Genomic DNA, 1153433 nt, shown 5'->3' with positions numbered 1-1153433 from the left:
AAGGTTCAAAGGAACATCTAAACAAGCCTGATGCACTTTGGAAACAAGTCTGTGGACTGATGAAATTAAAATAGAACTGTTAGGGATACGATTACAGTCCTGTCCAAGACCGAAAGAAGCTGCAGAAGATTGTGAACACGGCACACTGCATCACACAAACCAATCTTCCGTCCGTGGACTCACTTTACACCGTACGCTGTCGGAGCAGTGCTGCCAGGATAATTAAGGACACGACCCACCCAGCCAACACACTTTTCATCCCTCTTCCCTCCGGGAGAAGACTCAGGAGCTTAAAGACTCGTACGGCCAGATTTGGGAACAGCTTCTTTCCAACTGTGATAAGACTGCTGAACGGATCCTGACCTGGATCTGGGCCGTACCCTCCAAATATCCGGACCCGCCTCTCAGTTTTTTTGCACTACCTTACTTTCCATTTTTCTATTTTCTATTAATGATTTATAATTTAAATTTTTAATATTTAATATTTGTAATCCAGGGAGTGGGAAGCGCAGAATCAAATATCGCTGTGATGATTGTACATTCTAGTATTAATTGTTTGGCGACAATAAAGTATAAAGTTTAAAGAGTACTTGCAAACACATGACAAGATAGACCAAAGCCAGCATGGTTTCCTGAAAGGAAAATTCTGCCTGACTAACCTACTGCAATTTTTTGAGGAAATGACAAGCAGAATAGACAAAGGAGATGCAGTAGATGTGCTGTATTTGGAGTTTGAGAAGGCCTTTGACAAGGTGCCATACATGAGGCTGCTTGGCAAGATAAGAGCCCATGGAATTACAGAGGAGTTACTAGCATGGGTGGAGCATTGGCTGATCGGCAGAAAACAGAGAGTGGGAATAAAGGGATCCTATTCTGGCTGGCTGACGGTTACCAGTGGTGTTCCACAGGGGTCAGTGTTGGGACTGCTGCTTTTTACGATGTATATCAATGATTGGGACTACAGTATGGATTTGTGGCTAAATTTGCCAATGATACAAAGGTAGGTGGAGGAGCAGGTAGTGTTGAGGAAACAGAGAACCTGCAGAGAGACTTAGATAGTTTAGGGGAATGGGCAAAGAAGTGGCAAATGAAATACCATGTTGGAAGGTGTATGGTCATGCATTTTGGTGGAAAAAATAAACGGGCAGACTATTATTTAGATGGGGAGAGGATTCAAAATGCAGAGATACAAAGGGACTTGGGAGTCCTTGTGCAGGATAACCTAAAGGTTAACCTCCAGGTTGAGTCAGTGGTGAAGAAGGCGAATGCAATGTTGGCATTCATTTCTAGAGGTATAGAATATAAGATCAGGAATGTGATGTTGAGGCTCAATAAGGCACTTGTGAGACCACACTTGGAGTATTGTGTGTAGTTTTGGGCTCCTTATTTTAGAAAGGATATACTGACATTGGAGAGGGTTCAGAGAAGATTCACGAGAATGATTCCAGGAATGAAAGGGATACTGCTTGAGGAACATCAGGCAGCTCTTAGGCTGTATTGCCTGGAGTTCAGGAGAATGAGGGGGGATCTTATAAAACATTCCGAATGCTAAAAGGCCTGAACAGATTAGATATGGCAAAGTTATTCCCATGTAGGGCAGTGGCGGCGCCAGAGATTTTTTCTTGCTGGTGCTACAGTGGGGCTGAATTATTCAGTGATGGTGCTGAGGGATGTACTGTATGGTAATATGTATTCACAAGGCCAGACGCATGGCGTTCAAATGTCAGTTTCAGGCATTATGTGCCTTCTATAAATGCCTCTGCTGATTCACAAGCAACAGCAATTGATAAGTATAATATAGAAGTGAACTGTGACAGTGTCAACTGCATCGGAGACAACCCGGGCTACACAGAGCATAAACAAACAAACCAACAGAGCATCCGAACCACAGTGCACAATGTGAATCACGCACCAATCCCGCAATCAGCGTCAAATGCGTGCATTTCAACTGAAAAATACAACGCTAACCCACAATGTCCACTGCTATTCTCATTACATAGACAGACAAATGGTTTTGCTGTCATTACATAGACAGCAAAACCAGTAGGCTTAATAGCAGTAAATGTAATATTTTAGGATTTGCAGGAAACATAAGGTCTATGGGGTATCCACCACAAAATGATAATAATAATCAGCATTAGTTTTGGACCAAATTTTTTTTAAAAAAAGCAACTGCACCCACCATTGATGTTTTCATAGAAGCACAGTCTGTCTGTTATTGTGATTGGTGGCGAAAGCACCAATGATTTTCTGGATGTCAAGTGCTTTGGTCCTCCAGCTGTTTATGGCCAACAGGGCCAAGTTGCTGTTATGAGCATCACCGCTGCTATTCCTTAGGTAGGTTTTGAGGCGTCTGAGGCAAGAGAAACTCCATTTGCATGAGGCAGATGTCACAGGTAGAGTCAGTGATATGCAGATTAGTTTGTATAAATCTATAAATGCCTCGTGGTAGGGTCTCATTAGAGCTAGAAATTCCACTGTGTAATTCATTGTCTGTCCTTGCTTTTGTTTTGTTTCCAGCAGACGCCGAACCTGATGTAGCTCTGCAGTCAGGTTCACTTCAGTCATTCCATAGTATTGGGCTATTGGCCAAAGACAATTCTTGTCTAGGAAGAACTTGTGTTTGGGACTCAGTGCTGAGACTCCAGTCAGAACACCCCCAGTCTCAATTAAGAACCGTCTTTTCATTTCAGTCAGAAGTCTGTCTATAACCGGATAGAAACAGTGCTTGTGAAGGTCATCAGAGGATGTGACAGGTGTGCATTCAGTTTAGGCCTCAACAACAAAATCATGTAGGCGGCGGGTTGGCTGGGCCTGTCTCCTTTCATGTGGTCTGCTCTGTATACCGACCTTGACGCACAGGTCCCGAGCTCTTGCATGATTCCTCTCCCCGTTTTGCTGAGAGTGCTTCGATAATAGACTGAGCCAAGTCCACAGCGGATGAAAGCTCCAAACTGGGACATTATAGCTGGTCTGACATGAACTTGGTGACTCGGAATAAATTCTCAAACAGAGTGAGAAGTAAAGGAAACTGCTCGTCAATCAGTCCATTTACAGCTCTGGCCTCCGTTTTCCTCCGTGCATTTGGTTGACCCATAATATCCTGTAGTGTAGCTAGAATGGCAGGGAGTGATTTCCTTATAGCCCACAAAGCTGTATACTGCCATGCCCAGCATGTATCTGAAAATTTCTTCAACTCCACAGGCTGTGCAGTTGATTCCAGTTCTCTCTGTTTCTTCATGAAAAGATCGTGGGCAACAGAGTTTGAAAAGAAGTTGTAAAGCAGCTGCACAGTTTCAAAAAACTCACCCGCCCGCTTGTAGTACATTGCTCACAACATCCACTAAAACAAGGTTAAGTCTGTGAGCATGGCAGTGTATATATAATGCCTGCGGGACCTCTTTCCTGAACCTCTCTTGTACCCCATTATTGCACCCGGAAATCACTGCTGCCCCATCATAACACTGACCTATACATGCGTTCTTATCAATAGCACACTGGGCGAGTGTCTGTTCAATGCTTTTAAGAAGCGACTCTGCGTCCAACCATTCTGCTGGAGTGAAGTACAAGAATCCTTCAAGCACTGTTTCGTTATTGAAATACCACACCACCACTGATATTTGCTCCTTTTAACTCAAGTCTTTACTTTCATCCACCATGATGGCAAAACGTCCAGCCTCCTTGATTTCTGCACTTATTTGACGTCTGACCATATCTGCCATAATACCCATAATTTCATTTTGGATATTGTGATGGGTGTTTTTTTTTGCATTTCCAGGATTGTCCTCTATTTTTTAGCTACAGTTTTATCATACTGTCCAATTACACTGAGCAACTTAACAATGTTTCCCCTATTGCCGGATCCATCATTCTCCCGGTGTCCTCGCTGGACAATGCCTTGGCACGCAGTACAGCGCAGAGACTCAACCAATGCTCTCATATACCCACGATTTTCTTGGACAAACTTTGCATGTTCTTTGTCAAGCATATTTCCCAATCTTGAACCGTCATGTTTTCTCAATCTGAACTCGGCCCATGCCTCCATAGCAAACTTATGAGCTACACTTACACGGTGGGTTTTGAAAGCTGTTGTAGCTTTCCGCCAGTTGCGGTAACCGGTGACAGCGAAGGTAGACTCAGAATGGAACCCATGTCCTCCACACAGGAAATGCCTGCATGCGAAGCAGAACGTAGTATCTTTCGTGATCGAATATTCCAGCCAGGAGTACAGGTCAAAACAGCCACAAATAAAACTCCTTTGCTGATTGCCAAACTGTTGCGAGCAGCGAAGGGTACATTTTCAATGCTGGCCGATGGGGTCCTTCCTCAGGCTGCTGGCTAACATCGCTAACAGTATTCCCACTAGCACTAAGAGCAGCTTCATCCACGTTCTCTTCTGAATCCCGCTCCATTTCTTGTTCCTCTACTTCGTCCTCACACTCCTTCAATGAACTGCTGTCGTCCTCATCCCCACTTATTTCTTTCTGCATGTCACTTTCAATTAAGACAGGTTCAGGCTGAGACACCACTGATTCCTCTGGATGAGGTCGTTTTCTCACTAAAACTCGATCCATTTTTCACGCCGGCCAAAATAATGCATGTGCCAGGCCCACGCTAGCTTGTAAAAGCACTGTGTGTGTGTGTGTGTGTGTGTGTGTGTGTGTGTGTTAGCATCCGTTAGTCTCGCGAGACCATGGATCTGCACCTGGATGTATATTATCCATCTCTCGCGTGAGTGAGAGTGAGTGACATCATCACCTCAAGTGATCTTAGATCAGCTTAACTGATCTGAGGACAGCAACGGCAAGACATTGACAACGAACGAATATGCAGAAGTGTAGAGTGGACAAATTTCAGTTAATTTCTCGGTGGTGCTATGGTGGTGCTATTGTAATTTCTGCTGGTGCTATAGCACCAGCTAGTACCACCTTAGCGCCGCCCCTGTGGGAGGGGAGTCTAGGACAAGAGGGGACGACTTCAGGATTGAAGGACGTCCATTTAGAACAGAGATGTGGAGAAATTACTTTAGCCAGAGGGTGGTAAATCTGTGGAATTTCTTGCCACGAGTGGCTGTGGAGGCCAAGTCATTGGATGCATTTAAGGCAGAGATAGATAGGTTCTTGATTAGCCAGGGCATCAAAGGATATAGGGAGAAGGCAGGGGAGTGGGGATGACTGGAAGAATTGGATCAGCCCATGATTGAATGGTGGAGCAGACTCAATGAGACAAATGGCCTAATTCTGCTCCTATATCTCATGGTCTCTTATGGTCTAAAATAACTGGGCCCAGAACACACACACACTCATGCAACTCAAACATACTTTTTATTTACTTGTGTATAAGAAGAGAAGATTGGGACCCTGTCACCAACATTGTTCTGAATTCTGAACAGAAAACTGCTCTTTTTATACAGAATAGACTTGTCAGATGTGGATATTGATTATTGCAAATTGTATATGTTTGAATTCCTTACTTGCAAGATCAATCCCCATTCATAATAGAGGTGTTGAAGTCAATCGAAACTTCAAGCTGACAGATGATGGTATTTTGGAGTTAGTAAGGACAATAGAGGTGTTAAGACTTTGAGCAAACAGCTAACGATATTTTGAAGTTAGTAAAGATGATAGTGCCTTTGTTGTTGGGTATGTTTTACATCACTCTTGTTATTTCATTCATCTCCCGTGGTCTCACTTCAAAGATCTCACTTGACTACAACTGCCCCAGGCTATCTTTGCCTTACTGCAACTTCCACATCAGCAATCTCCTGCTGGTACTCCTTCCCTTCCCACAATAGACATAGACATACTTTATTGATCCCGAGGGAAATTGAGCTTCATTACAGCTGCACCAACCAAGAATAGAGCATAAATATAGCAATACAAAAACCACAAACAATCAAACAACAATATGCAAACTATGCCAGATAGAAATAAGTCCAGGACCAGCCTCTTGGCTCAGGGTGTCTGACCCTCCACGGGAGGAGCTGCAAAGTTCGATGGCCACAGGCAGGAACAACCTCCCATGACGCCCAGTGTTGTATCTCGGTGGAATATGGCCAGAGTCCAACAGCAAAAAGTTCAATATCCGGGCTACAAACACGTTCCTCGATCGTAGTATGACTAGGATTGCACCATCCGTTGTTAACCAGAACAGCAGGCCCCCAACTCCTTTACGCTTACCACTCTCAGTGCACTTCCGGTCAGCCCGAACGGTCTGGAAGCCCTCCATGGAAAAGTTTTGGTCAGGTATGTCCACGTGCAGCCATGTGGCTGCATGTGGACATACTTATTCGTATTCTGTCTTTTGCCCCCCCTTCTTTTCGAGTCCTGATGAGGAGTTTCAGCCTGCGACGTCAATTGTTTATTCCTCTCCGTAAATTCTGCCTGACTTGCTAATTTCTTCAAGTATTTTGTGTGTTGCTCAAGCTTGGCTTTTGACAATATTGCTGAACTATTTCTATTAGATCCTTTCCATATAAGTTCTAAGTAATTTGGATGTAAAACAACCCAGGGCACTATCTCAAACAAGAGAAGAGCTCTGGTGAAAAATTTTCCCTGAGCTAACATCACTAAAGCAGATTATTTAGTGATTCCACATATATATCAGTGGGAATTTCCACAGCAGAAATTCCCTGATGTTTTTTTCCCTACATTACTGCTGTGTTGTTATTATTATTATTATTATTATTATTATTATATACTTTATTGTCGCCAAACAATTAGTACTAGAATGTACAATCATCACAGTGATATTTGAATCTGCGCTTCACACTCCCTGGATTACAAATATTAAATATTAAAAATATTAAAAATAGTTAAAATTAGTAAATATTAAAAATTTAAATTATAAATCATAAATAGAAAATAGAAAAATGGGAAGTAAGGTAGTGCAAAAAAAACCAAGAGGCAGGTCCGGATATTTGGAGGGTACGGCCCAGATCCGGGTCAGGATCTGTTCAGCAGTCTTATCACAGTTGGAAAGAAGCTGTTCCCAAATCTGGCCATACGAATCTTCAAGCTCCTGAACCTTCTCCCAGAGGGAAGAGGGATGAAAAGTCTGTTGGCTGGGTGGGCCGTGTCCTTAATTATCCTGGCAGCACTTCTCCGACAGCGTGCGGTGTAAAGTGAGTCCAAGGACGGAAGATTGGTTTGTGTGATGTGCTGCGCCATGTTCACGATCTTCTGCAGCTTCTTTCAGTCTTGGACAGGACAACTTCCATACCAGGTTATGATGTACCCTAGAAGAATGCTTTCTACAGTGCATCTATAAAAATTAGTGAGGGTTTTAGGGGACAGGCCAAATTTCTTTAGTTTTCTCAGGAAGTAAAGGCGCTGGTGGGCCTTCTTGGCAGTGGACTCTGCTTGGTTAGACCAAGTCAGGTCACTTGTGATATTGACCCCGAGGAACTTAAAGTTTTTGACCTGTTCCATATGCTTCAAAAGTGCTTTATTAGCTAAAGTGCTCTGTGACATGCAGAGATCGTGAAATCATGATGTAAATACAGAATGTTTTAATCAGAATGCGCTCTCCCAGTACTTTATTCCCATGTTATAACTAATACAGAGTACAGCATGTATATAAATACATCAAAAATGTTTAAGTCTCGACCTGAAACATCGACTCTCTGTTCCTTTCCATAGATGCTGCCTGATCTGATGAGTTCCTCCAAGATTTTGTGTACTCTGGATTTGCAGCATCTGCAGATTTTCTTGTGCTTGTTAAATATTGGGTAAAGTCGATTTAGTAATTAACTTTACAATGGACAACCCTGCACTTAAAAAGCATGATCTTACCATGCAAAAACAAATGTACTAAGTATGAATTAGTAGGCACATCCACACAGAACATTGTCAGAGGAAAGCAGCATCCATCATCAAGGACCCCCACCATCCAGGCCATGCCCGCTTCTCATTGCTGCCGTCAGGAAGAAGGTGCAGGAGCCTCAGGACCCACAACACCAGGTTCAGGAACAGTTATTACCCATCAACTATCGAAAGCAGCATCCATCATCAGGGACCCCCACCATCCAGGCCATGCCCTCTTCTCATTGCTGCCGTCAGGAAGAAGGTGCAGGAGCCTCAGGACCCACAACACCAGGTTCAGGAACAGTTATTACCCATCAACTATCAGGCTCTTGGACCAAAGGGATAACTTTGCTCAACTTCACTTGCCCCATCACTGAACTGTTCCGTCAACCCATGGACTCACTTTTAAGGACTCTTCATCTCATGTCCTTAATAATTATTGCTTATTTATTTGTTATTATCACATTTTTTCTCTTTTGTATTTGCGGTTTGTTGTCTTTTGCACATTGGTTGTTTGTATGTTCAGTGATTCTATTGTGCTCGTTGTATTTACAGTGAATGCCCACAACAAAACAAATCTCGGTGTTGTATATGGTGACATATATGTACTCTGATAATAAAATTATTTTGAACTTTACTCTGAAGCAGTAAAGTATTGCTTAAAGTATAATACTGTGAAGTATTATTCACTGTACATGGCAACAACATTTATCCATGTGGCAATAGACAAAACATTTCATTGCGTAAAAGCCCTTTTAATAATTAAATATTAAATAAAGTTTGCAAAAGCAAATGTTCTGTTTAAAGCAGCTGGGCCTACTCAGTAATACAAAGGAGCCGCAGTGCAGCTAAATTTGAATATTATTCAACTTTTACAGGATGTTTTAGTTTGTAGGATTCTATCAGGTGACTTATCTCAAAACATCACAGGTCATCACTACCAAACTTGATCCAGTACACTGACAGTTTCCTCGTTGTCAAGGCCACCATCACAATCAATGATCATTATCTCATCGACAATTTATCAGCGAATGACATTTAAAGGACTTTCGACCATCTAATGTGCATATGTTGATGTGATCAGCCCCACAAACTAAATTCATTGACCCGAAAGGCAGCGTAGGAAGAAGCCTTTCAGACTACCACCCCTCCACAAACCCTTCAATGACTATTCGGTTAATTCCATACACTATTCTTTTGCTTTGTAACAACTTTAATAAGACCATAAGACACAGGAGCAGAGCTAGGCCACAACCCATTGAATCTACTCTGCCGTTCCAACATGGCTGATTTATTATTCCTCTCAACCCCATTCTCTTGCCTTCTCCCTGTAACCCATGATGATCTTACTAAACAAGAACCTATCAATCTCTACTTTAAATATACCCTGTAACTTGGCCTCCACTGCCATCTGTGGCAATGAATTCCAAGGATTCTTCACCCTCTAACTAAAGAAATTCCTCCTCACCTCTGTTCTAAAAGGATGTCCTTGTATCCTGAGGCTACGCCCTCTGGTCCGAGATGTTCTCCCATGACCATAACGGTTTTCTCCAGGTGCTCTAGCTTCTTCCCACATTCCAGATTAGGATTAGTGAATTATGGGCAGGCTAAAGCTGGCACCAGAGGTATGGAGGCACTTGCAGGCTGCAAGCATCCTTGTTGGTCTGATTTGATGCAAATGATGCGTTTCACGACATGTTTCAATGTGGACAAACGAAGCTAATCTTTCTTTTCTTTCTCTTTCTTAATGTGGCCCAAGTATTTTGAAACCTTGCTTAGTTCCAATTTTCTTGTGATCTTGTACTCAGAAAGGTAGCTTTCCAAGAGGAAATATCAATGGCTGGGAACCAACACTGCCACTGCATCTATAGAAACAATAAAGGGTCAGTGTCACTGTTTGCAAACTTATGATGTAATTGTCTGCAATGCGCACTGTAACTGTTTAAAAAAAGGACAACACAATTATCTATCAAGAGATGATGTACACAGCTACATGATTTTTCCACCTATCGCCCTCCAGCCATTGTCCCTCAAGTCCCCCCTCCCCTTCCTCATCTGGATCCATCTACACATTATCCCTCCCTTATCTTGTTCCACTTATTGACTTTCAGCCTCTTGCTTCTACCTTCCATCCTTTGTACATGTTTATGAAGCAGGTTCCCACCTACAACAAAAGGGCAACAATAATACTGGTGCCCAGGAAGAGCAGGATGAACTGCTTCAATGACCATCCACCAGTTGGTATTCACATCGACAGTAATGAAGAGCTTCAAGTGGTCATTGCAAGGATTACCTCCTGCCTGAGCAAGACTCCGGACTCACTGCGATTCACCTACCGGTCTACATCAGACGCAATCTCACTGGCTGTCCACTCTGCTTTAGAACATCTAGACAACAGCAAAATATACATCAGTTAGCTGTTTATTGACGAGAGCTCGGTGTTCATCATCCCCCAGAATTAGTGACCAAGCCTCTCAGCCTGGGGTTCCGTACCTTCTTCTGTAACTTGATTCTTGACTTTGGGAGACGGCAGTTGGTACAAATAGGTGATAACTGCTCCTTGCCGATAATCAATGCTGGCACACCACAAGGATGCACGCTTAGCCTACTGCTCTCCTCTCTCTATACTCATGACTGTGCGGATGAGCACAGTACAAACACCATTTGTAAATTCACAGGCAACACCACTATTGTTGAGAACGTGGAGGCGTACAATAGTCAGATAGATCAGCTGGCTGAGAGGCGGTGGACCAACATCCTCACACTCATCATCAGCAAGACCAAGGAATTGACTGTGGACTTCAGATTCAAGATTCAAGTGCACTTATTATCAACGAAAGTATAAATTTTAAAAATGATCATAAAAGAGAAAAAAAACACCTCGTGCAAACAATAGAAGCAAATGACGACATCCTGAACCAGATCAAGTGCTTAGATACGCTCCCTGGAGCAACTGGACTAGGCCCAAGACTACTGGTATTAGCCATTTCAGTTCATAATATCAGCGAGGTAAAAACACTGCAAACCTCGCAGAGACGACAGCCACCGGAGATATAGGAATGAATTTCACAGGACAGAGAGTGAAATCAGCCCAGCCCTTACCTCCAGTCCCAGCACTTGGGCTTTCCAGTTTATCAGGGCCGGCGTTTAAATTCTGCAAGCCATGGGTAGTGCCTCACTCTCGGACCTGGGCCCTGGCGCAGTGACATACTTGGGCTGCACAGCCCAAAGCCACTCTCTATCTCATCAGTTTCACTTCTGCTTGCTTCTTCATTGTTTGTGATGATAGTTAACCACAATTTACCTCAGAAGAGGTGTTAGTAATGTTTTTAGTGTTACATCTTGCCATCTGAACTACCAGTGAGCTGTTACACAACTTCAGCAGCGCCATCTTAGACTTCAGGAAGGGGAAGTTGAGAGAACACGCACCAGTCCTCATTGAGGGGACTGCAGTGAAAAGGGTGAGAGCTTTAAGTGCCTGGCTGTCAACATCTCCATGGTTCTATACTGGCCTTAACATATCGGTGCAATTATGAAGAAGGTAAGCCAGTGGCTCTACTTCATTAGGAATTTGAAGAGATTTAGTTTGGTCACCAAAGACTCTAGCAAATTTCTATACATGTACAGTGGAGAGCATTCTGACTGGTTGCATCACTGCCTGGTAAGAAGATTCTAATGCATTGGATTGCAAGAGAGCTATAGACTCAGTGAGGTCCATCACGGGCAAACTACCCACCCTTGAGGACATCTTCAAAAGGCAGTGCCTCCAGAAGGCACCATCCATCATTTAAGACCCTCAGCGTCTGAGAAAGTGACTTTTTCTCATTACTACCATCAGGGAGGAGATGCCAGAGCCTAAAGACCTATGCTCAATGATCTGGGAACAACTTCTTCACCTCACTGATGCTCTTTTTTTGCACAATAAGGTGCAAGACCATGGTGAAGTAGATTGTCAGGTCAAGAGTCCATCTTATCCAACAACAGTTCATTCAATAGTCTTATAACGGTGGGGTAGAAGTTACCTTGAGCTTGGTGGTACCCATATGACGGTGAAGGCTAAGTCACTGGGTGCACTTAAGGCAGAGTTTGAAAGGTTCTTGAATGAGAAAAGGGTTAAGAGTTACAGGGAGAATGGAGTTAAAAAAGAAAAGCAGACATGACTGAATGGCAGAGCAATGGGTCGAATGGCCTAATTCTGCTCCTATATGGTATGGCCAAACTGACAAGGGAAAATGAGCCTGTGTTTCCTCTCCACAACAATTTGCCTGTCCCTTTAGGTGAATACAGGCCTCATCTTGTCTGGTGTGACCATGAATGTAGAATACACCTGTTACTTACTCATGAGATATGCTTTACTATTTTTTCAAAGCACCTTGCAAAGTGCCAGATGACATTTTTGACCCGAACAGCACTTGGTCTCCAACCAAATTAACTGTTGTTCATAGCATGGAACACAAGGCTTGCTTATGTGACTGATCTATCTGGGGCAGCCTGAAGCACAAGTTACAAACGTAAAGTGACAATAACCTGCCAGACAAGTAACATTTTCTTAGATCTCACACAAAGCAAATGGCAGGACGGACAGGGGAAGGGAAAAGTTGCATCACCAGTGGTTGCATGAGAAACTGCCATCAGATGGAGAGTTCGGAGAGGATGGAAGAGAAGAAGGAGCAATCCCTTTGAAATACTGAAAGTGGAATGGAGAGGAATACATTCAACGTTCAAAGTAAATTTATTATCAAAGTATGTATAACAGTGGTCCCCAACCTCCGGGCCACGAAGCATACAGGGGTACAGTGGTAGCCGGAGCGCACCCAGCACATCTTTAAAAAAAAGCTGAAATAAACACTCTAATTAATTAGGTGCTGCCTGGCACGTAAATGTCAGCCCAGATCAGAGGCGACTGCCAATTTCACTTGCTGTACGCGATGTTCACTCCTCTTTCCAGGGCGCTGGAGCCTTTAGCTGTTCCATTGTTTGGTCAATTTAAACGCCAGCCCAGACAGGCTGTAAAGACAGGGCTGTCAGGATCGAGGTGGCATGTTGAATCTACGCAAACTTCTAATAAAGTATAGGCGCTGCCGTGCTTTCTTTGTAATGATGGTTACGTGCTGGTCCCAGGACAGATCCTCTGACACTTTTCAGAGAGAGAAACGTCAATCCTTAATGCCGAAGAATTTAAAGTTATTGACCCTCTCCACCTCAGTTCTTCTAATGAAGACTGGCTTCTGGGTGGGACTTAATTAATTAGCTTGTTTATTTCGGCTTTTTTCTTAAAGATGTGCTGGGTGCGCTCCGGCTATCGCTGCACCCCTGCATGCTTCGCGGCTCGATATCGGTCCATGGCCCGGAGGTTGGGGACCACTGATGTATAACATATACAACCCTCAGAAAACAAAGAATCACAACAAAAGCCATGAGAAAACCACATACAACCAACATCCAATGTGCAAAAAGAGGACAAAAGCAAATGATTAAAAATAGTACACAAATAATACATAGAACGTAAACTGCAGAGCCCCCAGAAGTGACAATTCAGTGATAAGGTAAGTGAAATGAGTCCAGGAGCCCAATGCCTGCAAGGCAACAACTGTTCCCAAACCTGGTGACGTTGGACCCAAGACTCCTGCAGCTCCTGTCCGATGGTAGTAGTGAGAAGTTATGGAGATGAGTCAAACGCAGGCAGACAGGATGGGCTAGTATAGAGTAGTGGGCTGAACACCAGAACTCTGGCCTGAAAGTTTGAATCTGGCTCGCTTCAATGCATGGCTAATGAAGCTGGTGGAAATCCCTTCCCACCATCCAGAGACCTAAACAGTCCTAGGCCAAGCAATGATTTACCTGTCCTTTTTCAACCTAGCTTACTGAATTCAGATTTCACAACGTGGTGTCCTGAATACTGGAGAAACCAAATGCAAATCAGGTAGTCACTTCAAGGGGCAGCCATGCTCAGATCAAAGGAATGAACCTGACCTTCCAATTGTCTGCTACTTCAACTCATATGCTATTCTCCTTCTGACCTTTCTCTCTGTAGCCTCCTCCGCAAGGCTCAACACAAATTTGAGGCACACACACAAACTGCTGGACGAATTCAGCAAGTCGGCCAATACCTATGGAGGAGAATAAACAATTGATGTTTCAAGCCAAGTCCCTTCATCAGGACCTGACGAAGGATCTCAGCTCAAAATGTTGACTGATTATTCCTCTCCATTGATGCTGCCTGATTTGCTGAGTCCCTCCAGCATTCTGTGAGTATTGCTCAAGATTTCCAGCCGCTGCAGAATCTCTTGTGTTCACAAACTTGAGGAGTAACGTCTCATATTCTGTCTGGATGTGCTGCAGCCTGCTGGATTCAAGAGCAAAATTTTCAACTTCGGGCTGCTCACACACTCTGGACTTTTTGTATCAGAAGTGGCCATTTCTGTCTGCCAGATGAAAGACTCAACCCAAAACATCAAACATCAACTGTCTATTTCCCTCTATAGATGCTGGCTGACACGCTGAGCTTCCCCGTTCTTTGTGCGTTGCTCCAGAGTCCTGTATCTGCAGTCCCTTGTGTCTCTGTGAGTAATTTGGTTCTGTTTTTCTTAATCGATTCATGTAGACTAGATTATTGTAGAATGTCTTTCCACTTTACTATCAACAACTGATTTCAGAGACAAAGAAGTACGCTGTGTGTGTAACTGCCCCATTAACTCCTTCCCCTATTTGGTTCTAGTTAACATCTTTCCTGATGGTTCCCATTATCACCTCCTTTGCTTATCTGAATCCAGCTCTGATAATACTGTGTTGCTGCTTATCTCCCTCCAGCAGCTGTCTCCTATCTTCACCTTCACCCCACCTGGCTCCGTCTGCCTCTTGCTATGTCTTCCCCTCTTTTTTGACTGCCTGCATTTATCACTCTCCTGCCGCTTTCTCCCAACTCCAGTCCCACTCCCCTCCCCTGGTGCCACCTGCCTGCCATCTCATACCCCTCCTCGGTCAACCAGTCAGTTTGGACTTCTTTTCACTACTCCCTTTCTCTGTGTGCCCACCATTTTGCCTCTGCACTTATTCCTGATGTCTCCACTGGTAACGTCAGCAATTGCCTCCCATCCAACCCCTGCCCCAACAGATGCTGCTCGATCTACTGAGTTTGTTACTCCAAATTCCAGTATTTGCAGTGACGTGTGTCCCACTAACTCATACTTAGAGACATCCCTTTTGTTCTAACTGTCCATAAGACCATAAGGCACGAGAGCAGAATTAGGTCATTTGGCCCATTGAGTGTGCTCCGCTATTCAATCATGACTGACTTATTTTCCCTCTCAACCCCATTCACCTGCTTTCACCCTGTAACCTTTGACAACCTTACTAATCAAGAACCTATCAACTTCTTTTTTTAAAATATACCCAAAGCCTTAGCCTCCACAGTCTTCTGTGGCAATGAATTGTGTGGCTAGGCACAGCTCAAGTGACATCTATAAATTTGCTGATGACACAACTATTGTTGGCTAAAGAAATTCCTCCTTATTTCTGTTCTAAAAATATATCCTTCTACTCTGAGGTTGTGCCCTCTGGTCCTAGGCTCACCCACCATTGGAAGTATCGTCTCCATATCCACTCTATCACGGCCTTGCACTTTTCAGTAAGTTTTAATGAGATTCTCAACATTCTTCTAAACTTCAGTGAGTACTGGCCAAAAGCCATAAGACCATAAGATACAAGAGCAGAATTAGGCTATTTGGTCCATCGAGTCGACTCTGCTATTTCATCATTGCTGATCCTATTTTCCTCTCTGCCCCAATCTCCTGCTTTCTCCCCATATCTTTTCATTGAACACTCCTCATACATTAACACTTTCATTCCCGGGTTCAATGTCATAAATCTCCTCTGGACCTTGTCCAGTGCCCACACATGCTTTCTTAGACTCTTCCTCATACTCCACAAAATGCTGGAGGAACTTGTCAGGTCAGGCAGCATCCATGGAAATGAAGTTCCTGGGTGTGAACATCTCTGAGGATCTATCCTGGGTCCATCATTTTGATGCAATTACAAAGACAGTGGCTATATTTCATTAGGAGTTTGAGGAGAATTAGTATGCACCAAAGACACTCAAAAATTTTTACAGATGTACTGTGGAGAGCTTCCTAACTAGTTGCATCACCTTCTAGTATGGAGGAGCCATCGCACAGGATTGGCAAAAGCTGCAGAAAATTGTAAACTCAGTCAGCTCCATCATGGGCACGAGTCTTCCCAGCATCCAGGACACCTTCAAAAGGCCATGTTTCAAAAAGGCAGCATCCAACATTCAGGACCCTCAACACCCGGGACATGCCCTCCTCTCATTGCTACCATCAAGGAGGAGGTACAGGAGCCTGAAGACTCACACTCCTCACTAATAAATTCCTCACTAATTGTACCCAGGAGGTCAAACCAGGTAAGTGCGTATCACCCACCAACGCCTGAACACCGATGCCTTGCAAGGGTGTGTACTGAGCCTGCTTCTCTACTCTCTCTTCACCTACGACTGCAATCCCACTCATGCTACAAACTCAATCATCATACTAGCTGATGGTGCGACTGTGGTTGGCCTAATCACAAATATAACAAACCTGCATGTAGAGAGGAGGTGCTGAAACTGTTCGATTGGTGCAGGAACCACAACCTATCACTCAACATCAAGAAGACAAAAGAAATGATGATTAACTTCAAGAAGGCAAGAGTTCCCGAACAAGCCCCTCTATTCATAAATGGTGAAGTAGTGGAAAGGGGATTCAAGTTTCAAGTTTCAAGTTTCAAGTTTTTGGGGATGAACATCACCAAGGAGCTCTCTTGGTCCACCAACATAACCTCGATAGCAGCGAAGGCACAACAGCGACTACACTACCAGAGGAGAACTAATCTGCCTCAAAAATTGCTGGCCTTCTTTTATCATACTGACATTTTGGAATGACAGTCTGGTACTCCAGCTGCAGCAAGACAGATCACAAAGCACTCCAATGGGCAATTACGAGGGCTCTGCACATCACTGGGACACAACGACTGGACCTGGAGAAAATCTACAACTCTTGATGCCTACAGCATGCTTCTGGTGTCATTAAAGACCCATCCCACCCTGGACATTGTTCAATCTCCTGCCATCTAGTAACGGATACAGAAACACTTAGCCAAGACAGTAAGACTGAAAATCAACTTCTTCCCAAGGGCTATTGTGCAGATGAATAATGCTACACCAATGGCCTTTGAATGCTCTGGACAATCGAACACTTGTTGCATATAAATAATGTATTTTTTTAATTAAGCCATACCACATGCTTTGAAATATCTGTTTTGCATGGACTGGAGTAGCACTGCAATCTTGTTGTCTTGAGAAAGACAATAAATTTCCATCCTATTCTATTCAACGTTTCAGGAACAGCTTCTTCCCCTTCGCCATCAGATTTCTCAATGGAGAATGAACCCATGAACCCTTACTCAATATTTTTCACCCTACTTAGTTAATTTATTTTTACATATATTTCTTATTATAATTTATAGCTTTTATTCCTACAAATTGCAATGTACTGAGGCTGTAAAATCAACAAATTTCATGACGTATGTATGCCGGTGATATTAAACATGATTCTGATTCCGAATAAACAGTTAATGTTTTGAGCTGAGACCATTCATCAGAACCAGATCATCAGTGCACTGATAAAGGGACTCAGCCTGAAACGTTGACTGATTATTCCCATCTATAGATGCTGCTGGATATGTTGAGTTCCTCCAGCACTCTCTGTTTGTTGGTCAAGATTTCCCACAACTGCGGAATCTCTCGTGTTCACAAACTTGAAGAGCAACACCTCATATTCTGTCAGGACGTGCTGCAGCCTGCTGGTTTGAATGGCAAATTTTCCAACTTCAGGCTGCACACTCACTCTGACTATTTGTATCAGAAGTGATCATTTCTGTCTATCAGGCAGATGAAAATTCTCACCCCAAAACTTCAACTGTCTATTTCCCTCTATAGATGCTGGTCAACGCATTGAGCTCTTTGCACATTGTTACAGATTCCTGTACCTGCAGTCTCTTGTGTCTCTGTGAGCAATTTTGTTCTGTTTTTCTTAATCAAGTAAGAAATCTCAGGTGGTGACGAGACAGCGTACAGGAGTGAGATATGCCAACTAGTGGACTGATGTCACAGCAACGATCTGGCACTCAGTGTCAGTAAGACAAAAGGGCTGACTGTGGACTTCTGGAAGGATAAGACGAAGGAACACATACCAATCCTCATAGAGGAATCAGAAGTGGAGAGAGTGAGCAGCTTCAAGTTCCTGGGTGTCAAGATCTCTGAGAATCTAACCTGGTCCCAACATACCAATGTAGTTATAAAGAAGGCAAGACAGCAGCTATACTTTATTAGGAATTTGAAGAGATTTAGCATGTCAACAAATACACTCAAAAACTTCTATAGTTGTACTGTGGAGAGCATTCTGACGGGCTGCATCACTGTCTGGTATGGAGGGGCTACTGCACAGGACCAAAACAAGCTGCAGAAGGTTGTAAATCTAGTCAGTTCCACCTTGGGCACTAGCCTACAAAGTACCCAGGATATCTTTAGGGAGCGGTGTCTCAGAAAGGCAGCATCCAGGGCATGCCCTTTTCTCACTGTTACCATCAGGTAGGAGATACAGAAGCCTGAAGGCACACACTCAGTGATTTAGGGAATTCTTCTTCACTCTGCCATCTGATTCCTAAATGGACATTGAAGCTTTGGACACTACCTCACTTTTTCTTTAATATACTGTATTTCTGCTTTTGCACTTTTTAAAATCTATTCAATATATGTAATTGATTTACTTGTTTATTTATTATTATGATGTTTTATTTTTTTTTGCCACTAGATTATGTATTGCATTGAACTGCTGCTAAGTTAACAAATTTCACGCCACATGCCGGTGATAATAAATCTGATTCTGATTCTGACATATGGACTAGAATGCAGGAGCATGTCCTACAACCTCATCTTCAACAACAGATTAGAGAGGAAAAGAAGTCCTGATGAAGTGTCTCAGCCAAAAACTGTTTGACTATCAACTGTTTATTCATTTGCATAATTGTTGTCTGACCTGCTGAGTTCCTCCAGTATTTTTATTTGTGTGTTGCTCTGGATTTCCAGCATCTGTAGAATTTCTTGTGTCCACAATATTCCAAGTGTGGTCTGACCAATGCCTTATATTCCAGTTCTCTTGAAATGAATGCTAACATTGCATTTGCCTTTCTTCTTACCAACTGAACCTGCAAGTTAGCCTGCTAGAGTCATACTTTGCCCCTTCTCCTAATGTGTCCAAGTTCTTCTATAGACACCTTGCTTCCTCAACACTAGTCATGTGATCACTCAAGTCAAGTAAGATGTTCTCCTAAGAGGTTATGTAATGGAGGATCCTCAGGTGGTTGTAGAGTCTGATCCAGGATCTACATACTCTGGTGCAGTGTGGATATGAGTAAGTGGTGGGTGTGGTTAGTGATTGGGTTGTTCAGTAATGTTGAATTTCTTCAGGCTGATTTTGATGATATCTTTTGATATGTTTCATTTGCCCACCAGTGGCTTGCTGACCTTCTTTCAACTGGGAGTGAAGGATCTGTTACGGGAGACATGAGATAGGCACCTGAATGACATAACCTATCCACTAAGTTGGTGTTGCTTTATTGTGCTATTCATGTTGGCATTCTCAAAAATGCTAATGTTAGTGTATCCAGCCCCAGCAGATTCCCCAAAATCTTTTGTAAGATTCTTTGTGGTGTTGTTCCAGGGGCTTTCAGATGTCTGCTGTAGGAGGTCCATGATTCAGCTCCATACTGTAATGTAGGAAGGACAACCACTCCATAGACCAAAGGTTTTCTTTGGACCTGTAGATCACAGACTTCAAAGGCTCTTGTCATTAATCTTGCAGAGGCTCCACTGGTACTACTCAGGCTGTGGTTGATCTCTGATTCAATGCTTGTTTTTGATGAAAGAATGCTGGCAAGGTAGAGGAATTAGCTTATATTTTCAAGGAAAATATTTTATCAATTCTTATAGGCGGCTGTTTAAATAGCTGGTTGTGCGGTGTCAGATATAGCACTTGGGTCATTTTTATATTCAAAGCAAGATCCGGTGTCCTATGTGTCTAGGCAAAGGCATTCAGGATACATCGGAGGTCTTCTTCAGAGTGTGTTGTGATGGCATTGTCATCGCACACTGAAGTTTCACGATAGTGGTATTGCTGACCTTGGTCTTGGGCTTGAATTGATTAAGGTTGAAAAGCCTGTTGTCCATTCTATACACGATCAGGATCTCCTGTGGCAGGTTTTGGCCAATGAGGTGAAGAATGGCAGCAATAAAGAAGACAAATAGGGTAGGTGCAGTGATGCAGCCTGGTTTGACTCCTGACTTGATACTGAAGGTTCTGATTCAGCACCACTATTGCTGAGTACTGTGGCTGACATGCCATCAGTAACCTCAGTTTTCATAAGTGCTTATCAGGGCAGCCAAGTCTTGATAGAATACACTAGAGAGCTTGATGGTCTTCTGTATCAAATGCCTCTGTCAAATCTATGAAAGCCGAGTACATGGGTTGCCTTGGTCCATGGTATTTTCATGCAGTTGTTATGCTGTGAGGATCATGTCTGTTGTACCTCTAGATGGGTGGAAGCCACACTGATATTCGTAGAGTATTTCTTCAGACAGTGGAAGGAGACTGTTGACAAGGATATGTGCCAGCACTTTGCCTGTTGTTGACAGGAGGGAGAGGCCTCTGTAATTGCCATAATGTTCCTTGTCTACTTTCTTGAGTTGGTCACTATTAGAGCATCTCTGAGCTCTGAGGGAAGTTCTTCCTTTTCCCAGACCTTCAGAAACAGGGTATGTATGTGGTACAGGAGAGCTGGTCGCCTTCCTTAAGGATCTCTTCTGGGATCCCATCAGGACCAATAGCATTGTTGCTTTTTAGGCACCTGATGGACCCCTTTCATACTGGGAGCTTCCCCCATGTCTTCTCTCACAGGTCTCTGGAGGATTTGGTTAATGCGTGGTTCAACAGTGCTACCACAGATAAGAGGGTCTTGAAAGTGCTCTCTCCATTGATCGCTGATATCCTTCCGATCTTTTAACAAGTCCTTCCCGTTCTTTGAGCACAGGGTGTTTAATCCACAGTAGCTTAGACCATAGATTGCTTTGGTGGCACTGAAGAAGCCTCTCATGTCAACCTAGTCTGCCAATCCCTGGATTTACAGGACTTCCTCAGTCCACCAAGAGTTCTTTAACTCCTTCACCCTGCGCTGGACATTTACCTTGACTCTGGTGTAAGGTTCTCTTTTGGCCTTGCTGTTGATGTCATTCTGCCATTCACAAAAGGCTTTCCTTTTCTTGGAGACAAGTTGTTCTATCGCCATGTTCCTATCATCAGACCAGTATTGATGTTTTCTGGACTTGTATCCAAAGATGTTTTGCAGGTATCAAGGAAGATGGATTTAAATAGACTCCAGTGTTCTTCGATATCCTCTAGATATTCCTGTTGGAGATTTTCCCCAAACTAGGTCTGAAGGTGCTGTTGGCTAGCAGTGTCAGATAGTCACTAAAGTTTTAGTCCTGACCTGATCTGCTTCTTATGAACCTTCCTCTTTTTCATGAGTCTGATGGACATGGTGGTGTGGATCTGGTGACGATCTGTCCAGCAGATATCAGTGCTAATCATGGCCCTTGTGATATTCACATCATGGCGGTCCCTAGCTCGGTCAATGACGTAGTCATTGAGATGTCTCTGTTTAGATTCAGGGTACTACCAAGGTGCCTTGAATTGTCTTTTTCTGGTGGAAGAGAGTGTTTGTGATGATAAGATTGTGCTCAGTACATATGGTGAGAAGCACTGAGTTGCTGTTGCCAATGCCTTCCTTTCCTGCGGTATTCTTCCAAAAGTTGAAGTCCCAACCGACCCTGGCATTGAAGTCCCCTGAGAGAATTATCTTCTCCTCCTTGGGGATGCTCAGCAGCATCACATCCAGGCAAGCATAGAAGGCCACTTTATCATACTCATGTGAGTCCAGAGCTGGTGCCCGAGCACTCATGACAGTGACCATCTGGTTGTTGGCAAACACCAAATGGATTGTCATGAGACATTCACTGATTACCCGCAGGAAGTTCAGTGAGTTAACAGTCAAGCCAGTTCTTTATTGCAAACCCAACACCATGGATCCTAGGCTCTTCAGCTGTCTTCCCTTTCCAGAAGAAGGTGTAACCACTCTTCTCCTCCTGCCTTTCGTCTGCCAGACAGGTTTCAGAAAGAGCAGCTAAGTCATTCTGGCGTCTCCTCAATTCTCTAGAGATGATCACTGTTTCCCCCTCTGGTCAATCAGAGCGTGCACAGTCCAGGTTCCATAGATTATGCTTCTTTGCACATGGTGATCCCTCTGGACCCGATCATCCAGTCCGGAAGTTTGTAGGGCACCCTTCCCAGACCCATTCTTGAGTGCAGTGAACGGAGTGCTTCCTAAATAGGGCTGCTCAATCACAAGTGCAGCCGCCAAAGTGCTCTTTCCGCCTCAGGCCAAGAGCTCAGCGACCGAAACCCCAGCATACAATGTGCCAGCTCATGATTAGGGGCTTACTGACCTCACAATCCTGCCCTCTTCGTCACTCGCTGTTTGCCATGGGGTTTAATCCAGGATGTTAGGATGGATTCCCTCAATGGAGAATGCCTGTGCGTGACCTTGTTTCATATGTGGAGGCTGATGCACAGGCGGCCACTACACAGATCAGGGTCACGGTACAGTGGTATGGAGTGTCCTACGTCTGGGGACTTTTCATTGAGGCATCCTTCCTCCGCCTTCACTAATACTGTGATGTGTCATCATCTTCTGCCAGCTCCACCACTGAAGTCTTTGCCTGGAACCTTCCCCTTGACCGTACCGCCATGGCTGCCAGACAGCATCACTCTTGGGATCTCAGGAACTCAGAAGCCTCTCCACCACCACAAAGTGGCGATCCTCAGAGAAATCTCCTCTAGACCATCACCGGTGCCACCACATCCTTTCTTAGAGATAGGACCCAAAACTGCCCTCAATACTTCAAACGTGGTCTGGCCAAATATAAAACCTCAGCATTATATGCTCTTGAAATGAATGTTAATATTGCATTTGCCTTCCTTAGTACCAATTCAACCTGCAAGTTAACCTAATGTGTCCAAGTCCTGCTACAGACTCCTTGCTTCCTCAATCTCCATCAGCACAGGTGCATCTCAAGTCTGTGTGCTTAGCTCACTACTCTACTTGCCTTACCTTATGACACTGTAGCTAAGCACAGCTCCAATGCCATATTCAAGTTCGCTGATGTCAGCACTATCATAGGCTGAATCAAAGGTGGTGATGAATCAGCCGATTAGTGACCAAGGGGAGGAAATCAAAGGTCCTTGAGCCAGTCCTCATCAGAGGATCAGAGGTGGAGAGGGTCAGTCACTAAATTCCTCAGCGCTGTCATTTCAGAGGACCTGTCCTGGGCCTAGCACGTAAGTGCAATTGTGAAGAAGCATGACCAGCACATCTTCTTCCTTAGGAGTTTGTGAAGTTTCAGGATGACATCTTAAACTTTGACAAACTTCAGTAGATGTGTTGTGGAGAGTGTATTGACGGGCTGCATCACAACTTGGTATGGAAACACCAACGCTCTTGAACGGAAAATCCTAAAAAAAAAGTAGAGGATACAGCCCAGTCCTTCACGGGTAGAGCGCTCCCCACTATTGAACACGTCTGCAAGGAGTATTGTCATTGGAAAGGGGTGTCCATCATCTAGGACATGCTGACTCCTTGCTGCTGCCATCAAGAAGAAGATTCAGGAGCCTTAGGCCTCACAGCACTGGATTCAGGAACAGTTATTACCCCTCAACCATCTGGCTCTTGAACCACCTCATTCAACTTCACGTGCTCCATCAGTGAAATGTTCCCACAACCTATGGACTCAGTTTCAAGAATTCTTGATCTCATGTTCTCAATATTTATTGTTTATTTATTTATTAATTATTCTTTCTTTATTTTTGTATTTGCACAGTATGTTGGCTTTTGCACATGGTTGTACTCCCAGTTGATGCAGTTTTTCACTGGTTCTATTATGGTAACTGGATTTATGGAGTATGCACACAATAAAATGAATCTCAGGGTTGTAAATGGTGACATATATGTACTTCGATAATACACTTACTCTGAACTTTGCTCACTACCTGCCCCTTCACCTATCTTTGTATCATTCACAAAATTGGCCACAAAGCCATCAATGCCGTCATCCAATACAATTCTGTTATCCATCACCCATCACCTCTCCTATTGAAATAAAAAGCTTTGGTTTTCTCTTGCTGCCAGTTTTGTTGAATGACCCAAAACCTAAAATATTAGTTGTTTCTCTTTCCACAGACGCTGCCTAAGCTGCTGAGAATTTCCAGCAGGTTCTGGTTTTATTTCAGATTACCAACATCTGCAGATTTTTAAAAAAATTACAAAATCTTATTTAATCAGTTGTAAATGTAAGAGAAAAGAAAATATTTGTCACCAAATAGAAGTGTCATTAGAGAAACAAGTTATTCAGTCCAAAGGTCTATATCAGAAGCAACCGCAGACTTCATTTCCTCTCATCTGACGACATAACCATCCTCTCTTTGCTGCCTTGCATGCACTTGAGTTTCCTGTTAAACATATCTAAACTCTTTGCCTCAACCACTAACTGTTTAGTTAACTGCAACAACCCAAGTTTGATTCTGAACTCTGATGCTGCCTATATGAATTTTGCCTGTGAACAAGTGGGTTTTCTCAAGGTGCTCCAGTTCTGCCCACAAAATGCAGATTTGTAGGTTAACAGCCCTCTGTAAGGTGCCCTTAGTGTGTATTGAAATGGTAGAAACTTGTGGGTGGGAGGAGGGGAAGGAGGAGTCAATGGGAATGGGGTAGGATAAAATACACTTAGATGGAATGAGTGTAAAAATATGGCTTGGTAGTCAGCGTCAATCTGAAGGCCCAAGGGATCCATCACTATTCCTTTTCTCCATAAGACTTTATGTCTCTAAGATCCAAGGTGTGAATCTCCACCAGCCTCAGAGGTATGAGCATTTCTAATCCTGGTCAAAGACATAGGCAATATGACTACTTAAAGCACAGGTGGTATATCAAACAGCCTACCTGTGATTGTGCTAATCTAGTCATACACCAGCACTCCTGCCCCCGATACAAATTCAGTAGAGATATTGCTATCTCTCATTCTGAAAAGACAATGGAGCAGATTAAAAATATTAAATTAAATTTACAGAAGCCACAAGAAAGAAAGGGAAGACGCTTCAACAACAATATGTTGCAATAAGTTCCACATGCTCTGCCTGAGCTTGTTGATTAGAACTGAGGGTATGATTGTGCTGAATGCTGAGCAGTAGTCAATAATCAGCAGCCTGGTGCAGGTATTACTACTGTCCAGGTGACCCAAGATCGAGTGGAGAGCCAGTGAGATTGTATCCACTATAGACCTTGTTTAGGTAGGAATTGACTGTAGCCATGAGCAACCTCTCAAAGCACTTCATCACAGTCGACACGAGAGCTACTTGCTCACATTGCTTTTCTAAAGTTCAAAGTAAAATTTTATTATCCGAGTACATACATGTCACTGCATACAACCCTGAGACTCATTTTCTGCAGGCATACTTACCAACTCTATAGAGCAATAACTGTAAACAGGATCAATGAACAACAAACTATGCAAATGCAGATATAAATAAATAGCATTAAATAACGAGTATGAAATAATAAGATAAAGAATCCTTAAATCAGTGTATTTATACACTTTTGCTTAAGAGCATGATGGCTGATGGGTAATAACTGTTCTTGAACCTGGTGGTGTGAGTCCTGAGGCTCTTGTACCTTCTACCTGATGGCAGCAGCAAGAAAAGAGTATGGCCTGGGTGGTGAGGATCTTTGATGATAGATGCTGCTTTCCTACATCATCATTTCATGTAGATGTGCTCAATGGTTGGGAGGATTTTACCCGTGATGTACTGGGCCAAATCCTTTACCTTTAGTCGGATTTTCTGCTCAAAGGCATTGGTGTTCCTATACCAGGCTATAAGGCCAGCAGTCAGCTTACTTTCCACCACACATCCAAAGAAGATTGCCAAGGTTGTGGATGAAATGGCTGAATTTCCACAGACTCTTGAGGAAGTAGAGGCATTGTCATGTTTTCTTTGTGATTATATTTACATGACGCTCTTCTTGGGCACTGGTGTGATTGTCGCACTTTTGAAGCAGGTGGAATCCTCTGACTGAGGAGTCGGAGATAGAAGATGTCTTCGGACACTCCTGCCAGTTGTTTGGCACAGGTTTTCAGAGCCCTTACAGGTACATCATCAGGCCCAGACTCTTTGCAAGGGTTTATCCTCCTGAAAGATGCTCTGTGAGATGAAGAATTCCAAGAAGGGAAGATTGTGGTGGGTGATGGCGATTCAGTGCCGTGAGTAAAGCAATACACTCAGAAATGAGCTCCAATGTTTATGTGCATATTTAGACTGATTTAACTGTAATGGGCCCTTTTATTTTTCTTTTCTTTTCCTGTTAATAATTTGATAAAATTAAATAATTGGTAAATATACTTCCTTTATAATTTTATGCTAGTGTACAATCTGTCATTTCTTCCCGACCAATAATTGTACAGTATATAGACAGCATAAGACCATAAGACCATAAGATACAGGAGCGGAAAGCCTTTGATAAGGTGTCACACATGAGGCTGCTTAACAAGCTATGAGCCCATGGCATTACAGGAGAGATTCTTGCATGGATAAAGCTGTGGCTGATTGGCAGGAGGCAAAGAGTGGGAATAAAGGGAGGCTTTTCTGACTGGCTGCCGGTGACTAGTGGTGTTCCATAGGGGTCAGTGTTGGGACTGATTCTTTTTACATTGTATATCAATGAGTTGGATGATGGAATTGATGGTTTTGTTGCAAAGTTTGCAGATGATATGAAGACAGGTGAAGGGGCAGGTAGTTTTGAGGAAGTAGAGAGGCTACAGAAGGTGAATAATCTTTATTAGGAGAACGGGCAAAGGAATAGCAGGTGGAATACAGTGTCAGGAAGTGTATAGTCATGCACTTTGGTAGAAGAAATGAAAGGGTTGACTATTTTCTAAATGGAGAGAAAATACAAAAAAAACTGGACATAACGGGACTTGGGAGTGCTTGTGCAGGGTTCCCTAAAGGTTTATTTGCAGGTGAGCCTGTGGTGAGGAAGGCAAATGCAATATTAGCATTTATTTCAAGAGGGCTAGAATATAAAAGCAAGGATGTAACGTTGAAACTTTATAAAGCACTGGTGAGGCCTCGCTTGGAGTATTGTGAGCAAGTTTGCGCCTTTTATCTTAGAAAGGATGTGCTGAAACTGGAGAGGGTTCAAGAAAGTTCACAAAAATGATTCCAGGATTGAATGGCATTTCATATGAAGAGCATTTCATGGCCCTAGGCCTGTATTCACAGAATTCATAAGAATGAGGGGGTGACCTCATTCAAACCTATTGGATGGTGAAAGGCCTTAGTAGAGTGGATGTGATGTTTCCTATGGTGGGAGAATCTAAGACCAGAAGACACAGCCTCAGAATAGAGGGGCGTCCTTCTAGAACAGAGATGAGGAGGAATTTCTTTAGCCAGAGAATGGTAAATCTGTGGAATTCTTTGCCACAGGCAGCTGTGGAGGCCAAGTCTTTTTGTATATTTAAGGCAAAATTGATAGATTCTTGATTGGTCAGGGAGTGAAGGGATATGGGGAGAAGGCAGGAAAATGGGACTGAGAGGAAAATTGGATCAGCCATGACGAAATGGCAGAGCAGGCTCGATGGGCCAAATAAGCTAATTCCGCTCCTATATCTTATGATCTTATGGTCTTATGGTTTCTTCTTCTATCACCATCTGTGAGTAGGCCTTAATTAAGTTCACTTTGCTGAAGTGTTTTCCTCCAGAAAGATTTGCAAAGATATCCTCTATTCTGGGCAGAGGGTATTGATCTATTTTTGGTACTGGGTTGATGGTGACCTTAGATCACCACAGATCCTGACAAGCCCATTCTTCTTGGCTACTGGGATCACTGGTGTTGCCCATGGGCTCCATTCAACCTTGAAAAGAATTCCTTCTGCCTCCATGCGATCGAGCTCTCTGGCTACTTTATCACAGATGGTATAAGGAACCAGATGGGCTGGCTTTGCAAAACTTGAGTATGGCATTTTCATTTAACACAATTTTACCCTTGATATATTTGAGTTTTGCTATGCTATCCCTGAACACTGCCTTGGCACCATCCAGCACCTTTCTTAATTTGCTTTCAGTTGACTCTTTTGCAGGAGATGTGGCAAGCAAATCGTGGATGGATCTCCAAATGAAGTTGTAGACAATCACATCCCCACAATGCTGATCCTCCTGTTTTTACCACATACAAGCCGTGTGGCTTGTTGCTTGTTGTATTTCACTGTTATGAATGTCATTCCCACAGGAGTTATTTTTTCTCTAGTATAAGTTTTTAATTGGAAATCTGCAGGCTTCAGTTTAATATCCTTGAAATGGCTTTCAAACACACTTTGTGGAATGATTAAAATAGCTGATCCAGTGTCCAATTTCATTTTAGTTGATTTGCCATTCAGTTTTGGTGTAAGCCATATTGCTTGTCCCCTGTTAGTTTTCACATGTAAATCTTAAGGCTACTCAGTCCTGTGTCACTCTCATCACTATCAGATTTTCCATCAACAGCATGCAGATTAGTGCTCTTCCTGAAACTGCAACATTACATTTTATCATTTTCTCTACCCTGTGTACTCCATTTATTTCTGTCTGCCCAAAATGCTCTTTGTATATGTCCTACTTTGTGGCATTTTCTGCAAGTTACCCATTTAAATCTGCATTTGCCTGGTATATCTGAGACCCTGCCACAATTGTAACACAAGTTCTTCAGCCAGGCAGGTCTCCATCAAGATGTTGCAATTTTATGCATGCTCACTTTCATTCCTGACTGCAACTCAATTGCGTATGTTTGCCGTTTCCATTGATACAGCTATTTCAACTGTTTTTTAAAATGTAAGGTGAACTTCAGTTAGCAGCCTTTACAACAAACAACAAGCCACATTGGGCTTGTGTGTGGTAAAAACGGGAGGACCAGCATTGTGGGGATGTGATTGGCTACTACAGGGTTGGGAGATCCAGCCATCATTTGCATGCCATATCTTCTGCAAAGGAGTTAATTTCTTCAATTCAGCCACATAAGCTGAAATGGACTCCTCTTCATTTTAATTCCACTTATGAAACATAAAGCTTTCTGCAATCAACAATGGATTCCATTTTAAAAGTTGCTGCATTACTTTCACAATATTAGCAAAGCTCATTTTGGCTGGTTTGGTTGGTTGGAGCAGCCAGACTTCTATGCAATCTGTTTGCCTTTAAATCCAATGCACTCAGTAAAGTTGGTGCTCACTTTTCATTGGCAAAATCATTTGTTTCAAAATACTGCTTAATTCATTCTATATTCTGCTATATAATCAAACGCCTCAATCTTTCACCCATTTTAATTATAATTCCCATTCCTATTCTAACATGTCAGTCCATGGCCTCCTGTACTGCTGTAATGGGGCCAGACTCAGTTTGGAGGAGCAGCACGTTATATTCTGTCTGGATAGCCTCCAACCTGATGTCATGAACATCGATTTCTCGAATTTCCGGTAATAGCCCCCCGCCCCCAACCCTCCCCTTCATCATTCCCCATTCCCATTTTCCTCTTTCACTTTATTTCCTTTCCTGTCCATCACCTCCCTCTTCCCTTTCTTCCATGGACTTCTGAACTCTCCTATCAGATGCCCCCTTCTCCAACTCTTTAGCTCTTTCACCAATCGACTTCCCAGCTCTTTACTTCACCCCTCCCTCTCTCTGATTTCACCTATCACCTACCACTTTAAACTTCTTCCTCCACTTCCCCCCACCTTCTTACTCTGACTTCTCCTCTCTTTTCTCCAGTCCTGATGAAGGTCTCGGCTTGAAACGTCAACTGTCTACTCTTTTCCATTGATGCTGCCTGGCTTGAAGAAATCCCCCTGTAATATTATCTGTGAGTTTTAAAAGATGCCTGCCTAGGTGACCTGAATTCAGTTCTATATCTACCCGCTCATATTTCTTGATATTAGCTAATTCATGGAGTCATAGAGCCAGAAAGAGACCCTTCAGCCCATCATGTCTTTGCCAATCATCATGTACACGGAGAAATGAATCCCATTTACCAGCACTTAGTCCATAGGCTACTATGGGGTAAGTTCTCATCATATACTGCACTTGGTAAATGCTGGGAAAGTATCTGCCTCTAGCACAAATTAGGGTAGTGCATTCCAGATTGTGACACCCTCCTCTAGGTGAAAACATCCTAAACCTCTTACTCCTCACCTTACACCTTACTATCTACCAAAATTCACCAATGACACCAGTTGTGAGCACTACCTCAATATTCCTCGTTTGCAGTATTTGTTATTTTATGTCTTGTTGTAACTTAGAATAATTTTTTAATGTCTTTCACTATGCTGTTGCCACAAAATAACACTTATTATGACATATGTTGGTGATAATAAACCTGATTTTGATTCATAGCCTTCAGTTGTCAAGGAGAACAAACACAGTCTCTCCTCATAACTGAAGCATTCTGTCCCAGACCACAAAAGGAGAGCAAATAGTGAGGTAGGTGATCATGGATCATTGTCCGTTCAGAAATCCGATTGCAGACAGGAAGAAATTGTTCCTGTTTTCCTGAAACGCTACTACGAGAAAACAGAATGGCTGAAATTACACTACCTTTGATAAATAAACACATTTTCCATTCACAATGATATATGTACATCAGGCTGATGGCGTAGTGGCATCAGCATCGGACTTTGAGGCGAATGGTCCTGAGTTCGAACCGGCTGGCTCCTTGCCTGCTATCCATCCGTGATGGGTTCAGCATCGAGCTAGCAACTTGGCCTCGTGAAAAAAAGTCAAAATGCTACGGAAATGGCAAAAATGCTGCCCAGTGTGCCACAAGACGCGGAAAATTACAACAACTAGATATGTGTTCCTTCTGCCTAGCATGTGCTGACAAGCAGATCTGACCTGTACACGTAAGAAATACTTCCTGTACGTTTGACACCACAGAGAAATATATTGATCAGATTTCCATATTGACAGCATAAATATTTCAGTCTCATTTATTCATAAGTGGTGCATGGCGTTAAGGCATTGGACTAGCGATCTGAAGGTCATGAATTCGAGCCCCAGCCGAGGCCGTGTGTTGTGTCCTTGAGCAAGGCACTTAACCAGTCCACCCAGCTGAAAATGGGTACCGGCAAGAATGCTGGGGGTTAACCTCGCGATAGACTGGCGTTCTATCCAGGGAGGAAGTCTCATACTCTCAGTCGCTTCACACCACGGAAGCCAGCATACAGCAAATAGTATACAGTATATAGGCCTGATAAACCTATAAAGCTCAGGACAGACTTTAACTTCAACTTTAACATTTATTCATAAATTCAATCATTGACACGTAGACACTTGAAATGAGACCAAGGTCCAGTAAAATTATAGAGCTAACAAAAGTCTCCTAGTTATTCAACCTTTTGGCTTGTGCCCACTTTATTAGGTACATCTGCACAGCTGTTTGTTAATGCAAATATCTAATCAGCCAATCATGTGGCAGCAACTCAATGCATAAAAGCATGAAGACATGGTGAAGAGGTCCATTTGTTGTTCAGACCAAACATCTGAATGGAAAAGAATTATGATGTAAGTGACTTTGACTGTGGAATGATTTTGGTGCCAGATGAGGTGGTTTGAGTATCTCAGAAACGGAGATTTCCGTGCACAACAGTCTCTAGAGTTTACACAGAATGGTGCAAGAAACAAATAAAAACATCCAGTGATCAGCAGTTCTGCTGGTGAAAACACCATGCCAATGACAGAGGGCAGAGGAGAATGGCCAGACTGATTCAAGCTGACAGGAAAGTGACAGTGACTCAAATAGCCAGCCATTGCAGCGGTGGTGTGTAAAAGAGCATCTCTGATTGCACAACATATTCAGCCTTGAAGTGGATGGTGTGCAGCAGCGGAAGACCACACACATACAGAAATACACTGAATGGCACTTTATTAGATACCTCCTGTACCCAATAAAGTAACCACTAAGTGTATCATTTAATAAACATCTTATAAGTGGTTACAATAATTGGAAAGTCGCTTAAAGCTGTTAAATTGCTGCCTTAAAATTATCAATTCTATTTTTTTTGGCTAATTTATCAATGATTGGTGCCCTTGATACGTTGCTGTATTTGACTAATTTACATTTTGTGTTCAAGTCTGAAGCATTTATTCCAATCAAATGCAGTCTCTTTTGGTACTGAAGTTGAATTATGATATAACAGCTTAGAGTTTTGAACACCAACGATGTTCATATTGAATGCATATCTGAAGCACCCAAACAGCTACTTGGTGAGATCTAAACTCACCAAAATCAAGAACTTAATAAGCTTTAATATCACGTGGCGCTTCAAGATTCTGTGCCTGTGTGATAGGGTTAGTATGAAGCCTCAATATTTATACCCATTATAGGAAACCAAGATGGCACTTTAAAGATCACATTGTTTGAGCTTACATGAAATGGGCATTACACACCTACGTCTCTTCAGCCGGTACCTGCTCCTTTGGGAGATTTATGTGTAAAGCAATCAGTCAAACAACCTTGCATATTTTAGATTTGCATGGCACTATTCTTATCAACCTAACAAAATCTTGAAAGCTAGAATGGAATGTAACTCTGGTTTGTATCTCAACATCAAAACCTTCCAAGACAGGAAACTATATTTTGCCCAGCATTCTCTCTGTCCCACATTCTCCTGCCCCTCCCCCAGTCTGCTTCAAAGTATTTGAGTAGAACTAAACTAAAATCAAACAAGATTTTTTAATGCATCCCGTGCCTACTAGGAGCTGACCAGAGACCACCCCAGCTGATTACACACATATGTATATATATAACATATCAGTAGTCTTTTAGCACAGATCTGAAGCCCAGACAAGATGACAAATCCAGATGCTCCTGATGAAGGGTCTCAGTCCAAACTGTCAACTCTTTATTCACTTCTATGGATGCTGCCTCACCTGCTCAGTTCCTCCTGTACTTTGTGTGTGTTGCTCTGCTTTTCCAGCATCAGCAGAATCTCTGGTGTTCATGAAGCATGAGCAGTCAATTTTCTTCTGCAGATCCTGCCTGACCGGCTGAGAACTTCAAGCAGCTTGTTTTTTTCATTTTTTTGTTTTTTTATTCCTCCACATTCCAGAATGTGCATTCTCTTGTGTCTCTCTAACCTGGACTTGAACTCTGCCCCCATTGTGAATATCACTGAGCTCTAAAGTTGACGCTGTCAGCAGTGTCAATATTATAATTTCCATATGCTAATCGCTGGCAAGTGCTATCTATAAGCCACTCACAGAGATAGAGTCATAGATGGATAGCTGCCAGACGAGGTGGTAAATGCAGGTTCATTTTTAACATTTAAGAATACATTGGACAGATACATGGATGGGAGGTGTATGGAGGGATATGGTCTGTGTGCAGGTCAGTAGGACTAGGCAGAAAATGGTTTGGCATAGCCAAGAAGGGCCAAAAGGCCTGTTTCTGTGCTGTAGTTTTTCTATGGTTTCTAAATACAACACAGAAACAAGCCCTTTGCCCAAATAGTCCATGCTGAATGATTCAAGTGTCTACTCCTGTTGACCTGCACTGGAACCGGAGCCTTCCATACTCCTACCATCCATATTCATATCCAAACTTCTCTTAAACATTGAAATGGAGCTCACAAGCACCACATGCCCTGTCAGCTCATTCCACATTTTCATGACCCACTGAGTGAAAAAGTTTCCCCTCACGGTCCCCTTAAACTTTTCACCTTTCACCCTTAACCCATGATCTCTGGTGTAGACCCACCCAGCCTCAGTGGAAGAAGCCTCCTTACATTTACCCTATCTATATCCCTCATAATTTTGTATACCTGCCAAACCTCCTCTCAATCTTTTATGTTCCAAGGAATAAAGTCCTATCCTATTCAATCTTTCCTTATAAGACAGCCTCTCCAGACCTGGCAATATCTGTGTAAATTTTCTCCGTATTCTTTCAAACTTACTTACATCTTTCCTGTGGATAGATGACACAAAACTGTTCACAATACTCCAAATTAGGCCTCACCAATGTCTTATACAACTCCAACATAACATCTCATCTCTTGTACTCAATAATTTGATTTATACCAAGTACATTATATTTGAGTCACACTTGCAATCTCATTACCCTATATTCATGTAAATTAAATTAAATTGTATTATTGAAATGTGATAATTTTATTATTTAAAAAAATAATCTAAACCCACTACCAAGATCGAAGCTGTTTGGTAAAGAAAGAAAAAAAGGGGAAAAAATCCTTATCATAAAGTGAAATATGTTATTAGCCACCATCTGTACTTTAACAGCAAATCAAAGGTTTTGAAAATAGTTCAAAACTGGTCCCCACAATGTTTGAAAGCCTTGGCTAGATTCAGAAATTGAACCACGGATCTTCTCTAAATTTAAACATGACATAACATCATGTAACCATTGAGCGTGAGTAGGCAGAACGACATCCTTCCATTTAAACAAGATTGCCCTCCTAGCGATAAGAGAAATAGAAGCCAAAATGTGCAAACCATATGTCTGCAAAATAATATCTTTTCCTCCAACAATACCGAGTAGGGCCATCAAAGGGTTGTTGGAGTCGATTGTCAAGGGTGAGGTTACAGAGTACCTGGAGGCATATGACAAGATAGGCAGAACTCAGCATGGATTCCTAAAAGGAAAATCCTGCCTGACAAGCCTATTACAATTTTTTGAGGAAATTACAAGTAGGCTAGACAAGGGAGATGCAGTGGATGTTGTATATTCGGATTTTCAGAAGGCCTTTGACAAGGTGCCACACATGAGGCTGCTTAACAAGATAGGAGCCCATGGAATTACGGGAAAGTTACATACGTGGATAGGGTGTTGGCTGATTGGCAGGAAACAGAGAGTGGGAATAAAGGGATCCTATTCTGGTTGGCTGCCGGTTACCAGTGGTGTTCCACAGGGATCAGTGTTGGGGCCACTTCTTTATACATTGTACATCAACGATTTGGATTATGGAATAGATGGCTTTGTGGCTAAGTTTGCTGATGATACGAAGATAGGTGGAGGGGCCGATAGTGCTGAGGAAACAGAGAGAATTGGATAGATTGGAAGAATGGGCAAAGAAGTGGCAAATGAAATACAATGTTGGAAAGTGTATGGTTATGCACTTTGGCAGAAGACATAAACGGGCAGACTATTATTTAAATGGGGAGAGAATTCAAAGGTCTGAGATGCAACGGGACTTGGGAGTCCTCGTACAAGATACCCTTAAGGTTAACCTGCAGGTTGAGTCAATGGTGAAGAAGGCGAATGCAATGTTGGCATTCATTTCTAGAGGAATAGAGTATAGGAGTAGAGATGTGATGTTGAGGCTCTATACGGTGCTGGTGAGACCTCACTTGGAGTATTGTGGGCAGTTTTGGTCTCCTTATTTAAGAAAGGATGTGCTGACGTTGGAGAGGGTACAGAGAAGATTCACTAGAATGATTCCGGGAATGAGAGGGTTAACATATGAGGAACGTTTGTCCGCTCTTGGACAGTATACCTTGGAGGTTAGAAGAATGAGGGGAGACCTCATAGAAACATTTCGGATGTTGAAAGGCATGGACAGAGTGGATGTGGCAAAGTTGTTTCCCATGATGGGGGAGTCTAGTACGAGAGGGCATGACTTAAGGATCGAAGGGCACCCATTCAGAACAGAGATGCGAATAAATTTTTTTAGCCAGAGGGTAGTGAATCTATGGAATTTGTTGCCACGGGCGGCAGTGGAGGTCAAGTCATTGGGTGTGTTTAAGGCAGAGATTGATAGGTATCTGAGTAGCCAGGGTATCAAAGGTTATGGTGAGAAGGTGGGGGAGTAGGACTAAATGGGAGAATGGATCAGCTCATGATAAAATGGCGGAGCAGACTCGATGGGCCGAATGGCCGACTTCTGCTCCTTTGTGTTGTCTTATGTCTTATGGTTAGGCTTAAAATTTACTTTGAAAAGTACAGAGAAAGTTTGAAATACTTCCTTCCAGTATTTTTCAAGACTCGGACATGTCCAAAACATATGAATTAGTGAAGCTTCTCCATTGTTACATCTATCACAATAGGGAGATATGTCTGAATAAAAATAAGATAGCTTATCCTTAGTCATGTGGGCCCCATGGACCACTTTAAATTTGATTTATGAAGGCCAATGTGCCAAATGCTTTCTTTGCAACCCTATATACCTGTGACACCACTTGCAATGAATTATGGACCTATATTCCCAGATCTCTTTGTTCTACCACACTCCTCTGTGCCCTATCGTTCACTGTGAAAGACCTACCCTGCTTCATCCTACTGGAATGCAATTCCCTGCACTTGTCTCCATTAAATTCCATCCGCCACTTTTCAGCCCTTTTTTACCAGCTGGTCCAGATCTCACTGAAAGCAATGTTATTCTTCCTTGCTGTCCACTACACGCCCAATCTTGGTTTATCTGCAAATTTGCTGATTCAGTTAACCACATTATCATCCAGATCATTGGTATAGATGACAAACAACAACGGACCAGCACCAATCCTTGTGGCACTTCACCAAAGATAGGCCTCCAGTCAGAGAGGCAACTATCTACTACCAGTTTCTGGATTCACCCGCAAAGCCAATGTCTAACCCAATTTTCTACTTCGTCTTGAACGCCAAGCGGCTGAACTTTCTTGACCAACTTCCCATGTGGGACCTTGTCAAATGTCTTGCTAAAGTCCATGTAGACAACATCCACTGCCTTGCCTTCATCAACTTACCTGGTAACCTCCTCAGAAAAGATTATAAGATTGGTTAGGTATGACCTACCACACATGAGGCCATGCTGACTATCCCTAATCGATGTCTATCCAAATAATCATATATCCGGTCCTCTAGAATACCTTCCAGTAACCTTTGCACTACTAATATCAGGCTCAGACTACAAACATAATTCAAAGTTGCTGGTGAACGCAGCAGACCAGGCAGCATCTATAGGAAGAAGTACAGTCGACATTTCAGGCCGAGACCCTTCGTCAGGACTAACTGAAAGAAGAGCTAGTAAGAGATTTGAAAGTGGGAGAAGGAGGGGGAGATCCAAAATGATAGGAGAAGACAGGAGGGGGAGGGATGGAGCCAAGAGCTGGACAGGTGATAGGCAAAAGGGATATGAGAGGATCATGGGACAGGAGGCCTAGGGAGAAAGAAAAGGGTGGGGGGGGAAAAACCCAGAGGATGGGCAAGGGGTATAGTGAGAGGGTCAGAGGGAGAAAAAGGAGAGAGAGAGAGAAAGAATGTGTGTATATAAATAAATAACGGATGGGGTACGAGGGGGAGGTGGGGCATTAGCGGAAGTTTGAGAAGTCAGTGTTCATGCCATCAGGTTGGAGGCTACCCAGACGAAATATAAGGTGTTGTTCCTCCAACCTGAGTGTGGCGAGCTGGGACCATTTCTTTTTATGTGGTATAGCAATGATTTAGATGATGGAATAGATGGCTTTGTTGCCAGGTTGCAGATGACATGAAGGTTGGTGGAGGGACAGGTAGTGTTGTGGCTGCAGAAATATTTAGACAGATTAGGAGAATGGGCAAGAGAGTGGCCAGTGAAATACAATGTTGGAAAATGCATGGTCATGCACTTTGGCAGTAGAAATAAATGTGCAGACTATTTTCTAAATGGGGAGAAAATCCAAAAATCTGAGATGCAGAGGAGCTTGGGAGCCCTTGTGCAGAACAACCTATAGGTTAACTTGCAGGGTGAGTTGGTGGTGAGGAAGGCAAATGTAGTGTTAGCATTCATTTCAAGAGGTCTAGAATACAAGAGCAGGGATGTGATGCTGAGGTTTTATAAGGCACTGGTGAGGCCTCACCTTGAGTATTGTGCACAATTTTGGGTTCTTCATCTTAGAAAAGATGTGCTGGCGTTGGAGAGGGCTCAGAGGAGGTTCACTAGGATGATTCTGGGAATGAAAGGGTTATCTTATAAAGAATGTTTGATGGCTCTGGGTCTGTACTCACTGGAATTTAGAAGGATGGGAGGAGGGGATCTCATTGAACCCTGTCAAATGTTGAAAGGCCTAGACAGATTAGACATAGAAAGGATATTGGCCTTGGTGGAGGAGTCTAGGACAAGAGGGAACAGCCTCAGGATAGAGGGGCATCCATTTAAAACAGAGATGCGGGGTAATTACTTTAGCCTGAGGGCGGTGAATTTGCGGAATTTATTACCACAGTCAGCTGTGGAGACCAGGTCGTTGGGTGTACTTATGGCAGAGCTTAAAAGCTTCTTGATTGGACATGCCATCAAAGGTTACAGGGAGAAGGCTAGGGAGTGGGGCTAATGGGGGGAAAAGCATCAGCCATGATTGAATGGCAGAACAGACTCGATGGGCCAAATGGCCTAATTCTACTCCTATGTCTCATGCTTTTATGGTCTTATATTTGTTGGCCCATGTCATTCCACCTATTTTTTGGTGTAGAATCCATGAAGAACTCTGAAACTTTCTGCATCAGTTAACATACAGTTGTGGAGAAGTTGGCCATTTTGAAAAAGAATTTTTAAAAGATTATTTTTCACATGCTCAGAGGAAAAGAAGAAAGAGATTTGCTAGTTATGTATCATCCACGAGAGAACCAAGCCTGAGATCTTATCTGCAGATAAAGGGATCATTGAGCAAAGCGACAATAGAAAATTACTTCTGGAATTATTAACAAATCTTCTATTACCATACATTGAGCAAAGCATTTGTTTAACTTAGTGTACTTTCACATTATGCAACAGTGTTTGTTTTGACCAAGTCTAGCTCTCATTAAGCTGGATATTAGCCATATGTAAGACATGAAGAATTGGCATGACCAGTGATCACGTAGACCCACTCCAAACAGGAAGCAGTTAAAGGAAAGCCTGGAGCATCTAGTACAGAGCACCAGTAAAAAAGAAGATGATGCTATCAATACAAATGGATTAAATTAGCGATTGTAGCCACGCAACCACAATACAAAACTTCATTATGTAGCGCCCCCTCATATTACCAGTTTATCCCTATCTCCTCTTGCAGCCATTGAAATGCCTATTCATTTGTTTTGGAACTTCGAAATGCTCAGACTACTAGAATGCAAGTGGTCCCTTTTTGCCAACATTTAGATTCTTGGCCTCCACTCTCATTAATATTGTAAGTGGATTCCTCTCTTCAAACTGTATTCCTGTTTCAAAACTCTGTCATCACTCACCACCCAACTTCATAAAATCTTGCAATACACATATTGTTTGATTAAGCATTCTTTGTTGTTTACATAATTCATTACAGGTTGTATGTCGCCTAGTATGGAAACACCAATGCTCTTGAATGGAAAGTCCTCGATATGTAGTGGATATGGCCCAGTCTATCACAGGTAAAACCCTCCTCACCATTAAGCATGTCTGCATGGAGTGTTGTCTCAGGAAAGCAGCATGCATCATCAGGGACCCATACAACCCAGGTCATGCTCTCTTCTCGTTGCTGCCATCAGTAAGAAGGTACAGGAGCCTCAGAACACACACCACCAGGTTCAGGAACAGTTACTATCCCTCAGCCATCTGGCTCTTGAACCAAAGGGAATAATGTCACTCAACTTCATTTGCCCCATTATTGGACTGTTCCCAGAACCTATAGACTCACATTCGGGGTCCCTCTTCATCTCATGTTCTCAGTGTTTATTGTTTATTTATTTATTGTTGTATTTGCAAAGTTTGTTGTCTTTTGTTTGCACACCAGTTGAATGCCCATTGGTTCAGTCTTTCATTGATTCTATTGCGGTTTTTATTCTAGTATGGATTTATTGAGTATGCCCGCAAGAAAATGAATCTCAGGGTAAGAAATTGATAAGAAATTTACTAATTTCATGATTACATCATTACGCCACTACGCCATAAGGGTGCGCCTCACTAAAGTGAAAACAAATCAAAAAACTACATGTGTTATTCCCGGTCTGCCGTGTTCTTCTTCCGATTAGTTTTGGAGTTACAAAACATAACAGGTAACACCACATTTCTGGGTTTATCCAATGTCATTGATAAGTGAAAGCAATGTAGAAAATAGACAGAGAAGTTAACCGAGAAGTGCAAATACTGTAGCGAAGCTATAACTGAAACATCCATTTTCTTAAACAGGAAACGAATAATGTTAGCAGCAAAGAACATGAAGAGTATCTAAAATATATCCAGGATAACCTTCTAGAGTGGGCGGCATGGTAGCAGTTAGCATAACGCTATGACAGTGCCACCAACCCGGGCTCAATGCCACCACTGTCTATAAGGAGTTTGTACGTTCCCCACATGAGCATGTGGGTTTCCTCCAGGTGCTCTGGTTTCCTCCCACATTTCAAAGACGTATGGATTAGTAGGTTAATGGCTCTTATTGGGCTGTATGGGGTTGTCAAGCTGGAAGAGCCTATTACTATCCTGTATCTCCTAGTTCGATGAGGAACTGATTTGCTGGATCTGATTTTGGTGAATGAGATGGACTGAGTGCATTAAGTTTTGGCCGGGGAATTTTAGGAGATAATAATCATAACCTCATATGATTGGAGATTAACAATGGAAAAGGGGAAAGAGTAATATAAAGTCAAAGTATTTCATTGGAGCAAGGCCAGTTTTAATGGTATGAGAGCAGACCTGGCAGAGATTAATTGGAACCAAATTTTGGCAGGCAAAACTCTAATAAGATAATGAACTGCCTTTAAAGAAGAGATTGTTCAAGTACTTTTGAGGCAAATTCCATTTTTTTGCCTCAAAAACCAGAAGTCAGGGGCAAAGGTAGAATATATGAAGTCTGAGCTCAGAACAACAGAAGGCGGTGGTAACATTTCAGTGACAGGGCATGTGAAGTTATCCCCTTTGGTTCAAGAATAATTAGGTAGAGGTCATGTGCTCATGGCCATACAGAAACCTCTTGGCTGAGCGGAATAAGCTGCCTCTGCGTTGTTCAATGTGAGTATTCAAGCTGCTGTACATCCTCCCTGACGGCAGTTATGCAAAGAGGGCAGATTCCGGATGGCAAGGGTCTTAAGTGACGGATGCCACTTTCTTGAAGCGTTCCTTTTTGAAGATGTCCTTAATGGTGGGGAGGTCTGTGCCTATGATAGAGCTGCCAGAATCTATATCCTTCTGCAGCTTCTTTCAATGCTACACGTTGGAACCTCCAAACCAGGCTGATCAGAATGCTCTCCAAGGTACATCTGTCGAAGTTTATAAGAGTCTTCCTTGGTATACCAAATCTCCTCAAACTTCTCGCAAAGTAGAGCCAGTGGTGAGCCTTCTTCATGATTGCATCAATGTGTTGAGCCCAGCATCGACCCTATGAGATGTTGACACCCAGACATTTGGAGCTTTCATGTTTTTCTCCACTGACCCCTCAATGATGATTGGTGTGTCTCCTCCCGACTTACCCTTCCTGAAGTTCACAATCAACTCCTTGGTCTTGCGACGGTGCAAAGGTTGTTATTGTAACACCACTCAACCAGCTGATCTATCTCACTCCCGTATGCCTCCTTATCACCATCTGAAATTCTACCAACAACAGTGCTGCCATCCGTGAACTTATAGAACATATAGAACATTGTTGTGCCGACCCTCAGACCCTGCCTCCCATATAACCCCCCACCTTAAATTCTTCCATATACCTGTCTAGTAGTCTCTTAAATTTCACCAGTGTATCTGCCTCCACCACTGACTCAGGCAGTGCATTCCACGCACCAACCACTCTCTGAGTAAAAAACCTTCCTCTAATATCCCCCTTGAACTTCCTACCCCTTACCTTAAAGCCATGTCCCCTTGTATTGAGCAGTGGTGCCCTGGGGAAGAGGCGCTGGCTATCCACTCTATCTATTCCTCTTAATATCTTGTATACCTCTATCATGTCCCCTCTCATCCTCCTTCTCTCCAAAGAGTAAAGCCCTAGCTCCCTTAATCTCTGATCATAATCCATATTCTCTAAACCAGGCAGTATCCTGGTAAATCTCCTCTGTACCCTTTCCAATGCTCCCACATTCTTCCTATAGTGAGGCAACCAGAACTGGACACAGTATTCCAAGTGTGGCCTAAACAGAGTTTTATAGAGCTGCATCATTACCTTGCGACTCTTAAACTCTATCCCTCGATTTATGAAAGCTTACACCCCATAAGTTTTCTTAATTACCCTATCTACCTGTGAGGCAACTTTCAGGTATCTGTGGACATGTACCCCCAGATCCCTCTGCTCCTCCACACTACCAAGTATCCTGCCATGTATTTTGCACTCTGCCTTGGAGTTTGTCCTTCCAAAGTGTACCACCTCACACTTCTCCGGGTTGAACTCCATCTGCCACTTCTCAGCCCACTTCTGCAACCTATCAATGTCTCTCTGCAATCTTCGACAATCCTCTACATTATCCACAACACCACCAGATTGTCTTTGTACTATGTTTGCAGAGAGTAGAGTCGTGGACTAAGTATGCATCCTTAATGTGTACCTGTGTTGATTGTCAGCAAGAGGTTAATATCGATCTGTACTGACTGCAGTCTGCTGAAGAGGAAGTCAAGGATTCAATTGCATGGGGAGGTAGAGAGTCGCAGGTTTTGAATCTTGTTGATTAGTACAGAGGGCATGACAGTATTGAACACTGAGCTGTAATCAATAAACAGCGGCCTGATGTATAGGTGTTCCAGTGCAGAGTGGAGAGCCAGTGCAACTGCACCTATTGCAGCAGTCAGATCCTTGCTCAGGCAAGAGCTAATTCTATCCATAACAGCCTCTCATTACGGTAGATGTGAGTGCAGCCAGGCAATTAGCATTGAGGCAACTCACACTTCTCTTGATTGATGCTCTTTTGAAGAAGATGGGAACCCTAGACTGCAGCAGAGAGAGGTTGAAGGTTTCCTTCAACACTCCAGGTAGTTGGTCAGCGCAGGTTTTCAGTACACAGCCACTGGCAGGGCCTGATGCTTTGTGAGGCTTCACCCTCTTGAAGGATGTTCTCTCACCAGCTTTTAAGACAACAGGGTCTCCCTGCGGATTCGCGCAGGTGTGGTGTTATTCTCCATTTCAAATTGAGCATAAAAGGCATAGAGCCCATCAAAGAATGAAGCATCACAGCCATTTAAGCTGTTAGGTTATACCTTAACAGCATGCAAACCCCACCATAAGCTGCCATGCATCCTAATGGGTCTCAAGCTTCAGTCAGTGTTTTCTTTACAGTACTGAGGGAAGTACAGGATGAAATGGTAAGGGGATTGACAATGATTTTTCTACATGGTGCCAGAGGACAGGATGGTAGCAATTATTATTCGAGGTTCAATAAAAAGAGGAATGTTAAGCCCAACAAATTTAAGACAATCAGTTTAACCTCAGTGATGGGAAAGCTTTCAGAAACATTGATCTGTCATGATTAGTAGTCACTTGAGGTAAGGTATATTAATTAAGATGAGCTGGCACAGATTTGTTCATGGGAAACATCATATTTAACCATCAGACAGAATGTTTTGATCGCGTAACAAGAAAAAGGAAATGTAGTCGAAATGATATACATGGACTTCCATAAGGTTTTTAATATTTGCATGTAACAGGTTATAGCAAAGTTAGAATACACGGCATAAAAGGGACATATATAGAGAATACAAGTTTGGCCAAGTAACTGACAACATATATTGTGGTGAATGCTTTTTGTCAGACTGGAGGAAAATAAGCAGTAGGATTCCCAGGCCAAGAACTATTGCTTTTATTTTGATTTATATTATTCACTTGACTTTGGGGTGCTGACCACAATTTCCTAATTTGCAGATGACATAAACTTGATGTTATTATCAATTGCAAAGAGAATGGTGATAGATCGCATCAGGATATAAACAGGCTAGCAGAAAGTTCAGATGAGGTTTTATCTGGAGAAATGTGACGTAATGCATTTTGGTCAGAAGAATGAAGAGAAGTAATATACTGCAGAATAAAGGATCCCATTCTGAAAAGGATGATGAAGCAGAGGGACATGGGTACATGAACACCTGGTGAGACTGGGGTAATTACTTCACCCTGAGTGCAACACACCTAGTCAGACTTGTTAAACTCCCTTCACCTTTGAACAGGTTCATCCACATATCTCCCCTCTGGCAGGACAGGTTGAGACAGGAACTTAAAAAAAAGCCCACAAAATTCTTGGCTTTGTGATTATGAAGACACACAGTCCTCTTTTATTGTCATTTAGTAATGCATGCATTAAGAAATGATACAATATTTCCTCGGGTGTGATATCACAAAACACAGGACAGACCAAGACTGAAAAAAACTAATAAAACCACATAATTATAATATATAGTTACAACAGAGCAACAGTACCATAACTTGATGAAGAAGTCCCTGAGCACAGTAAAGTTCAAAGTCTCTCAAATGTCCCACATCTCACGCGGACGGGAGAAGGAAGAAAAACTCTCCCTGCCATGCCGACCACAATCCGACTCAGCGTCATCGGAAAACTTCGAGCTCTGATCAGCTCTCCGACACTGAGTACTGAGCGCCAACTCTGTCCAAACGATTCGATCTCCTTCTCAGTCACCAAAAGCAGGCAAGACCGGGGATTTTGAGGCCTACCCTCCGAAAGATTCCTGACCACACAGTAATGACAGCAGCGAACAGGCATTTCAGAAATTTCTCCAGATATTCCTCTGTGCTTTCACATCCATTCTCCATCAAATCAGAATTGTCCACAGCCCCTATTTAACGGATACGATATCATTTTTCACCAGAGGGCTGCGCACACACAGGCGCGCCGCCGTCTTATTGATATAATGCTAAAGCAGGGAAGTTATGTGGAAACTTTCTAAAACAGTAATGCAGCCCTAGTTAGAATATTGTGTTCAATTCTGGTCGCCAGTTTTTAAGAAAGATTTGAAGGCAATTGAGATGATCCAGAAAAGATTTATGAGGCTGGTTTCTGTAATGAAGCTCTACTATTACAAGGATAGATCAGAGAAACCGTAATTCTTTTCTTCAAAGAACAGAATGCTGAGGGGAGTTTTTATTAAAGCCAATAAAATAATGTGTGGTATGACCAGAATGGATAAGATAAGGTAAGACAAGATTAGTTTTAATTGTCTCATGTGCATCGAAACATACAGTGAAATGCATCATGTCTGCATCAGCAACCAGCACGGTCTGAGGACCGTGTTAGGCAGGGCAACCCACAAGTGTTGTGACACATCCAGCGCCAACATAGCATGCTCACAACTCACTAACCATAACTGAGTGTTTTTTAAATGTGGCAGGAAACCAGAGCACTGAAAAGAAACCAGGGAGAATACATAAACTCCCTGCAGACAGTGGCAGGAATTGAATCCCTATCGATGATCGCTGATGCTGTGAAGCGATTGGCCTAACAGTGCTGCCCCTAATGGCAGGCTGTTCTCTTTGCTGGATGGTTCCAGGACTAGAGGTACAAGGTATAAATAAAGTACAAGCAAAATAGAAGCGACTTGAGTGAAGAAAGCTGGAACGCACAAAACTTAGCAATGCTATCAACTGCAAAGACAATGGTGATAGATTACAAGGCTGTTGTCACAAATGGCTGAACTTTGTATATGGTATCTTACCAAAAGACTTTTGGAAATCCATGTTCATGAATTCCACTGCATTATCCTCAACTACTTAGTATACAATATGCAGTTGGAATCTGAAGTGGAGGAAGGTTCTGTAATGGCCTTCGAAAAGGCATCGGATGCATAAGCGGTAGAGAAAATTTTATAATGCCAGTGGAGAAAGAGCTGGTTCCTTGAAGGAGAAGATTTTTCTGGTAAAGAGCTACCACAGGCATGATGGGCCAAATAGTCTTCTTTCAGGCAATAAACTTTCTATGATTCTTTGATTTAATTGAATTTAAACAGAAAAATGGAGATGAATGAATAGATGAAGTTCTATTAACATGAGGAAATAAAAAGGAACAAAATTAAAGTAAGTAATGATATTTTTAAGGCTCAGAATGTGTTGGGACTGTTTGGAGTGCTAAGGATGAACTCTTGAACTCTCAAGCGACACACACAAAATATTGGAGGAACTCAGCAGTCCAGGCAGCATCCGAGGAAAAGAGTAAACGGTTGACGTTTCATGCCGAGACCCTTCATCAGCATGACCCTTCATCCCATTGAGACCCATTGTCTGTATTTCATTGTCCTGATGAAGGGTCTCAGCCCCAATCGTTGACTGTTTACTCTTTTCCATGGATGTTGCCTGACCTGCAGAGTTCCTCCAGTATTTTGTGTGTGTTTCTTTTGATTTCCAGCATCTGCAGATGTTCTCTTGTTCTTGATTTCTTAAGCGACATTAGCATGCTCCTTGCACTTGATTTGTCTACTTGCACTGCACGTTCTCTTCAACTCGAACACTACATTCTGTATTCGGTTGTTTTCTCCTTTTGCACTATCTCAACGTACTTATTCATGGAGGATCTGTCTGGGTGGCATGCAATCAAAAGCTTTTCACAGTGTCTCAGTACATGTGACTATAATAAACCAATTGCTAATTTAATGCAGTCCCTTGAACTGAAGGAAGTGGCAAAATAGAGCAGGATCAGAGACCAGGCAGTCTCAAGAGAATTTCGTTTGATGGTGTTTCAATGCCAAACACTGACTCATCTTTCCTCGGACTCAGCACCTCAGATCTACCTTCCTCTTTATAGTCACATCTATTCACAGTCTCATGAATGGTTTAAACACTAGGCTTTTCCTTTTACCTTTCTTTCATGTTTTGATTTGGTTCCTGGCATTCAATCATTTCTTGTCTTTTTGAAATATTTTCTATTTTGTTTCTGCGTGTGTGTGTGTGTGTGTGTGTGTGTGTGTGAGAGAGAGAGAGAGAAAGAGAGAAGGGGGAGAGAGAGTAAGTATGCGCGAGTGTTTATACGTGCATGTATGTGAGTTTGTGTGTGAGAGAGAAAGAGAAAGGGAGGAGAGAGAGTGTGTGTGTGAATATGCATTTGCACACGTGTGTGTGTAGCAACGCACATCAAAGTTGCTGGTGAACGCAGCTAGCTCCTCCTTCAGTTAGTTCTGACGAAGGGTCTCGGCCTGAAACGTTGACTGTACCTCTTCCTAGAGATGCTGCGTTCACCAGCAACTTTGATGTGTGTTGCTTGAATTTCCAGCATCTGCAGAATTCCTCATGTGTGTGTATAGCTTTAGTTTTAATCCCACCTATATCTAGGCACGAGGTTGTTGAGTGACTGAAGTCCAAGGAGCTCACTTACCTAACTATCAGGCCAACCACATGCTTTCCTCAACAAATTGAGAGGTTGATAGGATTTTGGGAATGACTCTCTGAAAGATTGGTGGATGCAGAATAACTCAAAACGCAAAAACCTGCAGGGCCATAGACCAAGTATGGAGAATGAGATTAAACTGTTTTTCTCCTTGGTTCAGCCTCAGGAGATTGCTTTAAATCATATAATTACTAAGTCACTCAAACCGCTATGTTCTGTCTCATTTATGAGTCTATTTTGCTGTGAGATGGATAATTCATAAATCTTACAAATTGTAAATTGTCTATGACTACATTAGAGGCCTGAACAACACGGTTGAAGATTTGTGTACATCTCCAATAAATTACTTCGTTTTCCGAAGTTTTAATTTCTTCATTTAAAGCAGTTAAATATTTTTAAGGACATAGGAACTTAAAGCTTGAAAGAACCTTTCAGCCCCTTTTGCCTGCTGAATATCGTAGCTGACCTTTAGCCTTTTTCCTGCACTGACCCTATATCTCTTGATAGCCTTAATATCTAAAAATCTTACCATTTCAGCTTTAAATATACCATGTGAATCGTTCCCTGGAAAACCTCTAGGATTTAGATTTCCAAAGACTCTCCGCCCTTTGGGAGAAGAAATGTCTTCTCACCTCTGCCCTGATTTGCTGACACCAGAACAGGTGAGGGGAGAAAGTGAGTTTGGAGGGAGTAGAAGAGCAGGAACTAGGAAAGAGAGAGGGAAAGATGGAGAGTGGGGAATGTGTCAATTAGAGGTTCAGTGGAGGAAAAAAGGAGAATGAAGGGAGCAGAGGGAGGTGTAAGAGTTGGAGTTGGGGCAGGAAAGGGACAGAAGATGAGAGGGGAACTGAAAGGAAGGACGAAGGGCTTAGGAGATGGACCTGTGAAAATAAGGCATTTTGCTAAAAGGATAACTTAAGAAAAGACCAAAATTGTACCCAACTCTGCCCAACTATGTGTTTGTCTGTAGTCAGAAAGTGTCAGTACAGGATGTGGGTAGAGATGTGTGTAGACCTTTAAGGACTAGATGTATTATGTGATATGACTTCTACCAACCACTACTGTTAGTTGTGTGTTGATTAAGATCAATAAAGAATCAAAAATCAAACCACTGGAGGAATTCAGTGAGTAAAGCAGCATCAAAGGAAGGAAATGGACTGTCAATGGTCCAGGCCTGAAGAAGGGTCTCAGCCCAAAATGTCAACTGTTTATTCTCTTCCGTAGATGCTGCCTGACCTGCTAAGTTCCTTCAGAATTTTTTATGTGTTGCTTTGGATTTCCAGCATCTGCAGAATTCCTCATGTTTATTATTAAGTCAAGGTCAAGACCCTTCATCTGAACTGAAGGAATGGAGGGAAGATATCTAGCATCTTGTGTCGACAACCAAGGATGTTTATTTGGTAGCCTTGTTACTTGGTGTGTTGGACAGCAACGCAAAAGAAAATACTAACTCTGAATACGCATATGCCTCTTTCGTGTTATCAGATCTTTCTTCACTTAAGTTTTGGTTTACTCCATCACAGTTTCATTTTCATAGTGCAGAAACTCTCTGCCCTTTCCATGCCCAACCACAATGCCTGCAGGTCTTGATGTTGACAGGTTTGGATCTATTCTGGGCCCAACTCCTTGATGAAATTATGAAGAAGGCACAACAGTGGCTATACTTCATGAAGGGTTTGAGGAAATTTGGTATGTCAAGAAGGTGGAGTTATAAGGACCCTCACCGTTGAAGACGTTTTCTCATCACTTCCATCAAGGACCATATACAAGAGCCTGAAGACTCAAGCTCAATCTTTTAGGAACAGCTTCTTCCCCTCTGCCATCAGATTTCTGAATGGCATATGAACCCATGAACACTACTTCATTATTCCTTATTTGCATTATTTATTTATTTTTGTAACTTAATGTCTTATGTCTTGCTCTGTACTACTACCACAAAACAACAAATTTCACATCATATGTCAGAGATAATAAACCCGATTCAGATTCAGATTTTGATTCCGAATTGATTGATTGATTTTGATTCCGAATTGCGTGCTTAAAATGACTCAATTTTTTAATTAATCAAATTGTAGGTGCAATTAATGATAATTATGTCAGTTGGTCGCAGGGTACAGAATGGGTAATTCCCTTACAGTCAAATATAACATGTCATTCCTTTTGAGTTCTGTCATAGAACATTTTAAGAATTCCAGATGGATGTATGCAAAGAGTAAAAGACTTGATTGTATTTTTCCTGTTCTTTTAATGTTTGCTGATGTTAATTTAGGGTTCTTTTGCCATTGATCCTAAGGAAGTGAGTCATAATCCCTAATCATGGGCAGGTGAGGGTTGGTTAAAGTACTAAATATCCGAATCCTGATACAAATCCGAAGCAATGGGGTTAACAACCAACCCTCTCCAATGAGACCGGTTAGAAATGTTAACATTATAATGAAATTTCATGTCTCAGAGTTAACCAATATTCATCATATGGAATGTAGAAATTCAATAAGGTGCTTCACCTCCACCAACTGCAAAACATTCAGGGAGATGCAATAAATGCTCACTCTGCCAGTGATTCCAGAAGTTTCGAGAGCCTCGGGAATTCACACAGCCAATGGGAAACAAGTTCCGGAGTATGTCCCTCACCCTAGGAAATACCCTCAGGGTTAAGGATGACTTACCTCCACTCCAATTCTGAGGAATGCACCACAAGTCCGGTAGCACTCACAACTACGGCTCTTCATGGGGCCTTGAATCACTGGGTCAGGGTGCTGTTTATTGACTACAACTTAGCATTTAACACAATCATCCCTACAGTTCTGATTGAAAAGCTCCTGTACCTGGGCCTCTCTACCTCCCTCTGCAAATAGATCCTCGACTTCCTAAATGGAAGATTACAATCTGTGTGGATCAGAAATAACATCTCCACCTCACTGACACACCTCAGGGATACGTACATAGCCCACTACTCTACTCTCTCTACACCCATGACTGTGTGGCTAGACATAGCTCAAATGCCAGTTATAAGTTTGCTGACAATACTGTTGACAGAATCTCAAATGGTGACAAGAGGACATACAGGAGCAAGATAGATCAGCCAGCTGAGTGCTGACGCAGCAACTACCTTGCACTCAACATCAGTAAGACCAAAGATCTGATTGTGGACTTCAGAAAGGGTGAGATGAGGGAACAGACACCAGTCCTCATAGAGGGATCAGAAGTGTAAAGAGTGAGCAATTTCAAGTTCCTGGGTTTTAATATCTCCGAGGATCTATTCTGGACCCAACATATCAATACAACTACAAGGAAGGCATGACCGTGGCTATATTGCATTAGGAGTTTGAGGAGATTTGGTATGCCACCAAAGGCACTCGCAAATTTGTACAGATGTACCGCGGAGAGCATTTTAACTGGTTGTATCCCCGTCTGGTATGGGGTGGGGGAGTAACTACTGCACAGAGACTACACTGCAGAGAGTTATAAACTTAGTCAGCTCCATCAAAGGCAATAGCCTTCGTAATATCCAGGACATCTTCAAGGATCGATACCTCAGAAAGGTGGCATCCATCATTAAAGACCCACATCACCCAGGTCATGCCTTGTTCTCATTTCTACCACCAGGAAGGAAGTACAGAAGCCCAAAGACACATACTCAATGATTCAGGAACAGCTTTTTCCCTTCTGCCATTAGATTTCCGAATAGACATTGAACCCATGAACTGTAATCCACAGCTTTTTTCGATTGTTATGTATTGCAGTGTACTGCTGCTGCAAAGTTAATATATTTCATGACACGTGCAGTGAAATATTAAAGCTGATTCTGATTCTGAAAACAGGAGCAGGAGTAGACTGCCCTGCCATTCAATGTAGTCATAGCTGGACTTTACTGGCCTCAACTCCTCTACTGTGCAGTTCGCCACAGCTCCCAGATGCCTGTGGGCAGAAGACGGCAGCTGGTAAATTCTTTGAATGTGGGAGAGGTCATTGCACACCAGTTACCACATGGGGTTGACAGAATGAGGTCTTAGTCCAATGGCAAGGAGATCCAAGACAACAGAGGGTTAGGCTTTGCTGCAAAAACTTAATGCACACACAGACCCGGTTCTTCCGTTCCCGCACTTTCCCCAGAGCCTAGACCTTCACAGCTCTCCCCCATCTGCATGCTCACTCGCTAAGACTGAGTCAGCCTTCTGATTGTATCTCAGTGCCTGTCCATTGACCCACTGGTTTAATCTATCAACCAGCCCTCCTCTATCCCTACTGCAGTTCACCTACCTTCTCAGCTCCAGATTTAACAGCTCCTGTCTCCCAGCCTCCATCTTCAAGGAACTTTAATAAAGATAATAGGAGGCATAGATCGAGTGGACCTTTTCCCAGGGCAGAAATGCCTAATACCAGGTGGCATAATTTGAATGTGATTGGAGGAAAGTATAGGGAGGATGTCAGAGGTAAGATTTTTACACAGAGTGGTGGGTGGAATCAGGTGATGGTAGAGGCATATACATTGGGGACATTTAAGAACTCATAGATAGGCATGTGGATGATAGAGAAATGAGGAGCTATGTAGGATGGAATGGTTAGATTGACTTTAGTGTAGGTAAAGGGTTGGCACAACATCATGTGCTGAAGGGCCTGGATTATGTTGTACTGTTCTGTGTTCTATGATCTCAAGTACAACTCAACCAAAACTCTCTTCCACACAGCCTTTTGCTATTATCCCATTCACCGATCCTTACGTTCCTTGCTGATCTCTGCTGGCTTCTAGCTGATGAAAGGTTGAAACTCTTTAGGCTGTGAGTTAGAAACACTTCATTGCCTCGCATCAACTACCCCATTCATTTCTCCACTCAGGCCTATAACCTAGACCAGTCCTACAAATAAACTTTATTACCTTGAATGAACATCAAATTTTATGGCTAACAGCTGCAAGTTTAAAGCAATTTAGGAGCAACAACAAGTTCTATTTATATGTAGTAAAAATATGCCCCTGGAATTTTACGGGGATTTAATGGAACAGAATATTTACAGTGGGCTATGGAGGAGAAGCAGGAGGCTTTTGGAACAAGTTAAAGAAGGAAAACACTCTAACTGGTTGCTTCTCCGTCTGATATGAGAGGGGGCACGACTGCACAGGGTCGAAAGAAGCTGCAGAAAGTTGTGCTCAACGAACTCCGTCATGGGCACTAGCCTTCTTAGCATCCAGGACATCTTTAAGGAGTAGTGCCTCAAAAATGTGGAATCCATCACTAAGGACTCCATCACCAGAACATGGCTTCTCCTCATTGCAATCGTCAGGAAGCGGTTACAGGAGTCTGAAGACACACACACAGTGGTTCAGGAACAGCTTCTTCCCTTCGGCCATTTTATTTTTGCACTACATATTTAATTTAACTATTTTATACACAGTGTATATACAGTGTGTATATTCATGCAGACTATGGGTCTGTCTAGTGTGTGAGTAAGAGATTCACCCCTGAACATCCAGTTTTAGAAGAGACGAGCTTCAAAGGTTATGTGCACATTGGACTAGTTTAACTGTAATCGACCCTTTTCTTTTTCCTTGTAACTGTTTGATAAAGCTGAATTTAGTAAATATCCTTTCTCTATAGCTTTATGTGGTGTACATAGAACACAGAAGTCTACAGCACATTACAGGCCCTTCAGCCCACATTGTTGTGACGACCATGTAACCTACTCTAGAAACTGCCTAGAATTTCCCTAACACATAGCCCTCTATTTTACTAAGCTCAATGTATCTTCTAAGAGTCTCTTAAAAGATGCTATTGCATCCGTCTCCACCACCATCGCCAGCATTTCACGCACCCACCACTCTCTGTGTGAAAAACTTACCCCTGACATCCCCCCTGCACCTACTTCTAAGTACCTTAAAACTGTGTCCCCTCATGTTATCCATTTCAGCCCTGGGAAAAAGCCTTGGGCTATCCACATGATCAATGCCCCTCATCATCTTGTACACCTCTATCAGGTCACCTCTCATCCTCCGTCACTCCAAGAAGAAAAGGCCAAGTTCACTCAACCTATTCTCATAATGCATGCTCGCCAATCCAGGCAACATCCTTGTAAATCTCCTCTGCACTCTCTCTATAGTATCCACATCCTTCCTGCAGTGAAGTGACCAACACAGTACTCCAAGTTGGGTCTGAGCAAGGTTTTATATAGCTGTAATATTATCTCACGGCTCTTGAACTCAATGCCATGGCTGATGAATGCCAAAACACCATATGCCTTCTCAACAACACTGTCAACCTGCGCAGCAGCTTTGAGTGTCCTATTGATATGGACCCCACGATCTTTCTAATCCTCTACACTGCCAAGAGTTTTACCATTAATACTATATTCTGTCTTCAAATTTGTCCTCCCAAAATGAACCACTTTACACTTATCTGGGTTGAAGTCCATCTGCCACTTCTCAAGTCCATCTGCCACTTCTCAGCTCAGTTCTACATCCCATCGATGTCCAGCTGTAACCTCTGACAACCCTCCAGACTATCCAGAACATCCCCAACCTTTGTGTCATCAGCAAACCCACCCTTCTACTTCTTCCTCCAGGTCATTTTTTAAAAATCACAAAGAGGAGGGGTCCTAGAACAGATCCCTGAGGAATACCACTGGTCACCAACCTCCATGGAGAATACAAACCATCTACAACCACCCTTCGGCTTCTGTGGGCAAGCCAGTTCTGGATCCACAAAGCACGGTCTCCTTGGATCCTATGCCTCATTACTTTCTGAATGAGCCTCACATAGGGAACCTTATCAAATGCCTTACGGAAATCCATATACACTACATCCATTGCTCTACCTTCATTGATATGATTTGTTACATCCTCAAGGTATTCAATCAGGCTTGTAAGGCACGACCTGCCCTTGACAAAGCCATGCTGACTATCCCTAAGCAGATTATGTCTCCCTCCCTAAGCAGATTATGCCTCTCCAAATGCTCGTAAATCCTGCCTCTCAGGACGTACTCCAACCACTTGCCCACCATTGAAGTAAGACTTACTGGTCTATAATTTCCTGGGTTATCTCTACTCCCTTTCTTGAACAATGGAACAATATTTGCAACCCTCCAATCCTCCGGTATTTCTCCTGCCCCTACTGATGATACAAAGATCATCACTAGAGGCTCAGCAACCTCCTTCCTTGCTTCCCACAGTAGTCTGGGCTATATCTCATCCAGTCCCAGCAACTTATCTAACTTAATGCTTTATAACATCTCCAGCACATCTTCTTTCTCAATATATATATCCTCAAGAGTTTCAGTCCGCTGTAAGTCATCCCCACAATTGCCAAGGTCTTTTCCCCTGGTGAATACTGAAGCAAAGTATTCATTAAGTACCTCCGCCACCTCCTCCACTCCATGCACACACTTCCACTATCACACCTGATTGGTCCTTTTCTCACACGGCTCATCCTCTTGCTCTTCACATACTTGTAGAATGCCTTGGGGTTTTCCTTAATCCTGCTCACCAGGGCCTTCTCATGGCCCCTTCCGACTCTCTTAATTTTATTCTTAAGCTCCTTCCTGGCAACCCTGTAATTTTCTAGAACAATATCAGTACCTAGTTTCTTGAACCTTTCGTAAGCTTTTCTTTTCTTCCGAACTAGATTTTCCACATGATTCTTTTACCTTACCATCCTTTCCCTGTCTCAATGGAACATGTTTATGCAGAACACCGTTTCCTGAACATTTGCACATTTCTGCCATGCACTTCCCTGAGAATATTTGCTCCCAAGCTCCTGCCTAATAGCATTGTATTTCCCCCACCCCAACTAAATGTTTCCCAAATTGTCTGCTCCTATCCCTCTCCGGCGCTAGGAGATAGAGTTGTGATCACAACCTCCAAAGTGCTCTCCCACTGAGAGATCTGACACCTGACCAGGTTCATTTCCCAATACCAGATCAGGTACGGCCTCTCCTTTACTTGGCTTAACTACATATTGTATCAGGAAACATTCCTGAACACACCTAACAAAGTCCACCCCATCTAAACCCATGCTCTAAGGAGATGCCAGTCAATACTAAGAAAGCTATCATCACAACTCTATTATTATTGCACCAGTCCAGAATCTGCCTCCCTATCTGCTCCTCAATGTCTGTGTTATTATTGGAGGATCTATAAAAACACCCAGTAGAGTTATTGTTCTCTTCCTCTTTCTGACTTCTGCCCACACTGACTCAGAAGATAATTCCTCCATAACTTCCTCCTTTCCTGCAGCCGTGACACTATCCTTGATTAGCAATGTCATGCCCCCACCTCTTTTGCCTCCCTCCCTGTCCTTTTTGAAAGTCTAGCATACTCAGCAGCCATTCCTGCCCCTGAGGCAAACAAGTCTCTGTAAAGGCCACACCATCATAGATCCACATATTAATCCACACTTTAAGTTCATCTGCCTTGTTTATGATACTCCTTGCAGTAAAACAGACACATCTCAAACCAACAGGCTGAGTGCATCTTTGCTCTATTATCTGCCTATCTTTCCTCACAAACTCCCTACAAGCTGTCCCTTCTTGTGCGGCAATCACCCCATCGTCTGCCTCTTCACTTCAGTTCCCACCCACTGCAAACCTAGTTTAAACCCTTCCCAATAGTATTAGCAAATCTCCCTGCCAAGATATTGGTCCCCCTTGGATTTAAGTGCAACCTGTCCTTTTTGTACAGGTCACTCCTGCCCTGGAAGAGGTCCCAAGGATCCAAATATCTGAACCCCTTCCCCCTGCTCCAAACCTTCAGCCACACATATCTGTCACCTCATTCTATTCCTATCCTCACTGCCGTGTGGTACAGGCAACAATCCCAAGATTACTACCCTTGAAGATCTGCTTCTCGGCTTCCTTCCTAACTCCCTGTATTCTGCTTTCAGCACCCCATCTCTTTTTCTACCTATGTCGTTGTTACCGATATGTGCCACCACCCTCCCTTTTCAGGATACTGTGGACATGTTCAGAAACATCATGGACCCTGGCACCTGGGAGGCAAATTACTATCCATGTTTCTTTTTTGCACCCACAGAATCGCCTATCTGTCTCCCTAATTATAGAGTCCCCATTACTGCTGCCATCCTCTTCCATTCCCTACCCTTCTGGGCCAGACAGAATGCCAAAAGCATGGCCACTCTTGCTTCCCTCAGGTAAGTCTGTTCCCCCCCCCCCACAGTACTCAAAATGGAGTACATTGTTAAGGGGGATGGCCACAGGGGTGCTCTCCACTACCTGATGCTCTCCCTTCCCTCGACCTGCCAATAACTCCTATCGATCATCTCCTCATTTTCCCTGACAAGCCGAAGGTGATTGAGCTGCAGCTCCAGTTCCCCATCTCCGTCTCTAAGGAGCTGTAACTCAATTCTCCTGGACAGGGAGGCTGGAAGTCTCCTGGATATCCCACATCAGACACCCAGAGCAGAAAACTGGCCTTGCAGTCATACCCAATATTCTTAAGTTAGAGGGAAAAAGAGATATGAAAGTAACTTCTTTTCTCGCCTAGGCCCATCCTTACCGAAGCCCTGATGAGTCAAAGCCCTACCACCCTGACTCACGCTACTCCGACGACCAGTCCTTTGATGACAGCTTCGGTAGGCAGTGTCGCCCTTTCATTCCAGAACCTTCTCAGCAGCCTTGCGTGATGATGAGCTACTGCATCTGCACACTTCTTCCACTTCTCCGCTAATGAGTGGAGGGAGGAGAAGATGGCACGCGTGGCCATTCTGAATGATATCGTATGTGTTAACTAGGGGGCCATGCACAATCCTGATTTGATGGAGACAGCTGTGAGAAGCACAGAGGAACACCTGGAGAAACTTCTCAAATGCCCGCTTCTGCTGTGCAATCAAGAATCTCCGGAGGGGAAGGCCCCAAATCCTTGGCTTTGCCTGTTGCCTGTTGCTGGGGCCAGGGTCGAAGCGCTCGGCAGAGATAGTGCTCGGTGCTCGGTGTTGGAGAGCTGGTAGGAGGCTCGGAGTTTTCGGACGGACTCGAAGTCGGATTGTGGTCGGATGCTTCCAGGATGCTGCATTGGTAAGTTTGCAGCGCTGGAGGTTTACCGCCTGCGTGAGATAATGGGACTTTGAGAGACTCTGAGACTTTTTACCGTGCACATGGTCTGTTCTTATCAAATTACGGTATTGCTTTGCACTGTTGTAACTATATGATATAATTATGTGGTTTTTGTCAGTTTTTCAGTCGGTCTGTCATGTGATTCTGTGATATCATTCTGGAAAAACATTGTATCATTTCTTAATGCATGCATTACTAAATGACAGTAAAAGAGGACTGCATGTCCTCATAATCTAATCTAATCAAATCTTTTGTTCCTTCTCGACCAATAATTGTGTATGGGCAGTATTTACACAGCATTAGCTCAGATCAAGGTTTCTTTAATCAGGACATCATGACATTCCTGTTGAACCTCAAACCATACCAACTCCAAACGTATATTGTTTATGAAAGGTGGCCTTTTCACCTCTGAGTCTTGTGGTCGTTAGCAGAGTTAGCTAACGAGCCATGTTTGCATACGAGCTCCATGAGGGGGCTACATTTTGTGGGAGCTTCATCCGGAGATTTCAGATGCTGTTTGAATGTTTTTTTAGAATTGATGTGTTTAAGCCTGTGTTTAATCTAGTGTCAGGGAAAGGTACTTTATTATGGACACCGCAGGGATTAAGGTTTGGTGCAATTCAAAGAGGTTATCCACAAATAATGCTTGTGTTCTGAGTGGGGTGGATATCTGAAGCCCTGATGACCTGCAAATTAGAGTGATGAGTTCTGTAAAAGTGTTGAAATCTGTAAAAGAATATGAGACTTGGGCTGAGCAGGCATCTCAGTTACAGGATGAGTGGCAGTGCTCAGATAATACGAAAAAACAGAGACTAGTAGAGAGTTTAAAGTGTCTAGCGGTTGATATAGTGAGGTTCCTGAAGGCAGAAAATCTATTAGTCACAGCAGCTAATTACTTGCAAGCTCTGGAAGATGCTTTTGGCACCTCTGAAAGTGCAGCCAATTTTAGGATGAAGTTTAGACATACATTCCAGGAGGAAGAAGAGCCTGCCTGCCTTTTCAGGTCAGAGAAACTGCTGCATTGGTTGTGTCACAAAAGGAGCATTCAGCTGTCTGAGAGAAACTGCTTGAGGATAGAGCAAGTTGTGAAGGGTGCACTGTCACATGACGTGATGGCTCTACCTATTCGAATGACCCGCAAGATACTTCCTCCTCCATCTTTTACCGAGTTACCCAGAGGGGTTAGAGAGGAGGAAAACGTGAGAAGTGGAACTTTTCAAGAAGCAGAGTAGTGTCTTCAATGGTAGCCTTTGCTCTTTGCTGCTGAAGTGACCCCTGATGCCATGAAGATAGAGCTTTTGGGGGATGATGTGGAAACTCTTCGAGCTGAGCTGATTCGATGGATGTCTGCTCATGTTTCAGCTAAATGAGGCATGTCTGTTGGGAAACCCAACCCACCTGTAGGGCTTACAACAGGGCAGACTACTGCTGAAAAGGGTCTCTTGACTAGAGAGACTACTGGTTTTCTGTTACAACTGTGGAGAAAATGGACACTTCAAGCGAGATGGTGAGGGGCAGGAAAAATTTCAAGAAGTAAATCAGTGGTTAATCAGAGAAGAAGAGAGACAAAACTTTTGAGAGACCCAGTTAACGAACAGGCTGGTGTCTCGGAGAGGATACGTTCCAATCAGTGTATCAAGGGAAATACTGAAGTGCGAAACACTATTCCTGAAGGTTTAGTGGGACTAAGCTCTGATGTATCCAGATGGATTGAAAGTGTTTATGCTGGAGCCATACTTGACACAGGTTCTCAAGTTACTTTGCTTTATGGATCCTTTTACAATCTGTATTTGATGAATTTAGCATTGATGCCACCCAGCGCCCTTGAGATGTGAGGGCTTAGTACTGATGAGAACCCAGAGAATGGCTACTCGTCATTCAAACCGGAGTTTTCAGTGCAGATGTTGGAGTAACGGAGATTATTGACACACCACTGTTGGTCTGCCCAGATCCAGTTGAAAAGAGTGGAGCTTCCATTCTTGTGGGAACAAATACTACGGTTGTGAGAAGGCTTAAGGGAGAATGCAAGGAAAGAAATGGAGAGAACTTTCTGAAAACCTTGTTCATTCACCCTGTGTTCAGAACTGCTTTTGAGAAGGTTCAAATTCCTTCTAAGCAGGATGATGAGCAGAAACGAGCAACTGTGTAGTACACCCAGTCTAAAACTGTCATGTTACATACTGGAGGAGTAGCTTAAGTGATGGGAACCCCCGAATTCACTAGAATGCCCAATGCCTCGGCCATCCAGGTGGATGATCCTGATGATCATGAAGAAGAGTCATGCTTACCTGCAGGAGGGCTGGTGAGACCTGAAGCTGCAGAAATCTTCAGCTGTCTCCGCAAACAGCATGATAGTAATTGTCAGGAACACCTCAGGAAGAGAAGTACCCTCAAACGTAGAATGCCGATTGCCCATCTTTTTCCTGTGATGGTAGTGTCTAGTTTTCCGGGGAAAATGGAAGAGAAGCAGTTTCCTGGATCGAGGAAGTTGACATTGAAGTCATTCAACTTGGAGATTCACCGATAGCTGAGGAATAGAAAAGGAGATTAACTGAGAAGATGTTGGAATGTGAAGGTGTCTTTCCTTTAGACAAGTTTGATGTTCGTTGCTCCAAGGGTACTTGCTACACTATTAGAGTGACAGAAAACATACCCTTCTGAGAGAGGTCTCACGGGTTAGCACCAGCGGAGGTTACATAGAACATAGAACATAGAACATAGAATAGTACAGCATAGTACAGGCCCTTCGGCCCACAATGTTGTGCCGACCCTCAAACCCTGCCTCCCATCTAACCCACTACCTTAAATTCCTCCATATACCTGTCTAGTAGTCTCTTAAACTTCACTAGTGTATCTGCCTCCACCACTGACGCAGGCAGTGCATTCCACGCACCAACCACTCTCTGAGTGAAAAACCTTCCTCTAATAACACTCTTGAACTTCCCACCCCTTACTTTAAAGCCATGTCCTCTTGAATTGAGCAGTGGTGCCCTGGGGAAGAGGCGCTGGCTATCCACTCTATCTATTCCTCTTATTATCTTGTACACCCCTATCATGTCTCCTCTCATCCTCCTTCTCTCCAAAGAGTAAAGCCCTAGCTCCCTTAATCTCTAATCATAACCCATACTCCCTAAACCAGGCAGCATCCTGGTAAATCTCCTCTGTACCCTTTCCAAAGCTTCCACATCCTTCCTATAGTGAGGCAACCAGAAATGGACACAGTACTCCAAGTGTGGCCTAACCAGAGTTTTATAGAGCTGCATCATTACATCGCGACTCTTAAACTCTATCCCTCGACTTATGAAAGCTAACACTCCATAAGCTTTCTTAACTACCCTATCTACCTGTGAGGCAACTTTCAGGGATCTGTGGACATATACCCCCAGATCCTTCTGCTCCTCCACACTACCAAGTATCCTGCCATTTACTTTGTACTCTGCCTTGGAGTTTGTCCTTCCAAAGTGTACCACCTCACACTTCTCCGGGTTGAACTCCATCTGCCACTTCTCAGCCCACTTCTGCATCCTATCAATGTCTCTCTGCAATCTTCGACAATCCTCTACACTATCTGCAAAACCACCAACCTTTGTGTCATCTGCAAACTTGCCAACCCACCCTTCTAACCACACCTCCAGGTCGTTAATAAAAATCACAAAAAGTAGAGGTCCCAGAACAGATCCTTGTCGGACACGTGGCCAAACTTCCCTGGATCCCATGCCTTCTGACTTTCTGAATAAGCCTACTGTGTGGAACTTTTTCAAGTGCCTTACTAAAATCCATATAGATCACATCCACTGCACTACCCTCATCTATATGCCTGGTCACCTCCTCAAGAACTCTATCAGGCTTGTTAGACACGATCTACCCTTCACAAAGTCATGCTGACTGTCCCTGATCAGGCCATGATTCTCTAAATGCCCATAGATCCTATCTCTAAGAATCTTTTCCAACAGCTTTCCCACCACAGACGTAAGGCTCACTGGTCTATAATTACCCAGACTATCCCTACTACCTTTTTTGAACAAGGGGACAACATTTGCCTCCCTCCAATCCTCCGGTACCGTTCCCGTGGACAACGAGGACACAATGATCCTAGCCAGAGGCTCAGCAATCTCTTCCCTCGCCTCGTGGAGCAGCCTGGGGAATATTCCTTCAGGCCCTGGGGACTTAGCCGTCCTAATGTATTTTAACAACTCCAACACCTCCTCTCCCTTAATTTCAACATGCTCCAGAACATCAACCTCACTCATATTGTCCTCATCATCATCAAGTTCCCTCTTATTGCTGAATACCGGAGAAGTATTCATTGAGGACCTCGCTCACTTCCACCGCCTCCATGCACATCTTCCCACCTTTATCTCTAATCGGTCCTACCTTCACTCCTGTCATCCTTTTTTTCTTCACATAATTGAAGAATGCCTTGGGGTTTTCCTTTACCTTTTTCTTTTCCTTTACCCTACTCACCACGGCCTTCTCATGATATGTATCTCCTTCTTGCTCTTCTCAGCCCCTTCTTAAACTCGTTTCTTGCTTCCCTATATTCCTCAATAGACCCTTCTGATCCTTGCTTCCTAAACCTCATGTATGCTGCCTTGTTCCACCTGACTAGATTTTCCACCCCACTTGTCACCCATGGTTCCTTCACCCTACCATTCTTTATCTTCCTCACTGGGACAAATTTATCCCTAACAGCTTGCAAGAGATCTCTAAACATCGACCACATGTCCATAGTACATTTCCCTGCAAAAACATCATCCCAATTCACACCCGCAAGTTCTAGCCTTATAGCCTCATAATTTGCCCTTCCCCAATTAAAAATTTTCCTGTCCGCTTTGATTCTATCCTTTTCCATGATAATGCTAAAGGCCAGGGAGCGGTGGTCACTGTCCCCCAGATGCTCACCCACTGAGAGATCTGTGACCTGACTCGGTTCATTACCTAGTACTAGATCTAGTATGGCATTCCCCCTGGTCGGCCTGTCCACATACTGTGACAGGAATCCGTCCTGGACACACTTAACAAACTCTGCCCCATCTAAACCCTTGGAACTAATCAGGTGCCAATCAATATTAGGGAAGTTAAAGTCACCCATGATAACAACCCTGTTATTTTTGCACCTTTCCAAAATCTGCCTCCCAATCTGCTCCTCGGTATCTCTGCTGCTACCAGGGGGCCTACAGAATACCCCCAGTAGAGTAACTGCTCCCTTCCTGTTCCTGACTTCCACCCATACTGACTCAAAAGAGGATCCTGCTACATTATCCACCCTTTTTGTAGCTGTAATAGTATCCCTGACCAGTAATGCCACCCCTCCTCCCCTTTTCCCCCCTTTCTATCCCTTTTAAAGTACTGAAATCCAGGAATATTGAGAATCCATTCCTGCCCTGGTGCCAGCCAAGTCTCTGTAATGGCCACTACTAGGTTGAAGATGTTTATCAACATCTGCTTAATCGGAAGGGAACTAAGTTCAGTCATGGAGCGAGGGGCCTGAGCTGTCAGAAGGTGCGAGTGACAGGTGGGGGAGACATCCTCTAGTAGACAGGAAAGGTCACCATGAGTGGTTGAAACTGGAGAAGCTGAAGGTGAGAAGTGGAGCTCTCAGAGAGTCAGGAAGCCCCTTGCCGGGCTGTCCGTGGATGCACCCGAGTAAAAGAGTGTTACCTCCATTCCTGTGGTGAGATTTACAAATGGATTGGGAGTCCTAAAGTCAAAATGCATTTCAACCCTGTGTCATTAATAATGGTTTAATAATTTCCACAGTCACGAGGACATAACTATTTTTGCGGGGGCGGGGGAATGTGGTGTCAATACCTCCAGTTGAACTCTGTCTTTTTGTGTATTTCCCCCAGCTGTCAGTCTGTGGTTTTGTATTGCCATGTGCTCCTGTCCCTGCTCCTGCTCTACTCTAGTCCCTGTATTACTGAGTGCTCCGTCTCTCATCTGTTTCTCATTATTACCTGTATTGCTGCTACCTGTGTCTCATTGTGCTCCACCTATCACCTGCCTCTCTGTTTATTGCTCGGTGTAGTTCAGTCCTATGTTTTCAACTGTTTGTTGCCAGATTGTGGCAATGAATTTTCCTGAGCCTTTCCAGTATTTGTATCTGTATTCTGTCTGTTTCCTGATTCTGGTTTTTGGACTTCTCTGGATGTTTTGATTTCTGCCTGAATTTTGATGCTGACTTTGTTGCCACCACCCCCACCCCCACCCCTGGATTTGCTACTCAGTAAATATCACAGTGTGCACAGTACTTGGTCTGTGATTGGGTTCCCGCTTCAGTGTCCTGATGTGGGGAGGGGGAAAAGAGTGTAATGCCCTGGTTTAGAATCTGCTGCTATACTGTAGATATTTCATTTTAGCAGTGTGTTCTGCTGCTAAAATGTTTTGGTTTTGACTAAAGAATTCCTAGTTCATCTTAGGAATGTGGTGTCAGCCAAACAGGATGGTGGGAGCTGGAGGAAGTTCTAGAGTTTTGTGACAGACAGCAGTCTGGTTTGGGGTCTTTTGTCAGGAGCTGTGAAGTGTGACAGGAGGGAAGATGCTGCAGAATGTCATTGGAAGGAGAGTCTCCATTGGGAGAAGTGCTTTGTGCTGATGAATAACTCTGAGGAGGAAGGGCAATACTCCTCAGATAGATAGTTTGCTTGAAATGGTCTTTGAGGGGAGTATGAAAATGTTGCTGGTGTTTTCACCCAGACTGTGGATCCAGTGCATGAGTAAGAGAAACAACCCCCCCCCCCGCCCGCCGAAATACCCAGTTTTAGAAGAGATGAGCTCCAATGGTTATGTGCACATGGACTGGTTTAACTGGGCCCTTTTTTTCCCCCTTTTTTTTTCTTATAACTGTTTGATAAAGCTGAATTTAGGAAATATACTTTCTTTATAATTTTAAGCGGTGTACAATCTGTCATTTCTTGCGGACCAATAATTGTGTGTGGGCAGTATTTACACAGCATTCACTCAAATCGAGGTTTCTTTAATCACAACATCACCATGTTCCTATTTGGTTGAACCCTGAATCATTCATATATCATTCATATATATAAAAATATGATTTTTATATATATATAAATAAAAGTATGATTTGGGGTTCAACCAAATTTTATACTTGCAGTAATTCAGAGAGGAGAAGAGAAGCAGCGCCCACATGTGCGCAGCCCTCCGATGAAAAATGATATTGTATCTGTTAAATAGGGGCTGTGGGCAATTCTGATTTGATGAAGATGGACATGAAAGTACAGGAAAAATTTCTGAAATGCTCATTTGCTGCTGGTGTTACTGCGCAGTCAGAAATCTTTTGGCGGGTAGGCCTCAAAATCCCCGGCTTTGTCTGCTGTTGGGAACCGAGAAGGAGGTCGAATCATTCGGATAGTGATGGCGCTCAGTACTCGGTGTCAGAGAGCTGATCGGAGGCTCGAAGTTTTCAGATGACTCAGTCGGACCGTGGTCGGGTATGGCAGGGAGAGTTTTTCTTCCTTCTCTCTGTCTGTGTAAGATGTGGGACATTTGAGAGACTTTGAACTTTTACTATGCTTGTGGACTTCTTCATCAAGTTGTGGTATTGTTGCACTGTTGTAACTATGTTATAAATATGTGGTTTTGTTAGTTTTTTTCAGTCTTGGTCTGTCCTGTGTTTTGTGATATCACACTGGAGGAAATATTGTATCATTTCTTAATGCATGCATTACTAAATGACAATAAGAGGACTGCGTGTCTTCATAATCTAATCTAAAAAAAATTGTTTTATTACTATATATGGCAATGTACAGCTGCCACAAAAACAATAAATTTCATAACATGTGCTGGTGATATTAAACTTGATTCTGAGAGAGGTGGATAGCAACGTGTAGATGGAGATAGAGAAATGACAAGGATCTGAAGGCACAAGTACCAATGGTTGCACAATTGAAGTTATAGTGATACCATGATTAAATGAAAACAAATATTTTGGAGAATTATGCAATTGGAGAAGATTGTAGAAGTAAAGAGCAGCAAGACCATGGAGTGCTGTTAAGGCAAGGAATCAAATATTGAGTCATTATGTAGCATTCCCAGTAGTGTGGGCAGCACAGTGAGGCAAATGGTAGTTACTGTGTCTCAACTTTAATGTCCCAGCTTCAAACTGGACCTCAGCTGCTGTCAGTGTGCAGTTGCACATTCTCCCTCTGAAGACATCAGTTTCCTCCAAGTGCTCCTACCTTCCAAAGACACACTAGTTGGTGGATTAAGTAGTCACTGTTATTTGAGAGCAGTGTGTTGGTGGGAGGTAGTTAATAGGAAGGAGGAGAGAAGGTGGGGTATAGATAGGGTGAATGCTTTTTCCACTAAGGTTAGGTGAGACTGGAACGAGAGGTCATGGGTTAAGGGTGACATGTTTAAGGGGAAGATGAGGGAGAACTTTTCTCAGGAATGAGCTGCCAGCAGAAGTAGTGGATGCAGGTCTGATTTTAATATTTAAGAGAAGCTTGGATAAGTACATGGATGGGAGGGGTGCAGGTCAATGGAACTAGGCAGATTAATAGCTCAGAATGGATTGGATAGGCCAAAGACCCTGTTACTGTGATGTAGTGGTCTATGACTCTATTACCAATAAACTGGGATTAGTGTTGAATTAATGCAAATGAATTTTGATGGTCAGTACGGTACAGACTTGATGGACTGAATGGCCTTTTTCCTCTTTGAACAGCCTATGACTCTGGTAACAGAAACAATGTCCTCAAACACAGAATGGGTCATCTGGATCTTGTGTGAATTGAACACAGGCAGTTTGGAACGGTCTCATGTTTACTAATAATCAAACAGGAAAGGCCAGCCACGATATCATTGGAATAGTCATAGTTGTACTTTATTAATCCTGGGGGAAATTGGTTTTTGTTACAGTTGCTCCATAATAATTAGTAATAGAACCATAAATAGTTAAATAGTAATATGTAAATTATGCCAGTAAATTATGAATTAAGTCCAGGACCAGCCTATTGGCTCAGGATGTCTGATCCTCCAAGGGAGGAGTTGTAAAGTTTGATGGCCACAGGCAGGAATGACTTCCTATGACGCTCTGTGTTGCATCCCGGTGGAATGAGTCTCTGGCTGAATGTGCTCCTGTGCCCACCCAGTACATTATGTAGTGGATGGGAGACATTGACCAAGATGGCATGCAACTTAGACAGCATCCTCTTTTCAGACACCACCGCCAGAGAGTCCAGTTCGATCCTCAGACATCAACTTCAAAGTGAGGGTTTCTGTTCAAAATGATTTGAGAAGGGTGATGCTAGACCATCATACAGAAGTGGAAAAGACTTTCTTTATAATGGTGTACTGTAAGGTCTGAATTAAATTCGTAGTTCAAACATGATACCAAGGATCATAGAGTTGCCAGAAAGGGAAATGAAGTAGGCTCAAATTTCAAAGCTCAAAGTAAATTTATTATCAAAGTATGTATATGTCACATTTGTATTACCCTGAAATTCATTTTCTTGTGGGCATACACAGTAGATAAATGAAAAACTACACACAAAGTCTGGAGGATCTGAGTTGTTAGAAAAGATTTAATAGGTTAGGACGTTATTCCTTGGAACATAGAAGATTGGGAGGAAATTTGATAAAGGTATACAAAATAGAGGGGTATAGACCAGGTAAAAACAAACAGGCTTTTTCCACTAAGGTTGTGTGGACTACAACTAGAGGTCATGGGTTAAAGTTGAAAAGTTTAGGGGGAACATGAGGGGATAATTGCTTTTCTCTAAGGGTCATGAGAGTGTAGAACAAGCTGACAGTGCAAGTGGTGCAGCTGAGCTCTATTTCAATGTTTAAAAGAAGTTTGGATAGGTACATGGGTGATAGAGATAGAGGGCTATGGTCCTGGCCCAGGTTGATGGGAGAAGGCAGTTTAAATGGTTCAGCACAGACTAGATGGGACAAAGGGTCTGTTTCTGTGCTGTAATTTTCTTTGGCTCTCTGACTCTGTAAGACGGACAAGCAATGTGCAATAGAAGACAAATTAGTGCGCATGTGCCGGTCGTGCATGCAGCCTGTTACAGCCGTTCCGACCCGTATTCTTACTTTTTAACTTGCGTTATTTTTTTTGTTTTTTTTTTCATGGTAACACGTTGAAGCTGCACCCTCTCTAACATGCTGGTAGAGAGTTTTATTTGGGTTTTTAGCACTGGAAATAGTTACATTCCGACGCATCTCATTAGCGGGACAGAAGCATGGTCGCATTGTTTATTCCAGGGACCAGCTGATTGCTCTTATGCCGGCCGGTTTAGCGAACAGAGCGGCGGACAGCCCTGCTGAAATATGGAGGAAAACACACAGAGGATGCAGAGGGGGATCACAAAGGTGAGGAAAGAGGACCGGGTCGAGACAACAGACTTGTGGAGAAGAGGAGTTTGGTGGGTAATAAAATGGACGCGTTCACGGCGCTAGCCAGGCGTCAGAGAACATTTCGGGAGTGCAGTGTTATGCGATTCACTGGAATGGGGCTGCACGAGGACATACCCGATCAAAACTTTTCCATGGATGGCTTCCAGACCGTTCGGGCTGACTGGAAGTACACTGATAGCGGTATGTGTAAAGGAGTTGGGTGCTTACTGTTCTGGTTAACAACAGATGGTGCAATCCGGGTCATATTACGATCGAGGAATTTGTTTGTAGACTGGATATTGAACTTCTTGCTGTTGGACTCTGGCCATATTCCACCGAGATACAACACTGGGCGGCATGGGAGGTTGTTCCTGCCTGTGGCCATCGAACTTTGCAGCTCCTCCCGTGGAGGGTCGGACACCCGAGCCAATAGGCTGGTCCTGGACTTATTTTCCATCTGGCATAGTTTGCATTTTGTTGTTTGATTGTTCGTGGTTTTTGTATTACTATATTTATGCTCTATCCTTGGTTGGTGCGGCTGTAACGAAACCCAATTTCCCTCGGGATCATAAAGTATATCTATCTATCTAGCAAATTGTGCAAACAAATAATTTGCAAATAAATACACGCATATATACATAAGTATTGAGAACATGAGTTGTAGAGTCCTGAAAGAGTCCATAGGTTATGGAATCAGTTCAGAGTTGAGGTGAGTAAAGTTATCCACGCCGGTGAGAACCAAGAACGTCTGGACAAGGGAAGCACAGGAGCGCCGACAGGATTGCTTTGAATCGGTGGATTGGACTGTATTCAGGGATTCATTTTCGAAGCTGGATGAGTATGCTGCAGTTGTTACTGACTTCATTAAAACCTGTGTGGATGAGTGTGTGCCTACAAAGACTTACTGTACATTCCCAAACCAAAAGCCATGGATGAACCAGGAGGTACATTGTCTGCTGAAGGCTAGATCTGTGGCATTCAAGTCTGGCAACCCAGGTCTGTATGACGAAACCAGCTATGACTTGCGGAGGGCTATTTCAGGGGCAAAGAGACAATTTCAAATGAGGTTGAAGGCAACATCGAATGTACGACAACTCTGGCAGGGTTTACAAGACATTACTTCCTACAAAGCAAAACCCAATAGCATGAATGGCAGCAACGTTTCACTACCAGATGAGTTCAATGCCTTCTATGTCTGCTTTGAAATGGAGAATATAACTGCTGCTATGAAGATCCCTACTGCACCTGGTGACCTCTGTCTCAGAGGCTGATGTTAGGCTGTCCTTAAAGAGGGTGAACCTCACAAGGCGGAAAGCCCCAACAGAGTACCTGGTAAGGCTCTGAAAACTTGGGCCAACCGACTGGCAGGAGTATTCAAGGACATTTTCAACCTCTCACTGCTAAGGGCGGAACTTCCCACTTGCTTCAAAAAGACAACAATTATACCAGTGCCTAAGAAGAGCTGCCTTAATGACTATCGCTCAGCAGCACACACATCTACAGTGATGAAGTGCTTTGAGAGGTTGGTCATGACTAGACCGAAATCCTGCATCAGCAAAGGCCTGGACCCACTGCGATTTGCCTATCGCCACAATAGGTCAATAGCCGACACAATCTCAATGGTTCTTCACACAGCCTTAGACCACATGGACAATACAAACACCTTTGTCAGGATGCTATTCATGGATAATAACTTGGCATTTAATACCATCATTTCCACAATTCTGATTGATAAGTTACAGAACCTGGGCCTCTAACCCCCTCTGCAATTGGATCCTCAACTTCCTAGCCAGAAGACCACAATCTGTGCGGACTGGTGATAACATATCCTCCTCACTGATGGTCAACACTGGTGCACCTCGGGTGTGTACTTCACAAGATCAAAAGAAGCTGCAGAGAGTCATAAATTTAGCCGGCTCCATCTTGGGTACTAGCCTACACGTGCTCAGGATTATCATCAAGAAGCGGTGTCTCAGAAAGGCATCGTCCATTATTAAGGACCTCCAGCACCCATGGAATGTCCTTTTCTTGTTGTTACTATCAGATAGGAGGTACAGAAGCTTGAAGGCACCCACTCAGCGATTCAGGAACAGCATCTTCCCCTCTGCCATCCAATTCCTAAATGGACTTTGAACGTATGAACACTACCTCACTTTTTAAATATATTATTCCTGTTTTTGCATGATTTTTAATCTATCCAATATATTCATTTTCCTTCTATATTATGTATTGCATTGAGCAGCTGTTGCTGCTAAGTTAACAAATTTCATGACACATGCCAGTGATAATAAATCTGATTCTGGTTCACAAGTCTGATGGTTGAAGGGTAATAACTGTTGCTGAACCAGGTGGTGTGGGACCTGACACTCCTATACCTCCTTCCCAATGGCAGCAGCGAGAAGGGAACATGGCCTGGATGGTGGGGCTCCTTGACGATGGATAATACTTTCAGCAGATGGAATTCCAGCAAGTGGAGTGCAAATGGAGTTTGTGATATAGAGTGGAAACAAAGACGGCTGTCTTCCCAATATTTAAATAACTATTTAAATAAAATATTTTTTTTTTCCTGGACATCCGCCTAGCATTCAAAAATTTGAGATAATGGTCCAGAGGAAGTAGTCACCATAAACCTCTAAATTTTATTCATGTTCCTCTTAAACATTTCACCTTTCACCCTTAACCCATGACCTCTAGTTGTAGTCTTACCTTATCCAATCTCAGTGGAAAAAGTCTGTTTGCATTTACCCTATATCCCTCTCATAACTTTTTTTAAAACTCTATTAATTTTCCCCTCAGTCTTTTATGTCCTAGGGAATAAAGTTCTTATCTTTCAAACTTTCCTTATTAACTCAGGTCCTCCAGACCTGGCAAAATCCTTTTCTCTGTACTCTTTCAATCTTATTTACATATATCCTGTAGCTAGGTGACCAAAATTGCACATGATACTCCAAATTAGGCCTCACCAATGTCTCATACAACTTCAACATAACATCCTTTCTTTTTAAATCTTTTTATTGAATTAGTACACAAAAGGTAAACCATATAGGCACTGATACATTGTTGCAATATAACTTTACAAGAGATATTAATACACAAAAAGTAATTAGTACAAACAGTGCAGTTTAGATATAAAATAACAAGGTAATATAATAGTATTGTGGCAACCCACTTTCTGGCACCCACGAACTGGCTCACAACAGTGCGCGCAGGCAGAGGGCCGGCCCCAAAAAGGGCGCCAGGCCATCTTCACCAGCAGGGGGAAAATCCTGCGCGCGGAAAGGGTCTGGGAATATGCATTCCTCACAGCAATCCCGCCCTAGGGAGGGTGGGAACGGGAAGGCTTTAAAGCAGGCCGCGAAGTTTGAATAAATCTCTTTCATCGCAACTCTAACTCACCGACTCCGTGTGGTTATTCTAGCGCTGTGTGTAGCACACCGCTACAGTATACTAATTTTCAAACATGTCAATAAGGAAAAGGAAAAAAAAACCCAAAAAAACCTACCGTGCAACTAATCTAAAAAGCAAAGCAAAGCAATGGGCTAACTAGGTATCAAGTAGAGTTAACAACAGGAATTCTGCAGATGCTGGAAATTCAAGCAACACACACCAAAGTTGCTGGTGAATGCAGCAGGCCAGGCAGCATCTCTAGGAAGAGGCGCAGTCGACGTTTCAGGCCGAGACCCTTCGTCAGGACTCGACGAAGGGTCTCGGCCTGAAACGTCGACTGCACCTCTTCCTAGAGATGCTGCCTGGCCTGCTGCGTTCACCAGCAACTTTGATGTGTGTTGATCAAGTAGAGTTAAACAACTTAAAACAATCACGTCCTCAAACCTGACCTCCATTAAAAACAGTTAAAAAGCAAGAAGGGAATGTAGATATGGACAGAGAAAGAAAAAAGTTACATTAAATGAAAATGTTGAATAAAAGATCTCCAAGTCTGTTCAAATTTAACTGAAGAGTCATAAAGATTACTTCTAATTCTCTCCAAATTTAAACATAGTATCGTCTGGGAAAACAAAAAGAATGGTTTTTGGATTTATTTTTAGATGGTTCCCTTATGTCTTTTGAACAATTATCTAACAAATATAACTTACCAAGAATATATTTTTTTAGATATCTCTAAGTTAGAAATTTCCTAAGTACTTTACTCTCTTCCTTTCCGATGCTACCCCCTACATATATTTTAGATACTATAATTAACCTTAATCCATGTCAGAAAGGAGTAACGGCTATTATTTATAATACTATTATGAAACTTAGGAAAGCTCCATTTGATAAGATTAGGTCAGATTGGGAAAAGGAATTGGGCTTTATTATTCCGGCGGATGACTGGGCGCATATTTTACAACTAGTCAATACTTCCTCTATCTGTGCTAAACATTCCCTAATTCAATTTAAAGCTGTCCATAGAGCACATATGTCTAAAGATAAATTAGCTTGTTTTTATTCTCATATTAACCCTCTTTGTGACAGATGTCATGGGGAGATAGCTTCCTTATCTCATATGTTTTGGGCCTGTCCTACTTTGGAATCTTTTTGGAAAGACACTTTTAATATTATTTCAAAGGTATTGAATATAGATATTTCTCCCCATCCTATTACTGCTATCTTTGGATTACCTAAAATTTCCAGTAATCTCTCCCCTTCAGCCCTTAGATTGATTGCATTTCTTACTTTAATGGTGAAAAGATGTATTTTATAACATTGGAAGGAGATTAATGCTCCAACTACATTCTTTTGGTTTTCCCAGACGATACTATGTTCAACATAACATCCCAACTCCTGTACTCAATACTTCGATCTAGGAAGGCCAATGTGCTTAAAAACTTTTTTTTATGATTCTGTTTACCTGTGACACAACTTTAAATGAATTATGTAACTGTATTCCCAGATCCCTCTCTTCAGTGCCCTACCACTCACTGTGCAAGACCTACCCTGGTTGGTCCCACCGAGCTACAAAACCTCACACTTGTCTGCATAAAATTCCATCTCCCATTTTTCCAACTATTCTAGATCTGGCTGCAAGCTTTGATAGTCCTCCTCACAGTCTACCACACTCCCAATCATGGTGTCATCCACATATTTGCTGATCTAGTTAACTACGTTATTGTCCGGATCATTGATATTGGTGACAAACAACAATGGACCCAGCACCATTCCCTGTGGCACTCCACTATTTGCAGGTCTCCAGTCAGAGAGGCAAACATCTATTACCTCCCTCTGGCTTCTCCCACAAAGCCAATGTCTAATCCAATTTACTACCTCATCTTGAATGCCAAGTGACTAAACCTTCTTGACCAAACTCCCATGTGGGACCTTGTCAAATACCTTGCTGAGGTCCATGTGGACAATATCCACTGCCTTGCTTTCAGCAGCTTTCCTGGTAACTTCCTCCAAAAGCTCTATAAGATTGGTTATACACAAACTACCATGCACAAAGCCATGCTGCCTATCCCTAATCCGTCCCTGTCCTTCCAATAACTTTCCCCCTACTTATGTCAAGCTCATTGGCCTGTAATTTCCTAGTTTATTCTTACAGCCTTTCTTAAACAATGGAACAACATTATCTATCCTCCAATCATCCAGCACCACACCTGTTGCAAAGAATGACTTACATGTCTCTGCTAGATCTCCTGCAATTTCTGCACTTGCCTCCCACGGGGTCTGAGAGAACACCTTGTCAAGCCCTAGAGATCTGCCTCAAGACGGCAACCATCTGTTTCTCTGTAATCAGTAGAGAGACCATGACCTCTGCTGCTTTGCCTTGCTTCTATAGATTCTGTGTCCATCTCACAAATAAATAGAGATGCAAAAAAACCATTTAAGATCTTCCCCATTTCTTCTAGCTCCAAGCATAGACTACAATACAGATCTTCCAGAGGACCAATTTTGTTTCTGGCAATCCTTAGGATTCTCCTTCACTTTGTCTACTAGAGCAACCTCATGGCTTCTTTTTGCCCTCCTGTTTCCTTCCTTACATGTTCTCTTGCATTTCTTATACGCTTCAAGTACCTCATTTGCCTCTACCTGCTATGCACCTCCTTTGGTTTCTTAACCAGGGCCTTAATATCTCTCAAAAACTAAGTGTCCCTAAACCTGTTATCCCTGCCTTTTATTCTGACAGGCACATACAATCTTTGTACTCTCAAAATTTCATTTCTGAAGGCCAAGTACACATTTACCAAGTACACATTTGCCAGATAACACCTTTCCTAATCCAAACTTGCCAGACACTTTCTGATATGATCAGAATTGTCCTTTCAGACAGGAAGCAAAGAGTGGGAATAAATGGGACCTTTTCAGAATGGCAGGCGGTGACTAGTGGGGTACCGCAAGGCTCAGTGCTGGGACCCCAGTTGTTTACAATATATATTAATGACTTGGATGAGGGAATTAAATGCAGCATCTCCAAGTTTGCGGATGACACAAAGCTGGGTGGCAGTGTTAGCAGTGAGGAGGATGCTAAGAGGATGCAGGGTGACTTGGATAGGTTGGGTGAGTGGGCAAACTCATGGCAGATGCAATTTAATGTGGATAAATGTGAAGTTATCCACTTTGGTGGCAAAAATAGGAAAACAGATTATTATCTGAATGGTGGCCGATTAGGAAAAGGGGAGGTGCAACGAGACCTGGGTGTCATTATACACCAGTCATTGAAAGTGGGCATGCAGGTACAGCAGGCGGTGAAAAAGGCGAACGGTATGCTGGCATTTATAGCGAGAGGATTCGAGTACAGGAGCAGGGAGGTACTACTGCAGTTGTACAAGGCCTTGGTGAGACCACACCTGGAGTATTGTGTGCAGTTTTGGTCCCCTAATCTGAGGAAAGACATCTTTGCCATAGAGGGAGTACAAAGAAGGTTCACCAGATTGATTCCTGGGATGGCAGGTCTTTCATATGAAGAAAGACTGGATGAACTGGGCTTGTACTCGTTGGAATTTAGAAGATTGAGGGGGGATCTGATTGAAACGTATAAGATCCTAAAGGGATTGGACAGGCTAGATGCGGGAAGATTGTTCCCGATGTTGGGGAGGTCTAGAACGAGGGGTCACAGTTTGAGGATAGAGGGGAAGCCTTTTAGGACCGAGGTTAGGAAAAACTTCTTCACACAGAGAGTGGTGAATCTGTGGAATTCTCTGCCACAGCAAACTGTTGAGGCCAGTTCATTAGCTATGTTTAAAAGGAAGTTAGATATGGCCCTTGTGGCTACAGGGGTCAGGGGGTATGGAGGGAAGGCTGGGTTCTGAGTTGGATGATCAGCCATGATCATAATAAATGGCGGTGCAGGCTCGAAGGGTCGAATGGCCTACTCCTGCACCTATTTTCTATGTTTCTATGTTTCTATGTTTCTCCAATTTAGAATCTCAACCTGCAGTCCAATCCTATCCTTCTCCATAATTACATTGAAACTAATGGCATTATGATTACTGGATGCAAAGTCTTCCCCTACACAAACTTCTGTCACTTGCCCTGTCTCAGGAGATCAAGTATTGCACACTCTCTCATTGGGACTTCTATGTACTGTACTGATCAAGGAAACTTTCCTGAACACATATGACAAGTTCTATCCCATCTAGTCCTTTTACGGTATGGGACTCCCACTCAAGATGTGGAAAGTTATAATCACCTATGTTGGACAACCATATATTTCTTGCAAAAGTCTGCCATCTCTCTACAAATCTGTTCCTCATTAACATGGGGCTATATATATATTCTTATTCCTTATTTCCACCCATAAAGCCTCACTGGAATGATTTATCCAGTCTTCTTATTCCTTATTTCTACCCATAAAGCCCCACTAGAATTATTTATCCAGTCTGTCCTGACTGAGGTGTCAACTATCCCGAGAATGAAACAGAAATTTAACAGAGGTCAGACAAAATTAAATGACAAACTTGATGATGATTGTAAAAGGGTGGCAATGGGTCAAATAAAGGAGCAAAATTGGTCTGGAGATGTGTCAATGGAGGAAGCAGAATGTTAAAAATAAAAACATTTAGATTATCAGAGTATTTGTTGGCAATATTGTGCCAGTCAGTATGTAAGAGCAATGGTAGAGTGTGGAACTGATCAAATTTGTCTATTATACAACAAACAAAACCAATATCCTAAGAAAGCAGAGTACATTTAAGGATCAGAGGAAACCAAACTTTTACAACTTCTGCCAATAAAAGCCAAGTATCTTTTTTATCTAGAGAATGTAGTAAGTGGAGTACATTTAGTTATATAAAAATTATACTCAAAATCTCAGTCTCTTTCTGCGAAGTGGGCATTATAACTGATTGGGCAATTCATCCTCACTTTTGTCCAGTAATAGCATTGTCACTGTTTGCATCCTTAGTCAATTCTGTTAATGATTCTGTTTCTGAACTTCACTTTGTAATATAGAAATTATATGACATTTAATTTAACATGTGTCTCCCAGACTGGATCTCCAAGGCCTATTTGCATAGCCCAACCTTAGCTGATGAAATTAGGTGCAAGACATAGCAAAGACCCCGAAAGGGAATACTCTATGTCATCCTGATGAAATAAAAATTGATATATTGCTAGCAGAATAGAAAGGCAGCTCAAAATATCTATGGCAAAGGCAGAAAAAATATATTTATATGATTTATAATGTTTTTCTATGTATGGAAACTGTACTCTTCGTTATCTCTCATATTGATGCTTATAAAGCACAGCTCTGCTAACACCTTGCTGTCCTTTTCACGCCCTACTGCTTCAGATGACACTCCTACCTTGGCAAGAAATACAGTTTCTGCGCATATTAACATATAAAATACAGAGCAGATTGCGGCTCCCACTGCTGAAAATCAAACATTTTTTGAGAAGTGTATGTATATAGAGCCACATAGTAAGTCACCAGGGATTCAGCAACAAAAACTAAGTGCTTTGTGGAGCTATTATTAATTTCCATGTGATGAATTGTTGCAGGAGTTTCTTTATAAATCCAATCCTTGATGTCACTAATACGGTGCTGAAATTTAATTTGTGTTGCCTGGAAAATAAACAGATGCCGACTGGCTTTATACCCAGCGTAATTTTAGCATTTCAAGCACTAAGCACTAGGCTTCCATTTTTGTACCAGTGCCATACCTTCTACCAAAGAAGGAAATAACTTGAAAACAACATTGATAAATGAAATTCTTTGGATGTGTTCTTATGCTTCTTACATGTTAGTAATAAAGAAATTCCCTGTTGAAATTTTCAAAGCTGATTCAATAATTAAAGGTCACATTCTAACAAGCTTCAAGAAAGAAATACTGCTTCCCTCTGTATTTACTGCTAGTACTATACTGTAGTTGTATGTGGTTTCCCAATGGAGCTCAGTCATTCCAAGGCACAAGTTCTCAAGATTTTTCTTAACCATAGTTAAGTCTTTTTGCCTCTGTGGGGAATGAAAGACCAATTAGAAATGTGTCTGTACGTTTACACCAATCTATATCTTTTTATATTTCCAAATAAACTTCATTAATAATTTTTTAAATATTTGCAAGAATAAATCATGCAATGTATTTTCACTCTTACAATACTTTAAGTAGTACTCAATTACATTTCGTTAAGCCAATAGCACTGTTCCATTCATGTAGACCCCTTGGATGGTACACTACCGCAAGAATTGAGTGGCTTCCTTACCTAACCAGGCCCCTCTCTGTTCATTACACCATTGGTTAGCTGCATTGGAGATTTGCAATTCAGTAAATTTGCCACTGTTCTACAACTCTGCATCTGGAGTCCAGGATTTGGAAATCTACTCCCTTGGTTTATTAACCCTGTTCCAAAAATAAATCCCTCAGAATTCACTGATAAGAATCTGACTCTTGATTTGTACATTGTTGCTCGGCAAAAGAAAACTCTATAGATAATCCGTATTGATATTGGAATTGTTTCTCTTTCTAAAGATGCTGCCTGACCCAAAAAATACTGTAAGGTCAGCATTTGCTAATTTATTTTTGTATTCCTAGCTTTGAACTAATGGTTATGACCATGATGCAAGGAAGTACAGCAGTAATGTCCTGCAAACAGTGAATAGGTATGAAACCAAAAAATCTGGTTTTAGTTATCTCAATTAAGAATTAAATGCTGGCTAACACCTATTTTTCAAAGACACAGGAGAGTCAGCATATGCTGGAAATCTTAAGCAAAACACATAAAAATTGCTAGGGGAACTCACTAGGTAAAGCAGCATCCATGGATGGAAATGAACAGTTGACGTTTTGGTCTGAGGTATTTCATCAGGATCAGGATCAGTATGGATCTAGATTGTGTGCCTAAATCTTCAGAAGGGGATTGGAAACTACAACTTTCCGAACTGGAAACCAGTTTTCAAGCACTGTCACTAAAAAGTACATTTCGTTAATCATTTTCAAATAGGTTATGGTGGTTGTCCATCGTATCCGACAGTGACAGGAAACCAGTGCGGGAGGGTTTTTAAAGTGAAAAGGCCGTTGCACAGAGGTTGTTCCAATCTCCCAACCTCAGAAGTCCGGGCCCAGTGATACATACAAGTGTCACAAACTGGTGTGTTCCTTGACTGTACTGGATAACCGTGACTTCTCCTCTGCCTTGTCATACGCTTCGCTCTCCACGGAGTGTTGCAGTACCGCCTACCTAGTTGTTGGATCTCACTATAGGTCCCATGCGCCCAGTATGCCAGAGCTGACTTCACATGCTAGGATTGGCATATCCCTATCTCACCAGGGTATGAGGCTGCCAGCTATCCTCACCTGGTTTAGCCTGCCGGTTGAACCGGTGTACCAAGATGTGGCCGCTGTCACATGCCAACAGCCATGGTTCAGAGCTGAGCGTCCGGTGAGGACCAAAGGTGAGTGAGCTGTCCCAGAATGGACATGACAAACCTCTTCACCAGAGGTGCTACCCCTCCATGGACACCCCACATAAAGGTTAACGCATTTTTTAAAAATATCTTAGTAAAAAGCTTCATATGTATGTCTGTGGCTTACTACATTTAGCATCATAGAAACATACAGCACAAAATCTGTCAACTCACCTCATCCTTGATGAACAGAATGCCTCACTAATTTTTATAGATGCACCATAGAAAGCATTCTTCTAGGGTGCATCACAACCTGGTATGGAAGTTGTCCTGTCCAAGACCGGAAGAAGCTGCAGAAGATCGTGAACACGGCGCGGCACATCACACAAACCAATCTTCCGTCCTTGGAGTCACTTTACACCGCATGCTGTCGGAGCAGTGCTGCCAGGATAATCAAGGACACGACCCACCCAGCCAACACACTTTTCGTCCCTCTTCCCTCCGGGAGAAGGTTCAGGAGCTTGAAGACTTGTACGGCCAGATTTGGGAACAGCTTCTTTCCAACTGCGATAAGACTGCTGAACGGATCCTGACTCGAATCTGGACCGTACCCTCCAAATATCCGGTTTTTTTGCACTACCTTATTTTCCATTTTTCAATTTTCTTTTTATGATTTATAATTTAAATTTTTAATATTTACTATCGATTTGTAATCCAGAGAGCGGGAAGCGCAGACTCAAATATCGCTATGAAGATTGTGCGTTCCAGTATCAATTGTTTGGCGACAATAAAGTATAAAGTATATCAATGCTGATCCATTTGCCAATATGAGACCTGCAACTGCCCAAATGTCTTTTAAATGTTGTAATGGTACCTGTTTCCAATACCCCCTCTGGTATCGCACTCCAGACACTCCACATCCCCTGTGTGGAAAAACTTATCCCTCGGATCTCTTTTGTCCATCTAGTTGCCTCACGGCCTGGTATGACAACTGCTCTGTATGTGACCTGAGAAACTGCAGATAGTTGTGCATGCACTCCGCACCTCGTGGAAATCAGCCTCCCCTCCATGAACTCTTTCTATACTTCTCGCCGCTTCGATAATGCAGCCAGCGTAATCATAGACCCCATCCACCCCACACGTTCTCTCTTCTCCTCACCCCTCACCCCCACTTGCATCAGGCAGAAAACGTGAAGGACCAAAAGTATGTCCTATTAGGTTCAAGAACAGATTGTACCCTGCTGTTCTAAATAGTTTCCTAGCATGATAAGTCGGACTCTTGACCTCAGACTCTACCTCTTTATGATCTTGCAGCTTATTGTTTACCTGCTCTACACCTTCTCAGTAGCTGTTACACTTTATTTTGCATTGTTGTCGCTTTACCTTGTTCTACCTCAATGCACTGTGTGAAATGGAATGTTATTTTAATTGGCAGAGATGATGTTACCCATCATGAATATGTACATTATTGTTCATTTGGCTTTGTTGTAAAGCCCTGACTCACAGTAACAGATGTAAATCGATTTCACAATTCACTTGGACTTACTGTAACTGACCTAACAATGGTTATAATATTATTCCAGTGATTATGAAGAACAGGAAAACTATTACTGCAGGCAAATTAGTTCAACATAAAGTATAAAATGCTGTTTATCAGAACTAAAATCTAATTATATGCAATGTCAATCTACTCCTGGGACCTGGTAAACAAATTAACCATCTGCCTGTCTTATCATTACAGCATCTTATACACCTGGAGACAGTGAACATCCAGGGACAAAATTAAAATACTAATTTAATGTATGTTTTTGTGGCATATACCAATATAGGAAGCTGATCCTACTTCTCAGCTACAAATAATGGGTAGGGCTTTCCAGTTCAGAAGTTATTTTGCGGTACCAATCATAGGGGATGTGCCACTGCTTTTTGGTTGTTTAAATTTTACCAGATTTTGAGCCAGTCTGAGATTAGACCAGACAGATCAAAATACAATCGGAGCTCTTTCCACAAAGAGAGCAATAAATTAGAAATAAGAAGGGATGGGGAACCCAGAAATAAAATGGAGATCGGTGTTCAAGATGGAGCATTTTAAATTATAGTGTCATACATCTTCATACTGTGGCCAATAGACTTGAAAATTAACAGGTGCTGACAGCTGTTCATAATGTGAACACTAACTTTCATGCTTAATGCCAAGCAAACAAAAAAAAACACTTAAGTTGATAACATGTGCTTTCTAAAAGAAGATTAAAAAAAGTTAAAACCCATGTAAAGAGCTGTAGTCCACATCAATGTCAGGAAGCCCTGAACTCATATCATTGACTTTTCCATGCTTCTATACTATTTCAATGTTAGGCTTTGCCCAGATAAGATGTAAATTGAAAAATGTGCCATTAATTTGTTATTTCCTTCCATCAAAGTTAGAGAATTTATTGCTTCTGTGTGTCCACTTTATGGGTTACAATTCACCAAGAAAAGAAAGACCTGGATTCTGAATATCCAGGATGTTTGGCCTGCAGTCCTTTGCATTTCTTTTTCTTCTATGACTTATCTAGCAGACAGATGATGTGAGGAACTTTCTGCTTGAAAAGATCAAAGAATTCAAGTCAAGTTTATTGTCATTTCACAATATACATGTGCACCATCAAACGAGACGTTTCTCCAGACCAGGGTGTAAAGCACAGTAGTACACATAGTGAAAACTACAAATGAATTACACATAACTTAACAAAGTAAAGTGCATAAATTAAATATTGTAGGGTACAGAACAAATTACCCGGAGAACCTTCGAATGTGGTGCAGCAGGGAGTTCAGAAGCCTAATGGCCTGAGGGAAGAAACTGTTTCTCATCCTGACCCCTCTTGTTTTTATGCATCGGAATCTCCTACCTGATGGTAGGAAGTGAAAGAGGATGCTGGATGGATGGATGGGTGGGATCCTTGATAATAATAAGGACCCTGTGTATGCAGCGCTCCTGGTAAGTGTCCCCAATGGATCGTAGGGACCCCTATGATCCTTTCAGTTGTTCTCACAGTCCTTTGGTATGGTCTGGTATGCTCCCAACCCAGATGGAAATGCAGTTTGTCAGGACGCTCTGAATGGCACTGCTGCAAAATTCAGTTAAGATCAGGGTTGAGGGGTGGTGGGTGGAGAGCCTTGCTTCCCTCGACCTCCTGAAGAAGTCAGACACTGCTGTGCCTTCTTGTTCAGGGAGGTCATCCATGATATGAACTCCCAGGAACTTGTGCACTGTTCTCTGTATGGAGGAGCCTTGTATGCGCAGAGAGGGTCGGCTCATCTGCACCTTCCTAAAGTCCATAATCATTTCCTTACTCTTCTCCACGTTCAGAGTTAGATCGTTGTTCTCGTGCCAGTCCACCAGCCGCTCCACTTCCCCTCTGCACTCTGACTCATCATCGTTGCTGATGAGGCCAACCGCAGTTGTGTCATCCGCAAAACCTGATGACACGTTTTGAGCTGAATCCTGCGACACAATCATGCGTCAGCAGTGTGAACAGCAGCGGGCTGATCGCAGAGCCACGGGGAGCGCCAGTGCTCAGCGTAATGGGACTAAAGACATTGCTGCCCATGGGAAGTGCCAGTGCTCAGCGCCAAAATTAAGTATATAAACAGCAGTCTCGCATAATAGGCGCCATTTTTCAGCTGGAACAGGACAGAGTGGAGAATAAAGGCTATTGCATCATCAGTGGATCGATTTGAGCAATAAGTAAACTGGAAAGGGTCCAATGTAGCCTGGAAAAAAGCTTTAAAGCTCTCCATGAGCAGCTGCTCAAAGCATTTCATAATGGTTGATGTTAATGCCACCAGATGATATTCATTTAGACAGGTTACTGTCACCTTCTTTGGCACTGGAATGATGGTTGGCTCCTTTAAAACCAAGGTGACAATGGACTGTCCCAGGGAGATGTTGAATATTTCTGTCAGCACCTCAGTTAGTTGGGCTGCATAGTCTTTCAGAACCCAACCAACATTCTCTTATTCACGTGAAACAAGATGCAGTGGCCCTGACAGTTACTCTGAACTTCAGAGATACCAGAATCTTACTTCTGCATTCATTGATTCCCTCAGAGAGCTGTTTTATCCCATTGTCATTTGTCCACAGCACAGAATTCAGTGACAGTAGTGACAGAAGATTGTTGGATTGGCGGCACCATCCTGCACAAGATGCCCTTCAAGGAATGTCTGAAAGCAGTGACCTCCCTCACTACATCCCTCCATCTGTGCTCCCCCATCAGACTGGCAACTCATGCAAAGGACAGTTAGAATGTTCTCTTCTACCGCCAGGGCTTACCTACCAAATCTGCAGAAGGAAAACACGATGGCAAATATAGCACATCCTTAATTGAAACTGCTAGAATTTTCTTCCATTAAATTTAGAGACAGGAAAATCAGATGCCATTGTACATGGGCAGAATGAAATTATACTGTATACAACTCTTTTTGCCGATATTTTATTGAAATAGAGTTTCCAAAGTGAAGAACTAAAATGTACCAGTTTCACTTTCTCAACTTTTTAAAACTCTTTCAAAGTTTCAATCATATACTCAGTTCTGCTCCAGGTTCCACCCCCCCCCCCCCACCCCCCGGCCCCTAGATCGTGCTTTCCCTCTATTCTGAAAATCAAGCTAAGATGTCTTTCTGCACATTAGGAGCATAAGGCAAGGACATTTGATGTTTAATCCAACTGGACAAATCTAAAGTAAAAATGCTAATGTTGATTCTTGTTAAAAGTGGTACATTTAAGTCTTCTGGATAAAAGCAAGGAATATAAACCTTCAGCTATGACTGCAGACAATGCAAGTTGGTTACATCTCTTCTCCAACTTTTCATAAAGATACTGCAAGAGAATAGTTGTGGGAAAAATGTAAGACTTTATTTTCACCAAGTACTATTCTACCCCTGCACGTTCATCTATTTTATTTTCTCCATTTACTGGAATAAGCAGAAATTGCTGCTGGAATCACAGCTGCCATCAGGAAGATGGTACAGGAGCCTCAGGACTCACACCACCAAGTTCAGGAACAGTTATTATCCCTCAATCATCAGGCTCTTGAATGAAAGTGGATATTCAGAGGCTTTATCCCAGGGCTGAAATGGTTGCCACAAGAGGACACAGGTTTAAGGTGCTGGGGAGTAGGTACAGAGGAGATGTCAGGGCTAAGTTTTTTACTCAGAGGGTGGTGAGTGCATGGAATGGGCTGCCGGCAACGGTGGTGGAGGCGGATACGATAGGGTCTTTTAAGAGACTTTTAGATAGGTACATGGAGCTTAGAAAAATAGGGGGCAATGGGGAAGTCTAGTAATTTCTAAGGTAGGGACATGTTCGGCACAACTTTGTGGGCTGAAGGACCTGTATTGTGCTGTAGGTTTTCTATGTTTCTATGAAAGGGGATAACTTCACTCAACTTCACTTGCTCTCACAACCTCTGGACTTACTTTTGACGTTCTTGATATTTATTGCTTATTATTATTATTATTATTATTACCATTTATTTCTTTTCATATTTGCACAGTTTATTGTCTTTTGCACACTGGTTGAATGCCCAAGTTTTTCATTGATTCTATTGTAGATTTATTGAGTATGCCCACAAGAAAATTAATCTCACGGTTGTTTTTGGTGACATATATGTACTTTGATAATACATTTACTTTGAACTTGGGCAGCACAGTAGTGTAGTGGTTAGCACAGCACTTTAAAATATAGGTGACTGGGATTTAATTCCCACTGCTGCCTGTAAGGAGTTTGTACTGTGTCTACGTGGGTTACCTTCGGGTGCTCCGGTTTCCTCCCAAGGTCAAAAGATGTACCAGTCATAAATTGGTCATTGTAAATTGTCCCAGGACTAGGCTAGGATTAAATTGGGGAATGCCGGGCAGCACAGATCAAAGGGCCAGAAGGGCCTATTCTGCACTATCTCAATAAATAAATAGACTTTGAAATGTCATATGCTGATGTATATCGAAACACCCAGCTCAGCAGCCCACCCCCAACACACACAACCGGCCTCCTGTTGTCTTAACACTCCTTTGCTGAAACACCCTGTCACAACTTTCTCACTGTCTGCAACTCCACAATTATCACTTCACACATTGGTTGTGCTGAACTTATTTACAGCGTGCCGGGGGTAAAGCTGGAAGCACGTTGGCCTCACTTATTGCACAGTTTGATCATGTGTCCGAAAGCTCACGTCGGGCCTGGCTGGAAGGAAGCAGTCAGTCACCTTTTGAATGTGGTCTCCCCCGAGGAAAGCTGCACCTGTTTGTCTCCACCTGATGACAGCAGCTATTAACAGGAGCAGTTAGAAATCGCAAAGCAAGAACAGGACTCTCATGTCAAGTACAGCCATCATTATATGCTTTTAGCACGTCAGCCATGGAGAGAATGCTAAAAGGAGTTAGAGTTACAGTGCTGACTTAATTTCAAACTAACAACCTGCAAAACTCACTTCGAAATGTTTTCAAAGACTTAATTCTATGAGGAAAATGAGGTGAAGTTCTGAATTTGCATTTTCAAATGAAGACCAGCAATCCTCATTGCAAATTCTGGAGTTATTTACAAAATTTTTGCCCCTGTTTCCTGCCTTTTTGGAGATGTTATCATTTCAAAGCCACCATCTATCCTTCAGTAATATGTAAATGTCATTATTATTCATATCTACCACTTTATTAGGTACATCTGTACATCAGCTTGATAATGCAAATATCTAATCAGCCTATCGTATGACAGCAACTCAAAGCATGAAAACATGCAAATATGGTCAAGAGGTTCAGTTGTTCAGACTGAACATTAGAATGAGGAATAAGTGACTTTGACTGCAGAAAATCATAAATACGAGAAAGTCTTCAGATGCTGGAAATCCAAAGAAACACATACAAAAGGCTGGAGGAACTCAGCAGATCAGGTAGCTTCTATGGCAATGAATAAACAGTCGGCGTTTCAGCCAGAGACCCTTCTTCAGGACTGAAAAGGAAGGGGGAGGAGAAGGATGCTAACTAGAAGGTGATAGGTGAAGTCAGGTGGGTGGGAAAGGAAGGAGAGGAAGGGCTGGAGAGGATGGAATCTGATAGGAGAGGAGAGTAGACCATTGGAGAGAGGGAAGAAAGAGAGGACCCTAGGGATGTGTAGGCGGGTAAGAAGAGGTAAAGGGTCAGAGTAGGGAATAGAAGACAAAGGGAGGGGGAGGGATTTTTTTAATAACTAGGAGAAATCAATATTCATGCCATCAGGTTGGAGGCTACCCAGATGGAATATAAGGTCAATCACGCTGGAAGCTCATGCAGAATGATTGTTGGTGGTTTGAGAATCACAGAAACTGCTGATCTCCTGGGATTTTCAAACACCCCAGTCTCTAGAGTTTACAGAGAATGGTGCAAAAGAAAAACATCTAGTGCGTGGCAGTTCTGTGGGCAAAAATGCCTTGTTAATGAGAGAAGTCATAGGAGAATAGCCAGACTTTTTCAAGCTGACAAGAAGGAGGTAGAAATTCAAATAACCACACATTACAACACTGGGTGTACAGAAGAACAACTCTCAATGAACAACACATTGAACGTTGATGCGGATGTGCTACAGCAGCAAAAAACCACGAACATAAACTCAGTGGCCACTTTATTAGGTACAGGAGGTGACTAATAAAGTGACTAATGAGTGTAAGTGAGAGTTAGCAAGTAATTTGACTCTGTAAAGTGTCACAAATGACCTTGCACAAAATTGTCACATGCATTCTTTCCAGTTTTGAACATTACTCCGGATCTATGACTTTACGACATAAAGCGTAGAACTGTGCAAAACAGGAAGAGGGCCTTTGGCCCATGATGCCTGTGATAAATTGAACTAAATCTCTTCAGCCTACATGTGATCCATGTCCTTCCATTCCCTGCACTTTCACGTGTTTAACGGCCTCTTATATGCTACTCTCAGGTCTGGTTCTATCATTACCCTGTCAGCATAGCTTCTGGTAGTTGACACCTCTACTCTATCTATACTTCTCATAATCTTAGAAGTTTCTATCAGGTCTCCCTTCTAGACTCTGATACTCCCAGAGAAGACAACTCAAATTTGTTCAACCTCTTCTTATAGTTCATACCTTCTAATCCAAGCAGCATCCTGGTAAACATCTGCACTCTTCCGAAAACTTTCTACATCCTTCCTGTAATGGAATGTTTAGGATAGCACATACTACTCCAAGTGCAGTCTAACCAAAGTTTCACAGAACTGCAACATGACTGTCTTATTCTAATGCGCAGTGCCCAACATTTTCTTCACCCTATTTATGTATATGGCCAGTTTTAGAGAGCTATGCACTTGGACCCCAATATCCGTCCCATCACCATTGTTGTTAAAGGCCCTAGAATTACAGTAACTGTATACTTACTCCTTAAATTTGACTTCCTAAAGTTCCACCGCACTTTTCTCTGTAACTGATCTATATCCTGCTGTATCTATTCACAACCCTCTACACTGTTCACAGCTCTACCAATCATTCTGTCATCCACAAACTTACCAAACCACCAATCTACATTTTGAACTTAGTCATTCATATAGATCACAAACAATAAAGACCCCAGCACTGATCCATATGGAATATCACTCATCATGGTCCACCCTTCTCCCATTACTCGCTGTCTTCTATGGGCAAGACAATTCTGAATCCAAGTCACCATGGATCCCATGCACCTCAATCTGCTGAATCAGTTTACCATGAAGGACTGTCAATTGGCTTACTAAAGTCCAGGTAGACCACATCCGCTGCTCTACTCTTGTCAATCATCTTCATTACTTTGCAAAAGATACGTGTTAATAAGGATTGACCAATCCCCACACAAACCAAGCTGACCTTTTCTAACCAGGCAACACACATAAAAGTTGCTGGTGGACGCAGCAGGCCCGGCAGCATCTCTAGGAAGAGGTACAGTCGACGTTTCGGAAGGGTCTTGGCCCGAAACATTGACTGTACCTCTTCCTAGAGATGCTGCCTGGCCTGCTGCGTTCACCAGCAACTTTTATGTGTGTTGCTTGAAATTCCAGCATCTGCAGATTTCCTTGTGTTTGCATTCTCTAATCAGGCCACGTTTTTCCAGATGCACATAAATCCTATCCCTAAGAATCCTCTCCAGTAGCTTTCCTACCATTGATTTGAGGCTCATCAGCCTATCATTTCTTGGATTAGCTCTATAACCTTTCTTCAACGTTGAGCTACTCCCCAATGCTCTGGGACCTTGCCTGAGGTTAGTGAGGATACAAAAATCATCATCAAGTGTCCAGGAATCTTCGCTCTTACCTCTTTTAATAACCCCTTTGCCTGTTTTATCGCTTCTCAAACCTAGAATCCCAGAGGACGACCTTCTGGTCCCTGCAACCTCTGACTGCATTCCGGTTCTGCACAGATTGGAGACCAAACCTGGAACCGAATCATTGATTTATATGAGATGAAGTTTGTTGTTTCCAGCAGCAGCATAATGCAAAAGCATAAAATTACTATAAATTCAACAAATAGTATCAACAAAAGGGTTGGTGTGGTATTGTTGCTAGGTTCATGGACCTTTCAGAATTCTTGCGGTGCAGGGAAAGATATTGTTTCTGAATCATAGTGTGTGGGTCTTCAGGCTCCTGTACCTCCTCTCTGATGGTCGTAACAAAAAGTGTGCATGTCTCAGATGGTGAAAATCCTCAGAAATAGAAGTACCCTTCTTGAGGTGCCACCTCTTGAAGATCTCCTCAACGGTGGGAAGGGTTGTGCCTGTGATGAAGCTGGCTGAGTCAATGCCGCTCTACCATCTCTTATGATCCCGTGCATTGGTGCCTCCATACAAGCTCAGAAGACTTTCCACTGCACATCCATAGAAAGTTGTAAAAATCTCTGGTGGCATACTGAAATATCCCAAACTCTTAATAAAGTAGAGCCACTGGTGTGCCTTCTTTGTGCCTGCATCAATGTGTTGGACCTAGGGTAGATCCTCTGAGATGCTGACGCTCAGGAACTTTAAGCTGCTCACCTTTACCATCATTAACCTTTCAATGAGGACGAGTAGGTATTTTCCCAACTTCCCCTTCCTGAAGTCTACCATCAATTCTTTAATCTTGCTGATATTGAGTACAAAGTTGTTGTGACCCCACTCCTGTTACCATCTGAGATTCTACCAAAATCAGTGGGGTCATAAGCAAATTTACGTTTTATGAGTGCAGCCATTTAGTCATGAGTGTAGAGACAGTAGAGCAGTGGGCTAACCGTACATCCTTGGGGTACATCTGTATTAATTGTTAATGAGGAGGAGATTCTTCACCTTCAACATGGCTTGCTTCAATATTAGGCAAAGGAGACAACACTCAATCACCAAATCCACATTAATAAGTCAACATAGTATTGTTTAAGAAGCCTCCTCTTATAAGCTCCTAAAATCTATGATGTGTTATAAGTATCTGCGTTACAAGTTCAAGCTTAAGGAGATATTTATCTGCTTTGCTGCCCATAATGGATTCTCTTCTATTAGAAGGCATCTGGCACATCACCTGGAGGGTCTGGGAAATGATTGGCTATCCACAGAGTGAGAAAAACAACAGAGAGGTCATCTCCCAATCTTATATTACTGAGAATCCATTTAAATAAAATGATATGTTTCTTTAGGGAGGTGCACCTGATCTGATCAAGCTGGGCAAGGCTTGAAGGATGCCAGAATAATTTTTTAAAATTAATTTGATCTTTTTATCTATAAGTTATTAGGCTGATAATTGAAAAAAAAACAGAAAATTAATCACTGGGGGTGGAGAGGCATCCATCTATAATTGTGCAAAGTTTAGAGAGCTGTCAAAAGGCAAATGGGATTTTATGGTTTAAATATAGATGGAATTGAGAAACAAAGAGGTTATTTAGGACCTTGATGTATACTGGAATGATGGATCCATTTCTGCACTCTAGGAAGGATGTAAAGGCCTTAAAAAGATCACAGAAAACATTTACTGGAGTGATCCTATGGAAGGGAAACTGCAATTATTTTGATAGAGATAAGAATCTGGAGTTTTTATTTTTCTTGTAACAGAGACAATTGAGATCTTATTTAATGGAAAATCATAACAGTTTGGACAAAGTGAATAAAAAACACTCATTTCATTTGGCAGGATGGTTGATAACCAAAGAACTCAAATTTAAAAGAATTAAGGGTGGAATAAGTAAAACCTTTTTCACGCAATGAATAGCGATGATCTGGAATTCATTGCCTGAAGCATTGGTGGAAGCAAATTCAAAATACTTGAAGGAAAGGAATTTGCAGGGCTACATGGAGAGAGTTGGAGAATAGATTGTTAACCGGGTTATTTTTATAAAGAGTTGTACAGACTCAATAGTCCAATTAGCCTTCCTTTTACTGTAACAGTATTATGATTCTACAGTAATTGTGACAATTTTACAATGTTAAGAAAAGGCAAATAATTTTTTCTCCCGATTGTGATAGGAATGTCTTCTGGGAACCTGAAAGAAGAGTGTGCTTCTTTTCTAGTACTTTCTCTGTTTTCAGGAAGTGGAGGAAAAAAAATGGAAACAACAAAGAATTTTCAAAGGCAAAATAGAACCAAAGACCTTGGGACTAAAGAAATCAAAGGTGACATGAGGGATATCTTTTACATACACTGATTAGTTATGATCTGGAATTCGCTGCCCTGAGGGATGGCGAAAGCAGATTCAGTCAAAGAATAACAGGCCTACACAAAGCAACATAATTACAATGGTTAAGAGACTGCATATTTCAAATGGTAAATCAGTAGCAAAGAAACAAAGTTCAAAACATGTGATGTTGTATTGTCAGTGGGGAGGTCTGTAAACAACTTGGGCTTCTTCCAAAATTATAGAAAACAATTTTAAAAAAATAGCAGAAAGAAATATGGTGCCCCGCAAATATTAAACACGAGCTCATAAATATATCCCATTCCTGAAAGCAGAGAGAATATTAGAGCAAGAGCATTACACCATTTCAAGCACCACTATCATTTTTGGGTTACCACACCCATAGAGAATAAAGTTTATTTTCGTTTTTTCAGCATTTTACATTTGTCCCTATTATTATGGAATCATATCATTATTTTTATTTGCTCCCATCCTCAACCCCTTTTCCAACCACTTGCCAGTGTCCAGTCCCTATCCCTCCTCCAATTTGTTTCCCCATCTTCTCCTGCAGCCTTCAGTTCCTTCACTTACTTTTCCCCACCCCATTCAATCTCCCCACCTGCTCTTCCAGCAAATATTTATTTAATTTCCTTTTGAAATTTATTATTGAAATATCATTGCACATTAAAAGATCAACAATGCTCAATATTTGTTATTCCCTCCAAACTTACAACACAAGATTCTGAATATCCAATTGCCCATAAAATAATTTGATATACACCCTAGCTACAGCAATAAGAATGCCAAGGCAGTTAATGGATGTGTTTAAGAAATTAAACTGCAGATTGATATAGAGAAGTAAGAAAGGTGGGAACAGGGTTGATGGAATTTCTCCCTTGGAACCAGCAAGGAAATAATGAAACAAATAGCCTCCTTCTGAGAAATACAAGTAAGCTTGTATTGTAGAGATTTGATTAGAATTGAGGATTGGAAAACAGAATTACAACATAGGACATAGAACAGTATAGCACAGGAAAAGGCCCTTCGGCCCGCAATGTTGTACTAAGCCAATTAAATGTATAATAATGTAGTAATTTTATTTATAGAACACTTTTCATACGGGCAATGTAGTTCAAAGTGCTTTACTACGGGATAAAACTAGAAACATGAAAATAAAATATAAAAAATAAAAATAAATATGGAAATAAAAGGCAAAAAGATGTTAAAGGATAGGTGAAATAAATAGGTTTTGAGCTGGTGTTTAAAAGTGTCAATTGAGTCCGCATCCCTTACAGTTTTAGGCATTGAATTCCACAGTTTAGGAGTGTAGTTCAAAAAGCTGACCGTCAATTATCTTTTGAGGGAGATTGTTTAAATTTTACAGACTGGTGGAAGAAGACCTGAGCGCTCCAGCAGGGTTATAAAATGACAGTGACTCCCTGATGTACTCTGATTCCAGATCATTAAAAGCTTTACAAACAAGCACGAGAACTTTAAAATCAATTCTGAAAGATATGCAAGACAATACAGAGTAGCTAGGACAGGGGTGATATGTTCCCTCATCCTGGTTTTGGTTAAAAGTCTAGCAGCAGTGTTCTAAGTGAGTTAAAGTTTGTCAATAGTTTGCTTTGCAGGGCCGGTAAAAAGTCCATTGCAGTAATCTAGTCTATTCATTATAAAAGCGTGAATTCATTTTTTAGCATCATTATTCGACAGAAATGAACATACATTTAGTACTCTTTTCTCTATGTGGAATTTAAAATTAAAATCTGAATTGAGGATAACATCCAGGGTTGTTCCTTCTGATTTTACAAAGGGGAGACATGTTCGCAATTTTATCAAGGAGTTTTTCTATGTATCTCTTTTGGTTTTAGAATCAACCGAAAGGATTTCACTTTTATCTTCATTTACTGTTAGGAAATTATTGCTCACCCAATTTGTTTATTGTAGTCATCCCAGAAGTCAGAGAAGATGGGGTGTTATCATCATCAAGGTCTAACAAGATATACAATTGTGTGTCATCTGCATAACCTTGGAAATCAAGTTTATACTCTCTAAAAGATGTCTCCTAAGGGAAACATGTATAAGGAGAGCAATAGGTGACCAAGACAGCTTCCCTGAGCAACACCAAAAAGTAGACAACATCCTTTGCCTTGCCTTCATCAACTTTCCTGGTAACTTCTTCGAAAAACTCTAAACATTTGACCTACCAAGGTATAACACTTCATATTTGGCTGTGCTAAATGCCATCTGTCATTTCTCTGCCTATATCTGCAAATGCTGTATTATTTGCAAATTCTTTGTAATCTACATTATCCACTACAACACCAATCTTCTTATCATTGCAATCTTACAAACCCACTCATCTTCATTTTAATCCAGGTCATTTATATGCACCACGAATAGCAGAGGTCCCAGTTCCAGATCCCTGCAGAATACCACTAATCAAAGGCCTCCAGCTAGAATAGGACCTTTCAACCACTACCCTCTGTCTACTATGAGTAAGCCAGTTCAGAATCAGAATCAGGTTTAATATCACTGGCATATGTCATGAAATTTGTTAACTTAGCAGCAGCAGTACAATACATGATAATATAGAAAGAAATACGAATGAATAAATAACCAAGTAAATCAATTACAGTATGTATATTGAATAGATTAAAAATAGTTCAAAAACAGAACTAATATATAAAAAAAGTTCATGGGTTCATTGTCCATTTAGAAATCAGACAGCAGAGGGGAAGAAATTGTTCCTGATTCGCTGAGTGTGTGCTTTCAGGCTTCTGTACTTCCTTCATCCTGCAACCTGGTCATCTCTGAGGCTGAGGTACGTAGATGTTTCCAACGAGTGGACAGTCGCAAGGCTGCGGGACCGGACAGCAACCCAGGGCGAGTACTCGGGATGTGCGCAGCACAACAGACAGGTGTGTTTACTGGTATTTTTAATCTCTCCCTCTCCCAGTGTAGAGTGTCCTCCTGCTTCAAATTATCCACCATTGTCCCTGTACCAAAAAAGACCAAGGCAACATGTCTGAACGACTGGCATCCAGTCGCACTCACCTCAGTAATAAGCAAGGCTTATTGAGAAAGTAAGGAGGCGTGGGATCCGAGGGGACATTGCTTTGTGGATCCAGAATTGACTTGCCCACAGAAGTCAAAGAGTGGTTGTGGACAGGTCATATTCTGCATGGAGGTCAGTGACCAGTGGTGTGCCTCAGGGATCTGTTCTGGGACCCCTACTCTTCATGATTTTTATAAATGACCTGGATGAAGAAGTGGAGGGATGGGATAGTAAATTTGCTGATGAGTCAAAGGTTGGGGGTGTTGTGGATAGTGTGGAGGGGTGTCAGAGGTTACAACGGGACATTGATAGGATGCAAAACTGGGCTGAGGAGTGGCAGATGGAGTTCAACCCAGATAAGTGTGAGGTGGTTCATTTTGGTAGGTCAAATATGATGGCAGAATATAGTATTAATGGTAAGACTCTTGGCAGTGTGGAGGATCAGAGGGATCTTGGGATTCAAGTCCATAGGATACTCAAAGCTGCTGCACAAGTTGACTCTGTGGTTAAGAAGGCATACGGTACATTGGCCTTCATCAATTGTGGGATTGAGTTTAAGAGCTGGGAGGTAATGTTGCAGCTATATAGGACCCTGGTCAGACCCCACTTGGAGTACTGTGCTCAGTTCTGGTCGCCTCACTACGGGAAGGATGTGGAAACTATAAGGGTGCGGAGGAGATTTACAAGGATGTTGCCTGGATTAGGGAGTATGCCTTATGAGAATAGGTTGAGCGAACTTGGCCTTTTCTCCTTGGAGCGACGGAGGATGAGAGGTGACCTGTTGAGGTGTTTAAGACGATGAGAAGCATTGATTGTGTGGATAGTCAGAGGCTTTTATCCCAGGGCTGAAATGGCTAGCACGAGAGGGCACAGTTTTAAGGTGCTGGGAAGTAGGTACAGAGAAGCTGTCAGGGGTAAGTTTTTTACGCAGAGAGTGATGAGAGTGTGGAATGGGGTGCCGACAGCAGTGGTGGAGGCAGATACAATAGGGTCTTTGAAGAGACTTCTGGATAGGTACATGCTTAGAAAAATAGAGGGCTATGGGTAACCCTAGGTAATTTCTCAGGTAAGGACATGTTCGGCACAGCTTTGTGGGCTGAAGGGCCTGTATTGTGCTGTAGGTTTTCTATGTTTCTATGTTTCAAATGCTTTGAGAGGCCGGTCAAGGATTACACCTGCAGCTTGCTACCACCCAAAATGGACCCCCTACCATTCACCTACCAACACAACCCATCGATAGATGATGCAATAGCCACTGCTCTACATACGATCCTTACACATCTGGAGAAGAAGGATGTTTATGTAAGAATGCTGTTCTTGGACTATAGTCCAGCATTCAACACCATAGTTCCATCCAGGCTTGACAGGAAGCTCAGAGACCTCGGCCTTGACCCTGCCTTGTGCAGCTGGATCCTGGATTTCCTGTCAGATTGCCGGCAAGTTGTAAGAGTGGGCTCCCTCACCTCCACCTCTCTGACTCTCAATACAGGAGCCCCTCAGGACTGCGTAGAGTCTCCTCCTTTACTCCCTGTATACCCATGACTGTGTCGCCACCCACAGCTCCAATCTGCTAATTAAATTTGCTGATGACACTACCTTGATTGGCCTTATCTCAAACAATAACCAGGTGGCCTACAGGGAAGAAATCATCTCTCTGACACAGTGGCGTTAAGAAAACCACCTCTCCCCCAATGTCAGAAAAACAAAGGAGCTGGTTGTGGATTACAGGAGGAATGGAGATGGGCTAACCCCTGTTGACATCAATGGATCTGGGGTTGAGAGGGTAAAGAACTTCAAGTTCCTTGGTATCCACATCACCGAGGACCTCACGTGGTCTGTACACACCAGCTGTGTGGTGAAAAAGGCACAACAGTGCCTCTGTCACCTCGGACAGTTGAGGAAGTTTGGTATGGGCCCCAAATCCAAATAACTTTCTACAGGGGCACAATTGAGAGCATCCTGACTGGCTGCATCACTGCCTGGTATGGGAACTGTACCTCCACTAATCGCAGGACTCTGCACAGAGTGGTGCAGACAGCCCAGCGCATCTGTAGTTGTGAACTTCCCACTATTCAGGACATTTACAAGGACAGGTGTGTAAAAAGGGCCCGTAGGATCATTGGGGACCCAAGTCATCCCAACTCCAATCTATTCTATTCTATCTGCGACCATCTGGGAAGCGGTACTGCAGCATAAAAGCCAGGATCAACAGGCTCTGGGACAGCTTCTTCCACCAGGCCATCAGGCTGATGAACTCACGCTGATTTGAGTGTACTCTATATTACACCGACTGTTCTATATTTTATAAATTACTATGATTGCACATTGCACATTTAGATGGAGACGTAACATAAAGATTTTTACTTTTCATGTATGTGAAGGATGTAAGAAATAAAGTCAATTCAATTCAATTCCTGATGGTAGCAATGAGAAGAGGGTATGTCCTGGGTGGAGTCCTTAATAATCGATGCCGCCTTTCCGAGGCCATGCTCCTTGAAGATGTCTTGGATCTTTTAATATGTCCATCTATGGCCTCCTCCACTGTCATGATGAGGCCACACTTGATTTGAAGGAACAACACCTTATATCTGGGTACTCGCTAAGCTGATGGCATGAACATCGATTTCTTAAACTTCTGGCAATGACCCCCAACCCCCCTCTTTTCCATTTCCCATGCCCTTTTCCCCCTCTCACCTCACCTCTCCAATCAACTTCCCACACCAATCAATCTTCCACCCTTGGACTCACTTTACACCGCAGGCTGTCGGAGCAGTGCTGCCAGGATAATCAAGGCCACGACCCACCCGGCCCACACACTTTTCGTCCCTCTTCCCTCTGGGAGAAGGCTCAGGAGCTTGAAGACTCGCACGGTGAGATTTGGGAACAGCTTCTTTCCAACTGTGATAAGACTGCTGAACGGATCCTGACCCGGATCTGGGCCGTACCCTCCAAATATCCGGACCTGCCGCTCGTTTTTTTTTGCACTACCTTACTTTCCATTTTTCTATTTTCTATTTATGATTTATAATTTAAATTTTTAATATTTACTATCGATTTGTAATCCAGGGAGCAGGAAGCGCAGAATCAAATATTGCTGTGATGATTGTACGTTCTAGTATCAATTGTTTGGCGACAATGAAGTATACAGTATAAAGCTCTTTACTTCAACCACCCCCCTCCATGTTTCACCTATCACCTGGTGGTTCTCTCTCCCCTCCCCCCACCTTTTAAATCTACTCCTCAGCTTTTTCTCTCCAGTCCTTCGGAAGGGTTTCAGCCCGAAACGTCGACTGTACCTTTTTCCCCATAGATGCTGCATGGCCTACTGAGTTCCTCCAGCACTTTGTGAGTGTTGCTCGGATTTCCAGTATCCGCGGATTTTCTATTGTTTGGATACTACAGAGGCTAGTACCCATGATCTAGTAGTTTGTTTGTTGCTGAAAGCACAGCACATTACAAACCCAAATGTATTGAATAGGAGTGATCTAATTAGACCAATTCCGAATTGAAGGGATCAAAGTCAGGAGTAGATTGTAGGAATTTCGAACTGGAGTGATTGGATTGGAGGAAGGTTTCGATTGGAGGAAGAGTTACTTAGATTGGAAGAGGGATCGGGTTAGAGTGATCAGATTGGACGTCCTTTCGATTGGAGGAGGGATCAGATTAGAGTGATATGATTGGCGGAGTGCCTGGATTGGAGGGAAGGATTGGATTTGGAGGAATGTTTGGATTAGAGGGGTCATCGAATTAGAGGAAGGAATAAAGCGGAGGAGGGAGCGGATTGGAGGAGAGGTTCGGAGTTGCGCCATCGGATTGGAGGGATGTCGGATTGGAGGAGGATCGGTTGGTAGGCAGGGAGGTTGCTGAGCGGGGACGTGGCCTGCGGAGGGCGCCGGTTGCCGCTGAGCCGTGCCTTCGGTGTTTATGTGGAAGGTAGGCCGAGCCCGAGGGAGAGTCGGCGAAGGCGGAACGGAGCAAGGAGCCGCGGACTGACTCCTGCAGCCCCTTCCCTGCAATAGGAAGCTTGGCGGATCCCACAGCCTGGCGTCGCCGGTGGATGGGTGGCGGATCGCGGCCGGAGCAGGAGTGGCGAAGGTGAGTGCGGCGGGTGGAGCGGGGGGCCCGGGTCGCTCACTCGGTGCGGGAACATGGCGGCTGAGCCCAGTAGCTTGGAGCCTCGCCTCTTGGGTCACCGTCGAGCCGGGGTAGGGGTGGGGGCCATCAGAGGGAAGCACCCAGCCCAGTTGTCGGTGACTAGGCCTTCCTCCCTCTTTGTCTTATTTATTTCACTTTACTGCGGTGGATTTTTCTTTTTGCATCATTTCCACTCCTCCCAGACTCTCGGCGAGGAGTCTTAAGTTGACGGGAAATTGATCGTGGGGAGGGCGGTTGTCGCCGTCCGCTGGCCGCTTCTGGAGGAGTAGGGGAGAGTCAGAGTGAACAGGGGCAGGGAGTAGAGCGGGGCATCGGACGAGCAATCCACTGTACCCTGATGATAGAGTTTGAAGCCCAAAATCAATAGCTTCAGCCAGCCTGTGCAAGCGGGGGAGGTGGGCACAGAGATTATAATTTATAATGTTGGTCGCACGAGTTCTGCTACTTTTTCGAGGGGTGTCAACCAATAAATTATCTTCGCATTTTGGAAGACAGAATGGAGATCAAGGTGTTTTCACATATAGGCACGCTACTGCTTTAAGTTCAGTGAGCATCTGGGTTCCTCCCCCCCCCCCCGGAGGGTCGGGTAAATCTTTAATGTGTGTTTGGAAAAACTTTTACGTGTGCTGCATTTACAACGGCATTTAATGCTGTCAGGCATGTATTCTAGGATTGAAATACACCCTTCGGTTCCTGCTGCGTGTAGTAGTCCCATAAATTAAGTGAACAATGTCATGCCTACTTTAGCTTTGAAGCTTTGGCTACTGTTTTACTTGTTGCTAATAGTTATCCTATCATGCTTATTTTAGTTTCCTGTACCTTAAATTACTTCGGGCTTGCACAGTTTGTCTGCTCTTGTGTCTGTCATTGACCCTCTTTGATAGTCTGCATATTATATCACTTTTTCAAAAACTGTTAGTAAAGGGTATGTGTAGATGACACCCAACTCTTGATCTCCTTCACAGTTCGTTGTAATTAGATTGGAGTGAGCAATCTCTTGACACCTTCTTCCTCCTTCCTGCCAGCTCTGCATTGTCAAGCTGTCAGTGTAGATGAGTTGCAATTCACCTAAACATCGGAGAGATCTAGGATGATTCAATTGCCACAAACTATTTTTCTTCTTGTTGATTCCATCTGCTTCCCTGATTACTCTTTTGCTAAACAAGACTCTTTGTGCCTGTTGAGCTTCCCAAACCACAGTATGTTTCTACTTTATGTTCTGTTCCTGTCTTGGCCTCTTTATCTGTGCCTTTGTTATCTTGTTGAAGTGACAATTTTAAGTTGAGCATCTCACTTGTCACCTAAAACTGGCCCATGGCCTAACAGTATTTCAATTTACCTCATCCTGTGTTGTTTTGCTGTTCACCAATTTCTTGTACTTGAGTTTAATGTCCTTCAGGATTTTGAATCTTTGCATTATTACACTTTTCAGCTCTGCAGGCTTTCAGAAATCCTGTATCTCCAACTCTATTCCTTCAATTATGTTGCTTCACCCTACTAGTGACAGCTATATTTTCAGATCTCTAGGGCTTTAATATCTTAAGTTTTTGTACTTGACCTGTCAGTCCTTTTTTTTCAGTTCATGGCTTGGCTGAGCCACTGACCAGCTTCTAATTATTTAACCTGTCTCCTTTTTGTGGCTTGACATCAGTGTTCATATGATTACAATGCAGTGAAATACTTTGTTGTTGGAATTTAGATTCTGTATTAACCAGGTACAATGTCATCTACTCAGGTGGTTCCTTGCTGTTAGAATTTCATGTATATTATATATTTGCAGTTTATCAAAGTTTGTTTTACCAGTTGAAACTACCATCATGGGCTGTATAGTCATGTGGAATTTTCTCACTAGAATTTAGTAAAAATATCAATGCTGACATGTTTGTATAATCCTTTGGTGTGAGGCATCTCTCTCTCTCTCTACTCAAAAGTTTAACATAGTATTTCCCAGTCTGGGGTGTGTGACTTCTTTGATTTGGATAGAAACAACAAAAATCACAGTGGCTTAATGAACTTGGAAAAATAATCAAAAATTTGCTAAAGTGTGCATAAAAGCAAAAATCGAGTGTGGGAGTGAATTTAGAGAGTGTGAACAAGTTGTTGCCTTGTTGATTATGTCAACATTCAAAATGTTGGGAACTGCTGGTCTGGTATAATGGATTGTGTTTGTCTTGAGCTTGGTGCAATTTAGGATCATATTTAGTCATTAGATGGAGAAAAGATATTTTCTACATTACACCTGTGCCTTCTCTTGCAAGTGCCTATCCATCAACCTCCAGTGCTTTTGCTGTAGCTTCATGTTTTGTCTGCTTCAGGTATATAATCCAATTCCTTTTAGAGATTTGCTGTTACTTCAGTAGTGAGAAGTACATATTTTTAAGAATCGGATTTAATATCACTGGCATACGTCGTGAAATTTGTTAACTTATGTATTGCATTGTACTGCTAAATCTAGAGGAAAAGCAATAAGTAAATCAATTGCAGTATGAATGTTAAATAGTTAAATTAAAAACTTACAAAAACAGAAGTATTATAAAGTGAGGTAGTGTCCATGGGTTCGATAGCCATTTAAGAATCACATGGCAGAGGGAAGAAGCTTGGAGTTTCACTCAAAATGGATAGGAGGTCAGAGGTATTTGATGGGGGATGGAAAGACAAGCTCGTTCACATTATTATCACCCTTGTAGTAACAATACATGAAAATAATAACTTGACTAAACAGCGATTGGTCTTTATCAATTAGTTTGCAACAGGCCTAGACATAAAACCCAGAGGGAAAAGAAAGTAAGAATAATCTCAAAGTCTCCTGTTCCCTGTTGTGCTTGTGTCGTGTCTCAAATTATTTTGAGTATAATGTTTCTGGTATGTTGTCCCTCACGGTGCAGCATATTTTTATTGAAGAATTATATAGATCTTACTAAAAGAAACAAAGCCAAAAAATCATTTTGCTCTTTGCCCCAGCTATACATTGTCAGAGAATCACACCATTACCAAGATCAAAACACATTAGTTTTTATTCACAGTACAATCACAAGCCAGACTTTTTTTTTAAACAAGCTCGTGCCACTTAACTTCACAGGTCTATGTATATGTAAATATATATCAAAGCGATTGTTGATGGGAGTAGGCATAATAGTGCAGCATAGACTAGATGGGCCAAAAGGCCTGTTTTTGTGCTATAGGTCTCTATGACTAATAATTCTCTTTGAGCAATTAGTGTAACGTACCAGCATTCAAAGATTGAGATGGTACCCATGGTAGTAAGCAAGCATTGTTGCTTTAATTACTTTATTTTGAATTTTGAAGCCCTTGCTTGGACTATTCCAAGTTTGGCAATGTTTCAAGATTTTGTCAAAATATCCCATGAGTTTGTTGATGCAAATTATGCAGTTAATCTGGGCATCAGAGTAAGAAACAGTTTTTTTTTTCCTTTGGCGTTTTGCAATCAATGTCTGCTATGTTGAACCTAGTGTCTGATCCAGTAGTGAAGTGTGCTTGAGGTCAAATGTGTGCATATTGCCTGGAAATATCAGACTTCTGGTTTGACCCATTTGAGTGCATTTGGAATATTTTCTTGTGGAAACATTTTATCAGTATCTGGATGTAATTTTAAGTTAATGGCCAGAGGTGAGGATATTGAGTAGGAACCTTAAAACTACTGCCATTTGCACAACAGGAATATCAAATTTATTCTTAAAAATTAACCACGTGTAAGTAGATAGAGCTGATTAATTGTAGGTGAGTGATCCAACTGGGTGTATGGCAGGGAAGTAAGTGGCCATGTATTTTCAGTATTTCCATCAGTAGTGCAAGTTGTGGACTTTGGGACTATCATTAGTGTTTAAACACTGAATTTTTTTTTGTAAGTTTACTGCTACTCCTAGAAATGGAGTTTCAGTTTGAATGCACTTTCAAAGGTAGGCAGCTGAAATTGAGAATAAATCTAAGGATAAGCTAATTGGTATATATAGTTGAATTCTTTCAAAAAGAATGGGCGAGTCTTTTAAAGTCTATCTTGACTGAGCCTCTCCCTTCCAATTAGTAACCTCACCTCTTCCGTAGTTACCTTTTCCTTTCTTGTGATTCATTCAAGCTCAGTAGGTTATGATCTCAGCATTTATATAGTACTTTAATGTAATTGAACATGCTAAGTTAAAAGTCCAAATGTGAAACAGAAATAACTGAGTACTGTATGTGCCAACTGGAAACAGATGTGAATAGCAATGCTTCTCCTGATCTCTTTTGGTTATGGTGTTTCTTTTTTCCTTTCATGAACCATCTATTAAGTATTTCACAAGGCACTGCTTTGCTATCTTTTCAGTTTTGTGCCAGCTGGACTGCCATTGGAATGGAATGCTGTTGGTAAAGATTTAAAAAGTTGAATCAAAGCACATCAGCACCTCCACTTCAGAAGGCTAAGGAAATTTGAAATGTCCCTGATGATTCCTACTAATTTTACCAGATGTCCTGTAGGAAGAATCCTATTTGAATGCATCATAGTTGGGCTGGGCTTGGCATAGCATGACACCTGTGCCCAAGACTGCAAGTATTTGCAGTGTTGTAAACACAGCCCAGACTCCCATCCATTGAATGAAAACCAGTCTCCCATCCATTAATCCATCTACATCTCTCACTGCCTCTGAAAGCATCCAATGTAATTAGGGATCCTTCCCACCTAGGTCATTCTCTCCTCCCCTCCTCTGTTGGGCAGGAGATGTAGAAGCTTTAGAGTATGTACCATCAGACTCGGACAGCTGCTTCCTGCTGCTATCAGACTCTGAATAACCCTTGATTTTTCTAAAAGATGAACTCCAGATCTTCCTGTCTTCTTCATTGTGGTTCTTGCACTTGTCTACCTGCATTACACTTCCTCAGAAACTATAATATTATAATTCTGCATTGTTTTCCTTTTCTGTTCCCTCAAATGACTTGTGAATGGAATTTATCTAGATGGGACATACAAGCCTTTCACTGTATCTTGGTACATGTGACAATAATATAGCAATACTAATAAGGATACAGGAGTTGGTTCTTATCACTACTATGCCTTCTCATACTCTGAAAGCAGCATTCTTCATTGCCTACTTCTGTTACTGAAGATTTACTATCAACTTGTATGTTCCATTGAGTGCTCCTCTGCCTTTTGTGTTTGCAAACCTGGGTCAATTTTGGCCCTAATGCTTGTACATTGACAAAACTTATCATTATTAAATCCACTAGTTCATATTTCATTTGTCATTTTATAATTCTGTTTAACCAACTGGTGTTTCTTCTGTGCAAAAAGCAAGAGTCTAAAACTGGTTATATTGCATTTGAAGTATTGTTCCACACCTGCTGGAGGAATTCAGTGGGCCAGGCTACATCTTAAGTCAGAGAACAACAGGAATTCTGCAGATGCTGGAAATTCAAGCAACACACATCAAAGTTGCTGGTGAACGCAGCAGGCCAGGCAGCATCTATAGGAAGAAGTGCAGTCGACGTTTCAGGCCGAGACCCTTCGTCAGGACTAACTGAAGGAAGAGTGAGTAAGGGATTTGAAAGCTGGAGGGGGAGGGGGAGATGCAAAATGATAGGAGAAGACAGGAGGGGGAGGGATGGAGCCGAGAGCTGGACAGGTGATAGGCAGAAGGGGATACGAGAGGATCATGGGACTCCCTCCAACCTGATGGCATGAACATTGACTTCTCTAACTTCCGCTAGGCCCCACCTCCCCCTCGTACCCCATCTGTTACTCTTTTTTATGCACACATTCTTTCTCTCACTCTCCTTTTTCTCCCTCTGTCCCTCTGAATATACCTCTTGCCCATCCTCTGGGTCACCCCCCCCCCCCGTCTTTCTTCCCGGACCTCCTGTCCCATGATCCTCTCGTATCCCCTTCTGACTATCACCTGTCCAGCTCTCGGCTCCATCCCTCCCCCTCCTGTCTTCTCCTATCATTTTGCATCTCCCCCTCCCCCTCCAGCTTTCAAATCCCTTACTCACTCTTCCTTCAGTTAGTCCTGACGAAGGGTCTCGGCCTGAAACGTCGACTGCACCTCTTAAGTCAGAGAGCCTGTTTCTATGCTGTAGTACTCTTTAGCCACTCTAGTTCATACCACATCTATGAAGGGAAATGAGTAGCTGAAGTTTTGTTCTGATGAAGGGTCTCAGCCCAACTGCTCAATTTCCTCAATAGCCTGACCCACTGAGTTCTTCCAGTATTTTGTATACTGATCCAGATTTCCACTATCTGGAGTCTCTTGTGTGTCTGTTTTTAAGTATGGTGTACAGTGGCCTCTGTACTTCTGGAACAATGTACCAGTAGAATGCAGAAGAGATTCAGCAGAATGTTGCCTGGAATTGAAGGATTTAATTATAAGAGGAAACTGGTTAAGCTGGGATTGTATTCACTTCAACACAGGAGACTGAAGGGTGAATTTGTGGAGATTTAGAAAATTGAGGGATACAAATTGAGTTATATGGTTCCAAGGGTTGGGAGTAGGACAGGTTTAAGGTAAGAGGGTAAAGATTTAAAGGCGATCTGATGGCCATTTTTTTTCCACACTGGGAATGCTGTCAGAAATGTTAATCGAGGGGGGTGTATAATAAAATATTTAAGAATCACTTGGATAGGAATGGAATAGAAGTTAGGCTGAAGAGCTTGCTTCCATGCAGTATGACTGTATAAAATTTCATTCTTATTTGAGCATACACTGTGTGACTACATACTATACTTGAGCCTGGAGAACTTGACTTGCTCTTGCAATAGTGAATCTTTATTTAGCTGGTATCAATTAATAGCTTGATTTTTACCTGGAGAAACTGCATCTTTAGTGTCGTTGTAAGCATTGCTACTAGAATTACGATGGCTTTCTGATTGCCAATATTACATCACAAATTTGTTTGTCAAATTTTATAAACTGTGTGGTCCGGTTCTGTGGAGTTTCCTGTTCACCTCTATTTCAGATTTAATTTTTAAGAGGGTATTCATCGCTGGGCTATGACCCATATTCTACTGTTTACTTGTGTATTTTTTTACTGGCTAGACCATAAGACATAGGAGCAGAATTAGGCCACTTGGCCCATCGAGTGTGGTCTACTATTCAATCATAGCTAATGTTATCTCTCTCAACCCCATTCTCTTGTCTTCTCCCTGTAACCTCTGACAGTGACTAATCAAGAACCTGTCAAACTTTGCTTTAAATATACTCAGTGACTTGACCTCCACAGCTGTAGTAATAATGAATTCCACAGATGCACCACCTCTGGCTGAAGTAATTCCTTCTCATCTCTGTTCTGAATGGATGCCCCTCTATTTTGAGGCTATGCTCTACTTATCCACTAGAAGAAACATCCACTCCATCTAAATCTTTCAATATTCAATAGGATTCAATGAACTCTTCCTTTTTCTTCCCCACCCACCCCCCCCCCATACTTTTGAATGCCAGTGGGTACAGGCCCAGAGCCATCAAATCCTTTCATTCCTGGATTAATTCTGGTGAATCTTCTCTGGACCCTCTCCAATGCTAGCACATCTTTTCTTCGATAAGGGGCCTAAAACTGCTCACAATACTCCTAAGTACAGTCTGACCAATGCCTTTTAAAGTCTCAGCATCACATCCTGATCTTGTATTCTAGTCCGCTCAAAATTATTGATGACTTTGCATTTGCATTCCTTGCCACTGGCTTAACCTGCAAGTTAACCTTTAGGGAATCCAAATCCCTTTGCATCTCAGATTTTTTGAATTTTCTCCCCGTTGAGAAAGTAGTCTACACCTTTATTCCTTCTATCAAAGTCTATCGCCATACATTTCCTTAATTATATTCCATCTGCCACGTTGCCCATTCTCCTAATTTGTCCAAGTCCATCTGCAGACTCCCTGCTTCCTCAACAATACCTGCCTCTCTGCCTATCCTTCTACTGTCTGTAGACTTGGCCAGGAAGCCGCTAATTCCATTGTCCAAATCATTGACATATAATGTGACAAGAAGCGATCCCAATACTGACTGCTATGGAACGACACTTGTCATCAGAGCTGACCCTTTCTTCTTGCTCTTTGCCTCCTGCCAGTGAGCCAATCTTCTGTCTATGCTAGTAGCTTTCCAGTAATGTCACAAGCTCTGAAGCAGCCTCATGTGTAGCATCTTGTCAAAGGCTTCCTGGAAATACAAGTACACAACATCCATGAACTCTCCTTTGCCTATCCTGCCTGTTAATTCCTCAAAGAATTCCAACAGATTTGTCAGGCAAGATTTGCTGCATTTGGCCTACTTTATCATGAGCTTCCAAACACCCTGAAACTTCATCTGTAATTAGACTCTCAGCATCTGCCCAACCACTGAAATAAAGCTAACTGGCCTACAATTTCCTTTGTTCTGCCTCCCTCCCTTGAAGAGTGGAGTGACATTTGCAGTTTTCCAGAGCCATTCCAGAATCTAATGATTCTTGAAAGATCATTAGTGCCTTCACAATCTCTTCAGCTATCATTTCCAGAACCCTGGGGTGTGGCCCATCTGGTCCAGGTGACGTCTACTTTCAGACTTTTCAGCTTGCTAAACACCTTCTCCTTAGCATCAGCAACTACACTCACTTCTGCCCCCTGACACTCACATTTCTGGTATACTACTAGTGTCTTCTACAATGAAGACTGACATGAAATGTTTGTCTGCCATTTCTTTGTCTCTCATTACTACCTCTCCAGCGTCACTTTCCAATGATCTAATATCCACTCGCGTCTTTTACCATTCCAGTCAATGTTGGACAGCTCCTCTGTTATGTGTCTGTAATTTCCTTTACTCCACTGTAATACTGTTACATCTGACTTTATTTCCTCCCTCTCAAATTGCAGGGATCATTCTATCATATTCTGATCATTGCCTTCTCTGGGTACCTTTAATCACATCAAGTTCATTACACAACCCCTATTCCAGAATTGCCTTTTCCCCCAGTGGGCTCAACCACAAGCTGCTCTAAAAACCCATCTCATATGCATTCTATAAATTTCCTTTCTTGGGATCTAGCACCAAGCTGATTTTTTTTTTCCCCAATCTACCTGCATATTGAAATCCCCATTACTATAATAACATTGCCCTCTATTATATGTCTTTTCTATTTCCCATTGAAATTTGTATCCCACATCCTGGCTACTGTTAGGTGACTGTATATAACTCCCATCAGGGTCTTTTTACTCCTGTAGTTTCTTAACTCTGTCCATAAAGACTTTACATCTTCTGATCCAATGTCATCTCTTTCTAAAGATTTGATTTCATTTTATACCAACAGAACCATCCCACCTCCTCTACCTACTTGCCTGTCCTTTTTTTTTTGAAACAAAGTGTATCCTTGAATGTTAAGCTCCCAGCTATGACTGATGTCCACAATGTCATACCTGCCACAGTCTAACTGTGCTACATGATCACTGCCTTATTTCATATACTGCATGAATTCAAGTATAACACCTTCAGTCCTGAATTTATCACTGCTTTTGATTTTGCTCCCACGTTACACTTCTCACCCCACTGACTGCAGTTTTCACCTATCACCTGCCTGTTCTTCCTCACAGTCGCACTACACAATGCATTGACTCGTATACCAACTGTTCCATGCTCAGTGCTAACACTGTAGTTTCCAAACCCCTGCCAATTTAATTTAAACCCTCCCTAACAGCTCTAGCAAACTTGCCCACAAGGATCCCCTTGGGTTTGGAAATAACCTGTCCTTCTTGTACAGGTCATACCTGACCCCTACATCACTTCCTCAGTATCATTTCATCTGTACCATCCATCCTGTTCCTACCCTGACTAGCATGTGGCACTGGGAATAATCCAAAGATTACTACCTTGGTCCTGTCCTTCAGCCTTTTCCCTAACTCCCCATACGTGCTGCGCAAAACCTTTTTTGTTTCCCTTTTCTACCCGTGTCATTAGTTCCAATGTGCATTACAATCTTCGGCTGCTCACCTTCCCTCTTGAGAATCTTATGCAGCCGCTCTGAGACGTCCTGGACCCTAGTATCTGTGAGGCAACACATCATCCTGGCTTCGTTTTCACAGCTACAGGATTGGCTGTCCTTCCCCTTTATCTATTGAGTCTCCTATCACTATCGCTCTGCTTGACTACCCTTCCCTGCTGAGCCACGGAGTGCCACTGGCCTAGCAGCCGCTGCCGTGTCCTGATAGGTCATTCTTGTTTCTCTGCCACCCCAGCTGTATCCAAAGTGGTATACTTGTGGCTGAAGTGAATGGCTACAAGGGAGCCCTGCCCTGACTGCTTACTCCCCTTACCTGCCTGTCATCTGAAGCCTGCACTCTGGGTGTGACCACATCAGTAAAACTCTCATCTAAGAAGTCCTGAGTACATTCAGCTCCAGCTCCAATTCCTTGACCTTGTTAGTCAGGAGCTGAAGTTGGCTGCACTTGCTGCAGATGCCATCACCAGGGAAACCGTTGGGCACACTGAAATCCCCCAACTCACAGGTGGAGCATTCCACTTCCTGAATTACCAAGCCTGTTATACCTCTAACTTAAATTTAAGTTCAGGCCTGTGCCATTTCAGTCAAAGCCTGACTACTCTTAACACCATCCAGTCACATAATGACCCCTGTGTTCAAACCCCACTTAATTTTTATTGACCCTTGCTTATTAACCCTAGTTACTAATAACCCAGGCAATCTCCCGCTATACAGATAAATCCTGATAGGCCCATCTCATTTTTTAAAAACTGGTGTATAAAGTCGTTAAAGAAAAGGCTCCAGTTCTCTCCACGCATTCCCGCTCTGCAGACACTCACTTTTCCTTACCTTGTAGCTTTTTGAATGTTTATGCTTACAGTAATTTATAATTTTGACATCTGCACCTGTCCAATTTCAGAATCAGTCCTACATAGTCGGTTTGGATTGGGCTAACATTTTGCTAAAAAAAATTTTATATACTTAGCTGCTTTGGTTGTGCTTTGCCAGCCTTTCAAGCAACAGATTATAATGTGCTTCTAATTTAGGGTGCCTGATGTTGACTTCAGGTGACTGTCTTTTCCCTGTGTTGTCTTGGCTTTTTCTGTAATAGTACAGTTTCCTCTAGGGAAGTGTCCAGGCTAACCTTCTGACCTAGTTAAAATCACTACACTTGCATTATGGCAGTCTCTAGCCTGCATAACTTGACAACCCCATCCTGTTTACTTGAGACCATTAAGTTGAGTTTGCAGTCAATGACCTCCTCTGTGCTGGATGCTGGGTATCACTTGTAGCTTGTGAGATTTAATAACTGTACTCTTTCTACGTTGGCTGCTTCTGCTCTTCACCACCCCTTCCCACTCCGGCATCTATCATTCTATCATTTTCTTCGTCTATGTGAAGAATGGAAAATTAGTTCATGGTTGATGTGATTTTCTGACTTTTTTTTTAAACTAGAAGGAATTGTCTTGCTAAAAATGTGCTTTTGAAATTTATCCTGAATGTATTTTTCTGGTTTCTTTGTGTCATTTATTCCTTTGCACTGTCGTGGGTTATGTTTTTCTCCCCCTATGCCCTTGACACTGGGGTCTGACACATCTAAGGTAGAGCCTTCTCTTCAACGTGTGACTTTCAGAGGAGAAAGTCTGATAAACTGCAGCTTCTGCTACTGTGTAGAAGAGACTTTTAACTCGTGAAATGTCAGCTGGAGGGAAAAGGCTATCTACTTAGTCAAAAATCAGTGTTGACAAGCGAGAGTGGGAGAATACATACGATAAGTTGTAATGATTCTAGTCGAGTCAGATAAGATTAACTGCCATGAGAGACCATGGAACAAAAGTAAGATTTATTTAATTCAGCGTTGAAGCTTGGATTGCATGCGCATAATTAATAGGAGGCCCTTAAATAGGTACTGATTTACAACACAGCAGGGAGTGGAACACTGGCTCCCAGTTCCTAAGGACAACAGTGGTTTTACACTAGAGATTTTATTACCCTCTGTGTTCACTCTGGAATAAAGTTTCCACTGTAAACAGTTGCCAAAGTGCGAAAAAGTTGGGAATGTATTTCAGCTAAGTTGAACTGAGCTGAAATTGTGCATCAATTATGTTTAAATAAAAATAACTTTGAAGGTATTTCGGGGTGAAGTATACAGAATTTATTGTTGATTCTGTTCTGAATTTTAAACAAGAATGTTGTCAAAAACACCAGCCTGATTTGAATTTAAGGAATTTGAATTGGATTCACCTGTGGTAAGTCTGTCCTAAAAAGCCAATGTTATGTTTTCGTGAGCTGTATCTCTTAATAAAATGATTAATTCTTGAGTGTGGCAGGATTGCTAAAGATATTAAGGTAAACGTTGCCAATAGAATACAAGTGTCCTTAAGCAAAGCTATTTAATGTGTCAGTGATCATGCCTTTGTCATACCTTTATGGCTTAATTGAAATTACTCAAAACCAAGTACTCCCTGATAGGAAAGCTACAAATATAATGGCTTTTAATAGGGTTTTAATGGATGGACTAACAAAGTATAGGCTGGAGTTCAGTACAGTATCTCTTTCCATTTAGACTCCTGATTGTAGTCATGCATAGGTTGGTATCGCCTACCAACAGGTCTGACTGAACTCAGCTTGATATTAAGGCGGATGCTGGTATTCATGCAACTTATCCAAAGACTGTCTTTTTCTACCTTTTAGACATTGCCCAGGTGTGTGTGTGTGTGTGTGTGTGTCCGTCTCCATCTCCGGGCGGGTACTCCTATTGTCACACCTCTCTATCGCGTGTGGGTAAGCGCGTTCACCAGTTGGGGGGAAACGAACGGTAAGCTGCAACAGCACGTTAGTGCAAGGGGTTTTATTTGGTGCCAGGTGGAAAAAAAGTTCAAAAGCTGCCCAAAAAGTATTATTTACAAATAGACAAATGAAAACAAATATATGTATAAAAATCTACAAATATACAGAGGCTTTCTCCACAACACACTTTGTCTTTAGCTTTCAATAAAATAGAATTGAAACATGCTTAAACAGACCTGAAACGTCGACTGCGCCTCTTCCTATAGATGCTGCCTGGCCTGCTGCGTTCACCAGCAACTTTGATGTGTGTTGCCTGACATCCTACAGTTTTATTCCACAACAAATGCCTTAGTTAAACCCGTAGATCAGTGCCTGCGTGCTCAGTTGAATATAAAAGAATGTCTCCCCACCTGTGGTGTTGCCTGCGTAAGGTGTAATGCGCCTGCTCTCACTAACCCAGGCATTATTTTAAGACACCCCAAAATGTCCCTTGAGTCTTTTGGGGCCATTCTGCTGTCTACAAACTGATGTAACAATGTGAGTGAAAATAAATGAAACTATATGGAATGTATTTAGAATCCTTATTTTTGAGTTATAAATCAGTAGAGCACGCTAACTGAAGGGATTGTTTTGATTAGCCAAGCTAGCGATTTTATTTTTTTCCCTTTTGTTTTACTGTTGGGATGAGTAAATGTTGAACTCCCAAGAACTGCTGAATGGGAGTTCAGTGTGTGAACTACTGGGGGAAACTAGACCAGGGACGGAATGCGGAGGAGTGACTAACCAGACAAACGGCTAAGGTTAGTAGGTGAATTGGTATTGCCAACCTGTTCTGTCACCTCTTATCCTCTCTTCCATAAACTTGATTTAATCATTTTTTTTTAGCCTGCATGACTGCCATTCAAAGACTTTATTTTCCCCATTGGTATAACAAAAAAAACTTCTATGATCTCCATCTGTTTCATTGCTTGCTCGGTGTTGAAGTAGTTGCAACTGCATTGTTTCCATTTATTGCAATGGAATAATGACTAGGTTAATTCTTTGGATGTCAGTCGATTTAATAGTGACTGGGACATGGGCAGATTTAGCTGTATTTTTGGGAAATTATATCATGGCATATGTGTACTTATGACCATGTGATAATTTTTTAAACAGCTCATTGAAATGATAGCATTGCTTATTGTACATTGCAGTGATAAAGTAAATTTTGCCTTCACTTAATCAGCCTAGTGTTGCTATTTTTAACTAGCCTCAAAAGACAGCATGTATTGTATCACTTAGGTGTCTAGTCATTGGAGTTGAATGTGAATGGCAACCTGAAATCAAAATGCCTGGCATATTTAGATCATACAGCATCAATGGCAACAAAAACACTTCCTGATTTTTTTAAATTTCCAATTGCTAACATCTGCAGTATACTACTGAAAAGCCATCTCCTTCTGCAGAGACAAATGAGATTGAGCAGTCATTGGTGATGTTTGTCATTGTGTGGCTATTGGCAGTTGTACCAGAATGGATATGTTTATTCTGTTCGAAGTGAGTGCACAGAGTAAGGGACTTTCTTATTTGGCAAAGTTTGGGGATGTATCTGAATCTGCACCACAAGGCGGTATATTTAGCCCATTGCTCTATTCACTACAGTATATACTTAAGACTGAGGCTAAGCACAGCTCTAATGCCATATTTAAGTTTGCTGATGACACAACTGTCGATGGCTGAATCAAAGGTGGTGATGAGTTGGTATTTGGAGGGAGATTGAAAATTTGGTTGAGTGGTACCACACAACAACCTCTCTACTCAATGTCAGCAAGATAAAGGAGCTAATCATTAACTTCAGGAGGAGGGACCCAGAGGTCCTCATTGGGGGGATCATAGGTGGAGAGGTTCAGCAAATTTAAATTCATCTGTTTTAAAAGAGGATCTCTCCTGGGTCTAGCGTGTAAATGCCATTACAAAGAAAACCTCTACTTTCTTAGAAATTTGAAGATTCAGCACGTTTCCTAAAACTTTGACAACTTTATAGATGTGGAGACAATATTGGTTGCATCACGCCCTGGTATAGAAACTCGTATGGAAATTCCAGTGGATATGGCCCACTCCATCAGAGATGAAGCCCTTCCCACCATTGAAGATGTCAACACTGAGTGTTGTTGCAGGAAAGCAGCACGTGTCATCAAGGTCACCCTCCATTCAGGCCGTGCTCTCTTCTTGTTGCTGTGTCAGGCAGAAGCTACAGTAGCCTCAGGACCCACACCAGGCTCTTGAACCAAAGTGGATTAACTTCACTCAACTTCATTTGCCTCCATCACTGAATTGTTCCCATAACCTGTGGACCCAGTTTCAATGACTTTTCATCTCATTTTCTCAATATTTATTGCTTATTTATCATTTTTCTCCCCTTTTGTTTTTGCACATTGGTCGTTGTCAGTCCTGTTGGATGTGGTCTTTCATTAATTCTTATTCTGTGTCTTATATTTATTATGTTTGCAAGCAAGTGAATCTCATTTATATATGGTGACATATGTACTTTGATAAATTTACTTTGAACTGTTTGGAACTTTGAACTTTGTCCATACAGCCAAAGTTGTGCTGAAATTTTCCTGCCAGTCTCATTGAACTGCAAAAGAAGAGACACAAGTCATTGTATCGAATTGGGATTTGAGAGTGGTGTTGAATTCACATCAAGTACAAAAATTAAAATTTCAAGTTTTCCGTGCCCATTAAACACATTATTAACCTGTGATCAGACAAATCTTTGGATGTTAATGTGATTGAACTTGTGCCACAGAATCATACTTAAAGAAGTAACACAGCCCTCACCAGGGATAATTTTATTTTTTTTTGTTTAAAGCAAAAAAACATCAGAAAACGACTGTTTCCTGCTGTGTTTGAAAATCTGTTTGTGATTTTAGGAGCGCTGAGCAGCTGGAATTGCAGTAAATTCAGTCAGTAGGTGGTTGTATTGATTGAACACTTTCCAGTTATTAGCAAAATTCAACTTATTGACCAAAATACTTTAATACTTTAATAATTGGCCTATATTCATTCCCATGTCTCTTGGTGCAGAAATGGAGGACATTTGGGGATTTCCCACTAATTGTATGTTTAGAATTAAGATTTTATAGAAGTGCAGATATCTTGTACCATTAAACCTTTGTAAAATACAACTGAGAAAAGTGAGTGTTTCATTAATTTCATAATCACTTATTAGCCCTTTTTCCTGCCTTTTGGTGGACAGTTTGCAACTTGTATGTATCGATCCATGACTTTTCAGGTGGAAACAAAATACTATTGATGCTGTCATACCTGTTAAGCATCTTCTTGAGAAAAGTACAGGAGCATTGTGTCCCACATCTTCAGGTTCAGGAACAAATGTTACCCCTTAACCTTCAGGCTCCTGAACCAACATGTGTAACTTCACTCACCGCAACACTGAACTGATCATTGAACACAACCTATGGACTCAATTTCAAGGATCCTGCAACTCGTGTTTTCAGTATTTATTTACTTTATTATTTGTATTTGCAGAGTTTGTTTTTTGCACATTGGTTGCTTGTCAGTCTTTGTAGTTTTTCATTTATTCTATTGTTTTTCTTTGTTATATTGTGAATGCCTAAAAAAATAACTTGCAGTTTGAATCAGTGGAAAGGAAGGCAAATGCAATGTCAGCATTTGTTGTGTTCTTTACACATACTGTGGGTTACTAAGAACAAACCATATTCTGGAAGAATTAAAACTAGAATGTTTATTTACAACAGCAAGCACATCTTTAACATACAGTTTCTAGATCATTCTGTCATTTCTGCGCATGCTCCCGATTCTGTCCAATCACAGTCTTACACATGATATCACCACATCTTCCTTTCCTTAAAAAAAACAATTAGCAACGTTAATCAAAACAAATGCATAATTTAATATATCTCTATCAGTCTACGAACACGAGTAGACCTTCTAAGTGGTTCACACAGTTCTTGTGTTTCGTTGTTATTTCCTTTTTTTTCGTCTGGTCTGCATCAGTTAACTGAAACTCTGCAGTTGGCTCTTTCTTAAAGATCTTTGAGAAGAAACTGCAATTCATTCATTAACTGTGTAATTTTTTTTATGCTGAGACTTCATTTCAATAAAACTTCCAATTCCTTCACTTGTGCTTTCTCTTCTTCAGTTGGATCCTGATTCTTGTCTCTCTAGCTTCAGATCCGTATTGTACTGTACCGGCAAGTTTGGCCTCTGTCCACTGTATCACTGTCCAGAACTAAGACTCTTTTTACCAAATTCAGTCTCTCACAGGCAGATAAACCCAGTATTGACTGTACATTTTTTGGCACCATCACAAATGAAAGCTTGTGCACCATATTTTTGTGTGATACTTTTGCCACACATGCTCCTTTAACTGGAATGTCTGCATCTGAATACCCAGTCACTTTTATATTTGTCTGATGTAACTTTGGTCTAGGCTTTAATGCATTAAACACAGATTCTGCAAGAACATTTACTTGTGCTCCAGTATCAAGTTTAAACAGAATATAGTTTTGGTTCACTTGCAGTGGCATAGTCCAGTCATTCTTACTTTGTTTTCACAAAGCACATCTATATAAAACTCCGTTCGTTTTTAAGCACTGCATTTACATGTTTTATTTCCTTTCTACTCTGCAACAGTGTGAAAAATAATTACTCTTACCACAGTTGTTGCACATTTTCCAATATGCTGGACACTTTTTAGGTCGGTGCTCCCGCCTAGAGCGATCACAAAGTATTTTTTTCTTTCAGATGACGTCTTGTTCTCTGTCAGTTCTGTTGTCGCTGCATTATTTTTTTCTGATATGTTCGCGCTTTACAGCGTCTATGCAGCCACTCTCAATAAAAAGCTCTTTAGCCTGTGACATTATGGTCCAGAAGCTTTGCAGAGTGCCACAGCTTTTTCCAAATTCAAATCTTGTTCTAACAGTCTTTCTCTCAAATCATTATCCAGAATGCCGGAAACAATTCTGCCTTTAATGAGATAGTCTGTAAGCTCTGCAAACTCACATCTTTTACTGTGGTTTCTCAACTCCGTAACAAATCGATCAATCTTTTGACCAGGTCTCTGCCGACATATGAGAAGTTTTAAAGTGCTGATATGTTGCATTACACTTTGGTATTCAAAATGCGTCAAATTTGTCAAATATCGCTTTTAGATTCAAATTATCTCCATTTTCAAAAGTAAAATGGTTATGTACCTCAATTGCGTCATCCTCTATTACGTGGAGTAGGATCGCTGCTTTCGTATTTTCCGTTTTATTTTCTGCTCCAATCACTGATAAATAAATTTCAAAACGCTGTTTAAATCTTTTCCAGTTTTCAGCTATGTTTCCAGTCAGCTGAAGCATTGATGGGGGTTGCAAAACTTCCATTGTTAAAGCTGTTAGCAATCAACGAAAAAGTTCATGCTCTTTTTTTGGTTATCTTCGCTTCTCCCGTGTTAGCAAAACGAATTATTCTTCCAAACCGACTTCTGACACCATGTTGTGTTCTTTACACGTACCATGGGTTACTGAGAACAAACCATATTCTGGAAGAATTAAAACTAGAACGTTTATTTACAACAACAAACTGGAAGCACATCTTTAACATGCAGTTTCTGGATCATTCTGTCATTTCTGCGCATGCTCCCGACTCTGTCCAGTCACGTTCTTACACGTGACATGTGATATCACCACAGCATTCATTTGGAGAGGACTAGAATACAAAATTAAAGATGCAATGCTGATGCTTTATAAGGCATTAGTCAGACTGCACTTGGAGTATTCTGATCTGTATTTGGGCCCTTTTTCTAAGAAAGGACGTGCTGACATTGGAGAGATCCAGAGGAGGTTGTTGACAATGATCCCAGGAATATAAGGTTTAACATATGAGGAGTGTTTGATGGCTCTGGGCCTGTATTTGCTGGAATTTAGAAGAATTGGGGGCAGGGGGATGTTCCCATTGAAACCTATTGAATATTTGGAGTCTGAATAGAGAGGATGTGGAAGGGTGGTTTCCTATAGTGGGTGAATCTAGGACCAGACAACAAGATTACAGGCATGTCTATTTAGAATGCAGATTAGGAAAAATGATTTTAGCCAGAGGGTGGTTAATCTATAGAATTCATTGCCACAGATGGCTGTGCAGGTCAAGTCATTGGGTATATTTAAACCAATTTACCAGTAATAAACCAATTTGCCTCCTGTCTGGCAATTCAAGTTAGAAGTCAGGTGTTTTTTTTTCAGTTTTAATGTAAGGTCAGTGATCTGAAACATTAACTGACTTCTTCCACAGTTGCAAACTGAGCATCGTGTCCTTGTTTGAATTCTAACATCTGCAGTTTCTTCCTTTTTCATTAATTGTGGACACCAACCTCCTTGTGGTATTTGAAAGCTTTGTTGCTGGATAGTTGTTTTAAGTACCTGTTTAAATGGCAACTCGTGCAAACTTTTTTGTTGGAGAGTTATCAAAAATAATATACTAATTCCAAGCTGAGATTTGGAATTAAAAGCTATTTGCATGCAGTAAAAGTTGAAATTGATGGAAGGAATTAATTTAGCTGGGCATTTGTTCACTAATATGGCACATCACTGTAAGCTGTAAAAACCTGTTCCTATGCTGTACGGTTCCTTGTCTTTGAGCATTTGAGCATCTATGTATATATAAAAAAAAAATTGGTTCTCTTGCTATGTAAAGGCCATTAAAATCTAACAAATGCTTTTGGGTGATAAATAATATATATTTCTTTAAGTAAAATGTCAACTAGGGTCCACTGCTAGTTATTGCAACTGACAAGCAAAATATATAGAATCTGAAGAAAACAATTTTATCTTGAGTTCATAATGTCAGCAAGCCAGCAGGAAACTATTACAAGACAAGAGCTATAGTTGCAAATGACCTTGTGATAGACAGCTTTACTACTTTTATTTTCTACTGTCTGTGAAAGTCATAAGGTCATTGAGTAGTGGAAATTAACCAAGGCAACAGATGTGAACAAATCTACAGTTAATAATTAAACCTAATGATAAGATCACCTTATCAACAGCATGGTGATTTGCCAGTGAAGTAACAAGACCCAATTGGTTTTTGTCCTGTTTTAAATCGATAATAATTGAAATAGAAGGAAATTTGTGACCTTGGGTATAGTCGTGTTATTTTATCTGTTGTCATAAATGATATACCTTCAGAATATCGGTTTTCAACATGAACACTCCAAATTTGATTTCTCAGGTTTGTAAGTAACTCTCAGTCAACGGAGACTTAAACTCATGCTTAAAATTAATGGAGCCAGTGCCACTGAAATATTGGAATTGGCAAGCAGTGCCTAAGGCACAATGTTGTGCTGAAGACAGCTGTAAAGCTGCTTTGCCAATGAGTCCAGTGAGGTGCAGCTCTTTACGTAGCGTGTTACTGCTCTAACTCACTGTTGCTGACAAGGTACCTATTGTGCCCAAATGTTACCAAGATTCAACTCTGCATTGAACTCCTCAGGGTGACGCTAATAAATTTTACCCCCTATACGCTTTGTATTTTTTTTTGCCTCACTGGCAGTTCACACAACTGAACACTGAGTGAAATTGCACAGCATTGTGAACCTTTGATTAGTGGCACTAATCTAATCAAAACAATCTAAACCACATTGCAGTCAAGGCTGCACTGTTTGGTATTTTGGCATAAAGTAGCAGGTAGTTGCGCTGCTGTTCATGGGAACTTGCTATACCTAGATTGGCTGCTTCCTTTATAATAACTGTGACTATACTATAACAGTACTTAAATTGTTATAGTGTTTTGGTGCTCTTTTGAGGTCATCAGAATATTTATAGTGCCAGTTTTCTCTGCCTTGTTTTTATAGGCATTATCTTCATTTGGGTACCATTGTTGGTGGAAATAGTGATCCCCTGTGGTTTCTGCATAAATTTATGCAGAGTAGACTTGCTAAACAAGTTTCAATTAAGGGGTTCTCCATTGTGACCTGACTTTTCTCAGCAATTAAAAGGTGCATTGTTCATTTTATATGGGTATCCTAATTTAATACATTCCTAAATTCATACCAAGTACAATGTTTCTCATTCCTAGCTACCCCTGTGCCTAAATTTGAGGTGAATTTTTTAAGGAGAGGGGTTATTCTTATGAATTGCTAAAGAAATCTGATTTGTATTCTTCGGCGTTTAGGTGATCCTATTGAAATATGTCCATAACAGAGCAAGGTTTTTCCACCGGTGGGGCGGGGGAGGTGGTTGTGAACAGTGGTTCATATATATGTATATATGTGTGTGTATATATATGTGTGTGTGTATGTATATGTGTGTATATGTATATATATGTGTAAAACTGAAGTATATGCAATTTCTTTTTGCAGAGAGCACACTTTGGAATTCTCTAAGCCGGGTAGTGGAGATGAGATTCTTGGATGAATTTTGGGGGGGGGGGGTGGGGATCAAGGAATTCCTGCTATGGTGTGCTGACACAGAAAGAGGTGCTGCAGTTTGAGGCAGATAAACCATTACTATATTGAGCTGAGGAGAAAAGCCCCTTAAGCCTATGTTAAACTTCAAATGTGAAATTTGCTTATTGAGTATCTGCAGCTTTGATTTTTCGATTCGGGCTTTTGGTCAATTCCCTCATCGCCATGTGATTTTTGTTGTTGTTGCTACTTTAAATTTTAACATGTTAAAATTTTTATAACAAATTGTTAGCAAGTTGTATTCTGACCTTATGTGCAACAAGCTATCTGTTGTCCAATAGCCAATTTCTATTTCATGTAATTCCCACTTTACCTTGCTAATTTACTTTATCCTTTGTTGAAGCGTACAAAAAGTAGAAAAGGAAAGAGAAATTGAAAGAAAGATTGGAGAAGGGGTTGTAAAAAATAGGAAATTGCATGGGACATTGAATGGCTCCATATTTGACTGGGATTGGTTGCAGCTGTGGAGAGTACTTGCATCCAACTGACAAAGCTTTCACTAAGAAATCTTTTTTGTCAGCTTCAATCCTGTCAAGAGTAACAGTGCTGAGTGTCTGTCTCTTTGCAGTTGCATAAACTGTACCTGTAGCTATGAGAGCTATGTTGATGTACTACTGTTGCCTCTAGTTCTGAGGTTAAAGGAGCTGGCTTCTGTCCTGTTTGCCCTTTTCTCTACATAATTTTAAAGCTGTTTAATGTATTTTTGTTGACCCAGATAAAATGCTACTTTAAAAAATGATTGTACGAGCATAATATTTTAAAATTGACACCTTTTTCCAATACTGCATATAATGGCACCTAAGATGCAACCAAAATTGTAATGAGATTTTTCACTTTCTACCATATACACAGTTGAACTGATAAGATAAATTCCCATGTACCTAACTGAGACTGAAAATTGCCTGTATCAGTTTGCTAAAATTACATAGTTCCTTGGTGTGGTTTGCACAGATGCATGCTATGTGCCAAACTAAATCGGCAATCTGATTTGTAACTCTTGAACATTTGTACTTGGCTAGGCTTTTACCCAGAGAAATATGGAAGAATGTGAGAAACTTGCTCAAATTTATTTGAGATACAGTGCAGAATAGGCTCTTCCAGCCCTTTGAGCAGCTCCTGATTTAACCCTAGCCTAGTTATGGGTCAGTTTACAATGACCACTTAACCTACCAGCCGGCGTGTCTTCTGACTGTGGGAGGAAACGCACGGTCATGGGGGGGGAGGTGTACAAACTCCTTACAGACAGCGGCAGGAATTGAGCCCAGTTTGCTGGTATTGTAAAGCATTGTGCTAACCACTGCGCTACAGTGCTTAACGGGGTAGATCTGACGAGGTTGTATTCTGTTGTGGGAGTATCTAGAATTGGTCACAGATTAAAAAGAAACCGCCAATTTTAGAAATGCTATCATTCTTGAGTGGTGCAAGTCTTTTTGTTAATTTGCAACAGGAGATGTATATTGACATGTCAGAATAGGGCTTCTGAGCTTCACAAGGCAATATTAAAGTGACACGAGAGACTAGGTAAATTGTCCTGTTCTCTCTGGAGCAGATAAAGAAATTTTGTAGATTTTTAAAAAATATATTGATTGTTTATGTTTTAATTTTCCAGTTTCGAGTACCTTAAGGTAGAATGACCAGATCATAGAACAGTATAGCACAGGAACAGGTCCTTTGGCCAACAATGTTGTACTGAACCAAATAAATTAGTTATGAAATGGGCAAGTAATCTAATCCTCTCTGCCTATGTAATGTCCATATCCTTGGATTTTCCTCATATGCGCCTATCTAAACATTTCAAGCCTCATTTTAAAGTGTAGATTATCTGTACTGATTGTAGACACATAACATTGGGTTTCATTATTAGAGGGGGAGGATCTAATTGCTATAATACTTGAACCAATAGGTCTAAGGTTTTGTGTAATCGGTATGAGGAACAAGTCATTTTAAAAAAGCAAATCTCAGTAATTGGCAAAAGGTGCATACACTTGACGTATGTGGCTCAAAAATTTGTGCAGCAAAAATGAGTTTGCATGGTACTGGGGGGGAAATGGAAGCTGTGCCATTAGGATGATTGGTTCATAAGCCGTGTTAGTGTTCTAGGGAAGAGTGAGGAAGTAGTGACAATATTGGTAACAACTGTAGGTCTAAGAGAACTAAATGGGAAATGATGACTCGTGTCACAAGGAATAGAAGTCTTTCTTTCTTTTTAAATCTTTTTATTGAGTAAGTATACAAAAAAGGTAAGCCATATAAACATTAATACAATGTTAAAGTACAATAAAATTCCAAAAGATAACAATACCAAAAAGAAAATACTACAAACAATGTAATTTAAGCATAAGAAACCAAGATAACATAATAGTATACTAGATTTTATATATATCAATGGAAAAAAAAGAAAAAAAAAACCCCCAAAAAAAAACCCACCGTGCAACTACCTAAAAGCAAAGCAAAGCAATGGGCTAACTTGAAACCAAACAGAGTTAAACTTAAAATCACGTCCTCAATCCCGACCTCCATTAAAACAGTGAAAAAAAAACAAGAAGGGTAAATATTACATTAAATGAAAATATCGAATAAAAGGTCCCCAAATCTGTTCAAATTTAAATGAAGAATCATAAAGGTTACTTCTAATTTTCTCCAGATTCAAACATAAAATCGTCTGAGAAAACCAAAAAAAGGTAGTTGGAGCATTAAGCTCTTTCCAATGTTGTAAAATACATCTTTTCGCCATTAAAGTAAGAAATGCAATCATTCTACGGGCTGAAGGGGAAAGATTACTAGAAATTTTAGGTAGTCCAAAGATAGCAGTAATAGGGTGAGGAGAGATATCTATATTTAATACCTTAGAAATAATATTGAAAATATCTCTCCAAAAAGTTTCCAAAGTAGGGCAAGACCAAAACATATGAGTTAAAGAGGCTATCTGCCCCGAACATCTATCACAGAAAGGATTAATATGCGAGTAAAAACGCGCTAACTTATCTTTGGACATATGTGCTCTATGAACCACTTTAAATTGAATTAGGGAATGTTTAGCACAAATAGAGGAAGTATTAACTAATTGTAAAATCTGCCCCCAATCATCCACAGAAATGGTAAGCCCCAATTCCTGTTCCCAATCTACCCTAATCTTATCAAATGGAGCTTTCCTAAGTTTCATAATAATATTATAAATCATAGCCGATGCACCTTTCTGACATGGATTAAGGTTAATTATCGAATCTAAAATATATATAGGAGGAAGCATTGGAAAGGAAGAAAGTATAGTACTTAGGAAATTTCTAACTTGTAAATATCTAAAAAAATGTATTCTTGATAAGTTATATTTATTAGATAATTGTTCAAAAGACATAAGGGAACCATCTAAAAATAAATCCAAAAACCGTAAAATACCCTTAGTCTTCCAAGTTTGAAAAGCGCGATCCGTAAAAGAGGGAGGAAAAAATATGTTGCCTAAAATAGGAATCGCTAACCCGAATTGATTAAGATCAAAAAATTTTCTGAATTGAAACCAAATGCGCAAAGCATATTTAACTATCGGGTTAGAGACCTGCTTAAGGCGTTTCGAATCAAAAGGAAGAGAGGAACCTAAAATAGAACCAAGTGTATAACCCTGAACAGATTGTAATTCCAATGCTACCCATTTAGGAATAGATAGTATGTCCCGGTCAAGTAACCAAAATTTCATATGTCGAATATTAATAGCCCAATAATAAAATCTAAAGTTAGGTAATGCTAAACCTCCATCTCTCTTAGCTTTCTGTAAATGTATTTTACCCAGTCTCGGATTCTTATTCTGCCAAATAAATGAAGAAATTTTAGAGTCAACTTTATCAAAAAAAGATTTAGGAACGAAAATTGGTAATGCCTGAAACACATATAAAAATTTTGGCAAAAAAAACATCTTAACTGCATTAATACGACCAATCAAAGTTAAATATAAGGGAAACCATTTAGATGAAAGTTGAGTAATATGGTCTATTAATGGTAAAAAGTTAGTCTTAAATAAATCTTTATGTTTACAAGTAATTTTAATCCCAAGATATGAAAAGTAATTATTAATCAATTTAAATGGAAATTTATAATATAAGGGAAGATGTTTATTAATCGGAAAAAGTTCACTCTTACTAAGATTTAATTTATAACCTGAGAAAAGACCAAATTGTGCTAATAACTCTAAAACAGCAGGAATGGATCTCTCAGGATTAGAAATATATAAAAGTAAATCATCAGCATAGAGTGATAATTTATGGGACTTTAATCCCCGAGTTATCCCAGTAATATTTGAAGATTCTCGAATAGCAATTGCAAGAGGTTCTAATGCAATATCAAATAATAGGGGACTAAGAGGACAGCCTTGTCGAGTACCACGAAAGAGAGGAAAAAAAGGTGAGTTTAAGGAGTTAGTACGAACCGAGGCTACAGGGGAGTGATATAACAGTTTAATCCAGGATATAAATTTCAAGCTAAAATTAAACATTTCAAGCACCTTAAATAAATAAGGCCATTCTACTCTATCAAAAGCTTTCTCGGCATCTAAAGAAATAACACACTCAGGAACATTTTGTGAGGGAGTATAAACGATATTTAACAATGTACGAATATTATAAAAAGAGTAACGACCTTTAATAAAACCCGTTTGGTCTTCCGAAATAATAGAAGGAAGTACTTTTTCTAGTCTATTTGCTAATAACTTAGAAAAAACTTTAGAATCAACATTTAATAAAGATATTGGTCTATAAGATGCACATTGAGCAGGGTCTTTATCCTTCTTTAGTATTAAAGAAATTGATGCTCTATTAAAAGATTCCGGAAGTTTACCAAGTTTCAAAGAAGCCTCAAAAACCTTATAGAGCCAAGGAATCAATAAAGAAGCAAAACATTTATAAAATTCAACGGTAAACCCATCAGGGCCAGGAGCTTTCCCCAGATTCATAGAAAAAATAACATTCTTAATCTCATCCATTGTAATGGAAGTATCTAATAAAGAAGACATATCCTGTGAAATCTGAGGGAAGTCTAACTTATCTAAAAAATCATTCATATATTTAGAATCTCGAGGAGACTCTGATTGATATAAAGAAGAATAAAAATCACAAAAGGTTTGATTAATCCCCACATGATCCAATATCAATCGATCATTTTGGTTATAAATCTGATTGATTTGAGATTTAACATAATTAGATTTCAATTGATTAGCCAGCAGCTTGCCAATTTTATCACTGTGAACATAAAAATCACTTCTTGTTTTCTTTAATTGGTTTACAATCGAGGACGAGAGTAGTAAACTGTGTTCCATTTGAAGTTCAGTTCTTTGTTTGTATAGCTCCTCAGAAGGAGCCATAACATATTTCTTATCAATTTCTTTAATCTTGTCCACAATTGCCATCTCCTCCTGCTTCTGTTTCTTCCTCAAAGCAACGGAATACGAAATAATCTGACCCCGAATATAGGCTTTAAAAGTGTCCCAAAGAGTGTTAACCGAAATATCTTCTGTATGGTTAATTGTAAAAAAAAGCTCAATCTGTTCATTCATAAAATTAACAAAGTCCGAGTCCTGAAGCAACAGCGAATTAAAACGCCATTGTCTATTGTTTGGTATATTGGCCATAATTTTAATAGAAAGCTTAAGTGGAGCATGATCCGAAATGGTTATAGAATCATAATCACATTTAATCACTGAAGGAATGAGACGAGAATCAATGAAAAAATAATCAATTCTTGAATAGGAATGATGAACATGTGAAAAGAAGGAAAAATCTTTTTCCTGAGGATGCAGAAAACGCCAAATGTCCGTCGACCCAGAATCAGAAAGGAAAAAATTAATCAAATTTGCAGATTTATTAGGTAAAGTCCGTAAAGGAGCCGAACGGTCCAAAGCTGGAGATAAACAGGTATTAAGATCTCCGCCCCAAATCAATGAAAACTTGTTCAAATTCGGAAACTGATCAAACAATGATTTATAAAATTCCGGACAATCCATATTAGGAGCATAAACATTAACCAAAACTACTTTTTTATTAAATAGTAAACCACTAACCAGTAAAAATCTACCATTCGGATCAGAGATAATATCCTGTTGTATAAAAGTAACTGAGAAGTCTATAAAAATAGAGACGCCTCGAATCTTAGCATTGGAGTTCGAATGAAATTGTTGTCCCTTCCAGAATTTGAAAAAACGTAGTCTGTCCCCCCTCCGTACATGGGTCTCTTGTAAAAATAAAATTTGTGCTTTAAGTCTCCGGAACACTTTAAAAACTTTTTTCCTTTTAATAGGATGATTAAGACCATTAGTATTCCAGGAGACAAAATTAATAATAGACTCCATAAATCCTAAAGTCAACCCATAACAAGGAGGATTGACAATAGGCGCGACCCACAAACCCGGAGAGGAAACAGAACATACAAAAGATACCGGGGAAAAGGACGCAACCAATACTTCAATAATGTATATAGCCCAAAGAGAAACAAACTAAAACGTGAAGCCCCTCCCACCACCCCCCACCCCAAGACCCCAAGGCGAAATCTAAAGCAGACCCGCCAGAAAGAAGCAAGCGCTAAAACTACCCCCATGACTTCCGGTATACGCTCCCTAAAAAAAAGGTATAAATATGAAAAGGGTCAGCTAATTGTAAAACAGTAAAAAAATAAGTAAAAAAAAGTTAGCTCAATTAAAATACACACAGAACAGAACAAAAGCCGGAAAGTATATATTAAAAAAAAACCACAATAAACCTCAAACTCATGAATAGACACAGCAACAAAAAAAAAATAGGATTATTAACATAAAATGATTATAAAAAGCAAAACAGAATAAAATTTAAAAAAAACTACAAAATTTAAGGCCGCACAGGAAATACGTAAGATGACAAAAGGGAAGTAACCACTCAGAATCCCCTGGGAAAAGAAAGAAATGACGCAGTTAAAAAGAAAGTTTAGCAGCCATATTAAGAAATCGAAAGTAAACTTTTCTGCCCAAATAGGGCACAGAAAAGTTAAAACCAACCAATTCACAGCCTCCGATCAACGGAGAAAATTTAAAAAAAGGCAATTAAGATGTTGAAGATGAAAGTTGATCCAGATAACTCTGGGCATCCGATGGAGAATCAAAAAAACGAAGGGCTCCATCTAACATGCGAATCCTTAGACGTGCAGGGTACAGCAGCGCTGGTCTTAAATCCATCTTATAGAATTCCGACATCACGGATCTGTAACGGACCCGTTGGTCCCAGATTGGTTTACTGAAATCTTCCACGAATCGGAACTTAAGATCCGAAAAATCAATGAAACCTTTAGATCGAGCGAATCGAAACAGTCTCTCCTTGTCTTGAAAGTAATGAAAACGTAAGATAACATGCCTCGGTCTATCTGACCTAGACGAGTATGATGGGATTCTGTGAACACGATCCAGTAGCGGTGGTTGGTCAGGAAATACAGTAGGGAATGCATCTTTTAAAAGTTGGGAGAAATATTTCATAGGGTTGTTAGCTTCCACGGCTTCCCTGACGCCAATCATTCGTAAATTCTGCCGTCGCATTCTAGATTCCAAGTCAGAGTTTTTAAAAGTCAAAAAGTCAAGTTTCTTCTTCATTACATTAATTGTTTCTTCGACTTTCCCCATCTTAAGCTCACTTTGTTGCGCGGATTTTTGAAGATCAGATATAGCCGACTGATGTTCCGCAATACATGTTTGCATCTTATCAATTAAATCGGCAATTTTCTGGAACTTAGTTGAGATTTCCGTATGAATCAGGTCTTTAACAAAGCCCATAATTTCTGTACGAATCATCTCCCTAACAGAGGTTGAAATTTCCCTCTGAATTAACTCCGATATCGCTTTCAAAGTCACCGGTGATTCAGTCGGAGGGAGATCCGTAGCTTTCGGTTTAACCGGAGGTTTACCATCCTTGCCGTCTTTCCCGTTCTTAGACATAGCCGATCTCAGTATCATCCAATTGTCAGAGAATTCAGTTTAATTCAAAGTATTGTAAAAATTGATGCCTTAATAGTTAATTAAAGTATAGCTGACCATAGAGAGAAAAAACTCAGAGGTAATGGAGCGAGTCAAGAACGCGACTTCACTCCATGAGGAATAGAAGTCTTAAAGGCAGCGGATAAGATCCAATGACTTAAAGTTCAAAGTAAATTTATTATCAAAGTACATCTGTCACCATATACAACCCCAAGGTTCATTGTCTTGCGGGCATACTCAACAAATTTATAAAATAGCCATAACAGAATCATGGAAGACCACACCAACATGGGTATTTAACCAGTGTGCAGAAGACAACAATCTGCAATTATAAAAAAAAGAAATAGTAATAATAAATGAGCAGTAAATATCGAACATGAGACGGAGAGTCCTTGAAAGTGAGTCTATAGGTTGTGGGAACATTTCAATGATGGGCAAATGAAATTATCTCCTTGGTTTCATGAGCTTAATGGTTGAGGGGTAATAACTGCCTGAACCTGGTGGTATGAGTCCTGAGGATCTTGTACCACCTTCCTGATGGCAGCAGTGAGAAGAGAGCATGTGGTGGGGGTGATCCCTGATGATGGATGCTGCTTTCCAGGGACAGCGTTTCATGTTGATGTGCTCTGTACCCATGATGAGCTGGCTGTATCCATTACTTTTTGTATAAGTTTACATTTAAAAGCATTAGTGTTTCCATACCAGGCTGTGATGCAACCAGTCAATATTCTTTCCATTGCACATCTATAGAAATTTGTGTAAGTTTTAGATGTCATGCTGAATTTTTTGCAAACTCCTAAGAAGTAGAGGTGCTGCTATGATTTATTCATAATTGCATTTGCATGCTGCAGCCCAGGATAAGTCCTCCAAAATAATAGATTATGAGAACACTCAGTCCTCTTTTATTGTCATTTAGAAATGCATACATGCATTACGAAATGATACAATGTTTCTCCGGAGTGATATCACAGAAAACAGGACAAACCAACGACTAACACTGACAGAACCACGTGATTATAACATATAGTTACAGCAGTGCAAAGCAATACCATAATTTGAAGAACAAACCATGGGCACGGTAAAAAGAAAGTCTCAAAGTCCCCGAGTCGATCGACTCCTGAGGCCCCGATAGCAGCAGCAAAAGGGAGAAACTCCCTGCCATAAACCTCCAGGCACCGTTGACTTGCTGATGCCTTGGAAGCAGCCGACCACAGCCCACACTGAGTTCATCCGTCCGAAAACTGAGACTCCGACCGGCCCTCCGATACAGCCTTCGACCTCGCCCCGGCCACTGAAATACGCAAAGCCGAGGATTTCGGGGCCTTCTGCTCCGGAGATTCCGGTTACTACACAGTAGCAGCAGCAGCGAAGCGGGCATTTCAGAAGTTTTCCAGATGTTCCTCTGTGCTCTCACATCTGTCTCCATCAAATCAGGATTGTGGACGGTTCCCTACTTGACAGATAACAGATATTCATCACCGGAAAGGCCGCGTGCGCTGCCGTCGGGTCGCCATCTTCTTCTGTAGTAATACACTAGGATTTTAAAGTTGCTGACCCTTTCCACCTCTGATCCCAGACAATTACTGGCTCGTAGACATCAGGTTTTCTTGTCCTGAAAGTCAGTAATCATCTCCTTGGTCTTACTAACATTGAGTAAAATGTTGCTGTGCCACCACTCAGCCAGATTTTTAATCTCCCTCCTAAGTGCTGATTCATCCCCAACTTTTGATATGGCCTACAACAGTGGTGTTGTCAGCAAGCTTGAATATGACGTTGGAGCTGTACTTAACCACTCAGTCGAGGGCTAAGCACAGCCTCATGGTACATCCGTGCTGATGGAGATTGTGGGGGAAATGTTGCGGATTCAAACTGACTGGGATCTGCAAGTGAGGAAATCGGGGATCCAAATGCACAAGATGGTTTTGACACCAAGGTCTTTCTTGGAATTCATTGATTAGGTTTGAGAGGATGATGGCACTGAATGCTAAGCTGTAGTTGATAAGAATATCCTGCTGTATGTATCTTTGCTGTCTAGATATTCCATGGTTGAGTGAGAGCTGTTGCTCCAGTAGACAAATTGGAACAGATCCAAGTCATGTCTCGGTCAGGAGTTGATATGTTTCGTAACCAGCCTCTCAAAGTACTTCAAATTGTATAAGATGATGAGAGGCATTGATCGTGTGGATAGTCAGAGGCTTTTCCCCAGGGCTGAAGTGGCTAGCACGAGAGGGCACCGTTTTAAGGTGCTTGGAAGTAGGTACAGAGGAGATATCAGCGGTGTTTTTTACGTAGAGAGTGGTGAGTGCATGAAATGGGCTGCCAGCAATGGTAGTGGAGGTGGATGCGATAGGTTCTTTTAAGAGACTCCTAGACAGGTACATGGAGCTCAGAAAAATAGAGGGCTATGGGTAACCCTAGGTAATTTCTCAGGTAAGGTCATGTTCGGTACAGCTTTGTGGGCCAAAGGGCCTGTGTTGTCCTGTAGGTTTTCTATGTTTCTGTCACTCTGGATGCAAGTCTACTGGATGATAATCATTGAGACAGGTCACCACATTCTTCTTGGGCACTGGTATAATTGAAGCCTGCTTGAAACAGGTGGATACCTCAGAATGCCAAATTGAGAGGGTAAAGATCTTGGTGAATTCCAGCCAGCACAGGTATTTAGTACTTGTCCAGGTACCCCATCTGGGCCAGATGTTTTTTCCATGGGTTCATCCTCCTGAAGACTGTTTTCACATTGGCCTTATCCTGAAATCATAGCATCATCAGGGACTGTAGGAGTTTGCAGTGGTTCCTCCAAGTTTTTATGGTGAAGGTGAGCATAGTAGGAATAGAGCTGATTTGGAAATGATGCCCTGCTGTTGCCCATGTTGCTTGATTTAACTGTATAAGAGGTGATGATATTTAAGCCCTGCTATCACTGTCAAGCATCCAATGTACTTGGCATTTACCAAATAGAACTATGCTGTAGGTTGATCTACATTGGATGTTAAAGGATAAACTTAGAAATATGGAAGTTAGGAAAAAGTGAAAGAATGGCTTTGTAAATTAAAGATGGCATTATCTCAGTAAAAAGATTATCTAAATTCAGGAAATCATGATAATCGTGTGGAGATGAGAAGTAAAAGCAATAATTTGTTAATGGAGTGCTGCATGGACCCCAACAGTTACCACAAAGGAAGATGTAGTTTCAATGAAAAGAAAGGTTGCTGGAAAGATAGTGATAATTGATGGTTTTAATTGACATTTAGGTGGGAAGAATTGGATGGCACAGGTACTTAAATGAGTTAATGTTTGGGGAACAGTGTGTACCACAGTCAAGCCGTGCATGCGCATACTGTCCCACTTATATTATTAATGATCTCGTAGTGAAAGTGCCTCTGGTAGAAACAATCAAAATACACTTGAATTTTATTTTAAATTTGAAAGAAAGGGGAGTGGGTCTAAAATATTTAAACTAAATAAGGGCAATTATGAGGGCATGACGAGCAAGCTAAAATAAACTCGTAAAATTGGCTAAGGGATCAAGATGCGTTGCAAGAAGGATAATTCTAAGGAAAGAACCAACCACCTGTGGTTAACCAAAAGGTTAAAGATAAATGTATAATTGTGCAACGAAGGAGACCAGGTCAGTAGATTGAACAGAATTTAAAGCAGCAAATAGGCTAAAAGATTGTTGGGGGGGAGGTGGAACTGAGGTAAATCAGGGCAGGAATACAAGATGAAAATTTTAAAAATGTTAAGTTTAACTATTGGTGTTGGAGTGAATGTAGGAAATTAATATTGAGAAATAGAGGTGATTGAGTTAAGTGGGTCTTCGCTTTTGTAGATGCAAGTAACAACCCAACAATAGCTGTACGTTGGGAATTGGATGGAAGGAACAACTAGCAGGGAAATTATTCATCAGGGCAGTGGCATCAAGAAAGTTGTTATGAACCCTAAGCACAAGAGATGCAGAACAATGCAAAATTCTGAAGGTACTCGGTAGATCAATCAGCTTCCGTGGCAAACTGTCAACTATTTATTCCCCTCCCCTGGAAGCTCTTAACTTGCTGAGTTCCTCTAGCATCTTGTGTGTGTTGCTCAAGATTTCTAACATCTGCAGAATCTCTTGTGTTTAGCCTTTACCGATAATACAATAGAATGCAAATGCTAGCTATCCACCTTCTCCTCCTCCAGTTCAGGTGAAGGGTCTCCACCTGAAACAAAGACTGTCTATTTCCTTAAACAGATACTGCTTCGCCTGCGAGTAACAGCTTATAATCTAAAATGGTGAAAGATTGCAGAGCTCAGATGTGAATGGATCTGGGATTCCTTGTGTATCATTCATTATCAGGGAGTGTGAAGGTAATTGAAGCTAATAGAATGTATCAATTATTGATAGGGGAATTGATTATATTCTGATTATTTAAGAGATGTCATTAATGTGTTTTAAATAGTTTGGAGACTCACTTGACTGCAACCTAAAATGAGCAGGTTGTCTTGAGGGGAAATGCCAGTTAATTTAGACTTTCATCTATAAAGCTTTTAAAGCTTTCAGCATCTTGTAAACATCCTAAAGTGTACAAGATTTTGAAGGCTATTAACTCATGGGAAGTATCTAACACTCCTATAAGAATTTTGAGGTATGGTTATTGTTTTAAAATGGGGTACTCGCATTTTTTTCTCAATGTTGACTCTTGGAATCCCTCTCAAAAGCGGAGTTTTAATTAAGGCTGACAAATGTGGCTAGACTGCCACGTTTAGTGGGTGTTTACGTATGACTCCCCCTTCTCCCCCTTCTCCCCCTTCTCCCCCTTCTCCCCCTTCTCCCCCTTCCCCCTCTCCCCCTTCTCCCCCTTCTCCCCCTTCTCCCCCTTCTCCCCCTTCTCCCCCTTCTCCCCCTTCTCCCCCTTCTCCCCCTTCTCCCCCTTCTCCCCCTTCTCCCCCCCTTCTCCCCCTTCTCCCCCTTCTCCCCCTTCTCCCCCTTCTCCCCCTTCTCCCCCTTCTCCCCCTTCTCCCCCTTCTCCCCCTTCTCCCCCTTCTCCCCCTTCTCCCCCTTCTCCCCCTCCGTTGTTGTCAGAGGATAGTGCTGGAGTGATGGGTCTTGGGCAAGGTTTAATTGACGAGGGTTGTGGATTTGACTTTGTCATTCATGTTATGATGTGCTTCTGATCGCTCCTTGTTGCTATTTTGATGAAGGCGGCCTGCAGGTGAACTGAGTATGCCTGAATTCTTTCAATTTTATACTTTATTGTCACCAAACAATTGATACTAGAGCATACAATCATCACAGCGATATTTGATTCTACCCTTCTACAAATTTCGTGTTTTATGTTCTGCGTTTTTTGTTTTTGTTGTGTTTGCGCAATTTGTGTTTTGTGGATGGAGGGGTTGATGGTTTTTCTTTAAACAGGGTCCATGGTTTTCTTTATTTTGTTGCTGCCTGCAGGAAGATGTCAGGGTTGTATACGGCACAGATACTTTGATGTATTTTGAATCTGAAGGAATATAAAGGATTACTGCAATCAGTGGGAATGTGGAGTTTTGATTAGTCAAATCAGCTGTGATTTTATTGCAAATTTGACTAGCCTACTCCTAATCCATAAATTGTACTTCGTTTAAAGAAATTTGCTTCTCTCCAGTTTGCTTTGTGCAATGATAGTTGTTCTAAGCATCCCATACTGTTAGACAATGCTCCTAATCGATCTGTGGTGTACTCTTCAACTACTGTCCCTCTGGGATCAGATTTGATTTGAGGCTTAATTAGCATTAGTTATTTTAATTGTTGCTACTTTACAAAGTGAGTATTTTTTGGGGGAATGCAGTTCTGTAAGTTAATGGATGGGACTTAAACCCATAACCTTCTGAAGTGAGAATGCTACTATCGAAAGGATCAATGAAGATTGATTTGCTAGGGTTGTGCATGGTTCAAAAATTCATTATACTATTGCTGAAATGGAGAATTAAGAATCTGAAAGGTTTTGCAAAGGTAGAATCATCAAAAGTAGTTTCCAGTGATGGGTGAATTATTAAAATCCAGGTGAACAGTAGACTTGAGGTACATACTAGAAGAACAAAATGAAAGGGAAAATAAAACATGGAAAATTTTACCGCAAGCACCATTTGAGAGACTTAAATATTTATAAATATACAACAATGATAAAAGTAAATAAGATGAGAGTGGGGAGTTGTAATTGAAATCATAGCTATACAATACAGATGCTGCCCCTTTAATCTAATGACAACTTTACACATTTTTACTAAAACTAATAGTAAAGAGTTATGTGAATTTGTCCATAATGGATCCAACTGTCCAGCTCGGCTCCATCCCTCCCCCTCCTGTCTTCTCCTATCATTTCAGATCTCCCCCGTCCCCTCCCACTTTCAAATCTCTTACTAGCTTTTCTTTCAGTTAGTCCTGACGAAGGGTCTCGTCCCAAAACGTCAACTGTACCTCTTCCTAGAGATGCTGCCTGACCTGCTGCGTTCACCAGCAACTTTGATGTGTGTTGCTTGAAATTCCAGCATCTGCAGATTTCATCGTGTTTGCATAGTTGGTTATTTTTGTAATAGATGTAGCAGTTTTTTTGCTCAACAGTGAGATATTAGTCTGAAAGTTTGTTTTGGGTAACAGTGGATATTTGTTATCTGGATTAATATACAACACAAGAATTGAATCATTGCATAAACTTTGAAGTATTTTTCAGTACTGAGAGAAGACCATTTCTCATCGGGGGGGCACTGGAACTTTTATACAAATTAAGAAGTTTAAAAATAGGTTTGGTCAGATAATTTGGTAGTTTAATTGACTACTTTTCCCTTAATATAATGGGTGGCAAAATTTGGAGTGGGTTGGGTGGGGGGAATAGAATGGGATGAGTATAGAGTCAGTATCTGATGAGGTGAATGATATCCTTTGCCATCTCTATCTTTGCTTATTGGACCCAGGCATTAATTATAGTTGATCTAATAGATTTTTAGATAAATTGCGGCTGATTTTATAAGTTCATAGAATTATTCTTGATTATTGGTTTTCTAATTGTCAGAATTTGAGATCTTTTGGATGATTTAGAGGGCTGAAACTGGCAGATTAATTTCCACCTTTTCTTTTACGTTTCTAAAATGGTAGTTGGGCTTGTTCCAATAATAGCCAGTTCTCAGAAGACTTTTTGAGTGTTCTCTACCATATTAATTTAAACCTTTAGTTGAAAGCAGTGCTATGTTCCATGCGGTCTTCCATCTGTTCTAAACAAGCACAGCCATGGGTTGAGTAGAAAAACACTTGTGGGTTCAAATAACATTCTTGTCTGTTGTGCATAGAATCAAGGTGGTCATTCCGTACAGTACTGTGTCTTGCTTTATTAGTGATGTACTGTAGGATGAGTTGTTAAGCAGAGATTGTCCCCTTGATAACATGCATAACTAATTTGAAAAGAGTAGGGCAGCTTTGATGGTTTCTTTTGTGCCTCAAGCCATATCAAAAATGCAGCTTATTTGGCCATTCTCACTTTTGTATGTGGAGCTCACTACGCATGACATTGTTCCCCATGTTTTCATTGCAGTAGTGACTGATTCAAAGAAAATATTAATTGGCAATAAAGCATTAGGACATTTGAGGTTGTGAAAGGAATTATAAAAATATGCCACACATCAGTCCTGCCAACACTCTGCTCCCTCCCCACATGCTGACCAGTCACTAATTTTAGCTACCAGATTACAAGCAAATAAGTAATATTTAATTGAGAAGATTAAGCTGATTTGCTTTGAAATTGTATGATAGTTGCAAAGGAGAATATGCAAAGGTACACATGACAAAGTAGATGTGATTTTAAAAATGAATGTTACACTTGGATATTGAAATCTAAAAGTTTTTAAATAAAAGGCAAGCAGCTTGTAGAAGATAATGGATCAGGAAGCAATTGTACAGATGAATGAAGCTATTTGTATTCAGAACTGGTTTGCATGTAGACGACAGGGTAATGGTTGAAGGGACTTCTTTGAACTGGAGGTCTGTAATTGTTGGACTTCCACTGGGATCTGTGCTGGGACCTCTGCCGTTTTGTAATGCATATAACTGACCTGGATGAAAATAAAGATGGGTGGGTTACTTAATTTACCTATGATACTGAGATTATTTGAAGGTGTGGACTGAAGGAATGGCAAATGGAGTTGAATCCAGATAAATGTGAGGTGTTGCACCTCGGTAGGGCAAATGCAAAGAAATGGATGGTGAGAGCTTATCCCCACTACAAGCCCTAGCTATAACAACCTTAAGGTTGTGCATTGTAATAGATGCAACTTACTCTTTTACGATAAATATTGCTATCCTATTTACTAAGCTTTTATGCTTTTGGTTGTTGCATGTGCCCACCTTTTCACTGACTTGGCTCTCAAAATTCCCAACACATGCCAATCTGGTTTAAAACTTCCCTGGTTGCAAAATTTCCCTGCTAGGGTTTTTGATTCCCCTCTGGTTCAGTTGCACCCCATCCTTGCATGGGCTACCTTGACACCAGAAGAGATCCTAATGATCCAGAAATCTGAATCTCTGTCTCCTACAGTCACAAATCCATCTGGCTTATCTTGCTACTCCTGGACCCACATGTTATTGAAACCAGGAATTATTTGGAGAACAGTATCCTCAAGCTCCTGCATTTTAATCTCTTATTTGACCCCCCCTCCCATACTCGTTCTACAGTATCTCATCCATTGCTCTACCAATGTCAGTGAAGTACAGTTAGAGTGAGATGGCAGATGGATGTAGGAAGGAAACAAAGGAGTGGATGGTGGCGAGGTGGGGGGGACGATAGGGTACCGGTGCAAATGGGTTGGAAAGAGCTGCAAAATTGGGATGACTGGAGAAGCAGGAGGAAGTAGAAAAATAAGGGGATGTATTTTAGATGGTGCCCCTTGCCTTTGGGTTGCACATTACCCAGAGGGACTTTAAACTGTTGCTCAAATTTATGCTAAGGCTTTATCCTGGTAATAGAGAGGGTGGATGAGTCAGTGTAGGAAAGGGAACATTAGCAATTTCTTTCCCTCCACAGGTGCTGCGTGAGCCACTGAGTTCCTCCAGCACATTGTTCTCTGGATTCCAGCAACTGGAGCTTCTTTTGACTTTGTCCGTCACCCACATGCTGCTGCCACTGGGTCCTCTGGTGCTTTCCCCCTACCCCTACTGTCGCCATTTGCCCATGCTGCCTCTCTTATTGGTTCCGTGATCTACAGAGCCTATAAAAATTATTCACCCCCACCCCTCCCAGGAAGTTTTCATCTTCTGTTGTTTTATAACATTGAATCACAGTGGATTTAATTTAGCTTTTTCTGACACAGTCAACAGTAAAAGATTCATGTCAAAGTGAAAACAGATCTCTACAAAGTGATCTAAATTAAACAAATGTAAAACACAAAATAATTGATTGCATTTAAGTATTCACCCCCTTCAAGTCGGTATTTAATAGATGCATCTTTGGCTGCAATTACAGCCTTGAGTCCGTGGATAGGTCTTTTATTAGCCCAGGATACTGACTTACCAGCAGTTGAACCTTCCAGATACAAGGGAATTTTTACTTTATACTTTATTGTCGCCAAACAATTGATACTAGAGCGTACAATCATCACAGCGATATTTGATTCTGCTCTTCGTGCTCCCTGGAGTACAATAGTAAATATTAAAAATTTTAATTATAAATCATAAATAGAAAATAGAAACGGGAAAGTAAGGTAGTGCAAAAAAAGAGAGGCAGGTCCGGATATTTGGGGGGTATGGCCCAGATCTGGGTCAGGATCCGTTCAGCAGTCTTTTCACAGTTGGAAAGAAGCTGTTCCCAAATCTGGCCATACGAGTCTTCAAGCTCCTGAGCCTTCTCCCGGAGGGAAGAGGAATGAAAAGTGTGTTGGCTGGGTGGATCGTGTCCTTGATCATCCTGGCAGCACTGCTCCGACAGCGTGCGGTGTAAAGTGAGTCCAAGGATGGAAGATTGGTTTGTGTGATGTGCTAGGCTGTGTTCATGATCTTCTGCAGCTTCTTCTGGTCTTGGATAGGACAACTTCCATACCAGGTTGTGATGCACCCCAGAAGAATGCTTTCTACGGTGCATCTATAAAAATTAGTGAGGGTTTTAGGGGACAGGCCAAATTTCCTTAGCTTCCTTAGGAAGTAAAGGCACTGGTGGGCCGCCTTGGCAGTGGACTCTGCTTGGTTGGACCAAGTCAGTTCAATTGAAACATTTTGACTGCACACAGGTCTCCAAAAACAGATCTCCATTTAACTAATTATGTGACTTCTGAAACCAATTGGCTGTACCAGTGATGATTTGTTCTGTCATTTTAAGGGCGGGGGGAGTGGTAAATACTTATGCAATCAATTATTTTGTGTATTATATTTGTAATTAAGTTCACTTTGTAAAAGGACTGTTTTCACGGATGCAAAAGAGTCTTTTTCTGTTGATCAGTGTCAAAAAGCCAAACTAAATCCACTGTGATTCAATGTTGTAAAACTTCAATGTAAAGCATGAACTTCCAAGGGGGGTGGGTTGAATTCTTTTCATAAGCACTGTATCACTCACTCACATCTATAGTCATGTCCTTCTACAGATGCATAGTGCAGAGCATCCCAACAGGCTGAAATACTGCATGGTACAGAAACTGCTCTGTGGCAGGCAGGAGGGCTTTACAATGGGTATTCAGAACTGTCCAGTGCATCACAGGCACCAGTAACACCATGAAGGATTGAACCCGCTCTGCTCACATACTGGTTCTCCCACTCCCATTAAGGGAGGAGGCTACATAGCATCCACATCAGGATCACCAGTTTCAGAAACAGTTACTTTCCCAAAGCCATCAAGCAGATTAACATTTCAACCCAGTAACCCACCCTTCCATAACCCTGCCCACCCCCCCCCCACTACACTACGTTATCACTTCCTATCAGCACCTTGGTACAGACAGTCCCTTACCTAGTGTCACTTCATGAATATAAATCAGTCTATGTATATAAGCTATCTTGTGTATTTATGTTTTTTTTACTTCAAAAGAAATCCATACAAATTGTAAATAAGACAAGTTATTATGAGCCAACCAATCCACAATTTATTCAATTAAACGCTTTAAAATTCAGAGATTTTGTAGATTTTAAAATACAAATTATGTATAAAGTAAAAAATAGACAGTTACCACAAAGTATCCAAAGGTGGTTTAAAATGAGAGAAAGTCAACATGTTCCCCTCAAATCATGTATATTTCAAAAACAAAGGATAAGAACAAATGTAAAAAAAGTCATTGTATTTCAGTCAGAGGGGTGAATCTATGGAACAGTTGTAGTGAGAATTTAAAAACATGCACCACACTTAACAAGTTTAAAAAAATTATTTAAAAATAATTTAATGAACAAATATAAAATGATTTAAAATGGGAGTAATGTAAGTAAATGATACTTGGAATTGGAATTTTGTGTTAAGATTGTGAAATATTTTGTTTTGATGTGAAGATTGACGCCCTAATGCGACGCCAAATATGTTTTTTGTATAAGTAAGAGGGGTAGGCGTAATAAGCTGTAGCTTCAGCCTACACCCTTTTGGCCTGTTTTAAAGAATATCTATGTTTTTGTTTTATGAAATCATCGTTGAGAATGATGTTTTGTTATGTTTGTACTGACCAAAATAAAATTTTATTCATTCATTCAATTTCATTGTGTTCTTTAACTTGTGGGTTATTTTGCTACATCGGATTTGAAGTAGTAATTATTTCATTTATGACATTAAACAATCTTGAATTTTTTCGTCTCAAACCGAAACTTTCTATTTCCACGGATACTACCTGACCTGAGTTCCTGCAAGTTTTATTTGCTCTAGATATAGGTGAACGAAATATTTGTACTGAAACTTCAGTAACTGTACAGGTTTGGCCCAAAACATCAATTATTTATTCCTTTCCGTAGATGTTGTTACTGAGTTCCTCCAATATTTTGCATTTTCCTAGATTTCCAGCAACTGTAGAATCTCTTCTGTTGATCATTTTGCATTGTCTTTGATATGTACCAAAATGCCTTGTAGGTGTTGTTCCATGTCTTTTAGGTTTGAGGAACTGTAAATGTATAAGGAACATGAAACACAAAATCGGCTTGGGGAGGTGTAACTGGGAGTTCAGAAGAATCGTTAACTGACCTGGAATCGCTCTCTTTGTCATCTAGTTGTTAGTGGGAAGTTTTGCAGAATGACTCATTTCAAGATGTCTGAAAAACCTTGAACCTTTTGTAAAATCAGTACTGTAGCTTCTGTCTCGCCAATCAACAAAGTGCAAGATTCCACAACTTTCAATGGACTAATAATGATTTATATTGTAATTAAAGATCTGATATTACTTTTGATATTCTAAGCCTTTGGAGACACTGACTGTGGTTTTACACTTGAAGAAAAGTTCTGTTTAATTAGTCTGCACTAAAACTTTGCTTTTTCAACACATCAGTTCTGTGTGATGTTATCTTGCTACTGATTACACATGACTGGTGTGTTGGAAACAAGTTGAACCTCAATTAGTCTTAAAGATTTGAATCCCTGTGAGGAATGTTTTTTGTATTTGCAGAGGCAATGTACTGTTAGCAGAAGAAGAAAATTGGGTGTTGCTGCTACTTGAAATCTTTTCAGTTATTTGGTGGAACTCTGAGCAGATGTAGTCCAGCCCATCTGATGAATTCAGCTTCATGGGTGCTTGGTTATTTAGTTATCAGAAGTAATTGGGGCATTAAATTTAGTGTGCATTTTAGATTAACAGGTATTGACGTTTGCTTCACAATATTTGAGACCGGTTCACATTTGCCTGGCATGCTGTTGTAAATGGTGAAAGGAGCCTTGGTTTGTAATTGGTGTTTCTTGCTGTCAACAATTTAGCATTTTCATTTCACGTCTAAGCACTTCAAAAATGTTTTTTTTTGCAGTTATTAGCCAGTTATCAGGTCTTGAGTACATTATAAAACTTTGTTGAACTTAGTACTGCATTAGATAATTCTTGGAAGCTGCAAGTCATTTGAAACAGAGGGATGTGTAAAGTTTCATAAAGATCAGTTGCTGTTTTATCACGCTGCTAGATTAGATCTTTGTTAGGGCACATTGATTCTTGAGAATGGACAGTTTTCTGGTTAGAGACAGAAGAAGGAAACACTGTAGTCTGTGCTGGATTAGGCAACATGAAAAAGAATAAAGCAAACAATAACTTCTAAATGCATCCTATGTATTAAAATGAAATGTGTGCACCTTTGTCCCCTTTTTTTTATTTGCAGTGGATTTTGAGCTGCAGGGTGGTAGGTTTGTCTACTTTGACTTTAGTAAGGCATTTCAAAGATTCAGTATGATAGAAAATTAGACTACAGGAGATCCAGAGTGAATCTGATACGATGTTGGATTTGCACTCTTTCAACCTTATTTACATCTTTCCTGTAGGTAGGTGACCAAAACTGCACATAATACTCCAAATTGGGCCTCGCCAATGCCTTATACAATTTCAAAAGAACATCCTACCTCCTGTTCTCAATTCATTCATCAAGGCCAATGTGGCAAAAGCTTTCTTTACAACTCCATTTACCCGTGATGTCACTTTCTCAAGGAATTATGGATCTGTATTCCCAGATCCCTCTGTTCTACTGCACTCCTAAGTAGCCTCACTGTAAGGCCTATGCTGGTTGGTCCTCCCAAGGTCTAACACCTCATGCTTACAACAAATTCCATCTGCCATATTTCAGCCCATTTTTTCTAGCTGGTCCAGATCCCACTGCAAGCTTTGGTCTTCCTTAGTGTCCCCTACACCCCCAATCTGCAAATTTGATGATACAGTTTGCCACATTATTTTCCAGATCATTGATATAGATGACAGACAATAGTGGAGCCAGCAATGATCCCTATGGCACACCACTAGTCACAGGCCTCCAGTCAGAGAGAGAAACCGATCACTCTCTGGCTTCTTCCATGAAGCCAATTTCTAATCCAATTTATGGCCTTATCTTGAATGCCAGCGACTTAGCCGCCATGATCAACCTCCCATGCGGGATCTTGTCAGAGGCCTTGCTAAAGTCTAGACAGACAACATCCAATGACTAGCCTTCACCTTTCTGATAACTTCCTTGAGAAACTCTAAACGATGGGTTAGAATGACTTGCTATGCACAAAGCCACATTGACCATCCCAAATCAGTCCCTGTCTATCCAAATATTTGTGTAACTGCTCCCTTAGAGTACCTGGCCATAACTTTCCCACTACTGATTGTAGGCTCACCAGTCTATAATTTCCTGGCTTATCCTTAGTCTTTCTTAAGCAATGGTACAAAATTAACTATCCTGTAATCCTCCGACACTTCACCCGTAGCTAAGGATGTTTTAAGTTTCTCTGCTAAGGCCCCTGAAATTTCTGCACTTGGCTCCCACAGGGTCAGAGGGAAAACCTTGTCAGGCAGCAAATGCCACCACTTCAGGAAGGGTAAGATGAAGGAACACATACTAGGTCTCATAGAGGGATCAGAAGTGGAGAGAGTGAGCAGCTTCAAGTTCCTGGGTGTCAATATCTCTGAGGATCTAAACTGGTCCCAACATATCAATGTAGTTATAAAGAAGGCAAGACAGCGGCTATAATACTTTATTAGGAGATTGAAGCGATTTGGCATGTCAACAAATGCACTCAAAAACTTCTATAGTTGTATTGTGGAGAGCATTCTGACAGGCTGCATCACTGTGTGGTAGGGAGGGGCTACTGCACAGAACGGAAAGAAGGTTGTAAATCTAGTTAGCTCCATCTTGGGCAATAGCCTACAAAGTACCCAGGACATCTTTATCAAGCGGTGTCTCAGAAAGGCATCCATTATTAAGGACCTCCAGCATCCAAGGCATGCCTGTTTCTCACTGTTACCATCAGGTAGGAGATACAGAAGCCTGAAGGCACACACTCAGTGATTCAGGAACAGCTTCCTCCCCTCTGCCATCCAATTCCTGAATGGACTTTGAAGCTTTGGACACTACCTCACTTTTTTAATTTTATAGTATTTTATAGAAAACATAGAAAACCTACAGCACAATACAGGCCCTTCGGCCCACAAAGTTGTGCCGAACATGTCCCTACCTTAGAAATTACTAGGGTTACCCATAGCCCTCTATTTTTCTAAGCTCCATGTACCTATCCAAAAGTCTCCTAAAAGACCCTATCATATCCGTCTCCACCACCGTTGCCGGCAGCCCATTCCACGGACTCACCACTCTGTGCATGTTTTTAAAAAAAAAATTACTCCAGACGTCTCCTCTCTCACGCTCACCTACTCTCAAGCACCTTAAACCTGTGCCCTCTTGTGGCAGCCATTTCAGCCCTGGGAAAAAGCTTCTGACTATCCACAAGATCAAAGCCTCTCATCATCTTATACACCTCTATCAGGTCACCTCTCATCCTCCGTCGCTCCAAGGAGGAAAGGCGAAGTTCACTCAACCTGTTTTCATAAGGTATGCTCCCCAATCCAGGCAACATCCCTGTAAATCTCCTCTGCACCCTTTCTATGGTTTCCACATTCTTCCTGTAGTGTGGTGACCAGAACTAAGCACAGTACTCCAAGTGGGGGTCTGACCAGGGTCCTATATAGCTGCAACATTACCTCTCGGCTCCTAAATTCAATTCCATGATTTATGAAGGCCAATACACCGTATGCCTTCTTAACCACAGAGTCGACCTGCGCAGCTTCTTTTGAGTGTCCTAGGGACTCGGACCCCAAGATCCCTCTGATCCTCCACACTGCCAAGAGTCTTACCATTAATACTATATTCTGCTATCATATTTGACCTACCAAAATGAACCACCTCACACTTATCTGGGTTGAACTCCATCTGCCATATGCATTGCATTGAACTGCTGCTAAGTTAACAAATTTCACGTCATATGCCGTTGATAATAAACCTGATTCAGATTCTTCTGTAATCTGTGTAGGCTCCATGACTTCCTTGATGCATTGTCTCTCTTCTATAGACTCTGTCCATTTCCTGAGTAAATCAAATGCAAAAAAAAAATTAATTTTAAGATCTTCCCCCATCTCTTTTGGTTTCATGCATTGATTTTCACTCTGATCTGCCCGAGGTCCAATTTTGTTCCCTGCTACCTTTTTGCTCTTAGTATCTATAGGAGCCCTTTGGGATCTTCCTTCACCTTGTCTGCTGGAGCAATCTCATGGTGACTTTTAGCTTCTCTGATTTCTTTTGTGTTCTCTTGCATTTCTTGTCCTCCTGAAATACCTGCCTGTATCTGCTATGCACTTTTTTTTCCAAACCAGAAATTCAATATCTCTCTGAAACCAAGGTTCCCTAAATTTGTCATCCTTGCCTTTTTTATTCTGTCAGAAACTCACAAACTCTGTACTCTCAAAATTTCACTTTTGAAGACCTCCTGCTTGTACTTATTTTTCCCCAATTTACTGTATGTAAATGTTGCTGAGTGATTTTTGTACCTTAAAATGAAGCTTGGAGAATGAAGTATATTCGAGACAGTGTTGTATAGTATGGAAACGGGTCCTTTGGCTCAACTATTTCATGTAGACATAGGTGTCTACTTGAACAAGTCCTATCTCCCTGCATTAGTCCCACATGCCTCAAAACTTTTCTTGTCCAGATACCTGTCCAAATATCTTTAAACACTGTATTTAGCTCAGCGGCTTCCCTAGCAGCTCATCACCATTCTCGGGTCCCCTTTAAGCCCTCCCTTGCTCACCTTAAATCTTTTAGTTTTGGACTTCCCTACCCTAGAAAAAATTGACTATTTTCCTTACCTATGCTCCTCGTGATTTTACATGCCTCTTCAAGGTCATCCCTCAGCAACCCAAATTCCATAAGAAAAACACCAGTGTCTCTTTATAACTCAAGTCCTTTAGTCCAGTATCATCCTTGTGAATCTTCATCAGGCATGACACAGAGTACAACAGTTGAGATATCAACTTGTTAGTGAAACAATACTTGGAGTAATGTGTGCAGTTCTGGTTACACAGCCATAGGAAGAACATAGGAAAGGGTGCGGACTACCTGTGTCACCACTTTCAGGGAACTACGTACCTGTACACCTAGGTCTGTTCTAAAGGATTCTTCGGTGTCCTGGTCTATTTTCCAAAAGTGAAATACCTCATGCTTAGAGTTAAATGCCTTCTGCCATTCTCTTGCCCACTTCCCCATTTGATTTGGATGCCATTGTAATCCTCTTCTAGGATGAGTTGGCATATGTTGCGCCCCATAGTTCCCAAGGAGACATTGAATTGCATAGATGGAGAGAGAGTTTAAAAGAAGTGAGCATGGGTAGTCTTGAAACTTGATCTATAGTTTCAATAATTGAATAGCTTGTGTGAAGTTGAGCTAGTTCTAAAGTGTTTGATTTTCTAGTTTTTGCTGTATCTAGTACTCTTGGCCACTTCATAAAATTAAGGAGTGAAAAGGCTGTTTTCAGTGATGTTGGTGGTATCAGAAGGAAAATGTGATAATTCCTGGCACTCCTGATGAATGTTGTCAAAGCCTGATGTGCTGAAACTGGAGAAAGTTCAAAGGAAATTCACAAAAATGATTGCAGGTTTGAGCGGCTTGTCATATGAAGAGCATTTGATAGCTCTGGGCCTGTATTCACTGCAATTCAGAAGAATGAGGGGTGACCTCACTGAAAGCTATTGAATGGTGAAAGGCCTTGGTAGAGTGGATGTGGAGAGGAAGTTTCCTATGGTGGTAGATTCTAAGATCTGAGGACACAGCCTCGGAATACAGAAGTATCCTTTTAGAATGGAGCTGAGGAATTTATTTAGCCAGAGTAGTGAGTCTGTCATAGTCATACTTTATTGATCCCGGGGGAAATTGGTTTTCGTTACAGTTGCACCATAAATAATAGTAATAGAACCTTAAATAGTAATATGTAAATTATGCCAGTAAATTATGAAGTAAGTCCAGGACCAGCCTATTGGTTCAGGGTGTCTGACCCTCCAAGGGAGGAGTTGTAAAGTTTGATGGCCACAGGCAGGAATGACTTCCTATGATGCTCTGTGTTGCATCTCGCTGGAAGGAGTCTCTGGCTGAATGTACTCCTGTGCCCAACCAGTCCATTATGTAGTGGATAGGAGACATTGTCCAAGATGGCATGCAACTTAGACAGCATCCTCTTTTCAGACACCACCGCGAGAGCGTCCAGTTCCATCCCCACAACATCACTGGCCTTACGAATGTGTTTGTTGAATCTGTTGTTGTCTGCTACCCTCAGCCTGCTGCCCCAGCACACAACAGCAAACATGATAGCACTGGCCACCACAGACTCGTAGAACATCCTCAGCATCGTCTGGCAGATGTTAAAGGACCTCAGTCTCCTCAGGAAATAATGACGGCTCTGACCCTTCTTGTAGGCAGCCTCAGTGTTCTTTGACCAGTCCAGTTTATTGTCAATACATACCCCCAGGTATTTGTAATCCTCCACCATGTCCACACTGACCCCCTGCATGGAAATAGGGGTCACCGGTACCTTGGCTCTCCTCAGGTCTACCACCAGCTCCTTAGTCGTTTTCACATTAAGCTGCAGATAATTCTGCTCACACCATGTGACAAAGTTTCCTACTGTAGCCCTGTACTCGACCTCATCTCCCTTGCTGATGCATCCAGCCATGGCAGAGTCATCAGAAAACTTCTGAAGATGACAAGACTCTGTGCAGTAGTTGAAGTCCGAGGTGTAAATGGTGAAGAGAAAGGGAGACAAGCCAGTCCCATGTGGAATTCATTTTCATAGGCAACTGTGGAGGCCAAATCTGTATGTATATTTAAGGCAGAGGCTGATAGATTCTTGATTGGTCAGGACATGAAAGGATAAGGGGAGAAGGCAGGAGATTGGGATTGAGGGAAAAAATGGATCAGCCATGATGAAATGGCAGAGCAGACTTGATGGGCCAAGTGGTCTAATTCTGCTCCTACGTCTTATGGTCTTGTATCAACCAAATAACAATGTACAGGGAACACTTGGGACAGGCGGCAGCGGTGGAAAGAGCTAGTTTCAGGTCTAGATCTTTCAGGCCTGTCTGATCTGCCTGATAGTATTCAGTGGTATTGTAATTGACTCATTTTGCTGGTGATCCAGCAGTTAAAATAGCATAACTTTGCCTGAAATTGTGGGTCACCAGTATTTGCCAGTTAATCAGATAGTTGGTTTTACACATTTCAGTAAGGCATGGCTTTGCAGTTAAGTTGAGCTAATCTAGTCTGTACCTGATTAACCCTCACACTCTGCAGTACTATGTCCTATTGACTCTCAATGGACTAGGAATTAAACCTGGAATATTGAACTATTACTGAATCTCACAGTCTAATTGGCTTTCCTCATTTGGTTTTCCCCTTGTTTAGGAAATATTAGCAAGTAAACCAGGGTGTCATGTCTGGCTACTGTTACGCTGCACCTGTTCGAAATTTCTGAAAGTTAAACTTGCCTTTCTGCCTATTGGATTTGCAAACCCATAGAAGTTCTTTGGTATGGGGGGCTTTTTTTCATGCTGTGGATGAGCTTTTCCTGGATAGAATAACTTGCATAAAAACTGTCCCTTTTGGATCATTGTCAATGCTTGCTGAACTAGGTACCTACCTAAGCTAGCCTCAATCGCCCATGTTTGGCTCATCACTTCCTTTCCCCCCAGTGTGCTTATCTAGATGTCTTGAGTGACATTTGCACCTGCCTCAACTACTTCCTAAGGTAGCTTGGTCCATATGTGTACACACTAAAGAAGTTGCCCCTTGGGTCTCCTTTCTCCTTAATCTCTGCCTCGGTCCTTAAATCTCTAGTGTTTTTTTTTGTTCCTATTCCCAGAGAAAAATATTACATTCATCCTATATATGCCTGTTTTTTTGATTTTGTACACCTCCCTGAGGTCACTGGCAATCTTGGACACTCTAATGAATAATTCCTTGCTTGTCCACTCCCTATAAATCAGGCCCTGGAGTCCTGCCAACATTCTCAAATATTCTTCGCACTATTTGCAGTTTAGTAGTCCTTCTTGTGTCAGGATAACCAATCTGTACCTAGTACTACAAATGCAGCCTCACGAGCATCTTGTACAATTGCTCATATCCCAACTCGTATACCCCAGCTGAAGGCCAGCATCCCATACACTGCCTTCACCTCTACCTGTGATTATGAACAAACCGAACTTGTGCTTTTAGGTCCTTCTGTTCTACAACATTCCCCAGCATCCTCCCATTTCACTAAGTTCTACCCTAGTTTGACATCCCAAAATACAATGTCTCAAATCATCTAAATTAAAAGCCATTTACTAATCCTTGGCTTATTTTCTAGCTGATCAAGAGCTTCCTTCACTTTAGTATAATCTGAAAACTTCCTAATCATGTACATTTTAAGACCATAAGACATGGGACATAAGACATTTGGCCTATCGAGTCTGCTTTGCCATTTCGTCATGCCTGATCCAATTTTCCTCTCAGTCCCAATCTCCTGCCTTTCCCCATATCCCTTCATTCCTTGATCATCAAAAATCTGTCAATCTCTGCCTTAAATACGCATGAAGACTTGGCCTCCACAGCTTCCTGTGGTAATGAATTACACATTCACCACTCTCTGGCTAAAGAAGTTCTTCCTCATCGCCGTTCTAAACGCACAGATTCAATTGTGAGGCTTTGTGCTCTGGTCTTCGGCACTCCCACTGTAGTAAACATTCTCTCTACATCCACTCTCAAAACCTTGCCATTCAGTAGGTTTCAATGAGGTTACCCCTCATTCTTCTGATTTCTAGTGAATACAGGCTCAGAGTCATCAAACACTCTTTATATGACAAGCAATTTAATCCTGGACTTGTATTTGTGAACCTCCTTTGAGCCCTCTCTAGTTTCAGTACATCTTTTCTAAGATGAGGGGCACAATACTCCAAGTGAGGCCTCACCATGCTTTATAAAGTTTCAACATTACATCCTTGCTTTTATACTCTTGTCCTCTTGAAATGAATGCTAACATCGCATTTGCCTTCCTTGCCACAGACTGAACCTGTAAGTTAACCTTTAGGCAATCTTGCATAAGGACTCCCAAGTCCCTTTGCACCTCCATTATTTGTATTCTCTCCATTTGGAAAACCTTCTTCCTGACACTATTACATCTGACACTTCTTTGCCTATTCTCCTAATCTATCTGTTCTTCTGTAGCCTCTCTGCTTCCTCAAAACTACCTGCCCCAATACCTGTCTTCATATTGTCTGCAAACTTTGTAGCAAAGCCGTCAATTCCATCATCCAAATCATTGACATATAATGTAAAAAATATATCCCAATATGGATACCTGTGGAACATCACTAGTCACCGCAGCCAGTCAGAAAAGGCTCCCTTTATTCTCACACTTTGCCTCCTGCTAATCAGCCACTGCTTTATCCATGTTCAACTTTCCTGTCATACCATGGGCTTGTAGCTTGTTACGGAGCCTCGTGTGGCACCTAGTCAAAGGCCTTCTGAAAATCCTAGTACACAACATCAACAGTCACTAGCAGAACATCAACCAAACATTGGTCACCCACCTGTCTTCTGGAATCATTGATACTATTGCTTCTTCATCACAAGATCACAAGTCAAAGGAGCAGAAGTAGGCCATTTGGCCCATTGAGTCTGCTCCGCAGCTCCCCCATGAGCTAAACTATTCACCCATCTAGTTCATTTGTTCCATTTGTGAGAGTTTTTGAAATTCAAGGACATTACTTGAGAAATTGCCATTCTAGCCGCTATGAACCTCATTCTGGTCTTGCCTTTATTTTTGTTGATTTAAAAACCTAATCATTGTTTTAAAAATAGTAGCCACAGGCGTGCTTAGCATAACGTAAAGTCAAATGCAACAGCAGTGAAAAGAAGCTTGTTCTTTTGCTGCTGTTGCAATAAATGCAAGTAGTGCGTTTCTGTACCCATTAGTGTGAACTAACCACAAAGTTTTATCATTTCCAACTTCCTATTTACATGATGCTATATATTGCATTTTTTGCATTTCTAAAAGCTACACAAGCAGATAAATGCATTTAATACCTCATACTTTTTTTTTTAATCAGGAAAACTAAATTTCATGTATGACAAACATGCATGCGTGGCTGCTCACCACCCTTCTACTTCCGGTGACCTTTCTTAAATGTTTGAAGTATGAAGATAGTTATAGCAGGCTGTAGATTGCTTTTTCTTAAAGCCACATGTAAGATGCAGTGCTACACTTGAAAGATTCTAAAAGCTGTATAAATGTTGAGCTGTTGTGTTGCCTCCATGTCCTTATTGGATATTAAATTTGTCTTTGGATCTGATAAGTGGTGTTGCCAGGCGGTTTGTGAAAGTCTGGTAAGAATATTGTGAAATAATTCTGATTGATTTAAAAGTTGTGAAACTCCTAAGTTAAAATATTGCTGCCAGTTATCTGCTTGATGCATTGATTAATGAAAATATTTACAGCCTATGCTAAAAATCTGAGATATGAACAAATTATTAGAAACACTTGACTCATCGGGCAGTGTCTGTGGGGAAAGAATTTGAATCGTTAACATTTTAGAACCTCTTCAGCTGCTGGCTGACCTGTGTTAAGAGGGGTTAGTGCTAATAGTGTTTTTTTTTTAATTCAAGCTATCATTATATCCAGTTTGGCTAACTTTAAGGCCGTAGCAGACTTGTTTACAAAAATGGGCTGTAAAACTAGTTTGACCATGCGGACCTGCAGAATTTGTATCTTGATCTTGTTTTTGGAAATGAGCACTTCCATAGTGGTGGAGAGTGGGTTTGTGACCAGATTTTCTTGGATTATGGTCTACTATCCACCATAGATGGAGCACTGTCATCTTATTGGATCCGGTAAGATGGCAGTGTGCTCATTCACGAAAGCTTCTACAGTGCTATCCAAAGGTTTTATTATTTTTTGTAAATGTATTTTTTTATGATTGCAAGACCCTGCTGGACATTAAGAAATTAAAATGCTACAGGTCTACACCCATCAGCTATTTGCTCAGCGGGAGATCTGAAGGAGACGGACGATGCAGATCATGCTGCTGCTGCATCAGAGAGGCGTTGGAGGAGTCTGTGCTTGACAGCGAGTGTTCGTCTCTGTTGCTTCTCTTGTGATCGCAAGATCCTGTTGGGCTTCGTTAATGTGGAATGCTGCAAGTTCGAATCACTGATTTGATGGCGGGGGTAGCTGCATGGCCTCAGTCATAGCGAGGACTAGGCCTCAAGCCACAGTGTCGCCTGTTCACAGCCACCCAGGAGAGAGCCATTGAAGTCAGTGTGCACCACTGAAGTGCCAGGGGCAGTCTAGCATGGCTTCCAAGCTGGAATCATTACTGCCCACCCCCAGCGTTCACTCGGAAGACAAACCTTATTGTATTCAACTGCAGGTTGCTGTAACATTCATGGACTCAAGGTCTTGGACTATATTTTTCAGGATGACTCTTATGTACTTGCTATCTTGTATGTGTATGACTGTTAATATTGTATTTTGCACCTTGCCCTTAGAGTAATGCTGTTTCATTTGGCTGTATTCATGTATAATTCAATGACAATTAAACTTGACCTTTAAGTCAACCTTAAAAATGCAGCAATGGTCACAGTGATGGATATTCCATGGTAGTCTTCTGGGTAAAGTGTTCCAGGGTATTGTTTTGACAATGCTGAAAGAATGATACTGCTTAACTTGAGCAAGCTTTGGTGCAAAACTGCAAGATGATACCATATTTATGACATTGCTATTTTATCCTTCCTAACTAAATACTGTGTTGGAAGTCGCTGCTGTTGAAGTATCCTAGATGAGTTGTATTAGTGTTTTAGGAAGTCTACATATGCCCCAGCTATGCCGTTTTGTTGATAGAGTAGGTTGAATCTGAACTTGGTAACAAGACACAAATTAATCAGACTGGATGGTGTTAAGTGTATCACTTTTTTTTCCTTTGCATTGGCGCTCATTTGAGTCAGTATTTAACCACACTGGTGGTTTGCACCTTGTAGATAGTGGAAGCATTTAAAGGTGAGTGATTGCAGTTATTCACTTTGCACTCAGCTCTTGTAACCATCACTTGGTTTGCTGCTTGTACTGTCTCCAGCTTTTGTATTCTGACTGTGTACAGCTTTCGCCATCATTTGACCTTGAGTTTGTAATCCTATTTTCCTTTTAGTGACTTGCCCAGTAGTGTCATCTACCTTCACCTTATTTCATCCTATTTCTATCTAAGCCTAGGTGTGCTTTTGCCTTCTCCAAATTTAACTAATCCAGTATTCTCTTGGCTGGCTTTTCACTCAGTGTTAAACTTTGACAACCCAGTTAATCTATGAGATGTTGCTTCAGACGTGTTTGACACCTCAGATCACAGAGATCTTAAGGAGAAGAAAGGCCGCATTCACTTTAAGGTGCTGCACAAGTAGACAAAACCCAAGATAATAGTGTTTCTGTTGAATTTTATCATGAAATATTGATAACTGGTAAGAGTATATAATTTTAAGTTCTTACACACAAAGAATGGTTATGTGAAAAATCAGTATTTAGAGATAGAGGCCCAACAAGCCATGCTGACCAGCAACCCACCTATTTAATCCTAGCCTAATCACTGGACAATTTACAGTGACCAATTAACCTACTAACCAGCATGTCTTTGAAATGTGGGAAGAAACCCATGCGCTCACGGTAAGAACATAAAATTTCTTACAGACTGCATCAGAATTGAACTCTTGACCTCAGTCCTGAGCTGTAATAGCGTCATGCCAACCGCTACGCTACCACAGCTACCTTGATGCAACGATGAATATGCGTGGGTAGGTAATTGTTGAGGGAACAGTCACTCTCTCTTTTATGAGAAATGGCATATTAACAACCGAAGCCCCTTAGAGTACATTACTAAGAATGAGTTGGTTATTGAAATGGGAGGAAAATGTCCAGAAGGATGAGTCAGGGTGATTAGTTTTGGATTGGCTTGGCATTGGGCATGATGAGTTAAGTGGCCTCATACAAGTTTAATTTCCTTATCTTTGGAATGGAAGGAAAATTGCCCCATTACAGTTGTGTCATCTTTTCAAACTCTTGTTTGGAGTGACAAAATTAGGGGGAAGGTAATTGCTAACAATGTATGGGATAGAAGGACTGAAAGCTGAAGGGATGAACAATAATTGTGCTGCCAGGATCTAATGAAAAATATTGATCTTGAATCAATTAAACAGTGGAATTGCTACTGATTAAATGTAATTTCTCTGTAGCAAAAAAATGTGAGGGTTGTGATAGCACTTGCATTCTGGAATAAGCATAGGGGAGCAATGTACACTCAATGGCCACTTTAGGTACACTGTACACTTCGTTAAAGCAGATACCTAATCAGCCAATCATATGGCAGCAATTGCATAAAAGCATTGAGACGTGGTGAAGAGGTTCAGGTCGAGGACGCAGGAACTAGGAATGGTCGAGCGTGGTCGTCAGAAGACCTGGTGGGAATGTGATTGAGTGTTTGGCCAGATTGAAGGTTGAGGGGAAGGGAGAGATGCAGTTAATGAAAGAGATCCTGTTGGCTGGTTTGAAGTGGTCACCAGGGAGGGAGTGGAGGAGAGGACATTCTGGTCATTGCTGCTGTTCTTGGCTGGCAAGGAAATGCAGGACATCCTCTTGGTTCAGTGCTACTTCAAAGTGCGAGAAGTTCTTGGAGTACTTAATGACACCTGGATTCAGTTTTATGTTTGGAAGATGATATTAGGAAAACACAATCTAGTTGGTGACGGTAATGCACCCTTTAAGTTGGACTGCCAACCACCTTTAAAAGACATGAGAAGAAGCAAACACGAGGAAATCTGCAGATGCTGGAAATTCAAGCAACACACATTAAAAAAAAATGTTGGTGAATGCAGCAGGCCAGGCAGCATCTATAGGGACCCTCCTGATGAAGGGTCTCGGCCCAAAACGTCAACTGTACCTCTTCCTATAGATGCTGCGTGGCCTGCTGTGTTCACCAACACTTTTTGTGTGTGTTGCTTGAATTTCCAACATCCGCAGATTTCCTCGTGTTTGCATTTTTAAATAACTCAAATAACCATGCTTTAGAACAGTGGTGTGCAGAAAAACATGAACTTACACTCAGTGGCCACTTTATTAGGTAAGGAGGTACCTAGTGAAGGGGCCACTGAATGTATTTTCCTTTCTTGGCTTTGAGACAATCTTTGATCTATTGGTGTGAATTAAAACTAGCCACTATTGTTTACTGTATGATATATTGGGCACACAGTTCCAAATGTATATACTTTTTTGATTTGCTATATTACTGGACACTATGAAGGAACTAACAGATCTACCTCTGCGAGATGTCATTGACGCTGCGGGGGATTGTTTGATGTGGAGAGCCATGATCACCCAAGTGTGTAACGTGCAAGGCACATGAAGACGATATTAATTAGTCCAATTTTTCTTAGTTCAGGGGTAATATGTTCTTTTTGAGTGTTTTTTATTGCTTTGAAATTTGCTCTTTTATTTTGAGTGATTTTTATTGCTTTGAAATTTGCCTTTTTAGCTTCTGATATTGGAAAATGATTAAAGAAAGATTTAATCCTTTTTTGCACTGATTCCCTTGCTTGACTGTATTTAAAAATGTTATGAAAAAGTTGATTATTGATGTGGAAATGGTGCACTTAAAAATTTGCATTAGGCAGAATCAACACTTGTGAGAGGAAAATCACTGACAAAATTGTTAGAGCGTTTGAAGATGTAATTGGTGGGGTAGATAGAGGAGGATTAAATATATTGGATTTTCAGTAGAATTTTGATAGTGTCACAAGTGAATATTGAACAAGATTAGGACTGTAGCAGTTGAGTAATGCGTTAGTGAGTATTGGTAATGAACAAGAAGCAGTGGGTGTGAATTGGCGTTTTTCGGATTGGAAAGCGATAGCTCATGAAGTGGTACACTGGGTTGAGTGCTACCACAGTGTTGAGACTCAGCTGTTTTATGAACCAATCATAAAAATGCAAGCGTAAAATGCTGCAGATGTTGGAAAACTAAGATAAAAGAATGCTGGAGAAGCACAGGCAGCATCTATGGAGAAGAACAATTAATTTTTAGGGTGCTTGATCTTGTATCGGAAAGTGTTTCAGAATATAAACCAAGAGGGGAAGTGGGTTGTGAAGAGAATGAAATTAAGGCTACTATTCCTGCAGTGGATGGTGTGGATTTGTACAAAAATACACATTGGCAGGAAGAACGAATAACCCTTTCTTTAAGTAAATGGATTTTGTTTTAAAGAAGGATTTGAGAGGTACAGAAATGTGTTGGCTCATGGCATCCATGTTGACAATCTACCCTGATCCCATTTGCTACAATTGGGACTGAATCCCTTGATACCTCACTATTTAAGCATCTCTCTAAATACCTTTGCCATCACATTCCAGATATCTATCAAAGAATCTTTCCCCCTCATTCCTTTCAACACTCCTACCACTTGCCTTAAACCTGACTTTGGGAAGGCAAGTGCTTTTTGCAATGAAGAAATTGAAAGCATGTCTTAAAAGCATGCAAGCCCTTAGTGAGGCTGTACCTGCAAATGGATGGTGTTTATTTTCACACTTGTGACATGAAATTTGTTTTGTGGTGGCAATAGTGTTAAGACAATATAATTGCATTAAATTACAAAACTAGTGCAAAATAAAGGAATGTTAATATGGTGTTCATAGACCATTCTGTAGGCAGAGGGGAAGAAACAATTTCTGAATCTGAGTATGGGTCTTCAGGCTCCTGTACCACCTCTCTGACTTATGAGAAGAGGACTTCTTTTGTATGGTGGTGGATGCCGTCTTCCTGAGGATGTCCTCAATGGTGAGGTGTGTTGTGCCCATGATGAAGCTGAGTCTACAAATCCCTAGCTTCACGTACTGTGCTTTAGAGCTTCCATGCATGGCTGGGATGCTCTCCACTGCTTATTGATAGATGTGCAAGAACCTCCTCGGGCTCCTAATGAACTAGAGCCACTGGCAAGTTATCTTCGTGATTGTGCCAATGTGTTGGGCGCAGGACGGGTCCTCCAAGATGTTGATACCCCTGAATTTAAAGCTGCTCACTCTTTCCGCTGCTGAACCCTCCATAAGGACTGCTGTGTGCTCTCCTGACTTGCCCTTCCTGAAGTCCATATTCGTTTCTTTGACTTAGCTGACGTTGAGTGCGAGATTGTTGTTGCCGTACCACTCAACCAGCTAATCTGTCTCACTCCAGTGTGCCACTTTGTTACCATCTGAGGTTTTATAAACGCCATTTAACCTGTGTTTAGTCACAAATGTATAGAGTTTAGAGCATTGGGCTAAGCATGCATCCTTGTGGTGTGCCTATGTTGTCAGGAGGAGATGTTATCACTGAGGATCCAGTTATAGAGGGAGGTATGGAGGCCCAGATTTTGAAGCTTGTTAATTGGGTTGGTATTGAATGCTTAGTTGTAGTAGATAAACAGCAACCTGATGTAATCTTGATGATTGCATAGGTCAGTGGTCCACAACCTCCGGGCTGTGGACCGATACTGATCCGCGAAGCATGCAGGGGTATAGCGGTAGCCAGAACGCACTCAGCACATCTTTAAGAAAAAAGCCGAAATAAACAAGTTAGTTAATTAGATGCCGCCCGGCACGTAAATGTCGGCCCAGATCAGAGGCGATTGCCGATTGCGTCGCCTCTGATCTGGGCCGACATTTACATGGCAGGCGGCATCTAATTAATTAGCTTGTTTATTTTGGCTTTTTTCTTAAAGATGTGCTGGGTGTGTTCCAACTACTGCTGCATTCTTCACGGCCCGGTATCGGTCTGCGGTCCGCGGTCCAGAGGTTGGGGACCACTGGCATAGGTGCTCCAAAGAATGAGATACAGTGAGATTGTCCACTGTAGACTTGTGATGATGGGTGATTTGCGGGAGGTATAGGTCCTTGCATAAGCAAGAGTTAATCCTAGCCATGACCTCTCTCTCAAAGGGCTTCATAATAACTGGGAACCACAAAGCAGTAGTGAGATTAAAAATGTCCTTGAACACTCAGCTAGTTGGTAGGCATAGGCTTTCAATACCCAGTCAGGTACACCATCAGGGACTGACTTTTGTATCCTCTTTTGTAACCCCTCCAATCTCTATTTTCTTTGAACCCTACCTCCTTTTCCCTCCTCCCCCATCATAAAGTTGTATTGCACAGAATTTTGTATGTGTGTGTGTTTTCTCTATTCTTTTCATGAGTTTGTAAACCTCCCACGTCACCCCTTTGGTCTCCTCTGGTCTAGCAGGGAATGTCCAGCCCTTCCTTGTAACTCAAACACTCCAGTTCCAGTAACATCCTCAAGATTTTTGCACCCTTCTGAAGACGGTGACTAGAACTGTATGTAGTTCTGTAAATGCGGCCTTATGCAACCGTAGCAAGACACGCCATGTGCTGTATTCAGTATTCTGACCGATAAAGACAAGCCTTGCTTCGTACCACTTCCAATTAGTGGCTAATTTTATGGAATGATGCCTGTACCTCTCTTGGAGCAATTTTGATGTCTTCAGTAACCCCAATGTTAATTCCTCTATCACTAGTGATTCACATCAAAGTTGCTGGTGAACGCAGCAGGCCAGGCAGCATCTCTAGGAAGAGGTACAGTCGACGTTTCAGGCCGAGACCCTTTGCCAGTCCTGACGAAGGTCTTGGCCTGAAACGTCGACTGTACCTCTTCCTAGAGATGCTGCCTGGCCTGCTGCGTTCACCAGCAACTTTGATGTGTGTTGCTTGAATTTCCAGCATCTGCAGAATTCCCCTTGATCACTAGTGATTGTTCTTTCACTTCCATTGACTGAGCTTTAGAATTACCACTTCTCTAACTCTATTCACCTTTATGGCTTACCCTTAAACTTGATCAGAGGTAGGTTTTGGACACCTGCCCTAACCGTATGGTGTTTAATATTGCAACACTTGGAGAACTGTGGAATATTTTGTTTCATTTCAGATACTGTTTCTTGTTAGCTGGGTTTTCCTGTAGGCCAGAAATGTAAGAGTACAGGCTGTCCTCGGGTAATGAATTTTTACAGGGATCCATGTGGATTTTGGCCAAGAGTCTAGAAATATACTAACATCACTCTCAGTCATAGTGTTGTAATGAATAGCATTAAATGCACACAAGACTGATTTTTTTTTAAAAGACTAACTAAAAGAGAGAAGAACCCTTTTCTGCCATTTGTAGGAATGAATGTTTGTATGTCAGACTTTTGAATTTGTTATGATAGATCCTTTGTATGGAGGCGTGTCTATAAGTTGGGCGTTCGTAACTCGGGGCTGGCATGGGAATAGTGAAATGGAAAAATTGGTAGTGTTCCAGTAGCAACCAGTTATTCTGAAGGTAACCCAATAGCCATGTTATGAGCAATATTTTTCCATACAAGTTGCAGTTATAAATTATGTGCAGGAATTAAATTTGCCAGCTTTTGTGAAGTCTGTATAAAAGCCCTTAATGTTATGGGGCAATATCTTCATGCATGTCCAAACTTTGGATTATGCTTTCCTTTCAAATTACTTGCCATGACTTCCACAATTTTTGAGGTGTAATGATTTTGATTCCAAATTTTTTTTTTGGTATTTTGCACCATAAAAAGAAAAGCCATCCACAATCATAATCTTCACTTTATTAGCCTTCTGCAATTGAATAAATGAGCAGGGTTTTAGCTCAGTGCCACTACTCTTGACTAACCCTGTTGTTTTTATTCTTTTGATGCAGCTCACTGACTAGATAAGACCATGGCTCGTCTAACAAAACGGAGGCTGTCAGACTCTCAAGTGGTCCAGCGGCTCTGGAATGCTATTGAAGTCATCCGAAATCAGAAACAAATTGCAAATTTGGACAGGATAACAAAGTATGTCTTTATTTTTTTTTGTTTAAAAATAGTTCCTGGAAAGTTTGAACTACAAAAAGAAGGGTGACAAGACTGAAATCTTTAATGCTCTCTCCACTGCCCTTTATTTGCTGCATTCTAACTGCTGAATTCAGCAAGATCATGGCATCTACCTATGTCAACCCACTTTCAGATACTGAATTAATAATGCTTCTGCTCTCTTGGAAACCTTTTTAATGAGCTTTCCTAACTTGTTGCTGCAGTCACCATATTGACTTCATTACTAAGGTGGTTTGCCTCTTAAGTCTCCACCCTTTGTACTATGTGTACCTGTTCTCTTGGACTCATTTCCTAACCTGTCAGTCTTGACCTTGACACCTCATCTAGGAATGGTGCCTTACCTCAGACTTTTTTTTACTGCGTCATTGATTCTATGCATTTAAATGTAGATGAATTTACAGAGCATTTTCCAGTGAGAACTCTCCAAATGCTGGAGAGTTCAGAGGTCTGAGTTGTAGGCAACTATAGTAAACTAGGGTAGGGTAAATGGGTAGTTCTCACCAAGTTGGGCAGTTGATTTGAAAGGTCAATATAAAAAAACTACATAAAGCATACGACCATTGATGTCCAAAGTCAAGAAACATACAGAGAAGAATCCAAAATGTTTGCAATTTCTGACCTGCAATTTTGGTCTTGAATAGTGAAATAGTTCTATACTGAAAACACCAGTTGAATGCAAATACGGGGAATCCTTAATCCAACAGCATTAAAACAATTTGGAAACTATTTTGCCAGGACTGATATTTCATGACCAATGGTCGGTTAATTTTCATTTCTCCGATAGCTTGCACTGTATAGATTACTTCGGAAAACGTAGTTGTACACCTACAAAACTCCACAGTTGATCTTCTTTTGCCCAAAGCCTAAAAAAACTAATGAATGTGCAATGTCACAAAATAATGGAACAGGAATTACTTCAGCCTGCTGTTATCAACATCAAAAACAAGGCTATAATTTATTACTACAAAATTCTGGTCCGTCTTGCATCATGTGTTTTCTTTTAAATCCTTTGCTGACCAGGAGTTCAAATCCATATTGAATAACATATATAAATGACATATTTGTATCTCTAGCTTCAGAAACTTAGTACAGGCAGTCCCCGGGTTACGAACGAATTTGTACGTAAATCGGATCAGGTAATCCGGTATTAGTGCGTGCGTTCGTTACTACGAACCATTGTATTAAACTTGAATTTTCAATATAATAGGTTTTGTGGCAGGCCGTTTGTAAGAATGAGTTGAGGCTGATTTATACTTGTGTGTCAAATGTACACTGTAGGTACCGCGTATCCTACGCCGAACCCTATGTTGTAGGGTGATGTGCACCTCCCTAAAAATGTAACTCGCGCATCGCGGCAGCGCAAACCGCAGCAACTGTGATTGGTCCGCTTGATAGCATCGCATTTCTGGTTACTTTTCTCCGCCATGCCTATACACTGATGTGAAATAAATGGTTAGAGACGATGAACCAATGCCGACATCCAAAAATATTTGAAATGCATTTCCTCGTCCAGTCTCTCACGAAGAAACTCAACACAGTGGCATAGAAACCCCACCGCCAACTAGTGTTTTGGCGGTGAATTGCAGAGTGACGCAGACACATCTACGCATGCTTGCTACAGCGTAGGGCTATGCAAAAGTATACATCAGGCCTATGGCATAGCCCATACGCACAAGTATAAATCAGCCTTTATTGGTAAGTCGGTCGTTCATAACTCAGGGAACTGCCTGTATCTTTCAGTTTCAAAGACTTACTCACTTGCTGGACTCAATACCTCATCACCTCTTAGATATTTAATTCATAGTATGCATTTCACCATGCCCAAAGAATGGCAAAGACAGCATTTTGCTGGATCCATTTACTAATTAAGTTGTATTGCAACAAAATCTTGAAGTACTGGAATGAAGGTGATATTTGGTGGGGGAGGGGTGTTGGAGGTACAAGTTGGTAGGAGGAAATAATTTGTTTTTGTGTGGTGCTTTCTGCACCCCTGCACATCCCACAAATGCCCTTTAATCAGTGGGAAACTGTGTCATTCCCATTATATAGGAAATGTAGTGACAAATCCACCTATAGCAAGTCCTCTATTTTAAGGGTTGGTGGGCGGGGAGGGGGGGGTGTAGATAATAGTAAGGATATAACTTTACAAAATAACTGTATTTACACCTGGCTGGTGGCGTAGTGGCATCAGCGCCGGACTTCGGGGCAAAGGATCCTAAGTTCGAATCCAGACAGCTCCCTTGCACGCTTTCCATCCGTGCTGGGTTGAGCGTCGAGCTAGCAACTCGGCCTGCTAAAAAAAAAGCGCTGTCATGACGGCGTCCCGATGACTCCACTCGGAGTTAGGTGCTTTCTTCTATATTTACACCCATCTAGAGAGCTTAGTTTAAAAGTCCAGGAAAACAACACCTCCATTATGTAACATCCCCTGAATACAGCATTGGTTAATTAAGTTTAAATTGAAATCTACAGTTTTCTGAATTCCAAGGTGGATATTCCCTCATAATAAGCAAATCTTTTACACTCTCAAAAACTTCGATATTTTTGCTTTGTTATACATACATTTATGAAATTAAGCACTCCATATGCTTTAAACAGCTTTCAATCTATATTACCACCTTAAGTTCTATGTAAGTACAGCTCAGAGTTTCCCTCTAAATTCTATATTGCCCTTTCTCATTTGATATTGTATTTTAGACGAGATCACCACACATACAACTTGCAGAGAAGGCCTTCTGTGCTAATCTAATCATGGTACATGTTGCAATTTCCTTTCCTGTATCTCACTTTGTTGGGGGAGAAAATCAATAAGCTCAATCTATTTTTACAAGCTAGCAAATATAAATAGTAGTAAGAAATACAAATGCCTTTTTACAGTAGGGTGGAGACGACAGGAAGGGAGTGCAAAAGGCTGCATTTCTAGTCTTTAAAATACAAAAATAATACACAAGTAGAGTTGACATAAGGAGCATCCATAAAATTGTCACGCATAATGGGGCTGGCATTTAATGTATTGTAATACATTACAATACATTGTCAGTTACTTGTTTTAAGTATCTGTAAAACTAAAAAAAGTTTAGAAATTGTTCAAGGCAAGCTAGAGTTTAGATAATTTGGATCCAGCAATAGGATAAGTGGGCAAGTACAGGATATTTTGGTTTTTTGTTTTAATTATAATAAACGACTGATTCAGCCTTTGGGCCATTTCTACTTTCCAGTAAGCTAGAAGGCATTCAGAGAACACACATCAAAGTTGCTGGTGAACGCAGCAGGCCAGGCAGCATCTCTAGGAAGAGGTACAGTCAACATTTCAGGCAGAGACCCCTCCTTTGGAAGGGTCTCGGCCTGAAACGTCGACTATACCTCTTCCTAGAGATGCTGCCTGGCCTGCTGCATTCACCAGCAACTTTGATGTGTGTTGCTTGAATTTCCAGCATCTGCAGAATTCCTCTTGTAAGCATTCAGAGAACTGGGTTATGTACTACATAAAAATGCAGTCATGAAGTTTAAGAAAAATAGCTGTACTCAGAAGTAAGGAGTAGTTCACAGAACAGGTCAATGTTATTAGTAATAGATCTAATATAGTCAGATCTCATTTTAAGATTTATTTAGATACAGCACGGAACAATCCTTTCTGGCCCACTGAGCCCAGCAACCCACCAGTTTTTAACCCTAGTATAGTCACAGGACAATTTACCAACTAACCGGTATGTCTTTGGACTGTGGAGGAAATCGGAACACCTGGAGGAAACGTGTGCGTACATGGAAAGAACATATAAGCCTTCCTACAGAGGGCATCGGAGTTGAAGTCAGAAGCCTTGAGCTATAATAGAGTTGCACTAACCACTGTTCTATCATGGTGATTAAACTGTTTAACTTGAATTTCTGTACTGAGATCAACCTGAGCAATCAGTGAATGAGGAATAGTGCAATTTTTAGGAGGAGGTATGTTAGATTGCCTCTGATTTGCTAGTGTGTGTCTTGAAGTACAACAAATGTGAATTTGGGCTAATGATGGGGGAAGGAAAGCCCAGATGTCTCAGGAATGAAAAGCTAGAGATGGAAAAGATGTCATTTTAAACTGAGATTTTTTGTTGACAAACTTAAATTGCTATGTCATATATTGGGAGCATTCAACAAATGTTCCATATAAACAGTTCATAGCATTTTTTGTCATACTGCAAGTTTAAATAAGCATAATTTGGGTGCATCAATTGATATGCCAATTAGAATATCTATTTCCAGCTTCTGGTGCCATTTCATTTGAGTAGAAGGACAGTTTGGTAAGTAGTGCCTCGAAGGAACCAGCATCTCAATGTACCATATTATTTTTTGCTTTATGCTATTGCTGACCTGTGGTAAGGTGCCCAATTTTGGAAACAATTCTTTATTTCCACTACTGACAAAAAATTGTGTTAATATTAATACTTTCCTCTAGTTACTATCTTTATTTGATGCACTTTGTCCTGTGTTGAAAATTGTTAATTACTACTTCAGATATTTGACAGTGACTTTAGTTCAATTTTATTGTCATTCAACCATGTACATGTATACTGACAAATGAAACAACATTCCTCTGGACTAAGGTGCACAGCACAGTACATGTAGCTCACACACACCACATTTAATATTGTGCTCTTACTGCATGGCAGAGTAGAAAATTTTAAGCATATTTGCATAGACCTATTGAGTCCAAGGCAAAGTATAGTCCAGATATGTGCCTGTTCCTACTGAAGCATTCCTCTTATTTTCCCAGAGCCCTTATTTTTTCTTATGTGTATGCAGTTCCCCTTTAATTCTGTTTCCAGCATTCTTGCATATAAATTCAAAACAAGTTGTAATGTTTTCCTTGCATCACTTGTTTCTCTAGCAGGATTTGTTTTTAATCTGTGCTCCTGGGCTTTGAGCCTTCTGCTGATGTGGATTAGCTGATAAACTGTATATCTATCTATTCGAAACCAAGTATCCTTTCAATCTCACAGAGAACGTCCCCAGCTTCATTAGCGTAAACATAAAGCTGGCCTCTCTTATTCCTGCAGCCATTTCAGCAAGTATTTTCTGTTTCTCCTTCAGAATCTTTTCATCCATAAGTATTGTGATCAGAATTATTTGCAATATTCCAGTTGCAAGCTGACTGGTGCATTCTGCAGGCTCTGTGGTATAACCTATAACAGCATGAATCCCAGGATCTTGCATTCAACCTGCATTTTCAATATCCCCACCACTTGTAAAGAATAGTACATGTAGGGATATCTGTTCCTGCATGCCCTGTAGATCTGTATTTGTTAGCCTTTGTCTTGCATTCTTTTGACAAATTGTCCTATTAAATTTGATCTGTCATTTGTCGTCCATTTAGCAAGCTTGCCGATGTCTACTTGAAGTTTTCCTTTACCATGCTGTGTCATCTAAATTTGGAAATTTTACCCTGCACATCCAGATCCAAGTCATCAGAAATATATCAAAATAGCAGCACTAGCAACTCAGACACTGATACCAATGATTCTGTAGTCTGAGTCAACATATAGTGGTACTATTGCTCTGCTTCCTGCCATTAAGCTAATTTCCTATTTCCGTTACTGCTGACTGCATAATTCTATGGGTCTCAGTTTTATGAAACAGCCTTTTTTTTTAGTGGGACTTATCAAATCCCACCTGAAAAATCATATTAATACAGCATAAAATTAAACCATTCAGCCCCCTGAGCCCATGCTGACCATCAGCAATCCCATTTTATTTTCCCAGTATTCTCCTCATCGTCCCAGATTCTACCACTCACCTGCCACACAATGCACAATGTATAATGGTCAGTTTACTTAGCAACCCACACATCTTTTAGATTGTGAGGAAGCTGGAGCCTGTCATTACTTTTGTCATCCAGACAGACTGATGTAAACAATTCCATGTTAAACTGTTAGACACAAGATGGCATTAGTTTGCAAAACAATTCAACTCTTAATTACTGTGATATTTGCATTCTAGGCACTCTGGTATCTTAAATACCAATATAGGCATATTAACATTATTTAAGTCTTGCGTATTTCCTACAAAAATATCCAAATTTGCATTCTATATATTTGACAGCCATTTTAAAGCTGCAGGGGATTGGAGGGGTATGGACAAAAAGTGGAGGCGAAATGTTAAAATCAAGATTGGATCAGTTGTGATCTTATTAAATGGTACCGCAGACTCGAGGGTCCAATTGGCATTGTCCTGCTCCTGTTTCTTAAGAACTTATTGTAATTCAGGTTTACAAATTAAATCATTACATTACTCACAGCGAACTCTGTATTGCTGGGTGATGTCCATCCGACTGGGGTCCATCCTTCAGTGTTACCAGATTCTTGGTGGCTTGCCTTTAATATTTTATTGAAATTTAGTGTAAAATGAGAAGATTGTCATGCTGTGCTTTATTTTTATGTATGATAACATCTCAAAGCACTTCAGCCTTTGAATTATCGCTCACATTCAGTTGGAGTTATGTATATAACTGCCAGGTGTTTTTTTGAATCAATGCACTTCAAAAAGCAAGTGAGTGTATAAACAGTTATTTTTGGTAATGATAGTTGAAGGAGCAATATTGGTCAGTGACCAATTCTCAAAGTTTCTGTTAAATACCTTCGAATCCTCTATTTATTTCGTCTAGCATTTCTGGCTGTTCCTCAAACTACTAACATGCGATCATAAATAAGGAGAATCAAGGGGTATGGCGATTAGTGCTGGAAAATGGTGCTTGAGATACTAAATGATAAAATAGACTTGGTGCCAAATGGCCTACTTCTCATTTGAGTTCCTTTTGTTCTTAGCAGCTCAAAGTATTCCATAGGAATGTAGATGAAAAGATAGTGTGCAAATTATAGCAGAAAATTAGCTGTGGATGAGCAGGTCATTTATTTTTTTTTCTATTTATAAGTATGTATTCTGATGCCGCAAAACTTATAACTTTGCAACAAACTTATTTTGTCTCTGTCTTTGAGACCCTTTCACAACAAGCTGGGGTCTGATCAGCCCCGGCTGGGTCACCTGGAGGAGGTTGTATGATGTTGAAAGATCCTAAACACCCGATGATTCCAGGAACATCACTGAAGATCTGTCCAGAAGCATCAATAGATGTATGTACACAGCTTACACCCTGAGTTAATCAGTGACAACTAGGAAAGACTGGGTGACAACCGCGAAAAGAGTGGTGAAGACTGGAGAGTCAGTGACAGCCCGGAGAGACGGCAACCAGGGCAGAACGGCTGGCAACCCAATCTGCGTCCTCTGAGAGGAGGACCCCCACAAAAGCTACAAAGAATCTAAGGAAAAGATACCCCCAGGGGTGCCCAAGAGTGGGGGAGGATGAGCACCCCAGTCGGATGGACATCAGACCCAGGCAATGAACAAACGACGATGAGGAAGCAGTGTTCATGTGGCAAAATCTGCAAGAACGATCGCGGCTTGAAGATCCACCAAGCGAGGATGAAGTGTTTGGCGGGAGCAGGAGCAGCACGACGTGCAGGTGTCCAACCTGGTGAGACGAAGGAGGGATCAGGCCCGGAGTCACCCCATAGTGCCCGGAACCTCCAAGTGTTGTAAACTAATCCCTCTAACCTGAAGTCTAACAGGAGGTGGATCAAATGGCCTGCAGATAACATGACTTCACTGTGGAAGCAGTTTGATGAAGATATTAACCAAAGTCTGGAGGCAACGGCGAAGGAAGGGGTTGATAGGAAGCTGCAAGCCATGATTCGTAGCCCATTCTTTAGTTAGAGCCTTCAGCATTTTGGGCATCGAGGGAGAGAGGAAGAGGAGAGCCATCCACAGTACCACTGATGCAGCAGAGAGGGCTTCAAGATGGCTGTGGCTCAAAAGAGGGGAGCCATGGAGTCATAAGTAGCTAGCCATCTGGACACAAGCTGGGGTCTGATCAGCCCCGGCTGGGTCACATGGAGGAGGTTGTATGATGTTGAAAGACCCGAGACACCCGATGATTCCAGGAACATCACTGAAGATGTGTCCAGAAGCATCAATAGGTGTATATACACAGCTGACTACTTCAGCAACTTCACCTTCCATTGTCCCTATAAGATGTAACATGGAGAAGTATAGTGATGAATCTTCATAGGAAAAATAAACACCATTAATTTAATTTATAACATTTCAGAGAGTTTGCATCAGACAGACCTGAGATGTGCAGTTCTTTGAAGTAACTGTAATTGTTTTTAGTAGGCCACTGGCTATAATAAAACCAAATGTGCTGATTTGGATTCAATGCCAGCTGATGTCCTTGTAAGCTTAGTATTGATGACTAAAGGTAGATGTCTCGGGACAGTGACCTGAGAATAAGGTGATCCACAAGGAGAATACTTTTTTTTCTCCTTGTGCCTAAGGTGCTTGAGTTGCAATGTTCCATGTCATAGCTTCTAGGTACACCTAGTGGCAGTGATCTGGAACATAGTGCCTGAAGGAATGGTCAACAGTGGCTAAATATGAAAGGAAATTTTTTTTTCAGGGCAGTAAGTGAGTAGGTATTGATGGGATGAAGTGTGAGAAGTAATATATTGTAATTCATTGCATTGCTGCCTTTAAGACCAAAAGACATGATGCGGTATTCATCATTGATGTATATTTTAAGTATGGCAAAAGTGCATGATACTGATCCATGGAAGACTTGGCTTACTGCAGAAACCTGAAATCTGAAATAAGCAAATTCTAGGAATTTTCTGCCCAGTTAGAGATAACATAATGCTCCAATTATTAGCCACCCATCAGTTAGTCCTCTTCATGTAGCAAGTTTTAATCTGTTTCCTGTTCTATTGAAGATGGTTCGCTTGAGAATTTCAAACACATGGCCTGCATGCTTCGCAGTCCTTGAACTTTTGCTTATGTGATTAAAACAACTGGAAAATTGTTCAGATAAGGCAATCAAATGAGGCAATGTGAATAGTACACCTGCAACCATTACCGGAGACTTGTTGAAGTTTTGAATTTGTTACTGATGGAATCTATGATGCATTGCCAGTTTGAAATGATTTCCATCTTGTTGCCTTTACAAATAAACACTTAAAAATTATTTGTTAACAATTGCACTATTTAAAGTGAATGCAATGCACACATTAGGTGAACTTCACTCATTATTAAATGAATTTTATTGTATGTCCTAGAATATTGCATGGACTCCTAAATGCCTTTTGTGTTTCAAGAGTAGTTGATGCTTCAATGTTGTATGCTATTTTTGGATTAGATTTCTGCATTTCTCCTCTCATATTTGTGCAAGTGTTATCAATGACTTGTTGTATTGAATTGTCTCCTATTTCATAAGAAAATGCAACTTTTTTGAGTTGTGTACAATACTGACAAATTCTGGTCCTCTATCTGTATTTGTTCTTTTAACATCGTTGTATTCTGACTTTGGAAGTTGACAGCTGAATGTACAGTGTTGCCAGAAACTTTTTGTGAACCCTTTAGTATTTTCTCTTATTTCTGCTTAAATATGACCTAAAATGTGATCAGATCGTCACATGCCCTAAAACTAGCTAGAGATCCCAATTAAATAACACAAAAACATATTTATTGAGAAAAATTATCTAATATTACATGTATTTGTTGGAAAAAGTGTGTGAACCTTTGCTTTCAGTAACTGGTGTGACCCCCTTGTACAGCAGTAACTTCAACCAAACATTTCAGTAACTGATGTCCTGTGCATCAGCTTGCAGGAATTTTAAGCCATTCCTCCTTACAAAACTGCTTCAACTCTGGGATGTTGGTGGGCACCCTTGTATGAACTGCTTGCTCCAGGTCCTTCCACAACAGTTCTATAGGATTAAGGTCAGGACTTTAACTCTTTTGTTCCAAAATGTGAGATTTCTCATGCTTTGGTAGATTGACTTGTATGTTTGGGGTTGTTTGTCTTGTTGCATGACCAACTTTCTCTTGAGCTTCAGTTTATGGATTGATGCCCTGACAATTTCCTGTAGAATTTGCTGGTACAATTCAGAATTCATCGTTCCATCAATGATGGCAAGCCATCCCAGTCCCAAGGCAGCAAAGCAGCCCGAACCATGACAATGCCACCACCACATTTCACAGATGGGTTGAGGTTCTTGTGCTGTGTTTGCTTTTCACAAAAATAACACTTCTCATTTAAGCCATAAAGTTCTATTTTGGATTCATCAGTTCACAGAACATATTTCCAATAGCCTTCTGGCTTATTCACCTGGTCTTTAGCAAACTTTAGACTGGCAGCAATGTTCTTCTGTACAATATTGTTGTTCTTAGAAATTGCTATAATGATTTCTTCAAATAGAACTGCTGTTTCCGGATATTCTAAGTATTAAATGCAAGTTCAACCTCCAGTTTTCTCCATATATCCATTCATCCTCAAGTCTGGAATGGCGATAACTGCAGGTGTTTGGGCAGTTTCCATCATTTTGATTAGATGGTGGGTCATGATGTGATGAGTTGGGAATCTAAGTTACATATGTTCTCAATTTCCTTTTAGTACTTTTTCCCTTAGGAGGCTAAAAGTGCTTTCAGAGCCTATTGAGCTGAACAGTAATCCCTCTGAACTGGCTTTTATTGTGCCCGTATTCTTGTATCCATAATCGTTTACCCTTATTTTTTCCATAACCAAAAAATGGCTCTATTTTGAGTGAGACAGAAAATTCTTGACTTTCTGTATGTATTCCCAAGAATGAATTCTACTTTTCTTGTATTGTCAGATGATTTGTGTTCTGTAGCTTCCCATTACTTTTAAGCAATCTAGTTCTCAAGTTTTTGTGCAATCATTTCTGTTGTTTTCATTACAATCAATTCTTCAAAGGGCAATTTCTCGCTTTACCCTAATTTTATTTAGACAACCAAAAATGTTTCCTTAAATATGAGAAAGTAAAAATGTAAAAGTGGGTAGGAAAGCAAGTTGTGCAGAGAACTGTGCGGTTTTATTTATTGATTGAGATACAATGTGGAATAGACCCTTGCTGCCCTTCAAGCCATGCTGCCCAGCAACCCCCAATTTAATCCTAGCCTAATGACGGAACAATTTACAATGACAAATTAACCTACCAAATTAATCTCTGGACTATGGGAAGAAACCCACACAGGATGTTGCAAGAGTAATTGGACTGTGATTTGGTAAATAGAATATAATGTGTGAATTATATTGCTATCAAGTGGCAATTGCTTAACAACTGTTCGTTACACTCTTAGTCCAAATGTGAGCAATAGAAATGAAATCCAGATGTGAAATGCAAGTAGTCATCATTGACATCAAGGTGGTGTTGGATTAAGTACGATATCAAAGAGTCCTAGCTCAACTGATGAAGATGGGAATTTGGGGAAGGGGTTGGTGGGGTTTGAAATCTAATAAGGAGTTGGTGCGGGAGGGAGGACTTCATGTTTCTGGACAATTGGGCCTTGTTCCAGGGAAGGTGGGACCTATTCCGACGGGGCAGGTTGCACCTGAACTGGAGGGGGACTAACATCCTTGTGGGAAGGTTTGCCAGTGCTGCTCTGGAGAGTTTATACTAGATTTGCAGGGGGAGGGGAACCAGAGTGTTAATGCAGATAGTGAGGTGGAGGAGGATAAAGGTCATGCGAGAACAGGTATAGTGCATGGAGTAAAGCCAGATCTAAAATATAAAGAGGTTTTGATGAAAGAGAAACAGAATAAAGGGTGTAAAGGTAGTCAGGTAGAAGGGCTAAAGTGTGTGTACTTCAATGCAAGAAGCATCAGGAACAAAGGTGATGAACTGAGAACTTGGATACATACATGGAATTATGATGTAGTGGCCATTACAGAGACTTGGCTGGCACCAGGGCAGGAATGGATTCTCAATATTCCTGGATTTCAGTGCTTTAAAAGGGATAGAGAGGGGGGAGAAAGGGGAGGAGGGGTGGCATTACTGGTCAGGGATACTATTACAGCTACAGAAAGGATGGGTAATGTAGCAGGATCCTCCTTTGAGTCAGTATGGGTGGAAGTCAGGAACAGGAAGGGAGCAGTTACTCTATTGGGAGTAATTCTATAGGCCCGCTGGTTGCAGCAGAGATACCGAGGAGCAGATTGGGAGGCAGATTTTGGAAAGGTGCAAAAATAACAGGGTTGTTATCCTGGGTGACTTTAACTTCCCTAATATTGATTGGCACCTGATTAGTTCCAAGCGTTTAGATGGGGCAGAGTTTGTTAAGTGTGTCCAGGATGGATTCCTGTCACAGTATGTTGACAGGCCGACTTAGGGTAATGCCATACTAGATCTAGTATTAGGTAGTGAACTGGGTCAGGTCACAGATCTCTCAGTGGGTGAGCATCTGGGGGACAGTGACCACTGCTCTCTGGCCTTTAACATTATCATGGAAAAGGGTAGAATCAGAGAGGATAGGAAAATTTTTAATTGGGGGAGGGCAAATTATGAGGCTATAAGGCTAGAACTTGCGGATGTGAATGGGGATGAAATTTTTGCAGGGAAATGTACTATGGACATGTGGTCGATGTTTAGAGATCTCTTGCAGGATGTTAGAGATAAATTTGTCCCGGTGAGGAAGATAAAGAATGGCAGGGTGAAGGAACCATGGGTGACAAGTGAGGTGGAGAATCTAGTTAGGTGGAAGAAGGCAGCATACATGAGGTTTAGGGAGCAAGGATCAGATAGGTCTATTGAGAAATATAGGGTAGCAAGAAAGGAGCTTAAGAAGGGGCTGAAGAGAGCAAGAAAGGGACATGAGAAGGCTTTGGCAAGTCGGGTAAAGGAAAACCCCAAGGCATTCTTCAATTATGTGAAGAGCAAAAGAATGACAGGAGTGAAGATAGGACCAATTAGAGATAAAGGTGGGAAGATGTGCCTGGAGGCTGTGGAAATGAGCGAGGTCCTCAATGAATACTTCTCTTTGGTATTCACCAGTGAGAGGGAACTTGATGACGGTGAGGACAATGTGAGTGAGGTTGATGTTCTGGAGCATGTTAATATTAAGAGAGGAGGTAAAAACATAGAAAATAGGTGCAGGAGTAGGCCATTCGGCCCTTCGAGCCTACACTGCCATTCAGTATGATCATGGCTGATCATCCAACTCAGAACCCTGTATTGGATGTTGGAGGTATTGGAGATGTTAAAATACATTAAGACAGATAAGTCCCAGGGGCCTGATGGAATATTCCCCAGGCTGCTCCACAAGGCAAGGGAAGAGATTGCTGAGCCTCTGGCTAGGATCTTTATGTCCTGGTTGTCCATGGGAATGGTACCGGAGGATTGGAGGGAGGTGAATATTGTCCCCTTGTTCAAAAAAGGTAGTAGGGATAGTCCGGGTAATCATAGACCAGTGAACCTTACGTCTGTGGTGGGAAAGCTGTTGGAAAAGATCTTAGAGATGGGATCTATGGGCATTTAGAGAATCATGGTCCCATCAGGGACAGTCAGCATGGCTTTGTGAAGGGCAGATCGTGTCTAACAAGCCTGATAGAGTTCTTTGAGGAGGTGACCAGGCATATAGATGAGGGTAGTGCAGTGGATTTGATCTACATGGATTTTAGTAAGGCGTTTGACAAGGTTCCACACGGTAGGCTTATTCAGAAAGTCAGAAGGCATGGGATCCAGGGAAGTTTGGCCAGGTGGATTCAGAATTGGCTTGCCTGCAGAAGACAGAGGGTCGTGATGGTGGGAGTACATTCGGATTGGAAGGTGTGACTAGTGGTGTCTCACAAGGATCGGTTCTGGGACCTCTACTTTTCATAATTTTGAGGTTGGCAAGTTTGCAGAGGACACAAAGTTGGTGGTGTTGTGGATAGTGTAGAGGATTGTTGCAGATTGCAGAGAGACATTGATAAGATGCAGAAGTGGGCTGAGAAGTGGCAGATGGAGTTCAACCCAGAAAAGTGTGAGGTGGTACACTTTGGAAGGACAAACTCCAAGGCAGAGTACAAAGTAAATGGCAGGATACTTGGTAATGTGGAGGAGCAGAGGGATCTGGGGATACATGTACACAGATCCCTGAAAGTTGCCTCCACAGGTAGATAGGGTAATAAAGAAAGCTTATGGAGTGTTAGCTTTCATAAGTCGAGGGATAGAGTTTGAGTCGCGGGGTAATGATGCAGCTCTATAAAACTCTGGTTAGGCCACACTTGGAGTACTGTGTCCAGTTCTGGTCACCTCACTATAGGAAGGATGTGGAAGCATTGGAAAGGGTACAGAGGATGCTGCCTGGTTTAGAGAGTACTTCTCTGATAATAAAGCAGTGAACATCCCAATTCTGCCAGGCCTGGGCTGATAGATTGTGGTGCCACGCAATGACAACATCCAACAAGGGAAAATCCAGTTATCACTGTATGACTTAAATGGCATTAACTTTGTTAAATCCTCCACTATCGACATCCTTGAGGTTACTAATTACCAGAAATTGAACTGACTAGCCATAAACACAATGTGGCTACAACAACAGATCAGAGGCTAGGAATCTTACAATGAGTAATTCATTTAAAAACTCTCAAGACTATCCACCATCTAAAAGTCTTAATTCAGGAATTTGATGCCGTGAAGTTGCACTCGTGGAATATTGTCCACATCTACAATGCTCGAGAACCTCAGCACTATACAGGACATAGAAGTGTACTTGATAGACACCCCTTCCACCATTTACTCAACTACTGGTGCCCCGTAGCAGCAGTTTGTACCATATGCAGAATGCACTCATTAGACAGCACCACCTTAAACCCATGACCTTTACTAGCTAGGAGGACAAGAGTTGCAAGAGCAGAGGAACATCATGGTCTGAAAGTTGTATGCCATCCTGACTTGGAAAATCTATTGCTGTTCCTTTACTGTTGCTGGGCCAGAATCCTTGTCCTCTCCATAACCGCATTGTGGGTAAGAAAATGCTTTGAGAGATTGGTCATGACTAGAATTAACTCCTGCCCAAGTTAGGCCCTGGATCTGCTGCAATTCACCTGCTGCCACAATAGGTTTACTCAAACCTAATCTCTCTGGCTCACCACTCTGTTTCTGAGCACCTAGACAAAAGCAAAACATATGTCAAGCTGCTGTTTATCAATTTCAGCTTGACATGCAACAATATCATCCTCTCAATATTAATCTTTGGCCTTGTAATCCTGGGCCTCCATACCTCCCTTGGCAACTAGATCCTTGATTACTTCATTGGTCACCACAGTCGGTGGGAATTGGTGATGTCACTAAAGACCTACAAATTTCTATAGATCTCTGGTGGAGAGCATTCTAATTGGTTGTTTCATAGCCTGGTATGTGGGCTCCAGTGCACAGGATTGTAAGAGGCTGCAAAGGGTTGTAAACTCGGTCAACTCCATGAGCTCAACCCACTCCACAACTAAAGACCTCTTCAAAATGCAGTACCTCAGAGGTGGTGTCCATCAATGAGGACCTTCACCATCTGGGATATGCCGCCTTTTTGGTATTACCAGGGAGGAGGTACAAGAGCTTGAAAACCTACAACCAGAGTTTCAGAAATAACCTCTCCCCTCTACCATCTGACTTATGAATGATCCATGAACACTACCTCTATTATCCCTTTTTTTCATGCCCTATTGGACTGGAGTGGTTCAAGATGGCAGCTTACCATTGCCTGCTGGAATACCATGGTGTTCATGTTCAGGAATACCATGGGGTTGAGGGATGATGTAAGATGCAGAAGCTCACTATTTTAAAAAGAATGCAGAGCTGTGAGATGTTGAGGAATGTGAATATTCCTACATGATTTGATGATGAATATGCAAGCAAAGTAATTTGGAAAAACTAACAGAAATTGAGAATAACTAAATATACAAAATTATGAAGGTCATCTTTCATTTACAAAGAGCATTGTTGAGAACACATCTGGAGCACAGTGTAGAATATTAATCATCTTTTTAACAGTTCAGTGTTCATTAAAAACCTATTGTCTTATTAAGAAAGTTGGGCTGACTACCCTTTTATCCACAGGAGTTTAGAAGATTGGGAGGAGACTGGGTTGAAACAAGAATGTGAAGACATTCCTGTACCTAGTATCACTTTATGTACATACAATCAATGTATATAAGCTATCTTATATTTGTTGTTTTTTTATTATTCTGTTCTTAATGTGCTGCATTGCATCTGAAGTAACAATTATATTGTTCTTACGTACTGGAAACAACATTAAGCAATCTTGAATCTTCTCTACATGGTGAATATGGAGAGGTTATTTTCTCATGAAAAATCTAGTTCTAGGGGTCATGTTTCAAACAAGGGGCAACTTAAAGTAGTTGAGGCAATTTTTTCCCCTCTAATTTTAAGTCAAATTTTTAAGGTAGAGGAAGTTGGGTGTGAAAGATTGCTGCAGGTAAGAGGGAATGTGCAATTGGAACCATGTTCTTATGAAATTATGGAAGATGTCAGGGATTGAGTGTCTTAAGGGAATGTGCTACCACAAGGCACATGGTTGTAATGAATTCATCTGTATGAATGGTATACCAGATAAGTTTTTCACTGTCCTTTGGTATGTGATAAAATTATTTATTTGTTTTTGTTACTAGGAACATAGAAAACCTACAGCACAATACAGGCCCTTTGGCCCGCAAAGTTGTGCCAAACATGTCCCTACCTTAGAAATTACTAGACTTCCCCATAGCCCTCTATTTTCCTAACCTCCATGTACCTATCTAAAAGTCTCTTAAAAAGACCCTATCGTATGCACCTCCATCACCGTTGCCGGCAGCCCATTCCACACACTCACCACTCTCTGAGTGAAAAAAATTACCCCTGACATCTCCTCTGTACCTACTCCCCAGCACCTTAAACCTGTGTCCTCTTGTGGCAACCATTTCAGCCCTGGGAAAAAGCCTCTTTTGACTATCCACACGATCAATACCTCTCATCTTGTACACCTCTATCAGGTCACCTCTCATCCTCCATCGCTCCAAGGAGAAAAGGCTGAGTTCACTCAACCTGTTTCATAAGGCATGCTCCCCAATACAGGCAACATCCTTGTAAATCTCCTCTTTCTATGGCTTCCACATCCTTCCTGTAGTGAGGTGACCAGAACTGAGCACAGTACTCCAAGTGTGGTCTGACCGGGATCCTATATAGCTGCAACATTACCTCTCAGCTCCTAAATTCAATTCCACGATTAATGAAGGCCAATACACCGTACGCCGCCTTAACCACAGCGTCAACCTGTGCAGCTTCCTTGAGCATCCTATGGACTTAGACCCCAAGATCCCTCTGATCCTCCACACTGCCAAGAGTCTACCATTAATACTATATATTCTGCCATCATATTTGACCTACCGAAATGAACCACTTCACACTTATCTGGGTTGAACTCCATCTGTCACTTCTCAGCCCAGTTTTGCATCCTATCAATGTCCCGCTGTAACCTCTGACAGCCCTCCACACTATCCACAACACCTCCAACCTTTGTGTCATCAGCAAACTTACTAACCCATTCCTCCACTTTCTCATCCAGGTCATTTATAAAAATCACGAAGAGTAGGGGTCCCAGAACAGATCCCTGAGGCACACCACTGGTCACTGGCCTCCATGCAGAATATGACCCATCCTCAACCACTGTTTGCCTTCTGTGGGCAAGCCAGTTCTGGATCCACAAAGCAATGTCCCCTTGGATCCCATGCCTCCTTACTTTCTCAATAATCCTTGAATAGAGTACTTTATCAAATGCCTTGCTGAAATCCATATTCTTGTATTGACATGCTTTTATATTGACTTTATATTAATACACCCTATTGACTTTCACTTAAATTTTCACCAAATAATCTATTAATAAGGTTCGCAGGGAAGTACCATCAGTCCTTCCACTTCACACTATTAAAAAGAAGCTTCTTTATGTAATACTTTGGAATCCCAAAGTATGTTTATGACAAAGATGTACTTTGAAGTTATTTGTACATAGAAGGAAACAGTGGCTAACTTGAGAGAAGCACCATAAATCTTGGTGATATTGGTGGAAATTGGTATTTATCACCGTGATATGTAAGAAGGCAATCCTTAAGTTTGAATTGAGAGTGCTTACATCAATGTAGTGTTATTTTTAATGCCCCAGTGCCAATATTTTGCTCAAGTCAATGTAGAGGGCCTGGATGCTATGATCTTTTTATTCAAAATAGACTGAGTAAAATTTTAGCAAAAAAAATAAGCATTCTGTATAAGTTTAAAAGCTGAAATGGTTTACTTGATGTAATACTGATGTTCAGTTATATAAGTACCACATGCTGCACATTTAAGTAGTGTATGCCAGTTACTGTTGCTATTGCAAGAAGCTCCAATAATCCTGGTCCAGCATCTGATTCAATCATTAGTCAGGAATGTTAACCAGGGGTTCAGACTGCAAGCAGGATGTGCAGCAGTGATCTGGGGGCCAGTCTGTGCTGGGGTGCAGCCAGAACCTGGGGACCGGTATGTGCTGGGTGTGTGCAGAAAGGTAGATAGGTTACAGCTGGAGCCAGGACCGGGAGCGCTTGTATACTTACCACTCCCTTTAAACTCAGCGGTCCACAGGTAAATTTAGTTACTTTAAATGTTACTTCTATTAATATTCAAAGTCATCATTAAATGAAATAGGTGTGCTTGAATATTAAAGTCTGGAAAATCTCTGCTAATAAATTTTCAATTCAAAGCAACTGCAGTAAAACAGTCTAGCACAAAGTCTCATGAGTGCTGAATTGAAGTCTTACTGTAGGTGGTTCAAATTTTCATCTTTATATAAGCCCACCAACTCTTGAGAAATGTATTCCAAGTTCAAGCGACTGATTCTATGATTAATTGTTGCGGCAGTATTATGACAGTACTAATTACAGTCATTGAGGGGAAAATAGAAGCAATTAATTATATTGTTTAATATTGAAATTTGTAAATCAACTAAACTATAATTAGAGCTCTGGAAATCTTTCTTTGGTATGCAGTTTGCTGATGTATATATTTGCTATGCTGCGACTTCAAGAAAAAGACAGAAAACTGAAAAATTACAATCAGAAAAAGCTGATTTCTTTAAGAGCGCTGTTCCCTCTAAGCTGCATGGATATGCGGTTGCACAGTAGCTGAAATGCTGCCATGCAGCTGGAATAAAAACAGACAAGAAAACATTTGCAAAATGTGAAAGATTTGCTTGTATTGTATTTCATTATACCCTTCAATTAATAAACTGAAAAGTTTTTTCAGTTTTCATTTTAAATATTTATGGTATGCCTATGACAAAATTAAAGTCCCTGTGGGGGGGGGGTGTTGTGTGTGTGTGTGTCTCTCTAAATTTTTCTTTCTGGGCAACACTCCACTTTGATTTAACAGTGATTGATTATGGTGGTCTTTGTGGTTTCTCCAATAGGTTTATGTCCCGCCTTCACAGTATGCATCCAAAGGACGCCAATCGACAGTTAGGTCTCGCGGTAAAAGATGGCCTGATTGTTGAAACATTGACTGTGGGCTGTAAGGGTTCAAAGGCAGGCATCGAACAGGAAGGATATTGGCTACCTGGAGATGAGATTGTAAGCATTATTGTTATCTGGCATTGGCCACTTCTGTTCAGAGTGCCTTCGTAGAAGCTGAAAAGAATTATCTAACAAGAAAAAGAACACAGTTGCCTGCAAGGATGTAAAATCATTGTTAAAGAAAGTAAAGCTGCATTATATTACAGTATAATCGTGATTTTTAACAATCCTCTTGGAGGAACATGATTTAAGAAACAGTGATCTGATGTAAAATGAACAAGAACAATAACACGGAGAAATGGTTCTGAATGTTTACTTAGACTGTGCCTACTCTCTTTAGGTCATCTGAAGTGCATCATCCTGTGCAGTCGTATGTGATTTTACAACCCAAGTAAGCCTGCAAGATTGGTCACTAGTGCTGTAGGCACATCCTTGTAAACTCGCTGTTTTCAGTGTTCAAGACAACTTCTATAATACTTCTATAATCATGCAATCAATGACTATTTAGGAAAATTGGGCTAAATTTATTTAATCAAATAAAAGAATTTGTGTTTTATAAATACCTTTAATGGTGTTTTTAAAAATACATTTTTGCAGAAACATTTCTTGTAGTATACTGCAGCTTTCAGTATTATGTAACTGCTGTTCATTTGTTTCCAAATAAGTAGTTGTTTGGCGCTCTTAAGGCCTAAAAATTGCAAGTCATATATCAATGTCTTTCCAAGTAAGTTTTGTTGGCTTTCAGCTTTAAAACAAAATAATATGGAAAAGACCATAAAGTCCATGATAATAATGTTTATTGCCATTAGTTACAGAGAGCTGATGATAATCAATTTTCCATAATGGGTAACTCCTGCCAGACAAATTTAGCTACAGAGCTTTTAAAGAAACTGCAAGCCAAGTTGATGCAGTTCAGACTAGCCGTCAATACTAATCGTTTAATTATTAAAGGTGAAACCAAATAGAATTTTTCTTTTGCATAGTGTTTTCTAAAACTAACATTGTGTTAAATATTGAGAGATAAGTTTGGAATGAATAATTACAAATTACTATATGAGCTACTAACAAATAGTTTCTGGCACTGGCTATAAATATCTGCTTAGTATATGGCTTTAAGTTTAAAATTAACTTTCTTCCAGCACTCAAGCTTTAAAAATTCATGTAAATCAGTGTCTTTCACAAGAATCAAAGGGTAGGCAAATGTCTTGAATGCAAGTTGCTTTGTGGATAAGACTGATTGTGCTGAGGGTGATGGACTTGATCGTAAATATTTTTAACCAGTTTTAGTCTGTTGATGTGTTTTGCATTCTAGCAAAATAAAATTTTAAATTGTAGAATACTAATTACTATATTAGATAAGAAATGTTCTTTCCTCTTAATGTTTGCTCAGTTGAAGCTTGGATTTTGAGGTCCTTAGAGTCATAGAGTTGTGTAGCACAGAAACAGAACTTTCAACTCAATTTGTTCAGGCCGACCAGGTTACCTACCTGAGCTAATCTAAGCTACTTGCATTTGTGTGTGCTTGGTCCATAACTGTCTAAGCCTTTCCATGTACCCTCAGGTGTTTTTAAACAGTGCGATTGTACTAATTTCTGCCACTTCCTCTGGCAGCTCATGCTGGAGAGCTATCACCCTCTGGGGGAAGATAAATTGCCCCTTAGGAACTCTCGAGTCAATAAATTAACCATCATTTTATAAACTTCCGTTCAATTACCCTTCAGCCTCCTTTGCTCCAGTGGAAACAGTCCAAGCTTATCAAATCTCATTCTAGAAGCATCTTTGTGAATAATTTTTTACACCCTTATTCAAATTACTTCTGCAGCATAGCAATCAGCCTCGCTAACATCTTGAAAAACTGTAACAAGATTGCTCAGCTTTTGTATATGCCCTGACCAATGAAGGCAGGTGTACCATATGCCACCTTCTAAGTCAGTCGACAATTTCAGGAATTATGTACTTATGGAAAAGAGAGACCAGGAGGTACAATATTCCCCTGGGCCTTGCCATTCACTGTGTATGGCCGGCCCTCGTTTAACTTTCCAGAATGCATCATTTTGCACTTATCTGCTTCCTTTGCTCACTTTCTCAGTTGAGCTAGATCCAGTTGTAACCTTAGCTTCCTTCACTGTCCACTAAAGCATCAATTTTGGTAGCCTCAGCAAACTGATAATTATGTCACCTGCATTCTTATCTAATTCTCAACCCTGTGACACAGCTGGGGGGGAAAAAAAACCCTCCATTACTACTTGAGACTACTTCCACCAAGCCCATTTTGTATTAAGTTGTCTAGATTGCCCTGGATTCCATGTGATCTAACTCTCCAACCCAGCCAATCATGTGGCATGTTGCCCCCCTCTTTCTCCCCCCCCCAATTTCTTCAACTGTACACCTAAATAATTGCCTGTAATTTGTGCTTTTTTCTGACTGAAGCCTAGTCAGTCAGGGGTCCCTAATCTCCCTAATCCTACCAACCTTGCCCTTCACTCCAATAGGAACATGTTGGCCTTGAACTCTTCCCTGTCTTTAAAAGCCTCATACTTGGCTGATGCCACTTTACCTGTTGACAGCCTCGCTCAATTAGCCCTTTGTTATTCCTTTTGAACATTGTTTTTGCCAAGTGTTTACAGAGATTGATCTGACTGTGCTCTAATCACAAGTGATACGAACCAGCTTCGTGAAATAGTTGTATGCTGCTACAATTTTGCACTACAACTATGGCTTGGATTCATTGGCAGAGTTATAACATTGAAGAACACTGTTGGATCCACTTAGTCCATAAGAGCTAAAATTGAGCTATTTAGATTAGAACATGGCCCTTTTGGTTCTGGTACTTCAAATTCTTACCCAGCCATTAGTTGAGGGATTCTACCCCAACTCTTTCAGGCAGCAAGCTCAAGGCCCAAACTACTTTGTCTCGGTCCCCATTGTTTTATACATCTGTTAAATTTTCCTTTTGGAATCCTTTATTTTAAATTAACTAACTTTATCTTGGCCATCTCTGTAATTCTACATCCCTGAAACATTCTTGAGAATCTTCTCTGCTTCTCCTGTGGTGCCATATCTTTCTGTAGTGGGGGGACCAGAGATCTGTTACTGTAGCTGGGGCTTACCTAATGCTCTGTATAGTTTAGGAATTGGTTCCTATTCTCTGTTCACTGCCTATTATAATCACTAGTATTTAGCAAACATCTGATATGCTGCTCTCATTGGCTACTTCCCTTTCCTGCTGCATCCAGGGACCTGTGGGAGATGTGTTCCAGTATTTCTGCTTCCTGGATTAAAAATCCTTCCATGTGTGATATTTGTCAAAATGCTTCATTAATATCAGAACAGACTACAGAAATATAAAATTGTGCCTTCATTAAACTAGCCACCTTAAAATTATCTTTGTTTGCCATGAACCTTTTGGGAACATGTAAAATTAAAACTGGCTGTACAGCTGTTCAGATCGATGTCATTTGGAAGCCAGTGAGCAAATTTTACACTGGTTAACAGAGGAAAATGACTGATGCGTACTGTTGACATTTTTCTCATTTTAAAAAGCTAAAAAAAAACCTGCTGATTCTAAATTTTGAAATGAAAGCAAACCATGCAAGAATTCCTAACCGGATCAAGCAGCTTTTTCTTGGCTATTTGTGGCCTAGATATACAAGTGGATTTTAACATGGGTGTCTCCTTGATAAAGGTTTAATCTATCTGCCAATTAATTTTTGCTGCATTTAGGAAAAAACATGAGAGAAATTAGAACTCTTAATACATAATCATGCTAGTTTGCCTATCATATCTGTAATAATGGCCCAAGTAAAGTTTAAGTGGTTAAGTATACTCCACACTGAGGAATTGAATTGTCATTTTAGAGTTAAAGTAATTTTGGAAACAGTTTACAAAATAACTTGAATTCCATTGTTGCAAATGTTACAAATCTTCACAACTAGTATTCATAATTTTTTAATCCCCCTCTGACTTCCTTCCTTCCTTCCTTCTCCCCATGTGTCTCTGCTCACTTAGAAGTTTATTTGTATTGGATGTGCTTTAGTTTGCTCTAAAGTAAATGACCTTTCCATTGCAGGACTGGAATGCAGAAAATCATGATTGGTATTGTATGGAGTGTCACATGGCAGGAGAGGTCCTGACTTGTGATTCCTGCTTCCGTGTATATCACCCAAAATGTCTACCTGATGAATTCCGGCCACAGGATAGCAGTTCACATTGGCAGTGCCAAGTGTGTAGGGTGAGTACAGCAGTTTATAATCTAGGAAGCTTTTATTTTGAGAAGAAGAAAAGAAAGCCCTTAACTCCAAGTGGAGTAATCGGGACACTGTCATGATGGGCTTTTTTTTTCAGCAGGGTTTCTTAATTTTACGAGGTTGAGTTGCTAGCTCGATGCTCAATCCAGCACGGATGGAAAGCGTGCAAGGGAGCCGGCTGGATTCAAACTCGGGAGCCTTCGCTCCGAAGTCCGGCGCTGATGCCACTACGCCATCAGATGGGCTTATTATATAGAGAGCTGGAATGATAATTGTGTGAATTTCTTGAATGCCTATTGTAATTTTGAAAATGGGTGTAATTTATCTCAACAAGAAATTTTATTTCAGCGCTTCATACATTTGAGTTAGTTGCCATTGTCTTCCATTGGTGCCAGCATTATTGGTTTGATAACTGAACTGCAAAGAACATCCTCAATGAAAGATTTGTGAATGCTATAGGGGAAGTTTAAGCTAAACTAGCAGAGGTTAGGCATAGGAAGGTAACATTGATTTGGGACCGGTGCAGTGGATAGCTACAAAAAAGGTTGGCTGAGGTTTCTTATGCCAAAAAAGGAAGTCTGGGGTCTATGGTCATTTACAACGCAGGTATATGGATTCACAAAGCAAGGCTGATGACCTTCAGGGTGTTATTAATCTCATGGAATTTCAATATTGTGAATATTGACAATAACAGAGACCTGTTTATATTCTTAAAAGTCAAGAAAAGTGTTAAATATTTCTGGATACAAAGTAGTCAGGAAATCCATGGTGATTGGAGGGGTGTGGGGAAGAAGCTGCAGTAATGGTGTAAACTAAAGGAAACATTACAGTGCAGAAGAGGCAATGTCTTGGAGTAATCAAGGATATATTCTTAGTTTAGAGTTTAAAACCAGTAGGCATTGTTAATCCACAGATTAGTTTATAGGTTACCAACTGGTGGGAACATTTTTTTCAGGAAATTACAAAATTATGCAAAAATCCATAGTGATATGGAAAGGCTTTAACCATCCAAATGTAGAATAAAATAGCAGAAATTAGAGGAGCAAATTTGAGGATATTGCAGATAGCTGTTGGATCAATAGGATTATAATAAGAAGGGAGTTTTAACTTCCCTAGTATTGACAGGATTAACCATAGTACTAAGGATTAGATAGGGCAGAATCTAGGTGTGTCCAGGAAAGTTTTCTGATGCAGCATGTAGATGGCCCTGGTGGAGAAGGCATTACACTTGACCTTAGGAAATGAGGCAGGGCAAGTATCTGATGTCAGTGGGACAGCACTTTGGCGCCAGTGACTATAATTCTATCAGTTTTAAAATGGTGATGAAGTCAGGTAAAATTACAATTCTTAAAAAATTCTTGGACAGCTACTTTGCTAAGAAAGTTTTGGATGAATATGGGACAAATGCTGGCAGTTGTGACATCTTGGTTGGCATGGTCGAGTTGGGCCAAAAGGTCTACTTCTGCATTGTATGAATCATTGAATTTCTACCCTAAGAGGAGAAGAAATGGGAGAACATCAGTACATTTCTGGCTCAATGGGAAATGTGACATTGCTGAATTGCCTTTGTGAAATGCGTTGGGAAGAACAGCAAATAATATTGGGGCAATAGCAACACAATATCAAATTCGGAACAGCTAAGGTAAAGGGTATAAACCACTGGGTTTTTTTTTGGAAGAAGAGCCAATTGCAATAGGATGAGAATAAATTGGAGTTGAAGCTTGGCAGGCAAGTCATTGAATACTGGGAGGCCTCCGAAGTGGTTGTGCTTCAGCTGCAGATTTGAGTACATTTCCATGAGTAAAAACAGGTGGGAAAATGATGGCCAGAGCTCCATGGAAGACTAATTGGATTAATTCAATTAATTCAGGAAGGGTGGCATTACTGGTCAGGGATACTATTACAGCTACAGAAAGGGTGGGTAATGTAGCAGGATCCTCTTTTGAGTCAGTATGGGTGGAAGTCAGGAGCAGGAAGGGAGCAGTTACTCTATTGGGAGTAATTCTATAGGCCCCCGGTTGCAGCAGAGATACCGAGGAGCAGATTGGGAGGCAGATTTTGGAAAGGTGCAAAAATAACAAGGTTGTTATCATGGGTGACTTTAACTTCCCTAATATTGATTGGCACCTGATTAGTTCCAAGGGTTTAGATGGGGCAGAGTTTGTTAAGTGTGTCCAGGCCGAATTCCTGTCACAGTATGTTGACAGGCCGACTGGGGGGAATGCCATACTAGATCTAGTATTAGGTAACGAACTGGGTCAGGTTACAGATGTCTCAGTGGGCGAGCATCTGGGGGACAGTGACCACAGCTCCCTGACCTTCAGCATTATCATGGAAAAGGATAGAATCAGAGAGGAGAGGAAAATTTTTAATTGGGGAAGGGCAAATTATGAGGCTATAAGGCTAGAACTTGCAGGTGTGAATTGGGATGATGTTTTTGCAGGGAAATGTACTATGGACATGTGGTCAATGTTTAGGAATCTCTTGCAGGATGTTAGGGATAAATTTGTCCCGGTGAGGAAGATAAAGAATGGTAGGGTGAAGGAACCATGGGTGACAAGTAGGGTGGAAAATCTAGTCAGGTGGAAGAAGGCAGCATACATGTGGTTTAGCAAGCAAGGATCAGAAGGTGTATTGAGGAATGTAGGGTAGCAAGAAAGGGGCTTAAGAAGGGGGCATGAGAAGGCCTTGGCGTGTAGGGTAAAGGAAAACCCCAAGGCATTTTTCAATTATGTGAAGAACAAAAGGATGACAGGAGTGAAGGTAGGACCGATTAGAGATAAGGGTGGGAAGATGTGCCTGGAGGCTGTGGAAGTGAGCAAGGTCCTCAATGAATACTTCTCTTCGGTAGTCACCAATGAGAGGGAACTTGATGACGGTGAGGATAATATGAGTGAGGTTGATGTTCTGGAGCATGTTGATATTAAGGGAGAGGAGGTGTTGGAGTTGTTAAAATACATTAGGATGGATCAGTCCCCGGGGCCTGATGGCATATTCCCCAGGCTGCTCCACGAGGCGAGGGAAAAGATTGCTAAGCCTCTGGCTAGGATCTTTATGTCCTCGTTGTCCACGGGGATGGTACCGGAGGATTGGAGGGAGGCGAATGTTGTCCCCTTGTTCAAAAAAAGTAGTAGGGATAGTCCAGTGAGCCCTACGTCTGTGGTGGGAAAGCTGTTGGAAAAGATTCTTAGAGATAGGATCTATAGGCATTTAGAGAATCATGGTCTGATCAGGGACAGTCAGCATGGGTTTGTGAAGGGCAGATCGTGTCTAACAAGACTGATAGAGTTCTTTGAGGAGGTGACCAGGCATATAGATGAGTGTAGTGCAGCAAATGTGATCTACATGGATTTTAGTAAGGCATTTGACAAGGTTCCACACGGTAGGCTTCTTCAGAGAGTCAGAAGGCACGGGATCCAGGGAAGTATGGCCAGGTGGATTCAGAATTGGCTTGCCTGCAGAATGCAGAGGGTGGTAGTGGAGGGAGTACATTCAGATTGGAGGGTCGTGACTAGTGGTGTCCCACAAGGATCGGTTCTGGGACCTCTACTTTTTGTGATTTTTATTAATGACCTGGATGTGGGAGTAGAAGGGTGGGTTGGCAAGTTTGCAGACGACACAAAGGTTGGTGGTGTTGTGGATAGTGTAGAGGATTGACAAAGATTGCAGAGAGACATTGATAGGATGCAGGAGTGGGCTGAGAAGTGGCAGATGGAGTTCAACCCGGAGAATTGTGAGGTGGTACACTTTGGAAGGACAAACTCCAAGGCAGAGTACAAAGTAAATGGCAGGATACTTGGTAGTGTGGAGGAGCATAGGGATCTGGGAGTACTTGTCCACAGATACCTGAAAGTTGCCTCAGAGGTAGATAGGGTAGTTAAGAAAGCTTATGGGGTGTTAGCTTTCAGAAGTTAAGGGATAGATTCTAAGAGCCGCGAAGTAATGGTGCAGCTCTATAAAACTGGTTAGGCCACATTTGGAGTACTGTGTCCAGCTCTGGTCGCCTCACTGTAGGAAGGATGTGGAAGCATTGGAAAGGGCATAGAGGAGATTCACCAGGTTGCTGCCTGGTTTAGAGAGTATGCATTATGATCAGAGATTAAGGGAGCTAGGGCTTTACCCTTTGGAGAGAAGGATGATGAGAGGAGACGTGATAGAGTTGTACAAGATATTAATTGGAATAGAGTGGATAGCTAGAGCCTCTTCCCCAGGGCACCACTGCTCAATACAAGAGGACATGGCTTTAAGGTAAGGGGTGGGAAGTTCAAGGGGGATATTAGAGGAAGGTATTTCACTCAGAGTGGTTGGTGCATGGAATGTACTGCCTGAGTCAGTGGTGGAGGCAGATACACTAGTGAAATTTATGAGACTACTATACAGGTATATGGAGGAATTTAAGCTGGGGGCTTATATGGGAGGCAGGGTTTAAGGGTCGGCACAACATTGTGGGCTGAAGGGGCTGTACTGTGCTGTACTATGTTCTAATTCCACATGAAATCATAAAACTGAAAATGCAGGTAAGACTCTGTGGGTCAGGCAGCATCTGTGGGCAGAGAAACAGTTAATTATTTCAAGTCTGTCCCTTCATCTGAACTGAAGGGACCTTTACCAACATTAGAGAGCAATGTGTGGAACAAAGGGAAATGATGTGGTTACAAGTAGTTAAGCTTCAATCTGTAAAGTGTAAAATCTGAACTACTGGAACATTACCAACATTCCAGAGTATACAAATAAAAGGAAAGTGGGGCGGGGGGGGGTGATGATGGCAGGCAAAAAATCCAATCTTGATGCAAACAGTACAATTAAACAAATAGTTTGGATGTTGGAAATCTAAAACCCGAAGAATTTGGGAAATACTCAGCAGGTTAGGTTACTTATGTGGTTTAAAAATGTGACCCAGCATTTCAGGTTCGAGAGCTCTGATAAGAATGGAAATAGAAGCAGAAGAGGCTGATAAAAGGGGATGGAGAACAGATGTCTCTGATAAGTTTACACTGGAATGAGCAAGATGATAAATATATAAACTAGGTGAATGGGAGCATTTAGAGGGTAAGAACACAAGCAAAAGAATCTGGAAATTGCAAAATGCAGAGTGGAAGGAACCTGCCTAGCAGGTCATGCTGGACATGTCCTCTGTTCTCAGAGAGAACAAAAAATAAAGTTAATATTACTATGTTCCTTGAGCTTGCATTGGGTCCTGTTATGGTATTTGCAGGAGGCCTCAGAAAGAGGCCAGTGCAACAGAGCGCAGGTACTCCACAAAGCAGTCACCCAGACTCTAGTTTGTTTCTCCACTGTGGCAGTGGCCATACTGTGAACACCAAATGACTAGGCCTTTTGACATTGATAAAGGTAGCGGTGGACGAACAGGTAATAGCAACTCGTTGCACGGGAAATTGGCACCCTGCAGGGTAAGTGAAGTGAAGTCAGAACAGAGCAGGCAGTGATTCTTTTTAAAATGCTGAAGTGGGGGAAAGAATGTACATACTTCTGAAATCTTGTTAGACCTGACAGAAATTATGAAGGACGATCTGTTGAAAGCAGAGGTGAGTGGGAATTAGTTTAATGTTTTAACATTGAAGCAAATGTAACAATGGAAGAACTGAGAGAATAGAATGGAGACCTTAACAAGAGTAAGATAGGATATTAACAAAAGTTCTTCCCTTTTTACAGCTACATTAATTCACCCTATCAGAGAAATGCTTTGCTCCACCTATTGCCTGCTCCACCTAGCTCCACCTTCTTGACTATCTAGACGATCTTGTTTTCAGTCTTGATTCTGATGAATTGTTCCTAACCTAAAATGACTTCATTTTCTTTTCATAGATGTTGCTCACCTTGAGTTTCTGGAATTTTCTGTAAACACACCAGTAAATAATGTCTGCAATGTTTTTTGATTTGCTATATCAAAATGCCACCAAAAGCCAATGGATACAAAGGCGGTGGAACTCAATGTCTGTAGACATTGTCTTGGCTCTAGAACCCAGGAGTTTCATTCACCAGTGCCCCATTTGGATTGTAAGGCCATGGGCTTCCGATCTCACCCAGCCATGGTCCATTGTAGACCAAAAAGCTGAATTCCAGAAGTAAGAAAAGTGACTGTTCTTGATATCAAGGCACCACTTGATAGAATGTGGCATGAAGAACTCCTGGTGAGCATCAAGTGGAAAGCAGAGAGATGGATGACTGTGGTTGTGGGTTGAAAGCATGAACAGCAAGTTAAAGTATGGGTCAGAACTGTTATTTAGTCCCCCAGAATGTGACCTCTTAATAGAGTGCAGCATAAATGGGAATTATCCAGGGCAAGTTTGAGGCCAACTGTACTTGCCATGGAGATTTTAATCTATATTTTGATTGGACACACCAAGCTGACTAGGGTATCATACAAGAAGAGTTTGTAGAATGCATCAGAGATCAATTCAGGAACAAGCTATTTTTAGATTTGGCCAGTAATAATGGGAAGGATTAATGACAGATTTTGTGATTTATTTTTTATTTTTTATTTTTTTTTGTAAATGTCCTTGGAAGGTAGAACCACAATATGATAGGTCCAAAAACAGCTTGAGGATTTTATTTAGATTATTTAGTGATACAGAATAGGCCCTTACAGCCCTTCATGCCACGCTATCCCAGCAGCCCTGATTCAACACTACAAAGGGTAATTTACAATAATCAATTTGCCTACTAATCGGTGCGCCTTTGGACTGCTGGAGGAAACCTACAGGACCAGAGCCAGTGCTGGAAATAATCTAGAGGACTGGGAAGTTACAGAATCCAACAGTGAGATGCTATTCAAAAAAAATAATAATTTGAGAGAGAATTTTCATCTAATCATACAAACAGTTGATATGCATTTGAAAATTGGAAGGAGAATTGAAAGATAGGTGTGGAGCGCCTAGAATGAGGCTAGTGAATAACAAGAAAAACAGAAATGCTAAATCAAATTGCATCATTGTTCACTACCAATATCCTAAGATAATAAATGAGTTAATTTTAAATAACAGGGAGGAATTTGAAAAATATCAATAAGGAATAAAGGATTATATAAACTCTAATTTAAAAGCGACCAGATTGCTGGGACCCAATGGCCTGTATCCAAGCGTTTCAAAGGAAGTGGTTTGTAGGAATAGTAGATCAAGAGAGTCTGAGAGGTCACTTTTGGGGGCTGTTGCTGTGAAATCTGAAGCAAAAAAATGGATGTATTGGTTGAAATTTTTCAAAACTTGTAAATTAAAGGAGGGTATCAGAAGACTGGGGAAAAAGATTCATGTAAATACCTTTTTCAAAAAGGAAGATGGGGGGAGGCAGGACCAGGATTTAGATTGGTTAGATTTAATCTGTTGTTGGCAAGATGCTAGCTCAGATAATAAAGTATGAAATAACTATTCATTTTAAGGAAACAGAATACAGTCAAATTTAGTAAGCATGATTATGAGAAAGGCAACTCAATCAACATTTGCTTGAATTGTTTTATGGATGTGACAGAAGAGCATGTATGTATAATAGTGTACTAGATTTCCAAAAGACATTTGAGGCGTCAGTTAGAGGGCTGGTACACAAATTGGAGTCCAAAGCATTGGAGGAAGAACATTAGCATGGATTGAAAACTAGCTGTCACATAGAAAAGAATTGGGATAAATGGTCCTTTACATGCTAGAGGGAAGTAAGTAGTGGAGAACCACAGGGATTGGTTCTTGACCCTCACTTGATTGCAGTTTACATTAATGACCTAGCGGAAGGGGTAGAATGAAAGATTTCTAAGTTTGCTGAAGTGGAAGAGGTGGAATGACATGTTCTGATGAGGACATTGTGATATTACAAAGGGATATTGAGTGATTGGGTGATAAACTCTACTTTCCAGGTTAATGTACAGAAGTGCAAGGTTGTGCACTTAGTAAGAGATCAAAAGGGTGGATATTACCCAAAAAAGAGACTGTAAATAGAAACTAGAATGCAATTGCAAACGAGAAATCTGCAGATGCTGGATATCCGAGCAACACACAAAATACTGGAGGAACTCAGAAGGCCAGACAGCATCTATGGAAAAAAGTACAGTCGACATTTTGGGCTGAAACCCTTCAGCAGGTCTCTTCCAGTGTACTCTTTTCCATAGATGCTGCCTGGCCTGCTGAGTTCCTCCAGCATTTTGTGTGTGTTGCTAGGATCTAGGGTGCATGAGATGCAAAGTTAGCAGACAGGTTCAACAAGTGGTTCAGAGGGCAAATGGAATATCGGCCTTTTTGCAGGGAAGCTGGAGTTCAGGAATAAGGTTTTGTTACAGTTGTACAGAATGTTTGGCCATCACCTGGAATGATGTGCACAAATGTGTACCCGTTACCTATAAAGGAATAGAAGTGTTGGAGAGAGTCCTTTTGGGGGGTGGGGGTGGGGGGGGGAAATGGGTGCAGATGGAATTGAAGAGGAAGTGGTAGATCGTTCTCCTAAGATGGGTTTTTTTATTAGGAAGGCAGTGATAGTAGTTATCAAATTAAGAATGGTAGTGCTTAAGAAAGCACTGGCTATAAAATCACTCAGCATTGGTACCAAGAAGGAGGATGTTTGTCAGAAATGGGTTAGGATTGGTACAGTTTAGAGGGATGAGAAGAGCTTGAATGAAATTACATGCACAATCTAAGACTTGAGATGAGAATGGCAAAGACTGGAGAAATAATTTACAGTAATTATCAGGCAGGGGTTCCCAGCTTAAGCCCCATTGAAGTCAGTAAGCAGTTTATGCACTCCTTGTTCGTGGAGGAGAGTAGGAAGAGAACTTAAACAACAGAAAATACAGTAAATACTCAAAAGGTCAGGCACAGGAAATTCATGAAGGTCACCAATCTGATACATTAATTTGACTTATCTATATAATACAAACTCTCATGCTCTGTCTGTGACCTCCAATTAGCGCAAACGGTGCATTACAGCGGCACTTTTTTTGGCTAAATCGAATTAAAATGCAGTAACTTACAGAATGCAGGCAGAGTTCAGGGTTATGTATTGGTATAAAATTGCTCATTCGCAAAAATCAACAGGCTCTCTTTTAACCCGAGAGTCGATCCGCCGCCATAGAAATTGGGGCATGACAGCCTGACGCATGCGCACGGCCAGCCTCAGCAGCGACACCTACCGGAGCAAACGGACAGGGCAGCTCTATTTCATGGAGTCACATTCTACTAATCACCGTCAGCATGTGCAGGATTGGGACAGATCTAACTGCCACCCATCAATAAGAGATAATTAAATCTTATTGTAATGACGTACTTCGAGACACCCATAAAACCCTTTGCTGCAGTCAAACGACAGCGGTGACTATATCACGTCCATTCAGGAGAGCACCAACCACATCATCAACAATAATCAGCATCCTTTGGTGTTACTGCTTCGTATCTTCTATCCAGCTTTAGGGTAAAAAAAAATGGTCAGCCTAATTATGCCGTGTGGTCAAGAGATGACGCCAAACGTCGTTGGGAAGCGGCAAGGAGAGGGAGAGAACGAGAATTGCATGAGGCCAGGGCCGCACGACTCCAGGATCAAAGAGTCAGGACAAAAAAAAGATGAGATAAGAAGAGACAGAGGAGGAGAGGCATGCACGTCTCCAGAATCAGAGACAAACAACAAACAGCAGAAGAGATGAAGAGACGGGGGATGAAAGGACTGCACGTCTCCAGAATGACAATGAGATGCACAAGGGTGGCAGATCAACCAGAAATGATGCCATCAAAAGTGTCCTTCGTTAAATGAGGAGGAGCTATATTTGCTTTGCTGCGCGTCATTCTTCTTTAATAAACTGAGGTTTTCTACTTCAGTTTCCAAAGCAGAGCAATACCAATAGCATTCAGGAAAATTTAATTTTCATTCTGGTCACATCAGACTGCACTACCCTTCTCTCAAAGGGTGCCCCAACGGGTCACCCTGTTGTCTAGTATTTTTATAGATGTTGCCTGGCCAGCTGAGTATTTCCAGCATTTCCTGTCTTTTATATTTTTATTGAGATCAAAGTACAAAATTGGAAGTAAATTTATTATCAATGCACCTATATGTTATCACTTGGTACCTTGTTATTCATTTTCTTGCAGGCATTTACAGGGAAAAATACTACTTTTATGGTAAACTAGATGTAAAGACTGAAACAATCAATGTGCAAGTAAAGGTGCATTGCAAATGAAATAATACTCAAAACAGTAGTAAAGAGTCTAGCATTTTTTTTTGCTTAAACTCTTAGGAAGTAGTTTTTAATTGAGAAAAGGAAGTTGAGGTTCTGCTTTCATTTATGAATGATTGCAGAAGTTTTAGCAGAATGCAGTAAGACCCAGAAGCTTATTATAATTGAGCTGCATCCGGAGTTTGTTAGGTGATGCCTATGATCAAGTTTACATTCTTTGGACTCGACAAAACATGATCTGCCTCATAATGGTTAAGATGGGAGACAGTAGCAGATGTGGCTGATGACAAGTCTGCCATTGGTGGAATTGGAGTGTTTGTTATAACGGAGATATCAATCTCTGGGTTTGTGCATAAATTGGAAGACTGTGAGGTTGAAAGTGGGTGAAAGAATGCAAGTGATGTTGAACGCAGGAAATTTGAAATTGACAACATTAAACATAACAGCTACAGACCCTTTAGGCCATAATGTCTATGCCAGTATTGATAGTAATCCAAACTAAGATGATCTGATAGCTATCCCTCTATTCCCAGCCTATTTGTGTCTGCTTAAATGACTCTTAAAAGTTGCTATTGTATCTGCTTTATCATCTTCCCTGGCAGTGCAATCCAGATACCTACCACTCTTGTTTTTTTTTTTAGAAAAAAAACAACAAACACTTACCTCACAAATCTTATTGCTCAAGATTTCCGCTATTTACGTTATCTCTTGCATTAAGGACAGTTTCTGTTCACTGTTCCAAGACTGCTATATGGTTCTGTAATATGATGAGATGAACTCTTGACCTCACAATGGCAATAATATTCTAGTTCCTTGTAGAGCACATCTTCAGCCAGATAAACACCCCGTTTACTACCATTGATCTACAGCAGTATGGCATTGAAATAGGGCTGTATCTATCCAGGCATTATACCTATTTGTATTAATCCCACTGTCTTCCATCTCTAAGCTTTGCTCATTCAAGTACCTGTCCAGATGGCTCCAAAGTTACCTCTGGCAGCTCATTCTAGATACCATCTACTCTTTGTATGAAATATCTGCCCCAGACCCCCTTTAAACCACCTCCCTCTCACCTTAAACCTACGCCTTCTAGATTAGGCCTCTGCTACACTGGGGGGAAAAAGACTGACAAATCACCTTACTTTACAAAGAAAAATTATAAAGTTGCCCATCAATAACCTTCGCTTCAGGGAAACAATCCCAGCCTATAGTCGCTCCTTTTAATTAAAGCCGTCCAGTCCCAGCAACTTTGTTGTGAATCTGTTCTGCACCCTCTTTAGTTTAATGACACCTCCCTGTGGTATTAGAGATTCAGCATTCTGGGCCAATGAGCCTGTGCTCATTGCACCCACATGAATAATTAACCTACTAGCCTGTATGCCTTTTGGAATGTGGGAAGAAACTGGAGCAGCTGGAGAAAACCTGTATGGTCACAGGGAGAAGATGGAGACAGTGGCAGGAATCAAACCCTGATCAATGATGCTGTAAAGTGGTTGCTCTAATCACTATCCTACTGTACCGACTACAAAATTGAGCATTTACTTCAAAGCTCCTCATGATTTTGTATGCTAAACTCTAAGCTCACCCCTCAGCCACCTATGCTCCAGGAAGTGTCTCCTTGTAACTGGAGCCCTTCAGTTCCAGCAATATCCTTGTGAATCTTGTCTGTACCTTTTGCAGCCTAACAGCATCTTTCCTCTGCTTTTTTTTTTAGTATGGTTTTAAATATGGGTAAGCACATTGATGCAGCAGATTTGTGCTTATGCCTCTGAGGTCTGGTGATCTAGGTATAGTTCTGAACTCAATTGCTATCTTTGTGGAGTTTGCCCCTTCTCCCTGCAGCCTTGTGCTTCAGTTTCCCCAACACAAGACAATCTGCAGATCCTGAAGATCCAAAGCAACACAAAAAATGCTGGAGGCACTCAGCAGGCCAGGCAGCATCTATGGAAAAGAGTAAACAGTCAATGTTTCAGGCCAAGACCCTTCATCAGGACTGGAAAGGAAGGGGAGAAGTCAGTAAAAATGTGGGGTGGGGGAGAAGGGAGGAAGTAGTAAAAGGTGGAGGTTATAGGTGAAACTTGGGGAGGGGTGAAGTAAAGAGCTGGAAAGTTGGTGAAAGGGATAAAGGGCTAGAGGAGGGGGAATCTGATTTTTTTTTAAAAGAGAAGACCATGGAAGAAAGGGAAGGTGGAGGAGCACCAGAAGGAGGTGATAGGCAAGTTATGAGATTAGGTGAGAGGGAAACAGGAATGGTGAAGGGGAGAGGGGGGAAAATTACCACAAGTTTGAGAAATCAATGTTCATGCCATCAGGTTGGAGACTACCCAGGTGGAGTATAAGGTGCTGCTCCTTCAACCTGACTGTGGCCTCATTGTAGCAGTAGAGGAGTGTCAGAATGTGAATGGAAAGTGGAATTGAAATGAGTGGCTACAGGGAAATCCTACTTTTTCTGGTGGACAGAGCCTAGGTGCATGGCAAAGTGGAACAAGTGCTACACCTCCCTTACTACCATTCGGTGATCCAAACAGTCCTTCCACGTGTGGCGACACTTCACCTGTGAGTCTGTTGGGGTCACTACTGTACCCAGTGTGGCCTTCTGTATTTCAGTGAGACCTGGCGTAGATTGGGAGACAGATTCGCCGAATATCTATGCTCTACCAAAGAAAAGGCGGGATCTCCCTGTAGCCATCCATTTCGCTTCTACTTTCCATTCCAGCATGTCAGTCCATGGCCTCCTCTACTGCCATAATGAGGCCACACTTGGGTTGGAGGCGCAACACCTTGTATTCCATCTGGGTAGCCTCCAAACTGATGGCATGAACATTCATTTCTCCAATTTCTGGTAATTGCACCCTCCCCCATTCCTGTTCCCTCTCTCAATCTATCTCCTTACCTGCCCATCACCTCCCTCTGGTGCTTCTCCCTTTCCCATTCTTCTCTGGTCTCCTCTCCTATCAGATTCCCTTCCTCCAGCCCTTTATCTCTTTCATCGATCATCTTCGCAGCTCTTGACTTCACCTTTTCCCCCACCTCCTTACTCTAACTACGTACTTTTCTTTCCAATGCTGAAGAAGGGTCTCACCCTGAAAAGTTGACTGTTTACTCTTTCCATAGATGCTGCCTAGCCTGCTGAGTTCCTTCAGCATTTTGAGTGTTGCGTTGCTTCCATTTCCTCCCACACCCAATCAAACAAGGTTACTGTAACCAGTCACTGTTGTAGGTTGATACTTGGGGAAGCTTGGGTAGTGTTGAGGGACAAGTCAACCTTTTTCTCTTACAGGGAAATGTGAGGCTTTGGGGTTAATGGAATTACTTTGAGATCCAATGAAGACTCAGTGACCCTAATGGTCTTTATCATGGCAAAATGTGAGGTAAAAGTTCAAATTTGAAAAATATGGAGCGAGAGAGACTTTCGGAAGGCTGATCTAGTGTGTGGAGCTCAGCTGTTTGATGACAAGACTGTTCGTGATAGCAACTGAAATATATGCAGAGTGGAACTGGAGGTCCTGGGTTCTGGATACTTGAGATTAGTGAAGGTTGTGGGTCCTCATTATATAAAACTTGTATGAGATTCAGTAGGCATTGGAATTATGGATAACTTTCTGTCACCAGCAAAACTCACTGATATATTTTTAGAACATTTCAAAGCTAAGGAGTGCTTATACAAATTAATAAAATAAGTCGCGGCTCTTGTTATGGATGGCTCTCTACATGCAATAAACCAGAAGGATCTTGGTTCTGATGTCAAGTATACAACTACTTGAGCACATGGTGCTGAAGGAACTTGGGACAGGCAGCATCTATGGAAAGGAATAGAGTTGAAGTTTTAGGCTGGGACCCTTCATTAGGTCCTGCTGAGTTCCTCTCGTATTTTGTGTGTTACTTTGAACTTTGAGATGCTGGAAATCCAAAGTAAATTTATTATTAAAGTACATGTGTCACCATATACAACCCTAAGATTCATTTTCTTTTGTGCATACTCATTGAGTCCAATAACCGGTTTAAGATGGTGCTTGTAAAGCTCAGTGACTGTTTGTTGGTGGCAAATAAAACAAAGAAAAGAACTAAATACTTCATTAATCACACTTTTCTGCTAAGCAATCACTGCAAACAATGGACTAACTTCCCTGTTGGAGTTCAGCTTTTGAACCACCTGTACGACTTGGCATTTCTGCAGTGGGAGCTGAAGTCTCAAAAGTGCAGGATAGTTGTGGCACGGTGAGCACTGACTGAATCGAGGCAGCAGGGACCGGGCTGGTGTGTAGGGAATGTGCTAATATTTGGCTTGTGCAGACTTGGAGGCAATGTGGTTCAGCTGAACCGAGGTGCAGAGAGCAGAGGCAATACAGAGTCATGGCAGTGGGGTCCGGACCGCGCCTGAGACTGAGGAAAGGCCCGAGGTTTGATCGATTTAAAGGCCGAGCCTAATTGGAAAAGTTGAGTACGGGTCAAATTGAGGTGGCACAGCACCGGCCCGAATGCGTATGGAAATGTCAAGATCCTGGTCCAAGAGCTACAGCAGGTCTGGACGATTTAAGTACCGGACTAGATTGAAAAGGGCAGGATGTCGAGACTATCTCAGATCACTGCCCAGTGAGTTTTACTCGACTCTGCACTGAACTTCAGTTTGTTGCTCCATGAGGTTTACTCCTCTCTGCACCAAACTGTGCCTGTAGCTGGCAACTATCACAGTGTGGGCTCACTTTTGTGAACTTCAGTTCTGAATGCTATTTGCTTACTTTTATTGTTTGCATGTTTTTTTTTCTCTCTTTGCAAGTTGGGTGTTTGACCATCTTTTTTATTTTAATTGGTTTCTTTCTTGTGTAGCTGCCTGTAAGAAGACGAATCTCAAGGTTGTATAAAATATACATACATTGATAATAAATGTACTTTGAGAACTACAATAATCAGTGAAAGACCACACCAGCTGGTGGTTCTTGCTATGTTCTCAGGCACTGGAATAATTGAAGCCGCGTACCTCACTGCCGAACCAAGAGGCTAAAGATCTCTGAAGACTTCAGTTAGCTGATCGGCACAGGCCTTAATATTTAGCCAGGTAGCTCTTCTGAGCTGGATGCTTTTCGTGTGTTCAGCCTCTGAGATTGAAATCACAAGGTCATCAGGGGCTGTGGGAGTTTGTGATAGTTCCGCCATGTTTTGACAGTCAAAGCAAGCAGAGGCATTGAGCTCATCTGGAAGTGAAACCCTACTGTTGCCTATGTCACATGATTTTACTTTATAGGAGGTGATAGCATTCAAGCCCTGCCATCGCTGTCGAACATCCTTTGTTGATTCAAGTTTAGTCCGGAATTGCCACTTCGCCAATGGAACTGCAGATCCTCTTGTGCTTATGATCAGATACCTGCACTGCTTGGTTTCAGATTCATTTAAATAGACTTTTTGGTATAGATTTGTTTTCTAAATCTTGAATGTGATATTGTAACATTGTGTGTAACATTTGCTGTATTTGCATTTTGAGTGACAAACTCATTCAGATCAGAGAAACTTAGTTTCTGGTTATTGTTATTCAATAGATGAGTTAGTGATTGATTCTTCACTAATGTTACTTCTCCATCACAATAGAGCACGAAAAAGAAGAACACAACCAAGCAAGCTATGGGCCGATATTTGGGTTACATTGTTTCTCGCATGAAGGAGCGGGTGAGTAATCGTCTCTAGTGAGGATTCTGTGGTGTTACACCCATGTTTAACGAGTTGAATATGATTTTGTTCTACAGCTGTTTTCTATTGATCATGATTAAATTACAAGTTGCATTAAAGTTGCATACTTAAAGTTGCATAGTTGCATACAAGTTGTATTATAAGAATATTAGTAAGTGGCATTCCACATTGCATTAAAAGACGTTATTTCAATAATGTAGAGAAGTGTGTGAGACCAAACGGCTATATATCCCAGAGTTTTGAAAGAGGTTACAGTAGAGTTATTGGATGCATTGGTTATCATCTTCTAAAGTTCTATCAATTATGCAATTGTTCCTGTGTATTGGAAGGTAACAAATGAATGAGCTGGCACATGGAATTTTGGGTATTGTATGGCATGGGATTGAGAAATGATTAACAGGTAAAGCAAAGGGTGGAAATAAACATTTTTTTTTCTGAAGCTGTTTGGAATACCCCAGGAATTGGGGTTTGGAATCCATTTGGTCGCCATTTATATCAATGATTTGATTCAAGCATCGTTTTTCAAGTTTGATGAATGACATAAAACTATGTGGGATTGTGCGTAGGGAAGCTTTGGAGCTATTGACAATCTGAGTAAGTGAAACATGGATTATAATGTAGCAAACTGCAGTTATTAATTTTGAACAAAAGCAGATTATTTTTGCATAATGGCAAGTTGTGAAATGTTATTTATAAGATTCTGGCTGCCTTTGAATAAACATGATTGAAAATCAACATGTAGTTATAGCAAGTGATTAGGAAAACGGTATGTATGGTGTTACTTTTTTTAAACTAAGAATGGTAAACACCTGGGATTCTGTACCCTGGAGAGTTGTAACTTATTGAGTTCATTCAAAGCTAAGGTTTTGACAGATTTGTGGGAACAAGGAGATTGAGAGGCTGTGATAGTATGTGAAAGTGGAACTGGATTGAAAGTTCATCCATGATCTGCTAAATGGCAGAGCCGACTCAAAGGCCTGAAGGTGCCATTTGGCTTGATTCTGTTTGTAATTATGTTCTTAATCACAAAAAAAATGTGGTTAGATTAGGGTAAAGGCCATATAACTAAAAAGAAACTTAATTGTCTTGTTCCCAAGCAACCAGCAGTACTTTGAATAAGAATATAAGGCCATAAAACATTAGAGCAGAATTAGGCCATTGAGTCTGCTCTGCTATTCCATCATTGCTGATTTATTATCCCTCGCAACCCCATTCTTCTGCCTTCTCCCCGTAACCTTTGATGCTCTGACTAATTAAGAACCTATCAACCTACGCTTTAAATGTACCCAATGATTTGGCCTCCACAGCTGTGTGTGGCATTGAATTCCACAGATTCACTCTCCTCTGTCTAAAGAAATTCCTCTTCATCTGTTCTGAAAGGACATCCCTCTGTTCTGAGGCTGTGCCCTGTGGTCCTGGACTCCCCCACTACAGGAAACATCTCTCCATTTCAGCTTTATCTAGGCCTTACAATATTTAGATATGTCTCAATGTGATTTCCCACTCATTCTTCTAAATTTCAGCAGGTACAGGCCCAGTGTTATCAAATGCTTTTCATGTTAACCCTTTCATTCCCAGAATTCTTGTGAACTTCCTCTGGTCTCAGTTCAATGTCACCACATCTTTTCTTGGTGTATTGTGTGCTCCTTATGCAAATGCAGTCTGTCCAAGCCTCAGCATTATATCATTGCTTTTATATTCTAGTCCTCTCGAAATGAATGCTAACATTGCATTTGCCTTCCTTACCACCAACTCGAGTCTGCAAATTAACCTTTGGGGAATCCTGGACAAGGACTTCCAAGTTGCTTTGCACCTCTGATTTTTGAATTTTCTCCCCATTTATAAAATAGCTGTACCTTTATTCCTTCTGTCAAAGTGTATGACCATACATTTCCCTACACTATATTCTATCTGCCACTCCTTTGCCATTCTCCTGATCTATCGTTAAGTTTTTCTGCAGAATCCCTGCTTCCTCAGCACTGCTTGCCCCTCCATATATCTTTGTATCGGCCACAAAGCCATCAATTCCGTCATCCAAATCATTGACATGTAACATGAAAAGAAACGATCCCAAGGCCAACCCCTACAGGACACCACTAGTCACTGGCAGCACCATTTATTCCGGGAGGACTGCCTCCTCTCAGTCAGCAAAACTTCATTTCATGTTAGTATCTTTCCTGTAATGTCGTGGGCTCTTGTCAAACAGACTTGTGTGAAGTGGCTGTATTTGAGAATGTATAACTGGGGAGCTCAGCAAGTTCGGCAACATCAATGGAAGTAAATCGGTTATTAGTCACCCAAGAATACTAATATTCTTAATTCTAACCACATCGTTATTTTAAAATGATTCACTGGTTTTTCAAATGTTTTAATTTCACCTTTAATTTTAATTTGGTAGAGTATAATCAGTTTGATATGGAAAGCTTTTTGGGATATGATATAACGAATTCTTAATTGGAAAATATCCCGCTTCTTAAGCATTCTTAAAACAAAAGTAATAGAAATTGAACTGTCAATTGTTTTATTTGCTCAGGTTACAGGAATTGATTGTTTTTTTGATATAATTTTTATTGAATTTTCAAAAAGAATACATGAAAAGATAAAATCTACCCACCCCCCCCCCCATATATGTAGTCCACCTAAAAGAAAGAAACAGAAAAAAAAAAGAAGAGCCGCCTGGGTATCGGAAGGTTTCCACATGCTCCATGGGATTCAAAATAAATTTGGTATAATTATTCGTTATTCTCCCCAAGTAACCAAATTCTTTGTCGGAGCACTTAAATATGACATCCTATCTTTTGTAAATAAGGGCGCCAAATATTCAAGAATGTTAGATAATTATCTCTTAAAATATAAGGAATTTTTTCAAGTGGAATAGAACTAGCCATTTCATTATTCCAACGATCCATACTTAAATACGAATCAGATTTCCAAGTAACTGCTATAGTCTTCTTAGCTACTGCCAATGCAATTTTTATAAATTCTTTCTGATATTTATTCAATTTAAGTTTTGGTTTTATCCCTTCAATATCACCTAATAGAAATAATACAGGGTTATGTGGAAGTTGAATTCCAGTAATTTGTTCCAATAAGACTCTTAAATTTATCCAAAAGGGTTGAATTTTAAAACAAGACCAAGTAGAATGTAAAAAAGTACCAATTTCTTGATTACACCGAAAACATTTATCAGATAGATTTGAATTTAATCTATTTATTTTTTGTGGTGTAATATATAATTGGTGTAAAAAATTATATTGTACTAATCTAAGTCGAACATTTATTGTATTTGTCATACTGTCCAGACAAAGTCTTGACCAATTTATTTCATCAATATTAATATTCAGATCTGTTTCCCATTTTTGCTTTGACTTATGGGTTCCTTGTTTAATTGTCTGTTCTTGAATCAAATTATACGTACAAGAAATAAATTTTTTAATTTTCCCTTTTTGAATTAAAATTTCAATTTCATTAGCTTTTGGCAAAAACATTGTTTGACCCAGATTACCTATTAAGTAAGCCCTTAACTGAAAGTAGCAAAAGAAAGTATTATTAGATATTTTATATTTATCCTTTAATTGTTCAAATGACATCAATATACCTCGCTCAAAACAATCTCCTATAAATTTAATCCCTTTTTGGTACCAATTATATAAAAGTTGATTGTCCATTGTAAAAGGAATAAGTCTGTTTTGAAACAAAGGTCTCCTTGCTAATAGAGATTTCTGTGTTTCCTTATCAACATTTATCTTATTCCATAGATCAATCAAGTGTGTTAATATAGGAGATTCTTTCTTTTCCCGTATCCATTTAGATTCCCATTTATATATAAAATCTTCAGGTTTATTTTCTCCTATCTTGTCTAGTTCTATTTTAATCCATGCTGGTTTTTGATCATCGAAAAAAGATGCAATAAATCTAAGTTGATTTGCTTTATAGTAATTTTTAAAGTTTGGAAGTTGTAACCCTCCTAACCTAAATTTACATGTCAGTTTTTCCAATGATATTCTTGACATTTTACCTTTCCAAAGAAATTTTCTCACAGATTTATTTAACTCTTGAAAAAATTTCTGTGGCAATTGTATTGGTAATGTTTGAAATAAATACTGTAATCTCAGAAATATATTCATTTTTACAACATTGACTCTACCTACTAATGTTATTGGTAGTATCATCCATTTGTCAAGATCTTCTTGAATTTTTTTCAATAGTGGTAAATAATTAAATTTATATAAATTCTTTACATCACTATCAAGTCTTATACCTAAATACTTTATACCATTTACCGGCCATCTAAATTGGGTTACTAATCGACATTGACTATAGTCTCCTTTAGTAAGAGACAAAATTTCACTTTTATCCCAGTTTATTTTGTAACCTGATACCTTCCCATATTCATCCAATCTAGAAGATAATTTATGTAACGAATGTTGTGGGTTTGTTAAATAGATCAAAACATCATCGGCAAAACGATTAATTTTATATTCCTCTTGGTTAACTCTAAAACCCATAATATCTGGATCCAATCTAATTAGTTCTGCTAATGGCTCTATCGCCAATACAAATAGAGCAGGTGATAGTGGACAACCTTGTCTAGTTGACCTTTTTAGCTGAAATGGTGTTGAAATTTGAGAGTTTGTCACTACTTTAGCTTTAGGGTTAGAATTTAAAGTTTTAATCCAATTTATAAAAGATGTTCCTAACCCATATTTTTCTAAAACTTTAAATAAAAAATCCCATTCTAATCTATCAAATGCTTTTTCTGCATCCAAAGCTACTACTATACTCTTCTCATCCCTTTTTTGTGCCAAATGAATTATACTGAGTAGCCGAGTTACATTATCTGCCAGTTGTCTATGTTTAATAAATCCTGTTTGATCCATATGTATTAATTTTGGTAAATATTTAGATAATCTATTCGATAAAATTTTTGCTATTATTTTATAATCCGTATTCAATAAAGAAATAGGCCTGTATGATGTTGGTTTCATAGGATCTCTGTCCTTTTTTGGCAATACTATTACAATTGCTGTTGAAAAAGAATCTGGAAGTTTATGTATTTTTTCTGCTTGACGTATTAGTTCCATAAAAAGAGGAAATAATAAATCTTTAAATTTTTTGTAAAATTCAGGTGGAAAACCATATTCTCCTGGAGATTTATTACTTTGAAGTGATCCTAAAGCTTCTTCAACTTCTTTTAATGTAAAAGGCATATCAAATCTCCTCTGTTCTTCCAAATTCAATTTTGGAAGAGAAACTTGTGATAAAAACCTTTCTATCTCATTAACATCGTTTTGGGATTCTGATTGATATAATTCAGAATAAAAATTTTTAAAGGTTTCATTTATTTCAAGAGGTTTATAAGATATTTTATCTGCCCTTATTCTAATTGCATTTATTGTTTTGGAAGCTTGTTCTGTTTTCAACTGCCAGGCAAGAATTTTATGTGCTCTCTCACCTAACTCATAATACCTTTGTTTAGATCTTATAATTGCTTTTTCCGTTCTATATGTCTGAAGTGTATTATATTGTAACTTCTTATTGACAAGTTGTCTTCGTTTTTCTTCTGACATATATCTTTGTGATTCTTTTTCTATTCTTGTAATCTCTTTTTCCAATAGATCTAGTTCTGCCATATATTCTTTCTTAATTTTAGACGTATAACTTATTATCTGTCCCCTAAGATATGCTTTCATCGCATCCCATAATATAAATTTATCCTCCACTGAATGAAAATTTGTATCCAAAAAAAATTGAATCTGCTTTTTCATAAAATCACAAAAATCTTGACGTTTTAATAATATTGAATTAAATCTCCATCTATAAGCCACTTCTTCCTTATCAGCCATTATTATTGTCATTAATAAAGGAGAATGATCTGATAATATTCTTGCTTTATATTCCATATTTTTCACTCTGTGTTGAATATGCATTGATAATAGAAAAAAATCTATCCTTGAATAAGTTTTATGTCTGTGGGAATAGAACGAATAGTCTCTTTCTTTAGGATTGATTCTTCTCCATATATCAATCAAATTTAAATCTTTCATCAATGATAAAGTTAGATTTACTACCTTCGATTTTATAACAGCCTTGGTTGATCTATCTAAGACTGGGTCTAAGCAAAAATTGAAGTCGCCTCCAATTAATATTTTTTCATGTGCATCCGCCAAATTCAAAAAAGTTTCTTGTATGAATTTTGCATCATTTTCATTTGGTGCATAAATATTCATAAAAGTCCATAGTTCGGAAAAAAGTTGACAATGTATAATCACATATCTCCCCGCAGAATCAGTTATTACATTTTGTATCCTAATTGGTAACGTTTTATTGATCAAAATTGCTACTCCCCTCGCTTTTGAATTAAATGAGGCCGCAACAACATTACCCACCCAATCTCTCTTTAGTTTCTGATGTTCTGTTTCTGTTAGGTGCGTTTCCTGTAAAAAAGCTAAATCTATCTTCATTTTTTTAATATATGTTAAGATTCTTTTTCTTTTCACTGGTCCATTAAGCCCATTAACATTAAAACTCAAAAAATTCAATAAATTAGTCATTATTCTTAACAAAGTTACTCCAATCTAAAACATTACTTATCTTCTCAACTCTCATAGTTCCTTGGGGAATCACTTTAAACTTCACCATGATGCTATGCGTTCCCCCCCCCCCCCAACCTTCCAGGCAAAAAGAGAAAAAAAAGATAGAAAAAAAAGAAAAAACAAAATACCCCCCCCACTAATGTTGTGAATGAAAAGATACACAACACTACCCCCCCTCCATTGTACGGGTTGCGGCAAAAGCCACGCTTGCACACATGATTAACGTAGCAATCGATCAGTGCTTCTTCCAGCTCCCCCGCAACAAAAAAAAAGATAGATAGATATATATATATATATATATAAACAAAATTAGTATTATTATTCCCAGCTAATTTCCTCCAGTATTAACCTTTTCTTATCCCCCTCATATAATTAATACTATATTTATACATTCATCCAGCTTCAAAAATCCAACAAATCCATTCTTAAACCCAATCTTCATCTTCAATCTATCTCCCTCTCCTGAGGTTGTTCTTGTATCTGGTGAATATTCAGAGAATCTTGCACAAACTGCTCTGCTTTCTGGTAGTCATCAAAAAATCTTTTTTCTCCACCAGACATAAAAATCTTCAAAGTTGCAGGATAACGCAGTATAAATTGATAACCATGCTCCCATAGGGTTTTTTTCACTAGATTAAACTTCTTCCTTTTCTTCAAAAGTTCGTAACTTATATCAGGGTAGAAAAAAACTCTTTTCCCTTTAATTATCAATGGCCCTTTTCTATCTTTGGCAGCTCGAACAGCCGCCTGTAGAATCCTTTCCTTGTCTTGAAATCTTAATAATTTTATTAAAATCGATCGTGGATATTGGTCATCTTTTGGTTTTGGTCTTAAAGCTCTATGTGCCCGCTCGATTTCAATTGATCGAGCCTCCTCTCCCATTTGCAAAACCTCCGGGATCCATCTTTGAAAAAAGTCTATTGGCTTATCTCCTTCCATACCTTCTGCAAGACCAACAATTTTTATATTATTACGTCTACTGAAATTTTCCAACATGTCCACTTTCTCCAAGAGTCGGTTTCTTTCCGAGTTCCAGACAAGCAAATCATTTTCTGTTTTTTCCACTCTATCATTCATAAAGCCCCATTTCTCTTTCCATCTTCTGAAGCTTCTTTTCCATTTTGTCCTGTCTTTCCATAACTTTATTATAGCATCTCTTCGTATCTCTAAGCTCTTCTCTTACTTTCCTTAATTCAGCCGTTGATCGCAATACAGCCTCTCTTATGTCTCTATCATCTCCTTTACTTCCACTCGCTTCCAATTCTTCCTCCTCTTCATCTGTGTTCTCTGCAGAATCCAGTTCTGACTCTGAGTCATTTTCAATTGCAGTGGGTGTCGGTTCTTGTAGTTTGCGTTGTGTCGATTTGCGCATGCGCTCTTCTTTGCGCATGCGCAATTCCGTTGTCTTCTTCGGAGCAACCTCTGCCACCGCCATTGCTCCCTGTTCTACCGAAGGAGATCCAACCTGAGTCCGAGGCTCCATCGTTGCAGTAGGTCCTTTTTTCTTCCCGTCTAGCGGCTGCTTCGCAACAGCAGACTTCTTTTGTTGCGGTTTAGGAGGCATACCGTAAAGTAGTCTTACAAAGTTTATAAATAGTTTTCAAAAAATATTTACCAACTTTGTTTTATTTAAACGGTACTTTACTGATTTGTTGCGGGAGAGCTGAATTTACACGTCTCAATCCCACGTCATCACGTGACGCCCCCCCAGGAATTGATTGTTTCATATAAATTTAATACCAGTCTCTGTTTTGTAGTCAGTGATAAAGTCATCATGCTACTTGCTGATCAAGAGAAAATTGACCACGTGTTTTGGTGACAAATAGGCCGAAAGACGACTTCCAGGCTTCAGATTGGAAAGTGATAAGCATGCAGTATAATCTTTGTAGTATTTTGTTCCCTAGACTGATCAAAGGTGAAAGAAATATCAATAATCATTTTAAAAATTAAATTGAAGAAATGATAGCACATACATTTAAAAGAATTGCTTTGGGGATGATAATTTAGAACTAAACTTCAACAGCCAAGGTTTTTTTTCCTTTATCTAAATGATAGTTTATATAGTACTGTCTTAGGCATGTGTGTTTTTTTTTTAAAAAAATCCTATCAAAGATGCTTTCAAAAATAAAGTTTCTAAATATCAAAAAAATTACTATAAAGAACAGCAAACTGTAAAGAGCTCTCCAGGCAATGGACAAACTGTTTCCTGTTTGAGCCAAAAAGTTCCAAATTTTGACTAGTCGGTTCAGAGTACCTGCTGCCATTGTTCAACACCCCAGTACTTGTGTTTTTGTGCATAGGCGAGTCTCTTGGCTTTGTTTCCACTTTTGAAGAATTACTTTTTGCAGCCACTCTTCCCTGACGACCACTTCTGACAAGACTTTTCCAAAGTCCAGAGGGGTATACTTGGGTTCCAGTGGTTTTTGTGAGTTTAGAGCTGAGAGTTTGATTTCTTCTACATCAGTTATCAGTTTAGTTCATTCAACCCATTGTCATTGATCATTAGCACCTGTTTGTTATCTTTGTTTAATCATGCACTGGGCTCTATGCCTACAAAGTAATTAAGTTTTAATGTCATAGGTGTGCGCCACTTAACGTCCATTTGGACAACATCCAATCGCATATACGTCGTAGTCCCGATCGGAGAACATGATGTAGCGAACGTAACCAATCTCGTGTATCGCGTGTCTCTTGAATGTAGTAGCGTTATCTTTCTGTTTAATTTTCTTTTGAAAATATTACCGTAAAGTGCATCATGACTTCCAAGCGCAGCAAAACCACTCCTAGTGATAGCAGCAGCCAGAGGCAAAGGAAAAGTATTGATTTGGAAGTGAAACAAAAGGTCATTAAACAATATGAAAGTGGAAAACCAATGAATGCTATTGCTTAGGATTTAGGCATGTCACAACAATCACGATGATCCTGAAAAACAAAGAAAAAGTTCTCGAAGCTGTTAAAGGATCAGCTTCACTGAAAACTACAAGGCTCACGAAAATGCGAGGGACCTATAGCGGATATGGAGAAATCGCTAATGACATGGATTTAGTCAATACACAGTACTCCATATAGGTTTGCTAAGTATATAATACGGTGTTCGCACAATGTCCAAATCACATAACGTCCGATTTCATAGAACGTATCATGGATGTTAAGTGACGCATACCTGTAGATCAAATTTTAGAAAACCAAACATTCATTTTCCAAAAAAATTAAATATTTGCTCTTTTCTACTGACACACTAATACAAAAGGCAAAAAAAATCTGAAGCAAAGTTTATATGCAGATGTCCCCCGCTTTACAAAAGTTCGCTTTTACGAAAGACCTACATTAGCACCTGTTTTCGCTAACCGAAAGAATCCAAAGAGGATTTTTGCTTTTACGAAAAAAGGCGCCTGCTTTAAACTTGTGTTTACCCCGAGGGAAGATTACCGTGACTGTGAAGCCTTGCGCAGGCAGGTGTATGCACATGCGTGTACGTGCCGATTTTTTTTTTTCTTTCCACAAATCTGTTTTAACTAACTAAATCTTCCCAATTCTAATAGTGAAACTACACTGTACATACATTATTTCTACTTTAAGCTGTGTATTTAACATACCATTCCTGCTTTTACTATATGTTAGTGTTATTTTAGGTTTTATGTGCTATTTGGTATGATTTGGTAGGTTTTTTTTGGGTCTGGGAACGCTCAAAAATTTTTCCCATATAACGTAGAATATAGAATAGTACAGCACAGTACAGGCCCTTCGGCCCACAATGTTGTGCCGACCCTCAAACCCTGCATCCCATATAACCCCCCACCTTAAATTCCTCCATATACCTGTCTAGTAGTCTCTTAAACTTCATGAGTGTATCTGCCTCCACCACTGACTCAGGCAGTGCATTCCACCCACCAACCACTCTCTGAGTAAAAAACCTTCCTCTAATATCCCCCTTGACCTTCCCACCCCTTACCTTAAAGCCATGTCCCTTTGTATTGAGCAATGGTGCCCTGGGGAAGAGGCGCTGGCTATCCACTCTATCTATTCCTCTTATTATCTTGTACACCTCTATCATGTCTCCTCTCATCCTCCTCCTCTCCAAAGAGTAAAGCCCTAGCTCCCTTAATTGCTGATCATAATGCATACTCACTAAACCAGGCAGCGTCCTGGTAAATCTCCTCTGTACCCTTTCCAATGCTTCCACATCCTTCCTATAGTGAGGCGACCAGAACTGGACACAGTACTCCCAAGTGTGGCCTAACCAGAGTTTTATAGAGCTGCATCATTACATAGCGACTCTTAAACTCTGTCCCTCGACTTATGAAATGTAACACCCCATAAGCTTTCTTAACTACCCTATCTACCTGTGAGGCAACTTTCAGGGATCTGTGGACATGTACCCCCAGATCCCTCTGCTCCTCCAAACTACCAAGTATCCTACCATTTACTTTGTACTCCGCCTTGGAGTTTGTCCTTCCAAAGTGTACCACCTCACACTTCTCCGGGTTGAACCCCATCTGCCACTTCTCAGCCCACTTCTGCATCCTATCAATGTCTCTCTGCAATCTTCAACAATCCTCTACACTATCTACAACACCACCAACCTTTGTGTCATCTGCAAACTTGCCAACCCACCCTTCTACTCCCACATCCAGGTCGTTAATACAAATCACGATTAATGGTGATGGTAATTGAATTTATGATAAATTTATCACAATTTATGACTGAAGTAACAAATCTCTTTACTGAAAGGATGGTAAATCTGAGATTCTGTACCCTGGAGGGTTGTGGCTATTGTTACTGAGTTCATTCCAGATCAAGATTGATAATTACTGGTAATTGCTTCTTCGCTTTATGCCATTTCGGCTTACGAAAGATTTCATAGCAAAGCTCTACTTTCGGATACAGTATCGGGGGAAACCTGTGTGTGTGTGTGTGTGTGTATATATATGTGTGTGTGTGTGTATATATATATACATACACACACAAAAAAAACAGTATTGTGCAAAAGCCTTTGGCACCCTGATTTTATATATATATATATATATATATATATAAAATTATATTAAAAAATCAGGGTGCCAAAGGCTTTTGCACAATACTGTTTTTTTTAAAGTTAGTTCCTGTTGAACCATTAATATTACAAGTCCTCCCCAGCTTATAAATGCCTAACATGTGTACAGCCTGAACCTACAGCTGAGCATCTGGGAGTGACTGGACCTGGTGGTTTGGCTACTGCAGCCACCTTCTGCCACCCGGGAACTTGGTTCATGGCAGCATTTCTGACTTGTAAGCTATTAAGAGTATAAACAGTTTATGGGAGCTGGATATTCTGTAACCTGGTGGCGGGGGTTGTGTGTGTGTTGTACACGTGTGCTGCCAGTGTCTTTACTGCCGCAGATCCAGGCCACTGTTTTAGTACTAGTGCATCTCTAATGAAGTTCGAAGCTGCTGGCTCTCCTTATGAATGATCTATATGACATTAACAATGATAAGGCAGTATATGATATTAACAGAGTTGAAGCTTAGGTGGAGAATAAAATTTCCAATTTGATTGGGTCCAGAACTAGAACCATTGGCTTTTCAGTACTTGTATTTTACATGATCACCTTAACATCACTTTTGCAACATGGTTAATTATGTGAATGTTGTACTTGTTCTGTGGTGATCAAGCGATTTATGAAACTAACTTGCAGGTACAGAAAGTGGTGTGGAAGATGAATTGTAGGTTGGCCTTTTATTACAAAACATTTAATGAGGAAGTAACAATGTCTTGCTACAATTATATGGGACCTTAGTGAGATCAGAACCTGAAGTATTGTTACTGTTTTGGTCTCCTTGACTAAGAAAAGGATATGCTTGCCTTGGAAGGATTCTTTAGATTGGTTCCTTGGTTAATGGATTTATAGTGTCGGCAAGTGTATTAGGCCTGTATTTTCCACATTTTAGAAGGATGAATGAAAATCTCACTGAAATATATAAAATTCTTGCAGGGACATGGGGAGATCATTTTACCAGGCTGAGTTTGGATGCAGGGGTCCAGTGACTCTGAAAAAGTGGTCACAATTTATGACTGAAGTAACAAATCTCTTCACTTGAAAGGATGGTAAATCTGAGATTCTGTGTACTGGAGGGTTGTGGCTACTGTTACTGAGTTCATTCCAGATCAAGATTGACAGATTGCAGGAAAATGGAACTAGGGCTTAAAGGGCTTAAGGTGCCAGGTGGCTTGCTTCTGTACGTTTATACTCTTGTGTTAAGATCACAAAGAATAGCCGACAGATTAAAGGCTATTTAAGTGAAAGAACCTTGTGTGTCTTGTTGCCAAGCAGCCAACAATACTTTGAATGCTTCAAATATCCTTAATTCCAAGCTCCTATTAATAGATCAGTTTCACATTTTTTCTCAATGTTTGGATTTTACTTAATTTTGGTACAGTATAAAAAGGTTTATATCAAAAGGTGGGAAGGTTTTTAGGGCATTATGTACTGATTTCTTTATTGGCAAAAATCTTGTTGCTCTGGCATTCCTAATGTAAAAGTTGCAGAAATGGAATTCTCAATAGTTCTGTTTCTTCAAGACCCAATGTCCTTTTTATTCAAAAGCAAAAGGTAGGAATTAATTTTCTTCCACTTGTGTTTGATATTGGCTGGTGTTTTTGCAGTTGGTGGCAGAGATTACACTTAGTGATTAGGAGTAAATTGTCCTCGCATTTTTAGGGGTAAAAGATAGTTAATTCAAGATTCCTGATTGTTTAACGTCACTTCTAGTACACAAGTGCAAAGGAGAATGAAATGATCTACTCCATGTCCAATGTAATACAAAAAAAATTAGGATGAAGAATGCAATAATTTTTAAAAAAACACATAATATGAATTCCCATGAAAACTTAGGTACTTTGTACATTGGTATAAGTTTGATGGGAGAAATTACAGATAGCTTTTCCTATTTGACTATTCCAACCAAGGTACTTCCCTGAGCAGTATCCAATTTGCCTGCTATTGGCCTACATCTCTCTAAACCTTTCCTTTCCAAGACCTAAACCTTTCCTTTCCAAGACCTGTTCAAATGTCTTTTAAGAGTTGTAATTCTACCCATCTCTAACTGTCGTTTTTTGGCAGCTCGTTCCATTTCCCCACTGTCCTTGATGTGGGAAAACTGCTACCCAGATCTCTTTTAAGTCTTAACCCTCTCACCTTTAAACCTGTGCTTTCTAGATTTGGACTGCTTTCCCCTGCAAAAATTATTTTGACCACCCAACTTATCAATACTCCAGATTTTTATACAGCTCTGAGCTGTATAGCCATCAGCTTCCTGTGCTCAAGGGGAAAGAAGTCCCAGAGCACACATTCTCTTTTAGCTCAAGCCCTCCAGTCCTGGCAACATCATTATGTATCTTCTCTGCATCCTCTGGCATAATTAATATCTTTCTATAGTATGGTGATAGGTGTACCTGGTATTCCAGGAGCTAGCTCACCGATGTCTTGTACATCTGTAACATGACTTTCCAACTCCTGTGCCCTGTCCAGTGATGGCAAACATGTCATATGCCTCCTTCATCACCTTGTCTACTTGTGTTGCCACTTCCAAGGAACTATATACTTCCCTTAAGTTTCTGTGTTCTGCAGTATCCCCTAAGCTCGATCACGAGACATAGGAGCAGATTTAGGCCATTTGGCCTGTCAAGTCTGCTCCACCATTCCATCATGGCTGATTTACTATATCTCTCAGCTCTTATTAATCAATTAACCTATCAATCTCCACTTTAAATATACTCAATGACTTGACCTCCCACGGCTACCTCTGGTGATGAGTTCAATTAATTCGCCACCCTTTTGCTAAAGAAATTCCTCCTCATCTCTATTCTTAAGGGATGTCCTTCTATTCTGAGACTATGCCCTATGGTCCTAGACTTCCTCCTCCATAGGAAACATTCTCACTACATTCACTCAATCTAGGTCTTTCAATACTTAATAGATTTTAATGAAATCCCCCCCCCCCATTCTCCAGTGAGTACAGGCCCAGAGCCACCAAACACTCCTCAATGTTAACTCTTCCATTCCTAGGATCATTCTTGTGAACCTCTCCAACGCCAGCAAATCTTTTCTTGGATAAGAGGCTCAAAGCTGCTCACAATACTCCAAATGAGGTCTGACCAATGCCTTATAAAGCTCCAACTTTACAACTTTGTTTTTATATTCTAGTCCTGTTAAAATGAATGCTAACTTTGCAATTATACTTGACACTAATTTAACCTTTGGGAAATCCTGCACAGGGGCTCTCAAGTCCCTTAGCACATCTGAATTTTTTTCTCCATTTAGAAAATGGTCTACACCTTTTCCTTCTACTAAAGTGCATAATCACACATGTCCCTACACCATTTTCCATCTGCCACTTTGTCCATTCTCCCAGTCTAAGTCCTTCTGCAGACTCCTTGCTTCCTCAGCACCACCTACCCCTCCAGTGATCTTCGTATTATCTACAAACTTGACAACAAAACCAATTCTGTCATCCAAATCATTGACGTACAAGCTGAGAAGTGGTCGCAACACCAACCCCAATGGAACACCTCAGTCAGTGGCAGCCAACCAGAAAAGACATCTTTACTCCCACTGTGTGTCTCCTGCTAGTCAGCCAGTCTTCTCCCCATGCTTGTTTCTTTCCATGGGCTCTGATAAGCAGCCTCATGAGAAGCACCTTTCAAGGACCTTCTGAAAATCAAAATAAACCACATCCACAGACTCTGTATATTCTGCTTGTTATTTCCTCAAAGAATTCCAACAGATTTGTAAGGCTAGATTTCCCCTTTATGAAACCATGCTGACTTTGGCCTACTTTATTATGTGTCTCTAAGTACCCTAAATCCCTAACCTTAATAATGGACTCTAACATCTTCCCAGTCACTGGTGTCAGGTTAACTAGCCTATAATTTCCTTTCTTCTACCTCTCTCCCTTTAGAGTGGAGTGACACTTGCAATTTCCCAGTCCTTCAAAACCATTCCAGAAATGCCTCCACAAGCTCTCAGCTTCCCTGGAAGTCCCTGCTCCCTGGTCAGAAGCTTACTTACTTTCAGACTTTTCAGCTTCCAATGCACCTTCTTAGTAAGAGCAACTACATTCACTTTTGCCCCTGATGTTCTCTAATTTCTGGTGTGCAGCTAGTGGCTTCCACAGTGAAGCCTAATACAAAATACTTAAGTTGTGTGCCTTTTCTTTGTCTCCCATTGCTACCTCTCCAGCATAATTTTCCAGTGCCCCAATATTTGCTCTCTCATATGTGTATGTATCTAAAAAAATCTTTTGGTATCCTTTATTTTTTATTATTGTCTAGCTTGCCTTCCTAGCTATCACACTAGGTCTCCTATTAGGAATGAGTCAGGGCAGGTGCCAGAAGTTTGCGTAAGGGAACACTTTGCTTCGAGTGACTATAATGCCATTAGTTTCAAGGTAATTATGGAAAAGGGTAGGTCTGGTCCTTGGGTTGAGATTCTAAATTGGAGAAGGGCCATTTTTGATGGTATCAGAAAGGATTTGTCAAAAGTTGATAGGGGTAGGCTTTTTCTGGCAAAAGTGTACTTGGTTAAGTGGGAGGCCTTCAAAAGTGAAATTCTTGAGTTTGTATGTTACTGTCAGAATAAAAGGCAAGGGTTAACAGGTTTATGGAACCTTCTCTTTTTGAGAGATATTAATACCCTGGTTGAGAAAAAACAGAAGCATAACAGGTATAAGCAGGAACAAATGAGGTACTTGAGTGTAAGAAATGCAAGAGAAATCGGGAGGGCTGAAAGAAGACATGAGGTTGCTGCAGTAAACAAGGTGAAGGGGGAATCCTAAGGGCATCTACAGAAACATTAACAGTAAAAGGATAGTAACAGACTAAGTTGGTCCTCTGGTAGATCAGAGTGGTAATCTATGTGTGGAGCTGAAAGAGAGGGAGATTGTACATGGAATTTTTTGCATCTGTATTTACTCGGCAGATGGACACAGTCTAGATATGAGGAAATGCTGCAGTGAGGTAATGGATCCAGGAGAAGTGTTTGCTGTCTTGAAGCAAATTTAGGGTGGATAAATCCCCAGAGCCTGACGAGGTGCTCCTTCGGACCCTGTGGGAGGCTAGTGCAGAAATTGCAGGGATCCTAACAGAGATATTTAAAACATCCTTAGCCACAGGTGAGGTACCAGAGGATTGGAGGGATAACTAATGTTTCTTTTTTTTAAGAAAAGCTCTAAGACTAAGCCAGGAAATTATAGACTGAGCCTGACATCAGTAGTAGGAAAGTTATTAGAAGGTATTCGAAGATGCTGGATAGACAGGAACACACACATGCACCCACCCCTGCAGCACACCACTAGTTGCAGGCCTCCAAACTGGAAAAAAAAATCTAAACACTGGATATCTAGTTTCTCAGAATCCCCTCAATAAATTTTCTATCATTGATGTTGGTCTTACTGGTCTGTAGTTCCCTGGCTTGCTTCATAGTAAATCCAAAATGGTATTTTTTTTTTTACTGAGGGGAATGGCCACAGATGAAACCTACACTCCTTGTCTGGTCCTTCTACTGTTCCTAGTGGTCACTTCACTAAAACTCCCATCAACTCATGAAGCACTGATGTACATGAGTGAATCTGGCTCCCAAGTCCATCGCTCGATGCAGGCAATCAGTATCTAGAGCTGGACACACTGCGCATATATATAGTCACCAGGAACACTGGAAATGCTTATGGTTTCTTGTGAATTACAAATTCTGACTGTGTTTCAAGAATAGTGAATCTCCTATGAGGTTACTGGCCTAGAGGTGAATGTTCAAAAACTGCTGGCTTCACTTGCTGCAAGTAAACTACATGAGGGTTTACTGTGATTGTAATGGAAACTTTATTTCCCAGGCCATGCATGCAGAAGATACCAAAGTTATAATGCTGTGTATTGTATTGAAGATTGAACAGAGAATAGAATTACTGGTTTGGTTCCCAAAATGAAACCATCTTTTTGTTGTTCTTTTCAGTTTGTAGGTGAACTCATTAGCATGTGGTTAGTCCTATGAATGTTGCACTTGTGTGGTGACAGAGAGAGGGGGTGAAAAACATCATTTACACATTTCATTAAGCAAAAATGAGTAGGAACCAGTCTTTTTAAGCTGCAGCCAGAAGATCATTGGATTCTTATAGTCATTGCAGTCCATCTCTCCAAATCTAATTCAAATCTAATTAACAAGCAATAGATTCTGAAGGTGCATTCCTGTTACCAAAAATATTATCAAAGTTTTAGAAATTAGACTAAACATTTTGAGACTGTCTCATTAACTGGAATATTGTTTATGGAACAAGTCGTCATGCTTTGAGGATGACTGTTAGATATCATTATGTCGACATATGGCAACTATAATAAATTTCAAAAATGTCATCGTGCTTAATGATTAGGGTTCATCTGGTAGAACATGGTATTCTTGGTTGTGGATTGCCTGAGCATTGCACTAAAGGGACATTTTAATAATCATTATTTTGTCTGACTGCTGACTGAGTTGTGATTGCAGGGGGAAACCTGGGTCTTGTATCATGAAAGCCTTGTTGTTTTATTAAAAAGTAAGCATGGTCACCTTTTTTGTAACTTGCTGTTACAATCAATATGGTAACGTAGATGTTAAGATTAGTAAATTGTTCAATGAAACTTCATAAAGGTTTTTTCTGAACATCATTCCTTGGATTCAAAGTTCTTGTTTTGGGAATTGATAACCTCTGAATTACAATGAAACTTTGAACTGTCAGCAATTCAAAAACCAGGGAAAATTTAGGAATCACAGCCTCCCTGGGTGGAGCAGTAGCAAATGAAATTTAATTCAGATAAATATGAGTTAATGCACTTTGAGGGGTCAAATTCTGGTAACACATAAAATAAATCAGGGACCTAAGAAGCATTGATGTGACCTTGGGGTGCAAGTTCATATCTCCCTGGTAGTAGTGGTGCATCTGATAGGGCAGTGAAAAATGCATTTGGTACATTCATTCATTCATGGCTTGGCTTCGCGAACAAAGATTTAGGAAGGGGGCTGCCCATGTCTGCTGCAGGCTCGCAGATGGCTGACGAGGCCAATATGGGATAGGCAGGTAACGTGGGCATGTCCTTTGGCCTGCGCAATGGTATTTTAGGTGGAGTGGAGTGCAGTGTGTGCGGTACTGGCCCCACCCTTTACACCCGGGGCTCATCTGCCATAGCCTAGCAAGCTGGGACGGTGACGGCGAGGTCCTCGGGTTGTAGGAGTTACGTCGGAGTGTCCTTCTCCTCGGTGGATGGCCTGACGAGGCTAACGAGCCCCACCTGCCCGGGTTTGGAGTCAGAGTTGCCCTTCTCTTAGGCTGGCTGCCAACCAAGGCTAATAAGCCCAGCCTACCCATCCAGTTATAACGCCAGACACTCGGTCGCGCCATGACGTAGCAAGCTTAGTGGAAACGGCGGGGGGGCACCGATGGGAAGGTGTTGCTACGGATGCAGTAATGTAGGAGAGGCCATTTGCAGTGGCCTGCTGCCTAGCAAGCCAGACAGTGACCATGCGGCGATCACTATACCAGGAAAGGAGAGGTGATGTATTGCGCGTACACTTTCCCTGGGTGAGCAGGACATCAGGCCCAGACCTCACCGCCCCCCCCATTTGGTACATACGCTTGCCTTTATAGGCTGAGGCATTGTGTTGAGACATCATGTTCCCACTGTACAAAACATTGCTTAGCCTGTGCTCAGCACAGTGTACAATTCTAGTTGCTACACTACAGGAAGGATGTGGTAGCAACAACGAGTGCAGAACAGATTCAAATGGATGTTGTCTAGAATGGAGTGCTGAAATTCTAAGGAGATTGAATAGATAGGATGTTTTCTTGTCAGAATATAGGTGAGAGGTTATACAACATAGCTTCTAGAGATGTATAAAATCATGAAGATCCCAGTTGTGATATAGTCAAAATCATTTCCCCGGGAGCAGAAGTATCTCTAACCATGGGGTACATGCTGAAGATGAAAGGGGGGAAATGGAGATCTGTGGAACCAGTTTTTCCACACCTGGAGGTGAATACCTGGAGTTGCCAGAGGTCCTGTGGAGGCAGATATATTTACAACTTTTAAAAGACATTTGGATTGCTATTTGGCGTGGGGAAAAAAGCATAGAAGGATATGGGTCTAATGCCGGCAAATGGCATTAGCATAAATAAACATCTTGATTGACATGGACATGTTGGAGAGAAAGGGCCCATTTCTGGTCTGGAGTCATAATTATTGAAATTTGCAAGAATATTATAGAGTTACTGCAAGTCGCTCAATTTGCTAGAATTTATTAATATTAGAAGTCCTGATTAGTGTATTTGATTAAGGTCATATCTTATTTTGTATTTCACAATGTCACTTCTCCAGATCATGTAATGTAAGGCTTCTAAATTCACAGTAAACTCTATGATGCTTTTCTTTCTTTTTAAATCTTTTTATTGAATAAGTATACAAAAAGGTAAGCCATATAGACACTAATACACTGTTAGAATATAACAAAATTACAGAAGATATTAATACAAAAAAAATACTATAAACAATGTAATTTAAACATAACATACCAAGGTAACATAATAGTATACTAATTTTATATATATATCAATAGAGAAAAGGAAACCCCCCCCCCAAAAAAAAAACCCACCGTGCAACTAACTAAAAGCAAAGCAAAGCAATGGGCTAACTTGAAACCAAACAGAGTTAAACTTAAAATCACGTCCTCAATCCCGACCTCCATTAAAAACAGTAGAAAAAACAAGAAGGGTATATATTACATTAAATGAAAATATTGAATAAAAGATCTCCAAGTCTGTTCAAATTTAAATGAGTAATAAAGATTGCTTCTAATTTTCTCCAGATTCAAGCATAATATCGTCTGAGAAAACCAAAAAAAGGTAGTTGGAGCATTAAGCTCTTTCCAATGTTGTAAGATGCATCTTTTCGCATTAAAGTAAGAAATGCAATCATTCTACGGGCTGAAGGGGAAAGATTACTGGAAATTTTAGGTAGTCCAAAGATAGCAGTAATAGGGTGAGGAGAGATATCTATGTTCAATACCTTGGAGATAATATTAAAAATGTCTCTCCAAAACGTTTCCAAAGTAGGGCAAGACCAAAACATATGAGTTAAAGAGGCTATCTGCCTGGACATCTATCACAAAAAGGATTAATATGAGAATAAAAGCGCGCTAACTTATCTTTGGACATATGTGCTCTATGAACAACTTTAAATTGAATTAGGGAATGTTTAGCACAGATAGAGGAAGTATTGACTAATTGTAAAATCTGCCCCCAGTCATCCACGGAAATGGTAAACCCCAATTCCTGTTCCCAATCTACCTTAATCTTATCAAATGGAGCTTTCCTAAGTTTCATAATAATATTATAAATCATAGCCGATGCACCTTTCTGACATGGATTAAGGTTGATTATAGTATCTAAAATGTATGTAGGAGGAAGCATTGGAAAGGAAGAAAGTATAGTACTTAGGAAATTTCTAACTTGTAGATATCTAAAAAAATATATTCTTGATAAGTTATATTTATTAGATAATTGTTCAAAAGACATAAGGGAACCATCTAAAAATAAATCCAAAAACCGTGAAATACCCTTAGTCTTCCAAATTTGAAAAGCACGATCCGTAAAAGAGGGAGGAAAAAATATGTTACCTAAAATAGGAATCGCTAACCCAAATTGATTAAGATCAAAAAATTTTCTGAATTGAAACCAAATACGTAAGGTATATTTAACTATCGGGTTAGACACCTGTTTAAGGCGTTTCAAATCAAAAGGAAGAGAGGAACCTAAAATAGAGCCAAGTGTAAAACCCTGAACAGATTGTAATTCCAATGCTACCCAGTTAGGAATGGATAGTATATCCTGGTCCAGTAACCAGAATTTCATATGTCGAATATTAATTGCCCAATAATAAAATCTAAAGTTAGGTAATGCTAAACCTCCATCTCTCTTAGCTTTCTGTAAATGTATTTTACCCAGTCTCGGGTTTTTATTCTGCCAAATAAATGAAGAAATTTTAGAGTCAACTTTGTCAAAAAAAGATTTTGGAACAAAGATTGGTAATGCCTGAAATATATATAAAAATTTTGGCAAAAAAACATCTTAACTGCATTAATACGACCAAAGTTAAATATAAAGGAAACCATTTAGATGAAAGTTGAATAATATGGTCTATTAATGGTAAAAAGTTAGTCTTAAATAAATCTTTGTATTTACAAGTAATTTTAATCCCAAGATATGAAAAATAATTATTAATCAATTTAAATGGAAATTTATAATATAAGGGAAGTTGTTTATTAATCGGAAAGAGTTCACTCTTACTAAGATTTAATTTATAACCTGAAAAAAGACCAAATTGTGCTAATAGCTCTAAAACAGCCGGGATGGACTTTTGAGGATTAGAAATATATAAAAGTAAATCATCAGCATAGAGTGATAATTTATGGGACTTTAAGCCCCGAGTTATCCCAGTAATATTTGGAGATTCTCGAATGGCAATTGCAAGAGGTTCTAATGCAATATCAAATAATAAGGGACTAAGAGGACAACCTTGTCGAGTACCTCGAAAAAGAGGGAAAAAAGGTGAACTTAAAGAGTATGATGCTTTTATGGAATTAGATTCCATGCCAGTGTTTGCTTTAGGTAGAAAAAAATTGCACCTAGTTATAAAGTCACACAGGGCTGCAATTTTTCTTTTAAGAGGTGAAAAGTTGCATACCATATGGAACTGTTGGTATCCTATTCCTAATATTTCAACATGCTTCTCATTTGTGAAGATCAAAATTGTTTTTTGTTGATCTTGTATGTATTCACTGTAAATGGCAATTTGTATTATGTAGAACATAAATTGGTACTTAGAGTATATTATACATTTCCAATAGCTGAATAGCAAATTTTCTGTGCTTTGGAACTTGAAGGGCTGTGTTTTGAGTTTTTATCTTGTTGTTATTTTTGCAGGCTACAGAACTGGGTAAAAAGGGAAAAGAAAATAAGCATCCAATGTACAGAAGATTGGTACACACACCTATAGACGTTGCCAGCATACAGGAGGTGGGTAGAAAATGATTAGTTGAAAGCATTGTATCTTTGGAAGTTCTTGAATAATAGAGCTAGAATCAAAGGCCTTGTTAGGATGGACAGATTACAGAAATTGGGTTTGTATTTAAGTGGAGAAGATTGAAAGGAAATTTGGTACTGCAAATTATGAAGGTTTTGATAAATGGAGAAAAACTGATTCCAGTGGCAGAGCTCAAAGTTCAGACGACAGATTTGTCTTACTTGTCAAAAAAAAGACCATAGGAACAGAATTAGGCCATTTAGCCCATCAGGCCTGCTCTGCCATTCAATGATGGCTGATCCTTTTTTCCCCCTTCCTCAACCCCATTCCCCGGTTCTCTCCCCGTAACCTTTGATGCTATCTGGACAACACAAACACCTACGTCAGGATGCTGATAATCAACTATAGCTCAGCATTTAATACCATCATTCCCACAATCCTGATTTGAGAAGTTGCAGAACCTGGACCTCTGTACCACCTCCTGCAATTGGATCCTTGACTTCGTAAGTGGAAGACCACAAACTCTGTGAATTGATGATAACATATCCTCCTCGCTGATGATAACACTGGCACACCTCAGGGGTGTATACTTTGCCCACTGCTCTACTCTTTCTATACATATGACTGTGTGGCTAGGCATAGCTCAAATACCATCTATAAATTTGCTGGCGATTGTTGGTAGAATCTCAGGTGGTGACGAGAGGGCATACAGGAGTGCGATGCCAACTGGTGGAGTGGTGCTGCAGCAACAACCTGGCACTCAACGCCGGTAAGATAAAAGAGCTGATTGTAGACTTCAGGAAGGGTAAGGTGAAGGAACACATACCAATCCTCAGAGGGATCAGAAGTGGTGAGAGCGAGCAGCTTCAAGTTCCTGGGTGTCAAGATCTCTGAGGATCTAACCTGGTCCCAACATATTGATGCAGTTATGTTGAAGGCAAGACAGCGGCTGTACTTTGAAGATATTTGGTATATTAACAAATACACTTAAAAATTTCTATAGTTGTACCATGAAGAGCGTTCTGACAGGCTGCATCACTCTGATATGGAGGGGCTACTGCACAGAACCGAAAGAAGCTGCAGAAGGTTGTAAATGTAGTCAGCTCCATCTCGGGTACTAGCCTACAAAGTACCCAGGACATCTTTAGGGAGCGGTGTCTCAGAAAGGCAGTGTCCATTATTAAGGACCTCCAGCACCCAGGGCATGCCCTTTTCTCACTGTTACCATCAGGTAGGAGGTACAGAAGCCTGAAGACACACACTCAGCGATTCAGGAACAGCTTCTTTCCCTCTGCCATCTGATTCCTAAATGGACATTGAATCTTTGGACACTACCTCACTTATTTTTAATATACTGTATTTGTTTTTGCATATTTTAAAAATCTTTTCAATATATGTAATTGATTTACTGATTATTATTTTTTTTATTTTTCTCAACTTGATTATGTATTGCATTGGACTGCTTCTGCTAAGTTAACAAATTTCATGTCACATAATAAACCTGATTCTGATTCTCCCACAGTGAAGACTGATGCAAAATACACATGTCGTACCACCTGCCACATCCTTGTCCCCCGTTATTATTTCTCGAGCCTCACTTTCTGGTGTCCTATATCCACTCACATTTCTCTTTTATTTTTTATGTACTTGGAAAGGCTTGTTCTAGCCACCCTGATGTTGCTTGCTAGCTTGCTTTCATATTTCATCTTTTCTCTCCTAATGATTCTTTTTAGTTGTTCTCTATAGGTTTTTAAAAGCCTCCCAATCCTCCATCTTTCAGCTAATTTTTGCTTTGTTGTATGTCCTCTTTTGCTTTTACATTAGCTTTGATGTCCCTTGTCAGCCACAATTGTACTATTTTTGCCATTTGAGTATTTCTTCATTTTTGGAATACATCTGTCCTGCATCTTCCTCATTTTTCCCAGAAACTCAAGCCATTGCTGCTCTGCTGTCATCCTTGCCAGCATCTCCTTTCAACGTACACTAGCCAACTCCTCTCTCATACCAATGTAATTTCCTTTACTCCACTGAAATACAGCTACGTCAGACCCTTTCCCTATCAAATTTCAAGTTGAACTCAATCATATTCTGCACACTGCTTCCTAAGAGTTTCCTTACCTTAAGCTCCTGAATCGCCTCTAGTTCATTATATAACGCCTAATCCAGTGTAGCCGATTCCCCCAGTATGCTCACAACAAACTGCTCTAAAAAGCCATCTTGTAGGCAGTCAACAAACTTGCTCTCTTGAGATCCATTACCAACCTGATTTTCCCAATTAACTTGCATGTTGAAATCTCCCATGACTATTATAATATCAAATATATATTTGACACGCCTTTTCTATTTCCTGTTGTAATCTGTGGTGCACATTCCCAGCTACTGTTGGGAGGCCAGTATATAACTGCCATCAGGGTCCTTTTATCGTTGCACTTTCTTAACACACAAGGATTCAACATCTTCTGATCCTGTGTCACATCTTTCTATTGATTTGATGCCATTCTTTACCGGCAGAGCCATGCCACCTTCTCTGCCTATTTTCCAATCCCTCTGATACAGTGTGTAACCTTGGACATTCAGCTTCCAACTAGAACCAACCATCAGCCACAATTCACTGATGGCTACAACATCATACCTGACAACCTGTAAATTTGCAACAAGATCATCCCCCTTATTTCTTATACTCTGTGCGTTGAGATATAACACTTTGAGTGCTGCATTTGCTACCCTTTTTGATTCTGCATCCCGAATGCACTGATGCTCAACTTGCTGGCTGTAATTTTCTCCTATCATCTGCCTGCCCTTCTTGACAGTCTGACTACACGCTACATTTTTCTGTTGTTTACTGTCTGTCCTATTATGAGTCCCTTCACTCCGGTTCCCATCCACCTGCCAAATTAGCTTAACCCCTCCCCAGCAGCTCTAACAAAACTGCCCGTAAGAAAATTGGTCCCCCTCGGGTTCAGGTGCAACCTGTCACTTTTGTACAGGTCATATCTCTCCAAGAACCTGAAGTCCTGCCCCCTGCACCAGCTTCTCAGCCACGCATTTATCTGCCAAATCATCCCGTTTCTACCCTCACTGGCATGTGGCACAGGTAGCAATGTGGAAATTACTATCCTGGAGGTCCTGCTTCTCAGCTTTGTGCCTAGCTCTCTAAATTCTGACTTCAGGACCTTCTTTGCTTTTCCTTCCTATGTCATTGGTACCAATATGTACCAAGACATCTGGCTGCTCTCCCTCCACAAAATATTATGGACACAATCCGAGGTGTCCCTTATCCTGGCACCTGGGAGGCAACGTACCATTGGGGTGTCCCATTCACATCCACAGAATCTCTTGCCTGTTCGCCTGACTGTTGAGTCCCTTGTCACTATTGCTTCCTTCTTTCCCTTTGCACCATGGACCCATGCTCATTGCCAGTAAACTGGGTCTCCGTGGTATTCCTTTGGGAGGTCATTTCACTCCTGGCCCGCTTTCTCCCCCCCCCCCCCCCAACAACAGTGTTCAAAAAGGTGTACTTATTATTAAAGAGAATGGCCACAGGGGTGCTCTGTGCTAACTGCCTATCCACCTTCCCATTCCTTCTACCCAGCTACCTGCCTCCTGCAGCTTGGGGGTAATTACTTCCCTGTTACTACAATCGATGAGCTCCTCACTCCTGTAGAAGCTGAGGGTCATCCAGCTGCTGCTCCAGATCCCTAACACGATCTTCAGGGAGCTGCAGCTGGATGCACTTCACATGATTTAGTTCCCTGAGAGTCTCTGGGTCTCCCGGGACTCCAACATCCAGCATGAAGAGCATGCAACGACCATTTAAACTACACTAAGTACCCCTGACACAGTAAGAAAAAAGGGAAACTTAACAGAAACTGACCCGGACAGCTTGCCCAGATGTCAGCGGTAGCATGAAAAAAGGAAGATTTTGTGTACATTGCACAATTTTAAGAGATGGAGGAAAAAGATGTACTTAAAATTTGGAGGAAAAAAAAATGTAGTTACTGGATATCTTAAAATAAAAACAAAATTCTCAGCAGGTCAGGCCTCTCTTCTGTTGGAAGAGAAATCAATTGATTTGAATTTTGACAAAAAGTCTCTGATTTTTCAGTTGAGCTCTGAGCAGTGATCAATCTAGACATCAGAAGTTTGAGAGGTGGGGGGGATTTCACCCAGGTCCACTGACCTGATCATGACAGCATAATTGAGCACTGACTAGCAACCAGTCGGCGTTTGGGGCTGATTAGTAAGAGCAATCTAAAGGAAGGCAGGCAGCAAATGCTGTAGCCATATCGCAGAGGCTATCATTGGAGTGGGCAGTTAGATTGGTCATCTTGAGGCTTCTGTAAGGAGAGGCTTCAGTCATAGAGAAAGCAAAAAAAAAGCTCTAGGTAATTTTTTTTTTACACTTCCCTTCTTCATATCTGCTCAATTAGGACAGTAGAAATGCCAGGCAGGATAGTTGAGTACTCCTCTTGCAGGATGTGGGAAGGCAGGGAGACCTCCAGTGTCCCTGGCAACTGCAAGAAGTGCATCCAGCTGCAGCTTCTAACCAACTGTGTTAAGGACTGGGAGCTGGAACTGGATGGACACCAGATCATTCGGGAGGCTGAAGGGGTGATAGGTAGGACATGTAGAGGGGTAGTTACACCCAAAATGCAGGAAACTGACTGACAGTCAGGAAGGAGAAAGGGGTTGAGCTGGTGCATAGTACCCCTGTGGCCATCCCCCTCAACACCAGGTATACGACTTTGGATACTGTTGGGGAGGGACGACCTAACAGGAAAGTCACAGTGGTCGAATCTCTGGCACTGAGTCTGCCTGTGTAACTCGGAAGGGGAGAGAAGAGGCACACTGTGGTGATAGGGAATTCGTTAGGAGAATGGACAGGAGGTTCTGTGGGCGAGAATGAGATTCCCAGGTGGTGTGTTGCCTCCCAGATGCCAGGGTCCAGAACATCTTGAATTGAGTCCTTGGCGTTCTCAAGCGAGAGGGTGAACAGCTAAAGATCATGGTCCATGTAGGTACCAATGACATGGGTAGGATGAGTGCCGAGGTTCTGCATAGGGAGTTCAGTGAGTTGGGTGCTAAGTTAAAGAGCCCATGCTAATGGGGCTATACTACAGACCACCCACCTGTCCTAAGAATTTAGAGGAACAAACTTGTAAGGAGATTGTGCACTGTTGCGAGAAACATAAGGTTGTTATAGTAGGTGATTTTAACTTGTCCTTTACTGGGAATTACATACTATAAAAGGACTGGATGGGGTAGACTTTGTCAAATGTGTTTGGGAAAGTTTCCTTCATCGGTATGTAGAAGTCCCAGTGAGAGCATGTGTTGCTGGATCTGCTATTACAGAATGAGACAGGACAGGTGACAAAAGTTTGTGTAGGGGAACACTTTGTATCTCGTGACCACAGTGCCATTAGTTTTGAAATGAGCAAAAAGATGGGTCTGGTCTGCGAGTTGAGATTCTAAATTGGAGAAAGGCCAATTTTGATGGTATCGGAAAGGATCTGGCAAGTATGGATTGGGACAGGCTGTTTTCTGGCAAAGGTGTACTTGGAAAGTGGAAGGCCTTCAAAAACAAACTTTTGAAAGTACAAGACTCATATGTGCCTATCAGAATTAAAGGTAAAGTATAGGGAACCTTGGTTTTCAAGAGATACTGAGAAAAAAGGTGCATAGCAGGTATAGACAAGTAGGAACAAATGAGGTGCTTATGGAGTATAAGAAATGCAAGGAAACACTTAAGAAATCAGCAGGGTTAAAAGAAGGCATGATGTTGCACTAGCAGACAAGGTGAAGGAGAATCCTAAGGAATTCTGCAGATATGTTGAGAGCAAAAGGATTGTAAGGGACAGAACTGGTCCTCTGGAAGGCCAGAATATAATCTGTATGTGGAGCCAAAACAGATGGGGGAGATTTTAAATGAATTCTTTGCATTTGTATTTACTCTGGAGACAGGCACAGTCTATAGAAGTGAGGCAAACTGGCATCATCTTCATGATCCTGTACAGATTAAAGAGGAGGATGTGTTTGCTACCCTGAGGCATATCAGGGTGGATAAATCTCCAGGTCCTGACGAGGAGTTCTGTCAGACCCTACAGGAGGCAAGTGCAGAACTTGCCTGGGCCCTAGCAGAGATATTTAAAGCATCCTTTGCATCAGGAGAGGTACCAGATGATTGGAGGATAGCCAAGGTTGTTTTTGCTGTTTTTTTTTAAAAAAAGGCTGTAAACATAAACCAGGAAAATACAGGCCGGTGAGTCTCCCATGAATTGTGGGAAAGTTATTGGAGGATATTCTAAGGGACTGGATAGACATGGACTGATTAAGGATAGTTAACATGGTCTTGTTTGTGGTAGGTGATGTCTAACCAATCTTATAATATTTTTTGTGGAAGTTTCCAGGAAAGTGGATGAAGGCAAGGCCGTGGCTGTTGTCTACATTGACCTTAGTAAGGCATTTGACAAGGTGCCGCTTGGGAGGCAGCTCAAGAAGGGTCAGTTGCTTAGTATTCAGGATGAGGTAGTAAATTGGATTAGACATTGGCTTTGGGAGAGAAGCAGGAGAGAGGTAGTAGAGGGTTGCCTCTCTGACTGGAGGCCTGTGACGAGTGGTGTGCCACCGCGAGTGGTGCTGGGTTGTTTGTTGTTTGTCATCTATATCAATGATCTGGATGATGTGGTTAACTGGATCAGCAAATTTGCAGATGACGCCAAGATTAGGTGTGCTGTTGACAGTGGGGAAGACTATCATGACTTGCAGAGGGATCTGCATCAGCTGGAAAAATGGACTGAAAATGGCAGATGGAATTTAATGCAGACAAGTGCAAGGTTTTGCACTTCAGTAGGACCAACCAGGGCAGATCTTACACAGTCAACAGTAGGGCACTGGGGAGTGTGGTAGAACAAAGGGACTTGGGAATACAGGTCCATAATTCGTTGAAAGTGGTGTCACAGGTAGATAGGATCGTAAAAAGAAAAAAGCTTTTGGCACATTGGTCTTCATAAATTAATGTAGTGAGTACAGGAGATGGGATGTTATGTTGAAGTTGTATAAGATGTGGTGAGGCTTAATTTGGAGTTAATGTGTAGTTTTGGTCACCTGCCTACAGGAAAGAAGTAAACAAGCTTGAACCAGTCCAGAGAAAATTTACAAGAATGTTACAAGTCTGGAGGACCTGAATTATAAAGAAAGATTAAGTAGGTTAGGACTGTATTTTTAGAGCATAGAAGATTAAGAGGAGATTTGAAAGGGGTGTACAAATTATGAGGTGTATAAATGGGGTAACTGCAAGCAGCTTTTTCCACTGAGGTTGGGTAGGACTACAACCAGAGGTCAAGGCTTAAGAATGAAAGGTGAAAAGTTTAAGGGGAACATAAGGGGAAACTTCTTCACTCAAATTGTTGTGAGAGTGTGAAATGAGCTGCCAGCATACAAGCTCAATTTCAACATTGAGGAGAAGTTGGGATAAGTACATGGATAGTGGGGTTTGGAAGACTGTGGTCCCGCTGCAGGTCAATGGGAGTAGGCAGCTTAAATAGTTTTGCCATGGACTAGATGGGCCAAAGATTTCTGTGCTGTACTTGACTATGACTCCAAGTGTTAACTCTGTTTTGCTTCCCACAGATATGACTTAACGTGCTGAGTGTTTCTAGCATTTTCTGTTTTTACTTTCCAAATAAATTTCTGATACAAGTGGGGGAAAGAATATAAGGTTAAATAGATGAGTTTTTCCTCTTTTTGGAGCAGTTTGTGGTAAAGCCCCCTAGAGAACAGGCAACTTTAGATTTGATGTTTTGTAATGAGGCAGGCTAGATTAGGGAATTTAAGGTGATGGAACACTTCAGACCCTGTGAGTCTAACCTGAGAGAATTCATCCTAATCTTTGGCAAGAAGAAGCTGAAGTTGGATATAATTGTATTACAGTTGAGTAAAAGTAACTGCAGAGATATGAAGAGGATCTGTCCAAACTTGATTAGAAGGGAATTGTAGCTGGGAAGACAGTGGGGCAGCAATAGCAGGATTTTCTAGGAGCGGTGATTTTAGGGGAGACAGCAGAATTTCGTCCCAGGGAAGAAGAAACATACTTAGAGAAGGGACAAGCAACTTAGGCTGACAGAGGAAGTCTGAGACAGCATGAATCCTAAAGAAGAGACGTGCAATATGTCAAAGGTTAGTGGGAAACCAAAAAAACAAAGGCAACTAAGAAAGCAGTGACGCACAAACTCCATCTTTTTTTCTTCAGTCCTGCTGAAGGGTCTAAGCCCAAAACATCGACTGCAGCTTTCATTTATACATTAATGAGCAGGATGAAGGAACTGATGGCATTGTGGCCAAGTTTGCAGAGAATTTACAGATAGACAGAGACATAGATCGTATTGCAGAGGCTAAGAGTCTGCACAAGTACCTGGGACAGGCTGGGAGAATGGGCAAAGGGGCGGCAGATGGAATGCAGTTCGGGAGAGTGTGGGGTTATGTGCTTTGGTATGAAGAATACGTAGATGGCACAACATTGTGGGCTGAAGGACCTGTAATGAGCTGTAGATTTCTAAGTTTAGACTATTATAAATGGGGAGAGAATTCTGAAATCAGAGGTGTAAAGGGACTTGGGAGTCTTAAGCTTAGCTTGTAGTTTGAGTTGGTGATAAGGAAGTCAAATACAATGTTAGCATTCATTTAGAGAGGATTAGAATTTAAGCACAATAATGTCTTGCTGAGGCTTTATAAGGTGTTGGTTAGACCACATTCAGAATGTTATAAGCAACCTTTGACCCCAAATCCAAAGGAAGGATGTGCTGACCCAAGAATGATCCCAGGAATCAAAAGCTTAACGAGCATTTGATGGGTTTGGGCCTGTGCTCAATGGAGTTTAGAAGATTGAGAATGGGAATCTCATTGAATCCTTACAGGTACTGAAATATCTGGATAGAGTGGACTAGGATAGGGGTCCCCAACCCTTTTCGCACTGCGGACCAGTTTCATATTGACAATATTCTTGCAGACCGGCCGACCCGGGGGGGTGGGTGGTAGGGTTGCCAACGAACAAGAATAGCAGTCAAATATGTTGGGTTTACCCCAAGAAAGACTACAATGACCATGAAGCCTTGCACGGGCACCAGTGCGCATGCGTGATTTACGCATGCGTGTATGTGCCGATTTTTTTTTTTCTACAAATCGTTTTTGGTGATTCTGTTCGGGGGCGGGGTGTTAATCACGAATGCAATATAGGTGATAAGTGGCTAATACACTCAATTTCGTTTCTAAAAGGGTTTATCTAACGAATTTAATATTAAACGCACAGCGCATATTTTCCTCGCACGAATATAGCGATAAGTCAATTATCAGGGGAGCTTGAAGTAAGTGTTGAACGAACTTCCAGTAGAAATGGTAGAGGCAGGTTCAGTATTATCATTTAAAGAAAAATTGGATAGGTATATAGACAGGAAAGGAATGGAGGGTTATAGGCTGAGTGCAGGTCGGTGGGACTAGGTGAGAGTAGTGTTCGGCATGGACTAGAAGGGCAGAGATTGCCTGTTTCTGTGCTGTAATTGTTATATGGTTATATAAGTCAATAGCATCATAACATTTTAAGTAATGTTTGGATATTAAACACACAGCACATATTTTCCCCGTATGAACATATAAAATCATTGCAACACACCAATATCGCTGAATCAGTGGGAGCCCTGGGCTTGTTTTCCTGCAACAAGACGGTCCTATTGAGGGGTGATGGGAGACAGCGATACTCGAAGGAAGTTCCTTATGTCCAGTCTATTCCGCAATTTAGTTTTCATTGCATTCATTGCAGAGATATGTTGGAAATGGAAGCAACGTTTTCAGTGCTTTCGTGGCTATCTCAGGATATTTAGCCTTGACTTTGATCCAGAATGCCGGCAGAAATGTTATGTCAAATATGCTTTTCAGCCCGTTGTCATTTGCAAGCTCGAGGAGTTGATCTCCTTCCCGCGCTGACATGGATGACATGTGCGTATTGACCTTGCGTGCATTCAAGCTTAACAGTGGGCGTGACAGGGAATGAGGAAGGGTGCAGCTGACTCCTATCGCCAAATCATATCATTTCCTCGCGGCCTGGTAGCGCATGCTTTGCAACCCAGCACCGGTCGGCGGCCCGGTGGTTGGGGACCGCTGGACTAGGAGAGTCTAGGATCATTAGGGCACAGCCTCAGAATAAAGAGACATCCCTTTAGAACTGAAGTGAATTACTTCTGCCAGAGGGGGGTGAATCGATGGAATTCCTTTCCACGGATGTCCATTGAAATCAACTCATTGGATGTATTTAAGGCAGAGGATGATGGGTTCTTGATTTGTAAGGGGTTGAAAGGTTGCAGGAGAATGGGGTTGAGAGAAGAAAAAATCAGCCCTGTTTAAATGACGGAGCATGCTCGATGGGCCAAATGACCTAATTCTACTGCTTAAAGTTGTTCTCTGGACTAAGTGGATAAGTTTTGAAGGACAAGCACAGGAACAATGTACAGATTACAGCCTATTGTATTGAGTAATTTGATCTTGAGCAGCTGTCACCAGAATTCTGGATTTGATGTTGCTCGGCTATACAGTCTACCATCATAAAGTAAAATAAAGTTCTAAAATTGGAGTAGGCAAAGCTCAATGCTTATTGCTTTAAAGTTGAAATTTAGGATGGAATATGTTTCCCTCAATATCAATACAGAAAATTTTGTAATCCCTTTGTATAAAACAGGTTTTGGTTTACTTAGTCATGCTAAACCAATAATGCTTTAGTGCTCAAATGATGTCTTTAAAATTGTTTTAATTTCTTTTCTAGAAATTGAACGAAAACAAATACAAAAGTTTTGACGAGTTTAAAGCCGATGCCCAATTGCTTCTTCACAATACCATACTTTTCTATGGAGGTGAGATTATTTTTATATGCACTTAATTACTAATTGATTATTTATTCTGCTTATTTGCAATGCAGTAGGTAGTTAATATTAATGGAATTAACCTACAATTCAATTCAAATTAGATGAACAGCATTCTAGTCCATCTGAATCTATGCCAAAGTGATTTTTCTTTCGTGCTTGCTCTCTATTATCAGGGAAGGAATGAAGCTAGTTTTGGAAGGTGGGTGTCATCTTTAGCCTCTAATGTGTTCCAGCTGCTGTTCTGATGGTCGTGCCAGGTTAGCTTTTGGGCCATCATTTGACAGCAATCCACTTTTTTTTTTGAATATTTTTAGTGCATCATCTTCCTTCATCATGATTTTCAGTTGGGCGCCAGACACTTGGAAAGATTTGGCGGGGGCCATGGTCGAGTGGTCGGCGACTTGGGCCAGCTCCCCTACCGGAATTAGTCTGGTGAGAAGGGGGTGAGGACACCCAGCAGGACTTTAAAAAAAAAACAAGACCTGACAAAGGGCGGATGAGCTCCTTGTGAGCCAACGCCATCTTCCGTAGAAGAGATTAAAGCCTCACCACGAATCTACGAATCGTATGCTATGCACCTAGTTAGAAGAGACGTAATGAACTTGGGCACTGCACCGTGTGCCTGGACCTGCCCAAGGCCTCCGCGTAAGGAAGGGCAGAGCTCGAAGAAGCGGCCACGGCTGGAGGCCGACACGGCCTTGGGCTCGAGTTTGGCGGGGGCAGCGGCAGGCGGTGCCAAGGTGGCCAGCGAGAACAAACTGGAGGAGATGCTGTACTCTGTGCTGTAGCAAGATCAAAGAAGATGGAGGTGCATAGCCACCAACCCCAGATTTGGGACGGCACCCACTGACAGACTGACTTCCTTCGTCTCAGGAGGAATCTGAATTACGTGAAAATTTTATTTTGATTTTAGATATGTCATGGTGGAAAATGATTTGTACTTTTTGTATTTTTCCACTTATTTTCAACTGTTCTATTTCTTTGTCAAATGGGAGTTACATTTTCATGAAGAATAAAAAATGACTCATTTGTACAATGGTGTAGAGCATTTAATTTTGAAAGGAGAATTGATTCATATTTTGGGGCAAGTATCCCAGGATGCAAGTGTTGAAAATTTTTTTAAAAACTGCTCCAGCATCCGTGGAATCAAAGGCATTGTTGACATTTTGGGTCAAGTCACAGCGTCAGGACCCAACCCAAACATTGACCATCTCTTTGCCTCTGCAGATGTTCCTAAAACAGTTTGTGTTTTTTTTTTGGCTCCAGGTTCCAGTATCTGTAATTTGTTTTCCTAGTCATAGAGCACTGCAGCACAGAAAAGGGCCTTTCAGCTACTATTCTATCAAATCTCCCTCTGATTCTCCTATGCTCCAGGGAATAAAATCCTAACCTATTTAACCTTTCCCTATAACTCGCGTCCTTAAATCCTGGCAACATCCTTGATAATTTTCCCTTATCGCCCTACAACTCATGTCCTAAATACTTCGATTTATGAAGGCCAATGTGCCAAAACTTTCTTTACAACCTTATTACTTGTGGCACCACTTTCAAGGAAAAATAGATTTGTGTTACCAGATCCCTCTGTTCTACCACCCTCCTCAGTGACCTACCATTCACTGTGTAGGTCCTACCCTGGCTTGTCTTCCCAAAATGTGACCCCCCTCGCCCCCCGCGACACTTGTCTGCATTAAATTCCATCTACCATTTTCCGGCCCATTTTTCCAGTTGGTCCAGATCCCGCTGCAAGCTTTGATAGTCTACCTCGCTGTCCCTTACACCTCCAGTCCTGGTGTCACTCGCAAATGTCCTGATCTAGTGTGCTGAAACTTGCTGCTTTCTGTTTGTTTTGTAAATTTAGCATTGTGAATGAAAGCTTTAGCATTGTGGCTTCATTTGTAGCTGGCAACTCATCAGTTTCCTTTCTTTTATTTTGGTGCTCTGTGTATTCACATTATTATAACTGATAACTTGCTATTTCAAACAAGATTCTCTTCAGGCTATGGTGATATCTCTAATGAAGGCTTCCTTATTTCCTTCATGTTTTCCTGTTTCATTCCAGATGTGTCTTAAATGGTGACTGTAGTCCATATGAAGCCCCAGACTCATTTATTACTGTTTTAAAATCCACTAGTTTTTTTAATTATAGAAAGTAATTTTGGTTCCTCAGTTTTTTTTTGTTCCTTTTCCTCTTGATATGCTTGCATTCTAATTTGGATTCCCTCCTTTTTAAATGCTAATTTAAAGGAAGGAAAAGTTTTTCACAGCATTTTAATGTATAGTTACTGTTATAATGTTCGGAGCTATGATAACCAAATTGCTTGGTATTGCTCCTAAAGTAGAAAAGTTAGACAGGACACCAGGTGAGCTTCTCAACAAATGGGTTGTTTCATGTACACTAAAATAGGCAAGGATACAAATGACATAACATTTCAGTTCCAAAATTAATGTTGGCCTAAACTTTGTGTTTGAATCTCTGGCCTGTAGTTTGCCTCTTGAGGCAAGAATGCCTCATTGGTCAGTTCTCTTTTTCTAATTTCTTCCAGTCATTTGGCTAACTTTTCCATTGTGAGAAATACTGTATCGTGTTACTATAAGTAGTATAATTTTTGAATTACCTCTCTTTTGGCAGCTGATAGTGACCAGGCAGAAGTAGCCAGGGCTCTGTTCAAAGACACTTGCCATGAGGTAAGCTGTAAAATATGAAGCAATTTAATAAAACAATACATTACTTGCCAAACTCAGTAGCTACACTTGGACCAATTTCTGTCAGGACAGTTATGGTACACAGCCAGAAATCCAAGAATCCATTGGTGCTTATGCTAATGTAAAAACTGTATTTGAACTCATTTTTGCCAACATTCTCATCCACAGTTCATTATCCATCTGCATGCAGTCAGAGGCATGGTTTTAATTATTCGGAGACATTTTAACTTGTATGGAGCACACATTGGATTTGGATGAGTGGCTATCTAGAGCTTCTCTAATTCTCATTTCTGTACTTTAACTGGCTTGTCTTTAAAACTGTTGTGAGATCAGGCACTTGGAATCCAACTGAGTCTTGCAGGGCTCATGGTAGAAATTAGAATGATACCATTTAATGTTCTGATTACCATTGTACTGTAGATTGGGGTCATTTGTAGCTGAAGTCCAAGATGCTGTTTCATATTTTAACAGATCTCAATGTATAATTTGAAGCTTGTGTTAGTCAATCAGTATGCAAGTTAACATGGCAGTAGTGGTTGAATCTCATCTACCCATTTATTCCTGAGGTTCAAGGCTGAGTAATGATTTTAAAAAAAGTCATAAAGATTGACCAACTTGCTGTAAGAATACCATGCCCTGAATTATTTCATAATATAATGTTTTTATACCTGACAGTTTTGTATAATCACCAGGCCTAAGCCTGTGGAAAATAAAATTGAACCAATCATTTTAGGATTTTTAAGTGGGACGAGTTATTTTTTTTAACAAATTTTCCTCTTAATAATACTGAATTATCACAAAGCTATAAGACATGGGTGAAGAATTAGGCCATTCAGCCATAGAGTCCACTCTGCCATTTCATCATGTTATACAATCTTGAGATTCATCTCCTAACAGGCACCCAATGTGCTGAGAACTTAAAAAAAATGTGTCCATAAGAAACCAAAAAAAAGAAATAACCCATAAAAAGACTGTCAAACACCCAATGTGTAATGAAAAAAAACACATAATGCAAACAGTAGCAGCAAGCAAATAGTGTTTCTGATCTGATGAAAGAATAGTTCTCACATTGACTCTTGAATTGCATTGTTAAAGAATGTTCAAAGTTCTCAGATCAGGCAGTGTCTCTGGGGAGTGAAAAATAACTCAGAAATATAGATCTGCTTCCCTCTCCATGGAGACTATTGCCCACTGAATTTTTTAAAAATTATCTTAACAAGATTGCAGCTGTTGGGCTTTACAATTATAGTGTTAACTAGACTTAATTATTAGTATTACCTGGCTTAATTTTATGTTCAATGATAACTTATTTCAAATCATCTTACATTTTCTGCCTCCCCTTTCCAAGGTGGATATCATTGTGCCTTGGTTAATTTGAGTTGTGAAGTATTGAAATAAGATCATAAGATATAGGAGCAGAAGTAGGCCATTCGGCCCATCAAGTCTGCTCCACCATTTGGTCATGGGTTGATCCAATTCTTCCAGTCATCTCCACTCCCCTGCTTTCACCCCATACCTTTTGATGCCCTGGCTAATCTATCTCTGCCTTAAATACACCCAATGACTTGGCCTCTACAGCCACTCGTGGCAGCAGATTCCACAGATTTGCCACCCTCTGACTAAAATCATTTCTCCGCATCTCAGTTCTAAAAGGACGTCCTTCAATCCTGAAGCCGTGCCCTCTTGTCCTAGAATGCCCTACCATGGGAAATAACTTTGCCATATCTAATGTGTTCAAGCCTTTTAGCATTTGGAATGTTTCTATGAGACCCACCCTCATTTTCCTGAACTCCAGGGAATACAGCCCAAGAGCTGCCAGACGTTCCTCATATGGTAACCCTTTCATTCCCGGAATCATACTCGTGAATCTTCTCTGAACCCTTTCCGATGTCAGTATATCCTTTCCTAAAATAAGGAGCCTAAAACTGCACACAATACTCCAAGTGTGGTCTCACGAGTGCCTTGTAGAGCCTCAACATCACATCCCTGCTCCTATATTCTGTACCTCTAGAAATGAATGCCAACGTTGCATCTGCCTTCTTCACAACCAAGTCAACCTGGAAGTTAACCTTTAGGGTATCTTGCACAAGGACTCCCAAGTCCCTTTGCATTTCTGTATTTTGAATTCTCTCCCCGTTGAAATAATAGTCTGCCCATTTATTTCTTCCACTATTTTAATACAATTTATTATGCACTGGTATTGGTTTATTAGAGTCACATGTACTAAGCTATAGTGAAAAGCTTGTCTTACATACTGTTTATTCAGATCAAATCATAATGTAGTGCATTGACTAGAATAAGATAAAACAAGTTTTCACACATTTAAAGGTTAGCAAAGTTCTATCAAGGATTTTCATCATAATTAACTTCTTGAAATTAAAGTAATATTTTCTTAAACACGAGATTCTGCTGATGCTGGAAATCCAGAGCATCTCACACACACACAATGCTGTAGGAACTCAGAAGGTCAGGCAGCATCTATGGAAAAGTATAAAATACCGAAATAAGAATGTGTGGGGAGGGGAAGGAATACAAACTAAAAGATGATGGGTGGGGGAGGGAGGCTGAAGTAAGAAACTGGGAGGTGGTAGGTGGAAAAGATAGGGGGTTGCCAAAGAAGAAATTTGATGGGACAGGAGAATGAAACGTGGAAGAAAGGGGAGGAGGGGCACTGGGGGAGGTTGTAGGCAGGTGAAGAGAAGATAAGAGACTAGATCTAGGGAATTGAAGAGGACAGGAGGAAAATTACCAGAAGTCAGAGAAACTAATATTCATGCCATCGGGTTGGAGGCTACTTTATTTTCTTTTCTAACATTTTCAATAAAATGGTGTATAATATATAATTAAGGCAAAATAGCATTTTAATAATTTTGAAGATTAGCACAGGATAAGTATCTTAAGGAAGAGAAGGTTATTTACATAAAATAATTATAAACGACTAGGGTTTTCCTGCATCTTGTGTTTGAGTCTCATCTTGTATGTTTTGATGCAAAAATAATTATTGAAAAAATACTTGACATAATTAAAAGTGCAGGAAGTACTCAGTGGGCAATAAAATCTATGGAGAGGGAAGCAGATCTATATTTGTTTTCTCACTCTCCAAAAATGCTTCCTGACCACCAAATTTTGAACATTCTTTAAAATTTACAGTAGATGTAATTTCTACATTTCAGTAACTTAATTATAACTGGTATTTTAATCAATTCAATTTATTAATCTAAAATGTGATCAGGGATTTGAAGTGATTCCAAGTTTTTTATTTTATTCATTAATTCCTTTCATTTTCCAGTTAGCAGAACTTCAGCTCTGCAAGAATTGTTTCTACTTATCCAATGCACGACCAGAGAATTGGTTCTGCTATCCTTGTGTAAGTTGATTAATTGCTGCTTTTAAATTTAATTATTCACTCAATGTACTATTGGCATTGAAGACTGGATAATTTTGTAATGTTGAACATGTGGGGATAGTAGATACAATTTTATGTGAAGTTTATTCCATGCTGACTTGTATCCAAAGATGGTAAAAGCTGCTTCATTAGTATGGGGTCTTCAATTACTTTTGCATATCATCCACATGACTACTTTGAGTGTATACCATTTCTTTAAAATTTTTGTTTCATGTTGTCAGTGTATATTTAGCATTAATAGACTGGAAGCATTGAAAATGGTGATCTAGGGACATAACATACTGCAAGAGTTGTCTTTTTTGAAATCTGGACTCCAAGTCACTTGGTTACACTGACAATGCTAATATATTGTATCACTGCATTAAAGTTTGAGAATTAAAATGTCAAAGCTGTCTACGCTTGCATGCGATACCTTGGTGTTTTTGTGAGAGCATCAGGTATTTATAATTTTGTTCAGAGCATAAGAACCCACTGAAAAATTGCTCACAACTTTCAATAGGTACATTTAATGTCAGAACTGTATACAATATACATCCTGAGATTCTTTTTCTTCGCAACATCCACAAAAACAGAGGTGCCCCAAAGAATGGATGAGTTAAAACATTAGAACCCCAAAGTTCCCCCCCCAGCTCCCCCAACCACATACAAGCAGCAGCAATGCAATGACCCCCCCACCCCACCACCAGCTAAAGAACATCAGCACCCTCCACTGAACACTCAAGCATGCAGCAAAGCATCAATAAATACACAGACTTGCAGTACCCCAAAAACTACTCATTCACCCGGTCATTCAACATACCACAGGCTCTCTCCCTCCCTAATGAGGGGGAAAAGAGGTGTCCCCGTTTCACAGCGAGAGGGGAGACCTAACAAACAACTCACTGATTTACAAAGTTTAAAAATCTGTATACTTGGGGTGAGAACACTTTCATCTTTAGACCAACTGTGCGCCATCTGGAAAGATTTTTTTAACCTACTGATATTATTTACAGTTATCAATAAAAATTTAAAAGTAATCTAAAATAAATCATACACTTATTACCAAATGTGCTGCTTACAAGTAGCTGCGCTTAATAAGATGTGTATCCTTTGAATTTTTAACAAAATAAACAATGTAGCAATATTCCTAATATTCTTGCAGCTGTCTTAAAGTGAATTTTGTTCATTGATTTGTATGTCATAAAACCATAGAGAATTTACACCACTGAAGGACCTAAATTCAACCTCTGCCTTTCCTGGCCAAAAAGAACTGTGTAGCTGAATTTCACCTTCCATAGCACTCGGGTCACTGTTTTTCAAGGTCATGTCCAAATAACATTTTAAATGTGCTGAGGTTTGTTTTGCTCTACCATCTTTTCAGAGTTCCTGAGTGGCACCAATTTATTGGTGGGGGTGGGGGGGTGATTAAGGTTTCCTTCATTTCTTTCTCTCCATTTTCTTCCCCTACTGTCCCCGTTGCCTCCCACCACATACAACTGTTTTATCAAGTACTCTAAATCTGATTATATTCAGATCAGTTGTCTTCCCTTGGCCACCTTTTCCAAGGAGATCAACCCAGACTCGTATAATCTTCCTTTGTGGCTGCAATTTCCAGTACTAACAGTGTCTTTATAAATCTCATCTGCACTCTTTCTAGTGAAATTATATGTTTCCTTTAATGTGGTGGTCAGAACTACATGCAGTACTCAGTGCTGCATCCTGTCTAGCGTTATATTCATTTCTAGCCCAGAGCCAGTTTGACAGCTGTCATATTCTTGGTTAATAAAGGACAGCTTTTTCTATGGCTTTTTAACTGCCATATTGACCTACCTTTAAGACTACTCTAATTTTTCTGTCTTTCACCCCACTCAATATCCTCCCATTTACCCGTGGTAAAATCTGGGAGGAGTGAGTTAGTAAGAATAAGGGAGAATGAAAATTGGAATTAATGAATGATTGGTGTGAATGGATGGTTGGTTGTACTGTAGATCCTGTTTCAGTATCTACATAACTCTCCATGATTAAATGTAATATCTCATGGTTCCTAATTTAAATTCTGTTTGCTGTACAGTCACATGGCACTACACTGTAAGCCAGAGGAGTTAAAGAAAAAGAGGAATGTGAGCCTCAATAATTTCTTCCCTTCATCCCTCCTTGTTTTGCCTTCTGTGGCCTAGAACCTGTTTTATCTGGGCATGGTAACTAATCTAATTTAAATAATAAGTGCAATTTTTCATGATTGTGTAACTGATCCGCAATCTCTCAGCTTTATTCCAAGCTTTCATTTCCCTAACCAACATGTGGAATCCATGTTCCTTCTACAAGTTGCAGAGAAATACAGTATTAGGCTGGTGTATTGCAAGTTACTTGCTCTATTCAGATTTTTTTATTTGTAGGAATGATTTAACTTTTCCTCCTACCATAGGAAGCCTTTTAGGCCATTGAGTCTATGCCAGCTTAAAGGAATAAGTGTTACCCCTTTGTTTCCCTGTAAACTACTCCCCTTCAAATCTGGTGATTGAGAATTTGATTCTCACAGACATTCAAGCTGTCACTTTAATTTCTGCATCCCTTCTCATTTTACTTGTGAGGTGGAGACTCGGCTATTTCCCATTTTACTCACTGAGAACTGAGCGGTTAATTTTAAGACCTTGTGGGCTGTAACCCTTTCAGTTTATTCAGTGCAGATTGTATCCCTTATTTTTATCTTTTGAATGCTGGTTAAAAGCTGGTTCACAACTCCTGGCAAAAATGGATTTTGCAAAGAATTGGGCTGTTCAGTTGTTTGTATAAGGTGGCAATTTTGTTTTTTAATTTAGGTTCCCAATCATGAGTTGGTTTGGGCACGGATGAAGGGGTTTGGTTTTTGGCCTGCCAAAGTCATGCAACGTCAAGACAATCAGGTAGACGTGCGCTTCTTTGGACATCACCATCAGAGGTACAATATTTTCACTCCTGTTTTAGTTTGGGTTACTACTTTATTTTGTTTTTAATCAAAGCTAAGCAAAATTAATTCATCTTGTTCTACTTGTTTGACCTAAGCTCAAGGCAGTTTATTTCCTAAGTTTTTTTTTTAATTTACCCCGGATCTTCATGCAGTACACTTTCAGCTTTCCACAGGTCTATTCTTGTAGCTGAATTTAAGTCCCTACTTTCCAGAAGTTGTCCAGTAATTTGTTCACCCATATTAATGTGAGAAGTTTTAAACTGCAGATGCTGGGCACCTAAAATAAAACCAGAAAATGGTGGTAACCTAAAGCCTAGCTCCGTTTCTCTTCCTGCAGGTGCAGCCTGATCCATTGAGTATTCACAACACTCCATAAGCAGCTCTTTGGCCCATATCCCTCAACCTTTCCTATCCATATAACTGTCCAAATATCTTTTAAATGGTATATTTGTACCTGCCTCTGCCACTTCCTCAGGCAGCTTATTCCATATACCCAACACTGTGTGGGGTCAAAAAAACTGCCTGTCAATTCCTGTAAGTCTTTCCCACCTCAATTTAAACCTGTGCTCTCTCGTGCAAGACTCCCTTATGCTTGGTAAAGGACTGACAGACCATCTTATACCCCTCGTGATTTTATAAATCTCTAAAATCACCCCTGAGCCTCTTTTGTTCCAGGGAAAACAGACCGAGCCTGTCCACTTTCTTTGTTAATGTAAGCCCTCCAGTCCTGGCAGAACCTTTCTGCACGCTATAGCTTAATCACATCCTTCCTATAGAATGGTGACCAGAACTGCACATAGTATTCTGGGTGCAGACTTACTAATGTCTTGTATAGCTGTAATACCTCATCCCAGCTCTTGTACTTGGTGCCCCATTCAATGAAAGCAGTGTGACATTTGCAGTCCTCACCACCTTGTCCGGCTGTTTTCATTCTGCATATTGGTACCTCTAGATTCTTTGTTCTACAATACTGCAGGACTCTACCATTAACCATTTTCTGACTGGATTTAACTTCCCTAAATGCATCACTTCCAACTTGTCCAAGTTAATCTCCATCTTCCATTCCTTAGCCCACTTTTGGTTTTTAACCTATATTAATATATTTCTTACGTTGTCCCCTGAATTTGAGGATGACTTCTCTGGTTTTCAGGTGGCTGAATGATCATCTATGAGATCTGTGGACTAGGTGGTAGGTGTTGGGTCAAGTGGGTAATTAGCAGTATTATACGACTCCCTTTTCATAGCAGATGACCTCTATCTATTCCCGTAGACCCTTGAGATCTGACTCTTTCCAGGTGCTGCTGCTCAGTTTTGTGTGGTAACGTTTTGCAATGGCAAGTGTTAGTAAATTTGTCATCTAAGTTTTGTTTATAAAAAGTGTGAGCAAAATTGTTGCACCCTACTCATTAAGTTTTGTGGAAAACAAGAATAAGAGTGGATGTTAGTCTTACTGATTTATTGCCTGATTCATAGTTCTAACATCCAAAGTTATGATAGAAGCAAGAAGTTCACTCGTCTACACTTATAGCAATTCATTGCTAGTTTACTGTAGAGTCTGGCGTCCCCATCTGTTTCAGAATTATCATTTTGGAGTAATGTAATCTGTTTCTTTTCAAATCCTTTGAAGAAACAATAGATACAAACAAAATTTTAAAAAGATGGTCTTCAAAGAGAATATACGGAACTTGAATTTAAGCAGATTGATTTATTCGCTTGGAGCTGATGAATCTGTGATAAGCATGTTGGCTGACTATGGCATAACCTATTTCAGGAACACTGGATGTAATAACATTGCATATTATGGCTCTACTACATTTGCTTGTCAGGTCAGAACTTGCTTGGCATGCCATCTGTTACCATTTAAATCGGTTAGAGCCTGTTATATCATTGTATTGTCAGTGGCTGAACTGGGAAGTCCATCTACGCTGGTTTAGGTGAGACGAAAGAGCAAGTATTCAGTAAATTTCACAAATGACCCATAAAAGGACAAATAAGCATCAGAGGTATTGAGAAAAGTTGGGTACACCCTGGTCACTGACTGAAGAATTGCCTATTATGTAATCTGACTGAATTGATCATAATCCAGATAAGGTAACTAAGAACAGTGATCAGAATACCCATCCATCAGAGCCCCAGCTGCTAATGTTAGGCTCACTGGCCTGTATTTTCCTGAATTATGCCCACTGTCCTCCTAGAACAAGGGAACATCTGCTCTTGTTCAGTCTTCTAATTTGTTGTATAAGGCTAATAAAGATGCAAACATCTGTTAGAGCCCCAGCAGTCTCTTCCCTTGCTTCCCACAGCTTCCGAGGATATATCCTGTCAGGCTAGAAAGACTTACTTAACTCAGTTTGTCCCAGTGTGTCTTAATTCTTTCCCTCTACTGCCATGATGAGGCCAAACTCAGGCTGGAGAAGCAACATTAATTCCATCTGAGTAGCCTCCAACCTGAAGGCATGAACATTAATTTCTATAGCGTCTGTAACTCCCCTCCCCTCCCCCCACCACCCCGCCCCGCCTTCCTCATCCTCTACCTTACTGCTTCCTATTCTGGTTACCCTCACTTGTGCATCACCACCTTCTGGTTCCTCTCCTCCTTTCTTCCAAGGTCTATTGTCCTCTACTAGATTCCTTCTCAGCCCTTTATCTCTTCCACCTCCCGGCTCCTTAATTCATTCCTCCTCCTCCTCCTCCTCCCCCCCCCCACCCACATTCCCCCTCACTGAGTCTTGCCTATCACCTGCCATCTAGTCCTCCTTCCCCTCCCATCACCGTATTCTGACTTTTACCCCTTTCCTTTCCAGTTCTGATGACAGATCTCAGCCCGAGGTGTTGGCTGTTTACTTCCCACCATAAATGCTGCCTGGTTTTCTGAGTTCCTCCAGCATTTTGTGTGTGTTGTTCCAGAAGTAATGCTGGAACAACTCACACAAAAGGAGCATAGAACTGATGAGGTCACATTTGTAGTGGGAGGGTGCTTTTTTTTTTAAAAAAAAAGAAAACTAATGAAAGACAGGAAAGTAATTTATTTTATTGTTAATTGGCTTTGGACTTTTTAAAAGGGCTTTTTATTTTTAAATTGTGTTGTGGGAGGTGGTGGTAGAGGGAATTAAAGAGCCCCAATTTTACATTAACCTGGAGGCAATTGAGACTGAGAAATTAAAAGAAAAGCACTAATTATTTGATTTGAACCATTGAATATTGACATAACTGCAGAACGTAACATCTTAAACTGTTTCCTTACATTAAAATACAGAAAGATGTGTTAGAATATTGAACTTGATGGTGATCTTATTCTAATAATAGAAGGTTTACGTTTGTCATTGTAAGCATATACTTATGGCCTGTCTCCACACTTGGGAACAACGCACATCTTCATGTATATTTGGACTGAAAATGGACATTTATGATGCAAACTAAATATACTTTTTTAAATATGCCTGTTTTTACCATGGAACACTGGCTGATAGGAATGTTATAAATATTGACTCAATTCAGCTACTCAAATTATTTAATCAAATCAACTTTGACAAAAGATTCAAAGCTCTAACTGCATAGATAAGTGCTGAATAGCTAGCTGATTGGCTGGCTTCCCCAGTTGGCTCTGTCCACTTCTGACTCATTCCTTCCCTTATTTTGCAAAACCCTTTTACTGCATTGTTTGGCATGCATCTAGAGTCTTATAAAGCATAGTCTTCATTTACATGGCCTTGTCTGTGGGAAATAGTTGGTGCTATTGTCATTGAGGTGCGTAGGATTGCCCCCAAGTTATTTCTAATAACTAAGAATGACATGACGAAGAGGCAAATTTTAGTTGTGGGATTCCATTGATTAAACTCCCCTCAATTTAATTAATTCTGCATGTGAAATCAGTTTGGTCCCACCAAATGCAGTCAGGAGTGTTAGATCTGAATTTGGTGCCTGTGTCATGACAATATGGTGCAGTACCATTTTATTAATTTGGGATCAAGACTTTATTTAGTCTGAGATTTTCTTGACAATTAGATTTTTTTTTAAACGAGTACTCCAACACCTTTAAATTACTTTTTTTGAATGAGACGTGGTGCAGATTTTCCAGGAAATCTGTAGTACAAAAGCACCACGGAAACTCTGCCCTGGTGTGTTTGAGGGACAGTAAGAGCTGGGGCCCAACGAACATATGCCAAACCATCATGATTTCCCTGCAGTCTGTTAGCAAAATATCTTTAATTTTCCTGTACGTTTTAACTTGCGTTTTACAAATGCTGGAGTCAAATCTAAATGACAAGGATCTCTGCAGACCCAGGGGCTTGTTTACATGATGTGCACAATCTATAGCTAAGTCAACTGTCAAGCTGGAATATTGTGGAATTCAGAAGTATCAAAAACGAGCAGAACTAATTAATTAATGAAATATTATTTTTGTCTTTTGAGACATCTTAAAGACTTTAATGGTTCAGTGCTTATCTAGGATTTTTCCTAGTAGCATAGCACTGTACAGTGGCAGCTGTAAAAGTGGGATTTGATTTCCGCTGATATCCATAAGGAGTTTGTACATGGCTGCCTGGGTTTCCTCTGAGTGCTCCGGTGTCATTCCAAAGATGTACAGTTAATGTTGGTGATTTGTGGGCAAGCTAGTGGTGACACTTGCAGACTGTCCAGCACGATCCTCGCTCTTTGATTTGATACAAACAGCACATTTCACAGTTTGTGTACAAATAATGCTAATCTTTCTAACTGTTGTTCTTCATTGAAATAGTTGGTTTAACAGTTTGTGCCAGGGCTGACTTGTTGCAGATTCAGCAGGCAAATTGCCCAGTGTTTCTGCTGGGAAGTTATAGCAAATTCGCACATAGCCAGTGAACATCTGAATAAAATTGGGAAAATCAATGAAGTTTAGGTAGTAGCACCAAAGCTTAAGTTTATACAGGAATCCTAAACTGTTAATGGACCATCATTTATCTGTATTAACTACATCATTACATTAACAACTCTGTGCCGACAGACATACCTATCTGGTAGAGTTCCATTTACCTGTTTGGCCCTTATCCCTCCTAAACCTCTCCCATCCATGTACCTGTCTAAGTATTTCTTAAACATTGTGATTGTACTATTTCCTCTCCCGGTTCATTCTGTGTACCCACCATCCGCTGTGAGAAAAATTTGGTCCTTGCATCCCCTTTGAGTCTTTCCCCTCACATCCTAAACCTGTATTCTCTAGTTTTATACTCCCTTACCCCAGGAAAGTACTGACTGTTCAGCTTATTTATGCTTCTCGTGATTTTATAAACTTTTTAAAAGTTTGTATCAGATTTTTCCTTTTTAAATTCTGGTTTTCAGCCTTCACATTTTTTTAAAATTTCACATGTTAATTTTGATACCTCCATCCCTCCACATCGTCTGCATCTTAAAATGTTTAATTTCTAACATTTCTTCCTTCTGATAAAAGGTAATCTATCTGAAGCATTTTGATTTCTTTTGCTTCCTGCAGATGAATGTTCCAACATTTAGGTATTTATACCTTTTGAGTAGAATGTACCTGTATTTTTAAAGCCAAATCAGTTGTCCCCTTATTTAATCACAGATTTTAATGAAAAATTCTGACCATTTTGTTTCTTCAGTTAATGTAAGTAAAGACTAACTCATCCTCTTGGCTTCCTCTGTCCAAAATTGATCATTTGTGCTGAATTATCTTTTTGAGGCACATCTTCTCTCTGGGTGGAAACTTGTTACCCAGTCTCTTTTTTTAAAAAAAAAGCAAATTGCTGTTGTCCTGAAGCGCTTCAGAGTTGTTGCTGTTGGCTGAGTTCACAAGTTAAGCAAAGTTGAAATTGTGATTTGAGTTTGAATATTTTTGCAGATATGTTTTGTCAAAATACTTCCAAATAAAATAAGAGGAATAAATGGGGAAATTTATTTTTTAAATCAAATCAAGCTTCTGGACATTTTTAAGTTTTTTCCTGCATCCATTAATCAACTGTTAATTCTAAAAAGTACTGATGCAGCAATGCTTGCATTCTATATTATACATCAACTGGTTGAAGATGTCCTTACCTTTTTAACTGTCCACTGAAAATACTGTGGTGCAACTGTGGGTGAATTTTGATTCCTTTCCTCTTATTTCCTGTGGAGTAACTAATATGATGTAGGAGAGCTTAAGATCAAGATACTTGCCATTTAACAAGCCATTGGCACAGATTTTGCATTGTGGTTTTGAGTTATACTGGAAAGGTTCCTTCACTATATATTTTTAAAAAACTGTGGCAATAAAAAGTTCATTAAGCTGTTCGTGTTAAATTGTTAGCCTTGTCGATTAATTAAGAGATGGACTTTTTGGCTACAGGGCATGGATTCCGTCAGAGAATATCCAGGATATTTGTGTTAATGTTCATCAGCTGGCAGTAAAAAGGAGTCTTGGTTGGAAGAAAGCCTGTGATGAGCTTGAATTGCACCAGCGCTTTGTCCGTGAAGGGAGATTCTGGAAGAATAAAGCGGAGGATAAAATGGATGAAGAAGCAGAGTCCAGCATCTCTTCCACAAGTAATGAGCAGGTATGCTTAGTGTTTCTAATATGGACAGTTTTACTTAGGAGCATTCTGAAAGGAACAAGTTCCCCTTTAAACATATTTAATGTTTTATTTTGTCGGGGCAGATAAATAGTGACTTGGAACCAAACTTAAAAATATGTTTGAATCGATAAGGATGCTTTCTTGAAATGGTTTGGTTCACCAATACTGTTAATGTGCTTTCTGTTAAGGGAAGGGAAACTTAGAATAGACTGTTTCATATCACGATGAGTAGACATGAGTAGGATATTGGGAACTACTTAGAAGTATAGTGAGAACTACTCTTCTGAGGGTGACAAATGTTAATTGGAAGTGGTAGATTTGAAGTTTTGGCAGGAACTTGAGATGATAGATTCTTAATGTTGTCAGTGCAGGTTGTGAACTAAATAATATTTTGTTTGGAATTAGAAAAAAAGGGCCAAAATACTTAACAGGTTTATTGAAATATCTGGGTCACTAATGTCCTTCAGGCATTTGCTGGCTACTTATTCCTATTCCAGTTCAACTCGTTGCTGGCCATCTCATCTTGGACAAAATGCAACTTTCTCCAGTTCAATTTTGCTTATATTAAACCTGTTATTCTCCTTCCCATTACAAACACTTACTGTACCAGTTTTACCCTCTTTGCCAGTTGCTGCTTTGGGATGAGCAAGTATTTTCACAACTCAGATTTCATTCCCTTTACCAATTTTCATCCTGTTGCAATGTTCCCATGTCCATATCTGACATTTCCTTTTGACATTTCTATCTTGGGGAATAAGTTTTATGATCAGTCTCCATTATAAATACTCAGACAACTACACCACCTTAAACCTTTTAAGGAGCATTCAATTCTGCCAGTTTCTATGAATTAAGATTTCCCACATCAGTACTTTTCAGAGGTCTTTCATTTCCCTTAACTGGTGTCCATCTCTTTTACTTGTTCCCTTCCCATTGTCTAGGAACCTAGATGAGTCTTCCAGGTTATAGCACTTGCTCCGGATGGAAAGGCATAACCCTTGGATTTGAATTGAACTAGTTTATGATTTGCGTAGTAGATTTTCAGTCTTAATGCTGACTTAAACCAGTCACAGCCATGATAATGCCATACTTGTGTACTCTAGTCTTTACTGGCAGAACTCTCAATATTCAGTACATTAGTACAACTGACATCACTAGCTGATTGCTCTACATTTAGAAGTGGGTAAATCAGTAATGCTGTCATAAAGCTTACGCTTACAGCATAAATATAAAAAACAGTAAATCTACTTGTATTACTGGTAGCAGAGGAATGCAGAATATTTAAACTAAAATGGTCGACTGCATCACAAAGTGCTGAATCCAAAACTCACTTGAAGCTGCTCAGATTTCTAAGAGTAATTTTCATATGGTACATGTGATGACTTTATGCTGCAAATGATGTTTCTTTAAATACACATCATCACTAATGCCACATTTGGCAAAAGATCATAAACATATGTTTTACTTCACGTAATGAGTATGTTTCTGTCACAAGAAATTAACTGACTAATGATAAAACTTTATTTGGAATGTTTCACTGCGATTACAGTTAGGTTAAAGTATTGCCGATCTAGTATAATGGAAACTGATTACAGATTACCTTGGTTCAGAATCTACAAATGTGAAATAATAATTATTGTACTTGTAGCAGAAGAACACACAAGAACCCAAGAGCAAGAAGTCCAGACGGAGTCAGCACTCAGATGCCAAAGATGAAGTAAGCTTAACCAAAACTATGATGGTCTGGGAAGCTGCAACTGTTTGTATTCTGATCTAGGATTTTCTTGGAATTGTATGTTAGGAAGTGTAACTGTCTTACCAGCATAATGCAAAAACTTAAAAGAAATGGAGAAAATCAGTCACATAGAATTGCATGGAAATTGCAACTTGGACTATTCAGCTAAAGTGATCACTGTTGGTTGCGATCTTTAAGGCAATCAATGGTGTTGGCCTTGTGTTTTCCCATTTCCCACAGGAGAGGTTGGACAAACTTGGATTATTTTCTCTGGGATGTCAGAAGCTGAATGGAGACCTGATCAAAGGGTATAAAATTGGGAAGTATAGACAGAGTAGATTTTTTTACTTTAATTTTATTTAGAAATACATCGCAGAGTTGGCCCTTCGAGTGCATCATCAGCAACCTACTGATTTTAACCCTAACCTAATCACAGGACAACTTATAATGATCAATTAACTTACTAACCAGTACATCTTTGTACTGTGGAGGAAACTGGAGAACCTGGAGGAAATCCATGCATTCCACGGGGAGGACATATAAACTTCTTACAGAGGACGCCGGGTTAGACCATAAGACATAGGAGCAGAATTAGGCCAATCAGCTCATCGAGTCTGCTCCGCCATTCTGTCATGGCTGATCGCTGATCCCAGATTCCAGTCAACCCCATACAGTTGCCTTCTCGCCATATCTTTTGATGCCCCGACCAAATAGGAAACTATCAACTTCCACCTTAAATATACCCACTGTCTTGGACTCTCCTCCAGTCTGTGGCAGAGCATTTCACAGATTCACTACTCTCTGGCTAAAAAATAATTCTTCCTTACCTCTGTTCTAAAAGGTTGTCGCTCAGTTTTGAGGGAGTGCCCTGTAGTTCTGGACACACCCACCAGAGGAAGCGTCCTCTCCACACCCACCCTATCTAGTCCTTTGTCCTTTCAACATTCGGTAGGTTTCATTGAGTTCTTCTCTCCTCCCCCCCCCCCCCAACCAACCTTCTTTTAAATTCCAGTGAGTACAGGCCCAAAGCTGCCAAACACTCAGATATTAACCCCTTCATTCCCAGAATCATCCTCGTGAACCTCCTCTGGATTCTGTCCAATGACAACACAGGGTTGAACTCTGAGCTCCACCCTGAGCTGCAAAAGTATCATGCTTACTGCTCTGCTACCTTGGCGCTCCTTTTTCCCATGGGAGAAATGTCAAATACTTTGGATACAGCTTTAACAAAAGGAGGAAAGTTCAAAGGTGATTTATATGGCAAGAGTTTTCTCCAGCTGCGGTGGGTTCCCCTAATATGCTGACGGGGGAGGTGGAAGAAGCCGGTATGTTCACAATGTTTAAGAAGCATCTAGATGTACACATGAACAGGCAGGGAATTGAGGGATATAGATCACGTGCAAGCAGATATGCAGTTTAAACTAACATTGTGGCTTGCACAGATATGATGCCACAAATGACCTGTTCTGTGCTGTACTGTTCTATATTCTGTTTAAATCACCCCTGTAGCTGTTTGTCTTCCACAGATTTTATTTCTCTAACCCCTGTAATATCAATATGTTCTCTGCTTCGGCGAGTAACTATAGGGTTGGCATTCCACAACCTTCTAAGTAGTAATTTCTTTTCCTGTCCTAAGTATCTCTCATTTAATCATGTATCTCTGTAGCCTTGTTTAGATTTTTTGAATCACTGGAAATGATCTGTTCTATCTTAAGACTTGTCCCTAACGTGCCAACAATTTGCTCCTACTTTCCTCAGTTCTAAAACTATAGCCACAATTTCAATTTTTGTTTTAAACATTATGGCACATATGGCCATGCCCCAGTGAATTGCCCTGTGTCTGTTTTATTTCCTCAATATTGTTTCAGAGAGTCTGAAACTGTCTATAGTTCTCCAATTGTGCATTTGTATATGAAGATCTTGTGCATTTTCCCCATTATATCATGGCTTTCATTTCCTATTTAAGCTCTGCTATTTCATTTTCATCCCCTCAAAATAATCAATAAGCTTCAAGATCTTGGCCTCAATAACTCCTTGTGCAAGTGGATCATCAGTTTCCGCACTTGCAGACCACAGTTAGTTTGGATTGACAATAATTTCTCCAATATTGAGGCAGTGTGTTTAGCCCCCTGCTCTAGTCGCTTTATACTTGTGACTTTGTGGCTAAGCTCAGCTCCAATGCCATGTTCAAGCTTGCTGACGACACCGCTGTCTTAGGCTGAATCGAAGGTAGGGTGATGAATCAGCATATGGGAGGGACAATGAAAATCTGGCTGAGTGGTGCCATAACAACCTCTTACTCAATGTCAGCTAGACTAAGGAGCTGATTATTGACTTAAGGAGGAGGAAATCAGAGGTCCATGAGCCAGCCCTCAGAGGTTGAGGGGATCAGCAACTTTAAATTCCTCAGTGTTATTATTTCAGAGGACCTGTCCTGGGCCCAGCACAAAAGTGCAATTACAAAGAGGAAACAGCAGCACCTCTGCTTTAGGAGTTTATGAAGATTTGGCATGACATCTAAAACTTTTGACAAACCTCTACAGATTTGTAGTGAAGAGTATATTGATTGACTGCGTCACAGCCTGGTATGGAAAAGCCAATCCCCTTGAAATGGAAAATCCTACAGTAGTGGATACAGCCCAGTCCATCATGGTAAAACCCTACCCACCCTTGAGAATAGCTACCCCAAAGTACTATCACAGGAAAGCCAGCATCCATCATCAGAGACATTCCCCCTCCCCACCACAACCACCACCACCATCCAGGACATGCTCTCTTCTTTCTGGGTTAGCAGAGGTGCCTACTGTTCTTAATGGCTAATGAGATATTTTCTGCCACTGTCTTCAGCATCTGGTCATGGCAGCAACAGCCTTCACCCAGGGCTTTTGGACAGCTGCTGAGGATCTGTTCCAAAGTCCATCTGAGGAGATATTTTCTGCCACTGCCTTCAACACCTGGTCATGGTGCCCGTTATATGTCCTTGTCCCAGGGCTTTTGGACAGCTGCTGAGGATCTCTCTGCCAGCATTGTATATGGAGACATATATGTACCTTGATGATATATTTATTTCGAACTTTGAGCTTTTTAAAGTGTTTAACTCTGGGCTTGTGTTAACAGCCATGCACAACTGCAATTTTGTAGGTGAGACTGTACCGGGAATATTATACAAGAACAGATTTTACTTGTGACAGTCAGTGCAACAAATGGTCATGATATTTATTACTAGGATGTAATTATCTCCAAGGGATTGAACCAGTGTTTCCCCAACCTTTTTTTTTTAACCAACACCCCGCTAAAGAACTCTCATGCTTGCCAACACTCTTAGACACAATATATTTTCTGGCACACCCCCATAGTGTTAAAAAAACATGTCTATCAGAATGGGGTTTATTATCACCGGCATGTAATGTGAAATGTGTTAACTTAGCAGCAGCAGTTCAATGCAACAATGTAATCTAGCAGAGTGGAAAAAATAATAATAAAAAATAAAATAAAACATAATAACAATATACCAGTAAATCAGTTACCTATATTCAATAGATTTTAAAAAACATGCAAAAACAGAAATACTGTTTTTTTTTTAAAGTGAGATAGTGTCCAAAGCTTCAATGCCCATTTAGGAATCAGATGACAGAGGGGAAGAAGCTGTTCCTGAATTGCTGAGTGTGCGCCTTCAGGCTTCTGTACCTCCTACCTGCTGGTAACAATGAGAAAAGGGCATGCCCTGGGTGCTGGAGGTCCTTAATAATGGACGCTGCCTTTCTGAGACACCGCTCACTGAAGATGTCCTGGGTACTTTGTAGGCTAGTGCCCAAGATGAAACTGACTAGATTTATAACCTTTTGCAGCTTCTTTCGGTCCTGTGCAGTAGCCCATTCCACACCAGACAGTGATGCAGCCTGTCAGAATGCTCTCCACGGTACAACTATAGAAGTTTTTGAGTGTATTTGTTGACATGCCAAATCTCTTCAAACTCCTAATAAAGTATAGCCGCTGTCTTGCCTTCTTTATGACTACATCAATATGTTGGGACCAGGTTAGATCCTTGGAGAACTTGACACCCAGGAAGTTGAAACTGCTCACTCTCTCCACTTCTGATCCCTCTGAGGATTGGTATGTGTTCCTTCGTCTTACCCCTCCTGAAGTCCACAATCAGCTCTTTCATCTTACTGACGTTGAGTTCCAGGTCGTTGCTGTGGCACCATTCCACTAGTTGGCATATCTCACTCCTGTACGCCGTCTCATCACCACCTGAGATTCTACCAACGTTGGTTATATCATCTGCAAATTTATAGATGGTATTTGAGCTATGCCTAGCCACACAGTCATGTGTATACAGAGTAGAGCAGTTGGCTAAGCACACATCCTTGAGGTGCGCCAGTGTTAATCATCAGCAAGGAGGATACGTTATCACCAATCCATACAGACTGTGGTCTTCTGGTTAGGAAGTCGAGGATCCAATTGTAGAAGGAGGTACAGAGGCTATATATTAACATGAGAAAAAAGATACTACTTTAAATTTTTATTTGTCTTTAAACCTAGCTTACACAGTACCTGTGTGCTGTGCAGCAGCTTCAATATCAATGTGATCCTTGAGCTTGATGATTTTTAGCAAGTTAAAATATCTGGTTTAATTTGTGACAGTAAAAGCCTAAGTCCCCACGCATAACAATGTCCAAGTGGTTTCTGTTTTTTTGAGCATGTGGTTCACTGCACTGAAGCCTCTTTCAACAAGGTAGGAGGATGGAAATGCAATGAAGAGCAGTTTGGCTCTTCAAAAATTAGGAAACTTCGTATGGTAATGTAGCCACAACCCACAAAAGCTGACATTTTTGAAAAGCATTTTTGCTGCTTCATCATTCTGAATTTCAATAGTGTCTTCTTGAAAGTTCTCTTTCTGTTCTTCCACTTTGCAAAGAAATAGGTTAATTACCCAGTCAGGAATTTCCAGATCATTCCAATCCTTGAATCAATTCAGAAAATCCTCCTTCAGTGACTGCAGGTGTAAAGCAGTACCTTTGCAAATCACTGTCTGTGAAAGAGAGTGCCATACTTCCCATGCAGGAAGACTGTGAGAACATTTTTCTCCCAATGTTTTGCTTATACATTTCCTATTTTCCCATAAAAGTGGACACAGCACTTTTTGCCTGACTTAAATTGAAGTTCTCACCCTGCAATTTCATATTTAGAATGTTTATTTGTCATACAGATTGGCTAGGTTTGCCACATTTCCACAAAGAAGTTCTATTGTGTTCCCCAAGCTTGTTGAGTTTGAGCAAAAATTCAACTGCCGTATCAACAAGATCAAAGAAACATTTTAAGCAGCGACCTTTTGATAGCCAATGCACTTCATTGTGAAGAAGCAAACGTTTAAACTCTTCATTATCTTGGCATAACTGGCAAAATATTCTGTTATTTAATGGAAGAGCTTAATTTTGTTGATGGAAATTACAAGAGTTGCGAGTGAAAAAAGTCGCTAGCTATGGTTTTTGGCTACAAGATGTTAAAGATGGATTACAAACAAACTTGGAATTTCTTTTTTCAGAAATGCCACTAAACCAGCATGGTGACCTGTCATGTATGGTGCTCCATTTATTGCACAAGAAATCATGTTCCTAATTGGAGTACTTTTATCCTCAATATACATTTTGAGCTCATTGATTCTCTGATATTTGTTTTTTACTTTTTACAAAAGAGAATCTCCTTGAACTCTTCCATTTTTGATAAACTGTACATATGCCATTAGCAAAGCCTTATCTCGCACAGTTGACTCATCCAGTTCTATCCCAAATTCTGTTTTTATTTTTGTAGCTCTCTGCATAGTTGATGCTCAATGTCTTCATTTGTTTCGTCAATGCAACGAGCTACAGAGTTAATATTCAGAGGAATTGGTTTTAAAATACTGGTATCCATTTTGAGAACAGTGGTGAGCACTTCTGATACAGCAAACATTATTAATCCTTCAATTGTATGAGATTTTCCACACTTTGCTTTCATTTTAGAAATGTTATCAGAAGCAATGTGACCACTATCAAGGTCATTTTTAGCTTTGCAAATGACTTGAGTGTGCACCGCTTTTCAAATGCTTCTTTCGTCTTCTGGAACAGAGTAATACCATAAGTAGAGTTTTTAGTGTGTGCTTTACAGAAGTGTTTCTGAAATCTTGATGGTTTCATGGCTTCACTAGACAGTACAGTATTCCAAATAAAACACATGGGGCATTCTGATCTGACAGGATGATTGAGAAGAAAATTCTCCATCTATCATCTTGGGATTCTCCAGTACAGGTATCCTGTCTGAAATCCCATTTGGCTGCTTCACTGTTGTTTTTGTGACTGGAAAACTGTCATCAGCGGAGATCCACAGGGCTTGGCTTTGCGTCAGGATAAAGAAGTTTGCGGAGTACGCAAAAGTTGGCCTTGAGTATCAACCCATCTTGTATATTTTATCTTCTCACCTGTTCTATTGGGCAGAAGATACAAAAGACTGAAAGTACATACCACCCGGTTGAAGAATAGCTTCTACTCCACTGTTATTAGACTCTTGAACAGATCTCTTGTATGATGAAATGGACTCGACCTCACAATCTGTTTGTTATGATCTTTCACTTTCTCTGTAACTGTTACACTTTATTCTGCAATGTTATTGTTCTACCTTGTTCTACCTCAGTGCATTATGTAACGATTTAATCTATATGAACAGTATACAAGACAAGCTTTTCACTGTATCTTGGTATATATGACAGTCATAAACCAATACAAATAATGTGTTAAAATTTAGGCAAATTATATTTATTAGATAATTGTACAAAGGACATAGAACAATTATCCAAAAATAAATCATGAAATCATACTATACCTTTGATTTTTCCAATCTAAATAAACTTGATCCATAGTGGAAGGTTGAAAAAAGAAATAAGATATAATAGGACTTGCTAAAATAAATTGGATCAACCCAAAAAATTTTCGAAATTGAAACCATATATGTAAAGTATGTTTAACTATTGGGTTATTCATTTGTTTATATAATTTAGAAAGAATAAAAGGAAGCAAAGTCCCTAAAATAGAACCCAATGAAAACCCTTGTAAGGAATTACATTCAAGATTCACCCAATGTGGACTAGTCCCTTAACCAAAATTTTAAGTGTCGAATGTTAATTGCCCAGTAGTAAAATCTGAAATTTGGGAGCGCTAACCCTCCCTCTTTTTTAGATTTCTGTAAGTGCCTTTTACCTAACCTAGGATTTTTGTTCTGCCATATACATGAGGAAATTTTTGAATCAACATTATCAAAAAAGGATTTTGGAATAAAAATTGGTACCGTTTGAAATACGTATAAAAATTTAGGCAAAATAATTATCTTGATAGCATTGATCCAACCGATCAGTACCAAAGACATTGGTGACCATTTAGTAAACAGAAGTTTAATCTGATCAATTAAAGGTAAAAAATTAGCTTTATATAAATCTTTATGCTTTTTTGTGAATTTTAACCCCTAAATATATAAAGGAGTCAGTAACCAATTTAAATGGTAGACATCCATAAATAGGAACCTGCTTATTTAGGGGAAACAGTTCACTCTTATTAAGGTTCAATTTATAACCAGAAAAGTTACTAAATTGAGCCAACAAAGATAAAATAACAGGAATTGATTTCTCTGGATTAGAGATATATAATAGCAAATCATCTTCATATAATAATTTATGTATTTCATTTCCATGGGTAATACCAAAAATATTAGGTGAATCTCAGACAGCAATTACCAAAGGTTCAATGGCAATATTAAATAATAATGGACTAAGAGGGCATCCTTGCCTGGTACCCCGAGATAGACAAAAAAAAAGATCTTTGATTATTAGTACAATATGTTAAGATCTAACAATTTATCTTGAGTTTCATCATCCAGAAGGCAAAGATTTAGAATTCCCTATCCAAGTGGGTTTGGAGGTTCAATTGATGAACATTTTCAAGATGGTTGTATAGATTTTTGGATATTAATGAGGTTAGCACAGGAATGTGGCATTGAGATTGGGATATCTGGATCTCTGGATTCCAGGTCCAGTTATTTAACTATTGAGCTAGAACAAAATAAAAGTTTCTCCCAGTGCCCTATATACACACTAAGAATTTGTTCTATAATAATAGAAATGGGTATGGGAAGGCATCATTCTAATGCTATTAATAATTTTTTTTTCTCTGTTTTAGGAACCAGAACCTGAAATTGAGGCTGTTAGTTCCAGCCAAGAAATACCTACAGTGCCACCCCAACCAGAGAAAGTTTCAATTGCAACACAAACAAAGAAGACAAGTGCCTCCTCACCAAGAATGTTACATCGGAGCACCCAGACTAATGACATCCCCTGTCAAAACATGTGTCATGAAAAGTACACCAAAATATTTAATGAATTTAAAGACCGTGTGAAAGCAGAGCACAAAAGAGAGACGGAGCGAGTTGTGAGAGAAGCATTAGAAAAGGTATGGGTTAATTTTGTCTCAAACCATCTATTTGAACATTGAAATAACAGTTGGAAACGTTTCTAACATTTTGTGTGACAAACTAAAATCCTCAGACTTTTGAAACTTGGAGCATCAAATGTGCCATTAGTTGTATTAATTATACAAGTATACTTATTTATAACTATATAAATATATAATTGAAGTTCAAGTGTCAGTGGGGGAGGGGGATAGGTAGGGAGAGAAAATAAATCTTTTTTGCATCTATGGGCACCACCCATCTTCAGTGTCCCGAAGCAACAAAAGTTTGAATGTATTTGGCTTCGCTTGGAAAGCAGAGTGAGTTTTGCTATATCTTTTCCCTACCTTTGTACGTTCTAAACCATTTATAGAATGCACTATCTCTGCAGTCAAAAACATAATAAATGGCTTTGGTCCAAGTATAAATGTTTCATTACAGGAGACCAAGATCTGGTTTAAGAGTTTTATTTACAGATTAGCAGGTCACATTGAAATTTAGTAGTTGGATACTTCTTGTATGTGTACCATTTACAGAGTTATGGTCATGAAATTATGGCCTTCGGGGACTGATTGTCTACTCTTGTGATTGCCTGTTTTTGAAGCTTATAGTAAAAATCAAGCATTGCTGGAAATACACAAGTCTGTCTGTCTGAGATTGGGAAACAGTACCATAATTAATTGACCCTACAAAATAACTGCTTTCAGGCATCTTCAAAGGCAAGCTTGTCAATTCTTGGCCAGCATGAAGCATTTTGTTCACAGCTTATTGGCTGCCCTGAATTTTGCCACAAGTAGCATCTGCAAAGTGACTCCCAGCTTCTGCAGGAAGAAGTACCAGGGCTGGTTTGATAAGAATGATCAGGAAATTGAGCAAGCAGTTAATGAAAACCTAAGCTATCCCTAGTTTGGTAGCTCCAGTAGGGTCATAGAAAAGTATAGCACAGAAACTGGCCCTTTGGCCCATCTAGTTCATGCTGAACCATTTAAACTGTCTTCTTCCATTGAACTTCTCACTTTACACCCTTAACCCATCCAACCTCAGTGGAAAAAGCATTTACCCTATCTATATGCCTCATAATTTTGTATAGCTCTATTAAATCTCCCCTTAATCCTCTACATTCCAAAAAATGAAAGTCCTAACATATTCAAACTTTCCTTGTAATTCGGGTCCTCCAGTCCCGGAAACACCATTGTAAATTTTTTCTGTATTCTTTCAATCTTATTTGCATCTTTTCTGTAGATAGTTGGCCAGATCTGCATATAGTACCCCAAATTAGGCCTCACCAACGTCTTGTACAACTTCAACATAACATCCCATCTCCTGTACTCAATACTTTGATTTATGAAGGCCAATGTGCCGAAAGCTTTCTTTACGACGCTATCTACCTGTGCCGCCACTTTCAATGAATTATGGACCTGTATTCCCAGATCCCTTTGTTTTACAGTTCTCCTTGCTGCCCTACCATTCATTCTGTACGACCTACCCTGGTGGGTCCTACCAAAATCCAACACCTCACACTTGCCTGCATTAAATTCTATCTGCCATTTTTCAGCCCATTTTTACAGCTGGTCCAGATCCTTCTGCAAGCTCTGATAATCTTCCTCACTGTTCACTCACTACACCTCCAATTTTGGTGTCATCAGCAAATTTGCTGAACCAGTTAATCACTAGTCTTCAAGCAAAAGTAACAGCTCTACAGGTGCCTAAATGCAGAAATCCTGCAGAAGACTTATGAGCTATAAAAGCTATCAACAATTGATAAATGCAAAGCCCGACTCACTGACAACCAAGAACTGAGGAGCAAATTCGTTAGAGACAAACAGATAGCTGGATGGAATTTGCTGTAGGAACACTTCGTAGATCCCCTCAACTTCAACTTTGTCCTTGTGTGAGAGCCCTTTGAATTTTTCCAGCTTTGCTGCCATTTCTGAGCGACAAAATGTCAACAATGCTGTATTCCAGTTTAAAATAAAAACAAAAAACCTTTGCGACGAATGGAATTGCCTAATGAATTTCAAAGCTTGTTTGAAGAACTTCGGTAACAAATCTGCAATCTTACCATGCGTAGTTGGGAAGAAGGGAGACGCGTTTGCTATATTGCAATCATTTTGTTTTAATGAGTGTTCTCCCAACTGTTATTGTATAGAAATTAATTGACTGGGTCCAGCTCAACAACTAGCTTCCAGTGGATTCTGTCCTTGTAGAGGTGCAGTAGACAGTCTTCAGTTTATAATAACTTAAGCAAAAAGCAGGGAGCAGTCCTAACCACAATTTCAACTGTGGAAAAATCCTGAAATGACCTTGATCTTTGTCTCGGAGGCTGACTCCAAAACATCTTTTAAGAGGGTGAACCCTCGTAAGTGATGGTGTACCTGGTAGGGACATGATAATCTGTGCCAACCAACTGATGGGGTGTTCAAAGACGTGTTCAATCTCTCACTGCTGCAGTTGGAGTTTTCCACCTGCTTCAAAAGGTTGATAATCATACCAGTGCTCAAGAAGAACAGGGTGAGCTGTCTCAATGATTATCACCCAGTTGCACTCTCATCTGCTCTGATGAAGTGCTTTGAGAGGCTGTTCGTGGCCAGAATCAACTCCTGCCTATACAAGGACCTGGACCCACTGCAATTTGCCTAGTGCCATGATAGGTCAATGGCGGATTCAATCTCACTGGATTTCTGCTCGGCCTGTACAATAGCAATACCTACTTCAGGCTGCTGTTTATTGATCACAGCTCATGTTCTGGGTTCTAATCAACAAGCTCCAAAACCTGGACCCCTGTAACTCTCTCTGAAACTAGATCCTTGACTTCCACCGGGTGATTACAGTCAGTGCGGATCAGAAATACGTAACATCTTCTCTATGACAATCAATCCTGGTGCACCTCAAGGATATGTGCTTTGTCTACACCCACAACTGTGTGGCTAGGCACAGCTCAAATGCCATCTATAAATTTGCCAATGATACAACTGTCGGCAGAATTTCAGATGACGACCAGGAAGTGTACAGGAGAGAGATCAGCAACCTTGCACTCAGTAAGACCGAGGAATTGATAGTGGGCGATAGAAAGGGAAGTCGAGGGAACACACACCAGTCCTCATCGAGGGATCAGCAGTGGAAAGGGTGAGCAGTTTCGACTTTCTGGGTATCAACCCTCTGAAGGTCTACTGTACCTTGAGCCCAACATATTGATGCAATCACAAAGAAGGCGTCACAGTGGCAATATTTCGTTTGAGTTTGAGGAGAATTGGTATGTTATGACTCTCCGCAGATTTCTAAAGGTGTACCGTGGAGAGCGTTCTAACCGGTTGCATCACCATCTGGTATGGAGGGTCCACTGCACAGGATCGGAAAAAGCTGCAGAAAATTGTAAACTCAATCAGCAACATTATGGCCACTGTCCTTCCTAGTGTAGAGGAAACCTTCAAAAGGCAATGCCTCATAAAGGTGGTGTTTCTTTATTAAGGGCCCCCATCACCCAGAATGTGCTCTCTTTGCGTTGTTACTATCAAGGAGGTATATAGGAGCCTGAAGACACACTCAACATCTGTTCTTTTCCTCTGCCATCAGATTTCTGAATAGACAATGAACTCATGAATGTGACCTCTTTTTTTTTTTGCTCTTTTTGCACCAATTTACTGTGCAATTTGTAGGTTTTTAAAATTATTATGTATTGCAATGTACTGCTGCCGATAAACAAATATCATAGCATATGCCAGTGGTATTAAATCTGATTCTGATCATTTTGTATTTGCTCTCTGGCATGCCAACCACCTTGCAAGCTAACAGGTTTGTGACAGAGCCAATTTCAGTGAAGACTGGCTATGTAATTGTGCCAGAAGATTATGCGATGAACAGGCAAATCTCTTGATGTCTAGTGAGGTGCTCCATAGTTGAACACCTTTTAAAAAGATTAATGTGATTGAACTTGAATGAGTTTTGTTTCTTAAAATGTCTGTCTGTAGCTGCGCAGTGAGATGGAGGAGGAGAAGCGTCAGGCGGTGAACAAAGCTGTTGTCAACATGCAGGCCGAAATGGACAGAAAATGCAAACAAGTGAAGGAAAAGTGCAAAGAGGAATTCATGGAAGAGATCAAAAAATTGGCCACGCAGCACAAGCAGTTCATCTCGCAGACCAAAAAGAAGCAGTGGGTAAGTACAAAAAATTTAAACTGGTGTCAATGCAGCATCTTTTATGACATTAAAGTATCAGAAATACAACTGCCAATTTGAATATAGCAAGTTCTTATCATGTGCAACTATTCCACTTCTTGATATATGGTGGAGAGTGAGTACTAACCATGACTTTTTCTAATTGCATACAGTATTCTTTGGACCTTGCCCTTCACGATGTATGTCCTAGCCTCATTAGTACTCCCAAAATTCAACACATCACACTTATCAGGATTGAACTACATTTTTCAACCTTGTAGCCTAACGGCACCTTCCACACTTGTCAACAACTCCACCGGTCTTGGTCATCTACAGACTTGCTGATCATCCTTCCAGTTTGCACTGATCAATCCCTATCTGTCCAAATATTTGTTAATCCCATCCCTAAATTTTTCTGACAACTTGATTGTCGGCTTGCAGATCTATAATTGCCAGGCAGTTACCAAACTGCCTTTCTGACTGTCATATTTTTTTCATACGTGGCTAAGTGTTTTTTGTGATACTGGTAATTTATTTTACTAAACTTAGAGCAAAAATTCAGTTTCATTAACTTTCAAAATAAGTTAATGCTGAAGAGATCTGCTTGAAGAATGGTTGTATTGAAAATTGACTATTAATAACACTTCATTACCCAAAGGGTTGGCGATGAAGTGTTTTTCTCATTCAGCGCTGTAAATATTGTAATCAAACCATGCATAGTCAGGAAAGCAGATGTCCATTAAACAGCATGCGAAAGTCAGTTTACCACAACTTTCAATAAGAAACCAGGTAACAAATGACTGTAAAGTGCAGTAAATGAGGGATGTTACTTGAAAAGATGTGCATAATATCAGCCTCAGTCACATGCAGTGCTGCTGACAGGGCTAGACTACATGAAGCATTAGTCAATCATCTGTTGGCCATGCTAGCATACTTTCCTTCAGTTGACTTGTAGCTTGTGCATCGGGGCCCTCTAGGGGTAATATTGTGGCTTGCAACTTCAGTTTTCAGCAGGTAAACAGAAGCATTTTATATTCGATCACAGAAGAAATCCAGATGTACAGTGTGCTCTTGTCTTATTTTTCAGTTTAATTTTTGAAGGACAATTCTGATCAATACATGGCCTATCAGAACAGGAAGATAAATTGCAGTTCTTGAAAATGGTGCTAACTACTTGGCACCACGAGTACTTTGCACTTTATAGAAGAGATGTTGGATGAGTTTGGTCATTTCTTGCAACTGAAATGGCACTGTAAATTCACCAAGCATTATAAGTAATGTTGTCCTTTCCTTCTCTTTTAAGTGCTACAACTGTGAGGAAGAAGCCATGTACCACTGCTGCTGGAACACCTCTTACTGCTCAATCAAATGTCAGCAGGAGCACTGGCATGCAGAGCACAAACGAACCTGTCGTCGGAAAAGATGAAAGTTTTCTCCTTCTCGAGAGCCATACTAAGAAACAGTTTCCTTTTCACAGACAGTGCTGGTTTTATTTCAGAACCATGTTTCTGTGAATCTTGCTTTCCATTTGCACCAGCATTTTAATCTACAAGCTTAGTTTCCCCCCACCCCACCCACTTTAATCAGAGAGCCGAACTAAGATGGCCTGTTTTAATTGTAACCAGATACCTTTTCGTGTGTTTTTAAATTCTTTTACATCAGTGGTCATGTGATCAGTACTTCGGGACAGGGTTGACTTAGCAGGTAATAAACCTGCTTTAAAAAAAATAACTGTTAATATTTCCCAACTCTGCTTTTTTATATTTTTCTTACGTATGCTACTTTTATTAATAAAAAATTGAATGTTGATCATGTATTAAAGCAGGGAAATGGGATTTCTAATGAGCTGGACCTTAGAGATGGAATGAACATTTAGTTCTGTTTTTGTAATTTGCACATTTCTTTTATTTCCTAACCCAAATGAGTCCACACGCATGTAAAATTGCCAAATACTACCTTTATGTACCAGTAGATATGAACAGAAAAATTACAGTAAATTTTGCTTTCTGCACCAGTGTTCACTGAATATCTGTGCGATTGTCTGTCTTGCAGTTGAATTGTATAAAATAAAATGAAGCACTTAGTTTTCTCAGCAGCTATTAGATTTTTGGATTGTATTTAGCTATTGCTGCCTGTTTGCTTACAGTCCTTGTCACCTTAGACAGAATTACGTAACTGCATGTCAATCCATTTATAAAAGACATTGTGATTGTGGTGGGTCTGTACCTTGCTGAGTGTCTGGTACAAAACATATACCAGTAAATGTTTTGTGATATTGCAGAAAATGGAAAATAATTTAAATATAGAATCATTCCAAAGGCTGTTTTAAACCTTTTACTAGTAGCTGCATGAAAGTAAGACACGTGTAACTTTGACTGTTCTGTTTTCATGTCTTGGTGACACCATAGCACCTTCAAATTATGCAGTATAAACACTCTGTTAAACATGACTGTGGCCTGATTTTGTTTTAAATGATCACTAAATTGACCTGCTCTTGGATTGTTTTAGATGCGTTAAAATCAATTCATTGCGAAATATAGTTGCCATTTGTAACTCCATCATGTAAGGTTTAGCCACTCTGCACATTTATTCATTTTAGTGTGGCATCACATGGCAGTTCAATTAGGACATGGCAAATTCTGGGCTTTTTTGTAAGTTTTTCTTACTGGCAATATATTAAATCATCTGTGTTTACATTGGGCAATAAATGTATTTCAGAGATGTACTTTGAATGTTTAACTTTTGGTGTTTATTTATATATAAATATATAAAATAAAAATAATTGGCAAGGACTGATGCAATGTCGTCTTCCCATCAGGAGAGGTGGGTCTACTTCAGTTGATTATTTAGATGTAAGTCCATACAAAAAGCAATATTGTCCCAGAAACCTTTCAATGTAGAGTGTGAACGTTTGACCATCAAGACTTTTAATTTGCTTCATGAATTTTTTTTTGGTTAAATCAGATTTTTGTTGTGGCCATTTCAAAGCAGTTTATCAGCACGTTAGAGACATGAGAGACCATAGTTGGAAATCAGAAGCAACGCATACCAAATGCAGGAGTAGCCCAGTAGATTGGACAGTATCTAATGGAGGGAAGTAAACAGTTAATATTTTGGGCCAAGATCAATTACTGTTGGACAGAAATCTCAATTTAGTTTCTCTCCATAGATGCCGCCTGACCTGAGTTCCTCCAGTGTTTTGTATGAAATATAGACTCTCTCTCCCTTGTTCCTCCACTCTGCTTGAATTGTTGAGTTCCTCCCGCAGTTGGTTTTTGCTTCAGGTTCCAGCATCTGCAGTTTCCTGTGTCTTCAAACTGCTGCTTATACTTCAATTTTGTCAACAAAATTGAGAGAGTACTGAGAAGATTTACTAGAATGTTACCTGGGTTTCATCTCCTAAGTTGCAGAGAAAGGTTGAACAAGTTGGGTCTTTATTCTTTGGAGCGTAGAAGGTTGAGGGGGGACTTGATGGAGATATTTAAAATTATGAGGGGGATAGATAGAGTTGATGTGGGTAGTCTTTTTCCATTGAGAGTGGGGGAGATTCAAACAAGAGGACATCAGTTGAGAGTTAACATAGAAAATAGGTGCAGGAGTAGGCCATTCGGCCCTTCGAGCCTGCGCCGCCATTCAGTACGATCATGGCTGATCATCCAATTCAGAACCCTGTACCAGCCTTCCCTCCATACCACCTGATCCCTTTAGCCACAAGGGCTTTATCTAACTCCCTCTTAAATATAGCCAATGAACTGGCCTCAACTGTTTCCTGTGGCAGAGAATTCCACAGATTCACCACTCTCTGTGTGAAGAAGTTTTTCCTCATCTCGGTCCTAAAAGGCTTCCCCTCTATCCTCAAACTGTGGCCCCTCGTTCTGGACTTCCCCAACATCGGGAACAATCTTCCTGCATCTAGCCTGTCCAATCCCTTTAGGATTTTATACGTTTCAATCAGATCCCCCCTCAATCTTCTAAATTCCAGAGAGTATAAGCCTAGTTGATCCAGTCTTTCATCATATGAAAGTCCTGCCATCCCAGGAATCAATCTGGTGAACCTTCTTTGTACCCCCTCTATGGCAAGAATGTCTTTCCTCAGATTAGGGGACCAAAACTGCACACAATACTCCAGGTGTGGTCTCACCAAGGTCTTGTACAACTGCAGTAGTACCTCCCTGCTCCTGTACTCGAATCCTCTTGCTATGAATGCCAGCATACCATTCGTCTTTTTCACCGCCTGCTGTACCTGCATGCCCACTTTCAATGACTGGTGTACAATGACACAGGTCTCGTTGCACCTCCCCTTTTCCTAATCAGCCACCATTCAGATAATAATCTGTTTTCCTGTTTTTACCACCAAAGTGGATAACCTCACATTTATCCACATTAAATTGCATCTGCCATGAATTTGCCCACTCACCTAACCTATCCAAGTCATCCTGCATCCTCCTCACAGTTAACACTGCCGCCCAGCTTTGTGTCATCCGCATACTTGGAGGTGCTGCATTTAATTCCCTCATCTAAGTCATTAATATATATTGTAAACAACTGGGGTTCCAGCACTGAGCCTTGCGGTACCCGACTAGTCACTGCCTGCCATTCTGAAAAGGTCCCGTTTATTCCCACTCTTTGCTTCCTGTCTGCCAACCAATTCTCTATCCGCATCAATACCATACCCCCAATACCGTGTGCTTTAAGTTTGCACACTAATCTCCTGTGTGGGACCTTGTCAAAAGCCTTTTGAAATCCAAATATATCACATCCACTGGTTCTCCCCGATCCACTCTACTAGTTACATCCTCAAAAAATTCTATGAGATTCGTCAGACATGATTTTCCTTTCGCAAATCCATGCTGACTTTGTCCGATGATTTCACCGCTTTCCAAATGTGCTGTTATCACATCTTTGATAACTGACTCTAGCATTTTCCCCACCACCGATGTCAGGCTTACCGGTCTATAATTCCCTGGTTTCTCTCCCTCCTTTTTTAAAAAGCGGGGTTACATTAGCCACTCTCCAATCCTCAGGAACTAATCCAGAATCTAAAGAGTTTTGAAAGATTATCACTAATGCATCCACTATTTCTTGGGCTACTTCCTTAAGCACTCTGGGATGCAGACCATCTGGCCCTGGGGATTTATCTGCCTTCAATCCCTTCAATTTACCTAACACCACTTCCCTACTAACTTGTATTTCCCTCAGTTCCTCCATCTCACTAGACCCTTGATCCCCTACTATTTCCGGAAGATTATTTATGTCCTCCTTAGTGAAGACAGAACCAAGTAGTTCTTCAATTGGTCTGCCATGTCCTTGTTCCCCATGATCAATTCACCTGTTTCTGGACTGTAAGGGACCTACATTTGTCCTAAAGGGCAAAAGTTTATGCGTAACATGAGGGGAATCTTTTTTACTCGGAGAGTGGTAGCTGTGTGAAACGAGCTTCCAGCAGAAGTGGTTGAGGCAGGTTCGATGTTGTCGTTTAAAGTTAAATTGGACAGCTATATGGACAGGAAAGGAATGGAGGGTTATGGGCTGAGTACAGGTTGGTGGGACTAGAAGGGCCAAAGTGCTGTAATTGTTATATGGTTATAGCTGAAGCACACTTAATAAAATTTGGGCAGAGTAAATAAGAATTATTCAAAACAAAGAATTGGAGGAGCAGCACCTCGTGTTCCATCTGGATAGCCTGCAACCTGATGGCATGAACATTGATTCCCAACTTCCAGTAGTTTTTTTTCCCCCCTCACTCTTTCATCTTCTACCATTCCCCTCCTACTGCTTCTCTTCTCTCCTTCCCCTGTTGCCCCCCTCTTTCCCTTTCTCCCACGGTCCACTCTCCTAGCCAATTAATTCTTTAGCTCTTTACCCTTTTCGCCTATCACTTCCCAGCTTCTCTCTACATCCCCCCACCTCTCCGTCTCACCTATGCCCCCTCATCTGGTTTCACCTATCACCTTCCAGCTCATACTCTTTCCCCTCCATCCGCCTTATTATTCTGGTTTCTTCTTTCTTCCTCCTTCCCTTCCAGCTCTGATGAAACTTCTCAGCCCAAAACATCAACTCTTTTTTTTTCTTTCCAAGATGCTGCCTGACCTGGTGAGCTCCAGCATTTTGTATTTCTTGATTTGAAATATTAACACTTGCTGTCTCCACAGATCCTAACTAACTTTCTAAGTATTCTCACTTTTTAAATTTAGCTTTATTTAAACCTAATGTGTTGAATGTTTGTTAATACTTAGTCAGAATTTGAAAGAAAAAACTAATGCATTCTTGCAGTAAAGGTTTCTATCAGCGAGGTTTTAAAGTTTACAAGCACCAAGGTTAGCAGTCAGTGTAAGTTATTACTTAAATGTATTGACTTGAATCTTGCAAAGAAGTATGTATTAATATACACCTTTTGAAATTGTGCTGTTTTAAAATTTTTTGCAACATTTCTACAAAATGTGTAATTCTACAATTGTACATAAATGTTAATGCTAAGGTCTGTTGCTGGTAATTTGTTCTTCAGTGAACCACTCTGAATTCATTCCAAGGTATGACATAACGTAGGATTTTGTGTTCACATTCCTCTTCAACCAGTCTTGCTTCATCTTCATCGTTTTTCTTAACAAACCGTCTAGTTTTGTTTGCTATGGCCTTCTCTGCCGCTTCCAGTCTCTGTGTTACTGCCTCACTGGATTTGTTGCACCATTTGGAGTCCACTGGAAATACTTTCTGATACTTGGTATTCCACGAAGCATCAACTGATCTATTGTAGTCTTTGTTGTTTTGTATATATATTTGGAAGGGTGGGTTAGTCAGTTTGCAGATGACGTGAATGTTGATGGTGCTGATTGTAACCTATGATAACCTTCTACACAAAGGGACATTGATGAGATGCAGAGCTGCAAAGTGGCAGATGGAGTTCAATCTGGAAAATCTGCAGTGATGCACTTTGGAAGGTTGAACTTGAAGGCAGAGTATAAGGTTAATGCAACACAAAATGCTGGAGGAACTCAGCAGGTCAGGGAGCTCTGGAAATGGTGGTCGGCATTTTGGGCTGAAACCCTTCAGGACTATAAGGTTAATAGCAGGATTCTTAGTGTGGATGAACAGGGGGATCTTGGTGTCCACATCCATAGAAGCCTCAAAGTTGTCTCACAAGCTGATAGGATGGTTAAAGAGGTATATGGTTTGTTTGCCTTTATTAGTTAGGCAATTGAGTTCAAGAACTGCAAGGTTGCAGCTCTGTAAAACTCTGCTTACTCCACACTTGGAGTATTGTGTTCATTTCTGGTCACCTCATTATAGGAAGGATGTGGAAGTTTTAGAGAAGGTGCAGAGAATTACTGGGATACCTGAATTAGTGAACCCGTCTTCTGAGGAAAGGTTGAGGTGTGCTAAGGTTTTCTTTTCTGCATGAAGGAGGATGAGAGGTAGCTTGATAGTGGTGTATAAGATAAGAAGTTTACATGGAGTTTTCAGCTAGGGCCGTTTCCCAGAGTGAAAATGGCTAATATGAGAGGGCATAATTTTAAGGTGACTGGAGGTAAGTACAAGGGGATGTCAGAGGTAGGTATTTTTGCAGTGGTGAGTGAATGGAACGTTCTGCTGGGGTGGTGACAGATAGATGAAGGAGATTTAAGTGACTCTTGGATGAAAGAAAACTGGAGAGCTAAGTGGGAGGGAAACGGACTGATTGTGAAGAAGGTTAAAATGTTGGCACAATGTAGTGGGCTGAAGGGCCTGTATTGTTCTAAGAGTTTGGGAGCTCTATGCTTCAAAGTACCCACTCTCCTTAAGGTGCTTATTCCCAGGCGCTGCTCCAGAAACTGTTTGCCTAGACTAGGCAGCTCCAAATATTGCACTTCCCTTGTCTCTTCTGAGTTTGAATGCTATACCTATCATGTCTGGTATGTGTCATTAACAATATTTGTTCCCCAAGTACTCCCTAGTTGTTATTCATTCCTCCCTGCCCATCTGCCAACCACTGCTCTCCTCTCTCTCCCCCTCCCCAAAGAACTGGCTGCAGCTGAGTGGCACTAAGAGCCAACAGCAATAACTAGCTCAGCTCATGCAAGCTGATGCAGACAATCCGATCCTTTCCATGTATAAGTTAAGTGCAGCAAATTTTCTGACTACTGCAGGTAGAATTCCATTTTACCAGATTTAGTGACTCAACTTGTAATTCTGCCGTTTCAAGCCAGCCTCTGACTTACAGCCACTGCAATATTCTGTTCCCACTATCTCTGTGCCTTCATGCAGTTTATAGGCCCATATAAAAACAATGATGTGGGAGTTCAACACAAGATTAATACATCTGGTCCTTCAAGACTGCTGTGCAATTCTTCAAAGTGGTTGGAGGTTGGAGGATAAGCCCATTTATAAGATGAAACTAAATAAAATACAATAAATCAGTATTTGACTTATCCTACAATCCCTTTTAGAGCTTTCTTGCTGCTTAAACATTAACAGCACAAGAACAGGTCCCCTGGCAAACCATGTCTGTACTGACCATGGTGCCTGTCCAATATCTCCTAAGTGCCCCTATTGTGTCCCCTTGTTTTGGCAACACCTTGTTGTCTTTTTTTTTAATACTGCGCACACCTTTAAACTTTCCCCTCTCACCTTTAAGCTTTGTCCTCTTGTTTTTAACATTTCTGTGGGGTGAGGGGATAGGGAATATTGACCATCTATCTCTTATCACTCAAAAACCTGTCAGGTCTCCCCTCAGCCTCTGCTCCAGCAATCACAATCCAAGTTCCAACCAATACCGTGAGTGCCTTTAAGACTGAGGATGACTTGCTCTGGATTTGTGTGTTCAGGGGAAGTTAATGTGGGAATGGCAGACTTGCATTTGGTGCAGAAATGATTGAGTGGCCAGGTAGTTTGAGATTGTGGTCTGCTTCTTGTGCCACTTGTGCAAGGCCTTGTGGCTCTTAAAACTGTTCCAAGAGGTTAAAGTGGGCTTTGCATTTCTTCAAGGAAGTTATGAGCATTTTCTTGATTTTTTTTTTAAACAATTATCTCTGTGGTGATCCCTTTCATCAATGGAGCTTCAAGCATGGTTTATTTCAGGTGGCTGGTGTTTGCAATTTATTTAGTTCATGACTCAAGCTGTACCTCAGCTTTATTTTCCTGCAGTATCCTCATGTTTCTCAATTCCTATAATATCCAGAAATGTATTGGCTGCTAGGGTCAGGGCACTACAGCATAGAGACAAGCAGGTTATTTGGCCCATCTAGTCTGTGCTAAACCATTATTTTGCATAATCCCATTAACCCCTACCTGGAGCATAGCCCTCTGTAACTCCTCCCATCCATGTACCCAACTTCTCTGAAATGTTGCAAATGAAACGCCATCCACCACTTCTGTTGACAGCTCATTCCACACTCTCGCCACCCTCTGACTGAAAAGATACCCCCTCAGGTTCCCCTAAATATTTCACATTTCACCCTTAACCTATGACCTCTAATTCACCCAACCTCAGTTGACTGTGTGCATTTACCCTACCTATACCTCTCAAAACTTTTGCATACCTCTATCAAATCTCCCCTGATTCTCCTATGCTCCAATGAATGAAGTCAAGTCAATTTTTCCCTATAATGCAGGTCTTCAAGTCCTGGCAACTTAATTGTAAATTTTCTCTGCATTCTTTCTATCCTATTGATATATTTTCTGCTACTTTGAATGAACCCTGGAAATGATCTCTCATCTCTCAGATAGAGAATTCTGAAGTCTTGCCACATGAATAAAGAAGTTTGTCTTTCCATTAGTTTTAAATGGCTTACCCCTTGCTCAAGAACCTCTAGTTCTTGGCTCAGCCAGTGGAAACAACTTTCCTGCATCTACACTGTGGAGCTCTTTCACAACTTGTGTATTTCAATAAAGGCTTTTTATTCTAAGCATGAGCTTCTGCAGATGCTGGAATCCACAGCAGCTTACAGAATGCTGGGGAGCTTGACAGGTTAGACAGCACTATGGAAATGAGGCCACTTGGGTTGGAGCAACACCTCATATTCCTTGGTAACCTCCAACCTGATAACACGAACATCGATTTCTCCTGGTAATTTTTTCCCTTTTCCCCTTTCTCCTTATTCTATTTCCCACTCAGGCAGGTGAGGGGAAGAGGCAAGAGGCCAGTCACCTCCCCATCGTGCCCCTCTCCTTGCCTCTTCCACCTATCGCCTCCCAGCTTCTCTTTATCCCCAGCCACCTAGCTTCATCTATCACCCTCTAGCTTGTCCTACTTCCCCTGCCCCCACCTTTTTATTCTGCCATCTTCCCCCTTCCTCTCCAACCTCATGAAAAGTCACAACCCAAAACGCTGACTGTTTACTCATTTCTAACGGTGCTGTCTGATCTGCTGAGTTCTTCCAGTATTCTGTGTGTGTTGCTCTTTTATTCTAAATTCTAGAGTATGGTGGCCTAAACCACTCATGTCACCTTGTAGGAAGGCCGTACCATTACATACAAAATTAAACAGTACAACACAACAACAGATACACAATGTCTAGGCCAAGCATGATGCCAAATGAATCTAATCCCCTATACCTGCACATAACCCTTATTCCTCCATTCCCGGCATATTCATGTGCCTACCTAGAAACCTGTTGAATGCCTGCAGCCGATCTACTCTCTCTACTACTCTTGACAGCACATTCCAGGTACCTCCTTCCATAACAAGAGGTGGGTATCCGCTGTAGCTGATGACCTGTGTGGGGGGTGTTTTAAAAGTGGAAAAGCCGCTGAGCTGTTCCACTCTTGACTTTGGAAGTCCGGGCCCAGTGGTCCGAGTAGTCATCACTGCTGGGGTCTACCTTGGTTGCAATGACTGCTTCTGTGCCTCATCACGCCCCTAGCTCACCACGGAGCATTACAGCACTGCCTTCCTGGCCATTGGATCTCAGAGTTAATCTTATGCCGGAGCTGACTTTGCATGCTAAAACAGGATGTCCCTATCTCAGTGCACTATAAGGCCTGCCAGCCGCCCTCTGCTGGTTTAGCCAGCCTGTCAAAGCGGAGTACCGGGGAGTGGCCGCTGTCTCACGCAAGCAGCTACTTGGAGCCACAGGTGAGAGCTGAGTGTCTGGCAGGAACTAAAAGTGAGTGAGCTGTCCCAGATTGGACACTACAAGCCTCTTCACCAGAGGTGCTGCCCCTTGCTGGACACTCTGTATCAAGTATATCCTTAGGACCAGAGCTTAAAACTATACACATTAATCCAGGTGAGGTCTCACCAATGACTACTTAGTTACAGTTGATTATGTTTTAGTCAAGGCCTTTCGGAATAAAAACCAACATACTTTCTAAACTCCTTGCTGCACCCATATAGATTAAGAGGACATTGTGGTCCATTTGAACGTTTCTCAGTCTCTTGTCAATTTGCAAATGCTCTGCTTTTATCTTATTCTAGTAGTTCATAGTTGTGTAAGGGGGTTTCGTCTTTTATGTTACTGTGTAGGCTAATTAAAATGGCTTCTTTGTTATGTTATACTTGGGAATGCTTCTTTGTTATGTTAAACGCTAAGAAAGTCCTTCCCGCTTGCAGTTTGTGGAATCACGTTACTGATAAGAAGCTGTTATGAACCAATTTCAATAGTTGTTATGTTTTCGGTGTATCTGTAAGATATTGTATGTGCGGGGTTTGGGGGCAGAAGGCGGGAGAGAGAGACAGAGGATGGACCAGGTGCTGTGAGTCCACTAACGGGGTCGGACCCCGAGCAGGGCGTTCGGTGAGGAGAGGAGACAGAGACGGACGTGTGTGGAGCATCTGGTCGACCACCATTGTTGGTCCCAGGCGGCCGGTCGAGGTGGTCCGAGGGGTCGCAGGGTGAAGAAGAAGAGCCTTGAGCTCCAACTGTTTTGTTCATGAAGAGATTGAACTTTGATAAGTGTGGTGCCTTTTATTTTCCTTTTATATTTTATTCTCTGTTAATTATATAGTTCCAGTAATATCTATAACTGTAAATCATTTAATCGTATCTGGTGTATTGTCTGTTATTTGGGCGAGGTGGGGTACATCACACAGCATCCACACAAACTAATTACCCAGTTTGCGGGGCCGAGGGCTGTTTCCCTAGACAACAGCGAGCCAAGTGACCCTGAGGGTGGCCAGGGGGGCTACAGTTGGCTAAATAACGTATCCTCTTACAGGTTTTTCTTGAACATTGATCTGAATGGAGCAATTGTCATCTTTGGAAACAAAAGCCCGAGTGCTCAAAGAAACCACACAAATAAAAAGCTTAGCGAAAGATCAGGTACAGTGAAACTGTTACTAACCCCAATTTTTTATTCTGTCATCTTCCTCCCCCGCCCCCCCGCCCTTTTTACTTTCCAGTTCTGAAGAAGGGTCTTGGCCTGAAACGTCGACTGTTTATTCATCTCCAAAGATGCAACCTGACCTGCTGAGTTTCTCCTGTATGTTGCGTGTGTTACTTTGGATTTCCAGCATCTGCAGACTTTGTTTATAATTTGAAACTGTGTTGTCATTGCAATCTACTGTTCAGCCAAAAATGCAAAGCTAGATTTAATGTGATGGAATATACTTAATGGTTCTGGTAAAGTTGAAAAATAGCAGCACAACTGAATATATGTCAAGGCAAGATGTTTTATTTTCTAAAGCTGATCTTCCAGCTGTCTGGGAATGAGACATGACCTGACAGTAGAGGGCAGTAGCGATCTAGCCAACCACCTCAGCGTCAAACTAGTGTTTCAGTTTACTGGAGGTAAATCTGCGACATGTCACTGCAGACCATTACACAGGGATACTGTCACCTGTGAAGAAACTGAGGGCAACTGTATTGCAAGCGTTACTCTCAAAGAAGCAAAATATTTTCAATTATGAGGTGAAATGTAATAAAACAGCAGAAAAGCATTGCAACAGTGTGATCATATCTGTCTGTCTGTCTAGGTACCGTATCCAATGCAGATGTCCGGTGACCATGGTTTTCCATATAGATCTCTCCCTCGTTCTTTGGATGACTTCCATTTCCTCGATGTGTAGCCACCTGGCTAGGTTTTCGACGTACATAAGCCGAGGTCTTCCTCTAGGTTTGCTCCCCTTGATCCTTCCTGAGAGTATGAGTTTTTCTAGTTCATCTTTCCGCGTGATGTGTCCTAGGAATCTGAGTTGTCTTTCTCTTATTATTGGTATGAGTGTGATCATACTTCAGCAATTTTGAGTCTCATTGCCTGAGGAATTTCACTCTCATTCCAAATACTGAACCAAGAAAGCAAAATGAATTTGGATCAGTTCCTGTATGATGGACAGGGTGCTCATATCTGAGGCCTTCTGACTCAGGGGAATGAGGTGGAGTTAAGTAGACCAATATATAATGCAACAGAGTAGACAAATATAGAGTTACAATATTGTTGCTGTTGTGTGGAGACAGTGTGTACTGAATGAGCCATAGAAAAACTGGAACTTGTAGTTCTTTATTCAACATAAGCCAATATTCTGGTGGGAAGGTTTAATAGAGCTGTTAGGGAGGGTTTAAACTAATTTGGCAGGGGAATGGGAACCGGAATGATAGAGCGAAGGAGGGGGAAAACAGAAATAAATCTAAGATAGTGAGCAGTAAAGATGTCAGGAAGGACAGGCAGGTGATGGGGCAAATTTGCAGCCATTGGGATGAGTTGCAGTGCAATCAAAGCAAAAAGTACCAAATACTGGACTAAAGGTATTATACTTAAATGCACGCAGCATAAGGGGTAAATTAGATGATCTTGTCGTACAGCTACAGATTGGCAGGTATGATATTGTGGCCATCACTGAGACGTGGCTAAAGGATGCATATCTCTGGGAGCTGAACATCCAAGGATACACGGTGTATCAGAAGGATAGGCAGGTAGGCAGAGGGGGAGACATGGCTTTATTAGTAAGAAATGATATTAAATCATTAGAAAGAGGTGACATAGGATCGGAAGGTGAAGAATCTTTATGGGTTGAGCTAAGAAATCGCAGGGGTAAAAGGATAGGAGTTATATACAGGCCTCCAAACAGCTGCAGTGATGTGGACTACAAATTACAACAAGAAATAGGAAAAGCTTGTCAGAAGGGCAGTGCTATGTTAATTGTGGGGGATTTTAACATGCGAGTGGATTGGGAAAATCAGGTCGACACTGGATCTCGAGAGAGAATTTGTAGAATGTCTACAAGATGGCTTTTTAGAACAGCTTGTTGTTGAGCCCACTAGGGGATCGGCTGTACTGGATTGGGTATTGTGTAATGAACCGGAGGTGATTAGAGAGATTGAGGTGAAGGAACCCTTAGGAGGCAGTGATCATAACATGATTGAGTTCACTGTGAAATTTGAGAAAGAGAAGCCGAAATCCGATGTGTCAGTATTTCAGTGGAGTAAAGGAAATTACAGTGGCATGAGAGAGGAACTGGCCAAAGTTGACTGGAAAGGGACACTAGCGGGAAAGACACCAGAGCAGCAGTGGCTGCAGTTTATGCGAGAAGTGAGGAAGGTGCAAGACATATATATTCCAAAAAAGAAGAAATTTTCGAATGGAAAATGGATGCAACCACGGCTGACAAGAGAAGTCAAAGCCAAAGTTAAAGCAAAGGAGAGGGCATACAAGCAAGCAAAAATTAATGGGAAGACAGAGGATTGGGAAATTTTTAAAAGCTTACAAAAGGAAACTAAGAAGGTCATTAAGAGGGAAAAGATGAACATGAAAGGAAGCTAGCAAATAATATCAAAGAGGATAATAAAAGCTTTTGCAAGTATATAAAGAGTAAAAGACAGGTGAGAGTAGATATAGGACCGATAGAAAATGATGCTGGAGAAATTGTAATGGGAGATGAGGAGATGGCAGAGGAACTGAATGAATATTTTGCATCAGTCTTCACTGAGGACGACATCAGCAGTATACCGGACACTCAAGGGTGGCAGGGAAGAGAAGTGTGCGCAGTCACAATTACAACAGAGAAAGCACTCAGGAAGCTGAATAGTCTAAAGGTATAAATCTCCCGGACCAGATGGAATGCACCCTCATGTTCTTAAGGAAGTAGCTGTGGAGACTGTGGTGGCATTAGCAATGATCTTTCAAAAGTCAATAGATTCTGGCATGGTTCTGGAGGACTGGAAGATTGCAAATGTCACTTCGCTATTTAAGAAGGGGGCAAGGAAGCAAAAAGGAAATTATAGACCTGTTAGCTTGATATCGGTGGTTGGGAAGTTGTTGGAGTCGATTGTCAAGGATGAGGTTACGGAGTACCTGGAGACATATGACAAGATAGGCAGAACTCAGCATGGTTTCCTTAAAGGAAAATCCTGCCTGACAAACCTAATGGAGTTTTTTGAGGAAATTACAAGTAGGCTAGGCAAGGGAGATGCAGTGGATGTTGTGTATTTGGATTTTCAGAAGGCCTTTGACAAGGTGCCACACATGAGGCTGCTAAACAAGATAAGAGCCCATGGAATTACAGGAAAGTTACATACGTGGATAGAGCGTTGGCTGATTGGCAGGAAACAGAGAGTGGGAATAAAGTGATCCTATTCTGGTTGGCTGCCGGTTACCAGTGGTGTTCCACAGGGGTCCGTGTTGGGGCCACTTCTTTTTACGTTGTACATCAACGATTTGGATTATGGAATAGATGGCTTTGTGGCTAAGTTTGCGGATGATACAAAGGTAGGTGAAGGGGCCGGTAGTGCTGAGGAAACAGAGTCTGCAGAGAGACTTGGATAGATGGGGAGAATGGGCAAAGAAGTGGCAAATGAAATAGAATGTTGGAAAGTGTATGGTTATGCACTTTAGCAGAAGAAATAAATGGGCAGACTATTATTTAAATGGGGAGAAAATTCAAAGCTCTGAGATGCAACGGGACTTGGGAGTCCTCGTGCAGGATACCCTTAAGGTTAACCACCAGGTTGAGTTGGCGGTGAAGAAGGTGAATGCAATGTTGGCATTCATTTCTAGAGGAATAGAGTATAGGAGTAGAGATGTGATGTTGAGGCTCTATAAGGGGCTGGTGAGACCTCATTTGGAGTACTGTGTGCAGTTTTGGTCTCCTTATTTAAGAAAGGATGTGCTGACGTTGGAGAGGGTACAGAGAAGATTCACTAGAATGATTCCGGGAATAAGAGGGTTAACATATGAGGAACGTTTGATTGCTCTTGGACTGTACTCCTTGGAGTTTAGAAGAATGTGGGGGGACCTCATAGAAACATTTTGAATGTTGAAAGGCATGGACAGAGTGGATGTGGCAAAATTGTTTCCCATGGTGGGGGAGTCTAGTACAAGAGGGCATGATCTAAGGATTGAAGGGCGTCCATTCAGAACAGAGATGCAAAGAAATTTTTTTAGCCAGAGGGTGGTGAATCTGTGGAATTTGTTGCCACGGGCGGCAGTGGAGGCCAAGTCATTGGGTGTATTTAAGGCAGAGATTGATAGGTATCTGAGTAGCCAGGGCATCAAAGGTTATGGTGAGAAGGTGGGGGAGTGGGACTAAATGGGAGAATGGATCAGCTCATGATAAAATGACGGAGCAGACTCGATGGGCCAAATGGCCGACTTCTGCTCCTTTGTCTTATGGTCTTATAAGCCGACATTCAGATGGAGACACTCTGATGGAACAGCTTGGGAGTATCCCAGTAGAATCTGTGAGAAATCAAAGTACTTTGAAACAGCAGGTGACTGAATATATTTTTTCTTGTTACAATTGCATGGCTGAATATTTGTGTACCTACAGAAGTTTCCATATGCTTACGCGGGGAACATATCCTAACTAACAAGGCCATAAAATACCTTTGTTGAAATAACGTCATTTGCATGTATTGTCTAAAACTTTTTGAGGACTGAAAACTCTCAAAACTATTAGAATCAGTTTTAGTACCACCAGCATATGTCATGAAATTTGTTGTTTCTGAGACAGCAGTCTGACGCAATATATTATTTTTCAAAACTGAATTACGGACCTCCTAGCTCAAATAAGTCCCTTCAACTGCTACCCTTTGTCTTCTATGCGCGAGCTAGTTCTGAATCCAAACAGCTAATTCACTGTGGGCCCCATGCGTCTTAAATTTTCTGGTTGAGCCTCCCATGAGGGACTTCGTCAAACGCCTTACTAAAATCCATGTAGACAACATCCACGGCCCCACATTCATCAGTGTCTCTCGTCACCTTGTCAAAAAAGTCATTGAAGTTGGTAAGATACAACCTGCCCTGCACAAAGTCTTGGTGGCTCTCCCTAATTAAGCCATAGGTTTCCAAATACTCATAGATCCTAACCCTAAGAACTTTCTCTGACAATTTATCTTTAAATGGATCTACCCCCTTGCTCTTGATGTACGTATAGAATTTTTTGGGATTTACCTTAATCCTACTTGCCAAGAACTTTTCGTGGACACCCCACCCCAACCCCTGGCTTTCCTAATTCCCTTCTTTAGTTCTTTTCTGGCTTCTTTATATTCCTCATGTGCTCTGTTTGATCCCAACTTCTGAAGCTTTACATATTTTTCCTTTTTCTTCTTGACTAAATTCATCACCTCTCAGGCCATCCAAGGCTCTCTTGTCTTTCCATCCCTGTCCTTCCTTCTAACAGGAGCATACTTTTTCTGTACTCTGTGCTATTGGTCTTTAAACACCCTTCACGCATCTGATATGGACTTGCCAGAAAAAAAGGTTTTCCCAATAAACTCTTCTTAGCTTTTGCCTAATTCTCATTTAAAACTCTGCCCCACAAGGACCATACCTATTTTATCTATAGCTATCCTGAAAGTTAAGGAGCTGTGGTCACTGTTCACTCACTGAAAGGTCAGTCATCTGGCCAGGCTCATCCAGCACCAGGTCCCTCCTTGTGTTGGACTATCCACAGATTTAATAAACCTTCCTGGATACACTTCACAAATTCTGCCCCATCTAAGCCCCTTGCACTAGGAAGGTTCCAGTTTGTATTAGAAAAGTTGAAATCCGCTATGACAACAACCTTATTATTTTCACACATTTCCTTAATCTGTTTACATATCTGTTCCTCAATGTCCCGGTGGTTATTGGGGGTGGGGGGGTGAAGGTTGGTCTGTAGTACAATCCCATCAGTGTGATTGCACCCTTCCTACTCCTGAGTTCCACCCAAATGGACTCAGAGTCTGACCCCTCCATTATGTCCCCCCGCCAGAGTGCAGCTATGATATTGTGTCTGATCAGTAGTTCAACTCTTTCTCCCCCCCCCCCCCGATCTTTTACCTTCTCTATCTTTTCTAATACATTGAAAATCTCATACATTAATCACCCATTCCCACCCCTCTCTCATCCGAATTTCAGTAGTGGCCACAACATCGTAGTTCCATGTACTGAGACATGCTCTAAGTTTATCACCTTAACCTATAATACTCCTAGCATTAAAATAGACACACATCAAACTATCTGACCCATCATAACTGTTATTTTGATTCAATACTTTCCCTGACACCTGTCCGATCCTTCACTGACTGGCCTGGTGCTCCGCTTCCCAGCCCCCTGCAAAACTAGTTTAAAGCCTCCTGAGTAGCATTAGTAAGCCTCCTGGCCAGGAAATTGGTTCCACTCCAGCTCAAACACAACCCATCCTTCTTGTACATGTCACCCCTACCCCAGAAGGTGTCCAAGAACTTGAAACCATGCCCCCCGCACCATCTCCTCAGCCACTCATTCATCCATGCTATTGTCCCATTCCTACCTGCACTAGCCCATGGTGCTCCTCTTCAGCCTCTTTCCTAACTCTATGTACTTGCTGTGTAGGACTTTTCCCTTTTCTGCCTGTCTTTGGAGTCGATATGCACCACGACCTCTGGCAGTTCACCCTCCCCCTTGAGAATATCCTGCAGCAACTCCAATGCATCTTGGACCCTAGCAACTGGGAGGCAAAAAACCCATCCTGGTGTCTCATTTGCAGCCACAGAACTGTCTTCTATCTGTCCCTCAAACTATCAGGTCCCATTATCACTACCACACCGCCCGACTTTACCCTTCCCCGATGAGCGTCAGAGTGGCCACAGTGCCACTAGCCTGGCTGCTGCCGTCGTACCATCATGGGTCATCTTCACCCCACTGCCAGCAGTGTCCAAAGAGCTATTCTTGTTGCTGAGGGGAATGGCCACAGGGGAACCCTGCACTGATTTCTTAATCCCCTTACCTGTCCTGGAGGTCTCCCATCTACTGTCCAAGGCCTGGACTCTGGGCGTGACCACCTCTTCAAAAGTCTCATCAATAATGTCTTCAGCCTCCTGAATAAGTACATCCAACTCCTTGACCCAGTCAGTCAGAAGATAAAGTTGGGTTCACTTCCTGTGATGTAGTCATGAGGGAAACTATCAGGTAGCCTAATTTGGCTCTTTTACCTTAAACTCCCTAATTCCCTTCAGTTCATTACATTCAATCCAGTATAGCTGATCCACAAGTAGGGTCAATGACAAACTACTCTAAAAAGCCATCTCATAGGCATTCAACAAACTCACTGTCTTGAAATCCATTATCAACCTAATTTTTCCAATCAACCTGCATGTTAAAATCTCCCATGACTATCATAACATTGCCCTTTTGACACGCCTGTGTAATTTGTGGTTCACATGCCAGTTACTGTTGGGAGGCCTGTATTTAACTGCCATCAGGGTCTTTGTACCCTTGCAGTTTCTTAACTCAACCCACAAGGATTCAACATCTTCTGATCCTATGTCACATCTTTCTACTGATTTGATGTTCGAAGTCCACGTATTATGTCTATGTAAGCCCAAATGTACTGGCCAGATTTATTTATCTCTAGATCTATTTTTTAGAAACAAAATTATCTGCTTTTCTTCTGTTACAATGTAATTCTATTATACTTATAATTACAACTTTTAAATGACTGAATTTATACTATCAAAATATTGGAAATAAAGTGGTTATTATCACCATCATTTCCTAAAAGAAAATCTACCTTCAGGAAATGTACTTCAATTTTGTTTTAAACTTGAACATAAAATCATTATTTTACATCGAATCTTTTTCCTAGTGTTTTACAATATTTGCTGACATTCTTTGGTAAAATTGTGAACGGGATTGGTGTCAGTATCTGGATTTCTGGTGTAGATTAGAGACAAAAGATCCTTGAGCATGAACTGTAGTCTCTTTCCCCTTCACTTCTCCAACACTGACGACAACTTAATCTGGGCATCTTCCATGTGAAACGTTTTCCAAAACATGTTGAAAGATTGAATAAACAGCTCCTGATTCTAAGCTGCAATACAGAAAGGTGCTGGGAAAGGGCCAGTAATATCATGAAGAATCCCACCCACCTTGCTCATGAATTGTTTGTCACATTCCCAGCAGGGAGGAAGCTGTGTAGCATCCACACCAAGACCACCGGACTCCATAACAGTTACTTACCCCAAGCAGTAAAGCTGATTGACACCTCCACCCACAAACTCCATCACTACCTTATTATTTCCCATCAGTCATCAGTATAGCCTAGCGTCAGTTTATGGACACACAATCAATTCATGTTCTTTACGAAGAGAGTGGTGTGCACATGGAATGTCCTTCCAGTGTTGGAGGTACAGGCAGATACATTTAAGAAACTCTAAGGAAGGCAAATGGATCATAGAAAAACGGAGGGTTATGTAGAAAGCAATGATCTTAGAGTAGGTTAAAAGGTCAGCAAGACATCATCTGCTGAAGGACATGGAAAAACTTCTTCACACAGAGAGTGGTGAATCTGTGGAATTCTCTGCCACAGGAAACAGTTGAGGCCAATTCATTGGCTATATTTAAGAGGGAGTTAGATATGGCCCTTGTGGCTACGGGGGTCAGGGGGTATGGAGGGAAGGCTGGGGCGGGGTTCTGAGTTGGATGATCAGCCATGATCATAATAAATGGCGGTGCAGGCTCGAAGGGCCGAATGGCCTACTCCTGCACCTATTTTCTATGTTTCTATGTACTTTGGTGCAGCCTTCTGTGATCCTTATAATCTATGAATGACACTGGAATGAAGTTTGAAAAAGAAGTTAAATTGCAATCCGACAAGCCAAACATGTGCATACATGCACACACAAAGAGAAGGACATTTTGCTTAATCAGACAGTTCAATGCCACAGCTTAATTGCAGCCTTTGTCCATCTTTTGAACAAATCAATCGGGTTAATTTATACAAAGAAAACAAAACCAGGTTAAGAAATTCCATGACTCTTGGTAGTAAAACTCAACTCCATCAGTATTCACTGTTAAGGCATCATCACTTTTGTCACTGACAGCAAAAACCCAAGAATAGTTTCTGGAACATCACTCCTTTCCAGGCATGCAGTTTGATCGGAAGACATGCAAGTGACACAACAGACTGCTGCAATCCGGAGCAAAAAGCAAAATGTTGGAGAAATAAAATTTAATAGCAAACAGCGCCTATAGTGTGTACAATTAGCCATTGTGATTATTCACATCCACAAGCCCCAACATTTGCATTAAAAAAATTAAAAATGCAGATGCTGCAATTTTGAAAAATAGGGACTATAATAATTCTCTTAAATAGTAATGCTGCTAATGTTTTAAGTTGATGACTGATATAGAGACTATGCTTGATCTGTAATTTTGTCAAGTTTTTACTAGTACTGAGTTACATGCAATGAAATTAGACTATCAGCCAATGAATTGAAAGTGGACTAACATTAAGGAATCTTCTGTACAGCAAAATCAGCTTAGTCTGTCAATTTAAGGAATGGAGATGGCCTACCACCAGAAGCTTCACACTACTGGAGGAGGATAATTCTGGCAATAAGTGCATAGAAATTAGTATCATTTTTGTTTGCTTAGGATTATTGACAAATACAGCATTAATTATCCATCCTTAAATTCCCCCAGAAAGTTGATGATCCACTGTGCTGTTGAGCAAGACAAGGACTTTAGACAGAGTAACAAGGAACAATGTCATATCCCAGTTAGTGTTCTTCATGATTTAGGTTGGTTGGGGAAAGGAACCATGCAGATCGTTATATTCCCTCATTCCTGTTGCCTTGGTTGTCCTAGGTGGAGGAGACTACGGATCTGAGAGCTACTGTTGGAAAGTCTTTGGTGAGTTGCTTTGATCTGGTGGAATATACAGTATTTTGGAGATGGTGCATTTACCTTGGACTTGTAAAAAAAATGCTGAAGATGTATGGGATGTCTGCTTTATTCTGGATTATAATGAACTTCTCAAGTGTAGTTGGAGCTACTTGTCTGGACACATATGGAGCATATGCCTTCAAAGCCTTGATTTGAATGCTGTAGATGGTGGAAAATATTTGGTAGTCAGAACTTGGGCTCAGTTTATAATTACTGCATTTCTAATGTACGTACGATTAAGTTTCTGCTCATTAATGAACCCTGCACATCCCTTCACTTCCTACCACTCCACTTTATTCCTGGGCATTCAGGTAATGCTGTTGAATGTCTGTTGAGAAGTAGCTAAGCTGGGTGGGTTGCTTGCTGGGTTGGTCATGCTTTGGTACTACCCCAGTGTAAATGCCACTTGTCATTTATCAGCCTGAGCTTCAATGATGCCAATCGTTGTGAGTGCTGAGAAGCACTGCTTCGCTGTCTGAGGAGTTATCAATGGAATTAAGCACTTTGTTATCAGTGAATGTACTCGCGCTGATCACATGGGGTTTATCGAGGGATTCGAAGAGAAGGATCAGTTTTAACTTCGGTGTTTGGAGATGGAGGAAGAATGGCAGTTGGCAGGAAAGCAGAAGATGGTTGGTTGGGATCATAAACACAAGAGATTCTGCAAATGCTGGAAATCCAGAGTAACACACACAAAATGCTGCAGGTTCTTTGTGGTCAGGCAGCATCTATGTAGAGAAATAAACAGTCGCTGTTTCGAGCCAAGACCCTTCATCAAGACTGGAAAGGAAAGGGGAAGAAGGCAGAATCAGAAATTTAGTGGGGGCGTGTTGGGGAAAGGAGCACAAGCTGGTGGGTGATGAGTAAAACCAGGTAAGGCAGGTTGGGGGTGGGGGGAGATGTACGTTATAAGTGAGTCATCAGTGGAAGTAGGAATCTGATAGGAGGGGACAGTAGATGATGGCAGGGTGAAGGGGAAGGAGGCAGGGCACCAGAGGGAGGTGATGGAACTAGTGTCACCTGTCACTTGCCAGACCCTATGGCAGCTTGAAGATTGACACAGGATCAAGAAAAATAATGCGGGGGATGAATCAGCTTTCTCTCAAAAATCACGTGGAAGGAACCCTGTGATTTAAACCTACAAGGGACTGAAGGAAGTCAAAGGACTAAGCCTGGGGAATTCTGGAGTTGGTCACGATTGTTGAGAAGGAATGAAGTGGGAGCTGTATCTACAGGGTAGGTGGAAATTGCACATTGAGTGGAGGCCTGATTGGTGACATTGTGGATAGTCTATAGCAATTGATCAGTGGTAAATATGAGCAGAGAAATGTCAGATGGAGTTTCATTCAGCTGAATGTGAGGTGTTGCACTTTGGGAGATCAAATGTAAAGAGAAAGTATCCAGTTAATAATAGGATCCTTAACAGTGTGGACATACAGAGGTATCTAGGGGTTCAGGTCCTTGAAAGTGACTGCAGAGGCCGATGGGGTTGTAGGGGTGCCATTTGGCTTGCTGGATTTTATTCATTGAGACACTTGCGTTCAATAATCAGGAAGTTATGCTGCAGCTTTATAAGACTCTAGTTAGGCCCAGCTGGAGCCTAACCTGAATTGGGCTGCATTTTTATGATACTCTGGTATCATTCATTTCTGATCGCCCAATATAGGAAGGATGTGGAGGCTCTGGAGAAGGTGCAGTGGAGGTTTGCCAGGATGCCAACTGGATCAGAGGGCATGTGCGCCAAGGAGAGCTTGGACAAATGTGGTTGGTTTTCTCTGGGGTGGTGGAGGCTGAGGAAAGGCCTGATAAAATTTGTAAGAAAAGAACAGATAGAGTAGAGAACTGGTATATTTTTCTTCGGTGGAAGTGTCTAATACTAGATGGCATAGATCTAAGACAAGAAAGGCTAAGTTCAAAGATGTGCAGGGTACGTGTTATTCTACGCAGTGTTGGATACCGAGAAAATGCCGCCCTGGATAGATGTGGAGGCAGATATGATAAAGGCGTTTCAGAAGTTCTTCGATAGGCACATGAATGTGGAAGGATATGGACATTGTGTGAGCAGAAAGCATTATTTAGTTAAGAATTGAATTACTAGTTTAGTTAATTCAGTATAACTTTGTAAGGGTTGCGGGGTGGAGATATATCTCTACCAAACGAGGGGTAAGGCACTCCTTACCTCCACTAGCCTGCAGGTCACCCTTGGGCAAGGTGTAGCACCTGGTTAGTCCCCCCACCCCCAATCAGGGTCATGTGAAGCCATGGGAGGAGGTGGTGGATGGTCATATGATCAGCTGGTGCGTATCACAAGTTCTGGTTATGTGACCACTGACACCAGGCAGACAATCTCTGAAGAGTATTGACAATGGCTGGGGTCACCCATCTTGTAAAGACACTGGCCAGAAGAAGACAGTGGCAAACACTTCTGTAGGAAAATTGGCCAAGAACCATCATGGTCATGGAAAGACCATGATCTCACCCATTATAGGACATGGCACATAATGAACGAACGAATAACATTGTGGGGTGAAGGGCTGTTCCAGTGTTCTACTGTTCTGTGTTCTAAGTCCATCAAGTACAGCTTGAGGTACAAAAGGCTGTATACTAAGGTCACAAAACGACAGTATGTCATTCCCAATTTGTCTTGTAGCTTTGTAGCATCTGAGTTTGGAGCCTGGAGATACTGACATGTTTAAAGTAAAGAAAATGCTTAAAGGGGAGTCAGAGAATGAAGAAGTCAGTGGGTGGATGGGTCAAGAATGAATTCTGGAGAGCAGAGCAGCACTGATTCTGAAAGAAACTGGACTGGTACTTGAGAAAGCAAGACCATGCCAGTGATGAGTTGATAACAGTAACAAGAAAGTTGGGCAAGGTTTAGAAGATAAAGGCGTACAAAGTTTTAATGTGTAGCAACAAAACTTTTATTCATAAAAAGACACAAATGTAATCCAAATACTGTACAATTCCAATTCTGAAAATATAGTTTACAAAGGCAAAATAAACTAACTTCACTTGTGTGTCGCTCATACCGAAACAACACTGCAGAGTTTATGATATTGGACCAGTATCCAGCGGTTGGCTGTTAAACGAATGACAGGTTGTGAAGAAAAACACAAAAAATTGACTGTGAGTTTGCTGGCGAAAATGATAATTGCAAACTGCTTTTTAAAATCAAAATCAAACTGGTTCATTCCCCTCCAGGAAGGGGATCTGCCACCTTCACCCAGTTTGCTCCAATGTAATTAACTTATTTCTTTCTAGTGTATGTAATATTGCCAGTTTCTCACAGCAACAAATACACCTCTGTGTCAGAAATAGAGAATCAAAACCTATCCAGTGACTGTGAAGATTTAACACCAATAGCAATGAGTTTTTTTAGCCTTAAACTTCTAGTTAAAGCAATTTACTGGTTGTAGATGTTTTGATTAATATTCCATTTTTTATTTTATAATTCTCCTAACCAGTTTCTTAAAATCTGAAAATATCAAAAGTGAAGAAAACATTGAAAGAAATGTCGTGTTTCTTTAACTACAGCTGCAGGCTGCAGGCAAAAATGAGGATGTTAGTGTATTTATAGATCTTAAAAGCAAAGTGGTAAATTATTGAAGGAATCACAAATATACTAACACACGACTGTGTGCTCAGATGATTATCAAATCAATCTCCCCAGCACTTTGAACAGAGGAAGTATTGAAATAGAAATCTCAGATTTGACAGAGAGTGATAGGAAATTAAAAGGCAAACAGGGCACTTTAAATGTAGAAGCAGACTTCACGAAAGTTCAGTAAAATCAACCAATCAGTCCTTGATCAGAAGTGAAACATTACAAAACAGAACTGGTGCCCAAGGTTCCGATGGCACACAACCCTACATCTAACCTTAACAAAAGGCTGTAGGAGTAATGCTGGAAACAACAGGCCAGGTTCTGTCTGGGAATAAAAATGTCCTGAACTGGAAGGAAGGTTCACTGTGACTGAAGCCATCGGTGTGCCGAAGATGGGACTGTTGTTACTTGCAGTGCAAACACAACTTTCAGATGTTTCTTTCTACACCTCAGACCAGATCTACAGAAGGAAGTTTAAGGAAGATTTTAACCTTGCTGTATCTCATTAAAGAGAATCCAGAAAGGTGGGAGGGTGACAAGCATGTGCACTGAATGAAACAGATGCATGGCATTGAGATCAGAGGCTGGGAACAAAACCAAAAGGACAACACAGGAGAAAGAACTGAAGGTTTTGTTGGATCATTTATTGAAACCAACACCTCAACTCTGAAGACTGTATATAGTTTACTGTATATAATAGTCTTTTTTATGCAGCATCCCAATTAAATAAAATTTGATAACAGTACACAAATTACCCTGATAAATGTTCAATCCCCTTAATGTCTAGAACCAGAAAACAGAAACAACCTTACAGAAGGAAGGTGTACAGGCCATTCAAATTTAATTGCATTACATATAAATCAACTTTTATTAAGACAAAGTGTGATTGAAAAATTAATTATGGTTTGGATATATATTCAGAGGACTGGTCAATTTAACTACTAGCTTTTAGAACCAATTTGATATTATCTGTTGTACCAGACTATATGTATGTTTTGCCATCTCTGATTTTATGGTGCCTATTTCCTAAAATAAATGTCATTCTGCAGATCTTGCATTCAGGCAGAGCAATAACCATCAGGACTCTGCTGCCAAAGGTTCTTGTCTAATCTCAAGAAAGCAAATTGAAGAGTACAAGAGTATAAGCTAATTAAGCCCATTATGAGGAAATTTAGAGTGTTGAATGAAGACAGATGAATTGTTTTCAGAGCAACAAAAATAAAAGCTTTTATTTGTTCATTTGAATATAAAACAGGCGTTATCACAGATGTACAAAGCGTACTGGTGGTTTAACATACAAGAAAGATTGCTGTCCTTTGCACAGTAAAATCCATTCTGATTGGTTGAGTACATGACATTCTCTACCAGTCACTAGACCTTATGACTGAACGCTGCCAACATTCAACTGATAAAGGGACAGTCCTCCCTTGGGTAAAGTGTCAAGCAGGATAATAATAACAAGCACCGTGAGGAATCTGATCCTATTTCTGATATTGTATGATCTTCATGTACCTTCCATTTTTGTGCATGTGCATCGTTTGATTACATGGTTTTCTTTTACTTCAAAGCACTAGATCACAAGACAAACAGTTTTTTTTATACATTCTAATGCATGGTTTATCTACAATAAGTTTTCTAATACGGGACAAGCCTTCTTTATTGCTGAGTCTGCTGGGACTCTGGATGGTTGCTTCTTCCACTCTCACAACAGAACAAGAAACCTACTTTACTACAAATAGTAAATGTTAGACTCTCTTTACAAATGGCAGGTAGCAGAGGATACAACAAACCTGGCATCAAAAATAAATGTAGCTAAGGTGATATTACCTAATGTGCTGGATTTGGTTCTGTGGGACTGGGACTAGTATATAATTCACTTTAGGTTGTTCCCCAGTAACGGCAAACACCGTTTTCAAACACTGGACGATATTCAACATGCAAGGGTTCAGTCACTCATTAAGGCAGTAATCGGAGCTTCATACCCAACTGGGCAGCTCCAGGCAGCCTACCACTCTAGACATGCAAATCTTCTATCAAGCTTCCACAATGCTGCTGTCAGAACACAATTCAGCATTTGAATGAATTTTTTAAATGTTGTCAACTTGTCCCTGCTTATCCAGCACTTCTTACCAGTTAATTGCAAGCCCAGCAATACTTCCAAGAGCGCAAAGAAACCGACTGTCGACCAGATTCGTTCTCTTAACCTGAAGCATGCAGGAGAACATTTGGCTTGACACATGGCAAATGACCTTTAATAAAACATAGGGTTATGACAAAATGGAGTAACAGCAAAGGTGCCAGCCACCATTTTGTGTGCATGCTGCATCTTATTAGACAGATAAAAATTAAGTTTCTGACATTTTATTGCAAATATTTTTGTTTTAAAAGTTTTACATTGTTGTAAAGATTTTAACTGTAAAAAAAAATTAACACCATTTCTTGTGCATAAGTTTCTATAATTAAAAAGATTTACTTGAAAAATGGCTCTTTTGCAGTTATTTAATTTCTTAACTTTTTTCTTAATATCCCGTAACAGGTTAAGAAAAAGTCTAATTATAAACATGATTAGCAGCAGTAGAAAGTTTGAAACTATCATAAATAGCTTGGACTCTGAAACACACAGGATAGAACATGCACATCCTGACAACCACACAATCTACTCTGTGTAACCTGCCACGTGTGGAGAGTCTAACAAATGTCAGTGTATGTGTGCACATGCGAACACAAAGTTATTAATGAACACCAGCCAATCTGGCACAATACAATTTTTTTATTGATTTTTTAAAATATTTTAGTGCACTTTAAACTTCAGTTAATTCACAAGCATAAAGATGTCCACAGATCTTTTCACAAACTCTTATCTTCCGATGGAAGGTGCTTGCGTGACGCCACGTCATGTGCTGAGATTATTGCACCTCTGAGGTGGACCGAGTGAATAACACAACCTTATGTTCATTTAAAAACTGGGACACCATGCAAGTCAGAATTACTGCTTTTCTCAATATTTCTTCAATTGGTAAAACCATAGATCTGATGAGTTACCTCGAATATAGTGTGCAGATGTGCAGCTATCCACATAAAATAATGCAACACTTTGCCTCTTAATAGCAAACATTTAAAAGAGTAAAACATTCTCAAATGTCTCTCTCTTAATATACTTCTAAAGAACAAAATAAATTAAAACTGTTTTGTACATAATTACACGATATGAAGTTACTCGGTAGTTTTCTCCTTTTTTTTGTAGTACAATGATAATCATCACCATGAAAACGTATTCGAACCCTTTTATTGGATACATCTGCAATCTACACCCCTGTTGTTAGGTAGCAGACTCCTCCTGATTGCCCTTGCACGGTTTCCTCGAGCCCCGGTTTAAGAGGGACTCATGACTTGGTTGCAACTTTTAAGGTGCCGATAGGGTAGATTTTACTCTCGTACCTCTTAATATCAAATACCAGACATACAAGAAAAAAAGGAGGAATAAAATATCTTCAGTCAGTCATCCCTAGGTAGAAGGTTCCTTGTTTACAACTTTTTTTTTCCGACAATTTTTGACCAAATCTCAAGAATCAACAACCTAAAATACTTGCTTTTGCCACAGTATGTGAATACATAAAAAGCACCCCCTTAGAGGGCAGATTAAAAAACGTAAGCAACTTCAGCTGATATAACTTAAAAATACAGAGCGCAGATAGTACACTTACTTTAAAAGCAGTTAATCAACCAACAAGCAAAAAACAGTTCCATGACGGGATTTTGACCTTCAAAGGGCTGTGTACTAATCATTGTCTTTGTGGTACAAAGGAAAGTTTCACATCTTTGTGACGAGTCACTAGTGCTTGCGTGTGCAGAAAGGCCCCTCTGGAGTGGCTACTTGTCTTTTGGTTTCTGCACATTTTGTGGTGAACACCAAGAATTCTTTTTACATATGTACACACACACATAGTTAAAGGAAGCCTTAAGCAAGAGGCTACATGTTGTAGGCCACATAGATAGGATCGAGTTGGTCTGCCAAAAACCCATCCCTTAGATGCATGCGTTGCTTTTCTCCACGAGAGTTTATTGGGATCACTCCGACATCAACCACAACTACAACTCCTACAATAAGGTAATGTTCCTCCAGAACAACATTAGTGACCAGAGGAACAAGGTCCAAAGCCTCTTGCTCCGATCCATCCAGTTCCACAACGACCACCAAAAGATTTGTCCAGGTAAACACCGCACTGGAAGAGAGCCAAAAGAGAGAAATAAGGAAGTAGCATTGGTGCTTTATTTAGAAATAGTAATTTGGGTTAAATGAATATTTTCAGCAGTTATCTGTCTTATATTCACTGTCCAGTTTTTCCAGAAGTAAAAACACTTGTTCTATGCGGGAAACTGCCTTTCCTCTTGTATCCTGCTGCGACCTACCAACACGTCCCGAGGCTTGACCTAACCCTAATAATCAGGACCCGGTTTGCCGAGGTTACCCCACCTGATCGTTATCCAATATGCTTGCCAATTTAATTTCTATTGCAGGATTTCACTTCAGTATGTCTTGTTATGAAAACACTAATGCCCCAGAATAGAAAAGTCCACAGAAAGTGGAGGATATAGCCCAGTCTATCACAGGCAAAGGCAAAGTCTTTCCCACATTGAGTACACCTATGTGGAGCACTGTCACAGGAAAGCAGCATCCATTAAGATTCCCACCAGCCAGGCTATGCCCCCTCCTTGCTTCTAACAGTGGGCAGGAGGTACACACCATCAGCATCAGGCTCCTGAACCGGCCACGATAACTCACTCACCACTATTTTGAACTGATTCTACAATCTACAGAGTCACTTTCAAGGACTCTTTACAACTCATATTCTTAGTATTATTTTTTATTTGCACTTCGTTTCCTTTTCGTGTTTTGTTAGTCCCTGTCTGTTTACCTATAGTTTTTTTTGTAAATTATATTGTATTTATTTTTTTTAATCTGTAAATGCCTGCAAGAAAATGAATCTCAATGTAATATATAGCAACATATAGATTCTTTGATAATAAATTTACCTTGAACTTTGAACTCTCCTTTTTTGACTAATTAAATTTTTAAGCAGCTCCATTGTTATCACCAGGTTTCCAGTGCTCATAATAGGATGAACTGTTCCAAGCCACAGGAAAGCCCTGATCTCTGTGCATGCACCAATCACAGAACTTCACTATCACCCTGCAAGGATTGGTGCTATCTGCAAACTTTAAAATCTGGCAACTATAAAGAAGGAAATCGCCACACAGTTTATAATACTGCAAATGTACAGAGGATAAAATAAGTTATACCCTCATTATTTCAGAGTCACTCTCAAGCATTCATGCTCTGTGCCAACTCCTGACTAGAACCATCCTAGCCTTTCCCCTTAACAATGTATCCTCATCAGCTTCAATTACGTATCCTTCCCACAACAGACAGAATACACTGCCTCAACGATATGACGGAAATTTCCCCAATCTGGGTCCACATTCATATCAACACACACAAAATGCTGGAGGAACTGAGCAGGCCAGGCAGCATCTATGGAAAAGAGTAAACAGTCAACGTATAGGACTGAGACCCTTCATCAGGACACTTGTATGCTAATTTTAAATTGACAATTTTACTCACGTTAATAATTTGGATTCAAGTAGAAATTCACTTTCCAATTTCACCAGAAGCAAACACTTGTTCCATGCAGGAAACAAATTAACTACATTTCCTCTTGTACCCCATTATGACCTACACTACAACATATCCCTAACCTTAACCTAATACTGATTCTGGCAAAGAAAACAACCTTTTCCTATTCCTGTTTTTAAGTCTTTGTCATTGACTTCTGTGGCAGCATGAATCCCTCTTCCCAGAGATAATTTCCCAATTCTGGCCATTATCCTGTGAATTCTGGGAATCTGCACTGTACCTTGCAGAGAACAAGTGGCCACTTTATTAGGTACAGGAGGTACCTAATAGTCACTGAATGCATGTTCATGGTCTTCTGCTGCTGTAGCCCATCCACTTAAAGGTTCGATGTGTTGTGTGTTCACAGATGCTCTTTTCCACACCACTGTTGTCGCCTCCCTGTCAGCTTGAACCAGTCTGGGCATTCTCCTCTGACTTCTCTCATTAACAAGGCGTTTTTGGCGAGAGAACTGCTACTCACTGGATGCTTTTTTTGGTTTTCCAATCATTCTCTGTAAACTCTGGAGACTTGTGCGTGAAAATTCCTGGAGATCAGCAGTTTTTGAGATAGTCAGACCATCCCATGGGGCACCAGCAATCATTCCATGTCAAAATCACTGAGATCACATTTCTTTCCCATTTGAACATTTGGTCTGAACAGCAACTGAATCTCTTGACCATGTCTGCATGCTTTTATTCATTGAGTTCCTGCACATGATTGGTTGCTTAGATAGTGGCATTAACGAGTACCTGTACTTAATAAAGTGGCCACTGAGTGTATATCGTGACCTTGTTCATCTTCAGCAGTCACTCAGATGTGCTGTGACCATATCTCCTGCCACAGTGCAAGTAGATATCTATTAAATTATTTATGCTAAAAGGCACTTGTTCCTATCTATTTCCCTTCTGCCTGAGTGCTTACTCAATCATTGCATTCCTTGACTTTTTTTGTGACTTGGCATTTATTTTCCACACATTTCTTTTTAAAAAGCATATTAAATCTCTACAGCCGTGAGTATCATTTCCTGCAAAGGGGAGGCCAGAACACTATGAAACACAGTATGGTTCTCTTCAACCAAACGTGCATACCATACATACTGTCAAAACCATGTTGGTCAAAACTCTGTTCTGGCAGCAGCTGAGAAAAATAAACAGCTGATATTTTAAATGAAGGTTCCAGTCCAAAACATCAACTGCTCATTTCCTTCCACAGATGCTGTCTGACATGATGAGTTCCTCTATACCCTTTGTATGTTCCTTGGAAAACATTTGTATCCTTTGAGGAACAGGTTTACATCTATGACTAACAGAATGAAGCCACAACGGAGAAATGCACTGAATTCTCAATTGTTAGGTCACTTTTTGAGGGAGGATAAAGATCACCAGAATTTAAGGTAAGTTCATTCTGTTAGCCATTAGACAATGATATGACCAGAGAAAATAAGTTCCTTAACTATATTTTAAGTTAACATCATTACAGAACAGAGTTAGCTCATGAACAAGCCAACTTCCTGACTTGCAGGAATGGGTCAAAGTGCATGAAAGGCAATATATATACGTATGAGCATTGCATGGAAACTGCTCACCAGGCTGAGAGAGACCTACCACTCAGTGATGCTTTTGTGAGCACGAATCACAGACGTTTCGATATCAATGGGGTGATACCTCATTCCTCGCAACTCCATTGCTTCATCCAACGCACCCACAACATATAATGCATCATGGCGTTCTAACAAAACACAAATCATTGATTCTTATCGAACTCAGCTTGAAACTTATTTTGCGCACAGACAAAAATATATACACAGTTGCTCAAAACAACTATACAGCAAGAGCGATAAGAAATCAGCAAAAACATTCACTGGATGTTCCAAATGTTGATCAGTATAGGAATACTGATTTATTCTTGTTACATATACTGAGATATGACGAAAAGCTTCTGTTTTGCCTGCCCTCCAGAGAATGTCATACATAATTACACTGAGGTAGAAATAAGAAAACAGAATGAAGAGTATAGTTTTGAAATTACAGAGAAACTGCAAAGCAGTTAAAAATGAAGGTGCAAGGACTATAATGATGTAGACTGGGAGATTAAGGGTTCACCTTTTGACGTATGGAAGATCTGTTCAGGAATCTGATAACATGGGATAGAAGCTGTCCTTGAGATTGGCGGTTCATATTCTCAGGCTTTGCATCTCCTGACTGACGGGAGAGGGGAGAAGAGGGAATGACAGTGTGGGAAGGGTCATTGATTATGTTAACTGCTTTCCAGAAGCAGCAGGGAATGTGGTGGTCTTGGGCAGAGTCATTACCCTCAAGCTTCTTAGGCTGCTGCAGTCGCTTTGGTGGAGGTACTCATTTGGTGGTGTTTGGGAAGGCAATCCCAGCAGTAGCAAAAGAACAGCGATCTACCACAAACAAGAGGAAAATCTGCAGCTGCTGGAAATCCAAGCAACACACACAAAATGCTGGAGGGAACTCAGCAGGCCAGGCAGCATCTATGGAAATGAGTACAGTACCTGCTGAAAGATCTCGGCCTGAAACATCGACTGTTTACTCTTTTCCTAGATGCTGCCTGAGTTCCTCCAGCATTTTGTGTGTGCTGTTTACATATATCAGAATGATTTAGCCTCCACAGCTGTCTGCGGCAATGAATTCCACAGATTCAGCACCCCCTGGTTAAAAGGATTCCTCCTTATCTCTGGTCGAAAGGGACATCCTTGTATCTGTGATGGATATTTGCTTTCTTTCTTGGTTTGCTCGGCTGCCTTTCTAAACACAGCATCAGCCACTTGTAAGATCAAATCTGTTAGTTGCAAGTAAACTTCTAACTAACGGTTCGTTTAGTTCCTTGTCGTAAAACAAGAGTTAGTTTTCAGTTCTTAAAATGTAAAGAAAAGGCTTGAATTAGTTTGAAGTTAAAACAAGTATTGTCTATAGAACAGCTTTGCAGACGCTCTGTCTTTGAGAAAGCAAATGCTAGTCAGTCCTCCTGCTCACTTAAGTGTAATAAAAGAGAATGGGTGGCTTAACTTGGGTTGTTTCAAACAGACAAGCTGACTCCTAAGTTGCTTTGTTCAAGGCAACTTGTAGACTAGACAAAAATAATACCATTTAGCACATCAAATACCTTATGTGTTTATACTTTTATGTATTCAGAGTTAGCTTTAGAGCATTAATAGTAACCAACTAAGATCTATGTCTCCAAAAGAAGCTTTTAGACTGTTTGTATTAAAAGGGTGTCTGAGGAAATATCATATACGCGTGAAGTCACTCAAGTGGGAGGAAAACGGTATACATGTAGAGACCAGTTTAGGCTCTTTAGGAATGGGATAAAGGAACATCAAGAAATCTGGAAGAAAATGGATGAATTAAAATCCATTCCTCCAAGTTCAGTTTCTGCAACGGACAACTTGTTTGCCTGCATTGCGGTATGTCTTTTAATTTTATAGGAATTATACTTGTGTTTTGAAAATTCTTTATTCGTTGGGCTTTGTGCTTTGTCCTTACTGCTCTATGTTGTAGAAAGGCCTTGTGTTTCAGAGATGGTTTGTAATTTGGAAATGTTTAAGATATAAATCCTCTGTGAGTTTTAAATGTGTTTTAAGGGTGTTATTTGGATTTAAATGTGTATCACTGTAAATAAATGAACTGCGTTTTAAACTACTTTGTTAGCTGGAATCCTTGGTAGGAAGAGGGGATCCACCACTCAAATAGTGTGTATTGGCAGCTGAATGCTGGTTGAAGAAATTCATAGAAACATAGAAACATAGAAAATAGGTGCAGGAGTAGGCCATTCAGCCCTTCGAGCCTGCACCGCCATTTATTATGATCATGGCTGATCATCCAACTCAGAACCCAGCCTTCCCTCCATACCCCCTGACCCCTGTAGCCACAAGGGCCATATCTAACTTCCTTTTAAACATAGCTAATGAACTGGCCTCAACAGTTTGCTGTGGCAGAGAATTCCACAGATTCACCACTCTCTGTGTGAAGAAATTTTTCCTAACCTCGGTCCTAAAAGGCTTCCCCTCTATCCTCAAACTGTGACCCCTCGTTCTAGACCTCCCCAATATCGGGAACAATCTTCCCGCATCTAGCCTGTCCAATCTCTTTAGGATCTTATACGTTTCAATCAGATCCCCCCTCAATCTTCTAAATTCCAACGAGTACAAGCCCAGTTCATCCAGTCTTTCTTCATATGAAAGACCTGCCATCCCAGGAATCAATCTGGTGAACCTTCTTTGTACTCCCTCTATGGCAAAGATGTCTTTCCTCAGATTAGGGGACCAAAACTGCACACAATACTCCAGGTGTGGTCTCACCAAGGCCTTGTACAACTGCAGTAGTACCTCCCTGCTCCTGTACTCGAATTCATCCTCATCTCTTTATTTTGAGGCTGTGCCCTCCTACTAATGGCAACATCCTCTTTGGTTTCAATGCATTTCCTCTCCTCCCTCTCATCCTACTGAACTCTCTCAGGTACAGGTCCAGAGACATTGAACATTCCTGATACGTGAAGGGTTTCTTTCCCAGGATCATTCTCATGAACGGCCTCTGGACCCTCTCCAAGGCTAGCACATCTTTTTAGCTACAGGGCCTTAATACTCAAAATATGAATGGACCAATGCCTTTCAATGCAGTAATGGTGCACAGGTTTGGACACAGTGAAGATCTAAGATGATTGTTGGAGTGCTGTGCCTATTTCCTGAGTATTATTGGAGATGCTGGCACGCAGCTACACACTACTAAATTGTGGCCACATACAGCGGTGCTAGAAAGCTTGTGAAACCTGTAAAATTTTCTCTATTTCTGCATAAATATGACCTAAAATGTGATCAGATCTTCATGTAAGACCTAAAGCTCTAGAGAACCCAAATAAATAAATACCACAAAAAATTAATACTTTTTCATTTATTTATTGAGAAAAATGATCTGGTATTACCTGTATTTGTTGGAAAGAATATGTGAACCTTTGCTTTCAGTACAGCAATAACTTCAGCTGAACATTTTTGCTAACTGTTGATCAGTCCTGCACATCAGCTTGGAGGAATTTTAGACCATTCCTCCTTACAAAACTGTTTCAACTCTAGGGTGTTGGTGAGCATCCTTGTATGAACTGCTTGCTTCAGGTTCTTCCACAACATTTCTATAGCGTTAAGGTCAGGACTTTGACTCGGCCTTTCCAATACATGAATTGTCTTCTTTTTAAACCATTCTGTTGATTTACTCATCTTGTTGCATTATCCAACTTCTATTAAGCTTTCCTGATATTCTCCTGTAAAATGTCTTGATACAATTTTGAATTTATTGTTCCTCAATGACTGCAAGCTGTCCAACCCCTGAAGCAGCAAAGCAGCCCCAAACCATGATGCTCCTTCCACCATATTTTACAGTTGGGATGAGGTTTTGGTGTTGGTGTGCAGTGCCCTTTTTCCTCCAAACATTACAATGTGCATTTCTGCCAAGAAGTTCAACTACGGTCTCATCTGTCCACAGAACATTGTCCCACAAGCATTGTAGAACATCCGGGTGGTGTTTTGCAAACTTGAGACATGCAACAAAGTTTTTTTTTGGAGAGCAGTGGTTTCCTCCGTGGTGTCCTTCTATGAACACCATTCTTGTTCAGTGTTTTTTTATATAGTGGACACATGAACAGAGACTTTAGCAAGTTCTAGAGATTTCTGCTGGTCTTTTGCTGTTACCCTTGGGTTCTTTCTCACCTCCTTCAGCATTGAACATTGTGCTCTTGTTGTGATCTTTGCAGGAAGCCCACTCCTAGGGAGAGCAGCAACCTACTGAGTTTCCTCCATTTGTAGACAATTTCTCTTATTGTGGACTGATGAACACTCAGGTCTTCAGAAATGCTTTCGCAGCCTTTTCCAGCTTCATACATCTCTACGAGTCATTTTTCAAGATCCTCTGAAAGTTGTTTTGATGAAGGAATGGTGTACATAAACAGATCTTTCTTGAGAAGAGCAGGCTCTGTCAGTAACCTGCTTCGTGTGTATTTTTTTATATAGGGCAGGGCACCTCAACAACCCACACCTCTCATTGAACGGGACACCTGACTCCAAACAACTTTTGTAGAAGGCATTACCCCAGAGGTTCACATACTTTTCCAGCGAATACATGTGATATTGGATCATTTTTCTTAATAAATAAATGAACAAGTATAATGCTTTGTGATGCTTATTTAATTGGGTTTGCTTTATATAGTTTTAGGACCTGTGTGAAGATCTGATCACATTTATGCAGAAACAGAAGATTCTACAGGTTGTAGCACCACTGTAGGCGACGGGAAGTCAAGAGGTCAGTCACCGCCAGTTACTTCTGATCTATTCTTAGAGCTAGCTTGTTGTGCGGCTGCTTCATTTATTTATTTAGAGATACAGCACAGGCACTTCCAGACCAATCAGTTAAGTCCTCAATGTATCAGGAGCAGCTTCTTCTCCTCCGCCATCAGATTTCTGGATGTATGCTGAACCCATGAACACCACCCCCACTATGTTTTTTTGCATTACTTATTTAATTTAATTATACATTGTAATTTTTATACATGCACCGTAGAAAGCATTCTTCTAGGGTGCATCACAACCTGGTATGGAAGTTGTCCTGTCCAAGACTGAAAGAAGCTGCAGAAGATCATGAACACGGCGCAGCTCATCACACAAACCAATCTTCCGTCCGTGGACTCACTTTACACCGCACGCTGTCGGAGCAGTGCTGCCAGGATAATCAAGGACACGACCCACCCAGCCAACACACTTTTCGTCCCTCTTCCCTCCGGGAGAAGGCTCAGGAGCTTGAAGACTCGTATGGCCAGATTTGGGAACAGCTTCTTTCCAATCTTGATAAGACTGCTGAACGGATGCTGACCCGGATCTGGGAATTACACTCCAAATATCCGGACCTGACTCTCGGTTTTTTTGCACTACCTTACTTTCCATTTTTCAATTTTCTATTTATGATTTATAATTTAAATTTTTAGTATTTACTATCGATTTGTAATCCAGGGAGCGGAAAGCGTAGAATCAAATATCGCTGTGATGATTGTACGTTCTAGTATCAATTGTTTGGCGACGATAAAGTATAAAATACTACTGCTGCAAAACAACAAATTTCACCGTGTATGCCAGTGCTATTAAACCCAATTCTGATACTGAGCGCGTGCTATCCAGCTACACCCATGTGACCAATTAATCCACCACCTGTATGTCTTTGAGACATGGCTGGAAACCCATGCAGTCATGGGGAGAGGGTATAAACTCCTTATAGTCTTGAATTGAACCCAGATCGCTGGTGCTGTAATAGTGTTGTAGTAACCAGTACACTACTGTGCTGCCAACAGTTACACTGAGGGTCATTAGCAATGCACAGGGTATTGATGATGAGTTTCTGGAACTACTGCTGAATGTCAAGGTGAACGAGCTAAGTGTCCTCTTACCGGAGAGGGTCAGTGCCTGGCGATTTTGGTGATGTGAAAGTTGCAGGGCAGCTCTTGGCCTATATCTGAAAGTTAACCATTTGTGCTGTTAGAGAAACCGTCCATGAAGAGGCCATACTCACCAAGAAGGATGTGAGTAGAGGAAAGGGTATGCAGATGGTCTGAGGTATGCCAGTATTCAGAAGGGGGAGTTTCAGATGCTTTGGAAAACGTAAGGGTTGATAAACCCCTAGGGCAGATGAGGTCATTCCTATATTGCTATGGGAAACAAGGGAGGAGATAGATGGGGCCCTGGCAGAGATTTGTGCATCTTCTTGGCCTCAGGTGAGGTACTGGAGGACAGTGAATGTTGCCCCTTTATTTAAGAATAAAGCAGGGAAAAGCCAGCTTACTACTAGTCAGTGGTATTCAAGGGATAGGACGGGAGTACACTTGGAAAAGCGGCAGCTGATTTGGAATAGACAACATGGCTTTGCGCACAGCAAATGCTGTCTCATCAATTTCACTGGAGTTTTCTGAGGATGGAACGAAGAAGATAGATGAAGGCAGGCAGTGGACATTAGTAAGGCACTTGACAAGGTAGGCTGGTGCAGAAGGTTAAGACAAATGGGCTCCAAGGTGAGCCCGCTGCCAGTCTAAGACGCAAACTGGCAGTGAGAGTGGCAGAGGGCACATTTCTGATTAGATGCCTGTGACCATTGGTGTACTGCAGGGATCAGTATTGGGACCTTTGCTGGTTGTGACACCTACAGTGGATTCCAGTTACTTGGGCCATCGGTTAATCAGGACAGCTATTTATTTGGGACAACTCTTAAAGAACAAAACTGAATCAAGAAAATAGCTGCAATTCCCTCCATTTATTTGGGACGATATGCCAATTAATTGGGGCACAGGCTGTTGACAAACAGTTTGTAACTAGCGTCAGTCACGTGCACTTGTATGTCCATTAGACACTACACTGTACTTACAGCAATCAGTTTTTAAATAGCTGCAGTTGCCTGTACTTGTGTTCAAAAAGCAGTGATTTTTGGCGAGAAATAAGCAGTAAGACAATTCCGAAATATTTTGATCACTGTGGTTTCAAGCATTCAGACTTGCATACTCCAGAAATAGTTGGGAATGAAAATTAAATGATTTCAGTGCTTCAACAAGGTAGGAATTACTAAAGTATTAACAATTATCTGGAATGTTACAATGAACATGACAAAGGTAATTCGAGGACGTGATCATCTAAAGTATTGCATTAAGGCAGTCCGTTATGTACACTAGGTGTCTGCACTGATTTTGTTCACTCACAGTTAATCAGAAGAACATTGCAGATGAATTCCTCTTTCGATAACTATTAGGAACTAATATACTTTTTATTCTCCGTAACTTCCGCCACCTCCAACGGGATCTCACCACTAAGCACATCTTTCCCTCCCCCCCCCCTGCATTCCGCAGGGATCGCTCCCTACACAACTCCCTTGTCCATTCGTCCCCCCCATCCCTCCCCACTGATCTCCCTCCTGGCACTTATCCGTGTAAGCGGAACAAGTGCTACACATGCCCTTACACTTCCTCCCTTACCACCATTCAGGGCCCCAAACAGTCCTTCCAGGTGAGGCTTCACTTCACCTGTGAGTCGACTGGGGTGATATACTGTGTCCGGTGCTCCCGATGTGGCCTTTTATATATTGGCGAGACCCGACGCAGACTGGGAGACCGCTTTGCTGAAAACCTACGCTCTGTCTGCCAGAGAAAGCAGGATCTCCCAGTGGCCACACATTTTAATTCCACATCCCATTCCCATTCTGACATGTCTGTCCATGGCCTCCTCTACTGTGGAGATGAAGCCACACTCAGGTTGGAGGAACAACACCTTATATTCCGTCTGGGTAGCCTCCAACCTGATGGCATGAACATCGACTTCTCTAACTTCCGCTAAGGCCCCACCTCCCCCTCGTACCCCATCTGTTACTCATTTTTATGCACACATTCTTTCTCTCACTCTCCTTTTTCTCCCTCTGTCCCTCTGAATATACCTCTTGCCCATCCTCTGGGTTCCCCGCCCCTTGTCTTTCTCCCCGGACCTCCTGTCCCATGATCCTCTCGTATCCCCTTTTGCCTATCACCTGTCCAGCTCTCGGCTCTATCCCTCCCCTCCTGTCTTCTCCTATCATTTTGGATCTCCCCCTCCTCCTCCAACTTTCAAATCCTTTACTCACTCTTCCTTCAGTTAGTCCTGACGAAGGGTCTCGGCCTGAAACGTCGACTGCACCTCTTCCTATAGATGCTGCTTGGCCTGCTGCGTTCACCAGCAACTTTGATGTATGTTGCATACATTTTTATAGTAGTTTAGAGGTATTGGTAGTGTTCTAATTTATTCATTTAAATACATAAATTATTACTCAGTCAAAAGGTTGTTTGTCTTTGTTATGCAATTTAACAATTCACATGAAACCTTGGTTAATTGGGGCAGCCGCTTAATTGGGCCAAAAAGTATTGGTCCTGATGTGTCCCAGTTAACTTGAATCCACTGCATTAACAACCTGAATGTAAATGTTGGTGGTATGATTAGTAAGTTTGCTAATGACATGAAAATTGGCATTGTGGAGAGCAGGAAAGTTATCTAAGGTTACAGCAGGATATATGTAGCTCAGATGGAAAAATAGGTAGAGCATTGGTACATAGAATTTAATTCCAACAGGTACAAGCTGATGCATTTTGGGAAGTCAAGTAGCAGGGCATAGAACATAGAACAGTACAGTATATAGTGCCAACCCTTTTTACTTACCCCAGAGCAATCTCCCACATACTGTAGCCCTCCAGTTTTCTTTTAACCATGTGCCTCTTAAATATCCCTAATGTATCTAACTCCACCCCTGGCAGTGGATTTGATACACCTACCACTTTCTGGGTAAAAAGCCTACCTGCTATCCCCACATACTTTTCTCCAAACACCTTAATGTTTAGCCATTTCCACCCTGGGAAAAAGTCTCTGGCTGTCCATTTGATTCTTGCCTCTTATTATCTTGTAAACCTCTGTTGAGCCACCTCTCATCCTTCTTCACTCCAAGCTCACACAAACTCTCCGAGCTCAATCCTCATAAGACATGGACTGTATGCATCTACCACTTACCCTGGTACCTACCACTCTCTGTAAAAAAAAACAACTAGCCTCACACATTTTTAAACATTCCTTTAGACTTTTCTACTCAATGAAGGCAAGCATGGCATATGGCTTCTTTCCCACCCTTTCCACTTGTGTTATCATCTTCAGGGAGCTATGGACTTGCACCCCAACATCCACTGTGCATCTGCTCCTAAAGACCTTGACATTCACTGTACACTTTGCCCTTACGTTTCATCTACAGCATGTGCAGAAGTCCTTGGCACCTACATGTATCTAGGGAGCCTAAGAAATGACACAGTATAGTATTTTATTCGTCGATGTGGAATGCAGAGCGGGTTTGTATATCTGGCAGAAGCAAAGGGTGCTGGGAATGGTGAGGGTGGAACACTGCGGGAAGGAGTGCCTGCTGCGGGGGGTGGCACGGGTGTAGGCACACCCAGCCCTGAGGCACCAGGCAAGGTCATCTGATTCCAAACAAATTGTTTACTGATCATTACAGAATGTCTCTCTGGTTCTTCCAGCTCCCTCCCCTCTTCCCAACCATGATTCCTATCCCCCTGTCCCTATCACACTCTTAGTCCACAATAGAAACCCATATCTCATTACTCACATGCAGTATGTCATGAAATCTGGGTTCTTTTGTGGCAGCAGTACAGTGCAATACATAAATTACTACTGTACAGTGCAAAAGTCTCAGGCACCCTAGCTGTATGTATGTGCCCAAGACTTTCGCACAATAGTGTAAAGCTCCCAAAATGCAACACCTCACACTTGGCTAGATTAAAGAGTATCTGTCCTTTCTCCACTCATATATCCTGCTGTATCCTTTCACAAACTAGGAATATAGGGTATAGATATCAAATGGTAGGGTGCTAAGGACTGATGATTTACAGAAACACTTGGAGTTCAGATCCACAGATCCCTGAATGTGGCAGCCTAGGGTGTAAAGAATGCATAGGGCAGGTTTGCCTTCTTTGGTCAATGCACAGAATATAAAAGTTAGAACAGTTTGTTGCTAGTTAACAAAGTGCTGATTAGGCGGCACTTGGAGTACTGTGTGTTGTTCTGATCACACCGCACCACGGGAGGGATTTGGTTGCACTGGAGAGAGGACGGGGAAGATTCACTAGGGTGTTGCCTGGATCGGAGGACTTTACCACTGAGAGAGATGGGATGGGCTGGCTTGTTCTCCCTCCAATGAAAGAAGCTGAGGGGTGACCCAACAGAACTTTGTAAAGTTATAAGAGGCAGAGATAGGGTAGACCCAGGAGACTGCAAATTCTGGCATCTGGAGCAGCAAACAATCTACTAGAGGACCTCAATGTGTCAAGCTGCAGCTGCGGGAGGAATGGAATCATTGATGTTTCCAGTTGATATCGGTGCAACAGGTCTGAGGGTGCAGAGTGGAGATGGCCCAGTGGTTTAGATGGGGTAGACAGTCAGTATGTTTTTCTATGGTAGAGCATCAAAAACAAGAGAGCATAGGTTAAAGGTGAAGGAAAGAGTTTCAAAGGGAGTTTGTGGGGAAAGGCTTTTTTTTGGAAAACAAGTATTTGATATCATGAACTCACTGCCAAAGCAGTTAGTGGAGTTTGATACAATCATTACTTTTAAGAGACATTTGGACACTTGAATAGGCAAAGAAGAGACTTAATGCGGGTAAATGGGACTAAAATAGATGGAGATAAATATTGGCATGAACATTGTGGGCCAAAGGGTCTTTTTCTGTGCTGTACAACTCCACGGCTTTGAACAAAACATAATGAAAATGTGATATCTGGTTGTGCTTGCCAGCCCTTACCTCCGTTGGCATCAGTAAGATCCGTCCGTCTGAGAAATCCCAAGTAACCTGTCCGAGCCCAGACTGTTTGCGTATCTCCAAAGCTGAGGCGGGAGTTGAAATGATCTGACTGAAGAGATTCATCTCCATAAATGGTGAAATATCCACTCGCATTATGAGCACTGTGAACCCAAATCTGTTCATTTGGGAAAAAGATGTGAATCGTTGTTTTTGTCTCAGTCCAGCAAAATACCGTTCTTGCAATCTGTTGCAAATCTCCACAATGCCTTCAATATCATAAATAACAAACCCCTTAATGTTCACAAAAGTACAGTAGGAGCGAGTGGAAAGATCCAGAGAGGAAAATTTAAACACTAATTTAAGGATGAAAAAAATTAAAAAGACACACTGGAGATAAATAGTGATAGTTAGAAGAGAATTTCCTCAGTCTTCAAATTAAATTGGTGCTCGCATAGCAACATTAATATCCAATAAGAGGAAGGAAATATCCCCAGCTCAGTGGTTCTAGGAGAATGAGGGGTGACCTTACAGAGAAGAAATTATAAAGTAGATGTAATGGGTCTATTCCCCAGGGCAGGGAAGTCCAAACCTAGGGGGCATAGGTTTAGAGGGGAAAGATTTGAAAAGGAACCCGAGGGGCAACTTTTTAAAATGTATTTTTATGTATTGACATACAACATGGAATAGACCCTTCTGGCCCTTTGAGCCACGCTGCTAGCAATCTGCCGATTTTAACCCCAGCCTGATCACGGGATATTTTACAATGATGACCAATTAACCTACTAACGGGCACGTCTTTGGACTGTGGGTGTAAACTGGAGCACCCGGTGGAAGCCCATCTATTCACAGGGAGAACGTACAGACTCCTTACGGATCGCATCAGAACCGGACTGCAAATTCAAACGCAGTGAGCTGTAATACTGTTGCGCTAACCATTCGTGGAGAGAGCAGTGAGCATATAGAATGAGCTGCCCGAGGAAGTGGTCGAGGTGGGGATAATAGTATCATTTAAGAAATTCTTGGATAGGTACATGGAGAAGAGGGTCCTGGAGGCATTTGAGCCGAATGCAGGAAATCGGGACTAGCTAGATGAAAAGCACAATATGGCCAAAGGGCCTGTGTCTGTGCAGTATTGCTACGGATGATTCACAATCACACAAATCCATGTCATTCTATAATCTTAATTCACAAAACTAAGTTAAAACCCCGCTTTGCAGGGATGTCCCAGTACTTTAAGAAGAGAGACAGCTCAATGAACCATAAAAGACATAAGGAAAATAAATTGGCCCAGCTGGAAGAAAGCCAGAGATATTCCAAGAGGCGGATGCAAGTGTAAAGTTAGTTTTTTCCCTATAGAGACTCAGAATCTAATTTAATCAACATCATCTTCAGTTTAATTGGGGGCACTCTTGCTTCTTGTTCAAATCCTGCTCCAGAGTCTTCAGCTCTGGTGGACAGTGTAGGAAGGAGAGAGGATGCTCTCTTTGTATGAGATAATAGACCACACCATTTGCTGCATATACCCAAGCAAAATACCCGCAATGCTTCTGGAAAGAATAGCAAAGGAGTTAGCTGAGATTTCCAAGACAATAGAGCAAAATAGCACTGACAGAATATGTGGTCCTCTCACATTATACCTAGTGGGAACTAGCTGTGCACAATGTCTTTGCCATGTGACCTATGTTACAACAGGGATCTCCAGCTCTAAACTTCTTGTTAAGGGGGCTTTACAAGTGAAGTCTTCCTTTCATTCACTTCAAGATAATTACAATAACAGAAGTCATTTGAGGACCTGGCAGGCGAGGGGTGAGGGAGGAGGATGTCAAGGTGACACTGCTTGAGGATGATGGAGTTTAGTGAGTGCAACCTGACGAGCCCCACTTGGCCCTGCGACATTTGCTGTGGACTTGTAGATAGTGCAATCAGGAAATCTAACTCAGTCATGACAATTTAAATGATCAGCAATTGAGGAAACATCTATAACCTAAAAGTTAAGGTTAAGTGAGAGAGATAGGTCCGAAAGACCCTCAATCAGAAAGCAAGGCTAAATGCAAATCAGCGGCTTAGATGAACAAACTCTAAGAAACAAATGGGTTGTTCCAATGCCTGATGTTGGTCTGGCCTGAGGCAGTGAGTGCTGAGAAGTACTAGAAAGCATGTGGAAAGCCAGCTAGAGAAAGAGAATGATATCACGCCTGTGAAATCCTCCAAAACACGGCTAATCCCGCACAGCTGCAGACCCAACTTTCTCAGAACTCCACTGACTAGCTCGTGTGCGTTAACCCATTCAAAGTGGGTGCACATTGTGACAGCAATAAACTTTCATAGCTCAATGAACAATTAAATAGACCACTCATAACATAAGTTGAATTGCATCACAAAGAGATTGGTTTGAAATAGAGAAAGAAATTACAGACAATTCACCTCTCCAAGGTGGGAGTCCCCCAGCGGCCCTTTTGTTTCAGGGTTGGCAATGATTATTCTGACTCCAGGCAGGATCTATAAGACAGTTCACAAAACATAACATCAGTCATGACAAAGAAGTCATCAGGAAAAATCATTGCGGATGCGACCCGCCTGCAAGTTGCATTTTCTAAAAGCTCCCTTCTGGAAAGCACTATAGGGTTATTAGGACAAAAACTTCATGCCATCTCCAGATAGTTAATCTGATCAACCATTCTAGTAACGCCCCCCTCCATTACCACTGTCACTGCACCAGACTGTAAACACTAAACCATTTTTTCTAAAGCTATTTACATAGTGAATAGTTGAACATGTACTTACTTTAGAAACTACCTAGGGTTACCCATAGCCCTCTATTTTTCTAAACTCCATTTACCTATCCAGGAATCTCTTAAAAGACCCTATTGTATTCGACTCCACCACTATTGCCAGCAGCCTATTCCACACACTCACTACTCTCTGCACAAAAAATTTACCCATGACATCTCCTCTGTACCTACTTCCAAGCACCTTAAAACTATGCCCTCTCATGTTAGCCATTTCAGCCCTGGGAAAAAGCCTCTGACTATCCACACGATCAATGCCTCTCATCATCTTATACACCTCTATCAGGTCACTTCTCATCCTCCATCGCTCCAAGGAGAAAAGGACAAGTTCACTCAACCCATTCTCATAAGGCATGCTCCCCAATCCAGGCAATCTCCTTGTAAATCTCCTCTGCAGCCTTTCTATAGTTTCCACATCCTTCCTGTAGTGAGGCGACCAGAACTGAGCACAGTATTCCAGGTGGGGTCTGACCAGGGTCTGATATAGCTGTAACATTACCTCTCAGCTCCTAAACTCAATCCCACGATTGATTAAGGCCAATGCACCATATGCCTTCTTCACCACAGACTCAACCTGCACAGCTGCTTTGAGGATTCTATGGACTTGGACCCCAAGATCCCTCTGATCCTCCACAATGCCAAGAGTCTTACCATTAATACTATATTCTGCCATCATATTTGACTTACCAGAATGAACCACCTCACACTGATCTGGGTTGAACTCCATCTGCCACTTCTCAGCCCAGTTTTGCATCCTATCAATGTCCTGCTGTAACCTCTGACAGCCCTCCACACTATCCACAACACCCCCAACCTTTGTGTCATCAGCAAATTTACTAACCCATCCCTCCACTTCCTCATCCAGGTCATTTATAAAAATCACAAAGAGTAGGGGTCCCAGAACAGATCCCTGAGGCACACCACTGGTGACCGACCTCCATTCAGAATATGGCCCATCAACAATCACTCTTTGCCTTCTATGGGCAAGCTAATTCTGGATCCACAAAGCAATGTCCCCTTGGATCCCATGCCTCCTTACTCTCTCAATAAGCCTTGCATGGGGTACCTTATCAAATGCCTTGCTGAAATCCATATACACTACATCTACTGCTCTATCTTCATCAATGTGTTTAGTCACATCCTCAAAAAATTCAATCAGGCTCGTAAGGCACGACCTGCCTTTGACAAAGCCATGCTGACTATTCCTAGTCATGTTATGCCTCTCCAAATGTTCATAAATCCTGCCTTTCAGGATCTTCTCCATCAACTTATCAACCACTGAAGTAAGACTCACTGGTCTATAATTTCCTGGCCTAACTCTACTCCCTTTCTTGAATAAGGGAACAACATCTGCAACCCTCCAATCCTCTGGACTCTCTCCTGTTCCCACTAATGATGCAAAAATCATTGCCAGAGGCTCAGCAATCTCCTCCCTCATCTCCCACAGTAGCCTGGGGTACATCTCGTCCAGTCCCGGAGACTTATCCAACTTGATACTTTCCAAAAGCTCCAGCACATCCTCTTTCTTAATGTCTATATGCTCAAGCTTTTCAGTCTGCTGTAAGTCATCCCTACAATCGCCAAGATCCTTTTGCATAGTGAATGCTGAAGCAAAGTACTCATTAAGTACCTCTACTATCTCCTCCAGTTCCATACACACTTTTCCACTGTCACACTTGATTGGTCCTGTTCTCTCACGTCTTATCCTCTTGCTCTTCACATACTTGTAGAATGCCGTGGGGTTTTCTTGAATCCTGCTCGCCAAGGTCTTCTCACGGCCCTGTCTGGTTCTCCTAATTTCATTTTTAAGCTCCTTCCTGCTAGCCTTATAATTATCTAGATCTCTATCATTACCTAGTTTTTTGAACCCTTCGTAAGCTTTTCTTTTCTTCTTGACTAGATTTTCAACAGCCTTTGTACACCATGGTTCCTGTACCCTACCATCCTTTCCCTGTCTCCTTGAAACATACCTATGCAAAACGTCACGCGAATATCCCCCAAACATTTGCCACATTTCTGCCATACATTTCCCTGAGAACAGCTGTTCCTAATTTATGCTTCCAAGTTCCTGCCTGATAGCTTCATATATTCCCTTACTCCAATTAAAAATTTTCCTAACTTGTCTGTTCCTATCCCTCTCCAATGCTATGGTAAAGGAGATAGAATTGTGATCACTATCTCCAAAATGCTCTCCCACTGAGAGACCCGACTCCTGACCAGGTTCATTTCCCAATACCAGATCAAGTACAGCCTCTCCTCTCGAAGGCTTATCTACATATTGTGTCAGGAAACCTTCCTGAACACACCTAACAAACTCCACCCCATCTAAACCCGTTGCTCTAGGGAGATGCCAATCGATATTTGGGAAATTTTAATCTCCCACCACGACAACCCTGTTATTATTACACCTTTGCAGCATCTGTCTCCCTATCTGCTCCTCAATGTCCGTTACTATTGAGTGGTCTATAAAAAACACCTATTAAGAGTTATTGACCCCATTCTGTTCCTAACTTCCACCCACAGAGACTCAGTAGACAATCCTTTCTTGACTTCCTCCTTTTCTGCAGCTGTGACACTATCCCTGATCAACAGTGCCATGCCCCCACCTCTTTTGACTCCGTCCCTGTCCTTTCTGAAACATCTAAAGCCTGGCACTCTAAGTAACCAATACTGCCCCTGAGCCATCCAAGTCTCTGTAATGACCACAACATCATAGCTCCAAGCACTGATCCAGTCCCTAAGCTCATCCGCTTTGTTCATGATGTTTCTTGCATTAAAATATAAACACATTGGCAAATGACACTTAAAGGATTGACGGTGGATATGCAATGGCAAGCATTTAAAGGTTGCATGGATGAACTACAACAATTGTTCATCCCAGTTTGGCAAAAGAATAAATCAAGGAAGGTAGTGCACCCGTGGCTGACAAGAGAAATTAGGGATAGTATCAATTCCAAAGAAGAAGCATACAAATTAGCCAGAGAAAGTGGCTCACCTGAGGACTGGGAGAAATTCAGAGTTCAGCAGAGGAGGACAAAGGACTTAATTAGGAAGGGGAAAAAAGATTATGAGAGAAATCTGGCGGGGAACATAAAAACGGACTGTAAAAGCTTTTATAGATATGTAAAAAGGAAAAGACTGGTAAAGACAAATGTAGGTCCCCTGCAGACAGAAACAGGTGAATTGATTATGGGGAGCAAGGACATGGCAGACCAATTGAATAATTACTTTGGTTCTGTCTTCACTAAGGAGGACATAAATAATCTTCCAGAAATAGTAAGGGACAGAGGGTCCAGTGAGATGGAGGAACTGAGTGAAATACATGTTAGTAGGGAAGTGGTGTTAGGTAAATTGAAGGGATTGAAGGCAGATAAATCCCCAGGGCCAGATGGTCTGCATCCTAGAGTGCTTAAGGAAGTAGCCCAAGAAATAGTGGATGCATTAGTGATAATTTTTCAAAACTCGTTAGATTCTGGACTAGTTCCTGAGGATTGGAGGGTGGCTAATGTAACCCCACTTTTTAAAAAAAGGAGGGAGAGAGAAACCGGGGAATTATAGACCGGTTAGCCTAACGTCGGTGGTGGGGAAACTGCTGGAGTCAGTTATCAAGGATGTGATAACAGCACATTTGGAAAGCGGTGAAATGATCGGACAAAGTCAGCATGGATTTGTGAAAGGAAAATCATGTCTGACGAATCTCATAGAATTTTTTGAGGGTGTAACTAGTAGAGTGGATAGGGGAGAACCAGTGGATGTGGTATATTTGGATTTTCAAAAGGCTTTTGACAAGGTCCCACACAGGAGATTAGTGTGCAAACTTAAAGCACACGGTATTGGGGGTAAGGTATTGGTGTGGGTGGAGAATTGGTTAGCAGACAGGAAGCAAAGAGTGGGAATAAACGGGACCTTTTCAGAATGGCAGACGGTGACTAGTGGGGTACCGCAAGGCTCAGTGCTGGGACCCCAGTTGTTTACAATATATATTAATGACTTGGATGAGGGAATTAAATGTAGCATCTCCAAGTTTGCGGATGACACGAAGCTGGGTGGCAGTGTTAGCAGTGAGGAAGATGCTAAGAGGATGCAGGGTGACTTGGATAGGTTGGGTGAGTGGGCAAACTCATGGCAGATGCAATTTAATGTGGATAAATGTGAAGTTAGCCATTTTGGTGGCAAAAATAGGAAAACAGATTATTATCTGAATGGTGGCCGATTAGGAAAAGGGGAGGTGCAACGAGACCTGGGTGTCATTATACACCAGTCATTGAAAGTGGGCATGCAGGTACAGCAGGCGGTGAAAAAGGCAAATGGTATGCTGGCATTTATAGCAAGAGGATTCGAGTACAGGAGCAGGGAGGTACTACTGCAGTTGTACAAGGCCTTGGTGAGACCACACCTGGAGTATTGTGTGCAGTTTTGGTCCCCTAATCTGAGGAAAGACATCTTTGCCATAGAGGGAATACAAAGAAGGTTCACCAGATTGATTCCTGGGATGGCAGGACTTTCATATGAAGAAAGACTGGATGAACTGGGCTTGTACTCGTTGGAATTTAGAAGATTGAGGGGGGATCTGATTGAAACGTATAAGATCCTAAAGGGATTGGACAGGCTAGATGCAGGAAGATTGTTCCCGATGTTGGGGAAGTCCAGAACGAGGGGTCACAGTTTGAGGATAGAGGGGAAGCCTTTTAGGACCGAGATTAGGAAAAACTTCTTCACACAGAGAGTGGTGAATCTGTGGAATTCTCTGCCACAGGAAACTGTTGAGGCCAGTTCATTGGCTATGTTTAAGAGGGAGTTAGATATGGCCCTTGTGGCTACAGGGGTCAGGGGGTATGGAGGGAAGGCTGGGGCGGGGTTCTGAGTTGGATGATCAGCCATGATCATAATAAATGGCGGTGCAGGATCGAAGGGCCGAATGGCCTACTCCTGCACCTATTTTCTATGTTTCTATGTTTCTATGTATTTATGCAGATTTTAATCCACGGCTGTACTTTAGCTTCAATCTTTACTTTTTATATAATTCTTTATTCTTTATAATTGTTTAATGTTACTGTTTTTTTTGCAAGTCACGCCAACACACCACAGCCAATTCCTAATACATGCGAATGTATATGGCGAACAAAGTTGATCCCTTCTGTTTTAGTAAACACAAGTTCACACTGGGCACCATCGTACATTTTGACATGCTGAATTATCAGCAGAGTTTCCTAAACCAAACTTGCACAACTAACCATTAGCATTACTGAGAATTCTTAAAACATAATTTTCAAAACATGACTGCCAATAACAATGTAATTTCATCATTAGTGATCACAACCATAACGGTTCAGTTTAGATCTTTCAACTTCCTGACTTCAAATGAAAATAAAAATCCTTATTCTCAATAATCTGTTTTCATAGCTGCAACCATAATCCTTCATTCTTCATCTGTTAGTACACAGTTAGTGCAGCGAGAATGGCTCCAGGGGCTGCGTTGTATTCTTTGTGCGAGATGTGGGGATTCTGGGAGACCTCCACACTCCTGGATTGACACATCTGCACCATGTGTCAGCCCCTCGGAGAACATATTAAAGAACCAGAGCTGCAGTTCAGTTTCCTCTGGCTCATATGGGAAACTGAGGTGGTGATAGATAGGAGCTACAAGGAGGTAGTCACCCCTAAGTTACAGGAGGCAGGTACCCGGGTGTCTGTCAGGAATGGAGGGCTATGGTCCCGGAGACATCGATGGGAACAGATAAGGTAAACATCCGTAATCTTTTTCCTTGTGTAGAGGAGTCTAAAACTAGAGGATACAAGTTTAAAGCAAGGGGGGAGAGATTTGAAAGGGATCTGAGGGGCAACTTTTCCCCCACACAGAAAGTAGTGTGTATATGGAATGAGCTGCCATAGGAAGGGAGAGAAACTGGAATAATTAGCAAGTCTGAGCACCATGGCAACGTAGCAGTTAGCACGACGCCATTACAGATGAGGGTGTCGGAGTTGGGAGTTCAATTCTGGTGTCCTCAGTAAACAAATTTGTACATTCCCTCCTGTGTGCGCATGGGTTTCCTCCGGGTGCTCTGGTTTCCTCCCACAGTCCAAAGACATACCAGTTAGTAGGTTAATTGGTCATTGTAAATTATCACATGATTCGGCTAGGGTTAAAATCAGTGGGCTGCCGGCAGCACGGCTCAAAGGACCAGAAGGGCCTACTGAGCACTGTCTCTCCAAAATGAGTAAATAATGACAATTTGAAGCTGTTTGTACAGGTAGACCAATAGGAAAGATTGAGGGATATGGGCCAAATGCAGGCAAATGTGACTAGCTCAGTCAGGCAAATTGGTCAACATGGATGAGTTGGGCTGAAGGTCCGTTTTCAGTATTGAATAACCTTCCGACTCTTTTCTGTCCCTTTGCAATCAGCACACTGCCCCATCGTTGGATTACGGCAGACGTGAATTTCAGTACAGGACAACACCACTTCCACTCTCAGGGATGAAATTCCTATGAAGGCAGCTAATCTTCCACATAAATAAACAACAAGGATGTTTTCATTAAACATTGAGCGCAGAACTGCCAAAACACACTCCCTTCCACTCTGGCTGAACCCAACCAAGCTCTGCCAACTCCAGAACACTCACATGACGTTAGTTTTTAACTAGTTTCAAATTAGCTCCTCATGGAGAAGAACAAACTTCACAAGAGAAACTCAACTGTAATCTCAAGCACAAAGCTGGCCAGCATTCAGAATGATACAATAATGCAACACTGTGTGCCCACCCGAAGATTACCCACTTTCGTTTCAGCTTTTCCTTTCTAATACATTGGAAACTTTCAAAACATACATCCTTCACCTGGCTAAGCATAAAATCCACCATAAGTTTCTGGAAAATATCAAAACACACTTAATTGCAAACACATGAATATTTGCTTCTTGTTTTTAAATCCATTTTTCAAAGTCAAATTTGTTACTCACTTTTCCGGATTCCATTAGTGGCAGGCTGTGAGGAGATCCTCGTTCCACTAAGCGGACCCTGTAAGCAAAAAAGGGGATGTCGTGTAGGCTTCTGCTAATAGTCACGCCCGTGTTGTGCAAGTTAAAAATTCCACAGATTTATTCAATAGCAGTCTTTTAAGATTTTTTCCAATGTCTGTTTTCACAATCTGCTGCTATATTAAAAGCAAAAAAAGGCAAACAATGATAGGAAAAGCAAACTGTGCTGTTATTTATCAAACCCTGGGTCTCCCCTTTTTACATTGGGTTCAACCTTATAATATTTTTGACCATAGTCACAGTAACTTACATGCTTGTTAAGTAGTTTTAGAATCAATAACTCTTTATGCAATCTGCTGACCCATAGTCGGCAATTTCTCTATCTCATATACCGATAATAATGGAAACAAGATCTCATAAACTTCATTTATCAACTTTGAGTTACTTGTAAGTCCTCCCCAATTAAGATTTGTTTGCCCATTATCTGAAATGACATCTGGCGGGAGGAGAGAGAGCAGTGCGCCGTGCGTGCGCAGCCCTCCGGTGAAAAGTGATATCGTATCTGTTAAATAGGGGCCGTGCACAATTCTGATTTGATGGAGACGGACGTGAAAGCACAGAGCAACATCTGGAGAAATTTCTGAAACACCCGTTCGCTGCTGTCGTTACTGTGTGGTCGGGAATCTTCCGGAGGGAAGGCCTCAAAATCCCCGGCTTTGCCTGCTGCTGGCGACCGAGATTGAGGTCGAATTGTTCGGACAGAGATGGCGCTCAGTACTCAGTGTCAAAGAGCTGAATCGGAGGATCAAAGTTTTCGGATGACTCAGAGTCGGACTATGGTCGGCATGGCAGGGAGAGTTTTTCTTCCTTCTCCCGTCTGCGTGAGATGTGGGGCATTTGAGAGACTTTGAACTTTTTACTGTGCTCATGGACTTCTTCATCAAGTTATGGTATTGTTGCACTGTTGTAACTATACGTTATAATCATGTGGTTTTGTTAGTTTTTTCAGTCTTGGTCTGTCCTGTGTTTTGTGATATCACACCGGAGGAAATATTGTATCATTTCCTAATGCATGCATTACTAAATGACAATAAAAGAGGACTGCGTGTCTTCATAATCTAAATAATCTCTCACCACCACAGACTTATACATTCAATTAGAACTCAGATTTGTGCTATACATGTTTAAAATTTAAATACAGTTCCCAATAGATTTTTACAATAAATTTTGAAGCATGCTTTTTGTTATTTGTTAAATGTACCATGGAATCGTAGGCCCTCAATAAGCATTAAACTAATCAATAGACATACAATTCCAATAGATATACTTCAATCAGACTCAATCCATTTGCACACATCAATAACTATGCTTTGTGTTCCAGTGATCTGTGCAATTTGAACAGCAGTACTCATTCAAAACCCTGTCTCCCACATTTTAGTTAATTGATTTGTTCCACCAGGACAAGACTTTTCCAACAGTTTGTCTGAGAGTTTTTTTGTTGGCATTGCTGTCTGCAGTGCAAACTATAGTTCGGTTAATTTTCATCACAAGTTCAAAGTTCAAAGTTCAAAGTAAACTTATTATCAAAGCATGTGTATCTCAACATATACGGCAGATTCCATCTAATTGGGACACATCAGTTACTGTATATTTTGGCCCAATTAAGCGGCTGCCCCAATTAGCTGAAGTTTCATGGAAATAGTGAAAAAGGAAAACTGAGTAACAGGTTGTATGCCAGTCCTATAAAACCATGTATTAGTTCCTAATAGTTATCGACAGAGGAATTCGTCCAGTGTATGCAATGAACAAAATCAGCACACACACCAAGTACAGATACTGGACTGCTTTCGTACGATGCTATCAATGATTGCATCCTCCAGATCTTCACTTTCATTGTAACATTCAAGGTAATTGTTGATAGCTTCAAAGCCTCTGTAGTTCCTGTTATGTTTTTTTTTTAACTCCAAAACATAAAACTAATCAAAGGAAAAACACAGAGCCATGGATAATGTGTCCTTAGTTTGTTTTATTTAGTGAGACGCGCACTTATATCATGGTGGCATAATGATGCATGCCACTCACGTACTCTTACATATAACCCGTAATCAATTATGCAAACAAAGAATGCTCAATCAAGTATATTTATAATATTACCCAAATATTAAGGTTCATCCATCGTCATCGATGAAGACCTCAACACCATTGGTACTTTTTACGAGGTCGGGTTGCCAGCTCAACGCTCAATCCAGCACGGATGGACAGCGTGCAAGGGAGCCGGCCAGTTTCGAACTTGGGACCTCTCACCCCGAAGTCCAGCACTGATGCCACTACACCACCAACCAGCATGTTGATGATGATGGTGTCGAGACTTAGGCTTGATTTCGATTTAAGTGAGGGAGAGTTGCGCAGCGTCAGCCTCACTCTCTCTTCCTATCTGGATCTAGTGGCAAGACAAGAGTCGAGATGGCTGGAGATGGGACTAGGCGCAGTGGATGATCAGGATGTCTTGTGTCTTGTCATGCTCTACACAATCCACGACGCTTGCCGAGACCACTTTCTTGACCATTGGATCTTCCATTGGTCTTGTCTGCTCAATCCACCGGAGTCTGTCTTCACATGCTGGGATAGACATCTCCCTATCTCACCCAAATATTATTGAAATATTAAATACACAACTCTCCTCCCTGCTTAGCTATAAATTCCAACTCAGTATAGAATGCATCTCATGTAATAGTGAACAACTTCTGCAGATTCCAGCCATCTTGGGTGGCCACGCGGACTTGAGACAGTGTGGGGTCTTATTTGGATTCCCTTTGTATTATCTCTGCTGTAAGAAGGAGATTTTTGATTTGCATTAGGGAGAATACATCAAGAGGAGGGTCCTCTTTTGTAAATTTCCCAGGCATTTCCTTTTCTAAGGGTAAATGGGACAATCCATCAGCATTTCCATACTTAGTCATCCTCTTGAATTCAATTCTGTAATTCTGTCCTCCAAGAAAAAGAGCCCACCTCTGTATTCATGCTGCTGTTGTTAGTGGAATACCCTTCTGTGGACTGAAAATGGACATTAGTGGTTGACGATCAGTAATGTTCATGCTCACTTTCATTCTTGACTGCAGTTCACTTGTGTCTCTGGGTGCTGTTTCCATTGATACAGCAATTTCAGCTGCTCTTTTAAATGTGAGTTGTACTTCAGTTAGGAGCCATTTTTGAAAACATTCTTGTAAGATTCCAGAAACTACACAATCTCTCAGTGTGTCATTATGTGTGTTACTGATCTGACAATGCTCAGACAATTTCTTCAATTCAGCCATGTCAGCTGCAATGGAATCCCTTGCCTCTTGATTCCACTTATGAAACCCGAAGTTTTCTGCAATCAACAATGGTTTTGGTTCTAAATGTTCCTGCATTACTTTCACAATTCAGCAAAACTCATTTTGGCTGGTTTGGCTGCAGCAGTGAAACTTCTGAACAAACCGTATGCCTTTTCACCTGTTTCGCTCAGCAAAACTAGCACTTGTTTTTCACTGGTTATTTCATTTGCTTCAAAATACTGCTCAATTCATTCAGGATACATCAAGCAGTTATCTGTTATCCAATGGAACGCGTCTATCTTTTCGATATATCCAGTTATTAAAATTTTATTTTTATTATCACCAGGTAATCACTGTTTATGAACATGTTAATTTCATCCATTTTTTGCCTTTTTTTAACTCAAACATCTAAAGAAAAAACATGCAGTGCTCGTTTTCAAAAACTCAAACTTCTCTCACTCTCTCCCCCCTTGAGAAGAAAAACATGTTGTTCTTCATCTGCTCTGTAGTTCGTTTTAAAACTGTTAGGTTTTGTAACTTCAAAGCATAAAACTAATCAAAAGAAAAACACAGAACTGGGGATAACATGCCTTTAGTTTGTTTTACTAGTGCAAGGCGTGCACTTATGACATGGTGGCATAATGATGTATGCCATTCATGTACTTTTACATACAAATTTAAACAACAAAGCATGTTTAATAAAATAATACATTCACAATATTACTCAAAATTTACTGAAATATTAAATACACAACACTTGTTTAAGTAGTGAAATCATTGCATTTTCAGTCCCAGCTATTTCTGGCATCTCCAAGCTGGAGTTTTTGAAACTGCCGGGAGCAAAACAGTTCAGAATTGACTTACTGCTTATTTCTCACCAACTATAAGTGACAAAAATCACTGCTTTTTGAATACAAACACATGCAACTGATGCTATTTTAAAAGTTTTTGCTCTAAGCATGGTGCAGTGTCTAATGGCAACTGATGCCAACTATAACCTGCTCGGCAACAGTTTCCTGCCCAAGTTAAGTGACATGGTGTGCCAAATAAACAAAGAGTCAATTTTCTCGATTGGTTTTTGTTTTTTTAAGAGTTGTCCCAAATGGACAACTGCCCTCATTAACCGATGGCCCAACTACCCTGAGATTCATTTACTTGTGGGCATTCAGAGTAGAGACAAAGAAATACAGCACAGTCAATGAAAAACTACACACAAAGATAGACAAACACCAATGTATAAAAGAAGACGAGCTGCTATGCAAATACAAACACAATAATAACTTTTAAAAATAAATAAATAATAAATAATATTGAGAACATGCATTGCAGAGTCCTTGAATGTAAGGACATAGGTTGTGGAATGAGTTCAGTATTGAGATGAGTCAAGTTGTCTACACTGGTCCAAGAGCCTGATAGTTAAAGGGTAATAACTGTTCCTGAACCTGGCGCTGTGGGGCCTCTACCTCCTTTCCGACGGCAGCAGAGAGAGCAGAGCATGGCTTCGATGGTGGGTCCTTGATTAGGGTTGCTGCTTTCTTGTGGCAGTACTCCTTGTGCTCAATGGTAGGGAGGGCTTTTCCTGTGATGCAATGGGTTGCATCCACTACATTTTGTGGGCTTTTCCATTCTACAGAACTAAAGATTACAGTTCAAGACTAGAGCTAATTCTCAGTTGATGCTGTGGGCCAAATGCCTTCCCAAGAAGCCCACTGTTTATTCCCCTCTGTTGATTCTGCCTGGCTTGTTGAGTTCCTCCAGCATTTTGTATGTTGCTCAAGATTTCCAGGAACTGCAGAATCTCTTGTGATCATAGTCAATTCTCTTTCACCTTTTGAGAAAGTGGCCATACCACACCAAGCAACATTGGGACTACCTGCTTCTCTCTAAATCTTTCAATGCCGTTCACTGCATGACATCCATGTTTCCTGCTTCCCAAGAGCTGGTCTCTAAATATTTCCTTCAGATAACTTGACCGGTAGCATCCTTCGGAATTTCTGTCAATGCCACCACTATCAGCATCCCAACAGGCCTGTTATCTTTTCCCTTTGTATCTCCACCCATTTGCGTCACTTCTCAAGGGAATTTCCCATGCAAATAAGTAAAAAAAAACACGTGCCCTTTTTCCTTTTCCCTTCCCATTATCAAGCAGTCCTTCCATGTGAAGTGACAATTGGCTTGCGCCTCCTCCAGTTCAGCCTACAACATTCATTACCCACAGTGTTGCTCCTACAATGGGAGATAGCTTTGCAGAACACCTCCATCCTAGCTATTAAACAACTCTTAGACAAGCCAGTATACCAAATTCTGCAAAATCTTTGGTTCAAATTATTAATCTTGAGTGACTCCTGGCACCTTCTGAAAGTCTAAATACAGCATACTTATCCAACACAGGGTCTTGGACTTCAAACATTAATTTTGAGTCTCTCTCCTCAGATGTTGCCTGACCTGCTGAGTGTTTCCAGCATTTTGTGTTGTTATTTCACCTTACCAGCACATGCAGATTGTATTGATTTTCACCTTACTTACAGATTTATTACCTTGAAAACAAACATTTGTCAAACATGATTGCCATTTCACAGGCCTGTGCTGATCCCTGCCCAATCTAATTATTATTTTTCAAATGCCTTGTTATCACTTCCTTCATAATCATTTCCAGCCTCTATTGACGTTAGATTAATTGCTCCATAATTCTTGCATGATGCTCTATAATTCTCTGGTCTCTCTCACCCCCTCTCAGAAATAGGAAGGTCACATTAGATGCAGATACGATGTGCCTTCTCGGGAGGACACAACACTCACCAATGGTGATATTTGACGAAGAGCTGGGGAGCTATCAGTGCTTCACTGGCAAAAACTACGCCTCAAAGACACCACTGAAAGGTTTTATCAGATTATTATTCCACTGGCTGTGGGAGTCTGCTCATATAAATAAGTGACTGCCATTCCTGCATCCTTCATGATTTCACCTCACCCACAACCAGATCCCCCCTGATTCAGCTCACCCACAACTGGATCCCTCCTGATTCAGCTCACCCAAGTCCCTCCTAATTCACTTCATCCACTGATTGTGTCCTTTATGATTCACTGCCCAGGCACCCTTGTACCACAGAGGCTGTGTTATGCAGCACAGAACTGATCCATTTTAGAGCACAAGACCAAAAGACATAGGAGTAGAATTAGGCCACCTGGCCCATCGAGTCTGCTCCACCATTCAATCATGGCTGATCCTTTTTTCTTCTCCTCCTCAACTCCAGTTCCCCGCCTTCTCCCTGTAAACTTTGATGCCATGTCTAATCAAGAACCTATCAATCCCTGCCTTAAATACACACAATGACCTGGACTTCACAGCTGCATGTGGCAACAAATTCCACAAATTCAACACCCTTTGGCTAAAGAAATTTCTCCACATCACTGTTTTGAAAGGGTGCCCCTCTAACCTGAGGCTGTGCCCTCTTGTCTTGGACTCCCACTATGGGAAACATCCTTTCCACATCTACTCTGTCTAGGCCTCTCAACATTCAAAAGATTTTAATGAGATCCCCCCCTCATCCTTCTGAATTCCAGTGAGTACAGACCCAGAGCCATCAAACGTTCCTCGTATGACAACCCTTTCATTCCTGGAATCATCCTTGCTAACCTTCTCTAGATCCTCTTCATTGCCAGCACATCTTTTCTAAGATGAGGGGCTTAAAACTGTTCACAATACTCAAGGTGAGGCCTCACCAGTGCCTTACAAAGCCTCAGCAACACACCCCTGCTCTTGTATTCTCGACCTCTTGAAATAAATGCTAATGTGGCATTTGCTTTCTTCACCACCGACTCAACCTGCAAGTTAACCTTCAGGGTGTTTTGCACAAGGACTCCCAAGTGCCTTCGCATCTCAGATTTTTGGATTTTCTCCCCATTTAGAAAATAGTCCACACATTTACTTCTACTACCAAAGTGCATGACCATGCATTTTCCAACACAGTATTTCATTTGCCACTTTCTTGCCCATTCTCCTAATCTGTCTAAGTCCTTTGCATCCTACCTGTTTCCTTAACACTACCTGTCTCTCCATTTTGTCCACAGCACCCATGTGGATCTTGATCATAATTCACTGAGTCTACTGACTGTGTCTTTCATGATTTACCTCACTCCAACACCATGTTTTATTTTTAATCAGCAGTACACTGACTCACCTCTCTCCTCCTCACTGTGATCCTGGGCAGTTCATTGGTTTTATTCTCACTTATTCTCATTTCACAAGGTTATTTGGAATTTGAAGCTTCTTATAGGGGTTTGCTCCACATTGATTCATTATTAATTCATGGACCCATTCAAGTTCTGCAACTGAACTATGGTAAATCCTCCACTCTGCACCAGGCCTCTTTCACCTTGCTCGGTGCCAGGTTTGCTTCCTTGGCCTTGGATCTTATCTCACAGGTCTGTAGCGTTGCTTTGCGTGCAGGTTCAGCAGGCAGTGTGATCTGCTGGCCCTCATCTCTCCTCCTGGTATGGACGACCAGCACAGTAGCAAGGGCATCCGTCCTGTGGTGGATTCAACATCCCTTATGAAGCGACCGAGGGCTTCTTTCTTTGGAGCGGAGGAGGAGGGTAGGAATAGGATGCTCTGGAGGAGGAACAAGTGGCTGAGGAACTGGTGTAGGGGGCAGGGTTTCAGATTTCAGGATCATTGGGACCTCTTCTGGGGCAGGTGGGACCTGTACAAGAGAGACGGGTTACACTTGAACCACAGGGGGACCAATATCCTTTCAGGGAGGTTTGTTAGTGCTATTGGGGAGGCTTTAAACTAGATTTGCAGGGGGATGGGAACCAGAGTGCCAGAGCTGACAGTGTGGCTGGGGTGAAAATAAATGATGTTGAAAGTTTAAGCTAACCCGCAGATAGAAAGGATGTGAGTGGTGGTAAAAATTTTCTGAGGTGTATATATTTCAATGCTAGGAGTATTGCGGGGAAGGAGGATGAGTTGAGGGCGTGGATTGACACGTGGAATTATGATGTTGTAGCAATTAGTGAAACATGGCTACAGGAGGGGCAGGACTGGCAGCTTAATATTCCAGGGTTCCGATTTTCAGATGTGATCGAGGCAGAGGAATGAAAGGTGGGGGAGTAGCATTGCTTGTTAGGAAAAATATTACAGCGGTGCTCAGGCAGGACAGATTAGAGGGCTTGTCTACTGAGTCCTTATGGGTGGAGCTGAGAAACAGGAAAGGTATGGCCACATTAGTGGGATTGTATTACAGACCACCCCAATAGCCAACGAGACTGTGAAGAGCAAATCTGCAGAGAGATAGCAGACAACTGCAGGAAACATAAAGTTGTGGTGGTAGGGGATTTTAATTTTCCATACATTGATTGGGACTCCCATACTGTTAGGGGTCTAGATGGTTTAGAGTTTGTAAAATGTGTTCAGGAGAGTTTTCTAAATCAGTATATAGAGGGACCAACTAGAGGGGATGCAATATTGGATCTCCTGTTAGGAAATGAATTAGGGCAAGTGACGAAAGTCTGTGTAGGGGAGCACTTTGGTTCCAGTGATCATAACGCCATTAGTTTCAATTTGATCATGGACAAGGATAGATCTGGTCCTAGGGTTGAGGTTCTGAACTGGAAGAAGGCCAAATTTGAAGAAATGAGAAAGGATCTAAAAAGCGTGGATTGGGACAGGTTATTCTCTGGCAAAGATATGATTGGTAGGTGGGAAGCCTTCAAAGGGGAAATTTTGAGAGTGCAGAGTTTGTATGTTCCTGTCAGGATTAAAGGCAAATTGAATAGGAATAAGGAACCTTGGGATATTGCAACTCTGATAAAGAAGAAGAGGGAGTTGTATGAAATGTATAGGAAACAGGGGGTAAACCAGGTGCTTGAGGAGTATAAGAAGTGCAAGAAAATACTTAAGAAAGAAATCAGGAGGGCAAAAAGAAGACATGAGGTTGCCTTGGCAGTCAAAGTGAAGGATAATCCAAAGAGCTTTTACAAGTATATTAAGAGCAAAAGGATTGTAAGGGATAAAATTGGTCCTCTTGAAGATCAGAGTGGTCGGCTTTGTGCGGAACCAAAGGAAATGGGGGAGATCTTAAATAGGTTTTTTGCGTCTGTATTTACTAAGGAAGCTGGCATGAAATCTATGGAATTGAGGGAATCAAGTAGTGAGACCATGGCAACTGTACAGATTGAAAAGGAGGAGGTGCTTGCTGTCTTGAGGAAAATTAAAGTGGATAAATCCCCGGGACCTGACAGGGTGTTCCCTCGGACCTTGAAGGAGACTAGTGTTGAAATTGCGGGGGCCCTGGCAGAAATATTTAAAATGTCGCTGTCTATGGGTGAAATGCCGGAGGATTGGAGAGTGGCTCATGTTGTTCCATTGTTTAAAAAAGGATCGAAAATTAATACGGGAAATTATAGGCCGGTGAGTTTAACGTCAGTAGTAGGTAAGTTATTGGAGGGAGTACTAAGAGACAAATCTACAAGCATTTGGATAGACAGGGGCTTATTAGGGAGAGTCAACATGGCTTTGTGCGTGGTAGGTCATGTTTGACCAATCTGTTGGAGTTTTTCGAGGAGGTTACCAGGAAAGTGGATGAAGGGAAGGCAGTGGATATTGTCTACATGGACTTCAGTAAGGCCTTTGACAAGGTCCCGCATGGGAGGTTAGTTAGGAAGATTCAGTCGCTAGGTATACAGTATAGATTCAGTCGCTAGGTATAGTGGTGTGCCACAGGGATCAGTGCTGGGTCCATTGTTATTTGTCATCTATATCAATGATCTGGATGATAATGTGGTAAATTGGATCAGCAAATTTGCTGATGATACAAAGATTGGAGGTGTAGTAGACAGTGAGGAAGGTTTTCAGAGTCTGCAGAGGGACTTGCACCATCTGGAAAAATGGGCTGAAAAATGGCAGATGGAGTTTAATACTGACAAGTGTGAGGTATTGCACGTTGGAAGGACAAACCAACGTAGAACATACAGGGTTAATGGTAAGACACTGAGGAGTGCAGTGGAACAGAGGGATCTGGGAATACAGATACAAAATTCCCTAAAAGTGGTGTCACAGGTAGATAGGGTCGTAAAGAGAGCTTTTGGTACATTGGCCTTTATTAATCAAAGTATTGAGTATAAGAGCTGGAATGTTATGATGAGGTTGTATAAGGCATTGGTGAGGCCGAATCTGGAGTATTGTGTTCAGTTTTGGTCACCAAGTTACAGGAAGGATATAAATAAGGTTGAAAGAGTGCAGAGAAGGTTTACAAGGATGTTGCCGGGACTTGAGAAACTCAGTTACAGAGAAAGGTTGAATAGGTTAGGACTTTATTCCCTGGAGCGTAGAAGAATGAGGGGAGATTTGATAGAGGTATATAAAATTATGATGGGTATAGATAGAGTGAATGCAAGCAGGCTTTTTTCACTGAGGCAAGGGGAGAAAAAAACCAGAGGACATGGGTTAAGGGTGAGGGGGGAAAAGTTTAAAGGGAACATTAGGGGCGGCTTCTTCACACACAGAGTGGTGGGAGTATGGAATGAGCTGCCAGACGAGGTGGTAAATGCGGGTTCTTTTTTAACATTTAAGAATAAATTGGACAGATACATGGATGGGAGGTGTATGGAGGGATATGGTCCATGTGCAGGTCAGTGGGACTAGGCAGAAAATGGTTCGGCACAGCCAAGAAGGGCCAAAGGGCCTGTTTCTGTGCTGTAGTTTCTATGGTTTCTATGGAGGATGAGAGGTGACTTGTTGGCGATGTACAAGATGATAAGAGGCACTCAGAGAATGGATAGCCAGAGACATTTATCCAGGACGGAAATGGCTAATATAAGGGAGCACAATTTTAAGGAGGAACGTATACAGGGATGTCAGAAGTAAGTTCTTTACACAGAGAGTGGTGGGTGCACGGATGCCCTGTCAGGAGTGTTGATAGAGGCAGATATATTAAAGGCATTTAAGCAACTCTTAGGTAAGCAGATAGATGATGGAAAAATGGAGGGTTATGTGGGAGGGAAAGTTAGATTGATCTTTGGTTAGAAGGTTGGCATGACGTCATGGGTCAAAGGGCCAATACTATGCTATAATGTTCTATAAGCCCAAATGAGCACCAACATGTTCTTTTTCTTCCCCCGGTGCAATCCAGGTTGATGTGTCAGCTTAGTGACTACCAACTGGGTTACATGGCACAGATTTCATGGAGACCATGGTTTCAGATAAGGAGAAACTTTGCTACTGTATAAACTTAATAACCCATGCACAGAGACTGTAGAAATATTTTTGTAACTTAAACAGCAAAATATGCCAGTGAACCAAAAAGTATATAAAATGTCAGTGAAGAGCACATTCCACAAGACCCAACCCAGACTGTCACGCAAACCTGATTGAAGAAAGATGTGGAAAGAAAGATATTTATAAAGGACAGGCAGTAGCGGAAAAGGTCAAGGAACAACTACATAAATAAAAACTTCAGAATAAACAGCAATTCAACTCCACTCCTTTCAGATTGCCTTATCCACTGCACGTCCAGGGTTGAACAGTAAGTTTGCTCTTCACCAGTTCTGAACACCAATGCATTGTACATATGAGAGCTTCTGCAGGTGCTGGAAATCCAAAGCAATACCCACACAAAATGCTGGAGGAACTCAGCAAGTCAGGCAGCATCTATGGAAAATAATAAACAGTCGATATTTCTGGCTGAGACCCTTCTTCAGGACTTGTTGGCTCCTTCCTCATAAAATTATGGAGGGCTTTGGTTGAAAAACCTGTCACCCACCTCTCCCACCCCCAGGGAGGGGTTTAAGATCAGAGGTCAGGGCTTAAAGGGGGACATCGGGGGCAGCTTCCTCATGCAAAGGCAGATACAGATGTGGAGCAAGCTGGCAGAAATCGTGATTGAAGTGGGCACATTAACAACATTTCGAAGCCGGCTGGGGAAGAACATAGGTGGGAGAGGTCTAGGCAGCCATGAGCCAAATGCAGACAGATGGAGTAAGCTCGTTGGGCAACAGAGTTGGCATGGATGAGTTGCACCGAAGAGCCTGTTTCCATGCTGTGTGACTGTCTTATACTGACATGCTTATTTCAGATTAGTACAGCCAGCCGGTGCTGAGAGAAGATTAACAAATAAGATCATTAGAGACACCTGACGTTGCTGGGACGGCCAAACATCTGACAAGCGTACATGACTTCTGGAATGTACAATAAGCGTACAAGGCAGCTCTAGGAGCAGTGTTACATTCAATCCGACCAATGGCAGAATTAAAGATCAAATAAAAGGCTACATCTGATGCTGATTACAGTGAAATCAAACCAGTTGTAAAAAGTGCCTGTTTGGAAATTTACTGTAATGAATTAGCTACTGTGTGCTATTAAATGTCGGTCAGTCATAAGGATCGTATATTAAGAAAATTATATACATGAGCGATAATTTCTGTCAATCACTGGCACATTGCCAGGAACTGCTTTTCACAAAGAGATTCACTTTAATATGGTTGAACAATTTCAAATTCAGAGCTTTCCGGTTAATTGGGCTATCAGTTAATCGTGACAAGCCACCTATATAGGACAACCCTTACAGAACAAAACTAATTGAGAAAATAGACGGAATTCCTTTAATTTATTTGGGACACTATGCCACTTAATTGGGACAGGAGATTGTTGCCGAACAGTTTCTAAGCAGTGTCAGTTGCGTGCACTTTGGCGAACACTTCACTGTGCTTAGAGCAACTGTGTTCAAATAGTGTCAGTTGCATATGCTTGTGATAATCATTTGGGTCGACAGGCGCTGAATTAAAAGGCAGTGATTGTTGACACTACTCATACAGGAAAGCAATGACAGCATCTTATAATCTGCACTAGGGGCCTGCGCTGATTTTGTTCACTTACAGTCAATCAAAAGAACATGCAGTATATGAATTCATCCTTTGATAATTATGTGGAAGTAATACAGTTTCATAGTGCTCTAGTATTATTGGTGGTGTTCTAATTTGTTCTGTATTATATTTCAATACTTAATTTATTACTCAGTTAAACCATAGTTTGTCTTTTTTAAACCATTTCCATGAAACCTCAGCTAGTTGGGGCAGCCTCTTAACTAGGCCAAAATGTACGGGTCCTGATGTGTCCCAATTAACTAGAGTCCATATCCCAAAACTCGCAGCAAAAGGTAAATCACGTTGCAGCAAACACAAGACTTCTGCTGAGAGAACTAAGACTTAAATTTATTTCTGTATAGTACCACAAAGTGTCCTGAAAAATCCAAAAGAACTGTCACTATCAAGTTTTACATTAGCTGAAGACCAAATGTGAAAAATTAAAACCTCAATCTTATCAGGTCGTAATTACAAGGTAAAAATAAGAATATACATGCATTAGGGTAAGAATTGAGTGATGTTGGTATTTGCGTAATAATCATCTGGAAAATATATGGTGCATGCTCTCTGAGGTCAGTGAGTTCCCCAAGGAGGCCAAAATTGTTTGATGTCTGTTAGATGTGGTCTAACTAGGGCTTTGATTAGCTCCATCCCTTTGTTAATCCACAGAATACAGCATTTTTCTGTATTTGTCTCGAACATTTTGTACACGCGTATTCTACGTCCCTTCCTTTTCATAAATTAGAGTATTTTGCCTGATCCTTTTTAAGTTCCAAGTGGATGGTAACAAATTTGCTTATATTGTAATTCAATATCATAGTTCTGTTCAACTGCTTAAATATAGTCATATATTTCTATCTCATCTACCTACAATGCAACCATCTTTGTGAAGTGTATTGAATTCTTTTTCACTTCAAGGATCTTCCGAATTATCTATCCCAGTTGAGTTTCTGTGCAAACTCCATCATGCGTTCCTAATATATATTATTCATAATTTGCAACCGGATAATATTCACTTCAGTAAATCATTTCTGCTTAGGCTTGTTCCATGGAACGTCTCCTCTAATCAATACTATGCAAGTTACATTACCACAAACTAAATCCCTCATCACTGGGATTAAACAAGAAAAACTTCAATTGCTGGAAAACTGAAAGGAAAAAAAAAACTAATTTGTTCCAATGAAGGATCATCAAATTCTAATGAAGTATCACCAAGTTGGAAATATTAACACACACAAAATGCTAGAGAAACTCAGCAGGCCAGGCAGTATCCACTGAAAAAAGTACAGTCCACATTTTGGGTCGAAACCCTTCAGCAGGACTGGAGAAAAATAGGCGACTGTACTTTTCTTCCATAGATGCTGCCTGGCCTGCTGAGTTCCTCCAGCATTTTGTGTGTGTTGCTCGGATTTCCAGCAATAAACACAAAATATTAACAATATTTCTTTTTCTACATATTCTGTCTGATACAATGAGTATTCCCAGCATTTTTTATTTTAATTCCTACTAAGACAGTAAATAAATTGTTATTTAAGTTAATACATTATTGAATTTCCCTGCCATATATGTTGAAATCCTCAATTTTAAACAAATTCTAACTGAGTGCTCTACCTCATTTCATCCATCCTTTCCTAACAGTTCATTTGTTGCTAAATCAATCTAACACATGACAATATCAATGCTGATCTAATCAGTGGGCCATTTTCTGTACAGTAGCTATTTCTTCCAAACATCTCTCTTTACATTAATCACCTTCCACAATCAATTACGCAAACAAGAACAAAGATGTTAAATTCAATGTGAGGGTATCGGCTATGGTTTATAATGACAGAAGCATCCAACCATCCCGTAGCGGGTAATGCTTTTGGCAGACCTTTCCAATCAAAACCACTTATTAAAAATAGACATCACCAGTGACAGCCTCTTAAGGTGACCCTTTGAATATAACTGGAGTTGTCAATGCTGGCACAAGCAGAGATCCAGCGACAAAGCACACTACTTTCCTGATTAGTGGCTTTATGGTTCAAACTGTTACTCAAAATTGTTATATGAGAAGCAAGGACATCTGTGAACTAGTAGCAACCACACAGTCATGTGAGCTATAAAATACCCCTTAATGTATCAAGGAGTGGTAACCTGATACATTTTCATAAATAACACTTCAAACCTCACCCCTAATAAGGATCTTAATCGTAGTATCTGGTCTACAACCTGTGACTAACCTGATTTTCCATAATAGGAAGTGGCTTTCAAAGAATCAGGAAGATGCCTGGTGTCATTGGTCTCAACCAAAAGTTATAATTCATTAATTTATAAAATTTTAAACATGATCAATAGCTAATTTTACGACCCTTCCTGCAGGCAGGAACATGGGCACAAATAGGGGCAACTCCATGCTGAGCAATTTGATCTGGGGGTTCCCAGTGTTATGGGAAAAGGTGGTTTTCAGTTCAAGTGTTTGTGTTTCAAGTTCTGCAAACTACAGTGGCTGAAATGAATTTGGATGAATTTCACTTGATGCACAGAAGAAAGTAAGGAACATAAGTAGGAGATGACCATTTGGACACTTGTTAATGCCCCACCATTAATAAGATCATCTCTGTTCTACCATGTCGCTACCTAATTTCTCTCTCCAATGCTATTGTAGAGGAGACAGAATTATGATCACTATCTCCAAAATGCTCTCCCACTGAGAGATCTGACACCTGACCAGGTTCATTTCCCAATACCAAATCAAGTACAGCCTCTCCTCTTGTAGGCTTATCTACATATGTGTCAAGAAACCTTCCTAAACACACCTAACAAACTCCACCCCATCTAAGCCCCTTGCTCTAGGGAGATGCCAATTGATACTTGGGAAATTAAAATCTCCCATCACGACAACTCTGTTATTATTACACCTTTCCAGGATCTGCTTCCCTATCTGCTCCTCAATACCCCTGTTACTATTGGGCGGCCTATAAAAAACACCCAGTAAAGTTATTGACCCCTTCCTGTTCCTAACCTCCACCGACAGAGACTCCGTAGACAATCCCTCCATGGCGTCCACCTTTTCTGCAGCTGTGACACTATCTCTGATCAACAGTGCCACACCCCCACCTCTTTTGCTGCTTGCCTTCCTGTCCTTTCTGAAACATCTAAAACCCAGCACTTGAAGTAACCATTCCTGTCTCTGAGCTATCCAAGCCTCTGTAATGGCCACTACATCATACCTACAAGTACTGATTGACGTTCTAAGCTCATTCGCTTTGTTCACAACACTCCTTGCGTTAAAATAGACACATCTCAAACATGCGGTCTGAGCGCATCCCTTCTCTATCACCAACCCATCCTCCCTCTTGCACTGTCTACAAGCTTTCTCTATTTGTGAGCCAACCTCCTCTTTCCCAGTCTCTTCAGTTCAGTTCCCACCCCGCAACAATTCTAGTTTAAATTCTCTCCAGTAGCCTTGGCAAACCTCCCCACCAGGATATTGGTCCCCCTGGGATTCAAGTGCAACCTGTCCTTTTTGTACAGGTCACACCTGCCCCAAAAGAGGTCCCAATGATCCAGAAATCTGAATCCCTGCTCCCCGCTCCAATCCCTCAGCCACGCATTTATCCTCCACCTCACTCTATTCCTATCCTCACTGTCGCGTGGCACAGGCAGTAATCCTGAGGTTACTACCTTCAGTCGCAAACAGTCAATCTTTTATTTTGAGCTTGAACTAGGAGAAACACCAGCTCCACATCTATCCTGGCAGACTTCATAAGACTAGGTTTCAATGAGATCACCAATTTAATGTCCCCTGATAGGACAACAATCCAACCTCCTTCCAGGAACAATCTGACAAACGTTCATCACCCTCCCACTAAGACAAACATTTCTTTCATTAAGTAAGAGATGAAGAGAAGAAGCAAGCCCTTAACTCCGAGTGGAGTCATCGGCACACTGTCATTACGGCTTTTTTTTAAGCAGGCTTTCTTATTTTTACGAGGCCCAGCTGCTAGCTCGACGCTCAACCCAGCATGGATGGAAAGCGTGTAAGGGAGCTGGCTGGATTCAAACCCAGGAGCCTTTGCTCCGAAGTCCGACGCTGATGCCACTGCGCCGCCCGCCAGCCAGCTAAAGTAAGAGATGAGATCCTGTAAAATTTTCCAGGTGCAGTCTCAATCACAGTTTTAAGTAATTGTAATGAGATGTCTTCACTCATACTCAAATCTTCTTGCAGTGTAGACTGACTAACTACTTATTTTCCTAATTGCTTGTTTCCCCTCATGTTAACTTTCAGACAAGGCCACTCAGATTTCTTTGAGCATCAATATCTTTAAATCTATTGCCATATAAAAAATATTAAATTTGTAATCATTTGAATCCTGATGAAGGGTCTTGGCCCAAAATATTGCCCTCTCCATAGATGCTACCTGACCTGCTGAATTCCACCACCATTTTGTGCATATTGTTCTGGATTTCCAGCATCTGCAAAATTTCTTATTTATATTTAGTTTTGTATTTTTTTCTACAAAGGGGATGATCTCACCCTTTTCCTCATTCTATTCCACCTGCCACATCCTCACCAAATCGCGCATTCAGTCTACATTCCTTTGAAGCTTCTCTGCATCCTCTTCACAACACTCATTTGCAATAAGCTTTGTACCATCATCCACCTGGATATATTACACTTGGCTTTCTCATCCAGATCACTGATACAGATTGTGAACAGCTCATGGCCGTGCATCAATCCTTGCAGCACCCCAATCCCAACATAAACAAGACACATTTATTTCTATTCTGATCTGTTAATCAATCCTCAAATCATATTAGACCAAATTATATGGGATATTTTAAAAATAATTTCTACATGACAGCTTATCAAAGTCCAAATACACCAGATCTACTTGTTGCTCCCTTTTCTACTCCGTTGGTCATAATCCAAAAAAGCTGAGATTGTAATCTTTCTTTCATAAATCCATGTCGACGTTTGCCAGATCCTATTATTATTTCCAAGTGCCATGTCACCACTTCCTTAAAATAATAGACACGAGCCCCACCAATGATATTGGATAAAATGTTAAGTAGTTTCTCGTTTTCTCTCTCCCTCTTTCATTAAATAGTGGGGATGCACTTGCTACTTTCCAATCTGTAGAAATGATATTATAATCCATGGAATTCTGGAAAAGACGAGGTGTCAATGTGTCAAGTTGATAGGGTAGTTAGGAATATGTATGTTATATTAATAGCAAATGGATAGTGAGGGATAAGATTGGTCCCTTAGAGAATCAGAGTGGACTGCCAAAAGAAATGTGGAGCCAAAAGAAATAGGGGAGATTTTAAACAATTTCTTTTCTTCGGTATTCACTAAGGAGAAGGATATTGAATTGTGTGTAAGGTAAGGGAAACAGATAGGGAAGTTATGGAAACTATGATGATTAAAGAAGAGCAAGTACTGGCACTTTTAAGGAATATAAAAGTGGATAAGTCTCCGGGTCCTGACAGGATAGTCCCTAGGATCTTGAGGGAAGTCAGTGTGGAAATAGCAGGGGTTCTGACAGAAATATTTCAAATGTCATTAGAAATGGGATGGTGCCGGAGGATTGGCGTATTGCTCACGTTGTTCCATTGCTTAAAAAGTGTTCTAAGAGTAAACCTAGCAATTATCGGCCTGTGAGTTTGATGTCAGTGGTGGGTAAATTGATGGAAAGTATTCTTAGAGATGGTACATATAATTATCTGGATAGACAGGGTCAGATTGGAGGCCAATGACTAGTGATGTGCCTCAGGGATCTGTACTGGGTCCAATGCTGTTTGTCATATACATTAATGATCTGGATGATGGGGTGGAAAATTGGATTAGTAAGTATGCAGATGATACTAAGATAGGTGGAGTTGTGGATAATGAAGTAGGTTTTCAAAGCTTGCTGAGAGATTTAAGCCAGTTAGAAGAGTGGGCTGAAAGATGGCAGATGGAGTTTAATGCTGATAAATGTGAGTTGCTACATTTTCGTAGGACTAATCAAAATAGGACATACACGGTAAATGGTAGGGCACTGAAGAATGCAGTAGAACGGAAGGAAGTAGGAATAATGGTGCAAAGTTCCCTGACGGTGGAATCTCATGTGGATAGGGTGGTGAAGAAAGCTTTTGGTATGCTGGCCTTTATTAATCAGAGCGTTGAGTATAGGAGTTGAGATGTAATGTTAAAATTGTACAAGGCATTGGTAAGGCCAAATTTGGAGTATTGTGTACAGTTCTGGTCACCGAATTATAGGAAAGATGTCAACAAAATAGAGAGAGTACAGAGAAGATTTACTAGAATGTTACCTGGGTTTCATCACCTAAGTTATAGAGAAAGGTTGAACAAGTTAAGTCTTTATTCTTTGGAGCGTAGAAGGTTGAGGGGGGACTTGATAGAGGTATTTAAAATTATGAGGGGAATAGGTAGAGTTGACGTGGATAGGCTTTTTCCATTGAGAGTAAGGGAGATTCAAACAAGAGGACATGAGTTGAGAGTTAAAGGGCAAAAGTTTAGGGGTAACATGAGGGGGAACTTCTTTACTCAGAGAGTGGTAGCTGTGTGGAATGAGCTTCCAGTAGAAGTGGTTGAGGCAGGTTCGATGTTGTCATTTAAAGTTAAATTGGATAGATATATGGACGGGAAAGGAATGGAAAGTTATGGGCTGAGTGCAGGTCGGTGGGACTAGGTGAGAGTAAGCGTTCAGCACGGACTAGAAGGGCCGAGATGGCCTGTTTCTGTGCTGTGATTGATATATAGTTATATGGTTATACAGTATGATGTGTTGGCCTTTATTAGTTGGGGAGTATTGAGTTCAAGAACTGTGAGGTAATGTTGCAGCTCTAATAAACTCTGGTTAGACCACACTTGGAATATTGTGTTCAGTTCTAGTCACCTGATTGTAGAAATGATGTAGAAGATTCAGAGAGGGTACCGAGGAGATTTATTAGGATGCTGACTGGATTATGATGGTAAATTGAGTGAGCTAAGGCTTTTCTCTTTAGAATGAAGGAAAGTGAGAGGTGATTTGATAGAGATGAAGAAGATGATGAGACACATCGATCAGGTGGATACCAGAGGCATTTTTCAGGGTGGAAATGCATAATACTGGGGGCATAAGTTTAAGGCAATTGGAAGAAAGTATAGAGCAGATGTCAGGGGTAGGGTGTTTCACAAACAGAGTGGTGAGCATGTGGAATGCTCTGCCAGGGTTGGTGCCAGGGGCATTTAAAACACCAGGATGATAAAAAAAAATGAAGATTATTTAGAATGGAAGTGTTAGATTAACCTTAAAATGTCAGCACAACAACACAGCCAAAGTGCATGCACTGGCTATAGTGTCTTATGTTCTATGTTTGGCATATCTAGTCCATGCCAGACTATTACTCTGCCTAGTCTCATGGACCATAGCCCTCCATACCTCTCCCTTCCATGTACCCATGGAAATTTCTTTTGATATTGAAATCAAACGTACATCCACCAGTCCGCAGGCAGCTCATTCTACTCTCTCGCTACCCTCTGAACGAAGAAGTTCCCCCACTCATGCTCTCCTTAAATGTTCCATCTCTCTCCCTTAATCCATGACCTTTAGTACTAATCTCACTCAACCTCGCTGGAAAAATCCTGCTTGCATTTACCCTATCTATACCCCTCATAATTTTGGATACCTCCATCAAATCTCCCCTCATTCTCTTCAACCCTGCAGAATAAATTCCCAACTTAATCAACCTTTTCCTAAAATGTAACTCTTCAAGTCCCAGCAACATCCTTGCAATTTTTTTTTTGGCAACGGTCTATCCATTATCTTGATAGAAACCCTTTCCAAAATCTTGGGATGCAGGTAAACAAGTCTTAGGGATTTATTGGTCTTAGACCTATTAATTTCTCCAGTATTTTTTAAGCACATAGATTGGTACAACACAGGAGCAACCCCTGGCCCACAATGTCTGCAGTGAATATGATGCCAAATTAAACTAACCTCTTCAGCCTGTACATGGTCCATATCCCTTCATTCTCTACACATTCAGGTGTCTGACAGCCTTGCAAATGTCACTATTGTATCTGTTTGCACCACTCTCCCTGACAGCCAGTTTCAGGCATCTACCATTCCCTGTGCAAAATACTTCCTTTGCGCATCTTTTTAACTTTCCTCCTCTCACCTTAAATAAATATTGTCTAGTATTGGGCATTTCTGCCCTGGAGAAAAAAAAGATTCTGATTGTCTAGCCTATCTTTTTCTCTTATAGTTTTAATAAAACTCTTTCATGCTCCCCTCAACCTCCACTTTTCTACAGAAAACAACCCAACTTTGACTAACCTCTCATAGCTCACACCCTCCAATGCAGGCAGCACTCTGGTAAACCTCTTCTGTATACCTTGTAAAGAAATATATCAGAGGCATTGAAGAGGCTCTTAGCTGGGCACATCATGGGCTGAAGTTCCTCATCATTTGCCCTGCTCCAATTTAAAACTATTATTTAAACCCTATTATTTTCACACATTTTCTCAATGTGATTACATCAGAGGGACAACAGTGGAAAATGTGAGCAGCTTCAAACTTCTGGGGGTGCACATCTCACTCAAGCCATCATGGTTCCAGAAGACATCCTGCACAATCAGGAAAGCTTAGGAAGAGCTCTACTTTCTGAGGAGACTGAAGAGAGCAGGACTATATACATCCATACTCACATCATTTTACATACATGCAGTAAGAAGCATCCTAACAGGCTACATCACTGCATGGTACAGAAATTGCACTGCGGAGACAGGTAGATTTTATAAAGGGTAGTCAAAACTACCTAACGCATCAATGGCAACGGCCTACCCACCATCAAGGACACACATACAGAAAAGTACTGGAAAAGGCCTAGTAACATCATGAAGGATCCCACCCACCCTGCTCATGGACTGTTTATCCCACTCCCATCAAGGAGGAGACTACATAGCATCCACACCAAGACCACCAGACACAAAATCAGTTACTTTCCACAAATAGTAAGGCTGATCAACACCTCCAACACACTAACCCATCCCTCCACACCCCCCACCATCACTACTTTATCATTTCCTGTCAGTTACTTGATGGACAGACACTCCTATACCCAGTGTCACTTTATGGACACACAATCAGTCTACATATCGAAGCTATCTTTTGTGTTTATATTAATTGTGTTTTTAATTATTATTATTATTATGTTCTTTATCTTTTTTGTGCTACATTGGATCCGGAATAACAATTATTTAGTTTTCCTTCACACTTGTATACAAGAAATGACATTAAACAATCTTGATCCTTAAGCCCATTATGTCCCTGTTAGCCAAAAAAGTGGCTAACCACACTCAAATCCACACTTAAATCTATCTGAAATCAGCAGAATTTACAGTTACATTACATACATGGAAGATGGAACAATACAGCAGAGGAACGGAACCTTTGGCCTACCATGAATGTGTCAACCATGAAGCTGATTTAAACTAATGCCGTCTGCCTAAACATACATCCCTCCATTCCCTGCATGTTCATATGCCTGTCTGCAGGCCTCTTTCACCAGTTTCACTGGCAGCACATTCCAAGTACCTACCAAAATCAGAAGAATCTGAATTAGGGTTATTATCACTAACATATGTTGAGAAACTTAGTTTTTTTTTGTGGTAGCAAAAACTACCACTCTCAATGTAAAGAGAAACTGCCTCGCTAGTTTTCTTTAAATCTTACCCCTTTTCACCTTAAATGTATGAATTTTTATATTTGACATTTCCAAGCTGGGGGAGAAAATGAGTCTGGTTATCTTCCTATTTATGCCTTTCCTACTTTTATATGTCTTCCGGTTTGGTCGCCGGCCACTCAATCATGGTTTTTGGTCAAGCACCGGACGCTTGGAGAGATTTGGTGGGGGGCGGGCACCCGGCGCTCGGCCGGGGGCCGTGGTCAGGTGGTCGGCAACCTGGACCGGCTCCCCCACCAGACATAGTCTGGTGAGGAGGGTGTGGGGGCACGAAGCAGGACTAAAAAACAAGACCTGACGAAGGGCGGATGAGCTCCTTGTGAGCCAACGGCCATCTTCCGTGGAGGAGATTAAAGCCTCACCACGTATCTACGAATCGTATGCTATGCACCTAGTTAGAAGGGACACGATGAACTTGGGCGCTGCACCCTGTGTCTGGACCTGCCAAGGGCCTCCACCTAAGGAAGGGCCAAGCTCGAAGAAGTGGCCGCGGCTGGAGGCCCACACAGCCTCGGGCGCGAGTTTGGCGGGGTGACGGCATGCGGTGGCAAGGCAGCCAGCAAGAACAAACTGGAGAAGAGGCTGTACTTGGTGCTGTCACAAGATCGAAAAAGACGGAGGTGCATAGTGCCAACCCCGGATTCGGGACGGCACCCACTGACTGACTGACTGACTTTTATATTCTTTGATCAGGTTGCCACGCAACCTCAAATGCTCCAGATAAAACAACTGAAGTTTGCCCAATGTCTCCTTATACCTAATAGTCTCTAATCCAAGCAGCAGCCTAGACAACTTCTTCCTCTCCAAAGCCTCCATATTTCCTATAGTATGGCAACCAGAACTGCACACAACACTCCTACCTGAAATTTTAGACAGCTGTTACATGACTTGCCAAATTTTTTTTACCGAAAGCCTTGACAAACATGCTATGCACCTGATGCCACTTACAGGGAGCACCCCAAATGCCCACTCTACAATCATGTCTTAAGGGTACTGCTATCTCCTCTATATTTTCCTCTTACACTTGACCTTCTATCTCACACATCTGGATGAAACTTCATCTGCCATTTCTCCACCTCTATGTCCAAATGACCTATATCCTGCTGTATCTTTTGACAACCTTCCTCACTATTCACAGCTCCTGCAGATTTTGTGCTGTCTGCAAACTTACGGTTCGGCCCACTTACATTTTTGTCCAAATCATTTACATACTTCACAAACAACAGAGGTCTCAGCGCTGATCGATGTGGAACACCACTAGAATCAGAATTAGCTTTACTATCATTGGCATAGGTCATGAAATTTGTTGTTTTGAGTTAGTAGTACATTACAATACATAATAAAGTATAAATTGCTATATATATATAGTTCAAAAAGAGAGCAAAAAAAAAAGAAACAAATATAGTGAGGTGGTGTATATTCAGAAATCTGATTCAGAACTGACAACATTCATCAGGGACCCACTGCACCCAGGCCACGGGCCACGCTCTCTCCTCACTGCTACAATCAGGAAGGTGGTACAGAAGCCCCAGAACCCACACTACCAGGTTCAAGAACCATTATTCACCCACTAGGTTCTTGAACCAAAGGGGATAACTTCACTCAGCTTCACTTGCCCCATCATTGAAATGCTCCCACAACCTATGGACTCACTTTCAAGGACTCTTCATCTTATGTTCTCAATATTTATTGCTTATTTATTATTATTTTTTATTTTTGTACCTGTACAGATTGTTGCCTTTGCACACTGGTCGAACACCCAATTTTGAGAGCTCTTTCATTGATTCTATTATGGTTATTATCCTATAATGGATTTATTGAGTATGCACATAAGAAAACAATCTCAGGGTTGTACATGGCGACGTGAATGTACTTTAGTAATAAATTTACTTTGAACTTTTTTGTGTGCGATAGAGAATGTACCCATCCTTTCAGAATCTGTCAGAAGAGGTGATAGAGCCAGGTACATCAGAGACATGCCAGAAGTATGTTGACAGGTATACAGATGACAAGAGTTTGTAAGGACATGGGTCAAGGGCTAGGAAACAGAATTAGCTCGAATATGGATATGAATGAGCTGAAGGGCCTTTTCCTATGCTGTACAACTCTCTGACTACCCATTCCCTAAAATTTGTCAGTAATCAAATGTGCTGAAGAAAGAAAGTACTAGGAGACTCATTTATTCAAAGTCCATTGCAAGCTATGTATAAAGATGTGGATGGGAATGATTCCACTCCAGGTTAAGTCATTTTGCATTGCTGCAGGCTATCAGGTGTTTATATCATATTCAAATTGCCCTAGCACGCCCATATAACTTTGTTCTGGCAGCCAGCTGTGAGTATACATGCAGCAGGAGTTTTCAAATCTATTGATTACCTGTGGGAAAATGTTAACACCACATTCAAAATAGCTGGTTATGATTGCCTTAATTACCTGTCATGCCGTAGAGCTCTCATATCCACGTAAACGGTCGTGGGATCTGGTCCCGACGTACCCTGCAATCAACAGCATGAAGTGATTAGGAAATGAGCGCTGTAAAAGAGCACTGTCTTTCTTCACAATTAAGTTCGCTTGAAATAAACTTTTAGCTGAAGCCATCATATGAAAATATTATCAATAAAGGCCGTTTTTTTTTTACAAATATATATATGCCAGTCTTATAAAGACACAACTTCCATAATTTGGTTTTACGGGCTGAAATATACATTCAGTATTTTAAAGTGGGCTGGCTGGTGGTGTAGTGGTATCAGCACTGGACTTCAAGGCAGATGGTCCTGAATTCAGACTCAGCCAGATCCCAACCTGGGCAGCAGCAGTATCCATGCGGAAGAAAGGCCTGGCAATCTCCTTCTGTATCTTGCCATGAAAACCCTATGATCCATGAGGTCTCGAAGAGCCAGACCCGACTTAGTGACTGAACAACAACAACAAATTTTAAAGTACCCGCACTGAAAATACAGGTGGTTGATTCATTCAGTTTTAGTTCCACTCAGGTTGGTGAGACTGGAACATGGTCATGGGCTAAGGGCGAAAGGTGAAACGCTTAAGGGGATCTTCTTCACACAGAGGGTAGTAAGCGTGTGGAACGAGATGCCAGAGGAAGTGGTAGAGGCAAGTTCAATTTCAACATTGAAGAGACATTTGGATTGGTACATACATGGATGGAAGGGTATTTGGTGGCTACAATCTCAGGTACGGGTTAACGGGGCTAGGCTGCCTAATAGTTCGGCATGGACTAGATGGGCCAAAGGGCCTGTTTCTGTGCTGTAGAGTTCTACAGCTCTTTGTGTACACTAAGGCTTTCATTTCTTACTTGGCCACAAAACTTGTAAACACAAACTATGCAAACAATGACAAAATTGCATGTTGACAAAAAGCAATTAGATAAATTCATGCAGGAAAAAGATGCGATAAACATTAACACAGGTGAACAAATGCATCAGAACAAGGAGTAGTTTTCACCCTTAAGATAGTCAATTGAGAAGACATACTTAATGTGGCGAATGAAAAGCACCAGAAGTTCAGTTTGCAATTGCAACCAAACAGTGCAAGGAAATGATACGGGATAAACATTCCATACTTAAGGCAAACTAATATCATTAACAGAATAAAAGTAAGTTCCTTCACAATCGGGTCTTTGCTAATCTATTTGCAAATAGATTCTGTTTGAGAGTTCAAAAATGTTTTCTTACGTTTTACAAGCCATTCATAACAAAATGCAAGGAACAATCCTTCATAAACTATTTATTGAACGTGTTAATAATGCCGAGTGAATAGCAAGATTTCTTATAAAATTTGCCCCAAGCCAGATGCCATCAACATCTGGTTCATTCATGAAACCAAAAAAGAAATTAAAATGATTAACAGAGCAAAAAACTTGACTGTTGCCAAATCTTGTATGTTTGTGAGTAAGAATTATAAGAGGAGTGCAGACAATACACACACCTGCCCTCATGGATGCGATAGAATCATTTCCCCAGGGCATGTAATTAAAGGTGAGAGGAGGAATGTTCAAAGGAGATTTGTGGGGCAAGTGCTGGAATGTGCTGCCAGAGTTGATGCTCAAGGCAATTACGAAAGAGGAGTTTCTTGGGTAGGCACATGAATACACAGAGACTGGGGGGATATGGACAAGGTGAAGACAGAAGGGGTTAGGTGTCATTAGTTTAATTAATCCAGCACAAACTTGTAGCTCAAAGGGCTTCTTCCTTTGCTGCACCATTCAATATTTTGTGAAATAAGTATTTGCTCATTACGTTATTGGGAGTAACTTCAGAAAGGGCAGAATTAAATTATAAATTCATAAGTTCCACCTTAACAGTCACAGATGGTTTAGTTCGAACTCCAAAGTAAATTTTCCAATGCCTACCAATGTTGTAGTAGCTCTCTTAATAGCTAGAAATTTTGATACCTGCCATCTGTGGGGCCTTCACTCACTTCCACAGCCTTTCCTACTGAGTGGAGGCTAAAGTATTTATTATCTGAAACCTTCTCAGCATCAACATGAGCAGGCAGCAGGATATTCACATTTTACCTTCCATTGTGATAAGTATTGCAGAGAAAAAGGTCAGGGTTATTTGTCATGTGTACATTGAAACATAAAGTGAAATGTGCTGCCTGTGTAAAATCAAATCAGTAAGGATTGTGCTGGGCAGCCCACAAGTCTCGCCACACTTCCTGCACCAACATAGCATGCCCACATCTCACTAACCCTAATCGTACGCCTTTGGAATGTGGGAGGAAACTGGAGCACTTGGAGGAAACCTGAGCGGTCACAGGAGAACGAACCAGCTCCTTATGGACAGCGCTGGGAACTGAACCTCAAACACTGGCTCTGTAAAGCATTACACTCGCCATTATGCTACTATGCTGCCCTTTTAAACCACATGAGAAACAGTCCAGAGCACAAACAGAAAGATCTGGAGACATTATCGGTAACCACCAAACTGCCAGAATGGCTTAAAAACCTATCTGCTTCACTAATACCCAAAGAGGAAGATATATGCCAGCTTCAACAATCTGACCCATACAGGACTCCAGAACCTAAGTAAAAGGCACTCATAATTTGAGGGAAACAATGGGCTTCTGGAAGGACCAACATCCAGCAAACCAAATAAAAAAGAAACAACACAGTACAATACATAAATAATAACAAGTCTCAAACTTGTGGTGATCTGCACAACATCTTATTTGCTCTTAAATTAAGAACAAAGAGCTGCAAAGTACAAAATGTAATACACAAAGTTTTAAAATGCTTCATCACATTTCTACAAAATGAACATGCCAATAGTTCTATAATTATTTTTAATGAATTTGTTCAAAGCAACAGTTTGTCACAGGACATATCAAGAGTACCAGTAGGATGGTGTCATAGTTAGCACACTTGCACCTCACAAAAAGCACCTCAAGTATGGTCCAGTCTAGCAATAATAGAAACTCTGTTTTCTACACATTTGTATGTGAATAAATTTCATATGGTTTCAATCCTCCTTGTGAGGGGCACAAAAATTGCTCCAACTTTAGCACCATTTGACAATCTTATTCTGAATAGCTAAGAAGAAAACCCTAGTATAGATATGGGAAAATTCACAAGCAGAACAAGCCACCTCTTGTTTTAGGGTCAATTCAGACATGCATTTACTTCAGAGCTAGTTTCAGTCTACCTGTGTTGGAAATACTCAACACAATCTTTGCTGCTGAATGCCAACTTATGTCCTTAAATGTCAACAAGTCCAAGACTCCTACCCGTGGGTAAACAAGCACTCAAGTCCTGAATTCAATTACTGACTGCTGTGCTCTTCTGCTGCACTCCTGTGCAGTCCAGAGGCACAGTTTAATCAAGTCCAGGATTTATTCTGGGCACAGGGGAAAAACTGCTGGAGATCTATTGATTTCATGGGTGTGGGGTAGGGGTTGCATTGTTGGTGTTAGGAAAAGAAAAGTGTTCATTTTTAGAAAAATAAATTGTGCTTTGTTCAATTGAGCCCTCGTCTGTGATGTTCTTAATCATCAGCAACACCCTCCGGGTCCGGATTAAGAAAGTTGAAGAGTTCTAATCCCTGCAGCAAAACCTTTCCTGCAAAAAGTGCCAAAGCAGGAACATAAACCAGCGTGCTGCACTGTATTTGGTTCAAATCCTGTGCTTGAATGGAATTCAAAACTGGAAATCTCTCATCCAGTTTACATAAATTCTACTTCCCTCCTGGGGCATTGAAAGAGCCTCTAACTACATAAGTAAACACTCTCTGCACATCTAAGACCAAGAATTTGTGGGAGAAAAAGAGAGAAAATATTACCAAAAATAACAACGTCTCATTTAAATAAATAACGTAATAAGATTCTAGGAAAATTTCTTCACACCATTTACTGTTTTTGGTTTTTTAATGGCAGGATGTAGCAGAAATAATGCAATGGTGATCAAATTTACCAGGATCCCGTCCAACCAGATTCACCCCTTACGGTGAACACCCTTTACCATAAATGGCCTAATACCTGATCACTGCATCATCCTGCTATTAAATCCCAGCAAAGACTCGAACATGCAGGCTAGTCCCTAACAGAGGCTCAGGTGTAGATGATAGAGAATGTACCATCCTTTCCAAAATTAGTTGGTCTTTTCCCCCATTTAACCTTTGTAAAGAATTCAGCAGCAAACTGACTGGAGCTGAGCAGGGAGATTATCCATTTCAGTTTCTTCCAAAGTCATCAACCAAGTTAGAAAATTAACAGGAATGCATCCTCAACAAAAAAGAAACTGTAAACATGACATGCTACCATAAAGAGTACATCAAAGAACAATTTAAGGAGACGATTAATCTTCAAACACAGAGTTAAAAATGAAGCAAACTCCAGGAAGAAAATTTTAGATTTAAAAGCTTACAAACAATGTGATATCTGTGAGGAGGAGAAGATGGCAACATGACACAGCGCACGCGGCCACTCCGGTGGTGATGTCTGTTATTTGTCAAGTAGGGTACCATATACAATTCTGATTTGATGGAAACAGACATGAGAGTACGGAGGAACATCTGGAGAAACTTCTGAAATGCCCACTTCGCTGCTGTTGCTACTGTGTGGCCCGGAATCTCTGGAGGAGAAGGCCCCAAATCCTCAGCTTTGCTTGTTTTGGCGGCCGGGGCGAGGTCAAAGGCGCTTGGCAGAGGATGGCACTCGGGAGGCTGTATCGGAGGGGCTCATTGGAGGCTCGAAGTTTTCGGACAGACAGACTCAGTGTCGGCTGTGGTCGGGTGCTTCCAATACATTGGCAGTTGTCGGTGCCTGGAGGTTTATGGCAGGGAGTTTCTCCCCTTTGCCGCCTGCTATCGGGGACTCGGGAGCTGATTGGGACTTTGAGACTTTTTTTTTTACCGTGCCCATGGTCTGCTCTTTATCAAATTATGGTATTACTTTGCACTGCTGTAACTATATGTTATAATTATGTGGTTCTGTCAGTTTTAGTCTTGGTTTGTCCTGTTTTTTTGTGATATCACACTGTCATTTCTTACTGCATGCATTTCTAAATGATAATAAACGAGGACTGAGTGTTCTCATAATCTAATCTAATATCTTTTATTGGAAATGCAAACAACCAGGCTTTAATCCTTTAATTTAGAAAGTAGACCTAATAACGAGGCAAGATATTTATTGGCCGTCTATTTCCCTTCACAGATGCTGCCTGACGCACAGAGTTCCTCCAGCAGTTCAATATTTTTGTCTGTATTTGTGGATGTTCCTGTGTTTAGAGGGCTTGGTGATTCAGCTTGTGAACTTGCCCCAGAGGCACTCTGCCTCAGCTCAGGTTTAAATTGTTACCTCAAACCCCCCAGCACGAGAACTTCACAGCACACTCCTGCTTTGAGGACAACCACCAGTCAAATTCAGTTACATTCCAGCAGAGTATGGTTTGTTCCTAAACTATTTCAGCCATTTGTTTAACAACCTCGTAAATATTTAGATGGCCCTTACAGTGTAATAAATTGCATAGTTTTTCAACTAGTCTAGTTCCTCAAATGCTTAATTTTAGAAGTGAGTAGATAACTGACAGAAAGTTGATATCATTCAATCAATTAACAATTAATTAATTTTGCTCTTATGCTAGTTATTATGATTTTATGGAAAACTTAAGACATTATTCTAACAATGTCATGAAAACTCTAAGTCGCACTCACCTCAATCATGAGCAAATGCTACAAGGACTACATCTGCTGCATGCTACCACCCACACTGGACCCCCTCAAATTTGCTTACCGACACAATCGATCAACAGACAATGCCATAGCCACAGCACTACACACCGTCCTATTGACATCAACGGGACTGTAGATGAAAGGGTGAGTAGTTTCAAGTTCCTCGGCATACACCAGCGAGGATCTCCTTCGGACTGTACATACCAGCTACGTGGTGAAAAGGCACAACAGAGCCTCTTTCACCGCAGACAGCTGAAGAAGTTTGGCATGAGTCCCCGAATCCTAAGAACTTTCTACAGGGGCACCATCGAAAGCACTGTGACTGGCTGCATCACTGCCTGGTATGGAAACTGTACTTCCCTCAATCACAGGACTCTGCAGAGAGTGGTGCGGACCGCCCAGCACATCTGTAGATGTGAACTTTCCTCTGTTCAGGATATTTACAGCAGCAGGTGATTAAAAAAGGCCCGGAGGATCATCAGGGACTCCAGCCACCCCAACCACAAACTGCTTCAGCTGCTTCTGTCTGGCAAATACCACCACAGCATTAAGGCAGGGACCAACTGGCTGCGGGACAGCTTCTTTCACCGGCCATCAGATTTAACTGTACACATTGATCTGATTGCGTATCTGACTGTATATACATGTATACAAAACAATTATGTATACAATCTCAATATTCTCCATTTCCCTTCCTTAGAGGACAGAAGAAGATGGCAGCACGACGCAGAGCGCAGCGGCCACTCCGGTGATGAATATCTGTTATCTGTCAAGTAGGGTGCCGTGCACAATCCTGATTTGATGGAGGCAGACGTGAGAGTACGGAGGAACATCTGGTGAAGCTTCTGAAATGCCTGTTTCGCTGCTGCTGCTACTGTGTGATCCAGAATTTCCGGAGGGGAAGGCCCTGAATCCTCAGCTTTGCCTGTTGCTCGGCGGCCGGGGCGGGGTCGAAGCGCTCGGCAGAGATGGTGCTCGGTGCTCAGTGTCAGAGGGCGGGTCAGAGGCTCGAAGTTTTCGGACAGACTCAGAGTCGGCTGTGGTCGGATACTTCCAGGGTGCTGCATTGGTAAGTTTGCGGCACTAGAGGTTCATGGCAGGGAGCATTTCTTCCTTCTACCATCTGTGTGAGATGATGGGCTATCGGGACTTCGAGACTTTTTTTTTTACCGTGCCCATGGTCTGCTCTTTATCAACTTACGATATTGCTTTGCACTGTTGTAACTATATGTTATATTTACGTGGTTTTTTCCAGTTTTAGTCTTGGTCTGTCCTGTGTTTCTGTGATATCATTCTGGAGGAACATTGTATCATTTCTTAAAGCATGTATTTCTAAATGACAATAAGTGAGGACTGAGTATCCTCATAATCTAAATCTAATCTAAATCTATTGCTTGTACCTAGTGACAGAAATGCAACATAAACATTTTTACTCTCTCATGTTGTGAGATGGATGTAAGAAACAAAACTTCTAATTCTAATATCATTCTGAAGGAAAACCAGTCATCTCACTTAATCCACCATGTTTACGATCAGCGAAAGGATGATGCAACCTTTTCAATAATTTCAGCAAATAAAACTAACAATGTATGCCCATACAGTGGTGAACAGATAGTTCATGTGGATGCCCCCGAGGTAACTCAGTAATGTTAGTGAACTGAAAGGGATAATTTACACTCGGTGCTCAGTTTATGAGATACACCTGTGTACCTGTACACCTGCTTGTTAATGGAAATATCTAATCAGCCAATCATCTCGCAGCAACTCAATCCACAAAAGCATGCAGATGTTATCAAGAGGTTCAGTTGTTGCTCAGACCAAACATCAGAAGGGGTAAGAAATGTGACCTAAGTGAGTTCGACCATGGAATGATTGTTGATGCCAGATGAGGTGTTTTGAGTATCTCAGAACTTGGGATTTTCACACACAACAGTCTCCGGAGATTACAGAGAATCAGTGACATCAGATGGGAATCCCTTTCGTTAGCTGAAGGATATCTTTGGCAAATACCCTTTTTCTCAGAGATATTCAAGTTGCTTCCCTTAGTAAAATTAGAGCCGACGTGGAGGCTAGTTAACAGAGCGAACAAACCAGGACATCCTCAACATCAAGACAGCTTCCTAATTAAGATAATTTGGTGGATTGCTTCAATTGTAACTAATTGATATATTCACATAAAGGAAATGTTTGAAGATGTTTCTCGGGAGTTATATTGAGCACTCATTCAAAGGAAGTAGTGCAGATGGCCACAAGCTTGGTCAGAGAAGCAGGTTAACCTCTCTCAAACTTGCTGAAGGGAAAAGAGGTTGAGAGGTCTAGGAGAAAATTCCAGAGTCAGAGGCCTTGACAGTTGAAGACATGTACCACTGGTGAAGCTGTTAAATTTGGGGATGCTCAAGAGGTCAGTACTGATGTTGTTCGGATATCTCAGAGTGCTGTAGCCATAGATCAGAGGTCCCCAACCACCGGGCCGCGGACCGATACCGGGCTGCAAAGCATGTGCTACCGGGCCGCGAGGAAACAATATGATTTGGTGATATGAAACAATATGAGTCAGCTGCACTTTTCCTCATTCCCTGTCACACACTGTTGAACTTGAAATAACCTACCAAATCATACCAAATAACACATAAAACCTAAAATAACACTAACATATAGTAAAAGCAGGAATGATATGATAAATACACAGCCTATATAAAGTAGAAATAATGTATGTACAGTGTATTTTCACTTAACAGAATCGGGAAGATTAAGCAAAATCCGATTTGTAGAAAAAAATCGGCACGTCATGCATGCGCACACAGGTGCCCATGCAAGGCTTCATGGTCATGGTAGTCTTTCTCGGGATAAACACAAGTGTCCCGTATTTGACCACTACTTTTGTCCCTTATTTGGGAGTGAGAAAGTTGGCAACCCTACTTGAACACTCCCCCTCCCCCCCAGTCCACAAGAATATTGTCAATATTATACCGGTCCACGGTGTAAAAAAGGTTGGGGACCCCTGCTATAGATGACATTGCAGATAGGGACACACAAGCCCACAAGGTACTTTGGAAATAAGAATAAGATTTTTAAAACTGAAGCCAATGAATGTCAGCAAATAGATAAACTAGAAAGTAACAATCAGATTAGCTAAGAACATAAGGATCTCTATGGACAAATATTGGAAAATGAAGACATTCTTGAATTAGACCATAAGACCATAAGACAAAGGAGCTAAGACAAAGTAGGCTATTCGGCCCATCGAGTCTGCTCTGCCATTTTATCATGAGCTGATCCATTTTATCCTATTTAGTCCCACTGCCCCGCCTTCTCACCATAACCTTTGATCCCCTGGCTACTCAGATACCTATCAATCTCTGCCTTAAATACACCCAATGACTTGGCCTCCACTGCTGCCCGTGGCAACAAATTCCATAGATTCACCACCCTCTGACTAAAAAAATTTTTTCGCATTTCTGTTCTGAAAGGGCGCCCTGAAGTCATGCCCTCTCGTACTAGACTCCCCAATCATGGGAAACAACTTTGCCACATCCACTCTGTCCATGCCTTTCAACATTCGAAATGTTTCTATGAGGTCTCCCCTCATTCTTCTAAACTCCAAGGAATACAGTCCAAGAGCAGACAAACGTTCCTCATATGTTAACCCTCTCATTCCCGGAATCATTCTAGTGAACCTTCTCTGTACCCTCTCCAACGTCAGCACATCCTTTCTTAAATAAGACAAAAACTGCCCACAGTACTCCGTGAGGTCTCACCAGTGCCTTATAGAGCCTCAACATCACATCCCTGCTCCTACACTCTATTCCTCTAGAAATGAATGCCAACATTGCATTCGCCTTCTTCACTACTGACTCAACCTGGAGGTTAACTTTAAGGGAATCCTGTACGAGGACTCCCAAGTCCCGTTGCATCTCAGAACTTTGAATTCTTTCCCCATTTAAATAATAGTCTGCCCGTTTATTTTTTCTGCCAAAGTGCATAACCATACACTTTCCAACATTGTACTTCATTTGCCACTTCTCTTCCCATCCTTCCAATCTATCCAAGTCTCTCTGCAGACTCTCCGTTTCCTCAGCACTATCGGCCCCTCCACCTATCTTCGTATCATCAGCAAACTTAGCCACAAAGCCATCTATTCCATAATCCAAATCGTTGATGTACAATGTAAAAAGAAGCGGCCCCAACACTGATCCCTGTGGAAAACCACTGGTAACCGGCAGCCAACCAGAATAGGATCCCTTTATTCCCACTCTCTGTTTCCTGCCAATCAGCCAACGCTCTATCCACGTATGTAACTTTCCTGTAATTCCATGGGCTCCTATCTTGTTAAGCAGCCTCATGTGTGGCACCTTGTCAAAGGCCTTCTGAAAATCCAAATATACAACATCCACTACATCTCCCTTGTCTAGCCTACTGGTAATTTCCTCAAAAAATTGTAATAGGTTTGTCAGGCAGGATTTTCCTTTAAGGAAACCATGCTGAGTTCTGCCCATCTTGTCATATGCCTCCAGGTACTCTGTAACCTCATCCTTGACAATCGACTCCAACAACTTCCCAACCACCGACGTCAAGCTAACAGGTCTATAATTTCCTTTTTGCTTAGTTGCCCCCTTCTTAAATAGCGGAATGACATTTGCAATCTTCCAGTCTTCCGGAACCATGCCAGAATCTATCGACTTTTGAAAGATCATCGCTAATGCCTCCGCAATCTCCACAGCTACTTCCTTCAGAACACAAGGGTGCATTCCATCTGGTCCAGGAGATTTATCGACCTTTAGCCTATTTAGCTTCCTGAGTACTTTCTCTGTCGTAATTGTGACTGCGCACACTTCTCTTCCCTGCCACCCTTGAGTGTCCGATATCCTGCTGTCTTCCTCAGTGAAGACTGATGTAAAATACTTGTTCAGTTCCTCTGCCATCCCCTCATCTCCCATTTCAATTTCTCCAGTATCATTTTCTATCGGTCCTATATCTACTCTCACTTGTCTTTTACTCTTTATATACTTGAAAAAGCTTTTAGTATCCTCTTTGATATTATTTGCTAGTTTCCTTTCATAGTTAATCTTTTCTCTCTTAATGACCTTCTTGGTTTCCTTTTGTAAGGTTTTAAAGACTTCCCAATCCTCTGTCTTCCCACTAATTTATGCTTCCTTGTATGCCCTCTCCTTAGCTTTGACTTCTCGTCAACCACGGTTGCATCCTTTTTCCACTCGATAATTTCTTCTTTTTTGGAATATACCTGTCTTGCACGTTCCTCATTTCTCGCATAAACTCCAGCCACTGCTGCTCTGCCGTCTTTCCCGCCAGTGTCTCTTTCCAGTCAACTTTGGCCAGTTCCTCTCTCATGCCGCTGTAGTTTCCTTTACTCCACTGAAACACCGACACATCAGATTTCGGCTTCTCTTTTTCTAATTTCACAGTGAACTCAATCATGTTATGATCACTGCCTCCTAAAGGTTCAATTTCATTACTCCTATACACCTGTAATGTATCTTGAAAAGTACTATATGTAATTCAGTATGCAGGGAGTGTGCTTCATTGAAATCCTATCACGTTCTTGCATAATAAAATGGTAGGTCTCTGGAGAGTGATGAAGAAGACAGAGACCTAGGGGCACAGGGTAATTAAGATGATGAAGAAGGGGCTTGGTATTCATCAGGACACTGGGCTCTCAGATGAGGGGACTGAGTATTGTGCAGGAACACAGATTTGTATCGTACAGAAATGGGCCTTTAAAATTGATGACCCCGAAGTACTAAACAGATTTTTAAAAAATAATAAAGAGGAATGTGGGATGCTTTCTTTTATTTGCCAGGACGCAGCACAGAACACAAGGAGGTAATGCTGGCACTGTACACAACACTAATAATACTCCATGGGCAGTTTGCCCAGGCCTACTCATCAAGTACGAGGGGGTGAAGTGGAGATGATGTTGACTGGAAAATTACAGCATGAGGTAAAAGCTGGAATGTTGTTTGGAACAGAGGAGTCTTTATTGAGGTGAATAATCAGAGCCTTTGGTAGAATAAATGGGAAGAATGCATCTCCCTTCACAGAGGGATAAAGACTCAGAGTCACAAAGTAAATGGAAGGAATAAAGAAGATAAACTCTTTCACTCTGAAGGTGGGAGTAGTTTGGAGCTTACTGACTGAAAGATTGGTAGGAGTATAAAGCATCGTTACATTGAAAGTGTACTTGGAAGTGTCTTGAAGAACTGTGACCTCTATGGTTGTGGGTCAAGTGTTGGAAGTTTGGAGAGCTCCTTTTCAACAATGATTTCATGAAATTCATCCCTTTCCCAATTACCTATCTCTCACCCTTATCTTCAAATATCCCTGCCTCCAATTATGTATATAATATCTTGTTCTGCTACTCTCAACCAAGTTGCCCGCAGGAAATATGTAAGAAGATATGCAACTTGGTTGGACACTTGTACACCTGATCTCTTCATAAGGAAATCCATCCCCACCCCCATTTTCTTCACGGTCCAAAATTAACATACGGCCCCCTGGCATGCAATAGCACAGAGAATCAACTGAGTGAAATTTCTATTTCTCCAGGAAGCAGGCTCAAAGCAGGTCACAACATAGGTCCTCAATGACTTGCATTCTGATGAAAGGCCACTACCTGAAGTGTTAGGCGTTTCTCTCTCTACACATGCTGAGCATTTCCAGTACCTTTTGCCTCTATGTTAAGTGGAAGAAATGAATTTGATAAGCTGAATAGTCATTATCACTTTTCATGTTTTCTTGTAGCTTGAAGAGAGGCAGCCTCGGCACAAGCTGAGGTGCCATCATCTGCAAACACCTCACTTCGTTGCTTGGGAAATGGAAAGTAACTGTTGTCTGTTGCTTTTATTTGATTTCTGCAGGGACTGAATGGCATTTGTCAAACTTATATGGCTGCAGTATAACTCAAAAGATTTGATGAGATTCAACATGTTTTAAGAAAAATATACAATCCCAATAAATGATAGGCCCGCAGCAGATAAAATATGTGCAGCTGAACATCACAGACTCTTGACAACCTCTCATTTCAAACAAATCTGGCCGAGTGGTGCCACAACAACAACCTCTTACTCAATGCCAGTTAGACCAAGGGACTGATTATTGATTCTTAGGAGGAAACCAGAGGTCCATCAGCCCATTCTCACCGGGGGATCAGAGGTGGAGAGAGTCAGCAACTTTAAATTCCTCAGCGTTATCATTTCAGAGGATCATCCTGGGCCCAGCACGTAATTGCAATTATGAAGAAAGCAGGGCAGCACCTCTACTTCCTTAGAAGTTTGGAAAGATTCAGCATGACATCTAAAACTTTGACAAACTTCCATAGATGTGTGGTGGAGATATATGGACTGGTGTTTCACGGCCTGGTATGGAAACACCAATGCTCCTTGAGTGGAAAATCTTACAACAAGTAGTAGATACAGCCCAGTCCATTGCGGGTAGAGCCCTCCCCACAGTTGAACACATCTACACAGAGTGCCATTGCAGGAAAGCAGCACCCATCATTGGAGACCCCCATCACCCAGGTCATGCTCTCTTCTCACCCAGGACCGAGGTACAGCAGCCTCATGATTCACCACCAGGTTCAGGGATAGTTATTGCCCCGTCAACCATCAGGCTCTTGAATGAAAGGGATAACTTCATTTGCCCCATCACTCAACTGTTCCCACTGCCTAGGGACTCACTTTCAAGGACACTTCATCTCATGTTCTTGATATTTATTAATTAGCTATTTATTATTATTACTTTATTTTTTATATTTACAAAGTTTGTTTTCTTTTACAACTGGTTGTTTGTCCACTCTATTGTGTTCTATTGATTCTATTATGGTTCTTGGATCTACTGTGAATGCCCACAAGAAAACAAATCTCAGGGTTGTATAAGGTAACATTATGTACTTTGATAATAAGTTTACTTCGAGCTTTGAATCCCTGTTTTGTGGGGTGCATGGCTTATTCTGCCTATTGAAAGTCTCTTCCGTTGTGAGTGGTTAGTTTAGAAACTGCAGCTGCTTACCCCATTGGTCAGTTGCCTGGTGTCCAGTTTCAAATGTCTCAGGTATAAAGTTGCACATAGAAGGGGCTTTCTCTCTCCTCTTTTGTTTAAGGCAAGCGGTGCACATAGCCATTAGGAAGGTATGCCCTGTGTGCGCTTTTAACTAAATGTTCGTTGAATATTCAGCTTTGTAGTTTCTGTAACTTGGGGAACATGAATGTTTGATTAAACTTTTACTGTTTGTAAATAAATGATTAATATACTTATTTGCAGTCAGTGTTTTCTGTCTCACTCGCCAAACCCGCGAAACTGATTCAATGTTACAATCCCAATTGAAGGAAATATAAATGATTAAACAATAGACAATTGGTGCAGGAGTAGGCCATTCGGCCCTTCGAGCCAGCACCGCCATTCACTGTGATCATGTCTGATCATCCACAATCAGTATCCAGTTCCTGCCTTATCCCCATAACCTTTGATTCCGCTATCTTTAAGAGCTCTATCCATCTCTTTCTTGAAAGCATCCAGAGACTTAGCCTCCACAGCCTTCTGGGGCAGAGCATTCCATATATCCACCACTCGCAGGGTGAAAAAGTTTTTCCTCAACTCCGTTCTAAATGGCCTACCCCTTATTCTTAAACTGTGGCCTCTGGTTCTGGACTCACCCATCAAAGGGAACATACCTCCTACCTCCAGCATGTCCAATCCCTTAATAATCTTATATGTTTCAGTAAGATCCCCTCTCAGCCTTCTAAATTCCAGAGTATACAAGCCCAGTCGCTCCAATCTTTCGACATATGACAGTCCCGCCATCCCGGGAATTAACCTTGTGAACCAACGCTGCTCTCCCTCAATAGCAAGAATGTCCTTCCTCAAATTTGGAGACCAAAACTGCACACAGTACTCCAGGTGTGGTCTCACCAGGACCCTGTACAGCTGCAGAAGGACTTCTTTACTCTTATACTCAATTCCCCTTGTTATGAAGGTCAGCATGCCATTAGCTTTCTTCACTGCCTGCTGTACTTGCATGCTTGCTTTCAGTGACTGATGTGCAAGAACATCTAGATCTCGTTGTACTTCCCCTTTTCCCAACTTGACTCCATTTAGATAATAATCTGCCTTCCTGTTCTTACCACCAAAGCGGATAACCTCACAGTTATCCACATTAAACTGCATCTGCCATGCATCTGCCCACTCACCCAGCCTGTCCAAGTCACCTGCATTCTCATAACATCCTCCTCATATTTCAAACTGCCACCCAGCTTTGTGTCATCGGCAAATTTGCTAATGTTACTTTTAATTCCCTCATCTAAATCATTAATATATATTGTAAACAGCTGCGGTCCCAGCACTGAACCCTACGGTACCCCACCGGTCACCGCCTGCCATTCCGAAAGGGACCCATTAATCACTACTGAGTCCTGACGAAGGGTCTCGGCCTGAAACGTCGACTGCGCCTCTTCCTATAGATGCTGCTTGGCCTGCTGTGTTCACCAGCAACTTTGATGTGTGTTGCATTAATCACTACTCTTTGTTTTCTGTCAGCCAGCCAATTTTCAATCCATGTCAGTACTCTGCCCCCAATACCAAACTAGGAGTGTTTTGCTTAGAGCAAGAAAGGTTGAGTGGAGTTTTGATAGGGATGGGAAGAGCTGCTGTAAATAGAGAGAAAAACATAGCTTGAATTCTGGGGGAGCAATTTCTAAATGACAAGCAAAATTCAAAGGCGGATGAGAAGATAAAAGCTTTTTGTATATAGTGGTTGGTTATGATCCAGATTTCACAGCTTGTTAGATCATTTTAACAGTGTCAGTCAAGGCTTCCAAAGGTGGATTGGGAATGGATGAGGGAGAATGAGGGCAGAGGGAGTAAGAAAAGAGTTCGAGTTGGCACAGTTTGGTGGATTGGTGTCTCTTTGTGATGTAGCAACTCTGCTTGTAATTTTACATTGTGGACAGGAAACAGCAATTGAAAAGCTTTTCTGTCATTTGTAAGAGCAGCCATAAAACCACTACTTTGCAGTTAACAGTAAAATCTTTGATATTTTTTATACTACCCAGCACTGCAGGAGTTTTTCTGAATAGTGGCCTTTGACCAAGCCATCTTTGTTTGACTTATCGGAAAACTCAGAAAATGTCTGCAGCAAGACCTGGGACAATATTCAGGCAAGAGTAATATTAGTGTCACAGAAGCAGCAGGCAATGACCATCTCCAACAAGGGAGTCGAGCCATCTTCTGTTAAATCCCATGGCATTATTCTTTCCAACTATCGACATCCTGGAAGTTACTGTTGACCAAAACTTCAGCTGGAATAGCCATATAAATATGTCGGGTGCAACAGTAGGTCAAAGGCTGGTTATCCTAAAGTAAGTAACTCTAGCCACCAAGCTTAATGTTCATTATCTTCACCACCAAGAAACCATGACTGCAATTACACGCCTGGACTATTCCAACCAAAACAAGCATCCTTTACTACCAAGGCAGTTAAGGACAGGAGTTACATGCCCTCCAGTTCACAAAATATAAAGTTTTTCCTCTGCTGAAGTTAGATCAAAATGCTGAAAATGCAGTCAAAAACCTTCATCAGAAACATCACAGTACTTCAGGAGGCTCATCTCTACCTTCTGGAGGGTAAATAGAGATGGACAACTGATCATACCTCGTGATCAATGTCCACATTTCCCCAAAGCCACAAAAAAAAAGAACAGATCTCTGCACAAGTTCCCTTCCCTCCTTGTGTGTATCTGGCCCACCATTTTGTATCTTTCACATCAAAGCACCTATGCTTTGTTCAGATAAGCTAACCGCCATGATCCATTAGACAGTTGTACAAAGTAGTGGTTAAGAGTGCAAATTTGAAAATGGTAAAACATGATCACAGGGAAAATGTCCCTTTGAGGTAAGTCTTGGTCAAGATTCAAGATTGTTTAATGACATTTCCTGTACACAAGTGTAAAGGAGAATGAAATAATGGTTACTCCAGGTCTGATGCAGCACAATAAAACAAACAAAAAAGTTCAAAGTACATTTACTATATACACCCTTGGAGGGGTGGATTAGTGGGTGGAGGTGTTGATCAGCCTTAGGCTTGGGGAAAGTAATGGTTTTTGAGTCTGGTGGTCCTGGTATGGATGCGACATCGCCTCCTCCCAAATGGGAGTGGGACAAACAGTCCATGAGCAGGGTGTGTGGGATCCTTCATGTTACTGTCCATTTTCCAGTACCTTTCTGTATATATGTCCTTGATGGTGGGTAGACTGTTGCCAGTGATTCATTGGGTATTTTCAACGACGAGTTGTAGAGTCTTCCTATCTGCCGCAGAGTAGTTTCCATACCAGGCAGTGGTACAGCTTGTACTGCAGCAGTCAAGAGTATTATGTTAAGCAATATTCCTCCACAAACTGTAAATATTAAGGATTCCTAAGAATTATTTTACAGTATTGCATCCTGCAGCTTGAATTACTCCTATGAATAAATACAAGGTATTCTGCAGAGGCTAGAAGTCTTGAGCAACGATGTAAAATGCTGGAGGAACTCAGCAGTCTGACAACATCTATGGAGGGGATGAAGGATCTCAGTATGAAACGGGAACTGTCTATTCCCCTCAGTGCACTCAGTGTTAGGTACACCTGCCAATTAATGCAAATGTCTAATCAGCCAATCATGTGGCAGCAACTCAATGATAAAAACATGCAGACATGGCCAAGAGGTCCAGTTGGTGTTCAGACCAAACATCAGGATGGGGAGGAAATGTGATCTAAGCAACCCTAACAATGGAATTGACATTGGTGACAGACAGGGCGGTTTGAGTATCTCAGAAACTGCTGATCTCCTAGGATTTTCACTACAACAGTCTCCAGAGTTTACAGAGAAGGGTGTAAGAAATTAAAAAAAGCATCCAGTGAGAGGCAGTTCTGTGGGTGAACATACCTGGTTAGTGGGGGAGGTCAGTGGAGAATGACCGGGTTAGTCCAAAATGCCAGGAGCGTGATAGTAACTCAGACAATCAATCTTTACAACAGTGGTGTGCAGAAGAGTATCACTGAATGCACATGTCGAACCTCGAAGTGGGTGGACTGCAGCAGCAGAAGACCATGAACATACACTTAATGGCCACTATTTCAGGTACAGGAGGTACTGTACCTAATACAGTGATCACTGAGTGTAGATGTTGACTAACTTGCTGAGTCCTCCAATATTTAGAGTGTGTTGCTTCCATACATATCTGTGATCTGGCCTCCTTTTCTATTGCAAGTTCCCATCTCTACACTGGGCATCAGCAAGAAGCAGACTCACGATGAGGTGCAACTATCGCAAGAAGAAACTAATTCAACTAATTACTCATTGGGAGCACAATGTAGAAAGAGAGCATAGAAATGTATTGCTAAGCAACAGAAGCAATTTTTATACACAGAGGAAGATGCTAATTGGTTGTGTTATTAAGTGCTTTTACAATATTAATTTGTGATTGGCAGAGCAACATCCTGTGAGTCACTGGAATGAATAGACAGCCCAAGAAAGAGCTCATATTGCTTTATATTAATCCCAACTACAATTGCTGTCCTAGAAATAAAGCAAAGGGGAAAGTGCATTGAACTGTAACAATAAAGCACATACAAGGCAGCAGCATGGACTTGGGAAGCCACAGGGTTGTGAAAATACACAGAGCTATGGCAATTTTTCATTAAAAAAAAAATCGCTGCCACTCATTGACTTGAACCTGCACAGTCGTTTTTCAAATGTGAAAAGCTGAACCCATAGAGCTCTGTAAGGCACATGACGCTGACAGTTCCTTCAGAAGCATTCACCACAGGTAACAGATACACAAAAGTTTCCCATGCTGACATCCAAATAAAGTACACTGACAAAAAAGTTTAAGAAACATTTTAAATTAAAATCAATGGCATATTCAGTGCCTTTCAGTTTCGAGTTCCTAGGTGTCAACATATCTGAAGATCTACGCTGGGCCCAACATATTGATGCAATTACAAAGAAGCTACGACAGAGGCTATATTTCATTAGGAGTTTAAAACGATTTGGTATGTCATCAAAGACGAGCAAATTTCTCCAGATGTACTGTGGAGAGCATTCTAACTGATTGCATCACCGTCTGGGATGGAGGGGTCGCCACACAGGATCAGAATTATAAATAAATAAATAAATAAATAAATAAATGTAATTTACTGTGTTTTTATTATGTATTGCACTTTACTGCTACTAGAAAATGACAAATTCATGACATGGCAGTGATATTAAACCTGATTCTGATTCATGCATGCAGTGAAATACAGGGATTACAGTTTGTGACAATGAAATACACATATTCACCACCTTCTGGCTCCATAAATTCCTCATCTCTGTTTCAAAGGGACATCCTTCTATTCCACAACTGTGCCTCCTGATCCTAGATTCCTCCACTATAGGAGACATCCTCTCCACGCCCACACTGTCTAGGCCTTTCAATATTTGATAGGGTTCAATGTGATCCCCCATCATTCTTCTAAACTCCAGAGAGTAAAAGCCCAGAGCCATCAAATGCTCCTCATACATTAACCCTTTCACTCCCGGAATCATTCCCATGAAACTCCTCTGGCCCCTCTGCAATGCAGATGCAACCATTCCTAGATAAGGGGCCCAAAACTGCTCACAATACTCCACTTGCAGTCTCACCAAAGCCTCATAAAGTCTCAGCATCACATCCTTGTTGTAAAAGTAAAGAAGGATAAAAGTCAGGAGATCGTGCTCTATACAAAACTTTGGTTCGGCACATTTGCAGTATTTTTGTAAAGTTCTGGTCACCATATTACAGGAAGGATGTAGATGGTTCAGAGTATGTGCATAGGAAGTGCACCGGGACAGGACCTTGCCTCGATTAGAGAGTATGATCGATAAAGAGAGGCTGGACAAATTCGGATTAATTCTCTGGAGCATTGGAGGCTGAGAGACAACCCGATGAAATGAGAGGCATAGATAGGGTAGGCTTACAGAGTCTTTTTCCCAGGATGGAAATGCTAAAATACTAGCAGGCATAGATTTAAGGTGAGTAGAGGGAAATTTAAAGGAGTTTAAAAAGGCAATTATTTTCCTTTACAAAGGCTGCATCACTGTCTGATATGGGGGAGGGGGGAGAGGGACTGGGCGGAAGGAAGCTACAGAAAGTTAGAAAATTTATCAACTGCATTTTACTAGCTCCATCCTGCTAGCCTCGGTAGTATCTAAGACATCTTCAAGGAGTGGTGCCACAAAAATGCACGATCTTTAATAATGACCCCGGTCACCCAGGACATGCCCATTTCTCACTGTTACCATCAGGTAGGAGGTACAGAAGCCTGAAGGCACACACTCAGTGATTCAGGAACAGCTTCTTCCCCTCTGCCATCCGATTCCTAAATGGACATTGAACTCATGAACACTACCTCACTTTATTTATAAGGCAGATGGAATTAATTTAAACTGGTGTCATGGGCAACACAGCCATGGTAAGCCAAAGAGCCTGTTCTGAGTTGTACTGTTCTACTTCTTACAATTAAAACATGCCCAACAGGAGCCAGCAAACATGATGAAAAGCAGACGAACCATCTTGCCATATAATATATCCTTACATCTCTCCAACTTCCAAAGTTCTTGAGATACGTTGGAGTGTAACATGAAATGTCAATGTTACTGTGTAACACGCCTGGTGACATGTTGTGGCCAATCCTTTGCACTAGGCTGCATTACAAGAGCAGCTATTGTCCACGCACATTGAACCTCAATGAATGAGGTGCAGCTGAGTTCCTTAACGTTGTCATAATCAGCAGCAGTAGTGGAGATTAGCTCCCACTACCCATTACATAGTCCCAAAGATGTATGTACATCTCAAGTTGCCACTGACAACCAAGTCCAGCTCCTGGCCTTCATGTGTGGCTTACCTACCAAGCCTGGCCATTTCTGCTAACAGTAGAACCGACAAAGATAGGTTAGTGGTGCCTCAGAACCAGTTGCTTTGGGCAGATGGGGCTTGTCAGCTGTAGTTGGCAGCTCACCCAAGAGAAAGGAAACTCTGATCTCAAACCTGTGCTGCCTAGCAGCTATGGCCACCCATGGGGAAAGCTTCGGGAGTAAACCTTGAGGAAACATCCAGTGCAGGGGTCCCAGATGCAGTCCTATGTTGAGTTCAACGCTGACTGGCAACTCCTGTGACACTGCTGGTGCCAAATTATATGCAGACTGCCATTCTTTTGGATTCATCAGCTGTGTGGAGAGAGAGAGGGCCTGCTGCACATTCAACAGCTTGCTCTCCATATCGTACTGCTCTGGATTGTATAGACAGCCAGGACGCAACACGGTCGATCCGATCAATGGAGAGTCTACCACTATACCTATTCATCATCATCAATCAATAACTCTGAGCTTCATTTTCTCAGAACAATCAATCCAGCAACGCATTTCTTTAAGAAAACCATTTTGTAAATATTATGTTTACCCATGTATTATAAGATGGACTATGTCCCAATGTTTATTTCATTTTGTCTAATATATTCCATAACAAGAGTTATTGGTTCCTCAGTCAATTTTATGTCAGCACTCTGCTGGATGCCACAGATCCACTACAGTTCCTGCCTGTTGCCAATGGAGTCAGGGAAAAAAATGGAAATTGGACCAAGAAGCTCAATTTGTGGGCTGCTTTCTTTATCACAGACAGAAAAATCTTGCCCATAATACCACATGCAGAGTGGTATTAAGCAGGTACTTCAACACAGAAACAAACTGCCTTCTCAACTGCGTTAATGCTCCATACAAACACCCTTGCATCTTCCTTCACTTGTTTCTCGTTCATTAGCAAACGATAACACAAGACAGGAAATGGGATATCCAAATTATAACTTCCAGTTCTTCTGTACACACGTTGCATTTTGAGTCACATTAACCTAAAGCTCTTCAGCTGCCAATTACATTCCCAAAATGCACCAATATTAAAACTTCATTCATTTCTGTATTTAAATTTCATATCCTCATTTAAACATTGCTGTACATCTTCAATTACAGAAGATTTGATTTCATAATGTCATTGATATAAATCTGTCGTACACATCTTGTACTTTTTATATTTAAGACCATAAGACATAAGAGCACAAATAGGCGATTCAGCCAATCGAGTTATCTCCATTATTCCATCACGTTTGATTTCTTATCCATCTCAACTCCACTCTCCTGCCTTAGAGTCATAGAGTTATAAAAGACTAGTAACATAGAAACAGTCCCTTAAACCACTTAAACTGTCCAGTCCCATTGACCTGCAACAGGACCAAAGCCCTCTATACCCAAACTTCTATACATCTGTGGAAACAAATAGGAGATGAAAAATGATAATCAAACCACCTCAAAGATTGATTGAAAGTTGATGAGTGATGAGTCTGTATTCACTAAGGAAACTAGCATGAAGTCTATGGAATTAAGGGAATCAAGTAGTGAGATCATGGAAACTGTACAGATTGAAAAGGAGGAGGTGCTTGCTGTCTTGAGGAAAATTAATGTGGATAAATCCCTGGGACCTGACAGGGTGTTCCCTCGGACCTTGAAGGAGACTAGTGTTGAAATTGCGGGAGCCCTGGCAGAAATATTTGAAATGTCGCTGTCTACGGGTGAGGTGCCGGAGGATTGGAGAGTGGCTCATGTTGTTCCGTTGTTTAAAAAAGGATCGAAAAGTAATCCGGGAAATTATAGGCCGGTAAGTTTAACGTCGGTAGTAGGTAAGTTATCGGAGGGAGTACTAAGAGACAGAATCTACAGGCATTTGGACAGACAGGGGCTTATTAGGGAGAGTCAACATGGCTTTGTGCGTGGTAGGTCATGTTTGACCAATCTATTGGAGTTTTTCGAGGAGGTTACCAGGAAAGTGGATGAAGGGAAGGCAGTGGATATTGTCTACATGGACTTCAGTAAGGCCTTTGACAAGGTCCCGCATGGGAGGTTAGTTAGGAAGATTCAGTCGCTAGGTATAGTGGTGTGCCACAGGGATCAGTGCTGGGTCCATTGTTATTTGTCATCTATATCAATGATCTGGATGATAATGTGGTAAATTGGATCAGCAAATTTGCTGATGATACAAAGATTGGAGGTGTAGTAGACAGTGAGGAAGGTTTTCAGAGCCTGCAGAGGGACTTGGACCAACTGGAAAAATGGGCTGAAAAATGGCAGATGGAGTTTAATACAGACAAGTGTGAGGTATTGCACGTTGGAAGGACAAACCAACGTAGAACATACAGGGTTAATGGTAAGGCACTGAGGAGTGCAGTAGAACAGAGGGATCTGGGAACACAGATACAAAATTCCCTAAAAGTGGTGTCACAGGTAGATAGGGTCGTAAAGAGAGCTTTTGGTACATTGGCCTTTATTAATCAAAGTATTGAGTACAAGAGCTGGAAGGCTATGATGAGGTTGTTTAAGGCATTGGTGAGGCCGAATCTGGAGTATTGTGTTCAGTTTTGGTCACCAAATTACAGGAAGGATATAAATAAGGTTGAAAGAGTGCAGAGAAGGTTTACAAGGATGCTGCCAGGATTTGAAAAACTCAGTTACAGAGAAAGGTTGAATAGGTTAGGACTTTATTCCCTGGAGTGTAGAAGAATGAGGGGAGATTTGATAGAGGTATATAAAATTATGATGGGTATAGATAGAGTGAATGCAAGCAGGCTTTTACCACCGAGGCAAGGGGAGAAAAAAACCAGAGGACATGGGTTAAGGGTGAGGGGGGAAAAGTTTAAAGGGAACATTAAGGTGGGCTTCTTCACACAGAGAGTGGTGGGAGTATGGAATGAGCTGCCAGACGAGGTGGTAAATGCGGGTTCTTTTTTAACATTTAAGAATAAATTGGACAGATACATGGATGGGAGGTGTATGGAGGGATATGGTCCGTGTGCAGGTCAGTGGGACTAGGCAGAAAATGGTTCGGCACAGCCAAGAAGGGCCAAAGGGCCTGTTTCTGTGCTGTAGTTTCTATGGTTTCTATGGTAAGGTACTGTATATAAAAACATAAAAAAATAGAAAACCAACAGTACAATGCAGGCCCTTCGGCTCACAAAGCTCTGCTGAACATGTCCTTACCTTAGAAATTACCTAAGGTTACCCATAGCCCTCTATTTTTCTAAGCTCCATGTACCTAACTAGGTGTCTCTTAAAAGAACGTATTGTATCTGCCTCCACCACCGTCGCCCGCAGCCCATTCCATGCACTCACCACTCTCTGGGTAAAAAACTTACCCCGACATCTCCTCTGTATCTGCTTCCAAGCACCTTAAAACTGTGCCCTCTCATGCTAGCCACTTCAGCTCTGGGAAAAAGCCTCTGACTATCCACATGATCAATGCCTCTCAACATCTTGTACACCTCTACCAGGTCACATCTCATCCTCCGATATATGCTCATTATAATTGAACAATGTCAACACCTTTGTTGGAAAGGATTATTGTTCCCTGCAGGTTGATAAGGACATCTTATTGTATTCGTTTTTCTTCAAAGGGGGAAGCTATGTTATTAGATGTGTACTGTACATAGACAGAACTTCAGTTCCCAGTGGACAAAGCAGTCAGTTCACCCAGAACTGCAAGTTACAATGGTGAGCTGGTCACACGTGCTGTGTTGAACAGTGTTAAGAATAAAATGTGCCTGTACTTATTCATGCCAGGATTGACTTTATATTTAAAGCAAACATAACCTATCCAAACTTCTCTTAAATGGTGAAATCGAAGTTGCATCCACTACTTCCACTAATGGTTCATTCAACCTCAAAGTGAAGCAGTTTCCCCTAATGTTTCCCTTAAACATTTCACCTTTCACCCTTAACCCATGACCTCAGTGGAAGAAGCCTGCTTGCATTTACCCTATCTCTACCCCTCATAATTTTGTATACCTCTTTCTCCCTGTGATGCCACTTTCAATGAATTATGGACTGTATTCCCAGATCCCTTTGTTCTACTGCACTCCTCAGTGTCCTAACACTCACTTTGTAAGCCCCAGCCTGGTTGGTCCTCCCAAAGTGCAAAACCTCACACTTGTCTGCATTAAATTCCACCTGCCATATTTCAGCCCACTTTTCTAGCTGGCCCAGATCCCGCTGCAAGCTTTGATAGTCTTCCTTGCTGTCTACTACACCTCCAATCTTGGTGTCATCCGCAGATTTGCTGATCCAGTTAACCACAACATCATCATCCAGATCGTTGATATAGTCGACAAACAACAACAGACTCAGCACTCCTCACTTACTAGCTCCAGTCAGAGAGGCAAACACCTACTTCTTCCGCAAAGACAATGCCTAATCCAATTTACTACCCCATCCTGAATGTCAAGTGACTGCATCTTCACGACCAACCTCCAATGAAGGACCTTGGCAAATGCCATGCTGAAGTCCATGTAGGCGATATCCACTGCCTACCCATCAACCTCCACTTTAAATATAACCAATGTCTTGGCCTCCACCAGCAGTCTGTAGGAATGAATTCCATATTCACCACCTATGGCGAAAGAAATCCCTCCTCATCTCTGTCCCAAAATGGTGTCTTGCTATTCTGAGTCTGTGATCTCTAGTTTCAGGCTCCCCTGCTATGGGAAACATCTTCTCCACGTCAACTCTCTGTAGGCCTCTTAGTATTCGTTAGATTTCAGTGAGAACCCCCTCATTCTTCTAAACTCCAGTGAGTATAAGACCAGCCATCAAACCTTTTCATTTCCGAGATCATTCTTGTGAACCTCCTCTGGACTGTCTCCAATACCAGCACATCTTTTCTCAGATAAGGAGCTCAAAACTGCTCACAATACTCCAAGCATGGTCTGACCAATGCCTTATAAAGATTCAGCATTACACCCTGTTTTCAGATACCTTGTATAACAGCACGAAGGCACAGAAGTAAACACAGTCTTTCCCGCTATGAATTCAATCACATTGCAGTGCTTTAGTGCTGTGCCTTGGTCACGATATGAGGGAATAGGGTTACACTAGTAAAATATCAAACACAAATATTATTCTTACGTGTCTTAATAATTTCTTACAGTTACTCAAGCTGAGGATACAAGTACAGCTATCATGGTTAAATGAAGACATATTGTTTTTCCACAAAATTAATAAACTTTTAATTATTTTCCTCAGCATAAACAAATTTACCCAATATTTTCACTTTGCTGATTCAGAGGAAGTGTTATTACAGCGCAACTTGAGAATCATAATTCCCTTGTACTTTGCTTTCCTGCCCATCACTCATAAAGGTAAAAGCCAAAGTAAATACTTCATCCCTCTCCTCCAGGGCCCTCCTGTTAACAAGATGACTGTTAATTTTCCATTGTATGCCCTAAATGGAAAGAGATAGCGTCACTGAGAGTAATTTGAGTCGAATACACTTTTGAGTGCAATAAAGCTTTAGAGCATTGGGATTGAAAACACTATGTATTCTTTGTATTAACCATGTGTCCATAAGATCTCCACAGAAAATTTCAGCTGCAAAATCCTCGAGGTGAAACGGAAACGTCAGATTCTCACAATGTTCCTGAATTTAAAACTTAAAACATTTCATTAATAATTTTTCTAATCATAGAAAGAATTCTAAGATCAATGACTGTTTTGTTGGTTAATCTTGGATTAAAACATTGAATTGTACAGATCTACGACCCAACATTTGTGATGAAAATGACAATGAAGATATAAATCCCTTGCCTATAGCAGATAATAGGGAGGAGAAGATGGCAGCGCAACGCAGCGCGCACAGCTCTCCAGTGAAATGATATCGTATCTGTTAAATAGGGGCCGTGGACAATTCTGATTTGATGAAGACAGACGTGAGAAGCAGAGGAACATCTGGAGAAATTTCTGAAATGCCTGGTTCGCTGCTGTTGTTACTGTGCGATCGAGAATCTCCGGAGGGTAGGCCCCAAAATCCCCAGCTTTGCCTGTTGCTGGCGACCGAGGCTGAGGTCGAAGCGTTCGGATAGAGATGGTGCTCGGTACTCGGTGTCGGAGGGCTGATCAGAGCTCGAAGTTTTCGGACGACTCAGAGTCGGACTGTGGTCTGGCACGGCAGGGAGAGTTTTCTTCCCTCTCCCGTCTGCGTGAGATGTGGGACTTTCGAGAAACTTTGAACTTTTTTACTGTGCCATGGACTGTTCTTCATCAAGTTATGGTATTGTTGCACTGTTGAAACTATATGTTATAATTACGTGGTTCTGTTAGTTTTTCAGTCTTGGTCTGTCCTGTGTTTTTGTGATATCACACCGGAGGAATATTGTATCATTTCTTAATGCATGCATTACTAAATTACAGTAAAAGAGGACTGCGTGTCCTCATAATCTAATCTAATCTGACGGCATTTTTTTGAGTGCACACATACTGTACATGCTGAATGTGGAATTCCAGAAGTCACTGCCAGTGATTTAGCACACTGCCATGGAATATGAAAGGATTTTAGCTTTTGTAGGAGAGATTGAGTAAACTGGTACTGCACTTATCAAGGAGAAGGAGGTGGATGGTGGTGAGATTAAAGAGAGGCATGTTGAAATTCGAGGGCATATCAATATTAAGAAGCAAGAGGTTAAGGATGTCTCAAAAAACATTAAGCTGGATAAGACTGATGAGATCTATCCCCAGGATACTGTAGGACACAAGGTAGGAGATTGCTGGGGCCTTTGCATCCTCTTAAAACATAGGGAGAGTGCGAATGGACTGGAGAATAGCCAATGGTGTCCAAAGACAAACCATGAAACTAAGGGCCAGTGAGTCTTATATCAGTGATAAAGAAATTACTGTAAAAGATTCTTAGGAATAGGATTTAGCCACATCTGGAAATGTGTGGGCATGCGGGATAATCACCATGGCTTTGTGCAGGGGTGTCCTATCTCTCAAATTTGGTTGCCTTTTTTTCAGGAAGTGACAAAGATGATTGATGAGGGCAGATCAGTAGATATTGTCTACATGAAGTAAGAAACGAACTGCTGGAGGAACTTGGTGGTTTGGGAATGCTGTCAGCCCTCGACCCACAATATTGGCCATCGCTTGGCCTCCAAAGATGATGGTCAACCTGCTGAGTTCCTCCAGCAGTCCGTTTCTTGTTCTAGATTCCAGCATCTGCAGAATCTTGTGTCTCTCTCAATGTGGACTTTAGTAAAACATTTGACAAGGTTCTTCATGGCATGACTTAATCCAGGAGATTAAGTTATGAGGGATGCACAGCAACTTGATAGATTGGATCCAACACTGGCTTGGTCCAGAGGACAAAAGGGAGCAGTAGAGGGCTGTTCTGACTGGAACAGAGGTGTTCAGCAAGAACAAGTGCTGCCACCTCTGTTGTTAGCTAATTATTAATTAAACATCACCTTCCCCTCATTACTAATCACCAAGCTTCAAAACCTGGATCTATGTACCTCCCTCTACAACCAGATCTTTGACTTCCTTATCAGGTGACCACAGTCTGTCCGGATCAGTGAAAATGTCTCCTCTTCACAGACAATCGACGTAAGTGCACCTCAATGATGTGTGCTTAGCCTACTACTCCACTGTCTATAAAGGTTTTCTTTAAGTTCACTAATGACACCACTGTGGGAAGAATCTCAGATGGTGGCGAGGGAGTTTACAGGACTGAGAAAGATGGACTGGTTGAATGATTTTGCAGCAACATCCTTGCATTCATTGGCAGCAAGACCAAGGAACTGAATTTGGACCGGGGAAGGAAGTCAGGAGAACGCACAACAGTCCACGTTGAAGGGTCAGCAGTGCAAAAGGCCTCAAGTTCCTGGATGTCAACGAGACCATGCTGGGACTAAAAGATTAATACAATCATGAAGAATGCACGTCACTGTGAGAGGTTTGAAGAGATTCGGTATATCACCAAAGACATTTCTATGGATATAGTGTGGCATTCTGACAGGTGGAGGTGGCATCAAACCTGGTATGGAGGCTCCAAAGCACAGGTTTGCATCAGGGTGCAGTGGGTTGGAGGTTTGGGCAGCTCCATTGCAGGCACAACCCTCCCCACCATCGAGAACACCTTCAAGATGTGGTGCCCCAAAAAGGCAGCATCCACCACCACGGACGCTCACTACATTCTGCTCATTACTACAACTTGGGAGCAAGTACAGCAGCCCAAAGACCCCATTCAATGATTCAGGAATAGCCACCTCCCCTCCACCACCAGATTTCCAAATGGTCCATGAACCCTTGAACCCTACGGCATTATCCCTTTTTTTTTTGGCTCCTTTTGTTTTTGTAATTTATAGTAATTTTATGCCTTTGCATTGTACTGCTGCTTCAAAACAACAAATTTAATGTTATATAGGTCAGCGATAATACATCTGATTCTAATCCTGATTCAAAGTTCTGGATGGTGAAAGTGGTTGTTAAAGTATACAGTAGCTGAAAATTTGGGCAGAAAAATGACAGATTCACTTTAATCCAAACAAGTATACAGTGATGCATTTTCATAGATCAAGTACTAGAAGAAAGTATATAGTAAATAACAAACCTATAAGAGCACTGATGTACTGAGGGATCTTGGGGTCAAAGTCCATAGCTCCCTGAAAGTAGATAGGCTTTTAAAAATCTTTGAGAACAAGATTTACAGACCTCAGTTTCTGAAGAAACTTGGAATGAGATTTTTAAATTAGTTAATACTTCATCGTTATATGCTCGTCATTCCCTCCTACAATTTAAAGTGGTTCATAGGGCTTATATGAACAAGGATAAGTTATCTCGTTTTTATATGGATATATCTCCCTACTGTGATAGGTGTAACAATGGAGAAGCTTCATTTATTCATATGTTTTGGACGTGCCCAAGTCTTGGAAAATATTGGAAGCAAGTATTTGAAACTTTTTCTGTACTCTTTAAAGTAAATTTTAAGCCTAATCCTTTGACTGCCCTATTTGGCAATGTTGGAAGGAAAGATATCATTTTGAAGACATCTGATCTGCACATTCTGGCTTTCTTCTCTCTTAAGGCTAGGAGGGCGTTTTTGTTTAAATGAAAGGATGCTGTTCCGCCTAACCATGCTCAGTGGTTATGGGATGTTATGGCATGCCTAAATTTAGAAAAAATTCATTGTTCAATTTCTGAATCTAACCAAGGTTTTCAAAATTTGTGCGGGCCGTTTTTAAATTATTTTCATAATCTTTGACTTCTTGTTGAAGTACAGAGGTTGGTTAATAGCATATTTTATTATCTGATAAGTTTTTTTCTTTCTTTCCCCCCAAACAGCTTTGACTCTGGTAGTGGGTGTAGATCTTTTTTTTAATAAAATTGTTTATATTCTGATATACCAATTAATCTAATCTATATGAATATAGAGTAAGGAGTTCGTTAAAGTGATTCAATATACTGTATCTGGTATTACTATATTTTTTCTTTTGTTTTATAATATGTATTCTCTTGGACTCTGTATTCTTCTATATAGAAATCAATAAAAAAATATTGGAAAAGAAAGGAAGTAGAGTCTGGTAAAAAAGGCATACTGCATGCTTCCTTTCATGAGTATTAAGACTGGGGAGCCAGATTATAGCTACATAAATCTTAGGTTGGGCAATTAGAGTTATTTTGTATAGTTTTCTTTCTGGTCGCTATACCAGAGCAAAGAAAAACAACCTATGGAGAGGGTGCGTATGAGGTTACATAGACTCAGGTCTATTATCTACAAGGAGAGGTTGGACAAACTTAGGTTTGTTTTCTCTGGGGTGTCAGAAGCCAAGGGGTATCTGAATACAAGTTATTAAAATTATGAGAATCACAGCTAGGGTAGGTAGTCGAAGGTTCCACCCAACCCCCAGAGTGGAAAGGACAAATAGTATAATAGACATAGGTTTAAGATGAGAGGAGGAAAGTTTCAAGGAGACATAGAGGTGAATCTTTTTGCACAGAGCACATTCAGTTTCTGAAACAAACTATCGAAGAGATATGAAAAGCATTGTTTAAGAGAAATGCAGACAGGCACAAGAAGAGGCAGAGGATGGGGATGGGGGTGAATGAGGGTACGAGTAATGTGCAGGCAGATTGGATTAATTTAGATTGGCATCATGGGCCAGTGCCAATATGGTGGGCAGAGTGTCCTATCCCAACGCTGTCCAATGTCCAATAGGGCTTAGTTCCAAACAAAATTCTCCAAGGCTTTGACGGGCTAGTTGCAGGAAAATATCCTTCCTGATCGTAGAGTCTAGAATCAGGTGCATAGTTCAAAATAAAGGGTAGGAGAGATTTCTTCACTCAGAGGGAAATGACCCTTCAGAGGTCTCTACCACAGAGGGCTGTGGAGATGCCATCACTGCAGATTCAAAGCAGAGGCTGTTGGCTTACCGAATGTTATAGGAATCGTGGGATTTGGAATACTGCTGGAAGAGCACACAGAGGTGGAGGATCAGCATTGATCTTAATTATTGGTGGAGCAAGCTTGAAAAACCACCTCCTCTTTCTTAATTTCTCTTCAGCAGAAATCAGTGAATTGACAAATATACCATCTGACTTTTTAAACTAACAACTCCGACTGTAAAAAAAAACAGATTATCTTGTAGAATGATTTATAACTTAATCTATAAGTGCTCACTAAGCTAAAACTATTCTTCATTAACCTTAATATCCTTAAAATGCTTATTGTGTATTGGTGGAGACTAAGATACCCTAAGATAATTACTCCAAAGTTCTTTAGTTTTTAAAAATATATTATTTACATTATTTTAGTCATTTATGGTCTTAGCTTCTAGGTCCATGCTTCAATTTTTATCCTACAGTTTGCAAAAAGTCAAATTTAAATACCAGTTTTGTTCCAGAATAAAAACACAGACATATGATTGGCTGCTGAGCCTGCATGATGACATCACTGAGTTGGGTAGTGACAACTGTCTTGCAGTGAGATCAGGGTAGAAGCTGCTCAGATCACAAAGCAGGCGTCTTGAGATCAGCCTAGAGTGCCAACGTCTTGCCACTGACCTCAAAATCCAAGCCGTTGTGACCAAAGATGCCACAGATCCAGGGACAAGTTATTGCTGGAGAGGATACAAATACACAGATTGCCAAACAGTACACTAATTTGTTATTTCAATTACTTCATTCAGTTATCTCTCAATATGACCAAGCCACAGCCTCTCCAACTGAGAATTTTACTTGATCAGCTGCCTTCATAAGCTTGGGAGATCATAGAAAATTCCTGAGATGTGCAAATAGAAACAGTCCTAAGTATTCCTCGGCAACAAAACAGAAAAGAATTTGATGGCTGCCCTCTGAGTAAAGGCACATTAACATCTGATATGCAGATGCAATGTGCTAATTTGTTTGTCTTCAATACATTGAAAGCAATCTCTACCATCTTCTCACAAATGCATACAAACTATTGTCCATTCTCTATGAAAACCCCCGAGACAGACTCGGCAGTACTATGAAATCATGAATGCAGAAGTCTGTAAATGACATACATTTTAAAAGCTGAACTTCCACACACGGAAGCATAAAATAATGCAATTACTGGATGTCACCGAGAGAGAAATAAACACAGAGCAGGTGCAAACAAACCTAAAGTTCTGAGAAGTAGTAATAAATATTAAAGAGTCTGTCATTTTTATTCATAAGTAAAAAGATTTTGTAATGATAAACGTTTTCATAACTATAATACACAAATGCATACCTGAAGGCATATTGCAAGATTCACTCTGCAGCCAAATGATGTGCTAACTGCTCTTGGGTTGAGGTTCAGGTCTTTAAATAACTTGGAGAACGATTGAGTAAGCGCTATTCGAGGGCGCTCTTCTGCAACGACGACACATGTCCGCACACGAGACAGATCCAATCCTCTGGTCTAAACCCAGAAAAACACAAGGAATCAAAAGGAATAATAAGTAAAAGATATCTAACCAAAATCATAGTGCAAATTCTGCCATTTAAACTCTAGCATCTATTGAGTGGAAATTTTGAACTCAAACAAAATTGTGTTAAGATTTATTGAGGAGGCTGAGGTACAGTAGGTAAAATGATGAGTGTGCCAGGCAGCGTAATTAGGATGGGCCCTATTTCCTTCCACCAAGGATCAAAACTAATGAGTAAGGATTTTTCGTTGAAGGATCAGTAGGTGACAGGAGACCCTTCTGACTGCCTGAAAGGGTGGGAGAGGCATTTAAATGGCACTTGGATCTGTACTTGCAGAGCTGTACACTTTGTGCTGGGAGGATCAGTAGCTCTTTTTTGACCAATACAGAGACAAATAGCCCCCTTCTGTGCCATAAATTTCCTGTGATCAATCTTTTGGTTCTAGAATCCACAGTAATTCTCACCATCTCTTTGTGCATCTTAACCTGAGCTTTCCTGAAGGTAGATGGCCATTTGGTAAATGAAAATGACAGCTTGTGATCATTCTGCTTCAAGCACAGAAAGTTAGCCTCAATTCTTAGAAACATAGAAAACCTACAGCATAATACAGGCTCTTCGGCCCATAAAGCTGAGCCGAACATGTCCTTACCTTAGAACTACCTAGGCTTACCCGTAGCCCTCTATTTTTCTAAGCTCCATGTACCTATCTTAAAAGACCCTATCATTTCCCCCTCCACCACCACCACCGGCAGCCCATTCCACACACTCACCACTCTCTGCATAAAAAACTTACCCCTGACATCCCCTCTGTACCTACTTCCAAGCACCTTAAAACTGTGCCCTCTCGTGCTCGCCATTTCAACCCTGGGAAAAAGCCTCTGACTATCCACACGATCAATGCCTTGTACATCTCTATCAGGTCACCTCTCATCCTCCGTCACTCCAAGGAGAAAAGGCCAAGTTCACTCAACCTATTCTCACAGGGCATGCTCCCAAATCCAGGCAACATACTTATAAATCACCTTTGCACCCTTTCTATGGTTTCCACGTCCTTCCTGTAGTGAGGCAACCAGAATTGAGCACAGTACTCCAAGTGGGGTCTGACCAGGGTTCTATATAGCTGCAACATTACCTCTCAGAATAATTTTAAAAAATATAATATGTCTATACTTTGCAGTAACTTAAACAAAAAGCCCACCCACCCAGACGTTTTCCTTTTGGCCCCTCCCATCAGGCAGAAGATAGAAAACGTTGAAAGGACATGCCATCAGGCTCAAGGAGAGCTTCTATTCTGCTATTATAAGACAACTGAACAGCACCTTTGAATGATAAGATGGACTCTCGACCTCACAAGCTGCCTCATCATGGCCTTGCACCTTTTTGTCAGCCCGCACTTTCTCTGTAACAGTATTCTGCATTCTGATGCGGTGTCTCCCTTGTACTACCTCAATGGACTTATGTGAGAAAATGATCTAAATGGATGGCATGCAAAGTTTTTCACTGTACTTTGTTTATTAATGTCACATGTACCAAGTACAGTGGAAACAACAGAGTGGGGCCAATCCAATTTACTCATTTACACTGTATATTTATATACACCGTTTAAGTGGGTTTAAAACTGTCTATCCCTGATGAAGGGTCTCAACCCAAATCGTTGACAGTTCATTCAATTCCACAGATGCTGCCTAACCTGCTGAGTTCCTCCAGCATTTTGTGTGTCTTGCCCTGGATTTCCAGCATCTGCAGAATTTCCCTTGTCTGTGCATTTGTAACATAATATTCAGCAACTTGGTATGTTTTTTTTTTTAGCTCTTTTTTAGAAATTCTTCAAAAAGGCAGGTGGAGAAGATAAAAAGCCCAACACCAAAAGAAACTTACAAGAAAAGAAACAGGTTAGCTCCCCTTTTTCAGTTTTCTTGCAATGTTTAATCCAATAATTCCTCAAGACCTATTCTCATCATTGTCATTGCCCGTATTAGTTGAAGAGTATTCCTCATTCAAGCAAGTGGATCCGAAAATACTAAATTTAAGTCTAATAAAAGAAACATAATGGTGAACTATCATCTCAATAAAATGATGATGTCACCAGAGATTCCGCAGTGCAGTCAAACAAAGAGAGAGAATAAGTTGCACGAGTACTGGGAATTAAATTAAATTGAATGGATTGTGAGTCTGCATGGACCCAATAGATTGAATGGCCTCCTACTTTGCTGTAATAAATGGAAACAAGTGGAATATTAACAATGATCCAAGGGGCAGAAATTGGGTCTGGGCTTTAACAGTAAGTGTGAGAGTCTGCCTGCTGGTTGTACTTGCCACAATGCACTTGCTTCTAATCACAGCAATTCTGTGGTGAATATTTGTGCATTACTGGCAGAGGCAATGGCGTTTGTGCCTCAAAGATTTCAACAGGAGTTTAGCTCTATATTATTAGCAACATTTCTCCACTGGTGCTGGAGTGGTGGCATGTAAACTTTCTTATGGAGGGTGTGAGCATCCCTGCAGTTGCCACCATTTATTCTCCATCCCCAACTGGTCCTGTCTTGAAGAGGTAGTTAAAAGTCAAGTAGGTGCTGAGTTAGAGAAAGATAATTTCCTTCCTTGAAGTATATTAGTAAACAAGATGCAATTTTTAACATAAAGTTGGCAGCTATCAAATAAACTCTTATTTATTTAGTCAGTTGAATTTACATTTGCCAACTGCCATAGTGAAATTTAAATTCAGCACTGGTAGCCAATCCAGCAACTGTCATCTTAAGTTACCCTTCCATAACTAATCCCCTGCCACCGCTTTTATCCTCTGTCCTTAGAGAGACTCAGGATCGAAGAAGACCTGCTTCCCCTCTTGTTCTGAGTAGAAGGGACCTGTGCATAAATTATTTTAGAGGTGATCCTTTGTTAAACTCTTGGTGTTCACATTAGTTGCTACAAGCATATATATAATTGAAGTTCTTGCTCTTTGTGTCATTTTCTTAAGACTACAGAATTGCTAATTTGTATAAATTATAACCTTCTATAAAACAGTTAGAAAATAGATGGCACTTTAGAGGTGTCATTGCTCCCAATGAAATGCTTATAGAAGAAATGGTTTCTGCCATTTTTTCATCTTACTTAGTTTCAAGACTTCGATGATTTTTTTTGCATTCATTTCCCCATGGTTTCCAATTATAAAGGTAACTCTGCAAGATTTGAATTCACTTCCACAAAGTTTCCGGGCACGTCTCATTTAATCCAGATCACCCCACGATGACACAGTGGTAGAAAGCAGGCCTACAATATTCAAATATAGCTGCAGAAAAAATTCTAAATTGAAGATTAGCTGTTCCAGAATTTTTAAAAAAAATCATTAACCTTGAGCGATTCCGTTTGCGAGCCAAGCCCCTTTGTGCACAGTTCCATGACAGAGTAGGAGCAGAAAGTGTCTCGGACTTTGTACTGACTGACAGCAAGGAGCCATAGCGAAGGGTTTATCTCCAACTCCGATGGTGGAATTAGGATGGACTGATGCCCTGAGTAGACACTGGAAAGAAAAGTTGTCACAATAAATGATAAAGTTTAAATAATGTTTAATAATGCCATCTCTCATGGCGGTTGCTCCTAACATTTCAAAACTGAATGCTTCAAATGGCAATTTTATTGGGGTGTGGGCATCTGGAGGCATGTAGAGATGCAAGTCCTTATTTTATGCTTACTCCTGTTTTATTAATATAAGTTAATTTATCATTTCTGAAGTCAGAGTGTATGAGGGAATTTTATAATGTCGTACACTCAGTTCTCATTATCTGAAAGGTATAGCAGCAAAGATGGCCCACCGACGATAAAAATGTGGAAACAACTCTGGCTCTCTTCTATGTAAAGCATTAACAAAAATGGCCTCCCTCCCCCAATCACAGTTCTAGAAGCATTACATTTACTTTGATGATAGTAGTGGGACCGAGGTCCCTTGATGAGATTCTCCATCAACTCCACACCAACCTTCATCCCAGTGAGCAACACACACACAAAATGTGGTACATCTGATAATAATAAACCAAACAGACCTAAGCAAAGCACTCAAAATGTGTGAGAAACTCAACAGGTCAGGCAGCATCCATGGAGGAATTAAACCGTTGACATTTCAGGCCAAGATCCTTCATCGGGACTGGGAAGGAAGGGGTGGAACCAGAATAAGAAGGTGGGCTGGGAGAGGAAGCAGGACAAGCTGGCAAGTGATAGATGAGACCAGGTGAGGGGAAGGGTGTTGAAGTGAGAAGCTGGGAGGTGACAAATGGATGAGGTAAGGGGCTGAAGAAGAAGGAACCTAATAGGAAAGGACAGTGGACCATGGAAGAAAGGAAAGAAAGCAGAGAACCAGAATGGGGAATGAAAAACAGAAAAGGAGGTGGGTGGGGGGGGGGGGATTTACTCAGAGGGTGGTGAAAGTGTGGAACGAGCTGCCAGAGGAAGTGGTGGATACAGGTTTGATTTCAACATTTAAGTGAAATTTGAATATGTACATGAATGGATGGAGTACAGGGGACTATGGTCTGGGAGCAGGTTGATGGGACTAGGCAGATTAATAGTTTGGCGCAGACTAGATGGGCTGAAGGGCCTTTCTCTGTTCTGTAGTGTTCTATGACTCTAATTACTGGAGGTCAGCGAAATCAATGCCCATGCCACCAGTTTGGTGGGTACCCAGATGGAATATGAGGACGTCCTCCTCCAACCTGGGTGTGCAGCAGAGGGGGCCATGGACAAACATGTTGGAATGGGAATGGGAAGTCAAATTGAAACAGGTGGCCATTCTGCATCTTGCAGTAGATGGAGCGCAGTTGCTAGGCGAAGCAGACCCCATCCTTACGTCCTCTGTACATTGCAGGCCCTTCAAATCCCACAGGCCTGACTCAAACCAGTGACAAAAAGTAGCACTCCTTTTTTCACCTTTGGAGTTGTGTCAATGATTTGTCCGAAGCTGGTGATACTGGGAGAATTTCTATGCATTGCACTGTTTATCAGAGCTCAGTCCAGCTCCCTATCCACACAACTACTGTATCCTAATTCGGGAGAGGCTGGACTTGCAGACCTATTTCCCAGAATGCCTTATGCAGAAAATGCCCTAACAGGCAGACACCAGAGCAGGGGGTTTGGGAGAACCTTGCACTGTTTACTGATACTCCCGGTGATACAATGCCAACCTAAAGTGCATTGTGGACAGCAGATAACTGGATAATGAACACTATGTGTATTGTCCTCTCAACTTCTGCCACTCCAGAGAAACAATCCAAGTTTGTCCATCCTTTCACTAATACCCTCTAATCCAGGCAGCATCCTGGTAAACCTCTTCTACACCCTCTCCAAAACATCGACATCCTTCCCATAATGGAGTGAACAGAACTGCGTGCAATGCAATGAATGATATAGCCCATGGAACTGGAGAGAGGAAGCTGAGGGTAAGAATTAATTAATAGTTTTTCTAACTGATAAATAAGGGAAGTGGTCCACTTTAAGAATGTACTCTGGTGCCTCCTTGTAAATGAAAGGGGGATGAACAATACAGCTTACAAAAGTATCTGCAGAAGATCTTGCAGTAGAATAATTAAATATGAGATTGGCAGGAAGGGATCAACAGTGCAGATAAGTAGATTTTTAAGAAACAAGAGAAAATGATTTAGAATTACATATAGGTTTCAGTGATGCTTAACTTATACCAAACATTTGGAGCATATACACAATTCTGAGCATTGCCATTTATTAATGTTCAGGAATATATTCAGACAATAATTACCAAATTTATGCCAGGAATTAATAATCACCGTCAAGAGGAAAATTTGTAAAGCTGGGACCTTCCTGACAAAATCTAATGAAACCTTCGAGCTACGAGAATCTTTGGGAGCTGTAGGAGTGAAGGCTGCTCCCAAATATAAAAGAATCAGTAAGACGGGAGGGAGGGAAAGTAAACAGTTTCCTACTCAGAAAGGATTTATACAAGGGAGCAATTTATTTATTAAAAACACATACTTGGCAGTCTTCAGTATTGCCAGTAGATAATGTTTGTTTGCATTTGAAACTGGGGAAAATCTAAAACACTACCCCGAGATTAACCAGAATATGAGTCAGGAAAACATTATTCATTAGCTTCTTGGCTTTGCGTGTGTACTAGACACTGAGAAGTTCTATAATGAGAAAAATCCATATCTATAAAAGGAACTGATGCCGCAGGCCAAACGACCGAAAAGGATTATATATAAAGACAGCAGACAGTAAGAATATTATATGATTTTTAAAAAATCCAATAAGCAGATCAATCAATGTCACATAAATTATGCTGGGCAGTATTGAAACATCAAAGCTACACACTGTACAACTTGTTCTTGTGCATCACTGGTGGTCAGTGGCTTGATCAATAGAACATAACAAGTCTCTCAATAGCTTTGGGGTGGTTTGGACATGAATTGTTTGACTAAAACTAAATTACAATGGGCTTTGCTTTCCTAATGCAACTTGGCCATCTGTTACTTTACATGCATTTTCAATCTGTCTGGGAAAGTCAGTAAATGACAGTCTTAGGAGGTTAATGCTTTATTAAATATAGCATTCCTTTGGGTCTGACCTTTCGATCCGCTGAATTTTAAAAGTCATTGAAAAAATAATTAAGACAGACAGTTTTTTTCCAGCTATTCCAATGGTTCCAATTTAGTACCTAATTAGGCCAAACAACATAGTACAGAAATTACTCGTGGGTTTGCACAAGTTAAAAGAGGCAAAACATTTCACTTGCTGTGCTGAAGAACCTCAGGGTGTGGAAAGCAAACATTTCAAAACCACAAGAGTTGCATCTCTACTTTTGGGGGAAAGTCAGTTTAATAGTTCAGATAATCAAGAATGCACAATTTAAAAGTGCTAAGTTGTATTATGTGGAGAAATCTGGTTTGCTGCTTTATGGGCAGGAACTGGGGACTCTGAACATTACTTGTCTGAAGGCAAATGCATTCCCTGCTGATAATGAGATAAATGTCTTTACATGGCATCTTTGTTTGCTGGAGTTGGGTGAGGAAGGTATGTTAGTTTGAGAGATTTGTGTTCATTTAAAATCACAGAGTTATACAGCACAGGAAGGGGCGCTTTGGCTCAACTGGTCTGTGCTGACAAAGATGCCCATCTACATGTCCTACTTGCTGGTGTTTGGCCCAGAGCCTTCTAAACCTTCCCTATCCATGTACCTGTCCAAGTGCCCTTTAAATGTTGTTAATGTACCTGTTTCAACCTTTCCTCTGGCAGCTCATTCCAGATGCTGACCACCCTCTGGGTGAAAAGTTGCCCCTCAGGCTCCTATTAAATCTCTCCGCTCTCACCTTTACCCTTTGCCTTCTTGTTCTCGATACCCAACCCTGGGAAAATGAATATGTACATCCCCTATAAACAACACTAATGATTTCAAATGCCCCTATAATATCATGAATAAAGTCCTATTCCACTCAGCCTTTCTCTTTAACACAGAGTCGTGTGTCCTGGCAAGGTCTTCATTGCATTCTTTCTAGCTTAATGTCATCTTTCCTGTAGGAATGTGATCAAAACTGAACACAGTATTCTAAATGCAGCCTCACCAGCAGCTTGTACAACTACAACATAACATTCAATGTCCTTACTGATGAGGACATCTGGTTAAAAACTTCCTTTGTGTAATCTGATAAGATCACGGCATCTCTTACATGGGAACAAGTAAATGGGGCTTTGGCGTCTGGTCTCGTGTAGACCTGTTGCTTCCTGAGTGCCATACCGCAGTGTCTGTCTGCATTATTTCATCAGGTTCTAGGAGGACTATTGAACATACTGACTTCTGATTCAGGGGCAAGACTGTTTTCAATTGCCTCAGCTTGTCAGTAAACCAACGATTCCACAAACCTACAGACCTCAAGAAGAAATTGAGTGATTGAGAAATTGGCTGAACAGATTGAGAGAATTAGAATCAGATTTAAAATCACTGGCACGTCGTGAAATTTGCTGACTTTTCAGCAGCAGTACAATGCAATACATAATAATATTTAATAGTTAAATTAAATAAATAGTGCAACAATTGAAATTTTAAAAAGTAGTGAGGTACTGTTCGTGGGTGCAATGTCCATTCAGAAATCGGATGGCAGTGGTGAAGAGGCTATTCTTGAATTATTGAGTGTGTGTCTTCAGGCTTCTGTACCTCCTCGCTGATGGTAGCAATGAGAACAAGGCATGACCTGGGTGATGGGGGTCCTTAATGATGGACGCCCCCTTTTTGAGGCATCGCTCCTTGAAGATGTCCTGGATGCCTCGGGAGCTGATGCCCGTGATGGAGCTGGCTAAGTTTACAACTCTCTGCAGCTTACTTCGATCCAGCACAGCAGCCCTCCCATACCAGACGGTGAGGCAGCCAGGTAGAATGCTCTCCACGGTACGTATGGAATCATACGTACACATGGAAACATATGGAATCCTGAGCTTCATCAGTAAAGGGAGAAGAAACACAAAAGTGAAGACGTTAAATTGAAATAAGGTAGTACAGTGGCCTATCGGTTAGCGGAACCACTTTACAGCAATCATCAATCAGGTTCGATTCCCACTGTTGTCTGTAAGGAGTTTGTTGGTTCTCCCCATGACTGCGTGGGTTTCCTCCATGTGCTCCAGTCTCTACCCACATTCCAAAGACTTACACGTACGTGAGGATTAGTAAATTATGGATGTGCTACACTGGTGCTGGAAACATGGCAACAGTTGTGGGCTGCCCGCAGGAACAATCCTCGCTGATTTGATTTGACACGATTGGTGCACTTCCCCTTATATTTCGTTTTACGCGTGAGAAATAAATCTGACCTTTAACCCTTGTCACACCACAAATAGAGTCCTACACCCGGCCCTGGGCCACTTCATTTAGAAAAGATGCAAAGGTCATTGGATGTCTGTGGGAAAGGTTTATCAGAACAATTCAATGGATGGCTTGTTTCATTTCAAAAAGCAGATTAGAGAATCTGGTTTACTTCTCCTTGGAGCAAAGAAGATTCAGACAGGATTTGATTCAGTAATGAAAGAATTGACAGGTTTAGATCAGATAAATGGAGAAAAACTACTCCCATTAGAATGGGAACCAAGAAGGAAAGGAGATTAATGATTTTTAAAAACTGCAGGTTACACCACACAACATATTGTTATTTACACTGGAGGTAGTTATAAGCTAGAATGCAATGCCTAAGAATGTGATGGACACAGTTTCAACTGCAGCTTTCAAACAGCATTTGGATAAATCTTTAAAAGAGAAGAACTGCAACACTCTGGGGAACGGTATTAATTACATGGTTTTGCACAGAACTGAGGGGCTGAGCGGCCTCCACCTGCCCTCTATTGATTTTGAAATTCAGTGACTTGCCATTGGAACCATGAATTGATTGCTCTCAACCAACACGGGTAGGATTAAACACAAAGCTGATGACTCCCCCCCCAAAAGTCAGGGGTTCATACGAGTCCGAAAGTCCAGGCCTGAAGGTCAAACCCATAAATGGCAAGCCCTGGGGTGAAGTCTGAGGTTGGAGGCCTAATGTCTGTGTATCTGAGAATCCAGGAACAAGAACTGGAGGTCCAGAGGTGGCCCTGGTGTTGGAGACCTGTCTGGGTGGGTGCGAGGGATGGGAAAGCGGCTAGTTTTGCTGTTGTTGTTGTCGTTGCCTGCGTTGTTCTGTGGAAGTTTGTAGCCACGCTATACTGACAGCAGGATGTTGTGGCAACCCTTGTGGGCTGCCCCTAGCACAACTTTAGGTCTGCTGATTGTTAACCCAAATGATGCATTTTACTGTGTGTTTAGATATACATGCGATAAATAAATCTGAACCTCATTGGAACATAGAGCAAAGGTATGAACTTTACATCCTGAAAGGGTCCAGTGAGGGAGGCTCTGTCAAGGATCATTATTTCCTCACAGCGTTAGATGAAGATTATGGACATGCGAGTCAACTAACAAAGACCAACATTTATTAACGAACCTGTAAGGATGCCAGTTACATGTTAAGTCACCTGAAGTTTGTGCTGAGAAATCTAACTGAGATTGGTCAAATATACCGTACTGTGCAAAAGTCTTCGGAACATACAGTACATAGACTCTTGCACAGTACTGTAATGATTTTATGTATTGCACTCTATTGCTGTCGCAAAAAAAAGAACAAATTTCATGACATATGTGAGTGATGATAAACCTGATTCTGATATGGGTCTCTTTTGTGGACTGAGAGTGGGAAGGGGGCAGGGAGAGGGGAAGCATGGGTTGGGAAAAGGTGAAGGGAGAGGGGAGGAAGTGCGAAGCACCAAAGAGACATTCTGTAATGATCAATAAACTGATTGTTTGGAATCAAATGTCTTTGCCTGATGTCTCAGGGCTGGGTGAGCCTGCACCTGCGCCACTCCCTGACCCTGGTACTCCTTCTTTGCCAGTTGGCACTCCTGCGGTGCTCCACGCTGTTCCCAACATCCTCAGTTCCTGTCAGATTTACAAACCCTGTTAGAGAATTTAGTACCGATCCAACACAAAGTCGGCAAAGACCTCAAAACCAGTTACGTTCTTCATTTTGTGATATCACAGGGAGCCGTTTCTCACAATGTCTCCCCCAATGCAAGGTTACAATTCAAATTTATACAGTAAACCTAATCACACTAGGTCAGCCAGTCTCCAGACATCGTTTCCACAATTTACACAACAGTAGCACCTTTACAAATTGGTTCCTCATTCATCAGAGTACCAAACAGGCCATTAATCATGTTGCCTCTCAGATGATTACACATATACAATTGGTTCCTCATTGACGACATGATCTATCGTTAATACAAGGAAGATATGCCCACTCTGTTGTTGTCCCTCTCTCCAGGATTCTGTGAACCCACAGACCTCGAGCTTAATTTTTCTCAGGTGTATATACAAACGTTTGTACATCTAAGACTTCTGCACAGCACTATATATCAATGTGGATTCCAGTGGATGTCAGAAAGAGTGAAAAAAAAAACAGGACAGACCTTCTATTCCTTGAGGTCGCTGGCCACAGCCAATGCAACAAACGGGTGGTGGGCCTGGTGCAGTTTTTGCTGGCAGGCTGGCTCTCCACAATTTATGCCGGCAGGGAGCAATTTAGGAGCTGCCTGAGGGCAAGGATTTGACTGCTATCCCGCTGTTATCAGACTCTTGTACAGACTGACCTCTTGTACATTAAAGGTGATGTCTTGATCTCTCAGTCTACTTCGTCATCGCCCTCGCAGTTGTACCACTTGTACTGCATTTTCTCTGTAAGTGTACCAGTAAATTCTGCAGTGAGAGAGTGCACCTTGATGGGAAAATCAAGACTGCTTTTCCCTTCATGATGCACTTTTTCAATTACATCTCAGCATAGGTGACAACAATAAACCAAATACCCTCACCTCACCAAAGCAAAACACCACCAGATGATGGGAGTAGGCAGAAAACAGATCAGCATGGACTAGATGGGCTGAAGGACCTGTTTCTGTGCTGTAGTGATCTTTGACTGTATGACCCATTTAAAGAAAACGTTTAGTTTATTAAAGATCATACACCTCAGATTATGACATAAAACTTACATCAAAACTTTCTCCAGCAGTCGAAGTCTCCTGTTCATTTTGATGGGCCATTTCCCTTGCACTCAGTTTAACCAACCTCAGTCTCAACAGGCAGATCTCCCAGCCTGACAGCTGGCTGGAGTCCAGAGGAAACTGGTTTGAAAGATGCTGCAGCAGTTTCCCGCCCACATTGGTGCTGGCCTTCAGGATTTCTTCTGTATCCCCCAGCAGCAAGCAGGTCTGCCCCGGGCAGATGTTCAACACGGGATGACCAGGGAGTAGAAGCAAATGCAAGTACTCCAAGTGGGAAGCAGCTGCACCGGGTTTCGCTCTGTCACTGTTAATCACAAATCTATGGCACAGAAAGTGAAACTGCCCCATTCCCTACTCTTAGACGGAACAACTCAAGTTATTTTTAAATGTAATGATGATTTCCATTCCCAGCCAAGCTCCCAGCAAAAGATTACACTCAGGGCCATTTTGGAAGAAAGTGTTTGCAAACCTTCTAAACTTTCTATCAATTAACTTAAACCGTATAACTGCAGTGATTGCCTTTCCACCAAGGGAAAAGCTCCATCGTGGGCAAAACCATTCCCACGAGAAAAGACATCTCCAAAGACTGTGGCTCAAGATGGCGGCATCCATCTTGAAGGACCCTCACCATGCAGGACTTGCCCTCTACTCATTACTACCATCAGGCAGGAGGTACAGGAGTCTGAAGATGCATGCTCAATGTTAAAGATTAGCTTTATTTACCTATCATTTGTGTCAAATCAAATCAGCGAAGGTTGTGATGACCAACCTGCAAATGTTGCCATGGTTTTAGAGACAACCCAGCATACCCACAACTCACGAGCCCTAACTATACATCTTTGGAATGTGGGAGGAAACCAAAGCACCCAGAGGAAACCTATGCATTCACAGAGAGAACGCCTTACAGACAGCAGTGGGAATTGAACTCAGATCTTTACAGCTGATGCTAAGCAACCATGCCACTCTATGATTTAGGATAGCCTCTTCCCCTCTGCCATCACATTTCAGAACAGTCCATGAGCACTACCTTGTTATATTCTTTTGAACTATTAACTAATTTTTATTGTAATTTACTGTAGTTTTTATGCCTTGCATCGTACCGTTGCCACAAGACAACAAATTTCACGATATATGTCAGTGATAGTAAACCTGATTCTCTTCATCGTTTTGTCTAGGCCTCTCATGATTTTGTATACAAATGGTGACAATCCAATGGGTTTATCATATCCTCGACTATTCATCTTATACTACTGTGAGTAATTGAATAGAATAAAGGTGCTTATTAACATCTGCTTCTCACCTGCAGAGGCACCAAAGAACAAATCCAAGTCCGCAATATGGGTCCAAGCAGATTGCTACTTCTCGGGATGGATAGAGCTCACACTGCAGCTTAATTGATCGACACAAGGCACTGGTTGCTGCATGGGACATCTGCCAAGCAAAGGAAGGGTCTCATTAGAAATCCCAACATCTTCATAGAAGTCCCTCCTCTACAACTGACAATTACCCCTCATCTTGCATTGGTGTAAGATAGAAACTGTACTGTCATGGAGTAATTTCAAATAATTTCAGAAATAGTGCATGTAGATATTTTTAAACAATCATTGTTTTAGTTCTCTTATAAAACTGTAGTTTCTCCTTCAGGACTAACCAATTTACAAGTTACACATTTATAGATAAAAAGATTGAGATTCAGAAACCGTGTAATGTGTGCTCTAAAAAAAAACTTTATTTCCCTACAACACATTGTCATAGTTATTTAAAAAATTACTGAATTGTGTCACATGATTGAGCATGCACGCTAAGTGGCTTGAATTGCCAAACATTCCCACAGCTGACTGGCATCATCCACTGTTGAGTCAGTTCCCCAGTTTGGATGGCAACTTTAGCTAGGGATCACGCTCAGATTTTGGACACGCATTCATGGAAAAAGAATTCTAACCAGTGGAACTTTTAAATCTCCTTTTGTAATTTAAACCATCTATTAAAATTTGAATCGACATGCCATTTCCCTTAAGCATGCAATTTATAGATTACACTACAAAATATATATCTGCAATTGTCATGAGAGAAACTTCTAACTTGTACAACTATAGGTGTGCACCTCGCAAAATGAACCAGCTTCAAAATGCGTATAGGAAGGAAATTTAGCTACACATGATATCTAACAATCACAATCTGTGCAGAATCAAATTGCACTTTGATAGGTCATAATGGAAAATATTCATTTTAGAAACCTCTGATATAATGAAATGAAGACCATGAGCTTAAAGATTGATGTCTTAATTTTATATTTTTGAGTTTTCAGTTATATGAAATATTTTAATACTTTAAGATCTATAATTTGTACTGTAATATCTGGAAAGAACAATCAGCTACAGATATTTGAAAATATCTAAACCAGTTTATAAATTAGTTTGAAGCATAACACCACTCTCAATTATTTTAATGTTAACAATAGAAAATACATTAAATTCACAAAATTCAAATAATATGAAATCATAGATCACACATAAACAACTTTAGGGGCTCAAACAGGTCTTTGAAGGCTTGACTAACATTCATATAGCAGGAGAGATGGCTTTCATGAATAAAAATAGCAATAGTCTATCAAAGGACTCACATTATGAGTGAACTGATTGATGGAAATAGAGGGCAAGGCTTGTGTATATATGCCAGGTGCTCCTGTGTAAGAGTCTTCAACCTCCCAGCAGTAGTTTTTCTACATTTAATTCAAACTAAGAATTCTTAGTAGTCTGCACATAAGAAAGCCATTACATTTTACACAATGGAACTATTACAGCTGCAAATGCAAAAGGTTAAGAATCTCAAGTGGGCCGACCCAATCTCAATCCCAGATTTCTTTGTCAACATTCATACTTCGGTCTTCCCCTAGGAGAGAAAGAATTGTTAAGTACAGTGAAGTCATCTTACTTTGATTGAGAGGAGTAGTTTTCCCACACTTCTCATGTGTGTCTCCATGTAAAGTGACCAATACTGAAATTGTCTATGGTAATCTACACATGCCTAGTTATTTCATCCTCTTGTTTGAGGACAGGCTGTCTCTTTAAATAAAATGAGGACAAGGGAATTGTCGATGCAAACAAAAATACTGCGATCTTTCTCCAGTAGTGTCTTGATGTGAATTAATTTGGCGGAGAGCTTGGGGAATGATAGGGGAAAAAAATCCTGCCTCAAAGATCTTGAGGATTGTTATGATTAAATTAAAATAAATTTTTAGAATGTTACCTGGGTTTCAGCACCTAAGTTACAGAGAAAGGTTGATCAAGTTGGGTCTTCATTCTTCGGAGCGTAGAAGGTTGAGGGGGGACTTGATAGAGATATTTAAAATTATGAGGGGGATAGATAGGGTTGACATGGATAGGCTTTTTCCATTGAGAGTGGGGGAGATTCAAACAAGAGGACATGAGTTGAGAGTTAGGGGGTAAAAGTTTAGGGGTAACATGAGGGCGAACTTCTTTACTCAGAGAGTGGTAGCTGTGTGGAATGAGCTTCCAGCAGAAGTGGTAGAGGCAGGTTTGATATTGTCAGTTAAAGTTAAATTGGACAGCTATATGGACAGGAAAGGAATGGAGGGTTATGGGCTGAGTGCAGGTCGGTGGGACTAGGTGAGAGTAAGAGTTCGGCACGGACTAGAAGGGCCGAGATGGCCTGTTTCCATGCTGTAATTGTTATATGGTTATATGGTTATAAACACACTTCTAATTATTAATCATGCCAGGACCCATGCTTGAAATATAAAACAACAGTCAAAAACAAAATCTCTTAATTCTCTAACCTTGATCATGAATCCAGCCCAGTGATGAGTAATGAAAGTCACATGTTCATGGCAATGACAAAGTCACCTGAGAATTCACATCTAATCTACAGAGTGCAATAAGTAAGTGTCTTTGGCTAAAGTGGACCTGGTGCCGTTACAGTGATGAATAGAACTGTCATGTCTCTGTCACTGCCTGCTCTCACGCTCCAGGGTACATTTCAAGGGCTGTGATAAACATTATTAAGCAGAGCCACAGGGGTCGGTGTTGGGACTGCTTCTTTCCATGACCTGGATGATGGAATTGATGGCTTTGTGGCCAGATTTGTGGATGATGCAAAGAAAGGTGGAGAAGCAGTTAGTGTTGAGAAAGCAGCGAGTCTGCCAAATGACTTAGACAGACTAGGAGAATGGGCAAAGAAGTGGCAGATGGAATAGAGTGTAGGGAAGTGTATGGTCATGCACATTGTAGAAGGAAATGGGGAGAAAATTCGGAAATCAGAGGTACAAAGGGACTTGAGTCATTGTGGAGGATTAACTTGCAGGTTGAGTCAGTGGTAAGGAAGGCAAATGCAATGTTAGCATTCATTTCAAGAGGACTTAAATTTAAGAGCAATGATGTAATGTTGAGGCTTCATTAGGCATTGGTCAGACTGCACTTGGGCCCTATATTTAAGAAAACGTATGTTGGCATTGGAGAGGGTCCAGAGGAGGTTCAGGAAAATGAACCTAGGAATGAAAGGGTTAATGTTTGAGGAGCATTTAATGGTTCTGGGTCTGTACTCACTGGATTGGGCGGGGGGGGGGAGGTCTCATTAAAATCTATCAAATATTGAAAGGCTTAAGAGTGCTTGTGGAGAGGACGTTTCTTATAGTAGGGGAGTCCAGGACCAGAGGAAATAGCCTCAGAATAGAAGGATGTCCCTTTAGAACAGAGATGAAAAGGACTTTTTTTTTTAAAGCCAGAGGGTGGCAAATCTGTGGAATTCATTGCCACAGACAGCTGTCAAAGCCAAGTTATTGGGTATATTTAAAGTGGAGGTTGATAGGTTCTTGATTAGTAAGGGCATCAAAGTTTATGGGCAAAAGGCAGGAGAATGGGTTTGAGAAAGATAATAGATCAGCCATGATGGAATGGCAGAGCAGACTTAATGGACCAAGTGGCCAATTTCTGCACCTATGGCATATGATCCTATTGGCTAATGGCTCCTGCTATCACTCTACACACAATTTCTTGGAGTAGCAGGGTACTTAATGCAAAATGATAATAATTTGGTGTGTTTGTGAAGTATAAAATTAAGGAGATGCTTATGCCTTGGTGCTCAAAGATCAATATGCCCAAGACTAAAGTTAATTTAAAAAGATTCTGTCAGATAAAGGACTTAAAAGTAGCAAATTCAGGTATGTTCACTGTTCAAATTTTCACACAGCTATACCCAAAAGCCTTAAATCTTTTTGCATTAAAACAATGTAACTCAAGAAAATGCCACTGTCCAGCTAATGAGTGTAGAAAACAACACAAATTTCAAAAAAATGGCAATTTTTATGAATTACATAAAAATTAAGGTCTCAAAAGACCACAAGATATAGGAACAGAATTGGACCATTTGGCCCATCAAGTCTGCTCCATCATTCCATCATTATCCCTTTCAACCTTTCTTGCCTTTTCCCCATAACAGTGATGCCTTTTCTCAGGAAAGTTTATTTTGCAAATAGTGCCTAAAAAGCTCAAAATTAATTGCAATGTTTAAATATGCAATGTTTTGCATTTTTATAAATTAAAAGAATCATCTAATTTGTCATCATCTGTGTCTTAGCTATTGTCTGGGAAAAAGTCACGGACACAAGCTTCCACCCAGTGATCATAGTCCTACAGATTATACACGTTAAGGTAATTTTACGTGCTCAAGTATTCTGTGCTAGAATTAAATGAAGGATCTTTCCTCATGAGCATTCAGAGATAGTGGCAACTATTTGTGTTTGGTTAATATCTTCTATAAGTGGTATACACTGGCTCAAACCCAAGGACACACTGTGATATTAAACCGCCCCTTAATCTGACTGTTCTGTATCTAACTCACAGCAGAATGCCAAATTAGCACCAAATGATGATGACAGCCATGCTCACTCAAAACTAGAATGGTTTTACCAAAATATATTATAAGCAAGTCAGCAGTGACTTTCAGTTCACCAGTCTGGCCTGGATTGGGTGCAAAATCACAGATATGAAAGGCTACTTGCTCATCAACTGGAACATTTAGCAGACAGCAAAGAATTTACATGTACAAACTAATAAAAAGGATTTTGTATATATGTGATAACATATTATAATTTTTTGTAGTTGTACTACTTTCCTTGACATTCAAGAATGTTTGCAAACTGTTCCATTACAGACTAAAAAAAACCCACTGACATAAATATAAGAACATAGCTTTTGCAGTTAAAAATTTGAAATTGCCCAAACTCCAAAGTAGCAATGAACGTTAATTCATAGCTATATAAAGAATGCAAAAAATATATAGATTTTTTTCCACAGTATCTTGATGCAAGAACAATGTCACGATCCAACCATTTAGCTGATCTGGGGAAATTACAATGTGTTTTTAATGACACTTCCTGCAGACATTCCAAATGACATAAGATGCTTTGCTGTTATTTTTTTAAGCTCGTTTGATTAATGGAGTCTGTGACATTATTCCATCTTCATGTGATCACATTCTGTAGGCTGTTGTAACAGTTTGCTCAAAAATATATTTCTCCCGCAAACCCCGCTCTTACCAAAGGAGACAGCTGACGCTTGCCACGGTATAAATACATCATCATAGATAGTCTTTAAAATGAGCATTGAATGTAAATATGTACAGGGCTATTCAACTACCGTTGCATCCCAACTGATCCGCATCTTAGGTTCACCTGTGTAAACCACAAACTTTACAGCAGAAGTCACTGGTTAGATATCAGGACCAGGAACCACAATTACAATTCTTCAAAACTGAGGGATGCAGAGGGCAACTTTTACGGATGAAAACAGCTCAGCACAGAACAAGGATGAACACTGAGACGTTCCTGGGCTGTGTGTGGTTTCAATCCACACCAGGTGACAAATTGATCAACCAAACAGTTGGAGCAACATTGCATTTCGTGACATCTGAAATAAGCATTCATACCGTTTTAAAAATAGAGGAAAACAGTTATATGTTACAGATGCACTAACGAGTACCTTTGCACAAACAGCACAACAGAACATCAAGGAAATACAGTGTTTACAATGTTATCAGCAAGGCTTCTACACAGACCTGTGTGCTTGACATACAAATCCTACTTTTGCCTATATGAAAAGATTAGTTTGAAACAAAACAATAATTGCTTGTGAACTTTTAAGCCTACAATAATTATTGACAAGTTTTTAGGATTGGTACACTTCATTAAAAATTGCTTTGGCAACTTTATCAAATAAGATAACTTTATCAATTTGATATCTTAAATAATTCAAAAATAATTTATATTTCCTATATGCGTCTTATGTGTACTGCCATCTTAAACAAAGTTTACAGTAATGACTGTGTTATGGATTAGCATGGCAATGCTGTAACATAGCAGGAGTTGACTATTCAGTCCCTCAACCCTACTTTGCCATTCAATATGATCGTGGCTGATCCTGTATCTCAATACTATACTTCAGCTCTCTTCCCATATCCCTTGATAGCTAGCAAGGGAAAATTCACCACATGATATAATATTTTATTCAGCAGATTATCAAGGTCACAGTCTCAATGTCTGGGTCAGTAATAGTCTTATTAGTACTTAATAGCCCAAATCAAACATCTCCTGAGGCAAATTTTTTTTATTACAGAGTGCTTGGACTATTAACAAATTGTTAGGATTTCCCTCTGCCCCAGTTGGTCTGAATAATAATTTGGAGAGATATATTTAAAAATTATAACTGAATTTATAACTTAAGTCTTATAATCTATTAAAAATATGCTTGGACTCTTCCAATTTTGTGTTTTATATTTTTCGCTCTTTTTTGTTCTTTGTACGATGCGGCTTTTTTGCGCATGGGGGAGAGGAGGTCTTTGAACGTGTCCCATGATTTTCTTTGTTTCGTGGCTATCTACGGGGAAGACAAATCTCAGGGTTGTATACTATGTACATATTCATATAATAAATGTACTTTGAATCCTTGATTTTTTAAATATGGATTAATTTTACTCTCTATTTTTAACTTTTACTTCATTAACTTTAAAGGTGTCTATGTGGACAAAACAATCAGAAATCCGGGCACAATCTCATCTCCTGTGTAGCTTGTGACCTGTCTGATTTTGGTTTGATCGTGACAATCCCAAAAATATCTTCCACAGAATCATGGTGAATACAAATAAGGACATCATTCCAACTGGACTCATTTCTTAATAAATGCTACTTCTAGTATAAGAAAGCAAACAACCACAATAAAAGGCAGTGGAAATAACATCATCTGATGATAAATGGCAATGAAAGTACCTCAAAATGTGATTTTAATTCAAGTGGCTCATCAAACCACAAGTAAACAAAAAATAAATCACAATGATGTGAAAAAAGCAAATCCCATTTAGTTATACTTCAAAGAGGCTGATGAATGATACAAAATGGTACACAGTAATTCATGTAAACACAATTTAAAACATGCTGAATATATTTTACTTAGCTACTCAAATCCATGTCAGGGCATTTAATCTGGGAATAAAGTACAGGAGATAGGATACATAAATATTTTCTGTCCTTCCATTTCATCCAGCATCATTTGCTCCCAAACCAGGTTTGGGATAATGATCTTATGGATTATCTTTATTTGTCACACATACATCGAATGTGTTTTTTTTTTGTGTCAAATCAAATCAGTGAGGATTGTGCTGGGAAGCCTGCAAATAGTAAAACCCAATCATATATTAAGGCTGCAGCAACTTCCCTGTGGAAAATAATCCTGAGAGACTGTGTGAGGAGACACACCGACTTGGCAAGCCGAGGCCAGGCAGACAACTTATTAATTAGTTCCATGCCACGTTCTACTGCTCTACTGTGGAAAAGATCCAGGCCAAATATGCTCAGCCACCTATTCGCTCCAGATAATTGCCCTTGAATGGACAGAAGTACCAAAGTTACCCAGCTTCAGTATTTATTGTTTACTCAGCTCATTTCAAACGTCATTCTTAATTTGAGATGGGAATGAGATGTGCAATATAAAAGCAGGTGAGTTTTCATTTAGACAAAGACTCATGAGACAGGAGACAAAAGCTTCTCTTTTATCTTACCTTCACCCCTGCCAGCATTCCTGTTGTAGATACACTAAAATCAAGGTAGGCCAAAGTGTCGGGGTTTGAGGGTTTGTAAATTTGGGAAGGCCGTCTCTTTGGCAAATCATCTGAAAGGAAATTAATGCATTTAAGGATACAAATGAACCTTTACTTAGATGCAGACTATGGGTAAACTTATCACCAAGCTTTTGAACATTTGAAAATGCCAAATTTATGTTAATTTTTTTTGAGCATTATGAAAATCATGCTCTCCGAAACACAATAGACTGCCTTGTTAATCCTGTACATGGTAACGTGTACATCTTGAGTCACGTCACCAAAGCCAATCGAGAGAAAGCTGCTAGCATCAGGCGGGAGCCACGCAGCCTGAACAGCCACACGGCCCGTTTCTACAACAGCTTCTAACCTGAAAACACTTAACATTACCTCGGACTCCGTTCCTGCTTCTTTCCCTCAACTAGCAGTAACGCCATTATATTGTGTTTATTTTGTCGAGTTAAGTCATGTATAATTGAAGCTTGTCACGTTTGCAGCATACTGTGATCCTGCTACAAAAAGCTCATTTCCATGGCATGCACACCCTGTGTAAACATGCACACGACAATGAACTTGAATTCATCTGTGGCATTAATAGAAACACAAAAACATTACTGAAGTAACAGAAGTAGGCCATTCAACACAAATATGGCTAATTCTCTAATATCAACACTATATTGTGACTACCATAAGAGGATTAAAATCAGGCCATTTGGCCCATCATGTCTGCTGTGCCATTTAATCAAGGCTGATCAATTCTCCCTCTCAGCCCCAATCTTTTGCCTTCTCCCTGTATCTTTTCATGCCCTGACTAATCTGCTTTAAGTGTACCCAATAATTTGTTCTCTACTGCCTCCATGGCAACGAATTCCACCAACTACCCTCCATGACCAACTGCTGACTCTTGCATCCAAAACCTATCTACCTCCTTCTTAAATATATTCACTAGGATGGCCTCCTCCATCTTCTGGGGCAAGGAATTCTACAGGTTTAACATCATCTCAGTGAGGAAATTTCACCTCATCTCATTCCTAAATGACTCATCCATAAAACCGTGACTCTTCATTCTAAACACACATCCTGCAGAAATAGTCTCCTTGCATCGAGTCTGTTTAACCCTGTCAGGATGACATATTTGTCAAAGAAATCTTCTCTCAACCTTCTAACCTATTCAAAGACTAGTCGACTGATTGTTTCTCATGTAATAGTCCTGCATCCTCCAGGAGTCATTCAGTTGAATCTTTGCTATGAGAACTATATCTTTTCTTCACCAAGGGAACCAAAATTGCTCATGATATTCCAGTGTGGTCTCACCGAGGCCATATATATCTGCAGCATGACTCCCCTATATCAAAACCTCGTGCAATATAGACCAAACCTATCATTTGCCTTCTTAACTTTTTGTTGCAGTTCAAACTTGCATAGGGAAGTTCAAACTCAGAGGCATTTTTAAAAGTACACAATGACAAGTAGTTTTACGTTAGCAGGAAGATCAGTTGCCAGAAAATAAAATTTAACGTAGTTATTAAAAGAGCCAGAAGGGGAATAAGTCACTACATTAAAAAAAAAGTACAGTTTGAAAGGGTTGCAGAAGCAGATTAGAAAGGTGGCCTTCAAATGAGATATGGCATAGCTGAGCTGTGATTACGAGACTAATATTCTAAGGTCTGGACCACTGATCTGTGAATACAACTTCAAATCTGGCTGGGGGAGCTTCAAATTCATTCAACACATTCAAATAATTAAAATTCAAGGATTTGTAAAGGTGACCACAAAACTATCATTGGGTCAATGTGCTTCACCACTTCTCTTCAGGGAAGGAAGTCTGTTGGACAAACCTCGATAAAAACATGATAAGGAAATATTTGAAGGGACAGTGGAGTGAAACTAATGGGATAAACATTTCACAGAAGTCATAGAGTTAGATCTTGGAAACAGTCCCCTCAGACTAAATCACTCATACTAACCAAGGTGCCTACCAGAGCTAGCCTCATGTCCCGAAGTTGGGCCCATACACCTCTAAACATTTCCTATCCATCCAAATGTCTTTTGAATGTTATCATTGCACTTGCCTCTACCACTATCTCAGGCAGCGTTCTGCATAAACCCACCACTCACTATCTGAACACATGCCCCTCGGGTCCTCTTTCAATCTTCCCTCTCCGACCTTAAACCTACCTCTTCAGTCTTAGGCTTGCCTACTTTGAGAAATTGACCCTGACAGTCCACCCTACCTATGTCCCTCATTTTATTGACCTCCGTAAGGTCACCCCTCAGCCCCATTTGCTCTTGGAGAATAGTCCCAGCCAACATAGTCTCTCCTTACAGCGCAAGCCTTCCAGCTTCAGAAACACCCTGTAACATTTCTTTCCTTAGCTCAGTCACATCTTTTCTACAGCATGGCGACCAGAACTGCACACAATACTCCAAGTAAGGTCTGAATGTATTGTGTAGAGGTAACACGAAGTCATAACTCTTTTGTTCACCCCCACAATTGCTTTGGGCAAGCTTGCCCAAAGCCTTTTTCACCACCCTATCTACCTGTTTTACCACTTTCAGAGAACTATGTACTTGTAACCCTTGACAACACTCCCCAAGGCCCTACCAATTACAATGTGTATCCCATAATGCTTTGCTTCACCATTATGAGTTAAATTCCATTTGCCATTCCTTTGCCCAGTTATCCAGGTGTTGTAAATCCTGTTGTAACCGTAGACAACCTTCACCACCGTTCACTAAAGCATCAAGTTTGGTGACATCCTTAAACTTATTAATCATGCCACCTACATTCTCATCCAAGTGGTTAATGGATATGACCCATGAAGCACTGATCCCTGCAGCGCTTTACTGGTCGCAGGCCTTCAGTCTGAAAAATTACCCTCTACTACTATCTTCTGACCTCTACAGCAAGACAACCGATGATTTAAAAGTATTTTTTATTTTAGAGATACACTGCAGAACAGGCCCTTCTGGCCAGCTGAGCGGCACCACCCGGCAGTCCACCAATTTCAGCCCAGCCGAACCACCGGACAATTCACAACAGCCAATTAACCTACTAACCGGAATGTCTTTGGACATGGGAGGAAGCTGGAGCACCCAGAGGAAACCCAAGCACACACAGGAAGAACGCACAAACTTACTTACTTTGTCACCTTTTCACAAACAATCTGACAAAGGGTCTCGGCCTGAAACGTCGACTGTACCTCTTCCTATAGATGCTGCCTGGCCTGCTGTGTTCCACCAGCATTTTGTGTGTGTTGACATTTGTCACACAGAAGGCTGGACTGTTTATTCCCCTCCATAAATACTGCCTGGCCTGCTGAGTTCCTCCAGCGTTTAGTGTGTATTTCTCTGCATTTCCAGCATCTGCAGAATCTCTTTCGTTCATCACATTTGACAGACATGATTTCCGATACACAAAACCATGCTGACTCTCCCTAATCAGCCCTCACCTTTTCAAATTCAAGGAAACCATGTCTCTTGCAGTTACTGGAGTTCTTTCCAGTAACTTCAAAATCAGAATCAGGTTTATTATCACCAGCATTTGACATGAAATTTAACTTAGCAGCAGCAGTTCAAAGCAATGCATAATCTAGCAGTGAGAAAAAAATAATTATAAATAAAATTTACAAAACAGTAATAATAAATGAACAAGTAAATCAATTACGTATATTGAATAGATTTAAAAAAACATGCAAAAACAGAAATACAGTATATTTTAAAAAAAGTGAGGTAGTGTCCAAAGATTCAATGTCCATTTAAGAATCAGATGGCAGAGGGGAAGAAGCTGTTCCTGAATCACTGAATGTGTGCCTTCAGGCTTCTGTATCGCCTTCCTGATGGTAACAGTGAGAAAAGTGCATGCCCTGGGTGCTGGAGGTCCTTAATAATAAATGCTGTCTTTCTGAGACACAACACCCTGAAGATGTCCTGGGTACTTTGTAGGCAAGTACCCAAGATGCAGCTGACTAGATTTACAACCTTCTGCAGCTTCTTTCGGTCCTGTGCAGTAGCCCCTCCACACCAGACAGTGACGCAGCCTGTCAGAATGTTCTCCACGGCACAACTATAGAAATTTCTGAGTGTATTTGTTGACATGCCAAATCCCTAATAAAGTATAGCCGCTGTCTTGCCTTCTTTATAACTACTTCGATATGTTGGGACCAGGTTAGATCCTCAGAGATCTGGACACCCAGGAACTTAAAGCTGCTCACTCTCTCCACTTCTGATCCCTCTATGAGGATTGGTATGTGTTCCTTCGTCTTACCCTTCCTGAAGTCCACAATCAGCTCTTTCATCTTACTGACGTTGAGTGCCAGGTTATTACTGCGGCACCACTCCACAGGTTGGCTTATCTCACTCCTGTACACCCACTTGTCACCACCTGCGATTCTACCAATAATGGTTGTATCGTCAGCAAATTTATAGATAGTATTTGAGCTATGCCTAGCCACACAGTCATGTGTATACAGAGAGTAGAGCATTGGGCTAAGCACAAACCCCTGAGGTGCGCCAGTGTTGATAGTCAGCAAGGAGGACGTGTTATCACCAATCTGCACAGATTGTAGTTAGGAAGTTGAGGATCCAATTGCAGAAGGAGGTACAGAGGCCCAGGTTCTGCAAATTATCAATCAGGATTGTGGGAATGATGGTATTAAATGCTGAGCTATAGTCGATGAACAGCATCCTGACATTGGTGTTTGTGTTCTCCAGGTGGTCTAAAAACATGTAACGAGCCATTGAGATTGCGCCTGCCGTTGACCTACTGTGGCATTAGGCAAATTGCAATGGGTACAGTTCCTTGCTGAGGCAGGAGTTCGATCTAGTCATGACCGAAACATTTCATCACTGTCCAGATAGAGAAGCTTTGCTGCCATTCATGCTATGGGGTTTCGCTTTGCAGGAGAAATGTCTTAGTTGCCGTGCATCTGATGCCGCCTCCAACCTCGTTTGAAATTCTCTCTTCGCCCTTGAAATAGCCCTCCGCAAATCCTACCTGGTTATCTGGTACAGGCCTGGAGTGCCAGACTCGAATGCCACAGATCCAGCCTTCAGCAGACGATGCACCTCCTGGTTCATCCACATCTTTTGGTTTGGGAACGTACAGCAAGTCTTTGTGGGCACACACTCATTTACATAGGTCAGTAACAACTGCAGCATACTTGTCCAGGTTCAAAGATGAATCCCTGAATACAGTCCAGTCCACCGATTCAAAGCAGTCCTGTAGGCACTCCTGTGCTTCCCTTGTCCATACCTTCTTGGTCCTCACTGCTGGTGCTGCAGTCTTCAGTCTCTGCCTATACTCAGGTAGTGGATGTACAGCCAGGTGATCAGAATTCCTTAAGTGAGGGCATGGAATAGCACGGTAGGCATTCTTGATGGTGGTCAGTGTGTTGTTTCCTCTGGTATTGCAAGTAATCTGTTGATGGTAGTTGCTTAGTGATTTTTTCAGGCTGGCCTGGTTAAACTATCCCAAAACGATGGTAAAGGCGTTAGGGTGTGCTATTTTGTGCATGTTGATCCCATTGCTCAGATCATCTAAAGCCTGATTGACATTGGCCTGAGGTGGAATGTATACTGCTACCAAAATGACCCCGGAGAATTCGCATGGTAGGTAAAAAGGATGGCACTTAACTGCTAGATATTCCAGGTCTGGTGAGCAGAATTGGGACAGCATTGATATATTTGTGCACCAAGAAGAGTTGATCATAAGGCATACTCCTCCATCTCTGCTTCTGAGAGACTCTATAGATCTATCATGACGGTGTGGAGTAAACCCGTCGATCTGATTCGCTGCATCCAGTATGGAAGGGGTTAACCAGGATTCCATGAAACAAAGGACACACGTGGTCCTAATGTCCCTCTGATTCAGCACTCTAGCTCGGAGATTATCAATCTTATTCACCAGAGACTGCACGTTCACCAGCAAGATAGTCGGTACAGGGAGTTTAAAACGCTGTTTCCTTAAATGCACTTGTAATCCTGATCTACACCCGCGCTTCCTCCGAGGTGCCCTACGTGGGCACTTCCTACCATAATTGGTGTTCTCTCCGTCGGTTTTGAGCGGCGATAGTTGTTTAAGCGCATTAAGACATCTTTGTTGAGGTGTACTGACCTTGCAAGCAGTTGTGCTTTTCAGCCAAAAAGGGAATATTTAATCATATCCATTGAGAGTATTGCTGCTGCTCGAGTCGCGCCTAGGCCCCCCAGAATTTCCCCACCACTGGTGAAATAAAAAGTTGTATGATGTTGTGAACTGGAAACCAGTTTCACATCAGCATACTTACACCTAATATTAAATAAACTGGGTGTCGGGGTGGAGAGACATCCCTACCAATGGAGGTGTAAGGTGCTCTTTCCTCCTGCTAGCCTGCAAGTCACCCTTGGGCAAGGTGCAGCACCTGCTTAGCCTCCCCCCCACCCCCCCACCCGATCAGGATCACGTGAAGACATGGAAGCAGGTGGTGGAGGGTCGTACGAGCAGCTGGCGCATATCACAAATCCTGGTTATGCGACCACTCTGGAAGAATTCATAACGGCTGGGGCCACCCGTTTTGTAAAGACACTGTGCAGAAGAAGGCAATGGCACACCACTTCTGTGGAAAAATTTGCCTAGAAAATCCCTGATCACGTAAAGATGATACGATATGGCACATAACAAAGAATGATTAAATTAATGACTAATTAACATAAAATGACTATGTCTCCTATGGATTGGCTATGGGGTGGCACAGTAGCGCAGTGGTTAGCCCAAACAACAGGAATTCTGCAGATGCTGGAAATTCAAGCAACACACATCAAAGTTGCTGGTGAACGCAGCAGGCCAAGCAGCATCTGTAGGAAGAGGTGCAGTCGACGTTTCAGGCCGAGACCCTTCGTCAGGACTAACTGAAGGAAGAGTGAGTAAGGGATTTGAAAGCTGGAGGGGGAGGGGGAGATGCAAAATGATAGGAGAAGACAGGAGGGGGAAGGATAGAGCCGAGAGCTGGACAGGTGATAGGCAAAAGGGGATACGAGAGGATCATGGGACAGGAGGTCCGGGAAGAAAGACAGTGGGGGGGGGGGTGACCCAGAGGATGGGCAAGAGGTATATTCAGAGGGACAGAGGGAGAAAAAGGAGAGTGAGAGAAAGAATGTGTGCATAAAAATGAGTAACAGATGGGGTACGAGGGGGAGGTGGGGCCTTAGCGGAAGTTAGAGAAGTCGATGTTCATGCCATCAGGTTGGAGGCTACCCAGACGGAATATAAGGTGTTGTTCCTCCAACCTGAGTGTGGCTTCATCTTTACAGTAGAGGAGGCCGTGGATAGACAAGTCAGAATGGGAATGAGATGTGGAATTAAAATGTGTGGCCACTGGGAGATCCTGCTTTCTCTGACGGACAGAGCGTAGATGTTCAGCAAAGCAGTCTCCCAGTCTGCGTCGGGTCTCACCAATATATAAAAGGCCACATCGGGAGCACCGGACGCAGTATATCAGACCAGTCAACTCACAGGTGAAGTGATGCCTCACCTGGAAGGACTGTTTGGGGCCCTGAATGGTGGTAAGGGAGGAAGTGTAAGGGCATGTGTAGCACTTGTTCCGCTTACACGGATAAGTGCCAGGAGGGAGATCAGTGGGGAGGGATGGGGGGGACGAATGGATGAGGGAGTTGTGTAGGGAGTGATCCCTGCGGAATGCAGAGAGAGGGGGGGAGGGAAAGATGTGCTTAGTGGTGGGATCCCGTTGGAGGTGGCGGAAGTGGTTAGCCCAATGCTTTTCAGTACCGGTGACCCGGGTTCAATTCCCGCTGCAGTCTGTAAGGAGCATGTACCTTCTCCCCGTGACTGTATGGGTTTCCTCTGGGTGCTCCGGTTTCCTCTTCAGACCCTGGATGCACTGTTTGGTCAGTTAACTGGTCATTGTAAATATTGTCCTGTGATTAGGCTGGGATTAAATTGGGGGATTGCTGGGCAGCACGTCTCAAAGAACCAGAAGGGCCTATTCCGTGCTGTATCTCAATAAATAAATTAGGAAAAATGTAACTCCTTGTGATGCTTGCCTAACAGGTTAGTCAGCTTTGAAATTTCTCTTGCACGTAAGTAAACTCTGACCCGTTGTTATTTTATTACCTTAATTCAGGGGTTCCCAGCCTTGTTTTTATGCCATGGACCCCTATCATTAAGGGAGGGGACCGTGGACACTAGGTTGGGAACCCCAGCCTTAATTGAAACAAGTGAGAATAATTTCAAAATTAAAACTTTGCTGTACAATTATGAAAACACCATCCCAGTGTGGTGCTGAGTGTACCAGAATGGTACTGTTTTAACCCTGTTTTGCAGTTTCTTTCCCTTGCTGATATACAAAGAGCTAAAAGAGATTTATTTCTTGTTATTGGCGATGTCAGGATCCAAATGTTATAAATATAAACAAGCTATTGCTATTCATCCACTCCTAGTACCATGCCTTTAAAGTCTTTACATAATGAACCATGAGAAAACATCTTCAGACTGTTGAAGAGTCTCAATCCTCTTTTAAAGTCAACAGATAATGGGAACGTTCAGTATCAGTGAGGATGGTGCACTATTAAGCTGCAAGGAACCATCATAAGCAATTTCTGTTAAAGCTGATAAAGTAGGGCAATTGTCAACTTGCACTGTTTGTTGAAAGAAAATACACAAAGCCGTGATGTACAAATCTGGAATCTGTACAATAAGCCACTGACTGTCCAATTTGTTTAAGGAATAGGACAGACTTACTTGTTTTGCTTTTTCTCCCCTCAAGAAAAATGATCTTTTTGATTGACACCACATCAACGCTGGCAGTAAACAGTGCATTTAGTTCAAACACAATCTTTACACTCTGCATTGGATAATCACCGAGTACAACCAACCTAGTTCATCTGATTGTCTTCACCAATAAACCATAGTTTGAAAGCTAAAGAACCGGAAAGGGGCAAGGTGCACATTTCACTGATGTCCCAGTACGCTGCCTTGCTGAGCACACAAGGACATACAGGTAATAAACAGGTTGAGTAGACCGCGTAATAACTAAAACATGACCCAATCCACCATCCAGGATTATGGAACTCCATAGTTCCCCCATCCTTCCCCTGCAGTTTGGGAGCCATACTTTCCCGTATTCAGCCTGGAACTTGGAGTAACTTGGCCTTACTTTCCCAGACTCCAATGGTAGAGTGAGTTGATCTTCCTCACCCTAGAGGCCATCCGTAATTGGTCAGACTCTGAGCTGCTTCTCCAGCTACTGCAGGGGCCCTGTTCCCAAAATATTCCATTGCACTGCGGGTTTTAGGCTTTGGGGTGACCAACAGAAACATATAAAAAGCTTTGAAATGTGTAGAAGTTCAATAATTGGGGCCGGTATCCCTGATGAAATCCCCATCCTCAGCTCACTGGTGAAGAGCGGTGAGTCCAGCTGTAGAGTGAGTGGATCCGATAGGCGAGGTACCTTCAGCCTGCTGTGATTGTTCGTCTGAACACAGGGGTCTGAGTTGTGCCCAGGCCCACATAGCCAATTCCTGTAAACATTCAGTATGTGCTGAAATTATATATCTTTTTTCTTCCGTACAGTACAGGAGACCATTCAGCCCATTGAGTCCATGACAACCCTTGGGGAATTTCTATCAATCCCACTCCCCCACTATTCCCTTTAACATATTCTCCCCACAATCCCATCAACATCCACCACCTACACTGGGGGTAATTCACAATGGCCAACTAATCTAAAAACACATCCTTGGGACATGGGAGGAAACTGGAGTACTCCGGGGGAAACCCATACAGTCATGGGCAGATCATGCAAACTCCGCGCAGACAGCACTGCAGTGAGTCTGGGTCGCTGAAGCTGGGAGGCAACAGTTCTAGTAGCTGCTCCGCTGTATATACCTCCACCAATGTCAGAATTAACAGTACACCAGAAACTGTTTAAACATTGAACAGCTTAAACAAACCTAAATTTCCCTGAAAAACATGCAATCGAAGAATTATTTTTAAAGGTATTGAAAATAAATCCTCAGACTCTGAATTTATAGTCAAATATACAGTATTTAATGAAATGTTGAGCTTATCTTAATGCTCAGAATAATATGAGGGTTCACTGACCAAGGCCTTGTTTAATTACAATTTAAACACTGCATTTACCTAGAACTGCTTAAAATGCATCACTGAACACTCATGCAATATTAATTGGACTTCCCATCATAGAAACCCATAACAACCAGGTTAATAAGTTGAAAGTGACCTACCAAACGCGGAACAGAGTGCATTTTTCTCATTTGCACTTAGTTTCTGAAGTCACATTTCCTACCTGTGTCTAGAACAGGAGGCCACGTTCTTACATCAACAGCTGCCCCTGCTTCTCTCGATCTTAGAAGTTTGACAATCAATTGTGACGTCATAATGCATGCTGACCGGCTGACCTGTAAAACAATGGCACTCTTCAGTAAGTGATAGACAGAGAATACCAAGCCTAATCAGCTCGGTCTTTTGAGGGTGCTTTAACTTAGAAAGTATCCAAACATAAAACCCTTGATCATTGCAATAAAATGTGATTGATATTACTTTAATGCATTGTTTGAAGAGATTGAGCCTCAGGACGTAAGCATTCTTAAAAGCATAACAGTTTTGCATCTCCCGGGTGCTTCAACCTTGACGTAACTGATAAGTCACGGGCAATCTATGACTCAGCAACATCTGTGTTGAGAAGCAGTAGCAGAAACACATAAGCTAGACTAGAGCGCGTTTCCTTCTCTAAAACACATTGTCAGTCTCTTCTTAAAAACAAATATAGTCAGACACATACCATAGATGTATTCCAAAAACAAAAATACTCAAAAGGCAAATTAGTATAACGGTGGCTGACAAGGGAAGTCAAAGCTAATACAAAAGCAAAAGAGAGGGCGTACAACAAGGCAAAAATCAGCGGGAAGACAGAGGATTGGGAAGCTTTTAAAAACCTACTGTGAACAACTAAAAGGATCATTAGGAGGGAAAAGATTAAATTTGAAAGCAAGCTAGCAAACAATATCAAAGTGGATAGTAAAAGTTTTTTCAAGTATGTTAAAAAAATAAAAGAGAGATGAGAGTGGATGTAGACATGCTAGAAAATGAGGCTGGAGAAATAATAATGAGGGAGAAAGAGATGGTAGATGAACTAAACGAGTATTTTGCATCAGTCTTCACTGTAGAAGACACCAGCAGTGTGCCAGATGTTGAAGGTTTGAGGAAGGGAAGTGAGTGCAAATACTATTACAAGGGAGAAGGTGCTCAGAAAGACCTAAAAGTGCTCAAACCACCCCATCTGCCACCAACAATCATTCCACAGTCAAAGTCACATTTCTTCCCCATTCTGATGTTTGGCATGATCACCAATGAACCTTCTGACCATGCCTGCATGCTTTTATGCATTGAGTTGCAGCCACATCATTGGCCAATAAGACATTTGCATTAACGAGCAGGTGTACCTAATAAAGTGGCCACTGAGTGTACAGAACACCAACTTCAGGAGCTTCACTATGATTGTATAATCATTAAAATACATGTTAAGATCCCTACTGGACATTTTCTCTTCTCCCCTCTCCCATCGGGAATAAGATACGAAAGCGTGAAAGCACCTGCCACCAAGTTCAAGCACCGCTCTTATCAGTCTCTTGAATGGCCCTATTATATGATAAGATGGACTCTTCAAATTAAATTTATTAACAGAAGTACATATATTTCACCATATACAACCCTGAGATTAGTTTTCTTGCGGGCATACACAGTAAATCCAATAATCATAATGAAATCAATGAAAGACCACACCAAATGGGCATACAACCAGTGTGCAAAAGACAACAAACTGCAAATACAGAAAGAAAGAAGAACTAATAATAATAAACAACGAAGTGAGGAATAAATATTGAGAAGATGAGATGAAGAGTCCTGGAAAATGAGTCAATAGGTTGTGGGAACATTTCAGTGATAGGGCAGTGAAGTTGAGTGAAGTTATCCCCTTTGGTTCAAGATGCTCTCTTGACCTCACCATCTACCTTGTTACGATCTTTCACTTTGTTTAACTGCACTTTCACTGCATATGTTATTCTTTATTCTCTGTTGTTGTTGTTGTACCTTGTTATATCTCAATGCACTGTGCAATGATTTGATCTGTTTCAACACTATGCAAGACAAGCTTTTCATGTATCTCAGTCTATCTGACAAAAATAAATCAATACCAATTTCAATACCTGGGTTGCTAAATATGTAATGGGTAACTTTAACCTAACCTCTTCGGTTGAGTAGGAAACTAATGTCAGGTGGGAATTAACAATGGACTGAAAAATTAGGTGGATACCTAGTTGGTTCATTAGGATAAAGTTTTCTTGATGTTGCAATAGAGAAAGTTGGTTGAGATCTGATACAGATTTAAATATTAGGAAGAGTCGTGATGGAGAGAAATTGATTCTATCAGAGGGGTTAAGAACCCTCCTCCTAGTATTGTATTCTAGGCACCCATCACAATAATTTTTATTATGTAAAATAATGTGCATCTCCTTTAAGCTTTCCCCCTCTCACTTTAAACCTATGCACTCTAGTATTTAAACACAAGAGATTCTGCAGGTGCTGGAGATCTTGAGAAACACACAGAAAATGCTGGAAACTTCAGCAAATCAGGCAGCATCTATGGAGGAGAGTAAACAGTCAACATTTCGGGCCAGGACCCTTCATCAGGACAGGACTGTGTGTGTTGTGGTATTTTCACCCTGGGAAACAGACAGACTATCTGTCCTGTCTACATCTGTCATAATTTTAAATGCTTCTATCAGGTCTCTCCTTAGCTTCTGACTGTCTCAACCCAATTTGTCTAACCTCTCGCTGTAGCTAATACTCTCTAATCCAGGCAACTTCCTAATGACCCTCTTCTGCACCTACACTGAAGCTTCTATACCCTTCTTACAATGTGGTGACCAGGACTGCACACAATATTCCTTGACTCAATAGTAAATATCGCCCACGTACTGTGAGACTGGGATCTCCTAATTTCAGAGTAACATGTTCTTCCACATAAAATTGGGATGTGAAGAAATACCTTCTCTAGAAGGGTTGGAAATTTTACCCAGACAGATGTGGAAGTAGTATCATTGAACCTATTTGAGGCTGAGATTAGTTTAGATTTTTGAACTACAGGTAAGTTAAGTTATAGGAATGAGAAGGAAAAGACTTAAAAAGGAGTGGAGGGCAAACACTATCACAATCTTTGATGCCCTTACTAATCAAGAATCTGTCAATCTCTGCTTTAATATACCCAATGACTTGTCTTCAACAGCTGTCTGTGGCAATGAAATCCACAGCCATCATCCCCACCCCGCAACCCTGGCTAAGGAAATCCCTCCTCATCTCTGTTCTGAGCGTTCATCCATCTATTCTGAGGCTGTGCCCTTTGCTCCTAGACTCACCCACCACAGAAAACATCCACCCCAAATCCACTCTATCTAGGCCTTTCAATATTTGATAGGTTTCAATAGATACGTGTTCATTCTTCTAAATTCCAGTGTGTGCAGGCCCAGAGCCTTCAAACACTCTCATACGTTAATGCTTTCATTCTTGGGATCATTTTTGTGAACCTCCTCTGGACCCTCTCCAATGCCAGCACATCTTTTCTTAGGTAAGCTGCCCAAAGTTGCTCACAATACTCCAAGTGCGGTCTGACCAATGTCTTATAAAGACTCAGTATAACATCCTTGCTTTTACATTCTAGTCCTCTCGAAATAATGCTAACATTGTATTTGCCTTCTTTATTACCGACTCAACCTACAAGTTAACCTTTAGGGAATCCTGCACGAGGACTCCCAAGTCCCTTAGTAGCTCAGCTTTCTGCATTCTTTCCACATTTAGAATTCAGTCTACACTTACTGGAGATGGAACAAGCTACAAACTTTAAAAGACATATAGACAGGTACATAAATAGAAAAAGATTTAGAAGGTGAATGGAACTAGCTGGTCAACACAGACAAGTTGGGCAGAAAGACCAGTTTCTTTGCTGTATAACTTGATGGGGCTCAGGACGAGATCAAATAATCTTATTGAGTGCCAGGGGAGGCTTCAGAGCAGGATTCTTCTATTTTTGAAGGGTTCTAAGTGAAGAGTTACATCCCGTTAAAGATCTTAATAAGTCATATCGTGCAATGACATTACATTTCAATAATTAATCTGAGAATGAGTCATTTGTTTTGAGCCTTTTTTCTGCCTGTGTGTAAGCAAGCACAAACATAATCCTCAGCAACCTCATCAAACAAGCTTCCACCCTGGACTTATGCAACGGGATATCAAGACTGCCCACCTATTTGAGAGGGAGTATTTTGATGCTTATTTAAGTTTTTTTTAATCTATATAAACAGATCAGAGGGAAATTGCAGTTATGATGAATGATGGCTTACATTCGCCATTCTGATTCATAACACCATCATTTCCAGGCCCCAGTAAATTCAAAAGGCTTGGTAATAACTGTGTGTCTTTGTGCACGATGTCACAACAGGCAGGGCTGCTGCAGTGCAATTCCAGTGACTCAAACTTGATTCTAACTCTCTCACACCACCATGCTCTCTCTACTCCCTGAAACACACACAAAACGCTTGTGGGTTCTCAGGACTGATGAAAGGTCTCGGCCTGAAATGTCGACTGTTTAGTTTCCCTCCATAGATGCTGCCTGACCAGCTGACTTCCTCCAGAATCTTGTGTGCGTTGCACAAGATTTTCGGCAGAATCCTTCTGCTCCCGTTAACTCGGCTTCCTCACACGTCCCAAAGAAACGCCCACGCATTAGATTCGATTAGATTAGATTCAACTTTATTGTCATTGTGCTGAGTACAGATACAAAGCCAAGAAATGCAGTTAGCATCTGACCAGAAATGCAAAGAATAGTGTTATTTACAAAATAACTGCGAATAAAAAGTAAGTGTTACAGCACACAAATATAAAAAGTACTGAGACAGTACAATATGGGTGCAATACTGCTTAGCACTGTGATGTGAGGTTCAGCAGGGTCACAGCCTCAGGGAAGAAGCTCTTCCTGTGCCTGCTGGTGCAGGAGCGGAGGTTCCTGTAGCGCCTACCGGATGGGAAGAGAGTAAAAAGTCCATAGTTAGGGTGAGATGCATCCTTGATAATGCTTTTTGCCTTGCCCAGGCAGCGTTTATGGTAGATGTTCTCAATGGTGAGCAATTGGGTGCCGATAATCCGCTGGACAGTTTTCACCACACGCTGGAGGGCCCTGCGGTCCGATATGGGACTATTGCCATACCACACTGAGATGTAGTTACTGTAAATTAACCCTGAAAGAGGGCAATCAGGATGACATTAATAAGCATGCAAGAAGGAGTAGGTTACAGTGGGATCTGTGGGAGCAGGGATTTGAAGAGATTTCTCTGAGAGTCAGTGTTTCAGTTCCCCTTGACAGGAGTTGGTCAATCAGCAACAGAAAAGCACCGGCTGGTTTATATTCACAGTGCCTCACCTCACACCTGCGCTGACTGTAATGCAGTTTTTCCCCATCCCAAACTGATAAATCTGACATTGCAAAATTACAATATGGAATGGTGCATTAATAAGATTGTTGTGAGAGTTATGGATCAGCAAAGGCATTCTGAAGGTTGTGGATTGGAATCCTACTCAAGTGATGAGATGACAAAATTTAGGCTGATACTCCAACACAGTCTGAGGGGAAGGCTGCTCGTTCGAGGAGTCACCTTCTGGGTCAGGTTCTGTTGCGCTTTCTAAAGCCTGAGTTAAGGACCTAATGTCACTATTTCAAACACTGGCTGAGCAGAATTATTGGTAAATATTTGCAGTTATACCAGATATTTATTCCATAAGAAAATTAAACATAGGAACAGAGTTGGGCTAATCGGCCCATTGAGCCCGCTCCACCATTTGATCATTCATGATTATCCCGCTCAAGCCCATTTTTCTCCCTTCTTTACATAACCTCGTACACCCTTACTAATCAAATTATTATCAACCTCTGCTTTAAGTATACCGAGTGGCTTGGCAAAGAATTCCACAGATTCACCACCCTCTGATGAAAGAAACTCCTTCTTATCTCTGTTCACCCTGGGATAGACCAAGGCAAAGGAACTGATTGTAGACTTCAGGAAAGGGAGACCAGAGGTTCACGAGCCAGTACTCATTGGAGGATCAGAGGAGGAGAGGGTCAGTAACTTTAAATTCCTGGGTGTCACTATCTCAGAGGACCTGTCCTGGACCCATCGTATAAATATAATCGCAAAGTATGACAGCGCCTTTACTTCCTCTGGAGTCTGTGGAGATTTGGCACCTCATTGAAAACCTTGATAAACTTCTATAGATGTGAATTGAATTGAATTTATTTCTTACATCCTTCACATGCATGAGGAGTAAAAATCTTTACGTTTCCATCTAAATGTGCCACGTGTAATCACAGTAATTTATAATAAATAGAACAGACGGTGTAATATAGAGTACACTCAAATCAGCATCAGTTCATCAGTCTGATGGCCTGGTGGAAGAAGCTGTCCCGGAGCCTGTTGGTCCTGACTTTTATGCTGCGGTACTGTTTCCTGGATGGTAGCAGCTGGAACAGATTGTGGTTGGGATGGCTTGGGTCCCCAGTGATCCTACACACCTGTCCTTGTAAATTTCCTGAATCATGGGAAGTTCACAACTGCAGATGTGCTGGGCTGTCCGCACCACTCTCTGCAGAGTCCTGCGATTAAGGGAGGTACAGTCCCCATAGCAGCCAGTCAGGATGCTCCCAATTGTGCCCCTGGAGAAAGATCTTAGGATCTGTGGGCCCATACCAAACTTCCTCAACCGTCTGCTGTGAGAGTGTGGTGTACTTACTGGCAGCATTCTGGCCTGGTATGGGAACGCCAATGCCTTTAAGCAGAAAGTAGTAGATTCAGCCCAGTACATCGCTGGTAAAACCATTGAGCACATTTACATGAAACATTGCAGTAGAAAAGCAGCATCCATCAAAGATCCTCACCATCCATGCCATTCTCTTCTCTCGCTGCTGCCATTGAGCAGAAGGTACAAGTGTCTCAGGACTAGTGGCACCAGGCTCAAGCACAGTTACTACCCCACAACCATCAGGCTCTCGAACAAAAGGGGATAACTACACTCACTTACAGACTGTTTGGTCTTGTTATTTCATGCTCATTATTTATTGCTATTTATTTCTATCTGCATTTGCTCAGTTTGTTATCCATTGATACTGCTTACAGTTATTGTTCTATAGGTTTGGTCTCAGAGTTGTGTGTGGTGACATGCACGTACTCTGATAATCACTTTTACTTCGAACCTCGCACTCCTAAAGGAGTGTACTTCTATTCTGGTCATACATTCGCCCACTATCGACATCTTCATGCCCACTCTGTCAAGTGTCAAGACCATACAGTAGGTTTGAATGAGAATCCACGCCCTCCACCTCCCCCCCCCCCAACAAACATGTTCTTCTAAACTCCAGGGAGTACAGGCATTAGAGGTAACTAATGTTCCTTATACACTAACTCATTTCATTCCCAGGATAATTCTTGCAAACCTGCTCTGGATTGTCTCCAATGGCAGCACACCCTTCCTTAAATATCAGGTCCAAGTCTGCTCAATACTCCAAATTCTTTTATATTTGATTCCTTTTGAAATGAATGCTAACATTGTATTTGTCTTCTTAACTGTCATCTTAACCTGCAAGTTAATCTTCAGGAAATTCTGCACTAGAACTCCCAAGTCACTTTGCACCTCTGATTTTTGAATTTTCTCTCTGTTTAGGAAATAGTCTTTGCCTTTATTCCTTCAACCAAATGCATAACTTCTCTGTGCTACAGTATATCCCATCTGCCACCTCTTTGCCCATCCTCCTAATCTATCTAAGCCCTTCTGCAGACTCCCTGCTTCCTCAGCACTACATGCCCCCCCTTCTTTATATTGTCTGCAAACCTGACAATAAAGCTATCAATTCCATCATCCAAATCACCGACATATAACATGATAAGAAATGGCCCCAATACCAACCCTGTGGAACACCACTAGACACCAGCAGCCAAGCAACAAAGGCCCCCTTTATTTCCATTCTTTGCTTCCGGCCAATCAGCCAATATTCTATCCATGCTAGTATCTTTCTTGTAATACTATGGGCTCTTTATTACCTTCCACTGGATTTTAAAAGGTTCCTAATCGTCTAGCTCCCCACAGGTTTTTGTTGTACTGTATGCTCTCGTTTTTGCTTTTATGCTGTCTTTTTCTTCCCTTGTCTGCCATGATTGCTTCATCCTTACTTTAGAATACTTACTCTTTGGCATGAACTAATCCTGCATCTTCCAAATTATTCCCAGAAACTCCAGCCATTGCTACTCAGTCGTCATTACCTGTTAGTTTCCTCCTCCAATCAACTTTGATAAAAAATATTAATTTTGGCCAACTCCTCTCTCATGCCTCTGTGGTCACCTTTACCTCTCAAACTGCAGGGTGAATTCTATCAGATTATAATCACTGCCTCCTAAGGGTTCCTTTACCTCAAACTCCCACCAGAGTCTGTGGTGGCCAGTGCGATCATGTTTGCTGTTGTGTGCTGGGGCAGCAGGCTGAGGGTAGCAGACACCAACAGAATCAACAAACTCGTTCGTAAGGCCAGTGATGTTGTGGGGATGGAACTGGACTCTCTGACGGTGTTGTCTGAAAAGAGGATGCTGTCCAAGTTGCTTGCCATCTTGGTCAATGTCTCCCATCCACTACATTATGTACTGGTTGGGCACAGGAGTACATTCAGCCAGAGACTCATTCCACCGAGATGCAACACAGAGCGTCATAGGAAGTCATTCCTGCCTGTGGCCATCAAACTTTACAACTCCTCCCTTGGAGGGTCAGACACCTTGAGCCAATAGGCTGGCACTGGACTTATTTCCTGGCATAATTTACATATTACTATTTAACTATTTATGGTTTTACTACTATTTAATTATTTATGGTGCAACTGTAATGAAAACCAATTTCCCCCGGGATCAATAAAGTATGACTATGACTAATGCCTCAGCCAATATCTTCTACACAAAGAAATAGTTCTGTTCATATATTGTCTTCAATATTACAAGTTGTCTCAACAAGTCTCTTGGGAGATTATTCAACAAAATTTGTGAAATGACCATACTGAGAAGTATGACAATTCAGTTTGAAGGGGCATCGAGTAAAGGTGGATCATATGGAGTCAGGCATAACCTCATTAAGATGGAGGAGAAGTCTCAAGAGGCAAACTACCCTCCCTTATTCGTACTTGCTATGCACAAATTAGCCTTCACTCTTTCTATAGTATGGCAGTGACTACATTTTGTGGGTGTTTAATTAATGACGAAGTCCTTGAAGATATCTCAAAGTAATGAAAGGTTCAGTATAGCAGCAGACAGCGCACTCACTGTGGAGCCAATGTTCCACTCAGATACATTTGAAAACTGCTTTTTGCAATGTCCCTCTACTACTCCAGAACCAGCAGCATGACTTCCTTTCCATTAGAGGGGAGAATGAAAGTTATCATTGATGGCATTGCTGAGGTGTAAATGAACCATAAAGCAAGGCCTTGAAACACTGGAAGGATACTCCACTGTCTGAATGTCTGCTCATAATAAAACAGAGTGTTTGATGGACAAAAATTAATATAACCCCATAACCTGAAGGTCAGAGATAAATAATGAGAAATTTTCACAAATTATATATATCGCTATGGTCAATTAAGCAGAAGATTTCTAGTTACTACACTTATGAACGCTGAACAAACCATGATCATTATTATTCATTTAAATCACTGGATTCATTTCTCAGTAATTAAAATTGTCATCCACTGGCTCATTGGGACGTGCATTTTAAAAGGACACACAGACCTACCGGCTTTCAGATATTTACAGAACTGATCTAACCAGAAGGCATACCAGTGACACCAACAACTAATTCAAGCCTAGGTATCAAAGTTCAAAGTATGTATACCTTACACAACATTGAGATTTGTCTCCTTATTGGTAGCCACCAAAAAAGAAACCCGATAAACAAAAGACTTTCAAACACCCAGTCCACTAATTGCAGGCCACAGTTTCAGTCCAGTACAGAGGCGAGCAAGGTATCAGTTTGATCATGGCGATCACGTTTTACAATATTTTACCTTCAGGATTCCTAGCACCTATGAACTAAAACAGTTAGCAAGAGAACATTAAGTGAATGTTTATGATCACCTGACAGTTGTTTATTTAGAGATACATTGTGGGACAGGCCCTTCCAGCCCAATGAGTCGCACTGCCCAGCAACCCCAGGATCAACAGCTTGTTCTTCATATCGTCCTGCCCTGACTTGCGTATCACTGAAACAGACACCCCTGGCCAACCCTGACCAGCAGAGGGCCTCAATCACAGGACAATTTACAATGACCAATTAACCTACTAACCGGTACATCTTTGGATTGTGGGAGGAAACTGGAGCACCTGAGGAAACCTCGTGGTATTTTGTTAGTGATCCAGAGGCACAAGGCTAAATCCCAGCATTGTAAATTGTGAAAGCAATTTCATTAAATTTGATCAATTACAAATTAAACTCATAAGGTAAAATGATCCTGAGAGGTCTATTGACAGGGTAGAGGTTCCATGGCCTGGGAACTTGATATGCATGCAAAATGTTTGATTCTAATTTACGTTAAATAAACTTCGCTTGTGGAGTTTGTATTCTGATATCAAGTCAAAAAACTAATTGCTGAAGTAATTTGCAATATATTTTTAAAAGAGCAGCACAAACAAACACACAGAAGTTGTTATTGAGAATGGAATTATTTGAGAATGTAAGCACATGAAAAGGCATGCCAGTGTAACCAACAAATTAACAAACAGATGCCAGAAACCTGAATTAAAACTGGAAACTGCTGGAAATAATGTGCCTGTTTTGTTTGCTTTTGTTTGTGTGTGTGGGGGGGAGGGATTTGGGGGGGGGGTCGATGTCCCTGTTCTGTTTTTGTTTGGTTTTTTTTGTGCAGGAGGGGGGGATTTGGGGGTTGATGTCCCTGTTCCATTTTGTTTGTTTTTGTGCAGGAGGGGGGATTTGGGGATCAATGTCCCTGTTCTGTTTTTGTTTGTTTTTGTGCAGGAGGGGGGGATTTGGGGATCGATGTCCCTGTTCTGTTTTTGTTTGTTTTTGTGCAGGAAGGGGGATTTGGGGATCGATGTCTCAGTTCCATTTTGTTTGTTTTTGTGCAGGAGGGGGGATTTGGGGGTCGTTGTCCCTGTTCCATTTTGTTTGTTTTTGTGCAGGAGGGGGGATTTGGGGGTTGACGGTTGTGCTGCCTTTCATTTCTTTCTTGGTTTCCTGCCTACCCGGGAAAGAAGAATTTCAAGCTGTATACTTTGGTAACAAATGAACCTTTGAACCTTCAGCAGTTTGGAAGCGTCTGTGGAGAGATCTGAGGCAATACTCAAGAAGGGGGCATCCATCATTAATGTCAAGGGCATGCTGGCTTCTCTTTGCTACCCTCAGGAAGGAGGTACAGGAGCCAGAAGGGACAAGCTCAATGTTTTAACAACAGCTTCTTCCCCTCCACCATCAATTTCTGAACCCATCAGCACTACCTCATTATTTTGCTCCCTTTTTGCATGATATTTTTTTATGCTCCTCTTTGAGACCTATAGTAATATTTCACACTGTGCAGCACTGTACTGCTGTGTAAGATGATAAATTTCACAGCATAGATCAGTGATAATAAAACTGATTCTGAGAGAAACAGTTGATCAGGGCATGGATTCTCTTTCCTGAAAAAAACCTCAATACATTTGTTGGGTTTATTCTTATTTTCTGAGTTTAACTCACAAATGACCAAATTGAATGAAATCAGTTTCACAATTAACAACACTGGAACTTATCTCATACCCTTGGATCATTAGTGTAGTACCATCAACTTCTGGTGCCCATAAACATTCACAGACATTTACCTACCAGTAGTTTCTTAGCAACCTGATGGTAAAGAGTGTACATATCTGCAGCACCGTCACCATTATCTAGCTCATACTGTATCCAGCCTGGAGGAATATGTTTTACAAGCAGCTGGAAGCCTGTGGATCTGAACTTGTCTGTTCAGAATGATAGAATGGAAGGCAATGGTAGTTGCTTAAAAATGGGCGCAATGGTTTGAAAGAATGATGATCATTGGTTTGGAATAGCATGAGCTCTCTCTCCCCAGATGCCGCCTTCCTGTCAAGTAATCAGTTCTGAGAAACAATGCTGACATGACTTACTTCTCAACAGAGTTCCAGAGCACAAGAGCATTCACTGGAGAATTTTTGGACAAACTTGAGTGCGGTGGTATTCCTGAGTCTCCACCCGCATGATTGCCAGTAGTGAAAACCGAGAGGAAGCTACTGACATGATGAATAAAGCCCTGAACACCACCAGAGGTGGGGGACATTCATTGCTGCCCATTACACAGTAAGTAAGTAAGAATGTCTTTAAACGCAAACAACAGGAATTCTGCAGATGCTGGAAATTCAAGCAACACACATCAAAGTTGCTGGTAAACGCAGCAGGCCAGGCAGCATCTATAGGAAGAGGCGCAGTCGACGTTTCAGGCCGAGACCCTTCGTCAGGACTAACTGAAGGAAGAGTGAGTAAGGGATTTGAAAGCTGGAGGGGGAGGGGGAGATGCAAAATGATAGGAGAAGACAGGAGGGGGAGGGATGGAGCCGAGAGCTGGACAGGTGATAGGCAGAAGGGGATACGAGAGGATCATGGGACAGGAGGTCCGGGAAGAAAGACGGGGGGGGGGGTGACCCAGACGATGGGCAAGAGGTATATTCAGAGGGACAGAGGGAGAAAAAGGAGAGTGAGAGAAAGAATGTGTGCATAAAAAAGAGTAACAGATGGGGTACGAGGGGGAGGTGGGGCCTAGCGGAAGTTAGAGAAGTCAATATTCATGCCATCAGGTTGGAGGCTACCCATACGGAATATAAGGTGTTGTTCCTCCAACCTGAGTGTGGCTTCATCTTTACAGTAGAGGAGGCCGTGGATAGACATGTCAGAATGGGAATGGGATGTGGAATTAAAATGTGTGGCCACTGGGAGATCCTGCTTTCTCTGGCGGACAGAGCGTAGATGTTCAGCAAAGCGGTCTCCCAGCCTGCGTCGGGTCTCACCAATATATAAAAGGCCACATCGGGAGCACCGGACGCAGTATATCACCCCAGTCGATTCACAGGTGAAGTGATGCCTCACCTGGAAGGACTGTTTGGGGCCCTGAATGGTGGTAAGGGAGGAAGTGTAAGGGCATGTGTAGCACTTGTTCCGCTTACACGGATAAGTGCCAGGAGGGAGATCAGTGGGGAGGGATGGGGGGGACGAATGGACAAGGGTGTTGTGTAGGGAGCGATCCCTGCGGAATGCAGAGAGAGGCAGGGAGGGAAAGATATGCTTAGTGGTGGGATCCCGTTGGAGGTGGCGGAAGTTACGGAGAATAATATGTTGGACCCGGAGGCTGGTGGGGTGGTAGGTGAGGACCAGGGGAACCCTATTCCTAGTGGGGTGGTGGGAGGATGGAGTGAGAGCAGATGTACGTGAAATGGGGGAGATGCGTTTAAGAGCAGAGTTCCCACACCCCGCACTTCCCGTTTCTATCTCCTACCCAAGATCCACAAACCTGCCTGTCCTGGCCGACCTATTGTCTCAGCTTGCTCCTGCCCCACCGAACTCGTTTCTGCATACCTCGACACTGTTTTATCACCCCTTGTTCAATCCCTTCCGACCTATGTTCGTGACACTTCTCACGCTCTTAAACTTTTCGATGATTTTAAGTTCCCTGGCCCCCACCGCTTTATTTTCACCATGGATGTCCAGTCCCTATATACTTCCATCCCCCATCAGGAAGGTCTCAAAGCTCTACGCTTCTTTTTGGATTCCAGACCTAATCAGTTCCCCTCTACCACCACTCTGCTCCGTCTAGCAGAATTAGTCCTTACTCTTAATAATTTCTCCTTTTGCTCCTCCCATTTCCTCCAAACTAAAGGTGTAGCTATGGGCACCCATATGGGTCCTAGCTATGCCTGCCTTTTTGTTGGGTTTGTGGAACAATCTATGTTCCGTGCCTATTCTGGTATCTGTCCCCCACTTTTCCTTCGCTACATCGACGACTGCATTGGCGCTGCTTCCTGCACGCATGCAGAACTCGTTGACTTTATTAACTTTGCCTCCAACTTTCACCCTGCCCTCAAGTTTACCTGGTCCATTTCTGACACCTCCCTCCCCTTTCTAGATCTTTCTGTCTCTGTCTCTGGAGACAGCTTATCCACTGATGTCTACTATAAGCCTACTGACTCTCACAGCTATCTGGACTATTCCTCTTCTCACCCTGTCTCTTGCAAAAACGCCATCCCCTTCTCGCAATTCCTCCGTCTCCGCCGCATCTGCTCTCAGGATGAGGCTTTTCATTCTAGGACGAGGGAGATGTCTTCATTTTTTAAAAAAAGGGGCTTCCCTTCCTCCACTATCAACTCTGCTCTTAAACGCATCTCCCCCATTTCACGTACATCTGCTCTCACTCCATCCTCCCACCACCCCACTAGGAATAGGGTTCCCCTGGTCCTCACCTACCACCCCACCAGCCTCCGGGTCCAACATATTATTCTCCGTAACTTCCGCCACCTCCAACGGGATCCCACCACTAAGCATATCTTTCCCTCCCCCCCTCTCTCTGCATTCCGCAGGGATCGCTCCCTACACAACTCCCTTGTCCATTCGTCCCCCCCATCCCTCCCCACTGATCTCCCTCCTGGCACTTATCCGTGTAAGCGGAACAAGTGCTACACATGCCCTTACACTTCCTCCCTTACCACCATTCAGGGCCCCAAACAGTCCTTCCAGGTGAGGCATCACTTCACCTGTGAGTCGACTGGGGTGATATACTGCGTCCGGTGCTCCCGATGTGGCCTTTTATATATTGGTGAGACCCGACGCAGGCTGGGAGACCGCTTTGCTGAACATCTACGCTCTGTCCGCCAGAGAAAGCAGGATCTCCCAGTGGCCACACATTTTAATTCCACATCCCATTCCCATTCTGACATGTCTATCCACGGCCTCCTCTACTGTAAAGATGAAGCCACACTCAGGTTGGAGGAACAACACCTTATATTCCATATGGGTAGCCTCCAACCTGATGGCATGAACATTGACTTCTCTAATTTCCGCTAGGCCCCACCTCCCCCTCGTACCCCATCTGTTACTCTTTTTTATGCACACATTCTTTCTCTCACTCTCCTTTTTCTCCCTCTGTCCCTCTGAATATACCTCTTGCCCATCGTCTGGGTCACCCCCCCCCCCGTCTTTCTTCCCGGACCTCCTGTCCCATGATCCTCTCGTATCCCCTTCTGCCTATCACCTGTCCAGCTCTCGGCTCCATCCCTCCCCCTCCTGTCTTCTCCTATCATTTTGCATCTCCCCCTCCCCCTCCAGCTTTCAAATCCCTTACTCACTCTTCCTTCAGTTAGTCCTGACGAAGGGTCTCGGCCTGAAACGTCGACTGCGCCTCTTCCTATAGATGCTGCCTGGCCTGCTGCGTTCACCAGCAACTTTGAAGTAAGAATGTCTGTTACTTGAGTCAGAACTACCTCAGCCTCAGTAATTGTAGTGGGAAGAGTTGGCTGAAAATTCAAACACAGAACATACTAGGAATGTTAATACTAGGAATCTTCACCTACCTCCACTATCATCTTCACTGTGGGTAACGTGGTCGCAATATTCTGTGGATGTGGAGGTCGAACAGTTATTGGCACACAACCTGCATACAGGCATCCATAAAATGCTGCAATTAAGTCTATCCCTGCATGAAGGACAAAATATTTTTCAACTCAGTATCTGCATTTTAAATTCCAAAGCCCCACGTTAGCACAGCCTAGACTTCAGATCAAACTAAGTTGTAAGGCTGTCTCTAAAAGCCACCTGAACGATGTTAAAAAGTGATTGATTAAGTGGATTTTCCTGTATTTCATCAGCTGAACATAAAATTATTTTTTTTTAAAAACCATTAGATTTGCCATGAGAAGAGAAGGACATAGTAAAGGTCTTGAACAAAAATTATAATCCGACTCTACCTGGCGGATATACCAAAGCCACATGATCTCCGTCCTGTAAGTGTCCTCTCTCCATCAGCATAACTGCTATTTTCTCTGCTCGTTTATGCAGCTGAAGGCATGTTAAAGAATTGGCTATTGTCCCCTGTGAAACAAAAATAAAAGGTGATTTGTGATTACTTCATTCACAGTTCAATGATCATCTTAATTGCTCAAGAATTACGAACAATATTCACACTCGTCATCAGTACCCACCTTGGATATTCACTTCTGAAAATTAGTTCATCAAGCAGAATCTGCTTCTCTTTTATATTCTGAACAAAAGATCATGATTACATTTATAGAAATAGCATTTAATTTAGAATTAATATTTTCTGCCCAGAAACAGGACTTAGGTCCAATAGATCTGTATTATGTTCTACATGAACTTCCTCCCAAGCCTCTAAATCTATTTCTTTCTCCCTCATGGGCATTTCCACCTCCCAATATACAGTAACTGGCCACTTTATTATGTACACCTGCTCGTTAATGCAAATATCTAATCGGCCAATCACGTGGCAGCAACTCAATGCATAAAAACATGCAGACATGGTCAAGTTGCTGTTCAGACCAAACATCAGAATAGGAAAGAAATGTGATGTAAGTGACTGACTGTGGAATGATTGTTGGTGCCAGACGGGGTGGTTTGAGTATCAGATACTGTTGATCTCCTGAGACATTCACACACCATATTCTCTAGAGTTTACAGGGAATGGTGTAAAAAAAACATCCAGTGGGTGGCAGTTCTATGGATAAAAACACCTTGTTAATGAGACAGGGGAATGGACAGACTGGTTCAAGCTGACAGGACAGTGACAGTAACTCAAATAACCAAATGTTACAACAGTGCCGTGCAGAAGGACATCTCTGAACGCACATGTTGAAGCTTGAAATAGACGGGTTTCAGCAGCAAAAGACCACACTGTGTTCCACTCCTGCATCTAATAAAGTGGTCGCTAAGTGTATATCCAGGCTTTTTACCTCAGCGCCTTGCTGTAGGGAGTTCCACGTGCACTTACTGGAGAACTTCCTACAGTATTGTTCTTCTATCTGATACTGTTGACCTCTTTTGGTCTCACGCATTTTAAATAACTTAACTAAATCTACCTATTCGAATGTATTCATAATCTTGAAAGCTTTGATCAATCACTGCTAGTCTTCACCAGTCGGAACAAAGGGTCTCGGCCTGAAACTCTGACTGTTTTCCCTGACTTGCCTCTAGCACTTTGTGCATTTTCCGCATCTGTAGAATGTCTTGTGCTTGTGATTTGCTGCTCCACTGTGAAGTCCCTCTGAGGTACGTAGTTTCTCTCACTGCTTCCCCTCTGCGATTTCTGCTGCTCTCTGACTCTTCACCAGTTCTGATGAAGGGTCCTGGCCCGATATATTGTCTGTTTTCATAACTTGTCTCCAATATCTTGTGTTTGTTCGATCTGCACAGATTTTTACTACCACTTCTTTACATTCTCATGTGAATCTATGACCCTTCCATTACACCTGGACAAAGACTATTCACAATATATTGGTTAGTCTAAGCCACATTTCTGCCAGTTTAATATTTTACCTCTACTTTTCAATTCGTCACAAAATAAATGAAATATGTTGTTTGTTTTTTTTATTGTCAGGAGACTCTTTAACCTATTCAGAGATAATCAGGGAATGGATAACTTCGTTTATTCAACAATGAAACTATACAAAACTTACCCTAGAGTTCAGTAGTGTGAAAAGCACATGGTCAGGAGTAGTTTGTGCACGCCATTGTAGAACTTCAGCCAGAAACATAAACTATAAGAAGAACATAGCAATAACAGGCTTAAAAATGGTCACTCTGAGAATATGGATAAGATGTTATGTTGAAATTGATATATCTACTCAATTCAGAATTAATTGGATGAATCAAGGTCACATGCTTTGTGGGGTAACGTCCCTTTAAACCTAACTGCTGGGAATCAGATTCAAATGGTCATGGAAAACAAAAGTCAATATCATAACCATTGTCATAGCTGTAGAAGAAGAAATACAGGTGTGGGGCTATCTTAAACAAATGTAGCTGGAGTGATAGCAAATGCCAGAGAAACTAAAAAAAAATTAGAAACACCACGCTTCAGAGCTTTACACAAAATGCTTTAGTCTTTGAATCTGCTTTTGGTTAATGGATATAAAATGGCTGATACAGTTTATTTAATTCAAATCAGGTATTACTGGAAATCTATAAAACAAATCTCAGCTCAGAACTTTTCTACATGACCAACTCTCAGTGCACTCACACGAGCAAACAATGGTCCACAACGATGTTGTCTTTGGGCAATTCAGACACTCGTTCAATCAGCTAGTTTCATTCAGGCTATTCTAATGTACTTGCTGAAACCCTCACGACTGATAGACGTTAATTAAAGATTATAATGAAAGAACTGGAGGTTAGAAATAGCCCAGCTATTCCTCTGAATAAAACTGAGCAAAAAACATACATTGAACCAAGAGATTGTAAATGGGTGGGGGGCATAGTAATAAAAACAAGAGATAGAATCTTTTCACATGGTAACCTTATTAAGTCATTCTATTCTGACCATTTGTCGTACCTGATCTTTACATCCTAATATAATTGTCCACGTGCACCTTATAGCTCCCTCTCCTCTGGACAAGTACATTTGTAGTATTAACACTTACTGAAAATTGGAATACATGTTTATTTTGTTTGTATGCTCGTCACATTGAAATTCATCTCTGTTTAAATGCTCTGTAATTAATGTTCTTTAAGGAAAAACATCTGGTAAAAATTTAGTTTTAAAACAGCATTGGATGTTAAAACAGTACATCTGGTCAGTTTAATTATCAGATTGTCAGACTTAATTTAAAGTCACTTTCTAATCGCATAGTAATTGCTATTGAAATTTGGTTGATCAACAAGCCTTATTAAAGGAATAACCATGCAGAACGGTGTAATACTGCATCCTAAGAACCAGGGCTGGTGATTTCCAACACTGATCAACTGGGATTGTTATCTTGTTATAATACTAGAAGGATGCGACCCATCAGTTCAAATGTCAATGTTCAAAATAAATTTATCATCAAAGTACAAGGATTGGAGAGAATGCCTTATGAGAATAGGTTGAGTGAACTTGGCCTTCTCTCCCTGGGGCGACGCAGGATGAGAGGTGATCTGAAAGACGTGTGTGACGAGAATACACATAAATTAAGATGTTAGCTGTCCTGTGCTGGCACCAGTGGGATCAGCAGTTGGTCTGCCGCCTGTCTTCAGGAGAGAGAGAGATAAGGAAAACAATGGAGCAGCATTTGGAGATGTTAATGAAGGGACGGGAGAGAGTAACGGAAGGAGAGCTGTCAAGATCGGCTCCCCCTTTGAACCCTGAACTGTTTGAAGTGATGGACAGGCGATACCCCAGAAGGGGGATAAAAAGGGACAGGTTCGCTAAGGCAAGACACACACGACACCCGAGGTAACGAGACCCTGGAAGCGGTGCGTCTCCCACAAGTCGGTGGGAAATTTTGGAAGGCCGGATGCGGGACCAGGCCATAGACGCACAGGGTGGAAATGCACGATCGGCAGGAACCTGGTGTGTGTCCACCCTTGCCTGGGTGCCGGGTTCACCGCAGAGAAACGATCGTATCTGGAAACGGAGGGGTCACGGTCGGTGACCTCAGCTGACATCACAAAGGGCTCGCCCGAAAGCTGACTGCGAAGGTCTGTGTGGAAGCCGTTTGAATATTCATTCGTTTTGCTCTCTCTCTCCTTCCCCCCACTGTCCATCGCCACGGCAGCGATTACTGCAAACTGAACTGAACTAAATTGAACTGAATTTTGCGTCACTTTGAAACTGGTCATTTACCCCTAGACAACGATAGAGCTTGATTGATCCTGTTATCTTAATTCTGTGTACATGTATGTTTATCATTGCTGAACTGTTGCATTTATTATCCTTTTGATTAGAGTACTGTGTTGCTTGTTTCTTTAATAAAACTTTCTTAGTTCTAGTAATCCAGACTCCAACTGAGTGATCCACTTCTGCTGGTTTGGCAACCCAGTTACGGGGTACGTAACAGGTGTATAAGATGATGAGAGGCATTGATCATGTGGATAGCCAGAGACATTTTCCTAGGGCTGAAAAGGCTAACATGAGGAGGCATATTTTTAAGGTGCTTGGAAGTAGGAACAAAGGGGATGTCAGAGGTAAATTCTTCCACACGGAGGATGGTAGGTGTGTGGAAATGCACTGCCAGTGAAGGTGGTAGAGACGGATACAATAGGGTTTTTTAAGACCGTGGTCCCCAACCTCCGGGCCGCGAAGCATGCAGCGGTGCAGCGGTAGCCAGGACGCACCCAGCACATCTTTAAGAAAAAAGCCGAAATAAACAAGCTAATTAATTAGGTGCCACCCGGCACGTAAATGTCGGCCTAGATCAGAGGCGATTGCCAATTTCACTTGCTCTACACAATCGGCAATCGCTTCTGATCTGGGCCATCTATATGTGCCGGGCGGCACCTAATTAATTAGCTTGTTTATTTCGGCTTTTTTCTTAAAGATGTGCTGGGTGCATCCCAGCTACCGCTGCACCCCTGCATGCTTCGCGGCCTGATATTGGTCAGCAGCCCGGAGGTTGGGGACCACAGTTTTAAGAGATTCTTAGATAGGTACACAGAGCTTAGAAAAATAGAGGGCTATGCGGTAGGGACATTCTAGGCAGCTTCTAGAGCAAGTTACGTGGTCAGCAGAACATTTTGGGCTGAAGGGCCTGTAATGTGCTGTAGATTTTCTATATTCTATGTTCTAAAGTACATATATATTACTGTATACTACCTTGAGATTTTTTCGCAGGCACTTACAGGGAACAAAATGGAATGCAATGGAATTTTATGAAAAACTATATATAAGCAAAAACCTGGAAGTCATCAGTGTGCAAAAGAAGACAAACTGTGGGAATAGTGAGAACATGAGTTGCAATAAAGGTCCTTGGAAGTGAGTGTGTAGATCATAGAATCAATTTACAATAGTGGTGAGTGAAGTTATCCATGCCCAGTTCAGGAGCCTGATGGCTTTAGGGTAAGAACTGTTGCTGAACCCGCTGTTGTGGGACCTAAGACTTCTACACCTCCTGCCTAATGGTAATAGCAAGAACAAGGCAGGGCCTGGATACGAGGAGTCTTTGATGGTACAGGCCTCTTTCTTGTCGTAGTGCTCCAAGTAAATGTGCTCAATGGGAAAGGCTTTGCCTATGAAGGACAGGGCTGTATCCACTACACTCTGTAATCTTTTCTGTTTTTGGACAATGGTGCTTTCATACCCAGCTCTGACGCAACCCAGGTAGGAAACTCTCCACTAGACGTCCCTTCACCTAATCCACATCACTCACCGTTCACCATGATGTTAGCGAAGATTTTTCTCAGAAACAACTCTGAGAGAACTGACTACATTACTTTACTCTAGAGTTGCACAGCATAATCAAGACAAATTGTTGAGCAGCCTTCATCAAAATTAATTTGATTCCAGAGAAAAATCTTGCACTTGATTTTACTGCATGTAACATAGCAGCAATCTACAGCAAGAGCTGCAAATTTTTTGACCTTTATCCGATATTATAATCCATAATTTTGTCAATTTCATTTTTACATGAATTGGAAGTCAAGACTGTTCAGAAGATGTCTCATTTGGAGTGTGCTGAAATACAGTTCTACTCACCTTTCTACCTTGGTCATTGTCTTCAATCTGCCCCAAATCCCTTCCACTGGCCTGGGCGATTCTCTTTCCTGATACCAGATTTCCCACCATTACCGAAGCAGGGCCGATCTCTGCAGTGGGCGTAAAATCCCAGAGAAACCTTGTTAGCAAACAGTATCCACCAAAAAGCATAACCAGCAGTAAGTCTGCAGCCATATTGTCCATACAAGATGGTATACTTATTCAAACTACTTGGTGCACAACCAGACCAAGAAATGCAAATGTTAACAATATTTCATATATTTTAATTTAGTGCTTCAGTCACAATATAATAAACAAAAGAATATTCTACCCATTGTTACACACAAATTACTGATTATCCATTTAATTATTTTTCATGGATGCAGTTTGACATTGAGTTTATGGAAGCAAAGATCTTTACCTGGTTGTTTCTGCCTTGGTTTGGGCAGATTTGTTACGCACGTGTGTGGACACATTAACACATTGCAAGGATGGAGAGAACCTTCTAAAAAGCACTGTTTGGTTTCAGAGAGGTGTATACCACCCAGAGGAGTTTTTGGAAGAGTATTAGCTGGTACCAGAGCCAAGCAGTAAACCCCTACTTGATGAATACCGTCGATTGCCTTTAAAAAATCATTAATGAAAATTAATACACAACTCTCTTCAATCATTTTCCTCACTGCCAAGTCAAAAAATAAACTACAAGCATCACCAACACATCTGAATGAAATCTGAAGAGGGACAGCATATTTGGCTTACTTTCATATAAATTCATTGCTGTTGCTGTTTCTATCATTAAGGGTTTATTTGCATGAGTTTTCTTTGAATAAAGTTTGCTATCTTAAAGTTATGATTAAGGAACTCTGTTGCCTAACACACAAGGCTTCTATATCAGCTCCAAAGAAAGCATTATAACGGAATAATAACACTGTTGAGTAACCTCAAGGATGGTGGTCATTAGAAACTTGATCAATATATACAGTAAAAGGCATGTTTTCAAAGATAACCACTGGCTAATCTAAGCCAATAAAATAAGTGACTCCAATATAAAAAAAGGTTAACTTGTTGTTTATTAAACATTTGCCAGTATAGGTGTAAGGAGAAAATATCTTTCTGAAATCAGTGCTAATGTAAATGAAGGAAAATTGTAATGATCAACAATGTCTAAGTCTCGGCAGCATATCTTCAAAGGATTCCATTCAACACTAGATCCAACATAAATAACATTGGCAAAATTGTAACTGTGCAAAAAGGAAGTGTTTATGTGAAAGCATTTCTTCTTGCATTTAGCTTTCTTCAATTATCTAAAAACTATGTATAATTCCAAGAGCTTTCACATTGCCGATGCAGCTTGAGTATGCACTCTGATCTCAGATCATGCAGCTTATTATCCCCATCAGGGATAGGGTTCCCCTTGTCCTCGCCTACCACCCCACCAGCATCTGCATCCAGCACATAATTCTCCATAACTTCCGCCATCTCCAATGGGATCCCACCAGCAAGCACCCCCACTTTCTGCAGGGACCACTCCGTACACAACTCTTTTCTCCATCTGTCCTTCCCCACTGATCTCCCTCCTAGGACTTATTCTTGCAAGCAGAACATGTGCCATACCTGCCCCTACACCTCCTCCCTCATCACCAGTCAGGGCCCCAAACAGTCCTTCCAGGTGAGGCGACACTTCACCTGTGGTTCTGTTGGGATCATCTACCATATCCAGTGCTCCCAGTGTGGCCTCCTGCATAGCAGTAAGACCCAACGATTGGGAGACCACTTCGGCGAGCACCTACACACTGTCTGCCAGAAGAAGTGAGTTTTCCTGGTGGCCACCCACTTTAATTCTACTTCGCATTCCCATTCTGAGATGTCAGTCTATGGCCTCCTCTACTGTCGTGATGAGGCCACGCCCAGGTTGAAGCAGCACTGCCTAATACTCTATCTGGGTAGCCTCCAACCTGATGGCATGAACACTGATTTCTCGAACCTCCGGTAATTGCCTCCCCCTTTCCCATTCCCGCTTCTTTCCTTCACCTCATCTCCTTACCTGCCGGTCATCTCCTTCTGGTGCTCTTCCCCCTTCCATTTTCTTCCATGGTCTTCTACCCTCCCCTATCAGATTCCCCCTTGTCCAAACCTTTATCTCGTTCACCTATCAGAATCCCAGCTCTTTACCTCTCCACCTCTCCCAGTTTCACCTATCACCTTCATCCTCTCCTCCTCCCACCTTCTTGCTCTAACTTCTTTCCAGTCTGGATGAAGGGTCTTGGCCCAAAACATTGACTATTTCCCATAGATGCTGCCTGGCCTGCTGTGTTCCTCTAGCAATGTGTGTGTGTGTGTGTTGCATTTTATTATTCGATCTCATTGCACAACTTATTGATAGCAACATCACTGGTAAGCTCAATCCTATCCTCATCCAAGTTTCCACAGTTAATGAAATGATCACCGGACACAATAATGGGAGCCTTTTTAAACCATATGTATGATCTCCAATCAAATGACTGGAGTCTCAGTTGGTTGTCAAAACGTCAGAGACTTATCAGAGATCAAAGTAAATTCAAGATCAAAGTGCATATATGTCACCATATACTACCCTGAGATTCCTATCTGCCAAACTTGAGTCAAATGTAGTTTTGGTGATCATCTTTACCTGAAGGACTCTACTCATCCACTGAAAGCTATCCTCCTCAGTAGAATCTGGTCTCTGCTCAGCAATGATTACGATCCTCTCATCATGCAAAACATTTATAGAAAACACAGCTATTCTGTTAACAAACAAAGATGAATCAAATTAAATGACTGTCATGTGTAATCTAACAACAATTATTGTTCTTATTCATTTGTGCTACTGTGACCTTCCCTTTATTTTTGGTCATCGTTTAGCCCTTCATCTGGATTTAACTCAGAGTCAAATGGATCAATATGCAAACTTGTCGCTTTTCAAAAGGCTTAATGTCCCACCATAAACTCTGATATCTAACCTAACTAACTGTTTCACAGTTATTTATAACTATTGTTCCTTTAGATTCGGGTAGTATGACTACAATTTTACTTCTCAGTGAATTTTTTGAAGTTAATATATAATTTTTAACCTTTTAAATGTCAAAACATCTCCAATTGTATGTTATACCCATTTCCTCAATAACTATCATGATGATTAAAAGTCAATGAAAATTTTGGTTAAAATTCTATAAGATTTAATTTTATCATACATGAGTTTCTTCTTTCAGTTAATGTGAAAGGAACATTTTGACCAAATTAGTTAGTTTTTGGGGAGGTGATCAAAAGGATTGACAATGGCAAGACGCTGGACCTTGTCAACAAGACCTTTGACAAGAATTTACATGGTCGGCTGGCTCAGAAGGTTAGAGTACATGGGAACTTGGGTGAGTTAGCAAATCCATTACAAAATTGGCTTGGTGTTAGGAGACAGAGTGGTTGCCTTTTAGGTTTTTGACCTGTAACCAGTGGTGTGCCACATGGATCAATGCTTGGTTCTTTATTGTTTGTTAATGAATTGGAAGAAAATGTAAATAACTTGATTAATAGGAATGCAAAGCTGGTGGCTGAGTGGGCAGTGAAGAAGATTGTCTAATGTTATAATTTAATAATAGGGAGGGTGGACAAGGAAACGACAGGTGGAATCGAAATCAAACAAATGACAAGGTGACGCTTTATGATACATGAAATCAGACCACGGCATACAGAGTAAATAGCAGAGTCCTGGAGAACAACCAGGTACCTAAAGGTGGCAACACAGGTAGGCAGATTGGTGAAGAACGCATATGAAAAGCTTCATTGGTTAAGGATTTGAGTTAGAATTTGGGACACAATGCTACACTTGTTACTGAGTTTTGAAGCACTTGATTTTTCTCAGTCAAAATTTTTAGAGATAATCGAACTTACGAACTGTAACAGTTAAATGTAAAACCATCACCTTCCATCAAAAAACAATCAACAATATATTTACTTTGAGCAATTTGAATTGTGCAATTAATGCTAGCACACAGAATTTGGCCCCAGAGCAAAACGGTTTGCAGGATCAGCTCTCAGGCTTTACGTTCTACAAGCCAGCACAGACACAGACCTTCCTCTGTAGACAAACTTCATTGGTTCCACTGCAAGTGCCGTTGCCACAATGTCATCTGCATTGTGTCGCCGCCCACTGACAACCATCAGACCGTCCATTTTTCCCACCACAAACACCATTCCACCAGGGCCAACGAAGCCCAAGAGTCCAGTTCGGACGAAAGGATATTCACTGACCGGAGCTCCTGAGCTCATCATGGGAAACATCTGGAACAGGAAATAACGGTGATGGGGAGAAGAATCAATGAACAGATGAACATTAAAATTCGTCACACAACAAGGAAGTTGCACAATGGGTATTTATACAGTATGAAGAGAAAGGGCACTAAGAATTGAAGTAATATTTATAAGAGATCAAATCCCTTTTATAAATCCAATTTAAAGTATTGGTGGGCAGTCTGCAAAGGTAGCAGAAAGCAGCTTGTGGAAGGCGGTAGTGGCTGCTCTGGAAGACAGTAAGAGGTCATCAGATGAAGGGTCTCAGCCCGAAACGTCAACTATAAATTTTCCTCCACAGATGCTGCCTGACCTGCTGAGTTCCTCCTGCTTTTTCTGTAGTGGCCACTGCCTAGCGTGCACTCAAACACCAGGCAGATGCTTGAGAAAATTTCTCAGTACCATTGAGATGATGTGTCCCTTCCTAAAAGAACCGACGTAAAAACGTCAACTATGAAGTGCTTTTTTGCTCCCCAGAGAAATCTGTTTTTGTTTCAGATTTCCAGCATCTGCAGCATTTTGAATTAAGAAAGATGTTCCTCGAAAACAAGGCAGCAGACCCCATCTTGCTATGTTTAGAGATGAAGTTTTAGTTCATACACATGGGAAGAGATGTTATGAAGTTGCCTGTTGTCCCAGGTTAGGAGCAGTCATGTAGCAATGAGCTGGAGGCCCAGTGTCAGGGGCCTGATTGCATTTCCAGAGGTTGACGGCCCAAGTCCTGTGAATCTGCTTGGTAGTTTGAGGTCTGGAGACAGCCTGTCCTGGGGTTGGAGCCCTGTTGGTACGTGTGAATGGGTGGTGGGTGAGAGGGAGGAAAGTGGCTTGTTTTGCTGCTGTTATTGTTTGTGTTGTTCTGCTGACCGTGTGGGCATGCTACGTTGGTGCTGGAATGCGTGACGACACTTGTGGCTGTCCCCAGCACATCATGGGAGCATGACACATTTCACTGTATGTTTCGATGTACATGTGATAAATAAATGAATCTGAATCGGAATCTGTGAAATAGAGATTATGGATGTTTGCCTACCCAGGATCTCTTAGGTCAGTAAGTGATAGGGTTGCCAACTGTCCCGTATTAGTCGGGACATCCTGTATATTGGGCTAAATTGGTTTGTCCCATACGGGACCGCCCTTGTCCCGTATTTCCCCCGCTATGGTAGAGCGTTCCTATGAAACTTCTCGTGCTGAAATGGCGTAAAGCGAAGAAGCAATTACCAGTAATTTAGATGGGAAAAATTTTTGAACATTCCCAGACCCAATAAATAACCTACCAAATAATACATAAAACCTAAAATAACACTAACATATAGTAAAAGCAGGAATGATATGATAAATACACAGCCTATATAGGAAGTAGAAATAATGTATGTACAGTGTAGTTTCACTGAACAGGATCACCAAAACTTATTTTAGAAAAAAAATCGGCACGTACACGCATGCGCATACAGGTGCCCGCGCAAGGCTTCATGGTCATGGTAGTCTTTCTCGGGGTAAACACAAGTGTCCTGTATTTGACTGATACTTTTGTCCCTTATTTGGGAGTGAGAAAGTTGGCAACCCTAGTAAGTGGCCTATCGCTGTAACCACGTAAGAATTCTTCCTTCTGAGAATCTCGGAGTGCCATTGGAACATTATGACGAAGCCCTGTTTGTTTCAACAAGTCACTTGGCAACTTGGAGTGAGACAGTGGTGATAAAAAGAAAAATGAATAATAACCCTGCAATTGGAGAAAAAGGGACTCAAGTGCCAGAAGAGAAATGACTGTGTCAACTAAAATGAAAATAACATGATGAATCAGAGTCAGAACCATGTTTAATATCACCGGAATATGTTGTGAAATTTGTTGTTTTGCAGCAGCAGTACAGTGCAATTTTAAAAACTATAAATTACAATAAGAATTACATATAAAGAATAAATTAAATAATTAGCACAAAAAGAGAGCGAACATTTTGAAATAAAAGCGAGGTGGTATATGTGGGTTCATTGGTCATCCAGAAATCTGATGGCAGAGGGGAAGAAGCTGGTTCTAAAATATTGAGTGTGTCTTCAATGATCATGTCTTCTGTAATCAATGAGAAGAGGACATGGCCTGGGTGATCATATAACAAAAACCAAAACTATCTGAGGTTTAGGTTGAACTCGGCTTTTTCCACTGCTATGCCCTTAGAGTGTGAAAAATAGCTGGATTTTAAATTGCTTTTGGACAATAATTTTGCTACTTTGAAATAAACTGCAGACTCCAGATTGAATTAACTACTGTTGTTAGTTCTATCAATTCTGCTTGTTTGTGGTTTTGAACAGACTTTGAATATAATTTTTTTTTAAACAGACAAGTCTACCGATAGACAACTTGACTATTAAGTTTTCCTACATTATTAGAAAATGGATACAGTCCACCAATGTATAAATTAGGTTCTGTATTATTTTAAAATAATGTTTAGGTATTTAAAATTATGTCCCACAGAGATAGTGGACCGATGAAAAATTTCTTGGAAAACAAATCATTTTCAATTGTATTCATCAAACTGAAGAGGGATGCCATCCTCAAATAGCGCAAGGAGTTTTCTCTAAAAAGATTTCTCTCCAAAAATAGAAATTGAATTTCAAGCCATTTTTGAGTTGTTAAACACTTTCTGCACAAAGTCCGAACTTTGGAACAAATGTGCAAATTTGTCCAAAGTATGTGAAAAGTAAATACACTACGGGATGGTACAAAAGCTGAGTGATTCCCATCCGAATCTCTTTGCAGAGCCCCTGACCATCTCATCAGTACTGCACTGACTGCTGGGAAGTGGGTCACTACTTCAGGTACCTGCAAGGCAGTCACAGTACAGGAAAGGGTAACCGTGGAAGTGAGCCAAACTACAGGACAGGAGCAGGGAGGGGAAAACAATGTTCTGCTGTTCTTCTGGGCCTGCCACATAAGACAAACTGGACTGACTGGCTACCATTCCGTAAGTGGGCCCAAGAGGCTTGATACGTCTGGAAGCAGATCCACAAATGAAATGTACACCTGGTACCAGTGCAAGCAGGGAGTAAGTGATTGGTATTGGCATATTATTGTCACATATACCAGAAAACCAGGTATGATTTGCGGAGGGTTATTTCAAGGGCGAAGAGACAATTTCAAATGAAGTTGAAGGCGACATCGGATGCACGACAAGTCTGGCAGGGTTTGCAAGACATTACTTCCTGCAAAGTGAAACCCAATAGCATGAATGGCAGCGATGCTTCACTGCAGAATGAACTCAATGCCTTCTATGCCCACTTTGAAAGGGAGAACACAACTAGAGCTGTGAAGATCCCTGCTGCACCTGATGACCCTGTGATCTCTGTCTCAGAGGCTGATGTTAGACTGTCTTTAAAGAGAGTGAACCCACGCAAGGCAGAAGGTCCCGATGGAGTACCTGGTAAGGCTCTGAAAACCTGTGCCAACCAACTAGCGGGAGTATTCAAGGACATTTTCAACCTCTCACTGCTATAGGCAGAAGCTCTCAATTGCTTCAAAAAGGCAACCATTATACCAGTGCCTAAGAAGAATAATGGGAGCTGTCTTAATGGCCATCACCCAGTAGCACTTGCATCGACAGTGATAAAATACTTTGGCAGGTTGGTCATGACTAGAATGAACTCCTGCCTCAGCAGGGACCTGGCTCCATTGCAATTTGCCTATAGCCACAACAGGTCAATGGCAGATGCAATCTCAATGGCTCTCCACACGGCTTTAGACCACGTAGACAACACAAACAACTATGTCAGGATGCTGTTCATCGACTATAGTTCAGCATTTAATACCATCATTCCCACAATCCTGATTGAGAAGTTGCAGAACCTGGGCCTCTGTACCTCCATCTTCAATTGGATCCTCGACTTCCTAACCGGAAGACCACAATCGGTGCAGATTGGTGATAACATCTCCTCCTCGCTGACGATCGACACTGACGCACCTCGGGGGCGTGTGCTTAGCCCACTGTTCTACTCTCTCTATACCCATGACTGTGTGGCTAGGCATAGCTCAAATACCATCTATAAATTTGCTGACAATACAACCATTGCTGGTAGAATTTCCGGTGGTGATGACAGGGTGTACAGGAGTGAGATATGCCAACTAGTGGACTGGTGTCACAGCAACAACACTGCACTCAACGTCAGTAAGATGAAAGAGCTGATTGTGGACTTCAGGAAGGGTAAGACGAAGGAACACATACCAATCCTCATAGAGGGATCAGAAGTGGAGAGAGTGAGCAGCTTCAAGCTTCAGGGTGTCAAGATCTCTGTGGACCTAACCTGGTCCCAACATATCGATGTAGTTATAAAAAAGGCAAGACAGAGTCTGAAGAGATTTGGCATGTCAACAAATACACTCAAAAACTTCTATAGATGTACCGTGGAGAGCATTCTGACAGGCTGCATCACTGTCTGGTACGGGGGGGGGTGTGGTGGGAAGAGGGGGACTACTGCACAGGATCGAAAGAAGCTGCAGAAGGTTGTAAATCTAGTCAGCTCCATCTTGGGAACTAGCCTACAAAGTACCCAGGACATCTTTAAGGAGCGGTGACTCAGAAAGACAGCGTTCATTATTAAGGACCTTCAGCACCCAGGGCATGCCCTTTTCTCACTTTTACCATCAGGTAGGAGGTACAGAAGCCTGAAGGCACACGCTCAGTGATTCAGGAACAGCTTCTTCCCCTCTGCCATCCAATTCCTAAATGGACGTTGAACCTTGGACTAGTCACTTGTTAATATATGGTATTTTTCTGGGTTTTGCACAATTTTTAATCTATTGAATATATGTATACTGTAATCGATCTATTTATTTATTATTTTCTTTTGTTTTTTTAAAATATATTACGCATTGCATTGTACTGCTGTGCTAAGTTAACAAATTTCACATCACATGCCAGTGATAATAAACCTGATTCTGATGTATCAACCCAAAAGTTTTGCTTGCATGCCATCCATAAAGATCATTTCAAAATTCAGGTAGTGCAAAGAAAAAGCAGAATATAGTTTGACGAAGGGTCTAGGCCTAAAACGTCGAATGCACCTCTTCCTAGAGATGCTGCCTGGCCTGCTGTGTTCACCAGCAACTTTTATGTGTGTTGCAGAATATAGTGTTAGAGTTATAGAGAAAATGTACTGCAAACATTGACAAAAAAGTGCAAGGGGCACAATGAGGTAGATTAGGAGATCAAGAGCTCGCCTTTAACGTGCAAGAGGTCCATTTAATGCCTACTATTCAGTGCAAACTATATATGGTCTCAGATTTGAATTCTGTTTCATGAAGCAAGAGAAAAATGTGAAGAAAACTGTAATCAGGTTCATTTGCAGACTGATTTTTGTCCAATGCTTAACCTCCCTGGCCATTAATGCAAGACCAACATAGTTATTGCACTAAAGCCCAGACTCCAACCTACTTCCCGCATTTTTTAAAAAATATATTTGTTTTTACACAGACAGTGTTGAGTACATGGAATGCGCTACTGGGAATGTAGAGACAGATACATAAGAGACTCATATATAGGCGAGCAGATGACTGAAAAATGGGGGCTATGTAGGAGGGAAGAGTTAGGTTGACCCTAGAGTAGGTTAAAAGATCAGCACAACATCGTGCGTACCTCCATTTTATATCGTCCATGTGCGTCTCTATGAGTCCCTTAAACGTCCCTACTATATCTACCACAACCAGCACCCCTAGCAGGGTGTTCCATGCACCCACCACTCTGTGTAAAAAAATTAATAAATATATAGGCAGGAACCAGGTTCCTGACCATTGGGCTGAAGTCACCCTTGGCCTACTGTGCTAATGTCCCCTCCAACCTACCGGGCCACTGACCTCTTAACTTTGCACCCTCGCCTCACCCCACAGCTAAACGGGCCCACACCCTCCTGCTCCACTGGGCCCACTGTATTTGCACAAATGGGAAGCAAAAACTATGAGAATCTTTGAGACTGTCCAACAGCACGATCGCCAGAGCAATGCCAATTTTCTTTCTGCAGTATAATCCCCCAGGGTTGTAAAGAAAGACACAGACCGTACCTCAAAGGTGTTCTTTGTCATCCCTGATAGACCGTAGTAGGACATGCCCGCAGCGATGGAACAGACACAGAGCTCCCCAATTTCATCAGTTCTACAGAGCAACGGGATTCCTTCCGGTCTGACAACACACATCACAGCTGCAGAGAGGCACAAGTGTCGGGAAGATTAACTCAGCAAAACTTACAAAGATTTAAAGTTACAGAGCTAATATGCTATAGAGGGATGGTGTTCCCATTAGTCAATTGGCCAAAGGTCTGAGAACAGAATTAACATTTCAGGTTGAAAGATTTTTATCGGATGCCAGGTTATTAATTCTTTCTCTATCTCTGAGTGCATCCTTGATAGCTGAATGTACATCCGGCGTTTCCTGTTTTAGTTCAGTTTTCCAGCATCTGCAATCAATCCATTCTGCACCCCCTGCACCTGCTCACCATCACCTTGGTAGCTCTCAGAACCCTCTGGCAGCTATCACGGAAAAATAAATATACTCTGATGTATACACAGGGATACTCAGCATACTCTCAGGACTATGTGATACAGGAAACAGTTGTAAACTATAGAGTTATGAGGTGGTCGATGTACAAGCACGAAATGCATATGGGAATATTTTACAGGGCTATCTCATCAATTGCACCAGGTTACAAGAAATGAATACCCCCATGGCTTCAGTGCGATACAGGCCCAGTCTTCTGGAGTCCTTTCAGAAATTGATTCAAGTAGCAGACCAAAGCCATCTGATTTTCAGAATGCATTCAGAAGGAATGCCCACTTGATAATGTGAAACAGGGTTCATACAAAATTAACAACAAACATATAAACAGATAAATAATTAATTAAAAGTAGATATAGATTTGTCTGAGGAAGGCAGTGACTAACAATCAGTGACATGCCTCAAATACCAAATAAGACAGCAAACTACATAACTGTGTAACTGGACCTTCTGGACTTGAAAGGAGCAAGAAGTTAAGCAAATAAGCTACAGGGATGATTTCAGGTAGAGACAAGTGTGAGATAATAAACACTGATATATTAGCAACCAAGGACAAGGAAACAGGAACTGAAAGTGATTACCGTTCTGCTGCTATTAGTGAAAATGAGGTTCATTAAGTACTCCTCTGCAATCTGAAACCTTTTCATACTAATTTCAAAACCGTTATATTAACCCTGCAAATCATCGCTAGAACAGAGACAGAAAATTGAGAACTATATGAAGCATCGTACATTTAAAAGGATACTAATGAACTGGCAGACACACAAAGAATTGTATCGATTAAGATGCCAAGATATATGTTTGGGTTGAGTTGTTCTCTGATCTTAAGTTTACATAAATAGGATTGAGGTCTGCACGTCTGCTTACAGAATTGTTTGCAGAAAACCACCCTCCTAGGAATTGTCTTGCATGGCCTGTGTTTGCTTATGCCATGAGTTTCAGTCGAATTTGTGCCCCTCTCAATCTTTATGGGTAAAGACTAGGGAGAGTTGATCATACCACTTTACAGTTCCATGGATCCTCCTGACATTATAACTAATGACGACCAGTCAACTGATTGGTAAGTATATGAAGACCAAGAATTTGGAAGACAGAATACAGTTGTCATCACACTGATGAGATCTCCTCGTATAGTGATGAATCATTTGCAAGCAAATCACCAAGATTGGAGAACAACTCTACCCAACTATCAACCATCTGAGCCACGCATTTTCCGAATTATCTCCAAGATATACTGTATACAGTAGGTCCATGTTTAAGCCTTATTTAGGAACCTGGGCATGAGCTGGTACAATATCAAAGGGAAAGTGCAAAAAGTGCAGTTGGCCTCTTCTGAATCTGTCACTATACAAAGGGCATCTTTCTTGCCAAGGGTGGAAGTACGTGATCATGCAGTATTTTAAGAGCAAAACACAAGAGGAAGGGTCCTGATGAAGGGTTTCTGCTTGAAGCATTGACTCTTCATTCCTCTCCATTCATGCTGTCAGACCTACTGAGTTCCTCCAGCATTTTGCTTCTCTGGATTTCCAGCATCTGCAGAATTTGGTGGTTTTGGTTTTAAGAGCAGATATTGCTGGGGTTTAATTGGGAACAGATCTCAAAGGACCACCTGATGTTCATTCTCTTCTAATACTGGAGTGAGGATAATATATTCAATAAAGGCACCAGAAATGATCAAGGTAAGGAGGCAGGAAGGCAGTGCCTTTTGTGGCACTTGGATAACATGTGGGTCATGTGGAAAGAATAGCTCATAGCTGAGTAGCACAGTCTATTGAGCATCCTGAATTGTTCAATTACAAAAACAATTGAAATGCAATAACGTGTTTGTGCATAGCACCAGGACTCCTATTAGTACAAACCTCCGGTGAATGAATCATTGATTGAGATGGAAAGAATGGAGAGGCCATGAGAGACTGCAGGTTTGCTTTTAATGAAAAATAACCCCCATTGTGCACAAGGCAAAGTCATCAGTGGCTTAAATAGTGAGAACAATTTCCCCATAATTGGTCTGTCTCTAGCCAAAGAGCATAGGTTTAAAGTGAGGGATAAGAGAGCTGGAGGAGAATCTGAGGAAAAATGATTTTGGTCATTGGGGGGTAGAAGCCTGGTCAGTATGACCTGTGGGAGTGCTGGAGGGAGGTACTCCCACAACACAATAGATATTTAGATGAAACATGGCATCAAAGGCCTCTGGCTAAGTGCTGGAATATGGATTATGTACAGTACTTAACCTTCATTGGGTCTATTTCTACACTTCGTAAGTCTAGTAAGGACAACTTAATGTTGTCTTCTCTACCCCTGATATCAAGTGGAATATTGCTACTATAATTTCATTCCTTGTAGGGATATGCAAAAATAATTATATTTTGTATAATTAAATTTAAATAACATCTGCACTTTTTATTGCTTAAAGTGCTCACTAAAGACAATTGTAAAATAATGAATGAAGAAATGTTATTTCTTCAGTTTTAAAGTCTGTTAATAACAATCAAACACTTGCACATCACCAACAACTTAGCATCACACGAGCATAACATAATAATTAATACACTTATTCATTTAAACTGCTTCGCTATTCATCATCCAACTATTAGGCACAATTAACATGGAAATGTATTCTACAGACTTCATCTGCCTAAACACTATTGATACATTTGATGCTTGCACACTCGAGATTTTACAAAGCACAGTGTGCATTAGCTGATTAGCTTAATCTCCATGTTGAGTTGAGAAAGCAGCACTGAAAATGTGCTCCAATGTGCCATACCTCCAGGCATCACCATTCCAACATCTTGCACAGTCAGAACAGACAGCTTTTCTTCAGAGTCCACTCTTATCACCCCATAGCTCAAACCATGCATGGAGAGAACGCCTCGACCAGGAGGCTGGTTGGTATCATCGGTCGGCCTAAAATATAGAGAGGTGGAGTTATATAGTAGGGAAACAAGCCCTTTGCCCCAGCCCATCAATGCCAAACAAGCTGTCTACTTCGGCCAGTCCCACTTGCCCACACAAAACAGCACAGCATTGGGTAGATCACTTGGCCCACGATGTCATTTGGATCATCATGCCAATTTACATTAAATGTCTTCTTCTTGTGCATCGGAGTCAAAGAGCACTACAACATAGAAACAGGCCCTTTGGCCCATCTAGTCTGAACTATTAATCTGCCTAGTCCCATTGACCTGCACCTGGAGCATAGGCCTCCATAAACCCTCTTATCCACATACCTATCCAGTTACTCTTCAATGTTGAAATAAAACCCCCAGCCACCACTTTCGCTGGCAGCTTGTTCCACACTCTCACTACCTTCTGAGTGAAAAAGTCCCCCCTCAGATTTCCCCTTAAATATTTCATATTTCACCCTTAATCTATGACCTCTAGTCTCACCTAACCTCATTGGAAAAAGACTCCTTGCATTTCCCTATTTACACCCCTCTATCAAATCTCCCCTCCAGGGAATAAGTTCTAAATCTATTCAACCTTTCCCTATAACGTTGGTCCTTAAATCCCAGAAACATTGTTGTAAATGGATTATTAATTGAAGCATATCCTAGTTTACATATCCGAGTATTATCAATATCCCTCACTTTCAGGTATCACTTCCACTACTTTCCCTGTAACTAATTGCAGGCATCTACCACTCTCTGTGTGAAAACCTTGACCCCCATGACATTTTCAAACTGCCCCCAACCTGAAAAGCATACCCCCCTCTGGTGTTTGACGTTTTTACTCTTGGGTAAAGATTCTGACTGTCTGTCCTGTCTATGCTTCTGATAATTTTATAAACTTCTACTGGGTCTTCCATCAGCCCCCTGTATTCTAGGGAGAACAACCCAAAGTTGTCCAAGCTTTTCTTATTGCTCATCCCCTCTACTCCAGGCACAATCTCTATAATGGGGCACCTAGAATGACACACAATATTCCAAGTGCAAACTGACCAAAGCTTTACACAAGCTGCAGCGTAACTTCCTTACTCTTATCTGCAACACCCCTATCAATGAAGGCAAGCATGCCATATGCCTCCTTTACCACTTTATCAGCTTGGAAGCTATGTTCAGTGAACCCCAAGATCTCTTGGCCCATATCCTTCTATACCTTTCCTTCTCACGTACCTGCATGCTGAATGTTGTAACTATCACTTCTGGCAGCTTGCTCTGCATATCCACCACTCCCTTTGTGAAAAAGTTGCGACTTGGGTCCGTTTTCTTACCTCTCCTAATAAATATTCACACACTAAATATTTAATGGAAAATATCCTACATTTTTTTTTCTAAAGAAGATTTATATATGGGATGGTGTGAAGACTGATGTTGGATCAACAGTAAAAGATCGTTTAAGTGTGTTATATTTCTCTACAAAGTAGTGTAGAGAAGTGTATGGCCATGCACTTTGGGAGAAGGATTAAAGGCTTAGATTGTTATCTAAAAGGGAAGAAAATCCAGAAGTCAAAGATGCAAAGGGTCTTGCGAGTCCTCATTCAAAAGTTTAAAGAAAACTTATCAAAATACATACATATATGTCATCATATACAACCCTGAGATTTGTTTTCTTGCGTGCAAACTCAATCCAAGATTGCACCAACAGGACGGACAAACAACTAATGAACAAAGACAACGAACTGTGCAAATACAACAGAAGAAAAAACATGACAGAACTGTTCCCACAACCTATGGACTTTTAAGGACTTTTCATCTCATGATCTTGATTTTTTAATTATTTTTCCTTTTGGCCTTTCTATATTTGCACAGTTGGCTGTGTCTTGCACATTGATTGTTTGTCTGTCCTGTTGGGGGCAGTCTTTCATTGAATCTATTGATTGTATTTTTGAACTTACTGTGAATTCCCACAAGAAAATGAATCTCGGGGTCGTACATAGTGATGTATATGAACTTTGATAATAAATTTACTTTGGACTTTGAACACCACACTGATTTTTCCTCAGTTAAAGCTGGAAAGTGTGATGTATACCTTCCTCTGCTGAGTATTTAATAGAGGAGACTACAGGCTCTGAACCCAACTGCTGTGCATCTGTGTAGCCATAAAGACTATGACAGGCAAACCAGGAGCATGGTAGATACCAACATCAACAACACATGTTCATATCTGAATTGCTTGATCAATAGAAAGCTGCAGTTTTAACAGGCAAAGGCCAGTCACAAGAACAACATTCAAGATGCAAAACCTTTCCCCTTCTTCTTAAACTTTCAAACAAGTCGATGACATACCTGCGGATAGCTACAGTAAGAGCTTCAGGGGAACTGGCACAAGGACATATTACTTCAGGGCGCAATCCTTTGCTTTGGAAGACATTCAGGAATGCATCACAGGAAGAAATAGACCCTAAGGAGCAAAACGTTTACAAAATATTAGAACAATTTTAACAATCAGGTACTAATCTAAATTTCACTATGCAAGCACTATTGCATTTTTCTTACTGCTAAATTGAAATTAAATGCAGGGCAACAGCCTGCAACTTACACTTACAATGAGAGCACAGAACACAGAACAGTACAGCACAGTAAAGGTCCTTCAGCTCACTAGCGGGGCACTGTTTACGCCACCCCGAGCTACCTGCCAGCCTAGTCATCATATGGGAGCCCAAGCATGGGAGGATGAACCCTGGGCGCCCTCCCAAGACTATGGTCAACACGCTCCTAGAAGACAGCGGCACGGCTAATGTAGATGAACTGAACACACTGAAGAGGGAGACGGAGAAGTGGAGAGTCCGTCATCATGCCCGACGCCGGCCCCCTAGGCCTGAGTCCACGTAGTAGTAGTAGCCCACAATCTGACCCTACATAGCTCATGCAAGAAGGACAATCCTAAGAAGTCTGGACCAATTCTGTGGTTAACAAAAACAAAAACACTAATTCAACACACACAAAACGCCAGAGGAACTCAGCAGATCAGGCATCATCAATGGAAAAGAACAAAGTGTCAATGTTTTGGGCCAAGAACCCTCTTCTGGACTGCTCAGGACCCGGCCCAAGTTGTTGAACAAAAGGACGACAAGAATAAAAGCAGTAACAGGCCATCTTACTCCACTATTCAATGAGGTCATGTGAGATCCTTTACCTCAGTGTCACTCCCTACGCTAATTCTATATCCCTCACTCGATTCATTGACTATTCAAATATCTGTTAACTTTTATCCAGTAAGTGACAGAGGTTCCCGAGTAGAGAATTCCAAAGATCCACTACCCTCCAATTTTCTGTTCATCTCAGTCCTGGCACCCTAGTCAGAGTAGGCATCGTCCCTGTATTTAACCCTTCAATGCCTTGGAAGAATTATGAATATTTGAATTGTGAACAGTTCTGATTACCATAAACTCCTGGTCTATTTAATCTGTCCTCATATGAGAATTCACCCATCCCAGCAATCAGATCAATGGACCTTTGCTGCATTGACTTCCAGTGTGGTCCTTAGGGAGGAAGATCAGATCAGGACACAATATACCTGGTGCAATCTCCCTTTACAATTGAAAGATTTATTATCAAGATATGTATGCAGTATACAAACTTGAGACTCTTCTTCCCATGAATGCAATAAGATGCATTTATTTTTGTATTCAAATTCCCTTACAATAAAGGCCAACATACCACCTGCCTTGTTATTGTTTACTGTACTGGTAACTTTCAGTGTTTCATGCACAGCACACACAGGTCCCTCCAAACACCAGCTCGCTCCAATCTCTCAGAATTTGAAGAATACTTGTCATTTTATTCTACCTCACATTTTTCCACATTATATTGCAGATCACATTCGCACAGACTATTTTCATCTCTGCGAAGCCTCTCGGCACCTTCCTCATTACCGGCACAGTCCCCCAGCTTGGTTTCATCAGCAGACTTGCAAGCATCACACCTGCGTCTTCAACCAAACCACTGCTGTTGTATATGAATGACTGGGATCTGCAGCAACCCTCGAGTCACAGCCTCCCAACACAAAACTGACCCAACTACTTCTACTCTCTGCCTTCCTCAGGATATTAATGTCAATCCCATGTGTTTGATTTTTTAATATCTTCTTATTTAGCACCTTATCAAAGACATTTTAAAAATTCCAGAAACCCCAGATCCACTGGTTCCCCTTATTCTGCTAGTCACAACTTCAAAAAACAAAACGGATTTGTCACATGTGAATCATTTGATTTTGTGGCTTAATTTTTATCTGCTACAATGCAAGCCAGGATCTGAACCAAGATTCCCCAGACTCCCAACCCCTTCAACAAGGCTGCATCATCACTTCAATCCCCTCCTCTGTGGCAATGAACTTGATTTTGTATTTGACTTTGACTGAATCTTCTTTGTTATTACCAGTGTTTTACCCACAAAAGGTCCCCCAGGATGGAACTTCGTCATCTCCCTCCCAGAACTAAACATCACCCAACCTCACTTATCGAAATACAGTGCACAAACTATACTTGTGCATATTCAGAGACCACAACCTTGACTCCTACATTGAAACATATGAAACAAGAGTCCTCACATTAAACACCTGGAAGGCAGTGGTTCTCAACCTGACTAGCCCCGTTATATAACACTGTTCTCCAACAATCAAGTTCCACAACGAGACACTGGATAAATAACAGTTAACTATCAAAACCAACACAAGAGATTCTGCAAATGTTGGGAATCTTGAGCAACACACACACAAAATGCTGCAGGAACTCAGCAAATCAGGCAGAATCTATGAAGGGGAATAAACCGTCATCATCCTGATGAAGGGCCTCGGTTCAAAGTGTCGACTGCTTATTCCCCTCCATAGATGCTGCCCGACCTGTTGAGTTCCTCCAACATTTTGTGTGTGTTGTCCAATGATAAATATCAAGGGTGCTTCCTCGTAGCAAGAGAAATCCACAGCAGCCTCCAGGTGACCGGTTGAACGCGATAAAGATGGCCTAAAAAATCAAAGCTTCAAACCTTCCTCACTGCCCACTGAACAACAGCGATCCCTACCCTCCTGGATGCAGCAGAGACAAGGCCAACCTTCAACAAGCAACCTAAAACACCGGGGAGGTACTACTAACGCAGCCCCTGAAAATAAATTTAGAGGTGATCATTGTTCACTTTCAGATCAATGTTTTAAGGTGAGGAAATCCTGTGTCCAAAATTGGGCATTTCAGATTCAGATTCATTTATTTATCACATGTACCTTGAAATGCATCGTTTACATTAGAAACCAACACAACCTAAGAATGTACTGGGGGCATTATTCTTTGCATTATGCTGCAAAGCCAAAAATTGCATTTGAAACCTTGACAGCTACATTACCAAACCACGTACAATGCATTTTTGCTTTAAATCAGCAGGTGTTTGTAAGAAAGGAAGCTACTTACAAGGGTTGGCTCCATCTGCTACAATAAGCATCCGCAGTGAGGTGAGGTTGATATCTCGTTGGTCTCTGTGTGCTACCAAAGCCCAGTGCATATCCCTGGACTTCACACAAGCTACTTTGGCTGAAATTACAGGGAATGAAATGCATCATTCTCTCTCTAAACTCACTCTTCTTTTCAAAGTAAAATTCAAGTAAAAATCTGCTCAGGTTTTTATTATGTTAATCAAAACTTTCATAGAATGTGCTTTCAATGTGAAATCAGGAATAATATTCAATATTTAAATAATTCCTTCTGCACAACTATCATTAAACAATCCCACTGCACTTACCCTTATATGCATAGACTTTCTGTATCCATGATAGGGGATTCACCTTCATTAATGAATATGGGATACTGATTACATGCATCATGTTCATAACACTCTGAGGAGCACAGTAAAACATAGTGAGAAAACAAAACACTCAGAAATAGCATTTCACTTCAAGGCTAAGCATTTCAGAACTAATTAACATTCTTTCAGAACTAAACCACACTCATACACAGAAATAATAAGAACTTGGAAGTTTCAGCAGTACCAGAATGTTTAAGCAGAACAATACAGTTGTAAGTTGTGGTAGAACTTCACCTCTTTTATTGAGAACCATATCATACATTTTCCAAATAAGATAGCTTGCAGAAATATTTCATAATAAGCTTCCAGATCAGAAGACTGAATCAACAAAACATCCTTCATACTTCCTAGTTTATTGCATGGTGAGATCCAAATATTTCAACCCCCTTCTATTGGAAACTGAAGTATCCACTAATATCCCTTGGTTCTCCTTACTGAAGTACCCATGACTATGACTACCAGCTCTGGAATTGACAGTTGCCAGATTCTCTGCCAACTCCCCAGGCTCTGAATTCTCATGATCCTCTTAAACTGCCTGGTTCTGTTCCCAATGCTCCCTTTAAATCTAACAAATAGTAACAAAGAACAAAAAGTGATTTAGAATTGTGTCCCAATTTTAATAAACTAAAATTCATTAGTTCAGAATGTCTGTTGGTCCAGCATCACCAACGTCTCAGGAAGGTGGGATTAACAAAGGCTTAGAATAAATTCCGTGGGACAAGAGTAGGGAGAAACAGTCCTGTTTTTTCTTTCTTGGATTGAGGTAGAAGTTGTGGTGCTGGATTGGAGGACTGTGGAGACAATGAGAGGGAAGTTCTTTTCAGTAAGGCCAGTGCCTCTAGAAATAATGGCCATATATTCTGTGGTGGTTTCTTGGTCCAAGCACTTTGAGATGGAAGTCAGTTCACCAAAGAACAATTGTGCTGCCTTCCGCATTTCATGACAATGTTGGTCGTACTTACTCTCTTTCTCTCTACCTACAGATGTTGCCAGTTGTACCATTTATTTTTTTCTCTTTTTCACACATCTTGTCCAGGTTCAAATTTGGATATAAATCTGAACACATCACAAATGGATTCACTTAAGGTAAGTCTCTTCCTTAGTTCTCCACTACCATTGTCGCTTGTTTCAAAAAGAGAACCTACTCTATATAATGTGCAATACTCATGTTACTATTTAATCATGATGTTTCGTATATAATGTGCAATACTCATATAATACTTATATAATACTATATAATGTGCAATACTCATGTTACTATTTAATCATGATGTTTCGTATCTTGAATCTGCTAAATCCTACTTCCCTCACATGCAGACTTATCACACATGGAAGCCTCCTTGTAGGAACCACCCACTCAAAGTTCTACTTTGTTCTTTGTCCATTCACGTCACTTAGAATTTCTCCTGCCTACAATGCAACTCAAATTTGAATTATTGAATTAAGGATGAAATCAAACACAATCTAATACTGATGATTATGACAGTTAAAACATAGCAGGGTTGTTTAAAACATAAATTAGTACTGTTGAACTTGTTTACAAACAAAATTAAAATGTGATTGGTATTGTCTTACACTGATTAAGTCAAAGCAATCATTATTCAAGACTACTGAAATATAACTGCACAAAAGGAGGAAATTTGGTCTACCAAACCAACCTTGCTATTCTTATTGATGAAAATTAATCATATACTTATAAAGGAGAATAAGATGATGAGAGGCATTGATCTTGTGGATAGTCAGAGGCTTTATCCCAGGGCCGGAATGGTTGCCACAAGAGGACACAGGTTTAAGGTGCTGGGGAGTAGGTACAGAGGAGATGTCAAGGGTAAGTTTTTTACTCAGAGAGTGGTGAGTGCGTGGAATGGGCTGCCGGCAACGGTGGTGGAGGCAGATACGATAGGGTCTTTTAAGAGACTTTTAGATAGGTACATGGAGCTTAGAAAAATAGAGGGCTATGGGGAAGTCTAGTAATTTCTAAGGTAGGGACATGTTCGGCACAACTTTGTGGGCCAAAGGGCCTGTAATGTGTTGTAGGTTTTCTATGTTTTTATGAGAAATTAAAATTTCAGTACTTCTTATTTGCAGGAGCAAAATCATATTTTATATGTTTTTTGGGGGCAACTGACAAGTTGAGAGAAGATGGCAGAGGTGAAGATGTGTGAAGGTGATCTAATGGGAAGAGCTTTAACATGTCAGCAGCATCACTCACAAATCCAAAGAGACCAACCCTCATTCTAAAACTTTACTCATGTGTTTCTTAAGAAGTGAAATAGATAGTGGGAAAGACAGCTAAGCTATGTTGGGAGAAAAAAATCTCAGGTTGGTTGGACCATATAACCTCCTCCTGCCCTAGGAAACCCTGATGTAAAATGATCAGTTAGATGAAACCCACAATCTTCAACAGAAAGAAAACATGAATTTCTGATGTGCCGTATCTATATGCATGGATTTAATAAAATAAACTTACCGTAAGAATACCATGCCACAAACCAACATCTTTCTTAAAATCCAATACATTCACAATGGTTTCCGCTGTTTAAGAAAGATAAGACTATCTCAGCTGAAGTAAAGTTTTTGAAGAGAATTTTAAAAAAAGAATACATTTCACTTCAATCCAAGTGTCACAATGTATTTATTTCTCCCTCCAATTTTCTCCACATGTCCATTCTTTCCTAAAGGGAGGTATCATTTAGACACACAGAGCTATTTATTACTCATCACATTATGTAGTGGGACACTGCATGCTTGGGGTGTTATGACTCAGCGCTAGTTCTTTTCAACAAAATGTACCTCAGTTCTTGTTCCACTGGCAGATATGTAAGAATGAACACTTACAAATATCAGCATATTTACAAACACAAGGGACTCTACACACAGCAACACACACAAAATGATGGAGGAACTCAGCAGAACAGGCAGATGCTATGGAGGGGATTAAGCAATCGATGTTTCAGGCTGAGACCCTTCATCAAGACTCAACAGTACAATTAAATATGTTTTTACCTTATTTTTACTGGAATGGAAGGCCCTTCAGCCTCATCAACAGCAGACATCGACTTCAACCTCAATACAAGAATGAACTGGGTCTATTCGGTATACTTATCAATCAGTTTCTCTGTATTTTGGCTCATGATACTTTGGAACCCAAGTTTTAATACAAATTTTATTATTTTAGAATTTTCCCCTTCCTAGATAAAGTTTAAGAATTTATTTATTAAAAAGATTCTGGATACATCTACTAAGCATATTAAATATTTTGTATTTCCTTCTATAATTTTCCATATTTCAGTTTGATTCAGATCAAGTATTGTTAATAATTAAGGGTCATTTGTATTTGTTTTAGAGGGTAAAGAATTTACAGAAAAAAAATAACAAGCTCCAGCTAATTATTAATTCAACTTCTTGTTTTCCCTGAATTACTGCACTGCTTTTATTTGAACAAAACTCATGCATGCACTCTTGGATTGATCACCAATTATTGATAAATAACAGTCTGGGTTTTATTAGATGTGGTGTCTTGAAGGTGTCACAAATTGCAAAAAAAATCAAGTGGTCATTTACAGGAATATAAACTACCAAAACAAATTTCAAATACGCCAGCTATATTGCTAATCCAATTATTCAGCATTTTATTGACACATCTTCTTGAAAACACTATGGCTCCGGATTACTGTAAATATTTTATCACGTTTTACAATAAGGACTTAGAAAAAAAAACACTACTGGGGGCAGCACAGTATTGCAGAAAGCAGCACTGCTGTTGTCTGGCCTCAGCAAACCACATTCAAACCTAACCCTGATGCTGCGTGGAGTTCACATGCTCTTCCTGGGACCATCTAGGCTTCCTCCAAGTGCTCCGATTTCCTCCCACAACCCAAAGACATGCTGCTTGATAGGTTAGTTAGCTGCTGTACATTGGTAAATTACAACAGATCTGAGGCTGGGGTGGGGGGCGGGCACGAGAATAAGGGGCACATGAGAAAGAACGGGTGATAGAGAAATGTGCAGGAATGTGACTTGTGAGACTCAGCACAGACATGATGGGTCTCAACGCCTCCTTCTCTGTCACAAACATGAGAAATGAGAATCAGAAACCCCAAAACCCAGTGCCAGTGAATTCTTTGACAGAGAACACATTGAGAATTTTTCAAGTAAATCGATCTCTAAATCCTAATCATCCAAATCGATGGGCGTAGGGATTGGGCTCACAGTTGTGAACACATGGTGTAAGTAATGTCAGCATTCCAAACACATTACTTTCAAAACTGCAGGAAACTATACAACTGCCATTGTCCTTAACATTAACATCTTAAAATTATCAGCGCACGTTAAGGAATGCCAATAGTAGAATTTTTTAAATCGCATTAAAATAGATAATGCTATTATTTTAGCAATTTCTTCAGATTCGTTCACTCAGAGAATAGATAAGAGGCTGATGATGATAATCAATGCGTTTGTTAATAGCTTGCAGTTTACTCAGTTCTAGATCTGCTACCGAGTGTAGGTTTCACTTGGAGATTCATTCACATGCCACACAAGCTCTCGCTTTCTAAATAGGCACCAGCTTATGTTGATACACAGGACATTTCATTGTAAGATATTAGCGTCTCTCCACTTACAGAACTAAGTTACACAGCTGCTTTGGTCTTACTTGCTTTAAGTAATAGGAAAAAGGAAAGGAAGCCTTACCTTCTGTGTATGCACAAGCCTGAGTCAGAGCCTGACAATGGGTCAGGAGTGCAATTCTGGTCACAGTGACGCCTAACACGCTGCCATCCTTACAGGTCTTGTACTAATAATGAAAAACAGGCCAAGGATGTTGATGCAGTTGGGAGCACTCAGTGCAATTTACTTTGCAATTCTGCAACCAGACAACTTTCCCCCCACATATAACAGCCTTACGAACAGTTAGGATAAACCTTCTGTATTTCTCCAATAGGTCCACTGAAGCAATCCAATCCACCCTGCCATTATTTTACACTTTCTAGATGCATTCATCCAAACATTCATTATTGATACTGTACCTTCCTTAAAGACAGAAGGATTTAGCATATAAGTACTTTTGTTATAGAAATCTCACTCACTTTTTAAAATTACTCCATCCGGGAAATGGTACCACAGCATTAAAGCCAGGACTAATAGACTCCAGGACAGCTTCTTTCACCAAGCCATCAGACTGATTAATTCACGCTGACACAATTGTATTTCTAAGCCATATTGACTGTTCTGTTGTATACCTTACTGTACATACTATTTATTACAAATTACTATAATTGGCACATTGCACATTTAGACGGAGACATAACGTAAAGATTTTTACTTCTCACGTAAGTGAAGGATGTAAGAAATAAAATCAATTCAATTCAAGAGCATTGAATACAATTGCCCTTAACATCACAAAGTGAACTCAACTAAAATACTTATTTCTGTGCTGTTACATATTTATAATATGTTATCAGTCATATCTATACAAAAACAGATAACTGAAGAAGCAGTCTCCTAATCCATGCCACAACTTTCCCAGAAGCTGGGAAAAAGATTTTCCAAATTACATATTATATCTGAAGACTATAGTTAAACATAACCAAAGCAAATTGTCGTAAATTTAAAAACTCAACACAAATAATCTACTCTACCTTGATTCCAAACAGGTTTCTGCATCCAAAGATGCAGTAATTCAAAAGAAAATGTCTAGCATATGTTTGCTACTTACCTCTAAATAAAATTATAAGTTACTGCCTTTGAGATTTAAATTAACCTCAACAGGTGTCTGTGACCATGAATTACATTTCATGTTCTTTCCACAGTGATACCAGAACTAGACTCTATGTAGCTGATACAATTTCACTTTCCTGATCACAAAGCTACTTCTGATCTTGAAATATGTAAACCAATTATTCCACATGATGTTTATATAATACATGAAAATTTGAGCAGGTATGCCTGTTAGACCCTTCAAGCCTGCCTCACTGTTTAATATTGTCATGTCTGATCCACGCTGACCTCAAATCCTCTTCTATGTCATTTCTCCATTCCTCTCTAACCCTTGATTTATCAAATATTTATCCACCTCCACTTTAACTACTTCCAACTTCCACCACCTGCCAGGGCAGAGATTCACTGTCTTACGCTGGAAGAAGTTTTAAATGACCAGCCCCTTGACTTGTAATTGTGTTACCTTGTTTGTGACTCCCCTGTTAGTGAATGTATTCCATTATCTAACCTGTCAAGGATCTTATACAGTGGCGCTGGAAAGTTTGTGAAGCCTGTAGAATTTTCTCCATTTCTGCATAAATATGACCTAAAACATGATCAGATCTTCACCCAAGTCCAACATGTAATACTGGATCATTTTTCTCAATAAATAAATGAACAAGCATAATTTTTTGTGTTATTTATTTAATTGAGTTTTCTTTATCTAGTTTTAGAACGCATGAAGATCTGATCACATTTTAGGTCATATTTATGCAGAAATAGAATTCTACAGGGTTCACAAACCTTCTAGCACCACTGTATGTTTGAATAAGGTTAACCCTCATTTTTATAGAGACCCGAACTATTTAGTCTCTCTTGATAGCTTTACCCTTTCAACCTTGGAATCAGCTTGTACTGCCTCAGCGTCACCCTGTACAATTGCAACAGAACATCCCAAGTTTTAAATTCTACTCCTTTTGCAATGAAAGCCAAAATGTCATTGGCCTTCTGAACTACTAGCTGCTTGCTAGCTTTTTGCAATTTATGCACTAGAACACCTAAATCCCTCTGTATGACACTCACTTGTATTCCATCTTCATTTTGTTGATAATCTGCCTTTTGATTTCTTTATCTGAAGTGAATGGCCTCACACAGGGTACAATGAACTCCATTTGCCAGAATTTCGCCCACTCACTCAATCTTATCTTTCTCTTTTTGCAGAATCACAATATAACCCTTCCACCATTTTCGTATCATCAGCAGACATGAAACTAGCTCTGCATACTAATCCTTCCTCCAGGTCACTAATGTAAATAATGAGCAATTGTGTGCAAAGAACAGAGCGCTGAGATACTGCACCAGTAACCTCCTTATCCAGTCTGAAAAGGTCCCATTTATCTAACTCCTTGTTTACTGTGAGACAGTCAGTTTTTAATCGGTTCTAATCCGCTTCCTTTATTATGGGCTTTTAATTTATGCATCAGCCTAATATTTGACACTTTGTCAAAAGGTCTTTGGAAATCTAAAAACACAGGTTCTCTTTATTAATTCTCCCTGTTACATCTCAACAAATTTGAGCAAATTTTGGCAAATCTGACTTATCTTTATGAATCCATGTTGACTAGCTTTAATTAAATTCATCTTTCCTAAATGATTAACTCTTTCCACTTTGATGACTGACTCTAGTGTCGTACTGATAATAGTTATTAAAGTAACCAGCCTCTAGTTCTCTGCCTTGGCCTTTCTTTTTTTGAACAAAGAGTCACATTAACCCATTTAAAACCTTAGGGATATGATATCCGATTATATTAAACAGGTTAATGTGTTAATACCAGTCCATGGTGAAGACTTAAGCAAGAAGTGTATTCAATATATTCAACTCCTTTGTTTTTGGTTGTATAAGGACTGCGCTCTGTTTTTTTTAAAAAAAAGAAAAATGCATCTGAAATCTCCACATCCACCTTTTTCAAACCAACACGTTTCTGACCAGACAAAAGTCAAGAATGAAAGTCCAGCCTGTAAACATGTTCTTAATGTTCATCAATGCCACTGCTTAGTTGTCATAGCAGGAACGTTCAGTTTCCTGCCTTTACTTCCACTCCAACTTAAAGCTGAGAGTGAAAAAACAACATTTTGGGGTTCGCAGGTTATGGAGACCTGATTTATAAAAATCCAATTTAAGACAATTTGAAAAGAAATTCAAGATAGATAAGTTTATAACAGAGAGGCAAATTTCTTTTGGAGTGATGACATAGCAAACAGTTTTTAAAATAAAATGTTGTTTACATTCAAGCTCGTCACAGTAAGCAATTGATAGAATTGCTTGTAAGATTAACCTGGCAGTCCTCAGCAGGTGGCTACTAAAGATGTTTGCTTTGGAAACTGACAAATTACTTGTAAAATACTTTATCAAACAAAGGAACATCCATTGAAACTAACCATGGTACTGTATGTGAAAAATTCTCTTAGTCTATAACAATGTAGCCACACAGAGGAGAGCAATTGATAAGATGTTCTTGTTAATCGATCCTCTTTGAAATACTTCGTTTCTGACTTGCAGAAAGATTGGTTTTAGGATAGTTGTCAGGAATGGAATCCTTATATAAACTGGGGACTGCCTGAATGAATCTGAATACCCAGCAAATCTCAGGCAGGGTGAGGCTTCTCAGGCGTTTTCCTGGCAGAAATCTCCTGTTGTGCTCCGCTGAGGTCATGGAAGCAGAATACAAGAATCCCTGAGGAATTTCTCATGTGCAGATTCCTCATACAGAATACAGATGCCCTCATGGCATTATACTGATGTATGAGCTAATGAATAACTTCACCATGGACGGTCCCAATCTGGGCTGAGAAAGGAGAAGGTTTGGGCATGGGTCTAGCAACCCCATTCCATAAAATGCCAGAGCTACCCAAACACCAGGAGAAGCTCCAAACATCTCATCCCTGGGAGAGGAAGGATCTTTGAGGATAGGGCCTGAACAGTAGGGGTAATGGGCTTAAAAAGAAGATGATCTAATGAATGCTCTATATTCCTTTTGAAAATGTGTGCTTTGTTTAATGACCAAAGCTTTTGCCCAGCCTAAGGGGAGCACAATAAGAAATTAGCGGTAACGGAATGTTCACCTCTCCCTTTTGTCATCATATCTGTAAACTTGCCAAAAGTTAACAGAAATAATTGACTTAAATTCTAACTGACAATGTTAAGTTACATCTGTGAGTAGTTTAGACGGTGTGGCTACAATATTAGCTTACCAACCAACTTTAAGTGTGCACATTTATAAATGTACCCTAAACATCACAGGGATGAATTCTAAAATCAGTTAGACATCACTAGCAATGGAGAAAATGTAATTGCTTTTCAATTTTTATAGGCAAATTTTAAGTGCCTTGAAGATCACATTCCTTACAAGTTGGAAGATAGTTATGACATTGATTGATCAATTGGATGGAAAACACTTTGCTTAGAACTTCAGTTCATCTCACCTCAATGTATGCAGTGTCATTGTTTGCATCCTTGATATGAGGGAACCAGTCCCGTGGAGGCTTAGACAGGTGCTTAGATTCTGTTACAAACCACAGCAACCGTGGCCAACCTAAAACAAAATGAGAAAAGGCAAAATCATCCTAACCTTCAAAACTCCAATACATTTAGGTGCATATATTTCCGATCAATTAAGTCATATTTTAATTAATAATTTTATGATTGTTATAAAACAAATTAAAAATACAGTAGATTCCAGTTAATTGGACCATTGGTTAATTGGGACAGCTCTTCAAGAACAAAAAGTAATCATGAAAATGGCTAGGCTTCCCTTTATTTCTTTGGGACATTGTCCCTTAATTGGGGCCGGAGACTGTTGCTAACCAGCATCGGTTTCGTCCATTTGTGTGGCCAGTAAACACTACACTGTACTTACTGCAAATAGATTTTAAATAGCGTCAGTTGTGTGTGTTTGTGCTTAAAAAGCAGCGATTTTTGTCACTGATAGTTGGCAAGGAATAAGCAGTCAGAAAATTCAGAAATGTTTTGCTCACTGCAGTGCCAAGCATTGAGGCTTGGAGATGCTAGAAGTGGCCAGGAATGAAAAGGAAATCATTTCACTAGTTCAACAAGTTAGGAACTAGGAAGAATTTAAAGGTACAGTAATGACAATCATCTTGAACATTACAATGGTAATGATCTGAAGGATGCACTTGTCGAAAGCATTGCACAAAGGCAGTAAGGAGGTGTCGGTGCTGACTTTGTTCATTTACAGTCAATCAAAAGAACATGGCTGCATATACTGGATGAGTTCCTCCATTGCTAACTATTAGGAACAGTTTTGGTAACGTTTCATTTTGTTCTGTATTTTATTTAAATACATAATTTGTTACTAAGTTAAATGGTAGTTTGTCTTTTTTACACCTTTTTAACTATTTCCATGAAATTTTGACTAATTTGGGTAACTGGTTAACTGGGCCAAAATGCACAGGTCCCAATGTGTCCCAATTAACCGGAATCCACTGTATACATATTCTAGCTAAAGTACAATTGGTGGAAAATATTATAATAGCTTATTCACAAGAACAATGACATAGTAAATGAACCATAGTAAACTTACTGTATTTGATTTTTTGTTGGTTCTTTACATTAGAATTAGAAATACAAAGATATATATTTTACACAAACATGCACATAGAAGAGGAATGACAAAACAATTAAGCATCTGAACCCAGGGTTATCATGATTTATTTGAAGAGTAGAGCTTTCTTTAAGCTCTCTCAATGAGCATTATATCCAAATGCACAACTCTACAATGCACGTGAAATTCTAATGTACCACATTAGCTAATCCTCTCTGCTTCTGAATAAGGTTGCCAATTACTATCAAATTATAGACTCTGCTGGGTTTTGAAATGTGCCCAGTAAACATCTGGAACTGAAAATGCCAATGTTAACTTTGTTGAAAGTTCTTGCAGCCCAAGAAGAAATGTTACATCCTATTAGGTTAGAATAGATTTGCAATTTGTCTCCAGAAGTGAATGGATTAAGTTCAATTCCATTCCTCTATCACATTTTACACTTCTCGGTTTGGAAACTGAATATTATCTTCCAAATAATGTGCTTAGGTACCTGAAATATCAGCATTAGAATGTTTGTTTTAAATATTAATGCTCAGACAATACCACATAAACAAATTCTTGACTTCTTTTTGTCTGTATGTAAGATGGACCGTCGGTTTTTAAATTATAAATCAACTTATAATTTTTCATTGGTGTTGTTATTGAACCACCATGTAAAGAAAAAGAATGTTATGTTATATTGTGAAGAAATTGCAACAAAGAGAACAAACCTCACAATTCATGGAGCTGCACGTGTTAGAGAATTTAGCTTTGTCTGAGAAGTTAAATGACAACAAAATGCAACTAATGTGGAAAGAGTAAACGAAGTGAAACAAAATTACCTTTAAACTGGAGAATCTCGCCTGTTGGACTTTTAGGCAAACCTTTATGGCAAGCATCACTGGTCAGTGCTACAGTAACCCCACAACTTCCCAAAAGAAAACCAATTTGTTGGCTTCCAGCATCCTGATGGGAAATGAATAAAAACAATTCTGTCCTGTGATGTATTTCAAATTTTAAATTTGAAAATGTTAAAAAAAAAATCTTCGTGCTGATACGGGAGAGGAAAGATGGACATTTATAATAAAAACAAAATCACTATAACTTAACTTATTACAATTATTGAATGTACAGAATTATGATACAAACAAATTTAAAGACATGCACTTTTCAATAGTCTGCAACTTAATAAATATATATGTGATAAATATGTATTGAATAATGACATCCTTGGGCTGAATTCCATGCCTGTATGAGAATACTATCATGGCAAATCCACATTTAACCCTTTGAAAGTTTCACATTGGCCCTTGTTTTCAATACAGAGTAAATCTGGAGAAGCAACATTGCCTCTGGTACATTTACGGCCACTCTGCAGATTTACAGGTTGTTACCTGGAAGCATTAGGGTTGCTCCATTGACTATCGGTTAGATGGAATGGTCTATTGAAAGGCAAAGAACTTGTGCGATTTATGGAACTCTGGAATGCAATGCACCACAGAGAAATGCTCCCATAAACTAATAAATATGACTAAGAGAAGTCAGCTTATTTCACTTTGAACTTTGGAGTTTGAGGTAACACAGAGAGACGTGTGCAGGGGATGCCCTGCCAGGGAGTGGTAGAGGCAACTACTTTAGAAGATTATAGAAACTTTTAGATAGGCACATGGATGTTAGAAGAATGGAGAGCTATGTTGGAGGGAAGAGTTATATTGATCTTAAGAGTAGGTTACAAGATCATGGGCTGAAGACCCTGTACTGTATTGTACTGTAGTATTCTATGTTAAATGCACACCCTCTGCCATTCAAAAGTTCAGGTCTTGAATTACTTTTCTTCACAGCATCAGGAGTCGGAGAAACTCACCCCTGTATAGAAATCCTTTGCAGGTACTCTATTCAAGTACTGTCTTCTGTTTTTTAATGCCATGCCTATTATTGCTGGTCTTCAACAACTCCTGACTCCAAGAGCCAAACCAGTCCTCATCTAATTACAGTGGGCTCCAGTTACTTGGGCTGTCAGTTAATTAGGGCAGCCACTTATGTGGGGCAACTCTTAAAGAACAAAAACTAATCAAGAAAGTAGCTGGGATTTCCTTCATTTATTTGGGATACTATGTCACTTATTGTAGCAGGACACCTTTGCCGAACAGTTTCTAACTAGTGTCAGTCGGCTGCACTTGGGTGGCTGTTAGATTCTACACTGTGCTTATAATGAGAGTTTTTAAATAGCGTTAATTGTGTGCATTTGTGTTCAAAAAGCAGTGATTTGTGTCACCGGTAGTTGGTGAGAAACTAACAGTAAGACAATTCCAAACTATTTTGCTCTCTGCGGTTTCAAACATTCAGGCTTGGAGATGCCAGAAATGGCTGGGATTGAAAATGAAACAATTTCACTACTTCAGCAAGTTAGGAAACCATGAAGAATTTGAAAGTAGACAATCTTATTGAATGTTGTAACAAAAATGAAGATCGGAAGATTGAACAGCTTTTGACTAGTGTCCATCGCTTGCACTTGTGTGGCCGTTCCACACTACACGTGCCTAGAGCCAACAGTCTTTAAATAGCGTTAAGTTGTGTGTGTGTTTGTGTTGTGTTATGTTATTCATTTGGAATGACCAACACTGCTTCATGCAGGAAGGCAATGAAGGCAATCCATTACCTGCACTAGGAGTCTGCGCTGATTTTGTTCATTTAGTCAATCAAAACAACACGGCAGTGTTCAATGGATGAATTTTTCTGCCAATAACTACTAAGAACTAATACGCAGTTTCACAGCACTGTAGTAATATTGGTAGTGTTTTAATTCATTCTGTATTTCATTTAAATACATGATTTGTTACTTAATTAAACAGTATTTTACCTTTTGTTAAACCACTTCGATGAAAGTTCGGCTCATTGGGGCAGCTGCTTCATTGGGCCAATATGTACTGGTCACAATGTGTTCCAATTAACCGGAACCCGCTGTATATCTTTAAATCTTGCTCCAGGAAAAAGGCTGTCCCAAAACCCGCTGAATAAACTCATTTAGGATTCACTCACACAAAATTCCTAGCGTACATAAGCCAGCCACCATGGTCAATGAGCAATCCCACTATTATGTTGCCACATCCTGTATTTTGACTACAGTGGCTGGTCCAACAGCTACAGAATGAAAAGATATTCAGAGTTTCTAGTCTGCAAATTATAATTTGATTTACTGTTGTCACGTGTACATTGAAAACCTATCTGTCCATACAGAACAATTCATGACACTAGTGGAATCAAACTCTCACTGACCCAGGTTTCCTGATTGACCTTTGGGCTTTGATCTTCGGTATAGATTCCAAGATTCGCCAATGATGTCGAATGAGGACTCGGGATGAGGGCCCCGAAATCCAGACTCGCCTTTGACGGAAGACTGAAAACTAAGCCTATAGAACTCCAGTCTCACCGATCCGTGTACCTGTTGAGGTCACCAGCCCTTGTGCCTCCAGTCTGCAGGGAAATCTGATCAGGAACCCACCAATAACTGACTGACCTGGGGATGGGGTGGTGATCAGCCCTTCTCTTCTCTGGTCTGCCAGCCCGATATCCGATTATGGATATCCTTCATCTCATGTCCACATCACTGGCCTTCAAACTCAGAGGCTTAGAATCCAGCCTGATCTCCAACTCCCCCACATCCCTATACCTAAACCGTAACCTGACCCCCTAACTCTCCTCTCTGTCCCCAAATCCATTCCTACCAACTTAAAAAACAAGTAAGCCTGAGCCACAAACTCGATGGAGACCACAGCTCGGCAGCAATGTGACCAGAATTTTTATATGGAGGATCAATATTCTTTTAGCAGTAGAGAGCAAGTCTAACTGGCTAAAGCAAAGAAAGTAATAATACAGGAAGGCTTGGTTTACTGTCTGCTCCTTCTCAGATTAAAGAAAAACTAATGTTTTTATCAAACATCTAAAAATGCTGCAACTCCAAGTACTGACTCTATTTTCTTTTGAGGAATGCAATGATCTTCCTGGGTGACTTTCTAGCTTAAAACAGTACATTTGCATTCCACATTTCTCATAATCCAAGGAAAACATCTGCTCCAGTGGAAGTAATGATGGTCTTGAACTGGTACTCATCTCTGCAATCATCTTGTAGAGTCTCCAATTACCTGTCTCGACAGCTTCTATGTTCTTTTGTAAAAAATGGCCTGGAGTTTGTAACAATACTTGAAACAATGGTTTGCACAAATACAGTATATCACTACTTTAAAACAAAATGGGCTGAACCACCAAAGGGATATTGATGAAAAGCTAAGAGCTTTGGGAAGGGCTCCAGGGGTCCCCAACCTGGGGCCTACATACCCTTCAGTTACTGGTGGGGCGCATGGCATAAAAAAGGTTGGTAACCTCTGGTTTCAACTGACAAGATATTTAAAGCAGCACATCAATATATACAGACTGAGTTCTTCCAGCAGGTTGTTTATAACACTGAATGCATAAGCCCATGAATTCAAACTATTGCACTGTCAGACATAAGCATGAAAATGTAATTATGAATCCACGCATAGACTAAGATTGAAGCATTTTGTGCAGCTATAGTCTTACGACAGGGTATACAAGAGTGAAGCAGGTGTTGCTTCGCAGTTTGAGAATGGTTGCCCTCTATAAAGAACCTTCTGATATCAGTTCTGTTTTTTTTCAGAGTGAAAATGCCCAACTAGGGCGTTCAACCTGATAACTTGGAGGTAAAGATAGTATGTTACTATCAAGGACTTTGCAACTAATTTTGTCCATATTATTTACTATTTGCATAATTTGTCATCGATCATCAGGGACCCCCACCACCCAGGACATGGTCTCTTCTTGCTGCTGCTGTCAGGAAGGTGGTACAAGAGCCTCAGGACTCACACCACCAGGTTATTACCCCTCAACCATCAAGCTCTTGAACTAGAGGGTCAACTTCACTTGCCCCATCACTGAAATCCACAACCTATGGATTCACTTTCACTGACTCTTTATCTCATTTTCTTGATATTTATTAATTATTATTGTTTCTTCTTTGGTATTTGCAGAGTTTAATGTCGTCTGCACTCTGGTTGAACACCCTAGTTAGGTGGTCTTTCATTGATTCTGTTATAGTTATTATTCTATAGATTTGTTAAGTCCACAAGAAAATGAATCTCAAGGCAGTATATGCTGACAAACATAGAAACATAGAAAACCTACAGCACAATACACGCCCTTCAACCCACAGAGTTGTGCCGAACATGTCCCGACCTTGAACATGTCCCTACCTTAGAAATTACTAGGCCTACCTATTGTCCTGTATTTTACTAAGCTCCATGTACCTATCCAGGAGTCTCTTAAAAGGCCCTATCATATCCGCCTCCACCACCGTTGCCGGCAGCCCATTCCATGCACTCACCACTCTCTGTATAAAAACTTACCCCTGACATCTCCTCTGTACCTACTCCCCAGCACCTTAAACCTGTGCCCTCTTGTGGCAACCATTTCAGCCCTGGGAAAAAGCCTCTGACTATCCACATGATCAATGCCTCTCATCATCTTATACACCTCTGTCAGGTCACTTCCCATCCTCCGTCGCTCCAAGGAGAAAAGGCCGAGTTCACTCAACCTATTCTCATAAGGCATGCTCCCCAATCCAGGCAACATCCTTGGAAATCTCCTCTGCACCCTTTCTATGGCTTCCACATCCTTCCTGTAGTGAGGCAACCAGAACTGAACACAGTACTTCAAGTGTGGTCTGACAAGGGTCCTATATAGCTGCAACATTACCTCTCGGCTCCTAAATTCAATTCCATGACTGATGAAGGCCAATAAACCGTATGCCTTCTTAACCACAGAGTCAACCTATGCAGCTGCTTTGAGTGTCCTATGGACTCGGACCCCAAGATCCCTCTGATCCTCCACACTGCCAAGAGTCTTACCATTAATACTATATTGCCATCATATTTGACCTACCAGAATGAACCACCTGACACTTATCTGGGTTGAAATCCAACTGCCACTTCTCAGTCCAGTTTTGCATCCTATCAATGTCCCGTTGTAACCTCTGACAGCCCTCCACACTATCCACAACTCAAACCTTTGTGTCATCAGCAAATTTACTAACCCATCCCTCCATTTCCTCATCCAGCTCATTTATAAAAATCACGAAGATGAAGGGTCCCAGAACAGATCCCTGAGGTACACCACTGGTGACCGACCTCCATGCAGAATATGACCCGTCTACAACCACTCTTTGCAGTTTGTGGGCAAGCCTGTTCTGGATCCACAAAGCAATGTCCCCTTGGATCCCATGCCTCCTTACTTTCTCAATAAGCCTTGCATGGGGTACCTTATCAATTGCCTTGCTGAAATCCATATACACCTCATCTACTGCTCTTCCTGCATCAATGTGTTTAGTCACATCCTCAAAAAATTCAATCAGGCTCGTAAGATACGACCTGCCTTTGACAAAGCCATGCTGACTACTCCTAATCATATTATGCCTCTCTAAATGTTCATAAATCCTGCCTCTCAGAATCTTCTCCATCAACTTACCAACCACTGAGGTAAGACTCACTGGTCTATAATCTCCTGGGCAAATATGTACATTGCTAATAAATTTACTTTGAACTTTTAACATTAGCTTGTGAGTCAGCTGTTCAATTGACTCCAAGTAGGAGCATGAGTGGTGAGAAGGGCAGGAGGGAGATGCGTGAGGTACATCATGAGTCGAAGCAGGCTCAGCCTTATGCCCTGGATCTGCACCAAGTGAAAACCTTGGTTAAGGTGGATCAACTCACGGAGGTTCTAAGGAATGACACAGAACAGAGGGACACAACGATAAACAATGATAAGCAAGGATAAGACACTGAGCTAGTCAGGGACATCAGTGGGAAAGCAGTAGGTTGGGTGCGTACTGAGGGTGGGTAATTTACGGATCATCTGGATGGAAGGAAGTGATAAATTAGCCTGCCATGGATATTGATTCAGGATGCTTTGACTATAAGGTGAGGCATTAATTGTGTGGATAGCCAGAAGCTTTTTCCCAGGGCTGAAGTGGCTAACACAAGGGGGCATAGTTTTAAAGTGCTTGGAAGTAGGTACAAGGGAGGTAGTTTTTCACACAGAGAGTGGTGGGTGCATGGAATACACTGCCAGTGAAGGTGGTAGAGGCAGATACATTACGATATTTTAAGAGACTCTTAGCTAGGTACATGAAGCTTAGAAAAACAGGAGGCTATGCAGTAGAGAAATTCTAGGCAGATTCTAGAGTAGGTTTGGCACAACATTGTGGGCCAAAGGGCCTGTAATGTGCTGTAGATTTCTATGTTTCTATGCTCTGCTGTTACAACGGCCATAAAAAGACCTTCATGAAGCCGACAGCCCTACGTGCTTCGGAAGGAGGGAGGCTGGTCTACTGAACAAACAAGCTGTGAATGTGCATATATTATGGAATCAGGAGACAGAGACAGGAATACTCGGTGATATTCATTGCAGACCTAAAGAGAATGATTCCTGTACAATCACAATGCCATTCAGTGTATAATCATAAATATGAAAGTAGATACTGTAGCAGAGTTGTTCTGTGTTCAAATGAGGCACATAGTTGTAGTAGTTTTGCCTCTTCCTACTGATGAACCCAAGACGGTGTTCTGACACTCTTGAGATGCACTGTTGAAGGTCTGGAAGGGAAAACTGGATCCAGTTACCTGCCATAGCTTCAGACGGTGTCTGTGCACTTGTGATCCTTGGGCAGGTATGAATTGATCATTCAGAACTCTGTTTTGAAATTAACATGTACTTCAGGATTGAGGGGGATCTAAAAACCAATCACAAGAAGACTACTGATTGGTAACCAGGGACAGGGGTGGTGGGGGTTGGAAGGTACCAAGGGGGCTATACCTGGCAGATGGGATCTACAGCCTGCTGCAAAAGCCCATACCAACCAGTTACTTCAGTGAAAGTATCTATGGAAGAAAAAAAATGATTGTGTTTTTGCAAGCAGCATTTCACCTAGTGTAAAGAGCAGTTTGGGATATAGTACTGACAGCTACTAAGAATCCTGCAGCTTTTCCCAGTTAGTGCTGTACATGCTCATGTCTATCCTCTACTATGTGAAAGCAGAAAATGAGCCTTTGAATCTTGTTGTGATGTTTGTGCTATTTATAAGAGTGAGCCACCCCTTACACTTCCTCAATGGCTATATAATTGTCTTCTCAAGATCAGATTCAATTTGTCTCTGAAATATTCTACTTATTTCCATGCACTGTTTTAATATACCTCTTTTGCTGTTTAGCTTAAATCGTTGACCTTGAGTCACTCTTGCCAGTGAACAGATAATCACTTCATTTATTCTATGAAAACTTTTGAACACCTCTTGAAATTTCCTCTTCACCTTTTCTGCCCCAAAGAAAACAATCCCAATTTTTTTAGTCTCCCCATGTAACTGGAGTTTCTCATTAATAACCTGCAGAATTTTACACAAGTAACATTAGATTCACTGCACTATGTTCAATTTAGTCCCTCCTCAGAAAAGAGAAGATATTAAACTGGCATCTCTTCAGTCCCCACACATAAGTTGTACACTGCCCTCCTGAAGGACATCTTTGACATAGCTGGTCCCAGCATCCTCTCTATTATCAATAGCTCCCTGGCCACTGGGACCTTCCAACCTGCTTCAAGTGTGCCGTGGTCCAGCCCCTCCTGAAAAAACCCAACTTAAACCCTACCTTACCTATTAACTACAGACCTATTTCTAAACTTCCATTCCTGTCAAAGGTTCTCGAAAAGGTTATTCTTAGTCAATTGCTGCCCTACCTACACCAAAACAACACCTTGGAAAGATTTCAGTCAGGTTTTAAGGCTTGTCATAGCACAGAGTCTGCCCTGTTGAAAGTGTACAATGATCTCCTCCTCTCTACCGACTCAGGTGACTCTGCCGTCCTAATTCTTCTTGACCTCAGCACAGCATTCGATACTGTGGATCATGCCATTTTAATAGACCATCTCCAGTACGGGGTTGGTGTTGATGGCACTGCCTTGAACTGATTCACATCCTACCTCAAAAATAGAAGCTTCTCCATCAACATTGGCAAATTTTCCTCTTCTCCAGCTAGTTTCTCCTGCGGGGTCCCACAAGGTTCCATCCTAGGTCCCATTCTTTTCTCTATATACATGCTTCCCCTCGGCCAAATCATTCAAAAACACGACATTCCCTTCCATTGTTATGCAGACAACACACAGCTTTATCTCCCCTTGAAACTAAACGACCAGTCAAATCTAGTCAGCCTCATGAACTGCCTTGAGGACCTAAAGTGTTGGATGGCACAAAACTTCTTACAGCTGAATGAAGGCAAGTCTGAAGTTGTCCTATTTGGCCCCCCTGACTCCATCAAAGTGATTACCGACAGTCTTGGAAACTTGTCCACTCTTGTCAAACCCCATGTCAAAAAACCTTGGTGTGATATTTGATTCCGCCTTTAAGTTTGACAAGCAAGTTAATGCAGTAGTAAAAGCCAGTTTTTTCCAGCTTCGTACTATTGGCAAAACCAAGCCGTTTCTCTCTTTCAACGAACTCAAGAAAGTCATCCACGCCCTTATATCCTCCCGCTTGGACTATTGAAATTTGTGATTTTAGCTACCTCTTATGGTTTGTACAGCACTTTGGTCAACATGGGTTATTTTTAAATGTGCTTTATAAATAAATTTGATTTGACTTGACTTGACCTGAGAATCAACCAAAACTTGCTCTGAATCAATGCCATCTTCTTCCTGTATGACTTCTTCATCCATTAAGTTTGAGTTCTGCGATTCTGCCTGAGAGCTACACTCAATGGCCACTTTATTAAGTAACTCTGCTGCTGTAGCAGATGTTACAAATGCCTGAGGCTAGAACTAAGGGGCCAACAGTACAAGACAGAAGAACAACCTTGGAGGAAATTCTCCACCTGGTGTATGTGGAACTCCCTACAACAAGGTGCTGAGGTAAAAAGCCCAGATATACCCTCAGTGACCAATTTATTTGGTACAGGAGTGGAATCTGCCATGGTCTACTGTTGTAACCCATCCACTACAAGGTTTGATGTGTTGTACGCACAGAGATGTTCTTCTCCACACCACTGTTGTAACGTGTGGTTATTTGAATTACTGTCACCTTGAACCAGTCTGGCCATTCTCCTCTGATCTCTCTCATTAATGAGGCATTTTCACCTACAGAGCTTCCGCTCACGGGATAATTTTTGTTTCTCGCACTATTCTCTGTAAACTGCGGTCCGTAAAAATCCCAGGAGATCAGCAGTTTCTGAGACACTGAAACCACCCCCATCTGGACCCAACGATCATTCCACGGTCCATCGCATTTCTTCCCCATTCTGTTGCTTGGTCTGAACAATAACTGAACCTCTTGACCATGTCTGCAAGCTTTGAGGCATTGAGTTGCTGCCACGTGATTGGCTGATTAGATATCTGTATTAACGAGCAGGCGTACAGGTGTACCTAATAAAGTGGCCACTGACGAGAATAGAATCTCCAGTCCACTGGGCATTAATACTCTGGCAAGGACAGTAGGGTCGGTGTCAGAGCTTCATTTGTTCTTCAATTTTAAAATGTGAACACATGATGATACAGCTTTTCACTATAAGAGATATTCTACTTTCCAAGCAGCTTCTGCTGGCAAGATACTTCCTTCCACCAGAAACGGACAAAAAAAACGACTAAAAATACAATATATGAAGCCTCAATCTGCTGAGAGAACTCAGTGAGCTAAATAGCATCTGCAGGAGGAAAGGGATTGGTTATGTTTTGGGACAGGACGTCTCGGCAGATTGCTTGTTGCTGGAGATTCCAGCACCTGCAGTCTCTTGTGCCTTTATTGGTCTTGTTTCAGGACCCTGACCTGACACATCGACAATTCTCTTTCCCCAACAGATGACGCTCGACCTCCACTGTGTTCCTTCACCATATTGTTCATTGCTCCCGATTCCAGCATCTGCAGTTTCTTGCAGGCTGGGTGCTTAACCCCCTGCTCTATTCACTTTATACTGTGTGACTAAGCACAGCTCCAACGCCATTTTCAAGTTTGCTGATGACATCACTGTTGTAGCTGAATCTAAGGTGGTGAAAAATCAGCAGATAGGAAGGAGGTTGAAAATCTGGCTGAGTGGTGCCATAACAGCCACCTCTAACTCAATATCAGCAAGACCGAAGAGCTGATTATTGACGTCAGGAGGAGGAAACCAGAGGTCCACGAGCCAGTCCTCATTGGAGGATCTGAGGAGGAGAGGGTCAGCAACTTTAAATTCCTCGGTGTTATCATTTGCAAGGATTTGTCCTCGGTCCACACAAAACAATAAAGGTCAAGCCTTAGAGGCCCCAGAACTGAGTCTACAGTCACGGGCCGCTGAGTAAAGTCAGTCAAGAAGCCAATGGCCACTGGTCAGTTTGGTGCTGTGTCGATGGTTGTGGTCACTGAGTCAGTCAGTTCGGTGTTGTGTCAATGGTGAATGGTCACTCAGTCAGTCAGTTCGGTGCTGTGTCGATGGTGAATGGTCAGTCAGTCAGTCAGTTCGGTGCTGTGTCGATGGTTACGGTCACTGAGTCAGTCAGTTCGGTGCTGTGTCGATGGTTGTGGTCACCGAGTCAGTCAGTTTGGTGCTGTGTCGATAGTTACGGTCACTGAGTCAGTCAGTTCGGTGCTGTGTCGATGGTTACGGTCACCGAGTCAGTCAGTTCGGTGCTGTGTCGATGGTGAATGGTCAGTCAGTCAGTTCGGTGCTGTGTCGATGGTTACGGTCACTGAGTCAGTCAGTTCAGTGTTGTGTCGATGGTGAATGGTCAGTCAGTCAGTCAGTTTGGTGCTGTGTCGATGGTTACGGTCACTGAGTCAGTCAGTTTGGTGCTGTGTCGATGGTTACGGTCACTGAGTCAGTCAGTTCAGTGCTGTGTCGATGGTTACGGTCACTAAGTCAGTCAGTTTGGTGCTGTGTCGATGGTTATGGTCACCGAGTCAGACAGTTTGGTGCTGTGTCGATGGTGAATGGTCAGTCAGTCAGTCAGTTCGGTGCTGTGTCGATGGTTACTGTCACTGAGTCAGTCAGTTCAGTGTTGTGTCGATGGTGAATGGTCAGTCAGTCAGTCAGTTCGGTGCTGTGTCGATGGTTGTGGTCACCGAGTCAGTCAGTTTGGTGCTGTATCAATGGTTATGGTCACCGAGTCAGACAGTTTGGTGCTGTGTCGATGGTTACGGTCACTGAGTCAGTCAGTTCAGTGCTGTGTCGATGGTGAATAGTCAGTCAGTCAGTTTGGTGCTGTGTCGATGGTTACGGTCACTGAGTCAGTCAGTTTGGTGCTGTGTCGATGGTTACTGTCACTGAGTCAGTCAGTTCAGTGCTGTGTCGATGGTGAATGGTCAGTCAGTTCGGTGCTGTGTCGATGGTTACGGTCACTGAGTCAGTCAGTTTGGTGCTGTGTCGATGGCCGCAGACCTCGTTCAAATTGCAAAAATAGTAACTGTGTTCAGCACTGAGGATATTAAACGTCAAACTGCAGCCGAAAGTGAGTCCACAGCCATGAGCCTCCGAGGCGATTGATCCTTGCAGTGTGATTAAGATTGAAGACTAGCTTTATCTGTCGCACGTACATTGAAACATCAAAACACAGAAACATACAGTGAAATGCGTCAATGATAAACAGAACCTGCGGATGAGCTGACGGCAGTCCGCTGGTGTCACGGTGCTTCTGGCACCAACATGGCGTGCCCACAACTTACTAACTCTAACCCATTCATCTTATATGTGGGACGAAACCCACCCTCACATGTAGAGGATTCCTTACACAGTGGAGGCAATTAAACTCTGACTTTACAGCTGGTGCTGAGATACGTTACGCTAACCACCACACAGTACGATGCTGCTCACTGACTCACTGACCGAATATGTCGATCTGTGGTTTTGAGCCCAGTGTTCTAGTATTCATGTCCCTTGGATCAAATTCTGTAAGTGACTGTCTGTTGAGCCCCATTGCGTATTTATGGACATTTACCCCTCATCAATCTGCTGCAGGAACTCAGTGAGTTAAGCACCCTCTGTGGGAGGCTGAGGGGTATAGGTACTGTGAGTGTTTTGAGTCAAAATCAGGAACAGAGTGGAGCGGCAGATGGCCATTGTGAACTGAGCACCGGCGTTCTGCAAAAAGGTCGCTGAGTCTGCGTTTGGTATCCTCGATCTAGCGCAGCTATATCAGAAGCAGCAAGTAGACTAGAAGAGGTTGAAGGAGATGGATGTGAACCTTTGTCCCATCTAGAAGGTCTGTTTAGCTCCTTGCATGGTGATGAAGGAGGTGTAAGGATTGGAAGGGCAGGGGAAAGTGCCAGAGGTCAGGAAGCGAAGGGTGCAGAGGAATGAACCGACCAGGGTCTCGTGTGGAGACTGGTCCCTGCAGAAGGCGCAAAGGAGTGAGAAGGAGGAAGGAGAAGATGTGGCTCACGCAGGGATCGGAATGCAGCTGGCGGAATAACGGCGGAAGATATACTGGACGCGGAGGCTCATGGGGTGAAAGGTGAGAACTTTGGAAAATCTAACACTGTTCTGTGAGGGAGGAAGTGGAGTGAGAGCAGAACTACAAGAAACAGAGGAGAAGACCGTGGGGCTAGGCAGGGGAAGTACACAGAATGCATTCAAGTATGTTTCATTATCAAAAGTAAGCAGCATTGAAAAAGCACGAAGATGACAGATCTTCAATAACAGTCCGTAAACATACACAGCAATTAAATATGGTTCCTGCCAAGGAGTAACACTTACCACATGTGACAGCTAAAAGGGTTCTATGTTACACTTAAAAATAAATTCTTGAAACCATCTTACATTAAATTAGTTAATAATGCATTTGTAACATCACCATGCCTGTGGGACATCAGCAATATGTGGATAACAGATGGTGTGTAGTTGTGGGTCCAATCTTTTATAGATCAGTTACTTAGCAAGTGGGAGATTCATTACTTTCACAAAATAACAATGGAATGCAGTAATAATATTGCAAAACAAAAGACCAACAGCACAATAGGCATTATCTTTCTCTGCTTGCGCAGCAAGGGACTTTCTGTTGTCATTCCCCTTAAATAAACTCCATAAATTCAAGTAAACTAATGCCTGCCACAAATGAGAAAAAATGCTCAGGGAACACACAAAATGCTGGAGGAACTCAGCAGGTCAGGCAGCATCGATGGAAATGAATAAACAGTCGACGTTTCGAGCCGAGACCCTTCCTCAGGACTGGAAAGGAAGGAGGAAGGCACTAGGGAATGAAGGCGCTGATTTTGATTGCTTCAACTTGGAACTAAGACAACGTACAAAAGTAAAGCCTGTGGACCCTCAGAATCTATGTTTCATTATCTCCGGAGTCAATATTGTGATTCATACCACTTCACTTGCAAGGTGTTATTTTCTTTCCAGCATTAATCAGTCATGGAAAAATCTTGACAAGTCTTCTTGATCACCTCTAACGCTCTCCCATTATCTGTCAACGTTGCATAATTCACAGGCTAATGTCCTTGGCCACCCTGAAACGCCCACTCCTTTCAGTTAATTAGGGTGTCAGACAGTCAAGATCGTGATGAGCACAGAAAAAAAAGTTCTCTTTAGCTAAAATGATGCACAAAAATAAAAGAGGTTCTCCGCACACTCACTTCACTCCTTGGCCCATAACAGGAGTATGTATTCATGTAATTAATTACTCTGTAACTTTTGTTTGAAGGTGCATTGGAATAGATGAATTCATTGTTATATACAACAAGATACAATGGAATTCCTTGCTTGGCAAGCTGGCCTTCATAACAAGGGGAATTGAGTATAGGAGCAAAGAGGTCCTTCTGCAGCTGTACTGGGCCCTGGTGAGACCACACCTGCAGTACTGTGTGCAGTTTTGGTCTCCAAATTTGAGGAAGGACATTCTTGCTATTGAGGGAGTGCAGCGTAGGTTCACAAGGTTAATTCCCGGGATGGCGGGACTGTCACATGTTGAAAGATTGGACTGACTGGGGTTGTATACATTGGAATTTAGAAGGGTGAGAGGGGATCTGATTGAAACATATAAGATTATTAAGGGATCGGACACGCTGGAGGCAGGAAGCATGTTCCCGCTGATGGGTGAGTCCAGAACCAGAGGCCACAGTTTAAGAATAAGGGGTAGGCCATTTAGTTGAGGAAAAACTTTTTCACCCAGAGAGTGGTGGATATGTGGAATGCTCTGGCCCAGAAGGCAGTGGAGGCCAAGTCTCTGGATGCTTTCAAGAAAGAGATGGACAGGGCTCTTAAAGATAGCAGAATCACAGGTTATGGGGATAAGGCAGGAACTGGATACTGATTGTGGATGATCAGCCATGATCACAGTGAATGGCGGTGCTGGCTCGAAGGGCCGAATGGCCTACTCCTGCACCTATTGTCTATTGTCTATTGTGTGAAGCTCACGATGTCAGAGGAGAATGGCCAGACTGGTTCAAGCTGACAGGAAGCAACTCAAGTAACCACATTTACCGCAGTGGGGTATAGTTGAGCATCTCTGAACACGCAACACGTCAAACCTTGAAGTGGATGGGCTACAACAGCAGACCACACCAGCTCCCACTCTCATGGCCACTTTATCAGGCATGCTCCTACACCTAACAAAGAGACCACTGTGTTTAGCTCTATGGTAAATAAACAGGACTATCCACAAATACTTTGGATGTCATTTCATATGGGGTAGTGGAGGTACAATTTGTCCATCTGTGCTGATCACCCCATCCTTGACTAAGCTGTTCCACCGTGAACATGATCTGTTATGAGTCAACATGATGCTTTCAGATCAGGTCATGCATAGCACATACCTCCACCGCTGGGGTACAGGGGCTAGCGACCCTTGTGCCTGTTCTATGTCTATCGCTGGGCAGCAGTGAACCATCTGATTGGCCTGTCAGAGTTCTCTTTGGGAACTAGTTGACTTGATCAGCATTTCTGATCTGGCTAGTGTTCACAATTGCACTTAATAATAAAAAAAACAGGTGTCAAGCCTTCATTTCTTCTTCTCTCCCTTTAGCACAGTTTTAAGTTCACTTTGTGCCGATGACACCAAGATTGGGTTGCAGTGGACAGTGAGGAAGACTATCAAAGCTTCTAGCGGGATCCAAACAAGCTGAAAAAACGGGTTGCAAAATGTCAGATGGAATTTAATGCAGATAGTGTGAGGTGTTGCACTTTGGGAGAACCAGCCAGGGCAGGTCTTGCACAGTGAGTGGTAGGGCACTTAGGTGTGCGGTAGAACAAAGGGATCTGGGAATCCAGGTCCATAATCCATTGAAAGTGGCATCACAGGTAGCTGGGATCATAAAGAAGGCTTTTGGCACCTTGGCCTTCATAAATCAAAGTATTGAATACAGGACACGAGGAAATCTGCAGATGCTGGAAATTCAAGCAACAAAACACAAAAAGTGCTGGTGGAATGCAGCAGGACAGGCAGCGTCTATAGGAAGAGGTAGAGTCAACGTTTCGGGCCGGGATCCAGTTAGTCCTGACGAAGGGTCCCGGCCCGAAACACCGACTGTACCTCTTCCTTTTCTTTCTTTTTAAATCTTTTTATTGAATAAGTATACAAAAAGGTAAGCCATATAGACACTAATACACTGTTAGAATATAATAAAATTACAGAAGATATTAATGCAAAAAAAAATACTACAATGTAATTTAAACATAACATACCAAGATAACATAATAGTATACTAATTTTATATATATATCAATAGAGAAAAGGAAACCCACCCCCCAAAAAAACCCCACCGTGCAACTAACTAAAAGCAAAGCAAAGCAATGGGCTAACTAGAAACCAAACAGAGTTAAACTTAAAATCACGTCCTCAATCCCGACCTCCATTAAAAACAGTAAAAAAAACAAGAAGGATATATATTACATTAAATGAAAATATTGAATAAAAGATCTCCAAGTCTGTTCAAATTTAACTGAGGAGTCATAAAGATTGCTTCTAATTTTCTCCAGATTCAAGCATAATATCGTCTGAGAAAACCGAAAAAAGGTAGTTGGAGCATTAAGCTCTTTCCAATGTTGTAAGATACATCTTTTCGCCATTAAAGTAAGAAATGCAATCATTCTACAGGCTGAAGGGGAGAGATTACTGGAAATTTTAGGTAGTCCAAAAATAGCAGTAATAGGGTGAGGAGAGATATCTATATTCAATACCTTGGAGATAATATTAAAAATGTCTCTCCAAAAAGTTTCCAAAGTAGGGCAAGACCAAAACATGAGTTAAAGAGGCTATCTGCCCTGGACACCTATCACAAAAAGGATTAATATGAGAATAAAAGCGCGCTAACTTATCTTTGGACATATGAGCTCTATGAACAACTTTAAACTGAATTAGGGAATGTTTAGTACAGATAGAGGAAGTATTGACTAATTGTAAAATCTGCCCCAGTCATCCACGGAAATGGTAAACCCCAATTCCTGTTCCCAATCTACCCTAATCTTATCAAATGGAGCTTTCCTAAGTTTCATAATAATATTATAAATCATAGCCGATGCACCTTTCTGACATGGATTAAGGTTGATTATAGTATCTAAAATGTATGTAGGAGGAAGCATTGGAAAGGAAGAAAGTATAGTACTTAAGAAATTTCTAACTTGTTGATATCTAAAAAAATGTATTCTTGATAAGTTATATTTATTAGATAATTGTTCAAAAGACATAAGGGAACCATCTAAAAATAAATCCAAAAACCGTGAAATACCCTTAGTCTTCCAAATTTGAAAAGCACAATCCGTAAAGGAGGGAGGAAAAAATGTTACCTAAAATAGGAATCGCTAACCCAAATTGATTAAGATCAAAAAATTTTCTGAATTGAAACCAAATACGTAAGGTATATTTAACTATCGGGTTAGACACAGTACCTCTTCCTATAGATGCTGCCTGGCCTGCTGCGTTCCACCAGCATTTTTTTGTGTGTGTTTATTGAATACAGGAGTTGGGATGTTATATTGAAGTTGTACAAGATGTCGGTGAGGCCCAAAACTTGAAGTATTGTGTGCAGATTTTGTCACCTACTTACAGGAAAAATGTAAATAAGGTTGAAAGAGTACAGAGAAAATTTACAAGGATATTGTTGGACCTGGAGGACCTTAGTTACAAGGAAAGATTGAATGGGTTAGGACTTTATTCTCTAGAAAGTAGAAAACTGAGGAAAAGATTTGATAGAGGTATACAAAATTATAAGAAGCATAGATAGGGTCTATGCATGGGGCTTTTCCCACTGCGGTTGGGTGGGACTACAACCAAAGGCCATGGGTCAAGGGTGAAAAGTCAAATGTCTAAGGGGAAACTTCCTCACTCAGAGAGTGTCGAGAGTGTGGAAAGAGCTGCAAGTGATGGATGTAAGTTCAATTTCAACGTTCAAGAGAAGTTTGGATGGTTACATGGGGTATGGAGGGCTATTGTCCAGGTGCAGGTCGGTAGGACTAGGCAATTTAAATGGTTCGGCATGGACTGGATGGGTAAAGAGCCTGTCTCTGTGCTGCAGTTTCCTATACTATGATACTAAAGATACTAATTTAATGCAACACAACCGTAGTCATATTTCAAGCCAATAAACTGACAGCACACACTACATCAGTATTTTTTCATCTTGTACACAATTCAAATTTATCCAAGACAGTGTTCTTTCCATTAAAATTGACTGATCTGTGTTTCATGATTTTTACATTTTTGCTTTCGATTTCCAGCAGCTACAGATTCTTTTATTGAAAATTTTATCAAGCTGGGTTACTCTTAGGCACGGCACTGGGACAAATTCATTCCATGTATTTTAACTGGAGGGGAAGAAAAACAACCTCAGAATAAAGAAAAATAACTTTTGGGACGGATGATAAACTTGTCTGGTCTGAACTGGTCTGAACTCAGCATGTTGGCCCTTTCTTGTTTCAACTTGTGGAAAGCTGTAACTTTTTCGCTTATTTTTCGCATTTGTATTCCACACTTTAACAATTTCTCCTTCCCTGCCATCATCCTGATTTCACGCCTTGCTGATTTTCATACATCTTCCATCAACTGTCATTACTTCTAGGCTTTCAGCAGAATCTCTAAGGGTACACTCTGATGAATCATCTATTCCTCCTTTCCTCTCAGCTCCCCAACTACCACCCCCATCTCTTTGTTCAATTTAATAGATGTGTCATTTTTCAACTCTTAACTCTGACAACAGGCCACACTCAAAATATTAAGCAGACTCTCCATTTGCAGATATTCTTTTTACTGTTCACATTAGTAAAACTTACATATTTACTTAGAAAACATAAAAAAAGACAATGATGATGGTAAAAAAGTGTCTTTAGGCCAGATTTGTTCCCGAGGTTAATTCCCGGGATGGCGGGGCTGTCAAATGTTGAAATTGGAGCGACTGGGCTTGTATACACTGGAATTTAGAAGGATGAGAGGGGATCTGATTGAAACATATAAGATTAATAAGGGATTGAACACGCTAGAGGCAGGAAACATGTTCCCGATGTTGGGGGAGTCCAGAACCAGAGGCCACAGTTTAAGAATAAGGGGTAGACCATTTATAACGGAGTTTAGGAAAAACTTTTTCACACAGAGGGTAAACACGAGGAATTCTGCAGATGCTGGAAATTCAAGCAACACACATCAAAGTTGCTGGTGAACGTAGCAGGCCAGGCAGCATCTCTAGGAAGAGGTATGGTTGACGTATCGGGCCGAGACCCTTCGTCAGGACTACACCCAGTCCTGACGAAGGGTCTCGGCCCGAAAGGTCGACTGTACCTCTTCCTAGAGATGCTGCCTGACCTGCTGTGTTCACCAGCAACTTTGATATGTGTCACACAGGGGGTTGTGGTTCTGTGGAATGCTCTGCCTCAGAAGGCAGTGGAGGCCAATTCTCTGGATTCTTTCAAGAAAGAGTTAGATAGAGCTCTTAATGATAGCGGAGTGATGGTATATGGGGAGAAGGCAGGAAAAGGGTACTGATTGTGGATGATCAGCCATGATCACAGTGAATGGCGGTGCTGGCTCGAAGGGCTGAATGGCCTACTCCTGCACCTATTGTCTATTGTCTATTAGCTGGCTATGACCTGAGACACAGAGACACAGGGACAATTTAAGGTAATCTCAACCTGTGCTACTGTTATTAAGATTGAAGAATTCATCTTACCTTTCTTGTCAGGGGCACTTCAATTGGAACAGGAACTACCTCTGCCAATAGGCAGCCATAGAAAGCAACCATAAAGGCAGCAGGATCGTTGTTCGGAAAAACAAGGGCTACCTAAAAGCAAACAATAAAGGCAGCTTTAAAGTATTGCAGAAGAGAAAAGACCATAATGCAGAAATCTAAACCCTGGCCTGAAATTATCAAGTGGAATTATCAGTTTTCCCATATAATCTACACATGCATGAATAGGATAAGAATAAGATAATAATAAGATAAGAATAAGATAATAAGAATAAGATAAGAATAAGATAGAATAAGATAAAAAAATATATTAGAGAACATTTGTAAGGTAGAGTCATAGAGTTATACAGCATGGTAACAGGCCCTTTGGAGCAACTTGACCAAGCTAACCAATATGTCCTCTAAGCCAGTAACAATGAATTCTACAAACTATGGACTCAATTTCAAGGACTCTACAAGTCATGTTCTCAGTATTATTTATTTACTTTTTTAAAAATTTGCATTTGTCTTCTTTTTCATGTGGTTTGTCAGTCTTTGTGTGCAGTTTTCTATTGATTCTAATGAATTTCTTTGTTTTCCTGTGAATGCCAGCAATAAAATGAATCTCAGGGTAGTAATTGGCGATATATATGTACTTTGATAATAAATTTACTTTGAACTTTGTTTGGTCCACCTTGAGTGAACATCCCTCTAATCCTTTCCTATCTAATTAACTCTCACATCCTCGAGATATTCAAAAATAGCACAGCTGAAATTAAATTCTTCTGAGTTATTCTGCAGAGCTTAAGGGATATAATCAACGCCTAGATGGCTATTTTTTTAAAGTGCACTGACTGGTCAAAGATATCATGTCCGACATAGGAAAGTAACTCTCAGCTTAGTGCCCAACATTGACCTTTGAATAGAAATGTCCTGATGGGGCAGCAGCTGTGGCCTGTACAAGAGTTGCTCCACAGTAGCTTTCTCGAACTGAAGCAGCCCATGTACTGGAGAAACTCCTATGAGCCAAAGAAATAAAGGATGACTTTAAAGGGACATAGTGTCTATCAGCATGACGTGCAACTTGGGAATGTTGGCAGGTATGTGCTACCCTTCTTCCAGGTGAGGCACATTCAAGGTGCATGTTGAAATTATGCAATGCATCCTGTGGACAGCATCTTCACATCGAGAGTACGGATGAACTGAATGTTTTAGGTGTGGTTGTTCTGTGCTGAATGGCGAAAACTTCGAGTGTTGTTGGAGTTGCAGGCATTAAAGCATTCCTTAGAGGTTCTGAGAGGGCTTTGAAGAGGCAAAGAGTAAGAGGGTCACTCATCACACTGAACAATCAACCTAAACATCTAGATTTTGCTACGGGATTTTGACTACAGAAACCTGTTGAAATTCTGGTCGATATTGACTCCATGATGTTAATTTTTTAAAAATTTATTTTAGCGAAATAGCACAGAATAGGCCCTTCCAGCCCTTTGAGCCGTGATGTAGCAACAACTCCAAGTTAACCCTAACCTAATCATTGGACAGTATACAATGACCAATTAACCTATGGATTGCGGAATGAATCTGGAGTGCCTGCGGAAAACCAAGCTATTCCATGGGGAAGATGTACAGACTCCTTACAGGTGATACCAGAACTGAACTCCGAATTTCGACACCCTATAGCTATAACAGTGTTGTGCTAACCGCTACACTACCATGGCGCCCTAACCATGTGCACTGCCCGGGATTGTAAAGGGCTTCAGAGGAGTAATTGCCCTCCTGTAGTGGAAACAGTCATTGAGTGGAATGTGTACCACAACTTTTCACGTGTCAGGTCAAACTTGGATATTGTCTAGATCTTGGTGCATATGTGTATGGGCTATCTCATTAGCTGAGAAACTGCAAGTGGTAATCACCAGCAACCCTCCCTATTTTGACTTTACGCTGGAAAGATAGTTGCGGGTAAAATGTCAGGAATTCCAAGGGTTGAGATTTCAGAATAACAGGCACCAGTCAGAATAATCACAGCTCTGAATATTCAGTAAATTGTATGAAAATATATGAATGTAACAACCTTTGATGTCTGAGAATTAGATTCATAATTATCAAATGAAGTGACTTTAAATTAGAAGGATCTGGTAAATATTACAAATTTTATTTCCTTTCATTGACCTTTCTTTGCCAGATGCTGATACAATCAAACCCTGTCACTTCCTTTACAGTCTTCCCTATTTCATCACCATCTGGGTGAAACAACTAAATCTTTCATCTCATCCTCCAATCTCTGTTTGTCTTTGTTGCATGAATATAGTGATGTTATTCTATGAACATGATTAGACCATAAAATATAGGAGCGGTATTAGTTCATTTGTCTATTAAGTCTGCTCTGCCATTCAATTGTGGCTGATTTTTTAACCCCATTCTCTTACCTTCTCCCTATTACCCTTAACACTGTTACCAATCAATCTCTGCCCTAAATACACCCCTTGAAATTTAGCCGCATGTTCCTTTGCTGGGTTCAGAACTATGAAATCACAGAGCAACTGAAGTTAGGAAGTGACTGAGTGAACCTTGAAACAGTGCTTGCAAATCAGAGCTACACTAGAGCAGAATTCTCACCCGATCTCCAGGCCTGACCATTGGTTCCTGCTTGGTGCCCAGTTTATGCAGGATGTTGTAGGCCACTTTCATACTTCTTGTCCACAGCTTCCCTGATGACAAGATGCAATGTTAAATGATTACTAACAAGCAAAGCCACAGTAGGTATTATGCTTATTTCCTTGATCATAAAAGATCCAATTCATGCCACACTATGTAGAAAACAGGAGGATGGCTTTATAGTTCACATCAACACTGAACAAGCATGAACACTTGACAGATCATGCAAAAAGAGAAAAGAGAAAAGATTTCCCTACCTACATCAAAATATTATGCAAGTGAATAAGCAGATTTAATAAGCACACAAGAAGGTGGGAATAGGGGTAGACCAGCAGGCCTTTCAAGCCTGGTCTGACTGTGATTGATCTACATTGGCCTCAACTCCTCTTCTGTGCCAATTCCCCATAACCTTTAATCCCTCAGTCTTTCAAACATTTATCCAATTCTGCCTGAGAGAAGAAATTTCCATATACAAACAAGAAAATCTGCAGATGCTAGAAATCCAAGCAACACACACAAAATGCTGGAAAAACTCAGCAGGCCAGGCAGCATCTATGGAAAAAAGTACATTCAACGTTTTGGGCCGAGACCTTTTGGTACAGCACCTCAGTTTTAAATGTTTGGTCCTTTACTTTGTAACTACTTCCTCCTGTTCACGTTTCTCCCACAAGTGAAAATTTCTCAACATCTGCCCTGCTAAGTCCCTTAGGACCTTATGTTTTAAGAAGCCAATCTTTATTCTTCTCAATACCAGGGAACACACACGGGAGCCGCACAGCTTCTCTTCACTCATCTTCGGATTCAGCTGGTGAATCTCCTTTGGACTGTTTACACATTCCAGCATAGCCCCACCCAACTGCTAAAGTGGATGAAAATACCTTGGTCTGTCAACGTACTTCTATAGCTTTCAAAGCATATTTCTAGAGTTAAGTCAATGCATTTAGCTCAGGCAAGCAGGTGTTACAGAATACAAGCAAACAACTGTGTAGGGGTTACCTTTCCAACTGGAGCTTATATACTAACTTATCATTCACAGAAACTCAAGTTGAAATAGCAGTGCGTAATAGGAAAATAAGACCATACACATCACTCCTGGCACAATACCAATGCATTCGATGACCCATTCCTTGATCTTGAAATTTCTTAGAAGATGGCAGTAAAGAAACCTTGCAGAGAATCAACTGAGCTTCTCTACAGCATGCAAGCTACGTGTCCTTGTAGTTGCAAGAGAAGTCATCCACTCTACATGTCTTCTTCACAAGAAGCAATAAAGAAGAAAAGGAGAATGAGGCATATCCTTTGTTATTCTCTGCCAAAACAACTGCTCGGATGGTGGTTTAGAGGTTCTGAGCTGAGCTAAGTTCACCAATCACCTGGCCTAGGGACATACTCTTGTGTGGAAGGTGATCAGCGAGGACCGCAAGGTGCAGGCTCCCCAAGAGCAAGTGCCAACCCTGGATTATTTTGGCACCTGGCCCCAGGCTTTCCAGAGGTCAAAATTCTGGCTGAGACTTTTAAACTCAAGAGCTTCTTTAGATGCTGGAAATAGAGCAACACACATAAAATGGTGGAGGAGCTCAGCAGGTCAGGCAGCATCTATGGAGAGGAATAAACAGTTGCTGTTTCAGGCTGAGATCCTTCATCAGGACTGGAAAGCTTCCATCCCCTTCATTCTTATTCTGGCTTCTTACCCCTTCCTTTCCCGTCCCAATGAAGGGTTTCAGCCTGAAATGTCGACTGAGACTTTTAAAAACATTGAAAAATATTCAACAAAATTTTTTTTCAAAAACACACTGAAACATAATTGAAAATAAGTAAATAAATTTGGGTCACTTCAACTAAATGAATTAAAAGGGAACTTATCCTTCTGTCTGCAGTTATTTCTACCACGCAAGTCAACAGGCCTGTTGGAATTGTTCATTCGGTACCAGCCGATGTGCTGAGAACTCTGTGCAAGTTTGCTCTGCTGCCTTGGGATCCTGGGACTCTGAACAGCAGCCAAGATGCCTCAGAACTGGCAACATCCAGGGAGAAAAGTGGGTGACAACCAGGAGGTAGGAACAGAACAATCTGTTCTAAGTGGAAGATGTGACCTAACGATCAATTTTTGCTATTTCCGAATGTTTGCAGTTAATGTTCGTTTGCAGGTTTTGGAGTAAAAGCTAATAAATAATTTGCCAAGCAGTCTTATTTGCAATTCAAATAAAACAAAGTGAACAAATCAATTATCTTGGTCAATAATACACGAGCCTGAAAATGGATAGAAGTGACCTTTCAAAGCAATAATATTTTACCATCATCTGCACTTCATTCAAAATTGATGCAATTTCATGACAATTATCAAATTTCACCTAAGCAATCAGACTGGTAGCAAAATAGGAGTTAAGTGTTTGGTGAAACAGATTAGCCTAGAAATTCAATCATTCACCATTCTTATTTATGCAATGTGCAATTGAATTGAAGTGTAAAATCCATTGTGGGCACTTCCAAGTGTACGTACTTCTCTACGTGAAATTGAACTGCTTGCTTCCATGTACTGGATTATGATCCAAATCAAAATATTTCAGGACAATTTACCCCTCATTTCCACAGGGTTATTGAAGTAAACCTTTCGTTATACTTGCCAATACTGGATTCTCCCAGCAAGACTGGGAAAATAACCGTATCCAGATGGTTCAGGTGCTTTACTCTCTAGGTCTTTCCTATCACAGAAGGACTCTGACAAAAGTGAGGTTTGCAATTTGAAATACTACAAGTCGATAGTATCTGTGTTAGTCCTTGGAAAAATTCCTTGAAAAAAATCCCTGCTCTTTCTTCAAATTCCAACTATTTCTTTTTGCCCCTCAAATATTTACCTTTAATTTTGTTTAGTTTAATGATGGAAACTATCAACTTTGCTTTACCCATCATCTCAGGCATCCAGATCATAATAACCTACTGCAGTAGAAACTGTATTTCCTGTCAGCACCATATCATACGGTAAGTTGAACGTCGGGTTAGAGAAACGAGTTGCAGTTAATAGCCAACTGCACATGAAAAGCTAATTTAGCCAGCAAGCAAGGTTTGCTTGAATTATGATGGAAGCAAAAATTATACCAATTTCTCCCAACAAAAATATATGATTTCTCCAAAAATGGCAATGAACCAATCATGGTTGCATGAATTAATTGAATAAAATTTCTCTCATTAATACACTTGATAGACAGGGGAATAATCATCTCTACTTCACATTGCTAAGAGTTACTACTCTAAAATAGTGAAACTGCCTTCCTCTTGATCTTTAGATAGTTACACTACATTATATCTGCATCCCTAGTTCACTGAACTACTTGCCAACGGAAAACATTAATTATTTCAAACAACTCTGCCACATTCTTCCTTCAATCTTACTGCTGCTTGAATGAAAGTCCAATTAAAGACCATGAGATCATAAGACATAGGAGCAATCCCATCGAGTCAGCTCACCATTGTATCGTGGCTGATTTAATATCCCTCTCAACCCCATTCTCCTGCCTTCTCTCTGAAACTTTTGATGTCCTTACTAATCAAGAGCCTATCAGCCTCTGCTTTAAACATGCCCAATAACTTGGCCTTTTGTGTGGTGTCTCCTTATAACTTGAAGTCCCATGTAAAACTGGCATCCCTTGTAGAGCATTGTGCTTCAAATTACACAATACTTCAACAAGAGGATTTCAAAAGGTGCAGTAAAGATCCACTTTATCTAACTACATGCTGCTGAACATACCATAACAAAGCAAATAATAGTGTCAGACTATGAACTGTAATAAATATGATCTTTATCCTTTCATTCTGGAACAAGGTCTCCCATCTTGGGTCCACAGCCCCTTGCTTAATAGAAGTCCACAGCATAAGAGAGGTTGGGAACCTCTGTTTTAGAGACACCTTGCATTCCACATAAACTCTCAGTTCAGTTCATCTTTTTCCCCACCCTGAAGCGAGCTGCTCAACACTGTAATGAATACATGTCTGAAAATGCCACCCTTTGTCATTGGAAGGCAGGCCAATGTAATTTTACAAGAAACCTGGCCAGATTCCAAAGCAGATTCCTAATCTTTGCCTTCTTTGCGTATTTGTCACTGAAGGACATTTGTTATTTGCAAGGTTATAAGAGATCATAATGAATCTCATTGTATACAACATATTACACTAAATCCTTAAAATGGAGGTAAATTACTACATGCCATTTAATGACATTAACAGGCTAATGTTGTACAATTAGCTCCTTCTGCTGATTCACAAAAACTATTTTTGAGCATATTTTTCTTCAGCATTCAGCCTTGCAAAGAGACGTGATCAATGAGGCAAAGCCTGACATCTCTACAAGGAGATGCAAAATAAACACGTATTTTACTTTCTTTCACCAAATACCAAATGCCTACTTACATAATGATGAAACAAATTTGGATTTTCCTCCAAAATGGAACTCAATACCTGCCTACATATGTGAATATAATCACTAAAAAACTCGAAAGACTTAAATTAAAGCCACTAAATTTCATGCACTGTCAGTGGAAAAACCTTGCACTGATGAATAGGCTACAGAAATTTTGATTTAATGACTTTTGGCATAACAAATAGATACATTTTCAATAAACTATTCCGGAAGAAGATTTAAGAAAGAAAAAAATATCACTCAGGAAATCAATGTCAAAAAAAAGAGGATCATGACTAATTTAAAACTCAATTTCATATCAGCTCTGCACACTCCTGTGACATTCTCTTACCATGACATAGTGATTGCTTCATCCGTAGGCAAGTCTAGAAATAGCTGTAAACAATTTGATGTCAATTGTACACCAAAGAAGACGTCAAATTTACCCACATCCTACAGAAACAGAACTAAAGATTGAAAAGAAAAGTTTTCATGGATACCTAAAGCCAGTCCTCTAATCTGTTGTTAAATAAATGTAATAATTTCTAGGATTAAACGGCTGGTAAAAGTGGTTGGTCTGCAAAATCTCATCTTTAAACAAAAGTCACACCACTGCAAAATGGAGATAGATTTAATAATGTGATTAGGATAGTTTAATGGCATCAAAAATAATCAGGATTCTTATTTCATAATTAATTTAAATGTCATTGGAAAGTGATGAATAGCAATATACTTAATCAAACCAACAATCAAATTTACATTTCTGGAAACGGCTGTGTTGCTATGGTGTCAGAGTTATAAAAGTATTGTAAGCCTGCAGCAAGCTCATGTCTGATTTATATTTGTAACTGTTAGTATCAGGCTTAGAAAGAGATGATGCTGATTTTTTTTTCCCTAATTGAAATGTTTTCTACTCACCCTGACTTCCACCCCCTTCTTGGATTAAAGACTGACAGCTCACAGGATTTACTTACAAACTGCTATCGAACTTACAGCTTGCAAGGACCTGCAGCAGTGATAAACTAAACATCCTCTCTGCCCACCCAAAATGTAATGTAATCTCTCAATTTCGTACAGGGTTCCATTAAAAGAAGTACTGTAGTGAGGTCACATATGCGTGTAGCCAACTAATGAATGAACTCCAGCCTCCAATGGAACACTCACCCACACTTCACTGGAGATCAGAGCTCACTGTTTCTTTACTGCGCTACATTACTGGCACTGTATACACCCAAGGACAACAAAACTGAGGCAATTTATCTTATCAACAGGCTGAAAAATACCAGCCATCAGTCTGACTGTAGAATCATTATTATTTCATATCTTATCAACTAAATTCTGCTGCTTCCTGTGCAAATCAATAGACTTGATTCTGAGAAAGCATAGGACAACTGGAACTCACAAATTTGTTATGTTATGGCTCATGAAACCAATCCTTGGATAATCATTAAAAAAATTATACAGCAGCAAACCATGGCCATGAGGTTCTGATACTTAATGTAGCTACTGTCTCTTACAACTAAATCAACAGAATGGAAGAATAAGCCATGTAATATTGATCTTGAATAACAGCTCAGATGATCGAGCATGTGTTTGTAAAATAAGCTGGTAGAATTCTCACAAAGAATCTTAAAAATAAGCAGATTCCTATCCGTGTCAATCTTGAATGGAACTTGACTGGTCTGCAAAGCTTGATACAATACATCAAAAATAATATGACTAATACATGGCTTCTCCTTGTTACCAATAATTCATCACAATTATAGGCCTCACCATATATGTAAAGTCAAGTTATTGAATAATCATCTGACATAAACGAAAGGGAAAATTTACACACTAGGTGCCAGTCAGCTTGCCAAAGCAGTGTCAGAAATCTTATAATAACATTCCTAGATGGGTGAACGATTCAACACTATTACACTCCCAGAGAGTTGGACTGAACAAACCGATCACTGCCCCTTAGAAGAGAAAGCGTTCTTTGGCAGATTTTTGTTGTGATCATATTATTTTAGATAATGAAACATATAATTAAAAAAAACAGAACATGCAGAAATTACTCAGCAGATCAGGCTTCATCTGTGTGAAGAGAAAGATTAACTCAATTTCTCTTCCCACACAAGTTGCCTAACCAGCCAAGTATTTCCAGCATTTTCTGATTTTCATTTGAAATTTTCTGCTGTTTTTTCATGCAAAAAGAAAAGATCTGGCTAGAAATATCCACGTACCGTATGTAAGAATGTAAAGAGGTTTTCCATTTGTGTCCATGGTTGTCAGGCAAGGTGCTTTTGGAGAGATGGTACCCCAGCGCTGAAGAGCTGCTTCAAGAGAGGGTGGCCAATTAGTTACCACACCAAGCTGCTCTCCCCGAATGGCCAACATCTGTGCTCCCTCTGGTCTCGGCTGGTTAGGGTCTGGCTGTTGAACTACAAGAGAATTTAGAGATTATAATTTAGTTCTTCATCCAAACCCCTGAACTTCTGTAAAATTGATTTCCACAACCAGTGCACTATCCTTCCAGGTACGCCCTGACGGTGCAGCCCGGTGGTAGAGTAGGAACATCTGCAATCTCCTCCTGGTTATGTGGGAAACTTGCCCATGAAATTCGGTTCAAGTCCAACACTCCCAGTTACTTTACAACAGCCAAAATAGAGCTGTAAGTTACAACTAAGTTGCATAATTTTGAATTAATGAGTTAATTCAAGAACATTGTGTTTTTTGTTTTCTAGTTTAAAAAGTCAGAGTCATAGAAAAATACAGCAGAGAAACAGGCCCTTCGGCCCATCTAGCTGATGACAAACCATTTGAACTGCCTGCTCTCATCGACCTCCCATTCTTTTTTGCAATAATTTTACATTTAAACATTTTTGATTGTTCAATATTCTTAAATTCTTGGACAATTATAGTGGGGTGAGTGGTTTAGTGTCTATCATAGGTCATTTGGATAGGAGGGCTTTAAGGGGATTAGGCCAAACATGGGCAAATGAGATGAGCTTGCTGGGTACCATGATTGGCCTGAATGAGTTAGGCTGGAGGGGCTGTCTCCACGCTGTATTTCTCCATGACTCTTTCTGTGTGATTGGCAGTGGATGAGACCCTACGTTGCTCAGAGCCTCAGCACAGCCAGCACCCTTGAGGAAGACCTCCCTGCGGAACTCACTCAAAGTGAAAATATTTCTACACTTCTCACAGCCTCGGTAAAGCAACCAACATAATCAAAGACCCTTCCCAGGAAAACATCTACCTCCTCTCCCCGTCCCATTGGACAGTGGATGCAAAAGCCTGAAAGATTGTAACACCAGGCTCAGTGTTAGCTCCTTTACACTGTTAAAAGACAACTGTATGGTCCCTGGGTGGACCCTTGATCTCATGATCCACCTTGTCATGGTTTTGTACCTTATTGTCTGTCTGCGGTTCATTTTCTTTGTAACTGTAACATTGTATTCACCATTCTGTTATTGATTTTCCTGATCTGTCTGGACAGCATGCAAATTAAGGTTTTTTTCTCTATACTTCTGTGTATTTGATAATATCAAACCAATTTGCCAGTTCACCTTGACCAAGTTCTTGCGGTGCAGGTGAAGCCCAGAACCCACAGCTTTTTGGGCACACGTGTATTCCCAACAATTCCAGAAGTAAAAACCAATAACTAAACAGATTGCACTTACCTTCCAATAGTTCTTCAAAATCGTCAACAAAGAATTCTCGTAACGGCGGGCGCTTTGGCCGTTTCAAAGTGTTCACAAGTTGCTGGATCTTTGCAGAGACTCGGCTGCTGACTGGTACTCCTAGACAAGAGCATTCAGTGCATTGATTGAGTTATTGAGGATAAGGTAGTCTGTTGTCAGAACATGGGCAGTTTTGCAGAGCTGGTATCACTTCATTAGAAAATACAGGAAATTCAACACAATCAGTACACCTCTTCCCTGACATTCACTGTGTCATCATGGTTCTTCTCGAAGCAGAAGGAATCCAAGCTAGGCCTTTCCCTACAGAGGCTTTCCGTTGGCTGCAACCTTCAGCATGTCCTCCTGCAGCCTTCAATGTGCCAGTCCCTTACCACTGAGCAGAATTTTAAAACATTAAGACAAATTGTACGCCGGCTGGTGGCGAAGTGGCATCAGTGCCGGACTTCGGAGCGAAGGCTCCAGAGTTCGAATCCAGCCGGCTCCCTTGCACGCTTTCCATCCGTGCTGGGTTGAGCGTCGAGCTAGCAACTCGACCTCGTAAAAAAGAAATTGCCTGCTATAGAAACATCAACAGCAGAAAGTTGATGGCCTATGCTCTCTCGTGAGTTTAAAAGGCAATTTCCTTTTCCTTTAAGACAAATTGTGCTCTTCACTGGTAATTATACTGAATAGTTCTAACTTTGAAAGGTGCTCCGTTCAGAACAAGTGACTTGACTGGCTGTAGTGCTACTGAAGAGCACATACCATTGTGAACCCGAAGTGTTACCAACATACTGTATGTTGATAGCAAGTAACTGGAAAATCATCATTGCTGTCTTTTCCTTCTATTTACTTCCAGTAAAATCAGGATCAATAGAAATTAGCATTATAATCTGACTACCTCAACAATACATATTAAACTACGATGATGAACATTAGACCTAGCAGTTATTTACATGTTGAAAGACCATGTTCCCACAGCACTTAATGAACAAATCATAAGTATTGTGAAGGTAGTGGTCATTCTCTTTCTGGAATCAGTGTGAAGCTTGTATTGTACAGTTAGGTTGGGTGTTCCAGTATTTTATTCCAGCGGGAGGCTCTGGGTTTGTATAGTGGTGGTGGTGGTGGTGGTGGTGGACATCAGTTCATTTATTTCTGGCTGCATTATTCCCGGTATCTAACCCGCTCTTGTAGCCTCCTCTTTAATGTGATGATGTCTTTGAGAGATCCCAGAGCAAGTTAACAGAATCAAACGTACCCTCCTATCTCATCTGGCAACGGGTTTCATACTAAACTGTGGCCAACTCTTTACCTAAGTGTCGTATCGCAGCTGAACTAAATCCATTGTCAAATATTTATACAAACAGAAATGTCCTTCTTGCAACAGTCATAGAATAGCAATCTTGGACAAGGGTCTTGGCCAATCTCTCTTTGTGTCTTGCCATTGTAGTTGTACTGTCAAAATCATAGATTAGTAATCTGCAAATTAAAACTAGATTTGCTTGGTCTGTAGAGCTGAAAAAAATCACTTTAGAAATTTCCTTAGCTAAAAGGGAAGATAAAAATTGTAAGTTTTCTTACTTTAATCTTCACTCCCTCTCTTTACCAGCCTACTTCATGACAACAAAAAAGGGAAATAGTTTTGACATCTTTAATTTTCAATAATTGTTATTTAATAGACTCATAGACTCTAGAACAATACAGCACAGAAGCAGGTTGTTTGGCCGATCTAGTCTGTCCCGAACGATTTAATCTGCCTAGTCCCATCGAGCTGCACCTGGACCATAACATTTCATACCTCTCCCATACAAACCCCTCTGTTAAAATTGAAACCAATTCCTCTACTTGTGCCGGCAGCTTGTTCCGCATTCTCACCACCCTCTGAGTGAAGAAGATCCCCCTTCATGTTCTCATTAAACATTTCACCTTCCACCCTTAACCCATGACGTCTAGTTCTGTTCTCGCCAAATTCAGTGGAAAAAGCCTGCTTACATTTACCCTATCTATACCCCTCAGGATTTTCTATACCTCAATCAAATCTTCTCTACCCTCATTCTAATGCCAACAATTACTGATTCCAGCCCCCATCTGGAGTTCGAGCACAATCTTGGATAATTATATGAGTTTTAATGGAATAATAGAATTTATCCTTCTCATAGATGCTAAGCCAAGTGCACATTGACCTCATTCAGGTCAAAGTGCAACATTCATTGTTACTATTTTGAACATGCATGCCAATATTGCTTCCTCAAAATAACCTCACTTATTAAATCATCAATTTCCGAAACCTTGCGTTCCAGATAATCATTGATCAGCCATCTAGCCACTACCCTTGTTTGCTGTGGTGGTTTTTCCTGTATTTCTTTGAACCCCAGTTCACTAGCTGTCCAATGAGAAGGATGGACCATGAAGTGTGAACCAGGCCTCGAGTAGAAGCACATCCCACACCACCTGGGAGCTGACTGCCATTAAAAATGTCTTGGACCAGGGACACGCCAAAGCTGTTCAAACATTCAAATTATATTAAAATATTTTAAAAATAACATATACTTAAAATATGTTCAAATGTGAGAAATTAATTAATATCACAATCGTGTAAACAGAAACAAACCACATGTAAGAATTTAACTTTTCATTTAAGGAATGGCATCCCTGGTGAAAAGCAAATGGGAAAATCTGAAGGTTGTCCATGACCTCAGTTCATAGTCATACATCACGAATCATGCCACTCTCCTCTCTATCAAGGCCATGTCAATATTAATATCATTTTCAAGCACTGAGACTTCTGTGCCTTTTTTTCCAGAGCTCATCCAAACACATCTTAAGTGTTGTGAATTTACCTGTTTCCAACATCTTCTCAGGCACTGTGTGTCAGAATTCAACCACCCTTTGGGCGAAAAATGTTCCGATAACATCCTCCTCTAGTCTGAAACTTATGACTTGTGGTTATTACATCGCCAATCAATGGGAATGTATTTTGGCTGAAGGTCTGACTCGTGGTGTTCCACAGGGATCTGCACTTTGACCTCTGTTGCTTGTAATATATGTAAGTGGTTTTGTTGAATACATGGATAGGTGGGGTCGTAAGTTCACAGACAATACAAAGGTTGGTGGCATGGTGGATCATGTAGAAGTCTGGCAAAAGATACAGTGGGATATAGATCACTTGCAGACTTGGGCAGAGAAATCGCAGATGGAGTTTAAAATGGATAATGTGAGGTATTACACATTGGGAGACCAAATGTAAAGGGATGGTACACTGTTAGTAGTAGGACCATTAACAGTATTGATGTGCACATGGATTCAGGAGTGCCACTTGCTGTTCCCTGAAAGTGCTTGCACAGATTCATAGGGTGGTAAAGAAGGTGTATCCCATGCTTGCCTTTATTAGTTGAGACAGTGAGTTAAAGAGTCAGTAAGTTATGTTACCGTTTATAAACCCCTGATTAGCCACATCTGGAATATTGTATTGAAATTTCAAAGGAGATATGCAGAACAAGTTTTTGTTTATACAGATAGTGCTGTGTGCCTGGGATGTACTGCCAGGGCTGGTGATGGAGGCAAATAGTATAGAACATTTCTTGAGAAGCTCTTTCACAGACACGTAAACAAACATGCAGAGAATGAGGTGATATGAACATTGTCTTAGCTGTTAGGCATTTACTTACCAGTTTTTTTGGCAAGATGGCGCCGATGAACCACGGTGACATTATGCAGGCTACGTACAATACTTCTAAATACACCTCTTCTGAATTACTCTTAGTGCAACCTGCAGCATGTAATTTCCCTTTTAGCAATGTATTTTTGAACCAGCCTAATGAACACAATCTCATAAAGGACTCAGTGAACTTAACCCTTAAGCAAGCAGCTACGGAACCTTTAAGCGGACGAAAGATCATACTCATGGCCGGAAGGAAGGCTTGAGAGGGGGCATCCATTCCAGGCTCAAACGTAGAGGGATAAGGGCCCCTCTACCCAGCATTCTGATGGTAAACGTGCAGTCGCTGGAGAACAAAACTGAGGACCTAAGGGCAAGATTGATGTATTGTAGGGAAATGAGAAATGGTTGTGTTCTGTGTTTTACAGAGACATGGCTTACTTAGACTATGCCAGATACACAGGATGATCTGAACTTCATAAAAGGCAAAAAGGTGGGGGGGGGGTGCTTCATGATAAACTCTCTGTTGTGTTCCAATGTGGCCGTTTTGTCATACTTGTGTTCCCACAACCTTGAACACCTAACGATCAAATGCTGACTGTACTATTAATCAAGAGGTCCATGATCCTGACCGCAGTTTATACTTACCAGCAGCCAACTAGAATCAAGTGCTGGAGGCACTACATGATGCTCTCACCAAACAACAACAGTCCACTCCGGCACATTTCAAATCACAGTCAGGGATTTCAATCAGGCTTGTTTGCAGACATCCCTGCCCAATTATCATCAGCATATGACCTGTAGCACCACAAATCCCAACACACTGCTAAGGAGTGCCTACCTTTCCATGCTGAGAGCACATTTCAAGGGATCTGATCACTTGGCTGTCCTTCTCCTCCCTGCACATTGACAGAGGCTAAAGAGCAATGCTTTAGAGATTAGGACAACAAAAAGGAGGTTGCAGGAGACGGAGGAGCAGCTATGGGATTGCTTTGAGTTGGTGGACTGAGCAATGTTCATGGACTCATCTGTGGATCTGAATGAATACACCACGGTTGTCACAGACAATTGTAGATGAGTGTGTACAACAAAATCATTTAGCGTCTTCCCAACAAGAAGCCCTAAATGAACCATGAGATCTGCAATCAGCTCCAGGCTAGGTCAGAGGCATTCAAGTCTGGCGACCAGGTAAATTACAAGAAGTCCAGGTATGATGTCTGGAACGCCATATGGCAAAGTGGCAATTCTGGACTAAACTTGAATCAATGAAGGATGGTTGACAGTTGTGGCAGGGCTTGAACACTATCACCTCTTACAAAGTGAAATCAAGAGACACAGGTGGCAACAGGACTTCACCTCCAGATGATCTCAATGCCTTCTATCACCTTGACCATAAAAACATGGAGGAACCAACACAAACACCTACAGCCCCCAGTGTCACTGTAACTTCAGTGCCAGAGACCAACGTGAGAGCATCCTTCAGGAGGAAAGTATCCAGCCCAGATGGGGTACCTTGCTGAAAACTAAAGATCTGTGTTGATCAACTGTCTGCCGTGTTCACTGAGATATTTAACTTCTTGTTTCAGCAGTCTGAGGTACCCACCTGCTTCAAGCAGACTTCAATTATACCAGTACTTAAGAAGATCATGGTAACCTGCTTCAATGACTCTCGTTCAGTTGCACATACATCCACACTGTGATGAAGTGCTTTGAGAGGTTGGTGATGAAACATATCAACTCAAGCCTGAGAAGTGGTTTGGATCTGCTCCAATTTGTCTACCAGCACAACAGGTCCACAGCGGATTTAATTTCAATAACTCTTCACTCATCCTGCAAACATCTCGACAGCAAAGATGCATACATAGCAATGATCTTTATTGACTCCAGCTTGCCATTCAATACTATCATCCCCTCAAAACTAATAAAAATTCAAGACCATAAGACATAGGAGCAGAATTAGGCTATTCAGCCCATCGAATCCACTCCGCCATTCCATTATGGCTGTTCCCGGATCCAATTCAACCGCATACACCCTCTCACCATATCCCTTGTTACCGCGACCAATCAGGAATCTACCAACTTCCGCTTTAAATATACCCATGAACTTAGCCTCCACTCAGTCCACGGCAGAGCATTCCACAGATTCACCACCCTTTGGCTAAAAAAATTCCTCCTTACTTCTGTTCTAAAAGGTCACCTCTCAATTTGGAGGCTGTGCCCTCTAGTTCTGGATAGCCCCACCAGAGGAAACATCCTCTCCACATCCACCATATCTAGTCGTTTCAACATTTAGTAGGTTTCAATGAAATCCGCATCTTCTAAATTCCAGTGAGTACAGACCCAACGCTGCCAAATGCTCCTCATATGTTAACCCTTTCATTCCCGGAATCATCCTTGCAAACCTTGGCCTCAATAGCCTCATATACAATTGGATCCTCAATTTCCTCATTTGCAGATCCATGCCAGTTTGGATTGGCAAAAACATCTCCTTTACAACCTCCATCAACACAGATGCACCTCAAGGCTGTGTGCTTAGCCCCCTGCTCTACTCACTTTACCCTTATGACTGTGTGGCTAAGCACAGCTCCAATGCCATATTCAAGTTTATTGATGACACCACTGTCATTGGCTGAATCAAAGGTGGTGATGAATCAGCATATACGAGGGAGACTGAAAATCTGGTGAGTGCTACCACAAAAAACCTCTTCGTAAATGGCAGCAAGACCAAGGAGCTGATTATTGACTTCAGAAGGAGGAAACCAGGGATCCATGAGCCAGTTATCATTGGGGCATCAGAGGTGGAGAGGGTAATCAACTTTAAATTCCTTGCTGCTATAATGTCAGAGGACCTGCCTGCCTCGAGCTCAGCACACAAGTGTAATTACAAAGAAACCACTGCAGCGCCTCTATTACTTCAGATGGTTGCAAAGATTCAGCATGATGTCTAAAATTTTGGCAAACTTCTATAGTGGAGAGTATTTTGACTGGTTGTATCACAGCTTGGAATGGAAACACCAATGCCCTTGAAAGGAAAATCCTACAAAACGTAATGGATACAACCCAGTCCATCACGGGTAAAGCCCTCTCCACCATTGAGTACATCTACAGAGAGCGTGGTCACAGGAAGGCACCATCCATCATCAGGGATCCCCATCACTCAGCTCATGCTCTCTTCTTGCTGCTGCCATCAGGAAGAAGGTGCAGGAGCCTCAGGACTCAGCACCAGGTTCGGAAACAGTTACTACCCCTCAACCATCAGGCTCTTGAACCAGTGGGGATAACTTCACTTGCCCCATCATGGAAATGATTCCACAACCTATGGGCTCACTTTCAAGGACTCCTAATCTCAAGTTCTCAATAATTATTGCACATTTACTTATTATTTTTCTTTCCTTTGCTATCCACAGTTTATTGCCTTTTATACACTGGTCCTCCACCCTGTGGCCACGCTCTTTCATCGATTCCATTATAGTTATTGAAAACATATATGTACTTTGATAACAAGTTTACTCTGAACTTTGAACTTATTTGGCACAACATCATGGGCCAAGGGGCCTATTCCTTTGTTGTAACTGTTCTATGTTCAAAGTTATGAGAAGTTCCTTGATACCTAATTTATGTCTCCTCACAATTGTGTTCAGTTTAAACAAGACCCTCTCTGATTTCTCCACTCCAATGAAAATCTTTTCACACTCCATTATCTGTATTCTGCTCTCTAATTGCACTTATCTTATTGCTTTTGTTCCTTTAATTCCCCCAGGAATCTACAACTTATTCCCACAGTAATACTGGCCTCATTCCTATACCACCAGGAGTTCTCCTGCAACTTTAAACTTAATGGTAGTATAATAAACGGCAAAGTGAAATTGTTTCCTACATCAATAACCAAAGGAAGTAGAATGGAAATGATTGAAAAAAAATTCAGTCAAAACCTATTTCCACAAGTGGTTTGGATTTTGACAAACTTTATGATTTGATGCTGGATATGAAATCAGTAGTCGCCTTCTAAAGAGGTTTGGATAAAATCCTGAAAGAGATGCAGGGAAATAGCAATGAAGTGGGTAAATCAGAAATATTCTTCAATAAAGCTGGCACAGACTTAAGAAAGACTTTCTGTTCAGACTCAAAGAATGTCCTAATGCCTACATGATTTATGATTCTTAGTACATAACTGTATTTGGGGAGCATTGGTGCTGAATGTCAGCCTATGTTTCTGGATGTTATTTATTCAGAGAGGCAACTGCTGTATAAATCAACAACTCTTCGGTTTCTGACACTTAAGCCTGTATTTTGATAGGACTATCTGTATATGTCTGGCCGCCTGGCTGTATGAGAGGTGGGAAAATGATTTCCATACATCCCCAAAAAACCTCAGGAGTATCTAAACCCATTCAATACCAAGGAGCAACAGGATTTATCATTCCAACCTGCTGAATATGCCTATTTCAGAACTTGTGCAACATCAGCTTCTTCTCTACAGTAAATTACTGTACAAGGCATTTAGTCACAAATTCATACATCATAGAATCAGGCCCTCTTTAGCCCAAATGGAGCCTCCTAACAAAGATGCCCGTTCAAGATAGTCCTATTTGAAACCTTTCTGCTCCATGTATTTGTCTGGTTGCTATTGGATCTGCCCAAACCAGATCCTCTGGCAGGAAGATTTCTTAAGGGCAGAAATGAACTGCTGAATGCTTGTACTTAAATAGTACTTAAACATTGGTTCTGCTCAATAATAAAAATCAGCATCTAATCAATTTTACAAATATTTCTTTAAAAGAACTTGATAACCTGGCAAAGTGGGCCCACAACTTTCTTATAAAGTCTGCTTTAAGTTAAACTGAAGAAGGAGTATCTTAAAATTCTCCCAACTATTTCCTCATGTAAAGGCATATTTGAAAATTCTTGATATTGAAAGCAGTGCAATGAAGCCAAACATTAATTCCTTTCGCAGTTTCAAAAATAAAAAGGATCATTGCTGGTTAATCACAACAAAATATTGCCTGTGAGGCACTGGCTGTAGTAATATTATACTCAAATTAAACACACCTGGCGATTGTCAACTTCAGTTAGACAAATGTAAAAACTTAGTGTTTCTGAATGACTCATTTGGAAGTGGACATCTTCAACACAAATGCCAGTTGAATTCCACAGCTGAACATTTTCTTGTGATCTTACTGTTCTTTGTGCATACCAATTGGAATATAATGCAGTGTTCTCGCCAACTTTCTTTTATTTGGGGAAACAATGAGAACATCACTTCCCTGAGCTTTTAACCAAACTAGTGACTTCCATCATTGCTGCTTCTCCTGATCCATCAGGATTTGCTGCCTTAATGAAACAGATCGTGGTGAATCCCTACCATTGTACCTGTTGCAAGAATTTCTTTAAACTATAGGTTGTTTCCTGAAGACACCATTCATTAACTATTGTGAACAGTTGTTACTGCTTGTGGTGTATTTGAACAGTCAGCGAGCCCTATAGAGAATTACTACAGGGGTCAGCAAACTTTTTGGCTCTGTGGGCCGGATCGCGTATTAATGAGTGGACGGTGGGCCAGACAAGTGCCATAAAAAACTTGAAATATGGGAGTTATCCATTTAAATACATCTAGTTATGTTTTGTCTCAAATTAATGAATAATGCATGCTAGAAAATCATTTGTGCATAAGGTTGCCTACCCCTGATCTATAATAATCTCTCTTGTATGTGGCAGCTTCAAATACAGGAGTGGATACTTTACTGCAGTCTAACAACTCAAGACTGATGGCTTCATTGTGTATATCAAGTCAGATCAAGTCAAACCAAGTTTATTGTCATTTAACCATATACATGTATACCGTCAAATGAGATGTTTTTCCAAACCAGGATGTAAATCACCATAGCACACTGAACAGACAATAACTTATGAAAGTAAGAATAAAATCTACAGATGAGTCACACATAAATAAACAAACTAAAGTGCATAAATTAAATACTATAATATATAGAACAGATTAACCAGTGACACTTCGAATGCGATGCGGCAGAGAGTTCAGAAGCCTAATGGCCTGAGGGAAGAAGCCGTTTTGTCTTGTTTTTAATGCTTTGGAGTCTCTTGCCTGATGGTAAAAAGTCAAAATGAATGCTGGATGGATGGGTGGGATCCTTAGTAATACTAAGGATACTGTGCAGGCAGCACTCCTGATAAATGTCCCCAGTGGTCGGTAGGGAGACCCCTATGATCCCCTCATTTGCAGTTGCAAGAAAAAGTTTGTGAACCCTTTGCAATTACCTGGTTTTCTGCATTAATTATTCATAAAACGTGGTCTGATCTTTATCTAGGTCACAATAATAGATGAACGCAATCTGCCTAAACTAATAACACACAAATAATTGTACTTCTTCTCGTCAATACTGAGTACACCATTTAAACAATCACAGTCTAGACTCAAAAAGTATGTGACACTCTGGGGTAATGCCTTCTAGATTAGATTAGATTAGATTCAACTTTATTGTCATAGTGCCGAGTACAGATACAAAGCCAATGAAATGCAATTAGCATCCAACCGCATTCTACAAAAGCTATTTGGAGTCAGCTGTTCCAATCAATGAGATGAGATTGGAGGAGTGCCCTGCCCTTTTTAAAAAAGACAAGAGTCAGGTTACTGACAGTGACTGTGTTTCTCAAGAAAGATCTCTTTACGTGCACTGTGCCTCAATCAAAACAACTTTCGGAGGACCTGAGAAGAATAATTGTGGAAATGCCTGAAGCTGGAAAAGGCCACAAAAGCATTTCTAAAGACTTGAGTGTTCATCAGTCCACAGTAGGAGAAATTGCCTCCAAATGGAGGAAATTCAGTACTGTTTCAGTACTGGCTCTAGGAGTGGGCATCCTGCAAATAGCACACCGAGAGAACAATGTACAATGCTGTAGGATGTGAAAAAGAACAATAGGATAACAGCATAAGACCTGCAGAAATCTCTAGAATGAAGTCTCTGTTCATGTGCACACTATAAGAAAATCACTGAGCAAGGAAACCATTGCTCTCTAAAAAAAACATTGCTGCACGACTCAAGTTTGCAAAGACCACCTGAATGTTCCACAACACTTCTGGGACAATATTCTGTGGACAGCTGAGTCAAAAGTTGAACTATTATTGAAGAAATGCACACAGCTATGTTTGGAGGAAAAAGGGCACTGCACACCAATACCAAAACCTCAAACCAGCTGTGAAGCATGGTGGAAGGAGCATCATGGTTTGGGGCTGCTTTGCTGCCTCAGGGCCTGGACAGCTTGTAATCATTGAGGGAGCAATGAATTCAAAATTGTATCAAGACATTTTATAGCAGAGTGACAGGGCAGTGGTTCGTCACCTCAAGCTCAGTAGAAGTTAGATGATGCAACAAGACAATGATCCAAAACACAAAAGTAAATCAACAACAGAAAGGTTTAAAAAGAAGAAAATTTGTGTCTTGAAATGGCCAAGTCAGAGTCCAGACCCTAACCGAATTGAAATGCTGTGCCAGACCTGAAGAGGGCTGTTCATGCAAGGTTTCCCAGAAATATTGATGAACTGAAACAGTTTTGTATGGAGGAATGGTCTAAAATTCCTCCAAGCTGATGTGCAGGACTGATCAACAGTTAACAGAAACATTAGGTTGAAGCTATTGCTATTAAAGGGGATCACAGTTACTGAAAGCAAAGGTTCACATACTTTTTCCAACAAATACAGGTAATATTGGATTATTTTTCTCCATAAAGAAATGAACAAGTATAATGTTTTCAAGTTATTTATTTAATTGGATTCTCTTTATCTAGTTTTAGGACTTACATAAATATCAGATCATATTTTAGGTCATATTTACACAGAAATTATGGCCTCATAAGAACATAAGAAATAGGAGCAGGAGTCAGCCATCCGGCTCATCGAGCCTGCCCCGCCATTCAATAAGATCATGGCTAATCTGTCCGTAAATTCAGCTCCATCTACCTGCCTTTTCCCCATAACCCTTAATTCCCTTACCATGTAAAAACCTATCTGTTTCTTAAATATATTTAGTGAAGAAGCCTCAACTGCTTCCCCAGGCGGACAATTCCACAGATTCACCACTCTCTGGGAAAAACAGTTTCTCCTCATCTCTGTCCTTTAAATCTTCTCCCCTGAATCTTGAGGCAATGTCCCCTAGTTCTAGTCTCACCTACCAATGGAAACACTTTTCCTACTTCTACCTTCTCTCTTCTATCCTACCTCGGGTGTGTGCTTAGCCCGCTGCTCTACTCTCTATATACACATGACTGTGTGGCTAGGCATAGCTCAAATACCATCTATAAATTTGCTGACGATACAACCATTGTTGGTTGATACTCAGGTGGTGACGCGAGGGCGTACAGGAGTGAGATATGCCAACTAATGGAGTGGTGCTGCAGCAACAACCTGGCACTCAACGTCAGTAAGATGAAAGAGCTGATTGTGGACTTCAGGAAGGGTAAGATGAAGGAGCACATACCAATCCTCATAGAGGGATCAGAAGTGGAGAGAGTGAGCAGCTTCAAGTTCCTGGGTGTCCAGATCTCTGAGGATCTAACCTGGTCCCAACATATCGATGTAGTTATAAAGAAGGCAAGACAGCAGCTATACTTCATTAGGAGTTTGAAGAGATTTGGCATGTCAACAAATACACTCAAAAACTTCTATAGTTGTACCATGGAGAGCATTCTGATAGGCTGCATCACTGTCTGGTATGGAGGGGCTACTGCACAGGACCGAAAGAAGCTGCAGAAGGTTGTAAATCTAGCCAGCTCCATCTTGGGCACTAGCCTACAAAGTACCCAGGACATCTTTAGGGAGCAGTGTCTCAGAAAGGCAGCGTTCATTATTAAGGACCTCCAGCACCCAGGGCATGCCCTTTTCTCACTGTTACCATCAGGTAGGAGGTACAGAAGCCTGAAGGCACACACTCAGAGATTCAGGAACAGCTTCTTCCCCTCTGCCATCTGATTCCTAATTGACATTGAAGCTTTGGACACTACCTCACTTTTCTTTAATATACGGTATTTCTTTTCTTGCACTTTTTAAAAATCTATTCAATATACATAATTGATTTTCTTCTTTATTTATTATATTTTATTTATTATTATTATTTTCTCTCTGCTAGATTATGCATTGCATTGAACTACTGCTGCTAAATTAACAAATTTCACGTCGTATGTCAGTGATAAGAAACCTGATTCTGATTTTGAAATAGAGAAAATTCTACAGGGTTCACAAACATTCAAGCTCATACCACTCTAGTACATACCACCAGACTGAAGGACAGCTTCTATCGCACTGTTACAAGTATCTTGAATGACCTTCTAATTCTGCATTCTGTTTTTGTTTTGGCTTTTGTACTACCTCACTGTACTTATGCTTGAAATGATCTTTCTGGATGGCATGCAGCACAGACTTCTTTCACTGAATCCTGGAACAATAAAAATAAATTATCAATTAAATACAGAGATACCACATGCATGGGGAGACTAGGAGGAAAATGCTGACTGGGCTGTTTATTTTTCCTGATCTACAACATTTGTGTTGCCTACTCTGACAAATATTCTGTACTTTCCCTGGACATTTCTAACATTACTGTGAACAATTATTTGAACTCTATTCTCCAAAGTGTGGGAACATATCATCTTCCTCCTAGGTTCCCATTGATTGCTCAAAACAACCAACGAGTTGCAGATGGTTGAAACACTGGAAACATAAATAGTCTTCCTATCTTTGCAGGCTATGGCCATCTTATAGAACAGGGGAGAAAAGAATAAGGAAAGGAATTCTACAGCTCAATTGTGCTCCACCATTCAATGAGATCATAGCTCATTAGCGGCACTATTTCATTTATCAATCTTGGCTTCTACTGTTTTTTGAGTACAAATCTTTTATTTATATTTTTACTTTATTTCTTCCTTTAAAAAAGCAACAGCTGTATTTACCTCTCCCTTGTAGAAATGGCAAACTGGAAGCAGGACGACAACTCTTTCTGAGTTACTGATCATTTATGCTGTAATGGTTTGTTCAATAATCACTCTCTAGTTGAATTCAAGTAATACTAAACAGCGAGCTGCACAACCACACAGCTTTTGGCAGCTGTAAGCTCTCAATATTGCAGTCTGTTTGCAGGTCACATTTCTATCCTTATTGATTTCAGTCTAATTCAGAGAAGTAGTGACAGTTCTATTAGGTTCTCAAGAGATCGAATTGAAGTCTGCTACCGTTAAGGTAAATCGGCATTTCCCACTGCACATACATACAAACTGAATCAAGTATTAGCCAAACTTGACATTTTAGACACTCAACCACTCCAAGATGGTGCCCTTAAGTGCTAATCAGCAGTTTTATTTCTATTCTGAACTGGGGTTTATAGACTATACAATTCCTCTTCACAGGTACCTTCCATTTAACTTGCCGCTGCTGTGATATAATTCCCATCCTCATTCCCTCTTCCCAGTCATTCCCTCTTCTCCCCTGTCCATCATGCTGAAGACACAGAAGTTTGAAAGCATGAACAAACTCAAGAACAGCATCTGTTCCTGCTGTTATCTGGCTCTTGAATGAACCACCAATGTCACCCATCACTTGCCCGCGTATGCTCCTTAACCCCTCCGCTCACTCCTTTTCTGGCTCTTCTCTCTTCCTTTCCAGTCCTGATGAAGGGTCTCGGCTGCAAAATATCGACTGGTCATTCCTCTCCATAAATGCTGCTTGACCTGTTGACTTCCTCCAGCATTTTGTCTTTGTTCCTCTTCATGTTCCAATTTACCTTTTTTATGCTTTTGCACGTTGTTTGCTTATCTGCACTTCTCTGTAGCTGCAGCACTAAACCCATGCTTTCTGTTTGCTACCTTGATGCACTTACGCACAGCTATGAGACAGCAGGGTAGTGCAGTGGCTGGCACTACGTTTTACGGTGCAGGCAACCTAGGCTCAATTCCCGCCATTGCCCGTAAGAAGTTTGCACATTCTCTCTGTAACTGCTTGTGTTTTTTCTAGGTTCTCTGGTTTCCTCCCACAGTCCAAAGACGTACTGGTTGGTGGGTTCATTGGTCATTGTAAATTGTCCTGTGATTGGCTGGGATTAAATTGGGGGACTGCTGGGTGGCATGGCTCCAAGGGCCCGAAAGGCCTGTTCTGCACTGTATCTCAATAAGTAAAAAAAATCTGACTCTATGACACACAAACAAAGGCTTTTTTAAACCAATTCCAATACCACAAGTGACCCTGTTGATTTGTCAGGTTTGTCCAGGTCTTTCCTCAAAAACACTGTAACAATTAAGTAGACAGAATAATAGACATTGGGATTCTGACCCAGGTTTCCAATCTCCCTCCTCGAAAGATGCTGTGAGGATGTTTCTCCTAGAGGTGGATGTAGAACCAGGAATGCAGGAGGCAGGGCGGGAATGGGTTGCATTTTGTCAGGTTATAGGGTCAACCACTTAAGTTCACTACAGAAGAAATTTCTTCCCTTGAATGGATGGAATTCTCCGTCTCACAGAGCTGTGGATGCAGTCATTAGAGACGTTCATGCCAGAGATTTGGGGCCACAAGGGACTCTGGGATTATAGGGATCAGGCAGGAAAGTGCAAGGCAAAATTTCAGATCAACCTTGATCTTACATAATGGCAGAAACAAACTCAAGGCAGTGTGCGGTCAAATACTTCTCCAGTTTCTTACATTTTCAAAGTGAAGTGCTGAGATTTGAATTGAAGCAGTGAGCAGTATAGATTTGGGGGTTGTTGTAGAGGGATTTAACAGTACACATGTTCCTGAAAGGGACTTCACAGGAAGACAGAGTGCTGAATTTGTTTAGTAGGACACAGAATAAACAGTCGATGTTTCAGACTAAGACTCCTCATCAGGACTGTGGTAGCATAGTGGTTAGCATGATGCTGTTACAGTTCGGGGTATCGGGGTTTGGAATTCATTTCTGACGTTCTCTGTAATGAGTCTCTGTACTTTACTCCGTGGAACGCACGGGTTTTCTGCAGATGCTCCAGTTTCAACCCACAGTCCAAAGACATACAGGGTAGGTTAACTGGTATTTGTAAACTGTCCTGTGATGAGGTGAGGGTAAATCAGGGCTCAAAGGGCCAGAAGTGCCTACTCCACTCTGTATTGCTAAATAAATAAAAGTATTTTCGCATGCTGACCTTCGTCAGTCAGAGCGCTGAGCGTAGGAGATGGGAATGTCATGGTGCAGCTGTGCAAGATGTTGGTGAGGCTGAACTTGGGAATGCAGTGTTCACTTTCTGTCACCCTGCCTTTGGAAAGGTGTCATTAAACTGGGAAAGGGTTCAAAATGATTTACAAGATGTGCCAGGACTCAAGGGAACAGATTAGAGGTGAGGTTAGGTAGGCTAGGATTTTATTCCTTGGGGTGTAGGAATCTGACAGGGATCCTCTACAGATGTATACACTCTACAGTTAGGGTGAATGCATGCAGTCTGCTTTCCAAGGTCGGAAATCAAAAGCTGGATGGCATATGGACTGAGCTATCAGAAGATGTCATAGAGTCATGGGAAAGTACACCACAGAAGCAGGTCTGTCTTGAACCATTTAAACTGCCCAGTCCCATCGACCTGCATTGGGGCCATAGCCCTCCATATGTCACTGTCCGGTCCGTTGACTCCTCATTTTTTTTTAATTCCCTTTTTCCCGTGTTCTACCAGGCTCCTTGATCAAGGCACCTGATTCTCATTCGAACCGGCAGCATAAAAACTCCAGCTTACACGTACTCGGGGTTGGACCATCACCTCAGCCGGTGTGGCAATGCACGTTCCAGGCCGCCGAGAATGGTGGATTCTAAGTTGCTTCGGTAATTCTGTCTCTTCGTGTCCAGCTAAGTGATTATCGGCTGTTTGCTGCTTCATGTGCTACTCCATGTCAAGAAACGAATTGTCTGTCGTTGTTTGGTTTTGCCATCTCATGTCCAGCTGAGTATTGTCGGCCGTTTGCCGCTACTCCGAGTCAAGATACGAACTGTCTGTCGTTGTTTGGTTTTGTCATCTCATGTCCAGCCGAGTGTCGCCGGCCGTTTGCTGCTACTCCGTGTCAAGGTACGAATTGTCTGTCGTTGTTTGGTTTTGTCATCTCATGTCCAGCCGAGTATCGCCGGCCGTTTGCCACTACTCCGAGTCAAGATACGAATTGTCTGCCGTTGTTTGGTTTTGTCGTTTTGTGTCCAGCTGAGTATTGCCGGCTGTTTGCCTCTTCAGGTGCTACTTCATGTCAAGATAAGAATTGCCTGCTGTTTGTGCTAGTCTGTGTCGAGATAAGGATCGTCAGCCATTTACCTTTCCAGTTAATACTCCATGGCAGGAGGAGTGTTGCCTGCCGCCTCTCTCCAGTTAGAAGTCCAGCTTGAGGAGCTTGGCCTGCCTACCGCTCCTCTGTCCACCCACGCTGTTTGCCTGTGTTTACGCTGTCTCTCAGCCGCTGAGTGCTCTATATTCTAAGTTCCGTTCCCGCGTCGGTTGCCTGTGTTAATCCTCCCCCCCCACCGCCCCGTGTTAATAGGAGCAGGGCATTCCACCCTCACCCTCTGTTCCTTCCCAGTCACGCTTATCCCCTGGTCCACATCCCTGCTCTGCCCAAGTCCCGCCACTAAACGCCAGAGTCTTGCAGTAGTGACCCGGGCTCGATCCCCGGTCCAGCTTTGCTCACTCCTTGGCTCCTCTCAGCTTAATCCTCGCTCCCCGGCCTTCTTTGCAACTATCAATAAACATACTTCTGTTAATGCTACCTACGTGTCGACGTCCTGCATTTGGGTTCACTTCCAATGCCCTTGTAACACCATTCCACTACCAATTATGTACTTACCCAAACTTCTCTTAAATGTTGAAACCGCACTGCTGCTGGCAGCTCGTTCCATACTGTCACGACCCTCTAAGTAAACGTTTACTCCCCCTTAACTCCTCCCGTTATGTCCCCCTTAAGCTTTACACCTTTCACTTTTATATATATTTAAGGCAGAGGCTGAGAGATTCTTGATTGGTCAGGGCGTGAAGGGGAGAAGGCAGGAGACTGGGGCTGAGAGGAAAATTGGACTTGATGGTCCAAAAGGCCTAATTCTGCTCCTATATCATATGGTTTTAACCAATGACCTCTGGTTGTAGTCCCACCCAACCTCAGTGGGAAAAAGCATGCTTGCATTTACCAAATCGATACCCCTCAAATCCTCTATCAAATCTCCTCTCAATCTTCCACGTGCTAAGGAATAAAGTCCTAACCTATTCAAACTTTCCTTATAACTCAGTTTCTCCAGACCGGGCAGCTTCCTTGTAAGTTTTCTCTGTACTAGTTCAAATTTATTATAATAGAGCTGAGTATAATAACGACATTGGTCAGGTCTATGGATAGGAAAGGTTCAGAACTGGGAATCCCAGCTTGGGGTCTATGGTAAAGGCACAAAAAGGGTTGGGAACCCCCAGTTTAGAGGGATTTTGGGCTGAATGCAGCAAATGGGCTTAGCTTAGTTGGGCCAAAGGGCCTTCTTCTCTCCTGTATGACTCTATGAACTTAATCATCACTGCTCAGTAGTCCTGTCTGAATAACTGCTGCCTCTTGGACTTGAACAAGTTCTTCTGACATAGAATCAAATATCAAAAATCTGAGAAACAGGAGATCCATATCTAATAGCCTAGCTTGCACAAACTTGAATTGATTGATTAAAATTTCAACCTTTCTTGTCCTCTCTCCCCTCAGCAACATCAATGAAACTTCCATACAAAGTATGGCAGAGCACATGAAAGACCAGAGAAATCAAGAGTTGTTTGATTCCCGTGATATGGAGAGGAGCAAGGTTTTAAAGCATCAATCTTAATGCAAGCTGCCAATTTTTAAACGCACAGGGCTGATTATATCAATGTAACCTGGAGCAAGGGAAATTGCTTAGTGATAAGCCAGCATCTGAGGTCGGAGCAGATCATCTGGAATCAAGGAGCTCGCAGAGCCGATACCATGGCGAGGAGTTCAAGTGCACCTGCACCCACAGACTTTGTAATCAGGACTGCGAGGAAATTACAAGATAAAAGGAACAGGACTCAGGTGCAAGATTATATGTAATTATCCTGCACTTGAATTCCCTAGGTCATTTCAATAAAAACAGGTCTGTACGTGATGCCAGAGAGAAGTGAATCAGATTGTGAGGGGGCAAAGATAAAGTGATGGAACCCCTTGCCCAAAACATTGACTGTTTATATCTCTCCACAAGGTGCTGCCTGACTTGGCGAGTTTCTGTAGCATTTAATGTGTGCTGCTCCAAGGTGAATAGTCTTTTTCCGCCAAAGAATAAGACATAGGAACAGAATTGGGCCATTCAGGCCATCGAGTCTGCTCTACCATTTCAACATGGCTGATCCATTTCCCTCTCAAACCTATTCTCCGACCTTCTCCTCATAACCTTTTACACCCTGACTAATCAAGAACTTATTAACTTATGCCTTAAATGCATCCAGTGGCCTCGTCTCCACAGCCACCTGTGTCAATGAATTCCACAGATTCATCATCCTATCACCCTTTGGCCAAAGAAATTCCTCTTCATCTCTGTTGTAAATGGATGTCCCTCTATTTTGAGGCTGTGCCCTCTGTTCTTAGACTCCCCCACCAAGGGAAACATCTCCTTCACATCGACTTTATCTGAATCTTTCAACTTTCATTACGTTTCTATCAGATCTCCTCTCAGTCTTCTAGATTCCAGTGAGTACAGGCCCAGAGCATTCAATAACTGCTCCTATGATAACCCTTTCACTCCTGGAATCATTTTTCATGTACCTTCTCTGAACTCTCTCCAACGTTTGCACATCCTTTCTTAATCAAGGGGGCCAAAGCTGCTCACAGTACTCTAGTGAGGCCTCACCAGTGCCTTTTACAGCCTCAGCATTACATCCTTGCTTTTATATTAGAGTCCCCTTGAAATATATTTTCAAGAATTGGGGGGGATGGTGGAAGAGGGGTAGAAGATGTGTTTCGTGGTAGGATCCTGATGAAGATAGTGGAAGCTGCAGAGAACGTTGAGGTGGATATGAAGGCTTGTGGGTGGTAGATAAGGATTAAAAAGGGAACCAGCTCTGTTACGGCGATGGGAAGGTGGGTAAGGCAGATGTTCAGGAACTTGTTGAGATACGGTTGAGGGTATCAGGGCTCCTTGATGTCAAGTCTGCCAAATGCTGTTGTCATATCCAAGGGCAGTCTCTCGAGAACTTGGTTATCGGTATCTCATAGGACGAAGCCATTGCAGACTGAATTTACTGTTCATACTTGATTTGTAGTAAGTGGTAATCTAGGCCTTATGAGAGAGGCTCAGATTAATAGCTTTAAAATGCAAACAGAGGGCTTATGCGCATGTGAGAGAGAATAAACTGCATAGCTGAAGGAGAAAAGGGAAGGGGAATAGACTTTGATATAAGGACAGCATTTGACAGACTGTGACATCAAGGAGCCCTGATAAATTGGATGTCAGTTAGCATCAGGGGAAAATATCTCATACTAAGGGCAATGGTTATTGTCAAACAACCCAATCCAATGACTTGGCTGCAGGAGTTCCTCATGGGATTTTTCCAGGCCTAATATTCTTCAGCTGCTTCAACAATACCCTTTCTTCCATCACACAGTGTACACTCCATTGTACACTGCTGGATGCACAATGTAAAATTCCATTCACAACCCTTCAGTAATTCAGGGAGTTCACAGCAAAGTTTAGCCAAATTTCAGGCATGGACTGATGAGCGACAAGTCCCAAACCTCCTCAAAAATGACATGCAATCAGCAATCCCCTTTAACCACTGTGCCACGGTAGTGGAGCAGTTAGCACAACGTTACTGCAGCTCTGGGCATCCTGCGGTTCAGAGTTCAATTCCAGTGCCGCTCTGTAAGGAGTCTATATCCCCGCCCCACGAAGCGTGTCGGTTTTCTCCAGGTCCTCTGGTTTCCTCCCACAGTCCAAAGACGTACCAGGAGCTGTAGGTTAGCTGGTCGTTGTAAGTTGTCCCGTGATTAGGTTAGGGTTTGATTAGGGTTGCCAGGAGGTGCTGGAGTGCCACGGCTCAAAGGTGCTGGAGTGGCACCCCTCGAAGGTGCTGGAGTGGCACGGCTCGGAGGTGCTGGAGTGGCACCCCTCGGAGGTGCTGGAGTGGCACGGCTCGGAGGTGCTGGAGTGGCACCCCTCGGAGGTGCTGGAGTGGCACGGCTCAAAGGTGCTGGAGTGGCACGGCTCGGAGGTGCTGGAGTGGCACCCCTCGGAGGTGCTGGAGTGGCACAGCTCGGAGGTGCTGGAGTGCCACGGCTCAAAGGTGCTGGAGTGGCGCCCCTCGAAGGTGCTGGAGTGGCACCCCTCGGAGGTGCTGGAGTGGCACGGCTCAAAGGTGCTGGAGTGGCACGGCTCGGAGGTGCTGGAGTGCCACGGCTCAAAGGTGCTGGAGTGGCACCCCTCGGAGGTGCTGGAGTGGCACGGCTCGGAGGTGCTGGAGTGCCACGGCTCAGAGGTGCTGGAGTGGCACGGCTCGGAGGTGCTGGAGTGGCACGGCTCGAAGGTGCCGGAAGGGCACGGCTCGGAGGTGCTGGAGTGGCACGGCTCGAAGGTGCTGGAGTGGCACGGCTCGGAGGTGCTGGAGTGGCACGGCTCGGAGGTGCTGGAGTGGCACGGCTCGGAGGTGCTGGAGTGGCACGGCTCGGAGGTGCTGGAGTGGCACGGCTCGGAGGTGCTGGAGTGGCACGGCTCGAAGGTGCTGGAGTGGCACCCCTCGAAGGTGCCGGAAGGGCACGGCTCGGAGGTGCTGGAAGGGCACGGCTCGGAGGTGCTGGAGTGGCACGGCTCGAAGGTGCCGGAAGGGCACGGCTCGGAGGTGCTGGAGTGGCACGGCTCGGAGGTGCTGGAGTGGCACGGCTCGAAGTTGCCGGAAGGGCACGGCTCGGAGGTGCTGGAGTGGCACGGCTCGAAGGTGCTGGAGTGGCACGGCTCGGAGGTGCCGGAAGGGCACGGCTCGGAGGTGCTGGAGTGGCACGGCTCGGAGGTGCCGGAAGGGCACGGCTCGGAGGTGCTGGAGTGGCACGGCTCGGAGGTGCTGGAGTGCCACGGCTCGGAGGTGCTGGAGTGGCACGGCTCGGAGGTGCCGGAAGGGCACGGCTCGGAGGTGCCGGAAGGGCACGGCTCGGAGGTGCTGGAGTGGCACGGCTCGGAGGTGCTGGAGTGCCACGGCTCGGAGGTGCTGGAGTGGCACGGCTCGAAGGTGCTGGAGTGGCACCCCTCGAAGGTGCTGGAGTGGCACGGCTCAAAGGTGCTGGAGTGGCACGGCTCGGAGGTGCTGGAGTGGCACGGCTCGGAGGTGCTGGAGTGCCACGGCTCGGAGGTGCTGGAGTGGCACGGCTCGAAGGTGCTGGAGTGGCACCCCTCGAAGGTGCTGGAGTGGCACGGCTCGAAGGTGCTGGAGTGGCACGGCTCGGAGGTGCTGGAGTGGCACGGCTCAAAGGTGCTGGAGTGGCACCCCTCGAAGGTGCTGGAGTGGCACGGCTCGAAGGTGCTGGAGTGGCACGGCTCGAAGGTGCTGGAGTGGCACCCCTCGAAGGTGCTGGAGTGGCACGGCTCGGAGGTGCTGGAGTGGCACGGCTCGAAGGTGCTGGAGTGGCACGGCTCAAAGGTGCTGGAGTGGCACCCCTCGAAGGTGCCGGAAGGGCACGGCTCGGAGGTGCTGGAGTGGCACGGCTCGAAGGTGCCGGAAGGGCACGGCTCGGAGGTGCTGGAGTGGCACGGCTCGGAGGTGCTGGAGTGGCACGGCTCGAAGGTGCTGGAAGGGCACGGCTCGGAGGTGCTGGAGTGGCACGGCTCGGAGGTGCTGGAGTGGCACGGCTCGGAGGTGCCGGAAGGGCACGGCTCGAAGGTGCTGGAAGGGCACGGCTCGGAGGTGCCGGAAGGGTACGGCTCGAAGGTGCTGGAAGGGCCTACTCTGAGCAGTATTTCTGAAACAAATATAAACTAAAAGATATTATAATAACCTACGCTTCAATTACCTTTCGTAAGCATCCTGGCAACATACTGGGATCATCACAGACCAGAAACTAAACTGAACACAAAAAAAAAGGCCATTTAAGCCTGCCCCACCACTTAATGATACTAGCCTGATCTACAGTGGCCTCAAATCCTCTTCTGTGTTTTTCCCCACTACTTCTCCATCTATCAAATATTTATCCACCTTCACGTCAAATATTTCTAATTGTAAATAAATAGTGTAAAAAGAAAGCAAACTAGTGAGGTGGTGTTCATGGGTGCCTCGCTCTGTGAGGTGAGCCACTCTCTGTGAGGATACAGTTCTATGTACCTCAGTTTCAAATGACCAACCCCTTATATTGCAGTTAGGTCCCACTGTTAGAGATTCTCCCTCGAGAGAAAACGACACAATATCTACCCTGTCAAGCCCTCTCATTCTTCTAAAAGAGACTAAATAGTTTGGGCCTGTAAATACAGGCCCAAACTATTTAGTCTTTCTTTGAGTGGTAGGCCAACCCACTCTTCCCAAGAATTAACCTGATGAATCTCCTTTGTACTGTCTCCAATGTTATGGTATTTTCTTCTGGAAAGGGGACCAAACCTGTACACAGTGTTCCAGGTAAGGCCTCATCAACACTCTGTACAATTGCAACAAATTCCTTCGCAGTGAAAATTTTGTTTATCCTCTTAATTACTTGTTGGACTCTCCGGCTCATTTTCCTTGGTTCGCGAACCTATCATATAAATACTGTGGCTAAAAAAAACCGATTAGAGTTTGGTAACACTGCAGTGAGTAACCTCCCATAGTCTTTCAAACATTTACAGGGCACAAACCAAGAATGTGAAGGAACATTTTGAATGTTCGCCGAGCCTCCAGAATTGCTTTACAAATGTAAAAGGTTACCTGACTAAATATTCCTAAACAGGCTGGACGATGGGTTAAATGGTCTGAAGTTTCCATTTTCATTCTTGAAATGTACTTATAGTCTCTTCAGGGACCGATTCATCAGATCCATTTTGATGCTGTGGCTGTGTCTGGGAGATTGTTCTCAAACCAAATGGTACTACACTGATCAATATAGATTAACAACACCAGACCACTTAACACGTTAAGTGTCTTTTCTCCTTGTAAAAAATGTGCATATTTTATGTTTAACTTTCGTACTTCTTAGCAATACTACTTATGATGCAATGTGCCTGTGATGCTGCAGTAAGTACATTTTTCACTGCATCCGTACAAATGACAATAATGCAAGGTGTCAATTGAATTTAGCAAAATCGTACATCAACCTTCTTTAAACCCCCAGAGGAAACTCCAACACGAACAGCTAATTAATAAATACAACCTTAATTACTAATAAATACAAGTTAAAAAGATTGAGATACATATTGCTTTCAGAGCTCAAGGGAGGAGGCACATTAAACGCATTTTCAATTTTCAGCTTGTCTCCGAATTACACTTCACTGATTTCTGCCTTGGTGTAAGGTCTTGCCCTTTTAGTGACTGGAAAAGACTCACCAATGGCAGGCGTAAAGGTGGCCCATTAGTGACCCTCTCAGGCCAATGATGACAGCCCATAACCCACAATAAAGTTAAAAAAACACAACAATTTCTCATGTTTAACATTAATAAAAACTGTTCAACTCTTCATTCCTTTTTTACTCTTTGTCACCATGCACCACGGACATCCACAGAAAGAGCTCTTAATGAACTCATCAAAACTATTCCAAAATTGGCCACCGAGACATACGTGAACATCTTCATAATTTCCAAACAGCAATCAGCAATTCAGGTCAACAGGAATTAGTTGTGTAAATGTCTATTCCACAACTATTGTGCCAAGAACCAGTCACTACAGGCCAATCACACCATCTCTAAATCAATCTGGATTCATTGCCATTCATTTTTTGACGTAAGCATTCTTCCAGAACTCCACTTTTTCCACGTAGAATAAAAAATTCCAACTTAGTAGGGAAATCAATTATTAAGACTGTCCGTATCTAGCTTATAAATAAATCAGTCATTAACATTAATGGACGCTTGAAGTTACAACAGCTATTTATACTGGTTGATCATATCCACATCATTCACTTGAAATTCAGAATCATTCATGCCAATTAAATGATGGAATTCAGAAACATTATTACCAGTTAAATGATGAGTTATAAACCGAGCATGGAATAAAACAAGTCATCAGGCTCAAACCTACCATCTCCAGTTTCCATTAGCTCAGCATTGCCGTATTTTGGGACTGCTCGAGGTGTTGATGCTTGTGGCCGTTCAACTTGTATTGAGTGCTCTGTGGTGTAAGTGGTGATGTCTGGAGGTGCAGAATGGTTTTCTAGTGGAAGTAAAGGTACAAGTCAAACAAAAATAAACATTTTAACTAACTGGTTTAAAGGCAAAAATTTAATGCCTTCTCGAAACCCATTTGGTTAACCATATATACATCTGATATGTAAATAAACCTAAAATTTGCTTAGGAAGGTTAAATAACCAATGCTCAGGTTAACTTGCCCACTTCTTGATCTTACTCATTCTCCAGATTGATGACCAACAATTAAGAAAACAAATCTAACTCATTCTTTAGGTGCAGATGCACAATATATTGTTATGATACCTTCTCTCTTTGTAAAACTTTCTTGGGCATTTCATTGCACAGTACAAACGCCACCAAAATGCAAAAATGAGCAATATTTGGTGGATTTTGAACATTCAGTTTGTTCAAACTCTGTGTTTTAATTCTGCAGTTGATAAGCACATCCTCTATATGTCACTTCAAACTCACTTGCAATTTGGTTAACAGCAACGTAGTGCCTTTATCATGAATAAATAATTTTGTTCTATGTCCTGGTTAGTATTATTTCCACATTGTGTTCTTTCTTGTAAAAATTGTGGCACATACCCCTAGGCTTAAGGACAGCTTCTATCTCACCGTTATAAGACTATTGAACGATGATAAAACGATGACCTGCTAATCTACATCATTAAATATTACACTTCATTGTCTACCTATACTGCACTTTCTCTGAAACTCATATTGTTTTACCTTGCACTACCTCAATGCACTGTTGCAATGAATTGATCTGTAAGGATAAAACACAAGACTCATTTTTCACTGTACCTCGGTACACGTGACAATAGTGAACCCATTTACAAAGTTTATGTTTAATTATTTTTATTTATAACGGTGAGATAGAAACTGTCCTTAAGCCTAGGGGTATGTGCCACAATCTTTACAAAAAAGAACACAATGTGAAAATAATACTAGACAGGACACAGTTAGAACAAAATCATCTATCAACTTTCCAGCTCTTAGCTCCATCCCTCCCCCTCCTGTCTTCTCCTAACCATTTTGGATCTCCCCCTCCCCCTCCCACTTTCAAATCTCTTACTATCTCTTCTTTCAGTTAGTCCTGACAAAGGGTCTCGGCCCGAAACGTCATCTCTTCCTAGAGATGCTGCCTGGCCTGCTGCGTTCACCAGCAACTTTTATGTGTGTTGCTTGCTCTTCATGTTAAATGCCTACATTGTTGTTGAGCAAATTGCGGGTGAGTTTGAAATGACATATAAAAGGCAAGTATTATGCTCCAGAATCATTTACCTGAATAAAAGCCAGTTTAAATACTAATTTTAGATGTACGTTTGGGTGGTGGGGTGGAGGTGCATCTCTACCAAAGGTGTTCCTTTCTCCCGCAGGTTACCCTTGGGCAAGGTGTAGCACCGGCTTAGCCCCCCTCCACCACCCGCCCCCCCGCCCCCCCGGATCAGGGTAATGTGACGCCATGTAAGCAGGTGGTGGATGGTCGTATGAGTAGCTGGTGCATATCACAAGTCCTGATTATACGACCACCGACAGGCAGACAATCTCTGAAGAGTGAAAACTGCTTATATGATGCCATATGTCTAATGCCGCTACATGCGAGGTTCTCATTGCACCTGTGCACATGACAATGATCTTGACTTTAACTTTGAGTAAATATCCCCAAGTGCCTCATAATATCTTTACCCATCAAAATATGAAACCAAGCTACATAAGGATTTATCAAGAGAGTGGTAAGCATTAAGAGCATCTCCAAAATGGATGGAAGCAGGTTTGCTCATTGAAGGAATTCCAGATGTCATTTACTCGAAGTTCTTGTTTTTAAAAAAACTCAGTTTCAGCTTGTTCTGTTTCCTTGTGAATTACTCCTGAACTCTTCCAACAAATTCCTTCTAACTTGCCCATCTCGAAAATCAATACACAGTATATCTATTATTCTGTTTAAATAATCAATTGTAATGTTACACACTTATCACATAAGATCACAAGACATGGGAACAGAATTAGGCCACTTGGCCTATAGATATCTCTCCGCCATTCCACCATGGCTGGTTTGTTATCCCTCTCAATCCCATTCTCCTATCTTCTCCCCATAACCTTTGACATCCTTACTAAACAAAGCTATCAACCTCTGTTTTAAATATATCTAATGACATGGCCTGCACAGCTGTTTGTGGCAATGAATACCACAGATTTATCACCCTCTGGATAAGAAAATTCCTCCTCATCTCTGTTCTAAAGGGACGTCCTGTGCCCCATTGTTGCAGACACCCCCTCCAAAGGAAACATTTGCTCCATCCACTGAAAAGGAAACTTTTCAATTTTTGATAGCTCTTAATGAATCAGAATCAGAATTGGAATCAGGTTTAATATCACCAGCATATGTCATGAAATTTGTTAACCTTGTGGCAGCTGTACAATGCAATACATAATAATATAGAGAAAAATATACTGTGAATTACAGTAAGTATAAATTTATAATAAATAGTTAAACTAAATAAGTAGTGCCAAAAAACAGAAATAAAAAATAGTGAGGTAGTGTTCATGGGTTCAATGTCCATTCAGAAATCGGACGGCAGAGGGGAAGAAGCCATTTCTGAATTGTTGAGTGTGTGCCTTCAGGCTTCTGTACCTCCTTCCTGATGGTAGCAATGAGAAGGCGGCATGAGTTCGCACCCCATTCCTCTACATGTGCTAGCTTGTAGGTGACGTTCTGCTATGTCCCTAATACTCAGCTGTTTTGTGTTAATTGTTTATTGGTTTACTCTCATGAATGACTTTAATCTGCATGGGAATCAAATAACAACTGCCGATGCTAGAAATCTGAAGCAGTTTGGTATAAAGCAAGAACAGGCATTCAAGAGATTTTGCAGATACTGAACATTATGAGCAAGGCACACAATTTTGCTGGAGGAACTGAGCACGTCAGGCAGCTTCTATAGAAATGAATAAAAAGGTTGACATTTCAGGCCGAGACCCTTCACCAGGAGGGGGAAGACAGCAAAATAAAATGGTGGGGGAGAAAGGAGGGAGGGAAAGCTAGAAGGTGACAGGTGAAGCCAGGTGGGTCAGAAAGGTAGAGGGCTGGAGAAGGAGGAATTTGTTTGGAGAGTGGAGCATAGAAGGAAGGGAAGAAGGAGGGGCACCGGGGGAGGTGATAGGCAGATCAGAGGAAGAGGTAAGAGGACACACTGGGGAAAAGAAAAAGAGGGAAGGGAAAGTGGATAAGATAAAATAAAATAAAATTTACTGGCTGGAGAGATCAATGTTTATGCCAACTGATTGGAGGCTATCTAGATGGAATATGATGTGTTTGCTCCTCCACCCTGAGAGTGGCCTCATTGTGGCAAAAGAGGAGGCCATGGACCGACATGTCTGAGTGGGAATGAGGATAGGAATTAAAATGGTTGGCCACCAGGAAATCCCACTTTTGGCGGATAGAGTGAAAGTGGTCGACAACACAATCTCCCAAATTACATCGGGTCTCACCAATGTATAGGAGGCTGCATCAGGAGCACCAGTTACAATAAACGACCCCCACAGATCCGCAGATGAAGTGTTGCCTCACCTACAGCCCGAAATGTCAACTGTCCATTTCCCTCCATAGATGCTGCCTGACCTGCTGAGTTCCTCCGGCATTTCATGTGTGTTGCTCAAAAGCAGAAATTATCTGGTTTTGACGTAAAGGCAAACCAAAAACATTGGGCTAGATTGCATCAGACACAGCCTGACCACCACTGCGTGACACCTCTCCAGCCATACTAACCTTACATGGCCATTTGGTTTACACTGACCTTGGACCTTTGCTGGCCAGCCACCAGGCCTAGGCAGAAAAATACAGCCCTGCCCCCTAAACATCTGATGTCCTCCTGACACCTTGTGCTGGCAGATTTTCCTCACTGTATCTAAATGTCTCTACAGATCGGAGAAATTTAAGTTTAAGTGAAAAACGTTAAAATAATCTTAAAAACATAAAAACTTACAAAAGCAATCACATGCTGTTAATTAATTGCCACCAATTAAAGTAGATAAAAATAATGAACATTCGAGTACTATTGAACGGGGCTGCATTATCTATGACTGACATAGGGCTGAGGGTCCAAATACAACCAGTCAATTACGAAAAATAATGGGTTCAGTAATAAGTCTATAGTCAGAGCATCTTACCTCTAGTGTATTGCATAATTCAATTATCTGGTCTGCAGATCCAGACAGCACTGACACAAGCAGAGCAGTGAGATAGAGACTTTCAGTGGACCCGTTAGCTATGCATCTGTGCAATCCAACCTGCTAACTCCACTGCACGGTCTGCTTTGTATTCCCAGTTTCTTTACAGCTTCTTTAGAGCTTGAATCTACTCGGGAAGTGGTGGAACAACTCATCTTTTTCTCCTTTCCTGTGATGCTATTAACTCTCTAAGTGCATGTAATTTAATAACTGTGGTCAGATCCTGCGCAAGCCCCTCTATCTCTAGATATCTTTCTAAACCCGAAGTATCTATTATCAGGTCGTTGTGGTGTGCTCACTGAGTGTTCTGCTCAGAGACACCACGAATGTCCTCATTCTCACCTCATCTATATTTAATCAATATCTCCAGATAAATGCAAACAGTGTAATGAAGTCTCATTTTGTGTGTTAGCTCCTGAAAAAGCAAAGGTGACAATACATTTTCAGGAAGCAATTTGAGAGTGATTTGATTGAGACAATCACAATAAATTTAGATAGTCACAAACATGAGAAAACTTAAACAGTGTAAATTGAGAGATGTCCTCAGTAGTGTGAGAGCCAGGAAATGCAGATTAAAATTGAAGGGTATAGATGCAAGAGTAGGGCAGTTTAGTGATCTGAAGAGATTTTCACCTTCCCTAGATGTAGTTACAGTCAAGAACCGGGTGCTTGGAAGATCAGTGGAAACTGGCTTAATCCGGACTTTCAAAAGAAATTGCATAATACCAGAGAGATAATTTCCAGGGCTACGGGAAAGAGCAGGGGTAAGGGACGGACTGAATCACTGTACAGACTCCTATGCTGACTCTACTATACAATTAAATTTACCAAAACTCTCATGAAATCAACTTCTAAAATTAAATGAACGGATGGGAATCAGGGTGGTAACTGTTTTATTTCTCTCTCTCTCCCCGAATCCAGCCCGCTACATGTTTATGAATTGATTTGTTGAGATACTGCAAGGAATAAACACTTCAAGCCGTGCAACACCGCAACCCGCGATTTAACCCCAATTTACAATAACCGGTCCGAAACATTGACTATACTCTTTTCCATAGTATGCTTTTTCCCGTAGATGCAGCCTGGCCTGCTGAGTTCCCCCATCATTTTGTGTGTGTTGTTTGGATTTCCAACATCTGCAGAATTTCTCTCGTTTGTGATTGAACCTATTAACCAGTGCGTCTTTGGACTGTGGGGAGGAACTGGAGCACCCGGAGAAAACCCACACATTGCACAGGGAGGACGTACAGACTCCTTACAGATGACATTGGAATTGAACTCTGAACCCCAGCGCCCCAAGCTGTAATAGCATTGTGCGAACTGCTACGCTACCGTGGTACCCCACATGGTGCGTTCTGTCACTAGTGAATGAATTAACCAAGATCTTTCCCTAGTTCTTAAAAAACAAATGTAAAGCAAACTTTAAGAAGATGGATATATCAACTACATCAGTTAAATATACTACTCAGGGACAAGAGGAAACCTGTAAAAGCTGCAAATCAAAGCACACACACAAAATGCTGGAGGAACTCAGCAGGCCAGGCAACATCTATGGAAAAGAGTAGACAGTCGACGGTTTGGGCCCAGACCCTTCTCATCTTTTTTTCCAGTCCTGATGAAGGGTCTCGGCCTGAAACATCAACTGTACTCTTTTCTATAGATGATGCCTGGCCTGATGAGTTCCTCCAGCATTTTGTGTGTGATACTACTCAGGGCATTAACAAGTTCAACTTGACAAGAAGTTAGTGCCAATTACCTTTTAATATTGCATGACATCACTGTTGTTTTTAGAGACTCAGCAAGTCAGGCACCATCTACGGAGAGGAAAAAACAGTCAGCGTTTCGGGCTCAACTGTTCATTCCTCTCCGTAGATACTGCCTGAGCTGCTAAGCCCTCCAAGCATTTTGTCCGCTTTACACTTGATATCCAGCATCTGTGGAATCTCTTGCATTTGTGTTTAGAACGCAAGCTAAAAATTTCACATAAGCCAGCAAGTGTATCTACCCGTTCAAAGGAATGTTATGTTCAGGAAGCAAAATAAAACAATTGCCATCTGTTCATTTTCCTTCATTCAGGAGTTCCAGATCTTGTTTGAAGTTGCCAATAACTGAAACAGATCATCTCCATGACCTTTTCACTCAATTGTACTTACTGTGTTATTTCAACGTGGAACATATTAAATCTATTTTATCAAAATGGCAGCAGAGTATTCAAATCATGCATTTCTGGCCTCCTACTGGGATAATAACACAGCCTTTGCAAACACTTTTTGTAAGTACATCCAGCACCAATAGCTGGTTATCTATGGCTGACATCTTTAATCGTATCATTGGGTAAAGGCTTTGTACCAATAGATTGCCCCTGCAGCCTCAACTCATCCAATTTCCTGAACCTGATGCCAACAGCTCAGCACATTCATACGTTAAAGGCTGGTTCTGGTTTTTATTTTCCAGTCAGCAATAACTCATTTAACGAATCAAGTTCCATCAAACAAATAATATAGCTACAGCCAACAGTGATCTCCAAAAGTACCATTTTGTACTTTGCACTCACTGTAAGTCAAATTTCATCCTCTAACAAAATATTCAAATTATTTTGTTGCATTTTCAAGATGTATTTTCCTTTTTGAATATACTCACCCGTGCACCTGTACACCTATTCATTAATGCAAGTATCTAATCAGCTAATCATGTGGCGGTTACTGAAAGCATAAAAGCACGCAGACATGGTCAAGAGGTTCAATTGTTGTTCAGACCAAACATCAGAATGGGGAAGAAACGTGATCTAAACCAGGTGGGATGGTTTGAGAAACGGCTGCCTGGGATTTTCACACACAAGTCTCTAGAGCTTAAAGGGAATGGTGCAAAAAAACCCAAAAAACATCCAGTGATGAGGCATTTCTGTGGGGGAGAAAATGCCTTGTTAATGAGAGAGGTCAAGAGATTGGCTAGGCTGGTTCAAGTTGAGGGGAAGGGACAGTAACTCAAACAGCCACAGTGGTGTGCAGAAGAGCATCTCTCAGTGCACAACATGTCAAACCTTGAAGTGGATGGGCTACAGCAGCAGACCACGAACATACTCTGTGGACACTTTCTTAGGTACCGGAGGAATTTAATGAAGTAGCCACTGAATGTGCATGTTTTCCATTTTTTTTTACTTTAAATGTTTCCGTTGGAAAGTTACAGATTGGCTGCATTGCTATTTTATCTTTTCATACCCTCGAAGCAAAATTATAGAAGAACTGTAACTTCCTTTTAATATGGTAAAGTGTATTAAGGTGTTTCCCAGAATGTTATCAACACACACGCACACAAAGATGCTGGAGGAACGCAGCAGGCCAGACAGCATTTATGGAAAGGAACAGTCGACCTCTTGGGCCAAGACCCTTCATCAGCCCTGTTTATTTCTTTCCATAGACGCCGTCTGGCCTGCAGAGTTCCTCCAGTATTTTGAGTGTGTTGCATTGGATTTCCAGCATCTGCAGATTTTCTCTCGTTTGTGTGATCAACATGCCTTTTTCTCATTGCTGCCATCAGGGAGGAAGCACAGGAGCCTTAACACTCCACATGTTAGGTACAGCTTCTTCCCCACCATCGCCCCACCCCCACTGCTATCAGATTTCTGCATGCACAGTTAACACTATCTCACATTTCTTGGTCTCTTTTTGCAATACTTATTTAATTTAATTTTTACATATACAGATATTTCTTTTTGTAAACTATACCTTTTATATGTAAGGCACTGCTTGCAACTGCAGAACAACAAACTTTACAATATATGCCAGCGGTATTAAACGTGATCCTGATTCCAGTCAGGAAAGGTATTGATGTATCTCATTATAGCCACATACTCAACAAAAGCCACTACTGCAGCATCCTGAAATGCTTTGGATATGTTACATTTCAAAAGCAGTGGAAGTTCACTTTAGATATAACTTTTCCATTCCCTGGAGCCATTTATGTAACACCACTTGCTTGAGAAGGCCAGGTTTTTTTTTTACAAACTTTCCTCATAACTCAAAAACTGTTCTTACCTCTGTATTTCCCTGCGCAGTGTATAAAATACATCACGCTTCACAAATTTGTTACAAAATAAAAACAAAAGATGCTGGAAATACTTTTTAGCTCAGTACACAGCTGCAGGAACAGAAACAGAGTTAATGCTTCAGGTCACAGACTCATTCGATCTGGGAAGGAGACAAAAGAGGCTCATTAAGGTGAGGGAGAGGAATGTCTCTGATAGGGTAAAACTGGGGTGAGCGTGGAGATAAACGTGAGCAAATTGATTCGCCTGGTGAGTGAATGGGAGCAGTTAAGAGATGAAGAATACAGACAAAAGAATATAGGAGTTGTGAAATGCCACACAGGAAGGTACGTTTCGATGGTCAGGGCGGGAAAGGTTCAGCACTCCCAGAAAGAGGAAACAAACAAGTAGATGAACAACCACAAATACAGACAGAAAAATCAAGTCACCTCAACTTGTAAAATTCATTGTTGTGTCTATGCTTATTTCCCATCTGGGAACGTTGAAGCTTTCTAGACACAATATTGAATTCAACAAAGCCAGGTAATTAGATTTCTCTATGTGAGTCGTCTATCCGTGACACAGGCATAGCTGGTTTGCTCTTTACCTCTCTGGAAGCAGAGGACACAGCCTCAAGATTCAGGGGAATAGATTTACCTTTTCCATTCTCTAACATCATCTGCTTTTTCTTTGAATAGGCCAGACTGATAAGGAGGGACTGCTTTTCCCAGAGATCAGTGAATCCCAAGGGAGCAGTAGAGACTAGCTCATTGTGGCCCTCCATTGGTCGAGCTCGAACTGCCTATGTTATTGATACAGTGCCGTCTGCGGCTGACGAGACCAATGCGAGAGTGGCAGTCACTGTTGCAGAGGTCGCATCTATAAGTGGCCTCAGCTCTGCTGGGGATGCGGCATTGCTCTCAATGGGCCTGTTTGTCTTCTGCTGCTTTCAGGAATTTTTCCTTGCCTGATTTAAGGCGTCGCTTCAGGGTGCTTCTCCATCTGGTGTGATCGCCAGCAAATTCCTCCCAGGACCGAGGACTGATGTCCAGCGCCTTCATGTCCCACTTGCGCACATTGTGGGTGGCCAGCGGTTCTCTTGCCCGAAGCCAGCTCACTAGAAAGGATGTCTTTTGGGATTCAGAAGCCATGGCTCAACAAGCGCGGCCTACGCTACCCGAGCAGGGTATACACATTAGGGAGGCTGGCACGAGAGAGGGCCTCAGTACTGGGTACGCTATATCCAGGCGATGCACAACGTGTGACAAAAGCATCTTAAATAGAAGACTTTGAGCCTTCCCTTCTGCCTCACGTATGTTATTGAAGTCTTGCTGCTGTGCAGCAGTGTACTGGTGAAACAGGCACTGCACAATACCATCTTTGTTTTGACTGATAGTCTGGAGTTCTCCAGACTCATGTGGTGATGTGGACAAGAGTTGTTCAGCCTTCCCAATGCACTTGTCAAGTTCTGCATCCAAGGAGAGGTTGTCACTGTTGACAGACCCCAGGTCTCTGAACTGAGAAACAACATCTGGTTTGAAGATATCAATGGTAATGACTGGTGGAGCCTCCACATCTTGTCCCAAGAATTTTGTCTTTTTCAGGCTGAGAGTCAGACTAAATTCCTTACAGGCCTGGGAGAAGCGATCCATCAAGCTCTGGAGCGTAGGTTGCGACTGCTGCATCATCAGCAAACGGCACGTCTCTGATCATAGTCTCATGCACTTTGGCCTTAGCTCTCAGGTGGGCGAGGTTAAAAAGCCTGCCATCTGATCTAGTATGGAGGTAGACCCCCTCTGTTGCAGTACCCAATACGTGCCTCAGCAGACAGGCAAAGAAGATCCCGATTTATACACACTTAGATAGGTTTTTGCATAGCACAAGGGTTATGAAGGGTTGATGGGTTATGGAGAAGAGTTACCATCAGATCAGGCATTTTCTAATTGAATGGTGGAGCAAGTTCAATGGGCTAGATGGCTTACTCCTGCTCCTCTTTCTTCTGTTCTTAGGAGATGCCTAGCCTGGCCTGTTGGACAGGTCCTCCTACTCTGTGTTTCGCAACTCCTAGATTCATTCATCTATGTTCTCACTACTACTGCTGCCATTCACTCATTAAGCTCAATCATGTTTTCTCCCATCAGAGATATACCCCCCCACTCCCCATGAATCACCTCCCCCATTGTGCACACACCCTGTATCTTTATAAACTTCTTTTGCCTCCTGTTTTGATTAAGTTTTTCTGTCTGAGATGATGACTCTGTTTCTCTTCCCATAGATGCAGCCTGACCTGCTGAGCATCTGCAGCATTTGCTGTTTTTATTTCAGATTTCCAGCATCTGCAGCATTTTTCCTTTTTTTAAACACTTATTATATACTTGTATAAATTTTTGAAAGTCTAATAAAAATCAGAATCCAAAGAATAAACAACATTATTGGTATGAAACATTCATATAATATTCATCGTTGAGGCATGGGTGAGATAGCAAAAGACTGGCTACTTCAGTAGCCCATGAGTTTGGGCTAAGTGCAGGTAAATAACACTTGCTTGGTGAGCACCGTGGTTGGAATGGAAGAGCTAGGCCGAAGGGCTTGTTTCCTTACACTAGGGTGGTTCCTGCTGTGCCTTTACTTAAGAAGGGCAGCAAGGGAAAGCCAGGGAGGTTTAACATTGGATCTGGGAAACTTTTTGGAAGGGATTCCGTGAGACAGCATTTGGAGAGGCAAGAACTGATCGGTACGGCAATCAGTGACATCACAATTGGTGGTATAGTGGACAGTGAATAAACTTGTCTCTCAAATCACAACAGGGTACAAATCACCTGAGAAAGTGAGCAAATGAATGTCAGATAGAATTTAAATAAGACAGTTGCAAAGCGATTCATTTTTGGGGAAATTAAACCAGGCCAGGACATATACAAAATGAACAAAAGGACCCTGGCTGAGAAGCATCGTGATACAGCAAGAACTTGGGGAACAAGTACATAGTTCCACGGAAGTTGCAACACAGGTGGCCGGTGGTGAAGAAAGCAGATGGCATGCCTGCCTTCATTGACCAAAGCAACGATTACAAGAGTTGGGACGTTATGTTACAACTATACAAAACACTGAATAGGCTGCACTCGGGCATTGTGCACAGTTTTGGCTGCGACGTCGCAGTAAAGATGTGATTAGGCTGCAGAAAAGATTGGCTGGATTGGAAGCCTTGAGTTACATACAGATTGGATATGCTGGGTGTTTTTACCCCGGAGCGAATGAGGCTGGGAGGTGACAAGATTTATAAAATTATGAGAGGCATAAACAGGACAGCTAGCCATGGTCTATCCCCTATGGCAGGGTATCTCAAACAGTTAACATTGTTTTAAGGTGAGAGAGAGAGAGAGAGAGAAGACTTAAACAGGAGTTTAGGGTAACTTTTTCCACACAGAGTAGTTGATATCTGGAATGAGCTGCCAGATCAGGTAAGGCAGGAGGAATACTAGCTTTTAGGAGCCACCTGGACAGGTACTTCAAGGAGCTGGGCACAGAGGGACATGGAATTAATGTGAACAAGAGGGATTAGTGCAGATAGGCATGAAACAATGGCACAGTGGGTAGAAGTGCCTGTGTCTATGATGTAAGAGATAGACTTTAGAAAGCTTAGAATAGAAACAAAATCGCACAGGCTGCGAGTTACCCAAGTTGATTTTTAAAAAGCCAAGGTGTAGATGATTCTGCTTTAAATGAAGGAGCAAATACCTACGGCGATGTATAAACAGGGACAGATATTGTACCAACCGATGCGCGTTTGTGTCATGACATCAGCCAACGCGTTAGCAGCACTACTTCCGCCACTCTGCGTGGAAGAGGAGGAGTTGGTGGATGATGTTGTGGAGCCATGAATTGCTCGACTTATCCAGTGTTCCATATTCAGGCTGCCTTGGCTGGAGGAAGGGGTTCCCTGGGAGTCACCCTGCCCTGATCCCTCATCCTCGGACCCAGAAGAGGTATCTAGAAGAAGTTAAAAGAAACACCAAAACATTAGGTTACGGTATGTAGACGAAAGGGAATGCAAATGCTGGAATCCGGAAAAAAAGAAAACAGAACACTTGGAGAACCCAGAATCATAGTCATAGTCATACTTTATTAATCCTGGGGGAAATTGATTTTCGTTACAGTTGCACCATAAATAATTAAATAGTAATAAAACCATAAATAGTTAAATAGTAATATGTAAATTATGCCAGGAAATAAGTCCAGGACCAGTCTATTGGCTCAGGGTGTCTGACCCTCCAAGGAAGGAGTTGTAAAGTTTGATGGTCACAGGCAGGAATGACTTCCTATGACGCTCTGTGTTGCATCTCGGTGGAATGAGTCTCTGGCTGAATGTACTCCTGTGCACACCCAGTACATTATGTAGTGGATGGGAGACATTGACCAAGATGGCATGCAACTTAGACAGCATCCTCTTTTCAGACACCACTGTGAGAGAGTCTAGTTCCATCCTCACAACATCACTGGCTTTACGAATGAGTTTGTTGATTCTGTTGGTGTCTGCTACCCTCAGCCTGCTGCCCCAGCACACAACAGCAAACGTGATAGCACTGGCCACCACAGACTCGTGGAACATCCTCAGCATCGTCTGGCAGATGTTAAAGGACCTCAGTCTCCTCAGGAAATAGAGACGGCTCTGATCTTTCTTGTAGACAGCCTCAGTGTTCTTTGACCAGTCCAGTTTATTGTCAATTCGTATCCCCAGGTATTTGTAATCCCCCACCATGTCCACACTGACCCCCTGGATGGAAACAGGGGTCACCGGTGCCTTAGCTCTCCTCAGGTCTACCACCAGCTCCTTAGTCTTTTTCACATTAAGCTGCAGATAATTCTGCTCACACCATGTGACAAAGTTTCCTACCGTAGCCCTGTACTCAGCCTCATCTCCCTTGCTGATGCATCCAAGTATGGCAGAGTCATCAGAAAACTTCTGAAGATGACAAGACTCTGTGCAGTAGTTGAAGTAAGTCTCTGTGCAGTAGGTTTAATATCACTGTCAAATGTTGTGAAATTTGTTGTTTGGCAGTACAGTGCAATACATTTAAAATACTATAAATTACAAAATATATGTATATAATGAAATTAAATACGTAGTGCAAAAAGAAAGCGAAAAAATAGTGAGATAATGTTTCTTGATTGGTTCACTATCCATTCAGGATTCTGATGGTGAAGAGAAAAACACTGTTCTTAAACCATTGGGTATACTTCGGGCTCCTGTACCTCCTCCCTGGTGGTAGGAGTAAGAACAGCAACTGTGTAAATTTATTATTGATGTACTGTATATGTCACTATGTACACTGCTGTGCTCTCTGTACACCCATGATTGAGTAGCCAAGTTTCCATCGAACTCAATATATAAGTTTGCTGATGACACAACAATTGTAGGCCATATCTCGGGTAATGATGAGTTTGAGTACAGAGAGGAAATTAAGAACCTGGTGGTATGGTGCGAAGACAATAACCTATCCCTCAACGTCAGCAAGACGAAGGAATTGGTTGTTGACTTCAGAAGGAGCAGCGGACTGCACGACCCTATTTACATCAGTGGTGCGCAAGTGGAACAGGTCAAAAGCTTTAAGTTCCTCGGGGTCAATATCACAAATGTCCTGATTTGGTCCAACCAAGCAGAGTTCACTGCCAAGAAGGCCCACCAGCGCCTTTACTTCCTGAGAAAACTAAAAAAATTTGGCCTGTCCCCTAAAACCCTCACTAATTTTTATAGATGCACTGTAGAAAGCATTCTTCTAGGGTGCATCACAACCTGGTATGGAAGTTGTCCTGTCCAAGACCGGAAGAAGCTGCATAAGATCGTGAACATGGTGCAGCACATCACACAAACCAATCTTCCGTCCTTGGACTCACTTTACACCGCACGCTGTCGGAGCAGTGCTACCAGGATAATCAAGGACCCACCCAGCCAACACACTTTTCGTCCCTCTTCCCTCCGGGAGAAGGCTCAGGAGCGTGAAGACTCGTATGGCCAGATTTGGGAACAGCTTCTTTCCAACTGTGATAAGATTGCTGAACGGATCCTGACCCAGATCTGGGCCGTACCCTCCAAATATCCGGACCGGCCTCTCGGTTTTTTTGCACTACCTTACTTTCCATTTTTCTATTTTCTATTTATGATTTATAATTTAAATTTTTAATATTTACTATCAATTTGTAATCCAGGGAGCAGGAAGTGCAGAATCAAATATCGATGTGATGATTGTACGTTCTAGTATCAATTGATTGGCGACAATAAAGTATAAAGTATAAAGTACATTATTAATTTTTGCAGGCATTCGCAGTAAAACAAAGGAATGCATTAGAATAAATGAAAAACTACACACGAGGACGGATAAACAACCGATGTGCAAATGTTTGGGGGGAAAAAGTGCATATTGATGTCTGGGGTGAGACTCTGCATCATCTGGGCTGAAGGAAAGGGGAAGGATTGCCAGTATGCAGCATTTCAAGGTAGGAGTTTATAAAATCACGAGGAGCTCAAATAAGTCTTCTTTCCCTGGATAAGGGAGTCTAAAACTAGAGGCCATAGGTTTGAAGTGAGAGGGGAAAACTTGCCTCCATTGCCCCCGTCCAAAGGTGAAAAAATCTGAATATGTACTCTTTAGAAGGAGGAAATCTTGATGAAGCATAGAGAAACTTCAGAATAGGGGTAAAGAAGGGTAATGGAAAAAGAGAGAAGGGAGAAGGGGTTCTGGCTCCCCTCTTATCCCTTCTCCTCACCTGCCTATCATCTCATTGCAGTATGTCTTCTTCCCTTTCTCCTGTGATCCACTCTCCTCTCCTATCAGATTTCTTGTCCTTCAGCCTTTTCCACCTATTACCTCCCAGCTTCTCACTTCACCCCCTTCCTCCTCCCCCTTCCCCTCCCCCTTAGTTGACTTCACCTATCATCTGCCAGCCTATACTCCTCTCCTCCCCCCATTTTCTTATTCTGGCTTCTTCCCCCTTCCTTTTCAGTCCCGAAGAAGGTCTCAACCCAAAAACGATGACTGTTTATTTCCCTCCATAACTGCTGCCTCACCTGCTGAGTTCCTCCAAGCATTTTGTGTGTGTAGCTCTGGACTACCAGCATCTGCAGGATCTCTTGTGTTTACGAATGGTAAATGCAGTCTCGCAGGGTAAGGCAGTTTAATACTTTTTTTTTCTGCCCTTGTTTTCATGCACAAATTGTGAAACTCCTGCTCTCCTGTATGTTGGTAGAAATAGTAAATAAGCTGCTGTTTCAATCCATTTTGTACCTTGGCCCTGCACCAACCGTTGGCACGCACCACTGATCGTTACCTCACCGGGTTTTCAGTAAATTTCGACATAAATGTGCCACGGGAGCTTCAGCACAAAGCAGCGCAACTTCTGGCTTTGTCGCCAATTCCGACAAATGTTTGGCCATCACTACCATGTGAAAATTAGAGATCTCAGCTGGCATTGGTCACAGTCAGTTAGATACTTGGCTTTATTCATGACTGAGAAAACTTCTACATAATTTTAAGATTAAACTGTGCCTATCACACCAGAATTCTAATTGTTGTAATGTTCCTGCTTCAGGCTACTGTTCAAACTTTAATTTTAACAGCTAATAATGAGTAATCTTAGCTACTACATGTATTAATTGCCTTTGTTTCTTTATTTTTTCACATTTTTGGAGTGTGATGTATGTTCTCCGAATGATTTAATTATGAAATCTCTTCAATGCCACAGTGCTATAAGGATTATTACAATGTAGTATTTGAATTACTGTTCTGCTATTACTTTGGAGATACATAAGACCATAAGATATACAAGCAGAATCAGGCCATTTGGCCCATCGAGTGTGATCTCCCATTCCTTCATGGCTGATCCAATTTTCCTTCTCAGCCCCAACGTCCTGCCTTCTCCCCGTATTCCTTCATGCACTGGCCAATCAGGAATCTATCAACCTCTGCCTTAAATACACGTAAAGACTTGGCCTCCACAGCTGCCTGTGACAACAAGATTCACCACTCTGTGGCTAAAGAAATTCCTCCTCAGCTCCTTTCTGAAAGGATGCTCCTCTCTTCTGAGGCTCTGTCCTCTGGTCCTAAATTCTCCCACCATAGGAAACATCCTCTCCATACTCCAGTGAATACAGGCCCAGAGCCATCAAACTCTCTTCATATGACAAGCCATTGAATCCTGCAATCATTTTCGTGAACATCTTTTGAACTCTCTCCAGAGAGTTATTCGCAACACTCCAAGTGAGGCCTCAACCATGCTTTATAAAGCCTCAATGTTATACCCTTGCTTTTACATTCCAGTTCTCTTGAAATAAATGCTAACATTGCATTTGCCTTCACAATCTAACATACCACCCAGCTGTCTCTATCACACCCTCAGAACCTCATCTCTCTTCCTCTGACTAAGGAATATCCTTTCACAGACATCCCACCTCTCCCGGAAGGTCCAGCAGTCTCCCGCAAATTAATAGTGGCTCCCTGATGCCCGCAAATTATACACAATGTCCCGGAAACTGATTTTTTTTGAGAGCGAGCGTGAGAGAGCGAGCGCAAGAGCGAGAAAGCGAGCGCGAGTGAGAATGACCACGAGCGAGAGAGTGCAAGAGAGAGAAAGCAAGCGCGAATCAGAGCGACCACGAGCGAGAGAGCGTGCGCGCGATAGAGAGCGAGAGTTCCAAAAAAAAGTCAGAGTGGCAGAGTGTTCCAAAAAAAGAAAATACAAAACGTACGTCACCCCAGACTACACTGAAGTGTACCCCTGCCTAATAGGGGCCAAAAATGACAGTGTTGCTCGCTGCACTGTTTGCAACTGTGACTTTTCTATTGCCCATGGTGGGTTAAAATGTAAAAGACATGTTGAGGTGAGTTTAACAGGTGTCGCTCGTTTATTAGCATAGCTAACGTTATTTAAACTAGCTGGCTGGCTGCTAAGGAGCTACTCTATTGCAGACATCCCACCTCTCCTGGAAGTCTCCCGCAAATTGATGGTGCTACCTCCCTGAAATGAGTTTTTGCAGGGTGGGATGTCTGCTGTCAACGCATTATCCTCTTCATCTCTCTGCTCTTCTGAGCCACAGCACCAGACCCAATGCCAGAGATCTGGTCACTGTGACTTCTCCCTGGTAGGTCATCCCCCTCAACAGTATCTAGAGTTATTACATACTTATTACTAAGGGGAATGGCCACAGGTTTACACTGCACTGGCTGTGCATTTCCTTTTCTTCTCCTGACAGTCACCCAGTTACCTGTCTCCTGCAACCTAGGGGTGACTACCTCCCTGTAGCTCCTATCTGTCATCTCCTCATTCTCCTGTACAAGTTGCAGCTCAGAGTACCTGGTACAGATGTGTTTATCCGGGAGATTGCACATCTCTCAGACCTCCCCCATCCCACAAGCAGTGCAGACCACTGCCCCTGGAGCCATTCTCAATGAACTACTATGCCCTAATGAATGAAGAATGAGCAATTAAGAATAGAAAGAGAAACATCAAATACCTTCCCCCGCCCAAGCCTGATCTTGCATTAGAGCGATGACCCAAAGCCACTCTAAACACTGGCACACTCAGAAGAATGGCCACTGTGCTTGCACTTGTGCTTTTTAAAATTCGCCCTTCCTAATGAATTCCTGTCGGTGATTGTCCGCAGTCCAACTCCGACAAACTGCCGCGAAGCTCTACTTACATCGTGGCTCCACTTAGGAACACAGAATTCAAAGACGAGGAAGGGCCACAATTCAGCTCAAATCATAATTATTATTACTGACTTATGATGTGATATGTTTTACTTTGCAGCAGCAGTGCAGTGCAAAGAAATAAAAATCTATAAACTACAAAAATAAATAAATAATGAAAAACAACGAATAATAAGGTAGTGAACTCATGGACCGTTCAGAAATCTGATGGTAGAGAGGAAGAACAGCTTCAGGCTCTTTTACCTACTCTCCGATGACAGTAATGAGAAGACTCTTCCCAAATTGCTAAGAGTCCTTAATGATGGATCCTGCCTTCTTGGAGATATCCTTAGTGGTGGGGAGGGTTGTGACTGTGGGTGGCTGAGTCTGTAACTCTTTGAAGCCTCTTACAAACCTATGCATTGCAGCCTCCACGAGGCTTAGAGGCAATTTTGCAAGAGTCTTTGGTGAAATACTGAATCGTTTCATCTCCTAATGAAGTACAGCCACTGGTGTGCCTTCTTTGTCCACGCATTGACGTGTTGAGTCCAGGGTACATTGTCCACAACGTTGACACCCAGGAAATTGAAGCTGCTCACCCTTTCCACCAGAGAGTGCTCAATAAGAATGAGTGTCTGTCCTCCCAGTTTCCTTTTCCTGAAATCTACAATCATTTCCTTGGTCTTGCTAATGTTGAGTGCGAGGTTGTTGTTGAGTGGTGAGACACCGCTCAATCTATCTCACTCGTGTATGTCTCCTGCGATTCTGCCAACAACAGTGGCACCATTGCTGAGCTGCGCTTACCCACACAGTCATGAGTGAAGAGAGAGTAGCGCAATGGACTAAGCATGCCTACTTGAGGTACACCTGTGCTTATAGTCAGCATTTTTATCTCCCCCGTTGAAATCCTCTTTATCTTGTTTGCTCCATTACCTTCATTAGCTTTGGAGTAAATGTAGGTTTAGCCACTGTGATTGATATTCTGGGTTCCATATTATTTATTAGAGATACATAATAAACATGACATCCATCTTGTAAAGACACGACCCAGAAGAAGGTACTGGCAAACCTCTTCTGTAGAAAAATGGAAAGATCATTTGGTCATACAACACAGCACATAACAAATGAATAAGTAAACAAAAGGGACTGCTGAGAATCCTCTTGAGTCACTAATAACATTCACTCGGACTGCTGACATTCCAAGTACTACTTAAATCAGATTCTGGTAACGAATTATATATTAACTGTAAATGGATTCTTGACTTGTTAATCGGAACACCACAATCTGTGTGCATTGGAAATAGCATCTTCACCTCAGTGACAATCAACTCTGGTGCACCTCAGGGATGTTTGCTTAGCCCACTGTTCTACTCTCTGCAGCCATGATTATGTGGCTAGGAATAGCTCAAATGCCATCTATAAATTTACTGATGATATAGCCCTTGCTGGCAGAATCTCAGATGGTGACGAGAGGGCGCACAGGAGCAAGATAGATCAGCCGGTTGAGTGGTGTCGCAGCTACAACCTTGCACTCAGCATCATTAAGACCAAAGAACTAATTGTGGACTTGAGAAAGGGTAAGACAAGGGAACACACACCAGTCCTCGTAGATGGATCAGAAGTAGAAAGAGTGAGCAATTTCAATTTCCTGGGTGTCCATATCTCTGAGGATTTAACCTGGACCCAACGTAGCAATGCAGCTACAAAGAAGGTACAGCAGCAGCTATATTTCATTGGGAGTTTGAGAAGATTTCATAAGTCACCCAGAACACTCACAAATTTCTACAGATGTACCGTGGAGAGCATTGTAAACTTAGAAACTTAGCCAGGTCTATCACGGGACTAGCCGCCATAGTATCCAAGACATCTTCAAGGAGCGAAGCCTTAAAAAGACAGCATCCATTATTAAGGACCCCCATCAGCAGGCCGTGCCCTCTTCTCATTGCTACCATCGGGAAGGAGGTACAGAAGCCAGAAGGCACACATTCAGTGATTCAGGTACAGCTTCTTCCATCCGATTTCTGAATGGATATTGACATCATGAACACTACCTCTGTATTTTTTATTTCTATATTTGTTACTACTTATTGAACTATTTAATGTATATATACTTACTGTAATTCACAGTTTTTTCCTCTAACATTATGTATTGCTGCCACAAAGTTAACAAATTTCATGATGTATACGGTGATATTAAGCCTGATACTGATGCTGGCGGCGATGTGACACGGTGTCCAGGCTAGAGTTGGTGCTGTCCCCCCAGTGTTCACTTGGTGGGAGGTGGGCTTTATTGTGTTCGGCTGTGGATTGATGGCATGGGTTTTGGGATTCTTTTATTGTGTGATCGTAATACCCATTATGTGTGGTTTGTGCCGTGTGTGACTGTTGGTACAGTGTCTTGCATCTTGACCCTGGAGTAATGCTGATTAGTTTGGCTGTATTCATGAGTGTTCATATATGGCTGAATGACAATTAAACTTGAATTGAATTTTGATTCTGAAAGAAGTAATTCTATTGATTCACACTGATTTTATCAGTGGAAGATGTACTGTAGTCTCAGAAATGCATATGATACACTTCACTGAAATTATATCTTCTGCCTTGCTTCTAACAAGCTCCTAAGAAAAGCAAAAACTTATACTTGCAAGATCTCCCCTTCATGAAGTCGCTTGTGCAATCTTTTACGACTTAATTTCCAACCAAATTCTCCATGATCTTACCTTTAAGACCATGTTTCCGTTAACTTTTGCCACAATGAACTCTGATTTTCTGGATCTTTGTTGCCCTTTCACAGAGGAATAATCATTACCCTTCCGTTCCTCGGGCACTCCTTTCGTTGTCAGCAATTTCTTGGAGATCATTTTACTAACTTTGCTACAGGGAGGGAGAATGCAAACTTGACTGGTGACTCAATAGATTACGAATGCTTTGATTTACCTGGAGGTGTGTAAGCATCCATTGATGTTTGTACCACCAGTGAGCGTCGTTTCGATGGCATGGGAACAGCCATCTTTCTCTCTTTGTGTTTGGCAAGAGCGGCTTGCACTGCCTCTGTGTGCACGTCTGAAAAAAAATAGAAAGCAAGGATTAAAATTGAAAAACATTAAATCCACATAAGATCTACATTCGAACTTAAATCACATGAAAAAATACACGTGTCAAGGGCTCACCACTAATTTACAGATAATTAATGAGGACTAATGCTGAAGAGTCTTCATAAGGTCAGATCCTAATACACACATGGGGTTTAATCAGCTGCATTACTAAAAACTACCTAAGTCACATTTATTCCCCTAACAAGATGCGAATACTCTGCTGATACTACTAAAAAGGTGAAATACACCAAAGACGAGGTTCTGCAGATGCTAGAAATCCAGAGTAACACATACATAAAGTGCTGGCGGATCTCATTAGGGCAGTCAGCATCTATGGAGAGGAATAGATGGTTGACATTTTGGGCAGAGACCCTTCATCAGGACTGGAAAGAAAGGGGGAGGAAGTCAAAGCCTAACAAACCTTCTCTTTCATTGCTTCATTAAAACTAATTATTCCTCCACTTTGCTGAACTAAATATACCAGAGAGTATATACTTGTATTTGGAAAAGCAAGGACTAATTAGGGATAGTCAACATGGCTTTCCACGTGGGAAATCTTGTCTCATGATTTCAATAGTTTTTTTTTTGAAGAGGCAACTGAGAAAACAATGAGGATAGCATGGTAGACATTATCTACACGGGCTTTAGCAAGGCAAGATACTGCATGGCCAGGCTGGTCTGGAAGTTAGATCACACGGAATTCAAGGCGAGCTAGCCAAACAGATACAAAATTCACTTGACAGTAAGTGACAGAAGGGTGGTAGAAGATTTTTTTCGTGACTGGAAAAACCACAGAAAATATCCAGCTCAGACGGGGTATCTGGCCAAGTGCTAAAGGCCTGTGCTGATCAACTGGCTGGCATGTTCACTAATACTTTTAACCTCTCACTTCCGCAGTCACAGCCTGCTTCAAGCAGGCTTCAATTGTACCGGTGCCCAAGAAGAACGTGCTAACCTGCCTCCATGGCTATCGTCCAGTAGTATTCACATCCACTGTGATTAAGTGCTTTGAGAGGTTGATGATGAAATATATCAGCTCCTGCTTGAGAAGGGATTTGGATCTGTTCCAATTTGCCTAACACCATAACAGGCCCACGGCTCTCTAGTCTCAACCCTGGAACATCTGGATAGCGAAGACGTGGCCAGCAGGATGCTCTCCATTGCCTACAGCTCAGCATTCAATACTATCATCCCCTAAAAATTAATCCATAAATTCCAAGACTTCCTTGTGCAAAAGGATCCTCGATTTCCTCACTTGCAGATCCCAATCGGTTTGGACTGGCAACACCTCCTCCAGAATCTCCATCAGCACAGGTGCACCCCACTAGGCTGTGTGCTTAGCCCCGTTCTGCTCGCTTTACACTTATGAATGTGAAGCTGTGTACAGCTCCAATGCCATATTCCAGTTGGCTGATGACACCACCATCATTGCCTTCACGCAATTTGCACAGCTTGTTGTCTTTTGTAAATTGATTATTTGTCCGTCTTGTCACGCACGGTCTTTCATTGATTTGACTGTGTTTCTTTGTATTTGCTGTCAATGCCCGCAATAGAATGAATCACAGGGTTGTATACAGTGACATATATTTACTTTGATAATAAATTTACTTTGAACTTTGAACTTCGGAGGACTGTGAGTAGCAATGTTCCACAGGGGTCAATGCTGATCCGCTGTTGTTCATGATTTATATTAATGCTTTGGATGATAATATTGGTGACAAGGCTATTAAGCTTGTAGACGATACCAAAATTACTTGTAGGGTGGATGGTGAAGAAGATTACCTAAGATTATAATGGGGCCTTGATCAACTGGACCGGTAAGCCAAGGGGCAACATTTTCAAGCAGAAGGTGGTAGGTAAGTAGAAATAATAGAGATGGGTACAAATGAGCCATTTTAAAGACATTTGTACAGGTACATTAATGGGAATTATTTTGAAGGATATGGACCAAAATCAGGCAAATGGGATTTGCTCAGTTAGGCAACTTGGTTGTCCTCGAAGAGTTGGGCTGAAAGGCCTTTTCCCACGCTACACAGCTCTGTAACTGATCATGTTGGGAAGTGGCACAATAACGATGACAGTAGGATGGACAGATGTAGTGTTACTGTAGAACTGATATGATGCCTTGGTTGTGATCTTCAGCTCCAAATGGTTTTCCCGGTTGAGATGTAATTTTGCACCCAATGTCATTAGCAACTTCACCCCTCCTCTTCCAACAATCTAAAGCAAGACGGGGGCTGAGTGGCAAGGTGCATTCATTAACCAAAAGCCCATCAACCCAGAGCCAGCTAATGAAACAACACTGGCTTATAATTACCAAAGGAATTAAACAAAATAAGGGAAGCTCTCGAGTGTAGTAATTCTGACATTTTGGCCTGATTTACAAAACCATCTTTGGAACAACTCAATGATATTAATCTAACACAGTGTACTACATTTTTCAATTCTGGCAAATTGCTTTCATCCCAATTGCTTCCAAGAGGGTTTTGCTTTCTCAGCTTAGAGCAGGGGAGAGATTCCCAAATCAAAGCTGTGAGTACAATCCCCAGTACTGTACTGAAGATCTGACAGTGCTGTTCGGATGGATGTGAATGATCCCATAGGGCGTGTTTGCCAGAGGAGAATATGGTTAGGATTAGCAATTCAAACAATGACAACATTTGAACACTAATTCACCATCTCTACTAACCTAAGGGAAGGAAATTCTCCACAGAAATCCACATTCTTTCCCTCCACTCAAATATTTCCAGACTTTATACTATTTATTTTGGTTTTCCTTTCATAATCTACATTCTTTGAGATGCTGCTTGACCAGAATCTCTTTTGTTTCAGATTCCCAGCAGTTGTGCCGTATATCTTGCAGTTGCAACAGCTCCTCTCCCCACCCCTTCTTTCCTCTGTTCCCATTCATCTCTTTCCACTTGCATCCTTCTCCAGACAGACAAGTCATTATTAACCACCAACATTGTGTCATTCCATCCCTTTTGATCTCTATTCTATCTATCAGTAATTTTCTTTGTTCTCTCTACTCTCCCCTCTCTGCAACTTAAATCATTGATTTCTAACCTTTCCTGCTTCAAATGAAAGTCTTTGATCTGAAACACCGATTCCTGCTGAGTAATACCAACATTATTTTCTTTAATGCCACTTTTCCAATGTTGTCTTGCTGGACAAAGTTGTGATATGGTGGCTTTCCAGTGCTGGATAGGTCATTCAAAGATCCGATCTATTAATCAAGGATACAATTCAAATCCCATCAAGGCATCTGGAGAAGTTAAATTGGATTCAAATTACAAAGCTGGAATCAGATTGTGGTTGTAGCTTCCCTGGTTCCTTTACGTACCATAGAAACAGCAAACTGCCATTCTTACCTGCACTGTCCTATATGTTACCCTCATCCCTCACCACCTACCCCTCCCCACATAAACGGCATTGTGGTTGACTCTCATGAAAGGTCAAAGATGATCTAGAAAACTGTTCATTTCAAATGCATGTAAAAAAGGCTAATGTATGTAAAGATGCATATAAAAACGTTCAGCATTTCAGCTCTGGCCCCTTTAAAGCTTGGTAATGCAACTTGTGTCCCTTATGTTAATTATGGTGAGCATCAAAATTAACTTATTCTATTCATACTTTGAAGAGGAAAGAATATTTCCATCCTTGCCTCCTCTCCATAATCTTAAAACAAATTTGACTTTTCCTGTCTCATGAACTTGAGATATAATCGATGTTTCCATCACCACAGACACTGCTTGAATCAATGAATATTTCCGATACTGTCTCCTTGTAAATAACCGAACTATTTGGATTGATTCATGACTCACATTATCTCTCTTTATGGCACACAGAAATAGTGATATGAGGACTAATGATTTTGTTTTTGCAGCAAGTTTCGGGCCATTATTTGCTAGCATGTTTAAGTCAGTTAGTCATCAGAAGCAGTGTAGTTTCAAACCTCATTCAGTGTGTATCCCCACAGATGCATCTCTATATGTGGACTTCCGACCAAAATATGCATACAGAAGTTGAGAAGGTTAGAATGGTTCACATCATGAACATCCCGCACACTCTCTTTAGCTCGAGTTCTGGTCAAGATGGCGGCAGCAAACAATGATTCCTCGGGCAACATCTTCCAGAGAGCAAATCTATTCAATCATTTCACTTTCCCTGCGCCTTTTGCATGCTCTTTTCGTCCTGTTTGTGTTACGGAAACTGTTGGAGCCTGTAACCTGCAGTTTGGAACTCGATCGAATGATCTAGCGTTCTGCTGTGTCCAGAGAGCTGCCTCGTGGAGATCAGAGACGGTTACCCAAGAAGGACCGAGAACACAAGCTGACTCATAGAAAGGACCAGAGATGGCTCCATCTCAAAGCGGTGAGGAAGAATGAGACATCAAGATAAAAATGGGGGGGGGGGGAGGATGGTCAGTAATCACTGTTAACGGAGACCACCAGGGCAATGACGGTCAGCAGCCGGATCGGTGGCGTTTGGACCGGTCGGCAATCACTCTTCATGGAAGGACTGAGTTCAGGTGGCCACTCTCCTCATATGCTGATGAAAAGATGTTTTCGACATTCTGAGATTTATGTGATTATTAGATGTACTTTCTGTTGGTCTCCTTCAGTTTTTCAGTGTTGTTTCTCTTGTGGCAAATTGGCAGGTGGGGGGTGTTGGGGAATTTGATGCTATTATCACTTTTTTTCCTGTGAGTGAGAGGGTCAGGGATTATTACTATCGCAATTTTGTTCTGCAGGGGAGAGTTGCGGGATTTATGCTATTGTCGTTTTTTCCTGCAAGGAGGGGGTGGGATATTTTGGGGTTTGCAAGTTTTGTTCCTTTTCCCGGGGGGGGGGGAGTCGATGTCCTTTCTTTCTAAGTATTTTAAGGCTATCTAGAGAAGACAAATATCAGAGTTGTATTGCATACTTTGACAATAAAATTAATCTTTGAACCTTTGAGTGGTGAATCTGTGGAATTCAGTGCCTTGGCAGCTGTGGAGGCCAAGTCATTGGGTTTATTTAAGGCAGAGGTTGATAGATTCTTGATTAGTCAGGGCATGAGGGGATACGGGGAGCAGGCAGGAGATTGGGGCTGAGAGGAAAAAGGATCTGCCATGATGAAATGGGGAAGATTCAATGAGCCAAATGGCCTAATTCTGCTCCTACATCTTATGGTCTAAAATGCAGCTTCTTTGGAATGCTTTTTCTGATTTTGAAAATCAAACAACTGCAGACACTGAAAACCTGAAATAAGTTCAAGAATTTTGTCATACAACAGTAGACAAGAAAACTGCCAAACGAGACAACATTCCTTTGGACCATGGTGCACATCACAGTACATATATGTCATAACTCACACACATAACAAATAAAGTTATATTACCACAAATAAATTAACAAATAACAAAGTACGATGCAAGTTAAAAAGTAAACAGTATAATGCTACTGGTGCTTCATAGATGATGAGACCTGAGTGGTGACAGGGAGTTCAGTAGTCAGCTAGTCAGGCCACTACAGTAGAAAGACAAGCAGAACTAACATTTCAGGTCAAAGCCCCTCATCAGAGTGTTTCCAGCATTTTTGTTTTTATTTTACAGACTCTGATTTATTTTTATTTAAAAAGTCTTTCACTGTGGCAGTTAGTCCTGGGAACTGCAAACCAGACCTCTCAGATATAGAGAAACATAGAAAACTTACAGCACAATACAAGCCATTTGGCCCACAAAGCTGTGCTGAACATGTCCTTACCTGAGGAATTACCTGGAGTTACCCATAGCTCTCTATTTTTTTGAGCTCTCTCTTAAAAGACCCTATCGTTTCCACCTCCACCACCACCGCCGGCAGCCCATTCCATGCACTCACCACTCTCTGCGTAAAAAATTTACCCGACATCTCCTCTGTACCTACTTCCAAGCACCTTAAAACTGTGCCCTCTCGTGCTAGCCATCAGCCCTGGGAAAAAGCCTCTGACTATCCACACGATCAATGCCTCTCATTATCTTGTACACTTCTATATTCCAACAGATTAAGTAGCTTCCAAACATTGCTGCAACTATCTCCCATTTACAATTCTCCAAAATGTTCTAATTTCTGTAATTATTTTTGTACTGCAAGTAGTCACTTCAATTCCCAAAACCCTTCTTGTAAACATCGACTTCTAGAGAAAAAAAGCTCCTGTGGATCAGTCTTTCCTGCATGTGGAGTACACAATTTGAATGGATGGTTTCAGAACTCCTGGAATCCATTATATCTTATTGTATTCCATGAATGTCAACATTTTTCATAACATCCCATGCACAGTTGAACAAATCTTTCATTTCCAGCATTTCAATTCTATTCTTTCAGGAAAACATTGCTGAAATGTGTTTACTTTTTCCATGGTCTGGATAACTATGTTGATTTGTTGTTGTGTGCTCTCTCATTTTCAAAAGATTATGCATCCTCTTGCCCCTGCCAAAAGCTACACCCTCATTTCTCTCATTTGAGGTTAATTTGCCAATGGTATGCCATCCTGAGGTTTGTTGACATATTGTTTCTGGCACCAGCGAACAACGCGACCGATGGTGACATCCAGTAGACAGTTCATAAAGCTACTTTATTTTTTCTTCTTTCAAATATGACTCTACCACTAAGCTATGTGCGATTGGAGCCTGTGATTTACATTTTGATGGTGTGCTTTTGGGCCGATGGAGCGATCTGGTGCTTTACTGTCTCCGAGGGAGCAGGTTTGGAGCAGAATTTGCGGTCTGGAGGCTAGGAAGCCTGGAGATGGGGTACAAGCCCACGATCGACTCCACTGCTTTTCTCCAATTGAAGCACCAAGGGTGCAAGCCCACAATCGACTCCGTTGTTTCTGTCTGATTGAGGCGCAGGGCGAGGCTGAAGTCGACGAGGGTGACAGCGGAGGACGGGCAGGTGTTCGAAACCGACTGCCTGCATTCGACTGATCTTCCTCTCCCTCTCACGAGCTGCTGTCAGATGCAGGTGCAGGAGTCTTGGGATCCATGTTGCAAGGACTGATCAGCGAGGCTGTGGACTCTGCCTGGAGGACTTTGATGTTTATGGTGCATGTGTTCCTGGATTCTGGTTACTCTTTTTTTTGCTATTTTTGGGCGGATTGAACAGGGCGATCAATGTGGACTGGAGTGCTTTGGTGAAGAATGGCCCTGCGACCAGCAGCGTACTAGCCGTGCAGCACTGAACTGAACTCAACTGAATACTCCTGGACCCCTGGTTCGATGTTCGATATTCTGTGCGTTGTTCGCTCGCTTTTTGCTGTTAGCGCAATTTGTTCTTTTTCTGCGCATTGGATGTTTTCTTGAACAGGTTTTGTGGCTGTCTGCAGGAGGACAGATCTCAAGAGTTGTATTCAGTATACATACTTCAATAATAAACGTACTTTGAGTCTTTGAATCTCAATCTTTGTTTCTCAGATGACCATGTCATGGTTATAAATCCCAGTTTATTAGTGTTGCTTCAGATTACTAACTGTATTATTCAAGTAAAAATAAAAAAGGATGTGTTGATCCCAGTAACCGTGAGTTTTTCCAAAGATTTTTAATTCCCTAATGATTCAATAGAGTGAATACAGAAATACATTTACTTATTTAGATGTTGAAAGCTTGAAGAAATGTGGGCTGTTTGAACAAGTCTGGCTGTTCTTGTACTCAAACCACAAGAAACTTATATGCAAGTGTAACAGACATGCGGGAAGCAAGTGGTATGTTGGTCTTTCCCGCAAGAAGATTTCAGTACAAGTGTATGGATGCCATACCACAATTATACAGGACCTCACAGAGACTACACATGGAGCATTGCGCATGATTACTGTGTACAATTTTGGTTTCCTTATCTAAACTATTTACTTGCCATTGAGGGAGTTCAATGAAGATTGGATCATGAGCAGAGATTGAATAGGTCTAGGTCTGGATTTTTTGAGTTTAGCTTAGAGGAGTAACAAGTGATCTCACTGAAAACACACAAAGTTTTTACTAGACTCAACAAGGCGGACCACTGTTCCCACTAAGCTGTGCAGGTGCACGGTCGCGCAATAGCTGAAATGCTTCCCCACACATAGCCTTCGTTGTCATGCAGCTAGGATTTTCTTTCATACAATGTTAATATAATTTTGGTCTATGTTAATATAATTTAGAAATGCCCTTTATTAATTATGTGTTAATGAATATAATCCATAAAGTTTATAAATAATTAACGTGCCACAACCTGGCATCTCCTTGTAAATTCCTTCAGAAAAGTTGTTTGAATACAATTGAAGCAATACTGTATGCAAAAGCAAAAATTAACAAATTATGGTCACAGTAGCTTGGCGATACCATTTATTATTCAATTCATTCAACATGGATAATAGATTTCCTGACAATGAGTCAAGAGAGTAACAAGCTTTTGACCCTGTAGCTACTGCAAATGCAACCAATTTTGAATTTGGAAAAGAGAATATACTACGACTGACAAAAAATATACTCAGTTACTATTACAAACCATGATGAAAGCATTGCTTCAAAAATATTGCAACAATATGTGATTTCAAATTTGTAGCTTCTAAGAAAGTTAAGACTGGTTGACTTAAGGCTTTCACTAATACATTGAACTACGTGCTTAGAAACGAAGAATTTGAAGAACTGGCATCTTTGGAACATTTCAAGCTTCTAGTGCTGACTGCGAACATGGATTCAGACTTAGGAACTCAATCAAATGTAAATCCAGAAACAGATATGAAGTGGAACATTTGGATATCTGATGAGGATTAAGACGTATCTTTCGTCTGGGTGCAAAATTAATCAGGACAGTGTTTATAGATAATGGATTTGTAGCAAAGACAGACAAGAAAAAGTTACGAAATGTTAAAGATTTTCTTTGTTGTACTGTATTTCATTTTACCCTTCAAAAAATAAATAAAATCAAAAGTATGTCATTTTTCAATTTTCACTCTAAATACTCCTAGTACACATATTACAAAAAGACATTTAAAGTGCTGTGCAGTTTTCAGACCATTTAAAAATTTTCTGCTCACAGCAATGATTGGTCTGCACAACTGTAAAAAAATTGAGGGAACTTTGGAATGGACTTGGGTGGATGTTTAGGATGCTGAGGCGCACTGAATCAGAAAAAGGAGTCGGCTCACTTTGGACTGGGACGAGAAAAACTTATTCACTCTTTGGTATCTTTGGAACTTGCTAAGCTAGTAGGCTGAGGAGGTTCAGTTCGCTGCATTCAAATGGACCACTCTTTCTTTTATTTCTTGCTGTCTTTTTCTTGCTTATTTGTCCCATAATGCAAGTTTGGTTATTATGTCAGGAACTAAGTTTGACTATTTGATTAATTACCCACCCCAAAGCATGAAGTGGGAAAAAAAATACTATTATAATACAGGCAACCCAGGTTCAGTTCCCGCTGCTGCCTATAATGAGTTTGTACGCTTTCCCCATGACCAAATGGGTTTCCTCCGGGTGCTGCGGTTTCCTCCCACAGTTGAAAGACGTAGGTTAATTGGTCACTGTAAATTGTTCCAATGATTAGGCCAGGATTAAATCAGGGGATAGCTGGGCGGTGTGACTCGAAAGGCCAGAGGGCCTATTCTGTGCTGTATCTCGATAAGTATATAAAACACATAGTTAGCAGAAAATATAACACAATTTAAATAAGATTTAAAGTGCTAATTAAAGAGGAATCATGATGGTCAGATTTGTCGAGCTCAGATCTCAACTCTGGATATGGCCTTAGCTTTACTTGATTTTCAATAACATTTTAAAATGAATTATACATTAGAATGTTTTCCTTTCTCATGGGACAGCCAAATGGAAAACATAATTTCGTCAAGTGCTCTACAGTTTGTGTGGAGCACTAATTATTACAAGTGTGCAATCATCATAAAATTGTTTCTAAATCGCAATTATGAAGCCTGCATAAGGTATCCTTTGTTTCAGGGTTTCTGTGAAGCCATCATTCATTATCAGCCACATTTAGCCGGGGTTAATTACAATATTAGTGATATATTAAATTATGAAACAGTAAACTGTGAAAGTGGTCCAACCTACAGGAAGGAGAAGGAAAATCTAATGGATGATGTCACCCAAGGCAGAATAGCACAGGGATGAGACCTGGACTAATAATCATAAGGAAAATATTGAAAGGGCTTTAATGTTTCAGTTCTGGTGTGGACCGAGTGCTGACTGGGAGATCACTGATGTGGTGATGCAGCAAAGGGAGACTTGAGGAACTTCAAGGCACACGTAAGGAAACATTGTTGATGAACCCTACCATAAAATGCAACTGCAGTATAATAAACTGTATACAGATGATTCTGTTGCAATGTCTTGCTTTAGTTTTTGTTCTGAAACTTGAATTGGACCTTTTGTTTTAACAATCAAATAATTTTAGAAAGTTTAGTGAGATGCATGGCTGTAATATCATTAAAAAAAAGCGCTGGATGAAAAATGTGTATTTCAAAGTGGTTATATTTTAGTCTGGTTTAAGAGGATGACAGCATTACTTCTAAATGTTTAATGACATCATTACAGCCCTGATAAATTGGGTCGATTCTACAACTGTAAAGGAAATACTCATTCAGAAATACAAAACAGGTCACTAGTGTAGGAAGGGAAACAACTGGGATCATTGCTGACCTGATCGGTACCGCTCATCTCGTGATCCTGACGACCGACGTCTATGATACCTGGAGGAGGAGGATGGCGTGACGGGTGTTCGCCGCTCTTGTGGCAAGGGCGGTTCCACTCCTGTAATGACAGAAAGTCAACAGTCACCACAGTCGGTACACACAAGTCATTCTGCAGATCCTGGAAATCCAGAGCAACACACACAAATCGCCGGAGGAGCTCAGCAGGCCAGGCGGCATCCATGGAAAGGAATAAACCACCAACATTTCAGGCCAAGACCCTTCACGAGCTTCCTCTGGCCTTCCTTCCTTCATGGTCCTTCCTCCAGCTTTTTATATGTGCTTGCCACTACAACTCTCTTTTTACCTCGCTACAATCTGACGTCTGCTGATGAAGATTGTGATCCCCGCAAAATTTAATGGATGAATCCTATGTCAATATCTAAACTCGAGCAGGATCTTGCTCTGACTGACAGAAACAGTACACACTGCACCCCAGACTAGTAATGAAGTAGGGTGAACCTGATGTTAACACTTCAGCATGTCTGAGCATCTTCCTGTAGGGGTAAAGTTAAAGAATTCAAAGGTAGCCCTGAGATACAACTGGAGTTTCGCTGACTCTGTTTACTATTTCCATTACAGATGCAAGATTGTTCGTTCCAACTGGGACAGCATGGTAGCACAGCGGTCAACAAACACTTCACAGCATCAGGAACCTGGGTTCAGTTTCCACCACTGCTTCAAGGAGTTTGTACGTTCTCCCCATTACTGGCTGGGTTTCCTCCGGGTGCTCTGATTCCCTCCCACATTCCGAAGATGTGCGGGTTAGTAGGTTAATGGGTCACGTGAGTGTAATTGGAAGCTCAGGCTCATGGGCTGGAATGGCCTGTGACAGCGCTGTACCTCTAAATAAATAAACAAGCAAACAAACAAACAAACAAATAAATAAATAAATAAACTGGAGACATCAGGGACTGCAGATTCAGGAATCCGGCACAACAAACTACTTACTGAAGGAATTCAGTGGGTGGCGCAGAATCGGTGAGAAGAGTAGAACTGTCGATGTTTTGGGTCGAAACTTTCCGTCAGGACAATACTGAAGGATCTTAACCCAAATTGTCAACAGTTCCTCGCTGATGCTGCTCGACTCATTGTTCCTCCAGCAAATTCTTACTCATTGCTCCAAACGTCAGTTAGACCACACAGTATTATCGTGCACAGTTCTAGTCACCACTCTTCAGGTATCAGGAAAGATTTATTGAGATGTTGTCTGGAATGGAGGGCTGGAGTTATAGGCTGTGTTTACTCCCACTGGGATTTAGCAGACTGAAAGACCTTACAGAGGCTTACGAAATTATGAGGGGCACATAAAGGATAGAAAGTCAGAGCGTTTATCCCAAGGCAATGGAACGGAAAACTAGAGACCACAGGTTTTAAGATAAGAGGGAAGAAATTTGAACGAGGGTAGTAAAGTTTTGGAATGACTTGTCATTGGAAATAGAGAAGGCAGACACTACTACAATACTTAAAAGGGATTTAGACAGGTACTTGGATAGGATAGGAATATAGCCCGAATACAGGCAAATACATTTAGTGGCTACTTTATAGGTACAGGAAGTACCTAATAAAGTGGCCACTGAGCGTATTTGTGTATATTTGTGGTCTCCTGCTGCTGTAGTCCATCCACTACAAGGTTCAATGCATTGTGCATTCAGCAATGCTCTTTTGCACACCATTGTAGTTATCTGAGTTATTGTCAGCTTGAACCAGTCTGGCCATTCTCCTCTGACGTCTCTCATTAACAAGGCATTTTCACCCACAGGACTACCACTCACTGGATGTTTTTTTTGTTTTTCGGACCATCCTCTGTTAGCTCCAGAGAAAATCCCCGGAGTTCAGCAGTTTCTGAGGTAGTCAATCTATTCCTTCTGGCGCCAACAATCATTCCACGGTCAGCATCACTTAAATCATATTTCTTCCCCATTTTGATGTTTGCTCTGAAACTCTCAACCATGTCTGGATACTTTTATGCATTGAGTTGCATCCAGATGATTGGCTGATTAGATATTTGCATTGACGAGCAGATGTACAGGAGCAATTAACAAAGGGGCGGCTGAGGGTAGAATTACTGTAGATAGGCATCACAGCTAGCATGGCTAAAATGGGCCTGAAGGGTCTGTACATTTCCATGTACAAGAGTGATGACATCACTGTCTTCTAATCTCACATCTTATTTAACATAACAATATACAAATACATCACTGAGGAAAACATGCATAAACACTTTTTGAAGTTATACTGAATCATTGCAGATTTAGTCTATCAACTGGGTTCCTTTGCCACTTTAATCTCAGTTGTGTCTTGCTTCTGACGTATCCCTTGCCGGAACTGTGGAACTCACCACTTTTTGACTCATTGCTGCTTACTGATTCTTAACTCTGTGCTGATGCCACAGCTGGACCTACCATACATTTAATTCAGCATCTGCAAGGATGACTCTTACTGTAATTGTTTGGTCTACATGGACATTTCGGACATAATTCTGCATTCAAACTCAATTCCGTTCAACACTACTTCACTAAGCACTCATCACTGAATCTCACTTCCCCTTATGGCCAGCACCGAGCTGAACATGTTTTTCTGTACCCCTGCTTCAGCTGATGCCCCTTTGCTCTCCTCTCTAAGTTCGGCTGCACACAGCTCAATGCCTGCAAAGATATTGAAAAATGAACATCTCTTCCAGGCTGACACCAGTAGTGGAGGAGGGAGCCAAGTGGTACATAAACAAGAGGCTAGCGGCCCATTGATGGCCTTCTGTTCCACAAGCACAGATCTTTCCTTAAATTCAGTCATACATCACGTGATCCTTAGGCTACGTCCACACTAGACCGGATAATTTTGAAAACGGCGGTTTCGAGCAAAAACGACGGGCGTCCACACCAAGCGTTTTTCAAAATATTTACGTCCACATTAGAACAGATATTTGGGTGAATTTCCTCCTACTGGACGTGCGCAGGACACAGAAAACAAGGCAAGAGGAAGCGGTATACTTGGTGCACATTTGTCCAGTTACAGACTAGAAAAGCTTTAAAGGATTGTTGTTGGCTCTCGCGCAGGAGTACTTAAAACTAAAAAACAACAAATACTGGAGCGTATGGAGGTAACCGATACATGGACAGTATGACCCAGCTGACAATGAACAGTGAAAAACTGACTAACTCTGTTGCATTAATAAAGCACCATGTTTAATGTATAAAACATGTCTGCATCAGTGTTATCTTGTATTTCCATATAACATTAGATTAGGCCGTTACACATCTATTGTCAGAGAAGTACTTGCATAAATAGGTAAACCACCTTCATACAAGCAAGGACAGAAAACAGGGCAAGTTTATTCAGGAAGCTATGGGTCAAAGTATTTGGTGAGTACATTTCTAACTCTTCTGGCTTCAGTCTCGTTGCCGTCTGTTCTGAAATTGTCAGGTTATGTGGGGGGTTGCGTTCAAGGAAACAGCGAAATGCCGCGCTGCGGCCATCTGTTCCAGCACATCATGACAGCGTTTTTAAATAGTCAAAAAGCTCACTTTACAATTTAACTCTCACGCCGTTCACACCGACTGCGCATTATAACAGCCGTCCGGCAGTGCTTGCGCAGTACCAAGCAGAAGCAGAAAAAGCATTGCTGTTGTGGTGCAGTCATGACAGCGTTTTTAAATCTCTCCATTTACCCCATCTACACTACAACACACAACAACTGTTTTCAAATTTACACACTCTAGAGAGTGTTTTAGAAAAGCTCCGTTTTCGGGGGATGAAAACGCTGTTTCAATGTGGACAGAGGGTCAAAACGAAGAGAAAAAGCTTCGTTTTCAAAATTATCTGGTGTAGTGTGGACATAGCCTTCGTCAATTTGCAATTCTGCCCATGTAGCAGACAGCAAAAATTCATCTCAACTTGTTGATGGTACTTTCCACTGACCTTACAAAGAGCGATGTGTCAGACTTCAATCCAGTTTGAGTATGTGTTGATGAGGAGGAGGAAATGTTTAATGCAACTGATCCCTTTGTGGCAAAAATTTCATCAAGGATTTGTTGGAAAGGCCAGTGCAGCCATTTCCATGGTTGAGATGGTATGTTAGGTAGAATTATAGTCATAGAAAAGTATAGCATATAAACAGGACCTTCAGCCCATCTAGTTCATGCCAAACCATTTAAACCGCCTACTCCCATCAATGCACTGGCGCCATAGCTCTCCAAACCCTTACCATCCATGTCCCTATCCAAATTTAAACATTTAAATTGAGCTCACATGCACCACATGCACTGGCAGCTCATACCACACTCTCATGACCCACTGAGTGAAGAAGTTTCCCCACATGTTCCCCTTAAACTTTTCACCTTTCACCCTTAACCCATGACCTCTAGCTGTAGTCTCAACCAACCTCAGTGGACTTTGAGCATTGACCTTATGAACTTTGGAAAAAGCGTGCTTTCACTTACTCTACCTATATCCCTCATAATTTTGTATACCTCTATCAAGTCTCCTCTCAATTGTCTACAAGAAATAAAGTCCTAACCTATTCAATCTTTCAATATACTCAGGGTCTCCAGACCCAGCAAATTTTCTCTGTACTCTTTCAACCTTATTTACACCTATCCTGTAGGTAGGCGACCAAAACTACACACAATGCCCCAAACTAGGCCTCACCATTGTCGTATACAACCTCAACGTAAAATCCCATCTCCTGTAGTCAATACTTTGATTTTTGAAGGCCAAAGTGCCAAAAGTTTTCTTTACAACCTTGTCTACCTGTGACACCACTTACAACGAATTATGGAAGTGTATTCCCAGATCCCTTTGTTCTACTATCCTCCTCAGTGTCCTTCCGTTCACTGAGTAAGACCTACTCTGTTTGGTCCTACCAAAGTGCAAAACCTCACAACTGTCTGCATTAAATTTCATCTGTCATTTTTCAGCGCATTTTTCCAGCTGGTCCAGAACCCGCTGCAAGCTACGATAGTCTTCCTTGCTGTCCACTCCATCCTTGTGCATTGCTCTGTATTTTCATAGATGGATATCACTCAGTCACCCCTTGACCAATGTAAGAATATGGATCCCATATCTACTGTATATTAGTACCATTTGCCTACACTAGAACAGCATGGTACTATGCCTTATATATATTGTGCCCATCCACTTGTCTCTTAAATGTAGTGTATAGAACAGTACAGCATCGAGAATGGCCCCTAGGCACATAATGTCTGTGCCATCGATGATGCCAATTTAAACTAATGCAACCTGCCTGCACACGGTCTACATCTCTACATCCTATGTATGCTCATCTGCCTCTCTCAACGCCTCTTAGATTTTGTTAAAGTATCTTACTCCACCACCTTCCCTACATCATGTTCAGAGCGCCGACCACACTATGTGTAAAATAAACTTCTTCCTAATCTCCTTTAAAGATTTATCTGATCCCCATACCTCTGACAGTATATTCCAAATATTGACCAGGTTATAGAAACAGACACAGCAGCTTCCTTTTCTTTTACCTTAAATCTACGACCTTTTTTTCTTCCCATGGTAGGCTCATCAAAACTATGATTCTTTACCACATCTAAGCCTCTCATGATTTTATATACAGTATATCTATCAGGTCACTTCTCAACCTCCTTCACTCCAGAGAAAACAGAACTATAGCCAATCTAGTCTACAGTCCTAAATCAAGGCAACAACTGGTGAATCTTCCCTGCATTCTCTCCAGCATAATCACACCCCTTCTAGAGTGTGCTAACCAGAACTGCACACGTTAGTCTACTGCAGTCTAAACAGTGTATGAAATAAGGGATACCATATGCTTTCTCCACTAGCCAAATCACCAGTGACACTTATGGGGAACTGTGTTCTGCCTAGATCACTCTGTTTATAAACATTCCTAAGTCTCCTACCATTTATAATATCAGGAAATATGAATACATGACACTCAGAGTCTCCATCTAAATCATAACAATTACAAGCAATTGAGCTCTAGCATTCATCCCCCAAGAAACTCAACAAGTTACATAACTTTTGTTTGTTGACAATCAATCCTCCGTCTTCGGTAATACATTATTCTTGATCCCATGAGCTCTTATTCTGTGTAGTAAACGTTATGTGGCACCTTATCTTTTTTTTTTAATTCTGAAGCAGAAACTTTAAGTAAAGAGAAATGCCTTTCCAAGTCAGTGCAGCTTTGGATGTGGAAAATTGATTGCACCTAAACTGAGAACTCTAGACCCCTGTACCAATTATGAGAGTCCAATTTAAAGGAAATTCATCTACGGCATCAGATTAGCACAGCACATTACCTTCTTTATTTTGTTTAGAGATACAGCACAGTAATAGGCCATTTCGGCCCAATGAGCCCACACCGCCCAATTATACCCATGTGACCAACTAACCTCCTAACCCGTTCGCCTTTGAAACTTGGGAGGAAACTGGATTACCCTGAGGTAACTGTAGGGTGAAGGTAAAAACTCCACATTGTAGGAACATCTTCTTCCCCTCCGCCATCAGATTTCTGAATGGACAATGAACCTATGAACACTACCTCACTATTTTTGCTCTCTTTTTGCACTACTTAATTTCTTTAATACTCATTGGCCAATTTATTTAGTACAGGAGTGGAATCTGGTGTGGTCTTTTGCTGCTGTAGCCCTTTCATTTCAAGGTTTGACGTGTGCATTCAGAGCTGCTTGTCGGCACACCCCTGTGTGATTATTTTAGTTACTATCACCTTCCTATCAACTTGGACCAGCCCAGCCATTCTCCTCCGACCTCCCCCATTAACATGACGTTTTTGCCCACAGCACTGCAGCTCACTAGATGATTCTTTGTTTTTTTGCACCATTCTCTGTAAACTCTAGGGAGTGACGTACATGAAAGTCCCAAGAGATCAGCAGTTTCTGAGATACTCAAACCACCCCATCTGGCACCAACAAACATTCCACTGTCAAAGTCACTTAGATCACATTTCTTCCCTATTTTGATGTCCGTTCTGAATGACAAACAAACCCCTTGACCATGTCTGTGCTTTTATGCATTGAGTTGCTGCCACATTATTGGCTGATTAGATATTTGCATTAACGAGCAAGTGTACAGGTGTACAATACCTAATAAAATGGCCACTGATTGTATTTCTTATTATAAATTATAGCATGTTTATGGATTGCACTGTACTGCTGCTGCAAAGCAACAAATTTCACGATATACATCAGTGATAATAAACCTGATTATGACTCCGTACAGACACAGGCAGAATTGAACCTGGGCTGCTGGTGCTGTAATAATAGTATAATAACCACTACTCTACCGTTCAAATTGGGTACTCAATCCCATCTCCCCAACCAGTTTGTTCAAGAAATAAATCGTGACAAAATAATATTGTACTCTGTTTATGTTGTCCTTGGTTATCAGCTAAAGAAATCGATGTACAATTGTGTTTGAAATACACATAATCATAAAATAAAATTCCTCTTATAGGGCCACAGGAATAATATTCAATATGAACTGACAATTAGATTGTATGTGCAAGACTGAGTTACTATGGCAAATTCAAACTGTTGCCTTCGAATATTGCTGCAAAATATTGATTAAACTCAACAATTCATATTAACAACATAACTTTTGACCAACATACTAAGCTACTGGACGACTTAAGTGTAGCTAAAATCTTTGTAATGTAGCTTTGGAAACGCGACAAATAGCCTGCCAAAGCCAAGGTGTCTTCAAGTGAGATTTCAAGCAAGGGAATAAATTGTCAGTAAATCTTGGTATTATAATGATTATCCATTTTATTCTTTTCAATTGTCGTGTCCCTTAGAAAAAGCAGTTTAAATCATCCCAGTCTAAAGCATGCAGGCCAGGCAGCATCTCTAGGAGGAGGTACAGTCGACGTTTCAGGCCGAGACCTTTCGTCAGGACTAACTGAAGGAAGAGCTAGTAAGAGATTTGAAAGTGGGTGGGGGAGGGGGAGATCCAAAATGATAGGAGAAGACAGGAGGGGGAGTGGTGGAGCCAAGAGCTGGACAGGAGATTGGCAAAAGGGATATGAGAGGAACATGGGACAGGAGGCCCAGGGAGAAAGAAAAGGGGGAGGGGGGAAACCCTGAGGATGGGCAAGGGGTATAGTCAGAGGGACAGAGGGAGAAAAAGGAGAGTGAGAGAAAGAATGTGTGCATATAAATAAAGGATGGGGTACAAGGGGGAGGTGGGGCATTAGTGGAAGTTGGAGAAGTATCAGCACTTCTCCAGCTTCCGCTAATGCCCCACCTCCCCCTCGTACCCCATCTGTTATTTATATACACACATTCTTTCTCTCACTCTCCTTTTTCTCCCTCTGTCCCTCTGACTATACCCCTTGCCCATCCTCTGGGTTTTCCCCCCCTCCCCCTTTTCCTTCTCCCTGGGCCTCCTGTCCCATGATCCTCTCATATCCCTTTTGCCAATCTCCTGTCCAGCTCTTGGCTCCATCCCTCCCCCTCCTGTCTTCTCCTATCATTTTGGATCTTCTCCTCCCCCTCCCACTTTCAAATCTCTTACTAGCTCTTCTTTCAGTTAGTCCTGACGAAGGGTCTCGGCCTGAAATGTCGACAGTGCCTCCTCCTAGAGATGCTGCCTGGCCTGCTGCGCTCACCAGCAACTTTGATGTGTGTTGCTTGAATTTCCAGCATATGCAGAATTCCTCGTGTTTGCCAGTCTAAATCATCCCAGTCTAAAGCAGCCAGTCTAAATCATCCCAGTCTAAAGCAGCCAGTCTGAAGCAGCCCAGGCTAAATCATCAGCCAATGTAAAATGCACTGCTTAGTACATAGAAATACTTTTCTAGCCAATAGCATTAAACTCATGCAACACACATCAAAGTTGCTGGTGAACACAGCAGGCCGGGCAGCATCTCTAGGAAGAGGTACAGTTGACGTTTCAGGCCAAGACCCTTCGTCAGGAACCCACTATCTTGTGACATTGGAGCAGAGTACTCAGCAACTTAGTCATCCTGTTGACTTCAGTGGAGGCAGAGTTGATGGTGATGATCTCAGTAAGTACCGATTTCCATGTTGCCTACTGGGGATAAATATTTAATTTTTGTCGAAACATTCCAACCTGATTGAGACCCAGTAAAGTTGATGGTGGTTTTCTTTCAGATGATCTAATTATCCAGAAACTGAGAATGGTCACATTCAGACCAAATAATTTTATCCGGTCCATATATTAGCTGCTCCTGTTATCCCACCATCTGCCCTTAGCCCTGGAGCCTCGATGGTCCGAATGGTCTAATTCCGCTCTTATGGCTTACTGTCTTATATCTCTTCAGCAACTTCTTTAAATCTTTTCTCCAATGCACACCATATCCTAGCAGTGCTGAATAGTTTTTGTAAAGATTCTTCATGAAATCCTTGCTCCATTTTCAATTTGGTCTTTCAACTTGGAGTACTTCAACAACGTTCAACAGTAGTAAATTCGATTGTGAATGGTTTTCACTGACTATTGTCTGCCTTAAATGATTTTTCAGATTGAGCCAACATCAGATGTCTTGTCAACACTAATGCTGTGTGGTTTGAATGCCTACGCTCAGTGGCCACTTTATTAGGTACACCTGCTTGTTAATGCAAATATCTAATCAGCCAATCACATGGCAGCAACTCAATGCATAAAAACACGCAGACATGGTCAAGAGGTTCAGTTGTTGTTCAGACCAAATATCAGAATGGGGAAGAAATGTGATCTACGTGACTTTAACCATGGAATGATTGTTGGTGCCAGACAGGATGGCTTGAGTATCTCAGAAACTGCTGATCTGGGATCTTCACACACAACAATCTCGCGATCTCACAGAGGATGGTGCGAAAAACAAAAAGCATGTAGTAAGTAGAAGTTCTGCATTGTTAATGAGAGAGGTCAGAGGAGAATGGCCAGACTGTTTCAAGCTGGCAGTAACTAACGCAACCACATGTTACAACAGTGGTGTGCAGAAGAGCATCTCTGAATGCACAACACGTCAAACCTTGAAGTGGATGGACCACCACAGCAATCACATTGGGTTCCACTCCTGTACCTAACAAATTGGCCATTGATTGTAAATCTGGGAATTATAGCTTCGACATCAGAAATCTTTTTTTAAAAAATAGTTGCTGCTGCCTCTGAAAGTTAGGAGAATAAGATAAAAGGCAAGTGTTTAATATTTTTCACCATAAGGTGAACTCTGAAGCAAAACAGAAGTAAAATAAGAAAAGTGACAGATGTGAAGAATTTCAGCATCTGCAGATTTCCTCATGTCTGCGTTTTTAGATGTGAAGATTTGATGGCTTGTAGCCTATAACAGGATGTAAGATGAAAATTTTGAAATGAAACTTAAGGAGATCAGGTTAATAGTCTGGGCCAAGTGTACAAATGGAAGATATTATTTTAGAACAATTTACTCTATTTTGGACTATTAGAACTTAGAATTGGTAAAAAAAAATCCCCCAGATAACGATGAATCTCAAGAATTTTCCAACATTATTTGCAGGCAATTGCCTGTAATCTGAAATTCAAACATCAAATTTAGATATTATCATTTTCTGTAGGAAGAACTCAGCAATAATCATTAAAAATAATTAGTTCTATTGGGTGTGGCACGATAGGGTAGCAGTTAGCATAATGGTATGACAGTAGGTGAATTGGTCACATGGCTCTTTGGGCTGTGACAGCTTGATACTATGTTGTATCCTTAAATAAATAATATTGATAGTTGAACTAACTGTGCCCATTTATTCTCAAATATTAATCAAAAGAGAACAAAATATTTCTGTTCATTATTTGTAGCACTTGATCTTCTTGCCCTCAAAACAATGCCACCACCTCCCACCTGTCGACAGTCACTAATCCCAAATGTGAAAGGTAAAGGTGAGCTGTGTCAGATGCATTTCTCACATTGTGAGATCCATCACTGCCGAATTCAGCATCCTCAAAATCCAATAAAATCCAGAAAGAATTGTATTCATCGTTAAATGATTGAAGCTGACGCATGCACGGAAAATCAATAGGAATGTTTGGAACGTGGAGCTCGCTTCCGTGTAGAATAGCTGAGGCAAACATTATTGATGGATTTAAGAGGAGGCAGAACAACTACTTCAGACAGCAAAGAAGTAGTTTACGAGAATGGGGTTAGATGAAAGAAAGTGAGACGAGGAACATGAGCACCACACCAAATTCATTTCGGATGGCTGCTCACTTCCACGTTGAATCTCACAAATAATACTGATGGTGAGAGGTAAGTATTGCAGTATTACACCGCTGATACTTTTCATTTTTCATGCACGGAAGATCGCAGTACAAACAAGGGTATGAACTAACATACATCAAAGTTGCTGGTGAACGCAGCAGGCCAAGCAGCATCTATAGGAAGAGGCGCAGTCGACGTTTCAGGTCGAGACCCTGATGAAACGTCGACTGCGCCTCTTCCTATAGATGCTGCTTGGCCTGCTGCGTTCACCAGCAACTTTGATGTATGTTGCTTGAATTTCCAGCATCTGCAGAATTCCTGTTGTTTAAGGGTATGAACTATAATGCTTTTCCTTAAAGGTGGATCATCTCTACAAAAAAAAAGAGAGAAAAAGATTTGAAAGTCCATGAAGTTTATTCATCAACATACATCCACGAAAGCCCTAATTATGGGAAGGTGTTTGTTCTGCCCATCATTGGCCCAGCAAGAATGGAGGTTGTAAGCCTTCCCCTTGAAATGCAATGGTTTTTGTTGTGATGAGATCTTTGCAAATTAGTCTCTGGAAATAATTGTGCGACTTCTCTCATCCCCTTGGCAACTGAAGTGAACAGGGAGGATACTGCTCTTAAGCTAACCTATAGTAAAGTCCACCAACAGAGCCACTATATCATGGAAGCAACTGCATCTTGGATGGTGCCCATCTCAATGCAAACTGCACTTAACCAGATTGGTTGTGAGTATTCTACATGTACAGTACGTTACACAGGGTTTAAGCATTCAGATGGAAAGACGTTTGAATAAGACCCAAACTTACATTTGGTGGTTGTAGCAAGCTGACTGGCCAACTTTGGTTTAGGAAATTGAAGTACAGGCACAGATAATGGAGGGTTTGACAATGAGAATGTCCTTGAATGCCTTGGGGAGGTAGCTCATGCTGCTTGCTTGTAACATTGAGTCATAGAAAAGTACAGAACAGACACAGGCCCCACAGCCTATATAGTCTGTGCTGAGCCATGTAAACTGCCTTCTCTCATCAACCTGCACTGGGACCATAGCCCTCCATACCCCTACCATCCACGTACCTATCCAAAGTTCTCTTAAATGGTGAAAATGAGCATGCATGCACCACTTGTGCCGCAACTCATTCCACACTCTCTCAACCCCATGAGTGAAGTTTCCCCTCATGTTTTCCTTAAACTTTTCACCTTTAACCCTTAACCTATGGCCCATTGTAGTCCCACCCAACCTCAGTTGGAAAAGCCTATTTGCAAAGAGTATCTAATCCAATTTACTACCTCACCTTGAATGCCAAGCGACTGAACCTTCTTGACCAAGTTCCCATGTGATACCTTGTCAAATGCTTGTCCATGTAGACAACATCCACCACTTTGCCTTCATCAACTTTCCTGGTAACTTCCTTGGAAAAACTCTGTAAGATTGGTTAGACACGACCTGCTACACACAAAGCCATGCTGACTATCCTTAAGTCAGTCCATGCCTATCCAAGTATTCATATATTCCATCCCTTCCAATAACATGCCAAATACCGATGTTAGGCTCATTAGCCTGTAATTTCCTGGTTTATTTTTAGAGCCCTTCTTAAACAGTGGAACAATATTGGCTATCCTCCAATCCTCTGACTCCTCACCTGTCACTAAGGACGATCTAAATCTCTCTGCTAGAGCCCTGGCAATTTCTGCACTTGCCTCCCGCAGGGTCCAAGGGAGCAACTTGTCAGGCCCTGGGGATTTATCCACCCTAATTTGCTCAAGACAGCAAACACCTCCTCCTCTGTAATCTGTATAGGGTCCATGGAGCTGATGCCACTTTGCCTCACTTCTGTCAACCCTGTGTCCATCTCCTGAGTAAATACAGATGCAAAAAGATTATGTAAGATCTCCTATATCTCTTTTGGCTCATCTTTTGCCTTTACTATGATTTGGTCATATGGCATTTAAGTTCCAAGATGCTCTTGGATTTTTAAACATAAAAAGAATGCAGGTTAGTGCAGGAAAGGTGCACTCAGGTAGAAGTTCAGCCACAACTATATTCAATGGCAGAACCACTGAAATAGATGATATTGTCAACAATGGAGGTGGTTATCAAAAATCTTATGGGAAGCTCTTGATCATCTGGTTAAGTGGGTAGAGGAATGGCAAATGCAGTCAATCTAAATAAGTGTGAGGTGTTGCATTTTGGGAAATCAAACCTGGGTAGAAGTTTCACAGTGACTAAGAGAGCCCTGGGCAGTGTTGTCGAACAGAGGGACCTTGGACTACAAGAATATAGTTCCTGGGTGGTAAAGAAGGCACTTGGCACATGATCCCTCAGTCAAGGCACTGTGTATGGGGAGCTGGGATGTCCCATTGTCGTCGCACAAGACATTGGCGAGGCTGCACCTGGAGGATTGTATACAGCTTTGGTCACCATTTTTGGAAAGTCATCATCAAGACAAAAAAAGTGAAAAGAAGATTTACAAGAATGTTATCAGGTTTTGACAGCCTGAGTTACAGAAGCTTGTTGGGCAAGAACGTTATTCACCGGAGCATAGACCACTGAAGGGTCATTATACCGAGGTGTATAAGGTCATGACTGGCATTCATAGAGTGAATGCAGTCTTTTCCCAAGGAAAGGGAATAAAAAGACATAGGCTGAATGTTAGAAGCTTACATCAGGATGCTCTTTGCTGACTACAGCTCAGCACTCAATACCATTATCACCTCAAACCTAATCAATAAATTCCAAGACCTTGGCCTCAATATCTCCTTGAGCAATTGGATCATCAATTTCCTCACCTGCACCAGTCAGTTTGGATTGGCAACAACATCTCCTCCACAATCTCCATCAGCACAGGTGCACCACAAGACTGTGCGACTGAACAGCTCCAAGTTTGCTAACAACACCACGGTCGCTGGCCAAATCAAAGGTGGTGATGAATCAGCATATAGGAGGGAGATTGAAAATCTGATTGAGAGGTGCCACAACAACAACCTCTTACTGAATGCCAGCAAGACCAAGCAGCTCACTTCAGGAGAAGGAATCCAGAGGTCCATGAGCCAGTGCTATTATTTCAGAGGACATGTCCTGGGTCCAGTACTTAAGTGCAATTATGATGAAAGCAAGGCAGTGCCTCTACTTCCTTAGGAGTTGAGAAGATTGGGCATGACATCCAGAACTTTGACAAACTTCTGTAGATGTGCAGTGGAGAGTATATTGACTGGCTGTATTACAGCCTAGTATGGAATTACCAATGCCCTTGAATGGAAAATCCTACAAAAAGTAGCGGATATAGCCCAGCCTATCACAGGTAAAGCCTTTCCAACCATTGAGCTCACATCTAATTGAAACGTTTTCATAGCAAAGCAGCATCCATCATCAGGGACCTCCACCATCCAGGTCATGCTCTCCTCTCGCTGCTGCCATCAGGAAGAAGGTACAGGAGCCTAAGGACTCACACCACCAGGTGCAGGAACAGTTATTTTAAGGCATCCATTAGTCTTGCAAGACCATGGATCTACACCTGGAGAGTCTTCACTCTCCAGGGCACAGGCCTGGGCAAGGTTGTATGGAAGACTGGCAGTTGCCCATGCTGCAAGTCTCCCCTCTCCACACCACCGATGTTGTCCAAGGGAGGGACAAGGGCCGATACAGCTTGGCACCAGTGTCGTTGCAGAGCAATGTGTGATTAAGTGCCTTGCTCAAGGACACAACACGCTGCCTCAGCTGGGGCTTGAACTCAAGACCTTGAGATTGCTAGTCGAACGCTTTAACCACTTGGCCACGTGCCCAAACAGTTATTACCCCTCAGACATCAGGCTCTTGAACCAGTGGAGATAACTTTACTCAACTTCACTTACCCCATCACTGAAATGTTCCCACAACCTATGGACTCACTTTCAAGGAATCTTCATCTCATGTTCTCAATATTTTCTTTCTTACTTATTTATTTATTTATTTATTTATTTATTTATTTATTTTCTTTCATTTTGTATTTGTACCGTTTGTTGTCTTTTGCACACTGGTTGAATGCCCAAGTTGGTGCAGTCTTTCATTGATTCTGTTATGATTATTATTCTACGGATTTATTGACAAAAAAAGACACATACGTCCGAATGCTGTTCATAGACTTCAGTTCAGCATTCAACACAATCATTCCTCAGAAACTGATTGGAAAGCTGAAACTTCTGGGCCTGAACACCTCCCTCTGCAATTGGATCCTAGACTTCCTGACTGGGAGACCTCAGTCAGTCCGGATTGGAAGCAGCATCTCCAACACCATCACACTGAGCACGGGGCCCCCCCAGGGCTGTGTGCTCGGTCCACTGCTGTTCACTCTGCTGACCCACGACTGTGCTGCAACACACAGCTCGAACCACATCATCAAGTTCGCCGATGACACGACTGTGGTGGGTCTCATCAGCAAGAACGATGAGTCAGCATACAGAGAGGAGGTGCAGTAACTAACGGACTGGTGCAGAGCCAACAACCTGGTTCTGAATGTGAACAAAACAAAAGAGATGGTGTTGACTTCAGGAGAGCATGGAGTGACCACTCTCCCCTGAACATTGACGGCTCCTCCTCTGAGATCATTAAGAGCACCAAATTTCTTGGTGTTCGCCTGGCAGAGAATCTCACCTGGTCCCTCAACACCAGCTCCATAGCCAAGAAAGCCCAGCAGCATCTCTACTTTCTGCGAAGGCTGAGAAAAGTCCATCTCCCACCCCCCATCCTCACCACATTCTACAGAGGTTGTATCGAGAGCATCCTGAGCATCTGCATCACTGCCTGGTACAGGAATTGCACCGTCTCGAATCGCAAGACCCTGCAGCGGATAGTGAGGTCAGCTGAAAAGATCATCAGGGTCTCTCCTCCCACTATTACAGACATTTACACCAGACGCTGCACCCGCAAAGCTAACAGTATTGTGAAGGACCCCACGCACCCCTCATACAAACTCTTCTGGCAAAAGGTACCGAAGCATTCGGGCTCTCACGACCAGACTGTGCAATAGTTTCTTCCCCCAAGCCGTCAGACTCCTCAATACTCAAGAGTCTAGACTGACATCTACAGCATTTATTATTATATTGTAATTTGTCCTCTACTGTGCCTATTGTCTTGTTTATTAATTATTGTACTGCCCTGCACTGTTTTGTGCACTTTATGTAGTCCTGTGCAGGTCTGTAGTCTAGTGCAGTTTTTATGTTGTCTTACGTAGTCTAGTGTAACCTTGTGCTGTCTCACATACTTTAGTGTAGTTTTGTGTTGTTTCATGCAGCATCAGGGTCCTGGAGGAATGTTGTTTCGTTTTTACTGTGTACTGTACCAGCAGTTTCTGGTCGAAATGACAATAATCTTGACTTGACTTGATTATGCCTGCAAGAGAATGAATTTCAGTGCTGTATATGGTGACATATACACAAACACATACATATACAGGTGTCCCTCACTTTTCGAATGTTCACTTTACGAAACCTCACTGTTATGAAAGACCTATATTAATTACCTGTTTTCGCTAACAGAAGGTGTTTTCACTGTTACGAAGAAAGGCAGCGCGCGAAAAAAATCAGCGCATGATAAAAGGCAGCATGCGCCCCGAGCAGCCGCTCTCCACCAGATTCGGAACGGTATTCTCGCCGGCATTGCTTAAACACATGCCTGTGAGCATCCATTTGCAAGGTGAGTTCTAAGGTATCAGAAAAGCCTGAAAGAGCTCGTAAGGGTGTTACACTTAGCGTAAAACCAGACAAAATTAAGTGTTTCGATCGTGGTGAACAAAGTAAGGGCAAAGTGAGTTTGGCTTGTGGAAGCTAACAAACATGATGTTGAAGAGGTTTTGGCATCCCATGACCAAGAACTGATAGATGAAGAGCTGATGCAATTGGAAGAGGAAAGGATAACAATCGAAACCGAATTCAGTAGCGAAAGTGAAGTCGTCCAGGAACTGAACGTGAAGCAACTGCGTGAGATTTTCGCTGCAATAATAAAGTACGACTTTAATTTTGAAAGGGTACGTCGGTTTAGGGCATACAATATTTGCAAGATGGTTTGAGTGCTTACAAAGAACTATATGATAGAAAAATGCGCGAGGCTCAGCAGTCAAGGAAGCCTTCCACATCAGCCACAGCAGACGATGAATCTCGACCTTCGACATCAAGGCAGGCAGTCATAGGAGAAGGTGAGCTGCCTGCCCTAATGGAAATAGACGACGATGAGATGACACCTCAGTGTCCCACCACCCCAACCCCCAGGCCGCGGACAGATACTGATTCGCGGAGAATGCAGTGGTAGCCGGGAGGCACACAGCACATCTTTAAGAAAAAAGCTGAAATAAACAAGCTAATTAATTAGGTGCCGCCCGGCACATAATTGTCGGCCCAGATCAGAGGCGATTGCCGAATGCATTGCCTCTGATCTGGGCCGACATTTACGTGCCAGGCAGCACCTAATTAATTAGCTTGTTTATTTCGGCTTTTTTCTTAAAGATGTGCTGTGTGCCTCCCGGCTACTGCTGTACCCCTGCATGCTTCGCCGATCCGTATCGGTCGGTGGCCCAGAGGGTGGGGCCACTGCACCACCCAAACTCCGACGACTCAGTCTAACACACCATCATCAGTGTGCTCGGCAAGCTGACTTCCCGATTCCCGTAAGTGATAACACACTGTACATACATTATTTCTACTTTATATCGGCTGTGTATTTTTATGTGTTATTTGGTATGATTTGGCAGCTTCATAGCTTAAAGAGTGCTTTTGCCAACAGCGCTTGCGTGAGATTTTCTGCCGAGAGCGCTTGCGTGAGATTTTCGCTACGGTGGATCGTGCTGCAATGATTGTGGAAAAGTATTTAAAGTATTTCTACTTTATATAGGCTGTGTATTTATCATATCATTCCTGCTTTTACTATATGTGACTGTTATTTTAGGTTTTATGTGTTATTTGGCATGATTTGGTAGGTTATTTTTGGGTCTGCGAACGCTCACAAAATTTTCCCATATAAATAAATGGTAATTGCTGCACAACATTCCGGCTTACGAACCGTTTCATAGGAATGCTCTACCTTCGGATGGCGGGGGAAACCTGTATACACATATACAAGGAGAAGACAGGCAGTTGGGGCTGAGAGGAGAATTGGATCAGCCATCGTGACATGGGGAAGCAGACTCAAAGGGCCAAATGCTCTAATTCTGCTCCTATATCTTATGGTCTTACATATGTACAGTAATTTGATAATAAATGTAATTTGAATTTTGAAGGGAAAGACTTAAAAGGGACTTCCTCATATAGAGAGTAGTTTATAATGAGTTGCCAGGGAAAGTGGTTGAGGCATTTACAATAAAAACATTTAAAAGACATCTGGACAGGTACATGGATAGAGAGAGATGGGCCATGCACAGGAGTAGCTTGAATGGGCTAAAGATAAGGGACAAACATTGTCAAGCAGGACTGGCTGAGACGGGCTAATGGTAGGCATGGATGCGTTAAGCCCAAGGGACTGTCTCCATGCCTTATCACATGATGGCTTTATAACAAGGATGATGGGTCAAATGGTATACTGCTGTTCCTTTTCCTCACACTGTGCTCGATCGCTCAAATAACAAATGGCTTGGCCTTTGCTGTAGTCTGCTCATGACTAAACATTGCCTATCAATACACAATGCTCAATATATTTAATGCCCAAGGAGTACCAATGTAAATAACTATCTCAAGTAGTTAAAATTCTTTTAAAAATTTAAACAAGCTGAAAACCTGATTTTAAAATTACAGCATACAACATTTAGCAGCTTGAACTGAGAGATTCTCAAGTTCCAGAAAACCACACGACATAGGAAAAGGATTAGGTTATTCTGTCCATTCAGTCATAGCTGATTATTTTCCATCTCAACAACATTCCTCTGTCTTCACCCCATAACCTTTGGCACCCTTAGTAAGTAAGTAGTTATCAAACTCCCCTTTAATTATACCCAATGACTTGGACTCCACAGCTGTTTGTCGCAACAAATTCCACAGAGTCATCAATCTCTAGTTAAAGAAATTGCTCCTCATCTCTGTTCTGAAGGAATTTCCTCCTATTCTGAGTCTGTGCTCTCTGGTCCTGGATCTCCCACTATTCAAATTGTGATAGTTAATGAAGTTAAGTCTTTATTTCACACTTCATTTTGGTTTGCCGTTTAAGTAGCTTACCTGGAGGTTGTGGCAGGTAAGCCCCCAGCAATTTGGATTTCTTCTTTTCATAGCCTTTCTGTGTGATGTCTCCTGTAAATGAAAGAATAAGCCATTATTAAGTGAGAGTTTGCAGAATAAATTTCTGTACCAAGGCTGGACACATTGCCAACACAACAGCTGCTCTGGCACATTGCATCAAATCAGGGCATGCTGGGTCACAGACTTCTGAAATCCACAGTCACGTACAGTAAGTGATCCTTTTGCTGGATAAAAACCTGGTGCAATTTGTTTCAGTGGGACTGGTCGAGGATTCACAGCTTAAATCCTTGCTGGCTGGACACCAGCAGAATAACACAGGCACTTTCATCAAAGCAATCAACAATGAATTATGCATTGCCTATGGGCTTGTAATTGCTGTCAGAATGAATTATCTACCAAGTCCAATCATATCAATTTAATAAAGATGGAAGCTCTATAAATAGAAAGCATTTCCATCAGCATCAGAAAAGGAAGAAGAAAAATAGTTAGTTCATTGTGAGTAAAGCTGCCCTTTTTTAAACTGACCAGATCTCACAAAGAAATTCTGCTCAAAATGTTGTTATTTTTTCATATTACCATCAATATGGGATTCCAATATTTTGCTTTGATTTCAGTTTGCAACAATTAATTGTCATACAAAAATTGGGCAAATATACTACTGCAGCATAATTACAAGCGTGTCAGCAAAACTATTTACAATTTGACAGGTTGAGTGATGTAAAAATAGAGATCACACCAAGTGATTGCAAGCTCGTTCAACGTTAAAAACCAACTAGTAAACAATCTGGCCCATTTCCTGCTCTCATCCCGCTTATTTTTAGTACAGTCACACTTAATATTTATGATTCTCTGAGGTTAGTTCAATAAAATAATATAGTAACCCACAGACGTAAGAAATGTGTTAATTTAATGATTAACTGTGGCAATTTGAAATGAAAGCAAAACACTGGAAGCACATAGTAGATCTGTTAGTGGCTGTAGAATAGGCAGGTTAACAGTTTGAACAGAGTTCCTATTTATTTATTGAGATTCAGCGCAGAGTAGGCCCTTCTGAGCCTTCAAGCCAAGACACCTTGCAACTCCCGATTTAACCCCAGCCGAGGCACAGGACAATTTACAGTGACCAATTAACCTACCAACCAGTAGGTCTTTGGAACGCTGGAGGAAACTGGGCACCCTGACGAAACCCACATGGCCACGGGGAGAATGTACAACTCCTTGCAGGCAGTGGCAGGAATTGAACCCAGGTCGTTAGTACTGTAAAGCGTCGTGCTAATCACTACACTACTGTTCTTCTGTGAAGCCTGGAGAATACATCTGTCTAACAAAATAGAGTGAGCTGCAAATGAAGATTAGGCCTCAGGTCACAGAATGCTTCTATAAAAATCTCTTTAGTCTAAAGCTTTCAAAATTTTAAATCAGAAATAAAACTGGTGAATCACAGGCATTTGTTTCTTATCAATTTAAAAGTTTAAAAGACAGTAACCTTTTTAAGATATAAGAACTAGACAAGGAAAGATACAATTTGCATTATAGCTATTCATGAAAATCACAATGGTTCAATTAAAAAGATATTTAACATCGTATTTGTAAGGGTATTACTCTTGTTGTAACTCCAACATCGTCACCAGTGTTAGTGCACGAACAGGAGGGAATATAGTAGAGCAGTGGTTAAGTTACCACATTGGTATCTGGTGGCCTGGTTCTCTAATAAGTTCCTGGACCAAGACCCACAGCACTGCGATTGATTCTTAAGGAACTGACCAATTCAGGGCAAATAGTTATGGGTATTAAGTGATAGCTTAACCAATAGCACCCAATGTGCTTTGAACAAATAAGTGGAACCACTTCCTTGTCACTAGAACTGGGTGCAGAGCAGCAGGCACTACTTCTTGTGTATGTTGCTCGGATTTCCAGCATCTGCAGATTCTCTCTTGTTTGTGATTCGATTACTCCACTGCAAAGTCTCTTCCAGAGATGCCTACCCAGAAGTTGTTTAAATCGTCCCTTTGACAAGGGTTCAGTAAACACTCTCTCTCACTGCTCCTCCTCTGTGATCTCTGCTGCTCTCTGACTCTTTGACCACGCATCGATCGACTTCCTAGCTCTTTACTTCATCCCTCCCCCTCCCGGTTTCACCTATCATCTCTCTCAGACACCCCACCCTGCAAAAACCCATTTCAGGGAGGTAGCACCATCAATTTGTGGGAGACTCCCGGAACTTCCGGGAAAGGTAGGATGTCTGCTCCCTCCCCTTCCCCACCTTTTGAATCTACTCCTCATCTTTTTTTCTCCAGTCCTGCAGAAGGGTTTCTGCCCGAAATGTTGACTGTACTTTTTTCCATAGATGTTGCCTGGCCTGCTGAGTTCCCCCAGCAGTGTTGTGTGCATTGCCAATATCAGTCCATTGCACATTCACTTGACCTGAACTTTAGAACTCACTCTCCTTAACCATTAAAAAGACAAAAATATGAATTGCTGTATTTTTAAATAGTATAGAAGGACTTAAGCATTTTACATCAACCAAAATGCTTATCTGAAACAGTTCCGAAAAGTCAACACTTTTGATTCAGATTGAAATGGTTCTGCCTGAATTATAGATTTTCAAAACCCTGAAAGTTGACCATAAAATGAAAATCTTTGTTTTGTCTCTTGGGAAGGAGGAGAAAAACATCCATGTAGATTTTAAAAAGCTGTGCATTTTTATTTGAACAGTTTATTTCTTGTTGTGTCACATCAAATGCAAGGAGGGGCCTTTTCAGTACACAGTGCTAGAGCAGGGGCTGCTCGTCTAAACTACTGTTCTCCATTTCTGTGCTTAAATCAGGTTCAATAACATCTGTAATCATTAATCTCACTTTCAAATAGCAGCTTGAAGAAAAGCACATTTTGTGACATTTCTAATTTGTGTAAGCAGTTAAAAGGAAAATATTCCTCTGAGGAGGGTCCAGAGGAATGGTCCTGGAAATGAAAGGGTTAATGTATGCGGAGCGTTTGATGGCTCTGGGCCTGTAATCATTGGAGTTTGGAAGAATGAGTGGCGGGGGTGGAGGATCTGATGGAAATCTATAGAATATTGAAAGGCCAAGATTTATTTATGTATGTATGTATTTATTAAGATACAGTGCAGAACATGCTCTACCAGCCTTCGAGTTGCACTGCCCAATTTAACCCTGGCCTAATCATTAGAGAACTTACAGTGACAAATTAACCTTTCAACCAATACATCTTTGGACTGTGGGAGGAAACTGGAGCACCCGGAGGAAACCCACACGGTCACGGGGAGAACATGCACACCGACAGCAGCTGAAATTGGACCCAGATCCCTTGTAGTGTAAAGTGTTGTGCTAACTGCTACACTACCGTACCGCCCCCTATGAAACAATGGATGTGGAGAGAATGTTTTCTATAGTGGGGGAGTTTAGAACCAAAGAGCACAGCCTCTGAATAGAAGAACGTCCCTTTAGAACAGAGATGAGGAGGAATTTCCTTGGCCAGAGGGTGGTGAATCTGTGGAATTCATTGCCACAGATGGATGTGAAGGCCACGTCATTGGGTATATATAAATCAGAGGTTGATAGGTTCTTGATTAGTAAGGGCATCAAAGCTTACATGGAGAAGGCAGGAGAATGGGGTTGAAAGGGATAATAAATCAGCCATGATGGAATGGCTCGATGGGCCAAATGGCCTAATTCTACTCCTATGTTTTATGGTCTTATTTGTTGAGCTATACTCTACAGAATAGGATGAACGTGGACAGCTCTTCCATTGAGCTGATATGGTCTCAGTGAGCCAAATGGCCTTACTCCAGAGGGGAATCAGTATAAAGGTCTGATGAGAACTGCCATGTTCATTGCCAGTGAAGGATCAATTACCTGTACTCCTCTAGTTCCATGCTGAGATGCTCAGTATCATCCTTCACAAAGGCCCTCCACCACTCTCAGAACCAGACAAATCACATCAATTGCGGACGGAAACACAGGAGATTCTGCAGACGCTAGAAATGCTGAGCAACAGACACAGAAACCTGAAGCAGACAGATTTCCACCCTTCAAATTAACCAAAAAGGGCATTTATTACACAAATACTTTTAAAATCTGATGAACAAAAGTAACTGCATAAATTTAGTTTTTAGCCTGGTTTGGCATTTTCACAATTTTGACTGTCAACATCAAGCAACTGATATCTTACATCTTGTGCTAAATACACCATTCTGTTTTTCTTGATACGCAACTAATCGGCTACCTTGGATGCTTTTCAAAGCATTGCAACTCAGACAGAAATTTATATTTAGCATATTCCCTTGAGTGCCAACTCCACCATTGTTAGCTAGACCAATGTGAGAGCAGACAAGCAAGCGCAGGCAATCCAATCACTGCTCTGCTGACTTAAGTTAGCCTCAGCTTCAGTCTCCCAGCAGCACTACACTTTTGAATGTCTGAAACAATAAGCAAACCATCTTCTGAAAAAAAGAACACTCTGCAAGCTTTATGAGGAAAGAAATTTTGCTAGTGGAAGATTGGGAGATTTAACCAAAAATGACAGGGATCATTTACGGTAGTACTTCAAATTATAGAAGGATGGAGGGTCTAGAATACAGATAAAAGTCAAAAGAGAGATTTTGGATTTACTGTACTCAATAAGACTAGTGCTTAACCAGTAGTTTCTCATCCATCATTATTACATCTTCAACTACTCAGAACCATTTTGCACAGACACAAGAATACAAGAAATTAGGGGTAGGAATAGTCTATCAGGCTTCTCAAGCCTGCCACACTATCAATATGATTATGGCTGTTCTAACCAATACCACAATTCCTTCCTGCTTGAACCCCCATGACCCTCCATTACCCTAACATTCAAAAATTTATCTAGCTTCACCTCAAACACCAAGCCTCCACAGTTCTCTGAGCAGGGAATTCCAGAGATGTCCTCATCTCTGTGAGAAGAAATTTCAAAGTAACTCAGGTTTAAATGACTGGCCCCTTATTGTGAAATTATCCCCTCATACTAAAATTCTCCCATGAGTGAAAATATCTTTATATTATATTGTCAGACTGACTTCAGACCTTGTATCTTTCAACAGGATTGCTGTTCATTCTTGTAAATTCAAAAGAATACAGACCCAACCTGCCTAACCTCAGTTCTCTCCTCTCAGGAATCCGCCAGGTGAATCTCTTTTGGACTATCTCCAATGTCACCACTTTCAGAGCTGTTCCTAAAAGTGCACTATTCATTTTTCAACATTCTCAGCTCACGTTTGTGTCCTTCCTCTCCCCAACCTTTAAGGCAATGTGGTACTTTTTTCTCCCTCTCTGTCAATCTCACTTTTTTAAAAGCTCTTTACAAATTAAAACACTCATAGATTTTCCTATCCATTAACTTCATAATTACTTCAAAGAAACTAATTCTCTTTATAAGGCACATTAGTCATATCGAATCCATTTAGCCAAGATTTTACATATGCACCGTTTAAGATTTCCCCAAATATACTTAATTTTACTGATCTCAAACTCCTGCGTCAATAGTTTTCTGATTTGATTGCCACCTATCCTAAAACATTTCAAGAGCCTACAGAGGTTGAGTAAAAGACTGGAAACTCAGTCAAGGGGTTACAAAATAGTGTGCTCTATTGTCTTGAGTAAACTTCACCCTAGGGCCTAAGACAAAGAAGTTTATAATAATAAAGACCAGGAAGTCTGCAGATGCTGGAAATCCAAAGCAACACACACAAATGCTGGAGGAACTCAGCAGGTCAGGCAGCATCTATGGATCGGAATAAACAGTCACCTTTTTGGGATAAGACCTGAAACGGTGACTGCTTATTTATTTCTATAGATGCTGTCTGTCCTGCTGTGTACCTCCAGCATTTTGTGTGTGAAGTTTATAGTAGTTCAGGTGATGGAAGTAGAGGGAAAATTCCCTTTAACAGATGATTCATGGAGTAGGGGAAATGGACTTAACGTTTTAGATAAGAAATACAACAATGTGAGTAAAATGCTTTACTCAGACAGAAACTATGATTTTGTTACTCATTGTCTCCACAAGCATAGCGGTTAGCTTAATGCTAAATAGCGCCAGTGATCAACATCCGGGGTTCAATTCCTGCCGTTGTCTGTACATTCTCCCCATTCCTCCCACATTCCCAGGTAAGGGCTAGTGAGTTGTGAGCATGCTATGTTGGTGTCGGAAGCCAGCATTTCCTCGGACTGCGTTGGTCGATGGCAAAAATGATGCATTTCACTGTATGTTCTTCTTTGTGACAAATAAAGCTTAAAAGAGTCAGAGATTTCAAAGTGGAGCTGGAAAGGCAGTACAGAGAGTAATTTGTAGGACCGTTGCAAAACTGTTGGGGGCATGGACCTATGCAATTGCACAACCAGGGGGCAGAATCAACTCACAGTGCTAAATGACCTTCAACGGTACAGTATGACACTATATCCTTCAGCCACAATATGCATTCTACTAGTGGTTTTCAGCACTTCAGTTTACGAAGAATACCAACCACAATTCACTAGAACAGTTCAAAGAAGAGGCTATTGCCTGATGAAATCACAAATATTAGGGGCTACTTTCCTGAAAAAGAAGTTTAAGTCTGCTTTAAAGATTGGCCTTTTTACTAGGTACATCTGTGCACTTGCTGGTTAATGCAAATCACATATTAGCAACTCAACACATAAAAAGCATGCAGACATGGTCAAGAGGTTCAGACCAAACATCAGAAAGGGGAAGAAATGAAATCTAAGTGACCTTGACTGTGAAATGATTGTCGATGCCAGATGAGGTGGTATTCAAAAACTGCTGATTTCCTAGGATTTTCGCACACAATGGTCTCTAGAGTTTACAGAGAATGGTGTGAAAAGCAAAAATGCCTTGTTAATGAGAGAGGTCAGAGGAGAATGGCCAGACTGGTTCCCACTGACAGGAAAGTAACAGTAACAGAAATAACCAGGTGTTACAATAGTAGTGTGCAGAAGAGCATCTCTGAACTGTGAAGTGGTTGGGCTTCAGCAACAGAAGACCACAAACATACAGAAATACACTAAGAGGTCACATTATTAGGTTATCTCCTAAACCTCATGATTTGGGTGGTGAAGTGGAGATACGTCTCCACCTAAGGAGGTGTAAGGTGCTCCTTCCCTCCGCTAGCCTGCAGGTCACCCTTGGGCAAGGTGCTTATCCCCATGATCAGGGTCACAAGAAGCCTTGGGAGCAGGTGATGGATGGTCATATGAGCAGCTGGTGCATATCCCAAATCCTGGTTATGCGACCACTGACACCAGGCAGACAATCTCTGAAGGTCATTGACAATGGCTGGGGTCACCTATCTTGTAAAGACAGTGCTTAGAAGGCGGCAATAGCAAACCATTTCTGTAGGAAGAAATTGCCCAGAACAATCAGGGTCATCATATGACAAGGCACATGATGATGATGATGATGTCTGTACCTAATAAAGGGGTTACTGAGTGTAGATGTGACATTACAAAAGATTTTCAATCAGTAAACAAACAGCTTCGATTACAAAAGACCAAAGATTAACAATTAACAGCAAGAAAAAATAATTTTAGTTGCAGAATTGGATTACTGTAATTTTTTAATACATTAATTTATTATTTTTGGAATGCATTTGGCAAGGCCAACATCCATCCCTATTCTTAAATCTTGCATCAACTTCTAAATGGAAAGAGATAAATAATTGAGAGGGAAGGATAGCAATATACTGGGAAAAAGGCAAGGAAATGAGATTATGGTAGATAGGTTCAGATGAAGAGCAACAGGGAAAAAACCACACAAGGGTCAAAAGATCCCCTTTCTTGGGATTCAAAATGGCATTTTAAGTACACTGCCTTCAGTGCAGATGCACTGACATCCTGTTAAAGACCAGACCGTCAAACCATCAGAAACAAATGACATTTTTCAAAGAGAAAGGTCACACTCTAGCAAGTTTCTACAGATATACTGTGGAGAGCCGTCTGACCGACTGCACCACTGCCTGGTCTGAAGGCTCCAATGTACAAGATCAAAAGAGGCTGCAGAGGGTTGTGGAGGCAGCTGGCTCCACCATGGGCTCAAACCTCCCAACAGCCAAGGACACCTTCAAAAACTGGTACGTCGAAAAGGCAGCATCTATCATCACCATCCAGGACATGCCATCTTCTCATTACCACCATCAGGGCACAGGAGCCTGAAGACACACACTCAATGCTTTAGGAACAGCTTCTTCCCCTCCACCACCATATACTGAATGGTCCATGACCCCTTTGCTCTCTTTCTGCCCTATTTGTTTATATTTCTTACAAATTTCCTCTTGCAAGTTGCAATAACTTTTACGTACTGCGCCGTACTGCTGCTGCAAAACAACAAATTTCATGATATATGTCGGTGATAATAAACTTGATTGTGATTCTGATTTCTCGTTCACTGGGTGTCAGTGTTCTTACCTGCTTCTTTCTCTGCTCATACTCTCATGTGTTGCTTGTCATCATTTGCTGACAGAGTATCCACAGCGATCAGGCCTTTGCCTCTGATTCTGTGCAACCTGATGTCTGTAGCATCAACATCACGTTGACATCTCTCCGCAGAAACCCACAAGACCAAAATAGAACAGGATATTTTTTCTCCAAGATTGTTTTTTATGTTAATTTATTCACAGGGATGTCAATATCCTGGGCAGGGACAACAATTAACTCTGGTCTTTAATTGCCCTTAGGCTGACTGGCAAGCCCGGCCATTTCAGGGAACAACTACATTACTGTGAGTCATTAACAGGTGAGACTGGGTAGCACCACAGATTTGTTTTACTGTAGAACATGATCACCGTGGCTGATAGTGACATTCATTCCAAATATACATAACCACAGGTTGCAAATGCCCAACTACACAGCCTGTACCACAAACGAGACTGGCAGGCATCACCAGCCAGCTGGAAAATCAGTTTACGGCCACTTTTCCAATGTGGGCTGCTCAGGTTGCAAACTGTTCACAGGACCGGAACCCTGCCACAACCCACGGAGGGCATCTACTTGAACTTAAACTTCATTGCTACTTGCAAAACTCATGCTTGTGGCGCAGGACAACATGCGTCATTTACTAGTCCAGCAATTCAACTGCTACATTTCCAGGGGCTGTAATGGTTATATGGTTATATGGTTATGATCTTACTTGATTAAAAAAATGTTAATGATCCAAAATAGGATCTAGAGTGGCGTGATGCAGGTCTTTGTGCATAAATTAGTGATAATCTTCTAAACAATTTCTCTCATGTGCCAAAGAGCAGAGATTGTCAGAAATTAATGAAGTAGTAACAAAAATGGACATTTAAACCATAAAACATAGAAGCAGAGTTAGGCCATTCGGCCAATCGAGTCTGCTCCACCATTCCATCATAGCTGCTTTATTACCCCTCTCATCTCCATTCTCATGCCTTCTCCCGGTAACCTTTGACATCCTAACTACAAGAATCTATCAAGATCTGCTTGAAATACACCCAATAACTTGGCCTCCACCGTCGTCTGTGTGGCAATGAAGTCCACAGATTCACCACCCTGTGGCTAAAGAAAATACCCCTCACTTAAGAAAAAAAGGATGTCTTGTTGCTTATTTATGGGCATTAATTGTTAAATTATTATTACAATTATAACAGAGATTGATTGAAATAAATCATGCTTTAGAAAACCTGTCCAAATATTAATAATATTTGTTAATAAATTTATATTTTTTAAAATTGAAAAATAACATTAATTACAGGTGGGTGAAGAGTTATTGGGCCAATGAAGGAGAGTGGGTTACAGAGAAATAAGGTGAGGAAGGGATTATTGGGATTCCTGTGATAGACAGCAGAGATACGATGGCCCAAATGGTTGACTTCAATGTTCTAAGGAAATAGGGTATTTGAATGAGAATCAGATTTATCATCACTGACTTATATGACTAAAATTTGGTACTTTGTGGCAGCAGTTCTGCACAAATATATAAAATTACTGTAAATTATAAAATTAAATAAATAGTGCAATAAAATAAATAACAATCTGATCTCAATGGGTTCATGGACCATCCAGAAATCTGACGGGAGAGAGGATGAAGCTGTTCCTGAATTGTTGAGTGTGAGTCTGTGATCTGCTTGGACAAGTCCTTTCAAGTCACATGGAAGTCAGCTCATGGGTGAGGTGGAAGCTGCCTTCTGTATGAATAGCCACATGTGCACCACTGAAAGCTACAGGAATGCCCAATGTGCATAAACTTCCCAAATTTCAATTTCTTTCTGAAGACAAAGGAGACTGAAGATAATGGTAAAAGGTCTCGGCATGAAATATCAAAGTTCAAAGCAAAATTATTATCCAAGAACGCTGAGGTTCATTTTCTTGCGGGCATTCACAGAAGAACAAAGAAATACAATAGAATCAATGCTAAACTAGACACAGCTTGTACCTTTTGCCTCTACAAATGCTGTCTGACCCAAAGTTCTGTCAGCATTCTGCTTGCATTTTGTTTCAATTATTCTTAAATCACATTGAACTAGGATTGGTTAGAGCACAAGTCTTTGTTGGCAGTGGAATGTAGAGATTTGATGGGAATTGAATGGAGAAGTTTCAGTAAATTGAAATTTAAAAAAATGTTTATTCTCATTCTATTTCCTATTTTGCAATGCTTCCTAAAGTTTTGGTAAATATTTCATTTTTGTTTAAACAAATTCAAGAGCTAAATGTAGGCCAGCAATAACGTGATTAATTCGTTCAGACAGCAAACTATAACGACCTCGTGACATGTTACTTCTGGCTTCTTTGTAAAATTAACAGAGAGCCTTTCTCGACTGCAACTCCTTTATCAATCTGCTTTCATTCCAGGGGGTCCCTCACTCACCACAAAAGGCCACTCTTTGCTTCCAATCATCTCCGAAAGATTATTGTTCCCTCATCTCAGGGACCAAATTCAGTATCACTTGGCTGACAGATGACTTAGAGAGAATAAAACCCCTTCAGTAAAATAGCATGATGCAGTCTTTTCCAGATACAGTACTCTGATAAAGTCACAAAGATTTTGCATGCTGTTTACTGTATTGCTAATATTTTTGGCAGTGCCCTGCAGGAACATTTTTCATCAGATCCCATGTGGTTCTTGGTTCACTAGACCATTCACAACCCTGTCTTGGCAAATGAAATGCAGAAAAGACACCTGTTTGACAATGCTGGCGGAGACAGCAGGTTCAGTAAAGCTCTCTCAGCCTGCTGGCTCGATAGCCTATCACACACAATCTCCCAGACAAAGCAGGGCCTGTCCTTCACCACAACCAAATCATTACAATATTTACGAGAAGTAATATTTTGTCTAGAAATGCTCTCCTAATCTCCATTTCAGGCCTGGTTAATATGTATTGACCTTGGGCTCAACTGAACAGAAAATGCAAATTTGCTTTAGGCTCAAATAAGGTATCCCTGTTTACCAGCCAGATTTGATAGGATGTGTGAAAACATAGCTTTAGTCATTGTGTTTTGTAAAAGGGAACACATATTCTGTAAAATCACCATATACATAGGCTTTACCCTTTCAAAGCTGAAACTACAGCTTCTTGTAAATATGTGGATGACACTTCCATAATTTCCAATAGCATACGTACATCTGGCTGTTCATTCGGAAGCAGGCCATTGGGCAAGTATCATCACGACATTAACTAACTTCCTGCAACAAAGACTAGATATTCTTCCACATGGATTAAGGGGTATTACGCCAAGAGCTGTATGCCAGTACTACCTAGGATTCATCTGCAGCCTCAGAGATCCATCATGCAAGAAATCCAAGATATGGTGTGGTTTGAACAGACCCCCCTCACGGTAGGAAGCTTGCAGAATGACCTTTCCTCTATCAGCTCTGGAATGGCTCAGTTAGCAGACAGATTGGTCAGAGGGGTGCACAGCCAACCTTAGCTGGAGTCTGGGGACGGTGCAGTGTCTATACAACTGGGGGAAGTGCAAGGTGAGGTGGGGTAGTGGTGGGCAGGAGGATAGAGGTATTGAATTGGACACATGTTTGAGCTGGGAATTGGACAGAGGGGTAGTTTTAAGGAGGGGGTGGAGTTAGTCCTCTCACTCAACCAGTCCCTAGTGAAAACCAAGAGGAGGGATGGCAGTACACAGCAGGGAAACTGAGGATAAAGTAAATTACTTAATGAAAAGCCTCCGGCATTGTAACAAGGGAGCCTGACCATAGCAACCGAAAATACACAATTTATTAAAAGGCTTGTCATAATAGATGTTCATTGGATTTCTCTCCAGCATAGAGGTCTATAACCCTTTCTCCTGCCAAAGCGTCATAGTCACAAAACAAGTGGTAGGTACTGAAGTGAAGAAACCTCTTATTGCAGACTTGAATGGTGAATCTTTGGATTTCTCTGTCCCTTAAGGATGTGAAGTCTTGATCATTAAGTTTGTTCATAGCTGATATCAATAGATTTCTGAATATGACTGAGGGACATAGAGTGAAGAAAATAGTGCTGATCCTGCTGATCGGGCAGATAGGACGTAAACTCTCAACTTATTTATGGGAGCACAGACTGGCGGTACAGAGAAGAGATCTACTGCCATTGATCTCGGTACATGAAGATCGAGAAGATTACTACTTTAACTGGAACACCGTGGACGTTCTGGCGCAGGCAGACACGAAACGGCATGAGAATTTTTAGAAGTGTTGTCCTCTTCTGATAATTCTGTAGCCAAACATATCAAAATAGATGCCAATTAACCCTTAAGAGGCCAATGCAACGCAGGCCATCAGAATTCGAAGGTCAACTGACGGGGTAACCAATCAAGATTAAGGAAAGCGAACAGAGGCCAGTATAAACGTGAGCACTCCCAGAGAGAAACACCAACAACTGTGCACTCAGGATGTCACCTCAACTGGTGATGAAACGTTTGCAAGCTAATTTCCAAGCTCGGAGAACACCGCAATATCAAACGCCTCAACCCGAGCTACCAATATTCACCACCATCCTAAATCTTGCTGAATGTCAGTTCAGGCTTAAAAGAGCCAAACCCTGCTCCAAATTCTTCTACTCGTTTGTGTTGTGCGGGCAGCTGTACTCTGGTACATTAAGGTAAAATGCTACATTCATTGGATTAGCAGTTGAGTGGCCTTCCATTATGCTCCCCAATCAATCACAAGAGAACATTGAGTACCACAGGCACCTAATCAGTCTTGGGATCCAGAAATTTAAAAGCATTCCCATTAGGCCAACAATAATGCATAGAGTCTATATGCCATTATTTAGTTATAATTCCTTCAGGGTTGGTGAACTGCTTCCTACCTCTCTAAAATTGAATGGTCTTTATTTAATGGGCCAGACAATCCTATGTCACACTAAATGCAAAGCAGAAAATTATAGCAATTGGGAGAAACAGAGCAGCAGTAAAATAACAGTTCTTACACCTTCAGATTAATCAGTATTCCCCCTGGAGCTATCACTTACCACCAGAACAAAACTGTACTATGTGCCACCACATTACCGAAAAGAAAACAACGTCAGCTTTTTTCTCATATCCTGAATACAAATAATTCTCTAAGCATTTTTTTTTAAATAAAGGCACAACAGTTTGTCTATCCCGAGCGATCAAACAAGAATTAATAGTTAATTTACAGACCCTGAAATGGTGTATGTGTTCTCATAATCCATGGACCCATTTGCAGTATTTTTTAGTTATTATTTATATGAACCCTCAAGTGAAACCACTAACTTTCTGTACACTTTGATTGCTGATATGTACATACCATAACCAATGCAAAGCTGTACTTGTTTTCTTCTCCCCAAATATATTCAGTCAATGCGCCAAGAAAGAAGTTACGAAATAATTTTGTGGTGCTCTATTCAAATGTATTATGTCTAAAGTATGACATGGGGTACATGAACTAAATGATAAAGGGTAAATTTAAACTTAATTTTAAAATGCGTAAAAATACAAAAAAGAACTCACGAAAACTTCTACAGATGTACGGTGGAAAGCATTCCGACAGGCTGTGTCGCTGTCCAGTATGGGAGGGGGGAGCGGGCTACTGCACAGGATCAAAGTAAACTGCAGAGTTAATAAAATTAGTCAGCTCCAGCATGGGTACTAGGCTCCTTGGTGTCCAAGGCATCTTCAAGGAGCAGTGCCTCAGAAAAGCGGCTTCCATCATCAAGGACCCCCACCACATGTTCTCTTGTCAATGTTACGATCAGGATGGAGGTACAGAAGCCTGAAGGCACACACTCAACAATTTCTTAAGGGACATTGAACTTATGAATACTACCTCACTACTTTTTTTTAAATCTCTGTTTTTGCACTACTTATTTTAATTAAACTATTTAATGTAATTTAATATGTGTTGGCACGTGGCCAAGTGGTTAAGGTGTTCATCTAGTGATTTGAAGGTTGCTAGTTCGAGCCTTGGCTGAGGCAACGTGTGTGTCCTTGAGCAAGGTACTTAACCACACATTGCTCTGCGATCACACCGGTGCTAAGCTGTATGGGTCCTAATGCCCTTCCCTTGGACAATATCGGTGGCATGGAGAGGGGAGACCTGCAGCATGGGCAACTGCTGGTCTTCCATACAACCTTGCACAGGCCTGCACCCTGGAAACCTTCCAAGGCGCAAATCCATGGTCTCATGAGACTAACGGATGCCTAAAATAAAAAATTAATACATATACTTACTGTAATTCAGTTTTTTTTTCTATATTGCACTGTACTGCTGCCTTAAAGTTAACACATTTCACCAAATATGCTGGTGATAGTAAACCTGATTTGGATTCAGATTCTGCCTTTATGGATGTTTGCATATTCTCATTGAATGAGGCTGGAACCTATGGATATGGGGGTGCAGTAACAATTCTTCTGTATTCTGTGCTAACAGCTGTTTCTCTAGCCATTGATCTTTATGAATTAAATTCTAACTTTTTAATCACATAACCTGCAACATGCACACACAAAGGCCTTCATTAGCATAATTACCCAAAATGGAATAGACTCCACTATTTTCTGGGTTTTGCACAGCAAAAAAAAACAATTCAGTGCTCAATTCTGTGTAGTTATCTATGATTAAAAGGAAAAACAAAAGAGCAGTCCAAAAGTTAACATTGGAACTATTCTCTTGATTATAAAGATGATCCCACTACGATGTTTTCTGCTTTCTTTTCAGACTTACAACATTTGCAGTTTGTTAAATTAGTCTGTTCCCTGGAACCTGCCCTGCCATGTTGAAGAGAGATGTAGTTGTAATTTTCATATTAAGAGCAATTGATGGGGCGGATGTAAGGAAATGAATTCTTCTGGCTGAAGAATAACAAAACCTTCATCTAATTCATTGCAAACTTAAAATAGCATTATTCAGGTGGTAAGATTAAGTTAAGAAGCAGAACATTTGCTGAATAATATTAATTTGCAAAAGTGCCTGAGGATGAAAATGGAAAATCATTTCTTTGGTTATGATGAAAATCCCAGGCCCAGTGAACTGTGCATCAGGAATCTGGGTTTTAATTAAGATCCACATGCACAAAGCAGTTTACATGTAAAAAGAAAATATGATGAGGTAACTGTCACTGCTGAAAGCCAATTAGGAATCTTCCTCTTCAAGGTGGGAGAGTTGCAAAGATTAAAGAAAAGATTCCAACTGACCCCTCCATAGATATTATTCTTCACCAAATGTTTATATTAAAGGTATGAAATGAGAGGCTAATGGGAAGAGGATGATAAAGAGACCACAGCAAAATTCTGGGAGTTACTTCAAAATCCCGATATAGTTCTCTCCATTTACCCCATTAGTTCCTCTGAATAAAGTTTCAATAAATTCTCCGATTAGTTTTACACACTAACTTTTAACTTTAAGAACACCAAATTGAGGAATTGAAGATGATACAACTCTGAAAAAGAAGCAGAAAACCTGGATGGGACATTTAATTAAGGTCACTGCCTGTAAGGAGTTTCTACATTCTCCCTGTGACTGTGTGGGTTTCCTCCCACAGTCCAAAGACGAACTGGTTGGTAGGTTAATTGGTCATTGTATATCATCCCACGATTAGGCTTGGATTAAACCAGGGAGTTGCTAGATGGCATGGCTTGAAGGGTCAGAAGGGTCCATTCTGTGCTGTATCTCAATAAATACATTTGCACCAGCAGGAAAAGTGTTTCAGAATTGACTTCTATCTTCTAGTTTAATCTTTGCCACCTAATTTCTAGTTTAGTTCTTTAGTTTCGTGAACTAAAATTGTCAATGTTTTTTCTGCGGTGTGAAACTAAGGCAAACACTTGAGTCGATTCCAATTAGATAATTACAGTAATGAAGACTTGTGTGTGTGTTATATACATCTTCATTTGCACATGAAGAAAACTCAATAAGGTCTTCAATCAGCACCTCACATATTGGAACACTCGCGGGAGTGACAACATCACGCACAATATCTCGCAACGATTTAAAACAGGTAGGTGAGATTTCTTGAGAGCAGTTGGCATGTCAGAAATACATCTATTTAGCCAGTGTGAATGAGAAAGAGAAATTCCACCAAAAAATATCCATCTTTAGTAGGTGTGTTCCTTTCCTTTTTACAGAAGAAGACCCATATATAAATCTGACTTTTGCCTTCACTGGATTCAGGTATTTTATGGCGTCATGCAATCATTCAGGACAGAACCATCCCGTACAGTGCAGTGGCTAGCGCAACGCTATTACAGCTCACAACATGCCAGAGTTCGCAGTTCAATTCCAGCACCCTCTGTAATTCGATGCTCTGGTTTTCTCCTACAGTCCAAAGACGTACCAGTTAGAAGGTTAATTGGTCATTGTAAATTGTCCTGTCGTTAGACTCGGGTTAAATAAGCGGGTTGCTGGGCAGTGCAGCTCACTGGGCTGGAAGGGGCACTGTATCGCTAAATAAGACAAAACAAATAAATACTGATCTTTGTTAATCCCATTCTCAGTACTGGCCTGCAGCCTTCTATGTAATATTGTTTCCACTGCTCATTTAAAACCTTATGTTATATCATGATTGAGGGGAAAATAAACATCACACACCATCTGCACTGCAGCAGCTGACCATAATATCTGCAGTCACAGTGATTCCAAATTATATCTGACTCCGTGCAATAACAACAAGATGCCAACGGAAACTGGAAGAACACCTTACCTTCAGACAAGGCACATTGCAATCTCCTGGATTCAGCACTAACTTCAATAACTGGCACTAGGAAAATGCTCATTTTAAATTTCTAGCATTTACAGCATTATGCCATGGTAATGTTTCCGTTCTCTCCAATTGCACCAACCTTTTCTCTACATATTCCATTATTGCTTTCTGGACATTGGAGTAATTACACTGCAGTTTGGAGGTGGGACAGTTGCACCTTGAACAGTCAATCCACTTTTAGACCTATACCAAGCTTGGACATTTATCACCTTGTGGGTCAGGCACTTTGTATCTGCACCCTCTTCCCGCCTGGTTTAGCTCTTATTGAAAAGGTGCGGGGTTTGGGAGAAGCCCTTTGACAGTAAAATCTGTCAAAAGACCATCAACTTGGTTGAGGCTGTTACGAGAATACACATAAAATTAAGATGTTTGCTGGCCTGGGCTAGCATCAGTGGCATCAGCAGTTGGTCTGCCACCTGCCCTCAGGGGAAGGAGAGATAAGGAACAATGGAGCAGCGTCTGGAGATGTGTAATGAAGGGATGTGGGAGGAAGAGCTGTCTGGAGCGGCTCCCCCCTTTGAACCCTGAACTGTTTGAAGTGATGGACAGGCGATACCCCAGCAGGGGGATAAAAAGGGACAGGTTCGCTAAGACAGACACGCCACCCGAGGTAACGAGACCCTGGAAGCGGTGCGCCTCTCACGAGTGGGTGAGAAGTGCCAGACAACGACAAGGGTGGAAAGGTACGATCAGCGGGAACCCGGTGTGTGTCCGCCCTTGCCTGGGTGCCGGGTTCACTGCAGAGGATCGACCGCATCTGGAGGAGGGGTCACAGTCGGTGACCTCAGGTGACATCACCAAGGACCCGCCCAAAAGCTGTTTGTGAGCCATCTCGCTGGTCTGTGAGTGAAGCCGTTCTGAATGATCAGTTGTTCCTATTCTATGTCTCTCTTCCCCCACGTTGTCCACCGCCATGGCAACGATTACTGCGAACTGAACTACTAACTGGACTGAACTTTGAGTCATCTTGAAATTGGTCATTTACCCCTAGACAACGATAGAGCTTGATTGATGCTGTTATCTTAATGCTGTGCACATGTGTGTTTATCATCACTGAACTGTTGCATTTATTATCCTTTCGATTACTGTGTTGCTTGTTTCTTTAATAAAACTTTCTTAGTTCTAGTACTCCAGACTCCAACTGAGTGATCCATTTCTGCTGGTTTGGCAACCCAGTTATGGGGTACGTAACAAGGCTTAGTCTCTCCGATCAATGGTCTATTCACCAGAGATGCTGCTAATGCATTAAGATACACAGGGCCACAGAAGAGTAACAGTGGTGTTACTGCAGACAGTGCTAATACAGAGAACAGTAATACATTTTATTACCTGTAATTATCTGGGCAGAAAACATTCACTCCCAGGCACTTGATATTAAAGATGCACTTAAAATGCAAGGACATTATGACTCCATTAGCCTGTGTATCTCCCCAGAAGAAACATTCAATGTCAAACTTAATAACTCATGACAGTCTCCATTCGAGCAGAAGCAAAATTTGCTGTGAAGACTGAAGAAGCAAATGCAATGTCACCAGGTGAAGTTGGAGAACAGCTAAGGATACATACCAGCCTACAAGTCTAACAGACACCAAAGAAACTAACCACAAGATTTTTATTGCCACACAAGCTAACAGCTAATGTCAAGGAGGCTATTGGCACTGCTTCATAGGGACTAACTGGAGGGGGCATCATATCAAGACTGATCTTGGGCACAGCTAAATATGAAGCTCAGAAGTAATGGTGGCAGCAGTCTAGCAAGGCACCAGAAACCAGATGTCATAGTCATAGTCATACTTTATTGATCCCGGGGGAAATTGGTTTTCGTTACAGTTGCACCATAAATAATAAATAGTAATAAAACCATAAATAGTTAAATAATAATATGTAAATTATGCCAGGAAATAAGTCCAGGACCAGCCTATTGGCTCAGGGTGTCTGACCCTCCAAGGGAGGAGTTGTAAGGTTTGATGGCACAGGCAGGAATGACTTGGATCAAAGTAAAAATAGGCAGAAAAGACATTGGTGCAGAAAACTGAAGACTGAAAAAGCAAAGGAATAGAGGCAACCTGATGAATGTGTGAGGGGAGAGGGTAAGAGTTATGGTTAGGGTTAGGTTAAGAAGAAACAACAGCAGAAAGCTCCAGAAAGATGAGAGAACATGAGAAGGAGCACTTAATCCAGAAATGAGATTCCAGTTCTCCAAAACACTGTTGATATTGTGGTCAGTTGAATAGTTCTCCTCAATATGTGCTGAGTAAGTTGAATATTTGGGGCAGGAGACTGTTGATACTGCGGTCTGTTGAATGGTTCGCCACATTACATGGCGAGTAAGTTGAATATTTGTTAAAGCAGCCAAAATCAAAACATAGTGAATCAAAAATTAACTCATCCATGGAGATGTTCCTGTGGATGGAATTCTAAATGGAGGTTGCCAAGACTTTTTTTTAGTAATGTAGTTACTAGAAATTTGAATTAAAAACAGAAAATACTAAAAATGTCAGACAGAATGCACAGAGAAATGGAATTCATCCAACCCTTCATCAGTCCTATTCAGCAAGCTCCACTGGTGAACATGGCAGCGATTACAGACAACAATAAATAACATTGGTCAAAGGCCTGAGGAAAATGGATTTTGGTTTCAGAATCATCCACCGGAAAGCAATTAGACCCCTTCTTCATCATGACCTGTAACCAAATACATTGTAATAGTGCAGTAGTTGAAATTTGATTTTAATAGTTCTTTACAATTTTTGAATTGCTGGCCGAATTAATGAGCAACAAATCATCTGAAACTGGAAGGACTTCAAGAGCAGTTACTACTCCCGCATCACACATCAAAAGGTAAAGAGGATTTATTCTCAAGAGAAGGACAGGCCATATAAACATGAGAATGCTGGAGTATTCCCATGAAAATCTTTACTGGAACCTAGCAGATGCCATCGATTGAGTTCCACGAGGAATACTGCTAGGGCATCAACATTTCACAATTTATGTAAATGACTTGGATGAAAGCATTGAAGACATAAACGTTAATTTTACTAATGAAACCAATGATAGGCAAGAAGGAAAGATGTGCAGAGGAGGCTGCAAAAGGATATAAGCCCATTCAGAGAGTAGGCAATGACCCTCATCAGTGTGACACATTTTGGACAGGCCATACACCAGAGTTCAGAAGAACTGGAGATGATTTGACTGAAACAAACAATTCTGAAGGGTGTCAACATAGTGGACTGGAGATGATGTTTCCTCCCACGTGAGATTCCAGAACAAGGGGTCATAATTTAGAATCAGAATTAGCTTTAATATCAGTGGTATATGTCCGGAAATATTTTAACTTTGCAGTAGCAGTACAATTCAATACATGATAATGTAGAAAAAATTGCAAATTACAGTAAGTATATTGTATATACTTTAAATTGTTAAATTAAATAAGTAGAGCAGAAACAGAAATAAAAACTGAGTGAGGTAGTGCTCCTGGGTTCAATGTCCATTCGGAGATCAGATGACAGAAGGGAAGAAGCTGTTCCTGAATCATTGAGTGTGTGAATAAAGATTCAAGATTCAATTACTGTCTGTTGCTATTCTTTAGTACATAAGTGTAAAGGAGAACAAAATGATTGTTACTCTGGATCCAATCCAGCAAAAAAAGGACATAATAAATATAAACACTTAAGATTAGCTTTTTATATATATACACACACACACACACACAGACAGAGACAGAATGCATATACGTAAAGTGACGCAAGGTGCTGGAATATTTGTACATAAAAGAGATGTAAGAAAGAGATAAGGTTCCAGATAAAGTGTTTCAGCCCGAAATGTCGACTGTTTATTCTTTTCCATAGATACTGCTTGGCCTGTTGAGCTCCTCCAGCACTCTGTGTGTTGCTTTGGATTTCCAGCACCCGCAGATTTTCTTGTATTGGTGTTTCCACAGCAGGCTGTGATGCAGCCAGTCAATATACTCTCCACTACACATATATATAAGTTTATCAACGTTTTAGATGTCACGCCGAATCTTCGCAACTCCTTAGAAAGTAGAGGCACTGCCGTGCTTCCTTCATAATCGCATTTACATGTTGGGCCCAAGACAGGCCCCTGAAATAATAACACTGAGGAATTCAGAGTTTCTGACCCTCTCTACCTCTGATCTTCCAATGAGGACTGTCTCATGGACCTCTGGTTTTCTCCTCTTGAAGTCAATAGTCAGCTCCTTGGCCGTCAGCAAACTTGAATATGTTTAGAGATTGCATGCAAAAAGTACACTCTCCAGGCCACTCAAATGGAACTAATCTTTGATACCTTTTTCTGGCATAACATTTAACAAAGGCAAAGTGTGAACTAGCAGTGGAGAACAAAAGAGCCATCCTAGTTTGCACATCAACACCTGTTACCAGCTGTCCACAGATGGACACAAGAGAAGCTAACAAATATCAGAGACTGCTTGCCAGCCCCCTCAGATGGAGTGTTTCAGGGTGATAAAAATACTTTGAAACATGTGTTGAAAACATGCATTGGGTAGTTAATGACAGATATGGCTCAATTCAAAGTCAGAAGGAAATAGAACAAAGATAATTTGCTCTATTTTTTGTTCTTTTTTTCTCAAGGTTATTTTTTCAAGATAATTCAAAGGTTTTGTTTTCATTTTTAAATGCATTAAAATACAATTTATTGCTGATTGGATGTTTGACGGCCTTTTTTAATGGGTTCTACTGGTTTTTTTGGCTTTATGGCTGCCTGGAAGGAGATGAATCTCAAGGTCATATATAGTATACATACTTTGATAGTAAGTGTACTTTGAACACAAATATTCGTTTAAATAAAAAGATGTGATGGCTTTTCTGACTGAGTGTCAGACTCACATCATCCAACCTACTGAAGTCAATGAGGATATTTGTTAAAAATCAACACTAAAAGCATTCTACGATGAACACATATAGATTTCTTAAAGCACTATTGCAGATTTGTGTATCATGACTTTCACATCTGCCACTTGTTCTGGGCAATTTCACAGGGGTTTGAATGAAATAAACGCATACTAAGTTAATTACTCTATCTGCGTTTCTAGGTTTACTACTGGCCCAAAGAGAGTAATCCTATCACCCAACACATAAATAGGACGACTTGTGGTTTTCAGTTCACTGCTTCCATCTCTCCTAATCATCATTTATTCTGAAGAACAAAAAAATATAAACTTTAGGTGCCATTTACAAGCAGTTATATTCCTGCTCTAATATTGGAGATGATCCAAAAATGGAGAAACAGATTTGAAAGATCAGCCTGTCATTTACTTTCTCCACCCACCCCACCCCTCACCATATACGTGCTGCAGGCATTATTGACAAGGCCAAAATTTATTAACCATCACTAATTGCCCTTGGGTGATTTGGTGTAATTGAATGGTCTGATAGACATTCCATGGGCTGGTTAAGAGTTAACCTCATTGCTGAAGCAGAGGGAACATGAAGTCACTTATAGGCATGAATGGCTTAAGAATGGCTGCATCCCTGGAGGGCATTGATGTTCCATATGTGGTTTTATGATAATTCAAAGGTTTTGTTTTCATTAGAATAGATATTTCAGTCCCAGATTTTTTTTTTCTGATTTCATTAACTGCATTTATATTTCCCAGGTGCCATAGTGATATTTGAATTTATGTCTCAAGATCATTACTCAGAATAATTCATGCGTTATGCTACCATAAATGTTAAAACTTAATTACAATAGATATACAAGAAACACTTCATTTGCCGAAGATGATTTAGCCACTCCTGACTTATAATGGGAGCAAATTAACTCCGGAGAAGTAACCTGTGGGGACATTTCAACACTTTCGTAGCCAGCTTATGTAGAAAAAAGCAGGAACACGCTTTACACTATAACAGAAAAGTTTTAGATAGAATTCATTATATATTTTGTTTCCATTTTTAACTATGCCACAGAGATCATGCATTGAAGGGAGCTGTGTCTCTACATTAAGAGAAGCTCAACTTCTTTCCACCTTGTCTTGTTGGCTATTGGCTGCAATGGACTTAGAAAAACTGAGCTGGATAAACTGGCTCTTTAGTCTGATGGATATGAAGAGAAAGGAAAGAAGAAGAGTTGATTAACAAACACAAATTGCTGGAGGAACTCAGCAATTCAGGCAGCATTTAAGGAGCAAAATAAACAGTTGACATTTCAGGTCAAAACCCTTTATCAGGACTGGAAAGGAAAAGAAGCCAGAATTGTTCATTATATAGCTGGCTCCTTCTCTGCAGTTTACCAGGGATCTGTCACATCTTTGAGTCAGATATCTGTTCCAGGTTAGACCGCACTTGGAATATTGTGTTCATTTCTCGTCATTTCATTGCAGGAAGGGTGGGGAAGTTTTAGAGAGGTTGCAAATGAGATTTGCCAGGATGTGGCCGGGACTGAATAATAGCTTTTCTGTTTGGAGAGGAGGAGGATGAGAGGTGACCTGCTGGAGGTGTACAAGATGATAAGAGGCACAGTGGATAGGCAGGGATTTCTCCCAGGTCTGAAATGACTAATACAAGGAGGCATTATTTTAAAGTGACAGGAGGAAAGAATAGGGAGGGCATCATAAGAACCATAAGACAAAGAAGCAGAAGTTGGCCATTCGGCCCATCAAGTCTGCTCCGAAATTTTATCAAGAGCTGATCCATTCCCCCATTTAGTCCCAATCCCCCGCCTTCTCACCATGACCTTTGATGCCCTGGCTACTCAGATGCCTATCAATCTCTGCCTTAAATACACCCAATGACTTGGTCTCCACTGCCGCCCATGGCATCAGAAACAATTTTTTCACACGGAGAGAGTTGAGTGCATGTAATGCCCTACCAGGGTGGTAATAGAGGCAGATACATCAGGGACATTTTAGAAACTCTTTATTAGGCACATGGACAGTAGAAAAACTGAGGGCTATGTAGAAGGGAAGAGATAGGTGGATCTTAGAGTAGCTTAAAAGGCTGGCACAACATCGTGGGCCAAAAGGCCAGTACTGTGCTTTAATGTTCTATGTTCTTTCAGCAAATCCACACTGGATGCCAAATAATTAGGCTGTGAGGTAATAAAAGGGAATGAAATTCCATTTCATTAGAGAATGTGTCTAAACAATGTACCAGTCCAAGTTCATTGTCAACAAAAGGCAAATTCCAGATGTAAAGGTGATGAGGATGTGACATGTTAAGATAGCGACCTGAGCCTGTTTACCTCTTCACCTGGAAATTGTAAGCACCCCTGACACATTAAGAAGAAAATTATACTTTGAAACATTTACAACATTTTTCCAGTTACATTTTTCAATGCTACATTCAATGTGTTAAATTAGTTAACCTGGAAATAGCTCCATCATTTTTGAACATCTCTACGTAGAGGTGACTAATTCAATTTCTTTAGGATTATTCATTTCAAGACTAAAGTTCCACTTATACTCTCTGCTTATTCTTAAAGCACGAATCCATTGCAATTTGCCATTGCTATGACACTTGATCAGCAGCATCTAAGTCAAATTGTCTAACACAAAAGTTTACTTCAATATGTTTCAAAACCAATGATACAACCTATAATTGCTATCAGCTTTCTAATTAATCTTATTCTGAAACTGTGTTGTAATATGAAAAGGCTGTTTTACAGATATGCACATGCCTTGCCTATTTTTAACCATTTGTGTTCTAAACCATCTCTTAGTTTCCAAAGAATGTTCATAATGTACAAAAGACAAATACCTCACCAGAGAGACAACCAAACTGAAATGTAGATTAAAGTTAATTATTATGGCAGCCCTACAAGAAGGTTTGTTCTTGGTTTGCAAATACAGGAGCTAATCATGTTCCACATATTTTAGCCAAATATTCCAAGCTAATTTTTAATAGATAGCATGTAATTGTAAGATAAATTCTCTTTCTGTATAAAGTCCTCTGCATGAACAGATGATATTCCAGATACAATTGCCAGGTGTTTTACAGTTGACCTTCATTAAACTGAAATCCTAACCTATACAGATCCTATCTCAAACATGAAGATGGCGGTGCAACGCAGCTCCCAGCGGCCACTCCGGTGGTGATGTCTGTTATCTGTCAAGTAGGGTGCTGTGCACAAACCTGATTTGATGGAGGCATACGTGAGAGCACGGAGAAACTTCTGAAATGCCTGCTTCGCTGCTGCCGCTACTGTGTGATCCAGAATCTCCGGAGAAGGCCCCAAGTTCTTGGCTTTGCTTGTTGCTTAGCGGCCGGGGTGGGGTCGAAGCGCTCGGCAGAGGATGGTGCTCGGAGAGGCTGTGTCAGAGTGGCTGGTCAGAGGCTCAAAGTTCTCAGATGGACTCAGAGTCTGCTGCGGTCGGGTGCTTCCAGGGTGCTGCATCGGCAAGTTGGCGGCACTTGGAGGTTCATGGCAGGGGGAGTTTCTCCCTTCTGCCGCCTGCGTGAGATGATGAGTCTATCGGGACTTTGAGACTTTTTTTTACCGTGCCCATGATCTGCTCTTTATCAAATTATGGTATTGCTTTGCACTGTTGTAACTATATGTTATAATTATGTGGTTTTGTCAGTTTTCGTCTTGGTTTGTCCTGTTTTCTTGTGATATCATTCTGGAGGAACATTGTATCATTTTTTAATGCATGCATTTCTAAATGACAATAAACGAGGACTGAATGTCCTCATAATCTAATCTAATCTAAAAAATAAAAGTTAGCAAGGGTTTACCAATTGTTATGAATCAGCTGCTTGGGATTTAAACTAAAATCTTCTTTCAGCCAACTCAGAACTTCCAATCATTATCTAGGAACTGGACATTTTGTACTCCATTTATGCCCAATGGACTCAGTTTCTCTTTATAATTCAGCTCTAGCATCCCAGGAGTCAATCTAGCTGACCCACAACTTTCTTTTACCACCAAAGGAGTACACCAAAATTGCAATCATTATTGTAACATGAGGGAAGCCAATTTGCCAGCAGGCTCATCCCACAAACAACAATCTGATAAATCAAATTTACTACTTTAGCAATAAATATCGGTCACAACTTCAGGGAGAACAAACCCACAGCCACCTGAAGGTCACAAGGGACATGGGTTGATTGTCGCATCCCAAAGCCCACATTGCAGTAAGCCTTCAGTTCTGCATGGAAACATCAGTCTACAGTTCGTCCTCAAATTGTTGGAGTGAAGCTTGAGCCCATAATGCTATTATTATTTAAAAAAAAGTATTTATTGATTGATTGATTGATTGATTGAGATACAGCACGAAATTGGCCCTTCCAGCCCGCTGTCCAGCAATACCCCGATGTAATCTGAGCCTAATCACAGGACACTTTATAATGACTAATTAACCTACTAACCAGAACGTCTTTGGACTGTGGGAGGAAACTGAAGCACCCAGAGGAAATCCGTGCGGTCATGGGAGAACGTACAAATATGTTACAGGCAGCGGCGGGAATTGAACCTGGGTCACCTCTACTGTAAAGCATTATGCTAACCACTATGCTACAGTGATAGAGTTTAGTTGCAGGCATTACAGTGCCTGCTGTTAACCACCAACAAGGGATCACCATTGATAAGTAACTCAACTCGGCCAGCTATGTAAATACTGTGGCTACAAGACAAGGCCAGAAGCTGGGTATCTGGGTATCCTGCAGTGACTGACTCAGGCCACACAGATGCCTTTGCACTATCTGCTGGGCCCAAGTAAAGAAGATGGTGGAATATGTTCCACTTGCCTGGACGAATGCAGTTCCAACAATACTCAAGAAGCTCGACACATTCCTAGACAAAGCAATTAGTAACCCAACCACCAACTGAAATGTTCATTCCTTCCAACACTGGCACACCATGGCTACTGTGAACCACCACAGCACCTCTGCTTCCTTAGAATTTGGTGTTTCATCTAAAATTTTGACAAACTTCTATAGTGGAGTGTATCCTGACTGGTTGCACCACGGCCTGGTATGGAAACACCAATACACCCGAATGGAAAAGCTGACAAAAAGTGGTGGATACAACCCGGAGAAAAAGCCCTCCCCACCATTGAGCACATCTACGAAAAATGCTGCCACAAAAAAGCAGCATCCATCATCATGGACCCCTAACATCCAGACAATGCTCCCTTCTTACTGCTAACATCGGTAAGGAGGTAGAGGAGCTTTAAGTCCCACACCACCAGGTTCAAGAGCAGTTGTTACCTTTCAACCACCAGGCTCCGGAACCAGTGAGGATAACTTCACTCACCTAAACACAGGACTGATTCCATAACCTATGAACTCACTTTCAAGGCACTACAACTCATGTTTTCATTATTATTTATTTATTAATATTACATTATTTTGTATTTGCACAGATTGTCTTCTTTTGCACATTGTTATTTTGATTGAGTGTAGTTTTTCTTTGATTCTGCTGGGTTTTTTTGTTCTACTGTGAATGTCACCAAGAAAATGAACCTCAGGGTCGTAAATGGTGACTTTGATAATAAATTTACTTGAAGTTCGATCTACAAGATGCTCTGTAGTTATTCAATGAGGCCATTCTGGCAGCATTTCCTAACCTACTAACCACTTTCATCAAGAAGGACAAGAGCACAGAAAAGCCAATAATATCCAGTTCCCTTTCGCTGTCGCACACGATCCCTTCTTAGAAATACTTGCCATTCCTTCATCATTGCTGGCCAAGATCCGAGAACTCCTGACCCAACAGCAATGTGGGACTACAACAATTCAAGAAAGTGTCACATTACCATCTCCTCAAGGCCATTAGCTTTGGACAACAATAAGTGCTGGTTTTGCCAACAATGCTTGAAGAGCAGGTAGTGGTGAGGAAACAGAGAGCCTGTAGAGAGACTTGGATAGTTTAGGGGAATGGGCAAAGAAGTGACAAATGAAATACAATGTTGGAAAGTGTTTGGTCATGCACTTAGGTGCAAGGAATAAACGGGCAGACTATTATTTAGATGGGGAGAGAATTCAAAATGTAGAAATACAAACGGACTTGGGAGTCCTTGTGCAAGATACCCTACAGGTTAACCTGCAGGTTGAGTCGGTTGTGAAGAAGGCGAATGCAATGTTGGCATTCATTCAGAGGTATAGAATATAAGAGCCAGGATGTGATGTTGAGGCTTTATAAGGCACTCCTGAGACAACACTTGGAATATTGTGTGTAGTTTTGGGCTCCTTATTTTAGAAAGGATATTCTGACATTGGAGAGGGTTCAGAGAAGATTCACAAGAATGATTTCAGGAATGAGAAGGTTACCGTATGAGGAACATCTGGCAGCTCTTGGGCTGTATTTTCTGGAGTTCAGGAGAATGAGGAGGGATCTATTAGAAACATTCCAAATGTTAAAAGGCCAGAACAGATTAGATATGGCAAAGTTATTTCCCATGGTAGGGGATTCTAGGATAAGAGGACACGACTTCAGGGTTGAAGGATGTCCATTTAGAACAGAGATGCGGAGAAATTACTTCAGTCAGAGAGTGGTAAATCTGTGGAATTTGTTGCCACAAGCAGCTGTGGAGGCCAAGTCATTGGGTGTATTTAAGGCAGAGATAGATAGGTTCTTGATTAGTCAAGGCATCAAAGGGTGTGGGATGAAAGCAGGGGAGTGGGGATGACTGGATGAAGCCCATGATTGAATGGCAGAGCAGACTCGATGGGCCGAATGGCCTATTTCTGCTCCTAAATCTTATGGTTTTATGATCCCATCTGAAAAAAAAAGGTGTTGATAACAAACACAGAAGCCAAATAGAGAAACGTTACATTTGAATGGAAAAAATGCATGGCGTTAACAAACTCCAAAACATTCAAGAACTGACTGCTAAGAGCAGGAATTCCCTAAAGTTGAAACACTGTCTAGCATTCACTTAGCACCTCTCTACATTTCTCAGTCTCGACTTTTAATTTAATTTAAATGTACTAATATATACTCTTTTCGAAATAAATCTTTTATTATTTTCCACTACTTACTATTGATCTGAGACTAACCATCAGCTCTCAGGCAATTAGGGATTGCCCTGTAATTGCTGGCCACACTAATGAGGTCCACAATGCTTACAAGAACAATATCCCAAAAGAATCAGAATTATACTGCTCACCTTGTCCATGCCAAATGCGAGCCTCTCTACGCTAATCACATTAGCCTCTATTAAGCCCTTATCACTCCATACATTTCAATCCAAGTATGTGTCAAAATGCCTTTTAAACATTGTAATTTTATCTGTCTCTGTCACTTCCTCAGACGGCTCATTCCAGATAACCAAAACCCTGCCCCTCAGATCTCCTTCAAATTTCTCCCCTCTCAACTTTAACTTATATCCTGAAGTTCTAGATTCCTCTGCCCTGGGAGAAAGACTGATTATCTATCCTATCTTCACCCTTGTATAATGGCACTCTGGTTCCTTAAGGTTGTTATAGCAGGGAATGGTAATGGGGACAAGCTCTAACTACCTATTAATGCTCCCAATGACGTGCAACTCAACCAAGTCCAGCTCTTGGCCTTCACGTGTGGCTTAGCTACTAAGCCTAGCGGAACCGTTTCTACTGACACGAGAAGGGGCAAAGATGCCTTAAAACCAGTCACTTCGGGCAGATGGGGCTCTTCAACCGTGATCGGCAGCTCATCCAGGAGAAGGACAATTCTGATCTCAAATCTCCACTGCCTTGGGAGTATACCCACTCATGGGAAAGGTTTCAGGAGTAAACTCCAAGGGAAAAATCCAGTGCTGGAGTCCATAAGGCAGTTCTACATTGAGTTCAACGCTAATCGGTAACTCCTGCGACGCTGCTGGTACCAAACTGTATCAGTTTCTGCCGTTCCTTTGGGTTCATCAGATGCACGGAGAAGGGAAGTTTGGTACATAGGCAACAGCTTGGTCTCCATATTGCACAGCCCAGGCTTCTGTATCTAGACAGCTAGGACACAATAGCCATGGTCGACCCTAACCATCTCATCAATACTACTACTACTACGTCGACTCAGGCCTAGGGGGCCGGCCTTGGGCACGATGACAGACTCTCCACTTCTCCCTCTCCCTCATCGGTGTGTTCAGTTCATCTACATTAGCCGTTCCACTGTCTTCTAGGAGATTGTTGACCATAGTCTTGGGATGGTGCCCAGGGTTCATCCTCCCATGCTTGGGCTCCCATACAATGACTAGGCTGGCAGGTAGCTCAGGATGGCCCCACTAGTTGCAGTCTTCTCGCCTCGATTTTAGTGGTGAGCATCGGTAGGTTGAAATAGAGCTCGATGTTCGTCATGTGCTTTTGCCACCTCATGCCAAGAGCCACCCAGAGCATTCGTGTATAGCAACCATCTAGAGACTTTCGCATCGTCTTGGTGAGTGTCCACGTCTTGCATCCATACGTGAGAATGGACTCTATGACTGCTATGAAAATCCTCTTTTTAAGCCCTCTGGTCAGGTTCGACTTCCAGATTTACATCATGTCATTCATAGCCCTCCACGCCAGCACCTTCTGTATCTTTACGTCCTTCTCCGAACTCATCATTCTTGACCCGAGGTACTTGTAGTCAAAGACTTTCTTAATGGTATCATTCTTTACGGTCTTGAAAGTACCTTCGTCACAGTTAAATGCCATGTACTCTGTCTTTTTAGCGTTTAGGTGAGGTCCAACTTTATTGCACTCAATTTCCACTATTGTCAGTAGCTGCTGTGCTTCCTCCATCTGGTCAGAGAGCAGGACTATGTCATCTGCAAAATCGAGATCTGTGAGCGTAACTGGTCTGACCCTTTTGGTTCGTCCTGGTTTTATGGTAAAACCAAGCTCGTCATGATCTTTGGTAGCTTGACGCAGAGCATAATCAGGACGATTATAAAGATGTAGGGTGCCAGAGTGTCTCCTTGCAGCACACCAGCTAGGAGCTCGAACACCGCTGTTACTCCGTCTGGTGATACAACTTTCGCCATGGTTTTGGTAGAGCTGGACTCTATTGCTGTCAGTAGATGGTCTGGCACTCTGTAAGCCTTCAGGATCTTCAGCATTTTATCTCATCAATCGTACTCTGTCAGCCTCCTACATACCGGTTAGAAAAAAACTCAGCTTAGACAATCCTTCCTTACAACTTCAGACCTCCATTCCAAGCAACATCCTGGCGAATCATTATCAATTCTCCCCAAAGACAGAAATAACACATTGTCAATAAGTAAAATAATTCACAGAAAATCTGAAGCCACAGTGACTAAATGAGCCAGTTTAGAGATCCAGAATCCCTCAGTACAATTTAGTCTAGTTTTTCTTTCACTCATTTAATTATCTTGACTGACCTTTTTCTAAATACCAATGAATTTGCTTGGTTCCTTAATTTATTTCGCAATTAAGAGCTTCAAGTTTATTCCTGGAAAGGCAATTTTTGCTCCTTGAGGTAATGAGTCATACTTGCCTTGTAGGACTATGACTAGTAGTTATACGTCATGCATGAGTTGGACAATGGGCTTCAGTAGTTTGTTTGTGTGAACCATTAAAGCAGGTATTGATCCCATGCTTACTATCCTTAACTAATGACAATATTTTCAACTGGACAGTTAACTAATTCATCCTCGCAGTGTAGTGTGACCCTTGCCGGTAAGCATCAGCTAAGTCAAAACACAGCAGGCCAAACACCATCTAGAACAGAACATTACAGCACAGTACTGGCCCTTTGGCCCACAGTGTTGTGCTGAACTTTTACCCCAACTCTAAGATCAATCTAAACCCTCCCTCTTACTTTGCCTTCCATTTTTCTATTATCCATTTGCCCACCAAAGAGGTTATTAAATGCCCCTAATGTGTCTGCCTCTACCGCCACACCAGTCCCCACCTCAGACCCACCATTCGCTGTGTAAAGAACTTACCTCCCATACTTTTCAAACACCATAAGGTCAACATAGCCCCCCTTCCTCTATTCCACACTCTGGCCTCTTACCTCTTCTTACCTGCCTATCACCTCCCCTCCAGGTCCCCTCCTCCCCTTTCTCCTATGGCCCATTCTCCTCAGGTTCTTTCCTCTCCGGCCCTTGACCTTTGCCACCCACCTGGCTTGGCTTCAGCTATCACTTTCCAGTTAGCCTCCTTGCCCTGCCCCTTTTTATTCTCACATCTGCTCCCTTCCTTCTCAGTCCTGAAGAAGGGTCTTGGCCCGAAACGTCAACTCTTTTTTTCATTTCCACAGATGCTGCCTGACCTGCTGAGTTCCTCCTGCATTTTGAGTGTGTTACTTTGGACCTGCAGACTTTCACATGCTTACCACAAAATAATAACCCCTTTGTGATAGCCACCCATTCAAGGAGGAACCGTTAACATTTTAAGGCCAAAGTCTTTTCATCAGAGTGCTTGCTTTTCATCATCAGCTAAATAGTCATTGAAACCACTCAGCATCAAGAGATAATTTTAAATCTCTCTGAACTTTCTTTTAAAGATTTCACAGACAAATACAAATGACCTGAGTAGCTACACCATTGGATATATATTTAGTTATAATTTGCCTGGCAACTTCCCTGCGAAGAATTTTAAAGCATTTTCACAGCAAGAAATGAGCTATAATAATTAAAAATGCTGTTGTTCCCCTGATGTGAATAACATTTGAAAGGATGAATTTATTAATCCTTCTGAACAAAAAAAAAACAAAATAGGAATAAGCAGATAATTTTCAGGTTTGGAGGTGCCACAGGAATTAACACTGGGTCTCCAACTGTGCACAACCTACAAATCTACATTCAGTAGCCAATTAATTAAGTACACCTGTACACCTGCTTGTTAATGCAAATATATAATCAGCCAATTACGTGGTAGCAACTCAGTGCCTAATAGCACGCAGACACGGTCAAGAGGTTCAGTTTGTGGTTAATTATTCGTTATATCTTGTTGGAAAATATCATTCTGGGGTGTGTGGGTTTGGTCATCATTATGAAACAGTTGAACACATTCATTTACAATGTGAAGCATATAAGGTTGAAAGAAAGCAAATGCAGGCCGCACTACTCTCTTTGGGGGTTGATAGTTTTCATTTAAAAACTTTACTAAAGTTATGGAGGTGACTTAAATTTAATTTCAAATATTGTCTTTCATTATTTACAATCTATAGGACTTTTTGGGGTAATTTAGATTTCGTTTGATAAAGAACTAGTATGGGTTTTATTTCCCAACTCTCGACACCACACTCCTGTCCAGTTGGTTGTGGTCATGCTCCTTTAAGTTAGACTGCCAAACGCTACTAAAAGTCAGAGGAAGAAGAGGAAGAGGAGGAGATTCAGTTGTTGTTCAGGCCATGCATCAGAATGGGGAAGAAATGTGGCCTAAGTGACTTTGACTGTGGTATGATTGATGGTGCCAGATGGGGTGGTTTGAGTATCTCAGAAACTGCTGATCTGGGATTTTCACACACAACAGTCTCTAGAGTATACAGAGAATGGTGTGAAAAACAAAACAAAAAAATCCAGAGAGTAACAGTTCTGTTGGCAAAAATGCTTTGTTAATGAGAGATCAGAGGAGATTGGCCAGACTGGTTCAAGCTGACAGGAAGGCAACAGTAACTCAAACAGTCACGCGTTACAGCAATGGTGTGCAGAAAAGCATCAATGAACACACAGCATGTTCAACCTTGAAGTGGATGGGCTACAGCAGCAGCAGATCACCGACACTTGGTGGCCACTTTACAGGGGGAACCTAATAAAATAGCCAATGAGTTTATATCAGCGCTTTATGCAAGGGGACCACATGTACAAATTTCTGGACAATACTCACAAACAAACTGCTGGAGGAAATCAGACCGACAAACAGCATCTGTGGGAGGAAAGGAATTGGTGACTTTTCAGATCAAGCCTTTATCAGACTCCGAGTCCTGATTTTATTTTGGCAATTTCTTTTCCCCAACAGATGCTGCTCAACCCATTGAACTCTTTCCAAAGAGAATCTTGTTGAAGGCCTTACCAAAACCTACGTGGACTTCATTTCCCTCATCAACGTTTTGTTACTTCTTAAAAAAGAAACTCTGACAAATTAGTCAGTCAGGATTTCCTATCAAAACATTTATGCTGACGCCTTTTGATCAACCACCAATTTTCCATTGGATTAATCCTGTCCCTGTTACCTACATTTTGTTTTATCTTGTCAGAGGCAAATAAGGATGTTGTCCCTGAAATATATGTTTGAATGTCTTGGAAAAGCAAAACTCCATATTTTTATCAAATCTATTCACTGAAGCATTTGACTATGGGCTTTTTACTTCAGGAAGCCCGTAGAAAAGCAATGCACAATGCCATTAGAATGCTAATATATCAATCCAACATGCTGATTTTAACCTCACAGAATGCATATAAATAATAAATGCCTGTCAGTTTTCTGGACATAAACTTGCTCAATGCTCAAATACCATTTGACTCTGGAACTGATATTTGCCCTTGTTTTTCTTGTGTGAGTGATGCGAACACCGTATGTCTTTCCCGCTGCTGTCCGTTCTCCCCATGGCTGGGTGGGGTTTCCTCCAGGTGCTCCAGTTTCCTCCCACAGTCCAAAGACATACTGGTTGGTAGGTTAATTGGTCATTGTAAATTGTCCTGTGATTGGGCTAGGATTAAATTCAGGGGATTGCTTAGTGGCACAGCATAAAGGGCCTACTCCGTGCTGTATCACTAAATAGAAAAATACTATATACTGTACTTAGTAAATTTAATTCTCTTGAAGGCATGGGACCAAATGTTGGAATTGCTAAATTGGATCTAAAAATGGATTAGGAAAAGGAGGAAGGCGATGCTGGAGGGTTGTTTTTATGATTGAAAGCAATTGACAAGTGATGTACCACAGGGATCAGATTCTTGCTTTCGATCGGCATGTGAATGTCGATGGTATAACAAGTAAGTTTGCAGACAACACAAAAAAATGGTATTGTTGTTGACGATGAAGGGATGTCCACATAGTTCTTTTAACATGGCAGGAGAGGCAGGTAAGAGGGTGAAGAAGGCAAGGCTTCATTAAGAGATAAGGCCTGGGAGATCATTGAACAACTTTTTAACACTTTGGCTTGGACTGGAGTACTGTGTGACAGAAAGGATATGACTACTAGAAAGGGTGCAGAGGAGATTTACTTGCTGTTTGGGATGAAAAATTTCAGGTACAGTATACGGACAGAGTGGTTAGACTAGGTTTATCTTCCTCAGAGCTGAGGACACAAGAGGGGATCTGATGGAATTATACAAAATTATGAGGACATCGATGGGGGTGGAGAACTATCTTCACCCAAGGTCTGATTAGGAGGAGCTGGTACTCTCACAACACTTTAAAAAGAATCTGGCTGAGCACTTGAATTGTCACAGCATAGAAGGTAATGGACCGAGAACTGGTAAGTGGAATTATTATAAATTAGTCATTTACGGTTGACATAGACATTCTCCAAAGGGTCTTTTTCTGTGATGTGTGATGTTATCAAAGTTCAAGAGTTCAAAGTAAATTTATTATCAAAGTACATATATGTCACCATATACAGGTTGAGTACCCCTTACACGAAAACCTCCAAAATCCGAAATCTTTTGAGCACTGAGATGGCACCACAAATGGAAAATTCCGCAAAGCACTGGGAAAGTTCCCAGGCAATATGCAAGCCTCCGAGCACCACAGACAGTTCGGAGAAGTGACCCCACATACCCTGAGTGGGGCCCTGTTGGCACCAATTTGATTTCAGAGGTCATCATAGCCAGAGCTTCGTGCATTACTTACAGTGATTACCTTGTATTTTGTGCTTATCCTCTGCTCTGTGATGTGAAGGTATTGTTGAAAATACTAGATAAAACTACATTCAGGGTATATACAAAAGCTGTATATGTAATATAAATGGATTTTGTGTTTAGACTTGGGTCCCATCCCCAAGCTATCTCATTATACAGAGGCAAATATTAATATAATCCTCACTATAGGAAGGATGTGGAAGCATTGGAAAGGGTACAGAGGAGATTTACCAGGATACTGCCCGGTTTAGAGAGTATGCATTATGATCTTTACTCTTTGGAGAGAAGGAGGATGAGAGGAGACATGATAGAGGTGTACAGGATAATGAGAGGAATAGATAGAGTGGATAGCCAGTGCCTCTTCCCCAGGGCACCACTGCTCAGTACAAGAGGACATGGCTTTAAGGTAAGGGGTGGGAAGTTCAAGGGGGATATGAGAGGAAGGTTTTTTACTCAGAGAGTGGTTGGTGCGTGGAATGCACTGCCTGAGTCAGTGGTGGAGGCAGATACACTAGTGAAGTTTAAGAGACTACTAGACAAGTATATGGAGGAATTTAAGGTGGGGGCTTATATGGGAGGCAGGGTTTGAGGGTTGGCACAATGTTGTGGGCCGAAGGGCCTGTACTGTGTTGTACTATTCTATGTTCTATATTACAAAATCCCAAAAAATTTGATATCCGAAACACTTCTATCCCCAAGCCTTTTGGATAATGGGTAGACAACCTGCATTACCTTGAAGATTCATTTTCCTGCAGGCATTCACAGTAAAACAATACTATAGAATCAATGCAAAAAAAACCACACACAAACTAAGACTGACAACCAATCAGTGTGCAAAAGACAAACAGTGGAAATATTAAAAAGTAAATAAATAATACTGAGATCATGAGTTGTAGAGTCCTTGAAAGTGACTCCGTCAGTTTGGAATCAGTTCAGAGTTGAAGTGAGTGAATTTATGCTCATTGGTTCAGGAGCCTGATGGTTGAAGGGTATTAACTATTCCTGAACCTGGTGGTATGAATCCTAAGGCTCCTGTACTTCCTTCTGGATAGCAGCAGTGAGAAGAGGCCTTTTTGGTGGGGGTCCTTGACAATGGATGCTGCTTTCTTGTGGCATCACTTCTTGCAAATGTGCTCAATGTTGGGGAGGGTTTTGCCTGCGATGGCCATCACTCTAAAAATTACTTTCATTGCCAGCCTTTAAACCCCTTCCTCGAAAACAAAGTTAAGAAAAACACTTCTGTTTTATCCATGGAAAAGCATGCATATAATTAAGGCAACACACACAAAATTGCTGCCCAGGCAGTGAAGAGCTGGGAAGTTGATTAGTGAAAGAGATGAAGAGCTGGAGAAGGGAGAATCTGATAGGAAAGGACTGAAGACCCTACTCTGCCTTCCCTTTCTTCCATGGTCTTCTGTCCTCTCCTATACTTCACCCCTCCCCCCTCCAGGTTTCACCTATCACCTGCCATATTGTTCTTCTTCCTCCCCTCCCTCCACCTTCTTAATCTGACTTCTCCCCTTCTTTCCCAGTCCCGAAGAATGGTCTCGGACTGAAACATTAACCATTTATGTACTCCTTTCCATAGATAGCGGAGTTCCTCCAGCATTTTGTGTGTGTTGCTTTGCATTTCCAGCATCTGCAGGTTTTCTTCTGTTTATGCATATAATTAATTCCAGTTGACAATGGGTTTCAGAAAACCAAGCCTATTTGTTACTTATTATCCGGTGAAATATTTAGTACAGAGGCTGAGCACGGCTGGAGTTAGATTGCTTTCCAATGCCAGAGGGATCCAACAATAAATAAATTATTCTTTCGAACATATTGCGTACATTGCAAAATATAATTCAAAAGTTTCGATAAAAGCACTTTTGCAATTCAAAGCTATAGTATGAGTCACACTATCATTAAATGCCCATGAGCTTTTGATATTCCAGTTTTATTGTAGCTGCTGTTGTCATTGAAACATAACAGGCAATTAGTCTTGTGTTTGCTATAAAAGGCAATAATATGCAGTCAAGGATTCAAGCAAGCATGCAGTCCGTCTGCTTGCTGCCCTTGTATTTGAAGCATTTAAGTAATGTGATCTCACTCACACGGGGAGCACGTAGTGGAAGTGAATGCCTGTGCCCTTTCCACTCTGGAGCTCAACTGAAATGCATCCTCCTTTCATCCAAATTTCAGTTCCACAACTTGTATCCATTGGCAAAATAATGCTTCAAAAATAATTAACCAACATTCCCTCATGCATCAACCTTCATTTTAATTTTTATTGAGATACAGCATGGTATCAGGGTCTTCCAGCCCCGCCCAGTTACACCCGAGACCAGTTAACCTACTAACACCCAGACGTCTTCAGAATGGGGGAGGATACCGGAGCGCCTGGAACAGGGGTTCACCGACCCTCTCAGTTCATGGTGAGGATCTATGGCATTAAAAAAGGTTGGGAACCCCTGACCTAGAGGAAACCTACACAGTCATGGGAAGAATATACAATCTTTTTACAGACAGTTGTGGGAATTGGACCCAGGTCGCCTGGCACTGTAAATCACTGCACTAACCACTACATTACAACAACCATGCACAACGATGTGTGAGGTAAACAAACATTTCTATAGGTCTCTATTTTGTGTTTATAATCCATTTGGCTAAGTTTCATATTGGCTTCCTATAGATAACTCCATCAAATGTAAATCTAGCCACTATTGAGCACATTTACAGGGAACTGTGCCACAAGAAAGTAGTATCCATTGTCAAGGACCCCTACTATCCAGACCATGCTCTCTTTTCATTTCTACCATCAGAATCAGAATCACAATCCTTTATTATCACCAACTATGTGGACACATACAGGGAATTTGATGCCGATTTCCCTGAGCTCTCGCCGTACAGAATCAAAAAGCAAAGAAAAGTGCAAATAATTGTGAACTATATACAATGAGGTATACCTGTGTATGTACAGGTGGACTTGGTTTACAATAGACTAAAATTCAAGTGTTCATAAGACTGATGGCGTACGGAAAGAAACTGTTCTTGTACCTATTTGTCCTGGCATACAGTGATCTAAAGCACCTACCAGAAGGAAGGAGTTGGAACAGGTGATGTCCAGGGTGTGATGGGTCTACAATGATGCTGCTTGATCGCTTCCTGACTCTAGATGCATACAAGTCCTGGATCGAGGGCAGCTTCACAACAATAATCCTTTCCGCAGCCCTGACGGTTCTTTGGAGTCTATTCTTGTCTTGTTTGGTAGCTGATCCAAACCAGACAGTGATGGACGAACAAAGAACAGACTGGATTATTCCTGAACAGAATTGAATCAGCATCTCCTGAGGCAGGGTGTACTTCCTGAGTTGACGTAGGAAATACAACCTCTGCTGAGCCTTTTTGATAAGAGTGTCCACGTTGGGTGTCCACTTCAGGTCCTGGGAGATTGTGACACCCAGAAACCTGAAGGTCACCACAGCAGACACAATACTGTTGAGTATAATCAGGCAGGAGGTACAAAAGCCTTAGGAACCACACCACCAAGTTCAAGAACACTACAACCATCTACCTCCTGAACCAGTGTGGATAATTTCACTTACCTCCTCACTGAACTGACTCCACAACCAACGGATCCAATTTCATGAACTCTACGGCTCATGTTCTCAGCATTATTTAATTATTGTACTTTTTCTATTATTTGCACGATTTGTATTCTTTTGCACATTGTAGGTTTGTCGGACTTTGTTATAAATCCTATTGTATTTCTTTATTTTCCTGTCAATGCCTGCAAGAAAATGAATCTCAAGGTTGTATATGGTGACATATACATACTTTGATAATAAATTTACATTGAGTTTATGTTACTGCAAAACTAATCCCGTCGAGTACACCCATAGGGCAAGAAAATCGCAGACTAGCACGTTCCACTGAGACAACCACAAAATAACTAATTTACACCGGATCTGCTTTACATTTAATGAGGATTTTTTGGTCTGAAAAAGACAATGCTGTGCATGCATGCCTAATGACCTAATGACAGCACTGAATATCTGCCAGTATTCAAGACTGCTGTGACACTTTGTGAAGATAGCCAGCTTATAGGGGCATGAATTATGATCACATTGAACATGTGCATCTCCATGAAGTAGTGTGTTTCTACTGTGAAACGTGCTGCACAGCACTCTTGCATATGCTGCAGTTGCCAGCTCCCAATCTTTGGTAATTTACTTGATGGACTTTTAAAGAACTCATCAGAAATTATTTTTTCAGAAAGCTAATGAAGCAAAAAACATTAATGAGGAACAACTGGGCTGCAAATCCAAGAGACTCAATATGCCCGGACATCTCTGGGCCTCTGGAGAACCATAGTCGTAAGTCTGGTAACCTTTTACAAAGAGTGTATTGAATGCAGCCATCAATATAAATTTAGCAGTGCTGATTGACCTTGGGTCATTCTGGGTTGAACTAAACAGCAAAGGCCAGACTATATTAATCATGTTCTGTCAGTATATAACAAACATCTGATCAAAATTGCTTTGCCAAATTTTTATTTGAATATACAAGTTTCTTGAAAAAAAATGTATTTAAGAATCAACATTTGACCAGGCACAATCTATTCAGTGTGTGCATTGAATAATTTCACAGGTGTGTAGTGATATGGAACAGGACCCTGCCAATCGCAACCCAGTCAAATAGCCCTGCTTAAAGCTAATTAAATCTGAGCTCAAGCCTTACTTGCTCAGCACTTTGTGGTATGACGGGAAGGATTTTTACCAAATAGGCCATTAGAGGAACTTGCTGAAGCAGGTTTTATGTACATGTTCTATCCAATTGCAGAGTCTATGAGTGTTTAACAAGTTTGAACTTTATCAACCATCTACCATATATTCCAAATTCTCACAGGTAAAGATTTCTAACTTTGTGAATGTTATTGCAAACGATTCCAATCTAATCATTTATCACAGTCAAGCTTGGATGACTTGGAATGAATTGTTAGAATAAAATCCTGTGAATATGCAGCTTACAAAATATCCTTAATGTTTATACTAAATTGCCTGTTGCAGTCTAGCAAACTAATTATTACTTTCTGGTTAGTGTTTGATTGTATGTTGATATGAATTGACAATTCAAAACTGGCTGCCTTACATGGTACTTTTTTAAAAATAAAATTATCTGCCTCATTATAAAACTCAACGTTCTCCAGTCAACCCTGAAAGATTTAGAAAGTCAATCATGCATGCATAAAGCCATTCTGTGGACATGCTGAATATTCTGCTGCTCAGATAAACAACAGACTTCTGTTTTAATCTTTTGACTTTGGGTGCAAATTTATTTATTTATTACTGAGATACAGCGTAGAGTAGGTCATTCCTGCCCTTCCAGACATGCCGCCCATCAATCCCCAATGTACTCCTCGCCTAATCACTGGAGAATTTACACTGACCATTCAGCCGACCAACCGGTACATCTTTGGAATGTGGGAGGAACCCGGAGCACCTGGAGGAAACCCACGTAGTCACATGGAGAACATACAAACCCCTTACAGGCAGTGGCAGGGTATAAAAATAAAATCTAGATTATAAATACAGTTGCTGGTTACATTAGTTACTTCTTACCATTTAATTCCCCAGTACAGTAACAGAATGTATTGCTATTACAGTGCCAGTAATCATCATATGACCACAGTGGTTAGCACAACGCTTTACAGTAATGATGACCCAGGTTTAATTCCCGCCGTTGTCTGTAAGGAGTTTAAATCCATGAACACTACCTCATCATTCCTTCTCTTTGCACCATATATATACAAACCCCATTTCCAGAAAAGTTGGGATATTTTCCAAAATGCAACAAAAACAAAAATCTGTGATATGTTAATTCACATGAACGTTTATTTAACTGACAAAAGTACAAAGAAAAGATTTTCAATAGTTTTACGGACCAACTTAATTGTATTTTGTAAATATACACAAATTTGATGGCTGCACCCACTCAACAAAAGTTGGGACAGACTTAAAATAAGATTGAAAAGTGCACAGAAAAGTCATGCTACTGTTGCAATTATAGCCACCTAGGCTCGGGAGTACTTCGAAAAAGTAGAACAGCAATGGCAAGTGTTTCTGGGAATATTGCAGAAGTTGCAGGATCAGTTCGTTCCAAAGAGGAAGAAAGATCCTAAGGGGAGTAAGGGGAGGCCGTGGCTGACAAGGGAAGTAATGAACAGTATAAAAATAAAAGAGAAGAAGTATAACATAGCAAAGATGGGTGGGAAGCTGGAGGATTGGGAAACTTTTAAGGAGCAACAGAAGGTAACTAAAAAGGCAATACGCGGAGAAAAAATGAGGTACAAAGGTAAACTAGCCAAGAATATAAAGGAGGATAGTAAAAGCTTCTTTAGGGATGTGAAAAGGAAAAAAATAGTTAAGACCAAAATTGGGCCCTTGAAGATAGAAGCCGGTGAATTTATTATGGGGAGCAAGGAAATGGCAGACGAGTTGAACAGGTACTTTGAATCTGTCTTCACTAGGGAAGACACAAACAATCTCCCAGATGTAATAGTGGCCAAAAGACCTAGGGTAATGGATGAATTGAAGGAAATTTATATTAGGCAGGAATTGGTGTTGGATAGGCTGTTGGGTCTGAAGGCTGGTAAGTCCCCGGGACCTGATGGTCTGCATCCCAGGGTACCTAAGGAGGTGGCTTTAGAAATCGTGGACGCATTGGTAATCATTTTCCAATGTTCTATAGATTCAGGATCAGTTCCTGTGGATTGGAGGGCGGCTAATGTTGTCCCTCTCTTCAAGAAGGGAGGAAGAGAGAAAACAGGGAATTATAGACCGGTTAGCCTGATGTCGGTGGTGGGAAAGATGCTGGAGTCAATTATAAAAGATGAAATTATGACATATCTGGATTGTAGTAACAGGACTGGTCCGAGTCAGCATGGATTTACAAAGGGGAAATCGTGCTTGACTGATCTTCTGGAATTTTTTGAGGATGTAACTATGAAAATGGACAAGGGAGAGCCAGTGGATGTAGTGTACCTGGACTTTCAGAAAGCCTTTGATAAAGTCCCACATAGGAGATTAGTGGGCAAAATTAGGGCACATGGTATTGGGGGTAGAGTACTGACATGGATTGAAAATTGGCTGGCTGACAGAAAACAAAGAATAGCGATTAATGGGTCCCTTTCGGAATGGCAGGCGGTGACCAGTGGGGTACCGCAGGGTTCAGTGCTGGGACCGCAGCTGTTTACAATATATATTAATGATTTAGATGAGGGAATTAAAAGTAACATTAGCAAATTTGCCGATGACACAAAACTGGGAGGCAGTGTGAAATGTGAGGAGGATGTTATGAGAATGCAGGGTGACTTGGACAGGCTGGGTGAGTGGGCAGATGCATGGCAGATGCAGTTTAATGTGGATAAATGTGAGGTTATCCACTTTGGTGGTAAGAACGGGAAGGCAGATTATTATCTAAATGGAGTCAAGTTAGGAAAAGGGGAAGCACAACGAGATCTAGGTGTTCTTATACCTCAGTCACTGAAAGCAAGCATGCAAGTACAGCAGGCAGTGAAAAAAGCTAATGGCATGCTGGCCTTCATAACAAGGGGAATTGAGTATAAGAGCAAAGAGGTCATTCTGTAGCTGTACAGGGCCCTGGTGAGACCGCACCTGGAGTACTGTGTGCAGTTTTGGTCTCCAAATTTGAGGAAGGACATTCTTACTATTGAGGGAGTGCAGCGTAGGTTCACAAGGTTAATTCCCGGGATGGCGGGACTGTCATATGTCGAAAGATTGGAGCGACTGGGCTTGTATACTCTGGAATTTAGAAGGCTGAGAGGGGATCTTATTGAAACATATAAGATTATTAAGGGATTGGACACGCTGGAGGCAGGAAGCATGTTCCCGCTGATAGGTGAGTCCAGAACCAGAGGCCACAGTTTAAGAATAAGGGGTAGGCCATTTAGAACGGAGTTGAGGAAAAACTTTTTCACCCAGAGAGTGGTGGATATATGGAATGCTCTGCCCCAGAAGGCTGTGGAGGCCAAGTCTCTGCATGCTTTCAAAAAAGAGATGGATAGAGCTCTTAAAGATAGTGGAATCAAAGGTTATGGGGATAAGGCAGGAAGTGGATACTGATAGTGGATGATCAGCCATGATCACAGTGAATGGCGGTGCTGGCTCAAAGGGCCAAATGGCCTACTCCTGCACCTATTGTCTACTGTCTATTGAAAAATCATTGTCACTCAACACAGTCCATCGCTGCATCCAGAAATGCAACTTGAAACTGTATTACACAAGGAGGAAGCCATACATCAACTCTATGCAGAAACACCGGCGAGAGGCAAGGAAGATGCATTTCAGTTAAGCTCCAGAGTAATGAAGGAAGAGCACAGACATTCACTTCCACTCCATGCTCCCCGTGTAAGTGAGTTCACTGGGCCCGAGCTCATCTCAGATGGACCGAAAGACTGTGGAACCGTGTGCTGTGGTCAGATGAGTCCACATTTCAGCTAGTTTTCGGGGAAAAACGGGCGTCGAGTTCTCCGTGCCAAAGACGAAAATGACCATCCAGATTGAAATCAGCGAAGGGTGCAAAAGCCAGCATCTGTGATGGTATGGGGGTGCATCAGTGTCCACGGCATGGGTGAATTGCATGTATGTGAAGGTACCATTGACTCTGAGGCATATATTAGGATTTTAGAGAGACATACGTTGCCATCAAGGCGACGTCTCTTCCCGGGACGTCCGTGCTTATTTCAGCAGGGCAATGCCAGACCACATTCTGCACGGGCTACAACAGCGTGGCTTTGTAGACACAGAGTGCCTGTGCTTGACTGGCCTGCTGCCAGTCCAGATCTATCTCCTATTGAAAATGTATGGCCCATCATGAAGAGGAGAATCAGACAACAGAGACCACGGACTGTTGAGCAGCTGAAGCAAGAATGGACAAAATTTCCAATTGCAAATCTACTACAATTAGTATCCTCAGTCCCAAGATGATTAAAAAGTATTATTAAAAGGAAAGGTGATGTAACACAATGGTAAACATGCCTCTGTCCCAACTTTTGCTGAGTGTGTTGCAGCCATCAAATTCTGAATTTGTGTATGTTTACAAAATACAATTAAGTTGGTCAGTAAAACTATTGAAAATCTTTTCCTTGTACTTTTGTCAGTTAAATAAAGGTTCACGTGAATTAACATATCACAGATTTTTGTTTTTTATTGCATTTTGGAAAATATCCCAACTTTTCTGGAAATAGGGTTTGTATATTTTTTCGTTATTTATGGTAATCTTTCTGTCTGTAGACTGTACTGCTGCCACAAAACAGCAAACTTTATGTCACTTAAGTCAATGATAACGAACCCGATCCTGATTCTGAGAATGAAGAACACAGTCCCTTTCATCCCTTCTACAAGACATAGGAGCAGAATTAGGTTGTTTGGAGCATCAGGACTGCTTCACTATTCCATCATGGCTGATTTATTAATCCTCTCAACCCCATTCTCCTGCCTTCTCCCCGTAACCTTTGATGCCCTTACTAATCAAGAATTTGTCAACCTCCGCTTTAAATATACCCAATGACCTGGCCTACACAGTCATCTGTGGCAATAAATTCCACAGATTCACCACTCCCTAGCTAAAGAAATTCCTCCTCAGCTCTGTTCTAAAGGATGTCCTTCTATTCTGAGGCTGTGCCCTCTGTCCTAGACTCACTCACAGTGATTTCAGTTCACCACTGATTACAATTAACCTTTATCTCAGGACTACTTTTTTGCTTTCTATGACCCAGAGTTCATGTGGGTAGAGAATTTCAAAGACTCACTACCCTCTGGGTGTTGAAATTTCTGCTCAGCTCTGACTAGAGCTGCCATTCTCTTATTTTAAGATACTGATCCCTGGTTCTAGATGTACCAGCGAATAGAAACGACAACCCTGCACTTTTGAACATGATGCGGACAGCCCAGCGCATCTGTAGTTGTGAACTTCCCTTGATTCAGGACACTTACAAGGACGGGTGTGTAAAAAGGGCCCATAGGATCATTGGGGACCCAAGCCATCCCAACCGCAATCTATTCCAGCCGCTCCCATCCAGGAAGTGGTGCCGCAGCATAAAAGCCAGGACCAACAGGCTCTGGGACAGCTTCTTCCATCAGGTCATTGGACTGATGAACTGACGCTGATTTGAGTGTACTCTACATTACACCGACTGTTCTATTTATTATAAATTACCGTGATGGCACATGGCACATTTAGATGGAGACCTAACATAAAGATTTTTACTCCTCATGTATGTGAAGGATATAAGAAATAAAGTCAATTAATTCATTCATATTTCTGTAAACTCTGGAAGTGGGAATCTATTAGACAGGCATGATGGCCAGTATATTCACAGTGGGCCAAAGGGTCTGCTTCTGTGCTGTCCAACTCTGTGACTTTATTTTCCTGCTCTCTTACCTTCCCATCAGCTCCTCCCTGATACTCCAGCCAAGCCACCTGCACTGGGGATCAATTAACCAACCAATGTGTCATTGTTATCTGGGAGTCTGTATAATGTGTAGACTCCATACAAGTAGCATTAAAGGTTGAATTGGAGCCCAGTTCACTGGAGCAGCAGCACCACTACAAACCCAGGAGATTCCACAGACGCCGGAAATCCAGAGCAACACACACAGAATGCCGGAGGGACGCAGCAGGTCAGGCAGCATCTATGGAAGTGAATAAACAGTCGACGTTTCAGGCGGAGACCCTCCATCAGGACCACGAGCTGTGCTGCCATTGTGTCACAAGGTGCGGTCCTCTCTAATCCACATTGACTCTGCGCAACGACACGTCATTTTTACAAAGCGTTCCCTACTGCAGACACCAAGTTAATTGGTCTGTAGCTCTTACTTACTCTCTCACCCCTTTACTAAACAGTACAGTCACATTTACAACTATCCAACATGATGGAACCATCCCAGAAATGCATGGAACTTCAATGGACCCACTGAGTTCCACGAGCATCCCTTTAAATTTGAAGGACCCAGAGAGTGTAACGGTCTTACAGAAAAGATAATCTGAAACTTTCTCTGAAGTACCAGTCCTGCATTTGTCAGGGAAGAAGTAGCAGGCTGACCCCGGTATGTCTTCAGGTGTGTTGGTTGTTAATGCAAGTGGCACATGTTTCCCTATATGTTATCAGAAGAGAACCACGCTTCTAAAGTTTCTCATGCCTGCTTCGAGTTTGCCTGCGCCAGAACCTCCACAGTGTCCCGATTGAAGTGGTGTCCTTTGTCTTCATGTACAGAGGTGTGAGAGTTTTCGTCTTGTCTACCTAACATCACAGGTTAATGGGGTCAGAAAGAAAGCTTTTGGCACATTGGCCTTGCTACATGTTTCCCTGTATGCTTCCATGTACTTGTAACAACTAAGTCTGAAATCATTTGCTAGGACTTAAGAGCTAGGATGTAAAGCTCTGCTGGAAAGTGGCGTCAGAGTTTGAAACTCTACATGATTTCTGTGGGCTGGTTGCCTGCTGAGCGTTTCCAGCTCATTTCCAAATTTGTTCACGTAATATGCCCACAAAAATTGAGAGCTAAATGTTGATTTAAAGCATCCCAAATGCTTTGATCTATTCTTCAGCCAGACCACTGAAAAAGATATGACATGACAACATTTATTTAGTAAACTAATGTTTGGTTAAAGTCTTGCTTGGCTCTAATTCACATTCAACAATGCACACAGTAATAAAAATAACTACAGTACACCAGATACAGTATTTCTGAGAAATTCAGCTCGACAATGGGGCAGGTAAAAATGTGCATTAACAGTTTACAAATCTATAAAAGGATTCAATTTTAACATGGTGTCCTAGAACACTACAGCACAGAAACAGGCCCTTTGGCCCATCTAGTCTTTGCCAGACTATTAGTCTGCCTCATCCCACTGACCTGCACATGGATATCAGCCCTCCATACATCTTCCATCCACGTACCTATCCAAATTTCTCTTAAATGCTGAAATCAAACCCACACCCACCACTTCCACTGGCATCTTGCTACGTACCCTCACCACCTTCTGAGTGAAGAAGTTCTCCTTGAACATTTCAGCTTTCGCCCTTAACCCATTACCTCCAGTTGTAGTCTCACCCAACCACAGTGGAAAAAGCCTGCTTGTATTCACCCTATCTAAACCCTTCATAATTTTTTACACCTCTATCAAATCTCCCATTCTTCTACTTGCTATGGAATAAAGTCCTAACCTCAAGACCTGGTAATATCCTGGTCAATTTTCTCTGCACTCTTTCAATCTTATTGACAGCCTTCCTGTAGGTAGGTGACAAAAATTGCAAGCAATACTCCAAATTAGGCCTCACCAACATCTTATACCACTTCAACATAACATCCAAACTCCTGAACTCAATACTTTGATTTATGAAGGCCAATGTGCCAAAAGCTCTCTTTATGACCCCATTAACCTGTGATGGTAAACAAAACGTAAACTCTCAAATCTCAGCACATGAAGACCAAGGACACCACTTCAATCGGGACACTGTGAAGGTTCTGGAAACACGAAGCAGGCATGAGAAACTTTAGAAGCTTGGTTCTCTTCTGATAAATCTGTAAACAAATATATCAAAAATAGACGCCATCTACAAACCCTGACAGTCAAAAAAATAGAATTCAAAGGTCAACTGAAGGGGTGGCCAATCAGGACCGAGACAAGCAGACAGGGGCCTAGATAAACGCGAGCACTCCTAGCGAGAAGCAACAACTGCGCACTGAGGATGTCACCTTGACTGCTGATGAAACGTCTGCAAGCTAATTTCCAAGCTCGGAGAACACCGCAGCATCAAACACCTCAACCTGAGCTACCATCCTAAATAATGTCAATATATTTTAAACAAATAAAACCTTACAAAAACGTTTCAAATCATTAAAACATCCTCATGTGGGAAAAATAATTTCCCAGCAACAATCTTGCACAATAGGTGTCTGCTTTTTGTGCAAACCACACATTTGTGTACAGACGGCTGAATGTTTACCTCATGATAAGATCACATATATGTTATATCAGGACTGCCATTCAGCCCTTTGTAAATAATCCAGTTAGTCCCATTCCCCTGCTGTTAACCTGTAGCCCTGCATATTATCTTCCATCAAATGCCACCCAGAGCCTGTGATTGACTCTTCCTACGCCACACTGGCAGGCAGCAAATTCCAGCTGGAAACTGTGCCTACCTCGTTGCAGCTTTTTCTATCACTCTCTATCTACATCCCTTAGTCACTGAACCACTTACTAATGGGAACAGCTTCTCTATTTACGCTGTCTTAACCCATTTTGACTTTACACTGCTTTTTCAAATCACCTCTCAATTTCCCTTTTCCGTGGAGAACAATGCCAGCTTCTCTCTCCAGCTGTGCCGTTGAAATCTTCCATCCCTGGAATCATTCCAAGATCTTTTCTCAAGCTTTTAGAGCCTTCACATGCTCCCCAAAGTGAGTCGACCAAAACGTAATACTCCAGTTGATGTGATAACATCAATATAACCTCCCTTATTTGTACGCTATGCCTTGATGCATCCCAGGATTCCAAGTGCTTCACTATCTACTCTGTCATCATATCTTGCTGCCTTCTGAGATTTATAAATAAATACAGAGGACTGATTTCCAACTGATAGGTCAGTCAGCCTTCTCCTGCTCTATCAAAGCTAGCATTTATTACGTCACGAGGCAGCGACCATTTCTGATTTTGCTTCATCCAGTTCGGAGCAAGAGTAAAGAAGCTAAGTGGGGCAGTGTGGCGGTTAGCGCAATGCTTTACAGTATCAGTGACCACGGATTCAGATTCAATTCACGTGTAAGGAGTTTGTATGTTCTCTCCGTGACCGCATGTGCTAACCCTGGTTTCCTCTCATCTCCCAAGACGTACAACTATAGCGAGTGAGTTGTGGGCATGTTATGTTGGTGCCGGAAGCGCGGCAACATTTGCAGGCTGCCCCCCAGCACATCCTTGCTGATTTGATTTGATGCGTACGATGCATCTCACCTGGATGTTTCACTGTTTTGATGTATAGGTGACAAATAAAGCTAATCTTTGAAATAACATATTCCTTCATGGATACCTTCACAATATGGCAGAATGTCATTAGCAATCTGTTTTCGATTCAGACCTCCATTTGTTTTTTATATTTTTAGTATTGTTAAATTGAGTGTATATTTGAAATTGTTATTGCGTAAATTCTGTCAGGATTTATATCCTAATGCAAATTCCTTACCCAGGAGATACATATATCATACATTTATTAACTGTTTATTACACCATGATTCACATTATTAAAATCTTGTTCCAAGCAACAGCTGCTTGCTTGATATTTCTTTTAACAGCAAGACGTGCTGACCTTTCCATTGCAGTTACTGCTTTCCTGCCCAGATGTGGTTCTTGACTTGAAAGTGACACCACCCTTAGAAATCAGGTTTGTAAAATGTTTAACACGCCATTTCATGGGAAGCATTCAATTCCAACATGACTTTTAGCATAAAATCAAATCCATAACCCACAAAGTAATATACACACAGTGGCCACTTTATTAGGTACAGAAGTTTCAGGGTAATAATGTTCATGGTCTTCTGCTGCTGTAGCCCATCCGCTTCAAGGTTCAATGTGTTACATATTCAAAAACACTCTTCTGCACACTATTATAGTAGTGCATTGTTACGTGAGTTACTATTGCCTTCCTGTCAGCTTGAACCATTCTGGCCATTCCCCTCTGATCTCTCAACAAGACGATAAGGCATTTTTGCCCACAGATCTGCCACTCACTGCATGTTTTTTTTTAAATTTATCACACCATTCTCTGTAAACTCAAGAGACTGCTGTGCATGAAAATCGCAGGAGATCGGCAGTTTCTGAGATACTCAAACCACCCCATCTGGCACCAATAATCATGCCACGGTCAAAGTCACTTGGATCACATTTCTTCCCCATTCTGGTGCATGACCCGAACAACAACTGAATCTCTTGACCATGTCTACATGTTTTTATGCATTGAGTTGCTGCCACATGATTGGCTGATTAGATATTTGCATTAATGAGCAGTTGTACAGGTGAACTTAATAATATAGGGGTATAATCTGCATTTTATTAGAAACTCTAGGTAACAGTCAAGTAATTTCAAATAAAATGTTTTTTCAATGATACTCAGCAAATATGTACCTGTTATCAAGGCTACCCTCATATCACTGTTTTCAGCAAAATTGCCATGGCAATCAAATGTTCATTCTAAAAGTGTGAAATGCCAAAGATGCATTAAATGTACTTGATTTCATTCAGTAGTCCTTGCAAACTCAGTGTGCGGTTGCATTTAACTGCAATAAGGTACACTGTTAATAAAGAGACAGCTGACTTATCTGTTTACTTATAACTGATAGACCAACAGCTGTTCTTCAGCATTGTATATGGGTAAGTTAGAATTTGCATTATTTTTTTTAAGAAACGCATGCTTAAGATATGTTACCACTGGGAAAACCACCATTTACTGAGTCTTAATGAAAGGTCTTGGCCCGAAACATCAACTGTTCACTCTTTTCCATAGATACTGCCTGACCTGCCGAGTTTCTCCAGCATTTTGAGTGTGTTGCTTTGGACTCCAGCATCCGCAGATTTTATTCCGTCCATCCCACTGCGCCTTCATGAAAGTGGAACTCAGTTGCCCTCCAACTTTGGTGAAAATACTCAAACCATGTTGCTGGATGGGGATTACCACGATTATGACAATGTTGCAGCAGTTAAATATGTACAAGTGGAAGTGTGTGGTGTTTTTGTGCGGGAGAAGTAACTTGGAGGTCGATCTACCTGTTCTGTTTTTCACAAACGATAGAAAATCTGCAGACGCTGGAAATCCAAGCAACACACACAAATAATGCTGGAGAAACTCAGAAGGGCAGGCAGCATCTATGAAAAAGAGTACAGTCGGCGTTTTGGGCCGAGACCCTTCTTTCTGCTTTAGTTTGCTGGGAGGGAGGATTTGGGGTTGATAATCGTGCTGCCTTTCTTTACTTTCTTGGTTTCATGGCTACCTGGAGAAGAAGAATTTCGAGTTGTAAACTTTGGTAATAAATGAACCTTTGATCCTTGATATAAACTGGGAAGTGAATTTGGGTGATGCCATTTTCCTGAGCGGTGGGAGCCGCAGATCAGGGAGGTGGCACTGAAGAAATCCTGGGGACTGTGAGTAATGCACCATCCAACCACAGCAGGATGACAGCTCAGTCACTGGATGGTTAAGGCAGCTGTTAGGTACCAATCAAACGGGCAGCCTTTATTCTGAAGGGTGCCAGGTTTCTTGAGTGTTGGCTTAGCTGCACTCATCGGGGAAATACTCCAGAACAGAATTTACATCTGAAAAACTGTGACCAACAAGCTGAATGTCATCTTAACGAACTGGTGGGGTTCCTTCTATCTTAAATTCAAAGCTGATTTACTTCAATTATCTCTGCCTTCCCTGCAATTAAAGGGAATAAACCTGATGCCATAGAAACGCTGCCACTTCAAACCATTACAGCCTGAATATAAATCATCGCTTCGCCAGTGATCAGGAGAGAGTGTTGGATTACCATGCTGCATTGTGGGAGCACCATAGTTAACGTAGGTTAACTGAGCAACATAAAATTGCTCTATGATTTGGCTAGGGTTAAATAGGTGAAGTGCCGGGCGGTGCAAATGATTCATTGGGCCTTAGGGGCCCGTTCCACACTGTAAATAAATAAACAAAATAAAATAAACCGATGTTCTTGCCATCAGGTTGGAGGCTACCCAGACAAAATGTGAAGGGTTGCTCCTTCAACTTTATCACGAGATCTGCAGCAGCTCAAAGATATCTGACCACTTCTTCCAAGCAATCCTTGCTGTCATCACCCATGTTAAAAGTACATTTTTCTTCATATGAAGTATTATAGCATACTGCATTCATTTTATTTGTTTTTTCATTTAGAGATACAGCACAGCAACAGGCCCTCCCAGCCCAACGAGCCTGTGACGCCCAGTTACACCCACGTGACCAATTAACTTACTAAGCTGTACGTCCTTGCAAATGTGGGAAGAAACCAGAGCACCCGGAGGAAACCCACGCAGTCACGGTGAGAATGTACAAACTCCTTACAGACAGTGGCAGAATTGGACCCAGGTTACCAGCGCTGTAATAGCATTATGCTATCTGCTACTCATTGCATAGTGCCCATGCCCTGTAAAAATAACTAATTCCTGAATAGCGAATTCTCAGAATGCTTGGAATACAGTCTTGTCATAACCAACACACTGTTCTATCAGATACAAGTACAAGATCTCATGGCAACAACACTGGCCCTATCACTGCCATTTCTTTAACACAAGAGATGCCGCACATGCTGGGATTCTTGAGCAGCACACAAAGCATGCTGGAGGAACTCAGCAAATCAGGCAGCATCTATGGAGGGGAATAAACAGCTCTGGGCCGAGACCCTTCATCAGGACAGGAAAGGAAGTGGGCAGAAGCTGGAATATGAAGGAGGGGAGGCAGGGAGTGGAGTACAAGTTGGGAGGTGATAGGTGAAACCTGGTGAGGGGGAAGGTGGGATGAAGTAAGAAGCTGCGTGGGGATAGGTGGAAGAGATAAGGGACTGAAGAAGGAGGAAACTGATAGGAGAGGACAGTGGACCATGGAAGAAAGGGAAGGAGGAGGAGAAGTAGAGGGAGGTGATTGGCAGGTGAGGAGAAGGGGTGAGAGGGGACCAGAATGGGGAATAGAAAAAGAGAGGGCATTAAGCTAACTGCTATGCTACCATGTAGCCTATACTGCTTCCCTGGGCAGTGAATTTTGGATTAATAATTATATAAAATACGTGATAGGTTGCTTTTTTCAAAACCAGCATGGACCTGATAAGCTAAATGCCTTCCTTCTACATCAGAATAACTAAATCCTAGGTTTTAATCTTTTCAGCATTATAACATCTGAGTCAAAAGGATACTGCTGCCATATGAATTAAGGCGTATCAGTAAACAAGGGGGAAAGTTCTGTTCTCACCAAGAGTAATAATATGACAGTCTGGGGGCTGCGTGGCGTTAGTGACATCAGCTGAGGAAGTGTTAGTCACCATCTCCAGAGAAAACAATTAATGAGCCGACTTAAGGATCACCGCTTTGAGTTATGACTCACACTGAACTCATCAGCAAGTTCAGGCTCCAACGGAAATGCAGTCTAACATCTCCACAAGGACCTGTCAATAGCAAAATGCTGCAGGTCATCTTAACTTTTTATACTTCAGAAGAACATTTAGAAGGGGGAGGGGGTTGGTGGGGAATTAAAAACAGGCAATATGAAGCTAAGAGACAGTAGTGAGAAGGTTTTAAGAGCTACAGTTCTATTACATCCTTACCACAAAATGTTACTCTCAGCACTCAGAGATGAAACAAATAAAACATAGATGGTGGCCAGGGTAGTAAATACTCCGAATGAAAGTTTCATCATTTCTGAATTTCTGAAGGGGCATGGTATTGTTGAATAACTGTGCTGCACCATAATATTTAAACCGTAAATAATTATAAAAATGTACCTGCTGGGCAGAAGTTAAACATAAAATCAGTCCCTACACGCTGAAAGCAAGCGATTAGAGAATTGTTAAATTACCCATCATTGCAGAGCGAAGAGAGTGATGGATAACTGCAGGAACATTTCAGAGGTATTCAAGAGATATTAATGTGAGGCATTTGGAAGGGCACTTGAGCGGGCGGGGAATGAAAAGCAGATGCTGGAATTTACAGCAACTCACCAGAAGTTGGAGGAGTTCAGTGGGTAAGGCAACATCTATGGAAAGAAATGAATAGTCAACTTTCAGGCCACGACCCTTCCTCAGGATTGTTCTCTTCCTTCCATAGCTGCTGCCTGTCCTGCCGAGCTCCTCCAGAATTTTGGGTGTGTTGCTCAAGATTTTCTGTACTTTTAAGTCTCTTTGGGTCATCACACAGGACATGCCATCTTCTCATTGCTACCATCAGGGAGGAGGTACAGGAGCCTGAAGACACTCAATCAATGATCCAGGAAGAGCTTCTCCCCCTCTGCCATCAGATTTCTGAATGGACACTGAATCTATGAACACTACCTCACTACTTTTGTTTCTCTCATTTTCTCTAATTTAATTAAAATTTTAAATATATATAAATATTATTATTTTACAATTTTTTATAATTATTATTTACAGACATCCCACCCTGCAAAAACTAATTTCAGGGAGGTAGCACCACCTTTTCAGGGAGGTAGCAGCCCCACCCCACTGCAACCCCATATCCCACCCCCCTCCCCGGTCGACCTCCAAGGGTGTATGTAATACTTTGTTTAGTGATTTTGTCTAATCTGTAAACCAAGTTGGGTATATGCAGAAAATGTGACATTAAAATATGTACTTATATTATAAGGAATCCATTAGCCTTGCGAGACCATGGATCCGTGCCTGGAAAGTCTTCACTCTCCAGGGCACAGGCCTGGGCAAGGTTGTATGGAAGACCGGCAGTTGCCCATGCTGCAAGTCTCCCCTCTCCACGACACCAATGTTGTCCAAGGGAAGGGCACTAGGACCGATACAGCTCGGCACCAGTGTCGTCACAGAGCAATGTGTGATTAAGTGCCTTGCTCAAGGACACAACACGTTCCCTCGGCTGGTGCTCGAACTCACGACCTTCAGATCACTAGTTGAATGCCTTAACCACTTGGCCATGTGCCCACTACATATATTATATTATATTATCATGTTTATTCTATTACAACTTTAAGCAAGTCTACAGGGAGTTTGGCCTCATCACGTAGGACATTAATAGGGTAGCTCCTTAGCAGCCAGCCAGCTAGTTTAAATAACGTTAGCTACGCTAATGAACGAATGTCACCTGTTAAGCTCACCTCAACATGTCTTTTACATTTTAACCCACCATGGGCAATAGAAAGGTCACTGTTGCAAACAGTGCAGCGAGCAACACTGTCATTATTTTTGAGGTCGACTGTAAAGCCCGCCCACAAAGAAAACTGATAGGTCTACTTAGCACAAAGAGAGACCAATCAGGATGCTCGCTCTCCCTCTCAAAAAAATCGATTTGCGGGATATTGCATATAATTTCCGGGCATCAGGGACACCCCCAGAACTTCCAGGAGAGGTGGGATGTCTGTATTTATTGCAATAGACTGCTGTCAAACAGAACAAATTTCACAACATACAGTATTCCGGTGATAATAAACCTGATTTTGATCTGGAATGGAGTGACACAGACTATGTGCTGGCAGATGCGATTAGTTTAAATTGGCGCCATGTTAACACAGAAGAGATGGGCCAAAGGGCCTGTTCTGTGCCATACTGTTTTCTGTTCTATGCAAAAACAACACAATAGCTCACGATCATATTATTCTTAACTACTCACAACTAGTCTTAGGAATGTTGGCAGCAAAATTGCCAAATTATCATAAAAACTGCTTACTTATGTCCTTCAGGCAAGGACACCTTCCATCCTTCATTGGTCTAACCTGTAGTATAGAATCATAGAAATCTACAGCACATTACAGGCCCTTCAGCCCACAATGTTGTGCTGACCATGTAACCTACTCTAGAAGCTGCCTAGAATTTCCCTACTGCATAGCCCTCTATTTTTCTAAGTTCCATGTACCCAGCTAAGAGCCTTTTAAAAGAGCCTCTTGTATCTGCCTTTATCACTGTCGCTGGCAGTGCATTCCACACACCCACCTCTCTCCATGTAAAAAAACTTACCTCTGACATCCCCTTTGTACCTACTTCCAAGCACCTGAAAACTGTACCCCCTCGTGTTAGCCATTTCAGCCCTCTGGCTATCCAATAATCAATGTCTCTCATCATTTTATACACTTCTTATCAGGTCATCTCTCATCCTCCTTCACTCCAAAGAGAAAAGGCCAAGTGCACTCAACCTATTCTCATAAAGTACACCCTCCAATCCAGGCAACATCCTTGTAAATCTCCTCTGCACTTTCTCTTTAGTGTCCACATCCTTCCTGTAGTGAGGTGACCAGAAATGAACATAGTAGTCCAAGTGGGGTCTAACTAAGGTCTTATATTGCTGTAATATTACCACAGGGCTCTTAAGCTCAATCCCATGTTTGATGAAGGCTTCTTAACAACACTGTCAACCTCCACAGCAGCTTTGAGTGTCCTGTTGATATGGACCCCAAGATCTCACTGATCCTCCACACTGCCAGGAGTCTTACCGTTAATATTACATTCTGTCTTCAAATTGGACCCACCGAAATGAACCACTTCACACTTATCTGGATTGAACTCCATCTGCCACTTCTCAGTCCAGTTCTACATCCTATCGATGTCCCTCTGTAACCTCTGATAACCTTCCACACTATCCACAACACCCCCAACCTTTGTGTCATCACCAAACTTATTAACCCACTCTTTTACTTCCTCATCCAGGTCATTTATAAAAACCATAAAGAGGATGGTTCCCAGAACAGATCCCCACGGAACACCACAGGTCACCAACCTCCATGCAGATTATGACCCGTCTACAATCACCGATCCACTGCCTCATTACTTTTGAATGAGCCTTGCATGGGGTACCTTATCAAATGCCTTAATGAAATCCATATACACTACATCCACTGCTCTACCTTCATCAACATGTTTTGTTACCTCCTCAAAGAATTCAATTAGGTTGAAAGGCACGACCTGCCCTTGACAAAGTCATGCCGACTATCCCTAATCAAATTATGTCTCTCCAAATGTTCAAAAATCCTGCCTCTCAGGATCTTCTCCAACAACTTGCCCACCATTGAAGTAAGACTCACTGATCTATAATTTCCTTGGTTATCTCCACTCCCATTCTTGAACAAGGGAACAACATTTGCAACTTTCTAATCCTCTGGTACTTCTCCTGTCTCCATTGATGATGCAAAGATCATCGCCAGTGGCTCAGCAATCTCCTCCCTTGCTCCCCACAGTAGCCTGAGGTATATCTCACCCAGTCCTGGCGACTTATCTAACTTAATACCTTTCAACAGCTCCAGCACATCCTCTTTCTTAATGTCTGTACACTCAAGAGTTTCAGACTGCTGCAAGTCATCCCCAGAATTGCCAAGGTCCTTTTCACTGGTGAATTCTGAAGCAAAGTGTTAAGTACCTCCACTACCTCCTCCGGCTCCATGCACATCTTTCCACTATTGCACCTCACATGGCCCTTCATTGAAAAGACCCAGGCAGTCTATCAGTTTCAGAGCAAATTGGGACAGGCAATAGATGCTGGTCTTACCAATGATATCTATATGCTGAAACAAATGAATTATAAAGAAATTGCATCAGAGGCAATAAAAACATAAATAAGCTGTCAAGCATCTGGAGATCTATTTGACTAAGCCTACACCATCCCAAAACATGGTTCAGAAGTAAAAACATTCACTGCTCCAAAACTTCAAATCATCTTGATTTATTTGAAGATACTGCTCCATCTTCTACCTCAGGGCTTTCTTCCTACATGGAGATTTACACAGTGCTGCTCAAATAGATGACCAGGCTCCAAGAATCCACACCGTAATTCCAAACAGTGATAAAACCATTAAGTTCTTTAGAGACCTAGTCTCAGGTAACCATTTGACCACAAAGGTTTCCAAACTTTGCAATTCAGAAGCATAACATCTAGAATGTGTAGGGAAGTACATGGTCATGTACTTTGGCAGAAGGAATAAAAATATAGACTATTTTTCTAAAAAGGGAATGAATACAGAAATTGGAGATGCAAAAGGAGTTGGGTGTCCTAGTGCAGGATTCCCTAAAGTTTAACTTGCAGGTTGAGTCAGTAGCAAGGAAAGAAAATGCAATGTCAGCAGTTACTTTGAAGGACTAGAATATAAAAACAAAGATGTAAGGCTGATGCCAGTTTTGGTTCCCATATCCTTTTGGTTCCCCACAATTTAGAAGTTGTGCTGGCATTTGAGAGGGTCAAGAGGAGGTTCACAAGAATGATTCCAGAAATGAAAGGGTTAATGTATGATGATAGCTCTGGTCCTGTACTCGCTGGAGTTTAGAGGAATGAGGGGAGATCTCATTGAAATCTATCCAATATTAAAAGGCTTAGATAGAGTGGACGCGGAGAGGAAGTTTTCAATCGTGGAAAAGTCTAAGACCGGTGTTCAGCTCACTGCTCGGCAAGGTTGACTAGCCTCTGCACTAAACTGAGGCTGCAGCCTGCTACTAACAGGCTCCCGAGTTGACTGAGTCTGGCTTCGTGACCATGGACTCACTTCTATCAACTTCAGATTGTAATGCTATTTGCTTACTTTTATTGTTTGCATAATTTGTCTTATTTTCCGCACATTGCGTGTTTGACAGTCTTCAATTAGGTTTCCTTGTTTTGTGGCTGCCAGTAAGGAGACAAATCTCAAGGCTTCATATCATATACATACTTCGATAATAAATGTACTTTGAACTTTGAGCTTTGATGAGCTTTCCCATATTACCTGCAATGTATACTTCCTACTCTACTTCCAGCCTAGTTAATGTTTTATATTATAAACAGACACTGAAATACATGAAACAAACAACACAGTCTGAGAATGTGCTGGGGGCAGACTATAAATGCCGCCATTCATTCCAGCATCGACGTAGCATGCCGACAATGTTCCATCGACCAACATACAAGCAACAACCACAAAACAAACCCCTTTCTCAAACCCCACTCACCCAGCCACACAGCTATCCTTCACTGCTGAACATTGACATGTGCATTCCATTTTTTTTAACCCTCTCTAAATGTATTACCTCAAACATTTCTGGAATGTTAACCATTGGCGACATTTTTGTTCGGACAACTAGCCTGCCAATCTTCCTGCAGGTTGAACTCTTTTTCCTGTCAACCACACCACTCTCCCCTCCTGTCAGATTCCTTCCTCTCCAGCCCTTTACCTTTTCCACCCACCTGGTTTCACCTATCGTTCCAGCTAGCCTCCTTCCCCTCCCCTCACCTTCTAATACTGGCATCTTCCCCCTTTCCATCTCAGTCTGAAGAAGGATCTCGGCCCGAAACGTTTACTCTTTGCCATTGATATTGCCCGACCTGGTGAGTTCCTCCAGCATTCTGTGTCTGTGTGTCACTAATGCTGCCATCACCTAGAAATTCCTTAATTATATTCAATTCCAAAGCACTGATATATTCTTGTGAAGTTAATTTTAAATAGTACCTGAGCAAATGTCAATTTTTTTTTAGGTGCATAGCATTTTATGACCTTAAAAGGAATTGAAAGTCATCGCCATGATTTTTCTTTCAGGAAAACAGCCAAGTTAAACATCAACTTGAACAATTTTATATTTAAAATCCTTTTCCTCAGATTTAAGAATACAATCATTTTTGCAACAATGTATTCCAACAAGATGCACATAGAACTGGAGATTCTCAAACAAGCAGTCTTAAGAGATGCTGCCCATGCGCCACATTAAAATACTTAAGGCTGCAAATCCAAGAACTAACATCATAGATCATGCTGACAGAATTGGAAAAACATTATTCAATGGATTAAAGAAAAGGTAAATAAGTTTCAAGGTTCAGAGAATTTTGGGTACCTTTTTTAGCCAGCGAGTGATGAATCTGTGGAATTCATTGGCTCAGTTGGCTGTGGAGGCCAAATCATTGGGTATATTTAAGGCAGAGTTTGATAGATTCTTGATTAGTCAGGACATGAAGGGATACGGGGAGAAGGTGGGAGACTGGTACTGAGAGAGAAATGGGATCAGCCATGATAACATGGCAGAGCAGATTCAAGGGGACAAATGGCCTAATTCTGTTCCTATATCTTATGGTACAGGTAGGGTAGATGCCAGCAGGTTTATTCCACTGAGGTTGGGTGGGGGTCAAGGGTGAAAGTTGAAGCATTTAAGGGGAACATGAGGGGAAACTTATTCAGAGGGCAGTGAGTGTGTGGAATACGTTTCCAGTTCAATTTCAATGTTTGAGAGAAGATGGGACAGGTACATGGACAGCAGGGGAATGGAGGTCAATGGTTTGGGTGCAGGTTGATGGGACTAGGCAGTTTAAATAGTTTGGCATGGACTAGATGGGCCGAAGGGGTTCTTTCTCTGTTGTGACTTCTCTATGATTCTATGACTCTATGCACTGAAACAGAGATCGTGGGAATAATAAGTCCCCCCCCCACCCCGGTTAGTTTGTGCAGGATTTCAATGAGGCAGATCTTCTGCTGACCTCGAGGTCAAGTCAGGAGAACATAGACCATATTGTCTTTCAGTACAGTCCATCACTGCATTGTTTTATTGAGAAGGGTCGAGCACACAATAGGGCCTTACGATAACAAATTAAAGTACAAAGTCACCACCACAATTTTCAGCTGAAAGGCAAAAGATTTGAAAGGGGTCTGAGGGGCAACTTCTTGATGTAGAGTGGTGTGTATATGAAATAAGCTGCCAAAGGAAACGGCTGAGGTTGGTACTGTAACATTTAAAAGACATTTGATTAAGTACATGGATAAGAAATGTTTAGAGCGATTTGGGTCAAATGCTGCCAGATAGGGCTAGCTTACATGGGCACTTCGGTCAGCATGGACAAGATGGTTTCCATGCTGTAGTATTCTGTTCCTGCTGTGGTATTTATTATCACTGCGGATCTTTCAAGCACTAATCCCATATGCCTTGAATATTCTTAGTAATTGAATCTCCATAGTGCTCCAGAACGGAGATTTCCAAGAATGCACTATCATTGGAATGCACGAATCTCTTCTTGCCAAGAGGCCTAAACTGTTGGTTAAGATAGCCCCCTGGGAGGAAATTCCATCTCCTCATCTAGCAAGTTAATCCCCTGAAGAAGGTAGTCACCTGTTTCAGTGAGATCACTGAAACATCCCGTCGCTACCCATGAGGAGTTTGTTCGTGGGTTTCCTCCCACAGTCCAAAACCGTACTGGTTGGTAGGTTAATCGGTCATTGTAAATTGTCCCGTGACTGGGATTAAACCTGGAGATTGCTGGGTGGTGTGGTTCAAAGGGCTGGAAGGATTTATTCTGTGCTCTATCTCAGTAAGTAAAAAAATCACTGCTCCAGAGATTATAGGCTTAATCTCTTCTCACAATCTACAAAGGCTTGTACTACGTGTGCTCTGTTCTATGGAAAAAACAGCAGAGACCATTGGAGCAATACACAAGATGCTGGAGTAACTCAGCAGGTCAGGCAGCACCTACAGTCAACACTTCAGGTTCAGATACCCTTCAGATTCAGCAGAGACATAAAGCCTTGAAACTAAATTCTATATTTAAAATCAATTTCTTTAATAGTCATAGTCATACTTTATTGATCCCTGGGGAAATTGGTTTTCATTACAGTTGCACCATAAATAATAAATAGTAATAAAATCATAAATTGTTAAATAGTAATATGTAAATTATGCTAGTAAATTATGAAATAAGTCCAGGACCAGCCTATCGGCTCAGGGTGTCTGACCCTCCAAGGGAGGAGTTGTAAAGTTTGATGGCCACAGGCAGGAATGACTTCCTATGACGCTCTGTGCTGCATTTCAGTGGAATGAGTGTCTGGCTGAATGTACTCCCGTGCCCACCCAGTACATTATGTAGTGGATGGGAGACATTGTCTAAGATAACATTCAACTTGGACAGCAACCTCTTTTCAGACACCACCGTCAGAGAGTCCAGTTCCATCCCCACAACATCACTGGCCTTACGAATGAGTTGGTTGATTCTGTTGTTGTCTGCTACCCTCAACCTGCTGCCCCAGCATACAATAACAAACATGATCGCACTGGCCACCACAGACTCGTAGAACATCCTCAGCATCGTCTGGCAGATGTTAAAGGACCTCAGTCTCCTCAGGAAATAGAGATGGCTCTGACCCTTCTTGTAGACAGCCTCAGTGTTCTTTGACCAGTCCAGTTTATTGTCAATTCGTTTCCTCAGGTATTCGTAATCCTCCACCATGTCCACACTGACCCCCTGGATGGAAACAGGGGTCACCGGTACCCTAGCTCTCCTCAGGTCTGCCATCAGCTCCTTAGTGTTTTTCACATTAAGCTGCGGATAATTCTGCTCACACCATGTGACAAAGTTTCCTACCGTAGCCCTGTACTCAGCCTCAACTCCCTTGCTGATGCATCCAACTATGGCAGAGTCATCCGAAAACTTCTGAAGATGACAAGACTCTGTGTGGTAGTTGAAGTCCGAGGTGTAAATGGTGAAGAGAAAGGGAGACAAGACAGTCCCCTGTGGAGCCCCAGTGCTGCTAATCACTCTGTCGGACACACAGTGTTGCAAGCACACGTACTGTGGTCTGCCGGTCAGGTAATCAAGAATCCATGATGACAGGGATCTGACTTAACTGATTTTGAAACACAAACTCTCTATGGGATCAGCCAAATAACACACACAAAATGCTGGAGGAACTCAGCAGGCCAAGGCAGCATCTGGGAAAACAGTACAGTCGACATTTCGGGCCGACACCCTTTGTCAGGGGTCCTGTATCTGCAAATTTTTTTCTTGTTTGTGATGGGATTGGCCAGTCCAGCAGAGAGGAACTAAACTTTCTCCCCCGCCAAGCCCACTCTTCATAATTTTAGTTGTCAGTCTTAAGGCTGATTTATACTTGTGCATCAACTTGACGCCATAGTTACGGCGTCGCCACGAACCCTACACAGAGCCTACGCGGATCCCTATGCCATAGCCTGATGCGCACCTCTCCCAAAACGTAACTATGCGTCACAGCAACGCAGACCGCAAAACTGTGATTGGTCCGCCTGGTAGCATCGCATTTCCTCCTACGCTGCAATAGCTCCCCATTGGGCGACTGAAGGGCAGGGAAGGAACTCTGGCTGCAATGCTTTCCACAAAGCTTTACAGACCTCCAAAATTATGGAGGACACATTTTACTTTTACGAAAAAAGACGCTCGCTTTAAACTTGTTTACCCCGAGAAAGACTACCATGACCATGAAGCCTTGCACGGGCAGGTGTGTGTACGCATGCGCGACGTGCGCGAATTGCAGAGCGACGCAGACACACCAACACATGTTTAAATGCTCACAACGCGCATAGGCCACTTGCGTAGGTTATGGCGTCGAGTTGACGTACAAGTATAAATCAGCCTTTAGAGTCATAGATTGAAATGTTGCAGATTTTCTCAGTGCCAAAGGTTTCAAATTGATCTGATTAAAAAAAGGTAAAGAAATACTCACAGGCGTGAGAAAATCACACCTCCTTTACAGCCTGTCAAACTAACAAAGGTGGAAAGAGGAACAAAAAAGCGGGGGAAGTAGGAAGACCTATTCAAACTAAAGCTAAAATGCACAAAAACAATGAAACTGACAGCATGTCACAGAACATGAACGTTCACCTTTTTGAAAGGAAATAAATTTAACATAAAGTGTACTTTGCAGAAGTTCACTTAAGACACACAACAGCTGAACAATATAGCATTAAGCAAAATGGATTCCCGAACTAGTCATTGGACGGCATTGAGCAAGTGAGAATGCTTCTATACACAAACATTATTCACTCATTATACACTTGAATGATGTGCCAACACAACCCAAAGGGAAGAAATGAAACACACGGTAGAATTCATCAATAATAGAGAAAGGAAAATCATGCTTCCACAATTTATGCTTTCAAAGATTTATATCAGACTGCAAATCACTTCCGTAATAGGAAAGTTGAGCTGAGACACACGGGGGCCAGAGAAACTTACTGCAAATTATTAAACTGGAGAAATATAAACCCTTTGGACAATTTTGCTCAACAAAATTTGTGCTGGATTTTAAGATACTCCTAGTTTTTTATAGCACAAAATTTGTCAAATAAATCAAACGACTCTATTTTCTGAAGATTTTTCCGATTGCGAGGACTGCTGAGAAGATCATCAGGATATCTCTTCCACCCATCGAAGATATTCATCAGGAGCACTGTGTACATAGGGCCCTTTGATTTGTCAAGGATCATTCCCATCCATCTCACAGTTTCACTGATCCCCTACCATCAGGCAGGAAGTACCGTAGCATTAGGACAAGAACTCTTCGAATGGGAAACAGCTTCTTCTCCCAGGACGTGAGGCTACTGAACTCCCTGCCACCAACTAGGTCTCATCATGTATGAAGTGCCAGTAGCTTTATACTGTTTACTTTTTAACTTGTGTTGCATATGCACCTTATGCTGAATGTCAATCTTCTGGAATATATTTAATTATCTGTTAATTTATTTGGGATCATATTACTTTATGTGTTGTGTGTGAGTTACGTGTACTGTGTTGTGCAACTTGGTCTGGAAGAACATTTGTTTCGTTTCGCAGTAAACATTATGGTTGAATAACGACAAACTTGAACATGATTTGGTTGGGAATGAAATCTGCCATTAGCATAACTGGTGCAATAAACCATCATATGCTTCCACAAATCTGATGCAAAAAAGAGGCGAGGTGAAGTGCCAGTTTTATCCTAAATCCAATCTCACACGTTCAACGTTCACGACAGCTGATGGTACACAAGTATTTTCACAACAGGAGAGCTATTCTGGGTCGTACAGAACAGCAGAAGCCACACCGAGATGCAAGAACAGACTCAGTGAGTGCCACAGGGACAGCTGGCAGCCACACTGGGCCAAAGACAGAGCAACACATGGAACTCAGCAGCTCGGGCAGCATCTGCAAAGGGAGAGTCGACGTTCCAGGTCAAGGCCCTTCATCTGAACTGACAGAAAGAGGGGCCTTATTCCTCTACTTCTGAAAGAGGTTGGAGGGCAGGGTAAAGGAGGGGAGAGGGAGTCCCAAAGAGGCAGTAAACTGTCCCTTGGAATTCGCTGGATTTTATATTGATTATTGTCACGTGTAGATCGCAACATCAAAGTGTAAAGTGAAATGCATTGACTGTGTCAATGACCAACACAATTTAAAGATGTGTTGGGTGCTTCCAGCTTCGATATATCACACCCACAAGTTACTAACCCTTACCTATATGCCTTTGGAATGTTGGAGGAAACCAGAGCACCCGGAGGAAACCTATGCAGTCACGGGAAGAATGTATAAACTCTTTGCAAACACGATGGGAATTGAACCCCGATCACTGTGCTGCAAAGTATTTGCTACATCTGTAATTATTTAGAAAAATAACAGATGCTGGGATTTTGCCCAAGTAGAGATTTCTCCTGCTTTCACTTCTCTTTGCCTCTTCTTCTTAGAAAAACTTAAAGGGGCCATAAAAAGATTCAGATTGTTCTTGATGGTGTTAACTTCAACCTCTGAGTTAAAAGGTGACCGGTTTAATTCCTAATCCAGTGACAAAACACGAGGTTTATACTACAGTGCAGTACTGAAGGACAGCCACCATTGTTGAAAATTTTTCCTCAGATGATGCCATAATGTAAGGTCCTTTCAGGTGAAAGAAACATATCTTGGCCAATTTTTCCTCAGTTGATGCCTCAGTGCAAGGTCCTTTCAGGTGAAAGAAGCTTGTCTTGGCCAATAGCTAACACCTAAAAATATAACAGGGAAACATTGGCACAACAGCCAACTCCACACAGGCAGCATGTGAGGTCAGGTTTGAACTGGGTTACTGGAGCTCTGAGGCAGCAAGCTCTACTAGCCCATTTCATTGAAATGGACAGCTTGGGAAAGATCCATTCACCTCATCCTATAAAAGTTATACAAGCGAGCAAATGGGACTTGCTTAGATAGGTCTTGGTCAGCATGAGATTGGCCTGTTTCCATGCTAAGTCTCAATGATATCAGACTGCACCTGTGAGGAGAAGTAAACAGAGGGTTTTCAACCTGCAGTGTTGAATCTGTTTCTCTTTTAATGGATGCTGCCAGACCTGAGTGTTTCCAATATTTTTGTTCTTATTTCAGATATCTAGCATACGCATTTTTGAAACTTAACTGAAAGTAGTTTGATCACAGTATTTTAAACACACCAGCCATTACTTACTGGGGTTCCTAAGCAAGCCTATAACAAAGGGGAGAAGATTTTACAAGTATTGCCTTTCAAATATTTGCCAGTCCTGGAAAGATTTGTGTTTAGTAGATTGTACACATATTGAAGAATGAAGGTACATCAAAATGGGCTGAATCAAGCCAAAAACACGGTTTAAAAAAAAACCCATTGTGATCATTTGAGCCAGGCCAGGTCCTAGTTAGTTTATTTGGATTGGCATGATTGCATATGTGCTCACCTTCATTCACTGAGTTGATTCACAAACGTGTGAATGGAGGAGCACGTATCCTACGCAAAGCACTGGCAACCAAAGATTGGCTTAGAGCAGGATTTATTTAGTAAGAGCACAGAGACCAGTGGCTTCAATGAAAGATGGGGAGGAAGTAAATTGCATTAAATGCTCATTTATTCATTTAATTAGATAGAGGTACCATGTGGAACAGGCCCTTCTGATCCCAAAATAAAACAGCAGCCCACCTATGAAACACTAGCCACATTACAGGACAATTTACAATAACCAATTAACCTACTAACCGGTATGTCTTTGGACTGTGGGAGGAAACCTGAGCACCCGGAGGAAACCCATGCAGTCATGGGGAGAACATAGAAACTTCTTACTGACAGTGCTAGAATTGAACTCTGAAATCCGACGCCCTGAGCTGAAATAGTGTTACGCTGACCATTACACTACAGTGGCACCCCAAATGTGTAAAATAACAGCATTTCTGCTATTTACTAGCCTTATCTACTCCTAATGTACTTTGCTCCAAATATACCATGTAATCTGGCTAAAAGAGGCAAAATAAATGTTCTTTGAAGATAGAGATATGCAACATTGAGTTGGGTTGAGATTGATTTAGAAGTTTACAGGTGAATTACAAGGTTCTGGCTTCTTCCCCCTTCCTTTCCAGTCCTTAGCCAAGGTTTGACTGCTTATTCCTCTTCATAGATGCCATCTGGCCTGCTGAGTTCCTCCAGCATTTTGTGCATGTCGCTCTGGAGTTTCAGTACCTGCAGAATTACCTGTGTGTAAGCGAGTTCTAACCATGAGAGAGGTAAAGTCTCAATGTGGGTCTGCTCGCAGATTGACCAGAGACAGCTAATGAAATTGCAATGCCCCGGCTAACAAAATCAGAAGCACCCATTCAGCACTGGCATCTAAAGCTGCTCCAGTTGCAATCTACCTTGACGGTGAAATGGCCATCTTTCAATAATTACTTTTTTGGAAAGGAAGGGCAGAAAATTACATTTGCAATTTGAGGTGTGGTAGTGGAAGAATGGTGTGAGAGATGCAGGCTAGCAAGAACACCGAATGCAATACGACATATGGAACCAATTTAATATTACATAATTGAAACTAGGTATCAGTGCTAACGCTGTGTGACTAATGTGGATTCTAATTAACCCAGAACAGCAAATTTACTCTTGGCCTTATCTACATTACACATATAAGTCTCTAAGTATTGCAAGAGAATTTCTGATCAGGATTTCATTTATCAAATTAATCTCAAGCCAAGATGCCGCAGAATAATTAGTTTTCTGAATGAAAAGATGGTCTATTATTTATAAAGCTAACTTGTTTCTGTTGCAAAAGCAGATTCTTTTTTTGAACATGGAATCAGAATAAATATTGAAAAAACATCATTTCTTTGATCAGTTTACTATGATTAATTAATAAAATGGGAACTACTCGTAATTAACCCAAAAGAAATTCTAACAAGTGGTTTTAATTAATGCATCTTCAGAATTCTTAAGCAGTTATTTCTGAAGCTGCTGTTCTGTTCTGTACTATCGAACTGTAGATAGCTGTCCTATCATAAACCATGTGTTTCTGGAAAGGTTTTCAATCATTTCCACAAATAACTTGGGATCCACCAGCAAAACTTTCCCATTATATCCACACGACCAGGTTATGCAATCTAGGGAATTACAAACCATTTGAGAACTTCGACTACAAATACATTTGACAAAAAAAGACCACAATACATAGGAGCCTAATGAGGACTTGCAGCCCATCAAGTCTGCTTTGCCATTCAATCATGGCTGATTTATTATCCCTCTCAACCCCATTCTCTTGCCTTCTCCCTGTAACCTTATTCATCAAGAACCTATCAACCTCTGCTTTAAATATACCCAATTTACTCGGCCTCCACAGTTGTCTGTGGCGATGAATTTCACAGATTCATCACCCTCCAGCTGAAGAAATTACTCTTCACTTCTATTCTAAAGGGATGTCCCTATGTTCTGAGGCTGTGTCCTCTGATCCTAGACTCTCCTACAACTCTGAAATTCTTCAATTCTCAGAGTAGAAACTGAGAAAGAAAGGCAGCATGATCATTAACTGCCAAATCCCACCTCCCCCAAAAGAAACAGAAAAGGCACATCGACCCCCAAATGCCTCCTCCCGCACAAATACTGAACAAAACTCATCAGGCACAACGACCCCCAAAACCCCCTACCTGCAGAAAAACAAAACAAAAGTGGATCAGGCACATCGATCCCCAAATGCCTCTACCCAAACAAAAAACAAAAGTGGATCAGGCACATCGATCCCCAAATGCCTCTACCCAAACAAAAAACAAAAGTGGATCAGGCACATCGATCCCCAAATGCCCCTCCCTGCACAAAAACAACAAGAAGATCGTCAAAAAACACAGAATATAAAAAAACTAACCGAGAGTCTATAGTCCAAGTCCACTACCAAAACTCTGAAAAAACCTGGGCAATACTCTCTGGGCACAGTGGCAGGCTCTCCCCTCTCTAGTACATAGCAACCGATTTAAAGGCAGGTAGCCGGCACTCACGCCCAGCACTGGCTTCGACGTTTCAATCTCCCTTGCGCTTTAATTGCCGAACAATGGAAGCTTTAATAGGTGAAATGGTGCCAAACATCAGCTTGCACTTCGTCCTGCAGCCACAAGGTTCACTCACGCTGCCTCTGTCTCCTGGAATCCTCTCAGAGATAGCAGTGCGCTGAAGCACTCAAATGATCTCCAAACTTCTGCATTCGCCTTGTTGCTTCAATTGCCTTTATTGCTTTAATCAGCGAACAACGGAAGCGATAATCAGTGAAATGGGGTCTAACATCAGCTTGCACTTCGTCCCGCAGCCTTCCCGCCACTGCCTCTGCCTCCCAGAATCTTCTCGGAGACTGCAGAGCGCTGGAACACCCAAATGATCTCCAAACAGTAAAACATGGGCTCCAACAGTTCCAGAATCCCATCCAAGTCGAGAAACAAATGTAAAAGACATAAAAAAAGACATGTCCACTCTATCTCGGCCTTTCAGTAATCAGTAGGTTTCAATGACATCCCCCCACCACCTATTCTTCTAAAGTCCAGTGAGGACAGACCCAGAGCTATCAAATGTTCCTCATATGTTAACTCTTTCATACCCAGGATAACTCTTGTAAATCTCCTCTGGACCCTCTCCAATGTCAGCACATTCCTTCTTAACTATGAGGCCCATAACTGGTTACAGTACTCCAATTGTGGTGAGAATAATCTTCCTTCAGGAAACTTTTCACAATACTTCTATTACATCGTCAGTGAATTCATGCTCTGGCGGCCAGGTAATCATCGTTCATCTGTAAGTGTCAAAGTCCCTCTCGTCAAAAGCGAACAATGTATATCTATATCTACCAACAAGAAAAACACACCAAAGCAGCTGGAGGAACTCAGCAGGTCAGGCAGCATCTATGGAGAGATTTTGGGCTGAGACCCGTCATCAGGACTTGCCTGACTGTTCATTTCCCTTCATGTATGCTGCCTGACCTGCTGAGTTCCCCTAACTGCTCTTTGTGTGTTGCTCTAGATTTCCAGCAGCTTTTGTCTCTGCACAAGAATTGTTTTACCTTTTTTAATAGGGGAAAGAAATGGGGTTCCTCCAAGATCTCACACCAGCATGAAATTCACGTGTGTTCCAGCAAAGTTTAGAAGCATGGTCACCGATCTTGAGAAGATGATAAAGAATTTCTACTCTGCAAAGGCAGTGAATCTCTGGAACCCTCCACCCCCGAGAGCAATGAAGGAAGAAACATTGGATATATTCAAGACTGAGAGAGATAGATGTTTAGCCTTGGGCGTTAAAGTTTAACGGGGAACATGCAACAAAAAGTGGGGCCAAAGCCAAGGTCAGATCAGTAATGATCTTACTGAATGGAAGAGCCAGCTCAAGTTCCATTTGACCTACGCCTACTCCTCTCTCTTGTGTTCTTAAGGATACAGATAAGTGGAACAAAGAAACTTCAGACTGAAACAAGAGATTCTGCAGATGCTGGAAATCTTGAGTAACACACAGAGAATGCTGGAAAAACTCAGTAAATCAAGCGGCATCTACGGAAGGAAATAAACAGTCCTGGCTCAAAACATCAATTGTTTACTTCTCTCTGTAGATGCTGCCTGACTTGCTGAGTTGCTCCAGCATTTGGTGTGTGTAAATTCAGCTTAATCTTTCTCTGGGTTGAAATAGATGATGTCAGGCTCAGCAGTTAAGTTGTGTCATAGACATTGTGGTGCGTGGGAGGAAAGGGGGGATGGGGACCAAGTGAAACACTGGGACTGATATTTCTGACTGTCCTTGGCTGATATATCCAGCAGTGTGAAATACACACAATCAGGAAGTGTGCAAGTACAATTAAGGTGCATTTCTCTGCAACTGGATCCTGGACTTCCTCATCGGGAGAGCATAGCCAGTCCAGATGAGAAATAACACTTCCTCCTCGCTGACAACCAATACTGGTGCACCTCACATTACTACCATCAGAGAGGAGACACGGGAGCCTGAATGGTAGCACAGCAGATAGCATGACGCCATTACATCTTGGGGTGTTGGAGTTCAGAGTTGAATTCCAGTGTCCTCTGCAAGTAGTCTACACGTCCTCCCCATGGAACATATTTTGTCTTCTCCAGGTGCTCCAGTTTCTCCAACAGTCCAAAGACGACTGGTTAGTAGGTTAATTGGTTATTGTAAATTGTCCCATGATTTGGCAAGGGTTAAGTCGGGGTTTTGCTGGGCGGCATGGCTCAAAGGGCAAGAAGGGCCTATTTCCCACTGTATCTCAATAAATACATAAATACACACACTCAGTATTTTAGGAACAGATTCCTCCTCTCAGTCATCGGTTTTCTGAATGGACAATGATCATTGAACTACCTCACTATTTTTGCTCACTTTTTGCACCATATATGTTTTTTCATACCCCTTTTGGGTGATGTGTATGTGTGTTTTTCCCTCAGTCTCGGGTCTTCTCCCAGAGGTCTGCCAGCTTGAGGGTTCAGTGCAGTACTCTTGCTGTTCCCAGTAGTGCCCTCTTACGGACCAAGACCCTAGGTGTTGTTCCCGGGATTTGTTGGAGCCACTCTCCCAGTCCGGGTGTCACAGCTCCAAGTGCTCCTTTCACTGCCGGGATTACTCTGGCTTTAACCTTCCACATCCTTTCCATCTGCTCTTTCAAGCACTGGTATTTCTCCAGCTTCTCATATTGTTTCTTCCTGACGTTACTGTCATTCGGGATTGCTATTGCTTTCTTCTGTTCCTTGTCCAGTAATACTATGTCTGGTTGGTTGTCCAGTATTACTATGTCTGGTTGGTTGTCCAGTATTACTATGTCTGGTTGGTTGTCCAGTACCTGTTTATCAGTCTGTATTTGGACCTTTTGAGAGGATCTGATGACGCACCTGAACTCTGAGAACATGTGCCAAGCAACTGGCGGGAGTGTTCAAGGACATAAAAAATAAGGTTCAAAGGTTCAGTTATTATCAAAGTATGTAACTCTGAAATTCTTCTTCTCCAGATAGCCACGAAACCAAGAAAGAAAACAACAGCAGCACAATCATCAACCACGAAATCTCTCCTACCTGCACAAAAAAGTGAACAAAAATGGAATAGGCACATCAACCCCCAAATCCCCCACCTCCGCACACAAAAGAACCAGAAAGATCGGGGGGAAACACAGAATATAAAAACTGTAAGATTAGAAAATAGTCTATGGTCCAAGTCCATATCCAGAATGCAGAAAACCTGAGTAACATTCTCTGGGCATATCAGTAGGCCTTTCCCTCTCTAGCAGTGAGAGATCTCACCAGCGATCCAAAAGCAATCTCCTCTCTCCGGCAGAAGAGTGATCCCTCAGCAGGATGTGAAAGGCAGGCAGCCGACGCTCTCCTTCCACACTCGCCTCTATGATTCAATCTCCCTCGTCACCTTAATTGGTGAACAATAGAAGCTTAAATTGGTGAAATGGAGTCGAACACCAGCTGACACCCTGCCCCACAGCTTTCTCGCCATGAGGTTCCCGCACCTTGGCCTCTCAGAATCCCCTCAGAGGTTGCAAAGTGCTGAAACACCCAAACAATCTCCAAACTGCAAATCACAGGCTCCAACAGTTCCAGAACCACATTCAAGGTGAAAAACAGACGTAAAAGACATAAGAGAAGTGAAATATATTGTTTCATGACCTATCCAGAAGATGGTGACCAAAGGAACGTTGTACGCAGGTGCCATCTTGACTGGGAGTTCGTCAATTATCCTCCGTCTCTCACTGCTGCAGTCTGAGGCTCCCACCTACTTCAAAAGGGCGACAATCATACCAGTGCCCAGGAAGAGCACGGTGGGCTGCCTTAACAACTATTACCCAGTCGCACTCACATCAACTCTGATAAAGTGCTTTAAGAGGTTGGTCATGGCTAGAGTCAACTCCTGCCTGAGCAAGGATCTGGACCCACTGTCACCACAGTAAGTCCACAATGGATGCAATCTTACTGGCTTGCCGCTCAGCCTCGGATCACCTGGACATTAGTAATACAGGTTGAGTACCCCTTATCTGAAATTCCAAAATCTGTAAGACTCCAAAATCTGAACTATTTTTGAGCACTGGCATGACCTCACAAATGGAAAATTCCACAAGGTGCTAGGAAGGTTCCCAGGTGCTGCACAGGTCTTTGAGTGTCAGAGATAGTTCTGAGAAGTAACCTCACATACTGTTTGTAATTAGCAGAAGTTAAGGAAAAATAGAAAAACCACATAAAGAGAAAAATGAAGATCTTAACATGTATTGAAAGAGCGGATCCGTCAGTGTTGGAGTGAACATATGCCGCTTAATGGTATGCTGATCACAAAACAAGCAAAAATCTATCACGACAAACTGAAAATTGAAGGCAATTGTGAATATTCAGCAAGCTGGTTGCAGAAATTTCAGAAAAGGCACGGCATTAAATTTTTAAAGATTTACAAACTTTTAAAGATAAAGCTTCTGCTGATCACGAAGCGGCAGGGAAATTCATTGATAACTTTGCAAAGATTGTCGCTGATGAAAATCTAACACCAGAACATGTCGTTTTATACTTTTCATAAAAGGTAAAACACAAATACGGTGTTCTGTAAACTTTTAATCAAAACACAGCATTGAAAGTGGAGACTGAAAGCCTGCTGTAGTTTGTTGTTGATTCAGGTATTCTCCCCATGCTGTCGTGCTGCTTTTGTTACTCTGCACACATTCTAATTTCATTATATTAATGATGTGATAAATTTTACTGTTAAGTACATATGTGTGATAAACAAGTGTACAACAAAGATTGCTTACTGGTAGAACTTAAGTTCAGAGTTGAAGATGATGGCAATCCCAACCTATCTCATTACATTAGAATTAGAATTAATTTAAATCTTACATCCAGCCCACAACATGAGGGAGTAAAAACCTTCACATTATGACTCTGTTGCAATGTACAGACATGTGAATTTAAAAGTCTAATGGCTTGTAGAAAGAGGCTGTCCTGTAGCCTATCGGTCCTGGCTTTAATGCTGCAGTAGAGTTGGCCAGACGGAAGCAGCTGAACCACAGTTTATGGTTGGGGTGAATGTTGTCCCGATGATCTTCCAGGCCTTCTTTCTGCACCTGCCACTATAAATGTCCTCAACGTAGGGAAGGTCATATCCACAGATGCGCTGGGCTGTCCGTACCACTCTCCGCAGTGCCCAGTTAACAAGGTTGGTGCAGTTGCCCTACCAGGTGGGTAATACAGCCAATCAGGATGCTCTCAATGGTGCCCCTGGAGAAGGTCTTGAGGATCTGGGGCTCATGCCAAACCTCTTCAGTTGCCTGAGAGGGAAGAGATGCTGTTGTGCTTTTTTTTTTAACCACACAGCTGGTGTGTACAGTCCAGGTGAGAACACTGGTGATGTGTATACCGAGGAACTTGAAACTACTCATCCTCTCAAATGCAGACCCATTGATGTTGATCGGACCGAGCCTGTCTCTGTTCATCCTGTAATCCACAATCAGCTCTTTTGTTTTTTGGACATTGAGGGAGAAGTTGTTACCCTGGCACTACTGTGTCAGGGTGTCAATCTCTTCTCTGTCGGCTGTCTCATTACAGCGAGAAGCAAGACCGATCAAAGTCGCATCAACTGTGAATTTGATCAGCAGATTGGAGCTGTGTGTGGCAGTACAGTCGTGGGTGTAAAGGGAGTAGAGAAGGGGACACAGAATGCAACCCTGAGGTCAATTCCAATTTCTGCAAATGGATCCTTGACAAAAAAGTCCAAAACCTGGGCCTCTGTACCTCCCTCTGCAAATGGATCCTTGACATGGTCACCAGGAGACCCACAGTCTGTGGAGATTGGAAATAACATCTCCTCCTCACTGACAGTCAACACTGGTGCACCTCAAGGATGTGTGTTTTGCCCGCTGCTCTACTCTCTCTTACCCAGACTTTGAACGTACAGCACAGAAAGCCAGAGCTTTAACTCCTCCACATACCTGTCCTTAAACCATAAACTGACCTATAACGGCCTGACATCCATGTCCCTAAGCCTTAACATGACCCATTACTCCCCTCCCTGTCCCCAAAACTATCCTTATGAACTTAGAAGCGATCAAGTCTGAGTCATACTGCCAAATGAAATTATAATTAGTGTAATTGTTTTTTCTAAAATGGTTAAATGTTAAGAATGAGGTTGTCAATTATTTTTGATGTATTCTCATTGGAAAAGTAGACCCCCAAAGATGAGAATGAATGCAAGTTTATAGAAAGTATATTCAAGATAACGATTAACAAATATTTGCACTATAGTGGAATCAAGGGGTATAGAGAGAATGTGGAAAAGCGATGGAGACCCAGACTGAATCAGCCAGGGCTTTTCTGAATAGCAAGGCAGAGGCAAGGGGCCAATGGGCCTATTGCTCCTGGCAACATCCTGGAGGGACTCAGCATTTATGGAGAGAAAAACAACAGGCAATAAAGCAGGGTAAAACAATGAGTCCTGATACAGGGTTTCAACCCAAAACTCCACAATTCCCATACAGACACTGCTCATCCCAGTGATGTCCCAGTAGATTAGTTGTTTCACCATGTTCCAGCATCTACAGTATCTTTTTGTCTTATGTTCTCATACTTGAATTTTCAGAATTACATCCCTATGCATGGAAATGAATGATAGAAATTGAAAATGTATTTCTCACAGTTTGCTGTTTATGGCAAGGGCATTAAATGCAGACTTCATAATCAAAGATTCAATTTGAGAAATATTAGATACTGAAAACATTATGCATGTGGATGTATTATGCCCTGTGGCATGAACAGAATGAGGATTATATCATCCGCGGATTCAGTACAATTCTTCCCCTTTGCTTTCTGATCTTGCTTAGAAAACATGGATAAATATTAGCAGCTATTATGCATTTCTTATTCCTCCAGAACCAAGGAGGCAGTTGACAGCCACCCTCAAACTGCTTTAGTCATGGATTGGCCAAAGCGAGCAAAGACAGCAGGTTTAGAATATGTAAACGAAAAGCTCCAAGCTATTTGGCCCTTCAAGCCTGTTCTTCCATTCAACTTGATCTGAGCTTCCAACTTCCATACCTTGTGCAGGCTTTTACCCCCATATCCCTCAAGGATATCTCCAAAGGATATGTCCCCCAAAGGCCATATGCAAATCAGATGGGGTTTAGGCAACAATCTAGTAATTTCAATAATACTGTTCTTGGAACAAAATCAAAAATAGATGAGATGGGTATAAAGGAACCAAAGTAACAATTTGAAAATGTAACTTTTTCTAACCTTCTTTAGTCAAGTTTCCTGCACATGGAGCCAAATATCCTACTCCAGCTTCCATCTCTTACAATTTTATTTAGTTAAAGATAGATTTACATTTTCTGACCTACCGCTGGGAGCGAAAGGCTTACATTGCTGTGGAGACTACCCTCCAAAGGTACTGTACTTAAATAACAATCAAGCATTTTCTAACAAATGATAATATATATTTGTTGAGCGTTGGGTATTTTCTTGAACGAGTTCCATGGTGTTTCTTTGTTTCGTGGCTATGGGAGTTGTATTCTGTATACATACTTCGATAATAAATGTATTCTGAATCGTTTTAAAGGGTAATATAAATGCAAATTCTCTCATTTACTAAAAGGCAAAAAGAAAACAATGTATTGCAACCCATTGAAGGATCCTGGTAGCAAGTGCTAACCTGAAAGTAACTGTTAAATAGAATAAGAACTGGCTTCTTTAACGTCAATACCAAATGAGTATTTATTGTATTTCTGAAGCTCTGGCCAACAGTAATGATTTTAAGATCATATTTTTCCACTAATGCTGATGCTTTTAAATATCTCTTCCTTAGTAAGCTGCAAAATGTCAGGCCTGAGAGGCTGAGAAGACTGTGCCATGTGAAAAAAACTTAATTACTTAATCACTTAATTAACAACTTGAAAACATGTTTGGACAAAACAAACATGTAAAATATAACCAGTTCTAAAAACATTCTTTTTTTTTAAAGACAAAATATACTAGCTGTCTTGTCAAACTTCAATTTTTAAATTCAGGTTGTTAGAGGATCAAAGATGTCGTTACAATGTGGAACCAGTGATAAACTAAAGCACCAGGGTAAACCTTACACCGAACAAAAAAAAACCCAAATCAGCTTCATCCCTAACATATATATACAAATCCTCATCTTCCATATCATGCTAGTTGCTGAAGCTGTAAATAATCTCCAAATAAATAACCAGATTTCCATAAAAAGCTGGATACTCCTGGCAGAGCAGACTGCAGCAGTAGAGGTCTTCACTTCAGATTTATAGCATCAGCAGTGATTCACTCCTGCTTTTTATACCAGAAAATGATCCACTACCCGATGCATCAATTAACCAGCAAATCCCTGCATTGCTGCAGCCATTGTCGCTGTGGCCCAGAAAGGACTGCACAGTCAGTAAGCCAGCAGAGGTCAAGATGGAACTCCGGGTTAGAGATTACCTTTGAAGAAACAGGAGCTACATCAGAGGCCATTGAGAGTTTAACAGTGGGAGGGAACTATAAGAAACCTCTAGTGTCCTTTCTTTTCCTCCTTGATTATATACTGACACAGAGGGCAACCATGAGGCCATCACACCCTGGTTGGTCCCCAGTAGGACAATCTCGTTCACCTAGAACACAGAACAGGCCTGTGGTAAACCATGTATATATGTTGTAACTCGGTTACCTGTCTGGACACACCCCTCTGCTGACTGCCCCTGTGGCTCCTCCCACAGAGTCCTGTATAAAGGTGTTCGCCTTGCCCCTCCCCCTCAGTCCGGGGGCAGACACTCACTGTGGAGGTTGTATTGTACAGCGAATAAAAGCCTTTCAGTATTTTTACCAAACCTCAGTCTTTTGGAGTAATTGAAGGTGCTTCAGGGCCCTTTAGTCCACAATGTTGTACCAAGTTAATTAAGCTCATGACACCAAATCTCTTCTCCCTTCACGTGGTCAGAATCCCATTCATATTAAGTGTTGGTCCAGCTCTCATCCAGGTACACCACACTCCTGACCTGTACCTTACTGATGGTGGAGAGGGTCTGGGGTGTCAGGGTGTGTCGTGGTACAATGTGCCCCATCTGCAAAAGGCACTACAGTTAAAACTCTGAAACAAAAAAGACAAGGGAATTAGGCACTTGGGGAACACAACCAACTCAGGATCCCATCCAAGTCTCATCTCACTAGTCCTTTGTCATCACTGAGTCTCAATCCTAGAACCACTGCCCCAAATGCACTTAGGGATCATCTACACCAAATGGACTGCAGAAGTTCAAAGTGCCAGCTCACCAGTACGTCGTCAAGGAAAAGTAAGAATAGCCAAGAGATGCTGACTTTGCCAGCAAAGTCCCAATCCTGAAACCTGAATTAAAAAGAAACTCCACTGGGTCAGGCAACAGAGATATTATTCAAAATGTTCTTTTTGACCCTGATCCTAAAATGACTGAGTGCAGCTACAAAGGCATAAAGCTTTTAGAGCCAATTCTCCTGAAAGAATACTGACAATGAATCATCAGGGACGAAAATATGGTCAGCCTGGTGGAAAGGTCCACCATCTTGGACTCAGCCTCATGGTACTGACTTTTGAGTTATTAACTTAGGATCATGGGCCTTTGAACATTCGTTTCTTCTTCAAAAAAGCTGGAGGATGAGGTAGAAGGAACATTGGAAATGAGGCATTACTACTGGTTCTGGTCCCCCATTGACAGAAATAAATTAATCTTTAACTAACTTTCACAAGCGCTTGCTACGTGGAAAGATCAGCGAGGTTTGGCTCAGAGTAAGCTCTCATTCACTGGCAAAGGAAAGTAGTCAGCCAATACTTACTGTCTAGACATACTAATGATGAATTATCTCCTGGGCAAGGCATCAAAATCTGCCAGGATTCCATAAAACTATACTCTGATAGTACCTTCCGAAGTGGAGGAAGGGTTACAAAGACAAAGGGTGACAGGTATGGAGAGAATGCTGTCTGGTTAACAAATATTCTTTCGGTCATTTCATACAGTCAAGTAGAATATACAGCACAGATTCCACACTAAACCAGATTTAGTACAGAATTAGCAGTGAAAAATCCAAAGGCTGGCAGAAGAAACCACAAAAGTGGAAGAGATGATTGGGTCTGACTAGAAAGGAGGTATCAGTAAGGACCCAGTTCTCAGCATTACACAGGTCAATCCCTTCCATTGCTCTCAGCAGAATTAGCCCCCTGCCTGAAGCATCTTCATCATTTCCTGGCCACATACACACAAATTTGCAATGGTTTTACCCATATTCCAGCAAAAGATAGCAAAGGAATACCATAAAGAAATATAATTACCCAAGTTTAATGAAGATGAATAAATAATTTGCACAATCTAGATGCTGAAATTTCCACCTAACTCTCCATGTACCATACAAATCACTGGAAGAACTCAGCAGGTCAGGCAGCACCTAAGGAAGGAAATGGTCAGTCAATGCTTTGGGTCGAGACCCTTCATCTGACTAGATGAAGTGCTAATCAAGTGGGTTGCCACCACAAGAACATGGCGTCAAACTTCTTGTGAGTTGTTGTTACTGTGCAACTAGAGAGTACTCCATCACACTCCTAATTTGTACTTGGTAGATGGTGTGTCACAATCTCGGTCACTCATCACTGGATACCCAGCTTCTGTACAACTCTTGTAGAATGGTATCTATGAGGCTGATCCAATTTAGTGTCTGATCATAGGGACGCAAAAGTGTTGATGGAGAGGGACTCAGAGATGGTAATGTTAATGAATGTCAAGAGTAGGCAGTTGGACTTCTGGTTGGAGGTGATTATTGCGTCACACTTTTCACTCGCAGTCTATCAGCTCGTGCCTGAAGAAGGTTCATTCTTATGAAAAACAAGAAAATCAAGCAATCCATGACAAGTTTGCTGTTAATTGTACATTTAAGAAATATTTTAACGCTTGCATCCTAACATTGAAGCGTAAAGCTACAATTTTCAAGTGAGATGGCTCAGAGGCCAAATGTTGGGCAGGAACATATCTTCATATCTTGTAACCAAACACTCATGTGAAAGTCAGACGTACAACAAGGTGCTGTTCTGAACAGCCTCTGTAACACCGGCAGCTCTTAAGCTTTCACATCGAAAGATTGGATAATAAAACACAACCTCAATTAAGAAAACAACAGGAATTCTGCAGATGCTGGAAATTCAAGCAACACACATCAAAGTTGCTGGTGAACGCAGCAGGCCAGGCAACATCTATAGGATCTACAGGTCCTGACGAAGGGTCTCGGCCTGAAACGTCGACTGCGCCTCTTCCTATAGATGCTGCCTGGCCTGCTGCGTTCACCAGCAACTTTGATGTGTGTTGCCTCAATTAAGAAGCTACTTAGATACTTTAAACACTATTGCACCAAGGAATTCTCCAAGCTGCTGTCGACTTAAAATAAAATTTGTTTCGGTATTATTTTATGACAAACATTTTTTCCCTACACTATTTTTTTGAAGTTTCTTCACACTGAATATTCTTGAATCCCTTCAGCTTTGCTCAGTTGCTGATTGGCTATCAACAAATGGCTAACCACTTGCTGATTGGCTATCATCAAATGGCTAACCACTTGCTGATTGGCTATCATCAAGTGGCTAACCAATTGCTGATTCGCTATCACCAAGTGGCTAACCACTTGGCTTTCCCTTTCTTCCATGATCAAACACACCACAAGCCATCCACTCTAAAGGTGTGTGTGTGTGTGTGTAAAACACTTGTGCACGTTTATATGTGTGTACACGTGTGCATACATGTAAATGACAACTATTTCATTCCCTTTTTGCAAGGAGGATTAGACGACCAATCCAAAATACCACCAATAACTACAAACGTTTGTATTTACCCACGGCCAGAACTCTTGAACTTTCTCGAAGGTCCGAGCTCACGGAAACACCACTATCTGCAAATCCCCTCCAGTCGCACACCATGCTGACTTAGAAATACATCACCATCCCTACGTTCCTGCTATCCAGCTGTTCCACAGGGAGTTCAGAGGCAGTGTGCCAGCTTCCCAGCAGTCACCTAATACCACAACTTCATTGACCCCATTCCCTTCCAGGGACCGAGAGAAAGAGACGTTTCAACTGGTTATGGTTTCAAACAAAATTGAGTTGACCTAAAAAGTATTTATTTTCTTTATGCACTTAAAAAGAATTTCAATAGTATGATTAAAGTTTAGTCAAACTCTTTCCAATGTTTTTCTATTTTGGTGACATTTGGCAAAATTCCAGCTCCTTGGCAGTTGTGCCAGCCAGTAGCAAAGATGAATACTGCAGACGCAGGAAATCTGAAATAAAATCTGAAGGTGCCAGAAATACTCAGCAGATCAGGTTGCAGAAATCTGTTCCTTTTTAAAATTATTTTAAGAAAGTATTTAGGAAACATTGCATCTTTAATGGTTCGACTACACTAATGTCTGCTTTTGTACTGTTTTCTCCTCACTGTCTAGCCTAATTCATCAGTAATTTATATTGTGTGGGTTGCCTGTACTGTACCTATGTGCCTGTGATGCTGCTGCAACCAGGTTTTCATTGTACCCCGTTCCTCTCCGTATATGACAATGCACCCAATTTGACTTAACCAAAGGTCCTGTCTGTACCAGAGATTCCAGTTTTCTTGGCTCCACTCAGCCAAAATCCTCCTGACATTATTGGTCCAACTGCACCAAAGCTAGAACTGAATTACTTAAAAGCAGGGCTCTTGCCAAAAACAGGAGATTCTAAATCCCAGGGACGTGTTGAGAGGCTTCATCAGTGGATGAACAGAAGAGAGGAAGATGGTGGGAGGAAGTCAAGTCGTTTATTGTCATTTAACTATATACATGTATATAACATATATAACCATATAATGTATATAGAAACAAGACAATGTTTCTCCGAACCAGGGTGTAAAGCACAATAGTACACATAACACAGATGGAAGTACTCTGACACTACTACACATTTCCAATCAGAATTCCCTCAGTATAGCACTCAGACCTTGACCTTGATTAAATGCTCGGGTCCCTGGAGCTACACTTGAATTTACAGCCTTCGGATTCAGATGAAGGAACACTGACCACAGCTGACAAAAGCCAAACTCAACGTTTTGTCAAAATGCCAAATGTACTTAATTTAGATTCTTGTACTAACTAATTAGCTGTAATTGGTAGTTCTTGTGTTGACGAATACAAAATACAAAAAAGGTATTGCTTTCTGGAATATTTCAATTCCCAGCTGGCAATCTATGTAAAGCACAAACTACAAATAAAAAAGAATGCCCATTATTGACAAATTTCACATTCTTAACTGGTTGAGGAACAAAAAATAGCTTTTAAGCAACATTGTTGGCTTTTCTGATTATGCCATTTAGCTGATATAAAAGCTGGGAAAATGTGTGGAAAGCTAATCTGCATGACTTTTGCAACAATTTATATTTAAAATTAGATTATTTTATTATTTATTTGTGGTAATATTACTTTATATGTTACGTGAGTGAGCTGTATGTGCTGTATTGTGCACATTGGTCAGAAAGAACATTGTTTCATTTGGCCGTATACATGTATAAACTCAAACTTGAACTTGAGTTTATAATTAATATATCTGACCTTCCAGAGTACATAACCAGTTCAGAATCAGGCAGTACTCCTGGGTCACAAAAGACTGGAAATATTGGAATATAGAGCAAAATAAAAACAAAATATGGGCGTTCTCAGCAGGTCAGGCAGCATCTGTGGAGGCAAAGAGGCAGTTGAAGTTATGTGTCAAGACCCTGCATCTGGACTGAGAGCTTAAAGGGAAGATAGCCAATATAAAATGGGGTGAGATGGGGCAGGTAGGTGGCAACAGATGAGATGGGGAGGGTGTGTTGATGGGCAGATAGGGCCAAATAGAGAAGGGGATGTTATAAACAAGAGAAAATCTGCAGATACTGGAAATCTGAACTAAAGGGTTTTGGCCCAAAATGTTGACTGTACTTTTTTTCCCCCCATCGATGCTGCCTGGCCTGTTGAGTTCCTCCAGCATTTTGTGTGTGTTGAAGGGGATGTTATACTTGCTTCCTCACAAGACAAACTAGTCATAATAATAAAACCGGATGGGGACAAGAGAACCTATAAAGGACAGCAAAGTACAGCAGAGGAATTAAGCAATTACTTTGCATCTGTCTTCACAGAAGGACAAACACAAACACCGCTGGATATATTAGGGAGTCAAGGGTGTAGCAAGAATGAAGAACAGAAGGAAATATTGTATCCATTGGGCAAAAAAGATACCGGTGAAGATAGCAAGTTTGAAAGCTGGTAAGTCCCAAACACTTGATGATGTCCTTCACAAAGTTTTGAAGGAGGTAGTTTTACGGGTTCTGAACGCTCTGGTTGACACCTTCTGAAGTTCCAGTAAACTCCGAACCTACTCATGTCAATTGGAGAATGATGAATGTGGCACCGTTATTTAACAAAGGAGGCTGAGAGAGCACAAGAAACCTGTTAGCTTAGTCTCAGAGGCAGAGAAGATATTGGAATCTACAAAGAAGGGATTAATAACAGAACTGCTTGAAAGGAACAATAAGATTGAATAGAATCAACATTGAATGAATAAAAGAAAATCATATTTGGCTAATCTGCTGGAGTTCCTTGAGAATAAGACTAATAAAGTTGGTAAGGGAGAACTAGTGAATGTGTAGTCTTTGGATTTGATAAGATCGCATGCACGAGTTTGATCAAAAAGTTTAGAGCATGTGCAATTAAAAGATATAGAAGCAGAATTAACCACTTGGCACATGGTATCTGTTCCACTATTAATTTATTTATTGAGATAGAGCGTGGAGTAGGCCCTTCGAGCCTTCGGGCCGCGCCGCCCAGCAATTCTCCAATTTAATCCTAGCCTAACAATTTACAATGACCTACCAACCGGCACGTCTTTAGACTGTGGGAGGAAACCGGAGCACCCGGACAAAACCCACATGGTCACAGGGAGAATGTACAACCTCCTTACGGGAGTTTGATTGATTTGGAATTTAGAATAATGGTTGATTTTGATTTCAATTATAGAGGGAGGGGGGAGGTGGGGGGACTTTGGGGTTCTCATGGTTAACTGTTGTTCATTCTTTGGGGCACTTCTCTGTTTTCGTGGATGTTTGTGAAGAAAAAGCATTTCAGGATGTATATTGTATACAATTTCTCTGACATTAAATTTGACCTTTGAACCTTTGATTCATCAACTCATCGATTGAGAAAGGTTATTTGACAGAAATCAGGGAGTGGGAATAGACAGATTGTTGTCAGGCTTGCAAGCTATGCCAAGTGCAGTACAATACAGATCAGTGCTTTGACCATAGCCACAGACAGTCCACAGATTATGCAGGGATTCCATTCCTGAGAACTGCCCACAAGCCAATTTCTCTGCAAGTTAGATTTCTACAGTACACCTATCCATATTGCATTCCTCTACATACACATGAAAGAGTCATAGAGAAGTACAGCCCAGAAACAGGCCATTTGGCCCATCCAATCCATGCTGAAATCATTTAATCTGCCTACTCCCATCGACTTGCACCAGGACCATAGCCCTCTGTACCCTTACCATCTATGTACATACCCCCAGATATAATGTTCTCATTTTATTGAATAATAACTAGCCATAATTCAACTTATGGAGTATATATATTGCAGTTAATGAATACAATAAAACATTTTATTGTTATTAGTAGCTCAAAAAATGCTTGTAAAAGTGTATGGGAGAACTTTCATAAAGTCATTTTTCCATAATTCAAGTCATTCTTAACCTGGGAGCCTCTGTATTCACAATCTGTAATTGATTCAAGTGAATCAAATGAATCAGAACCAAATCTTTTGAAGTTTGCAGTAGATGAGATTGAGGATTCAGAGGAGGAAGTAAAGAGGTTCCAATGGGATATGGACAGATTGATACAGAGTACAGCAGGTGAAATACATTGCAGACAAATGCAAGGTTCTCCATGTTGTGAGCATAACACAAAAGCAGGTTCTGCAAGTGCTGGAAATCTTGAGCAACATAGACATAATGCTGGAGGATCTTAGCGAGTCAGGCAGCATCTACGGGGGCAAACAAACAATCAACATTTTGGGCAAGACGCTTCATCAGGACTGGAAAGGAAGGGGGCAGAAGCAAGAGGAGCAGAGGTGTACAAGGTGGCAGGTGATGGTTGAGATCAAGTGAGGGATAAGGTAGGTGACTGGGGGAGGGATGGCTTCCTCTACTGTCATAATGAGGCCTAACTCAGGGTGTAGGGACACCATCTCATATTCCGTCTGGATAGCCACCAACCTAATTGTATAAGCATTGATTTCACCAGCTTCTGCTAATTTTTGCTCCGTCCCTCTTTCTTTTTTTTGTCATTCCCCATGGTTCCTCTCCTCCTTCCCATTCTTCCATTCGTCATTGTCCTCTCCAATTAGATTACTACTTCTTCAGCCCTTTACCTCATCCACCAATCCCCTCCCAGCTTCTTACTTCATCACCTCCCCTGATATATGGTCTGTCCCTGCTCCTGTTTCTTTTACTCTCATAATGAACTTATGAACAGGATCCAGCAGCACAAAACTAGTTTTCAAATATACAGTACGTACAAAGGTTATGCATTAGAGCAGAGCATGAGTATTATTCATGGTCAAGGATACTCTGAGTTTGCACACAGGATGACATATCTGCTCCAGATCAACTCTGTTCAGCTACAATTAAGCACTCCTTAGAAACAGAAATGATAAAGAAAAACCAAGGCACTCTGCTTATCTGCGGAACTCTCTCTTATGCAAAGCTAGGCTTTGTCCTTTAAAAATAAAACTCCCTTCACTTTCTGAGCCAACGGTGCTGCAGAAAAACTGTCACACATCCTTGATGATGGATGCTGCTTTCCTGCAACAGCGCTCCTTGTAGATGTTCTCAACAGTGGGGAGGGCTTTTTACTTGTGATGGATTAGACTGTAATCACTAACTTTTGTAGGCTTTTCCATTCAAGGGTGTTAGTGAACCCATATCTGGCCATGATGCAACCAGTCAGTATTCTCTCCACCGTGCATCTATAGAAGTTTGTTAACGTTTTGGATGACATGCCGAATCTTTGTAAACTCCGATGGAAGCCAAGCCACGTTCTTTGTAATCGCACATACGTGCTGGGCCCAGGACAGATCCTCTGAAATGATAACGCCAAGGAATTTGAAGTTGCTGACCCTCTCATTCCTCCCCTAATGAGGACTGGCTCATGGACCTCCAGTTTCTTCCTCCTGTAGTCAATAATCTGCTCCTTGGGCTTACTGACATCGAGTGAGAGGTTGTCGCTGTGGCACCACTCAGCGAGATTTTCAATCTCCCTCCTATATGCTGATTCATCACCACCTTTCACTAAGCTAATAAGTATGGCATTGGAGCTGTGCTTAGCCATGCAGTCATAAGTGTAAACTGAATAGAGCAGGGAGCTGATCACACAGTCTTGTGATGCACCTGTGCTGATGGAGATTGCGGAGACGTTTTCGCCAATCCGAACTGACTGGGGTCTGCAAGTGAGGAAATCCAGGATCCAGTTGCACAAGGAGGCATTGAGGCACAGGTCTTGGATCTTATTGATTAGTGTTGAGGGGATGATCATACCGAATGCCGAGCTGTAGTTAATCAAGCGCATCCTGATGTATGCATCTTCACTGCCCAGATGTTCCAGGATAATTGAGGAGCCAATGAAATGGCATCTACTGTTGATCTGTTGCGGTGAAAGGCAAATTGGAACAGATCCAAGTCTTGCTCAGGCAGGAATTGATATGCTCCATCTGAGGCTCGACCATGGATGCTGCATCCTAGATTCTCAAACCAGTACGCAGGCCAAGGCAGTACAATATGGAGACCAAGCCCTTGCCCATGCAGCAGGCTCCCCTCTCCACACAGCTGATGAATCCAAAGGAACGGCAGAGGCCGCCGGTTTGACACCAGCAGTGTTGCGGGATTCCATGTAGAACTGCCTTAAGGTCTCAAACTCTGGATGTCTCCTCAGAATTTACTTCAGGTTTACGATCAGAGTTCTCCTTCTCCTAGATAAGCTGCCAACATGCTTCATCACCAGCCTCTCAAAGCACTTCAACACAGTGGATGTAAGTGCGACTGGACGATAGTCACTTGCCGTGTTGCTCCAGATTCCAGCATTTACAGTCTCTTTTAAAGTGTAAGTGGTGAGAATTTAGGGACAAAAGAGACTATTGATTTCCACTTGATTTTGTCTTGTATACACATTACTGTTCCCAGTCTACCTTTGCTTGGTCCTATTTTATGGTTTCAAAATTGGCCTTCCACCAATTGTTTAGTTCACATGATCTTCAGATCTATCTACAGACACTCAATAGTATCCTACGCTGTCAGAATCAGAATCAGATTTATTATCACTGGAACATGTTGTGAAACTTTTAACTTTGCAGCAGCAGTACAACGCAAAACATGATAAACGGTGACAGTAAATTAATTAATGACATTTAAAAGGAACAGAGCCTCATACAGCGGGCAGCGTAGTTTGCGGGCGGCGGAGTGAGCCGGGAGCAGAGTGAAGACTAAAGGGCTTCGGCTCAACAGGCTTAGGCGGAAACGGGCGAGGCGAGGAAGGTTTGATATTCATTTTCTGTTGTTATTTGAGGAGAGGGGCAGTATGAGTGTGAGGGCAGTTTGTTGTTCTCGGTGTCAGATGTGGGAGGCCCTGGAGTCTCCAAGCCTCCCGGACGTCTACATCTGCGCCAAGTGTATCGAGATGCAGCTCCTAAGGGACCGCGTTACGGAACTGGAGCTGCAGCTCAATGACCTTCGTCTGGTCAGGGAGAGTGAGGAGTTGATAGAGAGGAGTTGCAGGCAGGTGGTCACGCCGGGGCCACGGGAGGCAGATAAGTGGGTCACAGTTAGGAGGAAGGGGAAGAGTCAGGTAATAGGGAGTACCCCGGTGGCCGTGCCCCTTAACAATAGGTACTCCTGTTTGAGTACTGTTGGGGGGGACAGCTTACCCGGGGGAAGCGACAGTGGCTGTGCCTCTGGCACAGAGTCCGGCACTGTAGCTCAGAAGGGTAGGGCAAGGAAGAGGAGGGTAGTTGTGATAGGGGACTCGATAGTAAGGGGGTCAGATAGGTAATTCTGTGGACGCAGTCCGGAGACCCGGATGGTAGTTTGCCTCCCTGGTGCCAGGGTCCGGGATATTTCTGATCGTGTTCAAGATATCCTGAAGTGGGAGGGTGAGGAGCCAGAGGTCGTGGTACATATAGGTACCAATGACATAGGTAGGAAAAGGGAAGAGATCCTGAAAGGAGAATATAGGGAGCTAGGAAGGGAGTTGAGAAAAAGGACCGCAAAGGTAGTAATCTCGGGATTACTGCCTGTGCCACGCAACAGTGAGGGTAGGAATGCGATGAGGTGGAGGATAAATGCGTGGCTGAGGGATTGGAGCAGGAGGCAGGGATTCAAGTTTTTGGATCATTAGGACCTCTTTTGGCGCAGGTGTGACCTGTACAAAAAGGACGGGTTACACTTGAATCCTAGGGGAACCAATATCCTGGCAGGGAGATTAGCGAGGGCTACTGAGGTGACTTTAAACTAGAATGGTTGTGGGGTGGGAATCAATTTAAGAGGCTAGGCGAGAGGAGGTTAGTTCACAACAGGGGGATGGGAACCAGTGCAGAGAGACAGAGGGGTGTAAAGTGAGGGTAGAAGCAAAAAGTAGTAAGGAGAAAAGTAAAAGTGGCAGGCCGACAAATCCAGGGCAAGCATCAAAAAGGGCCACTTTTCAACATAATTGTATAAGGGCTAAGAGAGTTGTAAAAGAGCGCCTGAAGGCTTTGTGTGTCAATGCAAGGAGCATTCGTAACAAGGTGGATGAATTGAAAGTGCAGATTGTTATTAATGATTATGATATAGTTGGGATCACAGAGACATGGCTCCAGGGTGACCAAGGATGGGAGCTCAACGTTCAGGGATATTCAATATTCAGGAGGGATAGACATGAAAGAAAAGGAGGTGGGGTGGCGTTGCTGGTTAAAGAAGAGATTAACGCAATAGAAAGGAAGGACATAAGCCGGGAAGATGTGGAATCGATATGGGTAGAGCTGCATAACACTAAGGGGCAGAAAACACTGGTGGGAGTTGTGTACAGGCCACCTAACAGTAGTAGTGAGGTTGGGGATGGTATTAAACAGGAAATTAGAAATGTGTGCAATAAAGGAACAGCAGTTATAATGGGTGACTTCAATCTACATGTAGATTCGGTGAACCAAATTGGTAAAGGTACTGAGGAAGAGGACTTCTTGGACTGTATGCGGGATAGTTTTTTGAACCAACATGTCGAGGAACCAACGAGAGAGCAGGCTATTCTAGACTGGGTTTTGAGCAATGAGGAAGGGTTAATTAGCAATCTTGTCGTGAAAGGCCCCTTGGGTAAGAGTGACCATAATATGGTGGAATTCTTCATTAAGATGGAGAGTGACATAGTTAATTCAGAAACAAAGGTTCTGAACTTAATGAGGGGTAACTTTGAAGGTATGAGACGTGAATTAGCTAAGATAGACTGGCAAATGACACTTAAAGGATTGACGGTGGATATGCAATGGCAAGCATTTAAAGATTGCGTGGATGAACTACAACAATTGTTCATCCCAGTTTGGCAAAAGAATAAATCAAGGAAGGCAGTGCACCCGTGGCTGACAAGAGAAATTAGGGATAGTATCAATTCCAAAGAAGAAGCATACAAATTAGCCAGAAAAAGTGGCTCACCTGAGGACTGGGAGAAATTCAGAGTTCAGCAGAGGAGGACAAAGGGCTTAATTAGGAAGGGGAAAAAAGATTATGAGAGAAAACTGGCGGGGAACATAAAAACGGACTGTAAAAGCTTTTATAGATATGTAAAAAGGAAAAGACTGGTAAAGACAAATGTAGGTCCCCTGCAGACAGAAACAGGTGAATTGATTATGGGGAGCAAGGACATGGCAGACCAATTGAATAATTACTTTGGTTCTGTCTTCACTAAGGAGGACATAAATAATCTTCCAGAAATAGTAAGGGACAGAGGGTCCAGTGAGATGGAGGAACTGAGTGAAATACATGTTATTAGGGAAGTGGTGATAGGTAAATTGAAGGGATTAAAGGCAGATAAATCCCCAGGGCCAGATGGTCTGCATCCCAGAGTGCCTAAGGAAGTAGCCCAAGAAATAGTGGATGCATTAGTGATAATTTTTCAAAACTCGTTAGATTCTGGACTAGTTCCTGAGGATTGGAGGGTGGCTAATGTAACCCCGCTTTTTAAAAAAGGAGGGAGAGAGAAACCGGGGAATTATAGACCGGTTAGCCTTACGTCGGTGGTGGGGAAACTGCTGGAGTCAGTTATCAAAGATGTGATAACAGCACGTTTGGAAAGCGGTGAAATCATCGGTCAAAGTCAGCATGGATTTGTGAAAGGAAAATCATGTCTGACGAATCTCATAGGATTTTTTGAGGATGTAACTGGTAGAGTGGATAGGGGAGAACCAGTGGATGTGGTATATTTGGACTTTCAAAAGGCTTTTGACAAGGTCCCACACAGGAGATTAGTGTGCAAACTTAAAGCACACGGTATTGGGGGTAAGGTATTGATGTGGATGGAGAATTGGTTAGCAGACAGGAAGCAAAGAGTGGGAATAAACGGGACCTTTTCAGAATGGCAGGCAGTGACTAGTGGGGTACCGCAAGGCTCAGTGCTGGGACCCCAGTTGTTTACAATATATATTAATGACTTGGATGAGGGAATTAAATGCAGCATCTCCAAGTTTGCGGATGACACGAAGCTGGGTGGCAGTGTTAGCTGTGAGGAGGATGCTAAGAGGATGCAGGGTGACTTGGATAGGTTGGGTGAGTGGGCAAATTCATGGCAGATGCAATTTAATGTGGATAAATGTGAAGTTATCCACTTTGGTGGCAAAAATAGGAAAACAGATTATTATCTGAATGGTGGCCGATTAGGAAAAGGGGAGGTGCAACGAGACCTGGGTGTCATTATACACCAGTCATTGAAAGTGGGCATGCAGGTACAGCAGGCGGTGAAAAAGGCAAATGGTATGCTGGCATTTATAGCAAGAGGATTCGAGTACAGGAGCAGGGAGGTACTACTGCAGTTGTACAAGGCCTTGGTGAGACCACACCTGGAGTATTGTGTGCAGTCTTGGTCCCCTAATCTGAGGAAAGACATCCTTGCCATAGAGGGAGTACAAAGAAGGTTCACCAGATTGATTCCTGGGATGGCAGGACTTTCATATGAAGAAAGACTGGATGAACTGGGCTTGTACTCGTTGGAATTTAGAAGATTGAGGGGGGATCTGATTGAAACGTATAAAATCCTAAAGGGATTGGACAGGCTAGATGCAGGAAGATTGTTCCCGATGTTGGGGAAGTCCAGAACGAGAGGTCACAGTTTGAGGATAAAGGGGAAGCCTTTTAGGACCAAGATTAGGAAAAACTTCTTCACACAGAGAGTGGTGAATCTGTGGAATTCTCTGCCACAGGAAACAGTTGAGGCCAGTTCATTGGCTATATTTAAGAGGGAGTTAGATATGGCCCTTGTGGCTACGGGGATCAGAGGGTATGGAGGGAAGGCTGGTGCAGGGTTCTGAGTTGGATGATCAGCCATGATCATGATAAATGGCAGTGCAGGCTCGAAGGGCCGAATGGCCTACTCCTGCACCTATTTTCTATGTTTCTATGTTTCTATTTATATAGTTAAATTAAAACTAGTAGTGCAAAAACAGAAACAATAAAAAAGTGAGGTAGTGTTCATGGGTTCAATGCCCATTCAGAAATCAGGTGACAGAGAGGAAGAAGTTGTTCCTGAATCACTGAGTGTGTGCCTTCAAGGCTTCTGTACCTCCTTCCTGATGGTAACAATAAGAAGAGGGCATGTCCTGGGTGATGGGGGTTCTTCATAATGGACGCCACCTTTCTGAGACACCGCTCCTTGAAGGTGTCTTGGATACTACAGAGGCTAGTGCCCATGATGGAGCTGACTAATTTTACAACTTTCTGTAGCTTATTTCGATCCAATGTAGTAGCTCCACCCTCCCCCCCCCCATACCAGACAGCGATGCAGCCTGTCAGAATGCTCTCCACAGCACATCTGTAGAAGTTTTTGAGTGTTTTACATAGAAACATAGAAAAACTACAGCACAATACCGGCCCTTCAGCCCACAAAGCTGTGTCGAACATGTCCTTACCTTAGAACTACCTAGGCTTACCCATAGCCCTCTATTTTTCTAAGCTCCATGTATTCATCTAGGAGTCTCTTAAAAGACCCTATCATATCCGCCTCCACCACGGCCGCCAGCAGCCCATTTAATTGACAAACCAAATCTCCTCAAACTCCTAATGAAATATAGCCACTGTTTTGCCTTCTTTATAGCTCCATTGATATGTTGGGACCAGGTTAGATCCTCAGAAATCTTGATATCCAGGAACTTGAAATTGCTCACTCTCTCCAATTCTGATCCCTCTATGAGGACTGGTCATGTTTCCCCAACTTACCCTTTCTCAAGTCCACAACCAGCTCCTTGATCTTACTGTTGTTGAGTGCAACACCACTCAGCTAGTTGGTATACCTTGCTCCTGTACACCTCCTCGTCTCCATCTGGGATTTTGCCAACAATGGTTGTATCATCAGTAAATTTATAGATGGCATTTGAGCTACGCCTAGCCACACAGTCATGGGTATATAGAGAGAGTAGAGCAGTGGGCTAAGCACACACCTGTGAAGTGTGCAAGTGTTGATTGTCAGCGAGAAGAAATTACTATTCACTGCATTCTAGAGATTACATCCTTAGTGGTCCTCCTCTCTGTTCTTATACCTATGCAGCTCCTTAACTTCGTGTTGTTGGGTCCCACCACTCTCTGTAGTCAATGTTGTCACGTCAATATGATCCATGACCTCTGTCTAGTTAGCCTTCTCCCCCTTTAGAAAGCTCTCCTACAGTTTTGTGACATCTTTGACCCTAGCACCAGGGAGGTAACATGCATTTTGAAAAATGTACAGTACAGGGTGCAAATTGTAGAGTACAGCACTCGTGTGTGAGATTTATCACCAACTAAATATTATTTACACAGGCTGGTGATAGGAAACATCACTGAACCTCTGTGTGAATTATTACAAAGGAGTGCAACATTCCACATAACTTCTTCACAGTGTCTTATCCTGTACGTGTAACAGAAACAGTACTTCAAAACTAGTCACTATGGTCAAAGAAATACTGCAATTTACTTAGATTTACTAGAAAACAACTGTGACATCTTGTTTCTATTTTCCCTTTATACTAAGCAGAAAGTTGTAATGGATTATATATTTATTTCGCGAATGAAAATGAAATATTAACTTTAGATGTTAATTTTGAATAATGCCAACAGAAAACAAATTTATACTGCATTTGAACGTACGAACTGAGGGAAGGAATAAGCCACTTCATAAACAGAAGAGATTCTGCAGATGCTGGACATTTTAGAGAAAGACACACAAAATGCTGCAGGCGCTGAGCAGGTCAGGCAGTGTCTGTGGAGGGGAATAAGCAATTAACGTTTTGGGCCAAGACCCCTCATCAAAACTGCTTACCACTTCAAGCCTGCTCTGCCATTTAATAAGAGCTTGGTTAACATGCTCCTGTCTGTCTCAGTAACCATTCATCCCCTTTCTTAGCAAGTGTTTACCTCAAAGTTCAAAATAAATTTATTATCAACATACGTAGACTATATATAGCCTTGAGATTCATCTTGTTGGAAGCAGCCACAAAGCAAAGGAACATGAAAAGCCCCACACAACGAAGACCGACAAACATCCAATGTGCGATAAAAAGAACAAGTTGTGCAAACAATAAACGAGTAAACAAATAACACACAGAACATGAACTGTGGAGTCCCTGAAAGTGAGTCCACAGCCGTGGAGCCAGGTCAGCACTGGGAGGAATGAACGGGCAGCCCGGTAGCTGTGGAGTCCAGTCCAGGAGTCCACCGGTTCGTCCTTCACCCTCAGCCTCAACACCATAACCTCTTACTCAGTGCTTAAATCAGCTAAACATTGGTTCGTTTATCATTGTTGGGCCCAGGCCCCAATGCTTCGAGCCAGCCGAAGTCCGCCCCAGCAATGGTGTGACATAGTGTTACCTGCATTCTCGAGAGTCCAGTTCGCTGAACTCTTTTGGTGATCACAGAAACGTCAGCCCAGCGCATCTGTAGATATGAACTACAGATTCAGGACTTTTACAAAGACAGGTGTGTAAAAAAGGCCGAAAGGATCTTTGGGGACCCGAGCCTCCCCCACAAACTGTTCCCGCTGCTACCATCGGGGAAACAGTACCGCAGCATAAAAGCCAGGACCAACAGGCTCCGGGACAGCTTCTTCCACCAGGCCATCAGACTGATTAATTCATGCTGACATAATTGTATTTCTATGCTATATTGTTGTACATACTATTTATTATAAATTACTATAAATTGCACATTGCACGTTTAGACGGAGACATAACATAAAGATTTTTAGTCCTCAACAGTATATAAAGGATATAAGTAATAAAGTTACAATTCAAATCAGATCATTCAGACAGTTGAAAAGTATACCTCCCAAATTAAACTCCAGACTGTGGATTACATTTATCGTAGTCTAGAAGTATTTAGTAGAATAGCTAGCAGTTTTGTGAGCTTCCCACAAAATGTCATTGTGTATCTCCAGCACCATCTTGACATGACTACCTCAACCTTAAAGAATTATTTAAAGACCATATCCACCACCCTTGAGGAAGAATGTTCCATAACATCAGGACGTTCAGTGAAATATTTTCAACTCATTTTAATTTGCAACAACATATTTTTGAACAGTGATCTCTACTCCTAGATTCTCCTAAAAGAAGAGACAATCTCTTCACATTCACGTGTCGGGACACATCAGGACAGAAGGAGATGCAGATGCTGGACACCTGGAGCAACACAGGAAGGAACTGGGGTAACTCAGCAGGTCAGGCAGCATCTGTGGAGGGAATGAGCAGCCGGCATTCTTGGGTCAAGATCCTCGACACGCAGCTGCCATCAGGCAGAGGTACACACAAAATACTCGGCAGGTGCTGGGCTCAAAGCAACACTCACAACACGCAGGATGAATTCGGCAGGTCGGGCAGCATCCGTGGAAACGATCAGTCAACGTTTCCAGCCGGAACCCTTCCTCAGGACTGTAGAGGGAAGGGGCAGAGGCCATATAAAGAAGGTGGGAAGGAGAAGTCTGGTAGGACCCAGGTGAAGAACCAGTAAGGGGAAAGATAAAAGAGTGGGGGAGGGGAAGCAGAGAGGTGATAGGCAGGAAAGGTGAAGAAGGAATGGGAGAAAGCACAATGGGGTAGTAGAAGGAGGTGGAACCAAGAGGGAGGAGGTAGGCATCTGGGGGAGGGGGCAGAGTGACATAGGGATAGAGGAAGGGAGGGGGAGGGAATTACCGGAAGTTGGTGAATTCTATGTTCATACCAAGGGGCTGGAGACTACCTAGACGGTATATGAGGTGTTGCTCCTCCAACCTGAGTTTAGCCTCATCATGGCAGTAGAGGAGGCCATGTATGGACATATCTGAATGGGAGTGGGAAGCAGAGTTGAAGCAGGTGGCAACTGGGAGATCCTGTCTGTTGTGGCGGACGGAGCAGAGGTGCTCGACGAAGCGGTCCCCCAATCTGCATTGGGTTTCACCGATGTACAGGAGGCCGCACTGGGAGCACCGGAAGCAATAGATGACCCCAACGGACTCACAAGTGAAGTGTTGCCTCACCTGGAAGGACTGTTTGGGGCCCTGAATGGTGGCAAGAGAGGAGGTGTAGGGACAAGTGTAGCACTTACGCTTACAGGGATAAGTGCCCAGTGGAAGATCCGTGGGGAGGGACGTGTGGACCAGGGAGTAACGGAGGGAACGATCCCTGCAGAAAGCGGAGAGGGAAAGATGTGCTTGGGGTCCTGTTGAAGGCGGCGGAAGTTGCGGAGGATAATTTGCTGGATCCGGAGGCTGGTGGGGTGGTAGGTGAGGACAAGGGGAACTCTGACCCTGTTATGGTGGCGGGAGGATGGGATGAGGGCTGAAGTGCGGGAAATGGAGGAGATGCGAGTGAGGGCATCATTGATGACAGCAGAAGGGAAACCACGATCCTTAAAGAAAGAGGACATTTGAGATGTCCTGGAATGGAAAGTCTCATCCTGGGAGCAGATGCGGCGGAGACGGAGGAACTGGGAATAGGGAATTGCATTTTTGCATGTGGCAGGGTGGGAAGAGGTATAGTCGAGGAAGTTATGAGGTACAGTCAGCTGAAATCTCACACCACCAAGCTCAGGGACAGCTATCCCCTTTCAAACCGTTTGGTTTTTCATCCAACTAACAAAACCCTAATCACTACCGTTTTGCAACACCATAATTACTTTAACCACTTTGTGCTACAATGGCCTTTGTGTTTTTTCTCCTAATTATATTTTCTTGTAAAAATTGTGTATAATTTATGTGCAGTTATGTGTATGTGGCTACGTGCCTGTGATGCTGCAAGTAAATTTTTCATTACACATGTCCTTGTGCATCTGACAACAAACTTGACTTTGACTTTGAGGTACGGAAGGAACTGTAATCTATAGAAAGTTCACAAGCTCAGCTATGGTACCCAAGGAACTGACAACCTCAGACGTACAAAACCTTTACAGAAAGGGGTATAACTACAGAACTATCAGCTCATCCTCAGCAGTGAGAAAACATTTCAGAAATAATTACCATGAATAAAACCAGTAGTCACCTGGACAATGATGAATTGGTTAAAGAAAGCCAGCATGGATTTATTAAAGGCAAAGTATATCTTACTAATAATAAGAGTTTTGGAATAAAGTAATGAAGAGACAGAGAGAGAGAAACCTAGGTGATATGACAAATACAATCCTGCAAAATGTGTTTGATAAGGAGCCACATAATAACTCATCATGAAGGTCAAAACTCATCGAACGAAAGGAATCGTGGCAGCATGGATAGAAAATCGGTTCAGGGATGGGTTGCAGAGAAAGAGTAGATAACTACTATTGTTCCTTGGGTGAGGTAAGTTTCAGCTAAGTTTCTTTTTCTTCGTTCTTGATTAGTCAGGGCATGAATGGTTACGGGGAGAAGGCAGGAGAATAGGGTTGAGAGGGAAAGTGGATCAGCCATGATGAAATGGGAGAGCAGACTGTATGGGCCGAATGGCCTGAATCTGCTCCTATCTCTTGTGATGTTATGGTCTACTGAAGGGAAATGTGGAGTGGGGTTCCCCAGCAGTCAGTATGAGGATCACAGCTTTTTGAAGTTATATAATTGACCTAGATTTTTGCAGAGAATACTATTTCTATATAATGCAAAACTTGGGAGGCATGGTGAACTGCAGATAGTAATTGCCTTCCAGGGGATACTGGATGGGTGGATTAGTACCAGATGAAATTTAATATTGAGAAAGATGTGCTAATTCATTTTCGTGAGTAGAATGAAGAGCAGAAGTAATATAAACTGCAGGTCACAAATGGGGAAAAAAAAAGGTACCTAAGTATATTTGATATGTCACCCAAGGCTCCAGCAAATTTCTACAGAAGTACCATGGATAGCATTGTAACTGGTCGCATGACCGTCTGGTATTGAGGGGCTGCAGCACAGGATGAGAAAAAGCTGCAGAGGGCTGTTAACTCAGCCAGCTCCAGCATGGGTACTAGCCTCGCGTCGTCAAGGGCGTTGTCTACAGGCGATGTCTCAGAAAGGCAGCATTCGTCACTGAGAACCCCAGCCCCCCATCACCTAAGACATGCTCTCTTCTTATTAATTCCATCAGAAAGTAGGTACAGGAGCCAGAAGGCACACATTCAACATTTTAGGTACAACTTCTTCCCCTTATTATCAGATTTCTGACTGGACAATGAACCAACCATGAACATTACCTCCCTGATTTTTGCTTTTCTTTTTGAACTACTTATTTAATTTAATTTTAATGTATACCTGTATTTTTATGGACCCCCAAAGGAATTGATCCCAAAGAAAATTACAGTGTCACAGTGGCATTTCAAGTGCATAGATATAAATATTATTGGACAAGAATAAAAAATAAATTACCTCAAACAATCTAAGGGGGGGGGGAGAGGGGAAGTCATCACTTCCCCAGCTATAGGTTGACTAATGGCCGTGGGTAAGAACGACCTCATGTAGAACTCATTGGAGCACTGCAGTTGTCTCGGTCTAATACTAAAAGTGTTCCTCTGTTCAGCCAAGGTGGCATGCAGGGGGTGAGAAACATTGTCCAGAATGACCAGGATTTTCTGTAGGGTCCTTTGTTCTACCACGGCCTCTAGTGTGTCCGGTTTGACTGCTACAACAAAGCCAGCCTTTCTAATCAGTTTACTGAGCCTGTTGGCATCACCTGTGTTGATGCCATTGCCCCAGCACACCACTGCATGGAGATAGTACTGGCAACAACAGACTGGTAGGAGATGTGAAGAAGAGGCCTGCATACCCCAGAGGACCTCAGTCTGCTCAGGAAGCTCTTACGCAGAGTCTCTGTGTTGGTGCTCCACTCAAGTCAGTCATCCAGGTGCACCCTCCAGCTCGGTGTAGGTCCTCACCACGTCCATGTCCTCACCGTTAATTGTAACAGAGAACAGTACAGGCTTAGTCCAGTTCTGGTCGCCTCACTATAGGAAGGATGTGGAAGCATTGGAAAGGGTACAGAGAAGATTTACCAGGATGCTGCCTGGTTTAGAGAATATGCATTATGATCAGAGATTAAGGGAGCTAGGGCTTTATTCTTTGGAGAGAAGGAGGATGAGAGGAGACATGATAGAGGTGTACAAGATAATAAGAGGAATAGATAGAGTGGATAGCCAGCGCCTCTTCCCCAGGGCACCACTGCTCAAGACAAGAGGACATGGCTTTAAGGTAAGGGGTGGGAAGTTCAAGGGGGATATTAGAAGAAGGTTTTTTGCTCAGAGAGTGGTTGGTGCGTGGAATGCACTGCCTGAGTCAGTGGTGGAGGCAGATAAACTAGTGAGGTTTAAGAGACTACTAGACAGGTATATGGAGGAATTTAAGGTGGGGGCTTATATGGAAGGAAGGGTTTATCCTCAAACCGTGACCACTCATTCTGGACTTCCCCAACATCGGGAACAATCTTCCTGCATCTAGCCTGTCCAATCCCTTTAGGATTTTATACGTTTCAATCAGATCACCCCTCAATCTTCTAAATTCCAACGAGTACAAGCCTAGTTCATCCAGTCTTTCTTCATATGAAAGTCCTGCCATCCCAGGAATCAATCTGGTGAACCTTCTTTGTACTCCCTCTATGGCAGGGATGTCTTTCCTCAGATTAGGGGACCAAAACTGCACACAATACTCCAGGTGTGGTCTCACCAAGGCTTTGTACAACTGCAGTAGTACCTCCCTGCTCCTGTACTCGAATCCTCTTGCTATAAATGCCAGCATACCATTTGCCTTTTTCACCGCCTGCTGTACCTGCATGCCCACTTTCAATGACTGGTGTATAATGACACCCAGGTCTCGTTGCACCTCCCCTTTTCCTAATCGGCCACCATTCAGATAATAATCTGTTTTCCTATTTTTGCCACCAAAGTGGATAACTTCACATTTATCCACATTAAATTGCATCTGCCATGAATTTGCCCACTCACCCAACCTATCCAAGTCACCCAGCATCCTCTTAGCATCCTCCTCACAGCTAACACTGCCACCCAGCTTCGTGTCATCCGCAAACTTGGAGATGCTGCATTTAATTCCCTCATCCAAGTCATTAATATATATTGTAAACAACTGGGGTCCCAGCACTGAGCCTTGCGGTACCCCACTAGTCACTGCCTGCCATTCTGAAAAGGTCCCGTTTATTCCCACTCTTTGCTTCCTGTCTGCTAACCAATTCTCTATCCACATCAATACCTTACCCCCAATACCATGTGCTTTAAGTTTGCACACTAATCTCCTGTGTGGGACCTTGTCAAAAGCCTTTTGAAAATCCAAATATACCACATCCACTGGTTCTCCCCTATCCACTCTACTAGTTACATCCTCAAAAAATTCTATGAGATTCGTCAGACATGATTTTCCTTTCACAAATCCATGCTGACTTTGTCCGATGATTTCACCGCTTTCCAAATGTGCTGTTATCACATCTTTGATAACTGACTCTAGCAGTTTCCCCACCACCGACGTAAGGCTAACCGGTCTATAATTCCCCGGTTTCTCTCTCCCTCCTTTTTTAAAAAGCGGGGTTACATTAGCCACCCTCCAATCCTCAGGAACTAGTCCAGAGTCTAATGAGTTTTGAAAAATTATCACTAATGTATCCACTATTTCTTGGGCTACTTCTTTAAGCACTCTGGGATGCAGACCATCTGGCCCTGGGGATTTATCTGCCTTTAATCCCTTCAATTTACCTAACACCACTTCCCTACTAACATGTATTTCGCTCAGTTCCTCCATCTCACTGGACCCTCTGTCCCCTACTATTTCTGGAAGATTATTTATGTCCTCCTTAGTGAAGACAGAACCAAAGTAATTATTCAATTGGTCTGCCATGTCCTTGCTCCCCATAATCAATTCACCTGTTTCTGATTGTAGGGGACCTACATTTGTCTTTACCAGTTTTTTCCTTTTTACATATCTATAAAAGCTTTTACAGTCAGTTTTTATGTTCCCTGCCAGTTTTCTCTCATAATCTTTTTTCCCCTTCCTAATTAAGCCCTTTGTCCTCCTCTGCTGAACTCTGAATTTCTCCCAGTCCTCAGGTGAGCCACTTTTTCTGACTAATTTGTATGCTTCTTCTTTGGAATTGATACTATCCCTAATTTCTCTTGTCAGCCACGGGTGCACTACCTTCCTTGATTTATTCTTTTGCCAAACTGGGATGAACAATTGTTGTAGTTCATCCATGCAACCTTTAAATGCTTGCCATTGCATATCCACTGTCAATCCTTTAAGTGTCATTTGCCAGTCTATCTTAGCTAATTCACATCTCATACCTTCAAAGTTACCCCTCTTTAAGTTCAGAACCTTTGTTTCTGAATTAACTATGTCACTCTCCATCTTAATGAAGAATTCCACCATATTATGGTCACTCTTACCCAAGGGGCCTCTCACGACAAGATTGCTAATTAACCCTTCCTCATTGCTCAAAACCCAGTCTAGAATAGCCTGCTCTCTAGTTGATTCCTCGACATGTTGGTTCAAAAAACCATCCCGCATACATTCTAAGAAATCCTCTTCCTCAGCACCTTTACCAATTTGGTTCATCCAATCTACATGTAGATTGAAGTCACCCATTATAACTGCTGTTCCTTTATTGCACACATTTCTAATTTCCTGTTTACTACCATCCCCGACCTTACTACTACTGTTAGGTGGCCTGTACACAACCTCCACCAGCGTTTTCTGCCCCTTAGTGTTATGTTGTATTTAAAGTCCGAGGTATACAGGGTAAATGTAACTTGCTGTATTTTTTCTGTCTTGTACTGTACTGCTACTGCTGCAAAACAACACAATTCACAGTATATGTCAGTGATATAAAACTCCATTCTGATTCTCAGAGGTGTTTGGTGTCTATATGTGCAGAGGTCATTGAAAATGACAGGGCAGAATGACAGTGCCGTTAAAGTAATGACAGTACCATGTCCTGAGCGTTAAAGTGGGAGCACAGCACTAGAGCAGGACATCGTCACAAACTTCTATATAACATTGGTTTGGTCACAGCTGGAGAATGGCGCACAGCTGCAGGCATATATTTCAGAAAATGTAATGACTTTGAAGGTGGTGCTGGAGAGATTTACAGAAATTATTTCGGGAATGAGGAGCTTTGTTTTCTGAATGGCAATGAACCCATAAGCACTACCTCACCATCTTTGCTCCCCGTGAATTGCACTGTACTGTGTTGCAAAACAATGCATTTCATGGCATGTGTCAGTGATAATAATTTAGTGATTTTGATTCTGATTCTGTTTATGTAGACAGACATGAAAAGTTGGTATTGTTCTCTTTGGAACAGAGGGATCTGAAAGAAGCAGTTAAATACCTAGACAAGATAGACAGACAGAGATGGGAGAGAGATACATTGTTTTTATTCACATGAAGGTAAAGAATGAGGGTTCACAGAACAAAAGCAATTGGCGACTAACCAAAAGCAAAGAGAATGTATTTTTTTTCAGAAACATGGCAGATGGTAAATTGCAAAGGGCACGAGTAGATGCAGATTTTACTGTGGTGTTCATAACAGAGCTGGATAAATCACTGAAAGAATTCGCAGGGATATGGGATGAGGGCAAGGAATTGAGACTAGTTAAATTACTCCGGCACAGAGCTACTACAGACTCAGTGGGGTGATAGGTTTCTGTGCTGTGACAAAGTACACCAAGGGCCTAAAGACTGTAATTTCCCTTGCCAATTTTTCATATACCTGTAATGCAAATAAAGGTTTCCAGCTTTTCAAATTCTCACTGCAACTTGCACTTTGTAGAATGAACTTAAATAGCTCTGCCATTAGATTTCTGAATGGTCCATGGACCAATAAACTCTATCTCACTATCTTGCTCTTTTTTCAATATTTATATTTCTAATATATTTTATAGTAACATATATTATCTTTTTACATATTGCACTGTAATGCTGCGGCAAATCAAGTTTTACTGCATACATCAGGGATATAAACCTGATTCTGACAGGGAGTATCAAAAGAAAAATTGTAGACAGAGCCCATTCAAAATTGCACTCTCCTTCTGTTCTATCGCTCCCTTCCTGAGCTCCATTCCTGACTCTACATGTTTGCTCTCAATGAGCGTTCCCCTGAACTTCTTGCATCCTCCCCTCTTTTCCTCTTCTATGAAGCAAAGTCTTCCAAACACTCCCCTTTAATTTCTTATGTCTCAGCTTCCCTCCCATTACCCACCTGCAGTCTATGCTAGCTTGGCACAGTTAAAAGCACTCTTAACCACGCATTATTCCCAGAGTGGACACATGGTAAATTCTGACAATTCAACCCAGAACTGAAAGAATGTGGTGCTGTTGCTGTCTTTTAAAGCATTCCCTGAATGAAGCCTCTGTATCATTGCTCAAATGGCTGCAAAATTCTAAGGGCATTATTCCAAGACAAGCAGGGAGTCCTTTCAGCTTTAGCCAATATTTTCCCTCAGACAACCTGACCAAACTCAGTTATTGTTTCTCAGCCCTTGCTGTATTGAAATTAACCGCCATGTTTGCCCAAAAAAGCATTCACGTAAAAGCCAATTTGCATTAAGGGTGTGCAGTCTTAATCTAAATTATAATGAGACCAAGTCCAAAGCACAAAACTGCCCCTTAATTTGGCATTAATTGGAATTAAACTGGAAATCAGCTTGAAGAAATTAGGGTGAAGAGTATTAGAAATGGAACAATCTCACAGCAGTGCCTCTTTGATAGGGAGACAGGGATACATAGTGAAGACAGTTAACTGACAATATGCATTTAGCTTGTGATTTGAGTTGTGCTACCTCTTGCTGACTGGGTGTGTTCAGGTCCGTGACATTCTGTTCTACTGATGAATATAATATTTGTTCACAAAACCTCCCTGAAAACACTAAGGTAGAGACTTAACATGCAGTGAAACCTTTTAAGAATATAGGAGAATGCTTTTCCCATCGGACTTTACAACACACATGCTCTGGTGCTTTTCTATATTCTTGATTAGGGTGATTCTATTAAAAACCTACCTCATAAAATTACAATATACTCAATTGTTAGTGCTTAAATATTAAACAGCTACAACACAAGGGCTTTAACAGTAGATCTTTCAGAGTCTGGAGGTAGTATATACTTTTGCTTGCCTCTCTAGTGCACTAATAAGGCAGAGCCCTGCTAATGGAAGTCTCACCTTTCGGACAATATGTTCAGCAGATGACTTCTCCCTCAGATAGATATAATTGAAAAGGGAGATGTGATCTCTAATGTCCTGGTCAATATCAAACCTTTCATGAACAAAGACTGTTTGCTTGCTGATGTGAGAGTCTGCAGAATTCAAAATGGTACAGTATTGGAAATTTTTAATTTGCTGTAACATGCTCTGGGGTTTACTGTGCTGAAGTGAGGCAGTATTTATATAAAATCTTCTTTTTTTCCTCTTAAACATTTTGAAAAATACGACAAGCAAAAATGAAAGTAGGATGTCCCAAGCAATGCGCTGACATAGTTTATTTATATAGGCATCCGTTAGTCTCATGAGACCATGGATTTGCGCCTTGGAAGGTTTCCAGGGTGCAGGCCTGGGCAAGGTTGTATGGACGACCAGCAGTTGCCCATGCTGCAAGTCTCCCCTCTACACGTCACCAATGTTGTCCAAGGGAAGGGCATTAGGACCCATACAGCTTGGCACCGGTGTCGTCGCAGAGCAATGTGTGGTTAAGTGCCTTGCTCAAGGACACACATGCTGCCTCAGCCAAGGCTCAAACTAGCGACCTTTGAATCACTAGACGAACGCCTTAACCACTTGGCCACGCGCCAACACCGACATAGTTAAAGTGAAAAATAATTAAATATATTTAAATCTATTTCCTACTCCACTTAACTGCATGGTCTGTTTATGGATCTGCACATAAATGGCATAAACAAAAGAGATGTTGGAAATCCAGAGTAAAACATACAAAAGGCTGGAAGAACTCAGCAGATTAGGCAGCATCTATGGAGAGGACTAAAGAGCTGACGTTTCAGGCTAAGACCCATCATCAATTGACTCTTTATTCCACTCCACAGATGCAGCCTGACCTGCTGAGTTCCTCAGCATATTGAGTGTGTTACTATAAATGGCAAAATATCAAAGAAATTATATCATTGTATAGTATAAATTATGCTTTATACCATTGGAGGGAGCTCTTACATTTACAACTTCTCAGATCCTATTTTGTCTTAGTAACAGAATCAACCCTGGAGCCAATGATCACAGGGCCTACATGTTTTCATTCAGAAGCTCAGCATTTTATCAAGTCTGGAAACCAGACATGTATTGTTTTTTTTTAAAAAGCTTCCATTGCCAACTTTTAATTTTATATCATAAATGATTAGGTCAAAGGAGGAAGCCATTCAGCACTGTGTACGCTAGTTCTCTGCCACACCCTTGCTCACTGCCCGCAGCTCTGCAATTTATTTTTCCTTCCAGTATCAACCCTCTATCCTTTTTCCATTCTGTAATCGGGAGGATGGGCCATTTTCTGAGGCCTACCACTATCAGTGGTCCCAAGAAGTGTGGGTAAATAGCACGGTGATGCTTCTCTTACCCAGTCAGTTCACAGAAGAGAGCAGATTTTTTGGGAAGAGAGAGTTGTGGAAATTTGATCAGTTGGTGAGCAGAGGGCTGAAGTTGAAGGAAAACTTCCATATCTATTCAAGGAATCTATTACCTAGCCAAAACCTGATTAAATAGTTACCCAACGTTGTCCTTCATTTTTGTAACCACACTTCTCACAGCCCACCTTTAGGATCATAGCTGCATAATGTGTGTAAAATAACCCCATGGCATCCCATAAGTGTGAAAGATTATTTACTTAGTGACTAAACTGAACTATTATTCTGTTTCGGTATGTTGGCACATAAGTGCAGAAATTCAACCCACAATATAATCGTGTGTTGTAGACAGTTTCCAAAATTTATTTCAATTAACTTCAATGAACTTATTTTGTGTGTTTTGCAGGAGCAACTGAGGACAAACTTTGAAATGCTTCAAGTCATGCACATGCTAGTTTATAGTTTGTTTTTATGAACATTTTATGCACCATTTAATTATTTTGTTTTGATATTGGGAGATATATTTAGCCTTTGGCAAGAAAGCCACAAACACTTCTCTTAGCCACATTATTAAAAAAGATAGAACAACTATCCATTATGGTTGTAGATTAAGAATGTGCAGTGAAGTGTTGCTAAATTTGAAAAGCAAGAAACTGAAGATGCTGGAAATCTGAAACCAAAAGAAAATACTGGAAATGTTCAGCAGGCCAGATGGCATCAGTAGAAAGAGAAACAGTAGGAACATGTCGGATCCTGAAAATTTATACGACTGAATCATTAACATTGCTTCTTCCTCATCAATACTGCCTAACCTGAGTATTTCCACATTTATGTTTTTCTTTACGTAAAACATCAGTCTCCTTTTAATGCAATGGAAGGTGGAATTAATTAGTGTGGAAAATGAATCTCTACATGGTTTACAAAACAGCAAATAATAGATCTTCACTTCGATAACCCAGATAGTGAGCAGAAAAATTTTTTAAAACCATGAGAAACACTGAGGCAAGTCTTCCCATGTCTGAATTATAACATGACAAGTGAAGATCAACCAATAACAGTAAAACAAAAGTTCAAAGTAAATTCATTACCAAAGTATATATTCAACCCTGAAATTCATTTTAGTGTGGGCATACTCAATAAATCCATAATAGAACCAATGAAAGATATTCAACCAGAGTGCAGAAGACAACAAATTGTGTAAACACGAAAAAAAGAAATAAGAATTATATATATACACACACACATATATATGGAACGTGAGATAAAGACTCCTTGAATCTGAATCCATAGGTTGTGGGAACAGTTGGTGGGAACAGGGACTGGACATGCTACAGGCAGGAAACATGTTCTTGATGTTGGGGCAGTCCAGAACCAGAGGCCACAATTTGAGAATAAGGGGTAGGCCATTTAGAACGGAGTTGAGGAAAAACTTTTTCACCCAGAGAGTTGTGGATCTGTGGAATGCTCTGCCTCAAAAGGCAGTGGAGGCCAATTCCCTCTATGCTTTCAAGAAAGAGTTAAATAGATCTCTTAATGATAGCGGAGTCAAGGGATATGGGGAGAAGGCAGGAACGGGGTACTGATTGTGGATGATCAGCCATGATCACAGTGAATGGCGGTGCTGGCTCAAAGGGCCGAATGGCCTACTTCTGCCCCTATTGTATATTGTCTATTGTTGGGGTGAGTGAAGTTATCCCCTTTGGTTCAAGAGCCTGATGGTTGAGGGGTAATAACTGTTCCTGAACTTGGTGGTGTGAAACCTATGGCTCTTGTACCTTCTTCCTGATGGCAGCAGTGAGAAGAGAGCATGACCTGCGTTGTGGGGGACTCTGATGATGGATGCTGCTTTCCTGCAACAACACTTCATGTAGATGTGTTCCATGGTGGGCAGGGCTTTACCCATGATGGACTGGGCCATATCCGCTACTTCTGTATGATCTCCCAGTCAAGGGCACCAGTGTTTCCAAAATCATGGAACTGAACAAATTTTGTGGTTCATTATATTAACAAAATATTCTGACTACATTACAGGCATGAAAGACTTTTTAATGGATCAAATGTAATCCTCCTTAGTGACCAATAATTGAAAAGCTCAGTAGCATTCAGCCCTACTCCTCAGCAAAGATATTGGATTCAAACCAAATAGATGCCATAAATACAACACCACAAACAGCTCATTGAGAAAGACTGGCTCATTTTAACGTATACTGCTGCACGATAGAAACTTCTAACATTATGAAGATGGGATATGGGATGATTGATTGATAGAGCAGTCAATGGGTCGCCATCCCAGTGCAATAGATAAAAGATTTAAAGGAAAGTATGCTGAAACCGATGGCTGGATAATACTTTTTAAACTACTCATGGAGTTGTGAGGAAGAGGAGAATAAGGGTCAAAGCAGAAACGACATACTCACTCCAGATTAGGTTGGGTGGGTGAACAGAAGGAGCTGAAGGGATATGAGAACATTGTGGGTGAAAGAGAATAGATCAAGGACTGATTAATTAGCATTAATAATATGATTATTTATATGTTAACCTGTTAATTGCATATACTCAAGTCAAAATGCTGCATAAAAGAACAAGCTGATGAACCTCACACACAGAATGCCACAGGAACTCAGCAAGTCAGGCAGCATATCTGGCGGGGAATAAGCAGTCGACATTTTAAAGCTCAAAGCTCAAGGTACATTTACAATCAAGGTACTGCATGTATACATTATACAACCTGGAGATGTGTCACCTTACAGGCAGCCACAAAACATAGAAACCTCAAAAGAATCCTTTAGAAAAAAAAAGACTGTCAAGCACCCAATGCGCAGAGAGTGAGAGAGCGAGAAATAAATTGTGCAAACAATACAAGTAAGAAAATAGCATTCAGAACTAGAGCAGAGTTTCCAGCATCTGCAGAATCTTTTGTTAGGAAGTGAACCTCAATTTGCCAGATGAGTTGTATGAGAGGGGCAGTGACAGAGGCACAGTAAAAGAGAGCTACAGCACAGCAGAAGTGAAGTTATCACTCCTGAGAAGCGGAAAAATCCTGAAAACGTTGCTCAAAGTTCACTGCAGCCCCGCTAGCCCCCTCACAGCTGAAAATCGACACCAAACCCCAACACTGTCCACAGAAAATAAAAAGTACAATACTAAATAATAACAAAAATAGCCCCAATCACAATCAATGGTTAGTGTTAGTAGTTCAGCACCTTCAAAACCTTATATATAAAATAATATTTTACCAGGCTGGCACGTAAATGATATTTAATTCATTATCTGAATTTATATCCAAACCAAGAAAAAACTCACATATCCCAACTAGGTACCATGGATCATACCTTTCAACATTCCATAACTTTATAAGAAATGTGAATGGCGTGATTTTGTAAAGGAGTTCAGATGAATGACGAGCAATGGGAACTGAAGCAATGAAAGGAGAAAATTACAGTGCATTAACTACTAGGCGAGGGAAGTAGCACCAGAACATGAAACAGGAAGTCTCAGATGGGGCCTCACTGAGAGTGGGGACCGCACTGAGAGTGGGGCCTCACTGAGAGTGGGGAGCGCACTGAGAGTGGGACCGCACTGAGAGTGGGGAGCGCACTGAGAGTGGGGCCTCACTGAGAGTGGGGACCGCACTGAGGGTGGGACCGCACTGAGAGTGGGGCCTCACTGAGAGTGGGGAGCGCACTGAGAGTGGGGACCTCACTGCGAGTGGGAACCTCACTGCGAGTGGGGACCTCACTGCGAGTGGGACCGCACTGAGAGTGGGGAGCGCACTGAGAGTGGGACCGCACTGAGAGTGGGGACCGCACTGAGAGTGAGGTCTCACTGAGAGTGGGGACCACACTGACAGTGGGGACCACACTGACAGTGGGGACTGTACTGAGAACAGGCAAAAGAAGGCTGCTTGGTAATGTAGCATTAGCACAATTGCTTTACACTCTCAGTGGTCGCTGACTGAGGTTCAATTCCTGCTGCTGCTGTCTGAAAGGAGTTTGCATGTTCTCCCCATGACCACGTGTGTTTTTCTGGGTGCTCTGGTTTTCTCCCACATCACAAAGACCTACAGTTCGGGTTAGTGAGTTGAGGACATCCTGTTTATTTACTGAGATACGGTGCAGAATAGACCCTTCCAGCCCAGCAATCCAGCCCAATCATGGAACAATTTACAATGACCAATTAACTTAATAACTGGTATGTCTTTGGACTGTGGGAGGAAATGGTGGAAAGTGAGAATCAGTGGAAAGTGATTAAGGGAAGAGCTAACGTGTAATGTATGAATCTATTTCTTTTAGAGCAATAACCCCCCCCCACCTTAGAACTACGTATTGATCTGTTGACTGTGCATGCGCTGTTGTCTACGCAAGTGCATTGCTCTCCTTCGTTGCAATGTGAATACACTTCTCTCAGTTAGTCCTGACGAAGGGTCTCGGCCTGAAACATCGACTGTACCTCTTCCTGGAGATGCTGCTTGGCCTGCTGCGTTCACCAGCAACTCTGATGTGCGTTGCTTGAATTTCCAGCATCTGCAGATTTCCTCGTGCTTAAGTTAACACCATCTCCTGTATGCGTGCTTTTACTTAATTGATATGTAGGTGTGCACAAACAGACAACGTAATGGATGCACTGAAAATTCTGAGCCATAAAGGAGAAAGTGAGTTCCAGCAAGAGGACTGAAATCCAGAGAACTTTGCCTCACCAAAACTTCAGAGGAGAGATTAAAAATCATTGTTTAAAAAAAAAACAAATTATTATCTTGCTATGATAATATACTGCATTAAATGCATAGCAAATTGGGAATGTACTACATTAAAAATATCTAAGCATATCTAATGGTAAGTTTTGACAGGGAATTTGATATGTACCTAAAAATAAAAGATTTACGGTGGGGGCCAAGGGAAAGAATTTGGGAATGTAAGAGCTTGTGTCAAAGATCTAGCACAGCACAGAAGTGGCTGCCTTTGTATCTATATTTTATATTGTATATCATAAACACGAGAAAGTCTGCTGATGCTGGAACTCCGAAGCAACACCCACACGCAAAGTGCTGGAGGAACTCAGCAGGCCAGGCAGCATCTGCAGAAAGGAGTAATCAATTGACATTTCGAGCCGAGACCTTTCATCAGGACTGGAAAGGAAGGGGAAAGACACCGGAATGATAAGGTGAGAGGAGAGGAATTAAGATAGCTAAAAGGTGATAGGTGAAACCAGGAAGGTTGTGAAGATAAATGGGTGGAGGAGGAGGAATCTGATAGTAGAGGAGAGTGGACCAAAGGAGAAAAGGAAGGAGGAGGGGACGCAGGGGTGTAATGTACTGTATATTGTTATCCATTTCTGCCTGTTGTGTCTACAGGTCAGTACCAGTTCATCAACACCCCTTCTCTCCCAGTCTTGTCTCACTCCATTAAATCATAAACCAGGCATATTACATAACATTACAGCAGTGAAACAAACAAAGCTGCTGTAAATAAAGATGGAGAAATAGCATTGTCACAAATGGATACGCATCACATGCCGGAAACTGGATTTATACGTGTACCTTCACATCATTTATAAATCCATTAAGCTTAACGTAGTGGCAGCCAATTCATTATCCACCTATAATCATTTTACTTCACATAAAAAGCAACTAAAATGGATTCTTAAAATTCTCTGTCATGTGTCATTCAGTGCTCACTAATCCTTGTCTTTCCATCTTGCTACACCAGGATTCCTCAGCTTTCTAGAGAAGCGTATCTCCGAAGACAAGGTCTGGCAGGTAAAATTACAGATCCACAAAAGGAAGCAGTCTTCTTCTAAACATTCAACATGACAACAATGGATGCAGCAAGCCTGGTTCCTCGAACTTTACCAATGCAAAGAAAGAACTAGCACTAAATGGTAACGCAAGTTACCATAAATAGAGAGAAGGTCCTTGGGAAACTGAATGGTCTGAAGGTAGATAAGTCACCTGGACCAGATGGTGTACATGCCAGAGTTCTGAAAGAGATCGTAGAGGCATTAGTAATGATCTTTCAAGAAACACTAGATTCTGGAATGGTTCTGGAAGGCTGGAAAATTGCAAATGTCACTCTACTCTTCAAGAGTGGAGAGAGGCAGAAGAAAGGAAACTATAGGCCAGTCAGTCTGACCTCAGTGGTTGGGAAGATGTTGAAGTCGATTATTAAGGATGAGGTCTTAGGATACCTGGAGGCACATGATTAAAATAGGCCATAGTCAGCATGGTTTCTTCAAGGGAAAATCTTGCCCTACAAATCTGCCGGAATTCTGTGAAGAAGCAGGATAGACGAAGGAGAATCCGTGGATATTATGTACTAGGATTTTCAGAAGGTCCTTGACAAGGTACCACACATGAGGCTGCTTAACAAGCTATGAGCCCATGGTATTGCAGGAAAGATTCTAGCATGGATAAAGCAGTGGCTGATTGGCAAGAGGCAAAGAGTGGGAATAAAGGGAGCCTTTTTTGGCTGGCTGCCAGTGATTAGTGATGTTCCACAGGGGTCTGATTGGGACCGATTCTTTTTATGTTATATGTCAATGATTTGGATGATGGAATTGATGGCTTTGTTGCAAAGCTTGCAGAGGATATGAAGATCAGTGGAGGGGGAAGGTCATTTTGAGGAAGTAGAGAAGCTACAGAAGAACTTAGACAGATTAGGAGAATGGGCAAAGAAATGGCAGATGAAATACAATGTTGGGAAGTGTATGGTCATGAAAGGGTAGACAATTTTCTAAATGGAGAGAAAGTACAGAAAACTGAGGTGCAAAGGGACTTGGGAGTCCTTGTGCACGGTACTCCAAAGGTTAATTTGTAGGTTGAGTCTGTGGTGAGGAAGACAAATGTAATGTTAGCATTCACCTCAAGAAGACTAGAATATAAAAGCAAGGATATAATGTTGAGACTTTATAAAGCACTGCTAAGACATCACTTGGAGTATTGTGAGCAGGTTTGGGCCCATTATCTTAGACAGGATGTGCTGAAACTGGAGAGGGTTCAAAGGAGATCACGAAAATGATTCCAGGGTTGAATGGCTTATCATATGAAGAGTGTTTGATAGCTCTGGGCCTGTATTCACTAGAATTCAGAAGAATGAGGGGTGACCTCATTGAAACCTATCGAATGGTGAAAGGCCTTGATAGAGTGGATGTTTCCTATGGTGGGAGAGTCAAAGACCAGAGGACACAGCCTCAGAGTGTGTTTTTAGAACTGAGATGAGGAGTAGTTTCTTCCGCCAGAGAGTGGTGGATCTGTGGAATTCTTTGCCACAGGCAGCTGTGGAGCCCAAGTCTTTATGTGTGTTTAGGGCAGAAGTTGATAGATTCTTAATTGGTCAGGGCATGAAGGGATACAGGGAGTAGGCAGGAGATTGGAGCTGAGAGGAAAATTGGATCAGCCATGATGAAATGGTGGAGCAGACTCAGTGGGCTAAATGGCTTAATTCTGCTCCTATATCTCATGGTCTTAAAATCATAATATGCTAAAAGACTGCTGACACTGTAACTTCAACCAAGCCAATTACTTTTCAAACCATACAAAGAGGTTCCTTCATTCATTCCTACAGCATTGCACTGCTCATGAGTTGGCTTCTCCATGGACTGTCACCTTGTTGTGGTGGAGAGGGTTGCAAGTTCTTGAGATCCCTAGAGTAATGGCTTCTTGAGTTTAGCTTGTGGTAGGTTTCCCTATGGAGGTAAGGTCAAGAGATGATCCAACCCTTAATTGTGGAGCTGGCGGAAGATGATGATATATCACAACAGCAGTGAAGATGGAGGAAGGCTACAGCAGTGAAATGTCTCCAGTCATCTTGCAGTCCACGTCACTGAACACTGTCCCCGATCTGCCAAGGACCACGTGGTGGCTGCTCACACATCAGCTTCCCCACGTTAAACAAGTCACACACGCATCCCCCATTAAGGGAAACGACCCTAACATCTCAGTTTTGTGTAGACAACCTCTTTCGAGGCCATCATACTCAACTTGATTGATTGCACTATGTGAGTCCCTGCATTTGTAAAAAGTTTTAGTCTGAAAGAATGTTTTGCACCACAACACACAAAATGAATTATCTAACGAATGCATCCCTTTTTGCATAATTTACCTAATTTTTTTTTTTCTGAACACACCAGCTGTTATCTTTCATTCACTACCCCACCCCGCAAGTTAGATAGCATCCAGTCTGGAAATAAAATATTTAAAATTACTTGGGTGTATCACATCAATTCAACTGAACTGTCAACCGTCTGCAGCAGTGCCATAAATAGTCCAGGCTATCTAGTCAATAAGTGACATCTAAAACTTTGACAAACTTCTATCAATGTGTGATGGAGAGTATGTTGACTGGTTGCATCACAGCCTAGTGTGGAAACATCAATGAGGAGAAAATACTACAAAGAGTAGTGGATACGGCCCAGTCCATTGCTGGTAAAGCTCTCCCCACCATCGAGTACATTTACACAGAGCACTGTCACGGGAAAGCAGCACCCATCATCTCGGACCTCCATCATCCAGGCCTTACTCTCTTCTCGCTGCTGCCATCAGGAAGAAGGTACAGGAGCCTCAGGACTCACATCACCGGGTTCAGGGACAGTTATTGCCCCTCAAACATCAGGCTCTTGAACCAGAGGGACTAACTTCACTCAACTTCACTTGTCTCATCATTGAAATGCTCCTACAACCTATGGACACATTTTCAAGGACTTCATCTCATATTCTCCACGTTTATTGATTTTTTATTATTTTGTATTTACACAGTTTGTTGTCTGTTGTACACTGGTTGTCTATTCTGCTGGGTGCAGTCTTTCATTGATTCTATAGTGTTCTTAGGTTTTCTGTGCATGCCTGTAAGAAAATGCATCTCGGGGTTGTATATGGTAACATACATGTACGTCAATGATAAATTTACCTTGAACTTTGAAGTGAAGGAATAGAAATTCCTTGTGACAATTTCTTTGCATTGACAGGTTACACTCTTGGTCATGCCTCCACTTTGGCATTAACGGAACTCTGTAGGAGCAGCATCTATGACAGAGCCCTGGAGAGCAGAAACCGGGCCTTTCGGCCCATTGAGTCCCTACTATCACTCTCATTCTCACACATTGTAACCATAGTATGCTCCGTAGAGCTCAATGTCAGAATGAGGACTGTTGGAGCAGTGTTCCATGTTCCAAGTTAATGCTTCTAGACTGTCTCAATTTTAAACTACAGAGCTCCACAATTATTTGTCTATGATCGACTCACCCTAATGTAGTTTCACAACTGTGGGGAAGTACATCTTCCAGTTTGCATGTATAAATTGTATTCTACTTTCTCCTTAAGGTAACTGCTGTCTGACATTCCGTACTTTTAGGTTCCTGAATTTGCGTCTTCTTCCTTTCAAGCCTCCATTGGTAACATGCTGCTTGTCACAGTCAATGTCTAACACCAGATGATATGCACTGAGGTGAGAGGGGGTAGGTTCAAGCGGGATGCGAGGGGCAAGTTTTTTTACTCAGAGAGTGGTGGATGCCTGGAATGCACTGCCTGCTATGGTGGTAGAGGCAAATACATTAGAGACTTTTAAGAGACGTTTGGATAGGCATATGGATGTAAGGAAGATGGAGGGATACAGACATGGTGAGGTAGGAGGGATCTGTGTTTGGGCGTTTTTGATTTGCTTTTTAGCTGGTTCAGCACAACACTATGGGCCAAATGGCCTGATCCTCTGCTGGACTCTTCTATGTTCTATGCTCTCTATCTCTACTCCACTTCGAGGTCTCTGTCAATTTCAGAACAGAGAAAACCCCAGATGAAAAGAGAAGACAGGTAAACGTGAAATACCAAGGCCCTCAACTTTATCACATGGATTAATTCCTGCAGGGGTTTTGAGGAAGCGTTTCCCTCAGGTAAAAATGATTACACATCATTCATGTACATCTTCCAAGAAATTTAACTTCACCCCCTTGTTAATCTGCTAAGTAGGAGCTTAATTCACCCTAGTCCTACCTGTGGAACCTGTGAGAGAAACAGCAAATTAGTAACAAACATTCTGGGCCAGAGGAACAGCAAACTGGTAACTGGGTTGTCATGGGCCTGCTGGCCCAGAGAAATAGCAAATTGGTAACTGGGTTGTCATGGACATCTTGGACCAGAGAAACAGCAAACTGGTAACTGGGTTGTCATGGGCCTGCTGGCCCAGAGGAACAGCAAACTGGTAACTGGGTTGTCATAGGCAAGCTGGCCCAGAGGACGTTTCTATGCTGCAAGGCTTCGTGGTAAAATAGATTTTAAAATCATTAGGGTGGTTTGCAGTCTTTCTCCTTCATTAACAATGATGCTGGCATAATTCCCTATGGCCGCAGAACGTAAATCTGGCAGCTGCAGCTTCATCCCAACAATGATTACTGGGAAGTGACTCAGTGCCTTAAACCACTCGCTCCATGGTAACCACTGGAGAGTGCCACAGAGCAGAGGGGAAACCGGGAAGGGGCTGGGGGTGGCAGTCGGGGTGGGGAAATCATTCATCCTTGGTGCCTGTGTGGGCACGCTCTCCTCTGTCCATCACCAATACTGATAGCATCCCATGCCTCCTGTAGTCTCACATGCCAAGGATCCCAGCGTGTTGGCTGTCACAGTCGTATTCATTGCACCCTTACAGACCCAGCAATGACGATAGTAACGGAGAGGGAGTCGCAGTCAAGCACAAACAGCGATTAATACATCAATGTCGGGTTACTGGTTCACGTCTGCTTAATGACTTGCTGTGGGAGAATCATCCTGGTATGATCAGATTTTTTTTTTAAGTCCTGATTTTAGTTAAATAAAAAATTGAATTAATGCACGCGTCATTCTGCTTTAATCTGCCAAGACAAACTGTGAAATTCCCTCCCTAAACCACTGTTATCCATCTTTGGTCTCTTAAGACAGCATTTAATACCTACCTTGCCAGCTAATGTTTGACTAAATCAGAACCAAGTTTTATTTTTTTATCACTGAGACACATCATGAAATGTGTTGTTTTATGTCTTGCACTGTACTGCTGCCACAAATTTAAGATAGGTCATAGTCATAGAACAGTACAGCAAAGAAACAGGCACTTTGGCCCATCTACTCTGTGCTGAACTAGGTAGGTAATAAGTGCTACCTTCAGGGACGAAATATAGTTTACACCGATGGATTAGAGTTGGAATTCCATAGTTTGTCTGGGATGATGAAGGCAGGTTGGAGTACGCAATAATTTAATTTTTATTTAACTAAAATCAGGAATACTCAGTCAGGGAGGGTAAAATCAAAGTACTAGTGAAATTTTTAGTGAGGAAAAACAGGGATGTCCAGGCCATGTACAGACTTTACGGCTGAGAAACCACACCAGTACCTCTACTTCCAAAGAAGCGTAAGGGAATTCAGCATGCCTCTGCTAATCTTCGCAAATTTTTATCAATGCACCATGGAAGGCACCCAGCATGGATATATTACAACTTGGGATGATAACTGTTCTATCCAACACTGCATGAAATTGCAGAGAGGTATGGACACAGCTCAGCCTATCATGAAAACCAGCCTCCCCTCCCCTCCCCCCGTCTACGCTTCTCGCTGCCTCAGAAAAGCAGCAACATATGCCACAGTAGCACAGCAATTAGTGTGACGTGATACATCTTGGGGCATTCTGTAGTTTGGAGTTCAATTCCAGTTCCTTGTATGTTCTCTGCATGAATTGCACAGGTTTCCTCCAGGTGCTCCAGTTTCCTCCCACACCCCAAAGACTGCACAGACTATTTTCTAAACAGGGAGAAAAATCCAAAAATCTGCAAAGTTGAGGGACTTGGGAGACCTTGTGCAGAACACCCTGAATGTTAACTTGCAGGTAGAGTCGGTGGTGAGGAAGGCAAATGCAACGTTAGCATTCATTTCATGAGACCTGGAATACAAGAGCAGGGATGTGATGCTGAGGCTTTATAAGGCACTGGTGAGTATTGTGAACAGTTTTGGGCTCTTTATATAAGAAAAGATGTTCTGGCGTTGGAGAGGGTTCAGAGGAGGTTCACAAGGATGATTCTGCGAATGAAAGGGTTATCATATGAGGAAAATTTGATGGTTCTGGGTCTGTACTTGCTGGAATTTAGAAGGATGAGGAGGGATCTCACTGAAACCTTTCCAAGTTTGAAAAGTCTCGATAGAGAAGATGTGGAGAGGATGTTTCCCACGGTGGACAAGAGGGCACAGCCTCAAGATAGAAAGACATCCATTTAAAACAGAGATATGGAGAAATTTCTTTTGCCAGTGAGTGGTGAGTTTGTGGAATTTCAGGCCAGGTCATTGGGTGTATTTAAGGCAGAGCTTGATAGGCTGTTCAGTGGACACAGCATCACAGGTTACAGGGAGAAGGCTGGGAAGTGGGGCTGTGAAGGTGGAAAATGATCAGTCATGATTGATAATGGGTCATATGGCCTAATTCTACTCCTAAATGGTCACTGTAAGTTGCCGTGTGATTAGGGTTAAATTGGTGTTTTGCTGGGTGGTGTGGCTCAAGGGCCTGTTCCACGTTGCATCTCCAAATAAATAAACGTAATCAGAGACTCCTCCCAGCACAAGCATTCTTTCTCTCCCATCTCCAACAGGCAGAAGATACACGTTTGAAAACATACACCTCTAGGCTTCTGTTCCATTGTTCTAAGGCTACTGAATAGAGCCCTTCTATGACAAAGATGGATTATTGACCTCACAGTCCAACTCACCAATCCACTTTTACCTTATAATCTACCAGCACTGCACTTTCTCTGCAACGAAAACTTAACACCATATTCTGCATTCTACTGTTATCTTGTACTACCTCAATGAGTTTATGATAATAATAACATTAATAATAACCTACTTATCGAACATTTTTTCATACAATGGAGTTCGAAGTGCTTTACAATGGGATAAAGTGTGAACATGAAAATAAAAAATAAAAATAAACATGAAAATAAAAGACAAAAAAAAATGTTAGCAAGGTTAGATAAATAGGTTTTGAGCTGGAATTTAAAAGTGTCAACTGAGTCTGCATCCCTTATAGTTTTAAGTAATGAATTCCACAGGTTAGGAGCATGGTTCAGAAAAGATGACTGTCAATTATATTTTAGGGAGATTGTTTCAATCCCAGAGACCGGCGGAAGGCAACCCGAGCGCTTGAGCAGGATTATGAAGTGAAAGTGATTCTGTGATGTACTCCATCCCAGACCATTGAAAGCTTTAAAAACAAGTAAGAGAACTTTAAAATTGATTCTAAAAGATACAGAAAGCCAATGCTGAGTAATTAGGATGGGAGTGATATGGTCCCTCATCCTGGTTTTGGCTAAAAGTCTAGCAATGGCATTCTGAGTGAGTTGAAGTTTGTCAATAGTTTGCTTTGGAAAACCAGTAAAAAGTGCATTACAGTAATTTAGTCTATTCAATATAAAGGTGTAAATTAGATTTTCAGTACATTACAAAAAAGAACGTACCCCTGCAATATTTCTTTAGTGTAGAAATGCTGCTCTGGTCACTTCTTTATGTGGGATTTAAAATTCAAATCTGAATCAAGAATAACACTCAAGTTTGTTACTTCTGATTTTACAAGAGGAGCCAAGTTTCCAAGTTTATCAAGAAGTTATTTATCTCTTTTGGTTTTAGGACCAACCAAAAGTTTCATCTATATTTTGATATTTTCATTTACAGTATGTTGTGTAATAATCTGTACGGATGGCATGCAAAGCAACATTTTTTGAGTATATCAATAGATCTGACAAGTATTGAGTACAGGATGTTATGCTGAAGTTGTACAAGACATTGGTGAGGCAGAATTTGGAGTATTGAGAGTTGTTTTGGTCACCCACCTGCAGGAAAGAAATAAAGAAGCTGAAAGATTCAGAGAAAATTTACAAGAATGTTGATGGGTCTAAAGGACCTGAGTTGTATGGAAAGATTAAATAGGTTAGGACTTTATTCCTTGGAATGTAAAAGACTGAGAGGAGATTTGATAGAGGTATACAAAATTATGAGGGTATAGATAGGGTAAATGCAAGCAGGCATTTGGATGGGACTGGAGGTCATGGGTTAAGGGTGAAAGGTGAAAGGTTTAAGGGCAACACGAGGGGAAACTTCTTCATTCAGAGGATCTTGAGAGTAGGGAATGAGCTGCCAGTGCAAGTGGTGCATGCAAGCTCAACTTCAATGTTTGAGAGAAGTTTAGATAGGCATATGGATGGTAGCGATATGGTCCTGGTGCAGGTAAATGGTATTAGGTAGTTTAAATGGATTGGCTTGGACTAGATGGGCTGAAGGACCTGTTTCTGTGCTATACTTTTCTATGACTAGAATACCTAATACAAGATGATAATTAAGTACAGACTTAAGTGCATGCTACATTGTCAAAGGTGACACTTTTTTTCCCAATAAGGTTCATTGTGTTTTCTTTTAAAAAAAAGTGTCCTGGTGGATGTCAAAGATTTTATGGCGCAGTTTGATCATCAAAAGAGCTCTCCAGGAGCCGAGGGATTCTCCCAGTGATGGCTATATCTCCATGCATCTAAAGAACAGTAGCTAGACACACACACACTAAATAATCCATTGTTTATAAAGGGCTTCGGGTGGCACATGATACATGAAAGCAAATTTGTTTTATCTTTAAATTCATTGCCAATTCTCCTTGGAGTACTTGTCCTAGGAACAACATAGAACAATGGAGTACTCACTGAGTTCATCTGTTACTGAGCCATGAGATTAATCTTATGGGTATTTTTTAACCATCATTATGGAAAATTAAGAAGCATTTCCAGAGCTCATCTCAAGTAGGATGTGCATGAAGGCACATTTTGACTGGTTTGGAGTATAATATTCTTTGAGGTGAACTGTGGAAATGTATGGATGCTTATCACTTTCAATAAATTATATAGCAGGCATTATAAATAAAACTTCATTATTACAGCAAGTGTACAACTGAAAGATAATGTTTTAAGTGATGAGCAGTTCAAGATATTCACTTCAACACTTCGAACATAAACAGGAAATACTCCAGTTCTCCTGCTGAACAGCAGCCAAAGTTTCTTTAGTGTTGAGGAGTATTGCTGAACTATAAATTAGAAAATGTAATCAGGAAACAATTACTGAGTGAACAGAACATTTCTGCAACTTCTGTGAATACAGCTTTCCAACAAGATCCAAGGTACTTCACCAAGAGAAAATATGATTGCAGAAGCCACGTTAGGAAAGACAAGAAGTGATCTGCCCATGACATAAAAATGACAATTCTGAGGGAAGTTTACCCAGACATTTTATCCTCAAAGTGCAATTGCACATTTAAGGATTGCAACAACTATTGAAAACACCATATTTAATATGATTATGAAGACATGTAGTCCTCTTTTATTGTCATTTAGTAATGCATGCATTAAGAAATGATATATTATTTTCTCCGGTGTGATATCACAAAACACAGGACAAACCAAGACTGAAAAAACTGACAAAACCACATAATTGTAACATATAGTTACAAACAGTGCAACAATACCATAACTTGATGAAGAAATCCATAAGCACAGTAAAGTTCAAGGTTTCTCAAATGTCCCACATCTCACGCAGACGGGAGAAGGAAGAAAAACTCTCCCTGCCAGGCCGACCACAATCCGACTCTGAGTCATCCGAAAACTTCGAGCTCCGATCAGCTCTCTGACACCAAGTACTGAGCGCCATCTCTGTCCAAATGATTCGACCTCCTTCTCGGTCGCCAAAAGCAGGCAAGGCCGGGGATTTTGAGGCCTACCCTCCGAAAGATTCCTGACCACACAGTAGCGACAGCAGCAGACGGGCGTTTCAGAAATTTCTCCAGATGTTCCTCTGTGCTTTCACGTCCATTCTCCATCAAATCACAATTTTTCAGTATTTTAGTAGTATTTGTAATACTGTAAATATATTGTTCGAGGAAGCATTCTTGATCTTTAAATAATTCATTACAGGTTATATGTATAAATACATGACTTGCTTACATCATCACACCACCAGGTAACATGTGCACACCCTGCTTAAATTAAAACACAAAGTTAAACTCACATTTCGGACTCACATGTCTTCCTTTGAACTAACGTAATGTTTTGAAGTTACAAAATATAACATTGGTGATGAGAATAGGTTTGAAAAACTCAAGCGTATCAAGGGTAAAATAGTGTTAAATGAAAATGCCGCAGCCAAGTTTTGCAAAGCTCATCTGGTTCCTTATACCATCTGTGATAAAGTAACGTATAAGCTAGATCACACGGAGGCTGAAGGAATTCTCTCCAAAGTTGAGTGGAGCCCGTCGACAACACCAGTACTCCCGGAAGCCAAGAAGAACAGGTCTGTTAGAATCTGTGGTGATTTTATGGTCACCATCAACCCAGTGTTGAATACCCTTTGCCCAGGATAGAAGATATCTTTGCAAACCTTTCTGGAAGAAAATACTTCAGCAAAGTGGACTGAGCTGAGGACTACTTACAAAAGTCCTAAGTGTTTCTCACCATGAACACTCACAAAGGGCTTCATTACTACAACGAGCTTATTTTTGGAGTAGCACCTGAACCTGCACCCTGGCAGAAAGCTACAGAATAGCTGTTGCAAGGTTGTCCAGGTACATAGTGCTACCTGGATGACATCATCCTTACTGCTAAGGGTGACAAAACCTCAAGACAGTGTTAAAAAGATTAGAAAAAGATGGGCTCAGAGCACAACATCACAAGTGTGAATTCCTTAAAACAAGCAGCACATACTATGGTCACACTACTGATACAGAAGGATCACACAGGTGTGCAGAGAAAATTCAAGCAATGGTGGATGCTCCAAGGCCAAAGAGTGTCTCACAATTGCAGCCCTTTTCAGGATTTTGTTTATCACTATAGCAGGTTCCTGCCAAACCTCTCTACTGTGCTCCAACCCTACAGATCGGGAAGAAGTGGCAATGGACAAAGCAGTATGATGTGGCTTTCAGAAAGGTAAAGGAAGCGGTGATAGCAGACACTGTACTCAGCCATTATGATCCTTATTGTCCAGTGAAGCCTGTCTGTGACACCTCGCCTTATGGTATAGGTGTAGTCATGTCACATGTTTGAGTGATGGATGTGAACACCCATAGCCTTTGCATAATGTTCCCTTACCGCTGCAGAGAGAAATTACGCACAGATTGACAGAGAGGCCGTGAGTCTGGTTTGGGGATGCAGATGAGAGAGAGCTGGGAATTCACTTGGTCGAAGAGATAAAGGGCTGGAGAAGGGGGAATCTGAGAGGAAAGGGCAGAAGGCTATGGAAGAAAGGGAAGGGGGAAAAGTACCAGAGGGAGGTAATGAGCAGGTAAGGAGATAAGGTGAGAGAGGGAAATGGTAAAGGAGAGGGAGCGAGCAATTACCAGAAGTTTGAGAAATTGATATTCATGCCATGAGGTTGGAGGTTACCCATACAGAATATAAGGTGTTGCTCCTCCAGTCTGAGTGTGGTCTCATCATGGCAAAAGAGGAGGCCGTGGACTGACATGTCGGAATGGGAATGGGAAGCAGAATTGAGATGGGTGGACTCCGGGAGATCCTGCTTTTCCTGGTAGTTGTTTGGTGAAGTGGTCTCCCAATCTACGTCGGTTCTCACCGTTACATAGGAGGCCACACCAGGAGCATCGGACCCAGTAGATGACCCCAACAGGCTCACAGATGGAGTATTGCTTCACCTGGAAGGACTGTTTGGGGCCCTGAATGGTAGTGAGGGAGGAGGTGCAGGGGCAGGTGTCCACTTGCAAGGATAAGCACCAGGAGGGAGATCAGTCGGGAGGAGTGAATGGACAAGGGAGTCACATAGGGAGCGATCCCTGTGGAAAGCGGACAGTTGGGGGCGGGGATAAGGGAAAGATACACTTTAGCCACTAGAGTCCATTTTCAGTCCACGGAAGGGTGGTCCACTAACTGTAGCAGCACAAACGCAGAGACGGGCTCTGTTTCCTTGAGGAGACAATTACAAGATTGAATTCAGAGGATGACTAATCATGGAAATGCTGATGGGTTTCCCCATTTGCCCTTGGAAAAAGAAATAACTGGAAAATTTACAAAAGGACACTCTCTTGACTTATTCTCCCCAATGCAAATTGAAAGTCTTGCTATTACGGTAGAGATGATCCAAAGGAAAACCAGAAAAGACCCCACCCACACTGTCTTAGGTCCACATAGCTACCCAAGATGGCTGGAATGTGCAGCAGAATCTACAAAGTACCTACAAAGGGCACCAACCTACAAAGTACCCAGCACATCTTTAGGAAGCGGTGTCTCAGAAAGGCAGCTTCCATTATGAAGGATGTCAGCACCCAGGGCATGCCCCTTTCTCACTGTTACCATCAGGTAGGAGGTACAGAAGCCTGAAGGCATACAGTCAGCGCTTCAGAAACAGCTTCCTCCCCTCTGCCATCTGATTCCTAAAAGGACATTGAAGCTTTGGACACTACCTCACTTTTTAAAAAATATTCAGTATTTCTGTATTTGCACATTTAAAAAAATCTATTCCATACACGTAATTGATTTACTTGTTTATTTATGTTTTTATTTATTATTATTATTATTTTTTCTCTCTGCTAGATTATGCATTGAACTGCTGCTGCAAAGTTAACAAATTTCACATCACATGCCAGTGATAATAAACCTGATTCTGATTCTGAGAATCTCCAGTTCCATCACTTTCACTAGTGCCTAGATGAACTTGCTGTTGCTGGGGGTTGCCTTACGTGGGGACGAGAGTTGCTGTACCATCCGAGCTGAGAGCTGAAGTGTTGGAGGAGCTACCTGCCGGTCGTCCAGGCATGGTTAGAATGAAAGCATTAGCTCGGAGCTTTGTCTGCTGGCCTGGGATAAATCAGCAGATCAAGCAGCATGCCATGCACTCTTCAGGATGCCAACGTGTCCAGATGATGCCAAGGGCAATGCCTCGCCATCCCTGGAATGGCCTGCATTGCCCTGGCAGAGGATTCATGTGGATTTGCTGGACCGTTCATGGGCACAAGTTTCTTGGTGGTGGTGGATGCAGCTACAAAGTGGCCAGGAGTGTTCCCGATAGCTTCTGCCAAAGCCTCACACACTGTCGGTGTACTGAGAAGCCTCTTTTGCAAGGACCGTTGTTCCAGAACACATAGGCAGTGACAATCGACCACAGTTTATGGGGGAACAGTTTCAGTCATTCCTAAAAAATGAATGGATTAAGACATCGTATCACCTAGCTACAAATGGCTTGGTGGAAAGGGTGGTTCAGTATCTAAAGAACACACTGTGAGCAATGCCAGCAGGACACACCACCATAACACTGAACCAGAAGCTCGCCATTTTCCTCCTTGCAGATCGTAATGCAGCACACTCCACAACCGACAACTCACCAGCCATGCTTGGGTTGTACCTTGTGCTCACACTCGATCCCCTCAAACACAAACTCCGGAGGAGGATGATGGACAAACAGCTGAGACAAACCGAGGGCTCCTCAAACGAGGAGCTTCGATGTTTCACTCCTGGACAAGCAGTCCTAGCAAAGGACCACAGTGCTGGTCGAAAGTGGGTACTCGGAAAGTTTGAGGACAAATAAAACTGGACCACTCTCCTACGCAGTGGAGATTGAGCCTGATATCATCTGGAGACGACACATCGATCAGTTGAGGAGAGCAGAGTCAATTGTTACAAAAGAAAAGTTTCTACCGCGGTCAGAACCACTTCCTATAGTCTCAGAGTCAACTCCTACAACCACCACGGAGAAGGCCCCAGAGCCTGAGATGGTTTCACAGTCGCAAGTCTCACCTCTCAAGCAGAGTGACCCCCCCCTCCCCCACCTCGTTAGGAAAGACATTATCCCACAAGAGTTAGAAATCCTCCACAGCAATTCAACCTTTAGGCCTGAATGGGACAATTTAAAACAATACTATGCTGTGGATGTCTGTATATAACCATATAACAATTACAGCACGGAAACAGGCCATCTCGGCCCCTCTAGTCCGTGCCCAACGCTTAACTCTCACCTAGTCCCATCTACCTGCACTCAGCCCATAACCCTCCATTCCTTTCCTGTCCATATACCTATCCAATTTTTTTTTTTAATGACAAAATCGAGCCTGCCTCTACCACTTCTACTGGAAGCTCGTTCCACACAGCTACCACTCTCTGAGTAAAGAAGATCCCCCTCATGTTACCCCTAAACTTTTGCCCCTTAACTCTCAACTCATGTCCTCTTGTTTGAATCTCCCCTACTCTCAATGGAAAAAGCCTATCCACGTCAACTCTGTCTATCCCCCTCATAATTTTAAATACCTCTATCAAGTCCCCCCTCAACCTTCTACGCTCCAAAGAATAAAGACCCAACTTGTTCAACCTTTCTCTGTAACTTAGGAGAAGAAACCCAGGTAACATTCTAGTAAATCTTCTCTGTACTCTCTCAATTTTGTTGACATCTTTCCTATAATTCGGTGACCAGAACTGTACACAATACTCCAAATTTGGCCTTACCAATGCCTTGTACAATTTCAACATTGCATCCCAACTCCTATACTCAATGCTCTGAGTTATAAAGGCCAGCTTACCAAGAGCTTTCATCACCACCCTATCCACATGAGATTCCACCTTCAGGGAACTATGCACCATTATTCCTAGATCCCTCTGTTCTACTGCATTCTTCAATGCCCTACCATTTACCATGTATGTCCCATTTTGATTAGTCCTACCAAAATGTAGCACCTTACATTTATCAGCATTAAGCTCCATCTGCCATCTTTCAGCCCACTCTTCTAACTGGCCTAAGTATTTGTATATAGTAATTGTATTATGTCCTATACTGTGTATATAGTTGACAAGCATTCTCTCTTGAGTTGGAGTTTATAGCTAAGCATGGAGGAGTGTTGTGTATTTAATATTTCAGTAGTATTTGAGTAATATTGTAAACATACTGCTTGATTAAGCATGCTTGTTCTTTTAAATAATTCATTACTGATTGTATGTATATTATGTGAATTGCATACGTCGTCACGCTACCATGTGATATGTGTGTATATCACTTAAAGTAAAACTCGAAGTTAGACTCATATTTCGGACCCCTGTCTCTTCCTTTGAATTAGTTTAATGTTTTGAAGTTACAAAATATAACACCAAAGTATGATTAAAATGAAAAATTAGCTTTGTTTGTTGCACGTACATCGAAACATCAAAACATGCATTAGTGGCATTTGAGAAACTCTTAAGTAGGGCCTGTAGATGATAGAAAGCTTGAAGGCTATGTAGAAAGGAAGGGTGGGATTTATCTTAAGAGTATGTTAAAAGGTTGGCACAACACTGTGGACCAAAGGGCCTGTACTGTGCTGTAATGTTCTATGTTCTTAAAGCATACAGGGAAATGCAGCCTTTTGCATCAGCAACCAACATAGTCCATGGATTCAGCTGGGGGCAGCCCACAAGTGTTGCCACGCATGCAGCGCCAACATAGTATGCCCACAACACAGTAACCCTTTCTGTCCCTCCTTACAATGTGGGAGGAAGCCAGAACATGCAGAGGAAACACACACGATCAAGGGGAGAGTATACAAACTCCCTGTAGACAGCGTCGTATCGAACCCCGAAAGCAATTACACCGCGCGGCCTTGAATCAGTCCAGCTGCCCGCCACTCATAATTGGAAATGTCATGGAGAACCAACCGCAATCACATGAAAATAATATTCATTTTGAAGGGTCAGATAGAAAAGGCTTCATCAGCACCTGAGCTAAGCTGGAGAGAATTGAGTAATTTGAGTGTAAGTTGTGTTCATTACCAAGGCTATCAAAAGACTGGTGTATAGGAGGGGTGATTGATAAGTTTGTGGCCTAAGGTAGAAGAAGTCAATTTTAGAAAACCCAGCACATTTATTTTTCAACATAGTCCCCTCCTACATTTACACACCTAGTCCAGTGGTTATGGAGCATACGGATCTTGGACCTCCAGAAAGTGTCCACAGTAGGGGTGATTAATAAGTTCATGGCCTACAGTAGAAGGAGATGCGTTATACAGCTCTCATTACATGCACATGCAGTTCAACTCTTTGAGTGCTTATGGAGAAAGTTTGAAGTTAATAACTCATCTCCATCTACCTTAGGCCACGAACTTATCAATCACCCCTCGTATATTCAATAGAATGCCAGTGAGCAGTTGGTCAAGGAATGACGCCCACTTCCAAGCTGGTGAATGGAGAAAGCACCATTGCTGAAGAACTTGAAGATTGTGGTCCTGAACCATTACTTTCACAAACTCCCAAAGCTGAGCTAAGTGGCCTTACATTTGTGCGAGAAGAGTTTTCCCACCAATTTCAGTTTCACCCGGGCTCTCTGGGGACACGGACAGGCCAGGAGTAAAAGTTCTGACTTGGGCCAAGGTTGATTTTCCCTGTCGAGTCATGACTTAGCAAATGGGGACTGAGAGAAGTTTGTTGACAGTAATTCGAGCTGGAGGATGTATTCAGGGAGGAAATAGTGAAGGTTCAGAACAAACAAGTATTCACTGAGTGCAAACAGAGAGTTGCCAAATCTAGGCCCCCAGGACGAATGTACTTAAACAGGATAGAGCAAAAAGAAAGGAAGCTTATGGCACATACTAAGAGTTCAGCACTAGCGGTAACTCTGGAAGACAATAGAAAGTTAGGAAGGCAAGAGAGTGCAAAGGATACTAATATGTAAAACCAATGCAAAAATCATGATGAAACGAGATAACTCCTAAATGTGAAGTGAAAAACAGTAAAATGGACAAGGTACATGGATGGAAAGGGTATGGAGGGCTATGGTCTGGGTGCAGGTCGATAGGACTAGGCAGTTTAATAGTTTGGTATTGACTAGACAGACTGAAGGTCCCGTTTAGGTGCTGTAGTTTTCTATGAGGGCTATAGGTAGGGTAAATGCAAGCAGGCTTTTTGCACTGAGGTTGGGTGGGACTGCGACTCAAGGTCATGGGTTAAGGGTGAAAGTTGAAAAGTTTAAGGGGAGCAGGACAGTTGTGAGAGTGTGGACAAGCTGCCATTGCAAGTGGTACATGCATGCTCAATTTCAACATTTAAGCGAAGTTTGGACAAGTACAGGGGTGGTAGGGGTATGGAGGGCTATGGTCCTGGTGCAGGTCATTGGGAGTAGGCAGTTTAAATCCTCAATCCTCATAGAGGGATCAGAAGTGGGGAGAGCAAGCAGTTTCAAGTTCCTGCGTGTCAAGATCTCTGAGGACCTAACTTGGTCCCAACATATCGATGCAGCTATAAAGAAGGTAGGACAACGGCTATACTTCATTAGGACTTTGAAGAGAGTTGGTACATCATCAAAAACACTCAAAAATTTCTATAGATGTACCATGGAGAGCATTCTGACAGGCCACATCACTGTCTGGTATGGGGGTGGGGGGGCTACTGCACAGGACCAAAAGAAGCTGCAGAGGGCTGTAAATCTAGTCAGCTCCATCTTGGGTACTAGCCTACAAAGTACTCAGAACATCTTCAAGGAACGGTGTCTCAGAAAGGCAGCGTCAATTATTAAGGACCCCTAGCACCCAGGGCATGCCCTTTTCCCATTGTTACCATCAGGGAAGAGGTACAGAAGCCTGAAGGCTCACACCAACGATTCAGGAACAGCTTCTTCCCCTCTGCCATCCGATTCCCAAATGGACATTGAACCCATGAACACTAAAAGGGTCTATTTCTGTGCTGTACATTTCTATGACTCTATGACTTACGACTAAGATGGGCAAGAACTGTGCTAACAGAAGACCAAAATGTGAAGTTGCAGATGAATACTATGTATCCTTCTTTGCAGAACTGGGGAATGATATACACTCAGTGGTCACTTTATTAGGTACACTTGTACACCTGCTCATTAATGCAAATATCTAATCACGTGGCAGCAACTCAATGCATAAATGCATTCAGACATGGTCAAGAGGTTCAGTTGTTCAGACCAAACATCAGAATGGGAAAGAGATGTGATCTAAATGACTTTGATTGTGGAATGTTTGTTGGTGCCAGATGGGATGGTTCGAGTACCTCAGAAATTGCTGATCTACAGAGGATGATGTGAAAAACAATTTTAAAAAAGCATCCAGTGAGCGGTTGCTCTGTAGGAAAAAACACCTTGAATATGAGAGAGGCCAGAGGAGAAACGCCAAATTGGTTCAAGCTGACAGGATGGTAATACTATCTCAAATAATCACGCAATACAATAGTGTACAGAAGAGCATCTCTGAACATGCAACACATTGCAGTCTACAGCAGCAGAAGACCATGAGCGTACAGGAAGTATGTAATAATGTGGCCACTGCATGTAGATATTAATATTGAAGAGGAAGAATGCAAATTAAGAAGTAGCGAACAGTGAAAGAGTGAAACATTAGGAACATCTTTAAAGCGTACAAAAAAAATCATTGGCCCTCATAAAAATACACCCCAAGCCCTTACATGGATATAAGGAGGAACTAGCAGACATTGTGACAAAAGTTTTTGCCAACGGTCCTTGGTTACAGCTGTAGAGAAGTAATTCAAGAATGTTGCCAAGACGAGAGAATTACTGTTACGAGGACAGACTATTCAGTCTGGGCCTTCTTTCTTTCAAACAAAGGAATTTGAGGGAAGATTTAATTGGGATGTATAAAATTATGAGAGGCCTTTGGAAGGTAAACAATAGAAGCTTGCTTCAGAGACAGCACTAACTTGGGGCACATTGATTTAAGTTCATTGAAAGGTGCAGGATTATTTGGGATAGTTTATTCTAATAGTGCTGGGGTCCAGAATTTATAACCTGAGATGGTGTCAAAGGTAGAAACTTTCATCACACTTAAGAGAACTTGGATAAACATTTGAAGATCTATAAACTGCAAGCTAATAGATCGAGCATTCAACTGATGACAAGGCTAAGCCAAGTGGAGTCTTTCTGTAGCAAAAAAACAAAGTCCTGAGGGAACTCAGCAGGCCAAACAGCACCTGTTTTGACATGGTACGCATTAACGATATTAGCATTGTATGTACTGATATTGGGCCTGGTGTTTATCCCTTTTTAAAGAGAAGTTCCCAAGGCAGCACCTTCCAGCCCATGACCACTACCATCTGGAAGGATGAGAACAGCAGATACCTGGGAACACCATCACTTGGAAATCCCCCTGCGAGTCACTCGCCATCCTGACCTGGAAACATATCGCTGTTCCTTCATTGTCGTTGGGTCAAAATTATGGAATTCCCTCCCTAACAGCACTGTGGGTGTACCTACACCTCAGGGACTGCAGTGGTTCAAGAAAGCAGCTCTTCACCACCTTCTCAAGGGCAGCTAGGGATGGGCTATAAATGCTGGTTTAGCTGGCGACGCCCTATCCTGTAAATGAATAAATAATAGAGGAGGTACAGGAGCCTGAAGGCATACACTCAGTGTTTTAGGAACAGCTTCTTCCCCTCTACCATCAGATTTCTAACAGTCCATGAATGTTACCTCACTATTACTTTTTTGCATTACTTATTTTTTATTATAACCAAAAGTAATTTTTTTTATGTCTTTCACTGTACCTGCTGCCAGAACAAACAAACAGATTTCATGACATATATCAGTGATAGTAAACCTGATTCTGACTTCCTCTTTCTTTGCTCTCTCTCACTGAACACATTATGTGTGTTACTCTCTCCTTGGCTGCTGCCTGACCTGCTGAGTACCTCCAGAAGTTTGTGCTTTTATTTCAGATTTCCAGCATCAGTTTTTGGCTTTGAATCCTTCAGCTAAAGTGATAGAATTTGAATCCATACTTCTGGAACAGTACTCCAGGCCTCTGGATTACTAAATCTAAGTTGGTGTTGCTGGGTGTCTGTCCAGAATAATAATAAAATAAATTAAATAAAAATTAACAGCTTAAACAGCAGTCTAATGAAACGATTCTGGAGGGCACAAACTACTTTTCAAAATCAATTCCAACTCTGTAGATACACTATTGCCACTGGGCAGCAGGGGATTAAAACGCAAGGTTTTAAAATTCTTTCTGGATTCTATTAGTTTGGTCAAAGCTGCTAGAGACAAATACAGATAAGGTCACAGTTATGGGTTTCTTTGTTTCATAGCTGCCCGCAGTACAATTCTTAGAGATGTATTCTGTATACATACTTTGATAATATATGCACTTTGAATCTCTGATAGAACATTCAACTCCGTTGGGAACTCAGTCATGTAATTATCTGTAAATATACATCACTGTTTTTTTTGCAGAAAGGCAATGTGGAAATGAGTATAGGCTCGTGGTTATTGTTTTACTTTGTACTGCCTCAGTGCACTATTCAAATGAATTGATCTGTATGAACAGTATGCAAGGCAAGTTTTTCACTGCACATTGGTACATATGACAATAATAAATCCATTTACCAATTTAGCTCATTAGAAACAAAATACAGAAGATGTACTTGATCAGAGCCTGTTTTATTTTAAAATAAAAACAAGTATATCTTAAATAAATAATCATTTAAATTGCTAGAGTTATTCCATGAGGGTAAAAATTGATGCTCTCCATACTTAGTACTCATTTCCTCTCATTCTGGTCATCTATAAAGAGTTGTTACTATGTTATTGCGTTGGGAATTGTGTGGCAACAAGGTTCATGGGAAGACCCAGTTTAAAATTCCACTCTGGAATGACCACAGGGGAGGAATTTCACAGCACCATATATATTAAAAAAAATCACACACATTTAAGTTCCAAAATGTGCTGTTGATGATGCAATGGAATGGAATCACAGCATGCAATAGTTTTGGAAGCTGATCCTGAAACAATATTCCTTTAGATCAGAGGTTTACAACACTTTCCGTGCGGAAGGGCTCCTATGAATACGCACACACACACAAACACACACCCCGGGACCACCTGCAGAGTTCTGTCACACTCGTGAGACCATATATTCCTACTTCCAAACAGCACTCCGCTGCGTCATGATTTCCACAGCCACATTATTACAATAATCAGCAAATACCAAAATATTAAAGATATGGCACTGCAAAACAAAAATAGCAAACAGTAAACATTTAATCAAGCTACAGAAAATAAAATCCTCCTACTAATTTCAGTGACGAGTTCTGAAATGAAACCCATTGAAATTGTCTCAGGGAATCATAGAGTTATACAGCAGGAATTCAGGTGCTTGGGCCCAATGAGTCCATGCAGAGCACATTGTCCCCCTCGATGAGGGGTTCTCAACCTTTTTTATGTCTAGGACACCTACCATTAACTGAGAGGTCCAGAGGCCCTAGGTTGGGCTGAGATAGACCCAGTTTCTGGCATTCTGGCCATATCCCTCCATGTACTTATCCTAGTACTTGTTACATTGCAAATGCAATGTTAGCATTCATTTCCAAAGGTCTGGAATAAACGAGCAGGGTTGTGATGCTGGGGCTTTACAAGGCACTGGTGAGGCCTTACTTTGAGTACTGTGAACAGTTTTGGGCTCCTCATCTAAGAAAAGATGTGCTGGCATTGGAGAGGGTTCAGAGGAGGTTCACAAGGATGATTCCAGGAATGAAAGGGTTATCATATGAGGAACGTTGGACAGCACTGGGTCTGTACTCACTGGAATTCAGAAGGATTGGGGCGGAGGGAACCTCATTGAAACCTTTCCAATGTTGAAGGGCCTAGACAGAGTAGATGTGGAAAGGATGCTTCCCATGGTGGGGGTGTCAAGGACAAGAGGGCACAGCCTCAAGATCGAGGGGTATCCATTTAAAACAGAGAAATTTCTTCAGCCGAAGGGTGGAGGATTTGTGGAGCTTATTACCGCAGGCAGTTGTGGAGGCCAGGTCATTGGGTACAATTAAGGCAGGGATTGATAGGTAACACACATCAAAGTTGCTGGTGAACGCAGCAGGCCAAGCAGCATCTATAGGAAGAGGCGCAGTCGACGTTTCAGGCCGAGACCCTTCGTCAGGACTAACTGAAGGAAGAGTGAGTAAGGGATTTGAAAGCTGGAGGGATTGATAGGTTCTTGTTTGGACATGACATCAAAGGTTATGGGGAGAAGGCTGGGGAGTGGGACTGAGGGGGAAAAACGATCAGCCATGATTGAATGGAGGAGCAGACTCGATGGGACAAATGTCCTAATTCTGCTCCTATGTCTTATGGTCTTACATGATACTACTACTACTCTCAACCACTTCCTCTGTTAGCTCATTCCATAAACTTGTCAATTTCTGTGTTAAAAGTTGCCCCTCAGGTCCCTCTTAAATCTTCTCCCTCTCATCCTTAATCTATGCCCACTAAGCTTTGGACTCCCCTGCCCTGGGATAAAGACTGCTCTTGCCCACCTTACCTAAGCCATAGAATCCTTTAATTGAGAACTGACATACTGTTATTCCCAGGAATAACTGACTGTTTCACAAATAAACAGTTATATTTCCAATATATTTATTTATTTTCCATTCCTTTATTCATTTATGGGACCTTGGGAATCACTGGTAATGCATTTATTCTCTACCCCTCCTTGTCACTGAAAGGAAGAGTCAGTTAAGGGTCAATCACACAGCTAGGTCTGGAATCTCATCTGTCTCAGATATGCAAGGATGGCAGAGTTTCTTCCCTGAGGGACATTAGTGAATCAGAAAGGCTTTTGGATCAATCCAGTTGTGGCATAATCACAGCTGCTAATATTCATATCTCTCAACCAAAGTGTTATTTTGCAGAAATTGCCAATTTCACAATATATCGCGTGTTTTGACATAGCACTTCAACAGTGAAAACTGCCCTGCTCACTGACCTGTACACACACAATCTGTACAACCAGTGCAAACAGAGCAGTAGAGAGAAGGTGTGTGTGTGTGTGTGTGTGTGTGAGAGAGAGAGAGAGAGAGAGAGAGAGAGAGGTGAGTGAGAGAGAGAGGAGTGAGAGAGAGAGAGAGAGAGAGAGGAGTGAGAGAGAGAGACAGAGAGAGAGAGAGAGACAGAGTGAGAGAGAGACAGAGTGAGAGAGAGACAGAGTGAGAGAGAGACAGAGTGAGAGAGAGACAGAGTGAGGAGTGAGAGAGAGGAGTGAGAGAGAGGAGGAGTGAATGAGAGAGAGAGGGAGTAGAGAGAGGAAGGTAGAGAGAAGGAGGGGGCAGGAGGGAGAATGGGGAGAGAGAAATAGAGAGGCAGAGAGAGAGAGAGAGAGAGGTGGAGGTGAAGAAAGAAGTGGTGGAGACAGTGAGAGGTGGAGGTAGAGAGAGAGAGAGAGAGAGAAAGAGCGAACGAGAGAAAGATAGAGAGTGTGAGAGAGAGAAAAAGAGAAAGAAGAACCTCAGCTTTGCAAACTTGGACAATTAATTGTCTTATCCCTGGGGTCTAAACATTGGTGAGTTCCTGTGTAGGGCTTTAACTAGGTACGTATGCCAATTGGTAGCTAGCATTGCCAGGAATCTTGGGGCTATAAATCACTTGGATTTTAATTTAGCAAAAGCATAACTGAAGGGCATTATGTGGGTGTTTTTCCACACATTTCAGTTAAAGTGCAGATTCCTCCTTTCTAATTATGCGACCAGGAAAGATGACAGGACTCTGGATACTGACAACATTCCCCAGGATTCATGCTCTGCTGCGAGAATAATTCATGACTCCCATCCTCTATAATATAATAACCTCAAAATTCTCAGTCCTTTCCCCTTTGCTCACATGTAGAGTCTCAGCATAGAAGCAGGCGCTTCAGCTCAAGTATTCCAATGCTATTTGTCGACATTCCACTCAGTCAGTATTTCCATTGTCAACTGCAAAGATTTCATGGGCGTCTCTGTCCAGAGGTTCCTGACCAAGTGGGCAAGCTGCTTCAATTGCCACCCAGCTGTCATCTCTGACCTCTTCACTCCCTTCTTTCACTCATCTTAGTCTTGCCTTCTAAATACTGGCTATTGTTCGTCCGTCAGCTCACCTTTTCTCATTGACATCACAGACCATTGGAGGCAAAATATTTCCCAGACAGTGCCCAGTCAGTACTAAAAGTGACACCACAGTAAGTGCTTTAACAACTAAGAAATGAATGACGTAGCGTCAAAACACACAGAAAGATAAAAGACTGAACCAAAGACAGAAAGGCGTAATTGAAGGTTAAAACAAAAGACCAGGCATGATAAAGATCAGATCATTGAAATGTCATAGAATTTTCAAACTTTTCTCAGTATCAAGCCAAATTTGTCCTTTTATTTTGATCTTGAAACATCTTAAATAAATTACTTGTTTTATTAAGGATCAAGAATCAACTTTATTCGCCATATAGTGTACACTTATTCACATGTATTAGGACTGTGCTGTGACGTGCTGGCGCAGCGAAAAACACCATTCAACAGTAATAAAGAATAAATAATATCAAAATGTTAGCAGTACAGATACGGAATAAAATGTGCATTAATACATAAATACCAGCATGTATTTACAATGTAAACAGCATTATAAAAAGTGGCTTAAAGTGTTTACAGTGAAGTGAATGGAACCTTTCCTAATTCTCTTTGCAGCATCTACGTTTTCAAATGGAGTCCATACAACGATGATTGACATTCAACCTCTGGCCCTGAATTACAGCATAGCTGGTAGGTATATGTCTCTCAGTCTACTCATCATTACTTTACAATGCAAAATAATTCCCCACCAGCTCATTTCATCCACAACTCTGCTACAAATACTTATTCAGTCTTTCTCTAATATTGCATTCAATACACCAGCAACAATTTCACCAAATTTTCCTCCACCTTCCTTTGCACTTGGACCCTTGGACACTACCTCACATTTTTAAAAATATATAGTATTTCTGTTTTTTGCACAATTTTTAATCTATTCTATATACACATACTGTATAAAGTATACTAAATAAGATTTAGTTATTTATTTTTCTTCTATATTATGTACTGCATTGAACTGCTGCTACTAAGTTAACAAATTTCACGTCACATGCCGGTGATAATAAACCTGATTCTGATTTCGAGTTGCCACATTTCCATATACGTGTCAGTGAGGCTCATACAGAACTAAAAGTATGCATTTTCTCGATAGTATCCACATCCTTCCTGTTGTGAGGTGCCCAGAACTGAACACAGTACTCCAAGTGGGGTCTAACTAAGGTCTTATATAGCTTATATATAATTTTTAATATACTATACATTTATTGTAACTTATTTTTTATGTACTGTATTGCAATTTACTGCTGCAGCAAACAACAAATTTCACAACTATGTCAGTGATATTAAACCTGATTCTGATTCACTACCATTTGATTTCTTGTCTCATTACCAACATTCTGTCCAAGCTCCTGGTGATGCAGAGAAGTATCATTTTTAGGAGATCCATATAAATGCATTGAAGTGCTGTGTAATGAATGATACAATTAAACACTACTTCTGCCAATAAATTATGGAAAAGTAATCCGTTGTTATGAGAAACCATGAATTTAAGTTTCACGGCAGCCGATTAGCTCATTAATTCCTGAGGCAAATTTTCAGAATTATTTGTTTGACAAGAATTGTCACAGGAGAAGGAACATGACAGATGTTCAACAAAGCATTACGCTGTTTATAGCTGAGCTAATCTCTAGTTTATATACAGTGGCAGAAAATATGCTCCATATAAATCAACTTTTAACAATGACTTTACAAATGTCTCCGCGTTATGAAGCTTGATTTGACAGAGCTTAAATACTCACACCTCATGCCAGATTCTTGTAGTGAGCCTCAGAAAATACTTCAAGTTGACTCTGTTATCTCTACATCTTAAATCTCTAAAAACAAAAGTTGCCAGCAGAATTTTGCATGCACCCAGAGTCAATAGTAATATAAATGTTGTAAACTCACTGCTAAACTCAGAACAGAGCCAAGAGGAAACGTTGAGCTGCTTATGTTCTTAGACCATTAAAGCAGCCCAAGTTAGAGAAGTCAAGGTTTATTAGTTGTGAATCCATGACCAAAAGAGACCTTAAAATCACAGCTGAATTCCAAAACCCCAAAGATAAAGGATGCCCTTACTTGGCCTCATACAATACCTGGATTAGAGGGCATGAGAGGTTGGACAAGCTTGGAGCACCGGAGGCTGAGGGGAGATCTTAGAAACATAGAAAACCTACAGCAGCGATCGCCAACCACCGGGCCGCGGACCGGTGCCAGGCCGCAAAGCATGCGCTACCGGGCTGCGAGGAAACGACATGATTTGGCGATAGGAATCAGCTGCACCTTTCCTCATTCCCTGTCACGCCCACTGTTGAGCTTGAATGCACGCGAGGTCATTACGCACGCGTCATCCATGTCAGGGCAGGAAGAAGATCAACTCCTCGAGCTTGCAAAATGACGGTGGGCTGAAGAGTATGTTTGATATAATATCTCTGCCGGCATTCCGGATCAAAGTCAAGACTAAATATCCTGAGATAGCCACGAAAGCACTGAAAATGTTGCTTCCATTTCCAACATACCTCTGCAATGAATGCAACGAAAACTAAATTGAGGAATAGACTGGACATAAGGAACCCCCTTCGAGTATCGCTGTCTCCCGTCACCCCTCGATAGGACTGTGTTGTTGCAGGGAAACAAGCCCAGGGCTCCCACTGGTTCTGCGATATTGGTGTGTTGCAATGATTTTATATGTTCATACAGAGAAAATATGTGCTGTGTGTTTAATATCCAAACATTACTTAAAATGTTATGATGTTATTGACTTATATAACCATATAACAATTACAGCACGGAATCTCTCTGCCCTTCTAGTCCGTGCCAAACGCTACTCTCACCTAGTCCCACCGACCTGCACTCAGCCCACAACTCTCCATTCCTTTCCTGTCCATATACCTATCCAATTTCTCTTTAAATGATAATACCGAACCTGCCTCTACCACTTCTACTGGAAGTTCATTCAACACTTACTTCAAGCTCCCCTGATAATTGACTTATCGCTATACTCATGCGAAGAATATATGCGCTGTGTGTTTAATATTAAATTCGTTAGGTAAACCCTTTTAGAAACGAAATTGAGTGTATTAGCCACTTATCACCTATATTGCGTTCGTGATTAACACCCCCTGAACAGAATCGCCAAGAACGATTTGTAGGAAAAATGGGCACGTACACGCATGCGCATTGGTGCTTCATGGCCATTGTAGTCTTTCTTGGGGGGGTAAACCCAACGTATTTGACTGCTACTCTTGTTCGTTGGCAACCCTACCCCTCCCCCCGGTCGGCCGGTCCGCAAGAATATTGTCAATATGAAACCGGTCCGCAGTGCAAAAAAGGTTGGGGACCCCTGACCTACAGCACCATACAGGCCCTTCGGCCCACAATGTTGTGCCGAACATGTCCCTACCTTAGAAATTACCTGGGGTTGTCCATAGCCCCCTATTTTTCTGAGCTCCATGTACCTGTCCAGGAGTCTCTTAAAAGACCCTATTGTATCTGCCTCCACCACCATCACCGGCAGCCCATTCCACGCACTTACCACTCTCTGCATAAAAAATTTAACCCTGACATCTCCTCTGTACCTACTTCCAAGCACCTTAAAACTGGGCCCTCTCTTTTTAAATCTTTTTATTGAATAAGTATACAAAAAGGTAAGCCATATAGGCACTAATACACTATTAGAATATAATAAAATTACAGGAGATATTAATACAGAAAAAAAGTGATACAAACAATGTAATTTAAACATAACATACTAAGGTAACATAATAGTATACTAATTTTTATATATATATCTCAATAGAGAAAAGGAAACCCCCCCCCCCCAAAAAAACCCACCGTGCAACTAAACTAAAAGCAAAGCAAAGCAATGGGCTAACTTGGAACCAAGTAGAGTTAAAGAACTTAAAATCACGTCCTCAAACCCGACCTCCATTAAAAACAGTAAAAAAAACAAGAAAGGTATATAAATATGGAGCAAAAAAGAGAAGAAAAAAAAGTTACATTAAATGAAAATATTGAATAAAAGATCTCCAGGTCTGTTCAAATTTAAGTGAGGAATCATAAAGATTGCTTCTAATTTTCTCCAAATTCAAGCATAATATCGTCTGAGAAAACCAAAAAAAGGTGGTTGGAGCATTAAGTTCTTTCCAATGTTGTAAGATACATCTTTTTGCCATTAAAGTAAGAAATGCAATCATTCTACGGGCTGAAGGAGAAAGATTACTGGAAATTTTAGGTAGTCCAAAGCTAGTAGTAATAGGATGAGGAGAGATATCTATATTCAATACCTTTGAGATAATATTAAAAATGTCTCTCCAAAAAGTTTCCAGAGTAGGACAAGACCAAAACATATGAGTTAAGAAGGCTATCTGGCCCGGACATCTATCACAAAAAGGATTAATATGAGAATAAAAGCGAGCTAATTTATCTTTGGACATATGTGCACTATGAACAACTTTAAATTGAATTAGGGAATGTTTAGCATAGATAGAGGAAGTATTGACTAATTGTAAAATCTGCCCCCAGTCATCCACGGAAATGATAGAGCCCAATTCCTGTTCCCAATCTACCCTAATCTTATCAAATGGAGCTTTCAAGTTTCATAATAATATTATAAATCATAGCCGATGCACCTTTCTGACATGGATTAAGGTTAATTATAGTATCTAAAATGTATGCAGGAGGAAGCATTGGAAAAGAGGAAATTTCTAACTTGTAGATATCTAAAAAAATGTATTCTTGATAAATTATATTTATTAGATAATTGTTCAAAAGACATAAGGGAACCATCTAAAAATAAATCCAAAAACCGTGAAATACCCTTAGTCTTCCAAATTTGAAAAGCACGATCCATGAAAGAGGGAGGAAAAAATATGTTACCTAAAATAGGAATCGCTAGCCCAAATTGGTTAAGATCAAAAATTTTCTGAATTGAAACCAAATACGTAAGGTATATTTAACTATCGGGTTAGATACCTGTTTGAGGCGTTTCAAATCAAAAGGAAGAGAGGAACCTAAAATAGAGCCAAGTGTATAGCCCTGAACAGATTGTAATTCCAATGCTACCCATTTAGGAATGGATAGTATATCCTGGTCAAGTAACCAAAATTTCATATGTCGAATATTAATTGCCCAATAATAGAATCTAAAGTTAGGTAATGCTAATCCTCCATCTCTCTTAGCTTTCTGTAAACGTATTTTACCCAGTCTCGGGTTTTTATTTTGCCAAATAAATGAAGAAATTTTTGAGTCAACTTTATCAAAAAAAGATTTTGGAACAAAAATCGGTAATGCCTGAAATATATATAGAAATTTTGGCAGTAGAAACATCTTAACTGCATTAATACGACCAATCAAAGTTAAATATAAAGGAAACCATTTAGATGAAAGTTGAATAATATGGTCTATTAAGGGTAAAAAGATAATCTTAAATAAATCTTTGTATTTACAAGTAATTTTAATCCCAAGATATGAAAAATAATTATTAATCAATTTAAACGGAAAGTTAAGATATAAGGGAAGTTGTTTATTAATCGGGAAAAGTTCACTCTTACTAAGATTTAATTTATAACCTGAAAAGAGACTAACTTGTGCTAATAACTCTAAAACAGCAGGGATGGATTTTTGAGGATTAGAAATATATAAAAGTAAGTCATCAGCATAGAGTGATATTTTATGGGACTTTAAGCCCCGAGTTATCCCAGTAATATTTGGAGATTCTCGAATGGCAATTGCAAGAGGTTCTAATGCAATATCAAATAATAAAGGACTAAGAGGACAACCTTGTCGAGTACCTCGAAAAAGAGGGAAAAAAGGTGAGCTTGGAGAGTTAGTACGGACCGAGGCCACAGGAGAATGATATAACAGTTTGATCCAGGATATAAATTTCGAGCTAAAATTAAACATTTCAAGCACCTTAAATAAGTAAGGCCATTCTACTCTATCAAAAGCTTTCTCAGCATCTAAAGAGATAACACACTCAGGAACATTTTGTGAGGGGGTATAAACAATATTTAACAGTGTGAGAATGTTATAAAAAGAGTAACAACCTTTAATAAAACCCGTTTGGTCTTCCAAAATAATAAAAGGAAGTACTTTTTCTAATCTGTTTGCTAATAACTTAGAAAAAATTTTAGAATCAACATTTAATAAAGATATTGGTCTATAAGATGCACATTGAGCAGGATCTTTATCCTTCTTTAATATTAGAGAGATTGATGCTCTATTGAAAGATTCCGGAAGTTTACAAGTTTTAATGAAACCTCGAAAACCCTACAGAACCAAGGGATTAATGAAGGTGCAAAACATTTATAAAATTCTACGGTAAACCCATCAGGGCCAGGAGCTTCCCCCAAGTTCATAGAAGAAATAACATTCTTAATCTCACCAGTGGTAATGGGAGTATCTAGCATAGAAGACATATCCTGTGAAATCTCAGGGAAGTCTAGGTTATCTAAAAAAATCATTCATATATTTAGAGTCTCGAGGAGACTCTGATTGATATAAGGAAGAATAAAAATCAAAGAAGGTTTGATTAATCCCCGCATGATCAAGTATCAGTCGGTCATTTTGATTATAAATCTGATTAATTTGAGATTTAGCATAATTAGACTTCAATTGGTTAGCCAACAGTTTGCCAATTTTGTCACTGTGTACATAAAATTCACTTCTTGTTTTCTTTAATTGGTTTACAATCGAGGACGAAAGTAATAAACTGTGGTCCATTTGAAGTTCAGTTCTTTGTTTATATAACTCCTCAGAGGGAGCTGTAACATATTTCTTATCAATTTCCTTAATCTTGTCCACAATTACCAACTCCTCCTGCTTCAGCTTCTTCCTCAAAGCAGCAGAATACGAGATAATCTGACCACGAATATAAGCTTTAAAAGTATCCCAAAGAATGTTCACAGAAATATCCTCTGTATAGTTGATTGTAAAAAAAAGATCAATCTGTTCATTCATAAATTTAACAAAATCCGAGTCCTGAAGCAACAGCGAATTAAAACGCCATTGTCTATTATTTTGTGTATTGGCCTGAATTTTAATAGAAAGCTTAAGTGGAGCATGATCCGAAATGGTTACAGAGTCATAATCACATTTAATCACTGAAGAAATAAGACGAGAGTCAATAAAGAAATAATCGATTCCTGAATAGGAATGGTGAACATGTGAAAAAAAAGAAAAATCTTTTTCCTGAGGATGCAAAAAACGCCAAATGTCCGTCAACCCAGAATCAGAGAGGAATGAATTAATCAAAGTTGCAGATTTATTAGGTAAGGTCTGTAGAGGAGCCGAACGGTCCAAAGCTGGAGATAAACAGGTATTAAGATCTCCGCCCCAGATCAATGAAAACTCATTCAAATTCGGGAACTGATTGAATAATGATTTATAAAATTCCAGACAGTCCATATTGGGAGCATAAACATTAACCAAAACTACCTTTTTATTAAATAGTAGACCACTAACCAGTAGAAATCTACCATTCGGATCAGAGATAATATCATGTTGCATAAAAGTAACTGAGGAGTCTATAAAAATAGAGACGCCTCGAATCTTAGCGTTAGAGTTCGAATGAAACTGTTGTTCCTTCCAGAATTTAAAAAAAACGTAGTCTGTCCCCCCTCCGCACATGGGTCTCTTGTAAAAATAAAATTTGTGCTTTAAGTCTCTGGAACACTTTAAAAACTTTTTTCCTTTTAATAGGATGGTTAAGACCATTAGTATTCCAGGAGACAAAATTAATAATAGACTCCATAGACCCTAAAGTCAACCCGCAACAAGGAGGATTGACGATAGGCTCGACCCACGACGGAAAGGGAATAGAACAAATAAGAGATACCGGGAAGGAGAACGCAACCAATAGTTCAATAGTGTACATAGCCCAAGAAGAAAAAAACTAAAATGTGAAGCCCCTCCCACCACCCACCACCCCATGATCCCAAGGCTAAATCTAACACAGACCAGCCAGAAAGAAGCAAGCACTAAAACTACCCCCATGACTTCCGATCGATGCTCCCTAAAAAAAAGTGTAAATATAAAAAAGATCAGCTAGTTATAAAACAGTAAAAGAATAAAAAAGTAAATCAATTAAAACAAACACTTAATATAACAGAGAAAAAGCCAGAAAATATAAAAAAAAACCACAACAAACCACAGACCCTATGAATAAACAAAAAAAAATAAAATTATTAACATAAACTAGTTATGAAAACCTACAAAAAAAAGATTTAAAAACTACAAAATTTAAGGCCTCAAAGGAAATAAGTAGAATGACGCTGAAGGAATAACCACCCAGAATCCCCTGGGAAAAAGAAAGGAATGACGCAGATAGAAAGTTTAGCAACCATATTAAATAATCAAAAATAAACTTTTCTGCCCATATAAGGCAGAAAAAAATTAAGGCCGACAAATTCACAACCTCCGATCAAACGGAGATAGCTAAAAATTACGATTAAGATGTTGAAGGTGAAAATTGATCCAGATAACTCTGGGCATCCGATGGAGATTCAAAAAAACGAAGGGCTCCATCCGACGTACGAATCCTTAGACGTGCTGGGTAAAGCAGCGCTGGTTTTAAATCCATCTTGTAGAGTTCCGACATCACAGATCTGTAACGAACCCGTTGATCCCGAATTGGTTCACTGAAATCCTCCACGAATCGGAACTTAAGATCCAAAAAATCAATGTAACCTTTAGATCGAACGAAACGAAACAGTTTCTCCTTGTCTTGAAAGTAATGAAAATGTAAGATGACATGTCGAAGTTTATCTGACTTAGACGAGTATGATGGAACTCTATGAACACGATCCAGTAACGATGGTTGGTCAGGAAATACAGTAGGAAATGCATCTTTTAAAAGTTGAGAAAAATACTTCATAGGGTTATCAGATTCAACAGCTTCACGCACCCCAATCATTCGAAGATTCTGCCGTCGTATTCTGGATTCTAAGTCAGAGTTTTTAAAGGTCAGAAAGTCAAGTTTCTTCTTCATTACATTAATTGTTTCTTCGATTTTCTCCATCTTGAGTTCATTTTGTTGCGTGGATTTTTGAGGATCAGATATAGCCGACTGATGTTCCATAATAGATGTTTGTATCTATCGATTGAATCGGCAATTTTCTGGAAATTAATTGAAATTTCCGCACGAATCAGCTCCGTAATAGAGGTTGAAATTTCCCTTTGAATTAGATCCAATATAGCTTTCAAAGTCACCGGTGGTTCAGTCGGAGGAAAATCGGTACCTTTCGGTCTACCCGGAGGTTTGCTGTCCTTCCCGTTTTTTCCATTCTTAGACATAGCAGACCTTAAAAGCATCCGATTATCAAAGAGACCAATTTATTTCAAAATATTGTAAAAGTCGATGCCTTAATGGTTAATTAAAATATAGCTGATCATAAGAAGAAAAACTCAGAGGTAATGGAGTGAGTCAAGAACACGACTTCACTCCATGAGCTCTACCAGAAGTCCGCCAAAACTAGGCCCTCTCATGCTAGCCATTTTAGCCCTGGGAAAAAGCATCTGACTATCCACATGATCAATGCCTCTCATCATCTTATACACACTAGCAGGTCACCTCTCATCCTCCGACGCTCCAAGGGAAAAAGGCACAGTTCACTCAACCTATTCTCATAAGGCATGCTCCCCAATCAGGCAATCTCCTCATAAATCTCCTCTGCACCCTTTCTATGGTTTCCACATCCTTCCTACAGTGAGGCAACCAGAACTGACCACAGTACTCCAAGTGGGGTCTGACCAGGGTCCTGTATAGCTGTAACATTTTCTCTCAGCTCCTAAACTCAATCCCATGATTGAAGGCCAATGCACCATATGCCTTCTTAACCACAGAGTCAACCTGCGCAGCTGATTTGAATATCCTATGGACATGGACCCCAAGATTCCTCTGATCCTCCACATTGTCAAGTGTCTTGCCATTAATGCTATATTCCGCCATCATATTTGACCTACCAAAATAAACCACCTCACACTGATCTGGGTTGAACTCCATCTGCCACTTCTCAGCCCAGTTTTGCATCCTACCAATGTCCCATTAGAACCTCTGACAGCCCTCCACACTATCCACAACACCTCCAACCTTTGTGTCATCAGCAAATTTACTAACCCATCCCTCCTCTTCCTCATCCAGGTCATTTATAAAAATCACGAAGAGCAGGGGTCCCAGAACAGATCCCTGAGGCACACCACTGATCACCGGCCTCCATTGAGAATATGATCTGTCTACAGCCACTCTTTGCCTTCTGTTGGCAAGCCATTTCTGGATCTAGAAAGCAATGTCCCCTTGGATCCCATGTCTCCTTACTTTCTCAATAAGCCTTGCATGGGGTACCTTGTCAAATGCCTTGATGAAATCAATATACACTACATCTACAGCTCTACCTTCATCAAAATGTTTAGTCACATTCTCAAAAAATTCAATCAGGCTCGTAAGGCACGATCTGCCTTTGACAAAGCCATGCTGACTATTCCTAATCATATTATACCTCTCCAAATGTTCATAAATCTTGCCTCTCAGGACCTTCTCCATCAACTTACCAACCACTGAAGTAAGAATCACTGGTCTATAATTTCCTGGGCTATCTCTACTCCCTTTCTTGAAAAATGGAACAACATCCGCAACCCTCCAATCCTCTGGAACCTCTCCCATCCCCATTGATGATACAAAGATCATCACCAGAGGCTCAGCAATCTCCACCCTCACTTCTCACAGTAGCCTAGGGTACATCTCGACTGGTCCTGGTGACTTATCCAACTTGATGCTCTCCAAAAGCTCCAGTACATCCTCTTTCTTAATATCTATATGCTTAAGTTTTTCAGTCCACTGTAAGTCATCCCTACAATCACCAAGATCCTTTTCCTTACTGAATACTGAAGCAAAAGTACTCATTAAGTACCTCTGCATCTCCTCCAGTTCCATACACACTTTTCCACTGTCACACCTTTTTGGTCCTATCCTCTCATATCTTATCCTCTTACTCTTCACATACTTGTAGAAAGCTTTGGAGTTTTCCTTATTCCTCTCTGCCAAGGCCTTCTCATGGCCCCTTCTGGCACTCCTAATTTCTTTCTTAAGCTCCTTCTTGCTAGCCTTATAACCTTCTAGATCTCTATCATTACCTAGTTTTTTGAACCTTTCGTAAGCTCTTCTTTTCTTCTTGATTAGATTTACGACAGCCTTTGTACACCATAGTTCCTGTAACCTACCATCCTTTCCCTGTCTCATTGGAATGTACCTATGCAGAACCCCATGCAAATATCCCCTAAACATTTGCCACATTTCTTCCATATGTTTCCCTGAGAACAGCTGTTCCCAATTTATGCTTGCAAGTTCCGGCCTGATAGCCTTATATTTCCCCTTATTCCAACTAAACGCTTTCCTAACTTGTCTGTCCCTATCCCTCTCCAATGTTACGGTAAAGGAGATAGAATTGTGATCACTATCTCCAAAATGCTCTCCCACTGAGAGATCTGACATCAGACCAGGTTCCTTTCCCAATACCAGATCAAGTACAGCCTCTCCTTATAGAGTTTATGACAGGCACAGAAAGAGTAGACATGCATTTCAGGTGAGAGGGGTAATTTCAAAGGAGATGTGAGGGGCAAGTTTTTTTTTTACACACAGAGAGTGGTGGGTGCCTGGAACGCGCTGCCTGGAGTAGTGGTAGAGGCAGAAACATTAAGGACTTTTAAGAGACATTTCGCTGTCTGGGCAGGGCGAAAAGCATTATCAAGGATGCATCTCACCCTAACCATGGACTTTTTACTCTCCTCCCATCCGGTAGGCGCTACAGGAGCCTCTGCTCCCACACCAGCAGGCACAGGAAGAGCTTCTTCCCTGAGGCTGTGACCCTGCTGAACCTCACATCACAGTGCTAAGCAGTATTGCACCCATATTGTACTGTCTCAGTACTTCTAAATTGTGTGCTGTAGCACCTACTCTTTATTCACCGTTATTTTGTAAATAACACAATTCTTTGCATTTCTGGTCAGGTGCTAACTACATTTCATTGCCTTTGTATCTGTACTCGGCACAACGACAATAAAGTTGAATCTAATCTAATCTAATAGGCACATGAAGGTGAGGAAAATGGAAGAAGATGGATATGTTGTAGGCAAAATAGTTTAGACAGCCATTTCATTACAAATTTATTTGGTTCGGCTCAACTTTGTGGGCCAAAGGGCCTGTTCTTGTGTTGTACTGTTCTGTGATCTAAAATCAATTTTACCGACATTGTTCTAACCAGACTAGTTTTAATTAGAAACGTGTATTATTTTTCACATTCTTCCTGTAAGAGGATGCAATTTTTGATCTAGACAAATGTCCACTATTTCTTACCATTCATAATACGGTCATTGTTGTGAAAACAGATACGTTGTATTATTGGAACAATATATAAATACATCAAAAATTCAAATTGCAATTGTAGAATGTTTCACCTAGTGGACAAAAATCAAGGAATAGAAATACAGAGTTTAAAACTAAGCTATTAATACTTTTGGGTGAATAACTGAACCAATGATTTACTTCTGAAGACTGAGTTATTCATATTCTCCAGACTTTATTATGAAATGATCCATAACAATGAATACATTAATATTCAAGCCTGCTGAGATTTTATTTTAAAACTTAATCTAAATTACACTTTTACCATATTAATTTTGTGCTCACATATTGAACGCAAATTATTTTTAAACAAATTCCCAATCTTACATTCATAATTTCATCTTTCAAAGCAAATCTAATATTTGCCTGTGATGCAAAGTACCAAACAGAAAGCTCATTATTATTTTATTCCTGAATAACTTATCGAGAGTTAGGTCTCAAAAGAGACTGCATCCATTTACACTAATGCTGACTAATACCATTTCTCAGTCCTGAAGAAGGGTCTCAGTCTGGAATTTCAACTGTTTATTAATTTCATAGATTTTATAGATGCTGCCTGACATAATGAGCTCCACCGGCATTTTGTGTATGTTGTTTTGGATTTCCACTCTTTCTATGGATGCTGCCTGGCCTGCTGAATTCTTCCAGTACTTTGTGTGTGTTGCTTTGGACTTCTTGCACCTTCTTATAATCCCAATTTATTCCCGCCACATTCCTCGATATTCACCCTCCCACCCAATATTCAAACATTTAGCTACATACTAACTCAAAGCTATAGATGCCAATTCAATCAACTTGCATATCTTTAAGATATGGGAGAAAGCCCATGGGATCACAGGTAGAATGCAGAAACTCCTCCCACACGGCACCAGATGTCAGTATTAAATCTGGGTCACTGGACCCATGAGGAACAGCACCATCAACTGCACCACTCCGCCACCCTACCATTCTCCATCTTCACCAGGAGTATGGTGAGCAGCTTTGGGCCCCTTATCTAAGAAAGGATGTGTTGGCATTGGACAGGGTGCAGAGAAGGTTCCCATGAGAACGAATCGAAGGCCTAGATAGAGAGGATGTTTCCTATAAGTACTTAGCAGGTCAGACAGTGTGTGTGGAGAAGGAAACATTTTTAATCTTTAAAGTTGCTGACCCATCATCAGAACAAGAATACAGAGATAACAAACACATTTTAAGATGCAGGGATGGGTCTGGATTAAGAGAATAAAGAGAATGATACACACAAAATGGCACACACACAGGCTCTGCGTCTGTACTTGCTGGAGATTAGAAGAATTGAAACCTATTGAATATTGAAAGGCCTAGACAGACTGGATATGGAGAGGCTGTTTCCTGTAGTGGGGGAGTCTAGGAACAGAGGGAACCATCTCAGAATAGATGAGTAGAAATTTCTTTCGCCAGATGGTGGTGAATCTGTGGAATTCACTGCCACAGATGGTTATGGAGGCCAAGTCATTGAGTATATTTAAAGCAGAGGTTGACAGGTTCTTGAGTAGTAGGGTGTCTAAGATTACGGGAAGAAGGCAGGAGAAATTAGTGTTGAGGGGGTAACAAATCAACCAAGATTGATGGGCCAAATGGCCTAAATCTGTTTCTATGTCTTATGGCTTATCTAGTCTACGGATATTAGACATTAATACTAAAGCACAGAACAACAGGATTTATTGATGGCAAATGCAGAAACATAATCCAAGGAGTTTGTGAAATTTAACTGCAAATTCTACTGCGACTCATTGAGCGTAAGTGCGAAAGGAGAACTTCCCAACAGCTTTGTGCTGTCTGTGTTGGCTAATTTCAGTGCAAACAAATATTTTGCCTTTGCCTCACATCTCAAGTTTACTAAATAAAGTGCTCAATTTAATTTTATGTCATTGAACTCTGAAGCCTCTCAAAGTGTTGAACTAATTGCAGACTGGTGTGCATTTAAGATTGCCCCATGCCAGGAATGCAAATTCCAGAATCTTAAATCAACATCAAGTTAAACCCAAGACTAAATGAAGTGTTGGTGCTGTGAAATGTCTTGACTGCAGTTGGCATTATCAGACTAAAAGCAAGTTATAGCCAAAGTTACAATGCTGGCATTGTACATGTCACTGCTCATTCATTTATCTGATCTACTGGGCAACAGTACAATTCACATTGGTTAACCAGCCTTTGTAAACTCTCATTTAAGTTTGATTTAAAACACTCTGGAAGTGCGGCATGCAGAAACGGAAATTGCTCAGTATTACTGCCCTAGGTTGCTTCCTCACTCTCTGCACTGGATGCAGAGCAAGGATGCCTTCAGCCGGGACCTGGGGAATGGCGTATCAGTGTCAACAGAGTGAACAGCCTTTGATATGAGGTAAAGCTGGGGCACGGTTTAACTCCTGCCAATATCCAGAAGGCTTATGTTCTCTGAATTATTTTTGACTGTGCCTGATATTCAGGAGGCATTTAAAAACTATTATACATCCAAAACCTCCAAGAGCACCACAGCCCTGTTGTGGTTTGAAGGCTTGCATGCCTCAATGATCTGGAGAGCTATGCTGGCTGGAGTCAAGGCTCTATGCTTTGGCTCTTGGTGGGGGTCACTCATTCCCAAACAGGTCAAAGGGTAAAGGGTAACAGGTCAAAGGACCAGACCAGACTGCTCCACTAGTCCTTCTGGTTCAGGGCTAACAACCCTGACTGGTCAAACAAAAATGTTATGGAAACAGCAATGAAGAATCCTTCTCCATCTGAGTGCGATGGTGTTCCTGAGTCTCCGACCATGACTTGCATGACTGACAGTAGTGAAAACTGAGAAGAAGCTACAGGTATGATGAAGGACGCCCTGAACATCGCCAGTGATGGAGGACATTCATTACTGCCTGAAACACCAGCAGCATAACAGACAGTAAGTATACATCTAAGAATTATTGGTTTAAAAATGTTTTTAATTATTTGCAATTAGAAGAAAGCAAACAAAAAGAATCTGCAGATGCTAGAAATCTGAAATAAAAACTGTCAATGCTGAAAATACAAAGCAGTTTAAGCAACATCCATGTAAGGACAAATATGTGTTAGTATTTATAGTCAATGGCCCTTCATCCAAAGCAGATTAACCACCAATCACAGACATTCTCTTTATTACAAACACAAGAGATTCTGCAGATGAGCCCCGATGAAAGGTTTTGGCCCGAAACATCAACTCTTTGTTCTTCTGACCAAAGAACAAATAAATGTTGCCTGATGTTGAGTTCCTCCAGCTTTTACGACATAAGATCTAGGAGCAGAATTAGACCATTTGGCCCTCCAACTCTGTTCTGCCATTCCATCATGGCTGGTTTATTATCCCGCTCAACCCCATTGTTTGGTCTTCTCCCCATAGCCTTTGACACCCTTACTAATCAAGAACCTATCAACCTCCACTTTAAATATGCTCAATGACTTGGCCTCCACAGCCATCTGTGACACTGAATTTCACAGATTCACCACCCTCAAGTTAAAGAAATTCCTCCTCATCTCTGTTCTAAATGGATGTCCCTCTATTCTGAGGCTGTGCCATTTGATTATTGTGGAGATTGTGGAGACATTAGTAATGATCTTCCAGGTATCACTAGATTCTGGAATGGTTCCAGAAAACTAGAAAATTGCAAATGTCAGTCCCCTGCCCCCATCTGCAGTGGAAGAATCCCCACTGCACCGAATGGGGCTTCTGAATTCAGGTTCAAGTTTGTTTAATGTCATTTCCAGAGCACAAGTATAAAGTAGAACAAGATCATTGTTACTCTGGATCCGATGCAGCACAAAAATTGCAACAGGTAAAGAACACAATTACAAAAACACAATGAGTATAAATACATAAGATAGCATATATACGTAAATGCACAGGAGTGTCTGTACATGCAGTGACTCTGACAGGAAATGATAAAGTAGTGGTGGTGAGAGGTGTGAACTGATGAGTTTGTGGGTGGAGGCTCAACCTACACCAGGTTGACTAGCGCACGATCAGAGAGATTATTCTCCACAATAAAACTGTGGAACCCCATCAGAACAGGGCAGAGCCACCTGAGTCCACAGAATGAGCAGGATGGCGGACTCAGAAATTGAGCACATCCTCGTCTGACAGCAAGTCAGTGCAAGTCCAGGAATTAGTTATAAGCCATGGAGAAACCGTCAAACCCTCACCCCGGGTAGGGATTGTGGATTGGGGTCCTCTTCCTGAGAGTGTTGGCCGCAATTCTGCTTACTGCTTTAGAACAGCAACCACTTGACCCAGTGCACTAGTTTTTAAAGAGAAAGCTGCTAACCACAGCTACACCTTTCAGTTTCAGATGTATGGAGTTCAGCCACACAGTTGGAGAACTATTTCTTTCTATCTGGTACAGGAGGCAAAATTGAATGAAACAGCAGTCACTGCAGAGTCTGACAACTTTATTTTACAACTGACATCGGGAAAGTAAAGCTGAATTCTCCAAAGGAGTACAACATGCTGAAATGTGCAAACTGCTCTTCGCACAGTGATTTGTTTTTATAAGCACCGTAACAAAATGTTCAAAGCTAAATCATTTGACAAGCTAACAATAGAACTTAAGGAGATTTTGGTGCATCTACTTACTGCACAGTGAGGAGATCACTTCAAAACCCTACAGTATTTACATTTACAGTTACATCACAGTGGGAAATTTTTGCACAGATACGTGTTTCCTTCCTGTAGATAAACTACATTGCAAGCGGTAAACACCATTTTACGTAATGGAATCGGGCTCAAATAGAATAATGGGCCACACAATCAATAATAAGGAAAAGTACAGAGTATATTATCAGTGTTAAAAGACAGTACATTTATTTATCTTCGGAAAAAACATCCTTGCCTTTCAGAATTCTCTACAGGATTGAGTAGGCAGTGTAATTTTCGGTATGACATCTAAAGCGTTGAGAAAACTTCTATAGATGTGGGGTGGAGAGTATACTGACTGGTTGCATCACAGCCTGGTATGGAAATACCAAAGCCCTTGAACAGAAAATCTCCCAAAAGGTAGTGCTTACGGCCCAGTCCCTCCCAGGTGAAGCCCTCCCAGCTACTGAGCACATCTCTATGCAACATTGTCGCAGGAAAGCAGCGTCCATCGTCAGGGATGTCCACCACCCAGATCATGTTCTCTTCTCACTGGGAAAAGGTACAAGAGCCTAGGGAATCATAACACTAGATTCAGGGACAGTTACTACCCCTCAACCATCAGGCTCTTAAACAAAAGGGGATAACTCACTCAACTTCACAACCAATTGTTCCCAAAACCAATGGACTCACTTTCAAGGACTCTTCATCTCTTGTTCTCTTCATTTATTGTTATATATTTATACTTGCATTTGCACAGCTTGTTGTCTTCTGCACTCTCGTTGAACACCCTTGTCTGGCAGCCGTTCATTGATTCTGTTATATTTTCTAATCTATAGAGTTGTTGAGTATGCCCACAAGAAATTGAATGTCCCGGTTGTATATGGTGACATATATGCACTTTGATAATAAAATTTACTTTGATCTGTGATTCCTAGCTATACACATTGGCCACTTTATTAGGTAAAAGAGGTACCTAATAAAGTGGCCACTAAGTGTACGTCTGTGGTCTTCTGCTGCTGCACTCCATCCACTTTAAGGTACAACATGTTGTGCATTCAGAGATTCACCACTGTTGGACTGTGTGCTTATTTGAGTTACTGTCAATTTCCCGTCAGCTTGAACCAGTTGGGCCATTCTCCCCCTGACCTCTCTCATTAACAAGGCATTTTCATCCACAGAACAGCAATTCATTGGATGTTTTAGAAAACCTACAGCACAATACAGGCCCTTCAGCCCACAATGCTGTGCTGAACATGTACTTACTTTAGAAATTACCTAGGGTTACCCATAGCCCTCTATTTTTCTAAGCTCCATGTACCTATCCAGGAGTCTCTTAAAAGACCCTATCGTATCCACCTCCACCACCATCACCATTCCTTGCACTCACCACTCTCTGCGTGAAAAAACTTACCCCTGACATCTCCTCTGTACCTACTTCCAAGCATCTTAAAACTGTGCCTTCTCATGTTAGCCATTTCAGCCCTGGGAAAAAGCCTCTGACTATCTACACGATCCATGCTTCTCATCATCTTAAACACCTCTATAAGGTCACCTCTCATCCTTTGTCGTTCCAAGGAGAAAAGGCCAAGTTCACTCAACCTATTCTCATAAGGCATGCTCCCCAATCCAGGCAACTTCCTTTTAAACAAACAACACACATCAAAGGAAGGGTCTCGGCCTGAAACGTCGACTGCACCTCTTCCTACAGATACTGCTTGGCCTGCTGCGTTCACCAGCAACTTTGATGCGTGTTGCTTGAATTTCCAGCATCTGCAGAATTCCTGTTGTTTGCGTTTAAACTTCCTTTCAAATCTCCTCTGCACCCTTTCTATGGTTTCCACATCCTTCCTGTAGTGAGGTGACCAGAACTGAGCACGTGGGGTTTGACCAGGATCCTATATAGCTGTAACATTACCTCTCGGCTTTTGAACTCAGTCCCACGGTTGAGGAAAGCCAATGCTCCGAATGCTTTCTTAACCACACAGTCAACTGAGATCAACAGCTTCTGACATACTCAAACCACCCCATCAAGCACCAACAATCATTCCACCATAAAAGACACTTAGACCACATTTCCTCCACATTCTGATGTTTGGTCTGAACAACAACTGAATCCCTTCACGATGTTTTTATGTATTAAGTTGCTGCCACATGATTGGCTGATTAGATACAAGTAATAACAGGGTGTTCTAGCGTACCTAATAAAGTGACCAATGAGTGCAGAATAGTGGGCCAGACAGTCAATAATAAGGAAAATTCAGCATATATTATCTACATTGATCACTTCAGAAGAAAAATACTTCCACGCCTTTCAGGTTCCTCCACAGGGTTCAGTAGGCAGTCTACTTTTCTGATTTCCATCTCTACTTACTCTGTCAAATTGTCATTAAAGTGCATTGCATCCTCTTTTTTTCCCTTCTTAGCCAGGAAAGCTGCCTTCATTTGGCACCACATCAGCAAACAGTACTTCATATGTTCATAAATTATGGATAAAATGCATCATGTTTAATGCAAGACACTCATACAGTCACTTAATTTCCCTTTAGGATGGCTCTTTACCTCACTGACCCCACATTATTTGGCCAAATTCTCTCAGATCTATAGCTCTGCTGATTATTCTTCTGAGAAAAGATTCACAATCAAATTAGCGAAGTTCGATAATAAAAAGGAAAGCTCTACGTTGTGACGAAATTGACTGATCTGAAATCCTTCAAATGTGTTTCTCACTGGAAAGCCTATCATTTAATGCCATTTCCTAACTTCCCTTGGGCTGTGACCCACCCTCTTGAACCACTGCTGTCTACATAACAAGAGTCTCCGGTCTATTATACCTGAGCTGAGTGGCTTGCAGGACCATTTGAAGGGTTGGTTAGGGCAGAAAGCCTGTTACTTTGATCTCAGATTTCATGTTAATTGAGCCATGTAAGAGGTGCAGATTCCTTCCCCGATGAACACAAGTGAATCAGCTATATTTTTGTAATAACCCAGCAGTGTCACGGTCTCCAGACCAAATTTAACTTTCCAAGTGACTGCCACATGATTTGAAATCAGTGATATTCACCAAGACTCCTTGCAGTAGAAATTTGGGCTACAGGCAGGCAAAACCACATCTTTGCTGCTTAAGAATGCGTCGTCACTAGAAATTTTCTGATTCGTGGAAATCCTGCGCGATGCAGCGTGTAGTCCTCTGTGTAGCTCATTACTGATTTCAACAATTTTTCACCTTAATTATAATTGCCTAGTCAATATAAACTGCTACAATGGCAGGGAAATTGAATGCTACTGCTGCCACATGAAATATTATAGAATTGACTTATTGAAAATTAGTCCTTGCTCACCATGTGATAACCTTCTGAGTGACTTTTTGATTTTGATAAATTTCTCAGCCTGCATTTCAGCTTAATTGCTTTTATTTTAAATAACCCTCAATAGTAATTTGCATTCATACACCGCAGGCATAGCTGATCACCAATCACCCCTCAAAATGTAATATATTAATTAATACATAGGCAGCCTTCTGCAGAGGAGAATTTCAGGTGATTATCACTCTCTCAGTGATGGAATTTCTCATCTCAGCCCCAAGTATCTTTTCCCATTTACAGGTGTCCCCCACTTTACGAAAGTTTGCTTTACGCCACTTCGCTTTTACGAAAGACCTACATTAGTACCTGTTTTCGCAAACCGAAAGAAATCCGAAGAAGATTTTCACTTTTATGAGAAAAGGCACCCGCTTAAAACTTGTGTTTGCCCTGAGAAAGACTACCATGACTGTGAAGCCTTGCGCGGGCAGGTGGGTGTGCATGCGTGTACGTGCCATTTTCAGGTTTTATGTGCTACTTGGTATGATTTGGTAGGTTATTTTTTGGGTCTGGGAACGCTTGAAAATTTTTCCCATATAAATTAATGGTAATTGCTTCTTTGCTTTACGCCATTTCGGCTTACGAAAGGTTTCATAGGAACCCTCTACTTTCAGATAGCGGGGGAAACCTGTACTTAGATTGTGGTATTTTATTTTAGACATTACAACCAAGAGAAATATCATCCTTGCATTCGGTCTGTCTCATCATCTCTGAATATTGTAACTTTCAATGAAATCCCTTCTCATTCTTCTATATTAGAGACAGTGCAAACTCAGTCATCCTAATCTCTCCTCGCAAGCCACTCCTGCCATTGCAAGAGTCAATCTGATGAACCTTTGTTGCACTCCATCTAAGGCAAATATAACCTTCCTTCGATCAAAGAATCAAAACTGCCACCTACTTTAACTTTGCAACCACATCTACATAAATAAGGGTTTTATTTATACATAGAAAGAAAGCTCATAGGCACTGGAAGATAGAGAATTAAAGTAGTTAAATATGGAGCTGAGGGAGGCAAGAATCCTAATTTTTTATTGATCAGGGAATTTAATTTTCTCTGACACAAATGTAGTCTATCTTTCAATTCATGCCATACACAATAACTCTATATCTCATTCCATGATCTAGCTCTCTTGTTTTTTCCCCCATTATTTCCCCAGAATTAGCATATGTGCATTTATTTGACTTGCCAGCCAGTGGTGTCGTGGCTTCAGCACCGGCCTTCAGGCGAATGGTTCCAAGTTCGAATCCGGCCAGCCCCAAGCACGCTTTTCATCTGTGCTAGGTTGAGCGTTGAGCTAGCAACTCACACTCATTTAAAAAAAATCAGAAAAATTGCTGAAGAAGCTGCAAGGTTGCCACCCAACGCGCCACAAGGTACAGAGAGGAATAATAACAGATTTATTTGCCTAAAGATGTTTTACTGGAGACTTTAAGCGAATAGACTGTAATTATCATCCACCATTTGCAATAGGATCATCAGCCCTCAAAATCCACAGGCATGACTCAAGTTCCCCACAAGACTTTACATACAGCAACAGTATACTTCCTTAGACCTAGGAAAGATCCAGTGGAGGCAGACATAAATGAAAATGGCAGGGTAAATCATAGGTTTCATGCACTCCTCTAGAATAAGGAAACACAATTCAGCAGGAGATTTTCTGCGATAATTTTAACATTTGCATTTAATTCAATTAACTTCAGTGCACTAAATAATAGGAAATCAGAAGAGTATTGCTTATTCACAACAGTTTAAAAATCCTGTAGCTCAAAGGAACAAAGAAACTGTAGGCAGTAAAATAAATTCAAAAGATAAATTCGATGCTCCTTCTAGTACAAGTGGTGGTGGAGACTAAGCAGGAACAAAGAGCCAAGGACGCAGTGAGATTGGAGTTGGTATCTGAGTTAATGAAATTTCCCTACCACATGGGATATTCAAGGTTTAATTTCAGAACACTTTTATCTATTTAACAATGAAACATAACAGGACTGATGGCGTATTATAACAGAATAAACAGAAACTTCAAATCCTTAATATACTTCAGGTTAAATATAGTTAGCTTAAGTTCAAGAAATAGCATGCTATGAATTCACCAAGTTGGCACAGCACTACTTAACAAATCTGTTAATCATACAAGGGTCTAAATAGTTTATTTACAATCATTGTTCGAAATCAATTGATTTCCTCCAGCCAGGAACATTGGCTGATATGCATCACTTTCATAACATCACTTAAAATTGCATCACACTGTTTGAAGACTTATTACATTACTTCAATAACAAACGACAAAACAAAACACATTTTCTTCCCTAAAAACCAACACGCAAACTGTTGTTCGCAGTTATAAAACACTTCCAACAATTAACTAGAATACTGCAAACAATTAAGACAACTCCGGTTGGGAACAATTGCAGGATGATACTCAGATTTAAAAGGTCTGTTGCATTCGAAGCACACTTGTTTCATCAATAGGTTTCCACTGTTCAACTCCTAATCATTTAACCAGGATGGGTGAAGAGACATTTGTGTAAAACAAGTCTCTGCAATAATGAATAAATATTCCTCGTTACGAAAAGTACAATGAAAGTAGATCTGCAAACTCAAGCAAACATCTACAGAAAGCCACATAGATTTGTAGACCAATAATTTGATATTAACCTGTTTAAAGGTCTCTATTTGGGTTCTGTTAGAACTACCCAATTCCAGACAGTGTCATAGCCTAATCAATTCAAAAGCACAACAGAGGTGAATTCCAGAGTTGAGGTGAGTGACTGCTCTTAACACAGCAGCATCGGTTCCAATGGGATCAAGAGCCCATCATAACTAAAGTTAAAGTGGAACCTGGGTATAACTCTCCACCGCATGAAATTTTCCTTCACAAAGCAAGTTGTCTCTTTGATGCCCATCAGCTCAGCTTTGAGAGACCATTGTTGGAGTTGCTCCATGACTCAACAGGCTTCAGCTACCTGTTGCGTTATTCATGGAGTCAGAGGTGGGAGTAGTCACACAAGAAAACAGAAGGACTCGGCCTGCAGCACCACCTCTCACAAGCCTGTCGAGCAACACACATCAAAGTTGCTGGTGAACGCAGCAGGCCAGGCAGCATCTCTATGAGGAGGTACAGTCGATGTTTCAGGCCGAGACCCTTCGTCAGGACTAACTGAAGGAAGAGTGAGTAAGGAATTTGAAAGCTGGAGGGGGAGGGGGAGATGCAAAATGATAGGAGAAGACAGGAGGGGGAGGGATAGAGCCGAGAGCTGGACAGGTGATAGGCAAAAGGGGATATGAGAGGATCATGGGACAGGAGGCATAGGGAGAAGGAAACCCAGAGGATGGGCAAGGGGTACAGTCAGAGGGACAGAGGGAGAAAAAGGAAAGAGAGAGAAAGAATGTGTGTATATAAATAATGGATGGGGTACGAGGGGGAGGTGGGGCATTAGCGGAAGTTAGAAAAGTCAATGTTCATGCCATCAGGTTGGAGGCTACCCAGATGGAATATAAGGTGTTGTTCCTCCAACCTGAGTGTGGCTTCATCTTTACAGTAGAGGAGGCCGTGGATAGACATGTCAGAATGGGAATGGGATGTGGAATTAAAATGTGCGGCCACTGGGAGATCCTGCTTTCTCTGGCGGACAGAGCATAGGTGTTCAGCAAAGCGGTTTCCCAGTCTGTGTCGAGTCTCGCCAATATATAGAAGGCCACATCAGGAGCACCGGACGCAGTATATCACTCCAGCCGACTCACAGGTGAAGTGTCGCCTCACCTGGAAGGACTGTCTGGGGCCCTGAATGGTGGTAAGGGAGGAAGTATAAGGGCATGTGTAGCACTTGTTCCGCTTACAAGGATAAGTGCCAGGAGGGAGATCAGTGGGGAGGGATGGGGGGGACGAATGGACAAGGGAGTCGCATAGGGAGTGATCCCTGCGGAATGCAGAGGGTGGGGGGAGGGAAAGATGTGCTTGGTGGTGGGATCCCAATGGAGGTGGCGGAAGATATGGAGAATAATATGTTGGACCTGGAGGCTGGTGGGGTGGTAGGTGAGGACAAGGGGAACCCCATTCCTAGTGGGGTGGCGGAAAGATGGAGTGAGAGCAGATGTGGGTGAAATGGGGGAGATGCGTTTGAGAGCAGAGTTGATGGTGGAGTAAGGGAAGGCCCTCTCTTTAAAAAAGGAGGACATCTCCCTCGTCCTGGAATGAAAAGCCTCATCCTGAGAGCAGATGCGGCGGAGACGGAGGAATTGAAAGAAGGGGATGGCATTTTTGCAAGAGACAGGGTGGGAAGAGGAATAGTCCAGATAGCTGTGAGAGTCAGTAGACTTATAGTAGACATCAGTAGATAAGCTGTCTCCAGAGATAGAGACAGAAAGATCTAGAAAGGCGGGGGGAGGTGTCGGAAATGGACCAGGTAAACTTGAGGGCAGGGTGAAAGTTGGAGGCAAAGTTAATAAAGTCAATGAGCTCAGCATGCGTGCAGGAAGCAGCGCCAATGCAGTCGTCGATGTAGCGAAGGAAAAGTGGGGGACAGATACCAGAATAGGTTCGGAACACAGATTGTTCCACAAAGCCAACAAAAAGGCCTACCATTCGATCTGAGCAAGGCTGATGGACCCTGCATCTGAACCCATCGTCTGCACCACATCGCCGTAGCCTCAATGCCCCTTATGTTTGGGGTTAGTTAAACTGGTAACATGGTTGGCACAAATGTGCTGGGCTAAATGGCCAGTTCCCGTTCTATGTAAGTTTGAACAACCTTTCACTATTCCAGTGAAATGAAAGCCAATGCATTAATCTAACTTTTGAAACACTTTCTATTTTAAAATTCCAAGGTCTTTGGCATGCACATTGCAAAACTAACCTAATGCTGATCTATTTGGTTTAAGGCAAATAGACTTCCACAATAAACTGACAGTCAAGTCAAAAACCGATTGGCTTTATTTGTCACATGCACATCAAAATACACAGTGAAATGTGCCATTTGTATCAACCACCAACACAGTCAGAGGATGTGCTGGAGGAGACCCACAAGCTGTCTCCATGCTTCTAATGCCAACAGATCACTCCACAACTGACTAACCCATACATCTTTGGAAAGTGGGAGAACACTGGAGCAACCACAGAGAACCCACATGGTCATGGGGAGAACGCACAAACTCCTGACAGACGGCGGCAGAAGTCGAACCCTGATCACTGGGGCTGTGAAGGGTTACTCCAACCACTACGATACCGTGCCAATACAGAAGCAAACTCCATTTTTTCCTTCTCTCACCAAGTCCTCTGAAAGCTCGACTAGAAAAATATTTCTTAAATCCCTAAATAACAAAATGTAAATGTCTTTTTCACAAAGCTATCATCAAAATTGAAAAGATCTCCTCAATAATGCACACATGTATGCTGATCCAAATGGACAAGGGCACCATGTGATTAACAAAATTCAGAAATCAAAGACATAGCTTAATGATTTGAAAAATATGGTTATGGAGCATTGAAGCTGCTCAGTGGTGAGGGCATCTAGGAGGGTTTTTTCATGCCAAAGGTGCTACTTCTGGAAACTGGAAAGAAGAATTTACAAGGCAGAAAATCAATAGGTTTCTGTATCTACAGCAGAAAAGATGACTTAATGTTTTCTTCACGGATTCTTTATCAGATCAAATTCTGACATAATCTCTATTCCTGAAATGTTAACAAATGTGTTGTGAATTTCCTACTTTTGTTATTTTTTTCTTGCAGAAGAGTAGCTTGGGAATAGCTCCACTTCCGATTAACCTTCTCTTCCTGTGAGGAAGCTTCAGGCCTTGTAAAAGGTATACTTTCTCCACAGTACGAGCCTCGCGGGAGAACGTAGACCTACGCCCCAGCTATACTGAGAGCAGGAGTGCAAGTCAGTCTCCACAAGCCAGAATTTAGACCAAACTGAAGTCCATCTAGCTCAATAAGACAAAAATGATATTTTGTACAGTCTTCTGAGAAAGATCCTCTCTCAAAAAAAAACTGCTGCCTTGCCAACAAAACTGAAGAGAAAGTTTACTTTTTGATTGGCAAAAGCAGATCATTGTAAATGACTAACTACTCCAGCACTACAGAGAAAACAGCCGGCATTCCTGTTTTCATCGATGTTGCTTCAACGGGAAGAGGTAAGTTTCTAGTTAATGATGTGTATGAGGAAACCTTAAAATTACTTACACTTCAGGTAAAGTGAATAATACTTACATGGCATTTTTAATCATTTTCTCAAAAAAAAATTTTCATAGAGATCATTTCTGAATGCAGGATTCAATTACAGTTGTTCGTGGGCTAGAAATCCCATAAGTTTCAAGGTTTATGGTTTATGGCTTTAGGCTTCAAGGTTTATGGCTCAAGGTTTATGCAAAGTACCAGATATAATAAGTTCCATCAACCGGATCAGTTCCACAAAAACAACTGCATGAAGGTGTGGTGAAAGGAGGGTTTTAGCACAATTGCCCTCATCAGTCAGAGCACTCAGTATATGAGATGTTACAAGGCATTGGTGAGACCATATATGGTGTGCTACAGGAGTTATCAAGTAGGAAAAGGGTGGAGAAAAGATTCACACAGTTACTGAGCAAAAGGGCTTGAGTTATTTGGACAAGCTGGGACTTTTCTTTCTCAGAATGTAGGAGTATGGGGCGGGGGGGGTAAACTTCTAGAGATCTATATAACCATGAATGGAGTAAATGAGGTGAGTGATCTTAGCCTTGTTACCAGGACAGAGTCTAAACCTGGAAGGGTTTAAGGTGACAGGGAAAACATTTAAAAGGGACCTGAGAGGGCAACATTTTCACACAAAGAATGGTGCGTATATGGAACATGCTGCCAGAAGCAGCTGTAGATGCATGTTTAAAATTCATTTTTACAGGTATGTGCATAGGAAGGATCGAAAGGGACACAAGTGAAAATGGGACCAACAGATAGATATCTTGGTGGCAAGGACAAGTTGACTCAAAGGGCCTTTTTCTGTGTTGTGTAACAGAATGACTTGTTCATGACAGGAGAATGAAAGCACAATTTTGATTCAGATACAAAAATGAACTATAATCAGGATTCAGTTCTCAAAATTATGACTTTTTAAATAACATTTTGCTATTGCTGAAATGACTTTGGTTGCTGGAGATCAAAGTTCAAAGTACATTTATTAACAAGGCACACATATCTCACCATAAATAACCCTGAGATTCATTTTCTTGTGAGCACACTCACTGTATCCATAATAGAATAATAACCAGAATAGAATCAACGAAAGACCTTGCCAACTTGGGCGTTCAACCAAAGTGCAAAAGACAACAAACTGTGCAAATAGAAAAATAAATAAATAATAATAATAAATAAATAGGCAATAAACCAGCAGCAGCAACAACTATGTCGGCAAGAAAAGTATTTACTTTTGAAGTATGTCAATAAACATGAAGGATGCCAAAGAAACACTGGCTTGTTGCCTTGCTCTGCCAGATTACCAGTCTATTTCTCAATGCCCCTGGGATCGACACTGGATAATGGCAGCTACACCCTTGCTCACCATTCGCACTGTCCATTTTTTAAAGAGCAAGAGGGAATGGGCTAATTACTTTGCCTTGCGCCAATGAAATACATTAGCTAGGATTCACAACAACTGCTTCAGGCAGTCACCCACATAGGCTTTGTCAGGGAAAGAATAAAGTGATAGGACATGCAACCGTTGTTCACAGCACACAGGACTTCATCATAATGAGATGTTTTTAAAGACAGGGCCAAGTGATTTAGAACATAGAATAGTACAGCACAGTACAGGCCCTTCGGCCCACAATATTGTGCCGACCCTCAAACCCTGCCTCACATACAACACCCATCTTAAATTCCTCCATATACCTGTCTAGTAGTCTCTTAAATTTCACTGGTGTATCTGCCTCCACCACTGACTCAGGCAGTGTATTCCACGCACCAACCACTCTCTGAATAAAAAATCTTCCTCTAATATCCCCCTTGAACTTCCCACCCCTTACCTTAAAGCCATATCCTCTTGTATTGAGCAGTGGTGCCCTGGGGAAGAGGCGCTGGCTATCCACTCTATCTATTCCTCTTATTATCTTGTACACCTCTATCATATCTCCTCTCATCCTCCTTCTCTCCAAAGAGTAAAGCCCTAGCTCCCTTAATCTCTGATCATAATGCATACTCTCTAAACCAGGCAGCATCCTGGTAAATCTTCTCTGTACCCTTTCCAATGCTTCCACATCCTTCCTATAGTGAGGCGACCAGAACTGGACACAGTACTCTAAGTGTGGCCTAACCAGAGTTTTATAGAGCTGCATCATTATTTCATACCCTCAGAGTCGCTGAGCTGTGGAGCTATAAGCCAAAGGAAAAAAAACACTTCACCAAACAGAAAATAACTATGAGGTTTTCCACTGAGGTTGGGTGGGACTTCAACTACAGGTCATGGGTTAAAGGTGAAAGGTGAAAATTTTAAGAGGAACATGAGGGGAAACTTCTTCACTCAGGGGACCGCGAGTGTGTAGAATGAGCTGTCAGCACTAGAGGTGCATGCGAGCTTGATTTCTACATTTAACAGAAGTTTGGATAGGTATATGGATAGTAGGGATATGGCACCAGTGCAGACTGATGGGGGTAGGCAGTTTAAAAGGTTTCGGCATGGAGTAGATGGGCTGAAGGGCCTGTTTCTGCGCTGTACTTCTCTATGACCAAGCACAAAATGCAGGTGCCGGATATCAGAAAGAAAATAAAATCAGGAAGGGCACAAAATGCTCAGCAGGTCAGCGGCACAACCAGTCTCACCAATTTATGTACTATGGGGTCACCGTCGCTCGGGCCTCCTGCCCACACGGATCTCTGATACTAGAACCGGCTGACGACTCGCTGACCTGGGGGGAGGGGATGGGAGATGGTCCAGTGTCTTTGGGATGTTGGAGAGAACTGAAGTGCTGGGTGAAAAACAAAAGCAGGCAAAGTGAGTACCTCAAATTCACCAGCACCCAAAGTCAGGATCAAACCCAGGTCCTGTGAGCTGTGAGGTAGCTGCACGAACTGCACACAGCTGCCTCAGCACTCACAATGCTGAACTAAAAACAGAATTTTACTATTGACAGGCTCTGTGTTCATTCATTGTTTGATAGAATTCCAAGCAATTTAACAATTAGAATTACTCGAATAAATTTCAATTCCACAAATATTCTACAAACCATTGATTCTAAAATTCTAACTGCTAAATATAATCCATTGAGAAACTCTTTTTATTTCACTAACTCAAAGCCTGTGATTCTGAAAGTTAAACCATTTCATTCATTATATCACCCCTGTGAAATAAAATCTATTCGTATTGATTTTAATACCATGGAAATCAAAGGCTTTATCTTTCACAGGAAACTTTGAGGCAAAGACATCAGTGAGGTTCTTCTCTCAACTATTGCCATGTTTCTCAACTACTTCAGCTTCATCTACACTTGCTTCTCATGAGGGTCATCTATTTAAATATTTATTTTCTTTTTGGACCTATACAACATAGGACATAGAATATTACAGCACAGTATAGTGTTGTGCTGACCTTTTAACCTGCTCTAAAATTAATCTGATCCTTCCCTCCGATACAGACCTCCATTTTTCTATCATCCATGTGCCTATCTAAGAATTTCTTAAGTGTCCCAAATGTATCTGCCTCTACCACCGGCCCTGGCAGAGCGTTCCACACACCCACCACTCTCTTGTATGAAACTTACTCCCGACATTTTCATCATAAGAGAAGATAGTTAAAGTAGTAAAAAAAAAAGGTATTCTTGAACTATAAAATGTGCAGCGTACCTCCCGAGCACAGTGCTACTGTTCACAGAACACCGTACTGCACTATAGAGTGACAGAACGTATGATTTCCACCACAGTAAGTTCTCACAACCAAATGGGCTCCATCAGAGCAAACTAAAAGAGATGTCATACTAGGCAGTAATGCATTTCCTACTTCATTAAATGCAAAACTTATCACCATGAGCTGCTGACGAGCAGAAGAGCTGGACTTGGTACGGACCATTTTGCTGCCTGCTACAAGAAGACATCATAGGCATTGGGGTTGGTGCGCGAAGCAGCGTGCAGTGTAATCGTGGGTGATTGTCATGGGTGCTTCTCTTGTGATCGCAAGTCCCTGTTGGACATCGATAATGTAAGATGCTGCAAGCCTGTTTCCCTTGTTTGGTGGTGTGACAGACAGAGGGGGAGCTGCGTGGCCTCAGCTGTAGTGAGAACTAGGCCTCAAGCCACAGGCATGCCTGCTGCTGCCGTCCAGGATAGAAAATGCCAGAGGTGGTGTACCATGGCATCCTTGCTCGACTGGGGTGGGGAGGGCTGGCATCTCCCATTGATGCTTCCCAGTGACCGATCAGTGGAATGACAAGCTGGATTGCGTGAGTGTGCTCGTCGGCGGACTCCTGGGAACCGCACTATCAATTTGAGGGTCATGTCACTTAGGGGCTGGGGCTATATTTTTTTTTGCATGATTGTATGTGTGTTCGCTATCTTGAACGTGATGGTGTATGTTTTGCAGCTTGACCCCAGAGGAATACTGTTTTGTTCGGTTGTATGGTTACATGATAATTAAACTTGAATTTTATATGAATTTGACTCTGATTATCACTGTAATAAAGTGTTCAGTCCAGAAACTAGGACTCATACATATTCATGAAGGGTATCGGCCCAAATCCTTGCCATAGAGGCTGCCTGACCTGCTGAGCCCTCCAGCATTTTGAGTCTGTTACTCTGGATTTCCAACATCTGCAGAATCACCAGTCTCGATGCACACTCAGTTTGGTTATCCATTTTAGTGACTTTCTTGAATTCTACACCCTCCACAAAGTCCAGCCTTTTGTATCTGCCTGATTTTCAACCTCTACCACTGGGCATCCCTTCCGTCAGTTGTCAAACCCTGGACATCTGCCTTACACCTTCTCGTCTCTCTTCTGGGACATTTCTCAAAGTGCAGTGTTTTGATCCTGCAAAAATCCAATTACTATTGTACCTTGCTACACTGCCCAGGACATACGGCACTGTATCTATATCTTCGTAGAATCTTTTTTAATCCCATCTCAACCAACATCTAAAATGAAAGCAGAATCTCTCAACAGGATCTGTCTTCAAACTGACTGCATTTCAGACGAGGCTCCATCTACCCTCTCAAGTGGACAACACTGTCCTAGATCCTGGTCAATATTGTACCCTCACTTTGTTTGTTTGTCAGTTTTTTGCTGTTCTCACATTTTGGCAGTATTTTGCAACAAGTCTAAAAACTGCTATGCAAGCTGTCTATAAATATATTGTCAAGGTTTATAATCACCATCATAGTCAGATGCGAAATATGAAGTATTTCAAATAAATGGGTACTCCTCCGAAAATATCTCCTTTTTGAAGTTGCTTCAGAAAGGGCAGATTTAGACATGAGCTACTCTCTATATATAACCAACTTCTACTTGTGACATACGAGGTGAAATATTTGGATTCAATGAAAAGAATTCATTTTTTCCTCCTTTATGCAATTACCATAAGCTTGGAAATAAGAAGAGTCTTTTGTGAGCATGCTCTGGTTCAAAGGGTGCCAAATCATATGACACAAAGAAGTGACCTACTTAGGTCAAAGTCAAAAGTCTGCCTTAACATCACTCACTGAAACCCAAATCCTTTCTGATGTTGTGCAGAGTAAAATGGTAAGTTGTAGTACTAATTCTCAGGATAGGTATAATTCAATATGTGGAAGCATAAAAAGTATTGCTCATGATGCAATGATTATCAAATTATTTTAAAGATAGCCGATTGTTCAGTCATTCGAAAATATGAATGTTATCAACTTAAAAAATAATAGCCATTAAAAATTAAACCGATTTCTTCTGGCATCAGCTATCTTACAGACTATATTGGCAGCAACTGACTTGTCAAGTTGCATGAGTAGCCATATGTTCAGCGCTGTGAAGCAAAATAAAAGCTTTTCCTTATTCTGTATCTTCATGAATTTAAAGAACGAACAGCAATCTAATCTGACAAGTAGAGACATACACTCAGTGGCCATTTTATTAGGGACTTCCTGCTCTGAACAAAGTAGCCACTGAGTATATTTTCATGTCTTCTGCTGCCGTAGTCCATCAACTTCAAGGCTTGCTGTACTGTGCATTCAGAGATGCTTTTCTGCACACCACTGTTGGTTTTATGAGTTACTGTCACCTCCAACCAGTCAGGCAGTTCTCCTTTGATCCTCCCATTAACAAGCATTTTCGTCCACAGAATTGCCACTCACTGTTCTTGTTTTTCACACCATTCTCTGTAAACTCGAGACTGTTGTGTGTGAAAATCCTAGGAATCAGCTGTTTCTGGGATAGTCACACCCCGTCTGTCACCAACAATCATTCCACGATCAACATCACTTAGATCACATTTCTTCCCCATTCTGATGTTTGGTCTGAACCTCTTGGACAGGTCTGCATCCTTTTATCCACTTGATTGGTTGTCTAGATATTTGCATTGACAAGGTGTACAGCTGTATCTAATAAAAGTCCTCAGATGTATATTGTGATACAAACCCAGCACTGATAGAACATTTTTCCTAGCAGAAAATGAAGTGCAATCGCAGACTTGCCCAAGAATGCAAATTACATTTAATGATGATTGAGAGTTTTGGGATAAATTTTGCAAATTTATTGACACTTTTGGGAAACCCGTAGTTATAACAACACTAAGAAGTAAGCGGGTAATCAGGAGCGGATGAGTAATGAGAAAATTACTGCTGATAAAAGTTTTATTTGAATAATTCAGCAGAATCCCGAGGGAAGAGAAAAGCTAAAAAGCAGAGACCCCATCTGATGGACAAAAAACACTATTCAGCAGTAATCAGCACTTGACCCTACATAACCTTTAGTAGATATTATGAGATATAGTCATAACAACATACAGCATAGAAACAGACCCAAACAGTCATGCATGAGTAGCCATCTGTTCAGAGCCATGAAGCAAAAAATAAAAGCTTTTCCTCATTGTATTTCTTCATGAATTTAAAGAATGAATAACAACCTAATCTGACAAATGGAGACACATTACAATTACCTCTTGACCATCTCTGCACCGAGTTGCTGATTAGATACTTGCATTAATGAACTTTAAAGGTGTACCTAATAAAGTGGCCACTGAGCGTATAGCGTTTCAAATCCAGTACTGATAGACAATTTCTCCTCACAGAAAATGAAGTACAATTGCAGACTTGCCCAGGAATGTAAACTACATTTAATGATGACTATGAGCTTTGGGATCCTTATTGACACATTTGGGTAACTACAGTAATAAAAACAATTAGGAAAAGGTGGGTAATCAGGAGGATGAGTAATGGGACATAAAGTCTAGAGAAATTTAGCCACTCATCAGGACTGATGAAGAGTTTTGGCCAGAAACGTTGACTGGTTATTCCCATCCATGGATGCTGCCTGATCTGCTGAGCTCCTCCAGCACTTTGTGTGTACTGCTCTAGATTTCCAGCATCTGTAGTACCTCGTGTCTATGGGAGAATTACTGCTGATAAAAGTTGCATTATTGCAGAATCCTGAGGGAAATAAAAATCTAAAAAGCAGAGACCCAACCTGTTGGACAGCAGATATTATTCAGCGATGATCAGTATTTGTCCCTACATGGCCTTTGGTAAGCATTATAAATACTCATAACAACATACCGATCACAAAGTCAACAGCTTTACATTAAACAACAGGAATTCTGCAGATGCTGAAAATTCAAGCAACACACATCAAAGTTGCTGGTGAACGCAGCAGGCCAAGCAGCATCTATAGGAAGAGGCGCAGTCGACGTTTCAGGCCGAGATCCTTCGTCCTGACGAAGGGTCTCGGCCTGAAACGTCGACTGCGCCTCTTCCTATAGATGCTGCTTGGCCTGCTGCGTTCACCAGCAACTTTGATGTGTGTAGCTTTACATTAATCCTACATCAATTTCATTTTTAACTCTCCTCACATTCCCACCGAATATCCCCAGACGCTACCACTCACCCAGGGGCAATAAACAGTCTCACTTCCTTTACTCCAGGGTCCAGTTCTAGTAGTCCTGTGTGCTCATGGTTGCATCTCTCCAGCAGCGGTCTCCAATCTTCACACACGCCTTCCCCACCTCACTCCATCTGCTCTCCATATTATTTTCTCTCTCTTTGTCCGCCTCTATCATTCACCTTCTGTTGGCCCCATTCGTGCTCCTCTCTCCTACCTGCCATCTTACCTTTCTTCAATCCACTCCTTTCCCACAACACTCCCCTTCCTACTGCCCGTCTCAGCTCAACACTCTCAGTCCTGATGCAGGGTTTCAGCCCGAAACGCTGACAATTCCTTTCTTCCCACAGACGCCGCCCGACTCGCTGACTTCCTCCAGCAGTGTCGCTGAGGCTATGAAGACTGTCCCGGCTGCTGCGCTCCATGTCTGCTAATATGATGAACTGCTAAGTGAGGCTTCGGGCCTACTGCGGGCTGCGCTGGGGTTTGGATCCGAGAACCCAATTTTTGGTTTGGATGGTTGTCGTTCACTTCAATTGTTTGTATGATTCGTATTTTTTTTCTCTTGCATATTGGGTGTTGGTCTTTTGTTTTTATTTTATATTTTTTTCTTTAATTTGGCTCTTTTTGTTTCTTGCTTTGTGGCTACCTGAGCACAAACAAATCTCAAGGCTGTATAATTTATATATTATTTAATAATAAAGGTACTTCAAATCTTTTTAACTCTTTGAACCTTTGTTGTTCCAGATTTCAGCCTCTAAAGTCTCCTGTGTCTCCAACTTATCAACCCCCAAGTGCTTTGGATAAGAGGGGAAACCAGAGCACCTGGAGGAAGCCTGCACGGTCACAGGAAGAACGGGCAAACTCTACACAGACAGTAGCAGGTCAGGATTGAGCATTGCCCTCTGGTGCTGGAGGCAGTAGTTCTTCCAGCTGCATTACTCCGCACCCTGAATATTTCTTTTGAAGACTTACAATTTTTTTTAAAGCAAGCTTAGTTGAATTGGGTAAATGCCAATTAACTGAAGAGACAACCGAAGGCAAATGCTTGAATCTGGAGAAGAAACAGGGATGGTATGGTAGGTAGTGATTAGTCTAGCGCCATTACAAGGCCAGCAACCAGGTTCCTTCCTGCTGCTGTCCATAAGGAGTTTGTATGTTCTCCCCGTGACCACATGGGTTCCCTCCAGGTGCTTCAGCTCCCTTCCAAAGACATATGGGTTAGTAGGCTAATTGGTCACATGGGTGTAATTGGGTCGTGCAGGCTCACTGGAACCGTCTTCCTGGTTGCGGATTCTAGTGGCCTGGCAGTATTTATTGCCCATTTCAAACTGACCGCAGTCCTGCCCGCGACTGTGCTCCCACAGCGCTCCAGGGTACGGTGTTCCAGGATTCAGACCAGTGAGGGTGAGGGAGCGGCAATATATTCCCAAATCAAGGTGCAATTATGCATGAAGGGAAAACCACAGGCAGTGTATTTCCATGTGCCTGTTGTCCTTGATGTCTGTGGCATAATCTGTTACTTAAGGAGGTGATTACGGGGCAGGGAGAAGATAATACTGGATGCGACAGAATCAGTGTGGGTGCATGGAAGTGAAACAATGGTCAACAGTTATGTGAAGAGGTTTAAAGCTGTATGTAACGTTGATTTAAAGAGGCAAATATAACAGAGGAACTCAGCAGGTCAAGCAGCATCTATAGAGAGGAACAAACAGCCAATGTTTTGGGCCGAGAACTTTTATCAGGACTCCTGATGTTTCGTGACCTGCTGAGATCCTCCAGCTTTTTCCGGCATCTACAGAACCCATTGAATTTAAAATGCAATAGAGGCATTTAGAAGGCTCTTAGGTATGTGAATGTGCAGAGAATGGAGGGGTATTGATGACGTGCAAACTGAAGGGATTAGTCTAGTTACACATTTAATTAATGGCGACATGATGGCAGCGCGCGCGGCCTCTCCGGTGATGAATATCTGTAATCTGTCAAGTAGGGGACTGTGCACAATTCAGATTTGATGGAGACAGACATGAGAGTACGGAGGAACATCTAGAAAACTTCTGAAATGCCCGCTTCGCTGCTGCTGCTACTGTGTGATAATCGGAATCGCCGGAGCAGAAGGCCCCAAAATCCTCGGCTTTGCTTGTTTCAGCAGCCAGGGCGAGGTTGAAGGCACTTGGCAGAGGATGGCGCTCGGGAGGCTGTATTGGAGGGGCTGGTCGGAGGCTCGAAGTTTTTGGACAGATGGACTTAGTGTCGGCTGCTTCCAAGGCATCGGCAAGTTGACGGTGCCTGAAGGTTTATGGCAGGGAGTTTCTCCCTTTTGCCGCCTGCTATCGGGGACTCGGGAGTCGATCGACTCAGGACTTTGAGACTTTTTTTTACCGTACCCACGGTTTGTTCTTCATCAAATTATGGTATTGCTTTGCACTGCTGTAACTATATGTTATAATTAGATTAGATTATGAAGACACGTAGTCCTCTTTCATTGTCATTTGGTAATGCATGCATTAAGAAATGATACATTATGTGGTTTTGTCAGTGTTAGTCTTGTTTGTCCTGTTTTCTGTGATATCACTCCGGGGAAACATTGTATCATTTCTTAATGCATGTATGCATTTCTAAATGACAATAAAAGAGGACTGAGTGTTCTCATAATCTAAATTAGTTCAATATAGATATTGTGGACCAAAGGGCCAGTTCCTATACTGTTCTTTATTCTATGTTAACCAGCTAGTAAACCAGTCAAATCAGTCTGCATGTCGTTAGTTCAGTTGCAGAGCTTGTAAAATAAACAAAGTTGTAAGAAAATGTGAGCAGCAGACCAAGAGAAGCAGCAGGTGGGTGTTATGGTTGTTGCATATTTAATATTTCAGTAATGATTCAGTAATATTGTAAATACATTGTTTGATTAAGCATTCTCATTTGTTAAATAATTCACTGCGGGTTATATGTAAAACTAAGTGAACTGCATACATCATGATGCCACTACGTCATGCGTGGGTGCCTCGCTTAAAGTAAAAACAAAGTACACAGGTTTATCTTCCAGTTCATCTCGTTTTCAATTAGTTGTAATGTTTCGGTTAAGAAACACAACAGCGGTGTGCTTCAGCAGCAGAATCACCACTCTGAATGCTGGAGAGGTTCAGAAAATAGAAGCCTAGCTTGAGAGAAAAATGCAAATTAAAAGCAGTTTAAAACTTTCTAGTCAAACAGGTTCTCGGCAGCAAGGTTTTGTAACATCCAATCCCAGTATCTCAGGAATTCAGCAGTAGAGGAACCCAAACCTGAAGACATTTACTGTTGTTGAAGGGAATAGTCTAAGTAAAGAATATGATGGATTGAGGAGTGGACAACAGTTCTGTGTGCGCAGCAACAAATTTGCATTTGAACTTATAAATAAATTTAAACGCAGCCATATCAAAGCCACAGGATGAAAGGATCTGATACCTGAAACAGCTAGGGAAACTGATGATTAACTAGCTAACAGGTATACAGAGCCATCACCCAGGCATGCCCTCTTTTCATTGCTACCATCAGGGAGAAGGTACAGGAGCCTTAAAGCACACACTCAACGATTCAGGAATAGCTTCTTCCTATCTACCATCCAATTTCTGAATGGATATTGAACCCATGAGAACTACCTCACTATTCTTTTTTTTCCGCTTTGTGTACTGTTTATTCAATTTAACTTTTTGAGTATATATATTTACTGTAATTTACAGTTTTTGTTATTATGTATTGTAATGTCCTGCTGTTGCATAACAACAAATTTAACTTCATATGAAACCTGATTCAGATTACTGGAGTAAAGGGGTGTTTGAATTCTGGGAAGAAGTATCCCTTTACCTCATTCTCTCAGGGTGAATAGCAATTGCTGGACAGTGGGGTAGGAAAGGCAGCTTGGGTAAATGTAGTGAAGGTGTATGAACACTTGTGGGTCTCTAAGTCTTGGCTCTACCATCATTACTTAAATTATCTGGCTTCTTGTCCAAGTATGTCCCTGGAAGAAAAACAGCAAGGTTGATTTTATGTTTCCACTGTCCGAAACTGAAACACAGACAGAAACTGAAATACAATCAGCAGCTCAGGGAGCACTTTGTGAAAGAGAAACAGCGCTTCAGGTTGCCAGAATGTAAACATTTTAAAATTACTCAAGAAGAATTACTTCTGAAAATAGTGCCTACACCACAGCCAACTTACCAAAATACATTAATGTTTCTTACATATTGTAACTTCAAAAAATTAACCTAATTCTAAGGAACACACAGGAGACTGAAATGCAGGTCTAGCTTCATCATTAAGTAAGGTGCATATGTATTACGCGGTAGTGTGATGACTTATGCATTTAACGTACTTTACATATAACCTGTAATTAGTTATTTAAACAAACAAGAATGCTTAATCAACAACATATTTACAAGACTACTGAAATATTATTGAAATATTAAATACACAACAATATTCATTGTTCCCTCTAAGCTGCATGGGTGCACGGCCACGCAGTAACTGAAATGCTCTCATGCACATAGCCTTTGTTGCACACAGCTGGAATTTTCTTTTCTAAAATGTTAATATAAAGTGGCATTCAGTTTTCAGGCCATGTAAAAATTTCCTGGTCAGAGCAATGGCTGGTCCATGCAGCTGTAAAATATATTGCTCTGAGGAGGAAATTTTAATTCTGGCAATTTTAAATTTATGTAGAGTACAACCAACAATTCCCCCCAGAATCTTTCCTTAAAGCCAAAATGGAAATTCAGCCTACAAAGCCATCCATCCACCTCCATGAAAGGCAATCTCAAATGACATCCTCTGCACTTCTGCTGAGTACTATATCATTTTCCACTACAAATATGTAGTTTATATTTAAATCCGAGTGTCTATATACCACAGTGAAGTGTGCAGTGTTGTATCGTTCCTTTGTATAAAGAGAGATGCATAATAAATGTAACACTACAGTCAACCTTGGCAAAATAATGGGACCGGAACTTGCTTGGAATTGCCAGCCAAACGTCTGGCACTTACACCTATTAGCATCAACAAATTCAGGACACTGACAGAAGTCTGGAAATCCCTCACTTGCTAGACAAGTTTCAAAAGCAGTTTCCCAGCTGCATTCCTACACTGGACTTGTTTATTTATTTTTATTTAGAGATACACCATGGCAACAAGCCCTACTGGCCCATTGAGTCCACACTGCCAACTTACACCCTGCGACCAATTAACCTACTAACCTGGTACATCTTTGGAATGTGGGAGGAAAGCGGAGCACCTAAAGAAACCCACGCGATCATGTGGAGAATGCACACAGTCCATACAGACAGCGACAGGAAATAAGCTAAGGTTGTCGGCCCTGTAATACATTAGGCTAACTGCTACACTAGTTTGGTAGCAGAACAGAAACCTCCTAAATCCTTGGCATCTATACTGAGGGATTTGCTCACAGAATCTGCCCCAATAGGTCATTGATTTGGTGATACTAAATTTCCTCTAGATTTCCAGCATCTGCAGTACCTCTTGCATATATAACTGTCAGCTGATCAATATTCAAGTAAATTTAACATTTCTTAATCATGACCAGAATAAGCAAATTAATTATTCCACATAAATATCAATGTACCAAGACACCTTTTCAATGGCTGTGGCTAAACGAATCAAATACAAAATCAACTCTTCTCTCTCCAGAGAATAAGACCATAAGACATAGGAGCAGAATTAGGCCACTCAGCCCATTGAGTCTACTCCACTGTTCCATCATAGCTGATTTATTATCCCTCTCAACCCCATTCTCCTGCCTTCTTCTTGTAATTTTTGACTCCCTTACAAACCAAGAACCTATCAACCTCCACTTTAAGTATTCTCAATGACCTGGCCTCCACAGTTGTCTGTGGCAATGAATTCCACAGACTCACCACCCTTTGGCGAAATAATGTGTTTTACAACGGTCACCTGGGACGAGTTAGTATCTAAAAACTAGCAGATTATTTTTCATATTAGCAAAATAATAGATCAAACAGTATACTTACACAGAAAGGTTGAACAAATTGTGTTGAAACAGCTCCATGTCAGTTGTACTTCTGACCCATGAAAACAATATAATGTAGATGCTTTTCACTTATAGATACTAAATGCGTTTTTGTATTTTGCTGCCTCAAATCCAGAAACTCATCTGTACCATTAAGCTGCAGAACACAATCATTCAGCACATTAGAACTGAGATTCACTTTCTCATTCCACGTCCCTGGTTATTAGATACATGGAGCAATACAGAATGGAAAAAGGTCTTTCAGCCCAAATCATCAGTGCTGACCAAAGTGCCCACCCACAGCTAGTCCCATTTGTCCATAAATGCAGCAGAACCATCACTGAAATGACAAAATGTGAAGGCTTTTTGATCTAATCTTGGCCCATCTCTCTCTAAACCTTCCCTACCCAAGCACTTATCCAAATGTCATTAAGCGTCATTATTCTATTTGCCTGAATGACACTCCCCACACCTATTTTCAAGTAATCATCCAATTCTGCGAGAAATTATTTCAGTTACACCGTTCCGCAAAGCCTTTTGTAGCCAAATTCTGATGAACCACCTCGTGGCAAAGCACTGTACTTTAAAACATACAGCCATACTCTCGGCCTGAAACGTCGACTGCACCTCTTCCTACAGATGCTGCCTGGCCTGCTGCGTTCACCAGCAACTTTGATGTGTGTAGCCATACTTAATGCTCTGTTTGTAATGGGCTCAGCACCTTAAAAGATGGCAATTTTCTTGATGTAGAAAGATAGCTCTAAAAGCCCTCTTCACATTTCCTCACTTCAGTGATAGTTCTGCTACATTTGTGGCTTCTTGCATCTCTGATGATTTCTGTTGCTCAACTCTTAATAGGCTCGCATTGGAGAATGAGGTTCAGAGGGAAAAATAAATCAGCCGCCATCAAATCCTACATCAGACTCGATGGCCATTTCCTCTTCGAGTCTTATGGACTAAAACCAAGCTGACTGCTCCTGATAAGGCCTTAACTATCCAATTGATGTGTCTCATAATTCCCTCCAGTAACTTACCTGCTGCTGAAATCAGGCTCACTGGCCAGACCTTGCTACCCTTCTTGAACAATAGAACAACATTGGCCTCCCTCCAGTCGTCAGGAATTCACCAGCAGCTGATGACAAAACAAATATCTCTTCAAGGGGCTCCGCATGTGACAATACTAAACCAATTACAATGTTTGTGTGGACACTGTTCATCTGTATTCGTACAAACTCAGATTTCTCTTGAACACAGCTCACCAGGAGAGATCAGAGAAACTTTCCTTTACCTCAACAAGCCTCCTCTGCCCGACAATCACCACCTCACCCTTGTAACAACAGGTGACATTAGATTTACTTCCTGACACAAAGAACTCAGCTATAAACTTTCCACAATTGTAAGGCAGCTACTTACAAAGTTGTCTCATTTATGGATCTTGGCATGAAGTGCACCCTTGTGGTGAGGGGCTATTTTCTAAAATGGAAGAACATGCTAGCGTAGCCATTAGCATAACACTATTACAGAACCAGTAGCCCGGGTTCAAATCCGCCCCTGTGTATACGGAGCTTATACTTTCTCCCCATGGCCCGTGGGTTTCCCTTGGGTGCTCTGGTTTGTTTGAACCGTGTTCCAAAGACGTATGGGTTAGTAGGTTAATTGGTCACATGGATGTGAATGGGTGGCGCAGGCTCATTGGGCCAGAAGGGCCTGTTACTCTGTTATATCACTGAATAATAAATAAACAAACAAACAGGCAAACAAGCAGGGAAGTAGAAAATCTGAAGGGAGTATTCAATTACTTTGTATCATCAACTGTGGTTATAAAGGATCTAGTGCTCTTCCGGTGTATATGACACACAAGATCTTCTTGGGCTTCCAGCCAGGTCCAGGCGTCGATTTTAACTACCCGGACCCAGCTGGATGCCCAAGAAGAGTTAATGCATCAACTGTGGTTATGGAGCAGTTTCATACATGCTCCAAGATAACTGCATATGTAGTACAAATGTGTCATTGCACTGACGGAATACAAATTGGAATGTTTTAAAAATTATTGAATGTCACCTTCCTCAGCAAATATCAGCAGCTTTAATTACAACTCGGCCTGGCCCTGGTGTTTGCCCATTAGGATTTGAATTGCAAAACACCATACAAATATTAGATTTCTGGGAATTATTTGCTAAAATGCATATGCTTCAAATTAATAAGGACATTATTAAACAGGACATAGGATAAATTTGAATGAAAAACTTGTGTTAACTAAAGCTAAGATCCTACAAAGGCTAAGGCCTTTTCTCATTGAATGGCATGGACACTGATAGGGGCAGGAAATCAACCCATTTCTCCTTGAATCCGTTCCACCATTAAATTAATTCATGGATGACCTTTGACATCACTTCCTAAGAATTCCCATTTCTCTTCATGCATTACGTCAACAAAAACCTAACAATCGGAAACTGAAAGTTAACAATTGGCTCAGCATCAAATGCAAAGTCCAAACCTGGGCCACACTAGGTTTGTAAAGATGCTTTGCAAAATGACGGTGGTAGGGAGAAATGGAGCTTTGATTTGTTCTGTGGGGATGCAAGGGTTAGAGCAGCAAGAAAACAGCATGCACTGTGGGGAGAGGAGATGGTAAACGCAAAACACTAACAGACCAACCACAATCTAGCCCGCGTTCTCCAGCCGCAGATACAAGTTGAGGGAGCAGAATTCTGTCTCAATGCATTGTCATGATGACTGAAAATCACTCGTGTAAGATCAATGTGTGTCTATCGGTGTACTCCATCAGCTTGAATCTTTTGCGCTTTAGAAAATCCATACAGAAATCCACTTATCCGGAAGCAGCAAATGATTGTTCAGTTTCTAGTGTCCATGAGGGAATGAAATGTAGACCTTAAGTAGAACAGAAAATGAGCCAGTGGCTGTTTTCAGGGGTAGACCTGTCTATCACCAGATATTCACAATGCAAAACAAATCCAAATCCGTCCCTTTGCAGCTGCTGAGCTACTGAACTGCAAAATGAGCTTTGCCACAAAACAAAGGTGTTACAATTATGTAATAAATATCATATCCTCGCGGCATTTCAAAGCTTTTCACAAGCACTTAAGTGTAATAACTAGTATGATGTGGACAAGGAATGGCACCAATGGATGTTAGAAACATTAAACAGGTAAATGGCCAGTGTCTACTCCAGCTACTTCCTCTTCTTTGTTTCATGTAGCAACTCCATTCTATTCTCTCAGTTTAACCATCCCTGTCGTATCTACTCTCATGACAAAATTTACACATCAGTGCCTTTTAGATTCCTTCTTTCTTCCTTAACCTTGGCTTCCACTTTCGCATTGTAGAGGGAGCACTCAACCAGTCTCCTCTCTTTCCCACACCTTTTCCTCCCATCCATAACAAGGATGGGTCCCCTGTCCTCACTTTCTAACATATCAGTGCACACATTCAACACAAAACCATAAGAACCCAAGAAGATAGGAGCAGGAGTCGGTCATAAGCTATTCAATAGGATCATGGCCCATCTATGCTGCCCTAAATTCCTCTTCTCCAAACCCTTCCTCTTCCTCAATCCATTACTTATCCATTTCCACTTTGAATACATCGAATGATTTTCTACCACCCACTGCGTCAGAGAATTCCAGAGATTCACCAACCTGTGAGAAGAAACGTCTAGTATCTCAGTTTTAAATGACAGCCCCTCATTTTGCAGTTACAGTGCCTGTAAAAAGTATTCACCCCGCTTAAAAGTTTTCAAGTTTTATGGTTTTGCAACATTGAATCACAGTCGATTTAATTTGGCTTTTTCGACACCAATCAAAGGAAAAGACGCTTTGTGTTAAAGTAAAAACAAATTTCTGCTAATTGATCTAAATTTATTACAATTATTAAACACAAATTAATTGATTGCATAATTACTCACCACCCCCTTCAAGTCAGTATTTAGTAGAAGCACCTTTGGCAGCAATTACAGCCTCGAGTTTGTGTGGATAGGTCTCTATCAGCTGTGCACATCTGGACACTGCAATTTTTCCCCATTCTTCTTTTACAAAACTGCTCAAGCTCTGTCAGATTGCATGGGGATCATGAGTGAACAGCCCTTTTCAAGGTCAGCCACAAATTCTGGGTTGGATTGAGGTCTGGACTCTGAATTGGCCACTCCAGGACATTAACTTTGTTGTTTTTAAGCCATTTCTGTGTAGCTTTGGCTTTATGCCTGGGGTCATTGTCTTCCTGGTAAAACAAATCTTCTCCCAAGTCGAGTTCTCTTGCAGATGGCATCAGGTTTTCCTCCAGGATTTCCCTGTGTTTTGCTGCATTCATTTTGCCCTCTAACCTCACAAGCCTTCCACAGCCTGCTGCAGTGAAGCATCCCCACAGCATGATGCAGCCAACACCACGCCTCACAGTAGGGATGGTGTGTTTTTGATCATAGTGTTTAGTCATATGGCCAAAAGGCTCAATTTTGGTTTCATCACACCATAAAACCTTCTTCCAGCTGACTTCAGAGTCTCCCACGTGCCTTCTGGCAAACTCTAGCCGAGATTTCCTGTGAAACTTTCCGACAGTGGCTTTCTCTTTGCCACTCTCCCATAAAGCTGCCACTGGTGAAGCACCCAGAGAGTAGTTGTTGTATGCAGGGTCTCTCCCATCTTAGCCACTGAAGCTAGATTTTAATCCATTCAATATATGTATACTGTAATTAATTTACTAATTTATTATTATATTTTTTTCTTTCTATATTATGCATTGCATTGAACTGCTGCTGCTGCTAAGTTAACAAATTTCACGAGACATGCCTGTGACAATAAACCTGATTCTGATTCTGATTTGTAACTCCTCCAGAGCTGTCTTAGGTCTCTCGGTGGCCTCCCTCACTAGTCGCCTTCCTGCACAGTCACTTTAAGGGATATTGAGTGAATTGGAAAATTTCTTGTGTCCATCTCCTGACTTGTACTCTTCAATAATCTTTTGTGGAGTTGATTGGAGTGTACTTTTGTCTTCATGGCATAGCTCCCCCCTCCCCAGGAGACTGACTTACCAGCAGGTTGACCTTCTAGATACAGGTGTATTTTTACTACAATCAATTGAAACACCTTGACCGCACACAGGTGATCTCCATTTAACTATAAGACCAGAAGATATAGGGACAGAATTAGGCCATTTGGCTCATTGAGTCTTCTCTCCCATTTCATCCTGGCTGATCCAATTTTCCTCTCAGCCCCAATCTCCTGCCTTCTCCCCATATCCCTTCATACCATGGCCAATCAAGAATCTATCAACCTCTGCCTTAAATACACATAAAGACCTGGCTTCTTGTGTGACTTCTAAAACTAATTGGCTGCAGCAGTGATGATTTAGTGTGTCATTTAGGTGGTGAATACTTATGTGATCAATTATTTTGTGTTCTATATTTGTAATTATTTTAGATCACTTTGTAGAGGACTTTTTTTTACTTAGACATGAATCTTTTTCTGTTGAACAGTGCCAAAAAAAGCCAAATTAAGTCTACTGTGATTCAATGTTGTAAAACAATGAAACACAAAAGCTTCCAAAGAGATTGAATACATTTTATAGGCACAGTATGCCCCTTTTTTTTGAGACACATCCACTCATGAATACACCTCAATATCTACCCTGTTATTCCCCATTAGGATCTCACAATACTGTGCAAAAATCTTAGGCACACATATATAGCTAGGGTGCCTAAGACATTTGCTCAATACTGAATTAATTTTATGCATTGCACTGTACAGCTGCCACAAAAGAAAACAAATTTCATGACATATGTGAGTGATGATAAACCTGATTCTGATATCGGTTCTAATATGGATTGAGAGTGGGAAGGGGGTAGGGAGAGGGCAATCATGGTTGGGAAAATGGGAAGGGAAAGGGGAGGGAGCATGAAGCACCTTAAAGACATTCTGTAATGATCAATAAACCAGTTGTTTGGAATCAAATGACCTTGTCTGGTGTCCCAGGGCTGGTGTGTCTGCACCCACACCACCCCCTGCCCTGGCACTCCTATGCCACCTGCCCACGTCCCTCCAGTGGTGCTCCACCCTCACCATTCCCAACGTCTTTCGCTCCCACCAAATTTATAAACTCACTCTCTGCTCCACGTTGTCAAGTACAGTACTGTGCAAACGTCTTAGGCACCCTAACTATATATGTGTGCCCAAGACCTTTGTGCTGTTTACCTTTGAATAAGGTCATATCTCTTGGTAGGACAACTGTCTCATCCCAGGATTAAGCCTGGTGAGTTTCCTTTGCAATTCCTCCAATGTTAGTGAAATTTTACAAGAGGGAAAATGGGCCAACACCCTGAACAAATACAACAAAACCTCACCGTTTTTCATTCCAATACCTCTGTAATGAGTACAGTATTGTCCTCTATAAATTCTGCCCCACTCAATAGGAATCAATCACCAGACACATCCTCCCTCACCACAGCAGCACAGCGGTTAGTGTGATGCTATTACATGTTGGGTGGGATGGGGGGAGATCAGAGTTTGGAGTTCTATTCCATGTCACCTGTAAGGGATCAGTACGCCCTCCCTGAGGAGTGCAGGGGCTTTCTCCAGGGGCACCGGCTTCCTCCCACAATCCAGAGATGTACCAGTTAATGGGTTAATCGGTCTTTGTAAACTGTCCTGTGATTAGACTGGGGTTAAATCAAGGGTTGCTGGGTGGTGCGTCTCACAGGACTGGGAGGGCCTATTCCACCCTGTATCTCAATAAATAAGCAAATCTGCCCCTCCCTCCATAACCCTTTTGCTGGTTCCTCCGCTTACACCTTTCCTCAGCACCTTCTAAATCAACCTGAGGTAACACTACACCTGCCATTTTACCTCTTCCCTTCCCACCTTCCAGGTGAAGTAGATACCACATTCAATGTGTTGCATTTGGTGCTCAGAACGTAGCCTGTGTTGTGGTTTGGACTGCGACTTTGTGAAATGTCTTCCTTCCTGCACTATTCTAGAAATGTGAAGAACCTAAAACAGTTCGGCAGAAGAATTAGCCCTTTGGCCCAAAATGTCTAATTAAATTAATCCCTTCTGCCTGCATACAATCCATATCCATCCATCCCCCATATATTCATGTGCCCCTCTAAAAGCCTCTGAAACAGCAACAGCATATCTCCTTCACTACCATTCCTGGCAGCCTGTTCCAGGTACCTACTAGGAAATAAATTTGACCTGTATGTAAGACCATAAGACATAGGAGCAGAATCAGGCCATTCGGCCTAATGAGTCTGCTCTGTCACTCCATCATAATTGATTTATTATCCCTCTCAACCCCATTCTTCCTTCCTTCTCCCCGTAACCTTTCATGCCCTCACTAATCAAGAACCTACAGTATCAACTTCTGTTTTAATGACATGTCCTCCACAGCCACCCGTGGCAATTAATTCCACAGAGTCAATACCCGCTGGATAAAGAAATTCTTCCTCATCTCTGTTATAAGTGGACATCCCTCTAGGCTGAGGCTGTGCCCTCTGGTCCTAGACTCACCCTCTCCACATCCACTCTATCCAGATCTTTCAATACTCAATAGGATTCAATGAGATCCCAATGAATCCCCTGTGAGGACAGACCCAGAGCCATCAAACACTCCTCATGCGTTAACCCTTTCATTCCTGAATCATGCCCGTGAACCTCCTCTGTACCATTGCCAATGTGAGCACATCTTTCCTCAGAGAAGGGGTCCAAAATTGCTCACAATACTCCGTGCAGTCTGACCAGACTTACAAAACCTCAGCGTTACATCCTTGCTAATATACTCTAATCCTCTTGAAATAAGTTCTAACATTGCATTTGCCTTCCCTGCTACCGAGTCAGCCTGCCAAGACTTCCAAGACCCATTGCACCTCTGATTTCTGAATTTTCTCCCCATTTAGAAAAGTCTGTGCCCTTATTTCTTCCACCAAAGTGCATGACTACACACTTCCCTACACTATATTCCATCTGCCATTTCTTTGCCCATTCTCCCAATCTACTGTATCTAATTCCTTCTGCAGACTCCCTGCTTCCTCAACACTACTTGCCCCTCGATCTACCTTTGTATCGGCCACAAACCTGGTCACACCATCCATATCACTGACTTATAACACGAAAAGAAGCCGTCCCACACCGATCCCCGTGGACAACCTCTAGTCACTGGCAGCCAACCAGAAAAGGCCTCCTTTATTCCAACTCTTTGCCTCCTGCCAGTCAGCCATTCTTCTATCCATGCTTGTATCTTACCTGTAATACAATGGATTGTTATCTTGTTAAGCGGCCTCATGTGCGGCACCTTGTTAAAGGCCTTCTGAAAATCCAAGTTAGCAACATCTACTGACTGTTCTTTGTCTATCTTGCTTGTTATTTCCTCAAAGAATTCCAACTGATTTGTCAGGCAAGATTTCCCCTCAGGTAAACCACGTTGACTTTGGCCCATTTTATCATGAGCCTCCAAATACCCCGAAACCACATCCTTAATAAGAGACTGCAGCATTTTCCCATCCACTGAAGTCAGGCTAACTGGCCTACAATTTCCTTTCTTCTGCCTCCCTCCCTTCTTAAAGAGTGAAGTGATGTTTGCAATTTTCCAGTCCTCCGAAACCATTCCAGAATTTAGTGATTCTTGAAAGATCATTATTATTGCCTGCCCCTGCACCCCCCCCAATCTCTTCCACTACCTTTTTCAGAGCCCTGGGGATCAATCCATCTGGTCCAGGTGATTTATCTCCTTTCAGACCTTTCAACTTCTTAAGCATCTTATCCTTAGTAATAGCAATAACTCTCACTTCTGCCTAGTGACATTCTTGAATTTTTGACATACTAATCATGTTTTCCACAGTGAAGACTGATATAAAATACTTATTAAGTTCCTCTGCTATTTTTTAATCACTACATACACTCCTGCACATTTTCCAGCAGTCCAATATCCACTCTCGCCTCTCTTTACTCTTTATATATTTGAAAAGACTTTTGGTATGTATTTTTTATATTTCTGGCTTGCTTCCCTTGATATTTCACTTTTTCTCTCCTTATGGCTTTTATATTTGCCTTCTGCTGGCTTTTAAAAGCTTCCCAGTCATCTAACTTCCCACTCATTTTTTGCGATATTGTATCCCCTCTTTTGCTTTAATGCTGTCTTTGTCAGCCACTGTTGCCTCATCCTCCCTTTAGAGTACTTCTTCATCTTTAGGATGTATCTATTCTGCACCTTCTGAATTGCCCACAGAGACTCCAGCCATTGCGGTTTTGCTGTCATCCCTGCTAGTGTTCCCTTCCAATCAACTTTGGCCAGCTCTTCTTTCATGTCTCTGTAACTCCTTTTACTCCATTGTTAGACTGACACATCTGACTTTAGCTTCTCCCTCTCAAACTGCAGGGAGAGTTCTATCATATTATGATCACTGCTTCCTAAGGGCTCCTGTACATTAAGCTCCTTAAATAAATTTGGTACATTTCACAACACCCAATCCAGAATTGCCTTCCACTTAATGGATTCAACCATGTTACTCTAAAAAGCCATTCCAAAAGCATTCAAAAAAATCCCTCTCTTGGGATCTAGCACCATCCCAATTTTCCCCAATCTACCTGCATATTGAAATCCCCCATGACTATCATAACATTGCCCTTTTCATTTCCTCTCACTTGTTGTAATTAGCAGCCCACATCCTGGCTACTATTTGGAGGCCTGTAAATAACCCCCAGCAGGATCTTTTCACCCTTGCAGTTTCGTATTTCTTCCCAGAAGGATTCTACATCTTCCAATCCCAAGTCACCTCCTTCTAACGATTTTTTTTTAATCAGCAGAGTCAACCCTCTGCTTATCTGCCTGTCCTTTTGATACAATGTTTTCCTTGGATGCTAAGCTCCCAGTTATGATCTTACTTCAGCCATGACTCAGTGATACCTGCAACATCACAGCTACCAATCTCTAATTGCACTACAAGATCATCTGCTTTATTCTGCATACTGCGTGCATTGAAATATAACACCTTCAGCTCAGTATTCATCACCCCTTTTGAATTTGCCCCCATGCTACACCTCATCTTATCCCATTGAGTGCAGTTTTGTCCTAGCATCTGCCTGCCCTCCCCCACAGTCTCACTGCACACTGTATGCCAACTGCCCTATCCTCAGCCCTATCAAACTGATTCCCATCACCCTGACAAACTAGTTTAAGCCCTCCCCAACAGCTCTAGAAAACTTACCCACAGGGATATTCACTCCCCCTTGAGTTCAGCTGTAATTAGCCCCTTTTGTACAGGTCATATTTTACACAGCAGAGATCCCAGTGATCCAAACATCTGAGACCCTACTCCCTGCGCCAATTCCTCAGCCACACATTCATCTGCCAAATCCTAATCTTACCCTCGCTTAAGTGTGGCACAGGCAGTAATGTAGAGATCACCACCCTGGAGGCCCTGCTTTTCAGCTTTCTTCCTAACTGCCTATATTCTCTCTTCAGGACTTCCTCCCTTTTCCTACCTATGTTGTTGGTACCAATATGTGCCATGACTTCTGGCTGCTCACCTTCCCCCTTCAGAGTGCTGTGGACCCGATCTAAGGTGTCCTTGACTGTTGCACCTGGGAGGCAAAATATCATCCGGATGGCTTTTTCACGTCTATGGAATCTCCTGTCTGTTCCCCTATGGAACTCCGCCCCCCCATCACTACCACCCTCCTCTTCTCCTCCCCTTCTCTTCTGAGCCACAGAGCCAGATTCAGTGCCTGAGACCTGCTCACTGTGGCTTCTCCCTGGTAGGTCCCCTGTTCCCCCGCCCCCATTCCACCCAAGAGTATCCAAAGTGATATACTGTACTCTTATTTGAGGGGAACAGCCACAGGGATACTCTGCACTAGTTGCCTATTTCCTTTCCCTCTCCTGACATTCACCCAGGTACCTGCCTCCTGTAACTTCCGAGTGACTACCTCCCCGCGGCTCCAATCTTTCACCTCCTCATTCTTCCATATAAACCAAAGGTCATCGAGCTGCAGATCCGATTCATTAACATGGCCACTGAGGAGCTGCGGCTTGGTGAACTTCTTACAGATGGAGTTATCACAGAGACTGCAGATCTCCCAAAGTCAAATCTCCTTTAAACATTTCCACTTCCACCTTAAAACCTACATCTGTGTTTAACATTTCTACCCTGGAAAAAATACAGTGGAGATCTACCATAACTGGGACTCCCATAATTTTATGAATTCTGTCATTTCCCCTCGACCTCCAACATCCCAAAGAAAACAAAGCAAGTCAGCCAATCCTCTCTGTATAAACTCAAGAAAGAGCACATCAGCTTTTATCTGGGTATGTTGCAGCCCTGGAGAACTCATCTGATTATGTAAAATACTTTTTGTTCTCTTTCCAAATATAGTCTCAGTTTGTTCCTTTGTATCTTTTCTTCCCTTTGTCTAACAGAGTACCCCTGTATCTCTCTTCATGGACATTACCTGACCTGCTGACCACTTACAGTTCGATTTCTACTACAGCATCTATAACCCATTTGCACCCAGCCTCAATCACCACAACCCTCCGGTGACTGCTCTTCCAGTCTGCAAATCAACCGCACCATTAAATCAAGCCCAAAGCCCTTCGCGCCATACACACCCACAGCTCCAATACCCCAGGCTCGCGAGTCACCCATATTTAGCTACAAAACTTCAGACAGCACAACCTCACAGTGGCACAAGGCTGGGTACAATCCCAACCTGGGGCTCTCTTCGTGGAGTTTGCTTGTTTACCCTGCGATTGTGCAAGCTTGGTCCGGCTGCTTGGGTTTCCTCCAATTTTCCAAAGACGTGCATGCTGATTGGTAAATTAGCCATTATAAATTGTCTCTGGAAGTGTAGGTAGATGGCAGAATTTGGGGGAAGCTGATGAGTATGTGGGGAGAATGAAAAAAAAGGGGATTACTGTATGGTTATTATTGTGATGGATAGTTATTGGTCAGTACAGACTTGATGGGCTGAAGGGCCTTTCTCCATGCGGTATCTCTCTGTCCAAGTCCACTTGCTTTGCTGCTGATCCACTCTCTTTAAAAAAACCCTCCATAATTCACTTTGCAAATTCAGTAGAATGCATACTGTGCAACTCGTTTGATAGCTTTTAATGTGTTTTACAGCATTCAGTATTATCCTTTCCTCCAAGAGGACCACAAATTTGTCATGGGATTTGGAGACATGCATGCCTCAATGACCCAGAGAGCTATGTTGGCTGGAGTCAGGGCCTTGTGCTTTGGCTCTTGGTAGGGTCACCCATGCCAAACAGGTCAAAGGGTAGAAGCCAGACCTAGAGTGGTCCACCGGTCCTCCAGGTTCAGGGATTCAGCTCAGGCTTGACCAGAAACAGCAGTGAAGATTCTTTCTATACAGACAGAGATGGAGGACCTTCACTGCTGCCCTAAACACCAGCTGCATAATGGACGGTAAGTATATTATCCTTTGACTCTCCTTTCTTGTGTATTATCTGTGGAGTTGCTACCTCCAGTCCCTCAGACGAATGTATGCACATGGTGTGAGCAGAATTATCTGCAGCTTAATGTGAAAAAGACTAAGGAGCTGGTGGTAGACCTGAGGAGAGCTAAGGTACTGGTGACCCCTGTTTCCATCCGGGGGTCAGTGTGGACATGGTGGAGGATTACAAATACCTGGGGATACGAATTGACAATAACAGGACTGGTCAAAGAACACTGAGGCTGTCTACAAGAGGGGTCAGAGCCGTCTCTATTTCCTGAGGAGACTGAGGTCCTTTAACATCTGCCGGACGATGCTGAGGATGTTCTACAAGTCTGTGGTGGCCAGTGCTATCATGTTTGCTGTTGTGTACTGGGGCAGCAGGCTGAGGGTAGCAGACACCAACAGAATCAGCAAACTCATTCGGAAGGCCGGTGAAGTTGTGGGGATGGAACTGGACTCTCTGACGGTGGTGTCTGAAAAGAGGATGCTGTCCAAGTTGCATGCCATCTTGGACAATGTCTCCCATCCACTACATAATGTACTGGTTGGGCACAGGAGTACATTCAGCCAGAGACTCATTCCACCAAGATGCAACACAGAGCGTCATAGGAAGTCATTCCTGCCTGTGGCCATCAAACTTTACAACTCCTCCCTTGGAGGGTCAGACACCCTGAGCAAATAGGCTGGTCCTGGACTTATTTCCTGGCATAATTTACATATTACTATTTAACTATTCATGGTTTTATTACTATTTATTATTTATGGTGCAACTGTAACAAAAACCAATTTCCCCCGGGATCAATAAAGTATGACTATGACTATGAATAGGAGACAATCATATGTTCACCTTTCTCATCAAAGACCGAGCAATGGTGTCACGTTCCCGTCCATTTAGTCATTAAAATTTGAATACCGTCTTGGGACTGGCACCTCCTTTGATATTTTTACATGGAATGGGGATCATACAGCAGTGGGCAATTAGAAACCCCAGTCTACAATGTACCACAACATAAACTAGAAAGTAAGCAACCTTTCACAATGCACTGTTCTAGTAATTAGCATTTCAGTGATTGCCAGGAAAGGTCCAGGCTCTTCCCTCCATTCAAAGCAGATTACAAGTGTCACAGAGCTGCCAGGAGTTTTGCAGGGACACACACTGGCTGCAGTTCCAACCTGCCAGCTGGATCAGAGGAATGGCGATGACTGTAATTATCGTTTAATAATTACACACAAGTTAGTTTTGTGATCGGCAATAATTGTTGTCTATACCTTAAGAAGAATTTTTTAGAAAAATCGGATGTGGGACAGAATACTGAGATGGCAGCTGTAAATGCAATTTATCCTTAATGACCTGAGGGAAAAAATACACATCCACTCACAGAAAAGTATATTTTAAAATATGTAATCCAGTTTCTTATACCCATAAACTGTTATGTCAACAATAAATGAGTGTTGTGAATTATCAATCAAAATAACTGATTTCTACTTCCAATATTGCAGCTTAGAAACTCTTTTATTATTATGCAGAATGTGGATGCTGTGGGCAAGGCTAATATTTATTCCCCATTTTTAATTGTCTCCTGAGTGTAAACCATTCCTGAAGGTGGTTAAGAGACAACCAATTTGGTGCAAGGCTGCAGCCTGCGCAAGGATGCGAGATTACGTTCCCGGAAAGACCTTCATGAACCAGATGTGTTTTAAAACCCACATTTTAAGAGCTAATGGCCTTCTTTGTCTAAATGCTACTTAAGTTTAAATCCCTTGATGCAGTATTCTACATTCTCTACCAGGAACTTTACTGTGCTACTATACTGTGAATGGCACTTCATAACACACCAATACCATTACATTTGGAAAGTGAAAATAAGATAATCCTGTAATTCCACAATGTGAGATTAATTTAGGGTTCGGATTAGCTACGTGTCAGTTATAAGAAGTGAGTGAGAAATGAGTAGCTAGACTGCAGTGTCACTTCACTGTTGCCTGTCACTCCAACACCACATTTAGGATTTCTGATACTTCTCCCTTTTCAGCAGCTGATTGATGGAACATATAACAGAACAGAAGACTTTTATCCAAGACAAGATGAGAAAACACGACACCTCTTCCACCCTGAAGCTGGTAATGGAATGACTCTTATAATCATTGGAGATGAAGTGGAAACTCCAACTTGAAGGACAGAGAGTATCTCACCAAGGAGCAAAGGGGAAAACACTCCCTCCTGCAACTCAAAGAAACTGAGAATCACTAATGTTTTTATTTATCCTTTTCAACCACAAAACGTCACAGTGGAAACACAAATCCTGATGTCCTTTTGAGTCTGCAACAGCACACTTGAACAGCCATGACTCTGTTAACTTACCACACACTTTTGAAAAATGCAACATGCAAAATACTCGAGTTAGCTTTATTCATCTTATGTGATCTGGGTGAAGGTGGTGGCAGACCTCTTCTTGGACCACTGCAGTACTTCTGGTAAAAAACAGTTCCATGCATGGCATAGTAGTGTAGCAGTTAGCGTAACACTATTACATCACCCGCTGTAAGATTGAGGTTCAATTCCTGCCACTGTCTGTAAGAACGCTGTACATTGTCCCCGTGCCCTTGTGTTTCCTCCATGTGCTCCATTTTCCTCCCACTTTCCAAAGACGTACAGTTAGGGTTAGCGAGTTGTCCAGATGCCACATTGGTGCCAGAAGCTTGGTTACACTTGCAGGCTGCCCAGCACAATCCTCGCTGATTTGATTTGACACAAAGCAGTGCACTACACTCTAAGTTTCGATGCACATGCTACAAATAAAACACCTTTTTCCACAGGATGTTAGGGAGGGAGTTCCAGGTTTTTGGCTCGGTGAGTTCATTTAACTCAAGTATGTGCGTCTTAAAATGAAACTAGCAGATGATGGTGTTCCACTGCCTCTGTCCACCTTAGTAGTAGAGATCACAGGTTTGGGAGGTGCTGCCAAATGAGGAGTTCACCTACAATATATCTGGTAGATAACACACAAAAGCATCACACCAACACACCGTGGCTGCAATGTACTGGATGGGGTCAATCTTCGTGAGTAGAATTTGGCAACCTTCCACATTGGATTTGTCACTGTATTGGATCAGCCCAGATAAAGGGTCTCGGCCCGAAATGTAGACTATTTATTTGTTTCCATAGATGCTGCCTGACCTGATGTGCTCCAACAGCATTTTGTGTGTTGCTTTGGATTTCCAGTGTCTATAGGTTTTCTCACATTTGGATCAGCTTGGCTGGAGGCAAGCCTCATTCAGCAGAGCAACTATGTGTGGATATTGTCGGAGACACAGCCTTTACTGCGGTCACTGTTATCCATGACTTATTGCTTCCACATAGAGTGCATCAAAGCTGGCTGAAGACTGTTCCTTCCAGCCAAACATCTATAAATGTTTCAGCCTTTTCTTTGCCACACTATTACTCAAAGTATTCTCTGCCCATGAGGTATTTGACTGTCCATCACCATTCACAAGAGAATTTTGGTCTGATCTGTCGGCTGTGAGGTAGATTTGCCGTGTCTATTGCTTGTGTTTTCTGCTCTTTATTACACGTAGTCCTAAACTGCAGCTTCACCATGACGACATCTCACCCTCAGGGGCCTGCTTTCAGTAAGTCCTACTGTATTCTTCGCTGAACGAATGTTGTTCCTTTATCTTCAGGGCAATAGATAAGTGGTAGGCCATGAGGTTAAAGGATGTCATTGCTCAGTTTTCACTTGGGAGATCTGTGGTAAGTCCATTCCATTTAGTGCAACAGAGCCACACAATATCGTGAAGTGTCTCTGAAAGAAGTGCAGGGTGCTCACTCCCACAAATACGGTGACACAAAACAGCTGAATTACTGGTCAACAGTAACAGAGACTTGGTAACTCCAACTACTGTCTTCGCAGCGGGTCTAGGATTTAATTATATTTTACCAACATATACATCACAACAAATACAGAGCATGCTTTTTGGAGATGAGGTACACGAGACAATGGAGACCATGGAGATGCTTCCTCAATTATGGTTTTTAATGCAAGAGCCATACAGAGACTGTACGATGGAAACAACAAAGCTATTTGGTGTGGTACATTTCAAGCAAATGCTAACGAACCACAAAAACCAAACAGAAATCAAATGAAGAACACAAGCATGTACTGAAGGACAATTCTACCCTACTTAGAACTGTGGATGGGGTGAAGGCTTACTCACCATTATAGTTAGGTTTTGTATCTAGGTGAAGAAAAGTGTTGTCAGTGATTACGTGCAGCTCACTTGGATGTTTGGGTACTAGGGCGATGCCATTGTTTCTTTCTTCATCGCAGCCATGCCTAGGAAATTCCATTGCATCACTTCCTGTAGTGGACACAAAGTTCTGTTGCAACCATTTCTTTGATTATTGCTTTAATAGTAAACGTAGTCAATCACATATGAACAGAGAACAACAATTTCAATTGCTTTGTTAAAAGCCATTTGATTTGCCAGTCCATCCTGCCCTGCATCAAACCCCCCCCCCACCCAAAATAGTAAGTGATGCATAGGAACTTCCTGAACACAGTTCTCAAGACAAATTCCATAAAGCTATCACCTTAGAATCTAGATAAAACCACTTGCAGCTTTGGACAGTGGCAATATTACAGAGTTGTACAAAATCTGCATAAATTAAGCAACATTTTGCCATATTCATAGTTATTAATTAGATCAGGAGTTCCCAACGTTTTTTTATGCCACAGACTCCCACCATTAACCGAGGGGTCTGTAGACTCAAGGTTGGAAATCCCTAATTTCAAGAGAACTGTCCTTTCCAAAGATAAACCTGTTATTAATTTTTAAGGGCATAAGCTCATAACTTTAATATTAAACTAAGAAAGATACATCATCATTTCTGAATTGCTACCAGTGCAATAAATGCTGAGCTGTAGACTATGTCAACAATACCATGTAATCATTAGGGAAACAAAGTACAGTATAAGCACATTCAAATCTGAAGACCTCTTCTTACAAGAAAGCTCTAAAATTCTTTGTCATTTTTTTTAAGTTATGATCGGAGAATGTCATACATAGGGGTAACAAAACTTATGCTAACTTATACACTTCTTATCCATCATTTTCAGTTTAAAAGTTCCACAGAGCTCAATAAATTCAAAGCTAAACCATATTAAAAGTGGTGTGTACTTTCTCACTACAGAGCATCCCAATGAAACTGAATAAGTCCACTACTAGACCATAAGAGCACAATAGGCCATTCAGCCCATCGAGTCTGCTCCACCTTTCAATCTTGGCTGATTTATTATCCCTCTCAACCCCATTCTCCTGCTTTTTCCCCATAACCTTTGATGCCCTGACTAATTAAGGAACTATCAAACTCCACTTTAAATATATCCAATGACTTGGCCTCCACAGCCAACTGTGGCAACGCATTCCACAGGTTCATCAACTGCTAGGTAAAGATATTCCTCCTCATCTCTGTTCCAAAGGAGCGCCCTTCTATTCTGAGGCTGTGTCCTCCAGTCCTAGACACCCTCACTATTGGAAACATCATCTGCAAGTCCATTCTATCTACGTCTTTCAATATTCGATAGCTATCAATGAGATCCCCCCCCCCCTTCATTTTTCCAAACTCCTGCGAGTACAAGCCCAGAGTCATCAAACTCTCCTCACAATGCATTAAACCTATCATTCTTGGGTTATTCTTGAAATCCTCCACTGGACCCTCTCCAATGCCAGCACATCCTTTCTTAGATAAGGGACCTAAATCTGCTCACAATCCTCCAAGTGCAGCCTGACCAGTGCCTTATACAGCCTCAGCATTACATCCTTGTTCTTAAATTCTGGTCCTCTCGAATGAGTGCTAACATTTCATTTACTTTTCTTACTACTGACTCAAAGTACATAATATCAAAATATGTATACATTATGCAACCTTGGGATTAGGCTGTCTGTAAGGAGATAAACCTCAACGTCGTATAATGTATACATACTTTGATAATAAATATACCTTGAACTTTTGAACTTTGAAACTGTAAGTAAATCCTTAGGCAATCCTGCACTAGAACGTCCAAGTCCCTTTGAACTCCTGAATTCTGAATTTGCTCCCTATTTAGAAAATAGACATTTGTACTGGTTCCAATATACAGGGCTGTGTCTGGTGCTCTAAATGTGGTGCCAACATGATGGAGAGGCAAAGAGCAGACTGAGTGACCACTTTCCAGATTTACTCCCTTTTCATCTGCAAGGGTAACCCTGTGTTTCCAGGTGTCTGCCACTTAATTCCCCATCCACTTTGACCTCTTACGTCGTTCCATCATAACCTCATGTAAGCTCACAGGCAAGCATCTCATCTTCCTACTAGAGAAGTCAGCTTCATCAGGAAACAATACTGAAGTCAATAATTTTAGTTCCGATGCAATCTCATCAACCTGCAATGTTAACTTCTTTTACCTCTCTCCTGATGCTGTCTGATCTCTTGAGTATCACAAGCAATTTTATTTATTTCAGATTTTGAAACCATCTCCAATTCCATAAGTACTTCCTGATTTCCTTGTATTACTTTAACAAACTGCAGCTGTGAACTGTCAACTAATGGAACTCTCCACAACAATCCACTTAAAATCTATTTATAATTGCAATAAGCAAATCTATAACAAACAGCACTTAAAACATTTTTACGAGAAACAGGATCTTACTGATCTGCTATTTCATCAAGTTATTTTCAGTCAATGGGAACAAACCCTTACATTGCAAAGTCAACTTCAAAGCCATTCAAAGCAAGAGAAGTTCCCTTGGACTAATCTTCCCACAGGGTCCATTGTACAACAGAAATGCCAAGGAACAGAGCTCCCAAACACAAGAACGTCTTGGAAATCCAAAGCAACACATACAAAATGCAGGAGGAACTCAGCAAGTCAGGCAGTCCTGAAGAAGAGTCAACTGTTTATTCATTTCCATAGATACTGCCTGATCTGCTAAGTTCCTCCAGCATTTTGGGCGTGTTGCCAAGGAACAGAGCAGATGGACAGTGGAGACCTTCCATCAGCTGTACTTCATGAGAAAATTCAGTATGTACCCAGAAGACTGGGCAGCATCCACAGGGAGAAAAAACATGTCAGCAAATCAAGATTCAGCTTGAACTTCCATCAACACTGCTTCTCACTCTACAGATGTTGACTGAGCTGCTGTGTTATTCCAGTATTTTCCTTTTTTTAAGCCATCCAGCACATTCCATATTTCACTTTATCACTTACATGCATGGCTTGCTATTCATCAGTAAAATGCTGCAGCTCACCTTTTGTTTCCATACATGTTACTTCAGATTCCCACAGTCATTTCAAACATATTTAATTCCACTTTTGGGGCTTTATGCATTGAGCTGATGTATAACTGAGAACATCTGCCAAGTAAGTAAATTTGAAAATATCTTGAATCACATAGAGCTGAAAACCTATTTGGAATATTAAAATCATTCCAAATGTTCCTCGGGCCTAACCTGATCACAAAATCTTTCTATTTCGAACACGAGAAAGTCTGTAGATGCTGGAGGTCCAAAGCAACACACACAAAATGCTGGAGGAACTCGGCAGGCCAGGCAGTATCTATGGAAAGGAGTAAACTGTCGCCGTTTCACGCTAAGACCGTTCTTGGGGACTGAGAAGGGGTGGGAGGGTGTTAGGGAGGGAAGACGCCAGAAGAAAAAGGTGGGGGGGGCGGGTAGGGGAAAGAAAGAAGCTAGCTGGAAGGTGATAGGTGAAACCAAGTGGGTGGGAAAAGTCAAGGTTAAGGTCACCATTCTGCATGTGCTGCTTAATCTTTCTAGTTGCTGATCATAAAACACAAGGTGCATACTGGCTCTTGATGACGATGTAGAATTCTCCTGGTACTATAGCAGGTGATCAACTTTAATTAGGTGAGCAAGCTTCCAGACAGATACCTGGGCCATCAGTTCGAGCTCAGCAGGCACCCATGAGGTTCAAAAATAAAAGCCAGAAGTATGTAACAGTGAGCCATAAAGACGATTTTAGTACCATCAGTGTAGAAATGTGAGTAATTGCTGCAAAACCTGCAATTATCCAAAAGAGGAAGGCACTTTCAGTGCAAATGTGGAATCACGTAGGGCAGATGCAGATGATGAATTGAAGCACCAGCAGTTGAATTGTTTAATGTACCTTCACTGTCAGTCCATGATAATTTTAAAACAAAGATGTTGATATGATATTTGGAGGGGAAGAGCAACTATGCACTTAAAATTTCACCGATCCTTATGACAAGGTTTATTAAGAATAATCACAAATATATGATTAAAGTTCGAAACTCTGAACCACGCAGAAATATAAGTACATCAGCATTTTCTGATCACATGATGACAGATTAGTCACAATTTATGATGTTACTATGATTAAAATATTTACTTATTACGGGGCTTGGAACGAGTAATTAAGAATCCTGATGCATTTCTTCACTGAAGTGAAAAATTTGGCGTAGTTGGCAAAATTTCCATCTTTATAGTGAACACTAGAACAAGTATCACCCTGGGCACAGGGTGTGGTGGATACAGCCCAGTCCATCATTCCCCGCCATTGAATACACTTATATGGATCACTGCCACAAGAACACAGTGTCCAACATCAAAGCCTGCCACCATCCAGGCCATGTCCTCTTCAAGCTACCAAAGTTGGGTAGAAGGTACAGAATCCTTAAGTCCCATGCCACCAGGTTCAAGAACCATCATTACACTTCCACCATGAGGCTCCTGAGCCAGAATAGTTAACATCATGCACCAATACCCTGAACTGATTCTATGATCTACTGGCTCACTTTCAAGGTCTCTTTACAACTTATGTTCTGAGGCATTTATGTGCAGTTTGTCTTCTTTTGCACATTGGCCAGTTTTGGAGTCATAGAAAACTACAGTACAGAAACAGGCCCTTCGGCCCATCGAGTCCATGCCGAACCACTTAAAATCCCTAGTCCCACTGACCTGCACTGGGACCACAGCCCTCCATACCCACCACCACCCCCCCCCCATCCACGTACCTATCCAAACTTCTCAAATGTTGAAATCAAAACTGCATCCACCACTTGCGCCTGCAGCTCGTTCCACACTCTCACCATCCTCTGAGTGAAGAAATTTCCCCTAATGTTCCCCTTAAACATTTCACCTTTCACCCTTAACCCATGACCTCCTGTTGTAATCTCACCCAACCTCTAAATAGAAAATGCAGCTTGCATTTACCCTACCCATACCCCTCATAATTTTGTATACCTCTATCAAATCTCCTCTCAATTTTCTATGCTCCAGAAGATAAATTTCTAACCTATTTAATCTTTCCCTATAACTCAGGTCATCCTGTCTTGGCAACAATCTTGTAAATTTCATCTGTACTCTTTCAATCTTATTTACATCTTTTCTGCAGGAAAGTGGCCAAAACTGCACACAATATTCCAAATTAGGCCTCACCAATGTCCTATACAACCTCAATATTACATCCCAACTGCTGAACTGAAAACTTTGATTTATGAAGGCCAATGTGCCAAAAGCTTTCTTTATGACCCTAGCTACCTGTGACACCACTTTCAATGAATTATGGACCTGTATTCCCTGATTTCCTACTTCTACCACACTCCTCAGTGCCCTTCCGCTCACAGTGTGAGGCCTACCCTGGTTGGTCCTCTCGAAGTGTAACACCTCACACTTGTCTTCATTAAATTCTATCCCACATTTTTCAGCCCATTTTCCCATCTGGTCCCAATCCCACTATATGCTTTGATAGTCTTTCTCACTGTCCACTACACCCCCAATCTTGGTGTTATCCACAAATTTGCTGGTTCAGATAATCAGATTATCATCCAGATCATTGATATAGATGACAAACTATTACAGACCCAGCACTGATCCCTGCGGCACTCCACTAGTCACAGGCCACCAGTCAGAGAGGCAACCATCTGCGATCACTCTCGGGCTTCACCCGCAAAGCCAATGTCTCATCTTGAAAGCTGAGCGACTGACCGTTCTTCACCAACCTTCCATGCAGGTCCCTGTCAAATGCCTTGCTGAAATCCATGTAGGCAACAGCCACTGCCTTGCCTTCATCAACCTTCCTGGTAACTTCCTGGAAAAACTCTATAAGATTGGTTAAACACAACCTACAACGCACAAAGGCCTGTGACTATCCCTAATCAATCCCTGTCTACCCAAATACTGATATATCTGGTCTCTCAGAATACCTTTGAATAACTTTCCCCCACTGATGTCTGGCTCACAAGCTATGTTCCCTCTATGCTGTGCGAGTGTGTGCGCGCACACGTTTTTCGACCAGCACACAATGGAAATTAAAGTGCGCACAAAAGGTTAGTTAACCAAAGTAACGTAATAATTAATAATTGTATTTATTGAAAATAATCATTTAGCTAAATACTTCTGTTAACTAGTTGGTCGGTTTTTCAAATACCACAATGCACGTCACTAATTTATGTCACCTCACCTTTCCTGTTCCAGTTTGTACAGCTGCATCACGGCGGCAGCCATCTTTGGCGGACAGTGTTCATATCATAAAGTTTACAAAGATCTATTTCAAATCCTGTAGATAGCTTACTAAGTTTTCATTGAAAAAGATCAGTCAAATGACCCTGTGGTTAAATACTGTCACAAGAAATTGATAAACATCACATACAAAGTAGCTTTACAGGTTTTAAGTGATGTCTTCGATGAACTGGCTGCACTGTGCAAGATTCTGCAAAAGAGGGGCCTGACACCGATTGGTTCACTTCATTTTGCGCAAGGTAAAGTTAACAAGATAAGAAAGCTGTATCTGGGAGACAATGTTTAGTGGAGTGACAAAGTTAAGTTTTGCTAAGCCAACAACGTGAAGAAAACGTCACAGTAGATAAAAGTTCACTGTTGGCTTTTATAAATAGTCTTTGTGTTCATTTAGAAGAAAGGTTTCCTGAAGATGAGGTACAAGAATTGTCAGCTTTTGATTTCTCCACAATTGCAGATTGTGACTTCACATTTGGTGATGAACAAGTTAATGCCTTATGTCTAAAGTATCATGATTTTCTAGCTGAAAATACTGTAATAGTTAGACAGTTTAATGATTTCAAATTTTCCATGCAACTTTGCTCAAATGGTGGCATTTGTACTTCAAAATGAACAGTTTTGCAACCTTGCACTGTTGATGGACATTGGGGGAACCTTTCTTGCGTCTAGTGCAGACTGTGAGCGAGGTTTTAGCCTAAAGAATCAACTCAAAAACAAGCTGAGAAACCATTTGAATGTCATTTGGATATGTTAATGAGAATCAAAAGCTATCAATTAGATGGAAGTTCTATTAGTCTAGCTAGAGTTTACAAAGAATAGGTAAATGCTAAAGACAGGAGAGAGAAAAAATAACTGAGTGACTTCAACATATATGTTATTTTGTTGTTATTCTGTGCAGTTTTATGTCAAATATTTTATAAACCTACATAAACTGTGCCATGTGTACATTCAGTGCGCACATACTTCTGTCACAGGAAAAAATTTGCACAACATAAGATTTTTGCGCACACTGACCACTAAAAATTAGATGGAACATTGCTCACAAGCCTATAATTTCTTGGCTTATTCTTTCTTAAACAGTGGAACAACATTAGCTATCCTCTAATTCTCCGGGACCTCACCTGTCGCTAAGGATGTTTTGTAAAATTTTACTGTATTTCCTTTTTTCCTGTAAATAACTGCAAGAAAATGAATCTCTGGGTGGTATACAAGACCATAAGACAAAGGAGCAGAATTAGGCCATTTGGCCCATTGAGTCTGCTCCGCCACTCAATCATGGCTGATCCTTTTTTTTCCCTCCTACTCCCCGGCCTTCTCCCTGTAACCTTTCTTTGCCGTGGCCAATTAAGAACCTATGGTGACATATACATACCATAATGGTAAATTTACTTTGAATTGGTACATCGGGAGAACTCTTTATCAACAGTCAGTACACAGAGGAGATTTAACCAACGCACAGCCTGTTCACTCAAGTGGCATTAATGGATCACGTAGCACTTATCTCACTAGGCAACAGTGACTTCCTGAGGTAAACCTTACAATGGATCATCTGGCAATTTCTCTCATTGCTTTATGTGGAAACTTGCTATGCACAAATTAACCTGAATGGTTCCCCACATCACAAGAAGTGAGAGCACTTTAAACTGTACTTTAGTGGTTAAGTGCTCTATTATGCGTTGCTGTCTGGAAATAACAAAAAATGGGAGTGCTTTGTTCAACACATGGTTGTGCTGGAAATGGAGAACAGGGACAAACAAGAAGATGACAGACTGATTAATAAAAAGGGGATGGGGACAGGTGCTAACTTGTTGTTCTGAGCAATAGTCTGAGAGCCGGTGTCAGATTTAGAAGAGGAAAGTAGAAGCATTCATGTCAATCACTGAAAATTAATGTCTGTTACGGGCTAGAGAGGAAAATAACCACCCAGTCTAGCTTAAACTGCAGTGTGGGAGAGCTCCAGTACTTTACTGGATCGTAAATTAAAATTTTACAACTAACTTGTGGGCCCATTAATGCAATCAGTAAGTAATTGAAGACAAAATGGCTGGTCAAGTAATGAAGCTCGCTCAGTTTAAGTGATAAAGCCTGTAAAGTTTGAAGCACTTTCTAGTGCATTGAGAGAGAATGATGAAGAAAACATGAGAAATTAATAAAACCCATTTGACCCACACCATTCTACTCAGCCACCAATCCCAAGGGAATGTATTTGATTAGTAGAAATTCTTTTAAGGTTGTTGAAGTAGAACACCACATTGTTTGTTGAAAATAGGTTTAATCCCCCCAGTGTGATAAATTTCCAATCTCAGTAATATTACCACAGGAGAAGTAAATGGAAGAAAAGTATATGGTTTATATCAGGCTTATAATATTGGTTCCTTAAGGTTATTATAGCTGGGGGCTGGTACTGGGGAAAAGCTCCCACAACCTATTAAATGCCAATTATAAGTCCTGACGAAGGGTCTCGGCCCGAAATGTCAACTGTACTTCTTCCTATAGATGCTGCCTGGCCTGCTGTGTTCACCAGCATTTTGTGTGTGTTGCTTGAACTTACAGCATCTCCAGATTGTCTCGTAAATGCTCCCAATGGCGCATGTCTCAGATTGCCTCTGACAACCAAGTCCTTCATGTGGTTTAGCTACTAAGCCCAGCGGAACCATTTCTACTGACAGGAGAAAGGGTAAAGTTGGGTTACTGGCACCTTAAAGCCAGTCATTTCGGGCAGATGGGGCTTGTCAGCCGTGGATGGCAGCTCGCTTAGAAGAAAAGCATTGATGTCACACCTTGCTGTCTTGCAGCTATTCCCAAAGTTTACTTCTGCAGTAAACAGAGAGCAAACATAGGACATAGAATAGTACAGCACATTACAGGCCATTCGGCCCACAATGTCATGCTGACCCCTCAGACCCCGCCTCCCATATAACCCCCCGCCTTAAATTCCTCCAGATACCTGTCTAGTAGTCTCTTAAACTTTACTAGTGTATCTGCCTCCACCACTAACTCAGGCAGTGCATTCCACGCACCAACCACTCTCTGAGTAAAAAACCTTCTTCTAATATCCCCCTTGAACTTCCCACCCCTTACCTTAAAGCCATGTCCTCTTGTATTGAGCAGTGGTGCCCTGGGGAAGAGGCGCTGGCTATCCACTCTATCTATTCCTCTTAATATCTTGTACACCTCTATCATGTCTCCTCTCATCCTCCTTCTCTCCAAAGAGTAAAGCCCTAGCTCCCTTAATCTCTGATCATAATGCATACTCTCTAAACCAGGCAGCATCCTGGTAAATCTCCTCTGTACCCTTTCCAATGCTTCCACATCCTTCCTATAGTGAGGATATAACTCCAGAGCTGGAGTTCCTAAGGATATCCTACATTGAGTTCAGTGCTGACTACCAAACTGTATCAGCTTCTGCTGTTCCTTTGGACTTATCAGCTGCATGAAGGGGTGGAGCTTGCTACATGGACAACAGCTTGATCTCCATAGTCTACTGGCCAGGCTTGCATACTGGCTTGCTTATCACATAGACTGCTGGGCCACAACATCCATGGTTGACCTCAACTAACGGAGGACCTCACCATATCAGACATAAAATCAGAGGGAAAGGGGAAACTAGATGCACTGTGGTTTTATCCTGACTAAAGAGTTGGTATAAAACTGAAATGAGACACAAAGCTGTCAGGAATGGTTTCTATCAAAAAAGGGAAACGGTGAGGTGCACTCTTCTCTAGAGACAGGGTGGCTTTGAATTTAGTGTTGTTACAATATAAGTAGAAGGAACAACAAAAATACAATGAATTGGGAAGGTTACAGAAGCAGTGCGTTGTGAAAGCCACTTCCAGTTTGTCCACATTATTCACACTGGCGAGTAGGAACCACTGATTTTCACTGGAGACCCTTCAGACCAAACATTTCCACATTCAAATCCTTACAAGATAAACACCTTGCTCTGGGCTTCTTACTGGGTCCTCAATTTCCTATACTGTACAGCAACCATTATTTCTACACTGTATTGTTTCCTTTATAAAAAGTGACCATTAGGCAAGGACCCTACACAGCTCTACCCCCTCCCCACCCCATCAAATTACTTCTTGTTTTGAGAGACCAATCACCACATCAATTGGGGACAGCCTGGTAGCGTGGGGGTTATTACGACACCAACAACCTGGGTTCAATTCCCACCACTGTCTGCAAGGCGTCGATATTTCGGCCTGAGACCCTGCTTTAGGACTCATGTTACTATATTTATTTACTACACTATTCACAGAACTTAGAACAGCACAGCGCAGGAACAGACCCTTCAGCTCACAATGTTGTGCTAAACCAGCCATTAATATTGATTCCAATAATTATTGAGTATTGATTACAATAGCAATTTCACTAAAAATCATGCAGAGATGGCAAAAAGAATGGAAGGAAGATGGTTAAGAGAAAACAATTCAAGAGACAAATAATTAAATGATATGAAACTTTACACTTATTAAGGACTAGAAAGGCTATCATATTAAAAAGAAATATTACCTAAACTGAAAAACACATTTTTGGCAAGATAACCAGTTAATTGGTGGCTAACTACATGAATTCAAGTATCTCTGTGCATTTTGATTGCCAAGTCTGTTGGCAGGATACCAGCCAAGGAACAAGGCAAAAGCTACAGCCGGTTTTAGACTACATTAACTGCACATTGGTCTATTCCCAAACATGCTGATTTATTCCATAAAGATGAACTTTGTGAGTCTTCAAACAAGTGTTATAGATAGACACTTAAAAGCATTTATTCAGATACAGGAGTTCATATAAAATAATCCAAACCACAGTGATTGTATGTATATTAATATACTAAATATTAGCAATACATCACTACATGAAGCAATACATTCTACGACACAGTCGCAGTCCACCTACTCCACAAAGGGCGGTATTACATATTTGAACTCAACTGTTGAGAGTATCAGTCTCCATAAAAATAACCCAAAGATGAGCAGCTCTGAAATAAAGAGACTGGAGCTGTAATTTCTGATTTTCTATATGCTGATTCCGCTATTGATTTGCATTCATATCTACTTTAAAAGTCCAAAACTGAAATGGCAAAAATACTTTTTCTTTCCTCATCAGCGAAGAGAAAGTAAAGCCGTACGGTAAACAACTTTGCTCATAGGATTTACACTTGAAAATAAACTCAGAACACGGGTTATCCCCTCCTAAACGAAAGGGGATAACTTCACTCCTCCAGCACTGTTAGGCAAAAACTGTCAGGATTTTGTTAAGCAAATAAAAAGAGGCAACAAATTGATGTACTAGCTAAAATGGTGTTTGGCTTGGAGCTGATGCATCTGACCTCTTGCCATTTTTGCTGATGGCACTCACAGTACCAGAGAATCTTTCATGTGCTGCTGTTTGCATTGTAAAAGACCAGACTAGCGGTTGGAGGAAGTGTGCTGGATTTGCAGACTTCGGTTTGAAATAATTTCGCTCCTCACCCATTCTGATTTCCTGGTGTGAAGCCCAAAATGAGGATTAGACAACTGAGAAAGGAATTGGCTGAAAACTTTCATGAAGGCTTGGGTTTCACTTAACACTGCTCAAAGGGTTTCCAACTGCAGATGAAAGCGTACATCTAGTTAGCAGTGGTTTACAAACACTCCTATAGCTGTTATAGATGGAGTTTAAATAGAATTCCCGATCATTGAATGAATATAACACCTGCCTTTAAAAGCACTACAGTTGGCAGTGATGTTACTTGTTCACCAAAATGACAAAAGCAAATAATGGTTGCTTTGATCACTTGTGCTTCCAAAGACATTCTACAACCTGAAACATTGCATTATTTATAGAATTCTGGGCCAAGCAACAATACCGGAGTGTGCACCAGCTTTGACAAGACGTACCCAATCAAGTAGTTCAGTTCAAAATCAGAACCAGCTTGATTATCACTGACAAACGGTATGTGATGAAATCTGTTGTTTTGCAGCAGCAGTGGAAAATATTAAACTTTAATTAACCTAATCAAAGTCAAACTAAAGTTAAATTGTAAGATATTGTATTCTATCCTCCTGTCAAATCTGAGTCAAAAAAGCAGCTTCAAATACTTAACAAATCTCCTCACTGACATTCAATCAGGAGTCAATGCTGAAAAGCTTTTTTACAATAATTCAAGTATGTTCCTGTCAGCTCTACACCATGTAGCAAAATAGGAAGCTAGAAAACACGATGTACGAGGCGACACTAGGCTTTTTATTTTTTCAAACTGGTCAGCTGATGATAAAGCATTGTCCTTTGTCTGTAACAATGTTAATCAGTGTTTGAAAGACACAATGGGTAGAAGACACTAGATCTTTCCCCAGCATTTGATCAAGCAGCAACCCCATCTGCTAGCTTGCATCCTTTGACACCGGCCTGATGGAAACCCTGAAATTAAAATATCCTTTGTGCAGTTGTGGCACGACCCACGCCATACACCAACTGGCAGAAATAACTTCCAAAGGAGATCGCTGGCCAAAATCCAAGTTAAATATTCCAGTGCACTGACCTTGCTAAAATGTCAATCAAATATGCATATTCCTGTTCTACAACATTTCCTCCGTGAATGTTTGTCACATTTTTTAGTAAAGATTATCCTACAGTCTATATCACAAATGACTTGAAAAGTGCTGAATCCGTCACCTTGTGATACTAATTATTTAAACAAGACTACAAGGCTCCTTTTCACATTATATGATTGTAATTTGGATGATGAAATTGATGGCTTTGTGGCCAAGTTTGCAATAGGGGCAGGTAGAGTTGAGGAAGAAGGGAGTCTGTTAAAGACTTGGACTTGCAGATTATGAGAATGGCCAAAGAAGTGGCAGATGGAATACTGTGTAGGGAAGTGTATGGTCATGCGCTTTGGTAGAAGGAATAAAAGTGTAGACTATTCTCTAAACAGGGAGTGAATCAGAAATCAGGGGTTCAGAGGGTCTTACCAATGTAGAGGAATGCTGCATCGGGAGCATCGGACACAACAGTCGACCCCAGCAGATTCGTAGGTGAAGTGTTGCCTCACCTGGAAAGGCTGCTTGGGGCCCTGACTGGATGTGAGGGAGGAGGTGTATGGGCAAGTGTAGCACTTAGGCCACTTGCAGGAAGAAGTGCCAGGAGGGCGATCAGGTGAGGGGGGGGGTTAGGGAAACAAATAGACGAGGGAATCATGGAGGGGGTGATCTCCGTGGAAATTTGGAGGAGGTGGGAGGTAAAGATATGTTTAGTGGTAGATCCCTTTGGAAGTTACAGAGGATAATATGTTGCATGGAGATGCTGATATGCAAGGACAAGAGGAACTTTCTCCCTGTTAAGATGGCAGGAAGATGGGGTGAGTGCAGATGTGCGGGAAATAGAGGAGATGGGGTGAGGACAGCAGCAATGGTGGAGGAAGGAAAACCCTGTTCCTTGAAGAAGGAGGACATCTCTGACATCGTGGAAAGGAAAGTCTCATCCTGGAGACGAAGGAACTGAGAAAAGGGAATAGCATTTTTACAGGAGATAGGGTGGGAAGAGGTAAAGTCAAGACAACCACGGGAATTGGTAGGTTCATAAAAGATGTTGGTAGACAGCTTGTAGCTAGAGACAGAGACAGAGAAATTGAGAAAGGGGCCAGAGGTGTCAGAAAAGGATCAAGTGAATTTGGCAGGGCTCACATGCCTTGTCACATCTATAACTTCTTTTCCACAGAATTACAAGATACAAATCTTATTCTATGTTCGTGTTTTTGTTACAGCGATGAAGTGCTTTAACTGTGATTATCTGGTTGATAGAGCAATAAACTGCACAGGAGTGGTTACAGTTTCTGAAGATGTGGTCCTTTACTGCGCATATCAGCTTGGAATGAAAAATAGCTTTGTTACAGAAATAAAACATCAGATTGCCCCAGAGACTAAATCCATACCCACTGTGGATTTATATAACAAGCAGAAATGGGAAAAGGGGCACAATGCTTCATTTTTTGTTAGATTGTAATACATCTCTGCCACAGAGGGCTGTCGGCATTCAGGAAAAATCTTCAGACAGAGATCGACAGACTTCTCAACTCCAGACTAATCTAGACATGGGGGACAGGGACAGGAGAGTGTAGCCAAACTGACAATTAACTTGTAATCTTAGCGAACGGGACAGCAGATTCAACATGCTGCTTGTTGTTCCAATTTCTAAAGTTTGTGTGTTTTTTCCCCCTATTATGCCCTGGTAATGGCTGCATTCAACTTACTGCATACCAAACCCATTCTCTTAGATATCACTGCTTTCTGCAAATGCAGTGTTCACTTTTCACAGACATTACCGGACTTGTAAATTCTCAGGATGATGCCTGGATTGGAGCATTTACAATGGGGGAATAGATAGAATGGGCTTGCTTTCTTTCAACGAAGAAGTCAGAGGGAGGCAGACAAAACTATAAGAGGTACAAATGGGGTAGATAGTGAAAATCCCTTTTCCCTTTGTGGAGGAGGCTAAAAGAAGAGGCATAGGTTTCAGCTGAGAAGGAGATGGGTTGGAGGGATGAGGAGCTTCAAGCTTCTGGGCATCAGCATCTCAGAGGACCTGCCTGGGACCAGCATAATGATGCGATCATGATGAAGGCGGGCCAGCAGCTACACCTCATTAAATGCTTGAGGAAACTTGTTTACACCACCAAAGACTTGAGCAAATTTCTACAGATGTACCATGGGAAGCACTTTGACTGTATGCATCACCATCTGGCATGGAGGCTCCGACACACAGGATCAAAGCTGCAGATGCTTCAAATTTCAGAGTTCAAAGTAAATTTATTATCAAAGTACATACATGTCACCATCGGCAACCCCGTGATTTGTTTTCCTGCAGGCACACACAATAGAATCATTGAAAGACCACACCCAGCAGAACAGAAAAATAACCAACGTGCAGAAGGCAATAAACTGTGCAAACACAAAAGAAAAACAATAATAAATAAATAAGCAATAAATATCAAGAATATGAGATGAAGCATCCTTGGAAGCCAGACCATAGGTTGTGGAAACAGTTCAGTGATGGGGAGAGTGAAGTTATTCCCTCTGGTTCAAAAGCCTGATGGCTGAAAGATAATAACTGGTCCTGAACCTGGTGCTGAGAGTCCTGAGGTTGCTGCACCTCTTTCCTGATGGCAGCAGCGAGAAGAGAGCATGGCCTAGGTGGCGTGGGTCCTTGATGATGGATGCTGCTTTGCTGAAACAGTGTAAGTGTGCTCAATGGCTGTAGACTTGGCCAACTGCATCACGGGCACTAGCCTCCCCACCGTCAAGGACATCGACAAGCAGCCGTCCCTGAAGAAGGCAAGTCCATTATTAATGGCCCTCACCTTGTGGGACACACCCTCTTCTCATTACTGTCATCAGAGAGAAGGCATAGGAACCTTCAGTTTCACACCCCACACTTTAGGAACGGCTTCTCCCCTGCGCCATCAGATCTCAGAGCGGTCCGTAAACTACCTCACTGTTTTGCTCCCTTTTTACACGATTTACTTATTGTTGTTTTAATACTTCTTATCGTAACTTACGGCATTTTTATGTATTGCACTGTGCTGCCAGTCACAGGAACAATGACTTCTATGACATATATCAGTGATAGTAAACCTGGTTCTGTGGGGAAAGCTTTTTCACAGAGCATGGTTAATACCCGGAACACGCTGCCAGACAACATGGTGGCAGCAGATGCAATCATACACTCTGGAATTGACAAGGCACGGAACCTAACACTACGTCCACACTAGACCGGATAATTTTGAAAACGCTGGTTTTGCGTAAAAACGACAGGCGTCCACACTCGGTGTTTTTAAAAATACCTCTGTCCACATTAAAACGGATATTTGGGCGAATCTCCTCCTACTGGGCATGTGTAGGACACACAGAAAACAAGTGAAGAGGAAACAGTATACTTGGTGCGCGTTTGTCCGGTACAGACTAGAAAAACTTAAAAGGAAATTGCCAAACGAAAGACTTGGTGCGCGTTTGTCCAGAAACATTCCCTACAGCCATTGTCTCTTCACCGATGAAAGGGAGGACAGCTACAACTAAATGCAATAAGGCTCGTTACTGGGCAAAAGTGAAATTTGCTGTTACCTTATTTGTTTGCCTTTAATTTTGTCGTCTTTGTGTATTATTTTGCTGTATTTAACATGTGCAATAAAACGAGTTGCTGGGCAAAAGTGACAATTGCATCTATTGAATGTTTGCACAAGCACAAAGCACAAAGCACCTTGTTAAATGTATAAAACATGTCTGCATCAGTGTTATCTTGTATTTCTATACAGTGTTACATTAGGCTGTTACACATCTATTGTCAGATATTGTTGTGGTGTTGGAGGCTGCGTTCAAGAAAACAATGAAATGCCGTACTGCCGCCACCATTTGTTCCGGCACGTCATGACAGCGGTTTTAAAAATAGCCGATTACCCCGTACACACTACACCGGATATTAGGCGTTTTCAGATTAATTCACTCTGGAGAGCATTTCTGAAAATCTTCATTTTCGGGGGAGGAAAGCACCGTTTTAGTGTGGACGGAGGGTCAAAACGAAGAGAAAAAGCTTTGGTTACGGATTTATTCGGCCTAGTGTGGACGTACCCTCAGGATGTAATGGGATTGATACGGATAGGTACAACACATATGGAAGCAGTGATTCAAAGGGCCCATTTCTGTGTTGTACAACTCCAAGAATACGACTGCTAATTATCAAATATTAAATAGGCTGCTGCCATAGTCATTTGAGTTTAGAAAAATGGGAAGTTACCTTATTGAAACAAATCTATATCCTGAGGGGAACTGGCAGGGTGAATGCAGAGATGTTGGCTCTTGTGTGAATACTGAAAAGTGTAGGCCATGTTCAGATTCAAGATCACTTAATACCATTTCCCGTACACAAGTGTAAGGAGAAGAAAATAATTGTTACTCCAGATACAACATAATACAAAAAAACACAGATAAATAAAAATAATAAAAATATAAGATAGCTTATATACGAGATTGATCGTATATCCATAAAGTAATGCATAAGGTGAATAATGGGAAATAATAAAGTAGTCTTGGAGTTAGTGGGTGGAGGTGTTGATCAGCCCTACTGCTTGGGGAAAGTAGCTGTTTTAGAGTCTGGTGGTCCTGGCATGGATGCTACGTAGCCTCCTGCCTGATGGAAGCAGGACAAACAGTCCATGAGCGGGGTGTTTAGGATCCTCCATGACCAATTTCCCCCGGGATCAATAAAGCATGACTATGACTATGACTATACTATGTTACTGGCCCTTTACCAGCACATTACTGCATATATATCCTTGGTGGCAGGTAGTCTGGTGCCAGCGGTGCGTTGGGCAGTTGTGACTGCCTGTCGTGAAGCCTTCCTGTCTGCCTCAGTGCAGTTTTTGTATCAAACAGTGATGTGGCTTGTTGGGATGCTCTCTACTGCACATCTGTAGAATGATATGAGTAGGAATGTGCCCCCTTCACCTCCTCAGAAAGTAGAGGCTTTGGTGAGCAGTCTTGACCATGTAGGATGTGCTCTGGGATGATGAGAAGTTCTGTGCGATATGCCAATGGTGAGTGGTGGAAGTTCTCCTGAAGCTGACAACCTTCTCCTTTGTCTGGCTAACACTAAGGAAGAGGTTATTTTCCTGGCACCAGGCCTCTTGCTCTTCCACCTCCTCTCTGTAGGCCATCTCATCATTGTTGTTGGTGTGTGCCACCACTGTGGTGTCACCTGCGAACTTGACCATGTGATTGCTCGGGTGTTTGGCCATCATGTGTGAGCATAGTGTACAGCCAATGCTCACAACAAAGCATTATGTTCACAATAAATTGTTTTCCTGTTAAATGGAGATGTATTTTCTTTAATGTGCTCTGCCCCAGAGAGCTCTGGAAGCAAGTTCACTAACTAAAGGCAGAGACTGACAGACATTTGAAGTACAGGGGAAATCAAAAGCAGTCTTGAGGCACGGATTGACTCAGCTATGATCATACTGAATGGTGAAGGTGTTCCAAGGTGCTGAAAGGGTGGTAAAGGCAGATACCCCCATCATTGCTATTACCTACAGGAATCTGGCACAGCTTTGGAAAAAGGGTACTAATCTACAGTAGTACACACGAGGAATTCAAGCAACACACATCAAAGTTGCTGGTGAACGCAGCAGGCCAGGCAGCATCTATAGGAAGAGATACAGTCGACGTTTCGGGCCGAGACCCTTCGTCAGGACTAACTGAAGGAAGAGTGAGTAAGGGATTTGAAAGTGGGAGGGGGAGGGGGAGATCCAAAATGATAGGAGAAGACAGGAGGGGGAGGGATGGAGCCAAGAGCTGGGCAGGTGATAGGCAAAAGGGATATGAGAGGATCATGGGACAGGAGGCCCAGGGAGAAGGAAAAGGGGGAGGGGGGGAAAACCCAGAGGGTGGGCAAGGGGTATAGTCAGAGGGACAGAGGGAGAAAAAGGAGAGGGAGAAAAAGGAGAGAGAGAGAGACAGAGACAGAGACAGAGAGAGAGAGAGAGAGAGAATGTGAGTATATAAATAAATAACGGATGGGGTACGAGGGGGAGGTGGGGCATTAGCAGAAGTTAGAGAAGTCAATGTTCATGCCATCAGGTTGCCATCATGCCACCTAGAGTAGATCTGTTTCAACCAACATTGCCTCAATGAGCTAAACAGTCATTGAATTCTGCATGAGAAATTTTGTATGATGCTATTTTCTGTCACTCCATCATCATGGGTTACTATGTAAAGTTTTAGAAAGTTGAGTAAAAAGTTAGTTTATTTTCCAGGGAATGGTGGATAGTGAAAGAGACTGATTGATGGCTCATAGGGTCAACAGGAATTTGGCAGATTTGCTTTCCCCAAATTAGCCCCTGTTTTTAACCTGGCTTCTCCCTCCTCTTGCTCATCCTTCTCCCTAACAAGGAGAATGTATGGTCTTTTGGGTTGGAGCACACGTATAGTGCCTATAAAAAGTATTCAACCCCCTTAGAAGTTTGCATGCTTTATTGTTTTACAACATTGAATCACAGTGGATTTAGTGTGGCTTTTTTTTGACACTGATCAACAGGAAAAGACTCTTTTGTGTCAAGCTGAAAACAGATCTCTACAAAGTAATCTATATGAATTACAAATACAAAACACAAAATAATTGATTGCACAAGTACTTGCCCCCAAATTATCACTGCTGCACCTTGGCTCACAATACCTTTGGAAGTGTATGTAGTCTCACTACTCTGGTTAAGGTTAGGGGGTTGCTAGGATAGACTGTTAGGGAGAGGGAACACTGTTCTTTGGCAGCCTCATTTTGACCAATCACTGCTGTGTTTGCAGACATCTGCAGACATGAGGTTTGATAAAGATAAATGAAAACTTGAATAATGAAGGTATTGCAATACATCACTATTGTTTGGGACAGATCGGATCTATCTCTGGGCTCTTTCCAATACAGCTTCCATAAAATTCCATGAAATACTCTGATTCTGCTTGACAAGTGTTACTAATGGTCTTATTTTTTTAATTAATTTACTTTGTAAATGTCAGCAGGATTTATTATCTGCAAAGGACTCACTGACCAAACAGTCAAGGTTGAGAAGGGAATTTACAAATTGAGTATCAAATAATCCCTTCGTACGCCTCCAGAAGGAGACAAAATTTCAACAATTTCTAAATTGAAGTTTTAAGCTATTTAAGATATATCCAAGTTTCAACTGTTTGCATGAACAAAATTTTGATCAAATGATCTTATTCGAAGCAAACTCTGGAAAAATCACAAAGTACAGGCACAGAAATATGCCACACATGAAAACCAACTTGGTAGGTTAATTGTAAACTGTTCCATGATTCGGCCAGGATTAAATCGTGGTATTGCTGAGAGGCGAGAATCGAAGGGCCAGAAACGCCTATTTCGTGCTGTATCTCAATGAAATAATTTTTTTTAAAAAACCTTACAATCACTGCCAATCAGCATAAAATCCCATCCCAAACCTCAGTCTTTTAAGGGAAGGGGCAGTATTCCAACATGAAGCTGGACCTAATGTATAATAATTTGTAGATCATAAGGCTTTGGTTATATTTACAATGATCCAAATAAAGAAACTGTTCATGTCAAGCAAAGATCCTTTCTTCTTCCATGTTGTTTCTTCAGGTTTTGGTGACACCACTCTTAAGAGTATTGTATGCAGTTTTGGTCACTCTATTATTGGATGGCGGGGTGGAGATATGTCCCTACCAGAGGAGGTGTAAAGCGCTCCTTCTCTCCACTAGCCTGCTTAGCATCCCCCCCCCCCCAACGATCAGGGACACGTGAAGGTATGGGAGCAGGTATGGTCCTATGGGCAGATGATGCATATCCCAAGTCCTGATTATGTGACCACTAATGCCAGGCTGACAACCTCTGGAGAATATTGGTAATGGCCGGGGTCCCCCATTTGGTAAAGGCACTGCCCAGCAGGAGGCAATGGCAAACCACTTCTGTAGAAAAATCTGTCAAGAACAAACATGGCCACAGAAAGACCATAATCACCCACAGCACATAATGAACAAATTATTATAGAAAAGATGCTTTTATAGGTGGGGATACTGCCCCACCACTACTGTATACACATCAGCCACGCCTTCACTGTGCGTCACTTTATGTACATACAGTCAGCCTATATATATAAAAGCTGATCATATGTATATACAGCCACACTCAAACAGTGCATTTTATAGGATTGCATCATAATGCATCATAACCTGGTATGGAAGTTGTCCTGTCCAAGACCGAAAGAAGCTGCAGAAGATCGTGAACATGGTGCAGCACATCACTCAAACCAATCTTCCGTCCGTGGACTCACTTTACATCGCACGCTGTCGGTGCAGTGCTGCCAGGATAATCAAGGACACGACCCACCCAGCCAACACACTTTTCCTCTCTCTTCCCCCGGGAGAAGGTTCAGGAGCTTGAAGACTCGTACGGCCAGATTTGGGAACAGCTTCTTTCCGACTGTGATAAGACTGCTGAACAGATCCGGACCCGGATCTTGGCCGTACCCTCCAAATATCCGGACCTACCTCTCAGTTTTCTTGCACTACCTTACTTACCATTTTTCTATTTTCTATTTATGATTTATAATTTAAATTTTTCATAATTACTAATTTTAACTATTTTAAATATCTTTAATATTTAATATTTTAATCCAGGGTGTGTGAAGCGCAGAATCAAATATCGCTGTGATGATTGTACGTTCTAGTACCAATTGTTTGGCAACAATAAAGTATAAAGTATATAAAGTATATTTATATTTATTGTGGTTTTTTTTGTTTTTTCATTGTGTTAATTATGCTTATTGTGTTTTTTTAATGCTGCATCAGAACCGGGTAACAATCATTTTGTTCTCCTTTATAATCATGTATTAAAGAATGACAATAACCGATCTTGAATATTGAATTAAGATGAAAGTAGTGCAAAGAACACTTATGGGAATGTTGCTAAGATTCAATGCCGAGTTATAGGGAGAGGTTGGGCAGACTAGGGCTTTGTTTATTGAATTGTAGGAGGAGGAGGGGTGACCTTATAAGATGTGCATAAAATCAGGTGGTGAATGCACAAAGCCCTTTTTACAGAGAAAGGGAACCACAATCTCATAAATTTAAGGTGAGAGGGAAAAGATTTTAAACAGGACCTGAGGGGCATCTTCTTCACATAGAGGGTGGTGCATATATGGAACAAGCTGCCAAAGAAAGTAGTTGAGACAGGCACAGTAATGATATTTAAGAGATGTTTGGATGAGTACATGAATCGGAAGGTTTCAAAGAATAAGGGCCCAACATGGACAAATGAGGCTAGCTTGATGGGGCACCCTAGCTGGCATTGATAAGTTGGGCTGAAGGTTTTTTCCATGCTGACTCTAATCTCAGACATGCGCACTATTTTACAAAGCACAGATGGGTAGGACCCGTGCCAAACATTAGGAAGCATGTCAGGGTTTAGGAGGAGATTTGCTAAAAGGCTCAGTTCTCTGCTGTGGTTGCTCTTTCTGCGAAGCAGGTTAAGGTGAAGTTTGATAGAGATGTTGAGATTCACGAGTGTTTCGATAGAGTGAATAAGAAACTTTTTCAGCAGCAGAAGGATTAGAAACCAGAGATTACTGGTAAGAAATGAAGGACTCATGAAAAATCCTTGCTTTGGCACAGATGGTTCTTGTGATCTATAACACACTGCCTGAGGGGATGTGCAATCAGATAACATTAAACAAAACGGAGAAATATATGAAGGGAAAACATTTACTGGTTCACAGGCAGAGAGTTAAGACTAACCGGACAGTTCTACAAAATATGCAGTACAATCCTTTCAGCAGAAGATTGGCCTCTTTCAGTGCTGTACCACTACACAGTCCAACAGACTGTAGTCCTACTGTGACCTGAGAATGAGATATCCAAGAAACCAGGCAGAACAATTAGGTGATATCAAAGACCATAAGACATAGAAGACATGCCATTCGGCCCATCAAGTCTGCTCTGCCATTCGACCATGGCTGTTTTATTATTCCTCTCGAACCCATTCTCTTGCCTTTGCTCTGTAACCTTTGATGGCCTGACTGATCGAGAAACAATCCACCCCCATTTTAAATATACCCAATGATGTGGCCTCCACAACCATCTGTGACAATGAATTCCACAGATTCATCACCCTTTGGTTAAAGAGATTCCTGCTCATCTCTGTTCTAACTTCTGAGGCTGTGCCCTCTGGTCCTAGACTCTCCCACTATAGGAAACATCCTCTCCACATCCACTCTATCTTGGCTTTTCAATATTCGATAGTTTCAATGGGATCCCCCACTCATTCTTCTGAATTCCAGTGAGTACAAACCCAGAGCCATCTCCTCAAATGTTAAACAAGAGAAAATCTGCAGATGCTGGAAATCCAAGAAACACACACACAAAATGTTGAAGAAACGCAGCAGGCCAGGCAGCAATTATGGAAAAAAGCATAGTCGACGTTTCAGGCCAAGACCCTTCAGCGGCCTAAACTGTCGATTATATTCTTCTCCATAGGTGCTGCCTGGCCTGCTGAGTTCTTCCAGCATCTTGTGTGTGTTCCTCAAATGTTAACCCTTTTTGCGTTATAACCATGTAACTCAAGAAAATGCTATTGTCCAGCTAATGAGGGCAGAAAATACCAAAAACCTCAAAGACCATGGCACATCTAATAAATTACATAAAAATTGAGGTCTCATAAAACCATAAGACATAAAAGCAGAATTAGGCCATTCGGTCCATCAAGTCCACTCTACCAATCAATCATGGCTCATTTATTACCCCTCTCAACCCCTTTCTTCTGTCTTTGACTCTAAACAAGAATCTATAATCTCTGCTTTAAATATACCCATAACTTGGGTTCCGTAGCCGTCTGTAGCAATGAATTCTACAGATTCACCATTCTCTGCCTAAAGAAATTCCCCTCATTCGTTAATCCTTCAGAAGAAATAGGCTTCCCTCTTCCTTTCAAAACACTGAGAAACAGCAGGAAGCACATAACTCAGCAACGTTATATATCAGAATATTCTCTCTATGTCAACTTTTAAGAAGAACAAGCGATATTCACAAATCCCAGGATGTAATTATACACGCAGCCATGATTTCAGATTTGTTGGAGGTTCCTTTTAACATATGTAGTTGTGAGTCTTCTTAGCTTTCTTATAGCAAGGCAAGACATTGAATTACGACCATGAGTCCTTAGAGACAAACCTGTTAGCTATACTGATGCAGTCTGCCCCAAAATTATAATTATAGCATTCGTCTAGGAATTAGTACCTTAGCAACCATCATTTTTGAACATAGAATGCTGCAGCTACTAATAATATACTTCTCTCTGAAGTTAAATGGCAGTACTGTAATTGTTTTTGTCAGAACCTTTGTTTCAGATTTGGATTCCATTAATTTCCCCACAAAAAACTGACAAAATCCACACTGTTTTACAATGACAGCAACATCACTCTGTTTCAAGGCAGTTTGCTTGCCAAATCCGAAGACACATTTGACTTGTAACAGCAAGTGTTTTTCTGCTAAAAGCTTGCATGGTTTCTCCAGTACAAACGTTCAAAAAACACATTTACATTAATCTAATACATATCTTCCTCCTCAATTTCTTTCATCTGTAATTTTAACAAAGTGCACACAGTATAGTCAAGCAAAAGCATATACTAGCATCTAAATAACAATTAGAAGAATTTATTTTGGAATCTGAAGTTTTGTTGGCATGGCCTCACTTACATAAGGTCAACAAGTGCAAACAATGAATAGATAAACTGCAGCTTTGGCTTCCCCACTGTTAAGCAATTCACCCTATCAATTGTGGAATTAAGCTGATAATTAAGAAAGGTGCCAAGTTCATCACTGATTATGTGACAGTTACCACTCCTGGTTAAATTACAAGAATTGGAACTGGAATTGGAATATTATTGTCACATGCACCATGGTACAGTGAAAACCTTGTCTTGCATACTGTTCATACAGATCAGTTCAATAACATAATGCTTTGAGGTAGAACATGGTAATGTGCCAGCCAGTGGTGTAGTGGCATCCACACTGGACTTGGAAGACAGTGGTCCTAGGTTCGAACCCGGCCGGCTCCTTGCACAATTTATCTCTGTGCTAGCAAATTGGCCTTGTAAAAAACAAAGAAAAATGCCAAAGACATGGCTAGGTTGCCACCCGATGTGCCACAAGGGGCAGTAAGGAACAACAACAATGGTAAAACAATAACAGAATGCAGAATTAAGTGTAACAGCCAGAGAAAGTGCAGTGCAGCTAGACAATAAGGTGCAAGATCACAATGAGGTAGACTCAAGAGTCAAGACTCTATCTAGTAGTACTAGGGGACAACTTAATAGTCTTACAGCATTGTGGTATAAGCTGCCCTTGAGCATGGTGGGATGTGCTTTTAAGCTTTTATATCTTCTCCCCAGTGGGAGAAAAGTGAAGATATAATGTCTGGGGTGGGTGGGTTCTTTGATTATGCCAGCCGCTTTACTGAGGCAGCAAGAAGTATAGAGAAAGCCAACGGCTGAGCTGTGTCCACAACTCTCTGCGGTTACTCGCAGTCACAGGCAGGGCAGTTCAGTTCAGAATCAGATTCAATATCACTGGTATATGTTGTGAAATTTGTTGTTTTGCAGCACCAGTACATTGCAATACATAATAATAAAAACAATAACTATCAATAAGAAATATGTATCAAAAATTACATAAGTAGTGGGTGCAAAAAGAGAGGAAAAAATAGTAATGTAGCATACATGGGATCATTATCTACTCAGAGATCTGCAGGAGTTGTTCCTAAAATGTTGTGTGTGTCGTCAGGCTCCTCTACCTCCTCCACCTCCTCCCTTTATGGTAGCAATGAGAAGGGGTGTGTCCTAGGGTGGTGGGGGACCTTAATGATAGATGCCGCCTTTTTGAGGCAAGGCCTTTTGAAAATGTCCTCAGTGCTGGGGAGGCTAGTGTCCAAGACAGAACTGAATGAGTTTACAGTTTTCTGCAGCTTTTCCGATTGTGCAGTGGCCCTTCCGTACCATACAGTGATGCAGCCAGTTAAAAAGCTCTTCACCATACATCTGTAGAAATTTTACGAAAGTCTTTGATGACATACCAAGTCTCCTCAAATTCCTAATGAAATATAACCGCTGTCATGCCTTCTCTGTAATTGCTTCAATATGTTGGGCTCAGAATAGATCTTCAGAGATGTTGACACCCAGGAATTTGAAACTTCTCACCCTTTACACTTCTGATCCCTTAATGAGGACTGGTGTGCGTTCCCTCGATTTCCCCTTCCTGAAGTCCACAATCAATTCCTTAGTCTTACTGACGTTGAGTGCAAGAATATAGTTGCAACACCACTCAAACAGCTGATCTATCTCACTCCTCATCACCATCTGAAATTCTGCCAACAACAGTTGTGTCATCGGCAAACTTATAGATGCCCTTTGAGCTGCGCCTCGCCGCACAGATGTGGGTGTAGAGAGAGTAGAGCAGTGGCTAACCACACATCTTTGAGGAGCGCCAGTGTTGATTGTCAGCAGCGAGATGTTATTTCTGATCCACGCTGACTGTGGTCACCCGTTAAAGAAGTCAAGGATTCAGCTGCAGAGGGAGGCAATGAGACCCAGGCTTTGAAGCTTGTTGATTAGTACTGAAGGGCTGATGGTGTTGAAGGCTGAGCTGTAATCAGTAAACAGCAGTCTGGTGTAGGTATTACTATTGTCCAGGTGATCCAGGGCTGAGTGGAGAGCCAGTGAGATTGCATCTGCTGTAGACCTATTGTGGCAAAAGGCAAATTGCAGTGGGTCCAGGTCCTTGCTTAGGCAGGAGTTGATTCTGACTATGATCAACCTTTCAAAGTACTTCATCACAGCAGCCATACCAATCTGTGATGCATCTAGATAGGACACTTCCAATAAAACCATCAATAAAAAGTCGGTAAGTGTCAAACTAAAACTTGTCTAATTTCTTTCCTCCACTGTGGAAATGGAGGTGTTGGTGACCTCACTTGGCCATGATGTCTATGACAGGCTATCGGTGATGTTTATTCCTAAGAACTTGAAACTCTCAGTACCCTGTAAACAGGAGCATGTGCATCACCCTCTTCCTGAAGTCAATGACCAGCTCTTTTGTTTTTTGCCGACATTGAGGGAAAGTTCATTGTCACAACACCTCTTTATCTTTATCTCTTTACCTTCTTCGTATACTCCAAATCATCATTATTTGAGATATGGCTCGCAACGGTGGTATCATCTGCAAACTTGTAAATGGAGTTAGATGGCCACGCAGTTATCAGTGTACAGGGGGAAGAGTAGGGCTCAGGACATAATGACGCGGAGCACCAGAGTTTAAGAGGTGTTGCTGCCTGTCCTGACTGACTGTGATCTGTTGGTCAGCAAGTTGCAGAGGGAGGTGTTGACCAGAGAGCCACCTCCTAATAAGTTGGAAAAGTTAAATTACTGGACAGTGATTTATTTCTTCCTGGGAAAAGATTTTCCTATGAAAAGATTTTCCTATGAAAAGATAGATGAAAATTGCCTGCTATTTATCAGGGTTTAGAAGAATGAGGTGTGATCTGACTAAGTGTATAAAACTTTGAGCGGGATTGTCACATTAGATGCCGAGAGGCAGTTTCCTGTACTGGTGAGTTTTGAACAAAGAAGCATGGTCTAAAGTTAAATGATCTCCATTTATAAAAAAATACTACAGGTGCTAAAGCAACAAAACAAAAACAGAACACTAGAAGAATTCAAGCTTGACCCAATGGGTTTCTTCCAGCATTCTGTTGTTGATATTCAGTTAGGACTAAGATGTGAAAAAAAATCTTTTTACACCATGCAAACTTTCTCAGAGAGTTATAGGTAATTAATTGTGGTACAGGGTCAGGAGAGCACTTCAGCCACTTCTGTTTCTATTTCTTAATGCTGGGCTGTGGTATGATGTTCCCCTTTATTGCCACTGACCATTCAGATTTGTGTGTGAACAGCAGTACACAGCATGCAAGGTTCAACCATTACAGCAAATTATGACCGATTTTTGGTCTAAGGAGCTGGTAAGACTAGAAAGGGATATACTCATTAAATACTGGAACACATGGACCAGCTGCAGTGTGGAACTTTCTGTGTCGCTGTGGCCTGCAGACACTGAACCCCTGGACGAGCTGCTGTGTTGAACTGGCTCAGTGGCTGCAGACTTACTTTCAGTGTGTTAATTGTTTATTTTTCTGCTATTTGCTCAGTTTGTTCTGTTTTCTCACATTGGGGATTTGATGGTTTTTGTTGTGTGGGTTATTTTTAATGGGTTCTATTGAGTTTTTTTCTTTGGGCTGCCTGCAAGAAGACGAATCTCAAGGTTGTGCATGGTATACATACTTTGAAAGGGAAAAAAAGATTTTAAAAAAATTGACCCAAGCAGCAAAGACAAAATGTCTAATATTTTGTGTTTCTTCCATAAATTTGTAAGCATTTTTCCCTCAAAATGCACATGGCTCCTACTTGCAACTTGCCCACATTACTCTACAATTAACTTTCCAATCTCACTAGCGAAGATCCGACAAGTGTCTTACATCTAGTGTTGCTATGGCAATATACTTCCTGAAGCGCAGGAGAAAATAGCCACTTTTAGCTGAGGATGCTTTCAGGCTAATGGCTTCAGCCCTAACCATAATAAAGTCAAATAATATTGCATCAGAGGAATAAGTCATTCAGCCAGTTGCACTTACGCGTCAATTTGTTCCCTCTGATGCAATTAATACAATCACACTCTCCTATTTCCTTTGTCCTTTAAAGTTCCTTCCTCAATCAGCTATTCAAAATATGAAAGGATTTGTGGACAGGACCTCAGCAATGCTTTACAAAGATGTCCGCACTCTGCCTGAATGGCTGTTTAAAATTTTGTCAAGGCTTTCTCTAATCACTTAAATCTTTTGTTCTTTTGATGACCATCTCACAAGGAAACAATTCATCACGGCATGACCTTCAGAACTGTGAAGACCTCACAAGATCTGTCAAGTGGTCTGAGTCATTGCAGAGGTGAACATCTGATGGCAATGAAAACTCGTGCAAGGGAAAGGGGAGGTTCTGCTTTTAATCTTCAGCTCTGTAAGGCACTTGGGTATAGCCAGTAAATATTTAAAACCTTCTCTCATGTGTAAGTGCAAATCAATGTAAAAAACTGCAACAGATTAAAATGAGGGTATAAATAATATATGCAGCAGAACAGCCTGCACATCTGGATGCAACATATTTAAGATTGTGGATGCAAAGAATTTATCTGTGGTAGATGGTTCGAACTTAAACTATCTTTGGTACATAGCGCTTAGAAAAATAGAGGGCTATGCGCCAGGGAAATCCTAGGCAGTCTCTAGAGTAGATTACATGGTCGGCACGAGATTGTAGACTGAAGGGCCTGTATGTGCTGTAGATTTCTATGTTCTATGTTCTCTTCAGCTCATTCGAATAAAAAAGGAAGATGTTAAGGCATGTTAGAGAGTGTTTTTGTTAATCCAACAAGTTGTCCAATACCTTGGTATCACCTCAAGAATAGAACAGGAGTAGGCCCTTTGGCCTTCAGGGTTTATGCCAAACCTAATGACAAATTAAACTAAATTTCTTCTGCTGGTACATGATCCATATCGCTCCATTTCCCGCATCTCCACGTGTCTAGTAGCCTGTCCCCATGTTCAATTAATCACCTCAACATATGAACAAACCCTCACTTCTCAACTGGAGGTAGAAACCAGACATCATTAACGTCACCATTCCTCGGAACAAAAAGCAGAAGACTTTTAACAAATGAAAGTGTTATAATTATTTCCCAGTATAATACTGCGTCAATTAGGTCTGGAAATTATGAAGTTAAATATTGAAGCACAAAAGGAAGTCAAAGATATCTGTGGGCAGAACAAAAATGTACTAAATTTTTTGTATATTAATCTTTGTGTAACAAGGAATCAATAATTTAAGATTTAGAAAGAAAAATGTATGAGGAAATTAGATGGATATTATGGTTTAGATCAATCAGAACTAACATGTTTACTTAGTGAAATGGCATTCCACCATTCCTAAATATTCATAGTACTTTTAGCGTTACATTAATTTACATAGCATTACCAGAATCACACTTATCTTTCCTTTAACTTCTCTTTTGACATTCTCATGGGAATATTCCCATCGAGATACCTTTATCCACTTTCCCATCACACGATGCTTGCAGCAGTTTCCACATTCAAGCGTGGACACATTTTACTTTCTCCTTTCCACTGTTTCAGGCCCAGGAGTTCCTTCCAGCGAGTACAACAATTTATCTGGACTTTTCCAAACCGACAAGTTCATGTAAACCTCTTCCAAAGCAATTATCTCTATACTGGGGGGGGGGGGGCAACCTAGTCTGGTACGCAGTTCACCGAACATGACTGTTCAATTCTGCAAATGGTCTCAGCTTCCCACCTGCAGACCAGCTGGTTCCATAACCTCTTTCACTAAGGGCAAGACTAGCAGGTGCATACAGACACAGCCACCTACAAGCTCCCTTGTAACACACCATTCTAACTAGGAATGTCTCATAAGAATGTTGGGGGGAGAAAAAAAGAGCAGGAGCCAGTCTTCCAGGTTTCTTAGCCATTCATTACGATCATGGCTGATCTTCTAACCGAACACCAAGTTGATGCTCTGCGTCCACATCGATATGCTCTACGCACCTGTCCCAAAGTTCTCTTAAACTGTGACATTTAAGAGAAGTTTGGATAGGTACATGAATAGAGGTGTATGGAGAGCTGTGGTGCTGGTGCAGGTAGATGGGATTAGGCAGATGATCAGGCCAGCATGGACTAGATGGGCCAGAAGGCCCGTTTCTGCGATGTAGTGCTCTATGACTCTCTGGTTCTATCATCTGATTCCCTTAATGTCCAGAAATCAATCCATCTGTGTTTTAAATGATGGAACGCCCACAGCCCTCCAAATGAAGAATTTCTCCTCATCTCAGTCTTAAATTGCCTACACTTTATTCTGAAACTAAGCTCCCTGGTCCAAGACTCAGCCAGAGGGAGCATCGATCCTGCATCCCCCTATCATCAGCATGGGCACCAGGCCTAGGTGCTTCCCCCTCTTTCTCAACAGAAGAAATACAGTAACACAACGTGACATTATGACTGTATGCAAACAAGAGAAAATCTGCAGTTACGGCCTCCTCCATCGTTGCGATGAGACCACACTCAGACTGGAGGAGCAACAACTTATATTCCGTTTGGGTAGCCTCCAAACTGATGGCATGAACATCGATTTCTCGAACTACCCCTACCCCCTTCATCATTCCCCATCCCCTTATTTCCTTCCTCTGGTGCTCCTCCCACTTTTCTTTCTTCCATGGCCTTCCTACTAGACTCCCCGTTCTCCAGCCAGGTATCTCTTTTTACCAATCTACTTTCCAACTCTTTCAACTCTTTACTTCACCTCTCCCCCCCCCCGCCCGCCCCCCCGCCACTCCCAGTGTCACCAGTCACCTTCTGTTCCTCCCTCCCCACCCCCATTTCTTATCCTGACTTCTCCCCTTCCTTTCCAGTCCTGGTGAAAGGACTCAGCCTGAAACGTTGACTGTACTCTTTTCAATAGCTGCAGTCCTGGCCTGCTGAGCTCCTCCAGCATTTTGTGTGTGCTGCTTGACAATTTGAAGCCTGCAACAGTTGCTTAGACTAAGAATGGATGATTGGGCAGGTTAAATCAAGCTGTGATTCAATGCTTTCAAATGGGGACAGGGTGATAATTTATGGTTTATTCAATACAGTTCAATACCATGGTTGCTCTGGTTGCAAATCATTAACAGAAGATAGAACATAACAGCAGAGTACGACGTTGTGCTGACCTTTTAACCTACTCTAAGAACGTGCTTCCAGTGGAAGTGGATGCAGGTTTGATTTCAACATGCAAGACTTACTTGGATAAGTTACTGGATGGGAGAGGTACAGGTGTAGGTCGATGGGACTAGACAAGGTTAATAGTTCAGCACAGCTCAGATGAGCTGAAGGGACTGTTTTGGAGCGACAGTATTCTATGACTCGATGATTCTAAGATCAATCTAACCTTTCTCTATTATAGCACTGTGCAAAACCTTAGGCATATTTATACAGCTCAGGTGCCTAAGACTTTTGCACAGTATTGTATTTGTCAATGTGGAGCAGAAAGCGAGTTTGTAAACCTGGCTGGGGCAAAGGATGTTGGGAATGGTGGAGAGCTGTGGGAGGGGTGTGGGACAGGTGGCAGAGGAGGGATGCCAATGGCGATAGGGAGAGGCACGGGTGCAGACACACCCAGCATTGAGTCACCAGGGAAGATCATTTGATTCCTAACAATTGGCTTATTGATTATTACAGAATGTCCCTCCGGTGCTTCCCGCTCCCTCCCCTCTCCCTTCCCCTTTTGCCAACCATAATTGCCCTCTCCCTACCCCCTTCCCACTCTCAATCCACAATAGAGACCCATATCAAAATCAGGTTTATCATCACTCACATAGCTCATGAAATATGTTTTTTTTTGCGGCAGCAGTACAGAACAATCATAAAATTACTACAGTACAGTGCAAAAGTCTTAGGCACTCTAGCTATATATACGTGTCTAAGATTTTTGCACAATACTGTACATAGCCCTCTATTTTACTATCATCCATGTGCCTATCTAAGAGTCTATTAAATGTCTGTAATGTACTTGCCTCAATATTCCTGGTTTTCTATGCAACTATCATTTTCCCTGTGTACCTCTGACTTCCCCCCATGCATTCCTCCAATCACCTAGAAATTACACTTGATAAAAAGGTAAACTCTTGCCAAGAATCTACAGCACAATAGCTTACAACCACAAATGTAGCTTTTCACAGTTTCCAATTCTTATCTGGGAGCAAAGCAAGACAAATCATATAAAGTCAATTGCTTTTAAAGGAATCTACTAAAGCTTTTAAGAAGTTGATAACAATAATTTTTAAAACCATTATACAAAATTTGTTCCAATTTTCCAAGCTAATGCTATCGTTAATTCTTCTTGTATCAACAGATCCATTACTGAAGATACCGTACGCAATAGTGCACACTCATCAATTTAATCTTCCCTGCTCTGCAAATTTAAACCTTTCGAATTAATTTAACTTGTTGAGAATCCAATCATGCAAAATTAGATTAGTGCACAAAATATCATCCAGACATGGGATGAGATGCATCGCAGCTAGTTGTGAATATTACGATCACTCAACTCAGACAAAGCAGATTTATTATTCAATAATTCAAAAAGATGCTAGAGTTAATTTTACAAGAAATATCAATACAAACAAAAAAAGCAGATCAACTAGTTAATGAAAAATAATTGGTTCAAACAGATTTATGCTTATGGTTGAATCTGAGATATGCATAAAATGCCAAGGCAAATAAAAGCTCTTCACACAAAATGATGGAGGAACTCAGCAGGTCAGGTTGCATCTATGAAGAAGAAAAAAGTCAACCCTCTGACTAAAGAAATTCCTCCTAATCTCTGTTTTAAAGGGATGTCCCTCTATTCTGCGGGTATGCCTTCTGATCCTAGACTCCCCCACTATAGAAATCTTCTTCACCTTCATTCTTCCAAACTGCAGTGAGTACAGGCCAAGAGTCATCAAACACTCATCATATGTTAACCCTTTCATAGTCAAAGAGTCATAGAACACTACAGCATAGAAACGGGTCTTAAAGCCTATCTGGCCCATGCTGAACTATTAATCTGCTTAGGACCATTGACCTGCTCATGGATCATACCCCTCCCATCCATGTACCGATCCAAATTTCTCTTAAATGTTGAAATCAAACCTCAATCCTTCCCTTCCACTGGCAGCTCGACCAACACGCTCACCAACCTCTGAGTGAATAAGTTCCCGCTCTTGTTCCCCTTAAACAGTTCATTCCTTGGAATCATTTTCTGTGAACTTCCTTTGGACCCTCTCCAATGCCAACAAATCTTTTAAGACCATAAGACCTTAAGGTATAGGAACAGAATTAGGCAAATTGACCCAGCAAGTCTGCTCCACCAGTTCATCATGGCAGATCAAATTTTCCTCTCAGCCTCAATCTCCTGCCTTCTCCTCGTATTCCTTCATACCCTGATCAATCAAGAATCTACTAATCTCTGCCTTAAATATACCCAATGACTTGGCCTCCACAGCCACCTGTGGGAACAAATTCCACAGTTTCACCACTCTCGAAAGAAATTCCTCCTCATCTCTGTTCATTCAGGTGAGCACTCGTGGAGATAACACACTTGACCACTGCTACACTCCCTTCCACAACGCTTACAAAGGTCTCCTTCACCCAGCTTTTGGAAAATCAGATCACTTTTCAATTCTGCTTTTGCCGACGTACAGGCAGAACCTAAAACAAGAGGTGGCCATAGTTAAAACCATCCACTGTTGTCCAACCAATCAGCCTCCATGCTGCAGGACTGCTTCGATGACGTCAAATGGAATGTCTTCCATGACGAGGATATCTCCAAGGTCACTGATAGAGTCACGTGCTTCATCCGGAAGTTCATCGACGATGTTTTAACCCAGAACTCGGTCAAACTCTTCCCGAACAAGAAACCCTGGATCAATAGTTCCATGCGAGCAGCACTTACAGTGCAGCATCAAGCTCATATCAAAGGCGATCAACTAGAGTTCAAGAAAAGTAGCTATGATCTGCGCAAAGTTATCACGGCTGCAAAACAGCAATATAGGGAGAAGATTGAGTCAAGGTTCACAACGAATAGCACACGTGACTTGTGGCAAGGGTTGCATGCCACTTCAAAGCCAAACATTGTGGTGCCGCCAACATCGCGACCTCTCTCCCAGATGAGCTCAATCGCTTTTATGCTCGGTTCGATGTCGCTAACTCTGAGCCTCCGAGGAAAGCCACTGCTACAACCTGCAACCTGGTCATCTCTGAGGCTGAGGTACGCAGATGTTTCCGATGAGTGGACAGTCGCAAGACAGTGGGACCAGACGGCATCCCAGGTTGAGGACTCAGAACGTGCACAGCACAACCGGCAGGTGTGTTTATAGACATTTTTAATCTCTCCCTCTCCCAGTGTAGCGTCCTCCTGCTTCAGATTATCCACCATTGTCCATGTACCAAAAAAGACCAAGGTAACATGTCTGAATGATTGGCATCCTGACACACTCAGCTCAATAATAAGCAAATGCTTTGACAGGCTGTCAAGGATTACATCTGCAGCTTGCTACCACCCAAACTGGACCCCCTACAATTCGCCTACAGACACAACCCATTGCAACAACCACTGCTCTTCATACCGTCCTTACACAACTGGCGAAGAAGGATGCTTATGTGAGAATGCTGTTCTTGGACTACAGTTCAGCATTCAACACCATAGTAACATCCTGGCCTGACAAGAAGCTCAGCGACCTCGGCCTTGACCCTGCCTTGTGCAGCTGGATCCTGGACTTCCTGTCAGATCGCCAACAGGTTGTAAGAGTGGACTCCCTCAACTCTGCCCCTCTGACTCTTAATACAGGAGCCCCTCAAGGCTGTGTACTAAGTCCCCTCCTTTACACCCTGTATACCCCTGACTGTAACACCACCCACAGCTCCAATCTGCTAGTTAAATTTGCCGACAAAACTACATTGATTGGCCTTATCTCAAACAATAACGAGGTGGCCTACAGGGAAGAAGTCATCTCTCTGACACAGTGGTGTTAAGAAAACAACTTCTCCCTCAATGTTGCAAAAACAAAGGAGCTGGTTGTGGATTACAGGAGAAATGGAGATGGGCTAACGCCTACTGACATCAATGGATCTGGGGTTGAGAGGGTAAACAGCTTTAAGTTCCTCGGCATCCACATCACTGAGGACCTCACGTGGCCTGTACACACCAGCTGTTTGGTGAAAAACTCACAACGGTGCCTCTTTCACCTCAGACGGTTGAGGAAGTTTGGTATGGGTCCCCAAATCCGAAGAACTTTCTACAGGGGTACAACTGAGAGCATTCTGACTGGCTGCATCACTGCCTGGTATGGGAACTGTACCTCCCTCAATCAGAGGATTCTGCACAGAGTGGTGCAGATAGCCCAGCGCATCTGTAGTTGTGAACATAGAATAGTACAGCACATTACAGGCCCTTCGGCTCACAATGTTGTGCTGACCCTCAAACCCCCCAACCTTAAATTCCTCCATATACCTGTCTAGTAGTCTCTTAAACTTCACTAGTGTATCTGCCTCCACCACTGACTCAGGCAACGCATTCCACTCACCAACCACTCTCTGAGTAAAAAACCTTCCTCTAATATCTCCCTTGAACTTCCCACCCCTTACCTTAAAGCCATGTCCTCTTGTATTGAGCAGTGGTGCCCTGGGGAAGAAGTTCCCATGATTCAGGACATTTGCAAGGACAGGTGTGTAAAAAGGGTGTAAGATCACTGTGGACCCAAGTCATCCCAACCACAATCTATTCCAGCTGCTACCATCCGGGAGGTGGTACCGCAGCATAAAAGCCAGGACCAACAGGCTCCGGGACAGCTTCTTCCACCAGGCCATCAGACTGATGAACTCATGCTGATTTGAGTGTACTCTACATTACGTTAACTGTTCTGTTTATTATAAATTATCATAAATTACTATGATTGCACATGGCACATTTAGATGGAGAAGTAACAAAGATTTTTACTCCTCATGTACGTGAAGGAATAAGAAATAAAGTCAATTCAATTCTAAAAGTTCACTGAGGCTGTGTCCTCTGGTCTCAGGGATGAGGCTCTTCATCGGGACTGGAAAGGAAGGGGGAAGAAGCCAGAATAAGAAGGTGGGGGGAGGGGAAGAAGTACAAGCTGAAAGGTGATAGGTGAAGCCATGTGAGGAGGAAGGTAGGAGGGTGAAGGATTGAGGATAAAGTGAGAAATTGGAGGGGGAAGGATGGAAAAGGTAAAGGACTGAAGAAGGAAATACAAGTGAACCATTAGCTTTGCATTTGAAAATAAACGGAGTCATTATATCTCTGCATACTTCAGATCTTAAACATATCACCCAGAATGGAATGGAATGACATACATTCCCATGCTCAATCCTGATGTTTATTGCGCTAGCTCATCTTGGCTTTGCAATAAGTTCGCTACATTTCAACCAAGTGCCCTGGGCATTGAAAGCAATAGAAAAATAAGCCAGAGGTGCCAATATAATAGCCAAGCACTCAGCACTAACACATGTAAAACTGGACTCCACCCATTCTACATATAACAAGCTAACTCGCCTTGAATACATGGGTGGAACTATCAAATTTCCCTGAGCCAGCCTCCCGCAATATTGTCCCAGAGTCTCCAGGTACCGACCACCACCCACCCCACCCCCCGAGAAAATTTCAAGAAACACTTTACAAAATATTTATTTTCATAGTAAGCTCACGTTTGTTCTAAAAGCACTAGAAATGAGAGAGGTGGTGGACTGTCTACCAAGAGACATCCAGTCAGCTAATGAAGCTACACACTGATGGATATAATACAGGGAGGATAGATGTATGAGGTAAACACTCAATGGGCCGAATGGAATCAGGATGACATACAGTATGGTGAATAATTCCACTTGAGTTGATCACCCTACACAGGAGGATTTATCTTGGCCTCAGCATCATCACGTTCAGAGCAAATGGAGGATGTTGATGAAGACAAGCTAAAGCTCAGATGTAATGTCCACCTTCCATCAAATATTCCATAGCAACGACCACCCTTGGAAAACTAATGTATTGATATGGTGCAGAAGACCAAACAGTGCCCGTGGAAGAACTTCAGAGGAAGGAGTCAATAGCTGCAAGGAAGTGAGAGGCAGTAAAACAAAGAGAAAATAATCTTGGAAGATAATTCTTATATATATAAAAAAAAGGGACCAGAGTGAGCTACTCAGTTATAAATCACTGCCTTGAGGTAGATCAAACTGCGATAAAAACTGAAGAGGGCTGATGGCTTGGAAGAAAACAATTATTAAATGGCAACTTACAATCATGCAGGACGTGTCAGCATTTGCTACAGGCTACAAAGCTCTACATCACTCCTCATCGCCCTTTCTCCATTTGTTTACAGATTGTAAAGAATGAAGACGTAGAAGGTTTAAAATAAATCATCTTTCAGGATGTCAGAGGGCTGATCGTGACTCAGGTATGCTAATAGGGAAAACGACAAAGTTAAAATGAGCAATGCACACAAAGTGCTGGAGGAACTCAGCAAGTCAGGCAGCATCTATGGAAATGAAGTCAATGTTCCCAGCTGAGAACCTTCATCGGGACTGGAAAGGAAAGGGGAAGAAGCCAGAATAAGAGGGAAGAGTATAAGCTGGGAAATGATGGGTGAAGCCTGGTGGATGGGGGAAGAGAGGATGAAGTAAGAATGAAGTTTGCTGGCACTTCCAAGGCTTTTTTCCTTTCCTATCTGGCTGTTTAAGGCTTTCAAAGAATCAAAGTACATTCATTATCAAAGTATGTACACAGAATACAACTCTAAGATTCATGCTCCCACAGGCAGCCACGAAACAGCGAAACACTATTATTAAAAATTAACTGACTACAAGTCATACCATTTTGATGGTGACATCTCTTAAATGTTGCATACGTTCTTGGTTGGCACTTTGTGCGTGTCAAGTGTTGACAGGCCAGAAGATGTGGTTGCATCACTTATTTATGATTTCATTCGGGACTGCTTTTCTTGGCTACATCTGCCTGGCTCCTGGGCATGAACAGCAGGATGTTAAATACATTGCACTAAGTCAGTGCATTACGACGGGTTTTTTTTAAACCAGACTTTAGCTGGGTTGCAGTTTTGCACAAGCATATAAATTCTAAAAGTGATGAAAATAGTGCAGTATTTCTTAAAAGCTTCTTCTTTTTGGCATTTGGAATGTGGGCAATGCTGCCAAGTCTGCATTTAAAGACCACCACTAGCTTCCACAAACAACTAATTTAGTGTCTCTCAATTCTGTTAACCAACAATAATGCTTAAACAACAAAGCAATGCTCGAACAATGCAAGTTATAATTGTTTCCAGCACAATACAGTTCTTACTCTTCTTTGAACACAAAGAGTGGCATCATCAAAATAACACTGGTGAGTTGATGCAGCAAATGCTTCAGGTTGAATTTATTCCAAGCAAAGTTTGCTGGTGATAAAGTGATACTGAATCCAGGGACAGGCATGTCAATCAAGCACACAGCTCTGGCAGATGAACAACTAAAGTTCAAGGTAAATTTATTATCAAGGTATGTATATGTCACCATAGATTCATTTTCTTGCAGGCATTCACAGTAGAACAAAACAAAATAGAATCAATGAAAGACTGACAAACAATCATCGTGTGAAAGAAGACAAAATATATAAATTCAAAAAAGAAACAAAAGATGATGGATGGATGGATAGATGGATAGGTGAATAGATCAATAAATACAGAGAACACAAGTTGTAGAGTCCTTGAAAATGAGTCTATAGGTTGTGAGATCAGTTCAGAGTTGAGGTGAGTGAAGTTATCAATGCTGGTTCAGGAGCCTGATGGTTGAAGGGTAATAACTGTTCCTGAACCTGGTAGATCATTGCAAGTACTCTGGCTTGGCTTAATTTGAGACCTGTTCAGTCCAGAATGGATCATCACCACCAGTGGTTTCTCTTTTGTCCAAGGCATGTGAGTCTCTCAAGAACAATACATTCTTGGCTCATTCCTCTTTACCTGTGCAGTTCCTTCTCACTATACCGTGATGTTGCACAGAAATTCCTCTACATTGCCAATGGCCAGTTACCTACCAACAGCAAATTTGAGATGAGAGGAATTTCCTTAGTTAGAGGGTGGCATATCTGTGGAATTCTTTGCCACCGACAGCTGTGGAGGCCAAGTCATCGGGTATATTTAAAGCAGAGGTTTATAGGTTCTTAATTTGAAAAGGCATCAAAGGTTACAGGAAGAAGGCAGAAAAGTGGGGTTGAGATGGAAAATAAATCAGCCATGAATGAATGGCGGAGCAGACTCGATGGGTCTAATTCTCCTCCTTATGGTCTTGCTCATCTTAGCAACACCAAAGTGCACTGTAATTGATTAAATCAATCATTCCAGTGTCCCTATTGTGAGACTGTGAGATATATATCTGATGTTCAAATGCAGATGATCCCTAATTTCTTGCAGTTGAACAGTCCATCTTTGCTCCAGTTCATCAATTTGTATTTGTAAGGCACTCTTAGCCAACTATTACAGCCAATGATGAAACACGGGTTAAAGAAAATGATTTTAAGGAGCACCACTAAAAGAGGACGGGTAGCGATAATTCCCAAGGTTCAGGACACTGCTGCCAATGGTCTATTGATTAGGACAGAGAATATTTAGAGAGTAGTTATCTCAGATAGCCATAGGGCTGAAATATTCAAGAAAGGCCATTTCACGCAAATGGAAGGAGATCATTGAGGACAACTTTTCCACACAGAGGGTTGTGGTTCTGTGGAATGCTCTGCCTCAGAAGGCAGTGGAGGCCAGTTCTCTGGATTCTTTCAAAAAAGAGTTAGATAGAGCTCTTAAAGATAGCGGAGTGAAGGGATATGGGGAGAAGGCAGGAAAAGGGTACTGATTGTGGATGATCAGCCATGATCACAGTGAATGGTGGTGCTGGCTCGAAGGGCTGAATGGCCTACTCCTGCACCTATTGTCTATTGACAAGGTTTGATGTGGAGGTAAGACTTGTCAGTTATAAAGAACCTGACAGGCCAAGTTTAATTTATCAATCCAAAACATTAGATTTGCCTCAACAGCAAATAACATCCATAATAATCAACTGGCATCATATGTCTAGGATCACTTTTGTCAAAATTGCAAGAAAAGGTCTTCACAATCTTCACCAAAAAAAGCCCCTTTCACAAACATTTCCAAAACAAATCTTTGCTCTTCTAACATACAGAAGGTGTTTATTTCTATGAATTCAACCTTTGAAGGCCATGGGGCTGGAAACATATAGTTCAAGCACGACTGGTTTCATTCCCTCTGCAAGAAATAACTGAATGCATCAGTTCTGGTGACATTTAATGCACTGTAAATTGCTAAACGTGATAACCTACTGGATGCAGAATATAATTGTTATTGCCCAGAGACAGCCTCACAGACATGCACGATGAATTGCTTTCATAAATGTGTATTTGCAACTCTGAAGAGGTCAAGTTCACATCAAGTACATTTTGCACTTGGATTACACAGTGACATATAATCACCAATGTCATTTAAACGCCAGGCCAGATGGGTTGAAAAGGCAGGGTGTCAGGACCAGAGGTGAGGGTCGGACTAGTTCAACTTGCTGCTCCATGATGTCTACTCTGCTGCCTGCTGCCTACTGCACTGAGGCGAAGGGTGTGGCCTGCTCCGGGCTCCGTGTCTGAGGTCTCACTTTTGTTCTAAATTCCATTTGCTTACTTTTATTGTTTGCACAATCTGTTTTTTTTACGTCTCTCTTGGGTGTTTGTCGGTCTTTTTTTAAAATGGGTTCTTTCGAGTTTCTTTGTCTTGTGGCTGCCTGTAAGGAGGACAAGCTCAAGGTTGTATAATATATGCACACTTTGATAATAAATCTACTTTGAACTTTGATCTGGGACACCAGCAAACCCAGGGAACACAGAGTTTCTAGTGAACAGCGAAGGAGGGAACATGGCAAGCAAATTAAAATTACGAACATAAAGCTATGACAACAATGCTGCATGAAAGGGCAGCACAGCAGCATGGCGATTAGCACAAAACGCTTTACTAATCAGGGTTTGATTCCCACTGCTGTCCATAAGGGAGTTGCTGTGCTCTCCTCCTGACCGTGAGTTTTGTCTGGGTGCTCCAGTTTCCTTCCACATTCCAAAGACTCAGGAGTTCATCAGTTGTGGGTATGCCATGTTGGCGCCAGAAGGATGGGAACACTTGTGGGATGCTCCAGCACATCCTTGGACTTTTTCGATGTACAGGAAGCAAAGAAAGCTAATCTTAGCTATGTATCAAATAGCTTTATCTTAATAAAGCTAATCTCAGTGACATTAGCAAGAAAAGCAAAGAGGAAGCAGAAGCTAAGTGACAGAGTAATCGTGTACCCTGAAAATTAACAAGTAAGGTGCTTCCTGGCTTCCCTTCTTGGTATGCATTTTACCGCATTGGTAACTATTGATGGAGGATGAACTTCATCATTTCAGGCAGCTTGGCTCTCCAGTATAAACAGGAGGAGATCTGCTGATGCCGGAAATCCAAAGCAACACACACACAAAATGCTGGAGGAACTCAGGCAGGTCAGACAGCATCTGTGGAAAAAAGTAAACAGTCAACCTTTCGGGCCAAGACCTTTCATCGGGACCTTAACTAAACTAATCCCTTCTGCCTTCACAATGTCCATATCTCTCTATTTGCTGCACATTCACGTGCCTACATCAGATCCTTTTTAAACCCTCTATTGTACTTGCCGACGTTTTGGGCTGAGACCCGTCTTCAGGACCTGCTGAGTTCCTCCAGCATTTTGTGTGTGCGTTGCTTTGGACCTCCATTCACAGAAGCTGATCTCTCAGGAGACTGCCTTTGGGCTCAGATGTCCACACCTTGCAGACCTCAGTCTTGTCATTTGCCAAACTTTTCAATTCTGTTTATTCTTCGAAATCAACCACTCTGAACCAGAAAGTTATAAGCTCCTGCTCCACTGTTAATATTTTCAACATTCTCAATTCATGTACTTTATGCCTCTACTTGGTTTTATTCTATAAATATAAAATTTGTTAACTTGTTCCATTCCAATATCAAGACACTTAAGTGAACAAATGCAAAATGATCCATTGATAGAACTGAATTCTACTGTACCCACTACCTGGGGATCTGTGAATAATATAAATAACCATGTGACAGGGTATTTTACATTTCTCAGAGTATCAACCCTGAGATCAGATAGTACCCAAGAAGAACGAGCAAAATAGACCCAAAATTGACCGAAAGGTACGAAACAAAGGGTGATGGTGGAAGAATGTTTCTCAGACAGGATGTATGCTACCAGTGGTGCGCCTGAGGGCCCATTTTCATATGTCATCTATATAAATAATCTAGATGAGAATATATGAGGAAAAGTCATTAAGTTTGCAGAAGATACTAAAATAGGCATCTGCAGAATTCCTCGTGTTTGCGATTCTAAAATAAACAGTGAAGAGGAGTATCCAGAACTGCAGTGGGATCTTGATCAGCTGCACTGAGGAATAGCAAACAACATTTAATTCAGAAAGGACGAAGCGTAATATTTTCAAAGTGAAAATTAAAGTAGGACTTTTGCATTGAATGGAAGGGCCTTGGGTATTGATTCAGAACAAAAGGTATATTGGAGTACAGGTACATGGTTCCTTCAAGTGGAGTCACAGAGTGACAAGGCAGCGAAAATAGCTTTTGAAATGTTGCATTCATCTGTTGGTATACTGAATACAGACATCCCACCCTGCAAAAACTCATTTCAGGGAGGTAGCACCATCAATTTGTGACTTCCGGGAGAGGTGAGATGTCTGCAATAGAGTAGCTCGTTAGCAGCTGGTCAGCTAGTTTAAATAACGTTAGCTATGCTAATGAATGAGCGACACCTGTTAAACTCACCTCAACACGTCTTTTACACTCTTAACCCACCATGGGCAATAGAAAAGTCACTGTTGCAAACAGTGCAGCGAGCAACACTGTCATTATTTTGACCCCTATTAGGCAGGGGTACACTTTAGTGTAGTCTGGGGTGACATACATTTTATATTTTTTTGGAACATTCTGCCATGGCGCGCTCTCGCTCCCGCTCTCTCTCTCTCTCGTGGTTGCTCGCGCGCACTCAAGCACTCTCTCTCGCTTGCTTGCTCTCGAGCTATCTCGCGGTCACTCTCACACTCTCTCTTGCGTTCTCTCGCTCGCTGTCAAAAAAAATTGATTTCCGTGATATTGTATATAATTTGCGGGCATCAGGGAGCCACTATTAATATGCGGGAGACTCCCGGAACTTCCGGGAGAGGTGGGATGTCTGTGAATATTGAAGTTGGGAACTTACGTTGCAATTCTACAAGACGCTGTGAGGCCGTACATGGAGTGTTGTGTTCAGTTTTGGTCACCCTGTCACAGGAAGGATGCCACTAAATTAGAAAGAATGCACAAAGATTTACAAGGATGTTGAGAGGACTTAGGAGGAGACTGAGTTAATGAGAGAAGTTAGACAGGCTGAGACTTCATTCCTTGTAGCATAGGAGCCTGAGGAGTAAGCTCATAGAGGGTATAAAATTATGAGGGGCATTGATGGGTGTAGTCCTTTTTCCTGGGCTGGGGAATCAAAAACTAGAGGATGTAGTTTTATAGTCAGGGGTGACAGGTATAGTAAGAACTTTACGGGCAACTTTTCTTTATAGGCAAACTAGAGGACATAGTTTTATAGTCAGGGGTGAGAGGTATAGTAAGAACTTTACAGGCAACTTTTTTTATACGCAGCAGGTTGTAGATATATGACACCAGCTGCCAGAGAAGTGGTTGAGGTAGCTGTTTTAGAAACAGTTAAAGAATATGTGGACAGGTATAGACATGACAAGTGTTTAGATAGGCCCCTTGTTTAATGGTAGGGGGACATGGCATAAAAGGTTTGGGAATCCCTGGTTTAGAGGAGTAATCACTGGGAAAGGAGATTAGCATAAAGATACATCTTAGTCAGCATTGACATGAGCAGGCTGAAGAGCCTTTTCCCATACTGGACAACTCTATGATTCTGATCCAGATAGGGATCTTGTGCCTTACTCCCAAAGATTTCCCACTTTTCATGGTCTTGAATTTGCTGAACAGTGTGGCAGTATCAGTCATCATCTGAGAGTAACTTACTCAGCAGTTTCCCTATCAGACTGCCAACACAAGGAGATCTGTGTGTTAGGAATTCGCTCCTAATGAATACAGCAGCAAGATGCACAACACTGATAATGTGGAAATGGTAAATTTTTTTTTTGAAAAAGGCATCACAAAAAGGCAAAAGGCTGCGAAGCCAATAAAACGCCATTGCAGATTTATCACAGGACGCTCACTGTAAGAGAATAGCCTCAGGTCATCAAGTGTGAGGAATAACTCAGCAATTTTGCTCAGAAACATTGAACAAGAAATCCCCGATGTCATTGTTGCAAAATCTTATGTTTAAGCTGGTCTTGGATTCAGACAAGATTTTGACAATGATATTCTCAGTGTCCACCCACTTTATTATTAACACCGGTACAACTGCTTATTAATGCAAATTCCTAATCAGCCAATCATGTAATTCAATGCATGAAAACATGCGTACATGGTCAAGAGGTTCATTTGTTGTTCAGACCAACAATCCGACTGGGGAAGAAATGTGATCTAAGTGTCTTTGACCATGGAAGGTGGCAGACGGAGTGGTTTGAAAAACTGCTGATCTCCTGCGATTTTCATGCACAACATTCTCTAGAGTTTACAGAAGATGATGAGAAAAACAAAAAGAGAATCCAATGAGAGGCAATTCTGTGGGCTAAAATGCTTTGTTGATGAGAAAGCTCAAGGAGAATGGCCAGACTGGTTCTAGCTGACAGGAAGGCCACAACAACTGCAAGAACCATATGTTACAACGGTGGTGTGCAGAAGAGCATCTCTGTTCACACAACACATCAAACTTTGAAGCGGATGGGCTACAGCAGCAGAAGACCACAAACGTACACTTGGTGGCCACTTTATTAAGTACCTCCTGCATCTAATAAAGTGGCCACTGAGTGTATTTTGCAATCTTTGGAAATATTTTGGTTCATGCCATACCTCTAATCACAGACACATTACTGGAATTATTCAATTCTCAGCAATAGTAACAATCAATCCAACATTTTTTCACTGCAGTATTTTTAATTACCCTAGGGGTACTTGAACAATTCACAAATTCTGGAAAGACACACCATTTAAGTTTGAAATAAGTGAGGCCAGACCAGGACAGGCTGCAATCTGAATTATTTGACAGGTGAAGAATCACTAAAGCTAAACCAACAGGAATCTTTTGGAACCACAGACTCAAATGACATATTCCGCTAGTTATGACCCATCATCTCATAACCATGTGGAATCCAATATATAGCTGTATTTATTATGAGCTCTCAAATGGTTTGAATTTACATAAGAAACTAATAACATCCATCTGCATGGTGCAGTCCACACTGCCAGGAACAAGCAAACTGATGACAGGCTAAATCCAATTAAGCTTTTCAGGCATTTCATAGCTGTGCAATTCTCTTAATGGGACCAAAATTATTTGGTCCAAAACACAGAATGGAAGTTGTAAGGACATCACAAATATACAGTATTGTGCAAAAGTCAAAGGCACAGTTTATAAAAAAAAATCCGTAAAGCAAACATGCTTTCAAAAACACCGAAATGAAGTTTCAAAATATCAAAGAAATTACTATAAAGAACAGAAAACAGTAAGAAGCTAACTGAAACCAATATTTAGTGTGACTACCCTTGGCCTTTAACATTGCATCAATTCTCTTTGTTACACTGCCATACAGTTTTATAAGTTGGCTGGTAACTTGTTCCAAGCACCTTGGAGAACTTGCCATAGTTCTTCGGCAGATTTTGGCCTCTGTCTCTCCAGGTAATCCCAGAAAGCCTCGATGATGTTGAGATCTGGGCTCTTTGGTAGCCATGACACCTGAAACCATACAAAATATCTGGAGTGCCTAAGACTTTTGCACAGAAATGTATGTGGTAACAAATATTCAATGTGTTAGACAAAAACACATTATGATGTGTAAAAGGGCATGATTTAGAATGACATTACTTGACTTGTGATAAATTAGTTTACTTTAGCCAAGGCCGAAATGTTCTTTACATTACAAAGTGCTGAACTAAAGGAAAGGAGGCCATTTTCTTTCTATGAATACTAAACACTTATTGAGGAAACAATTAGATAGTTATGATGCATTCAACAGCGCAACAACCCAACATCCCAATTAGAAAAGTCAATCCTTGTTTATACTTGAAGAATGTCACTTGAAGGAGGTCATTCATTTTTACCTGAGCTTATTGTTTCTGTAACATAATTCTCTAATAATAATCTTCAAAAGTAGAGGAGACATATTAAAAATTAAAACAACCCTGTAAAGATATACTTCACATAGTAGTCTTTGGAGTCAATGTTTCAGAGGGTGAAAATCATTATCATGATTGTAAAATCAGCACACGATTAACAGTCACAAAATGCTGGAGGAATTCAGCAAGCCAGGCAGCACCTATGGAAAGGAATAAACATTCAACGTTTTGGGCCGAGGCCCTCCATCAGGATTTCCAGCATAAGCAGATTTTCTCTTGGTTATACATTATTAATATTCATTGATTCTAATGAGAACAACTGGCTATTTCTCACATGATATTCTCATAAGCCTTATTATTACCATCAGGTAGGAGGTACAGAAGCCTAAAAGCGATTCAGGAACAGCTTCTTCCTCACTGCCATCCGATTCCTAAATGGACATTGAACCCATGAACACTACCTCACTATTTTGATATATATTATTTCTGGGTTTTTTTTGCACGATTTTTAATCTATTCAATATACGTATGCTGTAATGATTTATTTATTTATTTCCCTCTTCTTCTATATCATGCATTGCATTGAGCCGCTGCTGCTAAGAACAAATTTCACGACACATGCCAGTGATAATAAACCCGATTCTGATTATTCGAATTTACTTAAACAATCAAAAGCAAAAAACTGCCGAGAAAAACTGATTAGAGCGACACTATTACAACTTGTAGTTCAATTCTGAAGCCATCTGTAAGAAGTTTGAACGTCTTTCCCACGAGCACCTTCGGGTGCTCTGGTTTCCTCCTCCATTCCGAAGACATACCGGTTAGTAGGTTAATTGGTCATTGTAAATTGTCCTGTCATTAGACTAGGGCTTAAGTAGGTGGGTTGCTGGACGACGCAGGTCACTGCGCTGGAGGGGCCTGTTCCACACTGCATCTCTAAATAAACAAAAATATAATAATGACTTTTTGAGCAAATCCGCTTTTATGACATGATCTGAATTAGCCTCAGCTCTGCTTTCTGATTTGATCTCCAGGCCTCTTGACTCCATAAACTTTAAAAACTTATCCATCTCAGCCACATTTAATTGAACTGCAAGTTGTGATAGTGTCGCTCTAACCACTGCATTACCATGGAACCCTGTTTATTCTGCTCTTCTACACTTTGTTCTGCTTACATTTGTTGTAGTAACAGCAACAAGTCTGTGATGTGCTTAAACTAACTCCAGTTTCCATGATTTACTAGTTTAATGTGCAAGTCCCCAAATAACTAAGCTTGGTTCAGGCCTCCTCCCCAGGCTTCACTGCTTCCAACCTTTCCTGTGGAATTCAGGGGAACAATCAATTTCAGTTTATTTTAATGAACTGTCTCGGTTGAAAAATACTCTGAGATTATGCCGCAAGATCTGAGTATTCAATGGCATGTCGAGCCAACTATGCAGTCCTCAAAAAAAATAATAGAAGAACTGATACCTGTGAGTCCATGGGTCCAGAGGAGGCTGAAGGCCTGGAGGTGGACTACCATGTGGTTGAAGGCCTGTCTGTGTGTGTGAGTGGGTAGAGGGGAGGAAAGGGACTTCTTTTGCTGTGTGGTTTGTTGCTGTTATCGCTTGTGTTGTCCCGCTGAACATTGTGGGTATGCTATGTTGGCAGCTGAATGTGTGGCAAATCTTGCAGCCTGCCCCCAGCACATCTTTAGGTTCCTTTGGTTGTTAAAGAAAACAACCCAATTTAATGCATGTTTCAACGTACATGTGATAAATAAGCAAATCTGAATCCGAGAATAGATTTTCAAAATAGCTTTATTTATAGCATTTTAGCTTCTATCTTAATCATAGGTGTATGATTCAATCTTTACTTAGCATTTTGCATAACATTTAGAAAATGAATGCTTCCTGGCATTCATTCACTGAATGATTGATCAGTCAGCTTATACAATATCTGCTGGACTCTGGGATTCCTAGTAAATAAACATCTTAAACAAAAACAGAAATGTTAAATTCTTGCCAGCTCTTCACGGGATTCATTCTTCAAGGTCAGGATAAGCACTGATGCTTTCCGAAGCAAATTCTGGTCTATGTTTCCCTTATTTATTAAGGTCAAATTCCTGACAAAATTACAAATTTCAAAGGAAGCAGAAAGGCAATAGCAGAACAAGTACTTATATTAATCTTGAAACTTGCATCCATTCCATTTTATTAACTTCCTGTTTTTCTCCTTCCCCAACCAAATAACACATAAAATGTCGATATGAATATCTTAATTATGATGCAAGATACAACTAGGGCACCAAAGATATTACTGTATTGTCTTGGGCATTAAAAGAAAAGTTGTTGTCCCAGCAGAGCTTCCAACATACCAGAATAATCCCGGACTCCAATGCAAGCAACTAATCATTGAGTCATAGGAATATTTTGAAAAATTCTTCCAAATCCAACGGATGATTAAATAGCTCAATCACTTCAAACAAAATAAATTGATCTAAAATAGTTCCTAAATTAACACATTCAGTTAAAGCACATTAATTAATGAAGAGTGTGTCATCACGATAAGTGCTCGTTCTCAAAACCAATTTCAATTTAATACTTCCCTCCCTGTACTAATTCTTTTGGAATAGATACTGAGAATCAACTGTGAGGTGAGAGTTACTAAATTGTGGAGCTGAGTTATTAGCTGAGACATTGCCACTAATGTGGCACTTGAGTTGTAGAATTTAATTTCCATATATTTATTTTGTTTTCATTCACACTCCAGCAAAGCTGGTTCCTCAGATGGAGTAACAAGCATCTTAACGTCAACAGTCAGTTTAAAAAAAGACTGCTGCAGAGTTTTTTTTTTGTGAAAAGAACACTCTTTTTCCCCCAGTGTTTAATTAACAAATGGAAGTCTAATGACACAACAGGATGGATCTTATTGAATGGTGGAACAGGTTTCAGGGGCAGAATGGCACGCATCAGTTCCTATTTTTAGAATCTTTAGGCCATTTTGGTAAGGTACAATCCTATCCACTTTAATCCACATTCAAACACACATGTCCTTTCTCAACAGGATTTCAAATAGTTTAATGTTTAAAACTTCCTTTCTTCCCACACAAACGCAAGCAACCGGACCAGCAGCAGATCACAGGACCACGGACCAGACCTCACATTCATCTAAATTGTGGGTGAACTTCCACCCACTTTCCCACCTTTACGCCACACCCTTTTATTCCCTCTGAGTATTGCTATAATTACTTATTGTGTTGCTGCAACAAATCACAATTTGGTACTTACTTTGCACTCATTTCCACGTCTACATTAGAAAGTTAAGACCCGAAATATCCAATAACCCTGGGTTTGATTCAAAGTACACTTATTATCAAAGTATGTATAAATTATACAACCATGAGATTTGCCTGCTTACAGGCAGTCGCAAAGCAAAAAACCCGAAATAACCCAATTTAAAAAAATATAAAGACTAACACCCAATGTGCGGAGAAAGAGAAAAAACACAAATCATGCAAACAATAGAAGCGAGCAAGCGCATTCTGTACCAACTTGAGTCCTTAGATCCAAGTCCTCAAAGTAGCCCAATGTAGGCCCAAAGCCTTGGTCTCAGTTCATCATATTACTGGGGCAAATAGCCGCAAAGCTCCCAGACACAAAGCACAGCAGCTAGGGTAGTCTCACAGCTTCAGTGTGAAATCAGTCCGACACTCCTCTCCAGTCCTGACACCCTGCCTTTCCAGTCTATCTGGACTGGCGTTTAAATTGATGTGTGCCAGCACATTCTAGGATGTATCACAACATCAAATGACTTATCTTGTAATATTCAAAAAAAAGAACGTGAGGGTATTGGTTTCCTCTCCCTTAATGACTGTTTATTATATGGTGAATTAGGCAGTATGTTGAGGTCGTGACCTCAATCATCTCATGCAGAGAACCATCGTAACTGTCAAATTTATTCACACCCAATGATTGATAATACTGCACAAAATTTGTTTAAAAAAAAACAAATGAGTATTTTAACTCACTGATTACCCATAATCAGTACAGTAGCGTAGTGGTTAGCACAACGGTTTACAGTACCAGTGGCCTGGGTTCAATTCCCACCACTGCTTGTAAGGAGTTTGTACATTCTCACCATGACCACGGGGGATTCCTCCGAGTGCTCTGGCTTCCTCCCACAGTCTAAAGATGTACCAGTAGGTAGGTTAATTGGTCATTGTAAATTGTCTTGTGATTAGTCTGGGGGCTGGGGTTAAATTGTGGAATTGCTGGGCGGCAGGCTCAAAATGCCAGAATGGCCTACTCCACACTGAATCTCAATAAGTAAGTAAGTAAATAAATAAATAAACAAACAAACAAGCAAGCAAGCAATGAACACAAATGCCTTTCACCTATCTAATCGTTATATCTTTGTGGTTGGGGCTAGTGAAGTCTAGTTTGAATTTTAAACCTTGTTTTTTTTTCTGTATTTTCTTTTAAGTAAACCAGAACTGGGAGAACTGCTCAGGCAGCGATTGGAGACAAGCATCCTATCCAGAATGTCACCAAAAAAAGTCAGAAATAAGTCTACCCATTTACGATTTTTGTCACAAGGATCATTAACTCATTTCACCCTAACTTTCACATTAATACAAACACTAAGAGACTACAATTAAGGTATAAATGTGCAGAGCTGGTGTGTGATGGACAAAGTAGGTTACAGAAGTGATGGTGTTTTGTAAGAACAACAACGACACAACAACAAACATGAGAAATGAAAATGGTTTCACTTGCTTGTGTTCCAAAAATATTAAAAGTAAAGAGCATCTCAGCAAGTATCATTTTAAATGCTTTTACATAGAACACAGATATCTACAGCACATTACAGGCCCTTTGACCTACAATGTTGTGCTGACCATGTAAGCTACTCTACAAAATGCCTAGAATTTCCCTAGTACATAACCCTCTATTTTTCTAAGCTCCATGCACCTATCTAAGAGTCTCTTAAAAGACCCTGTTGTATCCGCTTCCACCGCCGCCGCCGGCAGTGCATTCCACACACCCACCACTCTCTGTGTGGAAAAACTTAGCCCTGACATCCCCTCAGTACCTATTTCCAAGCACCTTAAAACTTGTGTTAGCCATTTCAGCCCTGGGAAAAAGCCTATGGCTATCCACACGATCAATGCCCCTCATCATTTTATACACCTCTATCAGGTCACCTCTCATCCTCTGTCACTCCAAGGAGAAAAGACCAAGTTCACTCAAGCTATTCTCATAAGACACACTCTCCAATCCAGGCAAAATCCTTGTAAATCTCCTCTGCACTTTCACGATGGTATCCACATCCTTCCTGTAGTGAGGTGACCAAAACTGAACACAGTACTCCAAGTGGGGTCTAACTAAGGTCTTATACAGCTGTAACATTACCTCAAGGCTGTTGAACTCAATCCTATGGCTGATGAAGCCAACACACCACATGCCTTCTCAATAATACTGTCAACCTGTGCAGCAGCTTCGAGTGTCCTATGGGCACAGACCCCAAGATCTCTATGATCCTCCACATTGCCAAGAGTCTTACCACTAATACTATACTCTGTCTTCAGATTTAACCTACAAAAATGAAGCACTTCACACTTACCTTGGTTGAACCCCATCTGCCACTTCTCAGCTCAGTTCTGCATCCTATCGATGTAGGGCTATAACCTCATACAACCCACCAGACTATCAACAACACCTCCAACTTTTGTGTCATCAGCAAACTTACTAACAGACCCTTCTAATTCCTCATCCAGGTCATTTCTAAAAAAAAAATCACAAAGAGGAGGGATCCCAGAACAGATCCCTGCGGAATACCACTAGTCACTGACCTCCATGCAGAGTATGAATCATCCACAAACACCCTTTGCCTTCTGTGAGCAAGCCAATTCTGGATCCACAAAGCAAACTCTCCTTGGATCCCATGCCTCCTTACTTTCTGAATGAGCCTTGCATTTTGGAACAAAATAGCTCACAAAAATTGGTAACTTATCTCAATGAGCCAGCTCTTTGGTCGAATATCAACCTAACCTTTCCATGGTATGAGCAGTTGTGTCTTGAGCCAACTTTCTTGCTAGTGCAGCCAACCAGTCTTTTGACTCTGCACAACTTATCTCCTCATTTGTGACCCAAGCATCTGCTCCATCCCAAACTGATGGCAGTGATGGAGATGATAATTGATGATGGTAATGATGATGATGTTGAAGATGATAATTGATGATGGTGATGATGATAATGATGACGATGATGATAAGAAGATTGAATGAGTGTTGTCAAGCTTGGACTTTGGAGGTGTGAGGGACAGAAAGCTAGAAACCAGAAAAGTGGCCTATGACAACAATATCTTATCACTCAAAAGGTGGGTGGTAAAGGTACTCACAGAAAACATCAGCCTTCTCTCCTCAGCACCACAATAGCAGCAGGTGTGGTTGGAAACATCAAAAGATTACATGTGCTCCTTAAAACATCCAACACCCATTCTGAGAATTGTATCATTCCAAGCATTTAACCAGACTGACTCCCACAATTCACTTCAAGTCTTGAAAACAATTCTTTATTTACTCGTTTTCAAAAAGCAGAAGCTAAACTTTTCTCTTACTGAAAGTGCTTCATTACCGCAAATACCACTAAGTGCCACTCCATGTTTGGTATCATTGCTGGTTAACAGTTCGCCATTAAGTGTTCTGCACTGTATAACAATACTTACCGTAAACCCACTGCAACATTAACACATGGAAAATAGGAGCAGCAGCCATTGGCCCTTCAGTCGGCTTCACCACTCAAAACAATCATGGATAATCATCCACTTCAATACCAATTTCCTGTTTCTCTGATATCCCTTGATCCCTGTAGCATTAAGAAACATCTGTTTCCTTCTTAAAGATATTTAATGACTTGCCTGCTTCCACTGTTTTTCTGCGATAGGGAATTCCACAAGCACAGGGCGAAGGCATTTCCGACATCAATTCGAAACAGCATAGCTTGTATCTTCGAACTGCTGGCGAATACTCTGGACTCTCCATCCTTCAGAAGCATCTTCCCTGCATCTATTACTGCCTTGATAGCCACCAGCTCTCACTAGCCCTGATAAAAGGTCTTGGCCCGAACTGGCAACTCTTTATTCTCTCCATAAATACTGCCTGACTTGCTGAGTTCCTCCAACATTTTGTGTGTGTTCCTCGTTATTTTTGTTTCCTTGTATCTAGCCAGCCTTGTCCTATTCTAATTTTATGGGTCTCCATGAAACCCTCCTCTCATTCCTTTATACTCTGGTCTAACTGAACCAACTTGTCTCATACATCAGTACAACCAACCCAGGGAATTTAGTATAGTGAGCTTCGTTGCACTCCCAATAACACCCATCCACCGATAAAGAGACCAAAACCACTCACAGAACTCCAAGTAGAGTCTCAGCAAGGCACTCTACAGAAGCAGAATGATATCTTATATTCAAATCCAATTGCACAAAACCAAACAGACTGCAGATGCTGAAAATCTGAAATTAAAAAAAAAACAAAAGAAAACAGGAAATAGAGGAAATACTCAGCAAGTCAGGCAGCATCTGCGGAAAGAGAAACAGTTAACATTTCATTTCAGGGACTATTTTTCAAGGATGTTGATTTAAAACACAACATATCTAAGGCCACACACATCAAAGTTGCTGGTGAACGCAGCAGGCCAAGCAGCATCTGTAGGAAGAGGTGCAGTCGACGTTTCAGGCCCAGACCCTTCATCAGGACTAACTGAAGGAAGAGTGAGTAAGGGATTTGAAAGTTGGAGGGGGAGGGGGAGATCCAAAATGATAGGAGAAGACAGGAGGGGGAGGGATAGAACCAAGAGCTGGACAGGTGATAGGCAAAAGGGGATACGAGAGGATCATGGGACAGGAGGTCCGGGAAGAAAGACAAGGGGGGGGGGACCCAGAGGATGGGCAAGAGGTATATTCAGAGGGACAGAGGGAGAAAAAGGAGAGTGAGAGAAAGAATGTGTGCATAAAAATAAGTAACAGATGGGATACGAGGGGGAGGTGGGGTCTTAGCGGAAGTTAGAGAAGTCGATGTTCATGCCATCAGGTTGGAGGCTACCCAGACGGAATATAAGGTGTTGTTCCTCCAACCTGAGTGTGGCTTCATCTTTACAGTAGAGGAGGCCGTGGATAGACATGTCAGAATGGGAATGGGATGTGGAATTAAAATGTGTGCCCACTGGGAGATCCTGCTTTCTCTGGCGGACAGAGTGTAGATGTGCAGCAAAGCGGTCTCCCAGTCTGCGTCGGGTCTCGCCAATATATAAAAGGCCACATCGGGAGCACCGGACGCAGTATATCACCCCAGTCGATTCACAGGAGTGTTGCCTCACCTGGAAGGACTGTTTGGGGCCCTGAATGGTGGTAAGGGAGGAAGTGTAAGGGCATGTGTAGCATTTGTTCCGCTTACACAGATAAGTGCCAGGAGGGAGATCAGTGGGGAGGGATGGGGGGGACGAATGGACAAGGGAGTTGCGTAGGGAGCGATCCCTGCGGAATGCAGGGGGGGGGGAGGGAAAGATGTGCTTAATGGTGGGATCCCGTTGGAGGTGGCGGAAGTTACGGAGAATAATATGTTGGACCTGGAAGCTGGTGGGGTGGTAGGTGAGGACCAGGGGAGCCCTGTTCCTAGTGGGGTGGCGGGAGGATGGAGTGAGAGCAGATGTATGTGAAATGGGGGAGATGCGTTTAAGAGCAGAGTTGATAGTGGAGGAAGGGAAGCCCCTTTCTTTAAAAAAGGAAGACATCTCCCTCGCCCTAGAATGAAAAGCCTCATCCTGAGAGCAGATGCGGCGGAGACGGAGGAATTGCGAGAAGGGGATGGCGTTTTTGCAAGAGACAGGGTGAGAAGAGGAATAGTCCAGATAGCTGTGAGAGTCAGTAGGCTTATAGTAGACATCAGTGGATAAGCTGTCTTCAGAGACAGAGACAGAAAGATCTAGAAAGGGGAGGGAGGTGTCGGAAATGGACCAGGTAAACTTGAAGGCAGGGTGAAAGTTGGAGGCAAAGTTAATAAAGTCAACGAATTCTGCATGCGTGCAGGAAGCAGCGCCAATGCAGTCGTCGATGTAGCGAAGGAAAAGTGGGGGACAGATACCAGAATAGGCACGGAACATAGATTGTTCCACAAACCCAACAAAAAGGCAGGCATAGCTAGGACCCATACGGGTGCCCATAGCTACACCTTTAGTTTGGAGGAAGTGGGAGGAGCCAAAGGAGAAATTATTAAGAGTAAGGACTAATTCCGCCAGATGGAGCAGAGTGGTGGTAGAGGGGAACTGATTAGGTCTGGAATCCAAAAAGAAGCGTAGAGCTTTGAGACCTTCCTGATGGGGGATGGAAGTATATAAGGACTGGACATCCATGGTGAAAATGAAAATAAAGCGGTGGGGGCCAGGGAACTTAAAATCATCGAAAAGTTTAAGAGCGTGAGAAGTGTCACAAACATAGGTTGGAAGGGATTGAACAAGGGGTGATAAAACAGTGTCGAGGTATGCAAAAATGAGTTCGGTGGGGCAGGAGCAAGCTGAGACAATAGGTCGGCCAGGACAGGCAGGTTTGTGGATCTTGGGTAGGAGGTAGAAAGGGGAAGTGTGGGGTGTGGGAACTATAAGGTTGGTAGCAGTGGATGGGAGATCCCCTGAGCGGATAAAGTCGGTGATGGTGTGGGAGACAATGGCCTGGTGGACACCTCCAACGGGATCCCACCACTAAGCACATTTTTCCCTCCCCCCCCCCGGCATTCAGCAGGGATCGCTCCCTACACAACTCCCTTGTCCATTCGTCCCGAGACCCGACGCAGACTGGGAGACCGCTTTGCTGAACATCTACGCTCTGTCCGCCAGAGAAAGCAGGATCTCCCAGTGGCCACACATTTTAATTCCACATCCCATTCCCATTCTGACATGTCTATCCACGGCCTCCCCTACTGTAAAGATGAAGCCACACTCAGGTTGGAGGAACAACACCTTATATTCCGTCTGGGTAGCCTCCAACCTGATGGCATGAACATCGACTTCTCTAACTTCCGCTAAGTCCCCACCTCCCCCTCGTACCTCATCTGTTACTTATTTTTATGCACACTTTCTTTCTCTCACTCTCCTTTTTCTCCCTCTGTCCCTCTGAATATACCTCTTGCCCATCCTCTGGGTCCCCCCCCCGCCCGTCTTTTTTCCCAGACCTCCTGTCCCATGATCCTCTCGTATCCCTTTTTGCCTATCACCTGTCCAGCTCTTGGCTCTATCCCTCCCCCTCCTGTCTTCTCCTATCATTTTGGATCTCCCCCTCCCCCTCCAACTTTCAAATCCCTTACTCACTCTTCCTTCAGTTAGTCCTGACGAAGGGTCTCGGCCTGAAACGTCGACTGCACCTCTTCCTACAGATGCTGCTTGGCCTGCTGCGTTCACCAGCAACTTTGATGTGTGTTGCTTGAATTTCTAGCATCTGCAGAATTCCTGTTGTTTATATCTAAGGCCATCTAAGGTCAACAAAGACTAAATGACATGGGCAACAGAAGCTTACATTCAATGAAAAGTGGGCAAGTAGCTGGCAAAGTAAATCAGCAAATTTCCTGTTAACAAAAATAACCTTAATTAACCTCAGCATGGTGCCTTGTTATTTGAGTACTCTTTCAACATTCTTAAATTTGCTTCTCATTATTATTCTCCGAGGAAGTGTGGGTGTCACTGCAAGGACAACAGTCAATTCTCATCCCTAATTAGCTTTCAGAAAGTGTTGATGATCCAGCTTCATGACCTACCCCTGCCTGGTCCAATATGACTGGGTCATTTTGTTATCTCTTATTTTGTGGATGGGTCTGGACCAGACAGGGTAGCAATGGCAAATTTACAACAATCTGGTAGGCTTGTGATCATAATTAAAGATTAAAGTCTGTCATAACTGATATATATTAAATAATTAACTTAAATTTAATCCGGCCGCAGTGGTCGCAATTAAACTCATCTCTCAACCTTTAGTCCAATTACTTTCACAATAACTGTTGGGGGGGGTAAGTCCTAAAGAAGGGTCTCAGCCCAAAATTTTGACTGTTCATTCAAATCCATGGATGCTGCCTGAGTTGCTGAGTTCCTCCAGCATTTTTGCGTGTGTAACTGTGGAGGGAGGCTAGGTTGTGTGATGGAGTGGGCTGCAATGACAACTCTACAGTTCCTCGTGGCCTTGGATAGAGTAATTGTTATACCAAGCTGTAATGCTTCCAGGCAGCATGCTTTCTATAACATGAGAAATCTAAAGCAACACACACAAAAATGCTGGAGGAACTCAGTAGGTCAGGCAGCACCTATGGAAAAAAGCAGACAGTTGACGTTTCAGACCGAGACCCTTCTTCTCAGCTCAAAACGTTGACTGTTTACTCTTTTCCGTAGATGCTGCCTGACCTGCTGAGTTCACTTTTTTTGCTTCCTATGTTACATCTGAAAAAATTGGTGGGAATCATCAGGGATATGAGCAACTTCAAAGGGAACTTGCAAGTGGTAACCTTCCACCAGTTTCTATGTGGTAAGGTGGTCAGTGGGAAGTACATCTGAAAAACGTTGGCATAGTGCAGAAGTAATTATATCAATATGACACAGAGGTTTCACCAGAGAAGTGAACCAATTGCCCGATTCTCAAATTAACAAAATAACCTCACTCATATAGAACACAACTACAGCTGTGAAGATCCCTGCTGCACCTGATGACCCTGTGATCTCTGTCTCAGAGGCTGATGTTAGGCTGTCTTTAAAGGGAGTGAACCCTTGCAAGGAGGAAGGTCCCGATGGAGTACCTGGTCAGGCTCTGAAAACCTGTGCCAACCTACTAGCAGGAGTATTCAATGACATTTTCAACTTCTCCCTGCTATGGGCGGAAGTTCCCATTTGCTTCAAAAAGGCAACAATTGTACCAGTACCTGAGAAGAATAATATGAGCTGCCTAAATGACTATTGCCCAGTAGCACTCACATCGACAGTGATGAAATGCTTTGAGAGGTTGGTTATGACTAGACTGAACTCCTGCCTCAGCAAGGTCCTGGACCCATTGCAATTTGCCTATCGTCACAATAGGTCAACGGCAGACACAACCTCAATGGCTCTCCACACGGCTTTAATCCACCTGGACAACACAAACACCTATGTCAGGATGCTCTTCATCGACTATAGCTCAGCATTTAATACCATCATTCCCACAATCCTGATTGAGAAGTTGCAGAATCTGGGCCTCTGTACCTCCCTCTGCAATTGGATCCTTGACCTCTTAATTGGAAGAGCACAATCTATCCGATTGGTGGTAACATATCCTCCTAGCTGACGATCAACACTGGCGCACCTCAGGTGTGTGTGCTTAGCCCACTGCTCTACTCTCTATACACAGACCTGTGTGGCTAGGCACAACTCAGATACCATCTATAAATTTACTGGTGACATAACCATTGTTGGTAGAATCTCAGGTGGTAACGAGAGGGCATACAGGAGTGAGATATGCCAACTAGTGGAGTGGTGCCGCAGCAACAACCTGGCACTCAACGTCAGTAAGATGAAAGAGCTGATTGTGGACTTCAGGAAGGGTAAGACGAAGGAACACATACCAATCCTCATAGAGGGATCAGAAGTGGAGAGAGTGAGCAGCTTCAAGTTCCTGGGTGTCAAGATCTCTGAGAATCTAACCTGGTCCCAACATATCAATGTAGTTATAAAGAAAGCAAGACAGTGGCTATACTTTATTAGGAGTTTGAAGAGATTTGGCATGTCAACAAATACACTCAAAAACTTCTATAGTTGTACCATGGAGAGCATTCTGACAGGCTGCATCACTGTCTGGTATGGAGGGGCTACTGCACAGGACCGAAAGAAGCTGCAGAAGGTTGTAAATCTAGTCAGCTCCATCTTGGGCACCAGCCTACAAAGTACCCAGGGCATCTTCAGGGAGCGGAGTCTCAGAAAGGCAGCGTTCATTATTAAGGACCTCCAGCACCCAGGGCATGCCCTTTTCTCACTGTTACCATCAGGTAGGAGGTACAGAAGCCTGAAGGCACACACTCAGCGATTCAGGAACAGCTTCTTCCCCTCTGCCATCCGATTCTTAAATGGACATTGAATCCTTGGACACTACCTCACTTTTTAAAAAAATATACAGTATTTCTGATTTTTGCACACTTTTTAATCCATTCAATATATGTATACAGAAATTGATCTATTTATTTATTATTATTTTATTAATTTTTCTCTTCTATATTTTATATTGCATTGAACTGCTGCTGCTAAGTTAACAAATTTCACGTCATATGGCAGTGATAATAAACCTGATTCTGATATCACATTTGTTTTTAAATATAAATGTAGCTGTAATTACAGCCCACACTTTTAGCATGGACAGTTCTCTCATAAGACACTAAGTATTTCTGTAGTAAAACAAGCACTTATAATGTATTAAGTGTACAGATGATTATGTTCCTCGCATTAGGTGTTTCCCCTGTAACAAAGGCTCTGCCAATTTCCGCCAAAGTCAAGGCCCTGAGCCGTTCCAATCAATTGCTCACACCTTGTTAAATTGCAATGAGCTTACTAATTGAGATACAGCTAATTATTAAGGGAGGTAATTACTAAATGGGGAATTCCTTTTTTAATCTGCTGATAAACATACCGTTTTGTTTATTTTTATAACATCAACTGTACATTGTAGATAAATCTAGTGAATAAGCAATTCTTCATTAATTTCTCAGGCTGCCAGTATTTATTGCCCATCCCTCATTCCCCTTAAACAGAGCCGTAATTTCAAAGGATATTTTAAAGAGTTAATCGCATTGACATGTCACATATAGACCAGATCAGGCAAGTTCAAAGTAAATTTATTAACAGAGTATATAGTAAGGAAGGTAAATGCAGTGTTATTATATTCTAGTCCTCTTTCATTTCAAGAGGACTAGAATATAAAAAGCAAGGATGTAACACTGAGGCTTTATAAGGCACAGGTCAGGCTGCACCTGGAATATGGTGAGCAGTTTTGGGCCCCTTTTCTAAGAAAGGATGTGCTGGCATTGGAGAGGGTCCAGAGGAGGTTCATAACAATTATCCTGGGAATGAAAGGGTTAACGTATGAGGAGCATTTGATGGCTCTGGGCCTGTACTCACTAAAGTTTAGAAGAATAAGAGGGACCTCATTGAAACCTACTGAATATCGAAAGGCCTAGATAGAGTGGATGTGAAGAGCATGCTTCCTATAGTGAACCAGAGTGCAACAGTCTCAAAATACAAGGGCATCCCTTCAGAGGAGGGAGGAGGAGGAATTTCTTCAGCCAGAGAGCGGTGAATCTATAGAATTCATTGCCCCAGACGGCTGTGGAGGCCAAATCATTGGGTATATTTAAAGCAGAGGTCGACAGGTTCATGATTAGTAAGGGCATCAAAGGTTACTGGGAGAAGGCAGGAGAATGGGGTAGAGAGGGATAATAAATCAGCCATGATGGAATGGCAGAACAGACTTGATGGGCCAAATGGCCCAATTCTGCTCCTATTTCTCAAGGTCTGAACAACAATGGCATGTTACATATAAACCAGATCATGTAAGTTCAAAGTAAATTTATTATCATATACTACCATCTATTACCATATACTACCCTGAGATTCACTTGTTGCAGCCATTTATAGGAAAAAAAATACAATAGAATTTTATGAAAACCTGCACAGAAGCTGGTAAAGGCTTACAAGCAACCAACATGCAGAAGACAAACTGTACAAAACTAATAATACTGAGAACATGAGTTGTAAAGGATCGCACATTTTCCTCCCTGAAGGCATTAGCTGCAGGGTTGTTGATTAGGGTTCATCTGAACGATGAGTAGCTTTTTAGTTTTAACTACCAATTTCCTCAGGAGATTTGAAATCGGGTCTATTAGAAATCCATTGGCTGGTTGTTTAGGCAGATGTACACTGGTATGTTTACAAAGAACAGTACTCTTACTGTGACCCTGCAAGGCCAGCAACAAACGTCCCAGTTCTGGGCCACCAGAAGTCAAAGGCCCAGGAGATGAATTGCACAGTTCTCCATGTGACCTGGTTCCAGCACCTGATGGCGCACAAGTTAATTAGCCAGTGTCAATTGCCCCACTTATAGTTAAGTGGGAAGAGAATACAGAGGGGTTTAATGTATGTATGTATGATTATTAATTGGTCACAGGGAGGTTGGGCAGGAATGGGATTAAGGAGATCAATCGGAGCTGGCACAGACCCAGTGGAATGAACAGCCTGCTTTCGTGTTGTAAGGAAAAATCGGCACATGGCTGAAAGAGAAATGGAGGGCTATGTGAGAGGGAAGGGTTAGGTTCATCTTGGAGTAGGTTAAAAGGTCAGAACAATATCGTGGGCTGAACTACCAGTACTATTCTATGTTCTATAACGTGAACAGATAGGATTATTATAGACAGCCAAAAGTGGATAACGTGGAAGGACTCCTTCCTGTGGAACAGGACACTTATGATTCTCGATACTAACATCATCTTCATATTATTTATTTAATTTTCTGTTCACAAAACATTGCATTCAAAGTAGCTGCCACATTTAACTCAGCACAAAAAAAAATTATTGGCATAATACTACTTTGGAGAGACAATATGAAAGCTGATATATAATGGCACTGCCCTTCTTTTATAGAGAATACACCCATTTAGAAATTACTTTTTAAATGATCTTACTTAAGAAGCTTTATAGCTGATGGATAAGCACAATTAAGTGTTGCTAATTTCCAGAAAATTTATGGGCAAGTCTGAGAGTCTTTGAGTTGGGGATTTCTGAGTACATACATCATCACACTGTCGCAACTCTTCATACCCAGAGAAAATACTGCAGGTTGCACGCTGACTTTTCATTAGGAACACTGCAAGGGAATGAGCGACTTTAATGCTTAGATGCTCAGTGGTGATGTGGTAGACAGATTGACAAGTGCAATGTGAAGTTTAAACACAACATGGAGAATTTTAATTAGCATTCACTTATACGGAAGCAAGCGTGCTCGCAGGATCAATAATTTTGTAAACTGCTGATCCAAAAAGAAAACAACTTTTCTTTTGCACAATTTGAATCTTCAAGAAGGTTTAACTGTAAAATAAAATTCACTTTTCCTGATACATAAAACCTTGCAAGCAATACTATGTGTTGCATAATAATGATAATTATGGATACTTGGGAATTAATCTATCATCCTGCACTTTGTGACAAGTCATAACACTAGGTACTGCTCAGAATTATTGTTAATATATCATTTTAATCATGCTGGGGCTCAATTTTTATTTTACATTCATGGCTCAACAAACCCTCTAGCAGCTTTCTTGCATCTGGCACAGAAGGCTGTGAGTTTAACTCACAAACTCTCTATGTGCATTGTAAACTAATGTGACAGTGTAAAGGAACATAGAGTGCCGAACAACGGGAGAGGCCATTGGTGCTTTTGTGAGCCAAAAGTGTTCCACAAGTTAAGAACTATGCTTCTGACACTAACGTAGTATGCTCACAACTTACTAACTCATAAGTCTTTGGAATGTGGGGGGCACAAAATTTGCTGTTTATGATTGTTTTATTAAGTATTACCAGAGCAAAGTAGACAAACGGAGAAGCATGACCAGAGTCAAAGAAGAAAGAGAGAAGCAGACAAAGGGAAGAGCAGGGGAAATGAGAAAGACACAAAGTAGTGTGGTCTTATTCCAGACTACTGATAACAGAAATTCCATTGACAATATTAAGCAATCAGATAGCCAGATTCAAGTAATGTGGCACCTGCCACAGAAACTAAGAAGTTTCCAGAAAAACACAGAGGCAACTTTAACCACTGAAAAACTCACTGACCTATTGCATGTTTATTGGTGATTATATAAAAATGCAAACAAGCATAAGAAGATTAAATGGTAAGGAAAATGACAATTCCACAGCCCAATCCAACACCATAGTTTGAACAATACATCCAACCAATACCTATTCAACGCCAGTTCAGATGTGATGAAAGATAATGAAAATATGTGACTCCTTCTAGAGTGTTGGCCAATGTTCTTTGCTCAACCAATATAATGACTGGCAAAAGAAACTGCTCATACCCTTGCACAGGGCACTACTACCACAGAATGGCAAGTAGATTTTACTTATTCTGCATTCGTGTAAAATGCATAAGATGTCACCATGTGGATAATCTTGAACTTCTACAGATGCACCATATCCAGATGGGTTGCATCTGACCTTGGTACTCTGCTCTGGATCATCAGAAGCTGTAGAGATTGGTAAACACTACCCAGTCCATTACAGGCACATCACTTCCTTCCATCCAGTCCACTTTCACGGTGTACTGCTTCAGGAAGGCTAACGGTACCCTGGCCATTTCCCGTTCTCCCTTCTACCTTCCAAAAGAAGATGCAGGAGCTTGAACACCTGAAGGACCAAACTCAAGAACAGCCTCTTCCCCCATTTCAATCAGATTCCTGAAGCGATCACCTCTCCCATATCCCCTTTCACTGGTGCTGACACATTCTTAAACCCTTAATTCTACCTCTTCTGTTGTGTCACTTCAGCACTTTTTGAACTGCCGCAGTAGCATTCCCAGAGTTAGCACCATACCAATGTTTTGTGCTCTCCTTGTATTTCCGCCATTTATTACCACCACCATGTACACAGAAGCAAGCAATTTCATTTCACTCTAGTTTATGTGACAAAAAATGCGGCTGAACTGGAATCTAGATAGCACATCATTTAAAAATGCTTAGTTTAAGACTTCGATATCTACAGTTTTCATAATGCAGAAAAAGTTAACTCAAGATCTGCTACCCTGCTTACTTTGAATCTTTAACTCATGCTCACATTTCAATAGACAACAGGTGCAGGAGTCGGCCATTCGGCCCTTCGAGCTAGCACCGCCATTCACTGTGATCATGGCTGATCATCCACAATCAGTATCCAGTTCCTGCCTTATCCCTATAACCTTTGATTCCACTATCTTTAAGAGCTCTATCCATCTCTTTCTTGAAAGCATCCAGAGACTTGGCCTCCACTGCCTTCTGGGGCAGAGCATTCCACAGACCCACAACTCTCTGGGTGAAAAGAAAAGAAATTTCCACAGGCTTTAAGACTATAAAGATATGGAGATTAAGTATTAGTTTTATTTGTCACGTGTACATCGAATCATATAGTGAAATGCAGCATTTGCATCAACAACCAGCAGTCCGACGATATGCTGGGAGCAACCCACAAGGGTTGGCCTGTTTCTGGCACACTCCCAACTTACTAACCTGTCCTCTTTAAAATGTGGGAGGAAACCAGAGTGCCCTGAGAAAACCCACGCGATCACGGGGAGAACGTACAAATGTCTTACCAACAGCGGCAGGGATCGAACCCGGATTGCCAGCACTGTAAAGTGTCAGGCTAACTGCTACGCTACCGTATATGACAGATGTGAAAAGGTGGCATATGCGATTAGCATTTTTCGTGAAAAGTAAGTCAATATACAACATTTGGTTCAATTAATGCATCCAATCTAGTTGATTTTCAGTTGTACTTATTACATAACAATTGCTTTTCCAAGAATTATAAAACTCATAAATGGATCTAATCCTTCACGAGTACATGAGTAAACCATTAGCTTAATAAAATGTCCAAACGATTAATCATCCTGTTTAAATAGAAACGAAATCAGGCAAGCTATTTTCTCTTGTATTTATTGAGCTGAAAAACTAGTACGTATTTTCAACATACTTTGCTTTCCTCTTCATCACCTATCCTCCAAAGAACAGCTCTCCAGATTTCTCCGGGATCATGCAGCAGCTTCAGGGAGGGCAGCAACAAAATACCGTGGAGAAAGTTGGAAGGCTATGGTCCCGGTGCAGGTCAATTGAACTAGGCGGAGTATTAGTACAGCACAGTCTAGATGGGTCAAAGGGCCTACTGTTCTATGACTCTATGATTTTAAGACTATGGCTGAGTTTTCCATTTGTTCACCAACACATGGTGCTCTGCACATTTACTCTGAACTAAATAGATGAAGAATCCCAGACTGGGAATCCAAAGATACTAGTCCAAGCTAAGTTATTGATGTAATGAAAACCTTTTCAGATTTGTGCAACCATCTGAATAAACACAACAGTTTCACTGACCAAATATTTCAAAAATACAAGAGGTTCTGCAGATGGAAATCTGGAGTAACACACACAAATTGCTGGAAGAACTCAGCAGGTCAGGTAGCATCTATGAAGAGGAATAAATAGTCAGTCCGAGTCTCTTCATTAGGACTAAATATTTCATCCATGAGAATTTTAATTTCGCAGTGAAATTAAATTGTGTAAATTAATCCAATTGATAAACTTCTCGGGCTTCCAGTTGGGTAAGGGTATCAATTATAACAGACGTTTCAATGACGAGCTCTGCCATCTTCATCAGGGATGATGCCTGGTCATGTCTAGTCCAGTGATATTTATAGCCCCGTAGTCCATCCCTCCTGATTGGTTAGTCCTCATCCTATTACGTTTCCCCTCTCCCACCTTGTTTACAATTGAATTCCAGTTCTTACTTGGCGCAAGACCTTTGACTTTGTTAAAATCCTTTTCCTCTAGTTTTATTTCAATGGCTTCCTTGACCAGGCAGTCCCATTGTCACAGCACAGTAGTTTTGTGCCATTGAAGTCAATCCTAAGTCAAAGACGAAGGTTTCATTCTGAGTAAGGTCTGTAATTCGATTGTAAACAAGGTGGGAGAGCAGAAACCTGGTTGGATGAGGACTAACCAATCAGGAGGGACAGACTATGGGGGTATAAATACCACTAGACTAGACATGCCCAGGCATCATCTGATGAAGATGGCAGAGTCTGTCATCAAAGCGTTGGATATAATCAATACCCATACCTGGCTGGAAGCCCGAGAAGAGTTTATTCATCATATACACCAGGAAAGCACTCAATCCTTTTTGTATCCAATTGATGTTCTGAAAATCAAACAGCCTGTCGTGTTGACGGAGCTTTCCAAGTACAGTCAATTTCTAAACTGGTTTAACAACCACTTAAAGTTCAAAGTACGTTTATTATCAAAGCATACAGTACATAGTAAATACAACCTTGAGAGTCGTCTCCTTACAGGCAGCCACAGAACAAAGAAACCCAATAGAACCCATTTAAAAAAAGACCATCACGCACCCAATGTGCAGGGGAAAAAAGACAAATCATGCAAACAATAAAAGTGGGCAAATAAAATTCAGAACTGAAGTTCACAGAAGTGAGTCCACAGCCATAAAGCCAGTCACAGCCGATCCAGGAACATGTTAGTTGCAGGCCTCAGACTCAGTTCAGCACAGGGATGAGATCTTCATATAAAATAACTCCATATAAATCTAAGTTCAGAGATTTAGATTTATATAGCATCTTTGGAGTAGAGGGGGAGAAAATCATTCCGAGGCATGTTGCAGCAATGTTCTCAAATATGGATGAAAGAAATATGGAGGCTCGGGAAAAATGAAGGGAAGAGATAAATTGGCCTTAGTGTAGGTTAAGGGGTCAACACAATACTGTGAACTGGAAAGCCTGTAATATGTCTGACATTCTATGATCAATATTCAAACTCAAATCACACAAGGAGATATTCAAGACAAGGTGGTATGGAACATGAATTTAAAATCACCATAAAGCCACGATTGTTCTTGGCAAATGTTTTCTACAGAAGTGGTTTGCCATTGCTGTCTTCTGGGCAGTGTCCTTTTTACAAGACAGATGACCCCAGCTATTATCAATACTCTTCAGAGATTGTCTGCCTGACATCAGTGGTCACATAACCAAGACTTGTGGTATGTACCAGCTGCTCATATGCCCCTCCACCATCTGCTCCCATGCCATAATCTAATACCAAAAACAAAAAATTTAGTCAGGGTTATACTCCTGGTTTTACCAGCTTGTTGTACACCTTGTTTCACACATTACAGCCAAAGTAATGTGTCATGGAACACCTTTACATTGTGAAGGATGCCTAGAAGTTTTTCTTTCATCCTCTTCTTCCTTTGTGTGCTTTCTTAAAGGATAATTACTCTCAGACATGTATGAAAGGGGATAGATACACATTGTCTGCTGGCTGGTCTCTGACTAAATTACAGCCATAAATAACAAAACTTTTAAAACATATCAGACCAATGAGGTGGATAAGTTTAGTGCCTTTCAGTGCAGCATTGAGGCTGGACAAATCTTTGCCTCGTAATCTAGACACCTTTTTGTTCTGAATCTCGCTTGGCTGACGATGCAAGGTATAATTACAAAGCAGCGTTATTGTTCATCTGAAAGCCAGTAACCTGCACTGAAAGCACGGGTGCACAAGTGCTTCCTAAGTTAAAATTGCATCATATTTGGCTGCAAATTATATGTCTCTCCACCACACCCACGCCCTATGTATCAGGTTCACATCAAGCCACAGAATGGGTACCTCTACATAGCACTAATGGAAGTAAAGGTTCCATTACAAGAGGAATTTTTAAAACAAAATATCAGAATACATTTGAGCAGAAAAGGCCCCTTTTTATTCAGTATATATTTATGTCAATACACAAAAATATAGCACAGTTAAATTTGTTTATGAATCACTTAGGCCACACAAAATTCTAGAAAATAACCATGTTTTATGGTGGTTTTTAATTCATGTTACCCTACCACCTTGGAGCAAACAGTATATTGTTAGCGTGGATGATGAAATAATGTGATAAAGCTCGTGTTCCAACAGTTCTAGAGTAGATGCCAAAAAGGTCTGCAATTGTGTTATCTCTCGAAGCCAACGATTCAAAACTGTGGGCTGCTGGAGCCAATATGTAATCAGAGGTTGTGGGTAAAATTATTTCCTTCACTGAATTCCTTCTGCGGTGTTACTGTGCCAAACCAGACCAAATAAAGCATTTATCGACATCCAGGTCTGCCAAATAGCGATTTTCTTAAATAATTGTGTTTATTCGCTTAACAATGAATAGAGAGAGCTAGAAGCACTTTTAACCTGAGTTGTTGATAGCAAACAGAGCCAGCAACTTGTGTTTCTGTTTTACTATTGGAGATTCCAAGCTTTTAAGCAGTGTTCTAGGGATCTCATTCAACAATATTAGCATTTTTTCCATGAAACTTGAAAAATCTGAGTTTCTGGACAAGTGATCCTGAACATCTGGCAGGCATATTTAATGCCAAAAGATGCATATTTCCTCAGCTAGTTACAGCGTGTGAACGTCCCTTCAGATGAAGTAGTGCTGCAAGTTTTCACCGTTCTATCACATATATTTGTCCTTGGACTCTATTACAGTAAACCCTCTGTGGAATTCACTCTACCAATAGCCCACTGCAAAGTGGTTATTGCTGCCCTTCAAACTGCAGACTAATTGGGCCTCATACAATCATTTAATGTGATTGGGTTGCAAAGCCGACTGATTGGTAGAGCAGGCTTGAGGGGTTGAACTCCTTAATCTATAGAAACTCAAGAAATTCTGCAGATGCTGGAAATTCAAAGTAACACACACACACACACACAAAATGCTGGAGGAATTCAACAAGACAGGCAGCATCTATGGAAATGAACGAACAGTCGATGTTTCAGGCTGAGACCCTCCTTCGGGACTGGGAAGGAAGAGGGAAGACGCCTGAATAAAAAATGGTGGGAGGGGAAGAAGGATAACGAGAAGGTGATAGTTGAAGCCAGGTAGGGATGAGCTCTTCATCCCAACTTGTCCATACCAATCAGGGTGCCCTTCCAAAGCAGCTTCCATTTGCCAGTGGTTATCCCATATTCCTCTGAGCCTTCCCTCTGCATGTACTTATCCAAATGTCTTTAAAATGTTATTTAGTTTGACTGCATAAACTTAATGTACACAACACTATCCCAACCTGAAGATTTGTTGGTCCCAGAGACACCAGTAAATTAATACATCTACTCTCCTGTCAGATTCCCTCATCTCCAGCCCTTTACCTTTCCCACCCACCTGGCTTCACCTATCACCTTCTAGTTATCCTTCTTTCCCGCCTTTTTATTCTGCGGTCTCCCCCTTTCCATTCCAGTCCTGAAGAACGGTCTCAGCCCGAAATCTCGATTAATAAACCAATTTATCAGTAAGATCATGGTGGACTACCACCTCAACTCTGCATTCTTATCCACGGCTGATAATCTTCCATCTCCTCCTTTCCTAGAAATGCATCTATCTAAGACAAGTAAGGGGCTGGTTGGAGGGGTGGGGAGCATGGGGGAGAGGAGAGAGGGGTGTGCGGAGGCCACTGGTTTCCCCCAAACGAGGGAGTTACTAAAAATAAAGTGTTCAGGTTCAGCTCAGGACTTCATGAATAATTGTATGACTTTATCTTTAAATTCACTGCTATAATGTTTACATTAAGAAAGTCTTTTTAAAGTAATTGAATCATGCAGCTAACAGGCCCTTCAGCCCAACTCATCTATGCTGACCAAGCTGTCTACTTGATCTGAACGTATTTCCTTATGCATGGTCCATATCACTCTAAACCTTTCCCATCCATGCACCTATGTAAATGTTTCTACATCTTACAATTGTACCTACATCTATCACCAATTGTGGCAGCTCATTACATATACCCACCATCTTTTATGTGGAAAATGTCCCTCAGCTTCCTTTTAGATCTTTCCCCTCTCACCTCAAACATACACCCACTAGTTTAGGGAAAGGACCATGCTCATCCACCCATTCTAAATGCTAAGTGAAATGTGCAGACACTTAAGGAATGGTTTGGTGTCGAGTATTAGAGTTTAAGAAAAGGAGGTGTAGGCAATTTGTGCCCTTGCCCCTAATTCGCCACTCATTATGGTCACAGCTGACCTTGTACATCAGCCCCCACCTTTCCACATTGGCCCCATATCTGGGCCAGGCTGAGGCACACACCTGCTTCAAGCAGGCTTCAGTTATACCTGAGAAAAACATGGAAGCCTGCCTCAGTGACCATCGTTCCGTTGCACTTACATCCACTGCGATGAAGTGCTTTGAGAGGGTGGAGATGAAACATATCAACCCCTCCCTGAGAAGAGACTTGGATCTGCTCCAATTTGTCTACCATCATAACTAGTCAACAGTTGATGCCATTTCATTGGCTCTTCACTCAACCCAGGAGTATCTGGACAGCAAAGATGCAGACATCAGGATGCTCTTCATTGACAACAACTCGACATTCAATACTATCAAAACCAATCAATAAACTCCAACACCTTTGTGCAACCGAATCCTCAATTTCCTCACTTGAGTCCCCAGTCAGTTCGGATTGACAACAACATCTCCTCCACAATCTCATCAGCACAGGTGCATCACAAGACTCTGTGCTTATCCCCCTGTTCTACTCTCTTTATATTTATGACCGAGAGTCTAAACACGGCTCCAATGCCATATTCAAGTTTTCCGTCTTTTGGCCGAATTAAAGGTGGAGATGAATCAGCACATAGGAGGGCGATTGAAAATCTGGCTGAGTGGTGCCACAATAACAACCTTGCACTCAATATCAACAAGACCAAGGAGGTAATTATTGACTTCAGGAGGTGGAAACTAGAGGTCCATGAGCCAGGATCAGAGGTGGAGAATGTAAGCAACTTTAAATTCCTTGCTGTTATCATTTCTGGGTCCTGCATATAAGTGCCATTATGGAGAAAGCACAGTAGTGCCTCTACTTCCTTAGAATTTTGTGAAGATTCACTTGCTTTCTTAAACTTTAACAAACTTCTATAGTTGTGTGGTGAAGAGTATATTGACGAGTTGTAGCATGGCCTGGTATGGAAACACCAATGCCTTTGAATGGAAAATCATACAAAAGGTAGTGGATATGGCCCAGTCCATCTCGAGTAAAGACCTCCGCACCACTGAGCACATCTACACAGAGTGCTGTTGCAGACAGCAGCTTCCGTCATCAAGGACCACCACCATCCAAGACATGCTCTTTCCTCACTCTGCCATCAGGAAGCTGGTACAGGAGCCCCAGGACCCACACCACCAGGTTCAGGAACAGTCATTACCCCTCAGGCTCTTGAACTTCACTCAACCCATCACTGAACTGCTCCTACAACCTATGGATTCACTTTCAAAGACTCTTCATCTTATTTTCTTTATATTTATTGCTTACTTATTTTTTTTCCTTTTTGTATTTGCACAGCTTGTTGTCTTTTGCATGTTGATTGTTTGACCGTCCTGTTGGGGTACCGTCTTCCATTGATTCTATTGTGTTTCTTGTATTGACTGTGAATGCCCACAAAAGAATGAAACTCAGGGTCGTATTTCATGACATATATGTTTAAATTTACTTTGAACTTTACTCGAATGAAGTACTTTAATTACCTAGAAAATGAAAACACCTGTTGTGTATTTAATATTTCAGGAATATTAGAGTAATATTGTAAATATATTGCTTGATTAAGCATTCTTCATTTGAATAATTCATTATGATTGTATGTACAAAGTGCATGACTGACATATGTCATCACGCCATTGCCTCATATGTATGCGCATCGCTTAAAGTAAAAGCAAACCAAGACTTGCACCTCTGAGCTCCCTTGTTTTCCTTCCAAATAGTTTAATGTTTTAGAGTTACAAGACACAACACCAATGATTACAGCGCCAGAAGAGAATCCACTTGCGTACTAATCGCAACAGATAAAATGAAAAACGTTGCCCACCCATGCCTCAGGTAAAGATTTAAGACATCATCACTTCTTGAGAAATTAAATATGGTGATCTTATTTAAAATTCCAACCAAGAACAGAATTGTTCAGTACTGGTTAATGCATGGGCACCCTTTCCAGGAGTAAATTTTAACCTGGAATGCAATTATCTATTCCTGTAACTATGCCGAGCAGTTTACAGCTGTTGGAGCAACAAACCGAATTCTTTTGTACAGTAAATACTATTTCACTTGGCCAGAAGCGCGATATGTCAGCAATGCAATTGGCATGAAGAGTCATACAAAACAGCTGAATTTATATATAGCCGTGCATGCAGACATGAAACAAGTGTATTCAGGCCCAAACCCTTTGTGACACGACTGAAATATGTACTGGGCAGGGGTGAACCAACCAAATTACAGCTCTGTAGAAACACTGCACATGCTGCAGTTTCAGAAATTATTTTAACCATGGTTGTAATTTATTTGGGACACATTTCAGCATACCGCATTAAATCAGATAATGCTGGAACTACACATAATAAAAGCATGTTAATATCTGATAGGAAGAAAGTTGGAAAGAATACTTTATCTGAACACTGGTCCCACCTGAAACATCACAGATTCAACATTCTGTGAGAGAAAAATGGGAAACAATGGCACCATGTGGTGGAACCCAACCAATAATATTTTGCCTCAAGTCAGACCAATGATACTTCAAGTATTTAAGACTTTAAGAGATGGTCCACGTGATGCCCTTTTCCATCATTTGAGAAAAGGCAGCATAACTATTCGCAGAGCTTTTCGGCAGCAAATACCTCCCAGACCCATACAAAAACCCAGAGTCCGAATCAGCTTTAACATCACTGGTATACGTTGTGAATTTGCTGTTTTGTGGCAGCAGAACATTGTGATACATAATAATAGCTATAAATAAGTGGGAAGCACCAGGGAGACGTTCTCTTATGATCAATAAACCAATTGTTTGGAATCAATTGACATGCCTGGTATCTCAGGGCTGGGTGTATCTGCACCCATACCACTCCTACCCCCGCCCCTGACACTCCTTCTCTGCCACCTGTCCCACATCCCTCCTGCAACTCTCCACCCTTGCCATTCCCAACATCCTTTGCTCCCACCAGATTTATAAACTCTCTCTCCGTTCCACATTAACAAACACAGTACAATGCAATGTATTAGGCACCCTAGCTAAATACATGTGCCTAAGACTTATGCACAGTACTGCATGTATAAAACTTAAATTAAATTAATAGTGCAAAAAGAGAGAGGAAAAAAATTGTAAGGTAGTGCTCACGAGGGTTCATTGTCCATTCATAAATCTGATGACGCCAGAGGAAAAGAAATGGGCTTTCTGCAGCTCTTACCCAATCCTGTGCTATGCTCTCTTCACACCAGACAGTGATGCAACCAGATACAACGCTCTCCACGGTGCATTTGTAGAAATCTTCAAGAGTCTTTGGTGACATACCAATTCTCTTCAAATTCCTAATGAAATACAGCCGCTGCCAAGCCCTCTATGTAATTGCATCAATATGTTGGGCCCAAGATAGATCTTGAGAGATGTTGACACCCAGGAATTTGAAAATTCTCACCCTTTACACTTCTGATCCCTTGATGAGGAATGGTGCATGTTCCCCTAACTTCCCCTTCCTGAAGTCTACAATCAATTCCTTCGTCTTACTGATGTTGACCGCAAGTTTGTTGTTGTGACGCCACTCAACCAGCTGATCTGTCTTGCTCCTGTCTGTATCCCCATCACTATATGAAATTCTGCCAACAATAGTTGTGTTGTTGGCATTTGAGCTGGTGCCTAGCCACACAATTGTGGGTGTAGAGAGACTAAGCAGTGGGCTAATCACACATCCTGGAGGTGCACCAGTGTTGATTTTCATTGAGGAGAAAGTGTTATTTCTGATCCTCACGGACTGTGGTCTCCCGGTGAGGAAGTCAAGGATCCAGTTGCACAGGAAGTTACAGAGGCCCAGATTTTGGAGCTTGTGGCTAAAACCAAGAGTATGATTGTGTTGAACACTGAGCTGTAATCAATAAACAACAGCCTGACATAGGTATTCTGACTGTCCAGGTGATTGTAGGTTGTGTGGAGGGCCGGAGAGATTGCATATTGCAGTGATCAGCAAATTGTAGCCACTCCAGGTCCTTGCTTAGGAAGGAGTTGATTCTGACCATGACCAACCTCTCAAAGCACTTCATCACTCGAGATGTGAATGCCACTGGGCAATAGTCATTGAGGCAGCTCACCTGCTCCTCTTGAGCACTGGTACAATTGTCAGTCTTTTGAAGAAGGAGGGAATATCTGACTGCAGCGGTGAGAGATTGAAGATGTCCTTGAACACTCCCACAAGTTGGTTGGCACAGGTTTTCAGAGCCCTCCCAAGTACACTATTAGGGCCTGATGCCCTGCAAGGGTTCACCCTCTTGAAAGTCTGATATCAGCCTCCAAGATAAAGATCACAGGGTCACCAGATGCTACAGGGACTTGCATAGGTGTTGTTTTATTCGCCCTTTCAAAGAGCACATAAAAGATGTTGAGTTCATCTGGGAGTGAAGCACCATAGCCATTCCTGATGTTGGGTTTCACTTTGTAGCAAGTAATGGCCGGCAAACCCTGCCAGAACTGATGTGCATCTGATTCTGTCTCTAACCTCAATCGGAATTGTTTTCTCATCCTTAAAGTACCTATTTGTACATCGTACCTGGACTTCTCGTCTAGTTCTGAATCGCCAGTCCTGAATGCCACAGATCTAACCAACAGCAGACTACGAATCTCCTAGTTCATCCATACCTTTTGGTTTGGGTATGTTCAGTATTTTTCTCGAAGGTACATACTCAACCACACAGGTCTTGACGAAGTCGGTGACAACTGTGACATACTCATTCACACCCGCAGATGAATCCCTGGATATTGTCCAGTCCTCCAACTCAAATCAGTCCTGTTAGCATTCCTCCACCTCCCTTGACTATATCTTCTTGGTCCTCACCACTGGTGCTATGCTCTGTAGTCTCTGCCTCTATGCTGTGTACAGGAGTACAGCCAGCTGATCAGACTTTCCAAAATGTGGGTGCGGGATGGCACGGTAAGCGTTCTTGATGATGGTATAATAGTGGTCAAGTGTGTTGGCTCCTCTAGTTTCAGAGGTGGTACGTTGGTGGCAGTTGTTCCAAGACTTCTTTAAGCTGGCCTGGTTGAAATCTCCCACAATGATGGAGAAGATATCAAGGTGCAGAGTTTCATGCTTGCTGATTATATTGCTCAGCTCCTCCACTGTTTGCCTGACATTGGCCTGAAGCAGAAGGCACACTGCTACCGGGGTGATGGCAGAAAATTCCCTCAGCAAATAAAATAGACAACATTTGATCGCGAGATGTTCTAGGTTGGGTGAGCAGGACTGAGACAGAACTACCTCATTTGTGCACCACAATAAGTTAATCATAAAGAATACTCCTTGTCCTCCTCCTCTCCCTTGAGCAGTCCTCTGTTTATGGAGAGTGGTGAAACCATTGGCTACAGCATTGTATCCAAAATCACTGGTATGAGCCATGTTTCTGTAAAGCAAAGTACACAGCAGTTCCTCAGGTACTGCAAACTTGCTCTGAGGTCTTCGATTTTATTTTCCAGAGACTGTACCCAATACACACATCTCTTAGCTAATATACCCAAAGATTATTGTTTGACCACAGTTTTGGAAGTGCACACATCCAATGTCAGAGTGCTATTTGCTGACAATATGCATATATTCTTACAGACATTTCAACGTAGAAAATATATTCAGACATTTTTTTTATATGCAGCACACTGTTAACTACTTCATGCTGCATAGATTTATGATTAGGATCATAATCACTCAGAGACATTGTAATTAACAAAATGTGGGCCTTGGAATATTTAGTTGGACCTTTAAGAATGGCCAACTCAATTTTTTTTTCATCTAATGTTAAACATTACCTGTGGGGAATTCATTATTTTCTATTATAGATTAGATTAGATTAGATTATGAGGACACGCAGTCCTCTTTTATTGTCATTTAGTAATGCATGCATTAAGAAATGATACAATATTCCTCCGGTGTAATATCACAGAAACACAGGACAGACCAAGAGTGAAAAACTAACAAAAACCACATAATTATCAATTAAACACAGCCATTGTAATAAATGCTGACTTGGGAAGGGACAGAATCCTTTAGCATCAAGGTTGCTTCAACTCTATTCCTGGGCATTCTGAGGTGGCTGATGATAAATAGGTCCCGCAGAGTCTGCCCCAGGACGCACAGGAGTTGCCCGAAAAGGCAGGCAAGCAGACATTAGGGAGCTGCAGCATCCTTTCACCATTTACTCTGGGCTTCTCTGTATTCCTGATGAAAGGACTTTACATTCCCAACACCTTATTTATTTGTTTGTTTGTTTATTTAGAGATACAGCATAATAAGAGTCCCTCCTAGCCCAATTAGCCTGCGTCACCCAATTCACCCATGTGACCAAATCACCTGCCTACCCTGTATGTCTTTGGAATGTAGGAGGAAATCCGAGCACCCAGAGGAAATCCACGCAGTCTTGGAGGGAACATACAAACTCCTCACAGTGACACAATTGAACCTGGGTCACTGGTGCTATAAAAGCATTACGCTAACCGCCATGATATTTTAAATACTTCTTCTCCACTTTAAGTTGTCTTAGGCCAGGGATTTCCACTAGTTGGTGAGGAATTTTACCCTGCCAATAGATTTGAAGGATTTTGCAGAGAACATTGATGGTATCCTTCTGCTGTAGGTAATCCAGGTCTCAGAAACGGCAGCCACTGCTGTCTGGTTGACCACATGCCAGATTTGAGGTGCTGATCTTCAGATTCTTTGCTCTCAGACGGCTTAACAGAATGATTCGTGACTCACTCACTCCACGGTAAACATGTTCAATTGTTGCTCTGAGCATCCAGATTATGCGCAAGTTAGTAAGAGATCAAAAGGGACGTGTGTAAATTAAATCTCTCAATAAAAGACGTTTCAGTCAACTGACTCAATCAATTTAGGCTGCATGAGAATAACGCATTTCTTTAATCAGCTCATTGAATCCTGATGTCATCAAAACTAGCACAGGTCATTCTTGGACAATGAATATGGGTGTTGTTTTTACAAATTTATGACTCGATTTTGTCTACAAGTCAGAAAATACACAAAAAACACTTGATATGGTAACCATATCACATTGGCATCAAAAGTACAATAGACGGTTAAGAAAGAACAATTACTAAAAGTGGACTGAGAGCGGAGGAAAATCCTAGTCCTGCCATTCCTAGGCACGCGTGTTACCTCATGATTTTTAATAATATTATGGAAGTTCGTCATACGTAGAGGTGTCCCTGTCGGGCTTTCTTAACCCAGGATGGCTTATAACATAGCTTCAACAAAAGATCTCAAGTCTTTTGTCTTTTAAGTGAACCTAGAGCATTAAAACACATTCTAAGGATGTACAATGTTTGCACCATGGTAGCGTAGCAACGAGTGTGATGCCTTACAGTGCCAGAAATCAGGATTCAATTCCCGCCACCGTCTGAAAAGAGTTTGTACGTTCTCCCCGTGGCTGCACAGGCTTCTTCTGGGCACTCCAGTTTCCTCTCAAAATCAAAGCTGTAAGGGTTAGTCACCTGTAGGAATGATATGTAGTCGTCGGAAGCACAGTGTCCCTTGCGGGCTGCTCCCAGCAAATTTTTGCGGTGTTGGTCATTGACACAAACGATGCATTTCACTGTACGTTGTGATGTACAAATAAAAAAATAAAGACTTTTTTATTAATCTTTCACAATGATATCAAAGGAAGCACACCAGATTAGTTTGAACTCGCTGACATGTCACTATTTATAAACCCGAAAGGCAGCACTTCCAATACTGAACATTTTTAACTTTTCTATTTAACATTTACAGTGTGCAATCAAAATGTGTCAGGATAAATCATAAACACAAAATATTCTGCAGATGCTGGGGTCAAAGCAACACTCACAACAAACTGGAGGAACTCACCAGGTCGGGCAGCATCCGTGGAAACTATCAGTCAACGTTTCGGTCCTGACGAAGGGTTCCGGCCCGAAACGTTGACTGATCATTTCCACGGATGCTGCCCGACCTGCTGAGTTCCTCCAGCTTGTTGTGAGGATAAATCATGAACAGTTGAAAATAATGTAAGAAGTTAAACCACCTGATACCCTCCATGTACTTATGTATGACCGTTCTGGATGGAGCACAAACAAAAGATTTTCACTGTATCTCAGTACAGGTGACAGTAATAAACCAAAGACAATGCATGTTATAATAGCAACAAAGACAATGAAGACACATCAAATAGTCTGACATGAACAATACTGCATTGAAGGAATCACCCAGTATATACCATGATCCCTACTCTGGTTGGCATTGTTCACAGAGCCACACAAGGATAATTACATGACTGGCACTGTTTGTATTGATAGCTTTATATAAGTCATACTTTTCACAGCAGAAAATAAAATAGAGCAAGATGGTAAAGCAGAAAGCAAAAAATTGTTTTTGCCAGGAGTAATTGTTATCTGAACAACTCGAGAACAGGAATATGAGACAAACAACTCTAGAGTATTGTATTAGTGAAAGTATGTTCCCTAATTAGTAGATTTGTAGAGTAGATTCCAAGAAACAATTTCTAAAAAAGGGAAAGAAGTGAAGCTGGTTGAATCCCTTATATTGTTATATTCCAAGAATTGGCACCAGCTCAGTCTGTTAGGCAATGAGGTAGCAATATAACACAAAACCCACAAGGTCAGAGTGGGGTAAGAACACTCAGATGTGGGAGTTTGTGGTGCTACACAATCAGTTTCCCAAAAAGAAAGATGCAATAGTCCAGTGGTTGTTTTGCAGGGAAGTTAAAGCCACCAGATGTGAAATTGGGGCAAGACTCAATACGTCCATTCAGTGATTCCAATTCTATTTTAGATGTTTACATCTTTGTGTCTTCAGGGCAAACAATTGTTACCTTACCACTGTCACGAACATCCCCAGAAAATAGATCAGAATATGTCATGAAATTTGTTAACATTGCAGCAGCAGTACAATACCATACATGATACTATAAGAGGAAAAAACAGTGAACTGCTTTTAAAATAGTTAAATTAAATAAGTAGGGCAAAATTTTAAAAAGACAAAAATAAAAATAAAGTAATACAATAAAAATAGATGTTTGAAAACTTCTGTTTTCCGCCTATATCTTAAAACTCAGGTCTCCAAAGAGAGAAGGCACCTCAGCCAAAACATTTCTGGCCAAACACTAACAGAGATTAAGTGTAGTCGGACTGGAATTCCCAAACACACTAATTTTTTTTTTATAAAGAAAGTGGTGCGTGACTTGGCCAAGATAGCATTGATTGGTGCCAGTAAACTTTTAAATTAGTTCCTGATTTTGATTAACTGGATTGGCTTGTGATGTCAGTGGGTCATTAATCTCCCTACATTGTCCTTTATCTCAGGGAGACTGTGCGAATGAACTCCTGCATTAATCCGTGGTCACCTGTAAGTCGCTGGAGATGGAGTGTCTGATGAGTTCCTACTGAGAATAGATTATAACAAGTGTCACAATTTTCCACCCTTGCTCTCCCCATCTCGACGTAATTATTAAAAATTTAATTTTACGCAGGTCATCCGAACAAGCAGGTAGCTGTGCGCAGGGGGATATTAAATAATTATTCGAAAGTACATTAAGTAGTGTGCTTTCAGGCAAAGTTTCAAGGGTGCATTGAGTACAATGGCTCTCAATAGGAATCCCAGCCTGCCAAATGCTGTTTCCTTTTAATCCATTTGCACTTTCTGCTCGTCTTGTATGTGATCATCTGAGCAGTTTATAATGAACACAGACACGGGCCCTTGGCCATTGTGTCCGCACAGTCATGCTCCACACCCGTGGGAACCCTTTTGCAACTCCACCAATTCCGCTATACACCAGGGGCAACTTACAGCAGCCAACTAACTCACTAACCAGCACACTTTTGGGATGTGTGAAGAAAATGCAGCATCCTGAGAAAACCCAATTTTGGTTTCAGGGAGAATATACAAAATCTTTACAAGCAGCACTGGAGATCAGGATCACAGCTGGATCATTGGCACTGTACATAGACTATGAGAAGTATAATTTTAACAAGAGCCGATCAGAAAGGCAAGGAAGGTTGAGAGACCAGCCTGCTGATGAGATGGAGGTAATTTGCAGTGATCTGGTGACACAAGATGGAGAGGGAAACATGCCCTTTATCCCAATTGATCCAGGCTGACCAAGATGACCATCAAAGCTAGTCCCATTTGTCTGCAATTTGCCAAAGCCCTCTACACTTTTCCTATTAATGTACCCATCTGACTGTCTTTTGAAAATTGGATTCACTGAATCTACTGCATAAATTTTGCACCTGGTCTTAAGACAGCCTGAGACCCGAAGTGTTTGAGACCTTAAAACAGAACTGCAAATGCTGGATATCAGAAGCTAAAAAATAGAAAAAAGCTGGGAACATTCAACAGAGCAGTATTGGTCAAGCGAGAGACCGAGTTAACATTGCAAATTGAAAACACTCTGTCAGAACTGGGGAAGAGAGAAAATGGGTGATTTTCCAAATTGAAAACATTGGCTGGTGTGATGAGACATGGTGAACGTGCAAAATGCAATGTAATGTAGAAAAATGAAAAACCATCCTCTTTGGTAAAAAGATTTACTACCTCTCAACCATCAGACCCTTGAAACTAAGGGAGTAACTTCACTTGCCCCATCATTGAAATGTTCCCACAACCTTTGGACTCACTTTCATGGACTTCATCTCACGTTCTCGATATTTATTGCTTATTTATGTATAATTATTGTTTCTTCTTTCTGCATTTGCACACGTTATTGTCTTCTACACTTACTTTGAACTTTTGAACTTTGAAAGAAAGTGAAACTGATCCTGCATGCACAACTGATGTAATTTCATTTCATGGGTGAATTATGTGAAAATACTTCTCTGCTGCGCCCTTTTTATCTCGGGTAGTTTGCTTCTCACTCTCCACCACAATAAATACACTACTAGCTGCAATTACGCACTTCAGATCTAAGGTCCCTCATATTTCAATCGCTGTTGTGACATATGTAGCGGGCCCTTGCTAGTGCGCATATTCAGAGGCCAAGAGCCAAGTCATTGAATGTTCAACTGGTGAAGAATAGGGCTAAATGGGCCTGGCACTGAACAAATGCAAAAAAAGGTCACCCAGGTATCGACTGATTATTAATGCAAATGAGGCATTTCGTTGTGTTTTTCCATGTACATGTGATTCTGAATCACTGTGCAACATTGACCTGTGGAAATAGCAATCCATGACAAACCCTGGACTACTCCCCATATCTCAGGCAGAAGCTAATGGTAAAATTCACCATTACCTATAGTGCAGGAGCACAGCCTTTGGCCAACTCAGTAAAAGGTCAAGACTTCAAACTTGACACAATGCTCATGGTCAACTGGGCAGTTGCTCCCCTGTATTCTTCTGAAACATGGAAAGCCACTTCCCTGCTCTGGCGTAGTACCACCAACACTGCCCCAGCTAAGTTCTGCAAATCCAGAACCACAGGCAGATTAAATACCAATATTCAATATAAATACCAATATTGCAGCAGTGTGTGCTATCTACAAGATGCACTGCAACAGCACACCAAAGTTCCTAAGGCAGCACCTTCCAGACCCACGACCAGTACCATCTAGAAGGACCAGAACAGCAGATACCTGGGAACACCACCACTTGGAAATCCTAATCCAAGTCACTCAGCATCCTGACTTGGAAACATATCGCTGTTCCTTCATTGTCGCTGGGTCAAAATCATGGAATTTCCTCCCTAACAGCACTGTAGCTGTGCCTACACCTCACTGACTGCAGTGGTTCAAGAAGGCAGCTCATCACCACCTTCTCAAGGGCAACTAGGGATGGGCAATAAATTCTGGCTTAGCTGGCGATGGCCACATCCTGTAAATGAATAATAAATTTTTTTTAAATTCCTGGTGCTGGGGCCCCAGTTACATTTGGTCATTTCTGCTGGACAAGCCATTTCTTCACATAGTCGACATCCAAGCATCAAAATGAACATCCTACTTCCAAGGTTTGTTATGGCAGGACATTATCAGTCTAACACACCCACTAGCTCATGGGAATCACAGGCCAATCAGAATAGTGAAGCAACATTCAACTTGGCTTTAAGAATTTCAACCCTACTCATCAGAAGTGCACAGAAGTCCAACGTAGATTACCAAAGGTCGTGCCCATCTTCCCAACCACCCACTTGGTGTCCCTTACAAGCACTACTTGTTCCATCCGCAGGTCCCAGAGTGCCCTATCAGCCACCCCAGAATCCACAGAACTAGACAAGAAGTAAGTCATCCTCGATCCCAAGGAACTCACTAAGAATAACAAGAACATCTAGTTCTGGTCTTTAAGAAAGACTTGAAGTCCCTTGAAGGCAGATGAACTTAACCAGAATGTCTCAAGCAAGGAGGAATTTTAGCTATGGAGATCGGCTGGAGACATTAAGACCATAAGACCATGAAACATAGTAGCAGAATTATGGCATTCATTCAGCCTATCGAGTCTGCTCCATAGATTCTTTTCTCCAAGTATCAAAGGAAACAGGGATTGAATGTGGCGTAGAGAGATTATGACAACATCTTTACTAAATTACCTTGGTTTCATATGGGAAGGATGGAAGCAGAACCTACACTTGTAGGTCTGTTACCGTCGCCCATCCACTTCAACGTTTGATACATTGTGCATCTGGAGATGCCCTTCTGCACACCACTATTGTAACGCATGGTTACTTGAGTTACTGTTGCCTTCCTCTCAGCTTGAACCAGTCTGGCCATTCTCCTCCGAGCTCTCTCATTCACAAGGTGCTTTTGCCAACAGACCTGCCACTCACTGGATTTTTTTTTGTTTTTGTTTTTAACACCATTCTCTGTGAACTCCCGAGCAGGGTTCCCAACCTGGGATTTACGGACGCCTTGTTTCATGGTAGGAGTCCATGGCATAAAAAAGATTGGGAACGTCTGCTCTAGAGGCTGCAGTGCATAACAATCCCAAAGGATCAGCAGTTTCTGAGATATTCCAACCACCTGTCTGACACCAACAATCAATCCACAGTCAAAGTCATTAGATCACATTTCTTCCCCATACAGATGTTTGCTCTGAAGAACAATTGAACCTCGGTAAATCATGTCTGGATGCTTTTATGCATTGAGTTGCTGCCAAATGATTGGCTCATTAGATATTTGCATTTGTGAGGTGTACAGGTGTAACTAATAAAGTGGGCACTGAGTGTATTTCTATAGGTATTCAGATAAGCATGGAAGGAAAATTAATTTTCGGGACTGTGGGGAAAGGGCAGGGGAATGGACTGACTGGATTACTTGATAGAAGACAGCACGGACAGCTCTGTGAGCTCAGCAGCTGGAATAACCGCGTCTCCTGTTTCAAACTGACCGCATTCAGTTTTTGCATGAGTTGATAGGGGATACTCCCAAATGAATTTAATGGTCATTTGTTTTATTTAGTTCAACAGTTTCAAAATCGCACAGCGAGAGGCAGCAGTAAGTGCAGAGCAGATCTGCAATTTAAATCTCTGGCTTCAACCACGATAAAACTACAAAACAAGCTTTTGTGGTCAATAAAGGTCGTCCAAACAAAAATTAAATTGTGACTCTTGGCCCACACTCTGCCATCTGTTCCTAAAATCCAATATATTAAGCTCTCAAAAATGATAATGGCAGGTAATAGTTCTAAAATTAATTGAATGAATTCTACAAGAGGTAACTGTCACAGAATACAACCAACAAATGATACAGAGGAGGGGTTAATAGATAGACTGTATTTGCGCAGTGAATTAAAGTACTTTAATCCTATTTCAATCTGTATTACAGTGCACTGGGTTACTGCCCTTTGCATGTCCTGTTTTACAGATTACCTGCAGATATGCAAGTACAATCAACTTGTTCATAAATTATATGAACAAAAGTAGGTTTCAAGTTGGCTTTAGCATTTCCTTAATGCCTCTAACATTTTTGTTCATATCTGCATGTTGAATTAGACAATCAGCATTCACCACACCGGTAATTCATCATTTACAGGACACCTTGAAACAACTAAATTTGAGAGGTCAGGAATAATTATGGGTTTCATGGTTCTCCTTCAAGTTTCAGTAGAGAATGGATGGTGGAATGAAAACCAGGAGTAAAACCAGGGGGTAGTGAGAACATGAAATAGCAGAGTCAACAACTTTAAGATTACAACTACCACTCGAGGTCTTATTACCCCCTCGGGTAGACAGCAAAGTATAACAGATAGATTTCCAACAAAAGCCTTAACATCTTTACCCACAAGTTGTTTAAAACTCAGTTAGTTCTGCTGATCTTGAATGCAATATGAGGGGTGATTGATACGTTCGTGGCCTAAGGTAGAAGAAGTCAATTTTAGAAAACCTCGCATTTATTTTTCAACATAGTCCCCTCCTACATGTACACACTTAGTCCAGCAGTCGTAGAGGATACAGATCCCTTCTTTGCAGAAGTGGTCTACAGCAGGGGTGATTGATAGGTTTGTGGCCTAAGGTAGAAGGAGATGAGTTATTAACTTCAAACTTTCTGCATTATCACTCAAAGAGTTGAACTGCACGTGCATGTAACGAGAGCATCTTGGACCTCCAGGTGGTCCACAGCAGGAGTAACTGATAAGTTTGTGGCCTAAGGTAGAAGGAGATGAGTTATACAGCTCTCGTTACATGCACGTGCAGTTCTACTCTGAGGGAAAATGCAGAAAGTTTGAAGTTAATAACTCATACTTTCTGCCTTAGGCCACGAACTTATCAATCACCCCTGCTGTGGACCACTTTCTGGAGGTCCAAGACGCTCACTTCTACAAAGAAGGGATCCGTATGCTCCACGACCCGCTGGACTAAGTGTGTAAATGTAAGAAAAATAAATGTGCTAGGTTTTCTAAAATTGACTCCTTCTACCTTAGGCCATGAACTTATCAATCACCCCTTGTACATACGTATGTGGTATCACAGAGTCATAGAGCAATAGAACACAAATACAGGCCCGCTGGGCCAACCAGGGTGATGGAAACAGACTGAAGAGGAATTTTCAGGGATGGAGCTGGATTTCATTATAAAGTTGCAGTACTCCAGGGGAAGTGACACAAGAGCATTAATTTAAGGCACACCCAGAGAGCTGACACAGCCATGATGAGCCAAATGGTCTCATTCAATGCTGTGAGATTCTGTGATAGACAGGAAGTCTGGCTGTGCCTTAAAAACCACCATAATTAAATTGTTTTCTTTAAATTATTGAACACTGACTTTTCCCCCCTGAGAGACCTCATGAATCATTTGTTCCTTTTCCATAATGAACGAAACAACTAATTCTTAATTTGCATCCTGGAAATTGTACTTATCAACAGGATAGGATTCTGCTAACTGAGAATTCCCTTCACTGATGCACAAAATGGCAGAAAGCAGCAGCCCTGAAGCTCAGAGCTATATTCAACCTGGGCTGTCTGGAAAAACATTTTATTAGTACTTTGACCAGGGTGGAGTGGATCTGCGGCCTGAGTTAACGAATGACACAGCGCTAGATTGAGCTGAACTGAGCAAAACTGAATATGCCTGGACTCTTCCGATGACTTTGGGGGTTGGTGTTTTATATTCTGTGTTTTCCGCTCATTTTTTTTTCCATCTGCGCGATTTGGGGTTTTTTTTGTGCGTTGGGGTCTAATGTTTTTCCTTGAACGGGTTCCATAGTTTTTCTTTGTTCTGTGGCTGTCTGTGGGAAGACAAATCTCAGGGCTGTATTTTGCATACATACTTTGATAATAAATGTACTTGGCATCTTTTTTTTTGAAAGAGAATCAAAGAAATTAAAACCTGGCTGTCAGAGGGTGAATATCCTGCAGCGAGTGAAATAAAGGTAGAAAGTAGAGACAGTCATCGACACTGCTCAGCACATCATGAAAAGCTGCCACCCCTCCATGGATTCTGTCAACACTTCTCACTGCCCTGGACAAGAAGTGAATATAATCAAAGCCCCTTCTCACCCTGAGCTTTCCCTACAGAAGATGCAAAAAGCTGAAAGCATCAAGCTCAAGGGTAGCTTCTATCTTGTTATAAGACCCATGAATGGACCTCCTGCACGATAAGATGTACTCTTCTCTTCACCACCTAGCTCATTGTGACCTAGTACCTCATCGTCTTCTCGCACTGCACATTCTCTGTATTGTAACACTGTGCTCCACGTTCTGATACTGCTTTTCCCTCGTACTGCCTCGATGTACTGAATGGATGGCACGCAAAACAGATTTTCCCTGGACCTTGACTCATGTAACAATAATAAACCAGTTACCAAGTCATAAGCCCTTTCTAACATCTGCAAGCCACAAGGCAAGTGTGTAGCAGGATACCCTCCATTTGGCAGGATGAGTACAGGTCATAGCATTCAAGACTCTGAGCATTACCCAGAACCAAGGCGGCCATTTTGATGTACCTGGACAACTTTATTCACTCCTATTCTGTACTGATTCGATGATCTACAGACTAACTTTCAAGAAATGTTTTCAGTATTATTTTTATTTTGCAGAGTTTGCCTTCTTTTGTACATTGGTGTATGTCTGTTTGGTTTATGTATATTTTTGGTAAAAAATCTATTGCAATTCTTTTTTCCTGTAAATGCCAGTAAGAAAATAAAGCTTAAGGTAATATATGGTAACATACATTGATAATAAATTTACTTTGACACCTGACTGATACCCTATTCACTACCATAAACGTGAGCTCCCTCCACCATTGTCATACAATGGCTGCTCTCCGTGCTTTCTGCAAAAATGCATAACGGAGGCTCACTGGAGGTTTTCTGGAATCACCTTCAAAACTGGAGACCTCTGCGTCTGAGGAGGACAAGGTCAGCAGCCACTTTGAAAAATCTCCAGGTTTCTCACCATCCTCATCACTTCGTACCTCAATGCACTGTGTAGTGGGGTGCCATGGTAGTGTAGCGGTTAGCGCGAGCGACACTATTACAGCTCGAGGCATCAGAGTTCAGAGTTCAATTCCGGTGCCGTTCTGTACGTCCTCCCCATGGGGTGCGTGGGGTCATTGTAAATTATCCTGTGATTAGGCTAGGGATAAATCGGTGAGCTGCTGAGTGATGTGGCCCATAGGCCAGAAGGGCCTATTCCACACTGTAACTCTAAATAAATTATTTATATTTTTTTGAGCTACAATGCAGAAAAGGCCCTTCCAGCCCTTCAAGCCACACTGCCCAGCAATCCTTGATTTAATTCTAGCCTAATCGCAGGACAATTTACAACTACCAATTAACCTACCAACCAGTAAGTCTTTGGACTGTCTGGAAGACACCGGATCACCCGGAGGAACTCCAGATGATCACGGGGAGAGTGTACAGGAGGCAGCGGCAGGAACTGAACCTGGGTCACCTGTACTGTAAAGTGTTGTGCTCACCACGACTCTACTGTGTCACCCATAATGATCAGATCTGTTTGAACAGCATGCAAGACAAGCTTTTCACCGTATCTTGGTACATGTGACAATAAGAATACAATCCCATTTCCATACTAACTTGAAATATATCATCATTCCTTGAGAGTCTAAATCCCGGAACTCTGTTCCCAGCTGCACAGTGGGAATACTGGACCTTTATCAAAGGCATTGCGGGGATTCAAAAAGGTCGCTCTCTATCATTTCCTGAAGGGTAATCGGGGTAGAGAAAAATGTTTTGACATCATTACACTGCCTGCCTGTATCCTTTAGGAACAATTTCAAAATGCTCTTAATTGTATATAAGGCTCTGAATAATCTAGCTCCTCCGTATACTTTGGAGAATCCATCCTCTTACATCCCTAATTGTAATCTTAGATCTGCGAATACTGGTCTGTTTAGCGTTCCTAGAACCAAGCATATAAGAACTTGTGATGCGGCCTTCTGCTGTTATTCACCAATAACCTGGAAAACTTTACCGACTGTAATACGCCAGGCTCGTACTGTGGAATGTTTCAAAACACCTCAAAAAACCTACTTTTTTAATTTGCCTAACTTATAGGATGACAATGTCTGTTGATGTTGTTTACATTTCTATAATTATATTTTATTCTATATATTATTTGTCTTTACTTACAATTTTTAACTTTGTTACATATTTTTATGATTATATTGATTTATCTTTACAATCTATGTAAAGCACTTTGAGCCTGCATCTTAATGTTTGAAAGGTACTATATAAATAAAGTTATTATTATGTTCAAAGTTCAAAATAAAATTTATTAAAGTATATACTCATTACAACATACAACCTTGAGATTCATTTTCTTGTGGGTATACTGAATAAATCTATAGAATAATAACCATAATAGAATCAGTGAAAGACTGCCCAGCTAGGGTGTTCAACCAGAGTGCAGAAGACAACAAACTGTGCGTATACAAAAAGAAAAATATAATAAATAAATAAGGAATAAATATCAAGAACATGAGATGAAGAGTCCTTCAAAGTGAGTTGTTGGAACATTTCAATAATGGGACAAGTGGGAACCCCTTTGGTTCAAGAGCCTGATGGTGGAGCAGTAATGACTGTTCTTGGTGGTGTGGGTCCTGATGCTCCTATACCTTCTTCCTGATGGCAGCAGTGAGAAGAGAGCATGACCTGGGTGGTGGGGACCCTGATGATGTATGCTGCTTTCCTGCGACAGCATTTCTTCCCAACATTAAAACCAAATGTGAATGAATTATATCAAGAAAATCAAAAACACACGTCTTACTCAACATTAGAGATGGTGACTCGGGTATGTATAACAGTTTAAATTGCATTATTCAATTAGTCATTCACTAGAAATGAATGCACACAGCAGGATTAGCAAGTTTGCAGATGATGCCAAAATTGGGAGTCCTGTTGATTATGAAAAAGGTTACAATGAGTTACAAAGAGATCTTCATTAGTTGGAGAGATGGACTGAGGAATGGCAAATGGATGTCAATTGAGATAAGTGTGAGGTGAAGCATTTCAAGAAACGATGGGTCAAGTTATTCAGTGTTTTGTTTAGGAATTCATGATCTCATAGCCTTTGGCAATCACTGAAAAGATCCCGTAACAATATCAGTTGCAAAAATATCCTGGCCATCATTTATCCTCCAAATCTTAAACTGAAAAAAAAAGCCTCTGCATGCTTACTGCATCTTTTGGTCTACAAACTGACCAGCTTTTTTTTGATTGCATAACCATACCTACAGTTCAAAACTGATTTATTAGAGTGAGGTCATTACGATAAGCTGAAGCAATGAAAGATGATCTACAAATGAGTGTTCAAAGTCACATGTTGTGACTAGAGAAAAGAAAATCACAAATGATTGATTAGCTTTCTGCTGGATTCTTTGTCCTAACTTGTGTAATATCGCAGCATTCTTAATTTAACAGACTGCAGCTATCCACAAGACAAGCTTAGCCCAATCTGCCCTGTACCGAGTAATATACAATTTAGCTTGTAACACCTTAATTATAGATGTATAGAATAATGTAGAGCTTTTTGAGCAAAGCATCTTAAATTAGACTAAATATCAAAGGTGAACAAGTGCAAACTGAGCTACGGTTTCAGCCACCTCACAAATCAGATAATGACCATGAAATCAGTGTCACAAATTGCAAGAGTGGAATTCATCAAAGCACAAAGAGAAGCAATCAGAGATAAAGAATAACCCCATGAATCCTGTGTATCTAAGTAAAAAAAAATGCAAGTTTTAATGTCAGCTTGTAGGCTCCCGTTGTGCAGATTTATAGGAATACAAACGTTGATAGAATTTTCAACCAAACTCTAATGATACTAAGAAATTTATGCAAAGGGCCAAAGTTGGTATGCCAGTGAATCACTACGTTCAACCAGGCAGGAAGAAGAAATGAAGAGCCCCATCATCCGGTGAAAAAACATCAATTTAAACATGACTGGGTGTATTTGCATTCAAAGATAAACAAAAGAAAAGCAATTGAAACCCTGATAAAGTCAAGTAGAAAGTGCATAAGATGGTCCACACAGAGTTTAACTGCAATTGATTTCCATCCAAAATGGTGCCAGGGTCAGAGGTCAGGGACTGAAGCTATAAATTTAAGTTTCAGAAGCTGAGGATGGCTCTCCACAGAACATGCGAGCTTGGAAGAAGCGGTTTACGTTCACGACTGGCCTGGAGAGAGTAAATAGATAAGACTACCAGTCAGAAACAAACAGACGACGCTGGTCAGCAGTACCTGTAGAAACAGAGTTAACGTTTTGGGTCAATGGCTTAGTGACCAGGAGCACAGGTTTAAAATTCTGGATGAAGAGTACCAAAGGGAAAGGGGGAAACTTTCAGAACATAAATGCCTAAGGTGGTTTCAACCTGGAACTCTCGACTTCCAAGGATGGTGGAAATGGATTCACCGAGTCGTTAAGAGAGAATGAGATAATTATAGGTCGACCTTCACTAATCCGGCACCATTGGGACCTGAGGAGTGCTGGATTAGTGAAAATGCCGAATTACTGAAGGATCACAGTAAGCATAATCAGTGCCGGATTATCGAAGGAACTGGATAGTCGGATTAGTGAAGGTCTAGCTATACTCAGGAGAACATCTCCAGTTTGGGGGAGCATGGTGGCACAGTGGCTGTGGCCTGGGATAAATTCTGTTTACTGTCTGTACGTTCTCTCCCCCGACTGTGTGGGTTTTCTATGCTTTCTGCCCACGTTCCAAGCACTCAGGGACTGGTAGGTTAATTCGCCACGTGTGTGTAACTGGGCAGTGTGGGTTAGTGGGTCCAGAAGGGCATGTTATCATGCCGTACCTCTAAATGAAAAGGACAAATAAAACCACTTCAGGCTTTTGGATGCTTGCCTTTATTAGTGGATTCATTAAGGCCCGGCCAAGAGTCAGAGGTTATGTTGTACTTTATAAATCACCAGATAGGCCATATCTAGAGCAGGGGTTCACAACCCGGGGTCCACGGACCTTTCAGTTAATGGTATTGGTCCATGGTATAAAAACGGTTGGTGATTGAGAGTGTTGCATTAGGTTCTGGACACCCCGTTATAGGAAGGACATGGAGGCTTTGGAGAGGGTTTACCAAGATGCTGCCTGGATTAGAGGATTAGACACTGTAAGGAGAGTTGGATAAACTTGGACTGTATTCTGCGGAGAGGTGGAGGCCGAGGGGAGACTTTACAGAAGTTTATATGATTATGAGAGGAATGGATAGGGTCGACAGCCAGTATCTTTTTCCCTGGATTGTAATGTTTCATACTGGAGGGCATGCATTTAAATTGCAAGGAGATAAATTCAAGGGAGATGAGTGGGGTGATTTTTTTTAAACACAGAGAGCGGTAGTGCCTGGAATGCACTGCCGATGGTGGTAGTCGAGGTAAATGCACCAGAGGGGTTAAAAGGGCTCTTAGGTAGGCACAGGAACGTGCAGAGAATAGATAGATACAGACGTAGCATAGACAGAAGGGATTAGTTCATTAGTTCAGTAAAGGTGTTTAACTGCTACTTTAATTAGTTTGTCATAATATCGTGGGCCAAAAGAACTGTTCTACATTCTATGTTAAAACAATGCGCAACACTATGGAGAATGAATGGGGCAAAGGAACTAAGGGAGTTGTCTCCAGGGAGCTGGTATGGGCCACAGAGGCCTCTGGACCATTCTAATCCATGTTCCTGGACTATTTCCCTTATCTGAATCATCTTACTTTTAGCTTCACACTACAACGCACCCGCCACGCCCCCCCCCACTCTGTATCTCCTCACTTCAACAGATACTCCCTTGTCTTCGAATGATAAACTTAGACTGAGCTGACGAAGGGAAGTGCAGCAGCTATGGCCAAGAACTCAGTCACAGGTACAGTACATTGCAAGAGAACTGTAATACAAAATGTCTGTGAGTGGCATCAGTAAGAAATGTCTTCTTGTAAGAAGTAACAGCCACCCACATAAATATTCAGAAATAATGCTTCTAAAAGCAGCATAATCATGAACAACCATTAATTTGGGTGGCTCAGATGACATCACAAACCAGTACCAATTAACCCAGAGCAGTTGATGCTCAAAATAATCCAGGATGAACTGCCAGCTATTATTCACTGAACCATGAATGGTATACCTTTGATTTCTTTTGAATGGCCACACACAAACTGGTTTACCTCATAACATCAGTGACAGGTAATAGGAAAGCTTTGAACTTGCGTTCCTGTACTGCTCGTTTGTACTGCCATTATAAAACCTTCTGCTCATAAACTGATGACCAGATAGAAACTCTGCATGTCATTCCAGATGCTGAGAAGTCATTTATAAAGAGACTCAGGCGTTCAACAGAAGCTCAAGATGTCTTCTTGTGTGAGCCCCATGATGCAGTATCTTGAACACTAAGTTCACTATGGCAGTCAACAAGACAATAGACACTTGCCCTGAATAGGGAGTGCAGTTTGAAAGTTTGTTGCGCTGGCTCAGAGATTGGGCAGGACATGGTTCTTGGTTGTGCTGCTGGGGAAGAAATACTGCCTGCTTGTAAGGAAGGAAAAGAAACAGAGGAATACAGGAGGAAAATCAAAACCATCTGGCATCGTACTTGATGGTTAGAAACAACTTTTTAAAAAAAATCAATAATCGTGGCAGAGAATAAAGTCTAACATTCAAGTAGAATCTACATTGGTGATTGAAACTTACAGTTTTGCCAGCAGCAAGGAATTTTTGCTTCGATATACTGTAGACATTGTAAGTTTGATACATTAAACATTGACCTCAATGCTTACAGTGCTGGCCTCTGTAGACGGCAGGAAGTGATACTGAACCTAGTGGACCAGGGTCAAACGAAGTACCGTGTTCAGTTTTGCCACTTCAATATGAGAAGGATGTGAACAGATAGGAGAGGGAGTCGAGCATTTATGACAATAGTTCCTGGGATGACAGTAGAAAATCACAAGGATAGGCAGGTGTGGCTGGGCTGGTCTTCCTTGAAGAGGGGAAGAAAGAGAAGATCAGATGAAGTGAAATGAAGAGGGATCTGAATGAAGTGGATAGAGAGAGGCCATCTTATTGGAGCAGAGCTTCCAATAAGCTTCCAGACCTTGGCCTCAATACCTCCTTGTGCAGTTGGATCCTCGACTTCCTCACCTGCAGACCCCAGTCCATTTGGATTGGCAACAACATCTCTTCCACAATCTCCATCAGCACAGGTGCATCACAATGCTGTGTGCTTAGCCCCCTGCTCTACTCACTTTACACTAATGACTGTGTGGCTAAGCTCGGCTCTAATGCCATATTTAAGTTTGCTGACGACACCACTGTTGTAGGCAGAATCAAAGGTGGTAATGAATCAGCATACAGGAGAGAGACTGAAAATCTGGCTGAGTGGTGCCACAACAACAGCCTCTTACTCAATGTCAGTAAGATCCAAGGAGATGATTATTGACTTCAGGAGAAGGAAGCCAGAGGTCTATGAGCCAATTCTCATTGATGGATCAGAAGCAGAGAGGGTCAGTAACTTTAAATTCCACGGTGTTATCATTTCAGAGGATCTGTCCTGGGCCCAGCACGTAAGTGCAATTATGAAGAAAGCAAGGCAGTACTTTTACTTCCTTAGGAGTTTGCAAGATTTGGCACGACATCTATGGCATGTCACTGATCAACTCCTACAGATGTATGGTGGAGAGTATATTGACTGGCTGCATTACAGCCTGGTATGGAAACACCAATGCCCCCAAACATAAGATCCTACAAAAATTAGTGGATACAGCCTTCGCCACTATTGAGCACATCTACATAAATCTTTGTCTCAGGAAAGCAGCATCCATCATGCTGTCTTCTCACTGCTGCCATCAGGAATGTGGTACAGGAGCCTCAGGACTCGCACCACAAGGTTCAGGAACAGTTATAAACCCTCAACCCTCCAACCTTCTGAACCAAAGGGGATAACTTCAATCAACTTCACTTACCCCATTACTGAACTGCTCCCACTACCTATAGACTCACCTTCAAGGACCCTTCTTCTCATGTTCTCAATAATTATTCCTTGTTTATATATTATTATTATTATTATTTCTTTTTTTCCTTTCTTTTGTACTTGCACAATATTTGTGGACTTTCACTGATTTTATTTTGGTTATTCAATTTATTGAGTATGCCCACAAGAAAATGAATCTCAGGTTAGAGATGGTGACATGTATATATCTTGATCAGTGCATGAACTCTTTCGATCTGTTTGCCATGGTGGAATACCACTGGTAACACATTCTTGGCAGTTGTTAAATACATTTAATATCTGATATTATTTTGGTGATCTTGAAGCATGAAAGATACGATACTCAAGTTTTCTGGAACAAGAAGGGAATACCTCTAGGCAGCATTTCAAAGGTTTAACTCCATGGTTTTGGAACATGCTGACTACTCAAAGTGAAAAGTTCAAATTATGATCAAAGTACATATATTGGGGCGACACGGTTAGCACAACGCCTTACAGTACAGGTGATCTGGGTTCAATTCCTGCCGCTGCCTGTAAGGAGTATTGCGTGTTCTCCCTGTGAACCCCTGGGTTGCCTCTGGGTGCTCCAGTTTCTTCCCAGGGTCCAAAGGCGACCCAGTTGGCAGGTTAATTGGTCATTGTAAGCTGTCCCATGATTAGGCTCGGATTAAATTGCGGGATTGCTGCGCGGCATGACTTGAAGGGGTGGAAAGGCCTATCCCATCCTGTATCTCAATGAAAATTACAAAAAAAAAATTTTAAATATGTATGTGTTACCATATACTACTTTGATATTCAGTTTCTTGCAGGCATAAGAAATACAATGGAATTTATGAAAAGCTACACTCAAGCAAAGACTGACAAATAACCAATGTGAAGAACATCCTTCCTTCCCAGTCAGTCGATACTGCCACAGTTAGCAGGTGATGATCAGCACCTGGCACGTTGCACACTTCAGCGCATTGACACACGCGCATGCAACACCATCGGCAAATGTTTCAGTGAAGTAATTCTTCAGTACCACAGTTCAAACCAAAACATAAAGCACTCCCATTATTTCAATTATTTTCTCAAGGCAAGGAAAAGCATTAACATCAGGCCATGCAAATACAAAGAAAGTGAGTGATGATCCAAGGGTATAATTTAACTTGCTGCTCTTGACAGCACAAGAGGAAGGCAGTCATATTCTGGACCAGATGTGTTAAGCGATGTTAAATCTCAAGAAGTGTGAAGTGATATGTTCTGTCAGGAAGTACAATACAGTGTAGAATAGATGAAAGTGTTCTGAAGGGAGCATGGGAACCTGAGTGTGTTTATGAATAAATCACAGAAAATGGTGGAGCATGTTGAAAGAGTGATAAGGCATGGTACATACAGGACCGTGTTGCTGTTATTCCTTTCCGCTTCTAGATGGCAACCTTTAGCATTTTGTCTGTTTTTTGTACGAGGCCGAGTTGCTAGCTCAACGCTCAACCCAGCACGGATGGAAAACGTAAGGAGCCGGTCGGATTCGAACCTGGGACCATTCGCTACATCACCACTGGCCGGCTGAGTATAGGACCTTAGGCTTTGTAATCAGGTATGTAAAGTACCAAAGTAGGGAGCTGCACAAAATACTGGTTAGGCCAAAAATGGAGTACTGCATCCAATTCTCATAAGTTCATCATGTCTCGATCATGTATCATAAGTTGAAAGAAAATTTATTATTAAAGTTCATTAATGTCATCATATACTACCTTGAAATTCATTTTCTTACAGGTATTCACAGTTGAACAAAGAAATACAACAGAATCAATGAAAAACTACACACAAAGACTGACAAACAACCAATGTGTAAAAGACTATCTGTGAAAATACAAAAAAAAGATAGAGAGAGATGGGGGGGGGGAGAGAGAGAGAGAGAGATAAATAATACTGAGAACACAAGTTGTAAAGTCCTTTAAAGTGAGCCTACAGGCTGTGGAAACAGTTCAGAGTTGACATGTGTGAAGTTAACCTCACTGGTTCAGGAGCCTGTTGGCTGAAGAGTAATAACTGTTCCTGAAACTGGTGGTGTGGGACCTAAGGCTCCTGTACCTCCTTCATGATATCAGTAGCAAGAATAGCGCATGACCTAGACTGTGCATATCCTTGATGGATGCTCCTTTTTTGTGGCAGTATTCCTCGTAGATGTGCTCAGTGGTGGGGAGGGAATTTCTCGTGATAGACTGCCTGTACTCACAACATTTTGTAGTGGTGGTTAATGTAATTTTTGAAAGTATTGTCCAAATGATACTAATTGAGGTAAGGAGAATTTCTTTAATACAATACTCACAGATAATAACAATCCATGCCCATTGTCTGTGAGGATGGTGGAAGTAGAATCAATTAGGCCTAACCAGAGGGAAATGAATGGGTAGCTGATGAAGAATAATTTGAAGAACCAATGAGTGGAAAATGGGTTCTACCGAGAGCCGGTAGAAACGGCCAAATAGTACCTAAACTCTGTTGTGACGTTATCCTTGACATAAATGAATTATTGGCTGAACCTTTTCTTCCATTACTGCTCTTCTGCAGAAGTTAGAACCAATTACTCTTTCGCAATTTCTTCTGAATGGAAGGAATAATCCAAGGAGATTATTCGTGAGGTGCCGACTGGGTTCTACAAGCTATGCTGAAAGAAAAGATGACAAAAAAGGACTTCAGTTACCTTGAGCGAGCAGGTGACAGGATGGTTTTGGACTGGACGTCAACTGCTTGTTCATCTCCATAGATGCTGCCTGACCTGCTGAATTCCCCGAGCATTTTGTGTGTTTTGCTTTGGATTTCCAGCATCTGCACAATTTCTTGTGCTTTCCATTTAATCCCCTTAACTGCAATAAAAATTCTATCTTCATCCATTTTCCCCTCTACTCCAATCAAAATTAATCCTAACATAAGACTACCATTCCATAATGTACCAGAAGACTGATAACTCAGCCACATAGCCATGGGTCATTGGTAGGGTGAGCAGCTTTTGATCAAATGCAATTCTCTTTATCTCAGCGATTGAATTTTTTTAAACTGCAAACAATGGCAAAGTGATTGAAATGGATAATGTTGAAAATACTCAGCAATTCAGCTAACAGCTGTGGACAGAGAGTATTTCAGGTCAAAAACCTAATATTTCTAGCCAAAGACCTGTCATGAGAACTGGAAAAATTAAGAAGAGAAAATTAGTTTCAAAGGGGCAGAGGGGGTGAGGGTCGGATATGGAGTGGACAAGCAAATACTGTTTCTATTAGTAGGAGAATCTAGGATCTGAGGACACAGACTGAGGACAAAGTCAGATCTCTTTAAAACTGAGACGAGGAGGAATTTATTCAGCCAGGAGGCAACAAATCTCTGGAATGTGTTGCTTGGGGTGGGGGGGGCGGGGGCAATGAAGGCCAAGTCAGTGGATATATTTAATGCAGAGAGTAATAGGCTCTTGATTGGTAAAGGGGTTGAGGGCTACAGGGAGAAGATGGTAAAATGGGGTTGAAAATAAAATCAGCCATGATTGAATGGCAGAGTAGACTTGATGGGCTGCATGGCCAAATTCTGCTCCTATATATTGTGGTTGGTGTGGGACAAATGGAATCTCTCTGACAGGGAGAAGCCATGGTTGCTTTGATTATGCTTTGCTTACGGGATTGTCTGGCTGCTAGTATATAGTTTGTCTATGCATTGGATACATCATGGATCCTAAATATAATACACATTGGTGCCTTCTACACTGGAGAAACCAAATGCAGGCTGGTGAGCCCTTAGTGGATCACCTTTGTTCAACCTGCTGGGCCAAACCTGTCACTTTAATTCTCAATCTCCTTTTTTTTTAACAAAGCCACAAAAGTTTATTCACACAAAATACTAACATCAAGTATTTACAAGACAGCGACCAAAATCAAATATTAAAATGATTATTACTGTCCAGTTCTTGTGCTCTGTTTCATGCATTGCTAGGTCCTGGACTGCACTGCTCCCATGAAGCCAAGCACAAGTTTGAGGAGCAGTGCCTCGTGGTCCATCTGGGCACGTGCAGTCTTCGGGACAAATATCAAATTCAACAATCTCAAGTCATTTGCTCCCACTGTTTGTATCAGAACTGGCCAGTTCTGCTGCAGGGTTATCCGTCTGTGGCATTTACTCAGTTTTTCTCACTCCTGACATGCTTGGCATTTTCTGTATTCATCAGGTTTCAGGTCTCACCAGCAGCTCTGATTGGCATTTCCTATTTATATCTGTCCCGTTGCTTTCTCCCATACTAAACTGCCTTTATTAATCTATCAGCAAACTGGCTTCATAATTAGCAGAATTGCCAACACAATCCTGGCTTTACCCAGACAGAGGTATGTATTCCTTTACTGCTTCCTCGAGGTGCAAGTAGCTTGCTTTCTTACCCTTTCAGTTTCTGAGAATTCCTCTGATATTCTTTCACTGCCTGACACGGTTAAGAATTTCCAACACGCTCTACCTCTGTATCTCGGTTATCCATGCACTTTTCAGGATTGGTAGATCACTGACAGGAGTTCAAGCTCTGCTTGCTTAAGCCTCCACCGTCCCTACTTAGGTCTTAGCAGACACACATGACTGTAAGCTTTGACCTCTGGTGTTCATAGCACAGTACCGTACCAAAAAAAAATCAATATTGGTTTCTACTGTCTCTTTTCTCTCTCCTCCACCAATCAAAGCACTGTATGAAGGTCAGGCACTTCTCTAAAAAGAAGAGAAAATTAGAGGTAATGCTGCCCTTGGGCCGAGGCAACATGCTTTTTGCCAGCTGCCACACAGGATCACTAATGACGTCCTTGTTGTAGGTCACTCGGCCTCTCAACTGAAGTTAATGCATGACGAATGAGAGCAAGATTCCATACAGTGACAGCACACCAGATTGAGCAAACGCTTCTTATTTCCATTTAAGAGTCAAGTAATTAACTACTTATTTTTAGTGCAGAACTCACTGCTGAAATCACACAGAACTGCTCTTTCGAAGAGCTCAGAGGCAGTGCGTCACATCGCAACAAGCCCTCAGAATCACTCTACTGGAGGGCAAAGCAAGCGGTAACCGTCACTGGTGCCACCTCAGAATGTCGACAAACCGGATCGAACATCACGGTGGGGCATCCTCAGCCCTCAGACTTCAATAGTTCAAAAGGAGAGCTCACCACCACGTGCTCAAGGACAACCAAGCAGGAGCTGGAAGGGCTACCACGGCCACATCCCCAATGATTTTCTTTAAATCAATACCAAGCAGCACATTTTTTTAACTTTGTGATGAAGAAATTTAATTTTTGCTAGTGCTCTGCATGAGCAGAGAACTGTTCAATTAATTTTGCTTTATATCAACTGGATGGAGGAAGTCCTTAAAATCAGGTTTCCTTGGCCTTTTTGACAAAAACACTGGGATCAGAAGCTCTGGCTGCCTTAGATCTAATACTGGACGAGGGATCAAAGAGGAAACGATTTTTTAAAAACACTTGAAATAAAAGAAAATCAATACACTATAGAAGTGACACCTTTAACCTTAATGCCCTCTGAACCATGATGTAGCAACTCACAAAGTCAGCACATTTTCAAAGCAAATGCAAATGTAGACAGAACATCAATCATTTGTGCAGTAGCGATTCCAGCTACTAGACGTACATATCAAATCATGCACTAATACGCTTTGAAATGTCTACTCATCAATATTTTTTTCCCAAATTACCATTTTTCATTTGTTCAAATTTCCAGTGCTTGGATTTCGCTGCTGTTACCATTCTTTTTAAAAAGGCATTTGGTATTTCTCACTGGCCACCTTCCATATAATGAAATTGCAATTCTCTCTCTGAAAACAAAACTGTCTTTCAGCTTGATAAATCTTCCGAGGCTATTATATTACCTCTACCTTAAATAATGCTAAAAGGTGCATTAAAATCAGAGGATTTCTTAAGGTGGAATACTGGTACTGCATAAAAAGCAAAACAATAATTCCTTTGATACTAAATTTGATTTTTCATAAAATAGACTTGTTTTTCCGCTGCCTACTCTGGATCTACTCTCAGTGGCCACTTTATTAGGTACACCTGCTCATTAATGCAAATATCTAATCAGCCAATCATGTGGCGGCAACTCAATGCATTAAGGCATCCAGACGTGTTCAACAGTTTCATTTGTTGCACGGAGTAAATATCAGAATGGGGAAGAAATGGAATCTAAGTCGCTTTGACCGTGGAATGATTGTTGGTGTCCGATGAGATGGTTTGAGTATCTCAGAAGGTGCTGATTTCCTGGGATTTTTACGCACAACAGTCTCTAGAGTTTACAGAGAATGGTGCAAAAAAAAAGCATCCAGTGAGCAAAAGTTCTGTGGGCAGAAATGCCTTTTTAATGAGAGAGGTCAGAGGAGAATGGCCAGACTGGTTCAAGCTGACAGGAAGGCAACAGCAACTCAAATAACCACGCGTTACTGCAGTGGTGTGCAGATGAACATCTCTGAATGTACATCAAGTCGAACCTTGAAGTGGATGGGCTACAGCAGCAGAAGACCACAAATATACAGTCAGTCACCACTTTATTAAGTACGGAGGAACGTAATATACTGACCACTGAGTGTCAAGCATCTGAAAAGACCTTCCAACTTAAATCGAACAGCAAAGCAAAACAAAATGTCAGTCACTCATCCCCGCTATGAATGTTAATCTGAAGCTAGTGAAGCAAAAATTGTACACACTTCAGAATTTTCAATTAAGTTGAAGCCACAATTTGCAGTTGAAGGATTCTTCGCCAGGGCCTGCCTGGCTCAGCACATCGTACATTCATTCTGCTCCCAAGAACAGCAAGATACTGTATTTACTGTCACCACAGCTGTTTTCCCTTGAGGCATTTCAAAAGCAACCCCCATGACTACATTAAGCCAAAAGTTAATAAAGCAGCAGACGTGCTTTAAGTTTAAGGGAGATCATAGCAGCAAACGTTATTGTCAACCGAATGCAGAACATAAAGCTCGGCAGACCTTCACCTCATTACGTCTTCACGTCAGATACAGCATTTTAAACTCAATGCTGGTGGTTGTGTATTATGCATAGGCCCCCTCCAGAATTCACCAAAACCGGCAATGTGAGCCTGTCCAGATCTCGGGGGAGCCACCTGGCTCAGGTCCTATGTTCCGTGGGGGGGCGTGGGGGGGGGGGGTGGGGAGGATAACAGCAGGTGCTTTTGGCTCAATCAGAGACGTGTTGACGCACTTATGGTCATGTCACAATGCCGGGAGCCTGGTAGCAGAATCCTCCAAATCTTCCTGGGCCAGTTTAAAGCGATCTACCGAAATACATACAGGCTGAACCCTCCTACCTATAATATAGTTCTTTTTCTCTCCATTCCAAAACGCGGAGCGGGCCGTGAGGGGTGGCCGAAGGGGATGTTGGTGTGCATCATGGCCGAGGAAAACAAACCAGGCAGAATGTAGGTCAACAGGATTATAAGATCACAATGTGTCACTGTCAGAACTATTCCTACCTAAATCTTCATTTAAGGGTTTCATAAGTGACTCTCAGCTTAATGGGCCCTGAATGTATGTTTAAAACCTCGACAATACATGAAAGAGGAAGGAAAAGTAATACATCTTTATAAGCAAAGGTTAATGTATTTTGGATTAACCTGAATGAAGTGAACTTGTAAATCAGTCGATATTTTGTACAAACATGATTTAATAGAACTCATTTTAGGCTCAAAGCATCCTATATGCTTTAAAAGTGCAACAGACAGGGGAGGTTACAAGTCTCTCTTTGTAGACTGAGCTGCAAACATTAGGTTACAGACAGCAAAGCAAACATTTGAAAATGTGTTAGGTATGCAGCAAAATCCATTACAGTCAATTTAAGCCCCTTATTTGTCCCACTCTGGACTGAGATCTGGCTTCCACAAGAAGTCTTGACTGGTTGCATCACGGCCTAAGGACAGAAAAGCCTACAAAAGGTAGTGGATACTGCCCAGTCCATCAGAAGATAAACCTTCCCCACCACTGAGCACATCTGCAAGGAGCACTGCCACAGGAAAGCAGCATCCATCATCAAGGAACCCCCACCTGGAAGCCATGCTCTCCTCTCGCTGCTGACATCGGGAAGGAGGTACAGGAGTCTTCAGCCCCACACCACCACCAGGTTGAGGAACAGTTATACTGTGACCCTTCAACCGGTGTGGATAACTTCACTCACCTCAACTCCGAACTGATTCCACAGCCTATGGACTCACTTTCAATAATCTACAAGTCATGTTCTCAGTATCATTTATTTGTTTATATTATTTGTTTCTATTGTGTGTGCAGCTTATCTTCCTTTACACACTAATTGTTTGTCAGTCTTTGTTTTTCATTGATTCTATTGTATTTATTCGTTCTACCATGAATGCCTGCAAGAAAATGAATCTCAAGGTAGTAGCTGGTGACACACACGCACACACATACTGAACTTTCCCTTTGTTGACTGAGCTGCATACATTAGCAAGCAGACACCAAAGCAAATATGTGAAAATAAGTTAGATACGCAGAAAATCAATTACTGCCTATTTAAGCTCCTTATCTTTGCCCACTCTGGACTGAGTCCTGGCCTCGACAAAAGGCCAGTGCCTCAATTCTGACGCAAAGTTTAAAAATGAGGAAAAAAGCCCGAACATACACTTCTTCGTGGGACAAGTAGCCTGACACAAGCTACACAATTCAGCATGCAAGTAAGTGATTAAATTTAGTTTATTTCCAAACATCCAAAGCCAAAGTCAAGTTTACTATTATATGCAAAAGCACATGTATGCAAAGGTGCATTGAAAAAAAAACTTACAACATCAGATAGGACAGCGAGCAACGCAGTTTATGCTGCCTCGATTGCTGAGTTCCTCCAGCAGTTTGAATGTGTTGCTCAAGATTTCCAGCATCTGCAGAATCTCGTGTGTTTACAGCGTCAGATAAGCAGCATTCACGACAAAAACATAAATCATGCACGATCTTTACAAAACAAAAATCCATTGTCGAGCCAGGTGCTCAAAGTGCTGCAGTGCTTGGGGCTGGGCCAGTTGCTTCAGGAATAAATGACTGAACAGCCTCTGCCTGCTTGTAAGTTGCCCCTGTGACCGCATGGGTTTCCTCTGGGAGCTCTCGTTTCCTCCCACCTTCCAAAGGCGTACAGGGTAAGTAGGTTAATTGGGCGCATGGGTGTAATTGGGGTGGCATGGGCTTGTTGGGCAGAAGGGCCTTTTACCATGCTGTATCTTTAAACAAAAGTGAATACATTGAAGGGAAAGGGTTGTTCTCGAAGCTGACAGTGTTGGACCTCAGGCCTCCGACAGCAGCTGCAGGTAGATGGCATAGTCCACATGGTTCAGGCCTTCGATGACTGATGTTGCTCTCAGTTAAATGCTACATGCAGGGCTAAACAAATTTTTTAAGAAATTTGGAAATAGATTGATTTTTAGCCATATTAGGTACAATGAAAACCCTGAAAGCATTTGCAACAATATTGACTTCACATCAATCAATACTTGATAAATCTTTGTTAACTCCGACTGCAGGGTGTTCCAGCCATCGCTGCTATGTCACAGTGATTAACAGTCCCGATATGTACCCTGCGAGCTAGTGGGTGCTCTCCCAGAACTGAAAGATTAGTATTGTGCTTTGCAGGGTCCCAGTAATCAAAACTCATTTTCAAAGTGTTACATCAAGATCACTTCACTATCCATTATCCCCAACGAAGGAGAGAAGAAAAATACATGCCACAAACCAAAGTGAGCAACCATAATAAACCAGTAAGGATGCAGCAATTAACCCTACCAGAACAAACAACTATATTGCATCTTTTACTGCAGACACCCTGCTGTAGAAGTCAAAATTTATAATCAATGTACACAGTCCACAACTTCCGCCATTGTCAACAAGGTCCTATCACCAAACACATCTTCACCTCCCCACACTCCACATTCCACAGGGATTGCTTTCTCCGTGATTCCCTTGTCCATTCATCCCTCCCTACTAATCTCCCTACCGGCACTTATCCTTGCAAGTGGAAGTGCTACACCTGCCAATTTACCTCCTCCCTCACCTCCATTCATATCCCATCTGGGTAGTCTTCAGCCTGATGGTTTGAACATCAATTTCCCTAACCTCCAGCAATTCTTCCCCTTCTCACTTCCCTCTTCTTCCATTCCCCACTCTGATTCCCCTCTTACTTCTTCTCGTCTCCTCACCTGCCTATCACCTCCCCCTGGTGGCCCTACCCTTTCTCCCATAGTCCACTCTCCTCTCCTATCAGATTCCTTCTTCTCCAGCTCTTTACCTTTTCCAGCTATCACCTCCCAGCTCCTCACTTAGTCCCCCCTCCCCACCCACCTACCTTACCACACAACTGGCTTCACCTTCTAGCTTGTAGACCTTCCGCTACCCCACCTTCTTAATCTGGCTTCTTCCCTTTTCCTTTCCAGTCCTGATGAAGGGTCTCAGCCTGGAATGTCAACCTCTTATCCCTCTCCATTAATGCTGCCTGACCTGCTGAGTTCCTTCAGCATTTTGTAGCTGCTACTCCGGATTCCAGCATCTGCAGAATTGCTTGTGCTTATAATCTAACTTCATAGACAGTCTGTTACCATATACATTCATTTTGTTGCAAGTGCCCATTGCCCCGAATAAGCGAACTATTTTCAAAAAAATTATACGATACAATCTGCATCTTTTCAATTTAAAAATAAGCTTAGGCTTTCATAGTCATACTTTATTGATCCCAGGGGAAATTGGTTTTCGTCACCAAATATAACAAGCTTCAGAGGTACAATGTGCAATACAAGCTGCTGTTAACCATCCAATAAGTTTCAATAGGTCAATAGGTACATTTAATGTCAGAGAAATATATACAATATACATCCTGAAATTCTTTTTCTTCACAAACATCCACGAAAACAGGGGAGTGCCCCAAACAATGAATGACAAGTTAAATGTTAGAATGTCAAAGCCACCCCCCAGCTCCCCATCCCATGCATAAGCAGTAGCAAGCAATGACCCCCCTCCCCCACCAGCAAAAAAAGTATCAGCGGCCCTGCCCCACAACCAGGCCCTCAAGCATGCTGCAAAGCATCAATAAAGACACAGACTTGCAGTATCCCAAAGACTTCTCGTTCACCTGGTAATTCGACATACCACAGGATCTCTCTCCCCCACCCCAATAAGGGAAAAAGAGGTGTCCCCTTTTCACGAGGCATAACAAAACAACTCGCCGATTTATGGTGTTAAAAGTCTGTTGCGTTGCTTCTTTTGAGCTTAGTGCCCAAAGAACTCCTTAAGTTTCCAGATTTCTCTGGGTGTCTCAGCACTTCATCACACAGAGCTAATAAAGGGCAGATATATTCAGCGGGCAGGAACTCCAACATCCATGCTGAAAATGGAGTGAGGGGAAATATTGGATATCACTTTTGGTTGCCAAATGTGTCGATCAGCACTCGTGCAATGGAGACTTCCTTGAACCCAACTTTAAAAATAGACCGCACAATTTACGGAAGGGATCAATAACGCACTGGCTTCTGAATTCAAATGACTGCCAGTTGCATTTCGGTTTTCAGGAAAGCACTGACTTGAAGGCGGCTGATTTGCAAGAAAGGCCTCCTATCGAGGACACTGCCATGGGACTGTGCTATCCAGTGTTAGAGTCTTGATAATGCACACTATGGCAGCAGCTAGCTCCCTCATGTCTCAGTGAAACACCCTTTGTGGACCTTTTGCAATGCTTAAGGAGAGATTTAGCCAAGATTACCGATGAAGAAGCTGCAGGTAAATTTGACAGAGTTTGTCACAGGACATTCTAATATTGTTATTAATACAATATTTTTAGAAACATATATCACACCGAGTAAGCCCACTATCATGAGAGTGATAATAAAAACTGCAGGCATTGTTTAAATTATGTTTGGGGATGGCATTGTTGCAGACAAGAGAAACAAGCCTTTACTGTTACACTGGCAATGATGATAACCCTGTGCATGCAGATGCAGTCAGTTTCAACATTTTGTGTGAGTTCTTCTCAGTATGAACTTTAATTACTGTCACATAAAACACAATTTCTTACAGCCATCTTGTACCTCGGTAAATAAGAAACAGATCTACAAGTATCACCCATTCAAAGTGCTGAAGGAACTCACCAGGTCAGGCAGCATCTATGGAGGGGAATAAACAATCGACGATTCAGGCCAAGACCCTTCATCAGCCCTGATGTACGTCCTCAGCACAAAATGTCAACTATTATTCTCCTCCATAGATGCTGACTAACCAGCCAAGTTCCTCCAGTATTTTGTGTGTGTTGCTCAAGATTTACAGCATCTGAAGAATCTCTTTCATTTAGAGCGACAAAGATGAGTTTTATTTATCACATGTACATCAAAATGTCAAAATGTACAGTGAAATGGGTCATTTTGCATCGATGACCAATGCGATATGAGGATGTGCAGGGAGCAGAGTGCTGCCAACTAACCACCCCTGCCCTGTATATCTTTGGAACGTGGGAGGAAACCAGAGCACCCGGAGGAAACCCACATAGTCATGAGGAGAATGTACAAACTCTTATCAGACAACAGCAGAAATGAACCCAGGTCAGTGGTGCCATATTAGCATTACACTAACTGCTACCCTACCGGGACACCAGGTTCACCATATAGCCACTTGTATTGACTCCTTTAGTTAGTGAGACGGATGTGATCTTTTATGTTGACAGGTTTAGTGCGGCTGTGATGCTGTCATCGTCATCATTATGTGCTGTGCCTTGACCAGGATTGTTCTTGGCAAATCTTTCTTCAGAAGTCGTTTGCCATTGCCCTCTTCTAGGCAGTGTCTTTACGGGACAGGTGACCCCAGCCATTATCAATATTCTTTAAAAACTGTCTGCCAGGCGTCGGGCGTTGCAAAACAGGACTTGCGATATGCACCGGCTGCTCATACGACCTACCACCACCTGCTCTTGTGGCTTCAAGTGACCCTGATTGGGGGTTAAACATGTGCTACATCTTGCCTGCAGGTTAGCGGAGGGAAGGAATGCATTACACCTCCTTTGGCAGAGACTTATCTCCACCCCGCAACCTTGATGTAGTGACACACGGTTAAGATACTGCTGACGGGGTCTAATCTCGTGCCACTCAAGAGTGCGTTCCCAACTATCCAGGTCTGTTCCGCTGGGAAAAGGTTTGAAAGGCAAAGACAGGATTTCAAGTAGTAAGTTGCGCAGGAGAAAAGCATCCTGGCGGTGAAGAACTAAAGATATTTATGAAATGCTGTAACATACTACTTATGAGGGCAGCACAGTAGCAAAGCGGCTGGCGTGATGCTCTAGAGCGCCTCCTGTACGATCAGGGTTCAATTCCCACCACCGTGCATTCTCCTTGTGACCATGTCAGTTTCCTCCACGTGCTCTGGTTTCCTCCCACACTCCTGAGACAAACGGTTAGGGTCAGTAGATTCTGGGCGTGCTACGTTGGCGCCAGAAGCATGGCGACACCTGCGGGCTGAAAATCTCAGACTGTGTTGGTCGTTGAGGCAAAATTGACCCATTTCAATGTATGTGTTGATGTATACGTGACAAATAAAACCAATCTTAATATCTTAAAACTACATAGCTGCAAAAGTGTTACATTTTACCCAACAGCAGCACTTGGGAGTGTGAGGTAATTGTTCATCGTGCACAAAATAAAAAGCAAGTGAAACTGGTCAATACCACTCATCTGAGTTATCTTACCGCAAAATGTGGATTTTTTGATTGTGAGGCAGACCCTGAAGGATACATGTTGAAAGTGCTTTCACGGGAAGTCCTTCTCGACGGCATCAAACGAACAGCTTGAGCTGTTGCTTTCAAACAACAGAGCAGATGATGTAGAGGACCATGAAATATTATTGCAAAGAGGATGAGAGGAACAAAGAGCAGGATTTTCTACTTTGAATGATCACCAACATTAATGAGATGAGCAGAGCTCAAAATCGCGCTGTTGTTGTGGCATCCGCCACCGCAAACTGGAATGATCTGCTGAGGCAAAGAGTGAGTGAGTTATGTGCAAAACTCGACCATTCTTTGTAATTATGGCATTAAGCAAACCCAGAAATATCACAACTCCAACTATACAGAAAAAGCTGAAGCTGTAGCAGAGGTCATTGACAATTCTACTGATCGTAGATTGCTGTTCCTTTTCGCACCTTCTGGCGCATTTTTTGTCATTTCCTTAGCATTTGTCTGATGTTTTTTACCAGCAAGGATGGATAGCGTGCAAGGAGCCAGCCGGATTCGAACTCAGGACCATTCGCCAGTCCAGTGCTGATGCCACTACACCACCGGCCGGCTTACTGATCCTAGATACCTATTTGTAATTCAACATTATAATCAGAGTACTCAGCAATAATAATGTAGTTTACAATGCTCACATCAACACACCAATTTATCTTCTCGCAGGGTAGTCACCTTGTCAAGGCGGTAAGGCTTGTGAGTTCCTGAGACCCCGATAGTGATCCCTCCCCCTCCCGGTTTCACCTATCACCTTGTGTTTCTCTCTCCTCTCTTCCACCTTTTTTAAGTCCACCCCTCCACTTTTCTTCTCCAGTCCTGCCAGAGGGTCTCAGCCTGAAACATTGACTGTACTTTTTTCCATATAGATGTTGCCTGGCCTGCTGAGTTCCTCCAGCATTTTGTGTGTGTTATCCTGAAAGCGATGCTGCCTGGAGTTTAGCCATCTGCCGCTTGGCTCAAGGTAGAGTCTCCCTTGGCGATAAGGACAAAGGGAAGGCTCCAGACAAAGAGCGATCCAACCAAGCACTCAGTGGTGGAGCTGGTGGAAGACAGAAACATAGAAACATAGCAAACCTACAGCACAATACAGGCCCTTCGGCCTACAAAGTTGTGCCGAACATGTCCCTACCTTAGAAATTACTAGGCTTACCCATAGCCCTCCATTTTTCTAAGTGAAGATAGAGGAAGACTGCAACAGTGAAGGGTCCCCAGTTGTCTTGAACTCCATGTCACTAGCCCCTGGCCCCTGGACCCGATCAGACAAGGCCTGTGTGGTGGCTGACTGTGCATCAGCCTCCCCATGTAAAACAAAATCACTCACAGGCATTCTCCATTAAGGGAATCTTCCCTAGCATCATGGATTAAGTCCTGTGGTAATCTGAGCATGTGGCAAAGGGGGCAGGACTGTGAGGTCTGGAAGCCCCTCAGCATACATAGAACCCAGATCTGAAGACCCACTAATAAACAACCCCTTAGGAGAACATCATACTCAACTCAACTAATTGCACTATTCTTACTAGTTAATAGAGAGGTCCATTAACATTACTAACTAATAGAGAGGTCTTTACTAGTTAATAGAGAGGTCCACTAATATTACTAGTTAATAGAGAAGTCCATTAACATGATGATTGAACCGTTACATTATTCCCCTACTAACTATACAGTGAGGTTGAGAACATATTTTCTTACAACATAACAAAACCATTTACGGTGTGACTAAAGCTCCTACTGCAAACTATTTCTGAAGGCCACTAACGTGATATTATCTGTAATCTCAGGTTTTGGATAGTGGCAGTTTTGAGTGAGCATTTGCAACATGGATGACGGACCCCACCAGCTGCAGACAGATTGCAGGAAAACATCAGAGTGATACAGTGCCCAGCACTATGGCAATGAACAAGGTTAAAGAGGCAGGATGCTCGCTCTGTCAATTTCTAAAACAAATCCAAAAAAGAACTGGAAAGGTAGCTTTGAGGCTGCACTCTCACTATACTTGAGTAATATCTGTGCTGGCATTGGAGAGGGTCCAGAGGTGGTTCACAAGAATTATCCTGGTAATGAAAGGGTTAACATACAGAATCACAGAACACATCAGCACTGGAACAGGACTTTCAGCCAATCTCTCCATGCCTAACTATTAATGTGCTTAATCCCAATGACCTGCACCCAAACAATAACCCTCCAGACCCCTCCCATCCATGTACCTATCCAAATTTCTCTTAAATGCTGAAATCGAACCCGCATTTCACTGGCATTTTGTTCTACACTCTTACCATCCCGAGTGAAGAAGTTTCCCTTCATGTTCCCCTTAAAGAGTTTGCCTTTCACCCTTAACCCATGACCTCTAGTTCTAGTCTCACCCAACCTCAAAGGGGAAAAAATGCTTTTATCTACCCTATCAATACCCCTTACAATTTTTATACACCTCTAGGAAATAAATTCCTGACCTTCCCCTATAACTCAGGTCCTCAAGTCCTAGCAACATCCTTGTAAACTGTCTCTCCATTCTTTCAATCTTATTGATATTTTCCCTGTAGATAGGTGACTAGAACTGCACACAATATTCCAGATTAGTCCTCACCAATGTCTTATACAACTTCAATAAACATCCCAACTCTTATAACTTGATTTATGAAGACCAACATGCCAAAAGCTCTCTTTATGACCTGATCTACCTCTGAATCCATTTTCAAGGTATTATGATTTCTAGATTCATCTGTTCTACCACATTCTTCAGGGCCCTACTGCACTCCGTGTCGGGTCAGGAGTATTTGATGGCTTTGGGCCTGTACTCACTGGTGTATGGAAGAATGAGGAGGGAATGCATTAAAATATTGAATATTGAAAGGCCTAGAGAGAGTGTGTGTGGAGAGGATGTTTCCTACAGTGGGAGAATTTAGGACATCCATCCGCACGCTGTCGGAGCAGTGCTGCCAGGATAATCAGGGACACGACCCACCTAGCCAACACATTTTTCGTCCCTCTTCGCTCCGGGAGAAGACTCAGGAGCTTGAAGACTCATACGGCCAGATTTAGGAACAACTTCTTTCCAACTGTGATAAGACTGCTGAACAGATCCTGACCCGGATCTGGGCCATACCCTCCAAATATCCGGATCTGCCGCTCGGTTTTTTTTTTGCACTACCTTACTTTCCCTTTTCTATTTTCTATTTATGATTTATAATTTAAATTTTTAATATTTACTATTGATTTGTACTCCAAGGAGCACGAAGAGCAGAACCAAATATCACTGTGATGATTGTACGCTCTAGTATCAATCGTTTGGCGACAATAAAGTATAAAGTAAAGTAAACAGATGAGTAGGAATTTTCTTAGTCAAAGAGTGGTGAATCTGTGGAATTAACTGCCACAGATGGCCTTTGAGGCTAAGTCATTGGGTATATTTAAAGCAGGGTTTGATAGGTTCTTGATTAGTAAGAGTTTCAAAGGTTACTGGGAGAGGGGAAGAGAATGGGATTGAGAGGGATAATAAATAAGCCATGATGAAATGGCACAGCAGACTTGATGGGCCAAATGGCCTAATTCTGCTCCTATGTCTTATGGTCCTATGGTTTGAACAGTGAATGTATTAGACCATGCTCGCAATATTGCATTGACATTCGGCAATGTATCGCAGATATTGCTCATAAAAGCCAGGAAGAGATGATGAAAATTAAATGAGTAAGTATAAACAATGGTTCTCAAGGGATAAACTTTTTGATTGAATGCAGTCTCAACAAATATCTCCTGTATCAAGCAATCCACGGTATTCAATCTGCAGTGACATATCCAAAGACTGAATTACCCAATGGGCCATACACTGATATCAGAGTCGACTTTCCTGATCTGGATTCTGATCACCAGTTTGTAATTGCTGATGGGCACAGTACATTCCCTAGGTATAGAGATTGCCTGTGTGTCCTCTGCAAAAAAATGCCATCTCAAAATGAAAGGCAGCAGCCGGGTGCTGCTTGGTGTTTTAAGAACACTAATGAGCCTTTCAACACTTTAAAACAGAAGGCAGTGGAAACTCAGTAGGTCAGACAGCGTCGTATAGAAAGAAAAAAATGTTAATATGAAGATTGACTCCGAATTACAGAAGAACCATGGATTCACAAAAAAGTACTGCACAGAAACAGATCTTACAGCCCACTTTGTCCATGCTAGCCCATGATGGCTATCTACATTATTCCCATTTGCTTGTATTGGGGCCATATTTCTCTTCTCCTGTCCTATCCACGTACCTATCTGAGCACCTTTTAAACATTCTAACTGTATCTTCCTCCATCACCTCCTGTGACACCTTGCGGCAGATATTCACCACCCTCTCTGTGAATAACCTACCTGACCTTTAAACTTCTCTCCTTTCACCTGTATCCTCTAGTTCTACACTCCTCTACCTTGGTAACAAGATTCTGACTATCTAAGCAACACACACAAAATGCTGGAGGAACTCAGCAGACCAGGCAGCATCTATGGAAGTGAGTACAGTCGACGTTTTGGGCCGAGACCCTCTGGCAGGTCCCTTCTGACTACCTATGTCACAAACATCCTCATACACCCACTCTCAGTCTCTTAATTTCTATTATAAATCCAACCTATCCCATCTCTCCTTATACAGTAACTACAACCTCCTCTTCCATTTCTTCTGCATTCTCTCCATTGCTACCACTTCCATCCTGTAGTGTGGCAACCAGAATTATAGACAATATCTAAGTATGGTGTAACCAACATTTTGTACAACTTCAAAACGATGTCCCCACTCTTATACGCAATACCTTGACAGGCATTGTAAATGTCTTTTTCGCTGTCCTGTCCGGCAATATTTCTGCCTTCTGGGAGCTATGGACTTGCATCCTAAAGGTTTCTCTGTACATCAATGCTCATGAGGTCTATTAACATTAATAGAGGGGTCTATTAATGTGATGATACTCGGTATGTCCTAACCAAATCTGGCCTCCCAAAGTGCTTTAAGTTGTACCATTTAGATTAAATTTCCACAGCCACCACTCTGTCCAATTTTCCAACTCATTATGTTCTATCGTTCCTTTAGACAATTATCTTTGTTAAGACTCCACTAACTTTTGTGTCATCTGAAAACCTACTAATCAGACCTCCCCAACATACTCATCCAAGTCGCTTATATATTTTACAAACAAAACAAGCATTGAACCCTGTGGTACACCACTTGCTACAGAATACCAGTCACCACCCCACTCTGCCTCCTATCACCCAGCCAATTAAGAATCTAGTTTGGATTACTTTGTACCCCAACCTTCTGAATGGGCCTACCAGGTGAGAGATTGTCAAAAGCCTTACTAAGGTCCACATGGACAACATTCCACTCACTTGCTTTCATCATTCTCTTAGTTACCTCCTCAAAACGCTTGCCTTGATTTGCGAGACACAATTTCCCGGCTCAGAGCTCTGAGAGAGACGCACAAGAGATTCTGCAGATGATGGAAATCTAGAGCAACACACAAAATCTAGAGAAACTCAGTGAGTCAGGCAGTGTCTATGGAGATAAATGAACAGAGTCCTGATGAAAGGTCTCTCTTCTCTGTGTTGCTCAAGTTGTTCCATTGCAAATTCTCTTCAATGTCTGCCTATCCTGAAGAAGTCTTCCTCCTCATTTTGACAGGAATTCTGTGAAACCCTCTCTCACTGCTCCTCGGCTCTTCTAGACTCATCACCACAACCACATGTCCTTGTTACCATCACCAGAGCCCTGAAGAAAGGTCTCAGCCCAAAATATTGACTGTTCATTCCCCTCCATAGCTGCTGCCTAACCTACTGAGTTCCTCCAGCGTTTTGAGTGTGTTGCTGTACAAAGCTCGGTTTTCTTTTTCCCACAGATGCTGCCTGACATGCTAAGGGTTTCTACCTTTTTTACTTTTTACTTCAGAATTCCAGCATCTGCAGTTTTGCTTGGATTTTTATTCGCCAATCAACAGTGGCAACTTCAAGAGCTTTGCAGCCTACTTGGGTTTCATACATCATAAAGCACATCTGCTGGCCATAAGTTACTGGTGAACTGGAGAGATTTATGTAAACACTAAAAGTAATCTGTTCAGCTTGTATCAAAGGGAAATCATGAAATCATAAATTTTATGTTCTTCAAAAAAAGACTTATGAATGATTGCCACAATCAGTGAAAATATCCATTTTTACATGACCAATGCATACATGTGTCTTCCAGAGGTACTCTGCAAAACAGATGAACAGCATTTACTTAAGGGTGACACAAACAAAAGCAATAAAACAAATGCAGGAAACATGAAATTCTCGTTTACTTCATTATAGCCCAAGGATACAGTCCTTGTGAAACACACAAATCATACAAGCTCAAACTCCATATGACGCGCAGCTATTTAAAATGACCACTACAAAAGAATTCATGATCACGGCACCACATGGCCCAAAGAGTTGTGTAAGAAATTTCTACCATACACTGTCAGTGAATCTGAAGATCAAAGCAAAGCAGCTGACCTAAGAGCTAGGAGCCTTGTATCCAGAAATCACTATTATCCGACACACAAATGGAAACTTCCCTCATAATTGAGACACATTGAAATGAAGCAATATAATCAACGACATCAGAAAGCTTCTCCTAATAGAGTGGATGTGGAGAGGATGTTTCCTAAGGTGGGAGAATCTAGGACCAGAGGACACAGCATCAGAATAGAGGGGCATCCTTTTAGAAAAGAGGTGAGGAAGAATTTCTTTAGGCAGAGAGTGGTGAATCTGTGGAATTTGTTGCCACAGGCGGCTGTGGAAGCCAAGTTTTTAATGTATATTTAAGCCAGAGGTTGATAGATTCTTGGTTGGTGAGGGCATGGAAGGATATGGGGAGAAGGCAGGAGATTGGGGGTTGCTGAAGGCAGGATACGGGGTTGAGAGGGAAAATGATGAAATGGAGAAGCAGACTCAATGGGCTAAATGGCCCAATTCGGCTCCTATATCTTCTGGTCTTAATAAGCAGAGGGAAATGGTGTTACTATGCCATGTTAGTACATTTCCTTTTCAAGAACACCAAGTATTTCCACTTTAAGACTGTGAGCTTGTCCAGTCACTCGGGAACGACAATAAAGAAAGCAGCCATTGTGTACTGTACATTGTGCTCAGCTGTAAGTCAGAGTAGTCACATGTGCTTAACAGTCACAGCTTATAGACATTGCTCTTTATTCACTGAATCACTGCATAATGTGAGCATGTGCCCTGCTAAGGCAGCATACATGCTGTGACCCCAAATGGCAAAGGTACTCAAGTCAAATGTAATTCACACAGACCACACAACTTAGTGTAAGTAGCAGTGGAACACACCTCAGATATCAAGAGGCCAGACTCTGCTCAACCCACGATGAGACTCATATTCATCAAGATGCCATCATCATGATTGTGTGGTCCACAGCTCCAAAGACCACGAGCAGAGACCCAGCTCAGTGTCTCTTATTCCAGCTAGCTCAGGAGTTAACCATATAACAATTACAGCACAGAAACAGGCCATCTCGGCCCTTCTAGTCAGTGCCGAACTCTTACTCTCACCTAGTCCCACCGACCTGTACTCAGCCCATAACCCTCCATTCCTTTCCTGTCCATATAGCTATCCAATTTAACTTTAAATGACAACATCGAACCTGCCTCAACCACTTCTGCTGGAAGCTCGTTCCACACAACTACCATTCTCTGAGTAAAGAAGTTCCCCCTCATGTTACCCCTAAACTTTTGCCATTTAACTCTCAACTCATGTTCTCTTGTTTGAATCTCCCCCACTCTCAATGGAAAAAGCCTATCCTATATACTTGGGATTCAGATGAAGACATTAGATATTCATCATACACAGGACTGAAAACCATCCAAAACGAACTCCTTGGTGCACTGGATGGTGGCCTATCCACTATGTCAGAGACTCTTGTGCAGTCTGGGTCCAATAGGAATGCTGTATGTGACATGAAACTTACCAAACTTTTTTATGGCATGGACCCTCAGCATTAACTGAGGTTAGGACCCTAGGTTGGGAACTCTTGTTGTAGCTGGAGGTCTGTGACTAGTGGTGTTAGACCATTAGACCACAAGACGTAGGAGCAGAATTAGGCCATTCAGCCCATCGAACCTGATCTGCCATTTCATCATGGCTGATCCATTTCCCTCTCAACCCCACTGTCCAGCCTTCTCCTCATAACTTATAAGACCAGGGTTCCACAGGGATCTGTACGAGGACCTCTGCTGTTTGTGATGTATATAAATGACCTGGATGAAAATGGACTGTAGATGGGTGAGTTAGTAAGTTTGCAGATGATACAAAGATCGGTGGTGTTGCGGATAGTGTCGAAGCCAGGCAAAGTATATAGTGGGATATAGATCAGTTGTAGATACGGGCAGAGAAATAGCAGATGGAGTTTAATCTGCCCAAATGTTGCACCTTGGTAGGCTAAATGTAAAGAGACTGCTAAGGGCAAGACCCTAACAGTGTTGATCAGCAGAGGAATCTCGGGGTCCAAGCTTAGCATTCCCTGCAAGTGACTACACAGGTTGATCGGGTGGTTAAGAAGACATATGTCATGCTTGCCTTTATTAATCGAGGCACTGAGTTCAAAAGTCAAAAAGTTATGTTGCAGCTTTATAAAACTCACTTAAGGCTGCAACTAGAGTATTGTATACAGTTCTGGTCATCCCAACACAGAAAGGATGTTGAGGCTTTGGAGAGGGTGCAGAAGAGGTTTACCACGATGCTGCCTGGTTTAGAGGGCATGTGCTGTCACGAGATGTTGGACAAACTTGAGCAGCTTCCTCTGGAACGACAGAGGCTGAATGGAGATCTGATAGAGACTTATAAAATTATGAGAGGCAAAGATAGATTAGACAGACAGTGCCTTTTTCCCAGGATTGAAATGTTTAATAGTAGAGGGCATGCACTTAGGGAGAGAAGGAGATGTGAGGGGACAGTTTTTTTTAAAACACAGAGAGTGGTGGGTGTCAGGTATACGCTACTTGAGGAGGTGGTAGGAGTAGAAACATTAGTGATTTATAAGAGCCATTTAGATAGGCACGTGAATGTGAGGAAAATGGAATGATATAGACATTGTGTAGGTAGAAGCAATTAGCTTAATTGGCCATTAGGTTAATGATTTAATATGTTTAACACAACATTGTGGGCTGAAGGACCTGTTCCTGTTCTGTGTTCTAGGATCACTGAAGAACACAACACAATGAAACAGAATGGAGTACAGCAGGGTATCTTCCTAACAGCACCATTCATCTACGGCACCTCACGGTTCAAGACGGCAGCTCATCACCACCTTCTCAAGGGCAACTAGGCCTGTGAAGCTCACATCCTTACACAGATCTGCTGTATATGCATATGTATTAACGATCATTTCAATTAAGTTCAGTAACAAAATGTTAAGTTTCGGTCCTAATGAAGGGTCTCAGCCTAAAACATCAACCCTTTATTCCTCTCCATGGATGTTGCTTGACCTGCTAGTCAGCATTTTGTGAGTTACTCTGGATTCCAGCATCTGCAGAATCTCTTGTGTTTCTTTTTACATGGAAAATATTTCTTATCTGGAACTCAGTGCCACAATTGGTGGTAGAGTCAAGTACAATCAGTAGGCTTGAGAAACATTTAGACAAGAACTTAAATAGGAAACCGCCAAGAGGACCACAACGTTGTCGTGGAATTTGGAGGCCTTGTGTGCCTCAATGACCCAGAGAACTATGTTGTGCTTTGGCTCTTGGTAAACAAGTCAAAGAGTAGAGGCCAGACTAGAGTGGTCCACTGGTTCGGGGGTTCAGCTCAGGGCTAACAACCCTGACTGGTCAAAAAACAATTGTTACAGAAACAACAATGAAGCATCCTTCCACACAGACAGAGATGGAGAACCTTCATTGTTGCCCTAAACACCAGATGTGTAATAGGCAGTAAGTAGGCAAGTTAAATTGAAGGATATTGTGTACAGTGGTTGTGGGCTGAAGGACCCATTTTTTTGTGCTATACAACTTTGATTCCAGTTGATGAAAGCCGATATCACTGTCCAAAATCCTCTAACACGTCACATAACCAACTTCAAACCACAAACTGCAAAGGCATATGAAGCTGATTCACCAGAAACACCTAATCAAGAGCAACAAGAACCAAACAATGCATGCTGACCCTGCCAGTGATGCCTATATTCGCAGACTAGATGAAGAAGTTGTGTACTCAAACACAGATTACAAACACAGACGTTGGCACACTCTCTGGTCACAGGTCACCTTGCATACATTGATCATGCTCTCACGTCCCTGAGTGGAGTCTAGTGCCTGGTCTGTTCAAAAGTTATGTTTTTTATACATTCATAAAGTAGGGGTCTGAATGTCCTGCCAAGGAAGGTGATGGAAGCAGCTATCATGGTAATGATAGGTACACGAGCAGACAAGGAATTATTTATTTCTGTATTTATTGAGATACAGTGTGGAATAGGCCCTTCCAGACCTCTGTGTCTCACCTCCCAGCAACCCCAGAGAGTCCCTAATTATGCAACAATTTACAATGACCCATTAACCCATCAACCTTTGTGGGAGGAAACTGGAGCACATGGAGGAAACCCATGTGGTCATGGGGAGAACGTACAAACTCCTTACAGACAAGAAATAGACCATACACAAGTAGGTGTGCAATTTAAATTTCCATCACAGGCAGGGCAGACATTGAGTGCCAAAGGGCCTGTTACTGTGTTCTATACTATAGTACCTTCAAATTGCCCATCAGTTTCAAATTATACGGCAATTTTCACAGTGCTCCCATCTTCATTTCAATTACAAAGCGGTAGAAATAAGCCCTCAATATATAGAGGAAAGTGGGGAAAGTTTGAAATTGTGCACAACAGCAGTTCAATGTGAATTCAGGAAACTTGAGAGTGAAGGCTCACAGCAGCCACAAGCACAAATAAAATGCTAATACACTCATTAGATCATCAAGTTTGTGAATATGCATTATGATGTGTGCTGCAAGCAGTTTGAAAAGTATTTTTTAAGTATGAAGTACATGCCATCGTTGAAGAATAAAAAGTCTTTTCATTAAAGCCCTCAACTCAGTCTGCCAAGCCATAAACATAAACTGGGCACATTGTTTTGAAGAATGTAGCTACAAAGAGGGCCAATTGTTGAAGAAATATCAGTGACAAAGAACAGATTGCTGAATCTGAGAGAGCTGTTGGGGTCACAGATAAAGGAGAAGGATTACTCAAAGTTCCCAATCTCTGCTTTGTGTAATTCACTCATCTGAGAATTGGCCACCAATGCAGCATAAAGCTGTGCTTATGGTAAAACATGCGAAGATCATTTGCAAAGCCCATTATGTGCACCATTGACATAATCTTATGCCTATCAAACACAAAACAAAATACAGTGATGCTTATCGAAACTAAATGGTGGAAATATAATGTAAACAGAGAACATGACTACTAATAGAATGAAATACTCTATAATACACCCATTGACATTTAACGGGGAGACTGTAAAGCAATCAAAGCCAACGTCCAAGCACAAAACAGAAAGTAATGTCCATGTACAGTCAGCTAATTTTCAATGTAACTTAGCATATAAAATCCATTAATTCCGGAGCTATGCAGCCAATTCCTTTAATTGTTAAATCTGACTGAATATTTATCTGGAGTTTGTGTTAAATCAACCCATACGTTAACTGTAGATCTGAAAATGCCAACCCAAAAATAAATTTGCATATGACTGTTGTCAGCAGTTTTCTTTGCTCTATTACAGGGGTCCCCAACCTCTTTTGCACCGCGGACCGGTTTAATATTGACAATATTCTTGTGGACCGGCCAACCAGGGGTTAAACTCACCTCAACATGTCTTTTACAATTACGGTTGCCAACTTTCTCACTCCCAAATAAGAGACAAAAGTAGCAGTCAAATCCCGGTACACTTTACCCCCAAAAGACTACCATGACCATGAAGCCTTGCGCGGGCACCTGTCTGTGCATGTGTGACGTGCGCATGTGATGTGCACATGCGCATATGTGCCTATTTTTTGCCCACAAAACGGTTTTGCCTTCATCTTCCCCTCTACACTGTACATATATTATTTCTACTTTATATAGGCTGTGTACTTATCATATCGTTCCTCCTTTTCCTATATGCTAGTGTTATTTATTTTTGGTTTATGTGTTATTTGGTATGATTTATTAGGTTAGTTTTTGGGTCTGGGAACTCTCAAAAAATTTTCCCATATAAATTAATGGTAATTGCTTCTTCGCTTCACGCCATTTCGGCACGAAAGGTTTCATAGGAACGCTCTACCTTAGCGGGGGAAATATGAGACAAACCAATTTAGCCCAATATACAGGATGTCCCGGCAAATACAGGACATTTGGCAACCCTATGTTCAAGTTCAACAGTGCGTGACAGGGAATGAGGAAAGGTGCAGCTGACTCGTATCGTTTCCTCACTGCCCGGTAGCACATGCTTTACGGCCCAGTACCGGTCCGTGGCCCGGTGGTTGGGGACCGCTGCTCTATTACATATGAATGGTCGGAGCAAAGGGAAAGACAGTAAGTCTACACAAAGTATTAGCAATATGAGTGATATCTGTCTCTCCCTTGTTAGTGAGACCTGTGAGATGTCAAAATGTTAGAGTGAACAGTTAGTTTTTGATGGACTGTAGACCATGTATCTCTTTGGGGGCTTTGCCTTTGCTTGTATGGTGGGTGGTGAGAATGCTGATGCTTTATGCTAGAGATAGGGGGGTTGGGGAGGGGTTGATGCTACTTGCTGCTGCTTATGCACGGCAGGGGGCAGGGGGCTTTGGGATTCTGTCATTTTTTTTCTGTCATCCATTCTTTGTGGATTTTCTGTGTTGAGGAAGTCTGGGGAGTGTAAGGATTGTTTACATTCTCTGATATTAAATAGAACTATTGAACTATAGATAGGCCTAGATAGAGAAGATGTGGAGAAGTCTAAGAACAGAGGGCACTGCCTCAGAATAGAGGGACATCCCTTTGGAAAACAGATGAGAAAGAATTTCCTTAGCCAGAGGCTGGTAAATCTGTGGAATTCATTGCCACAGACAACTGTGGAGGATAATGTCGCTGGGTATATTTAAAGTGGAGGTTGATAGGTTCTTGATCAGTAAGGGTGTCAAGATTATGGGGACAAGGCAGGGGAATGGGGTTGAGAGGGACAATAAATCAGCCATAATGAAATGGCAGAACAGACTCAATGTGCAATTCAACAGGAATTCTGCAGATGCTGGAAATTCAAGCAACACACATCAAAGTTGCTGGTGAACGCAGCAGGCCAAGCAGCATCTCTAGGAAGAGGTGCAGTCGACGTTTCAGGCCCAGACCCTTCGTCAGGACTAACTGAAGGAAGAGTAAGTAAGGGATTTGAAAGTTGGAGGGAGAGGGGGAGATCCAAAATGATAGGAGAAGACAGGAAGGGGAGGGATGGAGCCAAGAGCTGGACAGGTGATTGGCAAAGGGGATACGAGAGGATCATGGGACAGGAGGTCCGGGAAGAAAGACAGGGGGGGGGGGGACCCCAGAGGATGGGCAAGAGGTATATTCAGAGGGACAGAGGGAGAAAAAGGAGAGTGAGAGAAAGAATGTGTGTATAAAAATAAGTAACAGATGGGGTACGAGGGGGAGGTGGGGCATTAGCGGAAGTTAGAGAAGTCAATGTTCATGCCATCAGGTTGGAGGCTACCCAGACGGAATATAAGGTGCTGTTCCTCCAACCTGAGTGTGGCTTCATCTTTACAGTAGAGGAGGCCGTGGATAGACATGTCAGAATGGGAATGGGATGTGGAATTCAAATGTGTGGCCACTGGGAGATCCTGCTTTCTCTGGCGGTCAGAGCGTAGATGTTCAGCAAAGCGGTCTCCCAGTCTGCGTCGGGTCTCGCCAATATATAGAAGGCCACATCGGGAGCACCGGACGCAGTATATCACCCCAGTCGACTCACAGGTGAAGTGTTGCCTCACCTGGAAGGACTGTTTGGGGCCCTGAATGGTGGTAAGGGAGGAAGTGTAAGGGCATGTGTAGCACTTGTTCCGCTTACACAGATAAGTGCCAGGAGGGAGATCAGTGGGGAGGGATGGGGGGGGAACGAATGGACAAGGGAGTTGCGTAGGGAGCGATCCCTGCGGAATGCAGAGAGAGGGGGGGAGGGAAAGATGTGCTTAGTGGTGGGATCCTGTTGGAGGTGGCGGAAGTTATGGAGAATAATATGTTGGACCCGGAGGCTGGTGGGGTGGTAGGTGAGGACCAGGGGAACCCTATTCCTAGTGGGGTGGCGGGAGGATGGAGTGAGAGCAGATGTACGTGAAATGGGGGAGATGCGTTTAAGAGCAGAGTTGATAGTGGAGGAAGGGAAGCCCCTTTCTTTAAAAAAGGAGGACATCTCCCTCGTCCTAGAATGAAAAGCCTCATCCTGAGAGCAGATGCGGCAGAGACGGAGGAATTGCGAGAAGGGGATGGCGTTTTTGCAAGAGACAGGGTGAGAAGAGGAATAGTCCAGATGTGCAAATGTGTCAATGTGCAATTGGCTTAATTCTGCTCCTATATGCTGCGCTCATGATAAGTCTTGTTATTTCACTCCATCCATACAACACAAGAACCCTTAGATCCTCGTCCATGGCCATGATTAATGCAAGAATTAATAATAATTCTTTTGGGTCAGAGGTTTAAGGCTGCTCCAGAGTCTCTATACGACTCCTTGCCTCTTAGCGTCTTTTCTCCCTGCAACCCCGGGCAGAGAGCGTCAGCAAGCCTACGAGACATTAGCAGATTTGAAGCTGAGGCTGAGTTTGTTCTCCATCTCACTCACTACGGCTTCCAACAGTGGTGACTGCAGTTCCTCACCTCCACACCCCAAATGTACATAGAATATTACAGCACAGAAATAGGCCCTTTGGTCCGTCTAGTGTGTGCTGACCTGAACATCTGCCTAATCCCATGTACCTGCACCCAGACCACATCCATCCAAATCACTCCCATCCAAACTGCTCTTAAATGTTACGAGTGAACCCACAACTACCACTTCTGCTGACAGCTTGTTCTAGACTCACACCATCCTCTGACTGAATAATTTCCCTCTCCAATTCCCCTTAAATATTTCATCTTTCACCCTAAGCTTATGGTTGGGGGAAGCCTCCACTTTATCTAGACCTCTCAGAATACCCACAAGCCAACTGCATAAGACCATCTTAAGGATGGTCTGTGAGAGGGAAGTGGATCAGCCATGACAAAATGACAGAACAGACTCAGTGGGCCAAATGGCCTACTACTGCTCCTACATCTTATGGTCTTATCTCTTCAGCAGAGAAACATAGAAACATAGAAAATAGGTGCAGGAGTAGGCTATTCGGCCCTTCGAGCCTGCACCGCCATTTATTATGATCATGGCTGATCATCCAACTCAGAACCCTACACCAGCCTTCCCTCCATACCCCCTGATCCCCAAAGCCACAAGGGCCATATCTAACTCCCTCTTAAATATAGCCAATGAACTGGCCTCAACTGTTTCCTGTGGCAGAGAATTCCACAGATTCACCACTCTGTGTGAAGAAGTTTTTCCTAATCTCAGTCCTAAAAGGCTTCCCCTTTATCCTCAAACTGTGACCCCTCGTTCTGGACTTCCCCAACATCGGGAACAATCTTCCTGCATCTAGCCTGTCCAATCCCTTTAGGATTTTATACGTTTCAATCAGATCCCCCCTCAATCTTCTAAATTCCAACGAGTACAAGCCTAGTTCATCTAGTCTTTCTTCATATGAAAGTCCTGCCATCCCAGGAATCAATCTGGTGAACCTTCTTTGTATTCCCTCTATGGCAAGGATGTCTTTCCTCAGATTAGGGGACCAAAACTGCACACAATACTCCAGGTGTGGTCTCACCAAGGCCTTGTACAACTGCAGTAGTACCTCCCTGCTCCTGTACTCGAATCCTCTCGCTATAAATGCCAGCATACCATTCGCCTTTTTCACCGCCTGCTGTACCTGCATGCCCACTTTCAATGACTGGTGTATAATGACACCCAGGTATCGTTGCACCTCCCCTTTTCCTAATCGGCCACCATTCAGATAATAATCCGTTTTCCTATTTTTGCCACCAAAGTGGATAACTTCACATTTATCCACATTAAATTGCATCTGCCATGAATTTGCCCACTCACCCAACTTATCCAAGTCACCCTGCATCCTCTTAGCATCCTCCTCACAGCTAACACTGCCGCCCAGCTTCGTGTCATCCGCAAACTTGGAGATGCTGCATTTAATTCCCTCATCCAAGTCATTAATATATATTGTAAACAACTGGGGTCTCAGCACTGAGCCTTGCGGTACCCCACTAGTCACTGCCTACCATTCTGAAAAGGTCCCATTTATTCCCACTCTTTGCTTCCTGTCTGCTAACCAATTCTCTATCCACATCAATACCTTACCCCCAATACCGTGTGCTTTAAGTTTGCACACTAATCTCCTGTGTGGGACCTTGTCAAAAGCCTTTTGAAAATCCAAATATACTACATCCACTGGTTCTCCCCTATCCACTCTACTAGTTACATCCTCAAAAAATTCTATGAGATCCGTCAGATATGATTTTCCTTTCACAAATCCATGCTGACTTTGTCTGATGATTTCACCGCTTTCCAAATGTGCTGTTATCACATCTTTGATAACTGACTCCAGCAGTTTCCCCACCACCGATGTCAGGTTTACCGGTCTATAATTCCCCGGTTTCTCTCTCTCTCCTTTTTTAAAAAGTGGGGTTACATTAGCCATTTCACACAGTGCAGCCCAGGCATCCATGCTCTGCACAGTTGGGCACTGGTTAAGGTCGACAAATTAAAACTAGAGAGTGTCGTGGTTAAGAGTCGAAACACTCTGTGAAGGTTGGGAACCACCTGATGACATCTGCTCCTGGCTGAAGGCTACGGTTACCTTATAAAGTAACTGGAGAATGCACCTTTACAGGAGTATGTAACAAGTTTCAACTGATCATTTATATTATCAAAGGTACATCCACTATCTTAAAGCATTTTTCAGTCATGAGAGAATGAAAAGTGTTGGTGTTCAAAGGGTCCAAGATGTTCTTTTACAAGAACCTGTGCAGGTACAGCAGATAATTAGCAAGACAAACAGCATGCAGACCATTATAACAAGAGGATCTGAGTACAAAAGTGAAGACAAAAGTGGTGAGACCACTTTTGGAATATTTTGTACGGGTCTGGTCTCCCTACCCAAGAGTGGGTATGTTTGGAATAGAAGAAGTGTAATGAAGATCTAGCAGATTGATTCCTAGGAAGGGTTCTTGACCTTCAAGGCAAGGTTAACAAGACTAAGCAGATATTTTCTCCAACAAGCAATTCTGGAAGAATTCAGCGGATCAAGTGGTTTCTGTTGTGAGGGACAAGGGGAAAGAAACAATTAGAATTTCAGGTCAAAACCCTGCATCACAAGTCTCTCTAGTTTAGACAAATTATGAGGAGTACTCATTGGAACATATACACTCAGTGGCTACTTTATTACATGCCTTCTGTACATTATAAAGAGACTTTTGAGGGTCATGGTCTTCTGCTGCCATAGCCAATCCACTTCAAGATCCAACGTGTTGTTTGTACAGAGGTGCTCTTCTGCACATCACTGTTGTAACATGTGGTTATTTGAGTTAATGTCACCTTGAACCAACCTTGACTATTCTCCTCTGACCTCTCTCATTAACAAGGCAATTTTGACTACAGGACTGGATGTTATTTTTGTCTTTTTGCACCATTCTCTGTAAACTCTAGAGACTGTTGTGCACGAAAATCTCAGGCAATCAGCAGTTTCTGAGATACCAAGCCACCACACCTGGCTCCAACAATCATTCCACGGTCAAGGTCACTTAGATCACATTTCTCCCCTGTTCTGATGTTTGGTCTAAACCAACAACTGAACCGCTTGGCCACGTCTGCATGCTTTTACGAATTGATTCGCCGCCACGTGATTGGCTGATTCGATATTTGCATTAACAAGCAGGTGTACAAGTGTACCTAGTAAAATGATCACTGACTGTATACTCTTACAAGGTGAATGCAGAGCCGAATTTTTTTTCCTGGCTAGGATGACCAGCACCACGGTTGAAGTCTCAAAATATGGACAGAACTATTAAGAGTTGAGAAATGAATTTGAACACTGGTCCAGAGAGACGAAAAGCCCGAGTGCTAGGACTGGAGGCGAGGGCCGGGCTGATTTCACTCATTTTCCCATGATGTTCATTCCCCTCTCTGCGGCGTCAAGGCTGTGAGCTGCTCCAGCGGCTGTCGTCTCTGTGAGTTTCATGGTGTTTTTGCCCCGCTAATACAAAGAACTGAGATCCAGGCTTCGGCCTACTCCAGCTGCTCCAAGGAGCGGATTTAAGGACTCAGTCTGGTTTGAAATGCTATCGTTTGCTCCTATTGTTGGCATGACATGCATGTGGGTTTTGTTCTCCTCCTTCTCAGCGCAGTGGTTATGGTCTTTCTTTTTTTTAAATTGGGCTCTTCAGGTTTCTTGCTTTGTGGCTGTCCACAAGCAAACAAATCTCAAGGTGTATAATTTATATATCCTTTGATACAATTCGGAAGGTCAGGGACCGTGATGGATGGAGAGACATGATTGCCCACGCTGAACAGCAAGGCACCTGAATGAATGATCCTTGGATAATAAATGCACTTTGAACCTTTAACTTGAGCGAGGACAGTGAACCTTTCCAAAGGCAAAATACCACAGGTGCTGTAAACATGACATCACAATAGCGGAGATACCCAAGTGCAGGGAGTTCAATGAAAGTTCATGGACCAGAATCATTCACTGCTTCTCTCTTGACCAGTGCACCTCAGCTGCTGATTATTTCCAGGACCTTTTGCTAAGATTTCAAATATCTTTCCATTCTGCAATTCAGCATTGCTTAGCAGCATCTAGATCACAAATGGGAAAGAAAAAAAAGAACCATATGTGCACGTCTCCTTCACCAGCGTGAAATATCACCCTTAGGACAGTGAACCAGAGGTAGATAAATCACACACTCCATAAACATGGCACCCTCAATATTCGTGAACAGTTTGGGGATCATCTGCTTAGCTTTTGCTTCAGTTTGTATTTTCCACAAAAAGAACAGCTTCTATGCCCAAGGGCTGATGTTTCTCTCCCTGGTTTGAAAGGAGTTACATATTTCAGGGCGGTGCCTCGATCATGTCTGGCTGATCCCGGAGATTTCTGCTAGCAGATGGCATATCTACCACCAGGCAAAGGCGAAGCATAAGCGTGTTACACTAATGAGATCCTGTCACAGACTCTATTGTGAATCACCCCCTGGCTATGATGGCCGATCTCTCAGCATTTCCTTGATATATTCAGCCGGCTATTTCAAATAAAACCAAAATTCAATGACTGACACACCCCAGCAACCCAAACTGGCTCGCCTGAAGATTTCTGCAAAGGTTCACTCTCCAACCAAAGAGAATCATTGTTCCAGGATCCAAAATATAAATACTTGCAGAGAATTATTGTTCTGACAAATATTAATTTAATCATTCTTTACAGAAAACAATATTTTCCAATTTGCAAATGATTTGCACAATGCATTTCAGCGATAAAGTCCTGTTGATTTATTCCCACAAATACAAAGCTGTGAAGTTTGAGCATTTTATGTACAGAAAACATTCTGCAGATGCTGGAAATCCAGAGTAATACACACAAAATGCTGGAGGATCTCAGCAGGTCATGCAGCATCTATGGAAAGGAGTAAAGTGCCAATGTTTTGGACCAAGACCCTTCATCAGGACTTTATGCATTTTTCTGTACCTGCCTCTTGCAGACTTTGAGTGCATCCTTTTAACTTGTGATCTTCACTGGTCTTAAAGCGGCAATCGGTAAACAGGGAGGGGAAAATAATCGGGCAATCTTTTAAAATAATGCAAAACACTTATTTCAAAACATCACCTCCCACACGCCAGTGAGATTTTAATCACTGGTGAATGTCCCATGACAGTGTGTTGCTTGTGGGAGCATTGTGGGCATGCTGTCTTGGTGCCAGAATGTTTGCCAACACTTGCGGGCTGCCCCCAGAACAATTTAAGATGTGTTGGCTGTTAACACAAACAACACATTTCACTGTATGTTTTGATATACAGTACATGTAATAAATACATTTGAATTTGAATCTGTTTAAGAAAGGACACGAGAGAGCATTATGCAAGAATCAGTTCACTATGGTTGAGGGAGCTCGAAGACACTGCTGTTTTAACTGGAAATACTATACCTCCTATCCAATTACATTCTGCTTCAACTCACAGCTGACAGGGTGAGGAACTCTCCAGTCCTCACGGGTTCACACAGATTTCATTCTTTGTATTTAGAAAATGCATCCTTTTTTGTGTGTGTGGCTGTGCCTAATTCCTCACCAGATGTGGAAATGCAGAAACTACCAATCAGAACACGCAGACAACACCAAGAGCTGGAAGGTCACCAAAAAGGAAGAGCTTTCATTGTCCAAAATCTGCACATGTAAGGAGACTGAAACCAGAGCATTTTGGGTCATGTTAATTTTGCCACCAAAGTCCTGTAGGCAATCACTACTGATCTAACACAATTCCTTCAGTCTTGTTCTGCCCTCCATGGCTAACAATTTTCAATAAATCTACCCATATAAAGATATACTCCAACACTAAGTAACTAATTCTAATGATATGGAAATGTATTGTTACTTATAACTAGTCAGAATCTACAGTACATATATAGACCACTTGATTCAATTGATTACAGTATTTATTACTTTCTCAAATCTTCTTCCACTGTAACCAACACCTCCCATTCTGTCCTCTTTTCCTTTCCAATTGTTTAGCTTACGGGAATGAAAGACAGAATGGGATTATTCAACAGACATATCCTTTTAGAAATAATGTCAACAATTATATTTTGAGATGGGCAATGTGCATATTTATAACTAAAGGAGCATTTTTAACCCATTGAGAAACTGTCTTGATGGAGCTGATGCACCACCCAATATTAGCTTCTGGTGAATTAGCGTAATCTGATCATGTCATTATCCCACCTAAGGTTTAAAAATTACAATTACCAGATGAATTTCAGATAAATGTTGCACTCCGGAGGATAGTAATAAGCTCAAACTGACAGCAAGTCTGGCAGAACGAGGAGGAAATTGCCCAAGGAAATTTGATACAGTGAAGAGCGAAATGATACACTTTGGCAGAGAGAGAGAGAATATGGACTATAGTTCTCAGAGGTGTATGGGAACAGAGGCACCTATTGTATACATGCATAAATCCAACAGAGCAGCTGAACATATTGGGAAAGTAGAGAGTATAACTGGGATTTATAAACTGACGCACACAGGAAGGAAAATACTGAACCAGTAACAAAGACTGTTGAAGCCAAACGGGGAGAATTGTGTCCAGTTCTGGTCAGCACACCTACAGAGTCATAGAGTCCCAGAAAGTGGAAACAGGCCAAGGCTAATCCCATTTGCCCATTGACCCATATGCCTCTAAACCAGGGGTTCTCAACCTGCGATCTATAAACCCTTGCTTAATGCTATTGGTCCACAGCATGAAACATATTGGGAAAACCCGCTCTAAACCTTTCCTATTCATGTACCTGTCCAAGTATCTTTTAAATGGTGTTAATGTACCTGCCTCAACCACTTTGTATGCTCTCCATTTCTTGATTCCTCAACCCCAAGAAAAAAAACTGTGCGCACTGACTCTAAATATGGCCCCCATGATGAATACACCTCTATGAAGTCACCCCTCTTTCTCCTACACGGCAGTGAGAAAAGCCTCAACCACTCAGCCTCTCTCCATCACTCAACTCGAGTTCTGGCAATTTCCACTACCTCCAACTTCATGGCATCTTTCCTACATCACGGTGACTAAAACTGAACACAAATGCAGCCCCACCAATGTTTTAATGCAACTGCACCTTCTCAATGCCCCAACTAATGAAGGTCGGCCTGCCTAAGGTCTCCTTCCTCACGCTGTCTAACTGCGATGCCACTTTCAGAGAGTAATATTGGGCCTATCGTCGTACAGCACTCCCCAGGGCCTTACCAGAGGAGAAAAGAAGATGCAGGAAAGATAAATCATTCTGAGATGAGAAATTTCACCTGAGGTTTGACTAAAGAACACGGGACTGTTCTCCTCGTAGGGAAAAAAAAAGTTAAGAATAAATCATTACAGACAAGTACAAGATCATGACTAGCTTTAGAACATAGAATAATACAGCACAGGCCCTTTGGCCCACAAGGTTGTGCAGACCCTTTAACCTACTCTCAAATCAATCTAACCTCCCTTCCATAATCCTCCATTTTTATTTCATCCGGGCGCCTATATAATTTTGACGTATCTAGTTTAAAGTTCCAGTGGCACAGACTGAAAACTTTGAACCCACTACAAAGCAAATGCCAGGAAGAAATTGTGCTTTAAATGCAGGACAGCTGCTATCTGGAACACATACTAGTAGAGGTGCTTGAAACAATCAAAGCTCAAAGTAAAATTTATTATCAGAATACATACATGTCACCACATACAACCCCGAGATCCTTTCTCCTGCAGGCATACTCAGCAAATCTATAGAATAGTAACTGTAAACAGGATCAATGAAAGAGCAACAGTATAGACGATAACAAACTGTGCAAATGTAAATAAATAACAAGAGCATGAAATTAGAAGATAAAGAGTTCTTAAAGTGAGATCACGGGCTGTGGGAACATCTCAAAAGATGAGTGTAATTATCCTCTTTTGTTCAAGAACCTGATGGTTGGAGGGTAGTAACTGTTCTTGAACTGGGTGGTGTGAGTCCTGAGGCACCTGTACCTTCTTCCTGATGGCAGCGGCGAGAAAGAGCATGGCCTGGATGGTGAGGGTCTTAGATGCTAGCTGCTGGTTTCCTCTGACAGTGTCTCATGTAGATGTGCTCAATGGTTGAGAGGGCCTTACTGGTCTGAATCCACAACCTTTTGTAGGATTTTCAGTTGGAAGGCATCAGTGTTCCCATACCAGGCTGTAAGGCAGCCAGTCAGCACACTTTCCACTACACATCTATAGAAGTTTGTCAAAGATTTTCATGTCATGCCAGATTTCTGCAGCCTTCTAAGGAAGTAGAGGCACTGTTGTGCTTTCTTTGCAATTACATTTATATGAAGGTCCAAGACAGATCCTCTGAGATAGTGACACCCAGGAATTTAAAGGTACTGACCCTCTCCACCTTTGATCATCCAATGAGGACTGGCTCATTGACCTCTGGTTTCCCTCTCCAGAAGTCTACAATTAGCGCCTTGGTCTTGCTGACATTGAGTGACAGAGTGTTGTTATGACACCATTCAGCCAAATTTTCAATCTCCCTCCTGTATCTGTTTCATCACCACCTTTAATATGGCCCACAACAGTGATATCATCAGGGCTTTTAAAAAGGAATGGCGTGGGCACTTTGAGAAAATGACCTAAGTGGCTATAGCAAATGAGCAGAGAAATGACATTGACAGGATCAAGCTAGTACATACAAAACAGGTTGAATAACTTCCTCCCATGCCCTAGCAATTCAATGATTGGGAAGCTGAGGACAGATATTCTCTGGCAGTAAATTGGATTACAGATACTAAGTTTTAATGATTCTGGACTATTATTTATAGTTATACATGTCTTCATAGATGTGACTGACATTCTCACAGAGGGATACAGCTGAAAAACAGGCCTTCAGCCTGGTGTCCACGTTGATCATTAACCAAACATCAACACCTACCCGACACTAATTCAGTTTTCAATCTCCCACCGCCCCCAACGCATTATCATCAGTTCCCGCCCCCCCCCAGATTTTACCTCATCTGCATGCGAGGAGTAATTTATGGTTAACCTACCAACCCATACAAACTGGAGCAACCACCTGAACCCCATATGGCCACTCTGAGAATGTGCAAACTCCGCGCAGACAGCACCCAAGGTTAGGATTAAATGTGAGTCTCTGGGGTTGCGAGACACCACCCTCACCACTTCAGACTTCCCTAGTAAATTTGCACTATTTTTAAATTTTAGCTACAGTATTTGAAATATTTTAAACAATATGTGACTATGAAATACATACCATCAAGACTCAGAACTTACCACATTGCTTTATGTGGAAAGAAAATAATTTAACATAACGAACTACCTACCTTTACATTCCACTATCACTTACAACCTTTCCAACTTCGAAAACGTGATCCCATAAATCAGTCAGTTCCACTGTTGCCATTCTTCCTCAAAAGCAGCTGAACCCTCCATGTGTCTCCTAATAATATATACTATTCTAGGAAAATCGGGCAAGGTTGTAGGTGGACTAGAACTCACAGCTCCAATTTTCCCAGCATGACCATGTGTAAAATGACAGTGTTAGTAGGCAATAATTATGTTTTATTTCATATACCTGATAGACCATTGCTGCTGTTAATCAAAATGTTTTGTAGCTCCACCAAGAATGTCCTATTAACTTACATAGCTCCTACTAGTATTTGTTTCCATCTAAAATCTTTAAAAGAGCAAATTAGATTTGATTTACTCTGAGAGATTTTGGACTTTGCCTCAAAGGTGATCTTAAAAACAGTCTACAAAATTATGGTTGGGGAAATGGTATAGTCTCTTTAATAGAACTCCATAAAGGTGTCAGCCTTAATTAAGCAGTATCTTTTAAATTTGACAAATGACCAGAGTGCTACCTTTGATCCACATAAATGCAGTAATTATCCACAAGCCAAGCACTAAAGTATGCCACTTAGTATCTGTGTTTCCAAGACTACACATGGAAACACTATTATTTATTCTCGATGAATGAACACAAAATTGGTTACACTAGGATTTTCTTTTGGTGTTCAGAAATTAACCGAACTTTGAGGAATTGTATACAGACAACACTGTCAAAACCTATAAACATGGTATAGATGTGGAACATTATTCTCTTTTATCAAAATAACCACAAAAATAAAAGATCCAATGATTTCAGTTCAGTTAAATCAATCAAGATTTGACTTTTATTACAGTCATTTTTTTTCTTTTATGTATAAGAGACATAAAGCACAGAAACTGGTGTCAACATCACGGAGGATCTGTCCTGGGCCCAACACATTGATGCAATCATCAGGAAGGCACGCCAGTGGCTATGTTTCATTAGGAGTTTGAGGAGATGTGGTATGCACCAGGAGAGTATTCTGACCGGTTACATCACAGCTTGGAACAGAGGCTCCAAAGAATATGATCAGAGAGGTTGCAAGGGGGCTGGAGGCTCAGGCAGCTCCATCACAGGGAACAGGCCTCCCTGCCATCAAGGATATCTTCAAAAGGCCGTGCCTCATGAAGGCGGCATCTGTTGCTATAGATCCTCACCATCTGGGACATTAACGCCATCAGGGTGGAGGTACGGGAGCCTGAACCCCCTCAACGTTTTAGGAACAGGCCTCCTCCACCCCACCATCAGATTTCTGAATGGTCTACAAACCCATGAACACTACCTCGCTAATCCTCTTCTGCACTTTAAAAAAAATTTAATAATTTATAGTAATTTTATGTCTTGCATTACACCACCGGCACAAAACAAGAAATTGCACATCATTTATCAGTGATAATAAACCTGATTCTGATTCGACCATCAACCACCCATCCACACTAATCCCATTTCGCTCTCCCCACCACGTTACTATCAACCTCTACCCCCTCCACCAGTACCAGTGCCCCATATTCTACCATCCACCTACACACCAGGGGCCATTTAAGTCATTGAGCTTGTTGGCAAGTGCATACGTACAGTACGATACTGCTGTAATGAAAAACACGCCTGCAGCAGCGACACAGACAAACACATACATAAATTGCACCAGTGGAAAACAAAAGTCTGAACAAAAGCAAGACCTTTGCACACAAAAAAGACACAATCAGGGACGAGAGTGGTTAGTGGCAAATTAACTGACTGACCCGCACGATTTTGGGATCTGGAGAAAACTAGGGCACCTGGGGAAACCCCAAATGGTGGCAAGTTGGGTATGCAAACTGCACACAGATGGCACCAGTGGTCAGGGTTTAACCGGGCTGCTGGAGATGTGAGGCAGCAGCTCGATAAGCTGCAACTATGCCACCTTTTATTCTGCAAGTCTTTCTCCATTTATCGGAATTACTCACAGCAATAATGTGCTCGAATACTACCAAAAAGGCGCCATTTTGAAACGCACCTATACAAGGTAGCTGTCAGCACTCCAACGCAGCACATGAGCACCATAGGTTTAAGCAGTCCCAGCTGCAAGTGAAGACCTCCGTGGGGCTTTTGGTCCTCTGGATGTGGACCCTGCGGCAACACCACATTCAGTCCTCGTGATGATTGCTGAGAGAATTACAAAGCAAGGCCCAGCAATGAGAGGTAGTGATGAACTGTAGTGCTCTATGTAATGAGGAGGCCCAAATCAGGATGGCCCACAAACTGGAGCAGAGAAATCAGAAGGGATGCTATTATTGTCATAACTTCACTTCCCTTGTCCTTCTCTGTCACTGCTGCAGGAGAGAGACAGCCTAAAGGGAACTAACCCTGTAAAGTGTACCCATCGAATTTACACATTGGCCCATATTGAGCTGAATACACTCAGTGGCCACTTTATTAGGTACATTTGCTCATTAATGCAAATATCTAATCAGCCAATCATGGGGCAGCAACCCAATGCATAAAAGCATGCAGACATGGTCAAGAGGATCAGTTGTTGTTCAGACCAAACCTCAGAATGGAGAAGAAACGTGACCTAAGTGACTTTGACCACGGAATGATTATTGGTGCCAGATGGCTTGGTTTGAGTATCTCAGAAACTGCTGGGCTTTTGGGAATTTTAAGCACAACAGTCTCCAGAGCTTACAGAGAATGGAGCGAAAAACACAGAACCTCCAGTGACCAGCAGCTCTGTGGGTGAACCTTGTTAATGAGAGAATGGCCAGACCGGGTCAAGCTGACAGGAAAGCGACAGCAAATCAGATTACAGCAGTACTGTGCAGAAGAGCATCTCTGACTGCACAACACGGTGAACCTTGAAGCAAATGGGCTACAGCAGAAGACTCCGGACATACACGTAGCTCTTCAAATCAGTGGCAGCTGCTGAGTTTTAGATTGGGGAATAAAAGCTTAACTATTCTGACACAACCCAAGGAGTGCAACGGATTCATAACCGTTTGAATTATTCAACCTGCTTTTCTGATGTCTCTGTTGACTCAGTGGGATACCGTTTATGAACATCCAAGAAAAATCACAGGAAAGTGGGGCATCGGGGAACAATAGGATGAAGAACATTGGAAGGTAAAGTAAAGACACTCTTTACTGGCAACATGTACTGCGAAATATATCGAAATATAAATGCATCATTTGTGTCAAATCAAACCAGTGAGGATTGTACTGGGCAACAATAATCACACGCTTCTGGCAGCAAAAACTCACTAACTTTAACCAGTTTATCCATGTGGAATGTGGGAAGAAACATGAGCACTCAGAGGAAAACAGTTGGTCTCGGGGAGAACGTACAAAGTCCTTACAAACAACCACAGGAATCGAACCATAATCTTACAGCCGGTACCGTAACATGTGGCACGAGCCGCGATGTTGCCGTGCTGTTAAGGATAATCTATAAAACTTTACCTGAACCGGCCACCCGATAATGAACCAAATCACTCAAGCATCAATTGAGTACTTCTAAAAACCAGCCTTTATAGTCCTTTAGAAAACAAGTCACTCATAACAAGCCAACATAAATAGCAATTAAACCACCCCAGCAACACACACAAAATGCTGGAGGAACTCAGCAGGCCAGGCAGCATCTATGGAAAACAGTGCAGTCAACGTTTCGGGTCGAGACCCTTCAGCAGGACTTACCTCCTTGCCTGCCCATCCCCTGCCATCAGAGGTAAGCAGGCGGGGAAATTAGACCTGATGAAGGGTCTCGGCTCCAAACGACGACCATACTCTCTTCCCACTGAGTTCCTCCAGCATTTTGTGTGTGTTGCTTGGATTCCCAGCATTTGCAGATTTTCTCTTGTTTCTGATTGCAGTAAACTAGTCTTCCATTTCAGACTTTTGTTGAGGGGTAAACTTTAACCAGGAGAATTCAGGTCAGGACTGGAATGGGTTTGTAGGTCAAGTACTATTATAGGATTGCTTTGTTCACTTGACGAGCTGGATGACGGAACAGCTCGGATTACATGGCTCAAGAAAGCAGGCAACTCTTGCTAATGGCTAATGGGTTCCTACTGATATTACAGCTATTTCTCACCTTCTCACCCCATATTCCCACCTCCTCTAGCAGAAAGCAAGAAAGCAGGACCAGGAGTAGGCCACCAGGTCCCTCAGGCCTGTCCTGTCAGTCACCGTGATCATGGCTGATCAAGAATGGTATCACCTCCTTTTCTGTGCCATTTCTCCATGTCCTTAGACTCTTCAATCAATGGAATATTTATCTACCGTACCTCAGTTTTAAATGGCCAGCCCCTAATCATATCTCCTTGTTCATCACACTCCCGCTAGTGAAAATATCTCATTAACTACCCTGTCAAACCTCCTTCGGATCTTACACGTTTCAGTAAAATCACCTCTCATTCTTGCAAAGGATACAGGCTCAAATCATGTAGTCTCTCTTGCTGGGACACCCTTCTCATCCCAGAAATTCCTAGACTAGTTTAAAATGTCAGCACAACATCGTGAACCGAAGGGCCTGTACTATGCTGTAATGTTCTATGTTCGAGATCCTGGTGAATCATATTTTAACTGCCCCCAACGCTAGTGTATCCTTTATAGGGGAGGGGGCCAAAACCGCACTCAGAATTCTAGGTGTGGCCTAATCATTACTCAGTACAACTGTTAGTAAACCTCCCCATTTTTTTAAAACTACAACCTCTTTTGCTCTAAAGGCCAAAAAACACTTCCCAAGCCTTTCCTCCAATGGCTGCTGCTCAGTCTTCTGATTTCTGCCAGCGGATTGTTTGCTGCCACAGAATCCAACACCTACAGGCCCCTGTGTCTCCAGCTTACTACTCCACCGCAAAGTCTCTTCACGGTACGCTGACTTCGAAGAAATTTTCCTTCCTATCCGTCCTGAGGCAGGGTTAGACCCAAAACGTGACAATTCCGTTCCTCCCATGGATGCTGCTGAGTTCCTCCTGCAGGTTGTGTGTTACTCCAGATTTCACCATCTGTTAGAGGCCCGGAGACAGCCTGTCCCGGGGCTAGAGGGCTGAGCACACGTGCATGGGGGGGGGTGGGGAACGGGTTTCTTTTGCTGTTGTTGCATGTGCTGTTCTGTTAACATGGCGGGCATGCTATGTTGGTGCCCCAACGTGCGGCAACACCTGCAGGCTGCCGTCCAGCACGTCCTTGGTTGGTGTTGGTGGCATTGGCAAGTGGCACATTTCACCGCAGGTTTCTGTGTGTGCAATAAATACATGAAGCTGAACCTGGTATCAATAATCACCTCTTCCACTGGCAACTGCTCTCTCATTTGTGCACTTGCACTGGCAGTCAGGGGCATGGATGGGTTTCAGCTGCACTAAGTCAAAGATTGAGCACATAAGTACTAACCTGAGGGGCAAGATGTAGCTCATATCTTGTCTGTCACTTTATGCCATAGACGGTTACATAAGAAGCACAACATTCCACTGAAGAGGGTCATTAACTTTGAATTAAAAAGCTAATGGTCTGTTTCTTTTTATTTTTAGTGTTAACGATTTTTATCTTTTTATATTTATTTGAAATTCTTAATTATTCTGATTAATAGGGAAATGTGAAATAGTTTCACAAAGCCTTTGACAAGAAAAGGCTGTCAAAGACTGTTACGGAGCAGGCCTCAGAATCCACTGCCTGAGGCCTGGTTGGGGCTCACAGCCCACTCCACCTCGACAGAAGCGCAAGCTTGATCTAATTTGTTGCCTCAGAGTTCATATGGTTCATTCAGCTGATAGGATGGCCATAAGATATAGGAGCAGAATTAAAACGTTTGGCCCATCGAGTTTTCTCCACCATTCAATCATGGCTCATTCTTTTCAACCCCATCCTCCTGTTTTCTCCCCATAACCCTTAACCTTCTTTCTAATCAAAACGTATCAATCTCTGCTTTATATACATCCTAAAACTTGGCCACCACGGTCCTCTGTGGCAGCAAATTCCACAGGTTTGCTTCCCTCTGGCTGTAGAAATTCCTCCTCTTTTAAAGAAATGCCCCTTTATTCTAAAGCTATTTCTTTGGATCCTGGACAATCTTCTTCCATCCTCCTCTTGCCCACTCTGTCCAGGCCTTTCAGGCCTGTCCAGGATGTGGAGAAAAAAAGCGTGGTCCCAAGAATCAGTCAAGTGCAATCCTGTCCAATATCCTCTTAGGTGAACACCAACTGAATTTTACCTGCAGTCACCCCAATAAATCCTCACCCTGCATAAAAGGATTACCTACCCTGCTGATTTCCAATAGATGTTTTCCTGGTTCCAACATTAGCAACAGCTATGGAACTTTGGACAAGTCCATGAAGACATCATCAGAAACAGATGAGTTCACATTTTAAGTATATGACCATGTTAAAACATCAATCTTCAAACTATCCTCTGCTTTGAGAGCAACAGGGAACGAACAAGTCCAACAAGAAATTTTTACCATCCGACTACCGTGCACAACTTGCATAACAATGTGCTTTGGCATGTTTTACATCATCAAATTTGTGAAGGGACGAAAGGCTCGCCAAAAACTTAGTGAAGACAGTAATATTTTCAAACCCATTTCTAAAACGTAGTTTTGACTGAGCGAAGTGAATACCCTTGAATACTGGCAGTTAAACTGCTCAATTAACTGGAAAGATACATTAATACAAGAGATTGAATAAACTGGGAGTTCGCTCTAACCATTAACTAAATTGGGCGTGTAAGAAGCTTTTTTTTCCTCCAATTACATTTTGCCTCTTTTTCCTTCAACAGATAATTTGTTAAAGTTTAGAACAAGGATTGTTCTTGTAATATACTAGTTATTTAAACCCAGAAGAATATTTGTAAGTTATTAACAAAGCACAGAAGTAGGTATCAATAAGACAGAGTAAATCAGTCCATCGTCCTCTTAAGAATTTACAGACACCCATCAAAGTACCCAAGTGTCTCTTGAACAAGCTTGGAATTTTTGCTACGTAATTCTAGGTGTTAATCAATTGTGTACGGTAATTTTCTATTGTCAGTGAAGAATATGCATTTAGCAAGTTTAAAGATTTTATCTTGTTCTTGTAACTTCACTCAAAACGGTGCTCACAATAAACATATTGAAATGATCAACAAAGCAGAGGCACAATAACAACTGCCTGCTATGTCTAACAAATTGCCATGTGCTCGTTTATTATTGCTGCATCATTCATTGCTGAGGGGATCAAGCTCATTTATGAACCAGAGTCAATGCTGGGCAAGCATATAAATACTTCTGGATAAGACCATTCAATTAGCTTAGATTTGCTTGATAAAATTGACACTGTTTGATGGTATTCATCAAGTTATCAAATAATACCCAGAATTAATTTCAGCCTGATAACATAAAAACCTTAAGAACCTTCAATATTTTATTCATATCATAAAAAAATCATACTAGTGAATGATTGCATATTCAATGTTTTGCACTATATTTTATTAATACAAAACAACCTGCAAATACTAGATACAACCAGCATTGTAACAATCACAATGTTTATTGATAAAACATTCGAGAATACCGAAGAGAAGCATTTGATTCTTCTTAATGCAGTGATGGATCTTATTGCAAAGTTTTTATCCCTGATCTGAGCAATAACAACAAGAAAAAAAAATGGTTTTAATGAACAATGAAGTGCTTTCAGCACTGTAAATGAGGCTCATGTACCTCATGCGGTAAATCACTCCAGGTCCCCATTCCACTGTAAAACAATGGAACATTCATTAGCAGTCTGCCAGGGGGAAGAAAGACTATTTTTGTTAACAGTTTTCCTTTATACTACTTTTGATCATCCAGATTTACTTCAAGAGTTTGTACTTTTGACACAAATAAATAACCACTCAACTGGCCTCATTGATAAAATGCAGCTAATCTATTAACTACCATCTTATTAAGGTAAATTACGATGAATTAGTGCCAGCATTTCTGAGAAGCAGAGGATAATCACAATCACCAACAGCCAAACAAAGTTGAATATATTTAGCTTGTCAAAAACAACTAACTGAAACTTCTGGTGGTGATTAACATCTGGCTCTTAACCTGTAATTTGATTAATAAAATTATTTCTCTGGCTTTTTCTCAAAAGAACTGAGTGGCTCACGACTCTTCTTTTGGGCTTTATTCACTTATATTCTGCATTGTGATACTGCAGCTCCCTTTGAATGCCCTCAATGTACCTGCATTTTGAAATGATCCATATGGTTGGCACACACAGCAAAATTTTTCATTGTATCTTGGTACATCTGACAACTAACCTATTATCAATATTCCCAATACCTATCTGGTGTCAATGTCTAACCTAATTGTTTCGCAGTGTTAAAGCTTGTTCACGTTATCCACATTCTAACTCACTCCAATTCTCATTCATTCATTGTCCCAATCTCTCAAATGCCTCCACTTTTTGAATAGACTTTAGATTACGAAGACACGCAGTCCTCTTTTATTGTCATTTAGAAATGCATGCATTAAGAAATGATACAATATTTCCTCCAGTGTAATATCACAAAACACAGGACAGACCAAGGCTGAAAAAAGACTAACAAAACCACTAATTATAATATATAGTTACAACAGTGCAACAATACCATAACTTGATGAAGAAGTCCATGAGCACAGTAAAAGTTCAAAGTCTCTCGAATGTCCCACATCTCACGCAGGCGGAGAGAAGGAAGAAAAACTCTCCCTGCCATACCCAACCACGGTCCAACTCTGAGTCATCCGAAAACTTCGAGCTCTGATCAGCTCTCCGACACCGAGTACTGAGTGCCATCACTATCCGAACAATTCGACCCCCTTCTCGGTCGCCAACAGCAGGCAAAGCTGGGGATTTTGAGGCCTTCCCTCCGAAAGATTCTCGACCGCGCAGTAACGACAGCAGCGGTCGAGCGTTTCAGAAATTTTTCCAAATGTTCCTCTGTGCTTTCACATCCGTCTTCATCAAATCAGAATTGTCCACAGCCCCTATTTAACAGATACGATATCATTTTTCATCAGAGGGCTGTGCACGCACAGCACGCTGCTTCTCTTCTCCTCCCTTTATCTTTCCCATCTCCTACTTTCTCCACTATACCAAATCTCTAAGATCACCTCTCTTTGTACCAACTGTATTTTTATTGGCCCACTACTGATAATAGGCTCTCTGAATCAGAAACACTTCTGTTCCCTTCTCAGAAATTTCCTTTGTACCAGTTTTAGTTCACATGGTCTACATTAGACCAGTGGCAATTTTGTTTTCTTCTGTTCTTTCATAGCTTATTGTCAAGATTGGAAACTAGGACATGAAACAAATTCATCTCATTTCAGCTCAGCTGGTGACATTGATTTTGGGGCTTCCAACCTAGTTCCAGAAATTGGGCATTTCATTCACATTGACTAACGTAACACACATTAACCAACCAGCACTGCAGAGATTAAGAAGAATCAGCTTTGATTTATAAAACTGGAAATCATGTCTGGCCAATCCATTGGAGTGCCTTGAGGATATACCTGATGGAGCAGATGAGAGGAAACTAGTGAATGTCATTTATTTGGGTTTTCAGAAGGCAGCTACTGATGTCTCATACTGAAGTTTGACGAACAAGGTTAAAGATATGGATCAGGGGGTGGACTGAGATTGGTTAACAGACACAAGGGATTGATTGATTGATTGATTAATTAATTAGTTAATTATCATACTGTGTGGAATAGACCCTTCCGGCCCTTCAGGCCACAACACCCAGCAATCCCCCAATTTAACCCCAGCCTAATCATGGGACAACTCACAATGACCAATTAATCTACCAACCGTTATGTCTTTGGACTGTGGGAGGAAACCGGAGCACCCGGAGGAAATCCACATGGTCACAGGGAGATCGTACAAACTCCTTACAGGCAGCGGCAGGTGATGGAAATCTCACAAACTGACAGAGGAACTCAGCCAGTCAGTCAGCATCTATGGAGGGAAATGAACAGTCAACTTTTCAGCCCAAGACCAGTCCTGTTTATTCCCCTCCATGGATGCTGCCTGACCCGCCGAGCTCCTCCAGCATTTTGTGGGTGCTGCCCGTTGTGTTACAAATAAAAGATTCTCAGATTGGGACAAGCTCCTAACTATTGGATACTACAGAGATCGTTGCTTGGGCTGCAATTATTGACAATCTATCAAAAGATTTGGCTGAGGGTACAAAAGGCACAAAGGACGAGAGATAGCTTGACTGGTAAAATGTGACACTGTATTGGATTCAAAATTCAAGATTGTTTAACGTCATTTCAGGTACACAAGTGTAAAGGAGAACAAAAAATATTGAATGAGAAAAGTAGAGCAGAAAGCCAAGTCATGGAATCATACATCAGAGAAATGCCCACCTTGTCAATATTGTCCATTGTATTTATCCATAGCAATCCTATTTGATCTGGAACTTTCTCTGCATTGGACCCTTCCCAGATCACAAATGAACTTTATCTCAAAACCCTTTTTGCTGTGCTGTCCATACATCTCTTGATTCCATTTGTACACCAAGGTCAATCTATTGCACAGCTCGGAAGCACTGGAATCTGGGTATATTGGCACGTGCCTTGCAAGATGCCAGCACGCAGCTGCACTGAGTGCAGCTGCAACCTTTTTGCTTCAACTATTTCATTTTAAATACCAGGTGGGATTATCTGTACTTCCACCACCAGATGGTAAAAAACTCAGGAAGCAAGACGGCAATCTAGGAATACACTTGGACGACTGTTCTTACACACAGTCGTTGATTTGATGTGCTGAATCTTTGTCCCCAGTGCAATACTTCCACTTCCTTCTATTTCGTTTTCCTTTTCTATCTTCCCCATGATTTCATTTTTTCTTATGATATAATGGAGGCCTATCGGGTCTCTGCCAGCTTTGAGAATACCCATTTCCACTATTTATTTCCCTGTAACCTACTGCCTGATTGTGATAGATATGGAGAAAGAATAGAGAATTGGAATTTAAAAGATCGAATTGAGCCAGCTAAATATAGGCTCAATAAACCAGATAGCCTCATCCCATCACCAATAGGGCACAGGTATCACTATACGATTCGAGCAACATCCCTGGATTTGAAATAAATATTCAAACCAAAGCAAAATAAAAGCTCCAACTATTTTGCAACATTCTATGATGATCCAATTCCAAAAGCAATGTACATGTGGAAAACTTTCCGAAAACAGAAGTGTGTGAAACTCCCTTTTCATATGGGGTCATAGAACAATACAGCACAGGAACAGGCCCTTCAGCCCATCTAGTCCATGCCGAACGACCTGCACCCAGACCCTAGTGCTCCGTACTCCTCCCATCCACGTACCTACTCTCAAAATGTTGATATTGAACCCGAATCCACCATTTCAGCTGGCAGCTCATTCCACACTCTCACCTCCCTCTGAGTGGAGAAGTTCCCCCTCAAGTTCCTCTTTCACCCTTAACCCATGACGTCTAATTCTAGTCTCACCCGACCTCAGTGGAAAAAGCCTGCTTCCATTTACCCTACATCTACCCCTCATAATTTTGTACACCTCTAGCAAACCTCCTCTTATTCTCTATGCTCCAGGAAATAAAGTAATAATCTATCGTAAACCTTTCCCCATAACTCAGGTCCTCAAGTTCTGGCAATACTCTTGCAAATTTTCTCTGCACTCCTTCAATTTTATTGATATCTTTCCTGTAGGTAGGTGACCAAAAATGCACACAATACTCCAAATTAGGCCTCACCAACTTCAACATAACATTCCAACTCCTGTACTCAATACTTTGATTTATGAAGGTCAATTTCTTTATGACCCTACCTATCTGTGCCGCCACTTTCAAGGAATTATGGATCTGTATTCCCAGATCCCTCTGTTCCACCCAGATTTCTCAGTACACTGCTGTTCACTGTCTAAGTCCTATCCTGGTTTATCATCCCAAAGTGCAACACTTCACACTTGTCTGCATTCAACTGCATCTGTCATTTTTCAGCCCATTTTTCCAGCTGGTCCAGATCCCGCTGCAAGCTTTGATAGCCTTCTTTGCTATCTACTATGCTCCCAAACTTGGTGCCAACTGCAAATTTGCTGATCTAGTTTACTACATTATCATCCAGATTGCTGATATAAATGATAAACAACAGACCCAGCAATGATCCCTGTGGCACAGCAGTAGTCACAGGCCATCAACGAGCATTCTCTAGTTTTTCCCCATGAAGTCAATGTTTTATCGGATTTTCTTTCTCATCCTGAATTCCAAGTGACTGAACATTCTTGACCAACCTCCCATGCAGGACCTTGTCAAAGACCTTGCTAAAGACCATTGGCAGAGGAGGTTTAATAGAGGTGATATCCACTGCCTTCAACCTTCCCAGTAACTTTTTTCTAAAAACAGGGAGGACCATTTTCTGAGCTAGTTTATGACATTGCAGACTGGCCCTCACCACAAATTGTTGTTGCAGTCTTGTTTGCATTGTGTTTTGTACCGTTTGACATACCAAGCTAACTAGTAAGAAAACCCACTGGAAATACAGAATGCCAATTTTTAATTTGGATGACAATGATCAAGTTTATGGTCTTATGCATAAGCACAGTAAGTATCAGGTGCAATGAAAAACTCACTGGCAGTCATATCACAGTTATATGGGTACAGCTAACACATAGAAAATATACTATACAATTCAGTGGAGAGAGGAAAGGAGAGATGGAGGGAGGGAGAAGAGGAGGGGGAGGGGGAAGGGGAAGAGAAGGGGAGGAGGGAAGAGGAGGGGGAGGGGGAAGAGGAGGGGGAGGGGGAAGAGGAGGGGAGGGGGAAGAGGAGGGGGAGGGGGAAGAGAAGGGGGAGGGGAAGAGGAGGGGGAGGGGAAGAGGAGGGGGAGGGGAAGAGGGGGGGAGGGGAAGAGGAGGGGGAGGGGAAGAGGAGGGGAAGAGGAGGAGGAGGGGAAGAGGAGGGGGAGGGGAAGGGGAGGGGGAGGGGAAGGGTGAGAGGTGAGGAGTGAGGGGAGAAGAGGAGGGCTGAGGGGAGAAGAGGAGGGCTGAGGGGAGAAGAGGGAAGTGGAGGGGAGGGAGAGGGGGAGGGGAGGGGGAGGGGAGGGGGAGGGGAGGGGGGGAAGGGGAGGGGAAGGGGAGGGGAAGGGGAGGGGAAGGGGAGGGGAAGGGGAGGGGAAGGGGAGGGGAAGGGGAGGGGAAGGGGAGGGGAAGGGGAGGGGAAGGGGAGGGGAACACTTCAAAAACAAGATCTTAGTACTGTACAAATCTGCAGCATCTGCAGATTTTCTCTGGTGTGTGACAAAGATTAACACTCAGTACTGCAGAGTCATATGAACCCAGAGCTGAAAGAAAACAACCTTAAATGTTTAATTCATGAAAAGAACAAAAAAAATTGATAATTTGTTTCTGTTCATGTACCTTGATATTATTTCAAGATTTTCCAGATTGCTTTGGAATTATTACTTTGAGGGGATGGATTTAAATTCTAACAGACTAAACGTGATTTTGTTTGATGAGATGAGAAGGTGGGTTCAGAGCCATATTTGGGGGTGTCCTATTTGAAATGATTAACATTACGGTGTGTCTGCACTGTCGCATCAACTTGAGGAAATTGAACGGGAAGTTTTCATAAATGGGGTCCAATTGTTTTAATTCTCTGAAGGATCCCATGTGAAATTGTCAGTGTAATTTTCACAGTTTGCACACAGCTGGGGTGGAGGTAACAGATTATTGTTCTGAATTAGATCTCAGTCAGAAGAGTCTGCAGAGTAAAAAGTAATAGGTATTGACTCGAGATACAGTACTGTGCAAAAGTCTTAGGCACGTATGTATGGCTAGGGCGCCGAAGACTTTTGCAAGTACTGCATTTTCAATGTGGAGCGGAGAGCGAGTTTGTAAATCAAGTGGGAGCAAAGGTTGTTAGGAATGGCAAGGGTGGTGCACTGCCTGAGGGACGTGAGACAGGTGGCAGGGAAGGAGTGCCAGGATGGAGGGTGGCACGGGTGCAGACACACCCAGCCTTGAGACACCAGGCAAGGTCATTTGATTCCAAACAATTGGTTTGTTAATCAGTACAGAACGTCTTTCCTGCTCCCTCCTCCATCCCTTGCTTGTTTCTCAACCATGATTTCCCCTCTCCCTGCCCCCTTCCCACTCTCAGTCCACAATAGAGACCCATATCAGAATCAGGTTTATTGTCACTCACATAGGTCATGAAATTTGTTTTCTCTTTGCAGCAGCGGTACAGTGCAATACATAAAATTACTACAGTACTGATCAAAGGTATTAGGCACCCGAGCTATACATGCATGCCTAAGACTTTTGCACTGTATGTGTGAACTTCAAGAGAATGGGGTATTGTGAGAGCTATCCTTTCCAATGAAACTACATTAAATAGCAAAAGCAACACACATCAAATTTGCTAGTGAATGCAGCAGGCCAGGCAGCATCTTTAGGAAGAGGTACAGTCGACGTTTCAGGCCGAGACCCTTCGTCAGGACTAGGTCTCGGCCCGAAATGTCGACTGTACCTCTTCCTAGAGATGCTGCCTGGCCTGCTGCGTTCACCAGCAACTTTGATGTGTGTTGCTTGAATTTCCAGCATCTGCAGAATTCCTCATGTTTATGTTTTTAAATAGCAAAAGCTAGTTCATAAGTTGCAACTTCTTTGACACTTCCATCCAAAGACACAGCAACCACCTACAAGGCAAATGGAAGTGAGGGCAAAGGAAGATTTCAATTTCTCTTCCCCTTGCACAGCACAGACTCGGAAATTAATCCACTCCTTTACAGCTCTATGATCAAAATCCTACGATAACCTTCACAGCAGCAATGTAGTGGTATATTTAACCGAATGCCTATAATAACTTAAACAGTTAAAAACTAAAGTGAACATTCCTATACTCTTCCAAAGACTCTGTGGTTTGAAGTTTTATATTCTGAGTTTTTTGCTCGTTTTTTTTGCCATTTGCATGATTTGTTCTTTTTCTTAAATACATTGAGTGTTTGGCGTGTTTTTTTTAATGGGTTCCATGCTGTTTCTTTGTTTCATGGTTGTCTATGGGAAGGCAAAACTCAGCATTGCATACTGCATACATACTTTGAATTTTATAGTTTCAGAAGACTACTCACTCAAACCTTTCTCAAAAGAGAGAGGGTGGGCAATTAACTTCTGGCTGGCTTTTCACAGCCTGGTAAGGAGCCTCTGACGCATACGATTGCAAAACCCAGCCAATTCCATAATGGGCAGAACCATCCATGCCACTGAGGACCCCTTCAAGAGACAGTGCTTCAAGAAGGAAGCATCCATCAAGTATCCTTACCATCCAGGACACACCCTCTTCGCCTTACTACCACTGGAGAGAGTACAGGAGCCTGAGGATGCATACTCAACATTTTTAGGAACAGCTTCTTCCCTTCCTCCATCAGATTTCTGAAAGGTCTGTGAGCCCATAAGCACCACCTCAACTATTTATTTATTGTAATTTTATATCTTGCTGCCACAAAACAACATATGTTGGTGATAATAAACCCGATTCTATTCTTATTCTGAAACAAGGGTTGCATAGAACAAACGTGAACAGAATAGTGGCATTTAATATTTAATGTTATTGATTATGAAGTGTGTTTATAGGAGAAAAAAAGCATGTTCTGTTTGGGAGAGTTGGGAGGTCTTGACAACTAAACAATATGGAGTAGCCTTAAGCTAAAATGCTGAATTACTTGGCCAAAACAAGTGTGGTGAGAAAGTCTGGATCAAGATGAACTCAAGAGAACAAGCATCTTCCAACGCCTCTACCTTTTTGAAGAAGCTGAAGAGAGGTGGACTGTGCACATCAATACTCACACCCCACTACAGACGCGCAGCTGAGAGCATCTTAGCATGCTACATCACCGTGTGGTATGGAATATGCACTGCAGCGTACTGGAGGGCTCTGCAACAGGTCGTTAAAACTGCCCAACGCATCACCGGCACCCATCTGCCTGTCATCAAGGGCATACTGTGCATACAGAAGGGTGCCGGCAAAAGGCCAGCAATATCATGAAGAATCCCACCCACCCGGCTCATGGACTGTTCGTCCCGCTCCCATCAAGGAAGAGGCTATCCATGCCAGGAACACCAGACTCAAAAAAAGTTACCTCCCCCAAACCATCAGGCAGATCAACACCTCCATTCCACCACTATATCATTTCCTATCAGATTCTCCTTATGCAGATACTCCTGTACTGAGCGTCATTCGATATATTGTATGTACGTAATACATATATACACACTAATCTAATGCATTTCCATTTATTGTGTTCTTTATGCTTATTGTTTTTTCTGCTGCATCAGATCCAGAGTAACGATCATTTTGCTCTTGTTTACACTGACGAACGACGATAAACAATCTTGAAAGTAGCAGGAGTAGAAGGCAGAGTATATCTCAAACCTGCCCACCTCTTCAACATGATGAGAGCTAATCCACCCAACGCATCAATTTCTCCTTTGTTCCGAACGCTCCAGAGCAATCAATCCCCTGATCATTCAAACGTATCTATCATGACTTTTAATGATCTAGTTTCCACAGCTCTCCAGGTAAAGAACTCCAAAGATAAGTCACCCCCCGCAAGAAGAAATTTCCACACACGCAGTTTTAAAGGGCCAGCCCCATTGTCTTAAAATGATGTCCCCTCATTCAAGTCTCTCCCACTTGAGAGAACATCTCAAAATCATTCACTTTGGGATCTTCTATTTCAATAATGTCATCCCTCATTTATCAAAATTTCGAAGAATGTCCTTTCTTCCTAACCTGTCCTCTCTTGATAAATTAATCCTCTCATTCCAAGAGTTATCCTGATCAATCCCTTCTGACTGCCTCCAAAGCTACTGTATTCTTTCTAAGGGAAGGGGACCAAAATGGAACACAGTACTCCAGGTGTGGCCGCACCAATACCCCACACTATTACAACAAAACTTACCCAACCCCTTTGTAATAAAGCCCTAAATACCAGCTACTCTCTTCACTATATGCTGCACCTGCCTTCTACATTTTGATGCTTCATGCCCAAGAACAAGGAAATCCCTCTGAACTCATTGATTTTCTATTACTTTCCATTCAGATAATTATCTGCCTGTAAATTCCTCTTACAACGTGTATGACCTCAGCTTCCCACATTAAAATCCATTTGCCAAGTTTTCACCCACTGTTCAACTCTATCTATATCCCATTGCAGAGACACAACAGTTTCATCATACTGTGCCATTCCAACTATCTTAGTGTCGTCAGCAGACCTGAATACCTTATATTCCAGCCCTTCTCCAGGTCATTAATAGAACCGAGCATGGCACACCAGCAGCTCTACTTCACTCAGAATTAGCATCAGGTTTAATATCACTGGCATATATCATGAAATGTGTTGTTTTGTGGTAGCTGTACATTGCAATACATAATAATAAAAACTATAAATTACAAAAAAAGTATATATAAAATACGAATTAATTAAGTAGTGCAAAAAGAGAGGGAAAAAATACTGAGGTAGTGATCATGGGTTCATTGTCCATTCAGAAATCTGATGGTGAGGGTAGAGGCTGTTCCTGAAACATTGAGTGTCTGTCTTCAGGCTCCTGCACCTTCTTGATGGTAGCAATGAGATGATGGTAATGATGGATCCCGCCTTTTTGAGGCAAGGCCTTTTGAAGGTGTCCTGACTGGGGAGGCCAGTGTCCATGATGGAGCTAGCTGGGTTTAAAACTTTCTGCAGCTTTTTCCGATCCTGTGCAGTTGCCCCTCCTTACCAGGTGGTGATGCAAGTAGTTAGAATGCTCTCCACAGTACATCTGTAGAAATTTGCACGTGCCTTTGGTGACAAACCAATTCTCCTCAAACTCCTTATGAAATATAGCCACTGTAATTGCCTGAATATGTTGGGCCCAACAGACATCCTCAGAGAGGTTGACACCCAGGAACTTAAAACTGCTCATTCTTTCCACTATTGATCCCTTGATGAGTACTGGTGTGTGGTCTCTTTACTTACCCGTCATCCAGTTCACAATCAATTCCTTGGTCTTACTGTCCTTGAGTGCAAGGTTGTTGCTGTGACACCACTCAACCAGCTGATCTATCTTGTTGATGTATGCCACCTCGTCACCATCTGAAATTCTGCCAACAATAGTTGTGTCATCAGCAAGTTTATAGATGGCATTTAAGCTGTGCCTAGCCACACGGTCATAGGTGTAGAGAGAGCAGAGCAGTGGAGTTTGTGATTTGGCATGTCACCAAAAACTCTTACAAGTGACAGTGGATAGCATTCTAACTGGTTCTATCACAGCCTGGTATGGAAGCCCCAGTGCACAGGATTGTGAGAGGCTGCAGAGGGTTTAGACCCAGCCAGTCCAGTCACGGGCACAACCCTCCCCACCACTGAGGACATCTTCAAGGGGCAGTGCCTCAAAAAGGTAGCACCAATGACTAAGGACCCTGACAATCACAGAAACTTATGATACATTGAAAGGTCTAGATAGAGTGGATGTGGAGAGGATGGTTCCAATAGTGGGAGATTCTGTGAACCAGAGGGCACAGCCTCAGAATAGAAGAACAGCCCTTTAGACCAGAGACAAAGAAGAGTTTCTTTAGCTAGAGGGTGGTGAATCTGTGGAAGATTGGAGACCAAGTCATTGGGTATATTTAAAGTGGAGGTTGATAGGTTCTTGATTGGTAAAAGCATCAAAGGTTACAAGGAGAAGGTAGGAGAATGGGGTTACGCAAAATAATAAATCGGCCTTGATGGACTAGCAGAGCAGAAGACAGGCAGAATGACCCAATTCTGCTCCTATGGCTTATAGTCTTAAGATCTTATCACATGCCCTCTTCTCATTACCACCATGGGGGCAGGAAATATAGGAGCTTGAAGACCTACACTCAACAATTCAGAAACAACTTTTATTCCACCACCATCAGATTTCTGAACAGTCTATGAACCCATGAACACTGCTTCATTATTCCTTTTTCTTTTTTGCACTATTTAGTTTTGAAATTTATAGGAATTCTATGTCTTGTCACTGTGCTACTATTTCAAAACAACGTACTTCACATCATCTGAACCAGCGATAATTGATATTGGTTGTAAATTGTAAACAATTAGGGCCAAGATCTGATCCTGCTGTACTCCATTCACAGCTTTGTTTCACTGTCTTCTATTCTTCAATGAACGATGAACGGTACAGAACAGCAACTGGCCCATCCACCCACAATGTTGTGCCAAATTTATTAAATTAGTAACCAAATGACCAATTAAACTAACGTGTTCTGCCGAAACAATATCTATATCCTTCCATTTTCCTCACATTCATGTGCCTATCTAAACTCTTAAAGGTCTCTGATGTATCTGCCTCAACCACCACCCCAGGCAGCCGCCACTCTCTGTGTAAAAAAAACACTTGCCTCTCACATCTCCTTTCAACTTACCCCATTTCACATTAAATGCTTGTCCTCTGGTATTAGACATTTCAACCCTGTTGCCGTTTTCCAGATACGTTAGTGTTTTTTTTTGCGAGAGATGGGTTTCAGATTGGGGGGTTTGATGTTCTTGTTAGTGCTTTTTCACTTGGGTGGTCTGTTAGTTTTTTGTGTGTGAGAGAGGGGGTTGTGGGGTTGATGTTATTGTTGCTGTTTTTTTCTGTATGTCAGTTTTGTGCAAGGGAGGGGTTGGGGGTTTAGGGTTTGCGAGTTTTTGTTTCTTTCTCTTTTTTGTGTGTGAGGAGCGTTGATGTCTTTTCTTTCAACGACTCCAATTGTTTTTCTGTTTCGTGGCTGTCTAGAGAAGGTGAATCTCAGAGTTGTATACTGTATACATACTTTGATAATAAAATGAACCTTTGAAACCTTTTGAAAAATATACTATCTGTCTGCTCCATCTACGCCTCTAATAATCTTACAAACTTCTATTACATCTCCCCTCAGCCTTTGTTGCTCCAGAGAAAACTATCCAAGTTTGAACAACCTCTTGTTATAGCACATGCCCTCTAAACCAGGCAGCATCCTAGTAAACCTCTTCTGCACCCTCTCCAAAGCCTCAACATCCTTTCTGGGCAACCAGAACTGCATGCAATACGCCAGATGCAGCCAAACCAGAGCTTTATAAAGCTGCAACACAGCTTCCTGACTTTTGAACTCAATGTCGCAACTAACAAAGGTATGCATGCCATACGCCTTCTTAACCACCCTATTAGCCTGTGTAGCCATGAGAAAGAAAGAGGTGCAGAAGATAAACAGGCAACAGAGAAGAGCTGATCACAGGAATCAATGAATCAAATCAATTTTCCTTTGTCTCTCCAAACTTAGTGAAATAAAGTGACACTTTTCAACAACTATAACAAATATTAAAGCCTACAAGTACTAGCAAATATTAAAGCAAACTAACAAAGCAGACCTACTTCTATGCTGATTCAGAGCAAAGTCAGTTAATCATCCTTCAAAGAGTTTGACAAAAATAGGAATTGGATTCAAGGCAGGAAATACAGACGTAGATGAGAAAATGCAATATAAAATATGATGGGTTTTCAACTGCTGGCAAAACAGAAATGTCAGGCCAAGAAAAGCAATTAGCTGAAAGTGAATCATGAGATCTGAGATTCAACTGAGACATGAAGATGCCTTGCCACAGAGGAATATGAAGAGTTCAGGGCAGTGATAAAATAAATTCCTCATGCACTGGCAAGAATATATTCAACAGCCCAAATGCCCTGGCTTGTTTAATGTTTAACACAAATGATGGGATGTTATGTTGAAGTTGTTTAAGATGTGTAGTTTTGGTCACCTGCCTACAGGAAAGATACAAATAAGGTTGAACATAAGAACACAAGAAATAGGAGCAGGAGTAGGCCATTGGGCCCATCAAGCCTGCTCTGCCATTCAATAAGATCATGGCTGACCTGGCCATGGATTCATCTCCATCTACCCGCCTTTTCCCCATAACCATTAATTCCCCTATTATGCGAAAATCTATCCAACCTTGTTTTAAATATATATTAACTGATGTAGCCTCCACTGTTTCCCTGGGCAGAGAATTCCACAGATTCACTACTCTCTGGGAAAAGCAGTTCCTCTTCATCTCCGTCCTAAACCTACTCCCCTGAACCTTGAGGTTATGTCCTCTAGTTCAAGTCCAGAGAACAAAGTACAAAGAGTACAGAGATAATTTACTAGAACATTACCAAGTCTGGAGGACCTGAGTTATAAGGAAACATAGAATAGGTTAGGACTGCATTCCCTAGAATGTAAAAGATTGAAGGGAGATTTGATAGAGTATATGAAATAATGAGGTGTAGAATAGGGTAAACCAGGTTCTTTCCACTGAGACTCGGGGGGGACTGCAACCAGAGGTCACAGGTTAAGGGTGAAAGTTGAAAAGTTTAAGGAGAACATGAGGGAAAACTTCTTCATTCAGAGGATCGTATGAGTGTGGAATGATCTGCCAGTATAAGTGGTCCATGCGAGGTCGATTTCAATGTTTAAGAGAAGTTTGGATAGGTACATGGATCATAGGGGGTATGGAGGGCCATGGACCCAGTGTAGGTGGATAGGACTAGGCAGTTTGAATGGTTTTCAACCTGGACTAGATGGGACAAAGGGCCTGTTTCCATGCTGTACTTCTCTGTGACAAACTGTGCTTCACACTAATAACACAAACAGCAAAAGGAACAAGCATAAATTATCTGAAAGAAATCACATCATCATCGTGGTCTTTAAAATCACCATAAGACCTCCACCTACCACACCACCTAATTTTCCTCCATTTGAGGTAACAACATCCAATCAGGGACAGGGAAAGGGGAAAAAAAAGGGGACTTAAACCACGGAGACGGATGAAGAGAAACAGAGGCAGCTGGATGCATACCGAGATTTGTACTCACTCCTAGAAGCAGCAGAGTTTATTCTTAATGTTAACAGTACACAGAGCATACTGCTTAATGAATCATCAAAACTACCAGAGGCAATCCATAAGCTTAGCTCACTCTAAAACAATTGTCTGTCAATTAAAATTAATTACATTAGTAAGAGTTTCCTTGTATTTAAGGTTTTAGTTGAAAGTTCTAAAGATATAAACTGTCCCATAGGTATGAACTTGTATAATTCCTTACTCTGATCTAGACATGAGCATTAACTTATTCCTTTAATTCTTTGGTGTCTCAAATGGCAGGTAAAGCTTTTGCAAGAGCACATTATTGCAGCCAGACTAATGAAGACATCGCTCGTCAGCTGCACGCCTCTGCCATTCTTCAACTGTCCCCTTGTTACCATTCCTTTCGCGTTTCTCGTCTGGTGCTCAGTGCAAGGCTGCTCTGGGTAATGTCTCTGCTAGCATATGACACATATGCCCAAGCCATCTCATCGCCTCATTTTCGCTCCTTGAACAATAGGTCTTTCATTTGCCTTATTAAGAGAATTTAGTAAAATAGATTTGCTAACCTGCAATTTTTTTTAAGGAATCAATGAGTTATAAGAACACAAGAAAATGGAGCAGGAGTGAGCCAACTGATTGCTCAAAACCGATCAATGCTGAACTTAACTCCTCCTCGGTGCCAATTTCCGATAACCTTAAACTCCCTGAATTTGTTCATCGATCTCCACAATATATCTAATGATCTGTCCTCCTCCAACCTCTGGGGCAAAACCTTCCGGAGAGTCACTACTCTTTGAGAGAAGAAACTTCTACACACTTCAGCTTTAAATGGCCAGCCCCTTTTGTCTGACATTGAAAGAATGTTCGGTCTGTATTGAACTCCTTTTCATGGGCTGCAACTCATTCCCACTTCCCTTTCAGGTACTGGAGATGAGAAATCTAATACATTTATGGCTTCTGCATCATCATGCCGCTGTTTGAAAATTATTCTACAGAAATACTTAAGAACTCCATAGGGCCAGAAGGAAAATTGAATCGTTAAGAAGTCACACAGTACACTGAGCTAACTCTATCCACAAACTCTACTCAATGTCGGAAATACTGCAGTCTTGTTTTTCCACAATGGGAACAATGTCAGATAATTACTTTATTCATCTCTCAGTATTGTCACCTGCTCTGACAAAGCCCCACATGCCACCAACACTATCCCTTGTGAAGTCTCAAAGCAATGCTTTCAATCATTAATGCATTCTGAGCTAACTCAACGAGGTCTAGGCCACGGCCTGAGATTACACTTTTTCCACACAACAGCTTTGCAGCTGGTCTTGGAGAGTTTCTAATTTAAGAATAGAATGCAACCCAAAACGTATGTGGTTTTTGAGTTGGGCATCTCCAGGGAAACAGGATTCACAGACTTGCAGAGACCTATGTTCCAGTTTAAATAGATGACAGCATACCATTACAGAATTTAAAGATTTATTTTAAGCCATGCATACAGCACGAGGCTGCCCATGTTTGCATTCAATCTTGGACCCCCTCACTCTATCTGACTAAAGGGAAGAAAGCTTTCCTGTCTAAGTCTGCTCCTGTCTTTCCATCAATACTGAATGGACGTATGCATAGGCAAGTGAAATATAGTACATGCATAATGGCATTAGAATTATCAACAGCTCAGGGTTTTTTTTAAATCACAGTGAGATAAAAATATAAATCCACCTAGTAACTGGACCCATTTCATGATAGACTTCACTGATATATGTGTCAGAGATGGTCAAGGCTATGGTCTATCAACGCACAAAATTACAGGAAATCAAGAAACTGCAGATGCTAGAAATCTGAGCAAAGATAGAAAATGTTGTACACAGAGAACTCATCTTTCTCCATCACCTCTGCTCTTACTGCCTCTTGTCTTGCACAAAGCATGAACCGAATTCCCATCTATTCCACACACCAGCCTCTGCAAGTCCACCAGCTTCAACAAAGTTCCACCGGTCGTATTCTCCTCCCTTCCCTCCTGGCAATTTCCTGGTCTGCACTTCAGTGTCCACCGATCATTCCCAGTCTTACAGACCTTTCCAATGCAACTGTAGGAAGGATAATATCTATCCTTCCAACTCCTCCTTTCACACGTTCTAGGAATCCAAGCAGTCACCCCATATGTGTAATGGATATTCACTTTCCAGGGAACAGAGTCAAAGAGAAGTACAGAAAAGGCCCTTTGGCCCATCTAATCCATGACAAACCATTTAAACTGCTTAATCCCATCGACCCGCACCCAGACCATAGCCCTCCATACCATAGCCCTCCATACCTCTCCCATCCATGTACCTATCCCTGGAGACATATTACTAAACACAGCTTTCTAGTACAGCAGCATGAACTTCCCTTAAGGTCAGAGTTATTTTTGACAGAGTTAAACTTCTAACAACTATTCCTTGCTCAGCTTCTTGTTGTAAGTAAACACCAGGAATTCTGCAGATGCTGGAAATTCAAGCCACACACATCAAAGTTGCTGGTGAACGCAGCAGGCCAGGTAGCATCTCTAGGAAGAGGTACAGTCGACGTTTCGGGCCAAGACCCTTCATCCTGACGAAGGGTCTTGGCCCGAAACGTCGACTGTACCTCTTCCTAAAGATGCTGCCTGGCCTGCTGCATCCACCAGCAACTTTGATGTGTGTTTCTTGCTGTAAGGAAGTTTTAACATAAATTGCAAATGACAATGTTACAGACCACAGGCTGCTGGCCCACAGCAGGGTTGGGGGAGTGAATGTGACCATGAAATTCCTTGTCTGCATTAGCCAAATGCAAGACAATGAGGTTATAGTGCCTATAAAAAGTATTCCCCCCACCTCCCAAACACCAGAGCTTTTCATGTTTTATTGTTTTACAGCATTCAATCACTTGTGGATTTAATTTGGCTTTTTTGACACTGAGTAACAGAAAAAGACCATCTCAAAGTGAAAACAGATCTTTACAAAGTGATCTAAATTAATCAGCTTTGCACATCTGGACACTGCAATTTTTCCCCATTCTTCTTTATAAAACTGCTCAAACTGTGTCAGATTGCATGGGGATCATGAGTGAACAGCCCTTTTCAAATTCTGCCACAAATTCTCAATTAGATTGAGGTCTGAACTCTGACTTAGCCACTCTAGGACATTAACTTTGTTGTTTTTAAGCCATTCCTGTGTAGCTCTGGCTTTATGCTTAAGGTCATTGACCTGCTGGAAACTTCTTCTCCCAAGTTGCAGTTTTCTTGCAGACTACATCAGGTTTTCCTCCAGGATTTCCAAGTATTTTGCTGCATTCATTTTACCCTCTACCTTCATAAGCCTTCCAGGGCCTGCTGCAGTGAAGCATCCCTACAGCATGATACAACCACCACCATTCTTCATGGTAGGGATGATGTGTTTTTGATGATGTGCAGTGTTCGGCTTATGCCAAACAAAGCATTTCGTCTGATGACCAAAAAGCTCAATTTTGGTTTCATCAGACCATAGAACCTTCTTCCAGCTGACTTCAGAGTCTCCCACATGCTCTCTGGCAAACTCTAGCCAAGATTCCATGTGAGTTGCACGGTTTCTCACATCTCAGTCCCTGAAGCTTGTAACTCATCCAGAGTTGCCAGAGGTCTCCTTGTGAAAACCCTTACTAGTCCCCTTCTTGCGCAGTCACTCTGTTTTTGATGATGGCCTGCTCTTGGCAGATTTACAGCTGTGCCACATTCTTTCCATTTCTTAATGATTGACTTAACCATACTCCAAGGAATAGTCAGTGACTTGGAAATTTTCTTGTATCCATCTCCTGACTTGTGCTTTCAATAACCCTTTTTGCAGAGCTACTTGGAGTGTTCTTTTCTTTTCATGGTGCAGTTTTTGCCAAGATACTGACTCACCAGCAGTTGGACCTTCCAGATAAAGGTGTATTTTTTTTGTAAAAACAATTGAAAAACTTTGACTGCACACAGGTCTCCAAAAACAGATCTCCATTTAACTAATTATGTGACTTCTAAAACCAATTGACTGTACCAGTGATGATTTGGTGTGTTATATTAAAAGGGGGGATGGGGGGGAATACTTATGCAATCAATTATTTTGTATTTTATATTTGTAATTAATTTTAATCACTTTGTAGAGATCTGTTTCCACTTTGACCCAAAAGGTGCTTTTTCTGTTGATCAGTGTCAAAAAAGCTAAATTATATCCACAAGTGATTCAATGCTGTAAAACAATAAAACATGAAAACCTCCAGTAGGGAGTGGGGGGGGGAATACTTTTTAAAATCGGGACTGTAACCTCATCGTAACCTGATCTCACTCTATCATAGATGTTTCCATAGTTCCATCTAACTTTCCTACTCTCTTCAACTGAAAAACCACCCTATTGTTATCATCTATTTGAGTTCCGACGAAGGGCCTCTGACACCTCTTTCTTCGGATGCTACCTAACCTGCTGAGTATGTACTGAAGGTCATCACCTTCCTGTGGTGGAGAGGCCTGAGAGTTCCTGAGACCCAGAGAGCGATGCCAACTGGAGTTTAGCTTCTGGTAGGGTCACCCATAGCGGTAAGGTCAAGGGGAGAGGTTCTAGATAAAGAACGATCCAACCAGAACCCCAGTGGTGGGGCTGGTGGAGGATGATGACACATCGCAATGGTTGTGAAGGTGGAGGAAGGCTGCAGCACTGAAGGGTCTCCAGTCATCTTGCATTCTACGCCGCTGGACACTGACCCCAACCCGTCACAAACTTTGTGGTGGCTGCCCAGGCATCAGCCTCCCTATGCAAAGTCACACCCAGGCGTTCCACCCTCCGGAATATGTGGATCCTGGATCGGCCTCTACGGCCACCTGAAGACCCACTACAGCTGACCACTTAGGGGAACATCAAGTGATTGCAGTATTACAGAATCATCTGATCAGGTTACCTTTGGTTAATCGTAAAACTTCACATTACCTCAGGGAAGAAAACTCTGCTCAAGCCCCAGACTGGTCTCTCATTAACACTCACATCTTGTACAGAATACTGAGTCTTGTGCCCATCTAAAGCAGTATAGTAATTAACACAAAGGTAGTAACTTCAAGATGAAAGGGTTACCCATCAACATCGGGGTGCAGCAAGACCTTAGATTAACAGTAAATCGGATGGAAAATGATAGTGGTCATGAACGATGGAATCAGGGGAAGAGCAGGCAGGAGGAAAGGACTGCCTGAGAGCGTTTGTTTTCACAAACAAGGAACTGGAGGAAGCTGAGAGTGAAGCTGCATGCAACTGAAGATGGAATTTATTATTCTTAACAGGGACACAGAGGAGGGATTGCAAGTCGAATTTGAAATTCAGATGAAGCCACCTCACCGTCAGATTCAGTGACAAGGAGTAGCAATAAACAACCACAGTTTCTCCACAGAAATCAAGGAAAAGACAATTTTTTTCCTGCTGCATTCATTTGCAGCAGGGAATTAAGAGCTTTTGACTACTCCAGACGTGGTAAGGCATCTTGCAGCGTAGGCAGGCATGACTCATTAATTTACAAAAAAAAAACCTTCCATCCAGCGAGCAGCAAAAGAGCAATTTAAAGACAGGTAATTGTGAAGAAAGCAGAGCGTCAGAGGCTCCTGGAAGCTTATAATTGCTATTGTAAGAGCAGCAGTCTAAAAATTCCACAGAGCACAATATTTCACATCATATATAATGTGACATCTCTTCAAGAAGAACATTTTTTAAATACTTTTTTTTAAAAGAAAGCCTTCCCCCCCCTTGAGTAAATACTTGTTTGTACATCAAATCTCAGATAATTAAATGAAACCACCAGCCGTTGCAAAATTCCATCAAAAGATAACCAGATCGATTTTCTCATGCAGGGAATTCTTAATTTGAGGACAAATAGACCATGTTCATCCATCAACATTCCACATTAACAGAACTGCTGGTTCCTCTCTTCGTTTATCGACATCATACTCAATTTATATCAAGATGAATGGAAACAAATACTATGATCCCTGGGGGTTAAGAGCAGGAATGTTCTTAAGTCAGTTCATGGGCAAAGATAAATTACCTACCCAACACATAAACTGGGTTTTAATGCTCAAAACATATCAATCTGTTGACCAAACTATCCTGACACATACATTCTGCTTGACAGTACTAGGCAAATACAAAATAGAAAAGATGGGAGCTTTAACCCTGAAATAAAACTGAAGACATAACATCCCTTTCATTCCATAATCTGGGCATAGCTATGTTTGTGAATCATATCCATATGCCATTATTGAAATGCAAATCCTCATGATGCAAATTTCTTAAAAGCTTTCCACAGGAAAGGTTGGAAGCAGTGAAGCCTGGTGACGAGGCCTGAATCTAGCTCAGTCACTTTGGGATTTGGACATTAAACTAGCAAATCATGGAAACTGGAGTGTCTGTAGTTTATGTACATCACAGATTTGTGGTTATTACTATGACAAATGTAGGCATAAAAAAGCAAAGAGAAGCAAAATAAGCCCTGGCACGCCAGGGTAGCATCACAGTTAGCATGACGCTATTACAGCTCAGGGCACTGGAGTTCAGGGTTACAACCAGGCATCCTGTGAAATCGTGGGCTTCCTCTGGGTGCTCCAGTTGCCTCCCACTGTCCAAAGATGGGTCGGTTGGTAGGTTAATTGGTCATTGTATATTTTCCTGTGATTAGGCTATGGTTAACTCAGGCATTGCTGGCGACTCGGCTTGAAGAGCCAGGAGGGCCTACTCTCTGCTGAACCTCTAACTAAAATAAAATGCAATGAGAGATATTGTATATAGAGCTATACCGAAAATACAACAGAGACAGGTAATTTGGTTTTACAACCTACTTATACATCAATCTAAACTTCTTTTATCCAAGCTTATCCAACGCAGTCCTCTCTGTAATTCTCCCTCATAGCAAGCTAACATTTCATTCCATTAACCTGTACTATTCACCTGCAATACCGTCTCCTGTCAAGACCTCCCCTTTCTTGCCAGTTTTGAGGTTAAGAAGTTTCTTCCAAATTCCCAATTCTATTACAATGTGATAATCTTGTACCACTGGCTCCAAGATTGTCCTTCCCCACACTATCAAACCTTTGTTTGATTTGAAACATCTCTGATTACGCAAACCTTCAACCTTTTGTAAAGGGAAAGGCGATTCATCAGCAAAACGCTGGAGGAACTCAGCAGGTCAGGTAGCATATTGAGTGGTGACTTTTTGGGGCTAAACCCTTCATCAGGTGATTCACCCCATCTCGGCTCAAAACGTTGACTGTTTATTCCTCTCCATAGATGCTGAGTTCCTCCAGCACTTTGCGTGTGTTGCTCAGGAATTCCAGCATCTGCAGAATCTCTTGTGTTTCTGTAGGTGACTCATCCTTTCAATACACTGAAAGTTAATCTGGTGCAGAAACAGCCAATTTTGGATAAAATACAATAAAAACAAGGCAATGCCTAGATACACATAATGTTTCTGAAATGGCATGCGCTGGATTAGAACATTATCATCAGTTCTTAAACAGTTAGCATGAGAGTGTTACACATAATTTTCAGCTGTTAAAGCACTCAGATGGAAGTTAATCTCAGTTCCACGAGAAAATGGAACAGAAATAGATAAATCTGTGCAGAGATCAATCAGTGATGCCTGGATCTCAATAAAGATGAATTGACCATTGAACCAAAACTTTGAAGATGTGAGTAATACCAGTAAGATCTAGCTCATTACCAATTTTGCACTAACTTGTTCAGTCCATTTGACAGAGCACAAATGCTTACGTGACAGCAACAAGTAGGTTGTAAAGAAATACAGGCCAGTGTTTATAATTACATCTCTCCCCACTTTTGTAGATAATCTCAAAGCACATTGTGGAAAATGAAAGGTAATCACAAAGGTAGGTGTGAAAAAAACACAGCAGCCAATTTATCAGCAGCTTTTATCAGCAGCTAGTCCCAGGGAGAACATGGTGACAGTGATAGGATGATTTGTTTAAAGTAATTTTGAACAAGTTATAAACATAGCACAGATAACATGGAAATCAACAGTGCAGCAAGAGAGAGGAGTGTCACACAAAACACCGAATGGTTCTTTGACAACCCAGCAGCTTCTGCACCATTCCTTTTTGCATGCGTGTCAGGCACAGATGAGTCATCGAGCACTGCGCACAGAAACAGGACCTTCAGCCCATCTAGTCCATGCCGAACTGTTATTCCGCCTAGCCCCATTGACCCACCCCTGGACCATAGCCCACCATACCCCTCCCATCCATGTACTTGTGCACATTTCCCTACAGCGACACAGAGCACGGAATTAGTCATTTGCATGTGAACTTTCATTCATTCTTGCATTTGCATTAATTGCCTATATCACCACTCAATATGTTTAATTTAGCGCCATTGGAGAAGGGACACAATTTTCCACTCAATCAGCAATCAATGCAGTTCTTCTGCCCTGGGAGTACCTGAACTCCCGTGGCACTGGGCAGCAACGAGTAAAAATGGACACGAGTTATACGGGGCAGCCTGCTTTTCATTGGATCGTGAATACGGCGCAGCATGCTTTTCATTGGATCCTGAGTACGGCGCAGCATGCTTTTCATTGGATCGTGAATACGGCGCAGCATGCTTTTCATTGGATCCTGAGTACGGCGCAGCATGCTTTTCATTGGATCGTGAATACGGCGCAGCATGCTTTTCATTGGATCGTGAATACGGCGCAGCACGCTTTTCATTGGATCGTGAGTACGGCGCAGCATGCTTTTCATTGGATCGTGAGTACGGCGCAGCATGCTTTTCATTGGATCGTGAGTACGGCGCAGCATGCTTTTCATTGGATCGTGATCATCGTTCACAAGGTGGCCATTTGCTGCCCACCCACTCGTTGCCTTTAAAGATGGGTCTGTTTCCCAGCTGCAGTCCATGCAAAAATGTCTCTACCCCAGGTTCTTCACGTAGAATCTTGGCTCTTGACCCAGTAATAATGGGCAGAGTGTCATATTTGGAGAGGATGGCACACTGGGCTCACTAAACTTGTCCTTCTAGGTAGTGAAAGACACGTTTGGAAACTGCTGTCACCCTATACGCAAATTGCAAGCCATTAAATTCAGGACTCAAATTAGTTCAAAAATTTTGAAAATTAACTACCTTATTCAAAAATAACCTCAAAGAAATAAATATAATCCAAATATACGATGTGTGATCTCCCTGCAAGATTCTACTCTGCCAACATTTTGCTGTACAATCACCAGCCTGCACTAAATTAATTCACAAACAGATATATTTTTTTTCCCTCACAAGTTTTCAGTCCCAGGAGTGTGCCCAAGAAGATGATGACAAGGGTGGGGGTGGGAGTCAGAAATCTGCAAATCATACTTAAATCCAAATTCCACAACCAAGACCATTCTGAAACTAAGTAGGCTTTGGGGTAAGTAAGTACTTGCGTTGTTGAAGTAAATCATGAAGAGAGTTAGAGTTTAAACTGTTCAAATGGTGTAAAACTAGAACATCAAGTCTATTTTTTTTGATATGTAAGTCGGATATCAAACGCCTGGATAAGGATCAACTGAACTTGGTGGTCAGTAGTTTGAGAGAGCGATGAAATGAGGCACAGCGGCAATCTAATGGTAAATGAAGTAAAGAAATCTTGAACCTCTTGGATATCAAGACGAGCTACATGATGTGAGACAACATTTATCACAGAGCAAAGGCTTAGAAAAGGCTTTTAAAATCAATAATTAATTTGATTCTACTCATTTGAGATATGATGTGATATACAAGTTCATAAAGGTACTCAGCCCAGGAACAGGCTCTTTGGCCTTTAATTTCATTTCTAGATTTACTTTGTGTTTTTTTTTTAAATGTTCAATACTCATGTTTTTTTCCCTGTATCCTTCTGCATAACATAAGCATTCTGCAAAAAGTGGTACCTCTGTTTCATTTTCTCTGTGCAATATCTCAGCAGGATATCCTAAGAGAATTTCAACAATTCAGAATGGCAGTGTAACAAATATATTGTGTTGTCCTCAAGGACAGTTATCCATCTCCTAGATGACAAAACAGACTTCAAGCCATTTGAAATTATATGCAGCGAAAAGGCATATCTTTAAACCAACAGGCATGAAATATGTTATTGCTTTAAAATGGTTCAAAGATTCAGAGTATGTTTATTATGGAAGTATGTATGCAGTATACAACCCTGAGATTTATTGTCCCACAGACAGCTGTGGGAGATGGATCTCCGTGCTGAAAACTGCATATATACAGTACTTTCATCATTCAGTAATGCTCTTCTTGGGCAGAACTTTGGAACAAAGGGTCATTTTTTTTCTGTTCATTTTTTGTGGGTTCTGAAGTGACAGATGAGGCCAATGCAGAAACTGCTGGTACCCCCACAGATTAGGCAGGTAGCAGCATGGTTAGTAAGGTAACACCTTCCTTCCACCAGCCCTTCCGTGTGGCCGCAGTGCACAGACTTGAGGTTCTCAATCCCAGCCTAAACATTCTTTCTCCACTTTGAGCAATCATGGGCTATATGGGGTTGAACGGGATCTGGGATCAGTCATGATGAAATGGCAGAGTGGACGATGGGCTGAATGGCCTAATTCTGCTCCTATGCCTTATGAGCCAAAGACTTAACAGTCAGTGGGACTGTTGCAATTCTAACCAAGAAGGACTTTGAACACATCCTTGAATCATTTCCCCTATCTTCTTGGTAACCTCTTCCCATAATAAAGTTTCTCTTTTGGGAGTAGCACAAGCCGGCCCAGTGAAGTGCAGCTTGGGCCTTGGTGCCATGACCATTGGCCTGGGAGAGGATTCTGCAGAGACGAGGATGGTGCTTTGAGGTACTTGCTCCAGGTAATCCAACCCTCAGAAGCAGATACAAGGGCAGCAATCACTGCTCCCTGGCAAATCAGGAGTTTTAGAAGGTACAACTGGGCCTCTAATTTCTTAGAAGTTTGCACAGATTCCGCATGCCATCTATAATCTTGACAAACTTCTATAGATGCACAGTGGAGAGTATCCTAACTGGTTGCATCATGGCCTGGTATGGAAACACCAATGCCCAGGAATGGAAAAGCTGAGAAAAGGCAGTGGCTACAGCCCAATCTATCAAAGGAAAATCCCTCCCTACCACTGAGCACATTTACAAGTTGTGCTGCCACAGAAAAGCAGCACCTATCATCAAGCACCCCACCATCCAGGACACGTTCTCTTCTTGCTGCTGCCATCAGGAAGGAGGTACAAAAGTCTTAGGTCCCATGCCACCAGGTTTTGGAACAATAATCACCCTTCAACCAGCAGTCTCCGGGACCGGTGTGAATAACTTCATTCAGCCCAGCACTGAACTGATTCCACAACCTCTGGACTCACTTTCAAGGACTCCACAATTCATACTCCCTGTATTGTTTATTTATTTTGTGTTTGCAGTGTGTCTTTCGCACATTGATTGTTTGAAGTCTTTGTGTGTAGTTTCTTATGTGTACTACCTGTTGGATGGAAGTGACCAACAACTCTGATAGAGGCAGATGCCAAGTTTTTAAGCTCACCAGTGGGAGGTGGTGCTTTAGCACTGCTGGCCCACCACCTCGAGGGAGTCTTGATCATAAGCGGGCCGAAACTCCTGAAGACAGGTGGCAGATCAACTGATGACCCCACTGGTGATAGCACAGGACAGTTAACATCTTAGTCCACGTGTATTTTATAACTCTTGTATTTCTTTGTTTTGCTGTGAAAGCCCGCAAGAAAATGAATCTCAGGGTTGTATATGGTGCATGATAATGAACTTATTTTGAACTTTGAACTTTGTGCCAAGTTGGATGACTTGATTATTAAACATAATTTCCTTCAATCGATCAAAGAATATGCTAGTGAAGTCAATGAGGATTTCCATCATCAAGATAGAACAAGATGACCCCCTTTACTGGGAGATGGTTCCAACGTGAGAAGTGTTCCATGTTTTCCAGAGATCATCATCAGCCTTTATTGGCAGAGGGAAACGCAATGATCAGGGCAGTTTGTTGGAAGATCAAAGTAAGTTTATTATCAACATACATATATGTCACCATATACAACCCTGAGATTCATTTTCTTTCAGGCACACTCAATAAATCCAATAACCGTAATAGATTCAATGAATGACCACACCAACAGGGCAGACAATCAGTGTGCAAGAGACAACAAACTGTGCAAATGCAAAAAGAAAGAAGATAATAATTAATAAATAAAAACTACGCATTGAGAATGTGAGGTGAAGAGTCCTTGAAAGTGAGTCCACGGGTTGTGGGAACAATCCTGTGATGGGGCGAGTGAAGTTATCCCCTCTGATTCAAAAGTCTGCTGGTTGAGGGGTAATAACTGTTCCTGAACCTGATGGTGTGAGTCCTGAGCCTCCTCTACCTTCTACCTGGTGGCAGTGGCAAGAGGAGAGCATGGCCTGGGCGGTGGGGGTTCCTGATGATGGATGCTGCTTTCCTGCGACAGCACTCCGTGTGGATGTGCTCAATGGTGGAGAAGCTTTACTCAAGATGGACTGGGCCGCTTCCACTACTTTCTGTAGGATTTTCCATTCGAGAGCATCGGCACTTCCATACCTGGCCATGATACAAGTCAATATACTCTCACCACAAACATCCATGGAAGTTATAGATGTCATGCCAAATCTTCGCAAACTCCAAAGGAAGTAAAGGTGGTGCCGTGCTTTCTTCATAATTGCACTTGCGTGCTGGGCTCGGGACAGATGCTCTGAAATGCTAACACCGAGGAATTTAAAGTTGCTGACCCCCTCCACATGTGACCCCCTGATGGGATCTGGCTCACGAAATTCTGGTTTCCTTCCCCTGAAGTCAATAATCAGTTCCTTGGTTTTGCTGACATTGAGTAATAGGTTGTTGTTCTGGCACCACTCAGCCAGATTTTCAATCTCCCTCCTATATAGTGGTAGTGTCAATATTGACAGTAAATCTCACGTGTTTGCATACTGCACTGACCAAGTCAACAATACATTGTAGCTCCGCGTTTGAACACCTGCAAACGCAAGTGCCATCAATGCACAGCATTTTGACCACTGACACTCTATTTTATTTTTTTATTATGTTATAATTTTTATTATTACGTATTGCAATGTACTGCTGCCACAAAACAATAAATTTCACAACCTATGCAGGTAATATTAAATTTGATTCTGACAGGAAGGATATTTTCCACTTTCAGCAGCACTGTGATTGTGGAAGAAACAGGTTTTTGCTGAATGAAGGTTTTCACTTAGTCCTGCCAACAACAATGGGTATCCCACAATTAAGGTGTGGGCAAAACAAGTTGCCTCAGCCATACCATGAGTCCTCAGAGCTATGACACAAAGTAAGAATTCCTGCTCGAGAACACAAGCGTTTCTGCAGATGTTGGAAGTCCAGAGTAAGACATAAAAAATGCTGGAGGAACTCAGCAGGTTGGGCAGCATCTCTGGAAAAGCGTTAAACACATTAAAAAGATTTGGCCTGAGACCCTTCATCAGGACTGGAAAGGAAGGGGGAAGAAGCCAGAGCAAGTGATGGGAGGGGAAGGAGTACAAGCTGGAAGGTGATAGGTGAAGCCAGGTGAGGGGGAAGGTGGAGAAGTTGAACTGAGAAGCTGGGCGGTGGAAAAAGTAAAGGGCCAAAGAGGGAATCTGATGGGAGAGGAGAGTGGACCATGGGAGAAAAGGAAGGAGGAGGGGCACCAAAGGGAGGTGACAGGCAGGTGAGGAGAAGAAAAGAGACAAGAAGGCAGCCAAAGTGAGGAATGGAAGAAGAGGAAAAGGGGGGGGGGGGTTTCTTCCTATCGAACTGGAGCCTACCCAGATGGAATATGAGGTGTTGGTCCTTCAACCTGAGGATGACCTCATCGTGGTAGTAGAGGAGGCCACAGAGTGACATATCAAAATTGGAATGGGGACTGAAATTAAAGTGGTTAGCACACGGGAAATCCTGCTTGTGGATGGTGCGAAGGAGCTGCTCTCTGTGAAACTTAACAGTGATAAAGTTATATACCCAGGTTTTCTCACAGCTCTGTTGCGAATTCATCCTGAGATAAATCAGTCTATTTGGCACCAATGAAGCCATCATATGATGGGAAATGGAAATCTCCTACAATAAAAATGCATTTTAAGAAAATTATGAATAGATATTTATCACTTCCAGTAACCTAGCAAAACAAACAGTATTTTGTCTTTGAATGTTAATCAATTAGGAATGTATGAAGTTGAACTTTGAGCAATGAAAGTTCGACTCATCCAGAAATAATTAAGGGATAAGAAGCAAAAACGATCTCACTTCAAGAGTTTTGCATCTTAATAATAATTTAGTTCCCAAACAGGAAATTGAGCATACATAAAGGAATACAATTTTATCAAATTCTGTGGTAGATTAAGTTCAAAACTTAATAATTCTGTTTGGATTACAAAATAGAAAATTTCACAGAGTTCTATCCTCTCTCAATGCAATAAGGCTCAGTGCACTCTTTTAAGATGAAATTAATTTTATTGCACATTTTGAAAATAACTGTCAAAGGGAATTAAAGGGTTAATTGTGAAGGGAGGTGGCAAAAGAATCAACAACAGAAGATGAAAATTTAGAACAGGTCAAGTGCTGAAAATGGGAAACAAAAATCAATAAAAGCTGCCTGAACCACTAAACACAAGAGATTTCCACTGATGCTGGAAATCAGAATCACTAAAGGGTTTTTTTGTTGCTCAAGACAAAAAAAAGGACAAGTTAAAACAAAAAATCATAAGAAAGTATGAGAGATAATATAATTTAATATTGTACAATTTTGAAACAGGTGAAGGGGAGAGAAATTAATGCTGTTGTAAATCTTTCAATTATCCCAGATCAAATTGATAACATTTTTAAAATGCAAAAAGATCTTGGCTTAATTAATAGATACAAGAAGTACAAAAGCAAGGAAGTTATTTTAAATCTTTATATTTTCACCAGCTTTCCTGATCTGGGGAATTCCACAAAATTGGAGAAAATTAAGAGTTTTAGTCTAGTATGATCACTGAAGTTGACTACGATGTTCTCCTCAGGGGTTATCTATTGATGGATCCTCAGGTGCCTGGTGCAGTGCAGACATGGGTAAGTGGTGGCTATGGTTAGTGGTTGGGTCTTTTGGTTTTTCAGTCTCGCCTTGTGTAGCTGTGGCTTGTTCTCTCATGAACGGAGGTCACTCTTATGAAGTGCAGCTCCCTCTTGAACAGATTTCCTCCAGGGGCATCCAGTGAGTATAATGTCTTCCCAGTTTTTAGATGTAATGTTGAATTTCTTCAGGCTAATTTTGATATATATATCACCAGGGGCTTACTGACCTTCCTTCAACTGGGAGTAAAGTATCTTTGGGGAGATGAGAGTTAGACACCCAGATGACATGACCTATCCATCGGAGTTGATGTTGCTTTATCATGGAGGAGATCCTGTTCGGGTTGGCCTCCTCCTGTACACTGGTAGTGCGTTGGTCCTTCCAGATGATCCTCAAAATCTTTCATAAGGATCTTTGGTGATATTATTCCAGGGTTTTCAGGTGTCTACTATAGGTGGTCCATGATTCAGTTCCATACACTAATGTAGGAAGGATGACTGCTCTATAGATGACAAGTTTTGTTTGGGCCTGTAGGTTGTGATCTTCAAAGACTCTTTTCCTTAATCTTGCATAGGCTCCACTAACACTACACAGTGAAACTCCGAGTCAATGTCTGCTTTTGAGGAGAGAATGCCGTCAAGGTAGGGAGAGTGGGCTACATTTTCAAGGGCAATTCTTCAACTTTTATGAAGGGTTGGATAAATGGTTGGTTAGGCTGTGGCAGATATAGGACCTGTGTCTTTTGTTTAATATTCATAACATGATGCAGGGCTCTATATGCCTTGGTGAAGGCATTCAGCATACATTGTAGGTCTTCTTGTGTTCTGTGATGCCTTTGTCCATAAAGCTCCATGATAGTGGTGGTACTGACCTTGTTCTTGGCCTTGAACTGATTGGGACTGAAAAGCCTGTTGTCCATTCTATACACAATTGGGATTCCCTGAGGCAGGTCTTGGTCAATGAGGTGAAGAATGGCAGCAATAACGAAGACAAATAGGGTGGGTGTAATGATGCTGCCCTGTTTGACTCCTGTCTTGACGCTGAAGGGTTCTGTCTCAGCACCACTATTGCTGAGTACTGTGGCTGACATACTATCATGCAGTGGCCTCAGTATCATAAGTACTTGTCAGGGCAGCCATGTCTTGATTATGCACCAGGAGATTTAGTAGTTTGTACCTCAAGGTTGTGTTGTTCTTACCATGGAGAATTTAAATGGAGATGTGATAGGGGGTTCATATTAAGTAAGAAATTGTTTGGAAAGAGCTGATAAACAGATAAAGCAACTTGTGCTCATTGGCAAAAGAAACAAAGTAACGATATGCATTTAGTGGCCACTTTATTAGGTACAGTGCTGCACACCCATCCACTTCAAGGTCCGATATGCTGTGCTTTCAGAGATGTTCTTTGGCACACCACTGTTGTAATATGTGGTTATTTGAGTTACTGTCACCTTCCTGACAGCTTGAACCAGTCTGGTCCTTCTCCTCTGACCTCTCTCACTAACGAGGTGTTTTTTGCCCACAGAACTGCCGCCCAGTGAGGGTTTTTGTCTTCCTCACCACCCTCTGTAAACTCTAGAGACAGCTGCATGTGAAAGTCCCAGGCAATCAGCAGTTTCTGAGACACCCATCTGGCACCAACAATCATTCCACGGTCAAGGTCACTTGGATCACATTTCTTCCCCATTCGGATGTTTGGCTGGAGTAGAGATGCAAATTCAAAGGCGAACTGGATAAACAGCCTCAGGGAGAAACTTCTCAGATGAAGGATGACTGTGCAGGAGCAACCTGCAAGCTCCACGAAATAAACCAGGCGGCCGAATTCACAGCCAACCACTCATTATTTCAATAGACACCAGTGTTATCTGCATACCCACAGGTAAACCAGTTGTCTAGCACTTTTATTTCCAAAGGCTTAAGGAGCTGGAAGCTCAGTCTAATAACGCAGCAGAGGGTGCCCACTCACAATAAGACCTGGACAACATACAGTATTATTTTGTAGTAACACTCATGTCACGAGTGCCAGAGAATTAACTATCTCAAGCATATGAGAGTCTCACCAGCTCCATTTGACAGCAAATAGCATTTCAAACCCATATCTACCACTTCAAGCATTCAATGGGGCTGGAGTTGGGATAAGGAAGGGAGAGAAGGGCTAGGGTGAAATGCTGCAGGAAGCATTTGACTGGAACTGGAAACTTCACTGAAACATCCAAACATATCTCGCAGAACAGGTCAGGAGTTTGAATATTCTGCAGCATATGGTAATTAGATGTTGACTCTGCCAGCACCACCTACATCCTGTTGAAATAATAAAAAAAACTTCCTCTAAATTTTAAACAGATCCAAAATGCCAACTATGTTCAGTCAGTGAACAGTTCCACCATCGCTAATACAGACCTATCAATAACTCTGAACCATATAGAAAGGCATAACGTAATATTAAACCCGTATCCCGAATGGAGCTATGGTCTGCTAAATTTTTGTACACTAGTTTCAGTTCTTAAAACTGGTAAATTAAAGTTTGGGGAACTTTAGCAGTAACTTTCCAATAACAGATCAGGTTATCTGCCTACCAGATTGTCTGATTATCAGGTTGCCAATATAGCAAGTCATCACTTTGAAATGCCTACTTTTACCATTAAATTCCAGGGTTGGGTATATTACTTTAAAGAGCAACGGCATCTTTTGAGAAAGTATGTTTATATTTGAGGATTTTTTTTTAAACGTTAACTGGTCAAAACTGCACTTTCTGTAAGACTTTTTTTGGCACTGATGTTCTATTCATTCACAAAGTACCATTGATCTTTCTGAAGATAGTTCAACTCTGCTACTTTAAAAAGTTTGTATCAATTCCTTAAAAGTCATTGAAAATCATTGATTAGTGTTCCAATGCCAGCAAGTTAGAAACAGCCTATATGAAATGCCTAGCTTACATTAAACACTATGCAACATTTTGAGAGCACCTACACTCTCTTTCAGAACTCTTAATTGGGAGGAATCCTGGAATTCGGAGCAAAAAAAATGTCAAAGATGAGCACAAAACATACTGCTCCTAAACCAACTATTTGGAATCTAAGTACAGTATCTAGAAATAAACTTCCCGGGAAGTATTCGGCAACAAAAGAGGATATATTAGACAGGTCACTGAGCGCAAAAAGTATTAACAACCTTTTCCCAAAAGTTAAATTGCAATCCATCTTGCTGCAGAAGGGTGGAATCTGAAAAGTTTTGACTTGGCACAACTATGTAATAGTTTCTATTTTTTATACTTACAATAAAGCACAATTAATAAAAGCATTATTCTATAGGATCCTCATGCCCTTTAGAAATAGTTATTTAAGAAAATATACAACTTGTGTGTCATCAATGACAATATTGTGCACTCTGCACTGTTTCCATTTTATACTTTTTAATTCAGCAGATATGAACAGAAAATGATATACTCAAACTGTTTCTTTACAATATTTTTAATACAAACTAGTGAATGGAAATGGATTGTTGAGCCCTATCTTGCTTATTTGCAGAATAAATCCACACAAAAGCAGAGTCTTCGCAATTGCACACTTAAATTGAGGAATAATTGCTAAAATGACCTTCTTTCAGAAATACTCCCTGCTGGTTACCTGGATTTAGACAGTATTTTCCAATAAAATCGGCTGTTTATGCCTCAACACAATCTTGCTACTCTTCCAATCTGTATGTGGTCTGCTTACCACAAGCTGAGGATGCATTATTAATTTACAAAAGGTTTAACACAAGTTTATTAGCCAAATTCTAATGTGCATATTGCCACGATTAAAATTAAAGTGGGGAAATAATTCCCAGTTATAAATTTATGATTGTATGAACTTCTTCTTCGGGCAGACGGGGCTCGTCAGCCGTGGTTGGCAGCCCACCTAGAAGGAAAACTCTGATCACAAACCCCCACTGCCTTGAGGCAAGACTCACTCACGGGGAAGGCTTCGGGAGTAAACCCCAAGGATAAGTCTGGAGCTGGAGTCCCTAAGGCAGTCCTACACTGAGTTCAACGCTGACTGGCAACTCCTACGCGCCACTGGTGCCAAACTGTATCAGTCTCTGCCGTTCCTTTGGATTCATCAGCTATATGGAGCAGGGTAGCCTGTTACATGGGCAACAGCTTGCTCTCCATATCATAATGCCCTGGCTTGCATATCACCTAGACAGCTGCGACACCACATCCAACATCGACCCCAACTCATAAAGGGCCCCAATCAATGTATAAATATGACCTTGATTTACACAGCAACATCTACAATAAATATCTAATTCAACCTATTCTCTTTGAAGTTGAGAGAGCAGAACAAAGTGGGAAACGCAAATCAAAAAACGACGTCTTCTACCTATACTGCATGTTGGCATTTTCACAACACTTAATCTCTGCGAAACACCTTTTCTCAAAAGGCTTTTGGCAACCGAATGCATGTGCAATTAAATGACAGAGAGCAAAAGGTACTTTTAATTGAAATTTTAAAGAGAGCCTACTTTATGATTAATGACTCGTATAAATAGGAGTCAGATAATAGATGAGTGACCACCAACAGAAATAAGAGGGGTCAGCAGTTCGTGCAGGGATCTGCGGCCATTCTCCTCACCCGCTCAGCAACAAGTATATCCCTTTGGATACTGCTGGGGGAGGGGGAGGGCACAGAAGCAATAGCTAGGCCAGCAGCACTGTGGCCGGCTCTGATTCTCGGGAGGGAAGGATAAAGTCAGACGGAGCAATAGTGGTAGGAGACTCTATAGTTAGGGGGATGGACAGGAGAATCGGTGGCTGAGAAAGCGTTGCCGGGATGGAGTGTGTAGCCTCCATTGAAGGTCAAGGACGTCTCAGAGCAGCTGCAGAATATCCTCGAGGAGGGTGAGCGGACAGTGGCCATGGTAGATAGATAGAATGGGGGAAGAGCTCCTGCAGAGTGAGTACGGGGAATTAGGGAAGAGGCTGAAGGGCAGGACCTCCAAGGATTACTCCTAGTGCCACCTGCTAGTCAGAGCAGGAATAGGATGATAGTACAGATGAATGAGTGGCTGAGGAAGTGGTGCAGGGCATAGGGTTTTACATTTCTGGATCATTGGGATCTCTTCTGGGGAAGGTATGACCTGTACAAAAAGGGCGGGTTGCACCTGAACCCAAGGGGAACCAACATCCTTGCAGGCAGGTTTGCTATAGCCATGAGGGAGGGCTCAAACTAATTTGGCAGAGGGATGGGAATCAGAGTGATAGGGCTGAGGATGGTATACTGTAGATACAGTGTGTAGTGATACTGTGAGGAAGAGCAGACAGACAATAGGGCAAAATTGCAGCCAGAGGGATGAGTTGTAACAAAGAATTGAAAAGGGTGATGAATATAGGATTGAAGGTGTTATAATTGAATGCACGTAGTATACACAATAAGATAGATGATCTTGTAGTGCAGTTAAAGATTGGCAGGTACGATGCTGTGGGCATCGTTGAATCGTGGCTGAAAGAAGATCATAGTTGGGAGCTTTACATCCAAGGATACACTTTGTATCGAAAGGACAGGCAGAAGGGGACAGGGTTCTGTTGGTGAAAAATGATGTCAAATCCCCGGAAAGAAGTGACATACGATGTAGAATCCTTATGGGTAGAGTTAAGAAACTACAAAGGCAAAAAAAAACCCTCTGTGGATTTATATTCAGGCCCCCAAACAGTAGTCAGAATGTGTGGTACAATTTACAATGGAATAGAAAAGGCAGGTAAAAAGGACAATGTTACAATAGTCATGAGGGACTTCAATGTGTAGGTAGATTGAGAAAATGAAGTTGGTGCTGGATCCCAAGAAATTGAATTTCTAGAATGCCTATGAGATGGTTTTTCAGAACAGCTTGTGGTCCAGCCACAGGTTTGATTAGGGAGCTTAAGGTAAAAGAACTCTTAGGAGTCCCTGATCATAATGTGACAGAATTCACCGTGCTGTTTGAGAGGGAGAAGCTAAAGTCAGATGGATCAGCATTACAGTGGAGTAAAGGGAATTACAGAGGCATGAGAGAGGAGCTGGCCAAATTTGATTGGAAGGGGAAACTAGTAGGAATGACAGCAGAACAGCATGACTGAACTTTCTGGAACCAATTTAGAAGACACAGGAGGTATACATTCCTCTCCTTTGCTTTTATTCTGTCTTTGATTTGCCTCCTCAGCCACAATTGTATCATCCTTCCTTTAGAATACTTCTTCATCTTTGGGATATAAGGGAGGATGACACAACCGTGGCTGAAGAGGGAGATCAAAGACAGAATAAAAGCAAAAGGGAGGGCATATAAAATAGCAAAAATCCGTGGGAAGTTAGAGGATTGGGAAACTTGCAAAAATCAACAGAAGGCAACTTTTTTTAGATATATATCTGAGAGTTGAGAGTGGATATTGGACTATTGGAAAAAGGTGCTAGAATGATAGGAATGGAGGATAAAGAAATGGTGAATGAACTATAAGCATTTTGCATCAGTCTTCACTATGGATGACACTGACAGTCAAATGCAGACCATTCTATTTTCCTTGGGAGTTCTCTTCCGTGATCCTGATGGCAGCTTTTATACCGCAAGCAGCAGGCTATAAGCAAGCACTCGTGATGCTGCGTGATCCCATCTCCAAACAAGAGATAGCTCATCCCAACGTATTTCAAATGATAATCAGAGACTTCAACCAGGCCTGTTTGCAGAAAACCCTGCCTAATTATCACCAGTATATAACCTGTAGCACCAAAGGTCCCAACATACTAGACCACTGCTACACTAAAGTGGAGTAGCCTACCATTCCTTGCCTAGTTCCTTGTGCAATTGCATACTGGATTTTCTCACTTATAGCAATCTGAACAATGCTGTTCAGATTGGCAACAGCATCTCCTCCACAATCTCCATCAGTACAGGTGCACCACAGGGCTGTGTGCTTAACCCCCTGCTCTACTCACTTTATACTTATGACTGTGTGGACAAGCACAGCTCCAACACCATATACAAGTTTGCTGATGACACCACTGTTGTGGGCCAAATCAGGGATGATGAAGAATCAGCACACATAAGGGAGATTGCAAATTTATCTGAGTGGTGTCATAACAACAACTTCTCACCCAATGTCAAGGAACTGATTATAGACTTCAGGAGAGGTCTGTGAGCTATTCAGAGAGCTAGTCCTCATCAGCGGAACGGAGGTGGAGAGAATCAGCAACTTGCAATTCCTGGGTGTTACTACTTCAGAGGATCTGTCCTGGACCCAGCACGCAAGTGCAATGGTTAAGAAAACACAGCTGCGCCTCTACTTCCTCAGAAGTCTGCGGAGATTCGGCATGACATCGAAAACTTTGACAAACTATTCTAGATGTGTAGCATAGAGGGTACTAATCAGCCACACCATGGTCTGGTATGAAAACACCAATGCCTTTAAATGGAAAATCCTACGAAAGGTAGTGGATCCAGCCCAGTACGTCATGAGAAAAGCCCATCCAGCCACAGAGCACACCTATGTGAAAGCAGCTTCCATCGGAGATCCCCATCACCCAGGCCTGCTCTTTTCTCACTGCTGCCATTAGGTAGAAGGGACTCACACCACCAAGCACAGTTACTACCCCTCAACCATCAGATGCTTGACTCACTCACTTGCCCATCCATTGAGATGCTCCCACAAGCAATGATCTCACTTTCAAGGATTCTTTATCTTGTTATCTCATGTTCTTATTATTTATTGCTATTTATTTATATTTGCATTTGGACAGTTCATTGGCTTCTGCACTCTGGTTAATCTTTCATCGATCCTGTTATAGTTACTATTCTATAGATTTGCTGAGTATGCCCACAGGACAATGAATCTCCGGGTTTTATATGATGACACATATGTACTTTGATAAGAAAATATACTTTTAACTTTGAACATTAGCAGTGTGACAGAAGTTTGAGAGTGTCAGTGGGCAGAAGTGAATGTAGTTGCTATTACTAAGGACCAGGTACTTGGGAAGCTGAAAGGTCTGGAGGTAGATAAGGCACCTGAACATCATGTACTACATCCCAGGGTTCCGAAAGAGGTAGCTCAGGCAGTAATAATGATTTTTAAAGACTCACTGGAATCCGGAATGGTTCCTGAGAACTAGAAAACTGTAAAACGCCACTCCACTCTTTGAAAGAAGGGAGGGAAGGAGAAGAAAGGAAATTATAGGACAGTTAGCCTGATTTCAGTGGTTGGGAAAACGTTGGAGTCCATTATTAAGGATGAGGTTTCGAGGTATTTGCAGGCATATGATAAAAAAAGGCTGAAGTCAGCATGGTTTCCTTAAGGGGAAATCTTTGAGGAAATAACAAGCAGGATATACAAAGGTAGGTCAATGGGTTTACAGATGGCCTTTGACAAGGTGCCACACACGAGGCTGTTGAACAAGATATGAGCCCATGGTATTACAGAAAAGATACTAGCATGGATAGAACTGCTTCTTCATGCTATATGTCAATGATCTGGATTTGGAATATATGGCTTTGTGGCCAAGTTTGCTGATGATATGAAGACAGGTAGAGTGGCAGATAGTGTTGAGGAAGCAGGGAATCTGCAGAAGGACTTGGACAGATTGTGAGAATGGGCAAAGAATGAGCAGATGGAATACAGTGTAGGGAAGTGTATGGTCATGCACTTTGATAAAAGGAATAAAGGTGTAGACTGTTTTCTAAACAGGGAGAAAAATCGTGGGTGCAAAGGGACTTGGAAGTCCATAAGACATAGGAGCAGAATTAGGCCATTCAGCCCATTGAATCCACTCTGTCATTTCATCATGGCTGATCCTGGATCTCATTCAACCCCATACACCTGCCCTCTCACCATATCTCTTGACGCCCTGACCAATCAACTATCAACTTCTGCTTTGAATATACCCATGGACTTGGCCTCCGCCACAGTCTGTGGCAGAGCGTTCCACAGATTCACCGCTCTTTGTCTAAAAAAATTCCTCCTTACCTCTGTTCTAAAAGGTCGCCCCTCAATTTTGAGGCTGTGCCCTCTACTTCTGGACACCCCACCAGAGGAAACATCCTCTCCACATCCAACTTATCTAGTACTTTCAGCATTCAGTAGGTCTCCTAAAATCCTGTACCGGAGTCCTTAAAACTTGCAGGTTGAGTCAGTGGTAAGGATGGCAAATGCAACGTTAGCATTTATTTTGAGAGGACTAGGATATAAGAGCAAGGATGTAATGCTGAGGCTTTATAAGGCATTGGTCAGACCGCACTTGGGTATTGTGAGCAACTGGGCCCCTTAACTAAGAAAAGATGTGCTGGCATTGGAGAGGGTCCAGAGGAGGTTCACAAGAATTATTCCAGGAATGAAAGGGTTGATATATGAGGAGCATTTTTATGGCTCTGAGCCTGTATTCAGTAGAGCTTAGAAGAATGAGGCGGGGATCTCATTAAAAACTTTTGAATATTGAAAGGTCCAGAGAGAGTGGATGTAGAGAGGATTGTTCCTATAAAGGGGAAGATTAGGACCAGAGGGCACAGCCTCAGAAAGAGGTATATCCATTTTTAGAACAGAGATGAGAAGGAATTTCTTTAGCCAGTGGGTGGTGAATCTGTGGAATTCATTGCCACAGATGGCAGTGGAGGCCAAGTCACTAGGTATATTTAAAGCTCAGGCTGATAGGTTCTTGATTAGTCAGGACATCAAAGGATACAAGAAGAAAGGCAGAAGAATGGGGTTAAGGAGGATAATAAATCAGCCATGATGTAATGGTGGAGCAGACTCGATGGGCTGAATTGCCTAACTCTGCTCCTTTGTCTTACTGACTCAAATGAAACTGTGGAGAAATTGGCTTTGAAATCTGTTTTCTAAAAATAGGCCTTCATTAAACAGATTTAAAAAGCTCCCATCTTTTTTCCCCACAATTAAGCTTCAATTTCCAAAGGGAATGGCATGGACATGACCAATTATAACATCAATACCAGTAACACTCTCAAGGTGCATTTTGCATGGATTAACAGAATCACATTCTGTGATTTATCTGCAGTTAATACATGCAGATTTCCTGGGAACAGACACTTACTAACTAATACTATAGTATGTCTTTGCTGTACTGTGAATGCCTACAAGAAAATTAGTCTCAGGTCGTATGTGGTAACATATATGTACTTGATAATAAATTTACTTTGAACTAGCTATCCTTGAGAGTTTTATCTATAAATCAAAACAGGGTCAATATTGCTTCATATAAATGTTCTTCCACAGTGAAAGTTAACAATTATTCACAAACAAATGATAGCAAACTTGTATCACACCATGTTTGGACCACTGGTGTATGATTTAAGTTACCATTATATAATAAGTAACTGCAAAATGCAGGGGGAGAAAATGAATGATCCGAGGCTGTTGACTTAGGAAAGGATGAAGCGAGTTTATTCCAAGGAAAAGAGAACTGTCTGAGCTGATCTCAAAAATTTCACAGGTTTCGACAGGACGAGAAAAATAGCGGGAGCATTTCTTCCACTGGGGAAGACAAATACCCAGAGCCTTGAAATTTTAGGGTGACTGGAGAAAAGTTTTGTAGGTCACGTCACAGGCAAGTCTTTTTTAAAAACACAGAGTGTGGTGGGTGCATGGAATATCCTGGGTGGTGGTTGAAGCAGATACACCCAGAGCATTTAAGAAACTCTTAGACAGGACCATGGATGATAGTAAAATGGGGTCTATGCAGGATGGAAGGGTTAGATTGATCTTCGAGTTAGCTGGAAAGGTCAGCACAACATCACGGGCCAAAGCGCCTGTACTGTTTATGTTCTAAACTTGCAGCAGAATGTCATCAACAAGAGAAATCCAGTTTGTACTGATTACATTAGTAGGTGGTTTGGCACTCCAACCACCATGGATATTCCCTCCACCACGAGGGCACTGAGTGTGGCGCGTGGCCAAGTGGTTAAAGCGTTGGACTAGCGATCTAAAGGTCGTGGGTTCGAGCCCCAGCTGAGGCAGCGTGTTGTGTCCTGGAGCAAGGCACACTGCTCCAGTCCACCCAGATGAAGATGGGTACCGGCAAAATGCTGGGGGTTAACCTCGCGATAGACTGGCGTCCTATCCGGGGTGGGGGGGGGGGTGGGAGTCTTGTACTCTCAGTTGCTTCACTCCACAAAAACCGGCTTAAGCACCAGCCTCGGTTAAAGGCTCGGAACAGACCTTAACTTAATTAACTAGGGCACTGTGTACCACATGCTATATATCCCGGCAATTCTCACAGCCCGTCCCAAACCTGTAACCTATAATCTCCACAGAGCACTGTGGAACACCGTGACTGTAACACACACAAACTCAGCAGGCCGGGCCGCATCTACGGAAATGACGTTTCCGGCTGAGATTCTTCATCAGGGCTTCTGATGGAGGGTAACAGCTTGATCCGATACTCTCTGCCCGGCCTGCTGAATTCCTCCAGCGTTTTGGGAGCGTTGCTTTGGATTTCCAGCATCCGCAGATTTTCTCCTGTTTGTCACCACTACTGCAGGTCACGCAGCATCCAACCTTAGAAACCCATCTGCGTTCCTTCATTGTGACTGGGTCTACACACCATCCAACCCCCACCTTCATCAGGAGGACTGCAGCCACAAACTAAGGATGAACAATGAATAGTGCCTTCTCAAGCCTATCCTAAAATCACACTGAATTAATTAAAATAATCCAGATTCACAGAATCCACAGTATTTTGCTTTTGCATTAATTATAGAAAATAGTGACCGTGCTAACTTTCCAAATTTAGGGGGTATTCATGATAAACTACCCATATATGGCACATAGATAACAACGTCTCAAAAGCAATTGAAATGCAGTGAAAAAGAGAGGCATCTTGCCTGTTCCAACTAGAATGTACTATTCCATATATAGATACATGAAGAAGCTTTGGCAATAATCAGTCTGTCTGAGCACAAGCAGAGAAAAAAGAGAGAAAAGTTTATAAACTGCCAAGATTATATCCAATGAATTTCTTCTGAAAGGCAGTGACTGCCATCACAAACACAAGAGGAGGCAATTGACGATCTTTGGTTTTCAGATATGCAGTGCAGATGAAACCAAATACTGTATATGACCACAGGGCTTTTTTATTGCCCTGGAAATCAGCAATTAGATTGTTCTGTCATAGAGGGAACTACCAATTTGACACATTGTGTTATTCACTACATAGCCTGCTTGTACTAAGTGTATATATACACACACACACACACACACACACACACACACACACTTCAACCACATAAAGTGCTGCATGGATTTAGGGAGAAACCTGCAGCTTGGATTAGAGACACGTCATTAAACAGCAAAAATTCAGCTTCATTTCCATTTGACCTTCACACCTTCAAAGGCAGGCTGAGGTGGCTCGAGAGCTCTCACATAACCAATTCAATCCAGCGAGACGCCCAACAGAGGCGTCACATTTCAAACTGCTATTCTAGCAATGCACGCTGATCCTTAGAAAAAGTGTGCTTATTCAACAGTTTTATGGCATATTGGCCAGCAGTGCACTGAGCAGCACTGAAATCATGGTATAGTCTTAAAAAAAATCACAGAAGAAATATTCTCCCTTCCCAAAACTGAAGCTGAAATCTCTTCCTGTTACCACATTGGGAGAACCATGTAGGCCAATGCCTCACAACTCTAGCAGATGTTGACAACCACTTCCTCAGCAGGCCTTTCAGACACAGTGACTAATATGCATGATAAACAGGACAGCCATATGGAACACATAAACATACAACCTCTTCCTCCACCTCCTACCAACAAAATATACATCGAGTTGCAGATTACTTAAGGGTATTCCATTTATCCAAATTTACCTGGTTTGTGAACTGAAAACACAAGAAAACTGCTTCAAAGTTCACTGGGCCCATTTTGCAATCTGTGGCCGCCAAATGAAATTCAGTGCACTTTGTTTGGGAAGGCTTTACACAGCTAATTGCTTATCCATTAATCTCGAAAAATTGGACATCTTAGCAACAATGGAAAGTCAGAATCAGTGTGTATCACTGACATACGCCATGAAATTTGTTGCTTCAAACAGCAAGGCATAAAAAATTACTATAAGTTACCGAAGTGTGAAAAGAAAGCAAAATATTGAGGCTGCTGGTCCATCTAGAAATCTGACTGCAGAGGGGAAGATGTTCCTAAAATGTTGAGTGGGTGTCTTTAGACTCCGATACCTCCTTAATGATGAACATTGATGGGGATTAAGGAAATGTCCACTTGAAAAAAATTTGATTAAAACCATGGCAGGGTCTGTTTAAAGTTAGTTGTGTAGTTGGAGAGAGGTAGGGGGGGTAAAAATGTGCAGGGCGCACACAGGTCAAATTATTCACAATGTAATTTACCCTTTTTCACAACCTGATAGAATATTTATGCACTTCTCCAATTTATTTGTATGCAAAGTAGGTTCTTAAAGTTCCTTTAGCTAGAGGCAACTTCAGTTTCAGCTGTATTTCCCTGTCAATAGATCTGTTGGACGCGCAGGAACGAACCGGTTTGAAATGCTGCATGGTTTGTGTAGTCTGTTTTCTCTAAAACCACAAAACATGAACCGATGAGGAGGTAGGTACTTATTTGCTGGTCTCAAGACACTAAGTTCCAAACTTTACAAAATCTGATTTCTAACGATCGAAGGTGCCCACCATCAGGGCCAAGCCATCTTTTTGCAGCTACCATCGGGCAGGGGTTACAGAGGCCTGAAGTCCCAAACCACCAGGTTCAAGAACACCTGCTTCCCTATTTGAACCAAATGACAAAACCCTAATGACAACTGCTTAGCAACACAATGACCTCTTTGCTCTAAATTTTATGTTGTTTATCTGCTCCATTTGTGTTTTCTTGTAAAAATTGTGTATAATTTATGTGCAATTTGTTTTTCTTGTGAATGCTGTTTATATGATGGTACGTATCTGTGATGTAGTTGCAAGCAACTTTTTCATTGCGCCTGTACGCATGACAAGAACTTGAATTTGACTTATTTGCATTATTTTACAAAATGCTTGTAGAAATTAGTGTTTTTCTCTATCTGAAGGTCAATCATTGAGTCAACTTCAACTTCTATAATTTACCCAGGAAAATGGCAGAGGATGAGGCAAAGAAATCTAGCTTACAACAGTCAGTAGCAGTGCGATCACTCAGAGTCTGATGTGCTCTGAAGGAGTGGTCTAATGTTGGGTCCTCAGGTGGCTGTATAGGGCAATCTGGGATCCACATATTCTGGTGCAGTGTGGGCAAGAGTAAGTGGTGGCTGTGGTTAGTAGTTGGGTCTTTTGTAATACCGTCAGAGTTGGTGTTGCTTTATCACGGTGGAGATGTTGTTCCTGTTGGCCTCCTCCAGTATGCTGGTGTTACTGTGTCTGTCCTTCCAGATGATCCTCAAAATCTTTCACAAGGATATTTGGTGATATTGGTCCAGGGCTTTCAGGTGCCTACTATCTACGGTCCATGATTCAGCTCTGCACAGTAATGTAGAGAGGACGACTGCTCAATAGAACAAAAGTTTTGTTCAGTCTTCTTAGACAATCTCTAGCAGGACACAGACACATAACAACTCAATGCAAATTGCTTTGGAAGAAAGTGTATCTCCATCACCATGAAAACTTTGGCCAAGAACCAAAAAAACGCATAGCTCATCTTGTCACTGAGTCTACAAAAAAGGCATTACCTTCTAAATACAAAACAAGATGTTTCAACCGTCATCTCCCAAACCAGCCCAGTCAATTAAATTTTATGTTCAGGCCTTTTCTCCCCCCCTTTGGCTTCTCATAAATGGTCAGATAAACACCCACAAACGTACCTTAAAATGCTTTCAAGTGATGTGAGTTTACAGTAAGAAGTTTGCAATGCCAACTATCCTTCTGCCTTTAAGAAAGTAAATTCTGAAACTCAGCACAAACACATTACTTGCCAATTGCCTTTGAGCGCACAATCCCCGATTGTAACTCTGGGGTTAGGTTAACAGGAATGCAGCGAGAAACCTCAAACTAGTTAAAAAATGCAAATAGTAATGGATGATTTTGAACTTGCAAGTATTATTAATATTCATACATTTTTGAAAACTTTAACAATAATAGAAAATAAATCTGAACGGAATAGGAAAATCCAATAACAAATAATCCAGTTTCTAAATGCACACCATATGGTGATCCACATTTTCATGCAATTGCTGAATCAGGAACGTGACTAACTGTGAAACACACTGGACAGAAAATCCCCTCATCCTGATTAAAGTTTTATCAAGTGAATGATACCAAAGTCCTCCTGCTCCCATGCACTTATGATGGGGAATCTCTCTCCCAATAACTGCACACCCCCGTCACCTCATTGCCTCCATCAAGAATCACAACAGTCTGCAGCTTCCTGTTTCTCTTCAGGAAATATGGCAAACCTGTTCCATGTGTCCAACTTCTCCCATGACTACAAGACTCCCATGATATTCTGCTGGCTCAGAATTAAAGTTAGCCAAACATAGTACCACATAAAAATACCTTCAATACATTTATCAGGACTAAGCTACATTTCCAGCATCTGTATCCAAGATTTAGTCAGGGCATGAAAGCTGAAACTGGGTAAGGTAAAGGAAGTGACAAGGGATCACATAATCAAAATATACATATCCAAGGTACAAATATTATTTTTAAATGTTGTTTTTTCCATAAAAGGAAACAACTTATTTCTGATAATCCTACAGATACCTTAGGTCAACGTTCATATATATTTGTGTCGTAAATGCAACTTTTTATTTGTTAATTTATTGGGGGCAATATTACTGTGTGTGAGTTATATGTTGTGCACCTTGGTCAAGAGAAATGTTGTTTTGCTTGGTGACATACATGTGTACTGCTGAATGACAATAAACTGAACTTGAACTTGATACATTCAGTGGCCACTTTATCAAATACACCTTCATACCTGCATGCTAATGCAAATATCTAATCAGTCAATCATGTGGCAGCAACTCAAATGCATTAAAGCACGCAGACATGGTCAAGAAATTCAGGTGTGTTTCAGACCAAACATCAGAAGGGGGAAGACATGTCATCTTAGTGACCTTGACCGTAGAATGATTGCCGATACCAGATGGGATGGTTTTTGCTAATCTCCTGGGAGTTTCAAACACAAAAGTCTGCAGAAAATGGTGAGAAAAACTAAAAAAAAATCCAGTGAGCAGCAGTTCAGTGGGTGAAAATGCCTTGCTACTGAGAGAGGTCAGGGAGAATGGCCTGGCTGGTTCAAGGTGACTAACTCAAATAATACCATGTTACAACAGTGGTGTGCAGAGACACACAGCACATTGAATCTTGATGTGGATGGGTTACAGCAGAAGACCATGAATTATTCCTGATAATCCTACAGATATATTAATGAAGAGTTATTTGTGCACTGGAAGATTTGGAGTACCGTAACACAGAAAATGCTAAGTAATAGGCAACATCTAAGAATGGATGCACAGGGTGCTAAACAGAAAGTTAATTACTATTGATGTTTATTCACTGATCAAGACACCTCAAATGAACATGAGCTCAGATATAGCTTCAAGAATTTAAAATCCATTGTAACTACAAGAAACTTCAAGAGACCTCTGTTTGAAGATTTGCAGGAACATTGGCACTGAAATGTAATGATGGGCAGTATTAAAGATATGGAAATTTTATTCGATTCACATAGAATTTCTATAAATCTTGATCAATCAAATAGCTGGCAAATGTGCAGAGCATGAAAAGGTCAATGTGTAATAAAAATGAGATGCAATCCTCCGACAGAAGCGCCCTCTTTAATCTAAATGTATAGTTAGATGTATAATGTAATTAGATTTCTAATCATTGGTAGGAGATTAGACATCTTTTTAGTGTTTATGCATTATCCAAAAACGAGAACTTCCGTCCATTTCCAGTCAGCCTGCATATGGAACAAATCTAATTCCACAAGAATGTATAGATTATATAAACAAAAGAGACTCTGCTTAGTACGTAGTTTCTTTCGATATTACAAAGTGCACAGAAGCCAAGTTTCTAGGGGAAGATTCTAATTTAAGCTTTTATTGACAGCTGTTGATTCTGACAAAAAGTTACATCAGATTTTACAACCACAATCAAGGAAGCTCGGACAGCCACAAGATGCCAGGTCCCAGCTAATGGGCTCACGTCACAAATCACATGCCACACCAGTTGGATTCCACAGGCTTCTGGGATTCAGATTTATTTATCACAAGTACTTGAAGCATAGAAACATAGAAAATCTGCAGCACATTACAGGCCCTTCGGCCCAAAGTGTTGTGCCGACCATGTAGTCTACTCGAGAGCCTGCCCAGAATTTCCCTACCGCAGAGCCCTCTATTTTTTGAAGCTCCATGTACCTATCTAAGCATCTCTTAAACTACCCTATTGTATCCACCTCTACCACCACCGCTGGCAGTGCATTCCACACACCCACCTCTCTCTCTCTGTGAAAAACTTACCCCTGACATCCTCCTTGTACCTACTACCAAGCACCGTAAAACTACGCTTCTTCATGTTAGCCATTTCAGCCCTGGGGAAAAGCTTCTGGCTATCCACACGATCAATGCCTCTCATCATCTTATACACCTCTGTCAGGTCACTTCTCATCCTCTGTCACTCCAAGGAGAAAAGGCCAAGTTCACTCAACCTATTCTCATAAGGCATGCTCTCCAATAATTGCAACATCCTTGTAAATCTCCTCTGGACTCTCTCTATAGCATTCACATCCTTCCTGTAGTGTGGTGACCAGAACTGAACACAGTACTTCTAGTGGGGTCTAACTAAGGTCTTACATAGCTGTAACATTACCCTTGTCATTGGGTGTGAAGGCTTGCATGCCTCGATGACCTGGAGAGCTACATTGACTATAGTTGGGGCTTTAAGCTTTGGCTCTTGGTAGGGTCACCCAGGCCAAATAGGTCAAAGGGTAGAGGCCAGACCAAGAATAGTCCACCGGTCCCCCAGGCTCAGTTCAAGGCTAACAACCCTGACTGGTAAAACAAAGTTGTTACAGCAATGAAGAATGCTTCTACACCTGAGTGTGATGGCGTTGCTGATTCTCCACCTGGAACTTGCATGACTGACAGTAGCGAAAACTGAGCTACCGACACGATGAAGGAAGCCCTGAACACCACCAGAGATAGAGGACCTTCATTGCTGCCCTAAACGCCAGTCGCCAGTGGTGTAACAGGCAGTGGAGGGAAGGAGGGATCAAATATACTGTTTATGTTATTGGTATATTATTGTCACATGCACCAAGACACAGCGATAAGCTTGTCTTGCATATTGTTCATTCAGATCATATCAATACACAGTGAATTCAACTAGAATAGGGATAAACAATAACAATGCAGAATAAAATGTAAATGGTACTGAAAAAGTCCAGTGCAGGTAAAGAATAAAGCACAAGATCATAACGAGATAGACTGAGAGGTCAAGAGTCAAGAGGTGCTATTCAAGGGTCTGATAACAGTGGGATAGAAGCTGTGTGTGAGCCAGGCGACATGAGCTGTTGGGCTTTTGTACCCAACAGCAATGCAACTAGTCAATATACTATACACCGCACATCTGTCAAACTTTGACAAACTTCTATAGACGTGTGGCGGAGAGTATTTTGACTGCTTGTATCATGGTCTAGTATGGGAATACCAAAGCCCTTGAATGGAAAATTCTACAAAAAGTAGTGGATACAACCCAGTCCATAATGGGTAAATCCCTCCCCACCACTGAGCACATCTACTGGAGCACTGTCGCAGGAAAGCAGCATCCTACATCAGGGACCTCCACCACCCAGGACATGCTCACTTCTCACTGCCACCATCAGGAAAAAGGTACAGGAGCTCGGAACACCATCAGGTTCACGAACAGCTATTACCCCCCGCCCCCCCCAGCCATCAGAGGTGTCCCATCACTGAGATGCTCCCACAACCTACGGACTCACTTGCCAAGGGCTCTTCATCCCATGTCCTCGATACCCCATGCTTGTTTGTTCCTATTGTTATAACTGTCTTTTGTATTTGCACAGTTTGTAGTCTCCTGCACATTGGTTGTTTGTCCGTCCTGTTGGGTGCTGTCTTTCAATGATTATATTGCGTTCTCTTGGATTTATTGTGCATGTCCGCAAACGAATGAATCTCAGGGTTGTATACGGTGACGTATGTACTTTGCTAATAACTTTACTTCAAACTTTGAACTTTTTCCTGGATAGGAGAGGGGACAAGAGAGAAGTCTGGGGTAGGTGAGCTCTTTGATTATGCTAGCTGTTTCACTGAGGCAATGAGATGTGTAGGCCGTGTCCATAGAAGGGAGGCCAGTTCCCATAATGAGCTGTGCTGTGTCCACAACTCTGCGCTTCTTGTGGTTGCTTTACCAAGCCAAATGCATCCAGCCAGAAATGCTTTCTGTGGTGCATCGATACAAACTGGTGGCACACAGTGCATGTAAAAATAATAAAACCAATACCACGCTGACTCTTAATTTGTGTACCATTTCTCAGATAAACAGGTGCACTGCTGGGGCAGTTCAGTTTTACCCTGGTCCTACCTGGTCACATTCCAGATTGACTCCCAGACAGCCAGTCCCTGAATAACAAAGTATTAAACCTAATATTTTCACTCCTGCTCACCATGTGTAAACAGCAACCGGTTCATCTGTATTGAGACTAATTCCTGAACTGGGGTATGGATAACCAAAATTAAGGTCCTCATTTGGATTATCATGTGTCTATTTATAGTATGATCCATGAGAATTCTTCACCATTGCCATGAAAAACAAGTTACAAATTTTAGATGCTTGAACAATCCAAGGTAAAACTCCTGTGCCAACGTGACAGTTTTGCATAAATGGATTTGCTTCTGAAGGCATACGAATTTACATCTACGTCTCTCTCTGTTCCTTTAAACGGAGTTGCTTAACAAGGTCAAGAGAAACAGTAAGCTGAAGTGCAAGCATCCAAACTAATATTTAAGAATGCAGCTTAATTAAATTCAAATCCCTATCCAGGACTGAACCAATTTGCATTGATTGCACAGTCCTAATGAACTTTAAATTGCAATTATGTCACTGTCATAAATGAGTGATCTGAATTGCTTTGTCAAGCGCACAACCTGCCTGAATTAAAACCAAAATAGTTTGGGAGAATCCACAGTACATGATCACAATTATTCAGCCAGTAACCAGTTATAACAGCATTGCAAATGTTGAATCCCCAGAACACTGTGTAAAAAGTACAAGTATTGCAAGGTTCTAATGTGAAATCCCTGCTTGGTCAGCTCTCCCTCAAATGAGTTTTGTTATTTTGATCTCCTCTGATGATGGCAAAGATGATTTGTTATAACTCCAAAGCCTCTGTCAACTCTTTTGGAATCTTGAACGACTGGATCTCTGGTATTTGATGCACCACAACAAAATCATGATTCTGGCCTTATTCAAAATCCACCACCAGTAACTTCATGGTGGCAGTAAAATAAAGAAGTGAATCAGGACACATGCCAGGCAACAAGGGCAAAGGGACAAAAGTATAGACGTCTAGGGTGGCAGCTAAAGGTTTGCCAGAGTTAATAGTAATAGTAATGTTTAAATAATATTTAGACAGGTGCATAAATAGAAGAATTCAGCCAAGCCCAGTTGTGAAAGGAGGAGGGTTGGCATCCCATCCCATAAAATGCTGGAGAGGAAGGATCTTCACCTGGAAGATGGATGGTGAAAACCTAAGCCACAGGGCTGACCAATCTTCAGCCCAGGACAGAGCACTCTGGAGAGCTACTGTTGGCAGCCTATGCCCCAGTAGGGGTGAAGGAGTTAAGGAGAAGAAATAGAAGAGGCTTTGAGGGAATTGGGCAAACAACAGGAAAATGGGGCTCGTTTGGGTGGGTGCTTTGGTCAGTACAGGTGAGCTGAAAGACCAGTTTCCGTGCTGAATTGCTCTATGATACATTTAAAACGAGTTCTTAACTTAAGAAGATAGCTCAAAGCTTATGAGCAAGAACGGAGAAGGCAAGCTACCAATGGGCAAGGAATCCTTCTCAGCTTTACGTTTATATAGCCAGGCCATGGGAGAGGGTGGGAGGAAAGGGATTTGAACTCGGATGGGAATTCTAAACTGACAGCCACTTGGGGATCAGTAGCCATTATTGATCAGTGAGCAAAAAGGGTATAGATGAGTAAGATGTCACTGCAGGTTTGGAAAATGTAATGGTCTTGAATGAATTTATGGAGGTTTCAGGATGGAGGCCTAACCTAGTCACTGATGTTGCAAGTAGATGATGAGTAATATTTTACACTAGAGGGATGAGTAATATTTTTTTTAAAAACACAGATGTGGCAGCAAGATCAACACCCTTCAATTATTTTTCCCCTTTCTTTCTCCAAAGATATCAGAACCACCATGACAAAGACTATCGGAAAAAGCTTAGAGCAGAGATTTGGTCCATGACCTTCACAATCATGATCACTTTGAGAATGCTTCATGATACACCTGTCCACCGAGGCATCAAGAACATGAAGTAACCTCTGAGGGTGAGAGTGCAGGAGAGAGACATTGGGGGATTTGAAATCCATTCTCATTATATGAGAGTTATGCACAACCAGGAGATTCCATTGTGTGAAGTGGTCCAAAGTGAAGAATAAACAGCTACAATCTCTCCAGTGGATTAAGAGAAAATTAGCAACTTATTACAAAACAAAAAACTTCCACAAATCACATCTAAAATTTAATCTTTTTCAAAAAACAGTTTTCTGCAGGAGGAAACTAAAAGTAAGATACCCCAAATCTAAAATAAATTATCACAAGGCACTATGACCTCAAAACACTTACAGATAGTTGGACATTTTTCTCAGTCGAGGAAATTGTAATATTTTTCTGTAAAGAATTAGAAAGACTGATAAAACTCAATCAACCTCTCCAAAAGAAGCTTATATGACTTATCCATTTTCTAAACTCCTAAACACGTAAACAAGAATACAAATATGTATATATATTTAGCTGGTTTTATAACCCTGTTAGACTCAGGTTAAGTGCAGGTCTGGCATAACAAGTAGCACCCCTACTCATACAGAAGCAGACCATGCTAAGTGCTGAGTGCTAAAGTGGCAATTTATCGTGCCCACAGGACCAACATCAGGGAGTAATGTTGAGTTCCCATCACTCTGATTCTTGTACATTATTCATACATTACGGTGGTTAATGTGTCATAGCATCACAGAGCTATATCGCATGAAACCAGGCCCGCCAGCCCATCTCGAGTGTGCTAGGCTGAGCTGGTCCTTTTTGGCCACATTTACCCCATATCCCTCCAAATTTTTCTGTCGATGTAACTAGCCAAATGCCTTTTCAATATTAGAATTATTCCAGCCTCAGCCACTTCTTCTGGCAACTTGTTCCATATACCCATCACCTACAGTGCGAAAAAGCCCTTTCTAAATCTTTTCTTTCTCGCTTTAACTTATGCTCTCTTGCTTTAGACCCCTCGGTGCTGGGAAGAAACTTTGCCTGGTCACCTTTTCTACCCCCTCACGATTTTATACACCTCTTTCTTCACCCCTCAGACTCCTTCACTCCAAAGGGAATAAAAAGCCCCAATTTTCCAGCCTAAAAGGTGAAGAGAATTGGAGAAGCAACTAATATACCTGCTGAACAAATGCACTCACTCTAACACAACTGGTGCAGGTCAGGAATAAACAACCCTTCTCCAAAACGTTAACTTTACACCTGTGCATACTAACACAAGATGGCTGTTCCCTGTTGTGTTGTGATCTGGTCTTTCACTTAAGCAATGTTTTCTAAGGGCAGGGCAGCGGTTTTCCCAGTCCCACTGGCAAGCCTGTTTTTCTCTGCATCCTTGCGTCAAGGATACCCGACTTTGAAAGCATATCACCAGTTTAACACTGTTTCTCCTTTACCTGCGCACTTGGCTAAACTGCCAAAAGGTCCATACGTTCACTTTGATGAGAGTTGGGGGCTCCGCACAATTACTAAAATTAGCCTCCGCTCCACGTCATACAGTGACAGGGCACTACAGTACAGAAACAGGACCTTCGGCCCACCCGGTCAGTGCCGAAATATTATTCTGCCTGCATTCTCAGTGTCTTAGAAAAATAAACAATATAATCAAAGAGCCCACCCACCCCGGGCAATCTCCACCCCAGCAGAAAATACAAAACCCTGAAAACACGTGGAATTATTTTATTAGTTCCATCGACCTGCATCCCGAATTATAGTCCTCGAAACCCCTCTCATCCACGTACTTGTCCAAACTTAATTTAAAGGTTGAAATCCAACCTACCTCCACCACTTCCGCTGTCACCTCGACCCACACACTCACCACCCTCTGAGTGAAGAGGTTTCCCTTAAACATTTCACCTTTCACCGTTAACCCGTGACCTCACACAACCTCAGTATAAAAAGCCTGCTTGCATTTACACTATCTCTACCCCCATGCTTAACACACGCGTTCAAGTTTAATTGTCGTTCAACCATACATGAATACCCATGCATACAACCAGACGAAACAGCGTTACTCCGGGGCCAAGGTACAAAAGGTTATATTGGAAAGGTAACCAATATAACCAAAGACTCCCATGCACTCCGGACGATCTCTTCCTCCCCGCCCAGTGGAAGATAACAGAAGCCTGAAAGCACCTCCCACCAGGCTTAAGAACATCTTCCATTGTAACAAGGACATTGCAGGACAGGATGGGTTCTCGGCCTCGCAATGCCCCCGGCTGTGTATGCCTGCTCTTTCTCCGTAACTTTTAACACTATATTCTGCTTTGCTAATGCTTTTTATCCCCCTTTTATTATTTCGATATACTAATATAGTGAAAAGATCTCCATACTGGCACGCAAAACAAAAGCTTTTCACTGCACCCCGGTACATATGACAATTAATAACCCAATTCTGCAACAGTCACTTTTTCAACGGCTACGTTTCAGTGCCTGATTCACAACGCTCGGACTTATTTTCTGGCAGAGCTGCTCGGCTACGATGTTATCGTTGCTGGCTTTTTAAAAAAAAAGTAATTACTCATTATGGGAACAGGCGTATAGTACATGACGTGTAATGTTGATTGCAAATCCAGCTGCAAAGGGTTAAATCGCTCCCAATAACTTTACAATGCACAATCTGAAAAGGAGGACGAAAAATCAATGCTAACATCCATTAGCTGTGCACTTGAAAGTCAAGTGTTCAGCCTGTGTAGAACCTTTATGATATACAGCCCACAGCTACCACATTCCAAATCCGCGCCGTCAGTCAGAGGAGATGGGAGTGCGGGAGGTCACATACGGACGATTTCAAACTGCCCGCAGGATGGTGATCGTTTGCAACGGCTTTATGTCACGAGAGTCCGCGTTTACGATTTTTGAAAAGCGCTGCATTTCGTATCCTCTCATTTCCTACTAGCGCCCAATCAACTGTTAAGTACTTAGTTTGGTGGGATCCCATCCAATGCGATGACAAATACACACACACACACTCCACCACACAACTCATAAGACTTGGAACAGAGAGTCCTGCTTCCCGATCTCCGCTTCTCCAAAAGTTACCGAAAGTGACACCACACACACACACACACACACACACACACACACACACACACACTCACACACTCGCTCAAGCACGTGAGCGTAAAAACTTTCCAGGAAAGATCCCAACGTTACTCTTTGATATAAACGGCGCGTCGTTTAAAGTATCAGATTTCGACTAGAGAGGGGAAAAAAAACATCCGGCGCGTTTACACTTCTTCGAAAATTGTCAACAGCTTGGAGCTCAAATCTTACAAAACACACCAAGTTTGTTTATAATAAAAGTGAGCAAGCATAATGTGTCTTAAATAAACTAAAACCAGCTCGAACTGCTCACAACAACCGGATGAGTTTGTTAGACTTGACTACGTGATTAATGAATGATGCACATCTTCATCGTTTGAGAAAGACAGGACACAAAGAGTTAAACGCGATCGGGTCACTCCGCCGCTGCCAGTTTGATCCTTAAACAATTCAGCGAAGAAGCTTGTCTGCCGCCGGCTGCTGGTTTCTATTAATTCCTGTTTCGGAAGTCTATGTACAAAGCCACCGAAGGGAGAACGTGCTCTCTGGCTCCGAAAGATGAACCCGCCTGCAGCCTATCTACAACCGTGCAATTCCAAAGCACCGCGGTGACAGGGAAAATCTCAAAATCTACAGGTATTCATGAGCTGACACTGCTCGCAACCGTCGGTCTGAAACGCAGATTTGATGACATTTGTTTTCAACGGAAGAAAGGGGTTTGCCCCCTCCCTTCCCACCGCCGCCCAATGTGTTACAGGTACCGCTGATCAAGTATTACAGCGAGACAACGCGAGTCGCTGGTTTGATTTGAAAAATCAGAATTGTACTCGTCATTTGTTGAGGTTACATACAAACATCAAATCCAATACAATGCCACATCGACCTCAGAGTACACAGTGACACTAATTATCTTCCCACTTTCAGCTCTTTTCATCACGTAAGGTTAAGTACGGGACTATGCCGTCTCTCCCACCATCACAGTCAAATTATACCGTCTGCCACCAATGTACTAGTTGGGATATATTCATAAACCGAGTATCTCTTTGTTGTGCATTACACAACACACACTTGATTAACACGCCTCTTAATTCCGATTATTTTTTTATATTGCGATCTCAAGTTTGCCGGATAAATTAGTGCTTGTTAATCGTTACACCCAATAGAAAACAAGACAATTTGACGCGACGAGTTGTATTTTACAAAATGCCAATTTTGACTTCTCCCTATTTCAAAAACCAAGAGAAATACAGCCCCAACAGCAGCAAATCAGTGGAAAGAAATCCTGCAAAACCGTTAGCCGAGGAATAGGGCAAAGCCCAGCCCTGATATTATTATTTTTTTTCACCTCCTTCGCCTTCAATGAAGTGTCACGGCTTCAGCTGAAAGGCAACACGGTATCATTAATATATCGTGCAGCAACAAGGGGGGGGGAGAGAATCAAAGTGAAGGTGTGAGCATTGAATACAAGAGATAAGACTGGCAGATTTAGACAGAGAGCGCGGTGGCAGCAAATAAGAGAAGCCCCCATGAAGGGGGAAAAAGGTTGGGGGAAAATATCGGCTTTTACCTTCGGATAATTCCAAATCCAGCTCGGCCAGCTTCGCCCTCACCTCGAGAGGAAGAACCAGACTATCAATACTGCGATCCGCCATTCTCTCTCTTTGTGTCCGAGTGTCGAAACCACACTTCAGCACTTTACAGCGAGGTAAAGGAGATGCATGATATTATGCACAAGGGGAGGGGTGCTAGTGTTGGTAAAGGAAGGGGGGGGAATCTCCACCACTTCACACCACCGCCATGTCTGCTCCGACTCTGTCTTGTATGTGTCTGTCTGTGTATGTGTGTGTGTGTGTGTGTGAGGGAGAGGGAGTGAAAGCACGCGCCCGCGCGTTCCCGGGATAGCGCCACACGCGACTGGACGCCGGGCGCGCTCACGCAGAGCGAGTCTGCCACCAGAGGGGGCGAGTGAGTGCGGAGGGCGAAGGACGCACAGACTCGGGCATGAGGGAGTAGCGTCAGTGACAAGGTACTGTGCTGTGACTGAGTGGGAGTAAGATACAATGTTCCGGACGGAGACAATGATACTGTCTGGGGGAGGTGATGCAATGCATCCGTCTGAATGGGAGAATGATACAACGTAGCTGTAAGGAAAGATAATATATCTGAGAAAGATACTGTGTCGATGCATGAGAGTATGGTTCATTACTGGAAACGCTTGTGTCTATAAGGGAAACACCGTATAATGAAACTGTATGTACGTTTGTGAGGGCCGAATCTATCAATGCACCTGAGAAAGAAGTAACCATTGTACAAACTGGTAATTTATTTACTATTTTCACTTGCACCGAGATAAAGGGAACAGTTTTGTTTGCGTGCCAACCAAACGGATCATCCCATACACAGACATAGATGGAGAAATTAAAGATGGGAGCGACACAAAACACTTCAGTCCAGATGAATCGTCGGCTGTGCATTTCCCTCCATAGATGTTGCCTGACCCGCTGAGTTTCTCCAGCATTTTGTATGTTGATTAAGGAGTGTACTATGTGAGAGCAGACATTGTGCTTAGTGGGGCAAAAAACAACGATGCATTTCTTTTCAGACAATGGGCCCTGAAATTGAAAGAAGACAAAGGTTTTAAAAGTTGGCTTGGATTTGTTTTCATTGCTTCAACAGAAGCAGTAACCTTATATTAATCTGCCGCTAAAGTTATTTATCCAAATTAAGTTAATACTGGTCGAGGCTCGAGGCAGCACGGTAGCATTGTGGTCAGCCTAACGCTATTCCAGCGCCAATAACCAGTATTCAACTCCCACTATAGTCTGTACAGAGTTTGTATTTTCTTTCTAACTTTCAAATCCTGATATGGTCTTATCTCTCTTTCCCTTATCATTTTCCACCTTGTGGCACTTTCCCGGAGATCGTTTTTCTTTATCATCTATCTTTACTTGCCTTTGATATTTACTCTACCTTGTTTGCCACTATACCTTGTCTGTTTAGGTTTATACAAACCCTCCCCCCGCCCCCCCTTCATCTATTTCATTTTCTCTCGTCTGTTCCTAACACACTGCGTCTTTATCTCCTATTGTTTCATTATCACGAGAGACACAGTTTAACCTATGTTGCAGGTGAACTGAACCCTCCTCTTTTCAGAATAGTATTTTTCCTGTTCCACATGAAAGTGTCTTCTTCACTTTTCTAGAATCAAGCCCTATTTCTCATTGACTCCCCTTTATCAGCTCATCCACTACTTTCTATTATTTGAAAGGTCACAAAATAGTCATAGTCATACTTTATTGATGGGGGGGGAATTGGTTAAGAAGAAAGGTTGTGAATGAGCAAGGTTTAAGTACTGTAATAATTTTAATTTCTTACATCACATAAACATAGAAAAATCAATTCAATTGCTGAGCAATCATTTCTTCAATTCAGACCCACTCAAACAAAATGAACAATACAGAACATAAAACCATGACACTGGCCCACTTCAACAATGGCCATTATTGGAGTGGGCCAGTGTTAGAAGTGGCAGAGTGGCCAAGCTTTGACAAGGACAAGTGGAGTCTAAAGGTGCTGAGTAATTTGATGTAAATTGTTTTGATTGTGGAACTAGGGCTTGAGAAGTTGGAGCCAAAGAAATAACAAACTCTGTTGTACCATACAGAATCTTTGCATCTTTATCTTATCTCATCTTTACCCTTATCTCACACATATAACTTGGTTTCTCAGGCAGAAAATATTTTGCTTCATACTCAATATACTAATGTACACATTCTTTCATTACTTTGAGGATTGCTATTTCTTTTTAATTTTATTGTATTTAGAGATAAGTACAGCACCGTAAAAGGCCCTTCTAACCCAATGAGCTCATGCTCCCCAGTTACATCCACGTGACCAGTTAACCTACTAATCCGCACAAATACATTTCAAGGTATTTAGATGGGTACATGGATCAAAAATGAGTATTTGGGCTTTTTGCAGGCAAATGGGATTAGCATGGAGAGATAATCATGGTTGTCATAGACGAGGGAGAATGAAGAACCTATTTCTGCACTGTACATTTCTATAATTTCTACTATTCCTAGGTACATGCCCTTCTGAACCCTAGAAACTTAGTTAGTGTTACTAGGTATGGTGGGGCAATACACTCTCAGCCATAGCTTAACTCCAAAAAGTTTATTACTTTAGATGAGGTAAGTTATGAAGCAACAAATGTTGATATAAAGGAACAAGTTCTATTTTGTCAGAAATTCCCATGGCATTTTATCAGGACCTGATAAATGGTGAAGGACCTGATCAGTCCAGATGAAAGGTTTCCACCCAAAACATCAGCTCTTTCTTCCTCTCCACGGATGCTGCCTGACATGAGTTCTTCCAGCATTTTGTGTGTGCATTACGTGGATTTCCACCCTCTGCAGAATCTCTTGTGTTCCCATCACAACTGGTTTATACATTTCCTTGATTACAGATTACTCAGCAAAACATGTTAATGCCATTCTACACTGCATGATGTAACACTGGTTAATCATTGATTGGCCTTGGCTGAGAAAATTATGTCACTATTCTATTTCCTTTCAGTTTTCAGATCTCATCTCCTTGCTTTGCCTAAACTTCACTGGATTTGCACTAATATTTATGGGTTATCCCAGAACTGTAGCTGTGATATGCAGGCAGGAACCTACATTTTCAGTTCCTAAGCTGACTCTTCAAATACAGAAAGAAAAGAAACATGGAACCCTGCGGCTCGTTTTATCATGCCTACTGTTTCACTCACTTTGCAACAAAGGAGAGGGGCGATCACCAATATGAAGGGGAGAGGAGGAGGAGGAGGGCTGAGTCAGGAGGTAGTCAGTGACTGGTGTTTTAAGCAGGGGTGAAGAATGTGGGGCAGATGGAGCCGGGTAGAGGAGGGGGAAGGATGGAGTGGGGAGAGAGTGGAAGGTGCATTATGGATGGAGGCAGACAAAAAGGGACAGTCAGAGTCAGGAGGGGGCAGGTAAAGTTGGAGGCAGTGAGGAGGGTGATAAGCAGGAACACAAGGGGTTCACCATTCTGTCTCTCTTGGCGTTGGTTAGCTTTCCTCTCCACTCTTATTCCTGAGGTAGGGTTTCTTTGATCCAAAATAAATAATTTCTTTTCCCCATACAGATGCTGCTGGGCCTACTGAATTCCACGGTCAGATTACTTTTGACCCTGATTCCAGCACCTGCAGTTTCTGTTGTCTGTTATTCCCATTTCTGTCCACTCTTCCTAACAACCTGAATTTGCAGATATGAGATGTATATCAACATTAAAATGCTGTAATGAAGAATGTATGAAATGTTTCATACCCATGGCTTTCTATTATTTGAAAGACCACAAAAGAAGAAACCTCTTGCGTGAGCAAGGTTTAAGTACTACAATATTTTTCATTCTTCACATCGCATAAAGATAGAATAACCAATTCAATTGCTGAGCGATCATCCCTTCAATTCAGACCCACTCAAACAAAGTAAATAATACAGAAGATGTAGCCAATGCCCTGGCCCACTCCAACGATGGCCATTGTGGGAGTGGCCATTATTTGGAGTGGGCCAGAGTTAGAGTGGTCAGGCTTTGGCAAGGACAAGTGGAGTCTAAGGGTGCTGAGTAATTTGATATAATTTGTTGATTGTCAAAGTTGGGGCCAAAGGTATAACGAGTTTGGTGAGAAGAGGCTGAGCAAGTTCTATGGTTTCTAAGTGGCTTAACTGAATGCAAAACTCAAAGGTGTCAGAGAGAAGGCACAGTTGAGAACAGATTAGCCCTTTTATTGTGGGTAATCTTGTTCAGTGTAGGCAGGATGGTTAAGACAGTAGAATGTTCCTCCTGTGGGATGTGGCATTTCAGGGTACCCGACACATCCCTGATGACTACATCTGCAGGAAGTGCACCCAAGTTCAGCTCTTGACTGACAAGATCAAGGAACTGGAGCTGGATATATTCAGGACCATCCAGGAGTCTGAAAACCTCACAGATAAAAATTACACTGAGGTGGTCACACCCAGAGCGCAGGTTTCAGACAGTGGATGGGTGACCACCAAGAGAGGCAAGGGGATTTAGAAGTCAGTGCTGGGTTCCCCTGTGCCCATTCCCCTCAGCAACAAGTATACCTCTTTGGATACTGCTGATCCTTTTTGTATTTTGCCACAGTAGTGGGTAGTGCGACACTATTGCATCTTGGGGCGTCACAGAGTTCGTAGTTCAACTCTGTACGTTCTCCCCGTGACCACATGGGTTTCCTCCAGATGATTTGCTTTCCTCCCACAGTCCAAGGCATCCCAGGTGGTAGGTTACATGGTCATTGTAAATTATCCCGTGATTAGGCTGGGGTTAAATAAATGGATTGCTGGATGGTGCAGCTCATTGGGCTAAAAGGACCTATTCCATGCTGTGTCTCTAGATAAAGTAAAAGAAATATAATGGCATTCTGAGAGGATACTTGTTAATGCACATTGCACAGAGGGGAAGGGAGTCCTGCAGTGGATAAGTGTTGGTCTGGACTATTTTGTGAATGGTATCTTTTGGTGCCCAACTACCCATGTAAGCAGAGTCCCAGTTTTAACATCTTAACCAATTACTTCCACAGAACAGCTTTTGGAAAGCACCAAGTTGGATAAATTTCCAGGACCAGACGAGATGTACCCCAGGCTACTGTGGGAGGCAAGGGAGGAGATTGCTGAGCCTCTGACAATGATCTTTGCATCATCAATGGGGATGGGAGAGGTTCCGGAGGATTGGAGGGTTACAGATGTTGTTCCCTTATTCAAGAAAGGGAGTAGAGATAGCCCAGGAAATTATAAACCAGTGTCTTACTTCACTGGTTGGTAAGTTGATGGAGAAGATCCTGAGAGGCAGGATTTATGAACATTTGGAGAGGCATAATATGATTAGGAATAGTCAGCATGGCTTTGTGAAAGGCAGGTCGTGCCTTACAAGCCTGATTGAATTTTTTTGAGGATGTGACTAAACACACTGATGAAGGTAGAGCAGTAGCTGTAGTGTATATGGATTTCAGTAAGGTATTTGATAAGGTACCCCATGCAAGGCAGAGTGAGAAAGTAAGGAGGCATGGGATCCATAGGGACATTGCTTTGTGGATCCAGAATTGGCTTGCTCACAGAAGGCAAAGAGTAGTTGTAGATGGGTCATATTCTGCATGGAAGTCAGTGACCAGGATCATTTATAAATGACCTGGATGAGGAAGTGGAGGTATGGGTTAGTAAATTTGCTGATGACACAAAGGTTGGAGGTGTTGTGGATGGTGTGGAGGGCTGTCAGAGGTTACAGCAGGACATTGATAGGATGCAAAACTGGGTTCAGAAGTGGTAGATGGAGTTCAACCCAGATAAGTGGGAGGTGGTTCGTTTTGGTAGGTCAGATATGATGGCAGAATATAGTATTAATGATAAGACTCTTGGCAATGTGCAGGATCAGAGGGATCTTGGGGTCCGAGTCCATAGGACTCTCAAAGCTGCTGCACAGGTTGAATCTGTGGTTAAGAAGGCATACAGTGCATTGGCCTTCATCAACTGTGGGATTCAGTTTAAGAGCTGAGAGGTAATGTTACAGCTATGTAGGACCCTGGTCAGACCCCACTTGGAGTACTGTGCTCAGTTCTGGTCACCTTACTACAGGAAGGACATGGAAACCATAGAAAGAGTGCAGAAGAGATTTACAAGGATGTTGCCTGGATTGGGGAACATGCCTTATGAGAATAGCTTGAGTGAACTTGGCCTTTTGTCCTTGGAGCAGTGGAGGATGAGAGGTGACCTGATAGAGGTGCATAAGATGATGAGAGGCATTGGTCGTGTGGATAATCAGAGGCTTTTTCCCAGGGCTGAAGTGGCTAACACAAAGGGGCACAGTTTTAAGGTGCTTGGAAGTAGGTACAGAGGAGATGTCAGTTGTAAGTTTTTTACGCAGGGAGTGGTGAGTGTGTGGAATGGGCTGCCGGCAACAGTGGTGGAGGCGGATACGATAGGGTCTTTTAAGAGACTCCTGGATAGGTACATGGAGCTTAGAAAAATAGAAGGCTGTGGGTAACCCTAGGTAATTTCTAAAGTAAGTACATGTTAGGCACAGCATTGTGGGCCAAAGGGCCTGTATTTTGCTGTAGGTTTTCTATATTTCTATGTAACGGCACTGAAGTACTAACTCAGATTTCAGCTCAATTGCAGAATGCAGAAATAAACAGCTTGTAGGATAGAATGGAACTTGTATACCAGTACAGCACGGAGAACAGAAAGCAACTGAAGCAAAACCTATAGGAAATTCAGAGGCGGCTGTAAAATCGACGCTTGAATGGACAATGTAGAGCAGTGAGCAATACCACAATAAATTATATTTCAAATTAGTAAAATACGATTCCAAAGTTGTTATGTTATGACCTCTGAGCTTTATTTGGAAACTCTTAATTGAATGGCCCTTTCAGTTCCAATCACAAAAGAATGAAGAAAGTGTCTAACTTAGTACTTAAGGGTACAGCAGCAGTATGAATAGTCTACTGGACCAGTACCCAGGGACCTGGGTCATTGATTTGGAGTCTGGAGTTCAAATTGCGCTCTGACAACCAGGGACTTTAAAATTCAGTTAATTAAATCTTGAATTTTCTCGTCACCATTACTAAAAGTAGATTTTGTAATGGTGACCAGTTCTGAGATCACTTGTGTCTTGTAGAGATGGTGTTTAAGTAGATGGTGTCTTGTAGAGATGGTGTTTCTGTGCAAGGAGTGGCGCCCCACACAGACTTCCAATCTGCGCCTTGTAAGGCATGAAAATGACCGACGCAGACCTCTCATGGTCTGAGTCGACATTCCCTCCCTTATGTGGTTCCAGGCTGGACGGTGGGATTGACATATAACAGGCTTCTGAAATGACTTAGCAAACTGATCAGTTCAGCGGCAATCCTGAATGGGTAGTACACGCCCCTTCCAGCAAGATTCGATCCTGTGGATAGGTTAGTTCAAGTAATCCTTACTGTTTCCCAACTGAATTTTATAAGGAAAGGCCACATGAATACCTGCGACTTAGGAGAAATTGAATGAGATAATTTTTGCACAACTCTATATACTCAGTGGCCATTTTATTAGGTACACGTGTTCATTAATGCAAATATCAACCAATCATGTGGCAGCAAAATGCATATAATAATGAAGACTTGATCAAAAGATTCGGTTGTAGTTCAGACCAAACAACAGAGTGGGGGAGGAAATGTGATCAAAATGACTTTGACCATGGAATAATTGCTGGTGACAAACATGGTGGTTTGAGTATCTCAGAAATTGCTGATCTGTTTGGATTTTCATGCACAACAGCTTCTAGTGTCACGGGCAGTAGCCTCCCCATCATCCAGGACCCCTTCAAAAGACGATGCCTCAAAAAGGCAGCATCCATCATTAAAGACCCCCATCACACAGGACATAAGACAAGGTAGTAAAATCAGGACATCAAGTCTGCTCTACTATTTGATCATGGCCATTCTATTTCCCTCTTAATTCCTTCTCCTGCTTTCTCTCCATAACCCATCACACCCTGACTAATCAAGAACTTATCAGCTTCCACCTTAAATACACCCAATGACCTGGCCTCCATAGCTGCCTGTGGCAATGAATTCCACAGATTCAGCACCCTCTGGCTAAAGAAACGTCTCCTCATCTCCATTCTAAATGAGTAACCCTCTATTCTGAGGCTGTGCTCTGTGGTCCTACACTTCCCCATAATATGAAACATCCTCTCTATATCCACTATATCTTTGCTTTTCAACATTCGATAGGTTTCAATGAGATCCAACCCCCATTCTTTAAATTCCAGTGAGTACTGGCCCAGGGCTGTCAAATGCTCCTCATATGATAAGCTTTTCATTCCCAGAATTATTTTCGTAAACCTCCCTTCAACCCTCTCCAATGTGAACATATCCTTTCTTAGATAAGGGGCCCAAAACTGCTCACAATACTCCGTGAGGCCTCACCGGTGCTTTATAAAGTCTCAGCATTACATCCTTGTTTTTATATTCTATTTCTCTTGAAATGAATGCTAACATTGCATTTGTCTTCCTCACCACCCACTCAACCTACAAGTTAACCTTTAGGAAATCCTGCATGAGGACTCCCAAGACACTTTGCACTCTGCACTATATTTCATCTACCATTTCTTTGCCCATCTCCCAATCTGCCTCAGTCCTTCTGCAGACACCCTGATTCCTCAACACTTCCTACACCTTCACCTATCTTCACACCGTCCACAAACTTGGCCACAAACCCATCAATTTCGTTATCCAAATCACTGACATACAACGTAACAAGAAGCAGTCCCAACACCGACCCCTGTGGAACACCACAAGTCACTGGCAGCCAACCAGAAAAGGCTCCCTTCAATCCCTCTCTTTGCCTCCTGCCAAACAGCCACTGCTTTATCCATGCTAGTATCTTTCCTGTAATATCATGGGTTATTACCTTGTTAAGGAGCTTGATGTGCAGCACCTTGTCACAGGCCTTCTGAAAATCCAAGTACACAACATCCACCATCTTTCCTTTGTCTATCCTGTTTGTTATTTCCTCAAAGAATTCCAACAGGTTTGTCAGGCAAGGTTCTCCCTTGAGGAAACCATTCTGACTTTGGCCTATTTTATCATGTGCCTCCAAGTTACCCAAAACCTCATCCTTAACAATTAACTCCAGCATCTTCCCAACCACGGAGGGCATGCTAACTGGCCTATAATTTCCTTCCTTCTGCTTGAAGAGTAGAGTGACATTTGCAGTTTTCAAGTTCTCTGGAACCATGCCAGAATCCAGTGATTCCTGAAAACTCATTACTAATGCCCCTACAATCTCTTCAGCCACCTCTTTCAGAACCCTGGGACATATTCCATCTGGTCCAGATGACTTGCCTGCCTTCATATCTTTCAGCTTCCCAGGCATCTTCTCCCTGGTAATAGCAACGCCCCCTGACACTTTTGAACTTCCAGCATACTGCTAGTGTCTTCCACAGTGAAGACTGATGCAAAATACTTACTCAGCTTCTCTGCTATTTCCTTGTCCCCCATTACTGCCAGCATCATTTTTCAGTGGGCCATTACCTACTTTTGCCCTCTTTTACTCTTTATATATCTGGAAAAAAATTGGTATCTTCTTTGATATTATTGTTTTCATATTTCCTCTTTTCCCTGCTTATGCCTTTTTTTTTAGTTGCCTTCTGCTTCCCAATCCTTTCATTTTTCTCATTGTAAGGAGGATGTACAGGAGTCTGAAGGGACACTCAATGTTTCAGAAACAGCCTCTTCACCTCCATTATTAGATTTCTAATGGACAAGGAACCGACAAACACTACCTCAGTATTTTATTCCTCTCATTTTGTACTATTTACTTAATTTATATAGATAAACAAATTTCACAGCATTGCCAATGATATTAAACCTGATTCTGATTCTGAAATGGGTTGGTTTGAGGAGGCCCTTTATATGAGTTAAAAAAACAAACCATGCACAACTCAAAACTACTTAGTTATGGTTTACTATAACACATAAAAGAACAGCATCATTAAAATTCTGTTAATACAATAATCACATTTCTCTGAATACAAAATTTGCTATTTAAAAATATAAACAGTGCCATAACTTTTATAGCTCCATTAACAACATAAACAAGATTAATCTCCCAGGATGTTTCTTGCACCTCCTGCATGCAGAAAGAATGAAAGGACATCAAGCTGATATTTGCAGCCTGTGGAAAAGCTGAATGAGACAGAGAAACAGGGCTTAACCTTAGCTTGAGAAGCAGTATTTCTTTCCATGTAGTTACATTGTAAATTTCACAACTCAATGATTAATTTCAGGTAATTAGCAATTTTAAACTTATTGCACATTTTCAACATTCAAAATATTCTTTCTTCTCATGGAAAAGGTTATCTGACTCAAAACATTAAGTTGAGTTTATTGTCAAGTGTATAAGTATGGTGAGGTAGAAGCACAATGGAAAAGGTTTTTGTAGCAGCAAAGTTTAAAGTTCAACTAAGTTTACAGAGTACAGCACAGAAAATGGCCCTTCAGCCCACAGCCCTCCAGCTAAGAAGTAAATCAAAAAACCTCCAAAAACTAATCCGTCCTACCTACAAAATGTCTCTATCCCTCCATCTTCTTCATATTCATGTGCCTGGCTAAACATCTCTTAAAAACACCACCCTAGGCAACACATTCCAGACATCTACCACTCTCTGACTAAAAAAACTTACCCTTCACATCCCCTTTGAACCTGCCCCCTTTCACCTTCAATGTATGTCCTCTGGTGTTAGACATTTCTACCTTAGTAAAATATGCTCTCTGTTTATTCTATCTATGCCTCTCATAATCTTATAAACCTCTATCAGAACTCACCTCAGCCTCCAGAGAAAACAACCCATGTTTGTCCAGCCTCTCATGATAGCACATGCACTCTAAACCAGGCAGCATCCTGGTAAACTCTTCTACACCCTCTCCAAAGCCTCAACATCCCTTTTGTAGTGGGGTAGCCGGAACTATATGCAATAATCCAGATGTGGCCTAACCAGAGTTCTATAAAGTTGCAACATAACCTCTTGACTTTAGAACTCAATGCCTTGACTAATAAAAACAAGCATTCCATAAGCCTTCTCGACCCGCGTAACCACTTTCAAGAAGCTATGAACTTGCCCTGAACAATGTACGGTCTCCTTGCATTTGCCCTGCCAAGATGCAATACCTCACATTTATTTGGGCTAAGCTCCATCTGCCATTTGTCTGCCCGTATCTGCAACTGATTTATATCATGCTGTTTTCTTTGCCAGTCTTCTACAGTATCCACAACTCCTCAAATCTTGGTATCTTCTGCAAACTTACTAACCCCATCATCTACATTTTCAACCATGACATTTATATAAAGTATATACTTCACAGACAGCAGAAGTCCCAGCACAGATCCCTGCAGAACACTAATTACAGACATCCATCTCAAATAAGACCCTTCAACCACTACCCTCTGTCTTCTGTACACAAGCCAGTTCTGAATCCAATTCGCCGTGGACCCCATGCATCCTAATCTTCTGAATTACCCTCCTGCGAGGAACTTCGTCAAACATACCTTACTAAAATCAATGTAGACAATATCCACTGCTCTACTTGCATCAATCTCTCTCGTCACCTTGTCAAAAAGCTCAATCAAGTTGGTAAGGCTCGACTTGTCCTGCACAAAGTCATGCAGGCTCTCCCAAATCGGACCATGGGTTTCCAATTGCTCATATATCCTCTCCCTAAGAATTTTCTCCAGCAATTTCTCTACTGACGTGAGACTCACTGGTCTAGAGTTCCCAGGATTTCCCCTTGTTCCTTTCTTAAACATTAGCCACTCGCCATTCCTCCAGAACCTCGCCTGTGCCTAGAGAGGCACAAAGATACTAGTCAAGGCCCCAACAATCTTGACTCTTGTCTCCCTCAATAACCTGGGGCAAATCGCATCAGGCCCTGGGGTCTTATCGAACTTAATACTCATTAGTAGGCCTAACACTTCCTCCTCTAACATATTTATAGACTCAGCACTGATCTCCTGGTCCTCCATATCCTTTTCCTTGATAAATACGGAAGTAAAATACTCATTATGGATCTCACTCTCATTCTCCTCAACCAAGCAGATGTTCCTCTCTTTATCGTAGAGTGGTCCTACCTGCTCCTTAGTTACCCGCTTGTTCTTTATATTTAAATTTATTTTCAAAGTACATGCATGTTACCATATAAAACCCTGAGATTCATTTTCTTGCAGGCATACTCAATAAATCCAATAGCCATAATAAAATCAATGAATGATCACACCAACTGGTGTGTAAAATACAGCAAACTGCAAATACAAAATTTTTTTAAAAATACAAATAAACAAGCAATAAATATTGAGGATAAGTTTGCAGAAGATACCAAGAGTCCTTGAACATGGGGTCAGTTGGTTGTGGGAACATTTCGGTGATGGGGTGAGTGAAGTTGGGTAGTTATTCACTCTGGTTCAGGAGCCTGATGGTTGAGGAGTAATAACTGTTCCTGAACCCAGTGATGTGATTTCTGAGGCCCCTGTACATTCCTCCTGATGGAAGCAGCAAGATAAGAACATGACCTGAGTGCTGGAGGTCCCAGATGATGGATGCTGCTTTCCTGCGACAACCCTCCATGTAGATGTGCTCAGTAGTGGGGAGAGCTTTACCCATGTACTTCTTGTAGGATTTTCTGCTCAAGGGATTGGTGTTTCAACACCAGGCTGTGATGCAACCAGCCAATATACTCCTCACCACACATCTAGATAAGTTTGTCAACATTTTAGATGAAATGCTGAACCTTCACAAACTCCTAAGGAAGTAGAGGTGCTGCCGTGCTCTCTTTGTAATCGCACTTTCGCGATGTGATCCTTCTCAAATGATAACACGGAGGATTTTTAAATTGCTGACCCTCTCCGTCTCTGATCTCCCAGTGAGGACTGGCTCATGGACCTCCGGTTTCTTCCTCCTGAAATCAATAATCAGCTTCTTGGTCGTGCTGATGTTGGGTAAGAGATTCAATCGCAAACAGGAGAAAATCTGCAGATGCTGGAAACAGCCCGAAACATCGACTGTTTACTCCTCTCCATAGGTTCTGCCTGGTCTGCTGAGTTCCTTCAGCACTTTGTGTGTGCTGCCTCAGGGAGAGGCTGTTGCTGTGGCACCACTCAGCCGGAATTTCAGTCTCCCTCCGACATGCTGACTCATCACCACCTTCGATTTGGCCTATGACAGCGATATTGTCAGCATGGCATTGGGGACACAGGTTTGTAGTGCATCTGTGCTGCTGGTCATTGTGGAGGAGATGTTGTTGCCAATCCAAACCGACTGGGGTCTGTAATTGAGGAAATCGAGGATCCAATTGTACAAAGAGGTATTGAGGCCAACCAAGGTCTTGAAGCCCATTGATTAGTTTTGAGGGGATGATAGTAGTGAATGTCGAGTTGCAGTTGATAAAGAGTATCCTCATGTATGAATCTTTGCTGTCCAGATGTTCCAGGGTTGAGTGAAGAGCCCATGAAATGAAATGCCTTGTGCAGGGAGGCAAATTGGAGCAGATCCAAGTTGCTTCTCAGGCAGGAGCTGATATGTTTCTTCACCAACCTCTTAAAACACTTCATCACAGTGGATGTAAGTGCTACTGGATGATAGTCATTGAGGCAGATCACCATGTTCTTCTTAGGACCGAGTGTAATTGAATCCTGCTTGAAGCAAGTGGGTACCTCAGACTGCTGAAGTGAGAGGTTAAGAATCTCACTGAACAGTCCAGCCAGTTGATCAATACAGGCCTTTAGTACTTGGGCAGGTACCCCAACTGGGCCAGATACTTTTGGTGGGTTCTCCCTCCTGAAGGATGTTCTCACATCAGTCTCGGAGACCAAACTCATAGAATCACTAGGGATGTGGGAGTTTGTGATGGTTCCTCCATGTTTTGATGGTCAAAGCGAGCATAGAGGCATTGGGCACATCTGGATGCAAAGCCCTGTTGATACCTCTGTGAGTTGATTTCACATTGTAAGTGGTGACAGTATTCAAGCCCTGCCACAGCTGATGAGCGTCCTTCAAGTTTCAAGTTTAGTCCAGAATTGCCACTTCACCCGTGAGATGGCTTTCTGGAGACCATCCTAGACCTCTTGTAACTTGCATATGTGCATACATGTACATGCAACACAAAGTGCTGGAGGAACTCAGCAGGTCAGGCAGCATCTACAGAGAGGAATAAACAGTCAGCATTATGGGCCAAAACCATTTTCGGGCCACTGATGGGCCAGGTGAAGCTGCGATAGCGCTTGTCAGTGACTCCTTCGAGCTCATCTGCGGAAACAGCTTAATTTCTACCTTTAATATCTCTCTTTTTCCTTTTCAAGGTGGATGGGGTTCTGTCGAAGATCCTGACCTAGAACTGCACCTAAACTTTGATTCTTTGTGGCATTGGGACCTGGTCCCAGGGGCTCATGATGGGACATTTTTTGACATCCCAAGGATGCGGCTCGGAAGACGAGCATGCTTTCAGTGTTCTGAAGGCCTCACAGCCCCGTGGACAGGCTGATTCTATGCCAGTGCCAGCGACTGAAGCATTGCAGGAGAGAACAGAACAGCGGATTGGCTGTCAGGGGCTCTGCATTTGGCGCATTGCATGCTCTCTCTCTTTCTCTCGGTGGTGGGAGGAGAGTTTCTTGTCAAGTTTTGAGTCTGAGAACTCGGGGGGGGGCGGAAGATGACGTGGCAGACTTTAATACCATAATTAGCAAGTTGTTCGTCTTTGTTGGTCTCCCCTCTCGCTGTGAAGGAGGGACTCACCTCTGCCCCTTTATTAGGGAGAGAGAGAACCTGTGGTATGTTGAATTGTCGGGTGAATGATTCGTTTTTCTTGGACTGCAGGTCATGCTCTTCCTTGGGACTTTGCAATTACTTGCTTGGTGGGTGGAGGGTACTGATGCTATTTTTGCTGAAGTAAGTGGGGAGGGGGCGGGTCGTTGCTTTGCTGCTGCTTGTGGGTTAGAGGGGGCATAGGGGGGCTTTGGAGTTCTAACAGTTTTTGCTGTCACTCACTCTTTGGGGCACTGTTCTGTTTTTTGTGGATGTCTGTGAAGAACAAGAATTTCAGGTTGTATATTGTATACATTCTCTGATACTAAATGAAAATATTGAACTCATGAACAAAATCAATCATCAGGTTTTCAGCATATGCAAAATCACTTGTGTTTATTACATGTGTATGCATATGGCCTCACAGTCTGAAAATGATCAGGATGGTGTTCTGGGGAAAATACAAATAGATAGGCATTTCCGCTGCATTAAAATGCAGGGATAGGATGGTGCTCCAGATAATCGTTGTGCAAACTGGAAGGAACTGAAGTCAGAATATTGAAAACAAACACAGAAAAAGACAGTGAGCAAAAGAAATAAACCTGACTGCAGCTCACAGTAGTGCAGATTAGTTCTGAGTCTCGCCATAGACAGCACTGATTTACATCTGATTCCCTGCAAACTTCAAGCGTAGATGCCAGAGATTCTGCAGATGCTGGAAGTTTTGTATAATACACATAAAGTGATGAAGGAACTTGGTAAGTCTGGCAGCATCTATGGAGAGAAATAGTCAAATCTTTGGGCCGAGTTCTCCTTCAGTTCCTGTGAAGGGTCTCGGCCTGAAACATTAGCTGTTCATTTCCTTCCATGCTGCTGCCTAGCTTGCTGAATTCCTCCAGCACTTTCGGTGTGTTGTTCGAAACATCAAACTTATCAAGGCAGTTGTTCTAGATAACTACTACCTAAGTGAGCCAGTGTTGCAGATATAGTTGATAGCATAGTACCAGATTCATACAGATCTTTCTCACTCCCTCACTGCCTCCTTTAACTTCTCCAGCCTTTCTAGAACCTTCCATCATTCCAACTTCAAACTTCATAATGAAGCCCTCTAAAAGAAATCCCATTAGTTCCCTAAAGCTGTTAGGCTGGGAAATAGCTTTCCTCTTAGTGAAAACTTGCATTGAGAGAGCTCCATTTTGATTACTCTCTTTTTAAATGTATTCCTGCTCCATTGAAGTCTTGGAAATTCTTCAGTTACTGTTGATTTGAGAAGCCTAATACCTTCATCAGAAAATAACTTCAATGAAATTCCACGTACATTCCTGATTCCAGGAGTTAAATGAAAGCTCTGCGCTGAATGTCTTGTTAAGATCCTTAAATTTGCCCTAGAAGTCGACATGAGATAGAGTGAATGAACAGAACACTGTTACAGGTTTCTATATTTGTGTCCAATAGTTTCCTGCATAAATTCAACCCCTGGGTACGGCATTGAGCAGATGCTATTTTAGAAATACACTCACTGGTAACTTTATTAGGTACACCTGCTTGTTAATGCAAATATCTGATCAGCCAATCATGTGGCAGCAACGTAATGCGTAAAAGCAATCGGGAGGTTCAGTCATTGTTCAGACCAAACATAGGGATGGGGAAGAAAGGTGATCTCAGTGACTTGGGCCGTGGAATGATTGTTGGCGCCAGACGGGGTGGTCTGAGTATCTCAGAAACTGCTGATCTCCTGGGATTTTCACCCGCAACATTCTCTAGAGTTTACAGAGAATTAATGCAAAAATAAGAGAAGAAACAGGGAACGGCAGTTCTGTGGGTGAACACGCCTTGTTAATGAAGGAGGTCAGAGGAGAATGGGCAAACTGGTTCAAGCTGACAGGAAGGTGACAGTAATGCATTACAACAGTGGTGTGCAGAAGAGCACCTCTGAACACACAACATGTCGACCCTTGAAGTGGATGTGCTACAGCGGCTGAAGACCGTGAACACAATGTACACTCAGTGGCCACTGCAGGAGGCACCTAATAAAATGGACACTGAGGGTGGTTTTATTTGACTTCATTGCTATCAGTCTTCTTGAAAGTTGCTGGAACAACAACCATTCAGGCAAGTGGAGAGAATTCCACCATGCTTATTGTCATGCCCATGTTGGAAACGTGTTGGGGGTCCAAGAGGTGCTGCGCGAGTCCCAGTATCTGATCTGCTCTGCCAGCCAGGGATTTTATGTGGCTGGTCCAATTGAGTCTCTGGTCAGTGTTGATCCCCAAGATGTTGTTGGTGTGGGACTCCATAATGTAGTAATGGCATTGAACATCAATGTAGCTTCACTCTTTGGAGAGATGGACATTGCCCAGTATTTTTGTGGCACACATGTTACCAGCCATTTACCAGACCATGCCTGAATATTGCCAGGGTTTGGCTGCATGAAGCGTGGGGCTGTTACGTATGTTGAGAAGTTGTGAATGGAAATGGATATTATGCAATCATCCCCACTCTGACCTTACAGTGGAGAGAAGGCCACTGACGAAGCAGCTGAAGATGGTTGTGCATAGGACACTGCCCTCAGGAACTCCAGCAGTGATCTACGTCCTGGGACTGAGATTAGTTCCTGACAGCACAACCATCTTCGTTTGAGTGAGTGTCAATATCCATTGACTGGTTTTATCATAGCTCCTACCTGTCACATCAATCAAGTGCTGCACTGACACCATGTGCAACCGCCTGCACCTCACCTCTCATCTCTTTGGGACCTTCCACTTTGGGTGGAAGGTGAAAAGTTTAGGGGAATTTGAGGGGAAACTTCTTCACTCAAAGGGTCGTGAGAGTGTGGAATGAGCTGCCAGCACAAGTGGTGCATACAAGTTCAATTTCAACGTTTAAGCAAAGTTTGGATAGGTACATGGATGGTAGGGGTATGGAGGGCTATGGTTTCGTGCAGGTTGATTGGAGTGGACAGTTTAAAAGTTTTTAGCATGGACTAGATGGGCCAAAAAGCCTGTTACCATGTGGTACTTTTCTATGACTCTATGACTTAATTTGGACCAATAAGGTCAATGGCGAGCAGTCAATAGACAATAGGTGCAGGAGTAGGCCATTCGGCCCTTCGAGCCGGCACCGCCATTCATTGTGATCATGGCTGATCATCCACAATCAGTACCCTGTTCCTGCCTTCTCCCCATATCCCTTGACTCCTCCGTCTTTAAGAGCTCTATCTAACTCTTTCTTGAAAGAATCCAGAGAATTGCCCTCCACTGCCTTCTGAGGCAGAGCATTCCACAAATCCACAACCCTCTGCGTGAAAAAGTTTTTCCTCAACTCCGTTCTAAATGGTCTACCCCTTATTCTTGAACTGTAGCCTCTGGTTCTGGACTCCCCCAGCATCGGGAATAAGTTTCCTGCCACTAGCATGTCCAATCCCTTAATAATCTTATATGGTTCAATCAGATCCCCTCTCATCCTTCTAAATTCCAGTGTATTCAAGCCCAGTCGCTCCAATCTTTCAACATATGACATTCCCACCATCCCTGGAATTAACCCAGTGAACCTAACGCTCCTACGCTGCACTCCCTCCATAGCAAGAGTGTCCTTCCTCAAGTTTAGAGACCAAAACTGCACACAATACTCCAGGTGGGGTCTCACCAGGGCCTTGTACAACTGCAGAAGGACCTCTTTGCTCCTATACTCAACTCCCCTTGTTATGAAGGCCAACATGCCATTAGCTTTCTTCACTGCCTGCTGTACCTGCATGCTTACTTTCAGTGACTGATGAACAAGGACAACCAGATCTCGTTGTACTTCCTCTTTTCCTAACTTGACACCATTCAGTTAGTAATCTGCCTTCCTGTTCTTGCCACCAAAGTGGATAACCTCACATTTATCCACATTAAACTGCATCTGCCATGTATCTGCCCACTCACCCAACCTGTCCAAGTCACCCTGCATTCTCATAACATCCTCCTCACATTTCACACTGCCACCCAGCTTTGTGTCCTCTGCAAATTTGCTAATGTTACTTTTAATCCCTTCATCTAAATCATTAATGTATATTGTAAATAGCTGCGGTCCCAGCACCGAGCCTTGCGGTACCCCACTAGTTACTGCCTGCCATTCTGAAAAGGACCCAGTGAAATCCAAGCTGGACATCAGTGAATAGGTTTTTGGGGAATAAGTACCCTTGAGAGATTTTAGTTAATGATTGAGAGTAAACTGTTTGGGTTGTACTCATCCAGGCTGGATTTGTCCTGATTTTTGTAGATACAATATACCTGGGCAGCTTTCCTTACTGTGTGCTATGTGTCAGTGCTGTGACTGTAGAGGAACAGTTTGTCCACAGCTAGTCTAGTGCACAGATCTTCTGTATAATGGCAGGAATGTGGTCGGATCTTTTGCTGTATGAAGAGTTTTTACCTTTTCTTTATGTCACGTGGAGTTAACTGGAAACTGGATTTTGTGGTGGTGGGAACCTCAGGAGGAAACACTGTTTGATCATCTGTTTGACACTTCTGGTTAGAAATCCTGCAGAATTAAAATTAAAACTCCGCAATACTACTGCCCAGTTAATGAGTTCAAGCAACAGAGAACAGCTTTAATCCTCATTTTTTTACTGGAATAATTAGAGAAGACAAATGTAAAAATAAAATAAATAGTTTGAAAACAAGGGAAAATAAACTGGGACAGAATAATGTTAAGTTCCAACAGATAGAAATCTAAGCATCACACACCGAATGCAGAAGTAACTCAGCAGGTCAGGCAGCATCTATGGAGAGGAATAAACAGTCAACTTTTCAGGCCAAGACCCTTCTTCAGGACTGGAAAGGAAGGGGAAATATCGACCGCCTATTCGTCTCCATAGAAGCTGCCTGACCTGCACAGTTCTCCCAGCATTTTGTGTGTGTTTCTCTGGATTTCCAACACCTGCAGAATCTCTTTTGAAATCTGACCATAATTCCTGAAGGATTTTGAGTGAACATGTCAGCTATAGAAAAGGTTAGCTTTGTCTGATTTATTTGCCCCACTAAAAGCATACTATCTGGATGTATCACAGCTCAGTACGATAACTGATCTGTCCGTGAATGCATGAAAGTGCAGGGAGTTGTGGACACATTTCAGCATATCACAGAAACCAGCCTTCCCTCCATAGTCCCTGTCTGTACTTCTCGCTGCCTCAGTAAAGCAGCCAGGACATTCTCTCTTCAACCTTCCCCCATCTGAAAGTACGTACCATTAGGCTCAGGTCAGCTTCTGCCCTGATGTTCTAGGTCTATTGAACAGTTCCCTGGTATGGTAAAATGGACTCTTGACCCCACAGTCAACCTCACTGTATTGATGCACGTTATTGTCTACCCTGCTCTGCACTTAATTCTGCATTGTTACTGTTTTTCCTCGTACCACCTCAATGCACTGTGTAATGATCTGATCTCTATGAACAGTGTGCAAGACAAGCTTTTCACTGTATCTCAGTACATGTGATGATAGTAAACGAATAATAAAAATCTATTTCTCTACTCTTCATACGATGTTTTATACCTTTTAAACAAACGATTAATAAATGATTAATTGCGTTTTCAATAGCCATAATTACCTTTTTGAATACAGACAGGTAACAATGCAAATTTAAATATACAATGATAGCACATCCTAAATAGCAGAATCCCTATTAATATTTAAATGCTGGTGGCTGGACTGAAAGTTTCTGAATATAAATTTCCCACACCAAAAATATACCCCGTGTGTGCTTGTCATGTCATGCTGGGGCAGGCAGGTTTTTACATTGCATCGGTGCATACAGGTACTTGTGCGTACATACATATACTTGTGCATCTGACAATGAACACGACTTCATCCTCCAATACTACCTTTAAACTCATTAGGACCCCACTTTCCCAGTCCCTTTAAACTCATCTGGGCTCGATTTCCAATGATGTTTTTAAAATCACCATGACACTCTTCGCACCATTCCTTATAAACACAAGAGCTTCACTGGATAATAACCATAATATTGTGTAACATTTCAAAAATTTTAAAAATTAAATGTGTCTTGGTATATTAATAGCAGTAATATCCAATAGTCTGGGAAATCTACCTATCCAGTAGCACTGGAGTCCTGAGTGTGCCAGATTGAGTTATACTGTATCACCTGTGGTCCCTTCACTTAAACCATTGGTATAAATTGATGGAATTTGTTGGCTGGAATATTGATGGAATGTTGATGTCCCAGCCTTCAATACTGTTGCACCCCACAAGTCATAGTCCAGCAGGAGGAGAAGATGGCGGTGCAACGCAGCACGTAGCGGCCACTCCGGTGATGAATATCTGTTATCTGTCAAGTAGGGTGCCGTGCACAGTCCTGATTTGATGGAGACAGATGTGAGAGCACGGAGGAACATCTGGAGAAACTTCTGAAATGCCCGCTTCGCTGCCGCTGCTACTGTGTGATCTAGAATCTCCAGAGAAGGCCTCGAGTCCTCGGCTTCGCTTGTTGCTTAGCGGCCGGGGCCGGGATCGAAGCGCTGAGGAGGCTGTATCAGAGGGGCTGGTCAGAGGCTCGAAGTTTTCGGACGGACTCAGAGTCGGCTATGGTCGGGTGCTTCCAATGCATCGGAAGTTATCGGCGCCTGGAGGTTTATGGCAGGGAGAGTTTTTCCCTTTTGCTGCCTGCTATTGGGACTATCGGGAGTTGATCGGAACTTTGAGACTTTTTTTTTTACCATGCCCATGGTCTGCTCTTTATCAAATTATGGTATTGCTTTGCACTGCAGTAACTATATGTTATAATTATGTGGTCTTGTCAATGTTAGTCTTTGGTTTGTCCTTTTTTTTGTGATATCACTCTGGAGGAATATTGTATCATTTCTTAATGCATGCATTTCTAAATGACAATAAATGAGGATTGAGTGTCCTCATAATCTAATCTAATCTAGTCTAATTTAATCTAAACTGTGAAGAACCCCTTCATTCCTGTTCAGCATATAATGTCCGGTAACCAAACCTCGGTATACATAAAATCCACCGGCTCCCTCTCATCAACTCTGCTAGTTATAACCTCAAAAACTCAAACAGGTCTTTCAAACATGACAAACACCATTTATAAATCTATCTTGACTCTACACAGTCTTATTATTTTTCAAAGTATTGTTGCCACTTCCTTAACAATAGATTCTAGCCTCTTCCTACTGTTGATGCCAGTTTAACTGGACGACTGAGTTTTTCTTTTTTCTATCTCTCTCCTTTTTTAATAAGTGGAGTTACATCTGCTACCTTCTGCTCGATGGGAACTGTTTTAAGGTCTGTAGAATTTCACTGTGAAATGCCATTCTGAATTTTCTCAGAACAAGCCTCTCCTGTATTGGAGTACAGTAACCACAATGTGATCTTCATAAACACATGTAAAATTGCAAAGTTTCTTCTGCCTTTGGAAGACAAGAATAGGTGAAACAATTATTCAAAGGATTTCAAAGTGCAGTTATTATCAAAGAATGTATAAATTATACAACCTTGAAATTGGTTTGCTCACAGGTAGCCACGAGGCAAGGAACTGGAAATAACCCAATTAAAGAAAGATAAAGACCAACACCCGATGCGCAAAGAAAGGGGAGGAAACACAGATCATGTAAACAATAGAAGTGAGCAACAACATTCTTAACCAAAATGAGTCCTTAGATCCGAACTCCAGAGCAGCCCGGAGTAGGCCTAAAGCCTGGGTAACAGTTCATCATATTAGCAGACACAGAGCCCAGCAGCCTGGGCAGTCTTCAAAGCCTCAGCACCATGGAGAGAGGTGTCATCATCACGGGACAGTAAGCAAAATCAGTTCTCGCCTCTGATCGTGATACCCTGTCTTTCCCATATATCATTTAAGTTATCCATATAGCGTATCATACCTCGCACAAGGACCCAGGCATCGCTGCAGTGAAAGGCCATCCTAATTTTTTTTAAAAACACTGAAATTACTGAGGAAAATAATTGAACAAATCATAATAGGGGAATTGAGTGATTGATTGATCTAGGTCTATTTCTTGTGCCAAAGGTTTATTGCATTAACTATTATAATGAGTATTGATATTATCACCTACGTTAAGAAGCTATGTGTTTTCCAGACAACTGTTGTCCAAAGCAAAGGAAACATCTATTATTAATAAACCTTTTATCCAGTTTAACCTCAGCTGGCTATACACCAATAGGATTAACAATTGATTATATAGCATAACAATATGGCTACCAACCAGGTGCCTAGTAACGTATAAAGGGGGGAACGATGACTCAGACCATGAGAGGCCTGCTGTGTTGGGCACGTGGCTAAGTGGTTAAGGCATTCATCTAGTGATTTGAAGGTCACTAGTTCGATCCTCAGCTGTGGCAGCGTGTTTGTGTCCTTGAGCAAGGCACTTAATCACACATTGCTCTAGTCTCTGCGAGGAGTGGCGCCCCACACAGACTTCCAATCTGCGCCTTGTAAGGCATGAAAATACCCGATGCAGGCAACATATAAAGGAGCAGGTTTAACCATCTTACATTCAGTAAATAGACAACTCCGGGTCATCCTGTGATGCTCTGAGCCAGAACAATGGGTAAGCATTTAGTGAAGTTGTGTATCCGGTTCATGCTGTCTCACTGCTGATCAGCCCTGTCTATGAGACCATAAAATAGGAATGTGGTTAAATCCCACTGTAGCTAGTCAGTTCTCCATTTTGTGACATAATACGTGATATGCTCCACTTTGTAGCGCGTCCACTTGGCAAACTCCCTCTGTTTTTGCCATGGCCGCCTCTAGTTCCCTGCCTCATAACCCTGTGGGAGTAGCCATGCAAAGGGCGGGGACAATAGGAAGTGGGGATGGACAATTACTGTCAAATCTGTAAACAAACTTTTTAAAAAATTGATTCAAAAAAAAACTTAAGTTTTATGTCTACTAATTCCATTCTTACAGGATACAGTCTTTGAACCAATTGAGAATACTAGATCATGCATTTTTACTGCTTTATTCCTCGGTTTATTACTGTTCATTTCTTTCACCGCCCCGTTGCAAATTACAGCCACAATTCCTTGACTCATCCACCGCCTTTTTATAAAGCTTCACCAATTTATCAAAATCTTTTCAAAGATAGATTGCCCAATAACCCATAAAACATTTTCACTGACAATCTGACTAAGATCAGAATGACCTGTTTTGAGTTATTGCAAAATACGCTTGAATACCAACCTATTATATTGACTTCATTGTTTCAATGAAGAGTTAATAACTTCTGCAAATCATATTCACTTGGGGATCTCATTATGATTGTATGCATATGTAATAAATGTTTTTTCAACCAATGGGCAAACGTTAGTTTCGTAGCTTTCTGAAAATCTATACATTTATTTGGCCCTGATATTTTTCAAAGTTCTACTAATCTTAATTCTCAAACATTAGCATTGTAAACAAAACTAGTTACAAGAAGTGACTTTAATTTCAAAAGTTTGAAGTATGTTTATTATCAAAGTACCTGTATGTCACCATATACAACCCTGAGTTTCATTTTCTTGTGGGCATACTCAATAAATCATATTATAACCAATGGAAGACCATACAAACTTGGGCATTCAACCAGTGTGCAAAACACAACAAACTGTGCAAATATAAAAAGAAAGAAATAATAATAAATAAGCAATGAATGCGGAGAACATGAGATGAAGAGTCCTTGAAAATGAGTCCATTGGTTGTGTGAACATTTCATTGATGGGACAAGTGAAGTTGAGTGAAGTTATCCCCTTTAGTTCAAGGGCCTGATTGAGGAGTAATAACTGTTCCTGAACCTGGTAGTGGGGGGTTATGTGTGGAATAAAAGACGTAAAAATACCTCTAGGATTACAAGCCTTTTTCACCAATTGCATCATCGTGTTTTATTTCTATAACTGTCTGTCTTCTCAACTAAATGTCAAGTGAATATAAAATGACATGAGTTGCAGTCTTTCCATGATGTAGAATTGGTGCTTATTTGATATCGAAGTTAAGTTTGCATATCATGGGAAAATAAAACTCTTTGAAGGATATAATAAAAAGGTGGGGGGAGAGAACCGAGGCAAGCTAGCAGGTGATAGGTGGAGCCAGGTAAAGGGCTGGAGATGAAGAAATCTGATAGGAGAGGAGAAAATGAAGGAGGAGGGGCCCCAGAGGGAGGTGAGAAGAGGGAAGGGACCAGAGTAGGGAATAGAAGCGGAAAGGGGGAGAGAACTTTTTTTTTTACCAGAAAGAGAAATCGAGATTCATGCCATCACGTTGGAGGCTACCCAGATGGAATAGGTGTAGCTCTTCTAACCCTGAGGGAGGCCTCACCATGGCACAAGAGGAGGCCATGGACCGACATATCAGAATAGGAATGGGAATCGAAATTAAAATGTTTGGTCACCGTAAATTTCCGCTTTTGGCAGATGGAGTAGAGGTGCTCGATGAAGCGGTCCCCCAATTTACTTATACTTTATACTTCATTGTCGCCAAACAATTGATACTAGAATGTACAATCATCATAGTGATATTTGATTCTGCGCTTCCCGCTCCCTGGATTACAAATCGATAGTAAATATTAAAAACTTAAATTACGAATAATAAATAGAAAATAGAAAAATGGTAAGTAAGGTAGTGCAAAAAAAACGAGAGGCAGGACCGGATATTTGGAGGGTACGGCCCAGATCCGGGTCAGGATCCGTTCAGCAGTCTTATCACAGTTGGAAAGAAGCTGTTCCCAAATCTGGCCATACGAGTCTTCAAGCTCCTGAGCCTTCTCCCAGAGGGAAGAGGGACAAAAAGTGTGTTGGCTGGGTGGGTCATGTCCTTGATTATCCTGGCAGCACTGCTATGACAGCGTGTGGTGTAAAGTGAGTCCAAGGACGGAAGATTGGTTTGTGTGATGTGCTGCGCCGTGTTCACGATCTTCTGCAGCTTCTTCCGGTCTTGGACAGGACAACTTCCATACCAGGTTGTGACGCACCCTAGAAGAATGCTTTCTACGGTGCATCTATAAAAATTAGTGAGGGTCTTAGGGGACAGGCCAAATTTCTTTAGCTTTCTCAGGAAGTAAAGGCGCTTTACAACGGGTATCACCAATGTAGAGGAGGCTGTGTTGGGAGCACTGGAGACAAGAGATGGCCCCACAGATCAGATTCACAGGTGAAATGTTGCGAGAAAGTACATACTCAGAATCAGAATCAGGTTTAATGTCACCGGCATATGCTGTGAAATGTGATGTAATGCAGCTGGAGTACAATGCAATATGTAATAATAATTGGAAATTATGGTGCGTGTATGTATGTGTGTGTGTGTATATATATATAAATGAACAGACATTGAACCCATGAACAATACCTCACTACTGCACTACTTTCTTTGCACAATTTGTGAGATTTAATGATTATATATAATAACTGTATTATAGTATATAGTATATATATTATAATTTGTTAAATCACATAAATTGTGCCAAAAAAGTAGTTCATGATTTCAATGTCCATTCAGAGATCTGATGGCAGAGGGGAAGAAGCTGTTCATGAATCATTGAGTGTGTGCCTTCAGGCTCCCGTACCTCCTCCCAGATAGTAGCGATGGGAAGAGGGCCTATCCTGGGTAATGGGGGTCATTAATAATGGATGTCTTGAATGCTGGGGAGGCTAGTGCCCATGATGGAGCCAACTGAGTTTATCACTTTCTGCAGCTTATGCCTATCCTGCGCAGTGGCCCACTCCCATACCAGAGGATGATGCAGCCGAGTTAGTCATAGACAATGAATTTGAGTGCCTTTGATCTAAGTGTCAGATAAAGTATTGCAGAGTTTTTCCTATCACTGAACAGTGATGATCCTAATAGAGTTTTAAGTCTTTCACAATCAAGTGTAATCTTCTACCTGAGAAGAAGAGAAGCTGGTAATCTGAGCTGGTGGTGGCCTTCTTTTCAAATTAGTACTAATGATGTTCATAACTGAATATCATCCTAAGAAATGCTGTGTTCATCAACGAATGATATTATCTCAGTCATCAGTTGGAGCTTCCATGCATCACTATAAATCCATTATTAAAGTGAAGTGGTATAACTGATTTCATTGTGATATTTGATTAGAAGGAAGACTGATCAGTACTACCTGTCCTCCATTTGCTCTTCTGGTTGCGAGGCCTGATTGAGATTTCAGCTGGAATTTTGTTTGAAAGTCTCATCATACTATGTAAGGAAAGGTATATTTGCAATAGAGGGAATGCAGAAATGGTTGCCCAGATTGATGAATGTGATCAGGGATTGCCCTATGACAAGAGATTGGCAGAATAAATCTGCACTCACTGGTTTAGAAGAATGAGAAGTAATAGAACCTCAAACAGTACTGCACAGAAACAGGCCCTTCAGCCCACAATGTCAGGTGAACTAATTAAACTAATGACGTGTAGTTAAACTAATCCCTTCTGCCTGCACATGGTGTATATCCTCCATTCTCTGCACATTGATGTGCCTGTCTGAGATTCAGATTCAGATTTATTGATCCAATGTACATTAAAACATGCAGTGAAACGTGCCCTTGCAACTAACACACCCAAGAATGTTATATCTGCCTCCATCCCTGGCAATGCATTCCACCACACTCTGTGTGTAAAAACAAATCTTGCCCCACACATCCCTGGCAATGCTTTCCCACTTACATCCCTCACCTTAAAAGCATTCAACCCTGCTGTGAAGATACGGACTGTCTGTCTCTGCCTTTTATAATTTGTGAACTTCTATCAGGTCTCCTCATAGCCTCTGCGCTCCAGAGAAAGCAACCCTCGTTTGCTCAATCTCTCCCTGTAGCACCTGCCCTTTAATCCTGGTGGCATCATGGTAAATGTAGCACCCAGTTCAAAGCCTCCATATCCTTCCTATAATGGATTGACCAGAACTGAATGCAGGAATCTCACTGAAACAGACAATTTTATTTACGGATCTTCATAGAGTACACAAGAAAATAGGGGCAGGACTTGGCTACTATTTGCGCAATTTGATCAAGACATCAAGGCTGAGGGTAAAGGACAAACCAGTGTTCAGCTCACTACTCTATGAGGGTTACTTGCTCTGGTGTTGAACTGACACTGCAGCTGTGGCCTGCAACCATCAGCACTCGCCTCAGCACTGGACTGGCTCTGTGGCTGTGGACTCACTTTCAGAGATCCTGTGGTTCATGCTCTGTATGTTATTTGTTTACTTGTTGATTTTTTCCATGATTTGTTTTTTTTTGCACATTGCATGCTTGGCAGTGTTTGGTGTGTATGCATGTTTTTTTTAATGGGTTCTATTGTGTTTCTTTGTCTTGTGGCTGCCTACAAGAAGACAACTCTCAAGGTTGTATACAGAGTACGTACTTTGATAATAATGTACTTTGAACTTTAAAGCTGAAAGTATTTCCTAAACATAAAGGACAAAGGATTTCCAAAACGCAGGTGAAATTCTTATAAGCCGAAAGGACATACCACAATATGGAAAAAACAAGTCATCTGTCGCAGAAAGCAAAGCTGGAGAAATAGATTCTCACTCACTTTGTGTTTCTAGATGTTCTTTATCCCATTCCTAATAAGCCTGAACTACTCTCTACATTTATGCAGTTTCTCACACTGGGGTGACTCCACATGTATATGATATTTACTCAGATATCCTTTTAACACAAATGGTCTAAAAGCATTTTTGAAGTCATGGGCCTCAGCTTAATGTTCATAGTTCACAATTAATGCTGTAAAGCTAACAAATCTCCCAAATATAAACAAATCAGTTATTGATACGCAAATTATATTATCCATCTGTTCTGCAAACTTCCTTGAACTAAACAACTTAAGAATCAGCTTGTCTCTTTGAAACGACCCAAATCTGTCTCTTTGAAACAAACCCAAGTCCATTGTTTTATATTGCATCATGAGCAGTAATAAGACAGAGGAAGTAAGTTTCCACGGACAGAGAATCTTATATATACAGAGCTATTTTCAAACCTGTTCTATAGATGATACTGTTTTATCTTCAAGCTTTCCATTTTAAGAACTGAAGGCTGACTTCCATTTACAACCACAAACTAAGCAGACTGTTGGTTGGAAGTTTACTTACAACTGCTTTTGATCAATAGCAGTGGCAGCTGCTATTGTTTAGAAAGCTAGCTTAGCAAACACGAGATCTCCTGCCAGCACAGTGAATATCTGTCACATTCTAAAATACTCCATAGTTAATAAATTACATATGAAGTATAGCTACTGTTAATCGTTATGTAGGGAAACAGAGTGGTGAGTGCGTGCAATGGGTTGCCGGCGGTGGTGGTGGAGGTGGAAACGATAGGGTCTTTTAAGAGACTCCTGGATGGATACATGGAGCTTAGAAAAATAGAGGACTATGGGTAAGTCTAGGTAGTTCTAAGGTCAGGACATGTTCGGCACAGCCTTGTGGGCCGAAGGGATGTAGGTTTTCTATGTTTCTATGAAACAGGGAAGCTAATCAGCGGACGTTGTTGCACAGATAACTGAGAGATTATTCAATCAATTTTCTATTTTAATGAAGGGAATACTATTAGCCATGCCCCGGGGTTCAGTCATGGGGTATCAATAGCTTACAATTTATGTAAATGACTTGCTTGGAGGTACCTGTTAAATTCCGGGATTTTGACGCAAAAGTTTTGCACAAATTTGTCAGTAAGAAAATGGTGTGAGTTGGAAGGAGCTTGAAGATTCTAGCTGGTGTTACTCTGTTACTTACCATTCGCATTACAGAAGTCGAAGCAAAATGGGCCAATGAAACATCTCTCTATCATTGCAGTTTGGGAACTGCCCTTCAGAATGGCAGCAAGAAAATCTCTCAAACTGGAACTTGGTGCAAATTTGTTCTTGGAAAGGATTACAGCCGTTCTCTGCTTTCCAAAAGAGATGCAATCCTGAAAAAAAAATTTCTCAGTGAAATTTTGTAAATCAAAAATGATGGGTACAATATGTGTATTTTGTTGCATTGCGTACCCTGTAAATGGCATGCTATTCGTTACGGTGGAATTGTAAATTGCCCTGTGATTAGCCTAAGGTTAAGTAGTTGGGTTGCTAGGCAATGTGGCTCCTTCGGCTGAAAGAGTCTGTTCCGCACTGTATCTCTAAATAAACAAATAAAAATGAATAAATATATCTAAGTCATGTAGCTTAAAACATTAATGGAATTATAAGTAAATTTGTAACTCAAACAGCTGTAAATTGAGGCTTACCTGTCAGCACCAGTTACTGGACAGCTGGATTCTCAGAACTTAAAAGATTGGAAACCAAATTTAGACAGGTAGACCAGAACAAACCATTGGTCACAGACGGGATGAACAAAACTGTCACATTGACACACAGTCTGGAATCGAAACATTGCTTCAGCACCAGTACTTCATGGTGTAGCATCTTCCACTTCTTGTTGGACACCAAAGAATTCAAAAGGTTTACAGTTATCTTTGTTACATTTTGCCTTATGTTGTTTTAAATAAATATTGGGAGAAGTGACTTAGAGAAAATACTAAACCTGACAGTTAGGGCAGTGCTCTAAACTGGGGCCAGGAAACTTTGCCATTTGAATTTCACTGGGTTCAATAAATTGCCTGGGGAAATCTGATTATTCTAACCTTTACAATTCAAGTAAACTGGCTACTAGTTAAGTAAGGATTCAATATAGATTCGCAGAACAATACTGGCTCTTCAATGTTATGCTGATCTATATATACATAATCCATGATGGATCTAACCCTTCCCTCCTACAAAGCTCATAAGCCTCCATTTTTCTAACATCCATGTGCCTAAGAGTCTTTAAAATATTCCTATTGTATCAGCCTCTACCACCATCTAAAGCAGGTCGAAACTCTCCGCCCCTCACCTTAAACAGATATCCCTTGGTATTAGCTATTGCCGCCCTGGGAAAGAATTGCTGGCTGTCCAATCTATCGATGCCTCTCACAATCTCATCATTCATCCTCCATCATTCCAAAAAGCTAATATGTCCACAATTCTTTCGTCTCTGCAATGGGGTCACTGCTATAATCACAGGAACATCCAGGAAAACAAGGATTCTTCCTGATACTTCATGGTACTGATGAAACAGCTCTGAGTTCTGCAAACATACAAAATTATGAATAATCGTCCCTGTGCCGAAGAAGTCTTCAGTGTCCTGCCTCAACGACTACCGTCCCTTTGCTCTCACATCCATCATCATGAAGTGTTTCGAGAGGCTCGTCATGAGGCACATCAAGACCCTACTGCCTCCCTCACTGGACCCCCTGCAGTTCGCGTACCGTCCCAACAGCTCAACAGACGACGCCATCGCCACCACCCTCACCCACTTGAACAAAATGACACATACGTTCACATGCTCTTCATAGATTACAGTTCAGCATTCAACACAATCATTCCTCAGCACCTGATTGGAAAGCTGAGCCTACTGGGCCTGAACACCTCCCTCTGCAACTGGATCCTGGACATCCTGACTGGGAGACCTCAGTCAGTCCGGATTGGAAGCAGCATCTCCAACACCATCACACAGAGCACGGGGGCCCCCCAGGGCTGTGTGCTCAGTCCACTGCTGTTCACCCTGCTGACCCACAACTGTGCTCCAATACACAGCTCGAACCACATCATCAAGTTCGCCGATGACACGACTGTGGTGGGTCTCATCAGCAAGAATGATGAGTCAGCATGCAGAGAGGAGGTGCGGCAGCTAACAGACTGGTGCAGGGCCAACAACCTGTCTCTGAATGTGAACAAAACAAAAGAGATGGTGTTGACTTCAGGAGGACATGGAGCGACCACTCTCCGCTGAACATTGACGGCTCCTCTGTTGAGATCATTAAGAGCACCAAATTTCTTTGTGTTCACCTGGCGGAGAATCTCACCCGGTCCCTCAACATCAGCTCCATAGCCAAGAAAGCCAGCAGCATCTCTACTTTCTGCGAAGACTGAAAAAAGTCCATCTCCCACCCCCCATCCTCGCTACATTCTACAGAGGTTGTATTGAGAGCATCCTGAGCAGCTGCATCACTGCCTGGTTCGGGAATTGCACCGTCTCGGATCGCAAGACCCTGCAGCGGATAGTGAGGTCAGCTGAGAAGATCATCGGGGTCTCTCTTCCCGCCATTACAGACATTTACACCACTCGCTGCACCCGCAGAGCTAACAGTATTGTGAAGGATCCCACGCACCCCTTATACAAACTCTTCTCCCTCCTGCCATCTGACAAAAGGTACCAAAGTATTCGGGCTCTCACGACCAGACTGCGTAATAGTTTCTTCCCCCAAGTCATCAGACTCCTCAATACTTAGAGTCTAGACTGACATCTATATCAATTATTATATTGTAATTTGTCCTCTACTGTGCCTATTGTCTTGTTTATTAATTATTGTACTGCCCTGCACTGTTTTGTGCACTTTATGTAGTTCTGTGCAGGTCTGTAGTCTAGTGCAGTTTTTATGTTGTTTTACGTAGTCTAGTGTAGCCTTGTGCTGTCTCACATAGTCTAGTGTAGTTTTGTGTTGTTTCCTGTAACACCAGGGTCCTGGAGGAACAGTGTTTCGTTTTTACTGTGTACTGTACCAGCAGCTTATGGTTGAAATGACAATAAACTTGACTTGACTTGACTTGACTAATCAGAAGGATAAAACCAATAGGCTCTGCCTTGATGTCATCAGGAAACATACCTTTGATGCTTTCAGATGAAAGGACAGGAGACTTAGGACTCACACCACCAGGTTCAAGAACAGTTATTACCCCTCAACCATCAGGCTCCTGAACCAAAGGGGATACACATCACTTAACTTCAATTGCCCCCTCATTGAAATGTTTCCTCAACCTATGGACTCGCTTTCAAGGACTCCTCATCTCATGTTCTTGATGTTTATTGCTTATTTATTTATTAATTTTTTTTTATTTGCACAAGTTGCTGTCTTTTGCATTCTGGGTGAATGTCCGTGTTGGTGTGGTCTTCCATTGATCCTGTTATGGTTAGTAATATATTATGGATTTATTGAGTATGCCCACTCGAAAATGAAACTCAAGGTTGTATATGGTGACATATTTACTTTGAATTTTGAAGCCATTTGTAAAAAGTTGAGGATCCAGCTTTGATGATCTCTGTGGCACGTATTGCCGACCAGAGAAAGAAACATTGAGACATATTCTGTTTCCTGACATTCAGGTCAATTTATACATCACAGGGTTTTATTTTTCATAAAAAAGCCTTTGATCAGCATCTTACAAATGCCATCTGGAAATCGGGGTAACATATACACTCAGTAACTACTTTATTAGGTACCTTTTATATCCAACAAAATGGCCACAGAGTACATGTTCTACTGCTGTAGCCCATCTACACCAAGGTTCGGCTTGTTGTATGTTCAGGGGCTCTTCTGCACACCACTTTTGTTAAGATCACTACTGCTATGCTGTGAGGTATTTCATTTTAGTAGTTTTCTGTAAAAACAGAATGTAGAATGTTTTGGTTTTGGCTAAAGATAGGAAGAAATGTTGTTTAACTTAGGAATGTTGTGTCAGCCAGTCAGGAAGGTGGGGCTGGGAGAAGGTTCTAGTGAGCGAAAAGAGATTTGTGCTGGACGGTAGTGGGGGTTGTGGTCTTTTGGCAGGAGATGCGGAGAAGAAAAAAATCAAGCAAACAGCCCATAGGATTCGATCCAATAGACAGACGGGAAGACTCTATTGCAAAGAGTGCTTCATGAGATGAAGGCGTCCAAGATGGGAACTTCTACTGGTGATTGGAGATGAGAAGTCAAGACCGTGCGTAATGGTTATACCCAGCTTTTGGAAAAGATGAGCTCCGATGGTTATGTGCAAACTGGCCTAACTGTAATGGGTCCTTTTATTTCTTTTCTTTCTCTTAATAACTGTTTGATAAAGCTGAAATTAGTAAATATACATTCTTTATAATTTTATGCTGGTGTATGATTTGTCATTTCTTGGTGACCGGTAATTGTATATGGATAGTATTTACACAGCATTCACTCAATTAAGGCTCTGTTTATTGGAACGTCCCAATTTTCCTGTTTGGTCGAACTCCAATTCATACTGACCCTAGAAGTACAGCGTCTATGAAAAGTGGCCTTCTCACTGCCGAGTCAGCAGAGTGAGCTGTAAAGCCACATTTGCATACGAGCCTGTTGAGAGGGTTACACATCATAATTTGAGTTACTGTCAGCTTGAGCCAGACTGGCCATTCTCTTTTGATCCCCCTAATTAAAAGGTGTTTTTGCCCATAGAACTGCCAGTCACTGGATGTTTTTTGTCTTTTGCATCATTCTCTGTAAATTCTAGAGACTGTTGTGCATGAAAATCCCAGGAGACATTCAAACCACCCAGTATTGCACTAACAATCATTCCATGGTCAAAGTCACTTTGGTCACATTTAATCCTGATTCTGATGTTTGGCCTCAACAACAACCGAACCTCTTGACCACGTCTGCATGCTTTTATATATCGTGTTGCTGCCGTATGATTGTTTGACTAGATATTTGTATTAACAAGCAGGTGTACAGGTGAACCTAATAAAGTGGCCATTGAGTGTATATACCCTTTTCCCTCAACACAAGTTGCTTCATCAGACCAGATTTCCCTTTTACAGAAACGCATTGACTTTTTCTGATCTCCTTCCATGTGCTCTGTAATAATGCCTTGAGCCATATCTTCTAATGTTTCCCTCCTATGAAGGGTTAAACTAGCTGACCTGGAACTTCCTGTTTTCTGTCACCCTCGCCTTTTCAACAAAGGAGCTACTTGCTTTGAACATTGGGAGCTTTGGAAAATTGGACCGAATCCATCAACTGTTGCACAAGTCATTTCTTTTAAGGTAAAATTTGTTTGGACCCAGAAACAGTTCCAACAGATTTCTTAATACCAGCTCCCTGGTGACTGCAGGAAGAGGTCCCATGGACCTTCTCCCTTTGTCCCCCTTATTGCAGAGGTTCACTAGTCTGGGATGTGTTGTACGAAGAGCCTGGATGAGTAATTGCAGTGCGTTTTGTAGATCAAGCACAATGTAATCACTGTATCTAGAGGGAATAAATATTTGGATTGACCAAACAGGCATTCCAAAGGCTTGCTTTGGCCTGGATGCTCTTGTAAATCTTCAGTTCTTCAGGAGCTGCATTTATTGCAGTTGTTCTGGGGCTGCACGGCAGCAAAGTACAATGCCTTACAGAGCTTGCAACCACTGGAGTTCAATTCCCACCACTGTCTGTAAAGAGTTTATACATTCTCCCCGTGACTGCGTGGATTTCCTCCTGGTGCTCTGGTTTCCTCCCACATTCCAAAGATGCATGGGCTAGGGTTAGAAATTGCGGACATACAATGTTGCCACTAGAAGCGTGGCAACACATGCAGGCTGCCCCCAGCACAATCCCTGCACTGTGTTGCTCATTGACACAAATAACACATTTCAATGTTTCAATGTACGTGTAGCTAATCAAGCTAATCTAAACTAATCTCATCCAGGCAAATGGAGAAGATCCAGTTGTGCTGGATGGTGGAAAGGCTCTGAGGTACCGAGAGATAAGTCACTCACCACACAATAGTCAGTCTCTGATCCACTCTTGTAGGTTTGGAATTTGCGTAACTGGTCCAGCTGATCTCAAGGTCAATGATAAAATGTAAATTTAGTAACAAGGAATGCATTATATTGCCATTGCCTGTCAAGGGTAGAGAGTAGAGTTGTACATGGTCATCACATTTACTTGACACTAATAATTCCATATGACATAGGAACAGAATTAGGCCATTCAGCCCATTGAATCTGCTCCACCTTTTAATCATGGCTGATTTATTATCCGTCTTAACCCCTTCAATAGTTCAATGTCAGATAAATGTATACAATATGCAACCTGAAATTCTTGTTCTTCACAGACATCCACAAAAACAGAAGAGTGCCCCAAAGAATGAGTGACAGTAAAAACGTTTGAACCCCAAAGCCCCCCTACTCCCCTGCTTCCACACACAAGCTGCAGCGAAGCAATGACCTACCCCATCCCCACTTACTTCAGCAAAAATAAAGCTTCAGCACTCTCCACCCACCAAGCCAGCAAAGATTTCAAGAAAGACCATGATCTGCAGTACAACAAAAGCTGATCATTTACCTGACAATTCGACATTCCACAGGCTCTCTTTCTCACTAATAAAGGGACAGAGATATATCACCCTTTCACAGCGAGAGGAAGACAACAAGACAACTCATTGACGTGCAACAATAAAGTCTGCTGCATTGCTTTATTTCAGAACTCTCCAACTGAAGAATCGGCAATAAGCTCTCCCCTGCCACCTTTCTCATGCATCCTCCCTGTAATCTTTGATACCCTGACTAATCAAGAACCTATCAAACTCCATTTGAAATATACCCAATGACCTGGCCTCCAGAACTGTCCATGGCAATGACTTCCACAGATTCAGAGATCAGTAAATTTATTTTCGAAGAACATTTATGTCACCCTATATGCTGAGATTCATTTTCTTGTGGGCAATCACAGTAAATATAAGAAATACAATAGAATCAAAGAAAGAGCGTGCCCAACAGGACCTACAGACAACCAATGTGCAAAAAATAACAACAAACTGTCTTGAGGCAAATTAGGGTGAATAAATCCCCAGGGCCTGACAAGGTGTTCCCTCGGACCCTGTGGGAGGCAGTGGAGAAATTGCCGGGCCTTAGCAGTGATGTCCTTAGCGACAGGTGAAGTACTGGAGGTTAGGAGGATAACTAATTTTGTTCTGCTGTTTAAGAAAGGCTCTAAAAATAAATCAGGATATTATAGGCCGGTGAACCTCTCATCAGTAGTGGGAAAGTGTTTAAATGCATTCTAAGGGATATATGAGTATTTGGGTAGACCTGGACTGTTTAAGGATAGTCAACATGACTTTGTGTATGGTAAACAACAGGAATTCTGCAGATGCTGGAAATTCAAGCAACATACATCAAAGTTGCTGGTGAACGCAGCAGGCCAAGCAGCATCTATAGGAAGAGGCGCAGTCGACGTTTCAGGCCGAGACCCTTCGTCAGGACTAACTGAAGGAAGAGTGAGTAAGGGATTTGAAAGCTGGAGGGGGAGGAGGAGATGCAAAATGATAGGAGAAGACAGGAGGGGGAGGGATAGAGCCGAGAGCTGGACAGGTGATAGGCAAAAGGGGATACGAGAGGATCATGGGACAGGAGGTCCAGGAAGAAAGACGGGGGGGGGAGGGTGACCCAGAGGATGGGCAAGAGGTATATTCAGAGGGACAGAGGGAGAAAAAGGAGAATGAGAGAAAGAATGTGTGCATAAAAATGAGTAACAGATGGGGTACGAGGGGGAGGTGGGGCCTTAGCGGAAGTTAGAGAAGTCAATGTTCATGCCATCAGGTTGGAGGCTACCCAGACGGAATATAAGGTGTTGTTCCTCCAACCTGAGTGTGGCTTCATCTTTACAGTAGAGGAGGCCATGGATAGACATATCAGAATGGGAATGGGATGTGGAATTAAAATGTGTGGCCACTGGGAAATCCTGCTTTCTCTGGCGGACAGAGCGTAGATGTTCAGCAAAGCGGTCTCCCAGTCTGCGTCGGGTCTCACCAATATATAAAAGGCCACATCGGGAGCACCGGACGCAGTATATCACCCCAGTCGACTCACAGGTAAAGTGATGCCTCACCTGGAAGGACTGTTTGGGGCCCTGAATGGTGGTAAGGGAGGAAGTGTAAGGGCATGTGTAGCACTTGTTCCACTTACACGGATAAGTGCCAGGAGGGAGATCAGTGGGGAGGGATGGGGGGGACGAATAGACAAGGGAGTTGTGTAGGGAGCGATTTGTGTATGGTAGGTTGTGACTAACCAAAAGTTAATAGAGTTTTTCGAGGAAGTTACCAGGGAAGTTGATAAGACCAGAAGACCACAAGACATAGGAGCACAATTATGCCATTTGGCCCATTGAGTCTACTCCACCATTCAATCATGGCTGATCCTTTCTTTCCTTCCTCAGCCCCACTCCCCGGCCTTCTCCCCATAACCTTTGATACCATGTCCAGTCAAGAACCTATCAATCTCTGCCTTAAATACACCCAATGACCTGTCCTCCACAGCTGTCTGTGGTAACAAGTTCCACAAATTCATCACCCTCTGGCTAAATAAGTTTCTCTGCATATCTGTTTAAAATGGACGCCCCTCTATCCTGAGGCTGTGCCCTCTTATCCTAGAATCCGCCCCATGGGAAACATCCTTTCCACATCTATATTGTCTAAGCCTTTCAACATTCGAAAGGTTTCAATGAGATCCCCCCTCATCCTTCTGAATCCCAGCGAGTATGGACCCAGAGCCAACAAACGTTCCTTGTATGATAAACCTTCCGTTACTGGAATCATCCTTGTGAACCTCCTCTGGACCCTCTCCAATAATGGCAGCACATCTTTTCTGAGATAAGGAGCCAAAAACTGTTCACAATACCAAAGGGGAGGCCTCATCTGTGCCTTATAAAGCCTCAGCATCACATCCCTACTCTTGTATACTAGACCTCTTGAAATGAATGCTAACATTGCATTTGCCTTCCTCACCACCAACTCACCCTGCAAGTTAACCTTTAGGGTGTTCTGCACAAGGTCTCCCAGGTCCCTTTGCATCTCAGATTTTTAGATTTTCGAACTATTTAGAAAAGAGTCTGCACATTTATTTCTACTACCAAAGTGCATGACCATGCATTTTCCAACACTGCATTTCATTTGCCACGTTCTTGCCCATTCTCCTAATCTGTCTAAATCCTTCTGCAGCCTACCTGTTTCCTCAGCACTACCTGCCCCTCCACTAATCTTCGTATCATCTGCAATCTTGGCAACAAAGCCATCTATTTCATCATCTAAATCATTGGTACATAGCATAAAAAGAAACAGACCCAGAAATGACCCCTGCAGAACACCACTAGTCACTGGCAGCCAACCAGAAAAGGATCCTTTATTCCCACTTGCTGCCTCCTACCAATCAGCCAATGCTCTAACCATGCCAGTAACTTTTTAGTACTTTGGCCTTCATAAATCAACGTATTGAGTACAGGCGATAGAATGTTATGTTGAAGTTGTATAAGACATTGGTGAGGCCTAATTTGGAGTATTGTGTGCAGTTTTGGTCACCTACATACAGGAAAGATGTAAATAAGATTGAAAAAGTACAGAGAAAATTTAGAAGGATGTTGCCAGGACTGGAGCAGTGAGTTATATGGAAAGATTGAATAGGATTTTATTCCTTGGAGCGTAGAAAATTAAGGGGAGATTTGCTAGAGGTATACAAAATTATGAGGGGCATAGATAGGGTAAGTGCAAGCAAGTATTTTCCACTGAAGTCGGGCGGAACTACAACTAGAGACCCTGGGTTAAGGGTGAAAGGTGAAACGTTTAAGGGGGACGTGAGGAGAAACTTCTTCACTCAGAGGGTGGTGAGAATGTGGAACAAGCTGCCAGCACAAGTGGTGCATGCAAGCTTAATTTCAACAGTTAAGGGAAGTTTGGATAGGTACATGGATGGGAGGGGTATGGTGGGGTGTAGTCCTGGTGCAGTTTGATGGGAATAGGCAGCTTAAATGGTTTGGCACAGACTAGGAGGGCCAAAGGCCTATTTCTGTGCTGTGTTTTCCCATGACGAAGACTCTAAACTGTGCAAATACAAGAAGAGAGAGAAAAAAGAAATAATAATAATAAATAAGCAATAAATAGAAGAACATGAGATGCAGGGTCTTTGAAAGTGAGTCCATAGGTTATGGGAACAGTTCAGTGATGGGGTAATTGAATTTATCTCCTCTAGTTGAAGAGCCTGATGGTTGAGGGGTAATAACTATTCCAGAACCTGGTCGTTTGGGTCTTCAGGGTCCCATCTGACCACTATTTGGTTAAAGAAATTCCTTCTCATCTCTGTTCTAAAGGAGCATCCTTCTATTCTGAGGCGGAACCCTCTGGCCTAGATTCTCCCACTTTTGAAAACATTTTCTCCACGTCCACTCTATGTAGCTGAGGGCTGCCATTCTCCACTCTTTCATTGTTTCTGTTCACTTTGCCTAAGTTTCTCATAATTTTTACATCAACACAAGAGTTTCTGCAAATGCTAGAGATCTTGAGCAACACACACAAAATGCTGGAGGACCTCAGCAGGTTAAGCATTACCCATGGAGGGAAGCAAACAATAACTTTTTGGGCTAAGTCTCCTCATCAGGACTGGAAAGGAAGGGGGAAGAAGGCATTGTATAAAGGAGGGGGCAGGAGTAGGACACAAGCTGGCAGGTGGTAGATGAAACCAAGTGAGTGGGAAAGTACATTAGCGAGGGAGGGAGATGGAGTAAGAAGCTGGGAGGGGATAGATGGAGGAGGTAAAGAGCTGAAGAAGGAGTCTAATAGGAGAGGACAGTGGACCACAGAAGAAAGGGAAGGAGGACAAGAACCAGAGGGAGGTTATAGGTGGGCAGGTGAGAAGAAGAGAAGGGTGAGTGGGAGAGAAGTAGTGAAGGGGGAGAAATTAGCAGAAGTTGGAGAAATTGATGTTCATGCCAAAAAGGTCTTCCCATTACCATTTTGACTCACCTCTACTGGCATAATGAGGCAACACCTCATATTCCAGCTGGGTAGCTTCCTACCTGATGTCGTCATCATCGGTTTCTCCAACTTCCATTAATTGTAGTGTTCAGGTCCTTGGAATGGGAATTAAAATCACATTCTTAGTCCAAACACTAAATCCCAAACAATTAAGCAATACAAATTCAAAACGTATTTTAGATCATAAGACCATAAGACGTAGGAGCAGAATTAGGCCGTTCAGCCCATTGAGTTTGTTCCACCATTCCATCATGGCTGATCCCGGATCCCACTCAACCCCATACACCTGCCTTCTCACCATATCCTTCGATGTGACCGATCAGGAAACCATCAGCTACTGCCTTAAATATACCCACGGACTTGGACTCCACCACAGTCTGTGGCAGAGCATCCCACAGCTTCACTACTCTCTGGCTAAAAGAATTACTCCTCACCCCTGTTCTAAAAGGTCACCCTCAGTTGTGAGACTGTGCCCTCCAGTTCTGGATACTCCCACCATAGGAAATATCCTCTCCACATCCACCCTATCTAGTCCTTTCAACGTTTGGTAGGTTTCAATGAGTTCCCCTGCATTCCTCTAAATTCCAGTAACTACAGGCCCAAAGCTGCAAAACGCCCCTCATATGTTAACCCCTTAAATCCTGGAATCATCCTTGTGAACCTCCTCTGGACTGTCTCCAATTCTTTCTGAGATATGGGGCCCAAAACTGTTGACATTACTCCAAGTGCGGCCTGACTAGTTGTCCTATAAAGGCTCAGCATTATCTCCTTACTTTTATATTCTATTCCCCTTGAGATAACTACCAACATTGCATTTGCCTTCTTTACCACAGTCTCAACCTGTAAATTAAGCATCTGGGAGTCTTGCACAAGAACTCCTAAGCCCCTCTGCACCTCTGATGTTTGAACCCTCTCCTCATTTAGATAATAGTCCACACTATTGTTCCTTCTACCAAAATTCCATCTGCCACTTTTTTGCCCATTCTTCCAATTTGTCTAAGTCCTGATGCGATCATATTGCTTCCTCAGCACTACCTACCCCTCCACCTATCTTTGTATCATCCACAAACCTTGCCACAAAGCCATCAATTCCATTATCCAAATCATTGACAAACAATGTGAAAACTAACGGCCCCTGAGGAACACCGCTAGTCACTGGCAACAAACCTGAAAAGGCCCCCCTTATTCCCACTCACTGTCTCCTACCTGTCAGCCATTCCTCTGTCCTTGCCAGTATATTTTCTGTAACACCATAGAATTTTATCTTGTTAAGCAGCCTCATGTATGGCATCTTATCAAATGCCTTCTGAGCATCCAAGTAAATGACATCCACTGTCTCTCCTTTGTCCACCCTGCTTGTTACTTCCTCGAAGAACTCATAACAGATTTGTCAGGCAAGATTTCTCTTTACAGAAACCATGCTGACTTTTCTGAAGTTAGGCTAACTGGTCTATAATTTCCTTTTTTTTTGCCTTCCTCCCTTCTTAAAGAGTGGAGTGATATTTGCAGTCTTCCAGTCCTTCAGGACCCAAGCCAGAATCAAGTGATTCTTGAAAAATCATGACCAATGCATCTGTTATCTCTTTAGTGACCTCTCTCAGGACTCTGGGATGTAGTCCATATGGTCCAGGTGATTTATCCACCTTAGAACATAGAATTATACAGCACAGTACAGGCCCTTCGGCCCAGATTGTTGTGCCGACCCTCAAACCCTGCCTCCCATATAACCCCCACATTAAATTCCTCCATATACCTGTCTAGTAGTCTCTTAAATTTCACTAGTGTATCTGCCTCCACCACTGACTCAGGCAGTGCATTCCACACACCAACCACTCTCTGAGTAAAAAACCTTCCTCTAATATCCCCCTTGAACTTCCCACCCCTTACCTTAAAGCCATGTCCCCTTGTATTGAGCAGTGGTGCCCTGGGGAAGAGGCACTGGCTATCCAGTCTATCTATTCCTCTTATTATCTTGTACACCTCTATCATGTCTCCTCTCATCCTCCTTCTCTCCAAAGAGTAAGGCCCTAGCTCCCTTAATCTCTGATCATAATCCATATTCTCTAAACCAGGCAGCATCCTGGTGAGTCTCCTCTGTACCTTTTCCAATGCTTCCACATTCTTCCTATAGTGAGGCGACCAGTACTGGACACAGTACTCCAAGTGTGGCCTAACCAGAGTTTTATAGAGCTGCATCATTACCTCGTGACTCTTAAACTCTATCCCTCTACTTATGAAAGCTAACACCCCATAAGCTTTCTTAACTACCCTGTCTACCTGTGAGGCAACTTTCAGGGATCTGTGGGCATGTATCCCAAGATCCCTCTGCTCCTCCACACTACCAAGTATCCTGCCACTTACTTTGTACTCTGCCTTGGAGTTTGTCCTTCCAAAGTGTACCACCTCACACTTCTCCGGGTTGAACTCCATCTGCCACTTCTCAGCCCACTTCTGCAACCTACCAATGTCTCTCTGCAATCTTCGACAATCCTCTACACTATCTACAACACCACCAACCTTTGTGTCATCTGCAAACTTGCCAACCCTTCTACCCCACATCCAGGTCATTATTAAAAATCATGAAAAGTAGAGGTCCCAGAACAGATCCTTGTGGGACACCACTAGTCACAACCCTCCAATCTGAATATACTCCCTCCACCACGACCCTCTGCCTTCTGCAGGCAAGTCAATTCTGAATCCACCTGGCCAAACTTCCCTGGATCCCATGCCTTCTAACTTTCTGAATAAGCCTACCGTGTGGAACCTTGTCAAATGCCTTACTAAAATCCATGTAGATCACATCCACTGCACTACCCTCATCTATATGCCTGGTCACCTCCTCAAAGAACTCTATCAGGCTTGTTAGACACGATCTGCCCTTTACAAAGCCATGCTGACTGTTCCTGACAGACCATGATTCTCTAAATGCCCATAGATCCTATCTCTAAGAATCTTTTCCAACAGCTTTCCCACCACAGACGTAAGGCTCACTGGTCTATAATTACCCAGACTATCCCTACTACCTTTTTTGAATGAGGGGACAACATTCGCCTCCCTCCAATCCTCCAGTACCATTCCCGTGGACAATGAGGACATAAAGATCCTAGCCAGAGGCTCAGCAATCTCTTCCCTCTCCTTGTGGAGCAGCCTGGGGAATATTCCGTCAGGCCCCAGGGACTTACCTGTCATAATGTATTTTAATAACTCCAATACCTCCTCTCCCTTAATATCAACATGCTCCAGAACATCAACCTCACTCATATTGTCCTCACCGTTACCATTCCCTCTCATTGGTGAATACCGAAGAGAAGTATTCATTGAGGACCTCGCTCACTTCCGCAGCCTCCAGAGACATCTTCCCACCTTTATCTCTAATCCGTCCTACCTTCACTCCTGTCATCCTTTTGTTCTTCACATAATTGAAGATTGCCTTGGGGTTTTCCACCTCACTTGTCACCCATCGTTCCTTCACCCTACCAGTCTTTATCTTCCTCACCGGGACAAATTTTTCCCTAACATCCTGCAAGAGATCTCTAAACATCGACCACATGTCCGTAGTACATTTCCCTGCAAAAACATCATCCCAATTCACACCCGCAAGTTCTAGCCTTATAGCCTCATAATTTGCCCTTCACCAGTTAAAAATTTTCCTGTCCTCAAGACACCTTAAGACCTTTGAGTTTACCTAGCACTTTTTCCTTTGTAATAGCAAAGGCACTCACTCCTGCTCCCTGGCACTCACATACCTCTAGTACACTGATAGTGTCTTCCACAGTACAGATGCAAAGTACCCGTTAAGTTCAGCTGCCATTTCTTTGCCCCCATTACTACCTCACCAGCATCATTTTTCAGTGGTCCAATGTCAACTCTCACCTCCCTTTTACTCTTTATACAACTGAAAAAAACTTTTGGTATCCTGCTTTATATTATTGGCTAGTTTGCACTCAAATTTCATCTTTTACCTTCTTATAGTTTTTTTTTAGTTGCCTTTTGTTGGATTTTAAAAGCTTCCCTATCATCCAGCTTCCCACTCTTGCTACCTTATATGCCCTTTCCTTGGCTTTTATGCAGTCCTTAATTTCCCTCGTCAGCCACGGTTGCCCACCCCTGCCATTTGAGAACTTCTTTTTCTGTGGGACATATCTATCCTGCATCTTGTGAACTATTCCCAGAAACTTCAGCCATCTCTGCTTTGCCGTCATCCCCGCCAGTATCCTCCTCCAATCCACCTGGGCAAGTTCCTCTCTCGTGCCTCTGTAATTCCCTTTATTCCATTGTGATACTGATACCTGTGACTTATGCTTCACTGTTGCAAATTGAAGTATGAATTCAATCATACTATGATAACTGCCTCCTAAGGGTTTCTTTACATTAAGCTCCCTAATAAGACCTGGATTATTACACAACACCCAATCTAAGATAGCCTTTTCCCAATTAGGTTCAAGAGCAAGCTGCTCTAAATAGTCATCTAATAGATATTCAACAAATTCCCTCTCTTGCAATGTGACACAAACCTAATTTTGATTGTCTAATATATTTTATCTCCTTAAATATTGAAACAATTTAATACTTGAACTTCTTAATTACTATCATAATGTCGATTAAAACTACAAAGATATAAGTAACTTCAAACAAAAAGAGGTGCCGGGCGTGACTCTGTTATTTACAGATTATTTCACAGAATATATCATGAAGAAAATGCTCAAAGGCTTTCTACAGAGTTGTATAAATGAACATGCAGAGTGGACAGATATCAGACTACAGTCAGTGCCATTTCAGAAATAACAGATCGCATTCCGAAAATTTAATGGAACTCATTCAGGAGTTAAATCACCATAAGGGTAATTCAGTGAATAGTAGCTAACTTGGATTTTTGGAAAACGTAATTTTTTTCTCTTCAAGATTTATCAGGACTGTTTAGGGCTCTTGGGAAGACAAATGTCAAAGTGCAGTGACACCTGACCTACAGAAAACAATGAGTGGTAATAAAGACTAACAGTTTGCTCGGGAAGGAGGTAGCTAATGATACTGTAAAGGAGCAGGCAGCATTCCACAATGGGACTTCAATGGTAACACAATTATACACACAGTTATTGCTGGTGCTGCAAAATGGTAGATGCAGAGTGCACTGTCAATTGATTAGGGAAGAGGACCACAAGTAGCCCAAAGCAAGCTTAATGACAAAGGATTTTTTCCCCCAAGAGCAGAAAACTTATTGGAAAATAACTGAGGGATGAAACCAATCTGTAGTAATTGCAAAAAAAAATATATGGTTTTGCTTAGACCATAGCAGTTAGCACAATGCTATTCGAACTTCAGAGTTCAATTCCAGTGTCTCTGTAAGGTCTCAGTACATCCTCCCTGTGACCGCAAGGGGTTTCCCCAGGTGCTCTGGTTTCCTCCCACCATCCAAAGACGGACTGATTAATAGGTTAATTGGTCATTGTAAATTGTCCTGTGATTGGGTTAGGATTAACTCAGGGGTTGCTGGGCAGTGCGGTGCAAAGGGTCAGAAGGGTCTATTCCGTGCTGCATCTCTAAATAAATAAACAAACAAAGAGAAGTTTTATAAATTGAGGGGTCTTCTAAATTTGACTGAACTGTGATGAAAATATTGTGCAATGTTAATCATAAAGTTGTTTGTCCCACAACATTCAGGCCATCATCTTTGACTGTCTACACCAGTCTTTGGTAGGGCTCTAGGAGGAACACTGTGAAACAAAGTGTGCATATCCAACAATCGCTGAAGTGTGGTGAAGAAGCCATTAGGCATAATTACCTTCATTAGGCAGAGCTCTGAGTAGACGAGCAAGAAGGTTTTGGAACAGTGTTTGAAATATTTAGTCAGGCAACAACTGGAGCATTGTGTGCCGCTGTGGGCACCATTTTATTGAAAGGATATGTTTGCACTAGAAAGGGAGCAGAGGAGATTGAACACAATGGAGTGCTTTGGCTATGGGATAATGTAATTTGATTGCTTTTGAATCATTCAACATAAGAAATAGGCCTTCAGCTTAACTTATCCATGCCAGCCACTGAGTACCCATCTATATTAATCCCAGAGTCCACAATCTTCGACTGATTATTCAAATACTGATCAAAATACTTCCAAATGTTGTGAGGTTTGCTGCTTCCAGCAGCCTCAGAGGGTGTATTCCAGATTCCAATTGCACTCTGGGTGAAAACACTGCTACGTAGATCCCCGTCTACCCCTTATGCCCACTAGTTTTATACACCTGTTAAGGAGGGAAGATTTTCACTACTTGTCCAATTTTATGCCCTTTCTAATTCTGTGCATTTTTCTAGAACTTTACTGGAGGGGCAACCTGAGTGAAGTAGGCAAAATTCTGAGGGAGTTGGATGTGGTAGGTAGGGAGAAATGTTTACCTTTAGTGAAGGTCTGAATGGTCCATGAGAGCCCGCCTTGTTAGTTGTCTTTTGCGCTATTGATTTACTTTGTAACTTACAGTAATTTTCATGTTATGCCCTGTACTGCTCCCACAAAACAACAAACTTCACAAAATATGTCAGTGATAACAAACCTGATTCTGAGATGTTTCACGGTCAGATGATACACATGGAGTCCTTTCCAAGCAGAGATGAGGAGGAATTTCTTTAGCTAGAGGGTAGTCAATCTGTGGAATTCATTTTCACAGGCCAAGTCATTGGGTATGTTTAAAGCAGGGATTGATATGTTCTTGATTAGTAAATCCATCCTAATTTATGGGATGAAGGCAGGAGAAAGGGGTGAGTGGGAAGATCGATCAGCCATGACCGAACAGTAGAGCAGATGCGATGGTCTGAATAGCCCAATCCGAAGTTCAGAAGTTCAAAGTTCAAAGTGAATTTATTATCAGAGTACATATATGTCACAATATATAACCCTGAGATTCTCTTTGTCAAAGTTCAGAGTAAAACTTACTAACAGAGTACATACATGTCACCACATACAACCCTGAGATTCTTTCTTCTCTGGGCAGACTTAGCAAATCTGTAGAACAGTAACTGTAAACAGGATCTGTAAACTGTAAACATCAGGAACTGTGAACTGTAAGCAAACTGTGCAAATTCAGATAATAAATAAATAGCAATAAATAACGAGCTTGAAATAACAAGGTAAAAGACTCCTAAACTGAGTGTAGTTATCCCCTCTTGATCAAAAGCCTGATAGTTAAGGGGTAGTAACCGTTCTTGAACCTGGTGGTATGAGTCCTGAGGCGCCTGTACCTTCTGCCTGATGGCAGCAGCAAGAAAACAGTATGGTCTGGGTGGTGAGGATCTTTGTTGATGGACACCGCTTTTCTACTGCAACATTTCATGTCGATGTGCTCAATTGTTGGGAGGGTTTTACCCATGATGTACTGGGCCGAATCCACTATCTGTTGTAGGAATTTCTGCTCAAAAGCATTGGTGTTCCCATACCAGGCCATAATATAGCCAGTCAGCACACTTTCCACCACACATCTGTAGAAGTTTGCCAAGATTTTTGATGACATGCCAAACATCCACAGATTCCTAAGGAAGTAGAGGTACTGTCATGTTTTCTTCACAATTATATGAAGGGTCCAGTTTAGGTCCTCTGGGATTGTGACGCCCAGGAATTTGAAATTACTGACCCTACCCACCTCAGATCTTCCAATGATTACTGGCTCATGGACCTCTGGTTTCCCTCTCCTGAAGTCTACAATCATTTCCATGGTCTTATTGACATTGAGTGAGAGGTTGTTGTTATTACAAAACTCAGCCAAGTTTTCAATCTACCTCGTGTATGGTGATTCATCACCCTCTTTGATACAGCCCACAGCAGTGGTGTCATCAGTAAAATTGTATATGGTGTTGGAGCTGTACTTCGCCACACAGTCATAGGTGTAAAGTGAGTAGAGCGGGGGGGTTAAGTACACATCCCTGTGGTGCTCCTGTGCTGATGGAGATTGTGGAGGGGATGCTTTTGCCAATCCGAACTGACAGGGATCTGCAAGTGAGGATATCCAGGATCCTATTGCACAAGAGGGTATTGAGACCCAGGTCTTGGAGTTTACGGAGTAGGTGAGGATCACTGCTACTCATCCCACGATCTCTTTGACCCTCTACTGGCAGGAAGGAGATGGCAGGAGCACAGGGCTAGGACTGCCAGACGGGGTAACAGCTTCTTCCCTCAGGCAGTGAGACATTTGAATACCCTGCCAGCACAGGTCTCGTCACGAGGACAATAAGCTGTTTACTGTTTACCATACTGTTTGATGTTTAATGTTTACCTGATTCATTTTACATGCATTTTGAAATATATTTTATTAACTAATTTATGGTAATATTTAGTTGATATGCTGTGTGTGATATATGTTTTGTAAGCACACCATGGTCTGGAGGAACATTGTTTCATTTGGTTGTATATATGTACAGTCAGATGCCAATTAACCTGAACTTGACTTTTTTTGCCGGCATTCGCAGTAGAACAAAGAAGCACAATAGAATCAATGAAAAACTACACAAAAACAAAGACTGACAAGCAACCAATGTACAAAAGAAGACAGAATGTTTAGTCACAGGGCTGGGGAAATACAGTGAGAGGAAACAGATTTAAAAGATGCCCAAGGGACAACTTTATCACACCGAGATGGTGATCAATATATGGAATGAGCTACCAGAAGCAGTGGTTGGAGCAGGTACATTAACAGCATTTAAAATATGATTGGACAGGTACATGGATAGGATAGGTGGCAGGGTAGAGATACATCTCTACCAAAGGAGGTATAAGGTGCTCCTTCCTCCCACTAGCCCACAGGCCACTCTTGAGCGAGGTATAGCAGTTACTTAGCCCCCAGGTCAGGGTCTCATGAAGCCATGGGAGCAGGTGGTGGGTGGTCGTACGAGCAGCGGGTGCATATCACAAGTCCTGGTTATGTGAGCCGCTGGCGCCAGACAGACAATCTCTGAAGAGTCTTGATAACGGATGCACTCACCCGTGAAGGCACGGCCCCGAAGAAGGCAATGGCAAATCGCTTTTGTCAAAAAGTTTGCCCAGAGCAAACATGGTCATGAGACCATGATTGCCTATGTCATACGACGGAGTGATGATGATGTCATGGATAGGAAGGGTTTGGAGGGATGGGGGGGGAAGAGGGCGATATGTCACAACATGTGATGGCACAGTAACGTGGCAGTTATCGGAAAGCTACTACAGTGACAGAGTTTCTGCCGTTTTTATGTTCTCACCATGACCACGTAGGTTTCCTCAGCGTGCTCTGTCTCCTCCCACATTTCAAAGATGCACCGGTTAGTGAGTTAAATGGTCTCAGGGGTGTAACTGGGTAGTGCAGGCTCGCTGGGTCAGAAGGGCCTGTTAACATCCTGAATCTCTAAATAAACAAGCAACTCGCCACAGACCAGAGGAGCTGAGGGGCCCATTCCTGTGATGTGTGACTCGCTGACGATTATTTTTGCAAGTTCCAGGCACTCATTGATTGATTCTGTTTTAAAAAGAGCTTCCTTTTTATGGCAAACGGAAACTATTTGTTCAGTGGGATTTAAACCAAACTAAAGGATCAGAGCCTCAATCTGCCTCCAAGATGTCAGCTCAGCAGCGTGGTTTCTCATCAGAAGCATACTGGCAGTTAAAATCCAACGACTATCAGAGTTATTCCCTCCTCCCTTGCTCAACCCCTGCCTCTCGCTAACTGATCCCAGCTGAGCAGCTGATCCTGCATTGCCTTTGCCTTCAACACCTCTGCCACGCAGAAGGAATAGAGGTAAATAGTGTACTATTTACTGTACACAGTGTTGGTGAGATCACTCCCAGAGTATTGCCTCCAGCTTTGGGATCCTTGCCCTGCCAGGTCAAGGACAGCAGATCAGTGTTGGCCCCGTGCCCACTGGTTGTCCTTGGCACTCTACTCACGCACTGAATCCCCCTCAGTCCTTGGCACTGCGGGACGGCAAGTTACACATCGCAGTCAGGCTCTCTCCAAACCCTGGCTGCTCTCCACCCGTGTGTTCTCTCCCGACTCAGCCTCCGGAACTCCCAAACACCCACCACTGCGCCAAGAACCATTTTTTGACTCCCTGCTGTCAGGACCATCTAACAGAGCACAGGTTGAGGCCGCTTAACTGGGAGCATTCTGACCCTGGTGCCTCGTACACCTTTGAAATGAAGGTTGTGTTTGCACATAGAACACAACAACAGCACATATTTCACAGGACCTTCAGCTCACAAAGTCATTCCAATCCATATAAACTCACTCACCCCCCCCCACATGCCAATAACCCTCCATTTTTTTTACATCTATGTGAATGATGCCTTTAATACCATCATTCCAAATAAACTGATTCCTAAGCTCTGGAACCTGGGCCTTAGCACTCAGATCTGCAGCTGGATCTTCAACTTCCTCACAGACAGAACCCAGGCTGTAAAAATAGGGGACAAGCTCTCCTCTACAATCACCTGAACACCGGTTCCCGACAAGGCTGTGTACTCAGCCCCCTGCTGTACTCACTGTACACCCATGACTGTGTAGCCAAGTTTCCATCAAACTCAATATATAAGTTTGCTGATGACACCACAATTGTAGGCCGTATCTCAGGTAATGATGAGTTTGAGTACAGGGAGGAAATTAAGAACCTGGTGACATGGTGCAAAGACAATAACCTATCCCTCAACGTCAGCAAGACGAAGGAATTGGTTGTTGACTTCAGAAGGAGTAGCGGACCGCACTACCTCATTTACATCGGTGGTGCGCAAGTGAAACAGGTCAAAAGCTTTAAGTTCCTCAGGGTCAATATCACAAATGACCTGACTTGGTCCAACCAAGCAGAGTCCACTGCCAAGAAGGCCCACCAGCGCCTTTACTTCCTGAGGAATCTAAGGAGGTTTGGCCTGTCCCCTAAAACCCTCACTAATTTTTATAGATGCACTGTAGGAAGCGTTCTTCTGGTATGGAAGTTGTCCTGTCCAAGACCGGAAGAAGCTGCAGAAGATTGTGAACACAGCCCAGCACATCACACAAACCAATCTTCCACCCTTGGACTCACTTTACACCGCACGCTGTCGGAGCAGTGCTGCCAGGATAATCAAGGACATGACCCACCCAGCCAACACACTTTTTGTCCCTCTTCCCTCCGGGAGAAGGCTCAGGAGCTTGAAGACTCGTATGGCCAGATTTGGGAACAGCTTCTTTCCAACTGTGATAAGACTGCCGAACGGATCCTGACCCGGATCTGGGCCGTACCCTCCAAATATTCGGACCTGCCTCTCGGTTTTTTTGCACCACCTTACTTTCCCTTTTCTATTTTCTATTTATAATTTATAATTTAAGTTTTTAACATTTACTATCAATTTGTACTCCAGGGAGCGGGAAGCGCAGAATCAAATATCACTGTGATGATTGTACGTTCTAGTATCAATTGTTTGGCGACAATAAAGTATAAAGTATAAAAGTACTGTCTGAGAATCTCTTACATGTTCCTATATATTTAGGTTCGACCACCCCCAGCAGTGCATTCCAAGCCCTGAAAACCCATGTGGAAAAAACCCGCCCCTGACATCCCTCACACTTTACTCCACTCTCCTTAAACAGTTGTCCTCTGGTATTGGGCATTGCCACCCTGGGAAAAAGGTACCGGCTGTCCATGCTAATTATGCCTCTCTGTCATGATTTTATACACCTCCGTTAAATGGCCTCTCATACTCCCTTGCTCCAAAGAGAATAGCCTCTGTCAGACCAACATGTAACTGCATTTGTTACATTATTGGCCTGAAGGGCTATTTTACTGAAATGGAAAGGTGCCTCTGCTCCCACTTTGATACAATGGTTCTCTCAGGTGATGCTATGTCTTAGCTTGGAGAAAATCAGAAGTCGAACTTTTGATCCTCGATTTGACTTTGAGAAAAGGTGGGGTTCATTTGCCCGCTACTATCATCTGATTTGAGTTAATTAAGATAGTTTCCTTCTATTTCTTGTTTAAATGGATTTGAGTTGGCGGATTGATGTTTTTCTTTTATGGAAGCTTGTATGCTCCCAATGGGTTTTTTTTTCTTGTTTTTTTTTTGTTAGCAGGGTTTTTTTGTTTTAGTTAGTAGGGGTTCTTTTTTCCCTAAAAAAATATTCTTAACATTTTATTTTTTTCTTCGTATTATTGATATATTGTTTAGCTTTGTTAATCAGTTATTTGGTAACTTGATTCTTCATTGTATATATATTGACATGTTGACTTGATTACCTTAATGTTTTTTTTTGTTGATCTTTAATAATAATTAATAAAAAAGATTTTAAAAATGAAAACTGAGAATAGCCTCTAGCTCACTCAACCTTCCCTGTAAGATGCATTCTCTAATCCAGGCAGCATCCTAATGAAACTCCTCTGCACCCTCTCTAAAGCTTTCAAATCCGTCCTATAATGAGGTGATCCGAATTGAACACAATTCGGTCTGAACATCGGTCTGGTCTGAACATCTCCTCACAGCTCTTGAGCTCAATCCTCTGAAGAAGCTTTTTGACCATCACATTCCAGGTCATAGTGGGATGCTAAAGTTTATGTGGACATTTACAGATCACTGAGCCATCGGTTTTTACCTCAGTGATTACTCAGCGCCTGTCTTCCTGATGGTCAATCAGGGAACTGTCTCCAGGCCAAATGCGAAAGTAAGCATTGAATTTTCCTTCCCGAGCCTGTTGTTGAATTTGCAGTGAAGAGACATAGACAATACCTATTGATCTTGGCCTCAGGACCCACTTGGCCACCTATTTTTCAGAACACTTTGCCCTGTGTCCTGTGAATCTATCTATCCCAGCTAATGGCTCATTCGTTACTGTCCACTGGTGTAGAGAATCACAACCTATAGAGAAGAAATCCTCCGATTGAAGTGGACATTTTCTTATCGTGAATCAATATCCTGGTTCTCCATAATCTATGAAAGGAATATCCTCTCAGCATCTGCTTTGTCTGTCCCCAAGATCTTATATTCACAAAGATGATATATTATTCTTCTCAGCCCCAGTGTTAGTGACTAATCACTCCAGTGTTAATAATTATTGGCCCAACCTATACAACTTCCTTCAATGGACAATCTTTTTTTCTGAAAATTAACCTTGTTGATCTTCTCTAAACAGCTGAAATACAAAGTTTGAAAGTTCAATGTAAATATTTTTTATCAAAGTGAGTGTACATTGAGAGGCTGGTTTATTAAATACTGCACTCCCTGTACCTAATAAAGTGGTCAATGAGTGTACGTTCATTCTTTTCAAGGTTCGACGTGTTGTGCATTCAGAGATGCTTTTCTGCACACCACTGTTCTGCGTGTGGTTATTTGAGTTACTGTCACCTTCCTGTCAGCTTGAACCAGTCTGGCCATTCTCCTCTCACCTCTCTCATTAACAAGATATTTTGGTCCACACAACTGTCGCTCATTGGATGTTTTTTTTAATTTTTCACACCATCCTCTCTAAACTGTAGAGACTGATGTGCATGAAAATCCTGGGAGGTCACCAGTTTCTGAGACACTCAAACAACCCCAGCAACCATTCCACAGTCAAAGTCACTTCGATCACATTTCTTCCCCACTTTGATGTTTGATCTGAACAACAGTTGAACCTTTTCACAAACAAGGGCAAATCTGCAGATGCTGGAAATCCAAGCAACACATACGAAACACAGAAGGAACTCAGCAGGCCAGGCAGCATGTATGGAAAAAAGTACATTTGACATTTTGGCCCAAAACGTTAACTATTCTTTTTTCCATAGATGCTGTCTGGCCTGCTGAGTTTCTCCAGCAATTTGTGTGAATTGAACCTTTTGACCATATAACCATACAACAATTACAGCATGAAAACAGGTCATCTTGGTCCTTCTAGTCCGTGCCGAAAGCTTACTCTCACCTAGTCCCACTGACCTGCACTCAGCCCATAACCCTCCATTCCTTTCCTGTCCATATACCTATCCAATTTTTTTTAAATGACAATATCGAACCTGCCTCTACCACTTCTACTGGAAGCTCGATCCACACAGCCACCACTCTCTGAGTAAAGAAGTTCCCCCTTGTGTTACCCCTAAACTTTTGCCCCCTAACTCTCAACTCATGTCCTCTTGTTTGAATCTCCCCCACTCTCAATGGAAATAGCCTATCCACGTCAACTCTATCTATCTCCCTCATAATTTTAAATACCTCTATCAAGTCCCCCCTCAACCTTCTACGCTCCAAAGAATAAAGACCTAACTTGTTCAACCTTTCTCTGTAACTCAGGTGCTGAAACCTAGGTAACATTCTAGTAAATCTTCTCTGTACTCTCTCTATTTTGTTGACATCTTTCCTATAATTCAGTGACCAGAACTGTACACAATACTCCAAATTTAGCCTTACCAATGCCTTGTACAATTTTAAATTACATCCCAACTCCTATACTCAATGCTCTGATTTATAAAGGCCAGCATACCAAAAGCTTTCTTCACCACCCTATCCACATGAGATTTCACCTTCAGGGAACTATGCACCATTATTCCTAGATCACCCTGTTCTACTACATTCTTCAAAGCCCTACCATTTACCATGTATGTCCTATTTTGATCAGTCCTACCAAAGTGTAGCACCTCACACTTATCAGCATTAAACTCCATATGCCATCTTTCAGCCCACTCTTCTAACTGGCCTAAATCTCTCTGCAGGCTTTGAAAACCTACTTCACTATCCACAACACCACCTATCTTAGTATCATCTGCATACTTACTAATCCAATTTACCACCCCATCATCCAGATCATTAATGTATATGACAAACAACATTGGACCCAGTACAGATCCCTGAGGCACACCACTAGTCACCGGCCTCCAACCTGACAAACAGTTATCCACCACTACTCTCTGGCATCTCCCATCCAGCCACTGTTGAATCCATTTTACTACTTCAATATTAATACCTAATAATTGAACCTTCCATGTGGAACCTTGTCAAAGGCCTTACTGGTCCATATAGACAGCATCCACTGCTTTACCCTCATCAACTTTCCTAGTAACCTCTTCAAAAAATTCAATAGGATTTGTTAAATATGACCTTCCACGCACAAATCCATGTTGACCGTTCCTAATCAGACCATGTCTATCCAAATAATTATGTATACCATTTCTAAGAATACTTTCCATTAATTTACCCACCACTGACGTCAAACTTACAGACCGATAATTGCTAGGTTTACTCTTGGAACCCCTTTTAAACAATGGAACAACATGAGCAATACGCCAATCCTCTGGCACAATCCCTGTTTCTAATGACATTTGAAATATTTCTGTCAGAGCCCCTGCTATTTCCACACTAACTTCCCTCAAGGTACTAGGGAATATCCTGTCAGGACCCAGAGACTTATCCACTTTTATATTCCTTAAAAGCGCCAGTACTTCCTCTTCTTTAATCATCATAGTTTCCATAACTTCCCTACTTGTTTCCCTTACCTTACACAATTCAATATCCTTCTCCTTAGTGAGTAATGAAGAAAAGAAATTGTTCATTTCCAAATTTGTCCATTTTGACCTTTTCAACCTTTTGTTGGGGGTCATGAAGTGTAATGAAGTTATAAGACCAGACTACAACAGGAAATAGAAAAGGCATGTCAAAAGGGCAATGTTATGGTAGTCATGAGAGATTTTAACATGCAGATCAATTGGGAAAATCAGGTGAGTTGGTCTGAATGCCTAAAAGATGGGTTTCTAGAGCAGTTTGTCGTTGAGCCTACCAGAGAATCAGGTATACTGGATTGGGTGTTATGTAATAAACCAGAGATGATTAGGGAGTTTAAGGTAAAAGAACCCTTAGGGACCAGTGATCACAATGTGATTGAGTTCAACTTGAAATCTGATAGGGAGAAAGTAAAGTCTGATGTAGCAGTATTTCAGTGGAGTACGGGAAATTACAGTGGTACGAGAGAGGAGTTGGCCAAAGTAAATTGGAAGGAGCTGCTGGCAGGGATGTCAGTAGCGCAGCAATAGTGTGAGTTTCTGGGAAAAATGAGGAAGGTGTAGGACATGTGTGTTCCAAAAATGAAGAAATACTCAAATGGTAAAATAGTACAACCATGGCTGACAAGAGAAGTCAAAGCTATTGTAAAAGCAAAAGAAAGGGCATACAACAAAGCAAAAATTAGTGGGAAGACAGAGGATTGGGAAGTTTTTTAAAACCTACAGAGAGCAACTAAAAAAATCATCTGAAGGGATATGACGAAATATGAAAGCAAGCTAGCAAATAATATCAAAGTGGATAGTAAAAGTTTTTTCAGGTGTGTTAAAAATAAAAGGCAAATGAGAGTGGCTATAGGACCGCTAGAAAATGAGGCAGGAGAAATAATAACGGGGTTAAGGAGATGACTGATGAACTAAATGAGTATTTTGCATCAGTTTTCACTGTGGAAGACACTAGCAGTGTGCCTGATGTTGTAGTGTGTGAAGGAAGAGAAGTGGGTGCAGTTACTATTACAAGAGAGAAGATATTCAAAAAGCTGAAAGACCTACAGGTACATAAGTCACCCAGACCAGATGAACTGCACCGTAGGGTTGTGAAAGAGGTAGTGTTGGAGATTGTAGTGGCATTTGAAATAATCTTTCAAAAATCATTGGACTCTGGCATGGTGCCAGAGGACTGGAAAATTGCAAATGTCACTCCACACTTTAAGAAAGGAGGAAGGCAACAGAAGGGAAATTATAGACTGGTTAACCTGACCTTAGTGGTTGGGAAGACGTTAGAGTCAATTGTTAAGGATGAGGTGATGGAGTACCTGGTGACATAGGACAAGATAGTACAAAGTCAGCATGGTTTCCTTTAGGGAAAATCCTGCCTGACGAACCTGTTGGGATTCTTTGAGGAGATTACAAATAGGATAGATAAAGGGGATGCAGTGGATGTTGTATATTTGGACTTTCAGAAGGCCTTTGACAAGGTACCACACATAAGGCTGCTTACCAAGAGCCTATGGTATTATAGGAAAGTTACTAACAAGATTAGAGCATTGGCTGATTGGTAAGAGGCAGCGAGTGGGAATAAAAGGATCCTTTTCTGGTTGGCTGTCAGTCATTAGTAGTATTCCACAGGGGTCGGTGTTGGAACCACTTCTATTTAAGCACAAGCTTCAAGGTTGCCACCATTGTGCCAGTGCCAAAGCATTCCACTGCCACGGGCCTGAATGACTTCTGCCCAGTTGCACTCACCCCCATCATTGCAAAGTGCCTTGAAAGACTGGTTCTATCACATCTGAAATCCTGTCTGCCCACTGCCCTGGACCACCATCAATTTGCCTATCGCACCAACAGGTCACAGAGGATGCCATATCCACGGCACTTCACTCTGCCCTGACCCACCTGGACAGTCCCAACTCTTCGTCAGAATGCTGTTCATTGACTTTAGTTCGGCATTCAATACCGTGATCCCCTCCAAGCTGATCACCAAACTTCGTCAGCTTGTATCAGCTCATCCCTCTGCAATTGGACTTTGAACTTTTTGACCAACAGACCCCAATCATTTAAGTTAGACAACCTCTCCTCCTCCACTCTCACCCTGAACACCGGCGTGCCTCAAGGCTGTGTGCTGAGCCCTCTTCTGTACTCCCTTTTCACCTGTGACCGCGTTCCTGTACATGGTTCTAACTCCATAATGAAGTTCGCAGATGACACCACGGTGGTTGGCCTGATCAGAGGGGATGATGAGACGGCCTACAGGGACGAGGTCCAGCACCTGGCCGGGTGGTGTGCCGACAACAACCTGGCCTTTAACACCCAGAAGACCAAGGGGATCATTATGGACTTCAAGCGTGCTACGAGCCACACGCACATCCCCATCTACATCAACGGAGCTGTAGTGGAGCGTGTATCAAGCTTCAAATTCCTTGATGACCACATTTCCGAGGATCTCACCTGGTCCCTGAACTCCTCCATCCTGATCAAAAAGGCACAACAGCGCCTTTATTTCCTGCAGAGCATCAAGAAAGCTCACCTCTGTCCCAGGATACTGACAGACTTTTACCGCTGTACCATTGAGAGAATACTCACCAACTGCATCTCAGTGTGGTATGGCAATTGTCTGGTATCGGATCGCAAAGCACTCCAGAAACTGCCCAGCAGATTATCGGCACACAATTGCCCACCATTGAGAACATCTACCATAAATGCTGCCTAAGCAGGGTGAAAAGCATTATCAGGGATGCATCTCACCCCAACCATGGACCTTTTACTCTCCTCCCATTCGGTGGGCACTACAGGAGCCTCCACTCCCACACCAGCAGGCACAGGAAGAGCTTCTTCCCTGAGGCTGTGACCCTGCTGTACCTCTCATCACAGCACTAAGCAGTATTGCATCCGTATTGGACTGTCTCAGTACCCTTATATTTGTGTGCTGTAGCACTTACTTTTTATTCGCAGTTATTTTGTAAATAACACTATTCTTTGCATTTCTGGTCAGATGCTAAACGCATTTCATTGGCTTTGTATCTGTACTCAGCACAATGACAATAAAGTTGAATGTAATCTAATCTAATCTAATATCAATGATTTAGATGATGGAATAGATGGCTTTGTTGCCAAGTTTGCAGATGATATGAGGATTGGTAGTGTTGAAGAAACACGTAGGATGCAGAAGGACTTAGACAGATTAGGAGAATGGGCAAGAAAGTGGCAAATGAAATACAATGTTGGAAAATGCATGGTCATGCACTTTGGTAGTAGAAATAAATGTGTGGACTATTTTCTAAACAGGGAGAAAATCCAAAAATCTGAGATGCAAGGGGACTTGGGAGTCCTTGTGCAGAACACCCTGAAGGTTAACTTGCAGTGGTGAGGAAGGTAAATGCCATGTTAGCATTCATTTCAAGAGGCCTAAAATACAAGAGCAAGGATGTGATGCTGAGGCTTTATAAGGCACTGGTGAGGCCTCATCTTGAGTATTGTAAACAGTTTTGGGTCCCTCATCTTAGAAAGGATGTGCTGAAACTGGAGAGGGTTCAAAGGAGGTTCACGAAAATGATTCCAGGATTGAATGGCTTGTCAAATGAAGAGTGTTTGATGGCTCTGTACCTGTATTCACTGGAATTCAGAAGAATGAGGGGCGACCTCATTGAAACCTATCGAATGGTGAAAGGCCTTGATAGAGTGGATGTGGAGAGGATGTTTCTTATGGTGGGAGAGTTTAAGACCAGAGGACACAGCCTCAGGATAGAGAGGTGTCCTTTTAGAATGAAGATGAGAGGAATTCCTTTAGCCAGAGAATGGGAATCTATGGAATTTGTTGCCAAATGCAGCCGTGGTGACCAAGTGTTTATGAATAATTAAGGCAGAATTTGATAGATTCTTGATGGTCAGGGGATGAAGGGATACGGGAAGAGGGCAGGAGAGGAAAATTGAAATGGCGGAGCAGACTCGATGAGCCAAATGGCCTAATTCTTCTCCTATATCTTATCTTATCGTCTTATGGTCTTAACAAGGTGTACAGGGGAACCTAATCGTCTTATGGTCTTAACAAGAAGGTGTACAGGGGAACCTGGCCACTGATTGTATGTCACCATGAGATCCATTTCCTTGCAGGCATTCCCCGTCAAACAAAGAAATACAACAGAATCAATGAAGAACCACACACAGACAAAGACTGACAGACAATCAATGTGTCCCTCCTTAAGTGAGGCCAGAACCGCACAAACTACTCCAGGCATAACCCACCATCCTGTAAAGTTGTAGTAAGACATCGCTACATTTTCATCCTGTTTAACTTCCTAATTACAAGCCATGCTAGCTAGGTGTCTTGTGTAACTGGACACCCAAATCTCCTTGTACCACAGCATTCAGTCATCTCCCCAGTTTACTCAGCTTTTCTACTCCTCCAGTGTAAGTGAACTACCTGCCATCTCCACATCTTAAACTATAATGGAGCAAACTGCCCAGAGTCCAGCATCTTAGAGTATTGCCCTGGAGAGCATGTAAACCATGAATGCAGTGAGGAGGGAACCTTCCAAAGGCTTTAAGTGTTGCTTCCTTTTTTGGATTAAGAACTTCTTAATACATTAAGAACTTCTTGCCCCAACCCCCCAGAGTGTAGTTAAAATTACATTCATGGCAATTACTGTCAGCAGGGCCTGACTTGTTGATGTATTAACTTATATATACAAGGGCTTTTGCTAACACTCAGATCCTAGCAGCACTGAGAACTAATTGTACAATGAATGAAACTCAGTATGTTGGTGAATAAGGGGAAGAGGAACAGAATCAACAATTTAAGAATCAGGGTTGAATTAATAAGTCGCATCCCAGAGGTTAATGTGGCGCGGTGCTGTAGCGGTTAGTAAAATGTTATAATTGCGCCAGTGACCCAGGTTCAATTCAGTTTGTATTCAGTTTGTACATTCTCCCCATGACCATGTGGGTTTCCTACGGGTGCTCTGGTTTTGACCACTCCCTACCCCCCACATACATACCAGAGAGGTGTGGGTTATCAGGTTATTTGAGCCCATGGGTGTAATTGGGTGGGGAAGCCTCACTGAGCCAGAAGGGCCTGTTACTATGCTGTATCTCTAACATAAAATTTCAAAAATAAAAAGTTGAAGAACCACGACAAAGGAATCAAAGTATGACAGAGTAAGTGTTTTAACCATGGCTCCAATCACTTTAGCTGAAACATTGGCACAGACAAAAATCATATCTGGAATCTTACCCTCCAAAACCCAACAGCACAGCCTAACACGTACTTATCAAATCAATAATCTTTCACCACGTTTATCAAAGGTGAGAATGCCCAGTACTGAAGAAAGATCTCAGCCCAAAACATCTACTGTTTACTCTTTTCCCTAGATGGTGCCTGGCCTGCTGAGTTCCTCCAGCATTTTGTGTGTGTTACTCAGCAAAAAAAAATTTTCTGTGAGAACAGAACCAGTTATGAAATTGACATCCAAATTTCCTTGCATCACTTGTTCTACCGTGTGAGGATCATTTGATGACTCTGGGCCTGTACTCACTGGAGTTTAGAAGAATGAGTGGAGATCTCATTGAAACCTAGCAAATATTGAAAGGCCTGGACAGAGTTGGACAGATGTTTCCAATAGTGGGGGAGTCTAGGACCACAGAATACAAGGATGCCCAGTGAGAACGGAGATGAGGAGGAATTTCTTAAGCCAGAAGGTGGTCAATCTGTGGAATTCATTGCCACAGACAGCTGTGGAGGCTAAGTCGTTGGGTATATTTAAAGCAGAGGTTGACAGGTTCTTGATTAGTAAGGGTGTCAAAGGTTACAGGAAGGCAAGAAAATGGGGTTGATAGGGATAATAAATCAGCCATGACTGAATAGTGGAGCAGACTTAATTGTCTGAATGGCCTGTTTCTGCCCCTGTGTCCTATAGTTATGAATTCTGCTGTTAGTATTGTTGGTGCAAACTCTATTCTATAATTGTATTAGCCATTCTGTTCATTTGGGAATAGTCCTTGATTTACATTGTGCATGTACAGGTGGGCAAAGAATCCTAGCCTCATTCTCCAATATGAAAAATTACTGGCCCTACACTGCATATGTTCAACTTAAAGGGTCAAAGTCTGCTGAACATTGGAATGTTCCAACAGTGACAACCCTCTCCAGAAACTTGAAAACATCTCAATGCAAACATTTCAGAGCATAATAGTATCAAAGGTGCTGACGTGATGGTGAAGTATTTGCCTCAAACTGTGACAAACGCTTTAGTGCATCTCTATCTCTCTCTAAACCCATGAACACTACCTCATTATTCCTCTTTTTCGCAGAATTATTTTTTTTAATTTAGAGATTCAACACAGAGTAGGCTCTACCGGCCCTCCAAACCACACTGCCCGCAACCCCTGATTTAATCCGAGCCTAATCACAGGACAATTTACAATGACCAATTAACCTGCCAAGCTGTACGTTTTTGGACTGTGGGAGGAAGCCAGAGCACCTGTAAAATAAAGCCCACATGGTCTTGGGGAGAAGTTCCAAACTCCTCACAGACGACACCATGATTGAAGTCCGAACTCCAATGCCCTGAGCTGCAATAGCGTCGCGCTAACCACTACGCTACCAACGGGTACCATAACTTGTGGTAATTTTGTCTACGCACTATACTGCAACAAATTTTTTATTATACGAGTCAGAGATAATAAATCCAATTATGATGGGAGTACTTAAGGAAGAGTAGAGGAACTGCTCTAAAATGCTTGCCAGCATCTGCCCATCAATAAAAAAGCATCAAAACTAGAACTGTCAATGGAGGAAGCACAGGTTAATATTTCAGCTGTATAAACCCAAGCTTCTGACAAAAATCATCAGGCTTAAGTTGTCTTGCATAAGCTGCTGCACCTCTTTAGCCTCTAAATGGAAGTAGACATAAAAAGAAATCATTTGCCTGTAAAGAGTGAAAATGCAGTACATGACAATTCGCTAATTACGGGTTTTTTTTCTGAACAGTGTGCAAAATGCAGCTATTGTTGAATTTGATTTATTTTCTCCATTTTAATGGACTGCTTTTCCTTCCGGTATCATACATCCATGTTGCTTGCAATAAATATCATCCACACTTGCTCTATCATTAGACATGTGGCGTAAGTAGAGTAGGAGCTGACTTCATTTCCCTTTCCTCCCCAAGGCATTCTACTCAGTGCTAAATCGAAGTACTAAGAAAGCTCTAGCTGTTAACTGCCTATAGTTCCATGTAACATATGAGAACATGACATTAATGGCTCCAGGTCATCTTTAATTTTAAAAATTACTTACTTTCTGTCGTCAGTAAAATTACACACACACAAGTAAATTCAATTAAAACAGAAACAATTTGGATATAACATACTCATGAAACCTGCACTCATACAAGTATAAGACAACAGAGGCAGCCTACTGAAATAGCTGCAGACTTAAGAGAAATATACTTCACACAAATGTGCACGTGGAATAGAAAATCAAATCATTTCACTCAGACCTTTCCTGTCTACTCTTTTTTTTACTGATCTTCTATTGATGGAGAACAATCGCTCCACACTCACCAAATTCTTTTTGATGTCTCAACCACGACGCTGTTCTTCATGCATGAATATTGATACACTACGCTGTTTCTTGTGGTCTCGGGTAGAACCAAGCTCCTTTCTATAGAGCATCTACAAAAATGGGAGAAGTTGCACGTAAAAAGTTAAGGAGGTCTACCTGTATTGTTCTTGCAACAACTCAAGACACAATTGATCTATCGGACATATTCGATGTTATACATTTCCAAGAGAGTTATCAGAGCAAATCCAAAGGCAGCACTTACAAATCGGGTTAAAGGGGATAATAGGTGGGAACTTATGGCTGATGTCCCCCTTTATAGATTAGATCAGAGTCTAATTTTAGAACATGCCAAATATTCTGACTGGAAATGTGTTAATTCATTTGAGTGGGGATCAGTCAGACCTACGGGAGTTCAAAACACCAGGATTATCTCCTCAAAATAGATGCACTTATTCACTGTGATTTAAATGCTTAGCTGCTGTTAATTAATTGTATTCCGTCAGAGCATTAAACATGGTTTCCACCAGTTTGATCTTTGTTCTCCTACAAGTGAAATTTAACTGGATCACTAGGGAGGTGCTACAAATAGCAATGCATCTTCATCCAAGTATTTTCACAGTGGCAAAGGTCCCAGTCAGCAAGCAGGGGCAGTGCTAGGGTAAGACTAACTCCTCGTTCCAATCAGGCTGTGTCTTGACTGTACGTCACAGTTTCTCCCTGAAGCTCAGTAAAGCTGTAGTGTAAATGCCACAATGCCTGATAGCTTACTGCTGTGATGCATAGTGCCGTGAAAATTGCCATAGCAACCGATGAGCATGGCTTTATTTGAAGATTCAATGTACACAGGTGGCCTAGTGGCTTGGGCAACTGTGTACCTACACGCTACTCAGATCAGTGGCAGTCACAACAATCATCTCAGCTTACGTTAGAATTCCGTCAATTTTAAATTCACATCATTCTGTGCTGCATAAAGATGTTTGTGTTGATCCAAATATCCAAAAGGCAACTGTTCTGCAAACTTCTTTCGGCAACAGGCAGTATATTCAATGGTTCCCTTTAATATCAGAGAATGTATACAATATACATCCTGAAATTCTTACTCTCTGCAGACGTCCACAAAACAGAAGAAAAATCCTAAAGAATGAAGGACAGGAAAATGTTAGAACACCAAAGCCCTTCCCTTCCCCACTCACACGCACAAGCAGCAGCAAAGTATCGACCCTCCCTCCTCCCATTCCCCCACCGGCCTGAGCAAAGCATCAGCCCCGCCACCGCCTGCCTTGTAAACAATCGAAAAGCCCCCACAGAGACCATGATCTCGAGCCCATCAAAAACCACTGTTCATCCCAACAGTTCAGCGTGCCACAGGCACGCGCTCTCTCTCTCTCTCCCTCTCTCACACACACACACAGGAAGGTAGGGAAACCGGTAACCCTATGTCAAATCTGGGCAAAAAATAAAGGGAAGTCAGAAAGAGCAATTGAAATAACGTTGGCAACACTTCACAGCTCGTGGTCCAGTTTTGATCCAGACCTCTGGTGCTCATTCCCCCGACACGGTTTGGATTTTCCTAAAGCAGGGGCTCCCAACTTTTCTTGTACCATGGACCCCTACCATTAACCGAGGGGTCCATGGACCCCGGGTTGGGAACCCCTGCGGTAAAGACATGCAGATTGCCCTTAGTGTGTAGGTGTATCTGGACAGCATTGATGGCAATGTGAAGATAGGGTCACAGGGAAAATTATGCACCCCCCCACCCACCCACCCAATTTTGCTTTCCATTGGTTTATACATATCTCCATCTCAAAAAACTATCCAGATCCAAGGGTTCAACCCAAAATATTGGCAATTCTTTTCTCCCTACAGATGATGCTCAACCCACTGAACTCTGCCAATGTTGCTCAAAAATTACCCCAGTTGTTTGCATTCTATTAGCTAAAGTGGTACGTGGCCAAGTGGTTAAGGCATTCGACTAGCGATCTGAAGCTCGTGAGTTCGAGCCCCAGCCGAGGCAGCGTGTTGTGTCCTTGAGCAAGGCACTTAACCACACAGTGCTCTGCAACAACACTGGTGCCAAGCTGTATGGGTCCTAATGCCCTTCCCCGGACAACATCGGTGTCGTGGAGAGGGGAGACTTGCAGCATGGACTACTGCCGGTCTTCCATACAACCTTGCCCAGGCCTACGCCCTGGAGAGTGAAAACTTTCCAGGCGCAGGTCCATGGTCTCGCAAGACTAACGGATGCCTTTACTAGCTAAATAAATTCATCCATCTCCATCATGGGCACTAGCTTCCCCAGCATCGAGGACGTCTTCAAAACACGATGCCCCAGAAAGGTGGCACCCATCATTAAGGACTTCCATCACCCAGGACATGTCCTCTTCCCATTGCTACCATCAGGGAGGTGGTACAGGACCTTGAAGACACACAGTCTGCGTTTCAGGAACAGCTTCAACAGCATAGCGAGAATCGCAACCCTATTACAGCTTAGACCATCCCGGAGTTAGGAGTTCAGTTCCGGTGCCACTCTGTAAGGAGTCTCAGTACGTCCTCTCCGTGGAATGTGTGGGTTTTCTCCGGGTCCTCCGGTTTCCTCACACTGTCCAAAGACGTACCGGAGGGCTTGACTGGTCATTGTAAATTGTCCTGTGATTAGGTTAGGGTTAATCGGGTTGTCGGATGTTGCTGGGGGTGGCATGGATCAAAGAGTCTCCTGCGTACTGTTTCACTAGATAAATGGATGGATGGATGGATAGATGGATGGATAGATAGATAGATAAATAATAGAAACTTCTTCCACTCCACCATCAGATTTCTGAATGGCCACTGAATTAACACGTGAACATGACCTCACTATGTCTTGCTCTCTTTCCACTACTTACTTAACTTTATTTATATATTTTAAAATATTTTTATATATTTTGGTAATTTATAGTTTATCATGCATTTGCTGCTGCAAAACAATATGTTTCTCAACTTGTGCCAGTGGTATTAAACCCAGTTCTGCTTCTGATTCTGAGCTGGATCTTCAATTAATCAGTTCCATCCCCTCTAACGGTAGCAAATGGTTGCTCTTTTCTTTTGAAGATTTTCCAGGAATATGTTCCAAAACAGAAAAGTTACTGATCTTACTTTCCTTTAGAAGCAGGGAAACACAGGTGGACGTGTACCCTGGCAGGGAGATATTAGTGAAGTGTGTAAGCAACTAGATTTCCAGTTAAACTGCAATGGTTGCAATTGTCTTGTTGAACCATATGGAAGGCTGATTGTCTAAGCAAGAGCGGTGAGTGACAGGGTGTGTGACTCGATATCTTTCTCAGGTAATACAGTGGATAAACACATTTTGTGCCGATTGAACTAAAGGTATCTGATCATGATATTTTTATATGTTTAGTCATATCTCTGTCATGTCTTTGATACCTGTTACCACATTGGGCTCATTTTGGATACAGCCTGGGGCTACTGCAGAAACATATCATGGCTTCCTTACACCGATCATCCACCCTACTTCATGCCTTCCTTTTTCCTTCCACTTTACCAAGTTGCATTCCCAAATACGCCTGATAATGAGAGGGATGCTGCAGGTAAATACAAAAGAACCACCACTGCTTTCATACTGATCAAACAGATTGGATAGAGCACCAGCAGAAAAAATTTAGCCCCAGTGTCTGCATTTTATTTTGTAGATGAGGCATGAAGATAAAAACGAAAAGCAAAATGGTGAAAGGGTATGTGGAATCGAGACTGATCCACTCCTGTACGTTTTGCTAAAATTCCCAGGTCTAAAGTGCATATTTTTGTTTAATGCAGCATTTTCCCACTTTGTTATTCACTGTGAAATGAAACAGATTCATGTTGTGCATCAAGTCTCAGTTTTACCAAGCCCTTTCTCACACTCCAGTGACCATACACTACTGAGGTCAGGTCACAAGGGTGCATTATCATGACATCATGCTTCCTCCAGATTAAACTCGTGCAGAATTATTATCTCGGGGAAAGAATGTAAGTGCAATTGTGAAGAAAGCACAGCAGTGCCTCTACTTTCTTAGAAGTTTGTGAAGATGTCATCGAAAACTTTGGCAGGCTTCTGTAGATGCACGGTGGAGAGTACCCTGACTGGTCGCATTACAGACTGGTTTGGACAACATCAAAACCTTTGCACGGAATAGCCAACAGAGAGCAGTGGATAGAATCCAGTCCATCGCAGGAAAGGCCCTCCTCACCATTGAGTACATCCCATCACAGGAAAGTAGCATCCACCATTGTGGTGATATCACGTGCAACGATGTGCCAGCACGTGATTGGACAGAGCACTGAGCGGGCGCGGGATTGCCAGAATGTTCCGGCACGTGGCTGGGTTAAGACGTGTTTGTTTATTACTGTAAATAGAAGTTCTCTAATTCTTCCAGAATGTGATTCTTCACCGTTAACCCACGATACATTTAAACAGAAGTAACATAATAATCATCGAGGACCCCCCACCATCCAGAACATGCTCCTTCTCACTGCTGTTATCGGGAAGGAGCTAGCGGAGACTTAGCTCCCACACCACCAGGTTAAGGAACAACTATTATGCCTCTCAACCATCAGATTCTTGAACCAGAGTGGATAAGTCCATGGACTCACTTTCAAGGACTCTATATCTCATGTTCTTCAATATTATTTGTTTACGTATTATTTTGTTTTTCTTTTGTATTTGCACAACTTGATGTCCTGAGCACATTGGTTGTTTGTTCATCTTTATGTGAAACTTTTCTTTGATCCTAATTCGTTTCCTTGTACAGTATCTGGAAGAAAATGAACCTCAGGGTAGTATATTGTGAGATATATGTGCTTTGATAATAAATTTACATTAAATTTTGAGAAAACAAATCTCATCCCGCCAATAATCACCTCATCTGTCTACTCACAAAAAATAATGGATGACGTTGATAATCTTCACTGGGAGTATTTTCCACTGTTTGGAGTTCCATCTATTATTGGAGTATAGTCGTTGGAGGGTAATCACAACTTTTAAACCACCCTTCATAACCAGAATGAGGATCATCACCTTGTCGTGGTGGAGAGGCTTGTGAGATCCTGAAATCCCGAGGGGTGATGCCGACTGGAGCTGAGCTCCTGCTCGGGCCAGCCATGGCGGCAAGGTCAAAGGGGAGGCTCCAGAGAAAAAGTGATCCAACCGAGACCTCAGTGGTGGAGCCGGTGGGAGCTGATGGCACGTCACAACGGCAGTGTGACAGAGGGTGGCTGCAGCAGTGAAGGGTCCCCAGGAGTCTTGTGCTCCACGCCACTGGATCCTGACCCCGATCTGTCATAGACCGTGTGATGGCTGCCTGGCCATCAGCCTCCCCTTGTTGAAGAAAGGTCACGCACAGGCATTCTCCATTAAGGGCAACCCGAGGAGAAACTCCAGCGAGTACAGCCCAGAGCATTCAAATGCTGTTTGTACAGCACGTTAACCCTTTCACTCCCAGGAGGTTATGCCCCTGATACATCGGGCTAAATCCACTCGTCTCTGTAGCTTCTTATGATCCTGTGCATTTGAATCGCCACACCAGAACCATGATGCAACCAGTCAAGATGCTTTCAACAGCACATCTGAGTGATTGGAGAAAAGAGGTGACCGAGTCCAACCCAGGGTTATTAAGGGATATATTATTTTCAATACCAGGAATTCAAGACAGAAGAGAAAAGCGAAAAAAAAAACAGATTTCCAACATGCATTGAAAGAAAAGATATTTTGTTAGAACAACTGCCTCACAGTGACAGAGATCCAGGCTCAATCCTGATCTCCAGTGCTGTCGGTGTGGGTTTTCCATGCCCTCTGTCACCATGTGGGCTGGTAAATTAATTGGCCTCTGTTAATTGGTAGAATCTTGGGGGGGAGGGCTGAGTTGATGAGAATATGGGAATGAAGGAGGATCAGGTTAGTGTAATGCAGGTGAGTGATGGTTGTCATGGAGCTGGTAGGCCGAAGGCCTGGTTTCCTTGCTGTATCTCTATAAATGCAATGTGCCTCACTGAAAGATAAGCTCAAGAAACAGAAACGTACCCCAAACATCACTAAAACAACTTCATCATTATTATTACATGCTGTAAGCTATCATGGTCTCATAACCATGGTTGTTCTTGGCAAAATTTTGGACAGAAGTGGATTGCCATTGCCTTCCGGGCAGTGTCTTTATATGACAGGTGATCCCAGCCATTATCTCTTTGGAGGCTGTCTGCCTGATGCCTGTGGTCGCATAACCAGGGCTTGTGATACGCACCGGCTGCTCATGTGACCATCCACCACCAGTTCCCATGGCTTCACCTGGCCCTGATCGGGGGGTGGGGTTTTTAAGCTGGTGCTACAATCTTGCACAAGGGTGACCTTCAGGCTAGCAGAGGGAAGGAGCACCTTACACCTCCTTGGGTAAAGATGAATCTCCACCCTGCCACCCATAAAACAACTTTGCTGGCCAAATAGAAAGGTCAGAGAGGAAGTGGTACATTGAATTAAAGTAACTGGTAACTGGAGTTCAGCATCACTCTTTCAGTCTGTCTGAGAAAGCAACCACTCGATTGCATTTGATTCCTCCGTATCGTGAAGATCAAGTGCGGTGCACCAAATCAGAAGTCCAAGAGAACCACAACATTGTCATTCCCTTACTATGTAAAAACCTACCTAACTGTTTCTTAAATACAATTAGTGAAGAAGCCTCAACTGCTTCCCTGGGCAGAGAATTCCACAGATTTACCACTCTCTGGGAAAAACAGTTTCTCCTCATCTCTGTCCTAAATCTTCTCCCCTGAATCTTGAGGCAATGTCCCCTAGTTCTAGTCTCACCTACCAATGGAAACAACTTTCCTACTTCTATCTTATCTATCCCTTTCAAAATTTTGTATGCTTCTATAAGATCCCCTCTCATTCTTCTGAACTCCAGAGAGTATAGTCCCAGGCGACTCAATCTCTCCTCATAGGTCAACCCCTTCATCTCTGGAATCAACCTAGTGAACCTCCTCTGCACTGCCTCCAAAGCCAGTATATCCTTCCTCAAGTATGGAGACCAGAACTGAACACAGTTCTCCAGGTGCGGCCTCACCGGTACCTTGTATAGTTGCAGTATGACCTCCCTGCTCTTGAATTCAATCCCTCTAGCAATGAAGGCCAACGTTCTATTTGCCTTCTTAATAACCTGTTGAATCTGCAAGCCAACTTTTTGCGATTCATGCACAAGCACTCCCAAGTCCCTCTGCACAACAGCAAGCTGCAATCTTTCACCATTTAAATAGTAATCTGCTCTCCTATTATTCCTTCCAAAGTGGATGATCTCGCATTTCCCAACATTGTATTCCATCTGCCAGACCTTGGCCCACTCACTTAACCTATCTGTATCCCTCTGCAGACTCTCCACATCCTCTGTACAATTTGCTTTTCCACTCAGTTTAGTGTCATCAGCAAATTTTGCTACGCTACACTCAGCCCCCTCTTAGGAGGCTTGTGTGCCTCAATGACCCAAAGAGCTATGTTGGCTGGGATTAGGGCCTTGTGCTTTGACTCTTGGCAGGGTCACCCATGCCAAACAGGTCAAAGGGTAGAGGTCAGACAAAGAGTGGCCCATTGTTCCTCCAGATTCGATAGTTCAACTCAGGGCTAACAACCCTGACTGGTCAAAATTGTTATGGAACTAGCACTGCCCTCAATGCCAGTGGCGTAGCAGGCAGTAAACTAAACCAGAAGTTCAAGTCAATCGCTGCCTCACCGGGAAGGTCGGATTGGGTCCCTGATGGGAAGGTGCAGAAGAACGGCTGCTGCATTTCCTCAGGTTGCTTGGGAGACAGGCTTAAGAAGGGGTCTGTCCAATGGAGAATGAAGATTGGAACAAGTAGTTGCAAAGGCATCAAACCCTTCATAACGCTGAAAGGAAAGGGAAAGAAAGTGAATGGGGGTGGGGCTGTTGGGGAATTCTGGCTGGGTAGACAAGGATGTGAGAGTAAATGTGCAGGAAATTGAGGAAACATAGTTGACAGCCCTGTCAACTGTGGTCCAGGGAAGCCCATAGTTAGGGATAAAAGAAGACATCTCAAAAAGGCAGTGATGTGGAAAGTTGGCGTGAATACTGAAGTAGGCAGCCACATGACAGATAACATTTTAATGCAGACCAATAACAAAGTGTTACATTTGGGAGGAGAAAGACGGCAGGCAAAGGAAATGGTGCCATTTGAAAGCAGCTACAGAAGCAGATCTGCAGGGTGCTTGGTAGAACAAATTAAGCCTGTGGATAAAAATAATCGTTGCCTTCATTAATAGAGGAAGCGAGTACAAAGGCAAATCACACTGAACCTTTATAAAACATTGGTTAGGCTGCAGCTGGAGTATTATGTCCAATTCTGGGCAGCACATTTTCACAAGGATGCCAAGACCTTGGGAAGGCGACAGAAAGACTCAAGGATGTGGGACTTCAGTCAAGTGGAGAAACTGGAAAGACAGGAGCCAAACTCTTGAATTGCCTTAAGCTGAAGTACAACAGCTTACATAATTGTATTCAAAAATGAGAAGAAGTGCTGGTTTGTTAACTCAAACTGCCACCAATACTGGCTTCAAGCTTGCATCCCATTGATTCTGAAACAATCTGCTGTTTATCTCAAAATTGTTCATTTTTACTCGTCACTCGTGCTTAAGCAGAAATCAGAGTTAAAAATAAATTGCAATTAACTTAACAGGACACCATACATTTACCTTTATGGCATTTTAATCAAGCTCTTCTAAAGCATAAATGTATCTGATATAAGGTGTCTGGAGGGAGAGAGAGAGAAAAAGAGTTTTAGCACAAACCCCATTGGCATTTCATTTTTGAAATTTTCCGTCAGTGTTAAACCATCCAAAAAAGCTACCATCACATTTAGTGAACGTTATTTCACCACAACTCCAAAACCAAACAGAGAAGTTGTCTTCCTGCCTTCAGGCTGAGAAATTTTGGCTACACTTTCCAAGTGGGAAATTCCACCCTCAGAGAAAGTTTCTTGAGACTGTAACTTTAAATCAGTTTCGCGGGTCTGGCAAGTGAGACAGAAAACACTGACTGCGAATAAGTATACTAATCATTTATTTAAAAACAATAAAAATTCAACCAAACATTCATGTTCCCCAGATTCCTGCCATTAACCCTGTACTCTGCCTTCAAATGTGACCTTCCAAAGGGAATCAATTCACACTTTTCAGCCGAAAAGCTGTGCCGAACATGTCCTTACCTTAGAACGACCAAGGCATATCCATAGCCCTCTATTTTTCTAAGCTCCATATATCCATCCAGGAGTCTCTTAAAAGACCCTATCGTTTCCGCCTCCACCACCACCACCGGCAGCCCATTCCACGCACTCACCACTCTCTGCGTAAAAAACTTACCCCTGACATCTCCTCTGTACCTACTTCCAAGCACCTTAAAACTATGCCCTCTCGTGCTAGCCATTTCAGCCCTGGTAAAAAGCCTCTGACTAACCCACACGATCAATGCCTCTCATTATCTTGTACACCTCTATCAGGTCACCTCTCATCCTCCATCACTCCAAGGAGAAAAGGCCGAGTTCACTCAAACAATTCTCATAAGGCATGCTCCCCAATCCAGGTAACATCCTTGTAAATCTCCTCTGCACCCTTTCTATAGTTTCCACATCCTTCCTGTAGTGAGGTGGGGTCTGACTAGGGTCCTATATAGCTGCAACATTACCTCTCGGCTCTTAAACTCAATCCCACGGTTGATGAAGGCCAATGCTCCGTATGCCTTCTTAACCACAGAGTCAACCTGCGTAGCAGATTTGAGTGTCCTATAGACTCGGACCCCAAGATCCCTCTGATCCTCCACACTGCCAAGAGTCTTGCTATTAATGCTATATTCTGCCATCATATTTGACCTACCAAAATGAACCACCTCACTCTTATCTGGGTTGAACTCCATCTGCCACTTCTCAGCCCAATTTTGCATCCTATCAATGTCCCGCTGTAACCTCTGACAGCCCTCCACACTATCTACAACACCTCCAACCTTTGTGTCATCAGCAAATTTACTAACCCATCCCTCCATTTCCTCATCCAAGTCATTTATAAAAATCCTGAAGAGTAGGGGTCCCAGAACAGATCCCCAAGGCACACCATTGGTCACTGGCCTCCATGCAGAATATGGCCCGTCTACAACCACTCTTTGCCTTCTGTGGGCAAGCCAGTTCTGGATCCACAAAGCAATGTCCCCTTGGATCCCATGCCTCCTTACTTTCTCAATAAGCCTTGCATGCAGTACCTTATCAAATGCCTTGCTGAAATCAATATACACCTCATCTACAGCTCTACTTTCATCAATGTGTTTAGTCACATCCTCAAAAAATTCAATCAGGCTCGTAAGGCACGACCTGCCTTTGACAAAGCCTTGCTGACTATTCCTAATCATATTATGCCTCTCCAAATGTTCATAAATCCTGCCTCTCAGGATCTTCTTCATCAATTTACCAACCACTGAAGTAAGACTCACTGGTCTATAACTTCCTGGGCTAACTCTACTTCCTTTCTTGAATAAGGGAACAACATTCACAACCCTTCAATCCTCCGGAACCTCTCCCATCCTCATTGATGATGCAAAGATCATTGCCAGTAGATCAGCAATCTCCTCCCTCGCTTCCCACAGTAGCCTGGGGTACATCCCGTCCCGTCCTCCTCATCTCTATCCTAAATTTACTCCCCCAAATCTTGAGGCTATGTCCCCCTGGTTCTTGTCTGCTCTACCAGTGGAAACAACTTTCCTGCCTCTATCGTAACTATCCCTTTCATAATTTTATGTTTCTATAAGATCTCTTCAAATTCTTCCGAATTCCAGCGAGTACAGTCCCAGGCAACTCAATCTCTCCTCATAGTCTAAACTCATCTCTGGAATCAACCTGGTGAACCTCCTCTGTACTGCCTCCAAAGCCAGTATATCCTTCAAGTAAGGAGACCAGATCTGCATGCAGTACTCCAGATGAAGCCTCACCAGTACCCTGTACAGTTGCAGCATACCGTCCCTGCTCTTAAATTCAATCCCTCTCGCAATGAAGGCCAACATTCCATTCGCCTTCTCGATAGCCCGCTGCACCTGCAAACCAGCCTTTTGCGATTCATGCACAAGCACTCCCAAGTCCTCCTGGTGAGGAAGTCAAGAATAGACTTGCAGAGGAAGGGTCAAAAACACAGGTTTTGAAGTTTGTTGATTAATTCTGAGGGGACAATGGTTTTGGAGCGCCAGGCTGTAATCAGACAGTTCACCCTGCTCTTCTTTGCACTGGTATGATTTGAAGGAGGTCAGAACCTCCAACTGCAGCAAGGAGAGGTTGAAGATGCTGTTGAACATTTCAGCCAGCTGGTTGGCACTGGTTTTCAGTACCCCGCCAGATACACTGGGGCCTGGCACCTTGCGAGGGTTCACCATCTTGAAGGATATTCTGACATCAGCCTCCAGGACAGAGATCGCAGTGGTCGCCAGATGCTGGGGAGATTTGCATAGGTGTCGTTTTATTCTCTCTTTCAAAGCATGCATAAAAGGTGTTGTGCTCATCTGGGAGTGAAGTATCACAGCCATTCACGCCCAACAAAGGATATCAGCCCAAAACATTATCAGTTTATTCCTCTCCATAGATTCTGCCTGACCTGTTGGGTTCTTCCATCCATTACTGCTGTTAGGTTTCACTTCACAGGAAGCAATGGCATGCAAACTCTGCCCCACTCGTCATGCATCTGACGGTGATCCATGCAACATACGTCGTTCTACTAAAGGACCCACCCCATTCGTATGGCAACATCGCGTGTGCTGTAAAAGAAACGTTACCAGTGGCAACCATATCAAGGTATCAAACAAACTTCTGTTTATTCTGCAAATCAACGATGACTTGTTCAGCAGGCATAAAAAGTTTTGCATCGTTAATACTGACTAAACGCTTTACGAATTAGGGAATTTACAAGGAGGAGCGAGGCGCAAGACTGTACAAGGTCAGGCATGTGTTGAAGTCACACGGGTAACTGCTGTGGAATCATCATGCAGGCTTCAGACAGCGATGCCTCAGTTCCTGTGAGCCACACAACCACAGTCATGACATTGTGCAAGTGCTGCCTTCCACTTGGGCACCATAACAAGTTGTACAACTTCATACACATATCTGGTTCACCAAGCTAATGCAGATCAGCTGTGACACATACTTCATCGCCAAGATGATTTCAGTCGCAGTACAAGTTCAGTCAAGCCTGAGGCAACGAAAAGGAAATGTCATCAATTAAACGTTGCCACTCGGTTCATTAGTGGAAGGTCAACAGTTTGCTTTCAGAGTGAAGGTACAACGAAGCAAACATTTACTAAATTAATTTCTTCGATAATTTCCGGCAGACATTTCGGATTAACTCCATAATGTACAGATTGTTGAGTTACGTTCGAAATCAGTCAGATGGTGGTGGGGAACATGGAAGGTAGAACAGAACAGCATAAGACTAAAGAGCTGCTGGTAGACCTGAGGAGGGCTAAGGTACCGGTGACCCCTGTTTCCATCCAGGGGGTCAGTGTGGACATGGTGGAGGATTACAAATACCTGGGGATACGTATTAACAATCAACTGGACTGGTCAAAGAACACTGAGGCTGTCTACAAGAAGGGTCAGAGCCGTCTCTATTTCCTGAGGAGACTGAGGTCCTTTAACATCTGCCGGACGATTCTGAGCTTGTTCTACGAGTCTGTGATGGCCAGTGCTATCATGTTTGCTGTTGTGTGCTGGGGCAGCAGGCTGAGGGTAGCAGACACCAACAGAATCAACAAACTCATTCGTAAGGCCGGTGATGTTGTGGGGATGGAACTGGACTCTCTCACGGTGGTGTTTGAAAAGAGGATGCTGTCCAAGTTGCATGCCATCTTGGACAATGTCTCCCATCCGCTATATAATGTACTGGGTGGGCACAGGAGTACATTCAGCCAGAGACTCATTCCACCGAGATGCAACACAGAGTGTCATAGGAAGTCATTCCTGCCTGTGGCCATCAAACTTTACAAACTCCTCCCTTGGAGGGTCAGACACCCTGAGCCAATAGGCTGGTCCTGGACTTATTTCCTGGCATAATTTAGATATTACTATTTAATTATTTATGGTTTTATTACTATTTAATTATTTATGGTGCAATTGGTGCAAAACCGATTTCCCTCGGGATCAATAAAGTATGACTATGACTATGACATAGGCTTCAACCTACAATGAGGCCCTCCGTTGAGCAGGGTCAACAATAGATGTTGCGTCCCAGCTCTCTATGTGATATGCAAGCCAGCTTAAGGAACCTGCCTATAATGTTGTGGCAAAATAATTCAATTAGCAATCAAATGGATCTCTTCTGCCAACAATATGTTCATATCCTTGCGGTTCCTACAGATTCATGTACCTATCAAAGAGCCTGTGGAGCACCTTCTCCGCTAAGATGGCAACGCGCTCGGTCGCAGTGGCCTCACCAGGTTGTCTTTTATTGTCCTTTTTAAACTTTTAGTTTGACAATTGCAGGTACTGCTGGACTTTAAGTACTGCAGGTCTACCCCATCAGCAGGGGAGCTAGACTTGGCGTGGACTGCGTTGCTGCCTGCTACAGAGAGGTGTCTGAGTCGATGTGCACTCCAGCGCCGAGTGATTGCCCTGGATGTTTTGCTTGTGATCGCAAGATGCTGGCGGACATTGGTAATGTAGAAATCAGCAAGTCCGGTTCACTGGCTTATTGGTGAGACTGATGGTGAGGGTAGGGGGAGTCTCGTGGCCTCGGTCGTGTTGTAGACTAGGCCTCACGGCGTGGCATTGTCTGTTGCAGCCACACAGGAGAGAAGGTGCCCGAGGTGGTACGACACATCATCCATGCTGGGTTTGGGCCTGGCTCTTCCCTTTGGTGCTGCTCTCCAGCGTTTGCTCAGTGGAAGACAAGCTGGACTGCGTTCGGCTGCAGACTTGTTCTTGCCAACAATATCATGCACCATCACTCTGCAGGACCTGACACTCAGGGACTTGGGCTACATTACATTTATTCTGTGGTTGTATGCTTACTGCCATGTATGCTTACGTGTGGGCACGTAGCCAAGTGGTTAAGGCGTTTGACTAGCGATCTGAAGGTCGTGAGTTCGATCCCCAGCCGAGGCAGCGTGTTGTGTCCTTGAGCAAGGCACTTAACCACACAATGTTCTGCGACGACACCGGTGCCAAGCTGTATGGGTCCTAATGCCCTTCCCTTGGACAACATTGGTGTCGTGGAGAGGGGAGACTTGCAGCATGGGCAACTGCCAGTCTTCCATACAACCTTGCCCAGGCCTGCGCCCTGGAGAGTGAAGATGTTCCAGGTGCAGATCCATGGTCTTGCAAGACTAACGGATGCCTTTACTTTATGCTTACTGCCATCGTATATGAGTTATATATGCTGTGTGTGTGACTGTTGGTATTGTGTTTTGCACCTTGGCCCCAGAGGAACAGTGTTTCATCTGGCTGTGTTCATGGGTATTCAGGTATGGTTGAATGACATTAAACCTGAACTTGAACTGTTGTATTTGTCTTCATCATCACCCAGGTATTCCAAGCACCCACTACTCTGTCGAACACATCTCCCTCAAACTTACCCCCTCTCATCTTAAAGTTGGTTATTCAAAGAAAAGTTATTATCAACGTGCATACATGTTACCATATACCATCCTGAGATTCATTTTCTTGTAGGCATTCACAGTAAATACAAAGAAACATAATCGAATCATTGAAAGACCACACACAACAAGATGGACAAAAAAACCAAAATGCAAAAGACAACAAACTCTGCAAATAGAAAAAAACCTTAATAATAATAATAAAGAAATAAGCCATAAGTATTGAGAACGTGATGAAGAGCCCTTGAATGTGAGTTGATGGGTTGTGGGAACATTTCAGTGATGGGGTGAGCAAATTTGAATGAAGTCATCCAGACTGGTTTAAGAGCCTGGTGGTTGAGGGGTAATAATGGTTCCTGAACTTGGTGATGTGGGTCCTGAGGCTCCTGCACCTTCTTCCTGATGGCAGCAGTGAGAAGAGAGCATGTCCTGGGTGGTGGGGGTCGTCGATGATGGATATTGCTTTCCTGCAACAGCGTTCCATGTAGATGTGTTCAATGGTGGGGAGGGCTTTACCTATGATAAACTGGGCTGTTTCCACAACTTTTTTGTAGGCTTTTCCACTTAAAGGCATTGCTGTTTCCATACCTGGCCATGATGCAACCAGTCAATATATTTTACACTGCACAGAAGTTCATCAAAGTTTTAGGTGAGATGCCAAATCTTTGCAAACTTCTCAGGAAGCAGAGGCACTGCCATGCTTTGAGCGTAATTGCTGGATGCAGGACAAATTCTCTGAAATATAACACCAAGGAATTTAAATTTGCTGACCCTCTCCACCTCTGATCCCCAATGCGGACTGGCTCATGGACCTTTGGTTTCCTCCTCCTGAAGCCAGTAATCAGTCCCTTGGTCTTACTGACATCAAGTGAGAGATTGTTGTTGTGGCACCAGTCAGCTAGATTTTCAATTTCCCTACATATGCTGATTTGTCACCTCTGATTCAGCCAAGGACAGCAGCCAAATGGCATTGGAGCTGTGCTTGGCCTCACAGTCAGAAGGAAAACACAAACAGAGCAGTGGCTAAACACTCAGCCTTGTCCTTTGCCTTGAATACTATCTCATTTCTTTGTTCTTTTTATGATGTAATTTAACGTCATCACACTGTACTATTACCACAAAACATACTTCACATCATACAATACAGTCGCAGTAAACCTGATTGTATCAGATCACTCCTCAAGCCTCTGCTGCTTCAGAGAAAACAAGCCTTTCTGACTAATCTCTCCTAACAGCACATGCCCTCTAATCCTGTTAAACCTCTTCTGCACGTTCTCCGAACACTGAACATCCTTCTCATATTGGGGCAACCAGAACTGAACTCGATAATCTATGGAAAAGAGTAAACAGTCGGCGTTCAGGCTGACACCCTTCATCAGAACCCTTGGATCTTCAGAAGGCCTTTCACAAGGTGCCGCTATGAGGCTGCGTAGCAAACTATGAGCCCGTGGTATTACAGGAAAGATTTTACCATGGATAAAGGAATGGCTCATTGGCAGGAGGCAAATAGTGGGAATAAAGGGAGCCTTCTCTGGTTGGCTGTCAGTGACTAGTGGTGTTCCACAGGGGCCCTTGTTGGGACTGCTTCTTTTTACATTATATGTCAATATAATGTAAAAATGGATGATAGAAGTGATGCCTTTGTTGCAAAGCTTGCAGATGATATGAAGATAGGTGGAGGCACAGGTAAGTAGGCTACAGAAGGACTTGGGTTAAGAAAATGGGCAAAAAAGTGGCAGGTGGAATATAGTGTTGGGATGTGTATAGTCATGCACTTTGGTAGAAAAATGGAAGGGTTGGCTATTTTCTAAATGAAGAGAAAATATAAAAAAACTGAGGTGCAAAGGATTTGGAAGTCCTTGTGCAGGATTCCCTAAAGATTAATTTGCAGGTCGGTGGTGAGGAAGGTAAATGCAATGTTAGCATTCATTTCAAGAGGACTAGAATATAAAAGAAAGGATGTAATGTTAAGACTTTATAAACCACTGGTGAGGCCTCACTTGGAATATTGTGAGCAGTTTTGGACCCCTTACCTTAGAAAAGATGCTTTGAAACTGGAGACGGTTCAAGGGAGGTTCATGAAAATGATTCCAGGATTGAATGGCTTGTCATATGAAGAGTGTCTGATGGCTCTGGGCCTGTATGCACTAGAATTCAGAAGAATGAAGGGTGACCTCATTGAAACCTATTGAATGTTGAAAGGCCTTGATAGAGTGAATGTGGAGAGGATGATTCCTGTGGTGAGAGAGTCTAAGACCAGAAGACACAGACTCAGAATAGAGGGGTGTCCTAATAGAGATGAGGAGGAATTTCTTTAGCCAGAGAGTGGTGAATCTGTGGAATTCTTTGCCACAGGCAGCTGTGGAGGCCAAGTGTTTATGTATATTTAAGGCAGAAGTTGATAGATTCTTTATTAGCCAGGACATAAAGGGATACCGGGGGAAGGCAGGAAAAACAGATCAGTCACGATGAAATGGCAGAGCAGACTCGATGGGCCTAATGATGCTCCTATTTCTTAAGTTATAAATGGGGATGAAGATGGCAGCACATCCGATTGCAGCAGCTTCCACGGGGCCAATCAGAGATGTTATGAGTTTTATAAATGTATTTTTTAAACGATCATAGGACCCTGCTGGACAGTAAGAACTTAATACTGCGGGCCTAGCTCATCAGCGAGCTGCTCCTTGGCAGAGAAACTGAAAAAGCAGGACTTGGTGTGGATCGTGTTGCTGCCCATATCACAGAGGCGTTGGAGGAGTTTGCGTGCAGTCCAACAGCGAGGGATCATCTTATTCACTTCTCTTGTGATCACAAGACCCTGTAGGACATTGTTAATGTGGAATGCTGCAAGACCAATTCACTTATTTTTCGTCGACCATGAGGGAGCTGTGTGGCTCGAGGACTGGGCCTCAAGCTGTGGTGTCACCTATTTAAAGTCACGCAGGTGAGAGGCATTGGAGTCGGTGTGAGCCACAGTCAGTGCTGCCCTCCAGTGTTCACTCAGCAGAATACAGGCAGTAACATTCATGGATTCATCATTTTGACTGTTCTTTGTATGCCTATTTTACTGACATCTTATACTGTATGTGCTATATGTGCCACATGTGCCTTGTTCTGTGTGTGACTGTTGGCACTGTGTTTTACACATTGAGTTCTTCCCTATTTTCTAAAGGCAAGTCAATTCTAAATCCAAATACCCAAATCACTATTGATCCCATGCATATTAAGTATAATCATGTAAATACCTCACACCCCTCTTTATATCAGCAGCACAGCAGTAGAAACTGCAAGTAGTTTCAAATTCCTGGGAATGCATGACCTCTCATGGTCCCACAAAATCTAGAATGCTCACCAGCGGCTCTACATTCAGAGGAGGCTGCAGAGAGCTGGACTACACACACCTATGCTCATGTTATTCTGATGCAGACAGCATCCCAGCATACTGCAACACTGCACAGTACAGAAAGTGCAGTGCTGGAGTGGACAGGAGGGTTCCACAAAGGGTATTCAAAACTGTCCAGCACATCACTGGCACCAGTCTACCCGCCCTCAAGGACATGCTACAGACAGGGACTGGAAAAGGGCCAGTAAAGTCATAAAGGATCCCACCCACCTTACTCATAGACTGTTTACCCCCACTCCTGTCAGGGAAGAGGCTACATAGCATCCACGGCAGGACCACCAGACTCAAAGACAGGTACTTTCTCCAATCAGCAAGGCTGATCAACACCTCAATCCACCAACCCACCCCTCCACCCCCACCACTTTATCACTTCCTGTCAGTCACCTTATGTACTGACACTACTGTGCCTAGCGTCACTTTAAGATGCACAATCAATGCATATAAACTTGTCTTACGTGTTCATGTTTATTGTGTTAACATTTTTGTGCTGCAGTAACAATTAATTGTCTCCTTTACACTTGTGCACTGGAAATGACATTAAACAATCTTTAATCTGAAGACATTCTAAACATACATCAAAAACAAGAGGATAACTTGGGAGCAGATAGGACCACTCAAAGGTAAAGGAGACAAGTTTTATTACATGTACATCAAAACTTGCAGTGAAATCCTTCTCAATATGAGAGTCCAAATATGTGAGGCCAGGGCACCTCACAAGTATCACCATTCTTCTGGCACCAACATAGCATGCCCACAACTTATTAACCCTTACCCACATGGATTGGCAACTGGAGGAAACCCAAACGGCCATGGGAAGAACATACAAACTCCTTACAGACATGGTCAGCAATTGAAACCTGATCGTTGGTGCTGTAAACTATTGCGTGTGCTTGGAGCCGGATTTAGGTGAGATCCTAAATGATTACTTGGCATCAGTATTTACCAGGGAGAAGGACGTGGAGGACCAGGACATTGTGAAGCATGCCGATTTGCTAGGCTATTTGGGAGGAGGTAGTGTCGGGGGGGGGGGGCATTTTAGGAACATAAAGGTGGATAAGTCTCCAAGACCTGATAGGATATACAACAGGTGATTGAGGGAAAAGAGATTTCTGGGGCCTTAACCAATATCTTTGTGCCCTCTCCAACCATAAGTAAAGCCCTGAAGGACTGTCAAGTAGCTAACAGAAAACAGGGATAAATGTTGGAAACTATAGACTGACGAGTCTCACATCAACAGTAGGGAAAGGTAAAGATTAAAATTAAGGGAATTTAGTGGAGAGCGATTTTAGGGATAGGAATTTTAAGCAATTGGAAGACCATTGCCAAAACAGGGACAGTCAACGTGGCTTTGTGCAAGGCAAGTCAAGGTGATTGATGAAGTAGAGCCATGGATATTGTCTATGTTAGGGAATATTCTGTAGATATGGGATTACGTGAATACAGATGTTAATTCAAACAAGAACCACCCTTCAGTTCATAATGTAAATTACAAGCTGTAACCAGTTTGAAGAGGACAGCTGTGCTATCACTGTCTATAGAGTACAGACCGCTGGCCCACAGCAGGGGGTTTGCAAAGTGAGGTGCCCGTTCTTGAATGCATCAACCAAATGTAAAACAATAGGGTTATGCTCATTGGCCTGCAATAAATCAGGCAACATTGTGATGGAGTCCAAGCAAACTTGCAGACCAGACTAATTTTGTTAGTACATCAAACCGAACCCCAGGTATAGCTGATCAACCAGTTAGGATATTTGTGTACTCTGAATCAGCCCCAACAACATTCATTTTGGATGTCTGTGGTCTCTGTCAACAGAAGCCTTTAGACCAGTGCGAAGGATCAAGGGTCAACTTTATTTGCCATCTACTGTACATTCACATACACTAAGAATTTAAGTGTTGGCACAACATGCAACAAAAACAATAACATTCAACAATTATAAAGAATACAGAATTATATAATAGTTATAAGTACAGGTATGGAATAAAATGTGCATAAATACATAAATACCAACATGCATTTGCAACTTCTTTGTTCCAGATGTGGTTGAACATCGAAGTGTCTCCCACCGTAGATATGCAACTCAAAGGAAGCTTTGTCAGACTCAATATTGAAGTAAGCAATGTCAGTGTAACTATTGAAAATGTATTGAATCACCTCCTGTTACCTTTGATCTTAAGGGTACAAAAATCTGATGTACTTTGAGTTTGGGATACTCCACTGAGAGAATATCTGCTTGTCATAATGAATAAAGACCTTTATATCACCAGATTCAATCTCTCCAGTGACTCAGACCAGTCACAACAGTTTACATGAATTTTAATAAGGCGTTTGACAGGGTCCCTCATGGGAGGCTCACCAGTAGATTAAGATGCATGGAAACCATGGTGATTTCACTGTTTGGAATCAGAAATGGCTTGCCCAAAGTCAAGAGGGTGGAGCTCAATGGGACTTGTTCTGGCTGCTGGTCAGTGACCCAGTGTTCTGGAGTGAACCATACTTCATTCCAAAGACAATGGGATTTTAACTTCACCATTGCAACGTCAACTTAACATGTTGAGCCCCAGTTTCTCATCTCAGTCATTTTGCAGTTATCCTTTCTTTCCACTCTCTGGAGCAGCATCCTAAATCACCCTTCCTCAGAATAGTTGCAAAAGAGACAGGTGATCTCAACAAGCCCAAGTTTATCACCTATTTAATCTTGTAGTTCAGCACGACATTTGAACCTTCAAATTGTTGTAAAGTATTATGGTATTTTTCTTACAATGAGTACTTGTACAAAATAACTGTGGACGCCCCCCCCCCCCCCGCTCGACACCAAGCACTTCATTACATGTTGGCTCTGTTGTAATATGGGAAATATTGTTTAGACACTCTTCCATGAATAGCATTGAGATAAAATACCAAGTTATCTGTTGCAGATGTTGAAACAATGATCAATATTAGCTTGGGCACAGTACGGCCATCTCTTTGGCAAATAGCATCATATATTACATTATCTGAAGGATAGGGAGGACCTCTGTTTAGTTCCAAACACAATGTCAACTCTCCCTCGACAATGAACTGAAATACCATCCTAGTCCTGGGAAAGGAATTGAACAATTGAATTTGGAATACAAGGGCACAACCATACTACCAGAAACTCACTGACCCTTGCAAAACAAGAATTGTTGTCATGGGGCATTACTGTCATTGATGTCCACAGGGAAGGGTGCAAAGAATAGTTGCACAGTCTGTCCTTTTACTTGGGTGGGGAGGAACATAGAGGACTTGCTCAGACTAACAGGTGGAACATATCTGTACAGTCATTTAATAAACCTAAATCATAAACACAAGAGGTTCTGCAGATGCTAGAAATCCAAACACATACAAAATGCTGGACGTAACCAACAGTCAGGCAGCATCCATGGAGAGGAATAAACAGTCAATGTTTCAGGCTGAGACCCTTCATCAGGACTGGAAAGGAAGGAGGAGACGCCAGAATAAAAAGGTGACAAGGATAGCTAGAAGATGATAGGTGATGCCGGGTGAGGTGGAATGAGAAGTTGGGAAGTGACAGATGGAAAAGATAAAGGGCTGAAGAAGGAATCTGATAGGAGAGGAGAATGGATCATGGAGAAAGGGAAGAAGGGCACCAGAGGGAGATAACAGGCAGGTGGGAAGGGCCAACTTACAAGACTTGAAAATATTGAACAAGCTGATGTTGATAAATTTTCAGCTTGTTCGATATTTTCAAAACATTCTTTTAAGCTGGAATGCAGCAGTTAAGTCAACCATTTGTGTGGAGTTATTAATAACTAATTTCCTACATGGACTTTGCAATCGCCATTGCCACAGGCCAGTCCAGGAGACAATGGTTGACAAGAATTAATTTCTTTCCCTTTTGTAAGTGAACCTTGCCTGTGTGCATCTAGTTTCATATCTGGAATGACATTAACTTTCGAGCTTCCTCCAAAAAAAAGTGTGCAAAGTACCAAAAATATGAATATCAGCTGAGTGATGATATGTGCAGTTTGACAAGTGGGAACCACAAACATTATGACAACAATAGATTTAAATCTGCTATTCTATCATTGGTAATTATTTCACTTTGGGAGATTGTTAGTGTAGTTTCCTCATATATTCATCTGATTGAATAGGTGTGCGTACCCAGAAGCATCAAGCCCTACTTCGGAAATGACAATAGGCAACATGGTATTTGAACTCCTCAGCTGTCCATGGGGAGCTTTCCATATTCTTCCTCCTTTTCCCTGGGTTTGCTCCAGGTGTTCTGATTTCTTCCCATATCCCAAAGATGTATGGGTAGGTGGGCAAATTGCCTGTATAGGTGAATGGAGGGGGTGAACTGAACTATGACGAGTTAAAAGTGATTAATAAAAGATGTATTTGCAAGTCAATATGGATTTATCAGGATGAATTGACATTATCGACTGCTTATTCCCTCCATGGATGCTGCCTGAGCTGTTGAGGTCCTCCAAAATGCCGTGGGGTGACTGGCCTCTTTCTGTTTTGTGAGATTCTACGACTCCATAGTTGTCACTAGGGATCCTATAATCCTCCTCTGATCTTTCCTGATCCCCAACCAAAGACTGGCTGCAAAACATGTTGAATAAGCTGAAGTGCCAAACTCAGATTGGCTGGTGTGTCTCTCTCCATCTCCAAGTGACCTAGAAGCCTGCCTAGAGAGAATGGACACCAAAAAAAAAGAATGACGGTCAGTTTGGCAGCCCGAAAAAGCATCCTCAAGATTGGATTAATAGAAATATTTAATGAATATGAAATAGGAAGGAGCTGAAAGTTTGCAATGAAACCTTTTACATAGAAAAATAGCTTCTTTAGAATAGTTATTGCCTGAGATCTTGGTACATTTTTCCCAAACATATTTTCCATCCAATGGATTCTGAGCACCCCCTACTGGCTCACCAAGGAAGGTAACATCTTGGAGCCAGTTCTACCAGCTTGGTGAAATTTGGGAACTTTGACCCAAAGTAATTCAATTCATAACTGCAAGAACAGTTATGTTGCCATTATATTAATACAATTATATTGATAAATATTTCAATTAACACAGGGTACACCAAAAGAGTAGATTTTTTAAAAAGTAGTATGTCTGCTTCAAAGCTTGTAAATTAAGTTGTTGGCTTCAAATTGTTGTGCACAAACTGAGGGGAATCGATATGAATCACTTATCACAGAAATGTTGGGAAATGTGTTGTTTTGCTGCAGTATTGTGTAAGGACAAAAGTCTATTACAATGAACAAGTTGTGCTAAACTAAAGGAATGAAGTAGCATTCGTGGACTACTTAATAATCTGATGCTGGAGTGGAAGATGTTCCTGAATGGTTGTATGTGGGTCTCAGGCTGCTGTACCTTCCCCCAATGTAGGAACAAGCAGACCTGTCCCAGATGGCGAGGGTTCTTAATGATGGATGCCACTTTTTTGAAGCTGGGCCTCTTGAAGATATCCTCAATGGTGTAAGCAGGTTGCACCCTCAGTAGTCTTGTGACCAAGTGCAGTGGAGCCTCCATACAAGATGCTGCTTCAACCAGCCAGTATGCTATTCTTCATACATCTATAGAATTAAAAACATCTTTTCAAATCATCACAAAATCCTAATGAAGTAGAGCAGCTGCATATTGGGCCCAGGAAAGATACTGAGATGTTGACACTCAAGAACCGAAAGCTGCTCACCATTTCACCCGCTAGCCCCTTAATGAGGATTGAAGGGTAATCATTTCCTTGATCTTCCTGGCACTGAGTGTGAGGTTGTTATTATGACACCACTTAACCAGCCAATTTATCTCACTCCTATACGCCACCTTATCACCATCTGAGATTCTACTAACAATGGTGATGTAATTGGCAAATTTATAGAAGGCATTTGAGCCATGGCAGCATAGCAGTTAATGCGATACTATTACAGCCAGGGGCGTTATAGAGTTCAATTCTACTGCCTTTCTGTAAAGAGTCCCTGTACATCCTCAACATGGAGTGCGTGGACTTTCTCCGAGTACTCCGGTTTCCTCCCCACAGTACAAAGATATACCCGATGGTTAATTCACCATTGCGAATTTCTCCCCGTTATAATTGTAATTTGATGGGGCAGCATGGCTCCAAGTGCCAGAAGGTCCTACTCCATACTGCATCTCAAAATAGAAGCAAAAAGTCAGCATGGCTCGAGGACATGCTTACCCAATGCTAGGGGTCTTTGGAAGGGTACTGCCTTCAGTTGCACCTTCTGGGCAGCAAAGTTTATAGGATTACTAGATAAGAGATGGGCTACAAGTACGATACATATATTGATGATAAATCAAGTTTCTAGTTGCTTACAAGTGTAATTTGAACACTAACTACTGAAATAATTCCTTCCACATCAGGGTTCCTCCTGGACTTTTGACAGCAAGTTCCCAGTTGTCTCTGCACAGATTGTTTTCTGGATTCTTTGAACCTGAATCAAAAGGCAGAACAGATGGTGCAGCCAAAAGAGCTGCCACCTCATGTCCAAAGACCTCCAACTCAATCTCTGGAATTTGCACATTCTCCTTGTCGCTGTATGGGCTTCTCCTGGGTGCTCTGGATCTCCCCCCCCCCCCCAAATTCCAAAGATATGTTGGTCAGAATGTTAACTGGCTGTGATAAATCACATTTTGTTGGTGTGGGGAGTTAGACTATGGGGAGAACAGCTCAGTGACAGAAGGAATTGCTTTGAGCCAGCACAAACTTGATGGGCTAAAGTGCTCTCAATGCAGTGAGGGAATATCCCAATCTTGGTATGAAACTATTAGTTTCATGTCATTTGGCAATTTTTACAAAGGGCAATCAGACATTGTTCATTATTCACTTCCCACAAATAATTGCCAATGCATGGAAATAGGAGTCTCAGCCCAAATTTGTGCCAGCCACCAAGCATCCATTGTATTCTCTCCACATTTCCATCAATTCCCAGTTTCAACCACTCACTTGCACATTAGTGGTCATTTACCATAACTAACCTACCAATCCAACATCTGTGGGATGTGAGAGTAAACGAGAATGCCTGGGTGGAGAACCCAACAGCAGTCACAAGGATAACATGCAAACTCCACAAAGGTGTCACTGGAAGTCAGGACTGAGCCCACATTGCTGGAGTTGAGAGGCAGCAGCCCAACCAGTTGACTCCATCAACTAGCCAAGGTACCCAGGTTTTGCAGATATCCGGAATTTGCCATCCAAGTTTGAAGTCATAAACCCTCAATGCATTTTAAAAAAACACAATGACATGCCAACATGAAATGCAGTCATTTTCTAGTTCAGCAATCTTCTATGATTTAAAGATACTTACAGCTGGCATATTGCTAGATTTAAAATGTGACAAGTCAATTTACACCTACGTTATTAAAGCTTGAAGATCCACTCTTAAATAGAGACCCAAAGGTTGATGCATATAAGTTTATGAAATCTTCACCCACTTATACTGACCATTGCTACACTCAGTGTTTGACAGTATGCAAGTGTACAAAATATGTGTTTGTGCACTTTATTCAATTATTCCTGGGAACAAAATTCACGCAGTAGCCATAAGCCACAGCAACTTGTACTCTGCCTGGACAGGTCAGCTCAGTGCACTTACAAGCAACACACATAGAAGTTGCTGGTGAACCCTTTTCTAAGGGTCTCGTCTGAAATGTCGACTGCACCTCTTCCTAGAGATGCTGCCTGGCCTGCTGCGTTCACCAGCAACTTTTATGTGTGTTGCTTGAATTTCCAGCATCTGCAGAATTCCTGTTGTCAGTGCACTTATACCCATTTCACCAATAGACATACCTGTCAAGTTCAACTGCAAAAACCCAGAGACCAAATTATAAAAAGATGCAGATTCCCAAACTTGGTGCTAAAGTAATGTGACATTGTGCACGTGGACATAGAAATGACTGATCATGCAAAGATACATTCTTATTTTTGAAACAGTAAACAGGCTAGCTCAGAGGTCAATTCCTTGCAGTGGCAACACATCAGGGTGAAAACCCTGTTTAAAAAGTATTTTATATACTAACTTGCATGATTAAATTTTAGCTTACTTCACTGGCTGCACAAGACAGGGTGACAACTAGAGCTTCTAATATTTAAAGAAAAGTCAAGTGAAGCAAAACAAACACCTAAACTATGATCCACTGGATCTCTGCTTAGCATATAGTAGCTTGCTTCTCTCACTGATAGCTCAATTTAGAAAATGTTCTTTTCCTACATCAGGTTTCAAGAAAATGGGAGAAAGATGGAGTTGTGACTGAAAACAATTAAGAGGATAGATTGAAGAGGATATTGGAGTGCCTGCTTTGATAAGCTATGTAGTTGCTTCAAGTTTGGTTTTGTTTCTACAAAAGGGCTTGCATGATTCCTATGCAATCTTTTAATTAACCAATCTAACTGTTTAATTCAGCCAAGCCAGTTAAATCACAATTTAAAAGGACAAGTGGGCATTCATGAGGATTCCAAGATTGAGCTGTTATTAAATTCTCGAACACTTCTGTGACTAAAACCCGAGTGAGTTGGGTGGGAGCAGAAACACGAGCGAGCCCAGTGTGGAAAGCACAACATATAGGCAAACCCATCCATTTTTATTTTCACAACAATGAGCCAAAAAAGGAGAAACCCCCAATTCAAACATGATACAAAGTTGCAAGGAACATGATTAAGTTATAAATAAAACCAGACCTATCAATTATTCTCGGGAACAAAATTCAATAATTAAGTGGAGGATGAAAGAGACCATTTTAGTCATACATTAAACATTTAATTATTTAGTACAACATATGTGCCAGTCTAAGCACACCATATTTAATTGGACCATTGAACAAAAATTCAACTCATTTCCAAGTTAGAAATATAGTCAAGCAAAACAGCATTCAAGAAACCGGTTTGAATTTGATATTTGGAAAAAGTATGCTATATATTGCCCATCATATTCCCCATATAATCAAATGGATAAACCTTCTCTAGAATAACTTCTCTCAATTTGCTGAAATGATTATTTCAAACTTCAATCTTATGATTCAAATGTTAATTAGCTAAAACACAAATTTACACAAATAGTCCAAAAGTTGCTTTCAGTTTTGCTTTGTCCTAGGCTGCTTGAAGTAGTGGTCCAGATTTACCTTCTATCACCATTTGTTACTGACTACAGCATAAGTCCCATTATTTAATGCAGTCAATTTTAAAGCTCAAGAACTTCAGTGTGCATTTAATGCACACAACTCAAGTGTTCTTTGGGTGCTGAATTACCACAGTCCATTTTGCTCTATGTAATGTAAACCTAAAGTAGCAGAAATAACTAAAAATGCATGTCATTTTTACAACATCATATTTATATTATAAGATAGCATGAAATAGAATAGTTGCATTATAGAGATCAATACCATTCATATTGCAGAGAACACTAACACAGGAAATTGATTTTACAATTGCTAACTCAATTTATTTTCAGAAGCTACATTTTCAAATGAGACAGTTTTGCATTGTATGACACAAAGAAAAATTAAATTACCAATAGTTTACATGTAAGCTTGATTCCAGTTTGTATTGCAGCATTTTAAGACAAAACAAAAAACCCTCAATGCTTCCAATATTTATCCTCCAAAGCAGGTTCTGCCATTACCTCCCCTTCAATTGTCCACTGTTAGTGTAATTGGTTACAGTACACAAAATTGCAACAAGCTGAAGTAAATACAGCAACAGGCATCATCATGGCCATCTCCTGCATTTATAAACTGCACTACATGCAGACAGACAAAAGGGGTCATTATGATTGGCTGCAACAAATATTGTTAACAGCTCAGTGACATATCAATTGAACAGTACTATTGTGGCATTCACAATACATCATGTGGTTTTGATATCTTCATCTAACTTTACTGAGGTGCAACACAAACAGGTAGCTGTTTCATGTTGGTGGATTTACTAAATTTTAGTGCTTTATCCACATGAGATTATCCTGCCTCGCTCATGTTTACGCCTGTGTGCGTGAACACAGCAAGCCTCCATAACCGTGACAGATAATTCAATTTCAGCTGCTGTTATGAAAATAACAGTACCCACTACAACTGTCTAATCAGATATGATCAAACTCCATGCTCTGGTAACAGAAATCAAGTAATTGTGTGCCCTTTACTAAAAAAAAAACAGCAAATAATTGATAGTGCACTCACACTTATAGCAGGATGCTGAACATCACAATAAAAATGTACCAGTTGGCTACAAGATAATGAATTGGTTGTGTTATTGAGCAGTTCTCACTGGATGCAGCCATTGATCACCGTACTTTCAGCAGCCAAGCAAATTTACCCACAGTTGACTTTAACCCTACACAAATTGTCAAACTGCTGCACACACCGACCCCAGGGGAAAGAGCACGCTCAGCAAAAGAAAACGTAATGGCACAAACGTTTCAATTATTTTCTACCTCTTGATTATATAAAAATTTAAGTCCGTACATTATTTCAGCTTGTTTGGCGTGTGCATTTTTAAACTGTTACCTGAGATGTTAATGATTCAAAATAATGATGAAAATTACCAGGTCATTCTTTAGAACCTGCTCAATTAGTTTTTTTGGGGAATGGGTGGAGGAAAATGAAAGGAAAGATAATTAAAAGGCCATTTACCTTACTGCTGATTTTCCCCAACTTCCCCTTTAGCAGTGAGCACAGGATCAGTTTAACACACCAGGAAAAAAAAATCCAGACTACAACACTTAATTTTTGCTACATCCAGCTCAAGAGCAACATTGAGGATATGCTAACAATATCAATATTTTATATCAGTTTTTAAAGGTACCTTTTATATGTTCTGATTATTTACAACTGTACAAGCAAAGCACACACTTCCAAGTGCACAAGTTTAATACAGTATTGACTATCTTTGCATTTACAGGGTTTTTAACAATCTGAAAAAAGGATCCCAACTTTTAAGATCTTTCATAAATTATATTACAAAAAAATGCTATTTACTGCTAGTTTGCACACTTCTGATTTACCCAGTAAGACTAGTGACAGTAGATGTAACTGAGTAACCTTATCTTGCCCATTCCAACCCTCTGGGTCAGTTATAGCAACATCTAAATCTGTCTCGTACAAAAGTTAAGGCAAAGTCATTTTCAAGTTTAAAATGAAATTCAAGTTTCTCATTTTGACACTGGATGGAAATTAATTTATACCATGAAAAGAACACAGTTGTTGAAATAATAATAACCTTTATGGAATAACTTACCCATTTTCTCCTATGACTAGCAAATTTGTGCCTAGTGCTGTACTGCTCTCTTTGGAAGCAGTTAAGTTAGTCTGGATTACTATGACTACTAGCCATAGGAATTTAAAAAGCCAATACTCCTGTGTAGCAAAACAAGAAGCATCCACATATCACCTGCAACATTAGTAGAAGGCAGTAGACTCAGTGCACTCGTCCTTCAACATTATATTTTCTTCTTTAAAAAACTCAGCAACTAATCTAATATTTTTACACACAGCAGAGATGAATCGCTATTAGAAAAAAAAACTGGCAAGACAAAAACATGAAAATTCTGGGGAATTCCACTCCAAACTTTAATTCTCACCCCATTTCAAGTACTCCGCAAGTACCAAATTAGAAAGATGCCAGTGTATTGACTGGGAGTTCAGTTTCTTTTTTTTTAAAAAAGCACTTGGAAAAAGAGCATTAAAAATAAACAAATGTCATCACCTATGTTAGAGCACAGAGGTACACAAAAACCAGTCTTTTGCAGTGATTCATAATCACTATGTGTTACACATTAGACAGTAGCCTACTCTTGTCCAAAGATCAACTGCCTGCTTAGTGCAAAAGTAAACTCAAGCGTCAAGAACAATGGAAACTCAGCCATAACAGAAAAGAAAAATTCAACAGCTTTTTATTCCCTGTTAAATCTACCATCCAGGTTATTACTCCAATTAATTCCCACAAATGCCTAACTGGTTTGAGATTTTTTTTTGTACTTCAAGCCACTAGCCTCTATGTAGAAACAAAAAAATATTTTTTTCTATGTCAGCACTCGCACACTGATCACATTCTGCACTAAATAGATTTGTGGAATAGAAAAACCACCTGCAACACTGCTTAACACCATGAAAGCAGACCCAACGTCTACTGCTCCCCATATTTTATCCCTGTATAATTACAGAAAACAAACCACACATAACATAAAAGACCACGTTCTGGCCCGCAGCATAATGTTCAAGCCAGTTTGCTGATCATGGTTCCATTCACTCCCCCTGCCTTCAATTAGTTAAAAAAATTCTTTTCCCAATCTATTATTGAGCAAGAGATTAAATTACAGTAGACATTACACAATGTTTCACCGAATGTTGAAAAGTGGCACCCTAAGGCAAGTAGTATTACACTCTCACTCCCAATAAAAAAGTGCTTTTGTTGCCTTCAACCACTTTTCCAGCAACCCCATTATTTCAACAACCTCTGTGCTCTGATTGGGGGACTTGGGGAGGGGAGGGGGAATTACACTTGAACAGACCAGCCCCTTTAACCAATGCCACAATTTCTGCACCTTCAGTTGGGTGATTTTGGGGGAGTATGCTGCTCTTTATTTGTACGCTTGTTGATGCCCTGAGGGGGTGTTCTTCGACCCGATTGTCTTCGCTGCTCTCTGGGCTTTCCTGGGTTTGTTTTTCCAACAGGTAGGTCTTTGTGTTTAGACTCTTTATCAACTGGTTCCTCTGGAGCTTTTTTGTCATCTTTGTTGCTGACTGCAGTGTTGGGTTTCTGCTCCTTCTGTGGTTGTAGTGTTAAAGATTCTTTAGCACTTCTCTGGCATATCTCTGCGTAACTAGGCTTTCGAAGTTCCTGTTAAATTACAAAGAAATCAGTTATCTCAAGAGTTTGCATTATTTATGGTGGTAATTTCTCACAGGGAAAACAAACATTTATTGATATTTATTTAGTAATAAACCATGGAGTGGGCCCTTCTGGCTCTTCCCCAGCAACTCCTGACAAACTCAACTAACCCTAACCTAATATCACAGGACACTTTACCAATTAACATATCCGGAAGGTCGTTGGACTGTCGAAGGAAACTGGAGCACCCAGGGAAAATCCACGCAGCCCAAGGACTCCCTATAGAATGGCACTCAAATTGAACTCTGGAACTGCTTTAATAGTGTCACGCTAACCATTATGCTACCACGGTGCCATGTTTTGAACAACTTAAAACTCACGCCAAGAACTTGCAGTGATTCACGACATCTTCTCATTTCAATTTCAGAGTAAATTAGAGCTGATTTGATCTGCAAAAACTACTGTCATGCTTAATTTTACACTAGTTAGATCACAGAAATATTAAAAATTCATGTTTATGAAGAAAATTTAATCAAGACACCAGGAGAACTCTATGGCTGTTTTGTGTTGAATATCATGGGATTTTTTATATTGAATAATCAAATGGGGCCTTAATTTAAGGGATTTCATCCAAAAGATGGTTTTTAATTTACAATTATAATTGCCAGAAATGAAACACCCACCATGCTGAAATTTGAAGATATTATTTCCTATTTATTGCTACAGCATTCCTTGCATTTGTGCACAAGAACGAGTGTTTCAACTTAAAATGTAGGTATGTCGCCGGCTGGTGGCGTAGTGGTATCAGCGCTGGACTTCGGAGTGAAAGCTCCTGAGTACAAATCCAGCCGGCTCCCTTGCACGCTTTCCATCTGTGCTGGGTTGAGCGCCAAGCTAGCAACTCGGCCTCGTAAAAATAAGAAAGCCTGCTGAAAAAAAACACTGCCATGATGGCGTCCCGATGACCATTTGGAGTTAAGGGCTTTCTTCTTCGTGTCACTTATGCTCCGCGCTCCCCCTCACCCCCCAGAAACTAAGCTTTAACCATCTCCATGATACCTGCCCACTACTAGTTCAGAATATTCTACTTAAAACAGCATGTCTGAATCTAAATTGCGCAGTTTCGTAAAATGCTCAATTTAGACAAAATGCTGGAGGACCTCAGCAGGCCAAGCAGCATCTATGGAAAATAGTACAGTCGACATTATGGGCCAAGATGCAACAATTTAAATCTCTCTAACAGAGGAATAACAAGCCAAATTGCACTTCAATTTTCTGCTCATAAAAAAGTGACCACTAATCCCTGTGACATGATCAATCACGACCATAAGGTCCCAGTCATATCCATGTGCGCCAAAAGAGGTAATTTCAAACTGTCAGCACGTTTCATTGGCAATGTCAAATTTGCTTAGCCCTAGATGCCCGAGTGCAGTTGACTGTACCTCCAAGGAAAAGAATCTGAGTACAAATCAATTTGAAAAAGAAATTTTAAGACTTTCCCAAATCATTCTTTAAATTTGTAAATTTCAAATATAATTCATTCATGGTACCTCTTAAGAAGTGAATGATACTTTTATATGGGATTCCAAAACAGGCTTGCCTTCCATTGATCCAGTGCCATATCGAAAATATGCAGGTAATTCAGGTGAAGTAGATGAATTTGTGTTGCCTGAATTGACCGCAAGCTTCCTGCTCCCATTACTTGAGTTCACATCCCACTCTGACCCAGTAGGTCAGAGATGGGTCAGGGTGGGATGTACTGCTGTAACAAAGCCCAATGCAAGCTGGAGGAACAACACCACCACCACATCACTTGCCTGGGCATCGTGCAGCAATTAAAAACTAGTTTCCACAACTTGAAGTAACTTGATTTCTGTCTGTATCAATCATCCATGTTAATAGTTCAGCCTGTTCTCTTTCTGCCCGCACCCTTACAGAAATGGAATACATTCCCAGCCTACAATCATCCTCCTCTGTATTTCAAACGCCTAAATTTTGTCTGAATTTTCAAGCTTCAACTGCTCCCATCCACTCATTGATCAGATGATCTCATGTATAGCTTATCCACACTGTTTACTCCAGTACTGCCCAAGATACTCCCTCACCTCGCTCCAGCAGATTAACAAGTTTGTTTTCTCTGCCCCAACCCGAAACATTAACCATTTCTTTTTGCACAGATGTGGCCTGACCTAATGACCATTTCCAGCACTATTTTGTGCAGAAAGATGATGGAAGGAAGATTCACACCAGTTCACAGCTTGAAAGTTGGTGGAAATACCTACTATTGAAGAACATTACAACAGTCACAGAAGTGAGCCTTAGATGTAATTAAAGCATGTACAAAGCTCTAATATATGGCCATTGCAAGACTTCACTAAACACAAGTAGACCATGAAGGTTCATATTGTTTACAATAGGTTTAACAGTCTATTTCACAATATATGTGCCTTCCGTATTCACTGCAGGCATTTGAAGTACAAATCCGAGAGAAAGTTAGCTCACCAGCAGGGGTGCCATCTATACAATTCATCTCAAAATATAGTACAAGCTTTATAAGTTTTAGTGCTTATGTTGCCATTTCCTCATTGATGGCACTTCTGCAAAGATGGAAGAACTACACTTGCACTGTTCTAAAATTTAATTCCTGAATTTTCTTTTGAGAGCTGTCGACAATCCATCATGAAAACAAGACTCCCCTCCATGGTCTCTTACGTACCTCTCACTGCCTCAGAAAAGCAGCCAGTGTATTCAAAGGTTCCTCCCACCTCTGACATTCTCTCCTCCCCCCCCCCATTGGAAAGATACAAAAGCTTGAAAACACAGCACCAAGGACAACTTCTACCCCACTGTTATATGACTCTTGAACGGATCTTTCCTCTATGCCAAAGATGAATTCTTGACCTCAATCTACTTCATGTCTCTGGCACCCTATTGCCCACCTGCACTGCACTTCCTCTAACTGTAACATTATGCTCTGCTACCGCTGGCCCCTTTCACCTTCCCACCATTAAGCAGATCTACATGCAGATCATCAGGGACACCACCACCCAGGAGATGCTCTTCTCGCTGCTGCCATCAGGAAGGTGGTACAGGAGTCTCAGGATTCTCTCCGGTTCAGGAACAGTTATTACCTCTCAACAATCAAGCTCTTAAGCCAAAGGGGATAACTTCACTTGCCCCAACATGTAAATGCTCCCACAACCTATGGCTCAGTTTCAAGGACTCCCATCTCATGTTCTCAATATTTATTGCTATTTATTTATTTTTGTATTTGCACAGCTTAATGTCTTTCGCACGCCGGTTGAAGACCCAAGCTGGTGTGATATTTCACTGATTCTAATGCAGATTTGGTATGCCCACAAGAAAATAAATCTCAGGGTTCTATATGGTGATGTATGTACTTTGAACTTTACCTTGATGTTCTTTTGTTTTGAAAATATATGGGTGACTTACAAAATTAAATGTGCATACAGACATAGACAAGTGGGCTGAAGAGCTGTTTGTGTTTAATCAGGAAGATAGCACTCTCTGAAAGATTGCTTTAACTTTAAAATTTCCAAAATATCAAGTTAAACTTAAACCTCCATAATATTGTTTATAACGCCAGGTTTTCAAGTCTTAAAGCAAAATGCTGTCAAAACCATAAAGGAAACGTGGGGCAATTCCTGATTACATTTTGCATTGCCATGTTTATGCTGGAGTCAGGACTGTATAATGCACGCAGTCCATTGACTGCATGACCACAGGGGTCCGTGTCAGGACTGCTTCTTTTTATGCTGTATATCAATGATTTAGATGATGGAATAGATCGCTTTGTTGCCAAGTTTTCAGATAATACAAAGATTGGTGGAGAGGCAGATAGTGTTGAGGAAACAGGAAGGCTGCAGAAGGACTTAGATTATGAGAATGGACAAGAAAGTGGCAAATGAAATACGATGTTGGAAAATGCATGGTCATGCACTTCGATAGTAGAAATAAATGTGCGGTCTACTTTCTAAATGGGGAGAAAATCCAAAAATCTAAGATGCAAAGGAACTTGAGAGTCCTTGTGCAAAACACCCCGAAGGTTATCTTGCAGGTGGAGCTGGTGGTGAGGAAGGCAAATGCCATGTTAGCATTCATTTCGAGAGGTGTAGTACACTAAAGCAGGGATGTTACGCTGAGGCTTTATAAGGCACTGGTGAGGCCTCACCTTGAGTATTGTGAACAGTTTTGGATTCATCTAAGAAAGGATGTACTGGTATTGGAAGTTCACAAGGATGATTCCGTGAATGAAAGGGTTATCATACGAGGAATGTTTGATGGCTTTGGGTCTGTACTCGCTGGAATTTAGAAGGATGGGGTGGGGTGGGGGGAGTGATTTTATTGAAACCTTTCAAATGTTGAAAGGCCTAGACAGAGAAGATTTGGAAAGGATGTTTCCTATGGTGGGGGGGGGGGGGGAAGAGAGAATCAAGGACAAGGGGGTGCAGCCTCAGGATAGAGGGGTGTTCATTTAAAACAGATGCAGAGAAATGTCTTTAGCCAGAGGGTGGTGAATTCAGCAGCTCCTCCCAGGCAGCTGGCTGTACTTACGGCAGAACTTGATGGGACATGGTGTCAAAGGTTATGGGGCAAGGAGGGGGAAAGGGATCAGCCATGATTGAATGGCGGAGCAGACTCAATGGGTCAAATGGCCTAATTCTGCTCCTATATCTTATGGTCTCAATAAGACTATCAGAATGCTATGCTTCATTTTGCCAATGTACAATCATTCCTAATATTGGAAACACCTCAGAACAGAATAAATTGCAGATTTTTAAAAATGTTTTCATTCTAGAATGTACAATGATGCAAAATATTGATTTCCTTTCTCTGGGACACTCACCGTGGCTGCGCCATTGACTTGTACTGATTTGCTTGCAGTGGAAAGAGATGTGGTCAGTCTTTCTAATGGAGTCTGTGTCTCTCTCTGCTTGGTTTCTTGATTCTTCATTTCACTACAAAAAATAAATAACACACTTTAGTTTCAGTAATAACCACAAATGCTTTCCCTATCAAAACTACTGCAGCTCATGCAGGCCAATATCTGACCACTGCAGAATGCAAAACACAAAACCATTCCTTGATTCAATAAAGCATGATGCATGAGGTGTGCAAGACACTAATCAAGCTACTAAAGATAGCCATGAGTAATGCAACTGTGTTTGCGCAAAATTTTAGATTAAAGTCCACTCAATGATTAACAAGAAGTAATCTAATCTCCAGCACAGTACTGCTTGAACTACTGAAATGCAGTTGAAACACTACACTATGTTCCTGCCTGATATGCCAGTGTTTTTCACTGCAGGGTCTGTGAGCCAGTGGCAACTCTGATCAACTCTAAAGGCTGCTCTGCACCATTATATTCCAAACATTTAGGAGGGAAGGAAACAGTGCTGTAGCCAAAATCTGGAACTGGAGACCACAACATAGTTAGGGATTTGGGCAGGTGATCTACAAGCTTACAAATGGACAAAGTTTAAATGGAGCAATGGCATGTTTGAAGGGAATTGCAATTTATGATGGGTGATTTTAACCTGGCTAATAAAACTGGCAAGGGTGGTGTGGTAGGTAAATTTATGATATTACAGGACCTGCAAGGAATATTTTACAGAATTGTTATTAGGTCTTGTTCTGGGTCTTGTAGGGTGTAGTGATCACAACATTCTAAAATTCCAGATACTATACAAGGAAGAATATCTCTGGTCCATTATTAGTGGCCTGAATTTAAATCAAGGTAACAATAAAGTTATGAAGATTAACTCCAGTGAACTGGGAAAATAGGTTAACGATAGATCAGTATCTGGACAATGGCAGATACTTAAGCAGTTATTTCATGCTCAGTTGCAACTAAGCCACTATAATTGGGATAAAAACAATGCCAGAAGACTAGGAACTATTAAACCAATAACAAAAATGATGCATACAAATGACAAAAGTTCTTGTTAGGAAGGGAATGTTCAGGGATCAAAGTGCAGGGAAGTTGATAAGGAAGAGAGAAATATCAAGCAGGAGCTTTCATTTATATAAAAATACTTCGCCTCTGCCATCTGATTCCTAAATGGACATTGAACCCGTGGACACTACCTTGCTGTTTTAATATATATTATTTCCATTCTTTGCAAGATTTTTAATCTATTCAATATACATATACTGTAATTGATTTGCTTATTTTGTTTTTTTCCTTCTATATTATGTATTGCATTGAACTACTGCTGCTAAGTAAACAAATTTCACAACACATGCCCGTGATAATAAACCTGATTCTGATTCAAATAAGCTGGCTAATTTGAAAAATATCATCTGCTCAATGAAAAATTTAAACTTCATATATTGTTCTACAAACTTGTGAGCAACCAATCGTACATCACCTCACCTTCCATGATCGTATGTGTTTTATAGCATTTGAAATTCATTTCTGCATTTTTGAAGTGTAGGAAAGTCATAAAGTAAAGAGCAGATGTTCTTCTGTGTCCCCCACTACAGCAGTTTATCAAAGAATAAATATTAGACAGGCCAACAGGGGATAACTCTGCTTTTCTTCAGAACCAGGGATCTTACATCCAGGTGGGTGAGAGACAGTCTTCACTTGTCTCATCTAAAAGGCATAAAGTACATCCAGCAGCGTATTATTCCCTCAGTGCTTCCACTGAAAGGCAGCTGAAATTGTTATGCTGTTCTCTGGAGTGCGACTTAACTCTCAGCTACCTGCCTCCAGTCATAGTTAAGAGGGATTTTACAATTAAATGCAAAACAAAAGAATGATGGAATGGTGGCTAGATACAAAAAGAATGGAAACACAACTAAGCAGAACTGCTTAGTATCGTGAAGAATTAAAAGCATTATCTAAGCAGATGACTCTGATATCCACACATTAACAAGGCATGTTATCCACAACTGTTTTCCCCAGCTGAAAAAACAAAGTTGAATTCTCAACTTTATGATGGAGTAGATACCAAGGGAATGAATCATTAGGAAAATCCATAAAAACATGATGCATATTTGATTAACTAATTCCCCTCTTTCAACACCAAGTCTAATACACAGCTTACATATTACAGAATTTTCCAAACACCTGAATAAAATGGAAATGTACAGGTATTTTTGGACTTTTTTTTTTAAAGCATTAACCTCATTCTGTACAGACTCTGGGTGACAGTACAAGTTTGAGAATTAATGGTCCACAGAAAAATTCAAGTAGCTAGCACATTAGGTCATACTGTGAGCAAAGATATCAAGTAGCATCTTTCAGAAGGAAGAACTATGTAGGTTACTAATATACAGCATTCAATGTTATGATGCCCAAGCAATTTGTTTCGCATATGTATCAAATTCTACAAGAGATACCGACACATTTCCAATAATTTCTATTATTGTAGCCCTATTTGATTATGCTCAAGCGTATTTAACCAAGTCCACAAAGGTATATGAACAATATTTGCTTCTAAATTAATCTGTACTACTTCAGAGGAATTAAACAACTTACTGAATTTCTGGAGAATGAGGTGGTGAAGGGGAGGCCTTTGAACTCACTGGCGGTGCAGCTGGAGATATGGATGGTAACGTCTCCCTTGGTATTCCCGAAGGAATAGTGTTGGTACTTGCATCAACATTTATACTCTTTAAAAAGAAAGAAAGAAAATTTTAGTTAGGCACAAAATGGCTATTGCAGGAAGTAGCAAGACAACTACTTCCTGTAGTTAACCAACAGTCAAGCAACTGTACAACTCATCTTTCTGCTGGCAACTAAAATACTGAGCACAATTATTTTTGAAATATGAACAAGCACAAGCCCATTGTTTCAAGTAATGTTGTTTGAGGAATAAATATTAGGCAGACCTCAAGAGCACTTCCTTTATTTCCCTCAACTGCAAAAAAGCAGACAGCAACTTATTTTAGTATCTCATGGACTTCGATAGTGCAGCTTCTCTTAATATTCTTAAAGCTTTCAGTTCCCTGCAGAAATGTTTCCAAAAAGCTGCTATTTTACTTCCCATTCTTGCCCCATCTTCTCGTTGTATCCTAAATGTGCCCCATACAACACTGTTTTCTGCAATACAAACCTTCCCCTTGCTCTGATTACCTAATGACAGGTACTTACTTAGCTACAATGCCTTTTGAAATCCACTGGTTTGTTTCCCTTGATTTGTCATCTCACCACTTTCAAAATTAGCTGCTGCAATCCAGCTCAGTATTTTTGATAGTGACCATCTTTAAAACTTTCTCAATGTGTTTAAATAATGCAGTAACATTTATTCTCAGACTGGAATAAAATGTGGGAAAAAAACTGACTGCAAAATGTGGTTTTCCTGCATTCAATGCTGGCAGTGACAGGCACACAACTTTTGAGACAACAGAACTGCACTATAACTTGCAATAAGCCTCTGTTCCTTTATCCCATTGCACATGGGACAAAATGGCACCAACTACCCACAGCGACGTTTTGCAGACAGCTCACAAAACTACGAGATACTCTAATGGATATACTTTTTCTTAACTGTGATCACTGCAGTCCACAAGACGTAGGAGTAGAATTAAGCCATCTGGCCCATCAAGTCTGCTCCACCATGGCAGATTCTCTTTTAACATCTATTACATGTTACATGTCTGCAACATGTAACTGAATGGACTAAACAACCTGGCCCTTTTGCAGTCTCCTGGGGAATTCTGTGAACTACACTGAGTGCAAGCACAGCTGAGGTGGCCATTGCTGGGGGTTGACACTGCATTACAGCCTGACGGCAGAAGATAAACCTGTGTTCTGCTCAATTACTTGATGCCCATTAAAACATAGAAATTAAAATTGTCAAGGATAACAGCAGAAAAGACATAAGCATTCAGCAAACACCACCTGCATCTGACCGGTCTCTTTTCTCTCTATTACTGTTGCAGAAGTCTTGGATCCCACACTGCTAGGTTTGGGAGTAGGAGTTGCCCTGCAGCTGTGGACTTAAATTTTGGGGACACTGCAGTTCATGTTCCATGTTTTTGTTTACCTTTTTTTTAAATTTATAATGATCAATTTGATCAAGGCATCAAGGCCAAGGGTATAGAGAATTGTTCAGCTCACAAGTCTGTGAGGTTTACTCATTTCAGTGCTGTAGCTGTGGCCTGCAACCATAGCATTCGCCTTAGCACCCAGAATGCAGCCAGGGAAGTTTGAACAATGTGTTGGCGGCCCTACTAGAGGCAGAATAACACTCAAGCTCCCATTGGGAAATGAAGCTAGGCAATTGATTTGTCAGTGGAAGAGCACTTTAGGCCCAATGACTAACTCTTAGTTTTAGAATGGATATATAAAATTGTCTGTGTGGTGGATTTATTGGGGCAAGGATAATTTTCATAGCATTAGACAGGAACTTGCAAAAGCTGATGGGAGAAGCTTGCTTTTTAAGGAATGCTTGCTTTTTAAAAGTGACATGGGGGAAGTTAAGTTTATGTTTCTGTCAGAATGAATGGCAAAGCTGACAGGATTAGGGAACACAGATTCACAAGGAATACTGGGGCCCTGGTCAGGAAAAAGGAGGCAAATGTCAGGTGTAAGCAACTGTGATCCAATGAATACCTCAAGTACAAAACATGCAGGAGTACACTTCAGGATGAAGGGCAAAGGAGGATGCCAGATAACTAATTTGCCAGAGATCAAGGGGAAAACCAAGAGATAAGTATATTGAGGGTAAGAAGGGTAACTAGGGACCACAGGGTTCATAAGGATCAATATGGCCATCTATATGGAGAACCATGGGAGACAGGCGAGGCCTTAAATGAATAGTTGTCTGTATTTACCATAACAGTTAGAGAAGCTGGGGAATTTAAGGAAGAGAACAGCAATGTCTTAGGACACCTTCACCTTATAAGAGGTGTTTATGGTCTTAATGCACAAAGGTGGATAAATTCCTGGGGACTGACCGAAGGTATCCTGGGACATTGCTGGGGCTCTGGAAAAGATACTTGTATCACTATTACCAATGATATCTGATGATCATCATTAGAAAACTGGACGGAGGCTAATGTTATTCAAGAAGGGCTGCAAGGACAAGTCAGACAGTTACACGCCAGTCAGCCTTACAGCAGTGATGGGAAAGTTAACGCAAAGACAGGATCCACCTAAATTTGGAAAGTCAGGGCCTGAACAGCATGGCTTCAGATGTTTTTTTCTGTAACGGTGACCCTTACCAAGGGAGATTGATTAAGGCAGGACAGTAGACATTATTTAAATGGACTGCAGCAATGCCTTTGACATAGAAGCTGGTCTGGAAGGGGAGATCACATGGCATCTAGGATGACCTAGCTAATCGTATACATTATTGGCTTGGTGGTTAGAGTTAAAGGTTTATCGTGGAAAGCTGTTTTTCCCCCAGACTGGAGGCCTGTGACCAGCATTGTGCAACAAGGATTAGTGCTGGGTCCATTATTGCTCATTATCTATATTAATGATTTGGATAAGAATGTAATTTGTGTGGTTAACAAGTTAGTGTGTGAGACCAAAATATTAATACTGAAGAGTAAAAGTCATCTAAAATTAAAAATCTCAAAAACAAACTGGGAAATTGGACGAACTAATGGCAGAAGAAATTTAACTGATAAGTGAAGAGTTGCATTTGAAGTAAAATTACAGCAGGATTCTCACAGTAAAATACAGGGTCCTGGAATGAGTGGTAGAACAGACAGACCTACAGTAAACGCACATAATTTCCTGAAAGTGACGACAAAGATAGAAGGCAATTAAGGCATCTGGAATCACTGCCTTCATCGATCAGGGCACTGAGTACAAAAGTTAGGACGTCCTGTTACAACTGTACAAAGATGTTGGCAAGATCACCCTTGGATTATTGTGCACAATTCTGGTCACTATCTACAGAACAGATGTCAGTAAGCTGAAAAGAGTCCAGTAAAGATTGAAAGATGTTACCAGAACTGGATGGGTTGATTTTGAGGGGGTACTAGATAGACTGCGGCTTTTCTCCCTGAAGTGCAAGAGGCAGTGTAGTGACTATAGAGGTACGGAGATTCATGATGGGTACAAACAAACTAAATGGTCTGTCTTCTCAACATAAGAGCATATTCAACTGGCTGCAAGGTGAGAGGGGAAAATTTTAAAAAGGGGACCCAAGGGGCCAACCTGTTCAAATACGGACAATTGCAGTTTAAAAAAAAACACATTTAGACAAGTACATGTACAGGAAGAAGTTTAGAGGAACACGAGCTAAAGATAGACAATTAAGACCAATTCAGGTAGGCAACTTGGTCAGCACAGCCGATTAAGGATGAAGGGTCTGTTTCCATGCTGTATAGCTAATGAAGCAAAGATGCATCAACAATGGTGCAAATTCTTAAAACTAAATTTAGACTGGAATATGAACTTAAGTGATGATCTTTCTGTTTTCCTTTTATAAAGAAAGAAAACTACTCGCAGAACTTCAATTAATTGTTCTACCATGTCTACAGCCACTTAGAGGCACTAGTTTGCAAACCATTGGGCACTAGCAACATGTCTACCTTTATATCCATTAGTTTTTCACCTTTAAATTATTCTCACCCATTTCAAACTGATCCACTTTTGTCATGTCTTCCAACATGAATACTAGTGCAAACTATTGGCTTAAATTATCCACCACTTCTTCGTTTCCTGCTCTTAACTCCCTAGTGTCACTCTTTGGGAGTGACATTTACTTTCACTCCCCTCTTCATTTTTCTAGACACTCACAGAAACTCTTGCTCCCCCCCCCCACCCACTATTAATTGCCAGTCCAGACTCAATTTTCTACCAACACACATCAAAGTTGCTGGTGAACGCAGCAGGCCAGGCAGCATCTATAGGAAGAGGTACAGTCAATGTTTCCGGCCGAGACCCTTCGTCAGGACTAACTGAAAGAAGAGCTAGTAAGAGATTTGAAAGTGGGAGGGGGAGGGGGAGATCCAAAATGATAGGAGAAGACAGGAGGGGGAGGGATGCAACCAAGAGCTGGACAGTGGATTGGCAAAAGCGATATGAGGGGATCATGGGACAGGAGGCCTAGGGAAGAAGGGAGAGCCAAGAGGATGGGCAAGGGGTATAGTGAGAGGGACAGAGGGAGAAAAAGGATGTGTGTATAAATAAATAACGGATGGGGTACAAGGGGGAGGTGGGGCATTAGCGGAAGTTTGAAAAGTCAATGTTCATGCCATCAGGTTGGAGGCTACCCAGACGGAATATAAGGTGTTGTTCCTCCAACCTGAGTCTTTTATGTGTGTTGCTTAAAATTCCAGCATCTGCAGATTTCCTCCTGTTTCAATTTTCTACCTTCAGGTTTTGAAATCCCTTACAGCTTGTTCCTGAAAAGTTTCTAAATCATCGAGTCCCTCTTTCTGATTGGGTTAAATTTCAGCTGAGCATTGGGACATTGCTGCCAGCCGCTGTTTGTTAATTGACCTTTGCTTTGGGCCATTTTCCCCAGCCATTTTAAACTTAATGCTTCCTTCATACCTTTATGATGTCTCAGAACACTGGTTTCAGACCAGATATATTCATCCTCATGCTACTTTCAGAATTTTACCAATCTGTGATCACTATTCCCTATAGCATCCTTATTGTAAGGGTTCTTGTAAATTCCACTTATTACATGAAAAACTAAAATAGCCTTGTCCCAGGGAACTTCCACAATGTATGGCTTTAAGAATTTTATGATTAGTCAAATGTACACACAGACTAACATCAGCCTTGATTAATAAGAATTCCTGCCTTTGATATTTCCCAATTTATGCTTTGTCCTCCAGCAAGACTTGAGTGCTACAGACCATACTCATTCATCTTTCCCAAGTTATTCATTTCCTCCAACCAAATCCAGGTCAATGCCCTGCACACATCTCATTACTCATCACCACATGGATGCCTTCCCGGACTAAAATTGCCAACCCACTTTTCCTTTTTCCAATTCTGGAACATTCAATAACCTGTAATTTCAACTCCTCAAACAGAGTCAAATGTCATTATAACATTTGTTATTGCTGTGTTTATTAGTTACCATTACTTAACTGCTCTACAAAACTTGAAAAACTGACTTCTTTGAACTTGTTCTTGCTTTTAAACATTTACAATCCACCTCAATACAAATGCTCCAGAGAAACAGAACTACCACAATACCTGTACTATCTGTGTCTTCTCTTTTGGAATTACTTTGACATTGGATAGTCTGTTCTCAAGAACTTCTTCAGTCTTCAGATTGCCTGCAGCACCAGGCAAAGGAGGAAAGTTGGACAATCCTAGTTCAAAGTTGGGTGATGGCGGCTTTGGTGGAGGAGGGGACTGTGTCTGGGATCTCTGCCAAAATAAAATTTAGTTATAATAAGCACCTGTCCCCAAAATAACAGGAATTAAAACTGGTTCTGATATAAACTGCTCAAGAAAGGAAGCCACTAAGACTTAAAATCAGTTCAAGAAAAAAAACATTGTACATGTTCAAATTGCAAACAATACCCAATTACTTGTCACGAATTTTTCAAAAAGCACTTAGGAGTGACCTGATAAAGCTATACAAATAGATTACGGCTATAGATATGATATATAGTATACTATCGTAATACTATTAAAAAACTACAAGACATTGCATTGGGTCACAGAAATTCAGAGGCTGAGGAAGACCCTTTTCACCCAGACAGTGGTTATAATCTGGAACATCTTTCAGAGCCCGAGTGGTGGCTGCAGGTACCCTCAATGTTTTAGTATCTAAGGCAGTATGTGTAATAAAGTCAGAAAAGGTGATGGACCAAATGTGGTAAATAGGATTAGATGTATTTGATGGCCAACACAGACATGTGTTGCTTTTATGTATAACTGAGCAAAATACCTAAAATTTTACAAAACAATGTCACCAGATCTGACCGAATGCAAATCGCACTAAGGGATTAATAGTCATTTTGCATCAACTTCTGGAGATAGGCTATGATACGCAAGTTATGTTCCGCCTTGGAAATACAAGTGCAGTAACTGCAACTAATAGGAAATGGACACCAATTTAAACTGTGCAAGGTCTCACAATAAACTGACCAGATCATCTGTTTCGTAATGTTTCACTGAGAAATAATGTTAAAATTTCAATTAAACAGTAGCTCAAAAATCAGTGCATAATCCTCCTCCTTGCAGCGTTATATTTAATCAAATATCGCTATGGTGATTGTACGTTCTACTATCAATGGTTTCGTGACAATAAAGTATAAGCATCTTAGATCCTCCAGAAATCCACTACTACTTTTCTGTCCAAAGCAACAGACAGGTTGAAACCAGAAAGGAACTCAACACACAAAATGCCAGATGAACTCAGCAGGCCAGGCAGTATCTATGGAAGAGTCAACAGTCAACGTTTAGGCTGAAACCATTCATCAGGAACTCAAGTGTTATTGATATATTTAGCCATCCTTCTCAAATAAGGTTTCAACAAAATACTAAAGAATTTTTTTTTTAAAGTTTCTGAATTCGCCATGGACAAAAATGTAATTATTCTACATTTTGCATTTTTGAAATTCTCCATGCCCCCCCCCCCCAAAAAAGTGGGTATGCTGTAAAGTTATTGATTTTGGTTTCACTTTTCCTCCTTCTGATGACTGACTACCAAACCGCTGCTCTATCTCATTCCATGGTGAAGCTATTCAGTAAATGTGCTGCATATTTTGTGTTGCTTACTTTGTTTTACTTAGCAAAAAGATTTCACAATTTCATTCTCAATGCTTCATTTCACTTATTTGAAAGATGTTATTTATCTCATACAACCATAAAGTGCTTCTGGTTTAACAGCAATTTCCATTAATCAAGGAAGAGTTACAATCATAGAACACTTTGTCAGGGTCTGGGGGCTCATCCACCCTAATTTGACTCAAGACAACAAATATCACATCTTCTGTAATTTGTACATAGTCCATGAACTCCCAGCTGCTTTGCGTCATTTCTATAGAACATTTCCATCTCCTGAGTACAGACGCAAAACATCTATAAGATCACTCCCATCTCTATGCATAGATGACCACGCTGATTTCCAGAGGACCAATTTTGTCCCTTGCTATCCTGTTGCTCTTACTATCTATAGAAACCCTTAGGATTCTTCTTCATCTTGTCTGCTAAAGGAAACTCATGCCTTCTTTTAACCCGCCTGCACTTCGATACTCAAGTATCTACCTCACTTCCTTCCTCCTGCATATACCAGCCATGTGCCTTTTTTTCCTCAACCAGAGCCTCCCTAAACCTGTTATTGTGTCAGGAACATGCAAAACTCTGTACTCCCAAAATTTCATTTTTGAAGTCCTTCCACTTACTAAGTACTCTTTTGCCAGAAAGCAACTTGTCTCAATTCATACTTCTCAGACCCTTTCTGACACCATCACAATTGGCCTTTCTCCAATTTAGAATTTCAACCGAAGGACCAGACCTACCCTTCTCCATGATGATCCTGAAAATAATGGCATTATGATTCAGTTTGGCACCAAGTGCTAGACAGTGTGGGAGCATCCCCATGTATTTTGCGGTAGTTCAGGATGTCATTTTGTCACTTTCAGACATGGACAATAATGTCCTACAACAGGGAAAAAACCCAAGCCTGGTAAAACTATCTGAATTTTATTTAACTTATTCCTACAAACCCTGAAGAATCACAATACATTGGGAGAACCAATGAGGTTAAAGTAGTTGAAGTAGTTAAAGCAAGACCGAGAATAAAAGCAAATGTACATTGAGGATAATTCCTTAACTGGTCATGCCCAGTATCTAGCCTCAAGGAAAAAGATTGATTGGGCTTCTGATACCCCTCAGAGAGGACAGTTGTTATAGGGCTTCCGTTTTTTCTTCCTTGTATAGAGAGAAGGTTTTTAGCAAAAAAAAATTCATTTAAAGATGTGACTGTGTTATTCATCCTCAATGCAGGAGCCAGCTACTTGGCTCACACAGATCTCATTTCTCTGCAACACATTTCACCTTTGATTCCTTTTGCTATTTCCTGCACTGAGCCAATTAATTTGCATGTTTTAGAGCAGAGGAAACGCATGAAGAAATAAGTAACACCCAAGATGGAATCCACATCCTTGGAAATTATCAGCAGTGCAGATGACGCATGAAAACACAGCAATAATTTAAACATGCTTTAACTGCTAGTACATGTTATTTCTTACAACATGAAGTATGAGACTTTGGTTCAGCCTAGCCAAGTACTGCACAAAACAAGGATTGAATGGCTTATGTTACAGGTTTGTCATGCTTTAAAGTTAAAGTACAATACAGGTGGCCCCCGTTTTCTGAACATTCGCTTTACGACACCTCGCTGTACGAAAGACCTACATTAGTTACCTGTTTTCGCTAACCGGTGTTTTCACTGTTACGAAAAAAGGCAACGTGCTAAAAAAGGCAGCTTGTGAAAAAAAGGCAGCGCACGCCCGAACAGCCGAGCTCCTCCCCCGGAACTGCATTCTAGCCGCCAATGCTTAAACACGTGCTTTATCTCGATTTATTTTGTGCATCCATTAGCAAGATGAGTTCTAAGGTATCCAAGATGCCGAAAACAGCTTGTAAGGGTGTTACACTTAGTGAAAAACTAGACATAATTAAGCGTTTTGATCATAGTGAACGAAGTTAGGACATTGTCCGCATGTTGAACTTGTCTGTGTCCCCCATTCGCACTATTTATACGCAGAGAGAAAGAATTGTTAAAGCTGCCGATGTTACTGTTGGTTCTGCTTGTAGCAAAGTGGTCTCTCTTAGTCTGCATCCAATAATGGATAAAATGGGTAGTCTATTGCTTGAATGGATTGATGGGTGTACAAAGCTTGGTGTTCTGTTAAATTTTCTTATACTTAAGGAGAAATCAGTCAGTCTTTTTAATAAGCTGAAACAGAAAGCACTGGGCAATGGTGATGAAAGTGTTGCGAAAGTGGAATTTAAAGGTAGTCATCGGTGGTTTGATCGGTTTCTGAGGCGAGGGCAGCTTCATAGTTTAAGCAGTGGTGGTCCCCAACCTCCGGGCCGCAGACCGATACAGTACATTGCTGCGAAGAACGCAGGGGTGCAGCGGTAGTCGGGATGCACCCAGCACATCTTTAGAAAAAAACCAAAATAACCAAGTCAGTTAATTAGGTGCCGCCCGGCACATTAATGTCGGCCCAGATCAGAGGTGATTACCAATTGCATCAGGTGGTTATTCGTACAAGTGTTCAACTGTGACGAAGCTGCAATTTATTGGAGTCTTCCCGATTCCGGTAAGTGAAACTACACTGTACATAAATTATTTCTACTTTATATAGGCCGTGTTATTTGGTATGATTTGGCAGCTTCATAGCATAAAGGTTACCGGAGAGAGTGTTTCTGCTGAGAGCGCTTCTGCAAGATTTTCACTGCACTAGACAGTGCTGCAGAAAAGTATTTCTACTTTATATAGGCTGTGTATTTATCATATAATTCCTGCTTTTACTATATGTTACTGTTATTTTAGGCATGTTATTTGGCATGAATGTTTGAATTACTGGGTTATTTTTTGGGTCTGGGAACACTCAAAAAATTTCCCCTTCTTAATAAATGGTAATTGCTTATTCACTTTACGACATTCCAGCTTACGAACCGTTTCATAGGAACGCTCTACCTTCAGATAGCGGGGGAAACCTGTATTCTATAATTAAAATTGTCCAGATTCCCATCAGAATATCTTGAGAAATGCACAGGAAGTGAGACAGCTTTATCTTAAGTTTGTTGTGCATTTACCTCTAGTACCTGGAATTAAATTATCAAGATGAAGTGCAAATTTGATTCATCTGGATTCAGTATCATTTGGATGGTCAATAACAGGTACAGCTAAGTTCACAGTATGGTCTTCCACAGGATGTAACTTTGTCAAAATCTGGATAATTCAGTTAACATTCAATCTACATTCAATGTTACCAGAAAAGCTGATAACTGATCATTGATATCAAACCAAATTAAAGAATTGTTAAGCACTTGAGGGAATAAGGGCCATTAAACTACCCAACATATCCAATTTTAAAATAATTTGTGACAAAAAATTGTCATAAAAGTAGATGGCAACCTAGTTACAAGATTCTATGATTTTTTTCATGTGCTGTCATCCGAGAATCTCATTACATGTAATGACATGATAATACAATATCCTAGATTGATTTAATAAAAAATGCACTTATGAACTTTAATCAAACCTTACAAAGGAAAAGTGGAAGATTAAGTACTATGAATGTGTAAGGACTTGTATCCAAGTCAAAGAACAATGAACAGCAGGTGCTGGAATTACATTATGAAATGGGACAACAAAATCAAGGCTGAATAGGACAGGCAAGTTACATGTGTGACTATAAAAGACTAGCTAGGCTGAGAGTACAAGGAATGTTCAGTTAATAAAACTGAGTCACCAAGGTGAAACAGAAAGACCAAATTCCCTCAGCAGGGTGTAAATAATAAGATGTTTTATAAGCAATGTGAAAAAGTAAAAATTGGGCAAATTGTGATTTTTAGGGGACATGGGCAAGGTTGTATCGACCATCTGGACAGTGGAATTAAAACTCTCTCCTTGGCTAACACAAGGAGGACGGTCATAGTCTTTCCCCCCAGCATTCAACACTACAGGGCACAAATAAAAGGGAGGAAGGGATTAAGACACCTGGGAGCTAACTAGTCACCTGCCAGAGAAAGTGGTCAAGGCAGGTACAATAGCAGTTAAACATTTGAGAAGGCATATGGAGGGGAGATGATTACAGGGTTATGGGCTGAACGCAGATAAGTGGGACTAGACAAGGATGCTGTGGTCGGCATGAAACAGATGAAACATTGTATTGCTATGGACATTTGAAAAACAGGCTGCAATGCCTGTGTCGTGTGTGTCTGATATTGAAACAACTGTTTAAAGTACAAGAATTTGAGAATATAATGTCAAAAAAATTGCACCAATAAATGGGGGCATAAAAGAACCATGGCTTACCTTGACAGTAGAATATTTAAAATCAGGGGCAACCTTATTCAAGTTAGCAAATGGCACACAAGATTAATGTAAGGATACCCATGCACCAAAAAATGTTCAGGAGGGGCATGCTGAAACGCGATTTTAAAAAGCAACAAAATGCAAAGTTAAAGCAGCATACATACTTTGAGAGGAGGCATAAAAGGAATTAGGTGAGTTGAGTTGTGCTGCAACAACCTCGCTATCAGCAAGACCAAGGATTGATTGTGGACTTCACAAAGGGAAAGTCAGAACACCCAGCAGTCCTCATGAGGTCAGCAGTGGAAAGGGTGAGCAGCTTCAACCTTCTGGGCCCAACCCATTGATATAATTGTGAAGAAAGCATGCTAATACATCTGCTTCAGAGGAGTTTGAAGATATTTGCTATGTCACCAGAGATTCTTGCGAATTCCTAGAGATGTACAGTGGAGAGGATTCTGAACAGTTGCATCACATCTTGTATGGAGCGTCCAATGCACAGTCACAGGAAGCTTCGAAGAATCATAGATTCGACCAGTTCCATTGTGGTTACATCCCTTCCTGACACAGGAAGACTTCTAAGAGGGAGCAGCATCCAGCCACTCCAGGTCAAGCCCCGATTCCCACTATCACCATTGGGGAGATGGTACAAGAGCCTGAAGACCCAGACTCAACATTATAGGAAAAGCCTCTTTCCCTTTGCCATCAAGATTCCAGAACAGTCCATGAACTCATGAACACCTCATTATTCATCTTTTGCAATATTTTGTTTTATAACTTATAGCAATTTTCCCAAGTCTTGTATTTTCTGTAAAACTTCATGATATACATTAGGGTAATAAGCCCAATTCTGATTTTCCTTGCAGAGATTTTGCTAGTGAAGGTGAGAATGTATCAGAGTAAGTTGTGTGGGGTGAAAAAAGCACCTACGTAATGCTCTCATATTTTCAGCTATTAGCTGAAAATGAACTGGATAATGTCTCAATTAGCATTAGAGTCCTCTCCCACAATGTTTTGAAATAAGGAATGCGCTGAGTAGAATGATGTCACTTTATCAACAGATTAGATTATGCTGCTCTTTAGTAGCATATTGTGAAATATTCAGATGTCCTTCACAATTGAGTCATCAGCCAATTGGAAATGTGCATGAAAACACATAGCAAAGAGGTGACCAAATGCTTTAAGCAAAGGCTTTATTTTAAAGATGTTAAAGATATGGAGATAATGAAGTTTAAACAGAGGGTCACGAGTTTAGAGCTTAACCAGCTGCAGGCAAGGCTACAAGCAACAGGGCAAAAGGAAATGGGGTGCAGAGAATCAAGTGGTTCTTCCACTATCATTCTTTGCTATCACATCTGAAATCCTGTCTGCCCTCTACCCTGGACCCCCATCAATTTGCCTATCGCACCAACAGGTCAACAGAGGATGCCATCTCCACGGCACTTCACTCTGCCCTGACCCAGCTGGACAGCCCCAACTCTTACGTCAGAATGCTGTTCATTGACTTTAGTTCAGCATTCAATACTGTGATCACCTCCAAGCTGATCACCAAACTTCGCTAGCTTGGTATCAGTGTATCACTCTGCAATTGGACCTTGGGACTTTCTAACAGACCCCAATCAGTTAAGTTAGACAACCTCTCCTCCTCCACTCTCACCCTGAACACCGGCGTGCCTCAAGGCTGTGTGCTGAGCCCTCTTCTGTACTCCCTTTTCACCTATGACTGCGTTCCTGTACGTGGTTCTAACTCCATAATCAAGTTCACAGATGACACCACAGTGGTTGGTCTGATCAGAGGGGATGATGAGACGGCCTACAGGGACGAGGTCCAGCACCCGGCTGCATGGTGTGCCGACAACAATCTGGCCCTCAACACCCAGAAGACCAAGGAGATCATTGTGGACTTCAGGCATGCCAGGAGTCACACTCACATCCCCATCTACATCAACGGAACTGCAGTGGAGTGTGTATCAAGCTTCAAATTCCTTGGGTGTCTACATTTCCAAGGCTCTCACCTGGACCCTTAACTCCTCCTTCCTGATCAAAAAGGAGCAACAGCGCCTTTATTTCCTGCGGAGCATCAAGAAAGCTCACCTCTGTCCCAGGATACTGATGGACTTTTACCGCTGTACCATTGAGAGCATACTCACCAACTGCATCTGTGTGGTATGGTAATTGTCCCATATCGGACCGCAAAGCAATCCAGTGTGTAGTGAAAACTGCCCAGCTGATTATCGGCACCCAATTGCCAACCATTGAGAACATCTACCATAAACGCTGCCTGGGCAGGGCGAAAAGCATCATCAGGGATGCATCTCACCCTAACCATGGACTTTTTACTCTCCTCCCATCCGGTAGGCGCTACAGGAGCCTCCACTCCCGCACCACAGGCACAGGAAGAGCTTCTTCCCTGAGGCTGTGACCCTGCTAAACCTCTCATCACAGCGCTAAGCAGTATTGCATCCGTATTGTACTGTCTCAGTACTTCTATATTTGTGTGCTGTAGCACTTTCTATTCGCAGTTATTTTGTAAATAACACAATTCTTTGCATTTCTGGTCAGATGCCAAATGCATTTCATTGGCTTTGTATCTGTACTCGGCACAATGACAATAAAGTTGAATCTAATCTATCAAGGCAGTATTGGTTAAACACCCAAATATATTAATATGTTTGACCCCATATGGTTAACCCAACATATTCAAATTGTATGAAAAACCATCAGACATCCATGTAAGCTTGCCCACTTCACTCCTACCTGGTCAGCCCCTTGTTACAGGCTTTCTTCAATGGCTGATTGCATGTTATGGCAACCATAATTAGCAAAAGGTGCAGCCAGATGTGAACATACCAACAACGAGAGCTTCGGAGGGAAAGCTGGACACCTGATTGTCCAAATGTACACACCAAATAAACATGTAGGGTTTACTCTCATTGGGCCAAAGTCAATTTGAAGGAAGCAGTTAATTGCAAGGAGCTTGTCCATGTGACAACACAACTTGCATAAGACCAGTTTCAAATATTCCATATTTAGCATGATTGGATCACACAAGCTATTTATGGTGAATTTCTGGCATGGCAAATTGCAGAGAACATTATATTAATGCTCTCATATCATTTCCACTCCTCTTAGCTTCAACATGTCAGATAGGATAGACAAGTTACACAAGACGAAATTCCAGCTGGCACAAACAAGCATCCTGTCTAACCAACTATGGCAATCAAAAAACTTCAAATACTAAAAAAAATACCGTGAACTTGTCTTCTCTTTTCTTCCTGTATCCATATGAATTCTTCCTGAAAAAAAATTCCATAAAATCTTAATTATTCAGACAAAAATATTGGTTTCCACATGCTAATTCATAACAGTCTACCTTTAATGCTTGCTTTGTTTAACAATGCCTATCAGTTGAGACACTGCTACAAAGAATTGTTTTAAAATTCAAGCAACGTTTAAATTCAAACATCTGTGATCCCTACTTGGCTATGAATGCAAATTGCAATGTGCGTGGAGCATAATCATTATTAGCTGCTAATTACAGGGTAAAAATGAAAAAGGACAAGGTGGTAACATAGGCTGACCTGGAGGATGTTCAGCATTCCTGGTTAAGGAATATCTATATTTTTTTGTCTGACTAACACATGTTTGAAACAAAAAAAAGGGGTCAATTTGATAGTTATGCTTCCTTACTTTGGTTAATCAAACTCACCTTCCTCGACCCATGCTGGGTGATGAATCAGCATTGATTTGTTCCGCTGACCTGGCAATTCCAAAATCTCTCTTATTATAAGCTGCATTGCTATGGATCCGTGTCCTATTAGGCCCAGCCGGTCGCATCTGAGGACTTCGTACACCATTCAATAGACGATCCGTCGAAAAATTAAATATCGTTGGGCTCTCTAATAGTCCTGGTCCACGATCTGTGCTCGGCAATGTGGGGCGGAGATGAGATTTGCTGTGGTTCCTGATCACAAATTCAATGTATGGTGATTTGTTAGAATATGTGATCTTACTGGTTTTCAGACCACATAACGAAAGGCAGAATATTTAATAACTAATCATTCTTCTACAGTGATAGTACAACTGTGGGTCTTACAACACTGGATGACCAGGAGGATTCATCACAGAAAACTTCATCTTTGGGGATCAATGGTTCACTTCCATGCTCCTACACATGTCCTGGCTATTACTCCATCACCAACCATTCCAAACACAAACCTATTATGGACATGATTGGCAATAGGATGATCAAAGCCAAATCTTTTGCATTATATACTGTCAGAAACAGGCTGAAAAAGCACCTGGCATATAGGAATACTCTCAATTAAACAAATTTGCAATCAGCTAAAGAGACTTGAATGCTAAACTCCAAAGGAATCCAACTGCCTTCGAAAATTCAACCCCTTCCTGCAGTGGAATACAAGCAATCAAAACCTTCAACTGAATCATAGTAATCTGCAACCTTTGCACATATAAAATAATTAAGTACAGTATTATGGGCTCATGGACAGCCCATCCAAGGTGGGGTATTTGGTAGGTGGCAACAATCTATCCAAGGTGTGGCACTGTCGGGTTGATCTGAAACCCTAAATCAGAATATGTAATTATGCAAACTGAACTTACACAGTTGTAAAAATTCTGGATAATAAAAGGCAGAATTCTTCCACTCGAAGAACCCATGAAGATACAACAGATCAAGAAAATTGTCGTAATTAGTTTTCTTTGGGTTTTAAAAATCACTGCAGATTTGGCATGCGCATTTAAGTGCATATTATATATTTAAAAAGCAATACATTTATTATATATGCCAGCTCAGGCCATCCCTGTAGGTCAACTAGCTGGTGCACCCAGTTGAACTTCCAATAGTCCAAATGCATCTTTGTCTGTCATTCCAACTTGCTTCTCTGGGGTCACTTAATTTCCAACCCATATGATAACTGCTGAAAGGAGATGCATTCATTCTCTTTCAGAATGATTATCTGTAGACTAAAGCAGTTCCTGCTCAAGTTACACCTCTAAATTATATTATCAATTGTCTCTTAATTTTTCAGCTGGGACAGGAGAGTCGGCTTTGCTTTGACAGGATCATTTGCTACCATATTTGTCATACCTGCAAACATCCTAATACTTCAAAACGTGCTTAATAGCTCCATGCCTCAATATTTGCACAGTAGGTTAATAGATCTACTTGAAACTACTTGGCCTCCTTTCATTTGCAGGGCCTAATACAACTAAAAGAACAGATTAAGACTCCTAAACACAACTTGACAGCCAATAATTCAGCCACATGACATATCTGGATGTTAGAGTGCCTATAAAAATTATCACCCTCCTTAGAAGTTTTCATGTTTCGTTTTACAACATTGAATAACAGTGGATTTAATTTGGCTTTTTTGACACTGATCAACAGAAAAGACTCTTTCATGTCAAAGTGAAACTAATTTCTACAAATTTCTCTAAATTTATTACAATTATTAAACAAAATAATTGACTGTACAATTGCTCACCCCTTCAAGTCAGTATTCAGTAGTTGCACCTTTGGCAGCAATTACAGCCTTGAGTTTCTGTGAATAGGTCTCTATAACAGTTTTGTGCATCTGGACACGAATGTTTCCCTACTCTTAACAGAATTGCTTAAGCTCTGTCAGATTGCACGGGGATCGTGAATGAACACCCCTTTTCAAGTACAGCCACAAGTTCTCAATTGGATTGAGGTCTGGACTCTGACTTGGCCAATCCAGGACATGAACTGTTTTTAAGCCATTCTTGTGTAGCTTTGGCTTTATGCTTGGGGCCATTGTCTGACTTCTCTGAAGTCACAGTTCTCTTACAGACTGTATGAGGTTTTCCCTCAGAATTTCCCTATATTTTGCTGCATTCATTTTACCCTCTACCTTCACAAGCCTTCCAGGGCCTGCTGCAGTGAAGCATCCCCACGGTACCATGCTTCATGTTAGGGATGGTGTGCTTTTGATATACAAGGTTTGGCTTATGCCAAACACAGCATTTAGTCTGATAACCAAAAAGCTCAATTTTGGTTTCATCAGACCATAGAACCTTCTTCCAGCTGACTTCAGAGTCTCCCACATGCCTTCTGGCAAACTCTGGCCGAGATTTCATGCAAGTTCCCCCACCCCACCGCCCCCAATAGTGGCTTTCTCTTTACCACCCTCCCGTAAAGCTCAGACTGGTGAAGCAACAGTTGTGTGCGCGGTCTCTCTCATCTCAGCCACTGAAGCTTGTAACTCCCCCAAAGTTGTCATAGGTCTCTTGGCGGCCTCCCTCACTAGTCCCTTTCTTGCATGGTTACTCAGTTTTTGAGGACAGCCTGCTCTAGGTAGATTTACAGCTGCACCATATTCTTTCCACTTCTTGATTGACTTTGCACTCCAAGGGATAATTCAGTGACTTGGAAAATTTCTTGTAGCCATCTCCTGACTTGTTCTTCAATAACCTTTTCGCAGGTTACTTGGAGTGTTCCTTTGTCTTCATGGTGGAGTTATTGTCAGGATAGTGACTCACTAGCAGATGGATCTTCCAGATACAGGTCTATGTTTACTATAATCAATTGAAACATCTTGACAGCACACAGGTAATCTCCATTTAACTAATAATAAGACTACAAGACCAGAAGATATAGGGATAGAATGAGGCCATCTGGCTCATTGATTCTTCTCTCCCAGTTCATTATGGCTGATCCAATTTTCCCCTCAATCCCAATCTCCTGCCTTCTCCCTTATCACTTCATACCATGTCCAACCAATAATCTATCAACCTCTGCCTTATACATACATACAGACTTGGCTTCTGGTGTGACTTCTAAAACCAACTGGCTGCACCAGTAATGATTTGATGTGTCATATTAAAGGGGATGAATACTTATGCAATCATTTTGTGCTTTATATTTGTAATTATTTTAGATCACTTTGTAGAGATATTTTTTCACTTTGGAAAGAGTCTTTCTGTTATCAGTGTCACAAAAGCTAAATTAAATCCACTGTGATTCAATGTTGAAAAACAATAAAACATGAAAACTTGTGGGGCAGGTGAATTGTATAGGTACTATAAAATTACTACTTTCCACAGTTTGGCTTGTCATATAAAAATATTGTTGCACCATCTAATACCCAAGATCTTGTATTCAACTTTAGACATCAAGTCAAAAATATCAGGTCAAACAATGTGCGAGCCTATGAATGATATTAGTGTATTACAGGAAAACTGAACCAGAAACCTCCAGGAGTTCAGGATAGGATCTGAAGCGATCACAATTTCAAATAATTAAATCATTAAAGGACAAAATGCACTGGGAGCCGTGTAGCCATAATGAGCATTTTACACGCACATTACTTTTATCAAAATACAAATACAGTGGTCACTATTTTTTTTTTACCAACTTAAGGTTCCAAATTAAAAACTAGGAGTGGAATATAAGAAACCATGAAGAAAATAAAGCTTCAAATGGGGAAAATTCCAGAAATTACAGCAACACTTTGAAATGGTTACTGATTTCGTAGAATGGAACTTTACACTTCACAAATTTTGAAAGCAAGCACTCTGTTCAAAATACTTTTGTTTTAAGTTTAAGTTTTGCTTTAAATTTGTAATAAGTTTGGATGTAACTGTAGAGTTCTCCCTAAGATTGCGTGGATTTCCTCCAGGTACTCCTGCTTCCTCCAACAGTCCAAAGACATACTGGATGGTAAGTTAATTGGTCATTGTAAAGTTCTCCTGTGATTAGGCTAGGGTTGCTGGCTGGTGCAGCTCAAAGAGCAGAAAGGGCCTATTCTGCACTGTATCTCAATAAAGTAATCGCTGCGAACAAATTGCATTTTCTTGTACATTTAAAAATGCTGCAGGGCATAACCTTACTCTTCCAAGTGTGTTTAAATCTAGGGAAACACAAGGAGTGTGAGAAGAATAAAATAGTTTTAGTGTAACGGGTACTTGATTAGTGCAGACTCACTAGTTAAGACACTTTTTCCCCGCTGTGCGATGTACAATACCTTAATATTGACAACAGAGAACGTGCAGAAGCAGAGATCATCGTGCAAGTAGTAAAATCTTGCATGAATGGGAGATAGTTTTCATGTGAGTAAGCCAGAGCAGCCACAAGTAAAATTCTTTTCCTAGCTGGGAAGATGCAAAAAAAAAGGTGCCATACACATCAGTGCTGGACCTCAATTTTTCACAAGTTATATTAATTAGGTTCATGTCATAAAGCTCAAACAACCGCAGAGGTGACTTAGGATATTGCTGGGATAAGGGATTGAGTTAAGAGATTGAGCAGTCTGGGCTGTCTTCATTGGAGTGCAGGAGAATGAAAGGCAATCTTAAGCAAGTGTATATAATCACGTAGGGACATTGCATCAATGCAGTCTTTTCCCCTGGATTTGGAAATCAATAAAGAGAGGAACTTAGAAAGGGCAACCTTTTTCCACCCAGGGAATGGTTAGTCTATGGAATGAGCTGCGGAGAAAATGGTTGAAAATGGTTGAAGCAGGTAACTAACAAAATCAAATTAAGTACTTGGACAGATACATGATAGCAAATATTTGAGTACGAGTCAAACATGGGCAAACGGGACTAGCTTAGTTAGGGATCTTTGCCAGCATGCACCAGATGGGCTAAAGGGACTGTTTTGTGCTTAAAACGACGATGATTCTAAAGACTGGTAAATTTGCTGTTGAAACAAAAGTAACAAGGAACAAAATTTGTGAAGAGTATTGCAAAGATCTGACAAATTGAGAATGATATGGTAAAGTCCTAGCTTTATTCACTTTGGCAGTAATATAACATTTTCTGAATGCTCAGACTGCAAAGCAAGATGATTAGATGGATTGCGGGGGGGGGGGCTTTAGAGCATGATCAAAAGCTGAGCATGTTGGCAATAATTACAACATCCAGAATAATACTGATTATTGCTGGGGGGGAACTGCAGGCTCTATTAGAGATGTTGTATGTCATTTACATAACTGGGCAAGACCACATCTGTGCAAATTATTGGTGACCTTATTTAAGGACGAATGTTAAACCACTGAAGACAGGAAAAGACAGAATGACTTACAAGGTAGGACAGGTTTGGTTTGTATTTCCTGGACTTTAGAAGTTTGACTGAAACAAAATTATGAATCTTGTCAGGGTGTGTATTGACAGACTGCTTCCTTGTGGGAAAATCTACAACTGGAAGACATAATTTAAAATAGAGTGCATCTCATTTAAGACAGCCAAGGCAAAATTTTGTTGGAATTGTCTTTCTCCATAGGAGTGGAACCAGAGTCTTCAAATAAATGACAGAGGAATTTAGATATGCAAGGGAGTGAAAGGTAACAATTAGATTAGCCACATCTTGTTAAAAGGCAGAGCAGGCTTGAGGGGTGAAGTATTCTACCCATGCTCCCAATTCAAATATATTGCTTTTATATATTAAAAAAAAGATTGATGTAACCTTGCATATCCAAAATGACTGGGGAATAAAGTTGGCAAAAGGCAAGCAGCACTAGTTTCTCTTTTGCTTTTGCCCCAGACAACCCACTTTCCATCTGCAGTTCTCGATATCACTACCAAGCTTTTACCAGCACATCTATTTCTATCACATGCTATACTTATCTTAATTTTGCATTTTGAAGGAAAATTTTTTTTTTAAAAATCTTACCTGTTTCTAGGGTTATATTGTCTGAGTGAGGTCAAAGGGGCTGTAGCAGTTTTGAAGTTTGGGGCTGCAGTAAATCCATTTATGAAGCCAGCATTTGGGAATGGAGACACCTATCGAACAAGTTGAAGACATTTAGTAAATTCAATGCGCAGAATATTTGGAAAAGATAGCTCGGATGTAAAACACAAATATAGGATAAATAATCAGTAACTAAATTACAAACTTTTATTTTTCATTTTAAGAATCTCACTGGCTCTCCACTCAGTCTTGGTTCACCTGGACAATAGTAATAACTACGAGGCTGTTTATTGACTATAGCTCAGTGTTCAACACAATTATATTGTCAGTTCTACTCAACAAGCTCCAAATCCAGGGCCTCTATACCTCCCTCTGCAACTGAATCCTTTACTTCCTCACCAGATCAGTCAATGCAGACAGGAAATAACATGTCCTCCTCGCTGACAATCCACACTGGTGCACCTCAGGCACGTGCGCTTTCCCAACGCTCTACTCTCTCTCTACACCCATGACTGTAACGTGGCACACTCAAACACCTTCTGTTAATTTGCCAAGGAAACTACTGGCAGAATTTCAGATGGTGACAAGGCGGTATACAGGAATGAAAGATCAGATGGCTGATGAGAGTCACAACAATATAAGGACCTCCATCACATGCCCTTTTCTCATTGCTACCATCAAGGTGGCAGTGCAGGAGCCTGGCAATACACACTTTACGTTTTAGGAACAGTTTCTTCCCCACTGCCAAATTTTTGAAAAGACAATGAACTAATGTATACTATCTCAATTTTTTTGCTCTTTTCTTGCACTAATTTAATTGTGTATATTTCTTACTGTAATTTGTAACTTTTTATAACGTACTGCTGCAGCAAAACAATGTATTTCACGACATATGCCAATATTAAACCCGATTCTGAAAGTCCATTCAAAACACCAGCATTTTCAAAGGCAAATCTTTCTAACCCAATATTCTAGTTTTGGTTTAGTATTCATCATTCGCCTACAAAAAAACTGATTCTGGGAATGAACGGTTCTGGGCCTGTACTCACTGGAGTTTAGAAATGAGGGGGGATCTCACTGAATCTACCAAATATTGAAAAGCTGAGACAGAGTGGATGTGGAGAGGATTTTTCCTATAGTGGGGGAGTCTAGAATTAGAGGGCACAGCCTCAATAGAGGGAAGCCCATTTAGAATAGAGCAAGGGGGAATTTCTTGGAAACAAAAACCTGTGGAATTTGTTGCCAAGGTGGTTGTGAGGGCCAAGTCAACAGGTACATTTAAAGCTAATGTTTGATGGGCTCTTGATTAGTCAGGGCATCAATGGATTTGGGGGTGGGGTGGGAATAAGGCAGGAGAATGGGGTTGAGAGGGGCAAGAAATCAAGACATGATAGAATGACAGAGCAGACTCAATGGGCTGAACGGCCTGATTCTGCCTGTGTATTATGGTCTAGCACAACCTTTCTCAAACATTTGCCCTGGAGGAACCCTTGAAATAATTTTCAGAATAAGTCTCAGGGAACCCCAGCATAAAAAAATTATATCTACAGCTCACTGTACATTAGTGTGATCAGCAATGTGAATATAATAATCATCCAAAAATAAGTGTCGATGCTCTTGAGTAGAGAGTGAATTTTTAGCCAACCTTTCTTGAAAAACTAGTTGAGCCCATCTTACCTTTCTTGAAAAAAAACTCAAGGCAAACATAATAAACTTCTGTTAAGTAACTGGCTTCAGCCAAAATTGAACTTATTTTTTCCTAAAGATAAGCTCCGTAGATTTAATTTAAATAAAGGTTGTTTAATACTTAATGCTATTTACAACAAAAATTTATTGACAATGGTGAATAATAAAGATACTAAAAACCACAAGTCAAAGCAATAGGAATGAAAAGATGGCTTAAGACAATTTTATACAAGACCGAAGAAACGTTTTCTTACTAAGTGACATGATCAGGCTCAAACCTGTGAAACCTGTGTCTTTTTTGCTGCACAAATGCTCAATTCTGTGTTGAATTTGACATAAGCATACATTGATTTCACCTTCAACTGAAATGAGACCATCTCTGTCCTTGCTCACACATGCAAGCTGAAAGCAGCAGCAAAATGCTCAGTGCTTTCCTTTGAATGGCAGGATAGTCTTACAGAAATCCAGAACTTGTCCAGGGGCAGGTCAGTTAATCTCACCTTGAGTGCATGATCAGACTGCATCTCAAAGTTCTTCCTCTTCTCTCGAAGAGAAGTCCTCAGGTTGAGCAGAAGATTCAGAGAAAGGGCCCCCTCACTCAGTCGTACACTCGACTGAACAGAAGGAAAATACTGTTCAGTTTTGTTCTGCTGTTCTTCCAGGTGTTTTTCAATAAGGCTCAAGACTTTACGATCCTTTCTCAGTCTCAAGCCCAAGCAACAGTAGAAACATTTCAAGATTTTTTTGCAACATGATTTTTCTAAAGATTCAGTTTCCTTTCAAATCCACGAATTTTGCAGACTTGTTTAACTGGCTCACATGATGAAAAATGTCTGCTAAGCAAGCTAGTTTCTGCCGCCATTCTTCATCTTCAAAGCACTCAGCAAAATCTGGCCTACTTCCCAGGAAGTACTCCTGCGATACACCTTAGTGCTCAGACACTCTGTTGAGAATTCTTCCTCTGCTATTCACTGGATTTCCGTATGTGGTAGGAGACTGGTGTGCTCTTTTACCCAGGTTTCCACAATTGTGTTTTTTTACTAAACACTTTTGAGTGAACTGGTCTTTGTTAATAAAGGTAACCATTTTTGTAGCATCATCCGGAACATCAGCACCTCTCTGTGAAGAAAGCAATGTGTTGTGACACTGTCAGGACTTTTTCCTCTTTTTTTTTTGAAAACAAGAGAAACAAAACTTCTCATGGGACCAGCCATTGACGGGACACCATCAGTACAGATGCCAGCACAGTTCCTCCAAGACAGGCCTTTTGTTTCCAGACATGAAGACAAAACATTAAATGCATCTTGGCCTTTGCTTGTTCCGGGCAGCTCTTCGCAACAGAAAAAATTTTGAATTTCACCATCATTTACAAATTTGACAAATGATACAACATGACATTAACTGGTGAAATCTGTTGACTCATCAACCTGGATAGAGTAGCTGTTTTTCAGTTTCACAGAAAACCCCTTCAGCATCATGTGACATGTCATCAATACGCCCACTTGCGTATCGTTTGAGAGTGGCTGCCTTTTCGCCTGAACAAAAACCACGCAAAAGCCCATCCGCAAGCTACTATATGTGGACAACTGTGCTCTTCTCATGCACAGAGGACATGCTACAGGCTGCAGTCAAAGTTCGCCAAGGCTGCAAGGGCTTTCGGGTTAACAGTCAGACTGAAAAAAACAATGATCCTCCATCAGAAGAACCCACCTCGGATCACCATTAACGACCACTCTCTCGCCACAGTTGAGCAATTCACCTACCTGGGCAGTGTCATTTCCAATACCACAGTAGTAAGGGACGTTGACAACTGACTCGCCAGAGCTGGTAGTGCCTTTGGACGCCTCTAGAAATGCTTGTGGAAGAACCACCAGCTGCATCCGTCAACAAAAATTCAGATGTACAGGGTTGATGTCATCACAACACTGCTACACGGCTCTGAAGCTTGGGTCTTGTAACAGAAGCAAATCCAGCTGGCTCAAGTGCTTCCATCAGCACTGCCTCCGCTCCATCACGGGTATCAGCTGCCAGAATCGTGGCTCCAACAAGGTCCTGGAAAAAGCTCAACTTCCAAGCACTGAAGCCCGTTTGCTGCTGAAGCAGCTCTGCTGCTCAGGCCACGTACCTCACATAGGCAACTCCAGGTAACCAAAAGCACTACTCTATGGAGAACTCTCTCAGGGGAAGAGTGATCGTGGTGCCCCGCACAAGAGGTACAAAGACCAACTTAAGGAGCAGCTCCCTCAGGCAAACAGAGATCACAGAGTGGCAGCAGACGACTGGTGACAGAGACCGCTGGAGAACACTGATCCACGGAGCAGCCAAGAACTTTGAGGCATCCAGAAGAGCGACTGCTGAAGAGAAAAGGAGATGCGGGAGGGATCCTACTACCCAAGCACCTGTATCCCAGCTGTTTTCGTGACCTTGCTGCTCCAGAATCGGCTTCTACAGTCACCAATGATCTTTCTGTCAATCCTGAGGACTCTTCTTTCCCCCTGAACTTTACAAGTGAAGAGCCAGCCATCATTATTGAGCACGAAACCTTTTCAATTTCTCCTACTGCATCTTGTCCTAGCATTTTAGCCAGTATAATTTTACATGCTGGTATTATTAGGTCCTCATCAACTGTGTGAATTTTCCTTTCCTGGGCAAAAATTTCTGCTACTAAATAACTTGCTTCCCGGGACTTTTTACTGACTGACTTTATTACTGTTTGCTTTGAGATTCCAATGGCCGTTTAAAATAATCAGCACTTTTAGGCTATGATTTGTAGTTCGGTGTATTTTCAATTCTGCTGGAGCCATAAGGTATGTCTACTTTATTCAAACTCGAGATTGGTCTTCTTACAGGCTGCTACAAAACAACTCATTAAAAAGACAAGAGACTAAACACCCAATGTGCAGAGCAAAAAAAAAACATGCTAACAATAAAAGCAAGCAAACAATATTCAGAACTGAATTTTTCCAAAAGCTAGTCCACAGTGTGATAGTTGCAAGCCATAGCCATGATTCGGTGCACAGACGAGTAAACCTTGCGGAGCAGTGAGCTAAAGTTCAGTGCAGTTGTAGAGCCACGGTTGAAGTGGCCCATCCCTCGCCTGTAGCCCCGACACAACCGACCTTTTCAATCTGGCCCAGCATTTAAATTGCTCAAACCACAGGTCAATAGCTGCTCTTGGACATAGGCCCTGCCACTTCGATATGTTCTCAATTAGGGGCGTATCCAACTTTTCCAATTCAGCTCAATGCTTAAAATCAAGCCTTGGGTCTTTCCTCTCACTCAGGCCCAGGTCTGGATCTTGCCACCTTGACCCTGTATCACCTACACTCCAAGATCAAACAGCCAAACACTAGCTCTTTACTCGCTCTCCGCCACCCTGATTCAGCCCGCACATAACACGCCGCAACTGACTTGCGCCTTTGAGACTTCAGTTCCCACTGCAAAAATGTCCAAGTTATACAGGTGGTTCAAAAGCTCAACTCCAACAGGCAAGTTATGGCCTAATGTCTGCCGTGATCACTCATCAGAAAAAGTGATTTACGTAATATTCAGTTGTTTTCTTCCTTTGCCAGCAGCAAGTAGTCGCTGAGCATCACTAGCGCCAAATTAAACCAGAAGTTAACTGCTCTAGGTGGCGCAAGATGGAGTGAGTTGAGTTGAAGCTTGCTCCTAACCTTTTCAAATTTTTTACCACTCTTCTATTACTTACTTACACTAAAGCATATAATATTTTCATATGCTTGAAATTGAATCCTTATTTAGTGAAAATGGTGACAATGAATACCAGAGGACAAAAGACACTAGCCGAAAGCAGTGGAAAGGGGGAGCTTACCTTGGATGCAATATCGAAATTACTGGATGTAAAAATCGACCAAAAAAATTTGAAACTGGAGGAGAAAATTTTCGAAATTACTGAATGGGAAAAAAAAAATCGAGCAGAGAGATTCGAAATTGGAAGAGAAAATCGATGCCATGGATTTGACATTAAGGATGATTAATAATGCAATGGAAACATTTAAACAGGAGACCAAGGAGTTACAGGGACGTATATTTGAACTTCAGGAAGCGGACAAGAAGATAGAAGGCAGAGTCGAGACTTTGGAAAGGAAACTGTATTCGACTATTCAAGCACTGGAGCGACAGAAAATTAAGATGACTGATCTGGAAGGTCGAAGTCACAGACAAAATATTAGAATAATTGGCCTGCCTGAAGATATTGAAAAAGGAGAAGACCCCACTGAATTTTTCTCTCAATTGCTGAAGCAGGTGTTTGGCTCGGAAATACTTTCGAACTTACCGATTTTGGATCGCGCGCCTCGAGTTCCGAAAAAAACTGGCATCGGATCTCAAGCCAAAGTGTATTATATTACGATTTCATTATGTACATATTAAGGAACAGTTAATTAGACTTGCCCGCCAGAAAAGAATTATGGCTTATGGAAATCACAAATTTCGATTGGTAGAAAATTATAGTCCTGAAATAATACACAAAGATCGGTGTTTAAATCAGTGATGAATGATCTGTATCATGCTAAACTTAGACCTGCATTATTATTCCCTGCTCGCGTCAGAATAATCTTATCTGATGGATCCCTCAAATGGTTCACTTCAGTCGAATAGGCTCAAAAGTTTTCAGAGGATCAAAATGCAAGTTTGACAGTTTCGATAGATAGTTATGTGGATTAAAAACTGTCTTTGACAGCTTAAATCAAAATGACAGTCTTCCATAGTTTAATGATAGATTTTATTTGCCTAGTGAATAAAGTCGATAGTTTGTTACAGTCTGACGGTTTCGAAGATTAAAAACTACCTTCGATAGTTTAAACTAAAATGGTAATTTGTTACAGTCTACAGTTTAATGGTAGACTTTTTTTTCTACTTATGTTTTGGTAAAATGTGTATCCTGTTTCGAATTATAAGTATTTGCCATATTTTTAAGATAATTATTTGTCTTTTAAGATGGCTTTCTGAAATTTTTTTTAAAAAAGTTTAAAATAGCAGAGCGTCTGTTTCAGTATGCTCTACGTACTTGTTTTTACTTTGTTTAGTCTACTTGAGGCTGGTGTAAATTTAAAACATGGCAGTCCCCTATAGATTAAAGATTAACTTTGTTTATTCGTTATGTATTAACATACACTCGGTTTAAGTTTGAAAAAATTTAATTTATAAATCTAGACTTTTATCATTTGAATTTTTTTTTCCTCCTAGCTTTAGTAAAAGGTATAATCGGTTTTGAATTAAAGGTATCCATTATATCTTTATGATAAAGCCTTTTTTTTTATTGTTTTTTCCTCCCTTGTGACTATTTAAAATAACTATGTTTGGCTTGAGTTCTAATGGACTGATTGCCCTTTTTTGAATTTGTGAAACATAAATAATCCCTTAATACTTTTTATCTTTTTTTTGAAATTGTCTTCATGATTTTTTAAAAAACGCTTAGTCAAATGGTGGATGCTCAAAATGTGAGTGGTATGAATCCATTTTCTAAAAAAAAAATTTGGAACTTCGTCACTAGGAGATGGGGGTAGAGTTTGGGGTAGTTTGCTTTCTAGCTGTCTATTGGTTAGTTTCCGGGTCTTATAGGGTGGGGGAGGGGTGTCTTGTTTTTGTTTTCTCTGGGCTGACCTGAAACTACAAATATGTCTGACTGCCGTGACTTGCGGTTCCTCTTTTGACCTGTTTTCCTTTTTTGGGGACATGATTTCCCTGCAGTAGGATTAACCTTTTACACACTATATGATTTACTCATTGAAAATGGATAAGATTATTAATTTTGTTTCATGGAACACTAATGGTTTGAACCATCCGATTAAACAAATTTTTTTTTAATATTTCATAGACTGAAAGCTCAGATTATTTTTGCACAGGAGACTCATGTGAAGGAGGAGGACAATCAACTTTTTTTTAGGTTTTGGAGGGGCATGCAGTTTAATTCTAATTATCCGCAAAGGTGAAAGGTGTTTCAATATTTATTGACTCTTCAATTCCATTTGTTCATTATGAGACAATTTCAGACCCAACTGGCAGATTTTTGTTAATTAACGGTTTACTTTGTAATCAAAAAGTTATGGTTAATATTTATGCTCCAAATGTCGATTATCCTGAATTTTTTAAGAAATTATTTGCATTATTCCCTAACTTAAGTGAATATAAGTTGATAATGGGTGGAGACTTTAATTGTTGTTTAAATCCTTTGATGGATAGGTCTTCAGTTAAACAAATCCTACCAAATAAATCTGCATTTCTTATTAATTCTTTTTTAGTGGACTCTGGAATATCAGACATTTGGCGTCTCTTACATCCTAATGATAAAGAGTTCTCTTTTTCTCTCATGTATATCATAATTATTCTAGAATTGATTACATTTTTATTGACTCCCGATTAGTACCATCTGTCACTGCTTGTGACTATGATGCAATTGCTATTTCTGATCATGTACCTTTGAAATTATCAATTAAATTAGCTGAAGTTTTAGAACTAAACAATGGCGGTTCACCTCGATCTTACTTCAAGACTTCAAGTTTGTTCATTTCATTAAAGAACAGATCGCTTTTTTCTTTTCAACTAACTTTACTGAAAGAATTTCCAATGGGACATTATGGGAAACTTTTAAAGCATATATTCGTGAACAAATTATTTCATACTCTGCTGGATTAAAAAAGCAAACTAATAATGAAATCTGTATATTGGTTGATAAGATTAAAAGAAATTGATAAAGAATATTCAGTTACTCCCAATTTGGAGCTTTATAAAAAGAGAGTTGAACTTCAGATGTAACATAGTTTGTTATTAACATCTCCTATTGAAAACCAGTTACTTAAAATTAAATCTCCATTTTATATACATGGTGATAAATTGGGGAAATTATTGGCCAATCAATTGAAAGCTGTTTCGGTTAAACGTCAGATTATTAAAGTTTGTAAACAGGATGGCAATTTTACGGTTGACCATGATGAGATTAATAACTCTTTTCAAGAATTCTATACCTCTTTATATCAGTCAGAATTCCCTGACAATACTACTACAATGCATGAATTCTTAGGGAAATTGAATATTCCCAAACTGTCATCTGACGAATGAATACTATTAGATACACTGATTATGGAGGAAGAAATACAGAAAGCAATTTCTTTAATGAACTCCAGTAAAGCTCCTGGTATGGATGGATTTACAGTAGAATTTTTTTTTTTATATAAATGTTTTTCCGACTCACTCTCTCCTTGGTCAAGTAGAATTTTTAAAAATGCCTTATTGATAGGTAAACTACCACAATCCTTTCATGAAGCAACCATTTCCTTAATTCTTAAAAAAGATGAAGACCCTACTGCATGTGCTTCATGCAGATCAATATCTTTGTTGAATGTAGATTTTAAAATTCTTTCTAAAATAATGCTAATTAGATTGGAAAACATGTTGCCCAAAATTGTTTCAAAGATCAGACAGGATTTATTAAAAATCATTACTCATACTTTAATGTTAGATTATTGAATATTATATATACTTCCTCACCTAAAATCCCAGAATGTATTATTTCATTGGATGCTGAGAAGGCATTTGACAGAATTGAATGGAAATATTTATTTAATACACAAGAAATTTAGTTTTCATCCAAAGTTTACATCTGGATTAAATTGATATATCATACACCTTTGGCCTCTGTAGTTACGAATAATCAGAGACCTCTTCTTTTTTTTTTAAGGCTTTTTTGTGGTACTAGGCAAGGCTGTCCTTTAAGCCCTTTACTATTTGACATTGCTTTAGAACCCTTGGCAATTGTTTTTTGAGACTCACCAATATATTTGGCATTATTCGGGGCAATGAAACATTAAGGTATCGCTATAAGCAGATGACTTGTTATTATACATTTCTAATCCAGAGAAATCCCTTCCTTCAGTAATATCATTACTTGTTCAATTTAGTAGCTTTTCTGGTTATAAATTAAATTTTGATAAGAGTTATTCCCATTAAATACGCAAACTTTAATTTACAGAAATTTTCCATTTAGATTGGCTACAGAATATTTTATGTATTTCGGGGTTAAAATTACCAAGAAACATCAATACCTATTCAATGCTAATTTTTTTTTTAATCGATCATATTAAACAATTAATTAAATGGTCTTCAATGTCCTTATCATTACTTGGTCAGATCAATGCAATTAAGATGATAGTTCTACCCAAGTTTCTTTATTTATTTCAGGTAGTACCAATTTTTATTCCTAGATCCTTTTTTGATATTATTGATTGTAAAATTTCTTCATATATATGACAGAGTAAAAATCCTAGGTTGAGTAAGAAATATTTACAGAAATCCAAAAAGGACGGTGGTTTGGCGATGCCGAACTTTAGATTTTACTATTGGGCAATTAATATCGTTTTGGACCCCAAGAGTTAGATAAAACCCAAAGTTCAAGATGGATGAATCTTGAATGCGAGTCTGTGCAAGGATTTTCATTGGCATCTATCATAGGGGCTTCGCTCCCCTTTGCAATTACTAAATTGAACAAATTACTAACTCAATAATTAAACATACAATACGAATATGGTTCCAATTTCATAAATTCTTTGATTCCAATAAATTTACCCTTTCCAGCCCCATTTTTTTTTCAACCATCCAGAATTGATCAAGCCTTTCTTTTTTGGAAAACGAAAGGAATAAACCACACATTTTAATTCCACATCCCATTCCCATTCTGATATGTCTATCCATGGCCTCCTCTACTGTAAAGATGAAGCCACACTCACGTTGGAAGAACAACACCTTATATTCCGTCTGGGTAGCCTCCAACCTGATGGCATGAACATCGACTTCTCTAACTTCCGCTAAGGCCCCACCTCCCCCTCGTACCCCATCTGTTACTTATTTTTATACACACATTCTTTCGCTCTCTCCCCTTTTTCTCCCTCTAACTATACCCCTTGCCCATCCTCTGGGTCCCCCCCCCTTGTCTTTCTCCCCAGGCCTTCTGTCCCATGATCCTCTCATATCCCTTTTGCCAATCACCTGTCCAGCTCTTGGCTCCATCCCTCCCCCTCCTGTCTTCTCCTATCATTTTGGATCTCCCCCTCCCCCTTTCAAATCTCTTACTAGCTCTTCCTTCTGTTAGTCCTGACAAACGGGTCTCGGCCCAAATCGTCGACTGTACCTCTTCCTAGAGATGCTGCCTGGCCTGCTGCATTCACCAGCAACTTTGATGTGTGTTGCTGGAATAAACTGTCTTCATGATTTATTTACGGATAACTGTCTTATGTCTTTTGAACAGTTATCTAATAAATACATTTACTTGGATCGCACTTTTTTTTTAGATATCTACAGATTAGAAATTTTTTGAGTGTTACTTTGCCTACCTTTCCGATGTCACATCAAACTGATATCACAGAAAAAATGTTAAGTTTAAATCCCTTACAAAAGAGCGTAATAACAACCATCTATGACTTGATCATGAAAATCCCTTCAGGAATATCTGATAAAATAAAGAATGAATGGGAACGAGAACTTCAAGTAAATATATCCATAGAAGAATGGGAAAAGATTCTTAAATTAGTTAATACTTCTTCAATGTGTGCTAGACATACTTTAATACAATTTAAAGTGGTTCATAGAACGTATATGTCAAAAGATAAACTAACCCGTTTTTATTCCCATATAAACCCTATGTGTGACAGATGTAACTCTGCATGCATTACTCAATAACAATAAGAGGACTGCGTGTCTTCATAACCTAAATATACTTTGGTCCTGCCCTCTTCGAAAAAATACTGGAAAGACATCTTTGATATTGTTTCAGCAGTTTTACATATTCATTTACAACTTCATCCTAGTATTGCAATTTTTGGATTACCAATGATTGATTATAATTATTTACCATCTTCAGCCTGCCGTTTGATAGCATTTTGTTATGCTGATGGCCAGAAGATCCATTTTATTTAAATGGAAAGATTTTGATCCCCCTACACCTCAACGGTTTTCTCAAACTATAGCTTGTTTAAACCTAGAAAAAAAATCAGGAGTAGCACAGTTAATTCCTCGATTAAATTTGAGGAAACTTGGGAGTCCTTTATTCAATATTTCCATACATATGACTTGTTGATTTTCTTTTTAAGTTGTTTTTCCTAATATTTAATTGTTTATGGAAGGAGGAACGGAGTCAAGGACAGAATAATTATAATTGACAAATTATGGCAGCCCAGTCCCCCATTTAGTTTAGGAGTTTTGGGGTTTTTTTTTGGTTTCTTTTCTTGAACAAATCTTTTGAACTTTTTTTCAGTTTCAATTAACAAGAGATCGGGAGGACCTGTCTGGGTATGATATTTGGAACTTACTTTTGTATATATGATTGCTATTATTGCAATCCTGTTCTCTTGTTACTATCATTATTGATATGTTCATTTAACTGATTATAATGCAATAAAAAGATTTGAAAAGAAAGAAAAAAGGTAACTGGCTTTGCTACAAGACTTAAGATACATTTTGCTGTGATCACACTGGGCTGTCGTGAGACTTCCCTGGAACACCAATTTTGATTTCCATACTCCAAACAATATATAAACATACGAGTACTGTACAAAGAGAGACGGGCTGAGCCTATATTTAGGAGGTTGAGAGGCAATGTCATTGAAAGTTACAAAATTCTTGAGAGCTTAAAAGTGTGGATGAGGACGACAGTGGCGGGGATGAGTCATTGATAACGGGTCTCAGAGCATGGATGAATTTTGGTATCTTCCATCTAAGCTCACTGGGTTCATTCAAAACATCTATAGATTTTTGGAGTAAGCGATATGGGGAAAATGCAGGAAAATGGAGCTCAGGCAGATGATTGGCAGGGCATAATCAAGGTGTCAGATTGCCACTAATTTTATGTTCCTATCTTTGGAAGCTTATTTAATGTTCTACACAGCTGGCAAAGGACACAGCCAATAGCCAAAAATTAGGGAAACTTGAGCTACTTTCTATCCCAAGAACTGCCAGCCACTTTCACTCCTGAACTTATTTCAATTGTCCCACACCCAATGACAGAAAATGAAATAGAAGTGAAATGAAGCTGCCTAACAGCTTGGGGGATTTTTTACAAAATGAAACAAAATGAGAAAAAATCATTTTCTCTCAAATGCAAAGTCAAAAAGCACAGTACTGACCACTGACAAATGACTGGTTCTGAAAAAGAAAACCGAGCACATGCCTTTGCTTCCTACAGAAATTCTAAGGGATCCAAACTGTTTCTGACTATTACATAATATTAATGAAGTTTGTAAAAGCCAAGCAAGGAGTGAAAATACTTCTGTAAAACCAAAATAGTTTTCAAATAAACTCCAAAAGATCAGTAATTCAAATAGCATGCACATACTTTGAGTTTCCAAATGGATCATGCTTACCAGTGTTGGATCCAGGTAGCTGTGGGTTGTAGACCAAGACTGTGGAGCAAGAAGGCTGTAAAGTGGAAACTGCTGCTGAGGGCTGTAGATAGGAGGCACATAAAATGATGTGTACCTCTGCTGAGTGTATAGGTTCATGTCAAGAGGTCTGTAACCATTCTTTGGTAGAAAAGTGTTGATAGCCATTGGCTTTGCTTTTATCCTTGCCTACAAAATAAAGGTCCAAAGTCAAGGGCATATTTCATTTTACTGACAAGAGAACATTAAGTGAATACGAAACACTTACCTTGATGGGCTTCCCTTGAAAGGTTTTTACTTCTTCTCGAAGGTATCTGTACGCCTGACCAAAATAAACAGGTCAGAACACAGATAGTTACTCCTTATAAGGATATAGGATTGATGTTCAAGATGAAGAACTAAATTTTTCAGTTGATAGTGCATGCTCAGTTAAGAACAAGAATACTATTCCACGCGGTGGCAATTTCAAGTGGCTTTCTATTTAGAAATGAAAGTTGACAGTATAGCAAATACTATAGCAAACATACACTGCTGAAAGTATAGATATCAAATCCTCTAATGGTCAAGGCTAAATAAATAAGTATTCCTTTTCAAATATAATCACAAATCAGCAGGAAACAATTTAACAACATATACATTTCCTTTGAAGATGTGAGTGAAATCTAGGTCTCCTTAAAAGGAAAGGGATTCAACAAGCAGCATAATTTTTTTAAAAACACACAATTTCTACTGAAAAATGATCAACCTCAATGATCTGCTTGGAGTTTTAACCTGCATGTTTCAATGAGTTTAATTTGCAAAAACCTTCAAAATAATAGTTACTGCTTTAATAACAAAGTTTGCCATTTAGTTAGTTCCCCCTTTGTCATCAAAAATTACACCCGATAAATTAAAGACCATCCATTTCAACCATCCTGTACTAACAATCAATCATTGGCAACCACAATGCTCTTCAATCTCAGGCCCACATCGCCCCCTACTGCACCAATTTGGCATTGCCTTTTAGCTGCAGCTTCTTTGGATTAGTGCAAAATCACATCTATGGAACAAACCAAATCAGACACAGGCTACACAATACCTAAAAGTTACCAATCAGGCTTTCAATCTGGGCCCACTTTAAACAAAGGTCAAGTAGTAAAGGTCATGTGCAATGTGCATCGGCTTAGATACAAAACTATTTTAAGGCCAGAGCAATTCCCAGACCATCATACAAAGAATAATTTTGCAACTGACAAATCTAAAAATTCACATTGCAAATTTGATTTTACCTGTTGTGCATCAGCTTCAGATTCAAAGGTAATAAACCAATTGTCATTGTAAGCAAATTCACAACTCATGAATTTTGGGAAATTTTCTCCTTTAAAGAGTGCTTCGACTTCCTGGAGGGAGAAAAGCAGATAGCTGGTTATCAAACTATTCCATGCAAACTAGCTACCTGCTTGGATTTCTGTTCAAAAACTAAATTCTAAATATGCAAATAGGATGTTACTATTGCTCAAGTATTTCATAAAAATGGTAAATACTTATTTTACCTAATTCTAGGGAGATGAACGTACATTTTCCACCTAATCACTAAAAGTTGGCCCTGCTCCAATTCAAGGCTTTAACCTGTAAACCTGGTCTATCTAAAACTAATCCCATCTGTACATTATGCAGTTTTAGACTCCTTACCCTATCTTCAATTGTTTGAAGATTTGTAGTTGTTAAATTCTGATGCAACCCCTGCTCTTACCTCAATAGGTGTCGACTCTGGTACTTCTCGTAAAATAACGATGCAGCGATTTTGATTTGGCCTGACCTTCTCCCCCTTCTCATCGACTTGGACCAAAGGCAATGCTAAATGAATCACATACATCTTCAGTAACAACTCTTCAATTTTTTTGTTTTTCAAAACTTCTTAATAAAGCAATACTTACATCTCAAAACTTCAATAATTAGGTCCACATCTGTGCTCAGTTTCTTCACATGATCAAGATTTGCTACAGTCAGTATTGGCACATATTGATCACTATCCATTTGGGATACTAGGTACATGTCAGTGGCCAGATTTTCACTGTAGAAAATAATAACTCATTATGAAAACCAGTAAATTTGTTCCCATTTCAATATTCACATATTAAACTTAAGAAAATCTCACAGAAGTAAAATGGCTACAACTTGAAAGTTCTCCACCAAGCTCACTATAGTTTTATACAAGGGTTCAAGGGCTGTCCAACAACCTGGTCACCAGATCCATTCCTCACAGCATTGTAGATTCCTTCCTTTCAGTTACTGAGCTAGCTTCCCTTTCAATACTATGTTTCAATCTGTTTCCACTATTTTCCCCTATCGGTACATTCCAACCTTTGCCACTTATTGAAGCAAAAAGAAATTCTTTTGTCAGTTTGCTAGACCCATTAGCTTATCAACTCTGCTCTTCATACGAGTTGTTTCAACACTCTTTCACACACATTTAAAACTGCGTAACTTACTCGTTTCAAAAGCAATTAGCACACCTGAGGAGAAAGGGCAAACTTAAGAGGCCAGGGTTGATTGATAGGAGTATTCTTTGGTTTGAATATATTAACCGCTATTTGTCCCATTCAATGAAAGACATTGAACATATGCAGATAGCTGATAATTGCTTTGAGCACAGAATGTTAATTGAAGCTTTGAATATAGAACTTCTGCAGACCTTTACAGATACTGAAAGCTACATCTTACTGGGTGTGGCCGGTTTGAAGTAATTGTATTCCTAATTTGATAAGAAAACTATCCAGTCCAAGAAAAAAATTGTCTGTAGAATTCAGCATTATCCAAATTTTTTTTTAAAAAAAAGGTACAGAGGTAAACACAGTGAACATGAAATCCTTTAGTCGAAACATTGAAAAGCTACTATTAAGGACTCACCGAGACAAACAAAACTCCAGAGTCTTTTTCAGCAATTCCCTCAGGTCTTCTTGACCAACTGTCTGAGCTTCTAACAGAGTTTGATCTCCTCCTCCTACAAGGCATTAAAGGCTGGTACATTAGCAGATATGTACATGATATCTAGTAAATTTTAATAATTCAGAATCACACCAATGCAAAGCTTACATAGATAAAGTGGAGCGAGTTTAATCTTCTATCGAACATTAGAGATTCCTTCGAGCATATAGCTCTGAACGAAAAGGGAAGTGTATCATCTAAAAAAGACTCTTACTAACTGACCAGCAGACCACTACATGATATTTTGCATTAGCCATTAGAGGAAAAGTTAACATGTCAACAAGCGCACAATTTACTTATTGAGACACAGGGAGGAATATGCACTTATGGTCCTTCAAGCCGCACCACCCAGCAACCCACCTATTTAACCTTAGCCTAATCATGGGACAATTTATAATGACCAATTAACCTAACTGGTACATCTTTGGACTGTGGGAGGAAACCAGAGCACCCAGAGGTAACCCACACGGTTACAGGGAGAGCACACAAACTCCTTACAGACTGCAGCAGGAATTGAACCTGGGTCGCTGGTATGATAACGTGTTGTGTGAACTACTATGTTACGGTGCCACCTCATAACAGAAGACAAACAATGTATTAAGTAGATATGCCTTTTTCCAATTATACAAGTTCCTGAAAAGTGTACATCTGGAATAATGTACAGGTCTGGTCTCACTGTCTATTGATTACATATCCTTTAGGGAGCATACTACAGAGAAGATTTATAATTTCAAGGATGTCACCCTTGTAGTACAAAGATTAAACAGAATGGGACTGGTGTACTTTTGCGTTTTGAACAATAAGAATTTTTCTGCAGAAAATTCTCACGGCACTGGAGAGGTTAGGTGCAGAATTATGCGACTAGAATGAAGGCCATCAATCCAAAATAAGGGCTGGCCATTATGGCCCATGCTAAGTCGGCACATTCGCCCAAGGTTTTTTTTTCCTTTGAGGAGTCAGGTCAGTAGCTATTTGTCTGTCTAATACTTACAGGTTTGCAGACATTAAGGGAATCAAGGGATATGAGATTAAGTGTGGTTAAGTAAAAGATCAATGATGTTGATGAACAGCAGAATAGGGACAAAAAGGGCCTAATGGCTTTTATTTCTAATTTATTCAGTATCCATTACAGCTCAGGATAGAGTTCAAAGGTTCAATCCCAGCATTGTTCAAGGAGTTCCCCTATGGAATGTGTGGATTTTCTCTGGGTGCTCTGATTTCTTCTCAATCCAAAGATTATACCAGTTAATTAGGTTAACCGGTTATTGTACATTGTCCTGTGATTAGGCTAGGGTTAAATCAGGGTCTGTTAAGTGGTGTGGTTCAAATGGCCTGAAGTGCCTAATCTGTGCTGTGTCTCTAAATAAAATCAATAAAATAAAAATAAATTACCAGATTAACAATCTGAAGTATCAGAAGGAGTTGAAACAGTTCCAAACATTGAAATACAGCTGTATTTCATTCAGCCAAATGTGCCAACACAAAAACTTGTAGGTTTTAATTTGAACTGCAATCTGGTAAGAATGCAATTCCATCAGACCGTAAAATATAGGAGCGGAATCAGGCCATTTGGCCCATCCAGTTTGCTCAAACAAAACTACAGTGTGTACATGAATAGCACAAAATAACTTTAGACAATGAGATCAATGCATTTACTATGTTTTCAAAGTAAAAACCAAGCCAAAACAGGCTTGGAAATTTGGAAGTCCAGAGCCAATAAAATGGAAAAGATCAGAACTGAATGTGGATTGCAGCTCTTTCTCCCCAAAATAAAAGGATAATGGAAAACACACAAGTGGAAATTTATCTTAAAAGCAATTAATTCAGGAGAATCAAGTTGATTATAATGAAACTGCAGTGTCTTTTGTTACCTGTTTGTCTGGTTCCATGCATAACATCATACTCTGAGTAATAAGGTTCTGAGCACTGCAGTGTAACAGCATCCAGATCAGTTTGTTCAGAGGAAGGAACAGTCAGAGAGGACTCCTGTGATGGACTCTGAAATGATTTGCCAGCATCACCATTGGTTTCAAATCCTGTAAAATGGAATATGATATTGAAAAGACAACATTTTCTTAACTTACAAAAACAAAAGCAATTCTGGCTCCTGAACCCCAGAACATCTTTCCAAAATGCTCAACATTTTACCAGATTGTGCGTCACTGGTGACATTTTGGGCACAATTGCTCTGAAGAACTATCTATTTAATTCCACTGTTCTGTAAACATCTAAATGGAGAGAGATTACAGAGCTCAGGAATTGAGGAGTTTCAGCACGAGCTGATCAGTGCACAATTTGTTGAAGGAAATTTGCAAGTAGCAAAGCTAAAAATAATTTCTTATTGCTCAGGGAATTAATATAGAGGTTACACTTATGTACAACATTGATGAGATATCTGAAGGACCAGTGCAGTTACAGTCAACATATCTGAAGGGTGTTAATATCTTGGAAGCAATTCAGAAGTTTTATGAGACTGACCCACAGAATTCTTTATAAAGGAATGGTATAAAGGCCATGCTGGTGTCTTTGGGTGCAAGAGGTGTATTGAATAGAAGTTAAGAGGACATACAGTTGGACAAATTGAGTTTGAGGTCAGCCGTTCTTGAGTAACTGATAAAGGATGAGGATAAAGGGAGACGGGTGCAGGAATGGCGGAAATGAAGACAATCCCAATGGTTTCAGAATTCCTAAAATTTGTACATAATATTTCTGCTCTGCCAAAACTGGCTGCAAACACGACAAATTAAATGTGGCATGCTTTAGTGCTAAAAGATAGCAGCTAGGTATGTGTAGAGATACTAACAGATGAGCCTTGAACTGGAACATTCCATACCTTCTGGGCAAGCCTCGGGAGCCCCCAGTTGCTCTTCCCAAACTTCACAGGCATTGTTCGCAGCAGCATCCAGTTCTAGCACATGATTTGCCCATACTTTGGCATTAGGATTCAACTCTGAAACCTTCACAGACTCCTGTCAAAACACAATTTATTTTGTATTTTATTCTTTATACTTGAGGTAGAAAACATCAAGTTAAGATATACACACCAAAACTTGGAGAGGCGACCAAAAACTTGGTTGAATACTTATCAAGAACTGGGATTTTCAAGAAGCACAACATGGAAATGCAAACAGGTACTCCAAACAGCAAACCTGGGCTGAGGAAGATCCAACTCGGTCATTACAATGAAATCTCAAGCTAAACTTGAGCACTACAAATCTAAAAGTATACAGTCACCCCTCCTTATCCGCGGGTTCCGCATGCACCGATTCAGCCAACCGCAGATCGGGAAAACCCGGAAGTTCCCTCTCCAGCACTCGTGTGAGCATGTACAGACTATTTTTTCTTATCATTATTCCCTAAACAATACAGTATAACAACTATTTACATAGCATTTATGTTGTATTAGGTATTATAAGTAATCCAGAGATGATTTATAAGTACAGGCTGTCCCCAGGTTATGAACGAGTTCCGTTCCTGAGTCCGTCTTTAAGTCAGAACAGGTACATCCGTATTATTTAGCGTCAGTTAGTCAAACGTTTGTCTTAGTATATATTTATTTTACCTTTCTATGCATATAAAACACTTAAGAAACGTATGTATTTCAATAATTAAACGACCGCGTTGCTTAGTAATAATTATAGCTTTCATCGGGGCAGGGCCTTTCACATGTTCCATTAAAATTATTCCGATTGTTGACCGACTGTAGCCTAACGCTTTTCCAATGACCAACGGTGTTTCACCTCTCTCCGATCGCTTTATCACTTCCACTTTATTTTCAATTGTGATCACGATTATTTTCGTGAACAGAAACACTGCGGATTCAGAGCTGCACTGGGTCCTAAAGTCCACCACACTGAGACAGGTTAAATAAGGTACGGGGTTCCACTGGGTCCTAAAGACCACCGCACTGGAGAGGTTAAATAAGGTAGGGCGTTCCACTGGATCCTAAAGACCACCACACTGGAGAGGTTAAATAAGGGACTTGAGCATCCATGTTTTTTAGTATCTGTGGGGGTGGGGGGTGGTCCCGGAACCAATCCCCCACTGATAAGGAGGGCCGACTGTATTTTGCACTTCTTGAAAACCAACATAAACACAAGTTACAGTAAATAAATTTCTACTAAATTAAGCATGAAACTGGAAAGCAGATCACAGAAAACAATGTAATACAAAATAAGAGCATTTGGCAACAGATGCCACAGGCCAACTTGGTGCATCATTCAGTGAACACATCTGTAAACAATATTTCAACTATTAGATACAAAGTACATTTCAACTTAACACAAAGTACCAGCATGAGTAAGCCACTTGCCATGCATTTTCATTATGTCTGCCTGATCTGCTCCAGATCATCTCCTCCATACCAATTGCCAATGGTTCTCTATTTCCTGAACTTTCAAAAACATCTGCTTCCTTCTTAATTACCCACAATAATCTAGCTTCTACTCTCCTTCTGGAGTAAAGAATACTAAACTTCGTACGTATCGCAATCTTAAATGACAAATCCCTCATGTTACTTTGTCCCCGTATTTGAAATTTTCACGTGGAAAAAATCCCAGCATCTACCCTGCCATGCCTCCTGAAGTTCTTTACTTTCAATATTACCTCTCATTCTTCTAAATGGGAACAAAACTGTACACTCAGGTGTGGCCTCATCAGCACCTGGACAATTGTAAAATTAACCATCACATGATCAGATTTAAATTTTAGTTAATATTTCTTCAAGCACCTGGACAGTCTACAAAAATGCAATTCTTATCACTTTGAAATCAACCCAACCCCGTAAGGTAAAAATAGTGACTATAAGCTTGGGGGCCAAAAAAAGTTTAAATCATCCAACTTTAGACCAAACTTTTTCACAGTAGAAGGCCTGAGTAAACTAGAACAGCAAAAGTTAACTCATCTGCCAATCGAATTTAAAACCCATAATTTATTGCACAAGACTATTTGGCCCATCAGATGAAAGTTAACCAATTCTGATGGTTTTTTTTTAAAAATCTGAGATTTATTCTCAAACACTGTCTGACCTGCTAATCTTACAACATCCTTTTTAACATTTCACACCTATTCCTATTTACTAGTTGTACATATCATTCAGCCACAGCATCTCAAGGGCTTACTCATAATTTTAATAAAAAGTGCACCTGCATTAGCCACCAATCAATTGAAAAACATCTGGGATTAAATATATTCTTTCTATTTCATCCCTCAAATCTACATTCCACCCCCCCCCACCCTTAATGTTCTGTCTTCTCCCTATCCACCCCCAGCCAGAAGGGATCTATATGGACATTTCAATTTTATGTACTGATTTAATCTGTCTATTTCTTATAAAATCAGCACCAGCCTACGATAATCTGTAAGTAAATCTCTACATCAGCATTTTCAAGACTCCCTGAATCTTCTAGGGCCAGTGTTCCTGCCAGACTTCAGCTGCAGCAGTATGTACAAATAGTCTTCCATATAAAAATACACAATTCAAAGCAATTTTTAAAAAATTATTTGAGCTGCAGCACAGGATAGGCCCTTCTAGTGATCCTGCAATCCTCCAATTTAATCCTTGCCTAAACATGGGACAATTAATAATGACTGAGGAAACCAGAGCACCTGGAGGAAACCCAGGTCACAGGGAGGGCAAACAAATCATTCCAGGCAGCGGAGAGAATTGAAGTTCTGTGCTAACCATTAAGCTACTGTGCCGACCCTGTCATTTATAAATTTAACCAAGTCAAAGATGGGATTAGGTATCAATAAAGAATACAGTCTCATTGAGTGAGAACTCCAAACAGGCTGCTTCAGAAAGGTTTTTTTTAAATAATGTTTTTATTCAATTTTCAAACTTGATTACATGGAATAATAATATCTACCCTCCCCCCTCCCCTTAACCCTTCCCCTCCGATACATACCCCTACCTAAAAGAAAGGAAAAGGAAAAAAGGAAAGAAAGAAAGAAAGACTGCCTGGATATTGGAAGGTCTCCACATGATCCATGGGATTCAAAATAAATTTAACATATGTATTTGTTTCTTTCCCCAAAGGACCAACATCTTTATCATCGGAGCACCTATATATACAATCCTCTCTTTTGGAAATTTAAGGGCACCAAGTATTCAAAAATGTATCATATTTATTTCTTAAAAGTAATTTTTTCAAGTGGAATACAACTAAAAATGTCATTATTCCAACGACCCATACTTAAATACGAATCCAATTTCCAAGTAACTGCAATAGCCTTTTCAGCTACTGCCAACGCAATTTTTATAACTTCTTTCTGGTATTTATTCAATTTAAGTTTCGGTTTTATCCCTTCAATGTCACCTAATAAAAATAATATAGGGTTATGTGGAAGTTGAATTCCAATAATTTGTTCCAATAAAACACTTAAATTTATCCAAAAAGGTTGAATTTTGGTTTTTGATAACATGTTTAATTGTCTCATTAATTTATTGTAATAATATCCTTGTGACAAGTTATAGAATTCTGCACAATACATGCAACCAAAATTGCTCAAATACATACTTAAGTGGGGCATCACATCTGAGGATTAATAATCACGGTCACCTTACACCTCTCCAATTGCCCTATTTGAATTACTCCCTCATTAACCACAATGACTTCCATGCACACATAGCTTCTGTACCTCAGACAAACCATCTTTCCCTTGCAAGATTTCTGACAATCTTTTGGTTCCTCATATAAACAAGATATGTATTATGACTATCTCCATAACTATTGAGTTTTCCAGTTAACAATGATTTGTAACTTTTGAAGAGCCAGTAAATGTAGTTCATTTTTCTAGTACTAGGGATAGAGCTGGATGAATACTTCAATACAGCAAAGAAACAGGCTTTTCAGCCTATCCAGCCTGTGACAAACTTATGCCGTCTAGTCCCATCGACCATAGCTCTCCACTCCCTCATGCACCTATTCAAATTTCTGAACTGTTACATTCCAACTCGCATCCACATCTGCTGTCAGCTCATTCCACTCATACCGCCCTGAGTGAAACTCCCCCTTGTTCCTTTTAAATATTTCACCTTTCACTCTCAGCCTTTCAGGATGGATTACTACATCATTTGAACTCCACTACCAGACCCGGAGACAATCCACAACTCTGTCCTAACCGTGCTCCTAAGTCCATTAAAGACCCATCCCATCCTGGACATTGCTCAATCTCCTGCCATCTGGTAGAAGATAGAGAAACACCTTAGCCAAGACAGCAAGAGTGAAGAACAGTTTCTTCCTGAGGGCTGTAGTGCAGCTGAATACTGCTACACTCCAGCTTTCCAATGACTTTTAAGTGATAGGGACTGTTAATCATTTTTATTAAGCTGTACCACGTGCATTGTAAATATCTGTTTTTGCATTGACTAGAGTAGCACCGCAAACTCGTTGTCTTGAGCAATGACAATGAAACAATGACCCCTACTTCTTGACTCATACAACCTCAGTGGAAACCTCTATTAAATCTTCCATTTCCCTACACTCCAGGGGGAGAAAAAATTCAACTTCTCCCTAACTCTGAATCCCAAAAAGAAAATAACATTTCTTTCATCTTTCAAAATACCAATATACTCCAAGATTAGGAAAATATGGGTAGCAAAAATCAACCTTGTCATTTTTTGCCTATTTGTTTCAGTTGCTGGAAATTGTTCTGGGTTCACCCAATACTTAAAAATAGACACTGCAGCCAAAGTAGTATAAACATTTTTTAAACATTCTATTTTATTTGGATGCACAGGGCAGATTCAATTTGAATTCACTTTGCAATATGGCATCAATGCACACTGAACTCTGCTCTGTTCACTGTTGCCTAAGCATCTGCCTCAGTGGTAGAATTACTGATATATTTGAACATCCAACTTCAGACAAGAACAGGATTTAATCTCCACACCTTCAACTGTCATACTCTCAAGCTATCTTCCAACAGCCAGTATGGAAAATACAAATAATCTATTTAAAAAAATCACATCCATGATCTGAATTAGTAGCACAATTATGCTGCAATTCAGTTTAATTCTCCTTACTGGGAAATGCTGTTTGCAACATATTAGATGTAAAGCTGACTATATGGTCATAAATTAGCTTACCTTTTAACACCAACGGAAACACCCCAGCGCTGAAAAATGATGAAGATTCCATTTTGATCGCATTCCTCATTTTTTCCCTTCTGGCCGAAGATACCCCCCACTCCCCCATTTCTCATGCCACCATGCTGCTATACAGCCCTTTTCAGAATTCCAGAGTTTGCAATCTGTTAAATTTTGCAGGTGATGGACTGAAAAAGTTAGTATGGCAGCTAATATCCCCCAATGAAGTCATTTACCTCCATGAAGTTCTTAATAATACAAAGTATTCCATTGACAAAATTGTCGCATTCTTGGAAAAAAAATGGTTGAGAAATGTTGCAAATCAAATGCTGAATAAGATGCACGCATACTGGTTCAGCATATCCTTTTGGAGTAACATGCTATCTGTGGGTGTAAAGTAGAATCATGAAGGACTCCATCTTATGTCCATATGGTTAATTTCCTTATAGCATGATGCTATTTTGACCCACAGTCTATGGCCGCTCACAAAATCATGCCAATCTTTGCAATAAAATATTCTGACGTTTCCACCCCCACATTAGCGATGTGATCCATCGCCTACACAATTGGAGCAATTCATGACAATCAACCAACATTTCTTGGGACACACAAGGAAGTCCCAGTGCCCTGGAAACACAAATAGCACAGGAAGATGGAGCCAAATACACAGACAGGGACAGGGACCAAAATTGAACACAGGCCACTCCATTGTATCATCACGTAGACATACCTATAAACAAATTTTTAAAATTCAGCAACAGAACATCTGTTGTAATCAGTAATCACCCATACTCAAGTCTCCATTCCAAATCCAGGCTGTGTAGCAGGAGATTTTTAAATTTGTCATTTCATACAGAAATCAAAATAACAGCATTTTCTGCACATCAGTACGGTAACCATACAGTATTTTAAATCCTGCAACACTGTAATTTCTCACAACTGCTCCATTTAGAGCACAATATCTTAAAAAGTCTACAAGATCATCACCAGACCATGTTCAGCTTGGCTTTCAGTCAATTGAGCAAGGCAAATCTGAAGCAGATGGATGATGAAAGAAAACTGGTGCCCCATCATGTTTCATATCCAGATCAATTGTACAAATATCACATAATTCACTGGATCTAGAAAGAAACTAATATCCAAGAAACATCCTCACATTGTTATTTAGCTTTAACTAAGACTGACAAAATGGAACTTCTACCATGTGCTCCACATAACATTAACTACTAGTGAGCTACGCTGTGCAAGCACAATTTGCCGATCTCTGGCAGGCAACCAAATATATTCTCTCGTTCAACTTTACCAGACAGTATTTCTGTCATAGGCCAATACTCTTTTGGATTTTGTTTGCAGTTCAAATTAACGTGTCAAGAAAACTTCAGCTTTCTTTGCAGCATTTTTAGCTTGCACCAGGCACTGATTGTTTTTTAAAAAAAAGATTTTGTTGCTAATAAGACCCAGATTCCCAGATTACATGCCTGCTTTTCAAACAGCCTTTGTATTTCTGCTTCAATTTGCAATCTGTAGTGTATTCAGCTTTCCACTTTGACCTTGTTAATTCCTGTCCTCATTTCCAGTTATACTTTTAAGGGTCATTCCAGTATTCAGCTTCCAATATTCACTTAACTTTTTAATGTTCATTTCAACATTTTGGACAAAACTAGTCTCCCCCGCCCCCCCAAACCTCTGCCAAACAATCTTTTTAGTTACATAGCAAGGTATGCTTAGCTGTCACTGCAAAAACCCTGAACTCCTGGTCTTGTGAAAACAGCATTAGCTGAAATCAGCTGTGGTACTGCTCTCTAATTGGACTATACCCTGGTGGATCTGCTGCAAAATAAGTGTCCAGTAAAAACACAGGCGAGTGAACACTCATGCTATAATTAACACCAAGTTAAAGATTCATATGCCCCTGTCACTCAAGCCTTGTAGCATTGCTCAGTTAGCATTCCAAATAATTTCCACTTTTGTAATCTAGATATGGTACTTTGCAAGTCTTAGACCCCTAGTTTCTTAGAAATGTTATTTTATGCATTCTGCATTACTAAGTCAAAAGAGCATATTTTAGATTTCCAAACATTTTACAAAAAAGTAAATGTTAGAGAAATTGTTGTATTGCACGTTAAAATTAACATTAAATAACAAACCACTTTTCAAATAAAAACATTGTAGGACTACATTATCAGTGCATGATTAAACAAAGATAAAACAGAATGCTAATGATCAATGACAACGAGTTGAATGAACTAAACTGATTAACTGAGTAACTGGTATTCTAGGAATCAAACTTAAAGGACGAGAGACATTTCTCGCAGGTCGGCAGCAATTATTTATAAGAGAGCATTTGTCCATTGTACGGGGCCCATCAACAGAACTCTACAAACTAAACAAAAGTACAGAAAGGTTAAGCAGAAGGGCCATTGGTGATAGTAGAAGCGACAGGCTTAGGCTCAAAAGAGGCATTGGCTCTGTGTAAAGTGTCTGTTAAGGTTTCCTTTTTATCTTTTTTCCTTCTTACTGTACCATTTAAATGGCTGTGGTGTGCTCGTTGTGCCAGATGCTGGAGAACTGGTAGACCCAGAGTCTCCTGGGGAACTACATCTGCATGAAATGCATCTAGCTGCAGCTCCTTGAAGACCATATTAGGGATCTGGAGCAGCAGCTGGATAACCTTCAGCTTGTACGGGAGAGCAAGGAGAAAATTTATCGAAGTTACAGGGAAGCATTCACCCTGAAGCTGCAGGAGGCAAGTAGCTGGGTGACTGTCAGGAGAAGTGGAAATAGGCAGTTAGAGCAGAGCAACCCTGTGGCTATTCCCCTCAAAAACAAGTATACCGCTTTGGATACTTTTGAGAGGAATGACATCCCAAGGAGAATGCCACGGTGACCAGGTTACAGGCACTGAGCATGGGTCCGTGGTGCAGAAGGGAAAGAGAGAAGGGAGCGGTAGAGATAGGGGACTCAATAGTCAGAGAACAGGCAGGAGATTCTGTGGACATGAACGGGACACCCAGATGGCACGTTTCCTCCCATGTGCCAGGGTCAGGGATGTCTCAGATCGCATCCACAACATTTTGGAGAGGGAGGGGGAGCAGCCAGATGTCTTAGTACATATTGGTACCAATGACAGAGGAAGGAAAAGTAATGAGGACCTGAAAAGAGAATTCAGAGAGCCAGATTAAAAGCTCAGAAGCCAGTCCTCCTGGGTAGTAATTTTTGGATTGCTGCCTGTGCCATGCACTAAAGAGGGTAGAAACAGGATGATTTGGCAGATAAATCTGTGGCTGAGAAGCTGATGCAGGGGTTAGGTTCTTGGATCATTGGGATCTCTTCTGGGGGAGACCTAACCTGTTCAAAACTGATGGATTGCACCTGAACCCGAATGGATCCAATATTCTCACGGGCAGGTTTGTTAGAGCTGTTGGAGAGGGTTTAAACTAATTTGGCAGGGGGTGGGAGCTGGAGTGCAGAGACTCAGGTTAGGACAGATGGTAAAAAAGTAAAAGATAGCGTGCAGTCAGACTGTAGGAAGGACAGGCAGGTGATGGGCCTTAGTTGCAACCAACAGGGGAGCCTACTAGGGCAGGGCTCCCCAACCATTTTTGCACTGCAGACCGGTTTAATACTGACAATATTCTTGCGGACCAGCCGACTGGGTTGGGGGCGGGGGCAAATATGTTAAACTCGCCTCAACATGTCTTTTACAGTTAGGATTGCCAACTTTCTCACTCCCAAATAAGGGACAAAATTAGCAGTCAAATCCCGGGACAATTGCGCTTACCCCAGAAAACACTACCATGACCACGAAGGCTTGTGCGGGCAGCTGTGTGTGCATATGTGACGTGCGCATGCGCGTACAGGCTGATTCCCCCCCCCCCCCCGCCCCACACAAATCGGTTTTGGCTTCATCTTCCCAACTACACTGTACATACATGATTTCTGCTTTATATAGGCTGTGTATTTATCATATCATTCCTGCTTTTGCTATATGTTAGCATTATTTTCAGTTTTGTGTTATTTGGTAAGTTATTTTTTGGGTCTGGGAAGGCTCAAAAATTTTTCCCATATAAATTAATGGTAATTGCTTCTTCGCTTTACGCCATTTTGGCACAAAAGGTTTCAGAGGAACACTCTACCTCAGCGGGGGAAATACAGGACAAGGGCGGTCCCATATGGGACAAACCAATTTAGCCCAATATATGGTATGTCCCAGCAAATATGGGACAGTTGGCAACCCTATGTTCCAGTTCAACAATGCGTGACAGGGAATGAGGAAAGATGCAGCTGACTCATATTGTTTCCTCGCGGCCTGGTAGCACATGCTTTGCGGTCCGGTACCGGTCCGCGGCCCAGTGGTCGGGGACCGCTGTACTAGGGGATCAGCTATACTGGATTGAGTGTTATGTAATGAACCGGAGGCAATTAGGGAGCTTAAGGTAAAAGTACCCTTAGGAACCAGTGATCACAATATGATTGAGTTCAACTTGAAATTTGATAGGGAAAAAGTCTGATGTAGCAGTATTTCAGTGGAGTAAGGGAAATTACAGTGGTATGAGAGGGGAGTTGGCCAAAGTGGAAGAAGCTGCTGGCAGGGATGTCAACAGAGCACTAATGGTGTGCGTTTCTGGGGGAAAATGAGGAAGGTGCAGGACACATGTATTCCAAAAATGAAGAAATACTCCAATAGTAAAATAGTATAACCGTAGCTGACAAGGGAAGTCAAAGCTACCGTAAAAGCAAAAGAAAGAGCATGCAACAAAGTGGGAAGATAGAGGACTGGGAAGTTTTTTAAAAATCTACAGAGCAATTTAAAATCATTAGAAGGGAAAAGATGAAATATGAAAGCAAGCTAGCAAGTAATATCAAAATGAACAGTAAATGCTTTTTCAAGTATGTTAAAAATAAAGGAGAAATGAGAGTGGACATTTTCTGCTAGAAAATGAGGCAGGAAAAATAATGAAGGGGGCCAAGGAGATGGCTGATGAACTAAGTGAGTATTTTGCATTAGTCGTCACTGTGGAAGGACTCTAGCAGCATGCCTGATGTAGTGTGAGGAAAGAAAAGTGGGTGCAGTTACTATTACAAGCGAGGTGCTCAAAAAGCTAAAAGACCTAAAGATACACAAGTTACCCGGACCAGATGAACTACACCCTAGGGTTCTGAAAAAGGTAGCATTACAGATTGTGGTGGCATTAGAAATTAACTTTCAAAAATCTGGCATAATGCCAGAGGACTGGAAAACTGCAAATGTCATTCCACTCTTTAAGAAAGGAGGAAGGCAGCAGAAAGGAAATCATTGACCAGTTAGCCTGACCTCATGGTTGGGAAGATATTAGGGTCAATTGTTAAAGATGAGGTTGTGGAGTACTTGGTGACACAGGACAAGATAGTACAAAGTCAGCATGGTTTCTTTCAGGGAAAATCCTGCCTGAAAAACCTGCTGGAATTCTTTGAGGAAGTTATAAGTAGGATAGATACAGGGGATTCAGTGGATGTTGTATATTTGGACTTTCAGAAGGCCTTTGACAAGGTGCCACATATAAGGATGCTTATGAAGTTAGAGTCCACAGAATTACAGGAAAGTTACTGACATGGTTAGAGCATTGGCTGATTGGTAGGAGGCAGCGAGTGGGAATGAAAGGATCCTTTTCTGGTTAGTTGCCAGTGAATAGCGGTGTTCCGCAGGGGTCGGTGTTGGGACCGCTTTTTATGCTGTATATAAATGATTTAGATGATGGAATAGATGGCCTTGTTGCCAAGTTTGCAAATGATATGAAGATTAGTGGAGGAGCAGGTAGTGTTAAGGAAACAGGTAGGATGCAGAAGGACTTAGACAGATTAAGAGAGTGGGCAAGAAAGTGGCAAATGAAATACAATGTTGGAAAATGCATGATCATGCAGTTTGGTAAAAGAAATAAATGTGCGGACTATTTTCTAAACCGGTGGGGGGGGGGGGGGGGGGAGATCCAGGAATATGAGACACAGAGGGACTTGGGAGTCCTTGTGCAGAACATCCTGAAGGCTAACTTGCAGGTTGAGTCAGTGGTGAGGAAGGCAAATGCCATGTTTGCATTCATTTCAAGACGTCTAGAATACAAGAGCAAGGATGTGATGCTGAGGCTTTATAAGGCACTGGTGAGGCCTCACCTCAAGTATTGTGAACAGTGTTGGGCCCCTCATCTTAGAAAAGATGTGCTGGCATTGGAGAGGATCCAGAGGAGGTTCACAAGGATGATTCCAGGAATGAAAGGGTTATCATATGAAGAACGTTTGATGGCTCTGGGTCTGTCCTCGCTGGAATTCAGAAGGATGAGGGGGAATCTCATTGAAAACTTTCAAATGTTGAAAGGCCTAGACCGAGTAGATGTGGTAAGAATGTTTCCCATGGTGGGAGTCTAGGACAAGAGGGCACAGCCCCAGGATGGTGAATTTGTGAAACTTGTTGCCACATGCAGCTGGGAGGCCAGGTCGTTGGGTGTATTTAAGATAGATTGACAGGTTCTTGATTGGACATGGCATCAAAGGTTATGGGGAGAAGGCTGAGAACTGGGATTGAGGAAGCGAAAAAATAAAAGGATTATAACAGACACGATGGGCCAGATGGCCTAATTCTGCTCCTATGTCATGATATTATGGACGACTAAACTGTGAGGGTGTGGCAGATGTGTGGCAAGGGTATAGCAACAAGACCTGAGGCATTCTTAAAGTCTTAAATCATGTGGATTTACCTCAAGTATTGTGCAAAAGTCTTAGGCGCATGTAAAGTCTGCAAGGTGTAGATGCTTTCAAAAATAATGAAATATTTCTAAATATCAAAAATTACCATGAAGAGCAGTAAACAGTTAAAAGAAAAACTAAATCAAATCGATATCTGGTGTGATCACCCTTTGCCTTTAAAACTGCATCAATTCTCTTACGTACACTGTCACACAGTTTGATAAGAAAATCAGCTAGCAAGTTGTTCCAAGTAATCCCAGACAGCCTTGATGTTGAAATCAGGACTCTGTGGAGGCCATAACATCCATTGCAGGTCTCTCGCAAGTAGAAATTTTGCGGCGGACAGAGGTCTCAAGATGTGTTGTTCGAGCACTTCCGAAGAAGGTTGAGAACCAGAAATATAGTGGAAACTAAGTGCAGCAGACAAGAGATGCATCAAACTGATGTCTCTTCTGAATCAGAAGTCCAGCTCTGAACTCAAACCACTGGAACCCAAGTATACTCCTCTACAGCCTGGAGAGGTCGAGTGGTCTTTCATGTTAGAATTGCTGCCAAAAAAAGCTATTCCTCCTGAAGTGCAAACAAAGCCAAGAGACTCACCTGCACACAAAAACACAAGGATTGGGGTACTGAACAACAGCAATATATGCTTAGTAATGATGAGTAAAAATTCGAATTATGTCTCAAATGTGAAGCAGTTTGCCCCTAGAAGAACTGGAGACCTTTACGTGACGAGTGTCTAGAGCCAACAGTGAAGCACGGCGGAGGTTCCCTGCAGGTTTTAGGCTGCACTTCAGCAAATGGAGTTGGTCTTCTGGTCAGAATTAAAGCAATCCTCAATGCTGAGAGATAGAAGCAGTTTCTCATTCATCACTAATGCCATCAGGGAGACACCCAATCAGTCCCAATGTCATCATGCAGCAGGACAATGACCCAAACACGCAGTCATGGCCATAAAGAATTACCAAGAGCAGGGAGTTCTGCAACAGCTGGCATGGCCTCCACAGAACCCTGATTTCAACATCAAAGTTGTCTGGAAGCAAGCAAACAGCCAAAGTCTGCAGAAGAACTGTGGCAAGTTGTGGAGCTATGGAACAGCCTACCAGCTAATTTTTAAAAAAATAAAACTAGATGACAGTGTACCCAAAAGATTTGATGCAGTTTTAAAGGGCAAAATGTGATCACACCAAATATTAATTTGATTTAGATTTTTTTTTTAAACTGTTTACTGCTCTTTGTGGTCTTTTTTGATATTTAGAAACATTTCATTTTTGAAGGCATCTTCACATTGCAGATTTCTTTAACATGTGCCCAGGACTTTTGCACAGTACTGTAGAAGTAAATCCACAAGATTTAAGATTTCAAATATCAAAAGTAGGATGAAACGGAACAACATTTGGACACCAGATTTAAATAACCATTAATTCACCATGACTATTGGAAGTCAACTGTTAGAAATACAGCTTTATCATGGGAAGTAGTGTCTGCTTTCATTTTCCTTTTGCCCGAGATCATAAAATCAAACATACTGGCAAAAGTTAAAATTTAACCTACAAGGAACAAGAACCCATGCGTTTCTCCATCTAGATAAGCAAATGGTTACTCCAGTAATATTAAACTATGATCAATAAATTCAAAACAATTCTAAGGAATAAAGGATCATTTAAACCTGAATTATAATTTTAATTTAGCTCTGTGAAAGTTCAAAGGCACTTTAAAACATCCAGATCTCACATTTGAATATAGTATTGAAAGGGTTCTGAGACACCGTACTACAAAATTTTCCATGGAAGTTTATGCTAAATATCCCACCTGTTCCAGGCAGATTTTAAGAACACTTCAATATTCAGGCAACAAGGGAACAGAGTCTCACAAAGGGCTTCCAGTTCAATACCATTTCTGAGGGTGAAGTGCACAGCTAACTACCAGATCTCCATTCTCAGCAATTTTCCAAGACTTAAAGCACAAGAATGCTTCCATTCAAATTAAGTTGTAGTGTAGGTACAAGAATTACCTCCCTTCGTCCAGGCCCAATATGTAATTTTGCACTAATAAAATACTTTATATAACTGCAGGGTTCAAAACTATTCAATGATATTGGCAGAGGAAATAAAATACTTCCCACTTCAAACTTATCTTGAATCTTATATTTGAAACTTCATTGCATGGAGGATGGGAGACAGAAAGAGCTCCAGTTTGATGTTTCAGGTAAAAGAATATATTTGGGAAAAAAAACCACCAAATCTGAATGCTCACCTGAAATGATTTGTAAATATTTACAAGCAGAATTTAAATTCAATGAAAAAACCTGGCCAGTTAGTAACAGCCTTCTATAAAGTATTGCATCATCATAGCTAGGATAAAATTCAGGCTTAATTCAGGTTTAAAGCAGGTCTCATGCAAAACAAGCTTCAGATTTTTTTTCTAAATTTTGAACTTTATTTCAGCAAGTCTTACCAGATTACCCTTAGTGCATTAGAGCTATCTTTTGAATCATGATTACTTTTATAATTTAGAGAAACAAAGCAATTAGCTCCCGCAACTAACATTCAAAGATGTTTTAATAGTTGTATTATGTAAAGGATAAATATTGGCCAGTATATCAAGTGCAACTCTAATACCAGAGAAAATTCAAGGCCTCAGCTCATAATCAGATAGAGATACCTCCTACAAAGCTGCGGAGGAGTGCCAGGTTGGATCTTCGATGCCCAAGGACAGTATTCTGATAATGGTGCAAATTTCACTTTATCTCCCCCAATGCATCTGAGATATTGATGTGCCATTAGTCAGTTATATCATTTTCATAACATTCATACAGTCAACTTAAAGGACAAAACCATAACTGATTCTAGCTAATGCTGTTTTCACAAGACCAGGAAAAGTTATTTGAACAAACTCAAAATTCTTAACTGATCCAACAAAAACAGTGATCCAAATGATTTTTGTAGAATCAAATATCGCTGTGATGATTGTACATTCTAGTATCAATTGTTTGGTGACAATAAAGTATAAAGTATAATTCCCAACACATTTAACTTACCAGTGGGGTACTGTCAACAACCTCTTGGACTTGCTGCACCTGCGGTTCAGCCACAACTTTAGTGTCCTGGTCAGAAGTCATGAGCCGTCTGCTTTCTGGCTCCGTAGAGAGAATTTTGCTTGTCAAAGAAACTGTGAATGAAAACATCAATTGAGCAATTCTCTCAAGTTCACAAGTCCATTCAAAGCAATAATAAATCCTATTTTTTTTCCATTTCTACGGAACAGCAAGTGCATTCTATAGAACATTAGTAGTGACATAAAGCTGCTGGTATTAAGATTGGAGAACAGAAAAATCCTGATGGTAAAGAGTTATAGTGAACTAGGTGAATAGTGGATTATTTTAACTTGCCAATAAGTTATATAAAGAATTCAAAATTAATGTAGACAATGGTAAATAAACTATTACCTGTTGCAAACTACTATAGCAGTCTTCATATATTCTGCACAGTAATCAGAATTCTACAAAAACCTGGAGGTGTTAAATACAGTAAGTAACTGTGTTGCAACAATTTCGGGTTTATAAATTGTTCAAATAGAAATGATGGAAATGTTTGGTGCTATATTTAAACCTGTTTCACAAATCCTACAGGTATCCTATTTGAAATACAGAACTATGAAGCACTGCTCACAACAAAAGAATTCAGTGTGTTCACTCACCAAATCCTCTTACTATGAATAGTTTAATATCAGAGTATAAAATTAATATTCAGTGATATAAAAACTCTTCAGAGTCATTTTAAAACATTAATATCATCTCCTCTACTCCACCCTTTGCAGTACTTGAAGATCCACTACCCAGGACATGCCCAGAGGCTGTATAGGGACCTGAAGACGAGAACATTTCAGGTACAGTTCCATCCCCACTGCCATCAGATTTCTGAACAGAACGAACCCATGGATGCTACTTCACTATTATTGCACAACTTCATTTGTTTATAGATTTCTTGCTGTAATTTATAGTATATATTATCCAATGCACTGTACTGCTGCCGCAAAACAAATTTCATGGTATGTGTCAATGACAATAAATTGATTCTGAAAGATTATGTTCTCTTCCAACTGAAAATTATGCCATACGTTTTTAAAATAAGTTTGAAAATTATAATGTTTTGTGGTGCTCACTATTCAGTGGATACAGTACAGATTCCATTTGCTTCCTACAGGGAGTGTTAGAGTGAACATTAGATGAAATCAGCTTATTTTGACCAACACAATGTAGGTAACTGAAGAGAACATGTATTTCTCCCTTAGGGAAAAATTGGCTTACAGACAGTTCTCAGGAACTGAACATTTGCATAACCCAAAGACTGCATGTATATTAGTAACACCAGTAATATTTAAAAACTCCCAAAACGCTCAAATACAAATTTTAATTTTAGTGTCAAGTCAGTCATCCTCATGTGGAATACATGAAAAATTGTATAAAAAGCCACAAATTATGAGCTAAAGCAGCATATGCAGATGAATTGAGTATGATGCCAAAAGCAACTGAGGATCTTTGGCATTTCTAATCTATACAAGAATACAAGCTGATTAAATTCAAGGAAAGTAGCTGCTGAACAAGTTACAAAATTAACAAACTGATAGACCAAGGGCAGATTTTTTCTACCGTTCATGAAAGCAATTTTCAAAACCATCGAGCATTTATTGCCCAACTCCAAAAACACATTCTGAAGTTCATTGCAAATTACAACTAACCAGTGATCAGCGTAGTCACATAACATCCAAGCATTATAAGATTTTGGAATTTGACTAAGATGTACCAACTTGAAAATACTTCCAGTGCATAAGCAGGCCGTTGTTATCAGCTGATCATACTGCTGACCAATAAGTCAATAATAGGACAGACTGTTCTATACTTGTTAGGGAACAAGATAGGGGCTGGAGAAATTCCATTTGAATGAATACACTGGATTCTGGTTAATTGGACTATCGATGAATCAAGGCAATCATTTGGGACTAAAACAAAAAACTGAGAAAATAGCCAGGGTTCCCTTTTATTTGGAACAATATGCCACTTAATTAGGACAGGAGAATTGTGAAACATTTTCTAACTATGTCTGTCAAGTGCATGTCGTGTGGTTGTTGGGACACTACATGGTGCTTAGAGCGAATAGAGTTTAAATAGCACCAGTTGTGTGAATTTGTTTTCAAAAAGCAGCTATTTTTGTCGCTGATAGTTGGGGAGAAATAAGATTAACTTTAGCTCTGTACATTTTCAAGTATTCAGACTTGGAAATGCCAGAAATAGATGGGAGTGAAAATTAAATGATTTCACTACTTCAACAAGTTACAAACTATGAGGAATGGGAAGGTTATCAATAATCATGTTTCTCCCCCAAGTGGACCTTCAGTTCTCACCTGTGCCCTCAAATAGATGCTTACATGTGACAGCAGCCACATCCTGGTGCACCACTTTGACAAGTGGGATAAACCAGGTGAGGGCAGCTGGCAGGTTTCATACCCCAGTAAGATAGGGACCTGCCAGTCCTAGCATGCAAAGACTGCTCCATCATGCTGGGCAGATGAGATCAGAGATCCAACAACAAGGAAGGTGGTTCTGCAACACTAAATGGCGAGTGACGGGCATAACAAGGTACAGAAAAGGCCATGTCATCCACTACAACCAAGTTGTGATGCCTACTTATCCTCTGGATCCAGACTTCTGAGATCAAGAGACTGCCCCAGGGCAACAGCTTTTACACTTTAAAATTTTTCCCTCACAGATTTCTTGTCATCGGATATGACAGACAACCATCAGTAATATCAGTAGTGTTATAATTTGTGCTTTAGTTCAACTAATACATGTGTTGTACAGTTAAATGGCAGTTCATCTTTAAAACCTTTTTAACTATTTCCATGAAACTTTGGCTAATTGAGGTAGCCATTTAATTGGGCCAAAACATATGATCCCAATGTGCCCCTATTAACCGGAATCTACTGTATGGTGTACAGATGCACCAAAACCTTTCAATTAGAGGAAGTGACTTGGAGGGAAGCACACAATAGGGCCTGAAGTGTTACTCTACCCAATGTGCTGCCCTTTGCTAACAGCACGTGCACCAAATCTGCTAAGATAGCTCAGAGGCTTAGGTGGATCCAGCAAAGTGAAAACATTTAAATATCCTGGAACATGACTATGATGGACCTTCTCTCAGAATCCAACTGATCAACAGCAGCCTTGACACCTCTGCAAACATTTCATCCAAAATACATTGTGGGATTACAACCTTGCACAGAACACGCTGATTCTGCATAGTTACATCTTTTGCTTGAGCAGGTTGGTACCATTTTCATTTTGGTTGCAGTGCTGTTCTACACTTACTAACCCAGACTGATGTACTTATTCTCAGCGAAGGAAATGCCAAGGAACAGAGTTAAAAGCTACAGAATACAATTCTCCAGCACTTCACCTGTGAGTCGGCTGGGGTGATATACTGCGTCCGGTGCTCCCGATGTGGCCTTCTATATATTGGAGAGACCCAACGCAGACTGGGAGACCGCTTTGCTGAACACCTACACTCTGTCCGCCAGAGAAAGCAGGATCTCCCAGTGGCCACACATTTTAATTCCACATCCCATTCCCACTCTGACATGTCTATCCACGGCCTCCTCTACTGTAAAGATGAAGCCACACTCAGGTTGGAGGAACAACACCTTATATTCCGTCTGGGTATACCTGATGGCATGAACATCGACTTCTCTAACTTCCGCTAATGCCCCTCCTCCCCCCCTCGTACCCCATCTGTTATTTATTTTTATACACACATTCTTTCTCTCACTCTTTTTCCTCCCTCTGTCCCTCTGAATATACCCCTTGCCCATCCTCTGGGCTCCCCCCCCCCACTTGTCTTTCTTCCCGGACCTCCTGTCCCATGATCCTCTCGTATCCCTTTTGCCTATCACCTGTCCAGCTCTTGGCTCCATCCACCCCCCCTCCTGTCTTCTCCTATCATTTTGGATCTCCCCCTCCCCCTTTCAAATCTCTTACTAACTCTTCCTTCAGTTAGTCCTGACGAAGGGTCTCGGCCTGAAACGTCGACTGTTCCTCTTCCTAGAGATGCTGCCTGGCCTGCTGCGTTCACCAGCAACTTCGATGTGTGTTGCTCGAATTTCCAGCATCTGCAGAATTCCTGTTGTTTGCAATTCTCCGGCTATTATTTTTATCAACCCAAGGATGTCTGATTTAGAACTGCTACACATGTTTGCAATCTCCCTTATTTACCATGTTGACATAGCCACAAACTAAAACTTATCCTCATCCTAAGAGTCAGAGTTCACTTCAAGTTGGGGTTTGTAATAGCCACTGCTAACAGATACATTTTCAACAGGTAGAGATCCTCCTTTCCCAACCTCGCCCACAACACCGCCACTACTGGTTCTAATCAGATGCTGTAGACAGTGACGTCCTTTCAGACTTCCCCACGTTGGTCAGCAGTGAGACCACCAACATTCAATATGACATTCAATACTACTTCAATTGTATGCAAGATCAATGTAGTCACAAATGAAGAATATCAATTAATGGAGCAGGGAGATAAGGCAAATTTAGCTAGATGTGCATGTACTGGAAAACAAAGGGATAAAAAAAATGAACAATTCAACTGAAACTCTAGTGGTAACCAACAAGTTTGACTATTTTTCTGGATCTCATGTCTACAATTTGGATGCTGCGTCATTATTTTTCAAAAAAAAACATTTTCTGACTGTAGGATAAACCCCAGTGGTAGTGCAGGCCCTTGAGACATTGCTGAAAGGTAAAATTCTGCAAATAGCAGGACGTTTGTAGCTCGAACAAGTTTGCAAGACAGTTCTCCCAATTTTGCTACACGCTCAAATGCTAGTGAGGGGAAATTGTTAGGCTCAGCCTTTGTCATAAATAACAAAGGTAAATGCCCGATAATCTTTCTGATTCAAAGTTAAACAACTTGAGTGACCGATATTATATATCAGCTAGATCTGACAAGAACAGATCTTTTTCTCAAGGTGTTAGTAAATCATATGGATTCTTCTCTTCAATCTGGCAACATGGTTAGCAGTCTATTACATTTCTACAAGTTTTCAATGCAATTGAAACAGCTAGAAATTGTCCATAAAGTCCTGTCAGTATACCTTCTTTCAGCCCAAAATCTCCAGTAAACAAATTAAGTAGTTGGACAATCCAGTGTTTGCATGCTTGATACCAGATTGAAGAAACATCTTTTTGCAACTCAAGATTACCAGAGAATTCAAGACTGCACTAAAAGCCTCCTTTAAAAATTCGCAAAATCTTTAACTCTTGAATATCCAAAACTCCTGGCTGCTCCAAGTATAGGAGCATTCAGCACATGGGCATACAAAATCTAACATAAGCAGGAGAACTACTACTACGTCAACTCAGGCTCAGGGGGCCAGCATCGGGCATGACAACGGACTCTCCACTTCTCCCTCTCCTTCAGTGTGTTCAGTTCATCTACATTAGCCGTGCCGCTGTCTTCTCAGAGCATGTTGACCATAGTCTTGGGAAGGCGCCCAGGGTTCATCCTCCCATGCTTGGGCTCCCATAGGATGACTAGGCTGGCAGGTAGTTCGGGGTGGCATAGACAGTGCCCCACTAGTTGCAGTCTTCTCGCCTCGATTTTAGTGGTGAGCATCGGTAGGTTGTCATAGAGGTCGACGTTCGTCATGCGCTGTTGCTAACTCACGTCAAGAGCCATCCGGAGCATTTGTGTATAGCAACCATCTAAAGACTTTCGCATAGTCTTGGTGAATGTCCTCGTCGCGCATCCATACATAAGAATGGATTCTATGACTGCTATGAAAATCCTCTTTTTTAAGCCCTCTGGTCAGGTTCAGCTTCCAGATTTCCTTCATGTTGTTCACAGTCCTCCACGCCAGCACCCTCCGTATCTTTATGTCCTTCTCCGAACTCATCATTCTTGATCCGAGGTACTTGTAGTCAAAGACATTCTTAATGGTATCATTCTTTACGGTCTTGAGAGTACCTTCATCGCAGTTAAACGCCATGTACTCTGTCTTTTAGCGTTTAGGTTAGATGTTGGGCACGTGGCCAGGTGGTTAAGGTGTTTGTCTAGTGATTTGAAGGTCACTAGTTCGAGCCTCAGCTGTGGCAGCATGTTTGTGTCCTTGAGCAAGGCACTTAATGACACATTGCTCTAGTCTGTGCGAAGAGTGGCGCCTCACAGACTTCCAATCTGTGCCTTGTAAGGCATGAAAATGCCCGACGCAGGACTCATGGTCTGAGTCCCTCCCGAGGTCCAACTTTATTGCACTCAATTTCCACTTTTGTCAGTAGCTGCTGTGCTTCCTCCATCTGGTCAGACAGCAGGACTATGTCATCTGCAAAATCGAGATCTGTGAGCGTAACTGGTCTGACCCTTTTGGTTCGTCCTGGTTTTATGGTAAAACCAAGTTTGACGTAGAGTGTAATCAAGGACGATTATAAAGATGTCGGGTGCCAGAGTGTCTCCTTGCAGCACACCAGCTAGGAGTTTGAACCCTGCTGTTTCTCCGTTTGGTGATACAACTTTCGCCGTAGTTTTGGTATAGCTGGACTCTATTGCTCTCAGTAGACGGTCTGGCACTCCATAAGCTTTCAGGATCTTCATCATTTTACCTCGATGAATGGAGTCAAAAGCTTTGTGAAAATCGATGTAAGCAAGCACGGTTGGTAGGTTGTTCTTCTTGACTTCAATGATTCTACAGAGAGCAAGTATTTGCATTACTGTTGTGCACTTCTGCTGAAAACCATTCTGATGAATCTTAGCTTAGGGTCAATGGTGGTGCGAATCCTGCTCAAGATCATCCGATTGTATAGCTTTGCTATGGTGCAGGTCAAGCTGATACCACGGTAGTTATCTATCTTCGTGAGGGATCCAGACTTGGGGACTGGGATAATGTTTGAAAGTAACCACTGTTCTGGTTTGTCGCCTTTCATCAGTGCCATATTACATATGTCCAGCAAGATGTCGTCCAGGTCGCAGTTCTTCAGGACATCTGGTGGTATCCCATCTGGTCCAGCGCTCCTGCCCTGTTTGAGTGCATATTTGGCCTTCTTCAGTTCCTCAGTGGTGAATGGGCCATCATCGATGTCGACTTGCGTTAGTATTGTGGGTATGTCCTCCTTTTCTTCCGTGATCATTAGGGGGGGCTTCCCAGCAGGTTCTTAAAGTGGGTAAACCATGTCAGGACACGGTCCTCTGATGTTTTACCACTTATCTGACCTGATGGGAACTTCTTCCGTCTGCTCATCTCGTAGACTAGGCGCCATGCTTCTCCATGCTGCTCGTCTTCATCAGCAGCTTCTACCTCTCTAATCCTCTCAGCTAGTTCCTCTTCCATCAGTCGGTCATTAAGTGGCAAAGAGATTCTTCTTTGCTGTTTTGAACTTGTCTCTTAGCTCTTCTGTTTCGCTTTTTCTAAGTTCCGCATGACAAGCATTGACCATACATCTTGCTGAGATGACATCAGGATGTTTCGAGATCCGGTTCTTCTTGATACGCTTCACAGTAGGCAAATTCTTTGCTGCATCTCTGTGTGCATCTATAAGCCGTTGATAGCGGTCGGTGGCAGTCTCTTCCTCCCCACTTTCCAGTGGGCCGAAGTGATTTTTCACCTCCACTGTGTACTAGGCTTGAAGAATAGGTTGTGAGGAGAATGCCTCCTCCTTCTACCTTCTCCTTGGGACTTGCGGCTTTGGATTGCCGCAGGCTCAGTCTCACTTGCATTGACATTACTGTGGTCAGAACTGACCGAGTTGAAGGTGCTGTAGGCTTCTGTGTTGATCACACAATTACGCCATTTTGTTCTTACGAGGATGTAGTCGAGCTGTTTCCTATAGAAACAGTTTTCATATGTCCACAGTTTACCAGCTTGCTTCTTGAATTGTGTGTCGGTGGCAATGAGACTGTGTTCCTGGATGATATCAACTAGATCCAGGACAACAAGCAGGAGAAAGTCACTTGTAATGCCGTGATTTTTCAAAGAGTAACGAGAATTGAAAGGTAAAATTATGAATTGGCACTATAATCACAACCGAAGTATTTACCCTGGAAACTACAGTGCAGATTGAAATGAGATTTTAATGTACTCGTGGGCTCCAAAACCAAAATCTTTTAAAGTGAATTAAAGTGTACCACAGATTATAGGTGATCTGATCAAGCAGTTTTGGTCAAGAATGTTGAAGCAAACACCACTGATCACAAACGGGCTTTACTAAGATTCTGAATGAATTTTTTCACTCCCTGCTCCGAAACAAACAAATGCATTTGTTGTTAAGATGTCATTCACACCGCCACCCCCCCCCTGCCCATCCCAGAATAGGCAGTGCAATTGGAAACAATACCTTTGAATTCACTTGTTTACTTCTGTAAATAGTTAGAATTCTTTGATGCAAGGCAGTCCAATGTGCCAAAAGAAAAACAAATGTAACTGAGAACACACACAAAATGCTGGAGGAACTCAGGTCAGGGAGCATCAATGGAAATGAATAAACAGTTGACATTTCGGGCCAAGACTGTTCTTCAGGACCGAGTATAAAAAGGTGGGAGGTGAGGGAAGGGGAGAGAGGTTAGCTGGAAGGTGACAGGTGAAGCCAGGTGGTTGGGAAATGACAGAGGCTGGAGAAGAATCTGATATGAAGAGAATGGACCACAGGAGAAGGGGGAAGGAGGTGAGACCTGGAGGTGAGGTGTAAAAGGCAGGTGATGAGTAGTAAAAGGGCCAGGACAGAGCTTACATTTCACATTGTCTCATCATATCATCCAACTCCTATTAAGCTTCAGCTGATGGACTGATATTTTTGAAATTTACGTTATTTTTTTTTCTCCAACGGCGTTCTGAGAGGCAGGACTGCGCAGGCGTGTGATGTCGGGCAGTGCAGCGCGGCAGATTTAAAAGGGCAGGAATCCTGCTTCGGGTTTGATTCAAAGAAGGAGTCTGAGAGTCTGAGTGGGAGTGCCGAGAAAGATATTTTTGAAATTTTCGTTATTTTTTTTTCTCCAACGGCGTTCTGAGAGGCAGGACTGCGCAGGCGTGTGACGTCGGGCTGTGCAGCGCGGCAGATTTAAAAGGAACAGAGCCTCATAGAGCGGGCAGCGTAGTTTGCGGGCTGCGGAGTGAGCCGGGAGCAGAATGAAGACTTAAGGGCTTCGGCTCAACGGGCTTAGGCGGAAGCGGGCGAGGCAAGGAAGGTTTGGCATTCATTTTCTGTTGTTATTTGAGGAGAGGGGCAGTATGAGTGTGAGGGCAGTTTGCTGTTCTCGGTGTCGGATGTGGGAGGCCCTGGAGTCTCCAAGCCTCCCGGACGTCTACATCTGTGCCAAATGCATCGAGATGCAGCTCCTAAGGGACCGCGTTACGGAACTGGAGCTACAGCTCGATGACCTTCGTCTGGTCAGGGAGAGTGAGGAGTTGATAGAGAGGAGTTGCAGGCAGGTGGTCACGCCGGGGCCACGGGAGGCAGATAAGTGGGTCACAGTTAGGAGGAAGGGGAAGAGTCAGGTAATAGGGAGTACCCCGGTGGCTGTGCCCCTTAACAATAGGTACTCCTGTTTGAGTACTGTTGGGGGGGACAGCTTACCCGGGGGAAGCAACAGTGGCCGTGCCTCTGGCACAGAGTCTGGCCCTGTAGCTCAGAAGGGTAGGGCAAGGAAGAGGAGGGAAGTTGTGAGAGAGGACTCGATAGTAAGGGGGTCAGATAAGCGATTCTGTGGACGCAGTCCAGAGACCCGGATGGTAGCTTGCCTCCCTGGGGCCAGGGTCCGGGATATTTCTGATCGTGTCCAAGATATCCTGAAGTGGGAGGGTGAGGAGCCAGAGGTCGTGGTACATATTGGTACCAATGACATAGGTAGGAAAAGGGATGAGGTCCTGAAAGGAGAATATAGGGAGCTTGGAAGGGAGTTCAGCAAAAGGACCGTAAAGGTAGTAATCTCGGGATTACTGCCTGTGCCACGCGACAGTGAGAGTAGGAATGCGATGAGGTGGAGGGTAAATGCGTGGCTGAGGGATTGGAGCAGGGGGCAGGGATTCAAGTTTTTGGATCATTGGGACCTCTTTTGGTGCAGGCGTGACCTATACAAAAAGGACGGGTTACACTTGAATCCTAGGGGGACCAATATCCTGGCAGGGAGATTAGCAAGGGCTACTGAGGTGACTTTAAACTAGAATGGTTGGGGGGTGGGAATCAAATTAAAGAGGCTAGGCGTGAGGAGGTTAGTTCACAACAGGGGGATGGGAACCAGTGCAGAGAGACAGAGGGGTGTAAAGTGAGGGTAGAAGCAAAAAGTAGTAAGGAGAAAAGTAAAAGTGGCAGGCCGATAAATCCAGGGCAAGCATTAAAAAGGGCCACTTTTCAACATAATTGTATAAGGGCTAAGAGAGTTGTAAAAGAGCGCCTGAAGGCTTTGTGTGTCAATGCAAGGAGCATTCGTAGTAAGGTGGATGAATTGAAAGTGCAGATTGTTATTAATGATTATGATATAGTTGGGATCACAGAGACATGACCGATATGGGTAGAGCTGCGTAACACTAAGGGGCAGAAGACGCTGGTGGGAGTTGTGTACAGGCCACCTAACTGTAGTAGTGAGGTCGGAGATGGTATTAAACAGGAAATCAGAAATGTGTGCAATAAAGGAACAGCAGTTATAATGGGTGACTTCAATCTACATGTAGATTGGGTGAACCAAATTGGTAAAGGTGCTGAGGAAGAGGATTTCTTGGAATGTATGCGGGATGGTTTTTTGAACCAACATGTCGAGGAACCAACTAGACAGCAGGCTATTCTGGACTGGGTTTTGAGCAATGAGGAAGGGTTAATTAGCAATCTTGTCGTGAGGGGCCCCTTGGGTAAGAGTGACCATAATATGGTGGAATTCATTAAGGTGAAGAGTGACATAGTTAATTCAGAAACAAAGGTTCTGAACTTAAAGAGGGGTAACTTTGAAGGTATGAGACATGAATTAGCTAAGATAGACTGGCAAATGACACTTGAAGGATTGACGGTGGATATGCAATGGCAAGCATTTAAAGGTTGCATGGATGAACTACAACAATTGTTCATCCCAGTTTGGCAAAAGAATAAATCAAGGAAGGTAGTGCACCCGTGGCTGACAAGGGAAATTAGGGATAGTATCAATTCCAAAGAAGAAGCATACAAATTAGCCAGAGAAAGTGGCTCACCTGAGGACTGGGAGAAATTCAGAGTTCAGCAGAGGAGGACAAGGGGCTTAATTAGGAAGGGGAAAGAAGGTTATGAGAGAAAACTGGCAGGGAACATAAAAACTGACTGTAAAAGCTTTTATAGATATGTAAAATGGAAAAGACTGGTAAAGACAAATGTAGGTCCCCTACACACAGAAACAGGTGAATTGATTATGGGGAGCAAGGACATGGCAGACCAATTGAATAACTACTTTGGTTCTGTCTTCACTAAGGAGGACATAAATAATCTTCCAGAAATAGTAGGGGACAGAGGGTCCAGTGAGATGGAGGAACTGAGCGAAATACATGTTAGTAGGGAAGTGGTGTTAGGTATTGAAGGGATTGAAGGCAGATAAATCCCCAGGGCCAGATGGTCTGCATCCTAGAGTGCTTAAGGAAGTAGCCCAAGAAATAGTGGATGCATTAGTGATAATTTTTCAAAACTTATCCTGGACTAGTTCCTGAGGATTGGAGGGTGGCTAATGTAACCCCACTTTTTAAAAAAGGAGGGAGAGAGAAACCGGGGAATTATAGACCGGTTAGCCTAACGTCAGTGGTGGGGAAACTGCTGGAGTCAGTTATCAAAGATGTGATAACAGCACATTTGGAAAGCGGTGAAATCATCGGACAAAGTCAGCATGGATTTGTGAAAGGAAAATCATGTCTGACGAATCTCAGAATTTTTTGAGGCTGTAACTAGTAGAGTGGATAGGGGAGAACCAGTGGATGTGGTATATTTGGATTTTCAAAAGGCTTTTGACAAGGTCCCACACAGGAGATTAGTGTGCAAACTTAAAGCACACGGTATTGGGGGCAAGGTATTGATGTGGATAGAGAATTGGTTAGCAGACAGGAAGCAAAGAGTGGGAATAAACGGGACCTTTTCAGAATGACAGGCGGTGACTAGTGGGGTACCGCAAGGCTCAGTGCTGGGACCCCAGTTGTTTACAATATATATTAATGACTTGGATGAGGGAATTAAATGCAGCATCTCCAAGTTTGCGGATGACACGAAGCTGGGTGGCAGTGTTAGCTGTGAGGAGGATGCTAAGAGGATGCAGAGTGACTTGGATAGGTTGAGTGAGTGGGCAAATTCATGGCAGATGCAATTTAATGTGGATAAATGTGAAGTTATCCACTTTGGTGGCAAAAATAGGAAAACAGATTATTATCTGAATGGTGGCCGATTAGGAAAAGGGGAGGTGCAACGAGACCTGGGTGTCATTATACACCAGTCATTGAAAGTGGGCATGCAGGTACAGCAGGCGGTGAAAAAGGCGAATGGTATGCTGGCATTTATAGCGAGAGGATTCGAGTACAGGAGCAGGGAGGTAGTACTGCAGTTGTACAAGACCTTGGTGAGACCACACCTGGAGTATTGTGTGCAGTTTTGGTCCCCTAAACTGAGGAAAGACATCCTTGCCATAGAGGGAGTACAAAGAAGGTTCACCAGATTGATTCCTGGGATGGCAGGACTTTCATATGAAGAAAGACTGGATGAACTGGGCTTGTACTCGTTGGAATTTAGAAGATTGAGGGGGGATCTGATTGAAACGTATAAAATCCTAAAGGGATTGGACAGGCTAGATGCAGGAAGATTGTTTCCGATGTTGGGGAATTCCAGAACAAGGGGTCACAGTTTGAGGATAAAGGGGAAGCCTTTTAGGACCGAGATTAGGAAAAACTTCTTCACACAGAGAGTGGTGAATCTGTGGAATTCTCTGCCACAGGAAACAGTTGAGGCCAGTTCATTGGCTATATTTAAGAGGAAGTTAGATATGGCCCTTGTGGCTACGGGGGTCAGAGGGTATGGAGGGAAGGCTGGTGCAGGGTTCTGAGTTGGATGATCAGCCATGATCATAATAAATGGCGGTGCAGGCTCGAAGGGCCGAATGGCCTACTCCTGCACCTATTTTCTATGTTTCTATGATACCCTGACATTCCCCTGTAAAATGTCTTGATAAAATTTTGAATTCACTGTTTCCTCAACGAATGCAAACTGGCCAGGCCATCAGGCAGCAGAGCAGCCCCAAACCATGATGCTCCTTCCATCATGCTTCTCAGCTGGGAAAAGGTTTTAGTACTGGTGTGCTGTGTTTTTTCTTCCAAACATAGCAACATGCATTTCTGCCATAAAGTTCAACGTTTGTCTCAACTGTTTGTGTCAGGGTGATGACAAAAGTTGAGATCAGTGAACAAGAACACTGACAAGAAAACAACCTCTCTATGGTTGTGGACTACAGGAGGAATGGAGACAGCTCGCTACTATTGACAATGGATCTGGGTTTGAGAAGGTGAACAGCTTCAAGTTCCACAGCATAAACATCACCAGGGATCTCACGTGGTCTGTACATACCAGCTGTGTGGTGAAAAAGGCACAACAGCACCTCTTTCACCTCAGAAGGTTAAAGCAGCATGGTGTGCCCCCCCCCCAAATCCTAAGAACTTTCTACAGGGGTACAACTGAGAGCATCCTGACTGGCTGCATCACTGCCTGGTATGGGAACTGTACTATCCTCAATCACAGGATTCTGCAGAGAACCGTTCAGACAGCCGAGCGCATCTGCAAATGTGAACTTCCCACTATTCAGGACATTTACAAAGATAGGTATGTAAAAAGGGCCTGAAGGATCATTGGGGATCCGAGTCACCCCAACCACAAACTGATCCAGCTGCCATCATCCGGAAGACTGTACCGCAGCATAAAAACCAAGACCAACAGGCTCCGGGGCAGCTTCTTCCACCAGGCCATCAGATTGCTTAATTCATGCTAACAACTATATTTCTATGTTATACTGACGGCCCTGTTGTACATGCTATTATAAATTACTATAAATCGCACATTTAGACAGATGTAACGTAAAGATTTATTGAGGAATAAAGTCAATTCAATTCAGTACTGAGTTTCCTCCAACTGTAGACAATTTCTATTACTGTGGACTGATGAACACTCAGGTCTTTTGAAATGCCTTTGTAGCCTTTTCCAGCTTCATGCACCTCTACAATTCTTCTAAGGGCCTCTGAAAGTTGTTTTGATCAAGGAATGATGCACATAAACAGATCTTTCTTAAGAGCAGTCCATCAGTAACCTGACTGTGCCCTTTTTAAAAAAAGCTAGGCAAGGGCACCTCTACAACCCACACCTTCAATCTCACCTCTGATTGGAACCAAACTCCAAATAGCTCTCATAGAACGTTCACACTCTTTTGAACTGAGACTGTGATTGTTTAACTGAAAGGTACAATTGTGTGGTATTGTTTAGGCAGATTGTGTTTGTCCATTAATGTGACTTTAGATGAAGATCAGACTACATTTTAAGAGTAATTAATGTAGAAAACCACGTAATTGCAAAGGATTCACAGACTTTTTCTTGCAACTGCATATAGTGGCCTAGCATTCACAGGACACCACAATTACCAGTGCACTGCCGTCTCCTTGTATGGTAATGAAACGCTTGCAAGTAAATTGCCAAGATCAGAGAACAACTCAACCCAATCATTAACCACCCAAGCTATCCATTTTCCATACATCCCCATATTCTTCATCTAGCCTTTGACTTTCCCACCCACCTGGTTTCACCTATTACCTTCCAGCTAGCCCCTTTCCCCTCCCTGACCTTTTTATTCTGGCATCTTCCCCTTTCCTTCTCAGTCCTGAAATGCTGACTGTTTATTCTGTTCCATATATGCTGCCTGACCCGAGTTCCTTCACCGCTGTTTGTATGTAGCTTTGGATTTCCAGCATCTACAGAATATCATGCTTGGAAGTAAGAACATGCCACTAATTGTGCAATTTCCATTTTGCAGGTTCTTAGTGAATATCTGCATGAGTCCTTCTGGATTCAAACATTTTTGGTAAGTTAAATATACTTCCTTCTGCTCCCTATACTAGAACCTAGAACTCTAACTGTACAAGTCTGAGAAACAGAATCAACTTTGAATTTGGCTAACTGGCGGAATCAAAAAAAATTAAGCGGCCAGTTTAGGTAAGCAGCCCTACAATCAATTCAACTTTAACCTTAAGCCAGCTTCTTCCTCCCTTTCCAGTCATGAAGTGTCTCAGCCCAAAAAAGTGACTCTTTATTCCTCTCCAAAGATGCTGCCAACCATAGAACATAGAAACATTACAGCACAGAAACAGGCCTTTTGGCCCTTCTTTGCTGTGCCGAACCATTTTTCTGCCTGGTCCCACTGACCTGCACCTGGACTATATCCATCCATACACCTCCCATCCATGTACCTGTCCAAGTTTTTCCTAAATGTTAAAAGTGAGCCCGCATTTACCGCTTCATCTGGCAGCTCATTCCACACTCCCACCACTCTCTGCGTGAAAAAGCCCCCTAATGTTCCCTTTAAACTTTCCTCCCTTCACCCTTAACTTGTGTCCTCTGTTTTTTTTCCTCCCCTTGCCTCAGTGGAAAAAGCCTGCTTGCATTCACTCTATCCATACCCATCATAATTTTATATACCTCTACCAAATCTCCCCTCATTCTTCTAGGCTCCAGAACCTGCTGAGCTCCTCCATAATTCTGTGTATTACTTAAATAAATTTTATGTCACCTTTCTTCAGTGAACAACACCTCACTTTTAAAAAGTGACTTCCAACACTAGATTCTCATTTTCTTCACATCTACCCTGGCAAGAATCTTCAGGACCTTAGATTTCATTCAATTACCTCCTCGTTTTCTTAAAACTTCAGTGATTGCAAGTCTAGCTTGCCTGACACTTCATCTACTTGCCTGGTATTCTGATCCTTAGGATCAGTTCTTGCACTATCCTATCCTGAAAGCAAGAAAGAACTACTTTGCTTGCTGAGTTGCAAATAAAATTGAACCCAAGCAATCAACAATTACCACTTTACGTTGCAGCCTTTGTGTCATCCAGTTTCCTTTTTTAAAAATAAAATCTGAACTGGCTACAAACAGAACAGCCAGAGTAGGGAATCATGAAGAGAAACAATTTTCACAATGGTTTTCACAGATCTAATCTATACATTGCAGCGTAATCCTGGATTTGTCAACTGATCAACAAGGTTAAGAGGACAAATATAACATCTGTACTACAAATAGCAGGAATTCCCTCATCTCAGTGAAAACAATACACTCAGCAGTTCAGACAGCATTTATGGAAAGAGAAACAGCAACAGTTCAGGTCACTGACACTTCATAGCTTGGAAAGAGAAAACAAGGGTAGAAAACTGGGGGAAGGGAGGAAGAGAATAAGTATGGCGTGAAGAGGAATAACCAGGTGCAAGGTAAGGCCACATTTGCTGTGGAGGATAGAGGTCAGCTGACGATAGGGATAACCAGAGGGACATAATACAATGTAGTATATTGCATAACAATAGTTTCCGGGACACTCCAGTAGGTCAAGCTGCATTAATAGAAAAAAACTGAGTCAATTGCACAACTGGATAACTTAGCATCAGAGCTAGTCAGTTCTGCTCTAAGCGACTGACCAGAAATTGGGAAATTCAGAAGGTCAGAACATGTGCCTTGAAAGTTAATGAGGTCCTGCTCTTCCAACTTGCACAAGGCCTTGATGTAACAGCGCAGAAAGCACACACAGGTCAGTATGAGTGGGATGAAGGATCTTGCCTTATGTCCATTTGAGGCAACAGTTCACTTGCACTTTTTCCAATCATTTGTTTTACATTCAGTGTTGAAAGTACAGTCTCCTCTATACTGGAGAAACTAAACAGACTGGGCATCAGTTTTGCAGTGCATATGCATTTTCTGTCTTTATTTCAGATTTCCAGCATCTGCTGTTTTATTTTGATTTTCCAGCTTCTCACTGAAGCAAACAGCAAAAGCCAATGAGTTGCTCATGCATATGAATAAAAGGCTCTTGCAACAATTACAGAGTCAGGTTTATTTACATGACAGCAGCTACATGTAAAATAAACAATGATTTGCACACTGTTTTGCAATATTGTGCCCAATGGCTGTTTGCAACTACATTGGATTTTTTTGAATTCTGTTGGAAGTGCAGATTTGACTACCTAAAACTCCAGTATATCTGCAATTAATGAAATTGAATTTCTGGATGTAAACATCCAGAATTTTGTTTAAAATCAGATATAAATTGACAACTTTCACTGAAAATTACAATGGTGGTTCCTCAAGCCATTTATAGCAGATCAGCTTGTATGGAAAAGCAGCTTAAAATCATTGTCAACACTAATTCTAGCTCATTCAACTGTGAAGCTACTAGTTCTTTCAGAACTGGTTCAGAGTTATAAATACCTAACTCTTCCAGTTCCAATAATGTCACTTTCATTTAGATTGCATTACATCTACAACTTAATCAATTACTTTCTGTCCAAGGCCACTGACTAAACTACTGAGTTCAGCTCATGAGTAACAGGGAAGTTGAAGCAACATTATGGCCAAGGACTACTGAGAATATTTTTCACCGCAGCAAAAACTAAAAGCAAGCTACTGGAGCAAATCAGCGAGTCAGGCAGCACATTTAAGAGAGGCAGTCAGCATTTTAGGACAAGACTCTTCATCTGGACAGAGTAGATAGCAAGGTGAGGCAGAGGGCTGCAGTGATAAGTGGATACAGATGAGGAGGAGCTTATTAGCAGATGAAGTCAGGTAGGAGGAAAAGTGAAGATAGCAAGAGAGGCTGGAAGGCAACTAAGAGGTGCAAACAACGGAATCTGCTAAAATAAAAATAAAGAGGTATGGCAAGCAGAAGTAGAGCGAGGAGAGAGGACCCAGTGGGACAAATGTTGGTGACAGACAGCACAGGAAAGAATCTGGGTGATGGCTTGGAGGAGTGTGTTGGAAAGAAAGTGTATGGAAGATGATGCAAGCAGATCAGAAGCTGAGTAGTAGGGACAGGGGGAAGCTGATTGCCTGGAATTCAATGTTCATGCCATCAGGCTCAAGACGACCTAGATGGAATACATGGTGCTGTTCGTCTAGTCTGTGTTTGGCCTTAACTGTCAGTGGAAGGTGAGACAGAATGGAGTGGAAGTGGGGAGATGGCCTAGAATGGCCTGCACATGATTCACCAACACACGAGGAGGTAACATTACATTCAAGATGGGCGGGATTTATTAGTTGGATGTGAATAATGACTTTTTACATTTTTCTAAAATCTTTGCTAATGTAATGGTATGTAAATGAAGTCATCTTATGATGCAGAAAGCAAAAAGCCATTTTAAAGTGATGAATCAAGGGTTGACCCCAATTTTAGTAGGACTATACAATTTCATACATCAGAATAAAGGAGCTGATGATCACTTTCTGATTGAAGGAGCAGGTAGAACACAATCCAGACTTTAAAATGCTGAGAAGGACAGGATTTTTTTTTAATGCTCATTACCACATTGAAAAGCAATGGTTCGGCAAACCAGATTTTCTTCTGCACCAACAGATGCAAATGCTGAGTTATAGTTCTTGTGCTACACTTTTATCATTGGAAAATACAACTGTAGGACAGAAGTTGTGATATTTGTTGCTTCCGGGTTAACAAGAACAAAACAGGCATCAATGTTTAATAATTTAAAATTATTTTTAAAAATTTTCCTAACTTTGCAGCATTGTACTGAAAATATACAAATTACCTGTGGCAAACTTCAGTTATTGTTTTGAGAAGCAATTCATTTAAATCATTCACGACTGCAAGTGTGTAGCACTTACAGCTGGAATTAATCAAGAATTGCTTCCTAAAATGGTGTTTAATTATAATATTTTACAATAAACATTATGTATGAAACATTTGTGAATAATTCTTTTGATGTTGGACACTTGGCATGCAAATATTTTCTTTTTCCCCTGAAACTTTTTATATTTTGAGATACAGTGTGGAACAGGACCTTCCGGCCCTATGAGCCACACCACCCAGCAACCCCCAGTTTAATTGTCTAATCACAGGACAATTTACAATGACCAATTAACCTACCAACTCATAAATCTTTGGACTCTGGTAGGAAACAGGAGAACCACGAGGAAACCACACGGTCACAGGGAGGATTTACCAACTCCTTACAAGCAGCGGCCGTTCATGTTCCAGGTCATGGACATTTATACAGATTATAGAGTAGACTTCAACTATTTTGAGACAAATTAGAATGGATGAATCCCCAGGGCCAAGGTGTTCCTATGGGAGGCTGGTATAGAAATTGCAGGGACCCTAGCAGAGATATTTAAACATCCTTAGCCACAGGTGAGGTGCCAGAGAATTGGAGGATAACTAATGTCATTGGTTTTTTAAGAAAGTTATTCTAAGGGACCAGATATAATATTTATTTCTTTTCAAATCTTATTGTTATATTATACAGGAAAATAACATGAGTACATTGAAGTAACAACACTTACAATGCCTCAAAAACATCTCAAAGATTGAAAAAAAATTGTGATAACAAAAAACCTAAGCAGAAAAGTGAGAGAGAAAAAAAAAGAACCCATCAGATGTACAACCCCAGAGTCATGCATCATACAAAACGCTTCTAAAAATAAACATCAAACCGCCAGCAGGAAAATATACAAAAAAATTTACATTAGATCGTGGAAAAATTATATCAATTAACTCAAATGATAATAACGAGCAAATGAGCCCCAACTTTTCTCAAAATCAAGGTTCAAAGGTTCAACTTCTAATTTTCTCCAAACTAAGACATAGCATCACTTGAGAGAACCATTGTGACAAAGTGGGAGCTGATGTATCCTTCCACTTCAACAAAATGGCCCACCTAGCTATCAATGTAACAAATGCAATAACATGTTGGTCAGACACAGAAATACCATGAATATTTTGAGGAATTAGTCCAAAAAGCACAGTTAATTTATTAGGTTGTAAATTAATTTTAAGTGCTTTAGAAATTGTTGAAAAAACCAACTTCCAGAACTGTTCCAATATAGAACAAGACCAAAACATATGTGTCAGTGTAGCTATCTCAGTTTCACACCTATCACAATGACTATCAACATTAGAAAAGATTTTAGAAAGTCTCTCCTTTGTCAAATGATAACGATGTAAATTTTAAATTGAATCAATGAATGGCTAGCACAACTTCAATATCCGCATCCAATCCTCCGTCATAAAAGTCAAGTTCCTTTTCCCAATCCTGTTTAATCTTAGATAAAGGACGCTTATCCCATTGTAATAATAAATTATAAATTCTTGCAACAGAACCCTTAATCAAAGGATTCATACTCAATAACAGGTAAGCCTCCAATATGTAAGGAAAATTACTTAAATATTTTTATAAATAATGTCTAACTTGAAGGTATTGCTGAAAGTGTGAGTATGAAAGAGAACATTTATCAATTATTTGTTCAAAAGACATCAATATATCTTCTTTAAATAAATCCAAAAAAGAATTAATACCTTTATTTTTCCAAAGTAAAAAAATTGGATCACTCAAAGAAGGCTTAAAAAAGTAATTTCGGTAAATTAAACTACAAAGTTTAAATTTTTTAAGATTAAAAAAATCGCGGAATTGGAGCCAATTTTATAAAGAATACTTAATCATAGGATATAGGTTTACAATTAACAACTTTAACTAATTGCATAGGTAAAGGAGCTCCCAATAACGAGGTTAAATAAAGCTGTTTTACAACTTTCAGTTCCAAATTGGCCGATCACTCTTATCAACCCAGTATAACCAAAAAGACATATCGCACAGTAACAGCCCAATAATACTCTTAGATTAGGCAAAGCAAGACCTCCATCCTTTTTCAATTTTTGTAAATGACAGGTTGGTCTTTTATTATTCCAAATAAAAGATAAAATAATAGAATCAATCCGATCAAAAAACTTCCTAGTCAAAAAAACAGGAATATTCTATAAATGTTTGCATAGACAGTGATTAGTGAATCAACATGGTTTTGTGAGTGGTAGCTCATGTCAAATAATCTTAATATTTTTGAGGAAGTTACCACAAAAGTTAACTAAGGCCAGGCAGTGGATATTAGCAAGGCCTTTGACAAGGTCCTGTCATTTAGTATTCAGGATGAGGTAGTAAACCGGATTAGGCATTGGCTTGCGGGAGAAGCCACAGTGGTAGAAGTTGCCTCCTTGATTGGAGGCATGCCTTAAAAAAAAAGGGTGAAAATGGCAGATGAAATTTAATGCAGACAAGTGAAGTGTTGCATGGGGGGGGGTGTGGAGAGACAAAGCAGGGTGGGGTCTTACACAGTGAGAGGTAGAACACTGAGTGTGGTACAAGACAATCTGTGAGTACAGATCTCCAATAACTTTACAATTGTGTCACTGGTAGACATGGTCATAAAGCTTTTGGCCTTCTGAAAGCAAAGTCTTGAGATTTAGGATGTTATGTGAGGCCTAATTTAGAGTATTGTATTCTGGTCACCCAACCAAAGGAAAGGTATCAATAAGGTTGAAAGGGTTTACAAGTTTACAAGGATGCTGCCAGTACCTGAGGACCCAAATTATTGGGAAACCTTGTTCTCCAGAGCATAAAAGAATAAAGGAAGATTTGAGAGAGGTATACATTATGAGGGATATTGATAGGTTAAATGGAAACAGGCTTTTTCCACTATATCTGGGTGAAATTAAAACTAGAAGCCATGGGTGAAGGATGAAAGGTAAAATGCTTAAGGGGAACTTCTTCACTCAGTGTGTAGAGTATGGAACAAGGTGCAAGGAAAGCAGCGAACATGGGTTTGATTTAAAATTGAGAAATCTGGATAGGTACATGGAAGCAAGAGTATGGAGGGTTGTGGTCTGTGTGAACATCAATGGGACTAGGCAGATTAATAGTCCAGTGGACTAAACAGGCCGAACGGCACGTTTCTGTGGTGTTGAGTTCTATGACTTGACAATGAGAGACAAGCAGTTTTCCAGGATCAAATTTAAAAAGACAAATTTAAGAAAGACACCATATGCTAAGTCTAGCAATGAGAGCAGTAACAAAGGTTGAAATTCATTCTACAGCATCTCCATTAGCCCTCAGTTATGAATCAAAACAGATTAACAACCCCAAACATGCTTACCTCATTCCAGCTGATTTTACCATTTAGACAAAATATTCAAACTGCACAACTACAGAGTGACAAAAATCTTTATTTTGGAATGAACACTGGTTTTCAGAATCTGGGCCACAGAGCAAGTCAGTAGGCTGGCATTCTATTTCAAAAGTAGCACAGATAAATTTTTAAATAAATCACCACAACTTCTCAGTACTCAATTAAACTGACAAGCTGAAAATTGAAAGGCATCTGATGACAAAGACAACATGGGAAACAAAACATGTAGACTGTACGATTAGTTTTGTCTTCTGCAATAAGAAACCAATTAACTGAAAGCCAGGGCTATCTTTGTTTTGCCAGGCATGTATACGAGTGCTTACCCCACCTGTTAAACATACTACCCCTCCCAAGTAGCAGATTCAACAGCAGACTGGTTAAACTGCTGGAAGAAAGTAGGTAGTTGCAGAAATTAAAATTAAAAGATTTGAGAACTGTGGAAAAATAATCCAACTTCAGCAGCGATACAAAGCCACTGGAAACTTTGAAAATACATACCCCACTAACAGTGCATTTTGAGAAGGCCCCAGGCAGCATACAAAACGTCATACAAACTCAAACAGTCCCAGCACCTACCAGATTGCTATAGACATCTTAATAAAGAGAATATAGTGCCTACTTTGGATTAATGAAGTATTAATAAGCCTTTAATTCAACCAACAGAAATATGCTCCAGGAGTCTACTGCAGTGGATTAGAATTCTATAATAAACTCCTACAGCTAATTTCAGAGCAATAATACATCTAATTGCAGGACATCCAAGACCTTGCAGCCTGCATCATGGGATGCAGAGAAGCCCACTTGGCCCATCTCACATTTTAGATTATTCTAATTAAATCTCATCTGCATTTTCATCTACATATTACAAAGTACTGCCATTAATTTTAATCCACTCTCAATAGCCCATTCCAGCTGAAAGTGACAACTTTGTGCAAAAATTCTTCTTAAACATTACCAGAAGTGCCTACTTTCAAGTTACTCAGGTTTTGGAAGGTCAGGGTGGGAGAAATAAATTTCCTAATTCCTATTCCTATCAAACCAAGCTTCAACACTTCTCTCAAGTTTACACATTCTACTTTGCTCCAAAAACAATCTCACTTTTTATGATCCCTCTATACAAGTGAATTCACTCCAATTTTCCTCTAGTGGTACATCTTCAGGATCCTTTTAAAACAATTCACTATTTTCTTACATTTGCTCAGAATCAAATGCAAGAGCCTGCGCTGCATTTCTCTATAAAATCTAATTTTAGAAAATACCCCTTCAGCTTATTCCATCACATACAATGACTGAGCAAGTGATGTCAATATTTACTGGAGCTTAAAGTAAGGTGATTAAGTCAAAAAGATTGAGGTGATTTGACAGAAGACACTGAAGAAAAATATTGCCCTGCCCCCCAGCTTGTGACACCTTCACAGATAACAAAGATGTATCTGGGATCCACAAGAGCTCTATGGAAAGGAGCTCTGAAATTATAATTACCAGGCATCCTTCTGATTTGGAAGACATGGATATTATCCTCTTTCATTGAGATTCAAGTCACCTCAGATACACTGGAGAGCTTCCTGTACCAAACCCCTATCCCCGGGCTATGGAATTTTATCCACAAATTTTGCTATCCAAGTCGATTCTTTAGGCTTAACTAGGTAATAGGTAATACTGCCTGTCAAGTAGAGCAAACCAGCAAAACCAAGAGAATCATTTTAGCTGCTTCAGTAACAAAGCCAGAACATCCAGAAGCAAAAGGCAAAAATTCCAAGAACACTTCAGATTACCGTGGACATTCACGAAAAGCAACCATTTTCATTTCAATCTCATTCCAAAGTGTTGGTCCAGTCTCTGACCGCCACTATGAGGTCACTCATATTGAGCAGCAAGACCTCATACTCCATCTGGGTAGCTTCCAACCTAATGACATGAACATCAGTTTCTCCAACTTCCGGTAATATTTCCCCTCCCCGTTCATCAATTCCCAAACTCTGCCCCCACCCCCCCACTTCTTCTCCACACCTGCATATTACCTCCCTGCTCTTCCTTTCTACTGTGAACACTCCTCTCCTATCTGATTCCTTCTTCAGCACTTTACCTTTCCCAACTATCGGCACCCTCCCACATATACCTGGCTTCACCATCACCTAGCTTGTACTTCCCCCCCCCCACCAAAAGCAGCCAAGTATATTCTTAAGACCCCAATCACTGCAGATATTGTCTTCGTCCCTCTTCCATCAGGCAGATATAAAAGCCTGAAAACATGTAGAACAATGCTCAAGGACAACTTCTATCCCACTGCTACAATTAAATGGCTCCCTAACATGATAAAATGGACTCTTGGCCTCACAATCTACCTTATGACCTTGCAGCTTGACTGCCTACACTTTCTAATATCATTTTCCCTTTATACCACTTCACTGCTGTAATGAATTGATCTGCATGAATAGCATCAGGTGAAAGACTTGCATGAGACAATAATAAACCAATATACCAATTTAGATGTGCCCCGCCATATAAAGATTTGAGGAATTAGAACTATTCAGCCCACAAACACACCAAGAGGAACCTGAAGACTTAAGTTATTGGCAATTATTGCACCAATGGAAATCTGACAAATCAAATGATATACCCTATCACAGTACAACCTCCTGCTATGTAATCAAAAGTTCTGGCTTTGCATATTAACTACAAGCAGACTAGTTTTAATCAACACAGACCTTGTCATAAGATGTAGGCACGTAAAAGTTTTTCACTGAAGGTAACCAAGATGCTCCAGACTTTCAGATGATAATAGAATAATGTTTTGTGCTAAAATATCCAAGCAACCACTTGGGCATTCACTGCTCTGCAAAAGTCGTTCTCAACATGGGCCATAAGGCCTCCCAGGGAGCCACGCTGAATTTCCTTGGGGGCACAAGTGAAAAAAGAAACTAGGGGCCACAGGAGTTTCTGAATGGACCCTGATAAGTTTACTGTTTTAATTAAATAGTGCTTTTTTTATAAATAGATGTATGTAATTTAACTGGATGAAATTAATGGGAAAACATGCTAGGTGATGCAAATGAGGCAGCAGAACAGCGTGGGGAGAGGAGGGGTGCGGCAAGTCAATTGTTATCTCTGCTCTTGCTTGACCATGCACAAATCACCATTCACACCCTGCAAGGACAGCCACTGAGCCTTAATTCAACATCCACCCTCAGATCAGAAACTGCAGATAGGGACTGCTGTCTGCAGCAAGGCCAATCAGTGAACATGCAGCAGGAGACTGGTTCTGCTCGACTTCCACTGACCCCTGCATATTAAACATGACACACAGGCTGCAGTTACCACAATAGGGGCATCTGCCTGAAATAGCCAAACTATGGAGAAGTGAGAACAGAAGTCTACCACTACATTACCATCTACCATTGCAAATTCCATTAAGTTCCTGATACTTCACATTTTGAAAGGAAGTTCAATTCACTTTTCTTGATAGTACTGTAGCATTTCCAAGTGATAAGTAGCTTGGAGAAATTGTTGATGCCAAGTCCAACATATTTCAACTGTCAGATATTTGAAAAACTGAATTAAACTAACAGTCACAAGAAAAAGAAACTGCAATCTCATATCATGCAAAGAGGCTATTACCACTTTTCTTGGAAAACTCAAGTTTTGAGCAGCAGTCATGAGTTTATACCATTTCCTTTGCTGGCCACTCTTAAAACAGAATTCCAAGATGATCTGATGGTATATTTTGATCATTTGAAACAACTGAACACCAATATGGAATTTTAGTTCAGAGAGCTGGAGATACATACTCCAGATTGGGTGGTGGATCCATTTGGGAAGAATGTGAATGATGTTGATGCGATGTTGATGCAGACACCCCACTTCTCTCGGAAGTTCCGGGAGTCTCCAGCATATTGATAGTGGCTCCCTGATGCCCGAAAATTATATACAATATCCCGGAAATTGATTTTTTTGAGAGCAGCAGTGTTCCAAAAAAAAATATAAAACATACATGACCCCAGACTACACTAAAGTGTACCCCTGGCTAATAGGGGTCAAAAATAATGACAGTGTTGCTCGCTGCACTGTTTGCAACAGTGACTTTTCTATTGCCCATGGTGGGTTAAGACTGTAAAAGATACGCTGAGGTGAGTTTAATAGGTGTCATTCATTCATTAGCATAGCTAACGTTATTTAAACTAGCTGGCTAGCTGCTAAGGAGCTACTTTACTGCAGACATCCCACCTTTCCAGGAAGTTCCAGGAGTCTCCCGCAAATTGATGGTGCTACCTCCCTGAAATGAGTTTTTGCAGGATGGGATATCTGTTGATGCCACATTGCAACAATGTTTTATTGAGCTGCAGAGCGATACAATAGCTTGAACAAATTTTCTGGATAACTTGTGATGGATGTTTAAAATAAGTTTCAACATCTCCGGACCCAGCTGGTGGCATAGTGGCCGGACTTTGGGATGAAAGGTCCCGAGTTCAAATCCAGCCAGCTCCCCTGCACGCTTTCCATCCGTGCTGGGTTACAAGCCGGTGATCTGTTTGGAAACTCACCCGGCAGAAGGCCACTGCTGTAACTTGCCTCATACGCGGTTCCCCACTACGTCAGAGAGGTGTGGAGGGAAATCCTCTGCTAACCTTTGAAACTCCAGATGCCATGTACCTCTCCTTTTCAACATCTCTGGGAGAAAGCGATGTTTTTAACTGGATTTCTAACCTCTATCTGGTTGAATGTGGTTTTATCCACAGCAAATATATGCAATCAGATTGCTGCCTCAGTCACTTACTGCAAGCCCCAGTAATGGGGACACTCCAGTTTTTTCCGAATGTTGATATTAAATGTTTATGGCAAACTAATTATACAAGACACCAGATTACATCCACTTTTATCTCAATATGTAATTTTGGCTTCTTTCAGTTATCACATCTCCATGGCAGAGTCTACATCTTTGATTATGCAACATCCTCAATTCCAAATACAAGGTGTCACTCTGCCTCAAAATTTTACCCAGTTAACTAAAATTAAACTAAGCAAAACTAAAACAAAACTCAAAAGCAATTCTGCACTGGGACATTACCTTTTAGGAATCAGCATTTCACCCATGAAATTGAAGACTAACAACAGTTCTTACACTTGGAGCACAATCTTGATTTAGATGAAATAATATCCATTGTGCAAATTACTGGAAGTATTATTTACAGGTAAGAATTCATTCTTCACACTGCCACCAATATTAAGTACACAACATTTAATAAACTGGCCTCCCAACTGCCACCTGGTTTCACAGGCAAGTAATATGGTTGTACTTCCTTATTTCAACATAGGTCAGTTTTAAAAGTTCAACCATCCAAAGTTTAGCTGCAAGTGTTACTAAGTTTATGCCAGGAACACACATCATCATTCAGAACAATATCTCTCACTTAATTTCCAAAAAACAAAAGAGCTGATCATGGATTACAGGAGAAACAGAGACAGGCTCGCACCAATCAACAATACTGGTTGTGTCAAAAAAAGCACAACAGCATCTCATCCACCTCAGGCGACTGAAGTAGTTCAGTACGAGCCCCCAAATCCTCAAGACCTTCCACAGGGGTACCACTGAGAGCATCCAGAATGGCTGTGTCACCACCTGGAATGGGAACTGCACCAACCTCAATCGCTGGGCACTGCAGAGAGTGGTACAGACAGCTCAGCACATCTGTAGACATGAACTTCCCTCCACTGAGAGTACTTACAGCAGCCAGTGGATAAAGTCGTCCTGGAAGATCATCAGAGGCACCAGTCACCCCAACCACAAACTGTTTCAGTGCTTCCACCTGGCAAATGGTACCGCACCATTAAAGCCTAGACCAACAGGCTACATGACAGCTTCTTTCTACAAACCATTAGACATGCGGAGTCATGACTCTAAGACTTTTATTCCCTCATATTGTGGGATGGATGCAAGATTTAAATAAATTCAAATCCATTACCTCAAGCTGCAATCATTCAAAGACAAAACGAAGATCATTGGAGAAAATGACAAACGTTTTTATAATTATGTAGACAGATAAAGACCATGGGTAAACAATTGTTTTAGATCCACAATTAGTTATCCATCAAGAAAAAAGGACCACAGAAGCCTGCACTGCTCTCAAAGTCAATCAATCCTGAAGTATACTGCAGTGATACAAAATAAAAACATTGCTCTTTAAAAAGAGTCCAGATGTAGGGCAAAATGAGTCCTCATTTGTTAGCAAATGTATCAGTTGTATTTACCAGCCATCATTCCAGAAGCCAACTGTAAGAGATCTATAATTGGAAGACAATACCTTCGCACCTGTTAAAATTCAAAAATTTATATTTGTACCCCTGTAACGTTACTCATTTTATCAAACTTTCTAAGTATGCTGCAGCAACTTGCACTTTGTCAAACCACCTGTGTATATGCAGTAAGGTAGGCTTTGTTGAATAACTGAATGCAGTAAATCTAGTTGCACTCTGGACCAAAGCATCTTTAAGATACCGTTGGTGCTCATTTGCATTGAATTCAAAATGCTCAACATGCAGTAATTTAGAAGTCTGAGATATCAATATAGCATCAGGGTGGCTGACAGTGTAATACAAGTGCTATTATAAATTTGATGGCACTGTACAAAACACCTATACCCAATTGATAATTCATGAAACAAATATATTATACAGTACTCCACATGTGCACAATTATGCAGTGTAAAACCACCTAAAAGGATCCATTTGAAAGAAGTTTTCACATGGAGACTGGGTGACTGAGTGACCAGTGATCCATTGCCTGATATAGATGGATATGGCTGCTATCGCAATGTCACAAATAATGAGCATTCAACCATGGAAAGCAGGTTCACCACTAATTCAGCAAATGTTAATGAATAAACATGACTCATATACACTATGTGTACTTCTACAGTCTGGAGCAACATGTACAATATTGCTGCCAAACAGTTTTTGATGTCAGAGAATCAAATTTAGAATGTTCTTTTCATCAGTGAATTGTTCAAAGACTAAAATAAAAACATAACACATTTGGTAATGCTTAACTGCACATTTATATGCAAAATGCTATAAAAATGCATTTCTCCTGTCCCTTCCTCCATCTCAATAACATGAAACACAAATCAGACCACATCTGATTTATTTTACTATACAAATCACCAGCAGATGAGCAGTGTTCCTCTGCTGTCCGAGTAACCATATCTGGACGTTTCAAGTGTTCAGGAAGAGGTATTATGTCCAATGAACACCAGCACTACAATTTAGTGATCATTACAGTCACCAAACTACAGTACCAGTTGAAGGGTGATATTTATCAATGTTTCCTTCGAAAGGATCAATTATCCAGGGGTTGTAGAGCATTCCACAAAATATAAACAGATTTCACTAGTTTTGCCTTAGTCTTATCAGCAAACAGTTGAAAGAAAATCAAATCTTACAGATGTTCTTTAGACACTAAATCAAGCTTAAGGAATCCCAGCATATCTCTAAGTGCCCACTCACTTTTATCCTAGGTGACCTTTGATACTCTCACTCATTACCATCCCAATGGAAAGATGGAACTGAACTACTTCCCAATCTATAAATTTCAATCTGTACTATTCAGCCAAGTTTACTAATAATTTCTTCCAGATCAAGATCAACACCCAAATTAGGGACCAAGGTTTAGTAGATTAAAAGTTGCAGCCTTTAGAACATGCATGGGAAGTGAGCCTCACACTTGTGTAGTTTTCAGGGGGTGGGGAGAGAAGGTACAAGGGAATATAATAAATACCAGTATATTAAAATAAAAACATATTCCATGATTTCCCAAGCATACAAATGCTCAGATGCGCAAACAGATGCCGAAGTTCCTGAGTTGGATACATTTATCTACTTTCAACCACTTAGATGAGAATTTTGTCAGAACAGACTATTTGGGCCAAAGAGCTTGTCTCTCTGCTACATAACCAATTGTCTACCCCAACTTCTAGAGAGGTATAGCAAGACCACATGTGGAACATGTGCAGTTCTGGACTCCCTGTCCAAGGATACGATTGCAGTAAAGTTTCACCAGATCCTGGGATAGTGGATTTGTCGTTCAGTGCAAGGTTACTGAATGTGTCCTCATTTAGATTAAGGAGGAATCTCAAAAATATTGTGATGGACACAGGATCTTCCAGCTTTAGTGCTATAAAGAGAACAGTCAGATGAGATGGAAAGAGTTGGAAGTAGTCACTGTGTAGATTCAGACAAGATGAACTGATTTCTGGATAGTACAATATGGTGTTTCTGTATGAAAATAGCTTAAAGGAAACTAGTGTTGAAACAGATCAACACTGATCTTTTAAATCACATATTGGGCTCAAAAGTTGAATGAATTTTGCCTGTCTCCACTTCCTATTATTTGTGGAGTATGGGTCCACACATTTGAGTCCTGATGAAGGGTCTCAGCCCAAAACATCCACTATTTATTTCTTCCCATGGATGCTGCCTGACCTAAGTTTAACCAGCATTATACACCTCATTACAACTAAAACTCTAAACACAAATTCTGTAACTGAAACCAATCATGACATCAGCTAAGGAAATATAAAGACAAAGCCATAATATCTCTATAAACGCAAACAACAGGAATTCGGCAGATGCTGGAAATTCAAGCAACACACATCAAAGTTGCTGGTGAACGCAGCAGGCCAAGCAGCATCTGTAGGAAGAGGCGCAGTCGACGTTTCAGGCTGAGACCCTTCGTCAGGACTAACTGAAGGAGTGAGTAAGGGATTTGAAAGTTGGAGGGGGAGGGGGAGATCCAAAATGATAGGAGAAGACAGGAGGGGGAGGGATAGAGCCAAGAGCTGGACAGGAGATTGGCAAAAGGGATACGAGAGGATCATGGGACAGGAGGTCCGGGAAGAAAGACAAGGGGGGGGGGACCCCAGAGGATGGGCAAGAGGTATATTCAGAGGGACAGAGGGAGAAAAAGCAGAGTGAGAGAAAGAATGTGTGCATAAAAATAAGTAACAGATGGGGTACGAGGGGGAGGTGGGGCCTTAGCAGAAGTTAGAGAAGTCGATGTTCATGCCATCAGGTTGGAGGCTACCCAGACGGAATACAAGGTGTTGTTCCTCCAACCTGAGTGTGGCTTCATCTTTACAGTAGAGGAGGCCGTGGATAGACATGTCAGAATGGGAATGGGATGTGGAATTCAAATGTGTGGCCACTGGGAGATCCTGCTTTCTCTGGCGGACAGAGCGTAGATGTTCAGCAAAGCGGTCTCCCAGTCTGCGTCGGGTCTCGCCAATATATAAAAGGCCACATCGGGAGCACCGGACGCAGTATATCACCCCAGTCGACTCACAGGTGAAGTGTTGCCTCACCTGGGAGGACTGTTTGGAGCCCTGAATGGTGGTAAGGGAGGAAGTAAGAGCATGTGTAGCACTTGTTCCGCTTACACGGATAAGTGCCAGGAGGGAGATCAGTGGGGAGGGATGGGGGGGGGGACGACGAATGGACAAGGGAGTTGTGTAGGGAGCGATCCCTGCGGAATGCGGGGGGGGGAGGGAAAGATGTGCTTAGTGGTGGGATCCCATTGGAGGTGGCGGAAGTTACAGAGAATAATATGTTGGACCCGGAGGCTGGTGGGGTGGTAGGTGAGGACCAGGGGAACCCTATTCCTAGCGGGGTGGCGGGAGGATGGAGTGAGAGCAGATGTACGTGAAATGGGGGAGATGCGTTTAAGAGCAGAGTTGATAGTGGAGGAAGGGAAGCCCCTTTCTTTAAAAAAGGAAGACATCTCCCCCGTCCTAGAATGAAAAGCCTCATCCTGAGAGCAGATGCGGCGGAGACGGAGGAATTGCGAGAAGGGGATGGCGTTTTTGCAAGAGACAGGGTGAGAAGAGGAATAGTCCAGATAGCTGTGAGAGTCAGTAGGCTTATAGTAGACATCAGTGGATAAGCTGTCTCCAGAGACAGAAAGATCTAGAAAGGGGAGGGAGGTGGCGGGAGGCCCCTGGTCCTCACATACCACCCCACCAGCCTCCGGGTCCAACATATTATTCTCCGTAACTTCCGCCACCTCCAACGGGATCCCACCACTAAGCATATCTTCCCCCCCCCCCGCATTCCGCAGGGATCGCTCCCTACGCAACTCCCTTGTCCATTCGTCCTCCCCATCCCTCCCACTGATCTCCCTCCTGGCACTTACCTGTGTAAGCCGAACAAGTGCTACACATGCCCTTACACTTCCTCCCTTACCACCATTCAGGGCCCCAAACAGTCCTTCCAGGTGAGGCAACACTTCACCTGTGAGTCGACTGGGGTGATATACTGTGTCCGGTGCTCCCGATGTGGCCTTTTATATTTTGGCGAGACCCGACGCAGACTGGGAGACCGCTTTGCTGAAAATCTACGCTCTGTCCGCCAGAGAAAGCAGGATCTCCCAGTGGCCACACATTTTAATTCCACATCCCATTCCCATTCTGACATGTCTATCCACGGCCTCCTCTACTGTAAAGATGAAGCCACACTCAGGTTGGAGGAACAACACCTTATATTCCGTCTGGGTATACCTGATGGCATGAACTTCGACTTCTCTAACTTCCGCTAAGGCCCCACCTCCCCCTCGTACCCCATCTGTTACTTATTTTTATACACACATTCTTTCTCTCACTCTGCTTTTTCTCCCTCTGTCCTTCTGAATATACCTCTTGCCCATCCTCTGGGTCCCCCCCCCCCTTACTTCCCGGACCTCCTGTCCCATGATCCTCTCGTATCCCCCTTTTGCCTATCACCTGTCCAGCTCTTGGCTCTATCCCTCCCCCTCCTGTCTTCTCCTATCATTTTGGATCTCCCCCTCCCCCTCCAACTTTCAAATCCCTTACTCACTCTTCCTTCAGTTAGTCCTGACAAAGGGTCTCGGCCTGAAATGTCGACTGCACCTCTTCCTACAGATGCTGCTTGGCCTGCTGCGTTCACCAGCAACTTTAATGTGTGTTGCATAATATCTCTATTTTCCTTTTTAAAAGTAGTTAGACTTCAGATTTGCCAATAAGCCTAATTTTAACCCCTAATGAGCAGCACCAACATTGCTAAAACTTTATTCACAAAGTTTGCAATTTAAGGGAGCATTAGCATTGAGATAGACTCGTAATCTTTAATTGCAGAAGTGAAGCAACCTTTCAAGTTGTCGTATAAACTTTGAACTTTGCCAAATACATAGGCAAATTACAGAAGAGTTTAACAAATTAAAGGGTTGCAGTAGTGGAGGATGAGCAAGTAGTCAAAGTGTCTGCAGAGGAACCCTTTAGAATCAATAACAAATTCATAAGAAAATGGATGGACTTAAGAGTTTAGACAAAAAATTGGAGGCAAATCTCAACAGCGAAAGGCAGGACCTGGCAAAAGTCAATGTGAGCCTCTGCTCAAAGGAAAAACTTTTTTTTTGGGGGGGTGGGTATTCACTGAGATGATGTGGAAGATGGAAAGTTTGCTTATGTATCTCTATCAGCAAGGGGGAAGTGTTAGATATATTGGCACATGTTCAGATGTTCAATTCCCCAGAGCCTAACAGGGTATATCATCAAATTCTTTGGGAAGCAAGAACAGATTGCTGAGGCTCTAAGAATTTTTGGCATCTCTTGTTACCCAAGCTTGAGGTACCAAAAACTGGAGGTTGGGTAATATTCCCTTATTCTAGAAGGACAATAGGGATAAAGAAGGAAACCACAGACTAGTAAGCTTTGCAACAATATCAAGAAATATTGGAAAAATTTCTAAAATTCATAATCCAAAGGATTTACGTTCCACATAGAAATAAAGGACCTGAAGAGTCAACATGGCTTTTTGGATGGGAAATCCTGTCTCACAAATCTAATGTTTTTTGAAATGGTAACTTAAAACATAGTTTACATTAATTTTAGAAGGGCTTTTGACAACTCCAGAGTTAGCAGACATGGCATCCAAGGGATGTTGCAAAATGGATCCAAAGTTGGCCTTCTAGTGCAGGCATAAGGTAGTGATAGAGGTTTGTTTGTCTGGCTGGAAGCTTGGAACCAGTGGTATATGCCAGGGATCAGTGCTGCCTCTGACCATTGTTGTTTGTCATTTGTGACCGTGACTTGGAGAAGCATGCAAGTAGAATGAGGACAGGACTTAGCCTCAAAATTATGAGGATAGATAGGACAGAGTCTCTTTTCCTGTACTGGGTGGGTCTAAAATGAGAACAGTTTCAAAGTGAAAAGGAAGAAATCTAAGGATCTGAAAGGCAAGTCCCCTGTTCCCCCCCACCCCCCCAGAGGGTAGCAGTTATAGAACAGACACAAAAAGAAATGGTAAAATACTATCAAAGTGTTTTAATAATATTTGGACAAGTACTTGGATAGGAAAGGAGTGGAGAGATACAAGCAAATGGTGTAGAGATATGCATCACAATCAGCATGGAGTTGAGCCAAAGGACCCATTTCTGTGTTGTCCAGCTAACAAGCGTGGATAACCAACAAATGCTTGTTTAGTTTGCAAGCATGCAAAAATGCTCGTTCATGCAGTCGCTCCTGATTTCTGCTTTAACCTGATGGTAAAATAATCACCAATCCAAGAAGGCGGTGGCAATGAGTTTAGATCAGATGAAAAATATTTGAGGCCTGGGCATGAAACAATGCAGAACAGGCATGATAGGGCAAATAGCCAATTTCTACTCTCAACTATTATTGTCTTTAGAACCATAAATGCAAGAACTGGGTCAACAAAGCCATTGCATAAGCATTATTTTAGTCCCCAAGAACTATGGACCAACTAAGCAAATTCACTCAATATAAATATCTGGATACACTTACACTGTACCTGCATGACAGTCAACCCATTAGAAGATACAGAATGACAGTGCAAGTATTAGCAGCACTCCAGAGCATCAGTCATTCATCTCTTTCACACAGAATCCAGTTAACCAGCATCATGACTTGTCTTGACCTCATTTAACATTCGGCATATCTGAAACCAGTAATGAAAATAATGCCCATTTCTCCCTGGCCCAAGGATCTGAAATCGAATTTCAACACTACAAATTGTCCTTTGGCTTATATAAACTGAGCAAGGGAATACTCTGACACTGGACCCGTAGCAAGTGAATGTTGTCTTAAATTCACAAACTCCTCAGTTTGAGCCCCAAAGTACATTACTATCTTGTAAGTCAATTTTCTCAAGTAAAATTGAGAGTTAAGACTATCAGATTTGTACATGTTGTTACAAATACACTCTGCCATGCAAGATATTTGCATCTAATTAAATAACTAATAACACCATGAAAGGAATAGTTACCACCACAACAAAGTTAAAAACAGAAAATGCAAGAGATTCAGATCATGTAATATCTATGGAAAGAGCAGAGTTAACATTTCAACAAGTTTATCATTATTGTGATCAAAGGTCAACTAGAAACATGAACATTGTTTTTTCTCTCCATAGATTCTACCTGACATACAAAATACTTCCAAAATTAGTGTTCACTTCACATTTCTAGCACCTGCAGTTTTGTTACCCTACATCTTAAATACTTAAACAATACATGAAGAAAACTGCTTAAATTTCACAGGCAACACACATCGAAGTTGCTAGTGAACGCAGCAGGCCAGGCAGCATCTCGAGGAGGAGGTACAGTCGACGTTTTGGGCCGAAACCCTTCGTCAGGACTAACTGAAGGAAGAGCTAGTGAGAGATTTGAAAGATTTTTCAGGAGCTCCTCCTTCAACCCACCATCTACGTCTCCAACTTTCTCACAATTTTAGTGAATGACCTCTTAACTTGTGCTTTGGCCACATTTGATCTGCTAAGATAATTCTCTAATTTAACCATAGTGTTGCCTCTTCAAATTCAAAGCGCTTCCAGCTGTACATCCATTCATTACATCGGTGTATCTGCTATATACTTAACACTGAGTCCTCACTGCCTCTAGGAATCCAGTTCTTTGATCAAGCTTCAAGATAGGAATCAGAACCTTGCTTTCCGCTCCTCCCTACAACACTGCCCATATTAGAAACTTCAGAGATGTCTAATCCCATCTTGAAGACAATTTTCCCTTCAATTATTGCAGACTCTAAAATTTGCTCTCCAAAAGCCCCAGCTATTCGCCAGAAGCCACCCTCTTGCCAAGATTATGATCACCATATCTCCAATCCAGTGATGGGGTTTAGTCTCTGATTGTTAAAGCTCAATTCTATTTATCTAAATGTACTTTCAGCTTGAAAAACAGTGGACATTTCAGGCTAGAACCTTTCATCGCGACTAGAAAGAAAAGGGGAAGCCAGAATCATCCCAGCCTCTTTAATGCCACTAAAATATGGTTTGCCTTTCTTGCCCCACCTTTTAACAATTTTGAAATTCAACTCAGTCTGTTGCAAGCACAATCCTTGCCTCCCTTATTCATTCAATATACAATCATTGTCTTAAAACCTGTCATGTAACCAGTACTTCCTCATTTCATTCTTCCCTTTTCCCCCAGTAGCATGCTGCATACATCACACGCTAATCCTTCAACTACTAATTTCTACATAAAATGACCCTTGATGGCCTCCGTATTTCCAATGAAAATAAACTAATTAAGAATCAGAACTGTTTAAATAGGAATTTTTTGAACACATAATTGGGCGACATAGAAGCAGGAAAAGTTATATAGTGTATAACTTTTTCCTGTGAAATAATCAGATTCCATCATTTTAAATCAGTACATTGCAAGTCTTGCATTTGAAACAATACCTGTAGATTCATCGTGAACTTCAATTTTGCCCTAGCGATGACCTGCAAACTGCTTGCTTATACACTAATTACAACACCTTTTCAGCATTAAAATTGTACCAATTCCTACAGAAGTTATCAAATACAATTTCACTGTTTGGGTAATTTTATGACAAAATACCAGCTACGCCTGTTCAAGAGACTGAAGTTATCTGGGTGTACACTCAAAAATATTAACCTTAAATTACTCCTAATCAGAGGTATTCAGCAACAATCATAACGGCACAAAGTTCAAAGGTTTAAATGTAAATAGCTCTTTAAATCAAACTCAAATCAAGCAGCGTTTTGAAGACGAAAAATTGCAATTAGAATTAGAGCACTGTACATCTAACAGAGGAACATTGGTGCGATTCAAAAAAACATTTTAGTGGAAGGCATGATGATAAGTCCATTTTAGGGAGCCTATAACTGAAGCGTTTATTACGGACGACCCGGGGGGGGGGGGGGAGAGAATAGAGAAAGCAAGGTCTTGTTCAGTAATTACGTATTCCTCAAAAAGCTCAAGGCACTTTTAGTGTTCGATGTCTAAAGCTAAAGAGTAAAACACGCTAGTAGGCCAAAGCCTACATAATATCCCTGAAAAGTTTTTCGCAGCAAGCCTCTGGCAGCTACAGACGCAGTGCGGTCTCATAGTTAGCTGACACAGCTACGAGTCTCGCTGACATTTTTTTTTGGTTGGCAACATGGTAATCTTCATACCCTTAAGTTGACAAACGGCCTTTACAGATGCAGAATAATCATTAAATCGCACTAAACTCAACGAGCAAGCAATCAGCCAGCATCCCTAGTCGGATTTCTTACGCCCCCCCCCAATCCTCCGAAGGAAAGGATGGCTGGGGGGGGTAGTTAAGGACAAGTGGGGAGTAATTACTGGTGCCCAAAGGAAATTGGAACTTATAGAAGGGGTCACAATGGGGACGAAAGTACGAAGAACCGTTCAGGTTGCAGTGAGATCTGGGTGGATCTACAAACATATGGAGGAACACTAGTACAATTCACCCAGCCAGAAACCTCCAAGAAAGTACATATATGTAAAAGAGCCACACATGGCAAAGGCTCTTCTGCTTTTTTTGTGTGTGCGAAGTCGAGTTCTCGCCATTCATTGGAGGGAAGCACATGTTCTTCGTCAGCTCGCTGCACAACCTACTCCCAACATCCACTCAGCCTTAACCCACCCAACCCCCATCAAGCAGATGGAAAGGGAATAGGAGCCCAAAACTGGACGGGAGGGCCTGCGCCAGTCGAGGCCTACCCACGGCACGGGCCGGTGGATCGTGCTCACCAGCCCCAGGGCTGGAGTAGAAACTCGACAGTGAAGGCCAGAGGCAGGCAGGCCGGCCAGCAAATATGGCGACCGCCATCTCTCCCGCCGCCCGCACCCGGGCCTCAGGCCCTATCCTCACTCACCCCCTCCCCCTCGCATTAACCAACCACCCCTCACCCTCACCTCCCCACCTCCAAATCCCCCTCAGCCACCCCCACCCCTCCCCCTTCGCGCCAGCCAAGCGGCCTCTCACCTGCCTGCCGGTCTCGCCTGCACTTCCTGGGACTGCCAAGCTGATGCAGTGCGAGAGAGCGTGTGCGCTGCGCGTCTTCCCTGCCCCCGGCGGCGGCGGCGGGGAAATAACAAGGAGGAGGACAGGGCCCTGGATACGGCTCGCACTAACTCTTCCCTCTCACACACGCTACACGCACGGATTTCGAGTCCGACTCCCGCAGCTACGCCACTACCGATACCACAAAACCAAAAAATAAAAAGAAAGGCCTCGACGCCGGGCTTTGGCCGTTTAATCCCAGTCGGGTCCGGTTAAAAAGCACTCGTCGTCCGATCGCTCGCCTCGACAGGGAGGGGGAGGGGACGGGCAGCACCAGGGGAGGGGCGAGCCCGGCAAACTTAGCGCCGGAAGTCCCGCCTCCCCCGCTCCGAACGCCCGCCCACCAACGGCGGCCGTCCATTGCCAACACCGGCCGTCAATCATCTGGCTTTCCCGCCCTCTCCTCCGTTTAATTAATGGGAAGCTAGCGGATTTGAGCGTGGCGGTGGGTGGTCGCGGTGCCAGGGCTGTTACACCTTCCGTAACTTAAAAATCGATGGTTGCTTTGGGAGGTGCGGATGTGGCGGGGCAGCATTTCTCTTTTGCTTTCGGTTCCCCGTGTTCAAGCCGACCATGAGATGGTTTGGCCGGAGCGGGTGGGAGGTGGTGTCGGTGCGCATGTCCACGCTGTTTTGGGAACTTGCACAGCTATTTTGTGCCCCACTTTCAAACGCAGGACACCCGAGGTATCCTTCTTCATCGCGTGACAGATTACTGAGCAGTGCAAAACAGCATTCATTCTCAGGTGAAGCAAAGCAGAAATACAGAATAACTATCTTTCCCTGCAAACAACCCACTTATGCTCAATAACTTTAAACATATCGATGCTGGAGACGGGATGTATGCGTTTTTCAGTCTGTCTCCCTACAGAGTTTCCCGCCTTCTTCCCGTGTGCCGCAGTGCGTAAATGACGCTTGAGTGCACCTGGAAATGAAATCAGCTCTTTTCAGCCATCATTGCATGAGGCTGCATTCCTCTGACCTATTACTAATCCACACCAGTACCAATGAATCTAACGAGGGCTTCGAGTTGCGTCATGGCCACAGCGCGCTCGTACGCGTGCTCCGACTCGGGAGATTGCATCGCGTCTAGTGGTGGAAACGTCTTGGCTGCAATCCTCCTTCCAGCTGGAAACTAATGCATGTTTAACAGCAAAACGTGCGTGTCGCCTTTTCACATCAAGACCAAAGGCTAAAAGATTACAGATACCGTGTTATTCATACAGTGTAATTTGAGCTTTTAAAGTGCAAGTGCAGGGAGAGAATTATTGATAATCTTTCAGGAAAAATAGCAAATTCTCTATTCGTACTTTTAGCGAGTTATAACACATGAATAAAAAAACGCAACTGTGAGGGAAATGTCATATTTTCTTTCTAGTGGAGTTGGTCGAAAGGCAGATGTTTCACAGGGCATACAAAGTAAGCATGGAAGTGGGCCATTTGGCCCCTTGAGTCTATTCTGCTGTCGGCTTATTTAACACCATTTCCAACTATCCTGTTCCAACTATCTTTTAATTCTAATTTACAAAAAAATTGGGTTGTTTTTAATGTAAGCATAGGCTGAGCTTCTATTGTTTTGTAATGCATTCCAAAGACTTTACTCACAGGGTGATGAATCACTTTTCATTTCAGTCTTTAAATAGTGCATTGCTTATTTTAACTCTGACTCTTGAACACTGTGAGAACTTTGCTCTTCAACTTGAGTTGTTGGCTAACCTGAACTGGTGCTACCATACGCCATCTTTCACAAGACCTCCACAGGGGTGTCAATGAAAATACAGTCATCCAAAACACACACACACACACACACACACACACACACACACACACACTTGTTCATGTAGAAACAGTGACAATGTGCTACCACTGACAAAACCTTTCAAACTAAATTATTTCGGATTTCAAGATTACAAAGTTTCTGTGAAGTCATTTTCAGATATATAAAGCTTTCAAACAAAGTAAACCAAAATTGCTAATGGACATTCTTAATTCAACCTTGTTTTAATTGAGAGTTTTAACTGGCCTTTATAAATCTACATCATCCTTTAGTTAAAATAGGCAGATAGGACTAGTTTAGATGGACATATTTGGTAGGCATGCAACATTGGGCCAAAGGGCCTGTGTGCATGCTGAAAGACTATACAATTCTACAAGGCATAGGGAGGTAGCTGGTTGTTTGGGTAAATGTTGGAGGTTTTCTTGAAATAATGTGTAGATAGTCTAACTAATGAAGGGGCTAGTGTAGATTTTGTATTGGGGAATGACCCTGACCTTGGACAGATGATTGAGATTACAATAGCGGAGCATTTTGAGATTAATGATCATAGTTTTGTAGATTTTAAGGTAGTTATAGCTGAGGATAAGACCAGTCGAGCAGTGAAAGTGCTTAACTGGGGAAGGCTAATTACCATAGTATTAAGCAGGAACCCGATGAAAGTAGATTGAGAGCAGCTGTATGAGGGTAAATCCACATCAGATGTGTGGGAGTCTTTTAAAGGTCCCAGTAGTTTGAGTTTAAAGCCAGCATAGTCCTGTGAGGATGAAAGCTAAGGATGGCAAAGTTTGGGAATTGTTGGCTGACAGGTGATATTGTATGTTTAGTTAAAACGTAAAAGAAAGCATATGTAAGATTTAGGAAACTGAAGTCAGTTAAGGCCTTTTAGTAATATAGAAACACAGAAAATAGGTGCAGGAGTAGGCCATTCGGCCCTTTGAGCCTGCACCGCCATAGTATGATCATGGCTGATCATCCAACTTAGAACCCCGTACCTGCCTTCTCTCCATACCCCCTGATCTCTTTAGCCACAAGGGCCATATCTATCTCCCTCTTAAATATAGCCAATGAACTGGCCTCAACTGTTTCCTGTGGCAGAGAATTCGACAGATTCACCACTCTCTGTGTGAAGAGGTTTTTCCTCATCTCGGTTCTAAAAGGCTTCCCCTTTATCCTCAAACTGTGACCGCTCGTTCTGGACTTCCCCAACATCGGAAACAATCTTCCTGCATCTAGCCTGTCCAATCCCTTTAGAATTTTATACCTTTCAATAAGATCCCCCCCCCCCAATCTTCTAAATTCCAGAGAGTATAAGCCTAGTCGATCCAGTCTTTCATTATATGAAAGTCCTCCCATCCCAGGAATCAATCTAGTGAACCTTCTTTGTACTCCCTCCATGGCAAGAATGCCTTTCCTCAGATTAGGGGACCAAAACTGCACACAAAAGGAAGCAGAAAAGACCCTAAGCAAGCATTAGGAGGTTTAAAAATGACATAAAATGTCCTTGGCGAGCAGGATCCAGAAGCTCTCAAGGTATTTCATACATGTGTTGGGGAAAGTCACTAGCAGGGGGAAAGGAGGGAATTTTAAGTGTACAACCAAACAAGCAGGCAAGGTTCTACATTAGTACTTTGCATAGGTATTCATCAAAGAGAAGAATGTGAATAATGGTCAGATCAGGAAAGCGAGGGATTGTGCAGATTATCTGGGACTTGTCAATATTTAGAAGGAGGAGTTGTTGGGTGTTTTGAAAACTATTTTGGTGGATTAATGCCCATGGCCTGATGGAATCTATCCCAGGATATTCAGAGATGAGATTGTTGTAGGCTTAACAGAGATATTTAAAGCCATTATAGTCACAGGCAAGATTCCAGAATTCTAAAGAATAGCCAATGTTGTTTCTTTGTACAATGAAACGAGGATAATGTAGGAAATTATAGGTCAGTGGGCTTTACGTATGTGGTATTGAAATTATCAGAGAAGATTCTTCAATACAGGATTAACTCACATTTGTTAAAGCATAGACTTATTATGAAAAGGCAGTATGGCTTTGTGTAGGAGAGGTCATGTATCACAAATTTGATAAGAGTTTTTGATGATTAATAAGGGTAGGGTGGGGAATGTTGTCTCTGAGGATATCAGTTAAGGCATTTGACAAGGTCCTTCATAGTACCAACACATACAAAATGCTGGAGAAACTCAGTAGGCCAGGCAGCATCTATGGAAAAGAGTAAACAGTCGAAGTTTTGGGCCAAGACCTTTCATCAGGGCTGTAGTAGATTGGTCCAGAAAATTAAGTTGCATGGAACCAGCAGTGATTTGGGAAATTGGATACAAAATTGGCTTGATCATAGAAGTCAAAGAGTAGTGGTGGAGAGGTGCCTTTCTAATTGGTTGTAACCATTAAGGTTCTGCAAAGATCAGTGGTGAGAACCACTTATTTGTAAATTATTTGGATGAAAATGTAGATAGTTCAGATTAGTAAGTTTGCATATGACACAAACATTGGTGGAGTGAGAAAGGTTGTCAAATGATAATCAATTGAAATTTGGATAGCCAAATAATGATAGAGTTTAATCTGTGCAAGTGTAAGATTATGTGTGGGAGGACAAATGCAAGAGGAAAGGTGTTCCCTGTCTTATAGAAGACCTGACATATGGAAGTCCAACTTTGCACAAATTCCTCCATAATTTTTAAAATAATTTTTACGAGACAGGGAAGTTAGTTAAGGAAATGTAACTAGTATTCTTTAACAAATGGATACAATGCACATTCAATTAGTTTAAATTTGCGAAGTGTTAGAGTGAACGAAGGATTACAGGAAAAGTACACAATGGGATATGGTTGAGGTAATTATATATTCTAAAGAATGGATTCTGTACAATAATATGGCACAGTTTTATTCTGATAATAGTGTCTGGTTCCCAATCCTACTTAATTTGATATTTGTTGAACCTGGTTTTGTGGGTGAATCATTGCGTGGGCTTGCAGAAACCTACGGTATTAATATTTATAAGAATTCCTTTTATTACTGCATCAAGGAACAAGATTGCCTCCTATTTTACATAATTAAATAGTAGTGTAAAATACAGCAGTGCTATAGGATTTACATAAAGCAAAACCCTGCCATCCATATCCCAACTCGCACCAAAAGACTTCTCGCCAATAACTTCTGTACTCACCAACCTATGGGATAAGTAGGTGATGAAGAATTCTCAGGAGTGGAGTTAATGCACAATTGGGAGTTTGCCTATAATTGACAAGACCCTTTCGGAGCATTGATGTTCTGAGGATTCTTAGGATGCAAGTCAATTGCTCCCTGCAAGTGGCAACACATATTGATAGGGGATAAAGAAAGTGTAAGGCATGCTTGCCTCCATAAATCAAGACACAGAATATAAAGCTTGGCGAGTTATTTTGCTGCTGTCTAACACTTTGAGGCCAATTTGGAGCACTGTGTGTAGTGTTGGTTGCTGCACTATAAGAAACACGTGAAGGCTTTGAAGGTGTTGCACTTTGGGAGGAAAAACAGTGGTAGGACGTACAGACTGAACAGTAGGATATTAAGGACTATGGTAGAACAGAGGGATGTGGGAGTGCAGATCCATAATTCACTGAAAGTGGCCTCACATGTAGACAAAGGTCGTAAAGAGAGGTTTTGGTACAGTGGTAGTCATACAAATCAAAGTACTGAGTTCCGGAGTTGGGATGCTATGATGAAGTCGTATAAGACATTGGTGATGCCAAATTTGGAGTGTTGTGTACAGTTCTGGTCACCTACCTACATGAAAAGTATCAATAAGATTGAAAGAGTGCAAAGAAAATTTATAAGGATGTTGCCAGGACTGATTTATAGGGAAGGGTATTTCCTTGGAGTGTAGGGGAATGAGGGAAGATTTGATAGAGCTAATATACAAATATTATGAGAGATATAAATAGGGTAAATTCAGGCAGGCTATTTCCACTGAAGATGGGTGAGATTAGGACTAGAGTTCATAGGTTAAAGGTGAAAAGTGAAGTACTTAAGAAGGAACTTCTTTACTTAGAAGTGGTGGATGTGGGTTTAATTGCAATATTTAAGAGAAGTTTGGATGAGCATATGGATGGGAGGGGAATGGAGGGCTATGGTCTAGGACAGTGCAGGTAGATGGGACTAGACAGAGTAACAAATTGGCATGGACTAGATGGCTTGTAGGGCCTGTTTCAGTGCTGTAGTACTCTATGACTCTCAGGTACAGAAGACATCTAAAACTTTGACAAACTTATGTAGATGTGTAGTGGAAAGTATTGATAGGCTGCATCACAGCCTGGTATGGAAACACCAATACCCTTGAACGGAAAATCTTACAAAATGTAGTGGACATGGCCCAGTCCATCACAGGCAAAGTCCTCCCAACCATGAAACGCTGTTGCAGAAAAGCAGCATCCCTCATCAGATCCTGTGGTTAAGCAAAACTGTCACAGAAAGCAGTGGACATAACAAAGATATTGGATGGTGACAATGTCCTGGCTCTCGTGATCAAGAGTCCTGCACCACAGTTGTGGTTTCTTTGACATCCAGCGTCTTGCTGACAAAGCAGAAAATTAGCCAGGTATCACAAATCAGGATCAAAGTTCAAAGCAAATTTATTACCAAAGCAGAATATGTCACCGTATGCTACCTTGTGATTCATTTTCTTGCAGGCATTCACAGTAGAGCAAAGAAAGTCAATCAAAGCAATGAAAACCTACACATGTACAAAGATTGAAAAACCAATGTGCAAAAGAAGGCAAACAGCGCATTTACTAAATAAATAAATAAACCTGAGATCATGAGTTGTAGAGTTATCAAATCAGTTCAGTGTCGAGGTGAGTGAAGTTATCCATGCTGGTTCAGGAGCCTGATGTTGAAGGGTAACAACTTCCTGTACCTGCTGATGTGGGACCTAATTCTCCTCTAGATCCTCCCCAATGGCAGCTGTGAGAAGAGAGAATGGCCTGGATAGTGAAGACTTGAGAGGTGCATGGCTGGAACTGAACCTCGATGATGGATGCTGCTTTCTTGTGGCAGTGCTCCTTGTAGATGTGGGTCATTGGTAGAGAGGGCTTTGTAACACTGCCCAATGTGATGATTCCTAATCACCATTAAAGTTATGGAAGTGTTTCCACCTGGTATGGGATAGATGAGGCCAATTGTCAAAGCTACAGGATAATGCTCCAGGTGTTTTACTGGGAAACACTCTTGGCCAATCTGACAAAAATGAAGCATTATTCATAAGCAATACCACAACGTTCCCCCTCTTTCGCAACTCCTCCCTTGATAAACAAACTTGATTCAGTGTATATTGACAATGTGGATAACATTAAGAGCTAGTCTGAGAGGTGACCAGTAATCTCACTGCTACACTGCAACCTTGAATGAACAAAGGCCTCACTAAAAATTTCTTACCTTCATTGGTCTCATTTGTGTCAAAAGATGCCAAAATTGGACAAGATGACGCTAGTTACAGGAGGTGATGTTTTGCGGGCTACTCATAGAACTTCTAGATATCCCTCTTCTGAACTACTATCACTGCAATCTGCAGCCTGTGTTTCCTTTTAAGTCATAGTCATAGTCATACTTTATTGATCCCGGGGGAAATTGGTTTTCGTTACAGTTGCACCATAAATAATAAATAGTAATAAAACCATAAATAGTTAAATAGTAATATGTAAATTATGCCAGGAAATAAGTCCAGGACCAGCCTATTGGCTCAGGGTGTCTGACTCTCCAAGGGAGGAGTTGTAAAGTTTGATGGCCACAGGCAGGAATGACTTCCTATGACGCTCTGTGTTGCATCCCGGTGGAATGAGTCTCTGGCTGAATGTGCTCCTGTGCCCACCCAGTACATTATGTAGTGGATGGGAGACATTGACCAAGATGGCATGCAACTTAGACAGCATCCTCTTTTCAGACACCACCGTGAGAGAGTCCAATTCCATCCCCACAACATCACTGGCCTTACGAATGAGTTTGTTGATTCTGTTGGTGTCTGCCACCCTCAGCCTACTGCCCCAGCACACAACAGCAAACATGATAGCACTGTAGTGACAATTAAGTTATTTACAACAAGTAATTTACCTTTAAACCATATAATGAGCTAGCGATTTCACAATATCCTGAAAGACTCTGGACTCAACTCTCAGCAATGCAGCATCTTTAACTGGACGAAGGTACATCACCATGGCTGGAAGAGAGGACTCCAAGCCAGACTAAAATAGTGAGGTGTAACGCTTCCTCTATCCAGTACTTTGTTAGCAAATTAAAGCCTCTAGAGATCAAGATAGAGGACCTAAGGGCAAGATTGTTGTATTGGAGGAAAATGAGGGTTTGCTGCATTCTCTGTTTCACGGAGATATGGCTCATCTCAGACGCGTTTGTTATGTCAGTCAGATCCGAGGGCTTCTCAATACACTGGAGGGACTGAACTATTGACTCAAAGAGAGCAAAAGATGTTTCATGTTAAACTCTTCGTGGTGCTCAGATGTAGCTGTCTTTTAATGAGCTCAATGTCTTTTTAGTTCACTTTGACCAACAGAACATGGAGGCATCTTCACGGACTCCAATAGCCCCTGATGACCCTATGATTTCAGTCTCTGAGGCTGACGTGAGAGCATCCTTCAGGGGGGTGAATAGAGAGAAGCATCTGGCCCATATGGGGTACCCGTCTGAGTACTGAAGACCTGTGCTGATGAACTGTCTAGAGTGTTCACGGTTGTTTCTAACCTCTCA

General features: G+C 41.6%; 3 protein-coding genes and 1 long non-coding RNA gene across 10 annotated transcripts; 1 reads left to right on the top strand and 3 right to left on the bottom strand.

Annotated features, from left to right (window-relative positions):
• Positions 1 to 96975: 96975 nt before the first annotated feature.
• On the top strand, positions 96976 to 263133 carry zmynd11 (zinc finger, MYND-type containing 11). Of its 3 annotated transcripts, XM_063044399.1 has the most exons (15): positions 96977 to 97221; positions 157132 to 157267; positions 176603 to 176762; positions 180775 to 180936; positions 196698 to 196775; positions 219371 to 219463; positions 230278 to 230365; positions 233007 to 233062; positions 236370 to 236447; positions 239285 to 239403; positions 245735 to 245942; positions 247606 to 247674; positions 255897 to 256166; positions 260133 to 260318; positions 261622 to 263133. In XM_063044399.1, the coding sequence occupies exons 2-15, from the start codon at positions 157152 to 157154 to the stop codon at positions 261742 to 261744; spliced, it is 1806 nt and encodes a 601-aa protein (XP_062900469.1). In that variant the 5' UTR covers positions 96977 to 97221; positions 157132 to 157151; the 3' UTR covers positions 261745 to 263133. The 3 variants fall into 3 exon arrangements, with proteins under 3 accessions (XP_062900470.1, XP_062900469.1, XP_062900471.1); XM_063044400.1 differs by lacking the exon at positions 157132 to 157267 and having other exon boundaries at positions 96976 to 97221; XM_063044401.1 differs by lacking the exons at positions 96977 to 97221; positions 157132 to 157267; positions 176603 to 176762 and adding an exon at positions 177075 to 177096.
• A 22137-nt stretch (positions 263134 to 285270) lies between these two features.
• Positions 285271 to 949880, bottom strand: LOC134344498 (disco-interacting protein 2 homolog C). Of its 4 annotated transcripts, XM_063044395.1 has the most exons (39): positions 949604 to 949880; positions 753922 to 754065; positions 560986 to 561057; positions 541577 to 541687; positions 530777 to 530902; positions 521934 to 522146; positions 509795 to 509926; positions 484923 to 485042; positions 483483 to 483680; positions 476826 to 476917; positions 474213 to 474323; positions 454873 to 454996; positions 452913 to 453022; positions 448425 to 448527; positions 446203 to 446267; positions 443670 to 443763; positions 443342 to 443461; positions 440229 to 440343; positions 437768 to 437907; positions 434511 to 434647; positions 428250 to 428458; positions 426813 to 426927; positions 424584 to 424785; positions 424163 to 424272; positions 420171 to 420251; positions 418449 to 418572; positions 418056 to 418177; positions 402650 to 402761; positions 392307 to 392416; positions 385861 to 385959; positions 384538 to 384668; positions 374997 to 375165; positions 371467 to 371637; positions 339088 to 339149; positions 313745 to 313802; positions 306422 to 306496; positions 303998 to 304172; positions 293240 to 293363; positions 285271 to 290183 (listed from the first exon to the last, which is right to left on the bottom strand). In XM_063044395.1, the coding sequence occupies exons 1-39, from the start codon at positions 949686 to 949688 to the stop codon at positions 289931 to 289933; spliced, it is 4914 nt and encodes a 1637-aa protein (XP_062900465.1). In that variant the 5' UTR covers positions 949689 to 949880; the 3' UTR covers positions 285271 to 289930. The 4 variants fall into 4 exon arrangements, with proteins under 4 accessions (XP_062900465.1, XP_062900466.1, XP_062900467.1 ...); XM_063044396.1 differs by lacking the exon at positions 385861 to 385959; XM_063044397.1 differs by lacking the exon at positions 753922 to 754065.
• On the bottom strand, positions 890343 to 905380 carry LOC134344499 (uncharacterized). Its single transcript, XR_010017451.1, has 3 exons — positions 904511 to 905380; positions 896326 to 896472; positions 890343 to 895502 (listed from the first exon to the last, which is right to left on the bottom strand). It is a non-coding gene; the product is annotated as an uncharacterized LOC134344499 (long non-coding RNA).
• An 89684-nt stretch (positions 949881 to 1039564) lies between the features above and the next one.
• On the bottom strand, positions 1039565 to 1145192 carry larp4b (La ribonucleoprotein 4B). Of its 2 annotated transcripts, XM_063044392.1 has the most exons (17): positions 1144832 to 1145192; positions 1106349 to 1106479; positions 1091336 to 1091471; positions 1090374 to 1090538; positions 1088425 to 1088518; positions 1087452 to 1087588; positions 1087268 to 1087371; positions 1086804 to 1086914; positions 1085804 to 1085857; positions 1085518 to 1085724; positions 1072442 to 1072551; positions 1066496 to 1066750; positions 1066037 to 1066082; positions 1056975 to 1057151; positions 1051338 to 1051471; positions 1048698 to 1048809; positions 1039565 to 1043839 (listed from the first exon to the last, which is right to left on the bottom strand). In XM_063044392.1, the coding sequence occupies exons 2-17, from the start codon at positions 1106427 to 1106429 to the stop codon at positions 1043546 to 1043548; spliced, it is 2217 nt and encodes a 738-aa protein (XP_062900462.1). In that variant the 5' UTR covers positions 1106430 to 1106479; positions 1144832 to 1145192; the 3' UTR covers positions 1039565 to 1043545. The 2 variants fall into 2 exon arrangements, with proteins under 2 accessions (XP_062900462.1, XP_062900463.1); XM_063044393.1 differs by lacking the exon at positions 1066496 to 1066750.
• Between the last annotated feature and the right edge of the window lie 8241 nt (positions 1145193 to 1153433).

The sequence above is a fragment of the Mobula hypostoma genome, chromosome 3, assembly GCF_963921235.1.
Source record: "Mobula hypostoma chromosome 3, sMobHyp1.1, whole genome shotgun sequence".
NCBI classification, from domain to species: domain Eukaryota; kingdom Metazoa; phylum Chordata; class Chondrichthyes; order Myliobatiformes; family Myliobatidae; genus Mobula; species Mobula hypostoma.
Note: the sequence above shows the minus strand (reverse complement) of the source record. Positions and strands in the feature narration are given on the sequence as shown.

Excerpts from the sequence above, each read along its gene's own strand:
- zmynd11 (XM_063044399.1), top strand. The coding sequence starts at position 157,152 with ATGGCTCGTCTAACAAAACGGAGGCTGTCAGACTCTCAAGTGGTCCAG. Across the intron at positions 196,776-219,370 it reads TTTCTCGCATGAAGGAGCGG|GCTACAGAACTGGGTAAAAA; the intron begins GTGAGTAATCGT and ends TTATTTTTGCAG. Across the intron at positions 219,464-230,277 it reads ACGTTGCCAGCATACAGGAG|AAATTGAACGAAAACAAATA; the intron begins GTGGGTAGAAAA and ends TTTCTTTTCTAG.
- LOC134344498 (XM_063044395.1), bottom strand. The coding sequence starts at position 949,688 with ATGGCGGATCGCAGTATTGATAGTCTGGTTCTTCCTCTCGAGGTGAGG. Across the intron at positions 426,928-428,249 it reads AAGTTTGTCTACAGAGGAAG|AATAGCTGTGTTTTCTATAA; the intron begins GTCTGTGTCTGT and ends GTTTGTTAACAG. Across the intron at positions 402,762-418,055 it reads CAGTGAAGATGATAGTGGAG|GTCAGCCGGTCAGCATGCAT; the intron begins GTAGGTGAAGAT and ends ATTGTTTTACAG.
- larp4b (XM_063044392.1), bottom strand. The coding sequence starts at position 1,106,429 with ATGACTTCTGACCAGGACACTAAAGTTGTGGCTGAACCGCAGGTGCAG. Across the intron at positions 1,091,472-1,106,348 it reads TTGTTGACAGTACCCCACTG|GAGTCTGTGAAGGTTTCAGA; the intron begins GTAAGTTAAATG and ends GTGTTTTGACAG. Across the intron at positions 1,051,472-1,056,974 it reads AGAAGACACAGATAGTACAG|AGTATAAATGTTGATGCAAG; the intron begins GTATTGTGGTAG and ends TTCTTTTTAAAG.